Source organism: Dendrobates tinctorius, unplaced genomic scaffold (genome assembly GCF_039654945.1).
Source record: "Dendrobates tinctorius isolate UK_male_01 unplaced genomic scaffold, ASM3965494v1 ptg000017l, whole genome shotgun sequence".
NCBI lineage: Eukaryota > Metazoa > Chordata > Amphibia > Anura > Dendrobatidae > Dendrobates > Dendrobates tinctorius.
The window spans coordinates 15,032,991-16,186,423 of record NW_027361685.1 but is presented as its reverse complement, the minus strand read 5'-3'; the positions used below and the strand labels follow the sequence as shown (position 1 = coordinate 16,186,423).

Below are 1,153,433 nucleotides of genomic sequence, written 5' to 3'. Positions count from 1 at the left end.
TTTTTTTTTATTTTTGGCACGCTTCAATAGTCTCCACGGGAGAGTAGAAGCATGCCATACTTGATCGGCTCTGCTACATATGGGAGATGAGCAGATCGCTCATATGTAGCAGTAATACAGCATTGCTATGAGCGCCAACAACAGAGTGGCACTCATAGCAATCTGACGGCAACAACCATAGAGGTCTCTATGAGACCTCTGATTGTCATGGCAACGCGTCGCTGACCCCCCGATCACGTGACGGGGGTTGGTGATACGCTCATTTCCGGTTGGACGCCGGAAATACTAGTTTAATGCCCGGTCAGTGTTTGACAGTGGGATTTAACTAGTTAATAGGCGCGGGCAGATCTTGATTCCGCCCGCGCCTATTGCCGGCACATGTCACCTGTTTATAACAGCTGACATGTCGAGGTTTTGAAGTGGGCTCACCGCCGGAGCCCACATCAAAGCAGAGGATACTGACCGCTGATGTACTATCCCGTCAGCGGTCTGTAAGGGGTTAAAATCTCGTCCAGACATTGACAAGGTTCGAAAAAAAGATTTTTATTTGAAATAATAATTTTCTCCTTCAAATTTTGCTTTTGTCAGAGAATGCTCCCTTTGCTGCAATTCCAGCATTGCAAACCTTTGGCATTCTAGCAGTTAATTTGCTGAGGTAATCTGGAGAAATTTCACCCCATGCTTCCAGAAGCCTCTCCCACAAGTTGGTTTGTCTTGATGGGCACTTTTTGCGTGCCATACGGTCAAGCTGCTCCCACAACAGCTCAATGGTGTTGAGATCTGGTGACTGCCCTGGCCATTCCATTACAGATAGAATACCAGCTGCCAGCTTCTTCCCTAAATAGTTCTTTCATAATTTGGGTCATTGTCCTGTTGTAGGATGAAATTGGCTCCATTCAAGCGCTGTCCACAGGGTATGGTGTTGTGAGTTCATTTTTCCCTTCACCAGTGATGTCTGATGAACTCCCTCTTCTGGCGAAGGAAGGTAGTGAGGCTGATTACCAAACAGCTGAGCAGGTAGATGATGACTGGGTCACAGGAACTGATGACTGGATATAAGGCAGCCGACGCCCTGCTGCCTTGCTGGTGATCTTCCTGCTGCATTCTTGGAGACCAGTCTGATTTCTGCTTCTCAAAGCTAAGTTTTGCTCTGCTTTTTGTACACTTTAGTTCTGGTTTTGTTTGCCTTGTTTTTTGGGAGTTCTGCCATCCCCGGCCAGGGGTGAGCTGAATTCCATTTTTGTCTCTGATCTGTTGATCTTTGGCTCTGTCTTAAGAATTTACCTGAGTGCTGATATAGTCTTTTTGAAGCCTAGCGACTTCAGGGCCTGTTTCTCCTATCAGTCTGTTGGTACATTTTTGGATAGGGTTTTTGCGGATTGCAGACAGCAGCTTTTCTGTCCTGTCTTATTTAGTTAGCTTGGGCCCCATCATTTGCTCAGCCTATCTTTCTATCTGTGTTAGTGTTTTTCATCTTGCTTCACAGTCATTATATGTTGGGGGCTGCCTATTGCTTTGGGGGCTGCTCTGGGGCAGTTTAGATTTCCCCTTTCTGTCTTTAGGCTAATTTAGTTCTCTGGCTGTGATCGAGGGGTCTAGGGCACCGTAGGAACCCCCCACGGCTACTGCTAGTTGTTGTGGATAGGTTCAGGGGGTCTGCAATCCGATAGCTTCCAACTTCTCTGGTTTTCTGGACTTAGCTATTATTTTTGTTTTTTCCTCCTTCGGTGACTCATCCATAACAGTATGGCATGGCGTTGCAAAATGGAGTGATAGCCTTCCTTATTCAAAATCCCTTTTACCTTGTACAAATCTCACACTTTACCATCACCAAAGCAACCCCTGACCATCACGTTACCTCCACCATGCTTGACAGATGGCGTCAGGCACTCTTTCATCATCTTTTCAGTTAATCTGCGTCTCACAAATGTTCTTCTGTGTGATCCAAACACCTCAAACTTGGATTCGTCTGTCCTTAACACTTTTTTCCAATCTTCCTCTGTCCAATGTCTGTGTTCTTTTGCCCATATTAATCTTTTCCTTTTATTAGCCAGTCTCAGATATGGCTTTTTCTTTTCCACTTTGCCCTGTAGGCCAGCATCCCGGAGTCGCCTCTTCACTGTAGGTGTTGATACTGGTGTTTTGTGTGTATTTAATGAAGCTGCCAGTTGAGGACCTGTGAGGCGTCGATTTCTCAAACTACAGACTCTAATGTACTTGTTACTCAGTTGTGCAGTGGGGCCTCCTACTTCACTTTCTACTCTGGTTAGAGCCTGTTTGTCGTCTCCTCTGAAGGGAGTAGTACACACCGTGGTAGGAATTCTTCAGTTTTCTGGCAATGTCTCACAAATAATTCATTTCTAAGAACAAGAATAGACTGTCAAGTTTCACACGAAAGTCCTTTTTTCTGGCCATTTTGAGAGTTTAATGGAACCAACAAATATAATGCTCCAGATTCTCAACTAGCTCAAAGGAAGGTCAGATTTATAGCTTCTCTAATCAGCCAAACTGTTTTCAGCTGTGCTAACATACTTGCACAATGGTAATCTAACCATCCATTAGCTTCTTACACAGTTATCAAAGTACCATAAGAACACTGTAGCGATGGTTGTTGGAAATGGGCCTCCTTACACCTATGAAGATATTGCATTACAAACCAGACATTTGCAGCTAGAATAGTCACACGGTAGTGTACTTTAATATTGGCCCTATTTCCTGTTGGCAGGTATACCTTTTCTTTTAGGATTTGATAAAAACGGCCACCAGTGGAGAAGAAACCTCTTCTACTAATATTTTGCAGAACTCCCCTGGCAGCCCATCTGGTCCGGGTGCCTCGCTATTTTTCAGGGAGTTAATAGTGTCCACTATCTCTTCCTTTCTTATTGTAGAGTTGAATCTTTCTCACCTTCTGAGACTGTTGGGAGGGATAGTCTATCTAGGAATGTCTTCCCCTCTTCTCCATCTACTGGTTCTTGTTCATACAATGTGTTATAGTATTTATGCCAGATGTCATTTATGATTTTTGGGTCTGTTTGTGGTGAACCTTTGTGATCATTCAATCTACCTATAAATCTCATAGGTGTTCGGCTTTTTGCCAAGCGAGCCAATAATGAACCAGCCTTATTACCGTATCTAAAAAATTCAGATGTTTTTTGGTTCCCCCTTATTCTTTCTAGTCTGTCCAGCTAAAGGTCAAATTCTGCTTTAGCTTTAATCCATTTATGCCTATTTTCTAAATTGGGTCGGTTAAGTGCTTGGTGTATAGGCCGCTTAGCTCTTCACTTGCTGTGTTATAGGATAATGTAGTTTTAGTCCGTGTTTACCACAATGTCACACAGGTTGGGAAACACCGGCTTTTGTGCTGGGTATGTTCGGCTATATTTGGTGATTTAATCGATGATTAAATTGTTGAATATTGCAATTTCGGCGATCGTGAGCCGAACTTTAACCCCTTTCTGACATGAGACGTACTATCCCATCCATGGGACCCGGGCCCCTATGCCCATGGACGGGATAGTACGTCTACCGAGATCAGCGGCGCCCACGTGGTGAGCGGCGCTGATCGCGGCCGGGTGTCAGCTGATTATCGCAGCTGACACCCGGCACAATGTGTCAGGGGCGGTCACGGACCGCCCCCAACATGTTAACCCCTTGCACACCGCGATCAAACATGATCACGGTGTACCGGGGGTTAAAGGGAAGCATCGGCAGGGAGGGGGCTCCCTCCGTGCTTCCCTGAGCCCCCCACGGCAGCGCAATGTGCAGCGCTGCTGCGGGGGGCTCCTTTCCTGCAGGCCCCCGAATCAAAGATGGCGACGGGGGCCTTCGGGGGCCTGCAGGAAGCTGGCTTCCTCAGTGCCTGCAAAGCGCAGGCATGAGGAAGCCTTCTGCAGTGCCTGTGACAGATTGCTGATCTGTCACAGTGATCTGTGATGTGACAGATCAGCGATCTGTCACAGGACAGTGATGTCCCACCTGGGACTATTTAATAAAGTAAAAAAAAAAATTAAAAAAAATGTTAAAATAAATTAAAAAAAATTGCCAAATAAATTAGAAAAAAAAAAAAATATTCCCCCAAATAAATCCATTTTTTAGAAATAAAAAAAAAAAACAATAAAAGTACACATATTAGGTATCGCCGCGTCCGTTACGACCCGCCCTATAAAACTATCCCATTAGTTAACCCCTTTAGCGAACCCCTTAAAAAATAAAAATAAAAAACGAAGCAAAAAATAATGATTTGTTATCATACCGCCAAACAAAAAGTGTAATAACGCGCGATCAAAAAGACGCATATAAATATCCATGGTACTGCTGAAAACGACATCTTGTCCCGCAAAAAACGAGCTGCCAAACAGCATCATCAGCAAAAAAATAAAAAAAGTTATAGCTCGCAGAATAAAGCGATGCAAAAATAATTATTTTTTATATAAAATAGTTTTCATTGCATAAAACCAACAAAACATAAAAAAAACGACCTAAATAAGGTATCGCTGTAACCGTACTGACACGAAGAATAAAAACGCTTTATCAATTTTATCGCACGCGGAACGGTGTAAACGCACCCCCCCAAAAGAAATTCATGAAACGCTGGTTTTTGTTCATTCTGCGTCCCAAAAATCGGAATAAAAAGTGATCAAAAAATGTCACGTGCCCGAAAATGGTACCAATAAAAACGTCAACTCGTCCCGCAAAAAATAAGACCTCACATGACTCGGTGGGTCAAAATACGGAAAAATTATAGCTCTCAATATGTGGTGATGCAAAAACTATTTTTACAATAAAAAGCGTCTTTTAGCGTGTGACAGCTGCCAAACATAAAAACCGCCATAAATAGTAAATCAAACCCCCCGTTATCACCCCCTTAGTTAGGGAAAAATAAAATTAAAAAATGTATTTATTTCCATTTTCCCGTTAGGGTTAGGGCTAGGGTTAGTGCTAGGGTTAGGGCTCAGATTAGGGTTAGGGGTGTGTTGGGGTTAGGGTTGGAGTTATAATTGGGGGTTTCCACTGTTTGGGCACATCAGGGGCTCTCCAAATGCAACATGGCGTCTGATCTCAATTCCAGCCAATTCTGAGTTAAAAAAGTCAAATGGTGCTCCTTCCCTTCCAAGCTCTGCCATGCGCCCAGTGTTTTACCCCCACATGTATCAGCCTACTCAGGTCAAATTGCAAATCAATTTTTGGGGTCCAATTTCTCCTGTTACCCTTAGGAAAATAAAAAATTGGGGGCAAAAATATCATTTTTGTGGAAAAAAATGATTTTTTTATTTTCACGTCCGAGCGTTATAAACTTCTGTGAAGCACTTGGGGGTTCAAAGTGCTCACCACACATCTAGATAAGTTCCGTGGGGGGCCTAGTGTCCAAAATGGGGACACTTGTGGGGAGTTTCAATAGTTTAGGTACATCAGGGGCTCTCCAAACGCACATGACACCCGCAGACCATTCCATCAAAGTCTGCATTCCAAAATGTCACTGCTTCCCTTCCGAGCCCCGACGTGTGTCCATACAGTAGTTTTCTCCCACATATGGGGTGTCAGCGTACTCATGACAAATTGGACAACAACTTTTGGGGTCCAATTTCTCCTGTTACCCTTGGGAAAATAAAAAAAATTGGGGACTAATTGATCATGCTTGTGGAAAAAATACGATTTTTTTTATTTTCATGCCCGGGCATTATAAACTTCTGTGAAGCCTTTGGGGGTTCAAAGTGCTCACCTCACATCTAGATAAGTTCCTTAGGGGGTCTCGTTTCCAAAATGGGGTCATTTGTGGGGGTTTCCACTGTTTAGGTACATTAGGGGCTCTCCAAAGGCAACATGACACCCGCAGACCATTCCATCAAAGTCTGCATTCCAAAACGTCACTACTTCCCTTCCGAGCCCCGACGTGTGTCCATACAGTAGTTTTCTCCCACATATGGGGTGTCAGCGTACTCAGGACAAATTGGACAACATCTTTTGGGGTTCAATTTCTCCTGTTACCCTTGGGAAAATAAAAAAATTGGGGACTAATTGATCATGTTTGTGGAAAAAATACGATTTTTTTATTTTCATGCCCTGGCATTATAAACTTCTGTGAAGCCTTTGGGGGTTCAAAGTGCTCACCTCACATCTAGATAAGTTCCTTAGGGGGTCTAGTTTTCAAAATGGGGTCATTTGTGGGGGGTTTCCACTGTTTAGGTACATTAGGGGCTCTCCAAAGGCAACATGACACCCGCAGACCATTCCATCAAAGTCTGCATTCCAAAACGTCACTACTTCCCTTCCGAGCCCCGACGTGTGTCCATACAGTAGTTTTCTCCCACATATGGGGTATCAGCATACTCAGGACAAATAGGACAACAACTTTTGGGGTCCAATTTCTCCTGGTACCGTTGGGAAAATAAAAAAATGGTGACTAAAAGATCATGTTTGTGGAAAAAATACGAATTTTTTATTTTCACGCCCGGGCGTTATAAACTTCTGTGAAGCACTGGGGAGTTCAAAGTGCTCACCACACATCTAGATAAGTTCCTTGGGGGGTCTAGTTTACAAAATGGTGTCATTTGTGGGGGGTTTCCACTGTTTAGGTACATCAGGGGTTTTCCAATCGCGACATGGTGTCCGATCTCAATTCCAGCCAAAAACATCAAATGGCGCTGCTTCCCTTTCGAGCTCTGCCATGCGCCCAAATAGTGGTTTCCCCCCACATGTGGGGTATCAGCGTACTCAGGACAAATTGCACAATAACTTTTAGGGTCCTGTTACCCTTGGAAAAATAAGAATTGAAGGTGAAAAGATCATTTTTGTGGAAAAAATATGATTTTTTAATTGTACGGCTTTATGTTATAAACTTCTGTGAAGCCCTTGGGGGTTCAAAGTTCTCACCACACATCTAGATAAGTTCCTTAGGGGGTCTAGTTTCCAAAATGGTGTCATTTGTGGGGGATTTCCACTGTTTAGGTACATCAGGGGCTTTCCAATCGCGACATGGTGTCCGATCTCAATTCCAGCCAAAAACGTCAAATGGCGCTGCTTCCCTTCCGAGCTCGGCCATGCGCCCAAATAGTGGTTTACCCCCACATGTGGGGTATCAGCGTACTCAGGACAAATTGCACAATAACTTTTAGGGTCCTGTTACCCTTGGAAAAATAAGAATTGAGGGTGAAAAGATCATTTTTGTGGAAAAAATATGATTTTTTAATTGTACGGCTGTATGTTATAAACTTCTGTGAAGCCCTTGGGGGTTCAAAGTTCTCACCACACATCTAGATAAGTTCCTTAGGGGGTCTAGTTTCCAAAATGGTTTCATTTGTGGGGGGTTTCCACTGTTTTGGTACATCAGGGGTTTTCCAATCGCGACATAATGTCCGATCTCAATTCCAGCCAAAAACGTCAAATGGCGCTGCTTCCCTTCCGAGCTCTGCCATGCGCCCAAATAGTGGTTTACCCCCACATGTGGGGTATCAGCGTACTCAGGACAAATTGCACAATAAATTTTAGGGTCCTGTTACCCTTGGGAAAATAAAAATTGGGGTGAAAAGATCATTTTTGTGGAAAAAATATGATTTTTTAATTGCACCGCTGTACGTTATAAACTTCTGTAAAGCCCTTGTGGGTTCAAAGTTCTCACCGCATATCAAGATAAGTTCCTTGGGGGTCTAGTTTCCAAAATGGGGTCACTTGTAGGAGGTTTCCACTGTTTAGGTACATCAGGGACTCTCCAAACGTGACATGGCGTCCGATCTGAATTCCAGCCAATTTTGCATTGAAAAAGTCAAACGGCACTCCTTCCATTCTGAGCTCTGCCATGCGCCGAAACAGTCGTTCCCCCCCACATATAAGGTTTCAGCGCACTCAGGACAAATTGCACAATAACTTTTACAGTCCAATTTCTCCTGTTACCCTTGGTAAAATAAAAAAAATTGAACCTGAAGTTTTTTTTTGTGAAAAAAAGTTAGATGTTCATTTTTTTTTAAATATTCAAAAAAATTCCTGTGACGCACTTTAAGGGTTAATAAACTTCTTGAATGTGGTTTTGAGCACCTTAAGGGGTGCAGTTTTTAGAATGGTGTCACTTTTGGGTATTTTCTATCATATAGACCCCTCAAAGTGGCTTCAAATGTGATGTGGTCCTAAAAATAAAATGGTGTTGTAAAAATGAGAAATCACTGGTCAACTTTTAACCCTTATAACTTCCTAACAAAAAAAAAATTTTGGTTCCAAAATTGTGCTGATGTAAAGTAAACATGTGGGAAATATTAGTTATCAAGTTTTTTGTGTGCCGTATCTCTGTGATTTAAGGGCATAAAAACTCAAAGTTGGAAAATTGCGAAGTTTTCAAAATTTTTGCCAAATTTCCATTTTTCTCACAAATAAACGCAAGTTATTTGAATGAAATTTTACCACTAACATGAAGTACAATATGTCACGAGAAAACAATGTCAGAATCACCGGGATCCATGGAAGCGTTCCAGAGTTATGACCTCATAAAGGGACAGTGGTCAGAATTGTAAAAATTGGCCCAGTCATGAACGTGCAAACCACCCTTGGGGGTGAAGGGGTTAATCTGTAAGACCTGTAGCCACCATCTTTTAGCCACATTTAAAAAGCCATCCTGTAAGATTCCAGCCGCTTGCAAACTTAAGAAAATAATCATTCTCCTTCTCGTAAGCTAATCGGCAGCGTCCAGTCGGATGAGTGTCTATGGTCCCTGCTTAGCACCTCCTCTGACCCCACAATTGCCATCCTCCTGCCTTTACTGACGTGGCTGACGCCTCCTATGTCATCCAGTCTGTTGCGCTGCGCAGCTCCTGTTCCCTCCTGTGCAGGTGCGAGAGCTGGACAGACAGTGGATGACACAGGAGACGTCAGCCATGTCAATCAAGGCAGGAGAGACGGTGAATCAGGCCCATAGTGAGCAACAAAAACCGCTGTGCACATGATGCTGAAAATTCAGCGCGGAAACACAGCGGTTTATTTTCCACAGCATGTCAATTCTTTGTGCGGATTCCGCAGCGGTTTTACACCTATTCCATTATAGAGAAAACCAAAAACAAAACACAAAACAAATATCCTGGAATAAAAAAGTAAAAAAATATATTGCAAAAATTGCATGAAGGTAGTAATAATAGTAATAATAAGGGTATTTAGTTAACATAATTTTGATCAAAATAATGTAGAAGCCATCCCGCCACGTCACGGCAACCCTTGTGGGACAGTCCTAACTCTTGTATTTAAAACCTTTCCACTTGTCAAGTGACGTGAATGTGAACAAGGACAGAGGGACTGAACCACCAGTAATAGTATAGGCCAGACAGGATGGATTTTCCAACTCAGAAACAGGGCGGTCACACCCTTATATGCACAGAATGCGCAATGAAACAAATGAGAAACTGGGTCTGAGCAGAAAAAGTAAATTAATGTGCATGCAAATTGTAATTGCATATGAACACATGACCTTTACACAGAGAAAACCAAAAGCAAAACACAAAACAAATATCCTGGAATAAAAAAGTAAAAAAATATATTGCAAAAATTGCATGAAGGTAGTAATAATAGTAATAATAAGGGTATTTAGTTAACATAATTTTGATCAAAATAATGTAGAAGCCATCCCGCCACGTCACGGCAACCCTTGTGGGACAGTCCTAACTCTTGTATTTAAAACCTTTACCTATTCCATTATAGGAATCTGCAGGTGTAAAAACGCAGAGCAAATCCGCACTAAATCCGCAGGAACCTGCAGGTAAAACACAGGTCGTCTTACCTGCGGATTCTGCAGAATCCATGCAGAAAAATCCACAATGGAATAAGCAACGTGTGCACATACCCTTAGTCTCTGTCCAGCTTGCAGGATAAACAAGACATAAAAGTTTAAAGGGGTTGTCCACTACATTAAATTAACCCCCAAAGTATCCCCCCAGGCCCCTAATGAATTTTGTAAATACCTCATGTTGCCTATACTGCCTGTGAGTGGCGTTATCGCTGGCCGCTCACAGGCAGCACGTAACCCAGCGCTGATGTCACAAGTGAGGCGTGACTCAGCGCTGGGTCCCCGCAGTGGCTGCTGGGTTGTGGGCGGGGTTACCCCCGGGGTCACACCCAGCATCCACTGCGCGCTTTCTCAATGAATGGGCGCTTGGTGGATGCCGGGTGTGAAGCGGGGTGATAATCGCTCCCACAGCCTGGCAGCCAGCGCGGAAGGAGGAAGATGGACCCCCGGCTGCTGCCAGCACTTGTCGGGACGTCAGCGGAAGCAAGAGCCGGCTGCAGCCAGGGGTCATGTGCTGCCTGTGAGCGGCCAGCGATAGCGACGCTCACAGGCAGTATAGGCAACATGAGGTATTTACAAAATTCATTAGGGGCGCCAGGGGGATACATTGGGGGGTTAATTTAAAGTAGTGGACAACCCCTTTAAGAACCTTCATTGCTTTATATATCTGTATGTATATATTCGACCAACAGATTAGACATATCAAATAGTAAATGACATGTGCCAAGACACTCATCAGTCCTCATGCTGTGTCCAGTGTGTCCCTGGTCCTCAGTGCTGCTCCTAGCCTCCTTGGCTGTCAGGCTCCTTCCAGACAGAAGCAGAAGAGTGCAGACAGTGAGCTCAGCTCACAGTCAGAGGCAGAGCAAGCCCCGCTGCGTCCAGGCTTTTGGGGCTGATGACTTCTCTGCAGCAGGGAGCTTTGAAGGAGAGCGCGCTCATCCTGGATTGGGTGGGTAACCTTCCTTCCCCCTCTCCTCCACAAACTGCAGAAGAGTGGTTACATGACTCACTCCCTGCACTCTGATACATGTGAAGTACAAACGCCAGCCCTGACAGTAGCTCCAGGTGGGCCCGCTCTCAAGCACAGTGTTACATCGCATCATCTTCTTCTCATTCAGGTCTCTACAATATCGGATCCTCTCAGTGAAGATCTTCTACAAAAGAAAATATTCTTGATTTACCCATCAAGGATGGGTATGGACAGAGACAAGATGGCGGAGAGAATGTTACACCTCACCCTAGAGATCCTCTTCCGTCTCACTGGAGAGGTGAGAGATTCTGATGACGTCACATTCTATCATTCTTATCTATGGGAATAACATATGGACAGAACTGGAGAGGTGAGGACTCTGGAAATGTCTGTAGTGAGATTTATTAATGTGTCTCTCCATAACCAGGATTACACAGTGGTGAAGAAGACCTCTAGTGATCGCTGTCAGGACCCTGTGTCTGAGGGATCTGGAAGACCCCTGAGCCCAATCACGGGGCCTCCACCTCACCCCCTAATCCGTGAGGATATCAATGACCAGAAGATCCTAGAACTCATCTACAAGATGTTTGAGCTGCTGACTGGAGAGGTGACACTGCTGGGAATGCCTGGACATTATACAGAAACACTATGAAGGGATCGGGGGATGACGGTATCATTGTATGTGTCAGGTTCCTATAAGGTGTCAGGAGGTCGCTGTCTATTTCTCCATGGAGGAGTGGGAGTATTTAGAAGGACACAGCGATCTGTACAAGAACGTCATAATGGAGGTTCCCCAGCGCCTCACATCTCCAGGTAATAGACAGGACTAAATACACACGGCCTATAATTATCTGTATGTAGAGAATGAATTCAGTCCCTGTATGTGTTTCCTCCAGATCTATCCAGTAAGAGGACAACACCAGAGAGATGTCCCCGTCCTCTTCTTCCACAGGACTGTAAACAAGAGGATCCCAGTGCTCCTCAGGATCATCAGGTAGATGGAGAGAAGGTGTCAGGAGATCTCCCCTATGATGTGTAGACGGCTGTGAAGGTCTTGTGCTCAGTCTTGTTTTATCCACCAGTGTTATATGTTTTATACCTGTGTAATGAGAACGGTGGAGATGGCAGGATTAGAGCTGATCATAGATGGGACTTCTCCATCTGTCGGTGACTTTTACAATATTTGTTTCAGGGTGAAGATCTGACCCATATTAATACTACAGAGACATATGTAAGAGATGATGAGCGGTGTAAAGAGGAGATTCCCACATATGACTACCCAGGTGAGTAGTAACCACTGAATGTAGAGAAGTCACAGATTCCTCTCAGTCACCGGCTGTGGTTGCTTTATCGGTGGTGTAGTCCGGCCGTATTACCATGATCACCATTTTGCCTCTAGTACCACAACATTCTCCTCCACCCAAAACTGTTCATTGATTTTGGACATTGAAATCCCTTTTCTATAGAACTTACAACCTGGTAGATCCACCTACCCCCTGGGATTAGGAGACGCTGACTGTTCCCTGCCCAGATCTGTAACTAAATCCAAATGACAGCGTACGTAGAATGTGCTGACAAGATAGAAAATCACTTGTAGAAAAATCTTATGCTGGGCCTGTAAGAGAAAGCGGAGGGTAATGATGCTGTTGGCTTCCTAGATCCCTGAGATCTTATCGGATGAATCTTCTCTCCCTTCTGTGCTGCTGAATGTCTCATGGTCCCTACAAGACCAGGTCCAGTCTTTCTGGCCAAACATCTCTTTTATGATCCACAACAGTAAATGTGCAGTGAGGCCAAGTGTGAATTTCTGTACAATAACAGCAGAGTTTCCCTTTATCCTGACTTTCCAATTTGTATTAAAACTACCGTATTTTTCGGACTATAAGACACACTTTTATCCTTCAAAAATGTGGAGGAAAATGGGGGTTGCGTCTTATAGTCCGGATGTACCGGCTCTGGCTTTGGTGTGGAGGTGAGGGAACTGCATCAGCGGAGCAGCGGGTCACAGGAGGCTGGAGCCGGTGACTGCGGCTAAATCTTGTTCCCGCTGCTAAAGAGAAATGAATATTCACTGCATTACACGCCCATGGGCTTGGAGGGCAATGAATATTCATTTCTCTTTAATAATAGTATCTTGAGATGATTAGCCCCTAACCCCGGTCCTGGTATGCATGGCCCCATCCTTATAATTGGCCCCCACCCCCGTCCCCATCCTGGTATGCATGGTCCCATCAGAAAACATTAAAAAACAAATCATTACACTTACTTACCCCGCGCTCCCTCGCAGCGTCCTGCTCCGGTGCCAGCAACTGCTATATGCTTGTAAGCAGCGCATGGCAGGGACGTGCACGCAAAGGGCAGTGAGTATTCATTGCTCTTCAGTAGCGCGCAGTGTCAGCCACCGGCTTCCTGCTGCTACCGGCGGTCACGTGTGCCGCTACTTAAGAGAAATGAATATTCATGAATGCTCACTGTTCTCAGCGCTGCTTACAAGCAAATAGCAGATGCTGGCACCAGAGGTAAGCGTAATGGTTTGGTTTTTTTTTAATGTTTTGTGATGGGCCATGCACACCAGGATAGGAATGGGGGTGGGGGCTTCTTATAAGGATGGGGCCCTACATACCAGGACGAAATAAGTCACTGAATACCAGGACGAGATGGGGTCCATGCATACCAGGATAAGGTTGGGGCCATGCTTTCCAGGATAGGGATGATGGGGCCATGCATACCAGGATAGCGATGAGGTGCCATGCATACTAGGATGAGATGGGGCCCTGCATACCAGGATGAGATGGGGCCATGCCTACTAGGACAAGATGGGGACCCTGCATACCAGGATTGGGATGGGACCATGCATACTAGAACGAGATGGGGACCCTGCATACAAGGATAGGGATGGGACCATGCATACTAGAACGAGATGGGGACCCTGCATACAAGGATAGGGATGGGACCATGCATACCAGGACAAGATGGGAGCTCTGCATACCAGGATAGGGATGGGATCATGCATACCAGGACAAGATGGGGACCCTGCATACCAGGATTGGGATGAGGCCATGCATACCAGGATAGAGATGAGTGGGCCATGTGTATCAGAATGGGTATGAGGGGACCATATATACCAGGATAGGGGATATTAAGTACAGAATTGACCACATTTTTTGCTTCAATTTTTTTTCCTAATTTCATTCTCTAAAACCTAGGTGCGTCTTATGGTCCAATAAATACAGTAATTTCAAGGAGGATTGTGATAATCTCCAGGACAAACATTCCACCTGTGCCATGATAGATCTCTAAGCTGTGTGTGGCTGATGGCTGTAATATACATTTATTCCCGCCTGCAGGAGATGTGTTGGCTCCAGCCCTGGTGTCATAGATTTACTAAACGTCATGAATTCCAATATGTTTTCCATCCTAAGGAATTCAGATAACTGCACAATCTCTCCTGAAATGGGGGCGCTAATACTTTCTCTACTCCTCCGGTCAGGACTCATAGTGGCTGCAATGGTCCACCATAAATGAGTGCAACTCGTTTAGTGTTCTCCCCTTGTACATACGTTGTTGGGGATGTAACATATTTTTTTATTCTGTGTCTTTTTTTTATAACCTGTTCATTCTGTATGATAGTTTGATTGTGGTGGGATCGGCCTTCCTGCCTAATGTGAGTCTGTAACTCCCTGATAGTCTTGAAAAAAATCTCTCCATTGCCTCTTCCAAATGCCTAAGATCTAAATTTAAAGGGATCCTGTCAGCCGGATTGTGCACAGTAACCTACAGACACTGTCAGGTCAGCGTCGTTATACTGATTACAGTGATACCTGGTGATGAAATCCGTCTTGTGGTTTATGTTTAATCTGTATTTGTAGTCTTCAGTTAATGAGATTCTCGTGCTCTGGGGCGGGGCTGTGGGCGGAGCTTTATATGATGGTCTGTTTACATATGCATCTGTATTGGCTTATGACAGGTCGCTGACCCCTCACTGACCTGCCCACATTATTACATAATGCATATAATAGTGTTGATATTATTGGTGATTATGCCTATAATATTGTGGCTATTGTGAGGCTTAGAAAAAAGAAATTACAAATGACACTGGCGGCGCCTGGCCAGTAGCATCTATCTCTTACTTATAGATGGTACTGCGCAGGCGCCACCATCGCCGGTGACATTTTTCTGGATGTAATTTTTTATGTAAAATAGGGGGCAGGTCACTGAAGGGTCAGTGTCATAAGCCAATACAGATGAATATGTACGCAGAACACCACATAAGGCCCCGCCCACAGCCCAACCCACAGCCACTCCCACAATCCCACCCCGAAGCACAAGAATCTCATTAACTGAAAACTACAAATACAGATTAAACAATAACCAGCCCGCAGCTGCCCAGAAAACCCAGAAATTCCGACACTTTGCCCGGCTCTTCCTACTTACCCTGTGTTTTGTTTTATCTCTAATAAAAGACTTTATTCTGGCTGTGATTTATTTACCATATATCTATAGGATTAGTAATGGATAGGTGTCTTACTCTCCATTACTAAGCCGTGGGCTTGATGTCACCTGACAATACAACCCCACAAATATGAAGCCCACTTGCCATCACTACAGGGCAAGTGGGAAGAGCCGGGCAAAGCACCAGAATAGGCGCATTTAATAGATTTTCCTTTTCTGGGCAGCTGCAGGCTGCTATTTTTAGGCTGGGGGGTCAATATCTATGGCCCCTTACAAGCCTGAGAATACTAGCCCCCAGTTGTCAGCTTTAGCAAGGCTGGTTGTCAAAAATGGAGGGGAACTCACGCCGTTTTTTTAAATTATTTAATTAATTAAAAAAACTGTTTGGACCCCTCTATTCTTGAAAACCAGCCTTGCCAAAGCTGACAGATGAGGGTTGCAGCCCCCAGTTGTGAGTTTTTCCGGACTGGTTATAGAAAATAAAAGGGAACGCACGCCGTTTTTTCATTCCTTTATTTAGTTATAGCGCAGGCGGCGGGTGAGGAATACTCCCATCATCTGCTCCTGCTGTCATTGTTCTTAGCATCAGGTGTAGGTTGATGGGAGTAATAGTCATCATTCTTACTTTAATATAACTATCATTATTCTCCCCGCCGGCAGAGCAGGGGAGAATGATGTGAGCGTCTTCAGCACCCGCTGCCGGGGAACAGCGCTTACTGTAGCGCTTCTTCCCTGTCGGCCGTCCTTGTGGTACTGATGCTGCACTAGGGCGGCACACGGTTGTCACACATGTGCCACAAGTATTACACACATGGACATCTCCGGTACCGGAAATATCAGGACGTGTGAAACCGGCCTTATACACAGTTCTCTTTAAATGCCTAATATTTCTTCTTGAAACTCATCTGACAGAAAATATTGGAGCTTAGGATAGTATAGATTGTGAAGTCTCCGAGACCCATACTCTAATTACACCAGAGAGGTTTCACCACTAGTTACTCATTTAGTACTGATGGAGACTGTGGAGTTTGATCATTTCAGTAGTTCCTAATCAGGCCCCATTATTAACCCCTTCCTGCCATCCGACGTACTATCCCGTCCACGGTACCCGGGCCCGTATGACCGGGGACGGGATAGTACGTCGGGCCCTTTAATGCGATACCGCGACTAAAGTCGCGGTGATCGCATTAAAATTCCGACGCCATCTCACCTTAGAAAAGATGGCGTCGGCATCCCGGGCTGCGATCCCGCCCCCCCGGCATCCAGAGCGCTGTGATTGGCTGTTCAATTCTGAACAGCCAATCGCAGCGTTTCTCATTGTTTCAGCCAATCAGCTTGGCTGAAACAATGATGTCCTAGGCGGGGATCGAGTACCGATGTACTCGATCCTAGAGCCGGTGCCTGGCAACGCCAGGCACCGGCAAAAAGCACCCGGATTGGCGCGATCGCCGATCTGATCGATCGCGCCAATCGCAGTGCACAGCGGCGCTATATCGCCGCTGTGCCCTGCCAGTACCGGCCAGGATCGGTGCTATATTAGCACCGATCATGCTGGAGCCTGATGCAGGCCCAGTAGGGCCTGCAGGAGTTGGCTGGCGCGATCGATTAGATCGGCGATCGCGCCAACCACAGGGCACAGCTGCGGTCACCATGTGACCGCTCTGTGCCCTGCTGGTGACCTGGGCATGACCTGCCTAGTAATCGGAGCTGTGAGCTCCGATTCTAGGCAGTTGCCATGGTCACCAGGCAGATCAGGGATTGGTGGGATCGATGTAATCATTCGATCCCACCAATGACAGGTCACAGCAGCGATGTGACCGCTCTGTGACCTGCCCCCTGACCTGCCTCTGACCTGTCTGACCTGTCTGCAGGGGTCCTCACTCTAGCTGAGGATTCCTGCAGAGAAGTCGGACGCAGCAAGAGCTCCTGTGCTGGGTATTGTGGTGCCACAGCTTGTAGCATCACAATCCCTGCAGAAGAAAGAAGAAGAAGAAGAAAGAAAACTACAATTGTAAGTGTTAATTGATCCCTGATCCCCTGCCCAATCTATCTTCACCCCCCCAATCTATCTTCATCCCCCCATCCCCCCTCCACCCCCCCTCTTACCCCCCTTTTACCCCCCTCCACCCCACTTTTGCGTCACCTCCGTGCGCAGCCGGCGAGCGTTGATCGGTGACGCAGTTCACCGATCAACACTCGCGCTCGCTTTTTTTTCCTTAGCCCCCTTTGCGCCACTTCCGTTCACACATTCCGCAGCCGCAAAAGTTGGATAAGTGACACACGTCACTTATCCAAGCTTGTGCCTGCCGTTTTTCATTTTTTTCACCCCCCTTTGTGCCACCTAACTACAACCCTAACTGTTGATCCCTGCCCAATCTATCTTCATCCACCCCAATCCCCCCATCCCCCTTCCCCCTATTTTTACCCCCCTCCACCCCACTTTTGCGCCACCTCCGTGCGCAGCTGCCGAGCGTTGATTGGTGACGAGGTTCACCGATCAACTCTTGAGCTCGTTTTTTTTTCCTTAGCCCCTTTTGCGCCACTTCCGTACACACATCCCGCAGCCGCAAAAGTTGGATAAGTGACACACGTCACTTATCCAAGCTTGTGCCTGCCGCTTTTCATTTTTTTCACCCCCCTTTGTGCCACCTAACTACAACCCTAACTGTTGATCCCTGCCCAATCTCTCTTCTTCCACCCCAATCCCCCCATCCCCCTTCCCCCTATTTTTACCCCCCTCCACCCCACTTTTGCGCCACCTCCGTGCGCAGCCGCCGAGCGTTGATTGGTGACGCAGTTCACCGATCAACACTTGAGCTCGCTTTTTTTTCCTTAGCCCCTCCGTACACACATCCCGCAGCTGCGAAACTTGGATAAGTGACACAGTTCACTTATCAGAGTTTGCCGTTTTCCTTTTTTTTTTTTTTCCACCCCCCCTTGCGCCACCCCGTGCGCACATCCAGCAGCCTAGTTTTGATAAGTGACACTTATCAGCTAGGGCCTGCTGTTTTATACTTTTTTCCACAGCTTTTTCTTTACAGAAAGTTTACACCAATCACTCCCCCCCCCTCACGTACACATACAGTTTTCAATAAAGTGTACACCCAAGCACCATATTTACACAAAAATGTCATCAAATTCATCCCAACAGCGCTATTCAGTGGAGGAGGCATATGCTTTACTTGCCTCCGAAACTGATAGCGATTTGGATGACGATCCGACTTTTCTTTATTTTTCGGATTCTTCATCCTCTTCTTCTTCCTCTTCTCCCTCCTCATCTTCCTCCTCGGGTCCTGCGGAACCGCCACGCAGACGCTCCAGGACAGAAGATGAGGCAGCGCCCACCATGCCCGCAGCTGACCCAGTGCTCCCCGTATGGACCTCGCCCCCCGAAAATTACGAGCCACTGATTCCTGATTTTGTGGCAGAATCAGGAATCAAGTTTGACACCACCGGCCTCACAGAAATTGACTTTTTCAAAGTCTTTTTCTCTGAGGATTTTGTTAACCTCATGGTGGAGCAAACTAATTTGTACGCTCGTCAATTTTTGGAGCAAAACCCGCGTTCAACATTTTCAAACTGGTCTCCTGTAGACGCAGTTGAAATGACGCAGTTTTGGGGCCTGGTCCTCCATATGGGGATACTGAAGAAACCGGAAATTCGGCAATATTGGAGTGTTGATATTTTATACAACACTCCAGTGTTCCGAATGGTCATGGCCCGGACGCGTTTTGAGGCCATCCACAAGTTTCTGCATTATACTGATAATGCAGCGTGTCCCGCACAAGATGACCCCAACTTTGACCGTCTGTTCAAAGTTCGGCCGGTCATCGAACACTTCAACAAAAAGTTTGCTGAAGTGTACGTGCCCCAAAGGGACATCTGCGTGGATGAGTCCTTGGTTCACTTCAAGGGAAGGCTGCGATTCCGTCAATACCTGCCCAGTAAGAGGGCCAGGTACGGAATCAAACTCTATAAGTTGTGTGAGAGTACCTCAGGGTACACCCACAAGTTTAGAGTTTACGAAGGGAAGGACACCCGGATTGAACCCCCTGAGTGTCCTCCTTTCCTGGGAGTGAGTGGGAAAATTGTGTGGGATTTGGTGCACCCACTGCTGGATAAAGGTTATCACCTCTACACTGATAACTTTTATACCAGCATCCCACTCTACAAATCCCTCTCTGAGCGACGTACCGCAGCCTGCGGTACTGTCCGCAAAAATCAGAGAGGCCTCCTGAAGACGCTACTTGGGCAGATGCTCCGAAAAGGTGAGAGCAGAGCCCAATGTAGCGACCACCTGCTGGTGGTCAAGTACAAGGACAAGAGAGATGTCCATCTCTTGACCACCATACACGGTGATGGCAGTACCCTCTGCACTGTACGGGGTACCTCTACACAGGTCCTCAAACCGACATGTGTAGTGGGGTACAACAAAAAAATGGGGGGAGTTGATCTCTCCGATCAACTCCTCCAACCGTACAATGCATTGAGGAAGGCCAAGGTGTGGTACAAAAAGCTGGCCGTGCACATCGTCCAAATGGCAATGCTCAAAGCATTCCTGCTGTCACAATGTGCATGCCCCAGCGATACGGCGTACCTTCATTTCCAGGAGGTAGTGGTTAAGGCCATGATGTTTGGCGCTCAGGAAGGAGCGGGCCCCAGTACTTCAGGAACTGAAGGTGCTCGTATTGTCCCAGGTCAGCATTTTCCGGGGGTGGTCCCGCCAACCCCAAGAAAAGGTAAGCCGCAAAAAAGGTGTCGAGTGTGTTACAAAAAAGGAATACGCAGGGACACCACTTACCAGTGCGACACCTGCCCCGAAAAACCTGGCCTGTGCATGAAGGATTGCTTCAAATTGTACCACACCTCCATGCACTACTAATTTACATTAGATTAGTTGGGGGCACATCTAGATTTGTTCATTGGGGGTCTAGTATCCAAAATGATGTCATATGTGGGGTTTTTTCCTGTTTAGGCACATCAGGGACTCTGCAAATGGAACATGACGCCAGCAGACCATCAAAGTCTGCATTCCAAAACAACACTACTTCCCTTTCGAGCCCCAACGTGTGCCTAAACAGTTTTTTCCCACATGTGGGGTACCAGAGTACCCAGGACAAATTGGACAACGACTTTTGGGGTCCAATTTCTCCTGTTACTCTTGGGAAAATTAAAAATTGGGGACTAAATGATCATTTATGTGGGAACAAAACAGGATTTTATATTTTCACGCCTGGGCATTATAATCTTTAGTGAAACACTTGGGGGTTCAAAGTGCTCACCACACATCTAGATAAGTTCCTTAGGGGGTCTAGTTTCCAAAATGGGGTCACTTATGGGGGGTTTCTACTGTTTAGGAACATCAAGGGCTCTGCAAATGGAACATGACGCCCGCAGACCATTCCATCAAAGTCTGCTTTCCAAAACGTCATTACTTCCCTTTCGAGCCCTGACGTGTGCCCAAACAGTAGTTTTCTCCCACATGTGGGGTATCAGGGTACTCAGGACAAATTGGACAACAACTTTTGGGGTCCAAATTCTCCTGTTACTCTTGGGAAAATTAAAAATTGGGGACTAAATGATCATTTATGTGGGAACAAAACAGGATTTTATATTTTCACGCCTGGGCATTATAATCTTTAGTGAAACACTTAGGGGTTCAAAGTGCTCACCACACATCTAGATAAGTTCCTTAGGGGGTCTAGTTTCCAAAATGGGGTCACTTATTGGGGGTTTCTACTGTTTAGGAACATCAAGGGCTCTGCAAATGGAACATGACGCCCGCAGACCATTCCATCAAAGTCTGCTTTCCAAAACGTCATTACTTCCCTTTCGAGCCCTGACGTGTGCCCAAACAGTAGTTTTCTCCCACATGTGGGGTATCAGGGTACTCAGGATAAATTGGACAACAACTTTTGGGGTCCAATTTCTCCTGTTACTCTTGGGAAAATTAAAAATTGGGGACTAAATGATCATTTATGTGGGAACAAAACAGGATTTTATATTTTCACGCCTGGGCATTATAATCTTTAGTGAAACACTTGGGGGTTCAAAGTGCTCACCACACATCTAGATAAGTTCCTTAGGGGGTCTAATTTCCAAAATGGGGTCACTTATTGGGGGTTTCTACTGTTTAGGAACATCAAGTGCTCTGCAAATGGAACATGACGCCCACAGACCATTCCATCAAAGTCTGCTTTCCAAAACGTCATTACTTCCCTTTCGAGCCCTGACGTGTGCCCAAACAGTAGTTTTCTCCCACATGTGGGGTATCAGGGTACTCAGGACAAATTGGACAACAACTTTTGGGGTCCAATTTCTCCTGTTACTCTTGGGAAAATTTAAAAATTGGGGACTAAATGATCATTTATGTGGGAACAAAACAGGATTTTATATTTTCACGCCCGGGTGTTATAAACTTCTGTGAAGCCCTTGGGGGTTCAAAGTGCTCACCACACATCTAGATAAGTTCCTTAGGGGGTCTAGTTTCCAAAATGGGGTCACTTGTGGGGGGTTTCCACTGTTTAGGCACATCAAACGCTCGTCAAACGTGACATGGCGTCCGATCTCAATTCCAGCCAATTTTAGGTTGAAAAAGTCAAACGGGGCTCCTTCCCTTCTGAGCCCTGCCATGTGCCTAAACAGTGGTTCCCCCCCACATATTGGGTATCAGCGTACTCAGGACAAATTTGACAACAACCTTTGGGGTCCAATTTCTCCTGTTACCCTTGGGAAAACAAAATATTGGGGACTAAATGATCATGTTTGTGGAAAAAATATGATTTTTTATTTTCACGCCCGGGTGTTATAAACTTCTGTGAAGCCCTTGGGGGTTCAAAGTGCTCACCACACATCTAGATAAGTTCCTTAGGTGGTCTAGTTTCCAAAATGGGGTCACTTGTGGGGGGTTTCCACTGTTTAGGCACATCAGATGCTCGTCAAACGTGACATGGCGTCCGATCTCAATTCCAGCCAATTTTAGGTTGAAAAAGTCAAACGGGGCTCCTTCCCTTGTGAGCCCTGCCATGTGCCTAAACAGTGGTTCCCCCCCACATATTGGGTATCAGCATACTCAGGACAAATTTGACAAGAACCTTTGGGGTCCAATTTCTCCTGTTACCCTTGGGAAAACAAAATATTGGGGACTAAATGATCATGTTTGTGGAAAAAATATGATTTTTTATTTTCACGCCCGGGTGTTATAAACTTCTGTGAAGCCCTTGGGGGTTCAAAGTGGTCACCACACATCTAGATAAGTTCCTTAGGGGGTCTAGTTTCCAAAAGGGGGCCACTTGTGGGGGGGTTTCCACTGTTTAGGCACATCAGACGCTTGTCAAACGCGACATGGCGTCCGATCTCAATTCCAGCCAATTTTAGGTTGAAAAAGTCAAACGGGGCTCCTTCCCTTCTGAGCCCTGCCATGTGCCCAAACAGTGGTTCATCCCCACATATTGGGTATCAGCGTACTCAGGACAAATTTGACAAGAACCTTTGGGGTCCAATTTCTGCTGTTACCCTTGGGAAAACAAAATATTGGGGACTAAATGATCATGTTTGTGGAAAAAATATGATTTTTTATTTTCACTCCCGGGTGTTATAAACTTCTGTGAAGCCCTTGGGGGTTCAAAGTGGTCACCACACATCTAGATAAGTTCCTTAGGGGGTCTAGTTTCCAAAATGGGGTCACTTGTGGGGGGTTTCCACTGTTTAGGCACATCAGACACTCGTCAAACGCGACATGGCGTCCGATCTCAATTCCAGCCAATTTTAGGTTGAAAAAGTCAAACGGGGCTCCTTCCCTTCTGAGCCCTGCCTTGTGCCCAAACAGTGGTTCCCCCCATATATTGGGTATCAGCGTACTCAGGACAAATTTGACAACAACTTTTGGGGTCCAATTTCTCCTGTTACCCTTGGGAAAACAAAATATTGGGGACTAAATGATCATGTTTGTGGAAAAAATATGATTTTTTATTTTCACGCCTGGGTGTTATAAACTTCTGTGAAGCCCTTGGGGGTTCAAAGTGGTCACCACACATCTAGATAAGTTCCTTAGGGGGTCTAGTTTCCAAAATGGGGTCACTTGTGGGGGGTTTCCACTGTTTAGGCACATCAGACACTCGTCAAACGCGACATGGCGTCCGATCTCAATTCCAGCCAATTTTAGGTTGAAAAAGTCAAACGGGGCTCCTTCCCTTCTGAGCCCTGCCTTGTGCCCAAACAGTGGTTCCCCCCCATATATTGGGTATCAGCGTACTCAGGATAAATTTGACAACAACTTTTGGGGTCCAATTTCTCCTGTTACCCTTGGGAAAATAAAAAAATTGTTGCTAAAATATTATTTTTGTGACTAAAAAGTTAAATGTTCATTTTTTCCTTCCACGTTGCTTCTGCTCCTGTGAAGCACCTGAAGGGTTAATAATCTTCTTGAATGTAGTTTTGAGTAGCTTCAGGGGTGCAGTTTTTAGAATGGTGTCACTTTTGGGTATTTTCTGCCATATAGACCCCTCAAAGTGACTTCAAATGTGAGGTGGTCCCTAAAAAAAATGGTTTTGTAAGTTTTGTTGTAAAAATTAGAAATCGCTTGTCAAATTTTAACCCTTATAACTTCCTAACAAAAAAAAATGTTGTTTCCCAAATTGTGCTGGTGTAAAGTAGACATGTGGGAAATGTTATTTAGTAACTATTTTGTGTCACATATTTCTCTGTTTTAAGGGCATACAAATTCAAAGTTTGAAAATTGCAAAATTTTCAAAATTTTTGCCATATTTCTGTTTTTTTCATAAATAAACGCAAGTTATAGCGAAAATTTTTTACCACTAAAGTGAAGTACAATGTCACGAGAAAACAATCTCAGAATCGCCTAGATCCGTTGAAGCGTTCCAGAGTTATAACCTCATAAAGGGACAGTGGTCAGAATTGTAAAAATTGGCCCGGTCATGAACGTGCAAACCACCCTTGGGGGTGAAGGGGTTAATATCTGACGTGTGTCACTTTATGTGGTGATAAATTCTTCACAAAGGATAATAGAAAACAACTGGATCTTACAAATTATTTTCCAGCTTCGCACTATACCCTACATACGATTGTACACTACTGTCTGGGCACATGGCAGTGTTCAGAAGGGAAGGAGCGCCATTTAGCTATTTGAATGAAGATCTAGCTGGAATAGTTTGCAGACACAATGTATTGGGAGCACTGTTCATGGTCACCTGGCAGCTCAAAAGAAGTCCACCATGAACATGCTTGGCTCTATCTTCTCTGCTTTCCATATCCCAAGGATTGCCTTGCTCATCGCCCTTTAATACCATTACATGAATCTGGACTTACACTGGGACCCCTAGGCTTGAACCATGGTGTTACCTGCTATTCTGTGCTGTTAGATGGCAAGAAGAATAGTCAGATAGCTGGGTTAGAACCAGAAGGACAGAATACAGAATCAGAAGACACAAGAGTAGTCAGTAAACGGGCCACGGTCACAGCAGGAAACAAATACACAAGCCGCAAGCTGAGCACAGAGGACTCAACCAGAGGAGAACAGCGCTGTATCTGGCAGATTCCGGCCATGTGCTTTGCGCTTTAGTAAGGTGTGGTACTTTCCAATTGGCTGAAGTAGGGAGCAGATTACTCCAGCTGGACAGCAGGAACAGATCCCAGATGAGATTGGACACACCATATGCAGAAGCCCTAACTAGTGTTGAGCGATACCTTCCGATATCGGGAAATATAGGATCGGATTGGATCGTACCGATACCCCAAAAATATCGGGTATTGCCGATTCAGATACCGGAAACCCATGCAAGTCAATGGGGCACAAATATCGGAATGAAAATAAACCCTTTCTTTCCTTGCACATCCAGTTCGGGAGGGGGGAAGAGTGTGGGCGGAGGCTGTGCGTGTGTGTGTGTGTGCAGGCGGGGTCTGTGCGGGCCTGCCGGAGGTCTGTGCGGGCCTGCCGGGGGTCTGTGTGGGCCTGTAGGGGGTCTGTACGGGCCTGCCGGGGGTCTGTGCAGGCCTGCCGGGGGTCTGTACGGGCCGGCCGGGGGTCTGTGCGGGCCTGTAGGTTGTGTGTGTGGGCCTGTCGGTTGTGTGTGTGTGCAGGCATCGTCCGATGGGACTACAAGTCCCATCGGGTGATGCCTGCTACAATGATAGTGATTGACACATTAGCCAATGATGGGACAGTAGTAGTCCCATCATCCGGCTAATGTGTTGAATGTAAAAAAAAAAAAAAAAAGCATACATACTACATATATACTACATTCATACAACATGCTACATACATACAACATACATACTACATACAATACATTCATACAATACATTCACATAGACATACAGTACATACAGTTGTGGCCAAAAGTATTGACACCCCTGCAATTCTGTCAGATAATACTCAGTTTCTTCCTGAAAATGATTGCAAACACAAATTCTTTGATATTATTATCTTCATTTAATTTGTCTTAAATGAAAAAACACAAAAAGAATTGTCCTAAAGCCAAATTGGATATAATTCCACACCAAACATAAAAAAGAGGGTGGACAAAAGTATTGGCACTGTTCGAAAAATCATGTGATGCTTCTCTAATTTGTGTAATTAACAGCACCTGTAACTTACCTGTGGCACCTAACAGGTGTTGGCAATAACTAAATCACACTTGCAGCCAGTTGACATGGATTAAAGTTGACTCAACCTCTGTCCTGTGTCCTTGTGTGTACATTGAGCATGGAGAAAAGAAAGAAGACCAAAGAACTGTCTGAGGACTTGAGAAACCAAATTGTGAGGAAGCATGAGCAATCTCAAGGCTACAAGTCCATCTCCAAAGACCTGAGTGTTCCTGTGTCTACCGTGCGCAGTGAACTGTATAACAGAGTACATACTCACCATCACTTGTCACTTTGATCCCCGAAGCCAGTGTCATCTATAAAAAATATTAAAATAACAAACAACCAATATACTCCCTGGTCCGCAGAAATCCACGAGTGTCCCACGACGATCTCCCGTGGAGAGCAGCAGCATCAGCTGATGCGACTGCCCTCTAGGGGCTCCAGGAATACAATGACGGGAGGTAGGCATTCCTCCGCCACTGTAAAAAAAATAGTCCCTAGTCTCACTTTTGGCATTGCTGTGTGAGAAAGTTCCCACGCAGCTTTTGCCATAAAGTGAGACTAGTGAACTATAGTAACCTCTCAGTGATGCACTGCAGGAGATCGTCGTGGGACACTAGTGGATTTCTGCGGATCACAGAGTATATTGGTTGTTTGTTATTTTAATATTTTTTACAGATGACACTGGCTTCGGGGATCAAAGTGACAAGTGATGGTGAGTATGTACTCTATGTTATATGTACTGTATGTCTATATGTATGTATTGTATGTTGTATGAATGAAGTATATATGTAGTAAGTATGTATTATGTAGTATGTATGTTGTATGAATGTAGTATGTATGGTTGTATGAATGTAGTATATATGTAGTATGTATGTTGTATGAATGTAGTATGTATGTATGTTGTATGAATGTTGTGTGTATATATGTAGTATGTATGAATGTAGTATATATGTAGTATATTGTATGAATGTAGTATGTATGTTGTATGAATGTTGTGTATATATGTAGTATGTATGTATGTTGTATGAATGTAGTATATATGTAGAAAGTATGTATGTTGTATGAATGTAGTATATATAGTATGTATGAATGTAGTATGTATGCATGTTGTATGTATGTAGTATGTATAGTTTTTTTTTTTTTTTTTACATTCAACACATTAGCCGGATGATGGGACTACTACTGTCTCATCATTGGCTAATGTGTCAATCACTGTCATTGTAGCAGGCATAGCCCGATGGGACTTGCAGTCCCATCGGATGATGCCTGCACACACACACAACCCCCGGCAGGCCCGCACAGACCCCCGGCAGGCCCGCACAAACCGCGCATCATGATGACATAATTTCAGCAGTCAATCACAGCCATGCCATTAGTTAACATGGCTAACACAACTGGCTCATGTATTATGGGAACTTCCGATTCCGGTATTCGATAGTGTAAAAATATCGGAACTCCGATAAAGCGAATATCAGCCGATACCCGATATTTGCAGTATCGGAATGCTCAACACTAGACCTAACATAACTAAATGACAGAAAACCAGAACAATCGAAATCCCCATAAAGTGATTCTATTTTATAAATTAATTCACTGAGGGTTATAATCCTTAGGAGGAGTGAATATTTTGACTCCACAGCCACTTTCTGCAAATTAACACGCAGTGGATGTTGGAGAGTGAAAATTACACATTTTCCATTTTATTACCCACCACATAGTGCCCAGATTGTGCTCCAGGAGACACACACCGCAAATTAAGTGGATTCTTCTCACTATAATATTACTAAATACAGGGATCCTAAATAGAGGTGAGCGACTTTTGGTTTTTTAGGGTCGCGTTTCGTTTCGTGAAACCCGACTTTTCCAAAAGTCGGGTCGAGCAAGATCGTCCGATGATAGGGAAAAGTCGGGGTCGTCCCGAAACACGAAACCCAATGTAAGTCAATGGGGAATAAAAGTCGGCAGTGAGAGGAGTACAGGAAACACACCAACAGTGCCCATTTGAATGCCAAAAGCATCAATTCTTCTTACTTAAGCTTGTCAACCTTAATTAACTTCATAATACAAGTTATGCACTGAAAAATGGGGGTTATTTGGCTACAAACTGTTGGGGGGGAGGGCTGGCTCCAGGTTTTAATGTGCCCTGGGCAAAAGAGCGCCCCTTTAACACATACCACAACTCATCATGCTCCGATACGGCAGAGAAATAGCGGTATATAGTACAATGAAAAATACTTCACTTTTTACATCTCATGACGAGGCCCATCTATTTCTCCATACAGAATCATTGGTCCCATATAATGTTTGAAACAGTATATGATGAGCTCCACATAATGCTACAGTATATGTTGGTCCCCATGGATGAAGCTCCACTGTCTTATGGGCCCAAATAATGCTCCAAACATAATGGGCCCCATTTCTAATGCTCTAGTGTATAATGGGCCCTGTAAATGCTGCTCCAGTGTCTGATGTCCACCTTTGGAATGTTCCAGTGTATGGTGGGCCCCATCTATCATTCTCCAGAGTATAGTGCTCCCCAAAAATTGCTGTCCCAACATTGAAAACAATCAAATAAGTCTCCTCGCTAGGGAATCCCTGTACTTGTCTGGACTCCTCGTCATCCCCATCTTCCATCTCACTGCACAGTATTTCAACTTTGCAAGTGCTGTGATCCTGAGCAAGCAGGGGGGGCCCACTCGTTGGCGACGGCACTGGCACAGAGCCCCTGATAGTACGGTGGTGTGTCTGATGGCGGGTGGGCCGAACCTGCACTTTCATCTTCAGCTTCCTCTTTGTCACCGTGTAAGATGGAACTGTATATGGGAAGGGTAACCTGAGTTTCATCAGGGTCAGATTCAGGCCGTGTAGCGTGCGAGGGGAATGTAGTGGTCTGGGTCAATGTACCAGCAGATTCATCGAGCAGTGGCTGGGCATCAGTGCACTTGTGTCGCCCCCAGGAGTACGGTCGCCACAGTGGCATTACCTTCTTCCTAGGGAGTGTGATGTCATGCTTGGGAGCAACGAACGATCTCTCTAGCAGGTTAACTGATTGGGCGGCGTTATTCCCACGAGTCATGACCCTCCAAACAGCGTTCATGAAGGCAAAGTGTTTGTTTTACGTGGGCAGTATGGTTGCAAAGCTGAACCTTAAAGGAATGTCCAGAAGGGCACCACCAGGAGTGGAGCCTACAGTTAAATTCGACTCCACCTGGGAAACCTCAACCATGCCAGCTACAGAACAGATGCACACATTGCAAGCTTAATTCCGTTAACGAACGAGACTCCGTCATGCCCCGCGGTCCAAGTCCGGCTTACTAGAGGGACACGTGAGGCTCTGGCACATGAGATTGGCCAATAACTGGTGTGTCATGCCCTTACATGTCCGTGGCTGCATGTGCGCTACACTGAAAAGGCCAGCGTTTGTCGCTTACAGGTGCAGATAACCCGCTGAACAACGTTAGTGATGGGGATCTGTGATTACAATTATTACCCGCGAACAATGATTTCCCAGTAAGTGCAGGTCAACTGCAGTTCCGGAATTAGGCCTAACCGTCATTCCTGAAAAAATGAAAAACTTACGTGTGCAAACCACAGGTGCTGTAGCTTGCTTAACAGCTCGCCAGCCGTTCTCACGCCCAGTATGGATTGCATGTGATTGCACAAAGGTTAGAAAGGGTACCATATCCCCGGATAACATGTATGGATAGCGTACACATTCAAAATATATGTCTATACATCAGGAGGCAGGCTCAGACGGTGTTAGGCCCAGTATGGATTGCACGTGATTGCACAAAGGTGAGAAAGGGTACCGTATCCCCAGATAACATGTATGGATAGCGTACACATTCAAAATATATGTATATACATCAGGAGGCAGGCTCAGACGGTGTTAGGCCCAGTATGGATTGCACGTGATTGCACAAAGGTGAGAAAGGGTACTGTATCCCCAGATAACATGTATGGATAGCGTACACATTCAAAATATATGTCTATACATCAGGAGGCAGGCTCAGACGGTGTTAGGCCCAGTATTTATTGCACGTGATTGCACAAAGGTGAGAAAGGGTACCGTATCCCCAGATAACATGTATGGATAGCATACACATTCAAAATATATGTCTATACATCAGGAGGCAGGCTCAGACGGTGTCAGGCCCAGTATGGATTGCACGTGATTGCACAAAGGTGAAAAAGGGTTCCGTATCCTCAGATAACATGTATGGATAGCGTACACATTCAAAATATATGTCTATACATCAGGAGGCAGGCTCAGACGGTGTTAGGCCCAGTATGGATTGCACGTGATTGCACAAAGGTGAGAAAGGGTACCGTATCCCCAGATAACATATATGGATAGCGTACACATTCAAAATATATGTCTATACATCAGGAGGCAGGCTCAGACGGTGTTAGGCCCAGTATGGATTGCACGTGATTGCACAAAGGTTAGAAAGGGTACCGTATCCTCAGATAACATGTATGGATAGCGTACACATTCAAAATATATGTCTATACATCATGAGGCAGGCTCAGACGGTGTTAGGCCCAGTATGGATTGCACAAAGGTGAGAAAGGGTACCGTATCCCCAGATAACATGTATGGATAGCATACACATTCAAAATATATGTCTATACATTAGGAGGCAGGCTCAGACGGTGTTAGGCCCAGTATGGATTGCACTTGATTGCACAAAGGTGAGAAAGGGTACCGTATACCCAGATAACATGTATGGATAGCGTACACATTCAAAATATATGTCTATACATCATGAGGCAGGCTCAGACGGTGTTAGGCCCAGTATGGATTGCACGTGATTGCACAAAGGTGAGAAAGGGTACCGTATCCCCAGATAACATGTATGGATAGCGTACACATTCAAAATATGTCTATACATCAGGAGGCAGGCTCAAACGGTGTCAGGCCCAGTATGGATTTGACGGCCCAGACTACACAGCGGAGGAGCAGGGAGAGGTAAAGATTGCAAATGCTGGGGCCCCGCCCAAGCAAGGGGGGCCCACTCGTGGGCGTCGGTACTGGCACTGGGCCCCTCATAGTACGGCGGTGTGTCTGACGGCGGGTGTGCACCACCACCGTCAGAGACACTTGATTGCACTATGAGGGACCCTGTGCCAGTGCCCGCGCCCAAGATTCGGCCTACCCACCTGTCCAGGGCAACGGCACTCGCACGGTGTCGTGCGCTAGGTGGTGACCCCGGCCATGGGGGGGAGGCAGCACAGTTAGGGAGTTTTAGAAAGTGGCATATGTTGATGTTGGACATTCAGCTGATGCAAAAGGTGAAATAGGTCAAGACCCAGGAATAGGTGGACCAAAGCAAGCCATTTTTCTGTCACCCTATGTGTCATCAGGGGAAGGTGGGACAAAATCCTTGGAAACCCATGCGTGGTTCATTTTAATGAAGGTTAGATCATCCACATTTTGGGTTGACAGACGGGTCCTTTTTTCTGTCAGGATTGATCCAGCTGCACTGAAGACTCTTTCCGATAGCACACTTGCAGCTGGGCAAGCGAGCTCCTGTAAGGCATATTGTGCCAATTCAGGCCAGGTGTCCAGTTTAGCAGCCCAATAGTCAAAGGGGAATGACCTGTGTGGGAGAACATCGATATGGGAGGAAAAGTAGTTTGTAACCATAGTTGACAACTGCTGTCTCCTGTCACTTTCCATCGATGCAGTATTACCAGTTGTGTGAGCGGTACTTGAAAAATCAGTCCACAACATTGTCATGAAACCCCTGTCTCCAACGCCACTTCTGCTGTGTGCACCACGAACACCTCTGCCAAGCTGACCCCGGCCCGTACGGCTCGTGTGAGAACCATCACCGCTGCTGTGTGCTGGGAATGCCTCAAGCAACCGATTTACCAGAGTTGCTTGTTTATTAGCCAATATTAGGTCAAGGTTCTCCTGTGGCATGATGTTTTGTAATTTGCCTTTATAGCGTGGATCCAGGATGCTGGCCAACCAGTAGTCGTCATCGTTCATCATTTTGGCAATGCGGGGGTCCCTTTTTAGGATCTGCAAGGTATAATCTGACATGTGGGCCAATGTTCCCGGTGTCAATGATGCACTGCGAGTGCTGGTTGGAGGAGCACTTTCTGGCAAATCCACATCCCTCCAGTCATGCACAAACCCTGTACCAGACCTTGCCACGCCAACATTTTCACTTGCCCCACGAGATGCATCCTCCTCCCCTAAGTAATCATCCCCATCATCCTCCTCCTCCTCTTCTTCCTCCACCTCGTCCAGGAGAGGTCCCTGAGCAGACAATGGCTGAATGTCATCAAGGATTCCCTCCTCTTCCTCCTCATCAACATTGTCTGCAGAAGCCTGCTCCTTAAGGTGCGTCAAAGTTTGCATGAGCAGACGCATAAGTGGGATGCTCATGCTTAGGATGGCGTCGTCTGCGCTTACCAGCCGTGTGCATTCCTCAAAACACTGAAGGACTTTACAGAGGTCTTTCAGCTTCGACCACTGCACACCTGTCAACTCCATGTCTGCTCTCAAAGTGCCTGGCCGTGTATCCTCCCACAAATGCATTATGGCCTGCCTCTGCTCGCACAGCCGCTCCACCATGTGCAGGGTGGAGTTCCACCTTGTTGCAATGTCGATAATGAGGCGGTGGTTGGGAAGGTGGAGCAATCGCTGCAGCTTCTGCATACGAACGGAGTGTACAGGCGACCGGCGGATGTGCGCGCACAGTCTTCGCACCTTCTGGAGCAGGGCTGTTAACTCCGGATAATTTTTGAGGAAGCACTGCACCACCAGGTTCAAGGTGTGAGCCAAGCAAGGTATGTGGCTGAGTTTTGAAAGGGCTATGGCTGCCACAAAATTACGGCCGTTATCACTAACTACCTTGCCTGCCTCAAGATGTACACTGCCCAGCCATGACTCAGTTTGTCGCTGAAAGTACTCGGCCAGCACCTCGGCGGTGTGTCTGTCGCCCAAACACATCATCTGCAACACAGCCTGCTGACGCTTTCCACTAGCTGCTCGATAGGGGGACACCTCGTGTGCAACAGTGGCAGCTGCAGATGGAGTGCTCGTACGACTGCGCTCTGGACGAGTTTTCGCTTCTGGAGGAGGAGGGTCGAACGCCTACAGCCAACTGTTTCCTATACCGTGGGCTAGGCAGCACTGTCCCACCACCGCTGTCCCCTGTGGACCCTGCATCCACCACATTAACCCAGTGCGCAGTGATGGACACGTAACGGCCCTGGCCATGCCGACTGGACCATGCATCAGTTGTGAGGTGCTCCTTTCCGCTCACTGACTGAGTGCATGGACAATGCGGTCTTTCACATGATGGTGGAGGGCTGGGATGGCTTTGCGAGAGAAGAAGTGGCGACTGGGTAGGTCATAGCGTGGTACTGCATAGGCCATGAGTTCGCGGAAAGCTGCGCTTTCCACCAACCGAAAGGGCATCATCTCAAACGAGATTAGTTTGGCAATGTGGGCGTTCAAACCCAGTGTACGTGGATGAGAGACTGAGTACTTTCTTGACCTATTCATAGTGTCTGGGAGGGTGAGCTGGACTTGAGAGCTGCATATGGTGGAAGTAGCGGTGGACAGGGCAGACTGAGAGAGGGTTGATGATGGTGATGGAGTTGGTGTTCTTTCTGATGGCCTAGAATCAGTCTTTCGTTGATATAACAGTGGGATTCCCTGACTGCTGTGGCCTTGCAACGACACCTCAACATTTGCTGCTGTGCTAACCGGTGGGCTTACAGTGGGGGAAACAATGTAGCGTTGCTGACTACCTTCGTTGTGATCAGTTGCACATGTGGCACTTGAGGTTTGGTGTTGTGTCCACGCTTGCAAGTGCATGCTGGTTAAATGTCTAAGCATGCAACTGGTATTCAAATTTTTCAGATTTTTCCCTCGGCTAAAGGTCTTTGCGCACTTCTTACAGATAACCTTGGCCTGATCATGAGGATTTTGTTCAAAAAAGTGCCACACTGCACTCTTCCTACTTTGGCAGACATTTTGCGGCCTAGCACGCTGTGATCTTTTGACCCTCTGGACAAGCTGTCCAGCAACTCTTGATTTTTGGAACCTGTCTTTGGAGTGCTCCGGGCCTGCCAGATAACAGCTGTTGCGATGTCGATGTCTGCTGTGGATGCTCCTCATCTGAGCTATTGGAAGCAGCACCCTCTTCCCCCAATGGATGCCAATCTGGGTCATCTATCACCTCCTTTTCAATGTCATGTGCACCTTCCTCTGTGTCACCGTGTATGGTGGTATAGTGTGCGGGAAGGGGCACCTGAGTCTCATCAGGGTCAGAATCTGGCTCTGTACACTGCGAGGACAATGTAGTGCTCTGAGTGAATGTACCAGCAGAATCATCCATCAGCGGCTGTGCATCAGTGCACTCCATGTCAGATTCATCTTGGCCTGGGTAATTCACCATTTGACTTGATAATCCAGGCATGGTATGTGAAAACAGCTCCATGGAGTAATCAGTAGTATGGCCTGCGTCATCCTTCAATCTTGGTTGGGGTGAAGGACACAAGGAAAGGTGTGTTTCATGAACATGAGCCTCCAATGACGACTCAGTGCTTTTACTTTTTACAACTGAAGAAGAGGAGGCGATAGAGCTGGAGGCTGAGTCAGCAATGTAAGACAAAACTTTTTCCTGATGCTCTGGCTTTAAAAGCGGTTTGCCAACTCCTAGAAAACTAAGCCTTCGAAGCCTTATGGAGCCAGACAATGACGCAGGCTCAACACCTGCATTTGGTCCTATTTTGCTCTTGCCACTACCATCAGATCCACCACCAACACCATCATTACCAGCTGCCAACCCCCGCCCAATTCCACGGCCTCTTCCACCAGCCTTCCTCATTTTTGGTAAAAATGTAGACAAAATCCAACAAACTATATAGTAATGTAAAACAAGGTACAAGGTGTCTATAGGACAGGGGAGATTTTGAATTTCTGCTCACACTAGTGGACACTGGACACTTTTGGATTGTGTGAGGCCCACTGAATATCTGAGCGCTATGTGACAGGCTCGATGGCACAGCTGTGACCAAAGTGACTAGAGGATAAGTGAGATTTTGAATTTCTGCAGACACTTGTGGACACTGGACACTTTTGGATTGTGTGAGGCCCACTGAATATCTGAGCGCTATGTGACAGGCTCGATGGCACAGCTGTGACCAAAGTGACTAGAAAATAAGTGAGATTTTGAATTTCTGCAGACACTTGTGGACACTGGACACTTTTGGATTGTGTGAGGCCCACTGAATATCTGAGCGCTATGTGACAGGCTCGATGGCACAGCTGTGACCAAAGTGACTAGAGGATAAGTGAGATTTTGAATTTCTGCAGACACTTGTGGACACTGGACACTTTTGGATTGTGTGAGGCCCACTGAATATCTGAGCGCTATGTGACAGGCTCGATGGCACAGCTGTGACCAAAGTGACTAGAGGATAAGTGAGATTTTGAATTTCTGCAGACACTTGTGGACACTGGACACTTTTGGATTGTGTGAGGCCCACTGAATATCTGAGCGCTATGTGACAGGCTCGATGGCACAGCTGTGACCAAAGTGACTAGAGGATAAGTGAGATTTTGAATTTCTGCAGACACTTGTGGACACTGGACACTTTTGGATTGTGTGAGGCCCACTGAATATCTGAGCGCTATGTGACAGGCTCGATGGCACAGCTGTGACCAAAGTGACTAGAGGATAAGTGAGATTTTGAATTTCTGCAGACACTTGTGGACACTGGACACTTTTGGATTGTGTGAGGCCCACTGAATATCTGAGCCCTATGTGACAGGCTCGATGGCACAGCTGTGACCAGTGACTAGAGGATAAGTGAGATTTTGAATTTCTGCAGACACTTGTGGACACTGGACACTTTTGGATTGTGTGAGGCCCACTGAATATCTGAGCGCTATGTGACAGGCTCGATGGCACAGCTGTGACCAAAGTGACTAGAGGATAAGTGAGATTTTGAATTTCTGCAGACACTTGTGGACACTGGACACTTTTGGATTGTGTGAGGCCCACTGAATATCTGAGCGCTATGTCACAGGCTCGATGGCACAGCTGTAACCAAAGTGACTAGAGGATAAGTGAGATTTTGAATTTCTGCAGACACTTGTGGACACTGGACACTTTTGGATTGTGTGAGGCCCACTGAATATCTGAGCGCTATGTGACAGGCTCGATGGCACAGCTGTGACCAAATGACCAGAGGATAAGTGAGATTTTGAATTTCTGCAGACACTTGTTGACACTGGACACTTTTGGATTGTGTGAGGCCCACTGAATATCTGAGTGCTATGTCACAGGCTCGATGGCACAGCTGTGACCAAAGTGACTAGAGGATAAGTGAGATTTTGAATTTCTGCAGACACTTGTGGACACTGGACACTTTTGGATTGTGTGAGGCCCACTGAATATCTGAGCGCTATGTCACAGGCTCGATGGCACAGCTGTGACCAAAGTGACTAGAGGATAAGTGAGATTTTGAATTTCTGCAGACACTTGTGGACACTGGACACTTTTGGATTGTGTGAGGCCCACTGAATATCTGAGCGCTATGTGACAGGCTCGATGGCACAGCTGTGACCAAATGACCAGAGGATAAATGAGATTTTGAATTTCTGCAGACACTTGTTGACACTGGACACTTTTGGATTGTGTGAGGCCCACTGAATATCTGAGTGCTATGTCACAGGCTCGATGGCACAGCTGTGACCAAAGTGACTAGAGGATAAGTGAGATTTTGAATTTCTGCAGACACTTGTGGACACTGGACACTTTTGGATTGTGTGAGGCCCACTGAATATCTGAGCGCTATGTCACAGGCTCGATGGCACAGCTGTGACCAAAGTGACTAGAGGATAAGTGAGATTTTGAATTTCTGCAGACACTTGTGGACACTGGACACTTTTGGATTGTGTGAGGCCCACTGAATATCTGAGCGCTATGTGACAGGCTCGATGGCACAGCTGTGACCAAAGTGACTAGAGGATAAGTGAGATTTTGAATTTCTGCAGACACTTGTGGACACTGGACACTTTTGGATTGTGTGAGGCCCACTGAATATCTGAGCGCTATGTCACAGGCTCGATGGCACAGCTGTGACCAAAGTGACTAGAGGATAAGTGAGATTTTGAATTTCTGCAGACACTTGTGGACACTGGACACTTTTGGATTGTGTGAGGCCCACTGAATATCTGAGCGCTATGTGACAGGCTCGATGGCACAGCTGTGACCAAAGTGACTAGAGGATAAGTGAGATTTTGAATTTCTGCAGACACTTGTGGACACTGGACACTTTTGGATTGTGTGAGGCCCACTGAATATCTGAGCGCTATGTCACAGGCTCGATGGCACAGCTGTGACCAAAGTGACTAGAGGATAAGTGAGATTTTGAATTTCTGCAGACATTGGACACTTTTGGATTGTGTGAGGCCCACTGAATATCTGAGTGCTATGTCACAGGCAGAAATTGGCTAGTGTATCACAAACTACAAGGTGTATGTAGAATTGGGCAGAGTAGGAATCTCCCTAGAGTACAGGTCTGTAAGAACGGAACATGTCCTCGACTTATTCTCACAGAGTGACACAGATAGCTTCACTGTGGCTGTGATAACAGCCGTTACACGGTACTGTGTGAGGAGCGTACACCGCTGTATGGTGTGAAAAAATGCACGCTCAGTACCTCAGCAGGACAAAAAAAAACAAATTGGGATTGCTTTTAAAAAAGCAGTTTGCAGCTCAGTACCTCAGCAGGACAAAAAAAAAAATTGGGATTGCTTTTAAAAAAGCAGTTTGCAGAGCAGTGGGTAAACAGCAACGCCAGCTGTCAGGAAGCCTTAGAAGGCAGCCCAACAACCAACACCACTGATACACCACAATATAGCCTCCCCTTGCACTGCACACACAGTGACTGGTGTGTTGTACAGGCACAATCGCTAGCAGCAGAAGCAGTTTTTTTTTCTTCCCTGCCTAACACTCTCCCTACAGAATCAGCAGCAACCTCTCCCTATACTGAGATCGGCAGAAGTAAGATGGCGGTCGGCGTGCACGCCCTTTTATACCCCCTGTGACGCCCACCAAAGCAAGCCAATCACTTGCATGCCCTTCTGAAAGATGGTGGTGACCCGTGCCTAGGTCATCACGTTGCCCACAGTGTCCGTGGATCCTGATTGGCTGAAAAAGAGCGCAAAACAAACTTTTGAAACGCGACTTTGGCACGCAAGTCGCCGACCTCGTGGCCGACCTCATCCTAGGGTCGGGTTTCGTTTCATGAAACCCGACTTTGCCCAAAGTCGGCGACTTTTGAAATTTTTCGACCCGTTTCGCTCAACTCTAATCCTAAATGTTGTTTGCGCACATTGCAAGACTCCGAAGTGAAAGCGGATATAACTGGATTGGTTTATGGAAACCTTGTTGCTTTTCAACAGCCTTTGAGCCACTAATAGTGTTTACAGATGATGGACCTGAGTGGGGACTTGTTTTTTGTGAGATGAGAATTGGTATTATTTTCACCTACATAACATTGATTGGTTTCTTTTTATTTGATATTTGGGAGGCAGAATGAACAAACAGTTGAACACCACACACTGCTGGTTCATCCAACAAGGTTTTCTATTAGACTGTGAACTGTCATTGTCTTGGTAAATAATTAAAGTTTTTTACATAGGTTGCCATTTTTATGTACAGTTTAAGTAGAAATGTTCAAAAATATAAAACTTAATATTTTATTAAATTTTTTTTTTTTTTTTTATCTTCGCAGATGACTGTAGCAGGAGATCAGAGGGACAGCTGACATCTTCAATTTTTAAATCTGATGATCTTGAGATCCTACAAGATACAACTGAAGTGATTGCTATTACTCCAGATATATCATCATCCATTCACAGCAAAGATCTGTCATCTGATCCTATGAAACAGGTCCCATCTTCTGATTCATTACTGACTATTAAGGAAAATCAAAGTCACAAAAGAGGCATTAAAAAACAAACTGCTCCTAAAGGAAAGAAGACATTTTCATGTTCAGAATGTGGGAAATGTTTTAACAAGAAATCAGATTATGTTAAGCACCAGAGAACTCACACAGTGGAGAAGCCTTTTTCCTGTTCAGAATGTGGGAAATCTTTTGCACAGAAATCACAATTGGTTACCCACAAGAGAACTCACACAGGGGAGAAGGCTTTTTCATGTTCAGAATGTGGGAAATGTTTTAACAATAAATCACATTGTGTTAAGCACCAGAGAACTCACACAGGGGAGAAACTATATTCATGTTCAGAATGTGGGAAATGTTTTGTACATAAATCACATTTTGTTATCCACCAAATAACTCACACAGGAGAGAAGCCTTTTTCATGTTCAGAATGTGGGAAATGCTTTAACAATAAATCAAATTTTGTTAAGCACCAGAGAACTCACACAGGGGAGAAGCCATTTTCATGTTCAGAATGTGGGAAACATTTTAACCAGAAAGCGCTTCTTCATCGCCATCAGAGCAGTCACACAGATGAGAAGCCTTTTTTATTTTCTTAATGTGGGAAATATTTTACTTGGAAATCAACTGTTAATAAACATCAGAGACATAACAAAGGGGAGAAGACTTTTTATGTTCATAATGTTGGAATAGTTTTAACCAAAATTAAATCTTCTTAAATGGGTTGTCTCTTGTCATTCCTCATGTTTGCTGACAAAAGGATAAATATAAACCTTATTAATTCCAAATGTAAAACTATACCCATAATTCACCCCCTGAAGGTTAGTCAGTAGGTGACTAATAGAAAAAACATGTACCCCACATCTCAGTATATAGGGTGAGGTGATGTATACACACTCACTCTCCAAGCCTTTCATTTCTACGGGTTTCATCGTCCTCACCAAAGGCGTCATCAGGAGACTAATTAATATTGATCTATATTCAAGCGAGACTAGACAAAAAAAACTAAAATCATGTATCATGTTATCCGAAACAAAACTAGCCACATATATGCAGATCCCAGACTTCAAACTATATACTTCATACAGTTTTTACATCACGAGGGACACGGATCTATAATTCTATAGGAAACAATCTAGGGGTGACAGTGAGTGGTGTCAGGAAACAAAACAATGCATGTGAAAAGAGCCAAATGTGACACCACCAAGTGGCCAGTGAAAGTGCAACGGATAAGAAAAGAGAATAAAAAGTGATATGGTAAAGTTATAACGATAAAAGCAGCTTAAGAAACAGTGATGGATAATAAAATATATGGAAAAGTGTTTGTTGTGAAGTGTATACACTCATAGAAATGTTTTCTTTGAAATATAAATAAATCAGTATTAGGATGTGTAAAAAAAGAGAAATATGTTATTTTGAGAAAATGTAATGAACAATAAGTTAAGTGAATAATCGTGAATGAAATTGTTATTAAAAAATATAATTAAATCCCAGAACCTGACACTTCCCAGGATATATGGGCTTATATTGGAATCCCAATTAACCAACTGGAAAGTTAAAAATAAAGGATACAAAAAAACAAGCCCAAAACACCTCATAACCCACAATGTAAGGTCAGAAAAATACAGAAAAAATATAAGTTTATATTCACACTGCAATATCAGTCACATGTGATCTGTGTCTCCCAGAAGAAAAGTCATCATAGTGTCATTCCCAGTAATAACCGTATAGAGGAGTAAATGAATGTGGAGAGACCGTTCATTGTTAGAATAGTGGGTAGACACAGATGGTATCCAATGTTCCTGACTGTCCGGATGTAATGCTAAGTAGATATGATTTTACGGAACATTCTAGTATCTCCCATTGCTACTCTACTGATGAGAAAATCTACCTGTCAGCTGAAAACCCCCCTTACTCACTTACAGCTCTGTGTCTGCATTAGTAATAGGACACCAGACATTTCCTGTTGCAAGCAGCTGTCTCTCTCTCTCTTCCCCCCTCCCTGCACAGCCAGGAAAGGAAGTCTTTGTTTAAACCATACGGGGCAAGCTTATGAATGAGAGATATTAAAATAAGCCTAGCGCAGGCTCCGGTCGCAACAGAAAAATGAAACAGACATTTCTGTGATCTGCGCGGACCCGGCTTCGCTACGGTGGCTCTTGCGAAGTTCTAGCACTCTCATAAACGGAGATATGGATTACTCCCAAATGTTGTGTCCTAACTACTGCATGTTTGGTTTTGTTTTATTGTATTCGATAAATGGGGAAAAACGATGCCATCTGCGTGTTTATGTGAGCTTGCCTCATCGAGATATAGTTAGTATAAATTTTACAGTTAGATTGTAACTTAGAGAAAGGGGGGCCAAACGTCTCCAGCAACCCCTTCTGTGATGTCACACAGCAGACGCCATAAGGCATGCCAGTAAACAAACCAGTCAGTTAAGCTGGAGTTTTCATGCTGAAAGGACCCACCAGATGTTGGGAGATGTCTGGCTGGCTGCCTGCCCATCTCCCAGCCACATGATTTGCCTAAAGATAATTGAGCAACTGTAAGTTTTAATTTCTGCTTTTCATCCCTGTTATTTTATATTTGCAATGTACATATCTAATGTTTCAACTTTGTAACAACTTTTTATCTATGTAATCACTGCCCGCCTTTGGGGAATAAATCATAAAATTATCAGTCTGTCTTCATGCTCTAAGAAACGAACACGTGCCTTTAGATAATTATGCTACCGAATTGGGTTGGCTTCGAACCCCTCTATTAAGTCTATAACTTAAGCAGAGAAACCAGGGGCTGGTGGTGGCGTGGTGTGTTTGGTTGGTTGGGCTAGCTGGCAGTACGCAAGGGTCTTATATGCTGATTGGGTGACTGAGGCCAGAGCACTGATAATCCCCTTACTGCAGCAGTCTAATCGCCTGTGCACAACAAGCAGCCAGTCCGGCGACTAATTATCCTAGGTGTAGTTCCCTGACTGACCTGAGAATAAGGGGGGCGCCGGAGAGCTGCAAGTTCCAAAGTGGAACTGAGAAAGTGGGATATACATAAATCCCCGCAGTTCTTGGAAGGTTGTTAGCAGTGTTGGGGCATCCAAAATAACCCCCCTGCGATAAATTGTTAGGGCAAGACTAGCTTGCTGTATTTTTGTCACATGGTGCCAGTGGTGGGTTAACTAAGATAAGCCCCCACTGTGCCTGTGATAGCCATGTGTCGACAGTGCGTCGCATTCCCCCGTCCGTGACATATCGGTGTCAGCAGTGGGATCGTGACATATTGGTGGCAGCGGTGATATCGTGACACCGGATGTCTAGAGGATCTTCACCATAGGAGAGTAAAGTGCAGATAGGCTATCTTGTGACTGTTGTTTTATGAGGAAACCTTTTAAATAAAAGGGAAATGAAAAACAAATAAGACACATGGAAATCAGATAAAACTTTTATTTAAAAAAGAGTGTAGAGAACAAATTCTACCAAACCCCCTATAGGAAAGGGGAGATGCTGAGAACTTCATTTACACCATTGGGATATAAGGTAATTGCCAGATCCATTTAGTTTCTAATTGTGACCAGTAGTGATGGGCGAACCCCCCCCCCCCCCCCCCGATGATCGGGATCGCTGGGTTCGCCCGAGATTTTTTGTAAAGTTCAAGCTCGGGGCCGGAGATGACGCGAACTTGCGTCCAAACCCAGAGCTTGGACTTTACAGATATGGGGTGGGGGGGCTGTAAAAGCATAAAATTAATAATAAACATTATAATTATACTTACTAGTCCAGTGACGCGTCCTCCCGCCTTGTCTCCCGGCTGCATCTACTTCCGGGGCCGCTCATTAACTTCCGGCTTATTCACTCCACTGCTCGGAAATTTTCAGCCAGTGTCAGTGGCGTTCGTGTGGTGACGTCAGGGTTCACCCCAGTTAATGCGCGGCCCCAGAAGCAGATGCGGCCAGGAGACAGCAGGATTGGAGGATGCGACCCAGGACAGGTAAGTATAATATTTATTATTAATTTTATGCTATTACAGGCTTTGGACCCCAACTGTAACACAGGTATCCCATGGAAACCCATGTTCAGAACTTTGTGACCGAGCACTATGTGTTCGGTACGGGTCCAGAACTTTACAGTTTGGGTTCGCCCATCCCTAGTGACCAGATCTTTTTCCATTCGCCACCCCTTTTGGTAACCAGGACCCTATTGATGCCAGAGACACGTAGTAAGCTGGAATCACAGTTATGTTTTGTCTTGAAATGTCTCGGCAAGGGTTTTATTTGAGTCATGTCTTCAATCTTTTTAGAATTGTTGATGCTCAAGACATGTTCACTTAGGCTGGGTCACACTGCGTTATGGCAATCCGTTTAACGTATTGCGTTACACCGAGGCATAACACAGTGTAACGCAATCTGTTAACGCTGCCATTAACCCCCATTATTGGGCGCATCGCCAACTCATGCCATAATCAGCATGCGCTAGCGATGTGCCATTATTCTGTGATGGACCCTCGGACACGTGCTGCAGCATCTGAGCTTCCGTCACCGTTAGCGCATATGAAGCATCTGCACTAGCGGTATAGCATAACGCGATCGCGTTATGCTATAGTGTTAACGCAGCCCATCAACGCTATGCGTTGAACGGACTGCTTTAGCGCAGTAAGAAGCTGACCTTATTCGGTCTCTAGGTTTTCTAAGGTGTCACAGGCACTGCCTAGGGAGCGCTATCAGGGGGCACATGAATGAGCGCGGGGAGTGCAGGCAGAAGGCATGCAGCACACAAGGACCTGAGGCTAGGGCAGCAAGCACAGGACCCAGCACTAAGCGATCACGTGACCAGGGGGAAGAGACACCACACGTGAGTGCAGGGAAAGAAACTGAGCATGCAGAGCACAGGACAAAGACAGTAAACCTGGTCAAAGAGAGCCGAGGGTCAAAAGCCAGATGAGCGCGCAGTACCTAGCGACAAGACAAAGAGTAAACGGAGACAAGCCAAGGGGATCAGATAAACAGGAGAGACAGAGAAGTACAAAGCAGAATACAGAGGCAAAAGTCAGGGGACAAAGGCATACCTTTACGATGAGTCACCTGGGTCAGCGACCACAAACAAGGTATACAGAAGTATCACCGACACTAAATCCAGGAACTGCCAAGATTAAATAGCCGCCCCAAAACCAAAGAGAGGCAGACTAAAATTAACCCTGACCTGACCAGGATGGAGGCGGAACCATCCTGTCCAGAGTCATGACACGTGAGTCCTATATATTAGCTTGCAAGGACAAGTGGCAAAGTAAATGACAAACTCTGTGTCACATGTTCTGTGATGGATAATGTTGTACTTGACACTTCCATTTCTCAAGCTAAATGTCAATCTCACCTCCATATTTGGGCAAGCTATACATTAACGACAAGGAGAAAAAATCACCATTTATTACCCTTCGTGCCAAAGTAGTTAGGTGTCTTGGCTAAGTTACTTGTGACACATAAGAACCAGCTGTGTGCTGAATGTATTACAAAGATCCTAAAGAAGGAGCAGACCTCATTCATGGCTGACATGAGGTCTATAATTAGGGAAGACGCGCTAAGCACAGTTTCCAGTCCAGTTCCCCCTCAGACAGTACAGGTCATGTCCCATCATAAGAGAGAAAGGTGGGAAATGGAAGTATCATCAGAGAAAGATGAAGGTTCTTATGATCGGTACCAATATCTGGAGGGTGGAGAGGAAATGCCTCAGGTTCTCCCAGAGGAAAGGAATAAAGATTATTTTTCATCCGACGATACAGAACGAGTACAATGAAAACTGAGGAAGCACAAATGGCTCACTCAATACAGGATGAAATGTTTAGGGGCTGTGAACCCAGAGAAACAGAGTCTTTCCAGCTAACAAACACATAAGAGCCATGATAATGGAAGAGTGGGAAGATGAAAAAATAGCTAAAAAGAGACCCTCCTACTACTTACAACAATTTTAATACTTTAAAAAGGGGGGCTTATCATATCAGAGGTACAGTGAGGAGAAGTTATCTAGCCATATTACGGCCTATCACTCAGCCCGCCTTGCCGCCGAGGTTGGCACCCTAAGATTGCGATATGGCGGCCCCACTCACTGCCGGTTTACACTCAATGACCTAAATACACCCTACATATATAGTGGTACGGAAAGTATTCAGACCCCTTTACATTTTTCACTCTTTGTTTCATTGCAGCCATTTGGCAATTTCAAAAAATTTCATAATTTTCTCATTAATGTACACTCTGCACCTCATCTTGACTGAAATGTAGAAATTTTTATTAATGTATTAAAAAAGAAAAACTGAACTATCACATGGTCATAAGTATTCAGACCCTTTGCTCAGACACTCATATGTAAGTTTCATGCTGTCCATTTCCCTGTGATCCTCCTTGAGATGGTTCTACTCCTTCATTGGGATCCAGCTGTGTCTTTTTAACTTTGTTTTTATTGAAAAAAAATCTTTCCTACATATATCCATGCAGATAATGTTTGAGGCATATGTAATGAAACCTCATTAGAGATCGCATCGGTACACAGAACAATAGATCAAGACAAACCTGAAAAACCGGGGATGGGAAAAAAGGGAGAAGGAAGCGGGGGGCATGTCAAAAACAAGCATAATGTTTACCCATCAGACACCCAGCACATGTGTCTAATCTTAAGTTCAGGACCCACTGACACTAAAGTACACCCCAAACACCCCGAAGTGTCTCTCTGCAGCGGTTCACCCAGAGACATCAATGGACAGGTGTCTCCCCCAGTAGTAGTTGCTCCTGGTACCAGACTGTTGGCTGAAAACAGATCTTAATATCGCTCTGGATGTGCTGTGGGAGCAGAGAGATGAAGCTTTCCCAAGTTTTGAAAAAGGCCTGCACCCTTCCCTCTTTATGTAAAGAGGCCTCAACCCAGTCCATTTGAAGCAAGAGCGACAGCTTCTCTAGAAAGATATTGAAAGGAGGGGCATGGTCGTGGATCCATGTCTGTAAAATGGCCTTAGTACTGGCAGCCGCCACCAAATGCAGTAGTTTATGGGCCCCTGGAGAACAGGTGTAATTATCTGGTTTTAGGTATCCAAATATGGCCCATAAGGGTTCACCAGGAACAAAGTTTGTCAGATGTGTGGCAGTGTATTGCCGTACTCTTTCCCAAAATAGTCTAATGACCGGGCATGCCCACAAGCAATGAAACAGGTTGGCTTCTAGGGAATGGCATATAAAACATTTAGAAGTTGTGTACAACCCCATTCTATGACCTTTTCGCAGAGTCAGGTAAGAGCCGTGACAGATTTTCAATCTCATTTCTAGGAAACGGGCTGAGGGGAGGAATTTGTAGGCTGGGTCTAGAGCTTTCAGAATAGTGTCACAGGACATGCTGGGGTCTTCAGTCTGCCATTTTGTTACTGGAAATTGGAATTGTGCATAATCCAGAGCTATATGGATGAATTTGTAATTAGTGGCTATTTGGACAGATGGAGAATTATATTTCGTGAGCCATCTAAGCACGGATGGTCTCCATTCATATTCAGAAAGATGTGCTAATACTTTTGTTCCATAGCTTTTACCTTGCAAGTATTGGAAGGGAGGGAATATGGCAGTGGGATATTTACATTTCAACTCCTCTATTGAGTAAATCCGTCGTTCCTCGGGGTGGACTAAGTGCTTAATAGATGTTATACCTTGGGAGTACCACTGGTAGAAGACAGGGTGAGAGTGCCCGTCCTGAAAGTGGGGGTTACCAATAAGTGGAAGAAGAAGAGACATCCAGGCAAAGAGCTGGAAATGTCAACGTAGTTTCCGCCATACCCTCCATGTGGACATTAAAAGTGGGTTAGCTCTCACGAGTGTAAGATATGATGTCTTTCATGCTCCCCTTCCCTCTGATTGTCTTCCAGTTCTAAATGTTTACAGACGTGTTTTATGATAATTGCCTGCGATACTGCTACATGTATAACTATGTATTACTGCTCATTGCTTATGGTATTGCCACTTGAATGTGTTACCATTGTATAGAAAACTGTATATATTGACTTGCATTCCTGTATTATAATGCTTACATATTATGTGTTCTTTGTATATGTACAGTCAGGGATAGGTAGTGTATCCTTCTTGGGATATTAGAGAAGGACACTCTTACTATATAGTTTCCCCTATAGACCAGGTAGTTGTAATTATGTTGCGGACCACTAGAGGGGGTATACTAGTGGGGCCTGATAGGAGGTTCTTAGAGGGTTATTTGTAGGAGGGGCTGCTGAGAGTTAAGGTTAGTGATGAAGAGTGGTTTAGTCAGATGGGGCCAGGGTGCCCAAGTGTCCACATGGGCTATAGGGCCGGACAGCTCGGCAGTCACATAAAATTAAGTCGTTATTGTCCACGTTACCCACGGCCACTGCATGCCTAAGCAGTGGGTCAGAATCGGAAAAGGAAGATGTGGCATTTTACCGCCTGGGCCAATGCTTTTAGGGCATAAGTTGGCTGGACTAAGGAGATGAAAGGAGTTGGAGCTTCGACAAGATCAGTACAGACGGGCCGGATGCTTCACTAGGGGCCACCAAACATAGTGATTGATGAATTCATGTCTGGGGTGAAACAGGCTGAAGGAAATGTCATTATAGTGAGGTCAGGCCTGGAAGGAACTGGGAAGCAGTCTAGTACGGTCCAGTCCGGGCGTTTACTGCACAGAAGTGACAACAAGCAAAGGAAAGATCAGGAAGCAAGAAAATGTTATGATGTACCAACTGTGAATGTAACGTGCAAAATTCTAAGTAGAGAAAGTGTTAAAGTTGTCTCGGACTGTGTCTCCATTGATGGGGGTCGCCTAGAAGAGAGACTGCTATGGCCTGGGAAGTGCCTGGGTGAACCTGAATCTGGAGATGCAGGTATGCCGAGAATAGTATTGTTTCATGTAGGGAAAGGACTGGACACAGCTGTCACCGGAATACAGGTCACGACTACAGTCCTGTCCCTCCCTTATACTTCAGTCAGCAATTCCGTATAAGGGAGATGTAGAAGGGTAGGGAGAGCCAGTGCCGGGGTAAGACCGCTCCAGGTCATATTGGGCATAATAAGACATTCCTCTCAGCCAGTCCACCACCACCCGGTACAGGGATGCTAAGGTATAGTGTCAAATGTCAGGGAAATTTATCCCCCCGTTTCACCGCAATCATTGGAGTATTTTGAAGGCTATACGGGGCATTTTTCCCTCCCAGATGAATGAGCGATACAGATAGTTAATTGGGATAGTATGGAAGAGGTAGAGGAGACGTGGGAATTCCGTCATCTAAATTAAGTTGGCTCTGCCTAGATATGACAAGTTAAAATCTTTCCATTTCACTAAGGTAGATTCTAAGTTTTTAAGATATGTATCAATATTAGTTTTCTATAATTTAGCTGGGTGTTTTGTCACCTGTATTCCCAAGCATTTCAGTGAGCCATTAGTAAATTGACACGGGAACCTTAATGCCCGCAAAGGTTTGAAAGGTTTGAAATGCGAATATTTGCCACGCTGCTGCATCCCTGATTAAATCCTGTCTTAGCCTCACATAGGAGGCCATGTAGCAGCATCTGCAGTCAGTTCGCCAGGATCCTCACCAAGAGTTTATAGTCGTGGTTGAGGAGAGCTGCTCCATAAAGGCTGATGGCCCCATAAGATGCTCCATAGAATAATATGCCCCATATGCTGCTCCATAAAGGTTGATGGCCCCAATAGATGCTCCATAGAATATTATGCCCCATATGCTGCTCCATATGCTGCTCCATAAAGGTTGATGGCCCCATAAGATGCTCTATAGATATATATGCCCCATATAATGCTGCATAAATGTTGATGGCCCCATAAGATGCTCCATAGATATATATATGCACCATATGCTGCTGTGATTTAAAAAAAAATGACATACTCACCTCTCGCCGCTGTTGGCCAGGTGACGGTGTCATGAGCAGGTGCGGATACTGACACGCTATGGGGGCCAGGTGCCAGTGTCGCCGCTTGCTCAGGGCCCCGACACCTGTGATATTCACCTGTCCCTGTTTCACCTCCACGCGCCACTTAATCTTGCTGTACCACGTGACAGCTGAACACAGGAAGATCTGCGGCACCGGAAACCATCTGAGAAGCAGGGAAGTGCAGAGACCGTGCCAGGAAGGGGTGAGTATGATCTGACAGCTGCCGACTCCTGTGCTCCCCCTCCAACGCCTACCTCCTGAGACAATGACTCGAGAATAAGCTGAGAGGAGCACTTTCAGCCTAAAAAATGGGTTGAAAATCTCAGCTTATACACGAGTATATACGGTAAAGAAATTTAACTCACGACCTGATTTGACATTTTCATGAAAAAAATCACTGATAATATAAATTCATTGGAAGACAATATAATCAAGACTAAAATGTCATGGTGTGTTTTGGGTAGGTGGTGAAGGAGTTAACTCTGAGAGCCTCTCTGTGGATCTGGGGAGGGTTTTTATAGCTTCAGGGGAGAGCCATCCCCTGTCACTTATACTCCTATGTGAGTGTGCCCGACCCTGCTTTGTCCGTGCGTCACTCATTGTCAATCATTGTCCGTCTGCCTGGTATTCTGACCCTGCTCTGTTATGGTTTATGTCTCTGGTTTGCTGACTCTGTACCTGCTTTGCCTGTGCTGTGTATGACCCTTGGCTTTGTCTGACCTCCCTCCTGAATATCCCTCCTGTACCTCGCTTGCCCGTACTGTGTATGACCTTCGTTTTGACTGACTCTGAGTTTTTGGATAATGTCCTGCCATCTCTGAAATCAGGATGCTAAGCCCCGCCCCCTTGCAGTCACATGACCATAGGTCCTGTGAATGCTTGCAAACTTCAGCATCCACAGGTCCTGTGCATCTGTACTTTCCAGCTGTACCTGACCCCGGGCCCCCTACAGTGTGGGTGAGTCCCTGCTCAGCGGAGGCTGCATGCCGGCGCTGTCAGGATCCTGACATAAAAAATCTACGTTTTCCAGAGACACTATGAACTATAAAAACAACAAAGTATATAGTTGGAATAAATCTTCTTTTCATGGTTCCTCTAAAAAATCCATCTTGAGAAATAATGTGAACGCTTCCAAACCTGGTTATAAACACAATAAAACGGTCTATTTTTCTTCATCTGAATACAATAGCTCGGATTAGGACACTGGCCATTCCTCACGTAGGAGGGCTGTGGATACACGTGACCCTCGTAATTTTTCCACTGTTGCAACAAAAAACGCAATTTGCGTAGGAGAGGAGGACGGAGACAGAGAAAACCGTCCATGGAGACGCTATCCTACGAGGCACAGGAAAACAACTTAGTAAAAGCCATTGATAGTTTTTCTTATGTCCTGATTCTGGCCCCTGTGGTTTTATCTCAAGCACAAATGGAAGTTTTATCAAAAGGACTGAATTCTGTACCGAGCAAAAAGTTCAACTTATTCCAGACCATCAAAGATGTTAATAAACTTACGAGGTTGTTAACCGTCAAAAGACACTTTTTCTCTGTGGATCGGCAATGTAATTGACCAACATTTGAACCCGCTTCATCACCTTTGACTACCGCATTATTTTCACTTGAGGAACAGAAAGCCATTTGTACATTATCATCTCTTCAGGATCCAAAATGCAATCCATGTTCTGTTCAAGACAATGACATTTTTGTTTCTACTCAGAATTTGACTTATTATAGTGGTTTGAAAAAACCACTATACTGTAATCCGAACGCTGCTAACTTCTTCTTCTTATTATTATTATTTTCCAGTTGATTTCCGCAATTAATGCGGCTCGAACCGCTACACGCACAGACTCCGTTGAGGTGTCGTTTCGAAGCCAGCGTCCATGTGAGGTGTGCTAAGTATTTTTCGTGTTGATCGGATTTGTAGTTTTTGCGCAATTTGCGTTTGAAAATTTTTTTTCCTGTCATTGGAATGCACTGTCTCCAATGCTTTTCAATGGGAAATAGCAAAACGTGCCCTGAGGCGATTGAAATGGCAGTTAAGCTCATTGATATGCGCAGGCACACCCAGTTACTATGCCAACGATACCCCGAAACAGCTGTCTGTGGATGGATACTATGTTTTGGCATAGGTGGTTTCCTTCATTGGAGACTGCCCTTCCCGTGGTTGTTCCTTCCCGATGAAAGACCTGGCTAGTCATTGCTTGCATTGAGAAACATGTGATGGTGTCTCCGCAGTGTTGGATGTTGATCTCCATGAGGTCACTCATCCTCATTTTTTCATTGATATGCGCAGGCAGACCCAGTTACTATGCCAACGCCTACGAACATCACATGACGCCCCCAGGACAGAGCTTCTGCCACATAATATCAGCTCTTAAAGCGAAACCCACAGCACAAATGCAAATCTAGCTTCATCACATGACACATGCCCCTGAGAGAGAATGTGCGCCAAAGTTGATTTAGAAGAAGCCCAGTGAGCCAAAATAGCTCTTAAAGGGCCAACGCGCCAATGTGATTGTTAAAGGGCCGGCGCACGGAAATGAGTCTTAAAGGGCCGACACATCAAATTGAAAGCTGAGTGACCCCAGGCTCCAAATCGGAGGCTGAGCCACCCCGGCCTCCAAATCGGAGGCTGATCGTCCCCGACCTCCAAATCGGAGGCTGATCCACCCCGGCCTCCAAATCGGAGGCAGATCCACCACGGCCTCCAAATCGGAGGCTGAGCCACCGCGGTCTCCAAATCGGAGGCTGAGCCACCCCGGCCTCCAAATCGGAGGCTGAGTCACTCCGGCCTCCAAATCGGAGGCTGATCGACCCCGGCCTCTAAAATGGAGGCTGAGCCACCCCTGCCTCCAAATAGGAGGCTGAGCCACTCCGGCCTCCAAATAGGAGGCTGAGCCACCCCGGCCTCCAGATCAAAGGCTGAGCCACCCCGGCCTCCAATTCGGAGGCTGAGCCACCCCGGCCTCCAAATCGGAGGCTGAGCCACCCCGGCCTCCAAATCGAAGGCTGAGCCACCCCTGCCTCCAAGTCGGAGGCTGAGCCACCCAGCCTCCAAATCGGAGGCTGAGCCACCCCGGCTTGCAAATCGGAGGCTGAGCCACCAGGGCCTCCAAATCGGAGGCTGAGCGACCCCAGCCTCCGAATCAGAGGCTGAGCGACCCCAGCCTTCAAATCGGAGGCTGATCGACCCTGGGGTCCAAATCGGAGGCTGAGCGACCCCGGCCTCCAAATCGGAGGCTCATCGACCCCGGCCTCCAAATCGGAGGCTTAACTATCCCGGCCTCCAAATCGGAGGCTTAACTACCCCGTCCTCCAAATCGGAGGCTCAACGACCCCGGCCTCCAAATCGGAGGCTCAATGACCCCGGCCTCTATATCGGAGGCTCATCGACCCCGGCCTCCAAATCGGAAGCTCATCGACCCCGGCCTCCAAATCGGAGGCTCTTTGACCTCGGCCTCCAAATCGGAAGCTCAACGACCCCGGCCTCCAAATCAGAAGCTCAACGACCCCGGCCTCCAAATAGGAGGCTGAGCGACCCCAGCCTCCAAATCTTACCCAGAGTGGCCCCACCCACCAAATCGGAGCCAGAGAGGCCCTGCCCACCAAACTGGACCCTGAGGGGCCCCGCCCACCAAATCGTACCCTGTGGGGCCACGCCCACAAAATCGGACCCAGAGTGGCCACGCCCACCAAATCGGACCCTGAGAGGCCCCGCCCACCAAATTGGACCGAGAGTGGTCCCGCCCACCAAATCGGACCCAGAGTGGTCCTGCCCACCAAATTGGACCCAGAGGAGCTCCGCCCACAAAATCAGACCCTAAGGTGCCCCACCCACAAAATCGGACCCTGAGGGGCCCCTGCCACAAAATCAGACCCTGAGGGGCCCCAATAAAATCGGACCCTGAGGGGCCTCAGCCACAAAATCAGACCCTGATGGGCCTCAGTCACAAAATCGGACCCTGATGGGCCCTGGCCACAAAATCGGACCCTGAGGGGCCCCAACCACAAAATCGGACCCTGAGGGGTCCCAACCACAAAATCGGACCCTGAGGGGCCCCTGACACAAAATCGGACCCTGAGGGGCCCCGGCCACAAAATTGGACCCTGAGGGGCCCAACCCACAAAATCGGACCCTGAGGGGCCCCGGCCAAAAAATCGGACCCTGAGGGGCCCCGCCAACCAAATCAGACCCTGAGGGGCCCCGCCCACCAAATTGAACCCTGAGGGGCCCCGCCCACCAAATCGGACCCTGAGGGGCCCCGCCCACCAAAACAGACCCAGAGTGACCCCACCCACCAAATCGGACCCAGAGTGGCCCCGCCCACCAAATCAGACCCTGAGGGGCCCCACCCACCAAACTGAACCCTGAGGGGCCCCGCCCACCAAATCGGACCCTGAGGAGCCCCACCCACCAAAACAGACCCAGAGTGGCCCCACCCACCAAATCGGACCCAGAGTGGCCCCACCCACAAAATCGGACCCTGAGGGGCCTCAACCACAAAATCGGACCCTGATGAGCCCCGGCTACAAAATCGGGCCCTGAAGGGCCCCGCCCACAAAATCGGACCCTGAGGGGCCCCGGCCACAAAATCGGACCCTGAGGGGCCCCACCCACAAAATCGGACACTGAGGGGCCACACCCTCAAAATCGGACCCTGAGGGGCCACACCCTCAAAAGAGGAGCCTAAGGGATCCCGGCCAACAATTCAAGCCCTGAGGAGCCCAGTCCAAGGAATCAGATCCTGAAGGGCCCCACCCACCAAATCAGACCCTGAGGCCAAAGTGGCCCCTGAGAGGCACTCACAGTTAAAATGGATCCTGAGTTGAAAGTCTTGCAGGGGCAGCAGGCAAGTCTCTCTTAAAGGGGCAGCCCGGGCACCATTTCAAACCACTATCTGTACTTCCTTCAGGAAATACACATCTAGTTATAGTGGTTTGAAAAAACCACTATATTGTAATCCGAACGCTGCTAACTTATTCTTCATCTTCTTCTTATTCTTCTTATTTTCCAGTTGATTTCCGCAATTAATGCGGCCCGAACCGCTACACGCACAGACTCCGTTGAGGTGTCGTTTCGAAGCCAGCGTCCACGAGAGGTGTGCTAAGTATTTTTCGTGTCGATCGGATTTGTAGTTTTTGCGCAATTTGCGTTTGAAAATTTTTTTTCCCGTCATTGGAATGCACTGTCTCCAATGCATTTGAATGGGAAATGGCAAAACGTGCCCTGAGGCGATTGAAATGGCAGTTGAGCTCATTGATATGCACAGGCAGACCCAGTTACTATGCCAACGCCTACGAACGTCACATGACGCCCCAAGGACACAGCTTCTGCCACATAATATCAGCTCTTAAAGCGAAACCCACAGCACAAATGCAAATCTAGCTTCATCATATGACGCATGCCCCTGAGAGAGAATGTGCACCAAAGTGTATTTAGAAGCCCAGTGAGCCAAACTGGCTCTTAAAGGGCCGAAGCGCCAAAGTGATTCTTAAAGGGCCGGCGCACCGAAATGAGTCTTAAAGGGCCGACGCGCCAAATCGAAAGCTGAGTGACCCCAGGCTCCAAATCGGAGGCTGAGCCACCCCGGCCTCCAAATCGGAGGCTGAGCCACCCTGGCCTCCAAATCGGACCCAGAGTGGCCCCGCCCACCAAAAACGGACCCAGAGTGGCACAGCCCACCAAATCGGACACTGAGGGGCCCCGCCCACCAAATCAGACTCAGAGTGGCCCCTGCCCACCAAATCGGACCCTGAGCGGCCCCGCCCACCAAATCGGACCCTGAGGGGCCCCACCCACCAAATCGGACCCTGAGGGGCACTGCCCACTAAATCGGACCGAGAGGCCACGCCCACCAAATCGGACCCCGAGGAGCCCCGCCCACCAAATCAGACCCCGAGGGGCCCCGCTCACCAAATCAGACCCTGAGGGTCCCCGCCCACCAAATCGGACCCAGAGTGGCCCCACCCACCAAAATGGACCCAGGGGGCTCCACCCACAAAATCAGACCCTAAGGGGCCCCACCCACAAAATCGGACCCTGAGTGGACCCGGCCACAAAATCGGAACCTGAGGGGCCCCGGCCACAAAATCGGACCCTGAGGGGCCCCGGCCACAAAATCGGACCCTGAGGGGCCCCGGCCACAAAATCAGACCCTGAGGGGCCTCAACCACAAAATCGGACCCTGAGGGGCCCCGGCCACAAAATCGGACCCTGAGGGGCCCAAACCACAAAATCAGACCCTGAGGGGCCCCAACCACAAAATCGGACCCTGAGGGGCCCCGGCCACAAAATCGGACCCTGAGGGGCCCCGGCCTCAAAATCGGACCCTGAGAGACCCCGGCCACAAAATCGAACCCAGAGGGGCCCCACCCACAAAATTGGACCCTGAGGGGCCCCGCCCACCAAATCGGACCCTGAGGGGCCCCGCCCATCAAATCGGACCCTGAGGGGCCCCGCCCACCAAATCGGACCCTGAGGGGCCCCGCCCTCAAAATCGGACCCTGAGGGGCCCTGGCCACAAAATTGGACCCTGAGGGGACTCGGCCACAAAATCGGACCCTGAGGGGCCCCGGCCACAAAATCAGACCCTGAGGGGCCCCACCCACAAAATCAGACCCTGAGGGGCCACGGCCACAAAATCGTACCCTGAGGGGCCCCACCCACAAAATCAGACCATGAGGGGCCCCACCCACAAAATCGGACCCTGAGGGGCCCCACCCATAAAATCGGACCCTGAGGGGCCACACCCACAAAATCAGACCCTGAGGAATCCCAGCCACTAATTCAAATCCTGAGGAGCCCAGGCCACCGAATCGGATCCTGAGGCGCCCCACCCACCAAATCAGACCCCGAGGAGAAAGTGGCCCCTGAGAAGCACGCACAGTTAAAACGGATCCTGAGTTGAAAATCTTGCAGGGGCAGCAGGCAAGTCTCTCTTAAAGGGGCAGCCCAGGCACCATTTCAAACCACTATCTGTACTTCCTTCAGGAAATACACATCTAGTTATAGTGGTTTGAAAAAACCACAATATTGTAATCCGAACGCTGCTAACTTATTCTTCTTCTTATTATTATTAAGTTGATTTCCGCAATTAATACAGCCCGAACCGCTACACGCACAGACGCCGTTGAGGTGTTGTTTCGAAGCCAGCGTCCACGAGAGGTGTGCTAAGTATTTTTCGTGTCTATCGGATTTGTAGTTTTTGCGCAATTTGCGTTTGAAATTTTTTTTTCCCGTCATTGGAATGCACTGTCTCCAATGCTTTTCAATGGGAAATGGCAAAACGTGCCCTGAGGCGATTGAAATGACAGTTGAGCTCATTGATATGCGCAGGCAGACCCAGTTACTATGCCAACGCCTACGAACTTCACTTGAACCCCAGCACAGAGCCTCTGCCACATAATATCAGCTCTTAAAGCGAAACTCACAGCACAAATGCAAATCTAGCTTCATCACATGACACATGCCCCTGAGAGAGAATGTGTGCGCCAAAGTGGATTTAAAAGAAGCCCAGTGAGCCAAACTAGCTCTTAAAGGGCCAACACGCCAAAGTGATTGTTAAAGGGCCAGCGCACCCAAATGAGTCTTAAAGGGCCGACACACCAAATCAGAGACTGAGCCACCCCGGCCTCCAAATCGGAGGCTGATCCACCCCGGCCTCCAAATCGGAGGCTGATCGACCCCGGCCTCCAAATCGGAGGCTGATCGACCCCGGCCTCCAAATCGGAGGCTGATCGACCCCGGCCTCCAAATCAGAGGCTGAGCCACCCCGGCCTCCAAATAGGAGGCTGAGCCACCCCGGCCTCCAAATCGGAGGCTGAGCCACCCCGGCCTCCAAATCAGAGGCTGAGCCACCCTGGCCTCCAAATCGGAGGCTGAGCCACCCCGGCCTCCAAATCGGAGGCTGAGCCACCCCGGCCTCCAAATCGGAGGCTGAGCCACCCCGGCCTCCAAATCGGAGGCTGAGCCACCCCGGCCTCCAAATCAGAGGCTGAGGCACCCCGGCCTCCAAATCGGAGGCTGAGCCACCCCGGCCTCCAAATCGGAGGCTGAGCCACCCCGGCCTCCAAATCGGAGGCTGAGCCACCTCGGCCTCCAAATCGGAGGCTGAGCCACCCCGGCCTCCAAATCGGAGGCTCATTGACCCCGGCCTACAAATCGGAAGCTCATCGACCCCGGTCTCCAAATCGGAGGCTCTTTGACCTCGGCCTCCAAATCGGAAGCTCAACGACCCCGGCCTCCAAATTGGAGGCTGAGCGACCCCAGCCTCCAAATCTTACCCAGAGTGGCCCCACCCACCAAATCAGACCCAGAGAGGCCCTGCCCACCAAATCGGACCCTGAGGGGCCCCGCCCACCATATCGGACCCTGTGGGGCCCCGCCCACCAAATCGGACCCTGAGAGGCCCCGCCCACCATATTGGACCCAGAGTGGTCCCGCCCACCAAATTGGACCCAGAGGGGCTCCGCCCACAAAATCAGACCCAGAGGGGCCCCTGCCACAAAATCAGACCCTGAGGGGCCCCTGCCACAAAATCAGACCCTGAGGGGCCACGGCCACAAAATCGGACCCTGATGGGCCCCAGTCACAAAATTGGACCCTGATGGGCCTCGGCCACAAAATCGGACCCTGAGGGGCCCCAACCACAAAATCGGACCCTGAGAGGCCCCGCCCACCAAATTGGACCCAGAGTGGTCCCGCCCACCAAATTGGACCCAGAGGGGCCCCACCCACAAAATCGGACCCAGAGGGGCCCCTGCCACAAAATCGGACCCTGAGGGGCCGTGGCCACAAAATCAGACCCTGAGGGGCCGCGGCCACAAAATCGGACCCTGAGGGGCCCCAACCACAAAATCGGACCCTGAGGGGCCGTGGTCACAAAATCAGACCCTGAGGGGCCGCGGCCACAAAATCGGACCCTGAGGGGCCCCAACCACAAAATCGGACCCTGAGGGGACCCAACCACAAAATCAGACCCTGAGGGGCCCCTGACACAAAATCGGACCCTGAGGGGCCCCGGCCACAAAATCGGACCCTGAGGGGCCCAACCCACAAAATCGGACCCTGAGGGGCCCTGCCCACCAAATTGGACCCTGAGGGGCCCCGCCCACCAAATCGGACCCTGAGAGGCCCCACCCACAAAATCGGACCCTGACGGGCCCCGGCCACAAAATCAGGCCCTGAGGGGCCCCACCCACAAAATCAGACCCTGAGGCCAAAGTGGCCCCTGAGAGGCACCCACAGTTAAATCGTATCCTGAGTTGAAAGTCTTGCAGGGGCAGCAGGCAAGTCTCTCTTAAAGGGGCAGCCCGGGCACCATTTCAAACCACTATCTGTACTTCCTTCAGGAAATACACATCTAGTTATAGTGGTTTGAAAAAACCACTATATTGTAATCCGAACGCTGCTAACTTACTCTTCTTCTTCTTATTATTATTAAGTTGATTTCCGCAATTAATGCGGCCCGAACCGCTACACGCACAGACGCCGTTGAGGTGTCGTTTCGAAGCCAGCGTCCATGAGAGGTGTGCTAAGTATTTTTCGTGTCGATCGGATTTGTAGTTTTTGCGCAATTTGCGTTTGAAATTTTTTTTTCCCGTCATTGGAATGCACTGTCTCCAATGCTTTTCAATAGGAAATGGCAAAACGTGCCCTGAGGCGATTGAAATGGCAGTTGAGCTCATTGATATGCGCAGGCACACCCAGTTACTATGCCAACGCCTACGAACGTCACTTGAACCCCAGCACAGAGCCTATGCCACATAATATCAGCTCTTAAAGCGAAACCCACAGCACAAATGCAAATCTAGCTTCATCACATGACACATGCCCCTGAGAGAGAATGTGTGCGCCAAAGTGGATTTAAAAGAAGCCCAGTCAGCCAAACTAGCTCTTAAAGGGCCAACGCGCCAAAGTGATTGTTAAAGGGCCAGCGCACCCAAATGAGTCTTAAAGGGCCGACACACCAAATCGGAGACTGAGCCACCCCGGCCTCCAAATCAGAGGCTGAGCCACCCCGGCCTCCAAATCAGACAATGAGCCACCCCGGCCTCCAAATCGGAGCCTGATCCACCCCGGCCTTCAAATCGGAGCCTGATCCACCCCGGCCTCCAAATCGGAGGCTGATCGACCCAGGCCTCCAAATCAGAGGCTGAGCCACCCCGGCCTCCAAATCGGAGGCTGATCCACCCCAGCCTCCAAATAGGAGGCTGAGCCACCCCGGCCTCCAAATCGGAGGCTGATCGACCCCGGCCTCCAAATCGGAGGCTGAGCCACCCCGGCCTCCAAATCGGAGGCTGATCCACCCCGGCCTCCAAATCGGAGGCTGAGCCACCCCGGCCTCCAAATCGGAGGCTGATCCACCCCGGCCTCCAAATCGGAGGCTGATCCACACCGGCCTCCAAATCGGAGGCTGAGCCACCCCGGCCTCCAAATCGGAGGCTGAGCCACCCCGGCCTCCAAATCGGACAATGAGCCACGCCGGCCTCCAAATCGGAGGCTGAGCCACCCCGGCCTCCAAATCGGAGGCTGAGCCACCCCGGCCTCCAAATCGGAGGCTGAGCCACCCCGGCCTCCAAATAGGAGGCTGAGCCACCCCGGCCTCCAAATCGGAGGCTGATCCACCCCGGCCTCCAAATCGGAGGCTGAGCCACCCCGGCCTCCAAATCGGAGGCTGAGCCACCCCGGCCTCCAAATAGGAGGCTGAGCCACCCCGGCCTCCAAATCGGAGGCTGATCCACCCCGGCCTCCAAATCGGAGGCTGAGCCACCCCGGCCTCCAAATCGGAGGCTGAGCCACCCCGGCCTCCAAATCGGACAATGAGCCACCCCGGCCTCCAAATCGGACAATGAGCCACCCCGGCCTCCAAATCCGAGGCTGAGCCACCCCGGCCTCCAAATCCGAGGCTGAGCCACCCCGGCCTCCAAATCGGAGGCTGAGCCACCCCGGCCTCCAAATCGGAGGCTGAGCCACCCCGGCCTCCAAATCGGAGGCCGAGCCACCCCGGCCTCCAAATCGGAGGCCGATCCACCCCGGCCTCCAAATCGGAGGCCGATCCACCCCGGCCTCCAATTCGGAGGCTGAGCCACCCCGGCCTCCAAATAGGAGGCGGAGCCACCCCGGCCTCCAAATCGGAGGCTGAGCCACCCCGGCCTCCAAATAGGAGGCTGAGCCACCCCGGCCTCCAAATCGGAGGCTGAGCCACCCCGGCCTCCAAATCGGAGGCTGAGCCACCCCGGCCTCCAAATCGGAGGCTGAGCCACCCCGGCCTCCAAATCGGAGGCTGAGCCACCCCGGCCTCCAAATCGGAGGCTGAGCCACCCCGGCCTCCAAATCGGAGGCCGAGCCACCCCGGCCTCCAAATCGGAGGCCGAGCCACCCCGGCCTCCAAATCGGAGGCCGAGCCACCCCGGCCTCCAAATCGGAGGCCGATCCACCCCGGCCTCCAAATCGGAGGCCGATCCACCCCGGCCTCCAAATCGGAGACCGAGCCACCCCGGCCTCCAAATAGGAGGCGGAGCCACCCCGGCCTCCAAATCGGAGGCGGAGCCACCCCGGCCTCCAAATCGGAGGCTGAGCCACCCCGGCCTCCAAATAGGAGGCTGAGCCACCCCGGCCTCCAAATCGGAGGCTGAGCCACCCCGGCCTCCAAATCGGAGGCTGAGCCACCCCGGCCTCCAAATCGGAGGCCGAGCCATCCCGGCCTCCAAATCGGAGGCTGAGCCACCCCGGCCTCCAAATCGGAGGCTGAGCCACCCCGGCCTCCAAATCGGAGGCTGAGCCACCCCGGCCACCAAATCGGAGGCTGAGCCACCCCGGCCTCCAAATCGGAGTCTCATCGACCCCGGCCTCCAAATCAGAGGCTTTTTGACCTCGGCCTCCAAATCGGAAACTCAACGACCACGGCCTCCAAATTGGAGGCTGAGCGACCCCAGCCTCCAAATCTTACCCAGAGTGGCCCCGCCCACCAAATCGGACCCTGTGGGGCCCCGCCCACCAAATCGGACCCAGAGTGGTCCCGCCCACCAAATTGGACCCAGAGTGGTCCCGCCCACCAAATTGGACCCAGAGGGGCTCCGCCCACAAAATCAGACCCAGAGGGGCCCCTGCCACAAAATCAGACCCTGAGGGGCCGCGGCCACAAAATCGGACCCTGATGGGCCCCAGTCACAAAATTGGACCCTGATAGGCCCCGGCCACAAAATCCGACCCTGAGGGGCCCCAACCACAAAATCGGACCCTGAGGGGACCCAACCACAAAATCGGACCCTGAGAGGCCCCGCCCACCAAATTGGACCCAGAGTGGTCCCGCCCACCAAATTGGACCCAGAGGGGCCCCACCCACAAAATCGGACCCAGAGGGGCCCCTGCCACAAAATCGGACCCTGAGGGGCCGTGGCCACAAAATCAGACCCTGAGGAGCCGCGGCCACAAAATCGGACCCTGATGTGACCCAACCACAAAATCGGACCCTGAGGGGCCCCTGACACAAAATCGGACCCTGAGGGGCCCCCGGCCACAAAATCGGACCCTGAGGGGCCCAACCCACAAAATCGGACCCTGAGGGGACCTGCACACCAAATTGGACCCTGAGGGGCCCCGCCCACCAAATCGGACCCTGAGAGGTCCCACCCACAAAACCGGACCCTGACGGGCCCCGGCCACAAAATCGGACCCTGAGGGGTCCCACCTGCAAAATTGGACCCTGAGGGGTTCCGGCCACAAAAATCGGATCCTGATTGGCCCCGGCCACAAAATCGGACCCTGAGGGGCCCCAGCCACAAAATCGGACCTTGAGGGGCCCCACCCACCAAATCAGACCCTGAGGGGCCCCGGCCACCAAATCGGACTCTGAGGGGCCCCGGCCACCAAATCGGACCCTGAGTGGCCCCGGCCACAAAATCGGACCCTGAGAGGCCCCACCCAAAAAAATCGGACCCTGAGGGGCCCCACCCACAAAATCAGGCCCTGAGGGGCCCCACCCACAAAATCAGACCATGAGGCCAAAGTGGCCCCTGAGAGGCACCCACAGTTAAATCGTATCCTGAGTTGAAAGTCTTGCAGGGGCAGCAGGCAAGTCTCTCTTAAAGGGGCAGCCCGGGCACCATTTCAAACCACTATCTGTACTTCCTTCAGGAAATACACATCTAGTTATAGTGGTTTGAAAAAACCACTATATTGTAATCCGAACGCTGCTAACTTATTCTTCTTATTATTATTATTATTAAGTTGATTTCCGCAATTAATGCGGCCCGAACCGCTACACGCACAGACTCCGTTGAGGTGTCGTTTCGAAGCCAGCGTCCTTGAGAGGTGTGCTAAGTATTTTTCGTGTCGATCGGATTTGTAGTTTTTGCGCAATTTGCGTTTGAAATTTTTTTTTCCCGTCATTGGAATGCACTGTCTCCAATGCTTTTCAATAGGAAGTGGCAAAACGTGCCCTGAGGCGATTGAAATGACAGTTGAGCTCATTGATATGCGCAGGCAGACCCAGTTACTATGCCAACGCCTACGAACTTCACTTGAACCCCAGCACAGAGCCTCTGCCACATAATATCAGCTCTTAAAGCGAAACCCACAGCACAAATGCAAATCTAGCTTCATCACATGACACATGCCCCTGAGAGAGAATGTGTGCGCCAAAGTGGATTTAAAAGAAGCCCAGTCAGCCAAACTAGCTCTTAAAGGGCCAACGCGCCAAAGTGATTGTTAAAGGGCCAGCGCACCCAAATGAGTCTTAAAGGGCCGACACACCAAATCGGAGACTGAGCCACCCCGGCCTCCAAATCGGAGGCTGAGCCACCCCGGCCTCCAAATCGGAGGCTGAGCCACCCCGGCCTCCAAATCGGACGCTGAGCCACCCCGGCCTCCAAATCGGAGGCTGAGCCACCCCGGCCTCCAAATCGGAGGCTGATCCACCCCGGCCTCCAAATCGGAGGCTGATCCACCCCGGCCTCCAAATCGGAGCCTGATCCACCCCGGCCTCCAAATCGGAGCCTGATCCACCCCGGCCTCCAAATCGGAGCCTGATCCACCTCGGCCTCCAAATCGGAGGCTGATCGACCCAGACTTCCAAATCAGAGGCTGAGCCACCCCGGCCTCCAAATCGGAGGCTGAGCCACCCCGGCCTCCAAATCGGAGGCTGAGCCACCCCGGCCTCCAAATCGGAGGCTGAGCCACCCCGGCCTCCAAATCGGAGGCTGAGCCACCCCGGCTTCCAAATCGGAGGCTGAGCCACCCCGGCCTCCAAATCGGAGGCTGAGCCACCCCGGCCTCCAAATCGGAGGCTGAGCCACCCCGGCCTCCAAATCGGACGCTGAGCCACCCCGGCCTCCAAATCGGAGGCTGAGCCACCCCGGCTTCCAAATCGGAGGCTGAGCCACCCCGGCCTCCAAATCGGAGGCTGAGCCACCCCGGCCTCCAAATCGGAGGCTGAGCCACCCCGGCCTCCAAATCGGAGGCTGAGCCACCCCGGCCTCCAAATCGGAGGCTGAGCCACCCCGGCCTCCAAATCGGAGGCTGAGCCACCCCGGCCTCCAAATCGGAGGCTGAGCCACCCCGGCCTCCAAATCGGAGGCAGAGCCACCCCGGCCTCCAAATCGGAGGCTGAGCCACCCCGGCCTCCAAATCGGAGGCTGAGCCACCACGGCCTCCAAATCGGAGGCTGAGCCACCCTGGCCTCCAAATCGGAGGCTGAGCCACCCCGGCCACCAAATCGGAGGCTGAGCCACCCCGGCCTCCAAATCGGAGGCTGAGCCACCCCGGCCTCCAAATCGGAGGCTGAGCCACCCCGGCCTCCAAATCGGAGGCTGAGCCACCCTGGCCTCCAAATCGGAGGCTCATCGACCCCGGCCTCCAAATCGGAAGCTCATCGGCCCCGGCCTCCAAATCGGAGGCTCTTTGACCTCGGCCTCCAAAAAGGAAGCTCAACGACCCCGGTCTCCAAATTGGAGGCTGAGCAACCCCAGCCTCCAAATCTTACCCAGAGTGGCCCCACCCACCAAATAAGACCCAGAGAGGCCCTGCCCACCAAATCGGACCCTGAGGGGCCCCGCCAACCAAATCGGACCCTGTGGGGCCCTGCCCACCAAATCGGACCCTGAGAGGCCCCGCCCACTAAATTGGACCCAGAGTGGTCCCGCCCACCAAATTGGACCCAGAGTGGTCCCGCCCACCAAATTGGACCCAGAGGGGCTCCGCCCACAAAATCAGACCCAGAGGGGCCCCTGCCACAAAATCAGACCCTGAGGGGCCGCGGCCACAAAATCGGATGATGGGCCCCAGTCACAAAATTGGACCCTGATAGGCCCCGGCCACAAAATCGGACTCTGAAAGGCCCCAACCACAAAATCGGACCCTGTGGGGACCCAACCACAAAATCGGACCCTGAGAGGCCCCGCCCACCAAATTGGACCCAGAGTGGTCCCGCCCACCAAATTGGACCCAGAGGGGCCCCACCCACAAAATCGGACCCAAAGGGGCCCCTGCCACAAAATCAGACCCTGAGGGGCCGCGGCCACAAAATCAGACCCTGAGGGGCCGCGGCCACAAAATCGGACCCTGAGGGGCCCCAACCACAAAATCGGACCCTGAGGGGCCCCTGACACAAAATCGGACCCTGAGGGGCCCCGGCCACAAAATCGGACCCTGAGGGGCCCTGCCCACCAAATTGGACCCTGAGGGGCCCCGCCCACCAAATTGGACCCTGAGGGGCCCCACCCACCAAATCGGACCCTGAGGGCCCCACCCACAAAATCGGACCCTGACGGGCCCCGGCCACAAAATCGGACCCTGAGGGGCCCCACCCACAAAATTGGACCCTGAGGGGTTCCGGCCACAAAAGTCGGATCCTGAGTGGCCCCGGCCACAAAATCGGACCCTGAAGGGCCCCAGCCACAAAATCGGACCTTGAGGGGCCCCACCCACCAAATCAGACCCTGAGGGGCCCCACCCACAAAATCGGACCCAGAGGGGCCCCTGCCACAAAATCAGACCCTGAGGGGCCGCGGCCACAAAATCAGACCCTGAGGGGCCGCGGCCACAAAATCGGACCCTGAGGGGCCCCAACCACAAAATCGGACCCTGAGGGGCCCCTGACACAAAATCGGACCCTGAGGGGCCCCGGCCACAAAATCTGACCCTGAGGGGCCCTGCCCACCAAATTGGACTCTGAGGGGCCCCGCCCACCAAATTGGACCCTGAGGGGCCCCACCCACCAAATCGGACCCTGAGGGCCCCACCCACAAAATCGGACCCTGACGGGCCCCGGCCACAAAATCGGACCCTGAGGGGCCCCACCCACCAAATCGGACCCTGAGGGCCCCACCCACAAAATCGGACCCTGACGGGCCCCGGCCACAAAATCGGACCCTGAGGGGCCCCACCCACAAAATTGGACCCTGAGGGGTTCCGGCCACAAAAGTCGGATCCTGAGTGGCCCCGGCCACAAAATCGGACCCTGAAGGGCCCCAGCCACAAAATCGGACCTTGAGGGGCCCCACCCACCAAATCAGACCCTGAGGGGCCCCGGCCACCAAATCGGACCCAGAGGGGACCCGGCCACCAAATCGGACCCTGAGTGGCCCCGGCCACAAAATCGGACCCTGAGGGGCCCCACCCACAAATTCGGACCCTGAGGGGCCCCACCCACAAAATCAGGCCCTGAGGGGCCCCACCCACAAAATCAGACCCTGAGGCCAAAGTGGCCCCTGAGAGGCACCCACAGTTAAATTGTATCCTGAGTTGAAAGTCTTGCAGGGGCAGCAGGCAAGTCTCTCTTAAAGGGGCAGCCCGGGCACCATTTCAAACCACTATCTGTACTTCCTTCAGGAAATACACATCTAGTATTATTATTACTATTCAGTTGATTTCCGCAATTAATGCAGCCTGAACCGCTATACGCACAGACTCCGTTGAGGTGTTGTTTTGAAGCCAGCGTCCACGAGTGGTGTGCTAAGTATTTTTCGTGTCGATCGGATTTGTAGTTTTTGCGCAATTTTGCATTTGAAATTTTTTTTCCCGTCATTGGAATGCACTGTCTCAATGCATTTGAATGGGAAATGGCAAAACGTGCCCTGAGGCGATTGAAATGGCAGTTAAGCTCATTGATATGCGCAGGAACACCCAGTTACTATGCCAACGCCTACGAACGTCACATGACGCCCCCAGGACAGAGCTTCTGCCACATATCAGCTCTTAAAGCGAAACCCACAGCACAAATGCAAATCTAGCTTCATCACATGACGCATGCCCCTGAGAGAGAATGTGCGGCAAAGTGTGCCCCCGCCCACCAAATCGGACCCTGAGGGGCCCCACCCACCAAATCAGACCCTGAGGGGCCCCGCCCACCAAATCGGACACAGAGGGGCCCCGCTCACCAAATCGGACCATGAGGGGCCCCGCTCACCAAATTGAACTCTGAGGGGCCCCGCTCACCAAATCGGACCCTGAGGGGCCCCGCCCACCAAATCGGACCCTGAGGGGCCCCGCCCACCAAATCGGACCCTGAGGGGCCCCGCCCACCAAATCGGACCCTGAGGGGCCCCGCCCACCAAATCGGACTCTGAGAGATCCCGCCCACCAAATCGGACCCTGAGTGGCCCCGCCCACCAAATCAGACCCTGAGTGGCCCCGCCCACCAAATCGGACTCTGAGGGGCCACGCCCACCAAATAGGACCCTGAGGGACCCCGCCCAGCAAATCAGACCCTGAGGGGCCCTGCCCACCAAATCGGACCCTGAGGGTCCCCACAAACCAAATCGGACCCTGATGGGCCCCGCCCACCAAATCGGACCCTGAGGGGCCCCGCTCACCAAATTGAACTCTGAGGGGCCCCGCTCACCAAATCGGACCCTGAGCGGCTCCACCCACCAAATCGGATTCTGAAAGGCCCCAACCACAAAATCGGACCCTGAGGTGCCCCGCTCACCAAATTGAACTCTGAGAGGCCCCGCTCACCAAATCGAACCCTGAGGGGCCCCGCTCACCAAATCGGAGCCTGAGGGGCCCTGCCCACCAAATCGGATTCTGAAAGGCCTCAACCACAAAATCGGACTCTGAGGGGCCCTGGACACAAAATCGGACCCTGAGGGGCCCCGGACACAAAATCGGACCCTAAGGGGCTCCACCCACAAAATCGGACCCTGAGGGGCCCCAACCACAAAATCAGACCCTGGGGGGCCCCGCCCACCAAATCTGATCCTATGGGGCGATGCTGACCAAATCGGACCCCGAGGGGCCCCGCTCACCAAATTGAACTCTGAGGGGCCTCGCTCACCAAATCGGACCCTGAGGGGCCCAGCCCACCAAATCGGACCGTTAGGGGCCCCGCCCACCAAATCGGACCCTGAGTGTCCCCGCCCACCAAATCGGACCCTGAGGGGCCCCAGCCACCAAATCGGACCCTGAGGGGCTAAACCCACAAAATCGGACCCTGTGGGGCCCCGGCCACAAAATCGGACCCAGAGGGGCCCCATCCACCAAATCGGACCCTGAGGGGACGCACCCACAAAATCGAACCCTGAGGGGCCCTACCTACCAAATTGGACCCTGAGGGGCCCCGGCCACAAAATCGGACCATGAGGGTCCCCAATCACAAAATCGGACCCTTAGGGGCCCTGGTCACAAAGTCAGACCCTGAGGGGCTCCAACCACCAAATTGGAACCTCTGGGGCCCCGGCAACAAAATCGGACCCTGAGGGTCCCCACCCACCAAATCAGACCCTGAGGGGCCCCGGCCGCTAAATCAGACCCTGAGGGGCCCCACCCACCAAATCGGACCCTGAGGGGCCCTGGCCACTAAATCGGACCCTGAGGGGCCCCACCCACAAAATCGGACCCTGAGGCCAAAGTGGCGCCTGAGATGCACTCACAGTTAAAACGGATCCTGAGTTGAAAGTCTTGCAGGGGCAGCAGGCAAGTCTCTCTTAAAGGGGCAACCCGGGCACCATTTCAAACCACTATCTGTACTTCCTTCAGGAAATACACATCTAGTATTATTATTACTATTCAGTTGATTTCCGCAATTAATGCAGCCCGAACCGCTACACGCACAGACTCCGTTGAGGTGTCGTTTCGAAGCCAGCGTTCACGAGAGGTGTGCTAAGTACTTTTCGTGTCGATCAGATTTATAGTTTTTGTGCAATTTGCGCTTGAAAAAACATTTTCCTGTCATTGGAATGCACTGTCTCAATGCATTTCAAATGGAAAATTTTGCCATAGGGAAAACATGGGGCAGTCGTGAGGCGATTCAAATAGCAGTTAAGCTCATTGATATGCGCAGGCACATCCAGTTACTATGCCAACGCCTACAAACTTTTCATGACCCCTCCAAGGCAGAGTTTCTGGCAGATAATATCAGCTCTTAAAGCGAAACCCAGAGCACAAATGCAAATCTAGCTTCATCACATGACGCATGCCCCTGAGAGAGAATGTGCGGCAAAGAGAATTTAGAAGCCCAGTGCGCCAAACTGGCTCTTAAACGGCAGACGCGCCTAAGTGATTCTTAAAGGGCCGGCGCACCAAAATGAGTCTTAAAGGGCCGGCACGCCAAATCAAAGGCTGAGTGACCCCAGGCTCCAAATCGATTGACCCTGGCCTACAAATCGGAGGCTGATCGACCCTGGCCTACAAAACGGAAACTGAACCACCCTGGTCTCCAAATCGGACCCAGAGTGGCCCCGCCCACCAAATCAGACCCATAGTGACCTCGCCCACCAAATCAGACCTAGAGTGGCCCCGCCCACCAAATCGGACACAGAGTGGCCCCGCCCACCAAATCGGACCCTGAGGGGCCCTACCCACCAAATCAGACCCAGAGTGGTCCCGCCCACCAAACCAGACCCTGAGGGGCTCCACCCACAAAATCGGACTCAGAGCGGACCTGCCCACCAAATCAGACCCAGAGTGGCCCAACCCACAAAATCGGACCCTGAGTGGCCCCGGCCAGAAAATCAGACCCTGAGGGGCCCCGCCTACCAAATCAGACCCAGAGTGGCCCGACCCACAAAATCGGAACCTGAGGGGCCCCAACCACAAAATCGGACCCTGAGGGGCCTCGGCCACAAAATCAGACCCTGATGGGCCCCAACCACAAAATCGGACCCTGAGGGCTCCCAACCACAAAATCGGACCCTGAGGGGCCCAGCCCACAAAATCGGACCCTGAGTGGCCCCGGCCAGAAAATTAGACCCTGAGGGGCCCCGCCTACCAAATCAGACCCAGAGTGGCCCCACCCACAAAATCAGAACCTGAGGGGCCCCAACCACAAAATCGGACCCTGAGGAGCCCCGGCCACAAAATCGGGCCCTGAAGGGCCCCACCCACAAAATTGGACCCTGAGGGCCCCGGCCACAAAATTGGACCCTGAGGGGCCCCACCCACAAAATCAGACCCTGAGGGGCCCCGGCCACAAAATCGGACCCTGCGGGGCCCCGGCCACAAAATCGGACCCTGAGGGGCCCCACCCACAAAATCGGACCCTGAGAGGCCACACCCACAAAATCGGACCCTGAGGGGCCACACCCACAAAATAGGAGCCTGAGGGATCCCGGCCAACAATTCAAGCCCTGAGGAGCCCAGGCCAAGGAATCAGATCCTGAGGGGCCCCACCCACCAAATCACACCCTGAGGCCAAAGTGGCCCCTGAGAGGCACATACAGTTAAAATGGATCCTGAGTTTAAAGTCTTGCAGGGGCAGCAGGCAAGTCTCTCTTAAAGGGGCAGCCCGGGCACCATTTCAAACCACTATCTGTACTTCCTTCAGGAAATACACATCTAGTTATTATTATTCAGTTGATTTCCGCAATTAATGCGGCCCGAACCGCTACACGCACAGACTCCGTTGAGGTGTCGTTTCGAAGCCAGCGTCCATGAGAGGTGTGCTAAGTATTTTTCGTGTCGATCAGATTTGTAGTTTTTGCGCAATTTGCGTTTGAAAATTTTTTTCCTGTCATTGGAATGCACTGTCTCCAATGCTTTTCAATGGGAAATGGCAAAACGTGCCCAGAGGCGATTGAAATGGCAGTTAAGCTCATTGATATGCGCAGGCACACCCAGTTACTATGCCAACGCCTACGAACGTCACATGACGCCCCGAGGACAGAGCTTCTGCCACATAATATCAGCTCTTAAAGCGAAACCCACAGCTCTAATGCAAATCTAGCTTCATCACATGACGCATGCCCCTGAGAGAGAATTTCCGCCAGAGTTTATTTAGAAGAAGCCCAGTGAGCCAAACTAGCTCTTAAAGGGCCGACGCGCCAAAGTGATTGTTAAAGGGCCGGCGCACCGAAATCAGTCTTAAAGGGCCGACACGCCAAATCGAAAGCTGAGTGACCCCAGGCTCCAAATCGGAGGCTGAGCCACCCCGGCCTTCAAGTCGGAGGCTGATCAACCCCAGCCTCCAAATCGGAGGCTGATCGACCCCGGCCTCCAAATCGGAGGCTGATCGACCCCGGGTCATCCCGGCATCCAAATCGGAGACTGAGCCACCCCGGCCTCCAAATCGGAGACTGAGCCACCCCGGCCTCCAAATCGGAGACTGGGCCACCCCGGCCTCCAAATCGGAGGCTGATCGACCCCGGCTTCGAAATCGGAGGCTGATCGACCCCGGCCTCCAAATCGAAGGCTGATCGACCCTGGCCTCCAGATCGGAGGCTGAGCCACCCCGGCCTCCAAATCGGAGGCTGATCGACCCCGGCCTCCAAATCGGAGCATGAGGGATCCCAGCCAACAATTCAAGCCCTGAGGAGCCCAGGCCAAGGAATAAGATCCTGGGGCCCCACCCACCAAATCAGACCCTGAGGCCAAAGTGGCCCCTGAGAGGCACTCATAGTTAAAACGGATCCTGAGTTGAAAGTCTTGCAGGGGCAGCAGGCAAGTCTCTCTTAAAGGGGCAGCCGGGTACGATTTCAAACCACTATCTGTACTTCCTTCAGGAAATACACATCTAGTTACCCTTTACAATCAAGGGTTCCTTCTCTTGATGTTTTCCAATCATTGGTTGAAAAAGAACCGAAAGCACTGGATGCCGAAATTGACATAAATCATGTTAATAATTTGTCTATTAATCTAATGCTGTTGAGGAAATACAGTGCAACTCCAACATTGTGATACGTCAATCTGACAAAGGGGGTTGTAGTGTGGAAAAGCCACACGTGCCGGCATCATAAATTCTAAAGTCAGCAAATGGCTATTACCAGATCATGAGATTATTCCTGGTTTTCATGGTCTACCCAAGAGTCATAAAAATGTCTTTCCACCACCTTTACGTCCTATCATTTCTAGAATTGGATCTTTACATGAGAATTTGAGTTCTTGTGTCCAGAATTCCGGGGATTTCCAGGATACCTTGTCGGTCTTGCAGGTTTTTGAGCATTTTCATTGGCAAGAGGATTTTCAATTTTTTACATGTGACGTTGTTATCCTATATTCTTCTGTTCCCCACAATTTGGCTGTACGTGCGATTATTCACCATTTAGATTGTTACAGCAATGATTCTGATCGTCTTAAGTCATTTATCATTGATTCTCTTACATATTTGTTAAAACATAATTTTTTCCTGTTTAACAATGATTTTTTTTGTTGCAGGTCCTTGGTGTCCCAATGGGCTCAAAATTCTCCCCAACATTAGCCTTTCTCTATATGGCTTGGTGGGAGGAATTATATTTATTTTCTGATTCCAATCCTTTTTGTATAAATCTTGTTTTTTCTGGTAGGTATGTGGATGATTTACTGCTCATTCGGCGAGGTTCCCATCTGATTTGTCTTCCCTTCATAAGTGTCTGAATTCTAATATTTTGAATCTTTCTTTTACTGTCAGTAATATAAATACCCAAATCTGCCTCTTGGACATTTTTCTTATGGGCGATCCCACCCTCCATTGTATTCACACCACTATCCATAGGAAGGAGAATTCTGGTAATTCTCTGTCACTTTCTTCATCTTCTCATCCCCATCATACAACTAAGGCGATCCCTTACGGTGAATGTAACGGAGCGGAGCGTATATGCTGTGATCAGTGTTTGTTCTATAAGGAGAGTGAAATTATCAGTAAACGTCTACTTCACAGGGGTTATAGTAACCTGAACATCAAGCGTGCATTTAATAACGCTTCCAATAAACCCAGCGCATTAGAACCGACTAAAACATCATCCGTTATTCATTTTCATTCCGACTCTATTATCACCTTTTCTGCACCTTACAGCCCCAATATAATTGAATATCTATAATTAAGAAATATTTACCAATATCAGGACGACAAATTGCGGCATATTATCAGTACAGGCTGCGGTCCATGGCCAGACGGGGTTGCAGTTTAGCTAATGCTCTTTCCCCTACTCTTTTAAAGCCAATGTCTACTCCTAAATCTTGGTCGTCCATTTCTGGTTTCTATAAATGTGCTGGTAGTAGGTGCAATGTTTGCACGCATGCGATAGACAGAAAAAAGGTTTTTCAATCATCAGACGGCAAATCGTACGACATCACCTCATTTATCAATTGTGACCCCCAATCCGTAATTTATTGTATTTCATGCACATTGTTTGGGATAAATTACATACGCGGAAAATAAAAACAAACGTATTGCCGAGCACTTGACCAATCTTCCCAATAAGAATGTGGCTTATTCGGGGGCTGCCAAGCACTTTGTTAATGTTCACAGAGGAGATGGTTCTAATTTTACCTTTTATGCGTTTGCGAAGGTTTATAATCCGACCAGAGGAGGCAATAAACACAAACTTCTGACTATACGTGAAGCCTATTGGATCTTAAAGCTTGACACTAAACACCCCAGAGGCATGAATTTGAGACACGATTTGTTTTATATTTATTAATTTTCCTGCCATATTATTTTACGTTTTCTTTTCATGGCTGTACAATTATCATGTTAATAATTTTTATATCATCAGTTTTTGTTTTTCACGTTATTTAAGACAGGAACAGTGTTGGGTCCATTGACTATTGTATTGTGTCTTTCCATTCCCAAGTTCATTGATTCACAACTGGTGCATAATTAATGCCATTATTCACATGATTTTGATTGCTTTTCTGTTGTATATAATGCTTATGTCAGTTTCTTTTTTTCATATCCTATGAGTAAGGGCTCTTGTAACGTGTTAAGTGTTTCCAATGTTTTTAAACCAGTTTCACATGCTGCAATAAAGGTTTTCTTTTATTTTTACATGGTTGGTGTGCCGAATCCTTTCCTCGTTTCTTGTTACGATGTACTGTATATAGTTTGAAGTCTGGGATCTGCCAATATGGGGCTAGTTTTCTGACTGTTTTGGATAAAATGATACATGATTTTAGCTTTTTTTGTCTAATATCGCTTGAATATAGATCAATATTAAAGAGTCTCCTGATGAGTCGCCTTTGGTGAGGACGATGAAACCCATAGAAATGAGAGGCTTGGAGAGTGTGTATACATCACCTCACCCTAAATACTGAACTGTGGGGTACATGTTATTTTCTATTAGTCACCTATTGACTAACCTTCAGGGGGGGAATTATAGGTATAGTTTTACATTTGGAATTAATAAAGTTTAGTTTTATCCTTTTGTCAGCAAACATGAGGAATGATAAGAGACAACCCATTTAAGAAGATTCAATTTTGGCTAAAATTATTCCAACATTATGAACATAAAAAAGGCTTCTCCCCTATGTGACGTCTCTGATGTTTATTAACAGTTGATTTGCAAGTAAAATATTTCCCACATTAAGAAAATGAAAAAGCTTTTCATCTGATGGCGATCAAGAAGAACTTTCTGGTTACAATATTCCCACATTAAAAGGAAAAAAGTTTCTCCCCTGTGTGAGTTCTCTGGTGACTAATCAGATGCGCTTTCCGGGTAAAACATTTCCCACATTCTAAACATGAAAAAGGCTTCTCCCCTGTGTGAGTTCTTTGGCGGATAAGAAAATGTGATTTATTGTTAAAACATTTCCCACATTCTAAACATGAAAAAGGCTTCTCCCCTGTGTGAGTTCTCTGGTGACTAATCAGATTCACTTTCTGGTTAAAACATTTCCCACATTCTGAACAGGAAAAAGGCTTCTCCCCTGTGTGAATTCTCTGGTGACTAATCAGTTGCGCTTTCCGGGTAAAACATTTCCCACATTCTAAACAGGAAAAAAGCTTCTCCCCTGTGTGAATTCTCTGGTGACTAATCAGTTGCGCTTTCCTGGTAAAACATTTCCCACATTCTAAACAGGAAAAAAGCTTCTCCCCTGAGTGAATTCTCTGGTGTGTAACAAGACTCCATTTCTGATTAAAAGATTTCCCACATTCTGAACATGAAAAAGGCTTCTCCCCTGTGTGATTTCTATGGTGAGTAACAAGCAGTGATTTATGTGCATAACAATTCCCCCATTCTGAACAGGAAAATGACTTCTTTCCTTTAGGAGCAGTTTGTTTTTTAATGCCTCTTTTGTGACTTTCATTTTCCTTAGTAGTCGGTAATGAATCAGAAGATGGGACCTGTTTCATAGGATCAGATGACAGATCTTTGCTGTGAATGGCTGATGCTATATCTGGAGTAACAGCAATCACTTCAGTTGTATCCTGTAGGATCTCAAGATCATCAGATTGAGAAGCTGAAGATGTCAGCTGTCCCTCTGATGTCCTGGTACAGTCATCTGCAAAGATGAAAAAATTATTTTTTAATAAAATATCCTTGAGTTTTATATTTTTGAACATTTCTACTTAAACTGTCCATAAAAATGGCAAGCTATGTAAAAAACTTTATTTACCAAGACAATGACAGTTCACAGTCTAATAGAAAACCTTGCTGGATGAGCCAGTAGTGTGTGGTGTTCAACTGTTTGTTCATTCTGCCTCCCAAATATCGAATAAAAAGAAACCAATCAATGTCATGTAGGTGAAAATAATACCAATTCTCATCTCACAAAAACAAGTCCCCACTCAGGTCCATCATCTGTCAGTGGAAAAACAGAGGTTCCCACACTATTAGTGGCTCAAAGGCTGTTGAAAAGCAACAAGGTTTCTATAAACCAATCCAGCAAAATCCGCTCTCACTTCGGAGTCTTGCAGTGTGCGCAAACAACATTTAGGATCCCTGTATTTAGCAATATTATAGTGAGAAGAATCCACTTAATTTGCGGTGTGTGTCTCCTGGAGCACAATCTGGGCACTATGTGCTGGGTAAGAAAATGGCAAATGTGTAATTTTCACTCCAACATCCACTGCGTGTTAATTTCTGGAAAGAGACTGAGGAGTCAAATTATTCACTCCTCCTACACACATGGTCAAAATTGTTGGTACCCCTCGTTTAATGACAGAAAAACCCACAATGGTCACAGAAATAACTTGAATCTGACAAAAGTAATAATAAATCAAAAAATCTATGAAAATGAAGAAATGAATGTCAGACATGGCTTTTCAGCCATGCTTCCACAGAATGAAAAAAAAAATTAATCTCATGTAATAGGCCTGGACAGAAACTATGGTACCCTTAACTTAACCGCTTCATGACTGCCAGCGGTAGATAAACATCAGCGCTAGCAGGGCTTTGTGCTGCGCCGACATTTGTCTATGGTCGGCGGTTTCGAACTGATCGGGAACCCCACGTATCTTATAACCAGGGCCGGCGTTAGGGGCAGGCAGACCAGGCCGCTGCCTAGGGCCCCCGTTCCCCCAGGGGTCCCCAGCTAGCGGCACATCACATAGCCGCTTTGAGGCCCGTGAGGCAGGGGGGCCCACCAGCGCTGACCCACCGCCACATTGAAATATACCAGCGTCTGCCGGTACAGTTCAAAGCAATGATGGGGGAGAGAGCGGCAGCTGATGCTCACTCTCCCATCATTCCCTGCCTCTGACACTGCGGGTGCAGGCAGTGCAGAGGCAGCTGCTGAGACAGGAGCCAGGAGCAGCGCAGGCACGAGGAGAGGTGAGGATAGTGGGTTTTTTTTACTATAAAAGTGAATACTTGACTGTGAGGCCATTCTTGCGGGGAGATGTGGGCTGTGCTATATAAACTATGCGGGCTGTGCTATATACTATGAGGGCTGTGCTATATACTATGCGGGCGGTGCTATGTACTTTTAGGACTGTGCTATATACTATGAGGGCTGTGCCATACACTATGTGGGCTGGGTTATATATGTGGGCTGGGTTATATACTATTGTGGGGTATATTATATTCTATGAGGGAGGCTGTGTTATATACTATGGGCGGTATATTTTATACTATGGGGGGCTGCATTATATACTATGGGGAGGAGGGCTGTATTATATTCTATGGGGGGCTACATTATATTCTATGGGGGCTGTATTAGATTTTATGAGGGAGGATTGCATCATACTCGTTGATGGGGCTACATTATATTCTATGGGGAGGTGGGCTGTATTATATTCTATGGGGGCTGTATTAGATTTTATGAGGGAGGATTGCATCATACTCGTTGATGGGGCTACATTATATTCTATGGGGAGGTGGGCTGTATTATATTCTATGGGGGGCTGTATTAGATTTTATGAGGGAGGATTGCATCATACTCGTTGATGGGGCTACATTATATTCTATGGGGAGGTGGGCTGTATTATATTCTATTCGGGGCTACATTATATTCTTTGGGGGACAGTATTATATTTATATTCTATGAGCGGTGATTGCATCATACTCTATGAGGGGGCTGCATTATACTCTGTGGGGTGGCTGCAAGAAAAAACGAAAAAAAGTGTACTAGTCCAAAGAGTTTTTTCAAAATAATGCACATATTTTATTGTTTAAAATTTCATACAAAACATTATTATGCTAAAAAAAAGACACAGGGGAAAGAACATGAGGGAATGATGGATAAGAAATGTGCAAAATATGCAGCTGTTGATTTAAAGGACACACCACCCCCTTGGAAAAGCAACCATGAGAGCTATGCTGTATATATCACAAGGGGAGAAAATATCTCAGTGCTATGGATAGAGCCAAATAACATGGACAACAATAATTAATAGACAAAGACCAACCCACATCTATAAGTGATTGCTATTATGCTAATATAGTGTATGGGCATGTGAACAGTATTACCTGTATATCCAATCAGGCTCAGCTACCAAGGATGATCCATGGCATAATAATGTTTTGTATGAAATTTTAATAAAATATGTACATTATTTTGAAAAGCGAAAAAAGTGGTTTGGTACCATGTTAGCCAGTAGAAAAAATATACAGTCATATGTAAAAGTTTGGGCACCCCTATTAATGTTAACCTTTTTTCTTTATAACAATTTTGGTTTTTGCAACAGCTATTTCAGTTTCATATATCTAATAACTGATGGACTCAGTTATATTTCTGGATTCAAATGAGGTTTATTGTACTAACAGAAAATGTGCAATCTGCATTTAACCAAAATTTGACCGGTGCAAAAGTATGGGCACCCTTATCATTTTCTTGATTTGAACACTCCTAACTACTTTTTACTGACTTTCTGAAGCACTAAATTGGTTTTGTAACCTCATTGAGCTTTGAACTTCATAGCCAGGTGTCTCAAATCATGAGAAAAGGTATTTAAAGTGGCCACTTGCAAGTAGTTCTCCTATTTGATTCTCCTATGAAGAGTGGAATCATGGGCTCCTCAAAACAACTCTCAAATGATCTGAAAACAAAGATTATTCAACATAGCTTTTCAGGGGAAGGATACAAAAAGTTGTCTCAGAGATTTAACCTGTCAGTTTCCACTGTGAGGAACATAGTAAGGAAATGGAAGAACACAGGTACAGTTCTTGTTAAGCCCAGAAGTGGCAGGCCAAGAAAAATATCAGAAAGGCAGAGAAGAAGAATGGTGAGAACAGTCAAGGACAATCCACAGACCACCTCCAAAGACCTGCAGCATCATCTTCCTGCAGATGGTGTCACTGTGCATCGGTCAACAATACAGCGCATGCATAACGCCTTTTTGTATGACCAAACAACTCAATCTTTCTTTCATCAGTCCACAGGACCTTCTTCCAAAATGTAACTGGCTTGTTCTAATGTGCTTTTGCAGACCTCAGGTGACTCTGTTTGTGGCGTGCTTGCAGAAACGGCTTCTTTCGCATCACTCTCCCATACAGCTTCTCCTTGTGCAAAGTGCGCTGTATTGTTGACCGATGCACAGTGACACCATCTGCAGGAAGATGATGCTGCAGGTCTTTGGAGGTGGTCTGTGGATTGTCCTTGACTGTTCTCAGCATTCTTCTTCTCTGCCTTTCTGATATTTTTCTTGGCCTGCCACTTCTGGGCTTAACAAGAACTGTACCTGTGTTCTTCCATTTCCTTACTATGTTCCTCACAGTGGAAACTGACAGGTTAAATCTCTGAGACAACTTTTTGTATCCTTCCCCTGAAAAGCTATGTTGAATAATCTTTGTTTTCAGATCATTTGAGAGTTGTTTTGAGGAGCCCATGATGCCACTCTTCATAGGAGAATCAAATAGGAGAACTACTTGCAAGTGGCCACTTTAAATACCTTTTCTCATGATTTGATACACCTGGCTATGAAGTTCAAAGCTCAATGAGGTTACAAAACCAATTTAGTGCTTCAGGAAGTCAGTAAAAAGTAGTTAGGAGTGTTCAAATCAAGAAAATGATAAGGGTGCCCATACTTTTGCACTGGTCAAATTTTGTTTAAATGCAGATTGCACATTTTCTGTTAGTACAATAAACCTCATTTGAATCCAGAAATATAACTGAGTCCATCAGTTATTAGATATATGAAACTGAAATAGCTGTTGCAAAAACCAAAATTGCTATTAAGAAAAAAGGTTAACATTAATAGGGGTGCCCAAACTTTTACATATGACTGTATAAAGTGCTCTCAGTGAGAGAAACAAAATAGGAATCTTGTGGGTATGATACCTTTTAATGGCTAACAAATAGTGAATGTTGTTACAAAGCAAGCTTTCGGGACTGCTTACGTCCCTTCCTCAGGCTGATATAACAAAATATTTGAAGAAACCTTTTTTATATACAGTTTAAAGCACATGCTGGTGTGATACATGGACATTTAAATGGACAATACAATCTCAATAAACAAATACTGAGCTTGAAGGGAAAATCCTTAATTAGGTAAGATTACATCAGAGGTGTGAAAATTCTGTGAGATCAAAGGGCTGTTTGAAGCAAGTAGCTCAGATATGGTAATAGGCCATAAAACCTTCTGACAAATTGAGTCCTGTGTGAATAGAATCAAAGATTTTAATGAATTTCTGCTCCCACACTCTCCTGTGTTTCTGTGATTTAAAATTGCCTTTTAAAATGACAACTTTCATATTGTTTATGTTGTGTCCTGGACCACAGAAATGTTTGGCCACAGGTAAATGGTTTTTTTTGTCTGTAATTGTATGACGATGAGACCTCATCCTTGCTCTCAGTCTCTGTCCTGTTTCTCCAACATAGAGGCCACCCACAGGACATATATTGCATAGAATTAAATACACCACATTGGAAGAGGAACATGTGAATGTCCCTGGGATCTTATAGTCCTGCTGTGTTGGGAATTCGGATTTTGTCTTTGGTCTCTATGTGAATGCAGGTTTTGCATCTTCTCCCATTGCAAGGATATGTTCCTCTTGGTGAATCTGAGGGCACTGAACTTCGGATAATGATGTTTCTTAGATTGGGAGGTTGTCTGTAACATAGCAAGGGGAGGTCTTTGAATAGTGTTTTTAACCGGTCATCCTTGTGTAGGATATGTTTGTGATATACAATGTCTGTGAGGTACGGGGTTTTGCCCACAAAAATATGATGTTTTCTGTTGTAACTTTCCAGAAAGATCCAGCACTATAGGACAATCCAGGCTGCTGGCACTGCAGCTTCACCCCTCCTCCCTTCACACACACAGAGCAGTGTCACCCCCCCTCCTTTGCAGCCTGTGTTCACACTAGGAATAGGAGGCCCCCTGCTGTTACACCATTTGGCTTCTCTCAGCCTCAACTGAAAGGAAAAAAGTGCGGGGAAAAAACTCTTTATTTGAAATCAGGAGTTAGAAGTAAACCTTTAAGAGCCTGCCCTGCGAAAGCCCTATAACATAGATATATAATAACCATATCTCTGTGATCCGAGCGGTCCTAGCTCCGCTAGTCACAGCACCTGCATGGAGGGCGACACATGCAGCTGATTATCGGGAGCGCTCCAGGGATCCGGGGTCCCGATGCAGCTATTCTGTAAGTGATATTAGCCAATAACAACTTCTCCGACGATATTCGCTCATCTCTAGTAATAACAGCTCAAAGACATTCACCAAACTTTTCATTAAGTTTAATAGTGAGACCCTATTAAATATTGAGCACCAGCGGGATGAAGCATTGACAGCGGCATGTAAAAGTGTGGGCGCCCCGGGTCAAAATGACCGTTATTGTGAGCAGTAGTAAGATGAAGATGAAATGATCTCTAAAAGGCCGAACCTCTAAGATCACACATGGCCTTTGTATTTTAGGCAACAATAATAATAAAAAAATATATATAGACTTTTTTACAATTTCATAATTGCAAAAAGGAGAAAGGGGCGATGCAAAACTTTGGGCACCCTGGGAGATTTGTGTACTAAGATAATTTTGACGAAGATTTCACACCTTAATTAGCTTGTTAGGGTTATGGTGAGATCACATGATGACCAGGAGCTACAGTCTGAGGAAAGGGCTAAAAAGCCTTCACTAGACCCCTGTACAGCTGTATAATGAGGCCCAGGCTTTATAGTGAAGGGACAGGAGTGAGGGCCTGTGCCCAGGAGCTACAGTCTGAGGAAAGGGCTAAAAAGCCTTCACTAGACCCCTGTACAGCTGTATAATGGGGCCCAGGCTTTATAGTGAAGGGACAGGAGTGAGGGCCTGTGCCCAGGAGCTACAGTCTGAGGAAAGGGCTAAAAAGGCTTCACTAGACCCCTGTACAGCTGTATAATGAGGCCCAGGCTTTATAGTGAAGGGACAGGAGTGAGGGCCTGTGCCCAGGAGCTACTGTCTGAGGAAAGGGCTAAAAAGCCTTCAATAGACCCCTGTACAGCTGTATAATGAGGCCCAGGCTTTATAGTGAAGGGACAGGAGTGAGTGCCTGATCCCAGGAGCAACAGTCTGAGGAAAGCTAAAAAGCCTTCACTAGACCCCTGTACAGCTGTATAGTGAGGCCCAAGCTTTATAGTGAAGGGACAGGAGTGAGGGCCTGTTCCCAGGAGCTACAGTCTGAGGAAAGGGCTAAAAAGCCTTCACTAGACCCCTGTACAGCTGTATAATGAGGTCCAGGCTTTATAGTGAAGGGGCAGGAGTCAGGGCCTGTTCCCAGGAGCTACAGTCTGAGGAAAGGGCTAAAAAGCCTTCACTAGACCCCGGTACTGCTGTATAATGAGGCCCAGGCTTTATAGTGAAGGGAGAGGAGTGAGGGCCTGTGCCCAGAAGCTACAGTCTGAGCAAAGGGCTAAAAAGCCTTCACTAGACCCCTGTACAGCTGTATAATGAGGCCCAGGCTTTATAGTGAAGGGACAGGAGTGAGGGCCTGTGCCCAGGAGCTACAGTCTAAGGAAAGGGCTAAAAAGCCTTCACTAGACCCCTGTACAGCTGTATAATGAGGCCCAGGCTTTATAGTGAAGGGACTGGAGTGAGAGCCTGATCCCAGGAGCTACAGTCTGAGGAAAGGGCTAAAAAGTCTTCACTAGACCCCTGTACAGCTGTATAATGAGGTCCAGGCTTTATAGTGAAGGGACTGGAGTGAGGGCCTGATCCCAGGAGCTACTGACTGAGGAAAGGGCTAAAAAGCCTTCACTAGACCCCTGTACAGCTGTATAATGAGGCCCAGGCTTTATAGTGAAGGGACTGGAGTGAGGGCCTGTGCCCAGGAGCTACAGTCTGAGGAAAGGGCTAAAGAGCCTTCACTAGACCCCTGTACAGCTGTATAATGAGGCCCAGTCTTTATAGTGAAGGGACAGGAGTGAGGGCCTGTGCCCAGGAATTACAGACTGAGGAAAGAGCTAAAAAGCCTTCACTAGACCCCTGTACAGCTGTATAATGAGGCCCAGGCTTTATAGTGAAGGGACTGGAGTGAGGGCATGTGCCCAGGAGCTACAGTCTGAGGAAAGGGCTAAAGAGCCTTCACTAGACCCCTGTACAGCTGTATAATGAGGCCCAGGCTTTATAGTGATGGGACTGGAGTGAGGGCCTGTGCCCAGGAGCTACAGTCTGAGGAAAGGGCTAAAGAGCCTTCACTAAACCCCTGTACAGCTGTATAATGAGGCCCAGGCTTTATAGTGAAGGGACAGGAGTGAGGGCCTGTGCCCAGGAGCTACAGTCTGAGGAAAGGGCTAAAAAGGCTTCACTAGACCCCTGTACAGCTGTATAATGAGGCCCAGGCTTTATAGTGAAGGGACAGGAGTGAGGGCCTGTGCCCAGGAGCTACAGTCTGAGGAAAGGGCTAAAAAGCCTTCACTAGACCCCTGTACAGCTGTATAATGAGGTCCTGGCTTTATAGTGAAGGGACAGGAGTGAGGGCCTGTTCCCAGGAGCTACTGTCTGAGGAAAGGGCTAAAAAGCCTTCACTAGACCCCTGTACAGCTGTATAATGGGGCCCAGGCTTTATAGTGAAGGGACAGGAGTGAGGGCCTGTTCCCAGGAGCTACTGTCTGAGGAAAGGGCTAAAAAGCCTTCACTAGACCCCTGTACAGCTGTATAATGAGGCCCAGGCTTTATAGTGAAGGGACAGGAGGGCCTGATCCCAGGAGCTACAGTCTGAGGAAAGCTAAAAAGCCTTCACTAGACCCCTGTACAGCTGTATAGTGAGGCCCAAGCTTTATAGTGAAGGGACAGGAGTGAGGGCCTGTTCCCAGGAGCTACAGCCTGAGGAAAGGGATAAAAATCCTTCACTAGACCCCTGTACAGCTGTATAATGAGGCCCAGGCTTTATAGTGAGGGGACAGGAGTGAGGGTCTGTTCCCAGGAGCTACAGACTGAGGAAAGGGCTAAAAAGCCTTCACTAGAACCCTGTACAGCTGTATAGTGAGGCCCAGGCTTTATTGTGAAGGGACAGGAGTGAGGGTCTGTTCCCAGGAGCTACAGACTGAGGAAAGGGCTAAAAAGCCTTCACTAGAACCCTGTACAGCTGTATAGTGAGGCCCAAGCTTTATAGTGAAGGGACAGGAGTGAGGGCCTGTTCCCAGGAGCTACAGTCTGAGGGCTAAAAAGCCTTCACTAGACCCCTGTACAGCTGTATAATGAGGCCCAGGCTTTATAGTGAAGGGACAGGAGTGAGGGCCTGTGCCCAGGAGCTACAGACTGAGGAAAGGGTTAAAAAGCCTTCACTAGACCCCTGTACAGCTGTATAATGAGGCCCAGGCTTTATAGTGAAGGGACAGGAGTGAGGGCCTGATCCCAGGAGCTACTGTCTGAGGAAAGGGTTAAAAAGCCTTCACTAGACCCCTGTACAGCTGTATAATGAGGCCCAGGCTTTATAGTGAAGGGACAGGAGTGAGGGCCTGATCCCAGGAGCTACAGTCTGAGGAAAGGGCTAAAAAGCCTTCACTAGACCACTGTACAGCTGTATAATGAGGCCCAGGCTTTATAGTGAAGGGACAGGAGGGAGAAAAGTGGAGAAAGGAGCCAGAAGAGCCGGACCGCCCACCACTAACCTGCAGAGCCGCACTCCACATATATGGCTGCTCTGTGCACAGGACCTGTGATGAGGTCACAGGAGGGGAGGAGTCAGGGGTCTCATGATCTCTGGAGTGAAGACCTCCATGGAGCCTTCTCCTCAGTCAGTGACATTCCCGCCATTATTCTCCCCTCACTACTGGCACAATTACCCCGCGCCGCCTTCTCTACACATTGTTATGTGTGGAATATAACGTGTGATTTCTCTGGAGGGAAATAGACCCCACACATGAGGGAATTCTCACCAGTTACCGGCCGTCTACTATATGTCGGCATATGATTGTGCTATCGACTCCACACCAGGAGCTGAAATGCCCAAATCTCGGTTATTTCCTCCTTCCAGAGTCCGGCTGAGGCCGGGGTCACACTTGGGAGAAACTCGCCCGAGTCTCGCTCCTCAGGGCCCTTGTGGATTAGCCTCTGTAGGGGAAACGACACCGGCTGTCAGGGACAGGGGGCCCCAACATAAATCCAATATTCGTGGTAAGAAAACCCAACCTGATGCCGCCATTCGGGGTAACCAATGCTCCGGCAGTCTGTGACAATGTCAGTAATTATATTTTCTCACTGATTGGTAGATTTGTGGTAATTTTCCTGGATGATATAGTGAGTTACTCCCGTCCTCTGGAGGAGCATGCTGAGCATGTCAGACAGGTTCTCCAGGTTCTACGTGACAACTATTTATTTGGTAACCTGGAGAAATGACAATTTGTGGTCCAGCAGGTCCAGTTCTCAGGACATGTGGCTTCTGCATTGGGGGTTCAGATGGACCCCGTTACGGTCCCAGCAGTCCCTTCATTGGTTTTATCCAAGTAACCTGAAAGTGTTACAGAGATTTCTTGTAGTCGAGATACTGAGGAACAAACAAGCGAAAAATAGGGTCTTACCTGATAACCAGATATAATGAGAGTAGGGGAGTATTACACTCACCTAATGGAGCGGCTCCTTTACACTATGCTCAATGCATAAATCAGCTGCTGCAGGACCCGGGGCCAAAGACCGAGCAGAAGAGCTGATCCGGGTATAATGTGTCTGTACCTGCGCTGCTGATGGAGACGATCGGAGATGGAGATTTTCATTAAAAATGTTTATTTACTTATATTCCGCAGCGCTTTACAGGTTGCACACATTATCATCGCTGTCCCCGATGGGGCTCACAATCTAAATTCCCTATCAGTATGTCTTTGAAATGAAAAAATGCCAACAAATCACAAAATGTCAAAGTTCATGAGAAAGTCCGTCACACAAAGATAAATTATAGTTCATGAGAAAACAGAACACACTTACATACAATAATTATATTATAAAGTGCCTATGAATGAAGTGCGGTCACCTAAAAGAATGAATAAAGATATACTGTATCTTTCGGACTATAAGCCGCACTAGACTATAAGACGCACCCCAAATTTTCAGAAGGATAATAGGGCAAAAGTTAATGTGTCAAATGGGGGTCTGTCCCACAGTCTGAATTCAGTAAACCCGGGGGGGGGGATCGGCAGCGCTGGTGGAGCCGGGTCACAGGAGGTGTTCGTTGATGATCTGACTTATCCCAGGCTGGTGCAGCAGGAGCCTCTGTAACATCTGTAATCTCACTGAGGCCATTTGGAGTAAGGGGGTTTAGTTTATAAATCCAGAAGATTTCTTCCCGATGTAGATATCCAATGCGATTCTGACCCTGTGGGGGAATCTCCTCTGTGGGGAATATTCTCAGTTGTGTGGAATCTTTCTTGTGTTTGATGGTGCAGTGACGTGAAAGCCCATGTTGGAGAAAACCCTATGGAGTATTGGAACGGTGTGAGTTCAGCCTTTTGTGGAGGGGTTGGGTCGTCCTTCCCACATATAATGTCTGGTATGAGCATATAATCACGTGTGTAACATAACTGGTGGGACATGACATGGGAGTTTTGGTCGGGAAAATTTCACCAGTAGAAATAAGGGTGAATTCAGAGAGACCATGGCAGATCGAGTCACAGCAGAGGCAAGTTTTCAGATTGCATGTAATGAGTTTATTCGGGAGACAGGCAATTTTTAGCAAATCTTCCTTCTTCTCTTTTGTGTTTCTTGGTGCTAGGACATTTTTCAATTATGGAGGTCTTCAAAATGTCAAAAAGGGATTGCTGGGTAATGTTTTTCCCACTCCAGCTGTCTGACATGCTCTTGATGCTCCTGCAGAGGACGTGAGTAACTCAATATATCATCCAGGTAAACTACCGCAAATCTACCCATCGGTGAGAAAAAAAAAAATGACATTTTCAAAGACTGCCGGAGCATTGTTTATTCTGAATGGCATCACCAAATTTTCAGTATGACCCTCCGGTGTATTGAATGCGGCCTTCCATTCATCACCATTGCGTATACGTATAAGAGTAATCATAAGAAATTGAAAGAATTGTCACCCAGATCCTTCTTGCAATTTTATTCCATGGTGAAACGAGACATGAAACCATATTAGAGTGTGGCGTGCAGGTAGCAGGGAGCTATACAGATTAGAGAGCCTGACGGACTATGGCCGTTTCGCTCTTGCTTAGCACTTCTGCCGGTCCATGCTTGTCAGGGGGTTACACCACTTCGTTTTAACAAGGGTTAGGGAATGGTTAACTGAGAAGTGCAAAACATTTACAGCGAGTACAGAGAAATGACTAATATAAAAAATTAAAAGAAATATAGATCATAGCCACACGGACATATTCAATTTATCATTGAGGCCAAGGGGAACTTGTGCATCGCAATCCACAATCCATGCTGCTTCTCTTTTTAGTAGCCCCACGGCTCCTACATACCCGCTGTTTACCCTGGAAACCAGCGTGCACACTCATTTCCAAGGTAAACAGCCGGTATCCAAGAGCCGTTGGGCTCCTAGTTACCTGACGTTTACATTAGAAACCAGCGTCACTGATCGCTGGTCTCTCGCTGCCACATGCAGCGATGCGCGCTGGGCAGCGGGAGACCAGCATTCAAAAAATGGCCCGGGACATTCGACGACGATCAGCGATAACGAGCAGGGGGGCCGGTCGCTGATCCCCGTCACACACAGCGATCTTGCTGGAGAGATCACTGATGTGTCACAAAATCAGCGATCTCGCTAGCAAGATCGCTGTGTGTGACGGAGCCTTAAGTCTGGGATGAGGGGAAGCGGGTAAGTGTTCCTAACCGTTATCTTGTTAAGTTCCTGAAAGTCAAGGCACGGCTGCAAACCACCATCTTTCTTCTTCACAAAGAACCCTGCTGTCACGGGTGAAACAGAAGGCCTGATATGCCCTTTGCGGAGACTCTCAGCTATGTACTCCTTCACGGCTTGGCACTCTGGCCCAGACAAATTGAACAACCGAGCCTTAGGTAACTTGGCTCCAGGTAGTAAATCAATGGCACAATCGTATGGTCTATGTGGTGACAGCGCCTCAGCTTTGCTTTTGGAAAACACATCTTCGAAATTCTTCAGGTATTCCGTAATACCTTCCAGACCGACAGATGACACAGATATGGATTTAACAAAGTTAACAAGAGGTCTCAGGTTATAACATTTATCCTTGCATCCCCATTGAGTGAGCTCCCCCGTTACCCAATCAATGGTAGGATTATGGCGTTGAAGCAAAGGCATCCCCAGTACCAGTCCCACAGGCAAGTTATCTAACACAAGACAACTTAGTTTTTCCACATGAGTGGGACCCACTTTCAGAGAAAAAAGTTCAGACCTGAAACAGATACCATACTGGGTAAGAAGGGACGAGTCAATTGTCACAAGTTTAACAGGATCCTGCTGACTGTCCCTATCTTATTAAGAGTCATAATATGGGTATCAATCAGGTTAACAACAGAACCACAGTCAACAAAGGCGGTAGTCTGAACAGGACCATCAAGTTCCAGTTTCAACTGAAGCACAATTTTTGCAAGTGAGGAAAAGTGTACCTGAATGTCTTGGTAGCCTCCTCGACTACTACCCAGACTTAGTCATTTCCCGCCACCTTGGAGGACGACGGACAGGAAGGGCAGTCCTTCTTCCAATATCCAGATTCCCAACAATAGAAGCACAACTGCTTCTCCCGGCGGCATCTTATTTCCTTCTCCTCACAGGTGACAGCACTCACCTCCATAGCCACAGGAGGAGTCCGGGTATCACCTCGACTGGAGAATAACGATGTTTTGAGTTGCATAACGCCTCTTGACCACAGTCTGCTATCCATACAAACAGCTTGGGTCATGGCATCCTCCAGGGAGTCAGGTGGAGGATGAAGTGCAGGGCATCCTTCAGACATTCACACAGGCCTCTACGGAACAACCCCCAAAGGGCGGCATCACTCCAAGAAATCCCAGCTGCCCAACGTCTAAATTCAGAACAGAACCACTCAGCCGAGTGCTTCTGTGGCACCCCCTGGAGTATGGTCGCCACAGTGGCATTACCTTCCTCCTAGGGAGTGTGATGTCTTGCTTGGAAGCAATGAAGGATCTCTCTAGCAGGTAAATCCAGCACACAGCACAGTTCCCACTCCAGGCCAGCACAGGGAGCTCTGAACCCAAACTGCTGAGGAGCTGCTCTCTGTGGCCAGGAAAGGGAAGTTAGTGAGTTCGTGTGGAGATGGCAAAGTGTGTGGATGTGGGAGAGATGAGCTGGAGGATTGAGCGGAATTCAGGCTCACTTCTAGCTGTAGCGCATGGTCCGGAGTCTGGTCTCCGAGGTTGTATGGATGCTGATGTTCCTGCAACAGAAACCGGAGGAACAGGAGGCTGTAAATGCTCTGTTCCCACATAAGACTCGGAGGCACAGCAGCAACGAGTGTGAGCCATAGAAGGAGGAGTGTTATGATTGAGTCACCGTAGGAGGCAAAAACAGAAATGCAGCTAAGTCCAGAAAACCAGAGAGGTTGGAAGCTATCGGATTGCAGACCCCTGAACCTATCAACACAACTAGCAGTAGCTGTGGGGGGTTCCTACGATGCCCTAGACCCCTCGATCACAGCCGGAGAATTAAATAGCCTAAAGACAGAAAGGGAAATCTAAACTGCCCCAGAGCAGACCCCAAAGCAAAAGGAAGCCCCCCACATATAATGACGGTGAAGCAAGAAGAAAGAACACAACACAGACAGAAAGATAGACTGAGCAAAGACGGGGCCCAAGCTAACTAGATAGGAAAGGACAGGAAGGCTGCTGTCTGCAATCCGTGAAAAACCCTATGAAAATAAGAGCCAACAGACTGACAGTGAAAAAGGCCCTGAAGACGCTAGGCTTCAAAAAGACTATGTCAGTACTCAGGAATATTCTGAAGACAGAGCAACAGGCAAAAGAAGAATCAGCTCACCCCAGCAGGGAATGGCAGAATCCAGAAAAGCAAGGCAAACAAAAACAAAACACAAATGCTAAAAGGCAAAGCAGAAAACTTAGCTTTAGAGGAGCAGGAATCTGACTGGTTTCCTAGAAGTCCACAGAGAAATCACCCGCAGGGCAGAAGGGCATCGGCAGCCTTATATCCAGTCCGTGACTCCACTCAGCCAGTCATCATCATTAGACTCAGGTGCCTGATAATCAGGCTCATTACCTTCCTTTACCAGATAAGGGAGTTCACCAGACCTCAGTGACGAAGGGGAGAATGAACTCACAACAGAGGAGGCTACGGCTGTCTGCCATACAAGGGTAGTTCTAAAAGAGAGCAAGCAAGGGGAACTTCAGTGTAACTCAGTACTGCAAGTACCTCAGATAAGCGCTAGGAAGGAGACTACACAACCCATCTGCATAAAGAGATTCCTAAGTTGCTTCCAGGCTGATTAACTCCTGTTCCATCTGTAATCTGGATCCTCGACTGCACTTACAAAGCAAAGTAAAGGTAAAGGAAACAGCACCCTGTTGTGCCATTGCCTCCTTCCTGCAACCCCTTCAGCACTGCTACATCTCTGTGCCTAACACTGCACCCTCTCCCTCAACACCTATTACCACTGCCCTGGGACTACAGCTCTACCTGTGGGGAGCTCTTACACGTTGCTGCCTTATACCATCTGTCCCAGAGGATCTGCCTGCAGTGTCGGCTTAGCCCCTTCATTGCCGAGCACCACAGGTGGCGTCACGTATCATCCACCTATAAACTTTATTCAGCCACATTTCACCCCTTTTGCATGGACTCCTAGGGCCACAGACCGGGTCACCGCCACCGTGACACGTCCCTCTGAGACACCGGCCCGGTACCGAGTAACCCCACTGCCCTGGCAGGCGATCCATTTTGGCGTCACGAACAGGATTTACGAAGTCCAGTGCTACCAGGTCCTGTGTGCCAGAGACTGTATTGTGTGCCATAGACTTATTTTGCAATTGCCGCCATTACCCCATTTGGCGTGTGCGGGAAGCCAAAGGGGTGTGCCTTCATGGGTGGAGCCTGCAAGAGAGCGCGAAAAGTGAAGTGCTGCGCGGGAAGAGACCAGCGGGCGGGATGTGAGGAACTGAGGCCTGCAGTCCTGGCATCCCCGATCATCCAGCCTCTGGAGCGGCAAACGGTAAGCCAGTGAAACACGGGGCCTGGCAAACGTTAACTAGGGGGGAAGAGAAGATGCAGTGGTGGACGCCACTGCACCCCCCACAGCGCCGCAAGGTGCAGGGGCCAGCGCAGCTGCGGCTTCAATGGCACCGCAGAATCCAGCACCGCCTCCAGAGCACCTCAAGAACCAGCGCAGCAGTCCCCATAATGCCGCTGTCCATGCCCTATATACCGGGAGTGGCCTGGTTACCGCAGTACTCAGGGGAGTCACATACCCTGAGTGAATTCAAAGAGACTGTGCAGCTTGTTTGAGGTGTATCCTCTGTCTGAAAACCAAAAAGTGAACATCCTTATTGGGCAGCTAACTGGTGCAGCGCAAAGAGAAGTAAAGTCCTGGCAGGACACTGATAAAGAGCCTGTTAAAAAGATTCTGGCTAAGCTAAGAAGCACCTTTGACACCTGCTTTGCAGCTGAAATAAAAATGAGATTCTTTGGGTGTAAGCAAAGAGTGCAGGACAGTATATGGGACTATGCTCTTAACTTGCAGGAGGCGCTGCGAGCCATAAAGCAGATTGACTCAGACAGTGTGAAAGATGGAGACAGGTTGTTAAAGGACCAATTTACTGAGGGACTCCTATCCAGCACCCAGAGCACAGCTGCGCATCATAGCCCTACAAACCCCTGATCTAGACTTTGCAGACTTTAAAGACAGGGCTAACCGGGTGCTGAATGAACCAAATGTCAGCCGTCCAGCACCCCCTAGGCGCCCAGCAATCACATACCACCAAGAAGCAGCATCTTTCCCTCGGAGGCTGACGCACAGACTTTGGATAATGATCCATCTACAGAACTGCGCCTTCAGGTCCAAGAGCTGACCAAAAATATGGCTGCACTCGCCAAAACTGTGCAGTCCATACAGATGTCCTCAAAGGAGAAGATCCAGCTGGCCTCCACTCCAGAGGATGTCCCGTGGCTACGGAAGAAGAGGATCCTGCCACTCCGAGGGGAGTGACAACGATCGCTATGACCAGGATGGACGTCCCATCTGTCGTCACTGCTGCAAGGCAGGCCACATCGCAAGATTCTGTTATTTAAATGAGCAACCCCTGGGGCAGAGGACCATCCCCCCAGGAGTAGGACCACAAGGCCCAAAGAAGTGGCGAGCCAAGTATGTTGGAGGGCGACCGGTCCTCCCAGTGGTGATTGACGGCATCCTGTGGAAAGAGCTGAAAACTGCTGTTCAGAAACGATCTCCATCCAACCTCACTGAGCTCGAGCTGTTTGCCAAGCAAGAATGGGCAAGAATTTCAGTCTCTCGATGTACAAAACTGATAGAGACATACCCCAAGCGACTTGCAGCTGTAATCGCAGCAAAAGGTGGCGCGACAAAGTATTACGCTAAAGGGGCCGAATAATATTGCACGCCCCACTTTTCAGTTTTTGACTTTCCACAAAAATTTAAAATAACCAATAAATTTCATTCTACTTCACAATTGTGTCCCACTTGTTGATTCTTCACCAAAAATTTACATTTGGTATCTTTATGTTTGAAGCATGATATGTGGGAAAAGGTTGAAAAGTTCCGGAGGGCCGAATACTTTCGCAAGGCACTGTGTTTGTGTCACTGACATGTATATATATTTATGTACCGTATTTTTCGGACTATAAGACGCACCGGACCATAAGACGCACCCCAATTTTCAGAAGGAAAATAGGGAAAAAAATAATAATGTGTCAAATGGGGGTCCGTCTTACAGTCCGAATTCAGCTTACCTGGGAAGGGATCCGGCACAGGTGGAGAAGTAGTCACAGGGGTCACTCAGTGGTCCAGGCTCGTGCGGTGGCGGCTCTGTGCTGGGGCAGGTTGGTTGTGCTGGGGCAGCTGTGCTGGGGCAGGTGGGCTCTGCGGTGGTGGCAGCGGGCGGCTCTGTGCTGGGGTAGGGGCAGCTGCGCTGGGGCAACTGCTGGGGCAGGTGGGCTCTGCGGAGGTGGCAGCGGGCGGCTCTGTGCTGGGGCAGCTGTGCTGGGGTAGGGGCAGCTGCGCTGGGGCAACTGCTGGGGCAGGTGGGCTCTGTGGTGGTGGTGGCAGCGGGCGGCTCTGTGCTGGGGCAGCTGGGCTGGGGCAGCTGTGCTGGGGCAGGTGGGCTCTGTGGTGGTGGCAGCGGGCGGCTCTGTGCTGGGGTAGGGGCAGGTGGGCTCTGCGGTGCGGTGGTGGCAGCGCGCGGCCCTCGGCGGTGCGGTGGTGGCAGCGGGCAGTGCTCCGGTGCAGGGGCAACATGGCGGCGGCCAGCAAGGGATCTGCGGGGGCCTCCGGGGTGCGAAGAAATGCCTGCGTAGCCGCCACCCCTGCACCGGAGCACTGCCCGCTGCCACCACCGCACCGCAGAGCCCCGCCCGCTGCCACCAGCTAGGTTAGTTTCTTGTATTGCGACCATAAGACGCACCCCCCACTTTCCCCCAAAATTTTGGGGGAAAAAAGTGCGTCTTATGGTCGGAAAAATACGGTATTCTATGTGTATATACTGTATCTATTCTATCTATTCTTTTCTGAGCTGTCAGTGTGATTTTACAATAGCTGGACATGAATTGCCGGCTTTTCAAAGGACAGCGGTGCGTATAAATCGGACAGCATTCGCATGGTCCGAGTGCTGTCCGATTTTTTTATCGTACCCATTGACTTCTATTGCAGGATGCGATCCGATTTGTGATTACAATTGCAGCATGCTGCGATTTTTTTCTCCAGCCTGATCTTGATCCGATCTGAGCTGGAAAAATACGCAGATGAGCACACCATCATAGAGTAACATTGGTACAAATTCAATTTGATTTTTTTATTGGATTGAATTTGTCCGATTTCACCGCAAGTGAGCATGAGCCCTTATCGCACCCCACCAGGCCAAGACTTATGTTCAGCAGCCCCAACCACTCATCGGTCTCTTGTTTAGTCACTGTCCACAGCTCCTGCGCAGTAACGTCCCTGCCCGTGCTTACTGTTCCGCCTATCGGTAGTTATCTGGACCTTGCCACTGATGGTGTTGCACACCTGATTTTGGCTGCAACATGTGTGTGCTGGACACTGATGGCCCCGCTTGAAAAATTAGTGGTGCATGGGAACCACGTACTGCACAACAGCCACCACAATCACTTTTTTAAAACTGTTTTTCTCCATTAGATGGAATGGCAGCGTTTCAAAGGCCAGGAATCTGTACATGCTGTTATTCAGGGCCAGTGGGTGAGTAGTGTATTTCCTCTTTCTGTCTAGGGTTTGGGTGACGGAGAGCTGGACACTTCCATGGGACGGGGTGCAGATGCTCGGTGACACTGCTGGTGGTGGTGCTGTTGTACGGACGAAGACTGGGCTGCAGGTACCTGTACCGAGCCTGGTCCAGAACTGTTGAGGCTGCCTCCCATGTTGCATGGGGCAGTAATGAGGAGCTGGACCGACCTCATGACCCAGGATAAAAGTAAAAGCGCGCGCTACAGCAGTCAGTTTGGCGATAACCAGCAGCAGCGCACAGCTGAGAGCAGCTCACTCCGTCTACCGAGTATCGGCGCTGCGGCAGGCTGCGTTCGCTGTCCACAGCGGGACCGCGGGAGATAAAGGTGCCTTGGGCCCCATGACAGAAACAGAGAAAGGTGCTGTGCACACCGTGACTGTGAGTACCGCACACGTGCAGAGCAGGGAAAGCTGAGCACTGGACAGTCACTTGCGGCCTTCCCTGCCACTTGCTGCACGGCCTTTTACGATTCACTCTGGGAGCGCTGCGGTTTTGTTTCGGCTGCATGTGTTTATGGACTAGAGGCTCAGCGGAAGGTGCCGGAGACCGACCGCTGCCACCAGAAGACGGACCATCGTTTAATGGACCCCATGGACTATGGAGTTTTGGAGATGTAAGATGGGGACATTGTGGACTGAGGACATTACATGTCGGCCATCTACATGGATTTGTTGTACAACGCTGGATTTATGGAATAAGAATAGTTGCATCGGTGACCTGCCTCGGTGATTATTACACCCCACAACCTCAGATCTCCACAGGGAGGAATTGTTCTCACTTCTCATTATTGTGCTAGCCCAGTTTTTGTTAATCATGAGCTATTAATCTTTTACAGGACCACTTTCCATATTACAGAATTGTATCTTTATAAATGTTGCACTGATGGGCCGGATGGCAGCCAATGTTTTCTGCTCAGACCCATCTGAGTTCAGTCACATTGCGAGTCCAGATGAGAAAACCCCCCCGATCTGCCCGGCCTGATAGAAGAACATTGCTCCGAGTGCAGGCCAATATGCAGAGGATCGCATTCAGCTGATTATTATGCCAGCAAGAGCGAGACTCAGAATGTGAAGAGTCACATATTCTACAGAACAGGCAGGAAATAAGGGAAGCAGAACTATCAATATGGGAGAGTGATACACAGCTGTGGCTAGAAATATTGGGGCAGTTCATAGATAAGGAGGGGGAGGTTTTAGGGTCTGTGCACACGTTGCGGATTTCCTGCAGATCCACAAGTGGTTTACAGTACAATGTTGTTCTACGGAGAAAAAAAAAACCCGCTGTGCACATGCTGCGGAAAAATCTGCGCGGAACCGCAGGATGTCAATTATTTGTGCGGATTCCGCAGCGTTTTTACACCCATTCCATTATAGGAATCCACAGCTGTAAAAACGCAGGCCAAATCCGCACTAAATCAGCATAAAAAACGCAAGGATTTTGACCTGCGGATTCTGCCAAAAGATGCAGATTCCCCACGGAAAATTCCGCAACGTGTGCACATCCCATTGTTGTCCTGTGATGTTAGGTCTGATCCAGGGTTGTGGTCTTCAGGAGGTCTGAGGAGCACATTCCTTCATTGATGGAGCAAGACATAAATCCACGCGACACATTCATTCCAGCTCTGTCACAGGTCGTCAGAATTTTGTAAGCCATTAGTATCTAAAAAATAAACCGTGAATATTGCCTAACATTACAAAGATATTTTTCCTCTGGAAAATCTACCATCGCCTGTCCCATCAGTGGTGACAGCAGCAGTCTGACCCTCAGCGCGGAGCAGCTTAAGAAAGAAAAAACAATTATAGACAAAAAAATACAAAACATACAGCTGGTCCGGCTGTACGGGCTCCATGGAAGTGCGGGTCTGGTCTACTGGTGAGGACTTCCCTGCAGGTAGTTCCCCCAATAAACCGCAAGGTGTGGACACAGCCCGATACAGATCCAACTGCGGTTACTGGATTTTTCGGAGAAAAATAAGGAAAAAATATTTTTTAATAAAATGGTGGTGCTTCTTAAAATCCATGCGTCTTATTGCTTATCGGGGGGTGGTGGCTGCGATGAAGCGGTGTCCCAGGGTCACTGCTGGAGGAGGCAGGAGTGGGGTGATTCTGCAGATCGCAGGCAGGGATGAGGGGGTGCTCCGATGTGCGGCGCTGGTGCGGGGGTCTCCGGTGGTTGCTGGCCGCTGCTGCTGGTCTCTCCAGTGCCCAGCGGTGCTGCGTGGGAGTCCAGCGTTGCCCGGAGTTCTGCCAACACTTTGCGACATGCCAGAGCCCCGATACTTCCACGTTTCCCTGTGCGTGGGCAGTGGACTCCGATAATTTGTATGCCGCCGCAGTGGCGGCGCATGCGCAGACGGTGATCTCGGGACCAATATCTTGAGAGAGATTTCAGCGCTGAGAGCTCATCTCTCGAGATCTTGGTCCTGAGATCATTTTCTGCGCATGCGCCGCCGCCGGCTATATTCCCGGAGTACACAGCACACGCACAGGGAAACATGGAAGTACTGGGGCTCTGGCATGTCGCAAAATGTCGGCAGAACACCGGACACCCACGCAGTACCGCTAGGCACCGGAGACACCCACAGCAGCATCCAGCAACCGCCAGGCACCCGGACACCCCCCTCATCCCAGCTTGCGGCCAACACCCACAGCATCGGTAAAGCATGTACGCTTTGTAAGACGCACCCCCATTTTTCCCAAAATTTTTTTGGGGAAAAAGTGCATCTTACAAAGACTAATGTCACACCGAGCTTTATCATTCTAGAAATGAAAATTCAACTCGTATCTGTCACACTATTTTATTACAAGTCAAATAGTTAGAACTAAAATATTTAAATCTATGCATACATACAAATGAATGATAATGAGTTTTTTAGAAATCAAAACAATGAATTAACCCCTTTACCCCCAAGGGTGGTTTACATGTTAATGCCCGGGCCAATTTTTACAATTCTGACCACTGTCCCTTTATGAGGTAATAACTCTGGAACGCTTCCATGGATCCCGGTGATTCTGACATTGTACTTCATGTTAGTGGCAAAATCTCTTTGATATGAAATTTGGTGAAAATTTCGCAATTTTCCAACTTGGAATTTTCTTAATAAGTAACATTTCCCACATGTTTACTTTACATCAGCACAATTTTGGAACCAAAAATGTTTTTTGTTATGAAGTTATAAGGGTTAAAAGTTGACCAGCGATTTTTCACTTTTACAACACCATTTTATTTTTAGGGACCACATCACATTTGATGTCACTTTGAGGGGTCTATATGATAGAATGGTGTCACTTTTGGGTATTTTCTAAAAACTGCACCCATCAAGGTGCTCAAAACCACCTTCAAGAAGATCATTAACCCTTCAGGTGCTTCACAGGAATTTTTTGAATGTTTAAAAAAAAAACAAAAAAACATTTAACTTTTTCACAAAAAAAATTACTTTAGGTCCAATTTTTTTAATTTTCCCAAGGGTAACAGGAGAAATTGGATTGTCCTGAGTACGCTGATAAGTGATATGTGGGGGGGAACCACTGTTTTGGCGCATGGCAGAACTCAGAAGGCAAGGAGCACCGTTTGACTTTCTCAACGCAAAATTGGATGGAATTGAGATGGGGCGCCATGTCACATTTGGAGAGCCCCTGATGTGCCTAAAAAGTGCGAACGCCCACAAGTGACCCCATTTTGGAAACTAGACCCCCCAAGGAACTTATCTAGATGTGTGGTGAGAACTTTGAACCCCCATGGGCTTCACATAAGTTTATAACGTACAGCCATAAAATTAAAATTCTTTTCACCCCCAATTTTTATTTTCCCAAAGGAAACAGGACACCAATAGTTATTGTGCAATTTGCCCTGAGTATGCTGATACCTCATATGTGGGGGTAAACCACTATTTGGGCGCATGGCAGAGTTCAGAAGGGAAGCAGCTCCATTTGACTTTTTTTGGCTGGAATGGAGATCGGACCCCATGTTGCATTTGGAGAGCCTCTTTTGTGCCTAAACAGTGGAAACCCCCACAAATGACAGTATTTTGGAAACTAGACCCCCCAAGGAACTTATTTAGATGTCTGGTGAGCCCTTTGAACCCCCAAGTGCTTCACAGAAGTTTATAACACCTGGGTGTGAAAATAAAAAAATTATATTTTTTCCACAAACATGATCTTTTAGTCCCCAATATTTTTATTTTTCCAAGGGTAACAGGAGAAACTGGACCCCAAAAGTTGTTGTCCAATTTGTCCCGAGTAGACTGGTACCCCATATGTAGGGGTAAACCACTGTTTGTGCGCATGGCAGAGCTCGGAAGGGAAGGAGCACCATTTGACTTTTTCAGGGAAGAATTGGCTGCAATTGAGATCAGACGCCATGTTGCGTTTGGAGAGCCCCTAATGTGCCCAAACAGTGGAAACCCCCAATTCTAACTCCAACCCTAACCCCAACACACCCCTAACCCCAGCTCTAACCGGAAAATGGAAATACATTTTTTAATATTATTTTTCCCTAAGGGGGTGATAGCGGGGGGTTTGATTTACTATTTATGGCGGTTTTTATTTTTGGCAGCTGTCGCACGCTAAAAGACGCTTTTTATTGTAAAAATAGTTTTTGCATCACCACATTTTGAGAGCTATCATTTTTCCATATTTTGACCCACTGAGTCATGTGAGGTCTTATTTTTTGCGGGACGAGTTGACGTTTTTATTGGTATCATGTTCGGGCATGTGACATCTTTTGATCGCTTTTTATTCTGATTTTTGGGACCCAGAATGAACAAAAACCAGCATTTCATGAATTTCTTTTGGGGGGGTGCGTTTACACCGTTCCACGTGCGGTAAAATTGATAAAGCGTTTTTTTCTTCGGGTCAGTACGATTACAGCGATACCTCATTTGTCTTTTTTTATGTTTTGGCGCTTTTATGTAATAAAACCAATTTTATATAAAAAAATAATTGTTTTTGCATCGCTTTATTCTGCGAGCTATAATTTTATTATTTTTTCGCTGATGACGCCGTATGGCGGCTCGTTTTTTGCGGAACAAGATGTCGTTTTCAGCGGTACCATGTTTATTCATATACTTTCTTTATCGCACGTTATTGAACTGTTTGTTCAGTGGTATGATGATAAAGCATTGTTTTTTTGCTTTGTTTCTTTTTTTTTAAAGGGGTTTACCAAGGGGGTTAACTAGGGGGACAGTTTTATAGGGCGGGTCGTTACGGACGCAGCGATACTAAATGTGTGTATTTTTATTGCTTTTTTTTCCCAAAAAGTGAATTTATTAGGGATTTTTTTTTTATAAATTAATTTTACACTTTTTTTTTTTTTAACTTTATTACATTGTCCCGGGGGGACATCACTGTCATGTGTCTGATCACTGATCTGACAGGCACTGCTGCAGGCTTCCTCCGTGCCTGCACTCCGCAGGCACTGAGGAAGCCGCCTCCCTGCAGGCCCCCGCGGCCATATCGGATCTGGAGGCTTGCAGGGAGGAGGACCCTCGGAGCGACGCAGAACATAGCATCGCTCCGGGGGTCTCAGGGAAGCACGGATGGAGCCCTCTCCCTGCACGCTTCTCTCCTATGTCCCAGTAAACTGCGATCATGTTTAATCAGTGTGCCAGGGGTTAATGTGCCGGAGGCGGTCCGTGACCACCCCTGACACAGTGCCGAGTGTCAGCTGTGATAATCAGCTGACACCCGGCCGCCATAAACGGCGCTCCCCCCGTGAGTGCTGCTGATCGCGTTAAATGTACTATTCCATCCTTGGGACTTACTGTAAGTCCCAGGTCAGATGGACGGAATAGTACATCTAATGTAGGAAAGGGGTAAAGGCACATTAGAGATTAATGAGAAAAAAAAACGTTTTGTACCAAAGTCCCCTGTTCTTTAGCTGCAAAAAATGTATTGAGGTACTTAACACAAAATTCCTCTCTCATTGAATCCACTATAGGACACGAGGATGGGTAAAGGGAAGAGGACCTGTTGTGAATTCTCTCTCTGGCTTCCCTCTGGTGATTACTGAAGATAGTGGAGCTGGTCAGATTGACAGAGGGGTTGCGAGTTCTTTCTGGATTCCCTCTGGTGGTTTCTGGAGGTAGTGGAGCTGATCTGATTGACAGAGGCTTGCCACCTGATAATGAGGAAGACGACTAGAGATCTGGAGTTTCTGATTGGGATTTAAGATAGCTGACTCCCTCTATCCCTGCTGGTGATTTTCTTCCTGTGCCTCCTGAGGTCTGATGTCTCCTGCTCTTTCCCTGCATGTTCAGCCAAGTGGTTTATATGCTATTCTGTTTACATTTGATCTGGTTTTGTCTATCTCAGTTTTGTGTGGGTCAGCCAGCTCCGGCTGGGGCTGTGCTGAATCACCGCCCATATGTTACTGCATGTGCCAGGTCTCTTTTGCTTTGCTTTCAGAATATACCAGAGTGCTGATATAGTGGGGGCGAAGTTGTGCGACTTCAGTGTTTTTGTGCATCAGAAGTGTTGGACTTTTTGCAGGGTTTTTTGCGTGATTTCAGACAGGGTCTTTCCTGTCTAGTCAGTGTGGGCCCCATCGTTTGCACAGTCTATTTTTCTGCCTGCGTTTGTGTTTTCATCTTGTGTCATCAACAATATATGTTTGGGGGCTAGCTATTCCTTTGGGGTCTGCTCCAGGGCAGTTTAATTTCCCCTTTCTTGCTTTAGGCTTAGTTAGCTCTCCGGCTGTGCTGAGGCGTCTAGGATCATCGTAGGTACGCTCCACGGCTACTGCTAGTTGTGTGGACAGGATCAGGGGTCTGCAATCCGCTTAGTTACCAACCTCTCTGGTTTTCTGTGGTTTAGCCTGGGCCTGCTATCCTCCTCGGTGACCCATTCATAACAGAATCACCAGCCTAACTGTAGACTCTATGGTACTCTAAAGAAGGAAAGAATTAAAAAAAAAGTGTCAGAATTTTTTTTTCATATATTTTTTCCTTTTTTTCTGGGCCGTAAGAGGATATTTTTTGTCTCAATGGAGACTAAGCAATTGTCCTATCATGTTGAGCAGCTCGCTGCTGAAGTGCGGGGAATTTCTGCCTATCTCGCTCAATCTTCTGCTGTTGAACCAAAAATCCCTACTCCTGATGTGTTTTCTGGGGAGCGGTCTAAATTTTAAAAATAATTGTAAATTATTTCTTGCCTTGAAGCCTAACTCCTCGGGGAGCTCGGTGCAGCAGGTTAAAATTGTCATCTCCCTGCTGCGCGGCGATCCCTAGGATTGGGCTTTTTCTGACACCTGGAGATCCTATTCTGGCTAATGTGGATACATTTTTTCAAGCCTTGGAGTTGTTGTATGATGAACCTAATGCTGTTGATCAAGCTGAGAAAACCTTATTGGCATTGAACCAGGGTCAGGATTCTGCAGAGTTATATTGTCAAAAATTCCAAAAGTGGGCGGTCCTTACTAAATGGAATGACGATGCCCTAGCGGCTCTCTTTCGGAAGGGTTTGGCAGAAACCGTAAAAGATGTTATGGTGGGATTTCCTGTCCCCTCTGGTCTTGACTCCATGTCATTGGCCATTCAAATTGATCGGCATTTACGTGAACATAAAACTACACGAGAGGCGTTGCCGCCTTTCGAACGAACTTCTGAACCCATGCAATGTGATAGGGTTTTGCCTAGGGCGCAACGTCAGGAGTTTAGAAGGTGTAATAAGTTGTGTTTTTTCTGCGGTCACGCCTCTCATACTATTGCTGTCTGCCCTAAACGAGAAAAGCGTTTTGCTCACACATTTGCGGTGGGCAGTGTACAACCTAAGTTCCTTTTGGCGATTACCCTGATCAGCTCCTTGTCTACATTTTCCGCTAAGGCTTTTGTAGATTCAGGAGCAGCTTTGAATCTGCTGGATTTAGACTTTGCTAAGCGTTGTGGTTTTCCCATGATACCCCTGTGGACTCCTATCCCTTTGAGGGGTATTGATGCTACTCCTTTGGCGGAGAATAAACCTCAGTTTTGGACCCAGGTGATAATGCGGGTCATCCCAGACCACCAAGAAAATTGAAAATTTTTGGTGTTGCACAATTTGCATGACACTATTGTTCTGGGTTTCCCTTGGTTGCAAACTCATAATCCTGTTTTAGATTGGAAATCTGTGTCTGTGGTGAGTTGGGGTTGTCAATGTGTTCTTAGTGACACTCCTGTTTTCTCCACCTCTCCCCAGTCTCATGATATTCCTATTTGGCTGATTTTTCTGATGTATTCAGTGAGAGTAAAGGGGGTTTTACACTTAGCAATATCGCTAGCAATATCGCTAAATTGTCACTGGTTTTGTGACGTTATAGCGATATTGCTAGCGATATTGCTAGCGATATCGCTATGTGTGATACTTACCAGCGACCGGCTCCCCCGCTGCTCATCGCTGATCGCGCGAGAATGTCCGGCTCCATTTCTCGTCGGGCGCTTCCTGCTGGGCTTCCTGCTGTGACGTCCAGCGACGCGTGGAGGCGGGCGGGAGGACGCAGGATCGCTGTGTGTGAATGGTAAGTATCGTGCGCTGCGTCGCTGCTGCATCGCTGTGAGATCTTTCTGTATGAAAGCTCACTAGCGATCATTTAGCGATGCACCAGCGATCCTGACCGGGTCGGATCGCTGGTGCATCGCTAAATGTAAAAGGGCCTTAAGTCTGCGTGTTTGCCTCCTCACAGGAGTTATGACTGTGCAATTGAGTTAATGCCCGGGTCTAAATTTCCCAAGGGTCGGCTTTTCAACTATCGGTACCCGAACATGATGCTATACGATCTTATATCAAGGAGTCGTTGGAGAAGGGTCATATTAGACCATCCTCTTCACCTTTAGGTGCTGGCTTTTTTTTGTGGCCAAGAAAGATGGTTCATTAAGGCCATGTATGGACTATCGTTCCCTTAACAAGATCACTTTTAAATATCAGTACCCGTTACCCCTGATTTCTGATTTATTTTCCAGAGTTAAAGTGCCTGTTGGTTTGCCAAGCTTGACCTCAGGGGGGCGTATAATCTTATTCGCATAAAGCACGGGGATGAATGGAAGACAGCATTTAATACTCCAGAGGGACATTTTGAGTACCTGGTGATGCCTTTTGGGCTAATGCCCCTTCTGTCTTCCAGTCTTTTATGAATGATATTTTCCGGGACCTTGTGGATAAGTTTTTGATCATTTGTCTGAATGATATTTTGATCTTTTCCAGTGATTGGGATTCTCATGTGGAACATGTCCAGATGGTGTTCCGGATTTTGAGGGAAAATTCTCTGTATGTTAAGGGATCAAAGTGCCTCTTTGGTGTACAGAGGATTTCATTTTTGGGATTCATTTTGTACCAGTCTGCTATTGAAATGGACCCGGCCAAGATACAGGCCATTTATGATTGCGTTCAGCCTACTTCTTTGAAGGCTCTCCTGAAGTTTTTGGGTTTTGCTAATTTCTACCGTAAATTTATAAGTAATTTTTCTGGTATTGTTAAACCACTGACTGATTTGACCAAAAAGGGCGCTGATGTGGTGAATTGGTCTCCAGAGGCAGTTTTGGCATTTCAGAAGCTTAAGCGGAGATTCACTTCGGCTCCAGTTCTACGGCAACCTGATGCCTCACTCCCATTTCAGGTGGAGGTAGATGCTTCTGAGATTGGTGCAGGAGCCGTTTTGTCCCAAAGAGATCCGGTGACTTCTAAGATGAATCCCTGTGCCTTATTTTCTCGAAAGTTCTCCCCATCTGAACGCAACTATGACGTGGGGAATCGGAAATTGTTGGCCATGAAATGGGCATTTCAAGAGTGGAGACATTGGCTGGAGGGAGCTAGACATCAAGTTGTGGTCCTCACTGACCACAAGAATTTGATTTATCTTGAATCAGCCAAACGCTTGAATCCTAGACAGGCTAGGTGGGCCTTGTTTTTCACGCGTTTTAATTTTGTGGTCTCTTTTCTTCCGGGCACTAAGAATGTTAAAGCGGACGACCTTTCTAGGAGTTTCTTTGCAGATTCTTTTGATGTGACCGAGCCTACTACCATTCTAAATGAGGGTGTAGTTCTTTCCGCCATCTCACCCGATTTGAGACGTGCCCTGGAGGAATTTCAGGAGAACAAACCTGAACGTTGCCCTATGGGGAAATTGTATGTCCCTGACCAGTGGAGGAAAAGAGTAATGTCTGAAATTCATTGCTCCGCATTGGCTGGTCATTCAGGTATTTTTGGTACCAGAGATTTGGTGAGTCGGTCTTTTTGGTGACCTACCTTATCTTGTGAAGTCAGGAATTTTGTGCAGTCCTGTGGGACTTGTTCTCGGTCCAAGACCTGTTCTCATTCTAGTGGGTTGTTGATGCCCCTGCCGGTGCCCAGGAGGCCATGGACTCATATCTCAATGGATATTATTTCTAATCTTCCTGTCTCTCAGAGAATGACTGTTATCTGGGTCATCTGTGATAGATTTTCTAAGATGGTCCATCTTGTACCACTCCCAAAGTTGCCATCTTCTTCTGAGTTGGTGCCCTTGTTTTTACAACAGGTGGGTTCGGTTGCACAGGATTTCTGAGAACATTGTGTCGGACAGAGGAGTCCAGTTTGTTTCCAGATTTTGGAGAGCTTTTTGTTCCAAACTGGGAATTCAGTTATCTTTTTCCTCTGCATTTCATCCTCAGACCAATGGGCAAACTGAGAACACAAACCAGACTTTGGAATCCTATTTGAGATGTTTCCTATATGCTGATCAGGATGACTGGGTCTCATTTTTGCGCTTGGCCGAATTTGCGCTAAACAATAGGGCTAGTACTGCCACTTTGATGTCGCCCTTTTTCTGTAACTTTGGGTTTCATCCTCGATTTTCGTCAGGGCAGGTGGAATCTTCGGCCAAGTGTGGATTCTGTGGTAGAGAGAATGCAGCAGATTTGGGACCAAGTGGTGGATAAGTTGTCCCACTCAAGAAAAAGGCCAACGGTTTTCCAACTGGCATAGGACTTTTGGTCCCAGGTTTAAAGTGGGTGATATGGTTTAGTTGTCTTCAAAGAATATTCCTATGAAGGTTGCGTCTCCAAAATTCAAGCCAAGATTCATTGGACCTTATAAGATTTTGGAAATCCTTAATCCCGTTTGGCTCTTCCAGTTACGTTTAAGATTCATAACGTGTTCCATAAATCCTTGTTGAAGAGGTTTGTAGAGCCAGTAGTTCCAATGGTGGCACCTCCTGACCCTGTATTGGTTAAAGGTAATTTGGAGTATGAGGTAGAGAAAATATTGGATTCTCGTTTGCTAGACGGAGACTCCAGTACCTGGTCAAATGAAAGGGTTATGGCCAGGAGGATAATTATTGGGTCTCTGCTTCTGACATTCATGCCGAAAGATTGGTTTGTGCTTTTCACCGGGCCCATCCTGACCGGCCGGGTGGAGTGGATGAGGGTTCGGTGACTCCTCCTCAAGGGGGGGTACTGTTGTGAATTCTCTCTCTGGTGATTACTGAAGATAGTGGAGCGGGTCAGATTGAGAGTTCTCTTTCTGGGCTCCCTCTGGTGGTTACTGGAGGTAGTGGAGCTGATCTGATTGACAGAGGCTTGCCACCTGATAATGAGGAAGACGATTGGAGATCTGGGGTTTCTGATTAGGATTTAAGACAGCTGACTCCCTCTATCCCTGCTGGTGATTTTCTTCCTGTGCCTCCTGAGGTCTGATGGCTCCTGCTCTTACCCTGCATGTTCAGCTAAGTGGAACATTTGCTATTCTGTTTGCATTTGATCTCGTTTTGTCTCTGCTTTATGCGGGTCAGCTAGCTCTGCCTGGGGCTGTATCACCGCCCATATGTTACTGCACGTGCCAGTTTGTTTTGTCCCCTTTTATATTGGTCTCTTTTTGCTTTGCTTTCAGAATATACCAGAGTGCTGGGCGAAGTTGTGCGACTTCAGTGTTTTTGTGCATCAGACGTGTCGGATTTTTGCAGGGTTTTTTGCGTGATTGCAGACAGTGTCTTTCCTTTCCTGTCTAGTCAGTGTGGGCCCCATCGTTTGCTCAGTCTATTTTTCTGCCTGCGTTTGTGTTTTCATCTTGTCTCACCAACAGTATATGTTTGGGGGCTAGCTATTCCTTTGAGGTCTGCTCTGGGGCAGTTTAGATTTCCCCTTTCTTGCTTTAGGCTTAGTTAGCTCTCCGGCTGTACCGAGGCATCTAGGATCATCGTAGGTACGCCCCACGGCTACTGCTAGTTGTGTGGACAGGATCAGGGGTTTGCATCCGCTTAGTTACCAACCTCTCTGGTTTTCTGTGGCTTAGCCTGGGCCTGCTATCCTCCTCGGTGACTAAATTTTATCAAGGACCTAGGTGGGCCCTGTGCCATATATAACAAGTCCTAGGATGACCCCAAAAAAACCCCATAAAACAAAGCCCCGAAAAAATAGAGAGAAGCATGACAGTACAGAGAGTATGTACAGCAGATAAGGTAAAGGTGAGAAATAAATATTGGACAAAGGAAATGAAAAGGTGGTAGACCCCCAAAGGACCAACCCTAGCAAGCCACAAGAAGTGGAAAGAGGGGACGGGAACTTCGGAGATCTTAGACTCATCTATCTGACATCGGAGGGGTGCTGGGTCACACCAATTTTGGCAGAACACGGATGGTGGAGGCACCAGCACTCCACTTGGTGGAGAGAGGGCACATGATGAATTGCCATCTAAAGAGGTCACTACTGTGGAGGGCACGGTGAAAGAAGATGGAGGAAACCCCCAACACCTAGAAGAAAACAAAGAAATTTATATAAGAAAAATCCTGCCTAAATTGTACAAAAAGCCATGGCCGCCCCTCCCAATATTCACACCGTGATCTAATGCCCATCAGCAACAATGTACAACCTGAACATGAGGTTATTACTTTACATTCTGATAAGCCTGTATGAAGCCCACTACCACGTCACAGTTACCAAAACAGGGGGCCCTAGCTTTGAAGGGAATCTGTGTTCCCATTTTTGGCCTATAAGCTGCGGCCACCGACATCAGGGGCTTATCTACAACATTCTGTAATGCATTCTGTAATGCTGTAGATGAGCCCCGGATGTAACCTGAAAGATAAGAAAAAAAGTCAGATTATACTCACCCCGGGATCCGGTCCGATGGGTGTGGCGGTTCGGTCCGGGTCCTCCCATCTTCATGTGATGCCGTCCTCCTTCTTACTGCTGCAGCAGCGCAGGCCCTCTCTGACCTTTCCCAGCGCCTGCGCACTGCAGTAATTTACTCTGCCCTCAACAGGGCAGAGCAGTACGCCTGCGCAGGAGCCGCAGCAGAAGTAAGAAGGGGAACGTGATCACATGAAGATGGGAGGACCCGGACCGGACCGCGACACTAACCGCCCCCGGTGAGTATAATATAACTTGTTTTTCTTATCTTTCAGGTTACATCCGGGGCTTATCTACAGCATTACAGAATCTTTTAAAGGTGCGACCTTGGTTACAGTGGCAGCGCCCCTGGCAGGAAGAGCGGTAGCGCACTTCCTTCCCTAGGCAGACTCCAAGCACGCAGTCCCATGCAAGCAATATTACCCCCTTCTCCCGAGGTAGACACCCCTCCAGCATGCGCATGCAGCCCCATGCAAGCAACATCACCCCCTTCTCCCCAGGCAGACCCCCCCCTCCAGCCCCATGCAAGCAACATCCCCCTTCTCCCCAGGCAGACCCCCCCTTCAGCATCCAGCCTCATGTAAGCATCACTCCCTTCTCCCCAGGCAGACACCCCCCTCCAGCATCCAGCCCCATGCGACCAACATCACCACCTTCTACCCAGGCAGACCCCCCTCCAGCATGCACATGCAGCCCCATGCAACCAACATCAACCCCTTCTCCCCAGGCAGACCCACCTCCAGCAACATCACCCCTTTCTCACCAGGCAGACCCCCTCAAGCATGCACATGCAGCCCCATGCAAGCATCACCCCCTGCTCCCCAGGCAGACCAACCTCCAGCATTCACCCCCTTCACCCCAGGCAGACCCCCCTCTCCAGCATGAACATGCAGCCCCATGCAAGCAACATTACCCCCTTCTCCCGAGGCAGACTCCCCCTTCAGCATGCACACGCAGCCCCATGCAAGCAACATCACCCCCTTCTCCCGAGGCAGACCCCCCCCTTCAGCATGCACACGCAGCCCCATCCAAGCAACATCACCCCCTTCTCCACAGGCATACCCCCCTCCAGCATGCGCACACAGCCCCATGCAAGCAACATCACCCCCTTCTCCCCAGGCAGACCCCCCTCCAGCATCCAGCCCCATGCAAGCATCACGCCCTGCTCTACAGTAAGACCCCCTCCAGCATCCAGCCCCATGTAACCATCACCCCCTGCTCCCCAGGCAGACCCCCCCCGCTCCTGCATGCACATGCAGCCCCATGCAAGCAACATCACCCCCTTCTCCCCAGGCAACCCCCCCGCTCCTGCATACACATGCAGCCCCATGCAAGCAACATCACCCCCTTCTCCCCAGGCACCCCCCCGCTCCTGCATGCACACGCAGCCCCATGAAAGCAACATCACCCCCTTCTCCCCAGGCAGACCTCCCCTCCAGCATGCACACGCAGCCCCATGCAAGCAACATCACCTCCTTCTCCCCAGGCAGACTCCCTCCAGCATGCACACGCAGCCCCATGCAAGCAACATCACCTCTTTCTCCCAGGCAGACACCCTCCAGCATGCACATGCAGCCCCATGCAAGCAACATCACCCCCTTCTCCCCAGGCAAACCCCCCTCCAGCATCCAGTCCAGCCCCATGCAAGAATCACACCCTGCTCTACAGTAAGACCCCCCTCCAGCATCCAGCCCCATGTAACCATCACCCCCTGCTCCCCAGGCAGACCCCCCTCCAGCATGCACATGTAGCCCCATGCAAGCAACATCACCTCCTTCTCCCCAGGCAGACCCCCCTCCAGCATCCAGCCCCATGCAAGCATCACGCCCTGCTCTACAGTAAGACCCCCTCCAGCATCCAGCCCCATGTAACCAACATCACCCCCTGCTCCCCAGGCAGACCCCCCCCCCCCGCTCCTGCATGCACATGCAGCCCCATGCAAGCAACATCACCCCCTTCTCCCCAGGCAACCCCCCTGCTCCTGCATGCACATGCAGCCCCATGCAAGCAACATCACCCCCTTCTCCCCAGGCACCCCCCCGCTCCCGCATGCACACGCAGCCCCATGAAAGCAACATCACCCCCTTCTCCCCAGGCAGACCCCCCCTCCAGCATGCACACACAGCCCCATGCAAGCAACATCACCTCCTTCTCCCCAGGCAGACTCCCTCCAGCATGCACACGCAGCCCCATGCAAGCAACATCACCTCTTTCTCCCAGGCAGACACCCTCCAGCATGCACATGCAGCCCCATGCAAGCAACATCACCCCCTTCTCCCCAGGCAAACCCCCCCTCCAGCATCCAGTCCAGCCCCATGCAAGCATCACACCCTGCTCTACAGTAAGACCCCCCTCCAGCATCCAGCCCCATGTAACCATCACCCCCTGCTCCCCAGGCAGACCCCCCTCCAGCATGCACATGTAGCCCCATGCAAGCAACATCACCTCCTTCTCCCCAGGCAAACCCCCCCCCCCCGCTCCTGCATACACACGCAGCCCCATGAAAGCAACATAACCCCCTTCTCCCCAGTCAGACGCCCCCTCCAAAATGCACACGCAGCCCCATGCAAGCAACATCACCCCCTTCTCCCCAAGCAGCCCACCCTCCAGCATGCACACGCAGCCCCATGCAAGAAACATCACCCCCTTCTCCCCAAGCAGCCCCCCTCCAGCATGCACATGCAGCCCCATGCAAGCAACATCACCCCCTTCTCCCCAGGCAGACCCCCCCTCCAGCATGCACATGCAGCCCCATGCAAGCAACATCACCCCCTTCTCCTCAGGCAGACCCCCCCTCCAGCATGAAGCCCCATGCAAGCAACATCACCCCCTTCTCCCCAGGCAGCCCACCCTCCAGCATGCACACGCAGCCCCATGCAAGCAACATCACCCCCTTCTCCACAGGCAGACCCCCCTCCAGCATGCACACGCAGCCCCATGCAAGCAACATCACCTCCTTCTCCACAGGCAGACCCCCCCTCCAGCATGAACATGCAGCCCCATGCAAGCAACATCACCCCCTTCTCCCCAAGCAGCCCCATGCAAGCAACATCACCCCCTTCTCCCCAGGCAGACCCCCCTCCAGCATGCACACGCAGCTCCATGCAAGCAACATCACCCCCTGCTCCCCAGGCAGACCCCCCCCGCTCCTGCATGCACATGCAGCCCCATGCAAGCAACATCACCCCCTTCTCCCCAGGCAACCCCCCCGCTCCTGCATGCACATGCAGCCCCATGCAAGCAACATCACCCCCTTCTCCCCAGGCACCCCCCCCGCTCCTGCATGCACACGCAGCCCCATGAAAGCAACATCACCCCCTTCTCCCCAGGCAGACCCCCCCTCCAGCATGCACACGCAGCCCCATGCAAGCAACATCACCTCCTTCTCCCCAGGCAGACTCCCTCCAGCATGCACACACAGCCCCATGCAAGCAACATCACCTCTTTCTCCCAGGCAGACACCCTCCAGCATGCACATGCAGCCCCATGCAAGCAACATCACCCCCTTCTCCCCAGGCAAACCCCCCCTCCAGCATCCAGTCCAGCCCCATGCAAGCATCACACCCTGCTCTACAGTAAGACCCCCCTCCAGCATCCAGCCCCATGTAACCATCACCCCCTGCTCCCCAGGCAGACCCCCCTCCAGCATGCACATGTAGCCCCATGCAAGCAACATCACCTCCTTCTCCCCAGGCAACCCCCCCCCCCGCTCCTGCATGCACACGCAGCCCCATGAAAGCAACATAACCCCCTTCTCCCCAGTCAGACGCCCCCTCCAAAATGCACACGCAGCCCCATGCAAGCAACATCACCCCCTTCTCCCCAAGCAGCCCCCCCTCCAGCATGCACACGCAGCCCCATGCAAGAAACATCACCCCCTTCTCCCCAGGCAGACCCCCCCCCCTCCAGCACGCACATGCAGCCCCATGCAAGCAACATCACCCCCTTCTCCTCAGGCAGACCCCCCCTCCAGCATGAAGCCCCATGCAAGCAACATCACCCCCTTCTCCACAGGCAGACCCCCCTCCAGCAGGCACACGCAGCCCCATGCAAGCAACATCACCTCCTTCTCCACAGGCAGACCCCCCTCCAGCATGAACATGCAGCCCCATGCAAGCAACATCACCCCTTTCTCCCCAAGCAGCCCCATGCAAGCAACATCACCCCCTTCTCCCCAGGCAGACCCCCCTCCAGCATGCACACGCAGCCCCATGCAAGCAAACATCACCCCTCCTCCAGCTCGTGCATGAACATCCATTTACCTGCCATGACACCGGCAGCTTCCTGTCTGCTGCTCTGCTCTATGGAGGAGGAGGAGGCCCCGCCCCTTCTGGTCACATGGGCATGACGTCAGCACAGCTCCATGGCGACTTGGATTTAGCCGCCCTCTACCTTTTTTTTTTTTTTTTTTAAACAGCTGCAACCGGAAGTAGAAGCGGCTCACTTCCGGTATCGATCTTGTGGAGCGACAGGAGCAGAGCTGTCATCAGAGGAGGGAGCAGCCGACACCCCGCAGAGGACAGAAGGGAGACGGTGTGTGGGGGGGCAGAGCCGGAGCTGGCGCGTTGGGGACGGGGGTAGGACCTGAGCTGGCGGGGGGCGGACGGGGGCAGGGCCGGAGCTGGAGGGGGGCAGGGCCGGAGCTGGCGCGTGGCGGACGGGGGCAGGGCCGGAGCTGGCGCGTGGCGGACGGGGGCAGAGGGTACGGGGTTCCAGACTTGAGTGACACCCACCCTGACGCAACTTGAAGTCTCCCTTGGGCCACAGGCTATTGGGTACTATATCCAGCACCTCCTTGAGTAGGCTTGCACCGGTTGTTCGAGGCTCTTGAAGGGCAACCAGCATGATGGATTTTTCTTGGGTCAGAGGTGGAGAAAATGTCATGTCAATTTGTCTCATCAGGTGGGGTGGGCTGGTCTCCACCATAAACTGAAACAGGATGGAGTGTCCTGGCTGTGTCCACACGCTCAGGGGCTTGTAAAGCCCCCATCACACATAGCGAGATCGCTGCTGAGTCACAACCTTGGTTACCCGCTGCCTGCATCAGCACGCTGGTAACTAAGATACAATGCGGGTAACTAAGCCACGTGCGTCGCTTGTTACCCGCGTGTCGCTGGTACTGATCGCTGGTGAAGCTGCCTGACAGCTCACCAGCGATCATGTAGCGACACACCAGCGATCCTGACAAGGTGATATCGTTGTCGGGATCGCTGGTGAGTCGCTATGTGTGACGGGGCCCTAAGCTGGGAATGTCTGACTTGACCTTCAATCCCCACACAAGACAGTGTTCTGATAGGCAGGTGGGGTCGGGGAGTTCCACATGCCTCATCAGACTGCACCAGTGTCCACAAGGAAAGATATGACAACCCCCGGAGATTTGAGGTATTGGGTCCGCTGATGGAGTTTTACATGTCAGGGGCGTGATGTCTTGTGGACCAGGCTTGCCTCTGTCCTATAGACAGGGTTCTTCACTGTTTTCTGTGTTTCTTGCTTGGCCTATTCCCCTGCGTTTTGTCCTGGGCTGCCGGGGTGCTGTGCACTGGTTCCGGAAATGACCAAGGTTGCCACAGTTGTAACACCTGATGGGTCTCCCGTCCCTGCAGGGTGGGTGCTCTTCCACATCGGTGGCCACCATAGGAGGGGCTGTCTTCCGCACTCCTGGGTGGGACTGAATTCTTCTGGCTACTGCGAGCAGGGCATCTACGGCTATTGACCTGTACTCAGGCCTGGTCACTATCAGCAGCTTCTTGATTGGTTCTCTTCGTCCAAGGCTAAAAGCCTCTGCCAACATTTGTCTGTGTATCTGATCATGAATAGTGAAGCCTAAGTCTTGGAATACTTGCCTCGCTCTGCCATGAAACTTGTCTACAGACTCTGTCTCGGCCTGGCTCATGTTATGTAGGCTAAGTGCTTGTCTGGCTTTGGCCTACTCTCTGAGCAGCTCAATTAGCTTTGATCCTGACTTCCAGGAGTGCACATCTAATTCTGATGGAAGCTTGAAGTGTTCCTTCATGATTGGCCAGAGTGTTTCACCTGCTTTTAATTCCATTATGGACCAGAGATCAATCCAGGTTGCAGATATGTTTGCTGGCTCTGCTGCATTCTTCAGTAAAATGGCATGGGGTCCATATCTGGGTCTGGCAGATTTTTCAGAATACTGAACACCTGACTAGGGGTGAAGGGCACATAGTGTAAGAGTTCTGGCTCTATCTGCCCCTGCCTACTTGGTGTCTGTGGGTTTCTTCACCTAGTACTGGGCAGCATGTATGATGTCCCCTCTTCATATTCATCAGAGGAGAAACTGTGACATTGTGTGGGTGCTCCCCCCTTCTGAGGTTGCAGGTCTGCCTGGCACTTAGGATCCTCATTGTAAGACCCAGCAGCTGCAGACGCTGATGACTTGCACCTCCCTTCTGCTAGCTGTTGTATTGGGGGGGCACCTGTGGTGTTATGTGTAGGGAGTGTTTCACTATCTTATCCTGGTATCAGCTGGCTCTTTAGAGAGGGTGCCCTGTGGCGATAAGGACACCTCATTTTCTGGATTTGACACTGGCCCAGCTGGTGACAATGAACTGAGAGGTGGGAGAGAGGGTGAGGAGCAGGGAGGGGTAGAGGAGAGAGTGGAAAGGTGGGGAGATGAAAAAAGAAAGAGGGAGGAGAGGAGGAAGGTGATAGAAGAGGAGGGGAGAGAGAAGACGAGGGGGATGAAGGAGGATGAAAGACAGGGAAAAGATGAGGGAGGAGGAAAAATAGATGAGGGAGGGGAGGTAAGAGAGGGAGGAGTGGAGAGGGAAGGAGCAGCGGACTCCTTCCCCTTTTCTGCAGTCAGAGAAGGCATGCTTGGACTTGTGCCTTCTCCCAGGGGGGGGGGGGAGCGGGGTGCCTCACAGACGGCACAGCTTAGAATTCCGCTGAAAACACTTTTTTCTCTCTTGTACACGTAAAAATAATCCTTTCCTGTTCACCTAACTCTCAGTACTTCTATGCTGTAAATCCGCTGCCACTTTATAAAACGCGGACTTCAATTCAGCTCAACTAACTAACTTCCCTTTTTTCTTCTCAATACATTATGCCATGCTGCAGCTTAAAAGCTGCCCCTGTAAATCTACATACTTAACTTTCTGAATAACACTTACTATGTCTATTCCAAAAACTTAAAAAAAGGTGATTAAAACTTCATAACCCTTTTTAAACTTGCTTAAAAAGGAAAGGAAAAAAGCAAAAAAAAAAAACCCAAAATATTTATAAAAACTTCAAAAGGAAATGGAAAACTAATAAAAACTCAGAAAATGGAGAAAAAAGAAAACAAAAAGAATAATCAGGAAGTTGGTAAAACTTGGAAAGAACACTCCAAAAAGAAATAAAAAATCCAAAATTCAGTAAAACTTCCAACAATAAAATGTCCGTGCACAAATGGAGGATACACACACTTCCCCTTTCCTCTGCCTGCGTCTCTCAGTAAAATCTTCTGAGAACAATGGAAACAAAAGAGCAAACTGAGACAATGGTATATATTCAACAACCCAGCATTCCCAAAAATTCTCACACTACAGTAAAAAAAACTTCCACCAAATGCAAGATAAAACAAGGGAAAAGCAGAGTACAGAACAAATGTGACAATATGAAAAATATCAGAGACGCACCCCACGGGCAAAAGAGGAAGTGTAAAAGGAAAGGAAAAAAACTTTCTGCTTCAGATCTTCATGGAGAACAGCAGTGAATTTATAGGTTGATGCACATGTAGACGTCCGGGGAGAAATCGAGGCCCTCTTTAGTGACACGTAGCACAAGCAGCTCTGGTAACCGACAACTGCCAATCACACTGGGTGTACTGCGCTCGGTCACCCGGGAATGTTAACACACTCGTCCCGCCGGTAACAGGAATCAGTGATAACTCCCACAAAATTGCCACCATCTGTACCTGGCCGGCCTCTCCTGTCCTTCCGATGTACAGGTGAATCGGTGGCAACCTGTCAAGTGATTTGGCTTGCGATATCTCCCCCAAACTAAACACCACCACGTGCCTGGCGATCTGGGTGCTCCTGTCCCTTCCGATGCATGGGTGTATATGTGATAGCTTGATAGGAGACTCGACTAGTGATATCTCTCTAAGCCCCCACAACTCATACCTGGATAGGCCTCTCCTGTCCTCCCTGTGTACAGGTTTATTTGTGAGGACTTAGCAGGGGAAGTTGAATCTCTCAGATATCGGTTTCCCAGCAACCACATGCACAATCAATCACCGTTCCACCAGCTTTCTCCCGGATCTAGACACAAACAGGACACAAAGCAGACACCTTGGCTTATCCCAGGGTTTGGATAAGGGTGTGGACTTTTACACTACCTGGGAATGCGGTGGTGACCACACCTGACCCGCTAGAGGTACAGACCCGGACTGGGCACAGGGGACATTCATGTAAGATAACCAGATTTTCTTACCTTATGGAGTTGCGCAAATCTCCGTCCCCATGAGTCAAGGCCTTAGTCGGCACCTCCGTCTCTCTGGTCAACAGGGTCCCCGTGCGTTTTGTCCACAGCCCCGCGTCTCTGCGCCAGATGATATGGAAATTTGGATAGATATATCTCTGTGTGCTGCGGCCTGTCCTAATTAGAACAGTCTCATTGAGCGCTCAACAGAAAAGACACCCTAAACACCTTGTTAGCAGTATCTCCAGTCTGCTGGTTTATTGCACATATATGGTTTTTTCATTACATACAGAAAGGAGTGGTTAGTCAATTAACATAAGGCTTGTGTTTTAATGCTATTGGCTATTTGAGTAAATGAACTTATATGGCAGTGTCCGACATGAGGGTGATTTAGCATCATATGGTTTACTCTTATGCATTGTCTTGCAATGTCAGCAAACCTCCGATATCAGCTAGTGCATCTGGTCCAACTTCCTCCTTTCCCATGGCTGGCTGATATATCACAAGACAATGCTACCACGAGACTATGCTGGTTCTCCAGACTGGCTCATGGGGTTAGTAGGTCATTTTCAGCAATTGATTATAAGGTTCAAGATAGCTATGAAAATGTGTCTATCAGTATATAAGGATATATGCAAGTGAGATCTGTATGAAATGTATATATTTCCATCACAGCTGGAGTGTGGTGGACAGGAGATAAAACATAACCTTTAGTAAGATAGTAGGATAAAAACAACTTTGTGTCCCCCAGAGTGAGTGAATATAAATGTTTGGGTGAAGTCACAAATAAAGGGGCGTGAGGAGCACAGCCCGATCAGGAGGAATGATTCCCACTTGCAATGGCTGAACTGCAATCAGCAAGTCCCAGAATCTCACGTTGTGGATCTGGGAGAATCCCACAGAACCCCGCAAACAACGACTGACAGATTCTGGCTGCATATAACAGTAATGACTGGAATCTGGATGACATTAATAGAGTTACCACCCGAAATATGCCAGAGCAATAAGTGAGGAAAGGCACAAGCTCAGCAATTCATGAAGGGGGTGCGGGAGGAAAAGGAGATCCTGGGTCCAGGATGCTCCATATAGGACAAGGGGAAGAAAATGCCCTACAAGACCCTAAATGGCTAACAGTAATCTATCCCCAAGACTCCCCCCTGACCGTCCACAGCTCCCCCTGTGCTAAACAAGCCCTGCACCCCCCATGGAAGGGCCCAAAGCGTTTCTTCCAAGCTGAGTCATCAGGGGACTTAAGGCCCTTTTACATTTAGCGATGCACCAGCGATCCAACCAGCGATCCGACCCGGTCAGGATCGCTGGTGCATCGCTAAATGATCGCTAGTGAGCTTTCATACAGAAAGATCTCACAGCGATGCAGCAGCGACGCAGCGCACGATACTTACCATTCACACAGCGATCCTGCGTCCTCCCGCCCGCCTCCACGCGTCGCTGGACGTCACAGCAGGAAGTCTCAGCAGGAAGCAGGCGACGAGAAATGGAGCCGGACATTCTCGCGCGATCAGCGATGGACAGCGGGGGAGCCGGTCGTTGGTAAGTATCACACATAGCGATATCACTAGCAATATCGCTATAACGTCACAAAATCAGTGACGTTTTAGCGATATTGCTAGCGATATCGCTTAGTGTAAAACCCCCTTTATCCTTGTGATAGGAGGTGAGGTGCCATAGTGCTGAGCTAAAGGGGGGGTATGAAATACATACCATAGTACTTCCGGTGGTTGAAACGCACGCCAGGATGCCATAAAGGTGCGTGAGCCGCAAGGAAAAAATCTGCGACACTCAAATGAAGGCAGACTACTAATTGTGTCCCATGAGGCAGAGGCGTGCACTCCACAACCTAGTGTTTCCAGTAAGTGGAACGCAAGCCAAAATAACTTGTGGTTTCTTGAACCACATAGAAGTAGAATATGCAACCGATTTGGCTTGATGACGCGCGGTCCACAGCCTTTTATTTCCGGCATGTGGAACGCACGCTAATGCCACATGCGGCATGTGGAACGCACGCCAATGCGGCATGTGGAACGCACGCCAACGCCACATCCGGCTTTGATGGCATCTTCCCTTTAAACTGCCTTGGTTTTTTTTTGCAGCCGCTCCTGTGCCGTCCCTGCGGTGTACATCTGTTAGGCTAAGTGCACACGTACCGGAACTCTCGCGGAAATTACCGCGAGAATTCCGGAATTCCAGTCCGCGGGAAAATCACATTTTAAATTCCCGCGATTTTCCCGCGGAAAATCTAGCAGTTTGCAAGCGTAATTAGCTTGAAAAAAGCTAGCGTTTTCCAAGCGATCTGTAGCATCGCTTGGAGAACTGATTGACAGGTTGGTCACACTCATCAAACATAGTGTTTGATGAGTGTGACCAACTTTTTACTACTGAGGCTGCCTATGCGGCATCAGTAGTAAAATATAGAATGTAAAAAAAAAATAAAAAACGGTGTTATTCTCACCCTCCGACGTCCCGCGCATCCGTTCCCAGTAATCCTTTGCGAAAATGCCCGCGATGTCTCGCGGGATCGCGACGTCTTGCGGTAATTCGCGATGACGTCGCACGAATGACCGCGAGACTTCGCGATCCCGCGAGAACGGACGTCATCGCGAGCATTTTCGCAAAGGACTACTGGGAACGAGAGCGTGAAGAGAAGCGGGAAGGCTGCGCGGGACGTCGGAGGGTGAGAATAACAATATTTTTTATTTTAAATTCTATTTTTTACAGGGATATGGTACCCAAAGCCCGGAGGACAGTCTCCTCTCCTCCGGACCATGGGTACCATCCGTAATTGTTCTGCTTACTTTCCGCATGGTGTGCACAGCCACATGCGGGAAATAAGCGGAACAATGCATTCCTATGGGTGCGGGATCGCCGCGATTCCGCAAATTAATGAGCATGCTGCGGTTTTTACCGCAAAGCGATTCCGCCGCGGTAAAAACCGCAGCATTAGCACAGCATTGCGGAATCCCATAGGAATGCATGGGATGCTTATTTTTCGCGTTTTTGCGGCAAAATCGCGCGGTTAAAACCGCCGCGGAAACGCGGAAAAACGCCACGTGTGAACTCAGCCTTATGGTTCCAAAAAGAGTTAATTTGTAAAAAAAAAAAAATGTTTCACTTGTTAAAAAATAGTAAAACGTGTCTTCTGCTTTGTTTTTCTTTTTACAAGAATTATTGGAGCCAATTTTTCATTAGAAACGTTTTAATGTCGGCTTTTTCTTGAGTTTTTCTTGTTATATAGGAAAGTCTAAGGCCAGAAATAAACCCCATAAATCACTGTACATGGAGACTTTGGGATCAGATCATTTCTGTCCGTTGTGTTTGTGGAAACAAAAAAATCTTTTCTAAAAGCTTCAAACTTCTGTGTATGACTCAGAGCTGAGATCTAACGTGATAGAAGATTCCAGTGCGGGGAAGACGGGAAACCTTCATATAGACGGCCGGTGGGGATGGAGGCAGTGACCGACTCTGGCCACATCTGTCTCTAGAGCCGCAGTAGAAGATGAAGATGTCGTCCTCATCATGAAGGAGTTATTTCTCATGTCGCGTGTAATGAATATCTCCTGCAGTATTGCTAATGCCGATTCCAGTGTCGGTAATGAGACAAGAATTAGCGTTATGGAAGATGAGTCTATGAGGAACGTGTTCAGCTGCCGACTCCGAGGAGGAAACTGCTTGTTGTCTGTGGCCTAAATATATAGGTTTTATTAGTAGATGTCAGGGAAGAAAACTAAACCCTGTAAGATAATAAATCTCCTCATATGTTTCCCTTATTATCTCCAGTAATTGTATTATTACACAGGATTCTTATGATGTTACATCGGATCATCTTCTTCTCATTCAGGTCTCTACAATATCGGATCCTCTCAGGGAAGATCTTCTACAGAAGAGAATTTTCCTGATTTACCCATCAAGGATGGATATGGACAGAGACAAGATGGCGGAGAGGATGTTACACCTCACCCTAGAGATCCTCTTCCGTCTCACTGGAGAGGTGAGAGATTCTGATGACGTCACATTACATTATTCTCATCTATGGGAATAACAGATGGACAGAACTGGAGAGGTGAGGACTCTGGAAATGTCTGTAGTGAGATTTATTAATGTGTCCCTCCATTACCAGGATTACACAGTGGTGAAGAAGACCTCTAGTGATCGCTGTCAGGACCCTGTGTCTGAGGGATGGGGAAGACCCCTGAGCCCAATCACGGGGCCTCCACCTCACCCCCTGATCCATGAGGCCATCAATGACCAGAAGATCCTAGAACTCCTCTACAAGATGATTGAGCTGCTGACTGGAGAGGTGACACTGCTGGGAATGCTGGGACATTATACAGTAACACTATGAAGGGATCGGGGGGATGACGGTATCATTGTATGTGTCAGGTTCCTATAAGGTGTCAGGATGTCGCTGTCTATTTCTCCATGGAGGAGTGGGAGTATTTAGAAGGACACAGCTATCTGTACAAGAACGTCATAATGGAGGTTCCCCAGCCCCTCACATCTCCAGGTAATAGACAGGACTAAATACACACGGCCTATAATTATCTGTATGTAGAGAATGAATTCAGTCCCTGTATGTGTTTCCTCCAGATCTATCCAGTAAGAGAACAACACCAGAGAGATGTCCCCGTCCTCTTCTTCCACAGGACTGTAACCAAGAAGATCCCAGTGCTCCTCAGGATCATCAGGTAGATGGAGAGAAGGTGTCAGGAGATCTCCCCTATGATGTGTAGACGGCTGTGAAGGTCTTGTGCTCAGTCTTGTTTTATCCTCCAGTATTATATGTTTTATACTTGTGTAATGAGAACGGTGGAGATGGCAGGATTAGAGCTGATCATAGATGGGACTTCTCCATCTGTCTGTGACTTTTACAATATTTGTTTCAGTGTGAAGATCTGACCCATATTAATACTACAGAGACATATGTGAGAGAAGATGAGTGGTGTAAAGAGGAGATTCCCACATATGACTACCCAGGTGAGTAGTAACCACTGAATGCAGAGACGTCACAGATTCCTCTCAGTCACCGGCTGTGGCTGCTTTATCGGTGGTGTAGTCCGGCCGTATTACCATGATCACCATTTTGCCTCTAGACCACAACATTCACCCAAAACTGTTCAAATGACTTTGGGCATTGAAAGCCCTTTTCAATAGAACTTACAACCTGGAGGATCATCCTACCCCCTGGGATTAGTGTGAAGGTGATCCCTTAAAGCGAGATCTATATGATTGCTTGTACCTGACCCAATATAGGCTGAGTGTGCGCTTCAAGAGTCACACCGAACACAGATTTAGATGTCTACTCCTTTCTCAGCAAAGGCTTCTACACAACTGAAGTTTATTCTTATGACAGAGAGACAGGAAATGGGTGTCGCACAATCTTCTGAGGAGCCAGTGTCAGTCTATGATAGGTCCATTTCAGCTTCACTTCCATATATGGTATCCAGTATCTCAGCTTCTGCATTCTAAGGATTCCTTCCAGGGTGTTGTCTGAAGACACAGACGCCATCTTGGTACACCATATGTGAACTGACTTGTATAAGGGTTAATAATTGATTTCATTAGCCATTCTCTCCTTCACATTAGGAGACGGTGACCGTTACCTGCCCAGATCTGTAACTATAAAGCCAAATGACAGCGTACGTAGAATGTGCTGACAAGATAGAAAATCACTTGAAGAAAAATCTTATGCTGGGCCTGTAAGATAAAGCGGAGGGTAATGATGCCGCTGGCTTCCTAGATCACTGAGATCTTATCGGATGAATCTTCTCTCCCTTCTGTGCTGCTGAATGTCTCATGGTCCCTACAAGACCAGGTCCAGTCTTTCTGGCCAAACTTCCCTTTTATGAGCGACACCAGTAAATGTGCAGTGAGGCCAAGTGTGAATTTCTGTCCAATAACAGCAGAGTTTCCCTTTATCCTGACATTTCAGTTTGTATTAAAACCAACTAACTTCAGGGAGGATTGTGATAATCTACAGGACAAACATTCCACCTGTGCCATGATAGATCTCTAAGCTGTGTGTGGCTGATGGCTGTAATATACATTTATTCCCGCCTGCAGGAGATGTGTTGGCTCCAGCCCTGGTGTCATGGATTCACTCCACGTCATACATTACATTGTTTTTGATCCTAAGGAATTCAGATTACTGCACAATCTCTCCTGAAATGGGGAGCAATATTATTTTCTCTAATCTTCTGCTCAGGATCCATAGTAGCTCCAATGGTCCACCATAAATGAGGGCAACTCTGGTTTACTGTTGTGTAATCTGTATTTGTAGCTTTCAGTTAATGAAATTCTCGTGCTCTGTGGTGGGGCTGTGGGCGGGGCTTCATGTGGTGCTCTGATTACATATTCATCTGTATTGGCTTATGACAGGTCACTGATCCCTCACTGACCTGCCCCCCATTTTTATATAATAATCTTTATATAGCGCCAACATATTCCTCAGCGCTTTACAGTTTAACAGTTTCAAAACACAAGTCATAAGTAACAATGTTAACAATACAATAATTAAAGCAAAATAAGGCACCCCTGCTGGTGAGAGCTTACAATCTACAATGAGGTGGGGGAGATACAAAGTACTGGTGTGTATTTACAATGGTGTATTTACAATGATGGTCCAACCATCTTGTGGGAGTGAGGAATGGATGGAGATAGTGAATGGGATACACACGCACACTTACACATACAATGACTTTGAGTAGTGAACGTGATAGGCCGCTCTGAACAAATGTGTTTTAAAGGAACGCCTGAGACTATGCAAATTGTGGATAGTCATTTCTTGGGGTAGAGCATTCCAAAAGATTGGCGCAGCGCGGGAGAAGTGCTGGAGTCAGGAGTGGGAGGTACTGATTAGTGCAGATGCTAGTCGAAAGTCGTTTGCAGAGCGCAACAGTCAGGCCGATAGACAGAAATTAGGGAGGATATGTAGGGGAGTGCCGCACTGTGGAGAGCTTTGTGGGTGAGAACAAGTACTTTGAATTGGATCCTATAATGAATGGGCAGCCAATGTAAGGATTGGCGAAGAGCGGGCGAGTACCGATTAGCCAGATGGATGACCCTGGCTGCTGCATTGAGGATGGACTGGAGAGGGGATAGTCGAGTAACTGAGAGGCCAATTAATAGAGCATTGCAGTAATAATAATCTTTATTTTTATATAGCGCTAACATATTCCGCAGCGCTTTACAGTTTGCACACATTATCATCACTGTCCCCAATGGGGCTCACAATGTAAATTCTCTATCTTTGGAATGTGGGAGGAAACCCACGCAAACACGGGGAGAACATACAAACTCCTTGCAGAGTAGCAAATAGCAACGGCGATAAGGGGCATCCCTGACGAGTTCCTCTGAACAACCCAAACGACTTCGAGGTCTCCCCGTTAATCCTAATGTACCCCTTTGGATCCGCGTATAATAATTTAATCCAGGAAATAAATCTATGTCCGAATCCCATTAACTTCAATACTGCCCATAGATAATTCCACTCTACCCTATCAAATGCCTTTCGTGCATCCAGCGAGGCCACCACCCTTTCCCCTACATTATCTGCCGGGAGTTGTACATTAAGAAAGAGTCTACGTAGGTTAATGGCGGTAGATCTATTTTGTAAAAAACCCGATTGGTCTGGATGTATCAATTTTTGAACAACCCCAGACATTCTTATCGCCAACATTTTAGCTAATATTTTAACGTCTGACGTCAATAACGAGATGGGTCTATAGGATTCAACGGATGAGGCATCTTTCCCCTCCTTAGGAATAACCACAATTACGGCCTCCCTCATAGACCTCGGCAAAGCCCCTCTCTCCGCTGCATCTTCAAATACCTCCTTAAGTTTAGGTGCTACGACCTCTATTAGTTCCTTATATGCTTCTCCCGGGATACCGTCAGAGCCAGGTGACCTATTATTTGCCAATGACAGAATAGCCTTCTCCACTTCCTCTACAGTAAATAATTCTTCCAGATTCTGTTTATCAGTATCATCTAACTTAGGTATCTCTATCTCTTGTAAGTATCTATCCATTTCTTGTTCTCTAACCCCCAATTCTGAGGTATATAATTTTACATAGTATTCCCGGAAACATTCCAATATCCCAGAGGTGGCGTTATGAGTTACCCCATCCTCCTTGACAATTTTATATATCTGTGTGGACCCTTTCTGCGCCGCAGATATCACTGACAGTAAGTGTCCCACCTTTTCCCCTTCGTCATAGAACAGTGCTCTCTGGAATGCCCTTTTCTTGTCTATCCCTTGTAAATATAACTTATTTACTTCTTCTTGTGCTTCTTTTAATGCCTTTTTAGTGGCGATACTGGGCCTACATATCATTTCCTCCTCTGCCCTGCTCAATCTGTCTGTAGTCTCTTGGTTTACCTGTCTCGTTTGTGTCTTACGTCTCGAAATATCTCGTATGAATAGTCCCCTTAAATATGCTTTTATGGTATCCCACACTATAAGTGAGTCAGCAGAACCTTCATGTAATTGGAAGAATTCAATAAGATCTTTTTTAATAATTTCCATATTAAGACATTTGAGCCATTCCGGATGTGTTGTCCCCCCTACTCTCCTCCTTTTTCCCACTCCCAGTCTCAAACTAACTTCAATTGCCTTATGGTCGGAGATAACTCTCTGTAAATATTCCACCGTCCCAACTATTCCGTCCATGCCCCTGTTACCTAATGCTAAGTCTATGCGCGATAAGGCATGATACGAGGACGAATAACACGAAAAGCATTTGTTCCCCTCATTCCGCACTCTCCATAAGTCTATCATACCCATCTCACTAACATATGTCCCGAATGGAGTCATCCTATCCTTCCTGGGGTTAATTCCCCCGATTCCCACACGATCCCAATACTCGTTCATGACATTGTTAACGTCCCCTAATATTAACACCGGACATTCCCCTCCCCTACCTGTCCACTCAAAAATCTCTTGTAGTTTCTTTTTCGAATATGGGGGTGGAATATAAAGTGCCACTATAATCACACATACACCAGAAATTCGGCATCTCAGGGAAACAAACTGCCCATCCCTATCTACGTAAGATTCAATTTCCTCGTAGTGAGCATGAGAATGTATCAGTACAGAGACTCCCCTCGCGTAGGCCGAATACATAGAGTGATAGGCCCGGGTAATCCATTTTTTCTCCAGCCATTTTTCTTTTCCTTTAATCAAGTGAGTTTCTAGTAAACACGTAATAGCTGGATTGTACTTTCTAATTTCTGCCATGACTGCCGCTCTTTTACTTGGATCTGAAACCCCCCTCACATTCCAACTTAGAATTCTTGTATCACCACTCATTATGTCCTATGAACATCAGTTCTAGTCGGTCTCTTGTAGTCCCTTTATCACATTGCAGTATGAAAACTCTCCCACAACATATCCCCCCCGCCCCCCCTCTCCCCTCCTTCCCCGTATAACAGATTCTCTCTCTCCAACGAGAGAGGGTGCAACTGGCACCTAGCTACTGTGAGCCCTCGAATAGCCACTGAACCTCCTTCACTTGGGCGTACATCGCTCCCACCGTCACATACAAACATGCCCAATAGGCCACATAACTTTTTCTAACATGGATAATTCAATAAACATAAAAGAAAAAAAAAAACCCAGGATCTACGACCCAAAAATAGATCTGAGTACCCAGGCGTCGCGGGGCACAGATTCAAAAATAGAGAAAAAATGTCCGAAAAATTCTTCTTCTTCAGCCTTTTCCTTCTTTCTCAGCCCTTAGTTTGGAGTGGTTGATTTCCATCCACTTGACGGCCTCCTCTGGGGTTGGAAAAAACTGAACAGACCCCAAAGCTGCTACTCTCAGTTTGGCGGGATATAACATAGAGTACTTCACTCCCAGCACTCTCAGTCCTTTCTTGACCTCGCCAAATTTCATCCGCATTTTCTGAACCTCTGCTGAATAGTCCGGATATATTTCAATACGGCGTCCATTAAATATGAGGTCCTCCTTCTTCCTAGCCTCCCGGAGGATAGTCTCTCTATCTCTGCAGTTAAGTATCCTGGCCAACATTGTACGGGGGGCACTACCCGGAGGGAGGGGTCGCAGGGGAACGCGGTGTGCTCTCTCTACCGCAAACACACTGGAGAGTGTGTCTCTGCCAATTTTAGATAGGATCCATTGCTCAGTAAAGTCAGTGGGGTCGTTACCCTCTACTTTTTCCGGGAATCCCACAAATCTAAGATTGTTTCTCCTAGATCTATTTTCTAGATCATCTGGTTTTAAGTGCACTTCTGAAATCTTTTGCGTGTGCTGGTTCTGAGTTTTCTGCATTTTATTTACAGTGTCCTCAGTGGTGCTCACTCTCTCTTCCACAGCACCCATCCTAGCATCCGCCTTGTTTAGTGCCTCTTTAATTCCAATAATTTCTTCCTTAATATTATCAACCCGGCTGCTCAACTTAGTCAGTGTTTTTTTACAGAACAATACCACCAGAAAGACATCTTTTAAAGTTGGTTCCCCTTCAGGGCCCTCCTCATCAGCTTCACTATCCTCCTCTTCAGATGCACACTCAGAGACAGTGACTCCCCCTCCCCCCTCCTCCCTGCTTTCAGCCTCTCCTGCAGCTTCGTTGCTCATTCTCTCTCCCTCCAGCACAGTACCTTCTCCGGTGCCCCCCTCATCTTCCCTTGCAAAGCGCTGCAGCTTCTGGATAATTTGTGACCTTCTGCCATAGTTCTCAGTCAGTCTCTGTGCCTCCTCCACTCTCCCGGCGCCATCTTGTGCAGCCACACTGCCGTCCTCCCCGACGTCTTTCTGCCTCCTCCTCCCCATCTCCGCACTCTTCTTCACTCCCGGTGTCTCCACTCGGCCCTCGGGCACCCACCACAGCAGTAAGTGTGCACGGGTCTCTGTTATGTCGGCCTATTAAGGATTATTCTTCAGAATGACAGTGGAGCTCCTCAGCCTCACGTCCTCTCACATCCGCGCCAGGCCACGCCCCAGTCGAGAGCGGGTTTCTTTAGTAATGGAGTAACGATGGCTTGTTTGAAGGAGAATGGGAAGATGCCCGAGGAGAGGTTAAAGATTGTAGTTAGGTGAGTTGTGATGACTGGAGAGAGAGGGAATGGGGTCGGTCGTGCATGTAGTCGGACGAGAAGAAGACAGGAGTCTGGAGACTTCTTCTGTGATGGGATCAAATGTGGAAAGTGAGCCATGGGAATCACAGCACTTGGTGGTTGGGTGCAGATTTCCTGACGGATATTATCTATTTTTTCTGTAAAGTGGGAGGCCAGGTCATCAGCACAAATGTCTGTGATAGGGGCTTGTGCTTTCGGCCTGAGGAGGGAGTGAAAGGTGTCAAAAAGTTTCTTGGGGTTGTTGGCTAGTGAGGAGATCAGGGTGGTGAAGTAGCTCTGTTTGGCGAGGTGAAGGGCAGCGTTATAGGTTCTTAACATAAATTTGAAGTGGATGAAGTCTTCTGGTGTGCAGGTTTTTCTCCATAGGCGTTCAGCACTCCTAGAGCATCGCTGGAGAAGTTGAGTTTGCGATGTGAGCCAGGGCTGTTTCACTCTGTGCTTGGAGGTTCTGAGGGTGAGGGGAGCTACTTGGTCAAGGGTGCTTCTAAGAGTGTCATTGTAGTGATGAACAGCCAAATCCGTACAGGAAAAAGAGGAGATTGGGGACAGTGATGAGTGTAGTCTCTAATAGATGCTACTACGCAGGCGCCGCCATCGCCGGTGACAATTTGCTGGATGTAATTTTTTTCTATGCCTCACAATAGCCACAATATAATAGGCATTATCACCAATAATATCAATGCTATTATATGCATTATGTAATAATGGGGGCAGGTCAGTGAGGGATCAGCGACCTGTCATAAGCCAATACAGATGAACATGTAATCAGAGCACCACATAAGTCTCATTGACAGTTACAGGAATCGTTTGATCGCAGTGATTGCCTCAAAAGGTTGTGCAACAAAATATTAATCCTTTCACGCCAGAACCTGTTTTTGCCTTTGTGACCAATTATTTCAGCTCTGACCTGTGTCACTCTATGAGGTCATAACTCTAAAATGCTTCAAGGAATCCTGGTGATTGTGAGATTGTTTTCTTGTGACATATTGTACTTTATGATAGTGGTAACATTTATTTGATATGACTTGCGTTTACTTGTTAAAAAAGGAAACTTGACAAAAATTTTGAAAATTTTGCAATGTTCACATTTTTTAATGCTCTTAAATCAGAGAGTCATATCGCACAAAATAGTTAATAAATTAACATTTCCCACATGTCTACCATCAGCACAATTTTGGAAACAATTTTCTTTTGTTAGGAGATTATAAGGGTTAAAAGTTGACCAGCGATTTCTCATTTTTACAGCAAAATTTATAAAACCATTTTTTTAGGAACCACCTCACATTTGAAGTGAGTTTGGGGGTCAATATCAGGGCTGTGGAGTCGGTAAGCCACAGTTGCGACTCCGACTCCTGGATTTTATCAGGCTCCGACTCAGGCTCCGACTCCGACTCCTTCATAAATGGCCAATTCATAACAACAAATTTACTGTTGTAAAATATTAAACATCGTGCTTATTCAGTTTCTCACCATCATATAAGTAATCAGACCACTTAGAGCAAAAACTACATTTATTAGAATACAATTAGAATATAGCAAATAACTTTTATAAACTTTTCTAAACTGTAAGTAAATATGCAATAAACACTTTTATGCAGTTAATACGAAGAAATCTATAAATTTGTCCTCAGAAAAAGTATTGCCTCTGTCAGATCCTCCTTCATGGATGCCCTCAAATCTGATCTAATTATTTTGAGAGCAGAGAACAACCTCTGTACACTAACTTGTGTTGGTGGCAAAGCAGTAACCACTCGGGCAACATCTCTGACAATGTCAGGATACAGAGGAATCGTTTGTTGCACTGTTATTTTTGATGAACGGTCAAATTTCTCAATTTCTTTTAGTGCACATGAAAAATTCTGCTGAAATGTACTGGCTGTGTTCCTTGATGGGGATGACTCTTCTTCTATGCGGGAACGCTTTGCACGGTCCTTGTGATCCAAATATTTTTCAAAATTAAATTCTTCATCAGTTGATGATGAGGGTGAAGATGTGGCAGGACGACCAAATTCTTCTTGTTCCTCCTGACTGTTCTGCAACCCTTTCATCCTTACTGCTATTTCAAACAGAGCTTCTTTTCCTTTACTTAGCTGTTGATCATCTAGAAGAATCCGATGCATTGGGTCTACATAAACAGCTGCCAAAAGAATATGTTATTTTGTAATAGTAGCTCCTCTCTCCGTTTCATTGATGTAGCAATGCCACTTGCAATTAACCCTCCTCTTTGGGACAGGCGAAACATCAGGTTCTTCCACTCCTTTAAGAAAATACCTGGAGTTAAGTCCTCTGCTTGTAATTTTTTAGTCACTGTAAATGGGTGCTCTAGCAATTTTTCCAGCTCAGTCACATGATTCCACTGACTTTCATTTAGCGTCAGTTAAGGGTTAGCCATGTCTACAAGAAAGGTTTTCAGTTCAACCAAGCGCTGAATCATTAAGTAAGTACTGCCTCATCGTGTGGCTTGATCAATAATTGCCCCTTTTCCAGCACGTCTCTTCAAAATTGAGTCAACTTTAGGGGTTCTGGCAACAGTAGCCAATTTTCTCACCTTGCCAATCAGTGCAGCAGCATGTCCTTCTTGCAGACTGTCTCTTATAGCCAGCTGTAGCGTATGCACAACACCGCATGTGATGAATGAAAGAACATATTGACACAGTTTCAACAAGATCATCTAAACTATCATGTTGCTGTTCATCTGAAGCAACTTCAGTTTGCTCCTCAGTTACAATACTGTGTTCCTCTATTTCAAACATTTCTGTGTCTGTGGACCCAGAATGTTCTTCTAGCTGCTGGTCACCATCATTACTCTCATTCATTAGCTTAATAGTACTTATCATATTTGAAGCATTGTCAGTTACGACAGAAAGAACTTGCTCTTTTTTAAGTTCATAGTCTTGCAGAACCTTTTCCACCAAGACCTGGAGAAACTCACTGGTGTGATGAGCTTTGGTGTCTTTTAAGGCCAATGTCTTGGTAACTATTTCATTTTTGTCACAAACAAATCGGACATTGATGGCAAAATAGTTCACTCTGTGACGTGTGCAGGCATCCATTTTAAGAAACAGAAAGCGTCCCTTGAGAGTTTTTTTAAGTTCTTCCTTTTGTTTAAAAGCTTCTTCGATTACTAATTTTCTAATACTCTCTCTCTCCAGAGAAACACCAAGCTTGCGGGCCATTTCCCCATTCAGACACATAAAAGCTGGTCGTGAAAATAATGAAATAGGCACACTATCCTTTACAACAAGCTCTATGATCTGTTTTTTAAATGTATCTACTGTCATTGTCACAGTAACTTTGTCACTGACAAAATATCTTGCAACTGATGGCTGCAAAGTTCTCTGCTCCTTTGTTTGGCTGGAAGAGCTGGGCACTGGTTCATTGGTTTGGCTGCAGTCTTTCTCATCCACTGCTTTCAGTACTTCTGGATGAAAGCGCTGTAAATGTCTCTTTAGATTAGAAGCTCTGGTAGGAGCATTTTTATCTTTGCCTGAATATGCACTCATCTTGGCTTCACAGCATTTGTTTTCGTCTGGATCATTTGTCATACACAGACAGACATAATGTTTTCTATCTTGAGTGATGGTGAAATGTTCAAATACAGCTGATTTAATGTGATGCTTCTTTGACATTCTCAGGTTTTTAATGTTGCATTCACAATCCAAATGACAATTGTTTTTCCTAAAAACAATTGTACAAAATTATTGCCAGGTCGTACAACTGATATAGTGGTCAGTAATACTGTTATTATTCCTCATGTACTCACAGTTAACTGATGCAAAGTTTGTTGAAAGGATAATACTTCTTACAGTCTTCCTCTTCTGAGTAGCAGGCAGCTGTGAGATGCTTGGAAGACGCACACCTAGTATGATCTAGTCTAGAGGAGGAGCTTTACTACTAAGAATTTGCAACACATTTTCACTTTCAGTTTCATACATTGTAAGTAGGGGGGTTGGGGCAGCATGAGGTTAACCAAGTATAAGATTAGATAAGGGCAGTGGAGAACAGTGACACACAAGAAGTAAGAAATGTCTCTATTTCCAGCAGAACTGCTTATCACTGTTGTTCATAGTTTGATAGAACATATATATTTGAGTAACATTTATAAAATTCATATGAAAGTTCAATTATGAAATATTAATACATTTTTTTTAAAGCTGGAGTCGGTACATTTCTACCGACTCCGACTCCAACCAAAACTAACTCCGACTCCACGACTCCGACTCCACAGCCCTGGTCAATATGACAGAAAATACCCAAAAGTGTCACCATTCAAAAAAAAAACTGCACCCCTCAAGGTGCTCAAAACCACATTCAAGAAGGTTATTAACCCTTCAGGTGCTTCACAGGAATGAATGGAATGTGGAAGGAAAAAATAAACATTTCTATAACAAGAAATTTTCCTTTAGACCTAGTTTTTTTTATTTTCGCAAGGGTAACAGGAGAAAATGGATTATACATTTTGTTTTGCAATATCTCCTGAGCATGCCGATGATACCCCATATGTGGGGGAAATCTACTGTTTGGGCACACTGCAGGGCTGAGAAGGGAAGGCGCGCCATTTAACTTTTTGAATGTAAAATATGCTGGGATAATTAGTGGTTGCCATGTCGTGTTTGGAGAGCCCCTGATGTGCCTAAACAGTGGAAACCCACAAGTGACCCCATTTTGGAAACTAGACCCCCCCCCCAAGGAAATGTGTGATGGGCATTTTGAGCTTCCAAGTGCTTCTTAGAAGTTAATTACGTAGAGCCGTGAAAATAAAAAGTCATGTTTTTTCCACAAAAAATGATCTTTTCGCCCTCCATTTTTTTTTCCAAAGGGTAACAGGAGAAATTGGACCCCAAAAGCTGTGGTGCAATTTGTCATTGGTGTGCGCCAATTCAAGAGCACTAGGGACAGCGCTAGTACTGGGCATTGTTCCCTGAGTTGGAGACATTTCTCCAGAAGCGCTATTTGTCCTTCTTGTTGTACTGGTCCTTGTGTGTGAGGATGGACCAGAATCACTGCTCATTTCTGAGCTATCACTGTCGCTGCTACTAAAGCCCTCGAAATCCACATCGCCATCTGACACTGCACTTTCTTCACTGTCAGAACATAAAAGTGCATAAGCCTCCTCTGCACTATAATACTGACGGACCATTTTAACCATTTAACCCAAACAGTAACCCTAACTTTAGTCTGACTTTAGCCTAACAGTAACCCTAACAATAACCCTTACTTTAGCCTAACAGTAACCCTAACTATTGTATTAACTGTAACCTGCCTAATCTGTTTTTCTATTGACAGATGAAGTGAATGCCATTACTCCAGATATATCATCATCCATTCACAGCAAAGATCTGTCATCTGATCCTATGAAACAGGTCCCATCTTCTGATTCATTACTGACTACTAAGGAAAATCAAAGTCACAAAAGAGGCATTAAAACACAAACTGCTCCTAAAGCAAAGAAGCCATTTTCATGTTCAGAATGTGGGAAATGTTTTAACCACAAAAGGAATCTTATTAGTCACCATAGAACTCACACAGGGGAGAAGCCTTTTTTCTGTTCAGAATGTGGGAAATATTTTAACCACAAAGGGAATCTTGATGCACACCAAAAAACCCACACAGGAGAGAAGCCTTTTTCATGTTTAGAATGTGGGAAATGTTTTACTCAGAATTCAAGTCTTGTTACACATCAGAGAATTCACAGAGAAGAGAGGCCATATTCATGTTCAGAATGTGGGAAATGTTTTAACCGGAAATCACAATTGGTTGATCACCATAGAACTCACACAGGTGAGAAGCCACATTCATGTTCAGAATGTGGGAAATGTTTTACTCAGAATTCAACTCTTATTGCACATCAGAGAATTCACAGAGAAGAGAAGCCATATTCATGTTCAGAATGTGGGAAATGTTTTAAATGGAAATCACAATTGGTTAATCACCATAGAACTCACACAGGGAAGAAGCCTTTTTCCTGTTCAGAATGTGGGAAATGTTTTAACCACAAAGGGACTCTTATTAGTCACCATAGAACTCACACAGGGGAGAAGCCTTTTTCCTGTTCAGAATGTGGGAAATGTTTTAACCACAAAGGGACTCTTATTAGTCACCACAGAACTCACACAGGGGAGAAGCCTTTTTCCTGTTCAGAATGTGGGAAATGTTTTAACCAGAAAAGGAATCTTGATGAACACCAAAGAACTCACAAAGGAGAGAAGCCTTTTTCATGTTTAGAATGTGGGAAATGTTTTACTCAGAATTCAAGTCTTGTTACACATCAGAGAATTCACACAGCAGAGAAGCCATATTCATGTTCAGAATGTGGGAAATGTTTTAACCGGAAATCACATTTGGTTGATCACCATAGAACTCATACAGGGGAGAAGCCTTTTTCCTGTTCAGAATGTGGGAAATGTTTTAACCACAAAGGGACTCTTATTAGTCACCACAGAACTCACACAGGGGAGAAGCCTTTTTCCTGTTCAGAATGTGGGAAATGTTTTAACCAGAAAAGGAATCTTGATGAACACCAAGGAACTCACAAAGGAGAGAAGCCTTTTTCATGTTTAGAATGTGGGAAATGTTTTACTCAGAATTCAAATCTTGTTACACATCAGAGAATTCACACAGCAGAGAAGCCATATTCATGTTCAGAATGTGGGAAATGTTTTAACCGGAAATCACATTTGGTTGATCACCATAGAACTCATACAGGGGAGAAGCCTTTTTCCTGTTCAGAATGTGGGAAATGTTTTAACCAGAAAAGGAATCTTGATGAACACCAAAGAACTCACAAAGGAGAGAAGCCTTTTTCATGTTTAGAATGTGGGAAATGTTTTACTCAGAATTCAAGTCTTGTTACACATCAGAGAATTCACACAGCAGAGAAGCCATATTCATGTTCAGAATGTGGGAAATGTTTTAACCGGAAATCACAATTGGTTGATCACCATAGAACTCATACAGGGGAGAAGCCTTTTTCCTGTTCAGAATGTGGGAAATGTTTTAACAATAAATCAGATTGTGTTAAGCACCAGAGAGTCCACACAGGACAGAAGCCTTTTTCCTGTTCAGAATGTGGGAAATGTTTTAACCAGAAATCACAATTGGTTAATCACCATGGAACTCACACAGGAGAGAAGCCTTTTTCCTGCTAATGTGGGAAATATTTTAACCAGAAAGTGCTTCTTGTTAGACGTCAGAGCAGTCACACAGAGGAGAAACCTTTTTTATTTTCTTAATGTGGGAAATGTTTTACTTGGAAATCAACTGTTAATAAACATCAGAGATGTCACATAGGGGAGAAGACTTTTTTATGTTCATATTGTTGGAATAGTTTTAGCCAAAATTGAATCTTCTTAAATGGGTTGTCTCTTGTCATTCCTCATGTTTGCTGACAAAAGGATAAAACTAAGTTTTATTAATTCCAAATATAAAACTATACCCATAATTCATCCCCTGAAGGTTAGTCAATAGGTGACTAATAGAAAAAACATGTACCCCACAGTTCAGTACAGTACATAGGGTGAGGTGATGTATACACACTCACTCTCCAAGCCTCTCATTTCTATGGGTTTCATTGTCCTCACCAAAGACGACTCATCAGGAGACTATTTAATATTGACCTATATTCAAACGAGACTAGACAAAAAAAAAACTAAAATCATTTATCATGTTATCCAAAACAGTCAGAAAACTAGCCCCATATTGGCAGATCCCAGAACTCAAACTATATACTTTGTAAGTTTATAAGTCACTCCAGTGTCAGGAATAGATAGTATGTGAAAATACAGTATAATTCTTGTGTTTTTCTCCTATAGGGAATTCCCTAGTTTGGTAATGTAACTGCTGTTAATTAGTAGTGCAGACAAATTATCCTAGACTAAACTCAGTCTTCAGATGGCCCAATACGTACCACTCAGGGAAAACTTACCTGCTCCAAAGATCATTAGCAGCTTCTAACTAATGGCCATGCTGCGGTCTGTCAGGGAATGAGTGCAATATCGTTATAGAGACTAGGGATATGTGCAATCATAATGTCTGGGGGATCTGTGCCATTATTTAGTATGAATATGGAAATTATCTCTGAAAGGTAAGTGTTCCCTGAGCGGTATATACTGTATTGTCACATACTATCTATTCCTGACACTGGAGTGACTTATAAACTTACAAAGTATATAGTTTGAGTTCTGGGATCTGCCAATATGGGGCTAGTTTTCTGACTGTTTCGGATAACATGATACATGATTTTAGGGTTTTCTTCATCTAGTCCCGCTTGAATATAGTTCAATATCAAATAGTCTCCTGATGAATGAATGAATGAATCCAATGAATATTCATTTCTCTTAAGTAGCGGCACACGTGACCGCCAGCAGCAGCAGGAAGCCGGTGGCTGACACTGCGCGCTACTGAAGAGTAATGAATACTCACCGCTATCTCTGATGAACAGTCCCGGTGAGCACTCCGGCAGCTGTGCAAATAACGCTATAACAACGCATTCCCATGCAATCCTATGGGAATCCGCAATTGCTGTGCCCATGCCGTGGATTTTTCCGCTGTAGAATCGCATCGCAGTAAAATCCGCACCATGTCCATTTTGCGGAATCTCGGCGATTCCGCTGCTATAGGATTGCATTGAAACGCTCACTTTACACATGTGACTATGCCCACTATACGTAAAGTGAGTGCTTCATGTGCGGATGGTACCCAGGGTCTGGAGGAGACTTTCCTCCATGCCCTGTGTACCATATTTCTGTACAAAATAGAATTAAAATTAAAAAAATGGATATCTACCCTCTGTCGGCCCCCAGCGATGCTGCCAGCAACTTCCGTTCCCAGGGATGCATTGCGCGAATGAGCTTTGTGACGTCACGGTTGCGTGACAGCTACGTCATCAGAGGTCATTCGCGCAATGCATCTCTGTGAACGGAAGTTGCTGGCAGCGTCGCTAAGGACCTGGAGGACTTTGGGGGCTGACAGGGTAAGTATACACATTTTTTTATTTTTAACATTCTATCTTTTACTACTGATGCTGCATAGGCAGCATCAATAGTAAAAAGTTGGTCGCACTTGTCAAGCACTATGCTTGACAAGTGGGACCAACCTGTATCACTATTTCAAGCGATGCTTCAAATCGGTTGGAAAGCGCTAGCATTATGGAAGCTAAAAACGCTTGCAAAATGCTTGTGTTTTGCCGGAAAACGCTTGCAAATTCCGCATGCATTTTACCCACGGTAGGGAGTTGTGGAAATGCTGCAGACAATTTTGCAGCATTTCTGCAGCGTGGGCACATAGCCTAAAACAATTGCTGGCATCGGAGCAGGATGCTGTGAGGGAGCCCTGGGTAGGTAAGTGTAATTTTTTTTTTTAATATTTTCTGATGGGGCCATGCATAATAGGACGAGATGGGGGCCCTGCATACCAGGATAAGGATGGGGCACTGTATACCAGGATAGGGATGTGACCACGCATACTAGCATAGGGATGAGGGTGATAATTTCTGCCAGGATAGGGATGAGTGATCCATGCATACTAAGTAAGGATGAGATGGCCATGTGTATCAGGATGGGGGTGAGGGGACCATACATACCAGGATAGGGGATATTAAGTACAGAATTGACCACACTTTTTGCGTTAATTTTTTTCCTAATTTCCTGCTCTAAAACCTAGGTGCATCTTTTAGTCCAAAAAATACGGTATATATTTTTTTTTTTTTCAAAGGACTCATTCCTCATGTTTGGCCTCATTAAAATAAAAACACTCATACTCCGCTGGCGTGCCGGCTCCACTTCAGCGGTGTCGAGACTCACTGTCCCGGGGCTTATGTGAGGTTGTCACATCACACGAGCCCTGCACCCAATCAGCAGCAGCTTTCACTGTTCCTTCACACGTATTGAACATCAACAGGAGGCCAGGGCTGCGGCTGCTCTCTGACGGCCTCATGATGCTTGATTTGTCTGAAGGTGGGGACAGTGACGTCAGCGCTGATTGGGCACAGGGCTCACATGATGTAAAAACCTCAAAAGAGCCCCAAGAACACAAGTGCCGACACCACTGAGACGGTGCCAGCATGGGAGGTTTGTGTAAGTGTTTTTATTGTAACAGGACCAAACATGAGGAATGAGAAGAGGTTGTCCAACTAGTTGTCAACCTCTTTATCAAAAATCCCACACAGGGAAAAGTCATTATTATACCTAGAGCGTGAGAAATGAATTACAGGAAAATCATTTTTTGTTGACCTTCAAAAATAACTCCGACGAGGAGAACCTATATATATTATTCACAAATTGTACAAGAACATGATGCACGCGGCGTGCGTTCAAGGATGGAATATTGTATGGAAGTTTTATAGGATAAATTCAAGGATGAATATTATATGGGAGTTTATTCGGACTCCCATGACAGCACCACGAGAGAGGGGATCCGCCCTTCGGGAACAGGAAACCTACAGATACAAAAGGGCGGCACCTCTCCCACGCATCAGTTGGTTTCCTGTTCCTGAGGGGACGGGATCCTACAGACCAGATCCCAGGCCGGTACAGGTAGCGAGGGGGGTCTCCTACCTCGGCCTGGTGCGGAGCTCCTGGAGGACGCCACTGTGGCCCAGGATGGGTGGCACGGCGGTAGTGGATACAGCAGGGAGCGGCATCCGGAGGAGGTCCGTCTCCATATGTGCGCCGCCGCCGGTAAGTATGCCCCCCGGGGGCTCCCAGCTCCGGCGGCGCGATCGCGGTGGATTGAGGGGGCCGGCGCAGCTGCAGGGCGCTGGGGCCGGGGAGTGCTCCATGGTGGAGCGCCCCGCGTGACTTCAGGTCACGTCGGAGTCGCGGTAACGTCGGGGCGGAGCCTCGGGGCGCTTCCGGGTCAGCGGCGCCACTGCGTAGGCGCGGGGACCCAAGATGGCGGCGCCCATCGGGAGGACGCCGGTAAGCGCCGGTTCCCCTGCCCAAAGCGGCGCCAGCTGGGGAGGGGGGCCCTATTAGGGGGGAGGGCACGGCAAGAGGAAATCTGTCCGGAGGAGGGGTATATAGGCAGGACCCTAGATGGGTGCCTTGCCTTGGCCACATTATTGCAAGCTAGTAATGGAGAGCAATCAGGAGCAGCAGCAAAAGCAGCAGCAACGGCGGCAACAGCGACAATCTTCACTGCCGCCCCTGGATGATCTTAGGCAGGTCAAACAGAAGAAGAAAGAGGCTCGTGACAGTAAGGAGCATCCAGGACGAAGTGACCAGTCCAGTCATAAAAGCTCCTCTAGGCGGTCAGGAGCAGCGACTGAGAAAAATCCCCCTCATTCTCCGGTACTTGATTGTGGCACTGGTAAGTGATCTTCGTGAATGTTCACTCAGTGACGGGGCCTCCTGTGTTTTATTCTAGGGGAAGAAAGCTACGAGTAAAACCAGACACAGGGAATGCGCACTCTGTGCATGCCCGTTACCAGATTCATGCCCCAAAAAGTTATGTCCCCCCTGTATCCAGCAGACAGTGGCGTAGGAGTCGCCTGCAGTAGCGGCGTGTTTAAGGGATATAGTAAGGGCAGAGATGAAGGAAACCCTAAAATCCCTGTCCCAACCAGAGAGTGTAAGGGGTGAGGACCTGGTGGAGTCAGATTCCTCGACAGAGTGGAGGAGAAGTAAGGGCTCCCATATTTCATTTCCCTCGTCCTCAGAAGAAGAGGACTCTGGTCGGTTTTGCCTGCCGCTCGACCGAGTAGACAAATTGGTAAAAGCGGTCAGAGGAACAATGGAGGTGGAGGAGCCGAAGCCTCAATTATCCATGCAGGATGTGATGTTTGGGGGGGCTGGAGCAGAGGAAGCGTAGGGTCTTCCCACTAAACGAAAAGATCCACGATCTCATCCGCAGAGAGTGGAAAAAGCCAGATAAAAGAGGGTCGCTACCACCAGCCCTCAAGCTTAGATATCCCTTTGACGATTCAGCAATGAATACTTGGGACAAGGCCCCCAAATTAGATGCAGCTATTGTGAAAGCATCAAAAAGATCCTCGCTACCCTTTGATGACATGGGGTCCCTTAAAGATCCTCTAGACAGGAAGGCAGATACCTTCCTTAAAAATACCTGGGAAATGGCAGCCGGTTCCTTAAGACCAGCAGTAGCATCGACTTGCACGGCCAGGTCCATGATGGTCTGGTTGGACCAGTTAGAGTCGCAGTTAAAACAAGGAACATCTAGACAGGAAATCCTTGGGGCCCTACCAATAATCCAGGATGGCGCAGCCTTCCTAGCAGATGCCTCGGCTGATGCAGTCAGAATGGCCGCCAGGGCAGCAGGACTCTCTAATGCGGCTCGGAGAGCCCTGTGGCTGAAGTACTGGCCGGGAGATATTCAGTCCAGGGCGAAACTCTACTATCCCGTGTGAGGGGGAATATTTATTCAGAGCAGTCCTGGACGAACTACTGGAGAAGGCCGGGGATGATAAAAAGAAATTCCCAAATCTTTTGTCCCCATCTTACCGACGTCCGTTTAATAGAAGGAGATTCGGTCAAGGGAGAAGGCGTAACCCTTCACCTAATAGAGACCGTCCCAGATGGGAGGATAGAAGGAGAAGAGGTACGGGCTTCATGTTCAGACGCTCGTCGAGAGAGCGAAAAAGACAGAACCAATGACTAGCAATTCCCGTGGGGGGTAGACTGTCATCCTTCCTCCCAGCATGGCTACAGGTCACTAATAGTGACTGGGTGCGGAATGTGATATCCACCGGACTCAGGTTGGAGTTCACTCAAGTCCCACGGGATACCTTTAAACCAACACCCTTAACGTTCTGATAGAGGTTCCAGAGTCTGAGAGAGGAAGAGGATTCTACTCTCCCTTATTTCCTAATCCAAGAGCCGGATAAAACATTCACAACGATTATTTGCGTTTCCTTAAAGAATTTTTGGTTAAACGCACCTTTAAAATGGAATCCATTAGTTCTACAATAAAGATGCTGTTTGAAGGGTGGTTTATGGTGGTAGTGGACTTAAAAGACGCATACTATCATGTGCCCATCCACGCAGATTTCCAGCAGTTCCTGAGAGTGGTGGTATCAATAGACGGTATAATCCGTCATTATCAATATAGAGCCCTTCCCTTTGGTCTCTCAGCAGCTCCCCGGGTATTTACAAAAATAGTGGCCGAAGTTATGGCTCATTTACGGGAAGTTGACATCTTAATTATCCCATACTTGGATGATTTTTTGATTGTGGGAAATTCAGTGGACCATTGTCTATCTCAGATAAAAAAAGCTAAGTCCAGATTAGAGAACCTCGGATGGATAATAAATTACGAGAAGTCCCGATTTCAGCCCTTAAAGGTCCAGAAGTTTCTAGGCTTGCTGTTAAATTCAGAAACTCAGCAGTGTCTGTTACCCGTAGATAAATTACAGCAGCAGGTTCTTCGGGCAATCGATAGACCCTCCATGACCCCCAGGCAGGCCATGTTCCTGTTAGGCTCCCTAACCTCATGTATCCCAGCGGTCAAGTGGGCACAATTCCACACTAGGGCCCTTCAGAATGACGTCCTGGTTAATAGCAGAACCTTAGAGGGCTTCTTGCAGGGTCAGGTATTGCTAAGCCCCTCAACTATTACATCTCTTAGGTGGTGGCTCGATGTCGGAAATTTAGCTTCGGGGATGCCCTGGGTGATACAGATAACCCGCGTAATAACCACAGACGCTAATCCTTGGGGTTGGGGGGCCCATATGGGGGACATAGTGGTACAGGGACAGTGGGACTCTGATGCTGAGATCTAATCTAACCAGAGGGAGCTGCTGGCGATTGAATTGGCCATTAAAAAACTCATTATGTATCTACAGGGCCATCATGTGAGGGTACTCTCGGACAACCAGGTAGCGGTAGCCTATGTCAACCACCAAGGTGGAACCCGCTCCAACGCCCTGATGCGGATAACGGAACGTCTCCTTCAGATAGGAGAGAAAAATTTTCTATCTTTAACCGCGCTCCACATCAGCGGAAAAGAAAGCATGAAGGCAGACTTTCTAAGCTGCAGGGCCCTAAGGCAGGGAGAATGGGCCTTAAACTCAGACATCTACAACCAGATTGTCCGCAAATGGGGTCAACCGGAGGTGGACCTCTTTGCCACCAAGGAAAACAGGAAGGAAAAACTTTGTTCCCTAAATCCCAGGGAAAATCCACTGGCCGTGGACGCCCTCCTAATAAAATGGGACTTCTCGCTTGCTTATGCGTTTCCGCCTTTGAATCTTCTACCTCTGGTAGTGAGGAAGATCAGGGAAGACAGGGCAAGAGTCATATTGATTGCCCCCTTCTGGCCCAGAAGGACCTGGTTTGCATGGTTGAGGACCATGTCAGTAAGCGATCCTTGAGTACTGCCGAACCTTCCAGATCTCCTCTACCAGGGGCCAGTCAACCACCCACAAGTAGCGGGACTCCGTTTGACGGCATGGTGTTTGAGAGGACACTATTGAGGGATAGAGGGTTCTCAAAAAATGTAATCGATACACTCCTAAAAAGTAGGAAACAAACCACCACAGGTATATATGCTAGAACCTGGAGGCGATTCCTGTTCACCTGTGAGTTTAATATCAGGGATGGAATACCCGTAAAACAGATTCTAGAATTCCTCCAGAGGGGTCTCGAGTTGGGCCTTTTCACTAGTACATTGAAAGTACAAGTTTCAGCTTTAGGGGCCCTATTTGCATGCGACATTGCCGGTAACCATTGGGTAGCGAGATTCATTAAGGCAGTTACCAGATCGAGACCCATACTCAAAGATAGGTGTATGCCTTGGGACTTAAATTTAGTCTTGACAGCCATGACAGAGAAACCGTTTGAACCTCTGGATTCTGCTTCACTAAAAATGATATCACTTAAGACAGCCTTTTTGGTAGCAATAACATCTGCACGTAGAATAATCGACATACAGGCACTTTCCAGATTGCCCTCTTACACAGAATTCTTACAGGATAGAGTAATCCTAAGGCCAGACCCGACATACCTTCCCAAGGTAGCATCTCATTTTCATAGGACACTAGAGATAGTTCTGCCTTCCTTCCTCCCTAATCCAACCAATCCTAAAGAACAAAAACTTCAGGCTCTAGATGTTAAGAGATGCCTACTTAAATATTTAGCAGCCACAGATCCTTGGAGGAAGGAGAACGCATTATTTTTATCCTTCCAAGGTCCCAGGAAAGGGTATAGAGTGTCAAAGCGCACGTTAGCAAGGTGGATTAGGGAGGCTATCTCTCTTGCCTACACAGCAGGTGGCGGTCCGGTTCCACAGAACCTGAGGGCGCATTCCACTCGTGCCATGGCATCATCCTGGGCAGAGAGATCGGGAGTATCAATTGACCAGATATGTAAGGCGGCCACCTGGTCATCTCCTTCCACCTTTTTTAACCACTATCGGTTAGACATGGGTGCCTCCTTAGATCTCACCTTCGGGCTAAGGGTGCTGCAGGCTGTAGTCCCTCCCTAAATTAGTTTACATCTCTGTAATTCTCTCGTGGTGCTGTCATGGGAGTCCGAATAAAGTATTAAGTTACGTAACGGTATTTTTCGGAAGCCCATGACAGCACCCTTAGTTCCCTCCTTGTTCACGTATAAGGGTGCACCCCTTTAGAGGATGGTTTTCGCGAGTTCACCTTATGTGGGAGATGGTTTAAAGAATTGTAAATAGGATAGATAGGTTAGAATCATAGAATCGTAGAGTTGGAAGGGAACTCCTGGGCCATCTGGTCCAATCCCCTGCTCAAAGCAGGATTCGCTAAATCATCCCAGTCAGATGTCTGTCCAGCCTCTGTTTGAAGACTTCCATTGAAGGAGAACTCACCACTTCTCGTGGCAGCCTGTTCCACTCATTGATCACTCTAACTGTCAAAAAGTTTTTTCTAATATCTAATCTGTGTCTCCTCCCATTCAGTTTCATCCCATTGCTTCTAGTCTTTCCTTGTGCAAATGAGAATAAAGTTGATCCTTCTACAATGTGACAGCCCTTTAGATATTTGTAGACAGCTATTAAGTCTCCTCTCAGTCTTCTCTTTTGCAAACTAAACATTCCCAAATCCTGCAACCTTTCCTCATAAGACAGGGTTTGCAGACCGGTCACCATTCTGGTCGCTCTTTTCTGAACTTGCTCCAGTTTGTTGATGTCTTTTTTAAAATGTGGTGCCCAAAACTGGACACAATATTCCAGATGAGGTCTGACCAAAGAGGAGTAGAGGGAAATAATGACTTCACGTGATCTAGACTGTATGCTTCTGTTAATACATCCTAGAATTGCATTTGCCTTTTTTGCTGCTGCATCACACTGTTGACTCATATTCAGTCTGTGATCTATTAGTATACCCAAGTCTTTTTCACATGTGCTGTCACTTAGCCCTATTCCTCCCATTCTATATATGCTTTTTCCATTTTTATTGCCCAGATGTAGTACTTTGCATTTCTCCCTGTTAAAAACCATTCTGTTAGTTGCTGCCCACTTCTCCAGTTTATTTAAATCTTTTTGAATCCTCTCTCTCTCTTCTCTAGTATTAGCTATCCCTCCTAGCTTTGTGTCATTGTATATATTGTGTATATGCGGTGTACTAACCATGGTAGCCTCTCAAGCTCTGTAATCCAACTGATGCGTGGGAGAGGTGCCGCCCTTTTGTATCTGTAGGTTTCGTGTTCCCGAAGGGCAGATCCCCTCTCTCGTGGTGCTGTCATGGGCTTCTGAAAAATACCGTTACCGGTACGTAACTTAATACTTTTATAGCATAAATGAAATACCAACAGAAAATAAACGACCCAAAACAAATATTTTTCAGTAAAAATAACGCCTCTTTATTAGGTAAAGTATAAAAGAATTGCGCCATTTTCCGATACTTGTCGCGTCTTCATTTTTCATGATTTTGGGTTGGGTGAGGGCTTATTTTTTGTGTGCCGAGCTGACGCTTTTAATGAATACCATTTTGGTGCAAATAAGATCTTTTGATCGCCCGTTATTGCATTTTAATGCAATGTTGCGGCGATCAAAAAAACATAATTCTGGTGTTTTGGCTTTTTCTCATTATGCCGTTTAGCGATTGGTTTAATATGTGCATGTTTTATTTTCTTTGTATTGTTTTATTTTGAATGGGGTGGAGGGGTGATTTGAACTTTTATATATTTTTTTCTATATTTCGAAATACTTTTTTGCAACTTTTGGCATTGCGAAGACATACAGCATTGTATCTTAATTAACCAGATGACTATTTTTAGCAAAAGAAGAATAGTAGAATGTTATCTGTATGTTGGCTTTCAAATGTAAGTGTAGATTTCTGGTTGGTCAAGAAAACAGACTTTTGTTTGTGTAAGCCCGTAATATTGACTTTTATTGTGCGCTTATCCTTGATCACTAGTGATGATTGCTGATATGCTAATTTATACATTGTGTTATGGAGCCAGTTTGTTGACTTCTAAAGCAGAGAGGGAAAAACTATGCAAATAGTTTAAATAATCAAGTAATGCTACTTCATGTAAATTACCCTTCATGTAAATACTGAATGAGGGACACTTGTTAAGTCTAAAAATAGGTTACATGCCTCTGTATAAAGAGACTGAGAGAGAGAAACAGCCAGAGATTCTGCCAAGACATCCATACATCTTAAAAGGACCAGAGACAGGACAGCAGCCATTTTACAGCATGACTCCATTACGAGGGACACGGATGTATCATTCTATAGGAAACAACCTAGGGGTTTTCAGCCTGAGTTGGAAGAATACAGATCTCCATTGACCATCACTGAACCTTGGATACATTTGGAGAAGCCAGATTGTGATCCTCAAATCAACTGGCCTTGTATGGACTGTCGTCTTCCTACGCTTGTCATTACCTCCTCTTTGTGTGCGTGCCACAGGTGAGGTAGTGACCCTGGAAGATCTGTAGTCACAGCTGCTACCACCATGGCAAGTCAGTGGAAGGGTGAGACTCAGTAATGTGCATCATCTTGGGTACTGTGCTGGGACTGTTCTATGTGTTATCTGCCTGTTTTGTGGTACAATAAAGCATTGCCACTCTGTTTTACCCTCACCCTGTGTTGCCTGAATAACATTTTGCCCATGTTATAAGGAGAGCGGGAGTTCGGCAGGACGATCCATGGTCCATGCGTTTTCGGCTAGTGGGGGCGCTCATAGCAATTCGGCAGTGACAACCATAGACTTCTGCTGGAGGCCAACGCATCGGTGACCCACAATCATGACGGGGTCACTGAAGGGCGGGATTTCCGGCACGCTTGCTGACGTGCCAGAAAAGATGTGGGCTCAGCGCTGGAGCCCACATCAAATGAAGGGAGTTTGAAAATGGCGTACATTTACGCCTGATGTCAGAGAGGGGTTAAAGGGGATTGTTTGGTAAACATGTATACTTACAAGTAATTACAAAAATAACAGCTTCTAATGTTAAATAGTATATAGTTAGGACAAGAAAATATTATTTGTGTAAACCATGTGTAGATATAAAAATACAGGCAAATGGAGCTCCATCTAGTGACTGTGCAAAAGTGCCATCATAGAGTAAAATGTATCCTAAGAGAGTGTCACTGTCAAGGTGGAAATGAGATTAATGAGAAGGTTACGATCTGATCGCAAGCCTTGTAATTTATGCTGGCTTTTAACCTCACTTGTATGGACTAAGTGAATAAAGAATTATATTTCACTATATCGTGGAGCTGGACATTTATCTTCATTACTTTATATGGAGGTTGTGCGTGGCATATACAGGGGTGAGCTGGTATATGGAGGTTGTGCGTGGCATATACAGGTGTGAGCTGGCATATGGAGGTTGTGCGTGGCATATACAGCAGTGAGCTGGCATATGGAGGTTGTGTATGTGAAGCAATGGCTGGGGAGACTACGGTACACAAGATGATGTGCAAACAACACTGTTAATTTATGGACAGGCAAGGAATGAAGTGATAGAGACGTGTAAGCAGAGGTATGCAATGACACAAGACAATTTACAAGAGTGATAATATTTTGCTGGGCCATCAAATAGCATGGTGCTCCAATTATTACAGAACAATATATTTTCCAACAGGCAAAACACAGTAAACGCAGTATGATGCTACTTTAACTATAGCCTCACTGGCCTCTGCTACGCAGGCCACAGCTGCCGTGCTCTGTCTATTGCAGCCTATCCTAAGCCCTAACATATACACACAAGGGGTTACACACAAGGGGTTAAAACTCGCAGTAACGTTGAAGCCTCAGTCTAGTCTCGGGGTCCCCCAGCAGTACTGTAAGATGGTGCGCACGTCCTTCTGGAAACTCTGAAACGTAGTCTACTTGCTTGAGGGTCCTGGAGATGCTCCTTGAAAATGACATTCCTTTCTTGTATTTCTTCGTGGCTCCTCACAATAACACAGGACAGCCACCTTTGTTATCCCCAGAAGAGTCTACACAATCTCATAAGTTTAGTCAGACACAGTCTGCGCGTCTTTTCACAGATCCAGGCATGCCAGCTTCCTGCAGCAGCTTCAGCTCAGCACACATGTACAGGAAAACAGCCCTCCCCTCTCCAGTGCTGGCAGAACAGCACACACAGTCTTTTGCATGGGAGACAGAATGTACCTGTTATGAATGGGTCACCGAGGAGGAAAACAAGACCAAGCTAAGTCACAGAAAACCAGAGAGGTTGGTAACTACACGGATTGCAGAACCCTGAGCCTAACCACACAACTAACAGCAGCCGTGGAGCATACCTACGATGATTCTAGATGCCTCATCACAGCCGGAGGACTAAATAAGCCAAAAACAAGAAAAGGGGAAATCTAAACTGCCCCAGAGCAGGCCCCAAAGGAATAGACAGCCCCCACACATGTATTGACGGTGAGACAAGATGAAAGCACAAACAGGTAGGAAAATAGGCTGAGCAAATGATGGGGCCCACACTAACTAGAAAGGAAAGGAAAGATACATTCATGCCAAAAAAAACCTGCAAAAATGTCGAATACTTCTGATAGCAAAAAATACCCTGAAGTCACTAGACTTCTCCCACTATATCAGCACTCTGGCATATTCTGAGAACAGAGCAAAAAGAGGCCAATCTAATACGGGACAAAAAGCAAACTGGCACATACAGTGACAAAAGAATGGAACTTCAGCACAGCCCCAGCCGGGGCTGGCTGACCACACAAAAAACTGAATAGACCAAACCAAAACAAATGTGAACATTAGCAGAGAACACTTAGCTTGAGAAGGCAGGAACTGAACTGGAAACCAAGACCTCAGGAGGCAGGAAAAAAATCACCAGCATGGGAATAGGGAGTCGGCTGTCTTAAATCCAGTCTGAGACTCCAGATGTCCAATCCTCATCCTCATTATCAGGTGTCAGGTCTCTTAATTAGATCAGCTTCATTACCTCCTGCCACCACCAGAGGGAGCCCAGAAAGAGAACTCACAACTCCTCTGTCAGCACAACCAGCTCCCTCACCAGAAACCAGAGGCAGACCAGAAAATGAGTTTGCAACTGTACCCCCCCTTGAGGAAGGCTCACCGAACCCTCATCGATGCCACCAGGCCGTTCAGGATGGGCCCCGGTGAAAAGCACGAACCAATCTATTGGCATCAATGTCAGAGGCAGAGACCCAAGAATTATCCTCCTGGCCATAACCCTTCCATTTGACCAAATACTGGAGTCTCCGTCTAACCAAACGAGAATTCAATATTTTCTCTACCTCATATTCCACATTGCCTTTAACCAATACAGGGTCAGGAGGCGCCGCCACAGGAACTACTGGCTCAACAAACCTCTTCAACAGAGACTTATGAAACACATTATGGATTTTAAACGCAACTGGAAGAAACAGGATTAAGAATCTCCAAGATCTTATAAGGATCAATAAATCTTGGCTTGAACTTTGGAGACGCAACCTTCATAGAGATATTCTTTGATGATAACCACACCATATCACCAACCTTAAACTGGGGACCAATGGTCCTATGCCGGTTGGAAAACCACTGGGCCTTTTCCTGAGAGAGTGACAACTTATCCACCACTTGGTCCCAAATCTGCTGCATTCTCTCTACCACAGTGTCCACACCTGGGCAGGTTGAAGATTCCACTTGCCCTGAAGAAAATCGAGGGTGAAACCCAAAGTTACAGAAAAAGCGCGACATCAAAGTGGCAGAACTAGCTCTATTGTTTAGCGCAAATTCGGCCAAGGGCAAAAATGAGACCCAGTCATCCTGATCAGCAGATTTAAATCATCTCAAATAGGACTCCAAAGTCTGGTTTGTTCTCAGTCTGTCCATTGGTCTGAGGATGAAACGCAGAGGAGAAAGATAACTGAATTCCCAGATTGGAACAAAAGGCTTTCCAGAATCTGGAAACAAACTGGACTCCTGTCCGACACAATGTTCTCAGGAATCCCATGCAACCGAACCACCTGTTGTAAAAACAAGGGCACCAACTCTGAGGAAGATGGCAACTTTGGGGGTGGTACAAGATGGACCATCTTTAAAAATCTATCACAAATCACCCAGATAACAGTCATTCTGTGACAGACAGGAAGTTCAGAAATAAAATCCATTGAGATATGGGTCCATGGCCTCTTGGGCACCGGCAGGGGCATCAACAACCCCCTAGAACGAGAACACGGTTTAGACCGAGAACAAATCCCACAGGACTGCACAAAATTCCTGACATCACGAGATAAGGCAGGCCACCAAAAAGACCGACTCACCAAATCTCTGGTACCAAAAATACCTGGATGACCAGCCAATGTGGAGCAATGAACTTCAGACATCACACTCTTCCTCCACTGGTCAGGAACATACAATTTTCCCATAGGACAACGCTCAGGTTAATCCTCCTGAAATTCCTCCAGGGCGCATCTCAAATCGGGCAAAATGGTAGAAAGAACTACCCCCTCACCTAGTATGGTAGTAGGCTCGGTCACAATAAGAGAATCAGCAAAGAAACTCCTAGAAAGGGCGTCTGCCTTAATATTCTTAGTGCCCGGAAGAAAAGAGACCACAAAATTAAAACGCGCAAAAAACAAGGCCCACACCTAGCCTGTCTAGGATTCAAGCGTTTGGCCGACACCAGATAAATCAAATTCTTGTGGTCAGTGAGGACCACAACTTAATGTCTAGCTCCCTCCAACCAATGTCTCCGCTCTTCAAATGCCCATTTCATGGCCAACAATTCCCGATTCCCCACATCATAGTTACATTCAGATGGGGAGAACTTTCGAGAAAAGAAGGCACAGGGATTCATTTTAGAAGTCACAGGATCTTTTGGGGACAAAACAGCTCCTGCACCAATCTCAGAAGCATCTACCTCCACCTGAAATGGAAGTGAGACATCAGGTTGCCGTAAAACTGGAGCCGAAGTGAATCTCCGCTTAAGCTCCTGAAATGCCGAGACAGCCTCTGGAGACCAATTCAGCACATCAGCGCCCTTCTTGGTCAAATCAGTCAGTGGTTTCACAATACCAGAAAAATTAGCTATAAATTTACGATAAAAATTAGCAAAACCCAAAAACTTCTGGAGAGCCTTCAAAGAAGTGGGCTGAACCCAATCATAAATGGCCTGTACCTTGGCCGGGTCCACTTCAATAGTCGACTGAGACAAAATAAATCCCAATAATGAAATCCTCTGTACACCAAAGAGGCATTTTGATCCCTTAAAAAGCAGGGAATTCTCCCTCATAATCCGGAACACAGTCCAGACATGTTCCACATGAGAATCCCAATCACTGGAAAAGATCAAAACATCCAGATAGATAATCAAAAACTTATCCACAAAGTCACGGAAAATATCATTCATAAAGGATTGGAAGACAGAAGGGGCACTAGTGAGCCCAAAAGGCATCACCAGGTACTCAAAATGTCCCTCCGGAGTATTAAACGCCGTCTTCCATTCATCCCCGTGCTTGATGCGAGTAAGATTATACGCCCCCCTGAGGTCAAGCTTAGTAAACCAGCAGGCACTTTTAACTCTGGAGAATAAATCAGAAATCAAGGGTAACGGATACTGATATTTAACCATCATCTTGTTGAGGGAACGATAGTCAATACAAGGTCTTAATGAACCATCTTTCTTAGGCTGGTTTCACATTCGCGTTAAAACAACGCTGCGCACTGCGTTGGTAAGCCCCGCCCCGATCCGGCTCCCTGCCCGCCCCATCCGGGATCACCGCCTACTATCGCATTTGCACGCATGCGATCGGCGCACCCTATCTTTAGCATAGGGTGCGCAGATCATGCGCTGCCAGTGTGAAAGTAGCGTGCTGCGCACTTTTGACGGTGCGCTGTGCGCGCCGAAATGCAGCATGTTGCATTTTGGCGTGCACAGCGCACCATCAAAAAAGCGCAGCACGCTACTTTCACAGTGGCAGCACATGATCTGCGCACCCTATGCTAAAGATAGGGTGCGCCGATTGCATGCGTGCAAATGCGATAGTAGGCGGTGATCCTGGATGGGGCGGGCAGGGAGCCGGGGCGGGGCTTACCGACGCAGTGCGCAGCGTTTTAACGCGAATGTGAAGCCAGCCTCAGCCACAAAAAATACCCAGCAACTAAGGGTGAAGAGGATGGTCTAATATGACCCTTCTCCAACGACTCCTTAATATAGGATTGCATAGCATCATGTTCTGGTACTGATAAGTTGAAAAGCTGACCCTTGGGAAATTTACACCCAGGCATCAACTCAATTGCACAGGCATAACTCCTATGAGGAGGCAAAGACGCAGACTTACTCTCACTAAATACATCAGAAAAATCAGCCAAATAATCAGGAATATCATGAGACTGAGGAGAGGTGGAGAAAACAGGAATGTCCCTAAGGACACAGTGACAACCCCAACTCACCACAGACACAGATTTCCAATCCAAAACTGGATTATGAGTTTGCCACCAGGGAAACCCAGAACAATAGTATCATGCAAATTGTGCAGCACCAAAAATTTACAATTTTCTTGGTGGTCTGGGGCAACTCGCATTATCACCTGGGTCCAGAACTGGGGTTTATTCTCCGCCAGAGGAGTAGCATCAATACCCCTCAAAGGAATAGGCGTTCACAGAGGTATCATGGGAAAACCACAACGTTTAGCAAAGTCCAAAACCATCAGATTCAAAGCAGCTCCTGAATCTACAAAAGCCTTAGCGGAAAATGTGGATAAGGAGCAGATCAGAGTAATTGCCAAAAGAAACTTAGGTTGTACACCGCCCACCAGAAATGTGTGTGCAAAACGTTTCTCTCGTTTAGGGCAGACAGAAATAGTACGAGAGGCGTCTCCACAGAAAAAACACAGCTTATTATTAGAGTTGAGCGACTTTTGGTTTTTTAGGGTCGCGTTTCGTTTCGTGAAACCCGACTTTTCCAAAAGTCGGGTCGAGCAAGATCGTCCGATTATAGGGAAAAGTCGGGGTCGTCCCGAAACACGAAACCCAATGTAAGTCAATGGGGAATAAAAGTCGGCAGTGAGAGGAGGACAGGAAACACACCTACAGTGCCCATTTGAATGCCAAAAGCATCAATTCTTCTTACTTAAGCTTGTAAACCTTAATTAACTTCATAATACAAGTTACGCACTGAAAAATGGGGGTTATTTGGCTAAAGTTGTGGGGGGGGGAGGGCTGGCTGCAGGTTTTCATGTGCCCTGGGCGAAAGAGCGCCCCTTTAACACATACCACAACTCATCATGCTCCGATACGGCAGATAAATAGCGGTATAGTACAATGAAAAATACCTCACTTTTTACATCTCAGGACGAGGCCCATCTATTTCTCCATACAGAATCATTGGTCCCATATAATGTTTGAAACAGTATATGATGAGCTCCACATAATGCTACAGTATATGTTGGTCCCCATGGATGAAGCTCCACTGTCTTATGGGCCCAAATAATGCTCCAAACATAATGGGCCCCATTTCTAATGCTCTAGTGTATAATGGGCCCTGTAAATGCTGCTCCAGTGTCTGATGTCCACCTTTGGAATGTTCCAGTGTATGGTGGGCCCCATCTATCATTCTCCAGAGTATAGTGCTCCCCAAAAATTGCTGTCCCAACATTGAAAACAATCAAATAAGTCTCCTCGCTAGGGAATCCCTGTACTTGTCTGGACAGGTGCTGTAGCTTGCTTAACAGCTCGCCAGCCGTTCTCACGCCCAGTATGGATTGCACGTGATTGCACAAAGGTTAGAAAGGGTACCGTATCCCTGGATAACATGTATGGATAGCGTACACATTCAAAATATATGTCTCAGGAGGCAGGCTCAGACGGTGTCAGGCCAAGTATGGATTGCACGTGATTGCACAAAGGTTAGAAAGGGTACCGTATCCCTGGATAACATGCATGGATAGCGTACACATTCAAAATATATGTCTCAGGAGGCAGGCTCAGACGGTGTCAGGCCCAGTATGGATTGCACGTGATTGCACAAAGGTTAGAAAGGGTACCGTATCCCTGGATAACATGTATGGATAGCGTACACATTCAAAATATATGTCTATACAGCATGAGGCAGGCTCAGACGGTGTTCGGCCCAGTATGGATTGCACGTGATTGCACAAAGGTTAGAAAGGGTACCGTATCCCCGGATAACATGTATGGATAGCGTACACATTGAAAATATATGTCTATACAGCATGAGGCAGGCTCAGACGGTGTTAGGCCCAGTATGGATTGCACGTGATTGCACAAAGGTTAGAAAGGGTACCGTATCCCTGGATAACATGTATGGATAGCGTACACATTCAAAATATGTCTATACAGCATGAGGCAGGCTCAGACGGTGTTAGGCCCAGTATGGATTGCACGTGATTGCACAAAGGTTAGAAAGGGTACCGTATCCCTGGATAACATGTATGGATAGCGTACACATTCAAAATATATGTCTAAACAGCATGAGGCAGGCTCAGACGGTGTTAGGCCCAGTATGGATTGCACGTGATTGCACAAAGGTTAGAAAGGGTACCGTATCCCTGGATAACATGTATGGATAGCGTACACATTCAAAATATATGTCTATACAGCATGAGGCAGGCTCAGACGGTGTTAGGCCCAGTATGGATTGCACGTGATTGCACAAAGGTTAGAAAGGGTACCGTATCCCCGGATAACATGTATGGATAGCGTACACATTCAAAATATATGTCTATACAGCATGAAGCAGGCTCAGACGGTGTTAGGCCCAGTATGGATTGCACGTGATTGCACAAACGTTAGAAAGGGTACCGTATCCCTGGATAACATGTATGGATAGCGTACACATTCAAAATATATGTCTATACAGCATGAGGCAGGCTCAGACGGTGTTAGGCCCAGTATGGATTGCACGTGATTGCACAAAGGTTAGAAAGGGTACCGTATCCCTGGATAACATGTATGGATAGCGTACACATTCAAAATATATGTCTATACAGCATGAGGCAGGCTCAGACGGTGTTAGGCCCAGTATGGATTGCACGTGATTGCACAAAGGTTAGAAAGGGTACCGTATCCCCGGATAACATATATGGATAGCGTACACATTCAAAATATATGTCTATACAGCATGAGGCAGGCTCAGACGGTGTTAGGCCCAGTATGGATTGCACGTGATTGCACAAAGGTTAGAAAGGGTACCGTATCCCTGGATAACATGTATGGATAGCGTACACATTCAAAATATGTCTATACAGCATGAGGCAGGCTCAGACGGTGTTAGGCCCAGTATGGATTGCACGTGATTGCACAAAGGTTAGAAAGGGTACCGTATCCCTGGATAACATGTATGGATAGCGTACACATTCAAAATATATGTCTATACAGCATGAGGCAGGCTCAGACGGTGTTAGGCCCAGTATGGATTGCACGTGATTGCACAAAGGTTAGAAAGTGTACCGTATCCCCGGATAACATGTATTGATAGCGTACACATTCAAAATATATGTCTATACAGCATGAGGCAGGCTCAGACGGTGTTAGGCCCAGTATGGATTGCACGTGATTGCACAAAGGTTAGAAAGGGTACCGTATCCCTGGATAACATGTATGGATAGCGTACACATTCAAAATATATGTCTATACAGCATGAGGCAGGCTCAGACGGTGTTAGGCCCAGTATGGATTGCACGTGATTGCACAAAGGTTAGAAAGGGTACCGTATCCCTGGATAACATGTATGGATAGCGTACACATTCAAAATATATGTCTATACAGCATGAGGCAGGCTCAGACGGTGTTAGGCCCAGTATGGATTGCACGTGATTGCACAAAGGTTAGAAAGGGTACCGTATCCCCGGATAACATGTATGGATAGCGTACACATTGAAAATATATGTCTATACAGCATGAGGCAGGCTCAGACGGTGTTAGGCCCAGTATGGATTGCACGTGATTGCACAAAGGTTAGAAAGGGTACCGTATCCCCGGATAACATGTATGGATAGTAGAGTTGAGCGATACCGTCCGATACTTCAAAGTATCGTATCGGATGGTATCGGCCGATCTTTAAAAAAAGTATCGGTATCGCCGATTCCGATACCGGAAGTCCCATTCAAGTCTATGGGACTTCCGGTATCGGAATAAGAAAAACCCTTTCCTGCCCTTGTACAGCCTCTCTGGGGTCTGTACGGGCCTTTCGGGGGGCTGTGCCGGCCTGCCAGGGGGTCTGTGCAGGCTCCGGTGGTCTGTGCCGGCCTGCCGGTGGTCTGTGCAGGCTCCGGGGGGCTGTGCCGGCCTGCCGGGGGGCTGTGCCGGCCTGCCGGGGGGCTGTGCAGGCTCCGGGGGGCTGTGCCGGCCTGCCGGGGGGCTGTGCCGGCCTGCCGGGGGGCTGTGCCGGCCTGCCGGTGGTCTGTGCAGGCTCCGGGGGTCTGTGCAGGCATCGTCCGATGGGACTACAAGTCCCATCGGGCGATGCCTGCTACCATGACAGTGATTGACACATTAGCCAATGATGGGACAGTAGTAGTCCCATCATCCGGCTAATGTGTTAAATGTAAAAAAAAAAAAAAAAAAAAAAATTACATGCTACATACATACAACATGCATACTACATACATGCTACATTCATACTACATACTACATACATGCTACATTCATACTACATAAATACTACATGCAACATACATACTACATATATACTACATGCATGCTACATACATACTGCATGCTACATACATACCACATATATACTACATACATACTACATGCATGCTACATGCATGCTACATGCTACATACATAACACATATATACTACATGCATGCTACATACATACTACATGCTACATACTACATATATACTACATGCATGCTACATACTACATGCTACATACATACTACATGCATGCTACATACATACTACATACATACTACATATATACTACATGCATGCTACATACATACTACATGCTACATACTACATGCATGCTACATACATACTACATGCTACATAGTACATATATACTACATGCATGCTACATACATACTACATACATACTACATATATACTACATGCATGCTACATACTACATGCTACATACATACTACATATATACTACATTCATACTACATACTACATATATACTACATACATACTACATACATACTACATACATACTACATGCATGCTACATACATGCTACATACATACCACATACATACTACATGCTACATACATACCACATATATACTACATACATACAATACATTCATACAATACATACATAGACATACAGTACATATAACATAGAGTAACATACTTACCAATACTTGTCACATTGTTCCCCGAAGCCATTGTCTATTCCGGGATAAATATTAACATAACAAACCACAAAAATACTCACCCACGATCCGAAGCAGTCCACGAGTGTGTCCCACGACGATCTTGGGTAGAGAACTGCAGCATCAGATGATGCTGCCGTTCTCTACGGGCTGCAGGAATCCAATGACGGAAGGTAGGTATCCTTCCGCACTGTATTCCTCCGCCACTTAAAAAAAAAAAAGTCCCTAGTCTCACTTTATGCCATTGCTGTGTGGGAAATTCCCACACAGCAATGGCATAAAGTGAGACTAGGGACTTTTTTTTTTAAGTGGCGGAGGAATACAGTGCGGAAGGATACCTACCTTCCGTCATTGGATTCCTACAGCCCGTAGAGAACGGCAGCATCATCTGATGCTGCAGTTCTCTACCCAAGATCGTCGTGGGACACACTCGTGGACTGCTTCGGATCGTGGGTGAGTATTTTTGTGGTTTGTTATGTTAATATTTATCCCGGAATAGACAATGGCTTCGGGGAACAATGTGACAAGTATTGGTAAGTATGTTACTCTATGTTATATGTACTGTATGTCTATGTATGTATTGTATGAATGTATTGTATGTATGTAGTATATATGTGGTATGTATGTAGCATGTAGTATGTATGTGGTATGTATGTAGCATGCATGTAGTATGTATGTAGTATGTATGTAGCATGCAGTATGTATGTAGCATGTATGTAGTATGTATGTAGTATATATGTAGTATGTATGTAGTATGTATGTAGTATGTATGTATGTAGTATGTATGTAGCATGCAGTATGTATGTAGCATGTATGTAGTATGTATGTAGTATATATGTAGTATGTATGTAGTATGTATGTAGTATGTATGTAGTATGTATGTAGCATGCAGTATGTATGTAGCATGTATGTAGTATGTATGTAGTATATATGTAGTATGTATGTAGTATGTATGTATGTAGTATGTATGTAGCATGCAGTATGTATGTAGCATGTATGTAGTATGTATGTAGTATATATGTAGTATGTATGTAGTATATATGTAGTATGTATGTAGTATGTATGTATGTAGTATGTATGTAGCATGCAGTATGTATGTAGCATGTATGTAGTATGTATGTAGTATATATGTAGTATGTATGTAGCATGCATGTAGTATGTATGTAGTATGTATGTAGCATGCAGTATGTATGTAGCATGTATGTAGTATGTATGTAGTATATATGTAGTATGTATGTAGTATGTATGTAGTATGTATGTATGTAGTATGTATGTAGCATGCAGTATGTATGTAGCATGTATGTAGTATGTATGTAGTATATATGTAGTATGTATGTAGTATGTATGTAGTATGTATGTAGTATGTATGTAGCATGCAGTATGTATGTAGCATGTATGTAGTATGTATGTAGTATATATGTAGCATGCATGTAGTATGTATGTAGCATGCATGTAGTATTTTTTTTTTTTTTTTTTTTTTTTTTTAACATTTAACACATTAGCCGGATGATGGGACTACTACTGTCCCATCATTGGCTAATGTGTCAATCACTGTCATGGTAGCAGGCATCGCCCGATGGGACTTGTAGTCCCATCGGACGATGCTTGCACAGACCCCCGGACATCAGCACAGCCCCCCGGCAGGCCGGCACAGCCCCCCGGCAGGCCGGTACAGACCCCCACAGGGTGCACAGACCACCGGCAGGCCGGCACAGCCCCCCGGCAGGCCGGTACAGACCCCGGGCAGTCCACACAGCCCCCCGGCAGGCCGGCACAGCCCCCCGGCAGGCCGGCACAGCCCCCCAGCAGGCCGGCAGAGACCCCCGGAAGGCCCGAAATGACGGCGCATCATGATGCGCACACACTGCGCATCATGATGACGTCAGGCCGTCAATCAACTGAACTTCCGATTCCGATGCCGAATTCCGATATTGAAAAAATATCGGAAGTCGGTATCGGAATTCCGATACAGCAAGTATCGGCCGATACCCGATACTTGCGGTATCGGAATGCTCAACACTAATGGATAGCGTACAGATTCAAAATATATGTCTATACAGCATGAGGCAGGCTCAGACGGTGTTAGGCCCAGTATGGATTGCACGTGATTTCACAAAGGTTAGAAAGGGTACCGTATCCCTGGATAACATGTATGGATAGCGTACACATTCAAAATATATGGCTATACAGCATGAGGCAGGCTCAGACGGTGTTAGGCCCAGTATGGATTGCACGTGATTGCACAAAGGTTAGAAAGGGTACCGTATCCCCGGATAACATGTATGGATAGCGTACACATTCAAAATATATGTCTCAGGTGGCAGGCTCAGACGGTGTCAGGCACAGTATGGATTTGACGGCCCAGATTACACAGCGGAGGAGCAGGGAGAGGTAAAGATTGCAAATGCTGGGGCCCTGCCCAAGCAAGGGGGGCCCACTCGTGGGCGTCGGTACTGGCACTGGGCCCCTCATAGTACAGCGGTGTGTCTGACGGGTGTGCACCACCACCGTCAGAGACACTTGATTGCACTATGAGGGACCCTGTGCCAGTGCCCGCGCCCAAGAGTCGGCCTACCCACCTGTCCAGGGCAACGGCACTCGCACGGTGTCGTGCGGTAGGTGGTGACCCCGGCCATGGGGGGTAGGCAGCACAGTTAGGGAGTTTTAGAAAGTGGCATATGTTGATGTTGGACATTCAGCTGATGCAAAAGGCGAAATAGGTGAAGTACCAGGAAGAGGTGGACCAAAGCAAGCCATTTTTCTGTCACCCTATGTGTCATCAGGGGAAGGTGGGACAAAATCCTTGGAAACCCATGCGTGGTTCATTTTAATGAAGGTTAGATCATCCACATTTTGGGTTGATAGACGGGTCCTTTTTTCTGTCAGGATTGATCCAGCTGCACTGAAGACTCTTTCCGATAGCACACTTGCAGCTGGGCAAGTGAGCTCCTGTAAGGCATATTGGGCCAATTCAGGCCAGGTGTCCAGTTTAGCGGCCCAATAGTCAAAGGGGAATGACCTGTGTGGGAGAACATCGATATGGGAGGAAAAGTAGTTTGTAACCATAGTTGACAACTGCTGTCTCCTGTCACTTTCCATCGATGCAGTATTACCAGTTGTGTGAGCGGTATTTGAAAAATCAGTCCACAACATTGTCATGAAACCCCTGTCTCCAATGCCACTTCTGCTGTGTGCACCACGAACACCTCTGCCAAGCTGCCCCCGGCCCGTACGGCTCGTGTGAGAACCATCACCGCTGCTGTGTGCTGGGAATGCCTCAAGCAACCGATTTACCAGAGTTGCTTGTTTATTAGCCAATATTAGGTCAAGGTTCTCCTGTGGCATGATGTTTTGTAATTTGCCTTTATAGCGTGGATCCAGGATGCTGGCCAACCAGTAGTCGTCATCGTTCATCATTTTGGCAATGCGGGGGTCCCTTTTTAGGATCCGCAAGGCATAATCTGACATGTGGGCCAATGTTCCCGGTGTCAATGATGCACTGCGAGTGCTGGGTGGAGGAGCACTTTCTGGCAAATCCACATCCCTCCAGTCACGCACAAACCCTGTACCAGACCTTGCCACGCCAACATTTTCACTTGCCCCACGAGATGCATCCTCCTCCCCTAAGTAATCATCCCCATCATCCTCCTCCTCCTCCTCTTCTTCCTCCACCTCGTCCAGGAGAGGTCCCTGAGCAGACAATGGCTGAATGTCATCAAGGATTCCCTCCTCCTCTTCCTCCTCATCAACATTGGCTGCAGACGCCTGCTCCTTAAGGTGCGTCAAAGTTTGCATGAGCAGACGCATAAGTGGGATGCTCATGCTTAGGATGGCGTCGTCTGCGCTTACCAGCCGTGTGCATTCCTCAAAACACTGAAGGACTTTACAAAGGTCTTTCAGCTTCGACCACTGCACGCCTGTCAACTCCATGTCTGCTCTCAAAGTGCCTGGCCGTGTATCCTCCCACAAATGCATTATGGCCTGCCTCTGCTCGCACAGCCGCTCCACCATGTGCAGGGTGGAGTTCCACCTTGTTGCAATGTCGATAATGAGGCGGTGGTTGGGAAGGTGGAGCAATCGCTGCAGCTTCTGCATACGAACGGAGTGTACAGGCGACCGGCGGATGTGCGCGCACAGTCTTCGCACCTTCTGGAGCAGGGCTGTTAACTCCGGATAATTTTTGAGGAAGCACTGCACCACCAGGTTCAAGGTGTGAGCCAAGCAAGGTATGTGGCTGAGTTTTGAAAGGGCTATGGCTGCCACAAAATTACGGCCGTTATCACTAACTACCTTGCCTGCCTCAAGATGTACACTGTCCAGCCATGACTCAGTTTGTCGCTTCAAGTACTCTGCCAGCACCTCGGCGGTGTGTCTGTCGCCCAAACACATCATCTGCAACACAGCCTGCTGACGCTTTCCACTAGCTGCTCGATAGGGGGACACATCGTGTGCAACAGTGGCAGCTGCAGATGGAGTGCTCGTACGACTGCGCTCTGTGGACGAGCTTTCGCTTCTGGAGGAGGAGGAGGAGGGTCGAACGCCTACAGCCAACTGTTTCCTATACCGTGGGCTAGGCAGCACTGTCCCACCACCGCTGTCCCCTGTGGACCCTGCATCCACCACATTAACCCAGTGCGCAGTGATGGACACGTAACGGCCCTGGCCATGCCGACTGGACCATGCATCAGTTGTGAGGTGCACCTTTCCGCTCACTGACTGCTTGAGTGCATGGACAATTCGGTCTTTCACATTAATTGTGGAGGGCTGGGATGGCTTTGCGAGAGAAGAAGTGGCGACTGGGTAGGTCATAGCGTGGTACTGCATAGGCCATGAGTTCGCGGAAAGCTGTGCTTTCCACCAACCGAAAGGGCATCATCTCAAACGAGATTAGTTTGGCAATGTGGGCGTTCAAACCCAGTGTACGCGGATGAGAGACTGAGTACTTTCTTGACCTACTCATAGTGTCTGGGAGGGTGAGCTGGACTTGAGAGCTGCATATGGTGGAAGTAGCGGTGGACAGGGCGGACTGAGAGAGGGTTGATGATGGTGATGGAGTTGGTGTTCTTTCTGATGGCCTAGAATCAGTCTTTCATTGATATAACAGTGGGATTCCCTGACTGCTGTGGTCTTGCAACGATACCTCAACATTTGCTGCTGTGCTAACCGGTGGGCTTACAGTGGGGGAAGCAATGTAGCGTTGCTGACTACCTTCGTTGTGATCAGTTGCACATGTGGCACTTGAGGTTTGGTGTTGTGTCCACGCTTGCAAGTGCATGCTGGTTAAATGTCTAAGCATGCAACTGGTATTCAAATTTTTCAGATTTTTCCCTCGGCTAAAGGTCTTTGCGCACTTCTTACAGATAACCTTGGCCTGATCATGAGGATTTTGTTCAAAAAAGTGCCACACTGCACTCTTCCTACTTTGGCAGACATTTTGCGGCCTAGCACGCTGTGATCTTTTGACCCTCTGGACAAGCTGTCCAGCAACTCTTTTGATGTTTGGAACCTGTCTTTGGAGTGCTCCGGGCCTGCCAGATAACAGCTGTTGCGATGTCGATGTCTGCTGTGGATGCTCCTCATCTGAGCTATTGGAAGCAGCACCCTCTTCCCCCAATGGATGCCAATCTGGGTCAACAACTGGGTCATCCATCACCTCCTCTTCTATGTCATGTGCACCTTTCTCTGTGTCACCGTGTATGGTGGTATAGTGTGCGGGAAGGGGCACCTGAGTCTCATCAGGGTCAAAATCTGGCTCTGTACACTGCGAGGACAATGTCGTGCTCTGAGTGAATGTACCAGCAGAATTATCCATCAGCGGCTGTGCATCAGTGCACTCCATGTCAGATTCATCTTGGCCTGGGTAATTCACCATTTCACTTGATAATCCAGGCATGGTATGTGAAAACAGCTCCATGGAGTAATCAGTAGTATGGCCTGCGTCATCCTTCAATCTTGGTTGGGGTGAAGGACACAAGGAAAGGTGTGGTTCATGAACATGAGCCTCCAATGACGACTCAGTGCTTTTACTTTTCAGCAATGTAAGACAAAACTTTTTCCTGATGCTCTGCCTTTAAAAGCGGTTTGCCAATTCCTAGAAAACTAAGCGTTCGAGGCCTTATGTAGCCAGACGATGACGCAGGGTCAGCACCTCCTGCATTCGGTCCTATTTTGCTCTTGCCACTACCATCAGATCCACCACCAACACCATCATTACCAGCTGCCAACCCCCGCCCAATTCCACGGCCTCTTCCACCAACCTTCCTCATTTTTGGTAGAAATGTAGACAAAATCCAACAAACTATATAGTAATGTAAAACAAGGTACAAGGTGTCTATAGGACAGGGGAGATTTAGAATTTCTGCACACACTTGTGGACAGTGGACACTTTTGGATTGTGTGAGGCCCACTGATATCTGAGCGCTATGTGACAGGCTCGATGGCACAGCTGCCTGTGACAAAAGTGATGAGAGGATAATGGAGATTTTGAATCTCTGCGCACACTTTTGGACACTGGACACTTGTGGATTGTGTGAGGCCCACTGATATCTGAGCGCTATGTGACAGGCTCGATGGCACAGCTGCCTGTGACAAAAGTGACGAGAGGAAAATGGAGATTTTGAATCTCTGCGCACACTTTTGGACACTGGAAACTTGTGGATTGTGTGAGATCCACTGATATCTGAGCGCTATGTGACAGGCTCGATGGCACAGCTGCCTGTGACAAAAGTGACGAGAGGATAATGGAGATTTTGAATCTCTGCGCACACTTTTGGACACTGGACACTTGTGGATTGTGTGAGGCCCACTGATATCTGAGCGCTATGTGACACGCTCGATGGCACAGCTGCCTGTGACCAAAGTGACGAGAGGATAATGGAGATTTTGAATCTCTGCGCACACTTTTGGACACTGGACACTTGTGGATTGTGTGAGGCCCACTGATATCTGAGCGCTATGTGACACGCTCGATGGCACAGCTGCCTGTGACCAAAGTGACGAGAGGATAATGGAGATTTTGAATCTCTGCGCACACTTTTGGACACTGGACACTTGTGGATTGTGTGAGGCCCACTGATATCTGAGCGCTACGTGACACGCTCGATGGCACAGCTGCCTGTGACCAAAGTGACGAGAGGATAATGGAGATTTTGAATCTCTGCGCACACTTTTGGACACTGGACACTTGTGGATTGTGTGAGGCCCACTGATATCTGAGCGCTATGTGACAGGCTCGATGGCACAGCTGCCTGTGACAAAAGTGACGAGAGGATAATGGAGATTTTGAATCTCTGCGCACACTTTTGGACACTGGACACTTGTGGATTGTGTGAGGCCCACTGATATCTGAGCGCTATGTGACAGGCTCGATGGCACAGCTGTGACCAAAGTGACGAGAGGATAATGGAGATTTTGAATCTCTGCACACACTTTTGGACACTGGACACTTGTGGATTGTGTGAGGCCCACTGATATCTGAGCGCTATGTGACACGCTCGATGGCACAGCTGCCTGTGACCAAATTGACGAGAGGATAATGGAGATTTTGAATCTCTGCGCACACTTTTGGACACTGGACACTTGTGGATTGTGTGAGGCCCACTGATATCTGAGCGCTATGTGACACGCTCGATGGCACAGCTGCCTGTGACCAAAGTGACGAGAGGATAATGGAGATTTTGAATCTCTGCGCACACTTTTGGACACTGGACACTTGTGGATTGTGTGAGGCCCACTGATATCTGAGCGCTATGTGACACGCTCGATGGCACAGCTGCCTGTGACCAAAGTGACGAGAGGATAATGGAGATTTTGAATCTCTGCGCACACTTTTGGACACTGGACACTTGTGGATTGTGTGAGGCCCACTGATATCTGAGCGCTATGTGACACGCTCGATGGCACAGCTGCCTGTGACCAAAGTGACGAGAGGATAATGGAGATTTTGAATCTCTGCGCACACTTTTGGACACTGGACACTTGTGGATTGTGTGAGGCCCACTGATATCTGAGCGCTATGTGACACGCTCGATGGCACAGCTGCCTGTGACCAAAGTGATGAGAGGATAATGGAGATTTTGAATCTCTGCGCACACTTTTGGACACTGGACACTTGTGGATTGTGTGAGGCCCACTGATATCTGAGCGCTATGTGACACGCTCGATGGCACAGCTGTGACAAAAGTGACTAGAGGATAAGGGAGATTGGATTGCTTTTAAAAAAGCAGTTTGCGAAGCAGTGGGTAAACAGCAATGCCAGCGTGTCAGGAAGCCTTAAAAGGCAGCCCAACAACCAACACCACTGATACACCACAATATAGCCTCCCCTTGCACTGCACACACAGTGACTTGTGTGTTGTGCAGGCCAAATCGCTAGCAGCAGAAGCAGTTTTTTTGTCTTCTTCCCTGCCTAACGCTCTCCCTACAGAATCAGCAGCAACCTCTCCCTATACTAAGATCGGCAGAAGTAAGATGGCAGTCGGCGTGCACGCCCTTTTATACCCCCTGTGACGCCCACCAAAGCAAGCCAATCACTTGCATGCCCTTCTGAAAGATGGTGGTGACCCGTGCCTAGGTCATCACGTTGCCCACAGTGTCCGTGGATCCTGATTGGCTGAAAAAGAGCGCAAAACAAACTTTTGAAACGCGACTTTGGCGCGTAAGTCGCCGACCTCGTGGCCGACCTCATCCTAGGGTCGGGTTTCGTTTCATGAAACCCGACTTTGCCAAAAGTCGCTGACTTTTGAATTTTTTCGACCCGTTTCGCTCAACTCTACTTATTATGCCTTCTAAACTCCTGACGTTGCGCCCTAGACAAAACCCTATCACATCGCATAGGTTCAGACGCTTGTTCAAAAGGTGGCAGCGCCTCCCGTGTAGTTTTACATTCACGTAAACGCCGATCAACTGGAATGGCTAATGACATAGACTCATCAAGACCAGAGGGAACAGGAAATCCCACCATAACATGTTTTACGGTCTCTGATAAACCCTTCCGAAAGAGAGCTGCCAATGCACCATCATTGCATGTAGTAAGGATCGCCCACTTTCGGAATTTTTGACCATATAACTCTGCAGTAGAGTTGAGCGAAACGGGTCGAAAAAATTCAAAAGTCGCCGACTTTCGCCAAAGTCGGGTTTCATGAAACGAAACCCGACCTCAGCGTGAGGTCGGCCACGAGGTCGGCGACTTTAGCGCCAAAGTCGCGTTTCAAAACATGCTTCAGCACCCTTTTTCAGCCAATGAGGAAGAGCGGACACTGTGGGCAACGTGATGACATAGGCAGCGGTCCCCACCATCTTTGAGAAGGGCATGCAAGTGATTGGCTTGCTTTGGGGGGCATCACAGGGGGTATAAAAGGGTGTGCACGCCGACCGCCATCTTACTTCTGCTGATCTCAGTATAGGGAGAGATGCTGCTGCTGCAGATTCTGTAGGGAGAGCGTTAGGCAGGGAAGAAGAAAAAAAATCAGCTGCTGCTAGCGATTTTGCCTGTACAACACACCAGTCACTGTGCAGTGCAAGGGGAGGCTATATTTTGGTGCATCATCTCTGTTGGTTATTAGGCTGCCTTTTAAGGCTACCTGGTAGCTGCATTGCTATGTGCCCACCGCTGAGCAAACTGCTTTTTTCAAAGCAATCCAGATTTTGTTTTGTCCTTGTGAGTTACTGAGCGTTCATTTTTCACACACCGTACAGCGGTGTACGCTCCTCTCTCAGTACCGTGTAATGGCTGTTATCACGGCCACAGTGAAGCTATCTGTGTGTGACTCTGTAAGGATAAGTCGAGGAGTTGTTCCATTCTTACAGACCTCCACATTATAGTTTTGTCTGTTTTTCAAACAGTGTAGTCTATTTGCTGTTTGATTACATTCAAAACTATAGAGCGACAGCGTGTGTCAGTCCGTATACTAAAAAAACACGGAGCTTGACAATTGAACACACCGGACAGCGGTGTACGTGCACGCTGCTCTCTCAGTACCGTGTAACGGCTGTTATCATGGCCACAGTGAAGCTAAGGGTGTGACTCTGTAAGGATAAGTCGAGGAGTTGTTCTGTTCTTACAGACCTACACTCTAGGGAGATTCCAATCCTGCCCTGTTGTGAGTTCATTTTTCCCTTCAACACTGAGGCCCGATGAACTCCCTCTTCTGGTAAGGAAAGGTAGTGAGCCTGATTATCAGGCATCTGAGCCTAATGATGATGACTGGCTGAGTGGAGTTACTGACTGGATATAAGGCTGTCGACGCCCTCCTGTCCTGTGGGTGATTTCTCTGTGGGATCCTTGGAGACCAGTCTGAACTCCTGCTCTTCTAAAGCTAAGTTTTCTGCTCTACTTTTTGCATTTGTGCTTTGACTTCGTTTTTGCTTTGTTTTTCTGGATTTCTGCCATTCCCTGCTGGGGTGAGCTGAATTCCTTTAGCTCTGTCCTCTGAAAATACCTGAGTGCTGATTTAGTTTTTGAAGCCTAGCTGCTTCAGGGCCTTTTTCCATATCAGCTGGTTGGCTTATGTCTTTTACAGGGTTTTGGCAGATTGCAGATAGCAACCTTCCTTTCCTGTCCTGTTTAGATTAGTTTGGGCCCCATCTTTTGCTCAGCCTATCTTTCTATCTGTGTGAGTGTTTTTTCATCTTGCTTCACCGTCATTATATGTTGGGGGCTGCCTTTTGCTTTGGGGTCTGCTCTGGGGCAGTTTAGATTTCCTTTTCTGTCTTTAGGCTATTTAGCTCTCTGGCTGTGATCGAGGGGTCTAGGGCATCGTAGGAACCCCCCACGGCTACTGCTAGTTGTGTTGATAGGTTCAGGGGTCTGCAATCTGATAGTTGCCAACTTCTCTGGTTTTCTGGACGTAGCTCCTATTTTTGTGTCTGCCTCCTACGGTAACTCTATCATAACACTGCCCTGTCCTATATAACATTTTTCACACCTGCCAAATTCATCCTGTCATACAGCGGTGTGATATACACTGGGCCTGACACAATACATCAGTGTCCAGAAGTGTGTAAGGACATTCCATTTCTCCCGTCCTATATAACATTTTTCACACCTGCCAAATTCATCCTGTCATACAGCGGTGTGATGATGATATACACTGGGCCTGACACAATACATCAGTGTCCAGAAGTGTGTAAGGACATTCCATTTCTCCCGTCCTATATAACATTTTTCACACCTGCCAAATTCATCCTGTCATACAGCGGTGTGATATACACTGGGCCTGACATAATACATCAGTGTCCAGAAATGTGTAAGGACATTCCATTTCTCCCGTCCTATATAACCTTTTTCACACCTGCCAAATTCATCCTGTCATACAGCGGTGTGATATACACTGGCCTGACACAATACATCAGTGTCCAGAAGTGTGTAAGGACAATCCATTTCTGCCATCCTATGTCACATTTTCACACCAGCCTAATTCAGTCTGTCATACAGCGGTGTGATAAACATTGGGCCTCACACAATACATCAGTGTCCAGAAGTGTGTAAGGACAATCCATTTCTCCCGTCATATATCACATTTTTCACACCAGCCAAATTCAGCCTGTCATACAGCGGTGTGATATACATTGGGCCTCACACAATACATCAGTGTCCAGAAGTATGTAAGGACATTCCATTTCTCCAGTCATATATCACATTTTACACACCAGCCTAATTCAGTCTATCATACAGCGGTGTGATATACATTGGGCCTCACGCAATACATCAGTGTCCAGAAGTGGTAGGAGAATTAAATTCTCCCCTGTCCTATATACACCTTGTACCTTGTTTTACAGTTCCATATCATTGGTGGAATTGTGGGTACATTTTTCAAAAAAATGAGGAAGTGTGGTGTATGAGGCCGTGTTAGTGGGCGGGGGTTGCCAGCTGTTAATGATGGTGTTGGTGTTGGATCTGCTGGTAGTGGCAAAAGCAAAATAACACCTAATGCAGGAGGTGTTAAGCCTGCGTCATCGTCTGGCTCCACAAGGCCTCGAAGGCTCCCTTTTCTGGGAGTAGGTAAACCGCTTTTAAAGCCAGAGCTTCAGGAACAAGTTTTGGCCTACATTGCTGACTCGGCCTCCAGCTCTATCGCCTCCTCTTCTGAACTTGTAAAAAATAAAAGCACTGAGTCGTCTTTGGAGGCTCATGGTCATGAACCACACCTTTCTTTGTGTCCTTCACCCCAACCAAAATTGAAGGATGCGGCAGGCCACACAACAGATTACTCCATGGAGCTGTTTTCACATACCATGCCTGGGTTATCAAGTGAAATGGTGAATTACCCAGGCCAAGATGAATCTGACATGGAGTGCACTGATGCACAGCCACTGATAGATGATTCTGCTGGTACAGTCACTCAGAGCACAACATTGTCCTCGCAGTGTACTGAGCCAGATTCTGACCCTGATGAAACTCAGGTGCCCCTTCCCGCATACTATACCACCGTACACGGTGACACAGAGGAAGGTGCACATGATATTGAAGAGGAGGTGATGGATGACCCAGTTGTTGACCCAGATTGGCATCCATTGGGGGAAGAGGGTGCCGCTGCCAATAGGTCGGAAGAGGAGGAGCATCCGCAGCAGGCATCGACATCGCAACAGCTGTTATCTGGCAGGCACGGAGCAGTCCAAAAACGGGTTACAAAAAGCCAAAAAGTTGCTGGACTGCTTGGCCAGACGGTCAAAATAGCACAGCGTGCAAGGACGCAAAATGTCTTCCATAGTAGGAAGAGTGCAGTGTGGCACTTTTTTGAACAAAATCCTAATGATCAGGCCAAGGTTATCTGTAAGAAGTGCGCAAAGACCTTTAGCCGAGGGAAAAATCTGAAAAATTTGAATACCAGTTGCATGCTTAGACATTTAACCACCATGCACTTGCAAGCGTGGATGGAACACCAAACCTCAAGTACCACATGTGCAAATGCTCCCAAAGAAGGTAGTCAGCAACGCTACATTGTTTCCCCCACTGTAAGCCCACCGGTTAGCACAGCAGCAAATGTTGAGGTGTCGTTGCAAGGCCAAAGCTGTCAGGGAATCACAATGTTATATCAACGAAAGACTGAATCTAGGCCATCAGAAAGAACACCAACTCCATCACCATCATCAACCCTCTCTCAGTCCGCCCTGTCCACCGCTAGTTCCACCATAGGCATCTCTCAAGTCCAGCTCACCCTGCCAGAGACTATGAGTAGGACAAGAAAGTACTCATCCTCTCATCCGCGTACACTGGGTTTAAACGCCCACATTGCCAAACTAATCTCGTTGGAGATGATGCCCTATCGGTTGGTGGAAAGCGCAGCTTTCCGCGAACTCATGGCCTACGCAGTACCACGCTATGAACTACCCAGTCGCCACTTCTTTTATCGCAAAGCCATCCCAGCCCTCCACCTTCATGTGAAGGACCGCACTCAAGCAATCAGTGAGTGGAAAGGTGCACCTCACAACTGATGCATGGTCCAGTCGGCATGGCCAGGGCCGTTACGTGTCCATCACTGCGCACTGGGTTAATGTGGTGGAAGCAGGGTCCACAGGGGACAGCGGTGGTGGGACAGTGCTGCCTAGCCCACGGTATAGGAAACAGTTGGCTGTAGGCGTTCGACCCTCCTCCTCCTACTCCTCTAGAAGCAAAAGCTCGTCCCCAGAGCGCAGTCGCAGCAGCACTCCATCCGCAGCTGCCTGTGTTGCACACGAGGTGTCCCCCTATCGATCAGCTAGTGGAAAGCGTCAGCAGGCTGTGTTGAAGATGATGTGTTTGGGCGACAGACACACCGCGGAGGTACTGGCCGACTACTTTCAGCAACAAACTGAGTCATGGCTGGGCAGTCTACATCTTGAGGCAGGCAAGGTAGTCAGCGATAACGGCCGTAATTTTATGGCTGCCATAGCCCTTTCAAAACTCAGACACATACCTTGCTTGGCTCACACCTTGAACCTGCTCGTGCAGTGCTTCCTCAATAATTATCCAGAGTTAACAGGCCTGCTCCAGAATGTTCGAAAACTGTGCTCGCACATCCGCCGGTCGCCCGTACACTCCAGTCGTATGCAGAAGCTGCAGCGATTGCTACACCTTCCCAAGCACCGGCTAATTATCGACGTTGCAACAAGGTGGAACTCCACCCTGCACATGGTTGAGCGGCTGTGTGAACAGAGGCAGGCCATAATGCATTTGTGGGAGGATACCCAGACAGGCACTTTGAGGGCAGACATGGAGTTGACAGGTGTGCAGTGGTCAAAGCTGAAAGACCTCTGTAAAGTCCTTCAGTGTTTTGAGGAATGCACACGGCTGGTAAGCGCAGACGATGCCATCATAAGCATGAGCATCCCACTTATGTGTCTGCTCATGCAAACTTTGATGCACATTAAGGAGCAGGCATCTGCAGCCGAGGTTGCCGAAGAGGAGGAGGAAATCCTTGATGACAGTCAGCCATTGTCTGCTCCGGGACCTGTCCTGGACGAGGTGGAGGAAGAAGAGGAAGAGGAGGAGGAGGGTGATGATGGGGATGATTATTTAGGGGAGGAGGATGCTTCTCGTGTGCCCAGAGAAAATGTTGGCATGGCAAGGTCTGGTACAGGGTTTGTGCGTGACTGGAGGGATGTGGATTTGCCAGAAAGTGCTCCTCCACCAAGCAGTCGCACTGCATCATTGACACCGGGAACATTGGCCCACATGTCAGATTATGCCTTGCAGATCCTAAAAAGGGACCCCCGCATTGCCAAAATGATGAACGATGACGACTACTGGTTGGCCAGCATCCTGGATCCATGCTATAAAGGCAAATTCCAAAACATCATGCCACAGGAGAACCTTGATCTAATATTGGCTAACAAACAAGCTACTCTGGTAAACCGGTTGGTTGAGGCATTCCCAGCACACAGCAGCGGTGATGGTTCTCACATGAGTCGTAGGGGCCAGGGGCAGCTTGGAAGAGGTGTTCGTGGTGCACACATCAGAAGTGGCATTGGAGACAGGGGTTTCATGACCATGTTGTGGACTGATTTTTCAAGTCCCGCTCACATGACTGGTAATACTGCATCGATGGAAAGTGACAGGAGACAGCACTTGTCAACTATGGTTGCAAACTACTTTTCTTCCCATATCGATGTTCTCCCGCACAGGTCATTCCCCTTTGACTATTGGGCCGCTAAACTGGACACCTGGCCTGAATTGGCACAATATGCGCTACAGGAGCTTGCTTGCCCAGCTGCAAGTGTGCTATCAGAAAGAGTCTTCAGTGCTGCTGGATCAATCCTGACAGAAAAATGTACCCGTCTGTCGACCCAAAATGTGGATGATCTAACCTTCATTAAAATGAACCATGCATGGGTTTCCAAGAATTTTGTCCCGCCTTCCCCTGATGACACATAGGTTGACAGAAAAATGGCTTGCTTTGGTCCTCCTCTTCCTGGGACTTGAACAGTTTCGCCTTTTGCATCAGCTGAATGTCCAACATCAATATATGCCACTTTCTAAAACTCCCTAACTGTGCTGCCTCCCCCCCTATGGCCGGGGTCACCACCTAGCGCACGAAACCGTGCAAGTGCCGTTGCCCTGGACAGGTGGGTAGGCCGACTCTTGGGCACGGGCACTGGCACAGGGTCCCTCATAGTGCAATCAAGTGTCTCTGACGGTGGTGGTGCACACCCGCCGTCAGACACACCACCGTACTATGAGGGGCCCAGTGCCAGTACCGACGCCCACGAGTGGGCCCCCCTTGCTTGGGCAGGGCCCCAGCATTTGCAATCTTTACCTCTCCCTGCTCCTCCACTGTGTAGTCTGGGCCGTCAAATCCATACTGGGCCTGACACCGTCTGAGCCTGCCTCCTGATCTATAGACATATATTTTGAATGTGTACACTATGCTATCCATACATGTTATCCGGTGATACGGTACCCTTTCTCACCCTTGTGCAATCACGTGTAATCCATACTGGGCCTGACACCGTCTGAGCCTGCCTCCTGATCTATAGACATATATTTTGAATGTGTACACTATGCTATCCATACATTTTATCCGGTGATACAGTACCCTTTCTCACCTTTGTGCAATCACGTGTAATCCATACTGGGCCTGACACCGTCTGAGCCTGCCTCCTGATCTATAGACATATATTTTGAATGTGTACACTATGCTATCCATACATGTTATCCGGTGATACGGTACCCTTTCTCACCTTTGTGAAATCACGTGTAATCCATACTGGGCCTGAGAACGGCTCGCGAGCTGTTAAGCAAGCTACAGCACCTGTGGTTTGCACACGTAAGTTTTTCATTTTTTCAGGAATGATGGTTAGGCCTAATTCCGGAACTGCGGTTGACCTGCACTTACTGGGAAATCATCGTTCGCGGGTAATAATTGTAATCCCAGATCCCCATCACTAACGGTGTTCAGCGGGTTAGCTGCACCTGTAAGCGACAAACGCTGGCCCTTTCAGTGTAGCACACATGCAGCCACGGACATGTAAGGGCATGACACACCAGTTGTTGGCCAATCTCACGTGCCAGAGCCTCGCGTGTCCCTCTAGTAAGCCGGACTCGGACCGCGGGGCATGACGGAGTCTTGTTCGTTAACAGAATTAAGCTTGCAATGTGTGCATCTTTTTTGTTGCTGGATGGTTGAGGTTGCCCGTGTTGAGTCAAATAATGCCGCAGGCTCCACTCCTGGTGGTGCCCTTTTGGACATTCCTTTAAGGTTCAGCTTTGCAACCATACTGCCCACGTAAAACAAACACTTTGCATTCATAAACGCTGTTTGGATGGTCGTGTCTCGTGGGAATAACGCCGCCCAATCAGTTAACCTGCTAGAGAGATCCTTCGTTGCTCCCAAGCATGACATCACACTCCCTAGGAGGAAGGTAATACCACTGTGGCAACCGTACTCCTGGGGTAGACACAAGTGCACTGATGCCCAGCCACTGCTCGATGAATCTGCTGGTACATTGACCCAGACCACTACATTCCCCTCGCACTCTACACGGCCTGAATCTGACCCTGATGAAACTCAGGTTACCCTTCCCATATACTGTTCCATCTTACACGGTGACAAAGAGGAAGCTGCAGATGAAAGTGCAGGTTCGGCCCACCCACCGTCAGACACACCACCGTACTATCAGGGGCCCTGTGCCAGTGCTGTCGCCAACGAGTGGGCCCCCCTGCTTGCTCAGGATCACAGCACTTGCAAGGTTGAAATACTGTGCAGTGAGATGGAAGATGGGGACGACGAGGAGTCCAGACTAGTACAGGGATTCCCTAGCGAGGAGACTTATTTCATTGTTTTCAATGTTGGGACAGCAATTTTTGGGGAGCACTATACTCTGGAGAATGATAGATGGGGCCCACCATACACTGGAACATTCCAAAGGTGGACATCAGACACTGGAGCAGCATTTACAGGGCCCATTATACACTAGAGCATTAGAAATGGGGCCCATTATGTATGGAGCATTATTTGGGCCCATAAGACAGTGGAGCTTCATCCATGGGGACCAACATATACTGTAGCATTATGTGGAGCTCATCATATACTGTTTCAAACATTATATGGGACCAATGATTCTGTATGGAGAAATAGATGGGCCTCGTCATGAGATGTAAAAAGTGAAGTATTTTTCTTTGTAGTATACCACTATTTCTCTGCCGTATCGGAGCAGCATGAGTTGTGGTAGAATCATAGACTCATAGAATCGTAGAGTTGGAAGGGACCTCCTGGGCCATCTGGTCCAACCCCCTGCTCAAAGCAGGATTCGCTAAATCATCCCAATCAGATGTCTGTTCAGCCTCTGTTTGAAGACTTCCATTGAAGGAGAACTCACCACTTCTCGTGGCAGCTTGTTCCACTCATTGATCACTCTAACTGTCAAAAAGTTTTTTCTAATATCTAATCTGTGTCTCCTCCCATTCAGTTTCATCCCATTGCTTCTAGTCTTTCCTTGTGCAAATGAGAATAAAGTTGATCCTTCTACAATATGACAGCCGTTTAGATATTTGTAGATAGCTATTAAGTCTCCTCTCAGTCTTCTCTTTTGCAAACTAAACAATCCCAAATCCTGCAACCTTTCCTCATAAGACAGGGTTTGCAGACCGGTCACCATTCTGGTTGCTCTTTTGTGAACTTGCTCCAGTTTGTTGATGTCTTTTTTAAAATGTGGTGCCCAAAACTGGACACAATATTCCAGATGAGGTCTGACCAAAGAGGAGTAGAGGGAAATAATGACTTCACGTGATCTAGACTGTATGCTTCTGTTAATACATCCTAGAATTGCATTTGCCTTTTTTGCTGCTGCATCACACTGTTGACTCATATTCAGTCTGTGAACTATTAGTATACCCAAGTCTTTTTCATATGTGCTGTTGCTTAGGCCTGTTCCTCCCATTCTGTATATGCTTTTTTCATTTTTATTGCCCAGATATAATACTTTGCATTTTTCCCTGTTAAAAACCATTCTGTTAGTTGCTGCCCACTTCTCCAGTTTATTTATATCTTTTTGAATCCTCTCTCTCTCTTCTCTAGTATTAGCTATCCCTCCTAGCTTTGTGTCATCAGCAAATTTAATCAGTTTACCCTCAATTCCTTCATCTAAATCGTTGATAAAGATGTTGAACAATACAGGGCCCAGGACAGAGCCCTGTGGTACCCCACTTGAGACATTCTTCCAACTGGATGTGCAGCCATTTATGACCACTCTTTGAGTCCAATCACTAAGCCAGTTATGAATCCACCTAACAGTTGCCTTGTCCATTCCATACTTAGTCATTTTTTCAATAAGGATTGTATGAGATACTTTGTCAAATGCTTTGCTGAAGTCAAGATATACTATATTTACAGCATTTCCTTGATCCACCCAATCAGTGATTCCGTCATAGAAGGAAATTAAGTTAGTCTGACATGACTTATTAGTTACAAACCCATGCTGACTCTGTATAATCACTTCATTCTTATCCAGGTACTGACATACATGTTGTTTAATAATTTGTTCAAAGATCTTTCCTGGTATAGAAGTCAGACTCACCGGCCTATAGTTGCCTGGGTCCACCTTCTTCCTCTTTTTGAAGATAGGAACAACATTTGCTCTTCTCCAGTCTTCTGGGACTTCTCCTGTTCTCCAAGAATTTTCAAAGATTATGGAGAGGGGTTCTAAAATTTCTTCTGCTATCTCCTTCAGTACTCTGGGGTGTAATTCATCTGGACCTGGAGACTTGAATTAATTTAGGTTAGCTAAGTGTTTCCTCACTATCTTTCTGTTTATAGATATCCTGGATTCTTCTATTCCCTTAATAGGAGAGTGAAGAGCAGTTGATGTTACATTTCCTTTCTGAGAGAAAACAGATGCAAAATAGGAATTTAAAAGTTCGGCCTTCTCAGCATCCTGTCTTACCATTTCATCATTTTCATCCTGTAAAAATCCTATAGCATCTTTGACTTTTCTTTTACTTTTGACATATCCCCAAAATCCTTTATTATTGCTTTTGACATCTCTTGCAAGCCTCAATTCATTGTCAGCTTTAGATAATCTGATTTGTGCCCTGCAGGTTCTGCAGACAGCATTATATTCTTCTTTAGATATGCCTCCCTCTTTCCATTTTATAAACATTTCTTTCTTCCTTTTTAGCATGTGCTTAAGTTCTGTGTTCATCCATCCTGGCTTCCTTAAATGCTTCCTATTCTTCCCTCTTTTCGGAATTGTTAACATTTGTGCTTTGAGAATTTCATTTTTCATTTTTCATTTTTCATTTCATTTGTCGTGTTCCATGATGGCTGCTATCAAATCCACTTTTGTTTTGTTGCTGGCGATTAATCCTCGAGCTTCCACCAGGTCTTTTAATGTATTCCTCTTTAACTTCTGGTAGTTGTTTTCCATTCAGTCCTTTACTCTTATAGACGGGGTATCATATCCCGCCGCTGCCATCAGTGTAACGAGGGTCTTCTGTGCTGTAATGCCTCTTACATTACCACTCCGTTTCTCAGGAGGTTCACTCTGCTTTTCCCCACTTCTGAATGAAGGACGCTGGTTCGAAAGGCTTTGTAACATGGGAACATATAAAAGATCACTGCTACTCCATGTATTTCCAGTGTGACAACATTTTACTCATCGGTCTCAGAATATATATACATACAGAGGGCAGGACAATCAATGTGTGTCATGCCAGTATATAACAGGCTCCAATTAAGACGCCACACGTACATTACAATAGCCGTGGGATTTACAAAGGTGGGAGGAGGTTAGAAGTGAGACATCTTGTTTACCTCTGCCCAGGGGGTCGCAGCCGGTCGGTTGCTGCATTAAGGGCATACATCTCCTATTCGGTGTGCTGGGGGGTTCTGTAACATATATAGAACAAACACAGTATCCAAGTTAAAAACAATTAAAATTGCAAGAAAAGCAACCAAGTGATGTCATGAAATAATGATGTAATGACTCTCCCACACAGAAAAGCCTGTATAAGAATGATAATGTGAATACAGGACAACCTGCAAGAGTTAGTAATAAATATAGTTACCATACAATGGCATCCATGTTAATAGTAAAAAGGGCCTGCACCTGACACCTAAGTAGCTATTGACAGCACCATGCAGAGAATGCTATGCATATGTAGAGACACAAAAGACCTGGTAGACAAAAAATGAGTTAATAAGTAGAGTTGAGCGAAACGGGTCGGCCAAATTCAGAATCCGCCGACTTTTGCTAAAGTCGGGTTTCGCCGATCGAAACCTGACCATAGCGTGAGGTCGCCAACTTGAGCGCCAAAGTCGCGTTTCTCACAATCCTTCCAGCGCCTATTCTCAGCCAGTCATGAAGGATGCATACTGTGGGCAACGCGATTATGTCGGCAGCGGCCCCCACCATGTTACAGAACGGCATTCAAGTGATTGGCTGGCTTTGTGTGGGGTCACAGTGCCAATAAAAAGCCATGACCGCCATCTAACTTCTGCTGATCTTAGGGATAGGTTGCTGCTGATTGTTCTCAATAGGAAGAGTGTTTAGGCAGGGAAAAAGTATAAAAAATTGCTTGTGCTGATAGCGAATGTCACTGCAAAACACAATTGTATAGTGTGCAGTGACCGGGGAGGATATATTTGGGTGCAGCAGCTCTGTTGGTGATTAGGCTGCCTTATAAGGCTCCCTGATAGCTGCATTGCTGTTTGCATACTGCTGTGCAGACTGCTTTTTTAAAATCAAAAATCCTTTTATTCCTTTTTTTCTGCACAGTAGACACTGAGCGTAAATTTATTCACAAACCGTCTAGAGGTGAACGCTCCTCACACACTACCGTGTACCGGCTGGTATCACGGACAAATATAATCATAGAATCGTAGAGTTGGAAGGGACCTCCTGGGCCATCTGGTCCAACCCCCTGCTCAAAGCAGGATTCGCTAAATCATCCCAGTCAGATGTCTGTCCAGCCTCTGTTTGAAGACTTCCATTGAAGGAGAACTCACCACTTCTCGTTGTCGAGTTAGTCCATCGGCGTTACCGTTTTGTTTGCCGGGTCTGTAGTGGATGGTGAAGTCCAGAGGTTGTAGGGCTAAACTCCACCGCAGCAATCTGCCGTTGTCTCCAGAGACCCGATTAAGGCAGACTAGGGGATTATGGTCCATTAGTTCGGAAAACTGTTGTCCATACAAATACGGTTGCAACTTTTTGAGTGCCCATACTACCGCCAGGCACTCCTTCTCGATGGCTGCATAGCTTACTTCACGGGGCAGTAGTTTCCGACTCAGGTAAGCTACTGGGTGTTCTTGGCCGTCCGGCCCGACTTGGCTCAGTACTGCCCCCAATCCAAACATAGAAGCGTCTGTGTGAACAAGGAAACGTTTAGTTGGATCGGGTCCGGCCAGTACAGGGGTATTGGTGAGGGCGTTCTTTAGTTGGCGGAAAGCTTCCTCACACTCTGGGGTCCAGGTTACCTGGCAGGGTTGGTTCTTACGGGTCTGATCAGTGAGGGGCTTGGCTACGCTGCTGTAATTGGGAACGAATTTCCTGTAATAACCTGCTGTCCCTAGAAACGCCATGACCTGGGTTTTAGTGCGTGGGGTGGGCCATTTGGTTATGGCCTCAATCTTGGCTGGTTCTGGTCGCTGTTTCCCACTTCCCATCCAATGCCCTAAATACTAAACCTCTGCTTTGCCCACGTGACACTTGTTTGGGTTCAGGGTGATTCCGGCCTGGTGGATCCTGTCCAATACTGTCTCTAGGTGATTTAGATGCTCTTCCCATGTCGCACTGTAGATCATCCCAGACAGATGTCTGTCCAGCCTCTGCTTGAAGACTTCCATTGAAGGAGAACTCACTTCTCGTGGCAGCCTGTTCCACTCATTGATCACTCTGTCAAAAAGTTTTTTCTAATATCTAATCTGTGTCTCCTCCCATTCAGGTTCATCCCATTGCTTCTAGTCTTTCCTTGTGCAAATGAGAATAAAGATGATCCTTCTACAATGTGACAGCCCTTGAGATATTTGTAGACAGCTATTAAGTCTCCTCTCAGTCTTCTTTTTTGCAAACTATTGCAAAAAAGGGGGGGGGAGACAAAAAAGCGCAATAGGGTCTTATCCACGTTACAAAAGACAGTATATCATGAAATATGGTCACCTGGTTAGGATGAGATAAGAGCGTGTAGGTAGCGGCTGCTGCAGATCCACAGGTCTTCAGCGACCAAAGAAATGATGAATCCAAAGGGAGTTTGTAGCTATATTCCGCGCTGCCGCTTTAGACAAATTCCAGGAGAATGCTGTATGATTGCAGTGGTTTTATTCTACGCGTTTCAGGGGTCTCATGCCCCCTTCATCAGGAAATACCACAAATACATACAGGTATCACAGACATAAATAGGTTTGAAAGGGTGCTGGATTTCAAAAAAATGAGCGCCAACAAGTCAGATGGTGCAGTGTCAAAGTTCAATGACACCACACGATTAACAGTTCACCTAAGATATATTACAAAAGAATACGTATTTTAAAAGATTTTTTTGATTAAATTTTCATTTACAAAACAGATAATAAAGTCAAATTTACGATTTTAACAAAAAAAAAAAAGGGGGAAAGGGGAGTTAATTCCTGTTTAGAGGTGGATACCTTACAAGTGGACTATCGTATGGAAACAGCAAACCGCTTTTTTCATTGAAAGCATTACAATCTTTATACAAAAAGTGGAAAAAAGTAAAAACATAATTTTAACTCTTTACCAATAAAAAATATATAATTTTAGTTAAATTCTAAAAAATTAAATATAAAGTTATATTTTAGTATAGAGGAAATGGGTTTAAAAAATAATAAAGGAAGCTAAAAGCAGCAACACACGAGAAGCTGCACAGCAGCCAGCGCTGCTCAGAATGAGAACGCAGACAGCATGGATTCATTACTTCACTGATACAAAGATCATGGGCAAATTTTAGATTTAACATGAAGCACATAAAAAAAGGGGGTTAATGTCAGATGCAGCAACACACAGGATGCTGTGCAGGAGCCAACTACTGCTCAAAGTAAAAACGCAGGATAAAGCGGCAGAGTGAACGGGTGGCTTCATTAATAGATCGCAGGCAGCTTTTGTGTTCACCCTGTGACACATAAGTCTTTTCACTGTGAGGGAGTGGCAGTAACATTCTTGTACTGCTCACTAATCTCTATGGCTAGGCAATATATGCATGGGAGCTGAGTTAAAGGAGAAATGAGATACTATTATCAGCCGGGGTCATTCTTTCATGTCAGACTAGTAGAATTAGTAGCGCTTACCCGGGCTTAATTAAAGAAGAAAAAAAAAAAAACTCTTCAAAAAATTCTTCAAAAAATGCAACTAACAGAGATAATGTTTAAGACAGAGGTATGAAAGTGATTGCTCCCAAGGGCAAAAGGAGCTAAACCTGATAGGAGGCTATACAGGATTTTCATATATATAACACTCTTTTAGAGCTAACGCACAAGCAATATTTAAGTAAATACATAAATAATTTTTTCATTAGACCAAGGAGGCACAGTATTGTAAAATTAATTATAAATATAAATATAAAATTGCAATTACATTAAGTGCAAAAAAATATATAAAAAATATATAAAAACCACAAGGCGGGGACTGCATAACTAGGTTAACATTATCAACAAGGGAAACTGACACAAATAGTGCATATAAAATTTTAAATTTAAATAGAACAAAGAGAAATTATCACAAAGAACTCAGAAGCCATCTGTCCACATGAGTGTTTTTTTTGAATATGGGTGTGAACAAATTCCACTGTCTAGGTAAAAAGCTCAGTTATTTCATTTAAACCCTGTGGTTTCAGACTCCCTAATTTGTAGATCCAATAGGTTTCCTTTCTATTTAATTTCGTTGATCTGTTCGGTGCACTTTTAGGTATATGATCGATAGGGCTAATTTTTAATAATTTCGAATTCTTATCATGTACCAAAGCGTAATGTCTGGACAGCCCATGAGTAAGCAGGCCTTTTTTAATATTATGCCGATGGGAGTTCAATCTGAGGTGTAGGGGTTGTGTGGTCCTCCCTACATATTGCTTACCACAGGGACATTCAATGACATAAATGACAAAGTCAGAGTTACAATTTAGAACAAAAAGGATCATAAATTTCTCTTTAGTAGAAAATGAAATTATATAATCAGCTTTATGATTTATATTAGACCAGCATAAGCAGTTCCTCGTGCCACATTTAAAGATTCCTTTAGTTGAATTCAGGGTGTAACCGCTAATGGGGCTAGCATGAGCTCTCAGGCGGCTAGGGGCTATTAGATCCTTGATTGTGGGGGCTCTACGGAATGTAATCCCGGGATTCCTAGGAAGGATATTGTTCAGAATGGGATCGTTCAGTAATATATGCCAATTTTTATGAAAAATTCTACGGATTTCATTATGTTCAATGGAGAATTGCGTTATAAAATTCATTGAAAAGTTCTTATCAGTAATTACTTGCTCTTTAGGCTCCAGCAATGCTCTCTGATTTACTTTGAGAGAGTTTTTAAAGGCATTCTTAATTAAGTGTGAAGGGTATTTTTGGGCAAAAAATCTTTTCTTTAAAATATTGGACTGATCTTTAAAGTCAGTATCCAATGAGCAGTTTTTTGTAATCCGGTGAAATTGATTGTTAGGAATGTTATTCAACCATTTGTTGTAGTGCCCACTATTAAAATGAATGTAGCCATTGGTGTCTACTTTTTTAAAAAACGTTTTGCTACATATTCTGTCTTCTTTAATAAAAAGGTTAATATCTAAAAAATTAATTAAAAGACTGCTGTAAGCTGCTGTAAAAGAAAGATCCCAGTCATTACAATTTATTGTCTGAATAAAAGTTTCAACATTGTTAGTGGAGTTGTCCCAGATAAAAAATAAATCATCAATGAATCTTTTATAAAAAATAATATTTTTGCTCCAATTTTCATTCAAAATAAAGGAATTTTCAAAAATCCCCATGAAAAGGTTAGCGAATGTAGGTGCTACCTTCGAGCCCATTGCGGTCCCCTTAACTTGTTGATAAAATATTTTTTCAAAGGTAAAAAAATTATTTTTCAATATAAAATCAATACCTTTTAAAATAAAATCCTTTTGAGCCAAAGAAAGTCTAATGTCAGATTTTAAAAAATGATGAAAACAATTCACACCTACATCATGTGGAATATTATTGAAAAATGATGTAGGTGTGAATTGTTTTCATCATTTTCACCGGATTAGAAAAAACTGCTCATTGGATACTGACTTTAAAGATCAGTCCAATATTTTAAAGAAAAGATTTTTTGCCCAAAAAATAAGAATTGGCATATATTACTGAACGATCCCATTCTGAACAATATCCTTCCTAGGAATCCCGGGATTACATTCCGTAGAGCCCCCACAATCAAGGATCTAATAGCCCCCAGCCGCCTGAGAGCTCATGCTAGCCCCATTAGCGGTTACACCCTGAATTCAACTAAAGGAATCTTTAAATGTGGCACGAGGAACTGCTTGTGCTGGTCTAATATAAATCATAAAGCTGATTATATAATTTCATTTTCTACTAAAGAGAAATTTATGATCCCTTTTGTTCTAAATTGTAACTCTGACTTTGTCATTTATGTCATTGAATGTCCCTGTGGTAAGCAATATGTGGGGAGGACCACACAACCCCTACACCTCAGATTGAACTCCCATCGGCATAATATTAAAAAAGGCCTGCTTACTCATGGGCTGTCCAGACATTACGCTTTGGTACATGATAAGAATTCGAAATTATTAAAAATTAGCCCTATCGATCATATACCTAAAAGTGCACCGAACAGATCAACGAAATTAAATAGAAAGGAAGCCTATTGGATCTACAAATTAGGGAGTCTGAAACCACAGGGTTTAAATGAAATAACTGAGGTTTTTACCTAGACAGTGGAATTTGTTCACACCCATATTCAAAAAAAAAAAAAAAACCCTCATGTGTACAGATGGCTTCTGAGTTCTTTGCGATAATTTCTCTTTGTTCTATTTAAATTTAAAATTTTATATGCACTATTTGTGTCAGTTTCCCTTGTTGATAATGTTAACCTAGTTATGCAGTCCCCGCCTTGTGGTTTTTATATATTTTTTATATATTTTTTTGCACTTAATGTAATTGCAATTTTATATTTATAATTAATTTTACAATACTGTGCCTCCTTGGTCTAATGAAAAAAAATATTTATGTATTTGCTTAAATATTGCTTGTGCGTTAGCTCTAATAGAGTGTTATATATATGAAAATCCTGTATAGCCTCCTATCAGGTTTAGCTCCTTTTGCCCTTGGGAGCAATCACTTTCATACCTCTGTCTTAAACATTATCTCTGTTAGTTGCATTTTTTGAAGAATTTTTTGAAGAGTTTTTTTTTTTTTTCTTCTTTAATTAAGCCCGGGTAAGCGCTACTAATTCTACTAGTCTGACATGAAAGAATGACCCCGGCTGATAATAGTATCTCATTTCTCCTTTAACTCAGCTCCCATGCATATATTGCCTAGCCATAGAGATTAGTGAGCAGTACAAGAATGTTACTGCCACTCCCTCGCAGTGAAAAGACTTATGTGTCACAGGGTGAACACAAAAGCTGCCTGCGATCTATTAATGAAGCCACCCGTTCACTCTGCCGCTTTATCCTGCGTTTTTACTTTGAGCAGTAGTTGGCTCCTGCACAGCGTCCTGTGTGTTGCTGCATCTGATATTAACCCCCTTTTTTATGTGCTTCATGTTAAATCTAAAATTTGCCCATGATCTTTGTATCAGTGAAGTAATGAATCCATGCTGTCTGCGTTCTCATTCTGAGCAGCGCTGACTGCTGTGCAGCTTCTCGTGTGTTGCTGCTTTTAGCATCCTTTATTATTTTTTAAACCCATTTCCTCTATACTAAAAAATAACTTTATATTTAATTTTTTAGAATTTAACTAAAATTATATATTTTTTATTGGTAAAGAATTAAAATTTGCTGTTTCCATACGATAGTCCACTTGTAAGGTATCCACCTCTAAACAGGAATAAACTCCCCTTTCCCCCTTTTTTTTTTTTTTGTTAAAATCGTAAATTTGACTTTATTATCTGTTTTGTAAATGAAAATTTAATCAAAAAAATCTTTTAAAATACGTATTCTTTTGTAATATATCTTAGGTGAACTGTTAATCATGTGGTGTCATTGAACTTTGACACTGCACCATCTGACTTGCTGGCACTCATTTTTTTGAAATCCAGCATCCTTTCAAACCTATTTATGTCTGTGATACCTGTATGTATTTGTGGTATTTCCTGATGAAGGGGGCATGAGACCCCTGAAACGCGTAGAATAAAACCACTGCAATCATACAGCATTCTCCTGGAATTTGTCTAAAGCGGCAGCGCGGAATATAGCTACAAACTCCCTTTGGATTCATCATTTCTTTGGTCGCTGAAGACCTGTGGATCTGCAGCAGCCGCTACCTACACGCTCTTATCTCATCCTAACCAGGTGACCATATTTCATGATATACTGTCTTTTGTAACGTGGATAAGACCCTATTGCGCTTTTTTGTCTCCCCCTTTTTTTTGCAATAGTTTGCAAAAAAGAAGACTGAGAGGAGACTTAATAGCTGTCTACAAATATCTCAAGGGCTGTCACATTGTAGAAGGATCATCTTTATTCTCATTTGCACAAGGAAAGACTAGAAGCAATGGGATGAAACTGAATGGGAGGAGACACAGATTAGATATTAGAAAAAACTTTTTGACAGAGTGATCAATGAGTGGAACAGGCTGCCACGAGAAGTGGTGAGTTCTCCTTCAATGGAAGTCTTCAAGCAGAGGCTGGACAGACATCTGTCTGGGATGATCTACAGTGCGACATGGGAAGAGCATCTAAATCACTTAGAGACAGTATTGGACAGGATCCACCAGGCCGGAATCACCCTGAACCCAAACAAGTGTCACGTGGGCAAAGCAGAGGTTTAGTATTTAGGGCATTGGGTGGGAAGTGGGAAACAGCGACCAGAACCAGCCAAGATTGAGGCCATAGCCAAATGGCCCACCCCACGCACTAAAACCCAGGTCATGGCGTTTCTAGGGACAGCAGGTTATTACAGGAAATTCGTTCCCAATTACAGCAGCGTAGCCAAGCCCCTCACTGATCAGACCCGTAAGAACCAACCCCGCCAGGTAACCTGGACCCCAGAGTGTGAGGAAGCTTTCCGCCAACTAAAGAACGCCCTCACCAATACCCCTGTACTGGCCGGACCCGATCCAACTAAACGTCTCCTTGTTCACACAGACGCTTCTATGTTTGGATTGGGGGCAGTACTGAGCCAAGTCGGGCCGGACGGCCAAGAACACCCAGTAGCTTACCTGAGTCGGAAACTACTGCCCCGTGAAGTAAGCTATGCGGCCATCGAGAAGGAGTGCCTGGCGGTAGTATGGGCACTCAAAAAGTTGCAACCATATTTGTATGGACAACAGTTTTCCCTACTAATGGACCATAATCCCCTAGTCTGCCTTAATCGGGTCTCTGGAGACAACGGCAGATTGCTGCGGTGGAGTTTAGCCCTACAACCTCTGGACTTCACCATCCACTACAGACCCGGCAAACAAAACGGTAACGCCGATGGACTAACTCGACAACGAGAAGTGGTGAGTTCTCCTTCAATGGAAGTCTTCAAACAGAGGCTGGACAGACATCTGACTGGGATGATTTAGCGAATCCTGCTTTGAGCAGGGGGTTGGACCAGATGGCCCAGGAGGTCCCTTCCAACTCTACGATTCTATTTGTCCGTGATACCAGCCGGTACATGGTAGTGTGTGAGGAGCGTTCACCGCTAGACGGTTTGTGAATAAATTTACGCTCAGTGTCTACTGTGCAGAAAAAAAGGAATAAAAGGATTTTTGATTTTAAAAAAGCAGTCTGCACAGCAGTATGCAAACAGCAATGCAGCTATCAGGGAGCCTTATAAGGCAGCCTAATAACCAACAGAGCTGCTGCACCCAAATATATCCTCCCCGGTCACTGCACACTATACAATTGTGTTTTGCAGTGACATTCGCTATCAGCACAAGCAATTTTTTATACTTTTTCCCTGCCTAAACACTCTTCCTATTGAGAACAATCAGCAGCAACCTATCCCTAAGATCAGCAGAAGTTAGATGGCGGTCATGGCTTTTTATTGGCACTGTGACCCCACACAAAGCCAGCCAATCACTTGAATGCCGTTCTGTAACATGGTGGGGGCCGCTGCCGACGTAATCGCGTTGCCCACAGTATGCATCCTTCATGACTGGCTGAGAATAGGCGCTGGAAGGATTGTGAGAAACGCGACTTTGGCGCTCAAGTTGGCGACCTCACGCTATGGTCAGGTTTCGATCGGCGAAACCCGACTTTCGCAAAAGTTGGCGGATTCTGAATTTGGCCGACCCGTTTCGCTCAACTCTACTTATTAACTCATTTTTTGTCTACCAGGTCTTTTGTGTCTCTACATATGCATAGCATTCTCTGCATGGTGCTGTCAATAGCTACTTAGGTGTCAGGTGCAGGCCCTTTTTACTATTAACATGGATGCCATTGTATGGTAACTATATTTATTACTAACTCTTGCAGGTTGTCCTGTATTCACATTATCATTCTTATACAGGCTTTTCTGTGTGGGAGAGTCATTACATCATTATTTCATGATATCACTTGTTTGCTTTTCTTGCAATTTTAATTGTTTTTAACTTGGATACTGTGTTTGTTCTATATATGTTACAGAACCCCCCAGCACACCGAATAGGAGATGTATGCCCTTAATGCAGCAACCGACCGGCTGCGACCCCCTGGGCAGAGGTAAACAAGATGTCTCACTTCTAACCTCCTCCCAGCTTTGTAAATCCCACGGCTATTGTAATGTACGTGTGGCGTCTTAATTGGAGCCTGTTACTTACTGGCATGACACACATTGATTGTCCTGCCCTCTGTATGTATATATATTCTGAGACCGATGAGTAAAATGTTGTCACACTGGAAATACATGGAGTAGCAGTGATCTTTTATATGTTCCCATGTTACAAAGCCTTTCGAACCAGCGTCCTTCATTCAGAAGTGGGGAAAAGCAGAGTGAACCTCCTGAGAAACGGAGTGGTAATGTAAGAGGCATTACAGCACAGAAGACCCTCGTTACACTGATGGCAGCGGCGGGATATGATACCCCGTCTATAAGAGTAAAGGACTGAATGGAAAACAACTACCAGAAGTTAAAGAGGAATACATTAAAAGACCTGGTGGAAGCTCGAGGATTAATCACCAGCAACAAAACAAAAGCGGATTTGATAGCAGCCATCATGGAACACGACAGTGCAGCGCCCCCCAATGTGAACGTGGAAGAGACTGAATTCCAGAGGGAGGTAAAGAGCAGACTGGCGTTCTATGGCCCGAACCCTGCAGTAGAGATCATACGAGAGGTGATGGCTGATGTGCGTACTGATCTGAAGGAAAAGATGGCAGAGCGGACCAGGATAGAGCTAGCCAAGATGGAGACGGCAGAGCAGACCAAAGTAGAGCTAGCCAAGATGGAGCTAGCCAAGATGGAGATGGCAGAGCGGAGAGAGAAGAGTCAGTGTGCAGGGGGAGCTCTGGCCTCCGCCCAGGTACCGTCAGCAGTAAGCCACAAAAAAATCCAGTATAATGCCTTTCGATAGTTGGGGGAGGAAGACATTGATGGCTTTCTGCAGGACTTTGAGCGGCAGTGTGCCCTTCATCAAGTGAAGCCGGAGGATTGGGTTCAGGTTCTGGCCAGCAAGCTGACAGGTCGGGCAGCGGACGCCTATCGCACGGTACCTGATGAGAACTGTATGGACTATGAGCGGGTCAAGGAAGTGATCTTGGCCCGGTATGCGCTGACACCTGAGGCATGCCGCCAAAAGTTCCACGGACTTATAAAACAGGTAAGAGATACCCATGCTAAATGGGCCTGTAAACTAGGGTGGTCACTGCTACAGTGGGTACAAGGGAGCCAAGCAACCACTAAGGAGGATGTCCTCCAGCTCTTCTTGTTAGAGCAATTCTTTACTGGAGTAAACCCCGAGACACAAGAATGGCTTCGGGACAGACGGCTGATGAACAGCATGATGCCAGGAGGTCTCAGTTGTCAGGATCAAAGACTGTCACTAGGGGCCCTCCCATGGGTCTGGAGGCTCCTAAACCACAGAAGATTGTCGGGGGACGAGCTAAAACCCCGGCTTACCAGAGTCCCCCTGGGGTGTGATGCCACACCTGCCATCAGCTGGGCCACCTGTAAAGACAATGTCCCAACCGGACTCAGCGTATGCAGTGGCCAAAGGCGGGAATGGCTACTGTCAACTGGGCCGCTGTACACTACTACCAGGGCGAAGCTGATCCGGCATTGAGGGCTATGACTAATCTGAGGATGAAAGAGATGGAGGAAGTGCTGAATGAAGTAGACCCCTTGCAGGCAGCCCAGGCAGATAATCGAGAACAGCATCAACAGGCGGTGTGGGTTAATGGGAAAAGTATGCAGGGACTAAGAGATTCCGGAGCAACGTTGACCCTTGTGAAGCCTCATCTCATCCGGGACCAAGAGAAGACGAACCGGACAGTGGCCGTCTGTGTAGCAGGGGGAGCCATACATCAACTGCCCACTGCCAGGATTCACCTGAACTGGGGAGTCGGGGATGGCCTTGTTGAGGTCGGCCTGATGGAGGATCTGCTTGCAGACGTCTTGCTGGGAAATGACTTGTGGCCCATCTTGTCAGCATTCTCGGTCACCCCTCTGGCTGAGACCTATCCTGTGACCACCCAGAGACAAGCTCGAGCTGCGGAGGCGGAATCACACTCAGAGAAGGCCCAGGTAAGACTCCCCAGCCCTACACGTATTCCCATAGCCAGACACATTTCTTGGGCCACCCCAGCTGAGTTTAAAATGGAGGTACTTGAGGATCCCTCATTACAGGGGTATTGTGGGAAGGCACAGGAGGGGAGAGGAGTACTGGAAGGGGAACAGTTTGTATGGCATCAGGGACTCCTCTACCGGGTTACAGAGCAGCGCCACACAGGGATGAGCCTCACTATAAAACGACAGCTGGTAGTTCCCAAGAAGTATAGGCAGGAGCTACTGCGAATCTCTCATGACATACCCTTGGCCGGGCACCTCGGCGTCAGTCACACCAGGCATCGTCTGACACAAAACTTCTTTTGGCCGAGGGTAACCTATGATATTCGACAGTACTGCCAGACCTGACAGTTGCCAGCGCATTGGCAAGAGGGGAGATCACTGCAAGGCCAAACTACACCCCCTCCCCATTGTGGAGGAGCCATTTAGCCGAGTAGCAGTCGATCTGATAGGGCCGTTAGCCAAACCCAGTCCGTCAGGGAAAAAGTATATATTGACAGTGGTAGATTATGCCACACGGTATCCAGAGGCGGTTGCATTACCTAACATACTGGCAGAGACAGTGCCGGCTGCCCTGCTCCAGGTTTTCTCATGGGTTGGATTTCCCCGGGAGGTTATCTCGGACCAGGGTACCCAGTTTACAGCAGAGGTGACCAACCAACTGTGGAAGCTGTGCAGCGTAAAGTCCATTAGAAGCGCCCCGTACCACCCGCAAACCAATGGGTTGTGTGAACGTTTTAACGGAACATTAAAACAACTCATTGGGACTTTTACCAGGACCTACAGGGACTGGGAGAAATTCTTGCCACACCTCCTGTTTGCCTATCGGGAGGTGCCCCAAGAATCCACGGAGTTCTCCCCTTTCGAACTGTTATACGGGAGGCGGGTAAGGGGACCCCTAGACTTAGTGCGAGAACACTGGTAAGGGGAGGGAACCAGAGAAGGGATACCTATTGTGCCGTATGTGCTGGAATTCCGGGACCGCCTACAGGAGCTGACTCAGGCTGTATGTGGGATGAAAACTTCAAAAAGAAAAAATCCTCCAAAAAAATCAAGAGAAAACCAGACAGGCCTAAATACATCTGCACTCACCAGGGTGCAGCGGACCCAAGTAAAATGGCAACTGCACAGGTGCAATTATAAAAAAATGAAATAGCCAGCCTACAATCAGGGATTGATCATGTGGTACACCAGTGCAAAAAAATAATCCACATGTGGCAGTTTTCACACAGGGAATGCAGAGCTTCTGGTTCACAGCCTCTTAGTAACACCATATAGGGGGGCTGCCCAGTGCCAACTAGAATGTATCCCGTGTGAAAAGAGGCCACAGTAAGCAGAACCATTTGGGTCCAACTGCACCCTGAAAAAATATGCAGTGCACAAAAACATATCAATATATATAAGGTATTGGTTGATATTATGGCCATAATATGGAAGCTGGCAAACTGCGTCAAAGTTCCTTACACTTGCCAGTCCTACTATAACATGAAAACCTCAAAAAGAGGAAAAAATCCTCCAAAAAAATCAACAGAAAACCAGACAGGCCTAAATACATCTGCACTCACAGGGTGCAGCGGACCCAAGTAAAATGGCAACTGCACAGGTGCAATAATACCAAATGAGATAGCCAGCCTACAATCAGGGATTGGCCATGTGTATTTTTTCCTCTTTTTCTCTGGGGCCGTAGGAGGATTTTTTCTCTAATGGAGATTAAGCAATTGTCTGATCGTGTGGAGCAGCTCGCTGCTGAAGTGCGGGGAATTTCCACCTATCTCACTCAGTCACATGCTGTTGGACCAAAAATCCCTACTCCTGATGTGTTTACTGGGGATCGGTCTAAATTTTTGAATTTTAAGAAGAATTGTAAATTATTTCTTGCCTTGAAGCCTAACTCATCGGGGAGCTCAGTGCAGCAGGTTAAAATTGTCATCTCCTCGCTGTGAGGCGATCCCCAGGATTGGGCTTTTTCTCTGACACCTGAAAATCCTATTCTGACTAATGTGGACACATTTTTTCAAGCCTTGGGGTTGTTGTATGATGAACCTAATGCTATTGATCAAGCTGAAAAAACCCTATTGGCATTGAACCAGGGTCAGGATTCTGCAGAGTAGAGATGAGCGACTTTGCCTTTTTTCGGGTCGAGTTGGGTTTCGCGAAACCCGACTTTCACAAAAGTCGGGTCGAACGAAATCGGCCGACTATAGGGAAAAGTCGGGGGTCCGACTGAAACACGAAACCCAATGTAAGTCAATGGGGAAGAAAAGTCGGCAGTGAGAGGAGGACAGGAAACACACTTACAGTGCCCATTTGAATGCCAAAAGCATAAATTCTTATTACTGAAGCTTGTCACCCTTTATTTACTTCATAATACTAGTTACGCAATGAAAAATGGGGGTTATTTGGCTAAAGTTGTGGGGGGGTAGGGCTGGCTCCAGGTTTTCATGTGCCCTTGGCGAAAGAGCGCCCCTTTAACACATACCTTGGATCTTATCCTTACAAACAGGGAGGAAATGGCTGAGGAGGTAAAAGTGGCTGGGACCCTAGGAGGTAGCGACCATGCTATTTTAGAATTTTGGATAACTAGAGGAGGAAGACCTGTGAAGTCTCAGACGTCAAGGTTAGATTTCAGAAAGGCAGATTTTAAGGGATTCAGAAAGAGAATTGGAGGGATCCAATGGCTGGATATCCTTAAAGACAAAAATGTCCAGGAAGGATGGGAAATCTTGAAAAATGAAATTCTCAAAGCACAAATGTTAACAATTCCGAAAAGAGGGAAAAATAGGAAGCATTTAAGGAAGCCAGGATGGATGAACACAGAACTTAAGCACATGCTAAAAAGGAAGAAAGAAATGTTTATAAAATGGAAAGAGGGAGGCATATCTAAAGAAGAATATAATGCTGTCTGCAGAACCTGCAGGGCACAAATCAGATTAGCTAAAGCTGACAATGAATTGAGGCTTGCAAGAGATGTCAAAAGCAATAATAAAGGATTTTGGGGATATGTCAAAAGTAAAAGAAAAAAGTCAAAGATGCTATAGGATTTTTACAGGATGAAAATGATGAAATGGTAAGACAGGATGCTGAGAAGGCTGAACTTTTAAATACCTATTTTGCATCTGTTTTCTCTCAGAAAGGAAATGTAACATCAACTGCTCTTCACTCTCCTATTAAGGGAGTAGAAGAATCCAGGATATCTATAAACAGAAAGATAGTGAGGAAACACTTAGCTAACCTAAATGAATTCAAGTCTCTAGGTCCAGATGAATTACACCCCAGAGTACTGAAGGAGATAGCAGAAGAAATTTTAGAACCCCTCTCCATAATCTTTGAAAATTCTTGGAGAACAGGAGAAGTCCCAGAAGACTGGAGAAGAGCAAATGTTGTTCCTATCTTCAAAAAGGGGAAGAAGGTGGACCCAGGCAACTATAGGCCGGTGAGTCTGACTTCTATACCAGGAAAGATCTTTGAACAAATTATTAAACAACATGTATGTCAGTACCTGGATAAGAATGAAGTGATTAAACAGAGTCAGCATGGGTTTGTAACTAATAAGTCATGTCAGACTAACTTAATTCCCTTCTATGACAGAATCACTGATTGGGTGGATCAAGGAAATGCTGTAAATATAGTATATCTTGACTTCAGCAAAGCATTTGACAAAGTCTCTCATACAATCCTTATTGAAAAAATGACTAAGTATGGAATGGACAAGGCAACTGTTAGGTGGATTCATAACTGGCTTAGTGATTGGACCCAAAGAGTGGTCATAAATGGCTGCACATCCAGTTGGAAGAATGTCTCAAGTGGGGTACCACAGGGCTCTGTCCTGGGCCCTGTATTGTTCAACATCTTTATCAACGATTTAGATGAAGGAATTGAGGGTAAACTGATTAAATTTGCTGATGACACAAAGCTAGGAGGGATAGCTAATACTAGAGAAGAGAGAGAGAGGATTCAAAAAGATATAAATAAACTGGAGAAGTGGGCAGCAACTAACAGAATGGTTTTTAACAGGGAAAAATGCAAAGTACTACATCTGGGCTATAAAAATGAAAAAAGCATATACAGAATGGGAGGAATAGGCCTAAGCAACAGCACATGTGAAAAAGGCTTGGGTATACTAATAGTTCACAGACTGAATACGAGTCAACAGTGTGATGCAGCAGCAAAAAAGGCAAATGCAATTCTAGGATGTATTAACAGAAGCATACAGTCTAGATCACGTGAAGTCATTATTTCCCTCTACTCCTCTTTGGTCAGACCTCATCTGGAATATTGTGTCCAGTTTTGGGCACCACATTTTAAAAAAGACATCAACAAACTGGAGCAAGTTCAGAAAAGAGCAACCAGAATGGTGACCGGTCTGCAAACCCTGTCTTATGAGGAAAGGTTGCAGGATTTGGGATTGTTTAGTTTGCAAAAGAGAAGACTGAGAGGAGACTTTATAGCTATCTACAAATATCTAAACGGCTGTCATATTGTAGAAGGATCAACTTTATTCTCATTTGCACAAGGAAAGACTAGAAGCAATGGGATGAAACTGAATGGGAGGAGACACAGATTAGATATTAGAAAAAACTTTTTGACAGAGTGATCAATGAGTGGAACAAGCTGCCACGAGAAGTGGTGAGTTCTCCTTCAATGGAAGTCTTCAAACAGAGGCTGAACAGACATCTGATTGGGATGATTTAGCGAATCCTGCTTTGAGCAGGGGGTTGGACCAGATGGCCCAGGAGGTCCCTTCCAACTCTACGATTCTATGAGTCTATAATTCTACCACAACTCATGCTGCTCCGATACGGCAGAGAAATAGTGGTATACTACAAAGAAAAATGCTTCACTTTTTACATCTCATGACGAGGCCCATCTATTTCTCCATACAGAATCATTGGTCCCATATAATGTTTGAAACAGTATATGATGAGCTCCACATAATGCTACAGTATATGTTGGTCCCCATGGATGAAGCTCCACTGTCTTATGGGCCCAAATAATGCTCCATACATAATGGGCCCCATTTCTAATGCTCTAGTGTATAATGGGCCCTGTAAATGCTGCTCCAGTGTCTGATGTCCACCTTTGGAATGTTCCAGTGTATGGTGGGCCCCATCTATCATTCTCCAGAGTATAGTGCTCCCCAAAAATTGCTGTCCCAACATTGAAAACAATGAAATAAGTCTCCTCGCTAGGGAATCCCTGTACTAGTCTGGACTCCTCGTCGTCCCCATCTTCCATCTCACTGCACAGTATTTCAACCTTGCAAGTGCTGTGATCCTGAGCAAGCAGGGGGGGCCCACTCGTTGGCGACGGCACTGGCACAGGGCCCCTGATAGTACGGTGGTGTGTCTGACGGCGGGTGGGCCGAACCTGCACTTTCATCTGCAGCTTCCTCTTTGTCACCGTGTAAGATGGAACAGTATATGGGAAGGGTAACCTGAGTTTCATCAGGGTCAGATTCAGGCCGTGTAGAGTGCGAGGGGAATGTAGTGGTCTGGGTCAATGTACCAGCAGATTCATCGAGCAGTGGCTGGGCATCAGTGCACTTGTGTCGCCCCCAGGAGTACGGTCGCCACAATGGCATTACCTTCTCCCTAGGGAGTGTGATGTCATGCTTGGGAGCAAAGAAGGATCTCTCTAGCAGGTTAACTGATTGGGCGGCGTTATTCCCACGAGTCACGACCCTCCAAACAGTGTTCATGAAGGCAAAGTGTTTGTTTTACGTGGGCAGTATGGTTGCAAAGCTGAACCTTAAAGGAATGTCCAAAAGGGCACCACCAGGAGTGGAGCCTGCGGCATTATTTGACTCAACACGGGCAACCTCAACCATCCAGCAACAAAAAAGATGCACACATTGCAAGCTTAATTCTGTTAACGAACAAGACTCCGTCATGACCCGCGGTCCGAGTCCGGCTTACTAGAGGGACACGCGAGGCTCTGGCACGTGAGATTGGCCAATAACTGGTGTGTCATGCCCTTACATGTCCGTGGCTGCATGTGCGCTACACTGAAAGGGCCAGCATTTGTCGCTTACAGGTGCAGCTAACCCGCTGAACACCGTTAGTGATGGGGATCTGGGATTACAATTATTACCCGCGAACGATGATTTCCCAGTAAGTGCAGGTCAACCGCAGTTCCGGAATTAGGCCTAACCATCATTCCTGAAAAAATGAAAAACTTACGTGTGCAAACCACAGGTGCTGTAGCTTGCTTAACAGCTCGCCAGCCGTTCTCAGGCCCAGTATGGATTACACGTGATTGCACAAAGGTGAGAAAGGGTACCGTATCACCGGATAACATGTATGGATAGCATAGTGTACACATTCAAAATATATGTCTATAGATCAGGAGGCAGGCTCAGACGGTGTCAGGCCCAGTATGGATTACACGTGATTGCACAAAGGTGAGAAAGGGTACTGTATCACCGGATAAAATGTATGGATAGCATAGTGTACACATTCAAAATATGTCTATAGATCAGGAGGCAGGCTCAGACGGTTTCAGGCCCAGTATGGATTACACGTGATTGCACAAAGGTGAGAAAGGGTACCATATCACCGGATAAAATGTATGGATAGCATAGTGTACACATTCAAAATATATGTCTATAGATCAGGAGGCAGGCTCAGACGGTGTCAGGCCCAGTATGGATTACACGTGATTGCACAAGGGTGAGAAAGGGTACCGTATCACCGGATAACATGTATGGATAGCATAGTGTACACATTCAAAATATATGTCTATAGATCAGGAGGCAGGCTCAGACGGTGTCAGGCCCAGTATGGATTTGACGGCCCAGACTACACAGCGGAGGAGCAGGGAGAGGTAAAGATTGCAAATGCTGGGGCCCTGCCCAAGCAAGGGGGGCCCACTCGTGGGCGTCGGTACTGGCACTGGGCCCCTCATAGTACGGTGGTGTGTCTGACGGCGGGTGTGCACCACCACCGTCAGAGACACTTGATTGCACTATGAGGGACCCTGTGCCAGTGCCCGCGCCCAAGAGTCGGCCTACCCACCTGTCCAGGGCAACGGCACTTGCACGGTTTCGTGCGCTAGGTGGTGACCCTGGCCATAGGGGGGGAGGCAGCACAGTTAGGGAGTTTTAGAAAGTGGCATATGTTGATGTTGGACATTCAGCTGATGCAAAAGGCGAAACTGTTCAAGTCCCAGGAAGAGGAGGACCAAAGCAAGCCATTTTTCTTTCAACCTATGTGTCATCAGGGGAAGGCGGGACAAAATTCTTGGAAACCCATGCATGGTTCATTTTAATGAAGGTTAGATCATCCACATTTTGGGTCGACAGACGGGTACATTTTTCTGTCAGGATTGATCCAGCAGCACTGAAGACTCTTTCCGATAGCACACTTGCAGCTGGGCAAGCAAGCTCCTGTAGCGCATATTGTGCCAATTCAGGCCAGGTGTCCAGTTTAGCGGCCCAATAGTCAAAGGGGAATGACCTGTGCGGGAGAACATCGATATGGGAAGAAAAGTAGTTTGTAACCATAGTTGACAAGTGCTGTCTCCTGTCACTTTCCATCGATGCAGTATTACCAGTCATGTGAGCAGGACTTGAAAAATCAGTCCACAACATGGTCATGAAACCCCTGTCTCCAATGCCACTTCTGATGTGTGCACCACGAACACCTCTTCCAAGCTGCCCCTGGCCCCTACGACTCGTGTGAGAACCATCACCGCTGCTGTGTGCTGGGAATGCCTCAACCAACCGGTTTTCCAGAGTAGCTTGTTTGTTAGCCAATATTAGATCAAGGTTCTCCTGTGGCATGATGTTTTGGAATTTGCCTTTATAGCATGGATCCAGGATGCTGGCCAACCAGTAGTAGTCATCGTTCATCATTTTGGCAATGCGGGGGTCCCTTTTTAGGATCTGCAAGGCATAATCTGACATGTGGGCCAATGTTCCCGGTGTCAATGATGCAGTGCGACTGCTTGGTGGAGGAGCACTTTCTGGCAAATCCACATCCCTCCATAGAATCATAGAATGGTAGAGTTGGAAGGGACCTCCTGGGCCATCTGGTCCAACCCCCTGCTCAAAGCAGGATTCGCTCCAGGATTCGCTCCAGTCACACACAAACCCTGTACCAGACCTTGCCATGCCAACATTTTCTCTGGGCACACGAGAAGCATCCTCCTCCCCTAAATAATCATCCCCATCATCACCCTCCTCCTCCTCTTCTTCCTCCACCTCGTCCAGGACAGGTCCCGGAGCAGACAATGGCTGACTGTCATCAAGGATTTCCTCCTCCTCTTCGGCAACCTCGGCTGCAGATGCCTGCTCCTTAATGTGCGTCAAAGTTTGCATGAGCAGACACATAAGTGGGATGCTCATGCTTATGATGGCATCGTCTGCGCTTACCAGCCGTGTGCATTCCTCAAAACACTGAAGGACTTTACAGAGGTCTTTCAGCTTTGACCACTGCACACCTGTCAACTCCATGTCTGCCCTCAAAGTGCCTGTCCGGGTATCCTCCCACAAACGCATTATGGCCTGCCTCTGTTCACACAGCCGCTCAACCATGTGCAGGGTGGAGTTCCACCTTGTTGCAACGTCGATAATTAGCCGGTGCTTGGGAAGGTGTAGCAAGCGCTACAGCTTCTGCATACGACTGGAGTGTACGGGCGACTGGCGGATGTGCGAGCACAGTTTTCGAACCTTCTGGAGCAGGCCTGTTAACTCTGGATAATTATTGAGGAAGCACTGCACCAGCAGGTTCAAGGTGTGAGCCAAGCAAGGTATGTGTCTGTGTCTGAGTTTTGAAAGGGCTATGGCAGCCACAAAATTACGGCCGTTATCGCTGACTACCTTGCCTGCCTCAAGATGTAGACTGCCCAGCCATGACTCAGTTTGTTGCTGAAAGTAGTCGGCCAGTACCTCCGCGGTGTGTCTGTCGCCCAAACACATCATCTTCAACACAGCCTGCAGACGCTTTCCACTAGCTGATCGATAGGGGGACACCTCGTGTGCAACACAGGCAGCTGCGGATGGAGTGCTGCTGCGACTGCGCTCTGGGGACGAGCTTTTGCTTCTAGAGGAGTAGGAGGAGGAGGGTCGAATGCCTACAGCCAACTGTTTCCTATACCGTGGGCTAGGCAGCACTGTCCCACCACCGCTGTCCCCTGTGGACCCTGCATCCACCACATTAACCCAGTGCGCAGTGATGGACACGTAACGGCCCTGGCCATGCCGACTGGACCATGCATCAGTTGTGAGGTGCACCTTTCCACTCACTGATTGCTTGAGTGCGGTCCTTCACATGAAGGTGGAGGGCTGGGATGGCTTTGCAATAAAAGAAGTGGCGACTGGGTAGTTCATAGCGTGGTACTGCGTAGGCCATGAGTTCGCGGAAAGCTGCGCTTTCCACCAACCGATAGGGCATCATCTCCAACGAGATTAGTTTGGCAATGTGGGCGTTTAAACCCAGTGTACGTGGATGAGAGGATGAGTACTTTCTTGTCCTACTCATAGTCTCTGGCAGGGTGAGCTGGACTTGAGAGATGCCTATGGTGGAACTAGCGGTGGACAGGGCGGACTGAGAGAGGGTTGATGATGGTGATCGAGTTGGTGTTCTTTCTGATGGCCTAGATTCAGTCTTTCGTTGATATAACATTGTGATTCCCTGACAGCTTTGGCCTTGCAACGACACCTCAACATTTGCTGCTGTGCTAACTGGTGGGCTTACAGTGGGGGAAACAATGTAGCGTTGCTGACTACCTTCTTTGGGAGCATTTGCACATGTGGTACTTGAGGTTTGGTGTTCCATCCACGCTTGCAAGTGCATGGTGGTTAAATGTCTCAGCATGCAACTGTATTCAAATTTTTCAGATTTTTCCCTCGGCTAAAGGTCTTTGCGCACTTCTTACAGATAACCTTGGCCTTATCATTAGGATCTTGTTCAAAAAAGTGCCACACTGCACTCTTCCTACTATGGAAGACATTTTGCGTCCTTGCACGCTGTGCTATTTTGACCGTCTGGCCAAGCAGTCCAGCAACTTTTTGGCTTTTTGTAACCCGTTTTTGGACTGCTCCGTGCCTGCCAGATAACAGCTGTTGCGATGTCGATGCCTGCTGCGGATGCTCCTCCTCTTCCGACCTATTGGCAGCGGCACCCTCTTCCCCCAATGGATGCCAATCTGGGTCAACAACTGGGTCATCCATCACCTCCTCTTCAATATCATGTGCACCTTCCTCTGTGTCACCGTGTACGGTGGTATAGTATGCGGGAAGGGGCACCTGAGTTTCATCAGGGTCAGAATCTGGCTCAGTACACTGCGAGGACAATGTCGTGCTCTGAGTGACTGTACCAGAAGAATCATCTATCAGTGGCTGTGCATCAGTGCACTCCATGTCAGATTCATCTTGGCCTGGGTAATTCACCATTTCACTTGATAACCCAGGCATGGTATGTGAAAACAGCTCCATGGAGTAATCTGTTGTGTGGCCTGCCGCATCCTTCAATTTTGGTTGGGGTGAAGGACACAAAGAAAGGTGTGGTTCATGACCATGAGCCTCCAAAGACGACTCAGTGCTTTTATTTTTTACAAGTTCAGAAGAGGAGGCGATAGAGCTGGAGGCCGAGTCAGGAATGTAGGCCAAAACTTGTTCCTGAAGCTCTGGCTTTAAAAGCGGTTTACCTACTCCCAGAAAAGGGAGTCTTCGAGGCCTTGTGGAGCCAGATGATGACGCAGGCTTAACACCTCCTGCATTAGGTGTTATTTCGCTTTTGCCACTACCAGCAGATCCAACACCAACACCATCATTAACAGCTGGCAACCCCAGCCCACTAACACGGCCTCTTACACCACACTTCCTCATTTTTTTGAAAAATGTACCCACAATTCCACCAACGATATGTAACTGTAAAACAAGGTACAAGGTGTATATAGGACAGGGGAGAATTTAATTCTCCTACCACTTCTGGACACTGATGTATTGTGTAAGGCCCAATGTATATCACATCGCTGTATGACAGGCTGAATTTGGCTGGTGTGAAAAATGTGATATATGACGGGAGAAATGGATTGTCCTTACACACTTCTGGACACTGATGTATTGTGTGAGGTCCAATGTATATCACACCGCTGTATGACAGACTGAATTAGGCTGGTGTGAAAATGTGACATAGGACGGCAGAAATGGATTGTCCTTACACACTTCTGGACACTGATGTATTGTGTCAGGCCAGTGTATATCACACCGCTGTATGACAGGATGAATTTGGCAGGTGTGAAAAAGGTTATATAGGACGGGAGAAATGGAATGTCCTTACACATTTCTGGACACTGATGTATTATGTCAGGCCCAGTGTATATCACACCGCTGTATGACAGGATGAATTTGTCAGGTGTGAAAAATGTTATATAGGACGTGAGAAATGGAATGTCCTTACACACTTCTGGACACTGATGTATTGTGTCAGGCCCAGTGTATATCACACCGCTGTATGACAGGATGAATTTGGCAGGTGTGAAAAATGTTATATAGGATGGGAGAAATGGAATGTCCTTACACACTTCTGGACACTGACGTATTGTGTCAGGCCCAGTGTATATCACACCGCTGTATGACAGGATGAATTTGGCAGGTGTGAAAAATGTTATATAGGACAGGGCAGTGTTATGATAGAGTTACCGTAGGAGGCAGACACAAAAATAGGAGCTACGTCCAGAAAACCAGAGAAGTTGGCAACTATCAGATTGCAGACCCCTGAACCTATCAACACAACTAGCAGTAGCCGTGGGGGGTTCCTACGATGCCCTAGACCCCTCGATCACAGTCGGAGAGCTAAATAGCCTAAAGACAGAAAAGGAAATCTAAACTGCCCCAGAGCAGACCCCAAAGAAAAAGGCAGCCCCCAACATATAATGACGGTGAAGCAAGATGAAAAAACACTCACACAGATAGAAAGATAGGCTGAGCAAACGATGGGGCCCAAACTAATCTAAACAGGACAGGAAAGGAAGGTTGCTATCTGCAATCTGCCAAAACCCTGTAAAAGACATAAGCCAACCAGCTGATATGGAAAAAGGCCCTGAAGCAGCTAGGCTTCAAAAACTAAATCAGCACTCAGGTATTTTCAGAGGACAGAGCTAAAGGAATTCAGCTCACCCCAGCAGGGAATGGCAGAAATCCAGAAAAACAAAGCAAAAACGAAGTCAAAGCACAAATGCAAAAAGTAGAGCAGAAAACTTAGCTTTAGAAGAGCAGGAGTTCAGACTGGTCTCCAAGGATCCCACAGAGAAATCACCCGCAGGACAGGAGGGCGTCGACAGCCTTATATCCAGTCAGTAACTCCACTCAGCCAGTCATCATCATTAGGCTCAGATGCCTGATAATCAGGCTCACTACCTTTCCTTACCAGAAGAGGGAGTTCATCGGGCCTCAGTGTTGAAGGGAAAAATGAACTCACAACAGGGCAGGATTGGAATCTCCCTAGAGTGTAAGTCTGTAAGAACGGAACAACTCCTTGACTTATCCTTACAGAGTCACACCCTTAGCTTCACTGTGGCCATGACAACAGCCGTTACACGGTACTGAGAGCAGCGTGCACGTACACCGCTGTCCGGTGTGTTCAATTGTCAAGCTCCGTGTTTTTTTAGTATACGGACTGACACACGCTGTCGCTCTATAGTTTTGAATGTAATCAAACAGCAAATAGACTACACTGTTTGAAAAACAGACAAAACTATAATGTGGAGGTCTGTAAGAATGGAACAACTCCTCGACTTATCCTTACAGAGTCACACACAGATAGCTTCACTGTGGCTGTGATAACAGCCGTTACACGGTACTGAGAGAGGAGCGTACACCGCTGTACAGTGTGTGAAAAATGAACGCTCAGTAACTCACAAGGACAAAACAAAATCTGGATTGCTTTGAAAAAAGCAGTTTGCTCAGCAGTGGGCACATAGCAATGCAGCTACCAGGTAGCCTTAAAAGGCAGCCTAATAACCAACAGAGATGATGCACCAAAATATAGCCTCCCCTTGCACTGCACAGTGACTGGTGTGTTGTACAGGCAAAATCGCTAGCAGCAGCAGCTGATTTTTTTTTCTTCTTCCCTGCCTAACGCTCTCCCTACAGAATCTGCAGCATCTCTCCCTATACTGAGATCAGCAGAAGTAAGATGGCGGTCGGCGTGCACGCCCTTTTATACCCCCTGTGATGCCCCCCAAAGCAAGCCAATCACTTGCATGCCCTTCTCAAAGATGGTGGGGACCACTGCCTATGTCATCACGTTGCCCACAGTGTCCGCTCTTCCTCATTGGCTGAAAAAGGGCGCTGAAGCATGTTTTGAAACGTGACTTTGGCGCTAAAGTCGCCGACCTCGTGGCCGACCTCACGCTGAGGTCGGGTTTCGTTTCATGAAACCCGACTTTGGCGAAAGTCGGCGACTTTTGAATTTTTTCGACCCGTTTCGCTCAACTCTACTGCAGAGTTATATGGTCAAAAATTCCGAAAGTGGGCGATCCTTACTACATGCAATGATGGTGCATTGGCAGCTCTCTTTCGGAAGGGTTTATCAGAGACCGTAAAACATGTTATGGTGGGATTTCCTGTTCCCTCTGGTCTTGATGAGTCTATGTCATTAGCCATTCCAGTTGATCGGCGTTTACGTGAATGTAAAACTACATGGGAGGCGCTGCCACCTTTTGAACAAGCGTCTGAACCTATGCGATGTGATAGGGTTTTGTCTAGGGCGCAACGTCAGGAGTTTAGAAGGCATAATAAGCTGTGTTTTTTCTGTGGAGACGCCTCTCGTACTATTTCTGTCTGCCCTAAACGAGAGAAACGTTTTGCACACACATTTCTGGTGGGCGGTGTACAACCTAAGTTTCTTTTGGCAATTACTCTGATCTGCTCCTTATCCACATTTTCCGCTAAGGCTTTTGTAGATTCAGGAGCTGCTTTGAATCTGATGGTTTTGGACTTTGCTAAACGTTGTGGTTTTCCCATGATACCTCTGTGGACGCCTATTCCTTTGAGGGGTATTGATGCTACTCCTCTGGCGGAGAATAAACCCCAGTTCTGGACCCAGGTGATAATGCGAGTTGCCCCAGACCACCAAGAAAATTGTAAATTTTTGGTGCTGCACAATTTGCATGATACTATTGTTCTGGGTTTCCCTGGTGGCAAACTCATAATCCAGTTTTGGATTGGAAATCTGTCTGTGGTGAGTTAGGGTTGTCACTGTGTCCTTAGGGACATTCCTGTTCTCTCCACCTCTCCTCAGTCTCATGATATTCCTGATTATTTGGCTGATTTTTCTGATGTATTTAGTGAGAGTAAGTCTGCGTCTTTGCCTCCTCATAGGAGTTATGCCTGTGCAATTGAGTTGATGCCTGGGTGTAAATTTCCCAAGGGTCAGCTTTTCAACTTATCAGTACCCGAACATGATGCTATGCAATCCTATATTAAGGAGTCGTTGGAGAAGGGTCATATTAGACCATCCTCTTCACCCTTAGTTGCTGGGTATTTTTTGTGGCTGAGGCTGGTTTCACATTCGCGTTAAAACGCTGCGCACTGTGTCGGTAAGCCCCGCCCCGTCTCCCTGCCCGCCCCATCCAGGATCACCGCCTACTATCGCATTTGCACGCATGCGATCGGCGCACCCTATCTTTAGCATAGGGTGCGCAGATCATGCGCTGCCAGTGTGAAAGTAGCGTGCTGCGCTTTTTTGACGGTGCGCTGTGCGCGCCAAAATGCAACATGCTGCATTTCGGCGCACACGGCGCACCGTCAAAAGTGCGCAGCACGCTACTTTCACACTGGCAGCGCATGATCTGCGCACCCTATGCTAAAGATAGGGTGCGCCGATCGCATGCGTGCAAATGCGATAGTAGGCGGTGATCCCGGATGGGGCGGGCAGGGAGCCGGATCGGGGCGGGGCTTACCGACGCAGTGCGCAGCGTTGTTTTAACGTGAATGTGAAACCAGCCTAAGAAAGATGGTTCATTAAGACCTTGTATTGACTATCGTTCCCTTAACAAGATGATGGTTAAATATCAGTATCCGTTACCCTTGATTTCTGATTTATTCTCCAGAGTTAAAAGTGCCTGCTGATTTACTAAGCTTGACCTCAGGGGGGCGTATAATCTTACTCGCATCAAGCACGGTGATGAATGGAAGACGGCGTTTAATACTCCGGAGGGACATTTTGAGTACCTGGTGATGCCTTTTGGGCTCACTAGTGCCCCTTCTGTCTTCCAATCCTTTATGAATGATATTTTCCGTGACTTTGTGGATAAGTTTTTGATTATCTATCTGGATATTTTGATCTTTTCCAGTGATTGGGATTCTCATGTGGAACATGTCTGGACTGTGTTCCGGATTATGAGGGAGAATTCCCTGCTTGTTAAGGGATCGAAATGCCTCTGGTGTACAGAGGATTTCATTATTGGGATTTATTTTGTCTCAGTCGGCTATTGAAATGGACCCGGCCAAGGTACAGGCCATTTATGATTGGGTTCAGCCCACTTCTTTGAAGGCTCTCCAGAAGTTTTTGGGTTTTGCTAATTTTTATCGTAAATTTATAGCTAATTTTTCTGGTATTGTGAAACCACTGACTGATTTGACCAAGAAGGGCGCTGATGTGCTGAATTGGTCTCCAGAGGCTGTCTCGGCATTTCAGGAGCTTAAGCGGAGATTCACTTCGGCTCCGGTTTTACGGCAACCTGATGTCTCACTTTCATTTCAGGTGGAGGTAGATGCTTCTGAGATTGGTGCAGGAGCTGTTTTGTCCCCAAAAGATCCTGTGACTTATAAAATGAATCATTGTGCCTTTTTTTCTAGAAAGTTCTCCCCATCTGAACGTAACTATGATGTGGGGAATCGGGAATTGTTGGCCATGAAATGGGCATTTGAAGAGCGGAGACATTGGTTGGAGGGAGCTAGACATTAAGTTGTGGTCCTCACTGACCACAAGAATTTGATTTATCTGGTGTCGGCCAAACGCTTGAATCCTAGACAGGCTAGGTGGGCCTTTGTTTTTTTGCGCGTTTTAATTTTGTGGTCTCTTTTCTTCCGGGCACTAAGAATATTAAGGCAGACGCCCTTTCTAGGAGTTTCTTTGCTGATTCTCTTATTGTGACTGAGCCTACTACCATACTAGGTGAGGGGGTAGTTCTTTCTACCATTTTGCCCAATTTGAGATGCGCCCTGGAGGAATTTCAGGAGGATTAACCTGAGCATTGTCCTATGGGAAAATTGTATGTTCCTGACCAGTGGAGGAAGAGAGTGATGTCTGAAGTTCATTGCTCCACATTGGCTGGTCATCCAGGTATTTTTGGTACCAGAGATTTGGTGAGTCGGTCTTTTTGGTGGCCTGCCTTATCTCGTGATGTCAGGAATTTTGTGCAGTCCTGTGGGATTTGTTCTCGGTCTAAACCGTGTTCTCGTTCTAGGGGGTTGTTGATGCCCCTGCCGGTGCCCAAGAGGCCATGGACCCATATCTCAATGGATTTTATTTCTGAACTTCCTGTCTGTCACAGAATGACTGTTATCTGGGTGATTTGTGATAGATTTTTAAAGATGGTCCATCTTGTACCACCCCCAAAGTTGCCATCTTCCTCAGAGTTGGTGCCCTTGTTTTTACAACAGGTGGTTCGGTTGCATGGGATTCCTGAGAACATTGTGTCGGACAGGAGTCCAGTTTGTTTCCAGATTCTGGAAAGCCTTTTGTTCCAATCTGGGAATTCAGTTATCTTTCTCCTCTGCATTTCATCCTCAGACCAATGGACAGACTGAGAGAACAAACCAGACTTTGAAGTCCTATTTGAGATGATTTATATCTGCTGATCAGGATGACTGGGTCTCATTTTTGCCCTTGGCCGAATTTGTGCTAAACAATAGAGCTAGTTCTGCCACTTTGATGTCGCGCTTTTTCTGTAACTTTGGGTTTCACCCTCGATTTTCTTCAGGGCAAGTGGAATCTTCAACCTGCCCAGGTGTGGACACTGTGGTAGAGAGAATGCAGCAGATTTGGGACCAAGTGGTGGATAAGTTGTCACTCTCAGGAAAAGGCCCAGTGGTTTTCCAACCGGCATAGGACCATTGGTCCCCGATTTAAAGTGGGCGATATGGTTTGGTTGTCGTCAAAGAATATCTCTATGAAGGTTGCGTCTCCAAAGTTCAAGCCAAGATTTATTGAACCTTATAAGATCTTGGAGATTCTTAATCCTGTTTCTTCCAGTTGCGTTTAAAATCCATAACGTGTTTCATAAGTCTCTGTTGAAGAGGTTTGTTGAGCCAGTAGTTCCTGTGCCGGCGCCTCCTGACCCTGTATTGGTTAAAGGCAATGTGGAATATGAGGTAGAGAAAATATTGAATTCTCGTTTGGTTAGACGGAGACTCCAGTATTTGGTCAAATGGAAGGGTTATGGCCAGGAGGATAATTCTTGGGTCTCTGCCTCTGACATTGATGCCAATAGGTTGGTTCGTGCTTTTCACCGGGGCCCATCCTGAACGGCCTGGTGGCATCGATGAGGGTTCGGTGACCCCTCCTCAAGGGGGGGTACAGTTGCAAACTCATTTTCTGGTCTGCCTCTGGTTTCTGGTGAGGGAGCTGGTTGTGCTGACAGAGGAGTTGTGAGTTCTCTTTCCGGGCTCCCTCTGGTGGTGGCAGGAGGTAATGAAGCTGATCTAATTAAGAGACCTGCCACCTGATAATGAGGATGAGGATTGGACATCTGGAGTCTCAGACTGGATTTAAGACAGCCGACTCCCTATTCCCATGCTGGTGATTTTTTTCCTGCCTCCTGAGGTCTTGGTTTCCAGTTCAGTTCCTGCCTTCTCAAGCTAAGTGTTCTCTGCTAACGTTCACATTTGTTTTGGTTTGGTCTATTCAGTTTTTTGTGTGGTCAGCCAGCCCCGGCTGGGGCTGTGCTGAAGTTCCATTCTTTTGTCACTGTATGTGCCAGTTTGCTTTTTGTCCCTTATTAGATTGGCCTCTTTTTGCTCTGTTCTCAGAATATGCCAGAGTGCTGATATAGTGGGAGAAGTCTAGTGACTTCAGGGTATTTTTTGCTATCAGAAGTATTCGACATTTTTGCAGGTTTTTTTTTGCATGAATGTATCTTTCCTTTCCTTTCTAGTTAGTGTGGGCCCCATCATTTGCTCAGCCTATTTTCCTACCTGTTTGTGCTTTCATCTTGTCTCACCGTCAATACATGTGTGGGGGCTGTCTATTCCTTTGGGGCCTGCTCTGGGGCAGTTTAGATTAGCCCTTTTCTTGTTTTTGGCTTATTTAGTCCTCCAGCTGTGACGAGGCGTCTAGAATCATCGTAGGTATGCTCCACGGCTGCTGTTAGTTGTGTGGTTAGGCTCAGGGTTCTGCAATCCGTGTAGTTACCAACCTCTCTGGTTTTCTGTGACTTAGCTTGGTCTTGTTTTCCTCCTCGGTGACCCATTCATAACAGGTACATTCTGTCTCCCATGCAAAAGACTGTGTGTGCTGTTCTGCCAGCACTGGAGAGGGGAGGGCTCTTTTCCTGTACATGTGTGCTGAGCTGAAGCTGCTGCAGGAAGCTGGCGTTCCTGGATCTGTGAAAAGACGCGCAGACTGTGTCTGACTAAACTTATGAGATTGTGTAGACTCTTCTGGGGATAACAAAGGTGGCTGTCCTGTGAGGAGCCACGAAGAAATACAAGAAAGGAATGTCATTTTCAAGGAGCATCTCCAGGACCCTCAAGCAAGTAGAAGACCACGTTTCAGAGTTTCCAGAAAGACGTGCGCACCATCTTACAGTATTGCTGGGGGACCCCGAGACTAGACTGAGGCTTCAACGTTACTGCGAGTTTTAACCCCTTGTGTGTAACCCCTTGTGTGTATACGTTAGGGCTTAGGATAGGCTGCAATAGACAGAGCACGGCAGCTGTGGCCTGCGTAGCAGAGGCCAGTGAGGCTATAGTTAAAGTAGCATCATACTGCGTTTACTGTGTTTTGCCTGTTGGAAAATATATTGTTCTGTATTAGTTGGAGCACCATGCTATTTGATGGCCCAGCAAAAAATTATCACTCTTGTAAATTGTCTTGTGTCATTGCATACCTCTGCTTACACGTCTCTATCACTTCATTCCTTGCCTGTCCATAAATTAACCGTGTTGTTTGCACATCATCTTGTGTACCGTAGTCTCCCCAGCCATTGCTTCACATACACAACCTCCATATGCCAGCTCACTGCTGTATATGCCACGCACAACCTCCATATGCCAGCTCACACCTGTATATGCCACGCACAACCTCCATATACCAGCTCACCCCTGTATATGCCACGCACAACCTCCATATAAAGTAATGAAGATAAATGTCCAGCTCCACGATATAGTGAAATATAATTCTTTATTCACTTAGTCCATACAAGTGAGGTTAAAAGCCAGCATAAATTACAAGGCATGCGATCAGATCGTCACCTTCTCATTAATCTCATTTCCACCTTGACAGTGACACTCTCTTAGGATACATTTTACTCTATGATGGGACTTTTGCACAGTCACTAGATGGAGCTCCATTTGCCTGTATTTTTATATCTACACATGGTTTACACAAATATTTTCTTGTCCTAACTATATACTATTTAACATTAGAAGCTGTTATTTTTGTAATTACTTGTAAGTATACATGATTACCAAACAATCCCCTTTAACCCCTCTCTGACATCAGGCGTAAATGTACGCCATTGTCAAACTCCCTCCATTTGATGTGGGCTCCAGCGCTGAGCCCACATCTTTTCTGGCACGTCAGCAAGCGTGCCGGAAATCCCGCCCTTCAGTGACCCCATCATAATTGTGGGTCACCGATGCGTTGGCCTCCAGCAGAAGTCTATGGTTGTCACTGCCGAATTGCTATGAGCGCCCCCACTAGCCGAAAACGCATGGACCATGGATCGTCCTGCCGAACTCCCGCTCTCCTTATAACATGGGCAAAATGTTATTCAGGCAACACAGGGTGAGGGTAAAACAGAGTGGCAATGCTTTATTGTACCACAAAACAGGCAGATAACACATAGAACAGTCCCAGCACAGTACCCAAGATGATGCACATTACTGAGTCTCACCCTTCCACTGACTCGCCAGGGTGGTAGCAGCTGTGACTACAGATCTTCCAGGGTCACTACCTCACCTGTGGCACGCACACAAAGAGGAGGTAATGACAAGCGTAGGAAGACGACAGTCCATACAAGGCCAGTTGATTTGAGGATCACAATCTGGCTTCTCCAAATGTATCCAAGGTTCAGTGATGGTCAATGGAGATCTGTATTCTTCCAACTCAGGCTGAAAACCCCTAGGTTGTTTCCTATAGAATGATACATCTGTGTCCCTCGTAATGGAGTCATGCTGTAAAATGGCTGCTGTCCTGTCTCTGGTCCTTTTAAGATGTATGGATGTCTTGGCAGAATCTCTGGCTGTTTCTCTCTCTCAGTCTCTTTATACAGAGGCATGTAACCTATTTTTAGACTTAACAAGTGTCCCTCATTCAGTATAGAATCATAGAATCGTAGAATCCTGGGCCATCTGGTCCAACCCCCTGCTCAAAGCAGGATTCGCTAAATCATCCCAGTCAGATGTCTGTCCAGCCTCTGTTTGAAGACTTCCATTGAAGGAGAACTCACCACTTCTCGTGGCAGCCTGTTCCACTCATTGATCACTCTGTCAAAAAGTTTTTTCTAATATCTAATCTGTGTCTCCTCCCATTCAGTTTCATCCCATTGCTTCTAGTCTTTCCTTGTGCAAATGAGAATAAAGTTGATCCTTCTACAATGTGACAGCCCTTTAGATATTTGTAGACAGCTATTAAGTCTCCTCTCAGTCTTCTCTTTTGCAAACTAAACATTCCCAAATCCTGCAACCTTTCCTCATAAGACAGGGTTTGGAGACCGGTCACCATTCTGGTCGCTCTTTTCTGAACTTGCTCCAGTTTGTTGATGTCTTTTTTAAAATGTGGTGCCCAAAACTGGACACAATATTCCAGATGAGGTCTGACCAAAGAGGAGTAGAGGGAAATAATGACTTCACGTGATCTAGACTGTATGCTTCTGTTAATACATCCTAGAATTGCATTTGCCTTTTTTGCTGCTGCATCACACTGTTGACTCATATTCAGTCTGTGATCTATTAGTATACCCAAGTCTTTTTCACATGTGCTGTCACTTAGCCCTATTCCTCCCATTCTATATATGCTTTTTTCATTTTTATTGCCCAGATGTAGTACTTTGCATTTCTCCCTGTTAAAAACCATTCTGTTAGTTGCTGCCCACTTCTCCAGTTTATTTAAATCTTTTTGAATCCTCTCTCTCTCTTCTCTAGTATTAGCTATCCCTCCTAGCTTTGTGTCATCAGCAAATTTAATCAGTTTACCCTCAATTCCTTCATCTAAATCGTTGATAAAGATGTTGAACAATACAGGGCCCAGGACAGAGCCCTGTGGTACCCCACTTGAGACATTCTTCCAACTGGATGTGCAGCCATTTACGACCACTCTTTGGGTCTGAGTATTTACATGAAGGGTAAGAATGGAGATGAGATCAAGTAGCATTACTTGATTATTTAAACTATTTGCATAGTTTTTCCCTCTCTGCTTTAGAAGTCAACAAACTGGCTCCATAACACAATGTATAAATTAGCATATCAGCAATCATCACTAGTGATCAAGGATAAGCGCACAATAAAAGTCAATATTACGGGCTTACACAAACAAAAGTCTGTTTTCTTGACCAACCAGAAATCTACACTTACATTTGAAAGCCAACATACAGATAACATTCTACTATTCTTCTTTTGCTAAAAATAGTCATCTGGTTAATTAAGATACAATGCTGTATGTCTTCGCAATGCCAAAAGTTGCAAAAAAGTATTTTGAAATATAGAAAAAAATATATAAAAGTTCAAATCACCCCTCCACCCCATTCAAAATAAAACAATACAAAGAAAATAAAACATGCACATATTAAACCAATCGCTAAACGGCATAATGAGAAAAAGCCAAAACACCAGAATTATGTTTTTTTGATCGCCGCAACATTGCATTAAAATGCAATAACGGGCGATCAAAAGATCGTATTTGCACCAAAATGGTATTCATTAAAAGCGTCAGCTCGGCACACAAAAAATAAGCCCTCACCCAACCCAAAATCATGAAAAATGAAGACGCGACAAGTATCGGAAAATGGCGCAATTCTTTTATACTTTAACTAATAAAGAGGAGTTATTTTTACTGAAAAATATTTGTTTTGGGTCGCTTATTTTCTGTTGGTATTTCATTTATGCTATAAAAGTATTAAGTTACGTACCGGTAACGGTATTTTTCGGAAGTCCATGACAGCACCACGAGAGAGGGGATCCGCCCTTCGGGAACAGGAAACCTACAGATACAAAAGGGCGGCACCTCTCCCACGCATCAGTTGGATTACAGAGCTTGAGAGGCTACCATGGTTAGTACACCGCATATACACAATATATACAACCTATCTATCCTATTTACAATTCTTTAAACCATCTCCCACATAAGGTGAACTCGCGAAAACCATCTTCTAAAGGGGTGCACCCTTATACGTGAACAAGGGAGGGAACTAAGGGTGCTGTCATGGGCTTCCGAAAAATACCGTTACGTAACTTAATACTTTATTCGGACTCCCATGACAGCACCACGAGAGAATTACAGAGATGTAAACTAATTTAGGGAGGGACTACAGCCTGCAGCACCCTTAGCCCAAAGGTGAGATCTAAGGAGGCACCCATGTCTAACCGATAGTGGTTAAAAAAGGTGGAAGGAGATGACCAGGTGGCCGCCTTACATATCTGGTCAATTGATACTCCCGATCTCTCTGCCCAGGATGATGCCATGGCACGAGTGGAATGCGCCCTCAGGTTCTGTGGAGCCGGACCACCACCTGCTGTGTAGACAAGAGAGATAGCCTCCCTAATCCACCTTGCTAACGTGCGCTTTGACACTCTATACCCTTTCCTGGGACCTTGGAAGGATAAAAATAATGCGTTCTCCTTCCTCCAAGGATCTGTGGCTGCTAAATATTTAAGTAGGCATCTCTTAACATCTAGAGCCTGAAGTTTTTGTTCTTTAGGATTGGTTGGATTAGGGAGGAAGGAAGGCAGAACTATCTCTTGTGTCCTATGAAAATGAGATGCTACCTTGGGAAGGTATGCCGGGTCTGGCCTTAGGATTACTCTATCCTGTAAGAATTCTGTGTAAGGGGGCAATCTGGAAAGTGCCTGTATGTCGCTTATTCTACATGCAGATGTTATTGCTACCAAAAAGGCTGTCTTAAGTGATATCATTTTTAGTGAAGCAGAATCCAGAGGTTCAAACGGTTTCTGTCATGGCTGTCAAGACTAAATTTAAGACCCAAGGCATACACCTATCTTTGAGTATGGGTCTCGATCTGGTAACTGCCTTAATGAATCTCGCTACCCAATGGTTACCGGCAATGTCGCATGCAAATAGGGCCCCTAAAGCTGAAACTTGTACTTTCAATGTACTAGTGAAAAGGCCCAACTCGAGACCCCTCTGGAGGAATTCTAGAATCTGTTTTACGGGTATTCCATCCCTGATATTAAACTCACAGGTGAACAGGAATCGCCTCCAGGTTCTAGCATATATACCTGTGGTGGTTTGTTTCCTACTTTTTAGGAGTGTATCGATTACATTTTTTGAGAACCCTCTATCCCTCAATAGTGTCCTCTCAAACACCATGCCGTCAAACGGAGTCCCGCTACTTGTGGGTGGTTGAATGGCCCCTGGTAGAGGAGATCTGGAAGGTTCGGCAGTACTCAAGGATCGCTTACTGACATGGTCCTCAACCATGCAAACCAGGTCCTTCTGGGCCAGAAGGGGGCAATCAATATGACTCTTGCCCTGTCTTCCCTGATCTTCCTCACTACCAGAGGTAGAAGATTCAAAGGCGGAAACGCATAAGCCAGCGAGAAGTCCCATTTTATTAGGAGGGCGTCCACGGCCAGTGGATTTTCCCTGGGATTTAGGGAACAAAGTTTTTCCTTCCTGTTTTCCTTGGTGGCAAAGAGGTCCACCTCCGGTTGACCCCATTTGCGGACAATCTGGTTGTAGATGTCTGAGTTTAAGGCCCATTCTCCCTGCCTTAGGGCCCTGCAGCTTAGAAAGTCTGCCTTCATGCTTTCTTTTCCGCTGATGTAGAGCGCGGTTAAAGATAGAAAATTTTTCTCTGCTATCTGAAGGAGACGTTCCGTTATCCGCATCAGGGCGTTGGAGCGGGTTCCACCTTGGTGGTTGACATAGGCTACCGCTAGCTGGTTGTCCGAGAGTACCCTCACATGATGGCCCTGTAGATACATAATGAGTTTTTTAATGGCCAATTCAATCGCCAGCAGCTCCCTCTGGTTAGATTAGATCTCAGCATCGGAGTCCCACTGTCCCTGTACCACTATGTCCCCCATATGGGCCCCCCAACCCCAAGGACTAGCGTCTGTGGTTATTACGCGGGTTATCTGTATCACCCAGGGCACCCCCGAGGCTAAATTTCCGACATCGAGCCAACACCTAAGAGATGTAATAGTTGAGGGGCTTAGCAATACCTGACCCTGCAAGAAGCCCTCTAAGGTTCTGCTATTAACCAGGACGTCATTCTGAAGGGCCCTAGTGTGGAATTGTGCCCACTTGACCGCTGGGATACATGAGGTTAGGGAGCCTAACAGGAACATGGCCTGCCTGGAGGTCATGGAGGGTCTATCGATTGCCCGAAGAACCTGCTGCTGTAATTTATCTACGGGTAACAGACACTGCTGAGTTTCTGAATTTAACAGCAAGCCTAGAAACTTCTGGACCTTTAAGGGCTGAAATCGGGACTTCTCGTAATTTATTATCCATCCGAGGTTCTCTAATCTGGACTTAGCTTTTTTTATCTGAGATAGACAATGGTCCACTGAATTTCCCACAATCAAAAAATCATCCAAGTATGGGATAATTAAGATGTCAACTTCCCATAAATGAGCCATAACTTCGGCCACTATTTTTGTAAATACCCGGGGCGCTGCTGAGAGACCAAAGGGAAGGGCTCTATATTGATAATGACGGATTATACCGTCTATTGATACCGCCACTCTCAGGAAATGCTGGAAATCTGCGTGGATGGGCACATGATAGTATGCGTCTTTTAAGTCCACTACCGCCATAAACCACCCTTCAAACAGCATCTTTATTGTAGAACTAATGGATTCCATTTTAAAGGTGCGTTTAACCAAAAATTCTTTAAGGAAACGCAAATAATCGTTCTGAATGTTTTATCCGGCTCTTGGATTAGGAAATAAGGGAGAGTAGAATCCTCTTCCTCTCTCAGACTCTGGAACCTCTATCAGAACGTTAAGGGTGTTGGTTTAAAGGTATCCCGTGGGACTTGAGTGAACTCCAACCTGAGTCCGGCGGATATCACATTCCGCACCCAGTCACTATTGGTGACCTGTAGCCATGCTGGGAGGAAGGATGACAGTCTACCCCCCACGGGAATTGCTAGTCATTGGTTCTGTCTTTTTCGCTCTCTCGACGAGCGTCTGAACATGAAGCCCGTACCTCTTCTTCTATCCTCCCATCTGGGACGGTCTCTATTAGGTGAAGGGTTACACCTTCTCCCTTGACCGAATCTCCTTCTATTAAACGGACGTCGGTAAGATGGGGACAAAAGATTTGGGAATTTCTTTTTATCATCCCCGGCCTTCTCCAGTAGTTCGTCCAGGACTGCTCTGAATAAATATTCCCCCTCACAAGGGATAGTATAGAGTTTCGCCCTGGACTGAATATCTCCCGGCCAGTACTTCAGCCACAGGGCTCTCCGAGCCGCATTAGAGAGTCCTGCTGCCCTGGCGGCCATTCTGACTGCATCAGCCGAGGCATCTGCTAGGAAGGCTGCGCCATCCTGGATTATTGGTAGGGCCCCAAGGATTTCCTGTCTAGATGTTCCTTGTTTTAACTGCGACTCTATCTGGTCCAACCAGACCACCATGGACCTGGCCGTGCAAGTCGATGCTACTGCTGGTCTTAAGGAACCGGCTGCCATTTCCCAGGTATTTTTAAGGAAGGTATCTGCCTTCCTGTCTAGAGGATCTTTAAGGGACCCCATGTCATCAAAGGGTAGCGAGGATCTTTTCGATGCTTTCGCAATAGCTGCATCTAATTTGGGGGCCTTGTCCCAAGTATTCATTGCTGAATCGTCAAAGGGATATCTAAGATTGAGGGCTGGTGGTAGCGACCCTCTTTTATCTGGCTTTTTCCACTCTCTGCGCATGAGATCCTGGATCTTTTTGCTTAGTGGGAAGACCCTACGCTTCCTCTGCTCCAGCCCCCCAAACATCACATCCTGCATGGATAATTGAATTGAGGCTTCGGCTCCTCCACCTCCATTGTTCCTCTGACCGCTTGTACCAATTTGTCTACTCGGTCGAGCGGCAGGCAAAACCGACCAGAGTCCTCTTCTTCTGAGGACGAGGGAAATGAAATATGGGAGCCCTTACTTCTCCTCCACTCTGTCGAGGAATCCGACTCCACCAGGTCCTCACCCCTTACACTCTCTGGTTGGGACAGGGATTTTACGGTTTCCTTCATCTCTGCCCTTACTATATCCCTTAAACACGCCGCTACTGCGGGCGACTCCTACGCCACTGTCTGCTGGATACAGGAGGGACATAACTTTTTGGGGCATGAATCTGGTAACGGGCATGCACAGAGTGCGCATTCCCTGTGTCTGGTTTTACTCGTAGCTTTCTTCCCCTAGAATAAAACACAGAAGGAGGCCCCGTCACTGAGTGAACATTCACGAAGATCACTTACCAGTGCCACAATCAAGTACCGGAGAATGAGGGGGATTTTTCTCAGTCGCTGCTCCTGACCGCCTAGAGGAGCTTTTATGACTGGACTGGTCACTTCGTCCCGGATGCTCCTTACTGTCACGGGCCTCTTTCTTCTTCTGTTTGACCTGCCTAAGGTCATCCAGGGGCAGCAGTGAAGATTGTCGCTGTTGCCGCCGTTGCTGCTGCTCCTGATTGCTCTCCATTACTGGCTTGCAATAATGTGGCCAAGGCAAGGCACCCATCTAGGGTCCTGCCTATATACCCCTCCTCCGGACAGATTTCCTCTTGCCGTGCCCTCCCCCCTAATAGGGCCCCCCTCCCCAGCTGGCGCCGCTTTGGGCAGGGGAACCGGCGCTTACCGGCGTCCTCCCGATGGGCGCCGCCATCTTGGGTCCCCGCGCCTGCGCAGTGGCGCCGCCGACCCGGAAGCGCCCCGAGGCTCCGCCCCTTGACATCACCACGATTCCGACGTGACCTGAAGTCACGCGGGACGCCCGGGCGCTCCACCATGGAGCACTCCCCGGCCCCAGCACCCTGCAGCTGCGCCGGCCCCCCTCAATCCACCGCGATCGCACCGCCGGAGCTGGGAGCCCCCAGGGGGCATACTTACCGGCGGCGGCGCACATATGGAGACGGACCTCCTTCGGAAGCCGCTCCCTGCTGTATCCACCACCACCGTGCCACCCATCCTGAGCCACAGTGGCGTCCTCCAGGAGCTCCGCACCAGGCCGAGGTAGGAGACCCCCTCGCTACCTGTACCGGCCGGCCGGCCTGGGATCCGGTCTGTAGGATCCCGTCCCCTCAGGAACAGGAAACCAACTGATGCGTGGGAGAGGTGCCGCCCTTTTGTATCTGTAGGTTTCCTGTTCCCGAAGGGCGGATCCCCTCTCTCGTGGTGCTGTCATGGGAGTCCGAATAAACTCCCATATAATATTCATCCTTGAATTTATCCTATAAAACTTCCATACAATATTCCATCCTTGAACGCACGCCGCGTGCATCATGTTCTTGTACAATTTGTGAATAATATATATAGGTTCTCCTCGTCGGAGTTATTTTTGAAGGTCAACAAAAAATGATTTTCCTGTAATTCATTTCTCATGCTCTAGGTATAATAATGACTTTTCCCTGTGTGGGATTTTTGATAAAGAGGTTGACAACTAGTTGGACAACCCCTTCTCATTCCTCATGTTTGGTCCTGTTACAATAAAAACACTTACACAAACCTCCCATGCTGGCACCGTCTCAGTGGTGTCGGCACTTGTGTTCTTGGGGTTCTTTTGAGGTTTTTACATCATGTGAGCCCTGTGCCCAATCAGCGCTGACGTCACTGTCCCCACCTTCAGACAAATCAAGCATCATGAGGCCGTCAGAGAGCAGCCGCAGCCCTGGCCTCCTGTTGATGTTCAATACGTGTGAAGGAACAGTGAAAGCTGCTGCTGATTGGGTGCAGGGCTCGTGTGATGTGACAACCTCACATATGCCCCGGGATAGTGAGTCTCGACACCGCTGAAGTGGAGCCGGCACGCCAGCGGAGTATGAGTGTTTTTATTTTAATGAGGCCAAACATGAAGAATGAGTCCTTTGAAAAAAAAATATATATATACCGTATTTTTTGGACTAAAAGATGCACCTAGGTTTTAGAGCAGTAAATTAGGAAAAAAATTAACGCAAAAAGTGTGGTCAATTCTGTACTTAATATCCCCTATCCTGGTATGTATGGTCCCCTCACCCCCATCTTGATACACATGGCCATCTCATCCTTACTTAGTATGCATGGATCACTCATCCCTATCCTGGCAGAAATGATCACCCTCATCCCTATGCTAGTATGCGTGGTCACATCCCTATCCTGGTATACAGTGCCCCATCCTTATCCTGGTATGCAGGGCCCCCATCTCATCCTAGTATGCAGGGCCCCATCCCGGTCCTGTTATGCATGGCCCCATCAGAAAATATTAAAAAAAAAAATTACACTTACCTACCCAGGGCTCCCTCACAGCATCCTGCTCCGATGCCAGCAATTGTTTTAGGCTATGTGCCCACGCTGCAGAAATGCTGCAAAATTGTCTGCATTTCCACAACTCCCTGCCGTGGGTAAAATGCATGCGGAATTTGCAAGCGTTTTCTGGCAAAACACAAGCATTTTGCAAGCGTTTTTAGCTTCCATAATGCTAGCCCTTTCCAACCGATTTGAAGCATCGCTTGAAAAAGTGATACAGGTTGGTCCCACTTGTCAAGCATAGTGCGACCAACTTTTTACTATTGATGCTGCCTATGCAGCATCAGTAGTAAAAGATAGAATGTTAAAAATAAAAAAATATGTGTATACTTACCCTGTCATCCCCCAAAGTCCTCCAGGTCCTTAGCGACGCTGCCAGCAACTTCTGTTCACAGAGATGCATTGCGCGAATGACCTCTGATGACAACCGTGACGTCACAAAGGTCATTCGCGCAATGCATCCCTGGGAACGGAAGTTGCTGGCAGCATCGCTGGGGGCCGACAGAGGGTAGATATATCCATTTTTTTAATTTTAATTCTATTTTGTACAGAAATATGGTACACAGGGCATGGAGGAAAGTCTCCTCCAGACCCTGGGTACCATCCGCACATGAAGCACTCACTTTACGTATAGTGGGCATAGCCACATGTGTAAAGTGAGCATTTCAATGCAATCCTATAGCAGCGGAATCGCCGAGATTCCGCAAAATTAATGGACATGGTGCGGATTTTACTGCGATGCGATTCTACAGCGGAAAAATCCACGGCATGGGCACAGCAATTGCGGATTCCCATAGGATTGCATGGGAATGCGTTGTTATAGCGTTATTTGCACAGCTGCCGGAGTGCTCACCGGGACTGTTCATCAGAGATAGCGGTGAGTATTCATTACTCTTCAGTAGTGCGCAGTGTCAGCCACCGGCTTCCTGCTGCTGCTGGCGGTCATGTGTGCCACTACTTAAGAGAAATGAATATTCATTGGATTCATTCATTCATTCATCAGGAGACTATTTGATATTGAACTATATTCAAGCGGGACTAGATGAAGAAAACCCTAAAATCATGTATCATGTTATCCGAAACAGTCAGAAAACTAGCCCCATATTGGCAGATCCCAGAACTCAAACTATATACTTTGTAAGTTTATAAGTCACTCCAGTGTCAGGAATAGATAGTATGTGAAAATACCGTATATACCGCTCAGGGAACACTTACCTTTCAGAGATAATTTCCATATTCATACTAAATAATGGCACAGATCTCCCAGACATTATGATTGCACATATCCCTAGTCTTTATAACGATATTGCACTCATTTCCCGACAGACTGCAGCATGGCCATTAGTTAGAAGCTGCTAATGATCTTTGGAGCAGGTAAGTTTTCCCTGAGTGGTACATATTGGGCCGTCTGAAGACTGAGTTTAGTCTGGACAATTTGTCTGCACTACTAATTAACAGCAGTTACATTACCAAACTAGGGCAGTCCCTATAGGAGAAAAACACAAGAATTATACTGTATTGTCACATACTATCTATTCCTGACACTGGAGGGTCTTATATACTTACACAGTATATAGTCTGAGGTCTGGGATCTGCCAATATGGGGCTAGTTTTCTGACTGTTTTGGATAACATGATAAATGATTTTAGTTTTTTTTTGTCTAGTCTCGTTTGAATATAGATCAATATTAAATAGTCTCCTGATGAGTCGTCTTTGGTGAGGACGATGAAACCCATAGAAATGAGAGGCTTGGAGAGTGAGTGTATACATCACCTCACCCTATGTACTGTACTGAACTGTGGGGTACATGTTTTTTCTAATAGTCACCTATTGACTAACCTTCAGGGGATGAATTATGGGTATAGTTTTATATTTGGAATTAATAAAACTTAGTTTTATCCTTTTGTCAGCAAACATGAGGAATGACAGGAGACAACCCATTTAAGAAGATTCAATTTTGGCTAAAACTATTCCAACATTATGAACATAAAAAAGGCTTCTCCCCTATGTGACATCTCTGATGTTTATTAACAGTTGATTTCCAAGTAAAACATTTCCCACATTAAGAAAGTGAAAAAGGTTTCTCCTCTGTGTGACTGCTCTGATGGCGATCAAGAAGCGCTTTCTGGTAAAAATATTTCCCACATTAACAGGAAAAAGGCTTCTCCCCTGTGTGAGTTCCATGGTGATTAACCAATTGTGATTTTCGGATAAAACATTTCCCACATTCTGAACATGAATATGGCTTCTCTCCTGTGTGGGTTTTTTGGTGCTTAACACAATCTGATTTATTGTTAAAACATTTCCCACATTCTGAACAGGAAAAAGGCTTCTCCCCTGTGTGAATTCTCTCATGCGTAACAAGACTTGAATTCTGAGTAAAACATTTCCCACATTCTGAACATGAATATGGCTTCTCTGCTGTGTGGGTTTTTTGGTGTGCATCAAGATTCCCTTTCTGGTTAAAACATTTCCCACATTCTGAACAGGAAAAAGGCTTCTCCCCTGTGTGAATTCTCTCATGCGTAACAAGACTTGAATTCTGAGTAAAACATTTCCCACATTCTGAACATGAATATGGCTTCTCTGCTGTGTGAATTCTCTGATGTTTAACAAGACTTGAATTCTGAGTAAAACATTTCCCACATTCTGAACATGAAAAAGGCTTCTCTCCTTTGTGAGTTCTTTGGTGTTCATCAAGATTCCCTTTCTGGTTAAAACATTTCCCACATTCTGAACAGGAAAAAGGCTTCTCCCCTGTGTGAGTTCTATGGTGTCTAATAAAAGTCCCTTTGTGGTTAAAACATTTCCCACATTGTGAACATGAGAATGGCTTCTTTGCTTTAGGAGCAGTTTGTTTTTTAATGCCTCTTTTGCGACTTTGATTTTCCTTAGTTGTCAGTAATGAATCAGAAGACGGGACCTGTTTCATAGGATCAGATGACAGATCTTTGCTGTGAATGGATGATGATATATCTGGAGTAATGGCATTCACTTCATCTGTCAACAGAAAAACAGATAAGGCAGGTTGCAGTTAATGCAAAAGTTAGGGTTACTGTTAGGCTAAAGTAAGGGTTATTGTTAGGGTTACTGTTAGGCTAAAGTTAGACTAAAGTTAGGGTTACTGTTAGGGTTAAATGGTTAAAATGGTCCATCAGTATTATAGTGCAGAGGAGGCTTATGCACTTTTATGTTCTGACAGTGAAGAAAGTGCAGTGTCAGATGGCGATGTGGATTTTGAGGGCTTTAGTAGCAGCTCAGAAATGAGCATTGATTCTGATCCATCCTCACACACAGGGACCAGTACAACAAGAAGGACAAATAGCGCTTCTGGAGAAATGTCTCCAACTAAGGGAATGCCAAGTACTAGCGCTGTCCCTAGTGCTCTTGAATTGGAGCACACCAATGACAAATTACACAACTTTTGGGGTCCAATTTCTCCTGTTACCCTTTGGAAAAAAAAAACGGAGGGCGAAAAGATCATTTTTTGTGGAAAAAAAAAGACTTTTTATTTTCACGGCTCTACGTAATTAACTTCTAAGAAGCCCTTGGAAGCTCAAAACGCCCATCACACATTTCCTTGGGGGGTCTAGTTTCCAAAATGGGGTCACTTGTTGTGGGTTTCCACTGTTTAGGCACATCAGGGGCTCTCCAAACACGACATGGCAACCGCTAATTATTCCAGCATATTTTACATTCAAAAAGTTAAATGGCGCTCCTTCCCTTCTCAGCCCTGCAGTGTGCCCAAATAGTAGATTTCCCCCACATATGGGGTATCATCGGCATGCTCAGGAGAAATTGCAAAACAAAATGTATAATCCATTTTCTCCTGTTACCCTTGCGAAAGTAAAAAAAATTAGGTCTAAAGGAAATTTCTTGTTATAGAAATGTTTATTTTTTCCTTCCACATTCCATTCATTCCTGTGAAGCACCTGAAGGGTTAATAACCTTCTTGAATGTGGTTTTGAGCACCTTGAGGGGTGCAGTTTTTAGAATGGTGACACTTTTGGGTATTTTCTGTCATATTGACCCCCCAAACTCACTTCAAATGTGAGGTGGTCCCTAAAAAAATGGTTTTGTAAATTTTGTTGTAAAAATGAGAAATCGCTGGTCAACTTTTGACTCTTATAACTTCCTAACAAAAAAAAAAATTGTTTCCAAAATTGTGCTGATGGTAGGCATGTGGGAAATGTTAATTTATTAACTATTTTGTGCGATATGACTCTCTGATTTAAGAGCATTAAAAAAAAGTGAACATTGCAAAATTTTCAACATTTGTGAAATTTCCTTTTTTTAACAAATAAACGCAAGTCATATTACATAAATGTTACCACTACCATAAAGTACAATATGTCACAAGAAAACATTCTCACAATCACCAGGATTCGTTGAAGCATTTTAGAGTTATGACCTCATAGAGTGACACTGGTCAGAGCTGAAAAAATTGGTCACAAAGGCAAAAACAGGCTCTGGCGTGAAAGGGTTAATATTTTGTTGCACAACCTTTTGAGGCAATCACTGCAATCAAACGATTCCTGTAACTGTCAATGAGACTTATGTGGTGCTCTGATTACATATTCCTCTGTATTGGCTTATGACAGGTCGCTGATCCCTCACTGACCTGCCCCCCATTATTACATAACGCATATAATAGCATTGATATTATTGGTGATAATGCCTATAATATTGTGGCTATTGGGAGGCTTAGAAAAAAATTACATCCAGCAAATTGTCACCGGCGATGGCGGCGCCTGCGTAGTAGCGTCTATAAGAGACTACACTCATCACTGTCCCCAATCTCCTCTTTTTCCTGTACTGATCTGGCTGTTCATCACTACAACGACACTCTTAGAAGCACCCTTGACCAAGTAGCTCCCCTCACCCTCAGAACCTCCAAACACAGAGTAAAACAACCCTGGCTCACATCACAAACTCAACTTCTCCAGCGATGCTCTAGGAGTGCTGAACACCTATGGAGAAAAACCTGCACACCAGAAGACTTCATCCACTTCAAATTTATGTTAAGAACCTATAACGCTGCCCTTCACCTCGCCAAACAGAACTACTTCACCACCCTGATCTCCTCACTAGCCAACAACCCCAAGAAACTTTTTGACACCTTTCACTCCCTCCTCAGGTCAAAAGCACAAGCCCCTATCACAGACATTTGTGCTGATGACCTGGCCTCCCACTTTACAGAAAAAATAGATAATATCCGTCAGGAAATCTGCACCCAACCACCAAGTGCTGTGATTCCCATGGCTCACTTTCCACATTTGAGCCCATCACAGAAGAAGTCTCCAGACTCCTGTCTTCTTCTCGTCCGACTACATGCACGACCGACCCCATTCCCTCACATCTCCTCCAGTCTCTCTCTCCAGTCATCACAACTCACCTAACTACAATCTTTAACCTCTCCTCGGGCATTTTCCCATCCTCCTTCAAACAAGCCATCGTTACTCCATTACTAAAGAAACCCGCTCTCAACCCATCCTGCACTAACTACAGACCAGTCTGCAATCTCCCCTTCATCTCTAAACTTTTGCAGCGCCTAGTCTACTCCCGGCTTACCCATTACCTTTCCACTCACTTCCTCCTAGACTCTTCACAGTCCGGCTTCCGCCCCTACATTTGACTTAAACTGCACTCAAAATGACCAATGACCTTCTGACAGCAAAACATAATGGTCACCACTCTCTGCTCATTCTTCTCGACCTTTCTGCATCTTTCGACACTGCTGACCACCGTCTCCTACTCTCTAGGCTCCAATCACTGGGCATTAAGGACACTGCTCTCTCCTCGTTCTCTTCCTATCTTTCCGACTGCTCCTTCAGAGTTTTGTTCTCTGGCTCCACGTCATCTCCTCTTCCTCTCAATGTCGGGGTACCTCAGGGCTCAGTCCTTGGCCCTCTTCTCTCGCTACACCGCCCCAATTGGACAAACCATCAGATTTGTCTTTCAGTAACATCTTTATGCTGATGACACACACAATTATACATGTCATCCCCCCACCTTAGCCCCGCTGTACTACAGAACGCCAGTGACTGTTTGTCCGCAGTCTCCAACATCATGTCCGCTCTCTATCTGAAACTCAACCTCTCAAAAACTGAAATTCTTCTACTCCTGCCGTCTACTAACCTCCCTAAATCTGACATTTCCCTCTCGTGGGTGGCACCATAATAACGCCACGGCAGCAGGCGCGCTGTCTGGGTGTTATGTTTGACACCAATCTCTCCTTCACATCCCATATACAATCTCATGCCCGCTATTGCCGCTTACACCTAAAGAACATCTCTAGAATCTGCCTTATCACCATGGAAACAACAAAAACCCTCACTGTAGCATTGATCCACTCCCGCCTGGATTATGGGCAGCATGGTGGCTCAGTGGATAGCACTGCAGCCTTGCAGCGCTGTAGTCCTGGGTTCGAATCCCACCAAGGACAACATCTGCAAGGAGTTTCTATGTTCTCCCCGTGTTTGCGTGGGTTTCCTCCAGGTACTCCGGTTTCCTCCCACATTCCAAAGATAGGGAATTTAGATTGTGAGCCCCATTGGGGACAGTGATGATAATGTGTGCAAACTGGAATATGTTAGCGCTATATAAAAAATAAAGATTATTATTACTGCAATGCTCTATTAATTGGCCTCTCCGTTACTCCACTATCCCCTCTCCAGTCCATCCTTAATTCAGCAGCCAGGGTCATCCATCTGGCTAATCGGTACTCGGACACGTCCGCTCTTTGCCAATCCTTACACTGGCTGCCCATTCATTATAGGATCCAATTCAAAGTACTTGTTCTCACCCACAAAGCTCTCCACAGTGCAGCACCCCCCTACATCTCCTCCCTCATTTCTGTCTATCGGCCTGACTGTTGCGCTCTGCAAACGACTTTCGACTAGCATCTGCACTAATCAGTACCTCCCACTCCTGACTCCAAGACTTCTCCCGCGCTGCGCCAATCTTTTGGAATGCTCTACCCCAAGAAATGACTATCCACAATTTGCATAGTCTCAGGCGTTCCTTTAAAACACATTTTTTCAGAGCGGCCTATCACGTTCACTAATCAAAGTCATTGTATGTGTAAGTGTGCGTGTGTATCTATCTCCATCTATCCCTCACTCCCTCAAGATGGCTGGACCATCATTGTAAATACACACCTGTACTCTGTATCTCCCCCACCTCATTGTAGATTGTAAGCTCTCACCAGCAGGGTCGGCTTATTTTGCTTTAATTATTGTATTGTTAACATTACTTATGACTTGTGTTTTGAAACTGTTAAACTGTAAAGCGCTGAGGAATATGCTGGCGCTATATAAGGATTATTATTATATAAAAATGGGGGGCAGGTCAGTGAGGGATCAGTGACCTGTCATAAGCCAATACAGATGAATATGTAATCAGAGCACCACATAAAGGCCCGCCCACAGCCCCACCCACAGGCACGCCCACAGCCCCGCCCCAGAGCACGAGAATCTCATTAACTGAAAGCTACAAATAGAGATTAAACAGTAAACCAGAGTTGCCCTCATTTATGGTGGATTATTGGAGCTACTATGAATCCTGACCAGAAGATTAGAGATAATAATATTGCTCCCCATTTCAGGAGAGATTGTGCAGTAATCTGAATTCCTTAGGATCAAAAACAATGTAATTTATGACGTGGAGGGAATCCATGAAATCAGGGCTGGAGCCAACACATCTCCTGCAGGCGGGAATAAATGTATATTACAGCCATCGGCCACGCACAGCTTAGAGATCTATCATGGCACAGGTGGAATGTTTGTCCTGTAGTTTATCACAATCCTCCTGAAGTTAGTTGGTTTTAATACAAATTGAAAAGTCAGGATAAAGGGAAACTCTGCTGTTACTGGACAGAAATTCACACTTGGCCTCACTGCACATTTACTGTTGTCGCTCATAAAAGGGAAGTTTGGTCAGAAAGACTGGACCTTGTCTTGTAGGGACCATGAGACATTCAGCAGCACAGAAGGGAGAGAAGATTCGTCCGATAAGATCTCAGGGATCTAGGAAGCCAACAGCATCATTACCCTCCGCTTTCTCTTACAGGCCCAGCATAAGATTTTTCTACAAGTGATTTTCTATCTTGTCAGCACATTCTACGTACGCTGTCATTTGGCTTTATAGTTACAGATCTGGGCAGGTAATGGTCAGCGTCTCCTAATGTGAAGGAGAGAATGGATAATGAAATCAATTATTAAACCTTATATAAGTCAGTTCAGATATGGTATACCAAGATGGCGTCTGTGTCTTCAGATAACATCCTGGAAGGAATCCTTGGAATGCAGAAGCTGAGATACTGGATACCATATATGGAAGTGAAGTTGAAATGGACCTATCATAGACTGACACTGGCTACTCAGGAGATTGTGTGACACCCATTTCCTGTCACTTTGTCATAAGAATAAACTTCAGTTGTGTGCAAGCCTTTGCTGAGAAAGGAGTAGACATCTAACTCTGTGTTTGGTGTGACTCTTGAAGTGTGCACTCGGCCTATATTGGGTCAGGTACAAGCAATCATAAAGATCTCGCTTTAAGGGATCACCCTCACACTAATCCCAGGAGTTATGTGGATCCTCCAGGTTGTAAGTTCTATAGAAAAGGGCTTTCAATGCCCAAAGTCATTTGAACAGTTTTGGGTGGAGGAGAATGTTGAGGTCTAGAGGCAAAATGGTGATCATGGTAATACGGCCGGACTACACCACCGATAAAGCAGCGACAGCCGGTGACTGAGAGGAATCTGTGACTTCTCTGCATTCAGTGGTTACTACTCACCTGGGTAGTCATATGTGGGAATCTCCTCTTTACACCGCTCATCATCTCTCACATGTGTCTCTGTAGTATTAATATGGGTCAGATCTTCACCCTGAAACAAATATTGTAAAAGTCACAGACAGATGGAGACGTCCCATCTATGATCAGCTCTAATCCTGCCATCTCCACCGCTCTCATTACACAAGTATAAAACATATAATACTGGTGGATAAAACAAGACTGAGCACAAGACCTTCACAGCCGTCTACACATCATAGGGGAGATCTCCTGACACCTTCTCTCCATCTACCTGATGATCCTGAGGAGCACTGGGATCTTCTTGGTTACAGTCCTGTGGAAGACGAGGACGGGGACATCTCTCTGGTGTTGTCCTCTTACTGGATAGATCTGGAGGAAACACATACAGGGACTGAATTCATTCTCTACATACAGATAATTATAGGCCGTGTGTATTTAGTCCTGTCTATTACCTGGAGATGTGAGGGGCTGGGGAACCTCCATTATGACGTTCTTGTACAGATCGCTGTGTTCTTCTAAATACTCCCACTCCTCCATGGAGAAATAGACAGAGACATCCTGACACCTTATAGGAACCTGACACATACAATGATATACCGTCATCCCCCGATCCCTTCATAGCGTTACTGTATAATGTCCCAGCAGTGTCACCTCTCCAGTCAGCAGCTCAGTCATCTTGTAGATGAGTTCTAGGATCTTCTGGTCATTGATGTCCTCATGGATCAGGGGGTGAGGTGGAGGCCCCGTGATTGGGCTCAGGGGTCTTCCCCATCCCTCAGACACAGGGTCCGGACAGCGATCACTAGAGGTCTTCTTCACCACTGTGTAATCCTGGTTATGGAGGACACATTAATAAATCTCACTCCAGACATTTCCAGAGTCCTCACCTCTCCAGTTCTGTCCATCTGTTATTCCCATAGATAAGAATGATGTAATGTGACATCATCACAATCTCTCACCTCTCCAGTGAGACGGAAGAGGATCTCTAGGGTGAGGTGTAATATCCTCTCCGCCATCTTGTCTCTGTCCATATCCGTCCTTGATGGGTAAATCAGGAAAATTCTCTTTTGTAGATCTTCACTGAGAGGATCCGATATTGTAGAGACCTGAATGAGAAGATGATCCGATGTAACATCATAAGAATCCTGTGTAATAATACAATTACTGGAGATAATAAGGGAAACATATGAGATTTATTATTTTACAGGGTTTAGTTTTCTTCCCTGACATCTACTAATAAAACCTATATATTTAGGCCACAGACAACAAGCAGTTTCCACCTCGGAGTCGGCAGCTGAACATGTTCCTCATAGACTCATCTTCCATAACGCTAATTCTCGTCTCATTACCGGCACTGGAATCGGCATTAGCAATACTGCAGGAGATATTCATTACACGCGACATGAGAAATAACTCCTTCATGATGGGGACGACATCTTCATCTCCTATTACGGCTCTAGAGACAGATTTGACCAGAGTCGGTCACTGCCTCCATCCCCACCGGCCGTCTATATGAAGGTTTCCCATCTTCCCCGCACTGGAATCTTCTATTACGTTAGATCTCAGCTCTGAGTCACACACAGAAGTTTGAGGCTTTTCGAAAAGATTTTTTGTTTACACAATCAACGCGGACAGAAATGATCTGATCCCAAAGTCTCCATGTACAGTGATTTATGGGGATTATTTCTGTCCTTAGGCTTTCCTATATTACAAGAAAAACACCAGAAAAAGCCGATATTAAAACGTTTCTAATGAAAAATTGGCTCCAACAATTCTTGTAAAAAGAAAAACAAAGCAGAAGACACATTTTACTATTTTTTAACAAGTGAAACATTTTTTTTTTTTTTTTTTTTACAAATTAATTCTTTTTGGAACCATAACATATATGAACACCGCAGGGACGGCACAGGAGCGGCTGCAACAAAAACCATGGCAGTTTAAAGGGAAGATGCCATCAAAGCCGCATGTGGCATTGGCGTGCGTTCCACATGCCGCATGTGGCCTTGGCGTGCGTTCCACATGCCGCATGTGGCATTGGCGTGCGTTTTTTAAATATTAATAATCCGTTAATTTTGTATAAGACTCAGTTCTGTACATTGCTTTAGCTGACACGACATAGGCTATTTTTGTAAGTTTGGCTCATGGTACAGGACAACTCCATATATACCTGGATCACGTGCTTTAGGAGACGTATATAATTCATGGCTCACTCTAGAGGTCGCTCGCTCCTTCCCTCACCAACATGAGACACAGACGCAAGATGTCATCTCTGCACGGACATAACTGAACAGCTGGTATGTTAATCCAACTCACATCCAGAGAAGCTACGCACTACAGGACACATGTCTTTTCAGAGTTCCAGGAAAGAAGGTTACAAGCTTAGCTATGAACTAATGGACAATCTCTCTTTCTCCTATTTTTATGTTTTTCTGTAATAATCTTTTCTTTGATGGAAGAAACCAAATAAACCACTACATTTTTATCTGGTAACTAGTCCTGAGTATTTTACAAGACTCACATTATTTTACATTGGAGAGCCAGCCACATCTGAATTTTTGTATTTTTTTTGCGGATTTCCCTCAACTTGCCCAAAAGGGGGATTGAACTTTGCTAACGTCAGTCATATGTGCAAGTTATCAGGAACTCCACTACTCACAAGAATCAGACAGAACCTAGAAGTGAGGACTAAGAATTGCCAGATAGATTGAGAAGTACTACAAGTGCCAAAGTGCCAGACGTGCTGAAGCCAGACGTGTGAAGACAAGAGCCCAGCGTTGTCCATCAAAGGAACAAGCTGAGACATTTCAAGGTAAGAGAAATAAAATGGATGTCATTAATTCTTATGCTAAGCAGAGTAAATTGAAATTTAAGTCTGTAGACAAGTCTAATCCAGAAGTATTATGGCTTAGCTTATATGCAGAGTGTGAACTGGAGAATCAGAAGTTAGATTCTAAGTTTTTCAATAGAGAAAGAGAGAGATTAAAAAATATTCTACAGATGGTAGATATATTTCATAGATCTGTGTCAGAGAAATCCAAAAATGATTGTGTAAAGGAAAATAGTGATGTTCCCGAGATACATTGTAATGTGGAAAAGCAGTTACAAGATGAAAGGCAAATAGTAGCAGCAGCCATTGAAGGTGACCTTGCAGACGTGGAACAAGATGGAGAAGTAGGAGGAGACTTCAGAATTGACGTAGAGGACGTTCAAGGGAAAGACGGACCACTAAAAATAGACGACTCACAGGCCCAACTCCGAAGTAAAGTAAGGAAAAGTTTGCTAAAAATATGGAAAATCATTCCTGCATATGATAACAAAATCCATGTTTGTAGAAACTCTGAGGTTTTTGAAAGCTGTGTTGACAAATTTGATTTATCTAACGAGGAGAAGAATCAGTTGTCCAAAATGTGGATCCCTGTAACCTTTGCTAGGAGATTGACTTTAAAGTTATCTGGTGAAACACATGAGAACTTAAATGATAAAGACAGATTACAAAGTCTAATTTTTTGTTCATCAAATGAAAATCATCCAGATATTGATATTCTTCAAAAATTAAGGATTGGTCGGAAGGAATGTACTTTCACGTTTATGTCTATATATGAACGTCTGTACAAAATGCTGAGTGAGAATGTCAAAACACCGTCCCTCATAAGGAGTTTTGTAAGCAAATTTTGTTTTTTAAATCCTGCATCTCGTGTTATTGCGTCACAAAAAGATTCATTGTTTGAATGTGCACAATCCCTTGATTTTGTCAGAAGACACGAGAATCGTGAAAGGAAAGTAAATAGTGCTAATTTTGTGAAGACAGGCAGAGTAAAATCTTATCAGAAGCCTGTATTAGCAAAGCCTTCTAAAATGAGTTTTCCCCAAAATCAAATTTATGAAGAACGAAGAAAATCACGTTTGTTATAAGCCTTATGGAATGATGCAAAGGATCACCGAAAAGACACAGATTAAATTAAGAAAAATGATGAGTTTTGATCTTCTTTCTGTAAAAAAGATGGCCGAATGTGACAGACAGAAGCAGGTGGTGAGTGACATCATTGACTTTGAGCTGAAGGGTCCATCGGAGCAGCTCAGAAAATCCGTTAACTTCAAAGTAGCAAGAATATTTAAAGACATCTTTTACAGGGAAAGAGTGGGTGTAGGAATTGGCTAGAAAAAGTAATTATATATATATTGTGCAAAAGAATTATACAATTAGTTATATGTAATTATTTTATAGAGTATAATCCTGTAGTTCTATAGTTTTGTATATACATATTCATACAGTATATATAGAGTGTTTGTAGGAGTAGAGATTGTAGAACTGTATTTTTTAGTGAAAATTAAAATCTACATCAGTAATAATATTTAGAATTATGAATATGATATTAACCTTCTCTTTTATTTTTCCTTAGAATTTTCATTTCAAAGCAGGACTTAATCGGAAAAATTCTCTTACAAGGATTTATGCCTTTATTTACACAGGAAGTTGCAATAATTGCATGATTTTATATTTAACACTTAAAAGGAAATAACTAACTGCATTTTAAAATGTGTTCTGTGTGTGTTCCTTTACTGCATGACTTGAGAAGAAGAAGAAAGAGAAGAAATTCGAAGTGCACCTGAAGAAACAGAGGAATGGAGACATGTGACCCAGAGAAGCAGGAGGATCAGGAGGCAGTCAGCACCCATACTGCTCAGAAACCAGTACCAGGCTCTCACGCAGGAAAACGATGAAGAAATACATCAGGATAAGACTTTGCCCACAAACAGCAACCTTGTACGCCTTCAGAGTCCTCCTGGATGGAGAAAGAAAAATGTTGTGAAGAAGAAACGGAGAGTGGTGGTCATGGGGGATTCCCTGTTGAGAGGAACAGAGGCCGCTATCTGCAGACCGGATATAACTTCAAGAGAAATGTGCTGTCTTCCAGGTGCAAAAATTAAAGATGTGTCTGACAGGATATCAGGACTCTTCAGACCTACAGATGACTACCCATTCCTGCTACTACATGTGGGGACAAATGACACCGCAAGAAACGACCTGGAAACCATCTGCAGAGACTTTGAAGACTTAGGCAAGAAAGTGAAAGAACTGGGAGCGCAGGTGGTCTTCTCTTCCATCCTCCCAGTGGATGGCCATGGAACAAGGAGGTGGAATAAGATTCTACAGGTGAACAACTGGCTACGTCGATGGTGCCGTCAGCAACGATTTGGATTTCTGGATCACGGAGTGAACTACTTATACGATGGACTACTTGCTAGAGATGGGGTGCACCTTACGAAGACTGGAAAACATGTATTTGGAAGTCGCCTTGCTACACTTGTAAGGAGAGCTTTATACTAGAACAACATGGGAAGGGAAGCAAAAGACCAGAAAAAGCCATACACCTGACAAATGCTATTGAGAACTCTGCTATTAGAAGTGGAAAGGAAGAACAAAGACGAAAGAATCTAATTAATAAAAATATTGGAGAAAGAGAAACCAATCACAAACTAAAATGCTTCTATACTAATGCACAAAGCATGGGCAACAAACAAGGAGAATTGGAACTACTAACACAGGAAAAGAAATATGATGTCATTGGAATCACTGAAACTTGGTGGGACAATACACATGATTGGAATACAAGACTAGAAGGATACAACTTATTTGTAAGAAACAGACTTGATAAACGAGGAGGTGTCGCATTGTATGTTAGAAACACGTATATCTGCACAGAGATTGAAGCTTCAGAGACTGGGAGTTCTGTGGAAACTGTTTGGGTAAGAATACAAGGACAGAACAATGGAAAGGACACCATTGTAGGCATTTACTACAGGCCGCCTGTGCAAGCTGAAGATATGGATGAACTCTTTATGCATCAAATGGCCAAGTTCTCCAAAAAATATGACATAGTTGTCATGGGAGATTTCAACTATCCAGACATTTGTTGGGAATCTCTCTCAGGCAAAATTAACAGGTCAAGGAAATTCTTATCCTCTCTTGCTGACAACTTTATCTTCCAAAAGGTAGGGGAGAAAACAAGGGGAACTGCTACCTTGGATCTAATCCTTATAAACAGGGAGGAAATGGTTGAGGAGGTAAAAGTGGCTGGGACCCTAGGAGGTAGTGACCATGCTATTTTAGAATTTTGGATAACTAGAGGCGGAAGACCTGTGAAGACTCAGACGTCAAGGTTAGATTTCAGAAAGGCAGATTTTAAGGGATTCAGAAAGAGAATTGGAGGGATCCAATGGCTGGATATCCTAAAAGACAAAAATGTCCAGGAGGGATGGGAAATCTTGAAAAATGAAATTCTCAAAGCACAGTTGTTAACAATTCCGAAAAGAGGGAAGAATAGGAAGCATTTAAGGAAACCAGGATGGATGAACACAGAACTTAAGCACATGCTAAAAAGGAAGAAAAAAATGTTTATAAAATGGAAAGAGGGAGGCATATCTAAAGAAGAATATAATGCTGTCTGCAGAACCTGCAGGGCACAAATCAGATTAGCTAAAGCTGAAAATGAATTGAGGCTTGCAAGAGATGTCAAAAACAATAATAAAGGATTTTGGGGATATGTCAAAAGTAAAAGAAAAGTCAAAGATGCTATAGGATTTTTACAGGATGAAAATGATGAAATGGTAAGACAGGATGTTGAGAAGGCTGAACTTTTAAATTCCTATTTTGCATCTGCTTTCTCTCAGAAAGGAAATGTAACATCAACTGTTATTCACTGTCCTATTAAGGGAATAGAAGAATCCAGGATATCTATAAACAGAAAGATAGTGAGGAAACACTTAGCTAACCTAAATGAATACAAGTCTCCAGGTCCAGATGAATTACACCCCAGAGTACTGAAGGAGATAGCAGAAGAAATTTTTGAACCCCTCTCCATAATCTTTGAAAATTCTTGGAGAACAGGAGAAGTGCCAGAAGACTGGAGAAGAGCAAATGTTGCTCCTATCTTCAAAAAGGGGAAGAAGGTGGACCCAGGCAACTATAGGCCGGTGAGTCTGACTTCTATACCAGGAAAGATCTTTGAACAAATTATTAAACAACATGCATGTCAATACCTGGATAAGAATGAAGTGATTAAACAGAGTCAGCATGGGTTTGTAACTAATAAGTCATGTCAGACTAACTTAATTTCCTTCTATGACGGTATCACTGATTGGGTGGATCAAGGAAATGCTGTAGATATAGTATATCTTGACTTCAGCAAAGCATTTGACAAAGTCTCTCATACAATCCTTATTGAAAAAATGACTAAGTATGGAATGGACAAGGCAACTGTTAGGTGGATTCATAACTGGCTTAGTGATCGGACCCAAAAAGTGGTCGTAAATGGCTGCACATCCAGTTGGAAGAATGTCTCAAGTGGGGTACCACAGGGCTCTGTCCTGGGCCCTGTATTGTTCAACATCTTTATCAATGATTTAGATGAAGGAATTGAGGGTAAACTGATTAAATTTGCTGATGACACAAAGCTAGGAGGGATAGCTAATACTAGAGAAGAGAGAGAGAGGATTCAAAAAGATTTAAATAAACTGGAGAAGTGGGCAGCAACTAACAGAATGGTTTTTAACAGGGAGAAATGCAAAGTACTACATCTGGGCAATAAAAATGAAAAAAGCATATATAGAATGGGAGGAATAGGGCTAAGTGACAGCACATGTGAAAAAGACTTGGGTATACTAATAGATCACAGACTGAATATGAGTCAACAGTGTGATGCAGCAGCAAAAAAGGCAAATGCAATTCTAGGATGTATTAACAGAAGCATACAGTCTAGATCACGTGAAGTCATTATTTCCCTCTACTCCTCTTTGGTCAGACCTCATCTGGAATATTGTGTCCAGTTTTGGGCACCACATTTTAAAAAAGACATCAACAAACTGGAGCAAGTTCAGAAAAGAGCGACCAGAATGGTGACCGGTCTGCAAACCCTGTCTTATGAGGAAAGGTTGCAGGATTTGGGAATGTTTAGTTTGCAAAAGAGAAGACTGAGAGGAGACTTAATAGCTGTCTACAAATATCTAAAGGGCTGTCACATTGTAGAAGGATCAACTTTATTCTTATTTGCACAAGGAAAGACTAGAAGCAATGGGATGAAACTGAATGGGAGGAGACACAGATTAGATATTAGAAAAAACTTTTTGACAGTTAGAGTGATCAATGAGTGGAACAGGCTGCCACGAGAAGTGGTGAGTTCTCCTTCAATGGAAGTCTTCAAACAGAGGCTGGACAGACATCTGACTGGGATGATTTAGCGAATCCTGCTTTGAGCAGGGGGTTGGACCAGATGGCCCAGGAGGTCCCTTCCAACTCTACGATTCTATGATTCTATGAATGACTACCACAGTATATGAAATTTGAACCTTGTTCTAATAATAAGTATACCAGTATACTATGTCCCTGTTCTTTAGGAAAATAATTTTTAAGGAGGGTCTCAACTTTTGCAAACCAATGGAATTTTTTTCCATGCTTAAGCCTAAGTGCACACGTACCGGAACTCTCGCGGAAATTACCGCGAGAATTCCCGAATTCCATTCCGCGGGAAAGTCGCATTTTAAATTCCCGCGATTTTCCCGCGGAAAAACTAGCATTTTGCAAGCGTAATTAGCTTGCAAAACGCTAGCGTTTTCCAAGCGATCTGTAGCATCGCTTGGAGAACTGATTGACAGGTTGGTCACACTCGTCAAACATAGTGTTTGACGAGTGTGACCAACTTTTTACTACTGAGGCCGCCTATGCAGCATCAGTAGTAAAAGATAGAATGTTAAAAAAAATAAAAAATGGTGTTATTCTCACCTTCCGTCTTCCCGCGCAGCCGTTCCCAGTAATCCTTTGCGAAAATGCCCGCGATGACATCCGTTCTCGCGGGATTGCGAAGTCTCGCGGTCATTCGCGCGATGTCATCGCGAATTACCGCGAGACTTCGCGATCCCGCGAGAACGGACGCCATCGTGGGCATTTTCGCAAAGGATTACTGGGAACGGAAGCGTGGAGAGAGGCGGGAATGCTGTGCGGGACGCCGGAAGGTAAGAATAACAATATTTTTTTATTTTAATTCTATTTTTTACAGGGATATGGTACCCAAAGCCCGGAGGACAGTCTCATCTCCTCCGGACCGTGGGTACCATCCGCAATTGCTCTGCTTACTTTTCGCATGGTGTGCACAGCCACTTGCGGGAAGTAAGCGGAACAATGCATTCCTATGGGTGCGGGATCGCTGCGATTCCGCAAAATTAATGAGCATGCTGCGGTTTTTACCGCGAAGCGATTCCGCCGCGGTAAAAACCGCAGCATTAGCACAGCATTGCGGAATCCCATAGGAATGCATGGGATGCTTATTTTTCGCGGCAAAATCGCGCGGTTAAAACCGCCGCGGAAACGCGAAAAAAACGCCACGTGTGAACTCAGCCTAAATGTCAAGTATAGCTATACAATATATTTTTATGTCATTTGTATTTGGGGAATATTCAAAGAAATATTAAGACTAAATTTAAATAGTTTACAATGCATTGATAATTAGGATAATTTGGGTTAAAATACGTGTATTCATCACACCTCTGTATGTGGGATAATATGTGACACAGTCTGAGTGACAGTGACTGAGTGTAGGAGCAGCTGCTGAGCGAGTAATGTGATACGTTTGGTGTGTGTGAGGCCTCAGGATTCTGAATGCATTAAAAAAAAAACAAAAAAAAACAAAAAACCTGTCTTTAGGAGAAATATGCAGATCAGTTAAATTACTAGAATATTAAGATATAATGAAATATTATCTACACAACATATATTTCTATAGTAATTTCTTGATTTAGTTAATTGTGATAAGCGCTAAGTGCAATCGCACATCAAAATGGTTTATGAAGAAAATCTACATTTAAATTAATTTTTCCAAAGGATAATTTTATACTATTCAAATTAGTTTTAATGGTTACACATCTTCAGACAAATAATGGTATAAGCAAGTATAATATTTACACAATTTATAAATTAATTATTTTTAATTTTGGTTTTGATAAATGAATTATTTCATAAAACAATATTTTTCGGTATTAATGGGGAAAAAGTGTTTTTGATCCTGACTACATCACATTTGATTAATACCTCTTCTTCACACATTTTAATAAAAAAGAAATATTAATAAGGTACAATGGTATAAGTATTGGGTATAATAACATTTGAGTATTATAAAGAGTCATTTCTGAGGAGTATTACATGCAAAGTTGCATAATTTGAATGTTTTGGTAATACAAGTTTATGACAATTATGAAATAATCCAGATCATGGAAATATTAAGGGTATATGTTACTGAAGACATAACTACTCTGCATCAACATAAAGGCCTTATTTTTATTCTTATTCGTATTTTAATTTAATTTTTTATTCTATTTTTTATTTTAATTCTTACATTTTTATTTTTTCTTTCATCAATAGTAAAGTAATATCTACTATAGAATTTTGCTTCATTAAATATAACAATGATACGGTTTCATTACAAAGGAAAATGTTTCAGTTCTGAGTTATATGCAACAATTCTTTTATTCATTCATTCGCTCACTCATATATTCTTATTTTGGTTCATGGCTTTACATTCCTACATATTATTAGTATAATAAATATATTCCTTATTAATAAAGATGAAAACACTGGTTACATAAAACACAGTGACACCTATGGGTTGGAAAAGGTAATTACACCTATGACATAAAAAATGTTCTATCACATGAAGAATATGGATAATAATGTATTATCACTTATTATTGGTTTATTATTTCAAACATTGAAATCCATATACGGTACAAATTCTGATAATAATTATATGGATATTGCTGATTGCTATGGTACGCTGTGATATTATAGGATAGGAAAATTACCAGATTTGGTATAGAATAGGGAATGAAGACTTCAAGCAAGATACTGAAATTACGTTAAGACTTTTCATATTTCTAAACTTTATTGATTCTTATCAGTTGCAAGAAGAATGCTGCTATCCAGAAGTCCCAGAAGGTAACAAAGCTATGATTACTGAGTAATAGACTGTGTTAATTACAAGTGCAGTATCCACCACCGACAGTCACAAGTGCAGTATCCACCACCGACAGCCACAAGTGCAGTATCCACCACCGACAGCCACAAGTGCAGTATCCACCACCGACAGCCACAAGTGCAGTATCCACCACCGACAGCCACAAGTGCAGTATCCACCACCGACAGCCACAAGTGCAGTATCCACCACCGACAACCACAAGTGCAGTATCCACCACCGACAGCCACAAGTGCAGTATCCACCACCGACAGCCACAAGTGCAGTATCCACCACCGACAGTCACAAGTGCAGTATCCACCACTGACAGTCACAAGTGCAGTATCCACCACTGACAGTCACAAGTGCAGTATCCACCACTGACAGTCACAAGTGCAGTATCCACCACTGACAGCCACAAGTGCAGTATCCACCACTGACAGCCACAAGTGCAGTATCCACCACTGACAGCCACAAGTGCAGTATCCACCACTGACAGTCACAAGTGCAGTATCCACCACTGACAGTCACAAGTGCAGTATCCACCACTGACAGCCACAAGTGCAGTATCCACCACTGACAGCCACAAGTGCAGTATCCACCACTGACAGCCACAAGTGCAGTATCCACCACTGACAGTCACAAGTGCAGTATCCACCACTGACAGTCACAAGTGCAGTATTCACCACTGACAGCCACAAGTGCAGTATCCACCACTGACAGTCACAAGTGCAGTATCCACCACTGACAGTCACAAGTGCAGTATCCACCACTGACAGTCACAAGTGCAGTATCCACCACTGACAGCCACAAGTGCAGCATCCACCACTGACAGCCACAAGTGCAGCATCCACCACTGACAGCCACAAGTGCAGCATCCACCACTGACAGCCACAAGTGCAGTATCCACCACTGACAGCCACAAGTGCAGAATCCACCACTGACAGTCACAAGTGCAGAATCCACCACTGACAGTCACAAGTGCAGTATCCACCACTGACAGCCACAATTAAAGTGTCTAACCTGACAACCAGAGGACGATGATCCTATGATGCTGAGATGAACTGTGTTATCACGTTCTTACCAAGTTCCAGAGGTTTCCAATCACCTGTAAAGCTTTGATGAAGGCTGGTGAACAATGAAGGTAATTGTCAGGAAGCTACAACCCTGACATGTGTCCTGTGCATTAGGACAAGGACTGGTTATGATGCTATGTTTAGCAAGGAAGAGTCATTTTAACCCTTGCTTTGCTGACCAAAGATGTCACACCTGTTCAAAGACCAGTGCCGATGGAGGATTCCAGAATATCCAAGGCGAGCCAATGTAAGCCCAGGTTTTTTTAAAGGTGAGATTGCACAGATATTAAAGCTGCATTTCATCTATAGACTTTGTTTCCTTATCAACATTTGAATTTATGGACTTTGATTTTATACACAACACGATTTCTAAAACATCTATATGCTATAGAAAAACTGTGTTTTTAAAAGAACCAAGAAGAAGACAGAAGACATCAAAATGAAGACCAGATGACATCAGATGATGATGACTGGACCTGAGATGCTTCAATTTAGATTTAGGGAAGTATAATTATACATATTGTATATGAATATTGTTCACGGCTTACCATAACATGAATTCACATCATTACGTGCGTATAACAATAATCTGATGTTATTGATATTAAATTATTTTGTCAAAGAAGAAGAAAAGAAGAAAGAAGATCTTGTTATATTTTGAGGGTTCCAATTAATGTCTGTCTCCCTCAAAAGGGGGAATTGTTAAATATTAATAATCCGTTAATTTCGTATAAGACTCAGTTCTGTACATTGCTTTAGCTGACACGACATAGGCTATTTTTGTAAGTTTGGCTCATGGTACAGGACAACTCCATATATACCTGGATTACGTGCTTTAGGAGACGTATATAATTCATAGCTCACTCTAGAGGTCGCTCGCTCCTTCCCTCACCAACATGAGACACAGACGCAGGATGCCATCTCTGCACGGACATAACTGAACAGCTGGTATGTTAATCCAACTCACATCCAGAGAAGCTACGCACTACAGGACACATGTCTTTTCAGAGTTCCTGGAAAGAAGGTTACAAGCTTAGCTATGAACTAATGGACAATATCTCTTTCTCCTATTTTTATGTTTTTCTGTAATAATCTTTTCTTTGATGGAAGAATCCAAATAAACCACTATATTTTTATCTGGTAACTAGTCCTGAGTATTTTACAAGACTCACATTATTTTACAGCGTTCCACATGCCGCATTGGCGTGCGTTCCACATGCCGCATGTGGCATAGGCGTGCGTTCCACATGCCGCATGTGGGATTGGCGTGCGTTCCACATGCCGCATGTGGCTTTGGCGTGCGTTCCACATGCCGCATGTGGCTTTGGCGTGCGTTCCACATGCCGCATGTGGCTTTGGCGTGCGTTCCACATGCCGCATGTGGCCTTGGCGTGCGTTCCACATGCCGCATGTGGCCTTGGCGTGCGTTCCACATGCCGCATGTGGCTTTGGCGTGCGTTCCACATGCCGCATGTGGCTTTGGCGTGCGTTCCACATGCCGCATGCGGCTTTGGCGTGCGTTCCACATGCCGCATGCGGCTTTGGCGTGCGTTCCACATGCCGCATGCGGCTTTGGCGTGCGTTCCACATGCCGCATGCGGCTTTGGCGTGCGTTCCACATGCCGCATGCGGCTTTGGCGTGCGTTCCACATGCCGCATGCGGCTTTGGCGTGCGTTCCACATGCCGCATGCGGCTTTGGCGTGCGTTCCACATGCCGCATGTGGCTTTGGCGTGCGTTCCACAAGCCGCATGTGGCTTTGGCGTGCGTTCCACATGCCGCATGTGGCTTTGGCGTGCGTTCCACATGCCGGAAATAAAAGGCTGTGGACCGCGCGTCATCAAGCCAAATCGGTTGCATATTCTACTTCTATGTGGTTCAAGAAACCACAAGTTATTTTGGCGTGCGTTCCACTTACTGGAAACACTAAGTTGTGGAGTGCACGCCTCTGCCTCATGGGACACAATTAGTAGTTCGCCTTCATTTGAGTGTCGCAGATTTTTTCCTTGCGGCTCACGCACCTTTATGGCACCCTGGCGTGCGTTTCGACCACCGGAAGTACCATGGTATGTATTTCATACTTCCCCCCCCCCACCTTTAGCTCAGCACTATGGCCCCTCACCTCCTATCACAAGGATAAGTCCCCTTCCATGGGGGTGTGCAGGGCTTGTTTAGCACAGGGGGAGCTGTGGAAGGTCAGGGGGGAGTCTTGGGGATACAATATTGTTAGCCCTTTAGGGTCTTGTAGGGCATTTTCTTCCCCTTGTCCTATATGGAGCATCCTGGACCCAGGATCTCCTTTTCCTCCCGCACCCCCTTCATGAATGGCTGAGCTTGTGCCTTTCCTCACTTATTGCTCTGGCATATTCCGGGTGGTAACTCTATTAATGTCATCCAGATTCCAGTCATTACTGTTATATGCAGCCAGAATCTGTCAGTCGCTGTTTGCGGGGTTCTGTGGGATTCTCCCAGATCCCCAACGTGAGATTCTGGGACTTGCTGATTACAGTTCAGCCATTGCAAGTGGGAATCATTCCTCCTGATCGGGCTGTGCTCCTCACACCCCTTTATTTGTGACTTCACCCAAACATTTATATTCACTCACTCTGGGGGACACAAAATTGTTTTTATCCTACTATCTTACTAAAGGTTATGTTTTATCTCCCATCCACCACACTCCAGCTGTGATGGAAATATATACATTTCATACAGATCTCACTTTCATATATCCTTATATACTGATATACACATTTTCATAGCTATCTTGAACCTTATAATCAATTGCTGAAAATGACCTACTAACCCCATGAGCCAGTCTGGAGAACCAGCATAGTCTCGTGGTAGCATTGTCTTGTGATATATCTGCCAGCCATGGGAAAGGAGGAAGTTGGACCAGATGCACTAGCTGATATCGGAGGTTTGCTGACATTGCAAGACAATGCATAAGAGTAAATCAAATGATGCTAAATCACCCTCATGTCGGACACTGCCATATAAGTTCATTTACTCAAATAGCCAATAGCATTAAAACACAAGCCTTATGTTAATTGACTAACCACTCCTTTCTGTATGTAATGATAAAACCATATATGTGCAATAAACCAGCAGAGTCCTGCTGGAAAGAGATACTGCTAACAAGGTGTTTAGGGTGTCTTTTCTGTTGAGCGCTCAATGAGACTCTGTTCTAATTAGGACAGGCCACAGCACACAGAGATATATCTATCTAAATTTCCATATCATCTGGCGCAGAGACGCGCGGCTGTGGACGAAACGCATGGGGACCCTGCTGACCAGAGAGACGGAGGTGCCGACTAAGGCCTTGGCTCATGGGGACGGAGATTTGCGCAACTCCATAAGTAAGGTAAGAAAATCTGGTTATCTTACCTGAATGTCCCCTGTGCCCAGTCCGGGTCTGTACCTCTAGCCGGGCAGGTGTGGTCACCACCGCATTCCCAGGTAGTGTAAAAGTCCACACCCTTATCCAAACCCTGGGATAAGCCAAGGTGTCTGCTTTGGGTCCTGTTTGTGTCTAGATCCGGGAGAGAGCTGATGGAACGGTGATTGATTGTGCATGTGGTTGCTGGGAAACCGATATCTGAGATTCAACTTCCCCTGCTAAGTCCTCACAAATAAACCTGTACACAGGGAGGACAGGAGAGGCCTATCCAGGTATGGGTTGTGGGGGCTTAGAGAGATATCACTAGTCGAGTCTCCTATCAAGCTATCACATATACACCCATGCATCGGAAGGGACAGGAGCACCCAGATCGCCAGGCACGTGGTGGTGTTTAGCTTGGGGGAGATATCGCAAGCCAAATCACTTGACAGGTTGCCACCGATTCACCTGTACATCGGAAGGACAGGAGAGGCCGGCCAGGTACAGATGGTGGCAATTTTGTGGGAGTTATCACGGACTCCTGTTACCGGCGGGACGACCGGTACAGTGTGTTAACATTCCCGGGTGACCGAGCGCAGTACACCAAGTACGATTGTCAGTTGTTGGTTACCAGATCTGCTTGTGCTACGTGTCACTAAAGAGGGCCTCGATTTCTCCCCGGACGTCTATATGTGCATCAACGAAGATCTGAAGCAGAAAGTTTTTTTCCTTTTCTTTTACACTTCCTCTTTTGCCCGTGGGGTGCGTCTCTGATATTTTTCATATTGTCACATTTGTTCTGTACTCTGCTTTTCCCTTGTTTTATCTTGCATTTGGTGGAAGTTTTTTACTGTAGTGTGAGAATTTTTGGGAATGCTGGGTTGTTGAATATATACCATTGTCTCAGTTTGCTCTTTTGTTTCCATTGTTCTCAAAAGATTTTACTGAGAGACGCAGGCAGAGGAAAGGGGAAGTGTGTGTATCCTCCATTTGTGCACGGACATTTTATTGTTGGAAGTTTTACTGAATTTTGGATTTTTGATTTCTTTTTGGAGTGTTCTTTCCAAGTTTTACCAACTTCCTGATTATTCTTTTTGTTTTCTTTTTTTCTCCACTTTCTGAGTTTTTATTAGTTTTCCATTTTCTTTTGAAGTTTTTATAAATATTTTGTTTTTTTTTCTTTTTTCTTTCCTTTTTAAGCAAGTTTAAAAAGGGTTGTGAAGTTTTTGAAGTTTTAATCACTTTTTTTGAAGTTTTTGGAATAGACATAGTAAGTGTTATTCAGAAAGTTATGTAGATTTACAGGGGCAGCTTTTAAGCTGCAGCATGGCATAATGTATTGAGAAGAAAAAAGGGAAGTTAGTTAGTTGAGCTGAATTGAAGTCCGCGTTTTATAAAGTGGCAGCGGATTTACAGCATAGAAGTACTGAGAGTTAGGTGAACAGGAAAGGATTATTTTTACGTGTACAAGAGAGAAAAGTGTTTTCAGCGGAATTCTAAGCTGTGCCGTCTGTGAGGCACCCCGCTCCCCCCCCCCCTGGGAGAAGGCACAAGTCCAAGCATGCCTTCTCTGACTGCAGAAAAGGGGAAGGAGTGCGCTCCTCCTTCCCTCTCCTCCCATCTCTCTCCTCCCTCCATCTCCACTCCTCCCTCATCTATTTTTCCTCCTATATTTCCTCCTCCCTCATCTTTTCCCTATGTCTTTCCTCCTCCCTCATCCCCCTCGTCTTCTCTCTCCCCTCCTCTTCTATCATCTCCCCACCTTTCCACTCTCTACTTTACCCCTCCCTGCTCCTCACCCTCTCTCCCACCTCTCAGTTCATTGTCACCAGCTAGGCCAGTGCCAAATCCAGAAAATGAGGTGTCCTTATCTCCACAGGGCACCCTCTCTAAAGAGCCAGCTAGGATACCAGGAGAAGAAAGTGAAACACTCCCTACACATAACACCACAGGTGCCCCCCCAATACAACAGCTAGCAGAAAGGAGGTGTGAGTCATCAGCATCTGCTGCTGCTGGGTCTTACAATGAGGATCCTAAGTGCCAGGCAGATCTGCAACCTCAGAAGGGGGGGAGCACCCACACAATGTCACAGTTTCTCCTCTGATGAATATGAAGAGGGGACATCATACATGCTGCCCAGTACTAGGCGAAGAAACCCACAGACACCAAGAAGGCAGGGGCAGATAGAGCCAGAACTCTTACATTATGTGCCCTTCACCCCTAGTCAGGTGTTCAGTATTCTGAAAAATCTGCCAGACCTAGATATGGACCCCATGCCATTTTACTGAAGAATGCAGCAGAGCCAGCAAACATATCTGCAATCTGAATTGATCTCTGGTCCATAATGGAATTAAATGCAGGTGAAACACTCTGGCCAATCATGAAGGAACACTTCAAGCTTCCATCAGAATTAGATGTGCACTCCTGGGAGTCAGGATCAAAGCTAATTGAGCAGCTCAGAGAGTGGGCCAAAGCCAGACAAGCACTCAGCCTGCATAACATGAGCCAGGCCGAGACAGAGTCTGTAGACAAGTTTCATGGCAGAGTGAGGCAAGTATTCCAAGACTTAGGCTTCACTATTCATGATCAGATACACAGACAAATGTTGGCAGAGGCCTTTAGGCAAGGACTAAGAGAACCAATCAAGAAGCTGCTGATAGTGATCAGGCCTGAGTACAGGTCAATAGCCGTAGATGCCCTGCTCGTAGTAGCCAGAAGAATTCAGTCCCACCCAGGAGTGCGCAAGACAGCCCCTCCTATGGTGGCCACCGATGTGGAAGAGCACCCACCCTGCAGGGACGGGAGACCCATCAGGTGTTACAACTGTGGCAACCTTGGTCATTTCCAGAACCAGTGCACAGCACCCCGGCAGCCCAGGACATCACGCAGGGGAATAGGCCAAGCAAGAAACACAGGAAACAGTGAAGAACCCTGTCTATAGGACAGAGGCAAGCCAGGTCCGCAAGACATCACGCTCCTGACATGTAAAACTCCATCAGCGGACCCAATACCTCAAATCTCCAGGGGTTGTCATATCTTTCCTTGTGGACACTGGTGCAGTCAGAAGTGTGATGAGGCATGTGGAACTCCCCGACCCCACCTGCCTATCAGAACACTATGTCTTGTGTGGGGATTGAAGGTCAAGTCAGACATTCCCAGCTTAGGGCCCCGTCACACATAGCGACTCACCAGCGATCCCGACAACGATATCACCTTGTCAGGATCGCTGGTGTGTCGCTACATGATCGCTGGTGAGCTGTCAAACAGGCAGCTTCACCAGCGATCAGTATCAGCGACACGCGGGTAACAAGCGACGCACGTCGCTTAGTTTACCCGCATTATATCTTAGTTACCAGCGTGCTGATGCAGGGAGCTGGTAACCAAGGTACACATCGGGTTTCTAAAGGGTGCGCGCCCCTTAGAAACCTGATGTGTACCTTGGTTACCAGCTCCAGTTCGCTGGTCTCCTGCCTGTCACACGCAGCGATGCGTGCTGGCCAGCGGGAGACCAGCGACCCCAAAAATGTCCAGATGTTTCAACAACGATCAGCGATTACTGGCAGGGGGCCAGTCACTGATAGCTGTCACACACAACGATCTCGCTGGTGAGATGGCTGTTGCGTCACAAAACTTGTGACTCAGCAGCGATCTCGCTAGCGAGATCGCTATATGTGATGGGGGCTTTACAAGCCCCTGAGCGTGTGGACACAGCCAGGACACCCCATCCTGTTTCAGTTTATGGTGGAGACCAGCCCACCCCACCTGATGAGACAAATTGACATGACATTTTCTCCACCTCTGACCCAAGAAGAATCCATCATGCTGGTTGCCCTGCAAGAGCCTCGAACAACCGGTGCAAGCCTACTCAAGGAGTAGGAAACGACCTATGCCAAAACATGGTATCCATCCACAGACAGCTGTTTCGGGGTATTGCCCCTCATCAGTGTGGAGTAGGAAAATGGCCAGTAGGAGCAATGTCTAGAGGCATAGGTGGTTTCCTTCATTGGAAACTGCCCTTCCCGTGGTTGTTCCTTCCCGAGGAAAAACCTGGCTAGTCATTGCTTGCGTTGAGAAACATGTGATGGTGTCTCCACGGCTTGTGTTTTGCATGTTTTTACATATTTCCCATAAGGGATGGGGGCATTGCTCTAGAATCACTGCGTTGAGAAACATGTGATGGTGTCTCCACAGTGTTGGATGTTGATCTCCATGAGTTCATTCATCCTCATTTTTCACAGTCTTCTACTAGACATTGCTCCTATATTGCTCCGCCCCCGTCCGCAACGCACCAGCTCCGGCTCTGCCCCCGTCCGCCATGCACCAGCTCCGCCCCCGTCCACCAGGGCTGTGGAGTCGGAGTCGTGGAGTCGGAGTCAGTGCTCATTTTGGTGGAGTCGGTATAAAATAGACTGACTCCGACTCCTAAAATATATAATAAATTGGGTACAGTAGTTTAATGCAGAATGTGCTGAATATTTTTTCATAGGAATTTTTGGAAAGTTATGAAATGTCCTATAAATGGCTGTTCTATTCCTGATCTAAGGCTACATTCACACACAACGTTTTCCCTGTGTTTTTTGAGGATACGTTTTTCAGTTGCCAAAGCAGATCAGCTTTTTAATAAACCGCATCACCTGAAAGGTTTTTGAGCTCATAGATAATGTTTTCAATAGCAAAAGCAGATTAGAAATCTGCTCTATCCATTTATCCATATCTGTCTATCCATATCATATCTGTACCAAAAAGAATGAAAGCCGGGTAGCACACAGACTAACACTCCTTTTTTTTTAGCACCAGTCAGGTCCACCTCATAACTGCCCAAAAGGACGCCCAGGACAGGCAGTGCTCGTCTTCAGTAACACATCAACATCAATTGATAGTTGGAATAAATAGACTGCATTCATCAACACATCTTCTTAAGGTGCAGGCTTTATTTTCAAGTGTAGGGGTGTGCAGTATGAGGTTCTGCAGCAGCTGAGGTGTGCAGTATGAAATTCTGCAGAACAGTATGAGGTTCTGCCCCCCAGGTTTGATCCTGGCTACGCCCATAGTGTGAATGTAGCCTGAGGATCTAGGCTTTATCTTAGCCGAGATAAGTCATAGTGTGTGTATGTATATATATATATATATATATATATATATATATATATATATATACACACACACACACAGTACAGACCAAAAGACTCTTGGTCTTCCTTTCCTGGGGCGGACCTCATGTGAGCCAGTTTCTTTGTAGCGCTTGATGGTTTTTGCCAGTGCACTTGGGGACACTTTCAAAGTTTTCCCAATTTTTTGGACTGACTGACCTTCATTTCTTAAAGTAATGATGGCCACTCGTTTTTCTTTACTCAGCTGCTTTTTTCTTGCCATAATACAAATTCTAACAGTCTATTCAGTAGGACTATAAGGCAAGAAATCCCACTTATTAAACCTGACAGGGCACACCTGTGAAGTGAAAACCATTTCCGGTGACTACCTCTTGAAGCTCATCAAGAGAATGCCAAGAGTGTGCAAAGTAGAAATCAAAGCAAAAGGTGGCTACTTTGAAGAACCTAGAATATAAGACATATTTTCAGTTGTTTCACACTTTTTTCTTAATTATATAATTCCACATGTGTAAATTCATAGTTTTGATGCCTTCAGAGTGAATCTACAATTTTCATAGTCATGAAAATAAAGAAAACTCTTTGAATGAGAAGGTGTGTCCAAACTTTGGTCTGTACTGTATGTAATCGATATTGTACAGTGTATTACATATTTACAATTTATTACAGTTTTTTGTGTTCTAAAGTTGTATTCCAATAAATAGATATTCTGTTCTATCTAAATATCTTGATTATTGGATCACAGAAATGATTAAATGTTTGATGTTCACATTGTACTACAATACATTTTTCACTTAAATATAAGCAATATATGTGGGAGTCGGAGTCGTGGAGTCGGTGTAAGGGAAATTGAGGAGTCGGAGTTGGAGTCGCAGGTTTGGCTTACCGACTCCACAGCCCTGCCGTCCACCACACTCCAGCTCTGCCCCCGTCCGCCACGCTACAGCTCTGCCCCCGTCCGCCACGCACCAGCTCTGCCCCCGTCCGCCACGCACCAGCTCCGGCTCCGCCCCCGTCCGCCACGCGCCGGCTCCGCCCCCATCCGCCACGCACCGGCTCCGCCCCCGTCCGCCACGCACCAGCTCCGCCCCCGTCCGCCACGCACCAGCTCCGGCTCCGCCCCCGTCCGCCACGCACCAGCTCCGGCTCCGCCCCCGTCCGCCACGCACCAGCTCCGGCTCCGCCCCCGTCCGCCACGCACCAGCTCCGGCTCCGCCCCCGTCCGCCACGCACCAGCTCCGGCTCCGCCCCCGTCCGCCACGCACCAGCTCCGGCTCTGCCCCCGTCCGCCACGCACCAGCTCCGGCTCTGCCCCCGTCCGCCACGCACCAGCTCCGGCTCTGCCCCCGTCCGCCACGCACCAGCTCCGGCTCTGCTCCCATCCACCACGCACCAGCTGTGCCTCTGCCACCGTCCGCCACGCACCAGCTCCGGCTTTGCCCCCGTCCGCCACGCACCAGCTCCGGCTCTGCTCCCGTCCGCCACGCACCAGCTGTGCCTCTGCCCCCGTCCGCCACGCACCAGCTCCGGCTCTGCCCCCGTCCGCCACGCACCAGCTCCGGCTCTGCCCCCGTCCGCCACGCACCAGCTCCGGCTCTGCCCCCTTCCGCCACGCACCAGCTCCGGCTCTGCCCCCTTCCGCCACGCACCAGCTCCGGCTCTGCCCCCGTCCGCCACGCACCAGCTCCGGCTCTGCCCCCGTCCGCCACGCACCAGCTCCGGCTCTGCCCCCGTCCGCCACGCACCAGCTCCGGCTCCGCCCCCGTCCGCCACGCACCAGCTCCGGCTCCGCCCCCGTCCGCCACGCACCAGCTCCGGCTCCGCCCCCGTCCGCCACGCACCAGCTCCGGCTCCGCCCCCGTCCGCCACGCACCAGCTCCGGCTCCGCCCCCGTCCGCCACGCACCAGCTCCGCCCCCCGTCCGCCACGCACCAGCTCCGCCCCCGTCCGCCACGCACCAGCTCCGGCTCTGCCACCATCCGCCACGCACCAGCTCCGGCTCTGCCACCGTCCACCACACTCCAGCTGTGGCTCTGCCCCCGTCCGCCACGCACCAGCTCCGGCTCTGCACCCGTCCGCCACGCACCAGCTCCGGCTCTGCCCCCGTCCGCCACGCACGAGCTCCGGCTCTGCCCCCGTCCACCACACTCCAGCTGTGGCTCTGCCCCCGTCCACCACACTCCAGCTGTGGCTCTGCCCCCCCACGTTCAGCCGCCTCTCCCCCCTCCACACACCGTCTCCCTTCTGTCCTCTGCGGGGTGTCGCCGCTCCCTCCTCCGTGCTCTTCCCCGCTGACAGCTCTCTCCTCTGCTGCGCGCTCTCCACACTGCTCTCCTGTCGCTCCACACAAGAGCGATGTGATACCGGAAGTGAACTGCTTCTACTTCCGGTTACAGCTGTTAAAAAAAAAAAAGGTAGAGGCTAAATCCAAGTCGCCATGGAGCTGTGCTGACGTCATGCCCATGTGACCAGAAGGGGCGGGGCCTCCTCCTCCATAGAGCAGAGCAGACAGGAAGCTGCCGGTGTCATGGCAGGTAAGTGGATGTTCATGCACGAGCTAGGAGGAGGTGATGTTGCTTGCATGGGGCTGCATGTTCATGCTGGAGGGGGGTCTGCCTGGGGAGAAGGGGGTGATGTTGCTTGCATGGGGCTGCGTGTGCATGCTGGAGGGGGGCTGCCTGGGGAGAAGGGGGTGATGTTGCTTGCATGGGGCTGCGTGTGCATGCTGGAGGGGGGTCTGCCTGGGAAGAAGGGGGTGATGTTGTTTGCATGGGGCTGCATGTGCATGCTGGAGGGGGGGCTGCTTGGGGAGATGGGGGTGATGTTGCTTGCATGGGGCTGCGTGTGCATGCTGGAGGAGGGTCTGCCTGGGGAGAAGGGGGTGATGCTTGCATGGGGCTGCGTGTGCATGCTGGAGGGGGGTCTGCCTGGGGAGAGGGGGGTGATGTTGTTTGCATGGGGCTGCGTGTGCATGCTGGAGGGGGGTCTGCTTGGGGAGAAGGGGGTAATGTTGCTTGCATGGGGCTGCGTGTGCATGCTGGAGGGGGGCTGCTTGGGGAGAAGGAGGTGATGTTTGCATGGGGCTGCATGTGCATGCTGGAGGGGGGTCTGCCTGGGGAGAAGGGGGTGATTCTTGCGTGGGGCTGCGTGTGCATGCTGGAGGGGGGCTGCTTGGGGAGAAGGAGGTGATGTTGGTTGCATGGGGCTGCGTATGCATGCTGGAGGGGTTCTGCCTGGGGAGAAGGGGGTGATGTTTCTTGCATGGGGCTGCGTGTGCATGCTGGAGGGGGGGCTGCTTGGGGAGAAGGAGGTGATGTTGCTTGCATGGGGCTGCGTGTGCATGCTGGAGGGGGGGCTGCCTGGGGAGAAGGGGGTGATGTTGCTTGCATGGGGCTGCGTGTGCATGCTGGAGGGGGGGCTGCTTGGGGAGAAGGGGGTGATGTTGCTTGCATGGGGCTGCGTGTGCATGCTGGAGGTGGGCTGCTTGGGAAGGGGGTGATGTTGCTTGCATGGGGCTGCGCGTGCATGCTGGAGGGGGGCTGCTTGGGGAGAAGGAGGTGATGTTTGCATGGGGCTGCGTGTGCATGCTGGAGGGGGGTCTGCCTGGGGAGAAGGAGGTGATGTTGCTTGCATGGGGCTGCGTGTGCATGCTGGAGGGGGGTCTGCCTGGGGAGAAGGGGGTGATGTTGCTTGCATGGGGCTGCGTGTGCATGCTGGAGGGGGGTCTGCCTGGTGAGAAGGGGGTGATGTTGCTGGAGGAGGGTTCTGCCTGGGGAGAAGGGGGTGATGTTGTTTGCATGGGGCTGCATTCTGGAGGTGGGTCTGCCTGGGGAGAAGGGGGTGATGTTGCTTGCATGGGGCTGCATTCTGGAGGTGGGTCTGCCTGGGGAGAAGGGGTTGATGTTGGTTGCATGGGGCTGTATGTGCATGCTGGAGGGGGGGTCTGCCTGGGTAGAAAGTGGTGATGTTGGTTGCATGGGGCTGGATGCTGGAGGGGGGTGTCTTCCTGTGGAGAAGGGGGTGATGCTTGCATGAGGCTGGATGCTGAAGGGGGGGCTGCCTGGGGAGAAGGGGGATGTTGCTTGCATGGGGCTGCATGCGCATGCTGGAGGGGGTCTACCTGGGGAGAAGGGGGTAATATTGCTTGCATGGGGCTGGATGCTGGAGGGGGGGGTCTGCCTGGGGAGAAGGGGGTGATGTTGTTTGCATGGGGCTGCATGCGCATGCTGGAGGGGGGTCTACCTGGGGAGAAGGGGGTAATATTGCTTGCATGGGACTGCGTGCTAGGAGTCTGCCTAGGGAAGGAAGTGTGCTGCCGCTCTCCCTGCCGGGGGCGCTGCCACTGTAACCAAGGTCGCACCTTTAAAAGATTCTGTAATGCTGTAGATAAGCTCGGATGTAACCTGAAAGATAAGAAAAACAAGTTATATTATACTCACCGGGGGCGGTTAGTGTCGCGGTCCGGTCTGGGTCCTCCCATATTCATGTGATGACGTTCCCCTTCTTGCTTCTGCTGCGGCTCCTGCGCAGGCGTACTGCTCTGCCCTGTTGAGGGCAGAGTAAATTACTGCAGTGCGCAGGCGCTGTGAAAGGTCAGAGAGGGCCTGCGCTGCTGCAGAAGTAAGAAGGAGGACGGCATCACATGAAGATGGGAGGACCCGGACCGAACCGCAACACCCATCGGATCGGATCCCGGGGTGAGTATAATCTGACTCTTTTTTTCTTCTCTTTCAGGTTACATCCGGGGCTCATCTACAGCATTACAGAATCTTTTAAAGGTGCGACCTTGGTTACAGTGGCAGCGCCCCCGGCATTACAGAATGTTGTAGATAAGCCCCTGATGGCGGTGGCCGCAGCTTATAGGCCTAAAATGGGATCACAGATTCCCTTTAAAGCTAGGACCCCCTGTTTCGGTAACTGTGATGTGGTAGTGGGCTTCATACAGGCTTATCAGAATGTAAAGTAATAACCTCATGTTCAGTTTGTACATTGTTGCTGATGGGCATTAGATCACGGTGTGAATATTGGGAGGGGCGGCTGTGGCTTTTTGTACAATTTAGGCAGGATTTTTCTTATATAAATTTCTTTGTTTTCTTCTAGGTGTTGGGGGTTTCCTCTGTCTTTTTTCACCGTGCCCTCCACAGTAGTGACCTCTTTGGATGGCAATTCATCATTTGCCATCTCTCCACCAAGTGGAGTGCTGGTGCCTCCACCATCCGTGTTCTGCCAAAATTGGTGTGACCCAGCACCCCTCCGATGTCAGATAGATGAGTCTAAGATCTCCGAAGTTCCCGTCCCCTCTTTCCACTTCTCGTGGCTTGTTAGGGTTGGTCCTGTGGGGGTCTACCACCTTTTCATTTCCTTTGTCCAATATTTATTTCTCACCTTTACCTTATCTGCTGTACATACTCTCTGTACTGTCATGCTTCTCTCTATTTTTTCGGGGCTTTGTTTTATGGGTTTTTTTTGGGTCATCCTAGGACTTGTTATATATGGCACAGGGCCCACCTAGGTCCCTGATAAAATTTGGTCACCGAGGAGGATAGCAGGCCCAGGCTAAGCCACAGAAAACCAGAGAGGTTGGTAACTAAGCGGATGCAAACCCCTGATCCTGTCCACATAACTAGCAGTAGCCGTGGAGCGTACCTACGATGATCCTAGACGCCTCGGCACAGCCGGAGAGCTAACTAAGCCTAAAGCAAGAAAGGGGAAATCTAAACTGCCCCGGAGCAGACCTCAAAGGAAAGCTAGCCCCAAAACATATACTGTCGGTGAGACAAGATGAAAACACAAATGCAGGCAGAAAAATAGACTGAGCAAACGATGGGGCCCACACTGACTAGACAGGACAGGAAAGGAAAGACACTGTCTGCAATCACGCAAAAAACCCTGCAAAAATCCAACACGTCTGATGCACAAAAACACAGAAGTCGCACAACTTCGCCCCCCACTATATCAGCACTCTGGTATATTCTGGAAGCAAAGCAAAAAGAGACCAATATAAAAGGGGACAAAACAAATTGGCACATGTAGTAACATATGGGCGGTGATACAGCCCCAGGCAGAGCTAGCTGACCCGCATAAAGCAGAGATAAACAAAACCAGATCAAATGCAAACAGAATAGCAAATGAAACACTTAGCTGAACATGCAGGGAAAGAGCAGGAGCCATCAGACCTCAGGAGGCACAGGAAGAAAATCACCAGCAGGGATAGAGGGAGTCAGCTGTCTTCGGCATGAATGTCAGAAGCAGAGACCCAAGAATTATCCTCCTGGCCATAACCCTTCCATTTGACCAGGTACTGGAGTCTCCGTCTAACAAACGAGAATCCAATATTTTCTCTACCTCATACTCCAAATTACCTTTAACCAACACAGGGTCAGGAGGTGCCACCATTGAAACTACTGGCTCTACAAACCTCTTCAACAAGGATTTATGGAACACGTTATGAATCTTAAACGTAACTGGAAGAGCCAAACGGGATTAAGGATTTCCAAAATCTCATAAGGTCCAATAAATCTTGACTTGAATTTTGGAGATGCAACCTTCATAGGAATATTCTTTGAAGACAACCAAACCATATCACCCACTTTAAACCTGCGACCAATGGTCCTATGCCGGTTGGAAAACCGTTGGCATTTTTCTTGAGTGGGACAACTTATCCACCACTTGGTCCAAAATCTGCTGAATTCTCTCTACCACAGAATCCACACTTGGCCGAAGATTCCACCTGCCCTGAAGAAAATTGAGGATGAAATCCAAAGTTACAGAAAAAGGCGACATCAAAGTGGCAGAACTAGCCCTATTGTTTAGCGCAAATTCAGCCAAGGGCAAAAATGAGACCCAGTCATCCTGATCAGCAGATAGGAAACATCTCAAATAGAACAAACCAGACTTTGGGATCCTATCAGTTTGCCAATTGGTCTGAGGATGAAATGCAGAGGAGAAAGATAACTGAATTCCCAGTTTGGAACAAAAAGCTCTCCAAAATCTGGAAACAAACTGGACTCCTCTGTCCGACACAATGTTCTCAGAAATCCCGTGCAACCGAACCCACCTGTTGTAAAAACAAGGGCACCAACTCAGAAGAAGATGGCAACTCTGGGAGTAGTACAAGATGGACCATCTTAGAAAATCTATCACAGATAACAGTCATTCTCTGAGAGACAGGAAGATTAGAAATAAAATCCATTGAGATATGAGTCCATGGCCTCCTGGGCACCGGCAGGGGCATCAACAACCCACTAGAACGAGAACAGGGCTTGGACCGAGAACAAGTCCCACAGGACTGCACAAAAATTCCTGACATCACGAGATAAGGCAAGTCACCAAAAAGACCGACTCACCAAATCTCTGGTACCAAAAATACCTGAATGACTAGCCAATGCGGAGCAATGAATTTCAGACATTACTCTTTTCCTCCACTGGTCAGGGACATACAATTTCCCCATAGGGTAACGTTTAGGTTTGTCCTCCTGAAATTCCTCCAGGGCACGTCTCAAATCGGGTGAGATGGCGGAAAGAACTACACCCTCATTTAGAATGGTAGTAGGCTTGGTCACATCAAAAGAATCTGCAAAGAAACTCCTAGAAAGGTCGTCCGCCTTAACATTCATAGTGCCTGGAAGGAAAGAGACCACAAAATTTAAACGCGTGAAAAACAAGGCCCACCTAGCCTGTCTAGGATTCAAGCGTTTGGCTGATTCAAGATAAATCAAATTCTTGTGGTCAGTGAGGACCATAACTTGATGTCTCGCTCCCTCCAGCCAATGTCTCCACTCTTGAAATGCCCATTTCATGGCCAACAATTCCTGATTCCCCACGTCATAGTTACGTTCAGATGGGGGAGAATTTTTGAGAAAAGAAGGCACAGGGATTCCTCTTAGAAGTCACCGGATCTCTTTGGGACAAAACGGCTCCTGCACCAATCTCAGAAGCATCTACCTCCACCTGAAATGGGAGTGAGGCATCAGGTTGCCGTAGAACCGGAGCCGAAGTGAATCTCCGCTTAAGCTCCTGAAATGCCAAAACTGCCTCTGGAGACCAGTTCACCACATCAGCGCCCTTTTTGGTCAAATCAGTCAGTGGTTTAACAATACCAGAAAAATTACTTATAAATTTACTGTAGAAATTAGCAAAACCCAAAAAATTCTGGAGAGCCTTCAAAGAAGTGGGCTGAACCCAATCATAAATGGCTTGTATCTTGGCCGGGTCCATTTCAATAGCTGACGGGTACAAAATGAATCCTAAAAATGAAATCCTCTGTACACCAAAGAGGCACTTCGATCCCTTAACATACAGAGAATTTTTCCTCAAAACCGGAACACCATCCGGACATGTTCCACATGAGAATCCCAATCACTGGAAAAGATCAAAATATCATCCAGACAAATGATCAAAAACTTATCCACAAGGTCCCGGAAAATATCGTTCATAAAAGACTGGAAGACAGAAGGGGCATTAGCCCAAAAGGCATCACCAGGTACTCAAAATGTCCCTCCGGAGTATTAAATGCTGTCTTCCATTCATCCCCGTGCTTTATGCGAATAAGATTATACGCCCCCTGAGGTCAAGCTTGGCAAACCAACAGGCACTTTAACTCTGGAAAATAAATCAGAAATCAGGGGTAACGGGTACTGATATTTAACAGTGATTTTGTTAAGGGAACGATAGTCCATACATGGCCTTAATGAACCATCTTTCTTGGCCACAAAAAAAATCCAGCACCTAAGGGTGAAGAGGATGGTCTAATATGACCCTTCTCCAACGACTCCTTGATATAAGATCGCATAGCATCATGTTCGGGTACCGATAAGTTGAAAAGCCGACCCTTGGGAAATTTACACCCGGGCATAACTCCTGTGATGAGGCAAACATGCAGACTTACTCTCACTGAATACATCAGAAAAATAAGCCAAATAGGAATATCATGAGACTGGGGAGAGGTGGAGAAAACAGGAGTGTCACTAAACAGGAGTGTCACTAAGAACACACTGACAACCCCAACTCACCACAGACACAGACTTCCAATCTAAAACAGGATTATGAGTTTGCAACCAAGGGAAACCCAGAACAATAGTATCATGCAAATTGTGCAACACCAAAAATTTACAATTTTCTTGGTGGTCTGGGACGACCCGCATTATCACCTGGGTCCAAAACTGGGGTTTATTCTCCGCCAAAGGAGTAGCATCAATACCCCTCAAAGGGATAGGAGTCCACAGGGGTATCATGGGAAAACCACAACGTTTAGCAAAGTCTAAATCCAGCAGATTCAAAGCTGCTCTTGAATCTACAAAAGCCTTAGCGGAAAATGTAGACAAGGAGCAGATCAGGGTAATCGCCAAAAGGAACTTAGGTTGTACACTGCCCACCGCAAATGTGTGAGCAAAACGCTTTTCTCGTTTAGGGCAGACAGCAATAGTACGAGAGGCGTCCCCGCAGAAAAAACACAACTTATTACGCCTTCTAAACTCCAGACGTTGCGCCCTAGACAAAACCCTATCACATTGCATGGGTTCAGAAGTTTGTTCGAAAGGCGGCAACGCCTCTCGTGTAGTTTTACGTTCACGTAAACGCCGATCAATTTGAATGGCCAATGACATGGAGTCAAGACCAGAGGGGACAGGAAATCCCACCATAACATATTTTACGGTTTTTGCCCAACCCTTCTGAAAGAGAGCTGCTAGGGCATCGTCATTCCATTTAGTAAGGACCGCCCACTTTTGGAATTTTTGACAATATAACTCTGCAGAATCCTGACCCTGGTTCAATGCCAATAAGGTTTTCTCAGCTTGATCAACAGCATTAGGTTCATCATACAACAATTCCAAGGCTTGAAAAAACGTATCCACATTAGCCAGAATAGGATCTCCAGGTGTCAGAGAAAAAGCCCAATCCTAGGCATCGCCGCGCAGCATGGCAATGACAATTTTAACCTGCTGCACCGAGCTCCCCGAGGAGTTAGGCTTCAAGGCAAGAAATAATTTACAATTATTCTTAAAATTCAGAAATTTAGACCGATCCCCAGAAAACACATCAGGAGTAGGGATTTTTGGTTCAACAGCAGAAGATTGAGCGAGATAGGCAGAAATTCCCCGCACTTCAGCAGCGAGCTGCTCCACACGATAGGACAATTGTTTAGTCTCCATTTAGACAAAAAATATCCTCCTACGGCCCCAGAAAAAAAAAAAAGTCAGAATTTTTTTTCCATATATTTTTTTCAATTCTTTCCTTCTTTAGAGTACCCTAGATTCTACAGTTAGGCTGGTGATTCTGTTATGAATGGGTCACCGAGGAGGATAGCAGGCCCAGGCTAAGCCACAGAAAACCAGAGAGGTTGGTAACTAAGCGGATTGCAGACCCCTGATCCTATCCACACAACTAGCAGTAGCCGTGGAGCGTACGTACGATGATCCTAGATGCCTCGGCACAGCCGGAGAGCTAACTAAGCCTAAAGCAAGAAAGGGGAAATCTAAACTGCCCTGGAGCAGACCCCAAAGGAATAGCTAGCCCCCAAACATATATTGTTGATGAGACAAGATGAAAACAGGGGAAGAGTCTTGAGGAGATCATTTGCATATTCCCAGTGCCTTCTGGGATAAGTGAAGAGTCTCCGCGAGCTCAACGATCACTGGGTTTTGGCCGTTGCAGCTGAAAAGAGGAAATCGGAAAACCAGGGGAAGAGTCTTGAGGAGATCATTTGCATATTCCCAGTGCCTTCTGGGATAAGTGAAGAGTCTCCGCGAGCTCAACGATCACTGGGTTTTGGCCGTTGCAGCTGAAAAGAGGAAATCGGAAAAACCGCGCGCCTGTTGGCGCGCGAATTTTGGCACATCTTTCATCGTTTTTAAGAAATCTCAAGATGGAAGAGGCCAGGAGCCATTTGGTGAGCTGCATTTCTTGCTACATGTTCACAGATTTACCAGTGGAAAAGCCAAACTTCACATGCCACAAATGCAAGCTTGTGACCCTGTTGGAGGAAAAGTTGCAAAATCTCGAAGAGAGGTTAGCTACGTTGAAGATCATTAAGGAAGGTGAAGAGTTCTTGGACAGAGCAGAATTATCTCTTCATGATACAGAAAGAGAAGAAATTCGAAGTGCACCTGAAGAAACAGAGGAATGGAGACATGTGACCCAGAGAAGCAGGAGGATCAGGAGGCAGTCAGCACCCATACTGCTCAGAAACCAGTACCAGTCTCTCACGCAGGAAAACGATGAAGAAATACATCAGGATAAGACTTTGCCAACAAACAGCAACCTTGTACGCCTTCAGAGTCCTCCTGGATGGAGAAAGAAAAATGTTGTGAAGAAGAAACGGAGAGTGGTGGTCATGGGGGATTCCCTGTTGAGAGGAACAGAGGCCGCTATCTGCAGACCGGATATAACTTCAAGAGAAATGTGCTGTCTTCCAGGTGCAAAAATTAAAGATGTGTCTGACAGGATATCAGGACTCTTCAGACCTACAGATGACTACCCATTCCTGCTACTACATGTGGGGACAAATGACACCGCAAGAAACGACCTGGAAACCATCTGCAGAGACTTTGAAGACTTAGGCAAGAAAGTGAAAGAACTGGGAGAGCAGGTGGTCTTCTCTTCCATCCTCCCAGTGGATGGCCATGGAACAAGGAGGTGGAATAAGATTCTGCAGGTGAACAACTGGCTACGTCGATGGTGCTGTCAGCAACGATTTGGATTTCTGGATCACGGAGTGAACTACTTATACGATGGACTACTTGCTAGAGATGGGGTGCACCTTACGAAGACTGGAAAGCAGGTATTTGGAAGTCGCCTTGCTACACTTGTAAGGAGAGCTTTAAACTAGAACAACATGGGAAGGGAAGCAAAAGACCAGAAAAAGCCATACACCTGACAAATGCTATTGAGAACTCTATTAGAAGTGGAAAGGAAGAACAAAGACGAAAGAATCTAATTAATAAAAATATTGGAGAAAGAGAAACCAATCACAAACTAAAATGTTTCTATACTAATGCACAAAGCATGGGCAACAAACAAGGAGAATTGGAACTACTAACACAGGAAAAGAAATATGATGTCATTGGAATCACTGAAACTTGGTGGGACAATACACATGATTGGAATACAAGACTAGAAGGATACAACTTATTTGCAAGAAACAGACTTGATAAACGAGGAGGGGGTGTCGCATTGTATGTTAGAAATGCGTATATCTGCACAGAGATTGAAGCTTCAGAGACTGGGAGTTCTGTGGAAACTGTTTGGGTAAGAATACAAGGACAGAACAATGGAAAGGACACCATTGTAGGCATTTACTACAGGCCGCCTGTGCAAGCTGAAGATATGGATGAACTCTTTATGCATCAAATGGCCAAGTTCTCCAAAAAATATGACATAGTTGTCATGGGAGATTTCAACTATCCAGACATTTGTTGGGAATCTCTCTCAGGCAAAACTAACAGGTCAAGGAAATTCTTATCCTCTCTTGCTGACAACTTTATCTTCCAAAAGGTAAAGGAGAAAACAAGGGGAACTGCTACCTTGGATCTAATCCTTATAAACAGGGAGGAAATGGTTGAGGAGGTAAAAGTGGCTGGGACCCTAGGAGGTAGCGACCATGCTATTTTAGAATTTTGGATAACTAGAGGCGGAAGACCTGTGAAGACTCAGACGTCAAGGTTAGATTTCAGAAAGGCAGATTTTAAGGGATTCAGAAAGAGAATTGGAGGGATCCAATGGCTGGATATCCTTAAAGACAAAAATGTCCAGGAAGGATGGGAAATCTTGAAAAATGAAATTCTCAAAGCACAGTTGTTAACAATTCCGAAAAGAGGGAAGAATAGGAAGCATTTAAGGAAACCAGGATGGATGAACACAGAACTTAAGCACATGCTAAAAAGGAAGAAAAAAATGTTTATAAAATGGAAAGAGGGAGGCATATCTAAAGAAGAATATAATGCTGTCTGCAGAACCTGCAGGGCACAAATCAGATTAGCTAAAGCTGAAAATGAATTGAGGCTTGCAAGAGATGTCAAAAGCAATAATAAAGGATTTTGGGGATATGTCAAAAGTAAAAGAAAAGTCAAAGATGCTATAGGATTTTTACAGGATGAAAATGATGAAATGGTAAGACAGGATGTTGAGAAGGCTGAACTTTTAAATTCCTATTTTGCATCTGTTTTCTCTCAGAAAGGAAATGTAACATCAACTGTTATTCACTGTCCTATTAAGGGAATAGAAGAATCCAGGATATCTATAAACAGAAAGATAGTGAGGAAACACTTAGCTAACCTAAATGAATTCAAGTCTCCAGGTCCAGATGAATTACACCCCAGAGTACTGAAGGAGATAGCAGAAGAAATTTTTGAACCCCTCTCCATAATCTTTGAAAATTCTTGGAGAACAGGAGAAGTGCCAGAAGACTGGAGAAGAGCAAATGTTGTTCCTATCTTCAAAAAGGGGAAGAAGGTGGACCCAGGCAACTATAGACCGGTGAGTCTGACTTCTATACCAGGAAAGATCTTTGAACAAATTATTAAACAACATGTATGTCAATACCTGGATAAGAATGAAGTGATTAAACAGAGTCAGCATGGGTTTGTAACTAATAAGTCATGTCAGACTAATTTAATTTCCTTCTATGATGGTATTACTGATTGGGTGGATCAAGGAAATGCTGTAGATATAGTATATCTTGACTTCAGCAAAGCATTTGACAAAGTCTCTCATACAATCCTTATTGAAAAAATGACTAAGTATGGAATGGACAAGGCAACTGTTAGGTGGATTCATAACTGGCTTAGTGATCGGACCCAAAGAGTGGTCGTAAATGGCTGCACATCCAGTTGGAAGAATGTCTCAAGTGGGGTACCACAGGGCTCTGTCCTGGGCCCTGTATTGTTCAACATCTTTATCAACGATTTAGATGAAGGAATTGAGGGTAAACTGATTAAATTTGCTGATGACACAAAGCTAGGAGGGATAGCTAATACTAGAGAAGAGAGAGAGAGGATTCATAAAGATTTAAATAAACTGGAGAAGTGGGCAGCAACTAACAGAATGGTTTTTAACAGGGAGAAATGCAAAGTACTACATCTGGGCAATAAAAATGAAAAAAGCATATATAGAATGGGAGGAATAGGGCTAAGTGACAGCACATGTGAAAAAGACTTGGGTATACTAATAGATCACAGACTGAATATGAGTCAACAGTGTGATGCAGCAGCAAAAAAGGCAAATGCAATTCTAGGATGTATTAACAGAAGCATACAGTCTAGATCACGTGAAGTAATTATTTCCCTCTACTCCTCTTTGGTCAGACCTCATCTGGAATATTGTGTCCAATTTTGGGCACCACATTTTAAAAAAGACATCAACAAACTGGAGCAAGTTCAGAAAAGAGCGACCAGAATGGTGACCGGTCTGCAAACCCTGTCTTATGAGGAAAGGTTGCAGGATTTGGGAATGTTTAGTTTGCAAAAGAGAAGACTGAGAGGAGACTTAATAGCTGTCTACAAATATCTAAAGGGCTGTCACATTGTAGAAGGATCAACTTTATTCTCATTTGCACAAGGAAAGACTAGAAGCAATGGGATGAAGCTGAATGGGAGGAGATACAGATTAGATATTAGAAAAAACTTTTTGACAGTTAGAGTGATCAATGAGTGGAACAGGCTGCCACGAGAAGTGGTGAGTTCTCCTTCAATGGAAGTCTTCAAACAGAGGCTGGACAGACATCTAACTGGGATGATTTAGCGAATCCTGCTTTGAGCAGGGGGTTGGACCAGATGGCCCAGGAGGTCCCTTCCAATTCTACCATTCTATGATTCTATGATTCTATGAAAACACAAACGCAGGCAGAAAAATAGACTGCAAATGATGGGGCCCACTGTTATGAATGAGTCACCGAGGAGGAAAAAACAAAAAGCAAGCTAAGCCCAGAAAACCGAAGAGGTTGGTAACTAGCGGATTGCAGACCCCTGATCCTATCCACACAACTAGCAGTAGCCGTGGAGCGTGCCTACGATAGTCCTAGACGCCTCGTCACGGCCGGAGAACTAAATAAGCCTAAAGAAAGGGAAAATCTAAACTGCCCCAGAGCAGACCCCAAAGCAATAGACAGCCCCCAACATGTATTGAAGGTGAAACAAGATGAAAACACAAACACAGATAGAAAGGCTGAGCAAACGATGGGGCCCTCACTAACTAGAAAGGCCAGGAAAGAAAAGCTGCTGTCTGCAATCACGCAAAAAACCCTGCCAAAAAATGTCGAACACGTCTGATTAAAAAAAAAAGGCCCTGAAGTCGCTAGACTTCAATTCCCTATATCAGCAGTCAGGTATATTCTGAAGACAGAGCAAAAGAGATCAACTGATCAGAGACAAAATGGGGATTCAGCCCAATCCCAGCCAGGGCTGGCTGAACACAAAAACCAAGCAAACCAGACAAAAACTCATATGAACAATAGCAGAGAAAACTTAGCTTTAAGAAGGCAGGAACCAAACTGGAAACCAAAAGCCACAGTCAGGAGAAATCACCAGCAAGAAACTAGGGAGTCGGCTGCCTTAAATCCAATCAGAAACTCCTGACATCCAATCACAGTCCTCTTCCTCAGGTGGCCGGTCTCTGCCATTTAGATCAGCTTCATTACCTCCCTTTACCAACAGAGGGAGTCCAGATAGAGAACTCACTACTCCTCTGTCAGCACAGCCAGCTGCATAACCCTCACCAGAAGCCAGAGGCAAACCCGAAAATGAGCTCACAACAGCCCACACTGACTAGACAGGAAAGGAAAGACACTGTCTGAAATTACGCAAAAAAACCCTGCAAAAAGTTCAACACGTCTGATGCACAAAAACACTGAAGTCGCACAACTTCGCCCCCACTATATCAGCACTCTGGTATATTCTGAAAGCAAAGCAAAAAGAGACCAATATAAAAGGGGACAAAACAAACTGGCACATGCAGCAACATATGGGTGGTGATTTAGCACGGCCCAGCCGGAGCTGGCTGACCCACACAAAACTGAGATAGACAAAACCAGATCAAATGTAAACAGAATAGCAAATATACCACTTGGCTGAACATGCAGGGAAAGAGCAGGAGACATCAGACCTCAGGAGGCACAGGAAGAAAATCACCAGCAGGGATAGAGGGAGTCAGCTGTCTTAAATCCCAATCAGAAACCCCAGATCTCCAGTCGTCTTCCTCATTATCAGGTGACAAGCCTCTGTCAATCAGATCAGCTCCACTACCTCCAGTAACCACCAGAGGGAGTCCAGAAAGAGAACTCGCAACCCCTCTGTCAATCTGACTAGCTCCACTATCTTCAGTAATCACCAGAGGGAAGCCATAGAGAGAATTCACAACAGGTCCTCTTCCCTTTACCCATGCTCGTGTCCTATAGTGGATTCAACGAGAGAGGAATTTTGTGTTAAGTACCTCAATACATTTTTTGCAGCTAAAGAACAGGGGACTTTGGTACAAAATGTTTTTTTTTTTTCTCATTAATCTCTAATGTGCCTTAACCACTTTCCTACATTAGATGTACTATTCCGTCCATCTGACCTGGGACCTACAGTAAGTCCCAAGGATGGAATAGTACATCTAACGCGATCAGCAGCACTCACGGGGGGAGCGCCGCTTATGGCAGCCGGGTGTCAGCTGATTATCACAGCTGACACTCTGCACTATGTGTCAGGGGTGGCCAGTCACGGACCGCCCCTGGCACATTAACCCCTGGCACACTGCGATTAAACATGATCGCAGTGTACTGGGACATAGGAGAGAAGCGTGCAGGGAGAGGGTTCCATCCGTGCTTCCCAGAGACCCCCGGAGCGATGCGATGTGCTGCGTCGCTCCGAGGGTCCTCCTCCCTGCAGGCCTCCAGATCCGATATGGCCGCGGGGGCCTGCAGGGAAGCGGCTTCCTCCGTGCCTGCGGAGTGCAGGCACGGAGGAAGCCTGCAGCAGTGCTGTGCAACCTGTCAGATCAGCGATGAGACACATGACAGTGATGTCCCCCCCCTGGGACAATGTAATAAAGTAAAAAAAAAAAATAATAAAATTAATTTATAAAAAAATCGCTAAATAAAAAAAAAATCCCTAATTCATTTTTTGGAAAAAAGAAAGCAATAAAAATACACACATTTAGTATCGCTGCATCCGTAACGACCCGCCCTATAAAACTGTCCCACTAGTTAACCCCCTTGGTAAACCCCTTTAAAAAAAAAATGCTTTATCATCATACTGCTGAACAAACAGTTCAATAACGCGCGATAAAAAAACGGATATGAATAAACATGGTACCGCTGAAAACGCCATCTTGTCCCGCAAAAAACGAGCCGCCATACAGCATCATCAGCGAAAAAATAATAAAATTATAGCTCTCAGAATAAAGCGATGCAAAAACAATTATTTTTTATATAAAATTGGTTTTATTACATAAAAGCGCCAAAACATAAAAAAAGACATAAATGAGGTATCGCTGTAACCGTACTGACCCGAAGAAAAAAACACTTTATCAATTTTACCACACGCGGAACGGTGTAAACGCACCCCCAAAAGAAATTCATGAAATGCTGGTTTTTATTCATTCTGGGTCCCAAAAATCAGAATAAAAAGCGATCAAAAGATGTCATGTGCCAGAAAATGGTACCAATAAAACCGTCAACTCGTCCCGCAAAAAATAAGACCTCATATGACTCGGTGAGTCAAAATATGGAAAATTATAGCTCTCAAAATGTGGTGATGCAAAAACTATTTTTACAATAAAAAGCGTCTTTTAGCGTGCGACAGCCGCCAAACATAAAAACCGCCATAAATAGTAAATCAAACCCCCCGTTATCACCCCCTTAGTTAGGGAAAAATAATAAAATAAAAAGAAATAATTTCCATTTTCTGGTTAGGGCTGAGATTAGGGTTAGGGGTGTGTTGGGTTAGGGTTGGAGTTAGAATTGGGGGTTTCCACTGTTTGGGCACATCAGGGGCTCTCCAAATGCAACATGGCGTCTGATCTCAATTCCAGCCAATTCTTCGCTGAAAAATTCAAATGGTGCTCCTTCCCTTCCGAGCTCTGCCATGCGCCCAAACAGTGGTTTACCCCTACATATGGGGTACCAGTCTACTCGGGACAAATTGGACAACAACTTTTGTGGTCCAATTTCTCCTGTTACCCTTGGAAAAATTAAAATATTGGGGACTAAAAGATCATGTTTGTGGAAAAAATATAATTTTTTTATTTTCACACCCGGGCGTTATAAACTTCTGTGAAGCACTTGGGGCTTCAAAGGGCTCACCAGACATCTAAATAAGTTCCTTGGGGGGTCTAGTTTCCAAAATAGTGTCATTTGTGGGGGGTTTCCACTGTTTAGGCACAAAAGAGGCTCTCCAAATGCAACATGGGGTCCGATCTCCATTCCAGCCAAAAAGTCAAATGGAGCTGCTTCCCTTCTGAGCTCTGCCATGCGCCCAAATAGTGGTTTACCCCCACATATGGGGTATCAGCATACTCAGGGCAAATTGCACAATAACTTCTGGTGTCCTGTTTCCTTTGGGAAAATAAAAATTGGGGGTGAAAATAATTTTTTTTTTGGAAAAAATATGATTTTTTAATTTTATAGCTGTACATTATAAACTTATGTGAAGCCCATGGGGGTTCAAAGTTCTCACCACACATCTAGATAAGTTCCTTGGGGGGTCTAGTTTCCAAAATGGGGTCACTTGTGGAGAGTTTGCACTGTTTAGGCACATCAGGGACTCTCCAAATGTGACATGGCGCCCCATCTCAATTCCATCCAATTTTGCGTTGAGAAAGTCAAACGGCGCTCCTTGCCTTCCGAGTTCTGCCATGCACCAAAACTGTAATTCCCCCCACATATCAGGTATCAGCGTACTCAGGACAAATTGCCCAATAACTTTTGCAGTCCAATTTCTCCTGTTACCCTTGGGAAAATAAAAAAATTGGACCTAAAGTAATTTTTTTTGTGAAAAAGTTAAATTTTTTTTTTTTTTTTTTTTTAACATTCAAAAAATTCCTGTGAAGCACCTGAAGGGTTAATGATCTTCTTGAATGTGGTTTTGAGCACCTTGATGGGTGCAGTTTTTAGAAAATACCCAAAAGTGACAACATTCTATCATATAGACCCCTCAAAGTGACATCAAATGTGATGTGGTCCCTAAAAATAAAATGGTGTTGTAAAAGTGAAAAATCCCTGGTCAACTTTTAACCCTTATAACTTCATAACAAAAAACATTTTTGGTTCCAAAATTGTGCTGATGTAAAGTAAACATGTGGGAAATGTTACTTATTAAGAAAATTCCAAGTTGGAAAATTGCAACATTTTCAAAATTTTCACCAAATTTCATATCAAAGAAATTTTACCACTAACATGAAATACAATATGTCACGAGAAAACAATGTCAGAGTCACCGGGATCCATGGAAGCTCCAGAGTTATTACCTCATAAAGGGACAGTGGTCAGAATTGTAAAAATTGGCCCGGGCATTAACATGCAAACCACCCTTGGGGGTAAAGGGGTTAATTAATTGTTTTGATTTCTAAAACTCATTATCATTCATTTGTATGTATGCATAGATTTATATATTTTACTTCTAACTATTTGACTTGTAATAAAATAGTGTGACAGATACGAGTTGAATTTTCATTTCTAGAATGATAAAGCTCGGTGTGACCTTAGTCTTTGTAAGACGCACTTTTTTCCCCCAAAATTTGGGGGGAAAATGGGGGTGCGTCTTATAAAGCGTACATGCCTTACCGATGCTGTGGGTGTTGGCTGCAGGCTGGGATGAGGGGGGTGTCCGGGTGCCTGGCGGTTGCTGGCTGCTGCTGCGGGTGTCTCCGGTGCCTAGTGGTACTGCGTGGGTGTCCGGCACTGGCTGGGGTTCTGCCGACATTTTTGCGACATGCCAGAGCCCCAGTACTTCCATGTTTCCCTGTGCGTGTGCTGTGGACTCCGGGAATATGGCCGGCGGCGGGGCATGTGCAGAAAATGATCTCGGGACCAAGATCTCGAGAGATGAGATCTCAGCGCTGAAATCTCTCTCAAGATATTGGTCCCGAGATCACCGTCTGCGCATGCGCCGCCACTGCGGCGGCGTACAAATTATCGGAGTCCACTGCCCACGCACAGGGAAACGTGGAAGTATCGGGGCTCTGGCATGTCGCAAAGTGTAGGCAGAGCTCCGGGCAGCGCTGGACTCCCACGCAGCACCGCTGTGCATCGGAGACACCAGCAGCAGCGGCCAGCAACCACCGGAGACCCCCGCACCAGCGCCGCACATCGGAGCACCCCCTCATCCCTGCCTGCGATCTGCAGAATCACCCCACTCCTGCCTCCTCCAGAAGTGACCCTGGGACACCGCTTCACTGCAGCCACCACCCCCCGATAAGCAATAAGACGCATGGATTTTAAGAAGCACCACCATTTTATTAAAACATTTTTTCCTTATTTTTCTCCGAAAAATCCAGTAACCGCAGTTGGATCTGTATCGGGCTGTGTCCACACCGTGCGGTTTATTGGGGGAACTACCTGCTGGGAAGTCCTCACCAGTAGATCAGACCCGCACTTCCGTGGAGCCCGTACAGCCGGATCAGCTGTATGTTTTGTATTTTTTTGTCCATAATTGTTTTTTCTTTCTTAAGCTGCTCCTCGCTGAGGGTCAGACTGCTGCTGTCACCACTGATGGGACAGGCGATGGTAGTTTTTCCAGAGGAAAAATATCTTTGTAATGTTAGGCAATATTCACGTTTTATTTTTTAGATACTAATGGCTTACAAAATTCTGACGACCTGTGACAGAGCTGGAATGAATGTGTCGCGTGGATTTATGTCTTCCTACATTAATGAAGGAATGTGCTCCTCAGACCTCCTGAAGACCACAACCCTGGATCAGACCTAAAATCACAGGACAACAAGGGGATGTGCACACGTTGCGGAATTTTCCGTGGGGAATCTGCATCTTTTGGCAGAATCCGCAGGTCAAAATCCTTGCGTTTTTTTATGCGGATTTAGTGCGGATTTCGCCTGTGTTTTTACAGCTGCGGATTCCTATAATGGAATGGGTGTAAAAACGCTGCGGAATCCGCACAAAGAATTGACATACTGCAGAAAAACCGCTGCGGTTCCGCACAGATTTTTCCGCAGCATGTGCACAGCGGGTTTTTTTCTCTGTAGAACAACATTGTACTGTAAACCACTTGCGGATCCGCAGGAAATCCACAACGTGTGCACAGACCCTAAAACCTCCCGCTCCTTATCTATGAACTGCCCCAATATGGCCACAGCTGTGTATCACTCTCCCATATTGATAGTTCTGCTTCCCTTATTTCCTGCCTGTTCTGTGTAATATGTGACTCTTCACATTCTGGTCTCGCGCATGCTGGTATAATAATCAGCTGAGTGCGATCCTCTGCATATTGGCCTGCGCTCGGAGCAATGTTCTTCTATCCGGCCGGGCAGATCGGTGGGGTTTTCTCATCTGGACTCGCAATGTGACTGAACTCAGATGGGTCTGAGCAGAAAACATTGGCTGCCATCCGGCCCATCAGAGACATTTATGAAGATACAATTCTGTAATATGGAAAATGGTTCTGTAAAAGATTAATAGCTCATGATTAACAAAAACTGGGCTAGCACAATAATGAGAAGTGAGAACAAATCCTCCCTGTGGAGATCTGAGGTTGTGGGGTGTAATAATCACCGAGGCAGGTCACCGATGCAACTATTCTTATTTCATAAATCCAGGGTTGTACAACAAATCCATGTAGATGGCCGACATGTAATGTCCTCAGTCCACAATGTCCCCATCTTACATCTCCAAAACTCCATAGTCCATGGGGTCCATTAAACGATGGTCCGTCTTCTGGCAGCAGCGGTCGGTCTCCGGCACCTTCCGCTGAGCCTCTAGTCCATAAACACATGCAGCCGAAACAAAACTGCAGCACTCCCAGAGTGAAGTGTAAATGGCCGTGCATCAACTGGCAGGGAGGCCGCAAGCGTATGTCCGGTGCTCGGCTTTCTCTGCTCTGCATGTGTGCGGTTACTCAGTCACGGTGTGCACAGCACCTTTCTCTGTTTCTGTCACGGGGCCCAACGCACCTTTATCTCCCGCGGTCCCGCTGTGGACAGCGAACGCAGCCTGCCGCAGCGCCGGTGCTCGGTGGACGGAGCGAGTTGCTCAGCTGTGCGCTGCTGTTGGTTTTCGCCAAACTGACTGCTGCAGCGCGCGCTTTTCCTTTTATCCTGGGTCATGAGCTTGGTCCGGCTGCTCATTACTGCCCCATGCAATATGGGAGGCAGCCTCAACAGTTCTGGACCAGGCTCGGTACAGATACCCCCAGCCTGGTCTTTATCCTTACAACAGCACCACCACCAGCAGTGTCACCGAGTATCTGCACTCCGTCCCATGGAAGTGTCAGGCTCTCCGTCACCCAAACCCTAGACAGAAAGAGGAAACTACTCGCCCACTGGCCCTGGTCCTGAATAACTTCATGTACACATTCCTGGCCTTTGAAATGCTGCCATTCCATCTAACGGAGGAAAACCGTTTTAAAAAAGTGATTGTGGTGGCTGTTGTGCAGTACGTGGTTCCCATCCACCACTAATTTTTCAAGCGGGGCCATCACTGTCCAGCACACACATGTTGCAGCCAAAATCAGGTGTGCAACACCATCGGTGGCAAGGTCCAGATAACTACCGATAGGCGGAACAGTAAGCACGGGCAGGGACGTTACTGCGCAGGAGCTGTGGACAGTGACTAAACAAGAGACCGATGAGTGGTTGGGGCCGCTGAACATAAGTCTTGGCCTGGTGGGGTGCGATAAGGGCTCATGCTCACTTGCGGTGAAATCGGACAAATTCAATCCGATAAAAAAATCAAATTGAATTTGAACCAATGTTAATCTATGATGGTGTGCTCATCTGCGTATTTTTCCAGCTCAGATCGGATCAAGATCAGGCTGGAGAAAAAATCGCAGCATGCTGCAATTGTAATCACAAATCGGATCGCATCCTGCAATAGAAGTCAATGGGTGCGATAAAAAAATCAGACAGCACTCGGACCATGCGAATGCTGTCCGATTTATACGCACCGCTGTCCTCTGAAAAGCCGGCAATTCATGTCCAGCTATTGTAAAATCACACTGACAGCTCAGAAAAGAATAGATAGAATAGATCTATACACATAGAATACATAAATATATATACATGTCAGTGACACAAACACAGTGCCTTGCGAAAGTATTCGGCCCTCCGGAACTTTCCAACCTTTTCCCACATATCATGCTTCAAACATAAAGATACCAAATGTAAATTTTTGGTGAAGAATCAGCAACAAGTGGGACACAATTGTGAAGTTGAACAAAATTTATTGGTTATTTTAAATTTTTGTGGAAATACAAAAACTGAAAAGTGGGGCGTGCAATATTATTCAGCCCCTTGAACTTTAATACTTTGTTGTGCCACCTTTTGCTGCAGTTACAGCTGCAGTCTCTTGGGGTATGTCTCTATCAGTTTTGTACATCGAGAGACTGAAATTCTTGCCCATTCTTCCTTGGCAAACAGCTCGAGCTCAGTGAGGTTTGTTGGAGATCGTTTGTGAACAGCAGTTTTCAGCTCTTTCCACAGATTCTCGATTGGATTCAGGTCTGGACTGTGACTTGGCCATTCTAACACCTGGACACGATTATTTGTGAACCATTCCATTGTAGATTTTGCTTTATGCTTCAGATCATTGTCCTGTTGGAAGACAAATCTCCGTCCCAGTCTCAGGTCTTTTGCAGACTCCAACAGGTTTTCTTCAAGAATGGTCCTGTATTTGGCTCCATCCATCTTCCCATCAATTTTAACCATCTTCCCTGTCCCTGCTGAAGAAAAGCAGGCCCAAGCCTTTACACCAAACACATCGTTTGGCATTGTTGCCAAAAAGTTCCATTTTGGTTTCATCTGACCAGAGCACCTTCTTCCACATGTTTGGTGTGTCTCCCAGGTGGCATGTTGCAAACTTTAAATGACACTTTTTATGGATATCTTTGAGAAATGGCTTTCTTCTTGCCACTCTTCCATAAAGGCCAGATTTGTGCAGTGTACGACTGATTGTTGACCTATGGACAGAATGTCCCACCTCAGCTGTAGATCTCTGCAGTTCATCCAGAGTGATCATGGGCCTCTTGGCTGCATCTCTAATCTGTCTTGTTTGAGATGAAAGTTTAGAGGGACGGCCGGGTCGTGGTAGATTTCAGTGGTATGATACTCCATCCATTTCAATATGATCGCTTGCACAGTGCTCCTTGGGATGTTTAAAGTTTTAGAAATCATATTGCATCCAAATCCGGCTTTAAACTTCTCCACAATAGTATCACGGACCTGCCTGTTGTGTTCCTTGGTCTTCATGATGCTCTCTCTGCATCAAACAGAACTCTGAGACTATCACAGAGCAGGGGCATTTATACGGAGACTTGATTACACACAGGTAGATTATATTTATCATCATTAGTCATTTAGGACAACATTGGATCATTCAGAGATCCACAATGAACTTCTGGAGTGAGTTTGCTGCACTGAAAGTAAAGGGGCCGAATAATATTGCACGTCCCCCTTTTCAGTTTTTGACTTTCCACAAAAATTTAAAATAACAAATAAATTTCGTTCAACTTCACAATTGTGTCCCACTTGTTATTGATTCTTCACCAAAAATTTACATTTGGTATCATTTTGTTTGAAGCATGATATGTGGGAAAAGGTTGATAAGTTCCAGGGGGCCGAATACTTTTACAAGACACTGTAAATAAACATACATTCACAGCTCTGCTTCATACGCACATTTACACACACACAGCTCTGCTACATATTCACACTTACATACACACAGCTCTTATGTATGCACAATTTCATGCACATACACTGTGCATACATTACCCCATTTTGCAGTTCCTTCCAGGCCATATGATGGGTCAAGGTGCTTCAGCTGCTCACCTTACTCTCCTGCTCTGCTCCAGTAAGATAAGTATGGGGCAGGAGCAGAGAGCGCTGTTCTCTCAGTGATCAGTAAGCACACCGTCTCAGCATTCTTCTCTGTCACAGGAAGCTGCCTCCAGTCTATAAGGCACACTAACTTATTAGCAAGATTATTTCTTTCTAAAACTGTGTCTTATAGTACAAAAAATATGGTAAGTTCTAAAGTACCGTAATTTCAATGTTTTATTTAATAAGACTTGTTATATGACTTGTACAATTTGTCAATAACAAATAGTTTCTTCTCTGAGTTATTTTTGTTGGTCAACAAAACACTATTTTCCAGTAATTAATTTTTCACATTCTAGATATTATATGGGATTTTTGATGGTTAAAGAAGTTGTCCACGACTTGGACAACCCCTCATCATTCCTCATGATTGGTTCTGTTAAATTAAAAACACTTAATTAAAACACTCATGCTGGTGCCATTCCAGCGATGTCGGCACTTGTGTTCCCTGAGCTCAAGTGAGGTTATTATGTCAAATATGCCCTGTGCCCAATCAGCGCTGGCATCACTGTCCCTACATTTGGACAAATCAAAAATAAGAAGGCAGAGAGCTGCAGCAGCCCTAGCATCCTGTTGATGTTCAATACTTCCAAAGAAGAGGAGAGTGTGCGCTGATTGGGCACAGGGCTCGTGTAGTGTTGCAACCTCATGTGAGTCTCAGAAACTCAAGTGCTGACCCCGCTGGAACGGCGCTAGCAAGGAACTTGAGTTTGAGTGTTTTTGTTTTGATGAGGTCAAACATGAAGAATGACAAGAAGTTGTCCTAGTAGTGGACAATCCCTTTAAGAAAACAAAATTTTCAGTTAAAACATATTCAACATTCTGAACATGAAAAAGGCTTCTCCCCTGTGTGAATTCTCTGATGTTTATTAAAAGTTTATTTTTGTGTAAAACATTTACTACATTAAGAAAATGAAAAAGGCTCATCTCCTATGTGAATTCTTTGGTGACTAAGAAGATATGATTTCTTCACAAAACATTTTTCACATTCTGAACAGGAAAAAGGCTTCTCCCCTGTGTGAATTCTCTGGTGCATAACCAAAGCAGATTTATGTTTAAAACATTTTTCACATTCTATACATGAAAAAGGCTTCTCCTCTGTGTGGGTTCTTCGGTGCGTAAAAAAATTTGATTTGTCTATAAAATATTTCCCACATTCTGAACAGGAAAAAGGCTTCTCCCCTGTGTGAATTCTCTGGTGACTGACGAGAATTGATTTCTGGTTAAAACATTTCTCACATTCTGAACATGAAAAAGGCTTCTCCCCTGTGTGGGTTCTCTGGTGTCTATCAAGATGCTCTTTCCGGTTAAACGATTTCCCACATTCTGAACATGAAAATGGCTTCTCCCCTGTGTGGGTTCTCTGGTGTCTATCAAGATGCTCTTTCCGGATAAAACATTTCCCACATTCTGAACATGAAAATGGCTTCTCCCCTGTGTGAGTTCTCTGGTGACTAACAAGATTTGATTTCTTGTTAAAACATTTCCCACATTCTGAACAGGAAAATCTGTTCTCTGCTGTGTGAATTTTTTGATGTTTAAGAAAAGAACTTTCAATGGGAAAACTATTTCCATATTCTGAATGAAAAAATGTCTTCTTTCTTTTAAGAGCAGTTTGTTTTTTAACGCTTATTTTGTGACTTTGATTTTCCTTAGCAATCGGTAATGAATCTGAAAACTTAATCTGTTTCAAAGGATCAGATGACAGATCTTTGCTGTGAATGGATGATGGTATATCTGGAGTAATAGCATTCACTTCAATTGTATCCTGTAGGATCTCAAAATCATCTGATTTAAAAATTGAAGATGTCAGCTGTCCCTCTGATCTCCTGGTACAGTCATCTGCCAAGCAGAAAACCAATTATTACTTTTGAATAAAATATCCCTGAAATTTATAATTTTGAACATTTCTACTTAAACTGTCTGTAAAAATGGCAAGCTATGTAATAATATAGAATTATTCACTAAAACAATGACTTTCACAGTCTAATATAAAACCTTGTAGAATTAACTATTAGAACGTGGTGATCAACTGTTTGTCCATTCGGCCTCCCAAATATAGAATACAAAGCCATCAACGTTATGTAGGTGAAAATTATCCCAATAAAAATTTCTACTCATCTCAGAAAAACAAGTCCCTACTCAGGTCCATCATCTTTCAGTAGAAAAACAGAGGTTTCCACGTTAGTTGTGGCTCAAAGGCTATCGAAAACCAACATGGCTTCCATAAACCAATTCAGCAATATCGGCTCTCCCAAAGTCAAATCTCCTCGCTTCAGAGCCTTGCAGTGTGTGCAAACCACATTTAGCATCCATGTACTTGGCATTACTATAGTGGGAAGAACCAACTTAATTTACGGTGTATTTCCTTAAGCACATTCTGGGAACTATAAGTTTAGTAATAAAATTTCAAGTATGCAATTTTCACTCTCAAACATCCACTGCTTGCTAATTTCTGGAAAATTCCTGTGGAGTCAAAATAGTCACTACTCCCATAGATTAATTCACTGTGGGTTATAATTTACAAAATAGAGTCACTTTATGGGGATGACACTCAAATCTACCTCTGCTGCCCAGAATCCCGGAGTGTCTATCAGTCATATCCTCCTCCTCTTGCTTCCTCAAGCTTAATGTTGACAAATCTGAGCTCATCATCTTCCCTCCATCTCACAGATCTTCCTTACACGACCTATCTATCACAATTAATGACATCACACTTTTCCCTGTACCGGACGTCTGCTGCCTCGGAGTAACCCTTGACTTTGCCCTGTCCTTCAAAATGCACATCCAAGCTCTTTCTACCTCCTGTCGCCTCCAGCTCAAAAATATTTCCAGAATCTGTCCTTTTCTCAACCCTCAATCTACTCATCATCTCCTGCCTCGATTACTGCAACATTCTTTGCTGTGGCCTCCCTGCTAACACCCTTGCACCTCTCCAGTCCATCCTTAACTCTGCTGCCCGACTAATTCATCTCTCCTCGCTACTCCTCCGCTTCTCCCCTCTGCAAATCTCTTCACTGGCTCATTCCCTCAGTGTATCCAGTTCAAATTACTAATACTGACCTACAAGACCATCTACAACCTGTCTCCCCTATATGTCTCTGAGCTAATCTCCCGATACCTTCCCTCACGTAATCTCCGGTCCTCCCAAGACCTCCTCCCCACAGTTATTCGCTCCTCATCCAACCGCCTCCAAGACTTCTCCCGAATATCCCCCATCCTCTGGAATTCTTCGCCCCAACATGTCCGACTATCAACCACATTCGGATCCTTCAGATGGAACCTGAAAACCCACCTCTTCAAGAAAGCTTACAGCCTGCAAAGACCCTGCTACCCCGTCACCACTACCGGAGATATCGCCTCAACCAACACCGGGACTGCTGCAACCCCCCAACCTACTGTTTCCTTCCCCACCATCATGTAGAATGTCTGTCATTAATAATAATAATAATTTTTATTTCTATAGCGCCGACATATTCCACAGCACTTTACATTTCGGAGGGGATTTGTACAGACAATAGACATTACAGCATAACAATAATCACATAGATCATAACAAATACCAGGAGGAATGAGGGCCCTGCTCGCAAGCTTACAATCTATGAGGAAAAAGGGAGACATGAAAGGTGGGTGGTAACAGTTGCCCTGATTGTATGGACCAGCCATAATATTAAGTGTGTAACAGTACTGACACTCTTAATGGATGCATAAAGCATGCGGGAACATGATGCGGGGAACCTGGTTATGGTAAAACTCTTGGCTGTGCCACACAGGGATAGATTAGGTTAATGTGTTGAGGCGATAGGCCAGTCTGAAAAAATGCGTTTTCAGGGAACGCTTAAAATTGTGGGGATTGGGGACTAATCGTATTGACCTGGGAAGTGCATTCCAAAGAATTTGCGCAGCATGTGTATAGTCTTGGAGACGAGAGTGGGAGGTTCTGATTATTGAGGATGCTAATCTCAGGTCATCAGCAGAGCGGAGGGCGCAGGTAGAGTGGTATACTGAAACAAGGGAGGAGATTTAGGGTGGTGCCGAGCCATGGAGCGCTTTGTGGGTGAGGGTAATAAGTTTATACTGAATTCTGGAGTGGATGGGTAGCCAGTGTAATGACTGGCACAAGGTAGGGGCATCGGTGTAACGATTGGTGAGGAATATGATCCTGGCTGCAGCATTCAAGACAGATTGGAGAGGGGAGAGTTTGGGAAGAGGGAGACCGATTAGAAGAGAGTTACAATAGTCGAGACGAGAATGAATAAGAGAAACAGTAAGAGTTTTTGCAGAGTCAAAAGTAAGAAAAGGTCGAATTCTAGAAATGCTTTTGAGGTGCAGATGACAAGAGCGAGCCAGTGATCGAATGTGGGGGGCAAAGGAAAGCTCGGAGTCAAGTATGAGCCCAAGACAGCGGGCATGTTGCTAGGGAGTAATAGTGGAACCACACACAGAAATGGCAATGTTGGGTATAGGTACATTAGTAGAGGGAGGAAACACAAGGAGTTCAGTCTTTGACAGGTTCAGTTTCAGATATAGTGAGGACATGATGTTAGACACAGCGTTTAGACAATCGCCGGTGTTTTCTAGAAAGGCTGGCGTGATGTCAGGAGAAGAAGCGTATAATTGGGTGTCATCAGCATAGAGATCGTACTGGAAACCAAATCTACTGATTGTTATAAGTTGTAAGTTTGTTTCCTGTAAGTAATATCTGTAATTTGTATGTGACCCCTTCTCATGTACAGCTCCATGGAACCAATGGTGCTATATAAATAATAATAATTTCAATTGTTTTGCTGTTCTGACATTTTGTCATACTAGGGCTTCTGCAAATGGTGTGTCCCATTTTCTCTGGGACTTGCTCCTTCGACGTCTGCTTCTGTCATCAGGCACCATCTTATTCACGCAGGAGCTGGCGCAGGTGATGTAGGAGACGTCAGAACCAAAAGCTATGGTCAGTGCAGGCTCTGTCTAGCCACTAAGATTAAGGTGCCTGGGACATGTAGAACCATCCAGTCTGACAGCATGGGTGTATTTGCTGTCCACACAAAGTAATCTACTCTTTACTTCAGGCAATTTGAAAGCATCACACCCCACTAAAGCTCGACGCATATTGCTGGAAGCAGCTAGATACAGCGTTGTTCTCCTCTGGTTCAGTCCTCTGTGCTCAGCTTGCGGCTGGTGTATTTGTTTCCTATTGTGACCCTGGCCCACTTAGTGGCTACTCTTGTGTCTTCTGATCTTGTATTTTCTCTGCCCTCCCGGTTGTGACCCAGCTACTTGACTATTCTTCTTCCCACCGCACATCACCAAACAGCTAGTAAGTTTAGATTTCAGGCATTTGGAAGAGACAATAGAAACCTTATTTTAAAGGCTGCCTGGGAGTTGGAGATGCCCCAAATTCTTAAGTGATTTCTGGCAGCTCTGGGTCTGCTAGTATTTAAATGTTTTTTTTCCTCTGGTCCAGCAAGAGATAATGTCTCTTGCTGGCAGTTTATTTTAGGCTCGTCAGCTGATGTTGGTTGGTAACCACTCCCAACTCCCTTTAAATAGTTACATGAACAATCAGCTGATCATTGGTTATAGAGTTTTCTTCTAGGCAGACAAGCTCGGTGTGTGGAGCTTGTCTGTACCTATGGTATTGCTGCTGTTGGAATTCCGTTATCCTGGTGCTGTTTACTCTGCTACCCTGGTGCTTAGCGCAGCAGATTCTAAGCGGAGTAGTATCCTTTTTGTCTGTCCCTTGTTTGTGTCCCCCCCGTGTTATAACATTTGCAGTGGCAAGGCTAGCATCCTTGCCGGCCAGTGCACTAGCCTGAGTTAGTAGAGATGACAGTCAGAAGGAACTAAGCATATGATGGTGGTGGGGAGGGGGGAAGGACCCACATAGGGCGCTAGAGAAGCTTAGGGACAGGCACAGGTTGGTGTCAGGAGGTGTCCCATCCCCCGCTCTCGAACGTTAGGGCCTTCCTCTCTTTTTTCCATCCCTTTGTACTTACATGCTTATATTCACGTCCGAGAGTGACAGCAGACTCACATAAGTGAGGCAGGCTAATCCAAACACAAATCATACGAAGTTAAAAACTGCAAACAAATAGGTATAGAATCCAAAAATCATGTTACATACGCAACAAAGACTTATGTCCAATACTAAACTGAGTTGCCCTCATTTATGGTGGACCATTGGAGCCACTTTGAGTCCTGACCAGAAGAGTAGAGAAAGTATTAGTGCTCCCATTTCAGGAGAGACTGTGCAGAAATCAGAATTCCTTAGGATTGAAAATATAATGGAATAGACAATTTTGCAAGTTTTCTCACCTACAAAGAATGAAGAAGTTTCTGTAATTGCCCTCTGTAATTGCAGCAAAGGTTTCTGTACCAAATATTAAGTTCTGTTTTTCTATTGTATCAAATACTTATTTAATGCAATAAAATGCAAATTAATTATGTAAAAATCATACAATGTGATTTTCTGGATTTTTTTATTCTGTCTCTCATAGTTGAAATGTACCTACGATAAAAATTACAGACCTCATGGATTTGTCCTTGTGGGGGAGTCCAGAGTTATAGCAATTAGGGGAGAACAAATTATTCCCGGAATGGAAGCTGAGAAGGAAACTTAGAATAGCTAATTTATTGCATGAGGAAGAGTAGGTGGTTGACTAGAGAAGATATTGTGTCAACATTTACATTAAGTAAGCAACAATTTCTACAACTGAAACAAATCAGAGGAATGATTATGGCAAATCTGATAAATGTAAGGGAAGAAATGGAAAGAAGTGCAATGGATACTCTATTATTAGATCGAGCAGGCACACACAGTATATCTACTTTATACAGAGGACTCAAATGCTGGGGAAATTAAAAGCAGTACACATATTTAGGTCATTGGATAGACAAATAGAGGGAAAGGAAATTGGGAAAAGCTTAGTAGGGTGGAAGGCATTACATACGAACATTTTGAGTGAGGTTCAGAGGACACACAGTTTAGAATCATGCATAGAGTAATCTTGGCCTTTAACCCCTTACTGCCAGCTGATGGAAGAGTATATCAGCTGGCAGTATCCCTCGCTTTGAGTTGGGCTCCAGCAGTGAGCCTACTGTAATGATACTATAAATATATGCTCACATTCAAAGTACCCTTCTAGAACTTTTCATTGTCTCACACACAAACTGAGCTCTGCTACATCAATTAGGTCTGTGCAAGACACACGCTGTGAGCTTTTTGACCCCCTTCCCTCCCAGCTCCTTCTAGCTCCACATTCTGTGTAATGTGATAATAGTTTATGGCCCTAAGCTAGCTGAAGGCAGTTGGGGAAACGTGCTCTTTTGTCTAAGAGTAGATTTAAGATCTAAATATTAGGGCATATTGTGACCCCAGTTGCTGTTATATGAGTGAAAGTTACATATTTGGAATGTGCTCCGATACAGCTACCCACCCTGTAGTTTTCCAGACTCCAGCTTAATCGGAATCCAAGAAATTGATTCCTACTTAACTGATTCATACAGGCACTTCACCTTTGGCCTTAAATAAACGCCAACAAAATGCCGAGTAAGATGATACTTTGTTTGTCGCTATACGAGGTTCCCTACCCAAGAAATGATACTTTTGAGTTTATTAGGCATTTCCGAAAGGGGAGTGCGTCCATAGCTCCGCCCCACTCAGTGATGTCATGACCGGGGGTATAAGATAGTGGGAGCTTATTTTGCAGGCGTCTTTGCCCTGGAACCCTGATACAGAGAGGCTCTGTGATGCACTGTGATGTATCGCCCCTCCCCCGCACCGCATGGTCTGCTATGAAATGACTTAAGCAACTGTAAGTGTTTTTCTCCTTTTAATCCCTGTTATTTTGCAATCGTTTGTACATATTTCAATTGTCTCATTTTGTAATATCTTTTGTAAACACTGCCTACCTTTTGGAGTAAAATCTATAAAATTACTAGCTTTGTTTCTCCTTGCGCTATAACGTACGTTAACGTCCTCCGAGGCTAAATCTTTTCTTCAGTAGCAGCACATGTGAAAGCCTAGAAACTGTGGCTGCCACTGTGCTCACTACTAAAGAGCAATGAATATTCACTGCTCTCCACCCACATATTCCTGGCATGCAGAGCAGTGAGTATTCCGGCAGCTGTCCTCAGCTTGTAAGGAGTGCATGATGTCACTGCCATGCACTGCTTACAAGCATAAAGCAGCTGATGGTATCGGAACAAGACGCTGCGAGGGAGCGCAGGAATTTAAGTATAATGGTTTATGTTTTTTTAAAAATGTTTTTCTGATGAGGTCATACATACCAGGATGGAGATTGGGCCAGGATAAGGCCAGAGATGGGGGTGCCGGAATACCAGAATAGGGATGAGGGGGCCATGCACAACAGGATCAGGGGACCATGCATACTAGGTTAGGGATGCATGGGCCATGCATACCAGGATGGGGGCCAATCATACAAGGATAAGGATGGGACCCTGCATACCAGGATAGGGATGAGGGGGCTATGTACACCAGGATGAGGGGGGCCATGCATACAAGGATGGGGAGGAGGGGGCCATGCATACCAGGATGGGAACGAGGGGGCCATATATATCAGGATAGGGATAAGGGGCCATGCATCATGCATACCAGGATAGGAATGAAGGGGCCATATATACCAGGATAGGGGATACTAAGTACAGAATTGATCACACTTTTTGCTTCAATTTTTTTTTTAGTTTCCTTCTCTAAAACCTAGCTGCGTGGTTTGTGGAACCATTGTGCCACGGACTGTGGAGAGCTTGGAGGGGTGTGACTAAGTGAACACCTGATTGTTCACTAGAGCCTCTGATGGTGAGGTTAGACTTGGCTCCCGATGTACGCCAGATGCCACTCCAGGACAGACCAACGGACGTGCAACAGCTGGACTCAGGGGACAGACTGGAAGGAGCGGCTGGCAGGGTCTGCATCAGAGTGCAGCAGGCAGGGTCTGCATCATAGGGTAGTGCATGTAAGAGGGCAGGAGTGCACGCACGCATGCCCTAAGGACATGGTTAGAGGACCGACTGGACGCATGCAGAGCATGGTGAAGGGAAGAACTGACTGCAGCACGGGTGAGTGAAGAGACATGCTGGAGACCCTGCCTGTCAGAGCAGGAATCCAACGTGGTGCTAACAGTACCCCCTTTACGCCCCCTCCTCTTCAGGTCATCAAGGAATTTCCAGAGAATCGGAGCGTGAATGTTCTCCTTTGGCTCCCAGGATCTCTCTTAGGGACCAAATCCCTTCCAGTCAACAAAGGTCTTGCCCTTCGTCATGGCCAAGATGTTCTCCACTTCAAAAACATCATCCGATACAATTGGCATGGGCGTGGTACTGGGATCCTTGAACAAGGGACTCAGGATGACCAGCATCAGTAGAGATATATGGAAGGAATTTGAAATCCATAAAGAAGGAAGCAGCTTCGAAAGGCCCAATAAAACAAGGACCCAACTTGTAAAAGGGAACCTTCAGCTGGACGTACCTGGACAAAAGCCATACCTTGTCACCAGGACGGAAGCACGGAGGATCCAGACACCTTTTGTCTGCATGTCTCTTCATACGGGTGGAGGATGCTTATAAAGTGGCTTTGGCGTCCTCCCACAACTTCACAAAATCCTTGGAGAGTCTGCCGCAGGGACATCAGAAGGAGCTATCACAGGGAGGGGAACCTTGGGTTGCCGACCGAACACAATATGGAAAGGAGATTCTCCCGAGGCTTCACCAATGTGATTGTTATACGAGAACGTAGCCCAGAAAGCAATTTCACCCAATCATTATGGTGGGCATTGACGAAGTGTCGCAGATAATTGCCCAGGACCTGGTTGACACTCCACTTGTCCATTGGAATGGGGTTATATGAAGAAGAGAAATCCAATGCGATATCCCAATGTTTACAGAGAGCTCGCCAAAGTCTGGAAGTAAACTGCAAACCTCGATCGGACACAATGTGACGAGGAAATCCGTGCAGGTGGAAAATATGTTTATTGAAGCTGTCAACCAGTTCAGGAACAGACAGAAGAGCAGACAACGGGATAAAGTGCGCCATTTTGGCGAAGCGATCCACAACTACCCTGATGACTGTGCAACCCTCGGATAATGAAGTCTATAGTTATGTGCTGCCATAGACCAGATGGTATGGGTAAAGACAGGAGAGAACCGGCAGGAAGTCATCTGGGGACTTTATTGCAGGCACAAATCGGACAAGCAGCCACATAAGCATAGCTCTCTCTCCTCATGGACGGCCACCAGTAGTGGCGAGAAATCAACTGTAGAGTTTTCCTTTTTCCGGTGTGACCAGCCACCTGGGAAGAGTGGCCCCAAGACAAAACTCGCTCCTTTTCAGATTCAACCAAAAGGGTCTTCCCTGGAGAAATTTGTGACAGACTGACTGGAGCAACAGTGACCATCTAAGATGGTTCAGTGATAATTTGTGGATCCTCCACTTGATCCTCGGACAGAAAAGAGCAAGAGATGGCACCAGACCTGAAATGTAAAAGAAAGTTAAAGCGGGCAAAAAACAAAAAAAACCTAGCTTGGCATGGACTAAGTCTCTGGCCAGACTGGAGATACACCAGGTTCTTATGGTCCATGTAGATGACCAGTGGATATACTGTGCCCTCCAGCAGATATCACCACTCCTCCAGAACCATCTTAGTGGTGAGTAACTCTCGATCCACGATAGAGTAGTTATGCTCAGGAGTGGAGAAGGTCATAGAGAAGAAACCGCAGGACACACGGCAACTTAAGGAGGACTTCTGGGTGAGCACAGCTCCCAGCTCTGACCCCTAACGAGGATGGGTTCACCTCTAGGAAGAACTGTTTGTTCAATTCCGGGCAATGCAGAACAGGAGATGTCGAGAAGGACCATTTAAGAGAGCACAAGGGCATCACTCGGTACTCATAATGTCCGTCCATGGTGCTAAATACAGTCTTCCATTCATCTCCCCGGCGAATGTGGATTAAACTGTAAGCACCTCTTAAGTCTAATTTGTTGAAGATCCTGGCACCTCTTAATTGGTTGAACAACTCAGAAATCAATGGGATAGGGTATTTATTCTTCACCGTGATCTGGTTGAGACCTTGATAGTCAATACAGGGTCAGAGTGATCCATCCTTCTTAAGGAAGAAAAACCCAGACTCAGCAGGAGATAATTTCTGAATGAACCCCATGGCCAAATTTTCCTGAATGAAGTCCAACATAGCTTGAGTCTCAGCTGGGGACAGAGGGTAAATTCAGCCTCTAGGGGGTGTAAATCTGGGAATCAATTCAATAGAGGAGTCATACAGCCTGTGGGGCGGCAACGTCTCTGCTTCCTTGTCGAAAACATCGGCAAAGGACCAATAGGCAGAAGGTGCAGGGCAGCGATGCCGGACAAGGGGCCATAACTGGACGTACTGGAGACAGACACTTCTCATGACAGGCATGTCCCCAGCGAAGCACCTCTCCAGATGTCTAGTCCAACACAGGTTTGTGCTTGTGACACATGGGAAAGAACATAGAAGGCAATTTTCTGAGTATGAAGCATCCCAATACGGACCTCAAGTGGCTCAGTAGCCAGACGAACCGTCTCCCAAAGAGTTCTCCCATCAACAGATGTTTTTGCCAGAGGGCTCTTGAGCGGGTGAACAGGGATTTGGAACTGATCCACTACGTCCTGGAGGATAAAATTTCTGGCTAACCCGGAATACAAATATGCCGACTCAACAAACTGGGATTCACTGGATGTCATGGCCACAGTAAGGGTCAAGGATATGTCCTTTCCATCTAGGGAGACCTCTCCTACCACCCATAGATACCGGAGCTCCTCCGATCTCACAGGGCAGACTCAAATGGAGTGACCCATAACTCCACAATACAGGAACTGGCCTTTAGCGTGACGATCCCTCAATCACTGTCTAGCAAGGCAAGGTGGGTGATCTCCATGGGTTCAGATTAGTCCTCGACAAGGGAGAGTGAAGGAACAGGCGGTCCTTGAAAAGATGGAGCCAGGCACCACGGTTCTTTTTCACATGCCACCTCACTAACATGCTCACGGGAGTGGAGGTCTATACGGATGGCGAGGGAGATCAGGACTTTGAGGATAGTTGGTAGGTCTCAACCAGCTAGCTCATCTTTAATATCTACGGAAAGCCCCTCCCAGAATGTTGCCATCAAAGCCTCGCTATTCCATCCAAGTTCGGACACCAGGGTGTGAAAGCGTACAGCATATTGCCCAACAGATGTGTCACGCTGCTGCCGCCGCGGCCCCCGCCAGTACCTGTTCCTCTGCCGCACTCTCGGGCGGTCTCCACACCGCGGTCCCGGCTCCCGGGTCCTATCGGCGGTCCTCCTTCCCCCGTCTCACTGACCCGGTGTCCTGTGCCTCGTCGGGCGCGCACCCCAGGCCAGCTTTCTGCTCCTCAGCAGAGGCACGTGCACACTGTCGTCAGGCGCACGTGCGCTCCCTATCCCTCCTGAGGCCGCGCGCTCTCCCCTCCTAGCTCTGGGAGGGGCCATGACCCGGAAGTCCCTGCTACTACCCCCTATATCAGGCCGCCTCTTCCTGCTGGCGGTGCCTGATTATCACTGATGCTCTGCTAAGTGATTCTGGCCCCTGTCCCTGTGCGCACCCCTGCCTCCTTCCTGCCGCTAGTTTTCCCATCTTACCTCTGTCCTCTCTCCTAGGCTCTGGAGGTCGAGGTCGCATTCCGGTCTGTCCTGGTCCCCTGGCTGTGTTGTCTAGTTGGTGCCCTCTTCCCTCCGTCTCGGCCGTGCTCCCAATCTGCCAGCCAACCGTGTTCCTGTTCCAGAGGAGGTCCTCCTCCTGCATCTCCGGTCTCTTGTCGGCCCTCCTGTATTTTCTCTGGGTACCAGCTGCCGTGGCGATAGTTACCCGCGGGCCTGCCCCAAACACTCCCTGTATAGGGGGTGGTCCACCTGGCCAGCTCGCCCGTGGGAGGTTCGTTGCCACGGTCCAGCGGGTCCACTCCAGGAGATCTACCATAGTCTCACATCACAAGATGAATTGGACTGACGTAAACAGAGAAGAGCTAAAGCTGCTGAGGTGGCTCACCCGGGATCATCGAACCCTTTGCAAAAAGATTCCAAGAATGCAGGCAAATTGGAGATGATAGGATCAGCTCTCTCCCATAATGGGTTCCACTACGCCAGGGCCTCGCCTCCAAGGTGCGACATTTTGCTCAGTCAAATGGAAAGTGATGTGGAAGGAGTTCAAAATGTAGCTGGCAATGATTGATAAACCCATGGCAGAGCTTTGGATTGCCATCAGAATGTGGTGGAGCTGCGAGTCCTGGATCTCGAACTAAGCAAACTGTCTGGGAAGTCTCTAGAGAAGACACAGTTGCTTCAACATGCTGAAACCCTGGAGGAATGTTTAAGACTCCAACTTAGTGGTTAAACCTGCAACTGTATGGACAGCTCTTGCTGTGTGTCTTTCTGTCGGCAAAACTCCTGGTACATGGTCCGAACAGGCAGGATGCGGGGTCCAGCAGGATCCATAGCCTGAGCAAACTGTCACGAACGTGGTTTGAGGAACTGTGCCACGGACCGTGGAGAGCCTGGAGAGGCGTGATTAAGCGAACACCTGACTGTTCACTAGAGAATCTGATGGTGAGTGTTGTGTCCCACGAAGGGGAACAACCTGTAATGCATATTTCTCTTTGTTTGTTCTTCCTCCAATCAGCAAAATTCCCTGTTGTTGCTAGGTAGAATTAGACTGTGTGAAAATTGTCCCTATGTCCCTCCTGTAGTTGAGCTCTGTATTAGGTTGCTCCTCCCTTCTTCTTCAGTTTAGCCTACAGCAGCCATTACTCAAGACGCATGTGTACTCCCCTGTACAAATTACCCCTTTTTACCTACTGTCCATTGTAAACTAATACAAGATTTTGGAAGAAATCAGCATTGTTTCTCCTGGTCTTTCTACAGTTGCATTGCCAGTGGAGTTAAAACTATCTGAGGACGTCTGGTTTTGTGAGTACGAGTTATACAATTATCTAAGAAGCTGATAGTTAGAACACTTGGGAATCGCAGTCATCATGAGGAGTTAGAATGATAAAAAGGGATAGCTGTGACCAGGAATAGTATACAGCTGTAATCCAAGAAGAGGATGTCTAACATAAGGCTAATGTAAAGCCACAACAACAGCAGCTTACATGGGACTGCAGACATTCTGTGCTCTTCACTTCAGAAAGCTGCACAGTGAAGGATTTATCCTGTTACTAAGAACAGTTCACAGTCTGTAATCAGAGAAAGGATCATCTATAAGCTATTGAGAAGCTGCAGTTTACATAGACTTGTGTCATTCTGTGCTCTCCAGCTCAGGCTTGTTGCAACTTTGTATGGTCTCCTTGACAACCAGGAGCAGAACAGCCCCCACCCTTCACTGCAGAGACTGTAGCTTTTTGCAGCTCATATTACCCAGATCTCATCTGTCTGTGAGTTGCAATGGCTGAAGGAAAGTGCAATATCTGTATATGAGGACTCAGCCACTAACAGCCACAGGCACTCTGCTAAGGCTACTTTCACATTTCCGGATTTTAAATCTGGCGGGCTGCGGCGAAAAGTTGTCAAACCTTGCCCTCACCCACAAAGCCCTCCATAGCTCAGCACCACCCTACATTTCCTCCCTTGTTTCAGTATACCACTCTACCCGCGCCCTCCGTTCTGCTGATGACCTGAGGTTAGCATCCTCAATAGTCAGAACCTCCCACTCCCGTCTCCAAGACTTTACACGTGCTGCGCCAATTCTTTAGAATGCACTTCCCAGGTCAATACGATTAGTCCCCAATCCCCACAATTTTAAGCGTGCCCTGAAAACTCATTTATTCAGACTGGGATATCGCCTCAACACATTAACCTAATCTATCCCTGTGTGGCACAGCCAAAAGTTTTACCATAACCAGGTTCCCCGCATCATGTTCCCACATGCTTTATGCATCCATTAGCCCTCTGTGTTTGTACTGTTACACACTTAACATTATGACTGGTCCATACAATCAGGGCAACTGTTACCACCCACCTTTCGTGTCTACCTTTTTCCTCATAGACTGTAAGCTTGCGAGCAGGGCCCTCATTCCTCTTGGTATCTGTTATGATCTATGTGATTATTGTTATGTTGTAATGTCTATTGTCTGTACAAATCCCCTCTGAAATGTAAAGTGCTGCGGAATATGTCGGTGCTATAAAAATAAAATTTATTATTATTATTATAAACCTGATCCGGTAGGAGCCGCAGCCCGCCGGATCATCTGTTTTTGCCGGATACGGTGCAGGAGAGGGAGAGGGAAAGAGAGTCTTCGCGCATGCGCTCTGCAAAAAAGCGGTCCGGCGCTGTCAAAAAAACGTTGCATGGAACGTTTTTTTGCAGACGCCAGACAGGCATTTTTTGCCGTTTCCGGCTAAAGCCGGACACGCCGCATGGCCATCAGGCACAATGCGGCGATAATGTAAGTCTATGGGAAAAAAGCCAGATCCGGTGGCAGCAGGCGCCGGATCCGGCTTTTCCATTATTCGCCGCATCGCGCCTGATGCTTCAAAACGGAAATGTGAAAGTAGCCTCAGCCGTCACTGAAAGCTATAGAGAACCTTGAAATCATTAAACATGAACTTTCTTGTAATATATCCATCCTATGGCAAAGACTGCAGAGTCACATTAACAGCATCTCCCAGTATGCCTCTCATGAGTTACCACCAGAGGGAGCCATTGAACAATTGTACTCTGCATACCAGGCTTATAAAGACACTTGTAAAAAATACATCTCAACGCTACGGAAATAAAATATGCCAGAATCGCTAAAAGAATGCGAATTCCAACAGCTCAATGCCGAACGAGATAGCACTGTGCGCGGCATTGTGAACAAAACAGAAGCAAAAATCCCACAAATGTCAGCAGTGACATCGCACAGATCCAGGTCTGCTAGGAGCTCAAAACACTCAATCAAGTCAAGCTCATCAAGGTACTCAACCCTCAGTGAACAACTCATAAGAGCGCGTGCCGAAGCAGAATCTACGAAAGTGAAAGCCATTTTCACCCAAAAGAAAGCAGAGATGGAAGCTGAATCTGCACGCAAGAAAGCAGAGATGGAAGCTGAATCCGCACGCCAGAAAGCAGAGATGGAAGTTGAATCCGCACGCCAGAAAGCAGAGATGGAAGCCGAATCCGCACGCGAGAAGGCGGAAATAGAAGTCCTGCAGAAGGAATATGAACATGCAGCAGCCGTGGTAAAGCTAAAGGTCTTCGAGCAGGCTCTAGGTGGGAGCCAAGGAGGCAGCCTCAATTCATACAAACTCGACACAGAAGACCCACTTAAGCGCACGAGAAATTACGTGCTGAGCCAAACCAGCGAAACCCTGAACATCAACAACCTTCCCGTCAGCACCGACCTCTCTAGAGCATCAGGACATTGATCCGCCTGCAGCTTCCAGCTTTCAAGGTCAGTCCAATGGACCACAAACATTCAAACCTGAACCTCCTTCATGTGTCAATACGCTGCCTGACCCTACATCTCACCAAATGCCATACACCAACGTCTACATGCAACCTAACATGCTGTTAAGGCACTATGCCCCTGATAACTATGTGGTTCCAGTCCCGCATACAACAGAGACCATATGTCACAAATAGGTTGCTGGTCTAAACGCCTACGCCACTCCATATCTTCCCATGTTCTTGAACCAAGAAGATAATACCCACGCTAACAGCATCACTCAGCCAGCAAATGTTTCTCCAAAGTCAGAAAGAACAGACATGGCCGATTTTGCGAGGCTCATCATACGCCCAGAACTCACCAACACCGGTCTCACAAGATTCGACGACCAGCCTGAGAATTACAGAGGTTGGAAATATACCTTTAAAGCCACAATTAGTGACCTTGGCATCACTGCTGCTGAAGAGCTGGATCTGCTAATCAGGTGGCTCGGACCTCAATCCACGGAGCGGGTCAAGAGGCTCAGATCCGTCCACATCAGTAATTCAGCAGCTGGACTCATGGCTTCATGGGAAAGACTGGAACATAGCTTCGGCAGTCCTGAAGCCATAGAGAATGCACTGTTTAAGTGTCTGCAGGATTTCCCCAAAATATCTGGCAAGAAGAGTTCAAAATTCCTAGAGCTCAGTGACCTACTCCTAGAGCTCCTGTTAGTCAAGGCAGACACGCACCTACCTGGTCTCAGCTATCTGGATACCGCTCGGGGCGTTAACGCGATAGTTTCTAAGCTGCCATACAATATACAAGAGAAGTGGGGAACTATTGGGTCAAAGTACAAAAAAGCCAATCAAGTCTCTTTTCCTCCATTTTCCTTCTTCTGTGACTTCATCAAAGTAATTGCAAAGTGCAAAACTGACCCCAGCTTCTGCTATGAAGAACCTAGCGGCTTTGCACCATTCCCTAAGTACAAGAGTTCGTGCTCTCATGACAGCAACCGCAGTGGTCCGGTGTCTGCAAAAAAGACAGAAGTTCTGCCTACACTGACATCAGCGCCAGACAAAGGCAGTGAAGGTAAGAAGGTTGAAAATCCGAACTGCCAGTGTCCAATTCACAAACTGCCACATCCCCCAAAGAAGTGTATCAGCTTCAGGAAGAAACCCCTTCAAGAACGAAAGGCGCTCTTGAAGAAGTTTGGAGTATGCTTCAGGTGCTGCGCCTCTACTGAACATCTTGAGAAGGACTCTGTCATCGCCATCAAGTGTCTAGAGTGCGACAGCGAAGACCATGTACAAGCACTCCATCCATCACAGCACGACTCTGCGTCTACACCTCCCACCACAAGCCATGGCGGGGAGAGTTCAGACCAAGCGACAAGCCAAGTTGCGGTATCTTCCTCATGCACCGAAGTCTGCGGAGAAGGTCTTCGAGACAAGTCCTGCGTGAAGGGTCATCCAGAGAAGGCAGTCAAGGTGTACGTTAGTCTGGACGACCAGAGCAACAAATCACTGGCCAGGTCAGAACTCTTCGACTTGTTCGACTTAAAAGGAGACGTCTATCCTTACACTTTGGGCACCTGCAGCGGCGTTATAAAAACCTCTGGAAGAAGGGCCAGTGGCCTCATAATAACTTCTCTTGTGAAGGATGCCATGGAGATACCACTACCCACGCTTGTTGAGTGTAACCAAATTCCATTCAACAGGGAGGAAATCCCAACGCCAGAAGTCGCTCTTCAGCATCCTCACCTCAGAATGATAGCCAAAGAGATGCCACCCCTGGATGACAAGGCAGACATCCTAATTCCTCGGCAGAGACATTGTATGACTGCACAAGATGCGTCAACAAATCCACGGACTACTCAATGAACCGTATGCTCAGCGCCTCGAGCTAGGCTGGGTTATCGGCAATGTCTGTAGCGACCAGACACAGGATCCTAGCAACATCTCCTCTTACAAAACGCTTATCATGTCAGATCACCATGACTTGTCCCCCCTGCCAGACCCAGGCCATTACTGGATGAAGGAGAAATCAAATGACACTAAATGTCAGCAACAACCATCTGACAATTCAAGTCTGCGTTATCTTCGAGACTACAACCTTGAGAGAACAACACTCGGTTCTACAACAAAGGACAACTCACCACCAACAGAGGAAGACAAGGTGATCATCAGGGTCACGAGCATCAAACCCACCAATATCAACTATAACAGCTGGGTAGCTCCCTCACCTTCCCTTCCCACAGAGACTGAGTTGCCAAAGGATTCACAGCAAGTATCTGCTGAGTTCTCAACCTTTGACGCCTATCTCCATCACATACCTGGTCAAGCCGAATCCATGCTAGACTTCAGTGCTCAGAGTGAGAGCCCCTCTCTGAACAGCCTTCCTCTTAACGATGGTGCTAGCGTTTGCCCCACACAATGCAGCTTCAGCATACTGCCGGATGTCGAACAAGGCACGTTCACTTCCCAAGCATCACCCTGTGTTGAACTTCCTATCGAACGAGGAGCCTCGCCTGTTCAAAACAGCATCTACAGTCCTCTGGGGTTCAAAACACCCATTGCAGTTCAAGGCAGGGCATCACTGAGACAGCTCGCTACTCGGGGCATCAACAGGAACACTATGTTACCATCTCAGAGACAGCAAAGGTGGGAGACGGGGAAGAAGTCCCTAAAGGCCATACAGCAACCCCAAGTCCTTTCAACCATCATCAAGAGACAAGTCTACGTTTCTTACGATGCATCTATGAAGACTACAGCTGCAGGAACCTCTCCAAGTGCTTCAGTTTGCTGGCTCCTTCGAACAGGAGTCACATGAATGTATCTTATTCACTGGACTTTGCCACGGCGGGGAGCATACCTTCGCATGCTACTGCTGTGCTAGGACACAGGATTATCGGAACCCAACTGAACTTTAACTTCCCCTTATGGACTGGAACTTTTACTGTTGGGTTGGTGGAAGAGTTGGCATGTTGCGGCTTCCCCAATCCGAAGATGGGTTTCTATTGGACTCATTTTTCATTTTTTATTCAAGCTCTACATTTTTATTACAAGTATGGACTTGATTTCTGCATTGTGTTGCATTGTTTTTCTTTTTTCCTCTCATTGCAGGTTTCACGATGTCGAGGGACAGATTCTCCTTATCTCGCACAAGGACTTATGAAATCTAACGATTTCAGACGGAGAGTGTTGTGTCCGACGAATGGGAACAACCTGTAATGCATATTTCTCTTTGTTTGTTCTTCCTCCAATCAGCAAAATTCCCTGTTGTTGCTAGGCAGAATTAGGCTGTGTGAAAATTGTCCCTATGTCCCTCCTGTAGTTGAGCTCTGTATTAGGTTCCTCCTCCCTTCTTCAGTTTAGCCAACAGCAGCCATTACTCAAGACGCATGTGTACTCCCCTGTACAAATTACCCCTTTTTACCTACTGTCCATTGTAAACTAATACAAGATTTTGGACGAAATCAGCATCGTTTCTCCTGGTCTTTCTACAGTTGCATTGCCAGTGGAGTTAAAACTATCTGAGGACGTCTGGTTTTGTGAGTACGAGTTATACAATTATCTAAGAAGCTGATAGTTAGAACAATTTGGACTTGCAATCATCAGGAGTCAGAATAGTGAGGTTAGACTTGGCTCACGATGAACGACAGGTGCCACTCCAGGACAGACAAAACGGACGCGCAGCAGCTGGACCCAGAGGACAGACTGGAAGAAGCAGCTGGCAGTTCCCATCTGAGTTCAGCAAACAGGGTTTGTATCAGAGTACAGCAGGTAGTGTTTGTATCAGAGTGCAGCAGGCAGGGCCTGCATCAGAGTGCAGCAGGCAGGGCCTGCAGTTGAGTGCAGCGGGGACTGGTATGCAACCTAACACAACTTAGACTGCAAAACAGGAAGGTTGCTCAGGCACCTCCCCTTTGGGAAGGACGCAATATATACTTAATGTCCCACAGCTATTGCCAGGGGAAGAAATAGCAAGTGCATGCGCTGACCCTTTAAGAGGGTGGGAGTGCACGGACACGTGCCCTAAGGACATGGCTAGAGGACCAGCTGGAAGCATGCAGAGCATGGAGAAGGGAAGAACTGACCGCAGCAGGGGTGAGTGAAAAGACACGCTGGGGATCCTGCATGTCAGAGCAGGACTCGGGCGTGGTGCTTACAGTCCGGTGCCTCTTATAGTCTGAAAAATATGGTAAATCTGAGAGCTTATAAATTAAGTGTACATTATTTTATTGTATAACTATAGATGTTAAAAATCAATAAAAAATATTTTTTTAAAAATTACAGACCTCTCCATTCTTTGTAGGTGGGAAACCTTGGGAAATCGTCAGTGTACCAAATACTTATTTTCCCCACTGAATATGCGTGACCCCTGCAGTGAAACCCGTGTGTAATCCCTGCAGCTCGAGTCTCGGAACAGACATTCACTGCAGCAGACCTTAATGAATCGCTCTGGCACTACCCTGGACTACAACTCCCACTAGACATTGCTGCTCTGCATCATATGGGAGGAGGAGCAGCAGTGAAAGACTGGGGGAGCAAGCTGGGGAAGAAGGGGTAGAGACTAGAGATGAGCGAGCACTAAAATGCTTGGGTGCTCGTGTTGAGCAAATTGGAATGCTTGGGTACTCGGACAGAACAACGAGCCCAATGTAAGTCTATGGGAAACCCGAGCTTTTTTTGCCGTGATCCCCCCCCCGGAGGTCTTTCTAGGGTATCAAAATGTTGGAAATCTATGGGAACAGTGCACACATGACACGGGAACATCATGAAGACCCCTGGAAACATTTCTGACTCCTAGGTCACTGCTGTGAACAATGTTGTCAAAGTGTTACGCCACTTTTACAGGCGCTCACAAAAACATACAAAAACGAAACCTTTCCAGGGTAATGATTTGTATGTAAGGCAAAAAAAGAACCCAAAAAAAAGTACCTCCACCACTTGGGCTATGTTCACACGTAGTGTTTTTAATGCGTTTTTCAGCTTTAGCATTGCTTTCAACCAATACAAATGCATTCACTGGGAAATGTCATGGTAACATTTACCAACCCTAGCTGGCCATGTGGTGTGTGACACATCATCAGACACATCCTGTTTCATTTATGAAGGAAGGACTCTGAAAGTCACAGAGCCCATTTTTATAGGGGCATCAGGTGGCATTAATCTTCTTAAAGGGCCATCAGCTGGCTATGCTTTGTTGTTCTCATTATTAAACAGTGGAACTCCTATACTGTTATTGCCTATGCAGTGAGTGGCTGGGCTGCCAAAAATTAGGACACACCCCAATACCCCTTTGACGAGACGTGCAGGAGGGCCTCATGAAAAAAATGTTCCCATTATAAGAAAATGGGTCTCCCATAGTGTTTGCCTATGCATTTAATGAAAGGGCTGCCTTGCCACGAAGTTACACGCACCCCATTAACCCTTTGAACGAATGTCCTGGATGGCCACATGAAACCAAAGTTCCCACGATTACGAATTTTGTACTCCCACAAAGTTTGCCCATGAAGTGAATGCAGGACCTGCTCAAAATTTGGATGCACCGCAATAACCCAAAAAACAGACGTCCTGGATGGCCACATGAAACCAAAATTCCGATTATGCATATTTTTTCACTCCCATACAGTCTGTCCATGAAATGAATGAAAGACCTGCCCTGCCCCAAAGTTACATGCACCCCAATAACCCTTGGAACAAACATCCTGGATGGCCACAGGAAACCAAAGTTCCCATTTTTTTTATTTGGTACTGCCTTACTGTTAGCCTATGCAGTGAATTCAAGGGCTGACAAAAATTTGGAGGCACTCCAATGCCCCTTGAAAGAGACGTGGCGGAGGGCCTCATAAAAAAAAGTCCCCATTATAAAGGAGCGGGTCTCCTGCCCTTGTAATGCCCATACACTAAGTGTATGGGCTGACAAACATTTTCCCCTGGGGGGGTACACATCAACCTACTGTGTAAATATTTTTTTCACGGCCATCCTAAACACCCTTGAAAACACTAACATGGCTGTTGCATCACAGACCACGGTCACCCTGGTGATCAAGTGGTGGTGGATGAGGAGAAGGAAGAGGACACCAAATAGCCAAAATCAGGATGTGTATACCTATGTGTGAATGTGAAGAGGTGCATGGGAATACACCTCCCAAAAAAGACACTGTATTGGAGGTTAGGTTTCACTGTTATCTTTCGGTGGTGTTGAGAAGTCTGGCCCAATCCAGCTGTTGATCATTTTTATAAGAGTTAGCCTGTCAGCATTTTCAGTTGACAGGCGCATGCGCTAATCAGTTATAATTCCACCAGCGGCATTAATAACCTGCTCTGACAGAACGCTAGCAGCAGGCCAGGCTATCACCTCCAAGGCGTAGAGAGTCAGTTCATGCCACGTGTCCAGCTTGGATACCCAATAATTATCCACTTAGTGACGGGGCCAATTTTTTAAATCAATGTCAATTTATGTGGTGATAACTCTGGAACGCTTCAACAAATCCCATTGATTTTGAGATTGTTCTTTCATGGCACATTATAAGTAGAGTTGAGCGACTTTGGTCGGATCGGGTTTCGTGACACCCGAATGAAACAAAGTTTGAGTCTGATGAAACTGGTCCGACTGGGGCAAAAAAAAAGTCGGAGTTTCGTCCAAAACCTGACCCCAATGCATGTCAATGGGAAATAAAAGTCGGCATTGAGCGGATGACATTCATCCACTCAATGCCGACTTTTATTCCCCATTGACTTGCATTGGGGTCGGGTTTTGGACGAAACTCCGACTTTTTTTTTGTCCTAGTTGGACCAGTTTCATCAGACAAATTTTGTTTCATTCGGGTTTCACGAAACCCGATCCGGCCAAAGTCGCTCAACTCTAATTATAAGTTATGATAATGGTAAATTTAGGTTGATAATTGATGTTTTGTGTTTGTTTATAAAAAATATCAGAAACTTGACAAAAATGTAAAAAAATTGCAATTTTGAAACTTTAAATAATTATCCCTTTAATCCAGATAGTCATACCACACAAAAACATTAATAAATAACCTTTCCCACATGTCTGCTTTACATCAGCACCATTTTTAAAATGCTAATTTATTTTGTTAGCCTTTTAGGAGGTTTAAAAATGTAGCAGTAATTTTTCATTTTTTCAAGGAAATTTACAAAATGTATTTTTTTGAGGGACCTATCCAAGTCTGAAGTGACTTTGGGGGTGCTATATATTGGAAAACCCCAAACGTGATACCATTTTAAAAACAGCACCACCTGACATATTGAAAACTGCTGTCAGGTAGTTTATTAACCCTTCAGGTGATTTTCAAGAATTAATGCAATGTGGTATAGCAGTAATGAAAAATGTCGCTAACTTCTGAACTGACCGCTATAGCCGGGAGACTCTAAGGCCGCTATTTGGCCATGAATTGCTATGACAAACATCAGGACCACACAATCATGATATCGGTGTGTCAATTAGATTAAAGTGGAGGCCCCCACAATCTATTAACCATTTATTTGATGTAGTCACTTGACAGCAGCAACTAAGGGGTTAAAAAGATATGGACGGTGCCAACACTGATTGTTTATGATACAGCAAGTTGTCAGCTATAGTGGACAGCCGACAGTTGCTGGATTGTCACCTGTATGGGGATGATATTCTCTTATATCTCAAGTCAGTAAAAAGACGTACTGGCTGTCATTAAGGGGTTAAAAGGCACAGAAGAATCACGGAGGACATTGGTATGGTCAGCAAGGTACTCCCTCAGCATCTTCCAAAACTTTGCATTCCTTGTGAAAGTACCCCACGCCTCAGGGCCAGTGCGATGGGAGTGTCTGAGAAAACTCTCCCAGAACTTTGCCAGAGTTCCCCTGCCTCTGCTGGATTGGAGTTGTCTCTCTCACCTATACTCATTGTTTCTCCAACGAACTGTGACCTCTGCCACCAGCGTTTTCAGATTGAAATTTTTTAAATAATTCTGCAACGAGGGCCCTCAGGTACTGAACCATTTTAGTACACCTGTCTGCCTCTGGAAGAAGAGATTGAAAGTTCTCCTTGTAGCGTGGGTCTTGAAGTGTCACCAACCAGTAATGAGTGTCACCCAAAATTTTGACAATGCAAGGGTCATGGGAAAGGCAGCGCAACATAGTCAGCCATGCGTGGCAGACTTGTAACAGGCAAGACTTCCGTGTCCTCACCAAGAGGACTGACCATGGTGTCCTCCTCCTCCCTGTCCTCAGGCCATCCACGCTGAACAGACGGTATGACAGATGTGCTTGTAGCACCGTCTATAGCACATGAAAGTAGCCCCTGTTCTTCCTCCTCCTCTTCCTCATTGTCAACCAATCCACATTGGGATGACATGAGGCTGGGTTGTGTGTAATCACCCTGTATGGTTCCTTGCTCCATCTCATCGTGCTCAGCCTGCAATGCATCCACTTTTACAGTGAGTAGAGAGCTTTTCAGAATACAGAGAAGCGGGATGGTGACGCTAATTATGGCATCATCGCCGCTCACCATCTTGGTGGAATCCTCAAATTTATTTAGGATGGTATGTAAGATATCAAGCAGGAATGCGGGATGCAGTGACTGTATGCGGGCAACAGAGCAAGGGTTAACAGGATTTATTTACAGGGGAAATACTCCACGCAGGGAGCTGAAAGCGTTAAACGGTATTAAAGGCACAGTACAAAAGTAACAGTACAAGTACACGACAATTTGCATATAAAAGTATATCAGGAAGTCCTGACTATACAGCTTCTGCTGCGTACTCAATAGCGCCGAAAACGGCGGGAGCTACTCCTCCTCCTGGAGGATGCTGTAGATGTTGGTCCGTCTTCTGGTGACAGTGGTCGGTGTCCGGCACCTTTCACTGCCCCTTGTCCATATATTAACGTGGCTAATTAAAGGCACGGACCACAGTCCTGTATGAGCCCAACGTGGCTCCTCAATTATTTCCACAAGTAACGTACGGTCAAAAATGTCAGAGCAACTATCTACTGACTAAGTCATGGCACAAGTGTCAGTCTGGTATACCGTCTCTCTTGTGCAGCATATGTGCGGTACTCACGGTCATGTAGGGCACAGCACCCGGTTCTCTGGCAGTCACTTTACACACACTGTACATCCCGCTCTCCCTGGTCCCCATTGTTGGCGGCGGGCGACGGCGGAAGCTGGTCTGCGTGGCACTGCTCTGTATGCACAGTTATGCACTGCTCCGCACGACTCTGCTCTCTCTGGCTTGGCTCCACATGACCCTGCACTCTCTGGCTCGGTTGCACACAGCTCTGCACTCTCTGGCTCGGTGACACAGCTCTGCACTCTTGCTCAGTGGCACATGGCTACTCTCAGCACAGCGGTCCCGGTCTCTCTCTTCAGGTGCAGCACTGTCTGTCACTGCCCTGGTACACTCTGGTGAGGAAGGGGGGACCTGTGCGCACTGCTCACCACTCTCCTGCATGCTGCTCTCCGCGCTGTTCCCCGCTGGCGCCAGACTGCAGTCCTTCTTGCGCATTTTCCTTTTATTCCCCTGCTGCTTTGTGCCCTTTTCTGCTCCTCCCCACTCTACTGTCATTCCATGAAAGTCCATCTCACTCAAGCTTACCCCAGACTGCAGGAGAAGCTCCGCCTCCCTAATCCTTCCTCCCGGGGACAGAGAAAGCAGTCTCTCAATGTCAGAGACACCGCACTGAACTTGCTCACTGAGCCAGTGCGCGTGTCCTGAGTAAAGCGAACAGTGCTCAAAGCTACCTGTGGAGCGGGCAGCAACCGAATAGATGTGTACTTCAGAGCCGCAGGACCTGAAGCACGTGACTGCTAGAGGCGTGGCCTAAACTCCACAGAGCTAGGAGCTGCAAGAGAATTCCTAGCAGAGTAACTGCGAGACAAAGTTACCAAGGGGCATAGACAGTGAGAATAGTCAGGACATAGCCAATGAGTCACACACAGAGATAGCTGCAAGGTACCAGAGGGGCGAGCAGAGAGTAGTCAGGTCACAGGCAATGAGTCATACACAGATAGTAACACAGTACAAAATCAACAGGCAAAGTCACAACGGGAAACAGAATCGGGTCAGAACCATATAAACAAGCTATAGCAACAAACAGGCACACGGGGGTCAGCACACTAGGCCAAAGGCGAAAGTATAACTGGCAGGGATTGAAGCTACCCAGGGGTTTACGAAGCTCTCCCAGAACCAGAAAGAGGCCACAATCATTAACCCCAAGTGTGCAGGTCAAAACCTGCACAGAGCTCCAGACATTAACCCCCGGTGTGCAGCTCAAAAACCTGCACTGGGATCATGACAGTACCCCCCTCTCAACGGGGGGCCTCTGGACCTCCAGGCTTCCCCGGGTACTTCGCATGGAACGCCTGAACCAGGCGATCTGCATGTACTGAGCGAGCAAGGACCCATGAGCGCTCTTCTGGTCCATATCCCTTCCAGTGGACCAGGTACTGCAAAGAGCGGCACACCCGCAGAGAGTCCACAATATGTCCGACCTCATACTCCAATTGACCCTCCACCAGCACTGGAGGAACAACAGTCTCAGAGTTCTCTTTGACAGATCCTGCTGGTTTCAACAGAGACTTATGGAACACATTAGATATTTTTAAGGAGGCGGGGAGACGCAACCTATATGCCACAGGGTTGACTATCTCCATAATTTCGTACAGACCAATGAACTTTGGGCCCAACTTAACTGATGGTACCTTTAAGTTGATGTTACGCGTGGAGAGCCAAACCTTCTCTCCCACCTGAAACATGTCTCCCGAGGCTCTCTTTTTGTCCGCAAAATATTTGTATCTCCCCTGGGCTCGAGAGATATTACGCCGGACTTCAGCCCAGAGGTTTTTTAACCGTTGAACGGACCCCTCTGCTCCTGGACAACCGGAATCCACCCGAGAAAACTCCCCAAAATGCGGATTAAAGCCATAGTTAATCAGGAATGGGGACATGTTGGTGGACTGACTCACCCGGTTGTTAAAAGCGAATTCAGCCAACGGTAACGCATCACACCAATCCTCCTGTCTGGCGGAGGTCAGACACCTGAGAATTTGTTCCAGGGATTGATTGGTGCGTTCTGTCTGACCATTACTCTCCGGGTGATATGCCGACGAGAAGGAGAGTGAGATGCCCAATTTCATACAAAACGCCCTCCAAAATTTGGCCACAAACTGCACACCTCTGTCAGACACAACATTCAGGGGTACCCCATGCAATCGGACCACATGCTGCACAAACAACCTTGACAACGTTTCTGCTGAAGGTAATGCTGCCAAGGGAATGAAATAGGCCTGTTTAGAAAACCTATCCACCACCACCCAGATCACGGTATTGCCCCTGGAAGGTGGAAGGCCGGTAATAAAATCCATGGAAAGATGAGTCCATGGCCTATCAGGAACCGGTAAAGGTATGAGTTCCCCAGACGTTCGGTTATGCGAGCTTTTGGAACGGGCACATATGTCACAAGCAGAAACAAATTCCTTGACATTGGACCTTAATGAAGGCCACCAAAAACCCCTGGCTACTGCCTCTCTAGTGCCCGTGATACCTGGATGAGCACTCAGCCTAGAATCATGAAACTCCTGCAGAAGTCTAGGCCGCAATGAATCTGGAACAAACAGTTTATCGCTTGGCCTGGTTGCCGGAGCTAGGGCCTGAGCCCTTAGGATTTCTTGTTCCAACTCAGTTGAGACCCCCGCCACTACTACCCCTGGGGGAAGAATGGAGGACGGCGGCTCAGGGGGAGACACTGGATCAAAACTTCTGGACAGGGCATCCGCTTTAACATTTTTGGACCCCGGTCGAAAAGTAATTGAGAACTGAAATCGTGAAAAAAAAAAGTGACCAACGGGCCTGTCTAGGAGTAAGCCTCTTAGCAGATTCAAGGTATGCCAAATTTTTGTGATCCGTGACAACCGTGATAGGGTGAGCCGCCCCTTCCAAAAAGTGCCTCCATTCCTCAAACGCCAGCTTGACCGCAAGAAGTTCTCTATTGCCTACATCATAGTTTTTCTCAGCTGAAGAGAACTTCTTGGGGAAGAAGGCACAGGGTTTGAGATTGGTAAGGGTGGCTGGACCCTGGGACAGCACAGCCCCCACCCCCACTTCAGAAGCATCCACCTCCACAATGAATGGTTTGGACGGGTCAGGTTGCACCAACACCGGGGCAGACATAAAACATTTCTTAATCGCTGAGAAGGATTCCTTAGCGAGTACAGACCAATTTTTTACATCAGCTCCCTTCTGGGTAAGATCCGTGAGTGGTTTCACCACTTGTGAGAAACCTTTAATGAATCTCCGGTAATAGTTCGCAAATCGTAAGAAGCGCTAGAGCCCCTTGAGATCTCGAGGCTGAACCCAGTCAGCGATCGCCAGCACCTTCTTAGGATCCATACGAAACCCCTCACAGGACACAATCAACCCCAAAAAAGACAGCTCCTGTACAAAAAACTAACATTTTTCCAATTTGGCGAACAATTGGTTCTCTCTGAGTCTCTGGAGAACTGTCTTTAGATGTTGCAAGTGAGATTGACTGTCCGGGGAATACACCAAAATATCATCCAAATAAATAATAACAAAATGGCCTATCAGATCAGAAAACACAACATTGATGAAATTTTGGAAAATAGCGGGTGCATTAGTTAACCCAAATGGCATTACCAGGTTCTCAAAGAGTCCTTCTGATGTGAGGAATGCCATTTTCCACTCGTCCCCTTCCCGAACCCTTATCAGATTGTAGGCCCCCCGCAGATCTAACTTGGAGAACCATTGGGCCCCAGCTAATTGGTTGCATAAGTCTGGGATGAGGGGAAGCGGGTAAGAGTTCCTAACCGTTATCTTGTTCAGAAAGTCGAGGCACGGCCGCAAACCACCATCTTTTTTCTTCACAAAGAAGAACCCTGCTACCACAGGTGACACAGAAGGCCTGATATGACCTTTGCGGAGACTCTCAGCTATGTACTCCTTCATGGCTTGGCGCTCAGGCCCAGACAAATTGAACAATCGAGTCTTAGGTAACTTGGCTCCGGGTACTAAATCAATGGCACAATCATAGGGTCTATGTGGTGGCAGCGCCTCAGCCTCACTTTCGGAAAAAACGTCTTCGAAATCTTTCAGGTACTCCGGAATACCTTCCAGATCGACAGACGACACAGACACGGATTTAACAGCGTTAACAAGATGTCCCCGGTTACCACATTTATTATTGCATCCCCATTGAGTGATTTCCCCTGTAACCCAATCAATGGTAGGATTATGGCGTTGCAGCCAAGGCATCCCCAGTACCAGTCCTGCAGGCAAGTTATCTAGCACCAGACAACTTAGTTTCTCCACATGAGTGGAACCCACTTTTAGAGAAAAAAGTTCAGACCTGCAACAGATACCATCTTGGGTAAGAGGAGATGAGTCAATTGCCACAAGTTTAACCGCATCATGAAGCCTGACTGTCCCTATCTTATTAAGAGTCATAACCTTGGTATCAATCAGGTTCACAGCCGAACCGCAGTCAATAAAAGCAGTAGTCTGAACAGGACCATAACCAAGTTCCAGTTCCACCTGCAGCACCATTTTTGCACATGAGGAAAATTGTACCTGAAGGTCTGGGTAGCCTCCTCGATTACTACCCAGACCTAGTCGTTTCCCGCCATCTTGGAGGATGACGGACAGGAGGGGCAGTCCTTCTTCCAATGTCCAGATTTCCCATAATAGAAGCACAACTGCTTTTCCCGGCGGCGTCTTCTTTCCTTTCCCTCACAGGTGACAGCGCTCACCTCCATAGCCATAGGAAGAGTCTGGGTCTCATCTCCACTGAAGAATAAGGGCAATTCCCGTTGCATAATGCCTCTAGCCCGCAGCCTGCGATCCATGCGAACCACTTGGACCATGGCATCCTCCAGGGAGTCAGGCGGAGGATGGAGTGCCAAAGCATCCTTCAGACGTTCACACAGGCCTCTGTGGAACAGCCCCCGAAGGGCGGCATCACTCCAGGAAATCTCCGCTGCCCAACGTCTGAATTCAGTACAGAACCATTCGGCCGAGTGCTCCCCCTGACAGACACTCATTACTTTGTCCTCAGCCAACCGCACTCTATCAGGCTCATCATAAATAAGCCCTAAGGCTTCAAAAAATGCATCCACAGACATTCACTCAGGGGCAGAAGAGGAAAGCGAGAATGACCAGGCTTGTGGGGACCCCCTAAGCAGGGACATCACCACCCACACCCTCTGTTTCTCATCCCCAGAGGAGCGGGGTCTCAAAGGAAAAAAAAGCTTACAGCCCTCCTTAAATGCCCTGAACTCATCCTTGTTACCAGAAAATATATCTGGCAATTTAACCGGGGATTCAGGTGGGACTAAAATAAGATCTCTATTCCCCACCTGCTGGAAGCCTGCGGAAAGTTCCCCCTGAACTGAGTCCTCAACCCACCGTTGGGACTGGGCCAGGGCTTGGTGTTCCAAACTAAGCTTCTGCAGTAACTGAGTCAAGCTTTTCACCTGCTCAGATAAAGCACACATTGGGTCCATGCTGTAGAAGTGAGGAGAGAAAAAAAAAAAAATGGTGGGCCAGTTATAATGTCAGAGACACCGCACTGAACTTGCTCACTGAGCCAGTGCGCGTGTCCTGAGTAAAGCGAACAGTGCTCAAAGCTACCTGTGGAGCGGGCAGCAACCGAATAGATGTGGACCTGAAGCACGTGACTGCTAGAGGCGTGGCCTAAACTCCACAGAGCTAGGAGCTGCAAGAGAATTCCTAGCAGAGTAACTGCGAGACAAAGTTACCAAGGGGCATAGACAGTGAGAATAGTCAGGACGTAGCCAATGAGTCACACACAGAGATAGCTGCAAGGTACCAGAGGGGCGAGCAGAGAGTAGTCAGGTCACAGGCAATGAGTAATACACAGATAGTAACGCAGTACAAAATCAACAGGCAAACTCACAACGGGAAACAGAATCGGGTCAGAACCATATAAACAAGCTATAGCAACAAACAGGCACATGGGGGTCAGCACACTAGGCCAAAGGCGAAAGTATAACTGGCAGGGATTGCAGCTACCCAGGGGTTTATGCAGCTCTCCCAGAACCAGAAAGAGGCCACAATCATTAACCCCAAGTGTGCAGGTCAAAACCTGCACAGAGCTCCAGACATTAACCCCCGGTGTGCAGCTCAAAAACCTGCACTGGGATCATGACACTCAATTTGCAGGTACCCGTGGTCCGGTCTATCTCCTTACAGGTACATATGTCTGACATCCAAAGTCCACTCCTGAGGTCTTATGTGTGGAGTATGAACTGAATAATGACAGCCTTGTTGATGCTGGTAGTCAACAACTGACCTCTTCTGCTCACAAAACCTTTCCAACATATGCAGTGTAGAGTTTCAACGAGAGGGGGCATCACACACCAGTCGGTGAGCCGGAAGCTGCAAATGCTGCTGAAGCACAGCAAGGGCGGCTGAAGCTGTAGTTGACATTCTAAAATGGGCACACAGGAGGTGTACTTTCACAAGCAGATTCGGGTAGCTTTTGAGAAACCATTGAACAAAGAGGTTAAGCACATGGGCCAGGTACGGTACGTGTGTGAGCTTGCCTCACTTCAGAGACGACACCAGGTTACGGCCATTGTCACACACGACCATGCCTGACTATAGGTTCAGCGGTGTCAGTCACACATCTACCTGTTCTTTCAGAGCTGTGAACAGCTCTTCAGCATTGTGCGGTTTGTCACCTATGCATATTAGCTTCAGCACAGCCTGTTGTCGCTTGGCTGAGGCAGTGCTTCAGCTTTTGACTGATGAGGTCATTTCGGAGATGGAGGTGGAGAAGGAGGAGGTGGTGGTGGTAGAAGTGGGGGCAATCCTGATTGATGTAGAGCCCACAATCGTCGGCGTGTAAGGAGTACGTGTTCCATCACAAGGTCCACCTGGGTATCGGCTTCCACTATGTTAACCCAGTGTGCCATCAGCGAGACGTACCGTTCCTTCCCACAAGCACTTGTCCATGTGTCCGTAGTTAGATGGACTTTCCCAGTAACAGCATTGTTGAGGGCACGGGTAATGTTGTGGGACATGTGCTTGTGCAATGCCGGGACGGCACACCGGGAGAAATAGTGTCGGCTGGGGACCGAGTCCCTTGGGACGGCCGCTGCCATCAGGTTGCAGAAAGCTTCCGCCTCCATGAGCCTCAAAGGCAAAATTTCTAGCACAAGCAGACGAGAAATGTGTGAATTTTGTACTGTGGCCTGTGGGGCATTGGCTGCGTATATTTCCGCTTGTGTTCCAATGACGGCGGTATGGAGAACTGAAGGTTGCACTGGGACAAGGACGTTGACGTGCTTGATGATGGTGCTAGTTGACTGTGGGGAATGACAGGTGCAGGGCAGGAGGCATCTTCACATGCAGCGTAGACAGGGGATTGGCTTGCACGCACAACTGTGGAAGAAGTAGTGCTGTTACCTGACATTACCAGACATTGTTTCTGGAGCCTGGGGTTCAGCCCACAAACTCGGGTGCTTTGCTGCCATGTGCCTGAACATGCTGGTGGTGGTCAGGCTGGAAGTTTTGCTGCCCCTGCTGATGCGGGCATGGCAAGTTGTGCAAATTGCCTGTTTGGGGTTATCTGCAGAGTATTTAAAAAACAAACAGATTCAGGAAGACCTAACAGTTGTATTGCCAACTTCCGTCGTTTCGGTGTTATGAGGAACGGTTGCCCGCCTTCTGTCTGCGGCCACCACTCTGCTTCTTCTTGCCTGTTGGGGTGCTATGCCTCTCTCCCCGTGTGTGCTGCTGTTCTTGCTCTGCATGTCCTCCTGCCGGGTCAAGTCTGTTACTATATCATCCACCACCTCTTCTTCCACTTCCACACCCTGGTCCTCCTCCTGACTTTCTGGCGATTGTGTCTCATTATCGTCCACCTCTTGTGACACGTTCCCACTGTCGCCTTCATGTGACCATGGCAGTTCAAATATTGGGGCATCGCTATACGCAATGTCATCTTGTCCTGCTTCATGTGAACCGGGCGAGAGGCGCGAAACAATAAATGGAAAAGTGAACAGCTCTTCCGAGTGTCCAAGTGTGGATCAGTTGTCTCCGGGCACTTGGCATGCTGGGAGGAAGGAGGTTCAGGGTGAGGAATATGCTGTCCAGCCTCAAGGTTACTGAGACTTGACAGAGTGGAAGACAGGGTGCTGGTGGTGGCAAATTGAATGAAAGCAGTATCTGCTGTCCAATCAACAACCTTTTGACACTGCTCTGGGATCAACAGTGGTGTTCTGCTGCGGTTCCCTAGTAATTGGGACAGGAAGGTCGGGTGAGAAGATGTGGGTGTTTGTTGTGGCCCAATTTCAGCTTGCCCACGGCCTCGGCATGCACCATCATGTCCAGTTCCCCGTCCCTTGCCACGCGCCTTGCCCATTTTAAATGTACTACAATATTTTCCTCGTGCACTACAAATGCCTGAATTTGGAGAAAACTTATGTGTGATCTGTGTGCGTTAAAACCACAGTTTAAAATATGTGGCCTGTAGGATACAATTTATTTTTAGCAGATAAAGAGTGTCAATAACTAGGGTAAGACACAGCAAAAACAATTGAATGGAGGCCTCAAATGCCACAATTTTTAGCCCACTGATAGATGAGGTGTGTGACGGAGATAACACACTGTTAAATATGTGTCCTATATTTTTTTTTCACCAGCAAAATTGTGTCAATAAATAGGCTACAAAACAACAACAAAAATTCTATGGAGGCCTGAAACGGCACAATTTTTAGCACAATGCGATCCGGGTGACAGACAAAACTCAGTGTAAAATATATGCCTTGTAGCTAAATATTTTTTTGCCAGCTAAATATTTTTTGGGGCAGCAAAATGGTGTCAAGAAATTGTATAAGACACTCCAAAATTTTTTTACAGTATCACAAAAATGGCAGAATTTGATGCGCACTCAGATGTGATGGCTGGGATTTTCACGCTGTACTATGAAACGGATCTGGCTGTATTCTGCAGTGTGAACAAGCAAATGATGAAAAAAAAAAAGGGCTCTGGATTGCTTTGGAATAAAATAATCAGGATTAAGATGCAAAAAAATTATTCCTGGCCACTGATACCTGGGGCTATGTATATACGGTCAATATATGTACAGTCATATGTAAAAGTTTGGGCACCCCTATTAATGTTAACCTTTTTTCTTTATAACAATTTTGGTTTTTGCAACAGCTATTTCAGTTTCATATATCTAATAACTGATGGACTCAGTTATATTTCTGGATTCAAATGAGGTTTATTGTACTAACAGAAAATGTGAAATCTGCATTTAAACAAAATTTGACCTGTGCAAAAGTATGGGCACCCTTATCATTTTCTTGATTTGAACACTCCTAACTACTTTTTACTGACTTCCTGAAGCACTAAATTGGTTTTGTATCCTCATTGAGCTTTGAACTTCATAGCCAGGTGTATCAAATCATGAGAAAAGGTATTTAAGGTGGCCACTTGCAAGTAGTTCTCCTATTTGATTCTCCTATGAAGAGTGGCATCATGGGCTCCTCAAAACAACTCTCAAATGATCTGAAAACAAAGATTATTCAACATAGCTTTTCAGGGGAAGGATAAAAAAAGTTGTCTCAGAGATTTAACCTGTCAGTTTCCACTGTGAGGAACATAGTAAGGAAATGGAAGAACACAGGTACAGTTCTTGTTAAGCCCAGAAGTGGCAGGCCAAGAAAAATATCAGAAAGGCAGAGAAGAAGAATGGTGAGAACAGTCAAGGACAATCCACAGACCACCTCCAAAGACCGGCAGCATCATCTTGCTGCAGATGGTGTCACTGTGCATCGGTCAACAATACAGCGCACTTTGCACAAGGAGAAGCTGTATGGGAGAGTGATGCGAAAGAAGCCGTTTCTGCAAGCACGCCACAAACAGAGTCGCCTGAGGTAGGAAAAAGCACATTGGGACAAGCCAGATACATTTTGGAAGAAGGTCCTGTGGACTGATGAAACAAAGATTGAGTTGTTTGGTCATACAAAAAGGCGGTATGCATGCGCTGTATTGTTGACCGATGCACAGTGACACCACCTGCAGCAAGATGATGCTGCAGGTCTTTGGAGGTGGTCTGTGGATTGTCCTTGACTGTTCTCACCATTCTTCTTCTCTGCCTTTCTGATATTTTTCTTGGCCTGCCACTTCTGGGCTTAACAAGAACTGTACCTGTGTTCTTCCATTTCCTTACCATGTTCCTCACAGTGGAAACTGACTGGTTAAATCTCTGAGACAACTTTTTGTATCCTTCCCCTGAAAAGCTATGTTGAATAATCTTTGTTTTCAGATCATTTGAGAGTTGTTTTGAGGAGCCCATGATGCCACTCTTCATAGGAGAATCAAATAGGAGAACTACTTGCAAGTGGCCACCTTAAATACCTTTTCTCATGATTTGATACACCTGGCTATGAAGTTCAAAGCTCAATGAGGTTACAAAACCAATTTAGTGCTTCAGGAAGTCAGTAAAAAGTAGTTAGGAGTGTTCAAATCAAGAAAATGATAAGGGTGCCCATACTTTTGCACCGGTCAAATTTTGTTTAGATGCAGATTGCACATTTTCTGTTAGTACAATAAACCTCATTTGAATCCAGAAATATAACTGAGTCCATCAGTTATTAGATATATGAAACTGAAATACCTGTTGCAAAAACCAAAATTGTTATAAAGAAAAAAGGTTAACATTAATAGGGGTGCCCAAACTTTTACATATGACTGTAATAGGCAGCAGCAGCAAACAGTAATGGAATGAACCCTCTTGATGTATGCAATGAAGTATGCCACATATAATGCCTGCCTGCTACTGATATCTATATAACCACATACACTCCCTGCCTACCAAGCCCTGCAATCTATACACCCCGTAATTAGTCCTTAGAAGGACTGTTGATTTAGCTGGATTTGTTTATTCTATTATAGCATACTCACACTAACTTTGACACTCCAAAATCTGACCCTCTCTTGGCAGCAGTTCTCCCTACAGTAGCCGATTCCGGAGCTGAATGTGACGAGCATGGCGGCGCCAGGTCTCTTATAGACCTGATGACGCTGTGCGGCCAGCCAATCACTCTAATACCACAACCAAGATGGCTGCGGCATTACAGTGCGAATCCCAGCATGTTGACTGGCGCTCTACAGAACGCCAAACATACAGGGCGGGGATCAGAATTCCTGCTGAACAATCCCGGAAAGGCTCAGCACTTGCCGAGTACAGCGATGCTCGGGCGAGTACAGACCATTACCGAGTATGTTCGCTCATCACTAGTGGAGACCAGTGGACATGAGGGTAGTCAGCATTACTGAGGAGAGCCAGAATACCACAAGGGTAGTGATGAGCAAGCATGCTTGCTATTACTCGGTACTCATTCGAGCATCTCACTTCTTGGTGCTCGCCGAGTATTCCTGGGGTGCTCGGCGGGAGCTTGGGGCCCAGCCCTGCATGTTGGGCACCAATGAACATGCAGGGATTGTCTGCCACACATTGTAATGCTGCAGCCATGTTGGTTGTGGCATTACAGTAATTGGACGGCCTCACAGCATCATCAGGTCTATATCAGACCTGGTGCTGCCCTGCTCGTCAGAGTCTGATTCAGAATCAGGCAGTGTAGGGAGAGTTGCTGCTGAGCTAGGGAAAGATTTGCTTGGTTCTTACTTAGTGTGGGTTTACCATATCTTATACACATATGCATCTCAACTAACAATACTTCTGAGGACTAATAAAGCTGTATAAATATCAGTGCTAGGCAGGCAGGCAGTGTATGTGGCAGACTGCAGTGCCTGTAGCAAGAGGGTCCATTCCAGTTCTGTCTGCTGCTGCTGTGTTTAAATTTTGTTGCAGTGTGTTAGCGAAGTTATTGACACCAGTTTGCAGCCAAAAATAGTTACCTACAGGCCATCTATTTAAAACTATGATTTTCCATCACACGGATCACATATAAGTTCGTTCCAAAATCTGCCATTTGTAGTGAACGTGGAAAATATTGTCCTCCATTTAAAATGGGCAAGGCGTGTGGCAAGGGACGGGGAACTGGACGTGATGGTGCATGAAGGGGATGAGGCCATAGAAAAGCTGAAATTGTGCCACAACAAAACACCACATCTTCTCGCCCGGCCTTCCAGTCCCAATTACTAGGGGACCACAGCACACCACTATTGAACCCAGAGCAGTGTCAAAAAGTTGTTGGTAGGATAGCGTACAATGATTCCAGTCACTTTGCCACCACCACCCTGTCTTCCACACGGTCAAGTCTCAGTAGCCGTGAGTCTTGACTGCATATTCCTCACCCTGATCCTCCTTCCTCCCACCATGCTGAGAGCCTGCCAGATACAACTGATCCCACACTTGGACACTCGGAAGAGCTGTTCACTTTTCTATTTACAGATTTGGGCCTCTCGCCCGGTCCATTTGAAGCAGATTAAAAGGAGAAAATGTCACAAGGGATGGACAATGATGAGACACAATTGCCAGAAAATCAAGAGGACCAGGTATGGAAGTGGAAGACGAGGTGGAGGACGATATAGTAACTGACCCAACCTGGCAGGAGGACATGCAGAGCAAGGACAGCAGCACACAGAGGGAGGGAGACGTAGCACCCCAACAGGCAGGAAGAAGCAGTGTGGTGGCCACAGACAGAAGGCGGGCAAACATTCCAACTGTTAGGTCTTCACGAGTCTGGATGTTTTTTAAAGACTCTGATGATAACCCCAAAAAAGCCATTTGCACCATCTGCCAGGCCAGCAAAACTACCAGCATGACCCTCACCAGCATGATCAGGCACATGGCAGCAAAGCACCCGACTTTGTAGGCCGAACCCCAGGGTCCAGGAACAGTGTCTGCGGGTGACACCACCGCTTCTTCTGCTGTTGTGCATGCAAGTCAATCCCCTGTCCATGGTGCATGCGAAGATGCCTCCTGCCCTGCACCTGTCATTGCACATACTCAACTAGCACCATCAGCAAGCACGTCCACGTCCTTGTCCCAGCGCAGAATTCAGTTGTTCATACACCAGTCCTTGGAACTCAAGCGCAAATACGCAGCCAATGCCCCACAAGCCACACTACTAAATTCCCACATTTCGTGAGTTTGCGCTCGAAATGTTGCCTTTTAGGCTCATGGAGAAGGAAGTTTTCCGCAACCTGACGGCAGCGGCCATCCCTTGGTCTCCTGGTATGCGCTGCGGAATATGTTGGCGCTATATAAATAAAGATTATTATTATTCCCACATAACACAAGCATGGGTCCCACAACATTAGCCGAGCCCTCAACAATGCAGTTACTGGGGAAGTCCACCTAACCACGGACACGTGGACAAGTGCTTGTGGTTAGGGATGGTACATCTCTCTGACAACACACTGAGTTAACATAGTGGAAGCCGGGACCCAGTCGGACCTTAGGATGGAACACATCCTGCCGACGCCGAAGATTGCGGGCCCTACGTCAGTCAGAGTTGCCCCCACAGTCTACAGCTGCTGCACATGTTCCTCCTCCTCTTCAGCCTCCATCTCCGAAATGACATCAGTCATAAGCTGAAAGCACTGCAGCACTGCCTCAGCCAAGCGGCAACAGGCTGTGCGGACGCTAATATGCTTAGGTGACAAACCACACAATGCTGAAGAGTTGTGGACAGCTCTGAAAGAACAAGCTGATCTGTGGCTGACACCGCTGTTCTACAGCCAGGCATGGCTGTGTGTGACAATGGGCGGAACCTGGTGGCAGCTCTGAGGCAAGGTGAGCTCACACACGTACCATAACTGGCCCATGTACTTAACCTCATGGTTCAGTGGTTTCTCAAAACTTACCTGGAGCTGCCTGAACTCCTTGTCAAAGTACGCCACCTGTGTGCCCATTTTAGAACGTCAGCTACAGCTTCTGCCGCCCTTGACATACTTCAGCAGCGTTTGCAGCTTCCGGCTCACCGACTGGTGTGTGATGCCCCTATGCATTGGAACGCTACACTGGAGATGTTGGGAAGGATTTGTGAGCAGAAGAGGGCAGTTGTTGACTACCAGCATCTACAAGGCTATCGATATTCAGTTCAGACTCCACACAATAGAACTCAGGAGTGGATATGGATGTCAGACATATGCACCATCCTCCAAAACTCCACCAAGACTCCACCAAGATGGTGAGCTGCGATGTCGTCATAATTAGCGTCACCATCCCACTTCTCTGTGTTCTAAAACACTCTCTGCTCACAATCAAAGAGGATGCATTGCAGGCGGAGAATGATGAGATGGAGCAACATACAGCCCAGCCTCATATCATCTCAACTTGTATTTGCGGATTTCATTCTAATCATAGGATGCTTAATGTATGCATTTTTTAAGCGTTTTTGCCTTGGAAAAACGCAACAAAAACGCAAAAAAAAAGTGAAAAATCCTGAACGTGTGCACACAGCCTAAGAATGAAAACATCATTAGAAAGGTCTTTGTACTGTCCCCGCATATATTTATACATTGTAATAAGATCACCCCTAAGCCTTCGTTTTTCCAAACTAAATAACCCCAAGTGTAATAACCTGTCTTCGTATTGCAGACCCCCCAGTTCCCAAATAACTTTGGTCGCTCTTCTCTGCACATGCTCCAGTTCAGTTATGTCTTTCTTATACACCGGAGACCAGAACTGTACGCAGTATTCTAAGTGTGGTCGCACTAGTGACTTATATAGAGGTAACATTATGTTCTCCTCATGAGCATCTATGCTTCTTTTAATGCATCCTATTATTTTATTTTCCTTTGCAGCAGCTGCCTGACACTGGCCACTAAATGTGAGTTTGTCGTCCACCCATACACCCAGGTCTTTTTCAGTGACTGTTTTGCCCAGTGTTTTACAATTAAGCACATAATTATACATCTTGTTCGTTCTACCCAAGTGCATGACCTTACATTTATCCCCATTAAAGCTCATTTGCCATTTATCAGCCCAAGCTTCTAGTTTACATAAATCCTCCTGTAATATAAAATTGTTCTCCTCTGTATTGATTACCCTGCAGAGTTTAGTGTCATCTGCAAATATTGAAATTCTACTCTCTATGCCCCTACAAGGTCATTAATAAATATGTTAAAAAGAAGCAGGCGCAATACTGACCCCTGTGGTTCCCCACTTCTAACCGTGACCAACTACAAGTGTGCTCCATTAATAACCACCCTTTGTTTCCTATCCCTGAGCCAGCTATAACCCACTTACACATATTTTCCCCTCTGCCCATTGTTCTCATTTTATGTATCAACCTTTTGTGTGGCACCGTATCAAAGGCTTTTGAAAAGTCCATGTACACCACGTCCACTGCATTCCCTTTGTCCAGTCCAGAACTTCTCGGTCCACTCCCCTTGTCAACATTACCAGCGATGGCCCCCTTGACCAAGTAGTGTGCATCTATTTCCTTTCCATTGAGCCTGATGAGGGAAATATACGTGACCACTAGAGAGTTGCTGATCATTTCACAAGGTATGCTCAAGTTTACACCACAAGAGACCAGAAGGCAACCACCGTGATCAAAACTTTGTGGGAGAAATTCTTTGTGCATTATGGCCTGCCAGCACTTATCCTTTCTGACTAAGGAAGAGCCTTCACGAGTTAGATAATTTAGAAATTGTGTGATATTTGTGGGATCAAGAAATCCAGAACCACACCGTTTCATCCTCAGGGAGATCTCCAATCTGAAATGTTCATCTGTACCCTCCTTAACATGTTGGGCTTATTGGATGCAAAAATGAAATTGTGGTTGTCAATTAGTACATGCCTACAACTGTACAAAAAAATGAGTCAACTGGGTGCTCCCCCTACTTCCTCATGTCTGGAAGAGAAGCAAGACTGCCAGTGGACGTTAACTTTGGAGTGTCTTCTGATTAATCATCGGGAAATATCTACCCGAAGTATGTGTCACAGCTGAGGGTAGAACTGAAAGAGGCCTACAGACTGGCTGATCCGGCTTCTGGTCGATCGGGGAGGAGAAACAAGACTCGTTACGGCCGCAAAGTCAGGGACCATGTGTCAGGAACCCCGCACTGCACTTGCTCACTGAGCCAGTGCGTGTGTCCTGAGTACAAAAACAGTGCTCAAAGATTCCTGTGGAGCAGGGCAGCAGCGGTGACGATGCGTGCTTCAGACTATCAGGACCTGAAGCACTTGTCTGCTGGGGGCGTGGCCTAAGCTCCACAGAGCTAGGAGCTGCAGGGAAACTCCTAGAAAGGTAACTACAGGACAATGTTACCAAGGGGCATAGACAGAGACTGAAACCAGATGAAGCTGGGGTCAAAGCACAAGATAGCAATATAGTACCAAAGGGTTAGACAGAATGGATAGTCAGGACGTAGCAATAGATCAGAAAACCAGAACGGGCAATGGACGGTACAATAGGGACAAACTGTAACGGAGTAACGATAGCCAAGCCAGGAGGTCAGAACCGGAAAAGACAATAATACCAAAATGAGAGACGGAGTACAGAGTGAGAGAACAGACCGGGTCATACACGGGAAGCAAGCAATGCAGTATCCACGCACACCAGGGGTCAGACACACCAGAACAACAGTATAGCTGACAGAGAACCCTGGTAAAGAGTGAGTATAAATACCCTTCCCAGATCCAGAAAGAGGCCATGAACACTTAACCCTGTGAGTGCAGGGCAAGAACCCTGTTCAAACCATGACACCATGTCTTGCAGCCCGGAGATAGGGCCCTAATCCATCAGGTGGTCCTCCCTGGAAAACACAAGCTTGCTGATCGATGGCGTTCAGAATAACATGTAGTGGTAGACAAGTTGACTGGTATCCCGGTCTACAGAGTGGAGCCAGAGAAAGGAGGTGGAAGAGTCAAGACACATCATCACCAGTACTTGTTGCTTGTAGGGCAGAATGTACAGCTCCAGCATCCACAAGACACTGGAGTTAATCCCCCCAATCGATCTCCCCATAGGAGTCTTCGGAATCAGAAATTGACCAGTCCTGCCGTCATTACTGAAGGTATGGAGAGCGATTCCAGTGATGGATGTGGGCCCTACCATCAATGGATGGATGACCCATGCTCAGTAATCCAAGACTGTAGGAACCAGTCTTGTAGAGAAAACTCCTCACAAGAGTGTGATCCAGCTTCCAGCCCATGCCGTCCCCAGTTGGGGGAGCATTTAGAAGATGCTGAAGAACCAGGAACAGAAGTGACTGCCGTGGGACCTGAGCCTGAAGGTCAAGAGCTAGGGGTCAATGAGGGAGTCCCTATATTACACACTCGTGAAAGCGGGACATTAGCCCCCCATGATGCTAACTTATGACCAGATAGGCCAAGCTACTAATATCCCCAGAATGGTACATCCTCATTTCAATTACATATGGCCATATTTCCCAGCTCCTATGTGGCCTGTAAATAATTTGTGTATTACTAACTGAGGTAATAGTCAGGATGTGATATCCCAGATTTTTTTGCAGGTGCTGAGTCGTTATTTTATGCTTTGGGACCTACAGCGACTCACCAGGGGGACAGTATAACACCAGCTCAAGTCTCTGAACAGACATTCACAGCAGCAGACCTTAATGAATCCCTTGCTGCACAACCCTGGACTACAACTCCCAGCAGACAATGCTCCTCTGCATCATATGGGAGGAGGCGCAGCAGAGGAAGAGATTGATTGGGAGAGCAAGCTAGGAAGGGGGGTGGAGATCAGTGGACATGAGGGCTGTCAGCCATTACTGAGGAGAGACCAGAACACCACAGGTGTACAGGAGTAATGTTTTTTGTAGTTTATCGCAATCCTGTTTGAAATTAGTTGTTTTTTAAAGAAATTGAAAAGTCAGGATAAAAGGAAACTCTGTTGTTATTGTACAGAGATTCACACTTGGCCTCACTGCAGATTTAAAGCAAATCTGTCATTAGGATTTTACAAAGTAAACTACAGGCCTTGTCAGGTTGGCATTGTAACACTGATTAAAATGATAAATTGGTTTATGAAATCCGTCTTGTGACTGTTGGTTAATCTGTTTTTGTAGTTTTCAGACAATGAGAGTCTCGTGCCTCAGGGTGGCCTTGGTGGGGCTTTATGTAGTGCTCTGTTCTCACATTCATGCTGTCTCCGGTTTTAAATATTTCATATATTAGCGTTGTCTTTGAAATTTTTTCTTCCCTGCAGGAAAATGACGCTGGTGGAGGAGCATGCATATCAGCATGCATTGCTTACTGATACATGCTATCACGTATGCGCCGCCATGTTGTTGAAGACCATATTTTATCTTTTTTGCACCAAAGAAATGGAGCCGACAGCAACACATACGCATTAGCATCTATCAGCAAGCAATGCGCTCAATCTCCGCAAGCACTGCCCACCTGCAAGCAATAGTTGCTAATGTGTCGGCGCCATTTTGTTGGAGCAAAAAAAAAGGCTCCAGCAAGATGGCAGCAGAGAATGCGCAGTAGCATCTAAGACACCATTTTGCTGGAGGTAGATTTTTTTTTTTCAAAGCCAACACTATTATATGCAGTATTTAAACTAGGAGGCAGATCACTTAAGGATCAGTGACATGTCAGTTAAGCCCAGAAGGATGGATATGAGAACAAAGCACCAAATAAAGACCCAACCACAGGTCGACCCGAAGCAGAGAATCTCATCAACTGAAAATTGCAAATATAGATTAAACAACAACCACAAGACGGATTTTATCAACCAAAATAAAATTGTAATCAGTGTTTGCTTTAATGTTGTAGATAGTAACAGTGAAGTTTGTTCAGAAAGACTGGACCTGGTCTTGTAGGGACCATGAGACATTCAGCAGCACAGAAGGGAGAGAAGATTCATCCGATAAGATCTCAGGGATCTAGGAAGCCAACAGCATCATTACCCTCCGCTTTCTCTTACAGGCCCAGCATAAGATTTTTCTTCAAGTGATTTTCTAACTTGTCAGCACATTCTACGTACGCTGTCATTTGGCTTTATAGCTACAGATCTGGGCAGTTAACGGTCAGCGTCTTCGAATTTAGGAAGGTGGATATTCAAGGCTGTAATTTTTATAGAAAAGGTCTTTCAATGCCCAAAGTCACTTTAACAGTTTTTAGTGGAGAGTGTTGTGGTCTAGAGGCAAAATGGTGATCATTGCAATCCGGACTACACCACCGATAAAGCAGCCACAGTCGGTGACTGAGAGGAATCTGTGACTTCTCTGCATTCAGTGGTTACTACTCACCTGGGTAGTCATATGTGGGAATCTCCTCTTTACACCGCTCATCACCCCTCACATATGTCTCTGTAGTATTAATATGGGTCAGATCTTCACCCTGAAACAAATATTATAAAAGTCACCGACAGATGGAGAAGTCCCATCTATGATCAGCTCTAATCCTGCCATCTCCACCGCTCTCATTACACAAGTATAAAACATATAATACTGGTGGATAAAACAAGACTGAGCACAAGACCTTCACAGCCGTCTACACATCATAGGGGAGATCTCCTGACACCTTCTCTCCATCTACCTGATGATCCTGAGGAGCACTGGGATCTTCTTGGTTACAGTCCTGAGGAAGACGAGGACGGGGACATCTCTCTGGTGTTGTCCTCTTACTGGATAGATCTGGAGGAAACACATACAGGGACTGAATTCATTCTCTACCTACAGATAATTATAGGCCGTGTGTATTTAGCCCTGTCTATTACCTGGTGATGTCAGGGACTGGGGAACCTCCATTATGACGTTCTTGTACAGATCTCTGTGTCCTTCTAAATACTCCCACTCCTCCATGGAGAAATAGACGGTGACATCCTGACACCTTAAAGGAACCTGACACATACAATGATACCGTCATCCCCCCGATCCCTTCATAGTGTTACTGTATAATGTCCCAGCATTCCCAGCAGTGTCACCTCTCCAGTCAGCAGCTCAATCATCTTGTAGATGAGTTCTAAGATCTTCTGGTCATTGATGTCCTCATGGATCAGGGGGTGAGGTTGAGGCCCTGTGATTGGGCTCTGGGGTCTTCTGCATCCCTCAGACACAGGGTTCTGACAGCGATCACTAGAGGTCTTCTTCACCACTGTGTAATCCTGGTTATGGAGAGACACATTAATAAATCTCACTACAGACATTTCCAGAGTCCTCACCTCTCCAGTTCTGTCCATCTGTTATTCCCATAGATAAGAATGATGTAATGTGACGTCATCAGAATCTCTCACCTCTCCAGTGAGATGGAAGAGGATCTCTAGGGTGAGGTGTAACATCCTCTCCGCCATCTTGTCTCTGTCCATATCCATCCTTGATGGGTAAATCAGGAAAATTCTCTTCTGTAGAAGATCTTCACTGAGAGGATCCGATATTGTAGAGACCTGAATGAGAAGAAGATGATCCGATGTAACATCATAAGAATCCTGTGTAATAATACAATTACTGGAGATAATAAGGGAAACATATGAGGAGATTTATTATCTTACAGGGTTTAGTGTAAAATAAAGACAGGCTGAATCAAGAGATGCACAAACATCTGAACAAAAGGATTAACGTCATCAAAATGATGTAGGCGGGCTGACTTGAGTTTGGAAGTGTTTCACTACGACTCAATTCAGGACTATAGGTCACATCTGAAAATCATACTTGAATTTGAATTTAATTATTTTATTTCATGATATAAACTTATTCAGAAAAAAAAAAATCTCTCAATATGGCGCCGGCCGCACCTGTGCAGTAGCATCTATCGCCGATCCGAAGGATGCTACTGCACAGGTGCCGCCGTTGCCATTATGTTAGAGGAAAAAAAAAAAAATTGACTCCACTAAGATGGCACCAGTGGCACCCATGCAGTAGCATTTATCAGATCGCCAATAGATGCTACTGCACAGGCGCGGCCAGCGCCATTTTGAGAGAATTTTTTTTATCTGAATTTTTATATCACCAAATAAAAATTTAAATTAAATGGACATTATAGATGCGATCATGCTATAACGCAGTATGTAAAATAGGTGGCAGGTCAGTCAGGGATCAGTGATCTGTCAGAAGCCATCAGTAGGAATATGTAAGCAGAGCACCACATAAAGATAGAATAAGTTCTGGATCAGGACTGTATGGCTGGTAAAGAGATAGATGAAAGGGATAATGTGGATATGGTCTGCGCTGCCAAATAATTGAAGGTCCAAAGTGTGTCCCATAAAGAAAGGAGGTTTATCCAACGCGTTTCAAAGTCTGAGCGACGTCTTCATCAGGAAATTCCATACCACCTTTCGTTGGCTGGTAAAAAGGACAGGTACTGGATAGGAAACAGACAAGATATGTTCAGGAACACAGGACGGACTCGGAAACAAGACCACACGGGTGCAGGTTCAGACTGCACTGGTGAGGGTAGCGGTATAGGTGCGCACAAGACGGATCAGGTTCTGGTAGATGCAGGATGGACTCAGGAGTAGGTTACAGAAGGATGCACATGATCAGGTTCAAACAGGGCAAGCACAATGGACAGGATCAGGTTAAGGGAGCACAGGTACAGGGACCTTACAACTAAGTAGCAGAAATCACACGGATTACTAAAGTTGCTAAGGTACCTCCTAATAATGGAGGGTGCCTTAAATATCAAACTTCTCTGTCATGCAACATGAAGGATAAGGGAAAGGTAACCAAACACTAGGGAAGGGGGAGTGGAGACCCCCAGACAGATCTAATGTCATCCTGTCTGCCCTATCGTCTCTATATAGGTTCCGCACCTATCGTCAAGCGGGATGACTAATCCCTTCCTGATCTTGGCAATAAGTCCTGCATCAGGAAAGACAGGATGGGCGCTAGTCAATCTCCACTACCGCTAAAGAAAGCTAGGATACACAAAACATGGGGAAACTTAGCTTGAGTAGACTCAGAGAGAAACACCGTCGTCCTTGAAACTGCAAAGAGGACACTAGCCGACTGCTGTAGCTCCAAGCCACAACAGGGACGTGCAAATAGAAAATATCACCCGTGCTTGCCAGCAGCAAGTATATCAACACTCAAGTCCAGATGTGGCCATTAGCACCGGGGGAGGTGGTCATTAGCATTGGGGAGGTGGCCATTAGCACCGAGGGGAGGTGGCCATTAGCATCGGGGAAGTGGCCATTCGCACCGGGGGGAGGTGGCCATTAGCACCAGGAGAGGTGGCCACTCATCTCCAAAGCAAACTACTGAGTGGTTAAAACTAAAAGAGAAAGAGCGCAATAGGGTCTTACCCAAGAAAAAGAGATAAAATTCAAGCTGTTATACTCACCAATAGCAGGAGAGTTTTAGACATAAAGGAATAGAGGTCAAGCTGCTGCACATCCAAATGGCCACGCCGTGACCATAGATCATCAGATTTCAAAGAAATAGTTTTCGGATTAAACGTGCGCTGCTAGACAAAACGACTCCTTTCCAGATTGTGTACTTGTATACTTTTATTTTCCCAACGCGTTTCGAAGTTTGAAACTTCTTCCTCAGGGGATGATATTGGTACATATCATCCCCTGAGGAAGAAGTTTCAAACTTCGAAACGCGTTGGGAAAATAAAAGTATACAAGTACACAATCTGGAAAGGAGTCGTTTTGTCTAGCAGCGCACGTTTAATCCGAAAACTATTTCTTTGAAATCAAGCAAACTACTGAGACATTCTGCAGACAGATGCAGTGCAACGATCTGCTGCCTCATCTGTGACAGTCTCCCAGTCAGGGCTGGTGTTTGGGACAGGCAGACCAGGTAAATGCCTGGGGCCCTCACCTACAAAGGGGGCCCCCTGCATCTGCAGCCCCTTTAAGAAGTGCCCAGAGGGTGTACAGCAGTGAATAATGCTGTGCATCCTCTGAAGTCCAAGAGTGTCTCTCACCCCCCCTCGCTCTCTCTTTCTCCCTGCAGTCAGGATAGAAGTTGATAGTGAGGGGGAGGGGCCGATTACAGCACAGCAGAGATCAGAGCAGGACCAGGAAGATGCCTACAGCCCTGTGTGTCTGTGTCATCTCCTCCTGAGTCCTCATCATGGCTGCTCGTAAAGCACTGTCCTGAGAATGGATCTGTCCAAGTGAAGCTGCAGAACCTATGTGTATATGTGTATGTATATGTGTATCTGCGTGTGTACATGTGCAGTATACAGTGTGTGTGTCTGTATACAAACTGTCGTTTATCCATGACCTCTTTTTTACCAACAAACTCTCCTTCCTTGCCATCACTGAAACCTGGCTCACTCCCACTGACTCAGTCTCTCCAGCTGCACTTTCCTATGGTGGATTCCATCTCTCTCACACCCCACACCCTAGCAACAAATGTGGTGGAGGAGTTGGCTTGCTCCTGTCTGATACCTGCTCCTTTACACCTATTCAACTTCCACCCTCTGCTACTCTTCCCTCATTCGAGGTGCACTCCGTCTGCATCTACTCCTTCTCCAGCCTCCAAATGGCTGTCATCTACCGCCCCCCAGAACAAGCCATCTCCATCTTTCTCGACCACTTCACCAGCTGGCAACTCCATTTCCTCTCTGCTGACATCCCCTCTATCATCATAGGTGACTTCAACATCCCCATTGATGCCTCCACCCCGGCTGCCTCTAAACTTCTATCGCTCATGGCTTCCCTCGGCCTCACTCAATGGTCTTCTGCGGCCACTCACAAAGATGGTCACACGCTGGACCTTATCTTCACCCGTTTATGTTCCCTCACTGATCTCACTAACTCACCCCTCCCCCTGTCTGACCACAACCTACTAACATTCTCTTCCCTCTCCTCTCCTACTTTGCAACCCCCACTCCACAAACTCGCTCACCCTCGCAGGAATCGCAAACACCTCATTGAGTCTCTTCTCCCCCTCAAAGACATAGCTTCCTTTCATGACACAGATGCTGCTGCCCCTTTTTATAACACCACAATAACAGCAACACTTGATTTGGCCGCCCCCCTCACGCAGAGCAAAACTCGTATAATCAACAGGCTGACCAGCCTGATCAAAGAACTGAGACGGGTTTCCAGGGCTGCTGAGCGGAGAAGGAAGAGAACCCATTCTACCGAGCACTTCAATGCATACAAGCAGTCCTCTGCCAGCTTCAAGTTCACACTCTGCCGCAAAACAAACCTACTTCTCATCTCTCATATCCTCCCTGTCTCACAACCCTAAACAGCTCTTAAGCACTTTCAATTCTCTACTCCGTCCCACAGCACCTTCTCCCTCTCCTCTCATTTCTGAGAAAGACTTTGCCTCCTTCTTTAAGCAGAAGATAGATACGATCAGAGAAACCTTTGCCCCGCAGCCCCCCTTAGCCGCTCAGACCTGTTCTTCCAAAGCCAGCTTCTCCACCATGACAGAAGTTCAGCTTTCGACTCTTCTGACAGGATCAAACCTCACCACTTGCGTGCTTGACACGCTCCCGTCCCACCTCATCCCTAACTTTGCCACAGACTTTATCCCAACTCTTACACACCTCTTCAATCTTTCACTTACAAATGGTGTCTTTCCCTCATCCTTCAAACATGCCTCAATCACACCCATACTCAAAAAGCCCTCCCTCGACCCATCCTCTGTGTCTAACTATCGCCCAATATCTCTTCTCCCTTACACCTCAAAACTACTGGAACAGCATGTATATCTTGAACTGTCCTCCCACTTCTCCTTCTGTTCCCTCTTTGACAGGTTACAGTCTGGCTTCTGACCACATCACTCAACTGAAACTGCCCTAACTAAAGTCACTAACGACCTACTAACTGCTAAGAGCAAGCGACACTACTCTGTCCTCCTTCTCCTGGACTTGTCTTCTGCCTTCCCTCCTGCTCCAGATTCTCTCATCTCTGGGCATCACATGCTTATCCCTATCCTGGATCTCATCATATCTAACAGACCGGATATTCAGTGTCTCCCTCTCACACACCACCTCCTCATCTCGCCCCGTGTTCCTCAAGGCTCAGTCATAGGACCCCTACTCTTCTCCATCTGCACCTTCGGCCTGGGACAGCTCATAGAATCATCTGCAGTATCACCTCTACGCCGATGACAAGCAGATCTACCTATCTGGACCTGTGGTGCTAATAAAAATATGGATATCTTATAGCCTACATATTCTAATATATTGTTTATACGCTTTGATATAGTGTGAGAGAATATGGGAAGCAAGATGTGCCACAGTCCGCGCTGCTGAATCCACAAAATCACCTGGGATGCAAGATGTAGTAACAAAGTACTGCTTTATTCCTTCCTACGCGTTTCGGCGCCCTTCCTGGCACCCTTTGATCCCTGAGGAAGGTGCCAGGAAGGGCGCCGAAACGCGTAGGAAGGAATAAAGCAGTACTTTGTTACTACATCTTGCATCCCAGGTGATTTTGTGGATTCAGCAGCGCGGACTGTGGCACATCTTGCTTCCCATATTCTCTGGCAGTTTTTCCACTTTGGAGTGGTCGGTGGAGGTCCTGCAGCAGCTGATACTGTGTTATGTCTTCAAGCCAGTTGTGGGTCACACAACCGGAATAGGTGAGTGGAACTGCATTACACCACTCACATCGTAGTGTCACTAGTGATAGGGCACTATTGCACCTCTTGTTCCCCCACCCTTTTTGTATTGATATAGTGTGGTCACTAGACCAAGGGTGGAAAGTATTGCAAATATGAAATATGGTTGTTTGAATCCAAACACTATATATTGCAATATACTATGGTGTAATATAATTAATGATGAACTTTGATACTGAGCCACAAAGCGTTTGCTCTGTGTTAATACCGTAAGACAAGGTTGATAAGGTTTATTGTTCTGTGGTCTTTGAAGCTGTGTGTTTCAAACATTCATTATCCTGATTTGCACACAAGTGACCACTGTGATATTTTCTTTGTCAAACAGTGATAGATACTGAATACTTTCACTTTTCTATATCCTGCCAATTGGGGGGTGGTTGATGGGAATTCTACATTGAGACCAAAATGTAGCAATGGTCATGCATGACATCAATAATCGAGGACCGATTGTGATACAAATGAGAAGAGTATGAGTGTGTGACTGGGTTATGATAGGTATCCAGTTTTCAGAATAGGTGATTATGGAAGTCATGCTGATCACATGCCACCATCTTAGAGCGTTATGCTATGATCATGAAGAGTTAACTTTGTGACAAGCAACATATGTTGAACTTTGAACAGTGCAACATTGATTGTTAGAGGCAAACAGATCTTGGGTTGTAATCAGTAGCAGACAACCTTCAAGCATTGTGCTATTGTTAAGACACATACCAGTGGCAAATAAATCTTGGGCTGGTGCAAACAAACTTTAAGATTGTAGTAGTCTATAACAAACAGACCTTGAAGTCTTGTGCTGTTATCAAGACAACAACTAACTTTGCAACTGCAAAATACTGATGATTCAGCCTAAACATACTGCATAGATGTAATAGGGGAGGATATGGTAGCTGTGTATAAAAAGGTGGACCCGGTGTCAGTGAGGTAGGGACATTTTCCAGAAGTTATCGTGGGTGCACGGTTTCTGTGATGACAAAACCAGAGTATTTCCTTCTCGCTGACACTGTGGTCCCTCCAGTGGAGAAGTGATGTTACAATACTTGGTAATGTATAGTATTGATGCTTATTTCTCTGTACTATAATTCATATTAATTGTATGATTCACATGAAATGAATTAACAAAACAGGGTAATATTATATCTGCCATTCCATTAATTTGGTGTTTTATCATTTAAATTAATCATTGTATAATAAAATTGCGTCATATCCAAGTGGTGCCTTCTTTCAAGCCGTATCCGAACCTTATTGCTAAACAGTTGGCAATACAGGACCTGACCTCGCTTCCTTACTGACCAAAATCCCACAATGTCTGTCTGCTATCTCAGCCTTCTTTTCTGCTCACATTCTCAAACTGAACATGGACAAAACAGAATTCATCATCTTTCCCCCATCTCACTTTACCCCTCCACAAGACCTAGCCATCAATGTCAATGGCTGCTCGCTTTCCCCAGTCACGCACGCTTGGTGCCTTGGGGTGATCCTCAACTCTACCCTCTTTAAAACCACATATCCAAGCCCTTGCCTCCTCCTGCCACCTCAAGCTCAAAAATATTTCCCGGATCCGCTCATTCCTCAACCATGAAACCACAAAAACACTAGTGCACGCCCTTATCATCTCCCGCCTCGACTACTGCAACATCCTACTCTCTGGCCTCCCCTCTAGCACTCTGGCACCTCTCCTGTCCATCTTACACTCTGTTGCCCGACTAATCCACCTGTCCCCCCGCTATTCCCCAGCCTCTCCCCTATGCCAGGCCCTTCATTGGCTTCCTATTGCCTAGAGGCTCCAGTTTAAAACCCTAACCATGACATACAAAGCCATCCACAACCTGTCTCCTCCATACATCTGTGACATGGTCTCCTGGTACCTACCCGCACGCAACCTTGGATCCTTTCAAGATCTCCTTCTCTAGTCCCCTCTTATCTCTTCTTCCCACAACCGCATACAAGACTTCTCCTGTGCTTCCCCCATACTCTGGAACTCTCTGCCGCAACACATCAGACTCTCGCCAACAACGAAAACCTTCAAGAAGAACATGAAGACCCACCTGTTCCCACAAGCCTACAGCCTGCAATGATCCTCAGTCTACTGAACCACCGCACAACCAGCTCTACCCTCTCCTAGTGTATCCTCACAGATCCCTGTAGACTGTGAGCCCTCGTGGGCAGGGTCCTCTCTCCTTCTGTACTTGTGTGTCCCTTGTCTTACACATGTTTATTGTACTTGTCTATATTTCCCCTTTTCATATATAAAGAGCCATGGAATAAATGGCGCTATATAAATGCATAACAATAATAATAATATATGTGTATGTAGTATGTGTGTGCATATATACAGCATATAGTATGACTGTGTATATTATTATTTATTTATATAGCACCATTAATTCCATGGTGCTGTACATGAGAAGGGGGTTACATACAAAGTTATAGATATCGTTAACAGTAAACAAGTTTACAATGACAGAGTGGTACAGAGGGGAGAGGACCCTGTCCTTGAGGACTTACATTCTATGGGACAGTCGGGAAGAGACAGAAGGTCGGGGCTGCAGCAGCTCTGGTGGTGATGAGGCGGCAGCTCAGGCGGTGGTGAGGCGGCAGAATGGTCATTGCAGGCTGTAAGCTTTCCTGAAAAGATGGGGTTTCGGGTTCCATTTGAAGGATCCGAGGGTGGTAGATAACCAGACGTGTTGAGGCATGGAGTTCCAGAGGATAGGGGATATTCGGGAAAAATCTTGGAGGCGGTTGTGTGAGGAACACATAAGTGTGGAGGAGAGTAGGAGGTCTTGGGAGGATCGAAGATTACGTGAGGGAAGGTATTGGGAGATTAGTTCAGAGATATAGGGAGGGGATAGGTTGTGGATGGATTTGTAGGTCAGTATTAGTAGTTTGAACTGGATGCATTGGTGAATTGGGAGCCAAGGGAGGGATTTGCAGAGGGGAGAGACAGGGGAGTAGCGAGGAGAGAGGTGGATTAGTCGGGCAGCAGACTTGAGGACAAACTGGAATGGTGCAAGAGAGTTAGCAGGGAGGCCACAGAGGAGAGTGTTGCAGTAGTCAAGGCGGGAGATAATGAGGGCATGTACAAGGGTTTTAGTAGACTGAGGGCTGAGGAAGGGACAGATTCTGGAAATATTTTTGAGTTATATATAGGTATATTTGAGATATAGTATGTGTACGTATATTATAATTGTATGCTGCATGTGTGCAGTATATTGTGTAAATATATATAAACTGTATATGTATGTGAGCATACTGTATATAAACTGAATGTATGTATGTACTTTATATATGTGCTTATACACACTGTATGCATCTGTATATTATTGTTATTATTCATTTTCATAGCACACTGTATATACTTTATATAGTGTATGTTTCTATATTTATAAAGTATATACTGTATAATGTGTGTCCATGTATAGTGTTTATCTGTGTATATGTGCTGCATATATAGTTCTGTAATTGTAGTGTCGCCATAATAGGAATCAGCACTTTGTCTGATGCCTGTGTCTTACATTGGGGCCTGTTCACACCATCTTTCTTTACTGCTCCCGGTGCATTCTGCGTGAATCATGTATAGAGATGTAGATTGCAATAATAGGAATGGAGCTCACATGAATTCCACATGTGATGTTTTCTTTTTCTGAACGTGTCCGTCTGTTCCAACATCCACAGAAAAGTGGACACTTTTAGACAAAAAAACACAAACAGACTCTGAGAGTCGCTGCGGGTTGGACGCTGTGTACTTGTGCAGTGTCCAGATGTTACAGCATAGTGGATGGGATCTCAAGAAATCCCATGCCCACTATGTGTCCACAGACGCCCGCGGCTCACCCACAGAGACGGACATGCGGCGCATCTTTCCAGATCACAACATGTCTATTTATCTTGCGGAGACGCCATAAATCTCACCCGTGCAATGTATTCGACGCAGTGAATCCGCACGGTTCAGTGATCACATGTGGAGTCACCTGTGTTCAATAACCGGCGGCGGACATGTGCTGCATCCAAAGCGCTGCCAATTCCTGATCGTGTGCACCGGCCTAAGAAATAAATCAGTCAATTTCAGAAAAAAAACAAATTCATTTGACCTCTGCCGGTGTCAGTGCCGTCTGTGGCCCCAACGGGGATTGATGTGAATCCTATTTTAGGGGAATTCAGGCAGAGCCCCCGGACGCACTGCAGAAGCACAGTGTGAACAGGGCTTAATATCCTATTGTGTGGAATAGTGACGTCTACTATACTATTCTACACTGTCCCAGTGCAGCAGCCAGACACAGACAGCGGCCAGACACAGACACTGGGCAGACCCCGACAACAGCCAGATACAGACGCCGGCCAGACACGGACACCGGGCAGACAGGAACAGCAGCCAGATAGGGACAGCGGCCAGACATGGACACCGGCCGGACATGGACAGTGGCCAGCAGGGCCGCCATCAGGGCATGACAGCCCTTACAGGTGTAAGGGGCCCGGTGATTAGGGGGGCCCGCCCGGGCCCGGCAGTTCCCGAACGCGGACCGGGCTGCCAGCATGCTCGGGCGCTGCCGGGCCTCCCCCTACATGTTGTTCAGCCTCAGCCTGACCTGGCTTCTCCGTTTTTACATGACATGTCATGATAATGGTGTGGGGAAGGTGACTTGATGGACAGACTTGACTGGAAGTAGGAGGGGACGGTTTGTGCACTATAGACGTAGGTTGGCGATGACAGAAGGGTAACAGCTGGGAAAGATAGAAAAGGGAGTGCAGTACCTAGAATTGACTACAAGATGGCAGGGGGGAGTGTAGATCAGGACTTGACATCAGCTTAGGGCTTAGGAAACTGCTTAGTCATGGGCGGTGGGGAGATAGGAACCCAGGAGGGAAATTCCCAGTGAGAGAGGGGATAAATAGGACAGGACAGGGTTCCAGGTTAGGTTAGTCCCGGGAGGAGCTCAGGTGGAGAGACTCACTACAGAAGACTGACGACAGTGGAGAGCTCAACCAGGGGACTGACAGGAGAAAACCGTCAGGGGGTGGCCCTGACACGACGTACCGCAGGACAGACGAGGCCCCGAGGGTACCGACTGGACGACGACCTCGGGCAGGTGAAGCGCTGGCGGTAGATTGGTCTAGGACAGCCCCAGCGAAAGATCCGCGAGGAACGTCACCATGACTGAAGGAAAGGTGAAGGTACCCGGGCCTGAATACGGAGAACTGTAAAGGTGCTGTGGTGTGTGGCTACGGTCATCAGGAGGACTGCCAATATACTCGGACCTGTTACAATTGGAATCTGCCTCCGTCTCTTCTTTGCATCGTCTGGTGGCGGTAAGCAGCGGACCACCCCCCAATTTGGCCCCTACCACAATGATGATGACCCAGCGCAGCGCCTGCCAGGCCCCTCCTCCCCCTGGTGCACCATGGTCCAGCGCCGCCCCCTCACATGACATCACACGCTGCTCTGCTCCATTTCCTCATTCAGAGCAGAGCGGTGTGCACGTGCCACGTGGCGTAGGACTGGGAGCGGCTGCGCCGGAGGCAGAAGACGGTGGACAGCGAGGCGGCGGCAAGCGAGCAGGTAAGTATTCTTTTCTGTCTGTCTCCCTCCCCATGGCGGCCGCGCTGATGATGGGGGTCTGGAGGAGCCAGGGGCCTGGCTGATGATGGGGGTCTGGGGGAGCCAGGGGCCCTGCTGATGATGGGCGTCTGGGGGAGCCAGTGGCCTGGCTGATGATGGGGGTCTCAGGGAGCCAGGGGACCAGCTGATGATGGGGGTCTGGGGGAGCCAGGGGCCTAGCTGATGATGGGGTGAGCCAGGACCAGGAGCTGATGATGGGGGCTGTTGATGGGGTGAGCCAGGGGCTGATGATGGGGTGAGTCAGGGCCCAGGGGGACAAATCTCCAGCGTCCATGATTAGTAGGCACATTGTTGACTGTCTCCACAGTCTCCACCTGCAGCTCAGCCTGTAGTTCTATCCTTTTAGTCAGCACAGACTGTGCTGACCAGTTCCAGCATGTTGACTGTCTCCACATGCAGCTCAGCTGTAGTCCTATCCTTTTAGTCAGTACAGACTGTGCTGCACAGTACCAGCATGCTGCTGACTATCTCCACCTGCAGCTCAGCTGTAGTCCTATCCTCTTAGCCAGCACAGACTGTGCTGCACAGTACCAGCATACTTCTGACTGTCTCCACCTGCAGCTAAGCCTGTAGTCCTAACCTTTTAGTCAGCACAGACTGTGCTGCACAGTACTAGCATGTTGACTGTCTCCACCTGCAGCTCAGCCCGTAGTCCTATATGGGGTATCAGCCTACTCAGGACAAATTGCACAACTGTTAGGGTCCAATTTCTCATGTTACACTTGGGAAAATAAAACATTGGGGGTGAAAAAATCATTTTTGTGAAAAAAATAAGATTTTTTATTTTTAAGGCTCTATATTATAAACTTCTGTCAAACACTTGGGGGTTCAAAATGCTCATCACACAACTAAATAAGTTCCTTACGGGGTCTACTTTACCGTAGCGTTTACTGACCGTGGGAACATACCCTAAAGAGTTTTGGAATTATTACTGTATAAAAGTTAGTAATCTAAATAAATGGGGTGATCAGCCCTTCACTCTATACTCCTATTTTATTCATTTTTGCTTTTTTACATAATCACTTCGTTACGTTTTCAGGTGTATTTTTGTTCTATAATTTATCGGTTTTTAAATACCAATAAAGAATTTTTTGTAGTGTATAATCAGTGATTATATATGCAGTAGTATACACTTTACATTTATTTGGTGGGCAGGCTGAGGCGGCAGCGGTGGGCAAGCTGAGACGACCATTAGATTCTTCTAGACTGGGTGGTGGGCGGCAACACTGGCTGTGTGAGTAAGTAACAAGTCCATGTATTCGTTTGTCCACCATTTCAGTACGTGATTGTACTATTGCTATTGGATTCGATTTTGGAAGGTTCACGTGGTAGAGGAGGAGCTAGGGTAGAGGCGGAACTTGGTGTGGAGTCTGGGCAGAGTCTCAAGGGGGGCCCCATAAATTTTGACAGTATGGCGCCCCAAAATTCCTAGTGGCAGCCCTGGTAGCCAGACACGGACAGCGGCCAGACACAGACACGGACCCCGGCCAGACACAGACATCAGCCAGACACGGAGAGTGGCTAGACATGGACAGCGACCAGACTTGGACCCCGGCCAGACACAGACATCAGCCAGACACGGACACCGGCCAGACACGGACAGCGGCCAGACACGGACAGCGGCCAGACACGGACAGCGGCCAGACTCGGACCCCGGCCAGACACAGACATCAGCCAGACACGGACACCGGCCAGACACGGACAGCGGCCAGACATGGACACCGGCCAGATATGGACACCGGCCAGACACAGACACGGACCGCGGCCAGACACCGACATCGGCCAGACACGGACAGCAGCCAGACACGGACACCGGCCTGACACGGACACCGGCCAGACACGGACACCGGCCAGACACGGACAGCAGCCAGACATGGACAGCGGCCAGACAAGGACACTTGCCAGAAGACACTTTTTTTTTTATAAGTCTGTTGCTGTCGTCTTTCAGAGTTTCTGCAGTGTTTTTTTCCTGTTCAAATGAATGGGACACAAAAATGTAAGTGAAAAGGCTGCAAAAAAGCAGAATATTTTCAGCCAACACTGTAGATCAATCCACAGCAACAATGGTGGGTGTGAACAGACACTACAGGGGATTACTGAGAATGTAAAAATAATTAGCATGCAATGATAAATCCCCCGCGGTTCCAGCACTGATGCTCCGGGGGTCTCTGCCAGTCCCAGCACTGGGCTGCAGGAGTCTTGTGGCTCCGGGGGTCTCCGCCAGTCTCAGCACTGGGCTGCAGGGGTCTTGTGGCTCTGGGGGATCTCTGCCAGTCTCAGCACTGGGCTGCAGGGGTCTTGTGGCTCTGGGGGTCTCCGCCAGTCTCAGCACTGGGCTGCAGTGGTCTTGTGGCTCCGGGGGATCTCTGCTAGTCTTAGCACTGGGCTGCTGTGATCTTGTGGCTCCGGGGTCTCTGCCAGTCTCAGCACTGGGCGGCAGTGGTATTATGGCTCCAGGGGATCTCTGCCAGTCTTAGCACTGGGCTACTGTGGTCTTGGGGGTCTCTGCAAGTCTCAGCACTGGGCTGCAGGGGGTCTTGTGGCTCTGGGGGTCTCTGCAAGTCTCAGCACTGGGCTGTAGGGGTCTCGTGGCTCAGGGCTTCTCCGCCAGTCTCAGCACTGGGCTGCAGTGGTCTTGTGGCTCCGCGGGTCTCCATCAGTCTCAGCACTGGGCTGCAGGGGTCTTGTGGCTCTGGGGTCTCTGCGAGTCTCAGCACTGTGCTACAGTGGTTTTGTGGCTCTGGTCTTTGCCGCCAGTCTCAGCACTGGGCTGCAGTGGTCTTGTGGCTCCGGGGGTCTCCGTCAGTCTCAGCACTGGGCTGCAGGGGTATTGTGGTTCCAGGGGTCTCTGTCAGTCTCAGCACTGGGCTGCTGGGGTCTTATGGCTCCAAGGGTCTCTGCGAGTCTCAGCACAGAGCTCTGTGGGTCTCGTGGCTCCGGGGGTCTCAACCAGTTTCAGCACTGGGCTGCAGGAGTCTTGTGGCTCCGGGGGTCTCAGCCAGTCTCAGCACTGGGCTGCAGTCATCTTGTGGCTCCAGGTGTCTCTGCGAGTCTCAGCACTGGGCTGCAGGGGTCTTGTGGCTCCAGTGGTCTTCATCAGTCTCAGCACTGTGCTGCAGGGGTCTTGTGGCTCCGGCGGTCTCTGTGAGTCTCAGAACTGGGCTCTGTGGGTCTCTGTGAGTCTCAGCACTGGGCTTCAGTCATCTTGTGGCTCTGGGAGTCTCTGTCAGTCTTAGCACTGGGCTGCAGGGATCTCGTGGCTCCGGGGGTCTTCGTCAGTCTCACCACTGGGCTGCAGGGGTCTTGTGGCTTTGGGGGTCTCCGTCAGTCTCAGCACTGGGCTCCAAGGGTCTTGTGGCTGCGGGGGTCTCCATCAGTGTTAGCACTGGGCTGAGTGGTCTTGTGGCTCCGGGGGTCTCTGCGAGTCTCAGCACTGGGCTGCAGAGGTCTTGTGGCTCCTGGGGGTCTCCGTCAGTCTCAGCACTGGGCTGCAGTGGTCTTGTGGCTCCGGGGGTCTCCGTCAGCCTCAGCACTGGGCTGCAGTGGTCTTGTGGCTCCGGGGGTCTCCGTCAGTCTCAGCACTGGGCTGCAGGTGTCTGGTGGTTCCGGGGGTCTCCATCAGTCTCAGCACTGGTCTGCAGGGGTCTTGTGGCTTCAACTTATATTATAGCTGTAAAGTGACTAATAACCATCAGGGCCCCCAACCATCGGCCACGGAGCCAGGGGGGATTTAGCAGAGTAGTTTGGGGGACATGTAGGACTTGTTATTAATCACTTTTTATTCTGCTGTTTGTGAGGTAGGATGTAGAAAAAGACGGCAATTCTGCTAATGTTTTCTATTATGTGACTGTACGGCCCCTTCACACGACCTGTCATGATTTTCACAGATGCCACGTGTCCCCTATTTGACCTATGGTGCTGCTCTCATGTCTGTGTTTCCCCATCGGCACAGATGACAAAGGGCCAATACAAGTCTATGGGTCCATGTAAACATGCCGTCCGTGTGGTGTACATGTGCTGTCCGTGTGCTGTACGTGTGCCGTCCGTGTGCTGTACGTGTGCTGTACGTGTGCTGTACGTGTGCCGTCCGTGTGCTGTACGTGTGCCGTCCGTGTGCTGTACGTGTGCCGTCCGTGTGCTGTACGTGTGCCGTCCGTGTGCCGTCCGTGTGCTGTACATGTGCCATCTGTGTGCTGTACATGTGCCGTCTGTGTGCCGTCCGTGTGCTGTACATGAGCCGTCCGTGTGCGGTACATGTGCAGTCCGTGTGCTATACATGAGCTGTCCGTGTGCTGTACATGTGCCGTCCGTGTGCTGTACGTGTGCCGTCCGTGTGCTGTACATGTGTCGTCTGTGTGCTGTACATGAGCCGTCCGTGTGCTGTAGGTGTGCAGTCCGTGTGCTGTACATGTGCCGTCTGTGTGCTGTACATGAGCCGTCCTTGTGCTATACATGTGCCGTCCGTGTGCTGTACATGTGCCGTCTTTGTGCTGTACATGTTTAACATGGAGAGTAGCGTATGTGAGAGGCTTTGTAATGCTATTTCCAATATCCCTACTGGAGAAACACGGACGGCACACTGATTGAAAACACTGGTGACCCTGATATCGGTGTGACATGTCCGTGTTTTATATGGACATGAGAACCGGCCCTGCTCCCAGCTATTGGCTGCGGGTGTTTTCAGATGTGCCGGTGCTTCCCTTTGATGGTCAGGGAGCGCGCTACCAGCAATGACGAGGAACCGCTGGACCCTACATGACTTCAGATGGAGGCGCACGGCTCATTCAGCGCTAGGACCGCCCGGGATCTGGGGCTCCTGGAAACTCCCGTCTGTAATATCACCGAGGGCTCAGGGAGAGAGAAAGGGTTACAGGCGTGGAAACTAACTGGGATGAATGCACCATGGGGCATAAGAAAGCGGTGGAGGCCAGAGAACGCACCGCGAGAGATCACCGGATCCAATCACTAATGGGGGGAATTGCTTCACTTTCTGCAGGTGACTTCTGCCAAACATTACCTGATCTTATACAGCAACTCCACATATAATACTGTGCAGTGCGCACAGGACCTGTGATGAGATCACGGGAGGGGAGGAGTCAGAGGTCACATGATCAGGGGCCTCAGTGTGTGCAGGACTCTGCTGTGCTGGTTGTCATGGTGCTGGATGAGGGGAAGTTTCTGTGTGGGGTCAGGAGGGGTTTACAGGGTGGATGTAGCAGAGCCATGTGTGTACGAGGTGTACGGAGCGGAGCCGCGTGTGTACGAGGTGTACGGAGCGGAGCCGCGTGTGTACGAGGTGTAGGGAGCGGAGCCGCGTGTGTACGAGGTGTACGGAGCGGAGCCGCGTGTGTACGAGGTGTACGGAGCGGAGCCGCGTGTGTACGAGGTGTACGGAGCGGAGCCGCGTGTGTACGAGGTGTACGGAGCAGAGCCGCGTGTGTACGAGGTGTACGGAGCGGAGCCGCGTGTGTACGAGGTGTACGGAGCGGAGCCGCGTGTGTACGAGGTGTACGGAGCGGAGCCGCGTGTGTACGAGGTGTACGGAGCGGAGTCGTGTGTGTACGAGGTGTACGGAGCGGAGCCGTGTGTGTACGGAGCGGAGCCGTGTGTGTACGAGGTGTACGGAGCGGAGCCGCGTGTGTATGAGGTGTACGGAGCGGAGCCGCGTGTGTACGAGGTGTACGGAGCGGAGCCGCGTGTGTACGAGGTGTACGGAGCGGAGCCGTGTGTGTACGGAGCGGAGCCGTGTGTGTACGAGGTGTACGGAGCGGAGCCGTGTGTGTACGAGGTGTACGGAGCGGAGCCCTGTGTGTACGAGGTGTACGGAGCAGAGCCGCGTGTGTACGAGGTGTACGGAGCAGAGCCGTGTGTGTACGAGGTGTACGAAGCCGAGCCGTGTGTGTACGAGGTGTACGGAGCGGAGCCGCGTGTGTACGAGGTGTACGGAGCCGAGCCATGTGTGTACGAGGTGTACGGAGCGGAGCCGCGTGTGTACGAGGTGTACGGAGCGGAGCCGCGTGTGTACGAGGTGTGCGGAGCGGAGCCGTGTGTGTACGAGGTGTACGGAGTGGAGCCGCGTGTGTATGGAGCGGAGCCGCGTGTGTACGAGGTGTACGGAGCAGAGCCCTGTGTCTACGAGGTGCACGGAGCGGAGCCGCGTGTATACGAGGTGTATGGAGCCGAGCCGTGTGTGTACGAGGAGTACAGAGCGGAGCCGTGTGTGTACGAGGTGTACGGAGGGGAGATGTGTGTGTACGAGGTGTACGGAGAGGAGCCGTGTGTGTACGAGGTGTACAGAGCGGAGCCGTGTGTGTACGGGGTGTACGGAGTGGAACCTTGTGTGTACGGGGTGTACGGAGCGGAGCCGTGTGTGTACGAGGTGTACGGAGCGGAGCCGCGTGTATACGAGGTGTATGGAGCCGAGCCGTGTGTGTACGAGGAGTACAGAGCGGAGCCGTGTGTGTACGAGGTGTACGGAGGGGAGATGTGTGTGTACGAGGTGTACGGAGAGGAGCCGTGTGTGTACGAGGTGTACAGAGCGGAGCCGTGTGTGTACGGGGTGTACGGAGTGGAACCTTGTGTGTACGGGGTGTACGGAGCGGAGCCGTGTGTGTACGAGGTGTACGGAGTGTACGGAGTGGACCCGTGTATGTACCAGGTGTACGGAGCGGAGCCGTGTGTGTACGAGGTGTACGGAGCGGAGCCGTGTGTACGAGGTGTACGGAGAGGAGCCGTGTGTGTACGAGGTGTACGGAGCGGAGCCGTGTGTGTACGAGGTGTACGGAGCGGAGCCGTGTGTGTACGGGGTGTACGGAGTGGAGCCATGTGTGTAGGAGGTGTACGGAGCGGAGTCATGTGTACGAGGTGTACGAAGCGGAGCCCCGTGTGCATGAGGTATACGGAGCGGAGCCGCGTGTGTACGAGATGTATGGAGCGGAGCCGCGTGTGTACGAGGTTCATGGAGCGGAGCCACATGTGTACGAGGTGTACGGAGCGGAGCTGTGTGTGCACGAGGTGTACGGAGCAGAGCCATGTATGTACGAGGAGTACAGAGTGGAGCTCTTTGTGTACGAGGTGTACGGCGCAGAGCCGCATGTGTACGAGGTGTACGGAGCTGAGCTGCGTGTGTACGAGGTTACGGAGCGCAGCCGCGTGTGTACGAGGTGTATGGAGCGGAGCCGTGTGTGTACCATGTGTACTGAGTGGAGCCGCGTGTGTACGAGGTTAGGGAACGGAGCCGTGTGTGTACAAGGTGTACGGAGTGGAGCCGTGTGTTTACGAGGTGTACAGAGTGGAGCCGTGTGTGTACGAGGTGTATGGAGTGGAGCCATGTGTGTACGAGGTGTACAGAGCGGAGCCGCGTGTGTACGAGGTGTACGGAACGGAGCAGCGTGTGTATGGAGCGGAGCCGTGTGTGTACGAAGTGTACGGAGTGGATCCGCATATGTACGAGGTGTACGGAGTGGAGCCGTGTGTGTACGAGGTGTACGGAGTGGAGCCATGTGTGTGTACGAGGTTTACGGAGCAGAGTGTGTGCGGAGCTCTGTGTGTGTACGAACTCCTGGGTGTACAGACTCCTGTGTGTACGGAGCGGAGCCGCGTGTGTACGAGGTGTACGGAGCGGAGCCGTGTGTGTATGAGGTGTATGGACCCCTCTGTGTACGGAGCTCTGTGTGTGTACACAGCCCCGTGTATGCGGAGCTGTGTGTGTGTGCGGAGCCCTGTGTGTGTAAGGACCCCTGTGTGCGGATCCTTGTGTTTGTATGGACCCCTGGGTACGGAGCTCTGTGTGTTTGTGGAGCACTTTGTGTGTGGCTCTCTTTGTGTGTACAGACCCCTGTGTGTGCGTCACTCTTTCTGTGTAAGGACCCCTGTGTGCCGAGCTCTGTGTGTTTGTGGACCCCTGTGTATGTGGCACTCTTTGTGTGTAAGGACCCCTGTGTGTGGAGCTCTGTGTGTGTACAGACCCCTGTGTGTGCGGCACTCTTTGTGTGTAAGGACCCCTGTGTGCGGAGCTCTGTGTATTTGTGGACCCCTGTGTATGTGGCGCTCTTTGTGTGTACAGACCCCTGTGTGTGCGTCGCTCTTTGTGTGTAAGGACCCCTGTGTGCGGAGCTCTGTGTATTTGTGGACTCTTGTGTATGTGGCGCTCTATGTGTGTACAGACCCCTGTGTGTGCGGCGCTCTTTGTGTGTAAGGACCCCTGTGTGCGGAGCTCTGTGTGTTTGTGGACCCCTGTGTATGTGGCGCTCTTTGTGTGTACAGACCCCTGTGTGTGCGGTGCTCTTTGTGTGTAAGGACCCCTGTGTGCGGAGCTCTGTGTATTTGTGGACCCCTGTGTGTGCGGCGCTCTTTGTGGGTAAGGACCCCTGTGTGTGGCACTCTTTGTGAGTAAGGACCCCTGTGTGCGGCGCTCTTTGTGTGTACAGACCCCTGTGTGTGCGGTGCTCTTTGTGTGTAAGGACCCCTGTGTGCAGAGCTCTGTGCAATTGTGGAGCCCTTTGTATGTGGCTCTCTTTGTGTGTACAGACCCCTGTGTGTGCGGCGCTCTTTGTGTGTAAGGACCCTGTGTGCAGAGCTCTGTGTGTTTGTGGACCCCTGTGTATGTGGTGCACTTTGTGTGTACAGACCCCTGTGTGTGCGGAACTCTTTGTGTGTAAGGACCCCTGTGTGCGGAGCTCTGTGTGTTTGTGGACCCCTGTGTATGTGGCGCTCTTTGTGTGTACAGACCCCTGTGTGTGCGGCGCTCTTTGTGCGTAAGGACCCCTGTGTGCAGAGCTCTGTGTGTTTGTGGACCCCCTGTGTATGTGGCGCTCTTTGTGTGTACAGATCCCTGTGTGTGCGGCGCTCTTTGTGTGTAAGGACCCCTGTATGCGGAGCTCTGTGTATTTGTGGACCCCTGTGTGTGCGGTACTCTTTGTGTGTAAGGACCCCTGCGTGCGGAGGTCTGTGTTTTTGTGGACCCCTGTGTATGTGGCGCTCTATGTCTGTACAGACCCCTGTGTGTGCGGCGCTCTTTGTGTGTAAGGACCCCTGTGTGCGGAGCTCTGTGTGTTTGTGGACCCCTGTGTATGTGGCGCTCTATGTGTACAGACCCCTGTATGTGCGGCGCTCTTTGTGTGTAAGGACCCCTGTGTGCGGAGCTCTGTGTGTTTGTGGACCCCTGTGTATTTGGCGCTCTTTGTGTGTACAGACCCCTGTGTATGTGGCACTCTTTGTGTGTACAGATCCCTGTGTGTGCGGTGCTCTTTGTGTGTAAGGACCCCTGTGTGCGGAGCTCTGTGTATTTGTGGACCCCTGTGTATGTGGCGCTCTTTGTGTGTACAGACCCCTGTGTATGTGGCACTCTTTGTGTGTACAGATCCCTGTGTGTGCGGTGCTCTTTGTGTGTAAGGACCCCTGTGTGCGGAGCTCTGTGTGTTTGTGGACCCCTGTGTATGTGGCGCTCTTTGTGTGTACAGACCCCTGTGTGTGCGGTGCTCTTTGTGTGTAAGGACCCCTGTGTGCGGAGCTCTGTGTATTTGTGGACCCCTGTGTATGTGGCGCTCTTTGTGTGTACAGACCCCTGTGTATGTGGCACTCTTTGTGTGTACAGATCCCTGTGTGTGCGGCGCTCTTTGTGTGGAAGGACCCCTGTGTCCGGAGCTCTGTGTGTTTGTGGAGCCCTTTGTATGTGGCGGTCTTTGTGTGTACAGACCCCTGTGTGTGCGGCGCTCTTTGTGTGTAAGGACCCCTATGTACGGACCCCTGTGTATGTGGCGCTCTTTGTGTGTACAGACCCCTGTGTGTGCGGCACTCTTTGTGTGTAAGGACCCCTGTGTGCGGAGCTCTGTGTGTTTGTGGACCCCTGTGTATGTGGCGCTCTTTGTGTTTACCGACCCCTGTGTGTGCGGTGCTCTTTGTGTGTAAGGACCCCTGTGTGCGGAGCTCTGTGTATTTGTGGACCCCTGTGTGTGCGGCGCTCTTTGTGGGTAAGGACCCCTGTGTGCGGCGCTCTTTGTGTGTACAGACCCCTGTGTGTGCGGCGCTCTTTGTGGGTAAGGACCCCTGTGTGCGGAGCTCTGTGTATTTGGGGACCCCTGTGTATGTGGCGTTATTTGTGTGTACAGAGCCCTATGTGTGTGGCACTCTTTGTGTGTAAGGACCCCTGTGTGCGGAGCTCTGCGTGTGTACGGACCCCTGTTGTGATATACAATGTCTGAGAATTATGAGGTTTTTTCCTGTAAAAGATGTTGTTTTGTTTTAAATATTGAGATATGTGCCTAGGAATCTCCCCCCCCCTCCTCGGTTATAATTGTACCCTGAAGCAGCTAGCACTGAAATCTGATCCCGGTTACTTCCTCTGTAGGATCAGGAATGTTAATTAGCTAGGACACTTCTTGTCATACCATTTGGCTCCTTGCCAGAGCTGAAAGAAAAAAAAGTGCGGGATGGTTCTTTGTTTGAAACAAAGAGGTTTGAATAAAACTATGAGAGATTGCCCTGCGAAAACCATATACCCTAGAGATATAAAAATCATATTTTTGTAACCTGAGCGGTCCCAGCTTCGATACCGCATATCTTTCGAAGTTCTACCCTGTCCAGAACATGAGATATGATTTGTCCCCAAATGGACGGTCATATCGCATAGATGTTTGATGTTTTCTTGATAGGCTCATTACGCTGGGAAACATGATACCACTGATGAGTCGATACCAGCTTCTCCCATAAAGTTATAGCTAATCTAAGTTTTGTAGCCAAAACATAACTTGGATGAGAGAGGTGGGATCAACCCAGAATGCACCTCTCCGTGATGTCACATAGGAAAGTCTATAAGGCATTCCCTGGCAAAACCAGCTCACAAGAGCTCCAATCCTTGTGCTGAGCAGAACCCAGATGAGTGGAGACGTGCAGCTCCGCCTCCACCCCCCTTAAAGCCACATGGGATGCCTAACAACAACTGACTGAATGTGAGTGTACCTTCTTCTTTCATCCACTTTGCTTTATACTTGTCTAATGTACATATTTTATGTCTCAATTTTATAGCAACTTTTATCTGTAACCACTGCCCTACTTTTTCGGGGAATAAATGATATAATTGTTTAGATCTGTCTCCATGCTCTAAGAATCGAACTATACGCCTTTGATAGATAATCGCTACTAATTCAAGGGGTTTGCCACGGACCCTCTTAATTTAGCACTGTGAATTAAGTAACCGTGACTGGTGGCAGCGCGTTGTGTACGGCAATTGCGGCTTGCTGGCAGTACAGAAGGGTCTTATATTGCTGAATAAGGGGCTGCGGCCACAGCATTGATAATTCCCTTACTGCAGAAGCCTGATTGCCGGTTCACAACAGGCAGCCCGTCCGGCGACTAATTATCCTAGGTGCAGTTCCCTGACTGACCTGAGGGTAAGGGGGGCGCCAGAGAGCCACGAGTTCCAAAGTGGAACTGAGAAAGTGGGATATACATAAATCCCCGCAGTACTTGGAAGATTGATAGCAGTAGTGGGGCATCCAAATTAAACTCCCCCTGCGGCAAATTGTAGAGCGAGATTAGCTTGCTGGATATTTTTGTCATATTGGTGCCAGTGGTGGGATAGCTAAGATAAGCCCCAACTGTGCCTGTGATAGCCGTGTGCCGGCATTGTGTCTCGTCCCTCCGTCCGCTGATACACCCGTGTCAGTGGTGGGACTGTGACGTAGTGGTGACACAGGGTACGCTGTCCGTCGCGTTTTGGTGGCAGCGGGACCCCCGTCAGTCGCCCGTATTTGGACGAACAGCGGTGGGCTGTTCGTCACATATTGGTGGCAGTGGTGGGATAATCCTAGAGCATTAGTGATTTGGTTTGAGCAATCATTCCTCTCACTGAAAACCTGCACGGTTCCTGCGGGAATCCTGCATCATAGGTTTTGGAGAACAGACTCAGTGGTTACTAGTCCTGAGACATTAGTGTGTACTTGCAAGTATCCCCCTCCCGTTTCTTCGTTTTTCTTTTTCTATCTTTTATTTGGCAACCATGGCGGCAAAAGGAGAACCTTGGTACAAACGGCAGACAAAGGAAGTTCTTGCTGGGTTATGCACGTACCGAGGCATAGACGCCGCAGGCAGAACCGAAGATCAAATGATCGCGGCTCTAGTGCAGCTGGACAACGACCAGAATCCAGCGAGCGCAGAAGTTGGCCCAAGTGGCAATGGGGCTGCAGCAGAGGCTCCACTCCTGAGCGCTGGCCCCACATTCAACCAGAACGGGGTGGACCCCTATCTGCAAATGGCCTTGGACGAACTCCCCGCCGAAGACAGTGATGGGCGGGTGAGGCTGATCCAGCAATATCGGCAGGAGGTTCAAGCCAAACGTGAGTGCCAAAGAGAGGCTGAGAGAGCCGAGCGCCAGGCGCAGAGGGCCCATGAACTGGAGGTACTCCAGCGGGGTGGGAATGCCCCCACAGCCCGAAGCCGTGAGCCCAGCAGCGTCCAGACTCCTAAACCCCGGCCAGAGCATTTTCCCGTGATGGAAAAGGATGGGGACTTGGACACGTTTCTGCAAGCCTTTGAGAAAGCCTGCAGACAGTACCAGCTGCCTAGAGACCAATGGGCAAGGTACTTGACCCCAGGGCTAAAGGGCAAAGCCCTGGAGGCATTTGCTTCTCTTCCGCCAGAAGCCGATGATGACTATGACGCCATAAAGCAGGCGCTGATCGCCAAATACCGGCTGACACCTGAGGTATACCGAAAGAAGTTCCGGCACCTCCAACGTGGCCCACATGATAGCTACAGTGATGTGGTGCAAGGACTCAGGACCCACTTTGACCAGTGGATCCATGGACTGTCCGTTGAAACCTTTGAGCAGCTACGGGACCTGATGATCAAAGACCAGTTCCTGCATCTCTGCCCAGCTGAGGTCGACAGTTCATCCTGGACCGCGAACCAACGAACGCGGACAAAGCGGCGCAGATCGCAGACACCTACGAGGCCAACCAGAAGCCCGAGACGCGGAGGCCAGTCGCCACCAGCTGGAAAGGGGGTAAGCCTGCAACCAACCCCAGTGCCCCAGCTAGCCATCCCTCCGGAGGCCCCATCCCTGTTGCCAACAACAGGCCGGCTACTGACAGTCGCCTGTGTCACCACTGCCAGCGGCCTGGTCACTTCTTTTACGCCTGTCCGAATAGGCCGAAGAACCCCCCAGCCAAGGCCCCCGGGCCCAACGCCTCTGTTCTTTTGGTGGGAGGTGTGGTTGGGAGGGCTGACGACAACGTTCAACCTGTTCAGGTGGGGGCCCGTCTTGCTACAGGCCTCAAGGACACCGGGGCTGAACGAACCCTCATCCGTCCTGGACTGGCGGCCCCTGAAGAGTTTGTTGAGGGGAAAACCCTGACTGTCACCGGGATTGGAGGCACCCGTTGTCCCTTGCCAGTGGCATGAGTTTTTCTTGACTGGGGTGCCGGGAGCGGGTTGAGGGAGGTGGGAGTGTCTGGAAATCTGCCCACTGATGTTTTATTGGGGACTGACTTGGGGAGGATGGTTGCATACTATGTCCCTGACACCCTTCCCCAAACTGATAATAAGGGTAACGTTAACCCTGATGATGTTGATGATGGGAAACTGAATGTGTTACCTGCTAATGCCTTGATGAGTAATGATGCAACTAACAACCATTCTTTCCCCAGGTATGATGCTGATGCTGATGTGAATGTGCCAAAGCAAACTGATAACCATTCTTTTCCTAGGAAAGATGATGTTGATGTATCTGTGCCGACTGAACCCGTTAACCCTTTCTTTGAAGCGGTAGATGTGTCCACAGGTACCGAAGTGCTCAGCCCCGTCACTCTGCGGAGTGAGACGGCTGAGGAACCCCTGGCAGGAGTAAGCAACGGTGCTCAAGAGAATGGGGAGGTGCATGGGGACCATGAGGAAGGTAATGCCATGCAGCTGACCAGTGCCACCGAGGAAGGTAACTGGCCCATAAGTAGCACTGCTCCTGAAGTGTTGGGGGTGGATGGGGAGGTAGAGCCCAGGGCAGCACCGGCTGGTGGGTCTGTAGAAATCCCCAGGGAGACAGCATACATAGCAGCTGTCACACGCAGTCAGAGTGCCCAGATCGCAGGTAATGCACTGTCTTCTGTACCCTCTACTGCTACAGGAGAGACTGAACCAGAGGTGAACCCAGAGCCGGTTCCAGAGGGTCCCAGTAAAGAAGGGACCCTGACGTCACTTCTGGCAGCCTCCAGCATGGAGTTCCAGGCTGCTCTGCACTCAGATGCCAGCCTGGAGAAATTGAGAGGTCTCGCCAAGACGCCCACCTCCGAGTCTGATAAGGAGAGGGTGTTCTGGGAACGAGGAAGGTTGTACCGGGAGACAGTACCCGGAGATCCTAAAAAGGAGTGGTTGAGGGAAAGACAGTTGGTCGTCCCCTATCAGTTCAGAACTGAGTTGTTGCGGATTGCCCATGAGATTCCACTCGCTGGACACTTGGGGATCAGCAAAACAAAGGCACGGCTGTCTCAACACTTCTATTGGCCCAAGATGGGGACAGATGTAACACACTACTGCCGCTCCCATGCCACCTGTCAAAAAGTGGGTAAGGCGGGGCCTGCTCTTAAGGCTCCCCTTATTCCTTTGCCGGTGATAGAGGAGCCTTTCCAGAGAATCGCGGTGGACATCGTAGGCCCGCTGGCCGTCCCCAGCAGCTCCGGAAAGCGCTACATTCTCACCGTGGTAGACTACGCTACCCGGTACCCAGAGGCAGTAGCTCTGTCTTCAACCAGGGCAGATAAGGTGGCTAATGCACTGGTGACCATCTTTTCAAGAGTAGGATTTCCCAGGGAGATGCTTACCGATCAAGGGCCCCAATTCATGTCTCGCCTAATGGAGGCTCTCTGTGAGAAAATGCAGGTGACGCGCCTGGTATCGAGTCCGTATCACCCACAGACTAATGGTTTGTGTGAACGTTTCAACGGTACCCTCAAACAGATGCTCCTCATACTGGTTGAGACCAAAGGGCGCGACTGGGAGCGGTACCTCCCAAACCTACTGTTCGCTTACAGAGAAGTTCCGCAGGCCTCGACCGGGTTCTCCCCCTTCGAGCTCCTGTATGCCAGGCGAGTCCGGGGACCCCTTGGGTTGATAAGAGAATCCTGGGAAGATGAGCCAAACCCCACAGAAGTGTCCATCGTGGATTATGTCATGCGCTTCCGTGACAAGATGCAGACCTTGACGCAGTTGGTGCATGACAACATGACGCAGGCTCAGGCTGACGAGAAGCGCTGGTACGACCAGAACGCCCGGGAGCGGACCTACCAGGTGGGTCAAAAGGTGTGGGTGCTGGTCCCTGTACCAACGGATAAGCTTCAGGCAGCCTGGGAAGGCCCGTACATCGTCCACCAACAGCTCAACCCAGTCACCTACGTGGTCACGCTTGACCATGCTCGGGGTAGGCGCAAGGCCTTTCACGTCAACATGCTGAAGGCGCACTACGAACGTGAAGCTTGCGTCCTACCGGTCTGCAATCTGCCAGAGGATGGGGAGGAAGATCCCCTCCTGGACATGCTGGCCCAGGCCAAGGCCGATGGGTCCATTGAGGACATGGAGATAAGTGGTTCGCTAACCGTATCACAGCGGTTGCAGTTGATGGCCACCCTGGAACCCTTCCAGGCCGTGTTCACCAACCAACCGGGGAGGAATCACGCCCCATTACGGCGAACACCTTATCGGATCTCTGAAACGGTGCAACAAGTCATGCGCCAAGAGATCGATGAGATGTTAAGGCTGGGGGTGATTCGACGGTCAAAAAGCGCGTGGGCTTCACCTGTAGTCCTCGTGCCTAAAAAGGATCGAACCACCCGGTTCTGCGTGGACTACAGGGGGCTCAGCGCCATCACAACCTCTGATGCCCACCCAATGCCGCGCATCGAGGATCTGCTCAAGCGGTTGGCAGACGCCAACTACATATCCATCATGGATTTGAGTCGGGGATACTGGCAGATTCCCCTGAGCCCTGAGGCGCAGGAGAAATCCGCCTTTATCACCCCCTTTGGACTGTACGAGTCCACGGTCATGCTCTTCGGCATGAAGAATGCCCCTGCCACTTTCCAGCGGATGGTCAACCACCTGCTTCGGGGACTGGAGGAGTACGCGGTGGCGTACTTAGACGATATTGCCATCTTCAGTTCCACCTGGGAGGAACACCTTCAGCACCTCCAGGAGGTGCTCAAGCGTCTTCACCAGGCAGGCCTGACCATCAAGCCGGGGAAGTGCCAGATAGGCATGCACAAGGTCCACTACCTGGGGCACCGGGTAGGCGGGGGTTCCATGAGTCCGGAGCCAGAAAAAGTGGACGCAATCGTGTCCTGGCCCACCCCCAGGACCAAGAAACAGGTGAAGTCCTTCTTGGGCACTGCAGAGTACTATAGGCGGTTCGTACAGGACTATAGCGCCCTTGCCAAACCCTTGACTGACCTCACCAAGCAGAGGCTACCCCAAACAGTCAACTGGACAGATGACTGTGAGGCGGCTTTCCAAGCTTTGAAAGCAGCCCTGTGCAACTCTCCAGTGCTGAGAGCAGTCGACAGCAGTCGCCCGTTTCTGGTACAGACCGACGCCAGCGAGCTTGGCCTCGGTGCTGTGCTTAGCCAGGTCGACTCGGGGGACCAAGAGCACCCCGTGTTGTACCTGAGCCGGAAACTTTTGCCGAGTGAAGTGGCATACTCGACCATCGAGAAGGAGTGTCTGGCCATGGTGTGGGCACTGCAGTGTTTGCAGCCCTACCTGTACGGGCGCGCCTTCACGGTGGTAACCGACCACAACCCTCTGAGCGGGTTGCACACAGTGTCCGGAACCAATGGAAGGTTGCTCCGCTGGAGCCTTGCCCTACAACAGTACGACTTTACTGTAAAACATAGGAAGGGCAGTGAAAACGGCAATGCCGATGGGTTGTCCCGCCGTGGCGAACCTGCTGAGGTGCGCATGGCCGATTACCGAGAGGTAATGCCTCCTTAGCGCTTTCTTAAGGGGGAGGTGTGATATACAATGTCTGAGAAGTATGAGGTTTTTTCCTGTAAAAGATGTTGTTTTGTTTTAAATATTGAGATATGTGCCTAGGAATCTCCCCCCACCCTTCCTCGGTTATAATTGTACCCTGAAGCAGCTAGCACTGAAATCTGATCCCGGTTACTTCCTCTGTAGGATCAGGAATGTTAATTAGCTAGGACACTTCCTGTCATACCATTTGGCTCCTCGCCAGAGCTGAAAGAAAAAAAAGTGCGGGATGGTTCTTTGTTTGAAACAAAGAGGTTTGAATAAAACTATGAGAGATTGCCCTGCGAAAACCATATACCCTAGAGATATAAAAATCACATTTTTGTAACCTGAGCGGTCCCAGCTTCGATACCACATATCTTTCGAAGTTCTACCCTGTCTAGAACATGATATATGATTTGTCCCCAAATGGACGGTCATATTGCATAGATGTTTGATGTTTTCTTGATAGGCTCATTACGCTGGGAAACATGATACCACTGATGAGTCCATACCAGCTTCTCCCATAAAGTTATAGCTAATCTAAGTTTTGTAGCCAAAACATAACTTGGATGAGAGAGGTGGGATCAACCCAGAATGCACCTCTCCGTGATGTCACATAGGAATGTCTATAAGGCATTCCCTGGCAAAACCAGCTCACAAGAGCTCCAATCCTTGTGCTGAGCAGAACCCAGATGAGTGGAGACGTGCAGCTCCGCCTCCACCCCCCTTAAAGCCACATGGGATGCCTAACAACAACTGACTGAATGTGAGTGTACCTTCTTCTTTCATCCACTTTGCTTTATACTTGTCTAATGTACATATTTTATGTCTCAATTTTATAGCAACTTTTATCTGTAATCACTGCCCTACTTTTTCGGGGAATCTATAATAATAAATGCCCTAACCAGCTTCCGGTTGTAACAACTTCCGTCCAGTTGTAACCGGTGACGTCACCACACACACACACGCATGTTAACCCTCAACACACCACACCGCCTCAACACACTCCTCTCACCTTTCACCTCCAATCATGTCCACTCACTCTTTCACTCCACATACGTTCCTTTCTCTCACTCCGTTTCTCATACTCACACCGTCATCGTCGCTGCCCCGACATCTTCCTCCGCCGCCGCGATCCAGGATCCAGACGTTCTCCAGGCCGCCGACATCGGGATCCAAAAAGATGGCGTTGGCGAAATCTCGCGTGATTACGCCGACGCCATTTTGGATCCCGATGTCGCCCATGCCAGCGACATGTTGTTGCGGCGACGCCATCTTGAATATCACGGGACTTCACGAAATCCAAGATGGCGTCCCGCAAGAACATGTCGGCGGCCTGGAGAACGTCTGGATCCTGGATCGCGGCGGCGGAGGAAGATGTCGGGGCAGCGACGATGACGGTGTGAGTATGAGAAGCGGAGTGAGAGAAAGGAACGTATGTGGAGTGAAAGAGTGAGTGGACATGAGTGGAGGTTAAAGGTGAGAGGAGTGTGTGTTGAGGCAGTGTGGTGTGTTGAGGGTTAACATGGCAAGAGGTGTGAGGCTGTGTGCACACGCTGCGGATTTTGCTGCGGTTCCGCAGCTGTTTTGGCCGCTGCGGACCCGCAGCAGTTTTTGCTGCGGTGTACAGTACCATGATTCCCTATGGGAATCAAAAACCGCAGTGCAGACTGTGATGTACAATGTCTGTGAGGTATGGGGTTTTGTCCAAAAAATATGATGTTTTCTGTTGGAATGTGGTAGAAATCTCCCCTTCCCTTCTGAGTTACATGGCACACTGAAGCTATAGCAGTGCCTACCCTCCCCCAAGTGTTATCACCTCTCCAGCTAGCAATAGGATACTTCCTGCTATCACCATTTGGCTCCTCTTCAGAGCGGGAAAAACTTCTTTGTTTGAAACGAATAAAACTATGAGAGACTATACCATAAGAACCAAATACCCTAGAGATATGAAAATCACATTTTTGTAATCCGGGCGGTCACAGCGTCGCTGCCGTGGTTCTTGCGAAGCCTAATCCTTTCAGAACCTGAGATATGTGTTCCAGCTAAACGGTGTATCAGAACTACTGCATATTTGGTCTTGAATTATTGTACTCAACAAATCACAACCAATGATGCCCTATATATGTCTGTGCGGGCTGCCCCCACAGAGTTATGATTAGTATACGTTTTCTAGTGTAATTCTAAATCCAAAAGGGAGAGGTGGGATTAACCCAGCATGCATCTCTCCGTGATGTCACATAGCAAGTCTATAAAGCATTTCCTGGACAAAACCAGGGCAGAACAGCTCAAGTCGTCATGCTAGAAAGACCCAGATGAGCGGAGAAGTGCAGCTCCGCCTCCACCCACCTTAGCCGCATGGTCTGCCTAAGGAACAATATGGAACTGTGAGTGTACTCTCTTTGTTTTCTCCACTTTTATTTTATACCTGTACTGTACATATTTTATGTCTCAATTTTATAGCAACTTTTATCTGTAATCACTGTCCTCTTTCGGAAAATAAATGAAATAATTATTTAAATCCAGTGGCGTAGCAACTGTTTGTGGCGCCCGGGGCGGTCGAAAAAAATTTGCCGCCCCTTTGGTCGTTGATAATTCGGAAGCATCCGAAGAGCCCACACTACACTCAAAGATCTAATTTTTAGTCTGCTACTAACTCTGCTATTATTTCTAAATTTCTAGACTTTCAACTTCTTGCAGTTCTCTATATATATGTATGTATTAGCTTGATGATGCTGGATGAAGACCTAATGGCTTTTTTTAATAATAATTTTTAATAATGTGACAGAAAAAAAAACAGAAAGTACAAATTATTTTGGCAGACAGGGGGCGGACACTGACAGCTTGGGGTCCCTGTGCAAGAAATGTGTCCGGGCCCCCCTCCTTTTATGGCGTCAAAGCTACGTGTGTGTGTATATATATATATAGATAGATAGATTATTGATATTATATAGCCACACACACACATACAGGTATATATTACATAGTCTCCTTTATTATGTATATTGCTGTCCCATACACAGTGCCTTCTCTTGTTATGTACAGTTCCGTCCCTTACATATTGGATTATATAGAGCCCTGTTTTTTATTACATACCGTCCTGTCTTGTTAGCTGTATAATGCAATGATGGCTGATGGAGCATGGGAAAGCTTCCTTTCTAATGGAGGAGCTGATGGACTGGTCGTCTGGTCACCGGCTCCTCGATCAGCAGTCATTTTATATCTAACAAGAGAGGGGACCATGTAATAAAAGAGGGCGCTGTGAATAACAAAAATAACAAAAATACACTATGTAAGAGACAGCACTATACATAACAGCAGAGGAAGCTATATAATAAGGGACGGCACCATATATAACTAGAGAGGATGGTAGGTAATAAGGGGCGGTGTTATACATAATAAAAGAGGAAACTATGTAACTAAGGATGGTGTTATACAGAATTAGTGAGTACACTATATACTAAGGGATTGTGTTAGACATAATAAACGATAATGTCTTCCTCCACCTCCCCCTGTTCCTAAGGCCATTATAAGTCCCCCTTCCTCCCATCCCAATCCCCCACACCCCTCATTGTCCTCCTCCCCTCACATCCCATTATTGTCCTCTCCCCCACCTCCATCATTTTCTTCTCCACCACTATCTTTGCTTTCTCCCCCACCACTCCCATCATTGCCCATTCCACCACCTCCATCATTTCCTCCTCCTCCACCACCCCCATTTATTGCCCTTTCCACCACCACCATCATTGCATTCTCACCCACCACCCCATCATTGCCCTCTCGACCATCACCCCATCATTGTCTTCTCCCCATCACTGCCTTCTCCATCACCCCATCACTGTGCCTTCTCCCCATCACTCCCATCATTGCCTGCTCCATCACCCCATCACTCCCATCATTGTCTGCTTCATCACCCCATCATTGCCTGCTCCATCACCCCCATCATTGCCTGCTCCATCACCCCATCACTGCCTTCTCCATCACCCCATCACTGCCTGCTCCATCACCCCATCACTCCCATCATTGTCTGCTCCATCACCCCATCACTGCCTGCTCCATCACTCCCATAATTGTCTGCTCCATCACCCCATCATTGCCTGCTCCATCACCCCCATCACTCCCCTCATTGCCTGCTCCATCACCCCATCATTGCCTGCTCCATCACCCCCATCACTGCCTTCTCCATCACCCCATCACTGCCTGCTCCATCACCCCCATCACTCCCCTCATTGCCTGCTCCATCACCCCATCATTGCCTGCTCCATCACCCCCATCATTGCCTGCTCCATCACCCCCCTCATTGCCTGCTTCATCACCCCATCATTGCCTGCTCCATCACCCTATCACTGCCTTCTCCATCACCCCATCACTGCCTGCTCCATCACCCCCATCACTCCCCTCATTGCCTGCTCCATCACCCCATCATTGCCTGCTCCATCACCCCCATCATTGCCTGCTCCATCACCCCCATCACTCCCCTCATTGCCTGCTCCATCACCCCATCATTGCCTGCTCCATCACCCTATCACTGCCTTCTCCATCACCCCATCACTGCCTTCTCCATCACCCCATCACTGCCTGCTCCATCACCCCCATCACTCCCCTCATTGCATGCTCCATCACCCCATCACTGCCTGCTCCATCACCCCCATCATTGTCTGCTCCATCACCCCATAATTGCCTGCTCCATCACCCCATCATTGTCTGCTCCATCACTCCCCTCATTGCCTGCTCCATCACCCCATCATTGCCTGCTCCATCACCCCATCATTGCCTGCTCCATCACCCCATCATTGCCTGCTCCATCACCCCCATCATTGCCTGCTCCATCACCCCCATCATTGCCTGCTCCATCACTGCCTGCTCCATCACCCCATCATTGCCTGCTCCATCACCCCATCATTGTCTGCTCCATCACCCCATCATTGCCTTCTAGACCATCACTCCCATCATTGCCTGCTCCATCATACACACAGACATACACACACAGACATACATACATACATACACACAAGACACCACCTCTCTCCTCTCACCTGTCCGCAGCATCGCCCGCGCTTCCTCCCTCACACAGCAGCGGCCGCTGAATGATGACGTCATTCAGCGGCGCTCCTATGTGTGAAACAGGAAGCGCGGCCTCCGGGCAGGAAGCAGGATGGACCCTTGCCGCTCCGCTCCTGCTATTCACTCTTGCAGGCAGCGGAGCTGCCGTGATCGCATCGCTCCCTGCCCGCCGCTGCACTGCACTGCAGGGTGGAATTGCTGCTGCCGCGCCGCCCCCACACACATGCCGCCTGGGGCGGACCGCCCCCCCCGCCCCCCCACGCTACGCCAGTGTTTAGATCTGTCTCTGTGCTCTAAGACTCGAACTATATGCCTTTGTTAGATAATCGCTACTAATTCAAGGGGTTGGCCACGGACCCTCTTAATTTAACACTGTGAATTAAGTAACCGTGACTGGTGGCAGCGCGTTGTGTACGGCTATTGCGGCTTGCTGGCAGTTTAGAAGGGTCTTATATTGCTGAATAAGGGGCTGCAGCCACAGCATTGATAATTCCCTTACTGCAGAAGCCTAATTGCCGGTTCACAACAGGCAGCCCGTCCGGCGACTAATTATCCTAGGTGCAGTTCCCTGACTGACCTGAGGGTAAGGGGGGCGCCGGAGAGCTGCGAGTTCCAAAGTGGAACTGAGAAAGTGGGATATACAGAAATCCCCGCAGTACTTGGAAGATTGATAGCAGTGGTGGGGCATCCAAATTAAACTCCCCCTGCGGCAAATTGTAGAGCGAGATTAGCTTGCTGGATATTTTTGGTCACATGGTGCCAGTGTTAGGATAACTAAGATAAGCCCCACTGCACCTGTGATAGCCGTGTGCCGGCATTGTGTCACGCCCCTCCGTCCGCTGATACACCGGTGTCAGTGGTGGGATTGTGACATAGTGGTGACACAGGGTCCGCTGTCCGTCGCGTTTTGGTGGCAGCGGGACCCCCGTTAGTGTCGCCCGTAAGTAGACGAACGGCGGTGGGCTGTTCGTCACATATTGGTGGCAGAGCGGTGGGATCATCCTAGAGCATTAGTGATTTGGTTTGAGCAATCATTCCTCTCACTAAAGACCTGCACGGTTCCTGCGGGAATCCTGCATCATAAGGTTTGGAGAACAGACTCAGTGGTTACTAGTCCTGAGACATTAGTGTGTACATGCAAGTATCCCCCTCCCATTTCTTCATTTTTCTTTTTCTATCTTTTATTTGGCAACCATGGCGGCGATGACAGTGGAGTGGTATCAGAAGCAGAAAAAGGACACCCTTGCTGGGTTATGCACGTACCGAGGCATAGACGCCGCAGGCGGAACCAAAGATCAAATGATCGCGGCTCTAGTGCAGCTGGACAACGACCAGAATCCAGCGAGCACAGAAGTTGGCCCAAGTGGCAATGGGGCTGCAGCAGAGGCTCCACTCCTGAGCGCTGGCCCCACATTCAACCAGAACGGGGTGGACCCCTATCTGCAAATGGCCTTGGACGAACTCCCCGCCGAAGACAGTGATGGGCGGGTGAGGCTGATCCAGCAAGCTCGAGAGAGAGCAGAGCAGCGAGCCGAGCGCCAGGCGGAGAGAGCAGAGCGCTAAGCTGAGGCTGAGAGAGCCGAGCGCCAGGCGCAGAGGGCCCATGAACTGGAGGTACTCCAGCGGGGTGGGAATGCCCCCACAGCCCGAAGCCGTGAGCCCAGCAGCGTCCAGACTCCTAAACCCCGGCCAGAGCATTTTCCCGTGATGGAAAAGGATGGGGACTTGGACACGTTCCTGCGAGCCTTTGAGAAAGCCTGCAGACAGTACCAGCTGCCTAGAGACCAATGGGCAAGGTACTTGACCCCAGGGCTAAAAGGCAAAGCCCTGGAGGCATTTGCTTCTCTTCCGCCAGAAGCTGATGACGACTATGTCACCATAAAGCAGGCGCTGATCGCCAAATACCGGCTGACACCTGAGGTATACCGAAAGAAGTTCCGGCACCTTCAACGTGGCCCACATGATAGCTACAGTGATGTGGTGCAAGGACTCAGGACCCACTTTGACCAGTGGATCCATGGACTGTCCGTTGAAACCTTTGAGCAGCTACGGGACCTGATGATCAAAGACCAGTTCCTGCATCTCTGCCCAGCTGAAGTCCGACAGTTCATCCTGGACCGCGAACCAATGAACGCGGACAAAGCGGCGCAGATCGCCGACAACCACGAGGCCAACCGGAAGCCCGAGACACGGAGGCCAGTCGCCACCAGCTGGAAAGGGGGTAAGCCAGCAACCAACCCCAATGCCCCAGCTAGCCATCCCTCCGGAGGCCCTGTCCCTGTTGCCAACAACAGGCCGGCTACTGACAGTTGCCTGTGTCACCACTGCCAGCGGCCTGGTCACTTCTTTTACGCCTGTCCGAACAGGCCGAAGAACCCCCCAGCCAAGGCCCCCGGGCCCAATGCCTCTGTTCTTTTGGTGGGAGGTGTGGTTGGGAGGGCTGACGACAACGTTCAACCTCTTCAGGTGGGGGCCCGTCTTGCTACAGGCCTCAAGGACACCGGGGCTGAACGAACCCTCATCCGTCCTGGACTGGCAGCCCCTGAAGAGTTTGTTGAGGGGAAAACCCTGACTGTCACCGGGATTGGAGGCACCCGTTGTCCCTTGCCAGTGGCACGAGTTTATCTCGATTGGGGTGCTGGGAGCGGGTTGAGGGAGGTGGGAGTGTCTGAAAACCTGCCCACTGATGTTTTATTGGGGACTGACTTGGGGCGGATGGTTGCATACTACGTCCCTGACACCCTTCCCCAAACTGATAATAAGGGTAACGTTAACCCTGATGATGATGATGATGATGATGACGGGAAACTGAATGTGTTACCTGCTAATGCCTTGATGAGTAATGATGCAACTAACAACCATTCTTTCCCCAGGTATGATGCTGATGTGAATGTGCCAAAGCAAACCGATAACCATTCTTCCCCTAGGAAGGATGATGATGAGGTTGATGTATCTGTGCCGACTGAACCCGTTAACCCTTTCTTTGAAGCGGTAGATGTGTCCACAGGTACCGAAGTGCTCAGCCCTGTCACTCTGCGGAGTGAGACGGCTGAGGAACCCCTGGCAGGAGTAAGCAATGGTGCTCAAGAGAATGGGGAGGTGCATGGGGACCATGAGGAAGGTAATGCCATGCAGCTGACCAGTGCCACCGAGGAAGGTAACTGGCCCATAAGTAGCACTGCTCCTGAAGTGTTGGGGGTGGAGGGGGAGGTAGAGCCCAAGCTGTAGAAATCCCCAGGGAGACAGCATACATAGCAGCTGTCACACGCAGTCAGAGTGCCCAGATCGCAGGTAACGCACTGTCTTCTGGACCCTCTGCTGCTACAGGAGAGACTGAACCAGAGGTGAACCCAGAGCCGGTTCCAGAGGGTCCCAGTAAAGAGGGGACCCTGACGTCACTTCTGGCAGCCTCCAGCATGGAGTTCCAGGCTGCTCTGCACTCAGATGCCAGCCTGGAGAAAATGAGAGGTCTCGCCGAGACGCCCACCTCCAAGTCTGATAAGGAGAGGGTGTTCTGGGAACGAGGAAGGTTGTACCGGGAGACAGTACCCGGAGATCCTAAAAAGGAGTGGTTGAGGGAAAGACAGCTGGTCGTCCCCTATCAGTTCAGAACTGAGTTGTTGCGGATTGCCCATGAGATTCCACTCGCTGGACACTTAGGGATCAGCAAAACAAAGGCACGGCTGTCTCAACACTTCTATTGGCCCAAGATGGGGACAGATGTAACACACTACTGCCGCTCCTGTGCCACCTGTCAAAAAGTGGGTAAGGCGGGGCCTGCTCTTAAGGCTCCCCTTATTCCTTTGCCGGTGATAGAGGAGCCTTTCCAGAGAATCGCGGTGGACATTGTAGGACCGCTGTCCGTCCCCAGCAGCTCCGGAAAGCGATACATTCTCACCGTGGTAGACTACGCTACCCGGTACCCAGAGGCAGTAGCTCTGTCTTCAACCAGGGCAGATAAGGTGGCTGACGCACTGGTGACCATCTTTTCAAGGGTAGGATTTCCCAGGGAGATGCTTACCGATCAAGGGCCCCAATTCATGTCTCGCCTAATGGAGGCTCTCTGTGAGAGAATGCAGATGACGCACCTGGTATCGAGTCCGTATCACCCACAGACTAATGGTTTGTGTGAACGCTTCAACGGTACCCTCAAACAGATGCTCCGCATACTGGTTGAGACCCAAGGGCGCGACTGGGAGCGGTACCTCCCACACCTGCTGTTCGCTTACAGAGAAGTTCCGCAGGCCTCGACCGGGTTCTCCTCCTTCGAGCTCCTGTATGGCAGGCGAGTCCGGGGACCCCTTGGGTTGATAAGAGAATCCTGGGAAGATGAGCCAAACCCCACAGAGGATGGGGAGGAAGATCCTCTCCTGGACATGCTGGCCCAGGCCAAGGCCGATGGGTCCATTGAGGACAGGGAGATAAGTGGTTCGCTAACCATATCCCAGCGGTTGCAGTTGATGGCCACCCTGGAACTCTTCCGGCCCGTGTTCACCAACCAACCGGGGAGGACGGAGTTAGCGGTTCATGAGGTGGACACCGGGAATCACGCCCCATTACGGCGAACACCCTATCGGATCTCTGAGACGGTGCAACAAGTCATGCGCCAAGAGATCGATGAGATGTTAAGGCTGGGGGTGATTCGACGGTCAAAAAGCGCGTGGGCTTCACCTGTAGTCCTCGTGCCTAAAAAGGATCGAACCACCAGGTTCTGCGTGGACTACAGGGGGCTCAACGCCATCACAACCTCTGATGCCCACCCAATGCCGCGCATCGAGGATCTGCTCGAGCGGTTGACAAACGCCAACTACATATCCATCATGGATTTGAGTCGGGGATACTGGCAGATTCCCCTGAGCCCAGAGGCGCAGGAGAAATCCGCCTTTATCACCCCCTTTGGACTGTACGAGTCCACGGTCATGCCCTTTGGCATGAAGAATGCCCCTGCCACTTTCCAGCGGATGGTCAACCACCTGCTTCAGGGACTGGAGGAGTACGCGGTGGCGTACTTAGACGATTTTGCCGTCTTCAGTTCCACCTGGGAGGAATACCTTCAGCACCTCCAGGAGGTGCTCAAGCGTCTTCACCAGGCAGGCCTGACCATCAAGCCGGGGAAGTGCCAGATAGGCATGCGCGAGGTCTACTACCTGGGGCACCGGGTAGGCGGGGGTTCCATGAGTCCGGAGCCAGAAAAAGTGGACACAATCGTGTCCTGGCCCACCCCCAGGACCAAGAAACAGGTGAAGCCCTTCTTGGGCACTGCAGGGTACTATAGGCGGTTCGTACAGGACTATAGCGCCCTTGCCAAACCCTTGACTGACCTCACCAAGCAGAGGCTACCCCAAACAGTCAACTGGACAGATGACTGTGAGGCGGCTTTCCAAGCTTTGAAAGCAGCCCTGTGCAACTCTCCAGTGTTGAGAGCAGTCGACAGCAGTCGCCCGTTTCTGGTACAGACCGACGCCAGCGAGTTCGGCCTCGGTGCTGTGCTTAGCCAGGTCGACTCGGGGGACCAAGAACACCCCGTGTTGTACCTGAGCCGGAAATTTTTGCCGAGGGAAGTAGCATACTCGACCATCGAGAAGGAGTGTCTGGCCATGGTGTGGGCACTGCAACGTTTGCAGCCCTACCTGTACGGGCGCGCCTTCACGGTGGTAACTGACCACAACCCTCTGAGCTGGTTGCACACAGTGTCCGGAACCAATGGAAGGTTGCTCCGCTGGAGCCTTGCCCTTCAACAGTACGACTTCACTGTAAAACACAGGAAGGGCAGTGAAAACGGCAATGCCGATGGGTTGTCCCGCCGGGGCGAACCCGCTGAGGTGTGCATGGCCGATTACCGAGAGGTAATGCCTCCTTAGCGCCCTCTTAAGGGGGGAGGTGTGATGTACAATGTCTGTGAGGTATGGGGTTTTGTCCACAAAATATGATGTTTTCTGTTGGAATGTGGTAGAAATCTCCCCTTCCCTTCTGAGTTACATGGCACACTGAAGCTATAGCAGTGCCTACCCTCCCCCAAGTGTTATCACCTCTCCAGCTAGCAATAGGATACTTCCTGCTATCACCATTTGGTTCCTCTTCAGAGCGTGAAAAACTTCTTTGTTTGAAACGAATAAAACTATGAGAGACTATACCATAAGAACCAAATACCCTAGAGATATGAAAATCACATTTTTGTAATCCGGGCGGTCACAGCGTCGCTGCCGTGGTTCTTGCGAAGCCTAATCCTTTCAGAACCTGAGATATGTGTTCCAGCTAAACGGTGTATCAGAACTACTGCATATTTGGTCTTGAATTATTGTACTCAACAAATCACAACCAATGATGCCCTATATATGTCTGTGCGGGCTGCCCCCACGGAGTTATGATTAGTATAAGTTTTCTAGTGTAATTCTAAATCCAAAAGGGAGAGGTGGGATTAACCCAGCATGCATCTCTCCGTGATGTCACATAGCAAGTCTATAAAGCATTTCCTGGACAAAACCAGGGCAGAACAGCTCAAGTTGTCGTGCTAGAAAGACCCAGATGAGTGGAGAAGTGCAGCTCCGCCTCCACCCACCTTAGCCGCATGGTCTGCCTAAGGAACAATATGGAACTGTGAGTGTACTCTCTTTGTTTTCTCCACTTTTATTTTATACCTGTACTGTACATATTTTATGTCTCAATTTTATAGCAACTTTTATCTGTAATCACTGTCCTCTTTCGGAAAATAAATGAATTATTTAGATCTGTCTCTATGCTCTAAGACTCGAACTATACGCCTTTGTTAGATAATCGCTACTAATTCAAGGGGTTGGCCACGGACCCTCTTAATTTAACACTGTGAATTAAGTAACCGTGACTGGTGGCAGCACGTTGTGTACGGCTATTGCGGCTTGCTGGCAGTTTAGAAGGGTCTTATATTGCTGAATAAGGGGCTGCAGCCACAGCATTGATAATTCCCTTACTGCAGAAGCCTAATTGCCGGTTCACAACAGGCAGCCCGTCCGGCGACTAATTATCCTAGGTGCAGTTCCCTGACTGACCTGAGGGTAAGGGGGGCGCCGGAGAGCTGCGAGTTCCAAAGTGGAACTGAGAAAGTGGGATATACAGAAATCCCCGCAGTACTTGGAAGATTGATAGCAGTGGTGGGGCATCCAAATTAAACTCCCCCTGCGGCAAATTGTAGAGCGAGATTAGCTTGCTGGATATTTTTGGTCACATGGTGCCAGTGTTGGGATAACTAAGATAAGCCCCACTGCGCCTGTGATAGCCGTGTGCCGGCATTGTGTCACGCCCCTCCGTCCGCTGATACACCGGTGTCAGTGGTGGGATTGTGACATAGTGGTGACACAGGGTCCGCTGTCCGTCGCGTTTTGGTGGCAGCGGGACCCCCGTTAGTGTCGCCCGTAAGTAGACGAACGGCGGTGGGCTGTTCGTCACACAGACGGTGCGGAATTTTCCGCGCGGATTATCTGCGGTTTTCAATCCGCAGAAAGAATTGACATGTCAATTCTTTCTGCGGATTCTCCTGCGGTTTGCCATCTCCTCTATTGAGGAGATGAAAAACCGCAGGGCAAAACCGCAGAGCAATCCGCAGGTAAAACCGCAGGTCTTTTGACCTGCGGTTTCACCTGCAGATTTTACAAAATCTGCGCGGATGAATCCGCACCTAATCCGCAGCGTGTGCACACAGCCTTAACGACGTCGGCGAAATCTCGCGAGATTTCGCCGACGCCATCTTGCATTCGTGAAATTGCATCATTTACCTCATGCCGACTTGCTGTGCTGACTTGCTGTGCTGACGCTTGGCATTGCCTGTACCACCATAACTACTGCTGCCTTAGTCCTATGCCTGTTTACTGCCGGTGTCTAATTACAGGGCCAATTTGCCTATACTGCCATAACTATTGCTACCTTGCTACTCTGCCGGTGTCTAATTACAGGGCTAATTTGCCTCTACCGCCATAACTACTGCTGCCTTGCTCCTCTGCCGGTGTCTAATTACAGGGCTAATTTGCCTCTACCGCCATAACTACTGCTGCCTTGCTCCTCTGCCGGTGTCTAATTACAGGGCTAATTTGCCTATACCGCCATAACTACTGCTGCCTTGCTCCTCTGCCGGTGTCTAATTACAGGGCTAATTTGCCTCTACCGCCATAACTACTGCTGCCTTGCTCCTCTGCCGGTGTCTAATTACAGGGCTAATTTGCCTCTACCGCCATAACTACTGCTGCATTGCTCCTCTGCCGGTGTCTAATTACAGGGCCAACTTGCCTATACCGCCATAACTACTGCTGCCTTGCTCCTCTGCCGGTGTCTAATTACAGGGCTAATTTGCCTCTACCGCCATAACTACTGCTGCATTGCTCCTCTGCTGGTGTCTAATTACAGGATCAATTTGCCTCTACCGCCATAACTACTGCTGCCTTGCTCCTCTGCCGGTGTCTAATTACAGGGCTAATTTGCCTCTACCGCCATAACTACTGCTGCCTTGCTCCTCTGCCGGTGTCTAATTACAGGATCAATTTGCCTCTACCGCCATAACTACTGCTGCATTGCTCCTCTGCTGGTGTCTAATTACAGGGCCAATTTGCCAATACCGCCATAACTACTGCTGCCTTGCTCCTCTGCCGGTGTCTAATTACAGGATCAATTTGCCTCTACCTCCATAACTACTGCTGCCTTGCTCCTCTGCCGGTGTCTAATTACAGGATCAATTTGCCTCTACCGCCATAACTACTGCTGCATTGCTCCTCTGCTGGTGTCTAATTACAGGGCCAATTTGCCTCTACCGCCATAACTACTGCTGCCTTGCTCCTCTGCCGGTGTCTAATTACAGGGCCAATTTGCCTCTACCGCCATAAGTACTGCTGCCTTGCTCCTCTGACTGTTCACTGCCTGTGTCTCATTACAGGGCCAATTTGCCTCTACTGCCATAACTACTGCTGCCTTGCTCCTCTGCCGGTGTCTAATTACAGGGCCAATTTGCCTCTACCGCCATAACTACTGCTGCCTTGCTCCTCTGCCGGTGTCTAACTACAGGGCCAATTTGCCACTACCACTTCATAACTACTGCTGGGCAATTACAGGGTCAATTAGTATCTGTTTACTCTACAATACTCCAGGACGCCTTCTTCACTGCCAGATAACTGCCAAATAGACTCCTTTACCTGTGCCAACATGAGTCATAACAAAAAGTATGCCAATGCCAGTGAAAGGAAAGCAGCTTTAGCACTACGACAAAAACAACGCCGTGCTAATGAGACTCCTGAGGAAAAACACCATCGCCTTGAGAAGATTAAGGCTTATAAACGCCGTCGCCTCACACATGAATCCCCTAACTCTAAATCCATAAGATTGGCTGAAGAAGCCTCTGCACGCCGTCACCGCCGACAACAGACGGCCTCTTCCTCATCATTATTATTAGACTCACAACAGGATGCTTCCACATCAGCATGTGGAACAATTTACTGCTACACTTCATCCCATATGCCGTTCACTGACATAACTAATCAGCAATCTGTTTCTGCCCTATCAATACCACCATTCAATACAGATGCACAGTATGCCAATGCCAGTGAAAGGAAAGCAGCTTTAGCACTGCGACAAAAACAATGCCGTGCTAATGAGACTCCTGAGGAAAAACAGCATCGACTTGACAAGATTAAGGCTTATAAACGCCGTCGTCTCACACACGAATCCCCTAACTCTAAATCTATTACATTGGCTGAAGAAGCCTCTACACGCCATCACCGCCAACAACAGACGGCTTCTTCCTCATCATCTATAATAATAAATGCCCTAAGCAGCTTCCGGTTGTAACAACTTCCGTCCAGTTGTAACCGGTGACGTCACCACACACACGCACATGTTAACCCTCAACACACCACACCGCCTCAACACACACTCCTCTCACCTTTCACCTCCACTCACGTCCACTCACTCTTTCACTCCACATACGTTCCTTTCTCTCACTCCGTTTCTCATACTCACACCGTCATCGTCGCTGCCCCGACATCTTCCTCCGCCGCCGCGATCCTGCATCCAGACGTTCTCCAGGCCGCCGACATGTTCTTGCGGTGACGCCATCTTGGATTTCGTGAAATCCCGTGAGATTCAAGATGGCGTCGCTGCAAGAACATGTCGCTGGCGTGGACGACTCGGGATCCAAAAAGATGGCGTCGGCGAAATATCGCGAGATTACGCCGACGCCATTTTGGATCCTGATGTCGTCCACGCCGGCGACATGTTCTTGCGGCGACGCCATTTTGGATCGGTGAAATCCCGCGATAGTCAAGATGGCGTCGCCGCAAGAACATGTCTCCGCGAGGACGACGTCGGGATCCAAAATGGCGTCGGCGAAAACTCGCGAGATTTCGCCGACGCCATTTTGGATCCCGACGTCGTCCACGCCGGTGACATGTTCTTCCGGCGACGCTATCTTGACTATCGCGGGATTTCACGATACTCAAGATGGCGTCGCCGCAAGAACATGTCGCCGGCGTGGACAACGTCTGGATCCAGGATGGCGCCGGCGGAAGAAGATGTCGGGGATCGTGGAGCAGCGGCGATGACGGCGTGAGTATGAGAGACGGAGTGAGAGAAGGGGTCGTATGTGGAGTGAAAGAGTGAGTGGAGATGGTGAAAGGTGAGAGGAGTGTGTGTTGAGGAGTGTGTGTGTTGAGGGTTAACATGGCAAGAGGTGTGATGCTATCGCATCCTCCCGATGCGATAGCATCGGGCCATAATCTAGTAAATGATATTATTTAGATCTGTCTCTATGCTCTAAGAATCGAACTATACGCCTTTGATAGATAATCGCTACTAATTCAAGGGGTTTGCCACGGACCCTCTTAATTTAACACTGTGAATTAAGTAACCGTGACTGGTGGCAGCGCGTTGTGTACGGCAGTTGCGGCTTGCTGGTAGTACAGAAGGGTCTTATATTGCTGAATAAGGGGCTGCGGCCACAGCATTGATAATTCCCTTACTGCAGAAGCCTGATTGCCGGTTCACAACAGGCAGCCCGTCCGGCGACTAATTATCCTAGGTGCAGTTCCCTGACTGACCTGAGGGTAAGGGGGGCGCCGGAGAGCTGCGAGTTCCAAAGTGGAACTGAGAAAGTGGGATATACATAAATCCCCGCAGTACTTGGAAGATTGATAGCAGTGGTGGGGCATCCAAATTAAACTCCCCCTGCGGCAAATTGTAGAGCGAGATTAGCTTGCTGGATATTTTTGTCATATTGGTACCAGTGGTGGGATAACTAAGATAAGCCCCAACTGTGCCTGTGATAGCCGTGTGCCGGCATTGTGTCTCGTCCCTCCGTCCGCTGATACACCCGTGTCAGTGGTGGGACTGTGACATAGTGGTGACACAGGGTCCGCTGTCCATTGTGTTTTGGTGGCAGCGGGACCCCCGTCAGTCGCCCGTATTTGGACGAACAGCGGTGGGCTGTTCGTCACACCTGTGTGCGGAGCTCTGTGTGTGTACGGACCCCTGAGTGCGGAGCTCTGTGTATTTGTGGACCCCTGTGTGCGGAGCTCTGTGTGTTTGTGGAGCCCTTTGTATGTGGCGCTCTTTGTGTGAACAGACCCCTGTGTGTGTGGCACTCTTTGTGTGTAAGGACCCCTGTGTGCAGAGCTCTGTGTGTGTGTACGGACCCCTGTGTGTGAGGAGCTCTGTGTGTGTAAGGACCCCTGTGTATGTGGTGCTCTTTGTGTGTAAGGACCCCTGTGTGTGCGGACCCCTGGGTGCCGAGCTCTGTGTGTGTACAGACCCCTGTGTATGTGGCGCTCTTTGTGTGTACAGACCCCTGTGTGTGTGGTGATCTTTGTGTGTACAGACCCCTGTGTGTGCGGAGCTCTGTGTATTTGTGGACCCCTGTGTATGTGGCGCTCTTTGTGTGTACAGACCCCTGTGTGTGCGGTGCTCTTTGTGTGTACAGACCCCTGTGTGTGCGGAGCTCTGTGTATTTGTGGACCCCTGTGTATGTGGCGCTCTTTGTGTGTACAGACCCCTGTGTGTGCGGTGCTCTTTGTGTGTACAGACCCCTGTGTATGTAGCGCTCTTTGTGTGTACAGACCCCTGTGTATGTGGCGCTCTTTGTGTGTACAGACCCCTGTGTGTGCGGTGCTCTTTGTGTGTACAGACCCCTGTGTGTGCGGAGCTCTGTGTATTTGTGGACCCCTGTGTATGTGGCACTCTTTGTGTGTACAGACCCCTGTGTGTGTGGCGCTCTTTGTGTGTACAGACCCCTGTTTGTGCGGAGATCTGCATTTATACGGACCCCTGTGTGATTAGCCATCGTACATGCTACTGGTTCCTCTTTGCTGTCCTTGTGCATTGAATAAACCATTTCTCTACAGACATGAAACCATTGTCAGGCAGGAGACATTTTTAACCAGGACAGATAAAGTCTATGGATGCCGGACTGACTCCGCTCTGTGTTCAGAAGCATAGACCGCTGCGCCTCTGTCCCCTCATCCTGAGGAATGTTTGTATGGAGGTTCTCCACGTCTATAGAAGCCAACGCATAGTCCTCCTGCCAGTCAATATCCCTAATGGAATTCAAACCATCGCCTGTATCCTTCATACATGAAGGCGCGTCCTTCAGGAGCCAGGCCACATACTGCGACCAGGGGCTCAGTCAGTGAACCCAACCCTGAAACTATTGGACGTCCCGAGGGGGGAGAGGGAAGTGACTTGTGCAATTTGGGGACGTGCTACCAATATGGTTTTTTGGAAAAAAGGGGAGTAGATTTTTAGTTCTTTTTCTTGTCAAGACCCCCGACCTTACCTGCTGGTGTAAGAAGGTGCAGTGTGGGGTCTTCGTTCCATGGCGTATATGTACTACTAAGTCCCAATTGTTTTTCTGCCTCCTGAATATAATAATCCTTTCTCGAGAGGACAATATTGTCCCCTTCATGGATCACCTCATCCGACCACTCACCAATTCTGTTTATAGCCATAGGTTCCTCCTCAGAGAGATTTCTCGGGATTTCTGTGTAAATTACCACCTCTACATCCTTAGTCACCTGGTCATGGAAAGCGTCAATCATGTTAATGGGTTAAGCAGGCGGCATGTAAGAGGACTGTACACCACCTGTAATGGGGGAAAGGGGCTGTGCCCCGTCCTCTGGTGACTGTGAGATCCGATTTAAGCAAATGAGTTTTAGTCCTGTTTCACACGTCAGTGGCTCCGGTACGTGTAGTGACAGTTTTCTCATGCAATGGAGACACTGACACACATAGACACATTCAACTGACGAGCGGTGATGTCTCGGAGTCTATGTTCGCTACCGGCATGAACTCCTGTGACCTCAGCAATGTCATTTTCCCACAGTGCTGAGGTCTCAGGAGTTCATGCCGGCAGCGACCACAGACTCTGTGACAGTCACTGAGCCTTCATTCCCCAGTAGTTTACAGCCTGAGCGTTCACATTAGCACCACGCCACCTGTAAACTGATTAACCCCCAGAGATGGATTTACGCCGTGGGACTTGACTGAGTGCCAGAGAGGTATGGGATATTGTTGGCTTGTTATTTTACTTTTTTACAGGTGATCAATAGATTCTAGATGGGATTAGCAGTGTAATAAAAATGGGAAAAATGTGTGTTGTGTTATTTCATTAAAAGACTTTATTCTTAGTGTGTGTGTGTGTGTGTGTGTGTGTGTGATTAACCCTTTGCTTACTATAGGATTAGTAATGGATGGGTGTCTTATTGACACCTCTCCATTACTAAGCTGGGATTAATGTCACCTTACAATAGCAAGGTGACATTAACCCCTTATTACCCCACTTGCCACTGCTACAGGGCAATGGGAAGAACCCTACAAAGCTCCAGAATAGGCGCATCTAATAGATGCACCTTTTCTGAGCAGCTGCAGGCTGCTGTTTTTAGGCTGGAGGGTGGCCCATATTCATGACCCCTTACCAGCCTGAGAATAGCAACCAAGACCTGTTTAGTTTTCTGGGTTGGTTAAAAAAAATAAGGGGGACCCCACGTCGGTTTGTTTTCATTCTTCTCTGCTCAAGCTGTTGCGGGCAGAGCAGGGGGAATGACAGCCGCGTTCACCACCACATGCAGGGGAACAGCGCTTACTGTAGCACTACTTCCCCTGTGGCCGTCCGTGTGGTACTGATGCGGCACACGTGAGTACGTACCAGAAACATCTGGACATGTGAAACCGGTCTGACAGACAGCCTTAAAGAAGTCACTTCTAAGGTCAACAAAGTCAAATTTTCCAGAGAAATTACCAAAACAGGAAAAAACATTTAAAAACTGTCTGTGCTGCTGGAAAGAAGGCTATTGCCACGATATTCATTAGAAGGCTCTTTATTGTCCACCACGCATTTCATTGCCGTACTGGCATCTTTATCAAGTATAAAAAAAACAACAGGTTTTTGGTAAAGCTGCCAGTACGGCATTGAAACGCGAACAACAGAGAACCTTCTAATGAATATCGTGGCAAGAGTCTTCTTTCCAGCAGCGCAGACCATTTTATGCATGTTTTTACTCTGCTTTGGTCATTTCTCTCTGGCGGATCATTCCCTGTCCATGGGGCAGCGGCAGCCGGCTATCTGAACCTTTATAGGAGTTGTGTCTCCACACAACCACCTACGGTGAGCAAACCATTGTTTTCACTGTCTCCTATATTAGGGTTTTACCCTATTGTGCGCTTCCCCCTTCACAATCAGTTTCGCCAGATTTTCCAGGGAGAAAGAACCCCAAACCTTTGGATAGCGCAGAAACACAGTCATCGTCCAGGGCGTGATCCGTGAAGTTTGACTATTGTTTGGGAAAGAGGTTTCATCCTTTCTAATGTCTCCATGAGACCTGCTTCTGACCTCGATTTCTCCACCCCCTCTGCCCCTCCATGTGCGCCGCCTAAGGGGAGCGTGAGGTTGGAATGTGTGCATGTGGAGGCCTGTGGGTCGGGTCCATCATGAAAGCCTTTGTCATCTGAAAGGCTTGAATCAGAATCTGTGGTGCAGTAGTCACGTTGAGGTCTCCTCTTCTGATTACAAAAAAATCACTTTTTGATCTAGGCAGCCTCTGTCTTTTTTTGGATGATTTTTGTTTCATTCCATGTGAAAACCTGTCCAGAATCATAAATCACCCTTGTCCCTAATAAATTGGGGGGGGCATTAGAAGAAGCCGGTCTTGGGGAAACGGCGCTGTCGGGGTGGTAGTTGGGGTACCATAAGCCGGGTGCACACTGCTGGAAGTACATGGACATTCATGGGATTGCTTTGCGGTCTTCTATAATTTTGGCGCTTGCCTTATAACTTTTCCTACAGCATAGCACTTTGCATTTTGCTTGTAGTCCAGATTTAATACTGAGTCCGGATATTTAGGCATTTTCTGGATAATGACTCATGCTTAGTGCGGCTCCTTTCTGCCTTATTACAGCACAGCACATCGCACTTTGTAGTCCAGACTCAGCATAAAATATAGGCGTTTGGCACTTTGCCCATTTACATTTTTTGGAATGCTGCTAAGCCCCCGGTGGTATTAGATATTGTTACCCCTCCACCTTTTTGTTATCCCTTTGTTTGGATTCCACATGTAATCCCCTTTTTTAATGTAATTACAATAAAATATTTGGATTGTATTTCGTGTCTAAGCCTCTGTATTTCCCCAGGACCTGTTTTTGGAGATTTAGTGTGATATAGTAAATTTGTTTGAGGTTGACTACACCCCACGATGGACTTATGTTATTAATCTCCAGGTACAAATGGAGTATAGTTTTTTGATGCGCTATATCTCTTTTCTCATGTGCAGGTACTGCAGGACGCAAGGCATCCATGGTTACGTCCATAAACTATTTTACATTTCTAATTCGAGGTATTCACTATTATTATTATTACGCCTACTACATAGGGGGGAAGGATCTTGGAGATGGGAATACCCCTTTAAGTGTTACCTGCCTTAAATACCCACACCCAGGTAAGTGTCACTGTTAGTGTTGAGCATTCCGATACCGCAAGTATCGGGTATCGGCCGATACTTGCTGTATCGGAATTCCGATACCGACTTCCGATATTTTTTCAATATCGGAATTCGGCATCGGAATCGGAAGTTCAGTTGATTGACGGCCTGACGTCATCATGATGCGCGGTGTGTGCGCATCATGATGCGCCGTCATTTCGGGCCTTCCGGGGGTCTCTGCCGGCCTGCCGGGGGGCTGTGCCGGCCTGCCGGGGGGCTGTGTGGACTGCCCGGGGTCTGTACCGGCCTGCCGGGGGGCTGTGCCGGCCTGCCGGTGGTCTGTGCACCCTGTGGGGGTCTGTACCGGCCTGCCGGGGGGCTGTGCCGGCCTGCCGGGGGGCTGTGCTGATGTCCGGGGGTCTGTGCAAGCATCGTCCGATGGGACTACAAGTCCCATCGGGCGATGCCTGCTACCATGACAGTGATTGACACATTAGCCAATGATGGGACAGTAGTAGTCCCATCATCCGGCTAATGTGTTAAAAAAAAAAAAAAAAAATACTACATACATACTACATGCATGCTACATACATACTACATGCATGCTACATACATACTACATATATACTACATACATACTACATACTGCATGCTACATACATACTACATACATACTACATACATACTACATGCTACATACATACTACATGCATGCTACATACATACTACATGCATGCTACATACATACTACATATATACTACATACATACTACATACATACTACATACATACTACATGCATGCTACATACATACTACATATATACTACATACATACTACATACTGCATGCTACATACATACTACATACATACTACATGCTACATACATACTACATGCATGCTACATACATACTACATGCATGCTACATACATACTACATATATACTACATACATACTACATACTGCATGCTACATACATACTACATACATACTACATACATACTACATGCTACATACATACTACATGCATGCTACATACATACTACATGCATGCTACATACATACTACATATATACTACATACATACTACATACATACTACATACATACTACATGCATGCTACATACATACTACATATATACTACATACATACTACATACTGCATGCTACATACATACTACATACATACTACATGCTACATACATACTACATGCATGCTACATACATACTACATGCATGCTACATACATACTACATATATACTACATACATACTACATACTGCATGCTACATACATACTACATACATACTACATACATACTACATGCTACATACATACTACATGCATGCTACATACATACTACATGCATGCTACATACATACTACATATATACTACATACATACTACATACTGCATGCTACATACATACTACATACATACTACATACATACTACATGCATGCTACATACATACTACATGCATGCTACATACATACTACATATATACTACATACATACTACATACTGCATGCTACATACATACTACATACATACTACATGCTACATACATACTACATGCATGCTACATACATACTACATGCATGCTACATACATACTACATGCATGCTACATACATACTACATATATACTACATACATACTACATACTGCATGCTACATACATACTACATACATACTACATACATACTACATGCTACATACATACTACATGCATGCTACATACATACTACATGCATGCTACATACATACTACATATATACTACATACTGCATACATGCTACATACATACTGCATGCTACATACATACTACATACATACTACATACATACTACATGCATGCTACATGCATGCTACATATATACTACATGCATGCTACATACATACTACATGCTACATACATACTACATATATACTACATACATACTACATACATGCTACATACATACTGCATGCTACATACATACTACATGCATGCTACATACATACTACATACATACTACATGCATGCTACATACATACTACATGCATGCTACATACATACTACATATATACTACATACATACTACATACTGCATGCTACATACATACTACATACATACTACATGCTACATACATACTACATGCATGCTACATACATACTACATGCATGCTACATACATACTACATATATACTACATACATACTACATACTGCATGCTACATACATACTACATACATACTACATACATACTACATGCTACATACATACTACATGCATGCTACATACATACTACATGCATGCTACATACATACTACATATATACTACATACTGCATACATGCTACATACATACTGCATGCTACATACATACTACATACATACTACATACATACTACATGCATGCTACATGCTTGCTACATACATACTACATGCTACATACATACTACATATATACTACATACATACTACATACATGCTACATACATACTGCATGCTACATACATACTACATGCATGCTACATACATACTACATGCATGCTACATACATACTACATATATACTACATACATACTACATACTGCATGCTACATACATACTACATACATACTACATACATACTACATGCTACATACATACTACATGCATGCTACATACATACTACATGCATGCTACATACATACTACATATATACTACATACATACTACATACTGCATGCTACATACATACTACATACATACTACATACATACTACATGCTACATACATACTACATGCATGCTACATGCATGCTACATACATACTACATATATACTACATACTGCATACATGCTACATACATACTGCATGCTACATACATACTACATACATACTACATACATACTACATGCATGCTACATGCATGCTACATATATACTACATGCATGCTACATACATACTACATGCTACATACATACTACATATATACTACATACATACTACATACATGCTACATACATACTGCATGCTACATACATACTACATACATACTACATACATACTACATACATGCTACATGCATGCTACATATATACTACATGCATGCTACATACATACTACATACATACTACATACATACTACATACATGCTACATACATACTGCATGCTACATACATACTACATACATACTACATACATACTACATACATACTACATACATACTACATACATACATACTACATGCATGCTACATGCATACTACATGCTACATATATACTACATACATACTACATACATGCTACATACATACTGCATGCTACATACATACTACATACATACTACATACATACTACATATATACTACATGCATGCTACATACATACTACATACATACTACATACATGCTACATACATACTGCATGCTACATACATACTACATACATACTACATACATACTACATGCATGCTACATACATACTACATGCATGCTACATACATACTACATGCATGCTACATACATACTACATACATACAATACATTCATACAATACATACATAGACATACAGTACATATAACATAGAGTAACATACTTACCAATACTTGTCACATTGTTCCCCGAAGCCATTGTCTTTTCCGGGATAAATATTAACATAACAAACCACAAAAATACTCACCCACGATCCGAAGCAGTCCACGAGTGTGTCCCACGACGATCTTGGGTAGAGAACTGCAGCATCAGATGATGCTGCCGTTCTCTACGGGCTGCAGGAATCCAATGACGGAAGGTAGGTATCCTTCCGCACTGTATTCCTCCGCCACTTAAAAAAAAAAAGTCCCTAGTCTCACTTTATGCCATTGCTGTGTGGGAATTTCCCACACAGCAATGGCATAAAGTGAGACTAGGGACTTTTTTTTTTTTAAGTGGCGGAGGAATACAGTGCGGAAGGATACCTACCTTCCGTCATTGGATTCCTGCAGCCCGTAGAGAACGGCAGCATCATCTGATGCTGCAGTTCTCTACCCAAGATCGTCGTGGGACACACTCGTGGACTGCTTCGGATCGTGGGTGAGTATTTTTGTGGTTTGTTATGTTAATATTTATCCCGGAAAAGACAATGGCTTCGGGGAACAATGTGACAAGTATTGGTAAGTATGTTACTCTATGTTATATGTACTGTATGTCTATGTATGTATTGTATGAATGTATTGTATGTATGTAGTATGTATGTAGCATGCATGTAGCATGCATGTAGTATGTATGTAGCATGCATGTAGTATGTATGTAGCATGCATGTAGTATGTAGCATGTATGTAGTATGTATGTAGTATATATGTAGTATGTATGTAGTATATATGTAGTATGTATGTAGCATGCATGTAGTATATATGTAGCATGCATGTAGCATGTATGTAGTATGTATGTAGTATGTATGTAGTATGTATGTAGCATGCAGTATGTATGTAGCATGTATGTAGTATGTATGTAGTATGTATGTAGCATGTAGTATGCATGTAGCATGCATGTAGTATGTATGTAGCATGCATGTAGCATGCATGTAGTATGTATGTAGTATGTATGTAGTATGTATGTAGCATGCAGTATGTATGTAGCATGTATGTAGTATGTATGTAGTATATATGTAGTATGTATGTAGTATGTATGTAGCATGCATGTAGTATATATGTAGCATGCATGTAGCATGTATGTAGTATGTATGTAGTATGTATGTAGTATGTATGTAGTATGTATGTAGTATGTATGTAGCATGCAGTATGTATGTAGCATGTATGTAGTATGTATGTAGTATATATGTAGTATGTATGTAGCATGTATGTAGCATGCATGTAGTATATATGTAGTATGTATGTAGCATGTAGTATGTAGCATGCATGTAGTATATATGTAGTATGTAGTATGTATGTAGCATGCATGTAGTATATATGTAGTATGTATGTAGCATGTAGCATGTATGTAGCATGCATGTAGTATATATGTAGTATGTATGTAGTATGTATGTAGCATGTAGTATGTATGTAGCATGCATGTAGTATATATGTGGTATGTATGTAGTATATATGTGGTATGTATGTAGCATGCATGTAGCATGCATGTAGTATGTATGTAGTATATATGTAGTATGTATGTAGCATGTATGTAGTATGTATGTAGCATGCAGTATGTATGTAGCATGCATGTAGTATATATGTAGTATGTATGTAGCATGTAGTATGTAGCATGCATGTAGTATATATGTAGTATGTAGCATGTAGTATGTATGTAGCATGCATGTAGTATATATGTGTTATGTATGTAGCATGTATGTAGTATATATGTAGTATGTATGTAGCATGTAGTATGTAGCATGCATGTAGTATATATGTAGTATGTAGCATGTAGTATGTATGTAGCATGCATGTAGTATATATGTGTTATGTATGTAGCATGCATGTAGCATGCATGTAGTATGTATGTAGTATATATGTGGTATGTATGTAGCATGCAGTATGTATGTAGCATGCATGTAGTATATATGTAGTATGTATGTTGCATGTAGTATTTATGTAGTATGAATGTAGCATGTATGTAGTATGTAGTATGAATGTAGCATGTATGTAGTATGCATGTTGTATGTATGTAGCATGTAATTTTTTTTTTTACATTTAACACATTAGCCGGATGATGGGACTACTACTGTCCCATCATTGGCTAATGTGTCAATCACTGTCATGGTAGCAGGCATCGCCCGATGGGACTTGTAGTCCCATCGGACGATGCCTGCACAGACCCCCGGAGCCTGCACAGACCACCGGCAGGCCGGCACAGCCCCCCGGCAGGCCGGCACAGCCCCCCGGAGCCTGCACAGACCACCGGCAGGCCGGCACAGCCCCCCGGAGCCTGCACAGACCCCCTGGCAGGCCGGCACAGCCCCCCGAAAGGCCCGTACAGACCCCAGAGAGGCTGTACAAGGGCAGGAAAGGGTTTTTCTTATTCCGATACCGGAAGTCCCATAGACTTGAATGGGACTTCCGGTATCGGAATCGGCGATACCGATACTTTTTTTAAAGATCGGCCGATACCATCCGATACGATACTTTGAAGTTTCGGACGGTATCGCTCAACTCTAGTCACTGTCTTATATACCCACAACCAGGTAAGTGTTACTGTCTTATATACCCACACCCAGGTAAGTGTTACTGTCTTATATACCCACACCCAGGTAAGTGTCACTGTCTTATATACCCACACCCAGGTAAGTGTCACTGTCTTATATACCCACACCCAGGTAAGTGTCACTGTCTTATATACCCACACCCAGGTAAGTGTTACTGTCTTATATACCCACACCCAGGTAAGTGTCACTGTCTTATATACCCACACCCAGGTAAGTGTTACTGTCTTATATACCCACACCCAGGTAAGTGTTACTGTCTTAGGCTGGTTTCACATTTGCGTTTTTTAGCGCTGGAAAAAAACGCATATGTGCGCATGCGTTTTTTCCCCTATATTTAACATGGGTGCGCATACCTGCGCGCTTGTAAGCGCATGTATGCAATTTTCATGCGCTGCGTTTTTTAGGATTGTGCGTTTGTATTTTCCAGACGCAGCATGTTGCATTTTTTGGCCCTGCAAAAAAGCGCATGCGCACATATGCGCATGTTTTGCGCTAAAAATGGCCATTATAGCCTATGGATGCGCATATGTGCGCACTGGCATGCTCATGTATGCGTTTTTTTGCACATGCGGTTTTTTTTGTTAACCATGGAATTTAGGGGTTTGGGTTAGAGTTAGGGTTAGTTAAGGGGGTTTAGGGTTAGGGTTAGGGTCAGGGTCAGGGTTAGGGTTTGGGTCAGGGTTAGGGTTAAGTATGGTTTGGTTAAGGGTTAGGGTCAGGGTTAAGTATGGTTTTGTTAAGGGTTAGGGTCAGGGTTAGGGTCAGGGTTAGGGTTAAGTATGGTTTGGTTAAGGGTTAGGGTCAGGGTTAGGGTCAAGTATGGTTTGGTTAAGGGTTAGGGTCAGGGTTAGGGTTAGGGTCAAGTATGGTTTTGTTAAGGGTTAGGGTCAAGTATGGTTTGGTTAAGGGTTAGGGTCAGGGTTAGGGTCAGGGTTAGGGTTAAGTATGGTTTGGTTAAGGGTTAGGGTCAGGGTTAGGGTCAGGGTTAGGGTTAAGTATGGTTTTGTTAAGGGTTAGGGTCAGGGTTAGGGTTAAGGGTTAGGGTCAGGGTTAGGGTCAGGGTTAGGGTTAAGTATGATTTGGTTAAGGGTTAGGGTCAGGGTTAGGGTTAGGGTCAGGGTCAGGGTTAGGGTTAAGTATGATTTGGTTAAGGGTTAGGGTCAGGGTTAGGGTTAGGGTCAGGGTTAGGGTTAGGGTCAGGGTCAGGGTTAGTAAAGTCATGGTTTGGGTTAGTGTGAGGGGCCACCTAATGTTGGAAAAAAACGCAAACGCGGTAAAAACGCACTAAAAACGCATACAAACACATAAAAACGCTGCGTTTTTTTCATGCATGCTCATAAAAATGCTTGAAAAAAAACGCAGCAGTTGTATGCGTTTTTTCAATGCGTTTTTTTGCGGGAAAAACGCGCTGCAAAAAAAAGCAAGTGTGAAACTAGCCTTATATACCCACACCAAGGTAAGTGTTACTGTCCTATATACCCACACCCAGGTAAGTGTTACTGTCTTATATACCCACACCCAGGTAAGTGTTACTGTCTTATATACCCACACCCAGGTAAGTGTTACTGTCTTATATACCCACACCCAGGTAAGTGTTACTGTCTTATATACCCACACCCAGGTAAGTGTTACTGTCTTATATACCCACACCCAGGTAAGTGTTACTGTCTTATATACCCACACCCAGGTAAGTGTTACTGTCTTATATACCCACACCCAGGTAACTGTTACTGTCTTATATACCCACACCCAGGTAAGTGTTACTGTCTTATATACCCACACCCAGGTAAGTGTTACTGTCTTATATACCCACACCCAGGTAAGTGTTACCTGTCTTATATACCCACACCCAGGTAAGTGTTACTGTCTTATATACCCACACCCAGGTAAGTGTTACCTGCCTTATATACCCACACCCAGGTAAGTGTCACTGTCTTATATACCCACACCCAGGTAAGTGTTACTGTCTTATATACCCACACCCAGGTAAGTGTCACTGTCTTATATACCCACACCCAGGTAAGTGTTACTGTCTTATATACCCACACCCAGGTAAGTGTCACTCTCTTATATACCCACACCCAGGTAAGTGTTACTGTCTTATATACCCACACCCAGGTAAGTGTCACTGTCCTATATACCCACACCCAGGTAAGTGTTACTGTCTTATATACCCACACCCAGGTAACTGTTACTGTCTTATATACCCACACCCAGGTAAGTGTTACTGTCTTATATACCCACACCCAGGTAAGTGTTACCTGCCTTATATACCCACACCCAGGTAAGTGTTACTGTCTTATATACCCACACCCAGGTAAGTGTCACTGTCTTATATACCCACACCCAGGTAAGTGCTACTGTCTTATATGCCCACACCCAGGTAAGTGCTACTGTCTTATATGCCCACACCCAGGTAAGTGTCACTGTCTTATATACCCACACCCAAGTAAGTGTCACTGTCTTATATACCCACACCCAGGTGTTACCTGCCTTATATACCCACACCCAGGTAAGTGTTACCTGCCTTATATACCCACACCCAGGTAAGTGTCACTGTCTTATATACCCACACCCAGGTAAGTGTTACTGTCTTATATACCCACACCCAGTTAAGTGTTACTGTCTTATATACCCACACCCAGGTAAGTGTTACCTGCCTTAAATACCCACACCCAGGTAAGTGTCACTGTCTTATATACCCACACCCAGGTAAGTGTTACTGTCTTATATACCCACACCCAGGTAAGTGTCACTGTCTTATATACCCACACCCATGTAAGTGTTACGGTCTTATATACCCACACCCAGGTAAGTGTCACTGTCTTATATACCCACACCCAGGTAAGTGTCACTGTCTTATATACTGTGAGGTAGCGCTGTCATGTAAGTAAGGGGTTCTCGCTTGCAGCGATCGAAAAACACATCCGGCACAGGATTTTCCAATAAATCATAGTGTATGAGGTTTATTCATCCTTCATAAACCTCCAGCAGCAATATACACAGCATTACAGGAGAGCGTCCATTATACAGGCTATTTAGCCCCAGAGTTATCTCACCCACGTCAGGGTTCCCATATGGCTGTTTCTCCAGGCCGCAGAAGTCCACTCACTCCTCAGGGACTCTCAGATACTGGCCGCCATTACACACACAGCCGCTCCACAGGCTGCTGTTAGTGAGGAGATCCTTCTCACGGGACCTTCCAAACTGGACCAATCAGGTCTCAGCATTCACTTCATGTGACCTAACCTGGCCACATTATATGGTCCATAGCCACGCCCACAGGGTCACATGACTATGACCTCACCACAGGTCCTTCACACAGACATATATACTTTACAATAGCATTCATAAACATACATATGTCTCTATCTCAAGGTCACCCACCTTGAGATACATAATGGCTCTTCAACCACTCACACTCTTGAGACATCCACACAGCGCCCCCTCGTGGACACAGTGGTCATTACACCACATACCTCCCCCCTATGTTCAAACTTGTGGGGTTGAACACACAACATCACACCAGGGTCTCGAGACCGGGCACGTATTGCACCTTGCCCCACAGGTCGAGAGAACTGTCTCCATTTGTCATACGGCCTCATCTCTACATTAGGCCTCCCCCGCCCCCAGCGGTCATAATACCGGTCATTGTCTTTGACCCTCCAGTCACGGTCTGTCTGCATCATCAGACACTGTTTAGTCACCACACTGTTACAGTGCCCCTTGTCACCTGATCTTTCTCTCATTGACCGTCTCTCTCGGTTGGTGCGGTCATAAGTCTTAGTCGATCCTGCTGTCTGGCACGAGTCTGACTCAGTCAACGTCTCACAGGAACTACAGCCCTTCAACCTCGTACGGTCTGTCGAATTGCCACTCGCTGACATTCTTCGGCCATCTGCCATGTCACTTCTTGGCGGTACCCCTGGGGTCCTTACATCTTGGTATGAAGGCGGCCGCCACCTGGTATTCCGCACTTCTTTATTAATCCGCTGGCGGTCCAGCTTCAACTGTTCAATCTCTTGCAGGTACCCCACTCTATACTCCAAGAGCAATTGAAAGTTCCTCAGGCTTTCCATGGAGCCAACCACCATCATGGGAATCCTTCCCACTTCACCAGACACCTGGTCTTCGTCATCAGGAGGGATCCTCACCCTCACCACACCGGAGACATTCACAAGGTCCTGCATCACCTTCCCGGACCTTCCAATGATTCTCCCAATCAGAGCTTTGGGTACCGGAACCACATCTTTCCTCAAACCCAACCGATCCATAGCCTCTCTTGCTATCTCTAGGCGTCGAGCAGCCTTCATATTACTCCGCCTAACCAATTGTTTGACACGTAGACACTGCAAATGCATCTCTTTCAGGACAGCTACTCGGTTTGATGTGTTTTCCCTAGCTGATACTATCACCAACTGCCGAGTCTCAGGTGCCCAGTGCACCTTACATGCTTTGACCGCCTCTTTGAAAGCCTCATGCACACCTTCCTCAGCACAGGCTTCTTGCATGTCTTCTGGTACATCAATTACAACCTTGAAGGTCGTGGACTTGCTCTCATCCTGGACAGATGGCTCTGGGTTCCCCACGGACACTTCCCTCAAGATATCTGTCATGACCGGATGACTGTCTTGTGCAGCTCTTGGCTCACCATCTTCCTGAAATTTACAGTCTTCAGGACCCTTTTCCAAGATGGGCTTTGTCAGTTCTGCCTTGCTATCAGTCGGGGACGGCAGCTGTACGTCTTCGCCCATCCACTTCTTCTCCCACAGAAGACCTTTTACTACTCCACTGAGTTCTTGCAGAACTTTATCTCGCTCCTCTGCCAGGTAGCGACGCTCATCCTCTCTCCTGAGAATCTCCTGTTGATGCTTCTCTTGGGCCTCTCTGAGCACCTCCATATCCTTCACTATAGCTTTGTTCATAGTTTGACACGCTGACAGGTGACCCCTGAGCTCAGAGACTTCCTTCTCCAGCTCATCCACTCTGTGCTCAGCTGTTTGTCTCAGGCCTCTTTCTTGTTTGACACATTCATCCACCTCCTCTCTGAGGGCCTTATTCAGTCCTTGCCACGTTACCATGTGGCCTTTGAGCTCAGAGACTTCTTTCTCTAGCCCTTCTATTCTGTGCTCCCTTTCTTTCTCAGAGCCACAGTCACCCCCAGAGATTAAGTCATCCCTCCAGTTACTCACTAACCGTGTGACTACTTCCGCCGTCTTACCCACCAGGTCAGCGTCAGTTTTGTCACGAGATGTCAGGTCCGTCCGTTGGGCTGACATACCCCTTTTCCCAGTCACTTCCACCTCTGACCTCTCCCCGTCAGGAACCATCACCGTCTTAATATCTGTTAGCCCAACTATAGGAACGTCTCCCTCCTCGTACCATAGGTCATCCAACATGACAAAGTCCCGGCCGCCCTCCAAGGTATACACCAAGTCTGGTGGTATCCCGCCACCTTGGCACTCACTGCCTCCAGGCCCCTCAAACACCACTCTGTCTAGCATATAGTTCACCGTGACCCCATGTTTACAGCGAACCTGGGCCATTTTCTCGGTCAGACAGAAAGTGAGAGGAGTTCCTATCAGAGTCACCTGACTCTTGGAGTCCAACCGTCCCGAGATTCCTTCCCGATGCAGCATCACTGTACACACTTGCGGCCCGTCATGCTCTGGAAAGTATATCCCACATTCTGGAAACGACATACACGTACACTGCAGTTTCCCAGACATACCCACTGAGTCACCCAGTGCTGTCACTTCTTCAAACTTGGCCCCTTTCTGGACCACCACCCCACTTTGGGTTGCCACCCCAATTTGGGTCACCGCCCCCTTTTGGAACTCCACCCCTTTTTGGGTCACCACTCCAACTCGGGTCACCGCCCCCTTTTGGGACTCTACCCCTTTTTGGGTCACCACCCCCTTTTGGGTCACCGCCCCCTTTTGGGATTTCCCCATGTCCGTCCTGCAGAACCTCTTAGGCCACAGTTCACACAGTACAGTTTGTCTTTTAACGATACCACACAAGTCTTTGCTGGCACCACCACAGCTCCTGCTGTCACTGATCACCGGCACCTCCGGCTGCTGTTCACACACACACACAGCGGCTGGTGTCACTGCAGCTCCTGCTGCGCCATCTTCGTGGACCCGACGATCCACCGGAAGCCGCTTGTCACCTTCGTAACCCCGCCGGGTTACTGGAAGCCGCTTGTCACCCTCAAAGATAAAAAAAAAACAAAAGTGCACCCATAGGGCCTTACCAGTGCAGGTATAATGGGTTATGCAGCAATAATACAGGGTACTCACCCTTAATAGTTGTGTAAAGCCACAACTACTGTATCCACTTAGTCACATGCCATAAAGCTGCAGCAGGATGGCGTAGACAGACAGCGTCTGCTACCAATGCTCCCAGGGCAGATCCCTTAAAGAAAACACCAGGTCCCTGTGCTGCGAGACCTTCGTGACCCCACTGAGCCACAGCAAGCACCTTCAGGTTTTGCAGAGGAAAAAAAGAAAAAACACATGCACGAAAAACTCCAAAAAACTCGCGTATCCTGTCTGTGCGCTATTCAGGACGTACCGTCTCCGCCCGAGACCGTCCAACACACAGGGCACACCGGGTGCTATTCAGGGAGCAGACCCTCCTCCCAGGGTCTCCCAACACTCCGGCTTCACCAGGTCCAAGGTCATATCACGTGTTCCAGGGATCCGATTCCTCTCCCAGAACCTCCCAACACTGACCCTCCAGGACCTTGCTCACTGACCCAGGTCAGTACAACAACGAACACCTGTCGTTACCTGTGTCAGCCACACAGGTCCTCGGGTACCTCTTATCCGCAGAGGCACCCTAGCAATCACCAGTCTCTTTCACTGAGCTGCTGTCAGTATACGGCTTCCACAACCGTCAGCCCTCCTGGCTCAGCGTTGCCAGCACTGCAACATGTGCTGTTGGAACCGCAGCCCTTAGCAACAAAGTTTTTTTTTTTTTCTTTTTTTTTTGGCAGTCCTTTTCCGTTGCCCCCAGCAACAAGGCTACTATATTGCCCTTAGCAATTCTCCACCATATGTGAGGTAGCGCTGTCATGTAAGTAAGGGGTTCTCGCTTGCAGCGATCGAAAAACACATCCGGCACAGGATTTTCCAATAAATCATAGTGTATGAGGTTTATTCATCCTTCATAAACCTCCAGCAGCAATATACACAGCATTACAGGAGAGCGTCCATTATACAGGCTATTTAGCCCCAGGGTTATCTCACCCACGTCAGGGTTCCCATATGGCTGTTTCTCCAGGCCGCAGAAGTCCACTCACTCCTCAGGGACTCTCAGATACTGGCCGCCATTACACACACAGCCGCTCCACAGGCTGCTGTTAGTGAGGAGATCCTTCTCACGGGACCTTCCAAACTGGACCAATCAGGTCTCAGCATTCACTTCATGTGACCTAACCTGGCCACATTATATGGTCCATAGCCACGCCCACAGGGTCACATGACTATGACCTCACCACAGGTCCTTCACACAGACATATATACTTTACAATAGCATTCATAAACATACATATGTCTCTATCTCAAGGTCACCCACCTTGAGATACATAATGGCTCTTCAACCACTCACACTCTTGAGACATCCACACAGCGCCCCCTCGTGGACACAGTGGTCATTACACCACAATACCCACACCCAGGTAAGTGTCAGGCTGGTTTCACATTTGCGTTTTTTTTCGCGGTAATTTAGCGCTAAATAGCGCATGCGTTTTTTTTCCCTATACTTTGCATGGGATGCGCTTATGTGTGCATACACATGCGTTTGTACGCGTTTTACCGCGCATGCGTTTTTTTGCGGTATGCGCTCGGGCGCACAAAATGAAACTTGTTGCATTTTTTGTGCGTCCGATTTGCCTCAAAAAAACGCATGCGCGCAATGCGTTTTTTTACAGCAAGACACCCATTATAAGTCTATGGTGAGCATATGTGCGCATTGGCATGCTTATGTATGCGTTTTTTTGCACATGCGTTTTTTTTTTTACCATTAGTTTAGACAATGGAATTTAGGGGTTTGGGTAAAGTTAGGGTTAGTTAAGGGGGTTTAGGGTTAGGGTTAGGGTCAGGGTTAGGGTGAGGGTTAGGGTTAGGGTCAGGGTTAGGGTTAAGTATGGTTTGGTTAAGGGTTAGGGTCAGGGTTAGGGTTAGGGTCAGGGTTAGGGTTAAGTATGGTTTGGTTAAGGGTTAGGGTCAGGGTCAGGGTTAGGGTTAGGGTCAGGGTTAGGGTTAAGTATGGTTTGGTTAAGGGTTAGGGTCAGGGTTAGGGTTAGGGTTAGGGTCAGGGTTAGGGTCAGGGTTAGGGTTAAGTATGGTTTGGTTAAGGGTTAGGGTCAGGGTTAGGGTTAGGGTTAGGGTCAGGGTTAGGGTTAGGGTTAGGGTTAAGTATGGTTTGGTTAAGGGTTAGGGTCAGGGTTAGGGTTAGGGTCAGGGTTAGGGTCAGGGTTAGGGTTAAGTATGGTTTGGTTAAGGGTTAGGGTCAGGGTTAGGGTTAGGGTTAGGGTTAAGTATGGTTTGGTTAAGGGTTAGGGTCAGGGTTAGGGTTAAGTATGGTTTGGTTAAGGGTTAGGGTCAGGGTTAGGGTTAGGGTCAGGGTTAGGGTTAAGTATGGTTTGGTTAAGGGTTAGGGTCAGGGTTAGGGTTAGGGTTAAGTATGGTTTGGTTAAGGGTTAGGGTCAGGGTTAGGGTTAGGGTTAGGGTCAGGGTTAGGGTTAAGTATGGTTTGGTTAAGGGTTAGGGTCAGGGTTAGGGTTAGGGTTAGGGTTAGGGTCAGGGTTAGGGTTAGGGTTAGGGTTAGGGTCAGGGTTAGGGTTAAGTATGGTTTGGTTAAGGGTTAGGGTCAGGGTTAGGGTTAAGTATGGTTTGGTTAAGGGTTAGGGTTAGGGTCAGGGTTAGGGTTAGGGTCAGGGTTAGGGTTAGTAAAGTCATGGTTTGGGTTAGTGTGAGGGGCCACCTAATGTTGGTAAAAAACGCAAACGCGGTAAAAACGCACTAAAAACGCATACAAACGCATAAAAACGCTGCGTTTTTTTCATGCATGCTCATAAAAATGCTTGAAAAAAACGCAGCAGTTGTATGCTTTTGTATGCGTTTTTCAATGCGTTTTTTTGCGGGAAAAACGCGCTGCAAAAAAAAGCAAGTGTGAAACAGGCCTCACTGTCTTATATACCCACACCCAGGTAAGTGTTACCTGCCTTAAATACCCACACCCAGGTAAGTGTCACTGTCTTATATACCCACACCCAGGTAAGTGTTACTGTCTTATATACCCACACCCAGGTAAGTGTCACTCTCTTATATACCCACACCCAGGTAAGTGTTACTGTCTTATATACCCACACCCAGGTAAGTGTCACTGTCCTATATACCCACACCCAGGTAAGTGTTACTGTCTTATATACCCACACCCAGGTAACTGTTACTGTCTTATATACCCACACCCAGGTAAGTGTTACTGTCTTATATACCCACACCCAGGTAAGTGTTACCTGCCTTATATACCCACACCCAGGTAAGTGTTACTGTCTTATATACCCACACCCAGGTAAGTGTCACTGTCTTATATACCCACATCCAGGTAAGTCACTGTCTTATATTCCCACACCCAGGTAAGTGTTACTGTCTTATATACCCACACCCAGGTAAGTGTTACCTGCCTTAAATACCCACACCCAGGTAAGTGTCACTATCTTATATACCCACACCCAGGTAAGTGTTACTGTCTTTTATATCCACACCCAGGTAAGTGACACTGTCTTATATACCCACACCCAGGTAAGTGTCACTGTCTTATATACCCACACCCATGTAAGTGTTACTGTCTTATAAACCCACACCCAGGTAAGTGTTACTGTCTTATATACTCACACCCAGGTAAGTGTCACTGTCTTATATACCCACACCCAGGTAAGTGTCACTGTCTTATATACCCACACCCAGGTAAGTGTCACTGTCTTATATACCCACACCCAGGTAAGTGTTACCTGCCTTAAATACCCACACCCAGGTAAGTGTCACTGTCTTATATACCCACACCCAGGTAAGTGTTACTGTCTTATATACCCACACCCAGGTAAGTGTCACTGTCTTATATACCCACACCCAGGTAAGTGTTACTGTCTTATATACCCACACTCAGGTAAGTGTCACTGTCTTATATACCCACACCCAGGTAAGTGTCACTGTCTTATATACCCACACCCAGGTAAGTGTCACTGTCTTATATATCCACATCCAGGTAAGTGTTACTGTCCTATATACCCACAACCAGGTAAGTGTCACTGTCTTATATACCCACACCCAGGTAAGTGTCACTGTCTTATATGCCCACACCCAGGTGTTACTGTCTTATATGCCCACACCCAGGTAAGTGTTACCTGCCTTATATACCCACACCCAGGTAAGTGTTACTGTCTTATATACCCACAACCAGGTAAGTGTCACTGTCTTATATACCCACACCCAGGTAAGTGTTACCTGCCTTAAATACCCACACCCAGGTAAGTGTTACTGTCTTATATACCCACACCCAGGTAAGTGTCACTGTCTTATATACCCACACCCAGGTAAGTGGTACCTGTTTTATATACCCACACCCACCATGACATCGTTGTAACAGGTGCCAGGACATATCTAGCTTAGGAAATATATTTTTCATTCTAATATATGGTATTTTTCAGACTATAAAACACAACTAACCATAAGATGCATCCAAGGTTTAGACAGCAGAAAAAACAAAACTTTTTTCTACTAATCAAATGTTCCCTAATGGTGTAAAGTGGAGGGGTGAATATTAAAAATTTCCACGCACTAGGTTAGAATATGGAAGTAATAAATCTATTGTGAGTGCTTCTCTGCTGAAATTGTTTTATTCACATATAGTTTCACAGCACGAACATTAATGATCACTCTACAGTTCATATATATGCATACATACAACATCTCTGCTACATACAGTGGGGCAAAAAAGTATTTAGTCAGTCAGCAATAGTGCAAGTTCCACCACTTAAAAAGATGAGAGGCGTCTGTAATTTACATCATAGGTAGACCTCAACTATGGGAGACAAACTGAGAAAAAAAAATCCAGAAAATCACATTGTCTGTTTTTTTTTCATTTTATTTGCATATTATGGTGGAAAATAAGTATTTGGTCAGAAACAAGCAATCAAGATTTCTGGCTCTCACAGACCTGTAACTTCTTCTTTAAGAGTCTCCTCTTTCCTCCACTCATTACCTGTAGTAATGGCACCTGTTTAAACTTGTTATCAGTATAAAAAGTCACCTGTGCACACCCTCAAACAGTCTGACTCCAAACTCCAATATGGTGAAGACCAAAGAGCTGTCAAAGGACACCAGAAACAAAATTGTAGCCCTGCACCAGGCTGGGAAGACTGAATCTGCAATAGCCAACCAGCTTGGAGTGAAGAAATCAACTGTGGGAGCAATAATTAGAAAATGGAAGACATACAAGACCACTGATAATCTCCCTCGATCTGGTGCTCCACGCAAAATCCCACCCCGTGGGGTCAGAATGATCACAAGAACGGTGAGCAAAAATCCCAGAACCACGCGGGGGAACCTAGTGAATGAACTGCAAGAAGCTGGGACCAATGTAACAAGGCCTACCATAAGTAACACACTACGCCACCATGGACTCAGATCCTGCAGTGCCAGACGTGTCCCACTGCTTAAGCCTGTACATGTCCGGGCCCGTCTGAAGTTTGCTAGAGAGCATTTGGATGATCCAGAGGAGTTTTGGGAGAATGTCCTATGGTCTGATGAAACCAAACTGGAACTGTTTGGTAGAAACACAACTTGTCGTGTTTGGAGGAAAAAGAATACTGAGTTGCATCCATCAAACACCATACCTACTGTAAAGCATGGTGGTGGAAACATCATGCTTTGGGACTGTTTCTCTGCAAAGGGGCCAGGACGACTGATCCGGGTACATGAAAGAATGAATGGGGCCATGTATCGTGAGATTTTGAGTGAAAACCTCCTTCCATCAGCAAGGGCATTGAAGATGAAACGTGGCTGGGTCTTTCAACATGACAATGATCCAAAGCACACCGCCAGGGCAACGAAGGAGTGGCTTCGTAAGAAGCATTTCAAGGTCCTGGAGTGGCCTAGCCAGTCTCCAGATCTCAACCCTATAGAAAACCTTTGGAGGGAGTTGAAAGTCCGTGTTGCCAAGCGAAAAGCCAAAAACATCACTGCTCTAGAGGAGATCTGCATGGAGGAATGGGCCAACATACCAACAACAGTGTGTGGCAACCTTGTGGAGACTTACAGAAAACGTTTGACCTCTGTCATTGCCAACAAAGTATTGAGATGAAATTTTGTTTCTGACCAAATACTTATTTTCCACCATAATATGCAAATAAAATGAAAAAAAACAGACAATGTGATTTTCTGGATTTTTTTTTCTCAGTTTGTCTCCCATAGTTGAGGTCTACCTATGATGTAAATTACAGACGCCTCTCATCTTTTTAAGTGGTGGAACTTGCACTATTGCTGACTGAATAAATACTTTTTTGCCCCACTGTATATTGGAGGAGTGGTACTGTCCAGTGTATATATATATATTGGAGGAGTGGTACTGTGCGGTGTATATACACTACCCTGTAAAAATTTAGTGTGACTTAGAAGTTTCCTTATTTTTGATAGAAAAGCACAGTTTTTTCCAATAAAGCTAACATGAAATGATGCAGAAATACTCTCTATACATTGATAATGTGGTAAATGTCTATTCTAGCTGCACATCTGGTGTGTAATACAATATCTTCATAGATGTATAGAGGCCCATTTCCAACAACCATCACTCCAGTGTTCTTATGGTACTTTGTGCAAGTATATTAGCACAGCTGAAAACAGTTTGGCTGCTTAGTGAAGCTAAAAACACAAAAATTGAGCTTGGTTTGAGTTGGTACACATGCAGCATATAAATGTATGTTCACATGGCCAAAAAGCATACAAAACCTACAAAAGACAAAATGAAAAAAACCCTGCTGTAATTAAATAAGTAAAAAGCAAAAGTGCATGTAAATCCTACAGAGTTCTTAGTAATACTGTATTTGATCTAACACAGCATGAAAGCCGTCCCACCATCGACAAGGTGACTCTGTGGTCGGGGCGGTCCTACAATGACTAATATTAACAACCTTATCATGTGTCAAAGTTGACGTCTGTGTGAATAAGGGCAGACAAGGACCGGGTGCCAACCACTGGACACCAGTCAGGGGAAGCCTTTAAATCCAATTTCCAGCTCAGGAGAGGGAGGCCACACCCCAGCTTGCACAGTCACCTTGTCGATGGTGGGACGGCTTTTATGCCATTAAACAAATACTGGATGAAAATTCACTGCGCTTATACTCTAAAAACCTGAAAACAGTGCGAAAATAATTGTACCGTGGTGATGCACTAATACTGGTCTCTCACCGCTAATGATGGATAGCGGTATGCTGGGCACTTACTTGTATGTAGTTGCTGAATAAAATACCTTGTTCAGTTACCCGACAATGGTCCAACATATAACACCAAGGAGTGCGCTCCCCCGTACCGCTGATTGCTGACGGCAGTTTAGTATGCAGGGAGTAAGGTGCAAGGGCGTAGAAAAGCAGAAGTTGGCGGCGGGCTCCGGCCGAAGCACTGCCGCTAGCAAACTGCAGGAAGCTGGGGGCGTTACGTAGCTGGCTGCTATGCTGGACGGATAGTGGCACGGGTCAGTGCTGAACGACGCGTTTCGAGCGACGCGGTCCCTCTTCTTCAAAGTGACAGGCATTGGCCCTAATCCGTCCTTATAACCCCCTGCCTCCCGGTTTGGATCCGCCCACACCATTCACGTAATGATACGCCTACTCTATGGAGGCAATTACAGGACCTCAAGGCTACAACATGAATGTCATGGAGAAAATAGGATTGAATATCGTGTGCATACCACATATTGGGAAGACTGAGCGGATATGAAAATAAAAAATAATCTAAAACTATATGTATACTTTATTACAATTGTGTTCAAAAGGGAAATAATTAAAAAATTGAGTATAAATGTAAGTATAAAATGAAACACCTAGTAAGCAATAAAATAGGTGTTTGTTAGGAGATATAAAAGGCAATATTGGAGAAGCTCTCTTTAAAAACGGGGATTTTATTAAGTAGTGACTAATAGTAGGGTAAATAGAGGACCCCTATGCATTCCCTGCACCAATTCTACCATTTTCACCAGATTAAAATTGAATTTGTCCTCAATTAGAAATATCTAATAGAGAATAGTGTCAAAGGCATAAAGTTCAATTTCATAGTTTAGGCCCTTGGGGGCCATACTGTCCAGAGGAAAAATCCTTCTGGATTCAATTCTAGACATCTGTTATAGAAAATCCCCACCTCTTGGACTGGGGCGAACTAGGCTTTTATGCCGTGTTAGATCAAATACAGTATTACTAAGAACTCTGCAGCATTTACACGCACTTTTGCTTTTTACTTCTTTAATTCCAGCAGGGTTTTTTTCATTTTGTCTTTTGTAGGTTTTGTATGATTAGTGAAGCGAGTAGTTAACAGTCTTTGTACATAACATTACAACTCTTGAATAAAAGTAAAGAGTTTTTTTAATCTTTTTATTATGATGTCCCATTTATTAGGAGTTGTCCGAGTTTCACTCTTGTGGTAAAACCTGCTGCTCCTGAAGAACTGTTATCCATCCGCAGCGTTGTCATCATTGCACCACGTCACTTGGGAGCCATGTTCCTGAAAGTAGAAAGTTTGAAACTTATTCCCATACAGGGGAAAAAAAGTCCAGTCGTCAGTAAAACATCTCATGCATCATATGAAGGATCCAGAGAGGGAAGGAAGCAGGTAGAAGTAGGACTGGTGCAGCCGCTCCGACAGGTTGTTCAGTTTGCGGAACATCCCTTCAATAGTCCTGGGAATAAAAAGGAAACAGTTTAGGTCCAGGATTGTTCAGCTCCCCCTAGTGGACAGTTGATGGAGTGCACTGTCATCGCTGCAGTACTAGAAGCGTCACGTTACTGACCCCCCATGCAGTACTAGAAGCGTCACATTACAGACCCCCCACCCCACCCTGTGCAGTACTAGAAGCGTGACGTTACTGACCCCCCCGTGTGCAGTACTAGAAACGTGACGTTACTGACCCCCCACCCCACCCTGTGCAGTAATAGAAGCGTGGCGTTACTGACCCCCCCGTGTGCAGTACTAGAAGCGTCATGTTACTGACCCCTCCGCGTGCAGTTCTAGAAGCGTGACGTTAGTGACCCGCCCCGCGTGCAGTACTAGAAGCGTGACGTTAGTGACCCGCCCCGCGTGCAGTACTAGAAGCGTGGCGTTAGTGACCCGCCCCGTGTGCAGTACTAGAAGCGTGGCATTAGTGATATACTTTGCCCCCGCCAGCCGGTCTAACAACTCATCCACACGCGGCATGGGATACGCATCCGTCACCGTTTTCTCATTTAGCTTGCGATAGTCTACACAAAACCGGGTAGTCCCATCCTTCTTGGGCACTAACACTACGGGTTATGCCCAGGGACTATCTGACTCTTCAATGACCCCTAAACGCAACATCTCTTGTATCTCTTGTCGCATCCCTTCTCGTACAGACTCGGACGCTGAAGGGGGGTTGTCTCAGGGGGGTCTGATCCTGGGTCTCAACCTTGTGTTGTGCCAGGCGGGTGTACCCCGGTCTCTCTGAAAACATCCTCTGTCGCTGCCTCAACAATGCCTCTGCCTGCTGTCTCTCCCGGGGCCCTAGGTTTTCTCCCAAGTGTACCTGGACCCATGTTTTAGACTGAGTCTTCTCCCCTAAGACATCAGTCAAGGGGAGTCCTGCTAAATCCTCTGCTTTGGATGCAGAGATGGCCACTACCTCTTCAGGGCGCTCCCGGTAGGATTTCAGCATATTCACGTGGAATATGCGGATAACCCTGGGGTCGTCACAATCGGCGACATTGTAGGTGGTGTCGGCTATTTTCCCCACTACCTGGTAGGGCCCCTGCCATGCAGCTTTGAACTTGTTCTGCCTTGTTGGTTCTAACACCAGGACCTTCTGTCCTATCTCAAAGGTGCGTTCTCTGGCCCTCCGATCGTACCATACACGCTGGCGCTGTTGGGCCGCCTGCATGTTCCCACGTTCAGCCTGAGTCAGCTCCTTTAGGCGGTCCCGGAATTCCAGCACATAGGGAACGATAGGTATCCCTTCTATGGTTCCCTCCCCTTCCCAGTGTTCTCGCACTAAGTCTAGGGGTCCCCTTACCCGCCTCCTGTATAACAGTTCGAATGGGGAGAACCCCATAGATTCTTGGGGCACCCCCCGATAGGCAAACAGGAGGTGTGGCAAGAATTTCTCCCAGTCCCTGTAGGTCCTGGTAAAAGTCCCAATGAGTTGTTTTAATCTTCCGTTAAAACGTTCACACAACCCATTGGTTTGCGGGTGATACGGGGCGCTTCTAATGGACTTTACGCTGCACAGCTTCCATAGTTGGTTGGTCACCTCTGCTGTAAACTGGGTACCCTGGTCCGAGATAACCTCCCGGGGAAATCCAACCCGTGAGAAAACCTGGAGCAGGGCAGCCGCCACTGTCTCTGCCAGTATGTTAGGTAATGCAACCGCCTCTGGATACCGTGTGGCATAATCTACCACTGTCAATATATACTTTTTCCCTGACAGACTGGGTTTGGCTAACGGCCCTATCAGATTGACCGCTACTCAGCAAAAATGGCTCCTCCACAATGGGGAGGGGGTGTAGTGTGGCCTTGCAGTGATCTCCCCTTTTGCCAATGCGCTGGCAACTGTCACAGGTCTGGCAGTACTGACGAACATCATAGGTTACCCACGGCCACAAGAAGTTTTGTGTCAGACGATGCCTGGTGTGACTAACGCCGAGGTTCCCAGCCAAGGGTATGTCATGAGAGATTCGCAGTAGCTCCTGCCTATACTTCTTGGGAACTACCAGCTGTCGTTTTATAGTGGGGCTCGTCCCTGTGTGGCACTGCTCTGTAACCCGGTAGAGGAGTCCCTGATGCCATATAAACTGTTTCACTTCCAGTACTCCTCTCCCCTCCTGTGCCTTCCCACGATACCCCTGTAATGAGGGATCCTCAAGTACCTCCTTTTTAAACTCAGCTGGGGTGGCCCAAGAAATGTGTCTGGCTATGGGGATACGTGTAGGGCTGGGGTGTCTTACCTGGGCCTCCTCTGAGTGTGATTCCACCTCCGCAGCTTGAGCTTGTCTCTGGATGGTCACAGGATAGGTCTCAGCCAGAGGATGACTGAGAATGCAGACAACATGGGCCCCAAGTCATTTCCCAGTAAGACGACTGCAGGCAAATCCTTCATCAGGCCGACCTCAACAAGGCCATCCCCGACTCCCCAGTTCAGGTGAATCCTGGCAGTGGGCAGTTGATGTATGGCTCCCCCTGCTACACGGACGGCCACTGTCCGGTTTGTCTTCTCTTGGTCCCGGACGAAATGAGGCTTCACAAGGGTCAAAGTTGCTCCGGAATCTCTTGGTCCCTGCATACATTACCCATTAACCCACACCGTCTGTCGATGCTGTTGTCGATTATCTGCCTGGGCTGCCTGCACGGGGTCTACTTCATGCAGCACTTCCTCCAACTCTTCCATCCCCGGATTAGTCATAGCCCCCAATGCCGGGTTAGCTTCGCCCTGGTAGTTGTGTACAGTGGCCCGGTTGACAGTAGCCATTCCCGCCTTTGGACACTTGGTACGCTGAGTCCGATTGGGACATTGTCTTTGCAGGTGGCCCAGGGGGACTCTGGTAAGCCGGAGTTTTAGCTGGTCCCCGACGATCTTCTGTGGTTTAGGGGCCTCCAGACTCATGGGAGGGCCCCTAGTGACAGTCTTTGATCCTTTGAACTGAGACCTCCTGGCATCATGATGTTCATCAGCCAGATGAGCGGCCTCCTCAAGAGTCATTGGCTGTCTGTCCCGAAGCGATTCTTGTGTCTCTGAGTTCAGTCCAGTAAAGAATCACTCTAACAAGAAGAGCTGGAGGACGACCTCCTAAGGCCTCTTTCACACATCCGGTTTGTGCCGTCAGGCACAATCCGGCATGTGTGTAAAAAAACGGATCCGTTTTTTTTTACCGCCGGATGCGTTTTTTTGTCATTGAGAAGCACATGCGCCGGATCGCGCCGCATGTGCTTCCGTTTGTTCCGGTTTTTACTGGATCCGGCTGAATTCCTCTGTCCGGCGGCCGGACAGGACAGGTGCTGCAGCGTTTTTTTGTCCGGCGAAAAAAGCCGGACATGGACGTATGCGGCCCTTCCGGCTCTGCGGGACAATGTTTCTCAATGGTACATTCCGGCCGCCGGATCAGGCTTCTATCTGATCCGGCCACCGCATGCACGGTTTTACCCTGTGCGCATGCCCGTTCTCTCTCTCTTTCATACCCCGCTCTTTCTCTCTCTTTCATACCCCGTTCTCTCTCTCTTTCATACCCCGTTCTCTCTCTCTTTCATACCCCGTTCTCTCTCTTTCATACCCTGTTCACTGGCTCGTGGATCCTTTTCTTCCCCGGCGACTCCGCAACATAGCCGTGTCAGGCGCCGTAAGATGCGCCGCATATACTTCCGGTCCCTCAGTTCACTGCTGGATCCGGCACTCCATCTTTTTGCCGCACGGAGCTGGAATGCCACCGACGGACATGTGAAAGTAGCCTTAGTGGTTGCTTGGCTCCCTTGTACCCACTGTAGCAGTGACCGCAGTAGTTTACAGACCCATTCAGCGTGGGTATCTGTTACCTGTTTTATAACTTTTGGCGGTATGCCTCTGTTGCCAGCACATACCGGGCCAAGATCACTTCTTTGACCCTTTCATAGTCCATACAGTTCTCATCAGGTACTGTGCGATAGGCGTCCGCTGCCTGGCCTGTCAGCTTGCTAGCCAGAACCTGAACCCAATCCTCCGGCTTCACTTGATGAAGGGCACACTGCCGCTCAAAGTCCTGTAGAAAGTCATCAATGTCTTCCTCTGCCTCCCCCAACTGTCGGAAGGCATTATACTGGATTTTTTTGTGGCTTACTGCTGACGGTACCTGGGCGGAGGCCAGAGCTCCCCCTGCTCACTGACTCTCCTCTCTCTGCTCTGCCATCTCCATCTTGGCTAGCTCTGTCTTGGCTAGCTCTACTTTGGTCCATTCTGCCATCTCCATCTTGGCTAGCTCCACTTTGGTCCGCTCTGCCATCTCCATCTTGGCTAGCTCTATCCTGGTCCGCTCTGCCATCTTTTCCTTCAGATCAGTACGCACATCAGCCATCACCTCTCGTACGATCTCTACTGCAGGGTTTGGGCCATAGAACACCAGTCTGTTCTTTACCTCCCTCTGGAATTCAGTCTCTTCCACGTTCACATTGGGGGGCGCTGCACTGTCGTGTTCCATGATGGCTGCTATCAAATCTGCTCTTGTTTTGTTGCTGGCGATTAACCCTCGAGCTTCCACCAGGTCTTTTAATGTATTCCTCTTTAACTTCTGGTATTTGTTTTCCATTCAGTCCTTTACTCCTATAGACGGGATATCATATTCCGCTGCTGCCACCAGTGTAAAGGGGTCTTCTATGCTGTAATACCTCTTACATTACCACCCCGTTTCTCAGGAGGTCCACTCTGGTTTTCCTCACTGCCGAATAAAGGACGCTGGTTCGAATGGCTTTGTAACATGGGAACATATAAAAGATCACTGCTACTCCATGTATTTCCAGTGTGACACATTTTACTCATCGGTCTCAGAATATATATACATACAGAGGGCAGGACAATGAATGTGTGTCAGGCCAGTAGATAACAGGCTCCAATTAAGACGCCAGACGTACATTACAATAGCCGTGGGATTTACAAAGGTGGGGGGAGGTCAGAAGTGGCATATCTTGCTTACTTCTGCCCAGGGGGTGGCAGCAGGTCGGTTGCTGCATTAAGGGCATACATCTCCTATTCGGTGTGCTGGGGGGGTTCTGTAACAATGACTCTTTGTTATAAACTTCTGTGAAGCACTTAGGGGTTCAAAGTTCTCACCACACATCTAGATAAGTTCCTTGGAGGGTCTAGTTTCCAAAATGGTGTCACTTGTGGGGGGTTTCCACTGTTTAGGCACATCAAGGGCTCTGCAAACATGACATGAGGTATCGGTGTACTCATGAGAAATTGCCCAACAAATTTTAGGATCCATGTGAAAATGAAAAAATTGATGCTAAAAGAAAATGTCATGATCCCAGTGCAGGTTTTTGAGCTGCACACCAGGGGTTAATGTCTGGAGCTCTGTGCAGGTTTTGACCTGCACACTTGGGGTTAATGATTGTGGCCTCTTTCTGGTTCTGGGAGAGCTTCATAAACCCCTGGGTAGCTTCAATCCCTGCCAGTTATACTTTTGCCTTTGGCCGAGTGTACTGACCCCCGTGTGCCTGTTTGTTGCTATAGCTTGTTTATATGGTTCTGACCCGATTCTGTTTCCCGTTGTGAGTTTGCCTGTTGATTTTGTACTGAGTTATTATCTATGTGTATGACTCATTGCCTGTGACTTGACTACTCTCTGCTCGCCCCTCTTGTACCTTGCAACTATCTGTGTATGACTCATTGCCTGTGACCTGACTACTCTCTGCTCGCTCCTCTGGTACCTTGCAGCTATATCTGTGTGTGACTCATTGGCTACGTCCTGACTATTCTCACTGTCTATGCCCCTTGGTAACTTTGTCTCACAGTTACTCTGCTAGGAATTGTCTTGCAGCTCCTAGCTCTGTGGAGTTTAGGCCACGCCCCTAGCAGTCACGTGCTTCAGGTCCTGCGGGTGTGAAGTACACATCTACTCGGTTGCTGCCCGCTCCACAGGTATCTTTGAGCACTGTTCGCTTTACTCAGGACACGCGCACTGGCTCAGTGAGCAAGTTCAGTGCGGTGTCTCTGACATTATAACTGGCCTACAATTTTTTTTTCTCTCCTCACTTCTGCAGCATGGACCCAATGTGTGCTTTATCTGAGCAGGTGAAAAGCTTGACTCAGTCACTGCAGAAGCTTAGTTTGGAACACCAAGCTCTGGCCCAGTCCCAACGGCGGGTTGAGGACTCAGTTCAGGGGGTACTTTCCGCAGGCTTCCAGCAGGTGGGGAATAGAGATGTCATTTTAGTCCCACCTGAATCCCCGGTTAAATTGCCAGATATATTTTCTGGTAAAAAGGATGATTTCAGGGCATTTAAGGAGGGCTGTAAGCTTTTTTTTTCTTTGAGACCCCGCTCCTCTGGGGATGAGAAACAGAGGGTGGGAGTGGTGATGTCCCTGCTTAGGGGGTCCCCACAAGCCTGGGCATTCTCACTTTCCTCTTCTGCCCCTGAGAGAATGTCTGTGGATGCATTTTTTGAAGCCTTAGGGCTTATTTATGATGAGCCTGATAGAGTGCGGTTGGCTGAGGACAAAGTAATGAGTGTCTGTCAGGGGGAGCACTCGGCCGAATGGTTCTGTACTGAATTCAGACGTTGGGCAGCGGAGATTTCCTGGAGTGATGCCGCCCTTCGGGGGCTGTTCCACAGAGGCCTGTGTGAACGTCTGAAGGATGCTTTGGCACTCCATCCTCCGCCTGACTCCCTGGAGGATGCCATGGTCCAAGCGGTTCGCATGGATCGCAGGCTGCGGGCTAGAGGCATTATGCAACGGGAATCGCCCTTATTCTTCAGTGGAGATGAGACCCAGGCTCTTCCTATGGCTATGGAGGTGAGCACTGTCACCTGTGAGGGAAAGGAAAGAAGACGCCGCCGGGAAAAACAGTTGTGCTTCTATTATGGGAAATCTGGACATTGGAAGAAGGACTGCCCCTCCTGTCCGTCATCCTCCAAGATGGCGGGAAACGACTAGGTCTGGGTTGTAATTGAGGAGGCTACCCAGACCTTCAGGTACAATTTTCCTCATGTGCAAAGATGGTGCTGCAGGTGGAACTGGAACTTGGTTATGGTCCTGTTCAGACTACTGCTTTTATTGACTGCGGATCGGCTGTGAACCTGATTGATACCAAGGTTATGACACTTAATAAGATAGGGACAGTCAGGCTTCATGATCCTGTTAAACTTGTGGCAATTGACTCATCTCCTCTTACCCAAGATGGTATCTGTTGCAGGTCTGAACTTTTTTCTCTAAAAGTGGGTTCCACTCATGTGGAGAAACTAAGTTGTCTGGTGCTAGATAACTTGCCTGCAGAACTGGTACTGGGGATGCCTTGGCTTCAACGCCATAATCCTACCATTGATTGGGTTACAGGGGAAATCACTCAATGGGGATGCAATAATAAATGTGGTAACCGGGGACATCTTGTTAACGCTGTTAAATCCGTGTCTGTGTCGTCTGTCGATCTGGAAGGTATTCCGGAGTACCTGAAAGATTTCGAAGACGTTTTTTCCGAAAGTGAGGCTGAGGCGCTGCCACCACATAGACCCTATGATTGTGCCATTGATTTAGTACCCGGAGCCAAGTTACCTAAGGCTCGATTGTTCAATTTGTCTGGGCCAGAGCGCCAAGCCATGAAGGAGTACATAGCTGAGAGTCTCCGCAAAGGGCATATCAGGCCTTCTGTGTCACCTGTGGCAGCAGGGTTCTTCTTTGTGAAGAAAAAAGATGGTGGTTTGCGGCCGTGCCTCGACTTTCGGGAACTGAACAAGATAACGGTTAGGAACTCTTACCCGCTTCCCCTCATCCCAGACTTATGTAACCAGTTAGCTGGGGCCCAATGGTTCTCCAAGTTAGATCTGCGGGGGGCCTACAATCTGATAAGGGTTCGGGAAGGGGACGAGTGGAAAACGAAATTCCTCACATCAGAAGGACTCTTTGAGAACCTGGTAATGCCATTTGAGTTAACTAATGCACCCGCTATTTTCCAAAATTTCATCAACGTTGTGTTTTCTGATCTGATAGGCCGTTTTGTTATTATTTATTTGGATGATATTTTGGTGTATTCCCCGGACAGTCAATCTCACTTGCAACATCTAAAGACAGTTCTCCAGAGACTCAGGGAGAACCAATTGTTCGCCAAATTGGAAAAATGTTCATTTTTTGTACAGGAGCTGTCTTTTTTGGGGTTGATTGTGTCCTCTGAGGGGTTTCGTATGGATCCTAAGAAGGTGCTGGCGATCGCTGACTGGGTTCAGCCTCGAGATCTCAAGGGGCTCCAGCACTTCTTAGGATTTGCGAACTATTATCGGAGATTCATTAAAGGTTTCTCACAAGTGGTGAAACCACTCACAGATCTTACCCAGAAGGGAGCTGATGTAAAAAATTGGTCTGTACTCGCTAAGGAATCCTTCTCAGCGATTAAGAAATGTTTCATGTCTGCCCCGGTGTTGGTGCAACCTGACCCGTCCAAACCATTCATTGTGGAGGTGGATGCTTCTGAAGTGGGGGTGGGGGCTGTGCTGTCCCAGGGTCCGGCCACCCTTACCAATCTCAAACCCTGTGCCTTCTTCTCCAAGAAGTTCTCTTCAGCTGAGAAAAACTATGATGTAGGCAATAGAGAACTTCTTGCGGTCAAGCTGGCGTTTGAGGAATGGAGGCACTTTTTGAAAGGGGCAGCTCACCCTATCACGGTTGTCACGGATCACAAAAATTTGGCATACCTTGAATCTGCTAAGAGGCTTACTCCTAGACAGGCCCGTTTGTCACTTTTTTTTTCACGATTTCAGTTCTCAATTTCTTTTCGACCGGGGTCCAAAAATGTTAAAGCGGATGCCCTGTCCAGAAGTTTTGATCCAGTATCTCCCCCTGAGCCGCCGTCCTCCATTCTTCCCCCAGGGGTGGTAGTGGCGGGGGTCTCAACTGAGTTAGAACAAGAAATCCTAAGGGCTCAAGCCCTAGCTCCGGCAACCAGGCCAAGCGATAAACTGTTTGTTCCAGATTCATTGCGGCCTAGACTTCTGCAGGAGTTTCATGATTCTAGGCTGAGTGCTCATCCAGGTATCAAGCCTTCATTAAGGTCCGATGTCAAGGAATTTGTTTCTGCTTGTGACATATGTGCCCGTTCCAAAAGCTCGCATAACCGACCGGCTGGGGAACTCATACCTTTACCGGTTCCTGATAGGCCATGGACTCATCTTTCCATGGATTTTATTACCGGCCTTCCACCTTCCAGGGGCAATACCGTGATCTGGGTGGTGGTGGATAGGTTTTCTAAACAGGCCCATTTCATTCCCTTGGCAGCATTACCTTCAGCAGAAACGTTGTCAAGATTGTTTGTGCAGCATGTGGTCCGATTGCATGGGGTACCCCTGAATGTTGTGTCTGACAGAGGTGTGCAGTTTGTGGCCAAATTTTGGAGGGCGTTCTGTATGAAATTGGGCATCTCACTCTCCTTCTCGTCGGCATATCACCCGGAGAGTAATGGTCAGACAGAACGCACCAATCAATCCCTGGAACAAATTCTCAGGTGTCTGACCTCTGCCAGACAGGAGGATTGGTGTGATGCGTTACCGTTGGCTGAATTTGCTTTTAACAACCGGGTGAGTCAGTCCACCAACATGTCCCCATTCCTGATTAACTATGGCTTTAATCCGCATTTTGGGGAGTTTTCTCGGGTGGATTCCGGTTGTCCAGGAGCAGAGGGGTCCGTTCAACGGTTAAAAAACCTCTGGGCTGAAGTCCGGCGTAATATCTCTCGAGCCCAGGGGAGATACAAATATTTTGCGGACAAAAAGAGAGCCTCGGGAGACATGTTTCAGGTGGGAGAGAAGGTTTGGCTCTCCACGCGTAACATCAACTTAAAGGTACCATCAGTTAAGTTGGGACCAAAGTTCATTGGTCCGTACGAGATTATGGAGATAGTCAACCCTGTGGCATATAGGTTGCGTCTCCCCGCCTCCTTAAAAATATCTAATGTGTTCCATAAGTCTCTGTTGAAACCAGCAGGATCTGTCAAAGAGAACTCGAGACTGTTGTTCCTCCAGTGCTGGTGGAGGGTCAATTGGAGTATGAGGTCGGACATATTGTGGACTCTCGGCGAGTGCGCCGCTCTTTGCAGTACCTGGTCCACTGGAAGGGATATGGACCAGAAGAGCGCTCATGGGTCCCTGCTCGCTCGGTACATACAGATCGCCTGGTTCAGGCGTTTCATGCCAAGTACCCGGGGAAGCCTGGGGGTCCAGAGGCCCCCCGTTGAGAGGGGGGTACTGTCATGATCCCAGTGCAGGTTTTTGAGCTGCACACCGGGGGTTAATGTCTGGAGCTCTGTGCAGGTTTTGACCTGCACACTTGGGGTTAATGATTGTGGCCTCTTTCTGGTTCTGGGAGAGCTTCATAAACCTCTGGGTAGCTTCAATCCCTGCCATTTATACTTTTGCCTTTGGCCGAGTGTACTGACCCCCGTGTGCCTGTTTGTTGCTATAGCTTGTTTATATGGTTCTGATCCGATTCTGTTTCCCGTTGTGAGTTTGCCTGTTGATTTTGTACTGCGTTATTATCTGTGTATGACTCATTGCCTGTGACTTGACTACTCTCTGCTCGCCCCTCTTGTACCTTGCAACTATCTGTGTATGACTCATTGCCTGTGACCTGACTACTCTCTGCTCGCCCCTCTGGTACCTTGCAGCTATATCTGTGTGTGACTCATTGGCTACGTCCTGACTATTCTCACTGTCTATGCCCATTGGTAACTTTGTCTCGCAGTTACTCTGCTAGGAATTGTCTTGCAGCTCCTAGCTCTGTGGAGTTTAGGCCACGCCCCTAGCAGTCACGTGCTTCAGGTCCTGCGGGTGTGAAGTACACATCTACTCGGTTGCTGCCCGCTCCACAGGTATCTTTGAGCACTGTTCGCTTTACTCAGGACACGCGCACTGGCTCAGTGAGCAAGTTCACTGCGGTGTCTCTGACAGAAAATTTTTGTGAAAAAAAAGTACTTTTCCATTTTTATGGATCAATTTGTGAAGCACCCGGGGGTTCAAAGTGCTCATATGCATCAGGATAAGTTCCTTGGGGGTCTAGTTTCCAAAATGGGGTCACTTGAGGGGGAGCTCCAATGTTTAGGTACACAGGGGCTCTCCAAACGCGACATGGCAACCGCTAAATATTCCAGCATATTTTCCATTCAAAAAGTCAAATAGCGCTCCTTCCCTTCCGAGCCCTGCCGTGCGCCCAAACAGTGGTTTATGACCACATATGAGGTATCGGTTTACTCAGGAGAAATTGCTCAACAAATTTTGCGAACCATTTTATCCTGTTGCCCATGTGAAAATGAAAAAATTGATGCTAAAAGAACATTTTTGTTGGAAAAATTAAAGTGTCCATTTTTCCTTCCACGTTGCTTTAGTTCCTGTGAAGCACCTGAAGGGTTAATAATCTTCTTGAATGTAGTTTAGAGCACCTTGAGGGGTGCAGTTTTTAGAATGGTGTCACTTTTGGGTATTTTCTGCCATAGAAACCCCTCAAAGGGAAATCAGAGGGACAGGTGGTCGCTAAAAAAAATGGTTTTGTAAATTTTGTTGTAAAGATGAGAAATCACTGTCAACTTTTCCATGATTCCAATTTCACATGGTTGAGCGCACTTGGGATCTGCCCCCAAGGCCCTGCCCATGCCCAATGTTTGGTCCGTAGACCGCGGCTAGGAGTTAGTCCCGCTTTTGTGCCCAGCAGTGATGGTGGATCTGCTGGGCTTCAGGGCGCTGGATGCTTAGGTTTCCTGTCTTTCAGATGTTCTAGGGCAACAGTGACAACAAGCAAATACTCGAGCAGCCCTGGATAATCCACGCCGGCAGGATGATAAGATCCGGCGGAAGATGGAACCTATGAGAAGAGAAGTGAATATAATGTAAGTGATGGGACGCCATCGGACATGATCCTACTGTGCGGTCACTGTGGCCGGACGGCAGAGGAATATTATCACACAGAGGTCAGGGGTCATTGTCAGCCATCATACATGTGATAATCCCATCACTGACAGATGACATCTGCTCCACATGAGTGATTCTCACTGACATCACACAACATGGAGCCGATTCTCACACTTACCTCGTCTCTTTTTCCCCTTTTTTCCTTTTTCTGATTTTTCTTCTTTATTACTCAGATTTGTTGCAGATATTCTTTCTGTCTGAGCTGGAAAATCTGATCAGAAAGTAAAAAATAAAACCTCAGTAACGCCATATCCTAATGGGATCTGCTTTGTCTCCTGTATATAGTAGGATTGTTCTAGTCCTGTCTCCTATAGTCCTGATAATCTGGTATTATATCATAATAGGGCAGAATAAGTCCTATATAATGTACATAATCCCATCTGAGGGGCATTAGATGTGTCACTGATATAGAGCAGTAAGCGTCCTGTGTGCCGCCATGTGGTGCATCACTGATGAGCGATATTCTACTATAGGAGACAATGTCGCCTTATGATGATGTAGGTTATTGGATCCCACAACGCATCTCACAGAATCCATGAAAAAGCTCCTGTGCAAAATTAGTGAAATAGAGATGCAGTATGGGCCCATGGGCAACATAAATAACAAAGGAGACCTATTACAGAAAAACCATGTGGAGATATTGGAGCCTTGAAGTCAACATTCACATTGTTTTTGCTGTAGACATGGACATACCTGATAGTGGGGACGAGGATGGTAAGATGGTAATAGCGTCGTCGTCTCCATCAGATACGGGGACAGATCCTTTCTGCCTGTTAGGAAGAAAAAAACTCATAAATCACAAGTAAACACATTATAAAAGGGGTTGTCTATCAGAACACCAACTATAAGGCCTAATGGGAGATATGACTGCCATAGTAGGGAAGGTCTTCTGCTCAACGCTACCTTCTCCTAAGAATGTGTGGCATGTAATACTACATCTCTCCTACAGTGTAGGCAGCACGAAAAATGCACGACCGGCGGCAGATATGGGCTGTTATCACCAATGGTTTCTGAAGCCAAATGCACAATGACCGCTAACCATGGGATGGTGGGTGCTGCGTGTGATATTCTGGTATTTATGTCCTATATTTGGTGATGAGCTCCCACTAATGACCCCATAATCTACTTACTTTTCTGAAACGTTTGTGTTGGATTTTGGTGCACACTCTGGAGGGGACTCGGGATCCTCCTCATCCTCTGAGTCCAGATGTTTCTTTATCTCAGAATGATCTACAAGACATAGGTAATGAAGTGTTATTTGAGTTTGTCAGTATAACGTAGTCACCATTTATACATGAAACATGGAAAACATAAAAACCATGTGGAGATATTTGAGCCTTGAAGTCAACATTCACATTGTTGGTGCTGTAGACATAGACATACCTGATAGTTGGGACAAGGATGGCAAGAGAAAAGCAGAATCGTCACTATCAAATATGAGGACAGATTCTTTCTGCCTGTATGGAAGAAGAAAAACAAGTAAATCACAAGTAAACGCATTATAAAAGGGGTTGTCTCACTATAAGAACACCGACTATAAGGCCTAATAGGACATATGACTGCCATAGTGGGGAAGGTCTTCTGCTCAAAATTAACTTTTATAGAGCAGAGCAGAAAACAACTACCATGAATATCTGGCATATTATATGCCATCTCTCCTACAGTGTTGGGGGGCAGCACTAAAAATGCATAACCATCCACAATTATGGGCTGTTATCACCAGAAGTTACTAATGCCAAATGCACAATGACCGCTAACCAAGGGATGGTGGATGCTGCATGTGATATTATGGTATTTATGGCCTATATTTGGTGATGAGCTCCCAGTAATGACCCCATAATCTACTTACTTTTCTGAAACGTTTGTGCTGGATTTTGGTGCACACTCTGGAGGGGACTCGGGATCCTCCTCATCCTCTAAGTCCAGATGTTTCTTTATCTCAGAATGATCTACAAGACATAGGTAATGAAGTGTTATTAGAGGTTGTCAGTATAACATAGTCACCATTTATACATGAAACATGGAAAACATAAAAACCATGTGGAGATATTTGAGCCTTGAAGTCAACATTCACATTGTTGGTGCTGTAGACATGGACATACCTGATAGATGGGACAAGGATGGCAAGCGAAAAGCAGAATCATCACTATCAAATATGAGGACAGATTCTTTCTGCCTGTATGGAAGAAGAAAAACAAGTAAATCACAAGTAAACGCATTATAAAAGGGGTTGTCTCACTATAAGAACACCGACTATAAGGCCTAATAGGACATATGACTGCCATAGTGGGGAAGGTCTTCTGCTCAAAATTAACTTTTATAGAGCAGAGCAGAAAACAACTACCATGAATATCTGGCATATTATATGCCATCTCTCCTATAGTGTTGGGGGGCAGCACTAAAAATGCATAACCATCCACAATTATGGGCTGTTATCACCAGAAGTTACTAATGCCAAATGCACAATGACCGCTAACCAAGGGATGGTGGATGCTGCATGTGATATTATGGTATTTATATCCTATATTTGGTGATGAGCTCCCAGTAATGACCCCATAAGCTACTTACTTTTCTGAAACGTTTGTGCTGGATTTTGGTGCACACTCTGGAAGGGACTCGGGATCCTCCTCATCCTCTAAGTCCAGATGTTTCTTTATCTCAGAATGATCTACAAGACATAGGTAATGAAGTGTTATTAGAGGTTGTTAGTATAACATAGTCACCATTTATACATGAAACATGGAAAACATAAAAACCATGTGGAGATATTTGAGCCTTGAAGTCAACATTCACATTGTTGGTGCTGTAGACATGGACATACCTGATAGATGGGACAAGGATGGCAAGAGAAAAGCAGAATCATCACTATCAAATATGAGGACAGATTCTTTCTGCCTGTATGGAAGAAGAAAAACAAGTAAATCACAAGTAAACGCATTATAAAAGGGGTTGTCTCACTATAAGAACACCGACTATAAGGCCTAATAGGACATATGACTGCCATAGTGGGGAAGGTCTTCTGCTCAAAACTAACTTTTATGGAGTGGAGCAGAAAGCAAGTACCAAGAATATCTGGCTTATTATTTGACATCTCTCCTACAGTGTTGGGGGCAGCACTAAAAATGCATAACCATCCACAATTATGGGCTGTTATCAGAAGAAGTTACTAAGACCAAATGCACAATGACCGCTAATCATGGGATGGTGGATGCTGCATGTGATATTATGGTATTTATATCCTATATTTGGTGATGAGCTCCCAGTAATGACCCCATAAGCTACTTACTTTTCTGAGACATTTGTGCTAGATTTTGGTGCACACTCTGGAGGGGACTCGGGATCCTCCTCATCCTCTGAGTCCAGATGTTTCTTCATCTCAGAATGATCTAGAAGACATAGGTAATGAAGTGTTATTAGAGGTTGTCAGTATAACATGGTCACCATTTATACATGAAACATGGAAAACTTAAGAGACCTATTACAGAAAAACCATGTGGAAATATTGGAGCCTTGAAGTCAACATTCCCATTGTAGGTGCTGTAGACATGGACATACCTGACAGTTGGAACAAGAATGGCAAGAAACAAATAGCGTTGTCGCTATCAGATAAGGGAACAGATTCTTTCTGCCTGTTTGGAAGAAGAAAAACATGTAAATCACAAGTAAACGCATTATAAAAGGGGTTGTCTCACTATAAGAACACCGACAATAAGGCCTAATAGGACATATGACTGCCATAGCGGGGAAGGTCTTCTGCTCAAAACTAACTTTTATCGAGTGGAGTGGAAAACAACTACCATGAATATTTGGCATATAATAATACATCTCTCCTTCAGAGTGGGCAGTTCTAAAAATGCATGACTGGCCTCGATCATAGGCTGTTATCACCAGCAATTACTAAGGCCAAAAGCACATTGACTGCTAACCATGGGATGGTGGATGTTGCATTTGATATTATGATATTTATGTCCCATATTTGGTGTGCACATAATCAGCCTAGAGATCCCAGTAATAGCCCCATAATCTACTCACATTTCTGAGATATTTGTGCTGGATTCTAGGGTACAATCTGGAGAAGACTTGGGATTCTCATTAATCTTCATTCTGTTAGCGGTGGTAAGGAGCTACATGCGGAAGCAATAAGATATGAAATAATTGTATGTCTACCTTCATAGGTCTTTTTATACATATTTTTGATTTATTAATCACATACTTTAAAAAGCCTTTCAGAAGATGATGTAAAATTTTTAAAGTCAAGGCTCTCATTGTCCTCACTTGTGGCCTTCTCATCCTCTGAGACCAGATGTTTCTTCATATCCCAAAGGTCTGCAAGACATAGGTAATGAAGTGTTATTAGAGATTGTCAGTATAATAGAGTCACCATTTATTAATGGGAACCAATTGTCACAAAATAAGGAAGACGAGACAAACAGACACTTAGTCTAGATGATGGCTCCTTCTACTTACTGGTAAATAAGCTGGTGTCCACAAGCTGAGGAACGTACACTAGCTTTTGACTTAGAAGGGAATCAAAGTCTAAGTCAACAAGAAATGGATGACCCCTGATCTCAAAAGCTCCTCCTGGATAAAGGAAAACAAAAGTGATTCGGACATTGTCAGAGACAGCTTCATATCTGAACAGTTTATCTTAATTAGAACTAATTACACAACTGAGCAGACATGTAGGAAATAGAATGAAAATCTTAGTAGGGAGAACTATAAATGATGAAGCTGATAGAGAAGTAATGATCCTCATGGACATGAGTGATACGTCATCGGTGTAACAAGTGAACATTGATATTATTGTATCTGTTACCTGTCCCAAGTCTATCCACAGGATTTGCTCTGAGCAGCTGACTGATGAGGTCCTGCAGAAGGCTATCCACAGGATTTATACTGAGCAGCTGAGTGATGAGGTCCTGCAGCTGAGTGATGGGGTCCTGATCATCGGATAGAGTAGCTTGATAAGTATCCCAAATTATATCTCCTGTTATATAGAAAGTTACAGAAAATAAATCCTCTGTATTGGACTATAAGGTAAAGCAAAGGAAATAACTAAAGCCATGTAGCCAGGCAAAGCAATGATGGGATTATTCTACTTACCACCGACAATATTTTTATTCAGCCCAGTTTGGAAATCCCCATCAAATGGTGTATAGCCGTGGACAAATTCATATAATATGATGCCCATTGACCACCAGTCAATAGGTCTTCCGTAGCCTTTCTTCAGGATGACCTCAGGGGCTGTGTACCACGGGGTGCCGCACACCTGGAAACCAACAGAAGATAGAGATGAGAATCGATGAAACGATTATTATGACAAGTTCTTGACATAATAACAGAATTAGAGAAGATAAAATATCAGTGGAAAAGCTGTCTAAAAATGAAGAATGTGGGGAAGAGAAAATAGAGTTATGAGATTTGTACAGAACAAGCTAAGTTCCTGTGTGTAATGCTGACCTCCTCATCCTGGAACTCTCTGGAGATGTCCTCTGCTGATTGCTTGTAGATGTTGGTGTGTGGTATCATGACACCAACTTTTGAAAGTCCAAAGTCGCTAATTTTAATATGTCCAGCAGATGTTATCAGGAAGCTGTGAAAGAGAAGATGATTTTAGCTTTATTGTCCGTGAGATGATAAGGGATAACTTCCCCCCTTTGTTATACTACAGGTATGCACTTACTTCTCCGGCTTCAGGTCTCTGTGCACCACACCGTAACTATGCAGGTATTCCACACCAAGGACCGCTTCTGCAAAGTACAAGCGGGCCAACGGGACAGGGAAATGACCCATCATGTTTAGAAGGGTCCGACAGTCTCCACCTATAGAAGAAAGGAAATATGACCGGTGAGGGGTTTATATAGCAGAACACCATGATCTATAAAGAGAAGTGAGCAGAAACATTGGGGCAGGAGAAAATATATAAGCACAGAATGTACAGAATATTAGTCTGAGGTCATGATGAAATTGTTGTCCAAGTAACTAATGACATAAAGTGATGTCACATCTCGTCTACAGCTGGAGATATTGACGTGCTCAGTGCGGACCGACAGGGAGATCCCACACATCAATGACTTTCCGGGCACCATGGTAAGAGATAACCTATAGTAAATGCTCTGTGGGGATGTAACCGTCCATGGGGATAAGTCTTAATGATGTGAGAGGTGATAAGATGTCAGCAGACATGGGCTGAATATAACACAAGGTGTGGGTCCTACCTCCTACATACTCCATGACCATACACAGGTCAGATCTCGTAGGGAAAGAGCAGAGCATGGAGGCCACAAAGGGACAGTCTGCGAATGTTAGGATGTCCCGCTCCAGAAAGGCCATGTCCACTCTAATAGGAGTTTTCAGGCTCCTCTTGGTCACTTTCTTCATGGCAAAGGTCTGTTGTGATTCTTTGTGGCGCACTAGGTAGACGGCCCTGAAGAGAAGGAGAATCCATGGTTTATAATAAAGCCTTATTAACAGTCTATATACACAAGTCATTCCATGATCTTTTATACTAATGTTTAATACCAGCTAGAAATCCACATCTAGAACCCATGAAATAACACTCCATAGATGATGGGAGGTCTGCACCACGCCACGTCTGCCCTCACCAGGTCACATTGTAGATGAGAGAATCTACTGAAATTCATCTTGGGCAGATTCCCTATAACCCACCAATAGATAGGATTCAGTAAAAATAAAAATTGGATAAAATTGAAAATGCTCCAATAGTCGTAAGAAGTTGGTTTTTGGCTTTCTCCACAGCCCGAGGCAGAATAAATGGAGGGGCAGGAAGAGGTTAAAATTTAATTAAACACATTAGACCCACTTGTCCTCGTCCCTGCCCATCCATCATTGCAGTGCTCCGTCCTCTGTGCCGGTCTTTGGCTGTTCTTCCTTCTGCTGCTGGGGCCGGTGATCGGACTCACATGGTTATGGTGGAGGGTGGGGGTGCAGATGTCATTACCGTCAGTATCGTGTCACCCCTCACGTGACCGTGTGCAACCAATTACTCTTATCAGCTCCATAATGGGGCCCCAAAAAACCTAAGATCGATGCGGAGGACAGGGAAACTGGTGTAGGCGGAAGCAGAAGAGCAGAGGAGGTCTAGGACCGGGGAGTGTCGTCTATTATATCATCCCTTTCCTTACAGACTGATTGGTTACAGAACAGTTCGCTCAGCTGTATATAACTGAGCTGAATAGTGACCTGGAGATGTGGACTCCAATCGTTTCCCTATGACAACACTGACTGGCAGAGCACAGAGGCCGAAGCATTGTCATAGGGAACCCTGAGAAATGGGGATTATGGGAACAGAAATCTCACCCAAAACCTCCTCTGCCGATCAGTTTAGATGTTTCATAGTCGCTCATACGCGGTTCTCCTGCCGGGATCAATGATTTTATCAAGTCCTAAAAAAGAATAAGAAATAATACTAAGATCTAGAAGCTGCAGGAAAACATCTCAGGATGAATCTGTCAGCAGCATAAACCTGGTGACAGATTCCATTTACTATAAATACTATTCTCTAACACCATAGAGTCATCTACGCTTAGAACAGAGCCGTCCCATGGTTATATGGGGATAATACTGGACGGGTCACTCACACCCCATGATCTGGTGATACACAGACACCCCTATGGCTCTATAATACTTACACCGGCAGATTCTTGGATCTCCGGGATCCCACAGATTCCACTGTTGGGATTCGCCAGCGCTGATGGTACTAAAATAGTGATAAAGTGATGAAGAAATAAAATATATTAGTCGATATCAATCCTACATACATAATACTGCAACATAAGGGAGAAATAACAAGACGTCTGTAAACGGGAATAATACGGACGTATGGTGCATCCATAGATTAATGTAAGGTAAGTGGTGGCGGACCCCCAATCATCACATGAATGAGGACCCCCACCCTCGCTGCACACTCCTATATGTAACATGTGCTGACAGGTCCCATTCCATGGAGTAGAGAGTGATCTGCCATTATTCCCTGCTGTGTAATATCTGTATATAATAGGGGAACGTCCTACACCGTCATCCCACCACTCCTATATGTAACATGTGCTGACAGGTCCATTACATGGAGTAGGGAGTGATCTGTCATTATTCCCTGCTGTGTAATATCTGTATATAATAGGGGAACATCCTACACCGTCATCCCACCACTCCTATATGTAACATGTGCTGACAGGTCCCATTCCATGGAGTAGAGAGTGATCTGCCATTATTCCCTGCTGTGTAATATCTGGATATAATAGGGGAACGTCCTACACCGTCATCCCACCACTCCTATATGTAATATGTGCTGACAGGTTCCATTACATGGAGTAGAGAGTGATCTGCCATTATTCCCTGCTGTGTAATATCTGGATATAATAGGGGAACGTCCTACACCGTCATCCCACCACTCCTATATGTAATATGTGCTGACAGGTCCATTACATGGAGTAGAGAGTGATCTGCCATTATTCCCTGCTGTGTAATATCTGGATATAATAGGGGGAACGTCCTACACCGTCATCCCACCACTCCTATATGTAATATGTGCTGACAGGTCCCATTACATGGAGTAGAGAGTGATCTGCCATTATTCCCTGCTGTGTAATATCTGTATATAATAGGGGAACGTCCTACACCGTCATCCCACCACTCCTATATGTAACATGTGCTGACAGGTCCCATTACATGGAGTAGAGAGTGATCTGCCATTATTCCCTGCTGTGTAATATCTGTATATAATAGGGGAACGTCCTACACCGTCATCCCACCACTCCTATATGTAACATGTGCTGACAGGTCCCATTACATGGAGTAGAGAGTGATCTGCCATTATTCCCTGCTGTGTAATATCTGGAGATTCCTTGTAGGAGGTTATGTGATCGGTTCACCTGTGATCAGATCGCTGCTCAGCTTCGGCTGACTCCTATTAGAGTCAGGGGTTTCCGTGGTCACAGTCGCCCCATATTCGTCGTCGCCTTCTGGTGTTTCCTGATAGATATAATACAGTTAATTAATATGTGGAAGATTTCACTAAATCACCAAATACATGAATCAGGAAGGAGTAAACCAACATTTACTGATGCACCAACTGTAACTCTACAAATCACGCGCCATCATGAGAACTTTTCTTAGAAACGTCTCTCACTTATGTGGATTATGTGACACCAGATCTTCTGATATCTGATTGGTGATCTGGAGAAGATCAGAAAACAAGGACGTGTGATAGAGAAGATGATGGCTCCTTACCGGGCGTTCCGGCGAGCAGGCCGGACCTTCTAATACATGCAGGACTTCTTCGGCCAGTTCCTTAACAAAAGCCAAATCTCCATATTGAGATCTATTTTCAGCCTATAAAGAAGAAAAGACGCAAAAAGAAAAAATCAGAGATAAGAAAGGAAACAATGGAGGCGGCCATTGTATTTGTCCTCTGCTCCTCTCTGCAGATACAACGACTCCATATCTAGGGACTCGTTGTGTTTTATATGGAAGGAAAGAAGAAGCTTCTCTCCCACCATTATTATCTATGACTATGGAGAAGATTTGTGCCGAGTGTCCGCCACTTACCTGCTGTAGTAATGTTCTGATGTTGTGACTTAAATCCGTCAGATACTCTGATGTTAGTTTATCTTCATTGTTTTTGGTCAGGCAGTCATTGACTAGCTCCACCACCAGCCGGTGAGTGAAGCAGAGGACGCCATCGGGTGGTAGAAGCTCAGTGTTAGGGAGATTGTTGGTAAGAGTCTCCAACAGAGCATCTACCTGAAAATCGCTCAGACATAATCCAGACATAGTGAAAAATTGCAAACGCTCTCAGTCACTATAGAACCATAAATGGCACCAGTGACCCTGTGAACATTCTATAAGTAGGGACTGAGCTGTGATGTCACAATGGCCAAGAATCACCTGTGATGTCATAATGGGCTAGCATCACTAGTGATGTCATAATGGGCTAGCATCACCAGTGATATCATAATGGGCTAGCATCACCAGTGATATCATAATGGGCTAGCATCACCAGTGATGTCATAATGGGCTAGCATCACCAGTGATATCACAATGGGCTAGCATCACCAGTGATATCACAATGGGCTAGCATCACCAGTGATGTCATAATGGGCTAGCATCGCCAGTGATGTCACAATGGGCTAGCATCACCTGTGATGTCATAATGGGCTAGCATCGCCAGTGATGTCACAATGGGCTAGCATCACCTGTGATGTCATAATAGGCTAGCATCACCAGTGATATCATAATGGGCTAGCATCACCAGTGATGTCATAATGGGCTAGCATCACCAGTGATGTCATAATGGGCTAGCATCGCCAGTGATGTCACAATTGGCTAGCATCACTTTGTCACTCTGATGGTCCGTATGGCATGTGACTGTTTTCTGGCTCTGTCTGTTTTTTTCCCATGCTGAATACAAGTATTTGCTGTGCTTTTACATGCATTTTTTAATTCACTTGAATAAGTAAAATTTGCTGCAAAACTCCTGAAACACTTGACAAACCACTGATTTAAAAAAACGCTGAGATTTCAGAATCCTTGTTTTCTAGGTCAGTACTATAAAATGAGTCTACATATTAGTCCATAAGAAATTGACCAGGTCACACTCCGTACATTAGATTCCTAAACAAGAGCCCCGATCATGGAAAAAAGGAGAGTCTCTATACAGGAGCCTCTCACATCATTAGAAGATCATCAAAAGGGAATTGATTTCAGTTCTTCAATACAAAAAGTGAGAGTCACCTATTCTATAGAGTCATTACACACAGACATCTCCATCTGTGATACTCACACTGACAGACTCATGGATCTCCGGGGGCTACGATTTTCCATTATCAGGATTTGCCAGCACATTTGTTCCTAAAATCTGAATAAAAAAATCTGAATAAATATAATATATTAGATTGTACCAATCCTAAATATGTAATGCAATGATATCATTAGGAAATGACAAATCTCCATGTTACACTGGGCAACACATTTTTTCCAAAGTTTTGCTTCCTTGAAAATGTGACGTGATTATAATAAACCCATTAGAGCCCAGCAGAAATATAATTTCAGATCGTCTGCATCACTTTACTGAACTTGAAAGGGTTCAAAGGCGGGCTGCTAAAATGATAAATGGGGTTGGTTCACTACAATACCCAGAAAGGTTATCAAAATTAGGTCTATTTATTCTAGAAAAGAGAAGACTTAGGGGAGACCTAATATATATGTACAAGTATATCAGAGGGCAATACAGAGATCTCTCCAATGAACTGTTTGTACCAAGGACTGTGACAAGAACAAGGGGGCATTCTCTTCGTTTGGAGGAAAGACAATTTCTGCACCAGCATAGAAGAGGGTTCTTCACGGTAAGAGCAGTGAGGCTCTGGAATTCTCTTACTGAGGAAGTGGTGATGGCCAACTCACTGAATGAATTTAAGAAAGGAATGGAGGCTTTTCTTGTGAGTAACAGTATAGAAGGTTACGAATAACAGAATATTATAGGTAGATGGTTGACCCAGCTTAGGGGAAGGAATTTTTTTCCCTATGGAGAAAATTGGCTTCTACTCTGTGGGTTTTTTGCCTTCCCCTGGATCAACAATGCAGAACAGCTGCACTAAAAATAGGCTGAACTAGATGGACATAAGGTCTTCCTTCAGCCTTCAAAACTATGTTACTATGTTACTTAGAAACGTTGTGAAACATGAGATGACGTTTTACGGATTATGAAGCATTAGGTCATTTGTAGTCACCGTCTGGTGCGTCCCGTATTAGTGTCCGGCAATAGTCAGCCAGCATTGATGGAGTCCAGGACACTTGATAACGCTTTTTCATAGTAGCAATATCTTTGGGAAACCATTCGCCATGGTCATTACTAATGGCACCAAGATTTACAGGGAAGAATTCCAAATGTGAATGCAAGAAATGAATGTTCAATGACATGTTGCACTTCATCGCTTTGTAAGCTTCCAGAAGGTTGATGACAGTTTGATGTAATTTGGGGTTGGGTTGTTGAGAAAAATATTCTGGGAATCATCCTTGAATGATTTCCAAGCAATTTTCTCATTCCCCGCCAGCAGCTCCTTGAATTGCTTGTCATTCATGATGTGTCAGATTTGTGGACCAACAAAAATGCCTTCCTTAATCTCAGCGTCGGTTATTCTTGGGAACATTTGAATATTGAATTATTGATTAGTATTGGTATTGGACGGTGAACATTACCATTGTGTAACAAGACAGCCTGGAGTCTTTACACTGATGAGTCAATTAGGAGACACCACTGTCTTGACTCATGCGAGCAATCCAAAGCTGCAAACAACCCACCAATGTCGGTGCAAAAGCTCAGGTTGTCAACCAGTTCTAAAAACTGTGTTATGACATCTTAGCGGCTTCGAAAGACAGAAACTTTTGTAGCGGGTGACAGCAAATGCCATCCTTGAAGTCTTGAAGCCAGTAACTGCATTTGGTTTTGGCAAACATAAGTTCTGGAACAAGTCATTAAGTTCTGGCTGTGATATAAGATGAGGCTCACCAGACATACATGGCTCAATGTCTGAATCAGCATTGTTCCCCATCGCTGACCCATGGACAGCAACATCTTCATTGGATGCCTCCACTAGGCTCCTTGTCTCTAGAGGCTTTGCTACTGGACGAGGGTCATCATGTGGCACTGGTCTCATAGCTGAAGGCAGATTAGGATATTCCATGGACTTCTTGTTCTTTTGTAGGAAAACCTGGGACATTGGTTAGACAGAAGTAACAGTCACGTGATCCTTCTGTTCCTGGCACTGACTTATGAGAACCTCTCATCCAACCTGTAAGATCAACAGATGTGAGGAGCCCAGGATTTGTCTTGATCAAGCTCATAGGCTTTCATGATGAGAGCTGTCATGGTGCATCTTTGAGGCTTCAACATGTAAGAGGAAATCCCCTGTGATGTCACATAACCTCACCGTATCATATGAATGATGCCGTCAGCAATGTTTCTAGTCTCACTGCACATCAGGCATGTGCACTAACCTGTTACCATGTTTATTGTGGGCTAATGAAAGGGCAGGAATACAGTCACCAAATACTGCTATACATAGCAGCCAATAAGACCTATATTGCATAAATAAGAATGATTAAATATGAATTATGAAGCGGAACCTGTATAAAGTGCTATGTGCAAGTTAAAGTGACAGTGTACCTATTTATCAATTCAATAAAAACATGAAAAAGGAACTAGATGAGAGACAAACCCGATAATGTCTAGATATAATAAGTAAATGTGAATTAATAGCTGCCCCTAAAAGTGCTAATCAGTAGTGACAGAGTTCCGTTTCAATCCTAATGCACTGAGTCTACAAGTGGAAAACATTTTTTATTATTATGATCAAATATAGTGACTAATAAGATCATAATGTGCGGGTAAAGGGAACGCTACCCCACAACAAGCAAATGCTTCATAGTTCATTCCCACATTTGAAAAGCAAGTCCAAGAAGAAAATTGTATTGCAAATACCAACTATAGATTGTCATCTCGGCAGCACAAGGTTGTGGATGGAGGATCCTATCCACCAAAAGGATCATTTTCTGATGCGATCATTGATATAATGATGCCATATATGATGTAATATATCACCAAGGGATTCAGGAATCATCAGGGGTTAGAAACAAATAACATTTAATGGAAATAAACACAAATTAAAATCTAAATAAGAGACAACATATTTAGAAATATGGGACAAAACTCAAATGTTCATTTAAACCTGATGGTGTCATGGTATCAAGGACTAAATCAATATCGTCTTTGAAGACAATGGAGTCTACGAGACAAGGGTGAGAGGGTGATGAAGGCTAAATTTATGTATAGCCGAAACGCGTTGTATGTCTAACAATAAACTGGATATTCCTTGAAATATTCGGAGTAATTAATGAATCAGCTGGAAGCGCTCCTTGACAAACTGGAAATCCTTTTCTGCATGGTTTCAAGGACTGCAATCCACCTAAATTCCCTATGAAGCACTGTAATCCACCGACATTCTCTTTGATGGACTGTGATTCACTTACATTCCCTATGAAGGACTGTAATCCACCTACATTCCCTTTGAAGGACTGTAATCCACCTACATTCCCTATGAAGGACTGTAATCCACCTATATTCCATATGAAGGACTGTAATTCACCTACGTACCCTATGAAGGACTGTAGTCCACCTACATTACCTTTGATGGACTGTGATTCACTTACATTCCCTTTGAAGGACTGTAATCCACCTACATTCCCTATGAAGGACTGTAATCCACCTATATTCTCTATGAAGGACTGTAATCCACCTATATTCCATATGAAGGACTGTAATCCACCTACGTACCCTATGAAGGACTGTAGTCCACCTACATTACCTTTGAATGACTGTATTCCACCTACATTCCTTTGGAAGGACTGTAACTCGCCTACATTGCATTCCCTTTGAAGGACTCTAATCCACCTACATTCCCTTTGAAGGACTGTAATCCACCTACATTCCCTTTGAAGGACTGTAATCCACCTATATTCCCTTTGAAGGACTGAAATCCACCTATATTCCCTTTGAAGGACTGCAATCCACCTACATTCCCTTTGAAGGACTGAAATCCACCTATATTCCCTATGAAGGACTGTAAACCACCTATATTCCCTTTGAAGGACTGTAATCCACCTACATTCCCTTTGAAGGACTGTAATCCACCTATATTCCCTTTGAAGGACTGTAAACCACCTATATTCCCTTTGAAGGACTGTAATCCACCTACATTCCCTTTGAAGGACTGTAATCCACCTATATTCCCATTGAAGGACTGAAATCCATCTACATTCCTTATGAAGGACTGTAATCCACCTACATTCCCTATGAAGGACTGTCATTCACCTACATTCCCTTTGAAGGACAGTAATCCACCTTCTTTCCCTTTGAAGGACTGAAATCCACCTACATTCCCTATGAAGGACTGTAATCCACCTACGTTCCCTATGAAGGACTGTAATCCACCTACATTCCCTATGAAGGACTTTGAAGGACTGTAATCCACCTACATTCCCTTTGTATGACTGTAATCCACCTACATTCCCTTTAAAGGACTGTAATCCACCTACGTTCATTTTTAAGGACTATAATCCTTCTGCATTCCCTTTGAAGCAATGGGATGAAATTGAATGGGAGGAGACACAGATTAGATATTAGAAAAAACTTTTTGACAGTTAGAGTGATCAATGAGTGGAACAGACTGCCACGAGAGGTGGTGAGTTCTCTTTCAATAAAAGTCTTCAAACAGAGGCTGGACAGACATCTGTCTGGGATGATTTAGCGAATCCTGCTTTGAGCAGGGGGTTGGACCAGATGGCCCAGGAGATCCCTTCCAACTCTACGATTCTATGATTCTTTGATAGACTGTAATCCACCTACATTCCCTTTGTATGACTGTAATCCACCTACATTCCCTTTAAAGGACTGTAATCCACCTACGCTCTTTTTGAAGGACTATAATCCCCCTGCATTCCCTTTGGAACAATGGGATGAAATTGAATGGGAGGAGACACAGATTAGATATTAGAAAAAACTTTTTGACAGTTAGAGTGATCAATGAGTGGAACAGACTGCCACGAGAGGTGGTGAGTTCTCTTTCAATAAAAGTCTTCAAACAGAGGCTGGACAGACATCTGTCTGGGATGATTTAGCGAATCCTGCTTTGAGCAGGGGGTTGGACCAGATGGCCCAGGAGATCCCTTCCAATGCTATGATTCTATGATTCTTTGAAAGACTGTAATCCACCTACATTCCCTATGATGGACTGTAATCCACCTATATTCCCTTTGAAGGACTGTAATCCACCTATATTCCCTTTGAAGGACTGTAGACCACCTATATTCCCTTTGAAGGACTGTAATCCACCTACATTCCATTTGAAGGACTGTAATTCACCTATATTCCCTTTGAAGGACTGTAATCCACCTACATTCCCTTTGAAGGACTGTAATCCACCTACATTCCCTTTGAAGGACTGTAATCCACCTATATTCCCTTTGAAGGACTGAAATCCACCTATATTCCCTTTGAAGGACTGCAATCCACCTACATTCCCTTTGAAGGACTGAAATCCACCTATATTCCCTATGAAGGACTGTAAACCACCTATATTCCCTTTGAAGGACTGTAATCCACCTACATTCCCTTTGAAGGACTGTAATCCACCTATATTCCCTTTGAAGGACTGTAAACCACCTATATTCCCTTTGAAGGACTGTAATCCACCTACATTCCCTTTGAAGGACTGTAATCCACCTATATTCCCTTTGAAGGACAGTAATCCATCTATATTCCCTTTGAAGGACAGTAATCCACCTACATTCCCATTGAAGGACTGAAATCCATCTACATTCCTTATGAAGGACTGTAATCCACCTACATTCCCTATGAAGGACTGTAATTCACCTACATTCCCTTTGAAGGACAGTAATCCACCTTCTTTCCCTTTGAAGGACTGAAATCCACCTACATTCCCTATGAAGGACTGTAATCCACCTACGTTCCCTATGAAGGACTGTAATCCACCTACATTCCCTATGAAGGACTTTGAAGGACTGTAATCCACCTACATTCCCTTTGTATGACTGTAATCCACCTACATTCCCTTTAAAGGACTGTAATCCACCTACGTTCATTTTTAAGGACTATAATCCTTCTGCATTCCCTTTGAAGCAATGGGATGAAATTGAATGGGAGGAGACACAGATTAGATATTAGAAAAAACTTTTTGACAGTTAGAGTGATCAATGAGTGGAACAGACTGCCACGAGAGGTGGTGAGTTCTCTTTCAATAAAAGTCTTCAAACAGAGGCTGGACAGACATCTGTCTGGGATGATTTAGCGAATCCTGCTTTGAGCAGGGGGTTGGACCAGATGGCCCAGGAGATCCCTTCCAACTCTACGATTCTATGATTCTTTGATAGACTGTAATCCACCTACATTCCCTATGATGGACTGTAATCCACCTATATTCCCTTTGAAGGACTGTAATCCACCTATATTCCCTTTGAAGGACTGAAATCCACCTACATTCCCTATGAAGGACTGTAATCCACCTACATTCCCTTTGAAGGACTGAAATCCACCTATATTCCCTTTGAAGGACTGAAATACACCTACATTCCCTATGAAGGACTTTGAAGGACTGTAATCCATCCACAATCCTTTTGAAGGACTGTAATCCACCTACATTCCCTTTGAAGGACTGTAATCCAACTACATTCCTTTTGTAAGACTGTAATCCACCTACATTCCCTTTAAAGGACTGTAATCCACCTACATTCCCTTTGAAGCAATGGGATGAAACTGAATGGGAGGAGACACAGATTATATATTATAAAAAACTTTGACAGTTAGAGTGATCAATGAGTGGAACAGACTGCCACGAGAGGTGGTGAGTTCTCCTTCAATAGAAGTCTTCAAACAGAGGCTGGACAGACATCTGTCTGGGATGATTTAGCGAATCCTGCTTTGAGCAGGGGGTTGGACCAGATGGCTCAGGAAATCCCTTCCAACTCTACGATTCTATGAAAGACTGTAATCCACCTACGTTCCCTTTGAAGGACTGTAAGCCACCTACATTCCCTTTGAAGGACTGTAATCCCCCTACATTCCCTTTGAAGGTCTGTAATCCCCCTACATTTCCTTTGAAGGACTGTAATCCACCTACATTCCCTTTGCGCCAACTGGTGACTGATATCTCCACCCCTTATTCTGGTATAAACTCTGTCAATACCCTTGACCTTCATTGTACATTTATGGTACAATTTGAAGTGAATGAGGATTGTTTAGAGTACCTGTATCCTCGGCATTTTGCGTGGACATGATGTCCCTCACATGTTCTCGAGTCCTGACACGCAGTTCGTGAGATGTGAATCCAATATAGACCATCTTACATGATATACTACGTGCGTTGTGTGACATGTGATATAATCTTTTATCTGTAACCCCTTCTCATGTACAGCACTGTGGAATCAATGGTGCTATATAAATAATAATAATATTAATATTTTGTACTCTCTAAGGCCATCTGATGGTGTAAAGGATGAGGCGCGCAGTACGTTCTTACAGGCGTCGCAGTCACCGCAAGGGTTACCTCCACATTTTTTTCTCCCCGCCTTAAAAAGTTCATGGGATTTCGGCACACAATGGATATTAACTAGAAAATCTTTCAGGGTTTTATTTCTTCTAGCTGTCATCAGGGCTGCCATCAGGGCATTACTGCCCTGACTGGCATATGGGGCCTGGTGGGCAGAGGGTGCCCACATCGGGCCCCGTCTCATCTGTTCACCGGGCCTTACCGGCAGGCTAAACCAGGCCCGCACGTCAATAGTTCACAGTCGCCAGCCAATTGGAGGCTGGCAGCTGACATCAGCCGCAGCGCGCATGGTGAGTGCCTGCTTCAGCTGCGTGGAGGGGGCTTTGCCGCAGGAGTGCGGGCAGGTAAGAAGGACTTTTTATTTTTTAATTGAAAGCGGCAATCTGGGGGGGGCCGGGGCAGACTGTGAGACACGGGGGCAGAATGCGAGACATGGGGGCAGAATGCGAGACATGGGGGCAGAATGCAAGACATGGGTCAGAATGTGAGACACGGGGGCAGAATGCAAGACATGGGGTCAGAATGCAAGACATGGAAGCAGAATGGACATGGGGCAGAATGTGAGACATGGGGGCAGAATGCAAGACATGGGGCAGAATGCGAGACATGGGGGCAGAATGCAAGACATGGGGGCAGAATGCAAGACATGGGGCAGAGTGTGAGACATGGGGCAGAATGTGAGACGCGGGACAGAATTCGAGACAAGAGGGCAGTATGTGAGACATGGGGGCAGAATGTAAGACATGGGGGCAGAATGGACATGGGGCAGAATGTGAGACATGGGGGCAGAATGGACACGGGGCAGAATGTGAGACATGGGGGCAGATTATGACAGTGAGACACAGGAGGGGGGCAGAATGGATATGGGGCAGAATGTGACATTGAGACAAAGGAGGGGCAGAATTGACATGGGGAAGAATGTGACAGTGAGACACAGGAGGGGCAGAATGTGAGACATGGGGGCAGAATGTGAGACACGGGGGCAGAATGTGACAGTGAGACACAGGAGGGGGCAGAATGGATACGGGGCAGAATGTGACAGTGAGACAAAGGAGGAGGCAGAATGGATGCGGGGAAGAATGTGACTGTGAGACACAGGATGGGGCAGAATGGATACGGGGCAGAATGTGACAGTGAGACAAAGTAGGGGGCAGAATGTGAGGCACAGGGGCAGAATGTGACAGTAAGACACAGGAGGGGGCAGAATGTGACTGAGACACAGGAGGGGGCAGAATGGACATGGGGCAGAATGTGACAGTGAGACATAGAATCATAGAATCATAGAATCATAGAATCGTAGAGTTGGAAGGGACCTCCTGGGCCATCTGGTCCAACCCCCTGCTCAAAGCAGGATTCGCTAAATCATCCCAGTCAGATGTCTGTCCAGCCTCTGTTTGAAGACATCCATTGAAGGAGAACTCACCACTTCTCGTGGCAGCTTGTTCCACTCATTGATCACTCTGTCAAAAAGTTTTTTCTAATATCTAATCTGTGTCTCCTCCCATTGTTTCATCCCATTGCTTCTAGTCTTTCCTTGTGCAAGGAGGGGGCAGAATATGAGGCACAGGGGCAGAATGTGACAGTAAGACACAGGAGGGGGTATAATGTGACAGTGAGACACAGGAGGGGGCAGAATGGACAAGGGGGCAGAATGTGACAGTGAGACACAGGAGGGGGCAGAATGTGAGGCATGAGGCAGAATGTGACATTGAGACACAGGAATCCAGAAGAATCCAGGATATCTATAAGCAGAAAGATAGTGAGGAAACACTTAGCTAACCTAAATGAATTCAAGTCTCCAGGTCCAGATGAATTACACCCCAGAGTACTGAAGGGGATAGCAGAAGAAATTTTTGAACCCCTCTCCATAATCTTTGAAAATTCTTGGAGAACAGGAGAAGTGCCAGAAGACTGGAGAAGAGCAAATGTTGCTCCTATCTTCAAAAAGGGGAAGAAGGTGGACCCAGGCAACTATAGGCCGGTGAGTCTGACTTCTATACCAGGAAAGATCTTTGAACAAATTATTAAACAACATGTATGTCAGTACCTGGATAAGAATGTGGTGATTAAACAGAGTCAGCATGGGTTTGTAACTAATAAGTCATGTCAGACTAACTTAATTTCCTTCTATGACGGAATCACTGATTGGGTGGATCAAGGAAATGCTGTATAGTATATCTTGACTTCAGCAAAGCATTTGACAAAGTCTCTCATACAATCCTTATTGAAAAAATGACTAAGTATGGAATGGACAAGGCAACTGTTAGGTGGATTCATAACTGGCTTAGTGATCGGACCCAAAGAGTGGTCGTAAATGGCTGCACATCCAGTTGGAAGAATGTCTCAAGTGGGGTACCACAGGGCTCTGTCCTGGGCCCTGTATTGTTCAACATCTTTATCAACGATTTAGATGAAGGAATTGAGGGTAAACTGATTAAATTTGCTGATGACACAAAGCTAGGAGGGATAGCTAACACTAGAGAAGAGAGAGGATTCAAAAAGATATAAATAAACTGGAGAAGTGGGCAGCAACTAACAGAATGGTTTTTAACAGGGAGAAATGCAAAGTACTACATCTGGGCAATAAAAATGAAAAAAGCATATACAGAATGGGAGGAATAGGGCTAAGTGACAGCACATGTGAAAAAGACTTGGGTATACTAATAGATCACAGACTGAATATGAGTCAACAGTGTGATGCAGCAGCAAAAAAGGCAAATGCAATTCTAGGATGTATTAACAGAAGCATACAGTCTAGATCACGTGAAGTCATTATTTCCCTCTACTCCTCTTTGGTCAGACCTCATCTGGAATATTGTGTCCAGTTTTGGGCACCACATTTTAAAAAAGACATCAACAAACTGGAGCAAGTTCAGAAAAGAGCGACCAGAATGGTGACCGGTCTGCAAACCCTGTCTTATGAGGAAAGGTTGCAGGATTTGGGAATGTTTAGTTTGCAAAAGAGAAGACTGAGAGGAGACTTAATAGCTGTCTATAAATATCTAAAGGGCTGTCACACTGTAGAAGGATCAACTTTATTCTCATTTGCACAAGGAAAGACTAGAAGCAATGGGATGAAACTGAATGGGAGGAGACACAGATTAGATATTAGAAAAAACTTTTTAACAGTTAGAGTGATCAATGAGTGGAACAGGCTGCCACGAGAAGTGGTGAGTTCTCCTTCAATGGAAGTCTTCAAACAGAGGCTGGACAGACATCTGACTGGGATGATTTAGCGAATCCTGCTTTGAGCAGGGGGTTGGACCAGATGGCCCAGGAGGTCCCTTCCAACTCTACGATTCTATGATTCTATGATTCTAGGAGGGGGCAGAATGTGAGACACAGAAAGGGGCAGGATGCGAGACACATGGCATGAAGGGAGACACATGGTGCAAGATCATGGGGCAGGATGGATACAATGTAGACAGATGGGACAGAATGGGGAGATCATATGGGGGTAGAATGGATACTCATGAGGGCAGGATGAGAGAAAATATTGCTGGAGCCAGGAATGAGACACACGGGGGACAGGATGGGGGATATTATTACCATAGGGCCTAATTAAGAGATATTATTACTGCAGTGATGTATTTTATTTTTTTGAGGACAGTTTTAAATGGGGGAAGGTCCTGTTACTGTGCAGAGCGACACTATGTTGCCTTTTTTTTCTTGATCTGGTGTAGTGTAAAAGTTGGGAAAAAAATTAAGTAATGTGTTCTGCAAGTGGAGCTCTAGATAACTGTGTTATTTCCTGCAGAGACAAGTCCTGGCTGGAATACATGATGGCGGTCTGTGCTGGATGAAAGACTTAACCTAGAGACATCACTGGTGAGTCAGTGTGTTACCTGTACACTGACACTATACACTATATACAGAGTGCCTTTGTACAATGTCACCAGTGATCACTGTATTATCTGTGCATTGACACTATACACTATATACAGAGTTCCTGTGAACAATGTCACCAGTGATCACTGTATTACCTGTACACTGGCACTATATACAGAGGTCCTGTGCATAAGGTCACCGGTGATCACTGTATTACCTGTACACTGGCACTATATAAAAAGCTCCTGTGTGTAATGTTACTGGTGATCACTGTATTACCTGTACACAGACACTGCATACTAAGTACAGATCTCCTGTGCATAATGACACTTATGGTGATAGTATTTTTTTTTATTAATGATCAATATTGTAGTATTCAGTCAACATGTGGTGGTAATATGTGGTTTGGGCATGGTGCGGTGGTAGTTGTCCCTTGTATGTGCTATTATTCTGTCACTGTGGTGGTAATATGTGGTCTGGTGTGGCTGTATTTGTTCCTTGTATGTGGTATTATAGGTCACTGTGTGATGGTAATATGTAGTCTGGACATGGTGTGGTGGTATTTGTCAGTTTGGATATGATATTATTGGTCATTTTAAAAACTGAAAAATAAATATACCAAAATTGTATTTGAATATTTTAACAAATATTTAATAGGTTAGAGTACAGTAGGGCCAGGCCAAAAGAGTCCACCTTGTTGTGGTGGTAAATTTAAAAAAATCTTTTAGCCAAAACAAGAGCTGCTGGCTGTGTGTGTGATCTGGAGATGGGAACTGTTAATGTGTGATTGGTGAGAAGTCGAGTTTTTCCAAGGGAGAGCAGTGGGACTGTGGACAGTTTGAGGGGTGGAGCCTGGGTGGAGTCTCAAGGGGGCCCCGAAAATTTTGCCTGTATGGGGCCCCGAAATTCCTAGTGGCAGCCCTGGCTGTCATTAATGGCGATTGAGAGAGATGTTTGGATAATGTGGCCTTAGTCCTGAGCACTGGCCAGTGTTTCTGAAAAATCCTGCTCCTAGCATCCCATTGATGATTGTACATGGATATATACCGTATCTACTTATCACCACATATCTTTTTGTGGGATGAGAGTAGATTATTCCTAGTGCTCTCCTTGGCTCTTACATAGCCTTTTTTGATTTTTCTATGATCCATGCTGCCTGCGGACTGGGCAGCATGAGTAAGAGGACTGGTTCCCTTTAAGAAGGGGTCTGGCAGCAGCATCGGGGTGTATTAGAAGGGGTAGAAATCTTAGGGCTTTATGTGGCAATTATAAGAAACTCAAAACTGTAAAGCTATTTTGTGAGCCTACATCAATGGCATTTTAGCATCATGGGTCATTATTATAAATATGACCAGATTGGTGAGAGGTTAGATGCAATTGTTGCACAACAAACCTTCCAAGAACACTCGACAGAAAGCTCTATGGTGGGTTTAATCACTCTTGCTGAAAAATCTTACAATTAGTGGATGCAAAACTTAAAGGTTATAGATTATTTTCTTGCTAAATGCAAAGTGAAGCAACTTTTTAAACTGTTTTTCATTAGAAATATTCTACCATTTTGCTTCTGTCTGTAAGCCCTTCATCTGGCTGACTGATCTGCAACAATTATAGTCCGTCAGAAATCCTACTCAGCACTGATGGCTTTCTCTGCTGTCAGCCTCCTTTCTCATTGGTAGAGAAAGCAGCATAGAAGGGGTTGTACATAGAGATGGCCGAATCCGAACGCTAAAGTTCGGGATCCATACCAGACATCTAGAGTGTGGGCATGGACCCCGAACAAGGACTTCTCAAGGAAGTCCATGTTACTGTTTGGGTCTGGGAGTGCAGCCAGTCAACAAGCTTTTTCTGTCTGAGCACTTCCAGCCCCATCACAGCACCATATGAAAAAAAGACAAGGGGTCCTCACTGTTTTCGATAACCGGCATTATGTTCTCGTTAGTGTAGGGATAGGACGCATCTGGAATGAGGGAGATTGTAACTGCGCACTCTACAAACACAAAGCTGTGTGTACTCTGTAAGCCATATCTGTGCTAGTACTGTGCTATAAGTTGGTGTGTGTACTCTGTAAGCCATATCTGTGCTAGTACTGTGCTATAAGTTGCTGTGTGTACTCTGTAAGTCATATCTGTGTTAGTACTGTGCTAAAAGCTGCTGTGTGTACTCTGTAAGCCATATCTGTGCTAGTACTGTGCTATAAGTTGCTGTGTGTACTCTGCAAGTCATATCTGTGCTGGTACTGTGCTAAAAGCTGCTGTGTGTACTCTGTAAGCCATATCTGTGCTAATACTGTGCTAAAAGCCATTGTGTGTACTCTATAAGTCATATCTGTGCTAGTACTGTGCTATAAGACGCTGTGTTTTCTATTAGTCTGAGAAATACATATTGGCATCAGTTGTCTCTTTGCTATTAGTAGAAAAAAGTGGAATTGCAAATTTTTGCAATTTCACCACACATGGAATGGTGTCATTCAAAAGTATAACTCGTCCCCACCAAATAAAAGCCATACTTATATGAATGCGGTACACTATTATCTTTTGAACAATTACAAGCTAAGTGCAATGTCCCGAGGTCACAATTCTTCCGATATTTGCAAATAAGATCAGCCTTTCAATCGCACATGAGACATGTCAGTATGAATAATGCTATTTCGTCTCTACCCTTGATAGGCATTCTCAAATCACAGGGTCCCCAGGGTCTCATCTCCTCTCTGTACACACACATGCTATCGGTGGGGACGGAATCTGCCGTATGCTTGGTTAGGGGGAAATGGGAAAGGCTCATCCCTGATACTCAGGGAGAGGAGTGGGAGGAAATTCTGGAGTCACCAACTAAGGAGTCTCCGTCAATTAACAATAGAATGATACAACTTTATATCATAAACCAATCATGTTTGAATCCGACTCGACTTTTTAAGATGGGCCATTTCCAATCTTCGGAGTGTCTGAGATGCCATGCATCCGATGCAGATTTTGTGCACATGATTTGGCAATGTCCGATTATAGTACACTACTGGAAAGAGGTGACGTTATTATTAACCTCCCTGGCACAGATTCCTGTTCCCCTTGAGCCATTGGTTTGTCTGTTTGGGGTGTGGGATGATGAGACATGGGGACACTATACGGGGATTTTCTTACGGGAGACATTGTTCATGGCACGGAAGGTGTTGGCACTGCGGTGGATGGGGGGGTTCGGATTCCTCCCTTAGGGCCTGGAAAGAATTGGTGAACTCGATTATCCCATATGAGCGTACGCTTTACCAAAACAGAGGGTGCCCGGGTAAATTTGAGAAGATATGGGAGAGGTGGAACTCCTCTCACCTCAGGTTGTAGGACGGAGATATCGCATGATAAAGAGCTAAACATATAGACATAGACTGCAAATAGTTGTTTTGTAGTAGTAGTAATGTTTTAGAAGTAGGCAGGCTTTATTATTTGAATAATAATACAGACTAATGTAAGGCAATTGACAGTATGTTTTATTCAATGCACAGTTGGTGTACACATGCTGTTTGACATTGATCCTCTGTGATATGTATGTGTGTTACATGATATTGTCATTGCTGTCAGTTTGCATACTGTATACCCTGCCTTTGGTTCAATAAACGAATTTAAAAGAAAAAAAGCCATACTGATGGAAAAATAAAAAAGTTGTGGAACAAAGGCAAAATCGGAAAATTGTCCAGGGGTGACGGGGTTAAGATAAAACGAGGGAGGGTGGATTTAAATTATAGCCTGACTCCGGTTTTCTGCCTAATTTGATACCCAAAATGGCAATTTTAATATCAAGGAGTGTTTACTTTGTAATATACAACGCCTGGATAAAATCTTCATACCCTCAAAACATTTTTTACATTACACCCACAAACATAAATGTTTCTTTAATGGGATTTTCAGTGATAAATCAACACAGTAGCAAGTTTGTGACATGTAAAAGGAAATGATACATGGTTTTCTAAATATCATAAAATATATACAGTGGGGAAAAAAAGTATTTAGTCAGTCAGCAATAGTGCAAGTTCCACCACTTAAAAAGATGAGAGGCGTCTGTAATTTACATCATAGGTAGACCTCAACTATGGGAGACAAACTGAGAAAAAAAAAATCCAGAAAATCACATTGTTTTTTTTTTCATTTTATTTGCATATTATGGTGGAAAATAAGTATTTGGTCAGAAACAAGCAATCAAGATTTCTGGCTCACACAGACTTGTAACTTCTTCTTTAAGAGTCTCCTCTTTCCTCCACTCATTACCTGTAGTAATGGCACCTGTTTAAACTTGTTATCAGTATAAAAAGACACCTGTGCACATCCTCAAACAGTCTGACTCCAAACTCCACTATGGTGAAGACCAAAGAGCTGTCAAAGGACACCAGAAACAAAATTGTAGCCCTGCACCAGGCTGGGAAGACTGAATCTGCAATAGCCAACCAGCTTGGAGTGAAGAAATCAACTGTGGGAGCAATAATTAGAAAATGGAAGACATACAAGACCACTGATAATCTCCCTCGATCTGGTGCTCCACGCAAAATCCCACCCCGTGGGGTCAGAATGATCACAAGAACGGTGAGCAAAAATCCCAGAACCACGCGGGGGGACCTAGTGAATGAACTGCAGAGAGCTGGGACCAATGTAACAAGGCCTACCATAAGTAACACACTACGCCACCATGGACTCAGATCCTGCAGTGCCAGACGTGTCCCACTGCTTAAGCCTGTACATGTCCGGGCCCGTCTGAAGTTTGCTAGAGAGCATTTGGATGATCCAGAGGAGTTTTGGGAGAATGTCCTATGGTCTGATGAAACCAAACTGGAACTGTTTGGTAGAAACACAACTTGTCGTGTTTGGAGGAAAAAGAATACTGAGTTGCATCCATCAAACACCATACCTACTGTAAAGCATGGTGGTGGAAACATCATGCTTTGGGGCTGTTTCTCTGCAAAGGGGCCAGGACGACTGATCCGGGTACATGAAAGAATGAATTGGGCCATGTATCGTGAGATTTTGAGTGCAAACCTCCTTCCATCAGCAAGGGCATTGAAGATGAAACGTGGTTGGGTCTTTCAACATGACAATGATCCAAAGCACACCGCCAGGGCAACGGAGTGGCTTCGTAAGAAGCATTTCAAGGTCCTGGAGTGGCCTAGCCAGTCTCCAGATCTCAACCCTATAGAAAACCTTTGGAGGGAGTTGAAAGTCCGTGTTGCCAAGCGAAAAGCCAAAAACATCACTGCTCTAGAGTAGATCTGCATGGAGGAATGGGCCAACATACCAACAACAGTGTGTGGCAACCTTGTGAAGACTTACAGAAAACGTTTGACCTCTGTCATTGCCAACAAAGGATATATCACAAAGTATTGAGATGAAATTTCGTTTCTGACCAAATACTTATTTTCCACCATAATATGCAAATAAAATGAAAAAAAAACAGACAATGTGATTTTCTGGATTTTTTTTTCTCAGTTTGTCTCCCATAGTTGAGGTCTACCTATGATGTAAATTACAGACGCCTCTCATCTTTTTAAGTGGTGGAACTTGCACTATTGCTGACTGACTAAATACTTTTTTTCCCCACTGTAAATTGTAGCGTGCAATTGTGTTCAGCCCCTGAGTCAATACTTTTTAGGGCCACATTTCATTGTAATTACTGCTGCAGGTCTTTTGGGGTCGGTGTCTACACATGGCTTTGCTCATCTAGAGGTGACAGTTGTGCCTTTTCTTCTTTGCACACTTGCTTAGTGAGATTGCATGGAGATGCCTGAGAACAATTTTCATATCTTGTCATGGATGCTCACTGGGATTTGGGTCTGGACAGTGACTGGGCCGATGATGCTGAAATATTCTTTGATCTAAACCATCCATTGTAGCTTTGACAGGATGTTTAGGGTCATTGTCCTGTCGGAAGGTGAATCTATGCCCCAGTCTCAAGTCTTCTGCAGCCTGTAACAGGTTTTCCACCAGGATTGTCCTGTATTTAGCTCCATCCATCTTACCATCATCTCTGACCAGTTTCCCTGCCCCTGCTGAAGAAAAACCTCCCCAGTAGAGTTGAGTGAAATGGGTTGGTCAAATTCAAAAGTCACCCACTTTCGACAAAGTCGGGTTTTGCCGAGCGAAACCCAACCATAGCGTGAGGTCGGCCATGCAGTCGCCGACCCAAACGCCAAAGTTGCGTTTCCCATAATGCTTTCAGGTGCCTTTTCTCTGCCAATGAGCAAGGACGCACACTGTGGGCAACGCGATGACATGGGCAGCGGCCACCACCATCTTAGAGAAGGGCATTGCAGTGATTAGCTTGCTTTGTGTGGCGTCACAGTGCCTATAAAAGCCCTGACCGCAGACCGCCATTAGACTTCTGCCGATCTTAGCATAGGGAGAGGTTGCTGCCGCTGTTTCTCAATAGGGAGAGTGTTAGGCAGGAAAGCAAACAGATAGGCAGGGAAGAAAAAACATTCTGTGCTTGTGCTGATAGCAATTGTCCTGTACAGTTAGTGTGCAGTGACAGGAGAGGATTTTTTTGTGTGCAGCAGTGCTGGTTATTAGGCTGCCTTATTAGGCTACCTGATAGCTGCATTACTGTGTGCACAATGCTGTGCAGACTGCTTTTTACACAGCACTCCTACTTTTATTCTTTTTTTCTGCACAGTTACCGAGCATTTATTTTTTCCCACACCGTATAGAGGTGTACGCTCCTCACACACTACTGTGTACCGGCTGGTATCACGGACAAATACATGCTATGTGTGTGTGACTCTGGAAAAAAATAGACGGAGATTTACATTTTTCCATACATACACCGTATAGAGCTGTCTGCTTCTGATACAGTACCGTATATCTGCTGTTTGGATTACGGTCAAATCCATACTAAGACAGCATGTGTGTGTGATTCCAGAAATACATATACAGAGATTTACATTTTCCCCTACACCATATTCAGCTGTACGTTTCTGATACAGTACCATATATTTACTGCTTGGATTACGGTCAAATACATACTGGGAGAGAGTTATAGATATGCACATGGTTGAGAGGCTGTGCGAACAGAGGCAGGCTGTAATGCATTTGTGGGAGGATACACGGGCAGGCAGTTTGAAGGCAGACATGGAGTTGTCGGGTGTGCAAGCTGAAAGACCTCTGTAAAGTCCTTCAGTGTTTTGAGGAATGCACACGGCTGGTAAGCGCAGACGACGCCATCATAAGCATGAGCATCCCACTTATGTGTCTGCTCATGCAAACTTTGACACACATTAAGGATCAGGCATCTGCAGCGGAGGACAAAGAGGAGGGAAGCCTTGATGACAGTCAGCCATTGTCTGCCCAGGGAACTGTCCTGGATGAGGTGGAGGAAGAGAGGATTAGGGGAAGGATTATTTTGGGGAGGATGCTTCTCGGGGGCAAGAGAAAATGTTGACTTGCCAAGGTCAGGTACAGGGTTTGTGCGTGACTGGAGGGATGTGGATTTGGCAGAAAGTGCTCCTCCACCCACCACTGGCAGTGTATCATTGACACCTGGAACATTGGCCCACATGTGTGATTATGTATTGCAGATCCTAAAAAGTGACCCCCGCATTGCCAAAATTATGAAGGATGACGACTACTGGTTGGACAGCATCCTCGATCCACGCTATAAAGGCAAATGACAGAACATCATGCCACAGGAGAACCTAGAGCTAATATTGGCGAACAAACAAGCAACTCTGGTAAACCGTTTGTTAGAGGCATTCCCAGCACACAGCAGCGGTGCAGGTTCTACCACGAGCCATACTGGGCCAAATGGAAGAGGTGTTCGTGGTCCACACAGCCGATCTGGCGTTGGAGACAGGGGTTTCATGACCATGTTGTGGACTGATTTCTCGAGGACCGCTCACACGACTGGTAATACTGAATCGATTGCAACAGACAGGAGACAGCAGTTGTCAACTATGGTTCAAAATTACCTCTCTTCCCCTATCGATGTTCTCCCTCACAGGTCATTCCCCTTTGACTACTGGGCCTTACAGGAGCTCGCTTGCCCTGCTGGTAGTGTGCTATCAGGTTACTTTAAAGCTTCAGCACCATGATTACATCATCTAGGTTAAAGAACATTGGGGGGGTTGAACTTATATAAGATAGCCCACACTCCAATCTACACTGATGACACCGCTAACCTGTGGCTCCACCAGAACTTCTTCTGATTTGACACCACCAAAAAAGTGATATCTATTAGAACACCCATATGACGAAGAAAAATTTCATTACCAGCTGGACCGGCGCAGGGAGTAATAGGACCAACGGCGAAAAGGATAAAGAAAAGGGGAAAAAGGTAAAGATAACAACGGAAGGGATCAGTTTGAAGAGGGCACCTACCTAGAAAACGAGGAGAACCAAAAAAACTTTTAAATGTGAAATTGAAAGAACATGATGATGACGAACTAAACACACCTGCAAGTGACAGGGAAAGGGGACGACACAGGCGGGAAAACCCCAAAACAGACACCAAGGTTCAAGGGCCAAAGGTCACACCAAGACCTATTCCCAGGGTGACCACCCAGGGGGGGGCGGGACCAAGGAGGTAGAAAAGAATTTAGTTGAATTAAGAAAAAACAAAAAATTATTTATTAAAACAAGTCAGAAATCTCATTTAGCCCTCCAGGATTTATCGTGCCTAATTTATAAATCCAAAAAAATTTCACGTTTATTCAAGGCTTGAACCCTGTTCAGAGTATCAATGGGAATATGGTCTATAGGGGTAACCTTCAATTCGACATGACCCCTATACATAGCACTAACATGCCTCAATTACCCATGTTTTAAAAAACTTATTTTAATGTTGTGTCATTAATCCTTTTGTGTAGGGGTTAGATAGTTCTACCTATATACTGTTTACCGCATATACACTCTACAAGGTAGAGTACAAAACTTGACTGGCAATCTAGCCTGTACATGATGTTAAAAATTGTCCCTTTATCATTATGGGAAAAAAAGGTGGACGCTTTATGATTAATCTACAAACAGTTTTTTTTATTGCACCTATACAAACCCACAGACATTATCCTAGAGAAGGTATTAAATCCCTTTATAGCCGATTTCTTTTTCCTAAGTCTACTGGGGGCCAATATACTTTTTAAGGAAGGTGCTCTCTTGAATGTCGCCAATGGGGTCAGGGGTAAACATTTCTTGCATATGTGGTCATTTAGCAAGATCCCCCAATGTTTATGAATGATATCCTTAATCTCTTTATTTTGGATGAGAAGGTGGAGATAAAATTAACTGAAACCTCCAGAGTATTTTTATCTTATTTTCCCGAGACCAAACTGCAGAGTCGGCCGCCTATGCGATTTGTAAAAACTTCATCCAAGTGTACGGCTGCCCGCAACAAATACATTGGGATCAGGGAACGTGCTTCCTAGGAAGAGTCATGGAAGAACTGCATCATCTCTACGGTATCGATAAGTCTCGGACTACACCATATCACCCGCAGGGGAACGGATCCCGCGAACGATTTAATCGGACACTAATTCAAATTCTGCGTACCCTGGAAGCGACCGAAAGGCCCGCTGGCCTGAGTATGTCCCTGAACTGGTAACATAGTTATTAAGGTTGAAGGGAGACTTTAAGTCCATCTAGTTCATCCCATATCCTGTCCTAACTCGCCCTAACATGTTGATCCAGAGGAAGGCAAAACAAACCCATGTGGCAAACAGTAAGCTTCACATTGGGGAAAAAAATTCCTTCCCGACTCCACATACAGCAATCAGACTTGCTCCTTGGATCAACGCCATATTAAGGAAACTAGTGTATATACCCTGTAATATTATACTTTTCAAGAAAGGCATCCAGTCCCTTCTTAAATTTTAGTAGGGAATACAACATCATATGGCAGAGAGTTCCATAGTCTCACTGCTCTTACAGTAAAGAATCCGCGTCTATGAGTATGCTTAAACCTTCTTTCCTCCAGACGTAGAGGATGCCCCCTTGTCCCCGGTCTAAGAGTAAAAAGATCATTAGAAAGCTCTTGGTATTGTCCCCGCATTTATTTATACATTGTAATAAGAGCATCCCGAAGCCTTCGATTTTCCAAACTAAATAACCCCAAGTGTAATAACCTGTCTTGGTATTGCAGACCCCCCAGTTCCCTAATAACCTTGGTCGCTCTTCTCTGCACCCGCTCCAGTTCAGCTATGTATTTCTTATACACCGGAGACCAGAACTGTACACAGTATTCTAAGTGTGGTCGCACTAGTGACTTATATAGAGGTAAAATTATGTTCTCCACATGAGCATCTATGCCTCCTTTAATACATCCCATTATTTTATTTGCCTTTGCAGCAGCTGCCTGACACTGGCCACTAAATGTGAGTTTGTCGTCCACCCATACACCCAGGTCTTTTTCAGTGACTGTTTTGCCCAGTGTTTTACAATTAAGCACATAATTATACATCTTGTTCGTTCTACCCAAGTGCATGACCTTACATTTATCCCCATTAAAGCTCATTTGCCATTTATCAGCCCAAGCTTCTAGTTTACGCCTGTAATATAAAATTGTCCTCCTCTGTATTGATTACCCTGCAGAGTTTAGTATCATCTGCAAATATTGAAATTCTACTCTCTATGCCCCCTACAAGGTCATTAATAAATGTTACCCCACTGCTAACCGTGACCCAGTCCGAGTGTGCTCCATTAATAACCACCCTTTGTTTCCTATCCCTGAGCCAGCTCTTAACCCACTTACACATATTTTCCCCTATCCCCATTGTTCTCATTTTATGTATCAACCTTTTGTGTGGCACCGTATCAAAAGCTTTTGAAAAGTCCATGTACACCACGTCCACTGCATTCCCTTGGTCCAGTCCGGAACTTACCTCTTCATAAAAGCTTATCAGATTAGTCTGACAGGAACGGTCCCTTGTAAACCCATGTTGCTATTGGGTCATGAGGTTATTCTTCTCCAGATACTCCAGTATAGTATCTCTTAGAAAACCCTCCAGGATTTTACCCACAGTCGAGGTTAAACTTACAGGCCTATAATTTCCAAGTTCAGTTTTTGTCCCCTTTTTGAATATTGGCACCACATTTGCTATACGCCAGTCCTGTGGTACAGACCCTGTTATTATGGAATCTTTAAAGATTAAAAATAATGGTCTATCTATGACTGTGCTTAATTCCTGCAGTACTCGGGGGTGTATCCCAACCGGGCCCGGGGATTTGTCAATTTTAGTGATTTTTAGACGCCGCCGTACTTCCTGCTGGGTTAAGCAGGTGACATTTAATGGAGAATTTCTATCCCTGATCATGTTAACCGTCATGGGATTTTCTTGTGTAAATACTGTTGGAAAAAAGTCATTTAGCATATTGGCTTTTTCCTCATCCTCATCCACCATTTCACCCAGACTATTTTTAAGGGGGCCAACACTATCATTTTTTAGTTTCTTACTATTTATGTAGTTAAAGAATATTTTGGGATCATTTTTACTTTCTCTGGCAATGAGTCTCTCTGTCTCAATCTTTGCTGCCTTGATTTGCTTTACAGAATTTATTTAATCTTCTGTATTTATTTAATGCCTTATCACTACCTACTTGCTTTAATACTTTAAATGCTTTATTTTTATCTCTTATTGCGCCCCTTACAGATCTATTTAGCCATAGTGGTTTCCTCCTATTTCTATCATGTTTATTCTCATACGGTATATATTGTGCACAGCTCCTATTCAGGAGGATAATAAACGTCTCCCATTTTCTTTGTGTATTTTTATGTCTTAGGACATCGTCCCAGTTAATTGCACCAAGATCATCATCTCTCATCCGTTGGAAATTTGCTTTCCTGAAGTTTAGTGTCCTTGTAACCCCTCTACTACACATCTTATTAAAGGATACATGAAAACTCATCTGGAATATTGTGTCCAGTTTTGGGCACCACATTTTAAAAAAGACATCAACAAACTGGAGCAAGTTCAGAAAAGAGCGACCAGAATGGTGACCGGTCTGCAAACCCTGTCTTATGAGGAAAGGTTGCAGGATTTGGATATGTTTAGTTTGCAAAAGAGAAGACTGAGAGGAGACTTAATAACTGTCTACAAATATCTAAAGGGCTGTCACATTGTAGAAGGATCAACTTTATTCTCATTTGCACAAGGAAAGACTAGAAGCAATGGGATGAAACTGAATGGGAGGAGACACAGATTAGATATTAGAAAAAACTTTTTGACAGTTAGAGTGATCGATGAGTGGAACAAGCTGCCACGAGAAGTGGCGAGTTCTCCTTCAATGTAAGTCTTCAAACAGAGGCTGGACAGACATCTGACTGGGATGATTTAGCGAATCCTGCTTTGAGCAGGGGGTTGGACCAGATGGCCCAGGAGGTCCCTTCCAACTCTACGATTCTATGACTATTCCCCCAGTGACCCCCAACCCTTATATCTGATCTGCGGTCTGGCCTGTGGGGTAATATTAGGTCTAGCAGTGCCCCCCTCTTGTTGGGTCCTGAACCAGTTGTGAAAGGTAATTGTCTCTCAAAGTGGTCAGACACCTATTACCTTTGCTGGAACTGCAGGTTTCTGTTCCCCAATGTATTTCAGGGTAGTTGAAGTCCCCCATAATAATGACTTCTCCTTGAGTCGCAGCTTCATCTATTTGCTTTATGAGGATATTCTCTGTTGCTTCCATTATTTTTGGAGACTTATAACAAACCCCTATCAGTAATTTATTATTTTTCCCCCCTCCCCTTATCTCCACCCACAGAGACTACATTTTCATTAGATTCATATATATTATCACGCAGGATGGGTTTTAAGGATGATTTTACATATAAACACACGCCTCCCCCTCGCTTATTTGTTCGGTCATTTCTGAACAGACTATAGCCCTGTAAATTAACAGCCCAGTCATGGCTCTCGTCCAGTCATGTCTCAGATATCACCACCATGTCAGAATCATGTTCCAACAACATTAACTCCAATTCCTCCATGTTGTTGGTGAGGCTTCTGGCATTAGTATACATGCACTTTATGTATCTCTCTGTACCTCTATTCTTTCTTAATTAACTGTTCTAACCCCACCCCCCATGCCACCCCCACCCCAATTTCATTATTTGTGCCCAGGTCTCTATCTGCACTGTCTTCCCCTCCTATAAAAGGAATACCCTCCCCCCATCCCTAATTTAAACACTCCTCCAACCTTCTAGCCATTTTCTCCCCCAGCACAGCTACACCCTCCCCATTGAGGTGCAGCCCGTCCCTAGCGTAGAACCTGTACCCAGTTCTGCAGGAACCCAAACCCCTCCTTCCTTTACCAACTCCTGAGCCACTTATTAACCTCCCTAATCTCCCGTTGCCTCTCTGGCGTGGCACGTGGTACAGGAAGTATTTCCGAAAATACCACCTTGGAGGTCCTTGCTTTAAGCTTACAGCCTAATTCCCTGAAATCATCTTTAAGGACCTTCCACCTACCTCTAACTTTGTCAATTGTGCCAATGTGCACCATGACCGCTGGATCCTCACCAGATGCTCTATAGATTTTACCCCCATATGCTGCCCCCCATAAGATGCTCTATAGATTTTACCCCCATATGCTGCCCCCATAAGATGCTCCATAGATTTTAACCCCATATGCTGCCCCTATAAGATGCTCCATAGACTTTACCCCCATATGATGCTCCATAGATTTTACCCCCATATGCTGCCCCCATAAGATGCTCCATAGATTTTACCCCCATATGCTGCCCCCATAAAATGCTCCATAGATTTTACCCCCATATGCTGCCCCCATAAGGTGCTCCATAGATTTTACCCCCATATGCTGCCCCCATAAGATGCTCCATAGATTTTACCCCCATATGCTGCCCCCATAAGATGCTCCATAGATTTTACCCCCATATGCTGCCCCCCATAAGATGCTCCATAGATTATGCCCCCATGAGCTGTCGCTGCTGCATTTAAAAATAAAAAAAAATGACATACTCACCTCTCTGTCGCTGGGGGCCAGGTGCTGGTGTCACTGCTGGCACCTGAGATATTCACCTGTCCAGGGTCCATCGCTGATTGCTGCTGTTTGGCACGTCATCTGTCAGTGATGTTCAGACTGCAGGGGGCGCGGCGCGCACTAACCACTTCACCGTGCCCTCTGCTGTCTGAATATCACTGACATGACGTGCCAGACAGCAACAACACAAACAAAAAAGCACAGAATGACAAATGTGCAAAAATACCTTGCAATAAGACATATAACAGTCAGCAAGTGCTGATAAAAGGTAATAACAAACACAGGGTATTTAGTCGATACTTTTTTTGCAAAAAAATGTATACCAAGCTGCCTCACCAACGTCAAGGTAACCCGTATTGAAGCAGTCCCTATCTAATGTATTTAATACCTGAACATATGAACAGTGTCTAAATGAGCAGGATTAAGACAGGCACTTTCTGGTATGGGCATGTGATGCAAGACAGCTCCTTATGTGCATGTCACACAAGAGAGGGGTGGGGTCTCTCAAATCATGCATAAGCACGAAAAAAACTGGATTAAAAACACACATGTGGTGTGAACATGGTCCAACAGACTTGTTCACATTGTGCATGTCACATGTGTTTTTATTTCAGACAGCAAGCAGCGATGGAACGGGGACAGGTGAATATTGCTACACTTACCCATCCTGGCGCAGCCTCGTTCTCCCGCGGTCTCCCTTCCTGCCTTCAGCAGTCACATGGTACCGCTCATTACACTCATAAATATGCTCATATTCATGAGTGTAATGAGCGGTACCACGTGACCGCTGAAGGAAGGAAGGGAGATCGCGGAGAAGCTGGGGGCTGCAGAGATCGTGCCAGGACAGGCAAGTATGACCTGACACCCCCGCCCCCCCTTCCCTCTGACCCCCTGTTGTATATGACTCGAATATAAGTCGAGAGGGGGACTTTGTTAGGAATCTGTGTCCTACCATACTTATGCAGAGATCCAGATCCTCACATTTGTCTCCAGAGGCTAAGTCCTTTCAGCCAGCTTCTGAGCATGCTCCTGGAATGAGCTCCCATTGGAGTTCAGGAGTCAGGTGCTCAGGTCCTGCTCCTGATTCCATTGGCTTAGCTCAGGGCTCTGGAGATTTCTGGCAGGTCCCGTACGCTATAAAAAGTGCGCATGGCCGCTATGCCATGCGCTAGTATTTTCATACTGCTGCTGTATGTATGGTGATGGATGCTTGGACTGGTGACTGACTTATTCTGAAACCCCTTCCCTCTGATATTACGATTGTGTGAGTGATTGGGCAGCTGCCAGTAGCAGCGCTAGCGCCAGCGCGCTCCAGCTATACGTTTTCAGCAGCTAGCGTCCTGCATCGCGCCAGCTAGATTGCGGTGTCTTCTCTGTGGCTCCATTCACACCGCGCTGCGATTGCAGTTTTCCGCGTCTGCAGTTGCGACGCCTCCTGTCTGATTTCACGGTAGGTCTAGAGGGAGTAGTCCTGCTGCCTAAGGCTACTTCTGTGACTATTTTTACCGTGACAGTTTCGCTGTTATTCTGTGTCCCCGAACAGACGTAGCGTGTCACTTTATTCTTTTCCCTGCAGCTCTGTGAGCATAACAGAGCTCTCTTCTGTGCACTTAGGGTGCAGTTAACCCCGTGCACATTACCGCCATAGTGCTCTGCCTCTCTAGCAGCGGTTATATCACCTGCCACACGGTGGACCCCGGGCGGCGAACACGTTTATTTATATTTTTTTAAGCGTGTACCGCCGCCGTAACATAATACTAGCGCCAGGGTCTAGATGCTGCCGTCCAGGCACTTATGGACGCGGTAGGGCGTATGTCCATGTCCGCCCTTGCGCCGACAGTTACCCGCCTCCCGTTGCCCGATAAATATGCTGGGGATGGAGTCCCTCCTCCATCAGTGGACCCGGGTGCATCTGTAGGAGATGGTCGCGAGCAGTTGATGTCGCTGGTTCGTTCGTCGGTGACTTCGTCTACGTGGCAAGCCTATGATGCCGTTAGACCGACTGTCTGGTTACTAGGACACTCCTACATATTTTGGGCAGCGCAGCGAGCTGAGTGCCGCCCTGGCGGGAGGCATCTAGGTTTCCGTGACGTGGCCTTCATGTGGAGAGGCATCAGGGGCTTGCAATGGCCGCAAGTTCTACCGGAAGTGGTATCGATTGCAAGAGGAGCCAGGGGTCCTATGATTTTGGATTCTGCACGCGGGGGGGGGGAATGTTCTATGTTCATACAAGGTGGCAGAGCTTCTCACAATGATGCGGGCTGATATGGAACGTTTCCATGTTTTTTTTTTCAGGAATTGGTGCTAGTCTGGTCTGAGATTGTCCCGAGGGCGGTGTGGCAAGGAGCTAGGGATGGTATTGCCGTTGAGCGCACTAGGAGGACCATACACGCCTGTATTTCTAAGATGGTGCGTGAGAGGTTTGGTTGTTAGACACAGACAACTAGAAGGGGATAATGCTGCTTTATTGAGACCTGACGGGGTGCACTTGAACGATATCGGGCTCGATAGCTTATCCGGTCTCCAAGATGGCATAGAGCAGGCATTGCTACTGATGGGTGGGGGTCGGAGTCCTGTTTGAGAAACAGGATCCTCCGTGGCGGTGGAGAAGTAATGGCACATAAGTTATGGCTTGCTGGCTGACTTGCCTGCGAATATGGAGTAGGGCATTAGGCAGCGAGCGCGTTTTTAAGAAAGCTAAGTGCCTTTTCAAATGGTTGGTAAGAAAACATTTAATAAAGCTGTGACCGACCTTCCCCCATCACTTGGTCTCTGAGTTTTGATTTGTATGGTTAAGTGGGGCTGAGGAAATGCGCCAAGGGGTTGTTTAGCCCTATGTCAACACATTCATACAGGAGGAGAGGTACTGTGCAGTATATACATATACAGGAGTGGTACTGTGCAGTGTATATATATACAGGATGAGTGGTACTGTGCAGTATATACATATACAGGAGTGGTACTGTGCAGTATATATATACAGGAGGAGTGGTACTGTGCAGTGTATATATACAGGAGGAGTGGTACTGTGCAGTATATACATATACAGGAGTGGTACTGTGCAGTGTATATATATATACACAGGATGAGTGGTACTGTGCAGTATATACATATATAGGAGTGGTACTGTGCAGTGTATTTATACAGGAGTGGTAATGTGCAGTATATACATATACAGGAGTGGTACTGTGCAGTCTATATATACAGGAGGAGTGGTACTGTGCAGTATATACATATACAGGAGTGGTACTGTGCAGTGTATATATATATATACACAGGATGAGTGGTACTGTGCAGTATATACATATATAGGAGTGGTACTGTGCAGTGTATATATACAGGAGGAGTGGTACTGTGCAGTATATACATATACAGGAGTGGTACTGTGCAGTGTGTATATATACAGGAGGAGTGGTACTGTGCAGTATATACATATACAGGAGTGGTACTGTGCAGTGTATATATACAGGAGTGGTACTGTGCAGAGTTTATATAAAGGAGGAGTGGTACTGTGCAGTATATACATATACAGGAGTGGTACTGTGCAGTATATATACAGGAAAGGAGGAGTTGTACTGTGCAGTGTATATATACAGGACAGAAGGAGTGGTACTGTGCAGTGTATATACACAGGAGGAGTGGTACTGTGCAGTGTGTATATACAGGAGGAGTGGTACTGTGCAGTGAATATATACAGGACTGGAGTGGTACTGTGCAGTGTATATATACAGGACAGGAGGAGTGGTACTGTGCAGCGTACATATACAGGACAGGAGTAGTGGTACTGTGCAGTGTATATATACAGGAGTGGTACTGTGCAGTGTGTATATACAGGAGGAGTGGTACTGTGCAGTGTATATATACAGGAGTGGTATTGTGCAGTGTATAAATACAGGAGTGGTACTGTGCAGCGTATATATACAGGACAGGAGGAGTGGTACTGTGCAGTGTATATATACAGGAGGAGTGGTACTGTGCAGTGTATATATACAGGACAGGAGTGGTACTGTGCTGTGTATATATACAGGAAAGGAGGAGTGATGTTGTGCAGTGTATATATACAGGATTGGTATTGCGCAGTGTATACATACAGGAGGAGTGGTACAGTGCAGTGCATATATACAGGACTGGAGTGGTACTGTGCAGTGTATATATACAGGAGTGGTACTGTGCAGTGTATATATACAGGATTGGTACTGTGCAGCGTATATACACAGGACAGGAGTAGTGGTACTGTGCAGTGTATATATAGGAGTGGTACTGTGCGGTGCATATATACGGGACAGGAGGAGAGGTACTGTGCAGTGCATATATACAGGACAGGAGTGGTACTGTGCAGTGTATATATACAGGAGTGGTGCTGTGCAGTGTATAGATAAAGGAGGAGTGGTACTGTGCAGTGTACATATGCAGGACAGGAGTGTTACTGTGCAGTGCATATATGCAGGACAGGAGTGGTACTGTGCAGTGCATATATGCAGGACAGGAGTGGTACTGTGCAGTGCATATATACAGGCCAGGAGGAGTGGTGCTGTGCAGTGTATATATACAGGACAGGAGGAGTGGTACTGTGCAGTGTATATATACAGGACAGGAGGAGTGGTACTGTGCAGTGTATATATACAGGAGGAGTGGTACTGTGCAGTGTATATATACAGGACAGGAGTGGTACTGAGCAGTATATATACAGTAGGAGTGGTACTGTGCAGTGCATATATACAGGACAGGAGGAGTGGTACTGTGCAGTGTATATATACAGGAGGAGTGGTACTGTGCAGTGTGTATATGCAGGATAGGAGTGGTACTATGCAGTGTGTATATACAGGACACAAGTGGTACTGTGCAGTGTATATATACAGGACAGGAGGAGTGGTGCTGTGCAGTGTATATATACAGGACAGGAGGAGTGGTGCTGTGCAATGTATATATACAGGACAGGAGTGGTACTGTGCAGTGTATATACACAGGAGTGGTACTGTGCAGTATATATTTACAGGAGGAGTGGTACTGTGCAGTGTGTATATGCAGGACAGGAGTGGTACTGTGCAGTGTATATATACAGGAGTGGGACTTGCAGTGTATATAGACAGGAGTGGTACTGTGCAGTGTATATATATGCAGGACAGGAGTGGTACTGTGCAGTGCATATATGCAGGACAGGAGTGGTACTGTGCAGTGCATATATGCAGGACAGGAGTGGTACTGTGCAGTGCATATATACAGGACAGGAGTGGTATTGTGCAGTGCATATATGCAGGAGGAGGGGTACTGTGCAGTGTATATATAGGAGTGGTACTGTGCAGTGTATATATACAGGAAAGGAGGAGTGATATCGTGCAGTGTATATATACAGGATTGGTACTGTGCAGTGCATATATACAGGACTGGAGTGGTACTGTGGAGTGTATGTATACAGGAGTGGTATTGTGCAGTGTATATATACAGGATTGGTACTGTGCAGCGTATATACACAGGACAGGAGTAGTGGTACTGTGCAGTGTATATATATAGGAGTGGTACTGTGCGGTGCATATATACGGGACAGGAGGAGAGGTACTGTGCAGTGCATATATACAGGACAGGAGTGGTACTGTGCAGTGTATATATACAGGAGTGACGCTGTGCAGTGTATAGATAAAGGAGGAGTGGTACTGTGCAGTGTACATATGCAGGACAGGAGTGGTACTGTGCAGTGTACATATGCAGGACAGGAGTGGTACTGTGCAGTGTATATATACAGGACAGGAGTGGTACTGTGCAGTGTATATATACAGGACAGGAGTGGTACTGTGCAGTGCATATATACAGGAGGATCGGTACTGTGCAGTGTATATATACAGGACAGGAGTGGTACTGTGCAGTGTATATATACAGGAGGATCGGTACTGTGCAGTGTATATATACAGGACAGGAGTGGTACTGTGCAGTGTATATATACAGGACAGGAGTGGTACTGTGCAGTGTATATATACAGGACAGGAGTGGTACTGTGCAGTGTATATATACAGGACAGGAGTGGTACTGTGCAGTGCATATATACAGGACAGGAGTGGTACTGTGCAGTGTATATATACAGGACAGGAGGAGTGGTACTGTGCAGTGTATATATACAGGACAGGAGGAGTGGTACTGTGCAGTATATATACAGGAGTGGTACTGTGCAGTGTATATATACAGGAGGAGTGGTACTGTGCAGTTTATATATACAGGACAGGAGGAGTGGTACTGTGCAGTGTATATATACAGGAGTGGTACTGTGCAGTGTATATATACAGGAGGAGTGGTACTGTGGAGTGTATATATACAGGACAGGAGTGGTACTGTGCAGTGTATATATACAGGAGGAGTGGTACTGTGCAGTGCATATATATACAGGACAGGAGGAGTGGTACTGTGCAGTGTATATGTACAGGACAGGAGTGGTGCTGTGCAGTGTATATATACAGGACAGGAGGAGTGGTGCTGTGCAGTGTATATATACAGGACAGGAGGAGTGGTGCTGTGCAATGTATATATACAGGACAGGAGTGTTGCTGTACAGTGCATATATACAGGACAGGAGTGGTACTGTGCAGTGCATATATACAGGACAGGAGGCGTGGTGCTGTGCAGTGTATATATACAGGACAGGAGTGGTACTTGTGATGTACAATGTCTGTGAGGTATGGGGTTTTGTCCACAAAATATGATGTTTTCTGTTGTAACTTTCCAGAAAGATCCGGCAGATATGACAATCCAGGCTGCTAGCTCTGCAGCTTCATCCCTCCTCCCTTCACACACACACAGAGCAGTGCCACCCCCCCTCCTCTACAGCCTGTGTTCGCACTAGGAATAGGAGACCCCCCTGCTGTTACAACCATTTGTTTCCTTCTCTCCTCTTCAGAGCGGGAAAAACTTCTTTGTTTGAAACGAATAAAACTATGAGAGACTATACCATAAGAACCAAATACCCTAGAGATATGAAAATCACATTTTTGTAATCCGGGCGGTCACAGCGTCGCTGCCGTGGTTCTGGCGAAGCGTAATCCTTTCAGAACCTGAGATATGTGTTCCAGCTAAACGGTGTATCAGAACTACTGCATATTTGGTCTTGAATTGTTGTACTCAACAAATCACAACCAATGATGCCCTATATGTGTCTGTGCGGGCTGCCCCCACGGAGTTATGATTAGTATAAGTTTTCTAGTGTAATTCTACATCCAAAAGAGAGAGGTGGGATTAACCCAGCATGCATCTCTCCGTGATGTCACATAGCAAGTCTTTAAAGCATTTCCTGGACAAAACCAGAGCAGAACAGCTCAAGTCGTCGTGCTAGAAAGACCCAGATGAGCGGAGAAGTGCAGCTCCGCCTCCACCCACCTTAGCCGCATGGTCTGCCTAACAACAATATGGAACCGTGAGTATAATCTCTTTGTTTTCTCCACTTTTATTTTATACCTGTACTGTACATATTTTATGTCTCAATTTTATAGCAACTTTTATCTGTAATCACTGTCCTCTTTCGGAAAATAAATGAAATAATTATTTAGATCTGTCTCTATGCTCTAAGACTCGAACTATACGCCTTTGATAGATAATGGCTACTAATTCAAGGGGTTTGCCACGGACCCTCTTAATTTAACACTGTGAATTAAGTAACCGTGACTGGTGGCAGCGCGTTGTGCACGGCTATTGCGGCTTGCTGGCAGTCTAGAAGGGTCTTATAGAGCTGAATAAGGGTCTGCGGCACCAGCATTCATAATTCCCTTACTGCAGAAGCCTAATTGCCGGTTCACAACAGGCAGCCCGTCCGGCGACCAATTATCCTAGGTGCAGTTCCCTGACTGACCTGAGGGTAAGGGGGGCGCCGGAGAGCTGCAAGTTCAAAAGTGGAACTGAGAAAGTGGGATATACATAAATCCCCGCAGTACTTGGAAGATTGATAGCAGTGGTGGGGCATCCAAATTAAACTCCCCCTGCGGCAAATTGTAGAGCGAGATTAGCTTGCTGGATATTTTTGGTCACATGGTGCCAGTGTTGGGATAACTAAGATAAGCCCCACTGCGCCTGTGATAGCCGTGTGCCGGCATTGTGTCACGCCCCTCCGTCCGCTGATACACCGGTGTCAGTGGTGGGATTGTGACAGTGGTGACACAGGGTCCGCTGTCCGTCGCGTTTTGGTGGCAGCGGGACCCCCGTTAGTGTCGCCCGTAAGTGGATGAACGGCGGTGGGCTGTTCGTCACATATTGGTGGCAGAGCGGTGGGATAATCCTAGAGCATTAGTGATTTGGTTTGAGCAATCATTCCTCTCACTAAAGACCTGCACGGTTCCTGCGGGAATCCTGCATCATAGGTTTTGGAGAACAGACTCAGTGGTTACTAGTCCTGAGACATTAGTGTGTACTTGCAAGTATTCCCTCCCTTTTTCTCCGTTTTTCTTTTCTGTCTTTTATTTGGCAACCATGGCTACGATGGGAGCAGAGTGGTATAAGCAGCATAACAAGGCATCTCTTATTGCCCTCTGCGGGGTGTGGCGGATCGACACCACGAACAAAAAACAAAGCCCAAATGATCGCGGCTCTGGTGCAACGGGAAAACGACCAGAGCCCAGCGAACGCAGAAGCGGGCTCAAGTAACAATGGGGCTGCAGCAGAGGCTCCACTCATGAGCGCTGGCCCCACATTCAACCATAACGGGGTGGACCCCTATCTGCAAATGGCCTTGGACGAACTCCCTGCCGAAGACAGTGAGGGTCGTCTGACACTGATACGGCAATATCGGCAGGAGGCCCAGGCCGAGCGTCAAGCCCAGGCTGAGAGAGCCGAACGTGAGCGTCAATCCCAGGCTGAGAGAGCTGAGCGCCATGCAGAAGCTCAGAGGGCCCATGAGCTGGAGATGCTCCAGCGGGGGTGGAATGCCCCCACAGCCCGAACCAGTGAGCCCAGCAGCGTCCAGACTCCTAAACCCCGGACAGAGCATTTTCCCGTGATGGAAAAGGACGGGGACTTGGACACGTTTCTGCGAGCCTTTGAGAAAGCCTGCAGACAGTACCGACTGCCCGAAGACCAATGGGCCAGGTACTTGACCCCAGGGCTAAAAGGCAAAGCTCTGGAGGCGTTTGCTTCTCTTCCGCAAGCGCATGATGATGACTATCGCGCCATAAAAGAGGCGCTGATCGCCAAATATCGGCTGACACCTGAGGTATACCGAAAGAAGTTCCGACACCTCCAACGTGGCCCACATGATAGCTACAGTGATGTGGTGCAAGGACTCAGGACCCACTTTGACCAGTGGATCCATGGACTGTCCGTTGAAACCTTTGAGCAGCTACGGGACCTGATGATCAAAGACCAGTTCCTGCATCTCTGCCCAGCTGAGGTCCGACAGTTCATCCTGGACCGCGAACCAACGAACGCGGACAAAGTGGCGCAGATCGCCGACAACCAAGAGGCCAACCGGAAGCCCGAGACGCGGTGGCCAGTCGCCACCAGCTGGAAAGGGGGTAAGCCAGCAACCAACCCCAATGCCCCAGCTAGCCGTCCCTCCGGAGGCCCTGTCCCTGTTGCCAACAACAGGCCGGCTACTGACAGTCGCCTGTGTCACCACTGCCAGCGGCCTGGTCACTTCTTTTACGCCTGTCCGAACAGGCCGAAGAACCCCCCAGCCAAGGCCCCCGGGCCCAACGCCTCTGTTCTTTTGGTGGGAGGTGTGGTTGGGAGGGCTGACGACAACGTTCAACTTGTTCAGGTGGGGGCCCGTCTTGCTACAGGCCTCAAGGACACCGGGGCTGAACGAACCCTCATCCGTCCTGGACTGGCGGCCCCTGAAGAGTTTGTTGAGGGGAAAACCCTGACTGTCACCGGGATTGGAGGCACCCGTTGTCCTTTGCCAGTGGCACGAGTTTATCTCGATTGGGGTGCTGGGAGCGGGTTGAGGGAGGTGGGAGTGTCTGAAAACCTGCCCACTGATGTTTTATTGGGGACTGACTTGGGGCGGATGGTTGCATACTACGTCAGGAGTGGTACTGTGCAGTGCATATATGCAGAACAGGAGTGGTGCTGTGCAGTGCATATATGCAGGACAGGAGTGGTACTGTGCAGTGTATATATACAGGACAGGAGTGGTACTGTGCAGTTGCGACGCCTCCTGTCTGATTTCACGGTAGGTCTAGAGGGAGTAGTCCTGCTGCCTAAGGCTACTTCTGTGACTATTTTTACCGTGACAGTTTCGCTGTTATTCTGTGTCCCCGAACAGACGTAGCGTGTCACTTTATTCTTTTCCCTGCAGCTCTGTGAGCATAACAGAGCTCTCTTCTGTGCACTTAGAGTGCAGTTAACCCCGTGCACATTACCGCCATAGTGCTCTGCCTCTCTAGCAGCGGTTATATCACCTGGTGCACGGTGGACCCCGGGCGGCGAACACGTTTATTTATATTTTTTTAAGCGTGTACCGCCGCCGTAACATAATACTAGCGCCAGGGTCTGGCTAGAGATGGCAGATCAGAAGCAGCTGTTACAGCTTGTGCGTCAGCTCGAGGCTCGTCTTGCTACCCTTGAGAGGTCTCTCGCAGCTGCGCAGGCCACAGATGCTGCCGTCCAGGCACTTACGGACGCGGTAGGGCGTATGTCCATGTCCACCCTTGCGCCGACAGTTACCCGCCTCCCGTTGCCCGATAAATATGCTGGGGATGGAGTCCCTCCTCCATCAGCGGACCCGGGTGCATCTGTAGGAGATGGTCGCGAGCATTTGATGTCGCTGGTTCGTTCGTCGGTGACTTCGTCTACGTGGCAAGCCTATGATGCCGTTAGACCGACTGTCTGGTTACTAGGACACTCCTACATATTTTGAGCAGCACAGCGAGCTGAGTGCCGCCCTGGGGGGAGGCATCTAGGTTTCCGTGACGTGGCCTTCATGTGGAGAGGCATCAGGGGCTTGCAATGGCCGCAAGTTCTACCGGAAGTGGTATCGATTGCAAGAGGAGCCAGGGGTCCTATAATTTTGGATTCTGCACGCGGGGGGAATGATCTATGATCGTACAGGTGGCAGAGCTTCTCACAATGATGCGGGCTGATATGGAACGTTTCCATGGTTTTTTTTTCAGGAATTGGTGCTAGTCTGGTCTGAGATTGTCCCGAGGGCGGTGTGGCAAGGAGCTAGGGATGGTATTGCCGTTGAGCGCACTAGGAGGACCATACACGCCTGTATTTCTAAGATGGTGCGTGAGAGGTTTGGTTGTTAGACACAGACAACTGGAAGGGGATAATGCTGCTTTATTGAGACCTGACGGGGTGCACTTGAACGATATCGGGCTCGATATCTTATCCGGTCTCCAAGATGGCATAGAGCAGGCATTGCTACTGATGGGTGGGGGTCGGAGTCCTGTTTGAGAAACAGGATCCTCCGTGGCGGTGGAGAAGTAATGGCACATAAGTTACGGCTTGCTGGCTGACTTGCCTGCGAATATGGAGTAGGGCATTAGGCAGCGAGCGCGTTTTTAAGAAAGCTAAGTGCCTTTTCAAATGGTTGGTAAGAAAACATTTAATAAAGCTGTGACCGACCTTCACCCATCACTTGGTCTCTGAGTTTTGATTTGTATGGTTAAGTGGGGCTGAGGAAATGCGCCAAGGGGTTGTTTAGCCCTATGTCAACACAGTCATACAGGAGGAGAGGTACTGTGCAGTATATACATATACAGGAGTGGTACTGTGCAGTGTATATATACAGGAGGAGTGGTACTGTGCAGTATATACATATACAGGAGTGGTACTGTGCAGTGTATATATACAGGAGTGGTACTGTGCAGTATATACATATACAGGAGTGGTACTGTGCAGTGTATATATACAGGAGGAGTGGTACTGTGCAGTGTATATATACAGGAGGAGTGGTACTGTGCAGTGTATACATATACAGGAGTGGTACTGTGCAGTGTATATATACAGAATGAGTGGTACTGTGCAGTATATACATATATAGGAGTGGTGCTGTGCAGTGTATATATACAGGAGGAGTGGTACTGTGCAGTATATACATATACAGGAGTGGTACTGTGCAGTGTATATATATACAGGATGAGTGGTACTGTGCAGTATATACATATATAGGAGTGGTACTGTGCAGTGTATCTATACAGGAGGAGTGGTACTGTGCAGTACATACATATACAGGAGTGGTACTCTGCAGTGTGTATATATACAGGAGGAGTGGTACTGTGCAGTATATACATATACAGGAGTGGTACTGTGCAGTGTATATACACAGGAGGAGTGGTACTGTGCAGAGTATATATAAAGGAGGAGTGGTACTGTGCGGTATATACATATACAGGAGTGGTACTGTGCAGTGTATATATACAGGACAGGAGGAGTTGTACTGTGCAGTGTGTATATATACAGGAGGAGTGGTACTGTGCAGTGTGTATATACAGGAGGAGTGGTACTGTGCAGTGAATATATACAGGACTGGAGTGGTACTGTGCAGTGTATATATACAGGACAGGAGGAGTGGTACTGTGAAGTGTATATATATATATATATATACACAGGAGTGGTACTGTGCAGTGTATATATACAGGACAGAAGGAGTGGTACTGCGCAGTATATATATATATATACAGGAGGAGTGGTACTGTGCAGTGTATATATACAGGAGTGGTACTGTGCAGTGTATATATACAGGAGGAGTGGTACTGTGCAGTGTATATATATACAGGAGGAGTGGTACTGTGCAGTGTGTATATACAGGAGGAGTGGTACTGTGCAGTGAATATATACAGGACTGGAGTGGTACTGTGCAGTGTATATATACAGGACAGGAGGAGTGGTACTGTGCAGCGTATATATACAGGACAGGAGGAGTGGTACTGTGCAGCGTATATATACAGGACAGGAGTAGTGGTACTGTGCAATGTATATATACAGGAGTGGTACTGTGCAGAGTATATATATACAGGAGGAGTGGTACTGTGCAGTGTATATATACAGGAGGAGCGGTACTGTGCAGTGTATATATACAGGACAGGAGGAGTGGTACTGTGCAGTGTATATATATACAGGAGGAGTGGTACTGTGCAGTGTATATATATACAGGAGGAGTGGTACTGTGCAGTGTATATATATACAGGACTGGAGTGGTACTGTGCAGCGTATATATACAGGACAGGAGGAGTGGCACTGTGCAGCGTATATATACAGGACAGGAGTAGTGGTACTGTGCAATGTATATATACAGGAGTGGTACTGTGCAGTGTATATATACAGGAGGAGCGGTAATGTGCAGTGTATATATACAGGAGTGGTACTGTGCAGTGTATATATACAGGAGGAGTGGTACTGTGCAGTGTATATATACAGGAGGAGTGGTACTGTGCAGTGCATATATATACAGGGCAGGAGGAGTGGTACTGTGCAGTGTGTATATGCAGGACAGGAGTGGTACTGTGCAGTGTATATATACAGGACAGGAGTGGTGCTGTGCAGTGTAAATATACAGGACAGGAGTGGTACTGTGCAGTGCATATATACAGGCCAGGAGGAGTGGTGCTGTGCAGTGTATATATACAGGACAGGAGGAGTGGTAATGTGCAGTGTATATATACAGGAGGAGTGGTACTGTGCAGTGCATATATACAGGACAGGAGGAGTGGTACTGTGCAGTGTATATATACAGGAGGAGTGGTACTGTGCAGTGTATATATACAGGAAAGGAGGAGTGATGTCGTGCAGTGTATATATACAGGATTGGTACTGTGCAGTGTATATATACAGGACTGGAGTGGTACTGTGGAGTGTATATATACAGGAGTGGTACTGTGCAGTGTATATATAGGAGTGGTACTGTGCAGTGTATATATACAGGAAAGGAGGAGTGATGTCGTGCAGTGTATATATACAGGATTGGTACTGTGCAGTGCATATATACAGGACTGGAGTGGTACTGTGCAGTGTATATATACAGGATTGGTACTGTGCAGCGTATATACACAGGACAGGAGTAGTGGTACTGTGCAGTGTATATATATAGGAGTGGTACTGTGCGGTGCATATATACGGGACAGGAGGAGAGGTACTGTGCAGTGCATATATACAGGACAGGAGTGGTACTGTGCAGTGTATATATACAGGAGTGGCGCTGTGCAGTGTATAGATAAAGGAGGAGTGGTACTGTGCAGTGTACATATGCAGGACAGGAGTGGTACTGTGCAGTGCATATATACAGGACAGGAGTGGTGCTGTGCAGTGTATATAAACAGGAGTGGTACTGTGCAGTGTATATATACAGGACAGGAGTGGTACTGTGCAGTGTATATATACAGGACAGGAGTGGTACTGTGGAGTGTATATATACAGGACAGGAGTGGTGCTGTGCAGTGTATATATACATCACAGGAGGAGTGGTGCTGTGCAGTGTATATATGGAGGACAGGAGTGGTACTGTGCAGTGTATATATACAGGAGTGGGACTGTGCAGTGTATATAGACAGGAGTGGTACTGTGCAGTGTATATATACAGGACATGAGTGGTACTGTGCAGTGCATATATGCAGGACAGGAGGAATGGTGCTGTGCAGTGTATATATACAGGACAGGAGTGGTACTGTGCAGTGTATATATACAGGACAGGAGTGGTACTGTGCAGTGTATATACAGGAGTGGTGCTGTGCAATGTATATATGCAGGAGTGGTACTGTGCAGTGTGCATATGCAGGACAGGAGTGGGACTGTGCAGTGTATATATACAGGAGTGGGACTGTGCAGTGTATATAGACAGGAGTGGTACTGTGCAGTGTATATATATATACAGGGCATGAGTGGTACAGTGCAGTGCATATATGCAGGACAGGAGGAGTGGTGCTGTGCAGTGTATATATACAGGACACGAGTGGTACTGTGCAGTGTATATATACAGGAGGATGGGGTACTGTGCAGTGTATATATAGGAGGAGTGGTGCTGTGCAGTGTATATATACAGGAGTGGTACTGTGCAGTGCATATATACAGGACAGGAGGAGTGGTACTGTGCAGTGTATATATACAGGAGGAGTGGTACTGTGCTGTGTGTATATGCAGGACAGGAGTGGTACTGTGCAGTGTGTATATACAGGACAGGAGTGGTGCTGTGCAGTGTATATATACAGGACAGGAGGAGTAGTGCTGTGCAGTGTATATATACAGGACAGGAGTGGTACTGTGCAGTGTATATATACAGGACAGGAGGAGTGGTGATGTGCAGTGTATGTATACAGGACAGGAGGAGTGGTGCTGTGGAGTGTATATATACAGGACAGGAGTGGTACTGTGCAGTGTATATACAGGAGTGGTACTGCGCAGTGTATATATATACAGGAGGAGTGGTACTGTGCAGTGCATATATATACAGGACAGGAGGATTGGTACTGTGCAGTGTGTATATGCAGGACAGGAGTGGTACTGTGCAGTGTATATATACAGGACAGGAGTGGTGCTGTGCAGTGTAAATATACAGGAGTGGTACTGTGCAGTGCATATATACAGGCCAGGAGGAGTGGTGCTGTGCAGTGTATATATACACAGGACAGGAGGAGTGGTACTGTGCAGTGTATATATACAGGAGGAGTGGTACTGTGCAGTGCATATATACAGGACAGGAGGAGTGGTACTGTGCAGTGTATATATACAGGAGGAGTTGTACTGTGCAGTGTGTATATGCAGGATAGGAGTGGCACTATGCAGTGTTTATATACAGGACACGAGTGGTACTGTGCAGTGTATATATACAGGATAGGAGGAGTGGTGCTGTGCAGTGTATATATACAGGAGTGGGACTGTGCCGTGTATATAAACAGGAGTGGTACTGTGCAGTGTATATATACAGGACAGGAGTGGTACTGTGCAGTGCATATATGCAGGACAGGAGTGGTACTGTGCAGTGTATATATACAGGACAGGAGTGGTACTGTGCAGTGTATATATACAGGACAGGAGTGGTACTGTGCAGTGCATATATGCAGGAGGGGTACTGTGCAGTGTATATATAGGAGTGGTACTGTGCAGTGTATATATACAGGAAAGGAGGAGTGATGTTGTGCAGTGTATATATACAGGATTGGTACTGTGCAGTGTATATATACAGGAAAGGAGGAGTGATGTCGTGCAGTGTATATATACAGGATTGGTACTGTGCAGTGCATATATACAGGACTGGAGTGGTACTGTGGAGTGTATATATACAGGAGTGGTACTGTGCAGTGTATATATACAGGATTGGTACTGTGCAGCGTATATACACAGGACAGGAGTAGTGGTACTGTGCAGTGTATATATATAGGAGTGGTACTGTGCGGTGCATATATACGGGACAGGAGGAGAGGTGCAGTGCATATATACAGGACAGGAGTGGTACTGTGCAGTGTATATATACAGGAGTGGCGCTGTGCAGTGTATAGATAAAGGAGGAGTGGTACTGTGCAGTGTACATATGCAGGACAGGAGTGGTACTGTGCAGTGTATATATACAGGACAGGAGTGGTACTGTGCAGTGCATATATACAGGACAGGAGGAGTGGTTCTGTTCAGTGTATATATACAGGACAGGAGTGGTACTGTGCAGTGTATATATACAGGACAGGAGTGGTACTGTGCAGTGTATATAGACAGGAGTGGTACTGTGCAGTGTATATAGACAGGAGTGGTGCTGTTCAGTGTATATATACAGGACAGGAGTGGTACTGTGCAGTGTATATATACAGGACAGGAGTGGTGCTGTGCAATGTATATATGCAGGAGTGGTACTGTGCAGTGTGTATATGCAGGACAGGAGTGGGACTGTGCAGTGAATATATACAGGAGTGGGACTGTGCAGTGTATATAGACAGGAGTGGTACTGTGCAGTGTATATATATACAGGGCATGAGTGGTACTGTGCAGTGCATATATGCAGGACAGGAGGAGTGGTGCTGTGCAGTGTATATATACAGGACACGAGTGGTACTGTGCAGTGTATACAGGAGGAGGGGTACTGTGCAGTGTATATATAGGAGTGGTGCTGTGCAGTGTATATATACAGGAGGAGTGGTACTGTGCAGTGTATATATACAGGACAGGAGTGGTACTGTGCAGTGTATATATACAGGAGTGGGACTGTACAGTGTGTAAAGACACGAGTGGTACTGTGCAGTGTATATATACAGGAGGAGTGGTACTGTGCAGTGCATATATACAGGACAGGAGGAGTGGTACTGTGCAGTGTATATATACAGGAGGAGTGGTACTGTGCTGTATGTATATGCAGGACAGGAGTGGTACTGTGCAGTGTGTATATACAGGACAGGAGTGGTGCTGTGCAGTGTATATATACAGGACAGGAGGAGTAGTGCTGTGCAGTGTATATATACAGGACAGGAGTGGTACTGTGCAGTGTATATATACAGGACAGGAGGAGTGGTGCTGTGCAGTGTATGTATACAGGACAGGAGAAGTGGTGCTGTGGAGTGTATATATACAGGAGTGGTACTGTGCAGTGTATATACAGGAGTGGTACTGTGCAGTGTATATATACAGGAGGAGTGGTACTGTGCAGTGCATATATATACAGGACAGGAGGAGTGGTACTGTGCAGTGTGTATATGCAGGACAGGAGTGGTACTGTGCAGTGTATATATAGACAGGAGTGGTGCTGTGCAGTGTAAATATACAGGACAGGAGTTGGACTGTGCCGTGCATATTTACAGGCCAGGATGAGTGGTGCTGTGCAGTGTATATATACAGGACAGGAGGAGTGGTACTGTGCAGTGTATATATACAGGAGGAGTGGTACTGTGCAGTGCATATATACAGGACAGGAGGAGTGGTACTGTGCAGTGTATATATACAGGAGGAGTGGTACTGTGCAGTGTATATATACAGGAGGAGTGGTACTGTGGAGTGTATATATACAGGAGGAGTGGTACTGTGGAGTGTATATATACAGGACAGGAGTGGTGCTGTGCAGTGTATATATACATCACAGGAGGAGTGGTGCTGTGCAGTGTATATATACAGGACACGAGTGGTACTGTGCAGTGTATACAGGAGGAGGGGTACTGTGCAGTGTATATATAGGAGTGGTGCTGTGCAGTGTATATATACAGGAGGAGTGGTACTGTGCAGTGTATATATACAGGACAGGAGTGGTACTGTGCAGTGTATATATACAGGAGTGGGACTGTGCAGTGTGTAAAGACAGGAGTGGTACTGTGCAGTGTATATATACAGGAGGAGTGGTACTGTGCAGTGCATATGTACAGGACAGGAGGAGTGGTACTGTGCAGTGTATATATACAGGAGGAGTGGTACTGTGCTGTATGTATATGCAGGACAGGAGTGGTACTGTGCAGTGTGTATATACAGGACAGGAGTGGTGCTGTGCAGTGTATATATACAGGACAGGAGGAGTAGTGCTGTGCAGTGTATATATACAGGACAGGAGTGGTACTGTGCAGTGTATATATACAGGACAGAAGGAGTGGTGCTGTGCAGTGTATGTATACAGGACAGGAGGAGTGGTGCTGTGGAGTGTATATACAGGAGTGGTACTGTGCAGTGTATATACAGGAGTGGTACTGTGCAGTGTATATATACAGGAGGAGTGGTACTGTGCAGTGCATATATATACAGGACAGGAGGAGTGGTACTGTGCAGTGTGTATATGCAGGACAGGAGTGGTACTGTGCAGTGTATATATACAGGACAGGAGTGGTGCTGTGCAGTGTAAATATACAGGACAGGAGTGGTACTGTGCAGTGCATATTTACAGGCCAGGAGGAGTGGTGCTGTGCAGTGTATATATACAGGACAGGAGGAGTGGTACTGTGCAGTGTATATATACAGGAGGAGTGGTACTGTGCAGTGTATATATACAGGAGGAGTGGTACTGTGCAGTGTATATATACAGGAGGAGTGGTACTGTGCAGTGTATATATACAGGAGGAGTGGTACTGTGGAGTGTATATATACAGGACAGGAGTGGTGCTGTGCAGTGTATATATACATCACAGGAGTGGTGCTGTGCAGTGTATATATGCAGGACAGGAGTGGTACTGTGCAGTGCATATTTACAGGCCAGGAGGAGTGGTGCTGTGCAGTGTATATATACAGGACAGGAGGAGTGGTACTGTGCAGTGTATATATACAGGAGGAGTGGTACTGTGCAGTGCATATATACAGGACAGGAGGAGTGGTACTGTGCAGTGTATATATACAGGAGGAGTGGTACTGTGCAGTGTATATATACAGGAGGAGTGGTACTGTGGAGTGTATATATACAGGACAGGAGTGGTGCTGTGCAGTGTATATATACATCACAGGAGGAGTGGTGCTGTGCAGTGTATATATGCAGGACAGGAGTGGTACTGTGCAGTGTATATATACAGGAGTGGGACTGTGCAGTGTATATAGACAGGAGTGGTACTGTGCAGTGTATATAGACAGGACATGAGTGGTACTGTGCAGTGCATATATGCAGGGCAGGAGGAGTGGTGCTGTGCAGTGTATATATACAGGACAGGAGTGGTACTGTGCAGTGTATATATACAGGACAGGAGTGGTACTGTGCAGTGTATATACAGGAGTGGTGCTGTGCAATGTATATATGCAGGAGTGGTACTGTGCAGTGTGTATATGCAGGACAGGAGTGGGACTGTGCAGTGTATATATACAGGAGTGGGACTGTGCAGTGTATATAGACAGGAGTGGTACTGTGCAGTGCATATATGCAGGACAGGAGGAGTGGTGCTGTGCAGTGTATATATACAGCACAGGAGTGGTACTGTGCAGTGTATATATACAGGACAGGAGTGGTACTGTGCAGTGTATATACAGGAGTGGTGCTGTGCAATGTATATATGCAGGAGTGGTACTGTGCAGTGTGTATATGCAGGACAGGAGTGGGACTGTGCAGTGTATATATACAGGAGTGGGACTGTGCAGTGTATATAGACAGGAGTGGTACTGTGCAGTGTATATATACAGGGCATGAGTGGATAGTGCAGTGCATATATGCAGGACAGGAGGAGTGGTGCTGTGCAGTGTATATATACAGGACACGAGTGGTACTGTGCAGTGTATATATACAGGAGGGGTACTGTGCAGTGTATATACAGGAGTAGTGGTGCTGTGCAGTGTATATATACAGGAGGAGTGGTACTGTGCAGTGTATATATACAGGACAGGAGTGGTACTGTGCAGTGCATATATACAGGAGTGGGACTGTGCAGTGTGTATAGACAGGAGGAGTGGTACTGTGCAGTGCATATATACAGGACAGGAGGAGTGGTACTGTGCAGTGTATATATACAGGACAGGAGGAGTGGTGCTGTGGAGTGTATATATACAGGACAGGAGTGGTACTGTGCAGTGTATATATACAGGAAAAGTGGTACTGTGCTGTGTATATATACAGGAAAAGTGGTACTGTGCTGTGTGTATATGCAGGACAGGAGTGGTACTGTGCAGTGTGTATATACAGGACAGGAGTGGTGCTGTGCAGTGTATATATACAGGACAGGAGGAGTGGTGCTGTGCAGTGTATATATACAGGACAGGAGGAGTGGTGCTGTGCAGTGTATATATACAGGACAGGAGGAGTGGTGCTGTGCAGTGTATATATACAGGACAGGAGGAGTGGTGCTGTGGAGTGTATATATACAGGACAGGAGTGGTACTGTGCAGTGTATATACAGGAGTGGTACTGTGCAGTGTATAAATACAGGAGGAGTGGTACTGTGCAGTGTGTATATGCAGGACAGGAGTGGTACTGTGCAGTGTATATATACAGGAGTGGAACTGTGCAGTGTATATAGACAGGAGTGGTACTGTGCAGTGTGTATATATACAGGACAGGAGTGGTACTGTGCAATGCATATATGCAGGACAGGAGTGGTACTGTGCAGTGTATATATACAGGACAGGAGTGGCACTGTGCAGTGCATATATACAGGACAGGAGTGGTACTGTGCAGTGTATATATACAGGAGGAGTGGTACTGTGCAGTGTATATATACAGGAGGAGTGGTACTGTGCAGTGTATATATACAGGAGGAGTGGTACTGTGGAGTGTATATATACAGGACAGGAGTGGTGCTGTGCAGTGTATATATGCAGGACAGGAGTGGTACTGTGCAGTGTATATAGACAGGAGTGGGACTGTGCAGTGTATATAGACAAGAGTGGTACTGTGCAGTGTATATAGACAGGACATGAGTGGTAGTGTGCAGTGCATATATGCAGGACAGGAGGAGTGGTGCTGTGCAGTGTATATATACAGGACAGGAGTGGTACTGTGCAGTGTATATATACAGGACAGGAGTGGTACTGTGCAGTGTATATACAGGAGTGGTGCTGTGCAATGTATATATGCAGGAGTGGTACTGTGCAGTGTGTATATGCAGGACAGGAGTGGGACTGTGCAGTGTATATAGACAGGAGTGGTACTGTGCAGTGTATATATATACATGGCATGAGTGGTACTGTGCAGTGCATATATGCAGGACAGGAGGAGTGGTGCTGTGCAGTGTATATATACAAGACACGAGTGGTACTGTGCAGTGTATATATACAGGAGGAGGGGTACTGTGCAGTGTATATAGGAGGAGTGGTGCTGTGCAGTGTATATATACAGGAGGAGTGGTACTGTGCAGTGTATATATACAGGACAGGAGTGGTACTGTGCAGTGTATATATACAGGAGTGGGACTGTGCAGTGTATATATACAGGAGGAGTGGTACTGTGCAGTGCATATATACAGGACAGGAGGAGTGGTACTGTGCAGTGTATATATACAGGAGGAGTGGTACTGTGCTGTGTGTATATGCAGGACAGGAGTGGTACTGTGCAGTGTATATATACAGGAGTGGTACTGTGCAGTGCATATATACAGGACAGGAGGAGTGGTACTGTGCAGTGTATATATACAGGAGGAGTGGTACTGTGCTGTGTGTATATGCAGGACAGGAGTGGTACTGTGCAGTTTATATATACAGGAGGAGTGGTACTGTGCAGTGCATATATACAGGACAGGAGGAGTGGTGCTGTGCAGTTTATATATACAGGACAGGAGTGGTACTGTGCAGTGTATATATACAGGACAGGAGGAGTGGTGCTGTGCAGTTTATATATACAGGACAGGAGTGGTACTGTGCAGTGTATATATACAGGACAGGAGGAGTGGTGCTTCCCTGAGGAAGTTGTTTTTCTAGCTCCGAAACGCGCGTCGGGGATAGGACCGACCTTGCTGCTTCCCCCCGTACTTCAGGTATAGTAATGCAGTTTATTAGGTCATTAGTATGACGTGTATTATACATCAATTTTGCACGTGCGCATTTGCACTTTGTCAGGGTATACTTCTTATGAAGGATTGTAGCACTTGCTGTATGATTTGTCTTATTATACTTTATATAACCCCTTAACTCTTATTAGCTATACCATCTAGCTCTGCATTTTACTATCCTGGCGGGGTGTTTGCAGCTTCGTTGGCCCTTCATGACCATTGTGTTCATTTATATGCTGTTCCTTTTCCCTGTCCAAACACTGTGTGTCCATATCTATTAATGTTTTAAATTATCTTTAATAAATATCATAGTTTTATGGATTTTTTGACTGCTTCTTTGTTTGGTACTTTCTATATACAGGAGTGGTACTGTGCAGTGTATATATACAGGAGGAGTGGTACTGTGCAGTGTGTATATGCAGGACAGGAGTGGTACTGTGCATTGTATATATACAGGAGTGGAACTGTGCAGTGTATATAGACAGGAGTGGTACTGTGCAGTGTGTATATATACAGGACAGGAGTGGTACTGTGCAGTGCATATATTCAGGACAGGAGTGGTACTGTGCAGTGCATATATACAGGACAGGAGTGGTACTGTGCAGTGCATATATGCAGGAGGAGTGGTACTGTGCAGTGTATATACAGGACAGGAGTGGTGCTGTGCAGGGTATATATACAGGACAGGAGGAGTGGTACTGTGCAGTGTATATATACAGGAAAGGAGGAGTGGTACTGTGCAGTGTATATATACAGGACAGGAGTGGTACTGTGCAGTGCATATATGCAGGAGGAGTGGTACTGTGCAGTGTATATATACAGGACAGGAGTGGTGCTGTGCAGGGTATATATACAGGACAGGAGGAGTGGTACTGTGCAGTGTATATATACAGGACAGGAGGAGTGGTGCTGTGCAGTGTATATATATACAGGACAGGAGTGGTGCTGTGCAGTGCATATATACAGGACAGGAGTGGTACTGTGCAGTGCATATATACAGGACAGGAGGAGTGGTGCTGTGCAGTGTATATATACAGGACAGGAGTGGTACTGTGCAGTGTATATACAGGAGTGGTACTGTGCAGTGTATATGTACAGGAGTGTTACTGTGCAGTGTGTATATGCAGGACAGGAGTGGTACTGTGCAGTGTATATATACAGGAGTGGGACTGTGCAGTGTATATAGACAGGAGTGGTGCTGTGTATATACATATACAGGAGTGGTACTGTGCAGTGTATATATACAGGAGTGGGACTGTGCAGTGTATATACACAGGAGTGGTACTGTGCAGTGTATATATACAGGACAGGAGTGGTACTGTGCAGTGCATATATGCAGAACAGGAGTGGTACTGTGCAGTGTATATATACAGGACAGTAGTACTGTGCAGTGCATATATGCAGGAGGAGGGGTACTGTGCAGTGTATATATAGGAGTGGTGCTGTGCAGGGTATATATACAGGAGGGGTACTGTGCAGTGTATATATACAGGAGGAGTGATACTGTGCAGTGTATATATACAGGAGGAGGGGTACTGTGCAGTGTATATATACAGGAGGAGGGGTACTGTGCAGTGTATATATAGGAGGAGTGGTACTGTGCAGTATATACATATACAGGAGTGGTACTGTGCAGTATATACATATACAGGAGTGGTACTATGCAGTGTATATATACAGGAGGAGTGGTACTGTGCAGTATATACATATACAGGAGTGGTACTGTGCAGTGTATATATATACAGGATGAGTGGTACTGTGCAGTATCTGTATCCAACATTCTGCCCCAGCTCACAGCCTGCCCCCATGTCCAGCATTCTGCCTCAGTCTCCAGCATTCTGCCCCAGCTTCGAGCATTCTGCCCCATGTCCAGAATTCTGCCCCAGCGTCCAGCATTCTTCTGCCCCATGTCCAGAATTCTGCCCCAGCGTCCAGCATTCTTCTGCCCCATGTCCAGAATTCTGCCCCAGCGTCCAGCATTCTTCTGCCCCATGTCCAGCATTCTGCCCCGTCTCACAGTCTGCCCTCATATCCAGCATTCTGCCACCAGCGTCCAGCATTCTGTCCCCAGCGTCCAGCATTCTGCCCCCAGTGTCCAGCATTATGCCCCATGTCCAGCATTCTGCCCCAGGCTCCCTGGATAGCCGCTCTCAAAAAAAAAAAAAAAAAATTCTTACCTTGTTATCTGGCTGTGCTCCAACGGCGAGGCTCCCTCCCTCTCCCAGTCCCACGTGGCACACTGACTGAATGAGGAAGTGGAGGAGCAGAGCAGTGTGTGACGTCAGGTGAGGGCGGAGCTGTGGCTGGACCATTGTGCAGGGGGGGATTTCGGCGCTGGCTGGACCATGGTGCGGGGGGGGGGCCTGCCCGAGGGGCCCGGCAGGCGCTGAGTCTGAATTTAAAATATAGCTGCAGAAGCCTGTATAAAATGTAGGGGGGCCCCAGCGCGGATCGGGCTGCCAGCATGGTCGGGCCCCCCTAATCACCGGGCCCCATACACATGTAAGGCCTGTCATGCCCTGATGGCGGCCCTGGTTTCAGGATGCTTGACAGTTGGCATGAGACAAGACTGGTGGTAGCGCTCACCTGGTCTTCTCCGAATAAGCCGTTTTCCAGATGTCCCAAACAATCGAAAAGGGGATTCATCAGAGAAAATGACTTTACCCCAGTCCTCAGCAGTCCACTCCCTGTACCTCTTGCAGAATATCAGTCTGTCCATGATGTTTTTTCTGGAGAGAAGTGGCTTCTTTGCTGTCCTCCTTGAGACCAGGCCTTGCTCCAAGAGTCTCCGCCTCACAGCGTGTGCAGAAGCACTCACACCTGCCTGCTGCCATTCCTGAGCAAGCTCTGCACTGCTGGTAGTCCGATCCCACAGCTGAAGCACTTTTAAGAGACGGTCCTGGCGCTTGCTGGTCTTTCTTGGGCGCCCTGGAGCCTTTTTGGCAACAAGGGAACCTCTCTCCTTGAAGTTCTTGATGATGCGATAGATTGTTGACTGAGGTGCATTCTTTCTAGCTGCGATACTCTTCCCTGTTAGGCCATTTTTGTGCAGTGCAATGATGACTGCACGTGTTTCTTTAGAGATAACCATGGTTAACAGAAGAGAAACAATGATGCCAAGCACCAGCCTCCTTTTAAAGTGTCCAGTGGTGTCATTCTTACTTAATCATGACAGATTGATCTCCAGCCCTGTCCTCATCAACACCCACACCTGTGTTAATGGAGCAATCACTGAAACGATGTTAGCTGGTCCTTTTAAGGCAGGGCTGCAATGATGTTGAAATGTGTTTTGGGGGATAAAGTTAATTTTCTAGGCAAATATTGACTTTGCAAGTAATTGCTGTTAAGCTGATCACTCTTTATAACATTCTGGAGTATATGCAAATTGCCATTAGAAAAAATGAAGCAGTAGACTTTGTAAAAATTATTATTTGTGTCATTCTCAAAATTTTTAGCCATGGCTGTACAGACCAAAGTTTGGACACACCTTCTCATTCAAAGAGTTTGCTTTATTTTCATGACTATGAAAATTGTAGATTCACTCTGAAGGCATCAAAGCTATGAATTAACACATGTGGAATTATATAATTAACAAAAAAGTGTGAAACAACTGAAAATGTGTCTTATATTCTAGGTTCTTCAAAGTAGCCACCTTTTGCTTTGATTACTGCTTTGCACACTCTTGGCATTCTGTTGATGAGCTTCAAGAGGTAGTCACTGGAAATGGTCTTCCAACAGTCTTGAAGGAGTTCCCAGAGATGCTTAGCACTTGTTGGCCCTTTGGCCTTCACTCTGCGGTCCAGCTCACCCCAAACCATCTCGATTGGGTTCAGGTCTGGTGACTGTGGAGGCCAGGTCATCTGGCGTAGCACCCGATCACTCTCCTTCTTGGTCAAATAGCCCTTACACAGCCTGGAGGTGTGTTTGAGGTCATTGTCCTGTTGAAAAATAAATGATGGTCCAGCTAAACACAAACCGGATGGAATAGCATGCCGCTGCAAGATGCTGTGGTGGCCATGCTGGTTCAGTATGCCTTCAATTTTGAATAAATCCCCAACAGTGTCACCAGTAAAGCACCCCCACACCATCTCCTCCATGCTTCACGGTGGGAACCAGGTATGTAGAGTCCATCCGTTCACCTTTTCTGCGTCGCACAAAGACAAGGTGGTTGGAACCAAAGATCTCAAATTTGGACTCATCAGACCAAAGCACAGATTTCCACTGGTCTAATGTCCATTCCTTGAGTTCTTTAGCCCAAACAAGTCTCTTCTGCTTGTTGCCTGTCCTTAGCAGTGGTTTCCTAGCAGCTATTTTACCATGAAGGCCTGCTGCACAAAGTCTCCTCTTAGCAGTTGTTGTAGAGATGTGTCTGCTGCTAGAACTCTGTGTGGCATTGACCTGGTCTCTGATCTGAGCTGCTGTTAACCTGCGATTTCTGAGGCTGGTGACTCGGATGAACTTATCCTCCGCAGCAGAGGTGACTCTTGGTCTTCCTTTCCTGGAGCGGTCCTCATGTGAGCCAGTTTCTTTGTAGCGCTTGATGGTTTTTGCCACTGCACATGGGGACACTTTCAAAGTTTTCCCAATTTTTCGGACTGACAGACCTTCATTTCTTAAAGTAATGATGGCCACTCGTTTTTCTTTACTCAGCTGCTTTTTTCTTACCATAATACAAATTCTAACAGTCTATTCAGTAGGACTATCAGCTGTGTATCCACCAGACTTCTGCACAACTGATGGTCCCAACCCCATTTATAAGGCAAGAAATCCCACTTATTAAACCATAGTCATGAAAATAAAGAATACGCTTTGATTGAGGTGTGTCCAAACCTTTGGTCTGTAGTGTGTGTGTGTATGTGTATGTGTATATATATATATATATATATATATATATATATATATATATATACACACACACACACACAATGACTTATCTCGGCTAAGACAAAGCCTAGATCCTCAGGCTACATCCACATCATGGGCGTAGCCAGGATCAAACCTGGGGGGGGGCAGAACCTCATACTGCACACCCCTACACTTGAAAATAAAGCCTGCACCTTAAGAAGATGTGGTGGTGAATGCAGTATATTTATTCCAACTATCAGTTGATGTTACTGAAGACGAGCAATGCCTGTCCTGGGCGTCCTTTTGGGCAGCTATGAGGTGGACCTGACTGGTGCTAAAAAAAAGGAGTGTTAGTCTGTGTGCTATCCGGCTTTCATTCTTTTTGGTACAGATATGATATGGATAGACAGATATATAAATAAAAGCAGATTAGAAATCTGCTCTGATATTGAAAACATTATCTATGAGCTCAAAAACCTTTCAGGTGATGCAGTTTTTAAAAAGCTGATCTGCTTTTGCAACTGAAAAACGTATCCTCAAAAAACGCAGCAAAAACGCTGTGTGTGAATGTAGCCTTACATCAGGAATAGAACAGCCATTTATAGGACATTTCCTAACTTTCCCAAATTCCTATGAAAAAATATTCAGCACATTCTGCATTGAACTACTGTACCCAATTTATTATATATTTTAGGAGTCGGAATCGGTCCATTTTATACCAACTCCGACTCCACCAAAATGAGCTCCGACTCCGACTCCACAGCCCTACATACTAAGGTTATGTTTTATCTCCCGTTCACCACACTCCAGCTCCGGCTCCGCCCCCCAAGCACCATCCTCTGCTCCCCCCCATGCTCAGCCTCTGTTTCCCCCCATGCTCAGCCTCTGCTCCCCCCCCCATGCTCAGCCTCTGCTCCCCCCCCATGCTCAGCCTCTGCTCCCCCCCCCCCCATGCTCAGCCTCTGCTCCCCCCCCCATGCTCAGCCTCTGCTCCCCCCCCCCATGCTCAGCCTCTGCTCCCCCCCCCATGCTCAGCCTCTGCTCCCCCCCATGCTCAGCCTCTGCTCCCCCCCCCATGCTCAGCCTCTGCTCCCCCCCCATGCTCAGCCTCTGCTCCCCCCCCATGCTCAGCCTCTGCTCCTCCCCCCCATGCTCAGCCTCTGCTCCCCCCACTCTCTCCCCCCACACACCGTCTCCCTTCTGTCCTCTGCGGGGTGTCGCCGCTCCCTCCTCCGGGCTTTGTGTTGTGCCGCGCTCTTCCCCGCTGACAGCTCCGCTCCTCTGCTGCGCTCTCTCCACAGCAAACATTACGACACCACCGTCGCCTCCTCCATGACTCAGTCCGGCCTCCCACGTCTCCTCACCACACGTCACTTCCCCGCCCGGCCGCCATTTTAGTTCCTGTGGTGGCGGAGCACAGGCGGAAGTGCCGCCATCTGTAGCAGCGGCTGCGGTCCTCCTCACCGTGTCTCCGCCGAGTCAGGAGGTTTTCGTGAGGGGGAGATCTCGGCGGCCTGATACCATAATGCCGTCCACCCCGCTCCGTGTGGCCGTGGTGTGCTCCAGAACCGCAGCATGGAGGCGCACAATCTCCTCCGGTAATGGCGGAGCCCCTTCTTCTTCAGTCTGTGCGCGTAGTTCGGGGCCGTGTGAGGCCGGTAATGTCTCTAGGCCTCTGTATGTGATGGAGGACCCTGGGAGCGGCCATACCTTCTTACACACACCTCCATGGTGGCCTTTTCCCCCTCAGATGTAGGAAAATTACACATTTGTAACTGAATGTGTTAGAAACTTTTTTTGGGTGGGAACTTGCGCCATATAGCAACTCTCCGGCCATTTTTTTTTAAATTCTTTTATATGACTGGGAAAGGATTAAAAGCATAACAGTAGTGGCCTTTTCAGTTACCGGGGCCGACTAGGCCTCACATGGGTTCTGGTCGGGTCGTCATCAGTCCAGTCTGGGCAGGTGGTGTGTGTATATATATAATTTTAGTTTTCACCCCCCCCAGTCTCTTCGCTAGTTTTAAGCTTCAGGGGCCTGAAGGTCCTGGAAACCCTTTTATTTCGAGTGATTTCTGGCCGAAGCAAACTTAGGTTTGTTTGTGTCTGGTGGAAACTGATGGCCTTCACTCTGTTTTTTTTTTCTGTTTTTGGAGTAAAAAAAAAAAAATATATATATATTAGGTTCTTTTCACACCAGGACGTGTACACTGAATATATTCTATAGGGTATAACAGGCACCCGTCTGCCGAGAGAACGTCCTTCTCAAATCCATCTGACCACTGTACATCCAAAAAAACTTACCAGCTCATTCATCAGTGTAAATTTTTTTTTTTTTTTTAAGCCAAAAAATGTCTCTTGATGTTTTTACAGCCTCTCTGTTAACTTTGTGAAAAGTTGAATAAAATGCCTTTATCTACGATCATCTGATGTCTTGTTACAAAGAAATTAGACAGGGACAGAGTTTTGAATATTGGAATATTACAATTTTTTCTCATGTAGGGTGACCAGCCAATGTTACTGGGCACAGTGAGGCTACATGAAAGCTCCACATGTCCACTGTTAACTCCTGGTGGATTGTTTTATTAGTAATCTGTTCATTGTGGTATAAGTTGTATGCACAACTTTTTGTGTTTTTTGTGTTGTATTTGAATTCAAATGGAATTTGAATTCAGGGGGTCAGAGCCTGGCTGTCCATGGATAAAAGTGGTCCTTGTGGTGCAGGCTTGAGGGTGCACAAATGCCCAACAGAGCACCACACAGCCCCAAGAACTGCTCCCTCACCTCAGTCTGGTAATTAGCTTTCAAATGACATCCCAATGTCCCCTCTGGCTTTGCCACAAGTCCCACCAGGGGCCCCAATGTCTGATTTGGACAGCAGATCTGTACTGAAGTCCCTGGTGGTGCAAACTCTTGTGTCACCAGGGAGCATGTCAATGTCAGCAGTCAGGATGGCCTAGTGGTCTAAGGCACTGTGTTCAGGTTGCAGTCTCCCGTGGAGGCGTGGGTTCGAATCCCACTCCTGACAGCAGCAGTACTGGTCCCTGGAGGTGCAAGCTGTTGTGCACCAGGGAGCGTGTTAAGCGTCTGCAGTCACCACATGTGGAGGCGTGGGTTCAAATCCCACTCCTTGACAGCAGCAGTACTGGTCCCTGGAGGTGCAAGCTGTTGTGCACCAGGGAGCGTGTTCAGCGTCTGCAGTCACCACGTGGAGGCGTGGGTTCGAATCCCACTCCTGACAGCGACAGTTTTTTTTTTTTGTTTTAAGAAAAGAAAATAAACCTAGTGGCAGCATGTGTAATAACACTCTCCAGGTCTTATAGCCTAATGTATACACCATAAATATTTATATGTGTGTCTATACAGTTGGTGTATATATGTGTGAGTATATTTTTTAGCCTTAAAGTTTTGATTCTCCATCCTCATTTCTTTCTTTTCCAAATCAAAAAAACACTTGTGTGAGAGCAATCTGCGTCCAAAAAAACTTAGGGATAGGGACAATTTAGTGAGTACGTCGGGCTCCCTTAAAAGGTCAATTCACCCAACGAACAAGGGTGCTGCTCAGGGTGGATTGATTTAAATCACGCCGATTTAAATCACGATTTAAATCAAAAGATTTTTTTCTATTTAAATCGGATCGATTTAAATCATGATTTTAATCATGATTTAAATCACTGATTTAAATCAAAAGGTTTTTTTTTAATATAAATCACGATTAAAATGAGAAGTGAGAGCAGTGTGCATGTGCGCCCATAGTTACACGGACGAAAGTAGGGGCAACGATCTAACGCCAGGGTGAGGGGGCGACCCCAAAGTAAGTAAAAATCTTTTTTGTTTTACTATATGGCAATAGGTAGGTGTTTAAAAGCAGCATGTCTTAATTGTATAAACTATTAATAGCCTCCACATTTTGTTCATACTGCCCCTTTAATTCCACACTTCTAGCTTGGTTTCAGTTTTGGTTTAGTTTCTTTTTCCCTGCATTCAGTTGACATGCCCAAACTTGTTGGATAGTCAGCAGTACTTGGCTCAGGCTGTAGTAACATCAGCAGTGCTTGGCTCAGGCTGTAGTAACAATCAAACTTCATAAGTGATCTGTGTGAGCCATGGCAGCAGGTCGTAAGAGAGACCCTATTTGGGTTCATTTTGTTGAGATGCCAGCAGCAGATCTTGGAAAGAAAGGTGCAAGAGCAAAGTGCAAATACTGTCAAAAGGATATCCAAGGACTTGTTTACCGTTTGAAATCACATTATGAAAACTGCAATCAAATGATTTAAATCAAAAAAATCTGATTTAAATCAAAAAAATCTGATTTTTTTGATTTTTTTAAAAAATTCAAGATTTTTATCCACCCTGGTGCTGCTTGCTCGTCGGGTGAGATGGGCAGCACGATTATTATCATCTAACACGCTTTCCTAGGATAATCTGCCAACACAAATCTCTTCTTGAATGGACAATCGTTTCTTAAATGACAATTTATGCTGATAAAAAAAACCAAAAGCTCTAAATTAGGAAGGAGGCTGGAGGGGGGGGCGTCAGGGACTGGAGGGGGGAGACAGAGGCTGGAGGAGGAAGTGTGGTGGTGTAGACGGGGCTGCGGGAGGCTGTGTGGTGCTGTAGAGCGGGTTGCGGGAGGCTGTGTGGTGGTGTAGAGGCCTACAGGGCCACACAGCCCCCTGGTGTGACTTCCCGAGTGCCATGACAGCTGACTGTATATACATGTTTACACATACATGTATGTACATGTGCCATGACCGCTCCTTAGACCATACATACATGGATTGTCACTTACCCAAACCGAGGATGAAGAGGCTTAGCTGCTCCACATGATGATGGTGGCCGGAGAGCTGTGTTCCTCCATAGCGATGTCGTCCATTAGGCAAACTTGGTGTCCTTGTCCCGCCAGTTCTTGAGCCAGTTTAGTGTCCACGATGCCTTGTTACCTATTGGAAAAAAAAGGGAAAAGGAAATTATTGAATTTTGACATAGAATAAAAATAAAGTCCTATGAATTGTACTGGTACATTAACCCCTTTTTCTACGAGCGTATATTGCCAGCAGACACACAGAGAGCGGGCGACTGCCCCAAGTGTTACCTACTGAGAGACAGAGAAATAAAAAAACAATAATTAATAAGGGAAATATTGCATTCATAATTAGTGTTCACAGCAGAGTGACAACACAGCCCCCCTAACCCTCCCCTACCCCACAGGGAACGCCTGTACCCCGCCATGCCCCCCACAGCTGTGCCCATACACTGTCCTCACCTCCCCCTGCAGGGACCACCTGTCTCCCACGCAGTGCCCCCCACAGCTGACCCCAAACACTCTGCAGGGACCCCCTGTCTCCCACGCAGTGCCCCCCACAGCTGACCCCATACACTCTGCAGGGACCCCCTGTCTCCTCCGTAGTGCCCCCCACAGCTGACCCCATACACTCTGCAGGGACCCCCTGTCTACCCGCAGTGCCCCCCACAGCTGACCCCATACACTCTGCAGGGACCCCCTGTCTCCCCCCCACAGCCTCCGGGCTGCGAAGAAATCGCGACGGAGCCGCCGTCCCTGTACCGGAGCACAGCCCGCTGCCACCACCGCACCGCAGAGCGCCGCCCGCTGCCACCACCACAGAGCCCACCTGCCCCAGCACAGCTGCCCCTGCCCAGCTGCCCCTGCCCCAGCGCTGCTGCTGCCCCTGCCTCAGCGCAGCTGCCCCAGCGCAGCTGCCTCTCCCCCAGCGCAGCTGCCTCTCCCCCAGCGCAGCTGCCCCAGCACAACCAACCTGCCCTAGCACAGAGCCGCCACCGCACGAGCCTGGACCACTGAATGACCCCTGTGACTACTTCACCTGTGCCAGATCCCTTCCCAGGTAAGCTGAATTCGGACTGTAAGACGGACCCCCATTTGACACATTATTTTTTTTCCCCCTATTTTCCTACTGAAAATTGGGGTGTTCTTATGGTCCGTTGCATCTTTTTTTTTTTAAAGAAAAGAAAAGAAACCTAGTGGCAGCATGTGTAATAACAGTCTCCAGGTCTTATAGCCTAATGTATACACCATAAATATTTATATGTGTGTCTATACAGTTGGTGTATATATGTGTGAGTATATTTTTTAGCCTTAAAGTTTTGATTCTCCATCCTCATTTCTTTCTTTTCCAAATCAAAAAAACACTCGTGTGAGAGCAATCTGCATCCAAAAAAACTTAGGGATAGGGACAATTTAGTGAGTACGTCGGGCTCCCTTAAAAGGTCAATTCACCCAACGAACAAGGGTGCTGCTTGCTCGTCGGGTGAGATGGGCAGCACGATTATTATCATCTAACACGCTTTCCTAGGATAATCTGCCAACACAAATCTCTTCTTGAATGGACAATCGTTTCTTAAATGACAATTTATGCTGATAAAAAAACCCAAAAGCTCTAAATTAGGATGGAGGCTGGAGGGGGGGGCGTCAGGGACTGGAGGGGGGAGACAGAGGCTGGAGGAGGAAGTGTGGTGGTGTAGACGGGGCTGCGGGAGGCTGTGTGGTGCTGTAGAGCGGGTTGCGGGAGGCTGTGTGGTGGTGTAGAGGCCTACAGGGCCACACAGCCCCCTGGTGTGACTTCCCGAGTGCCATGACAGCTGACTGTATATACATGTTTACACATACATGTATGTACATGTGCCATGACCGCTCCTTAGACCATACATACATGGATTGTCACTTACCCAAACCGAGGATGAAGAGGCTTAGCTGCTCCACATGATGATGGTGGCCGGAGAGCTGTGTTCCTCCATAGCGATGTCGTCCATTAGGCAAACTTGGTGTCCTTGTCCCGCCAGTTCTTGAGCCAGTTTAGTGTCCACGATGCCTTGTTACCTATTGGAAAAAAAAGGGAAAAGGAAATTATTGAATTTTGACATAGAATAAAAATAAAGTCCTATGAATTGTACTGGTACATTAACCCCTTTTTCTACGAGCGTATATTGCCAGCAGACACACAGAGAGCGGGAGACTGCCCCAAGTGTTACCTACTGAGAGACAGAGAAATAAAAAAACAATAATTAATAAGGGAAATATTGCATTCATAATTAGTGTTCACAGCAGAGTGACAACACAGCCCCCCTAACCCTCCCCTACCCCACAGGGAACGCCTGTACCCCGCCATGCCCCCCACAGCTGTGCCCATACACTGTCCTCACCTCCCCCTGCAGGGACCACCTGTCTCCCACGCAGTGCCCCCCACAGCTGACCCCAAACACTCTGCAGGGACCCCCTGTCTCCCACGCAGTGCCCCCCACAGCTGACCCCATACACTCTGCAGGGACCCCCTGTCTCCCCCGTAGTGCCCCCCACAGCTGATCCCATACACTCTGCAGGGACCCCCTGTCTACCCGCAGTGCCCCCCACAGCTGACCCCATACACTCTGCAGGGACCCCCTGCCTCCCCCCACAGCTGACCCCATACAGGCATACAGTTACCGGCCGGCAGCTCCAAGGTTCAAATCTGGCGCTCAGGTGACGTCATTGTTGCTGCAGTTAGACCGAGAAAGCAGGGGGTGGGCTCGGAGCCACGTGACACAGAGCCCGGCCGCCCATCCCCCAGCCTCACTGTACTGCAAGCCAGGGAGAGACTGTTTGTGTGCTGCACGGCGCTGACTCCGCCCCCCGAGCCAGGGGATGAGTCACAGGCAGCTCGGCGTGTCACACGACTCCTCCCTCTTCCACCTTCTATGCAGGCCGGATCTTGGTTCCCATAGCACAGTGACCCTGCCCACCGGCCAGTCACTGCCGCCCCTCCCCCACCACTAAGCGATCTTACACAGCAGCACAGAGCCAGGGAGGAGATGGGAGATGACCCCGCACCACACAGCGGAGCACTATGAGCCCTGGGGGTGCAGCGCTGACCCCGCCCACGCCGCACCGCGCAGCGCTATAAGCCCTGGGGGCGCAGCGCTGACCCCACCCACACCGCACCACACAGCGGAGCACTATGAGCCCTGGGGGCGCAGCGCTGACCCTGCCCACCCCGCACCACACAGCGCAGCACTATGAGCCCTCGGGGCAGTCTCCCGTAGAGGCGTGGGTTCGAATCCCACTCCTGACAGCAGCAGTACTGGTCCCTGGAGGTGCAAGCTGTTGCGCACCAGGGAGCGTGTTCAGCGTCTGCAGTCACCACGTGGAGGCGTGGGTTCGAATCCCACTCCACACAGCGCAGCACTATGAGCCCTCGGGGCGCAGCCAGGGGTGGGATTCAGCGGGTTCTCCCCGGTTCGGTGGAACCGGTTGTTAAAGCTATTGCTCTCATTTTTGGCACCATTAGCCGGCTCTCACTTTTGAAAATGAGATTTCAAATTTTGAGGTCTGCGGCAGATTCTTTCCGGCGTCCATGCTCCCGGAGGCCACTGCAACATGGCGGCGGCCAGCAAGGGAAGTGCGGGGGCCTCCGGGCTGCGAAGAAATCGCGGCGGAGCCGCCGTCCCTGTACCGGAGCACAGCCCGCTGCCACCACCGCACCGCAGAGCGCCGCCCGCTGCCACCACCACAGAGCCCACCTGCCCCAGCGCAGCTGCTGCCCCTGCCCCAGCGCAGCTGCTGCCCCTGCCTCAGCGCTGCTGCTGCCCCTGCCTCAGCGCTGCTGCTGCCCCTGCCTCAGCGCTGCTGCTGCCCCTGCCTCAGCGCTGCTGCTGCCCCTGCCTCAGCGCTGCTGCTGCTGCCCCTGCCTCAGCGCTGCTGCTGCTGCCCCTGCCTCAGCGCTGCTGCTGCTGCCCCTGCCTCAGCGCTGCTGCTGCTGCCCCTGCCTCAGCGCTGCTGCTGCTGCCCCTGCCTCAGCGCTGCTGCTGCTGCCCCTGCCTCAGCGCTGCTGCTGCTCCCCCTGCCTCAGCGCTGCTGCTGCTGCCCCTGCCTCAGCGCTGCTGCCCCTGCCTCAGCGCTGCTGCCCCTGCCTCAGCGCTGCTGCCCCTGCCTCAGCGCTGCTGCCCCTGCCTCAGCGCTGCTGCTGCCCCTGCCTCAGCGCTGCTGCTGCTGCCCCTGCCTCAGCGCTGCTGCTGCTGCCCCTGCCTCAGCGCTGCTGCTGCTGCCCCTGCCCCAGCGCTGCTGCTGCTGCCCCTGCCCCAGCGCTGCTGCTGCTGCCCCTGCCTCAGCGCTGCTGCCTCTCCCCCAGCGCAGCTGCCCCAGCACAACCAACCTGCCCTAGCACAGAGCCGCCACCGCACGAGCCTGGACCACTGAATGACCCCTGTGACTACTTCACCTGTGCCAGATCCCTTCCCAGGTAAGCTGAATTCGGACTGTAAGACGGACCCCCATTTGACACATTATTTTTTTTCCCCCTATTTTCCTACTGAAAATTGGGGTGTTCTTATGGTCCGTTGCATCTTATAGTCCGAAAAATACGGTAATTTATCCTGAGATTACAGAGTCTGCAACTTTTCTATCTAGCCAGTTAGAAGTGACTCATTGTAACACTTAGGGTACCGTTACACCTAGCGATGCACCAGCGATCCCGACTAGCGATATGACGCGGTCAGGATCGCTGGTGCATCGCTAGGTGGTCGCTAGTGAGCTGCTACACAGGCAGATCTCACCAGCGACATTGCTGGGGACGGGGATCGCTACTTACCTGTCAGACGCGGCGATCCTGCGTCCTCCCGCCCTGGGCGCCACAGGAAGCCCAGCAGGAAGTGGCCGACGAGGAATGGACCAGGAGCTTCTCGCGCGATCAGTGATAACCAGCGGGGGAGCCGGTCGGAGGTAAGTATCACATGCAGGGATATCGCTAGCAATATCGCTGCAACGTCACAAAATCGGTGACTTTACAGCAATATAGAATCATAGAATCGTAGAGTTGGAAGGGACCTCCTGGGCCATCTGGTCCAACCCCCTGCTCAAAGCAGGATTCGCTAAATCATCCCAGTCAGATGTCTGTCCAGCCTCTGTTTGAAGACTTCCATTGAAGGAGAACTCACCACTTCTCGTGGCAGCCTGTTCCACTCATTGATCACTCTAACTGTCAAAAAGTTTTTTCTAATATCTAATCTGTGTCTCTTCTCATTCAGTTTCATCCCATTGCTTCTAGTCTTTCCTTGTGCAAATGAGAATAAAGTTGATCCTTCTACAATGTGACAGCCCTTTAGATATTTGTAGACAGCTATTAAGTCTCCTCTCAGTCTTCTCTTTTGCAAACTAAACATTCCCAAATCCTGCAACCTTTCCTCATAAGACAGGGTTTGCAGACCGGTCACCATTCTGGTCGCTCTTTTCTGAACTTGCTCCAGTTTGTTGATGTCTTTTTTAAAATGTGGTGCCCAAAACTGGACACAATATTCCAGATGAGGTCTGACCAAAGAGGAGTAGAGGGAAATAATGACTTCACGTGATCTAGACTGTATGCTTCTGTTAATACATCCTAGAATTGCATTTGCCTTTTTTGCTGCTGCATCACACTGTTGACTCATATTCAGTCTGTGATCTATTAGTATACCCAAGTCTTTTTCACATGTGCTGTCACTTAACCCTATTCCTCCCATTCTATATATGCTTTTTTCATTTTTATTGCCCAGATGTAGTACTTTGCATTTCTCCCTGTTAAAAACCATTCTGTTAGTTGCTGCCCACTTCTCCAGTTTATTTAAATCTTTTTGAATCCTCTCTCTCTCTTCTCTAGTATTAGCTATCCCTCCTAGCTTTGTGTCATCAGCAAATTTAATCAGTTTCCCCTCAATTCCTTCATCTAAATCGTTGATAAAGATGTTGAACAATACAGGGCCCAGGACAGAGCCCTGTGGTACCCCACTTGAGACATTCTTCCAACTGGATGTGCAGCCATTTACGACCACTCTTTGGGTCCGATCACTAAGCCAGTTATGAATCCACCTAACAGTTGCCTTGTCCATTCCATACTTAGTCATTTTTTCAATAAGGATTGTATGAGAGACTTTGTCAAATGCTTTGCTGAAGTCAAGATATACTATATCTACAGCATTTCCTTGATCCACCCAATCAGTGATACCGTCATAGAAGGAAATTAAGTTAGTCTGACATGACTTATTATTTAGAAACCCATGCTGACTCTGTTTAATCACTTCATTCTTATCCAGGTATTGACATACATGTTGTTTAATAATTTGTTCAAAGATCTTTCCTGGTATAGAAGTCAGACTCACCGGCCTATAGTTGCCTGGGTCCACCTTCTTCCCCTTTTTGAAGATAGGAACAACATTTGCTCTTCTCCAGTCTTCTGGCACTTCTCCTGTTCTCCAAGAATTTTCAAAGATTATGGAGAGGGGTTCAAAAATATTGCTAGCGATATCGCAGTGTGTAACGGGGTCTTTACAGACAATGGCGTTTACCATCTGTCTGCAGAACTAAAGTAATGAAAAAGAAGCTGGTAATTAGCTTTCAAATGACATCCCAATGTCCCCTCTGGCTTTACCAGAGGCCCCAATGTCTGATTTGGACAGCAGATTTGAAAAGACATTTTCAGTCTGGGGCAGTCTTGGGGGTTCTCAATCCCCTTAACTACTCTGCAGAAGGGGTCAGGCAAATCAAGCTTGGCAGGAACATCATCCAGGAGGCCACCTACATACAGCAACATCACTTGTCCCCCTGCTCCAAATGGAATTTGAATTCAGGGGGTCAGAGCCTGGCTGTCCATGGATAAAAGTGGTCCTTGTGGTGCAGGCTTGAGGGTGCACAAATGCCCAACAGAGCACCACACAGCCCCAAGAACTGCTCCCTCACCTCAGTCTGGTAATTAGCTTTCAAATGACATCCCAATGTCCCCTCTGGCTTTGCCAGAAGTCCCACCAGGGGCCCCAATGTCTGATTTGGACAGCAGATCTGTACTGAAGTCCCTGGTGGTGCAAACTCTTGTGTCACCAGGGAGCATGTCAATGTCAGCAGTCAGGATGGCCTAGTGGTCTAAGGCACTGTGTTCAGGTTGCAGTCTCCCGTGGAGGCGTGGGTTCGAATCCCACTCCTGACAGCAGCAGTACTGGTCCCTGGAGGTGCAAGCTGTTGTGCACCAGGGAGCGTGTTAAGCGTCTGCAGTCACCACATGTGGAGGCGTGGGTTCAAATCCCACTCCTTGACAGCAGCAGTACTGGTCCCTGGAGGTGCAAGCTGTTGTGCACCAGGGAGCGTGTTCAGCGTCTGCAGTCACCACGTGGAGGCGTGGGTTCGAATCCCACTCCTGACAGCGACAGTTTTTTTTTTTAAAGAAAAGAAAATAAACCTAGTGGCAGCATGTGTAATAACAGTCTCCCGTGGAGGCGTGGGTTCGAATCCCACTCCTGACAGCAGCAGTACTGGTCCCTGGAGGTGCAAGCTGTTGCGCACCAGGGAGCGTGTTAAGCGTCTGCAGTCACCACATGTGGAGGCGTGGGTTCAAATCCCACTCCTTGACAGCAGCAGTACTGGTCCCTGGAGGTGCAAGCTGTTGTGCACCAGGGAGCGTGTTCAGCGTCTGCAGTCACCACGTGGAGGCGTGGGTTCGAATCCCACTCCTGACAGCGACAGTTTTTTTTTTTTTGTTTTTTTTTAAAGAAAAGAAACCTAGTGGCAGCATGTGTAATAACAGTCTCCAGGTCTTATAGCCTAATGTATACACCATAAATATTTATATGTGTGTCTATACAGTTGGTGTATATATGTGTGAGTATATTTTTTAGCCTTAAAGTTTTGATTCTCCATCCTCATTTCTTTCTTTTCCAAATCAAAAAAACACTCGTGTGAGAGCAATCTGCATCCAAAAAAACTTAGGGATAGGGACAATTTAGTGAGTACGTCGGGCTCCCTTAAAAGGTCAATTCACCCAACGAACAAGGGTGCTGCTCAGGGTGGATTGATTTAAATCACGCCGATTTAAATCATGATTTAAATCACGATTTAAATCAAAAGATTTTTTTCTATTTAAATCGGATCGATTTAAATCATGATTTTAATCATGATTTAAATCACTGATTTAAATCAAAAGGTTTTTTTTTAATATAAATCACGATTAAAATGAGAAGTGAGAGCAGTGTGCATGTGCGCCCATAGTTACACGGACGAAAGTAGGGGCAACGATCTAACGCCAGGGTGAGGGGGGGACCCCAAAGTAAGTAAAAATCTTTTTTGTTTTACTATATGGCAATAGGTAGGTGTTTAAAAGCAGCATGTCTTAATTGTATAAACTATTAATAGCCTCCACATTTTGTTCATACTGCCCCTTTAATTCCACACTTCTAGCTTGGTTTCAGTTTTGGTTTAGTTTCTTTTTCCCTGCATTCAGTTGACATGCCCAAACTTGTTGGATAGTCAGCAGTACTTGGCTCAGGCTGTAGTAACATCAGCAGTGCTTGGCTCAGGCTGTAGTAACAATCAAACTTCATAAGTGATCTGTGTGAGCCATGGCAGCAGGTCGTAAGAGAGACCCTATTTGGGTTCATTTTGTTGAGATGCCAGCAGCAGATCTTGGAAAGAAAGGTGCAAGAGCAAAGTGCAAATACTGTCAAAAGGATATCCAAGGACTTGTTTGCCGTTTGAAATCACATTATGAAAACTGCAATCAAATGATTTAAATCAAAAAAATCTGATTTAAATCAAAAAAATCTGATTTAAATCAAAAAAATCTGATTTAAATCAAAAAAATCTGATTTTTTTGATTTTTTTTTAAAAAATTCAAGATTTTTATCCACCCTGGTGCTGCTTGCTCGTCGGGTGAGATGGGCAGCACGATTATTATCATCTAACACGCTTTCCTAGGATAATCTGCCAACACAAATCTCTTCTTGAATGGACAATCGTTTCTTAAATGACAATTTATGCTGATAAAAAAAACCAAAAGCTCTAAATTAGGAAGGAGGCTGGAGGGGGGGGCGTCAGGGACTGGAGGGGGGAGACAGAGGCTGGAGGAGGAAGTGTGGTGGTGTAGACGGGGCTGCGAGAGGCTGTGTGGTGCTGTAGAGCGGGTTGCGGGAGGCTGTGTGGTGGTGTAGAGGCCTACAGGGCCACACAGCCCCCTGGTGTGACTTCCCGAGTGCCATGACAGCTGACTGTATATACATGTTTACACATACATGTATGTACATGTGCCATGACCGCTCCTTAGACCATACATACATGGATTGTCACTTACCCAAACCGAGGATGAAGAGGCTTAGCTGCTCCACATGATGATGGTGGCCGGAGAGCTGTGTTCCTCCATAGCGATGTCGTCCATTAGGCAAACTTGGTGTCCTTGTCCCGCCAGTTCTTGAGCCAGTTTAATGTCCACGATGCCTTGTTACCTATTGGAAAAAAAAGGGAAAAGGAAATTATTGAATTTTGACATAGAATAAAAATAAAGTCCTATGAATTGTACTGGTACATTAACCCCTTTTTCTACGAGCGTATATTGCCAGCAGACACACAGAGAGCGGGCGACTGCCCCAAGTGTTACCTACTGAGAGACAGAGAAATAAAAAAACAATAATTAATAAGGGAAATATTGCATTCATAATTAGTGTTCACAGCAGAGTGACAACACAGCCCCCCTAACCCTCCCCTACCCCACAGGGAACGCCTGTACCCCGCCATGCCCCCCCACAGCTGTGCCCATACACTGTCCTCACCTCCCCCTGCAGGGACCACCTGTCTCCCACGCAGTGCCCCCCACAGCTGACCCCAAACACTCTGCAGGGACCCCCTGTCTCCCACGCAGTGCCCCCCACAGCTGACCCCATACACTCTGCAGGGACCCCCTGTCTCCCCCGTAGTGCCCCCCACAGCTGACCCCATACACTCTGCAGGGACCCCCTGTCTACCCGCAGTGCCCCCCACAGCTGACCCCATACACTCTGCAGGGACCCCCTGCCTCCCCCCACAGCTGACCCCATACAGGCATACAGTTACCGGCCGGCAGCTCCAAGGTTCAAATCTGGCGCTCAGGTGACGTCATTGTTGCTGCAGTTAGACCGAGAAAGCGGGGTGGGCTCGGAGCCACGTGACACAGAGCCCGGCCGCCCATCCCCCAGCCTCACTGTACTGCAAGCCAGGGAGAGACTGTTTGTGTGCTGCACGGCGCTGACTCCGCCCCCCCGAGCCAGGGGATGAGTCACAGGCAGCTCGGCGTGTCACACGACTCCTCCCTCTTCCACCTTCTATGCAGGCCGGATCTTGGTCCCCATAGTACAGTGACCCTGCCCACCGGCCAGTCACTGCCGCCCCTCCCCCACCACTAAGCGATCTTACACAGCAGCACAGAGTCGGGGAGGAGATGGGAGATGACCCCGCACCACACAGCGGAGCACTATGAGCCCTGGGGGTGCAGCGCTGACCCCGCCCACGCCGCACCACACAGCGCAGCGCTATAAGCCCTGGGGGCGCAGCGCTGACCCCACCCACCCCGCACCACACAGCGGAGCACTATGAGCCCTGGGGGCGCAGCGCTGACCCTGCCCACCCCGCACCACACAGCGCAGCACTATGAGCCTTCGGGGCAGTCTCCCGTAGAGGCGTGGGTTCGAATCCCACTCCTGACAGCAGCAGTACTGGTCCCTGGAGGTGCAAGCTGTTGTGCACCAGGGAGCGTGTTCAGCGTCTGCAGTCACCACGTGGAGGCGTGGGTTCGAATCCCACTCCACACAGCGCAGCACTATGAGCCCTCGGGGCGCAGCCAGGGGTGGGATTCAGCGGGTTCTCCCCGGTTCGGTGGAACCGGTTGTTAAAGCTATTGCTCTCATTTTTGGCACCATTAGCCGGCTCTCACTTTTGAAAATGAGATTTCAAATTTTGAGGTCTGCGGCAGATTCTTTCCGGCGTTCTTGCTCCCAGAGGCCAATGCAACATGGCGGCGGCCAGCAAGGGAAGTGCGGGGGCTTCCGGGCTGCGAAGAAATCGCCGCGGAGCCGCCGTCCCTGTACCGGAGCACAGCCCGCTGCCACCACCGCACCGCAGAGCGCCGCCCCCTGCCTCAGCGCTGCTGCTGCCCCTGCCTCAGCGCTGCTGCTGCCCCTGCCTCAGCGCTGCTGCTGCCCCTGCCTCAGCGCTGCTGCTGCCCCTGCCTCAGCGCTGCTGCTGCCCCTGCCTCAGCGCTGCTGCTGCCCCTGCCTCAGCGCTGCTGCTGCCCCCCCTGCCTCAGCGCTGCTGCTGCCCCCCCTGCCTCAGCGCTGCTGCTGCCCCCCCTGCCTCAGCGCTGCTGCTGCCCCCCCTGCCTCAGCGCTGCTGCTGCCCCCCCTGCCTCAGCGCTGCTGCTGCCCCAGCACAACCAACCTGCCCTAGCACAGAGCCGCCACCGCACGAGCCTGGACCACTGAATGACCCCTGTGACTACTTCACCTGTGCCAGATCCCTTCCCAGGTAAGCTGAATTCGGACTGTAAGACGGACCCCCATTTGACACATTATTTTTTTTCCCCCTATTTTCCTACTGAAAATTGGGGTGTTCTTATGGTCCGTTGCATCTTATAGTCCGAAAAATACGGTAATTTATCCTGAGATTACAGAGTCTGCAACTTTTCTATCTAGCCAGTTAGAAGTGACTCATTGTAACACTTAGGGTACCGTTACACCTAGCGATGCACCAGCGATCCCGACTAGCGATATGACGCGGTCAGGATCGCTGGTGCATCGCTAGGTGGTCGCTAGTGAGCTGCTACACAGGCAGATCTCACCAGCGACATTGCTGGGGACGGGGATCGCTACTTACCTGTCAGACGCGGCGATCCTGCGTCCTCCCGCCCTGGGCGCCACAGGAAGCCCAGCAGGAAGTGGCCGACGAGGAATGGACCAGGAGCTTCTCGCGCGATCAGTGATAACCAGCGGGGGAGCCGGTCGGAGGTAAGTATCACATGCAGGGATATCGCTAGCAATATCGCTGCAACGTCACAAAATCGGTGACTTTACAGCAATATAGAATCATAGAATCGTAGAGTTGGAAGGGACCTCCTGGGCCATCTGGTCCAACCCCCTGCTCAAAGCAGGATTCGCTAAATCATCCCAGTCAGATGTCTGTCCAGCCTCTGTTTGAAGACTTCCATTGAAGGAGAACTCACCACTTCTCGTGGCAGCCTGTTCCACTCATTGATCACTCTAACTGTCAAAAAGTTTTTTCTAATATCTAATCTGTGTCTCTTCCCATTCAGTTTCATCCCATTGCTTCTAGTCTTTCCTTGTGCAAATGAGAATAAAGTTGATCCTTCTACAATGTGACAGCCCTTTAGATATTTGTAGACAGCTATTAAGTCTCCTCTCAGTCTTCTCTTTTGCAAACTAAACATTCCCAAATCCTGCAACCTTTCCTCATAAGACAGGGTTTGCAGACCGGTCACCATTCTGGTCGCTCTTTTCTGAACTTGCTCCAGTTTGTTGATGTCTTTTTTAAAATGTGGTGCCCAAAACTGGACACAATATTCCAGATGAGGTCTGACCAAAGAGGAGTAGAGGGAAATAATGACTTCACGTGATCTAGACTGTATGCTTCTGTTAATACATCCTAGAATTGCATTTGCCTTTTTTGCTGCTGCATCACACTGTTGACTCATATTCAGTCTGTGATCTATTAGTATACCCAAGTCTTTTTCACATGTGCTGTCACTTAGCCCTATTCCTCCCATTCTATATATGCTTTTTTCATTTTTATTGCCCAGATGTAGTACTTTGCATTTCTCCCTGTTAAAAACCATTCTGTTAGTTGCTGCCCACTTCTCCAGTTTATTTAAATCTTTTTGAATCCTCTCTCTCTCTTCTCTAGTATTAGCTATCCCTCCTAGCTTTGTGTCATCAGCAAATTTAATCAGTTTACCCTCAATTCCTTCATCTAAATCGTTGATAAAGATGTTGAACAATACAGGGCCCAGGACAGAGCCCTGTGGTACCCCACTTGAGACATTCTTCCAACTGGATGTGCAGCCATTTACGACCACTCTTTGGGTCCGATCACTAAGCCAGTTATGAATCCACCTAACAGTTGCCTTGTCCATTCCATACTTAGTCATTTTTTCAATAAGGATTGTATGAGAGACTTTGTCAAATGCTTTGCTGAAGTCAAGATATACTATATCTACAGCATTTCCTTGATCCACCCAATCAGTGATACCGTCATAGAAGGAAATTAAGTTAGTCTGACATGACTTATTAGTTAGAAACCCATGCTGACTCTGTTTAATCACTTCATTCTTATCCAGGTATTGACATACATGTTGTTTAATAATTTGTTCAAAGATCTTTCCTGGTATAGAAGTCAGACTCACCGGCCTATAGTTGCCTGGGTCCACCTTCTTCCCCTTTTTGAAGATAGGAACAACATTTGCTCTTCTCCAGTCTTCTGGCACTTCTCCTGTTCTCCAAGAATTTTCAAAGATTATGGAGAGGGGTTAAAAAATATTGCTAGCGATATCGCAGTGTGTAACGGGGTCTTTACAGACAATGGCGTTTACCATCTGTCTGCAGAACTAAAGTAATGAAAAAGAAGCTGGTAATTAGCTTTCAAATGACATCCCAATGTCCCCTCTGGCTTTACCAGAGGCCCCAATGTCTGATTTGGACAGCAGATTTGAAAAGACATTTTCAGTCTGGGGCAGTCTTGGGGGTTCTCAATCCCCTTAACTACTCTGCAGAAGGGGTCAGGCAAATCAAGCTTGGCAGGAACATCATCCAGGAGGCCACCTACATACAGCAACATCACTTGTCCCCCTGCTCCAAATGGAATTTGAATTCAGGGGGTCAGAGCCTGGCTGTCCATGGATAAAAGTGGTCCTTGTGGTGCAGGCTTGAGGGTGCACAAATGCCCAACAGAGCACCACACAGCCCCAAGAACTGCTCCCTCACCTCAGTCTGGTAATTAGCTTTCAAATGACATCCCAATGTCCCCTCTGGCTTTGCCAGAAGTCCCACCAGGGGCCCCAATGTCTGATTTGGACAGCAGATCTGTACTGAAGTCCCTGGTGGTGCAAACTCTTGTGTCACCAGGGAGCATGTCAATGTCAGCAGTCAGGATGGCCTAGTGGTCTAAGGCACTGTGTTCAGGTTGCAGTCTCCCGTGGAGGCGTGGGTTCGAATCCCACTCCTGACAGCAGCAGTACTGGTCCCTGGAGGTGCAAGCTGTTGTGCACCAGGGAGCGTGTTAAGCGTCTGCAGTCACCACATGTGGAGGCGTGGGTTCAAATCCCACTCCTTGACAGCAGCAGTACTGGTCCCTGGAGGTGCAAGCTGTTGTGCACCAGGGAGCGTGTTCAGCGTCTGCAGTCACCACGTGGAGGCGTGGGTTCGAATCCCACTCCTGACAGCGACAGTTTTTTTTTTTTGTTTTTTTTTAAAGAAAAGAAAATAAACCTAGTGGCAGCATGTGTAATAACAGTCTCCCGTGGAGGCGTGGGTTCGAATCCCACTCCTGACAGCAGCAGTACTGGTCCCTGGAGGTGCAAGCTGTTGCGCACCAGGGAGCGTGTTAACCGTCTGCAGTCACCACATGTGGAGGCGTGGGTTCAAATCCCACTCCTTGACAGCAGCAGTACTGGTCCCTGGAGGTGCAAGCTGTTGTGCACCAGGGAGCGTGTTCAGCGTCTGCAGTCACCACGTGGAGGCGTGGGTTCGAATCCCACTCCTGACAGCGACAGTTTTTTTTTTTTTGTTTTTTTTTAAAGAAAAGAAACCTAGTGGCAGCATGTGTAATAACAGTCTCCAGGTCTTATAGCCTAATGTATACACCATAAATATTTATATGTGTGTCTATACAGTTGGTGTATATATGTGTGAGTATATTTTTTAGCCTTAAAGTTTTGATTCTCCATCCTCATTTCTTTCTTTTCCAAATCAAAAAAACACTCGTGTGAGAGCAATCTGCATCCAAAAAAACTTAGGGATAGGGACAATTTAGTGAGTACGTCGGGCTCCCTTAAAAGGTCAATTCACCCAACGAACAAGGGTGCTGCTCAGGGTGGATTGATTTAAATCACGCCGATTTAAATCATGATTTAAATCACGATTTAAATCAAAAGATTTTTTTCTATTTAAATCGGATCGATTTAAATCATGATTTTAATCATGATTTAAATCACTGATTTAAATCAAAAGGTTTTTTTTTTAATATAAATCACGATTAAAATGAGAAGTGAGAGCAGTGTGCATGTGCGCCCATAGTTACACGGACGAAAGTAGGGGCAACGATCTAACGCCAGGGTGAGGGGGGGACCCCAAAGTAAGTAAAAATCTTTTTTGTTTTACTATATGGCAATAGGTAGGTGTTTAAAAGCAGCATGTCTTAATTGTATAAACTATTAATAGCCTCCACATTTTGTTCATACTGCCCCTTTAATTCCACACTTCTAGCTTGGTTTCAGTTTTGGTTTAGTTTCTTTTTCCCTGCATTCAGTTGACATGCCCAAACTTGTTGGATAGTCAGCAGTACTTGGCTCAGGCTGTAGTAACATCAGCAGTGCTTGGCTCAGGCTGTAGTAACAATCAAACTTCATAAGTGATCTGTGTGAGCCATGGCAGCAGGTCGTAAGAGAGACCCTATTTGGGTTCATTTTGTTGAGATGCCAGCAGCAGATCTTGGAAAGAAAGGTGCAAGAGCAAAGTGCAAATACTGTCAAAAGGATATCCAAGGACTTGTTTGCCGTTTGAAATCACATTATGAAAACTGCAATCAAATGATTTAAATCAAAAAAATCTGATTTTTTTGATTTTTTTAAAAAATTCAAGATTTTTATCCACCCTGGTGCTGCTTGCTCGTCGGGTGAGATGGGCAGCACGATTATCATCTAACACGCTTTCCTAGGATAATCTGCCAACACAAATCTCTTCTTGAATGGACAATCGTTTCTTAAATGACAATTTATGCTGATAAAAAAAACCAAAAGCTCTAAATTAGGAAGGAGGCTGGAGGGGGGGGCGTCAGGGACTGGAGGGGGGAGACAGAGGCTGGAGGAGGAAGTGTGGTGGTGTAGACGGGGCTGCGGGAGGCTGTGTGGTGCTGTAGAGCGGGTTGCGGGAGGCTGTGTGGTGGTGTAGAGGCCTACAGGGCCACACAGCCCCCTGGTGTGACTTCCCGAGTGCCATGACAGCTGACTGTATATACATGTTTACACATACATGTATGTACATGTGCCATGACCGCTCCTTAGACCATACATACATGGATTGTCACTTACCCAAACCGAGGATGAAGAGGCTTAGCTGCTCCACATGATGATGGTGGCCGGAGAGCTGTGTTCCTCCATAGCGATGTCGTCCATTAGGCAAACTTGGTGTCCTTGTCCCGCCAGTTCTTGAGCCAGTTTAGTGTCCACGATGCCTTGTTACCTATTGGAAAAAAAAGGGAAAAGGAAATTATTGAATTTTGACATAGAATAAAAATTAAGTCCTATGAATTGTACTGGTACATTAACCCCTTTTTCTACGAGCGTATATTGCCAGCAGACACACAGAGAGCGGGCGACTGCCCCAAGTGTTACCTACTGAGAGACAGAGAAATAAAAAAACAATAATTAATAAGGGAAATATTGCATTCATAATTAGTGTTCACAGCAGAGTGACAACACAGCCCCCCTAACCCTCCCCTACCCCACAGGGAACGCCTGTACCCCGCCATGCCCCCCACAGCTGTGCCCATACACTGTCCTCACCTCCCCCTGCAGGGACCCCCTGTCTCCCACGCAGTGCCCCCCACAGCTGACCCCAAACACTCTGCAGGGACCCCCTGTCTCCCCCGTAGTACCCCCCACAGCTGACCCCATACACTCTGCAGGGACCCCCTGTCTACCCGCAGTGCCCCCCACAGCTGACCCCATACACTCTGCAGGGACCCCCTGTCTACCCGCAGTGCCCCCCACAGCTGACCCCATACACTCTGCAGGGACCCCCTGTCTACCCGCAGTGCCCCCCACAGCTGACCCCATACACTCTGCAGGGACCCCCTGCCTCCCCCCACAGCTGACCCCATACAGGCATACAGTTACCGGCCGGCAGCTCCAAGGTTCAAATCTGGCGCTCAGGTGACGTCATTGTTGCTGCAGTTAGACCGAGAAAGCAGGGGGTGGGCTCGGAGCCACGTGACACAGAGCCCGGCCGCCCATCCCCCAGCCTCACTGTACTGCAAGCCAGGGAGAGACTGTTTGTGTGCTGCACGGCGCTGTCTCCGCCCCCCGAGCCAGGGGATGAGTCACAGGCAGCTCGGCGTGTCACACGACTCCTCCCTCTTCCACCTTCTATGCAGGCCGGATCTTGGTTCCCATAGCACAGTGACCCTGCCCACCGGCCAGTCACTGCCGCCCCTCCCCCACCACTAAGCGATCTTACACAGCAGCACAGAGCCAGGGAGGAGATGGGAGATGACCCCGCACCACACAGCGGAGCACTATGAGCCCTGGGGGTGCAGCGCTGACCCCGCCCACGCCGCACCACACAGCGCAGCGCTATAAGCCCTGGGGGCGCAGCGCTGACCCCACCCACCCCGCACCACACAGCGGAGCACTATGAGCCCTGGGGGCGCAGCGCTGACCCTGCCCACCCCGCACCACACAGCGCAGCACTATGAGCCCTCGGGGCAGTCTCCCGTAGAGGCGTGGGTTCGAATCCCACTCCTGACAGCAGCAGTACTGGTCCCTGGAGGTGCAAGCTGTTGTGCACCAGGGAGCGTGTTCAGCGTCTGCAGTCACCACGTGGAGGCGTGGGTTCGAATCCCACTCCACACAGCGCAGCACTATGAGCCCTCGGGGCGCAGCCAGGGGTGGGATTCAGCGGGTTCTCCCCGGTTCGGTGGAACCGGTTGTTAAAGCTATTGCTCTCATTTTTGGCACCATTAGCCGGCTCTCACTTTTGAAAATGAGATTTCAAATTTTGAGGTCTGCGGCAGATTCTTTCCGGCGTCCATGCTCCCGGAGGCCACTGCAACATGGCGGCGGCCAGCAAGGTAAGTGCGGGGGCCTCCGGGCTGCGAAGAAATCGCGGCGGAGCCGCCGTCCCTGTGCCGGAGCACAGCCCGCTGCCACCACCGCACCGCAGAGCGCCGCCCGCTGCCACCACCACAGAGCCCACCTGCCCCAGCACAGCTGCCCCTGCCCCAGCGCTGCTGCTGCCCCTGCCCCAGCGCTGCTGCTGCCCCTGCCTCAGCGCTGCTGCTGCCCCTGCCTCAGCGCTGCTGCTGCCCCTGCCTCAGCGCTGCTGCTGCCCCTGCCTCAGCGCTGCTGCTGCCCCTGCCTCAGCGCAGCTGCCTCTCCCCCAGCGCAGCTGCCCCAGCACAACCAACCTGCCCTAGCACAGAGCCGCCACCGCACGAGCCTGGACCACTGAATGACCCCTGTGACTACTTCACCTGTGCCAGATCCCTTCCCAGGTAAGCTGAATTCGGACTGTAAGACGGACCCCCATTTGACACATTATTTTTTTTCCCCCTATTTTCCTACTGAAAATTGGGGTGTTCTTATGGTCCGTTGCATCTTATAGTCCGAAAAATACGGTAATTTATCCTGAGATTACAGAGTCTGCAACTTTTCTATCTAGCCAGTTAGAAGTGACTCATTGTAACACTTAGGGTACCGTTACACCTAGCGATGCACCAGCGATCCCGACTAGAGATATGACGCGGTCAGGATCGCTGGTGCATCGCTAGGTGGTCGCTAGTGAGCTGCTACACAGGCAGATCTCACCAGCGACATTGCTGGGGACGGGGATCGCTACTTACCTGTCAGACGCGGCGATCCTGCGTCCTCCCGCCCTGGGCGCCACAGGAAGCCCAGCAGGAAGTGGCCGACGAGGAATGGACCAGGAGCTTCTCGCGCGATCAGTGATAACCAGCGGGGGAGCCGGTCGGAGGTAAGTATCACATGCAGGGATATCGCTAGCAATATCGCTGCAACGTCACAAAATCGGTGACTTTACAGCAATATAGAATCGTAGAGTTGGAAGGGACCTCCTGGGCCATCTGGTCCAACCCCCTGCTCAAAGCAGGATTCGCTAAATCATCCCAGTCAGATGTCTGTCCAGCCTCTGTTTGAAGACTTCCATTGAAGGAGAACTCACCACTTCTCGTGGCAGCCTGTTCCACTCATTGATCACTCTAACTGTCAAAAAGTTTTTTCTAATATCTAATCTGTGTCTCTTCCCATTCAGTTTCATCCCATTGCTTCTAGTCTTTCCTTGTGCAAATGAGAATAAAGTTGATCCTTCTAAAATGTGACAGCCCTTTAGATATTTGTAGACAGCTATTAAGTCTCCTCTCAGTCTTCTCTTTTGCAAACTAAACATTCCCAAATCCTGCAACCTTTCCTCATAAGACAGGGTTTGCAGACCGGTCACCATTCTGGTCGCTCTTTTCTGAACTTGCTCCAGTTTGTTGATGTCTTTTTTAAAATGTGGTGCCCAAAACTGGACACAATATTCCAGATGAGGTCTGACCAAAGAGGAGTAGAGGGAAATAATGACTTCACGTGATCTAGACTGTATGCTTCTGTTAATACATCCTAGAATTGCATTTGCCTTTTTTGCTGCTGCATCACACTGTTGACTCATATTCAGTCTGTGATCTATTAGTATACCCAAGTCTTTTTCACATGTGCTGTCACTTAGCCCTATTCCTCCCATTCTATATATGCTTTTTTCATTTTTATTGCCCAGATGTAGTACTTTGCATTTCTCCCTGTTAAAAACCATTCTGTTAGTTGCTGCCCACTTCTCCAGTTTATTTAAATCTTTTTGAATCCTCTCTCTCTTCTCTAGTATTAGCTATCCCTCCTAGCTTTGTGTCATCAGCAAATTTAATCAGTTTACCCTCAATTCCTTCATCTAAATCGTTGATAAAGATGTTGAACAATACAGGGCCCAGGACAGAGCCCTGTGGTACCCCACTTGAGACATTCTTCCAACTGGATGTGCAGCCATTTACGACCACTCTTTGGGTCCGATCACTAAGCCAGTTATGAATCCACCTAACAGTTGCCTTGTCCATTCCATACTTAGTCATTTTTTCAATAAGGATTGTATGAGAGACTTTGTCAAATGCTTTGCTGAAGTCAAGATATACTATATCTACAGCATTTCCTTGATCCACCCAATCAGTGATACCGTCATAGAAGGAAATTAAGTTAGTCTGACATGACTTATTAGTTAGAAACCCATGCTGACTCTGTTTAATCACTTCATTCTTATCCAGGTATTGACATACATGTTGTTTAATAATTTGTTCAAAGATCTTTCCTGGTATAGAAGTCAGACTCACCGGCCTATAGTTGCCTGGGTCCACCTTCTTCCCCTTTTTGAAGATAGGAACAACATTTGCTCTTCTCCAGTCTTCTGGCACTTCTCCTGTTCTCCAAGAATTTTCAAAGATTATGGAGAGGGGTTCAAAAATATTGCTAGCGATATCGCAGTGTGTAACGGGGTCTTTACAGACAATGGCGTTTACCATCTGTCTGCAGAACTAAAGTAATGAAAAAGAAGCTGGTAATTAGCTTTCAAATGACATCCCAATGTCCCCTCTGGCTTTACCAGAGGCCCCAATGTCTGATTTGGACAGCAGATTTGAAAAGACATTTTCAGTCTGGGGCAGTCTTGGGGGTTCTCAATCCCCTTAACTACTCTGCAGAAGGGGTCAGGCAAATCAAGCTTGGCAGGAACATCATCCAGGAGGCCACCTACATACAGCAACATCACTTGTCCCCCTGCTCCAAATGGAATTTGAATTCAGGGGGTCAGAGCCTGGCTGTCCATGGATAAAAGTGGTCCTTGTGGTGCAGGCTTGAGGGTGCACAAATGCCCAACAGAGCACCACACAGCCCCAAGAACTGCTCCCTCACCTCAGTCTGGTAATTAGCTTTCAAATGACATCCCAATGTCCCCTCTGGCTTTGCCAGAAGTCCCACCAGGGGCCCCAATGTCTGATTTGGACAGCAGATCTGTACTGAAGTCCCTGGTGGTGCAAACTCTTGTGTCACCAGGGAGCATGTCAATGTCAGCAGTCAGGATGGCCTAGTGGTCTAAGGCAGTGTTCAGGTTGCAGTCTCCCGTGGAGGCGTGGGTTCGAATCCCACTCCTGACAGCAGCAGTACTGGTCCCTGGAGGTGCAAGCTGTTGTGCACCAGGGAGCGTGTTAAGCGTCTGCAGTCACCACATGTGGAGGCGTGGGTTCAAATCCCACTCCTTGACAGCAGCAGTACTGGTCCCTGGAGGTGCAAGCTGTTGTGCACCAGGGAGCGTGTTCAGCGTCTGCAGTCACCACGTGGAGGCGTGGGTTCGAATCCCACTCCTGACAGCGACAGTTTTTTTTTTTTTGTTTTTTTTTAAAGAAAAGAAAATAAACCTAGTGGCAGCATGTGTAATAACAGTCTCCAGGTCTTATAGCCTAATGTATACACCATAAATATTTATATGTGTGTCTATACAGTTGGTGTATATATGTGTGAGTATATTTTTTAGCCTTAAAGTTTTGATTCTCCATCCTCATTTCTTTCTTTTCCAAATCAAAAAAACACTCGTGTGAGAGCAATCTGCATCCAAAAAAACTTAGGGATAGGGACAATTTAGTGAGTACGTCGGGCTCCCTTAAAAGGTCAATTCACCCAACGAACAAGGGTGCTGCTCAGGGTGGATTGATTTAAATCACGCCGATTTAAATCATGATTTAAATCACGATTTAAATCAAAAGATTTTTTTCTATTTAAATCGGATCGATTTAAATCATGATTTTAATCATGATTTAAATCACTGATTTAAATCAAAAGGTTTTTTTTTAATATAAATCACGATTAAAATGAGAAGTGAGAGCAGTGTGCATGTGCGCCCATAGTTACACGGACGAAAGTAGGGGCAACGATCTAACGCCAGGGTGAGGGGGGGACCCCAAAGTAAGTAAAAATCTTTTTTGTTTTACTATATGGCAATAGGTAGGTGTTTAAAAGCAGCATGTCTTAATTGTATAAACTATTAATAGCCTCCACATTTTGTTCATACTGCCCCTTTAATTCCACACTTCTAGCTTGGTTTCAGTTTTGGTTTAGTTTCTTTTTCCCTGCATTCAGTTGACATGCCCAAACTTGTTGGATAGTCAGCAGTACTTGGCTCAGGCTGTAGTAACTATGTAGGTGACTATACAGTTTTTTTTTCTTGTATCGGAGGCAGCGGCAGCAGATAACTGGGGCCACTCACTGTGCAGCAAAGCTGGGGCCACTCACTGTGCAACATAACTGTGGCCACTCACTGTGCAGCATTATCTGGGGCCACCCACTGTGCAGCATTATCTGGGGCCACTCACTGTGCAGCATTTTCTGGGGCCAGTCACTGTGCAGCATTATCTGGGGCCAGTCACTGTGCAGCATTATCTGGGGCCAGTCACTGTACAGCATTATCTGGGGCCAGTCACTGTACAGCATTATCTGGGGCCACTCACTGTGCAGCATTATCTGGGGCCACTCACTGTGCAGCATAACTGGGGCCACTCACTGTGCAGATAACTGGGGCCACTCACTGTGCAGCATTATCTGTGGTCACTCACTGTGCAGCATAACTGGGGCCACTCATTGTGCAGCATTATCTGGGGCCACTCACTGTGTAGCATTATCTGGGGCCACTCACTGTTCAGCATTATCTGGGGCCACTCACTGTGCAGCATAACTGGGGCCACTCACTGTGCAGCATTATCTGGGGCCACTCACTGTGCAGCATTATCTGGGGCCACTCACTGTGCAGCATTATCTGTGGCCACTCACTGTGTAGCAATATCTGGGGCCACTCGCCGTCCTCATTATCTGGGGCCACTCACTGTGCAGCATTATATGGGCCTCTCACTGTGCAGCATTATCTGGGTCCACTCACTGTGCAGCATTATCTGGGGCCACTCACTGTGTATCATTATCTGGGGCCACTCACTGTGCAGCATTATCTGGGGCCACTCACTGTGCAGCATTATCTGGGGCCACTCACTGTGCAGCATTATCTGGGGCCACACACTGTGCAGCATTATCTGGGACCGCTCACTGTGTAGCATTATCTGGGGCCACTCACTGTGCAGCATTATCTGGGGCCACTCACTGTGCAGCATTATCTGGGGCCACTCACTGTGTAGCATTATCTGGGGCCACTCACTGTGTAGCATTATCTGGGGCCACTCACTGTGCAGCATTATCTGGGGCCACTCACTGTGCAGCATTATCTGGGGCCACTCACTGTGCAGCATTATCTGGGGCCACTCACTGTGCAGCATAACTAGGGCCACTCACTGTGCAGCATTATCTGGGGCCACTCACTGTGCACCCTCGGCTTATACGCGAGTCAATAAGTTTTTTTGTGACAAAATTAGGGGGGTCGGCTTATACACGGGTCGGTGTATATAAGGTAGTACCACAGCCCCAAGGGGTAAATTGCAATGCTATATACAAAAAAAACAAAAAATAATCAAAACATAAAATAGAATGATAAAAATAATAATTAATTATGATGGAGCAACATTATGATTAAGACCCCGGCGGGGTGAAAACATCAACAACTGTAGTTGCTTCCTCACATTGTAAATTATCGCTCCCTTGTGAAAACCCCAATAAATCTTTTCTATTTATGCATGAACACCCGGCACTGCCGCTGGCATTCGGACCAGAGCTTGCGGCTGCATAGAAATACATACTGCACACTCTGGTCCGAGTGTCGGCGGCAGTGCCCGGTGTTCATGCGAGAGACTCGCACGAGAATCATGAGTTTCTTGCATGTGTGTCCCCGGCCTTATCCTGGTCTAGGGCCTATATGGTCCATTACCCCAGCCCCTCACTTTAATTCTCACAGTGTGCAGGCTAATTCTAAATTTCACTGCATCTGTAGTTGCACAAAAACTCAACTAGCACCATTAACAAGCACGTCCACATCCTTGTCCCACCGCAGCGTTCAGTTGTCCACACCCCAGTCCATGGAACGCAAGTGTGGCGCCCCTGAGGCTGTTGCCACAGAGGTACTGCACCTTCTCCTAAGGTGTAGTGCCCCACCGCCTAGGTAAGTTGGGAACTCCTTTCCTCACTCCAACATCTGCATCCCACACACAGGATAGTTCAGCAGGACCACATTGCGGCTTCATGCTTAGAGGGTAGCAGAGCACCTTTCGTGGTTCCTGGCTTTATAACACGAGATGTGCTGGGAGGTGGGTGGAGTTGAGATACATAAAAGAGTGGGAAACTGTAGGATTACAGGTCAGTCTGGCGGGAGGTCAGGCAAAAGAAGAAGGACAGTCAGTCAGGAGAGTCTGAGGATGGGTCCAAGAGGGAAGGAAGGAGGAGTGCTGCAGCTGCCTTAGTGATCTGAGACAGCTGGCATGGGAAAGGAACAAGGAGAAAGATGTAGAACTGCAACCTAAGCTTCCATTAGAGAGAGAAAGAACAGTACGGAACGAAGGAGTAGAGAACAGAGAGGAGTTGTGGGTTGGAAGAGGAACCCTGCCTATAGGTTCTCAGCGCAAGGCCGGGGCCCGGTCTCCGAGGTTGTATGGATACTTATGTGTTATGAATGAGTCACCGGAGGAAAAAACAAAAATGCAAGCTATGTCCAGAAAACCGGAGAGGTTGGTAGCTAGCGGATTGCAGACCCCTGATCCTATTCACAACTAACAGTAGCCGTGGAGCGTTCCTACGGTGGTCCTAGACGCCTCTTCACAGCCGAAGAACTAAATAAGCCTAAAGAAAGAAAGGGGAAATCTAAACTGCCCCAGAGCAGACCCCAAAGCAATAGACAGCCCCCAACATGTATTGTCGGTGAAAACACAGACAGAAAGAAAGGCAGAGCAAACGATGGGGCCCAACTAACTAGATAGGAAAGGACAGAAAAGATGCTGGCTGCAATCCACAAAAACCCTACCAAAAAATGTCCCAACACGTCTGATAGGAAAAACGGCCCTGAAGTCACTAGACTTCAAAATCCCTATATCAGCACTCCGATATATTCTGAAGACAGAGCAAAAGAGATTTAACCGATCAGGGACAAAAATGGAAATTCAGCAAAGCCCCAGTCGGGGCTGCCTGAACACAAAACTAAGCAAATCAGACAAAATCTCATAGAACAATAACAGAGCAAAACTTAGCTTTAGAAGACAGACACACTGAACATGTGGCATGAACTGGCTCTCTCTACTGCGCATGTGTGCTGTACTCATGGTCAAGGAGTGCACGGTGACTCGCTCTCTGGCGGTCACTGGGCACACGGCACCTCGCTAAATGGCAGTACCACTTTTACAGTTGTGGCCAAAAGTATTGACACCCCTGCAATTCTGTCAAATACTCAGTTTCTTCCTGAAAATGATTGCAAACACAAATTCTTTGTTATTATTATCTTCATTTAATTTGTCTTAAATGAAAAAACACAAAAAGAATTGTCCTAAAGCCAAATTGGATATAATTCCACACCAAACATAAAAAAGAGGGTGGACAAAAGTATTGGCACTGTTCGAAAAATCATGTGATGCTTCTCTAATTTGTGTAATTAACAGCACCTGTAACTTACCTGTGGCACCTAACAGGTGTTGGCAATAACTAAATCACACTTGCAGCCAGTTGACATGGATTAAAGTTGACTCAACCTCTGTCCTGTGTCCTTGTGTGTACATTGAGCATGGAGAAAAGAAAGAAGACCAAAGAACTGTCTGAGGACTTGAGAAACCAAATTGTGAGGAAGCATGAGCAATCTCAAGGCTACAAGTCCATCTCCAAAGACCTGAGTGTTCCTGTGTCTACCGTGCGCAGTGAACTGTATAACAGAGTACATACTCACCATCACTTGTCACTTTGATCCCCGAAGCCAGTGTCATCTATAAAAAATATTAAAATAACAAACAACCAATATACTCCCTGGTCCGCAGAAATCCACGAGTGTCCCACGACGATCTCCCGTGGAGAGCAGCAGCATCAGCTGATGCGACTGCCCTCTAGGGGCTCCAGGAATACAATGACGGGAGGTAGGCATTCCTCCGCCACTGTAAAAAAAATAGTCCCTAGTCTCACTTTTGGCATTGCTGTGTGAGAAAGTTCCCACGCAGCTTTTGCCATAAAGTGAGACTAGTGAACTATAGTAACCTCTCAGTGATGCACTGCAGGAGATCGTCGTGGGACACTAGTGGATTTCTGCGGATCACAGAGTATATTGGTTGTTTGTTATTTTAATATTTTTTACAGATGACACTGGCTTCGGGGATCAAAGTGACAAGTGATGGTGAGTATGTACTCTATGTTATATGTACTGTATGTCTATATGTATGTATTGTATGTTGTATGAATGAAGTATATATGTAGTAAGTATGTATTATGTAGTATGTATGTTGTATGAATGTAGTATGTATGGTTGTATGAATGTAGTATATATGTAGTATGTATGTTGTATGAATGTAGTATGTATGTATGTATGTTGTATGAATGTTGTGTGTATATATGTAGTATGTATGAATGTAGTATATATGTAGTATGTTGTATGAATGTAGTATGTATGTTGTATGAATGTTGTGTATATATGTAGTATGTATGTTGTATGAATGTAGTATATATGTAGTAAGTATGTATGTTGTATGAATGTAGTATATATAGTATGTATGAATGTAGTATGTATGCATGTTGTATGTATGTAGTATGTATAGTTTTTTTTTTTTTTTTACATTCAACACATTAGCCGGATGATGGGACTACTACTGTCTCATCATTGGCTAATGTGTCAATCACTGTCATTGTAGCAGGCATAGCCCGATGGGACTTGCAGTCCCATCGGATGATGCCTGCACACACACACAACCCCCGGCAGGCCCGCACAGACCCCCGGCAGGCCCGCACAAACCGCGCATCATGATGACATCATTTCAGCAGTCAATCACAGCCATGCCATTAGTTAACATGGCTAACACAACTGGCTCATGTATTATGGGAACTTCCGATTCCGGTATTCGATAGTGTAAAAATATCGGAACTCCGATAAAGCGAATATCAGCCGATACCCGATATTTGTAGTATCGGAATGCTCAACACTAGACCTAACATAACTAAATGACAGAAAACCAGAACAATCGAAATCCCCATAAAGTGATTCTATTTTATAAATTAATTCACTGAGGGTTATAATCCTTAGGAGGAGTGAATATTTTGACTCCACAGCCACTTTCTGCAAATTAACACGCAGTGGATGTTGGAGAGTGAAAATTACACATTTTCCATTTTATTACCCACCACATAGTGCCCAGATTGTGCTCCAGGAGACACACACCGCAAATTAAGTGGATTCTTCTCACTATAATATTACTAAATACAGGGATCCTAAATAGAGTTGAGCGACTTTTGGTTTTTTAGGGTCGCGTTTCGTTTCGTGAAACCCGACTTTTCCAAAAGTCGGGTCGAGCAAGATCGTCCGATGATAGGGAAAAGTCGGGGTCGTCCCGAAACACGAAACCCAATGTAAGTCAATGGGGAATAAAAGTCGGCAGTGAGAGGAGTACAGGAAACACACCAACAGTGCCCATTTGAATGCCAAAAGCATCAATTCTTCTTACTTAAGCTTGTCAACCTTAATTAACTTCATAATACAAGTTATGCACTGAAAAATGGGGGTTATTTGGCTACAAACTGTGGGGGGGGAGGGCTGGCTCCAGGTTTTAATGTGCCCTGGGCAAAAGAGCGCCCCTTTAACACATACCACAACTCATCATGCTCCGATACGGCAGAGAAATAGCGGTATATAGTACAATGAAAAATACTTCACTTTTTACATCTCATGACGAGGCCCATCTATTTCTCCATACAGAATCATTGGTCCCATATAATGTTTGAAACAGTATATGATGAGCTCCACATAATGCTACAGTATATGTTGGTCCCCATGGATGAAGCTCCACTGTCTTATGGGCCCAAATAATGCTCCAAACATAATGGGCCCCATTTCTAATGCTCTAGTGTATAATGGGCCCTGTAAATGCTGCTCCAGTGTCTGATGTCCACCTTTGGAATGTTCCAGTGTATGGTGGGCCCCATCTATCATTCTCCAGAGTATAGTGCTCCCCAAAAATTGCTGTCCCAACATTGAAAACAATCAAATAAGTCTCCTCGCTAGGGAATCCCTGTACTTGTCTGGACTCCTCGTCATCCCCATCTTCCATCTCACTGCACAGTATTTCAACTTTGCAAGTGCTGTGATCCTGAGCAAGCAGGGGGGGCCCACTCGTTGGCGACGGCACTGGCACAGAGCCCCTGATAGTACGGTGGTGTGTCTGATGGCGGGTGGGCCGAACCTGCACTTTCATCTTCAGCTTCCTCTTTGTCACCGTGTAAGATGGAACTGTATATGGGAAGGGTAACCTGAGTTTCATCAGGGTCAGATTCAGGCCGTGTAGCGTGCGAGGGGAATGTAGTGGTCTGGGTCAATGTACCAGCAGATTCATCGAGCAGTGGCTGGGCATCAGTGCACTTGTGTCGCCCCCAGGAGTACGGTCGCCACAGTGGCATTACCTTCTTCCTAGGGAGTGTGATGTCATGCTTGGGAGCAACGAACGATCTCTCTAGCAGGTTAACTGATTGGGCGGCGTTATTCCCACGAGTCATGACCCTCCAAACAGCGTTCATGAAGGCAAAGTGTTTGTTTTACGTGGGCAGTATGGTTGCAAAGCTGAACCTTAAAGGAATGTCCAGAAGGGCACCACCAGGAGTGGAGCCTACAGTTAAATTCGACTCCACCTGGGAAACCTCAACCATGCCAGCTACAGAACAGATGCACACATTGCAAGCTTAATTCCGTTAACGAACGAGACTCCGTCATGCCCCGCGGTCCAAGTCCGGCTTACTAGAGGGACACGTGAGGCTCTGGCACATGAGATTGGCCAATAACTGGTGTGTCATGCCCTTACATGTCCGTGGCTGCATGTGCGCTACACTGAAAAGGCCAGCGTTTGTCGCTTACAGGTGCAGATAACCCGCTGAACAACGTTAGTGATGGGGATCTGTGATTACAATTATTACCCGCGAACAATGATTTCCCAGTAAGTGCAGGTCAACTGCAGTTCCGGAATTAGGCCTAACCGTCATTCCTGAAAAAATGAAAAACTTACGTGTGCAAACCACAGGTGCTGTAGCTTGCTTAACAGCTCGCCAGCCGTTCTCACGCCCAGTATGGATTGCATGTGATTGCACAAAGGTTAGAAAGGGTACCATATCCCCGGATAACATGTATGGATAGCGTACACATTCAAAATATATGTCTATACATCAGGAGGCAGGCTCAGACGGTGTTAGGCCCAGTATGGATTGCACGTGATTGCACAAAGGTGAGAAAGGGTACCGTATCCCCAGATAACATGTATGGATAGCGTACACATTCAAAATATATGTATATACATCAGGAGGCAGGCTCAGACGGTGTTAGGCCCAGTATGGATTGCACGTGATTGCACAAAGGTGAGAAAGGGTACCGTATCCCCAGATAACATGTATGGATAGCGTACACATTCAAAATATATGTCTATACATCAGGAGGCAGGCTCAGACGGTGTTAGGCCCAGTATGGATTGCACGTGATTGCACAAAGGTGAGAAAGGGTACCGTATCCCCAGATAACATGTATGGATAGCATACACATTCAAAATATGTCTATACATCAGGAGGCAGGCTCAGACGGTGTCAGGCCCAGTATGGATTGCACGTGATTGCACAAAGGTGAGAAAGGGTTCCGTATCCTCAGATAACATGTATGGATAGCGTACACATTCAAAATATATGTCTATACATCAGGAGGCAGGCTCAGACGATGTTAGGCCCAGTATGGATTGCACGTGAGTGCACAAAGGTGAGAAAGGGTACCGTATCCCCAGATAACATATATGGATAGCGTACACATTCAAAATATATGTCTATACATCAGGAGGCAGGCTCAGACGGTGTTAGGCCCAGTATGGATTGCACGTGATTGCACAAAGGTTAGAAAGGGTACCGTATCCTCAGATAACATGTATGGATAGCGTACACATTCAAAATATATGTCTATACATCATGAGGCAGGCTCAGACGGTGTTAGGCCCAGTATGGATTGCACAAAGGTGAGAAAGGGTACCGTATCCCCAGATAACATGTATGGATAGCATACACATTCAAAATATATGTCTATACATTAGGAGGCAGGCTCAGACGGTGTTAGGCCCAGTATGGATTGCACTTGATTGCACAAAGGTGAGAAAGGGTACCGTATACCCAGATAACATGTATGGATAGCGTACACATTCAAAATATATGTCTATACATCATGAGGCAGGCTCAGACGGTGTTAGGCCCAGTATGGATTGCACGTGATTGCACAAAGGTGAGAAAGGGTACCGTATCCCCAGATAACATGTATGGATAGCGTACACATTCAAAATATATGTCTATACATCAGGAGGCAGGCTCAGACGGTGTTAGGCCCAGTATGGATTGCACGTGATTGCACAAAGGTTAGAAAGGGTACCGTATCCCCAGATAACATGTATGGATAGCGTACACATTCAAAATATATGTCTATACATCAGGAGGCAGGCTCAAACGGTGTCAGGCCCAGTATGGATTTGACGGCCCAGACTACACAGCGGAGGAGCAGGGAGAGGTAAAGATTGCAAATGCTGGGGCCCCGCCCAAGCAAGGGGGGCCCACTCGTGGGCGTCGGTACTGGCACTGGGCCCCTCATAGTACGGCGGTGTGTCTGACGGCGGGTGTGCACCACCACCGTCAGAGACACTTGATTGCACTATGAGGGACCCTGTGCCAGTGCCCGCGCCCAAGATTCGGCCTACCCACCTGTCCAGGGCAACGGCACTCGCACGGTGTCATGCGCTAGGTGGTGACCCCGGCCATGGGGGGGGAGGCAGCACAGTTAGGGAGTTTTAGAAAGTGGCATATGTTGATGTTGGACATTCAGCTGATGCAAAAGGTGAAATAGGTCAAGACCCAGGAATAGGTGGACCAAAGCAAGCCATTTTTCTGTCACCCTATGTGTCATCAGGGGAAGGTGGGACAAAATCCTTGGAAACCCATGCGTGGTTCATTTTAATGAAGGTTAGATCATCCACATTTTGGGTTGACAGACGGGTCCTTTTTTCTGTCAGGATTGATCCAGCTGCACTGAAGACTCTTTCCGATAGCACACTTGCAGCTGGGCAAGCGAGCTCCTGTAAGGCATATTGTGCCAATTCATGGCCAGGTGTCCAGTTTAGCAGCCCAATAGTCAAAGGGGAATGACCTGTGTGGGAGAACATCGATATGGGAGGAAAAGTAGTTTGTAACCATAGTTGACAACTGCTGTCTCCTGTCACTTTCCATCGATGCAGTATTACCAGTTGTGTGAGCGGTACTTGAAAAATCAGTCCACAACATTGTCATGAAACCCCTGTCTCCAACGCCACTTCTGCTGTGTGCACCACGAACACCTCTGCCAAGCTGACCCCGGCCCGTACGGCTCGTGTGAGAACCATCACCGCTGCTGTGTGCTGGGAATGCCTCAAGCAACCGATTTACCAGAGTTGCTTGTTTATTAGCCAATATTAGGTCAAGGTTCTCCTGTGGCATGATGTTTTGTAATTTGCCTTTATAGCGTGGATCCAGGATGCTGGCCAACCAGTAGTCGTCATCGTTCATCATTTTGGCAATGCGGGGGTCCCTTTTTAGGATCTGCAAGGCATAGTCTGACATGTGGGCCAATGTTCCCGGTGTCAATGATGCACTGCGAGTGCTGGTTGGAGGAGCACTTTCTGGCAAATCCACATCCCTCCAGTCATGCACAAACCCTGTACCAGACCTTGCCACGCCAACATTTTCACTTGCCCCACGAGATGCATCCTCCTCCCCTAAGTAATCATCCCCATCATCCTCCTCCTCCTCTTCTTCCTCCACCTCGTCCAGGAGAGGTCCCTGAGCAGACAATGGCTGAATGTCATCAAGGATTCCCTCCTCCTCTTCCTCCTCATCAACATTGGCTGCAGAAGCCTGCTCCTTAAGGTGCGTCAAAGTTTGCATGAGCAGACGCATAAGTGGGATGCTCATGCTTAGGATGGCGTCGTCTGCGCTTACCAGCCGTGTGCATTCCTCAAAACACTGAAGGACTTTACAGAGGTCTTTCAGCTTCGACCACTGCACACCTGTCAACTCCATGTCTGCTCTCAAAGTGCCTGGCCGTGTATCCTCCCACAAATGCATTATGGCCTGCCTCTGCTCGCACAGCCGCTCCACCATGTGCAGGGTGGAGTTCCACCTTGTTGCAATGTCGATAATGAGGCGGTGGTTGGGAAGGTGGAGCAATCGCTGCAGCTTCTGCATACGAACGGAGTGTACAGGCGACCGGCGGATGTGCGCGCACAGTCTTCGCACCTTCTGGAGCAGGGCTGTTAACTCCGGATAATTTTTGAGGAAGCACTGCACCACCAGGTTCAAGGTGTGAGCCAAGCAAGGTATGTGGCTGAGTTTTGAAAGGGCTATGGCTGCCACAAAATTACGGCCGTTATCACTAACTACCTTGCCTGCCTCAAGATGTACACTGCCCAGCCATGACTCAGTTTGTCGCTGAAAGTACTCGGCCAGCACCTCGGCGGTGTGTCTGTCGCCCAAACACATCATCTGCAACACAGCCTGCTGACGCTTTCCACTAGCTGCTCGATAGGGGGACACCTCGTGTGCAACAGTGGCAGCTGCAGATGGAGTGCTCGTACGACTGCGCTCTGGACGAGTTTTCGCTTCTGGAGGAGGAGGGTCGAACGCCTACAGCCAACTGTTTCCTATACCGTGGGCTAGGCAGCACTGTCCCACCACCGCTGTCCCCTGTGGACCCTGCATCCACCACATTAACCCAGTGCGCAGTGATGGACACGTAACGGCCCTGGCCATGCCGACTGGACCATGCATCAGTTGTGAGGTGCACCTTTCCGCTCACTGACTGCTTGAGTGCATGGACAATGCGGTCTTTCACATGATGGTGGAGGGCTGGGATGGCTTTGCGAGAGAAGAAGTGGCGACTGGGTAGGTCATAGCGTGGTACTGCATAGGCCATGAGTTCGCGGAAATCTGCGCTTTCCACCAACCGAAAGGGCATCATCTCAAACGAGATTAGTTTGGCAATGTGGGCGTTCAAACCCAGTGTACGTTGATGAGAGACTGAGTACTTTCTTGACCTATTCATAGTGTCTGGGAGGGTGAGCTGGACTTGAGAGCTGCATATGGTGGAAGTAGCGGTGGACAGGGCGGACTGAGAGAGGGTTGATGATGGTGATGGAGTTGGTGTTCTTTCTGATGGCCTAGAATCAGTCTTTCGTTGATATAACAGTGGGATTCCCTGACTGCTGTGGCCTTGCAACGACACCTCAACATTTGCTGCTGTGCTAACCGGTGGGCTTACAGTGGGGGAAACAATGTAGCGTTGCTGACTACCTTCGTTGTGATCAGTTGCACATGTGGCACTTGAGGTTTGGTGTTGTGTCCACGCTTGCAAGTGCATGCTGGTTAAATGTCTAAGCATGCAACTGGTATTCAAATTTTTCAGATTTTTCCCTCGGCTAAAGGTCTTTGCGCACTTCTTACAGATAACCTTGGCCTGATCATGAGGATTTTGTTCAAAAAAGTGCCACACTGCACTCTTCCTACTTTGGCAGACATTTTGCGGCCTAGCACGCTGTGATCTTTTGACCCTCTGGACAAGCTGTCCAGCAACTCTTTTGATTTTTGGAACCTGTCTTTGGAGTGCTCCGGGCCTGCCAGATAACAGCTGTTGCGATGTCGATGTCTGCTGTGGATGCTCCTCATCTGAGCTATTGGAAGCAGCACCCTCTTCCCCCAATGGATGCCAATCTGGGTCAACAACTGGGTCATCTATCACCTCCTTTTCAATGTCATGTGCACCTTCCTCTGTGTCACCGTGTATGGTGGTATAGTGTGCGGGAAGGGGCACCTGAGTCTCATCAGGGTCAGAATCTGGCTCTGTACACTGCGAGGACAATGTAGTGCTCTGAGTGAATGTACCAGCAGAATCATCCATCAGCGGCTGTGCATCAGTGCACTCCATGTCAGATTCATCTTGGCCTGGGTAATTCACCATTTGACTTGATAATCCAGGCATGGTATGTGAAAACAGCTCCATGGAGTAATCAGTAGTATGGCCTGCGTCATCCTTCAATCTTGGTTGGGGTGAAGGACACAAGGAAAGGTGTGTTTCATGAACATGAGCCTCCAATGACGACTCAGTGCTTTTACTTTTTACAACTGAAGAAGAGGAGGCGATAGAGCTGGAGGCTGAGTCAGCAATGTAAGACAAAACTTTTTCCTGATGCTCTGGCTTTAAAAGCGGTTTGCCAACTCCTAGAAAACTAAGCCTTCGAAGCCTTATGGAGCCAGACAATGACGCAGGCTCAACACCTGCATTTGGTCCTATTTTGCTCTTGCCACTACCATCAGATCCACCACCAACACCATCATTACCAGCTGCCAACCCCCGCCCAATTCCACGGCCTCTTCCACCAGCCTTCCTCATTTTTGGTAAAAATGTAGACAAAATCCAACAAACTATATAGTAATGTAAAACAAGGTACAAGGTGTCTATAGGACAGGGGAGATTTTGAATTTCTGCTCACACTAGTGGACACTGGACACTTTTGGATTGTGTGAGGCCCACTGAATATCTGAGCGCTATGTGACAGGCTCGATGGCACAGCTGTGACCAAAGTGACTAGAGGATAAGTGAGATTTTGAATTTCTGCAGACACTTGTGGACACTGGACACTTTTGGATTGTGTGAGGCCCACTGAATATCTGAGCGCTATGTGACAGGCTCGATGGCACAGCTGTGACCAAAGTGACTAGAGGATAAGTGAGATTTTGAATTTCTGCAGACACTTGTGGACACTGGACACTTTTGGATTGTGTGAGGCCCACTGAATATCTGAGCGCTATGTGACAGGCTCGATGGCACAGCTGTGACCAAAGTGACTAGAGGATAAGTGAGATTTTGAATTTCTGCAGACACTTGTGGACACTGGACACTTTTGGATTGTGTGAGGCCCACTGAATATCTGAGCGCTATGTCACAGGCTCGATGGCACAGCTGTGACCAAAGTGACTAGAGGATAAGTGAGATTTTGAATTTCTGCAGACACTTGTGGACACTGGACACTTTTGGATTGTGAGGCCCACTGAATATCTGAGCGCTATGTGACAGGCTCGATGGCACAGCTGTGACCAAAGTGACTAGAGGATAAGTGAGATTTTGAATTTCTGCAGACACTTGTGGACACTGGACACTTTTGGATTGTGTGAGGCCCACTGAATATCTGAGCCCTATGTGACAGGCTCGATGGCACAGCTGTGACCAAAGTGACTAGAGGATAAGTGAGATTTTGAATTTCTGCAGACACTTGTGGACACTGGACACTTTTGGATTGTGTGAGGCCCACTGAATATCTGAGCGCTATGTGACAGGCTCGATGGCACAGCTGTGACCAAAGTGACTAGAGGATAAGTGAGATTTTGAATTTCTGCAGACACTTGTGGACACTGGACACTTTTGGATTGTGTGAGGCCCACTGAATATCTGAGCGCTATGTCACAGGCTCGATGGCACAGCTGTGACCAAAGTGACTAGAGGATAAGTGAGATTTTGAATTTCTGCAGACACTTGTGGACACTTTTGGATTGTGTGAGGCCCACTGAATATCTGAGCGCTATGTGACAGGCTCGATGGCACAGCTGTGACCAAATGACCAGAGGATAAGTGAGATTTTGAATTTCTGCAGACACTTGTTGACACTGGACACTTTTGGATTGTGTGAGGCCCACTGAATATCTGAGTGCTATGTCACAGGCAGAAATTGGCTAGTGTATCACAAACTACAAGGTGTATGTAGAATTGGGCAGAGTAGGAATCTCCCTAGAGTACAGGTCTGTAAGAACGGAACATGTCCTCGACTTATTCTCACAGAGTGACACAGATAGCTTCACTGTGGCTGTGATAACAGCCGTTACACGGTACTGTGTGAGGAGCGTACACCGCTGTATGGTGTGAAAAAATGCACGCTCAGTACCTCAGCAGGACAAAAAAAAACAAATTGGGATTGCTTTTAAAAAAGCAGTTTGCAGCTCAGTACCTCAGCAGGACAAAAAAAAAAATTGGGATTGCTTTTAAAAAGCAGTTTGCAGAGCAGTGGGTAAACAGCAACGCCAGCTGTCAGGAAGCCTTAGAAGGCAGCCCAACAACCAACACCACTGATACACCACAATATAGCCTCCCCTTGCACTGCACACACAGTGACTGGTGTGTTGTACAGGCACAATCGCTAGCAGCAGAAGCAGTTTTTTTTTCTTCCCTGCCTAACACTCTCCCTACAGAATCAGCAGCAACCTCTCCCTATACTGAGATCGGCAGAAGTAAGATGGCGGTCGGCGTGCACGCCCTTTTATACCCCCTGTGACGCCCACCAAAGCAAGCCAATCACTTGCATGCCCTTCTGAAAGATGGTGGTGACCCGTGCCTATGTCATCACGTTGCCCACAGTGTCCGTGGATCCTGATTGGCTGAAAAAGAGCGCAAAACAAACTTTTGAAACGCGACTTTGGCACGCAAGTCGCCGACCTCGTGGCCGACCTCATCCTAGGGTCGGGTTTCGTTTCATGAAACCCGACTTTGCCCAAAGTCGGCGACTTTTGAAATTTTTCGACCCGTTTCGCTCAACTCTAATCCTAAATGTTGTTTGCGCACATTGCAAGACTCCGAAGTGAAAGCGGATATAACTGGATTGGTTTATGGAAACCTTGTTGCTTTTCAACAGCCTTTGAGCCACTAATAGTGTTTACAGATGATGGACCTGAGTGGGGACTTGTTTTTTGTGAGATGAGAATTGGTATTATTTTCACCTACATAACATTGATTGGTTTCTTTTTATTTGATATTTGGGAGGCAGAATGAACAAACAGTTGAACACCACACACTGCTGGTTCATCCAACAAGGTTTTCTATTAGACTGTGAACTGTCATTGTCTTGGTAAATAATTAAAGTTTTTTACATAGGTTGCCATTTTTATGTACAGTTTAAGTAGAAATGTTCAAAAATATAAACCTTAATATTTTATTAAATTTTTTTTTTTTTTTTTATCTTCGCAGATGACTGTAGCAGGAGATCAGAGGGACAGCTGACATCTTCAATTTTTAAATCTGATAATCTTGAGATCCTACAAGATACAACTGAAGTGATTGCTATTACTCCAGATATATCATCATCCATTCACAGCAAAGATCTGTCATCTGATCCTATGAAACAGGTCCCATCTTCTGATTCATTACTGACTATTAAGGAAAATCAAAGTCACAAAAGAGGCATTAAAAAACAAACTGCTCCTAAAGGAAAGAAGACATTTTCATGTTCAGAATGTGGGAAATGTTTTAACAAGAAATCAGATTATGTTAAGCACCAGAGAACTCACACAGTGGAGAAGCCTTTTTCCTGTTCAGAATGTGGGAAATCTTTTGCACAGAAATCACAATTGGTTACCCACAAGAGAACTCACACAGGGGAGAAGGCTTTTTCATGTTCAGAATGTGGGAAATGTTTTAACAATAAATCACATTGTGTTAAGCACCAGAGAACTCACACAGGGGAGAAACTATATTCATGTTCAGAATGTGGGAAATGTTTTGTACATAAATCACATTTTTTTATCCACCAAATAACTCACACAGGAGAGAAGCCTTTTTCATGTTCAGAATGTGGGAAATGCTTTAACAATAAATCAAATTTTGTTAAGCACCAGAGAACTCACACAGGGGAGAAGCCATTTTCATGTTCAGAATGTGGGAAACATTTTAACCAGAAAGCGCTTCTTCATCGCCATCAGAGCAGTCACACAGATGAGAAGCCTTTTTTATTTTCTTAATGTGGGAAATATTTTACTTGGAAATCAACTGTTAATAAACATCAGAGACATAACAAAGGGGAGAAGACTTTTTATGTTCATAATGTTGGAATAGTTTTAACCAAAATTAAATCTTCTTAAATGGGTTGTCTCTTGTCATTCCTCATGTTTGCTGACAAAAGGATAAATATAAACCTTATTAATTCCAAATGTAAAACTATACCCATAATTCACCCCCTGAAGGTTAGTCAGTAGGTGACTAATAGAAAAAACATGTACCCCACATCTCAGTATATAGGGTGAGGTGATGTATACACACTCACTCTCCAAGCCTTTCATTTCTACGGGTTTCATCGTCCTCACCAAAGGCGTCATCAGGAGACTAATTAATATTGATCTATATTCAAGCGAGACTAGACAAAAAAAACTAAAATCATGTATCATGTTATCCGAAACAAAACTAGCCACATATATGCAGATCCCAGACTTCAAACTATATACTTCATACAGTTTTTACATCACGAGGGACACGGATCTATAATTCTATAGGAAACAATCTAGGGGTGACAGTGAGTGGTGTCAGGAAACAAAACAATGCATGTGAAAAGAGCCAAATGTGACACCACCAAGTGGCCAGTGAAAGTGCAACGGATAAGAAAAGAGAATAAAAAGTGATATGGTAAAGTTATAACGATAAAAGCAGCTTAAGAAACAGTGATGGATAATAAAATATATGGAAAAGTGTTTGTTGTGAAGTGTATACACTCATAGAAATGTTTTCTTTGAAATATAAATAAATCAGTATTAGGATGTGTAAAAAAAGAGAAATATGTTATTTTGAGAAAATGTAATGAACAATAAGTTAAGTGAATAATCGTGAATGAAATTGTTATTAAAAAATATAATTAAATCCCAGAACCTGACACTTCCCAGGATATATGGGCTTATATTGGAATCCCAATTAACCAACTGGAAAGTTAAAAATAAAGGATACAAAAAAACAAGCCCAAAACACCTCATAACCCACAATGTAAGGTCAGAAAAATACAGAAAAAATATAAGTTTATATTCACACTGCAATATCAGTCACATGTGATCTGTGTCTCCCAGAAGAAAAGTCATCATAGTGTCATTCCCAGTAATAACCGTATAGAGGAGTAAATGAATGTGGAGAGACCGTTCATTGTTAGAATAGTGGGTAGACACAGATGGTATCCAATGTTCCTGACTGTCCGGATGTAATGCTAAGTAGATATGATTTTACGGAACATTCTAGTATCTCCCATTGCTACTCTACTGATGAGAAAATCTACCTGTCAGCTGAAAACCCCCCTTACTCACTTACAGCTCTGTGTCTGCATTAGTAATAGGACACCAGACATTTCCTGTTGCAAGCAGCTGTCTCTCTCTCTCTTCCCCCCTCCCTCCACAGCCAGGAAAGGAAGTCTTTGTTTAAACCATACGGGGCAAGCTTATGAATGAGAGATATTAAAATAAGCCTAGCGCAGGCTCCGGTCGCAACAGAAAAATGAAACAGACATTTCTGTGATCTGCGCGGACCCGGCTTCGCTACGGTGGCTCTTGCGAAGTTCTAGCACTCTCATAAACGGAGATATGGATTACTCCCAAATGTTGTGTCCTAACTACTGCATGTTTGGTTTTGTTTTATTGTATTCGATAAATGGGGAAAAACGATGCCATCTGCGTGTTTATGTGAGCTTGCCTCATCGAGATATAGTTAGTATAAATTTTACAGTTAGATTGTAACTTAGAGAAAGGGGGGCCAAACGTCTCCAGCAACCCCTTCTGTGATGTCACACAGCAGACGCCATAAGGCATGCCAGTAAACAAACCAGTCAGTTAAGCTGGAGTTTTCATGCTGAAAGGACCCACCAGATGTTGGGAGATGTCTGGCTGGCTGCCTGCCCATCTCCCAGCCACATGATTTGCCTAAAGATAATTGAGCAACTGTAAGTTTTAATTTCTGCTTTTCATCCCTGTTATTTTATATTTGCAATGTACATATCTAATGTTTCAACTTTGTAACAACTTTTTATCTATGTAATCACTGCCCGCCTTTGGGGAATAAATCATAAAATTATCAGTCTGTCTTCATGCTCTAAGAAACGAACACGTGCCTTTAGATAATTATGCTACCGAATTGGGTTGGCTTCGAACCCCTCTATTAAGTCTATAACTTAAGCAGAGAAACCAGGGGCTGGTGGTGGCGTGGTGTGTTTGGTTGGTTGGGCTAGCTGGCAGTACGCAAGGGTCTTATATGCTGATTGGGTGACTGAGGCCAGAGCACTGATAATCCCCTTACTGCAGCAGTCTAATCGCCTGTGCACAACAAGCAGCCAGTCCGGCGACTAATTATCCTAGGTGTAGTTCCCTGACTGACCTGAGAATAAGGGGGGCGCCGGAGAGCTGCAAGTTCCAAAGTGGAACTGAGAAAGTGGGATATACATAAATCCCCGCAGTTCTTGGAAGGTTGTTAGCAGTGTTGGGGCATCCAAAATAACCCCCCTGCGATAAATTGTTAGGGCAAGACTAGCTTGCTGTATTTTTGTCACATGGTGCCAGTGGTGGGTTAACTAAGATAAGCCCCCACTGTGCCTGTGATAGCCATGTGTCGACAGTGCGTCGCATTCCCCCGTCCGTGACATATCGGTGTCAGCAGTGGGATCGTGACATATTGGTGGCAGCGGTGATATCGTGACACCGGATGTCTAGAGGATCTTCACCATAGGAGAGTAAAGTGCAGATAGGCTATCTTGTGACTGTTGTTTTATGAGGAAACCTTTTAAATAAAAGGGAAATGAAAAACAAATAAGACACATGGAAATCAGATAAAACTGTTTTATTTAAAAAAGAGTGTAGAGAACAAATTCTACCAAACCCCCTATAGGAAAGGGGAGATGCTGAGAACTTCATTTACACCATTGGGATATAAGGTAATTGCCAGATCCATTTAGTTTCTAATTGTGACCAGTAGTGATGGGCGAACCCCCCCCCCCCCCCCCCCCCCCCCGATGATCGGGATCGCTGGGTTCGCCCGAGATTTTTTGTAAAGTTCAAGCTCGGGGCCGGAGATGACGCGAACTTGCGTCCAAACCCAGAGCTTGGACTTTACAGATATGGGGTGGGGGGGCTGTAAAAGCATAAAATTAATAATAAACATTATAATTATACTTACTAGTCCAGTGACGCGTCCTCCCGCCTTGTCTCCCGGCTGCATCTACTTCCGGGGCCGCTCATTAACTTCCGGCTTATTCACTCCACTGCTCGGAAATTTTCAGCCAGTGTCAGTGGCGTTCGTGTGGTGACGTCAGGGTTCACCCCAGTTAATGCGCGGCCCCAGAAGCAGATGCGGCCAGGAGACAGCAGGATTGGAGGATGCGACCCAGGACAGGTAAGTATAATATTTATTATTAATTTTATGCTATTACAGGCTTTGGACCCCAACTGTAACACAGGTATCCCATGGAAACCCATGTTCAGAACTTTGTGACCGAGCACTATGTGTTCGGTACGGGTCCAGAACTTTACAGTTTGGGTTCGCCCATCCCTAGTGACCAGATCTTTTTCCATTCGCCACCCCTTTTGGTAACCAGGACCCTATTGATGCCAGAGACACGTAGTAAGCTGGAATCACAGTTATGTTTTGTCTTGAAATGTCTCGGCAAGGGTTTTATTTGAGTCATGTCTTCAATATTTTTAGAATTGTTGATGCTCAAGACATGTTCACTTAGGCTGGGTCACACTGCGTTATGGCAATCCGTTTAACGTATTGCGTTACACCGAGGCATAACACAGTGTAACGCAATCTGTTAACGCTGCCATTAACCCCCATTATTGGGCGCATCGCCAACTCATGCCATAATCAGCATGCGCTAGCGATGTGCCATTATTCTGTGATGGACCCTCGGACACGTGCTGCAGCATCTGAGCTTCCGTCACCGTTAGCGCATATGAAGCATCTGCACTAGCGGTATAGCATAACGCGATCGCGTTATGCTATAGTGTTAACGCAGCCCATCAACGCTATGCGTTGAACGGACTGCTTTAGCGCAGTAAGAAGCTGACCTTATTCGGTCTCTAGGTTTTCTAAGGTGTCACAGGCACTGCCTAGGGAGCGCTATCAGGGGGCACATGAATGAGCGCGGGGAGTGCAGGCAGAAGGCATGCAGCACACAAGGACCTGAGGCTAGGGCAGCAAGCACAGGACCCAGCACTAAGCGATCACGTGACCAGGGGGAAGAGACACCACACGTGAGTGCAGGGAAAGAAACTGAGCATGCAGAGCACAGGACAAAGACAGTAAACCTGGTCAAAGAGAGCCGAGGGTCAAAAGCCAGATGAGCGCGCAGTACCTAGCGACAAGACAAAGAGTAAACGGAGACAAGCCAAGGGGATCAGATAAACAGGAGAGACAGAGAAGTACAAAGCAGAATACAGAGGCAAAAGTCAGGGGACAAAGGCATACCTTTACGATGAGTCACCTGGGTCAGCGACCACAAACAAGGTATACAGAAGTATCACCGACACTAAATCCAGGAACTGCCAAGATTAAATAGCCGCCCCAAAACCAAAGAGAGGCAGACTAAAATTAACCCTGACCTGACCAGGATGGAGGCGGAACCATCCTGTCCAGAGTCATGACACGTGAGTCCTATATATTAGCTTGCAAGGACAAGTGGCAAAGTAAATGACAAACTCTGTGTCACATGTTCTGTGATGGATAATGTTGTACTTGACACTTCCATTTCTCAAGCTAAATGTCAATCTCACCTCCATATTTGGGCAAGCTATACATTAACGACAAGGAGAAAAAATCACCATTTATTACCCTTCGTGCCAAAGTAGTTAGGTGTCTTGGCTAAGTTACTTGTGACACATAAGAACCAGCTGTGTGCTGAATGTATTACAAAGATCCTAAAGAAGGAGCAGACCTCATTCATGGCTGACATGAGGTCTATAATTAGGGAAGACGCGCTAAGCACAGTTTCCAGTCCAGTTCCCCCTCAGACAGTACAGGTCATGTCCCATCATAAGAGAGAAAGGTGGGAAATGGAAGTATCATCAGAGAAAGATGAAGGTTCTTATGATCGGTACCAATATCTGGAGGGTGGAGAGGAAATGCCTCAGGTTCTCCCAGAGGAAAGGAATAAAGATTATTTTTCATCCGACGATACAGAACGAGTACAATGAAAACTGAGGAAGCACAAATGGCTCACTCAATACAGGATGAAATGTTTAGGGGCTGTGAACCCAGAGAAACAGAGTCTTTCCAGCTAACAAACACATAAGAGCCATGATAATGGAAGAGTGGGAAGATGAAAAAATAGCTAAAAAGAGACCCTCCTACTACTTACAACAATTTTAATACTTTAAAAAGGGGGGCTTATCATATCAGAGGTACAGTGAGGAGAAGTTATCTAGCCATATTACGGCCTATCACTCAGCCCGCCTTGCCGCCGAGGTTGGCACCCTAAGATTGCGATATGGCGGCCCCACTCACTGCCGGTTTACACTCAATGACCTAAATACACCCTACATATATAGTGGTACGGAAAGTATTCAGACCCCTTTACATTTTTCACTTTGTTTCATTGCAGCCATTTGGCAATTTCAAAAAATTTCATAATTTTCTCATTAATGTACACTCTGCACCTCATCTTGACTGAAATGTAGAAATTTTTATTAATGTATTAAAAAAGAAAAACTGAACTATCACATGGTCATAAGTATTCAGACCCTTTGCTCAGACACTCATATGTAAGTTTCATGCTGTCCATTTCCCTGTGATCCTCCTTGAGATGGTTCTACTCCTTCATTGGGATCCAGCTGTGTCTTTTTAACTTTGTTTTTATTGAAAAAAAATCTTTCCTACATATATCCATGCAGATAATGTTTGAGGCATATGTAATGAAACCTCATTAGAGATCGCATCGGTACACAGAACAATAGATCAAGACAAACCTGAAAAACCGGGGATGGGAAAAAAGGGAGAAGGAAGCGGGGGGCATGTCAAAAACAAGCATAATGTTTACCCATCAGACACCCAGCACATGTGTCTAATCTTAAGTTCAGGACCCACTGACACTAAAGTACACCCCAAACACCCCGAAGTGTCTCTCTGCAGCGGTTCACCCAGAGACATCAATGGACAGGTGTCTCCCCCAGTAGTAGTTGCTCCTGGTACCAGACTGTTGGCTGAAAACAGGTCTTAATATCGCTCTGGATGTGCTGTGGGAGCAGAGAGATGAAGCTTTCCCAAGTTTTGAAAAAGGCCTGCACCCTTCCCTCTTTATGTAAAGAGGCCTCAACCCAGTCCATTTGAAGCAAGAGCGACAGCTTCTCTAGAAAGATATTGAAAGGAGGGGCATGGTCGTGGATCCATGTCTGTAAAATGGCCTTAGTCCTGGCAGCCGCCACCAAATGCAGTAGTTTATGGGCCCCTGGAGAACAGGTGTAATTATCTGGTTTTAGGTATCCAAATATGGCCCATAAGGGTTCATCAGGAACAAAGTTTGTCAGATGTGTGGCAGTGTATTGCCGTACTCTTTCCCAAAATAGTCTAATGACCGGGCATGCCCACAAGCAATGAAACAGGTTGGCTTCTAGGGAATGGCATATAAAACATTTAGAAGTTGTGTACAACCCCATTCTATGACCTTTTCGCAGAGTCAGGTAAGAGCCGTGACAGATTTTCAATCTCATTTCTAGGAAACGGGCTGAGGGGAGGAATTTGTAGGCTGGGTCTAGAGCTTTCAGAATAGTGTCACAGGACATGCTGGGGTCTTCAGTCTGCCATTTTGTTACTGGAAATTGGAATTGTGCATAATCCAGAGCTATATGGATGAATTTGTAATTAGTGGCTATTTGGACAGATGGAGAATTATATTTCGTGAGCCTTCTAAGCACGGATGGTCTCCATTCATATTCAGAAAGATGTGCTAATACTTTTGTTCCATAGCTTTTACCTTGCAAGTATTGGAAGGGAGGGAATATGGCAGTGGGATATTTACATTTCAACTCCTCTATTGAGTAAATCCGTCGTTCCTCGGGGTGGACTAAGTGCTTAATAGATGTTATACCTTGGGAGTACCACTGGTAGAAGACAGGGTGAGAGTGCCCGTCCTGAAAGTGGGGGTTACCAATAAGTGGAAGAAGAGACATTCAGGGAGAGAGCTGGAAATGTCAACGTAGTTTCCGCCATACCCTCCATGTGGACATTAAAAGTGGGTTAGCTCTCACGAGTGTAAGATATGATGTCTTTCATGCTCCCCTTCCCTCTGATTGTCTTCCAGTTCTAAATGTTTACAGACGTGTTTTATGATAATTGCCTGCGATACTGCTACATGTATAACTATGTATTACTGCTCATTGCTTATGGTATTGCCACTTGAATGTGTTACCATTGTATAGAAAACTGTATATATTGACTTGCATTCCTGTATTATAATGCTTACATATTATGTGTTCTTTGTATATGTACAGTCAGGGATAGGTAGTGTATCCTTCTTGGGATATTAGAGAAGGACACTCTTACTATATAGTTTCCCCTATAGACCAGGTAGTTGTAATTATGTTGCGGACCACTAGAGGGGGTATACTAGTGGGGCCTGATAGGAGGTTCTTAGAGGGTTATTTGTAGGAGGGGCTGCTGAGAGTTAAGGTTAGTGATGAAGAGTGGTTTAGTCAGATGGGGCCAGGGTGCCCAAGTGTCCACATGGGCTATAGGGCCGGACAGCTCGGCAGTCACATAAAATTAAGTCGTTATTGTCCACGTTACCCACGGCCACTGCATGCCTAAGCAGTGGGTCAGAATCGGAAAAGGAAGATGTGGCATTTTACCGCCTGGGCCAATGCTTTTAGGGCATAAGTTGGCTGGACTAAGGAGATGAAAGGAGTTGGAGCTTCGACAAGATCAGTACAGACGGGCCGGATGCTTCACTAGGGGCCACCAAACATAGTGATTGATGAATTCATGTCTGGGGTGAAACAGGCTGAAGGAAATGTCATTATAGTGAGGTCAGGCCTGGAAGGAACTGGGAAGCAGTCTAGTACGGTCCAGTCCGGGCGTTTACTGCACAGAAGTGACAACAAGCAAAGGAAAGATCAGGAAGCAAGAAAATGTTATGATGTACCAACTGTGAATGTAACGTGCAAAATTCTAAGTAGAGAAAGTGTTAAAGTTGTCTCGGACTGTGTCTCCATTGATGGGGGTCGCCTAGAAGAGAGACTGCTATGGCCTGGGAAGTGCCTGGGTGAACCTGAATCTGGAGATGCAGGTATGCCGAGAATAGTATTGTTTCATGTAGGGAAAGGACTGGACACAGCTGTCACCGGAATACAGGTCACGACTACAGTCCTGTCCCTCCCTTATACTTCAGTCAGCAATTCCGTATAAGGGAGATGTAGAAGGGTAGGGAGAGCCAGTGCCGGGGTAAGACCGCTCCAGGTCATATTGGGCATAATAAGACATTCCTCTCAGCCAGTCCACCACCACCCGGTACAGGGATGCTAAGGTATAGTGTCAAATGTCAGGGAAATTTATCCCCCCGTTTCACCGCAATCATTGGAGTATTTTGAAGGCTATACGGGGCATTTTTCCCTCCCAGATGAATGAGCGATACAGATAGTTAATTGGGATAGTATGGAAGAGGTAGAGGAGACGTGGGAATTCCGTCATCTAAATTAAGTTGGCTCTGCCTAGATATGACAAGTTAAAATCTTTCCATTTCACTAAGGTAGATTCTAAGTTTTTAAGATATGTATCAATATTAGTTTTCTATAATTTAGCTGGGTGTTTTGTCACCTGTATTCCCAAGCATTTCAGTGAGCCATTAGTAAATTGACACGGGAACCTTAATGCCCGCAAAGGTTTGAAAGGTTTGAAATGCGAATATTTGCCACGCTGCTGCATCCCTGATTAAATCCTGTCTTAGCCTCACATAGGAGGCCATGTAGCAGCATCTGCAGTCAGTTCGCCAGGATCCTCACCAAGAGTTTATAGTCGTGGTTGAGGAGAGCTGCTCCATAAAGGCTGATGGCCCCATAAGATGCTCCATAGAATAATATGCCCCATATGCTGCTCCATAAAGGTTGATGGCCCCAATAGATGCTCCATAGAATATTATGCCCCATATGCTGCTCCATATGCTGCTCCATAAAGGTTGATGGCCCCATAAGATGCTCTATAGATATATATGCCCCATATAATGCTGCATAAATGTTGATGGCCCCATAAGATGCTCCATAGATATATATATGCACCATATGCTGCTGTGATTTAAAAAAAAATGACATACTCACCTCTCGCCGCTGTTGGCCAGGTGACGGTGTCATGAGCAGGTGCGGATACTGACACGCTATGGGGGCCAGGTGCCAGTGTCGCCGCTTGCTCAGGGCCCCGACACCTGTGATATTCACCTGTCCCTGTTTCACCTCCACGCGCCACTTAATCTTGCTGTACCACGTGACAGCTGAACACAGGAAGATCTGCGGCACCGGAAACCATCTGAGAAGCAGGGAAGTGCAGAGACCGTGCCAGGAAGGGGTGAGTATGATCTGACAGCTGCCGACTCCTGTGCTCCCCCTCCAACGCCTACCTCCTGAGACAATGACTCGAGAATAAGCCGAGAGGAGCACTTTCAGCCTAAAAAATGGGTTGAAAATCTCAGCTTATACACGAGTATATACGGTAAAGAAATTTAACTCACGACCTGATTTGACATTTTCATGAAAAAAATCACTGATAATATAAATTCATTGGAAGACAATATAATCAAGACTAAAATGTCATGGTGTGTTTTGGGTAGGTGGTGAAGGAGTTAACTCTGAGAGCCTCTCTGTTGATCTGGGGAGGGTTTTTATAGCTTCAGGGGAGAGCCATCCCCTGTCACTTATACTCCTATGTGAGTGTGCCCGACCCTGCTTTGTCCGTGCGTCACTCATTGTCAATCATTGTCCGTCTGCCTGGTATTCTGACCCTGCTCTGTTATGGTTTATGTCTCTGGTTTGCTGACTCTGTACCTGCTTTGCCTGTGCTGTGTATGACCCTTGGCTTTGTCTGACCTCCCTCCTGAATATCCCTCCTGTACCTCGCTTGCCCGTACTGTGTATGACCTTCGTTTTGACTGACTCTGAGTTTTTGGATAATGTCCTGCCATCTCTGAAATCAGGATGCTAAGCCCCGCCCCCTTGCAGTCACATGACCATAGGTCCTGTGAATGCTTGCAAACTTCAGCATCCACAGGTCCTGTGCATCTGTACTTTCCAGCTGTACCTGACCCCGGGCCCCCTACAGTGTGGGTGAGTCCCTGCTCAGCGGAGGCTGCATGCCGGCGCTGTCAGGATCCTGACATAAAAAATCTACGTTTTCCAGAGACACTATGAACTATAAAAACAACAAAGTATATAGTTGGAATAAATCTTCTTTTCATGGTTCCTCTAAAAAATCCATCTTGAGAAATAATGTGAACGCTTCCAAACCTGGTTATAAACACAATAAAACGGTCTATTTTTCTTCATCTGAATACAATAGCTCGGATTAGGACACTGGCCATTCCTCACGTAGGAGGGCTGTGGATACACGTGACCCTCGTAATTTTTCCACTGTTGCAACAAAAAACGCAATTTGCGTAGGAGAGGAGGACGGAGACAGAGAAAACCGTCCATGGAGACGCTATCCTACGAGGCACAGGAAAACAACTTAGTAAAAGCCATTGATAGTTTTTCTTATGTCCTGATTCTGGCCCCTGTGGTTTTATCTCAAGCACAAATGGAAGTTTTATCAAAAGGACTGAATTCTGTACCGAGCAAAAAGTTCAACTTATTCCAGACCATCAAAGATGTTAATAAACTTACGAGGTTGTTAACCGTCAAAAGACACTTTTTCTCTGTGGATCGGCAATGTAATTGACCAACATTTGAACCCGCTTCATCACCTTTGACTACCGCATTATTTTCACTTGAGGAACAGAAAGCCATTTGTACATTATCATCTCTTCAGGATCCAAAATGCAATCCATGTTCTGTTCAAGACAATGACATTTTTGTTTCTACTCAGAATTTGACTTATTATAGTGGTTTGAAAAAACCACTATACTGTAATCCGAACGCTGCTAACTTCTTCTTCTTATTATTATTATTTTCCAGTTGATTTCCGCAATTAATGCGGCTCGAACCGCTACACGCACAGACTCCGTTGAGGTGTCGTTTCGAAGCCAGCGTCCATGTGAGGTGTGCTAAGTATTTTTCGTGTTGATCGGATTTGTAGTTTTTGCGCAATTTGCGTTTGAAAATTTTTTTTCCTGTCATTGGAATGCACTGTCTCCAATGCTTTTCAATGGGAAATAGCAAAACGTGCCCTGAGGCGATTGAAATGGCAGTTAAGCTCATTGATATGCGCAGGCACACCCAGTTACTATGCCAACGATACCCCGAAACAGCTGTCTGTGGATGGATACTATGTTTTGGCATAGGTGGTTTCCTTCATTGGAGACTGCCCTTCCCGTGGTTGTTCCTTCCCGATGAAAGACCTGGCTAGTCATTGCTTGCATTGAGAAACATGTGATGGTGTCTCCGCAGTGTTGGATGTTGATCTCCATGAGGTCACTCATCCTCATTTTTTCATTGATATGCGCAGGCAGACCCAGTTACTATGCCAACGCCTACGAACATCACATGACGCCCCCAGGACAGAGCTTCTGCCACATAATATCAGCTCTTAAAGCGAAACCCACAGCACAAATGCAAATCTAGCTTCATCACATGACACATGCCCCTGAGAGAGAATGTGCGCCAAAGTTGATTTAGAAGAAGCCCAGTGAGCCAAAATAGCTCTTAAAGGGCCAACGCGCCAATGTGATTGTTAAAGGGCCGGCGCACGGAAATGAGTCTTAAAGGGCCGACACATCAAATCGAAAGCTGAGTGACCCCAGGCTCCAAATCGGAGGCTGAGCCACCCCGGCCTCCAAATCGGAGGCTGATCGTCCCCGACCTCCAAATCGGAGGCTGATCCACCCCGGCCTCCAAATCGGAGGCAGATCCACCACGGCCTCCAAATCGGAGGCTGAGCCACCGCGGTCTCCAAATCGGAGGCTGAGCCACCCCGGCCTCCAAATCGGAGGCTGAGTCACTCCGGCCTCCAAATCGGAGGCTGATCGACCCCGGCCTCTAAAATGGAGGCTGAGCCACCCCTGCCTCCAAATAGGAGGCTGAGCCACTCCGGCCTCCAAATAGGAGGCTGAGCCACCCCGGCCTCCAGATCAAAGGCTGAGCCACCCCGGCCTCCAATTCGGAGGCTGAGCCACCCCGGCCTCCAAATCGGAGGCTGAGCCACCCCGGCCTCCAAATCGAAGGCTGAGCCACCCCTGCCTCCAAGTCGGAGGCTGAGCCACCCAGCCTCCAAATCGGAGGCTGAGCCACCCCGGCTTGCAAATCGGAGGCTGAGCCACCAGGGCCTCCAAATCGGAGGCTGAGCGACCCCAGCCTCCGAATCAGAGGCTGAGCGACCCCAGCCTTCAAATCGGAGGCTGATCGACCCTGGGGTCCAAATCGGAGGCTGAGCGACCCCGGCCTCCAAATCGGAGGCTCATCGACCCCGGCCTCCAAATCGGAGGCTTAACTATCCCGGCCTCCAAATCGGAGGCTTAACTACCCCGTCCTCCAAATCGGAGGCTCAACGACCCCGGCCTCCAAATCGGAGGCTCAATGACCCCGGCCTCTATATCGGAGGCTCATCGACCCCGGCCTCCAAATCGGAGGCTCTTTGACCTCGGCCTCCAAATCGGAAGCTCAACGACCCCGGCCTCCAAATCAGAAGCTCAACGACCCCGGCCTCCAAATAGGAGGCTGAGCGACCCCAGCCTCCAAATCTTACCCAGAGTGGCTCCACCCACCAAATCGGAGCCAGAGAGGCCCTGCCCACCAAACTGGACCCTGAGGGGCCCCGCCCACCAAATCGTACCCTGTGGGGCCACGCCCACAAAATCGGACCCAGAGTGGCCCCGCCCACCAAATCGGACCCTGAGAGGCCCCGCCCACCAAATTGGACCGAGAGTGGTCCCGCCCACCAAATCGGACCCAGAGTGGTCCTGCCCACCAAATTGGACCCAGAGGAGCTCCGCCCACAAAATCAGACCCTAAGGTGCCCCACCCACAAAATCGGACCCTGAGGGGCCCCTGCCACAAAATCAGACCCTGAGGGCCCCAATAAAATCGGACCCTGAGGGGCCTCAGCCACAAAATCAGACCCTGATGGGCCTCAGTCACAAAATCGGACCCTGATGGGCCCTGGCCACAAAATCGGACCCTGAGGGGCCCCAACCACAAAATCGGACCCTGAGGGGTCCCAACCACAAAATCGGACCCTGAGGGGCCCCTGACACAAAATCGGACCCTGAGGGGCCCCGGCCACAAAATTGGACCCTGAGGGGCCCAACCCACAAAATCGGACCCTGAGGGGCCCCGGCCAAAAAATCGGACCCTGAGGGGCCCCGCCAACCAAATCAGACCCTGAGGGGCCCCGCCCACCAAATTGAACCCTGAGGGGCCCCGCCCACCAAATCGGACCCTGAGGGGCCCCGCCCACCAAAACAGACCCAGAGTGACCCCACCCACCAAATCGGACCCAGAGTGGCCCCGCCCACCAAATCAGACCCTGAGGGGCCCCACCCACCAAATTGAACCCTGAGGGGCCCCGCCCACCAAATCGGACCCTGAGGAGCCCCACCCACCAAAACAGACCCAGAGTGGCCCCACCCACCAAATCGGACCCAGAGTGGCCCCACCCACAAAATCGGACCCTGAGGGGCCTCAACCACAAAATTGGACCCTGATGAGCCCCGGCTACAAAATCGGGCCCTGAAGGGCCCCGCCCACAAAATCGGACCCTGAGGGGCCCCGGCCACAAAATCGGACCCTGAGGGGCCCCACCCACAAAATCGGACACTGAGGGGCCACACCCTCAAAATCGGACCCTGAGGGGCCACACCCTCAAAAGAGGAGCCTAAGGGATCCCGGCCAACAATTCAAGCCCTGAGGAGCCCAGTCCAAGGAATCAGATCCTGAGGGGCCCCACCCACCAAATCAGACCCTGAGGCCAAAGTGGCCCCTGAGAGGCACTCACAGTTAAAATGTATCCTGAGTTGAAAGTCTTGCAGGGGCAGCAGGCAAGTCTCTCTTAAAGGGGCAGCCCGGGCACCATTTCAAACCACTATCTGTACTTCCTTCAGGAAATACACATCTAGTTATAGTGGTTTGAAAAAACCACTATATTGTAATCCGAACGCTGCTAACTTATTCTTCATCTTCTTCTTATTCTTCTTATTTTCCAGTTGATTTCCGCAATTAATGCGACCCGAACCGCTACACGCACAGACTCCGTTGAGGTGTCGTTTCGAAGCCAGCGTCCACGAGAGGTGTGCTAAGTATTTTTCGTGTCGATCGGATTTGTAGTTTTTGCGCAATTTGCGTTTGAAAATTTTTTTTCCCGTCATTGGAATGCACTGTCTCCAATGCATTTGAATGGGAAATGGCAAAACGTGCCCTGAGGCGATTGAAATGGCAGTTGAGCTCATTGATATGCACAGGCAGACCCAGTTACTATGCCAACGCCTACGAACGTCACATGACGCCCCAAGGACACAGCTTCTGCCACATAATATCAGCTCTTAAAGCGAAACCCACAGCACAAATGCAAATCTAGCTTCATCATATGACGCATGCCCCTGAGAGAGAATGTGCACCAAAGTGTATTTAGAAGCCCAGTGAGCCAAACTGGCTCTTAAAGGGCCGAAGCGCCAAAGTGATTCTTAAAGGGCCGGCGCACCGAAATGAGTCTTAAAGGGCCGACGCGCCAAATCGAAAGCTGAGTGACCCCAGGCTCCAAATCGGAGGCTGAGCCACCCCGGCCTCCAAATCGGAGGCTGAGCCACCCTGGCCTCCAAATCGGACCCAGAGTGGCCCCGCCCACCAAAAACGGACCCAGAGTGGCACAGCCCACCAAATCGGACACTGAGGGGCCCCGCCCACCAAATCAGACTCAGAGTGGCCCCTGCCCACCAAATCGGACCCTGAGCGGCCCCGCCCACCAAATCGGACCCTGAGGGGCCCCACCCACCAAATCGGACCCTGAGGGGCACTGCCCACTAAATCGGACCGAGAGGCCACGCCCACCAAATCGGACCCCGAGGAGCCCCGCCCACCAAATCAGACCCCGAGGGGCCCCGCTCACCAAATCAGACCCTGAGGGTCCCCGCCCACCAAATCGGACCCAGAGTGGCCCCACCCACCAAAATGGACCCAGGGGGCTCCACCCACAAAATCAGACCCTAAGGGGCCCCACCCACAAAATCGGACCCTGAGTGGACCCGGCCACAAAATCGGAACCTGAGGGGCCCCGGCCACAAAATCGGACCCTGAGGGGCCCCGGCCACAAAATCGGACCCTGAGGGGCCCCGGCCACAAAATCAGACCCTGAGGGGCCTCAACCACAAAATCGGACCCTGAGGGGCCCCGGCCACAAAATCGGACCCTGAGGGGCCCAAACCACAAAATCAGACCCTGAGGGGCCCCAACCACAAAATCGGACCCTGAGGGGCCCCGGCCACAAAATCGGACCCTGAGGGGCCCCGGCCTCAAAATCGGACCCTGAGAGACCCCGGCCACAAAATCGAACCCAGAGGGGCCCCACCCACAAAATTGGACCCTGAGGGGCCCCGCCCACCAAATCGGACCCTGAGGGGCCCCGCCCATCAAATCGGACCCTGAGGGGCCCCGCCCACCAAATCGGACCCTGAGGGGCCCCGCCCTCAAAATCGGACCCTGAGGGGCCCTGGCCACAAAATCGGACCCTGAGGGGACTCGGCCACAAAATCGGACCCTGAGGGGCCCCGGCCACAAAATCAGACCCTGAGGGGCCCCACCCACAAAATCAGTCCCTGAGGGGCCCCGGCCATAAAATCAGACCCTGAGGGGCCACGGCCACAAAATCGGTCCCTGAGGGGCCCCGGCCACAAAATCGTACCCTGAGGGGCCCCACCCACAAAATCAGACCATGAGGGGCCCCACCCACAAAATCGGACCCTGAGGGGCCCCACCCATAAAATCGGACCCTGAGGGGCCACACCCACAAAATCAGACCCTGAGGAATCCCAGCCACTAATTCAAATCCTGAGGAGCCCAGGCCACCGAATCGGATCCTGAGGCGCCCCACCCACCAAATCAGACCCCGAGGCCAAAGTGGCCCCTGAGAAGCACGCACAGTTAAAACGGATCCTGAGTTGAAAATCTTGCAGGGGCAGCAGGCAAGTCTCTCTTAAAGGGGCAGCCCAGGCACCATTTCAAACCACTATCTGTACTTCCTTCAGGAAATACACATCTAGTTATAGTGGTTTGAAAAAAACACAATATTGTAATCCGAACGCTGCTAACTTATTCTTCTTCTTATTATTATTAAGTTGATTTCCGCAATTAATACAGCCCGAACCGCTACACGCACAGACGCCGTTGAGGTGTTGTTTCGAAGCCAGCGTCCACGAGAGGTGTGCTAAGTATTTTTCGTGTCTATCGGATTTGTAGTTTTTGCGCAATTTGCGTTTGAAATTTTTTTTTCCCGTCATTGGAATGCACTGTCTCCAATGCTTTTCAATGGGAAATGGCAAAACGTGCCCTGAGGCGATTGAAATGACAGTTGAGCTCATTGATATGCGCAGGCAGACCCAGTTACTATGCCAACGCCTACGAACTTCACTTGAACCCCAGCACAGAGCCTCTGCCACATAATATCAGCTCTTAAAGCGAAACTCACAGCACAAATGCAAATCTAGCTTCATCACATGACACATGCCCCTGAGAGAGAATGTGTGCGCCAAAGTGGATTTAAAAGAAGCCCAGTGAGCCAAACTAGCTCTTAAAGGGCCAACACGCCAAAGTGATTGTTAAAGGGCCAGCGCACCCAAATGAGTCTTAAAGGGCCGACACACCAAATCAGAGACTGAGCCACCCCGGCCTCCAAATCGGAGGCTGATCCACCCCGGCCTCCAAATCGGAGGCTGATCCACCCCGGCCTCCAAATCGGAGGCTGATCGACCCCGGCCTCCAAATCGGAGGCTGATCGACCCCGGCCTCCAAATCAGAGGCTGAGCCACCCCGGCCTCCAAATAGGAGGCTGAGCCACCCCGGCCTCCAAATCGGAGGCTGAGCCACCCCGGCCTCCAAATCGGAGGCTGAGCCACCCCGGCCTCCAAATCGGAGGCTGAGCCACCCCGGCCTCCAAATCGGAGGCTGAGCCACCCCGGCCTCCAAATCGGAGGCTGAGCCACCCCGGCCTCCAAATCAGAGGCTGAGGCACCCCGGCCTCCAAATCGGAGGCTGAGCCACCCCGGCCTCCAAATCGGAGGCTGAGCCACCCCGGCCTCCAAATCGGAGGCTGAGCCACCTCGGCCTCCAAATCGGAGGCTGAGCCACCCCGGCCTCCAAATCGGAGGCTCATTGACCCCGGCCTACAAATCGGAAGCTCATCGACCCCGGCCTCCAAATCGGAGGCTCTTTGACCTCGGCCTCCAAATCGGAAGCTCAACGACCCCGGCCTCCAAATTGGAGGCTGAGCGACCCCAGCCTCCAAATCTTACCCAGAGTGGCCCCACCCACCAAATCAGACCCAGAGAGGCCCTGCCCACCAAATCGGACCCTGAGGGGCCCCGCCCACCATATCGGACCCTGTGGGGCCCCGCCCACCAAATCGGACCCTGAGAGGCCCCGCCCACCAAATTGGACCCAGAGTGGTCCCGCCCACCAAATTGGACCCAGAGGGGCTCCGCCCACAAAATCAGACCCAGAGGGGCCCCTGCCACAAAATCAGACCCTGAGGGGCCCCTGCCACAAAATCAGACCCTGAGGGGCCACGGCCACAAAATCGGACCCTGATGGGCCCCAGTCACAAAATTGGACCCTGATGGGCCTCGGCCACAAAATCGGACCCTGAGGGGCCCCAACCACAAAATCGGACCCTGAGAGGCCCCGCCCACCAAATTGGACCCAGAGTGGTCCCGCCCACCAAATTGGACCCAGAGGGGCCCCACCCACAAAATCGGACCCAGAGGGGCCCCTGCCACAAAATCGGACCCTGAGGGGCCGTGGCCACAAAATCAGACCCTGAGGGGCCGCGGCCACAAAATCGGACCCTGAGGGGCCCCAACCACAAAATCGGACCCTGAGGGGCCGTGGTCACAAAATCAGACCCTGAGGGGCCGCGGCCACAAAATCGGACCCTGAGGGGCCCCAACCACAAAATCGGACCCTGAGGGGACCCAACCACAAAATCAGACCCTGAGGGGCCCCTGACACAAAATCGGACCCTGAGGGGCCCCGGCCACAAAATCGGACCCTGAGGGGCCCAACCCACAAAATCGGACCCTGAGGGGCCCTGCCCACCAAATTGGACCCTGAGGGGCCCCGCCCACCAAATCGGACCCTGAGAGGCCCCACCCACAAAATCGGACCCTGACGGGCCCCGGCCACAAAATCAGGCCCTGAGGGGCCCCACCCACAAAATCAGACCCTGAGGCCAAAGTGGCCCCTGAGAGGCACCCACAGTTAAATCGTATCCTGAGTTGAAAGTCTTGCAGGGGCAGCAGGCAAGTCTCTCTTAAAGGGGCAGCCCGGGCACCATTTCAAACCACTATCTGTACTTCCTTCAGGAAATACACATCTAGTTATAGTGGTTTGAAAAAACCACTATATTGTAATCCGAACGCTGCTAACTTATTCTTCTTCTTCTTATTATTATTAAGTTGATTTCCGCAATTAATGCGGCCCGAACCGCTACACGCACAGACGCCGTTGAGGTGTCGTTTCGAAGCCAGCGTCCATGAGAGGTGTGCTAAGTATTTTTCGTGTCGATCGGATTTGTAGTTTTTGCGCAATTTGCGTTTGAAATTTTTTTTTCCCGTCATTGGAATGCACTGTCTCCAATGCTTTTCAATAGGAAATGGCAAAACGTGCCCTGAGGCGATTGAAATGGCAGTTGAGCTCATTGATATGCGCAGGCACACCCAGTTACTATGCCAACGCCTACGAACGTCACTTGAACCCCAGCACAGAGCCTATGCCACATAATATCAGCTCTTAAAGCGAAACCCACAGCACAAATGCAAATCTAGCTTCATCACATGACACATGCCCCTGAGAGAGAATGTGTGCGCCAAAGTGGATTTAAAAGAAGCCCAGTCAGCCAAACTAGCTCTTAAAGGGCCAACGCGCCAAAGTGATTGTTAAAGGGCCAGCGCACCCAAATGAGTCTTAAAGGGCCGACACACCAAATCGGAGACTGAGCCACCCCGGCCTCCAAATCAGAGGCTGAGCCACCCCGGCCTCCAAATCAGACAATGAGCCACCCCGGCCTCCAAATCGGAGCCTGATCCACCCCGGCCTTCAAATCGGAGCCTGATCCACCCCGGCCTCCAAATCGGAGGCTGATCGACCCAGGCCTCCAAATCAGAGGCTGAGCCACCCCGGCCTCCAAATCGGAGGCTGATCCACCCCAGCCTCCAAATAGGAGGCTGAGCCACCCTGGCCTCCAAATCGGAGGCTGAGCCACCCCGGCCTCCAAATCGGAGGCTGATCGACCCCGGCCTCCAAATCGGAGGCTGAGCCACCCCGGCCTCCAAATCGGAGGCTGATCCACCCCGGCCTCCAAATCGGAGGCTGAGCCACCCCGGCCTCCAAATCGGAGGCTGATCCACCCCGGCCTCCAAATCGGAGGCTGATCCACCCCGGCCTCCAAATCGGAGGCTGAGCCACCCCGGCCTCCAAATCGGAGGCTGAGCCACCCCGGCCTCCAAATCGGACAATGAGCCACGCCGGCCTCCAAATCGGAGGCTGAGCCGCCCCGGCCTCCAAATCGGAGGCTGAGCCACCCCGGCCTCCAAATCGGAGGCTGAGCCACCCCGGCCTCCAAATAGGAGGCTGAGCCACCCCGGCCTCCAAATCGGAGGCTGATCCACCCCGGCCTCCAAATCGGAGGCTGAGCCACCCCGGCCTCCAAATCGGAGGCTGAGCCACCCCGGCCTCCAAATAGGAGGCTGAGCCACCCCGGCCTCCAAATCGGAGGCTGATCCACCCCGGCCTCCAAATCGGAGGCTGAGCCACCCCGGCCTCCAAATCGGAGGCTGAGCCACCCCGGCCTCCAAATCGGAGGCTGAGCCACCCCGGCCTCCAAATCGGACAATGAGCCACCCCGGCCTCCAAATCGGACAATGAGCCACCCCGGCCTCCAAATCCGAGGCTGAGCCACCCCGGCCTCCAAATCGTAGGCTGAGCCACCCCGGCCTCCAAATCGGAGGCTGAGCCACCCCGGCCTCCAAATCGGAGGCAGAGCCACCCCGGCCTCCAAATCGGAGGCCGAGCCACCCCGGCCTCCAAATCGGAGGCCGATCCACCCCGGCCTCCAAATCGGAGGCCGATCCACCCCGGCCTCCAATTCGGAGGCTGAGCCACCCCAGCCTCCAAATAGGAGGCGGAGCCACCCCGGCCTCCAAATCGGAGGCTGAGCCACCCCGGCCTCCAAATAGGAGGCTGAGCCACCCCGGCCTCCAAATCGGAGGCTGAGCCACCCCGGCCTCCAAATCGGAGGCTGAGCCACCCCGGCCTCCAAATCGGAGGCTGAGCCACCCCGGCCTCCAAATCGGAGGCTGAGCCACCCCGGCCTCCAAATCGGAGGCTGAGCCACCCCGGCCTCCAAATCGGAGGCCGATCCACCCCGGCCTCCAAATCGGAGGCCGATCCACCCCGGCCTCCAATTCGGAGGCTGAGCCACCCCAGCCTCCAAATAGGAGGCGGAGCCACCCCGGCCTCCAAATCGGAGGCTGAGCCACCCCGGCCTCCAAATAGGAGGCTGAGCCACCCCGGCCTCCAAATCGGAGGCTGAGCCACCCCGGCCTCCAAATCGGAGGCTGAGCCACCCCGGCCTCCAAATCGGAGGCTGAGCCACCCCGGCCTCCAAATCGGAGGCTGAGCCACCCCGGCCTCCAAATCGGAGGCTGAGCCACCCCGGCCTCCAAATCGGAGGCAGAGCCACCCCGGCCTCCAAATCGGAGGCCGAGCCACCCCGGCCTCCAAATCGGAGGCCGATCCACCCCGGCCTCCAAATCGGAGGCCGATCCACCCCGGCCTCCAAATCGGAGGCTGAGCCACCCCGGCCTCCAAATCGGAGGCTGAGCCACCCCGGCCTCCAAATCGGAGGCTGAGCCACCCCGGCCTCCAAATCGGAGGCTGAGCCACCCCGGCCTCCAAATCGGAGGCTGAGCCACCCCGGCCTCCAAATCGGAGGCTGAGCCACCCCGGCCACCAAATCGGAGGCTGAGCCACCCCGGCCTCCAAATCGGAGTCTCATCGACCCCGGCCTCCAAATCAGAGGCTTTTTGACCTCGGCCTCCAAATCGGAAACTCAACGACCACGGCCTCCAAATTGGAGGCTGAGCGACCCCAGCCTCCAAATCTTACCCAGAGTGGCCCCGCCCACCAAATCGGACCCTGTGGGGCCCCGCCCACCAAATCGGACCCAGAGTGGTCCCGCCCACCAAATTGGACCCAGAGTGGTCCCGCCCACCAAATTGGACCCAGAGGGGCTCCGCCCACAAAATCAGACCCAGAGGGGCCCCTGCCACAAAATCAGACCCTGAGGGGCCGCGGCCACAAAATCGGACCCTGATGGGCCCCAGTCACAAAATTGGACCCTGATAGGCCCCGGCCACAAAATCCGACCCTGAGGGGCCCCAACCACAAAATCGGACCCTGAGGGGACCCAACCACAAAATCGGACCCTGAGAGGCCCCGCCCACCAAATTGGACCCAGAGTGGTCCCGCCCACCAAATTGGACCCAGAGGGGCCCCACCCACAAAATCGGACCCAGAGGGGCCCCTGCCACAAAATCGGACCCTGAGGGGCCGTGGCCACAAAATCAGACCCTGAGGAGCCGCGGCCACAAAATCGGACCCTGATGTGACCCAACCACAAAATCGGACCCTGAGGGGCCCCTGACACAAAATTGGACACTGAGGGGCCCCCGGCCACAAAATCGGACCCTGAGGGGCCCAACCCACAAAATCGGACCCTGAGGGGACCTGCACACCAAATTGGACCCTGAGGGGCCCCGCCCACCAAATCGGACCCTGAGAGGTCCCACCCACAAAACCGGACCCTGACGGGCCCCGGCCACAAAATCGGACCCTGAGGGGCCCCACCTGCAAAATTGGACCCTGAGGGGTTCCGGCCACAAAAATCGGATCCTGATTGGCCCCGGCCACAAAATCGGACCCTGAGGGGCCCCAGCCACAAAATCGGACCTTGAGGGGCCCCACCCACCAAATCAGACCCTGAGGGGCCCCGGCCACCAAATCGGACTCTGAGGGGCCCCGGCCACCAAATCGGACCCTGAGTGGCCCCGGCCACAAAATCGGACCCTGAGAGGCCCCACCCAAAAAAATCGGACCCTGAGGGGCCCCACCCACAAAATCAGGCCCTGAGGGGCCCCACCCACAAAATCAGACCATGAGGCCAAAGTGGCCCCTGAGAGGCACCCACAGTTAAATCGTATCCTGAGTTGAAAGTCTTGCAGGGGCAGCAGGCAAGTCTCTCTTAAAGGGGCAGCCCGGGCACCATTTCAAACCACTATCTGTACTTCCTTCAGGAAATACACATCTAGTTATAGTGGTTTGAAAAAACCACTATATTGTAATCCGAACGCTGCTAACTTATTCTTCTTCTTATTATTATTATTAAGTTGATTTCCGCAATTAATGCGGCCCGAACCGCTACACGCACAGACTCCGTTGAGGTGTCGTTTCGAAGCCAGCGTCCTTGAGAGGTGTGCTAAGTATTTTTCGTGTCGATCGGATTTGTAGTTTTTGTGCAATTTGCGTTTGAAATTTTTTTTTCCCGTCATTGGAATGCACTGTCTCCAATGCTTTTCAATAGGAAGTGGCAAAACGTGCCCTGAGGCGATTGAAATGACAGTTGAGCTCATTGATATGCGCAGGCAGACCCAGTTACTATGCCAACGCCTACGAACTTCACTTGAACCCCAGCACAGAGCCTCTGCCACATAATATCAGCTCTTAAAGCGAAACCCACAGCACAAATGCAAATCTAGCTTCATCACATGACACATGCCCCTGAGAGAGAATGTGTGCGCCAAAGTGGATTTAAAAGAAGCCCAGTCAGCCAAACTAGCTCTTAAAGGGCCAACGCGCCAAAGTGATTGTTAAAGGGCCAGCGCACCCAAATGAGTCTTAAAGGGCCGACACACCAAATCGGAGACTGAGCCACCCCGGCCTCCAAATCGGAGGCTGAGCCACCCCGGCCTCCAAATCGGAGGCTGAGCCACCCCGGCCTCCAAATCGGACGCTGAGCCACCCCGGCCTCCAAATCGGAGGCTGAGCCACCCCGGCCTCCAAATCGGAGGCTGATCCACCCCGGCCTCCAAATCGGAGGCTGATCCACCCCGGCCTCCAAATCGGAGCCTGATCCACCCCGGCCTCCAAATCGGAGCCTGATCCACCTCGGCCTCCAAATCGGAGGCTGATCGACCCAGACTTCCAAATCAGAGGCTGAGCCACCCCGGCCTCCAAATCGGAGGCTGAGCCACCCCGGCCTCCAAATCGGAGGCTGAGCCACCCCGGCCTCCAAATCGGAGGCTGAGCCACCCCGGCCTCCAAATCGGAGGCTGAGCCACCCCGGCCTCCAAATCGGAGGCTGAGCCACCCCGGCTTCCAAATCGGAGGCTGAGCCACCCCGGCCTCCAAATCGGAGGCTGAGCCACCCCGGCCTCCAAATCGGACGCTGAGCCACCCCGGCCTCCAAATCGGAGGCTGAGCCACCCCGGCTTCCAAATCGGAGGCTGAGCCACCCCGGCCTCCAAATCGGAGGCTGAGCCACCCCGGCCTCCAAATCGGAGGCTGAGCCACCCCGGCCTCCAAATCGGAGGCTGAGCCACCCCGGCCTCCAAATCGGAGGCTGAGCCACCCCGGCCTCCAAATCGGAGGCTGAGCCACCCCGGCCTCCAAATCGGAGGCTGAGCCACCCCGGCCTCCAAATCGGAGGCTGAGCCACCCCGGCCTCCAAATCGGAGGCTGAGCCACCACGGCCTCCAAATCAGAGGCTGAGCCACCCTGGCCTCCAAATCGGAGGCTGAGCCACCCCGGCCACCAAATCGGAGGCTGAGCCACCCCGGCCTCCAAATCGGAGGCTGAGCCACCCCGGCCTCCAAATCGGAGGCTGAGCCACCCCGGCCTCCAAATCGGAGGCTCATCGACCCCGGCCTCCAAATCGGAAGCTCATCGACCCCGGCCTCCAAATCGGAGGCTCTTTGACCTCGGCCTCCAAAAAGGAAGCTCAACGACCCCGGTCTCCAAATTGGAGGCTGAGCAACCCCAGCCTCCAAATCTTACCCAGAGTGGCCCCACCCACCAAATAAGACCCAGAGAGGCCCTGCCCACCAAATCGGACCCTGTGGGGCCCCGCCCACCAAATCGGACCCTGAGAGGCCCCGCCCACTAAATTGGACCCAGAGTGGTCCCGCCCACCAAATTGGACCCAGAGTGGTCCCGCCCACCAAATTGGACCCAGAGGGGCTCCGCCCACAAAATCAGACCCAGAGGGGCCCCTGCCACAAAATCAGACCCTGAGGGGCCGCGGCCACAAAATCGGATGATGGGCCCCAGTCACAAAATTGGACCCTGATAGGCCCCGGCCACAAAATCGGACTCTGAGAGGCCCCAACCACAAAATCGGACCCTGTGGGGACCCAACCACAAAATCGGACCCTGAGAGGCCCCGCCCACCAAATTGGACCCAGAGTGGTCCCGCCCACCAAATTGGACCCAGAGGGGCCCCACCCACAAAATCGGACCCAAAGGGGCCCCTGCCACAAAATCAGACCCTGAGGGGCCGCGGCCACAAAATCAGACCCTGAGGGGCCGCGGCCACAAAATCGGACCCTGAGGGGCCCCAACCACAAAATCGGACCCTGAGGGGCCCCTGACACAAAATCGGACCCTGAGGGGCCCCGGCCACAAAATCGGACCCTGAGGGGCCCTGCCCACCAAATTGGACCCTGAGGGGCCCCGCCCACCAAATTGGACCCTGAGGGGCCCCACCCACCAAATCGGACCCTGAGGGCCCCACCCACAAAATCGGACCCTGACGGGCCCCGGCCACAAAATCGGACCCTGAGGGGCCCCACCCACAAAATTGGACCCTGAGGGGTTCCGGCCACAAAAGTCGGATCCTGAGTGGCCCCGGCCACAAAATCGGACCCTGAAGGGCCCCAGCCACAAAATCGGACCTTGAGGGGCCCCACCCACCAAATCAGACCCTGAGGGGCCCCACCCACAAAATCGGACCCAGAGGGGCCCCTGCCACAAAATCAGACCCTGAGGGGCCGCGGCCACAAAATCAGACCCTGAGGGGCCGCGGCCACAAAATCGGACCCTGAGGGGCCCCAACCACAAAATCGGACCCTGAGGGGCCCCTGACACAAAATCGGACCCTGAGGGGCCCCGGCCACAAAATCTGACCCTGAGGGGCCCTGCCCACCAAATTGGACTCTGAGGGGCCCCGCCCACCAAATTGGACCCTGAGGGGCCCCACCCACCAAATCGGACCCTGAGGGCCCCACCCACAAAATTGGACCCTGATGGGCCCCGGCCACAAAATCGGACCCTGAGGGGCCCCACCCACCAAATCGGACCCTGAGGGCCCCACCCACAAAATCGGACCCTGACGGGCCCCGGCCACAAAATCGGACCCTGAGGGGCCCCACCCACAAAATTGGACCCTGAGGGGTTCCGGCCACAAAAGTCGGATCCTGAGTGGCCCCGGCCACAAAATCGGACCCTGAAGGGCCCCAGCCACAAAATCGGACCTTGAGGGGCCCCACCCACCAAATCAGACCCTGAGGGGCCCCGGCCACCAAATCGGACCCAGAGGGGCCCCGGCCACCAAATCGGACCCTGAGTGGCCCCGGCCACAAAATCAGACCCTGAGGGGCCCCACCCACAAATTCGGACCCTGAGGGGCCCCACCCACAAAATCAGGCCCTGAGGGGCCCCACCCACAAAATCAGACCCTGAGGCCAAAGTGGCCCCTGAGAGGCACCCACAGTTAAATCGTATCCTGAGTTGAAAGTCTTGCAGGGGCAGCAGGCAAGTCTCTCTTAAAGGGGCAGCCCGGGCACCATTTCAAACCACTATCTGTACTTCCTTCAGGAAATACACATCTAGTATTATTATTACTATTCAGTTGATTTCCGCAATTAATGCAGCCTGAACCGCTATACGCACAGACTCCGTTGAGGTGTTGTTTTGAAGCCAGCGTCCACGAGTGGTGTGCTAAGTATTTTTCGTGTCGATCGGATTTGTAGTTTTTGCGCAATTTTGCATTTGAAATTTTTTTTCCCGTCATTGGAATGCACTGTCTCAATGCATTTGAATGGGAAATGGCAAAACGTGCCCTGAGGCGATTGAAATGGCAGTTAAGCTCATTGATATGCGCAGGAACACCCAGTTACTATGCCAACGCCTACGAACGTCACATGACGCCCCCAGGACAGAGCTTCTGCCACATATCAGCTCTTAAAGCGAAACCCACAGCACAAATGCAAATCTAGCTTCATCACATGACGCATGCCCCTGAGAGAGAATGTGCGGCAAAGTGTGCCCCCGCCCACCAAATCGGACCCTGAGGGGCCCCACCCACCAAATCAGACCCTGAGGGGCCCCGCCCACCAAATCGGACACAGAGGGGCCCCGCTCACCAAATCGGACCATGAGGGGCCCCGCTCACCAAATTGAACTCTGAGGGGCCCCGCTCACCAAATCGGACCCTGAGGGGCCCCGCCCACCAAATCGGACCCTGAGGGGCCCCGCCCACCAAATCGGACCCTGAGGGGCCCCGCCCACCAAATCGGACCCTGAGGGGCCCCGCCCACCAAATCGGACCCTGAGGGGCCCCGCCCACCAAATCGGACTCTGAGAGATCCCGCCCACCAAATCGGACCCTGAGTGGCCCCGCCCACCAAATCAGACCCTGAGTGGCCCCGCCCACCAAATCGGACTCTGAGGGGCCACGCCCACCAAATAGGACCCTGAGGGACCCCGCCCAGCAAATCAGACCCTGAGGGGCCCTGCCCACCAAATCGGACCCTGAGGGTCCCCACAAACCAAATCGGACCCTGATGGGCCCCGCCCACCAAATCGGACCCTGAGGGGCCCCGCTCACCAAATTGAACTCTGAGGGGCCCCGCTCACCAAATCGGACCCTGAGCGGCTCCACCCACCAAATCGGATTCTGAAAGGCCCCAACCACAAAATCGGACCCTGAGGTGCCCCGCTCACCAAATTGAACTCTGAGAGGCCTCGCTCACCAAATCGAACCCTGAGGGGCCCCGCTCACCAAATCGGAGCCTGAGGGGCCCTGCCCACCAAATCGGATTCTGAAAGGCCTCAACCACAAAATCGGACTCTGAGGGGCCCTGGACACAAAATCGGACCCTGAGGGGCCCCGGACACAAAATCGGACCCTAAGGGGCTCCACCCACAAAATCGGACCCTGAGGGGCCCCAACCACAAAATCAGACCCTGGGGGGCCCCGCCCACCAAATCTGATCCTATGGGGCGATGCTGACCAAATCGGACCCCGAGGGGCCCCGCTCACCAAATTGAACTCTGAGGGGCCTCGCTCACCAAATCGGACCCTGAGGGGCCCAGCCCACCAAATCGGACCCTGAGTGTCCCCGCCCACCAAATCGGACCCTGAGGGGCCCCAGCCACCAAATCGGACCCTGAGGGGCTAAACCCATAAAATCGGACCCTGTGGGGCCCCGGCCACAAAATCGGACCCAGAGGGGCCCCATCCACCAAATCGGACCCTGAGGGGACGCACCCACAAAATCGAACCCTGAGGGGCCCTACCTACCAAATTGGACCCTGAGGGGCCCCGGCCACAAAATCGGACCATGAGGGTCCCCAATCACAAAATCGGACCCTTAGGGGCCCTGGTCACAAAGTCAGACCCTGAGGGGCTCCAACCACCAAATTGGAACCTCTGGGGCCCCGACAACAAAATCGGACCCTGAGGGTCCCCACCCACCAAATCAGACCCTGAGGGGCCCCGGCCGCTAAATCGGACCCTGAGGGGCCCCACCCACCAAATCGGACCCTGAGGGGCCCTGGCCACTAAATCGGACCCTGAGGGGCCCCACCCACAAAATCGGACCCTGAGGCCAAAGTGGCGCCTGAGATGCACTCACAGTTAAAACGGATCCTGAGTTGAAAGTCTTGCAGGGGCAGCAGGCAAGTCTCTCTTAAAGGGGCAACCCGGGCACCATTTCAAACCACTATCTGTACTTCCTTCAGGAAATACACATCTAGTATTATTATTACTATTCAGTTGATTTCCGCAATTAATGCAGCCCGAACCGCTACACGCACAGACTCCGTTGAGGTGTCGTTTCGAAGCCAGCGTTCACGAGAGGTGTGCTAAGTACTTTTCGTGTCGATCAGATTTATAGTTTTTGTGCAATTTGCGCTTGAAAAAACATTTTCCTGTCATTGGAATGCACTGTCTCAATGCATTTCAAATGGAAAATTTTGCCATAGGGAAAACATGGGGCAGTCGTGAGGCGATTCAAATAGCAGTTAAGCTCATTGATATGCGCAGGCACATCCAGTTACTATGCCAATGCCTACAAACTTTTCATGACCCCTCCAAGGCAGAGTTTCTGGCAGATAATATCAGCTCTTAAAGCGAAACCCAGAGCACAAATGCAAATCTAGCTTCATCACATGACGCATGCCCCTGAGAGAGAATGTGCGGCAAAGAGAATTTAGAAGCCCAGTGCGCCAAACTGGCTCTTAAACGGCAGACGCGCCTAAGTGATTCTTAAAGGGCCGGCGCACCAAAATGAGTCTTAAAGGGCCGGCACGCCAAATCAAAGGCTGAGTGACCCCAGGCTCCAAATCGATTGACCCTGGCCTACAAATCGGAGGCTGATCGACCCTGGCCTACAAAACGGAAACTGAACCACCCTGGTCTCCAAATCGGACCCAGAGTGGCCCCGCCCACCAAATCAGACCCATAGTGACCTCGCCCACCAAATCAGACCTAGAGTGGCCCCGCCCACCAAATCGGACACAGAGTGGCCCCGCCCACCAAATCGGACCCTGAGGGGCCCTACCCACCAAATCAGACCCAGAGTGGTCCCGCCCACCAAACCAGACCCTGAGGGGCTCCACCCACAAAATCGGACTCAGAGCGGACCTGCCCACCAAATCAGACCCAGAGTGGCCCAACCCACAAAATCGGACCCTGAGTGGCCCCGGCCAGAAAATCAGACCCTGAGGGGCCCCGCCTACCAAATCAGACCCAGAGTGGCCCAACCCACAAAATCGGAACCTGAGGGGCCCCAACCACAAAATCGGACCCTGAGGGGCTTCGGCCACAAAATCAGACCCTGATGGGCCCCAACCACAAAATCGGACCCTGAGGGCTCCCAACCACAAAATCGGACCCTGAGGGGCCCAGCCCACAAAATCGGACCCTGAGTGGCCCCGGCCAGAAAATTAGACCCTGAGGGGCCCCGCCTACCAAATCAGACCCAGAGTGGCCCCACCCACAAAATCAGAACCTGAGGGGCCCCAACCACAAAATCGGACCCTGAGGAGCCCCGGCCACAAAATCGGGCCCTGAAGGGCCCCACCCACAAAATTGGACCCTGAGGGCCCCGGCCACAAAATTGGACCCTGAGGGGCCCCACCCACAAAATCAGACCCTGAGGGGCCCCGGCCACAAAATCGGACCCTGCGGGGCCCCGGCCACAAAATCGGACCCTGAGGGGCCCCACCCACAAAATCGGACCCTGAGAGGCCACACCCACAAAATCGGACCCTGAGGGGCCACACCCACAAAATAGGAGCCTGAGGGATCCCAGCCAACAATTCAAGCCCTGAGGAGCCCAGGCCAAGGAATCAGATCCTGAGGGGCCCCACCCACCAAATCACACCCTGAGGCCAAAGTGGCCCCTGAGAGGCACATACAGTTAAAATGGATCCTGAGTTTAAAGTCTTGCAGGGGCAGCAGGCAAGTCTCTCTTAAAGGGGCAGCCCGGGCACCATTTCAAACCACTATCTGTACTTCCTTCAGGAAATACACATCTAGTTATTATTATTCAGTTGATTTCCGCAATTAATGCGGCCCGAACCGCTACACGCACAGACTCCGTTGAGGTGTCGTTTCGAAGCCAGCGTCCATGAGAGGTGTGCTAAGTATTTTTCGTGTCGATCAGATTTGTAGTTTTTGCGCAATTTGCGTTTGAAAATTTTTTTTCCTGTCATTGGAATGCACTGTCTCCAATGCTTTTCAATGGGAAATGGCAAAACGTGCCCAGAGGCGATTGAAATGGCAGTTAAGCTCATTGATATGCGCAGGCACACCCAGTTACTATGCCAACGCCTACGAACGTCACATGACGCCCCGAGGACAGAGCTTCTGCCACATAATATCAGCTCTTAAAGCGAAACCCACAGCTCTAATGCAAATCTAGCTTCATCACATGACGCATGCCCCTGAGAGAGAATTTCCGCCAGAGTTTATTTAGAAGAAGCCCAGTGAGCCAAACTAGCTCTTAAAGGGCCGACGCGCCAAAGTGATTGTTAAAGGGCCGGCGCACCGAAATCAGTCTTAAAGGGCCGACACGCCAAATCGAAAGCTGAGTGACCCCAGGCTCCAAATCGGAGGCTGAGCCACCCCGGCCTTCAAGTCGGAGGCTGATCAACCCCGGCCTCCAAATCGGAGGCTGATCGACCCCGGCCTCCAAATCGGAGGCTGATCGACCCCGGGTCATCCCGGCATCCAAATCGGAGACTGAGCCACCCCGGCCTCCAAATCGGAGACTGAGCCACCCCGGCCTCCAAATCGGAGACTGGGCCACCCCGGCCTCCAAATCGGAGGCTGATCGACCCCGGCTTCGAAATCGGAGGCTGATCGACCCCGGCCTCCAAATCGAAGGCTGATCGACCCTGGCCTCCAGATCGGAGGCTGAGCCACCCCGGCCTCCAAATCGGAGGCTGATCGACCCCGGCCTCCAAATCGGAGCATGAGGGATCCCAGCCAACAATTCAAGCCCTGAGGAGCCCAGGCCAAGGAATAAGATCCTGGGGCCCCACCCACCAAATCAGACCCTGAGGCCAAAGTGGCCCCTGAGAGGCACTCATAGTTAAAACGGATCCTGAGTTGAAAGTCTTGCAGGGGCAGCAGGCAAGTCTCTCTTAAAGGGGCAGCCGGGTACGATTTCAAACCACTATCTGTACTTCCTTCAGGAAATACACATCTAGTTACCCTTTACAATCAAGGGTTCCTTCTCTTGATGTTTTCCAATCATTGGTTGAAAAAGAACCGAAAGCACTGGATGCCGAAATTGACATAAATCATGTTAATAATTTGTCTATTAATCTAATGCTGTTGAGGAAATACAGTGCAACTCCAACATTGTGATACGTCAATCTGACAAAGGGGGTTGTAGTGTGGAAAAGCCACACGTGCCGGCATCATAAATTCTAAAGTCAGCAAATGGCTATTACCAGATCATGAGATTATTCCTGGTTTTCATGGTCTACCCAAGAGTCATAAAAATGTCTTTCCACCACCTTTACGTCCTATCATTTCTAGAATTGGATCTTTACATGAGAATTTGAGTTCTTGTGTCCAGAATTCCGGGGATTTCCAGGATACCTTGTCGGTCTTGCAGGTTTTTGAGCATTTTCATTGGCAAGAGGATTTTCAATTTTTTACATGTGACGTTGTTATCCTATATTCTTCTGTTCCCCACAATTTGGCTGTACGTGCGATTATTCACCATTTAGATTGTTACAGCAATGATTCTGATCGTCTTAAGTCATTTATCATTGATTCTCTTACATATTTGTTAAAACATAATTTTTTCCTGTTTAACAATGATTTTTTTTGTTGCAGGTCCTTGGTGTCCCAATGGGCTCAAAATTCTCCCCAACATTAGCCTTTCTCTATATGGCTTGGTGGGAGGAATTATATTTATTTTCTGATTCCAATCCTTTTTGTATAAATCTTGTTTTTTCTGGTAGGTATGTGGATGATTTACTGCTCATTCGGCGAGGTTCCCATCTGATTTGTCTTCCCTTCATAAGTGTCTGAATTCTAATATTTTGAATCTTTCTTTTACTGTCAGTAATATAAATACCCAAATCTGCCTCTTGGACATTTTTCTTATGGGCGATCCCACCCTCCATTGTATTCACACCACTATCCATAGGAAGGAGAATTCTGGTAATTCTCTGGTACTTTCTTCATCTTCTCATCCCCATCATACAACTAAGGCGATCCCTTACGGTGAATGTAACGGAGCGGAGCGTATATGCTGTGATCAGTGTTTGTTCTATAAGGAGAGTGAAATTATCAGTAAACGTCTACTTCACAGGGGTTATAGTAACCTGAACATCAAGCGTGCATTTAATAACGCTTCCAATAAACCCAGCGCATTAGAACCGACTAAAACATCATCCGTTATTCATTTTCATTCCGACTCTATTATCACCTTTTCTGCACCTTACAGCCCCAATATAATTGAATATCTATAATTAAGAAATATTTACCAATATCAGGACGACAAATTGCGGCATATTATCAGTACAGGCTGCGGTCCATGGCCAGACGGGGTTGCACTTTAGCTAATGCTCTTTCCCCTACTCTTTTAAAGCCAATGTCTACTCCTAAATCTTGGTCGTCCATTTCTGGTTTCTATAAATGTGCTGGTAGTTAGTAGGTGCAATGTTTGCACGCATGCGATAGACAGAAAAAAGGTTTTTCAATCATCAGACGGCAAATCGTATGACATTACCTCATTTATCAATTGTGACCCCCAATCCGTAATTTATTGTATTTCATGCACATTGTTTGGGATAAATTACATACGCGGAAAATAAAAACAAACGTATTGCCGAGCACTTGACCAATCTTCCCAATAAGAATGTGGCTTATTCGGGGGCTGCCAAGCACTTTGTTAATGTTCACAGAGGAGATGGTTCTAATTTTACCTTTTATGCGTTTGCGAAGGTTTATAATCCGACCAGAGGAGGCAATAAACACAAACTTCTGACTATACGTGAAGCCTATTGGATCTTAAAGCTTGACACTAAACACCCCAGAGGCATGAATTTGAGACACGATTTGTTTTATATTTATTAATTTTCCTGCCATATTATTTTACATTTTCTTTTCATGGCTGTACAATTATCATGTTAATAATTTTTATATCATCAGTTTTTGTTTTTCACGTTATTTAAGACAGGAACAGTGTTGGGTCCATTGACTATTGTATTGTGTCTTTCCATTCCCAAGTTCATTGATTCACAACTGGTGCATAATTAATGCCATTATTCACATGATTTTGATTGCTTTTCTGTTGTATATAATGCTTATGTCAGTTTGTTTTTTTCATATCCTATGAGTAAGGGCTCTTGTAACGTGTTAAGTGTTTCCAATGTTTTTAAACCAGTTTCACATGCTGCAATAAAGGTTTTCTTTTATTTTTACATGGTTGGTGTGCCGAATCCTTTCCTCGTTTCTTGTTACGATGTACACTCACTGGCCACTTTATTAGGTACACCATGCTAGTAAGGGGTTGGACCCCCTTTTGCCTTCAGAACTGCCTCAATTCTTCGTGGCAGAGATTCAACAAGGTGCTGGAAGCATTCCTCAGAGATTTTGGACCATATTGACATGATGGCATCACACAGTTGGCGCAGATTTGTCGGCTGCACATCCCTGATGCGAATCTCCCGTTCCACCACATCCCAAAGATGCTCTATTGGATTGAGATCTGGTGACTGAGGAGGCCATTTGAGTACAGTGAACTCATTGTCATGGTCAAGAAACCAATCTGAGATGATTCGAGCTTTATGACATGGCGCATTATCCTGCTGAAAGTAGCCATCAGATGTTGGGTACATTGTGGTCATAAAGGGATGGACATGGTCAGCAACAATACTCAGGTAGGCTGTGGCATTGCAACGATGCTCAATTGGTACCAAGGGGCCCAAAGAGTGCCCAGAAAAAATTCCCCACACCATGACACCACCACCACCAGCCTGAACCGTTGATACAAGGCAGGATGGATCCATGCTTTCATGTTGTTTACGCCAAATTCTGACCCTACCATCCGAATGTCGCAGCAGAAATCGAGACTCATCAGACCAGGCAACGTTTTTCCAATCTTCTACTGTCCAATTTCGATGAGCTTGTGCAAATTGTAGCCTCAGTTTCCTGTTCTTAGCTGAGAGGAGTGGTACCCAGTGTGGTCTTCTGCTGCTGTAGCCCATCTGCCTCAAAGTTCGACGCACTGTGCGTTCAGAGATGCTCTTCTGCCTACCTTGGTTGTAACGGGTGGCAATTTGAGTCACTGTTGCCTTTCTATCAGCTCGAACCAGTATGCCCATTCTCCTCTGACCTCTGGCATCAACAAGGCATTTCCGGCCACAGAACTGCCGCTCACTGGATTTTTTTTCTTTTTCGGACCATTCTCTGTAAACCCTAGAGGTGGTTGTGCGTGAAAATCCCAGTAGATCAGCAGTTTCTGAAATACTCAGACCAGCCCTTCTGGCACCAACAATCATGCCACGTTCAAAGGCACTCAAATCACCTTTCTTCCCCATACTGATGCTCGGTTTGAACTGCAGGAGATTGTCTTGACCATGTCTACATGCCTAAATGCACTGAGTTGCCGCCATGTGATTGGCTGATTAGAAATTAAGTCTTAACACACAGTTGGACAGGTGTACCTAATAAAGTGGCCAGTGAGTGTATATAGTTTGAAGTCTGGGATCTGCCAATATGGGGCTAGTTTTCTGACTGTTTTGGATAAAATGATACATGATTTTAGCTTTTTTTGTCTAATATCGCTTGAATATAGATCAATATTAAAGAGTCTCCTGATGAGTCGCCTTTGGTGAGGACGATGAAACCCATAGAAATGAGAGGCTTGGAGAGTGTGTATACATCACCTCACCCTAAATACTGAACTGTGGGGTACATGTTATTTTCTATTAGTCACCTATTGACTAACCTTCAGGGGGGGAATTATAGGTATAGTTTTACATTTGGAATTAATAAAGTTTAGTTTTATCCTTTTGTCAGCAAACATGAGGATTGACACGAGACAACCCATTTAAGAAGATTCAATTTTGGCTAAAATTATTCCAACATTATGAACATAAAAAAGGCTTCTCCCCTATGTGACGTCTCTGATGTTTATTAACAGTTGATTTGCAAGTAAAATATTTCCCACATTAAGAAAATGAAAAAGCTTTTCATCTGATGGCGATCAAGAAGAACTTTCTGGTTACAATATTCCCACATTAAAAGGAAAAAAGTTTCTCCCCTGTGTGAGTTCTCTGGTGACTAATCAGATGCGCTTTCCGGGTAAAACATTTCCCACATTCTAAACATGAAAAAGGCTTCTCCCCTGTGTGAGTTCTTTGGCGGATAAGAAAATGTGATTTATTGTTAAAACATTTCCCACATTCTAAACATGAAAAAGGCTTCTCCCCTGTGTGAGTTCTCTGGTGACTAATCAGATTCACTTTCTGGTTAAAACATTTCCCACATTCTGAACAGGAAAAAGGCTTCTCCCCTGTGTGAATTCTCTGGTGACTAATCAGTTGCGCTTTCCGGGTAAAACATTTCCCACATTCTAAACAGGAAAAAAGCTTCTCCCCTGTGTGAATTCTCTGGTGACTAATCAGTTGCGCTTTCCGGGTAAAACATTTCCCACATTCTAAACAGGAAAAAAGCTTCTCCCCTGAGTGAATTCTCTGGTGTGTAACAAGACTCCATTTCTGTTTAAAAGATTTCCCACATTCTGAACATGAAAAAGGCTTCTCCCCTGTGTGATTTCTATGGTGAGTAACAAGCAGTGATTTATGTGCATAACAATTCCCCCATTCTGAACAGGAAAATGACTTCTTTCCTTTAGGAGCAGTTTGTTTTTTAATGCCTCTTTTGTGACTTTCATTTTCCTTAGTAGTCGGTAATGAATCAGAAGATGGGACCTGTTTCATAGGATCAGATGACAGATCTTTGCTGTGAATGGCTGATGCTATATCTGGAGTAACAGCAATCACTTCAGTTGTATCCTGTAGGATCTCAAGATCATCAGATTGAGAAGCTGAAGATGTCAGCTGTCCCTCTGATGTCCTGGTACAGTCATCTGCAAAGATGAAAAAATTATTTTTTAATAAAATATCCTTGAGTTTTATATTTTTGAACATTTCTACTTAAACTGTCCATAAAAATGGCAAGCTATGTAAAAAACTTTATTTACCAAGACAATGACAGTTCACAGTCTAATAGAAAACCTTGCTGGATGAGCCAGTAGTGTGTGGTGTTCAACTGTTTGTTCATTCTGCCTCCCAAATATCGAATAAAAAGAAACCAATCAATGTCATGTAGGTGAAAATAATACCAATTCTCATCTCACAAAAACAAGTCCCCACTCAGGTCCATCATCTGTCAGTGGAAAAACAGAGGTTCCCACACTATTAGTGGCTCAAAGGCTGTTGAAAAGCAACAAGGTTTCTATAAACCAATCCAGCAAAATCCGCTCTCACTTCGGAGTCTTGCAGTGTGCGCAAACAACATTTAGGATCCCTGTATTTAGCAATATTATAGTGAGAAGAATCCACTTAATTTGCGGTGTGTGTCTCCTGGAGCACAATCTGGGCACTATGTGCTGGGTAAGAAAATGGCAAATGTGTAATTTTCACTCCAACATCCACTGCGTGTTAATTTCTGGAAAGAGACTGAGGAGTCAAATTATTCACTCCTCCTACACACATGGTCAAAATTGTTGGTACCCCTCGTTTAATGACAGAAAAACCCACAATGGTCACAGAAATAACTTGAATCTGACAAAAGTAATAATAAATCAAAAAATCTATGAAAATGAAGAAATGAATGTCAGACATGGCTTTTCAGCCATGCTTCCACAGAATGAAAAAAAAAATTAATCTCATGTAATAGGCCTGGACAGAAACTATGGTACCCTTAACTTAACCGCTTCATGACTGCCAGCGGTAGATAAACATCAGCGCTAGCAGGGCTTTGTGCTGCGCCGACATTTGTCTATGGTCGGCGGTTTCGAACTGATCGGGAACCCCACGTATCTTATAACCAGGGCCGGCGTTAGGGGCAGGCAGACCAGGCCGCTGCCTAGGGCCCCCGTTCCCCCAGGGGTCCCCAGCTAGCGGCACATCACATAGCCGCTTTGAGGCCCGTGAGGCAGGGGGGCCCACCAGCGCTGACCCACCGCCACATTGAAATATACCAGCGTCTGCCGGTACAGTTCAAAGCAATGATGGGGGAGAGAGCGGCAGCTGATGCTCACTCTCCCATCATTCCCTGCCTCTGACACTGCGGGTGCAGGCAGTGCAGAGGCAGCTGCTGAGACAGGAGCCAGGAGCAGCGCAGGCACGAGGAGAGGTGAGGATAGTGGGGTTTTTTTACTATAAAAGTGAATACTTGACTGTGAGGCCATTCTTGCGGGGAGATGTGGGCTGTGCTATATAAACTATGCGGGCTGTGCTATATACTATGAGGGCTGTGCTATATACTATGCGGGCGGTGCTATATACTATGCGGGCAGTGCTATGTACTTTTAGGACTGTGCTATATACTATGAGGGCTGTGCCATACACTATGTGGGCTGGGTTATATATGTGGGCTGGGTTATATACTATTGTGGGGTATATTATATTCTATGAGGGAGGCTGTGTTATATACTATGGGCGGTATATTTTATACTATGGGGGGCTGCATTATATACTATGGGGAGGAGGGCTGTATTATATTCTATGGGGGGCTACATTATATTCTATGGGGACTGTATTAGATTTTATGAGGGAGGATTGCATCATACTCGTTGATGGGGCTACATTATATTCTATGGGGAGGTGGGCTGTATTATATTCTATGGGGGCTGTATTAGATTTTATGAGGGAGGATTGCATCATACTCGTTGATGGAGCTACATTATATTCTATGGGGAGGTGGGCTGTATTATATTCTATGGGGGGCTGTATTAGATTTTATGAGGGAGGATTGCATCATACTCGTTGATGGGGCTACATTATATTCTATGGGGAGGTGGGCTGTATTATATTCTATTCGGGGCTACATTATATTCTTTGGGGGACAGTATTATATTTATATTCTATGAGCGGTGATTGCATCATACTCTATGAGGGGGCTGCATTATACTCTGTGGGGTGGCTGCAAGAAAAAACGAAAAAAAGTGTACTAGTCCAAAGAGTTTTTTCAAAATAATGCACATATTTTATTCTTTAAAATTTCATACAAAACATTATTATGCTAAAAAAAAGACACAGGGGAAAGAACATGAGGGAATGATGGATAAGAAATGTGCAAAATATGCAGCTGTTGATTTAAAGGACACACCACCCCCTTGGAAAAGCAACCATGAGAGCTATGCTGTATATATCACAAGGGGAGAAAATATCTCAGTGCTATGGATAGAGCCAAATAACATGGACAACAATAATTAATAGACAAAGACCAACCCACATCTATAAGTGATTGCTATTATGCTAATATAGTGTATGGGCATGTGAACAGTATTACCTGTATATCCAATCAGGCTCAGCTACCAAGGATGATCCATGGCATAATAATGTTTTGTATGAAATTTTAATAAAATATGTACATTATTTTGAAAAGCGAAAAAAGTGGTTTGGTACCATGTTAGCCAGTAGAAAAAATATACAGTCATATGTAAAAGTTTGGGCACCCCTATTAATGTTAACCTTTTTTCTTTATAACAATTTTGGTTTTTGCAACAGCTATTTCAGTTTCATATATCTAATAACTGATGGACTCAGTTATATTTCTGGATTCAAATGAGGTTTATTGTACTAACAGAAAATGTGCAATCTGCATTTAACCAAAATTTGACCGGTGCAAAAGTATGGGCACCCTTATCATTTTCTTGATTTGAACACTCCTAACTACTTTTTACTGACTTTCTGAAGCACTAAATTGGTTTTGTAACCTCATTGAGCTTTGAACTTCATAGCCAGGTGTATCAAATCATGAGAAAAGGTATTTAAAGTGGCCACTTGCAAGTAGTTCTCCTATTTGATTCTCCTATGAAGAGTGGCATCATGGGCTCCTCAAAACAACTCTCAAATGATCTGAAAACAAAGATTATTCAACATAGCTTTTCAGGGGAAGGATACAAAAAGTTGTCTCAGAGATTTAACCTGTCAGTTTCCACTGTGAGGAACATAGTAAGGAAATGGAAGAACACAGGTACAGTTCTTGTTAAGCCCAGAAGTGGCAGGCCAAGAAAAATATCAGAAAGGCAGAGAAGAAGAATGGTGAGAACAGTCAAGGACAATCCACAGACCACCTCCAAAGACCTGCAGCATCATCTTCCTGCAGATGGTGTCACTGTGCATCGGTCAACAATACAGCGCATGCATAACGCCTTTTTGTATGACCAAACAACTCAATCTTTCTTTCATCAGTCCACAGGACCTTCTTCCAAAATGTAACTGGCTTGTTCTAATGTGCTTTTGCATACCTCAGGTGACTCTGTTTGTGGCGTGCTTGCAGAAACGGCTTCTTTCGCATCACTCTCCCATACAGCTTCTCCTTGTGCAAAGTGCGCTGTATTGTTGACCGATGCACAGTGACACCATCTGCAGGAAGATGATGCTGCAGGTCTTTGGAGGTGGTCTGTGGATTGTCCTTGACTGTTCTCAGCATTCTTCTTCTCTGCCTTTCTGATATTTTTCTTGGCCTGCCACTTCTGGGCTTAACAAGAACTGTACCTGTGTTCTTCCATTTCCTTACTATGTTCCTCACAGTGGAAACTGACAGGTTAAATCTCTGAGACAACTTTTTGTATCCTTCCCCTGAAAAGCTATGTTGAATAATCTTTGTTTTCAGATCATTTGAGAGTTGTTTTGAGGAGCCCATGATGCCACTCTTCATAGGAGAATCAAATAGGAGAACTACTTGCAAGTGGCCACTTTAAATACCTTTTCTCATGATTTGATACACCTGGCTATGAAGTTCAAAGCTCAATGAGGTTACAAAACAAATTTAGTGCTTCAGGAAGTCAGTAAAAAGTAGTTAGGAGTGTTCAAATCAAGAAAATGATAAGGGTGCCCATACTTTTGCACCGGTCAAATTTTGTTTAAATGCAGATTGCACATTTTCTGTTAGTACAATAAACCTCATTTGAATCCAGAAATATAACTGAGTCCATCAGTTATTAGATATATGAAACTGAAATAGCTGTTGCAAAAACCAAAATTGCTATTAAGAAAAAAGGTTAACATTAATAGGGGTGCCCAAACTTTTACATATGACTGTATAAAGTGCTCTCAGTGAGAGAAACAAAATAGGAATCTTGTGGGTATGATACCTTTTAATGGCTAACAAATAGTGAATGTTGTTACAAAGCAAGCTTTCGGGACTGCTTACGTCCCTTCCTCAGGCTGATATAACAAAATATTTGAAGAAACCTTTTTTATATACAGTTTAAAGCACATGCTGGTGTGATACATGGACATTTAAATAGACAATACAATCTCAATAAACAAATACTGAGCTTGAAGGGAAAATCCTTAATTAGGTAAGATTACATCAGAGGTGTGAAAATTCTGTGAGATCAAAGGGCTGTTTGAAGCAAGTAGCTCAGATATGGTAATAGGCCATAAAACCTTCTGACAAATTGAGTCCTGTGTGAATAGAATCAAAGATTTTAATGAATTTCTGCTCCCACACTCTCCTGTGTTTCTGTGATTTAAAATTGCCTTTTAAAATGACAACTTTCATATTGTTTATGTTGTGTCCTGGACCACAGAAATGTTTGGCCACAGGTAAATGGGTTTTTTTGTCTGTAATTGTATGAGGATGAGACCTCATCCTTGCTCTCAGTCTCTGTCCTGTTTCTCCAACATAGAGGCCACCCACAGGACATATATTGCATAGAATTAAATACACCACATTGGAAGAGGAACATGTGAATGTCCCTGGGATCTTATAGTCCTGCTGTGTTGGGAATTCGGATTTTGTCTTTGGTCTCTATATGAATGCAGGTTTTGCATCTTCTCCCATTGCAAGGATATGTTCCTCTTGGTGAATCTGAGGGCATTGAACTTCGGATAATGATGTTTCTTAGATTGGGAGGTTGTCTGTAACATAGCAAGGGGGGGTCTTTGAATAGTGTTTTTAACCGGTCATCCTTGTGTAGGATATGTTTGTGATATACAATGTCTGTGAGGTACGGGGTTTTGCCTACAAAAATATGATGTTTTCTGTTGTAACTTTCCAGAAAGATCCAGCACTATAGGACAATCCAGGCTGCTGGCACTGCAGCTTCACCCCTCCTCCCTTCACACACACAGAGCAGTGTCACCCCCCCTCCTTTGCAGCCTGTGTTCACACTAGGAATAGGAAGCCCCCTGCTGTTACACCATTTGGCTTCTCTCAGCCTCAACTGAAAGGAAAAAAGTGCGGGGGAAAAAACTCTTTATTTGAAATCAGGAGTTAGAAGTAAACCTTTAAGAGCCTGCCCTGCGAAAGCCCTATAACATAGATATATAATAACCATATCTCTGTGATCCGAGCGGTCCTAGCTCCGCTAGTCACAGCACCTGCATGGAGGGCGACACATGCAGCTGATTATCGGGAGCGCTCCAGGGATCCGGGGTCCCGATGCAGCTATTCGGTAAGTGATATTAGCCAATAACAACTTCTCCGACGATATTCGCTCATCTCTAGTAATAACAGCTCAAAGACATTCACCAAACTTTTCATTAAGTTTAATAGTGAGACCCTATTAAATATTGAGCACCAGCGGGATGAAGCATTGACAGCGGCATGTAAAAGTGTGGGCGCCCCGGGTCAAAATGACCGTTATTGTGAGCAGTAGTAAGATGAAGATGAAATGATCTCTAAAAGGCCGAACCTCTAAGATCACACATGGCCTTTGTATTTTAGGCAAAAATAATAATAAAAAAATATATATAGACTTTTTTACAATTTCATAATTGCAAAAAGGAGAAAGGGGCGATGCAAAACTTTGGGCACCCTGGGAGATTTGTGTACTAAGATAATTTTGACGAAGATTTCACACCTTAATTAGCTTGTTAGGGTTATGGTGAGATCACATGGTGACCAGGAGCTACAGTCTGAGGAAAGGGCTAAAAAGCCTTCATTAGACCCCTGTACAGCTGTATAATGAGGCCCAGGCTTTATAGTGAAGGGACAGGAGTGAGGGCCTGTGCCCAGGAGCTACAGTCTGAGGAAAGGGCTAAAAAGCCTTCACTAGACCCCTGTACAGCTGTATAATGGGGCCCAGGCTTTATAGTGAAGGGACAGGAGTGAGGGCCTGTGCCCAGGAGCTACAGTCTGAGGAAAGGGCTAAAAAGGCTTCACTAGACCCCTGTACAGCTGTATAATGAGGCCCAGGCTTTATAGTGAAGGGACAGGAGTGAGGGCCTGTGCCCAGGAGCTACTGTCTGAGGAAAAGGCTAAAAAGCCTTCAATAGACCCCTGTACAGCTGTATAATGAGGCCCAGGCTTTATAGTGAAGGGACAGGAGTGAGTGCCTGATCCCAGGAGCAACAGTCTGAGGAAAGCTAAAAAGCCTTCACTAGACCCCTGTACAGCTGTATAGTGAGGCCCAAGCTTTATAGTGAAGGGACAGGAGTGAGGGCCTGTTCCCAGGAGCTACAGTCTGAGGAAAGGGCTAAAAAGCCTTCACTAGACCCCTGTACAGCTGTATAATGAGGTCCAGGCTTTATAGTGAAGGGGCAGGAGTCAGGGCCTGTTCCCAGGAGCTACAGTCTGAGGAAAGGGCTAAAAAGCCTTCACTAGACCCCGGTACTGCTGTATAATGAGGCCCAGGCTTTATAGTGAAGGGAGAGGAGTGAGGGCCTGTGCCCAGAAGCTACAGTCTGAGCAAAGGGCTAAAAAGCCTTCACTAGACCCCTGTACAGCTGTATAATGAGGCCCAGGCTTTATAGTGAAGGGACAGGAGTGAGGGCCTGTGCCCAGGAGCTACAGTCTAAGGAAAGGGCTAAAAAGCCTTCACTAGACCCCTGTACAGCTGTATAATGAGGCCCAGGCTTTATAGTGAAGGGACTGGAGTGAGAGCCTGATCCCAGGAGCTACAGTCTGAGGAAAGGGCTAAAAAGTCTTCACTAGACCCCTGTACAGCTGTATAATGAGGTCCAGGCTTTATAGTGAAGGGACTGGAGTGAGGGCCTGATCCCAGGAGCTACTGACTGAGGAAAGGGCTAAAAAGCCTTCACTAGACCCCTGTACAGCTGTATAATGAGGCCCAGGCTTTATAGTGAAGGGACTGGAGTGAGGGCCTGTGCCCAGGAGCTACAGTCTGAGGAAAGGGCTAAAGAGCCTTCACTAGACCCCTGTACAGCTGTATAATGAGGCCCAGGCTTTATAGTGAAGGGACAGGAGTGAGGGCCTGTGCCCAGGAGCTACAGACTGAGGAAAGGGCTAAAAAGCCTTCACTAGACCCCTGTACAGCTGTATAATGAGGCCCAGTCTTTATAGTGAAGGGACAGGAGTGAGGGCCTGTGCCCAGGAATTACAGACTGAGGAAAGAGCTAAAAAGCCTTCACTAGACCCCTGTACAGCTGTATAATGAGGCCCAGGCTTTATAGTGAAGGGACTGGAGTGAGGGCATGTGCCCAGGAGCTACAGTCTGAGGAAAGGGCTAAAGAGCCTTCACTAGACCCCTGTACAGCTGTATAATGAGGCCCAGGCTTTATAGTGATGGGACTGGAGTGAGGGCCTGTGCCCAGGAGCTACAGTCTGAGGAAAGGGCTAAAGAGCCTTCACTAGACCCCTGTACAGCTGTATAATGAGGCCCAGGCTTTATAGTGAAGGGACAGGAGTGAGGGCCTGTGCCCAGGAGCTACAGTCTGAGGAAAGGGCTAAAAAGGCTTCACTAGACCCCTGTACAGCTGTATAATGAGGCCCAGGCTTTATAGTGAAGGGACAGGAGTGAGGGCCTGTGCCCAGGAGCTACAGTCTGAGGAAAGGGCTAAAAAGCCTTCACTAGACCCCTGTACAGCTGTATAATGAGGTCCTGGCTTTATAGTGAAGGGACAGGAGTGAGGGCCTGTTCCCAGGAGCTACTGTCTGAGGAAAGGGCTAAAAAGCCTTCACTAGACCCCTGTACAGCTGTATAATGGGGCCCAGGCTTTATAGTGAAGGGACAGGAGGGCCTGTTCCCAGGAGCTACAGAGGAAAGATCTAAAAAAGCCTTCACTAGACCCCTGTACAGCTGTATAATGGGGCCCAGGCTTTATAGTGAAGGGACAGGAGTGAGAGCCTGTTCCCAGGAGCTACTGTCTGAGGAAAGGGCTAAAAAGCCTTCACTAGACCCCTGTACAGCTGTATAATGAGGCCCAGGCTTTATAGTGAAGGGACAGGAGGGCCTGATCCCAGGAGCTACAGTCTGAGGAAAGCTAAAAAGCCTTCACTAGACCCCTGTACAGCTGTATAGTGAGGCCCAAGCTTTATAGTGAAGGGACAGGAGTGAGGGCCTGTTCCCAGGAGCTACAGCCTGAGGAAAGGGCTAAAAATCCTTCACTAGACCCCTGTACAGCTGTATAATGAGGCCCAGGCTTTATAGTGAGGGGACAGGAGTGAGGGTCTGTTCCCAGGAGCTACAGACTGAGGAAAGGGCTAAAAAGCCTTCACTAGAACCCTGTACAGCTGTATAGTGAGGCCCAGGCTTTATAGTGAAGGGACAGGAGTGAGGGTCTTTTCCCAGGAGCTACAGACTGAGGAAAGGGCTAAAAAGCCTTCACTAGAACCCTGTACAGCTGTATAGTGAGGCCCAAGCTTTATAGTGAAGGGACAGGAGTGAGGGCCTGTTCCCAGGAGCTACAGTCTGAGGGCTAAAAAGCCTTCACTAGACCCCTGTACAGCTGTATAATGAGGCCCAGGCTTTATAGTGAAGGGACAGGAGTGAGGGCCTGTGCCCAGGAGCTACAGACTGAGGAAAGGGTTAAAAAGCCTTCACTAGACCCCTGTACAGCTGTATAATGAGGCCCAGGCTTTATAGTGAAGGGACAGGAGTGAGGGCCTGATCCCAGGAGCTACTGTCTGAGGAAAGGGTTAAAAAGCCTTCACTAGACCCCTGTACAGCTCTATAATGAGGCCCAGGCTTTATAGTGAAGGGACAGGAGTGAGGGCCTGATCCCAGGAGCTACAGTCAGAGGAAAGGGCTAAAAAGCCTTCACTAGACCCCTGTACAGCTGTATAATGAGGCCCAGGCTTTATAGTGAAGGGACAGGAGTGAGGGCCTGATCCCAGGAGCTACAGTCTGAGGAAAGGGCTAAAAAGCCTTCACTAGACCACTGTACAGCTGTATAATGAGGCCCAGGCTTTATAGTGAAGGGACAGGAGGGAGAAAAGTGGATAAAGGAGCCAGAAGAGCCGGACCGCCCACCACTAACCTGCAGAGCCGCACTCCACATATATGGCTGCTCTGTGCACAGGACCTGTGATGAGGTCACAGGAGGGGAGGAGTCAGGGGTCTCATGATCTCTGGAGTGAAGACCTCCATGGAGCCTTCTCCTCAGTCAGTGACATTCCCGCCATTATTCGCCCCTCACTACTGGCACAATTACCCCGCGCCGCCTTCTCTACACATTGTTATGTGTGGAATATAACGTGTGATTTCTCTGGAGGGAAATAGACCCCACACATGAGGGAATTCTCACCAGTTACCGGCCGTCTACTATATGTCGGCATATGATTGTGCTATCGACTCCACACCAGGAGCTGAAATGCCCAAATCTCGGTTATTTCCTCCTTCCAGAGTCCGGCTGAGGCCGGGGTCACACTTGGGAGAAACTCGCCCGAGTCTCGCTCCTCAGGGCCCTTGTGGATTAGCCTCTGTAGGGGAAACGACACCGGCTGTCAGGGACAGGGGGCCCCAACATAAATCCAATATTCGTGGTAAGAAAACCCAACCTGATGCCGCCATTCGGGGTAACCAATGCTCCGGCAGTCTGTGACAATGTCAGTAATTATTTTTTCTCACTGATTGGTAGATTTGTGGTAATTTTCCTGGATGATATAGTGAGTTACTCCCGTCCTCTGGAGGAGCATGCTGAGCATGTCAGACAGGTTCTCCGGGTTCTACGTGACAACTATTTATTTGGTAACCTGGAGAAATGACAATTTGTGGTCCAGCAGGTCCAGTTCTCAGGACATGTGGCTTCTGCATTGGGGGTTCAGATGGACCCCGTTACGGTCCCAGCAGTCCCTTCATTGGTTTTATCCAAGTAACCTGAAAGTGTTACAGAGATTTCTTGTAGTCGAGATACTGAGGAACAAACAAGCGAAAAATAGGGTCTTACCTGATAACCAGATATAATGAGAGTAGGGGAGTATTACACTCACCTAATGGAGCGGCTCCTTTACACTATGCTCAATGCATAAATCAGCTGCTGCAGGACCCGGGGCCAAAGACCGAGTAGAAGAGCTGATCCGGGTATAATGTGTCTGTACCTGCGCTGCTGATGGAGACGATCGGAGATGGAGATTTTCATTAAAAATGTTTATTTACTTATATTCCGCAGCGCTTTACAGGTTGCACACATTATCATCGCTGTCCCCGATGGGGCTCACAATCTAAATTCCCTATCAGTATGTCTTTGAAATGAAAAAATGCCAACAAATCACAAAATGTCAAAGTTCATGAGAAAGTCCGTCACACAAAGATAAATTATAGTTCATGAGAAAACAGAACACACTTACATACAATAATTATATTATAAAGTGCCTATGAATGAAGTGCGGTCACCTAAAAGAATGAATAAAGATATACTGTATCTTTCGGACTATAAGCCGCACTAGACTATAAGACGCACCCCAAATTTTCAGAAGGATAATAGGGCAAAAGTTAATGTGTCAAATGGGGGTCTGTCCCACAGTCTGAATTCAGTAAACCCGGGGGGGGGGATCGGCAGCGCTGGTGGAGCCGGGTCACAGGAGGTGTTCGTTGATGATCTGACTTATCCCAGGCTGGTGCAGCAGGAGCCTCTGTAACATCTGTAATCTCACTGAGGCCATTTGGAGTAAGGGGGTTTAGTTTATAAATCCAGAAGATTTCTTCCCGATGTAGATATCCAATGCGATTCTGACCCTGTGGGGGAATCTCCTCTGTGGGGAATATTCTCAGTTGTGTGGAATCTTTCTTGTGTTTGATGGTGCAGTGACGTGAAAGCCCATGTTGGAGAAAACCCTATGGAGTATTGGAACGGTGTGAGTTCAGCCTTTTGTGGAGGGGTTGGGTCGTCCTTCCCACATATAATGTCTGGTATGAGCATATAATCACGTGTGTAACATAACTGGTGGAACATGACATGGGAGTTTTGATCGGGAAAATTTCACCAGTAGAAATAAGGGTGAATTCAGAGAGACCATGGCAGATCGAGTCACAGCAGAGGCAAGTTTTCAGATTGCATGTAATGAGTTTATTCGGGAGACAGGCAATTTTTAGCAAATCTTCCTTCTTCTCTTTTGTGTTTCTTGGTGCTAGGACATTTTTCAATTATGGAGGTCTTCAAAATGTCAAAAAGGGATTGCTGGGTAATGTTTTTCCCACTCCAGCTGTCTGACATGCTCTTGATGCTCCTGCAGAGGACGTGAGTAACTCAATATATCATCCAGGTAAACTACCGCAAATCTACCCATCGGTGAGAAAAAAAAAAATGACATTTTCAAAGACTGCCGGAGCATTGTTTATTCTGAATGGCATCACCAAATTTTCAGTATGACCCTCCGGTGTATTGAATGCGGCCTTCCATTCATCACCATTGCGTATACGTATAAGAGTAATCATAAGAAATTGAAAGAATTGTCACCCAGATCCTTCTTGCAATTTTATTCCATGGTGAAACGAGACATGAAACCATATTAGAGTGTGGCGTGCAGGTAGCAGGGAGCTATACAGATTAGAGAGCCTGACGGACTATGGCCGTTTCGCTCTTGCTTAGCACTTCTGCCGGTCCATGCTTGTCAGGGGGTTACACCACTTCGTTTTAACAAGGGTTAGGGAATGGTTAACTGAGAAGTGCAAAACATTTACAGCGAGTACAGAGAAATGACTAATATAAAAAATTAAAAGAAATATAGATCATAGCCACACGGACATATTCAATTTATCATTGAGGCCAAGGGGAACTTGTGCATCGCAATCCACAATCCATGCTGCTTCTCTTTTTAGTAGCCCCACGGCTCCTACATACCCGCTGTTTACCCTGGAAACCAGCGTGCACGCTCATTTCCAAGGTAAACAGCCGGTATCCAAGAGCCGTTGGGCTCCTAGTTACCTGACGTTTACATTAGAAACCAGCGTCACTGATCGCTGGTCTCTCGCTGCCACATGCAGCGATGCGCGCTGGGCAGCGGGAGACCAGCATTCAAAAAATGGCCCGGGACATTCGACGACGATCAGCGATAACGAGCAGGGGGGCCGGTCGCTGATCCCCGTCACACACAGCGATCTTGCTGGAGAGATCACTGATGTGTCACAAAATCAGCGATCTCGCTAGCAAGATCGCTGTGTGTGACGGAGCCTTAAGTCTGGGATGAGGGGAAGCGGGTAAGTGTTCCTAACCGTTATCTTGTTAAGTTCCTGAAAGTCAAGGCACGGCTGCAAACCACCATCTTTCTTCTTCACAAAGAACCCTGCTGTCACGGGTGAAACAGAAGGCCTGATATGCCCTTTGCGGAGACTCTCAGCTATGTACTCCTTCACGGCTTGGCACTCTGGCCCAGACAAATTGAACAACCGAGCCTTAGGTAACTTGGCTCCAGGTAGTAAATCAATGGCACAATCGTATGGTCTATGTGGTGACAGCGCCTCAGCTTTGCTTTTGGAAAACACATCTTCGAAATTCTTCAGGTATTCCGTAATACCTTCCAGACCGACAGATGACACAGATACGGATTTAACAGAGTTAACAAGAGGTCTCAGGTTATAACATTTATCCTTGCATCCCCATTGAGTGAGCTCCCCCGTTACCCAATCAATGGTAGGATTATGGCGTTGAAGCAAAGGCATCCCCAGTACCAGTCCCACAGGCAAGTTATCTAACACAAGACAACTTAGTTTTTCCACATGAGTGGGACCCACTTTCAGAGAAAAAAGTTCAGACCTGAAACAGATACCATACTGGGTAAGAAGGGACGAGTCAATTGTCACAAGTTTAACAGGATCCTGCTGACTGTCCCTATCTTATTAAGAGTCATAATATGGGTATCAATCAGGTTAACAACAGAACCACAGTCAACAAAGGCGGTAGTCTGAACAGGACCATCAAGTTCCAGTTTCAACTGAAGCACAATTTTTGCAAGTGAGGAAAAGTGTACCTGAATGTCTTGGTAGCCTCTTCGACTACTACCCAGACTTAGTCATTTCCCGCCACCTTGGAGGACGACGGACAGGAAGGGCAGTCCTTCTTCCAATATCCAGATTCCCAACAATAGAAGCACAACTGCTTCTCCCGGCGGCATCTTATTTCCTTCTCCTCACAGGTGACAGCACTCACCTCCATAGCCACAGGAGGAGTCCGGGTATCACCTCGACTGGAGAATAACGATGTTTTGAGTTGCATAACGCCTCTTGACCACAGTCTGCTATCCATACAAACAGCTTGGGTCATGGCATCCTCCAGGGAGTCAGGTGGAGGATGAAGTGCAGGGCATCCTTCAGACATTCACACAGGCCTCTACGGAACAACCCCCAAAGGGCGGCATCACTCCAAGAAATCCCAGCTGCCCAACGTCTAAATTCAGAACAGAACCACTCAGCCGAGTGCTTCTGTGGCACCCCCTGGAGTATGGTCGCCACAGTGGCATTACCTTCCTCCTAGGGAGTGTGATGTCTTGCTTGGAAGCAATGGAGGATCTCTCTAGCAGGTAAATCCAGCACACAGCACAGTTCCCACTCCAGGCCAGCACAGGGAGCTCTGAACCCAAACTGCTGAGGAGCTGCTCTCTGTGGCCAGGAAAGGGAAGTTAGTGAGTTCGTGTGGAGATGGCAAAGTGTGTGGATGTGGGAGAGATGAGCTGGAGGATTGAGCGGAATTCAGGCTCACTTCTAGCTGTAGCGCATGGTCCGGAGTCTGGTCTCCGAGGTTGTATGGATGCTGATGTTCCTGCAACAGAAACCGGAGGAACAGGAGGCTGTAAATGCTCTGTTCCCACATAAGACTCGGAGGCACAGCAGCAACGAGTGTGAGCCATAGAAGGAGGAGTGTTATGATTGAGTCACCGTAGGAGGCAAAAACAGAAATGCAGCTAAGTCCAGAAAACCAGAGAGGTTGGAAGCTATCGGATTGCAGACCCCTGAACCTATCAACACAACTAGCAGTAGCCGTGGGGGGTTCCTACGATGCCCTAGACCCCTCGATCACAGCCGGAGAATTAAATAGCCTAAAGACAGAAAGGGAAATCTAAACTGCCCCAGAGCAGACCCCAAAGCAAAAGGAAGCCCCCCACATATAATGACGGTGAAGCAAGAAGAAAGAACACAACACAGACAGAAAGATAGACTGAGCAAAGACGGGGCCCAAGCTAACTAGATAGGAAAGGACAGGAAGGCTGCTGTCTGCAATCCGTGAAAAACCCTATGAAAATAAGAGCCAACAGACTGACAGTGAAAAAGGCCCTGAAGACGCTAGGCTTCAAAAAGACTATGTCAGTACTCAGGAATATTCTGAAGACAGAGCAACAGGCAAAAGAAGAATCAGCTCACCCCAGCAGGGAATGGCAGAATCCAGAAAAGCAAGGCAAACAAAAACAAAACACAAATGCTAAAAGGCAAAGCAGAAAACTTAGCTTTAGAGGAGCAGGAATCTGACTGGTTTCCTAGAAGTCCACAGAGAAATCACCCGCAGGGCAGAAGGGCATCGGCAGCCTTATATCCAGTCCGTGACTCCACTCAGCCAGTCATCATCATTAGACTCAGGTGCCTGATAATCAGGCTCATTACCTTCCTTTACCAGATAAGGGAGTTCACCAGACCTCAGTGACGAAGGGGAGAATGAACTCACAACAGAGGAGGCTACGGCTGTCTGCCATACAAGGGTAGTTCTAAAAGAGAGCAAGCAAGGGGAACTTCAGTGTAACTCAGTACTGCAAGTACCTCAGATAAGCGCTAGGAAGGAGACTACACAACCCATCTGCATAAAGAGATTCCTAAGTTGCTTCCAGGCTGATTAACTCCTGTTCCATCTGTAATCTGGATCCTCGACTGCACTTACAAAGCAAAGTAAAGGTAAAGGAAACAGCACCCTGTTGTGCCATTGCCTCCTTCCTGCAACCCCTTCAGCACTGCTACATCTCTGTGCCTAACACTGCACCCTCTCCCTCAACACCTATTACCACTGCCCTGGGACTACAGCTCTACCTGTGGGGAGCTCTTACACGTTGCTGCCTTATACCATCTGTCCCAGAGGATCTGCCTGCAGTGTCGGCTTAGCCCCTTCATTGCCGAGCACCACAGGTGGCGTCACGTATCATCCACCTATAAACTTTATTCAGCCACATTTCACCCCTTTTGCATGGACTCCTAGGGCCACAGACCGGGTCACCGCCACCGTGACACGTCCCTCTGAGACACCGGCCCGGTACCGAGTAACCCCACTGCCCTGGCAGGCGATCCATTTTGGCGTCACGAACAGGATTTACGAAGTCCAGTGCTACCAGGTCCTGTGTGCCAGAGACTGTATTGTGTGCCATAGACTTATTTTGCAATTGCCGCCATTACCCCATTTGGCGTGTGCGGGAAGCCAAAGGGGTGTGCCTTCATGGGTGGAGCCTGCAAGAGAGCGCGAAAAGTGAAGTGCTGCGTGGGAAGAGACCAGCGGGCGGGATGTGAGGAACTGAGGCCTGCAGTCCTGGCATCCCCGATCATCCAGCCTCTGGAGCGGCAAACGGTAAGCCAGTGAAACACGGGGCCTGGCAAACGTTAACTAGGGGGGAAGAGAAGATGCAGCGGTGGACGCCACTGCACCCCCCACAGCGCCGCAAGGTGCAGGGGCCAGCGCAGCTGCGGCTTCAATGGCACCGCAGAATCCAGCACCGCCTCCAGAGCACCTCAAGAACCAGCGCAGCAGTCCCCATAATGCCGCTGTCCATGCCCTATATACCGGGAGTGGCCTGGTTACCGCAGTACTCAGGGGAGTCACATACCCTGAGTGAATTCAAAGAGACTGTGCAGCTTGTTTGAGGTGTATCCTCTGTCTGAAAACCAAAAAGTGAACATCCTTATTGGGCAGCTAACTGGTGCAGCGCAAAGAGAAGTAAAGTCCTGGCAGGACACTGATAAAGAGCCTGTTAAAAAGATTCTGGCTAAGCTAAGAAGCACCTTTGACACCTGCTTTGCAGCTGAAATAAAAATGAGATTCTTTGGGTGTAAGCAAAGAGTGCAGGACAGTATATGGGACTATGCTCTTAACTTGCAGGAGGCGCTGCGAGCCATAAAGCAGATTGACTCAGACAGTGTGAAAGATGGAGACAGGTTGTTAAAGGACCAATTTACTGAGGGACTCCTATCCAGCACCCAGAGCACAGCTGCGCATCATAGCCCTACAAACCCCTGATCTAGACTTTGCAGACTTTAAAGACAGGGCTAACCGGGTGCTGAATGAACCAAATGTCAGCCATCCAGCACCCCCTAGGCGCCCAGCAATCACATACCACCAAGAAGCAGCATCTTTCCCTCGGAGGCTGACGCACAGACTTTGGATAATGATCCATCTACAGAACTGCGCCTTCAGGTCCAAGAGCTGACCAAAAATATGGCTGCACTCGCCAAAACTGTGCAGTCCATACAGATGTCCTCAAAGGAGAAGATCCAGCTGGCCTCCACTCCAGAGGATGTCCCGTGGCTACGGAAGAAGAGGATCCTGCCACTCCGAGGGGAGTGACAACGATCGCTATGACCAGGATGGACGTCCCATCTGTCGTCACTGCTGCAAGGCAGGCCACATCGCAAGATTCTGTTATTTAAATGAGCAACCCCTGGGGCAGAGGACCATCCCCCCAGGAGTAGGACCACAAGGCCCAAAGAAGTGGCGAGCCAAGTATGTTGGAGGGCGACCGGTCCTCCCAGTGGTGATTGACGGCATCCTGTGGAAAGAGCTGAAAACTGCTATTCACAAACGATCTCCATCCAACCTCACTGAGCTCGAGCTGTTTGCCAAGCAAGAATGGGCAAGAATTTCAGTCTCTCGATGTACAAAACTGATAGAGACATACCCCAAGCGACTTGCAGCTGTAATCGCAGCAAAAGGTGGCGCGACAAAGTATTAAGCTAAAGGGGCTGAATAATATTGCACGCCCCACTTTTCGACTTTCCACAAAAATTTAAAATAACCAATAAATTTCATTCTACTTCACAATTGTGTCCCACTTGTTGATTCTTCACCAAAAATTTACATTTGGTATCTTTATGTTTGAAGCATGATATGTGGGAAAAGGTTGAAAAGTTCCGGAGGGCCGAATACTTTCGCAAGGCACTGTGTTTGTGTCACTGACATGTATATATATTTATGTACCGTATTTTTCGGACTATAAGACGCACCGGACCATAAGACGCACCCCAATTTTCAGAAGGAAAATAGGGAAAAAAATAATAATGTGTCAAATGGGGGTCCGTCTTACAGTCCGAATTCAGCTTACCTGGGAAGGGATCCGGCACAGGTGGAGAAGTAGTCACAGGGGTCACTCAGTGGTCCAGGCTCGTGCGGTGGCGGCTCTGTGCTGGGGCAGGTTGGTTGTGCTGGGGCAGCTGTGCTGGGGCAGGTGGGCTCTGCGGTGGTGGCAGCGGGCGGCTCTGTGCTGGGGTAGGGGCAGCTGTGCTGGGGCAACTGCTGGGGCAGGTGGGCTCTGCGGAGGTGGCAGCGGGCGGCTCTGTGCTGGGGCAGCTGTGCTGGGGTAGGGGCAGCTGCGCTGGGGCAACTGCTGGGGCAGGTGGGCTCTGTGGTGGTGGTGGCAGCGGGCGGCTCTGTGCTGGGGCAGCTGGGCTGGGGCAGCTGTGCTGGGGCAGGTGGGCTCTGTGGTGGTGGCAGCGGGCGGCTCTGTGCTGGGGTAGGGGCAGGTGGGCTCTGCGGTGCAGTGGTGGCAGCGCGTGGCCCTCGGCGGTGCGGTGGTGGCAGCGGGCAGTGCTCCGGTGCAGGGGCAACATGGCGGCGGCCAGCAAGGGATCTGCGGGGGCCTCCGGGGTGCGAAGAAATGCCGGCGGAGCCGCCACCCCTGCACCGGAGCACTGCCCGCTGCCACCACCGCACCGCAGAGCCCCGCCCGCTGCCACCAGCTAGGTTAGTTTCTTGTATTGCGACCATAAGACGCACCCCCCACTTTCCCCCAAAATTTTGGGGGAAAAAAGTGCGTCTTATGGTCGGAAAAATACGGTATTCTATGTGTATATACTGTATCTATTCTATCTATTCTTTTCTGAGCTGTCAGTGTGATTTTACAATAGCTGGACATGAATTGCCGGCTTTTCAAAGGACAGCGGTGCGTATAAATCGGACAGCATTCGCATGGTCCGAGTGCTGTCCGATTTTTTTATCGTACCCATTGACTTCTATTGCAGGATGCGATCCGATTTGTGATTACAATTGCAGCATGCTGCGATTTTTTTCTCCAGCCTGATCTTGATCCGATCTGAGCTGGAAAAATACGCAGATGAGCACACCATCATAGAGTAACATTGGTACAAATTCAATTTGATTTTTTTATTGGATTGAATTTGTCCGATTTCACCGCAAGTGAGCATGAGCCCTTATCGCACCCCACCAGGCCAAGACTTATGTTCAGCAGCCCCAACCACTCATCGGTCTCTTGTTTAGTCACTGTCCACAGCTCCTGCGCAGTAACGTCCCTGCCCGTGCTTACTGTTCCGCCTATCGGTAGTTATCTGGACCTTGCCACTGATGGTGTTGCACACCTGATTTTGGCTGCAACATGTGTGTGCTGGACACTGATGGCCCCGCTTGAAAAATTAGTGGTGCATGGGAACCACGTACTGCACAACAGCCACCACAATCACTTTTTTAAAACTGTTTTTCTCCATTAGATGGAATGGCAGCGTTTCAAAGGCCAGGAATCTGTACATGCTGTTATTCAGGGCCAGTGGGTGAGTAGTGTATTTCCTCTTTCTGTCTAGGGTTTGGGTGACGGAGAGCTGGACACTTCCATGGGACGGGGTGCAGATGCTCGGTGACACTGCTGGTGGTGGTGCTGTTGTACGGACGAAGACTGGGCTGCAGGTACCTGTACCGAGCCTGGTCCAGAACTGTTGAGGCTGCCTCCCATGTTGCATGGGGCCGTAATGAGGAGCTGGACCGACCTCATGACCCAGGATAAAAGGAAAAGCGCGCGCTACAGCAGTCAGTTTGGCGATAACCAGCAGCAGCGCACAGCTGAGAGCAGCTCACTCCGTCTACCGAGTATCGGCGCTGCGGCAGGCTGCGTTCGCTGTCCACAGCGGGACCGCGGGAGATAAAGGTGCCTTGGGCCCCATGACAGAAACAGAGAAAGGTGCTGTGCACACCGTGACTGTGAGTACCGCACACGTGCAGAGCAGGGAAAGCCGAGCACCGGACAGTCGCTTGCGGCCTTCCCTGCCACTTGCTGCACGGCCTTTTACGCTTCACTCTGGGAGCGCTGCGGTTTTGTTTCGGCTGCATGTGTTTATGGACTAGAGGCTCAGCGGAAGGTGCCGGAGACCGACCGCTGCCACCAGAAGACGGACCATCGTTTAATGGACCCCATGGACTATGGAGTTTTGGAGATGTAAGATGGGGACATTGTGGACTGAGGACATTACATGTCGGCCATCTACATGGATTTGTTGTACAACGCTGGATTTATGGAATAAGAATAGTTGCATCGGTGACCTGCCTCGGTGATTATTACACCCCACAACCTCAGATCTCCACAGGGAGGAATTGTTCTCACTTCTCATTATTGTGCTAGCCCAGTTTTTGTTAATCATGAGCTATTAATCTTTTACAGAACCACTTTCCATACTACAGAATTGTATCTTTATAAATGTCGCACTGATGGGCCGGATGGCAGCCAATGTTTTCTGCTCAGACCCATCTGAGTTCAGTCACATTGCGAGTCCAGATGAGAAAACCCCCCGATCTGCCCGGCCTGATAGAAGAACATTGCTCCGAGTGCAGGCCAATATGCAGAGAATCGCATTCAGCTGATTATTATGCCAGCAAGAGCGAGACCCAGAATGTGAAGAGTCACATATTACACAGAACAGGCAGGAAATAAGGGAAGCAGAACTATCAATATGGGAGAGTGATACACAGCTGTGGCTAGAAATATTGGGGCAGTTCATAGATAAGGAGGGGGAGGTTTTAGGGTCTGTGCACACGTTGCGGATTTCCTGCAGATCCACAAGTGGTTTACAGTACAATGTTGTTCTACGGAGAAAAAAAAAACCCGCTGTGCACATGCTGCGGAAAAATCTGCGCGGAACCGCAGGATGTCAATTATTTGTGCGGATTCCGCAGCGTTTTTACACCCATTCCATTATAGGAATCCACAGCTGTAAAAACGCAGGCCAAATCCGCACTAAATCAGCATAAAAAACGCAAGGATTTTGACCTGCGGATGCTGCCAAAAGATGCAGATTCCCCACGGAAAATTCCGCAACGTGTGCACATCCCATTGTTGTCCTGTGATGTTAGGTCTGATCCAGGGTTGTGGTCTTCAGGAGGTCTGAGGAGCACATTCCTTCATTGATGGAGCAAGACATAAATCCACGCGACACATTCATTCCAGCTGTCACAGGTCGTCAGAATTTTGTAAGCCATTAGTATCTAAAAAATAAACCGTGAATATTGCCTAACATTACAAAGATATTTTTCCTCTGGAAAATCTACCATCGCCTGTCCCATCAGTGGTGACAGCAGCAGTCAGACCCTCAGAGAGGAGCAGCTTAAGAAAGAAAAAACAATTATGGACAAAAAAATACAAAACATACAGCTGGTCCGGCTGTACGGGCTCCATGGAAGTGCGGGTCTGGTCTACTGGTGAGGACTTCCCTGCAGGTAGTTCCCCCAATAAACCGCAAGGTGTGGACACAGCCCGATACAGATCCAACTGCGGTTACTGGATTTTTCGGAGAAAAATAAGGAAAAAATATTTTTTAATAAAATGGTGGTGCTTCTTAAAATCCATGCGTCTTATTGCTTATCGGGGGGTGGTGGCTGCGATGAAGCGGTGTCCCAGGGTCACTGCTGGAGGAGGCAGGAGTGGGGTGATTCTGCAGATCGCAGGCAGGGATGAGGGGGTGCTCCGATGTGCGGCGCTGGTGCGGGGGTCTCCGGTGGTTGCTGGCCACTGCTGCTGGTCTCTCCAGTGCCCAGCGGTGCTGCGTGGGAGTCCAGCGTTGCCCGGAGTTCTGCCAACACTTTGCGACATGCCAGAGCCCCGATACTTCCACGTTTCCCTGTGCGTGGGCAGTGGACTCCGATAATTTGTATGCCGCCGCAGTGGCGGCGCATGCGCAGACGGTGATCTCGGGACCAATATCTTGAGAGAGATTTCAGCGCTGAGAGCTCATCTCTCGAGATCTTGGTCCTGAGATCATTTTCTGCGCATGCGCCGCCGCCGGCTATATTCCCGGAGTACACAGCACACGCACAGGGAAACATGGAAGTACTGGGGCTCTGGCATGTCGCAAAATGTCGGCAGAACACCGGACACCCACGCAGTACCGCTAGGCACCGGAGACACCCACAGCAGCATCCAGCAACCGCCAGGCACCCGGACACCCCCCTCATCCCAGCTTGCGGCCAACACCCACAGCATCGGTAAAGCATGTACGCTTTGTAAGACGCACCCCCATTTTTCCCAAAATTTTTTTGGGGAAAAAGTGCATCTTACAAAGACTAATGTCACACCGAGCTTTATCATTCTAGAAATGAAAATTCAACTCGTATCTGTCACACTATTTTATTACAAGTCAAATAGTTAGAACTAAAATATTTAAATCTATGCATACATACAAATGAATGATAATGAGTTTTTTAGAAATCAAAACAATGAATTAACCCCTTTACCCCCAAGGGTGGTTTACATGTTAATGCCCGGGCCAATTTTTACAATTCTGACCACTGTCCCTTTATGAGGTAATAACTCTGGAACGCTTCCATGGATCCCGGTGATTCTGACATTGTACTTCATGTTAGTGGCAAAATCTCTTTGATATGAAATTTGGTGAAAATTTCGCAATTTTCCAACTTGGAATTTTCTTAATAAGTAACATTTCCCACATGTTTACTTTACATCAGCACAATTTTGGAACCAAAAATGTTTTTTGTTATGAAGTTATAAGGGTTAAAAGTTGACCAGCGATTTTTCACTTTTACAACACCATTTTATTTTTAGGGACCACATCACATTTGATGTCACTTTGAGGGGTCTATATGATAGAATGGTGTCACTTTTGGGTATTTTCTAAAAACTGCACCCATCAAGGTGCTCAAAACCACCTTCAAGAAGATCATTAACCCTTCAGGTGCTTCACAGGAATTTTTTGAATGTTTAAAAAAAAAAACAAAAAAACATTTAACTTTTTCACAAAAAAAATTACTTTAGGTCCAATTTTTTTAATTTTCCCAAGGGTAACAGGAGAAATTGGACTGCAAAAGTTATTGGGCAATTTGTCCTGAGTACGCTGATAAGTGATATGTGGGGGGGAACCACTGTTTTGGCGCATGGCAGAACTCAGAAGGCAAGGAGCACCGTTTGACTTTCTCAACGCAAAATTGGATGGAATTGAGATGGGGCGCCATGTCACATTTGGAGAGCCCCTGATGTGCCTAAAAAGTGCGAACGCCCCACAAGTGACCCCATTTTGGAAACTAGACCCCCCAAGGAACTTATCTAGATGTGTGGTGAGAACTTTGAACCCCCATGGGCTTCACATAAGTTTATAACGTACAGCCATAAAATTAAAATTCTTTTCACCCCCAATTTTTATTTTCCCAAAGGAAACAGGACACCAATAGTTATTGTGCAATTTGCCCTGAGTATGCTGATACCCCATATGTGGGGGTAAACCACTATTTGGGCGCATGGCAGAGTTCAGAAGGGAAGCAGCTCCATTTGACTTTTTTTGGCTGGAATGGAGATCGGACCCCATGTTGCATTTGGAGAGCCTCTTTTGTGCCTAAACAGTGGAAACCCCCACAAATGACAGTATTTTGGAAACTAGACCCCCCAAGGAACTTATTTAGATGTCTGGTGAGCCCTTTGAACCCCCAAGTGCTTCACAGAAGTTTATAACACCTGGGTGTGAAAATAAAAAAATTATATTTTTTCCACAAACATGATCTTTTAGTCCCCAATATTTTTATTTTTCCAAGGGTAACAGGAGAAACTGGACCCCAAAAGTTGTTGTCCAATTTGTCCCGAGTAGACTGGTACCCCATATGTAGGGGTAAACCACTGTTTGTGCGCATGGCAGAGCTCGGAAGGGAAGGAGCACCATTTGACTTTTTCAGGGAAGAATTGGCTGCAATTGAGATCAGACGCCATGTTGCGTTTGGAGAGCCCCTAATGTGCCCAAACAGTGGAAACCCCCAATTCTAACTCCAACCCTAACCCCAACACACCCCTAACCCCAGCTCTAACCGGAAAATGGAAATACATTTTTTAATATTATTTTTCCCTAAGGGGGTGATAGCGGGGGGTTTGATTTACTATTTATGGCGGTTTTTATTTTTGGCAGCTGTCGCACGCTAAAAGACGCTTTTTATTGTAAAAATAGTTTTTGCATCACCACATTTTGAGAGCTATCATTTTTCCATATTTTGACCCACTGAGTCATGTGAGGTCTTATTTTTTGCGGGACGAGTTGACGTTTTTATTGGTATCATGTTCGGGCATGTGACATCTTTTGATCGCTTTTTATTCTGATTTTTGGGACCCAGAATGAACAAAAACCAGCATTTCATGAATTTCTTTTGGGGGGGTGCGTTTACACCGTTCCACGTGCGGTAAAATTGATAAAGCGTTTTTTTCTTCGGGTCAGTACGATTACAGCGATACCTCATTTGTCTTTTTTTATGTTTTGGCGCTTTTATGTAATAAAACCAATTTTATATAAAAAAATAATTGTTTTTGCATCGCTTTATTCTGCGAGCTATAATTTTATTATTTTTTCGCTGATGACGCCGTATGGCGGCTCGTTTTTTGCGGAACAAGATGACGTTTTCAGCGGTACCATGTTTATTCATATACTTTTTTTATCGCACGTTATTGAACTGTTTGTTCAGTGGTATGATGATAAAGCATTGTTTTTTTGCTTTGTTTCTTTTTTTTTTAAAGGGGTTTACCAAGGGGGTTAACTAGGGGGACAGTTTTATAGGGCGGGTCGTTACGGACGCAGCGATACTAAATGTGTGTATTTTTATTGCTTTTTTTTCCCAAAAAGTGAATTTATTAGGGATTTTTTTTTTATAAATTAATTTTACACTTTTTTTTTTTTTAACTTTATTACATTGTCCCGGGGGGACATCACTGTCATGTGTCTGATCACTGATCTGACAGGCACTGCTGCAGGCTTCCTCCGTGCCTGCACTCCGCAGGCACTGAGGAAGCCGCCTCCCTGCAGGCCCCCGCGGCCATATCGGATCTGGAGGCTTGCAGGGAGGAGGACCCTCGGAGCGACGCAGAACATAGCATCGCTCCGGGGGTCTCAGGGAAGCACGGATGGAGCCCTCTCCCTGCACGCTTCTCTCCTATGTCCCAGTAAACTGCGATCATGTTTAATCACAGTGTGCCAGGGGTTAATGTGCCGGAGGCGGTCCGTGACCACCCCTGACACAGTGCCGAGTGTCAGCTGTGATAATCAGCTGACACCCGGCCGCCATAAACGGCGCTCCCCCCGTGAGTGCTGCTGATCGCGTTAAATGTACTATTCCATCCTTGGGACTTACTGTAAGTCCCAGGTCAGATGGACGGAATAGTACATCTAATGTAGGAAAGGGGTTAAGGCACATTAGAGATTAATGAGAAAAAAAAAACGTTTTGTACAAAAGTCCCCTGTTCTTTAGCTGCAAAAAATGTATTGAGGTACTTAACACAAAATTCCTCTCTCATTGAATCCACTATAGGACATGAGGATGGGTAAAGGGAAGAGGACCTGTTGTGAATTCTCTCTCTGGCTTCCCTCTGGTGATTACTGAAGATAGTGGAGCTGGTCAGATTGACAGAGGGGTTGCGAGTTCTTTCTGGATTCCCTCTGGTGGTTTCTGGAGGTAGTGGAGCTGATCTGATTGACAGAGGCTTGCCACCTGATAATGAGGAAGACGACTAGAGATCTGGAGTTTCTGATTGGGATTTAAGATAGCTGACTCCCTCTATCCCTGCTGGTGATTTTCTTCCTGTGCCTCCTGAGGTCTGATGTCTCCTGCTCTTTCCCTGCATGTTCAGCCAAGTGGTTTATATGCTATTCTGTTTACATTGGATCTGGTTTTGTCTATCTCAGTTTTGTGTGGGTCAGCCAGCTCCGGCTGGGGCTGTGCTGAATCACCGCCCATATGTTACTGCATGTGCCAGGTCTCTTTTGCTTTGCTTTCAGAATATACCAGAGTGCTGATATAGTGGGGGCGAAGTTGTGCGACTTCAGTGTTTTTGTGCATCAGAAGTGTTGGACTTTTTGCAGGGTTTTTTGCGTGATTTCAGACAGGGTCTTTCCTGTCTAGTCAGTGTGGGCCCCATCGTTTGCACAGTCTATTTTTCTGCCTGCGTTTGTGTTTTCATCTTGTGTCATCAACAATATATGTTTGGGGGCTAGCTATTCCTTTGGGGTCTGCTCCAGGGCAGTTTAGATTTCCCCTTTCTTGCTTTAGGCTTAGTTAGCTCTCCGGCTGTGCTGAGGCGTCTAGGATCATCGTAGGTACGCTCCACGGCTACTGCTAGTTGTGTGGATAGGATCAGGGGTCTGCAATCCGCTTAGTTACCAACCTCTCTGGTTTTCTGTGGTTTAGCCTGGGCCTGCTATCCTCCTCGGTGACCCATTCATAACAGAATCACCAGCCTAACTGTAGACTCTATGGTACTCTAAAGAAGGAAAGAATTAAAAAAAAAAGTGTCAGAATTTTTTTTTCATATATTTTTTCCTTTTTTTCTGGGCCGTAAGAGGATATTTTTTGTCTCAATGGAGACTAAGCAATTGTCCTATCATGTTGAGAGGCTCGCTGCTGAAGTGCGGGGAATTTCTGCCTATCTCGCTCAATCTTCTGCTGTTGAACCAAAAATCCCTACTCCTGATGTGTTTTCTGGGGAGCGGTCTAAATTTCTGAATTTTAAAAATAATTGTAAATTATTTCTTGCCTTGAAGCCTAACTCCTCGGGGAGCTCGGTGCAGCAGGTTAAAATTGTCATCTCCCTGCTGCGCGGCGATCCCTAGGATTGGGCTTTTTCTGACACCTGGAGATCCTATTCTGGCTAATGTGGATACATTTTTTCAAGCCTTGGAGTTGTTGTATGATGAACCTAATGCTGTTGATCAAGCTGAGAAAACCTTATTGGCATTGAACCAGGGTCAGGATTCTGCAGAGTTATATTGTCAAAAATTCCAAAAGTGGGCGGTCCTTACTAAATGGAATGACGATGCCCTAGCGGCTCTCTTTCGGAAGGGTTTGGCAGAAACCGTAAAAGATGTTATGGTGGGATTTCCTGTCCCCTCTGGTCTTGACTCCATGTCATTGGCCATTCAAATTGATCGGCATTTACGTGAACATAAAACTACACGAGAGGCGTTGCCGCCTTTCGAACGAACTTCTGAACCCATGCAATGTGATAGGGTTTTGCCTAGGGCGCAACGTCAGGAGTTTAGAAGGTGTAATAAGTTGTGTTTTTTCTGCGGTCACGCCTCTCATACTATTGCTGTCTGCCCTAAACGAGAAAAGCGTTTTGCTCACACATTTGCGGTGGGCAGTGTACAACCTAAGTTCCTTTTGGCGATTACCCTGATCAGCTCCTTGTCTACATTTTCCGCTAAGGCTTTTGTAGATTCAGGAGCAGCTTTGAATCTGCTGGATTTAGACTTTGCTAAGCGTTGTGGTTTTCCCATGATACCCCTGTGGACTCCTATCCCTTTGAGGGGTATTGATGCTACTCCTTTGGCGGAGAATAAACCTCAGTTTTGGACCCAGGTGATAATGCGGGTCATCCCAGACCACCAAGAAAATTGAAAATTTTTGGTGTTGCACAATTTGCATGACACTATTGTTCTGGGTTTCCCTTGGTTGCAAACTCATAATCCTGTTTTAGATTGGAAATCTGTGTCTGTGGTGAGTTGGGGTTGTCAATGTGTTCTTAGTGACACTCCTGTTTTCTCCACCTCTCCCCAGTCTCATGATATTCCTATTTGGCTGATTTTTCTGATGTATTCAGTGAGAGTAAAGGGGGTTTTACACTAAGCAATATCGCTAGCAATATCGCTAAATTGTCACTGGTTTTGTGACGTTATAGCGATATTGCTAGCGATATTGCTAGCGATATCGCTATGTGTGATACTTACCAGCGACCGGCTCCCCCGCTGCTCATCGCTGATCGCGCGAGAATGTCCGGCTCCATTTCTCGTCGGGCGCTTCCTGCTGGGCTTCCTGCTGTGACGTCCAGCGACGCGTGGAGGCGGGCGGGAGGACGCAGGATCGCTGTGTGTGAATGGTAAGTATCGTGCGCTGCGTCGCTGCTGCATCGCTGTGAGATCTTTCTGTATGAAAGCTCACTAGCGATCATTTAGCGATGCACCAGCGATCCTGACCGGGTCGGATCGCTGGTGCATCGCTAAATGTAAAAGGGCCTTAAGTCTGCGTGTTTGCCTCCTCACAGGAGTTATGACTGTGCAATTGAGTTAATGCCCGGGTCTAAATTTCCCAAGGGTCGGCTTTTCAACTATCGGTACCCGAACATGATGCTATACGATCTTATATCAAGGAGTCGTTGGAGAAGGGTCATATTAGACCATCCTCTTCACCTTTAGGTGCTGGCTTTTTTTTGTGGCCAAGAAAGATGGTTCATTAAGGCCATGTATGGACTATCGTTCCCTTAACAAGATCACTTTTAAATATCAGTACCCGTTACCCCTGATTTCTGATTTATTTTCCAGAGTTAAAGTGCCTGTTGGTTTGCCAAGCTTGACCTCAGGGGGGCGTATAATCTTATTCGCATAAAGCACGGGGATGAATGGAAGACAGCATTTAATACTCCAGAGGGACATTTTGAGTACCTGGTGATGCCTTTTGGGCTAATGCCCCTTCTGTCTTCCAGTCTTTTATGAATGATATTTTCCGGGACCTTGTGGATAAGTTTTTGATCATTTGTCTGAATGATATTTTGATCTTTTCCAGTGATTGGGATTCTCATGTGGAACATGTCCAGATGGTGTTCCGGATTTTGAGGGAAAATTCTCTGTATGTTAAGGGATCAAAGTGCCTCTTTGGTGTACAGAGGATTTCATTTTTGGGATTCATTTTGTACCAGTCTGCTATTGAAATGGACCCGGCCAAGATACAGGCCATTTATGATTGCGTTCAGCCTACTTCTTTGAAGGCTCTCCTGAAGTTTTTGGGTTTTGCTAATTTCTACCGTAAATTTATAAGTAATTTTTCTGGTATTGTTAAACCACTGACTGATTTGACCAAAAAGGGCGCTGATGTGGTGAATTGGTCTCCAGAGGCAGTTTTGGCATTTCAGAAGCTTAAGCGGAGATTCACTTCGGCTCCAGTTCTACGGCAACCTGATGCCTCACTCCCATTTCAGGTGGAGGTAGATGCTTCTGAGATTGGTGCAGGAGCCGTTTTGTCCCAAAGAGATCCGGTGACTTCTAAGATGAATCCCTGTGCCTTATTTTCTCGAAAGTTCTCCCCATCTGAACGCAACTATGACGTGGGGAATCGGAAATTGTTGGCCATGAAATGGGCATTTCAAGAGTGGAGACATTGGCTGGAGGGAGCTAGACATCAAGTTGTGGTCCTCACTGACCACAAGAATTTGATTTATCTTGAATCAGCCAAACGCTTGAATCCTAGACAGGCTAGGTGGGCCTTGTTTTTCACGCGTTTTAATTTTGTGGTCTCTTTTCTTCCGGGCACTAAGAATGTTAAAGCGGACGACCTTTCTAGGAGTTTCTTTGCAGATTCTTTTGATGTGACCGAGCCTACTACCATTCTAAATGAGGGTGTAGTTCTTTCCGCCATCTCACCCGATTTGAGACGTGCCCTGGAGGAATTTCAGGAGAACAAACCTGAACGTTGCCCTATGGGGAAATTGTATGTCCCTGACCAGTGGAGGAAAAGAGTAATGTCTGAAATTCATTGCTCCGCATTGGCTGGTCATTCAGGTATTTTTGGTACCAGAGATTTGGTGAGTCGGTCTTTTTGGTGACCTACCTTATCTCGTGAAGTCAGGAATTTTGTGCAGTCCTGTGTGACTTGTTCTCGGTCCAAGACCTGTTCTCATTCTAGTGGGTTGTTGATGCCCCTGCCGGTGCCCAGGAGGCCATGGACTCATATCTCAATGGATATTATTTCTAATCTTCCTGTCTCTCAGAGAATGACTGTTATCTGGGTCATCTGTGATAGATTTTCTAAGATGGTCCATCTTGTACCACTCCCAAAGTTGCCATCTTCTTCTGAGTTGGTGCCCTTGTTTTTACAACAGGTGGGTTCGGTTGCACAGGATTTCTGAGAACATTGTGTCGGACAGAGGAGTCCAGTTTGTTTCCAGATTTTGGAGAGCTTTTTGTTCCAAACTGGGAATTCAGTTATCTTTTTCCTCTGCATTTCATCCTCAGACCAATGGGCAAACTGAGAACACAAACCAGACTTTGGAATCCTATTTGAGATGTTTCCTATATGCTGATCAGGATGACTGGGTCTCATTTTTGCGCTTGGCCGAATTTGCGCTAAACAATAGGGCTAGTACTGCCACTTTGATGTCGCCCTTTTTCTGTAACTTTGGGTTTCATCCTCGATTTTCGTCAGGGCAGGTGGAATCTTCGGCCAAGTGTGGATTCTGTGGTAGAGAGAATGCAGCAGATTTGGGACCAAGTGGTGGATAAGTTGTCCCACTCAAGAAAAAGGCCAACGGTTTTCCAACTGGCATAGGACTTTTGGTCCCAGGTTTAAAGTGGGTGATATGGTTTAGTTGTCTTCAAAGAATATTCCTATGAAGGTTGCGTCTCCAAAATTCAAGCCAAGATTCATTGGACCTTATAAGATTTTGGAAATCCTTAATCCCGTTTGGCTCTTCCAGTTACGTTTAAGATTCATAACGTGTTCCATAAATCCTTGTTGAAGAGGTTTGTAGAGCCAGTAGTTCCAATGGTGGCACCTCCTGACCCTGTATTGGTTAAAGGTAATTTGGAGTATGAGGTAGAGAAAATATTGGATTCTCGTTTGCTAGACGGAGACTCCAGTACCTGGTCAAATGAAAGGGTTATGGCCAGGAGGATAATTATTGGGTCTCTGCTTCTGACATTCATGCCGAAAGATTGGTTTGTGCTTTTCACCGGGCCCATCCTGACCGGCCGGGTGGCGTGGATGAGGGTTCGGTGACTCCTCCTCAAGGGGGGGTACTGTTGTGAATTCTCTCTCTGGTGATTACTGAAGATAGTGGAGCGGGTCAGATTGAGAGTTCTCTTTCTGGGCTCCCTCTGGTGGTTACTGGAGGTAGTGGAGCTGATCTGATTGACAGAGGCTTGCCACCTGATAATGAGGAAGACGATTGGAGATCTGGGGTTTCTGATTAGGATTTAAGACAGCTGACTCCCTCTATCCCTGCTGGTGATTTTCTTCCTGTGCCTCCTGAGGTCTGATGGCTCCTGCTCTTTCCCTGCATGTTCAGCTAAGTGGAACATTTGCTATTCTGTTTGCATTTGATCTCGTTTTGTCTCTGCTTTATGCGGGTCAGCTAGCTCTGCCTGGGGCTGTGTCACCGCCCATATGTTACTGCACGTGCCAGTTTGTTTTGTCCCCTTTTATATTGGTCTCTTTTTGCTTTGCTTTCAGAATATACCAGAGTGCTGGGCGAAGTTGTGCGACTTCAGTGTTTTTGTGCATCAGACGTGTCGGATTTTTGCAGGGTTTTTTGCGTGATTGCAGACAGTGTCTTTCCTTTCCTGTCTAGTCAGTGTGGGCCCCATCGTTTGCTCAGTCTATTTTTCTGCCTGCGTTTGTGTTTTCATCTTGTCTCACCAACAGTATATGTTTGGGGGCTAGCTATTCCTTTGAGGTCTGCTCTGGGGCAGTTTAGATTTCCCCTTTCTTGCTTTAGGCTTAGTTAGCTCTCCGGCTGTGCCGAGGCATCTAGGATCATCGTAGGTACGCCCCACGGCTACTGCTAGTTGTGTGGACAGGATCAGGGGTTTGCATCCGCTTAGTTACCAACCTCTCTGGTTTTCTGTGGCTTAGCCTGGGCCTGCTATCCTCCTCGGTGACTAAATTTTATCAAGGACCTAGGTGGGCCCTGTGCCATATATAACAAGTCCTAGGATGACCCCAAAAAAACCCCATAAAACAAAGCCCCGAAAAAATAGAGAGAAGCATGACAGTACAGAGAGTATGTACAGCAGATAAGGTAAAGGTGAGAAATAAATATTGGACAAAGGAAATGAAAAGGTGGTAGACCCCCAAAGGACCAACCCTAGCAAGCCACAAGAAGTGGAAAGAGGGGACGGGAACTTCGGAGATCTTAGACTCATCTATCTGACATCGGAGGGGTGCTGGGTCACACCAATTTTGGCAGAACACGGATGGTGGAGGCACCAGCACTCCACTTGGTGGAGAGAGGGCACATGATGAATTGCCATCTAAAGAGGTCACTACTGTGGAGGGCACGGTGAAAGAAGATGGAGGAAACCCCCAACACCTAGAAGAAAACAAAGAAATTTATATAAGAAAAATCCTGCCTAAATTGTACAAAAAGCCATGGCCGCCCCTCCCAATATTCACACCGTGATCTAATGCCCATCAGCAACAATGTACAACCTGAACATGAGGTTATTACTTTACATTCTGATAAGCCTGTATGAAGCCCACTACCACGTCACAGTTACCAAAACAGGGGGCCCTAGCTTTGAAGGGAATCTGTGTTCCCATTTTTGGCCTATAAGCTGCGGCCACCGGCATCAGGGGCTTATCTACAACATTCTGTAATGCATTCTGTAATGCTGTAGATGAGCCCCGGATGTAACCTGAAAGATAAGAAAAAAAGTCAGATTATACTCACCCCGGGATCCGGTCCGATGGGTGTGGCGGTTCGGTCCGGGTCCTCCCATCTTCATGTGATGCCGTCCTCCTTCTTACTGCTGCAGCAGCGCAGGCCCTCTCACACCTTTCCCAGCGCCTGCGCACTGCAGTAATTTACTCTGCCCTCAACAGGGCAGAGCAGTACGCCTGCGCAGGAGCCGCAGCAGAAGTAAGAAGGGGAACGTGATCACATGAAGATGAGAGGACCCGGACCGGACCGCGACACTAACCGCCCCCGGTGAGTATAATATAACTTGTTTTTCTTATCTTTCAGGTTACATCCGGGGCTTATCTACAGCATTACAGAATCTTTTAAAGGTGCGACCTTGGTTACAGTGGCAGCGCCCCTGGCAGGAAGAGCGGTAGCGCACTTCCTTCCCTAGGCAGACTCCAAGCACGCAGTCCCATGCAAGCAATATTACCCCCTTCTCCCGAGGTAGACACCCTTCCAGCATGCGCATGCAGCCCCATGCAAGCAACATCACCCCCTTCTCCCCAGGCAGACCCCCCCCCTCCAGCCCCATGCAAGCAACATCCCCCTTCTCCCCAGGCAGACCCCCCCCTTCAGCATCCAGCCTCATGTAAGCATCACTCCCTTCTCCCCAGGCAGACACCCCCCTCCAGCATCCAGCCCCATGCGACCAACATCACCACCTTCTACCCAGGCAGACCCCCCTCCAGCATGCACATGCAGCCCCATGCAACCAACATCAACCCCTTCTCCCCAGGCAGACCCACCTCCAGCAACATCACCCCTTTCTCACCAGGCAGACCCCCTCAAGCATGCACATGCAGCCCCATGCAAGCATCACCCCCTGCTCCCCAGGCAGACCAACCTCCAGCATTCACCCCCTTCACCCCAGGCAGACCCCCCTCTCCAGCATGAACATGCAGCCCCATGCAAGCAACATTACCCCCTTCTCCCGAGGCAGACTCCCCCTTCAGCATGCACACGCAGCCCCATGCAAGCAACATCACCCCCTTCTCCCGAGGCAGACCCCCCCCTTCAGCATGCACACGCAGCCCCATCCAAGCAACATCACCCCCTTCTCCACAGGCATACCCCCCTCCAGCATGCGCACACAGCCCCATGCAAGCAACATCACCCCCTTCTCCCCAGGCAGACCCCCCTCCAGCATCCAGCCCCATGCAAGCATCACGCCCTGCTCTACAGTAAGACCCCCTCCAGCATCCAGCCCCATGTAACCATCACCCCCTGCTCCCCAGGCAGACCCCCCCCCGCTCCTGCATGCACATGCAGCCCCATGCAAGCAACATCACCCCCTTCTCCCCAGGCAACCCCCCCGCTCCTGCATGCACATGCAGCCCCATGAAAGCAACATCACCCCCTTCTCCCCAGGCAGACCCCCCCTCCAGCATGCACACGCAGCCCCATGCAAGCAACATCACCTCCTTCTCCCCAGGCAGACTCCCTCCAGCATGCACACGCAGCCCCATGCAAGCAACATCACCTCTTTCTCCCAGGCAGACACCCTCCAGCATGCACATGCAGCCCCATGCAAGCAACATCACCCCCTTCTCCCCAGGCAAACCCCCCCTCCAGCATCCAGTCCAGCCCCATGCAAGCATCACACCCTGCTCTACAGTAAGACCCCCCTCCAGCATCCAGCCCCATGTAACCATCACCCCCTGCTCCCCAGGCAGACCCCCCTCCAGCATGCACATGTAGCCCCATGCAAGCAACATCACCTCCTTCTCCCCAGGCAGACCCCCCTCCAGCATCCAGCCCCATGCGAGCATCACGCCCTGCTCTACAGTAAGACCCCCTCCAGCATCCAGCCCCATGTAACCAACATCACCCCCTGCTCCCCAGGCAGACCCCCCCGCTCCTGCATGCACATGCAGCCCCATGCAAGCAACATCACCCCCTTCTCCCCAGGCAACCCCCCTGCTCCTGCATGCACATGCAGCCCCATGCAAGCAACATCACCCCCTTCTCCCCAGGCACCCCCCCGCTCCTGCATGCACACGCAGCCCCATGAAAGCAACATCACCCCCTTCTCCCCAGGCAGACCCCCCCTCCAGCATGCACACACAGCCCCATGCAAGCAACATCACCTCCTTCTCCCCAGGCAGACTCCCTCCAGCATGCACACGCAGCCCCATGCAAGCAACATCACCTCTTTCTCCCAGGCAGACACCCTCCAGCATGCACATGCAGCCCCATGCAAGCAACATCACCCCCTTCTCCCCAGGCAAACCCCCCCTCCAGCATCCAGTCCAGCCCCATGCAAGCATCACACCCTGCTCTACAGTAAGACCCCCCTCCAGCATCCAGCCCCATGTAACCATCACCCCCTGCTCCCCAGGCAGACCCCCCTCCAGCATGCACATGTAGCCCCATGCAAGCAACATCACCTCCTTCTCCCCAGGCAACCCCCCCCCCGCTCCTGCATACACACGCAGCCCCATGAAAGCAACATAACCCCCTTCTCCCCAGTCAGACGCCCCCTCCAAAATGCACACGCAGCCCCATGCAAGCAACATCACCCCCTTCTCCCCAAGCAGCCCACCCTCCAGCATGCACACGCAGCCCCATGCAAGAAACATCACCCCCTTCTCCCCAAGCAGCCCCCCTCCAGCATGCACACGCAGCCCCATGCAAGCAACATCACCCCCTTCTCCCCAGGCAGACCCCCCCCCCTCCAGCATGCACATGCAGCCCCATGCAAGCAACATCACCCCCTTCTCCTCAGGCAGACCCCCCCTCCAGCATGAAGCCCCATGCAAGCAACATCACCCCCTTCTCCCCAGGCAGCCCACCCTCCAGCATGCACACGCAGCCCCATGCAAGCAACATCACCCCCTTCTCCACAGGCAGACCCCCCTCCAGCATGCACACGCAGCCCCATGCAAGCAACATCACCTCCTTCTCCACAGGCAGACCCCCCCTCCAGCATGAACATGCAGCCCCATGCAAGCAACATCACCCCCTTCTCCCCAAGCAGCCCCATGCAAGCAACATCACCCCCTTCTCCCCAGGCAGACCCCCCTCCAGCATGCACACGCAGCTCCATGCAAGCAACATCACCCCCTTCTCCCCAAGCAGCCCCATGCAAGCAACATCACCCCCTGCTCCCCAGGCAGACCCCCCCCGCTCCTGCATGCACATGCAGCCCCATGCAAGCAACATCACCCCCTTCTCCCCAGGCAACCCCCCCGCTCCTGCATGCACATGCAGCCCCATGCAAGCAACATCACCCCCTTCTCCCCAGGCACCCCCCCGCTCCTGCATGCACACGCAGCCCCATGAAAGCAACATCACCCCCTTCTCCCCAGGCAGACCCCCCCTCCAGCATGCACACGCAGCCCCATGCAAGCAACATCACCTCCTTCTCCCCAGGCAGACTCCCTCCAGCATGCACACGCAGCCCCATGCAAGCAACATCACCTCTTTCTCCCAGGCAGACACCCTCCAGCATGCACATGCAGCCCCATGCAAGCAACATCACCCCCTTCTCCCCAGGCAAACCCCCCCTCCAGCATCCAGTCCAGCCCCATGCAAGCATCACACCCTGCTCTACAGTAAGACCCCCCTCCAGCATCCAGCCCCATGTAACCATCACCCCCTGCTCCCCAGGCAGACCCCCCTCCAGCATGCACATGTAGCCCCATGCAAGCAACATCACCTCCTTCTCCCCAGGCAACCCCCCCCCCCCCGCTCCTGCATGCACACGCAGCCCCATGAAAGCAACATAACCCCCTTCTCCCCAGTCAGACGCCCCCTCCAAAATGCACACGCAGCCCCATGCAAGCAACATCACCCCCTTCTCCCCAAGCAGCCCCCCCTCCAGCATGCACACGCAGCCCCATGCAAGAAACATCACCCCCTTCTCCCCAAGCAGCCCCCCCTCCAGCATGCACACGCAGCCCCATGCAAGCAACATCACCCCCTTCTCCCCAGGCAGACCCCCCCCTCCAGCACGCACATGCAGCCCCATGCAAGCAACATCACCCCCTTCTCCTCAGGCAGACCCCCCCTCCAGCATGAAGCCCCATGCAAGCAACATCACCCCCTTCTCCACAGGCAGACCCCCCTCCAGCAGGCACACGCAGCCCCATGCAAGCAACATCACCTCCTTCTCCACAGGCAGACCCCCCCTCCAGCATGAACATGCAGCCCCATGCAAGCAACATCACCCCTTTCTCCCCAAGCAGCCCCATACAAGCAACATCACCCCCTTCTCCCCAGGCAGACCCCCCTCCAGCATGCACACGCAGCCCCATGCAAGCAACATCACCTCCTTCTCCCCAGGCAGACTCCCTCCAGCATGCACACGCAGCCCCATGCAAGCAACATCACCTCTTTCTCCCAGGCAGACACCCTCCAGCATGCACATGCAGCCCCATGCAAGCAACATCACCCCCTTCTCCCCAGGCAAACCCCCCCTCCAGCATCCAGTCCAGCCCCATGCAAGCATCACACCCTGCTCTACAGTAAGACCCCCCTCCAGCATCCAGCCCCATGTAACCATCACCCCCTGCTCCCCAGGCAGACCCCCCTCCAGCATGCACATGTAGCCCCATGCAAGCAACATCACCTCCTTCTCCCCAGGCAACCCCCCCCCCCGCTCCTGCATACACACGCAGCCCCATGAAAGCAACATAACCCCCTTCTCCCCAGTCAGACGCCCCCTCCAAAATGCACACGCAGCCCCATGCAAGCAACATCACCACCTTCTCCCCAAGCAGCCCCCCTCCAGCATGCACACGCAGCCCCATGCAAGAAACATCACCCCCTTCTCCCCAAGCAGCCCCCCCTCCAGCATGCACACGCAGCCCCATGCAAGCAACATCACCCCCTTCTCCCCAGGCAGACCCCCCCCCTCCAGCATGCACACGCAGCCCCATGCAAGAAACATCACCCCCTTCTCCCCAAGCAGCCCCCCCTCCAGCATGCACACGCAGCCCCATGCAAGCAACATCACCCCCTTCTCCTCAGGCAGACCCCCCCTCCAGCATGAAGCCCCATGCAAGCAACATCACCCCCTTCTCCACAGGCAGACCCCCCCTCCAGCATGAACATGCAGCCCCATGCAAGCAAACATCACCCCTTTCTCCCCAAGCAGCCCCATGCAAGCAACATCACCCCCTTCTCCACAGGCAGACCCCCCTCCAGCAGGCACACGCAGCCCCATGCAAGCAACATCACCTCCTTCTCCCCAGGCAGACCCCCCTCCAGCATGCACACGCAGCCCCATGCAAGCAAACATCACCCCTCCTCCAGCTCGTGCATGAACATCCATTTACCTGCCATGACACCGGCAGCTTCCTGTCTGCTGCTCTGCTCTATGGAGGAGGAGTAGGCCCCGCCCCTTCTGGTCACATGGGCATGACGTCAGCACAGCTCCATGGCGACTTGGATTTAGCCGCCCTCTACCTTTTTTTTTTTTTTTTAAACAGCTGCAACCGGAAGTAGAAGCGGCTCACTTCCGGTATCGATCTTGTGGAGCGACAGGAGCAGAGCTGTCATCGGAGGAGGGAGCGGCCGACACCCCGCAGAGGACAGAAGGGAGACGGTGTGTGGGGGGGCAGAGCCGGAGCTGGCGCGTTGGGGACGGGGGTAGAGCCGGAGCTGGCGGGGGGCGGACGGGGGCAGGGCCGGAGCTGGCGGGGGGCGGACGGGGGCAGGGCCGGAGCTGGCGCGTGGCGGACGGGGGCAGGGCCGGAGCTGGCGCGTGGCGGACGGGGGCAGGGCCGGAGCTGGCGCGTGGCGGACGGGGGCAGGGCCGGAGCTGGCGCGTGGCGGACGGGGGCAGGGCCGGAGCTGGCGCGTTGGGGGCCGGAGCTGGCGCGTGGCGGACGGGGGCAGGGCCGGAGCTGGCGCGTGGCGGACGGGGGCAGGGCCGGAGCTGGCGCGTGGCGGACGGGGGCAGGGCCGGAGCTGGCGCGTGGCGGACGGAGGCAGGGCCGGAGCTGGCGCGTGGCGGACGGGGGCAGGGCCGGAGCTGGCGCGTTGGGGGCCGGAGCTGGCGCGTGGCGGACGGGGGCAGGGCCGGAGCTGGCGCGTGGCGGACGGGGGCAGGGCCGGAGCTGGCGCGTGGCGGACGGGGGCAGAGGGTACGGGGTTCCAGACTTGAGTGACACCCACCCTGGCGCAACTTGAAGTCTCCCTTGGGCCACAGGCTATTGGGTACTATATCGAGCACCTCCTTGAGTATGCTTGCACCGGTTGTTCGAGGCTCTTGAAGGGCAACCAGCAAGATGGATTCTTCTTGGGTCAGAGGTGGAGAAAATGTCATGTCAATTTGTCTCATCAGGTGGGGTGGGCTGGTCTCCACCATAAACTGAAACAGGATGGAGTGTCCTGGCTGTGTCCACACGCTCAGGGGCTTGTAAAGCCCCCATCACACATAGCGAGATCGCTGCTGAGTCACAACCTTGGTTACCCGCTGCCTGCATCAGCACGCTGGTAACTAAGATACAATGCGGGTAACTAAGCCACGTGCGTCGCTTGTTACCCGCGTGTCGCTGGTACTGATCGCTGGTGAAGCTGCCTGACAGCTCACCAGCGATCATGTAGCGACACACCAGCGATCCTGACAAGGTGATATCGTTGTCGGGATCGCTGGTGAGTCGCTATGTGTGACGGGGCCCTAAGCTGGGAATGTCTGACTTGACCTTCAATCCCCACACAAGACAGTGTTCTGGTGGGGTCGGGGAGTTCCACATGCCTCATCAGACTGCACCAGTGTCCACAAGGAAAGATATGACAACCCCTGGAGATTTGAGGTATTGGGTCCGCTGATGGAGTTTTACATGTCAGGTGCGTGATGTCTTGTGGACCTGGCTTGCCTCTGTCCTATAGACAGGGTTCTTCACTGTTTTCTGTGTTTCTTGCTTGGCCTATTCCCCTGCGTGATGTCCTGGGCTGCCGGGGTGCTGTGCACTGGTTCCGGAAATGACCAAGGTTGCCACAGTTGTAACACCTGATGGGTCTCCCGTCCCTGCAGGGTGGGTGCTCTTCCACATCGGTGGCCACCATAGGAGGGGCTGTCTTCCGCACTCCTGGGTGGGACTGAATTCTTCTGGCTACTGCGAGCAGGGCATCTACGGCTATTGACCTGTACTCAGGCCTGGTCACTATCAGCAGCTTCTTGATTGGTTCTCTTCGTCCAAGGCTAAAAGCCTCTGCCAACATTTGTCTGTGTATCTGATCATGAATAGTGAAGCCTAAGTCTTGGAATACTTGCCTCGCTCTGCCATGAAACTTGTCTACAGACTCTGTCTCGGCCTGGCTCATGTTATGTAGGCTGAGTGCTTGTCTGGCTTTGGCCTACTCTCTGAGCTGCTCAATTAGCTTTGATCCTGACTTCCAGGAGTGCACATCTAATTCTGATGGAAGCTTGAAGTGTTCCTTCATGATTGGCCAGAGTGTTTCACCTGCTTTTAATTCCATTATGGACCAGAGATCAATCCAGATTGCAGATATGTTTGCTGGCTCTGCTGCATTCTTCAGTAAAATGGCATGGGGTCCATATCTGGGTCTGGCAGATTTTTCAGAATACTGAACACCTGACTAGGGGTGAAGGGCACATAGTGTAAGAGTTCTGGCTCTATCTGCCCCTGCCTACTTGGTGTCTGTGGGTTTCTTCACCTAGTACTGGGCAGCATGTATGATGTCCCCTCTTCATATTCATCAGAGGAGAAACTGTGACATTGTGTGGGTGCTCCCCCCTTCTGAGGTTGCAGGTCTGCCTGGCACTTAGGATCCTCATTGTAAGACCCAGCAGCTGCAGACGCTGATGACTTGCACCTCCCTTCTGCTAGCTGTTGTATTGGGGGGGCACCTGTGGTGTTATGTGTAGGGAGTGTTTCACTATCTTATCCTGGTATCAGCTGGCTCTTTAGAGAGGGTGCCCTGTGGCGATAAGGACACCTCATTTTCTGGATTTGACACTGGCCCAGCTGGTGACAATGAACTGAGAGGTGGGAGAGAGGGTGAGGAGCAGGGAGGGGTAGAGGAGAGAGTGGAAAGGTGGGGAGATGAAAAAAGAAAGAGGGAGGAGAGGAGGAAGGTGATAGAAGAGGAGGGGAGAGAGAAGACGAGGGGGATGAAGGAGGATGAAAGACAGGGAAAAGATGAGGGAGGAGGAAAAATAGATGAGGGAGGGGAGGTAAGAGAGGGAGGAGTGGAGAGGGAAGGAGCAGCGGACTCCTTCCCCTTTTCTGCAGTCAGAGAAGGCATGCTTGGACTTGTGCCTTCTCCCGGGGGGGGGGGAGCGGGGTGCCTCACAGACGGCACAGCTTAGAATTCCGCTGAAAACACTTTTTTCTCTCTTGTACACGTAAAAATAATCCTTTCCTGTTCACCTAACTCTCAGTACTTCTATGCTGTAAATCCGCTGCCACTTTATAAAACGCGGACTTCAATTCAGCTCAACTAACTAACTTCCCTTTTTTCTTCTCAATACATTATGCCATGCTGCAGCTTAAAAGCTGCCCCTGTAAATCTACATACTTAACTTTCTGAATAACACTTACTATGTCTATTCCAAAAACTTAAAAAAAAGGTGATTAAAACTTCATAACCCTTTTTAAACTTGCTTAAAAAGGAAAGGAAAAAAGCAAAAAAAAAAACCCAAAATATTTATAAAAACTTCAAAAGGAAATGGAAAACTAATAAAAACTCAGAAAATGGAGAAAAAAGAAAACAGAATAATCAGGAAGTTGGTAAAACTTGGAAAGAACACTCCAAAAAGAAATAAAAAATCCAAAATTCAGTAAAACTTCCAACAATAAAATGTCCGTGCACAAATGGAGGATACACACACTTCCCCTTTCCTCTGCCTGCGTCTCTCAGTAAAATCTTCTGAGAACAATGGAAACAAAAGAGCAAACTGAGACAATGGTATATATTCAACAACCCAGCATTCCCAAAAATTCTCACACTACAGTAAAAAAAACTTCCACCAAATGCAAGATAAAACAAGGGAAAAGCAGAGTACAGAACAAATGTGACAATATGAAAAATATCAGAGACGCACCCCACGGGCAAAAGAGGAAGTGTAAAAGGAAAGGAAAAAAACTTTCTGCTTCAGATCTTCATGGAGAACAGCAGTGAATTTATAGGTTGATGCACATGTAGACGTCCGGGGAGAAATCGAGGCCCTCTTTAGTGACACGTAGCACAAGCAGCTCTGGTAACCGACAACTGCCAATCACACTGGGTGTACTGCGCTCGGTCACCCGGGAATGTTAACACACTCGTCCCGCCGGTAACAGGAATCAGTGATAACTCCCACAAAATTGCCACCATCTGTACCTGGCCGGCCTCTCCTGTCCTTCCGATGTACAGGTGAATCGGTGGCAACCTGTCAAGTGATTTGGCTTGCGATATCTCCCCCAAACTAAACACCACCACGTGCCTGGCGATCTGGGTGCTCCTGTCCCTTCCGATGCATGGGTGTATATGTGATAGCTTGATAGGAGACTCGACTAGTGATATCTCTCTAAGCCCCCACAACTCATACCTGGATAGGCCTCTCCTGTCCTCCCTGTGTACAGGTTTATTTGTGAGGACTTAGCAGGGGAAGTTGAATCTCTCAGATATCGGTTTCCCAGCAACCACATGCACAATCAATCACCGTTCCACCAGCTTTCTCCCGGATCTAGACACAAACAGGACACAAAGCAGACACCTTGGCTTATCCCAGGGTTTGGATAAGGGTGTGGACTTTTACACTACCTGGGAATGCGGTGGTGACCACACCTGACCCGCTAGAGGTACAGACCCGGACTGGGCACAGGGGACATTCATGTAAGATAACCAGATTTTCTTACCTTATGGAGTTGCGCAAATCTCCGTCCCCATGAGTCAAGGCCTTAGTCGGCACCTCCGTCTCTCTGGTCAACAGGGTCCCCGTGCGTTTTGTCCACAGCCCCGCGTCTCTGCGCCAGATGATATGGAAATTTGGATAGATATATCTCTGTGTGCTGCGGCCTGTCCTAATTAGAACAGTCTCATTGAGCGCTCAACAGAAAAGACACCCGAAACACCTTGTTAGCAGTATCTCCAGTCTGCTGGTTTATTGCACATATATGGTTTTTTCATTACATACAGAAAGGAGTGGTTAGTCAATTAACATAAGGCTTGTGTTTTAATGCTATTGGCTATTTGAGTAAATGAACTTATATGGCAGTGTCCGACATGAGGGTGATTTAGCATCATATGGTTTACTCTTATGCATTGTCTTGCAATGTCAGCAAACCTCCGATATCAGCTAGTGCATCTGGTCCAACTTCCTCCTTTCCCATGGCTGGCTGATATATCACAAGACAATGCTACCACGAGACTATGCTGGTTCTCCAGACTGGCTCATGGGGTTAGTAGGTCATTTTCAGCAATTGATTATAAGGTTCAAGATAGCTATGAAAATGTGTCTATCAGTATATAAGGATATATGCAAGTGAGATCTGTATGAAATGTATATATTTCCATCACAGCTGGAGTGTGGTGGACAGGAGATAAAACATAACCTTTAGTAAGATAGTAGGATAAAAACAACTTTGTGTCCCCCAGAGTGAGTGAATATAAATGTTTGGGTGAAGTCACAAATAAAGGGGCGTGAGGAGCACAGCCCGATCAGGAGGAATGATTCCCACTTGCAATGGCTGAACTGCAATCAGCAAGTCCCAGAATCTCACGTTGTGGATCTGGGAGAATCCCACAGAACCCCGCAAACAACGACTGACAGATTCTGGCTGCATATAACAGTAATGACTGGAATCTGGATGACATTAATAGAGTTACCACCCGAAATATGCCAGAGCAATAAGTGAGGAAAGGCACAAGCTCAGCAATTCATGAAGGGGGTGCGGGAGGAAAAGGAGATCCTGGGTCCAGGATGCTCCATATAGGACAAGGGGAAGAAAATGCCCTACAAGACCCTAAATGGCTAACAGTAATCTATCCCCAAGACTCCCCCCTGACCGTCCACAGCTCCCCCTGTGCTAAACAAGCCCTGCACCCCCCATGGAAGGGCCCAAAGCGTTTCTTCCAAGCTGAGTCATCAGGGGACTTAAGGCCCTTTTACATTTAGCGATGCACCAGCGATCCAACCAGCGATCCGACCCGGTCAGGATCGCTGGTGCATCGCTAAATGATCGCTAGTGAGCTTTCATACAGAAAGATCTCACAGCGATGCAGCAGCGACGCAGCGCACGATACTTACCATTCACACAGCGATCCTGCGTCCTCCTGCCCGCCTCCACGCGTCGCTGGACGTCACAGCAGGAAGTCTCAGCAGGAAGCAGGCGACGAGAAATGGAGCCGGACATTCTCGCGCGATCAGCGATGGACAGCGGGGGAGCCGGTCGTTGGTAAGTATCACACATAGCGATATCACTAGCAATATCGCTATAACGTCACAAAATCAGTGACGTTTTAGCGATATTGCTAGCGATATCGCTTAGTGTAAAACCCCCTTTATCCTTGTGATAGGAGGTGAGGTGCCATAGTGCTGAGCTAAAGGGGGGGTATGAAATACATACCATAGTACTTCCGGTGGTTGAAACGCACGCCAGGATGCCATAAAGGTGCGTGAGCCGCAAGGAAAAAATCTGCGACACTCAAATGAAGGCAGACTACTAATTGTGTCCCATGAGGCAGAGGCGTGCACTCCACAACCTAGTGTTTCCAGTAAGTGGAACGCAAGCCAAAATAACTTGTGGTTTCTTGAACCACATAGAAGTAGAATATGCAACCGATTTGGCTTGATGACGCGCGGTCCACAGCCTTTTATTTCCGGCATGTGGAACGCACGCTAATGCCACATGCGGCATGTGGAACGCACGCCAATGCGGCATGTGGAACGCACGCCAACGCCACATCCGGCTTTGATGGCATCTTCCCTTTAAACTGCCTTGGGTTTTTTTTGCAGCCGCTCCTGTGCCGTCCCTGCGGTGTACATCTGTTAGGCTAAGTGCACACGTACCGGAACTCTCGCGGAAATTACCGCGAGAATTCCGGAATTCCAGTCCGCGGGAAAATCACATTTTAAATTCCCGCGATTTTCCCGCGGAAAAACTAGCAGTTTGCAAGCGTAATTAGCTTGAAAAAAGCTAGCGTTTTCCAAGCGATCTGTAGCATCGCTTGGAGAACTGATTGACAGGTTGGTCACACTCATCAAACATAGTGTTTGATGAGTGTGACCAACTTTTTACTACTGAGGCTGCCTATGCGGCATCAGTAGTAAAATATAGAATGTAAAAAAAAAATAAAAAACGGTGTTATTCTCACCCTCCGACGTCCCGCGCATCCGTTCCCAGTAATCCTTTGCGAAAATGCCCGCGATGACGTCAGTTCTCGCGGGATCGCGACGTCTCGCGGTAATTCGCGATGACGTCGCGCGAATGACCGCGAGACTTCGCGATCCCGCGAGAACGGACGTCATCGCGAGCATTTTCGCAAAGGACTACTGGGAACGAGAGCGTGAAGAGAAGCGGGAAGGCTGCGTGGGACGTCGGAGGGTGAGAATAACAATATTTTTTATTTTAAATTCTATTTTTTACAGGGATATGGTACCCAAAGCCCGGAGGACAGTCTCCTCTCCTCCGGACCATGGGTACCATCCGTAATTGTTCTGCTTACTTTCCGCATGGTGTGCACAGCCACATGCGGGAAATAAGCGGAACAATGCATTCCTATGGGTGCGGGATCGCCGCGATTCCGCAAATTAATGAGCATGCTGCGGTTTTTACCGCAAAGCGATTCCGCCGCGGTAAAAACCGCAGCATTAGCACAGCATTGCGGAATCCCATAGGAATGCATGGGATGCTTATTTTTCGCGTTTTTGCGGCAAAATCGCGCGGTTAAAACCGCCGCGGAAACGCGGAAAAACGCCACGTGTGAACTCAGCCTTATGGTTCCAAAAAGAGTTAATTTGTAAAAAAAAAAAATGTTTCACTTGTTAAAAAATAGTAAAACGTGTCTTCTGCTTTGTTTTTCTTTTTACAAGAATTATTGGAGCCAATTTTTCATTAGAAACGTTTTAATGTCGGCTTTTTCTTGAGTTTTTCTTGTTATATAGGAAAGTCTAAGGCCAGAAATAAACCCCATAAATCACTGTACATGGAGACTTTGGGATCAGATCATTTCTGTCCGTTGTGTTTGTGGAAACAAAAAAATCTTTTCTAAAAGCCTCAAACTTCTGTGTGTGACTCAGAGCTGAGATCTAACGTGATAGAAGATTCCAGTGCGGGGAAGACGGGAAACCTTCATATAGACGGCCGGTGGGGATGGAGTCAGTGACCGACTGGCCAAATCTGTTTCTAGAGCCGCAGTAGAAGATGAAGATGTCGTCCTCATCATGAAGGAGTTATTTCTCATGTCGCGTGTAATGAATATCTCCTGCAGTATTGCTAATGCCGATTCCAGTGTCGGTAATGAGACGAGAATTAGCGTTATGGAAGATGAGTCTATGAGGAACGTGTTCAGCTGCCGACTCCGAGGAGGAAACTGCTTGTTGTCTCTGGCCTAAATATATAGGTTTTATTAGTAGATGTCAGGGAAGAAAACTAAACCCTGTAAGATAATAAATCTCCTCATATGTTTCCCTTATTATCTCCAGTAATTGTATTATTACACAGGATTATTATGATGTTACATTGGATCATCTTCTTCTCATTCAGGTCTCTACAATATCGGATCCTCTCAGGGAAGATCTTCTACAGAAGAGAATTTTCCTGATTTACCCATCAAGGATGGATATGGACAGAGACAAGATGGCGGAGAGGATGTTACACCTCACCCTAGAGATCCTCTTCCGTCTCACTGGAGAGGTGAGAGATTCTGATGACGTCACATTACATTATTCTCATCTATGGGAATAACAGATGGACAGAACTGGAGAGGTGAGGACTCTGGAAATGTCTGTAGTGAGATTTATTAATGTGTCCCTCCATTACCAGGATTACACAGTGGTGAAGAAGACCTCTAGTGATCGCTGTCAGGACCCTGTGTCTGAGGGATGGGGAAGACCCCTGAGCCCAATCACGGGGCCTCCACCTCACCCCCTGATCCATGAGGCCATCAATGACCAGAAGATCCTAGAACTCCTCTACAAGATGATTGAGCTGCTGACTGGAGAGGTGACACTGCTGGGAATGCTGGGACATTATACAGTAACACTATGAAGGGATCGGGGGGATGACGGTATCATTGTATGTGTCAGGTTCCTGTAAGGTGTCAGGATGTCGCTGTCTATTTCTCCATGGAGGAGTGGGAGTATTTAGAAGGACACAGCTATCTGTACAAGAACGTCATAATGGAGGTTCCCCAGCCCCTCACATCTCCAGGTAATAGACAGGACTAAATACACACGGCCTATAATTATCTGTATGTAGAGAATGAATTCAGTCCCTGTATGTGTTTCCTCCAGATCTATCCAGTAAGAGAACAACACCAGAGAGATGTCCCCGTCCTCTTCTTCCACAGGACTGTAACCAAGAAGATCCCAGTGCTCCTCAGGATCATCAGGTAGATGGAGAGAAGGTGTCAGGAGATCTCCCCTATGATGTGTAGACGGCTGTGAAGGTCTTGTGCTCAGTCTTGTTTTATCCTCCAGTATTATATGTTTTATACTTGTGTAATGAGAACGGTGGAGATGGCAGGATTAGAGCTGATCATAGATGGGACTTCTCCATCTGTCTGTGACTTTTACAATATTTGTTTCAGTGTGAAGATCTGACCCATATTAATACTACAGAGACATATGTGAGAGAAGATGAGTGGTGTAAAGAGGAGATTCCCACATATGACTACCCAGGTGAGTAGTAACCACTGAATGCAGAGACGTCACAGATTCCTCTCAGTCACCGGCTGTGGCTGCTTTATCGGTGGTGTAGTCCGGCCGTATTACCATGATCACCATTTTGCCTCTAGACCACAACATTCACCCAAAACTGTTCAAATGACTTTGGGCATTGAAAGCCCTTTTCAATAGAACTTACAACCTGGAGGATCATCCTACCCCCTGGGATTAGTGTGAAGGTGATCCCTTAAAGCGAGATCTATATGATTGCTTGTACCTGACCCAATATAGGCTGAGTGTGCGCTTCAAGAGTCACACCGAACACAGATTTAGATGTCTACTCCTTTCTCAGCAAAGGCTTCTACACAACTGAAGTTTATTCTTATGACAGAGAGACAGGAAATGGGTGTCGCACAATCTTCTGAGGAGCCAGTGTCAGTCTATGATAGGTCCATTTCAGCTTCACTTCCATATATGGTATCCAGTATCTCAGCTTCTGCATTCTAAGGATTCCTTCCAGGGTGTTGTCTGAAGACACAGACGCCATCTTGGTACACCATATGTGAACTGACTTGTATAAGGGTTAATAATTGATTTCATTAGCCATTCTCTCCTTCACATTAGGAGACGGTGACCGTTACCTGCCCAGATCTGTAACTATAAAGCCAAATGACAGCGTACGTAGAATGTGCTGACAAGATAGAAAATCACTTGAAGAAAAATCTTATGCTGGGCCTGTAAGAGAAAGCGGAGGGTAATGATGCTGCTGGCTTCCTAGATCACTGAGATCTTATCGGATGAATCTTCTCTCCCTTCTGTGCTGCTGAATGTCTCATGGTCCCTACAAGACCAGGTCCAGTCTTTCTGGCCAAACTTCCCTTTTATGAGCGACACCAGTAAATGTGCAGTGAGGCCAAGTGTGGATTTCTGTCCAATAACAGCAGAGTTTCCCTTTATCCTGACATTTCAGTTTGTATTAAAACCAACTAACTTCAGGGAGGATTGTGATAATCTACAGGACAAACATTCCACCTGTGCCATGATAGATCTCTAAGCTGTGCGTGGCCGATGGCTGTAATATACATTTATTCCCGCCTGCAGGAGATGTGTTGGCTCCAGCCCTGGTGTCATGGATTCACTCCACGTCATACATTACATTGTTTTTGATCCTAAGGAATTCAGATTACTGCACAATCTCTCCTGAAATGGGGAGCAATATTATTTTCTCTAATCTTCTGCTCAGGATCCATAGTAGCTCCAATGGTCCACCATAAATGAGGGCAACTCTGGTTTACTGTTTAATCTGTATTTGTAGCTTTCAGTTAATTAAATTCTCGTGCTCTGTGGTGGGGCTGTGGGCGGGGCTTCATGTGGTGCTCTGATTACATATTCATCTGTATTGGCTTATGACAGGTCACTGATCCCTCACTGACCTGCCCCCCATTTTTATATAATAATCTTTATATAGCGCCAACATATTCCTCAGCACTTTACAGTTTAACAGTTTCAAAACACAAGTCATAAGTAACAATGTTAACAATACAATAATTAAAGCAAAATAAGGCACCCCTGCTGGTGAGAGCTTACAATCTACAATGAGGTGGGGGAGATACAAAGTACTGGTGTGTATTTACAATGGTGTATTTACAATGATGGTCCAACCATCTTGTGGGAGTGAGGAATGGATGGAGATAGTGAATGGGATACACACGCACACTTACACATACAATGACTTTGAGTAGTGAACGTGATAGGCCGCTCTGAACAAATGTGTTTTAAAGGAACGCCTGAGACTATGCAAATTGTGGATAGTCATTTCTTGGGGTAGAGCATTCCAAAAGATTGGCGCAGCGCGGGAGAAGTGTTGGAGTCAGGAGTGGGAGGTACTGATTAGTGCAGATGCTAGTCGAAAGTCGTTTGCAGAGCGCAACAGTCAGGCCGATAGACAGAAATTAGGGAGGATATGTAGGGGAGTGCCGCACTGTGGAGAGCTTTGTGGGTGAGAACAAGTACTTTGAATTGGATCCTATAATGAATGGGCAGCCAATGTAAGGATTGGCGAAGAGCGGGCGAGTACCGATTAGCCAGATGGATGACCCTGGCTGCTGCATTGAGGATGGACTGGAGAGGGGATAGTCGAGTAACTGAGAGGCCAATTAATAGAGCATTGCAGTAATAATAATCTTTATTTTTATATAGCGCTAACATATTCCGCAGCGCTTTACAGTTTGCACACATTATCATCACTGTCCCCAATGGGGCTCACAATGTAAATTCTCTATCTTTGGAATGTGGGAGGAAACCCACGCAAACACGGGGAGAACATACAAACTCCTTGCAGAGTAGCAAATAGCAACGGCGATAAGGGGCATCCCTGACGAGTTCCTCTGAACAACCCAAACGACTCCGAGGTCTCCCCGTTAATCCTAATGTACCCCTTTGGATCCGCGTATAATAATTTAATCCAGGAAATAAATCTATGTCCGAATCCCATTAACTTCAATACTGCCCATAGATAATTCCACTCTACCCTATCAAATGCCTTTCGTGCATCCAGCGAGGCCACCACCCTTTCCCCTACATTATCTGCCGGGAGTTGTACATTAAGAAAGAGTCTACGTAGGTTAATGGCGGTAGATCTATTTTGTAAAAAACCCGATTGGTCTGGATGTATCAATTTTTGAACAACCCCAGACATTCTTATCGCCAACATTTTAGCTAATATTTTAACGTCTGACGTCAATAACGAGATGGGTCTATAGGATTCAACGGATGAGGCATCTTTCCCCTCCTTAGGAATAACCACAATTACGGCCTCCCTCATAGACCTCGGCAAAGCCCCTCTCTCCGCTGCATCTTCAAATACCTCCTTAAGTTTAGGTGCTACGACCTCTATTAGTTCCTTATATGCTTCTCCCGGGATACCGTCAGAGCCAGGTGACCTATTATTTGCCAATGACAGAATAGCCTTCTCCACTTCCTCTACAGTAAATAATTCTTCCAGATTCTGTTTATCAGTATCATCTAACTTAGGTATCTCTATCTCTTGTAAGTATCTATCCATTTCTTGTTCTCTAACCCCCAATTCTGAGGTATATAATTTTACATAGTATTCCCGGAAACATTCCAATATCCCAGAGGTGGCGTTATGAGTTACCCCATCCTCCTTGACAATTTTATATATCTGTGTGGACCCTTTCTGCGCCGCAGATATCACTGACAGTAAGTGTCCCACCTTTTCCCCTTCGTCATAGAACAGTGCTCTCTGGAATGCCCTTTTCTTGTCTATCCCTTGTAAATATAACTTATTTACTTCTTCTTGTGCTTCTTTTAATGCCTTTTTAGTGGCGATACTGGGCCTACATATCATTTCCTCCTCTGCCCTGCTCAATCTGTCTGTAGTCTCTTGGTTTACCTGTCTCGTTTGTGTCTTACGTCTCGAAATATCTCGTATGAATAGTCCCCTTAAATATGCTTTCATGGTATCCCACACTATAAGTGAGTCAGCAGAACCTTCATTTAATTGGAAGAATTCAATAAGATCTTTTTTAATAATTTCCATATTAAGACATTTGAGCCATTCCGGATGTGTTGTCCCCCCTACTCTCCTCCTTTTTCCCACTCCCAGTCTCAAACTAACTTCAATTGCCTTATGGTCGGAGATAACTCTCTGTAAATATTCCACCGTCCCAACTATTCCGTCCATGCCCCTGTTACCTAATGCTAAGTCTATGCGCGATAAGGCATGATACGAGGACGAATAACACGAAAAGCATTTGTTCCCCTCATTCCGCACTCTCCATAAGTCTATCATACCCATCTCACTAACATATGTCCCGAATGGAGTCATCCTATCCTTCCTGGGGTTAATTCCCCCGATTCCCACACGATCCCAATACTCGTTCATGACATTGTTAACGTCCCCTAATATTAACACCGGACATTCCCCTCCCCTACCTGTCCACTCAAAAATCTCTTGTAGTTTCTTTTTCGAATATGGGGGTGGAATATAAAGTGCCACTATAATCACACATACACCAGAAATTCGGCATCTCAGGGAAACAAACTGCACATCCCTATCTACGTAAGATTCAATTTCCTCGTAGTGAGCATGAGAATGTATCAGTACAGAGACTCCCCTCGCGTAGGCCGAATACATAGAGTGATAGGCCCGGGTAATCCATTTTTTCTCCAGCCATTTTTCTTTTCCTTTAATCAAGTGAGTTTCTAGTAAACACGTAATAGCTGGATTGTACTTTCTAATTTCTGCCATGACTGCCGCTCTTTTACTTGGATCTGAAACCCCCCTCACATTCCAACTTAGAATTCTTGTATCACCACTCATTATGTCCTATGAACATCAGTTCTAGTCGGTCTCTTGTAGTCCCTTTATCACATTGCAGTATGAAAACTCTCCCACAACATATCCCCCCCGCCCCCCCTCTCCCCTCCTTCCCCATATAACAGATTCTCTCTCTCCAACGAGAGAGGGTGCAACTGGCACCTAGCTACTGTGAGCCCTCGAATAGCCACTGAACCTCCTTCACTTGGGCGTACATCGCTCCCACCGTCACATACAAACATGCCCAATAGGCCACATAACTTTTTCTAACATGGATAATTCAATAAACATAAAAGAAAAAAAAAAAACCCAGGATCTACGACCCAAAAATAGATCTGAGTACCCAGGCGTCGCGGGGCACAGATTCAAAAATAGAGAAAAAATGTCCGAAAAATTCTTCTTCTTCAGCCTTTTCCTTCTTTCTCAGCCCTTAGTTTGGAGTGGTTGATTTCCATCCACTTGACGGCCTCCTCTGGGGTTGGAAAAAACTGAACAGACCCCAAAGCTGCTACTCTCAGTTTGGCGGGATATACTGTAACATAGAGTACTTCACTCCCAGCACTCTCAGTCCTTTCTTGACCTCGCCAAATTTCATCCGCATTTTCTGAACCTCTGCTGAATAGTCTGGATATATTTCAATACGGCGTCCATTAAATATGAGGTCCTCCTTCTTCCTAGCCTCCCGGAGGATAGTCTCTCTATCTCTGCAGTTAAGTATCCTGGCCAACATTGTACGGGGGGTCGCAGGGGAACGCGGTGTGCTCTCTCTACCGCAAACACACTGGAGAGTGTGTCTCTGCCAATTTTAGATAGGATCCATTGCTCAGTAAAGTCAGTGGGGTCGTTACCCTCTACTTTTTCCGGGAATCCCACAAATCTAAGATTGTTTCTCCTAGATCTATTTTCTAGATCATCTGGTTTTAAGTGCACTTCTGAAATCTTTTGCGTGTGCTGGTTCTGAGTTTTCTGCATTTTATTTACAGTGTCCTCAGTGGTGCTCACTCTCTCTTCCACAGCACCCATCCTAGCATCCGCCTTGTTTAGTGCCTCTTTAATTCCAATAATTTCTTCCTTAATATTATCAACCCGGCTGCTCAACTTAGTCAGTGTTTTTTTACAGAACAATACCACCAGAAAGACATCTTTTAAAGTTGGTTCCCCTTCAGGGCCCTCCTCATCAGCTTCACTATCCTCCTCTTCAGATGCACACTCAGAGACAGTGACTCCCCCTCCCCCCTCCTCCCTGCTTTCAGCCTCTCCTGCAGCTTCGTTGCTCATTCTCTCTCCCTCCAGCACAGTACCTTCTCCGGTGCCCCCCTCATCTTCCCTTGCAAAGCGCTGCAGCTTCTGGATAATTTGTGACCTTCTGCCATAGTTCTCAGTCAGTCTCTGTGCCTCCTCCACTCTCCCGGCGCCATCTTGTGCAGCCACACTGCCGTCCTCCCCGACGTCTTTCTGCCTCCTCCTCCCCATCTCCGCACTCTTCTTCACTCCCGGTGTCTCCACTCGGCCCTCGGGCACCCACCACAGCAGTAAGTGTGCACGGGTCTCTGTTATGTCGGCCTATTAAGGATTATTCTTCAGAATGACAGTGGAGCTCCTCAGCCTCACGTCCTCTCACATCCGCGCCAGGCCACGCCCCAGTCGAGAGCGGGTTTCTTTAGTAATGGAGTAACGATGGCTTGTTTGAAGGAGAATGGGAAGATGCCCGAGGAGAGGTTAAAGATTGTAGTTAGGTGAGTTGTGATGACTGGAGAGAGAGGGAATGGGGTCGGTCGTGCATGTAGTCGGACGAGAAGAAGACAGGAGTCTGGAGACTTCTTCTGTGATGGGATCAAATGTGGAAAGTGAGCCATGGGAATCACAGCACTTGGTGGTTGGGTGCAGATTTCCTGACGGATATTATCTATTTTTTCTGTAAAGTGGGAGGCCAGGTCATCAGCACAAATGTCTGTGATAGGGGCTTGTGCTTTCGGCCTGAGGAGGGAGTGAAAGGTGTCAAAAAGTTTCTTGGGGTTGTTGGCTAGTGAGGAGATCAGGGTGGTGAAGTAGCTCTGTTTGGCGAGGTGAAGGGCAGCGTTATAGGTTCTTAACATAAATTTGAAGTGGATGAAGTCTTCTGGTGTGCAGGTTTTTCTCCATAGGCGTTCAGCACTCCTAGAGCATCGCTGGAGAAGTTGAGTTTGCGATGTGAGCCAGGGCTGTTTCACTCTGTGCTTGGAGGTTCTGAGGGTGAGGGGAGCTACTTGGTCAAGGGTGCTTCTAAGAGTGTCATTGTAGTGATGAACAGCCAAATCCGTACAGGAAAAAGAGGAGATTGGGGACAGTGATGAGTGTAGTCTCTAATAGATGCTACTACGCAGGCGCCGCCATCGCCGGTGACAATTTGCTGGATGTAATTTTTTTCTATGCCTCACAATAGCCACAATATAATAGGCATTATCACCAATAATATCAATGCTATTATATGCATTATGTAATAATGGGGGCAGGTCAGTGAGGGATCAGCGACCTGTCATAAGCCAATACAGATGAACATGTAATCAGAGCACCACATAAGTCTCATTGACAGTTACAGGAATCGTTTGATCGCAGTGATTGCCTCAAAAGGTTGTGCAACAAAATATTAATCCTTTCACGCCAGAACCTGTTTTTGCCTTTGTGACCAATTATTTCAGCTCTGACCTGTGTCACTCTATGAGGTCATAACTCTAAAATGCTTCAAGGAATCCTGGTGATTGTGAGATTGTTTTCTTGTGACATATTGTACTTTATGATAGTGGTAACATTTATTTGATATGAAATTTATAAAACCATTTTTTTAGGAACCACCTCACATTTGAAGTGAGTTTGGGGGTCAATATCAGGGCTGTGGAGTCGGTAAGCCACAGTTGCGACTCCGACTCCTGGATTTTATCAGGCTCCGACTCCGACTCCTTCATAAATGGCCAATTCATAACAACAAATTTACTGTTGTAAAATATTAAACATCGTGCTTATTCAGTTTCTCACCATCATATAAGTAATCAGACCACTTAGAGCAAAAACTAAATTTATTAGAATACAATTAGAATATAGCAAATAACTTTTATAAACTTTTCTAAACTGTAAGTAAATATGCAATAAACACTTTTATGCAGTTAATACGAAGAAATCTATAAATTTGTCCTCAGAAAAAGTATTGCCTCTGTCAGATCCTCCTTCATGGATGCCCTCAAATCTGATCTAATTATTTTGAGAGCAGAGAACAACCTCTGTACACTAACTTGTGTTGGTGGCAAAGCAGTAACCACTCGGGCAACATCTCTGACAATGTCAGGATACAGAGGAATCGCTTGTTGCACTGTTATTTTTGATGAACGGTCAAATTTCTCAATTTCTTTTAGTGCACATGAAAAATTCTGCTGAAATGTACTGGCTGTGTTCCTTGATGGGGATGACTCTTCTTCTATGCGGGAACGCTTTGCACGGTCCTTGTGATCCAAATATTTTTCAAAATTAAATTCTTCATCAGTTGATGATGAGGGTGAAGATGTGGCAGGACGACCAAATTCTTCTTGTTCCTCCTGACTGTTCTGCAACCCTTTCATCCTTACTGCTATTTCAAACAGAGCTTCTTTTCCTTTACTTAGCTGTTGATCATCTAGAAGAATCCGATGCATTGGGTCTACATAAACAGCTGCCAAAAGAATGTTATTTTGTAATAGTAGCTCCTCTCTCCGTTTCATTGATGTAGCAATGCCACTTGCAATTAACCCTCCTCTTTGGGACAGGCGAAACATCAGGTTCTTCCACTCCTTTAAGAAAATACCTGGAGTTAAGTCCTCTGCTTGTAATTTTTTAGTCACTGTAAATGGGTGCTCTAGCAATTTTTCCAGCTCAGTCACATGATTCCACTGACTTTCATTTAGCGTCAGTTAAGGGTTAGCCATGTCTACAAGAAAGGTTTTCAGTTCAACCAAGCGCTGAATCATTAAGTAAGTACTGCCTCATCGTGTGGCTTGATCAATAATTGCCCCTTTTCCAGCACGTCTCTTCAAAATTGAGTCAACTTTAGGGGTTCTGGCAACAGTAGCCAATTTTCTCACCTTGCCAATCAGTGCAGCAGCATGTCCTTCTTGCAGACTGTCTCTTATAGCCAGCTGTAGCGTATGCACAACACCGCATGTGATGAATGAAAGAACATATTGACACAGTTTCAACAAGATCATCTAAACTATCATGTTGCTGTTCATCTGAAGCAACTTCAGTTTGCTCCTTAGTTACAATACTGTGTTCCTCCATTTCAAACATTTCTGTGTCTGTGGACCCAGAATGTTCTTCTAGCTGCTGGTCACCATCATTACTCTCATTCATTAGCTTAATAGTACTTATCATATTTGAAGCATTGTCAGTTACGACAGAAAGAACTTGCTCTTTTTTAAGTTCATAGTCTTGCAGAACCTTTTCCACCAAGACCTGGAGAAACTCACTGGTGTGATGAGCTTTGGTGTCTTTTAAGGCCAATGTCTTGGTAACTATTTCATTTTTGTCACAAACAAATCGGACATTGATGGCAAAATAGTTCACTCTGTGACGTGTGCAGGCATCCATTTTAAGAAACAGAAAGCGTCCCTTGAGAGTTTTTTTAAGTTCTTCCTTTTGTTTAAAAGCTTCGATTACTAATTTTCTAATTCTCTCTCCAGAGAAACGCCAAGCTTGCGGGCCATTTCCCCATTCAGACACATAAAAGCTGGTCGTGAAAATAATGAAATAGGCACACTATCCTTTACAACAAGCTCTATGATCTGTTTTTTAAATGTATCTACTGTCATTGTCACAGTAACTTTGTCACTGACAAAATATCTTGCAACTGATGGCTGCAAAGTTCTCTGCTCCTTTGTTTGGCTGGAAGAGCTGGGCACTGGTTCATTGGTTTGGCTGCAGTCTTTCTCATCCACTGCTTTCAGTACTTCTGGATGAAAGCGCTGTAAATGTCTCTTTAGATTAGAAGCTCTGGTAGGAGCATTTTTATCTTTGCCTGAATATGCACTCATCTTGGCTTCACAGCATTTGTTTTCGTCTGGATCATTTGTCATACACAGACAGACATAATGTTTTCTATCTTGAGTGATGGTGAAATGTTCAAATACAGCTGATTTAATGTGATGCTTCTTTGACATTCTCAGGTTTTTAATGTTGCATTCACAATCCAAATGACAATTGTTTTTCCTAAAAACAATTGTACAAAATTATTGCCAGGTCGTACAACTGATATAGTGGTCAGTAATACTGTTATTATTCCTCATGTACTCACAGTTAACTGATGCAAAGTTTGTTGAAAGGATAATACTTCTTACAGTCTTCCTCTTCTGAGTAGCAGGCAGCTGTGAGATGCTTGGAAGACGCACACCTAGTATGATCTAGTCTAGAGGAGGAGCTTTACTACTAAGAATTTGCAACACATTTTCACTTTCAGTTTCATACATTGTAAGTAGGGGGGTTGGGGCAGCATGAGGTTAACCAAGTATAAGATTAGATAAGGGCAGTGGAGAACAGTGACACACAAGAAGTAAGAAATGTCTCTATTTCCAGCAGAACTGCTTATCACTGTTGTTCATAGTTTGATAGAACATATATATTTGAGTAACATTTATAAAATTCATATGAAAGTTCAATTATGAAATATTAATACATTTTTTTTAAAGCTGGAGTCGGTACATTTCTACCGACTCCAACCAAAACTAACTCCGACTCCACGACTCCGACTCCACAGCCCTGGTCAATATGACAGAAAATACCCAAAAGTGTCACCATTCAAAAAAAAAACTGCACCCCTCAAGGTGCTCAAAACCACATTCAAGAAGGTTATTAACCCTTCAGGTGCTTCACAGGAATGAATGGAATGTGGAAGGAAAAAATAAACATTTCTATAACAAGAAATTTTCCTTTAGACCTAGTTTTTTTTATTTTCGCAAGGGTAACAGGAGAAAATGGATTATACATTTTGTTTTGCAATATCTCCTGAGCATGCCGATGATACCCCATATGTGGGGGAAATCTACTGTTTGGGCACACTGCATGGCTGAGAAGGGAAGGCGCGCCATTTAACTTTTTGAATGTAAAATATGCTGGGATAATTAGTGGTTGCCATGTCGTGTTTGGAGAGCCCCTGATGTGCCTAAACAGTGGAAACCCACAAGTGACCCCATTTTGGAAACTAGACCCCCCCCCCCAAGGAAATGTGTGATGGGCATTTTGAGCTTCCAAGTGCTTCTTAGAAGTTAATTACGTAGAGCCGTGAAAATAAAAAGTCATGTTTTTTCCACAAAAAATGATCTTTTCGCCCTCCATTTTTTTTTCCAAAGGGTAACAGGAGAAATTGGACCCCAAAAGCTGTAGTGCAATTTGTCATTGGTGTGCGCCAATTCAAGAGCACTAGGGACAGCGCTAGTACTGGGCATTGTTCCCTGAGTTGGAGACATTTCTCCAGAAGCGCTATTTGTCCTTCTTGTTGTACTGGTCCTTGTGTGTGAGGATGGACCAGAATCACTGCTCATTTCTGAGCTATCACTGTCGCTGCTACTAAAGCCCTCGAAATCCACATCGCCATCTGACACTGCACTTTCTTCACTGTCAGAACATAAAAGTGCATAAGCCTCCTCTGCACTATAATACTGACGGACCATTTTAACCATTTAACCCAAACAGTAACCCTAACTTTAGTCTGACTTTAGCCTAACAGTAACCCTAACAAAAACCCTTACTTTAGCCTAACAGTAACCCTAACTATTGTATTAACTGTAACCTGCCTAATCTGTTTTTCTATTGACAGATGAAGTGAATGCCATTACTCCAGATATATCATCATCCATTCACAGCAAAGATCTGTCATCTGATCCTATGAAACAGGTCCCATCTTCTGATTCATTACTGACTACTAAGGAAAATCAAAGTCACAAAAGAGGCATTAAAACACAAACTGCTCCTAAAGCAAAGAAGCCATTTTCATGTTCAGAATGTGGGAAATGTTTTAACCACAAAAGGAATCTTATTAGTCACCATAGAACTCACACAGGGGAGAAGCCTTTTTTCTGTTCAGAATGTGGGAAATATTTTAACCACAAAGGGAATCTTGATGCACACCAAAAAACCCACACAGGAGAGAAGCCTTTTTCATGTTTAGAATGTGGGAAATGTTTTACTCAGAATTCAAGTCTTGTTACACATCAGAGAATTCACAGAGAAGAGAGGCCATATTCATGTTCAGAATGTGGGAAATGTTTTAACCGGAAATCACAATTGGTTGATCACCATAGAACTCACACAGGTGAGAAGCCACATTCATGTTCAGAATGTGGGAAATGTTTTACTCAGAATTCAACTCTTATTGCACATCAGAGAATTCACAGAGAAGAGAAGCCATATTCATGTTCAGAATGTGGGAAATGTTTTAAATGGAAATCACAATTGGTTAATCACCATAGAACTCACACAGGGAAGAAGCCTTTTTCCTGTTCAGAATGTGGGAAATGTTTTAACCACAAAGGGACTCTTATTAGTCACCATAGAACTCACACAGGGGAGAAGCCTTTTTCCTGTTCAGAATGTGGGAAATGTTTTAACCACAAAGGGACTCTTATTAGTCACCACAGAACTCACACAGGGGAGAAGCCTTTTTCCTGTTCAGAATGTGGGAAATGTTTTAACTAGAAAAGGAATCTTGATGAACACCAAAGAACTCACAAAGGAGAGAAGCCTTTTTCATGTTTAGAATGTGGGAAATGTTTTACTCAGAATTCAAGTCTTGTTACACATCAGAGAATTCACACAGCAGAGAAGCCATATTCATGTTCAGAATGTGGGAAATGTTTTAACCGGAAATCACATTTGGTTGATCACCATAGAACTCATACAGGGGAGAAGCCTTTTTCCTGTTCAGAATGTGGGAAATGTTTTAACCACAAAGGGACTCTTATTAGTCACCACAGAACTCACACAGGGGAGAAGCCTTTTTCCTGTTCAGAATGTGGGAAATGTTTTAACCAGAAAAGGAATCTTGATGAACACCAAGGAACTCACAAAGGAGAGAAGCCTTTTTCATGTTTAGAATGTGGGAAATGTTTTACTCAGAATTCAAATCTTGTTACACATCAGAGAATTCACACAGCAGAGAAGCCATATTCATGTTCAGAATGTGGGAAATGTTTTAACCGGAAATCACATTTGGTTGATCACCATAGAACTCATACAGGGGAGAAGCCTTTTTCCTGTTCAGAATGTGGGAAATGTTTTAACCAGAAAAGGAATCTTGATGAACACCAAAGAACTCACAAAGGAGAGAAGCCTTTTTCATGTTTAGAATGTGGGAAATGTTTTACTCAGAATTCAAGTCTTGTTACACATCATAGAATTCACACAGCAGAGAAGCCATATTCATGTTCAGAATGTGGGAAATGTTTTAACCGGAAATCACAATTGGTTGATCACCATAGAACTCATACAGGGGAGAAGCCTTTTTCCTGTTCAGAATGTGGGAAATGTTTTAACAATAAATCAGATTGTGTTAAGCACCAGAGAGTCCACACAGGACAGAAGCCTTTTTCCTGTTCAGAATGTGGGAAATGTTTTAACCAGAAATCACAATTGGTTAATCACCATGGAACTCACACAGGAGAGAAGCCTTTTTCCTGCTAATGTGGGAAATATTTTAACCAGAAAGTGCTTCTTGTTAGACGTCAGAGCAGTCACACAGAGGAGAAACCTTTTTTATTTTCTTAATGTGGGAAATGTTTTACTTGGAAATCAACTGTTAATAAACATCAGAGATGTCACATAGGGGAGAAGACTTTTTTATGTTCATATTGTTGGAATAGTTTTAGCCAAAATTGAATCTTCTTAAATGGGTTGTCTCTTGTCATTCCTCATGTTTGCTGACAAAAGGATAAAACTAAGTTTTATTAATTCCAAATATAAAACTATACCCATAATTCATCCCCTGAAGGTTAGTCAATAGGTGACTAATAGAAAAAACATGTACCCCACAGTTCAGTACAGTACATAGGGTGAGGTGATGTATACACACTCACTCTCCAAGCCTCTCATTTCTATGGGTTTCATCGTCCTCACCAAAGACGACTCATCAGGAGACTATTTAATATTGACCTATATTCAAACGAGACTAGACAAAAAAAAACCTAAAATCATTTATCATGTTATCCAAAACAGTCAGAAAACTAGCCCCATATTGGCAGATCCCAGAACTCAAACTATATACTTTGTAAGTTTATAAGTCACTCCAGTGTCAGGAATAGATAGTATGTGAAAATACAGTATAATTCTTGTGTTTTTCTCCTATAGGGACTTCCCTAGTTTGGTAATGTAACTGCTGTTAATTAGTAGTGCAGACAAATTGTCCTAGACTAAACTCAGTCTTCAGACGGCCCAATACGTACCACTCAGGGAAAACTTACCTGCTCCAAAGATCATTAGCAGCTTCTAACTAATGGCCATGCTGCGGTCTGTCAGGGAATGAGTGCAATATCGTTATAAAGACTAGGGATATGTGCAATCATAATGTCTGGGGGATCTGTGCCATTATTTAGTATGAATATGGAAATTATCTCTGAAAGGTAAGTGTTCCCTGAGCGGTATATACTGTATTGTCACATACTATCTATTCCTGACACTGGAGGGGCTTATAAACTTACAAAGTATATAGTTTGAGTTCTGGGATCTGCCAATATGGGGCTAGTTTTCTGACTGTTTCGGATAACATGATACATGATTTTAGGGTTTTCTTCATCTAGTCCCGCTTGAATATAGTTCAATATCAAATAGTCTCCTGATGAATGAATGAATCCAATGAATATTCATTTCTCTTAAGTAGCGGCACACGTGACCGCCAGCAGCAGCAGGAAGCCGGTGGCTGACACTGCGCGCTACTGAAGAGTAATGAATACTCACCGCTATCTCTGATGAACAGTCCCGGTGAGCACTCCGGCAGCTGTGCAAATAACGCTATAACAACGCATTCCCATGCAATCCTATGGGAATCCGCAATTGCTGTGCCCATGCCGTGGATTTTTCCGCTGTAGAATCGCATCGCAGTAAAATCCGCACCATGTCCATTTTGCGGAATCTCGGCGATTCCGCTGCTATAGGATTGCATTGAAACGCTCACTTTACACATGTGGCTATGCCCACTATACGTAAAGTGAGTGCTTCATGTGCGGATGGTACCCAGGGTCTGGAGGAGACTTTCCTCCATGCCCTGTGTACCATATTTCTGTACAAAATAGAATTAAAATTAAAAAAATGGATATCTACCCTCTGTCGGCCCCCAGCGATGCTGCCAGCAACTTCCGTTCCCAGGGATGCATTGCGCGAATGAGCTTTGTGACGTCACGGTTGCGTGACAGCTACGTCATCAGAGGTCATTCGCGCAATGCATCTCTGTGAACGGAAGTTGCTGGCAGCGTCGCTAAGGACCTGGAGGACTTTGGGGGCTGACAGGGTAAGTATACACATTTTTTTATTTTTAACATTCTATCTTTTACTACTGATGCTGCATAGGCAGCATCAATAGTAAAAAGTTGGTCGCACTTGTCAAGCACTATGCTTGACAAGTGGGACCAACCTGTATCACTATTTCAAGCGATGCTTCAAATCGGTTGGAAAGCGCTAGCATTATGGAAGCTAAAAACGCTTGCAAAATGCTTGTGTTTTGCCGGAAAACGCTTGCAAATTCCGCATGCATTTTACCCACGGCAGGGAGTTGTGGAAATGCTGCAGACAATTTTGCAGCATTTCTGCAGCGTGGGCACATAGCCTAAAACAATTGCTGGCATCGGAGCAGGATGCTGTGAGGGAGCCCTGGGTAGGTAAGTGTAATTTTTTTTTTTAATATTTTCTGATGGGGCCATGCATAATAGGACGAGATGGGGGCCCTGCATACCAGGATAAGGATGGGGCACTGTATACCAGGATAGGGATGTGACCACGCATACTAGCATAGGGATGAGGGTGATCATTTCTGCCAGGATAGGGATGAGTGATCCATGCATACTAAGTAAGGATGAGATGGCCATGTGTATCAGGATGGGGGTGAGGGGACCATACATACCAGGATAGGGGATATTAAGTACAGAATTGACCACACTTTTTGCGTTAATTTTTTTCCTAATTTCCTGCTCTAAAACCTAGGTGCATCTTTTAGTCCAAAAAATACGGTATATATTTTTTTTTTTTCAAAGGACTCATTCCTCATGTTTGGCCTCATTAAAATAAAAACACTCATACTCCGCTGGCGTGCCGGCTCCACTTCAGCGGTGTCGAGACTCACTGTCCCGGGGCTTATGTGAGGTTGTCACATCACACGAGCCCTGCACCCAATCAGCAGCAGCTTTCACTGTTCCTTCACACGTATTGAACATCAACAGGAGGCCAGGGCTGCGGCTGCTCTCTGACGGCCTCATGATGCTTGATTTGTCTGAAGGTGGGGACAGTGACGTCAGCGCTGATTGGGCACAGGGCTCACATGATGTAAAAACCTCAAAAGAGCCCCAAGAACACAAGTGCCGACACCACTGAGACGGTGCCAGCATGGGAGGTTTGTGTAAGTGTTTTTATTGTAACAGGACCAAACATGAGGAATGAGAAGGGGTTGTCCAACTAGTTGTCAACCTCTTTATCAAAAATCCCACACAGGGAAAAGTCATTATTATACCTAGAGCGTGAGAAATGAATTACAGGAAAATCATTTTTTGTTGACCTTCAAAAATAACTCCGACGAGGAGAACCTATATATATTATTCACAAATTGTACAAGAACATGATGCACGCGGCGTGCGTTCAAGGATGGAATATTGTATGGAAGTTTTATAGGATAAATTCAAGGATGAATATTATATGGGAGTTTATTCGGACTCCCATGACAGCACCACGAGAGAGGGGATCCGCCCTTCGGGAACAGGAAACCTACAGATACAAAAGGGCGGCACCTCTCCCACGCATCAGTTGGTTTCCTGTTCCTGAGGGGACGGGATCCTACAGACCAGATCCCAGGCCGGCCGGCCGGTACAGGTAGCGAGGGGGGTCTCCTACCTCGGCCTGGTGCGGAGCTCCTGGAGGACGCCACTGTGGCCCAGGATGGGTGGCACGGCGGTAGTGGATACAGCAGGGAGCGGCATCCGGAGGAGGTCCGTCTCCATATGTGCGCCGCCGCCGGTAAGTATGCCCCCCGGGGGCTCCCAGCTCCGGCGGCGCGATCGCGGTGGATTGAGGGGGGCCGGCGCAGCTGCAGGGCGCTGGGGCCGGGGAGTGCTCCATGGTGGAGCGCCCCGCGTGACTTCAGGTCACGTCGGAGTCGCTGTAACGTCGGGGCGGAGCCTCGGGGCGCTTCCGGGTCAGCGGCGCCACTGCGTAGGCGCGGGGACCCAAGATGGCGGCGCCCATCGGGAGGACGCCGGTAAGCGCCGGTTCCCCTGCCCAAAGCGGCGCCAGCTGGGGAGGGGGGCCCTATTGGGGGGGAGGGCACGGCAAGAGGAAATCTGTCCGGAGGAGGGGTATATAGGCAGGACCCTAGATGGGTGCCTTGCCTTGGCCACATTATTGCAAGCTAGTAATGGAGCGCAATCAGGAGCAGCAGCAAAAGCAGCAGCAACGGCGGCAACAGCGACAATCTTCACTGCCGCCCCTGGATGATCTTAGGCAGGTCAAACAGAAGAAGAAAGAGGCTCGTGACAGTAAGGAGCATCCAGGACGAAGTGACCAGTCCAGTCATAAAAGCTCCTCTAGGCGGTCAGGAGCAGCGACTGAGAAAAATCCCCCTCATTCTCCGGTACTTGATTGTGGCACTGGTAAGTGATCTTCGTGAATGTTCACTCAGTGACGGGGCCTCCTTCTGTGTTTTATTCTAGGGGAAGAAAGCTACGAGTAAAACCAGACACAGGGAATGCGCACTCTGTGCATGCCCGTTACCAGATTCATGCCCCAAAAAGTTATGTCCCCCCTGTATCCAGCAGACAGTGGCGTAGGAGTCGCCCGCAGTAGCGGCGTGTTTAAGGGATATAGTAAGGGCAGAGATGAAGGAAACCCTAAAATCCCTGTCCCAACCAGAGAGTGTAAGGGGTGAGGACCTGGTGGAGTCGGATTCCTCGACAGAGTGGAGGAGAAGTAAGGGCTCCCATATTTCATTTCCCTCGTCCTCAGAAGAAGAGGACTCTGGTCGGTTTTGCCTGCCGCTCGACCGAGTAGACAAATTGGTAAAAGCGGTCAGAGGAACAATGGAGGTGGAGGAGCCGAAGCCTCAATTATCCATGCAGGATGTGATGTTTGGGGGGGCTGGAGCAGAGGAAGCGTAGGGTCTTCCCACTAAACGAAAAGATCCAGGATCTCATCCGCAGAGAGTGGAAAAAGCCAGATAAAAGAGGGTCGCTACCACCAGCCCTCAAGCTTAGATATCCCTTTGACGATTCAGCAATGAATACTTGGGACAAGGCCCCCAAATTAGATGCAGCTATTGTGAAAGCATCAAAAAGATCCTCGCTACCCTTTGATGACATGGGGTCCCTTAAAGATCCTCTAGACAGGAAGGCAGATACCTTCCTTAAAAATACCTGGGAAATGGCAGCCGGTTCCTTAAGACCAGCAGTAGCATCGACTTGCACGGCCAGGTCCATGATGGTCTGGTTGGACCAGTTAGAGTCGCAGTTAAAACAAGGAACATCTAGACAGGAAATCCTTGGGGCCCTACCAATAATCCAGGATGGCGCAGCCTTCCTAGCAGATGCCTCGGCTGATGCAGTCAGAATGGCCGCCAGGGCAGCAGGACTCTCTAATGCGGCTCGGAGAGCCCTGTGGCTGAAGTACTGGCCGGGAGATATTCAGTCCAGGGCGAAACTCTACTATCCCGTGTGAGGGGGAATATTTATTCAGAGCAGTCCTGGACGAACTACTGGAGAAGGCCGGGGATGATAAAAAGAAATTCCCAAATCTTTTGTCCCCATCTTACCGACGTCCGTTTAATAGAAGGAGATTCGGTCAAGGGAGAAGGCGTAACCCTTCACCTAATAGAGACCGTCCCAGATGGGAGGATAGAAGGAGAAGAGGTACGGGCTTCATGTTCAGACGCTCGTCGAGAGAGCGAAAAAGACAGAACCAATGACTAGCAATTCCCGTGGGGGGTAGACTGTCATCCTTCCTCCCAGCATGGCTACAGGTCACTAATAGTGACTGGGTGCGGAATGTGATATCCACCGGACTCAGGTTGGAGTTCACTCAAGTCCCACGGGATACCTTTAAACCAACACCCTTAACGTTCTGATAGAGGTTCCAGAGTCTGAGAGAGGAAGAGGATTCTACTCTCCCTTACTTCCTAATCCAAGAGCCGGATAAAACATTCACAACGATTATTTGCGTTTCCTTAAAGAATTTTTGGTTAAACGCACCTTTAAAATGGAATCCATTAGTTCTACAATAAAGATGCTGTTTGAAGGGTGGTTTATGGCGGTAGTGGACTTAAAAGACGCATACTATCATGTGCCCATCCACGCAGATTTCCAGCAGTTCCTGAGAGTGGCGGTATCAATAGACGGTATAATCCGTCATTATCAATATAGAGCCCTTCCCTTTGGTCTCTCAGCAGCTCCCCGGGTATTTACAAAAATAGTGGCCGAAGTTATGGCTCATTTACGGGAAGTTGACATCTTAATTATCCCATACTTGGATGATTTTTTGATTGTGGGAAATTCAGTGGACCATTGTCTATCTCAGATAAAAAAAAGCTAAGTCCAGATTAGAGAACCTCGGATGGATAATAAATTACGAGAAGTCCCGATTTCAGCCCTTAAAGGTCCAGAAGTTTCTAGGCTTGCTGTTAAATTCAGAAACTCAGCAGTGTCTGTTACCCGTAGATAAATTACAGCAGCAGGTTCTTCGGGCAATCGATAGACCCTCCATGACCCCCAGGCAGGCCATGTTCCTGTTAGGCTCCCTAACCTCATGTATCCCAGCGGTCAAGTGGGCACAATTCCACACTAGGGCCCTTCAGAACGACGTCCTGGTTAATAGCAGAACCTTAGAGGGCTTCTTGCAGGGTCAGGTATTGCTAAGCCCCTCAACTATTACATCTCTTAGGTGGTGGCTCGATGTTGGAAATTTAGCTTCGGGGGTGCCCTGGGTGATACAGATAACCCGCGTAATAACCACAGACGCTAATCCTTGGGGTTGGGGGGCCCATATGGGGGACATAGTGGTACAGGGACAGTGGGACTCTGATGCTGAGATCTAATCTAACCAGAGGGAGCTGCTGGCGATTGAATTGGCCATTAAAAAACTCATTATGTATCTACAGGGCCATCATGTGAGGGTACTCTCGGACAACCAGGTAGCGGTAGCCTATGTCAACCACCAAGGTGGAACCCGCTCCAACGCCCTGATGCGGATAACGGAACGTCTCCTTCAGATAGCAGAGAAAAATTTTCTATCTTTAACCGCGCTCCACATCAGCGGAAAAGAAAGCATGAAGGCAGACTTTCTAAGCTGCAGGGCCCTAAGGCAGGGAGAATGGGCCTTAAACTCAGACATCTACAACCAGATTGTCCGCAAATGGGGTCAACCGGAGGTGGACCTCTTTGCCACCAAGGAAAACAGGAAGGAAAAACTTTGTTCCCTAAATCCCAGGGAAAATCCACTGGCCGTGGACGCCCTCCTAATAAAATGGGACTTCTCGCTTGCTTATGCGTTTCCGCCTTTGAATCTTCTACCTCTGGTAGTGAGGAAGATCAGGGAAGACAGGGCAAGAGTCATATTGATTGCCCCCTTCTGGCCCAGAAGGACCTGGTTTGCATGGTTGAGGACCATGTCAGTAAGCGATCCTTGAGTACTGCCGAACCTTCCAGATCTCCTCTACCAGGGGCCAGTCAACCACCCACAAGTAGCGGGACTCCGTTTGACGGCATGGTGTTTGAGAGGACACTATTGAGGGATAGAGGGTTCTCAAAAAATGTAATCGATACACTCCTAAAAAGTAGGAAACAAACCACCACAGGTATATATGCTAGAACCTGGAGGCGATTCCTGTTCACCTGTGAGTTTAATATCAGGGATGGAATACCCGTAAAACAGATTCTAGAATTCCTCCAGAGGGGTCTCGAGTTGGGCCTTTTCACTAGTACATTGAAAGTACAAGTTTCAGCTTTAGGGGCCCTATTTGCATGCGACATTGCCGGTAACCATTGGGTAGCGAGATTCATTAAGGCAGTTACCAGATCGAGACCCATACTCAAAGATAGGTGTATGCCTTGGGACTTAAATTTAGTCTTGACAGCCATGACAGAGAAACCGTTTGAACCTCTGGATTCTGCTTCACTAAAAATGATATCACTTAAGACAGCCTTTTTGGTAGCAATAACATCTGCACGTAGAATAATCGACATACAGGCACTTTCCAGATTGCCCCCTTACACAGAATTCTTACAGGATAGAGTAATCCTAAGGCCAGACCCGACATACCTTCCCAAGGTAGCATCTCATTTTCATAGGACACTAGAGATAGTTCTGCCTTCCTTCCTCCCTAATCCAACCAATCCTAAAGAACAAAAACTTCAGGCTCTAGATGTTAAGAGATGCCTACTTAAATATTTAGCAGCCACAGATCCTTGGAGGAAGGAGAACGCATTATTTTTATCCTTCCAAGGTCCCAGGAAAGGGTATAGAGTGTCAAAGCGCACGTTAGCAAGGTGGATTAGGGAGGCTATCTCTCTTGCCTACACAGCAGGTGGCGGTCCGGTTCCACAGAACCTGAGGGCGCATTCCACTCGTGCCATGGCATCATCCTGGGCAGAGAGATCGGGAGTATCAATTGACCAGATATGTAAGGCGGCCACCTGGTCATCTTCCACCTTTTTTAACCACTATCGGTTAGACATGGGTGCCTCCTTAGATCTCACCTTCGGGCTAAGGGTGCTGCAGGCTGTAGTCCCTCCCTAAATTAGTTTACATCTCTGTAATTCTCTCGTGGTGCTGTCATGGGAGTCCGAATAAAGTATTAAGTTACGTAACGGTATTTTTCGGAAGCCCATGACAGCACCCTTAGTTCCCTCCTTGTTCACGTATAAGGGTGCACCCCTTTAGAGGATGGTTTTCGCGAGTTCACCTTATGTGGGAGATGGTTTAAAGAATTGTAAATAGGATAGATAGGTTAGAATCATAGAATCGTAGAGTTGGAAGGGACCTCCTGGGCCATCTGGTCCAATCCCCTGCTCAAAGCAGGATTCGCTAAATCATCCCAGTCAGATGTCTGTCCAGCCTCTGTTTGAAGACTTCCATTGAAGGAGAACTCACCACTTCTCGTGGCAGCCTGTTCCACTCATTGATCACTCTAACTGTCAAAAAGTTTTTTCTAATATCTAATCTGTGTCTCCTCCCATTCAGTTTCATCCCATTGCTTCTAGTCTTTCCTTGTGCAAATGAGAATAAAGTTGATCCTTCTACAATGTGACAGCCCTTTAGATATTTGTAGACAGCTATTAAGTCTCCTCTCAGTCTTCTCTTTTGCAAACTAAACATTCCCAAATCCTGCAACCTTTCCTCATAAGACAGGGTTTGCAGACCGGTCACCATTCTGGTCGCTCTTTTCTGAACTTGCTCCAGTTTGTTGATGTCTTTTTTAAAATGTGGTGCCCAAAACTGGACACAATATTCCAGATGAGGTCTGACCAAAGAGGAGTAGAGGGAAATAATGACTTCACGTGATCTAGACTGTATGCTTCTGTTAATACATCCTAGAATTGCATTTGCCTTTTTTGCTGCTGCATCACACTGTTGACTCATATTCAGTCTGTGATCTATTAGTATACCCAAGTCTTTTTCACATGTGCTGTCACTTAGCCCTATTCCTCCCATTCTATATATGCTTTTTCCATTTTTATTGCCCAGATGTAGTACTTTGCATTTCTCCCTGTTAAAAACCATTCTGTTAGTTGCTGCCCACTTCTCCAGTTTATTTAAATCTTTTTGAATCCTCTCTCTCTCTTCTCTAGTATTAGCTATCCCTCCTAGCTTTGTGTCATTGTATATATTGTGTATATGCGGTGTACTAACCATGGTAGCCTCTCAAGCTCTGTAATCCGACTGATGCGTGGGAGAGGTGCCGCCCTTTTGTATCTGTAGGTTTCGTGTTCCCGAAGGGCAGATCCCCTCTCTCGTGGTGCTGTCATGAGCTTCTGAAAAATACCGTTACCGGTACGTAACTTAATACTTTTATAGCATAAATGAAATACCAACAGAAAATAAACGACCCAAAACAAATATTTTTCAGTAAAAATAACTCCTCTTTATTAGGTAAAGTATAAAAGAATTGCGCCATTTTCCGATACTTGTCGCGTCTTCATTTTTCATGATTTTGGGTTGGGTGAGGGCTTATTTTTTGTGTGCCGAGCTGACGCTTTTAATGAATACCATTTTGGTGCAAATAAGATCTTTTGATCGCCCGTTATTGCATTTTAATGCAATGTTGCGGCGATCAAAAAAACATAATTCTGGTGTTTTGGCTTTTTCTCATTATGCCGTTTAGCGATTGGTTTAATATGTGCATGTTTTATTTTCTTTGTATTGTTTTATTTTGAATGGGGTGGAGGGGTGATTTGAACTTTTATATATTTTTTTCTATATTTCGAAATACTTTTTTGCAACTTTTGGCATTGCGAAGACATACAGCATTGTATCTTAATTAACCAGATGACTATTTTTATCAAAAGAAGAATAGTAGAATGTTATCTGTATGTTGGCTTTCAAATGTAAGTGTAGATTTCTGGTTGGTCAAGAAAACAGACTTTTGTTTGTGTAAGCCCGTAATATTGACTTTTATTGTGCGCTTATCCTTGATCACTAGTGATGATTGCTGATATGCTAATTTATACATTGTGTTATGGAGCCAGTTTGTTGACTTCTAAAGCAGAGAGGGAAAAACTATGCAAATAGTTTAAATAATCAAGTAATGCTACTTGATCTCATCTCCATTCTTACCCTTCATGTAAATACTGAATGAGGGACACTTGTTAAGTCTAAAAATAGGTTACATGCCTCTGTATAAAGAGACTGAGAGAGAGAAACAGCCAGAGATTCTGCCAAGACATCCATACATCTTAAAAGGACCAGAGACAGGACAGCAGCCATTTTACAGCATGACTCCATTACGAGGGACACGGATGTATCATTCTATAGGAAACAACCTAGGGGTTTTCAGCCTGAGTTGGAAGAATACAGATCTCCATTGACCATCACTGAACCTTGGATACATTTGGAGAAGCCAGATTGTGATCCTCAAATCAACTGGCCTTGTATGGACTGTCGTCTTCCTACGCTTGTCATTACCTCCTCTTTGTGTGCGTGCCACAGGTGAGGTAGTGACCCTGGAAGATCTGTAGTCACAGCTGCTACCACCATGGCAAGTCAGTGGAAGGGTGAGACTCAGTAATGTGCATCATCTTGGGTACTGTGCTGGGACTGTTCTATGTGTTATCTGCCTGTTTTGTGGTACAATAAAGCATTGCCACTCTGTTTTACCCTCACCCTGTGTTGCCTGAATAACATTTTGCCCATGTTATAAGGAGAGCGGGAGTTCGGCAGGACGATCCATGGTCCATGCGTTTTCGGCTAGTGGGGGCGCTCATAGCAATTCGGCAGTGACAACCATAGACTTCTGCTGGAGGCCAACGCATCGGTGACCCACAATCATGACGGGGTCACTGAAGGGCGGGATTTCCGGCACGCTTGCTGACGTGCCAGAAAAGATGTGGGCTCAGCGCTGGAGCCCACATCAAATGAAGGGAGTTTGACAATGGCGTACATTTACGCCTGATGTCAGAGAGGGGTTAAAGGGGATTGTTTGGTAAACATGTATACTTACAAGTAATTACAAAAATAACAGCTTCTAATGTTAAATAGTATATAGTTAGGACAAGAAAATATTATTTGTGTAAACCATGTGTAGATATAAAAATACAGGCAAATGGAGCTCCATCTAGTGACTGTGCAAAAGTGCCATCATAGAGTAAAATGTATCCTAAGAGAGTGTCACTGTCAAGGTGGAAATGAGATTAATGAGAAGGTGACGATCTGATCGCAAGCCTTGTAATTTATGCTGGCTTTTAACCTCACTTGTATGGACTAAGTGAATAAAGAATTATATTTCACTATATCGTGGAGCTGGACATTTATCTTCATTACTTTATATGGAGGTTGTGCGTGGCATATACAGGGGTGAGCTGGTATATGGAGGTTGTGCGTGGCATATACAGGTGTGAGCTGGCATATGGAGGTTGTGCGTGGCATATACAGCAGTGAGCTGGCATATGGAGGTTGTGTATGTGAAGCAATGGCTGGGGAGACTACGGTACACAAGATGATGTGCAAACAACACTTAATTTATGGACAGGCAAGGAATGAAGTGATAGAGACGTGTAAGCAGAGGTATGCAATGACACAAGACAATTTACAAGAGTGATAATTTTTTGCTGGGCCATCAAATAGCATGGTGCTCCAATTATTACAGAACAATATATTTTCCAACAGGCAAAACACAGTAAACGCAGTATGATGCTACTTTAACTATAGCCTCACTGGCCTCTGCTACGCAGGCCACAGCTGCCGTGCTCTGTCTATTGCAGCCTATCCTAAGCCCTAACATATACACACAAGGGGTTACACACAAGGGGTTAAAACTCGCAGTAACGTTGAAGCCTCAGTCAAGTCTCGGGGTCCCCCAGCAGTACTGTAAGATGGTGCGCACGTCTTTCTGGAAACTCTGAAACGTAGTCTACTTGCTTGAGGGTCCTGGAGATGCTCCTTGAAAATGACATTCCTTTCTTGTATTTCTTCGTGGCTCCTCACAATAACACAGGACAGCCACCTTTGTTATCCCCAGAAGAGTCTACACAATCTCATAAGTTTAGTCAGACACAGTCTGCGCGTCTTTTCACAGATCCAGGCATGCCAGCTTCCTGCAGCAGCTTCAGCTCAGCACACATGTACAGGAAAACAGCCCTCCCCTCTCCAGCGCTGGCAGAACAGCACACACAGTCTTTTGCATGGGAGACAGAATGTACCTGTTATGAATGGGTCACCGAGGAGGAAAACAAGACCAAGCTAAGTCACAGAAAACCAGAGAGGTTGGTAACTACACGGATTGCAGAACCCTGAGCCTAACCACACAACTAACAGCAGCCGTGGAGCATACCTACGATGATTCTAGATGCCTCATCACAGCCGGAGGACTAAATAAGCCAAAAACAAGAAAAGGGGAAATCTAAACTGCCCCAGAGCAGGCCCCAAAGGAATAGACAGCCCCCACACATGTATTGACGGTGAGACAAGATGAAAGCACAAACAGGTAGGAAAATAGGCTGAGCAAATGATGGGGCCCACACTAACTAGAAAGGAAAGGAAAGATACATTCATGCCAAAAAAAACCTGCAAAAATGTCGAATACTTCTGATAGCAAAAATTACCCTGAAGTCACTAGACTTCTCCCACTATATCAGCACTCTGGCATATTGTGAGAACAGAGCAAAAAGAGGCCAATCTAATACGGGACAAAAAGCAAACTGGCACATACAGTGACAAAAGAATGGAACTTCAGCACAGCCCCAGCCGGGGCTGGCTGACCACACAAAAAACTGAATAGACCAAACCAAAACAAATGTGAACATTAGCAGAGAACACTTAGCTTGAGAAGGCAGGAACTGAACTGGAAACCAAGACCTCAGGAGGCAGGAAAAAAATCACCAGCATGGGAATAGGGAGTCGGCTGTCTTAAATCCAGTCTGAGACTCCAGATGTCCAATCCTCATCCTCATTATCAGGTGTCAGGTCTCTTAATTAGATCAGCTTCATTACCTCCTGCCACCACCAGAGGGAGCCCAGAAAGAGAACTCACAACTCCTCTGTCAGCACAACCAGCTCCCTCACCAGAAACCAGAGGCAGACCAGAAAATGAGTTTGCAACTGTACCCCCCCTTGAGGAGGGCTCACCGAACCCTCATCGATGCCACCAGGCCATTCAGGATGGGCCCCGGTGAAAAGCACGAACCAATCTATTGGCATCAATGTCAGAGGCAGAGACCCAAGAATTATCCTCCTGGCCATAACCCTTCCATTTGACCAAATACTGGAGTCTCCGTCTAACCAAACGAGAATTCAATATTTTCTCTACCTCATATTCCACATTGCCTTTAACCAATACAGGGTCAGGAGGCGCCGCCACAGGAACTACTGGCTCAACAAACCTCTTCAACAGAGACTTATGAAACACGTTATGGATTTTAAACGCAACTGGAAGAAACAGGATTAAGAATCTCCAAGATCTTATAAGGATCAATAAATCTTGGCTTGAACTTTGGAGACGCAACCTTCATAGAGATATTCTTTGATGATAACCACACCATATCACCAACCTTAAACTGGGGACCAATGGTCCTATGCCGGTTGGAAAACCACTGGGCCTTTTCCTGAGAGAGTGACAACTTATCCACCACTTGGTCCCAAATCTGCTGCATTCTCTCTACCACAGTGTCCACACCTGGGCAGGTTGAAGATTCCACTTGCCCTGAAGAAAATCGAGGGTGAAACCCAAAGTTACAGAAAAAGCGCGACATCAAAGTGGCAGAACTAGCTCTACTGTTTAGCGCAAATTCGGCCAAGGGCAAAAATGAGACCCAGTCATCCTGATCAGCAGATTTAAATCATCTCAAATAGGACTCCAAAGTCTGGTTTGTTCTCAGTCTGTCCATTGGTCTGAGGATGAAACGCAGAGGAGAAAGATAACTGAATTCCCAGATTGGAACAAAAGGCTTTCCAGAATCTGGAAACAAACTGGACTCCTGTCCGACACAATGTTCTCAGGAATCCCATGCAACCGAACCACCTGTTGTAAAAACAAGGGCACCAACTCTGAGGAAGATGGCAACTTTGGGGGTGGTACAAGATGGACCATCTTTAAAAATCTATCACAAATCACCCAGATAACAGTCATTCTGTGACAGACAGGAAGTTCAGAAATAAAATCCATTGAGATATGGGTCCATGGCCTCTTGGGCACCGGCAGGGGCATCAACAACCCCCTAGAACGAGAACACGGTTTAGACCGAGAACAAATCCCACAGGAATGCACAAAATTCCTGACATCACGAGATAAGGCAGGCCACCAAAAAGACCGACTCACCAAATCTCTGGTACCAAAAATACCTGGATGACCAGCCAATGTGGAGCAATGAACTTCAGACATCACACTCTTCCTCCACTGGTCAGGAACATACAATTTTCCCATAGGACAACGCTCAGGTTAATCCTCCTGAAATTCCTCCAGGGCGCATCTCAAATCGGGCAAAATGGTAGAAAGAACTACCCCCTCACCTAGTATGGTAGTAGGCTCGGTCACAATAAGAGAATCAGCAAAGAAACTCCTAGAAAGGGCGTCTGCCTTAATATTCTTAGTGCCCGGAAGAAAAGAGACCACAAAATTAAAACGCGCAAAAAACAAGGCCCACACCTAGCCTGTCTAGGATTCAAGCGTTTGGCCGACACCAGATAAATCAAATTCTTGTGGTCAGTGAGGACCACAACTTAATGTCTAGCTCCCTCCAACCAATGTCTCCGCTCTTCAAATGCCCATTTCATGGCCAACAATTCCCGATTCCCCACATCATAGTTACATTCAGATGGGGAGAACTTTCGAGAAAAGAAGGCACAGGGATTCATTTTAGAAGTCACAGGATCTTTTGGGGACAAAACAGCTCCTGCACCAATCTCAGAAGCATCTACCTCCACCTGAAATGGAAGTGAGACATCAGGTTGCCGTAAAACTGGAGCCGAAGTGAATCTCCGCTTAAGCTCCTGAAATGCCGAGACAGCCTCTGGAGACCAATTCAGCACATCAGCGCCCTTCTTGGTCAAATCAGTCAGTGGTTTCACAATACCAGAAAAATTAGCTATAAATTTACGATAAAAATTAGCAAAACCCAAAAACTTCTGGAGAGCCTTCAAAGAAGTGGGCTGAACCCAATCATAAATGGCCTGTACCTTGGCCGGGTCCACTTCAATAGTCGACTGAGACAAAATAAATCCCAATAATGAAATCCTCTGTACACCAAAGAGGCATTTTGATCCCTTAAAAAGCAGGGAATTCTCCCTCATAATCCGGAACACAGTCCAGACATGTTCCACATGAGAATCCCAATCACTGGAAAAGATCAAAACATCCAGATAGATAATCAAAAACTTATCCACAAAGTCACGGAAAATATCATTCATAAAGGATTGGAAGACAGAAGGGGCACTAGTGAGCCCAAAAGGCATCACCAGGTACTCAAAATGTCCCTCCGGAGTATTAAACGCCGTCTTCCATTCATCCCCGTGCTTGATGCGAGTAAGATTATACGCCCCCCTGAGGTCAAGCTTAGTAAACCAGCAGGCACTTTTAACTCTGGAGAATAAATCAGAAATCAAGGGTAACGGATACTGATATTTAACCATCATCTTGTTGAGGGAACGATAGTCAATACAAGGTCTTAATGAACCATCTTTCTTAGGCTGGTTTCACATTCGCGTTAAAACAACGCTGCGCACTGCGTTGGTAAGCCCCGCCCCGATCCGGCTCCCTGCCCGCCCCATCCGGGATCACCGCCTACTATCGCATTTGCACGCATGCGATCGGCGCACCCTATCTTTAGCATAGGGTGCGCAGATCATGCGCTGCCAGTGTGAAAGTAGCGTGCTGCGCACTTTTGACGGTGCGCTGTGCGCGCCGAAATGCAGCATGTTGCATTTTGGCGCGCACAGCGCACCGTCAAAAAAGCGCAGCACGCTACTTTCACACTGGCAGCACATGATCTGCGCACCCTATGCTAAAGATAGGGTGCGCCGATTGCATGCGTGCAAATGCGATAGTAGGCGGTGATCCTGGATGGGGCGGGCAGGGAGCCGGGGCGGGGCTTACCGACGCAGTGCGCAGCGTTTTAACGCGAATGTGAAACCAGCCTCAGCCACAAAAAATACCCAGCAACTAAGGGTGAAGAGGATGGTCTAATATGACCCTTCTCCAACGACTCCTTAATATAGGATTGCATAGCATCATGTTCGGGTACTGATAAGTTGAAAAGCTGACCCTTGGGAAATTTACACCCAGGCATCAACTCAATTGCACAGGCATAACTCCTATGAGGAGGCAAAGACGCAGACTTACTCTCACTAAATACATCAGAAAAATCAGCCAAATAATCAGGAATATCATGAGACTGAGGAGAGGTGGAGAAAACAGGAATGTCCCTAAGGACACAGTGACAACCCCAACTCACCACAGACACAGATTTCCAATCCAAAACTGGATTATGAGTTTGCCACCAGGGAAACCCAGAACAATAGTATCATGCAAATTGTGCAGCACCAAAAATTTACAATTTTCTTGGTGGTCTGGGGCAACTCGCATTATCACCTGGGTCCAGAACTGGGGTTTATTCTCCGCCAGAGGAGTAGCATCAATACCCCTCAAAGGAATAGGCGTCCACAGAGGTATCATGGGAAAACCACAACGTTTAGCAAAGTCCAAAACCATCAGATTCAAAGCAGCTCCTGAATCTACAAAAGCCTTAGCGGAAAATGTGGATAAGGAGCAGATCAGAGTAATTGCCAAAAGAAACTTAGGTTGTACACCGCCCACCAGAAATGTGTGTGCAAAACGTTTCTCTCGTTTAGGGCAGACAGAAATAGTACGAGAGGCGTCTCCACAGAAAAAAACACAGCTTATTATTAGAGTTGAGCGACTTTTTGGTTTTTTAGGGTCGCGTTTCGTTTCGTGAAACCCGACTTTTCCAAAAGTCGGGTCGAGCAAGATCGTCCGATTATAGGGAAAAGTCGGGGTCGTCCCGAAACACGAAACCCAATGTAAGTCAATGGGGAATAAAAGTCGGCAGTGAGAGGAGGACAGGAAACACACCTACAGTGCCCATTTGAATGCCAAAAGCATCAATTCTTCTTACTTAAGCTTGTCAACCTTAATTAACTTCATAATACAAGTTACGCACTGAAAAATGGGGGTTATTTGGCTAAAGTTGTGGGGGGGGGAGGGCTGGCTGCAGGTTTTCATGTGCCCTGGGCGAAAGAGCGCCCCTTTAACACATACCACAACTCATCATGCTCCGATACGGCAGATAAATAGCGGTATAGTACAATGAAAAATACCTCACTTTTTACATCTCAGGACGAGGCCCATCTATTTCTCCATACAGAATCATTGGTCCCATATAATGTTTGAAACAGTATATGATGAGCTCCACATAATGCTACAGTATATGTTGGTCCCCATGGATGAAGCTCCACTGTCTTATGGGCCCAAATAATGCTCCAAACATAATGGGCCCCATTTCTAATGCTCTAGTGTATAATGGGCCCTGTAAATGCTGCTCCAGTGTCTGATGTCCACCTTTGGAATGTTCCAGTGTATGGTGGGCCCCATCTATCATTCTCCAGAGTATAGTGCTCCCCAAAAATTGCTGTCCCAACATTGAAAACAATCAAATAAGTCTCCTCGCTAGGGAATCCCTGTACTTGTCTGGACAGGTGCTGTAGCTTGCTTAACAGCTCGCCAGCCGTTCTCACGCCCAGTATGGATTGCACGTGATTGCACAAAGGTTAGAAAGGGTACCGTATCCCTGGATAACATGTATGGATAGCGTACACATTCAAAATATATGTCTCAGGAGGCAGGCTCAGACGGTGTCAGGCCAAGTATGGATTGCACGTGATTGCACAAAGGTTAGAAAGGGTACCGTATCCCTGGATAACATGTATGGATAGCGTACACATTCAAAATATATGTCTCAGGAGGCAGGCTCAGACGGTGTCAGGCCCAGTATGGATTGCACGTGATTGCACAAAGGTTAGAAAGGGTACCGTATCCCTGGATAACATGTATGGATAGCGTACACATTCAAAATATATGTCTATACAGCATGAGGCAGGCTCAGACGGTGTTCGGCCCAGTATGGATTGCACGTGATTGCACAAAGGTTAGAAAGGGTACCGTATCCCCGGATAACATGTATGGATAGCGTACACATTCAAAATATATGTCTATACAGCATGAGGCAGGCTCAGACGGTGTTAGGCCCAGTATGGATTGCACGTGATTGCACAAAGGTTAGAAAGGGTACCGTATCCCTGGATAACATGTATGGATAGCGTACACATTCAAAATATGTCTATACAGCATGAGGCAGGCTCAGACGGTGTTAGGCCCAGTATGGATTGCACGTGATTGCACAAAGGTTAGAAAGGGTACCGTATCCCTGGATAACATGTATGGATAGCGTACACATTCAAAATATATGTCTATACAGCATGAGGCAGGCTCAGACGGTGTTAGGCCCAGTATGGATTGCACGGGATTGCACAAAGGTTAGAAAGGGTACCGTATCCCCGGATAACATGTATGGATAGCGTACACATTCAAAATATATGTCTATACAGCATGAAGCAGGCTCAGACGGTGTTAGGCCCAGTATGGATTGCACGTGATTGCACAAAGGTTAGAAAGGGTACCGTATCCCTGGATAACATGTATGGATAGCGTACACATTCAAAATATATGTCTATACAGCATGAGGCAGGCTCAGACGGTGTTAGGCCCAGTATGGATTGCACGTGATTGCACAAAGGTTAGAAAGGGTACCGTATCCCTGGATAACATGTATGGATAGCGTACACATTCAAAATATATGTCTATACAGCATGAGGCAGGCTCAGACGGTGTTAGGCCCAGTATGGATTGCACGTGATTGCACAAAGGTTAGAAAGGGTACCGTATCCCTGGATAACATGTATGGATAGCGTACACATTCAAAATATATGTCTATACAGCATGAGGCAGGCTCAGACGGTGTTAGGCCCAGTATGGATTGCACGTGATTGCACAAAGGTTAGAAAGGGTACCGTATCCCCGGATAACATGTATGGATAGCGTACACATTGAAAATATATGTCTATACAGCATGAGGCAGGCTCAGACGGTGTTAGGCCCAGTATGGATTGCACGTGATTGCACAAAGGTTAGAAAGGGTACCGTATCCCCGGATAACATGTATGGATAGCGTACAGATTCAAAATATATGTCTATACAGCATGAGGCAGGCTCAGACGGTGTTAGGCCCAGTATGGATTGCACGTCATTGCACAAAGGTTAGAAGGGGTACCGTATCCCCGGATAACATGTATGGATAGCGTACAGATTCAAAATATATGTCTATACAGCATGAGGCAGGCTCAGACGGTGTTAGGCCTAGTATGGATTGCACGTGATTTCACAAAGGTTAGAAAGGGTACCGTATCCCTGGATAACATGTATGGATAGCGTACACATTCAAAATATATGTCTATACAGCATGAGGCAGGCTCAGACGGTGTTAGGCCCAGTATGGATTGCACGTGATTGCACAAAGGTTAGAAAGGGTACCGTATCCCCGGATAACATGTATGGATAGCGTACACATTCAAAATATATGTCTCAGGTGGCAGGCTCAGACGGTGTCAGGCACAGTATGGATTTGACGGCCCAGATTACACAGCGGAGGAGCAGGGAGAGGTAAAGATTGCAAATGCTGGGGCCCTGCCCAAGCAAGGGGGGCCCACTCGTGGGCGTCGGTACTGGCACTGGGCCCCTCATAGTACAGCGGTGTGTCTGACGGCGGGTGTGCACCACCACCGTCAGAGACACTTGATTGCACTATGAGGGACCCTGTGCCAGTGCCCGCGCCCAAGAGTCGGCCTACCCACCTGTCCAGGGCAACGGCACTCGCACGGTGTCGTGCGGTAGGTGGTGACCCCGGCCATGGGGGGTAGGCAGCACAGTTAGGGAGTTTTAGAAAGTGGCATATGTTGATGTTGGACATTCAGCTGATGCAAAAGGCGAAATAGGTGAAGTACCAGGAAGAGGTGGACCAAAGCAAGCCATTTTTCTGTCACCCTATGTGTCATCAGGGGAAGGTGGGACAAAATCCTTGGAAACCCATGCGTGGTTCATTTTAATGAAGGTTAGATCATCCACATTTTGGGTTGATAGACGGGTCCTTTTTTCTGTCAGGATTGATCCAGCTGCACTGAAGACTCTTTCCGATAGCACACTTGCAGCTGGGCAAGTGAGCTCCTGTAAGGCATATTGGGCCAATTCAGGCCAGGTGTCCAGTTTAGCGGCCCAATAGTCAAAGGGGAATGACCTGTGTGGGAGAACATCGATATGGGAGGAAAAGTAGTTTGTAACCATAGTTGACAACTGCTGTCTCCTGTCACTTTCCATCGATGCAGTATTACCAGTTGTGTGAGCGGTATTTGAAAAATCAGTCCACAACATTGTCATGAAACCCCTGTCTCCAATGCCACTTCTGCTGTGTGCACCACGAACACCTCTGCCAAGCTGCCCCTGGCCCGTACGGCTCGTGTGAGAACCATCACCGCTGCTGTGTGCTGGGAATGCCTCAAGCAACCGATTTACCAGAGTTGCTTGTTTATTAGCCAATATTAGGTCAAGGTTCTCCTGTGGCATGATGTTTTGTAATTTGCCTTTATAGCGTGGATCCAGGATGCTGGCCAACCAGTAGTCGTCATCGTTCATCATTTTGGCAATGCGGGGGTCCCTTTTTAGGATCCGCAAGGCATAATCTGACATGTGGGCCAATGTTCCCGGTGTCAATGATGCACTGCGAGTGCTGGGTGGAGGAGCACTTTCTGGCAAATCCACATCCCTCCAGTCACGCACAAACCCTGTACCAGACCTTGCCACGCCAACATTTTCACTTGCCCCACGAGATGCATCCTCCTCCCCTAAGTAATCATCCCCATCATCCTCCTCCTCCTCCTCTTCTTCCTCCACCTCGTCCAGGAGAGGTCCCTGAGCAGACAATGGCTGAATGTCATCAAGGATTCCCTCCTCCTCTTCCTCCTCATCAACATTGGCTGCAGACGCCTGCTCCTTAAGGTGCGTCAAAGTTTGCATGAGCAGACGCATAAGTGGGATGCTCATGCTTAGGATGGCGTCGTCTGCGCTTACCAGCCGTGTGCATTCCTCAAAACACTGAAGGACTTTACAAAGGTCTTTCAGCTTCGACCACTGCACGCCTGTCAACTCCATGTCTGCTCTCAAAGTGCCTGGCCGTGTATCCTCCCACAAATGCATTATGGCCTGCCTCTGCTCGCACAGCCGCTCCACCATGTGCAGGGTGGAGTTCCACCTTGTTGCAATGTCGATAATGAGGCGGTGGTTGGGAAGGTGGAGCAATCGCTGCAGCTTCTGCATACGGAGTGTACAGGCGACCGGCGGATGTGCGCGCACAGTCTTCGCACCTTCTGGAGCAGGGCTGTTAACTCCGGATAATTTTTGAGGAAGCACTGCACCACCAGGTTCAAGGTGTGAGCCAAGCAAGGTATGTGGCTGAGTTTTGAAAGGGCTATGGCTGCCACAAAATTACGGCCGTTATCACTAACTACCTTGCCTGCCTCAAGATGTACACTGTCCAGCCATGACTCAGTTTGTCGCTTCAAGTACTCTGCCAGCACCTCGGTGGTGTGTCTGTCGCCCAAACACATCATCTGCAACACAGCCTGCTGACGCTTTCCACTAGCTGCTCGATAGGGGGACACATCGTGTGCAACAGTGGCAGCTGCAGATGGAGTGCTCGTACGACTGCGCTCTGTGGACGAGCTTTCGCTTCTGGAGGAGGAGGAGGGTCGAACGCCTACAGCCAACTGTTTCCTATACCGTGGGCTAGGCAGCACTGTCCCACCACCGCTGTCCCCTGTGGACCCTGCATCCACCACATTAACCCAGTGCGCAGTGATGGACACGTAACGGCCCTGGCCATGCCGACTGGACCATGCATCAGTTGTGAGGTGCACCTTTCCGCTCACTGACTGCTTGAGTGCATGGACAATTCGGTCTTTCACATGATGGTGGAGGGCTGGGATGGCTTTGCGAGAGAAGAAGTGGCGACTGGGTAGGTCATAGCGTGGTACTGCATAGGCCATGAGTTCGCGGAAAGCTGTGCTTTCCACCAACCGAAAGGGCATCATCTCAAACGAGATTAGTTTGGCAATGTGGGCGTTCAAACCCAGTGTACGCGGATGAGAGACTGAGTACTTTCTTGACCTACTCATAGTGTCTGGGAGGGTGAGCTGGACTTGAGAGCTGCATATGGTGGAAGTAGCGGTGGACAGGGCGGACTGAGAGAGGGTTGATGATGGTGATGGAGTTGGTGTTCTTTCTGATGGCCTAGAATCAGTCTTTCATTGATATAACAGTGGGATTCCCTGACTGCTGTTGTCTTGCAACGATACCTCAACATTTGCTGCTGTGCTAACCGGTGGGCTTACAGTGGGGGAAGCAATGTGGCGTTGCTGACTACCTTCGTTGTGATCAGTTGCACATGTGGCACTTGAGGTTTGGTGTTGTGTCCACGCTTGCAAGTGCATGCTGGTTAAATGTCTAAGCATGCAACTGGTATTCAAATTTTTCAGATTTTTCCCTCGGCTAAAGGTCTTTGCGCACTTCTTACAGATAACCTTGGCCTGATCATGAGGATTTTGTTCAAAAAAGTGCCACACTGCACTCTTCCTACTTTGGCAGACATTTTGCGGCCTAGCACGCTGTGATCTTTTGACCCTCTGGACAAGCTGTCCAGCAACTCTTTTGATGTTTGGAACCTGTCTTTGGAGTGCTCCGGGCCTGCCAGATAACAGCTGTTGCGATGTCGATGTCTGCTGTGGATGCTCCTCATCTGAGCTATTGGAAGCAGCACCCTCTTCCCCCAATGGATGCCAATCTGGGTCAACAACTGGGTCATCCATCACCTCCTCTTCTATGTCATGTGCACCTTTCTCTGTGTCACCGTGTATGGTGGTATAGTGTGCGGGAAGGGGCACCTGAGTCTCATCAGGGTCAAAATCTGGCTCTGTACACTGCGAGGACAATGTCGTGCTCTGAGTGAATGTACCAGCAGAATTATCCATCAGCGGCTGTGCATCAGTGCACTCCATGTCAGATTCATCTTGGCCTGGGTAATTCACCATTTCACTTGATAATCCAGGCATGGTATGTGAAAACAGCTCCATGGAGTAATCAGTAGTATGGCCTGCGTCATCCTTCAATCTTGGTTGGGGTGAAGGACACAAGGAAAGGTGTGGTTCATGAACATGAGCCTCCAATGACGACTCAGTGCTTTTACTTTTCAGCAATGTAAGACAAAACTTTTTCCTGATGCTCTGCCTTTAAAAGCGGTTTGCCAATTCCTAGAAAACTAAGCGTTCGAGGCCTTATGTAGCCAGACGATGACGCAGGGTCAGCACCTCCTGCATTCGGTCCTATTTTGCTCTTGCCACTACCATCAGATCCACCACCAACACCATCATTACCAGCTGCCAACCCCCGCCCAATTCCACGGCCTCTTCCACCAACCTTCCTCATTTTTGGTAGAAATGTAGACAAAATCCAACAAACTATATAGTAATGTAAAACAAGGTACAAGGTGTCTATAGGACAGGGGAGATTTAGAATTTCTGCACACACTTGTGGACAGTGGACACTTTTGGATTGTGTGAGGCCCACTGATATCTGAGCGTTGTGACACGCTCGATGGCACAGCTGCCTGTGACCAAAGTGACGAGAGGATAATGGAGATTTTGAATCTCTGCGCACACTTTTGGACACTGGACACTTGTGGATTGTGTGAGGCCCACTGATATCTGAGCGCTATGTGACACGCTCGATGGCACAGCTGCCTGTGACCAAAGTGACGAGAGGATAATGGAGATTTTGAATCTCTGCGCACACTTTTGGACACTGGACACTTCTGGATTGTGTGAGGCCCACTGATATCTGAGCGCTATGTGACACGCTCGATGGCACAGCTGCCTGTGACCAAAGTGACGAGAGGATAATGGAGATTTTGAATCTCTGCGCACACTTTTGGACACTGGACACTTGTGGATTGTGTGAGGCCCACTGATATCTGAGCGCTATGTGACACGCTCGATGGCACAGCTGCCTGTGACCAAAGTGACGAGAGGATAATGGAGATTTTGAATCTCTGCGCACACTTTTGGACACTGGACACTTGTGGATTGTGTGAGGCCCACTGATATCTGAGCGCTATGTGACACGCTCGATGGCACAGCTGCCTGTGACCAAAGTGACGAGAGGATAATGGAGATTTTGAATCTCTGCGCACACTTTTGGACACTGGACACTTGTGGATTGTGTGAGGCCCACTGATATCTGAGCGCTATGTGACACGCTCGATGGCACAGCTGTGACAAAAGTGACTAGAGGATAAGGGAGATTGGATTGCTTTTAAAAAAGCAGTTTGCGAAGCAGTGGGTAAACAGCAATGCCAGCGTGTCAGGAAGCCTTAAAAGGCAGCCCAACAACCAACACCACTGATACACCACAATATAGCCTCCCCTTGCACTGCACACACAGTGACTTGTGTGTTGTGCAGGCCAAATCGCTAGCAGCAGAAGCAGTTTTTTTGTCTTCTTCCCTGCCTAACGCTCTCCCTACAGAATCAGCAGCAACCTCTCCCTATACTAAGATCGGCAGAAGTAAGATGGCGGTCGGCGTGCACGCCCTTTTATACCCCCTGTGACGCCCACCAAAGCAAGCCAATCACTTGCATGCCCTTCTGAAAGATGGTGGTGACCCGTGCCTAGGTCATCACGTTGCCCACAGTGTCCGTGGATCCTGATTGGCTGAAAAAGAGCGCAAAACAAACTTTTGAAACGCGACTTTGGCGCGTAAGTCGCCGACCTCGTGGCCGACCTCATCCTAGGGTCGGGTTTCGTTTCATGAAACCCGACTTTGCCAAAAGTCAGCGACTTTTGAATTTTTTCGACCCGTTTCGCTCAACTCTACTTATTATGCCTTCTAAACTCCTGACGTTGCGCCCTAGACAAAACCCTATCACATCGCATAGGTTCAGACGCTTGTTCAAAAGGTGGCAGCGCCTCCCGTGTAGTTTTACATTCACGTAAACGCCGATCAACTGGAATGGCTAATGACATAGACTCATCAAGACCAGAGGGAACAGGAAATCCCACCATAACATGTTTTACGGTCTCTGATAAACCCTTCCGAAAGAGAGCTGCCAATGCACCATCATTGCATGTAGTAAGGATCGCCCACTTTCGGAATTTTTGACCATATAACTCTGCAGTAGAGTTGAGCGAAACGGGTCGAAAAAATTCAAAAGTCGCCGACTTTCGCCAAAGTCGGGTTTCATGAAACGAAACCCGACCTCAGCGTGAGGTCGGCCACGAGGTCGGCGACTTTAGCGCCAAAGTCGCGTTTCAAAACATGCTTCAGCACCCTTTTTCAGCCAATGAGGAAGAGCGGACACTGTGGGCAACGTGATGACATAGGCAGCGGTCCCCACCATCTTTGAGAAGGGCATGCAAGTGATTGGCTTGCTTTGGGGGGCATCACAGGGGGTATAAAAGGGTGTGCACGCCGACCGCCATCTTACTTCTGCTGATCTCAGTATAGGGAGAGATGCTGCTGCTGCAGATTCTGTAGGGAGAGCGTTAGGCAGGGAAGAAGAAAAAAAATCAGCTGCTGCTAGCGATTTTGCCTGTACAACACACCAGTCACTGTAAGGGGAGGCTATATTTTGGTGCATCATCTCTGTTGGTTATTAGGCTGCCTTTTAAGGCTACCTGGTAGCTGCATTGCTATGTGCCCACTGCTGAGCAAACTGCTTTTTTCAAAGCAATCCAGATTTTGTTTTGTCCTTGTGAGTTACTGAGCGTTCATTTTTCACACACCGTACAGTGGTGTACGCTCCTCTCTCAGTACCGTGTAATGGCTGTTATCACGGCCACAGTGAAGCTATCTGTGTGTGACTCTGTAAGGATAAGTCGAGGAGTTGTTCCATTCTTACAGACCTCCACATTATAGTTTTGTCTGTTTTTCAAACAGTGTAGTCTATTTGCTGTTTGATTACATTCAAAACTATAGAGCGACAGCGTGTGTCAGTCCGTATACTAAAAAAACACGGAGCTTGACAATTGAACACACCGGACAGCGGTGTACGTGCACGCTGCTCTCTCAGTACCGTGTAACGGCTGTTATCATGGCCACAGTGAAGCTAAGGGTGTGACTCTGTAAGGATAAGTCGAGGAGTTGTTCTGTTCTTACAGACCTACACTCTAGGGAGATTCCAATCCTGCCCTGTTGTGAGTTCATTTTTCCCTTCAACACTGAGGCCCGATGAACTCCCTCTTCTGGTAAGGAAAGGTAGTGAGCCTGATTATCAGGCATCTGAGCCTAATGATGATGACTGGCTGAGTGGAGTTACTGACTGGATATAAGGCTGTCGACGCCCTCCTGTCCTGTGGGTGATTTCTCTGTGGGATCCTTGGAGACCAGTCTGAACTCCTGCTCTTCTAAAGCTAAGTTTTCTGCTCTACTTTTTGCATTTGTGCTTTGACTTCGTTTTTGCTTTGTTTTTCTGGATTTCTGCCATTCCCTGCTGGGGTGAGCTGAATTCCTTTAGCTCTGTCCTCTGAAAATACCTGAGTGCTGATTTAGTTTTTGAAGCCTAGCTGCTTCAGGGCCTTTTTCCATATCAGCTGGTTGGCTTATGTCTTTTACAGGGTTTTGGCAGATTGCAGATAGCAACCTTCCTTTCCTGTCCTGTTTAGATTAGTTTGGGCCCCATCTTTTGCTCAGCCTATCTTTCTATCTGTGTGAGTGTTTTTTCATCTTGCTTCACCGTCATTATATGTTGGGGGCTGCCTTTTGCTTTGGGGTCTGCTCTGGGGCAGTTTAGATTTCCTTTTCTGTCTTTAGGCTATTTAGCTCTCTGGCTGTGATCGAGGGGTCTAGGGCATCGTAGGAACCCCCCACGGCTACTGCTAGTTGTGTTGATAGGTTCAGGGGTCTGCAATCTGATAGTTGCCAACTTCTCTGGTTTTCTGGACGTAGCTCCTATTTTTGTGTCTGCCTCCTACGGTAACTCTATCATAACACTGCCCTGTCCTATATAACATTTTTCACACCTGCCAAATTCATCCTGTCATACAGCGGTGTGATATACACTGGGCCTGACACAATACATCAGTGTCCAGAAGTGTGTAAGGACATTCCATTTCTCCCGTCCTATATAACATTTTTCACACCTGCCAAATTCATCCTGTCATACAGCGGTGTGATGATGATATACACTGGGCCTGACACAATACATCAGTGTCCAGAAGTGTGTAAGGACATTCCATTTCTCCCGTCCTATATAACATTTTTCACACCTGCCAAATTCATCCTGTCATACAGCGGTGTGATATACACTGGGCCTGACATAATACATCAGTGTCCAGAAATGTGTAAGGACATTCCATTTCTCCCGTCCTATATAACCTTTTTCACACCTGCCAAATTCATCCTGTCATACAGCGGTGTGATATACACTGGCCTGACACAATACATCAGTGTCCAGAAGTGTGTAAGGACAATCCATTTCTGCCATCCTATGTCACATTTTCACAACAGCCTAATTCAGTCTGTCATACAGCGGTGTGATAAACATTGGGCCTCACACAATACATCAGTGTCCAGAAGTGTGTAAGGACAATCCATTTCTCCCGTCATATATCACATTTTTCACACCAGCCAAATTCAGCCTGTCATACAGCGGTGTGATATACATTGGGCCTCACACAATACATCAGTGTCCAGAAGTATGTAAGGACATTCCATTTCTCCAGTCATATATCACATTTTACACACCAGCCTAATTCAGTCTATCATACAGCGGTGTGATATACATTGGGCCTCACGCAATACATCAGTGTCCAGAAGTGGTAGGAGAATTAAATTCTCCCCTGTCCTATATACACCTTGTACCTTGTTTTACAGTTCCATATCATTGGTGGAATTGTGGGTACATTTTTCAAAAAAATGAGGAAGTGTGGTGTAAGAGGCCGTGTTAGTGGGCGGGGGTTGCCAGCTGTTAATGATGGTGTTGGTGTTGGATCTGCTGGTAGTGGCAAAAGCAAAATAACACCTAATGCAGGAGGTGTTAAGCCTGCGTCATCGTCTGGCTCCACAAGGCCTCGAAGGCTCCCTTTTCTGGGAGTAGGTAAACCGCTTTTAAAGCCAGAGCTTCAGGAACAAGTTTTGGCCTACATTGCTGACTCGGCCTCCAGCTCTATCGCCTCCTCTTCTGAACTTGTAAAAAATAAAAGCACTGAGTCGTCTTTGGAGGCTCATGGTCATGAACCACACCTTTCTTTGTGTCCTTCACCCCAACCAAAATTGAAGGATGCGGCAGGCCACACAACAGATTACTCCATGGAGCTGTTTTCACATACCATGCCTGGGTTATCAAGTGAAATGGTGAATTACCCAGGCCAAGATGAATCTGACATGGAGTGCACTGATGCACAGCCACTGATAGATGATTCTGCTGGTACAGTCACTCAGAGCACGACATTGTCCTCGCAGTGTACTGAGCCAGATTCTGACCCTGATGAAACTCAGGTGCCCCTTCCCGCATACTATACCACCGTACACGGTGACACAGAGGAAGGTGCACATGATATTGAAGAGGAGGTGATGGATGACCCAGTTGTTGACCCAGATTGGCATCCATTGGGGGAAGAGGGTGCCGCTGCCAATAGGTCGGAAGAGGAGGAGCATCCGCAGCAGGCATCGACATCGCAACAGCTGTTATCTGGCAGGCACGGAGCAGTCCAAAAACGGGTTACAAAAAGCCAAAAAGTTGCTGGACTGCTTGGCCAGACGGTCAAAATAGCACAGCGTGCAAGGACGCAAAATGTCTTCCATAGTAGGAAGAGTGCAGTGTGGCACTTTTTTGAACAAAATCCTAATGATCAGGCCAAGGTTATCTGTAAGAAGTGCGCAAAGACCTTTAGCCGAGGGAAAAATCTGAAAAATTTGAATACCAGTTGCATGCTTATACATTTAACCACCATGCACTTGCAAGCGTGGATGGAACACCAAACCTCAAGTACCACATGTGCAAATGCTCCCAAAGAAGGTAGTCAGCAACGCTACATTGTTTCCCCCACTGTAAGCCCACCGGTTAGCACAGCAGCAAATGTTGAGGTGTCGTTGCAAGGCCAAAGCTGTCAGGGAATCACAATGTTATATCAACGAAAGACTGAATCTAGGCCATCAGAAAGAACACCAACTCCATCACCATCATCAACCCTCTCTCAGTCCGCCCTGTCCACCGCTAGTTCCACCATAGGCATCTCTCAAGTCCAGCTCACCCTGCCAGAGACTATGAGTAGGACAAGAAAGTACTCATCCTCTCATCCGCGTACACTGGGTTTAAACGCCCACATTGCCAAACTAATCTCGTTGGAGATGATGCCCTATCGGTTGGTGGAAAGCGCAGCTTTCCGCGAACTCATGGCCTACGCAGTACCACGCTATGAACTACCCAGTCGCCACTTCTTTTATCGCAAAGCCATCCCAGCCCTCCACCTTCATGTGAAGGACCGCACTCAAGCAATCAGTGAGTGGAAAGGTGCACCTCACAACTGATGCATGGTCCAGTCGGCATGGCCAGGGCCGTTACGTGTCCATCACTGCGCACTGGGTTAATGTGGTGGAAGCAGGGTCCACAGGGGACAGCGGTGGTGGGACAGTGCTGCCTAGCCCACGGTATAGGAAACAGTTGGCTGTAGGCGTTCGACCCTCCTCCTCCTACTCCTCTAGACGCAAAAGCTCGTCCCCAGAGCGCAGTCGCAGCAGCACTCCATCCGCAGCTGCCTGTGTTGCACACGAGGTGTCCCCCTATCGATCAGCTAGTGGAAAGCGTCAGCAGGCTGTGTTGAAGATGATGTGTTTGGGCGACAGACACACCGCGGAGGTACTGGCCGACTACTTTCAGCAACAAACTGAGTCATGGCTGGGCAGTCTACATCTTGAGGCAGGCAAGGTAGTCAGCGATAACGGCCGTAATTTTATGGCTGCCATAGCCCTTTCAAAACTCAGACACATACCTTGCTTGGCTCACACCTTGAACCTGCTCGTGCAGTGCTTCCTCAATAATTATCCAGAGTTAACAGGCCTGCTCCAGAAGGTTCGAAAACTGTGCTCGCACATCCGCCGGTCGCCCGTACACTCCAGTCGTATGCAGAAGCTGCAGCGATTGCTACACCTTCCCACGCACCGGCTAATTATCGACGTTGCAACAAGGTGGAACTCCACCCTGCACATGGTTGAGCGGCTGTGTGAACAGAGGCAGGCCATAATGCATTTGTGGGAGGATACCCGGACAGGCACTTTGAGGGCAGACATGGAGTTGACAGGTGTGCAGTGGTCAAAGCTGAAAGACCTCTGTAAAGTCCTTCAGTGTTTTGAGGAATGCACACGGCTGGTAAGCGCAGACGACGCCATCATAAGCATGAGCATCCCACTTATGTGTCTGCTCATGCAAACTTTGATGCACATTAAGGAGCAGGCATCTGCAGCCGAGGTTGCCGAAGAGGAGGAGGAAATCCTTGATGACAGTCAGCCATTGTCTGCTCCGGGACCTGTCCTGGACGAGGTGGAGGAAGAAGAGGAAGAGGAGGAGGAGGGTGATGATGGGGATGATTATTTAGGGGAGGAGGATGCTTCTCGTGTGCCCAGAGAAAATGTTGGCATGGCAAGGTCTGGTACAGGGTTTGTGCGTGACTGGAGGGATGTGGATTTGCCAGAAAGTGCTCCTCCACCAAGCAGTCGCACTGCATCATTGACACCGGGAACATTGGCCCACATGTCAGATTATGCCTTGCAGATCCTAAAAAGGGACCCCCGCATTGCCAAAATGATGAACGATGACGACTACTGGTTGGCCAGCATCCTGGATCCATGCTATAAAGGCAAATTCCAAAACATCATGCCACAGGAGAACCTTGATCTAATATTGGCTAACAAACAAGCTACTCTGGTAAACCGGTTGGTTGAGGCATTCCCAGCACACAGCAGCGGTGATGGTTCTCACATGAGTCGTAGGGGCCAGGGGCAGCTTGGAAGAGGTGTTCGTGGTGCACACATCAGAAGTGGCATTGGAGACAGGGGTTTCATGACCATGTTGTGGACTGATCAAGTCCCGCTCACATGACTGGTAATACTGCATCGATGGAAAGTGACAGGAGACAGCACTTGTCAACTATGGTTGCAAACTACTTTTCTTCCCATATCGATGTTCTCCCGCACAGGTCATTCCCCTTTGACTATTGGGCCGCTAAACTGGACACCTGGCCTGAATTGGCACAATATGCGCTACAGGAGCTTGCTTGCCCAGCTACAAGTGTGCTATCAGAAAGAGTCTTCAGTGCTGCTGGATCAATCCTGACAGAAAAATGTACCCGTCTGTCGACCCAAAATGTGGATGATCTAACCTTCATTAAAATGAACCATGCATGGGTTTCCAAGAATTTTGTCCCGCCTTCCCCTGATGACACATAGGTTGACAGAAAAATGGCTTGCTTTGGTCCTCCTCTTCCTGGGACTTGAACAGTTTCGCCTTTTGCATCAGCTGAATGTCCAACATCAACATATGCCACTTTCTAAAACTCCCTAACTGTGCTGCCTCCCCCCCTATGGCCGGGGTCACCACCTAGCGCACGAAACCGTGCAAGTGCCGTTGCCCTGGACAGGTGGGTAGGCCGACTCTTGGGCACGGGCACTGGCACAGGGTACCTCATAGTGCAATCAAGTGTCTCTGACGGTGGTGGTGCACACCCGCCGTCAGACACACCACCGTACTATGAGGGGCCCAGTGCCAGTACCGACGCCCACGAGTGGGCCCCCCTTGCTTGGGCAGGGCCCCAGCATTTGCAATCTTTACCTCTCCCTGCTCCTCCACTGTGTAGTCTGGGCCGTCAAATCCATACTGGGCCTGACACCGTCTGAGCCTGCCTCCTGATCTATAGACATATATTTTGAATGTGTACACTATGCTATCCATACATGTTATCCGGTGATACGGTACCCTTTCTCACCCTTGTGCAATCACGTGTAATCCATACTGGGCCTGACACCGTCTGAGCCTGCCTCCTGATCTATAGACATATATTTTGAATGTGTACACTATGCTATCCATACATTTTATCCGGTGATACAGTACCCTTTCTCACCTTTGTGCAATCACGTGTAATCCATACTGGGCCTGACACCGTCTGAGCCTGCCTCCTGATCTATAGACATATATTTTGAATGTGTACACTATGCTATCCATACATGTTATCCGGTGATACGGTACCCTTTCTCACCTTTGTGAAATCACGTGTAATCCATACTGGGCCTGAGAACGGCTCGCGAGCTGTTAAGCAAGCTACAGCACCTGTGGTTTGCACACGTAAGTTTTTCATTTTTTCAGGAATGATGGTTAGGCCTAATTCCGGAACTGCGGTTGACCTGCACTTACTGGGAAATCATCGTTCGCGGGTAATAATTGTAATCCCAGATCCCCATCACTAACGGTGTTCAGCGGGTTAGCTGCACCTGTAAGCGACAAATGCTGGCCCTTTCAGTGTAGCGCACATGCAGCCACGGACATGTAAGGGCATGACACACCAGTTGTTGGCCAATCTCACGTGCCAGAGCCTCGCGTGTCCCTCTAGTAAGCCGGACTCGGACCGCGGGGCATGACGGAGTCTTGTTCGTTAACAGAATTAAGCTTGCAATGTGTGCATCTTTTTTGTTGCTGGATGGTTGAGGTTGCCCGTGTTGAGTCAAATAATGCCGCAGGCTCCACTCCTGGTGGTGCCCTTTTGGACATTCCTTTAAGGTTCAGCTTTGCAACCATACTGCCCACGTAAAACAAACACTTTGCATTCATAAACGCTGTTTGGAGGGTCGTGACTCGTGGGAATAACGCCGCCCAATCAGTTAACCTGCTAGAGAGATCCTTCGTTGCTCCCAAGCATGACATCACACTCCCTAGGAGGAAGGTAATACCACTGTGGCAACCGTACTCCTGGGGTAGACACAAGTGCACTGATGCCCAGCCACTGCTCGATGAATCTGCTGGTACATTGACCCAGACCACTACATTCCCCTCGCACTCTACACGGCCTGAATCTGACCCTGATGAAACTCAGGTTACCCTTCCCATATACTGTTCCATCTTACACGGTGACAAAGAGGAAGCTGCAGATGAAAGTGCAGGTTCGGCCCACCCACCGTCAGACACACCACCGTACTATCAGGGGCCCTGTGCCAGTGCTGTCGCCAACGAGTGGGCCCCCCTGCTTGCTCAGGATCACAGCACTTGCAAGGTTGAAATACTGTGCAGTGAGATGGAAGATGGGGACGACGAGGAGTCCAGACTAGTACAGGGATTCCCTAGCGAGGAGACTTATTTCATTGTTTTCAATGTTGGGACAGCAATTTTTGGGGAGCACTATACTCTGGAGAATGATAGATGGGGCCCACCATACACTGGAACATTCCAAAGGTGGACATCAGACACTGGAGCAGCATTTACAGGGCCCATTATACACTAGAGCATTAGAAATGGGGCCCATTATGTATGGAGCATTATTTGGGCCCATAAGACAGTGGAGCTTCATCCATGGGGACCAACATATACTGTAGCATTATGTGGAGCTCATCATATACTGTTTCAAACATTATATGGGACCAATGATTCTGTATGGAGAAATAGATGGGCCTCGTCATGAGATGTAAAAAGTGAAGTATTTTTCTTTGTAGTATACCACTATTTCTCTGCCGTATCGGAGCAGCATGAGTTGTGGTAGAATCATAGACTCATAGAATCGTAGAGTTGGAAGGGACCTCCTGGGCCATCTGGTCCAACCCCCTGCTCAAAGCAGGATTCGCTAAATCATCCCAATCAGATGTCTGTTCAGCCTCTGTTTGAAGACTTCCATTGAAGGAGAACTCACCACTTCTCGTGGCAGCTTGTTCCACTCATTGATCACTCTAACTGTCAAAAAGTTTTTTCTAATATCTAATCTGTGTCTCCTCCCATTCAGTTTCATCCCATTGCTTCTAGTCTTTCCTTGTGCAAATGAGAATAAAGTTGATCCTTCTACAATATGACAGCCGTTTAGATATTTGTAGATAGCTATTAAGTCTCCTCTCAGTCTTCTCTTTTGCAAACTAAACAATCCCAAATCCTGCAACCTTTCCTCATAAGACAGGGTTTGCAGACCGGTCACCATTCTGGTTGCTCTTTTGTGAACTTGCTCCAGTTTGTTGATGTCTTTTTTAAAATGTGGTGCCCAAAACTGGACACAATATTCCAGATGAGGTCTGACCAAAGAGGAGTAGAGGGAAATAATGACTTCACGTGATCTAGACTGTATGCTTCTGTTAATACATCCTAGAATTGCATTTGCCTTTTTTGCTGCTGCATCACACTGTTGACTCATATTCAGTCTGTGAACTATTAGTATACCCAAGTCTTTTTCATATGTGCTGTTGCTTAGGCCTGTTCCTCCCATTCTGTATATGCTTTTTTCATTTTTATTGCCCAGATATAGTACTTTGCATTTTTCCCTGTTAAAAACCATTCTGTTAGTTGCTGCCCACTTCTCCAGTTTATTTATATCTTTTTGAATCCTCTCTCTCTCTTCTCTAGTATTAGCTATCCCTCCTAGCTTTGTGTCATCAGCAAATTTAATCAGTTTACCCTCAATTCCTTCATCTAAATCGTTGATAAAGATGTTGAACAATACAGGGCCCAGGACAGAGCCCTGTGGTACCCCACTTGAGACATTCTTCCAACTGGATGTGCAGCCATTTATGACCACTCTTTGAGTCCAATCACTAAGCCAGTTATGAATCCACCTAACAGTTGCCTTGTCCATTCCATACTTAGTCATTTTTTCAATAAGGATTGTATGAGATACTTTGTCAAATGCTTTGCTGAAGTCAAGATATACTATATTTACAGCATTTCCTTGATCCACCCAATCAGTGATTCCGTCATAGAAGGAAATTAAGTTAGTCTGACATGACTTATTAGTTACAAACCCATGCTGACTCTGTTTAATCACTTCATTCTTATCCAGGTACTGACATACATGTTGTTTAATAATTTGTTCAAAGATCTTTCCTGGTATAGAAGTCAGACTCACCGGCCTATAGTTGCCTGGGTCCACCTTCTTCCTCTTTTTGAAGATAGGAACAACATTTGCTCTTCTCCAGTCTTCTGGGACTTCTCCTGTTCTCCAAGAATTTTCAAAGATTATGGAGAGGGGTTCTAAAATTTCTTCTGCTATCTCCTTCAGTACTCTGGGGTGTAATTCATCTGGACCTGGAGACTTGAATTAATTTAGGTTAGCTAAGTGTTTCCTCACTATCTTTCTGTTTATAGATATCCTGGATTCTTCTATTCCCTTAATAGGAGAGTGAAGAGCAGTTGATGTTACATTTCCTTTCTGAGAGAAAACAGATGCAAAATAGGAATTTAAAAGTTCGGCCTTCTCAGCATCCTGTCTTACCATTTCATCATTTTCATCCTGTAAAAATCCTATAGCATCTTTGACTTTTCTTTTACTTTTGACATATCCCCAAAATCCTTTATTATTGCTTTTGACATCTCTTGCAAGCCTCAATTCATTGTCAGCTTTAGATAATCTGATTTGTGCCCTGCAGGTTCTGCAGACAGCATTATATTCTTCTTTAGATATGCCTCCCTCTTTCCATTTTATAAACATTTCTTTCTTCCTTTTTAGCATGTGCTTAAGTTCTGTGTTCATCCATCCTGGCTTCCTTAAATGCTTCCTATTCTTCCCTCTTTTCGGAATTGTTAACATTTGTGCTTTGAGAATTTCATTTTTATTTTTCATTTCATTTGTCGTGTTCCATGATGGCTGCTATCAAATCCACTTTTGTTTTGTTGCTGGCGATTAATCCTCGAGCTTCCACCAGGTCTTTTAATGTATTCCTCTTTAACTTCTGGTAGTTGTTTTCCATTCAGTCCTTTACTCTTATAGACGGGGTATCATATCCCGCCGCTGCCATCAGTGTAACGAGGGTCTTCTGTGCTGTAATGCCTCTTACATTACCACTCCGTTTCTCAGGAGGTTCACTCTGCTTTTCCCCACTTCTGAATGAAGGACGCTGGTTCGAAAGGCTTTGTAACATGGGAACATATAAAAGATCACTGCTACTCCATGTATTTCCAGTGTGACAACATTTTACTCATCGGTCTCAGAATATATATACATACAGAGGGCAGGACAATCAATGTGTGTCATGCCAGTATATAACAGGCTCCAATTAAGACGCCACACGTACATTACAATAGCCGTGGGATTTACAAAGGTGGGAGGAGGTTAGAAGTGAGACATCTTGTTTACCTCTGCCCAGGGGGTCGCAGCCGGTCGGTTGCTGCATTAAGGGCATACATCTCCTATTCGGTGTGCTGGGGGGTTCTGTAACATATATAGAACAAACACAGTATCCAAGTTAAAAACAATTAAAATTGCAAGAAAAGCAACCAAGTGATGTCATGAAATAATGATGTAATGACTCTCCCACACAGAAAAGCCTGTATAAGAATGATAATGTGAATACAGGACAACCTGCAAGAGTTAGTAATAAATATAGTTACCATACAATGGCATCCATGTTAATAGTAAAAAGGGCCTGCACCTGACACCTAAGTAGCTATTGACAGCACCATGCAGAGAATGCTATGCATATGTAGAGACACAAAAGACCTGGTAGACAAAAAATGAGTTACTAAGTAGAGTTGAGCGAAACGGGTCGGCCAAATTCAGAATCCGCCGACTTTTGCTAAAGTCGGGTTTCGCCGATCGAAACCTGACCATAGCGTGAGGTCGCCAACTTGAGCGCCAAAGTCGCGTTTCTCACAATCCTTCCAGTGCCTATTCTCAGCCAGTCATGAAGGATGCATACTGTGGGCAACGCGATTATGTCGGCAGCGGCCCCCACCATGTTACAGAACGGCATTCAAGTGATTGGCTGGCTTTGTGTGGGGTCACAGTGCCAATAAAAAGCCATGACCGCCATCTAACTTCTGCTGATCTTAGGGATAGGTTGCTGCTGATTGTTCTCAATAGGAAGAGTGTTTAGGCAGGGAAAAAGTATAAAAAATTGCTTGTGCTGATAGCGAATGTCACTGCAAAACACAATTGTATAGTGTGCAGTGACCGGGGAGGATATATTTGGGTGCAGCAGCTCTGTTGGTGATTAGGCTGCCTTATAAGGCTCCCTGATAGCTGCATTGCTGTTTGCATACTGCTGTGCAGACTTCTTTTTTAAAATCAAAAATCCTTTTATTCCTTTTTTTCTGCACAGTAGACACGGAGCGTAAATTTATTCACAAACCGTCTAGAGGTGAACGCTCCTCACACACTACCGTGTACCGGCTGGTATCACGGACAAATATAATCATAGAATCGTAGAGTTGGAAGGGACCTCCTGGGCCATCTGGTCCAACCCCCTGCTCAAAGCAGGATTCGCTAAATCATCCCAGTCAGATGTCTGTCCAGCCTCTGTTTGAAGACTTCCATTGAAGGAGAACTCACCACTTCTCGTTGTCGAGTTAGTCCATCGGCGTTACCGTTTTGTTTGCCGGGTCTGTAGTGGATGGTGAAGTCCAGAGGTTGTAGGGCTAAACTCCACCGCAGCAATCTGCCGTTGTCTCCAGAGACCCGATTAAGGCAGACTAGGGGATTATGGTCCATTAGTAGGGAAAACTGTTGTCCATACAAATACGGTTGCAACTTTTTGAGTGCCCATACTACCGCCAGGCACTCCTTCTCGATGGCCGCATAGCTTACTTCACGGGGCAGTAGTTTCCGACTCAGGTAAGCTACTGGGTGTTCTTGGCCGTCCGGCCCGACTTGGCTCAGTACTGCCCCCAATCCAAACATAGAAGCGTCTGTGTGAACAAGGAAACGTTTAGTTGGATCGGGTCCGGCCAGTACAGGGGTATTGGTGAGGGCGTTCTTTAGTTGGCGGAAAGCTTCCTCACACTCTGGGGTCCAGGTTACCTGGCAGGGTTGGTTCTTACGGGTCTGATCAGTGAGGGGCTTGGCTACGCTGCTGTAATTGGGAACGAATTTCCTGTAATAACCTGCTGTCCCTAGAAACGCCATGACCTGGGTTTTAGTGCGTGGGGTGGGCCATTTGGTTATGGCCTCAATCTTGGCTGGTTCTGGTCGCTGTTTCCCACTTCCCATCCAATGCCCTAAATACTAAACCTCTGCTTTGCCCACGTGACACTTGTTTGGGTTCAGGGTGATTCCGGCCTGGTGGATCCTGTCCAATACTGTCTCTAGGGGATTTAGATGCTCTTCCCATGTCGCACTGTAGATCATCCCAGACAGATGTCTGTCCAGCCTCTGCTTGAAGACTTCCATTGAAGGAGAACTCACCACTTCTCGTGGCAGCCTGTTCCACTCATTGATCACTCTAACTGTCAAAAAGTTTTTTCTAATATCTAATCTGTGTCTCCTCCCATTCAGGTTCATCCCATTGCTTCTAGTCTTTCCTTGTGCAAATGAGAATAAAGATGATCCTTCTACAATGTGACAGCCCTTGAGATATTTGTAGACAGCTATTAAGTCTCCTCTCAGTCTTCTTTTTTGCAAACTATTGCAAAAAAGGGGGGGAGACAAAAAAGCGCAATAGGGTCTTATCCACGTTACAAGACAGTATATCATGAAATATGCTCACCTGGTTAGGATGAGATAAGAGCGTGTAGGTAGCGGCTGCTGCAGATCCACAGGTCTTCAGCGACCAAAGAAATGATGAATCCAAAGGGAGTTTGTAGCTATATTCCGCGCTGCCGCTTTAGACAGATTCCAGGAGAATGCTGTATGATTGCAGTGGTTTTATTCTACGCGTTTCAGGGGTCTCATGCCCCCTTCATCAGGAAATACCACAAATACATACAGGTATCACAGACATAAATAGGTTTGAAAGGATGCTGGATTTCAAAAAAATGAGTGCCAGCAAGTCAGATGGTGCAGTGTCAAAGTTCAATGACACCACATGATTAACAGTTCACCTAAGATATATTACAAAAGAATACGTATTTTAAAAGATTTTTTTGATTAAATTTTCATTTACAAAACAGATAATAAAGTCAAATTTACGATTTTAACAAAAAAAAAAAAAAGGGGGAAAGGGGAGTTAATTCCTGTTTAGAGGTGGATACCTTACAAGTGGACTATCGTATGGAAACAGCAAACCGCTTTTTTCATTGAAAGCATTGCAATCTTTATACAAAAAGGGGAAAAAAGTAAAAACATAATTTTAATTCTTTACCAATAAAAAATATATAATTTTAGTTAAATTCTAAAAAATTAAATATAAAGTTATATTTTAGTATAGAGGAAATGGGTTTAAAAAATAATAAAGGAAGCTAAAAGCAGCAACACACGAGAAGCTGCACAGCAGTCAGCGCTGCTCAGAATGAGAACGCAGACAGCATGGATTCATTACTTCACTGATACAAAGATCATGGGCAAATTTTAGATTTAACATGAAGCACATAAAAAAATGGGGTTAATGTCAGATGCAGCAACACACAGGACGCTGTGCAGGAGCCAACTACTGCTCAAAGTAAAAACGCAGGATAAAGCGGCAGAGTGAACGGGTGGCTTCATTAATAGATCGCAGGCAGCTTTTGTGTTCACCCTGTGACACATAAGTCTTTTCACTGTGAGGGAGTGGCAGTAACATTCTTGTACTGTTCACTAATCTCTATGGCTAGGCAATATATGCATGGGAGCTGAGTTAAAGGAGAAATGAGATACTATTATCAGCCGGGGTCATTCTTTCATGTCAGACTAGTAGAATTAGTAGCGCTTACCCGGGCTTAATTAAAGAAGAAAAAAAAAAAAACTCTTCAAAAAATTCTTCAAAAAATGCAACTAACAGAGATAATGTTTAAGACAGAGGTATGAAAGTGATTGCTCCCAAGGGCAAAAGGAGCTAAACCTGATAGGAGGCTATACAGGATTTTCATATATATATAACACTCTTTTAGAGCTAACGCACAAGCAATATTTAAGCAAATACATAAATATTTTTTTTCATTAGACCAAGGAGGCACAGTATTGTAAAATTAATTATAAATATAAATATAAAATTGCAATTACATTAAGTGCAAAAAAATATATAAAAAATATATAAAAACCACAAGGCGGGGACTGCATAACTAGGTTAACATTATCAACAAGGGAAACTGACACAAATAGTGCATATAAAATTTTAAATTTAAATAGAACAAAGAGAAATTATCACAAAGAACTCAGAAGCCATCTGTCCACATGAGGGTTTTTTTTGAATATGGGTGTGAACAAATTCCACTGTCTAGGTAAAAACCTCAGTTATTTCATTTAAACCCTGTGGTTTCAGACTCCCTAATTTGTAGATCCAATAGGCTTCCTTTCTATTTAATTTCGTTGATCTGTTCGGTGCACTTTTAGGTATATGATCGATAGGGCTAATTTTTAATAATTTCGAATTCTTATCATGTACCAAAGCGTAATGTCTGGACAGCCCATGAGTAAGCAGGCCTTTTTTAATATTATGCCGATGGGAGTTCAGTCTGAGGTGTAGGGGTTGTGTGGTCCTCCCTACATATTGCTTACCACAGGGACATTCAATGACATAAATGACAAAGTCAGAGTTACAATTTAGAACAAAAGGGATCATAAATTTCTCTTTAGTAGAAAATGAAATTATATAATCAGCTTTATGATTTATATTAGACCAGCACAAGCAGTTCCTCGTGCCACATTTAAAGATTCCTTTAGTTGAATTCAGGGTGTAACCGCTAATGGGGCTAGCATGAGCTCTCAGGCGGCTAGGGGCTATTAGATCCTTGATTGTGGGGGCTCTACGGAATGTAATCCCGGGATTCCTAGGAAGGATTGAACATAATGAAATCCGTAGAATTTTTCATAAAAATTGGCATATATTACTGAACGATCCCATTCTGAACAATATCCTTCCTAGGAATCCCGGGATTACATTCCGTAGAGCCCCCACAATCAAGGATCTAATAGCCCCTAGCCGCCTGAGAGCTCATGCTAGCCCCATTAGCGGTTACACCCTGAATTCAACTAAAGGAATCTTTAAATGTGGCACGAGGAACTGCTTGTGCTGGTCTAATATAAATCATAAAGCTGATTATATAATTTCATTTTCTACTAAAGAGAAATTTATGATCCCTTTTGTTCTAAATTGTAACTCTGACTTTGTCATTTATGTCATTGAATGTCCCTGTGGTAAGCAATATGTGGGGAGGACCACACAACCCCTACACCTCAGATTGAACTCCCATCGGCATAATATTAAAAAAGGCCTGCTTACTCATGGGCTGTCCAGACATTACGCCTTGGTACATGATAAGAATTCGAAATTATTAAAAATTAGCCCTATCGATCATATACCTAAAAGTGCACCGAACAGATCTACGAAATTAAATAGAAAGGAAGCCTATTGGATCTACAAATTAGGGAGTCTGAAACCACAGGGTTTAAATGAAATAACTGAGGTTTTTACCTAGACAGTGGAATTTGTTCACACCCATATTCAAAAAAAAACCAAAAACCCTCATGTGTACAGATGGCTTCTGAGTTCTTTGCGATAATTTCTCTTTGTTCTATTTAAATTTAAAATTTTATATGCACTATTTGTGTCAGTTTCCCTTGTTGATAATGTTAACCTAGTTATGCAGTCCCCGCCTTGTGGTTTTTATATATTTTTTATATTTTTTTTGCACTTAATGTAATTGCAATTTTATATTTATATTTATAATTAATTTTACAATACTGTGCCTCCTTGGTCTAATGAAAAAAAATATTTATGTGTTTGCTTAAATATTGCTTGTGCGTTAGCTCTAAAAGAGTGTTATATATATGAAAATCCTGTATAGCCTCCTATCAGGTTTAGCTCCTTTTGCCCTTGGGAGCAATCACTTTCATACCTCTGTCTTAAACATTATCTCTGTTAGTTGCATTTTTTGAAGAATTTTTTGAAGAGTTTTTTTTTTTTTCTTCTTTAATTAAGCCTGGGTAAGCGCTACTAATTCTACTAGTCTGACATGAAAGAATGACCCCGGCTGATAATAGTATCTCATTTCTCCTTTAACTCAGCTCCCATGCATATATTGCCTAGCCATAGAGATTAGTGAGCAGTACAAGAATGTTACTGCCACTCCCTCACAGTGAAAAGACTTATGTGTCACAAGGTGAACACAAAAGCTGCCTGCGATCTATTAATGAAGCCACCCGTTCACTCTGCCGCTTTATCCTGCGTTTTTACTTTGAGCAGTAGTTGGCTCCTGCACAGCGTCCTGTGTGTTGCTGCATCTGATATTAACCCCCTTTTTTTATGTGCTTCATGTTAAATCTAAAATTTGCCCATGATCTTTGTATCAGTGAAGTAATGAATCCATGCTGTCTCTTTTTTCTGTGTTCTCATTCTGAGCAGCGCTGGCTGCTGTGCAGCTTCTCGTGTGTTGCTGCTTTTAGCTTCCTTTATTATTTTTTAAACCCATTTCCTCTATACTAAAAAATAACTTTATATTTAATTTTTTAGAATTTAACTAAAATTATATATTTTTTATTGGTAAAGAATTAAAATTATGTTTTTACTTTTTTCCCCTTTTTGTATAAAGATTGCAATGCTTTCAATGAAAAAAAGCGGTTTGCTGTTTCCATACGATAGTCCACTTGTAAGGTATCCACCTCTAAACAGGAATAAACTCCCCTTTCCCCCTTTTTTTTTTTGTTAAAATCGTAAATTTGACTTTATTATCTGTTTTGTAAATGAAAATTTAATCAAAAAAATCTTTTAAAATACGTATTCTTTTGTAATATATCTTAGGTGAACTGTTAATCATGTGGTGTCATTGAACTTTGACACTGCACCATCTGACTTGTTGGCACTCATTTTTTTGAAATCCAGCATCCTTTCAAACCTATTTATGTCTGTGATACCTGTATGTATTTGTGGTATTTCCTGATGAAGGGGGCATGAGACCCCTGAAACGCGTAGAATAAAACCACTGCAATCATACAGCATTCTCCTGGAATTTGTCTAAAGCGGCAGCGCGGAATATAGCTACAAACTCCCTTTGGATTCATCATTTCTTTGGTCGCTGAAGACCTGTGGATCAGCAGCAGCCGCTACCTACACGCTCTTATCTCATCCTAACCAGGTGACCATATTTCATGATATACTGTCTTTTGTAACGTGGATAAGACCCTATTGCGCTTTTTTGTCTCCCCCTTTTTTTTGCAATAGTTTGCAAAAAAGAAGACTGAGAGGAGACTTAATAGCTGTCTACAAATATCTCAAGGGCTGTCACATTGTAGAAGGATCATCTTTATTCTCATTTGCACAAGGAAAGACTAGAAGCAATGGGATGAACCTGAATGGGAGGAGACACAGATTAGATATTAGAAAAAACTTTTTGACAGAGTGATCAATGAGTGGAACAGGCTGCCACGAGAAGTGGTGAGTTCTCCTTCAATGGAAGTCTTCAAGCAGAGGCTGGACAGACATCTGTCTGGGATGATCTACAGTGCGACATGGGAAGAGCATCTAAATCACTTAGAGACAGTATTGGACAGGATCCACCAGGCCGGAATCACCCTGAACCCAAACAAGTGTCACGTGGGCAAAGCAGAGGTTTAGTATTTAGGGCATTGGGTGGGAAGTGGGAAACAGCGACCAGAACCAGCCAAGATTGAGGCCATAGCCAAATGGCCCACCCCACGCACTAAAACCCAGGTCATGGCGTTTCTAGGGACAGCAGGTTATTACAGGAAATTCGTTCCCAATTACAGCAGCGTAGCCAAGCCCCTCACTGATCAGACCCGTAAGAACCAACCCCGCCAGGTAACCTGGACCCCAGAGTGTGAGGAAGCTTTCCGCCAACTAAAGAACGCCCTCACCAATACCCCTGTACTGGCCGGACCCGATCCAACTAAACGTCTCCTTGTTCACACAGACGCTTCTATGTTTGGATTGGGGGCAGTACTGAGCCAAATCGGGCCGGACGGCCAAGAACACCCAGTAGCTTACCTGAGTCGGAAACTACTGCCCCGTGAAGTAAGCTATGCGGCCATCGAGAAGGAGTGCCTGGCGGTAGTATGGGCACTCAAAAAGTTGCAACCATATTTGTATGGACAACAGTTTTCCCTACTAATGGACCATAATCCCCTAGTCTGCCTTAATCGGGTCTCTGGAGACAACGGCAGATTGCTGCGGTGGAGTTTAGCCCTACAACCTCTGGACTTCACCATCCACTACAGACCCGGCAAACAAAACGGTAACGCCGATGGACTAACTCGACAACGAGAAGTGGTGAGTTCTCCTTCAATGGAAGTCTTCAAACAGAGGCTGGACAGACATCTGACTGGGATGATTTAGCGAATCCTGCTTTGAGCAGGGGGTTGGACCAGATGGCCCAGGAGGTCCCTTCCAACTCTACGATTCTATGATTCTATTTGTCCGTGATACTAGCCGGTACATGGTAGTGTGTGAGGAGCGTTCACCTCTAGACGGTTTGTGAATAAATTTACGCTCAGTGTCTACTGTGCAGAAAAAAAGGAATAAAAGGATTTTTGCTTTTAAAAAAGCAGTCTGCACAGCAGTATGCAAACAGCAATGCAGCTATCAGGGAGCCTTATAAGGCAGCCTAATAACCAACAGAGCTGCTGCACCCAAATATATCCTCCCCGGTCACTGCACACTATACAATTGTGTTTTGCAGTGACATTCGCTATCAGCACAAGCAATTTTTTATACTTTTTCCCTGCCTAAACACTCTTCCTATTGAGAACAATCAGCAGCAACCTATCCCTAAGATCAGCAGAAGTTAGATGGCGGTCATGGCTTTTTATTGGCACTGTGACCCCACACAAAGCCAGCCAATCACTTGAATGCCGTTCTGTAACATGGTGGGGGCCGCTGCCGACGTAATCGCGTTGCCCACAGTATGCATCCTTCATGACTGGCTGAGAATAGGCGCTGGAAGGATTGTGAGAAACGCGACTTTGGCGCTCAAGTTGGCGACCTCACGCTATGGTCAGGTTTCGATCGGCGAAACCCGACTTTCGCAAAAGTTGGCGGATTCTGAATTTGGCCGACCCGTTTCGCTCAACTCTACTTATTAACTCATTTTTTGTCTACCAGGTCTTTTGTGTCTCTACATATGCATAGCATTCTCTGCATGGTGCTGTCAATAGCTACTTAGGTGTCAGGTGCAGGCCCTTTTTACTATTAACATGGATGCCATTGTATGGTAACTATATTTATTACTAACTCTTGCAGGTTGTCCTGTATTCACATTATCATTCTTATACAGGCTTTTCTGTGTGGGAGAGTCATTACATCATTATTTCATGATATCACTTGTTTGCTTTTCTTGCAATTTTAATTGTTTTTAACTTGGATACTGTGTTTGTTCTATATATGTTACAGAACCCCCCAGCACACCGAATAGGAGATGTATGCCCTTAATGCAGCAACCGACCGGCTGCGACCCCCTGGGCAGAGGTAAACAAGATGTCTCACTTCTAACCTCCTCCCAGCTTTGTAAATCCCACGGCTATTGTAATGTACGTGTGGCGTCTTAATTGGAGCCTGTTACTTACTGGCATGACACACATTGATTGTCCTGCCCTCTGTATGTATATATATTCTGAGACCGATGAGTAAAATGTTGTCACACTGGAAATACATGGAGTAGCAGTGATCTTTTATATGTTCCCATGTTACAAAGCCTTTCGAACCAGCGTCCTTCATTCAGAAGTGGGGAAAAGCAGAGTGAACCTCCTGAGAAACGGAGTGGTAATGTAAGAGGCATTACAGCACAGAAGACCCTCGTTACACTGATGGCAGCGGCGGGATATGATACCCCGTCTATAAGAGTAAAGGACTGAATGGAAAACAACTACCAGAAGTTAAAGAGGAATACATTAAAAGACCTGGTGGAAGCTCGAGGATTAATCACCAGCAACAAAACAAAAGCGGATTTGATAGCAGCCATCATGGAACACGACAGTGCAGCGCCCCCCAATGTGAACGTGGAAGAGACTGAATTCCAGAGGGAGGTAAAGAGCAGACTGGCGTTCTATGGCCCGAACCCTGCAGTAGAGATCATACGAGAGGTGATGGCTGATGTGCGTACTGATCTGAAGGAAAAGATGGCAGAGCGGACCAGGATAGAGCTAGCCAAGATGGAGACGGCAGAGCAGACCAAAGTAGAGCTAGCCAAGATGGAGCTAGCCAAGATGGAGATGGCAGAGCGGAGAGAGAAGAGTCAGTGAGCAGGGGGAGCTCTGGCCTCCGCCCAGGTACCGTCAGCAGTAAGCCACAAAAAAATCCAGTATAATGCCTTTCGATAGTTGGGGGAGGAAGACATTGATGGCTTTCTGCAGGACTTTGAGCGGCAGTGTGCCCTTCATCAAGTGAAGCCGGAGGATTGGGTTCAGGTTCTGGCCAGCAAGCTGACAGGTCGGGCAGCGGACGCCTATCGCACGGTACCTGATGAGAACTGTATGGACTATGAGCGGGTCAAGGAAGTGATCTTGGCCCGGTATGCGCTGACACCTGAGGCATGCCGCCAAAAGTTCCACGGACTTATAAAACAGGTAAGAGATACCCATGCTAAATGGGCCTGTAAACTAGGGTGGTCACTGCTACAGTGGGTACAAGGGAGCCAAGCAACCACTAAGGAGGACGTCCTCCAGGTCTTCTTGTTAGAGCAATTCTTTACTGGAGTAAACCCCGAGACACAAGAATGGCTTCGGGACAGACGGCTGATGAACAGCATGATGCCAGGAGGTCTCAGTTGTCAGGATCAAAGACTGTCACTAGGGGCCCTCCCATGGGTCTGGAGGCTCCTAAACCACAGAAGATTGTCGGGGGACGAGCTAAAACCCCGGCTTACCAGAGTCCCCCTGGGGTGTGATGCCACACCTGCCATCAGCTGGGCCACCTGTAAAGACAATGTCCCAACCGGACTCAGCATATGCAGTGGCCAAAGGCGGGAATGGCTACTGTCAACTGGGCCGCTGTACACTACTACCAGGGCGAAGCTGATCCGGCATTGAGGGCTATGACTAATCTGAGGATGAAAGAGATGGAGGAAGTGCTGAATGAAGTAGACCCCTTGCAGGCAGCCCAGGCAGATAATCGAGAACAGCATCAACAGGCGGTGTGGGTTAATGGGAAAAGTATGCAGGGACTAAGAGATTCCGGAGCAACGTTGACCCTTGTGAAGCCTCATCTCATCCGGGACCAAGAGAAGACGAACCGGACAGTGGCCGTCTGTGTAGCAGGGGGAGCCATACATCAACTGCCCACTGCCAGGATTCACCTGAACTGGGGAGTCGGGGATGGCCTTGTTGAGGTCGGCCTGATGGAGGATCTGCTTGCAGACGTCTTGCTGGGAAATGACTTGTGGCCCATCTTGTCAGCATTCTCGGTCACCCCTCTGGCTGAGACCTATCCTGTGACCACCCAGAGACAAGCTCGAGCTGCGGAGGCGGAATCACACTCAGAGAAGGCCCAGGTAAGACTCCCCAGCCCTACACGTATTCCCATAGCCAGACACATTTCTTGGGCCACCCCAGCTGAGTTTAAAATGGAGGTACTTGAGGATCCCTCATTACAGGGGTATTGTGGGAAGGCACAGGAGGGGAGAGGAGTACTGGAAGGGGAACAGTTTGTATGGCATCAGGGACTCCTCTACCGGGTTACAGAGCAGCGCCACACAGGGATGAGCCTCACTATAAAACGACAGCTAGTAGTTCCCAAGTATAGGCAGGAGCTACTGCGAATCTCTCATGACATACCCTTGGCCGGGCACCTCGGCGTCAGTCACACCAGGCATCGTCTGACACAAAACTTCTTTTGGCCGAGGGTAACCTATGATATTCGACAGTACTGCCAGACCTGACAGTTGCCAGCGCATTGGCAAGAGGGGAGATCACTGCAAGGCCAAACTACACCCCCTCCCCATTGTGGAGGAGCCATTTAGCCGAGTAGCAGTCGATCTGATAGGGCCGTTAGCCAAACCCAGTCCGTCAGGGAAAAAGTATATATTGACAGTGGTAGATTATGCCACACGGTATCCAGAGGCGGTTGCATTACCTAACATACTGGCAGAGACAGTGCCGGCTGCCCTGCTCCAGGTTTTCTCATGGGTTGGATTTCCCCGGGAGGTTATCTCGGACCAGGGTACCCAGTTTACAGCAGAGGTGACCAACCAACTGTGGAAGCTGTGCAGCGTAAAGTCCATTAGAAGCTCCCCGTACCACCCGCAAACCAATGGGTTGTGTGAACGTTTTAACGGAACATTAAAACAACTCATTGGGACTTTTACCAGGACCTACAGGGACTGGGAGAAATTCTTGCCACACCTCCTGTTTGCCTATCGGGAGGTGCCCCAAGAATCCACGGAGTTCTCCCCTTTCGAACTGTTATACGGGAGGCGGGTAAGGGGACCCCTAGACTTAGTGCGAGAACACTGGTAAGGGGAGGGAACCAGAGAAGGGATACCTATTGTGCCGTATGTGCTGGAATTCCGGGACCGCCTACAGGAGCTGACTCAGGCTGTATGTGGGATGAAAACTTCAAAAAGAAAAAATCCTCCAAAAAAATCAAGAGAAAACCAGACAGGCCTAAATACATCTGCACTCACCAGGGTGCAGCGGACCCAAGTAAAATGGCAACTGCACAGGTGCAATTATAAAAAAATGAAATAGCCAGCCTACAATCAGGGATTGATCATGTGGTACACCAGTGCAAAAAAATAATCCACATGTGGCAGTTTTCACACAGGGAATGCAGAGCTTCTGGTTCACAGCCTCTTAGTAACACCATATAGGGGGGCTGCCCAGTGCCAACTAGAATGTATCCCGTGTGAAAAGAGGCCACAGTAAGCAGAACCATTTGGGTCCAACTGCACCCTGAAAAAATATGCAGTGCACAAAAACATATCAATATATATAAGGTATTGGTTGATATTATGGCCATAATACGGAAGCTGGCAAACTGCGTCAAAGTTCCTTACACTTGCCAGTCCTACTATAACATGAAAACCTCAAAAAGAGGAAAAAATCCTCCAAAAAAATCAACAGAAAACCAGACAGGCCTAAATACATCTGCACTCACCAGGGTGCAGCGGACCCAAGTAAAATGGCAACTGCACAGGTGCAATAATACCAAATGAGATAGCCAGCCTACAATCAGGGATTGGCCATGTGTATTTTTTCCTCTTTTTCTCTGGGGCCGTAGGAGGATTTTTTCTCTAATGGAGATTAAGCAATTGTCTGATCGTGTGGAGCAGCTCGCTGCTGAAGTGCGGGGAATTTCCACCTATCTCACTCAGTCACATGCTGTTGGACCAAAAATCCCTACTCCTGATGTGTTTACTGGGGATCGGTCTAAATTTTTGAATTTTAAGAAGAATTGTAAATTATTTCTTGCCTTGAAGCCTAACTCATCGGGGAGCTCAGTGCAGCAGGTTAAAATTGTCATCTCCTCGCTGTGAGGCGATCCCCAGGATTGGGCTTTTTCTCTGACACCTGAAAATCCTATTCTGACTAATGTGGACACATTTTTTCAAGCCTTGGGGTTGTTGTATGATGAACCTAATGCTATTGATCAAGCTGAAAAAACCCTATTGGCATTGAACCAGGGTCAGGATTCTGCAGAGTAGAGATGAGCGACTTTGCCTTTTTTCGGGTCGAGTTGGGTTTCGCGAAACCCGACTTTCACAAAAGTCGGGTCGAACGAAATCGGCCGACTATAGGGAAAAGTCGGGGGTCCGACTGAAACACGAAACCCAATGTAAGTCAATGGGGAAGAAAAGTCGGCAGTGAGAGGAGGACAGGAAACACACTTACAGTGCCCATTTGAATGCCAAAAGCATAAATTCTTATTACTGAAGCTTGTCACCCTTTATTTACTTCATAATACTAGTTACGCAATGAAAAATGGGGGTTATTTGGCTAAAGTTGTGGGGGGGTAGGGCTGGCTCCAGGTTTTCATGTGCCCTTGGCGAAAGAGCGCCCCTTTAACAAATACCTTGGATCTTATCCTTACAAACAGGGAGGAAATGGTTGAGGAGGTAAAAGTGGCTGGGACCCTAGGAGGTAGCGACCATGCTATTTTAGAATTTTGGATAACTAGAGGAGGAAGACCTGTGAAGTCTCAGACGTCAAGGTTAGATTTCAGAAAGGCAGATTTTAAGGGATTCAGAAAGAGAATTGGAGGGATCCAATGGCTGGATATCCTTAAAGACAAAAATGTCCAGGAAGGATGGGAAATCTTGAAAAATGAAATTCTCAAAGCACAAATGTTAACAATTCCGAAAAGAGGGAAAAATAGGAAGCATTTAAGGAAGCCAGGATGGATGAACACAGAACTTAAGCACATGCTAAAAAGGAAGAAAGAAATGTTTATAAAATGGAAAGAGGGAGGCATATCTAAAGAAGAATATAATGCTGTCTGCAGAACCTGCAGGGCACAAATCAGATTAGCTAAAGCTGACAATGAATTGAGGCTTGCAAGAGATGTCAAAAGCAATAATAAAAGATTTTGGGGATATGTCAAAAGTAAAAGAAAAAAGTCAAAGATGCTATAGGATTTTTACAGGATGAAAATGATGAAATGGTAAGACAGGATGCTGAGAAGGCCGAACTTTTAAATACCTATTTTGCATCTGTTTTCTCTCAGAAAGGAAATGTAACATCAACTGCTCTTCACTCTCCTATTAAGGGAGTAGAAGAATCCAGGATATCTATAAACAGAAAGATAGTGAGGAAACACTTAGCTAACCTAAATGAATTCAAGTCTCTAGGTCCAGATGAATTACACCCCAGAGTACTGAAGGAGATAGCAGAAGAAATTTTAGAACCCCTCTCCATAATCTTTGAAAATTCTTGGAGAACAGGAGAAGTCCCAGAAGACTGGAGAAGAGCAAATGTTGTTCCTATCTTCAAAAAGGGGAAGAAGGTGGACCCAGGCAACTATAGGCCGGTGAGTCTGACTTCTATACCAGGAAAGATCTTTGAACAAATTATTAAACAACATGTATGTCAGTACCTGGATAAGAATGAAGTGATTAAACAGAGTCAGCATGGGTTTGTAACTAATAAGTCATGTCAGACTAACTTAATTCCCTTCTATGACAGAATCACTGATTGGGTGGATCAAGGAAATGCTGTAAATATAGTATATCTTGACTTCAGCAAAGCATTTGACAAAGTCTCTCATACAATCCTTATTGAAAAAATGACTAAGTATGGAATGGACAAGGCAACTGTTAGGTGGATTCATAACTGGCTTAGTGATTGGACCCAAAGAGTGGTCATAAATGGCTGCACATCCAGTTGGAAGAATGTCTCAAGTGGGGTACCACAGGGCTCTGTCCTGGGCCCTGTATTGTTCAACATCTTTATCAACGATTTAGATGAAGGAATTGAGGGTAAACTGATTAAATTTGCTGATGACACAAAGCTAGGAGGGATAGCTAATACTAGAGAAGAGAGAGAGAGGATTCAAAAAGATATAAATAAACTGGAGAAGTGGGCAGCAACTAACAGAATGGTTTTTAACAGGGAAAAATGCAAAGTACTACATCTGGGCTATAAAAATGAAAAAAGCATATACAGAATGGGAGGAATAGGCCTAAGCAACAGCACATGTGAAAAAGGCTTGGGTATACTAATAGTTCACAGACTGAATACGAGTCAACAGTGTGATGCAGCAGCAAAAAAGGCAAATGCAATTCTAGGATGTATTAACAGAAGCATACAGTCTAGATCACGTGAAGTCATTATTTCCCTCTACTCCTCTTTGGTCAGACCTCTTCTGGAATATTGTGTCCAGTTTTGGGCACCACATTTTAAAAAAGACATCAACAAACTGGAGCAAGTTCAGAAAAGAGCAACCAGAATGGTGACCGGTCTGCAAACCCTGTCTTATGAGGAAAGGTTGCAGGATTTGGGATTGTTTAGTTTGCAAAAGAGAAGACTGAGAGGAGACTTTATAGCTATCTACAAATATCTAAACGGCTGTCATATTGTAGAAGGATCAACTTTATTCTCATTTGCACAAGGAAAGACTAGAAGCAATGGGATGAAACTGAATGGGAGGAGACACAGATTAGATATTAGAAAAAACTTTTTGACAGAGTGATCAATGAGTGGAACAAGCTGCCACGAGAAGTGGTGAGTTCTCCTTCAATGGAAGTCTTCAAACAGAGGCTGAACAGACATCTGATTGGGATGATTTAGCGAATCCTGCTTTGAGCAGGGGGTTGGACCAGATGGCCCAGGAGGTCCCTTCCAACTCTACGATTCTATGAGTCTATAATTCTACCACAACTCATGCTGCTCCGATACGGCAGAGAAATAGTGGTATACTACAAAGAAAAATGCTTCACTTTTTACATCTCATGACGAGGCCCATCTATTTCTCCATACAGAATCATTGGTCCCATATAATGTTTGAAACAGTATATGATGAGCTCCACATAATGCTACAGTATATGTTGGTCCCCATGGATGAAGCTCCACTGTCTTATGGGCCCAAATAATGCTCCATACATAATGGGCCCCATTTCTAATGCTCTAGTGTATAATGGGCCCTGTAAATGCTGCTCCAGTGTCTGATGTCCACCTTTGGAATGTTCCAGTGTATGGTGGGCCCCATCTATCATTCTCCAGAGTATAGTGCTCCCCAAAAATTGCTGTCCCAACATTGAAAACAATGAAATAAGTCTCCTCGCTAGGGAATCCCTGTACTAGTCTGGACTCCTCGTCGTCCCCATCTTCCATCTCACTGCACAGTATTTCAACCTTGCAAGTGCTGTGATCCTGAGCAAGCAGGGGGGGCCCACTCGTTGGCGACGGCACTGGCACAGGGCCCCTGATAGTACGGTGGTGTGTCTGACGGCGGGTGGGCCGAACCTGCACTTTCATCTGCAGCTTCCTCTTTGTCACCGTGTAAGATGGAACAGTATATGGGAAGGGTAACCTGAGTTTCATCAGGGTCAGATTCAGGCCGTGTAGAGTGCGAGGGGAATGTAGTGGTCTGGGTCAATGTACCAGCAGATTCATCGAGCAGTGGCTGGGCATCAGTGCACTTGTGTCGCCCCCAGGAGTACGGTCGCCACAATGGCATTACCTTCTCCCTAGGGAGTGTGATGTCATGCTTGGGAGCAAAGAAGGATCTCTCTAGCAGGTTAACTGATTGGGCGGCGTTATTCCCACGAGTCACGACCCTCCAAACAGTGTTCATGAAGGCAAAGTGTTTGTTTTACGTGGGCAGTATGGTTGCAAAGCTGAACCTTAAAGGAATGTCCAAAAGGGCACCACCAGGAGTGGAGCCTGCGGCATTATTTGACTCAACACGGGCAACCTCAACCATCCAGCAACAAAAAAGATGCACACATTGCAAGCTTAATTCTGTTAACGAACAAGACTCCGTCATGACCCGCGGTCCGAGTCCGGCTTACTAGAGGGACACGCGAGGCTCTGGCACGTGAGATTGGCCAATAACTGGTGTGTCATGCCCTTACATGTCCGTGGCTGCATGTGCGCTACACTGAAAGGGCCAGCATTTGTCGCTTACAGGTGCAGCTAACCCGCTGAACACCGTTAGTGATGGGGATCTGGGATTACAATTATTACCCGCGAACGATGATTTCCCAGTAAGTGCAGGTCAACCGCAGTTCCGGAATTAGGCCTAACCATCATTCCTGAAAAAATGAAAAACTTACGTGTGCAAACCACAGGTGCTGTAGCTTGCTTAACAGCTCGCCAGCCGTTCTCAGGCCCAGTATGGATTACACGTGATTGCACAAAGGTGAGAAAGGGTACCGTATCACCGGATAACATGTATGGATAGCATAGTGTACACATTCAAAATATATGTCTATAGATCAGGAGGCAGGCTCAGACGGTGTCAGGCCCAGTATGGATTACACGTGATTGCACAAAGGTGAGAAAGGGTACTGTATCACCGGATAAAATGTATGGATAGCATAGTGTACACATTCAAAATATGTCTATAGATCAGGAGGCAGGCTCAGACGGTTTCAGGCCCAGTATGGATTACACGTGATTGCACAAAGGTGAGAAAGGGTACCATATCACCGGATAAAATGTATGGATAGCATAGTGTACACATTCAAAATATATGTCTATAGATCAGGAGGCAGGCTCAGACGGTGTCAGGCCCAGTATGGATTACACGTGATTGCACAAGGGTGAGAAAGGGTACCGTATCACCGGATAACATGTATGGATAGCATAGTGTACACATTCAAAATATATGTCTATAGATCAGGAGGCAGGCTCAGACGGTGTCAGGCCCAGTATGGATTTGACGGCCCAGACTACACAGCGGAGGAGCAGGGAGAGGTAAAGATTGCAAATGCTGGGGCCCTGCCCAAGCAAGGGGGGCCCACTCGTGGGCGTCGGTACTGGCACTGGGCCCCTCATAGTACGGTGGTGTGTCTGACGGCGGGTGTGCACCACCACCGTCAGAGACACTTGATTGCACTATGAGGGACCCTGTGCCAGTGCCCGCGCCCAAGAGTCGGCCTACCCACCTGTCCAGGGCAACGGCACTTGCACGGTTTCGTGCGCTAGGTGGTGACCCTGGCCATAGGGGGGGAGGCAGCACAGTTAGGGAGTTTTAGAAAGTGGCATATGTTGATGTTGGACATTCAGCTGATGCAAAAGGCGAAACTGTTCAAGTCCCAGGAAGAGGAGGACCAAAGCAAGCCATTTTTCTTTCAACCTATGTGTCATCAGGGGAAGGCGGGACAAAATTCTTGGAAACCCATGCATGGTTCATTTTAATGAAGGTTAGATCATCCACATTTTGGGTCGACAGACGGGTACATTTTTCTGTCAGGATTGATCCAGCAGCACTGAAGACTCTTTCCGATAGCACACTTGCAGCTGGGCAAGCAAGCTCCTGTAGCGCATATTGTGCCAATTCAGGCCAGGTGTCCAGTTTAGCGGCCCAATAGTCAAAGGGGAATGACCTGTGCGGGAGAACATCGATATGGGAAGAAAAGTAGTTTGTAACCATAGTTGACAAGTGCTGTCTCCTGTCACTTTCCATCGATGCAGTATTACCAGTCATGTGAGCAGGACTTGAAAAATCAGTCCACAACATGGTCATGAAACCCCTGTCTCCAATGCCACTTCTGATGTGTGCACCACGAACACCTCTTCCAAGCTGCCCCTGGCCCCTACGACTCGTGTGAGAACCATCACCGCTGCTGTGTGCTGGGAATGCCTCAACCAACCGGTTTTCCAGAGTAGCTTGTTTGTTAGCCAATATTAGATCAAGGTTCTCCTGTGGCATGATGTTTTGGAATTTGCCTTTATAGCATGGATCCAGGATGCTGGCCAACCAGTAGTAGTCATCGTTCATCATTTTGGCAATGCGGGGGTCCCTTTTTAGGATCTGCAAGGCATAATCTGACATGTGGGCCAATGTTCCCGGTGTCAATGATGCAGTGCGACTGCTTGGTGGAGGAGCACTTTCTGGCAAATCCACATCCCTCCAGTCACGCACAAACCCTGTACCAGACCTTGCCATGCCAACATTTTCTCTGGGCACACGAGAAGCATCCTCCTCCCCTAAATAATCATCCCCATCATCACCCTCCTCCTCCTCCTCTTCTTCCTCCACCTCGTCCAGGACAGGTCCCGGAGCAGACAATGGCTGACTGTCATCAAGGATTTCCTCCTCCTCTTCGGCAACCTCGGCTGCAGATGCCTGCTCCTTAATGTGCGTCAAAGTTTGCATGAGCAGACACATAAGTGGGATGCTCATGCTTATGATGGCATCGTCTGCGCTTACCAGCCGTGTGCATTCCTCAAAACACTGAAGGACTTTACAGAGGTCTTTCAGCTTTGACCACTGCACACCTGTCAACTCCATGTCTGCCCTCAAAGTGCCTGTCCGGGTATCCTCCCACAAACGCATTATGGCCTGCCTCTGTTCACACAGCCGCTCAACCATGTGCAGGGTGGAGTTCCACCTTGTTGCAACGTCGATAATTAGCCGGTGCTTGGGAAGGTGTAGCAAGCGCTACAGCTTCTGCATACGACTGGAGTGTACGGGCGACTGGCGGATGTGCGAGCACAGTTTTCGAACCTTCTGGAGCAGGCCTGTTAACTCTGGATAATTATTGAGGAAGCACTGCACCAGCAGGTTCAAGGTGTGAGCCAAGCAAGGTATGTGTCTGTGTCTGAGTTTTGAAAGGGCTATGGCAGCCACAAAATTACGGCCGTTATCGCTGACTACCTTGCCTGCCTCAAGATGTAGACTGCCCAGCCATGACTCAGTTTGTTGCTGAAAGTAGTCGGCCAGTACCTCCGCGGTGTGTCTGTCGCCCAAACACATCATCTTCAACACAGCCTGCAGACGCTTTCCACTAGCTGATCGATAGGGGGACACCTCGTGTGCAACACAGGCAGCTGCGGATGGAGTGCTGCTGCGACTGCGCTCTGGGGACGAGCTTTTGCTTCTAGAGGAGTAGGAGGAGGAGGGTCGAATGCCTACAGCCAACTGTTTCCTATACCGTGGGCTAGGCAGCACTGTCCCACCACCGCTGTCCCCTGTGGACCCTGCATCCACCACATTAACCCAGTGCGCAGTGATGGACACGTAACGGCCCTGGCCATGCCGACTGGACCATGCATCAGTTGTGAGGTGCACCTTTCCACTCACTGATTGCTTGAGTGCAGTCCTTCACATGAAGGTGGAGGGCTGGGATGGCTTTGCAATAAAAGAAGTGGCGACTGGGTAGTTCATAGCGTGGTACTGCGTAGGCCATGAGTTCGCGGAAAGCTGCGCTTTCCACCAACCGATAGGGCATCATCTCCAACGAGATTAGTTTGGCAATGTGGGCGTTTAAACCCAGTGTACGTGGATGAGAGGATGAGTACTTTCTTGTCCTACTCATAGTCTCTGGCAGGGTGAGCTGGACTTGAGAGATGCCTATGGTGGAACTAGCGGTGGACAGGGCGGACTGAGAGAGGGTTGATGATGGTGATCGAGTTGGTGTTCTTTCTGATGGCCTAGATTCAGTCTTTCGTTGATATAACATTGTGATTCCCTGACAGCTTTGGCCTTGCAACGACACCTCAACATTTGCTGCTGTGCTAACTGGTGGGCTTACAGTGGGGGAAACAATGTAGCGTTGCTGACTACCTTCTTTGGGAGCATTTGCACATGTGGTACTTGAGGTTTGGTGTTCCATCCACGCTTGCAAGTGCATGGTGGTTAAATGTCTCAGCATGCAACTGTATTCAAATTTTTCAGATTTTTCCCTCGGCTAAAGGTCTTTGCGCACTTCTTACAGATAACCTTGGCCTTATCATTAGGATCTTGTTCAAAAAAGTGCCACACTGCACTCTTCCTACTATGGAAGACATTTTGCGTCCTTGCACGCTGTGCTATTTTGACCGTCTGGCCAAGCAGTCCAGCAACTTTTTGGCTTTTTGTAACCCGTTTTTGGACTGCTCCGTGCCTGCCAGATAACAGCTGTTGCGATGTCGATGCCTGCTGCGGATGCTCCTCCTCTTCCGAGCTATTGGCAGCGGCACCCTCTTCCCCCAATGGATGCCAATCTGGGTCAACAACTGGGTCATCCATCACCTCCTCTTCAATATCATGTGCACCTTCCTCTGTGTCACCGTGTACGGTGGTATAGTATGCGGGAAGGGGCACCTGAGTTTCATCAGGGTCAGAATCTGGCTCAGTACACTGCGAGGACAATGTCGTGCTCTGAGTGACTGTACCAGCAGAATCATCTATCAGTGGCTGTGCATCAGTGCACTCCATGTCAGATTCATCTTGGCCTGGGTAATTCACCATTTCACTTGATAACCCAGGCATGGTATGTGAAAACAGCTCCATGGAGTAATCTGTTGTGTGGCCTGCCGCATCCTTCAATTTTGGTTGGGGTGAAGGACACAAAGAAAGGTGTGGTTCATGACCATGAGCCTCCAAAGACGACTCAGTGCTTTTATTTTTTACAAGTTCAGAAGAGGAGGCGATAGAGCTGGAGGCCGAGTCAGGAATGTAGGCCAAAACTTGTTCCTGAAGCTCTGGCTTTAAAAGCGGTTTACCTACTCCCAGAAAAGGGAGCCTTCGAGGCCTTGTGGAGCCAGATGATGACGCAGGCTTAACACCTCCTGCATTAGGTGTTATTTCGCTTTTGCCACTACCAGCAGATCCAACACCAACACCATCATTAACAGCTGGCAACCCCAGCCCACTAACACGGCCTCTTACACCACACTTCCTCATTTTTTTGAAAAATGTACCCACAATTCCACCAACGATATGTAACTGTAAAACAAGGTACAAGGTGTATATAGGACAGGGGAGAATTTAATTCTCCTACCACTTCTGGACACTGATGTATTGTGTAAGGCCCAATGTATATCACATCGCTGTATGACAGACTGAATTAGGCTGGTGTGTAAAATGTGATATATGACGGGAGAAATGGAATGTCCTTACATACTTCTGGACACTGATGTATTGTGTGAGGCCCAATGTATATCACACCGCTGTATGACAGGCTGAATTTGGCTGGTGTGAAAAATGTGATATATGACGGGAGAAATGGATTGTCCTTACACACTTCTGGACACTGATGTATTGTGTGAGGTCCAATGTATATCACACCGCTGTATGACAGACTGAATTAGGCTGGTGTGAAAATGTGACATAGGACGGCAGAAATGGATTGTCCTTACACACTTCTGGACACTGATGTATTGTGTCAGGCCAGTGTATATCACACCGCTGTATGACAGGATGAATTTGGCAGGTGTGAAAAAGGTTATATAGGACGGGAGAAATGGAATGTCCTTACACATTTCTGGACACTGATGTATTATGTCAGGCCCAGTGTATATCACACCGCTGTATGACAGGATGAATTTGTCAGGTGTGAAAAATGTTATATAGGACGTGAGAAATGGAATGTCCTTACACACTTCTGGACACTGATGTATTGTGTCAGGCCCAGTGTATATCACACCGCTGTATGACAGGATGAATTTGGCAGGTGTGAAAAATGTTATATAGGATGGGAGAAATGGAATGTCCTTACACACTTCTGGACACTGACGTATTGTGTCAGGCCCAGTGTATATCACACCGCTGTATGACAGGATGAATTTGGCAGGTGTGAAAAATGTTATATAGGACAGGGCAGTGTTATGATAGAGTTACCGTAGGAGGCAGACACAAAAATAGGAGCTACGTCCAGAAAACCAGAGAAGTTGGCAACTATCAGATTGCAGACCCCTGAACCTATCAACACAACTAGCAGTAGCCGTGGGGGGTTCCTACGATGCCCTAGACCCCTCGATCACAGTCGGAGAGCTAAATAGCCTAAAGACAGAAAAGGAAATCTAAACTGCCCCAGAGCAGACCCCAAAGCAAAAGGCAGCCCCCAACATATAATGACGGTGAAGCAAGATGAAAAAACACTCACACAGATAGAAAGATAGGCTGAGCAAAAGATGGGGCCCAAACTAATCTAAACAGGACAGGAAAGGAAGGTTGCTATCTGCAATCTGCCAAAACCCTGTAAAAGACATAAGCCAACCAGCTGATATGGAAAAAGGCCCTGAAGCAGCTAGGCTTCAAAAACTAAATCAGCACTCAGGTATTTTCAGAGGACAGAGCTAAAGGAATTCAGCTCACCCCAGCAGGGAATGGCAGAAATCCAGAAAAACAAAGCAAAAACGAAGTCAAAGCACAAATGCAAAAAGTAGAGCAGAAAACTTAGCTTTAGAAGAGCAGGAGTTCAGACTGGTCTCCAAGGATCCCACAGAGAAATCACCCGCAGGACAGGAGGGCGTCGACAGCCTTATATCCAGTCAGTAACTCCACTCAGCCAGTCATCATCATTAGGCTCAGATGCCTGATAATCAGGCTCACTACCTTTCCTTACCAGAAGAGGGAGTTCATCGGGCCTCAGTGTTGAAGGGAAAAATGAACTCACAACAGGGCAGGATTGGAATCTCCCTAGAGTGTAAGTCTGTAAGAACGGAACAACTCCTTGACTTATCCTTACAGAGTCACACCCTTAGCTTCACTGTGGCCATGACAACAGCCGTTACACGGTACTGAGAGCAGCGTGCACGTACACCGCTGTCCGGTGTATGTTAAATTGTCAAGCTCCGTGTTTTTTTAGTATACGGACTGACACACGCTGTCGCTCTATAGTTTTGAATGTAATCAAACAGCAAATAGACTACACTGTTTGAAAAACAGACAAAACTATAATGTGGAGGTCTGTAAGAATGGAACAACTCCTCGACTTATCCTTACAGAGTCACACACAGATAGCTTCACTGTGGCCGTGATAACAGCCGTTACACGGTACTGAGAGAGGAGCGTACACCGCTGTACAGTGTGTGAAAAATGAACGCTCAGTAACTCACAAGGACAAAACAAAATCTGGATTGCTTTGAAAAAAGCAGTTTGCTCAGCAGTGGGCACATAGCAATGCAGCTACCAGGTAGCCTTAAAAGGCAGCCTAATAACCAACAGAGATGATGCACCAAAATATAGCCTCCCCTTGCACTGCACAGTGACTGGTGTGTTGTACAGGCAAAATCGCTAGCAGCAGCAGCTGATTTTTTTTTCTTCTTCCCTGCCTAACGCTCTCCCTACAGAATCTGCAGCATCTCTCCCTATACTGAGATCAGCAGAAGTAAGATGGCGGTCGGCGTGCACGCCCTTTTATACCCCCTGTGATGCCCCCCAAAGCAAGCCAATCACTTGCATGCCCTTCTCAAAGATGGTGGGGACCACTGCCTATGTCATCACGTTGCCCACAGTGTCCGCTCTTCCTCATTGGCTGAAAAAGGGCGCTGAAGCATGTTTTGAAACGTGACTTTGGCGCTAAAGTCGCCGACCTCGTGGCCGACCTCACGCTGAGGTCGGGTTTCGTTTCATGAAACCCGACTTTGGCGAAAGTCGGCGACTTTTGAATTTTTTCGACCCGTTTCGCTCAACTCTACTGTAGAGTTATATGGTCAAAAATTCCGAAAGTGGGCGATCCTTACTACATGCAATGATGGTGCATTGGCAGCTCTCTTTCGGAAGGGTTTATCAGAGACCGTAAAACATGTTATGGTGGGATTTCCTGTTCCCTCTGGTCTTGATGAGTCTATGTCATTAGCCATTCCAGTTGATCGGCGTTTACGTGAATGTAAAACTACATGGGAGGCGCTGCCACCTTTTGAACAAGCTTCTGAACCTATGCGATGTGATAGGGTTTTGTCTAGGGCGCAACGTCAGGAGTTTAGAAGGCATAATAAGCTGTTTTTTCTGTGGAGACGCCTCTCGTACTATTTCTGTCTGCCCTAAACGAGAGAAACGTTTTGCACACACATTTCTGGTGGGCGGTGTACAACCCAAGTTTCTTTTGGCAATTACTCTGATCTGCTCCTTATCCACATTTTCCGCTAAGGCTTTTGTAGATTCAGGAGCTGCTTTGAATCTGATGGTTTTGGACTTTGCTAAACGTTGTGGTTTTCCCATGATACCTCTGTGGACGCCTATTCCTTTGAGGGGTATTGATGCTACTCCTCTGGCGGAGAATAAACCCCAGTTCTGGACCCAGGTGATAATGCGAGTTGCCCCAGACCACCAAGAAAATTGTAAATTTTTGGTGCTGCACAATTTGCATGATACTATTGTTCTGGGTTTCCCTGGTGGCAAACTCATAATCCAGTTTTGGATTGGAAATCTGTCTGTGGTGAGTTAGGGTTGTCACTGTGTCCTTAGGGACATTCCTGTTTTCTCCACCTCTCCTCAGTCTCATGATATTCCTGATTATTTGGCTGATTTTTCTGATGTATTTAGTGAGAGTAAGTCTGCGTCTTTGCCTCCTCATAGGAGTTATGCCTGTGCAATTGAGTTGATGCCTGGGTGTAAATTTCCCAAGGGTCAGCTTTTCAACTTATCAGTACCCGAACATGATGCTATGCAATCCTATATTAAGGAGTCGTTGGAGAAGGGTCATATTAGACCATCCTCTTCACCCTTAGTTGCTGGGTATTTTTTGTGGCTGAGGCTGGTTTCACATTCGCGTTAAAACGCTGCGCACTGCGTCGGTAAGCCCCGCCCCGTCTCCCTGCCCGCCCCATCCAGGATCACCGCCTACTATCGCATTTGCACGCATGCGATCGGCGCACCCTATCTTTAGCATAGGGTGCGCAGATCATGCGCTGCCAGTGTGAAAGTAGCGTGCTGCGCTTTTTTGACGGTGCGCTGTGCGCGCCAAAATGCAACATGCTGCATTTCGGCGCACACGGCGCACCGTCAAAAGTGCGCAGCACGCTACTTTCACACTGGCAGCGCATGATCTGCGCACCCTATGCTAAAGATAGGGTGCGCCGATCGCATGCGTGCAAATGCGATAGTAGGCGGTGATCCCGGATGGGGCGGGCAGGGAGCCGGATCGGGGCGGGGCTTACCGACGCAGTGCGCAGCGTTGTTTTAACGTGAATGTGAAACCAGCCTAAGAAAGATGGTTCATTAAGACCTTGTATTGACTATCGTTCCCTTAACAAGATGATGGTTAAATATCAGTATCCGTTACCCTTGATTTCTGATTTATTCTCCAGAGTTAAAAGTGCCTGCTGATTTACTAAGCTTGACCTCAGGGGGGCGTATAATCTTACTCGCATCAAGCATGGTGATGAATGGAAGACGGCGTTTAATACTCCGGAGGGACATTTTGAGTACCTGGTGATGCCTTTTGGGCTCACTAGTGCCCCTTCTGTCTTCCAATCCTTTATGAATGATATTTTCCGTGACTTTGTGGATAAGTTTTTGATTATCTATCTGGATATTTTGATCTTTTCCAGTGATTGGGATTCTCATGTGGAACATGTCTGGACTGTGTTCCGGATTATGAGGGAGAATTCCCTGCTTGTTAAGGGATCGAAATGCCTCTGGTGTACAGAGGATTTCATTATTGGGATTTATTTTGTCTCAGTCGGCTATTGAAATGGACCCGGCCAAGGTACAGGCCATTTATGATTGGGTTCAGCCCACTTCTTTGAAGGCTCTCCAGAAGTTTTTGGATTTTGCTAATTTTTATCGTAAATTTATAGCTAATTTTTCTGGTATTGTGAAACCACTGACTGATTTGACCAAGAAGGGCGCTGATGTGCTGAATTGGTCTCCAGAGGCTGTCTCGGCATTTCAGGAGCTTAAGCGGAGATTCACTTCGGCTCCGGTTTTACGGCAACCTGATGTCTCACTTTCATTTCAGGTGGAGGTAGATGCTTCTGAGATTGGTGCAGGAGCTGTTTTGTCCCCAAAAGATCCTGTGACTTATAAAATGAATCATTGTGCCTTTTTTTCTAGAAAGTTCTCCCCATCTGAACGTAACTATGATGTGGGGAATCGGGAATTGTTGGCCATGAAATGGGCATTTGAAGAGCGGAGACATTGGTTGGAGGGAGCTAGACATTAAGTTGTGGTCCTCACTGACCACAAGAATTTGATTTATCTGGTGTCGGCCAAACGCTTGAATCCTAGACAGGCTAGGTGGGCCTTGTTTTTTGCGCGTTTTAATTTTGTGGTCTCTTTTCTTCCGGGCACTAAGAATATTAAGGCAGACGCCCTTTCTAGGAGTTTCTTTGCTGATTCTCTTATTGTGACTGAGCCTACTACCATACTAGGTGAGGGGGTAGTTCTTTCTACCATTTTGCCCAATTTGAGATGCGCCCTGGAGGAATTTCAGGAGGATTAACCTGAGCATTGTCCTATGGGAAAATTGTATGTTCCTGACCAGTGGAGGAAGAGAGTGATGTCTGAAGTTCATTGCTCCACATTGGCTGGTCATCCAGGTATTTTTGGTACCAGAGATTTGGTGAGTCGGTCTTTTTGGTGGCCTGCCTTATCTCGTGATGTCAGGAATTTTGTGCAGTCCTGTGGGATTTGTTCTCGGTCTAAACCGTGTTCTCGTTCTAGGGGGTTGTTGATGCCCCTGCCGGTGCCCAAGAGGCCATGGACCCATATCTCAATGGATTTTATTTCTGAACTTCCTGTCTGTCACAGAATGACTGTTATCTGGGTGATTTGTGATAGATTTTTAAAGATGGTCCATCTTGTACCACCCCCAAAGTTGCCATCTTCCTCAGAGTTGGTGCCCTTGTTTTTACAACAGGTGGTTCGGTTGCATGGGATTCCTGAGAACATTGTGTCGGACAGGAGTCCAGTTTGTTTCCAGATTCTGGAAAGCCTTTTGTTCCAATCTGGGAATTCAGTTATCTTTCTCCTCTGCATTTCATCCTCAGACCAATGGACAGACTGAGAGAACAAACCAGACTTTGAAGTCCTATTTGAGATGATTTATATCTGCTGATCAGGATGACTGGGTCTCATTTTTGCCCTTGGCCGAATTTGTGCTAAACAATAGAGCTAGTTCTGCCACTTTGATGTCGCGCTTTTTCTGTAACTTTGGGTTTCACCCTCGATTTTCTTCAGGGCAAGTGGAATCTTCAACCTGCCCAGGTGTGGACACTGTGGTAGAGAGAATGCAGCAGATTTGGGACCAAGTGGTGGATAAGTTGTCACTCTCAGGAAAAGACCCAGTGGTTTTCCAACCGGCATAGGACCATTGGTCCCCGATTTAAAGTGGGCGATATGGTTTGGTTGTCGTCAAAGAATATCTCTATGAAGGTTGCGTCTCCAAAGTTCAAGCCAAGATTTATTGAACCTTATAAGATCTTGGAGATTCTTAATCCTGTTTCTTCCAGTTGCGTTTAAAATCCATAACGTGTTTCATAAGTCTCTGTTGAAGAGGTTTGTTGAGCCAGTAGTTCCTGTGGCGGCGCCTCCTGACCCTGTATTGGTTAAAGGCAATGTGGAATATGAGGTAGAGAAAATATTGAATTCTCGTTTGGTTAGACGGAGACTCCAGTATTTGGTCAAATGGAAGGGTTATGGCCAGGAGGATAATTCTTGGGTCTCTGCCTCTGACATTGATGCCAATAGGTTGGTTCGTGCTTTTCACCGGGGCCCATCCTGAACGGCCTGGTGGCATCGATGAGGGTTCGGTGACCCCTCCTCAAGGGGGGGTACAGTTGCAAACTCATTTTCTGGTCTGCCTCTGGTTTCTGGTGAGGGAGCTGGTTGTGCTGACAGAGGAGTTGTGAGTTCTCTTTCCGGGCTCCCTCTGGTGGTGGCAGGAGGTAATGAAGCTGATCTAATTAAGAGACCTGCCACCTGATAATGAGGATGAGGATTGGACATCTGGAGTCTCAGACTGGATTTAAGACAGCCGACTCCCTATTCCCATGCTGGTGATTTTTTTCCTGCCTCCTAAGGTCTTGGTTTCCAGTTCAGTTCCTGCCTTCTCAAGCTAAGTGTTCTCTGCTAATGTTCACATTTGTTTTGGTTTGGTCTATTCAGTTTTTTGTGTGGTCAGCCAGCCCCGGCTGGGGCTGTGCTGAAGTTCCATTCTTTTGTCACTGTATGTGCCAGTTTGCTTTTTGTCACTTATTAGATTGGCCTCTTTTTGCTCTGTTCTCAGAATATGCCAGAGTGCTGATATAGTGGGAGAAGTCTAGTGACTTCAGGGTATTTTTTGCTATCAGAAGTATTCGACATTTTTGCAGGTTTTTTTTTGCATGAATGTATCTTTCCTTTCCTTTCTAGTTAGTGTGGGCCCCATCATTTGCTCAGCCTATTTTCCTACCTGTTTGTGCTTTCATCTTGTCTCACCGTCAATACATGTGTGGGGGCTGTCTATTCCTTTGGGGCCTGCTCTGGGGCAGTTTAGATTTCCCCTTTTCTTGTTTTTGGCTTATTTAGTCCTCCAGCTGTGACGAGGCGTCTAGAATCATCGTAGGTATGCTCCACGGCTGCTGTTAGTTGTGTGGTTAGGCTCAGGGTTCTGCAATCCGTGTAGTTACCAACCTCTCTGGTTTTCTGTGACTTAGCTTGGTCTTGTTTTCCTCCTCGGTGACCCATTCATAACAGGTACATTCTGTCTCCCATGCAAAAGACTGTGTGTGCTGTTCTGCCAGCACTGGAGAGGGGAGGGCTCTTTTCCTGTACATGTGTGCTGAGCTGAAGCTGCTGCAGGAAGCTGGCGTTCCTGGATCTGTGAAAAGACGCTCAGACTGTGTCTGACTAAACTTATGAGATTGTGTAGACTCTTCTGGGGATAACAAAGGTGGCTGTCCTGTGAGGAGCCACGAAGAAATACAAGAAAGGAATGTCATTTTCAAGGAGCATCTCCAGGACCCTCAAGCAAGTAGAAGACCACGTTTCAGAGTTTCCAGAAAGACGTGCGCACCATCTTACAGTATTGCTGGGGGACCCCGAGACTAGACTGAGGCTTCAACGTTACTGCGAGTTTTAACCCCTTGTGTGTAACCCCTTGTGTGTATACGTTAGGGCTTAGGATAGGCTGCAATAGACAGAGCACGGCAGCTGTGGCCTGCGTAGCAGAGGCCAGTGAGGCTATAGTTAAAGTAGCATCATACTGCGTTTACAGTGTTTTGCCTGTTGGAAAATATATTGTTCTGTATTAGTTGGAGCACCATGCTATTTGATGGCCCAGCAAAAAATTATCACTCTTGTAAATTGTCTTGTGTCATTGCATACCTCTGCTTACACGTCTCTATCACTTCATTCCTTGCCTGTCCATAAATTAACCGTGTTGTTTGCACATCATCTTGTGTACCGTAGTCTCCCCAGCCATTGCTTCACATACACAACCTCCATATGCCAGCTCACTGCTGTATATGCCACGCACAACCTCCATATGCCAGCTCACACCTGTATATGCCACGCACAACCTCCATATACCAGCTCACCCCTGTATATGCCACGCACAACCTCCATATAAAGTAATGAAGATAAATGTCCAGCTCCACGATATAGTGAAATATAATTCTTCACTTAGTCCATACAAGTGAGGTTAAAAGCCAGCATAAATTACAAGGCATGCGATCAGATCGTCACCTTCTCATTAATCTCATTTCCACCTTGACAGTGACACTCTCTTAGGATACATTTTACTCTATGATGGGACTTTTGCACAGTCACTAGATGGAGCTCCATTTGCCTGTATTTTTATATCTACACATGGTTTACACAAATATTTTCTTGTCCTAACTATATACTATTTAACATTAGAAGCTGTTATTTTTGTAATTACTTGTAAGTATACATGATTACCAAACAATCCCCTTTAACCCCTCTCTGACATCAGGCGTAAATGTACGCCATTGTCAAACTCCCTCCATTTGATGTGGGCTCCAGCGCTGAGCCCACATCTTTTCTGGCACGTCAGCAAGCGTGCCGGAAATCCCGCCCTTCAGTGACCCCATCATGATTGTGGGTCACCGATGCGTTGGCCTCCAGCAGAAGTCTATGGTTGTCACTGCCGAATTGCTATGAGCGCCCCCACTAGCCGAAAACGCATGGACCATGGATCGTCCTGCCGAACTCCCGCTCTCCTTATAACATGGGCAAAATGTTATTCAGGCAACACAGGGTGAGGGTAAAACAGAGTGGCAATGCTTTATTGTACCACAAAACAGGCAGATAACACATAGAACAGTCCCAGCACAGTACCCAAGATGATGCACATTACTGAGTCTCACCCTTCCACTGACTCGCCAGGGTGGTAGCAGCTGTGACTACAGATCTTCTAGGGTCACTACCTCACCTGTGGCACGCACACAAAGAGGAGGTAATGACAAGCGTAGGAAGATGACAGTCCATACAAGGCCAGTTGATTTGAGGATCACAATCTGGCTTCTCCAAATGTATCCAAGGTTCAGTGATGGTCAATGGAGATCTGTATTCTTCCAACTCAGGCCGAAAACCCCTAGGTTGTTTCCTATAGAATGATACATCTGTGTCCCTCGTAATGGAGTCATGCTGTAAAATGGCTGCTGTCCTGTCTCTGGTCCTTTTAAGATGTATGGATGTCTTGGCAGAATCTCTGGCTGTTTCTCTCTCTCAGTCTCTTTATACAGAGGCATGTAACCTATTTTTAGACTTAACAAGTGTCCCTCATTCAGTATAGAATCATAGAATCGTAGAGTTGGAAGGGACCTCCTGGGCCATCTGGTCCAACCCCCTGCTCAAAGCAGGATTCGCTAAATCATCCCAGTCAGATGTCTGTCCAGCCTCTGTTTGAAGACTTCCATTGAAGGAGAACTCACCACTTCTCGTGGCAGCCTGTTCCACTCATTGATCACTCTGTCAAAAAGTTTTTTCTAATATCTAATCTGTGTCTCCTCCCATTCAGTTTCATCCCATTGCTTCTAGTCTTTCCTTGTGCAAATGAGAATAAAGTTGATCCTTCTACAATGTGACAGCCCTTTAGATATTTGTAGACAGCTATTAAGTCTCCTCTCAGTCTTCTCTTTTGCAAACTAAACATTCCCAAATCCTGCAACCTTTCCTCATAAGACAGGGTTTGCAGACCGGTCACCATTCTGGTCGCTCTTTTCTGAACTTGCTCCAGTTTGTTGATGTCTTTTTTAAAATGTGGTGCCCAAAACTGGACACAATATTCCAGATGAGGTCTGACCAAAGAGGAGTAGAGGGAAATAATGACTTCACGTGATCTAGACTGTATGCTTCTGTTAATACATCCTAGAATTGCATTTGCCTTTTTTGCTGCTGCATCACACTGTTGACTCATATTCAGTCTGTGATCTATTAGTATACCCAAGTCTTTTTCACATGTGCTGTCACTTAGCCCTATTCCTCCCATTCTATATATGCTTTTTTCATTTTTATTGCCCAGATGTAGTACTTTGCATTTCTCCCTGTTAAAAACCATTCTGTTAGTTGCTGCCCACTTCTCCAGTTTATTTAAATCTTTTTGAATCCTCTCTCTCTCTTCTCTAGTATTAGCTATCCCTCCTAGCTTTGTGTCATCAGCAAATTTAATCAGTTTACCCTCAATTCCTTCATCTAAATCGTTGATAAAGATGTTGAACAATACAGGGCCCAGGACAGAGCCCTGTGGTACCCCACTTGAGACATTCTTCCAACTGGATGTGCAGCCATTTACGACCACTCTTTGGGTCTGAGTATTTACATGAAGGGTAAGAATGGAGATGAGATCAAGTAGCATTACTTGATTATTTAAACTATTTGCATAGTTTTTCCCTCTCTGCTTTAGAAGTCAACAAACTGGCTCCATAACACAATGTATAAATTAGCATATCAGCAATCATCACTAGTGATCAAGGATAAGCGCACAATAAAAGTCAATATTACGGGCTTACACAAACAAAAGTCTGTTTTCTTGACCAACCAGAAATCTACACTTACATTTGAAAGCCAACATACAGATAACATTCTACTATTCTTCTTTTGCTAAAAATAGTCATCTGGTTAATTAAGATACAATGCTGTATGTCTTCGCAATGCCAAAAGTTGCAAAAAAGTATTTTGAAATATAGAAAAAAATATATAAAAGTTCAAATCACCCCTCCACCCCATTCAAAATAAAACAATACAAAGAAAATAAAACATGCACATATTAAACCAATCGCTAAACGGCATAATGAGAAAAAGCCAAAACACCAGAATTATGTTTTTTTGATCGCCGCAACATTGCATTAAAATGCAATAACGGGCGATCAAAAGATCGTATTTGCACCAAAATGGTATTCATTAAAAGCGTCAGCTCAGCACACAAAAAATAAGCCCTCACCCAACCCAAAATCATGAAAAATGAAGACGCGACAAGTATCGGAAAATGGCGCAATTCTTTTATACTTTAACTAATAAAGAGGAGTTATTTTTACTGAAAAATATTTGTTTTGGGTCGCTTATTTTCTGTTGGTATTTCATTTATGCTATAAAAGTATTAAGTTACGTACCGGTAACGGTATTTTTCGGAAGTCCATGACAGCACCACGAGAGAGGGGATCCGCCCTTCGGGAACAGGAAACCTACAGATACAAAAGGGCGGCACCTCTCCCACGCATCAGTTGGATTACAGAGCTTGAGAGGCTACCATGGTTAGTACACCGCATATACACAATATATACAACCTATCTATCCTATTTACAATTCTTTAAACCATCTCCCACATAAGGCGAACTCGCGAAAACCATCTTCTAAAGGGGTGCACCCTTATACGTGAACAAGGGAGGGAACTAAGGGTGCTGTCATGGGCTTCCGAAAAATACCGTTACGTAACTTAATACTTTATTCGGACTCCCATGACAGCACCACGAGAGAATTACAGAGATGTAAACTAATTTAGGGAGGGACTACAGCCTGCAGCACCCTTAGCCCAAAGGTGAGATCTAAGGAGGCACCCATGTCTAACCGATAGTGGTTAAAAAAGGTGGAAGGAGATGACCAGGTGGCCGCCTTACATATCTGGTCAATTGATACTCCCGATCTCTCTGCCCAGGATGATGCCATGGCACGAGTGGAATGCGCCCTCAGGTTCTGTGGAGCCGGACCACCACCTGCTGTGTAGACAAGAGAGATAGCCTCCCTAATCCACCTTGCTAACGTGCGCTTTGACACTCTATACCCTTTCCTGGGACCTTGGAAGGATAAAAATAATGCGTTCTCCTTCCTCCAAGGATCTGTGGCTGCTAAATATTTAAGTAGGCATCTCTTAACATCTAGAGCCTGAAGTTTTTGTTCTTTAGGATTGGTTGGATTAGGGAGGAAGGAAGGCAGAACTATCTCTTGTGTCCTATGAAAATGAGATGCTACCTTGGGAAGGTATGCCGGGTCTGGCCTTAGGATTACTCTATCCTGTAAGAATTCTGTGTAAGGGGGCAATCTGGAAAGTGCCTGTATGTCGCTTATTCTACATGCAGATGTTATTGCTACCAAAAAGGCTGTCTTAAGTGATATCATTTTTAGTGAAGCAGAATCCAGAGGTTCAAACGGTTTCTGTCATGGCTGTCAAGACTAAATTTAAGACCCAAGGCATACACCTATCTTTGAGTATGGGTCTCGATCTGGTAACTGCCTTAATGAATCTCGCTACCCAATGGTTACCGGCAATGTCGCATGCAAATAGGGCCCCTAAAGCTGAAACTTGTACTTTCAATGTACTAGTGAAAAGGCCCAACTCGAGACCCCTCTGGAGGAATTCTAGAATCTGTTTTACGGGTATTCCATCCCTGATATTAAACTCACAGGTGAACAGGAATCGCCTCCAGGTTCTAGCATATATACCTGTGGTGGTTTGTTTCCTACTTTTTAGGAGTGTATCGATTACATTTTTTGAGAACCCTCTATCCCTCAATAGTGTCCTCTCAAACACCATGCCGTCAAACGGAGTCCCGCTACTTGTGGGTGGTTGACTGGCCCCTGGTAGAGGAGATCTGGAAGGTTCGGCAGTACTCAAGGATCGCTTACTGACATGGTCCTCAACCATGCAAACCAGGTCCTTCTGGGCCAGAAGGGGGCAATCAATATGACTCTTGCCCTGTCTTCCCTGATCTTCCTCACTACCAGAGGTAGAAGATTCAAAGGCGGAAACGCATAAGCCAGCGAGAAGTCCCATTTTATTAGGAGGGCGTCCACGGCCAGTGGATTTTCCCTGGGATTTAGGGAACAAAGTTTTTCCTTCCTGTTTTCCTTGGTGGCAAAGAGGTCCACCTCCGGTTGACCCCATTTGCGGACAATCTGGTTGTAGATGTCTGAGTTTAAGGCCCATTCTCCCTGCCTTAGGGCCCTGCAGCTTAGAAAGTCTGCCTTCATGCTTTCTTTTCCGCTGATGTGGAGCGCGGTTAAAGATAGAAAATTTTTCTCTGCTATCTGAAGGAGACGTTCCGTTATCGGCATCAGGGCGTTGGAGCGGGTTCCACCTTGGTGGTTGACATAGGCTACCGCTAGCTGGTTGTCCGAGAGTACCCTCACATGATGGCCCTGTAGATACATAATGAGTTTTTTAATGGCCAATTCAATCGCCAGCAGCTCCCTCTGGTTAGATTAGATCTCAGCATCGGAGTCCCACTGTCCCTGTACCACTATGTCCCCCATATGGGCCCCCCAACCCCAAGGACTAGCGTCTGTGGTTATTACGCGGGTTATCTGTATCACCCAGGGCACCCCCGAGGCTAAATTTCCGACATCGAGCCAACACCTAAGAGATGTAATAGTTGAGGGGCTTAGCAATACCTGACCCTGCAAGAAGCCCTCTAAGGTTCTGCTATTAACCAGGACGTCATTCTGAAGGGCCCTAGTGTGGAATTGTGCCCACTTGACCGCTGGGATACATGAGGTTAGGGAGCCTAACAGGAACATGGCCTGCCTGGAGGTCATGGAGGGTCTATCGATTGCCCGAAGAACCTGCTGCTGTAATTTATCTACGGGTAACAGACACTGCTGAGTTTCTGAATTTAACAGCAAGCCTAGAAACTTCTGGACCTTTAAGGGCTGAAATCGGGACTTCTCGTAATTTATTATCCATCCGAGGTTCTCTAATCTGGACTTAGCTTTTTTTATCTGAGATAGACAATGGTCCACTGAATTTCCCACAATCAAAAAATCATCCAAGTATGGGATAATTAAGATGTCAACTTCCCATAAATGAGCCATAACTTCGGCCACTATTTTTGTAAATACCCGGGGAGCTGCTGAGAGACCAAAGGGAAGGGCTCTATATTGATAATGACGGATTATACCGTCTATTGATACCGCCACTCTCAGGAAATGCTGGAAATCTGCGTGGATGGGCACATGATAGTATGCGTCTTTTAAGTCCACTACCGCCATAAACCACCCTTCAAACAGCATCTTTATTGTAGAACTAATGGATTCCATTTTAAAGGTGCGTTTAACCAAAAATTCTTTAAGGAAACGCAAATAATCGTTCTGAATGTTTTATCCGGCTCTTGGATTAGGAAATAAGGGAGAGTAGAATCCTCTTCCTCTCTCAGACTCTGGAACCTCTATCAGAAGGTTAAGGGTGTTGGTTTAAAGGTATCCCGTGGGACTTGAGTGAACTCCAATCTGAGTCCGGCGGATATCACATTCCGCACCCAGTCACTATTGGTGACCTGTAGCCATGCTGGGAGGAAGGATGACAGTCTACCCCCCACGGGAATTGCTAGTCATTGGTTCTGTCTTTTTCGCTCTCTCGACGAGCGTCTGAACATGAAGCCCGTACCTCTTCTTCTATCCTCCCATCTGGGACGGTCTCTATTAGGTGAAGGGTTACACCTTCTCCCTTGACCGAATCTCCTTCTATTAAACAGACGTCGGTAAGATGGGGACAAAAGATTTGGGAATTTCTTTTTATCATCCCCGGCCTTCTCCAGTAGTTCGTCCAGGACTGCTCTGAATAAATATTCCCCCTCACACGGGATAGTATAGAGTTTCGCCCTGGACTGAATATCTCCCGGCCAGTACTTCAGCCACAGGGCTCTCCGAGCCGCATTAGAGAGTCCTGCTGCCCTGGCGGCCATTCTGACTGCATCAGCCGAGGCATCTGCTAGGAAGGCTGCGCCATCCTGGATTATTGGTAGGGCCCCAAGGATTTCCTGTCTAGATGTTCCTTGTTTTAACTGCGACTCTATCTGGTCCAACCAGACCACCATGGACCTGGCCGTGCAAGTCGATGCTACTGCTGGTCTTAAGGAACCGGCTGCCATTTCCCAGGTATTTTTAAGGAAGGTATCTGCCTTCCTGTCTAGAGGATCTTTAAGGGACCCCATGTCATCAAAGGGTAGCGAGGATCTTTTCGATGCTTTCGCAATAGCTGCATCTAATTTGGGGGCCTTGTCCCAAGTATTCATTGCTGAATCGTCAAAGGGATATCTAAGCTTGAGGGCTGGTGGTAGCGACCCTCTTTTATCTGGCTTTTTCCACTCTCTGCGGATGAGATCCTGGATCTTTTCGCTTAGTGGGAAGACCCTACGCTTCCTCTGCTCCAGCCCCCCAAACATCACATCCTGCATGGATAATTGAATTGAGGCTTCGGCTCCTCCACCTCCATTGTTCCTCTGACCGCTTGTACCAATTTGTCTACTCGGTCGAGCGGCAGGCAAAACCGACCAGAGTCCTCTTCTTCTGAGGACGAGGGAAATGAAATATGGGAGCCCTTACTTCTCCTCCACTCTGTCGAGGAATCCGACTCCACCAGGTCCTCACCCCTTACACTCTCTGGTTGGGACAGGGATTTTAGGGTTTCCTTCATCTCTGCCCTTACTATATCCCTTAAACATGCCGCTACTGCGGGCGACTCCTACGCCACTGTCTGCTGGATACAGGGGGGACATAACTTTTTGGGGCATGAATCTGGTAACGGGCATGCACAGAGTGCGCATTCCCTGTGTCTGGTTTTACTCGTAGCTTTCTTCCCCTAGAATAAAACACAGAAGGAGGCCCCGTCACTGAGTGAACATTCACGAAGATCACTTACCAGTGCCACAATCAAGTACCGGAGAATGAGGGGGATTTTTCTCAGTCGCTGCTCCTGACCGCCTAGAGGAGCTTTTATGACTGGACTGGTCACTTCGTCCCGGATGCTCCTTACTGTCACGGGCCTCTTTCTTCTTCTGTTTGACCTGCCTAAGGTCATCCAGGGGCAGCAGTTTAGATTGTCGCTGTTGCCGCCGTTGCTGCTGCTCCTGATTGCTCTCCATTACTGGCTTGCAATAATGTGGCCAAGGCAAGGCACCCATCTAGGGTCCTGCCTATATACCCCTCCTCCGGACAGATTTCCTCTTGCCGTGCCCTCCCCCCTAATAGGGCCCCCCTCCCCAGCTGGCGCCGCTTTGGGCAGGGGAACCGGCGCTTACCGGCGTCCTCCCGATGGGCGCCGCCATCTTGGGTCCCCGCGCCTGCGCAGTGGCGCCGCCGACCCGGAAGCGCCCCGAGGCTCCGCCCCTTGACGTCACCACGATTCCGACGTGACCTGAAGTCACGCGGGACGCCCGGGCGCTCCACCATGGAGCACTCCCCGGCCCCAGCACCCTGCAGCTGCGCCGGCCCCCCTCAATCCACCGCGATCGCACCGCCGGAGCTGGGAGCCCCCAGGGGGCATACTTACCGGCGGCGGCGCACATATGGAGACGGACCTCCTCCGGAAGCCGCTCCCTGCTGTATCCACCACCACCGTGCCACCCATCCTGAGCCACAGTGGCGTCCTCCAGGAGCTCCGCACCAGGCCGAGGTAGGAGACCCCCTCGCTACCTGTACCGGCCGGCCGGCCTGGGATCCGGTCTGTAGGATCCCGTCCCCTCAGGAACAGGAAACCAACTGATGCGTGGGAGAGGTGCCGCCCTTATGTATCTGTAGGTTTCCTGTTCCCGAAGGGCGGATCCCCTCTCTCGTGGTGCTGTCATGGGAGTCCGAATAAACTCCCATATAATATTCATCCTTGAATTTATCCTATAAAACTTCCATACAATATTCCATCCTTGAACGCACGCCGCGTGCATCATGTTCTTGTACAATTTGTGAATAATATATATAGGTTCTCCTCGTCGGAGTTATTTTTGAAGGTCAACAAAAAATGATTTTCCTGTAATTCATTTCTCACGCTCTAGGTATAATAATGACTTTTCCCTGTGTGGGATTTTTGATAAAGAGGTTGACAACTAGTTGGACAACCCCTTCTCATTCCTCATGTTTGGTCCTGTTACAATAAAAACACTTACCCAAACCTCCCATGCTGGCACCGTCGCAGTGGTGTCGGCACTTGTGTTCTTGGGGCTCTTTTGAGGTTTTTACATCATGTGAGCCCTGTGCCCAATCAGCGCTGACGTCACTGTCCCCACCTTCAGACAAATCAAGCATCATGAGGCCGTCAGAGAGCAGCCGCAGCCCTGGCCTCCTGTTGATGTTCAATACGTGTGAAGGAACAGTGAAAGCTGCTGCTGATTGGGTGCAGGGCTCGTGTGATGTGACAACCTCACATATGCCCCGGGACAGTGAGTCTCGACACCGCTGAAGTGGAGCCGGCACGCCAGCGGAGTATGAGTGTTTTTATTTTAATGAGGCCAAACATGAAGAATGAGTCCTTTGAAAAAAAAAAATATATATACCGTATTTTTTGGACTAAAAGATGCACCTAGGTTTTAGAGCAGGAAATTAGGAAAAAAATTAACGCAAAAAGTGTGGTCAATTCTGTACTTAATATCCCCTATCCTGGTATGTATGGTCCCCTCACCCCCATCTTGATACACATGGCCATCTCATCCTTACTTAGTATGCATGGATCACTCATCCCTATCCTGGCAGAAATGATCACCCTCATCCCTATGCTAGTATGCGTGGTCACATCCCTATCCTGGTATACAGTGCCCCATCCTTATCCTGGTATGCAGGGCCTCCATCTCATCCTAGTATGCAGGGCCCCATCCCGGTCCTGTTATGCATGGCCCCATCAGAAAATATTAAAAAAAAAAATTACACTTACCTACCCAGGGCTCCCTCACAGCATCCTGCTCCGATGCCAGCAATTGTTTTAGGCTATGTGCCCACGCTGCAGAAATGCTGCAAAATTGTCTGCAGCATTTCCACAACTCCCTGCCGTGGGTAAAATGCATGCGGAATTTGCAAGCGTTTTCCGGCAAAACACAAGCATTTTGCAAGCGTTTTTAGCTTCCATAATGCTAGCCCTTTCCAACCGATTTGAAGCATCGCTTGAAAAAGTGATACAGGTTGGTCCCACTTGTCAAGCATAGTGCGACCAACTTTTTACTATTGATGCTGCCTATGCAGCATCAGTAGTAAAATATAGAATGTTAAAAATAAAAAAATATGTGTATACTTACCCTGTCATCCCCCAAAGTCCTCCAGGTCCTTAGCGACGCTGCCAGCAACTTCTGTTCACAGAGATGCATTGCGCGAATGACCTCTGATGACAACCGTGACGTCACAAAGGTCATTCGCGCAATGCATCCCTGGGAACGGAAGTTGCTGGCAGCATCGCTGGGGGCCGACAGAGGGTAGATATATCCATTTTTTTAATTTTAATTCTATTTTGTACAGAAATATGGTACACAGGGCATGGAGGAAAGTCTCCTCCAGACCCTGGGTACCATCCGCACATGAAGCACTCACTTTACGTATAGTGGGCATAGCCACATGTGTAAAGTGAGCGTTTCAATGCAATGCTATAGCAGCGGAATCGCCGAGATTCCGCAAAATTAATGGACATGGTGCGGATTTTACTGCGATGCGATTCTACAGCGGAAAAATCCACGGCATGGGCACAGCAATTGCGGATTCCCATAGGATTGCATGGGAATGCGTTGTTATAGCGTTATTTGCACAGCTGCCGGAGTGCTCACCGGGACTGTTCATCAGAGATAGCGGTGAGTATTCATTACTCTTCAGTAGTGCGCAGTGTCAGCCACCGGCTTCCTGCTGCTGCTGGCGGTCATGTGTGCCACTACTTAAGAGAAATGAATATTCATTGGATTCATTCATTCATTCATTCATCAGGAGACTATTTGATATTGAACTATATTCAAGCGGGACTAGATGAAGAAAACCCTAAAATCATGTATCATGTTATCCGAAACAGTCAGAAAACTAGCCCCATATTGGCAGATCCCAGAACTCAAACTATATACTTTGTAAGTTTATAAGTCACTCCAGTGTCAGGAATAGATAGTATGTGAAAATACCGTATATACCGCTCAGGGAGCACTTACCTTTCAGAGATAATTTCCATATTCATACTAAATAATGGCACAGATCTCCCAGACATTATGATTGCACATATCCCTAGTCTTTATAACGATATTGCACTCATTTCCCGACAGACTGCAGCATGGCCATTAGTTAGAAGCTGCTAATGATCTTTGGAGCAGGTAAGTTTTCCCTGAGTGGTACATATTGGGCCGTCTGAAGACTGAGTTTAGTCTGGACAATTTGTCTGCACTACTAATTAACAGCAGTTACATTACCAAACTAGGGCAGTCCCTATAGGAGAAAAACACAAGAATTATACTGTATTGTCACATACTATCTATTCCTGACACTGGACTGGCTTATAAACTTACACAGTATATAGTCTGAGGTCTGGGATCTGCCAATATGGGGCTAGTTTTCTGACTGTTTTGGATAACATGATAAATGATTTTAGTTTTTTTTTGTCTAGTCTCGTTTGAATATAGATCAATATTAAATAGTCTCCTGATGAGTCGTCTTTGGTGAGGACGATGAAACCCATAGAAATGAGAGGCTTGGAGAGTGAGTGTATACATCACCTCACCCTATGTACTGTACTGAACTGTGGGGTACATGTTTTTTCTATTAGTCACCTATTGACTAACCTTCAGGGGATGAATTATGGGTATAGTTTTATATTTGGAATTAATAAAACTTAGTTTTATCCTTTTGTCAGCAAACATGAGGAATGACAGGAGACAACCCATTTAAGAAGATTCAATTTTGGCTAAAACTATTCCAACATTATGAACATAAAAAAGGCTTCTCCCCTATGTGACATCTCTGATGTTTATTAACAGTTGATTTCCAAGTAAAACATTTCCCACATTAAGAAAGTGAAAAAGGTTTCTCCTCTGTGTGACTGCTCTGATGGCGATCAAGAAGCGCTTTCTGGTAAAAATATTTCCCACATTAACAGGAAAAAGGCTTCTCCCCTGTGTGAGTTCCATGGTGATTAACCAATTGTGATTTTCGGATAAAACATTTCCCACATTCTGAACATGAATATGGCTTCTCTCCTGTGTGGGTTTTTTGGTGCTTAACACAATCTGATTTATTGTTAAAACATTTCCCACATTCTGAACAGGAAAAAGGCTTCTCCCCTGTGTGAATTCTCTCATGCGTAACAAGACTTGAATTCTGAGTAAAACATTTCCCACATTCTGAACATGAATATGGCTTCTCTGCTGTGTGGGTTTTTTGGTGTGCATCAAGATTCCCTTTCTGGTTAAAACATTTCCCACATTCTGAACAGGAAAAAGGCTTCTCCCCTGTGTGAATTCTCTCATGCGTAACAAGACTTGAATTCTGAGTAAAACATTTCCCACATTCTGAACATGAATATGGCTTCTCTGCTGTGTGAATTCTCTGATGTTTAACAAGACTTGAATTCTGAGTAAAACATTTCCCACATTCTGAACATGAAAAAGGCTTCTCTCCTTTGTGAGTTCTTTGGTGTTCATCAAGATTCCCTTTCTGGTTAAAACATTTCCCACATTCTGAACAGGAAAAAGGCTTCTCCCCTGTGTGAGTTCTATGGTGTCTAATAAAAGTCCCTTTGTGGTTAAAACATTTCCCACATTGTGAACATGAGAATGGCTTCTTTGCTTTAGGAGCAGTTTGTTTTTTAATGCCTCTTTTGCGACTTTGATTTTCCTTAGTAGTCAGTAATGAATCAGAAGATGGGACCTGTTTCATAGGATCAGATGACAGATCTTTGCTGTGAATGGATGATGATATATCTGGAGTAATGGCATTCACTTCATCTGTCAACAGAAAAACAGATAAGGCAGGTTGCAGTTAATGCAAAAGTTAGGGTTACTGTTAGGCTAAAGTAAGGGTTATTGTTAGGGTTACTGTTAGGCTAAAGTTAGACTAAAGTTAGGGTTACTGTTAGGGTTAAATGGTTAAAATGGTCCATCAGTATTATAGTGCAGAGGAGGCTTATGCACTTTTATGTTCTGACAGTGAAGAAAGTGCAGTGTCAGATGGCGATGTGGATTTTGAGGGCTTTAGTAGCAGCTCAGAAATGAGCATTGATTCTGATCCATCCTCACACACAGGGACCAGTACAACAAGAAGGACAAATAGCGCTTCTGGAGAAATGTCTCCAACTAAGGGAATGCCAAGTACTAGCGCTGTCCCTAGTGCTCTTGAATTGGAGCACACCAATGACAAATTGCACTACAACTTTTGGGGTCCAATTTCTCCTGTTACCCTTTGGAAAAAAAAAACGGAGGGCGAAAAGATCATTTTTTGTGGAAAAAAAAAGACTTTTTATTTTCACGGCTCTACGTAATTAACTTCTAAGAAGCCCTTGGAAGCTCAAAACGCCCATCACACATTTCCTTGGGGGGGGGGTCTAGTTTCCAAAATGGGGTCACTTGTTGTGGGTTTCCACTGTTTAGGCACATCAGGGGCTCTCCAAACACGACATGGCAACCACTAATTATTCCAGCATATTTTACATTCAAAAAGTTAAATATCGCTCCTTCCCTTCTCAACCCTGCCGTGTGTGCCCAAACAGTAGATTTCCCCCACATATGGGGTATCATCGGCATGCTCAGGAGAAATTGCAAAACAAAATGTATAATCCATTTTCTCCTGTTACCCTTGCGAAAGTAAAAAAAATTAGGTCTAAAGGAAATTTCTTGTTATAGAAATGTTTATTTTTTCCTTCCACATTCCATTCATTCCTGTGAAGCACCTGAAGGGTTAATAACCTTCTTGAATGTGGTTTTGAGCACCTTGAGGGGTGCAGTTTTTAGAATGGTGACACTTTTGGGTATTTTCTGTCATATTGACCCCCCAAACTCACTTCAAATGTGAGGTGGTCCCTAAAAAAATGGTTTTGTAAATTTTGTTGTAAAAATGAGAAATCGCTGGTCAACTTTTGACTCTTATAACTTCCTAACAAAAAAAAAAATTGTTTCCAAAATTGTGCTGATGGTAGGCATGTGGGAAATGTTAATTTATTAACTATTTTGTGCGATATGACTCTCTGATTTAAGAGCATTAAAAAAAAGTGAACATTGCAAAATTTTCAACATTTGTGAAATTTCCTTTTTTTAACAAATAAACGCAAGTCATATTACATAAATGTTACCACTACCATAAAGTACAATATGTCACAAGAAAACATTCTCACAATCACCAGGATTCGTTGAAGCATTTTAGAGTTATGACCTCATAGAGTGACACTGGTCAGAGCTGAAAAAATTGGTCACAAAGGCAAAAACAGGCTCTGGCGTGAAAGGGTTAATATTTTGTTGCACAACCTTTTGAGGCAATCACTGCAATCAAACGATTCCTGTAACTGTCAATGAGACTTATGTGGTGCTCTGATTACATGTTCATCTGTATTGGCTTATGACAGGTCGCTGATCCCTCACTGACCTGCCCCCCATTATTACATAACGCATATAATAGCATTGATATTATTGGTGATAATGCCTATAATATTGTGGCTATTGGGAGGCTTAGAAAAAAATTACATCCAGCAAATTGTCACCGGCGATGGCGGCGCCTGCGTAGTAGCGTCTATAAGAGACTACACTCATCACTGTCCCCAATCTCCTCTTTTTCCTGTACTGATCTGGCTGTTCATCACTACAACGACACTCTTAGAAGCACCCTTGACCAAGTAGCTCCCCTCACCCTCAGAACCTCCAAACACAGAGTAAAACAACCCTGGCTCACATCACAAACTCAACTTCTCCAGCGATGCTCTAGGAGTGCTGAACACCTATGGAGAAAAACCTGCACACCAGAAGACTTCATCCACTTCAAATTTATGTTAAGAACCTATAACGCTGCCCTTCACCTCGCCAAACAGAACTACTTCACCACCCTGATCTCCTCACTAGCCAACAACCCCAAGAAACTTTTTGACACCTTTCACTCCCTCCTCAGGTCAAAAGCACAAGCCCCTATCACAGACATTTGTGCTGATGACCTGGCCTCCCACTTTACAGAAAAAATAGATAATATCCGTCAGGAAATCTGCACCCAACCACCAAGTGCTGTGATTCCCATGGCTCACTTTCCACATTTGAGCCCATCACAGAAGAAGTCTCCAGACTCCTGTCTTCTTCTCGTCCGACTACATGCACGACCGACCCCATTCCCTCACATCTCCTCCAGTCTCTCTCTCCAGTCATCACAACTCACCTAACTACAATCTTTAACCTCTCCTCGGGCATTTTCCCATCCTCCTTCAAACAAGCCATCGTTACTCCATTACTAAAGAAACCCGCTCTCAACCCATCCTGCACTAACTACAGACCAGTCTGCAATCTCCCCTTCATCTCTAAACTTTTGCAGCGCCTAGTCTACTCCCGGCTTACCCATTACCTTTCCACTCACTTCCTCCTAGACTCTTCACAGTCCGGCTTCCGCCCCTACATTTGACTTAAACTGCACTCAAAATGACCAATGACCTTCTGACAGCAAAACGTAATGGTCACCACTCTCTGCTCATTCTTCTCGACCTTTCTGCATCTTTCGACACTGCTGACCACCGTCTCCTACTCTCTAGGCTCCAATCACTGGGCATTAAGGACACTGCTCTCTCCTCGTTCTCTTCCTATCTTTCCGACTGCTCCTTCAGAGTTTTGTTCTCTGGCTCCACGTCATCTCCTCTTCCTCTCAATGTCGGGGTACCTCAGGGCTCAGTCCTTGGCCCTCTTCTCTCGCTACACCGCCCCAATTGGACAAACCATCAGATTTGTCTTTCAGTAACATCTTTATGCTGATGACACACACAATTATACATGTCATCCCCCCACCTTAGCCCCGCTGTACTACAGAACGCCAGTGACTGTTTGTCCGCAGTCTCCAACATCATGTCCGCTCTCTATCTGAAACTCAACCTCTCAAAAACTGAAATTCTTCTACTCCTGCCGTCTACTAACCTCCCTAAATCTGACATTTCCCTCTCGTGGGTGGCACCATAATAACGCCACGGCAGCAGGCGCGCTGTCTGGGTGTTATGTTTGACACCAATCTCTCCTTCACATCCCATATACAATCTCATGCCCGCTATTGCCGCTTACACCTAAAGAACATCTCTAGAATCTGCCTTATCACCATGGAAACAACAAAAACCCTCACTGTAGCATTGATCCACTCCCGCCTGGATTATGGGCAGCATGGTGGCTCAGTGGATAGCACTGCAGCCTTGCAGCGCTGTAGTCCTGGGTTCGAATCCCACCAAGGACAACATCTGCAAGGAGTTTCTATGTTCTCCCCGTGTTTGCGTGGGTTTCCTCCAGGTACTCCGGTTTCCTCCCACATTCCAAAGATAGGGAATTTAGATTGTGAGCCCCATTGGGGACAGTGATGATGTGTGCAAACTGGAATATGTTAGCGCTATATAAAAAATAAAGATTATTATTACTGCAATGCTCTATTAATTGGCCTCTCCGTTACTCCACTATCCCCTCTCCAGTCCATCCTTAATTCAGCAGCCAGGGTCATCCATCTGGCTAATCGGTACTCGGACACGTCCGCTCTTTGCCAATCCTTACACTGGCTGCCCATTCATTATAGGATCCAATTCAAAGTACTTGTTCTCACCCACAAAGCTCTCCACAGTGCAGCACCCCCCTACATCTCCTCCCTCATTTCTGTCTATCGGCCTGACTGTTGCGCTCTGCAAACGACTTTCGACTAGCATCTGCACTAATCAGTACCTCCCACTCCTGACTCCAAGACTTCTCCCGCGCTGCGCCAATCTTTTGGAATGCTCTACCCCAAGAAATGACTATCCACAATTTGCATAGTCTCAGGCGTTCCTTTAAAACACATTTTTTCAGAGCGGCCTATCACGTTCACTAATCAAAGTCATTGTATGTGTAAGTGTGCGTGTGTATCTATCTCCATCTATCCCTCACTCCCTCAAGATGGCTGGACCATCATTGTAAATACACACCTGTACTCTGTATCTCCCCCACCTCATTGTAGATTGTAAGCTCTCACCAGCAGGGTCGGCTTATTTTGCTTTAATTATTGTATTGTTAACATTACTTATGACTTGTGTTTTGAAACTGTTAAACTGTAAAGCGCTGAGGAATATGCTGGCGCTATATAAGGATTATTATTATATAAAAATGGGGGGCAGGTCAGTGAGGGATCAGTGACCTGTCATAAGCCAATACAGATGAATATGTAATCAGAGCACCACATAAAGGCCCGCCCACAGCCCCACCCACAGGCACGCCCACAGCCCCGCCCCAGAGCACGAGAATCTCATTAACTGAAAGCTACAAATAGAGATTAAACAGTAAACCAGAGTTGCCCTCATTTATGGTGGATTATTGGAGCTACTATGAATCCTGACCAGAAGATTAGAGATAATAATATTGCTCCCCATTTCAGGAGAGATTGTGCAGTAATCTGAATTCCTTAGGATCAAAAACAATGTAATTTATGACGTGGAGGGAATCCATGAAATCAGGGCTGGAGCCAACACATCTCCTGCAGGCGGGAATAAATGTATATTACAGCCATCGGCCACGCACAGCTTAGAGATCTATCATGGCACAGGTGGAATGTTTGTCCTGTAGTTTATCACAATCCTCCTGAAGTTAGTTGGTTTTAATACAAATTGAAAAGTCAGGATAAAGGGAAACTCTGCTGTTACTGGACAGAAATTCACACTTGGCCTCACTGCACATTTACTGTTGTCGCTCATAAAAGGGAAGTTTGGTCAGAAAGACTGGACCTTGTCTTGTAGGGACCATGAGACATTCAGCAGCACAGAAGGGAGAGAAGATTCGTCCGATAAGATCTCAGGGATCTAGGAAGCCAACAGCATCATTACCCTCCGCTTTCTCTTACAGGCCCAGCATAAGATTTTTCTACAAGTGATTTTCTATCTTGTCAGCACATTCTACGTACGCTGTCATTTGGCTTTATAGTTACAGATCTGGGCAGGTAATGGTCAGCGTCTCCTAATGTGAAGGAGAGAATGGATAATGAAATCAATTATTAAACCTTATATAAGTCAGTTCAGATATGGTATACCAAGATGGCGTCTGTGTCTTCAGACAACATCCTGGAAGGAATCCTTGGAATGCAGAAGCTGAGATACTGGATACCATATATGGAAGTGAAGTTGAAATGGACCTATCATAGACTGACACTGGCTACTCAGGAGATTGTGTGACACCCATTTCCTGTCACTTTGTCATAAGAATAAACTTCAGTTGTGTGCAAGCCTTTGCTGAGAAAGGAGTAGACATCTAACTCTGTGTTCGGTGTGACTCTTGAAGTGTGCACTCGGCCTATATTGGGTCAGGTACAAGCAATCATATAGATCTCGCTTTAAGGGATCACCCTCACACTAATCCCAGGAGTTATGTGGATCCTCCAGGTTGTAAGTTCTATAGAAAAGGGCTTTCAATGCCCAAAGTCATTTGAACAGTTTTGGGTGGAGGAGAATGTTGAGGTCTAGAGGCAAAATGGTGATCATGGTAATACGGCCGGACTACACCACCGATAAAGCAGCGACAGCCGGTGACTGAGAGGAATCTGTGACTTCTCTGCATTCAGTGGTTACTACTCACCTGGGTAGTCATATGTGGGAATCTCCTCTTTACACCGCTCATCATCTCTCACATGTGTCTCTGTAGTATTAATATGGGTCAGATCTTCACCCTGAAACAAATATTGTAAAAGTCACAGACAGATGGAGACGTCCCATCTATGATCAGCTCTAATCCTGCCATCTCCACCGCTCTCATTACACAAGTATAAAACATATAATACTGGTGGATAAAACAAGACTGAGCACAAGACCTTCACAGCCGTCTACACATCATAGGGGAGATCTCCTGACACCTTCTCTCCATCTACCTGATGATCCTGAGGAGCACTGGGATCTTCTTGGTTACAGTCCTGTGGAAGACGAGGACGGGGACATCTCTCTGGTGTTGTCCTCTTACTGGATAGATCTGGAGGAAACACATACAGGGACTGAATTCATTCTCTACATACAGATAATTATAGGCCGTGTGTATTTAGTCCTGTCTATTACCTGGAGATGTGAGGGGCTGGGGAACCTCCATTATGACGTTCTTGTACAGATCGCTGTGTTCTTCTAAATACTCCCACTCCTCCATGGAGAAATAGACAGAGACATCCTGACACCTTATAGGAACCTGACACATACAATGATATACCGTCATCCCCCGATCCCTTCATAGCGTTACTGTATAATGTCCCAGCATTCCCAGCAGTGTCACCTCTCCAGTCAGCAGCTCAGTCATCTTGTAGATGAGTTCTAGGATCTTCTGGTCATTGATGTCCTCATGGATCAGGGGGTGAGGTGGAGGCCCCGTGATTGGGCTCAGGGGTCTTCCCCATCCCTCAGACACAGGGTCCGGACAGCGATCACTAGAGGTCTTCTTCACCACTGTGTAATCCTGGTTATGGAGGACACATTAATAAATCTCACTCCAGACATTTCCAGAGTCCTCACCTCTCCAGTTCTGTCCATCTGTTATTCCCATAGATAAGAATGATGTAATGTGACATCATCAGAATCTCTCACCTCTCCAGTGAGACGGAAGAGGATCTCTAGGGTGAGGTGTAATATCCTCTCCGCCATCTTGTCTCTGTCCATATCCGTCCTTGATGGGTAAATCAGGAAAATTCTCTTTTGTAGAAGATCTTCACTGAGAGGATCCGATATTGTAGAGACCTGAATGAGAAGATGATCCGATGTAACATCATAAGAATCCTGTGTAATAATACAATTACTGGAGATAATAAGGGAAACATATGAGATTTATTATTTTACAGGGTTTAGTTTTCTTCCCTGACATCTACTAATAAAACCTATATATTTAGGCCACAGACAACAAGCAGTTTCCACCTCGGAGTCGGCAGCTGAACATGTTCCTCATAGACTCATCTTCCATAACGCTAATTCTCGTCTCATTACCGGCACTGGAATCGGCATTAGCAATATTGCAGGAGATATTCATTACACGCGACATGAGAAATAACTCCTTCATGATGGGGACGACATCTTCATCTCCTATTACGGCTCTAGAGACAGATTTGACCAGAGTCGGTCACTGCCTCCATCCCCACCGGCCGTCTATATGAAGGTTTCCCGTCTTCCCCGCACTGGAATCTTCTATCACGTTAGATCTCAGCTCTGAGTCACACACAGAAGTTTGAGGCTTTTCGAAAAGATTTTTTGTTTACACAATCAACGCGGACAGAAATGATCTGATCCCAAAGTCTCCATGTACAGTGATTTATGGGGATTATTTCTGGCCTTAGGCTTTCCTATATTACAAGAAAAACACCAGAAAAAGCCGATATTAAAACGTTTCTAATGAAAAATTGGCTCCAACAATTCTTGTAAAAAGAAAAACAAAGCAGAAGACACATTTTACTATTTTTTAACAAGTGAAACATTTTTTTTTACAAATTAATTCTTTTTGGAACCATAACATATATGAACACCGCAGGGACGGCACAGGAGCGGCTGCAACAAAAACCATGGCAGTTTAAAGGGAAGATGCCATCAAAGCCGCATGTGGCATTGGCGTGCGTTCCACATGCCGCATGTGGCCTTGGCGTGCGTTCCACATGCCGCATGTGGCATTGGCGTGCGTTTTTTAAATATTAATAATCCGTTAATTTTGTATAAGACTCAGTTCTGTACATTGCTTTAGCTGACACGACATAGGCTATTTTTGTAAGTTTGGCTCATGGTACAGGACAACTCCATATATACCTGGATCACGTGCTTTAGGAGACGTATATAATTCATGGCTCACTCTAGAGGTCGCTCGCTCCTTCCCTCACCAACATGAGACACAGACGCAAGATGTCATCTCTGCACGGACATAACTGAACAGCTGGTATGTTAATCCAACTCACATCCAGAGAAGCTACGCACTACAGGACACATGTCTTTTCAGAGTTCCAGGAAAGAAGGTTACAAGCTTAGCTATGAACTAATGGACAATCTCTCTTTCTCCTATTTTTATGTTTTTCTGTAATAATCTTTTCTTTGATGGAAGAAACCAAATAAACCACTACATTTTTATCTGGTAACTAGTCCTGAGTATTTTACAAGACTCACATTATTTTACATTGGAGAGCCAGCCACATCTGAATTTTTGTATTTTTTTTGCGGATTTCCCTCAACTTGCCCAAAAGGGGGATTGAACTTTGCTAACGTCAGTCATATGTGCAAGTTATCAGGAACTCCACTACTCACAAGAATCAGACAGAACCTAGAAGTGAGGACTAAGAATTGCCAGATAGATTGAGAAGTACTACAAGTGCCAAAGTGCCAGACGTGCTGAAGCCAGACGTGTGAAGACAAGAGCCCAGCGTTGTCCATCAAAGGAACAAGCTGAGACATTTCAAGGTAAGAGAAATAAAATGGATGTCATTAATTCTTATGCTAAGCAGAGTAAATTGAAATTTAAGTCTGTAGACAAGTCTAATCCAGAAGTATTATGGCTTAGCTTATATGCAGAGTGTGAACTGGAGAATCAGAAGTTAGATTCTAAGTTTTTCAATAGAGAAAGAGAGAGATTAAAAAATATTCTACAGATGGTAGATATATTTCATAGATCTGTGTCAGAGAAATCCAAAAATGATTGTGTAAAGGAAAATAGTGATGTTCCCGAGATACATTGTAATGTGGAAAAGCAGTTACAAGATGAAAGGCAAATAGTAGCAGCAGCCATTGAAGGTGACCTTGCAGACGTGGAACAAGATGGAGAAGTAGGAGGAGACTTCAGAATTGACGTAGAGGACGTTCAAGGGAAAGACGGACCACTAAAAATAGACGACTCACAGGCCCAACTCCGAAGTAAAGTAAGGAAAAGTTTGCTAAAAATATGGAAAATCATTCCTGCATATGATAACAAAATCCATGTTTGTAGAAACTCTGAGGTTTTTGAAAGCTGTGTTGACAAATTTGATTTATCTAACGAGGAGAAGAATCAGTTGTCCAAAATGTGGATCCCTGTAACCTTTGCTAGGAGATTGACTTTAAAGTTATCTGGTGAAACACATGAGAACTTAAATGATAAAGACAGATTACAAAGTCTAATTTTTTGTTCATCAAATGAAAATCATCCAGATATTGATATTCTTCAAAAATTAAGGATTGGTCGGAAGGAATGTACTTTCACGTTTATGTCTATATATGAACGTCTGTACAAAATGCTGAGTGAGAATGTCAAAACACCGTCCCTCATAAGGAGTTTTGTAAGCAAATTTTGGTTTTTAAAACCTGCATCTCGTGTTATTGCGTCACAAAAAGATTCATTGTTTGAATGTGCACAATCCCTTGATTTTGTCAGAAGACACGAGAATCGTGAAAGGAAAGTAAATAGTGCTAATTTTGTGAAGACAGGCAGAGTAAAATCTTATCAGAAGCCTGTATTGGCAAAGCCTTCTAAAATGAGTTTTCCCCAAAATCAAATTTATGAAGAACGAAGAAAATCACGTTTGTTATAAGCCTTATGGAATGATGCAAAGGATCACCGAAAAGACACAGATTAAATTAAGAAAAATGATGAGTTTTGATCTTCTTTCTGTAAAAAAGATGGCCGAATGTGACAGACAGAAGCAGGTGGTGAGTGACATCATTGACTTTGAGCTGAAGGGTCCATCGGAGCAGCTCAGAAAATCCGTTAACTTCAAAGTAGCAAGAATATTTAAAGACATCTTTTACAGGGAAAGAGTGGGTGTAGGAATTGGCTAGAAAAAGTAATTATATATATATTGTGCAAAAGAATTATACAATTAGTTATATGTAATTATTTTATAGAGTATAATCCTGTAGTTCTATAGTTTTGTATATACATATTCATACAGTATATATAGAGTGTTTGTAGGAGTAGAGATTGTAGAACTGTATTTTTTAGTGAAAATTAAAATCTACATCAGTAATAATATTTAGAATTATGAATATGATATTAACCTTCTCTTTTATTTTTCCTTAGAATTTTCATTTCAAAGCAGGACTTAATCGGAAAAATTCTCTTACAAGGATTTATGCCTTTATTTACACAGGAAGTTGCAATAATTGCATGATTTTATATTTAACACTTAAAAGGAAATAACTAACTGCATTTTAAAATGTGTTCTGTGTGTGTTCCTTTACTGCATGACTTGAGAAGAAGAAGAAAGAGAAGAAATTCGAAGTGCACCTGAAGAAACAGAGGAATGGAGACATGTGACCCAGAGAAGCAGGAGGATCAGGAGGCAGTCAGCACCCATACTGCTCAGAAACCAGTACCAGGCTCTCACGCAGGAAAACGATGAAGAAATACATCAGGATAAGACTTTGCCCACAAACAGCAACCTTGTACGCCTTCAGAGTCCTCCTGGATGGAGAAAGAAAAATGTTGTGAAGAAGAAACGGAGAGTGGTGGTCATGGGGGATTCCCTGTTGAGAGGAACAGAGGCCGCTATCTGCAGACCGGATATAACTTCAAGAGAAATGTGCTGTCTTCCAGGTGCAAAAATTAAAGATGTGTCTGACAGGATATCAGGACTCTTCAGACCTACAGATGACTACCCATTCCTGCTACTACATGTGGGGACAAATGACACCGCAAGAAACGACCTGGAAACCATCTGCAGAGACTTTGAAGACTTAGGCAAGAAAGTGAAAGAACTGGGAGCGCAGGTGGTCTTCTCTTCCATCCTCCCAGTGGATGGCCATGGAACAAGGAGGTGGAATAAGATTCTACAGGTGAACAACTGGCTACGTCGATGGTGCCGTCAGCAACGATTTGGATTTCTGGATCACGGAGTGAACTACTTATACGATGGACTACTTGCTAGAGATGGGGTGCACCTTACGAAGACTGAAAAACATGTATTTGGAAGTCGCCTTGCTACACTTGTAAGGAGAGCTTTATACTAGAACAACATGGGAAGGGAAGCAAAAGACCAGAAAAAGCCATACACCTGACAAATGCTATTGAGAACTCTGCTATTAGAAGTGGAAAGGAAGAACAAAGACGAAAGAATCTAATTAATAAAAATATTGGAGAAAGAGAAACCAATCACAAACTAAAATGCTTCTATACTAATGCACAAAGCATGGGCAACAAACAAGGAGAATTGGAACTACTAACACAGGAAAAGAAATATGATGTCATTGGAATCACTGAAACTTGGTGGGACAATACACATGATTGGAATACAAGACTAGAAGGATACAACTTATTTGTAAGAAACAGACTTGATAAACGAGGAGGTGTCGCATTGTATGTTAGAAACACGTATATCTGCACAGAGATTGAAGCTTCAGAGACTGGGAGTTCTGTGGAAACTGTTTGGGTAAGAATACAAGGACAGAACAATGGAAAGGACACCATTGTAGGCATTTACTACAGGCCGCCTGTGCAAGCTGAAGATATGGATGAACTCTTTATGCATCAAATGGCCAAGTTCTCCAAAAAATATGACATAGTTGTCATGGGAGATTTCAACTATCCAGACATTTGTTGGGAATCTCTCTCAGGCAAAACTAACAGGTCAAGGAAATTCTTATCCTCTCTTGCTGACAACTTTATCTTCCAAAAGGTAGGGGAGAAAACAAGGGGAACTGCTACCTTGGATCTAATCCTTATAAACAGGGAGGAAATGGTTGAGGAGGTAAAAGTGGCTGGGACCCTAGGAGGTAGTGACCATGCTATTTTAGAATTTTGGATAACTAGAGGCGGAAGACCTGTGAAGACTCAGACGTCAAGGTTAGATTTCAGAAAGGCAGATTTTAAGGGATTCAGAAAGAGAATTGGAGGGATCCAATGGCTGGATATCCTAAAAGACAAAAATGTCCAGGAGGGATGGGAAATCTTGAAAAATGAAATTCTCAAAGCACAGTTGTTAACAATTCCGAAAAGAGGGAAGAATAGGAAGCATTTAAGGAAACCAGGATGGATGAACACAGAACTTAAGCACATGCTAAAAAGGAAGAAAAAAATGTTTATAAAATGGAAAGAGGGAGGCATATCTAAAGAAGAATATAATGCTGTCTGCAGAACCTGCAGGGCACAAATCAGATTAGCTAAAGCTGAAAATGAATTGAGGCTTGCAAGAGATGTCAAAAACAATAATAAAGGATTTTGGGGATATGTCAAAAGTAAAAGAAAAGTCAAAGATGCTATAGGATTTTTACAGGATGAAAATGATGAAATGGTAAGACAGGATGTTGAGAAGGCTGAACTTTTAAATTCCTATTTTGCATCTGCTTTCTCTCAGAAAGGAAATGTAACATCAACTGTTATTCACTGTCCTATTAAGGGAATAGAAGAATCCAGGATATCTATAAACAGAAAGATAGTGAGGAAACACTTAGCTAACCTAAATGAATTCAAGTCTCCAGGTCCAGATGAATTACACCCCAGAGTACTGAAGGAGATAGCAGAAGAAATTTTTGAACCCCTCTCCATAATCTTTGAAAATTCTTGGAGAACAGGAGAAGTGCCAGAAGACTGGAGAAGAGCAAATGTTGCTCCTATCTTCAAAAAGGGGAAGAAGGTGGACCCAGGCAACTATAGGCCGGTGAGTCTGACTTCTATACCAGGAAAGATCTTTGAACAAATTATTAAACAACATGCATGTCAATACCTGGATAAGAATGAAGTGATTAAACAGAGTCAGCATGGGTTTGTAACTAATAAGTCATGTCAGACTAACTTAATTTCCTTCTATGACGGTATCACTGATTGGGTGGATCAAGGAAATGCTGTAGATATAGTATATCTTGACTTCAGCAAAGCATTTGACAAAGTCTCTCATACAATCCTTATTGAAAAAATGACTAAGTATGGAATGGACAAGGCAACTGTTAGGTGGATTCATAACTGGCTTAGTGATCGGACCCAAAAAGTGGTCGTAAATGGCTGCACATCCAGTTGGAAGAATGTCTCAAGTGGGGTACCACAGGGCTCTGTCCTGGGCCCTGTATTGTTCAACATCTTTATCAACGATTTAGATGAAGGAATTGAGGGTAAACTGATTAAATTTGCTGATGACACAAAGCTAGGAGGGATAGCTAATACTAGAGAAGAGAGAGAGAGGATTCAAAAAGATTTAAATAAACTGGAGAAGTGGGCAGCAACTAACAGAATGGTTTTTAACAGGGAGAAATGCAAAGTACTACATCTGGGCAATAAAAATGAAAAAAGCATATATAGAGTGGGAGGAATAGGGCTAAGTGACAGCACATGTGAAAAAGACTTGGGTATACTAATAGATCACAGACTGAATATGAGTCAACAGTGTGATGCAGCAGCAAAAAAGGCAAATGCAATTCTAGGATGTATTAACAGAAGCATACAGTCTAGATCACGTGAAGTCATTATTTCCCTCTACTCCTCTTTGGTCAGACCTCATCTGGAATATTGTGTCCAGTTTTGGGCACCACATTTTAAAAAAGACATCAACAAACTGGAGCAAGTTCAGAAAAGAGCGACCAGAATGGTGACCGGTCTGCAAACCCTGTCTTATGAGGAAAGGTTGCAGGATTTGGGAATGTTTAGTTTGCAAAAGAGAAGACTGAGAGGAGACTTAATAGCTGTCTACAAATATCTAAAGGGCTGTCACATTGTAGAAGGATCAACTTTATTCTTATTTGCACAAGGAAAGACTAGAAGCAATGGGATGAAACTGAATGGGAGGAGACACAGATTAGATATTAGAAAAAACTTTTTGACAGTTAGAGTGATCAATGAGTGGAACAGGCTGCCACGAGAAGTGGTGAGTTCTCCTTCAATGGAAGTCTTCAAACAGAGGCTGGACAGACATCTGACTGGGATGATTTAGCGAATCCTGCTTTGAGCAGGGGGTTGGACCAGATGGCCCAGGAGGTCCCTTCCAACTCTACGATTCTATGATTCTATGAATGACTACCACAGTATATGAAATTTGAACCTTGTTCTAATAATAAGTATACCAGTATACTATGTCCCTGTTCTTTAGGAAAATAATTTTTAAGGAGGGTCTCAACTTTTGCAAACCAATGGAATTTTTTTCCATGCTTAAGCCTAAGTGCACACGTACCGGAACTCTCGCGGAAATTACCGCGAGAATTCCAGAATTCCATTCCGCGGGAAAGTCGCATTTTAAATTCCCGCGATTTTCCCGCGGAAAAACTAGCATTTTGCAAGCGTAATTAGCTTGCAAAACGCTAGCGTTTTCCAAGCGATCTGTAGCATCGCTTGGAGAACTGATTGACAGGTTGGTCACACTCGTCAAACATAGTGTTTGACGAGTGTGACCAACTTTTTACTACTGAGGCCGCCTATGCAGCATCAGTAGTAAAAGATAGAATGTTAAAAAAAATAAAAAATGGTGTTATTCTCACCTTCCGTCTTCCCGCGCAGCCGTTCCCAGTAATCCTTTGCGAAAATGCCCGCGATGACGTCCGTTCTCGCGGGATTGCGAAGTCTCGCGGTCATTCGCGCGATGTCATCGCGAATTACCGCGAGACTTCGCGATCCCGCGAGAACGGACGCCATCGCGGGCATTTTCGCAAAGGATTACTGGGAACGGAAGCGTGGAGAGAGGCGGGAATGCTGTGCGGGACGCCGGAAGGTAAGAATAACAATATTTTTTTATTTTAATTCTATTTTTTACAGGGATATGGTACCCAAAGCCCGGAGGACAGTCTCATCTCCTCCGGACCGTGGGTACCATCCGCAATTGCTCTGCTTACTTTTCGCATGGTGTGCACAGCCACTTGCGGGAAGTAAGCGGAACAATGCATTCCTATGGGTGCGGGATCGCTGCGATTCCGCAAAATTAATGAGCATGCTGCGGTTTTTACCGCGAAGCGATTCCGCCGCGGTAAAAACCGCAGCATTAGCACAGCATTGCGGAATCCCATAGGAATGCATGGGATGCTTATTTTTCGCGGCAAAATCGCGCGGTTAAAACCGCCGCGGAAACGCGAAAAAAACGCCACGTGTGAACTCAGCCTAAATGTCAAGTATAGCTATACAATATATTTTTATATCATTTGTATTTGGGGAATATTCAAAGAAATATTAAGACTAAATTTAAATAGTTTACAATGCATTGATAATTAGGATAATTTGGGTTAAAATACGTGTATTCATCACACCTCTGTATGTGGGATAATATGTGACACAGTCTGAGTGACAGTGACTGAGTGTAGGAGCAGCTGCTGAGCGAGTAATGTGATACGTTTGGTGTGTGTGAGGCCTCAGGATTCTGAATGCATTAAAAAAAAAACAAAAAAAAACAAAAAACCTGTCTTTAGGAGAAATATGCAGATCAGTTAAATTACTAGAATATTAAGATATAATGAAATATTATCTACACAACATATATTTCTATAGTAATTTCTTGATTTAGTTAATTGTGATAAGCGCTAAGTGCAATCGCACATCAAAATGGTTTATGAAGAAAATCTACATTTAAATTAATTTTTCCAAAGGATAATTTTATAATATTCAAATTAGTTTTAATGGTTACACATCTTCAGACAAATAATGGTATAAGCAAGTATAATATTTACACAATTTATAAATTAATTATTTTTAATTTTGGTTTTGATAAATGAATTATTTCATAAAACAATATTTTTCGGTATTAATGGGGAAAAAGTGTTTTTGATCCTGACTACATCATCACATTTGATTAATACCTCTTCTTCACACATTTTAATAAAAAAGAAATATTAATAAGGTACAATGGTATAAGTATTGGGTATAATAACATTGAGTATTATAAAGAGTCATTTCTGAGGAGTATTACATGCAAAGTTGCATAATTTGAATGTTTTGGTAATACAAGTTTATGACAATTATGAAATAATCCAGATCATGGAAATATTAAGGGTATATATTACTGAGGACATAACTACTCTGCATCAACATAAAGGCCTTATTTTTATTCTTATTTTTAATTTAATTTTTTATTCTATTTTTTATTTTAATTCTTACATTTTTATTTTTTCTTTCATCAATAGTAAAGTAATATCTACTATAGAATTTTGCTTCATTAAATATAGCAATGCTACGGTTTCATTACAAAGGAAAATGTTTCAGTTCTGAGTTATATGCAACAATTCTTTTATTCATTCATTCATCCACTCATATATTCTTATTTTGGTTCATGGCTTTACATTCCTACATATTATTAGTATAATAAATATATTCCTTATTAATAAAGATGAAAACACTGGTTACATAAAACACAGTGACACCTATGGGTTGGAAAAGGTAATTACACCTATGACTAGAGTTGAGCGAAACGGGTCGAAAAAATTCAAAAGTCACCGACTTTTGGCAAAGTCGGGTTTCATGAAACGAAATCCGACCCTAGGATGAGGTCGGCCACGAGGTCGGCGACTTACGCGCCAAAGTCGCGTTTCAAAAGTTTGTTTTGCGCTCTTTTTCAGCCAATCAGGATCCACGGACACTGTGGGCAACGTGATGACCTAGGCACGGGTCACCACCATCTTTCAGAAGAGCATGCAAGTGATTGGCTTGCTTTGGTGGGCGTCACAGGGGGTATAAAAGGGCGTGCACGCCGACCGCCATCTTACTTCTGCCGATCTTAGTATAGGGAGAGGTTGCTGCTGATTCTGTAGGGAGAGCGTTAGGCAGGGAAGACAAAAGAACTGCTTCTGCTGCTAGCGATTTGGCCTGCACAACACACAAGTCACTGTGTGTGCAGTGCAAGGGGAGGCTATATTGTGGTGTATCAGTGGTGTTGGTTGTTGGGCTGCCTTCTAAGGCTTCCTGACACGCTGGCATTGCTGTTTACCCACTGCTCCGCAAACTGCTTTTTTAAAAGCAATCCAATCTCCCCTATCCTCTAGTCACTTTTGTCACAGCTGTGCCATCGAGCGTGTCACATAGCGCTCAGATATCAGTGGGCCTCACAAAATCCACAAGTGTCCAGTGTCCAAAAGTGTACGCAGAGATTCAAAATCTCCATTATCCTCTCGTCATTTTGGTCACAGGCAGCTGTGCCATCGAGCGTGTCACATAGCGCTCAGATATCAGTGGGCCTCACAAAATCCACAAGTGTCCAGTGTCCAAAAGTGTACGCAGAGATTCAAAATCTCCATTATCCTCTCGTCATTTTGGTCACAGGCAGCTGTGCCATCGAGCGTGTCACATAGCGCTCAGATATCAGTGGGCCTCACACAATCCACAAGTGTCCAGTGTCCAAAAGTGTACGCAGAGATTCAAAATCTCCATAATCCTCTCGTCACTTTGGTCACAGGCAGCTGTGCCATCGAGCGTGTCACATAGCGCTCAGATATCAGTGGGCCTCACACAATCCACAAGTGTCCAGTGTCCAAAAGTGTACGCAGAGATTCAAAATCTCCATTATCCTCTCGTCACTTTGGTCACAGGCAGCTGTGCCATCGAGCGTGTCACATAGCGCTCAGATATCAGTGGGCCTCACACAATCTACAAGTGTCCAGTGTCCAAAAGAGTACGCAGAGAATCAAAATCTCCATTATCCTCTCGTCACTTTGGTCACAGGCAGCTGTGCCATCGAGCGTGTCACATAGCGCTCAGATATCAGTGGGCCTCACACAATCCACAAGTGTCCAGTGTCCAAAAGTGTACGCAGAGATTCAAAATCTCCATTATCCTCTCGTCACTTTGGTCACAGGCAGCTGTGCCATCGAGCGTGTCACATAGCGCTCAGATATCAGTGGGCCTCACACAATCTACAAGTGTCCAGTGTCCAAAAGTGTACGCAGAGAATCAAAATCTCCATTATCCTCTCGTCACTTTGGTCACAGGCAGCTGTGCCATCGAGCGTGTCACATAGCGCTCAGATATCAGTGGGCCTCACACAATCCACAAGTGTCCAGTGTCCAAAAGTGTAGGCAGAGATTCAAAATCTCCATTATCCTCTCGTCACTTTGGTCACAGGCAGCTGTGCCATCGAGCGTGTCACATAGCGCTCAGATATCAGTGGGCCTCACACAATCCACAAGTGTCCAGTGTCCAAAAGTGTACGCAGAGATTCAAAATCTCCATTATCCTCTCGTCACTTTGGTCACAGGCAGCTGTGCCATCGAGCGTGTCACATAGCGCTCAGATATCAGTGGGCCTCACACAATCTACAAGTGTCCAAAAGTGTACGCAGAGATTCAAAATCTCCATTATCCTCTCGTCACTTTGGTCACAGGCAGCTGTGCCATCGAGCGTGTCACATAGCGCTCAGATATCAGTGGGCCTCACACAATCTACAAGTGTCCAGTGTCCAAAAGTGTACGCAGAGATTCAAAATCTCCATTATCCTCTCGTCACTTTGGTCACAGGCAGCTGTGCCATCGAGCGTGTCACATAGCGCTCAGATATCAGTGGGCCTCACACAATCTACAAGTGTCCAGTGTCCAAAAGTGTACGCAGAGATTCAAAATCTCCATTATCCTCTCGTCACTTTGGTCACAGGCAGCTGTGCCATCGAGCGTGTCACATAGCGCTCAGATATCAGTGGGCCTCACACAATCCACAAGTGTCCAGTGTCCAAAAGTGTACGCAGAGATTCAAAATCTCCATTATCCTCTCGTCACTTTGGTCACAGGCAGCTGTGCCATCGAGCGTGTCACATAGCGCTCAGATATCAGTGGGCCTCACACAATCTACAAGTGTCCAAAAGTGTACGCAGAGATTCAAAATCTCCATTATCCTCTCGTCACTTTGGTCACAGGCAGCTGTGCCATCGAGCGTGTCACATAGCGCTCAGATATCAGTGGGCCTCACACAATCTACAAGTGTCCAGTGTCCAAAAGTGTACGCAGAGATTCAAAATCTCCATTATCCTCTCGTCACTTTGGTCACAGGCAGCTGTGCCATCGAGCGTGTCACATAGCGCTCAGATATCAGTGGGCCTCACACAATCTACAAGTGTCCAGTGTCCAAAAGTGTACGCAGAGATTCAAAATCTCCATTATCCTCTCGTCACTTTGGTCACAGGCAGCTGTGCCATCGAGCGTGTCACATAGCGCTCAGATATCAGTGGGCCTCACACAATCTACAAGTGTCCAGTGTCCAAAAGTGTACGCAGAGATTCAAAATCTCCATTATCCTCTCGTCACTTTGGTCACAGGCAGCTGTGCCATCGAGCGTGTCACATAGCGCTCAGATATCAGTGGGCCTCACACAATCCAAAAGTGTCTACTGTCCACAAGTGTGTGCAGAAATTCTAAATCTCCCCTGTCCTATAGACACCTTTTACCTTGTTTTACATTACTATATAGTTTGTTGGATTTTGTCTACATTTCTACCAAAAATGAGGAAGGCTGGTGGAAGAGGCCGTGGAATTGGGCGGGGGTTGGCAGCTGGTAATGATGGTGTTGGTGGTGGATCTGATGGTAGTGGCAAGAGCAAAATAGGACCGAATGCAGGAGGTGCTGACCCTGCGTCATCGTCTGGCTACATAAGGCCACGAACGCTTAGTTTTCTAGGAGTTGGCAAACCGCTTTTAAAGGCAGAGCATCAGGAAAAAGTTTTGTCTTACATTGCTGACTCAGCCTCCAGCTCTATCGCCTCCTCTTCTTCAGTTGTAAAAAGTAAAAGCACTGAGTCGTCATTGGAGGCTCATGTTCATGAACCACACCTTTCCTTGTGTCCTTCACCCCAACCAAGATTGAAGGATGACGCAGGCCATACTACTGATTACTCCATGGAGCTGTTTTCACATACCATGCCTGGATTATCAAGTGAAATGGTGAATTACCCAGGCCAAGATGAATCTGACATGGAGTGCACTGATGCACAGCCGCTGATGGATGATTCTGCTGGTACATTCACTCAGAGCACTACATTGTCCTCGCAGTGTACAGAGCCAGATTTTGACCCTGATGAGACTCAGGTGCCCCTTCCCGCACACTATACCACCATACACGGTGACACAGAGAAAGGTGCACATGACATAGAAGAGGAGGTGATGGATGACCCAGTTGTTGACCCAGATTGGCATCCATTGGGGGAAGAGGGTGCTGCTTCCAATAGCTCAGATGAGGAGCATCCACAGCAGACATCGACATCGCAACAGCTGTTATCTGGCAGGCCCGGAGCACTCCAAAGACAGGTTCCAAACATCAAAAGAGTTGCTGGACAGCTTGTCCAGAGGGTCAAAAGATCACAGCGTGCTAGGCCGCAAAATGTCTGCCAAAGTAGGAAGAGTGCAGTGTGGCACTTTTTTGAACAAAATCCTCATGATCAGGCCAAGGTTATCTGTAAGAAGTGCGCAAAGACCTTTAGCCGAGGGAAAAATCTGAAAAATTTGAATACCAGTTGCATGCTTAGACATTTAACCAGCATGCACTTGCAAGCGTGGACACACCACCAAACCTCAAGTGCCACATGTGCAACTGATCACAACGAAGGTAGTCAGCAACGCTACATTGTTTCCCCCACTGTAAGCCCACCGGTTAGCACAGCAGCAAATGTTGAGGTGTCGTTGCAAGGCCACAGCAGTCAGGGAATCCCACTGTTATATCAACGAAAGACTGATTCTAGGCCATCAGAAAGAACACCAACTCCATCACCATCATCAACCCTCTCTCAGTCCGCCCTGTCCACCGCTACTTCCACCATATGCAGTTCTCAAGTCCAGCTCACCCTCCCAGACACTATGAGTAGGTCAAGAAAGTACTCAGTCTCTCATCCGCGTACACTGGGTTTGAACGCCCACATTGCCAAACTAATCTCGTTTGAGATGATGCCCTTTCAGTTGGTGGAAAGCACAGCTTTCCGCGAACTCATGGCCTATGCAGTACCACGCTATGACCTACCCAGTCGCCACTTCCCTCGCAAAGCCATCCCAGCCCTCCACCATCATGTGAAAGACCGCATTGTCCATGGACTCAAGCAGTCAGTGAGCGGAAAGGTGCACCTCACAACTGATGCATGGTCCAGTCGGCATGGCCAGGGCCGTTACGTGTCCATCACTGCGCACTGGGTTAATGTGGTGGATGCAGGGTCCACAGGGGACAGCGGTGGTGGGACAGTGCTGCCTAGCCCACGGTATAGGAAACAGTTGGCTGTAGGCGTTCGACCCTCCTCCTCCTCCTCCTCCAGAAGCGAAAGCTTGTCCACAGAGCGCAGTCGTACGAGCACTCCATCTGCAGCTGCCACTGTTGCACACGATGTGTCCCCCTATCGAGCAGCTAGTGGAAAGCGTCAGCAGGCTGTGTTGCAGATGATGTGTTTGGGCGACAGACACACCGCCGAGGTGCTGGCCGAGTACTTGAAGCGACAAACTGAGTCATGGCTGGGCAGTGTACATCTTGAGGCAGGCAAGGTAGTTAGTGATAACGGCCGTAATTTTGTGGCAGCCATAGCCCTTTCAAAACTCAGCCACATACCTTGCTTGGCTCACACCTTGAACCTGGTGGTGCAGTGCTTCCTCAAAAATTATCCGGAGTTAACAGCCCTGCTCCAGAAGGTGCGAAGACTGTGCGCGCACACCCGCCGGTCGCCTGTACACTCCGTTCGTATGCAGAAGCTGCAGCGATTGCTCCACCTTCCCAACCACCGCCTCATTATCGACATTGCAACAAGGTGGAACTCCACCCTGCACATGGTGGAGCGGCTGTGCGAGCAGAGGCAGGCCATAATGCATTTGTGGGAGGATACACGGCCAGGCACTTTGAGAGCAGACATGGAGTTGACAGGCGTGCAGTGGTCGAAGCTGAAAGACCTTTGTAAAGTCCTTCAGTGTTTTGAGGAATGCACACGGCTGGTAAGCGCAGACGATGCCATCCTAAGCATGAGCATCCCACTTATGCGTCTGCTCATGCAAACTTTGACGCACCTTAAGGAGCAGGCGTCTGCAGCCAATGTTGATGAGGAGGAAGAGGAGGAGGGAATCCTTGATGACATTCAGCCATTGTCTGCTCAGGGACCTCTCCTGGACGAAGTGGAGGAAGAAGAGGAGGAGGATGATGGGGATGATTACTTAGGGGAGGAGGATGCATCTCGTGGGGCAAGTGAAAATGTTGGCGTGGCAAGGTCTGGTACAGGGTTTGTGCGTGACTGGAGGGATGTGGATTTGCCAGAAAGTGCTCCTCCACCCAGCACTCGCAGTGCATCATTGACACCGGGAACATTGGCCCACATGTCAGATTATGCCTTGCGGATCCTAAAAAGGGACCCCCGCATTGCCAAAATGATGAACGATGACGACTACTGGTTGGCCAGCATCCTGGATCCACGCTATAAAAGCAAATTACAAAACATCATGCCACAGGAGAACCTTGACCTAATATTGGCTAATAAACAAGCATCTCTGGTAAATCGGTTGCTTGAGGCATTCCCAGCACACAGCAGCGGTGATGGTTCTCACACGAGCCGTACGGGCCGGGGGCAGCTTGGCAGAGGTGTTCGTGGTGCACACAGCAGAAGTGGAGTTGGAGACAGGGGTTTCATGACAATGTTGTGGACTGATTTTTCAAATACCGCTCACACAACTGGTAATACTGCATCGATGGAAAGAGACAGGAGACAGCAGTTGTCAACTATGGTTACAAACTACTTTTCCTCCCATATCGATGTTCTCCCACACAGGTCATTCCCCTTTGACTATTGGGCCGCTAAACTGGACACCTGGCCTGAATTGGCCCAATATGCCTTACTGGAGCTCGCTTGCCCAGCTGCAAGTGTGCTATCGGAAAGAGTCTTCAGTGCAGCTGGATCAATCCTTACAGAAAAAAGGACCCGTCTGTCAACCCAAAATGTGGATGATCTAACCTTCATTAAAATGAACCACGCATGGGTTTCCAAGGATTTTGTCCCACCTTCCCCTGATGACACATAGGGTGACAGAAAAATGGCTTGCTTTGGTCCACCTCTTCCTGGTACTTCACCTATTTCGCCTTTTGCATCAGCTGAATGTCCAACATCAACATATGCCACTTTCTAAAACTCCCTAACTGTGCTGCCTCCCCCCCCATGACCGGGGTCACCACCTACCGCACGACACCGTGCGAGTGCCGTTGCCCTGGACAGGTGGGTAGGCCGACTCTTGGGCGCGGGCACTGGCACAGGGTCCCTCATAGTGCAATCAAGTGTCTCTGACGGCGGTGGTGCACACCCGCCGTCAGACACACCGCTGTACTATGAGGGGCCCAGTGCCAGTACCGACGCCCACGAGTGGGCCCCCCTTGCTTGGGCAGGGCCCCAGCATTTGCAATCTTTACCTCTCCCTGCTCCTCCTCTGTGTAATCTGGGCCGTCAAATCCATACTGTGCCTGACACCGTCTGAGCCTGCCTCCTGAGACATATATTTTGAATGTGTACGCTATCCATACATGTTATCCGGGGATACGGTACCCTTTCTAACCTTTGTGCAATGACGTGCAATCCATACTGGGCCTAACACCGTCTGAGCCTGCCTCATGCTGTATAGACATATATTTTGAATGTGTACGCTATCCATACATGTTATCCGGGGATACGGTACCCTTTCTAACCTTTGTGCAATGACGTGCAATCCATACTGGGCCTAACACCGTCTGAGCCTGCCTCATGCTGTATAGACATATTTTGAATGTGTACGCTATCCATACATGTTATCCGGGGATACGGTACCCTTTCTAACCTTTGTGCAATGACATGCAATACATACTGGGCCTAACACCGTCTGAGCCTGCCTCATGCTGTATAGACATATATTTTGAATGTGTACGCTATCCATACATGTTATCCGGGGATACGGTACCCTTTCTAACCTTTGTGCAATGACGTGCAATCCATACTGGGCCTAACACCGTCTGAGCCTGCCTCATGCTGTATAGACATATATTTTGAATGTGTACGCTATCCATACATGTTATCCGGGGATACGGTACCCTTTCTAACCTTTGTGCAATGACGTGCAATCCATACTGGGCCTAACACCGTCTGAGCCTGCCTCATGCTGTATAGACATATATTTTGAATGTGTACGCTATCCATACATGTTATCCAGGGATACGGTACCCTTTCTAACCTTTGTGCAATGACGTGCAATCCATACTGGGCCTAACAACGTCTGAGCCTGCCTCATGCTGTATAGACATATATTTTGAATGTGTACGCTATCCATACATGTTATCCAGGGATACGGTACCCTTTCTAACCTTTGTGCAATGACGTGCAATCCATACTGGGCCTAACACCGTCTGAGCCTGCCTCAGGCTGTATAGACATATATTTTGAATGTGTACGCTATCCATACATGTTATCCGGGGATACGGTACCCGTTCTAACCTTTGTGCAATGACGTGCAATCCATACTGGGCCTAACAACGTCTGAGCCTGCCTCATGCTGTATAGACATATATTTTGAATGTGTACGCTATCCATACATGTTATCCAGGGATACGGTACCCTTTCTAACCTTTGTGCAATCACGTGCAATCCATACTGGGCGTGAGAACGGCTGGCGAGCTGTTAAGCAAGCTACAGCACCTGTCCAGACAAGTACAGGGATTCCCTAGCGAGGAGACTTATTTGATTGTTTTCAATGTTGGGACAGCAATTTTTGGGGAGCACTATACTCTGGAGAATGATAGATGGGGCCCACCATACACTGGAACATTCCAAAGGTGGACATCAGACACTGGAGCAGCATTTACAGGGCCCATTATACACTAGAGCATTAGAAATGGGGCCCATTATGTTTGGAGCATTATTTGGGCCCATAAGACAGTGGAGCTTCATCCATGGGGACCAACATATACTGTAGCATTATGTGGAGCTCATCATATACTGTTTCAAACATTATATGGGACCAATGATTCTGTATGGAGAAATAGATGGGCCTCGTCATGAGATGTAAAAAGTGAGGTATTTTTCATTGTACTATACCGCTATTTCTCTGCCGTATCGGAGCATGATGAGTTGTGGTATGTGTTAAAGGGGCGCTCTTTCGCCCAGGGCACATGAAAACCTGGAGCCAGCCCTCCCCCCCACAGTTTGTAGCCAAATAACCCCCATTTTTCAGTGCGTAACTTGTAATTTGAAGTTAATTAAGGTTGACAAGCTTAAGAAAGAAGAATTGATGCTTTTGGCATTCAAATGGGCACTGTAGGTGTGTTTCCTGTCCTCCTCTCACTGCCGACTTTTATTCCCCATTGACTTACATTGGGTTTCGTGTTTCGGGACGACCCCGACTTTTCCCTATAATCGGACGATCTTGCTCGACCCGACTTTTGGAAAAGTCGGGTTTCACGAAACGCGACCCTAAAAAACCAAAAGTCGCTCAACTCTACCAATGACATAAAAAATGTTCTATCACATGAAGAATATGGATAATAATGTATTATCACTTATTATTGGTTTATTATTTCAAACATTGAAATCCATATACGGTACAAATTCTGATAATTATATGGATATTACTGATTGCTATGGTACGCTGTGATATTATGGGATAGGAAAATTACCAGATTTGGTATAGAATAGGGAATGAAGACTTCAAGCAAGATACTGAAATTACGTTAATAAAGACTTTTCATATTTCTAAACTTTATTGATTCTTATCAGTTGCAAGAAGAAGAATGCCGCTATCCAGAAGTCCCAGAAGGTAACAAAGCTATGATTACTGAGTAATAGACTGTGTTAATTACAAGTGCAGTATCCACCACTGACAGTCACAAGTGCAGTATCCACCACTGACAGTCACAAGTGCAGAATCCACTACTGACAGTCACAAGTGCAGAATCCACTACTGACAGTCACAAGTGCAGAATCCACTACTGACAGTCACAAGTGCAGAATCCACTACTGACAGTCACAAGTGCAGTATCCACCACTGACAGCCACAAGTGCTTTATCCACCACTGACAGCGACAAGTGCAGAATCCACCACTGACAGTGACAAGTGCAGAATCCACCACTGACAGTGACAAGTGCAGTATCCACCACTGACAGCCACAAGTGCAGTATCCACCACTGACAGCCACAAGTGCAGTATCCACCACTGACAGTCACAAGTGCAGTATCCACCACTGACAATCACAAGTGCAGTATCCACCACCGACAGTCACAAGTGCAGTATCCACCACCGACAGTCACAAGTGCAGTATCCACCACCGACAGCCACAAGTGCAGAATCCACCACCGACAGTCACAAGTGCAGAATCCACCACCGACAGTCACAAGTGCAGTATCCACCACCGACAGTCACAAGTGCAGTATCCACCACCGACAGTCACAAGTGCAGTATCCACCACTGACAGCCACAAGTGCAGTATCCACCACTGACAGCCACAAGTGCAGTATCCACCACTGACAGCCACAAGTGTAGTATCCACCACTGACAGCCACAAGTGTAGTATCCACCACTGACAGCCACAAGTGCAGTATCCACCACTGACAGTCACAAGTGCAGTATCCACCACTGACAATCACAAGTGCAGTATCCACCACTGACAATCACAAGTGCAGTATCCACCACTGACAGCCACAAGTGCAGTATCCACCACTGACAGCCACAAGTGCAGTATCCACCACTGACAGCCACAAGTGCAGTATCCACCACTGACAGCCACAAGTGCAGTATCCACCACTGACAGCCACAAGTGCAGTATCCACCACTGACAGTCACAAGTGCAGTATCCACCACTGACAGTCACAAGTGCAGTATCCACCACTGACAGTCACAAGTGCAGTATCCACCACTGACAGTCACAAGTGCAGCATCCACCACTGACAGTCACAAGTGCAGTATCCACCACTGACAGTCACAAGTGCAGAATCCACCACTGACAGCCACAATTAAAGTGTCTAACCTGACAACCAGAGGACGATGCTCCTATGATGCTGATGTGAACTGTGTTATCACGTTCTTACCAAGTTCCAGAGGTTTCCAATCACCTGTAAAGCTTCGATGAAGGCTGGTGAACAATGAAGGTAATTGTCAGGAAGCTACAACCCTGACATATGTCCTGTGCATTAGGACAAGGACTGGTTATGGTGCTATGTTTAGCAAGGAAGAGTCATTTTAACCCTTGCTTTGCTGACCAAAGATGTCACACCTGTTCAAAGACCAGTGCCGATGGAGGATTCCAGAATATCCAAGGCGAGCCAATGTAAGCCCAGGTTTTTTTAAAGGTGAGATTGCACAGATATTAAAGCTGCATTTCATCTATAGACTTTGTTTCCTTATCAACATTTGAATTTATGGACTTTGATTTTATACACAACACGATTTCTACAACATCTATATGCTAGAGAAAAACTGTGTTTTTAAAAGAACCAAGAAGAAGACAGAAGACATCAAAATGAAGACCAGATGACATCAGATGATGATGACTGGACCTGAGATGCTTCAATTTAGACTTAGGGAAGTATAATTATACATATTTTATATGAATATTGTTCACGGCTTACCATAACATGAATTCACATCATTAAGTGCGTATAACAATAATCTGATGTTATTGATATTATTTTGTCACAGAAGGAAAAAAGAAAGAAGATCTTGTTATATTTTGAGGGTTCCAATTAATGTCTGTCTCCCTCAAAAGGGGGAATTGTTAAATATTAATAATCCGTTAATTTCGTATAAGACTCAGTTCTGTACATTGCTTTAGCTGACATGACATAGGCTATTTTTGTAAGTTTGGCTCATGGTACAGGACAACTCCATATATACCTGGATCACGTGCTTTAGGAGACGTATATAATTCATAGCTCACTCTAGAGGTCGCTCGCTCCTTCCCTCACCATCATGAGACACAGACGCAAGATGTCATCTCTGCACGGACATAACTGAACAGCTGGTATGTTAATCCAACTCACATCCAGAGAAGCTACGCACTACAGGACACATGTCTTTTCAGAGTTCCAGGAAAGAAGGTTACAAGCTTAGCTATGAACTAATGGACAATCTCTCTTTCTCCTATTTTTATGTTTTTCTGTAATAATCTTTTCTTTGATGGAAGAATCCAAATAAACCACTATATTTTTATCTGGTAACTAGTCCTGAGTATTTTACAAGACTCACATTATTTTACAGCGTTCCACATACCGCATTGGCGTGCGTTCCACATGCCGCATTGGCGTGCGTTCCACATGCCGCATTGGCGTGCGTTCCACATGCCGCATGTGGCTTTGGCGTGCGTTCCACATGCCGCATGTGGCTTTGGCGTGCGTTCCACATGCCGCATGTGGCTTTGGCGTGCGTTCCACATGCGGCTTTGGCGTGCGTTCCACAAGCCGCATGTGGCTTTGGCATGCGTTCCACAAGCCGCATGTGGCTTTGGCGTGCGTTCCACAAGCCGCATGTGGCTTTGGCGTGCGTTCCACATGCCGCATGTGGGATTGGCGTGCGTTCCACATGCCGCATGTGGGATTGGCGTGCGTTCCACATGCCGCATGTGGGATTGGCGTGCGTTCCACATGCCGCATGTGGGATTGGCGTGCGTTCCACATGCCGCATGTGGCTTTGGCGTGCGTTCCACATGCCGCATGTGGCTTTGGCGTGCGTTCCACATGCCGCATGTGGCTTTGGCGTGCGTTCCACATGCCGCATGTGGCTTTGGCGTGCGTTCCACATGCGGCTTTGGCGTGCGTTCCACATGCCGCATGTGGCTTTGGCGTGCGTTCCACAAGCCGCATGTGGCTTTGGCGTGCGTTCCACAAGCCGCATGTGGCTTTGGCGTGCGTTCCACATGCCGGAAATAAAAGGCTGTGGACCGCGCGTCATCAAGCCAAATCGGTTGCATATTCTACTTCTATGTGGTTCAAGAAACCACAAGTTATTTTGGCGTGCGTTCCACTTACTGGAAACACTAGGTTGTGGAGTGCACGCCTCTGCCTCATGGGACACAATTAGTAGTTCGCCTTCATTTGAGTGTCGCAGATTTTTTCCTTGCGGCTCACGCACCTTTATGGCACCCTGGCGTGCGTTTCGACCACCGGAAGTACCATGGTATGTATTTCATACTCTCCCCCCCCCCCCTTTAGCTCAGCACTATGGCCCCTCACCTCCTATCACAAGGATAAGTCCCCTTCCATGGGGGTGTGCAGGGCTTGTTTAGCACAGGGGGAGCTGTGGAAGGTCAGGGGGGAGTCTTGGGGATAGACTATTGTTAGCCCTTTAGGGTCTTGTAGGGCATTTTCTTCCCCTTGTCCTATATGGAGCATCCTGGACCCAGGATCTCCTTTTCCTCCCGCACCCCCTTCATGAATGGCTGAGCTTGTGCCTTTCCTCACTTATTGCTCTGGCATATTCCGGGTGGTAACTCTATTAATGTCATCCAGATTCCAGTCATTACTGTTATATGCAGCCAGAATCTGTCAGTCGCTGTTTGCAGGGTTCTGTGGGATTCTCCCAGATCCACAACGTGAGATTCTGGGACTTGCTGATTACAGTTCAGCCATTGCAAGTGGGAATCATTCCTCCTGATCGGGCTGTGCTCCTCACACCCCTTTATTTGTGACTTCACCCAAACATTTATATTCACTCACTCTGGGGGACACAAAATTGTTTTTATCCTACTATCTTACTAAAGGTTGTTTTATCTCCCGTCCACCACACTCCAGCTGTGATGGAAATATATACATTTCATACAGATCTCACTTTCATATATCCTTATATACTGATAGACACATTTTCATAGCTATCTTGAACCTTATAATCAATTGCTGAAAATGACCTACTAACCCCATGAGCCAGTCTGGAGAACCAGCATAGTCTCGTGGTAGCATTGTCTTGTGATATATCAGCCAGCCATGGGAAAGGAGGAAGTTGGACCAGATGCACTAGCTGATATCGGAGGTTTGCTGACATTGCAAGACAATGCATAAGAGTAAATCAAATGATGCTAAATCACCGTCATGTCGGACACTGCCATATAAGTTCATTTACTCAAATAGCCAATAGCATTAAAACACAAGCCTTATGTTAATTGACTAACCACTCCTTTCTGTATGTAATTATAAAACCATATACACGTATGTGCAATAAACCAGCAGAGTCCTGCTGGAGATACTGCTAACAAGGTGTTTAGGGTGTCTTTTTTGTTGAGCGCTCAATGAGACTCTGTTCTAATTAGGACAGGCCGCAGCACACACAGAGATATATCTAAATTTCCATATCATCTGGCGCAGAGACGCGGGGCTGTGGACGAAACGCACGGGGACCCTGCTGACCAGAGAGACGGAGGTGCCGACTAAGGCCTTGGCTCATGGGGACGGAGATTTGCGCAACTCCATAAGTAAGGTAAGAAAATCTGGTTATCTTACCTGAATGTCCCCTGTGCCCAGTCCGGGTCTGTACCTCTAGCCGGGCAGGTGTGGTCACCACCGCATTCCCAGGTAGTGTAAAAGTCCACACCCTTATCCAAACCCTGGGATAAGCCAAGGTGTCTGCTTTGGGTCCTGTTTGTGTCTAGATCCGGGAGAGAGCTGGTGGAACGGTGATTGATTGTGCATGTGGTTGCTGGGAAACCGATATCTGAGAGATTCAACTTCCTCTGCTAAGTCCTCACAAATAAACCTGTACACAGGGAGGACAGGAGAGGCCTATCCAGGTATGGGTTGTGGGGGCTTAGAGAGATATCACTAGTCGAGTCTCCTATCAAGCTATCACATATACACCCATGCATCGGAAGGGACAGGAGCACCCAGATCGCCAGGCACGTGGTGGTGTTTAGCTTGGGGGAGATATCGCAAGCCAAATCACTTGACAGGTTGCCACCGATTCACCTGTACATCGGAAGGACAGGAGAGGCCGGCCAGGTACAGATGGTGGCAATTTTGTGGGAGTTATCACGGACTCCTGTTACCGGCGGGACGACCGGTACAGTGTGTTAACATTCCCGGGTGACCGAGCGCAGTACACCAAGTGTGATTGGCAGTTGTTGGTTACCAGAGCTGCTTGTGCTACGTGTCACTAAAGAGGGCCTCGATTTCATCCCAGACGTCTATATGTGCATCAACGAAGATCTGAAGCAGAAAGTTTTTTTCCTTTTCTTTTACACTTCCTCTTTTGCCCGTAGGGTGCGTCTCTGATATTTTTCATATTGTCACATTTGTTCTGTACTCTGCTTTTCCCTTGTTTTATCTTGCATTTGGTGGAAGTTTTTTACTGTAGTGTGAGAATTTTTGGGAATGCTGGGTTGTTGAATATATACCATTGTCTCAGTTTGCTTTTTTTGTTTCCATTGTTCTCAAAAGATTTTACTGAGAGACGCAGGCAGAGGAAAGGGGAAGTGTGTGTATCCTCCATTTGTGCACGGACATTTTATTGTTGGAAGTTTTACTGAATTTTGGATTTTTTTATTTATTTTTGGAGTGTTCTTTCCAAGTTTTACCAACTTCCTGATTATTCTTTTTGTTTTCTTTTTTCTCCATTTTCTGAGTTTTTATTAGTTTTCCATTTTCTTTTGAAGTTTTTATAAATATTTTGTTTTTTTTTGCTTTTTTCTTTCCTTTTTAAGCAAGTTTAAAAAGGGTTGTGAAGTTTTTGAAGTTTTAATCACTTTTTTTGAAGTTTTTGGAATAGACAGTGTTATTCAGAAAGTTATGTAGATTTACAGGGGCAGCTTTTAAGCTGCAGCATGGCATAATGTATTGAGAAGAAAAAAGGGAAGTTAGTTAGTTGAGCTGAATTGAAGTCCGCGTTTTATAAAGTGTCAGCGGATTTACAGCATAGAAGTACTGAGAGTTAGGTGAACAGGAAAGGATTATTTTTACGTGTACAAGAGAGAAAAAAGTGTTTTCAGCGGAACTCTAAGCTGTGCCGTCTGTGAGGCACCCCGCTCCCCCCCCCCCTGGGAGAAGGCACAAGTCCAAGCATGCCTTCTCTGACTGCAGAAAAGGGGAAGGAGTGCGCTCCTCCTTCCCTCTCCTCCCATCTCTCTCCTCCCTCCATCTCCACTCCTCCCTCATCTATTTTTCCTCCTATATTTCCTCCTCCCTCATCTTTTCCCTCTGTCTTTCCTCCTCCCTCATCCCCCTCGTCTTCTCTTTCCCCTCCTCTTCTATCATCTCCCCACCTTTCCACTCTCTACTTTACCCCTCCCTGCTCCTCACCCTCTCTCCCACCTCTCAGTTCATTGTCACCAGCTAGGCCAGTGCCAAATCCAGAAAATGAGGTGTCCTTATCTCCACAGGGCACCCTCTCTAAAGAGCCAGCTATGATACCAGGAGAAGAAAGTGAAACACTCCCTACACATAACACCACAGGTGCCCCCCCAATACAACAGCTAGCAGAAGGGAGGTGTGAGTCATCAGCGTCTGCAGCTGCTGGGTCTTACAATGAGGATCCTAAGTGCCAGGCAGACCTGCAACCTCAGAAGGGGGGGATCACCCACACAATGTCACAGTTTCTCCTCTGATGAATATGAAGAGGGGACATCATACATGCTGCCCAGTACTAGGCGAAGAAACCCACAGACACCAAGAAGGCAGGGGCAGATAGAGCCAGAACTCTTACATTATGTGCCCTTCACCCCTAGTCAGGTGTTCAGTATTCTGAAAAATCTGCCAAACCTAGATATGGACCCCATGCCATTTTACTGAAGAATGCAGCAGAGCCAGCAAACATATCTGCAATCTGAATTGATCTCTGGTCCATAATGGAATTAAAAGCAGGTGAAACACTCTGGCCAATCATGAAGGAACACTTCAAGCTTCCATCAGAATTAGATGTGCATTCCTGGGAGTCAGGATCAAAGCTAATTGAGCAGCTCAGAGAGTGGGCCAAAGCCAGACAAGCACTTAGCCTACATAACATGAGCCAGGCCGAGACAGAGTCTGTAGACAAGTTTCATGGCAGAGTGAGGCAAATATTCCAAGACTTAGGCTTCACTATTCATGATCAGATACACAGACAAATGTTGGCAGAGGCCTTTAGGCATGGACTAAGAGAACCAATCAAGAAGCTGCTGATAGTGATCAGGCCTGAGTACAGGTCAATAGCCGTAGATGCCCTGCTCGTAGTAGCCAGAAGAATTCAGTCCCACCCAGGAGTGCGCAAGACAGCCCCTCCTATGGTGGCCACCGATGTGGAAGAGCACCCACCCTGCAGGGACGGGAGACCCATCAGGTGTTACAACTGTGGCAACCTTGGTCATTTCCAGAACCAGTGCACAGCACCCCGGCAGCCCAGGACATCACGCAGGGGAATAGGCCAAGCAAGAAACACAGGAAACAGTGAAGAACCCTGTCTATAGGACAGAGGCAAGCCAGGTCCGCAAGACATCACGCTCCTGACATGTAAAACTCCATCAGCGGACCCAATACCTCAAATCTCCAGGGGTTGTCATATCTTTCCTTGTGGACACTGGTGCAGTCAGAAGTGTGATGAGGCATGTGGAACTCCCCGACCCCACCTGCCTATCAGAACACTATGTCTTGTGTGGGGATTGAAGGTCAAGTCAGACATTCCCAGCTTAGGGCCCCGTCACACATAGCGACTCACCAGCGATCCCGACAACGATATCACCTTGTCAGGATCGCTGGTGTGTCGCTACATGATCGCTGGTGAGCTGTCAAACAGGCAGCTTCACCAGCGATCAGTATCAGCGACACGCGGGTAACAAGCGACGCATGTCGCTTAGTTTACCCGCATTATATCTTAGTTACCAGCGTGCTGATGCAGGGAGCTGGTAACCAAGGTACACTTCGGGCTTCTAAGGGGCGCGCCCCTTAGAAACCTGATGTGTACCTTGGTTACCAGCTCCAGTTCGCTGGTCTCCCGCCTGTCACACGCAGCGATGCGTGCTGGCCAGCGGGAGACCAGCGACCCCAAAAATGTCCAGATGTTTCAACAACGATCAGCGATACCCGGCAGGGGGCCAGTCACTGATAGCTGTCACACACAACGATCTCGCTGGTGAGATGGCTGTTGCGTCACAAAACTTGTGACTCAGCAGCGATCTCGCTAGCGAGATCGCTATATGTGATGGGGGCTTTACAAGCCCCTGAGCGTGTGGACACAGCCAGGACACCCCATCCTGTTTCAGTTTATGGTGGAGACCAGCCCACCCCACCTGATGAGACAAATTGACATGACATTTTCTCCACCTCTGACCCAAGAAGAATCCATCATGCTGGTTGCCCTGCAAGAGCCTCGAACAACCGGTGCAAGCCTACTCAAGGAGTAGGAAACGACCTATGCCAAAACATGGTATCCATCCACAGACAGCTGTTTCGGGGTATTGCCCCTCATCAGTGTGGAGTAGGAAAATGGCCAGTAGGAGCAATGTCTAGAGGCATAGGTGGTTTCCTTCATTGGAGACTGCCCTTCCCGTGGTAGTTCCTTCCCGAGGAAAGACCTGGCTAGTCATTGCTTGCATTGAGAAACATGTGATGGTGTCTCCACGGCTTGTGTTTTGCATGTTTTTACATATTTCCCATAAGGGATGGGGGCATTGCTCTAGAATCACTGCGTTGAGAAACATGTGATGGTGTCTCCGCAGTGTTGGATGTTGATCTCCATGAGTTCATTCATCCTCATTTTTCACAGTCTTCTACTAGACATTGCTCTGCCCCCGTCCGCCACGCACCAGCTCCGGCTCTGCCCCCGTCCGCCACGCACCAGCTCCGGCTCTGCCCCCGTCCACCAGGGCTGTGGAGTCGGAGTCAGTGCTCATTTTGGTGGAGTCGGTATAAAATGGACTGACTCCGACTCCTAAAATATATAATAAATTGGGTACAGTAGTTTAATGCAGAATGTGCTGAATATTTTTTCATAGGAATTTGGGAAAGTTATGAAATGTCCTATAAATGGCTGTTCTATTCCTGATCTAAGGCTACATTCACACACAACGTTTTCCCTGTTTTTTGAGGATACGTTTTTCAGTTGCCAAAGCAGATCAGCTTTTTAATAAACCGCATCACCTGAAAGGTTTTTGAGCTCATAGATAATGTTTTCAATAGCAAAAGCAGATTAGAAATCTGCTCTATCCATTCATCCATATCTGTCTATCCATATCATATCTGTACCAAAAAGAATGAAAGCCGGATAGCACACAGACTAACACTCCTTTTTTTTAGCACCAGTCAGGTCCACCTCATAGCTGCCCAAAAGGACGCCCAGGACAGGCATTGCTCGTCTTCAGTAACACATCAACATCAATTGATAGTTGGAATAAATAGACTGCATTCATCAACACATCTTCTTAAGGTGCAGGCTTTATTTTCAAGTGTAGGGGTGTGCAGTATGAGGTTCTGCAGCAGCTGAGGTGTGCAGTATGAAATTCTGCGGAACAGTATGAGGTTCTGCCCCCCCCCCCAGGTTTGATCCTGGCTACGCCCATAGTGTGAATGTAGCCTGAGGATCTAGGCTTTATCTTAGCCGAGATAAGTCATAGTGTGTGTGTATGTATGTATATATATATATATATATACATACACACATATACACACACAGTACAGACCAAAAGACTCTTGGTCTTCCTTTCCTGGGGCGGTCCTCATGTGAGCCAGTTTCTTTGTAGCGCTTGATGGTTTTTGCCAGTGCACTTGGGGACACTTTCAAAGTTTTCCCAATTTTTTGGACTGACTGACCTTCATTTCTTAAAGTAATGATGGCCACTCGTTTTTCTTTACTCAGCTGCTTTTTTCTTGCCATAATACAAATTCTAACAGTCTATTCAGTAGGACTATAAGGCAAGAAATCCCACTTATTAAACCTGACAGGGCACACCTGTGAAGTGAAAACCATTTCCGGTGACTACCTCTTGAAGCTCATCAAGAGAATGCCAAGAGTGTGCAAAGCAGAAGAACCTAGAATATAAGACATATTTTCAGTTGTTTCACACTTTTTTCTTAATTATATAATTCCACATGTGTTAATTCATAGTTTTGATGCCTTCAGAGTGAATCTACAATTTTCATAGTCATGAAATAAAGAAAACTCTTTGAATGAGAAGGTGTGACCAAACTTTGGTCTGTACTGTGTGTAATCGATATTGTACAGTGTATTACATATTTACAATTTATTACAGTTTTTTGTGTTCTAAAGTTGTATTCCAATAAATAGATATTCTGTTCTATCTAAATATCTTGATTATTGGATCACAGAAATGATTAAATGTCTGATGTTCACATTGTACTACATTTTTCACTTAAATATAAGCAATATATGTGGGAGGTGGAGTCGGTGTAAGGGAAATTGAGGAGTTGGAGTCGCAGGTTTGGCTTACCGACTCCACAGCCCTGCCGTCCACCACACTCCAGCTCTGCCCCCGTCCGCCACGCACCAGCTCCGGCTCTGCCCCCGTCCACCACACTCCAGCTCTGCCCCCGTCCGCCACGCACCAGCTCCGGCTCTGCTCCCGTCCACCACACTCCAGCTCTGCCCCTGTCCGCCACGCTCCAGCTGTGGCTCTGCCCCCGTCCGCCACACTCCAGCTCTGCCCCCGTCCGCCACACTCCAGCTCTGCCCCCGTCCGCCACACTCCAGCTCTGCCCCCGTCCGCCACACTCCAGCTCTGCCCCCGTCCGCCACACTCCAGCTCTGCCCCCGTCCGCCACACTCCAGCTCTGCCCCCGTCCGCCACGCACCAGCTCCGGCTCTACTCCCATCCGCCACGCACCAGCTCCGGCTCTACTCCCATCCGCCACGCACCAGCTCCGGCTCTACTCCCATCCGCCACGCACCAGCTCCGGCTCTACTCCCATCCGCCACACACCAGCTCCGGCTCTGCCCCCGTCCACCACACTCCAGCTCTGCCCCCGTCCGCCACGCACCAGCTCCGGCTCTGCCCCCGTCCGCCACGCACCAGCTCCGGCTCTGCCCCCGTCCGCCACGCACCAGCTCCGGCTCTACTCCCATCCGCCACGCACCAGCTCCGGCTCTGCCCCCGTCCACCACACTCCAGCTCTGCCCCCGTCCGCCACGCACCAGCTCCAGCTCTGCTCCCGTCCGCCACGCACCAGCTCTGGCCCCGTCCACCACACTCCAGCTCTGCCCCCGTCCGCCACACTCCAGCTGTGGCTCTGCCCCCGTCCACCACGCACCAGCTCTGGCTCTGCCCCCGTCCACCACGCACCAGCTCTGGCTCTGCCCCCGTCCACCACGCACCAGCTCTGCCCCCGTCCGCCACACTCCAGCTCTGCCCCCGTCCGCCACACTCCAGCTCTGCCCCAGTCCGCCACACTCCAGCTGTGGCTCTGCCCCCGTCCGCCACACTCCAGCTGTGGCTCTGCCCCCGTCCGCCACACTCCAGCTCCGGCTCTGCTCCCGTCCGCTACGCACCAGCTCCGGCTCTGCTCCCGTCCGCCACGCACCAGCTCTGGCACTGCCCCCGTCCGCCACACTCCAGCTCTGGCCCCGTCCGCCACTCTCTAGCTCTGCCCCCGTCCGCCACGCACCAGCTCCGGCTCTGCTCCCGTCCGCCACACTCTAGCTCTGCCCCCGTCCGCCACGCACCAGCTCCGGCTCTGCTCCCGTCCGCCACGCACCAGCTCTGGCACTGCCCCCGTCCACCACACTCCAGCTCTGCCCCCGTCCGCCACACTCTAGCTCTGCCCCCGTCCGCCACGCACCAGCTCCGGCTCTGCTCCCATCCGCCACACTCTAGCTCTGCCCCCGTCCGCCACGCACCAGCTCCTGCTCTGCTCCCGTCCGCCACGCACCAGCTCTGCCCCCGTCCGCCACACTCCAGCTGTGGCTCTGCCCCCATCCGCCACACTCCAGCTGTGGCCCTGCCCCCATCCGCCACACTCCAGCTCTGCCCCCATCCGCCACACTCCAGCTCCGGCTCTGCCCCCATCCGCCACACTCCAGCTCCGGCTCTGCCCCCATCCGCCACACTCCAGCTCCGGCTCTGCTCCCGTCCGCTACGCACCAGCTCCGGCTCTGCTCCCGTCCGCCACGCACCAGCTCTGGCACTGCCCCCGTCCACCACACTCCAGCTCTGCCCCCGTCCGCCACACTCCAGCTCCGGCTCTGCTCCCGTCCGCCACGCACCAGCTCTGGCACTGCCCCCGTCCACCACACTCCAGCTCTGCCCCCGTCCGCCACACTCTAGCTCTGCCCCCGTCCGCCACGCACCAGCTCCGGCTCTGCTCCCGTCCGCCACGCACCAGCTCCGGCTCTGCTCCCGTCCGCCACGCACCAGCTCCGGCTCTGCTCCCGTCCGCCACGCACCAGCTCTGCCCCCGTCCGCCACACTCCAGCTGTGGCTCTGCCCCCATCAGCCACGCACCAGCTCTGGCACTGCCCCCGTCCACCACACTCCAGCTCTGCCCCCGTCCGCCACACTCTAGCTCTGCCCCCGTTCGCCACGCACCAGCTCCGGCTCTGCTCCCGTCCGCCACGCACCAGCTCTGCCCCCGTCCGCCACACTCCAGCTCCGGCTCTGCTCCCGTCCGCCACACTCCAGCTGTGGCTCTACCCCCGTCCGCCAAACTCCAGCTGTGGCTCTGCCCCCGTCCGCCACGCACCAGCTCTGGCTCTGCCCCCCCATGCTCAGCCTCTGCTCCCCCCACACTCTCTCTCCACACACCGCCTCCCTTCTGTCCTCTGCGGGGTGTCGCCGCTCCCTCCTCCGGGCTCCTCTGCTGCGCGCTCTCCACACTGCTCTCCTGTCGCTCCACAACATCGATGATCTGTAATACCGGAAGTGAGCCGCTTCTACTTCCGGTTACAGCTGTTAAAAAAAAAGGTAGAGGCTAAATCCAAGTCGGCTTGGAGCTGTGCTGACGTCATGTCCATGTGACCAGAAGGGGCGGGGCCTCCTCCTCCATAGAGCAGAGCAGCAGACAGGAAGCTGCCGGTGTCATGGCAGGTAAGTGGATGTTCATGCACGAGCTGGGAGGGGGTGATGTTGCTTGCATGGGGCTGCATGCTGGAGGGGGGTCTGCCTGGGGAGAGGGGGGGGTGATGTTGCTTGCATGGGGCTGCGTGTGCATGCTGGAGGGGGGTCTGCCTGGGGAGAAGGGGGTGATGTTGCTTGCATGGGGCTGCGTGTGCATGCTGGAGGGGGGCCTGCTTGGGGAGAAGGGGGTGATGTTGCTTGCATGGGGCTGCATGTGCATGCTGGAGGGGGGTCTGCCTGGGGAGAAGGAGGTGATGTTTCTTGCATGGGGCTGCGTGTGCATGCTGGAGGGGGGGCTGCTTGGGGAGAAGGAGGTGATGTTGCTTGCATGGGGCTGCATGTGCATGCTGGAGGGGGGTCTGCCTGGGGAGAAGGGGGTGATGTTGCTTGCATGGGGCTGCATGTGCATGCTGGAGGGGGGTCTGCCTGGGGAGAAGGTGGCGATGTTGCTTGCATGGGGCTGCATGTGCATGCTGGAGGGGGGTCTGCCTGGGGAGAAGGGGGTGATGTTGCTTGCATGGGGCTGCATGTGCATGCTGGAGGGGGGTCTGCCTGGGGAGAAGGTGGCGATGTTGCTTGCATGGGGCTGCATGTGCATGCTGGAGGGGGGGTCTGCCTGGGAAGAAGGGGGTGATGTTGCTTGCATGGGGCTGCATGTGCATGCTGGAGGGGGGTCTGCCTGGGAAGAAGGGGGTGATGTTGCTTGCATGGGGCTGCGTGTGCATGCTGGAGGGGGGTCTGCCTGGGGAGAAGGGGGTGATGTTGCTTGCATGGGGCTGCGTGTGCATGCTGGAGGGGGGCTGCCTGGGGAGAAGGGGGCGATGTTGCTTGCATGGGGCTGCGTGTGCATGCTGGAGGGGGGGCTGCTTGGGGAGAAGGAGGTGATGTTGCTTGCATGGGGCTGCATGTGCATGCTGGAGGGGGGTCTGCCTGGGGAGAAGGTGGCGATGTTGCTTGCATGGGGCTGCATGTGCATGCTGGAGGGGGGTCTGCCTGGGGAGAAGGGGGTGATGTTGCTTGCATGGGGCTGCATGTGCATGCTGGAGGGGGGTCTGCCTGGGAAGAAGGGGGTGATGTTGCTTGCATGGGGCTGCGTGTGCATGCTGGAGGGGGGTCTGCCTGGGGAGAAGGGGGTGATGTTGCTTGCATGGGGCTGCGTATGCATGCTGGAGGGGGGCTGCCTGGGGAGAAGGGGGCGATGTTGCTTGTATGGGGCTGCATGTGCATGCTGGAGGGGGGTTTGCCTGGGGAGAAGGGGGTGATGTTGTTTGCATGGCGCTGCGTGTGCATGCTGGAGGGGGGTCTGCCTGGGGAGAAGGGGGTGATGTTGCTTGCATGGGGCTGCGTGTGCATGCTGGAGGGGGGTCTGCCTGGGGAGAAGGGGGTGATGTTTCTTGCATGGGGCTGCATGTGCATGCTGGAGGGGGGGCTGCTTGGGGAGAAGGAGGTGATGTTGCTTGTATGGGGCTGCATGTGCATGCTGGAGGGGGGGCTGCCTGGGGAGAAGGGGGTGATGTTTCTTGCATGGGGCTGCATGTGCATGCTGGAGGGGGGGCTGCTTGGGGAGAAGGAGGTGATGTTGCTTGCATGGGGCTGCGTGTGCATGCTGGAGGGGGGTCTGCCTGGGAAGAAGGGGGTGATGTTGCTTGCATGGGGCTGCGTGTGCATGCTGGAGGGGGGTCTGCCTAGGGGGAAAAGGGCGATGTTGCTTGCATGGGGCTGCATGTGCATGCTGGAGGGGGTCTGCCTGGGGAGAAGGGGGTGATGCTTGCATGGGGCTGCATGTGCATGCTGGAGGGGGGTTTGCCTGGGGAGAAGGGGGTGATGTTGTTTGCATGGTGCTGCATGCTGAAGGGGGGTCTGCCTGGGAAGAAGGGGGTGATGTTGCTTGCATGGGGCTGCGTGTGCATGCTGGAGGGGGGTCTGCCTGGGGAGAAGAGGGTGATGTTGCTTGCATGGGGCTGCGTGTGCATGCTGGAGGGGGGGCTGCTTGGGGAGAAGGGGGTGATGTTGCTTGCATGGGGCTGCATGTGCATGCTGGGGGGGTCTGCCTGGGGAGAAGGGGATGATGTTGCTTGCATGGGGCTGCGTGTGTATGCTGGAGGGGGGTCTGCCTGGGGAGAAGGGGGTGATGCTTGCATGGGGCTGCATGTGCATGCTGGAGGGGGGTCTGCCTGGGGAGAAGGGGGTGATGTTGCTTGCATGGGGCTGCGTGTGCATGCTGGAGGGGGGTCTGCCTGGGGAGAAGGGGGTGATGTTGCTTGCATGGGGCTGCGTGTGCATGCTGGAGGGGGGGTCTGCCTGGGGAGAAGGAGGTGATGTTGCTTGCATGGGGCTGCGTGTGCATGCTGGAGGGGGGTCTGCCTGGGGAGAAGGGGGTGATGTTGCTTGCATGGGGCTGCGTGTGCATGCTGGAGGGGGGGCTGCTTGGGGAGAAGGGGGTGATGTTTCTTGCATGGGGCTGCGTGTGCATGCTGGAGGGGGGCTGCTTGGGGAGAAGGAGGTGATGTTGCTTGCATGGGGCTGCGTATGCATGCTGGAGGGGGGGCTGCTTAGGGAGAAGGAGGTGATGTTGCTTGCATGGGGCTGCGTATGCATGCTGGAGGGTGGGCTGCTTGGGGAGAAGGAGGTGATGTTGCTTGCATGGGGCTGCGTGTGCATGCTGGAGGGGGGCTGCTTGGGGAGATGGAGGTGATGTTTGCATGGGGCTGCATGTGCATGCTGGAGGGGGGGCTGCCTGGGGAGTAGGGGGTGATGTTGCTTGTATGGGGCTGCGTGTGCATGCTGGAGGGGGGGCTGCTTGCATGGGGCTGCATGTGCATGCTGGAGGAGGGTCTGCCTGGGGAGAAGGAGGTGATGTTTCTTGCATGGGGCTGCATGTGCATGCTGGAGGGGGGGTCTGCCTGGGGAGAAGGAGGTGATGTTGCTTGCATGGGGCTGCGTGTGCATGCTGGAGGGGGGGTCTGCCTGGGGAGAAGGAGGTGATGTTGTTTGCATGGGGCTGCGTGTGCATGCTGGAGGGGGGCTGCTTGGGGAGAAGGAGGTGATGTTTGCATGGGGCTGCATGTGCATGCTGGAGGGGGGTCTGCCTGGGGAGAAGGGGGTGATGTTGCTTGTATGGGGCTGCGTGTGCATGCTGGAGGGGGGGCTGCTTGCATGGGGCTGCATGTGCATGCTGGAGGAGGGTCTGCCTGGGGAGAAGGAGGTGATGTTTCTTGCATGGGGCTGCATGTGCATGCTGGAGGGGGGGTCTGCCTGGGGAGAAGGAGGTGATGTTGCTTGCATGGGGCTGCGTGTGCATGCTGGAGGGGGGGTCTGCCTGGGGAGAAGGAGGTGATGTTGTTTGCATGGGGCTGCGTGTGCATGCTGGAGGGGGGCTGCTTGGGGAGAAGGAGGTGATGTTTGCATGGGGCTGCATGTGCATGCTGGAGGGGGGTCTGCCTGGGGAGAAGGGGGTGATGTTGCTTGTATGGGGCTGCGTGTGCATGCTGGAGGGGGGGCTGCTTGCATGGGGCTGCATGTGCATGCTGGAGGAGGGTCTGCCTGGGGAGAAGGAGGTGATGTTTCTTGCATGGGGCTGCATGTGCATGCTGGAGGGGGGGTCTGCCTGGGGAGAAGGAGGTGATGTTGCTTGCATGGGGCTGCGTGTGCATGCTGGAGGAGGGTCTGCCTGGGGAGAAGGGGGTGATGTTGCTTTCATGGGGCTGCGTGTGCATGCTGGAGGGGGGGCTGCTTGGGGAGAAGGGGGTGATGTTGCTTGCATGGGGCTGCATGTGCATGCTGGAGGAGGGTCTGCCTGGTGAGAAGGGGGTAATGTTGCTGGAGGAGGGTTCTGCCTGGGGAGAAGGGGGTGATGTTGCTTGCATGGGGCTGCATTCTGGAGGTGGGTCTGCCTGGGGAGAAGGGGGTGATGTTGCTTGCATGGGGCTGCATTCTGGAGGTGGGTCTGCCTGGGGAGAAGGGGTTGATGTTTGTTCCATGGGGCTGTATGTGCATGCTGGAGGGGGGGTCTGCCTGGGTAGGAAGTGGTGATGTTGGTTGCATGGGGCTGGATGCTGGAGGGGGGTGTCTTAATGTGGAGAAGTGGGTGATGCTTGCATGAGGCTGGATGCTGAAGGGGGGGCTGCCTGGGGAGAAGGGGGATGTTGCTTGCATGGGGCTGCATGCACATGCTGGAGGGGGGTCTACCTGGGGAGAACGGGGTAATATTGCTTGCATGGGACTGCGTGCTAGGAGTCTGCCTAGGGAAGGAAGTGCGCTGCCGCTCTCCCTGCCGGGGGCGCTGCCGCTGTAACCAAGGTCGCACCTTTAAAAGATTCTGTAATGCTGTAGATAAGCCCCGGATGTAACCTGAAAGATAAGAAAAACAAGTTATATTATACTCACCGGGGGCGGTTAGTGTCGCGGTCCGGTCCGGGTCCTCCCATATTCATGTTATGACGTTCCCCTTCTTACTTCTGCTGCGGCTCCTGCGCAGGCGTACGGCTCCTGCGCAGGCGTACTGCTCTGCCCTGTTGAGGGCAGAGTAAATTACTGCAGTGCGCAGGCGCTGGGAAATGTCAGAGAGGGCCTGCGCTGCTGCAGAAGTAAGAAGGAGGACGGCATCACATGAAGATGGGAGGACCCGGACCGAACCGCAACACCCATCGGATCGGATCCCGGGGTGAGTATAATCTGACTCTTTTTTTCTTCTCTTTCAGGTTACATCCGGGGCTTATCTACAGCATTACAGAATCTTTTAAAGGTGCGACCTTGGTTACAGTGGCAGCGCCCCCGGCATTACAGAATGTTGTAGATAAGCCCCTGATGGCGGTGGCCGCAGCTTATAGGCTTAAAATGGGATCACAGTTTCCCCTTAAAGCTAGGGCCCCCATGTTTTGGTAACTGTGACGTGGTAGTGGGCTTCATACAGGCTTATCAGAATGTAAAGTAATAACCTCATGTTCAGTTTGTACATTGTTGCTGATGGGCATTTATTGGGAGGGGCGGCCATGGCTTTTTGTACAATTTAGGCAGGATTTTTCTTACATAAATTTCTTTGTTTTCTTCTAGGTGTTGGGAGTTTCCTCTGTCTCTTTTCACCTTGCCCTCCACAGTAGTGACCTCTTTGGATGGCAATTCATCATTCGCCATCTCTCCACCAAGTGGAGTGCTGGTGCCTCCACCATCCGTGTTCTGCCAAAATTGGTGTGACCCAGCGCCCCTCCGATGTCAGATAGATGAGTCTAAGATCTCCGAAGTTCCCGTCCCCTCTTTCCACTTCTCGTGGCTTGCTAGGGTTGGTCCTGTGGGGGTCTACCACCTTTTCATTTCCTTTGTCCAATATTTATTTCTCACCTTTACCTTATCTGCTGTACATACTCTCTGTACTGTCATGCTTCTCTCTATTTTTTTGGGGCTTTGTTTTATGGGGTTTTTTTTGCGTCATCCTAGGACTTGTTATATATGGCACAGGGCCCACCTAGGTCCCTGATAAAATTTGGTCACCGAGGAGGATAGCAGGCCCAGGCTAAGCCACAGAAAACCAGAGAGGTTGGTAACTAAGCGGATGCAAACCCCTGATCCTATCCACACAACTAGCAGTAGCCGTGGAGCGTACCTACGATGATCCTAGACGCCTCGGCACAGCCGGAGAGCTAACTAAGCCTAAAGCAAGAAAGGGGAAATCTAAACTGCCCCGGAGCAGACCTCAAAGGAATAGCTAGCCCCCAAACATATACTGTCAGTGAGACAAGATGAAAACACAAACGCAGGCAGAAAAATAGACTGAGCAAACGATGGGGCCCACACTGACTAGACAGGACAGGAAAGGAAAGGCACTGTCTGCAATCACGCAAAAAACCCTGCAAAAATCCAACACGTCTGATGCACAAAAACACAGAAGTCGCACAACTTCGCCCCCCACTATATCAGCACTCTGGTATATTCTGGAAGCAAAGCAAAAAGAGACCAATATAAAAGGGGACAGAACAAATTGGCACATGCAGTAACATATGGGCAGTGATACAGCACCAGGCAGAGCTATCTGACCCGCATAAAGCAGAGATAAACAAAACCAGATCAAATGCAAACAATAGCAAATGAACCACTTAGCTGAACATGCAGGGAAAGAGCAGGAGCCATCAGACCTCAGGAGGCACAGGAAGAAAATCACCAGCAGGGATAGAGGGAGTCAGCTGTCTTCGGCATGAATGTCAGAAGCAGAGACCCAAGAATTATCCTCCTGGCCATAACCCTTCCATTTGACCAGGTACTGGAGTCTCCGTCTAGCAAACGAGAATCCAATATTTTCTCTACCTCATACTCCAAATTACCTTTAACCAACACAGGGTCAGGAGGTGCCACCATTGAAACTACTGGCTCTACAAACCTCTTCAACAAGGATTTATGGAACACGTTATGAATCTTAAACGTAACTGGAAGAGCCAAACGGGATTAAGGATTTCCAAAATCTTATAAGGTCCAATAAATCTTGACTTGAATTTTGGAGATGCAACCTTCATAGGAATATTCTTTGAAGACAGCCAAACCATATCACCCACTTTAAACCTGCGACCAATGGTCCTATGCCGGTTGGAAAACCGTTGGCATTTTTCTTGAGTGGGACAACTTATCCACCACTTGGTCCAAAATCTGCTGAATTCTCTCTACCACAGAATCCACACTTGGCCGAAGATTCCACCTGCCCTGAAGAAAATTGAGGATGAAACCCAAAGTTACAGAAAAAGGCGACATCAAAGTGGCAGAACTAGCCCTATTGTTTAGCGCAAATTCGGCCAAGGGCAAAAATGAGACCCAGTCATCCTGATCAGCAGATAGGAAACATCTCAAATAGGATTCCAAAGTCTGGTTTGTTCTATCAGTTTGCCATTGGTCTGAGGATGAAATGCAGAGGAGAAAGATAACTGAATTCCCAGTTTGGAACAAAAAGCTCTCCAAAATCTGGAAACAAACTGGACTCCTCTGTCCGACACAATGTTCTCAGAAATCCCGTGCAACCGAACCCACCTGTTGTAAAAACCAGGGCACCAACTCAGAAGAAGATGGCAACTTTGGGAGTGGTACAAGATGGACCATCTTAGAAAATCTATCACAGATGACCCAGATAAGTCATTCTCTGAGAGACAGGAAGATTAGAAATAAAATCCATTGAGATATGAGTCCATGGCCTCCTGGGCACCGGCAGGGGCATCAACAACCCACGAGAACAGGGCTTGGACCGAGAACAAGTCCCACAGGACTGCACAAAAATTCCTAACATCACGAGATAAGGCAAGTCACCAAAAAGACCGACTCACCAAATCTCTGGTACCAAAAATACCTGGATGACCAGCCAATGCGGAGCAATGAATTTCAGACATTACTCTTTTCCTCCACTGGTCAGGGACATACAATTTCCCCATAGGGCAACGTTCAGGTTTGTCCTCCTGAAATTCCTCCAGGGCACGTCTCAAATCGGGTGAGATGGCGGAAAGAACTACACCCTCATTTAGAATGGTAGTAGGCTTGGTCACATCAAAAGAATCTGCAAAGAAACTCCTAGAAAGGTCGTCCGCCTTAACATTCATAGTGCCTGGAAGAAAAGAGACCACAAAATTAAAACGCGTGAAAAACAAGGCCCACCTAGCCTGTCTAGGATTCAAGCGTTTGGCTGATTCAAGATAAATCAAATTCTTGTAATCGGTGAGGACCATAACTTGATGTCTCGCTCCCTCCAGCCAATGTCTCCACTCTTGAAATGCCCATTTCATGGCCAACAATTCCTGATTCCCCACGTCATAGTTACGTTCAGATGGGGAGAATTTTTGAGAAAAGAAGGCACAGGGATTCATCTTAGAAGTCACCGGATCTCTTTGGGACAAAACGGCTCCTGCACCAATCTCAGAAGCATCTACCTCCACCTGAAATGGGAGTGAGGCATCAGGTTGCCGTAGAATCGGAGCCGAAGTGAATCTCCGCTTACGCTCCTGAAATGCCAAAACTGCCTCTGGAGACCAGTTCACCACATCAGCGCCCTTTTTGGTCAAATCAGTCAGTGGTTTAACAATACCAGAAAAATTACTTATAAATTTACGGTAGAAATTAGCAAAACCCAAAAAATTCTGGAGAGCCTTCAAAGAAGTGGGCTGAACCCAATCATAAATGGCCTGTATCTTGGCCGGGTCCATTTCAATAGCCGACGGGTACAAAATGAATCCTAAAAATGAAATCCTCTGTACACCAAAGAGGCACTTCGATCCCTTAACATACAGAAAATTTTTCCCTCAAAACCGGAACACCATCCGGACATGTTCCACATCAGAATCCCAATCACTGGAAAAGATCAAAATATCATCCAGACAAATGATCAAAAACTTATCCACAAGGTCCCGGAAAATATCGTTCATAAAAGACTGGAAGACAGAAGGGGCATTAGCCCAAAAGGCATCACCAGGTACTCAAAATGTCCCTCCGGAGTATTAAATGCTGTCTTCCATTCATCCCTGTGCTTTATGCGAATAAGATTATACGCCCCCTGAGGTCAAGCTTGGCAAACCAACAGGCACTTTAACTCTGGAAAATAAATCAGAAATCAGGGGTAACGGATACTGATATTTAACAGTGATTTTGTTAAGGGAACGATAGTCCATACATGGCCTTAATGAACCATCTTTCTTGGCCACAAAAAAAAGCCAGCACCTAAGGGTGAAGAGGATGGTCTAATATGACCCTTCTCCAACGACTCCTTGATATAAGATCGAATAGCATCATGTTCGGGTACCGATAAGTTGAAAAGCCGACCCTTGGGAAATTTACACCCGGGCATAACTCCTGTGATGAGGCAAACATGCAGACTTACTCTCACTGAATACATCAGAAAAATCAGCCAAATAGGAATATCATGAGACTGGGGAGAGGTGGAGAAAACAGGAGTGTCACTAAACAGGAGTGTCACTAAGAACACATTGACAACCCCAACTCACCACAGACACAGATTTCCGATCTAAAACAGGATTATGAGTTTGCAACCAAGGGAAACCCAGAACAATAGTATCATGCATATTGTGCAACACCAAAAATTTACAATTTTCTTGGTGGTCTGGGACGACCCGCATTATCACCTGGGTCCAAAACTGGGGTTTATTCTCCGCCAAAGGAGTAGCATCAATACCCCTCAAAGGGATAGGAGTCCACAGGGGTATCATGGGAAAACCACAACGTTTAGCAAAGTCTAAATCCAGCAGATTCAAAGCTGCTCTTGAATCTACAAAAGCCTTAGCGGAAAATGTAGACAAGGAGCAGATCAGGGTTATCGCCAAAAGGAACTTAGGTTGTGCACTGCCCACCGCAAATGTGTGAGCAAAACGCTTTTCTCGTTTAGGGCAGACAGCAATAGTACGAGAGGCGTCCCCGCAGAAAAAACACAACTTATTACGCCTTCTAAACTCCAGACGTTGCGCCCTAGACAAAACCCTATCACATTGCATGGGTTCAGAAGTTTGTTCGAAAGGCGGCAACGCCTCTCGTGTAGTTTTACGTTCACGTAAACGCCGATCAATTTGAATGGCCAATGACATGGAGTCAAGACCAGAGGGGACAGGAAATCCCACCATAACATATTTTATGGTTTCTGCCCAACCCTTCTGAAAAAGAGCTGCTAGGGCATCGTCATTCCATTTAGTAAGGACCGCCCACTTTCGGAATTTTTGACAATATAACTCTGCAGAATCCTGACCCTGGTTCAATGCCAATAAGGTTTTCTCAGCTTGATCAATAGCATTAGGTTCATCATACAACAATTCCAAGGCTTGAAAAAATGCATCCACATTAGCCAGAATAGGATCTCCAGGTGTCAGAGAAAAAGCCCAATCCTAGGCATCGCCGCGCAGCATGGCGATGACAATTTTAACCTGCTGCACCGAGCTCCCCGAGTAGTTAGGCTTCAAGGCAAGAAATGATTTACAATTATTCTTAAAATTCAGAAATTTAGACCGATCCCCAGAAAACACATCAGGAGTAGGGATTTTTGGTTCAACAGCAGAAGATTGAGCGAGATAGGCAGAAATTCCCCGCACTTCAGCAGCGAGCTGCTCCACACGATAGGACAATTGTTTAGTCTCCATTTAGACAGAAAATATCCTCCTACGGCCCCAGGAAAAAAAAAAGGAAAAAAATATATGGAAAAAAAATTCTGACACATTTTTTTTTTTTTTTTTTTTTTTTTTTTTTTTTCTTTTAAATTCTTTCCTTCTTTAGAGTACCCTAGATTCTACAGTTAGGCTGGTGATTCTGTTATGAATGGGTCACCGAGGAGGATAGCAGGCCCAGGCTAAGCCACAGAAAACCAGAGAGGTTGGTAACTAAGCGGATTGCAGACCCCTGATCCTATCCACACAACTAGCAGTAGCCGTGGAGCGTACGTACAATGATCCTAGACGCCTCGGCACAGCCGGAGAGCTAACTAAGCCTAAAGCAAGAAAGGGGAAATCTAAACAGCCCTGGAGCAGACCCCAAAGGAATAGCTAGCCCCCAAACATATATTGTTGATGAGACAAGATGAAAACACAAATGCAGGCAGAAAAATAGACTGCAAATGATGGGGCCCACTGTTATGAATGAGTCACCGAGGAGGAAAAAACAAAAAGCAAGCTAAGCCCAGAAAACCGGAGAGGTTGGTAACTAGCGGATTGCAGACCCCTGATCCTATCCACACAACTTGCAGTAGCCGTGGAGCGTGCCTACGGTAGTCCTAGACGCCTCGTCACGGCCGGAGAACTAAATAAGCCTAAAGAAAGGGAAAATCTAAACTGCCCCAGAGCAGACCCCAAAGCAATAGACAGCCCCCAACATGTATTGAAGGTGAAACAAGATGAAAACACAAGCACAGATAGAAAGGCTGAGCAAACAATGGGGCCCTCACTAACTAGAAAGGCCAGGAAAGAAAAGCTGCTGTCTGCAATCACGCAAAAAACCCTGCCAAAAAATGTCCAACACGTCTGATTAAAAAAAAGGCCCCCTATATCAGCAGTCAGGTATATTCTGAAGACAGAGCAAAAGAGATCAACTGATCAGAGACAAAATGGGGATTCAGCCCAATCCCAGCCAGGGCTGGCTGAACACAAAAACCAAGCAAACCAGACAAAAACTCATATGAACAATAGCAGAGAAAACTTAGCTTTAAGAAGGCAGGAACCAAACTGGAAACCAAAAGCCACAGTCAGGAGAAATCACCAGCAAGAAACTAGGGAGTCGGCTGCCTTAAATCCAATCAGAAACTCCTGACATCCAATCACAGTCCTCTTCCTCAGGTGGCCGGTCTCTGCCATTTAGATCAGCTTCATTACCTCCCTTCACCAACAGAGGGAGTCCAGATAGAGAACTCACTACTCCTCTGTCAGCACAGCCAGCTGCATAACCCTCACCAGAAGTCAGAGGCAAACACGAAAATGAGCTCACAACAGCCCACACTGACTAGACAGGACAGGAAAGGAAAGACACTGTCTGAAATCACGCAAAAAACCCTGCAAAAGGTTCAACACGTCTAATGCACAAAAACACTGAAGTCGCACAACTTCGCCCCCAGTATATCAGCACTCTGGTATATTCTGAAAGCAAAGCAAAAAGAGACCAATATAAAAGGGGACAAAACAAACTGGCACATGCAGTAACATATGGGTGGTGATTTAGCACAGCCCCAGCCGGAGCTGGCTGACCCACACAAAACTGAGATAGACAAAACCAGATCAAATGTAAACAGAATAGCAAATAAACCACTTGGCTGAACATGCAGGGAAAGAGCAGGAGACATCAGACCTCAGGAGGCACAGGAAGAAAATCACCAGCAGGGATAGAGGGAGTCAGCTGTCTTAAATTCCAATCAGAAACCCCAGATCTCCAGTCGTCTTCCTCATTATCAGGTGACAAGCCTCTGTCAATCAGATCAGCTCCACTACCTTCAGTAACCACCAGAGGGAGTCCAGAAAAAGAACGCGCAACCCCTCTGTCAATCTGACCAGCTCCACTATCTTCAGTAATCACCAGAGGGAAGCCAGAGAGAGAATTCACAATAGGTCCTCTTCCCTTTACCCATGCTCGTGTCCTATAGTGGATTCAACGAGAGAGGAATTTTGTGTTATGTACCTCAATACATTTTTTTGCAGCTAAAGAACAGGGGACTTTGGTACAAAATGTGTTTTTTTTTTTCTCATTAATCTCTAATGTGCCTTAACCCCTTTCCTACATTAGATGTACTATTCCGTCCATCTGACCTGGGACCTACAGTAAGTCCCAAGGATGGAATAGTACATCTAACGCGATCAGCAGCACTCACGGGGGGAGCGCCGCTTATGGCAGCCGGGTGTCAGTTGATTATCACAGCTGACACTCTGCACTATGTGTCAGGGGTGGTCACGGACCGCCCCTGGCACATTAACCCCTGGCACACTATGATCGCAGTGTACTGGGACATAGGAGAGAAGCGTGCAGGGAGAGGGCTCTATCCGTGCTTCCCTGATACCCCGGAGCGATGTGATGTGCTGCGTCACTCCGAGGGTCCTCCCTGCAGGCCTCCAGATCCGATATGGCCGCGGGGGCCTGCAGGGAGGCGGCTTCCTCAGTGCCTGCGGAGTGCAGGCACGGAGGAAGCCAGCAGTGCCTGTCATATCGCTGATCTGACAGTGCTGTGCAACCCGTCAGATCAGCGATCAGACACATGACAGTGATGTCCCCCCCCCCCGGGACAATGTAATAAAATAAAAAAAATGTAAAATTTATTAAAAAATCGCTAAATAAAAAAAAAATCCCTAATTCATTTTTTGGAAAAAAAAGCAATAAAAATACACACATTTAGTATCGCTGCATCCGTAACGACCCGCCCTATAAAACTGTCCCACTAGTTAACCCCCTTGGTAAACCCCTTTAAAAAAAAAAAACAATGCTTTATCATCATACCGCTGAACAAACAGTTCAATAACGCGTGATAAAAAAACGGATATGAATAAACATGGTACCGCTGAAAACGTCATCTTGTCCCGCAAAAAAACGAGCCGCCATACAGCATCATCAGCGAAAAAATGATAAAATTATAGCTCGCAGAACAAAGCGATGCAAAAACAATTATTTTTTTATATAAAATTTGTTTTATTACATAAAATCGCCAAAACATAAGAAAAGACAAATGAGGAATCGCTGTAATCGTACTGACCCGAAGAAAAAAACGCTTTATCAATTTTACCACACGCGGAACGGTGTAAACGCACCCCCCGAAAAGAAATTCATGAAATGCTGGTTTTTATTCATTCTGGGTCCCAAAAATCAGAATAAAAAGCGATCAAAAGATGTCATGTCCCCGAAAATGGTACCAATAAAAACGTCAACTCGTTCTGCAAAAAATAAGACCTCACATGACTCAGTAGGTCAAAATAGGGAAAATTATAGCTCTCAATATGTGATGCAAAAACTATTTTTACAATAAAAAGCGTCTTTTAGCGTGTGACAGCCGCCAAACATAAAAACCGCCATAAATGGTAAATCAAACCCCCGTTATCACCCCCTTAGTTAGGGAAAAATAATATTAAAAAAATGTATTTATTTCCATTTTCCGGTTAGGGTTAGGGCTGAGATTAGGGTTAGGGGTGTGTTGGGGTTAGGGTTGGAGTTATAATTGGGGGGTTTCCACTGTTTGGGCACATCAGGGGCTCTCCAAACGCAACATGGCGTCTGATCTCAATTCCAGCCAATTCGTCGCTGAAAAACTGAAATGGTGCTCCTTCCCTTCCGTCCTCTGCCATGCGCCCAAACAGTGGTTTACCCCTACATATGGGGTGCCAGTCTACTCGGGACAAATTGGACAATAACATTTGGGGTCCAATTTCTCCTGTTACCCTTGGAAAAATACAAAATTAGGGGCATAAATATCATTTTTGTGGAAAAAAATATAATTTTATTTTCACACCCGGGCGTTATAAACTTCTGTGAAGCACTTGGAGGTTCAAAGTTCTCACCACACATCTAGATAAGTTCCTTGGGGGGTCTAATTTCCAAAATGGGGTCACTTGTGGGGAGTTTGCACTGTTTAGGCACATCAGGGGCTCTCCAAATGTGACATGACGCCCCATCTCAATTCCATCCAATTTTGCATTGAGAAAGTCAAACGGCGCTCCTTCCCTTCCGAGCTCTGCCATGCGCCGAAACTGTAGTTCCCCCCACATATCAGGTATCAGCGTACTCAGGACAAATTGCCCAATAACTTTTGCAGTCCTATTTCTCCTGTTACCCTTGGGAAAATAAAAAAAAATTGGACCTAAAGTAATTTTTTTTTTGTGAAAAAGTTAAACGTGTGTTTTGTTTTTTTTTTTTGTTTTTTTTTTGTTTTTTTTTAAAACATTCAAAAAATTCCTGTGAAGGACCTGAAGGGTTAATGATCTTCTTGAATGTGGTTTTGAGCATGTTGATGGGTGCAGTTTTTAGAAAATACCCCAAAGTGACACCATTCTATCATATAGACTCCTCAAAGTGACTTCAAATGTGATGTGGTCCCTAAAAATAAAATGGTGTTGTAAAAGTGAAAAATTGCTGGTCAACTTTTAACCCTTATAACTTCCTAACAAAAAACATTTTTGGTTCCAAAATTGTGCTGATGTAAAGTAAACATGTGGGAAATGTTACTTATTAAGAAAATTCCAAGTTGGAAAATTGCGAAATTTTCAAAATTTTCACCAAATTTCATATCAAAGAAATGTTACCACTAACATGAAGTACAATATGTCACGAGAAAACAATGTCAGAATCACCGGGATCCATGGAAGCGTTCCAGAGTTATTACCTCATAAAGGGACAGTGGTCAGAATTGTAAAAATTGGCCCGGTCATGAATGTGCAAACCACCCTTGGGGGTAAAGGGGTTAATTCATTGTTTTGATTTCTAAAACTCATTATCATTCATTTGTATGTATGCATATATTTATATATTTCAGTTCTAACTATTTGACTTGTAATAAAATAGTGTGACAGATACGAGTTGAATTTTCATTTCTAGAATGATAAAGCTCGGTGTGACATTAGTCTTGGTAAGACGCACTTTTTTCACCCAAAATTTGGGGGGAAAATGGGGGTGCGTCTTACAAAGCTGTGGGTGTTGGCCACAGGCTGGGATGAGGGGGGTGTCCGGGTGCCTGGCGGTTGCTGGCTGCTGCTGCGGGTGTCTCCGGTGCCTAGCAGTACTGCATGGGTGTCTGGCGCTGGGCGGGGTTCTGCCGACATTTTGCGACATGCCAGAGCCCCAGAGCCTTCTATGTTTCCCTGTGCGTGTGCTGTAGACTCCGGGATTATGGCCGGCGGCGCATGCGCAGAAAATGATCTCGGGACCAAGATCTCGAGAGATGAGATCTCAGCGCTGAAATCTCCTCTCTCAAGATATTGGTCCCGAGATCACCGTCTGCGCATGCGCCGCCACTGCGGCGGCGTACAAATTATCGGAGTCCACTGCCCACGCACAAGGAAACGCGTGGAGGTATCGGGGCTCTGGCATGTCGCAAAGTGTTGGCAGATCTCCGGGCAGCGCTGGACTCCCACGCAGCACTGCTGTGCATCGGAGACACCAGCAGCAGCGGCCAGCAACCACCGGAGACCCCCGCACATCAGAGCACCCCCTCATCCCTGCCTGCGATCTGCAGAATCACCCCACTTCTGCCTCCTCCAGCAGCGACCCTGGGACACCGCTTCACCGCAGCCACCACCCCCCAATAAGCAATAAGACGCATGGATTTTAAGAAGCACCACCATTTTATTAAAAAATATTTTTTCCTTATTTTTCTCCGAAAAATCCAGTAACCGCAGTTGGATCTGTATCGGGCTGTGTCCACACCGTGCGGTTTATTGGGGGAACTACCTGCCGGGAAGTCCTCACCAGTAGATCAGACCCGCACTTCCGTGGAGCCCGTACAGCCGGATCAGCTGTATGTTTTGTATTTTTTTTGTCCATAATTGTTTTTTCTTTCTTAAGCTGCTCCTCGCTGAGGGTCAGACTGCTGCTGTCACCACTGATGGGACAGGCGATGGTAGATTTTCCAGAGGAAAAATATCTTTGTAATGTTAGGCAATATTCACGTTTTATTTTTTGGATACTAACGGCTTACAAAATTCTGACGACCTGTGACAGAGCTGGAATGAATGTGTTGCGTGGATTTATGTCTTGCTACATCAATGAAGGAATGTGCTCCTCAGACCTCCTGAAGACCACAACCCTGGATCAGACCTAAAATCACAGGACAACAAGGGGATGTGCACACGTTGCAGAATTTTCCGTGGGGAATCTACATCTTTTGGCAGAATCCGCAGGTCAAAATCCGTGCGGATTTAGTGTGGATTTGCTCTGCGTTTTTACAGCTGTGGATTCCTATAATGGAATGGGTGTAAAAACGCTGCGGAATCCGCACAAAGAATTGACATCCTGCGGTTCCGTGCAGATTTTTCCGCAGCATGTGCACAGCGGTTTTTTCTCCATAGAATAACATTGTACTGTAAACCACTTGCGGATCCGCAGGAAATCCGCAACGTGTGCACAGACCCTAAAACCTCCCCCTCCTTATCTATGAACTTTCCCAATATTTATGGCTACCACTGTTTATCACTCTCCCATATTGATAGTTCTGCTTCCCTTATTTCCTGCCTGTTCTGTGTAATATGTGACTCTTCACATTCTGGGTCTCGCTCTTGCTGGCATCCAGCGTTGTACAACAAATCCATGTAGATGGCCAACATGTAATGTCCTCAGTCCACAATGTCCCCATCTTACATCTCCAAAACTCCATAGTCCATGGGGTCCATTAAACGATGGTCCGTCTTCTGGTGGCAGCGGTCGGTCTCCGGCACCTTCCGCTGAGCCTCTAGTCCATAAACACATGCAGCCAAAACAAAACCGCAGCGCTCCCAGAGTGAAGCGTAAATGGCCGTGCATCAACTGGCAGGGAGGCCGCAACCGTATGTCCGGTGCTCGGCATTCTCTGCTCTGCACGTGTGCGGTACTCACAGTCATGGAGTGCACAGCACCTTTCTCTGTTTCTGTCATGGGGCCCAAGGCACCTTTATCTCCCGTGGTCCCGCTGTGGACAGCGAACGCAGCCTGCCGCAGCGCCGATGCTCGGTGGATGGAGCGTGCTGCTCTCTCAGCTGTGCGCTGCTGCTGGTTATCGCCAAACTGACTGCTGCAGCACACGCTTTTCCTTTTATGCTGGGTCATGAGGTCGGTCCAGCGCCGCATTACTGCCGCATGCAACATGGGAGGCATCCTCAACAGTTCTGGACCAGGCTCGGTACAGGTACCCACAGCCCGGTCTTCGTCCTTACAACAGCACCACCACCAGCAATGTCACCGAGTATCTGCACCCCGTCCCATGGAAGTGTTCAGCTCTCCGTCAACCAAAACCTAGACAGAAAGAGGAAACTACTCGCCCACTGGCCCTGGTCCTGAATAACAGCATGTACAGATTCCTGGCCTTTGAAATGCTGCCATTCCATCTAATGGAGAAAAACTTTTAAAGAAGTGATGGTGGTGGCTGTTGTGCAGTGCGTGGTTCCCATCCACCACTAATTTTTCAAGCGGGGCCATCACTGTCCAGCACACACATGTTGCAGCCAAAATCAGGTGTGCAACACCATCAGTGGCAAGGTCCAGATAACTACCGATAGGCGGAACAGTAAGCACGGCAGGGACGTTACTGTGCAGGAGCTGTGGACAGTGACTAAACAAGAGACGGATGAGTGGTTGGGGCCGCTGAACATAAGTCTTGGCCTGGTGGGGTGCGATAAGGGCTCATGCTCACTTGTGAAATCGGACAAATTCAATCCAATAAAAAAATCAAATTGAATTTGTACCAATGTTACTCTATGATGGTGTGCTCATCTGCGTATTTTTCCAGCTCAGATCGGATCAAGATCAGGCTGGAGAAAAAAATCGCAGCATGCTGCAATTGTAATCACAAATCGGATCGCATCCTGCAATAGAAGTCAATGGGTGCGATAAATAAATCGGACAGCACTCGGACCATGCGAATGCTGTCCGATTTATACGCACCGCTGTCCTTTGAAAAGCCGGCAATTCATGTCCAGCTATTGTAAAATCACACTGACAGCTCAGAAAAGAATAGATAGATATGTACACATAGAATACATAAATATATATACATGTCAGTAACACAAACACAGTGCCTTGCGAAAGTAATCGGCCCCTGGAACTTTCCAACCTTTTCCCACATATCATGCTTCAAACATAAAGATACCAAATGTAAATTTTTGGTGAATAATCAACAAGTGGGACACAATTGTGAAGTTGAATGAAATTTATTGGTTATTTTAAATTTTTGTGGAAAGTCAAAAACTGAAAAGTGGGGCGTGCAATATTATTCTGCCCCTTTAGCTTAATACTTGCTGCGATTACAGCTGCAAGTCGCTTGGGGTATGTCTCTATCAGTTTTGTGCATGGAGAGACTGAAATTCTTGCCCATTCTTCCTTGGCAAACAGCTCGAGCTCAGTGAGGTTGGATGGAGATCGTTTGTGAACAGCAGTTTTCAGCTCTTTCCACAGGATGCTGTCAATCACCACTGGGAGGACCGGTCGCCCTCCAACATACTTGGCTCGCCAGTTCTTTGGGCCTTGTGGTCCTACTCCTGGGGGGTTGGCCCTCTGCCCCAGGGGTTGCTCATTTAAATATCAGAATCTTGCGATGTGGCCTGCCTTGCAGCAGTGACGACAGATGGGACGTCCATCCTGGTCATAGCGATCGTTGTCACTCCCCTCGGAGTGGCAGGATCCTCTTCTTCCGTAGCCACGGGACATCCTCTGGAGTGGAGGCCAGCTGGATCTTCTCCTTTGAGGACATCTGCATGGACTGCACAGTTTTGGTGAGTGCAGCCATATTTTTGGTCAGCTCTTGGACCTGAAGGCGCAGTTCTGTAGATGGATCATTATCCAAAGTCTGTGCGTCAGCCTCCGAGGGAAAGATGTTGCTTCTTGGTGGTATGTGATTGCTGGGCGCCTGGGGGGTGCTGGACAGCTGACATTTGGTTCATTCAGCACCCGGTTAGCCCTGTCTTTAAAGTCTGCAAAGTCTAGATCAGGGGTTTGTAGGGCTATGATGCGCAGCTGTGCTCTGGGTACTGGATAGGAGTCCCTCAGTAAATTGGTCCTTTAACAACCTGTCTCCATCTTTCACACTGAGTCAATCTGCACAGTCTCTCTTTGAATTCACTCAGGGTATGTGACTCCCCTGAGTACTGCGGTAACCAGGCCACTCCCGATATATAGGGCATGGACAGCGGCATTATGGGGACTGCTGCGCTGGTTCTTGAGGTGCTCTGGAGGCGGCGCTGGCTGCTGGATTCTGCGGTGCCATTGGAGCCGCAGCTGCGCTGGCCCCTGCATCTTGAGGCGCGTTGGGGGGTGCGGTGGCGTCCACCGCTGCATCTTCTCTTGCCTCAGACATTCTCTTCCCCCCCTAGTTAACGTTTGCCAGGCCCCGTGTTTCACTGGCTTACCAGTTGCTGCTCCAGAGGCTGGATGATCGGGGATGCCAGGACTGCAGGCCTCAGTTCCTCACTTCCCGCCCGCTGGTCTCTTCCCACGCAGCACTTCACTTTTCGTGCTCTCTTGCAGGCTCCACCCATGAAGGCACACCCCTTTGGCTTCCCGCACACGCCAAATGGCGGGATAATGGCGGCAATTGCAAAATAAGTCTATGGCACACAATACAGTCTCTGGCACACAGGACCCGGTAGCACCGGACTTCGTAAATCCTGATCGTGACGCCAAAATGGATCGCCTGCCAGGGCAGTGGGGTTACTCGGTACTGGGCCGGTGTCTCAGAGGGATGTGTCACGGTGGCGGTGACCCGGTCTGTGGCCCTAGGAGTCCATGCAAAAGGGGTGAAATGTCGCTGAATAAAGTTTATAGGTGGATGATGCGTGACGCCACCTGTGGTGCTCGGCAATGAAGGGGTTAAGCCGACACTGCAGGCAGATCCTCTGGGACTGATGGTATAAGGCAGCAAGGTGTAAGAGCTCCCCACAGGTAGAGCTGTAGTCCCAGGGCAGTGGTAATAGGTGTTGAGGGAGAGAGTACAGTGTTAGGCACAGAGATGTAGCAGTGCTGAAGTGGTTGCAGGAAGGAGGCAATGGCACAACAGGGTGCTGTTTCCTTTACCTTTACTTTGCTTTGTAAGTGCAGTCGAGGATCCAGATTACAGATGGAACAGGAGTTAATCAGCCTGGAAGCAACTTAGGAATCTCTTTATGCAGATGGGTTGTGTAGTCTCCTTCCTAGCGCTTATCTGAGGTACTTGCAGTACTGAGTTACACTGAAGTTCCCCTTGCTTGCTCTCTTTTAGAACTCCCCTTGTGTTATGAAAGAGTCACCGTAGGAGGCAGACACAAAAATAGAAGCTAAGTCCAGAAAGCCAGAGAAGTTGGCAACTATCAGATTGCAGACCCCTGAACCTATCAACACAACTAGCAGTAGCCGTGGGGGGTTCCTACGGTGCCCTAGACCCCTCGATCACAGCCGGAGAGCTAAATAGCCTAAAGACAGAAATGGAAATCTAAACTGCCCCAGAGCAGACCCCAAAGTAAAAGGCAGCCCCCAACATATGACGGTGAAGCAAGATGAAAAAACACTCACACAGATAGAAAGATAGGCTGAGCAAACGATGGGGCCCAAGCTAACTAAACAGGACAGGAAAGGAAGGTTGCTGTCTGCAATCTGCCAAAACCCTATCAAAGACATAAGCCAACAGGCTGATATGGAAAAAGACCCTGAAGCAGCTAGGCTTCAAAAAACTATATCAGCACTCAGGTATTTTCTGAAGACAGAGCTAAAGGAATTCAGCTCACCCCAGCAGGGAATGGCAGAAATCCAGAAAAAAAAGGAAAACAAAGTCAAAGCACAAATGAAAAAAGCAGCGCAAAAAACTTAGCTTTAGAAGAGCAGGAATTCAGACTGGTCTCCAAGAATCCCTCAGAGAAATCACCTGCAGGGCAGAAGGGCGTCGGCGGCCTTATATCCAGTCAGTAACTCCACTCAGCCAGTCATCATCATTAGGCTCAGGTGCTTGATAATCAGGCTCTACCTTTCTTTACCAGAAGAGGGAGTTCATTGGGCCTCAGTGGTGAAGGGGAAAATGAACTCACAACACCCTTGTATGGCAGACAGCCGTAGCCTCCTCCTTCTCTGGCTCACACTCGTTGCTGCTGTGCCTCCGAGTCTTATGTGGGAACAGAGCATTTACAGCCTCCTGTTCCTCTGGTTTCTGTTGCAGGAACATCAGCATCCATACAACCTCGGAGACCAGACTCCGGACCATGCGCTACAGCTAGAAGTGAGCCTGAATTCCGCTCAATCCTCCAGCTCATCTCTCCCACATCCACACACTTCGCCATCTCCACACAAACTCACTAACTTCCCTTTCCTGGCCACAGAGAGCAGCTCCTCAGCAGTTTGGGTTCAGAGCTCCCTCTGCTGGCCTGGAGTGGGAACTGTGCTGTGTGCTGGATTTACCTGCTAGAGAGATCCTTCATTGCTTCCAAGCAAGACATCACACTCCCTAGGAGGAAGGTAATGCCACTGTGGCGACCATACTCCAGGGGGTGCCACAGAAGCACTCGGCTGACTGGTTCTGTTCTGAATTTAGACGTTGGGCAGCTGAGATTTCTTGAAGTGATGCCGCCCTTTGGGGGTTGTTCCGTAGAAGGATGCCCTGGCACTTCATCCTCCACCTGACTCCCTGGAGGATGCCATGACCCAAGCTGTTTGTATGGATTGCAGACTGCGGTCAAGAGACGTTATGCAACTCAAAACATCGTTATTCTCCAGTCGAGGTGATACCCGGACTTCTCCTGTGGCTATGGAGGTGAGCGCTGTCACCTGTGAGGAGAAGGAAAGAAGATGCCGCCGGGAGAAGCAGTTGTGCTTCTATTGTGGGGAATCTGGATATTGGAAGAAGGACTGCCCTTCCTGTCCGTCGTCCTCCAAGGTGGCGGGAAATGACTAAGTCTGGGTAGTAGTCGAGAAGGCTACAAAGACAATCAGGTACACTTTTCCTCACTTGCAAAAATTGTGCTTCAGTTGGAACTGGAACTTGATGATGGTCCTGTTCAGACTACCGCCTTTGTTGACTGTGGTTCTGTTGTTAACCTGATTGATACCTATATTATGACTCTTAATAAGATAGGGACAGTCAGCAGGATCCTGTTAAACTTGTGACAATTGACTCGTCCCATCTTACCCAGTATGGTATCTGTTTCAGGTCTGAACTTTTTTCTCTGAAAGTGGGTCCCACTCATGTGGAAAAACTAAGTTGTCTTGTGTTAGATAACTTGCCTGTGGGACTGGTACTGGGGATGCCTTTGCTTCAATGCCATAATCCTACCATTGATTGGGTAACGGGGGAGCTCACTCAATGAGGATGCAAGGATAAATGTTATAACCTGAGACCTCTTGTTAACTTTGTTAAATCCGTATCTGTGTCATCTGTCGGTCTGGAAGGTATTACGGAATACCTGAAGGATTTCGAAGATGTGTTTTCCAAAAGCAAGGCTGAGGCGCTGTCACCACATAGACCATACGATTGTGCCATTGATTTACTACCTGGAGCCAAGTTACCTAAGGCTCGGTTGTTCAATTTGTCTGGGCCAGAGTGCCAAGCCGTGAAGGAGTACATAGCTGAGAGTCTCCGCAAAGGGCATATCAGGCCTTCTGTTTCACCCGTGGCAGCAGGGTTCTTCTTTGTGAAGAAGAAAGATGGTGGTTTGCGGCCGTGCCTTGACTTTCGGGAACTTAACAAGATAACGGTTAGGAACACTTACCCGCTTCCCCTCATCCCAGACTTAAGGCCCCGTCACACACAGCGATCTTGCTAGCGAGATCGCTGATTTTGTGACACATCAGCGATCTCTCCAGCAAGATCGCTGTGTGTGACGGGGATCATTGACCGGCCCCCCTGCTGGTTATCGCTGATCGTCGTCGAATGTCCCGGGCCATTTTTTTGAACGCTGGTCTCCCGCTGCCCAGCGCGCATCGCTGCATGTGGCAGCGAGAGACCAGCGATCAGCGACGCTGGTTTCTAATGTAAACGTCAGGTAACTAGGAGCCCCGCGGCTCTTGGATACCCGCTGTTTACCTTGGAAACGAGCGTGCACGCTGGTTTCCAGGGTAAACAGCGGGTATCTAGGAGCCGTGGGGCTACTAAAAAGAAGCAAAATGGATTTTGGATAGCGATGCACAAATTCCCCTTCGCCTCAATGATACATTGAATATGTCTGTGTGGCTATGATCTATGTTATATTTCTTTTAATTTTTTGTATTAATCATTTCACTGTACTCACTATAAATGTTTTGCACTTCTCAGTTAACCATTCCCTAACCCTTGTTAAGAGGAAGTGGTGTTACCCCCTGACAAGCATGGACCGGTAGAAGCGCTAAGCAAGTGCGAAACGGCCATAGTCCGTCAGGCTCTCTCATCTGTATAGCTCCCTGCTACCTGCACGCCGCACTCTAATATGGTTTCATGTCTCGTTTCACCATGGAATAAAATTGTAAGAAGGATCTGGGTGACAATTCTTTCAATTTCTTATGATTACTCTTATACGTATACACAATGGTGATGAATGGAAGGCCGCATTCAATACACGGGAGGGTCATACTGAAAATTTGGTGATGCCATTCAGAATAAACAATGCTCCGGCAGTCTTTGAAAATGTCATTTTTTTCTCCCCGATGGGTAGATTTGCGGTAGTTTACCTGGATGATATATTGAGTTACTCACGTCCTCTGCAGGAGCATCATGAGCCTGTCAGACAGCTGGAGTGGGAAAAACATTACCCAGCAATCCCTTTTTGACATTTTGAAGACTTCCATCATTGAAAAATGTCCTAGCACCAAGAAACATAAAAGAGAAGAAGGAAGATTTGCTAAAAATCGCCTGTACCGAATAAACTCATTACATGCAATCTGAAAACTTGCCTCTGTTGTGACTCGATCTGCCATGGTCTCTCTGAATTCACCCTTATTTCTACTGGTGAAATTTTCCCAATCTAAACTCCCATGTCATGTTCCACCAGTTATGTTACATACGTGATTATATGCTCATACCAGAAATTATATGTGGGAAGGACGACCCAACCCCTCCACAAAAGGCTGAACTCTCACCGTTCCAATACTCCATAGGGTTTTCTCCAACATGGGCTTTCACGTCACTGCACCATCAAACACAAGAAAGATTCCACACAACTGAGAATATTCCCCACAGAGGAGATTCCCCCACAGGGTCAGAATCGCATTGGACAACTACATCGGGAAGAAATCTTCTGGATTTATAAACTAAACCCCCTTACTCCAAATGGCCTCAGTGAGATTACAGATGTTACAGAGGCTCCTGCTGCACCAGCCTGGGATCAGTCAGATCATCGCCGGATCACCGAACTCCTCCTGTGACCCGGCTCCACCAGCGCTGCCGATCCCCCCCCCCGGGTTTACTGAATTTGGACTGTGGGACAGACCCCCATTTGACACATTAACTTTTGCCCTATTTTCCTCCTGAAACTTTGGGGTGCGTCTTATGGTCCAGTGTGGCTTATAGTCCGAAAGATACAGTATATTTTTATTCATTCTTTTAGGTGACCTCACTTCATTCATAGGCGCTTTATAATATAATTATTGTATGTAAGTGTGTTCTGTTTTCTCATGAACTATAATTTATCTTTGTGTGACGGACTTTCTCATGAACTTTGACATTTTGTGATTTGTTGGCGTTTTTTCATTCCAAAGACATACTGATAGGGAATTTAGATTGTGAGCCCCATCGGAGACAGCGATGATAATGTGTGCAACCTGTAAAGTGCTGCGGAATATAAGTAAATAAACATTTTTAATGAAAATCTCCATCTCCGATCGTCTCCATCAGCAGCGCAGGTACAGACACATTATACCCGGATGAGCTCTTCTGCTCGGTCTTTGGCCCCGGGTCCTGCAGCAGCTGATTTATGCATTGAGCATGGTGTAAAGGCGCCACTCCATCAGGTGAGTGTAACACTCCCCTACTCTCATTACATCTGGTTATCAGGTAAGACCCTATTTTTCACTTGTTTGTTCCTCAGTATCTCGACTACAAAAAATCTCTGTAACACTTTCAGGTTACTTGGTTAAAACCAATGAAGGGACTGCTGGGACCGTAACGGGGTCCATCTGAGACCCCAATGCAGAAGCCACATGTCCTGAGATCTGGACCTGCTGGACCACAAATTGTCATTTCTCCAGGATACCAAATAAATAGTTGTCACGTAGAACCTGTAGAACCTGTCTGACATGCTCAGCATGCTCCTCCAGAGGACGGGAGTAACTCACTATATCATCCAGGAAAATTACCACAAATCTACCAATCAGTGAGAAAAATATAATTACTGACATTGTCACAGACTGCCGGAGCATTGGTTACCCCGAATGGCAGCATCAGGTTGGGATTTCTTACAACGAATATTGGATTTATGTTGGGGCCCCCTGTCCCTGACAGCCTGTGTCATTTCCCCTACAGAGGCTAATCCACAAGGGCACTGAGGCGAGACTCGGGCGAGTTTCTCCCAAGTGTGACCCCGGCCTCAGCTGGACTCTGGGAGGGGGGAAATAACCGAGATTTGGGCATTTTAGCCATATAGTAGACGGCCGGTAACTGGTGATAATTCCCTCGTGTGGGGTCTATTTGTCTCCAGAGAAATCACGTAATATTCCACACATAACACTGTGTAGAAAAGGCGGCGCAGGGTACTTGTGCCAGTAGTGAGGGGCGAATAATGGCGGGAATGTCACTGACTGAGGAGAAGGCTCCATGGAGCGTCTTCACTCCGGAGATCATGTGACCCCTGACTCCTCCCCTTCTGTGACCTCATCATGTGGTACCGCTCATTACACTCATGAATATGCGCATATTCATGAGTTTAATGAATGGTACCATGTGACCACTGAAGGAAGGAAGGGAGACTGTGGGACAAGCAGGGGGGGCTGCAGAGACGGCGCCAGAACGGGTAAGTATGACCTGACACTCCCGCTCCCCCTCCGACTCCCTGGCATATATGACTCGAATATAAGCCGAGAGGGGACTTTCAGACCAAAAAAAGGGCTGAAAATCTCGGCTTATATTCGAGTATATACGGTATATGTTTTATACTTGTGTAATGAGAACGGTGGAGATGGCAGAATTAGAGGTTAGAGACTTCTCCATCTGTCTGTGACTTTTGCAATATTTGTTTCAGGGTGAAGATCTGACCCATATTAATACTACAGAGACTTATGTGAGAGATGATGAGTGGTGTAAAGAGGAGATTCCCACATATGACTACCCAGGTGAGTAGTAACCACTGAATGCAGAGAAGTCACAGATTCCTCTCAGTCACCGGCTGTGGCTGCTTTATCGGTGGTGTAGTTCGGCCGTATTACCATGATCACCATTTTGCCGCTAGACCACAATATTCTCCTCCACCCAAAACTGTTCAAATGACTTTGGGCCTTGAAAGCCATTTTCTATAGAACTTACAACCTGGTAGATCCACCTACCCCCAGATTATGAGACGCTGATCGTTACCTGCCCAGACCTGTAGTCATCAAAGCCAAATGACAGCGTACGTAGAATGTGCTGACAAGATAGAAAATCACTTGTAGAAAAATTATTATGCTGGGCCTGTAAGAGAAAGCGGAGGGTAATGATGCTGTTGGGTTCCTAGATCCCTGAGATCTTATTGGTTGAATCTTCTCTCCCTTCTGTGCTGCTGAATGTCTCATGGTCCCTAAAAGACCAGGTCCTTACAAGTCTTTCTGGTCAAACTTTGCTTTTATGAGCGACAACTCTAAGGGTATGTGCACACGTTGCAGATTTAACTGCAGAATTTTTTGCACAGAATCTGCATCTCTTGCCAGAAAAGGCAGGTAAAAATCCGCATGTTTTTGATGTGGATTTGTATGCGTTTTTGTAAGCTAAATAAAGATATGTTAATTAACAAAAAAAAAGAAGATTTGTGATGTCATTTCTGGCCCAACCTTCTCTTTTACATTTGTCCAACCCACACTCCATTACACACACAGATAAATATGGGACAGATGGATATATCTATAGATAGATTGATAAATCCATATCTATGGATGGATCTGTGATGGATAGATGGATGGATCCATCCATGGATGGATCTATAATGGATAGATGAATCCATCCAATAAGACGCCTATCCATTATAGATAGATCCATCCAATAAAACGCCTATTCATTATTAATCTTATAGTAAGAAAGGGTTAAAAAGCACACATAAGAATAAAGTATTTTAATGAAATAAAACATGACAGTTTTTCATAATTTTTATTGTACGCCTAAATCCATTCGACGCCATCGATCACCAGCAAAAAAATTAAAAAAACAAACCAACAATATACTCCCTGTCCAACATAATCCCATTAATAACGATTGTCCCACGACGATCTCCACTATAGAGCTGTCACATCAGCAGATATGACCACTCTATAGGCCTCCGATGACACACTGACAGGCGAAAGCCCTCCAGCAGTGTGTCATTGGAAATAAGCCTCGCATTTTACGGCTGTAGTGCCGCAAATTGACAAGTGAACTCCAGGGACCTGTCGGCGGCGGAGTGATACAATGCGGAGGATTATCTCTGTCATTGTATCACTGGATCCCCTGGAGAGTAGTCGCATCAGCTGATGTGGCAGCTCTCCACAGGAGATCGTCCTGGGATAATCATATTAATTGGATTACGTTGCACACAGGGAGTATAGTGTTTATAGTGGGTAAGAATACAAGGACAGAACAATGGAAAGGACACCATTGTAGGCATTTACTACAGGCCGCCTGTGCAAGCTGAAGATATGGATGAACTCTTTATGCATCAAATGGCCAAGTTCTCCAAAAAATATGACATAGTTGTCATGGGAGATTTCAACTATCCAGACATTTGTTGGAAATCTCTCTCAGGCAAAACTAACAGGTCAAGGAAATTCTTATCCTCTCTTGCTGACAACTTTATCTTCCAAAAGGTAGGGGAGAAAACAAGGGGAACTGCTGCCTTGGATCTAATCCTTATAAACAGGGAGGAAATGGTTGAGGAGGTAAAAGTGGCTGGGACCCTAGGAGGTAGCGACCATGCTATTTTAGAATTTTGGATAACTAGAGGCGGAAGACCTGTGAAGACTCAGACGTCAAGGTTAGATTTCAGAAAGGCAGATTTTAAGGGATTCAGAAAGAGAATTGAAGGGATCCAATGGCTGGATATCCTTAAAGACAAAAATGTCCAGGAAGGATGGGAAATCTTGAAAAATGAAATTCTCAAAGCACAGTTGTTAACAATTCCGAAAAGAGGGAAGAATAGGAAGCATTTAAGGAAACCAGGATGGATGAACACAGAACTTAAGCACATGCTAAAAAGGAAGAAAAAAAGTTTATAAAATGGAAAGAGGGAGGCATATCTAAAGAAGAATATAATGTTGTTTGCAGAACTTGCAGGGCACAAATCAGATTATCTAAAGCTGAAAATGAATTGAGGCTTGCAAGAGATGTCAAAAGCAATAATAAAGGATTTTGGGGATATGTCAAAAGTAAAAGAAAGGTCAAAGATGCTATAGGATTTTTACAGGATGAAAATGATGAAATGGTAAGACAGGATGTTGAGAAGGCTGAACTTTTAAATTCCTATTTTGCATCTGTTTTCTCTGAGAAAGGAAATGTAACATCAACTGTTATTCACTGTCCTATTAAGGGAATAGAAGAATCCAGGATATCTATAAACAGAAAGATAGTGAGGAAACACTTAGCTAACCTAAATGAATTCAAGTCTCCAGGACCAGATGAATTACACCCCAGAGTACTGAAGGAGATAGCAGAAGAAATTTTTGAACCCCTCTCCATAATCTTTGAAAATTCTTGGAGAACAGGAGAAGTGCCAGAAGACTGGAGAAGAGCAAATGTTGTTCCTATCTTCAAAAAGGGGAAGAAGGTGGACCCAGGCAACTATAGGCCGGTGAGTCTGACTTCTATACCAGGAAAGATCTTTGAACAAATTATTAAACAACATGTATGTCAATACCTGGATAAGAATGAAGTGATTAAACAGAGTCAGCATGGGTTTGTAACTAATAAGTCATGTCAGACTAACTTAATTTCCTTCTATGACGGTATCACTGATTGGGTGGATCAAGGAAATGCTGTAGATATAGTATATCTTGACTTCAGCAAAGCATTTGACAAAGTCTCTCATAAAATCCTTATTGAAAAAATGACTAAGTATGGAATGGACAAGGCAACTGTTAGGTGGATTCATAACTGGCTTAGTGATCGGACCCAAAGAGTGGTCGTAAATGGCTGCACATCCAGTTGGAAGAATGTCTCAAGTGGGGTACCACAGGGCTCTGTCCTGGGCCCTGTATTGTTCAACATCTTTATCAACGATTTAGATGAAGGAATTGAGGGTAAACTGATTAAATTTGCTGATGACACAAAGCTAGGAGGGATAGCTAATACTAGAGAAGAGAGAGAGAGGATTCAAAAAGATTTAAATAAACTGGAGAAGTGGGCAGCAACTAACAGAATGGTTTTTAACAGGGAGAAATGCAAAGTACTACATCTGGGCAATAAAAATGAAAAAAGCATATACAGAATGGGAGGAATAGGGCTAAGTGACAGCACATGTGAAAAAGACTTGGGTATACTAATAGATCACAGACTGAATATGAGTCAACAGTGTGATGCAGCAGCAAAAAAGGCAAATGCAATTCTAGGATGCATTAACAGAAGCATACAGTCTAGATCACGTGAAGTCATTATTTCCCTCTACTCCTCTTTGGTCAGACCTCATCTGGAATATTGTGTCCAGTTTTGGGCACCACATTTTAAAAAAGACATCAACAAACTGGAGCAAGTTCAGAAAAGAGCGACCAGAATGGTGACCGGTCTGCAAACCCTGTCTTATGAGGAAAGGTTGCAGGATTTGGGAATGTTTAGTTTGCAAAAGAGAAGACTGAGAGGAGACTTAATAGCTGTCTACAAATATCTAAAGGGCTGTCACATTGTAGAAGGATCAACTTTATTCTCATTTGCACAAGGAAAGACTAGAAGCAATGGGATGAAACTGAAGGGGAGGAGACACAGATTAGATATTAGAAAAAACTTTTTGACAGTTAGAGTGATCAATGAGTGGAACAGGCTGCCACGAGAAGTGGTGAGTTCTCCTTCAATGGAAGTCTTCAAACAGAGGCTGGACAGACATCTGACTGGGATGATATAGCGAATCCTGCTTTGAGCAGGGGGTTGGACCAGATGGCCCAGGAGGTCCCTTCCAACTCTATGATTCTATGATTCTATGATTATTTTAATATTTTTTTCAGGTGAGCGAGGGCTTCGGGGATTATGTGTAGATGGTGAGTATGAACTATATATGTGTGTTTTTTTTTACATTCAACACATTAGCCGGATGATGGGACTACTACTGTCCCATCATTGGCTAATGTTTCACTCACTGTCACTGTAGCAGGCATCGCCCGATGAGACTTGTAGTCCCATCGGACGATGCCTGCATACACACACACACATGCAGACCCCCTGCACACCCCCGGCAGACACGCACACAGTCACCGCCCACACACTTCCCTGCTTCCGATCAGCAGCGTTTCATCAGCAGCAATACTGCAGATCTTTTTTAGACCTGCGGTTTTGCTGCGGAAATGCACGACTCAATGCAAGTCAATGGGTGCAAAAACGCTGCAGATCCGCACAAAGAATTGACATGCTGCAGAAAATAAAACGCTGCAAATCCACGCGTTTTTTTCCGCAGCGTGTGCACAGCATTTTTGGATTTCCCATTGATTTACGTTGTGTGCACTCTGCACTGCGGATATGATGCAATTCTGCGCGTTCAAAAAAGCTGCGGAAATGCATCAAAAATCGCAAAGTCTGCACGTACCCTAAATGTGCAGTGAGGCCAAGTGTGAATTTCTGTACAATAACAGCAGAGTTTCCCTTTATCCTGACTTTTCAGTTTGTATTAAAACTACTGTATTTTTCGGACTATAAGACGCACTTTTTTCCTTAAAAAATGTGGAGTAAAATGGGGGGGTGTCTTATAGTTCGGATGTACCGGCTCCGGCTGTAGAGGGGAGGTGGGGAAATGGCATCGGCGGAGCAGCGGGTCACATGAGGCTGGAGCCGGTGGCTGCGGCTAACTCCTGTTCCCGCTGCTAAACAGAAATTAATATTCACTGCATTCCACTCCCATGGACTTGGAGGGCAATGAATATTCATTTCTCTTTAATAATAGTATCTTGATATGACTAGCTCCCAACCCCGTCCTGGTATGCATGGCCCCATCCTTATAATTGACCCCCATCCATATCCACATCCTGGTATGCATGGCCCCATCAGAAAACATTAAAAAAGCAAACCATTACACTTACCTACCCCGCGCTCCCTCGCAGCACCCTGCTCCGGTGCCAGCAACTGCTATATGCTTGTAAGCAGCGCATGGCAGGGACGTCACGCGCTGCTCACAAGCAGAGCACAGCTGCCAGGACTGTGCACGCAAAGGGCAGTGAGTATTCATTGCTCTTCAGTAGCGCACAGTGTCAGCCACCGGCTTCCTGCTGCTACCGGCGGTCACGTGTGCCGCTACTTAAGAGAAATGAATATTCATGAATACTCACTGTTCTCAGCGCTGCTTACAAGCATAAAGCAGTTGCTGGCACCGGAGCAGGAGGCTGCAAGGGAACGCCGGGTAGGTAAGTGTAATGGTTTGTTTTTTAATGTTTTCTGATGGAGTTATGTATACCAGGATGGGGATGGGGGTGGTGGCCACTTATAAGGATGAGGCCCTGCATACCAGGACGAGATGGGGCCCTGCACTGCATACCAGGATAAGGATGAGGCCCTGCATACTAGGAGGAGATGGGACCATGCATACCAGGATAGGGATGGGGCCATACATAAGAGGATAGGAATGAGGTGCCATGCATACTAGGATAGGGATGGGACCATGCATACTATTACAAGATGGGGCCATGCATACCAGGATAGAGATGAGGGGGCTATGTGTATCAGGCTTGGGATGAGGGATCCATGGATACCAGGGTAGGGATGAGGGATCCACGCATACCAGGGTAGAGATGAGGTGCCATGTGTATCAGGATGGGGATGAGGGGGCCATATATAGCAGGTTAGGGGATATTAAGTACAGAATTGGCCACATTTTTTGCTTCAATTTTTTTTCCTAATTTCCAATAAAACCTTAGGTGTGTGTTATAGTCCAAAAAATATAGTAATTTCAAGGCAGATTGTAATAAACTACAGGAAAAACCTTATAATGATAATATTAAAATAATTGTTATTGAATTATAATAACTGGATTAATGTGCAGCTGGATCAAACTGGAGCACGTGTGGAAAATATATGAAAAATGTATTACAGTAAATAAAGCCACAATATTCACAATAGAATAGAAAATCCTAATACACACTGTCAGTATAAAGCAGATTATATAAACGGCCCCTAGTTCAGTTTTTGTCCCCTTTTTGAATATTGGCCCCACATTTGCTATACGCCAGTCCTGTGGTACAGACCCTGTCATTATGGAATCTGTAAAGATTAGGAATAATGGTCTATCTATGACTGTGCTTAATTCCTGCTGTCCTCGGGGGTGTATCCCATCCGGGCCCGGGGACTTGTACATTTTAGTGATGTTTAGACGCCGCCGTACTTCCTGCTGGGTTAAGCAGGTGACATTTAATGGAGAATCTGTATCACCTAGATAACCAGCCAGGGTCCCATGTACCGGACACTTATTACAGGTCCATTGTAGTTAAGGCCTTGTCTCACATAATAAGATTGTTAGCGAGATCGCTGGAACATCACAGATTTTGTGACGCCCCAGCGATCTCCCTACGTGTGACACATAGCGGCGACCGCCCCCCCGCCTGATATCGCTGATCGTGCTCAAACATCCTGGACCATTTTTCGTTGTCGGCGTCCCACTGGCCAGCATGCATCGCTGTGTTTGACGCCGACGAGCGACCTTGTTGGCGACGCAGAACTCAGGGGCGCAGGCTGGAATCGTTTAGAATAGTTGGTGTGTGACAAGGTCCCAACGACCGCCAAGGTCGCTATACAGATCGCCGGATCGTTGCTGCGTCGCTGAATAGATCTGCCTATTTGACAGCTTACTAGCGACCATGTAGCGACGCACCAGTGATCCTTACCAGGTCGTATCGTTCTCGGGATCGCTGGAGCGTCGCTAACTGTAACAGTACCCTTACAGTGCCTTGCGAAAGTATTTGGCCCCCTGGAACTTTTCAAGCTTTCCCCACATACTGTACACGCACAATATAATATAATATATATACATATATTATATACATACACACACATATGTATATATATACATATATATATATATATATACTTATATATACATGCACGCACAATATATACACACACACTTTTGGTCTGTACTGTATCATGCTTCAAACATAAAGATACCAAATGTAAATTTTTGGTGAAGAATCAACAACAAGTGGGACACAATTGTGAAGTTGAACGAAATTTATTGGTTTATTTTTAATTCCTACTGAATAGACTGTCAGCTGCTTTTTTTCTTGCCATAATACAAATTCTAACAGTCTATTCAGTAGGACTATCAGCTGTGCATCCACCAGACTTCTGCACAACACAACTGATGGTCCCAACCTCAGGGCACACCTGTGAGTGAAAACCATTTCCGGTGACTACCTCTTGAAGCTCATCAAGAGAATGCCAAGAGTGTGCAAAGCAGAAATCAAAGCAAAAGGTGGCTACTTTGAAGAACCTAGAATATAAGACGTATTTTCAGTTGTTTCACACTTTTTTGTTACTTATAAAATTCCACGTGTTAATTCATAGTTTTGATGCCTTCAGAGTGAAGCTACAATATTCATAGTCATGAAAATAAAGAAAACTCTTTGAATGAGAAGGTGTGTCCAAACTTTTGGTCTGTACTGTGTGTGTTTGTATATATATGTATATATATATATTATGCATAATCTGAGTGTATAGCCCTGCCCACTCCTCATAGCCACATTCACTATAATATCCCACATCGTCCCATCAGTCAGAGCCACCAGACTACTACCCCTAATATCCCATATCATCCCGTCAGCCAGAGCCACCGGACTACTACCACTAATATCCCACATCATCCCATAATCCCGAGCCACCGGACTACTACCCCTAATACCCCATATCATCCCGTCAGCCAGAGCCACCGGACTACTACCCCTAATATCCCACATCATCCCGGCAGCCAGAGCCACCGGACTTCTACTACTACCCCTAATATCCCATATCATCCCGGCAGCCAGAGCCACCGGACTCCTACCCCTAATATCCCACATCATCCCGTCAGCCAGAGCCACCGGACTACTACCCCTAATATCCCACATCATCCCGTCAGCCAGAGCCACCGGACTACTACCCCTAATATCCCACATCATCTCATCAGTCAGAGCCACCAGACTACTACCCCTAATATCCCACATCATCCCGTCAGCCAGAGCCACCGGACTACTACCCCTAATATCCCACATCATCCCATCAGCCAGAGCCACCGGACTACTACCCCTAATATCCCACATCATCCCGTCAGCCAGAGCCACCGGACTACTACCCCTAATATCCCACATCATCCCGTCAGCCAGAGCCACCGGACTACTACCCCTAATATCCCACATCATCTCATCAGTCAGAGCCACCGGACTACTACCCCTAATACCCCACATCATCCTGTCAGCCAGAGCCACCGGACTTCTACCCCTAATACCCCACATCATCCCGTCAGCCAGAGCCACCGGACTACTACCCCTAATATCCCACATCATCTCGTCAGCCAGAGCCACCGGACTACTACCCCTAATATCCCACATCATCCCGTCAGCCAGAGCCACCGGACTACTACCCCTAATATCCCACATCATCCCGTCAGCCAGAGCCACCGGACTACTACCCCTAATATCCCACATCATCCCGTCAGCCAGAGCCACCGGACTACTACCCCTAATATCCCACATCATCCCGTCAGCCAGAGCCACCGGACTACTACCTCTAATATCCCACATCATCCCGTCAGCCAGAGCCACCGGACTACTACCCCTAATATCCCACATCATCCCGTCAGCCAGAGCCACCGGACTACTACCCCTAATACCCCACATCATCCCGTCAGCCAGAGCCACCGGACTACTACCCCTAATATCCCACATCATCCCGTCAGCCAGAGCCACCGGACTACTACCACTAATATCCCACATCATCCCGTCAGCCAGAGCCACCGGACTACTACCCCTAATATCCCACATCATCCCATCAGCCAGAGCCACCGGACTACTACCCCTAATATCCCACATCATCCCGTCAGCCAGAACCACCGGACTACTACCCCTAATATCCCACATCATCCCATCAGCCAGAGCCACCGGACTACTACCCCTAATATCCCACATCATCCCATCAGCCAGAGCCACCGGACTACTACCACTAATATCCCACATCATCCCGTCAGGCAGAGCCACCGGACTACTACCCCTAATATCCCACATCAGCCAGAGCCACCAGACTACTACCCCTAATATCCCACATCATCCCGTCAGCCAGAGCCACCGGACTACTACCACTAATATCCCACATCATCCCGTCAGCCAGAGCCACCGGACTACTACCCCTAATATCCCACATCCCGTCAGCCAGAGCCACCGGACTACTACCCCTAATACCCCACATCATCCCGTCAGCCAGAGCCATCGGACTACTACCCCTAATATCCCACATCATCCCGGCAGCCAGAGCCACCGGACTACTACCCCTAATATCCCACATCATCCCGGCAGCCAGAGCCACCGGACTACTACCCCTAATATCCCACATCATCCCATCAGCCAGAGCCACCGGACTACTACCACTAATATCCCACATCATCCCATCAGCCAGAGCCACCGGACTACTACCCCTAATATCCCACATCATCCCATCATCCAGAGCCACCGGACTACTACCCCTAATATCCCACATCATCCCGTCAGCCAGAGCCATCGGACTACTACCCCTAATATCCCACATCATCCCGGCAGCCAGAGCCACCGGACTACTACCCCTAATATCCCACATCATCCCGTCAGCCAGAGCCACCGGACTACTACCCCTAATATCCCACATCATCCCGTCAGCCAGAGCCACCGGACTACTACCCCTAATATCCCACATCATCCCGTCAGCCAGAGCCATCGGACTACTACCCCTAATATCCCACATCATCCCGTCAGCCAGAGCCACCGGACTACTACCCCTAATATCCCACATCATCCCGTCAGCCAGAGCCACCGGACTACTACCACTAATATCCCACATCATCCCATCAGCCAGAGCCACCGGACTTCTACCCCTAATATCCCACATCATCCCATCAGCCAGAGCCACCGGACTACTACCCCTAATATCCCACATCATCCCGTCAGCCAGAGCCACCGGACTACTACCCCTAATTTTACCCTTCGCCATGACAGCACCCACTGGAGAGAGGGATCCACCCCATAGGAACAGGAAACCTACAGAAAATAAAAGGGGAGGTCTGCCTCTCCTCCTCAGTTGGTTTCCTGTTCCTACGGCATCCGCAGGAATAATCTCCTACAAGAACACATACCTGGGCCAATGCATGCCGCGGGGTCTGTGGGAAAGGCAGGGGCTGTGGTCCAGATGCAGCATTGGAGGAGTTTCCATTTGACGGCTCCCTCCTCATCTAGTGGATGGCACGATGGCTGGGTCCGGGGAGGGCCGCCCCGTCTCACTCGGGAGACGCGCCGTCGGCTGCAGCTTCCTTACGGGTTCCAATGGTGACCCGGGGATGGAGCTGGGCTTCACGGGCCCCGACCAGCATAGCAGTTGCGTGGGGGGCAGCGTTCCGGTAAGGCCTGCATCCTGGATGCAGCCCGGTGCATGAAGCCGAGTCGGCACATGCGCCGACTGACACAGATTCTTCTGCCCCGAAAGTGAAGGTTGGACTTCCGGGGCACACAGGCTGAGGTACAGGTGGTAGGGGAAGTGCAGGGGGTGCATGCGCGATACACCGCAGCCGCTGACCCGGAACTGGATGGGGGACTTCTGGGTCATGGAAAAGAAAGGAAAAAATAAAAGGGATGTGTATTATGTTCTATAAAAGCCCCCATGCCGACTACCCCCGCCTCCGCATTGAACTACACCGGCATCATAGATGCCGGTACAGTTCATAGCAATGATGGATGATCATTCCCTGCTCTGCCTCTGACACTTCATTGCGCACTCACTGTGTGCCAGGCAGAGCAGGATACCGGAGCAGTGCGGGCACGAGGAGTTGAGTGTTTTGGTTTTTTAAATGTAACAGTGACTGTGGGGCCATTCTCGGGGGGGGGGGGAGGGAGAGCTGGTGCATACCATGGGGCAGTGCTGTATACCATTTGGTGCTGTGTACCATTTGGTGCTGTATACCATGGTGTTGTGCTGTATACCATATGGGACTGTGCTGTATACCAGTGGGGGGCTGTGATGTATACCAATGTGAGGCTGTGCTATATACCATGGTGCTGTGTTGTATACCATCTGGGCTGTGCTGTATACCAATGGGGGCTGTGCTGTATACCATGTGGTGCAGTGCTGTATACCATGTGGGGCTGTACTATATACCATGTGGGGTTGTGCCATATACCATGTGGTGCTGTGCTATATACCACTTGGGGCTGTGTTATATACTTTGTGGGGCTGTGTTATATACTTTGTGGCTGTGCTATATATTATGTGGCTGTGTTATATACCATGATGGGTACATTATACATTATATTCTGGGGGAGGCTGTGTTATATAATATAGGGGGATACATTATATTCTATGGGGAGGTGGGCTGTAGTCTATTCTATTCGGGGCTACATTATATTCTATGGGGGGCTGTATTATATTATATTCTATTGGGGTGATCGCATCATACTCTGAGTGGGCTACATTATACTATATGAGGAGGCTACATTGTATTCTATGGGGGGCTGCATTATAGTCTATGTGGGGCTAGATTATATTGTATGGGGGCTCTATTATACTTTTTGAGGGGGCTACATTATATTCTATTGGGGCTGTATTATACTATATGAGGAGGGCTAAATTGTATTCTATGGAGGGGCTACATTATACTATATTAGGGGCTGCCATATATTCTATGGAGCGGCTGCATTATACTATATTAGGGGGCTATATTATATTCTATGGGGAGTTACATTATATTCTTTGGGGTGGCTACATTATGCTCTAAGGGGAGGCTGCATTAAACTGTAAGAGTGGGGCTGCATTTTATTCTATGGGGGTTACATTATATTGTATGGCGGGGCTGCATTATACTCTTTGGGGTGGCTGCATTATGCTCTTTGGGGTGGCTGCATTATGCTCTATGGGGTGGCTGCATTATGCTCTATGGGGTGGCTGCATTATACTGTATCAAGGACTATGGGGAATACATTATACTATATGAAGAACTATGGGGTGCATTATACTATGGGAAGTGAATTGTACTACATGGATGACTGGCAGTGTATTATACTATATGGAGGACTATGGGGAGTATATTATACTATATGGAGGACTATAGGGGGTGTATTATACTATATGGAGGACTATGGGGTACATTATATTATATGGAGGACTATGGGGTGTAAACTGTAGATGTGCTGCTGATAACATGATACTGTATGGGGACAGATTGATCCATTAGTGATTGTTCTATCCCCATCATTCTTTCTCAGACGGTGAAAAGAGGCCGGGAAACAAGTGTTGAATATAATATAATATTGTCGATCACACTCATTTAGCGGCCTTAACTCAGCACATGTAAATACAATCGAACTGCTTCTGTGTGATGTGCAATATGTTAGCATTTGGGGCCCCATTTTAAACTTTGCCTAGGGTCCCACTTTTTTCCTAAAACCGGCCCTGCTCAAACACATGACATGATGCAGCATTACCGATCACAATCTCTGCCAGTGCCTCCTATATAGGATACACACACACCACACTCTTATATGGCCTAATATGTCATATGAGGCCTGTATACCGACTGTACAGACCACACTATCATCCTCCTGTATGCCGTATATAGGCAGAGAGTGCAGTCTGTACAGTATCTAAGATGGCGACAGTCTGTATGTCTTATAGGGGGCCGACAGTCTGTATGTCTTATAGGGGGCCTAATAGGAGACGACAGTCTGTATGTCTCATAGGAGGCCGACAGTCTGTATGTCTTATAAGGGGCCTAATAGGAGGCCGACAGTCTGTATGTCTTATTGGAGGCCGACAGTCTGTATGTCTCCTAGGAGGCCTAATAAGAGGCCGACAGCCTGTATGTCATATACGAGGTTAATATTCCGTACATACCGCAATATCGGCATCCTATTTACTGTACATACCACACTTATAGAAAGTATCTATTATAGGAGACTGAGTCTGTATGTGATATAGGATGCCAAGAGTACAGTCTGTATGATATATAGGAGGCTGAGAGTGCGGTCTGTATGATATATAGGAGGCTGAAAGTGCGGTCTGTACGATATATAGGAGGCTGAGAGTGCGGTCTGTATGATATATAGGAGGCTGAGAGTGCGGTCTGTACAATAGAAAGGAGGCTGAGTGCGGTCTGTACGATATATAGGAGGCTGAGAGTGCGTTCTGTATGATATATAGGAGGCTGAAAGTGCGGTCTGTACGATATATAGGAGGCTGAGAGTGCAGTCTGTACGATATATAGGAGGCTGAGAGTGCGGTCTGTACAATAGAAAGGAGGCTGAGTGCGGTCTGTACGATATATAGGAGGCTGAGAGTGCGGTCTGTTCGATATATAGGAGGCTGAGAGTGCGGTCTGTACGATATATAGGAGGCTGAGAGTGCGGTCTGTACAATAGAAAGGAGGCTGAGAGTGCGGTCTTTACGATATATAGGAGGCTGAGAGTGCGGTCTTTACGATATATTGGAGGCTGAGAGTGCGGTCTGTACGATATATAGGAGGCTGAGAGTGCGGTCTGTACGATATATAGGAGGCTGAGAGTGCGGTCTGTACGATATAGAGGAGGCTGAGAGTGCGGTCTGTATGATATATGGGAGGCTGAGAGTGCGGTCTGTATGATATATAGGAGGCTGAGAGTGCAGTCTGTATGATATATAGGAGGCTGAGAGTGCGGTCTTTACGATATATAGGAGGCTGAGAGTGCGGTCTTTACGATATATTGGAGGCTGAGAGTGCGGTCTGTACGATATATAGGAGGCTGAGAGTGCGGTCTGTACGATATATAGGAGGCTGAGAGTGTGGTCTGTACGATATATAGGAGGCTGAGAGTGCGGTCTGTACGATATATGGGAGGCTGAGAGTGCGGTCTGTATGATATATAGGAGGCTGAGAGTGCGGTCTGTATGATATATAGGAGGCTGAGAGTGCAGTCTGTATGATATATAGGAGGCTGAGAGTGCGGTCTGTACAATAGAAAGGAGGCTGAGTACAGTCTGTACGATATATAGGAGGCTGAGAGTTCGTTCTGTATGATATATAGGAGGCTGAAAGTGCGGTCTGTACGATATATAGGAGGCTGAGAGTGCAGTCTGTACGATATATAGGAGGCTGAGAGTGCGGTCTGTACGATAGAAAGGAGGCTGAGTGCGGTCTGTACGATATATAGGAGGCTGAGAGTGCGGTCTGTACAATAGAAAGGAGGCTGAGTACAGTCTGTACAATATATAGGAGGCTGAGAGTGCGTTCTGTATGATATATAGGAGGCTGAAAGTGCGGTCTGTACGATATATAGGAGGCTGAGAGTGCAGTCTGTACGATATATAGGAGGCTGAGAGTGCGGTCTGTCCGATAGAAAGGAGGCTGAGTGCGGTCTGTACGATATATAGGAGGCTGAGAGTGCGGTCTGTACAATAGAAAGGAGGCTGAGTGCGGTCTTTACGATATATAGGAGGCTGAGAGTGCGTTCTGTATGATATATAGGAGGCTGAAAGTGCGGTCTGTACGATATATAGGAGGCTGAGAGTGCGGTCTGTACAATAGAAAGGAGGCTGAGTACAGTCTGTACGATATATAGGAGGCTGAGAGTGCATTCTGTATGATATATAGGAGGCTGAAACTGCGGTCTGTACGATATATAGGAGGCTGAGAGTGCAGTCTGTACGATATATAGGAGGCTGAGAGTGCGGTCTGTACGATAGAAAGGAGGCTGAGTGCGGTCTGTACGATATATAGGAGGCTGAGAGTGCGGTCTGTTCGATATATAGGAGGCTGAGAGTGCGGTCTGTACGATATATAGGAGGCTGAGAGTGCGGTCTGTACAATAGAAAGGAGGCTGAGTGCGGTCTGTATGATATATAGGAGGCTGAGAGTGCGGTCTGTTCGATATATAGGAGGCTGAGAGTGCAGTCTGTACGATATATAGGAGGCTGAGAGTGCGGTCTGTACAATAGAAAGGAGGCTGAGTGCGGTCTGTACGATATATGGGAGGCTGAGAGTGCGGTCTGTATGATATATAGGAGGCTGAGAGTGCAGTCTGTACGATATATTGGAGGCTGAGAGTGCGGTCTGTACGATATATAGGAGGCTGAGAGTGCGGTCTGTACGATATATAGGAGGCTGAGAGTGCGGTCTGTACGATATATAGGAGGCTGAGAGTGCGGTCTGTACGATATATAGGAGGCTGAGAGTGCGGTCTGTACAATAGAAAGGAGGCTGAGTGCGGTCTGTATGATATATAGGAGGCAGAGAGTGCGGTCTGTTCGATATATAGGAGGCTGAGAGTGCAGTCTGTACGATATATAGGAGGCTGAGAGTGCGGTCTGTACAATAGAAAGGAGGCTGAGTGCGGTCTGTACGATATATGGGAGGCTGAGAGTGCGGTCTGTATGATATATAGGAGGCTGAGAGTGCAGTCTGTACGATATATAGGAGGCTGAGAGTGCGGTCTGTACGATATATAGGAGGCTGAGAGTGCGGTCTGTACGATATATAGGAGGCTGAGAGTGCGGTCTGTACGATATATTGGAGGCTGAGAGTGCGGCCTGTACGATATATTGGAGGCTGAGAGTGCGGTCTTTATGATATATTGGAGGCTGAGAGTGCGGTCTGTATGATATATTGGAGGCTGAGAGTGCGGTCTGTACGATATATAGGAGGCTGAGAGTGCGGTCTGTACGATATATGGGAGGCTGAGAGTGCGGTCTGTACGATATATAGGAGGCTGAGAGTGCGGTCTGTACAATAGAAAGTAGGCTGAGTGCGGTCTGTACGATATATTGGAGGCTGAGAGTGCGGTCTGTACGATATATAGGAGGCTGAGAGTGCGGTCTTTACGATATATTGGAGGCTGAGAGTGCGTATAGGAGGCTGAGAGTGCGGTCTGTACGATATATAGGAGGCTGAGAGTGCGGTCTGTACGATATATAGGAGGCTGAGAGTGCGGTCTGTACGATATATAGGAGGCTGAGAGTGCGGTCTGTACGATATATGGGAGGCTGAGAGTGCGGTCTTTATGATATATGGGAGGCTGAGAGTGCGGTCTGTACGATATATAGGAGGCTGAGAGTGCGGTCTGTACAATATATAGGAGGCTGAGAGTGCGGTCTTTATGATAAATAGGAGGCTGAGAGTGCGGTCTGTATGATATATGGGAGGCTGAGAGTGCGGTCTGTACGATATATAGGAGGCTGAGAGTGCGGTCTGTACGATATATAGGAGGCTGAGAGTGCGGTCTGTACGATATATTGGAGGCTGAGAGTGCAGTCTGTACAATAGAAAGGAGGCTGAGTGCGGTCTGTACGATATATTGGAGGCTGAGAGTGCGGTCTGTACGATATATAGGAGGCTGAGAGTGCGGTCTTTACGATATATTGGAGGCTGAGAGTGCGGTCTGTACGATATATAGGAGGCTGAGAGTGCGGTCTGTACGATATATAGGAGGCTGAGAGTGCGGCCTGTACGATATATAGGAGGCTGAGAGTGCGGTCTGTATGATATATAGGAGGCTGAGAGTGCGGTCTGTACGATATATAGGAGGCTGAGAGTGCGGTCTGTACGATATATAGGAGGCTGAGAGTGCGGCCTGTACGATATATAGGAGGCTGAGAGTGCGGTCTGTATGATATATGGGAGGCTGAGAGTGCGGTCTGTACGATATATAGAAGGCTGAGAGTGCGGTCTGTACGATATATTGGAGGCTGAGAGTGCAGTCTGTACAATAGAAAGGAGGCTGAGTGCGGTCTGTACGATATATTGGAGGCTGAGAGTGCGGTCTGTACGATATATAGGAGGCTGAGAGTGCGGTCTTTATGATATATTGGAGGCTGAGAGTGCGGTCTGTACGATATATAGGAGGCTGAGAGTGCGGTCTGTACGATATATAGGAGGCTGAGAGTGCGGCCTGTACGATATATAGGAGGCTGAGAGTGCGGTCTGTATGATATATAGGAGGTTGAGAGTGCGGTCTGTACGATATATAGGAGGCTGAGAGTGCGGTCTGTACGATATATAGGAGGCTGAGAGTGCGGTCTGTACGATATATAGGAGGCTGAGAGTGTGGTCTGTATGATATATTGGAGGCTGAGAGTTCGGTCTGTACGATATATAGGAGGCTGAGAGTGCGGCCTGTACGATATATAGGAGGCTGAGAGTGCGGTCTCTATGATATATGGGAGGCTGAGAGTGCGGTCTGTACGATATATAGAAGGCTGAGAGTGCGGTCTGTACGATATATTGGAGGCTGAGAGTGCAGTCTGTACAATAGAAAGGAGGCTGAGTGCGGTCTGTACGATATATTGGAGGCTGAGAGTGCGGTCTGTACGATATATAGGAGGCTGAGAGTGCGGTCTGTATGATATATTGGAGGCTGAGGGTGCGGTCTGTATGATATATAGGAGGCTGAGAGTGCGGTCTTTATGATATATTGGAGGCTGAGAGTGCGGTCTGTACGATATATAGGAGGCTGAGAGTGCGGTCTGTACGATATATTGGAGGCTGAGAGTGCGGCCTGTACGATATATAGGAGGCTGAGAGTGCGGTCTGTATGATATATAGGAGGCTGAGAGTGCGGTCTGTACGATATATAGGAGGCTGAGAGTGCGGTCTGTACGATATATAGGAGGCTGAGAGTGCGGTCTGTATGATATATAGGAGGCTGAGAGTGTGGTCTGTATGATATATTGGAGGCTGAGAGTGCGGTCTGTACGATATATAGGAGGCTGAGAGTGCGGTCTTTATGATATATTGGAGGCTGAGAGTGAGGTCTGTACGATATATAGGAGGCTGAGAGTGCGGTCTGTACGATATAGAGGAGGCTGAGAGCGCGGTCTGTATGATATATTGGAGGCTGAGGGTGCGGTCTTTACGATATATAGGAGGCTGAGAGTGCGGTCTGTATGATATATTGGAGGCTGAGAGTGCGGTCTGTACGATATATTGGAGGCTGAGAGTGCGGTCTGTATGATATATTGGAGGCTGAGGGTGCGGTCTTTACGATATATTGGAGGCTGAGAGTGCGGTCTGTATGATATATTGGAGGCTGAGAGTGCGGTCTGTACGATATATAGGAGGCTGAGAGTGCGGTCTGTATGATATATAGGAGGCTGAGAGTGCGGTCTGTACGATATATTGGAGGCTGAGAGTGCGGTCTGTATGATATATTGGAGGCTGAGGGTGCGGTCTTTACGATATATTGGAGGCTGAGAGTGCGGTCTGTATGATATATTGTAGGCTGAGGGTGCGGTCTTTACGATATATTGGAGGCTGAGAGTGCGGTCTGTATGATATATAGGAGGCTGAGAGTGCGGTCTGTACGATATATTGGAGGCTGAGGGTGCGGTCTTTACGATATATAGGAGGCTGAGAGTGCGGTCTGTATGATATATAGGAGGCTGAGAGTGCGGTCTGTATGATATATAGGAGGCTGAGAGTGCGGTCTGTATGATATATTGGAGGCTGAGAGTGCGGTCTTTACGATATATTGGAGGCTGAGAGTGCGGTCTGTATGATATATAGGAGGCTGAGAGTGCGGTCTGTATGATATATTGTAGGCTGAGGGTGCGGTCTTTACGATATATTGGAGGCTGAGAGTGCGGTCTGTATGATATATAGGAGGCTGAGAGTGCGGTCTGTACGATATATTGGAGGCTGAGGGTGCGGTCTTTACGATATATAGGAGGCTGAGAGTGCGGTCTGTATGATATATAGGAGGCTGAGAGTGCGGTCTGTATGATATATAGGAGGCTGAGAGTGCGGTCTTTACGATATATAGGAGACTGAGAGTGCGGTCTGTACGATATATAGGAGGCTGAGAGTGCAGTCTGTATGATATATAGGAGGCTGAGAGTGCAGTCTGTATGATATATAGGAGGCTGAGAGTGCGGTCTGTACGATATATAGGAGGCTGAGAGTGCGGTCTGTATGATATATTGGAGGCTGAGAGCGTTCTCTTTTGCACACTGTACAGCTTGCAAAAAGGCACACGTTTTAGTGGGAGAGGCCAAAAAATGAACACGTAATAAAACTGTTTATGGTAGCCATAGGGTGGTCCCTAGGCATCCCAGTCCGACCCTGTTCATCCAACAAGGTTTTCTATTAGACTGTGAACTGTCATTGTCTTGGTAAATAAAGTTTTTTACATAGCTTGCCATTTTTATGGACAGTTTAAGTAGAAATGTTCAAATATATAAAACTCAAGGATATTTTATTAAAAAATAATTGTTTTTTTATCTTAGCAGATGACTGTACCAGGAGATCAGAGGGACAGCTGACATCTTCAACTTTTAAATCTGATGATCTTGAGATCCTACGAGATAGAACTGAAGTGATTGCTATTACTCCAGATATATCATTATCCATTCACAGCAAAGATCTCTCATCTGATCCTATGAAACAGGTCCCATCTTCTGATTCATTACTGACTACTAAGGAAAATCTAAGTAACAAAAGAGGCAATAAAAAGCATACTTCTCCTAAAGCAAAGAAGCCATATTCATGTTCAGAATGTGGGAAGTATTTTACATGGAAATCACATTTTGTTACTCACCAGAGAACTCACGCCGGAGCGAAACCTTTTTCCTGTTCAGAAGGTGGGAAATATTTTGCACAGAAATCAAATTTAATTAACTACCAGAGAGCTCATCCAGGGGAGAAGCCTTTTTCCTGTTCAGAATGTGGGAAATGTTTTGCAAAGAAATCAACTTTTGTTACCCACCAGAGAACTCACACAGGGGAGAAGCCTTTTTCCTGTTCAGAATGTGGGAAATGTTTTAACAATAAATCAGATTGTGTTAATCACCAGAGAATCCACACAGGGGAGAAGCCTTTTTCTTGTTCAGAATGTGGGAAATGTTTTGCACGTAAATCACATTTTGTTATCCACCAAAGAACTCACACAGGGGAGAAGCCTTTTTCCTGTTAATGTGGGAAATATTTTAACCACAAAGCGCTCCTTGATCGCCATCAGAGCAGGCACACAGAAGTGAAGCCTTTTTAATTTTCTTAATGTGGGAAATATTTTACTTGGAAATCATCTGTTAATAAACATCAGAGTCGTCACATAGGGGAGAGGACTTTTTTATATTAATAGTGTCGGAGTAGTTTTAACCCAAACTGAATCTTCTTAAATGGGTTGTCTCTTGTCATTCCTCATGTTTGCTGACATAAAACTAAACTTTATTAATTCCAAATGTAAAACTATACCCATAATTCACCCCCTGAAGGTTAGTCAGAAGGTGACTAATAGAAAATAACATATACCCCACAGTTCAGTATATAGGATGAGGTGACGTATACACACTCACTCTCCAAGCCTCTCATTTCTACGGGCTTCATCGTCCTCACCAAAGGCGACTCATCAGGAGACTATTTAATATTGACCTATATTCAAGCGAGACTAGACAAAAAAAAACTAAAATCATGTATCATGTATCATGTTATTCGAAACAGTCAGAAAACTAGCCCCATATTGACAGATCCCACAACTCAAACTATATACTTCGGAAGCTTATAAGCCCCTCCAGTGTCAGGAATAGATAGTATGATTTTGAATTTACCAAATGGCGGCAATGAAACAAAGAGTGAAAAATATAAAGGGGTGTGAATACTTTCCATACCCACTGTAAAAATAACTCCTCTTTATTAGGTAAAGTATAAAAGAATTGCACCATTTTCCGATACCCGTCGCGTCTCCATTTTTTATGATCTCGCATTGGGTGAGGGCTTATTTTTTACTTGCCGAGCTGATGTTTTTAATGGAGACCATTTTGATGCAGATACGATCTTGTGATCGGCCGTTATTGCATTTTAATGCAACGTTGCGGCAACCAAAAAAAGTAATTCTGGCGTTTTGACCTTTTTTCTCGTTATGCCATTTAGCGATCGGGTTAATTCTTTTTTATAGTGATAGATCGGGCGATTCTGAACGCGGCTATAACAAGTATGTGTATGTTTGATTTTTTTATTGCTGTATTTTGAAAGAGGGGTGATTTGAACTTTTATATTTTTTTAACATTTTTAAAAACTTTTTTTTTACTTTTGGCATTGTGAAGACTTACAGCATTGTATCTTAACTAACCAGATGAATATTTTTTAGCAAACGAAGAATAATAGAATGTTGTCTGTATGTTGGCTTTAAATGTAAGTGTTGATTTCTGGTTGGTCAAGAAAACAGATTTTTGTTTGTGTCAGCCGGTTGGAAGAATACTGATCTGCTCCATTGACCATTGCTGAACCATGGATACGTTTGGAGACAGATTGTGATCCTCAGATCAACTGGCCTTGTATGGACTGTCAATTTCCTATGCTTGTCATTACCCCCTGTGTGTGTGCGCCACAGGTGGAGTTGCGACCCTGGAAGATCTGTAGTCACAGCTGCTATTATCCCAGCGGGTCAGTGGAAGGGTGAGACTCTGTAATGTTCCCCATCTTGAGTATTTTTCTGGGACTGTTCTATGTGTTAGCATACAAAGAGATAAACTGCACGGCAGGGAAATCAAGGCTAGGTGCGATACTGCTCAGTTAGCCATGATGAGCTCATGTAACTGGACACTTCGGGTGCACACCAAGTAAAGAAAGTGTGGACCCGCAGAAGCGCAAAATGGCCGTCATCACTCGCATACTCCATCTCCCTGAGGACATGCTGTGAACTGCTTGATCAATAAAGAACAGACTTTTTACACTGGTGAGTGCCACCTCATCTTTTCTTCATGTTCTATGTGTTATCTGCCTGTTCTGTGGTACAGTAAAGCATTGTCCACACTGTCTTACCCTCACCCTGTGTTGTCTGAGTAGCGTTTTGCCCAAGTTAAAAGGAGAGCGGGAGATCGGCGGGATGATCCCTGGTCCATGCGGTTTTGGCTAGTGAGTGGAGTTCATAGCATTCCGGCAGTGACAAGCATAGAGGTCTGCTGGAGACTTCTGGTTGTCATGCCAACCCATCGGTGATCCATGATCCTGTGACGGGGTCACTGATGGTGGGATTTCCGGCGCACTTGCTGCAAGTGCGTATTAAATGCCGCTGTCAGAGGCTGTTCGGGGCAAATGGCAGCTGTTCAAAACAGCTGATGTGCCGGAAAAGATGTCGGCTCACCGCCGGAGCCCACATCAAAGGGAGGAAGTACATTTACACCCAATGTCAGAAAGGGGTTAAAGGGGATTGTTTTTACGGAGACAGAATTGGTAATCAATAGAGTTGAGCGAAACGGGTCGAAAAAATTCAAAAGTCGCCGACTTTTAGCAAAGTCGGGTTTCATGAAACGAAACCCGACCCTAGGATGAGGTCGGCCACGAGGTCGGCGACTTACGCGCCAAAGTCGCGTTTCAAAAGTTTGTTTTGCGCTCTTTTTCAGCCAATCAGGATCCACGGACACTGTGGGCAACGTGATGACCTAGGCACGGGTCACCACCATCTTTCAGAAGGGCATGCAAGTGATTGGCTTGCTTTGGTGGGCGTCACAGGGGGTATAAAAGGGCGTGCACGCCGACCGCCATCTTACTTCTGCCGATCTTAGTATAGGGAGAGGTTGCTGCTGATTCTGTAGGGAGAGCGTTAGGCTGGGAAGAAGACAAAAAAACTGCTTCTGCTGCTAGCGATTTGGCCTGCACAACACACCAGTCACTGTGTGTGCAGTGCAAGGGGAGGCTACATTGTGGTGTATCAGTGGTGTTGGTTGTTGGGCTGCCTTTTAAGGCTTCCTGACACGCTGGCATTGCTGTTTACCCACTGCTCCGCAAACTGCTTTTTTAAAAGCAATCCAATCTCCCTTATCCTCTAGTCACTTTTGTCACAGCTGTGCCATCGAGCGTGTCACATAGCGCTCAGATATCAGTGGGCCTCACACAATCCACAAGTGTCCAGTGTCCAAAAGTGTGCGCAGAGATTCAAAATCTCCATTATCCGCTCGTCACTTTGGTCACAGGCAGCTGTGCCATCGAGCGTGTCACATAGCGCTCAGATATCAGTGGGCCTCACACAATCCACAAGTGTCCAGTGTCCAAAAGTGTGCGCAGAGATTCAAAATCTCCATTATCCTCTCGTCAATTTGGTCACAGGCAGCTGTGCCATCGAGCGTGTCACATAGCGCTCAGATATCAGTGGGCCTCACACAATCCACAAGTGTCCAGTGTCCAAAAGTGTGCGCAGAGATTCAAAATTTCCATTATCCTCTCGTCACTTTGGTCACAGGCAGCTGTGCCATCGAGCGTGTCACATAGCGCTCAGATATCAGTGGGCCTCACACAATCCACAAGTGTCCAGTGTCCAAAAGTGTGCGCAGAGATTCAAAATCTCCATTATCCTCTCGTCACTTTGGTCACAGGCAGCTGTGCCATCGAGCGTGTCACATAGCGCTGAGATATCAGTGGGCCTCACATAATCCACAAGTGTCCAGTGTCCAAAAGTGTGCGCAGAGATTCAAAATCTCCATTATCCTCTCGTCACTTTGGTCACAGCTGTGCCATCGAGCCTGTCACATAGCACTCAGATATCAGTGGGCCTCACACAATCCACAAGTGTCCAGTGTCCAAAAGTGTGCGCAGAGATTCAAAATCTCCATTATCCTCTCGTCACTTTGGTCACAGGCAGCTGTGCCATCGAGCGTGTCACATAGCGCTCAGATATCAGTGGGCCTCACACAATCCACAAGTGTCCAGTGTCCAAAAGTGTGCGCAGAGATTCAAAATCTCCATTATCCTCTCGTCACTTTGGTCACAGGCAGCTGTGCCATCGAGCGTGTCACATAGCGCTCAGATATCAGTGGGCCTCACACAAACCACAAGTGTCCAGTGTCCAAAAGTGTGCGCAGAGATTCAAAATCTCCATTATCCTCTCGTCACTTTGGTCACAGGCAGCTGTGCCATCGAGCGTGTCACATAGCGCTCAGATATCAGTGGGCCTCACACAATCCACAAGTGTCCAGTGTCCAAAAGTGTGCGCAGAGATTCAAAATCTCCATTATCCTCTCGTCACTTTGGTCACAGGCAGCTGTGCCATCGAGCGTGTCACATAGCGCTCAGATATCAGTGGGCCTCACACAATCCACAAGTGTCCAGTGTCCAAAAGTGTGCGCAGAGATTCAAAATCTCCATTATCCTCTCGTCACTTTGGTCACAGGCAGCTGTGCCATCGAGCGTGTCACTTAGCGCTCAGATATCAGTGGGCCTCACACAATCCACAAGTGTCCAGTGTCCAAAAGTGTGCGCAGAGATTCAAAATCTCCATTATCCTCTCGTCACTTTGGTCACAGGCAGCTGTGCCATCGAGCCTGTCACATAGCGCTCAGATATCAATGGGCCTCACACAATCCACAAGTGTCCAGTGTCCAAAAGTGTGCGCAGAGATTCAAAATCTCCATTATCCTCTCGTCACTTTTGTCACAGGCAGCTGTGCCATCGAGCCTGTCACATAGCGCTCAGATATCAGTGGGCCTCACACAATCCACAAGTGTCCAGTGTCCAAAAGTGTGCGCAGAGATTCAAAATCTCCATTATCCTCTCGTCACTTTTGTCACAGGCAGCTGTGCCATCGAGCCTGTCACATAGCGCTCAGATATCAGTGGGCCTCACACAATCCACAAGTGTCCAGTGTCCAAAAGTGTGCGCAGAGATTCAAAATCTCCATTATCCTCTCGTCACTTTTGTCACAGGCAGCTGTGCCATCGAGCCTGTCACATAGCGCTCAGATATCAGTGGGCCTCACACAATCCACAAGTGTCCAGTGTCCAAAAGTGTGCGCAGAGATTTAAAATCTCCATTATCCTCTCGTCACTTTGGTCACAGGCAGCTGTGCCATCAAGCGTGTCACATAGCGCTCAGATATCAGTGGGCCTCACACAATCCACAAGTGTCCAGTGTCCAAAAGTGTGCGCAGAGATTCAAAATCTCCATTATCCTCTCGTCACTTTGGTCACAGGCAGCTGTGCCATCGAGCGTGTCACATAGCGCTCAGATATCAGTGGGCCTCACACAATCCACAAGTGTCCAGTGTCCAAAAGTGTGCGCAGAGATTCAAAATCTCCATTATCCTCTCGTCACTTTGGTCACAGGCAGCTGTGCAATCGAGCGTGTCACATAGCGCTCAGATATCAGTGGGCCTCACAATCCACAAGTGTCCAGTGTCCAAAAGTGTGCGCAGAGATTCAAAATCTCCATTATCCTCTCGTCACTTTGGTCACAGCTGTGCCATCGAGCCTGTCACATAGCGCTCAGATATCAGTGGGCCTCACACAATCCACAAGTGTCCAGTGTCCAAAAGTGTGCACAGAGATTCAAAATCTCCATTATCCTCTCGTCACTTTGGTCACAGGCAGCTGTGCCATCGAGCGTGTCACATAGCGCTCAGATATCAGTGGGCCTCACACAATCCACAAGTGTCCAGTGTCCAAAAGTGTGCGCAGAGATTCAAAATCTCCATTATCCTCTCGTCACTTTGGTCACAGGCAGCTGTGCCATCGAGCGTGTCACATAGCGCTCAGATATCAGTGGGCCTCACACAATCCACAAGTGTCCAGTGTCCAAAAGTGTGCGCAGAGATTCAAAATCTCCATTATCCTCTCGTCACTTTGGTCACAGGCAGCTGTGCCATCGAGCGTGTCACATAGCGCTCAGATATCAGTGGGCCTCACACAATCCACAAGTGTCCAGTGTCCAAAAGTGTGCGCAGAGATTCAAAATCTCCATTATCCTCTCGTCACTTTGGTCACAGGCAGCTGTGCCATCGAGCCTGTCACATAGCGCTCAGATATCAGTGGGCCTCACACAATCCACAAGTGTCCAGTGTCCAAAAGTGTGCGCAGAGATTCAAAATCTCCATTATCCTCTCGTCACTTTTGTCACAGGCAGCTGTGCCATGGAGCCTGTCACATAGCGCTCAGATATCAGTGGGCCTCACACAATCCACAAGTGTCCAGTGTCCAAAAGTGTGCGCAGAGATTCAAAATCTCCATTATCCTCTCGTCACTTTGGTCACAGGCAGCTGTGCCATCAAGCGTGTCACATAGCGCTCAGATATCAGTGGGCCTCACACAATCCACAAGTGTCCAGTGTCCAAAAGTGTGCGCAGAGATTCAAAATCTCCATTATCCTCTCGTCACTATGGTCACAGGCAGCTGTGCCATCGAGCGTGTCACATAGCGCTCAGATATCAGTGGGCCTCACACAATCCACAAGTGTCCAGTGTCCAAAAGTGTGCGCAGAGATTCAAAATCTCCATTATCCTCTCGTCACTTTGGTCACAGGCAGCTGTGCAATCGAGCGTGTCACATAGCGCTCAGATATCAGTGGGCCTCACAATCCACAAGTGTCCAGTGTCCAAAAGTGTGCGCAGAGATTCAAAATCTCCATTATCCTCTCGTCACTTTGGTCACAGCTGTGCCATCGAGCCTGTCACATAGCGCTCAGATATCAGTGGGCCTCACACAATCCACAAGTGTCCAGTGTCCAAAAGTGTGCACAGAGATTCAAAATCTCCATTATCCTCTCGTCCCTTTGGTCACAGGCAGCTGTGCCATCGAGCGTGTCACATAGTGCTCAGATATCAGTGGGCCTCACACAATCCACAAGTGTCCAGTGTCCAAAAGTGTGCGCAGAGATTCAAAATCTCCATTATCCTCTCGTCACTTTGGTCACAGGCAGCTGTGCCATCGAGCGTGTCACATAGCGCTCAGATATCAGTGGGCCTCACACAATCCACAAGTGTCCAGTGTCCAAAAGTGTGCGCAGAGATTCAAAATCTCCATTATCCTCTCGTCACTTTGGTCACAGGCAGCTGTGCCATCGAGCGTGTCACATAGCGCTCAGATATCAGTGGGCCTCACACAATCCACAAGTGTCCAGTGTCCAAAAGTGTGCGCAGAGATTCAAAATCTCCATTATCCTCTCGTCACTTTGGTCACAGGCAGCTGTGCCATCGAGCGTGTCACATAGCCCTCAGATATCAGTGGGCCTCACACAATCCACAAGTGTCCAAAAGTGTGCGCAGAGATTCAAAATCTCCATTATCCTCTCGTCACTTTGGTCACAGGCAGCTGTGCCATCGAGCGTGTCACATAGCGCTCAGATATCAGTGGGCCTCACACAATCCACAAGTGTCCAGTGTCCAAAAGTGTGCGCAGAGATTCAAAATCTCCATTATCCGCTCGTCACTTTGGTCACAGGCAGCTGTGCCATCGAGCGTGTCACATAGCGCTCAGATATCAGTGGGCCTCACACAATCCACAAGTGTCCAGTGTCCAAAAGTGTGCGCAGAGATTCAAAATCTCCATTATCCTCTCGTCACTTTTGTCACAGGCAGCTGTGCCATCGAGCCTGTCACATAGCGCTCAGATATCAGTGGGCCTCACACAATCCACAAGTGTCCAGTGTCCAAAAGTGTGCGCAGAGATTCAAAATCTCCATTATCCTCTCGTCACTTTTGTCACAGGCAGCTGTGCCATCGAGCCTGTCACATAGCGCTCAGATATCAGTGGGCCTCACACAATCCACAAGTGTCCAGTGTCCAAAAGTGTGCGCAGAGATTCAAAATCTCCATTATCCTCTCGTCACTTTTGTCACAGGCAGCTGTGCCATCGAGCCTGTCACATAGTGCTCAGATATCAGTGGGCCTCACACAATCCACAAGTGTCCAGTGTCCAAAAGTGTGCGCAGAGATTCAAAATCTCCATTATCCTCTCGTCACTTTGGTCACAGGCAGCTGTGCCATCGAGCCTGTCACATAGCGCTCAGATATCAGTGGGCCTCACACAATCCACAAGTGTCCAGTGTCCAAAAGTGTGCGCAGAGATTCAAAATCTCCATTATCCTCTCGTCACTTTGGTAACAGGCAGCTGTGCCATCGAGCGTGTCACATAGCGCTCAGATATCAGTGGGCCTCACACAATCCAAAAGTGTCCACTGTCCACAAGTGTGTGCAGAAATTCTAAATCTCCCCTGTCCTATAGACACCTTGTACCTTGTTTTACATTACTATATAGTTTGTTGGATTTTGTCTACATTTCTACCAAAAATGAGGAAGGCTGGTGGAAGAGGCCGTGGAATTGGGCGGGGGTTGGCAGCTGGTAATGATGGTATTGGTGGTGGATCTGATGGTAGTGGCAAGAGCAAAATAGGACCGAAATCAGGAGGTGCTGACCCTGCGTCATCGTCTGGCTACATAAGGCCTCGAACGCTTAGTTTTCTAGGAGTTGGCAAACCGCTTTTAAAGGCAGAGCATCAGGAAAAAGTTTTGTCTTACATTGCTGACTCAGCCTCTAGCTCTATCGCCTCCTCTTCTTCAGTTGTAAAAAGTAAAAGCACTGAGTCGTCATTGGAGGCTCATGTTCATGAACCACACCTTTCCTTGTGTCCTTCACCCCAACCAAGATTGAAGGATGACGCAGGCCATACTACTGATTACTCCATGGAGCTGTTTTCACATACCATGCCTGGATTATCAAGTGAAATGGTGAATTACCCAGGCCAAGATGAATCTGACATGGAGTGCACTGATGCACAGCCGCTGATGGATGATTCTGCTGGTACATTCACTCAGAGCACTACATTGTCCTCGCAGTGTACAGAGCCAGATTTTGACCCTGATGAGACTCAGGTGCCCCTTCCCGCACACTATACCACCATACACGGTGACACAGAGGAAGGTGCACATGACATTGAAAAGGAGGTGATAGATGACCCAGTTGTTGACCCAGATTGGCATCCATTGGGGGAAGAGGGTGCTGCTTCCAATAGCTCAGATGAGGAGCATCCACAGCAGACATCGACATCGCAACAGCTGTTATCTGGCAGGCCCGGAGCACTCCAAAGACAGGTTCCAAACATCAAAAGAGTTGCTGGACAGCTTGTCCAGAGGGTCAAAAGATCACAGCGTGCTAGGCCGCAAAATGTCTGCCAAAGTAGGAAGAGTGCAGTGTGGCACTTTTTTGAACAAAATCCTCATGATCAGGCCAAGGTTATCTGTAAGAAGTGCGCAAAGACCTTTAGCCGAGGGAAAAATCTGAAAAATTTGAATACCAGTTGCATGCTTAGACATTTAACCAGCATGCACTTGCAAGCGTGGACACAACACGAAACCTCAAGTGCCACATGTGCAACTGATCACAACGAAGGTAGTCAGCAACGCTACATTGTTTCCCCCACTGTAAGCCCACCGGTTAGCACAGCAGCAAATGTTGAGGTGTCGTTGCAAGACCACAGCAGTCAGGGAATCCCACTGTTATATCAACGAAAGACTGATTCTAGGCCATCAGAAAGAACACCAACTCCATCACCATCATCAACCCTCTCTCAGTCCACCCTGTCCACCGCTACTTCCACCATATGCAGCTCTCAAGTCCAGCTCACCCTCCCAGACACTATGAGTAGGTCAAGAAAGTACTCAGTCTCTCATCCGCGTACACTGGGTTTGAACGCCCACATTGCCAAACTAATCTCGTTTGAGATGATGCCCTTTCGGTTGGTGGAAAGCACAGCTTTCCACGAACTCATGGCCTATGCAGTACCACGCTATGACCTACCCAGTCGCCACTTCTTCTCTCGCAAAGCCATCCCAGCCCTCCACCATCATGTGAAAGACCGCATTGTCCATGCACTCAAGCAGTCAGTGAGCGGAAAGGTGCACCTCACAACTGATGCATGGTCCAGTCGGCATGGCCAGGGCCGTTACGTGTCCATCACTGCGCACTGGGTTAATGTGGTGGATGCAGGGTCCACAGGGGACAGCGGTGGTGGGACAGTGCTGCCTAGCCCACGGTATAGGAAACAGTTGGCTGTAGGCGTTCGACCCTCCTCCTCCTCCTCCTCCTCCAGAAGCGAAAGCTCATCCACAGAGCGCAGTCGTACGAGCACTCCATCTGCAGCTGCCACTGTTGCACATGATGTGTCCCCCTATCGAGCAGCTAGTGGAAAGCGTCAGCAGGCTGTGTTGCAGATGATGTGTTTGGGCGACAGACACACCGCCGAGGTGCTGGCCGAGTACTTGAAGCGACAAACTGAGTCATGGCTGGGCAGTGTACATCTTGAGGCAGGCAAGGTAGTTAGTGATAACGGCCGTAATTTTGTGGCAGCCATAGCCCTTTCAAAACTCAGCCACATACTGTGCGCGCACATCCGCCGGTCGCCTGTACACTCCGTTCGTATGCAGAAGCTGCAGCGATTGCTCCACCTTCCCAACCACCGCCTCATTATCGACATTGCAACAAGGTGGAACTCCACCCTGCACATGGTGGAGCGGCTGTGCGAGCAGAGGCAGGCCATAATGCATTTGTGGGAGGATACACGGCCAGGCACTTTGAGAGCAGACATGGAGTTGACAGGCGTGCAGTGGTCGAAGCTGAAAGACCTTTGTAAAGTCCTTCAGTGTTTTGAGGAATGCACACGGCTGGTAAGCGCAGACGACGCCATCCTAAGCATGAGCATCCCACTTATGCGTCTGCTCATGCAAACTTTGACGCACCTTAAGGAGCAGGCGTCTGCAGCCAATGTTGATGAGGAGGAAGAGGAGGAGGGAATCCTTGATGACATTCAGCCATTGTCTGCTCAGGGACCTCTCCTGGACGAGGTGGAGGAAGAAGAGGAGGAGGAGGAGGATGATGGGGATGATTACTTAGGGGAGGAGGATGCATCTCGTGGGGCAAGTGAAAATGTTGGCGTGGCAAGGTCTGGTACAGGGTTTGTGCGTGACTGGAGGGATGTGGATTTGCCAGAAAGTGCTCCTCCACCCAGCACTCGCAGTGCATCATTGACACTGGGAACATTGGCCCACATGTCAGATTATGCCTTGCGGATCCTAAAAAGGGACCCCCGCATTGCCAAAATGATGAACGATGACGACTACTGGTTGGCCAGCATCCTGGATCCACGCTATAAAGGCAAATTACAAAACATCATGCCACAGGAGAACCTTGACCTAATATTGGCTAATAAACAAGCAACTCTGGTAAATCGGTTGCTTGAGGCATTCCCAGCACACAGCAGCGGTGATGGTTCTCACACGAGCCGTACGGGCCGGGGGCAGCTTGGCAGAGGTGTTCGTGGTGCACACAGCAGAAGTGGAGACAGGGGTTTCATGACAATGTTGTGGACTGATTTTTCAAATACCGCTCACACAACTGGTAATACTGCATCGATGGAAAGTGACAGGAGACAGCAGTTGTCAACTATGGTTACAAACTACTTTTCCTCCCATATCGATGTTCTCCCACACAGGTCATTCCCCTTTGACTATTGGGCCGCTAAACTGGACACCTGGCCTGAATTGGCCCAATATGCCTTACAGGAGCTCGCTTGCCCAGCTGCAAGTGTGCTATCGGAAAGAGTCTTCAGTGCAGCTGGATCAATCCTGACAGAAAAAAGGACCCGTCTGTCAACCCAAAATGTGGATGATCTAACCTTCATTAAAATGAACCACGCATGGGTTTCCAAGGATTTTGTCCCACCTTCCCCTGATGACACATAGGGTGACAGAAAAATGGCTTGCTTTGGTCCACCTCTTCCTGGTACTTCACCTATTTCGCCTTTTGCATCAGCTGAATGTCCAACATCAACATATGCCACTTTCTAAAACTCCCTAACTGTGCTGCCTCCCCCCCATGGCCGGGGTCACCACCTACCGCACGACACCGTGCGAGTGCCGTTGCCCTGGACAGGTGGGTAGGCCGACTCTTGGGCGCGGGCACTGGCACAGGGTCCCTCATAGTGCAATCAAGTGTCTCTGACGGTGGTGGTGCACACCCGCCGTCAGACACACCGCTGTACTATGAGTGGCCCAGTGCCAGTACCGACGTCCACGAGTGGGCCCCCCTTGCTTGGGCAGGGCCCCAGCATTTGCAATCTTTACCTCTCCCTGCTCCTCCGCTGTGTAATCTGGGCCGTCAAATCCATACTGTGCCTGACACCGTCTGAGCCTGCCTCCTGAGACATATATTTTGAATGTGTACGCTATCCATACATGTTATCCGGGGATACGGTACCCTTTCTAACCTTTGTGCAATTACGTGCAATCCATACTGGGCCTAACACCGTCTGAGCCTGCCTCATGCTGTATAGACATATATTTTGAATGTGTACGCTATCCATACATGTTATCCAGGGATACGGTACCCTTTCTAACCTTTGTGCAATCACGTGCAATCCATACTGGGCCTAACACCGTCTGAGCCTGCCTCATGCTGTATAGACATATATTTTGAATGTGTACGCTATCCATACATGTTATCCAGGGATACGGTACCCTTTCTAACCTTTGTGCAATCACATGCAATCCATACTGGGCCTAACACCGTCTGAGCCTGCCTCATGCTGTATAGACATATATTTTGAATGTGTACGCTATCCATACATGTTATCCGGGGATACGGTACCCTTTCTAACCTTTGTGCAATCACGTGCAATCCATACTGGGCCTAACACCGTCTGAGCCTGCCTCATGCTGTATAGACATATATTTTGAATGTGTACGCTATCCATACATGTTATCCGGGGATACGGTACCCTTTCTAACCTTTGTGCAATGACGTGCAATCCATACTGGGCCTAACACCGTCTGAGCCTGCCTCCTGAGACATATATTTTGAATGTGTACGCTATCCATACATGTTATCCAGGGATACGGTACCCTTTCTAACCTTTGTGCAATCACGTGCAATCCATACTGGGCGTGAGAACGGCTGGCGAGCTGTTAAGCAAGCTACAGCACCTGTCCAGACAAGTACAGGGATTCCCTAGCGAGGAGACTTATTTGATTGTTTTCAATGTTGGGACAGCAATTTTTGGGGAGCACTATACTCTGGAGAATGATAGATGGGGCCCACCATACACTGGAACATTCCAAAGGTGGACATCAGACACTGGAGCAGCATTTACAGGGCCCATTATACACTAGAGCATTAGAAATGGGGCCCATTATGTTTGGAGCATTATTTGGGCCCATAAGACACTGGAGCTTCATCCATGGGGACCAACATATACTGTAGCATTATGTGGAGCTCATCATATACTGTTTCAAACATTATATGGGACCAATGATTCTGTATGGAGAAATAGATGGGCCTCGTCATGAGATGTAAAAAGTGAGGTATTTTTCATTGTACTATACCGCTATTTCTCTGCCGTATCGGAGCATGATGAGTTGTGGTATGTGTTAAAGGGGCGCTCTTTCGCCCAGGGCACATGAAAACCTGGAGCCAGCCCTCCCCCCCCCAGTTTGTAGCCAAATAACCCCCATTTTTCAGTGCGTAACTTGTATTATGAAGTTAATTAAGGTTGACAAGCTTAAGTAACAAGAATTGATGCTTTTGGCATTCAAATGGGCACTGTAGGTGTGTTTCCTGTCCTCCTCTCACTGCCGACTTTTATTCCCCATTGACTTACATTGGGTTTCGTGTTTCGGGACGACCCCGACTTTTCCCTATAATCGGACGATCTTGCTCGACCCGACTTTTGGAAAAGTCGGGTTTCACGAAACGAAACGCGACCCTAAAAAACCAAAAGTCGCTCAACTCTAGTAATCAATCATGTATACATACAAATAATTACAGAAATACACAGCTTCTAATGGTAAATAGTATAGAGTTACCACAAGAAAATATAATTTGTGTAAATCATGTGTAGAGATAAAAATTCAGGCAAATGTCAAATGTAGCTCCATCTAGTGGCCATGTGCAGAAGTGCCATCATAGAGTAACATGTATCCTAAGAGAGTGTCACTATCAAGGTGGAGATGAGATAAGTGCATCGTATTTACTGAGTGTAAGATAAATCCATACATAGATATATGTAACCGGATTGTAGATCTATCACTGGATATCAGTGTATAAGGGGAATAGATCCTGTGCACTTATAGATGAATAGCTTATATAATGAGAGGACACAGAGCAAAGGGTATAAATAGTGAGAGAATAAAGAGCTGACAGCGCATTACATCCCTGGAGTACAAATAGGAGATATAAAGTGCAGCCAGTGCTATATGGGATATCCCAGGAATACAGCACAGCCCATATAGTGTAAAGGAGGAGCCATCCTAACAAGAGATGGGGATTACAGATCCTACAGACGACATGCCGGGAGTGTACAGAGAAAGATGGCAGATTCACCACTGTTCCCTCTTACGGGCGTTTCGCCCCGTCAGCTTCCTCAGAGGATACGGATAAGTGTTTCCAACACACCAAGGTCCTGCACTAATCCAGGCAAGGGGAGTAACTCTGGGGTAAAGTGGGGGTGTTCCTAAAGGAATTGGGGCTGTTCCCCGGTCACATCTTCCCCAGTGAAGCAGGAGGATCAGGATGAAAACCTGTTGGTAAGACCAAGATGAATAATGCTGCATAGAGCCATCTGGTAGCGATCAATCAGGTAAAGTGATAGTGAGGGGGGTCCGGAAACAGAACAATGCAGGTGAAAAGAGCCAAATGTGACCCCACCAAGTGACAAGTGAGAGTGCAACTGTGCAACGGGTAAGAAAAGAGAATAAAAAGTGATATGGTAAAGATATAAAGAGAAAAGCAGCTTAATAACAGTGATGATAATAAAATCTATGGGAAGTGTTTGTGGTGAAGTGTATACACTCCTAGAAATGTTTCCTCTACAGTATAGAGATATAAATGATCAGTATTAGGACGTGTAACAAAGAGGAATCTGTTATTATATAGAGAGAATGTAATGAGCAATAAATGACGGGAATAATCGGGAATGAAATTGTTATTAATAATATAATGAGATCCCAGCACCTGACACTTCCCGGGATATATGGGCTTATATTAGAATCCCAATTACCAACTGGAAAGATAAAACAAAGGGAAAAGGGCGGAACAAAAAACAAGCCCCAAACACCTCATAACCCACAATGTAAGGGCAGAAAAATACCGGAAATATAAGTTTCTATTCACACTGCAATATTAGTCACCTGTGATCTGTGTCTCTCCCAGAAGAGAAGTCATCACAGCGTCATTCCCCGTAATAACCGTATAGAGGAGGAAATGATGGCGGAGAGAGCGTCCATTGTTAGAATAGTGGGGAGACACAGATGGGATCCAATGCTCCTGACTGTCCGGATGTCTAGAGGATCGTCACCATCGGAGAGTAAAGTGCAGATCGGCGATCTTGTGACCGGTGTATTATGGGGAGATAAGAAACAAATAAGACACATTGAGATCAGAGAAAACTGTTCTATGTAATAAAGAGTGTAGAGAACGAATTCCACCAAACCCCCTATAGGAAAGGGGAGAAGCTGAGAACTTCATCTACACCATTGGGATGTCAGGGATTTAATCGCCGGATCCATTTAGTCTCTAATTGTGACCAGTAGTGATGGGCGTATCCCCGATGATCAGGATCGGTGGGTTCACCCGAGTTTTTTTGTAAACTTTGAGCTTGGGGCCGGAGATGACGAGAACTTGCATCCGAACCCCGAGCTTGGACTTTACAGATATGGGATGGGGCGGGGGGCTGTAAAACAAAGCATAAAATTAATAATAAACATTATAATTATAGTTACTGGTCCAGTGACGCGTCCTCCCATCCCGCTGTATCCCGGCCGCATCTACTACCGGGGCCGCTCATTAACTTCCGGGTTATTTACTCCACCGTTCGGCAATTTTCAGCCGGCGTTGGCAGTGTTCATGCGGTTACATCAGGGTTCACCCCAGGTCATGGCCCGACCCATGAACTGGGATGAACCCTGACATCACCACACGAACACTGCAGGAAAAAGCCAAAGACTGCCGAGTGCCGTGGATACCGCCGGAAGGTAATGCGCGGCCCCGGAAGCAGATGTGGCCGGGAGTCAGCGGGATGGGAGGACACATCGCCGGACAGGTAAGTATAATATTTATTATTAATTTTATGCTATTACAGGCTCTGGACCCGAACTGTAACATGGGTTTCCCATGGAAAACCATGTTCAGGACCTTATGACCGAGCACTGTGTGTTTGGTACAGGGTCGGAACTTTACAGTTCGGGATCGCCCATCGCTAGTGACCAGATCTTTTTCCAGTCGCCCCCTATTGGTAACCAGGACCCTATTGATGGCAGAGACACGGAGTAAGCTGGAATCACAAGTATGTTTCTTTATAGTCAACTCCTCTAAATCAGAAGCCATGAACATAACGCTGACCTGACACAACTAATTTCTAACTTTCCCTTTAAGTGGCAGAAAGACGCAATTAACCCCTTCATGCTGCGGCCCATTTTTGTTTTTTTGTTTCCATTTTTCCTTCCCTTCTTCCCAGAGCCATAACCCTTTATCTCTCTGGCCACATAGACATATGAGGGCTTGATGTTTGCGGGGTGAGTTGTACTTTTCAATGACTCCCTTAATTTTACCACATAGTGTACTCAAAAACAAGGAAAAAATTCCAAGTGTGGTGAAATTCTGAAAAAAGCAATTCTGACATTGTTTTTTGTGAATTGTTTTTACGGTGTACATTTTGTGGTAAAACTGACCATGCAATATGAATCATAGAATCATAGAATCGTAGAGTTGGAAGGGACCTCCTGGGCCATCTGGTCCAACCCCCTGCTCAAAGCAGGATTCACTAAATCATCCCAGTCAGATGTCTGTCCAGCCTCTGTTTGAAGACTTCCATTGAAGGAGAACTCACCACTTCTCGTGGCAGCTTGTTCCACTCATTGATCACTCTAACTGTCAAAAAGTTTTTTCTAATATCTAATCTGTGTCTCCTCCCATTCAGTTTCATCCCATTGCTTCTAGTCTTTCCTTGTGCAAATGAGAATAAAGTTGATCCTTCTACAATGTGACAGCCCTTTAGATATTTGTAGACAGCTATTAAGTCTCCTCTCAGACTTCTCTTTTGCAAACTAAACATTCCCAAATCCTGCAACCTTTCCTCATAAGACAGGGTTTGCAGACCGGTCACCATTCTGGTCGCTCTTTTCTGAACTTGCTCCAGTTTGTTGATGTCTTTTTTAAAATGTGGTGCCCAAAAGTAGACACAATATTCCAGAAGAGGTCTGACCAAAGAGGAGTAGAGGGAAATAATGACTTCACGTGATCTAGACTGTATGCTTCTGTTAATACATCCTAGAATTACATTTGCCTCTTTTGCTGCTGCATCACACTGTTGACTCATATTCAGTCTGTGATCTATTAGTATACCCAAGTCTTTTTCACATGTGCTGTTGCTTAGCCCTATTCCTCCCATTCTATATATGCTTTTTTCATTTTTATTGCCCAGATGTAGCACTTTGCATTTTTCCCTGATAAAAACCATTCTGTTAGTTGCTGCCCACTTCTCCAGTTTATTTATATCTTTTTGAATCCTCTCTCTCTCTTCTCTAGTATTATCTATCCCTCCTAGCTTTGTGTCATCAGCAAATTTAATCAGTTTACCCTCAATTCCTTCATCTAAATCGTTGATAAAGATGTTGAACAATACAGGGCCCAGGACAGAGCCCTGTGGGACCCCACTTGAGACATTCTTCCAACTGGATGTGCAGCCATTTACGACCACTCTTGGGTCCGATCACTAAGCCAGTTATGAATCCACCTAACAGTTGCCTTTTCCATTCCATACCAAGTCATTTTTTTCAATAAGGATTGTATGAGATACTTTGTCAAATGCTTTGCTGAAGTCAAGATATACTATATCTACAGCATTTGCCTGATCCACCCAATCAGTGATTCTGTCATAGAAGGAAATTAAGTTAGTCTGACATGACTTATTAGTTACAAACCCATGCTGACTCTGTTTAATCATTTCATTCTTATCCAGGTACTTACATACATGTTGTTTAATAATTTATTCAAAGATCTTTCCTGGTATAGAAGTCAGACTCACCGGCCTATAGTTGCCTGGGTCCACCTTCTTCCCTTTTTGAAGATAGGAACATTTGCTCTTCTCCAGTCTTCTGGGACTTCTCCTTTACTCCAAGAATTTTCAAATATTATGGAGAGGGGTTCAAAAATTTCTTCTGCTATCTCCTTCAGTACTCTGTGGTGTAGTTCATCTTGACCTGGAGACTTGAATTCATTTAGGTTAGCTGTTTCCTCACCATCTTCCTGTTTATAGGTATCCTGGATTCCTCTATTCCCTTAATAGGACAGTGAAAAACAGTTGATGTTACATTTCCTTTCTGAGAGAAAACGAATGCAAAATAGGAATTTAAAAGTTCGGCCTTCTCAACATCCTTTCTTACCATTTCATCATTTTCATCCGGTAAAAATCCTATAGCATCTTTGACTTTTCTTTTACTTTTGAGATGTCCCCAAAATCCTTTATTATTGCTTTTGACATCTCTTGCAAGCCTCAATTCATTGTCAGCTTTAGATAATCTGATTTGTGCCCTGCAAGTTCTGCAGACAGCATTATATTCTTCTTTAGATATGACTCCCTCTTTCCATTTTATAAACATTTCATTCTTCCTTTATAGCATGTTCTTAAGTTCTGTGTATATCCATCCTGACTTCCTTAAATGCTTCCTATTCTTCCCTCTTTTTGGAATTGTTAACAATTGTGCTTTGAGAATTTCATTTTTCAAGATTTCCCATCCTTCCTGGACAGTTTTGTCCTTAAGGATATCCAGCCAATGGATTCCTCCAATTCTCTTTCTGAATCCTTTAAAATCTGCCTTTCTGAAATCTAACCTTGACATCTGAGTCTTCACAGGTCTTCCTCCTCTAGTTATCCAAAATTCTAAAATAGCATGGTCGCTACCTCCTAGGGTCCCAGCCACTTTTACCTCCTCAACCATTTCCTCCCTGTTTATAAGGATTAGATCCAAGGTAGCAGTTCCCCTTGTTTTCTCCTTTACCTTTTGGAAGATAAAGTTGTCAGCAAGAGAGGATAAGAATTTCCTTGACCTGTTAGTTTTGCCTGAGAGAGATTCCCAACAAATGTCTGGATAGTTGAAATCTCCCATGACAACTATGTCATATTTTTGGAGAACTTGGCCATTTGATGCATAAAGAGGTCATCCATATCTTCAGCTTGCACAGGCGGCCTGTAGTAAATGCCTACAATGATGCCCTTTCCATTGTTCTGTCCTTGTATTCTTACCCAAACAGTAAGTAAGTCCTTGTATTCTTACTCTCAACAGGGAATCCCCCATGACCACCACTCTCCGTTTCTTCTTCACAACATTTTTCTTTCTCCATCCAGGAGGATTCTGAAGGAGTACAAGGTTGCTGTTTGTGGGCAAAGTCTTATCCTGATGTATTTCTTCATCATTCTCCTGCGTAAGAGCCTGGTACTGGTTCCTGAGCAGTATGGGTGCTGACTGCCTCCCGATCCTCCTGCTTCTATGGGTCACATGTTTCCATTCCTCTGTTTCTTCAGGTGCACTTTGAATTTCTTCTCTTTCTGTAACATGAAGAGATAATTCTGCTCTGTCTAAGAACTCTTCACCTTCCTTAATGATATTCATTGTAGCTATCCTCTCCTCGAGATTTTGCAACTTTTCCTCCAACAGGGACACAAGCTTGCATTTGTGGCGTGTGAAGTTTGGGTTTTCTACTGGTAAGTCTGTGAACATGTAGCAAGAAATGCAGCTCACCAAATGGCTCCTGGCCTCTTCCATATTGTTATTGTTAGAGATTTCAAAGCGATGAAAAATGAGCCAAAATTTACCGATTTCCTCCTTTCAGCTGCAACGGCCAAAATCCAGTGATCGTTGAGCTCGCGGAGACTCTTCACTTATGCTAAAATTTTGCCCGCTTTGCTTCCCTGACAGTAATATTTGGCATTACTTTTCCGTAGATTGTGCTCGTATTTGGGTTGGAGCAGTAGGTGTAGTTCATACCTTAGTTTCTGTAATGTTTGGAGGATTGTGTTTGTGGGGCTACGTTTGTGAGCCTCTTCTAGTGCGGCTATGTTTTGATTCATTTCCTCTATTTGGTGTAGTGTTGGTTTTTTATTCTGGGACGCTATTTTACCCTGGATGTTGGCCTTGTGGGCGCACCATACTGTAGATACGGACACATCGAGTTTGTTATTAATTGTGAACTATTCTGATAATGATTCCTGCAATTGGGGCCTAATTTTATGGGATGTGATTACGTAGTTATTTACTCTCCATGGGGAATATGTTGGATAGTTGTATCCCTCTGTAATTTGACCGGAGACCGGGGCATGGTCCGACCAGGTTATGTTCCCTATCATGGCCTGTAATAACCATTTATCTGTGACCATTAGATCAGTTCTGGAGTCACCTCTATGGGAGTGTGAGTAGAAGGTGTAATCCCGCTCGTAGGCATGTAGTGCCCGCCAGACATCGTAGAGTTCTTCCGCTAGGAAGGTCTGAGAGAGTGATTGGGTGTTTTCTTTCTTCTGAGGGGGTACCGATTTATCAATGTTAGGACAGGGGGTGATGGTAAAGTCCCCACAGACTAACAAGGCGCCTTTTTTAACCTTTGCTACTACCGCCAGGGTACCTTTAAGAAATGAAATCTGCTTGGAGTTAGGGGCATAAATAGAGACAATTGTGTAGGTCTTGTTATTTATGGTGCAGACTAGGATGACATATCTGCCCTCGTCGTCCACTACGCTGGTGATTAGCTGGAAGGCGACGGTGTTCTTTATCGCGATTACTACTCCTCTTTTTTTGTCAATTGCATGTGAATGAAAGACATTTGGGAAATTTCTATTCTGCAGTCTGGGGGCGTCAGTGCTATATTGGTGGGTGTCCTGAATGCACAATACATCTGCTTTTAGGGATTTGGCCTCTTTCCATAGAAGGGATCTTCTGAATTGACTATTCAGTCCCTTTACATTAATGCTAGAAATGTGAAGAACCATGTACAGATTACAGATACAATCTATGTGTCACCACTAGACAATTAGGAAAAATGTGGGAATAACAAAAAACAAACTTTAATTTTGTGAAAAAACTGTAACAGCTTCAAAAATAGAGTTTGGTTCTAAGTGAACCTCCTGGATATGCTCCGCTATCCAGTATATAGTGGGGGGTTTTGGGGGCTGATATACTCCTCTATCCAGTATATAGTGGGGGTATTGGGGGCTGATATACTCCTCTATCCAGTATATAGTGGGGGCATTGGGGGCTGATATGCTCCTCTATCCAGTATATAGTGGGGGCATTGGGGGCTGATATGCTCCTCTATCCAGTATATAATGGGGGGCATTGGGGGCTGATATGCTCCTCTATCCAGTATATAGTGGGGGGTGAAGAGAAAGAAAAAACTCTCCTCTCGTGCCTCCGCAGACCATGGTGAAAAGTAGTCTTGTATTCTCTTCTCTTGTTCATGTCCACACCTTCATCAGGGTGGGCGGCATCTTCTTCAGCGGGGAGCTGGTATCCTCGTCCACTGACGCCAGCGACCATTTCTGCAGAAGAGGAATGGCCTCTCGGGGGGAAGTCAGGAGCTGCGTGGCTCCACTCTTGGTGACGATCACCGGGTAGCCCCACTTGTATGTGATCCCGTTGTCCTGTAGGATCTTGGTGGTTGTGGAGAACTCCCGCCTTCTGTTCAGAGTCACGGCAGATAGGTCGGTGAACACCATGATGCTCTTGAACCTCTGGGAGCTCCGGTCCACTCGCTGCAGCTTTGCTAATGGCTTCTTTAAAATGATAAAAATAAAGCCTGGCAATTACATCCCTGGGCGCAGAGGCGGGGCACTTTTGGGTTTGGGGATCCTGTGCGCTCTATTATGAGGTCTCGCTGCTCCGCCTCAGGGACTAGTGCGGTAAAGAAATCTGTTAGGAACTCCTACAACGCACCCACAGCAACGCTTTCTGGTATCCCCTAAAGCGCAGATTGTTGCGCCTGGAGCGGTCCTCCAAATCCGCCAGCTTTAGTTTTAGGGTGGTGATCTGCTCATCTGCCTCATAATGAGAGTCCACTAAGTCGTTGTGGGCTGTGGTGAATTCCTCCAGCTTCTCCTCAGTACGGACTGTTCTGTCCCCTATGTGCCCGATGTCTTTCTGTAGTGCAGTGAGGGCTGAGGTAATGTCACTATGTATAGCCTGCTTTAGATCTCCTAGCAGGGACTTCAGTGTGGCCTCAGTGATGGGGTGGAGGGGTGCCGTGTCAGGTGCATATACTTGCAATTTGTTGCTCTGCTTCTCCAGGCTCCTGGATGAAGAGCTGCCCGATCTATCCTGTGTCTGCTCCACTGCACTCATGCCCCTTGTGACGAACGGGAGACCCGCTGCCACCAAAGCGTGACGGACAGCGGACCCTGTTTCACCAATATGTCACAATCCCACTGCTTCCACGAATATGTGACGAACGAGAGACCCGCTGCCACCAAAGCGTGACGGACAGCGGACCCTGTGTCACCGATATGTCACAATCTCACCACTGACACGGGTGTATCAGCGGACGGAGGGACGCGGCACACAGCTATCACAGGCACAGTGGGGGCTTATCTTAGTTATCCCACCACTGGCACCATGTGACAAAAATGCAGCAAGCTAACCTTGCTCTAACAATTTGCCGCAGGGGGGTTTATTTTGGGTGCCCCACCACTGCTAACAACCTTCCAAGAACTGCGGGGATTTATGTATGTCCCACTTTCTCAGTTCCACTTTGGAACTCGCAGCTCTCCGGCGTCACCTTACCCTCAGGACAGTCAGGGAACTGCACCTAGGATAATTAGTCACCGGACGGGCTGCTTGTTGTGCACGGGCAATTAGGCTACCGCAGTAAGGGAATTATCAATGCTGTGGCCGCAGGCCCCCTTTAGCAATATAAGACCCTTCTGTCCTGCCAACTAGCCTAATCAATCACACACACCACGCTGCCACCATCCACGGTTTATTTAATCAAAGAGTTCATTAAGAGGGTCCGCGGCAAACCCCTTGAATTAGTAGCGATTATCTAAACAAGGCGTATAGATCGTTTCTTAGAGCATGAAGACAGACTGAATTATTATATCATTTATTCCCCAAAATGAGGGCAGTGATTATATAGATAAAAGTTGTTATAAAATTGAGACATAAAATATGTACAATACAAGTATAAAACAAAAATGGATGAAAACAGAAAGTACACTCACAGTTGCTTATGACTCTTTAGGCATCCCATGTGGCTTGGGGGAGGGGCGGCAACCAAACATCCCAAGACATGGGGGTTAGGTCTGTTCAGCATCAAAACTCAGCTCCAACTGGCCTGGGATATGGTAGGGAATGCATATAGACTAGAGTTTGTGACCTCATGAAAGGGGCGGTCTGGAGAGGACCAACCTCCCTCTCTTCAAGTTATGATTTGGCTACAAAACTTATGAGGATCATATCTTAGCGAGGGGAGCCTGCACAAACACATATATGGTATCATTGGTTGTAGCTCATCGAATAGAGTGAAACAACTCCAAGCATGCAATAATTACAACATTCCATTTGGGAGCAATCCATATCTCGGTTTCTGGAGGTCCGAGAACTTCACCAGAGGCACCGTAGCGAAGCCGGGTCCACTCAGATAACAGAAATATCACTATTATATCTCTGTCATGAGCGGAGTACGAGCTAGGCTTCTTTTAATATTTCCTATACGTGTAACCAGCCTTTGGTTTTAAACAAAGGACCATCTTTTCACTTAGCTAATTAACATTCCTAGCTCACAGGAAATGGACGGTTTCAGGTTTCACAGAGCTGTGCACATGAAGACACTGGTGTGTGTGGGGGGGAAGAGAAGGGGGGTTTGCAGCTACACAGCAGGCTGCAATGTCCTGATAAGAAAAGGGGAGACTTCTAGAAGTTTCTAGAAACATCTTTACAGTACATTACACCCCTCTCCGGTGAGGTCTGACCCAGTGTCAGGAGATCAGACCCCTCAGAGTGCTCCACACAGCCGCTGGCCGCATGGTGACTGCTGCGGTGGCCATCTTGGATTTTCTTGGGCGCTGGCACAAAGACCGGTATCCTGACCAGCACTGCTCCCCTGCTCCTCATTGCATGCCCCATCAGTGCCCGGACCCCGTCTGAGGTCGTGGTGAGTGGAATTGCAGGTTTCCCTGACCGTTTGTTGCTACTGGGGCATGCAGCTAGTGTTGCCTGCGCCCGCTCAGCTCCTCATCCAGACACGCCCCCTGTGTCCTCATTATATAAGCTATTCATTTATAAGTGCACAGTATCTATTCACCTTTTAAACTGATACCAAGTGATATATCTACAATCCGTTTACATATATCTATGCATGGATTTATCTTATACTCAATAAATACGGTGCACTTAATCTCATTTCCACTTTGATAGTGACGCTCTCTTAGGATACATTTGACTCTATGGTGGCACTTTTGCACATAGCCACTAGATGGAGCTACAACATTTGACATTTAAAAACATATGTGACATGCACAAGTGTGAACAAGTCGGTCAGACAGTGTTCACGCCACCCACTGGCTGAAACATAAGAAAACACAAAATGACAAATTTGCAAAAATACTCTGCAGTAAAAAATATCACAGTAATCAGCAAGTGCTGGATAACAAATACAGGGTATTTAGTCGATACATGTCTTGCAAAAAGTGTATAGCAAGCTGCTCCACCATGTCACGGTAACCCTTCACGGAGTAGTCCCTATCTAATGTATTTAAAACCTGAACATGTAAACAGTGTCTAAATGAACAGGATACAGACAGGCGCCCCCCAGTATGGGCTCATGGTGCAAGGCAGCTCATTTATGTGCATGTTACACAAGAGAGGGGTGGGGTCTCCCAAACCATGCTAAGCAAGGAAAAAATCGGATTAAAAACATATGTGACATGCACAAGTGTGAACAAATCGGTCAGACAGTGTTCACGCCACCCACTGGCTGAAACACAACAAGAAAACACAAAATGACAAATTTTTTTGCAAAAAATGTATCGACTAAATACCCTGTATTTGTTATCCAGCACTTGCTGATTACGGTCATATTTTTTACTGCAGAGTATTTTTGCAAATTTGTCATTTTGTGTTTTCTTGTGTTTAAGCCAGTGGGTGGCGTGAACACTGTCTGACCGACTGGTTCACACTTGTGCATGTCACATATGTTTTCTATCCGTTTTTTCCTTGCTTAGCATGGTTTGGGAGACCCCACCCCTCTCTTGTGTGACATGCACATAAATGAGCTGCCTTGCACCACGAGCCCATACTGGGGGGCGCCTGTCTGTATCCTGTTCATTTAGACACTGTTAACATGTTCAGGTTTTAAATACATTAGATAGGGACTGCTCCATGAAGGGTTACCGTGACGTGGTGGAGCAGCTTGCTATACACTTTTTACAATAAATGTATCGACTAAATACCCTGTATTTGTTATCCAGCACTTGTTGATTACTGTCATATTTTTTACTGCAGAGTATTTTTGCAAATTTGTCATTTTGTATTTTCTTGTGTTTCAGCCAGTGAGTGGCGTGAACACTGTCTGACCGACTTGTTCACACTTGTGCATGTCACATATGTTTTTAATCCGTTTTCTCCTTGCTTAGCATGGTTTGGGAGACCCCACCCCTCTCTTGTGTGACATGTACATAAATGACCTGCCTTGCACCATGAGCCCATACCGGGGGGTGCCTGTCTGTATCCTGTTCATTTAGACACTGTTAACATGTTCAGGTTTTAAATACATTAGATAGGTACTGCTCCATGAAGGGTTACCATGACGTGGTGGAGCAGCTTGCTATACACTTTTTGCAAAAAATGTATCGACTGAATACCCTGTATTTGTTATCCAGCACTTGCTGATTACTGTCATATTTTTTACTGCAGAGTATTTTTGCAAATTTGTCTTTTTGTGTTTTCTTGTTGTGTTTCAACATTTGACATTTGGCTGAATTTTTATATCTACACATGGTTTACACAAATTATATTTTCTTGTCTTACCTCTATACTATTTAACATTATAAGTTGTATACATGATTGATTACCACTTCTTTCTCTGTAAAAACAATCCCCTTTAACCCCTTTCCGACATCAGGCGTAAATGTACTTCCTCTCTTTGATGTGGGCTCCGGCGGTGAGCTTACATCTTTTCCGGTACGTCAGCTGTCTTGAACAGTTGCCATTTGCCCCTAACAGCCTCTGACAGCAGCATTTAATGCGCACTTCCAGCAAGCGCGCCGGAAATCCGCCCATCGGTGACCCCGTCACATTATCATAGGTCACGGATGGGTTGGCATGACAACCAGAGGTTTCCAGCAGACCTCTATGCTTGTCACTGCCGGAATGCTATGAGCACCGTCCGCTAGCCAAAAACACATGAACTAGGGATCATCCTGCCGAACTCCAGCTCTTCTATTAGCATGGGCAAAATGCTACTCACTCAGACAACACAGGGTGAGGGTAAAACAGTGTGGCAATGCTTTATTGTACCACAAAACAGGCAGATAACACATAGAACAGTTTCAGAAAAATACCCAAGATGGGGCACATTACAGAGTCTCACCCTTCCATTGACCCACCAGGAAAATAGCTTCTGTGACTTCAGATCTTCCAGGGTCACTACCCCATTTGTGGCACGCACACACAGAGAGGAGGTAACAACAAGTGTAGGAAGATGACAGTCCATACAAGGCCAGCTGAACCGAGGATCATAACTTGGCTTCATATTCCAGGGTCGGATACTCCACCTGTGGCATGCACACAGAGAGGAGGTAACAACAAGTGTAGGAAGATGACAGTCCATTGAGTCCATACAAGGTACAAGGCCGGTTGATCCAAAGATCACAATCTGGCATCTGCAAACGTATCCATGGTTCAGTGATAGTCAATGGAGCAGATCTGTATTCTTCCAACCGAGGCCGAAAACCCCTAGGTTGTTTCCTATAGAATGATAGATCCATGTCCCTTGTGATGATGTTGTGGCTGCTGTCCTGTCTCTTGTCCTTAGGATGAATAGATGTCTTGGCAGAATCTCTCTGGCTATTTCTCTCTCTCAGTCTCTTTATACAGAGGCATGTAACCTATTTTTAGACTTAACAAGTATCCCTCATTCAGTATTTATATAAAGGGTAAGAATGGAGATGAGATTATTATAGCATTACTTGATTATTTAAACTATTTGCATAGTTTTTCCCTCTCTGCTTTAGAAGTAAACAAACTGGCTCCATAACACAATGTATAATTAGCATATCAGCAAACATCACCAGTGATCAAGGATAATCGCACAATAAAAGTCAATATTCCAGGCTTACACAAACAAAAGTCTATTTTCTTGACCAACTAGAAATCAACACTTAAATTTAAAGCCAACATACAGATAACATTCTATTATTCTTTGTTTGCTAAAAAATAGTCATCTGGTTAATTAAGATACAATGCTGTATGTCTTTACAATGCCAAAAGTAAAAAAAGAAATGTTTTTAAAAATATAAAAAAAAATAAAAGTTCAAATTACCCCCTTTTGCCCCTTTCAAAATAAAATAAAAAATCAAACATACACATATTTGTTATAGCGGCGTTCATAATCGCCTGATCTATCAATATAAAAAAGAATTAACCCGATCGCTAAATGGCGTAACGAGAAAAAAAGTAAAAACGCCAGAATTACTTTTTTTTGGTCACCACAACATTGCATTGAAATGCAATAAAGGATGACCAAAAGATCGTATCTGCACCAAAATGGTATTCATTAAAATCATCAGCTCGGCACACAAAAAATAAGTCTTCACTAGAGTTGAGCGATACCGTCCGATACGTCAAAGTATCGGATCGGAATGGATCGGCCGATCTTTAAAAAAAGTATCGGTATCGCCGATTCCGATACCGGAAGTACCATTCAAGTCTATGGGACTTCCGGTATCGGAATAAGAAAAACCCTGTTTTTGCCTTGTACAGCCTCTCTGGGGTCTGTACGGGCCTTTCGGGGGGCTGTGCCGGCCTGCCAGGGGGTCTGTGCAGGCTCCGGTGGTCTGTGCCGGCCTGCCGGGGGGCTGTGCAGGCTCCGGTGGGCTGTGCCGGCCTGCCGGGGGGCTGTGCAGGCTCCGGGGGGCTGTGCCGGCCTGCCGGGGGGATGTGCAGGCTCCGGGGGGCTGTGCCGGCCTGCCGGTGGTCTGTGCAGGCTTCGGGGGTCTGTGCAGGCATCGTCCGATGGGACTACAAGTCCCATCGGGCGATGCCTGCTACCATGACAGTGATTGACACATTAGCCAATGATGGGACAGTAGTAGTCCCATCATCCGGCTAATGTGTTGAATGTAAAAAAAAAATAAAAAAAAAAAAAAAAAATAAAAAATTACATGCTACATACATACAACATGCATACTACATACATGCTACATTCATACTACATACTACATACATGCTACATTCATACTACATATATACTACATGCAACATACATACTACATATATACTACATACATACTACATATATACTACATGCATGCTACATACATACTGCATGCTACATACATACTACATGCTACATACATACCACATATATACTACATACATACTACATGCATGCTACATACATACCACATACATACTACATACATACTACATGCATGCTACATGCATGCTACATGCTACATACATAACACATATATACTACATGCATGCTACATACATACTACATGCTACATACATACCACATACATACTACATGCATGCTACATACATACTACATGCATGCTACATACATACTACATGCTACATACATACTACATATATACTACATGCATGCTACATACATACTACATGCTACATACATACTACATGCATGCTACATACATACTACATGCTACATACATACTACATATATACTACATGCATGCTACATACATACTATATGCTACATACATACTACATATATACTACATGCATGCTACATACATGCTACATACATACTACATATATACTACATGCATGCTACATACATACTACATGCTACATACATACTACATATATACTACATGCATGCTACATATATACTACATGATACATACATACTACATATATACTACATGCATGCTACATACATACTACATGCATGCTACATACATACTACATGCTACATACATACCACATACATACTACATATATACTACATGCATGCTACATACATACTGCATGCTACATGCATGCTACATACATACTACATACATACTACATGCTACATACATACCACATATATACTACATACATACAATACATTCATACAATACATACATAGACATACAGTACATATAACATAGAGTAACATACTTGCCAATACTTGTCACATTGTTCCCCGAAGCCATTGTCTTTTCCGGAATAAATATTAACATAACAAACCACAAAAATACTCACCCATGATCCGAAGCAGTCCACAAGTGTGTCCCACGACGATCTTGGGTAGAGAACTGCAGCATCAGCTGATGCTGCCGTTCTCTACGGGATGCAGGAATCCAATGACGGAAGGTAGGTATCCTTCCGCACTGTATTCCTCCGCCACTTAAAAAAAAAAAAAGTCCCTAGTCTCACTTTATGCCATTGCTGTGTGGGAATTTCCCACGCAGCAATGGCATAAAGTGAGACTAGGGACTTTTTTTTTAAGTGGCGGAGGAATACAGTGCGGAAGGATACCTACCTTCCGTCATTGGATTCCTGCAGCCCGTAGAGAACGGCAGCATCATCTGATGCTGCAGTTCTCTACCCAAGATCGTCGTGGGACACACTCGTGGACTGCTTCGGATCGTGGGTGAGTATTTTTGTGGTTTGTTACGTTAATATTTATTCCGGAAAAGACAATGGCTTCGGGGAACAATGTGACAAGTATTGGTAAGTATGTTACTCTATGTTATATGTACTGTATGTCTATGTATGTATTGTATGAATGTATTGTATGTATGTAGTATATATGTGGTATGTATGTAGCATGTAGTATGTATGTAGTATGTATGTAGCATGCATGTAGCATGCAATATGTATGTAGCATGCATGTAGTATATATGTAGTATGTATGTAGCATGCATGTAGTATATATGTAGTATGTATGTAGCATGTATGTAGTATGTATGTGGTATGTATGTAGCATGTAGTATGTATGTAGCATGCATGTAGTATATATGTAGTATGTATGTAGCATGTAGTATGTATGTAGTATGTATGTAGTATGTATGTGGTATGTATGTAGCATGTAGTATGTATGTAGCATGCATGTAGCATGCATGTAGTATGTATGTAGCATGCATGTAGTATGTATGTAGTATGTATGTAGTATGTATGTAGCATGCATGTATTATGTATGTAGTATGTATGTAGTATGTATGTAGCATGCAGTATGTATGTAGCATGTATGTAGCATGTATGTAGTATATATGTAGTATGTATGTAGTATATATGTAGTATGTATGTAGCATGTAGTATGTATGTAGCATGCATGTAGTATATATGTAGTATGTATGTAGCATGTAGTATGTATGTAGCATGCATGTAGTATATATGTAGTATGTATGTAGCATGCATGTAGTATGTATGTAGTATGTATGTAGTATGTAGCATGCAGTATGTATGTAGCATGTATGTAGTATGTATGTAGTATATATGTAGTATGTATGTAGCATGTAGTATGTATGTAGCATGTAGTATGTATGTAGCATGCATGTAGTATATATGTAGTATGTATGTAGCATGTAGTATGTATGTAGCATGCATGTAGTATATATGTAGTATGTAGCATGTAGTATGTATGTAGCATGTAGTATGTATGTAGCATGTAGTATGTATGTAGCATGCATGTAGTATGTATGTAGTATGTATGTAGTATTTTTTTATTTTTTTTTTTAACATTTAACACATTAGCCGGATGATGGGACTACTACTGTCCCATCATTGGCTAATGTGTCAATCACTGTCATGGTAGCAGGCATCGCCAGATGGGACTTGTAGTCCCATCGGACGATGCTTGCACAGACCCCCGGACATCAGCACAGCCCCCCGGCAGGCCGGCACAGCCCCCCGGCAGGCCGGTACAGACCCCCACAGGGTGCACAGACCACCGGCAGGCCGGCACAGCCCCCCGGCAGGCCGGTACAGACCCCCACAGGGTGCACAGACCACCGGCAGGCCGGCACAGCCCCCCGGCAGGCCGGTACAGACCCCCACAGGGTGCACAGATTACCGGCAGGCCGGTACAGACCCCGGGCAGTCCACACAGCCCCCCGGCAGGCCGGCAGAGACCCCCGGAAGGCCCGAAATGACGGCGCATCATGATGCGCACACACCGCGCATCATGATGACGTCAGGCTGTCAATCAACTTTGAACTTCCGATTCCGATGCCGACTTCCGATATTGAAAAAATATTGGAAGTCGGTATCGGAATTCCGATACAGCAAGTATCGGCCGATACCCGATACTTGCGGTATCGGAATGCTCAACACTAGTCTTCACCCAACCCGAGATCACAAAAAATGGAGACGTGACGGGTATCAGAAAATGGTGCAATTCTTTTATACTTAACCTAATAAAGAGGAGTTATTTTTACTGATACAGTGGGACGGAAAGTATTCAGACCCCTTTAAATTTTTCACTCTTTGTTTCATTGCAGCCATTTGGTAAATTCAAATTCATACCATCTATTCCTGACACTGGAGGGGCTTATAAACTTCAGAAGTATATAGTTTGAGGTCTGCGATCTGCCAATATGTGGCTAGTTTTCTGACTGTTTCGAATAACATGATACATGATTTTAGTTTTTTCCTTTTTTCGTTTAGTCTTGCTTGAATATAGGTCAATGTTAAATAGTCTCCTGATGAGTCGCCTTTGGTGAGGACGATGAAACCCGTAGAAATGAGAGGCTTGGAGAGTGAGTGTGTAAACATCACCTCACCCTATATACTGAGATGTGGGGTACATGTTTTTTCTATTAGTCACTTTCCAACTAACCTTCAGGGGGCGAATTATGGGTATAGTTTTACATTTGCAATTAATAAGGTTTAGTTTTTTCCTTTCGTCAGCAAACATGAGGAATGACAAGAGACAACCCATTTAAGAAGGTGCAATTTTCGTTAAAACTATTCCAACACTATGAACATAAAAAAGGCTTCTCCCCTATGTGATATCTCTGATGTTTATTAAGAGTTGATTTCCAAGTAAAATATTTCCCATATTAAGAAAATGAAAATGGCTTCTCCTCTGTGTGACTACTCTGATGGCGTTCAAGATGCGCTTTATGGTTAAAATATTTCCCACATTCTGAACTGGAAGAAGGCTTCTCCCTTGTGTGAGTTCTCTGGTGGGTAAGAAAACATGATTTCTGTGCAAAATATTTCCCACATTTTAAACATGAAAAAGGCTTCTCTCCTGTGTGAGTTCTCTGGTGCTTAACACAATTTGATATAGTGCTAAAACATTTCCCACATTCTGAACATGAAAAAGGCTTCTCCCCTGTGTGAGTTCTCTTGTGGGAAAGAAAACTTGATTTCTGTCCAAAACATTTCCCACATTCTGAACATGAAAAAGGCTTCTCCCCTGTGTGAGTTCTCTTGTGGGAAAGAAAACTTGATTTCTGTCCAAAACATTTCCCACATTCTGAACATGAAAAAGGCTTCTCCCCTGTGTGAGTTCTCTTGTGGGAAAGAAAACTTGATTTCTGTCCAAAACATTTCCCACATTCTGAACATGAAAAAGGCTTCTCCCCTGTGTGAGTTCTCTTGTGGGAAAGAAAACTTGATTTCTGTCCAAAACATTTCCCACATTCTGAACATGAAAAAGGCTTCTCCCCTGTGTGAGTTCTCTTGTGGGAAAGAAAACTTGATTTCTGTCCAAAACATTTCCCACATTCTGAACATGAAAAAGGCTTCTCCCCTGTGTGAGTTCTCTTGTGGGAAAGAAAACTTGATTTCTGTCCAAAACATTTCCCACATTCTGAACATGAAAAAGGCTTCTCTCCTGTGTGGATTCTCTGGTGCTTAACACAATCTGATTTATTGTTAAAACATTTCCCACATTCTGAACAGGAAAAAGGCTTTTCCCCCGTGTGATTTCTCTGGTGTCTAACAAAATGTGATTTCTGTGCAAAATATTTCCCACATTCTGAACAGCAAAAAGGCTTCTCCCCTGTGTGAATTCTCTGGTGTCTAACAAAATGTGATTTCTGTGCAAAATTTTTCCCACATTCTGAACAGTAAAAAGGTTTCGCTCCTGTGTGAATTCTCTGGTGAGTAACAAAATGTGATTTCCATGTAAAACATTTCCCACATTCTGAACATGAAAATGACTTCTTTGCTTTAGGAGCAGTTTGGTTTTTATTGCCTCTTTTGTGACTTTGATTTTCCTTAGTAGTCAGTAATGAATCAGAAGATGGGACCTGTTTCATAGGATCAGATGACAGATCTTTGCTGTGAATGGATGATGATATATCTGGAGTAATAGCAATCACTTCAGTTGTATCTTGTAGGATCTCAAGATCATCAGATTTAAAAATTGAAGATGTCAGCTGTCTCTTTGATCTCCTGGTACAGTCATCTCCTAAGATAAAAACAATTATTTTTTAATAAAATATCCTTGAGTTTTATATTTTTGAGCATTTCTACTTAAACTGTCCATAAAAATGGCAAGCTATGTAAAAGCTTAAATTATTTACCAAGACAATGACAGTTCACAGTCTAATAGAAACCTTGTTGGATGAACCAGTAGTGTGCGGTGTTCAACTGTTTGTTTATTCTGCCTCCCAAATATCAAATAAAAAGAAACCAATCAATGTTATGTAGGCGAAAATAATACCAAGTCTCATCTCACAAAAAACAAGTTCCCACTCAGGTCCATCATCTGTCAATGGAAAAACAGAGGTTCCCGCACTATTAGTGGCTCAAAGGCTGTTGAAAAGCAACAAGGTTTCCATAAACCAATCCAGCAAAATCCGCTCTCACTTCGGAGTCTTGCAGTGTGCGCAAACAACATTTAGGATCCCTGTATTTAGCAATATTATAATGAGAAGAATCCACTTAATTTGCGGTGTCTCCTGGAGCACAATGTGGGCACTATGTGCTGGGTAAGAAAATGGCAAATGTGTAATTTTCACTCTCCAACATCCACTGTGTGTTAATTTCCGGAAAGTGGCTGTGGAGTCAAAATATTCACTCCTCCTAAGGATTATAACCCTCAGTGAATTCATTTATAAAATGGGATCACTTTATGGGGATTTCTACTATTCTGGTTTTCTGTCATTTAGTTATATTAGGGCTTCTGCATATGGTGTGTCCAATCTCATCTGGGATCTGTTCCTGCTGTCCAGCTGGAGTAATCTGCTCCCTACTTCAGCCAATTGGAAAGTACCACACCCTACTAAAGCGCAAAGCACATGGCCGGAATCTGCCAGATACAGCGCTGTTCTCCTCTGGTTCAGTCCTCTGTGCTCAGCTTGCGGCTTGTGTATTTGTGTCCTGTTGTGACCGTGGCCAGTTTACTGACTACTCTTGTGTCTTCTGATTCTGTCCTTCTGGTTCTGACCCAGCTACCTGACTATTCTTCTTGCCATCTAATACCACAGAATAGCAGGTAACACCATGGTCCAAGCCTAGGGGTCCCAGTGTAAGTCCAGATTCCATGTAATGGTGTTAAAGGGCGATGAGCAAGGCAATCCTTGGGATATGGAAAGCAGAGAAGATAGAGCCAAGCATGTTCATGGTGGACTTCATTTGAGCTGCCAAGTGACCATGAACAGTGCTCCCGATACATTGTGTCTGCAAACTATTCCACCTAGATCTGCATTCAAATAGCTAAATGGCGCTCCTTCCCTTCTGAACACTGCCATGTGCCCAGACAGTAGAGTACAAACGTATATAGGGTATAGTGCGAAGCTGGAAAATAATTTGTAAGATCCATTTGTTTCCTATTATCCTTTGTGAATAATTCCAAACTTACCACCACATAAAGTGACACACGTCAGATATTAATAATGGGGCCTGATTAGGAACTACTGAAATGATCAAACTCCACAGTCTCCATCAGTAATAAATGAGCAGCTAGTGGTGAAACCTCTCTGGGGTAATTAACGTATGGGTCTCGGAGACTTCACAATCTATACTATCGTAAGGTCCAATATTTTCTGTCAGATGAGTTTCAAGAAGAAATATTAGGCATTTAAAGAGAACTGTGTATAAGGCCGGTTTCACACGTCCTGATATTTCCGGTACCGGAGATGTCCATGTGTGTAATACTCGTGGCACACGTGTGACAACTATGTCAGCATCCGTACCACATGGACGGCCGGCAGGGAAGAAGCGCTACATTAATCGCTGTTCCCCGGTGGCGGGTGCTGAAGACGCTCTCATCATTCTCCTCTGCTCTGCCGGCGGGGAGAATGATGAGAGTTATATTAAAGTGAGAATGATAATAGTAGGTGCGGGCGTTTGGGACTATTACTCCCATCAACCTACACCTGCTGCTGCCAAGAACAGTGACAGCAGGAGCGGATGATTGGAGTATTCCTCAGCCACTGCCTGCGTTATAACTAAATAAATGAATGAAAAAAATGGTGTGGTTCCCCTGCATTTTCTATAACCAGTCTGGCAAAACTCACAACTGGGGGCTGCAACCCTCATCTGTCAGCTTCAGCAAGGCTGGTTATCAAGAATACAGGGGTCCTCACACTGTTTTTTTTAATTATATAAAGAAATAATTTAAAAACATGGCATGGAGTCCCCCCATTTTTGACAACCAGCCTTGCTAAGGCTGACAGTTGGGGGCTGGTATTCTCAGGCTTGTAAAGGGCCATGGATATTGACCCCCCAGCCTAAAAACAGCAGCCTGCAGCTGCCCAGAAAAGGCACATCTATTAGATGCGCCAATTCTGGTGCTTTGCCCGGCTCTTCCCACTTTCCCTGTGTTTTGCTTTATTTCTAATAAAAGACTTTATTCTTGCTGCATCTTTATTTATCATATAACTATAGGATTAGTTATGGATAGGTGTCTTACTTTGATACCTGGTGATGAAATCTTTATTTGTAGCTTTCCGTTAATGAGATTCTCATGCTCTGGGGCGGGGCTGTGGTGGCATGTGGGCGGGGCTTTATGTGGTCTGATTACATATTCATCTGTACTGGCTTATGACAGGTTGCTGATCCCTCACTGACCTGCCCCCATTATTACATAATGCATATAATAGCATTGATATTATTGGTGATAATGCCTATAATATTGTGGCTATTGTGAGGCTTAGAAAAAAAATTACATCCAGTAAAATGTCACCAGCGGCGCCTGCACAGTAGCCTCTGTCTCTTACTTATAGATGCTACTGTGCAGGCGTCGCCATCACCGGTGACATTTTGCTGGATGTAATTTTTTTCTAAGCCTCACAATAGCCACAATATTATAGGCATTATCACCAATAATACCAACACTATTATATGCATTATGTAATAATGGGGGCAGGTCAGTGAGGGATCAGCGACCTGTCATAAGCCAATACAGAGGAATATGTAATCAGAGCACCACATAAAGCCCCGCCCAGAGCCCCGCCCCAGAGCACGAGAATCTCATTAACTGAAAACTACAAATACAGATTAAACAACAACCACAAGACGGATTTCATCACCAGGTATCATTGTAATCAGTATAACGGTGCTGACCTGACAGTGTCTGTAGGTTACTGAGCACAATCCTGCTGACAGGGGCACTTTAAATTTAGCTCTTAGGCATTTGGAAGAGGCAATGGAGAGATTTTTTGAAGATCATCAGGGAGTTACTGACTCACATTAGGCAGGAAGGCCGATCCCACCACAATCAAACCATCATACAGAATGAACAGGTTAAAAAAAGACAGAATAAAAAAATATGTTACATCCCCAACAACAACGTATGTACGAGGGGAGAACGCTAAACTGGAGTTGCACTCATTTATGGTGGACCATTGGAGCTACTATGGATCCTGAGCAGAAGAGTAGAGAAAGTATTAGCGCCCCCATTTCAGGAGAGATTGTGCAGTAATCTGAATTCCTTAGGCTGGAAAACTGTCAGAGACACCGCACTGCACTCGCTCATAGAGCCAGTGCGCGTGTCCTGAGAACAGAAGCAGTGCTAAAAGATACCTGTGGAGTGTGCAGCAGAGGTGACCATGCGTGCTTCAGGATAATAGTGTCAGGGTCCAGTCAGCGCTGGAAGGTAAAGAGGCAAAAGACCTGCGGACACTAAAACTGAATAATGTGCACGGGACCTATGGTCATGTGACTGGAAGGGGGCGGGGCTTAGTGTCCTGTATTCAGAGAGGACAGGACACCACACAACAACTCAGAGTCAGGCAAAACAGAGGTCACACACAGTACGGGCAAACGAGGTACAGGAGAGACGAACAGACGGGTAGTCAGACAGAGCCAAGGGTCATACACAAGAGGGCGACGTGGTACCAAGGGGACGAGCAGAGAGAAGTCGGGTCACAAGCAGAGAGTCATACACGAGAGGTAGCGCAGTACAAGAGGGTCAGGCAGAACTCGTAACAGGGACAGAACCAGATCACAACCGAACAAACAAGCAAGATATCAGGCACAAGGCACACGTATACAAGAGGTCACTTAACTCAGCCGAGGGCAGGAGTATAACTGACACCAGACCCAGGTCCAGTGAACACTAAATAGCCTCCTGCTGCCAGAGAGAGGCAGCACAATTAACCCATAGTCTAACCAGGCGGGTCAAAGCGAAATCCCGTCCTGGATCATGACAGTACCCTCCTCTCAATGGGGGGCCACCGGACCCCCAGGTCTCTCAGGGTACTTGGCGTGAAAGGCTCGGATCAACCGATCCGCATGAACTGATCGAGCAGGAACCCACGAGCGTTCCTCAGGACCGTAGCCCTTCCAATGTATCAAATACTGAAGGGCGCGACGGACCAACCTGGAGTCGACAATTCGTTCCACCTCGTACTCAGCCTGCCCATCTACCAGAACCGGTGTCGGGGAAGATGATGATCCCTCCCCACTGGACCTCACAGGTTTCAAAAGGGCCTTATGGAAAACATTAGGGATCCTTAGAGATGGCGGAAGACTCAACCGAAAAGCCACCGGGTTAACTGCTTCGGTAATTACATAGGGACCTATAAACTTGGGTCCAAGCTTCGCAGAGGGGACCTTGAGCCTTATATTTTTGGTGGATAACCATACCTTATCTCCGACCTGAAACACTGGACCCACGGATCGTTTTTTGTCCGCAAAAAATTTAAATTTGTCCTGGGCCTTCGTAATGTTATTCTGGACCTCCCGCCATACCTCCCCCAACCGCTGGATCGACTCGTCCGCCCCAGGACACCCAGAATTCAAGCGGGAAAATTCTCCAAAATGAGGATAAAACCCATAATTGCAAAAAAAGGAGATGTACCCGTAGACTGGTTAGTGCGGTTGTTAAAAGCAAACTCAGCCAATGGTAACACAGAACACCAATCATCCTGTCGGGCTGAGGTCAAACAACGCAGAATTTGCTCCAGAGACTGATTGGTCCGCTCAGTCTGCCCATTAGTCTCTGGATGGTAGGCGGATGAAAAGGACAGACCAATACCCAACCTCCTACAAAAAGCTCTCCAAAATCTGGACACAAATTGCACTCCCCTATCAGACACCACATTCAGGGGTACCCCATGCAACCGCACCACATGCTCCACAAACAATCTGGACAATGTTTCCGCATTAGGTAGAGCTGCCAAAGGTACAAAATGTGCCTGTTTACTAAACCTGTCCACTACGACCCAGACCACGGTATTACCCTTGGAAGCAGGAAGGTTGGTGATGAAATCCATGGACAGATGAGTCCATGGTCTCTCAGGAATTGGCAATGGTACCAATTCCCCGGCCGGCCGGTTATGGGGAGTTTTCGCACGGGCACAAACCTCACACGCAGACACATACTCCCCAACATCAGAGGCTAAAGAAGACCACCAGAACATTCTAGCAATGGCCTTCCGGGTCGCTGAGATCCCTGGATGTCCACCCAGAACTGAGTCATGGAACTCCTGGAGGACCTTGAGACGAAACTGAGCTGGCACATAAAGTTTATCCACCGGCTTAGCTGGAGGTGCAAGAGCCTGGGCTTCTCTCGTTCCAACACATTAGAAACGTCTGCCACCACCACCCCAGGCTGAAGAATGGAGGATGGAGGTTCCGGGGGGGACACCGGATCTAGACTGCGTGACAACGCATCCGCTCTGATATTCTTGGATCCTGGTCGGAAAGTGATCGAGAAGTTAAATCGAGAAAAAAAAAAGTGACCATCTAGCCTGTCTGGGAGTCAACCTTTTAGCAGACTCAATGTAAGCTAGGTTTTTGTGGTCCGTGATTACCGTTATAGGATGGACAGCCCCCTCCAAAAAATGCCTCCATTCTGCAAAAGCCAATTTTACGGCCAGAAGTTCCCGATTCCCCACATCATAGTTTCTCTCTGCCGGAGAGAACTTCTTTGAGAAAAAGGCGCAAGGTCTTAAATTGGTCAAAGTGGCGGGTCCCTGGGACAATACCGCCCCCACCCCCACCTCTGAGGCGTCTACCTCAACAATAAATGGTTCAGAGGGGTCCGGTTGGATAAGAACCGGGGCCGACATGAAACATTTTTTCAAAAACTGAAATGCCGCTACCGCTGCGGTAGACCAATTCTTGATATCGGCCCCCTTTTGAGTCATGTCTGTGAGGGGTTTAACCACCTGTGAGAACCCCCTTATAAATTTCCGATAATAATTAGCGAACCCAAGGAAACGTTGCAGACCCTTCAAATCACACGGTTGAACCCACTCGAGGATGGCCTGCACCTTATTAGGATCCATGCGATACTCTTCAGCAGACACGATGAACCCCAGAAAGGACAGTTCCTGAACAAAAAATAAACATTTTTCAAGTTTAGCAAACAGACAGTTCTCCCTGAGCCTTTGGAGAACTGCCCGAACATGACCAATGTGAGTCTGTTTATCAGGTGAGTAGATTAAAATGTCATCCAAATACACCACCATAAAACGTCCAATCAAATCGGAGAACACATGATTTATGAAATTTTGGAAGACCGCTGGAGCGTTGGTCAGGCCGAAGGGCATGACCAAATTTTCAAACAACCCTTCAGTAGTGAGAAAGGCGGTCTTCCATTCATCTCCATCCCGGACTCGGATAAGGTTATACGCTCCCCGTAGGTCTAATTTCGAAAACCACTTAGCTCCGGACAGCTGATTGTATAAATCAGGAATAAGTGGAAGGGGATAAGTATTCCTCACAGTTATTTTATTTAACTCACGAAAATCGAGGCATGGGCGCAAACCACCGTCTTTTTTTTTACAAAAAAGAACCCTTCCGCCACAGGAGAAACAGAAGGACGAATATGTCCCTTACGGAGGCTCTCAGAAATATATTCCTTCATCGCAGCCCGTTCCGGACCCGAGAGGTTATACAGGCGGGCTTTGGGCAATTTGGCACCTGGAACCAGGTCAATGGCACAATCAAATGGGCGGTGTGGTGGTAAAACCTCAGCCTCATTTTCGGAGAAAACGTCAGTATAATCTATCAGGCACTCCGGAATGCCTTCTAGACCCATGGACGACACAGACACAGAAACAAGACATTTCTCAGAGCAATAGGGACCCCATTTAACAATGTCCCGAGATTCCCAATTAATCACAGGATTATGCAGCTGTAACCAGGGGAACCCCAACACCAGTCCCGCAGGCAGGTTGTTCATTACAAAACACGAAATACGTTCCTGGTGTAAGGAACTCACTTTAAGGAGAAACTCTTCAGTACAAAACACAATGTCATTCTTAACCAGTGGTGTTTTGTCAATAGCAACAAGGTGAATCGGAGTCTCCAACCTAACTGTCCCTAACTTACACCTGGCCACCAAGTCAGAGTCAATAAAGTTCAATGATGAACCGCAATCCACGAAGGCAGTTGTGGATGTGGAGACACCCCCACAACAAAGTTCCACTTGAAATGACATTTTAGAAAATGCAGAAAAGGGTAACTGAGAGCCTGGGTGACCTCCACGATAATCACCCGGGCTCAGTCGCTTGCTGGTTAGTGGCCGGGAGGGGCAATCCTTTTTCCAATGTCCAGACTCGCCACTGTGAACACAGCATTTTCTCACGTGCCGTTGCCTCCTTTCTTCCTCCTTATGGTTGATGGTTCCCATCGCCGTGATTTTCAGTGAAGAACTGGCTCCCCTTCCTTGGGAGAATAATGTTGTCTCGGTTTGTATCACTCCCCTTGCCCGTAACCTGCGATCCATTCGGACGGCCTGTGTCATAGCTTCCTCCAGGGCATCAGGTGGGGGGTGGAGAGCCAAGGCGTCTTTCAGATGCTCAGACAGGCCTCTACGGAACAACCCCCGGAGAGCAGCGTCGTTCCAGCAGACCTCAGCAGCCCAGCGTCTGAACTCTGAGCAAAACCACTCGGCTGAGTGTTTCCCCTGGCAAACATTCATCAGCCTGTCCTCAGCCATACGCACCCGATCAGGCTCATCATAAATATGCCCCAGGGCCTCAAAAAATGCATCCACAGTCATACGCTCAGGGGCCGTGGTAGGAAGGGAGAAAGCCCAAGCTTGGGGGGCTCCCCTTAACAGAGACATAATGACCCTCACTCTCTGACTTTCATCCCCAGAAGAGTGTGGTCTTAAGGAAAAAAAAAGCTTACAGCCCTCCTTGAAAACTCTGAAGTCATTTTTATCTCCAGAAAAGGTATCTGGTAACTTCACTGGAGACTCAGGGGAAATTAATGTAACATCCTGAGCCCCCCATGAAAGAACCCCCTGCACAGTGTCAGCGATCAGCTGCTGAGACTGAGCCAGGACTCTTTGTTCTCCAAAGAGTTTCTGAGACATCTGCGTCAGATGCTTAAACTGCTCAGAAAGAGCGTGCACAGGATCCATCACACACACAGGTGAATGGGAGCAGAGAAAAAAAAAAATGGTATGGGTCAGTTATAATGTCAGAGACACCGCACTGCACTTGCTCATAGAGCCAGTGTGCGTGTCCTGAGAACAGAAGCAGTGCTAAAAGATACCTGTGGAGTGTGCAGCAAAGGTGACCATGCGTGCTTCAGGATAATAGTGTCAGGGTCCAGTCAGCGCTGGAAGGTAAAGAGGCAAAAGACCTGCGGACACTAAAACTGAATAATGTGCACGGGACCTATGGTCATGTGACTGCAAGGGGGCGGGGCTTAGCGTCCTGTATTCAGAGAGGACAGGACACCACACAACAACTCAGAGTCAGGCAAAACAGAGGTCACACACAGTACGGGCGAACGAGGTACAGGAGGGACGAACAGACGGGTAGTCAGACAGAGCCAAAGGTCATACACAAGAGGGCGACGTGGTACCAAGGGGACGAGCAGAGAGAAGTCGGGTCACAAGCAGAGAGTCATACACAAGAGGTAGCGCAGTACAAGAGGGTCAGGCAGAACTCGTAACAGGGACAGAACCAGATCACAACCGAACAAGCAAGCAAGATATCAGGCACAAGGCACACGTATACAAGAGGTCACTTAACTCAGCCGAGGGCAGGAGTATAACTGACACCGGACCCAGGTCCAGTGAGCACTAAATAGCCTCCTGCTGCCAGAGAGAGGCAGCACAATTAACCCATAGTCTAACCAGGACGGGTCAAAGCGAAATCCCGTCCTGGATCATGACAAAAACATATTGGAATTCATGACGTTTAGTAAATCTATGACACCAGGGCTGGAGCCAACACATCTCCTGCAGGCGGGAATAAATGTATATTACAGCCATCAGCCACGCACAGCTTAGAGATCTATCATGGCACAGGCGTAATGTTTGTCCTGGAGATTATCACAATCCTCCTTGAAATTACTGTATTTTTTGGACTATAAGACGCACCTAGGTTTTAGAGAATGAAATTAGGAAAAAAATTGAAGCAAAAAATGTGGTCAATTCTGTACTTAATATCCCCTATCCTGGTATATATGGCCCCCTCATCCTCATTCTGAAACACATGGCCCCCTCATCCCTATCCTGGTATGCATGGCCTCATCCCTACCCTGGTATATATGGCCCCCTCCTCCCCATTCTGATACACATGGCCCCCTCATAATAATAATAATGATACATTTTATTTCTATAGCGCCGACATATTCAACAGCACTTTACATTTCAGAGGGGACCTGTACAGACGATAGACATTACAGCATAACAATAATCACATAGATCATAACAGATACCAAGAGGAATGAGGGCCCTGCTCGCAAGCTTACAATCTATGAGGAAAAAAAAGGGTAGACACGAAAGGTGGGTGGTAACAATTGCCCTGATTGTATGGACCAGCCATAATGTTAAGTGTGTAACAGTACAGACACAGAGGGCTAATGGATGCATAAAGCATGTGGGAACATGATGCGGGGAACCTGGTTATGGTAAAAAACTTTTGGCTGTGCCACACAGGGATTAGGTTAATGTGTTGAGGCGGTAGGCCAGTCTGAATAAATGCGTTTTCAGGGCACGCTTAAAATTGTGGCCTCATCCCCCCCCCCCATCCCTATCCCGGTATGCATGGCCACCTCATCCTTATCCTGGTATGCATGGCCCATCCCTACCCTGGTATGCAGGGTCCCTATCTCATCCTAGTATGGATGGTCTCATCTCTATCCTGGTATGCATGGTCCTATCCCTATCCTGGTATTCAGGGCCCCATCTCGTCCTGGTATGCATGGCCCCATCTCGTCCTGGTATGCAGGGCCCCATCTCATCCTGGTATGCAGGGCCCCATCCTTATAAGTGGCCCCCACCCACATTCCTATCCTGGTATGCATGGCCACAACAGAAAACATAAAAAAAACAAAAAACATTACACTTACCTACCCGGGGCTCCCTTGCAGCGTCCTGCTCCGGTGCCAGCAACTGCTTTATGCTTGTAAGTAGCACTGATAACAGTGAGTATTCACAAATATTCATTTCTCTTAAGTAGCGGCACACGTGACCGCAGGTAGCAGCAGGAAGCCGGTGGCTGACACTGCGCGCTACTGAAGGGCAAAGAATACTCACTGCCCTTTGCGTGCACAGTCCTGGCAGCTGTGCTCTGCTTGTGAGCAGCACATGACGTTCCTGCCATGCACTGCTTACAAGCATATAGCAGTGCTGGCACCAGAGCAGGACGCTGCGAGGGAGCGCGGGGTAGGTAAGTGTAATGGTTTGTTTTTAATGTTTTCTGAAGGGGCCATGCATACCAGGATAGGGATGGGGATGGTGGTGTGGGCCAATTATAAGGATGGGGCCATGCATACCAGGACCGGGGTTGGGGGCCAATCATATCAAGATACTATTATTAAAGAGAAATGAATATTCATTGCCCTCCAAGCCCATTGGCGTAGAATGCAGTGAATATTCATTTCTCTTTAGCAGCGGGAACAGGAGTTAGCCGCAGCCATCGGCTCCAGCCTCGTGTGACCCGCTGCTCCGCCGATGCCGTTCCCCCAACTCAGCCAGAGCCGGTACATCTGGACTATAAGACACCCCCCCATTTTCCTCCACATTTTTGAAGGAAAAAAGTGTGTCTTATAGTCCAAAAAATATGGTCGTTTTAACACAAATTGAAAAGTCAGGAAAAAGGGAAACTCTGCTGTTATTGTACAGAAATCCACACTTGGCCTCACTGCACATTTACTGTTGTCGCTCATAAAAGGGAAGTTTGGCCCGAAAGACTGGACCTGGTCTTGTAGGGACCATGAGACATTCAGCAGCACAGAAGGGAGAGAAGATTTATCCGATAAGATCTCAGGGATCTAGGAAGCCAACAGCATCATTACCCTCCGCTTTCTCTTACAGGCCCAGCATAATATTTTTCTTCAAGTGATTTTCTAACTTTTCAGCACATTCTGCGTACGCTGTCATTTGACTGTAGTTTACAGAACTGGGCAGGTAACGGTCAGCGTCTCCTAATCCCAGGGGGTAGGTGGATCCTCCTGGTCGTAAGGTCTATAGAAAAGGGCTTTCAATGCCCAAAGTCATTTGAACAGTTTTAGGTGGAGGAGAATGTTGTGGTCTAGAGGCAAAATGGTGATTATGGTAATACAGCCGGACTACACCACCGATAAAGCAGCCACAGCCGGTGACTGAGAGGAATCTGTGACTTCTCTGCATTCAGTGGTTACTACTCACCTGGGTAGTCATATGTGGGAATCTCCTCTTTACACCACTCATCACCCCTCACATATGTCTCTGTAGTATTAATATGGGTCAGATCTTCACCCTGAAACAAATATTGTAAAAGTCACAGACAGATGGAGAAGTCCCATCTATGATCAGCTCTAATCCTGCCATCTCCACCGTTCTCATTACACAAGTATAAAACATATAATACTGGTGGATAAAACAAGACTGAGCACAAGACCTTCACAGCCGTCTACACATCATCGGGGAGATCTCCTGACACCTTCTCTCCATCTACCTGATGATCCTGAGGAACACTGGGATCTTCTTGGTTACAGTCCTGTGGAAGAAGAGGACGGGGACATCTCTCTGGTGTTGTCCTCTTACTGGATAGATCTGGAGGAAACACATACAGGGCTGAATTCATTCTCTACATACAGATAATTATAGGCCGTGTGTATTTAGTCCTGTCTATTACCTGGAGATGTGAGGGGCTGGGGAACCTCCATTATGACGTCCTTGTACAGATCTCTGTGTCCTTCTAAATACTCCCACTCCTCCATGGAGAAATAGACAGCGACATCCTGACACCTTATAGGAACCTGACACATACAATGATACTGTCATCCCCCCGATCCCTTCATAGTGTTACTGTATAATGTCCCAGCATTGTCACCTCTCCAGTCAGCAGCTCAATCATCTTGTAGATGAGTTCTAGGATCTTCTGGTCATTGATGTCCTCATGGATCAGGGGGTGAGGTGGAGGCCCCGTGATTGGGCTCAGGGGTCTTCCCCATCCCTCAGACACAGGGTCCTGACAGCGATCACTAGAGGTCTTCTTCACCACTGTGTAATCCTGGTTATGGAGAGACACATTAATAAATCTCACTACAGACATTTCCAGAGTCCTCACCTCTCCAGTTCTGTCCATCTGTTATTCCCATAGATAAGAATGATGTAATGTGACGTCATCAGAATCTCTCACCTCTCCAGTGAGACGGAAGAGGATCTCTAGGGTGAGGTGTAACATCCTCTCCGCCATCTTGTCTATGTCCATATCCATCCTTGATGGGTAAATCAGGAAAATTCTCTTCTGTAGAAGATCTTCACTGAGAGGATCCGATATTGTAGAGACCTGAATGAGAAGAAGATGATGCGATGTAACACTGTGCTTGAGAGCGGGCCCACCTGGAGCTACTGTCAGGGCTGGCGTTTGTACTTCACATGTATCAGAGTGCAGGGAGTGAGTCATGTGACCGCTCTTCAGTCTGTGGAGGAGAGGGGGAAGGAAGGTCACTCACCCAATCCAGGATGAGCGCGCTCTCCTTCAAAGCTCCCTGATGCAGAGAAGTCATCAGCCCCAAACGCCTGGACGCAGCGGGGCTTGCTCTGCCTCTGACTGTGAGCTGAGCTCACTGTCTGCACTCTTCTGCCTGGAAGGAGCCTGACAGCCAAGGAGGCTAGGAGCAGCACTGAGGACCAGGGACACACTGGACACAGCATGAGGACTGATGAGTATCTTGGCACATGTCATTTACTATTTGATATGTCTAATCTGTTGGTCGAATATATACATACAGATATATAAAGCAATGAAGGTTCTTAAAGGGGTTGTTCACTACTTTAAATTAACCCCCCAATGTATCCCCCTGGCGCCCCTAATGAATTTTGTAAATACCTCATGTTGCCTATACTGCCTGTGAGCGCCGCCATCGCTGGCCGCTCACAGGCAGCACATGACCCCTGGCTGCAGCCAGCTCTTGCTTCCACTGACGTCCCGACTAGTGCTGGCAGCAGCCGGGGGTCCATCTTCCTCCTTCCGTGCTGGCTGCCAGGCTGTGGGCGGGGATATCCCCCCGCGTCACACCCGGCATCCACCAAGCGCCCATTCATTGATAAAGTGCGCAGTGGATGCTGGGTGTGACCCCGGGGGTAACCCCGCCCACAACCCAGCAGCCACTGCGGGACCCAGCGCTGAGTCACGCCTCACTTGTGACGTCAGCGCTGGGTTACGTGCTGCCTGTGAGCGGCCAGCGATAACACCACTCACAGGCAGTATAGGCAACATGAGGTATTTACAAAATTCATTAGGGGCCCCGGGGGGATACATTGGGGGTTAATTTAAAGTAGTGCACACGTTGCTTATTCCATTGTGGATTTTTCTGCACGGACTCTGCAGAATCCGCAGGTAAAGCGACCTGTGTTTTACCTGCGGGTTTCCTGCGGATTTAGTGCGGATTTGCTCTGCGTTTTTACACCTGCGGATTCCTATAATGGAATAGGTGTAAAAACGCTGCGGAATCCGCACAAAGAATTGACATGCTGCAGAAAATAAACCGCTGTGCTTCCGCGCTGAATTTTCCACAGCATGTGCACAGCGGTTTTTGTTGCTCACTATGGGCCTGATTCACCATCTCTCCTGACTTGATTGACATGGCTGACGTCTCCTGTGTCATCCACTGTCTGTCCAGCTCTCGCACCTGCACAGGAGGGAACAGGAGCTGCGCAGCGCAACAGACCGGATGACATAGGAGGCGTCAGCCACGTCAGTAAAGGCAGGAGGATGGCAATTGTGGGGTCAGAGGAGGCGCTGAGCAGGGACCATAGACACTCATCCGACTGGACGCTGCCGATTAGCTTACGAGAAGGAGAATGATTATTTTCTTAAGTTTGCGAGCGGCTGGAATCTTGCAGGATGGCTTTTTAAATGTGGCTAAAAGGCGGTGGCTACAGGTCTTACAGATTAAAGGGAGCCTTTCAGCATGCTGTCCCCATATAAGGTCCGGGCAGCATCGCCCTCACATACAGTGTTCTAGAATGCCCTCTATACGTCCCCAATCCTCTATGCAAGGCACAAAAAAGAGCTTTCATTATACTCACAGACGGCACGGTCTGGGCGTCTCTAGTCTTGATCCGGTGCCTACCCTCTTCTTGTGATCGCTGTCCCGCTTCGTGTGGAAGATGCGTCCTACATCATGCATTCAGTGTCCTCTAGCGCACTCCTGTGCAGGCGCACTTATCTTTGCCCTACTGAAGTCAGAGCACAGTATTGTAGTGCGCATGCGCCGGCTTTACTTCCAAGTCATCAGCGCCCTTTAGCCTTTCCCAGCACATACGCACTACAGTACTTAGCTTTGCTTTCAGCAGCCCAGAGAAAAGTGCGCCTGCACAGGAGCACAATGGGTGACACTGTGTGGATGACTAAGGACGTGTCATCCAGATGATGCAGTTATGGAGAATGGCGATCTTAAGTCAAGACCAGCTATGCCTTGGTGAGCGCCATTGGTGAGTATAATGAGAGGTCATTTTTATGCCATGCAGAGGCAATTGGGGACAGATTTACAGCTTTCCATATAGACTCTGCCTATGGGGGTGCATTACACTATATAGGCTGCCTATGAGGGTGCATTATACTATAGAGGCTGCCTATGGGGGTGCATTATACTATAGAGGCTGCCTATGGGGGTGCATTATACTATAGAGCCTGCCTATGGGGAAGCATTACACTATAGAGTCTGCCTATGGGGGTGCATTATACTATAGAGGCTGCCTATGGGGATGCATTACACTATAGAGTCTGCCTATGGGGATGCATTACATTATAGAGGCTGCCTATGAGGGTGCATTACACTATAGAGGCTGCCTATGGGGATGCATTACACTATAGAGGCTGCCTATGGGGATGCATTATACTATAGAGGCTGCCTATGGGGATGCATTACATTATAGAGGCTGCCTATGGGGATGCATTACACTATAGAGGCTGCCTATGGGGGTGCATTATACTATAGAGCCTGCCTATGGGGATGCATTATACTATAGAGGCTGCCTATGGGGATGCATTACAATATAGAGGCTGCCTATGAGGGTGCATTACACTATAGAGGCTGCCTATGAGGGTGCATTACACTATAGAGGCTGCCTATGGGGAGTGCATTACACTATAGACTCTGCCTATGGGGATACATTACACTATAGAGGCTGCCTATGGGGAAGCATTACACTATAGAGGCAGCCTATGGAGATGCATTACGCTATAGAGGCTGCCTATGGGGATGCATTATACTATAGAGGCTGCCTATGGGGATGCATTACACTATAGAGGCTGCGTATGGGGAAGCATTACGCTATAGAGGCTGCCTATGGGGATGCATTAAATTATAGAGGCTGCCTATGGGGATGCATTACGCTATACAGGCTGCCTATGGGAAGTATTACACTATAGACTCTGCCTATGGGGATGCATTACACTATAGAGGCTGCCTATGGGGAAGCATTACATTATAGAGGCTGCCTATGGGGAAGCATTACACTATAGAGGCTGCCTATGGGGATGCATTACACTATAGAGGCTGCCTATGGGGATGCATTACTCTATAGAGTCTGCCTATGGGGGTGCATTACACTATAGAGGCTGCCTATGGGGATGCATTATACTATAGAGGCTGCCTATGGGGATGCATTACTCTATAGAGTCTGCCTATGGGGGTGCATTACACTATAGAGGCTGCCTATGGGGATGCATTACACTATAGAGGCTGCCTATGGGGAGTGCATTACATTATAGAGGCTGCCTATGGGGGTGCATTACACTATAGAGGCTGCCTATGGGGGTGCATTACACTATAGAGGCTGCCTATGGGGATGCATTACACTATAGAGGCTGCCTATGGGGGTGCATTACACTATAGACTCTGCCTATGGGGGTGCATTACACTATAGAGGCTGCCTATGGGGATGCATTACTCTATAGAGTCTGCCTATGGGGAGTGCATTACATTATAGAGGCTGCCTATGGGGGTGCATTACACTATAGAGTCTGCCTATGGGGATGCATTACACTATAGAGGCTGCCTATGGGGATGCATTATACTATAGAGGCTGCCTATGGGGATGCATTACACTATAGACTCTGCCTATGGGGAGTGTATTATACTATAAAGAGAGGTGTTACAGGGAGAGGCGGCAGCATGACACAGATTTGGTGCCAAGCAAAGAAAAGGGGTGCGGGGAGGAATCTGAGGTACCGGCCATGGTAAAGTGCCCGAGGCAGCTGGTTGTGGGGCAGAACTCTGCTTACAGGGGCATAATGGGGGCGGCATTACACTGTGTGGGGCCAAGAAAGGGGCCCTGTACTATGGGAACACTCCATCTCCTCACTGCCTGTCCTCCATAGTGGGGTCGTATGTATCTATTACAGGAAACAGAAATGTGATGATTCTTATAAAGAGTCTCAGTGCAGAAGGGGTTAATGTCCCCCGCGCTCAGTAATGGGGAATCTCCACATACCTCCACCTGCAGAGCCGCACTCCACATATATGACTGCTCTGTGCACAGGACCTGTGATGAGGTCACAGGAGGGGAGGAGTCAGGGGTCACATGATCTCCGGAGTGCAGACCTCCATGGAGCCTTCTCCTCAGTGACATTCCCGCCATTATTCGCCCCTCACTACTGGCACAATTACCCCGCGCCGCCTTCTCTACACAGTGTTATGTGTGGAATGTAACGTGTGATTTCTCTGGAGGGAAATAGACCCCACACATGAGGGGATTCTCACCAGTTACCGGCCGTCTACTATATGGCGGCATATGATTGTGCTATCGACTCCACACCAGGAGCTAAAATGCCCAAATCTCGGTTATTTCCCCCCTTCCAGAGTCCGGCTGAGGCCGGGGTCACACATAATGTATACAACAATCGGTGTTTCAGGACCGAGAATCACAGAAATGTTCCCTGATCAGTGATCCGTGTGTCCTCCGTGTGCAGAGCGAGGATGCGATCTCCTCACATCAAAGTGTCCGTGTGGCGAGATTTTACTGCAGAATGGACATTTGACGGATCCATGGCCTGAAATATTATAGGTCTTTATAGTTCATACAGATATAGATGGCAGAATCGCCGATAATTCTGTAAAATCATGACAGAACCCGACAGGATAGGAGACATAGTTCACATACAATAAACCATTGCAGAACCATTAGAGTTATAGATGTCAGTGACTAATAGTGTCAGTACTATGTGTACTATGGCTAGAGGAGCGCTAGGGTGAGGGCAAAGGACACTGCTTCCGAGACACGAGGAGCGTGCCCCTCTAGACCCATTACCCCGGAACCGCTACTGCGGAGCCAGGGAAGGTTCCCCCTGGAACGCTGTGCCCTGTTAACCATCACAGGGTGCAGCACACATTAGACTGCCGCTCTGAGCATGTACTGCATCTGCACTTACAGTCGCCACTAACCAGCCTGAGCTTGGTGCTGGAAAGCACACTATCTATGCACGGCGCCGTACGGACGGACGCTGCTACACATGCGGTACTGTGATGCCTGTGCTGACTGGCGCTAACGGATGAGAGACTGAATGCACTGTGGCGCTAGGCAGTACCAGTACTAGGTGCTGACTCTAACTCTGTGACCCTAACTCATACACAACCGAGGGAGGGGAGTCATAATGAGTCATTCACCTGTCTCATACAGCCATCATCACACACACCACTATAACAATAAGAATTAATCTCTATCATAGCACATAGCGGGGCAGCCATGCGAGGCTTTTATAGCCACGACCTTCCGGGACCTTCCTGATGGTCGAATCAGAGCAGGAGCTGGACCTAAGCATGTGACCTCCTATCTCCAATGAGAGATCATCCAACGGGCATGCTCAGTGGACCGAAAGGAGGACTTAGTCCCTGGAGTAGCTCGCTGCTGACCAGCATACTAAGTCGCCAGGAGCAAAGGTCGGAGCAGGACGCCGGTGCATGTCGGCGGAGACCCTCATTCTCTCCTTGGAGGCCCGGATGGCATCCTGAGTGCAATCCCAAATGTCACGAGCCTCCACCACCCAGTCTGCCACCCTGGAATTGGTGGACAACATGGGCATAGGGGCAGGGATGCGCGGAAGCTGTCCATAATTAAGTAGGAATAGGGTCTAGCCGGTGGAATCGGCCACAGTATTGCTCAAAGCAAACTCTGCCCATGGTAGCAGGGATGCCCAGTCATCTTGCCTGACCGAGACAAAATTTCGTAGGTATGTGACCATGGTCTGGTTGGTTCTCTCTACCAACCCGTTCATCTCGGGATGACAGGCCGAGGAGAGATTTAGCTCAATGCTGAGCAGACTACAGAGCTCTCTCCAAAATCGAGACGCAAACTGGGGACCCCAGTCACTGACTATCTTGTCTGGCATTCCATGCAAGCGAAAGACAAGTTTAATGAACAATGCTGCCAGGCCTTGTGCAGAAGGTAGCCGCGAGAGTGGCACCAGGTGCACCATCTTGAAGAAATCATAGAATCGTAGAGTAGGAAGAGACCTCCTGGGCCATCTGGTCCAACCCCCTGCTCAAAGCAGGATTCGCTAAATCATGCCAGACAGATGTCTGTCCAGCCTCTGTTTGAAGACTTCTGTTGAAAGAGAACTCACCACCTCTCGTGGGAGCTTGTGCCACTCATTGATCACTCTGTCAAAAAGTTTTTTCTAATATCTAATCTGTGTCTCCTCCCATTCAGTTTCATCCCATTGCTTCTAGTCTTTCCTTGTACAAATGAGAATAAAGATGATCCTTCTACAATGTGACAGCCCTTGAGATATTTGTAGACAGCTATTAAGTCTCCTCTCAGTCTTCTCTTTTGCAAGCTAAACATTCCCAAATCCTGCAACCTTTCCTCATAAGACAGGTTTTGCAGACCGGTCATCATTCTGGTCGCTCTTTTCTGAACTTGCTCCAGTTTGTTGATGCCTTTTTTAAAATGTGGCACCCAAACCTGGACACAGTATTCCAGATGAGGTCTGACCAAAGAGGAGTAGAGGACAATAATGACTTTACGTGATCTAGACTGTATGCTTCTGTTAATACATCCTAGAATTGCGTTTGCCTTTTTTGCTGCTGCATCACACTGTTGACTCATATTGAGTCTGTGATCTATTAGTATACCCAAGTCTTTTTCACATGTGCTGTTGCTTAGCCCTATTCATCCCATTCTGTATATGCTTTTTTCATTTTTATTGCCCAGATGTAGTACTTTGCATTTTTCCCTGTTAAAAACCATTCTGTTAGTTGCTGCCCACTTCTCCAGTTTATTTATATCATTTTGAATCCTTTCTCTCTCTTCTCTAGTATTAGCTATCCCTCCTAGCTTTGTGTCATCAGCAAATTTAATCAGTTTACCCTCAATTCTTTCATCTAAATCATTGATAAAGGTGTTGAACAATACAGGGCCCAGGACAGAGCCCTGTGGTACCCCACTTGAGACATTCTTCCAACTGGATGTGCAGCCATTTACGACCACTCTTTGGGTCCAATCACTAAGCCAGTTTTAAATCCACCTTACAGTTGCCTTGTCCATTTCATACCAAGTCATTTTTGTTTGATAAGGATTGTGTGAGATACTTTGTCAAATGCTTTGCTGAAGTCAAGATATACTATATCTACAGCATTTCCCTGATCCACCCAATCAGTGATTCTGTCATAGACGGAAATTAAGTTAGTCTGGCATGATTTATTAGTTACAAACCCATGCTGACTCTGTTTAATCACTTCATTCTTATCCAGGTACTGACATACATGTTGTTTAATAATTTGTTCAAAGATCTTTCCTGGTATAGAAGTCAGACTCACCGGCCTATAGTTGCCTGGGTCCACCTTCTTCCCCTTTTTGAAGATTGGAACATTTGCTCTTCTCCAGTCTTCTGGGACTTCTCCTGTACTCCAAGAATTTTCAAATATTATGGAGAGGAGTTCAAAAATTTCTTCTGCTATCTCCTTCAGTACTCTGGGGTATAGTTCATCTAGACCTGGAGACTTGAATTCATTTAGGTTAGCTAAGTGTTTCCTCACTATCTTTCTGTTTATAGATATCCTGGATTCCTCTATTCCCTTTCTGAGAGAAAACAGATGCAAAATAGGAATTTAAAAGTTTGGCCTTCTCAACATCCTTTCTTACCATTTCATCATTTTCATCTGGTAAAAATCCTATAGCATCTTTGACTTTTCTTTTACTTTTGACATATCCCCAAAATCCTTTATTATTGCTTTTGACGTCTCTTGCAAGCCTCAGTTCATTGTCAGCTTTAGTTAATCTGATTTGTGCCCTGCAAGTTCTGCAAACAGCATTATATTATTCTTTAGCTGTGCCTCCCTCTTTCCATTTTATAAACATTTCATTCCTCCTTTTTAGCATGTGCTTAAGTTCTGTGTTCATCCATCCTGGTTTCCTTAAATGCTTCCTATTCTTCCCTCTTTTTGGAATTGTTAACAATTGTGCTTGAGAATTTCATTTTTAAAGATTTCCCATCCTTCCTGGACAGTTTTGTCCTTAAGGATATCCAGCCATTGGATCCCTCCAATTCTCTTTCTGAATCCCTTAAAATCTGCCTTTCTGAAATCTAACCTTGACATCTGAGTCTTCACAGGTCTTACTCCTCTAGTTATCCAAAATTCTAAAATAGCACGGTCGCTACCTCCTAGGGTACCAGACACTTTTACCTCCTCAACCATTTCCTCCCTGTTTATAAGGATTAGATCCAAGGTAGCAGATCCCCTTGTTTTCTCCCCTACCTTTTGGAAGATAAAGTTGTCAGCAAGAGAGGATAAGAATTTCCTTGACCTGTTAGTTTTGCCTGAGAGAGATTCCCAACAAATGTCAGGATAGTTGAAATCTCCCATGACAACTATGTCATATTTTTTGGAGAACTTGGCCATTTGATGCATAAAGAGTTCATCCATATCTTCAGCTTGCACAGGCGGCCTGTAGTAAATGCCTACAATGGTGTCCTTTCCATTGTTCTGTCCTTGTATTCTTACCCAAACAGTAAGTAAGTCCTTGTATTCTTACTCTCAACAGGGAATCCCCCATGACCACCACTCTCCGTTTTTTCTTCACAACATTTTTCTTTCTCCATCCAGGAGGATTCTGAAGGAGTACAAGGTTGCTGTTTGTGGGCAGAGTCTTATCCTGATGTATTTCTTCATCATTCTCCTGCGTAAGAGCCTGGTACTGGTTCCTGAGCAGTATGGGTGCTGACTGCCTCCCGATCCTCTGCTTCTCTGGGTCACATGTTTCCAATTCCTCTTGGTATAGTTCATACCTTAGTTTCTGTAATGTTTGGAGGATTGTGTTTGTGTGACTACGTTTGTGTGCCTCTTCTAGTGCGCTTTGTTTTGATTAATTTCCTCTATTTGGTGTAGTGTTGGTTTTTTATTCTGGGACACTATTTTACCCTGGATGTTGGCCTTGTGGGCGCACCATACTGTAGATACGGACACATCAGGTGTGATATTAATTGTGAAATATTCTGATAATGCTTCCTGCAATTGGGGCCTAATTTTATGGGATGTGATTCGGTAGTTATTTACTCTCCATGGGGAATATGTCGGATAGTTGTGTCCCTCTGTAATTTGACCGGAGACTGGGGCGTGGTCCGACCAGGTTATGTTCCCTATCATGGCCTTTTGGATGTCCTGTAATAACTAGAGTTGAGCGACTTTTGGTTTTTTAGGGTCGCGTTTCGTTTCGTGAAACCCGACTTTTCCAAAAGTCGGGTCAAGCAAGATCGTCCGATTATAGGGAAAAGTCGGGGTCGTCCCGAAAAACGAAACCCAATGTAAGTCAATGGGTAATAAAAGTCGGCAGTGAGAGGAGGACAGGAAACACACCTACAGTGCCCATTTGAATGCCAAAAGCATCAATTCTTCTTTCTTAAGCTTGTCAACCTTAATTAACTTCATAATACAAGTTACGCACTGAAAAATGGGGGTTATTTGGCTACAAACTGTGGGGGGGGAGGGCTGGCTCCAGGTTTTAATGTGCCCTGGGCAAAAGAGCGCCCCTTTAACACATACCACAACTCATCATGCTCCGATACGGCAGAGAAATAGCGGTATAGTACAATGAAAAATACCTCACTTTTTACATCTCATGACGAGGCCCATCTATTTCTCCATACAGAATCATTGGTCCCATATAATGTTTGAAACAGTATATGATGAGCTCCACATAATGCTACAGTAAATGTTGGTCCCCATGGATGAAGCTCCACTGTCTTATGGGCCCAAATAATGCTCCAAACATAATGGGCCCCATTTCTAATGCTCTAGTGTATAATGGGCCCTGTAAATGCTGCTCCAGTGTCTGATGTCCACCTTTGGAATGTTCCAGTGTATGGTGGGCCCCATCTATCATTCTCCAGAGTATAGTGCTCCCCAAAAATTGCTGTCCCAACATTGAAAACAATCAAATAAGTCTCCTTGCTAGGGAATCCCTGTACTTGTCTGGACAGGTGCTGTAGCTTGCTTAACAGCTCGCCAGCCGTTCTCACGCCCAGTATGGATTACACGTGATTGCACAAAGGTGAGAAAGGGTACCGTATCCCCAGATAACATGTATGGATAGCGTACACATTCAAAATATATGTCTCAGGAGGCAGGCTCAGACGGTGTTAGGCCCAGTATGGATTGCACGTGATTGCACAAAGGTTAGAAAGGGTACCGTATCCCCGGATAACATGTATGGATAGCGTACACATTCAAAATATATGTCTATACAGCATGAGGCAGGCTCAGACGGTGTTAGGCCCAGTATGGATTGCACGTGATTGCACAAAGGTTAGAAAGGGTACCGTATCCCTGGATAACATGTATGGATAGCGTACACATTCAAAATATATGTCTATACAGCATGAGGCAGGCTCAGACGGTGTTAGGCCCAGTATGGATTGCACGTGATTGCACAAAGGTTAGAAAGGGTACCGTATCCCCGGATAACATGTATGGATAGCGTACACATTCAAAATATATGTCTATACAGCATGTGGCAGGCTCAGACGGTGTTAGGCCCAGTATGGATTGCACGTGATTGCACAAAGGTTAGAAAGGGTACCGTATCCCTGGATAACATGTATGGATAGCGTACACATTCAAAATATATGTCTCAGGAGGCAGGCTCAGACGGTGTTAGGCCCAGTATGGATTGCACGTGATTGCACAAAGGTTAGAAAGGGTACCGTATCCCTGGATAACATGTATGGATAGCGTACACATTCAAAATATATGTCTATACAGCATGAGGCAGGCTCAGACGGTGTTAGGCCCAGTATGGATTGCACGTGATTGCACAAAGGTTAGAAAGGGTACCGTATCCCTGGATAACATGTATGGATAGCGTACACATTCAAAATATATGTCTCAGGAGGCAGGCTCAGACGGTGTCAGGCACAGTATGGATTTGACAGCCCAGATTACACAGCGGAGGAGCAGGGAGAGGTAAAGATTGCAAATGCTGGGGCCCTGCCCAAGCAAGGGGGGCCCACTCGTGGGCGTCGGTACTGGCACTGGGCCCCTCATAGTACAGCGGTGTGTCTGACGGCGGGTGTGCACCACCACCGTCAGAGACACTTGATTGCAGTATGAGGGACCCTGTGCCAGTGCCCGCGCCCAAGAGTCGGCCTACCCACCTGTCCAGGGCAATGGCACTCGCACGGTGTCATGCAGTAGGTGGTGACCCCGGCCATGGGGGGGGGAGGCAGCACAGTTAGGGAGTTTTAGAAAGTGGCATATGTTGATGTTGGACATTCAGCTGATGCAAAAGGCGAAATAGGTGAAGTACCAGGAAGAGGTGGACCAAAGCAAGCCATTTTTCTGTCACCCTATGTGTCATCAGGGGAAGGTGGGACAAAATCCTTGGAAACCCATGCGTGGTTCATTTTAATGAAGGTTAGATCATCCACATTTTGGGTTGACAGACGGGTCCTTTTTTCTGTCAGGATTGATCCAGCTGCACTGAAGACTCTTTCCGATAGCACACTTGCAGCTGAGCAAGCGAGCTCCTGTAAGGCATATTGGGCCAATTCAGGCCAGGTGTCCAGTTTAGCGGCCCAATAGTCAAAGGGGAATGACCTGTGTGGGAGAACATCGATATGGGAGGAAAAGTAGTTTGTTACCATAGTTGACAACTGCTGTCTCCTGTCACTTTCCATCGATGCAGTATTACCAGTTGTGTGAGCGGTATTTGAAAAATCAGTCCACAACATTGTCATGAAACCCCTGTCTCCAACGCCACTTCTGCTGTGTGCACCACGAACACCTCTGCCAAGCTGCCCCCGGCCCGTACGGCTCGTGTGAGAACCATCACCGCTGCTGTGTGCTGGGAATGCCTCAAGCAACCGATTTACCAGAGTTGCTTGTTTATTAGCCAATATTAGGTCAAGGTTCTCCTGTGGCATGATGTTTTGTAATTTGCCTTTATAGCGTGGATCCAGGATGCTGGCCAACCAGTAGTCGTCATCGTTCATCATTTTGGCAATGCGGGGGTCCCTTTTTAGGATCTGCAAGGCATAATCTGACATGTGGGCCAATGTTCCCGGTGTCAATGATGCACTGCGAGTGCTGGGTGGAGGAGCACTTTCTGGCAAATCCACATCCCTCCAGTCACGCACAAACCCTGTACCAGACCTTGCCACGCCAACATTTTCACTTGCCCCATGAGATGCATCCTCCTCCCCTAAGTAATCATCCCCATCATCCTCCTCCTCCTCCTCTTCTTCCTCCACCTCGTCCAGGAGAGGTCCCTGAGCAGACAATGGCTGAATGTCATCAAGGATTCCCTCCTCCTCTTCCTCCTCATCAACATTGGCTGCAGATGCCTGCTCCTTAAGGTGCGTCAAAGTTTGCATGAGCAGACGCATAAGTGGGATGCTCATGCTTAGGATGGCGTCGTCTGCGCTTACCAGCCGTGTGCATTCCTCAAAACACTGAAGGACTTTACAAAGGTCTTTCAGCTTCGACCACTGCACACCTGTCAACTCCATTTCTGCTCTCAAAGTGCCTGGCCGTGTATCCTCCCACAAATGCATTATGGCCTGCCTCTGCTCGCACAGCCGCTCCACCATGTGCAGGGTGGAGTTCCACCTTGTTGCAATGTCGATAATGAGGCGGTGGTTGGGAAGGTGGAGCAATCGCTGCAGCTTCTGCATACGAACGGAGTGTACAGGCGACCGGCGGATGTGCGCGCACAGTCTTCGCACCTTTTGGAGCAGGGCTGTTAACTCCGGATAATTTTTGAGGAAGCACTGCACCACCAGGTTCAAGGTGTGAGCCAAGCAAGGTATGTGGCTGAGTTTTGAAAGGGCTATGGCTGCCACAAAATTACGGCCGTTATCACTAACTACCTTGCCTGCCTCAAGATGTACACTGCCCAGCCATGACTCAGTTTGTCGCTTCAAGTACTCGGCCAGCACCTCGGCGGTGTGTCTGTCGCCCAAACACATCATCTGCAACACAGCCTGCTGACGCTTTCCACTAGCTGCTCGATAGGGGGACACATCGTGTGCAACAGTGGCAGCTGCAGATGGAGTGCTCGTACGACTGCGCTCTGTGGACGAGCTTTCGCTTCTGGAGGAGGTGGAGGAGGAGGAGGAGGGTCGAACGCCTACAGCCAACTGTTTCCTATACCGTGGGCTAGGCAGCACTGTCCCACCACCGCTGTCCCCTGTGGACCCTGCATCCACCACATTAACCCAGTGCGCAGTGATGGACACGTAACGGCCCTGGCCATGCCGACTGGACCATGCATCAGTTGTGAGGTGCACCTTTCCGCTCACTGACTGCTTGAGTGCATGGACAATGCGGTCTTTCACATGATGGTGGAGGGCTGGGATGGCTTTGCTAGAGAAGAAGTGGCGACTGGGTAGGTCATAACGTGGTACTGCATAGGCCATGAGTTCGCGGAAAGCTGTGCTTTCCACCAACCGAAAGGGCATCATCTCAAACGAGATTAGTTTGGCAATGTGGGCGTTCAAACCCAGTGTACGCGGATGAGAGACTGAGTACTTTCTTGACCTACTCATAGTGTCTGGGAGGGTGAGCTGGACTTGAGAGCTGCATATGGTGGAAGTAGCGGTGGACAGGGCGGACTGAGAGAGGGTTGATGATGGTGATGGAGTTGGTGTTCTTTCTGATGGCCTAGAATCAGTCTTTCGTTGATATAACAGTGGGATTCCCTGACTGCTGTGGTCTTGCAACGACACCTCAACATTTGCTGCTGTGCTAACCGGTGGGCTTACAGTGGGGGAAACAATGTAGCGTTGCTGACTACCTTCGTTGTGATCAGTTGCACATGTGGTACTTGAGGTTTGGTGTTGTGTCCACGCTTGCAAGTGCATGCTGGTTAAATGTCTAAGCATGCAACTGGTATTCAAATTTTTCAGATTTTTCCCTCGGCTAAAGGTCTTTGCGCACTTCTTACAGATAACCTTGGCCTGATCATGAGGATTTTGTTCAAAAAAGTGCCACACTGCACTCTTCCTACTTTGGCAGACATTTTGCGGCCTAGCACGCTGTGATCTTTTGACCCTCTGGACAAGCTGTCCAGCAACTCTTTTGATGTTTGGAACCTGTCTTTGGAGTGCTCCGGGCCTGCCAGATAACAGCTGTTGCGATGTCGATGTCTGCTGTGGATGCTCCTCATCTGAGCTATTGGAAGCAGCACCCTCTTCCCCCAATGGATGCCAATCTGGGTCAACAACTGGGTCATCCATCACCTCCTCTTCTATGTCATGTGCACCTTCCTCTGTGTCACCGTGTATGGTGGTATAGTGTGCGGGAAGGGGCACCTGAGTCTCATCAGGGTCAGAATCTGGCTCTGTACACTGCGAGGACAATGTAGTGCTCTGAGTGAATGTACCAGCAGAATCATCCATCAGCGGCTGTGCATCAGTGCACTCCATGTCAGATTCATCTTGGCCTGGGTAATTCACCATTTCACTTGATAATCCAGGCATGGTATGTGAAAACAGCTCCATGGAGTAATCAGTAGTATGGCCTGCGTCATCCTTCAATCTTGGTTGGGGTGAATGACACAAGGAAAGGTGTGGTTCATGATCATGAGCCTCCAATGACGACTCAGTGCTTTTACTTTTTACAACTGAAGAAGAGGAGGCGATAGAGCTGGAGGCTGAGTCAGCAATGTAAGACAAAACTTTTTCCTGATGCTCTGGCTTTAAAAGCGGTTTGCCAACTCCTAGAAAACTAAGCGTTCGAGGCCTTATGTAGCCAGACGATGACGCAGGGTCAGCACCTCCTGCATTCGGTCCTGTTTTGCTCTTGCCACTACCATCAGATCCACCACCAACACCATCATTACCAGCTGCCAACCCCCGCCCAATTCCACGGCCTCTTCCACCAGCCTTCCTCATTTTTGGTAGAAATGTAGACAAAATCCAACAAACTATATAGTAATGTAAAACAAGGTACAAGGTGTCTATAGGACAGGGGAGATTTTGAATTTCTGCACACACTTGTGGACAGTGGACACTTTTGGATTGTGTGAGGCCCACTGATATCTGAGCGCTATGTGACAGGCTCGATGGCACTGCTGTGACAAAAGTGACTAGAGGATATGGGAGATTTTGAATATCTGCACACACTTTTGGACACTGGACACTTTTGGATTGTGTGAGGCCCACTGGTATCTGAGCGCTATGTGACAGGCTCGATGGCACTGCTGTGACAAAAGTGACTAGAGGATAAGGGAGATTTTGAATATCTGCACACACTTTTGGACACTGGACACTTTTGGATTGTGTGAGGCCCACTGGTATCTGAGCGCTATGTGACAGGCTCGATGGCACAGCTGTGACAAAAGTGACTAGAGGATAAGGGAGATTTTGAATTTCTGCACACACTTGTGGACAGTGGACACTTTTGGATTGTGTGAGGCCCACTGATATCTGAGCGCTATGTGACAGGCTCGATGGCACAGCTGTGACAAAAGTGACTAGAGGATAAGGGAGATTTTGAATTTCTGCACACACTTGTGGACAGTGGACACTTTTGGATTGTGTGAGGCCCACTGATATCTGAGCGCTATGTGACAGGCTCGATGGCACAGCTGTGACAAAAGTGACTAGAGGATAAGTGAGATTTTGAATTTCTGCACACACTTGTGGACAGTGGACACTTTTGGATTGTGTGAGGCCCACTGATATCTGAGCGCTATGTGACAGGCTCGATGGCACTGCTGTGACAAAAGTGACTAGAGGATAAGGGAGATTTTGAATATCTGCACACACTTTTGGACACTGGACACTTTTGGATTGTGTGAGGCCCACTGATATCTGAGCGCTATGTGACAGGCTCGATGGCACAGCTGTGACAAAAGTGACTAGAGGATTAGGGAGATTTTGAATTTCTGCACACACTTGTGGACAGTGGACACTTTTGGATTGTGTGAGGCCCACTGATATCTGAGCGCTATGTGACAGGCTCGATGGCACAGCTGTGACAAAAGTGACTAGAGGATAAGGGAGATTTTGAATCTCTGCACACACATTTGGACACTGGACACTTTTGGATTGTGTGAGGCCCAATGAATATCTGAGCGCTATGTGACAGGCTCGATGGCACAGCTGTGACAAAAGTGACTAGAGGATAAGGGAGATTGGATTGCTTTTAAAAAAGCAGTTTACGGAGCAGTGGGTAAACAGCAATGCCAGCCTGTCAGGAAGCCTTAGAAGGCAGCCCAACAACCAACACCACTGATACACCACTATATAGCCTCCCCTTGCACTGCACACACAGTGACTGGTGTGTTGTGCAGGCCAAATTGCTAGCAGCAGAAGCAGTTTTTTTTTCTTCTCAGCAGTACAAAAAAAAAAAAAATTGGGATTGCTTTTAAAAAAGCAGTTTGCGGAGCAGTGGGTAAACAGCAATGCCAGCCTGTCAGGAAGCCTTAAAAGGCAGCCCAACAACCAACACCACTGATACACCACTATATAGCCTCCCCTTGCACTGCACACACAGTGACTGGTGTGTTGTGCAGGCCAAATCGCTAGCAGCAGAAGCAGTTTTTTTGTCTTCTTCCCTGCCTAACGCTCTCCCTACAGAATCAGCAGCAACCTCTCCCTATACTAAGATCGGCAGAAGTAAGATGGCGGTCGGCGTGCACGCCCTTTTATACACCCTGTGACGCCCACCAAAGCAAGCCAATCACTTGCATGCCCTTCTGAAACATGGTGGTGACCCGTGCCTATGTCATCACGTTGCCCACAGTGTCCGTGGATCCTGATTGGCTGAAAAAGAACGCAAAACAAACTTTTGAAACGCGACTTTGGCGCGTAAGTCGCCGACCTCGTGGCCGACCTCATCCTAGGGTCGGGTTTCGTTTCATGAAACCCGACTTTGCCAAAAGTCGGCAACTTTTGAATTTTTTCGACCCGTTTCGCTCAACTCTAGTAATAACCATTTATCTGTGACCATTAGATCAGTTCTGGAATAACTTCTATGGTAGTGTGAGTAGAAGGTGTAATACCGCTTGGAGGCATGTAGAACCCACCAGACATCATAGAGTTGGGGTGGAGAGGTGCCCTGTGTCAGGTCAGGTGCATATGGGTCGCCCTCCCAGGACTGTGGGGTACTCGGTACTGGGCCGGTATCAGCAGGATGTGTCACAGCAGCAGTGACCTGGTCCGTGGCCCTGGGCTCCCAAGTAATAGGGGAGATTGAATTGTGGAAATGCAGTGGATTAGATAAATATTTCGTGATGCCACCTGTGGTGTTCGGCAACTGAGTTGTTAGGCCGATGCTGCATGCAGATCCTCTGGGATTGGTGGTGTGGTGCAGCAAAGATGTTAAATCTCCCCACAGGTGGAGCTGTAGTCCCAGGGCACTGTAAAAAGGAGATAATAGTAGGGAGACGTGGATGGTGCAGAAATGTAGCAGTGTTGAGGATGTTGGCGCCGGAATGAGTGGAGGACACAAGGGCTTGTAGTTCCAAAGCTTTACTCACAGTCTGTAGTACGTACAGGTGCCTGCCTCCATGCTGTGTCCTCCAGGTCAGGGGCTCAGTCAACCTACAGGTTGAAATGCTCCATTCCAACACTCCACCAACATGTACCTTTCTGAACGTCTCCTCTATAGCGCCTTTGAGTGAAGTACTCCCAGTACTGAGTTACGCTGGAGTTCCTCCTGTCAGATGTTCCCAAGAACTATACTTATATGGCAGACAGCTGTAGCCTGCTTCGGGGACTCCTTACTCCTAAGTCCCGGCTCACTATCCAAGTTGCTGTTGTGCCCTCAAGTCTTAGATGGGAGTAGTGCATTTACAGCCCACTACTCCTCCGGTGTCTGCTGTAGGACCCTTAGTATCCATACAACCTCAGGGACCGGGCCTCGGCCTTGCGCTTAGAACTTCTAGGCATCGTTCTCTCCTAACCCACGTCCTCTGTTCCCTTTTACTCCTACGTTCCGTACTAGTCTTTCCTTCTTATAGAAGATCAGGTTTCTCTTCAATGTCTGTCTATCTTTCTTTCCTTTCCCGTGCCAGCAGACCCAGATCACTGTCATCTGCTGCAGCACTTCCTTCCTCCATCCCTCTCTCAGGGATCTCCTGACTCACTCTCTCTCTAACTCACCGACTGACTGCTTGACTGCCCGAAATCCTAAACCTTGCCGCTCTTTTTATGTTAGGAGTGGCGGAAGGCACTAAAAAAAATAAATAATTAAAGTGCCTTCGCCACTCGGGGTCCACCGTGCGGTGGATGGCAAAACCGCTGCTGGGAGAGACAGAGCACTAATATGCACAGGGTTCTAACTCACCCAGATGCAATAAGGCAAGCCCTGTTAAAGTACACAGAGCTGCAGGGAAAAATAACACAAAATAGTGTCACTGAGCCTGTTTACAGCACAGGATCTCAGCAGCACACGTGCGGTAGCCGGAAACCGGAGTAGTTAAGGATAGTCACTACAACCGAGCGGACTTACCGTGTACACGTGTGCTCGGCGTCGCAACTGCGCACGCCTGGAAAGGCTGCAACCGCAAATATCGCAAGCGCGATGCAGGACGCTAAGCTGCTGGAAGATGGAGCTTGTGCGCGTTGGCGCAGGTGCTGACAGAATACCACTCACTCACACAGACGTAATAACCGAGGGAAGGGGTTTCATAATGAGTCAGTGACCAGTCCAAGCATCCGTCACCATACACACAGCAGCAGTATAAAAATACTAGCGCATGGCATAGCGGCCATGCGCACTTTTTATAGCGTACGGGACCTGCTAGAAATCTCCAGAGCCCTGAGCTAAGCCAATGGAATCAGGAGCAGGACCTGAGCACCTGACTCCTGAACTCCAATGGGAGCTCGTCCCGTGGGCATGCTCAGAAGTTGGAAAAAAGGACTTAGCCTCTGGAGACAAATGTGAGAACCTGGATTCCTGCATAGGCAGCATAGAACCCAGATTCTTAACATTTTATGTATTCTAACTCCACCCGCCTCCCAGCACGTTTCGTGTTCCAAGCAGGGAGCCACCAAAGGTGCTCTGCTACACTTCAAGCAGGGAGCCACAATGTGACTTTGCTACACTACTTTGTGGTGTGGGATGCAGGTGTTGGAGTGTGGTCAGGAGCCTCCAACTTACCTGGATAGTGGGGTACCACACCTCAGTAGGAGGTGCAGTACCTCTGTGGCAACTGAGCCCTCAGGGGCGCCACACTTATACTTGCGTTTTGTTGCTTTGCTTCTCCGGGCTCCTGGGTGAAGAGCTGCCTGATCTCTCCTGTGCCTGCTCCGCTGCACTCATGCTCCTATCCGGTGAGGTCTGACCTGGTGTCAGGAGATCAGACCCCCCACAGTTCTTCATATTGCCGCTGGCTGCATGGTGAGTGCTGCGGTGGCCATCTTGGATTTTCCCAGGCGCCGGCACAAAGAACGGTATCCTGCCCGGCGCTGCGCCCCATCAGTGCCCGGACCCCGTCTGAGGTCGTGGTGAGTGGAATTGCGGGTTTGTTCCCCGTGCCCCCTCAGCTCCTCATCCAGACACGACCCCGTGTCCTTATTATATAAGCTATTCATCTATAAGTGCACAGCATCTATTCCCCTTATAAACTGATATCCAGTGATACATCTACAATCCGTTTACATATATCTACAGTGGGGCAAAAAAGTATTTAGTCAGTCAGCAATAGTGCAAGTTCCACCACTTAAAAAGATGAGAGGCGTCTGTAATTTACATCATAGGTAGACCTCAACTATGGGAGACAAACTGAGAAAAAAAAATCCAGAAAATCACATTGTCTGTTTTTTTTTCATTTTATTTGCATATTATGGTGGAAAATAAGTATTTGGTCAGAAACAAAATTTCATCTCAATACTTTGTGATATATCCTTTGTTGGCAATGACAGAGGTCAAACGTTTTCTGTAAGTCTTCACAAGGTTGACACACAATGTTGTTGGTATGTTGGCCCATTCCTCCATGCAGATCTCCTCTAGAGCAGTGATGTTTTTGGCTTTTCGCTTGGCAACACGGACTTTCAACTCCCTCCAAAGGTTTTCTATAGGGTTGAGATCTGGAGACTGGCTAGGCCACTCCAGGACCTTGAAATGCTTCTTACGAAGCCACTCCTTCATTGCCCTGGTGGTGTGCTTTGGATCATTGTCATGTTGAAAGACCCAGCCACGTTTCATCTTCAATGCCCTTGCTGATGGAAGGAGGTTTGCGCTCAAAATCTCACGATACATGGCCCCATTCATTCTTTCATGTACCCGGATCAGTCGTCCTGGCCCCTTTGCAGAGAAACAGCCCCAAAGCATGATGTTTCCACCACCATGCTTTACAGTAGGTATGGTGTTTGATGGATGCAACTCACTATTCTTTTTCCTCCAAACACGACAAGTTGTGTTTCTACCAAACAGTTCCAGTTTGGTTTCATCAGACCATAGGACATTCTCCCAAAACTCCTCTGGATCATCCAAATGCTCTCTAGCAAACTTCAGACGGGCCCGGACATGTACAGGCTTAAGCAGTGGGACACGTCTGGCACTGCAGGATCTGAGTCCATGGTGGCGTAGTGTGTTACTTATGGTAGGCCTTGTTACATTGGTCCCAGCTCTCTGCAGTTCATTCACTAGGTCCCCCCGCGTGGTTCTGGGATTTTTGCTCACCGTTCTTGTGATCATTCTGACCCCACGGGGTGGGATTTTGCGTGGAGCACCAGATCGAGGGAGATTATCAGTGGTCTTGTATGTCTTCCATTTTCTAATTATTGCTCCCACAGTTGATTTCTTCACTCCAAGCTGGTTGGCTATTGCAGATTCAGTCTTCCCAGCCTGGTGCAGGGCTACAATTTTGTTTCTGGTGTCCTTTGACAGCTCTTTGGTCTTCACCATTGTGGAGTTTGGAGTCAGACTGTTTGAGGGTGTGCACAGGTGTCTTTTTATACTGATAACAAGTTTAAACAGGTGCCATTACTACAGGTAATGAGTGGAGGAAAGATGAGACTCTTAAAGAAGAAGTTACAGGTCTGTGAGAGCCAGAAATCTTGATTGCTTGTTTCTGACCAAATACTTATTTTCCACCATAATATGCAAATAAAATGAAAGAAAAACAGACAATGTGATTTTCTGGATTTTTTTTTCTCAGTTTGTCTCCCATAGTTGAGGTCTACCTATGATGTAAATTACAGACGCCTTTCATCTTTTTAAGTGGTGGAACTTGCACTATTGCTGACTGACTAAATACTTTTTTGCCCCACTGTATGTATGAAAACCAGGAGAAAGAATAAGAGCATGCGATAAATGGCATATGAAATAGTCACATTTTATTAGAATAAAGTACTACAGATAATACATATGTAACAATGTGCTAGTCAGACAGAATAGACGGTATCAACCCAAAATACCCTACTCCTCCACCAAGGTGGAAAGGTAGCCCCAGTGTGCTGCATCCCCATATGGGCCCATGTCCTGCAAGTAATAGTATCATAGAAGCCCCCAAACAGTAAGTCCAAGAGTAAATATCCAGAGGTGAAGGAGGAGTAGGGTATTCTGGGTTGATACCGTCTATTCTGTCAGACTAGCACATTGTTACATGTGTATTATCTGTAGTACTTTATTCTAATAAAATGTGACTCTTTTATATGCCATTTATCGCATGCTCTTATTCTGTCTCCTGGTTTTCACAGTGTATTTTGAGCTTGTGCAATTGGCGCTGGTGTTTGGGTTGCTCTTCCCCATCTCCATTACGGCACATTATGTCCAAGAGATTTTTGTTGCCAATACATCTATGTATGGATTTATCTTACACTCAATAAATACGGTGCACTTATCTCATCCCCACCTTGATAGTGACACTCTCTTAGGATACATGTTACTCTATGATGGCACTTTTGCACATAGCCACGAGATGGCGCTACAACATTTGACATTTGCCTGAATTTTTATATCTACACATGATTTACAAAAATTATATTTTCTTGTGGTAACTCTATACTATTTACCATTAGAAGCTGTGTATTTTTGTAATTATCTGTATGTATACATGATTGATTACTTCTGTCTCTGTAAAAACAATCCCCTTTAATCCTTTCTGACATCGGGTGTAAATGTACTTCCTCCCTTTGATGTGGGCTCCGGCGGTGAGCTTACATCCTTTACGGCACATGTCAGCTGTACTGAACAGCTGCCATTTGCCCCTAACAGCGGCATTTAAAGCTCACTTCCAGCAAGCATGCCGGAAATCCCACCCATCGATGACCTCATCACATGATCATGGGTCACCGATGGGTTGGCATGAAAACCAGAGGTCTCCAGCAGACCTCTATGCTTCTGACTTCCGTAATGCTGTGAGCGCCGCCCGCTAGGCAAAACTGCATGAACCAGGGATCATCCCGCCGAACTCCCGCTCTGCTATTAACATGGGCAAAACGATACTCAGACAACACAGGGTGAGGGTAAAACAGTGTGATCAATGCTTTATTGTACCACAGAACAGGCAGATAACACATAGAACATGAAGAAAAGATGAGGTGGCACTCACCAGTGTAAAAAGTCTGTTCTTTATTGATCAAGCCGTTCACAGCGTGTCCTCAGGGAGATGGAGTATGCGAGTGACGACGGCCATTTTGCGCTTCTACGGGTCCACACTTTCTTTACTTGGTGTGCACCCAAAGTGTCCAGTTACATGAGCAAGGATAAGCGCACAATAAAAGTCACTATTACCGGCTTACACAAACAAAAGTCTGTTTTTTTGACCAACTAGAAATCAACACTTAAATTTAAAGCCAACATACAGATAACATTCTATTATTCTTCATTTGCTAAAAAATAGTCATCTGGTTATTTAAGATACAATGCTGTATGTTTTCACAATGCCAAAAGTAAAAAAAAAAAATGTTTCTAAAAATATAAAAAAAAGATAAAAGTTCAAGTCACCCCCCTTTCGCCCCTTTCAAAATAAAACAATAACAAAAATCAAACATACACATATTTGTTATAGCGGCATTCAGAATCGCCCGATCTAAAAATATAAAAAAGAATTAACCCGATCGCTAAATGGTGTAACGAGAAAAAATGTCAAAACGCCAGAATTACTTTTTTTTGGTCGCCACAACATTGCATTAAAATGCAATAAAGGACGACCAAAAGATCGTATCTGCACCAAAATGGTTTCCATTAATAACGTCAGCTCGGCACACAAAAAATAAGCCTTCACCCAACCCGAGATCATGAAAAATGGAGACACGACGGGTATCGGAAAATGGAGCAATTCTTTTATACTTTACCTAATAAAGAGGAGTTATTTTTACTGATACAGTGGGTATGGAAAGTATTCAGACCCCTTTAAATTTTTCACTCTTTGTTTCATTGCAGCCACTTGGTAAATTCAAATTCATACTATCTATTCCTGACACTGGATTGGCTTATACACTTCAGAAGTATATAGTTTGAGGTCTGGGATCTGTCAATATGGGGCTAGTTTTCTGACAGTTTCGAATAACATGATACATGATTTTAGCTTTTTTTTTTCGTTTAGTCTCTTGAATATAGGTCAATATTAAATATTCTCTTGATGAGTCGTCTTTAGTGAGAATGATGAAACCCATAGAAATGAGAGGCTTGGAGAGTGAGTGTGTAAACTTCACCTCACCCTATATACCGAGATGTGTGGTATATGTTTTTTCTATTAGTCACCTACTGACTAACCTTCAGGGGGTGAATTATGGGTATAGATTTACATTTGGAATTAATAAAGTTTAGTTTTATCCTTTTGTCAGCAAACATGAGGAATGACAAGAGACAACCCATTTATGAAGATTCAGTTGTGGTAAAAACTATTCCAACATTATGAACATAAAAAAGGCTTCTCCCCTATGTGACGTCTCTGATGTTTATTAACAGTTGATTTCCAAGTAAATATATTTCCCACATTAAGAAAATGGCTTCTCCTCTGTGTGACTGCTCTGATGGCGATCAAGAAGCACTTTCTGGTTAAAATATTTCCCACATTCTGAACATGAAAAAGGCTTCTCCCCTGTGTGAGTTCTCTGGTGCTTAACACAATTTGATTTCTTGCTAAAACATTTCCTACATTCTGAACATGAAAAAGGCTTCTCTCCTATGTGAGTTCTCTGGTGCTGAACACAATTTGATTTATTGTTAAAACATTTCCCACATTCTGAACATGCAAAAGGCTTCTCCCCTGTGTGAGTTCTTTGGTGCATAACAAAATGTCATTTATGTGCAAAACATTTCCCACATTCTGAATATGAAAAAGGCTTCTCCCCTGTGTGGATTCTCTGGTGCTTAACACAATGTAAATCATTGTTAAAACATTTCCCACATTCTGAACATGAAAAAGGCTTCTCCCCTGTGTGAGTTCTCTTGTGGGTAATCAATTGTGATTTTTGTGCAAACGATTTCCCACATTCTGAACAGGAAAAAGGCTTCTCCCCTGTGTGAGTTCTTTGGTGGGTAACTAATTTTGATTTATGTGCAAAACACTTCCCACATTCTGAACATGAAAAAGGCTTCTCCCCTGTGTGAGTTCTCTGGTGCCTAACACAATCTGATTTATTGCTAAAATATTTCTCACATTCTGAACATGGAAAAGGCTTCTTCCCTGTGTGAGTTCTCTGGTGGGTAACAAAATTTGATTTCTGTGCAAAATATTTCCCACATTCTGAACAGAAAAATGGCTTCTCCCCTGTGTGAGTTCTCTGGTGGGTAACAAAATTTGATTTATGTGCAAAATATTTCCCACATTCCGAACATGAAAAAGGTTTCTCCCCTGTGTGAGTTCTCTGGTGGTTAACAAAATGTGATTTCCGTGTAAAATATTTCCCACATTCTGAACATGAAAAAGGTTTCTCCCCTGTGTGAGTTCTCTGGTGGTTAACAAAATGTGATTTCCGTGTAAAATATTTCCCACATTCTGAACATGAAAATGACTTATTTGCTTTAGAAGCAGATTGTTTTTTAATGCCTCTTTTGTAACATTGATTTTCTTTTATAGTCGGTAATGAATCAGAAGATGGGACGTGTTTCATAGGATCAGATGACAGATCTTGGCTGTGAATGGATGATGGTATATCTGGAGTCACTTCAGTTGTATCTTGTAGGATCTCAAGATCATCTGATTTAAAAATTGAAGATGTCAGCTGTCCCTCTGATCTCCTGGTACAGTCATCTGCTAAGATAATAAACTATTACTTTTAAATAAAATATCCTTGAGTTTTAAATTTTTGAACATTTCTACTTAAACTGTCCATAAAAATGGCAAGCTATGTAAAAAAACTTTTAATTATTTATCCAAGACAATGACAGTTCACAGTCTAATAGAAAACCTTGTTGGATGAACCAGTAGTGTGTGGTGTTCAACTGTTGGTTCATTCTGCCTCCCAAATATCGAATAGAAAAAAAACCAATCGATGTTATGTAGGCAAAAATAATACCAATTCTCATCTCAGAAAAAACAAGTCCCCACTCAGGTCCATCATCTGTCAATGGAAATACAGAGGTTCCCACACTATTAGTGGCTCAAAGGCTGCTGAAAAGCAACAAGGTTTCTATAAACCAAAAAATAAGGAAAAAAGCAGCACACTCCATTTACCGTATCATAAAAAACCTCCTTTATTTCCGAAAAGCATACATGGACAAGGTTTGTGAGGGCAGGATAAGTGCAGGCATGCAGGCAAGAAACAGGACTACTGCCGTTTCGCATTAAACACGCTTCCATGGGTCCAGATCACAACTGGGGACTGCAACCCTCAGCTGTCAGCTTCAGCAAGGCTGGTTATCAAGAATAGAGGGGTCCTCACACTGTTTTTTTTAATTATTTAAATAAATAATTTTAAAAAACCATGTGGGGTCCCCCCCATTGTTGACAACCAGCCTTGCTGAAGCTGACAACTGGGGGCTTTGCCCGGTTCTTCCTACTTGCCCTGTAGTGATGGCAAATGGGGTTCATATTTGTGGGGTTGATGTCACCCTTGTATTGTCAGGTGACATCAAGCCCATGGATTAGTAATGGAAAGGTGTCTATAAGACTTTCTATTACTAATCCTATAGTTATATGGTAAATAAAGACACAGCCAGAATAAAGTCTTTTATTAGAAATGAAACAAAACACAGGGCAAGTGTGAAGAGCCGGGCAAAGCGTCAGAATTTCTGGGTTTTCTGGGCAGCTGCGGGCTGGTTATTGTTTAATCTGTATTTGTAGTTTTCAGTTAATGAGATTCTCGTGCTCTGGGGCGGGGCTGTGGGTTGGGCTGTGGGCGGGGCCTTATGTGGTGTTCTGCGTACATATTAATCTGTATTGGCTTATGACACTGATCCATCAGTGACCTGCCCCCTATTTTACATAAAAAAATTACATCCAGAAAAATGTCACCAGCGATGGCGGCGCCTGCATAGTACTATCTATAAGTAAGAGATAGATGCTACTGGACAGGCGCTGCCAGTGTCATTTGTAAATTTTTTTTCTCTAAGCCTCACAATAGCCACAATATTATAGGCATTATCACCAATAATATCAATGCTATTATATGCATTATGTAATAATGGGGGCAGGTCAGTGAGGGGTCAGCGACCTGTCATAAGCCAATACAGATGAATATGTAATCGGAGAACCACAGAAAGCCCCGCCCACAGCCCCGCCCACAGGAGAGATTGTGCAGTAATCTGAATTCCTTAGGATGGAAAACAATGTAATGTATGACGTGGAGTGACTCCATGACACCAGGGCTGGAGCCAACACATCTCCTGCAGGCGGGAATAAATGTATATTACAGCCCTCAGCCACGCACAGCATAGAGATCTATCAGGGCACAGGTGGAATGTTTGTACTTTAGCAAAGGTGAAATCAATTGTATAAAAATAAATTGTCCAGCACAATCAGAAATGAAGTCCTAAAAAAAAAGTGCTAAAAAGACAGAGCAACAATGCTAATAATAGTAAAATAATTGTTATTGAATAATAATAAATAAAATCTGAATTAATATGCAGCTGGATCAAACTGGAGCACGTTTGGAAAATATATGAAAAATGTATTACAGTAAATAAAGCCACAATATTCACAATAGAATAGAAAAATCCTAATACACACTGTCAGTATAAAGCACATTATATAAACTGCCCCTATCATTGTTAATATGGAGGGAATCAAATATCAAAAATATATATGAAATCACAAAAACGGAAAGTGCTGCATTGTGCAAATGTGAAGAGTGTTATAACCAAAGTGCTCTAGTGCCAAAGGTGCTATACAGAAACCAGTGCCACAATCGCTGTGTGATAAAGTGCTAATAGTGCAGACACATCATGGGGCATATAACTACAATGTGCCTGTAATAAGGATCAGGTCCATGGGACCCTGGCAGCACACTGTGTATCTCGGTGATACAAGCACATGCACTTTATCCTCGGGTACTTTTGCTGCAGCACTTTGCACCGGATACTTATTACAGGCACATTGTAGTTATTTGCCCCATGATGTGTCTGCACTATTAGCACTTTATCACACAGCGATTGTGGCGCTGGTTTCTGTATAGCACCTTTGGCACTAGAGCACTTTGGTTATAACACTCTTCACACTTGTACAATGCAGCACTTTCCGTTTTTGTGATTATATATACAGTATATATATGGGCAGTTGATATAATCTGCTTTTATACTGACAGTGTGTATTAGGATTTTTCTATTCTATTGTGAATATTGTGGCTTTATTTACTGTAATACATTTTTCATATATTTTCCATACGTGCTCCAGTTTGATTCAGCTGCATATTAATTCAGTTTTTATAATTTAATAACAATTACTTTAATATTATCATTATGTTTTTCCTGTAGTTTATCACAATCCTCCTTGAAATTACCGTATTTTTTGGACCATAAGACACACCTAGGTTTTAGAGGAAGAAATTAGGAAAAAAAATTGAAGCAAAAAAATGTGGTCAATTCTGTACTTAATATCCCCTATCCTGGTATATATGGCCCCCTCATCCCTATCCTGGTATATATGCCCCCCTCATCCCTATCCTGGTATGCATGGATCCCTCATCCCTATCCTGGTATATATGGCCCCCTCATCCCTACACTGGTATGCATGGATCCCTCATCCCTATCCTGGTATGCATGGATCCCTCATCCCTACCCTGGTATACATGGATCCCTCATCCCTACCCTGGTATACATGGATCCCTCATCCCTACCCTGGTATACATGGATCCCTCATCCCTACCCTGGTATGCATGGATCCCTCATCCCTACCCTGGTATGCATGGATCCTTCATCCCTACCCTGGCATGCATGGATCCCTCATCCCTACCCTGGTATGCATGGATCCCTCATCCCTACCCTGACATGCATGGATCCCTCATCCCTACCCTGACATGCATGGATCCCTCATCCCTACCCTGGTATGCATGGATCCCTCATCCCTACCCTGGTATGCATGGATCCCTCATCCCTACACTGGTATACACGGATCCCTCATCCCTACACTGGTATACATGGATCCCTCATCCCTACCCTGGTATGCATGGATCCCTCATCCCTACCCTGGTATGCATGGATCCCTCATCCCTACCCTGGTATGCATGGATCCCTCATCCCTATCCTGGTATGAATGGATCCCTCATCCCTATCCTAGTATACATTGATCCCTCATCCCTACCCTGGCATGCATGGATCCCTCATCCCTACCCTGGTATGCATGGATCCCTCATCCCTACCCTGGTATGCATGGATCCCTCATCCCTACCCTGGTATGCATGGATCCCTCATCCCTACACTGGTATACATGGATCCCTCATCCCTACCCTGGTATGCATGGATCCCTCATCCCTACCCTGGTATGCATGGATCCCTCATCCCTACCCTGGTATGCATGGATCCCTCATCCCTATCCTGGTATGAATGGATCCCTCATCCCTATCCTAGTATACATTGATCCCTCATCCCTACCCTGGCATGCATAGATCCCTCATCCCTACCCTGGTATGCATGGATCCCTCATCCCTACCCTGGTATGCGTAGATCCCTCATCCCTATCCTGGTATGCATGGATCCCTCATCCCTATCCTAGTATACATGGATCCCTCATCCCTACCCTGGTATGCATAGATACCTCATCCCTATTCTGGTATGCATGGATCCCTCATCCCTTTTATGGTATGCATGGATCCCTCATCCCTACGCTGGTATGCATGGATCCCTCATCCCTATCCTGGTATGCATGGATCCCTCATCCCTATCCAAGTATACATGGATCCCTCATCCATATCTTGATATACATAGATCCCTCATCCCTATCCTGGTATGCATGGATCCCTCATCCCTACCCTAGTATGCATGGATCTCTCATCCCTATCCTGGCATGCATGCCACCTCATCCCTGTCCTGGTATACTGGGTCCCCATCCTTATCCTGGTATGCAGGACCCCATCCATTAAAAAAAACAAACCATTACACTTACCTACCCGGTGCTCCCTCGCAGCATCCTGCTCCGGTGCCAGCAACTGCTATATGCTTGTAAGCAGCGCTGAGAACAGTGAGTATTCATGAATATTTATTTCTCTTAAGTAGCGGCACACGTGACCGCCGGTAGCAGCAGGAAGCTGGTGGCTGACACTGCACAATACTGAAGAGCAATGAATACTCACTGCCCTTTGCGTGCACAGTCCTGGCAGCTGTGCTCTGCTTGTGAGCAGTGCGTGACGTCCCTGCCATGTGCTGCTTACAAGCATATAGCAGTTGCTGGCACCGGAGCAGGACGCTGCGAGGGAGCGCGGGGTAGGTAAGTGTAATGGTTTGTTTTTTTAATGTTTTCTGATGGGACCATGCATACCAGGATGTGGATGGGGGCCAATTATATGGATGGGGCCATGTATAGCAGGACCGGGGTTGGAGGCTAATCATATCAAGATACTATTATTAAAGAGAAATGAATATTCATTGCCCTCTAAGCCCATGGGCGTGTAATGCAGTGAATATTCATTTCTCTTTAGCAGCAGGAACAGAAGTTAGCTGCAGCCACCGGCTCCAGCCTCCTGTGACCTGCTGCTCCGCCGATGCCGTTCCCCCACCTCCCCACCACAGCCAGAGCCGGTACATCCGGACTATAAGACGCACCCTCCATTTTCCTCCACATTTTTGAAGGAAAACAGTGTGTCTTATAGTGCGAAAAATATGGTAGTTTTAACACAAATTGAAAAGTCAGGATAAAGGGAAACTGCTGTTATTGTAGAGAAATTCACACTCGGCCTCACTGCACATTTACTGTTGTCGCTCATAAAAGGGAAGTTTGGTCAGAAAGACTGGACCTGGTCTTGTAGGGACCATGAGACATTCAGCAGCACAGAAGGGAGAGAAGATTCATCCAATAAGATCTCAGGGATCTAGGAAGCCAACAGCATCATTACCCTCCGCTTTCTCTTACAGGCCCAGCATAAGATTTTTCTTCAAGTGATTTTCTAACCTGTCAGCACATTCTATGTACGCTGTCATTTGGCTTTATAGTTACAGATCTGGGCAGGTAATGGTCAGTATCTTCTAATCCCAGGGGGTAGGTGGATCCTCCAGGTTGTAAGTTCTATAGAAAAGAGCTTTCAATGCCCAAAGTCATTTGAACACTTTTGGGTGGAGGAGAATGTTGCGGTCTAGAGGCAAAATGGTGATCATGGTAATACGGCCGGACTACACCACCGATAAAGCAGCCACAGCCGGTGACAGAGGAATCTGTGACTTCTCTGCATTCAGTGGTTACTACTCACCCGGGTAGTCATAGGTGGGAATCTCCTCTTTACAACACTCATCACCCCTCACATATGTCTCTGTAGTGTTAATATGGGTCAGATCTTCTCCCTGAAAACAAATATTGTGAAAGTCACTGACAGATGGGGAAGTCCCATCTATGATCAGCTCTAATCCTGCCATCTCCACCGCTCTCATTACACAAGTATAAAACATATAATACTGGTGGTTAAAACAAGACTGAGCACAAGACCTTCTCAGCCGTCTACACATCATAGGGGAGATCTCCTGACACCTTCTCTCCATCTACCTGATGATCCTGAGGAGCACTGGGATCTTCTTGGTTACAGTCCTGTGGAAGAAGAGGACGGGGACATCTCTCTGGTGTTGTCCTCTTACTGGATAGATCTGGAGGAAACACATACAGGGACTGAATTCATTCTCTACATACAGATAATTATAGGCCGTGTGTATTTAGTCCTGTCTATTACCTGGAGATGTGAGTGGCTGGGGAACCTCCATTATGACGTTCTTGTACAGATCTCTGTGTCCTTCTAAATACTCCCACTCCTCCATGGAGAAATAGACAGCGACATCCTGACACCTTATAGGAACCTGACACATACAATGATACCATCATCCCCCGATCCCTTCATAGTGTTACTGCATAATGTCCCAGCATTCCCAGCAGTGTCACCTCTCCAGTCAGCAGCTCAATCATCTTGTAGATGAGTTCTAGGATCTTCTGGTCATTGATGTCCTCATGGCTCAGGGGGTGAGGTGGAGGCCCTGTGATTGGGCTCAGGGGTATTCCCCATCCCTCAGACACAGGGTCCTGACAGCGATCACTAGAGGTCTTCTTCACCACTGTGTAATCCTGGTTATGGAGAGACACATTAATAAATCTCACTACAGACATTTCCAGAGTCCTCACCTCTCCAGTTCTGTCCATCTGTTATTCCCATAGATAAGAATGATGTAATGTGACGTCATCAGAATCTCTCACCTCTCCAGTGAGACGGAAGAGGATCTCTAGGGTGAGGTGTAACATCCTCTCCGCCATCTTGTCTCTGTCCATATCCATCCTTGATGGGTAAATCAGGAAAATTATCTTCTGTAGAAGATCTTCACTGAGAGGATCCGATATTGTAGAGACCTGAATGAGAAGATGATCCGATGTAACACCATAAGAATCCTGTGTAATAATACAATTACTGGAGATAATAAGGGAAACATATGAGGAGATTTATTATCTTACAGGGTTTAGTTTTCTTCCCTGACATCTACTAATAAAACCTATATATTTAGGCCACAGACAACAAGCAGTTTCCTCCTCGGAGTCGGCAGCTGAACACGTTCCTCATAGACTCATCTTCCATAACGCTAATTCTCGTCTCATTACCGACACTGGAATCGGCATTAGCAATACTGCAGGAGAGATTCATTACACGCGACATGAGAAATAACTCCTTCATGATGAGGACGACATCTTCATCTTCTACTGCGGCTCTAGAGACAGATTTGGCCAGAGTCGGTCACTGCCTCCATCCCCACCGGCCGTCTATATGAAGGTTTCCCGTCTTCCCCGCACTGGAATCTTCTCTCCCGTTAGATCTCAGCTCTGAGTCACACACAGAAGTTTGAGGCTTTTCTGGAAGAACAGGACAGGAGAGATCTGAGGCCGATGTCTCCATGTACAGGGTTTCCCCTCGGGATAAGAGGCTTTTCTATCCCTTTCCCCCAATTAGAGGGGACACCTGTGGATATCGGGGTCTTTACCGGCTGCAGTCCTGGGGGGGATTTACCCGGTAACGTGGACGTTGGACAAACGTCACCATCAATTCCTATCAGAGTGAAGGAACATCGCTCCTCTATTCAGCTCTATGGATCCAGGATGAAATCCACTGCGGCCCCTGCAAGAAAAGAGCGAAGTCTGGTGAGACCCCCGAGGCCGGAGATTTCTACAGTTGCTCTGTGCGCACAGGACCTGTGATGAGGTCACAGGAGGGGAGGAGTCAGGGGTCACATGATCAGGGGCCTCAGTGTGGGCAGGACTCTGCTGTGCTGGTTGTCATGGTGCTGGATGAGGGGAAGTTTATGTGTGGGGTCAGGAGGGGTTTACAGGGTGGATGTAGCAGAGCCGCGTGTGTACGAGGTGTACGGAGCGGAGCCGCGTGTGTACGAGGTGTACGGAGCGGAGCCGCGTGTGTACGAGGTGTACGGAGCGGAGCCGCGTGTGTACGAGGTGTACGGAGCGGAGCCGTGTGTGTACGAGGTGTACGGAGCGGAGCCCTGTGTGTACGAGGTGTACGGAGCGGAGCCGCGTGTGTACGAGGTGTACGGAGCGGAGTCCTGTGTGTACGAGGTGTACGGAGCGGAGCCGTGTGTGTACGAGGTGTACGGAGCGAAGCCGTGTTTGTGTGGACCCCTCTGTGTTCTCTGTATACCCCCAGGTTCGGTTGTAGACCCCTCTGTTTGCTGTATACACCCATATACCCCCAGGTTCGGTCGCAGACACCTCTGTGTACGCTGTATACACCCGTATACCCCCAGCTTCAGTCGCAGACCCCTGTGTATACCGTATACACCTGTTTACCCCAAGCTTCAGTCACAGACCCCGCGTCCCTCACACTATATACACCTGTATACCCCCAACTTCAGTCGCAGACCCCTCTGTGTATGCTGTATACACCCGTATATCCCCAGCTTTGGTAACAGACCCCTGTGTACACTGTATACACCTGTATACCCCAGCTTTGGTAACAGACCCCTGTGTACACTGTATACACCCGTATACCCCCAGCTTCAGTCATAGACTCTTCTGTGTATGCTGTATACACCCGTATACCCCCAGCTTCGGTAACAGACCCCTGTGTACGTTGTATACACCCGTATACCCCCAGCTTCGGTAACAGACCCCTGTGTACGCTGTATACACCCGTATACCCCCAGCTTCGGTAACAGACCCCTGTGTACGTTGTATACACCTGTATACCCCCAGCTTTGGTCACAGACCCCCTGTGTACGCTGTATACACCCGTATACCCCCAGCTTCAGTCATGGACCCTTTTGTGTATGCTGTCTACACCCGTATACCCCCAGCTTCGGTCGCAGACCCCTCTGTGTACGCTGCATACACCGTATACCCCCAGATTCGGTCACAGCCCCGTGTTCACTGTATGCACCCGTATATCCCCAGTTTTGGTCGCAGACCCCTGTTTGCGCTGTATACACCCGTATACCCCCAGGTTCGGTCGCAGACCCCCCTGTGTACGCTGTATACACCCGTATACCCCCAGCTTCAGTCATAGACCCCTCTGTGTATGCTGTATACACTCGTATATCCCCAGCTTTCGTAACAGACCCCTGTGTACACTGTATACACCTGTATACCCCCAGCTTCGGTCACAGATCCCTGTGTACTCTGTATACACCCGTATACCCCCAGCTTTGGTCGCAGACCCCTGTGTATGCTGTATACACCCGTACACCCCCAGCTTCGGTCACAGACCCCTCTGTGTATGCTGTATACACCCGTATACCCCCAGCTTCGGTCACAGACCCTGCATCTCTCACACTGTAGAACTGACGCCGGACACACACGGTAAAACTGTGGTCGTCAGTCTCTCATCTCTCGCACTTATACTGATAACATAAGATGGAGTCAGACGAACCCTCCTACAAAACGTGAGAACAAAGTCATTACTACAGGACTGTGTGAGAAAGGGATTTATTCTACAAGAAAAGCTGGGGCCACAAATGAGAATAACATTTTTAACAGGGAAAAATGCAAAGTGCTACATCTGGGCAATAAAAATGAAAAAAGCATATACAGAATGGGAGGAATAGGGCTAAGCAAGAGCACATGTGAAAAAGACTTGGGTATACTAATAGATCACAGACTGAATATGAGTCAACAGTGTGATGCAGCAGCAAAAAAGGCAAATGCAATTCTAGGATGTATTAACAGAAGCATACAGTCTAGATCACGTGAAGTCATTATTTCCCTCTACTCCTCTTTGGTCAGACCTCATCTGGAATATTGTGTCCAGTTTTGGGCACCACATTTTAAAAAAGACATCAACAATCTGGAGCAAGTTCAGAAAAGAGCGACCAGAATGGTGATCGGTCTGCAAACCCTGTCTTATGAGGAAAGGTTGCAGGATTTGGGAATGTTTAGTTTGCAAAAGAGAAGACTGAGAGGAGACTTAATAGCTGTCTACAAATATCTAAAGGGCTGTCACATTGTAGAAGGATCAACCTTATTCTCATTTGCACAAGGAAAGACTAGAAGCAATGGGATGAAACTGAATGGGAGGAGACACAGATTAGATATTAGAAAAAACTTTTTGACAGTTAGAGTGATCAATGAGTGGAACAAACTGCCACGAGAAGTGGTGAGTTCTCCTTCAATGGAAGTCTTCAAACAGAGGCTGGACAGACATCTGACTGGGATGATTTAGCGAATCCTGCTTTGAGCAGGGGGTTGGACCAGATGGCCCAGGAGGTCCCTTCCAACTCTACGATTCTAATGTTGTTCATCTTCTCTTTCACCATAGATCTTGGCAGTGAGGGCAACTTCCACTTTGCCGCAATGTGGATTTTAGTGGCCATACATAAGTAGTTTACTAGCTTCTGAAAGCTTTTTGGAAGCTGGGAAGGCCTGGTTCCCAGTAAAAGGGTAGAAGGTTCCAGATTAACCGGTCCACCATACATCTGTGCTATCAGACGCTTCACCTTCTCCCAAAGCCCAGAAACCACCGTACAAGACCACCAAATATGTCTCATGTCACCAGATATTCCACAGCCCCTAAAACAGTCTCCCGAGATTTTAGGAAAAATGCTGTGAATTTTTTCCGGTACATAATAGACTCTGTGCAATAGTTTTAAGGAGGTCTCCACAAGGGAAGTCTGGTGACTACCTCATGATATGGTGTCACAGCAAAGGATACCATTCATCAATTGACTGTTCAAACCCCAAATCCTCCTCCCACTGTAACATACTGCATACTTCAATTTTTTATCATTTTGTGGAGAATTTATAGCATAGTAGATCAATGAGTAGAGGCGTAGCTAGGGTTTTGGTTCGGGGGGGCGAAACTTCTGAGTGAGCTCCCAACCAGGTAACCTTGATTACAACTCGGTGATGCCCAGTAATAGTGGAGGAGAACCTCAGCAGAGGACGGCGCTGTTGCTGAATATAATTTCTAAATAAAGACCAATATTGATATTACCGCCATATAGTGAGTGGTAGATACCCGTCCTACACAACATACTGTATAAGAGATCACAGCACAGTTACAGATGGTAACTTACAGCTGACGTTCTTTCTGATGGAATCGTTCACTTTTCCATCTGGCCCAGACCAACATGACAACTTCTTCCAGGAAGGACTCGTCTGCAGAGATTACAACAAAGATTCATTTCATGTCTCAAATTTTCAGCACTGTCACCAATGGGACTACTCCCTACCTGCACAAACTCCTTACCCTGATGATACCCCAATGCTGAGCCGCTGCTGCTGTATGTGTCCCTTTAACTGGACCTGCTGTGTGGTTCTCTGTGCCCTCTAAATTCTAAAGCAACTCTCGAAAACAGTGCCCATATTTTGTCCCCTAGAAAGTAATAGCGCCATTTGTGCCCCTTTGACAGTCACAGTTACCTGAGTTCCCTATAACAATAAGTGCCCACTTTACATTTAATAATGTCATGAGTCTCCCTATACACTGTATGATGCTCCCCTATACACTGTATGATGCTCCCCTATACACTGTATGATGCTCCCCTATACACTGTATGATGCTCCCCTATACACTGTATGATGCTCCCCTATACACTGTATGATGCTCCCCTATACACTGTATGATGCTCCCCTATACACTGTATGATGCTCCCCTATACACAGTATGATGCTCCCCTATACACAGTATGATGCTCTTATACACAGTCTAATCCCCCCTCACTGTATATACACTGACCGCTTAGTATTCCCCAAATTGTTTGATAGCTCCAACACTGTAATCTCCACACTGTATGATGGCCCGCTAGATAGCCTCCATATAGTATAATGTGCCAGACAAGTTCACTATAGTCCTCAGTATAGTATAATGCACTCCCCATAGGCAGACCCTATAGAATAATGCAGCCCTTTATATAATGCACCCCATAGGCAGCCTCATAAAAAATAATTCCAAAACTCACCTTTCCTCCTGGTTTCTTCACTGCTGCGAGCTCCCGCACATCTCCGGACTGTAGGCTCCGAGTAGTGACGTCATTGCGACCCCCTGTCAGTGTTGGCTTTAGTGACATCAGAAGCTGATGAGAGGGGGATGATGGGAGAGGAAGTGTAATGCTCCTTCTCTCATCAATGGAGTCAGCTGAAATGGCCTCCAGCCAACACAGTTGATTTTGCAATGACAGGTGGGGACCCACTGCTGGCGCAGGGCCCTAACGCCTGCTCAGGGGCCCCATAGGGGCCGGGTGGCAGAGCAGGGAGATCGATTCTGCCTGATCGGCCGCAGAATGTAACACTAGCGGCATGCTGTGGTTGGGTCCCCTCAGAGCGCTGGTCCCGGGGTGACCTCCCTCCCCCTGTAGCTCACCACATTGTAGGATTAACGATAAGTCACCTGCATTACTGATACTAATACGGTATATCACACTAGTAACATGTCCATGCCACTAACAATCGCTGCATAGAAACACTATTCCACAGCTATTTGTCATCAAGCACTAACTGCTGCTGTGGCACTACAAGTGCCAGACTTCACTTCCCAGTAGGAGCAGCAAACACTAGTTAGGCTGTGTGCAGACGTTGCGGATTCTGCTGCGGATCCGCAGTGGATTTGGTCCTGCGGATCTGCAGCAGTTCCTGCTGCGTTGTACAGTACAGTCTATGAGAAATGAAGAACACAGTGCACACGCTGCGGATTTTCTGCGGATTTAAATCTGCAGCATGTCCATTCTTTGTGCGGAATCCGCAGCGTTTTGTCACCTGCTCCATTATAGGAATCTGCAGGTGTAAAAACGCAGGGGAAATCCGCACAAAATCTGCACTAAATCCGCAGGTAAAACGCCGGTCATTTAACCTGTGGATTTACCTGTGGATTTGGCCAAATCCGCGCGGAAAAATCCGCAGAGTAATCCACAACGTGTGCACATCCCCTAATCCTCCAGGACTCGTTGTCAGCCTGGTAATGGGTAGGTTAATAATTACACGCCAGCACAAACAGCGAGATAAGGTGATACACTGGTTTAACCCTCCCTCTGCCAGGGAGGATGCGCCGCTCTCTCTGCACAGCTCAATGCCTGCAGCTAGCAGTGCGATCTCTAGTTTGCACTTTTCCTGGTTTTCTCTCAGTCCCAAAGTGCAGTAAATTCCCAGGCCAAGACAAAGCATCGCCATATAGCGCATCAGTGACCGCTGCAAAGTGCCTGAAAACTATGTAACACGTAAGGAGAGCGTCATGTAATGAATATTACACCCAAATAGCAGTAAGTTGTATGTATATATCCAAAGCAACAGATTAGACACTTCAAATAGTAATTACCATAGATACTCATCAATCCCCATGCTGTGTGCAGTGTCCACCGGTCCTGGAGCAGCACGCTCCTCAGCTGTCAGGCTCCTCTCAGTCAGAAGCAATCAAGTGCAGAGCAGACAGTGAACTCAGCTCACAGGCAGAGGCAGAGCCCCCTGCGTCCAGGCTGCTGCTGGAGCTGATGACTTCTCTGCAGCAGGGAGCTTTCAAGGAGAGCGCGCTCAGCCAGGATTGGGTGAGTGACCTCCCCCTCTCCTCTGCAGAAGAGCGGTCACATGACTCACTCCCTGCTGCAGCATGGAATTGTATCGGCACGATCTGCACGCCGATATAGTTACATAGCATAGCTCGGGTGGGCCCCATCAGAGCACGGGGCCCGGGGCCACCGCCCCCTCTGCCCCCCCCCCCGGTAGCTACACTACTGTCAATGAGAGATCGTTCCCCTGCCCAAAGGGTCATTTAGACATTTATTTTCAAAACTGGTTGCCCTGAGAGTAGTACCGCTCGGGAGGATCTGCTTTGCAAAGTGGAAGATCTGGTTCAGTCGCATTACCTCCCTAACTGGAGGTTCAAATGTTTGAACAAATTCCTGTCTGTCAAGTAAGATATTAAATGGGGACACAAATGTTTAAGTATATGAATACCTTTCAGCTTCCACCAAGAAAACATTTGTGGCTCAAGGCCTGGCGGGAACATGGGGTTTTGTAATATAGCAGTCAGGGGAGAAGGGCTTGATTGTAAGTTATATTTAAACCGGACTTTCCTCCAAAGAAGCAACGAGTGGACTGTAAAAGGAGCCACATTCATTAACCCCCGTGGAAGTCGGTCTGTGATCCACATTAGGCCTGATAAAGAGAATGGTTTGGAGAGAAATGATTCCAGAATAACCCATCTCGGACTATTGGGATATGAACACGCACTTATTAATGGAGCAATCTGTGCCGACTTGTAATAAAGTGTAAAATTAGGGAGGGATAAACCCCCTTCTTTTCTGTGACGGAACATAAGTTTTTGCACAATTCTGGGTTGTTTTCTGAGCCAAAGAAACTTAGACATCATAGAGTGTGAATGAGTGATCGTTCTGGCTGGTACCATAATTGGGAGGGACCTAAATAGATATAAGAAGTGAGGCCGTGACACCATTTTTAATGCCTGTATTCTGCCGAGCCAGGATAACTTTGAGGAAGCCCATCTATCCAGGTCCCTCTGGAAGTTGTGGATCAGTGGAGTGTAATTCCACCTAAACAGAGGTGACCTGTTGGCTGTTAAGTTGATACCCAGATATGTTAGATAATGTTCTTTGTCTATAAACCCAAAATGGGAGGCTATATTAGTTTGCTCTTAGGAAAATTTACAAATAATGCTTCGGATTTATCAATGTTAATCTTTAACCCTGAGATCTTCTCAAATTTGTGAAGGAGAGAAAACAAGTGAGGGAGTGTAGTGTGGGGACTTATTAATGTTAGCAGGAGATCATCCGCAAAGAGGCTGACTTTATATTGGTCTCCCATATTCTCAGGGCCCAGGATATTCTGATCTCTCCTTATTGCTTCCACAATGGGTTCCATTGCAAGTGCAAAAAGATCCGGAGATAGAGGACAGCCCTGCCTGGTACCCTCTGAATATTAATTGGAGGGGGGTGTGGTGACGGGAGTTTTACATAAGCGATAGGGCTATCATATAACAATTGGAGGCACTTTATAAGTTTAGGGGAGAATCCGACTTCCGATAGAACCGTAAAGAGATATGTCCAGGACGCCGAATCGAAAGCCCTCTCAGTATCTAATGCAAGCAGGAGAAGTCGCTTTCGCTGTAGGTTAGTTGTATGAATAATATTTAACGCTCTCCTAATATTATCTGGGGCCTGTCGCGCTGGTATAAAACCAACCTGATCCCGATGGATGAGGTGAGGGAGGATTTTATTGATCCCGTTAGTCACAATGGATGTAAAGATTTTGAAGTCAATGTATAAGAGGGATATAGGTCTATAATTTGTGGTGAGATGATCTTTCTTAGGATTAGGGATTACGGTTACATGCGCCACGTAGAACTCAGGGGGCAGCTGTGAGCCATTTAGTAGTGAATTACAGAGGTTTTTATAGGTGGTGTCAGCACATCGCTGCATTTTTTATAATATATTGCTGTAAGACCATCCGGCCCCGGGGCCTTTCCTCTTTTTAGTTTTTTGGTTGTTGAAACTATTTCCTCCTCAGAGATGTGTAAATGGAGTTGTTGTGCCGCGGACTCAGTCAGGTTAGGTAGATGTAGTGTGTGAAGGAATGACTCCAGTAGTGGGGGGGGGTGATTGTGGGGGCGAATACAAACTCTGGGGGTATTCATTATAAGTGCTATACATGACATCGGGGTGGGCTGAGGTCTGACCCTTAGGGTCTTTTATAGAGGAGATTATATGCAGTGACTCTCTCATTCTGAGCTTACGAGCGGCATCTTATTAGGCTTATTGGCATGGTGATAAAACCAGGGCTGTGGAGTCGGAGTCGTGGAGTCGGTGCTCATTTTCGTGGAGTCGGAGTTGGAGTTGGTATAAAATGGACCGACTCCTAAAATATATAATAAATTGGGTACAGTAATTCAATGCAGGATGTGCTGAATATTTTTTAATAGGAGTTTGGGAAAGTTATGAAATGTACTATAAATGGCTGTTCTATTACTGATCTAAGGCTACATTCACACACAGCGTTTTTCCTGTGTTTTTTGAGGATACGTTTTTCCGCTGCAAAAGCTGATCATCTTTTTAAAAAACCGCATCACCTGAAAGGTTTTTGAGCTCATAGATAATGTTTTCAATAGCAAAAGCAGATTAGAAATCTGCTCTATCTATCCATTTATCCATATCTGTCTATCCATATCGTATCTGTACCAAAAAGAATGAAAACCGGGTAGTACACCAATATATATTCTGGTCTATCTAAATATCTTGATTATTGGATCATAAAAATGATTAAATGTCTGAGGTTCACATTGTACTACAATAAATTTTTCACTTAAATATAAGCAATATGTGTGGGAGTCGGAGTTGGAGTCGGAGTAAGGGAAATTGAGGAGTCGGAGTCGCAGGTTTGGCTTACCGACTCCACAGCCCTGGATAAAACGCGGCTTTACTCCAAGTTAGCGCCTCTCCGTTCTGGTGGTGAGAATGGCGTCTAATTGTCATTTCATATCTTGTATTTGTGTAGATAAGTATAGGGGTGAAGAGCGCTGATTGGCCAATTCTAACTCCTGCAGTTTCTCCTCCAGTCTGGGCTGTAATTCAGACCTTTCTTCTTCCTGTCGGCCGCTAACTTATCACAGAACCGGGAATAGATTTTCTGTGCGCGAGTCACATTGCTCCAAGTGAGGCCTCCTCCGCTGTGTGAGTTTAGGGGAAATTTGTTATATCTTCTCTTATAGCGGTTATATTAGAGATTTGGGCATTTTAGCTCCTGGTGTGGAGCCGATAGCACAATCATATGCCGCCATATAGTAGACGGCCGGTAACTGGTGAGAATTCCCTCCTGTGTGGGGTCTATTTCCCTCCAGAGAAACCACACGTTACATTCCACACATAACACTGTGTAGAGAAGGCGGCGTGGGGTCAGTGGCATAGCAACTGTTTGTGGCGCCCGGGGCGGTCGAAAAATTTGCCGCCCCTTTGGTCGCTGATAATCCGGAAGAATCCGAAGAGCCCACACTACACTCAAAGATCTAATTTTTAGTCTACTACTAACTCTGCTGTTATTATTTCTAAATTTCTAGACTTTCATCTTCTTGCAGTTCTCTCTCTCTCTATATATATATATGTGTATGTATTAGCGTGATGACCCTACTGAACCTCCACCACTGCCCTGCCGAGAGCTGCACCATAAAACAGTGTAAGGAGACCCACGTGTCTTCCCCCTGCACAGACCCACAGTACACCCCCTACAGAGCCCTCATGTTCTCCCCTTGCACAGCCCCCCTCCCCCGTGTACCCCCCTGCACAGCCCCTCCATGTCCTCCCCTACACAGCCTCCCCATGTACCCCCCAGCACAGCCCCCCATGTCCTCCCCTGCACAGCTTCCCCATGTACCCCCCTGCACAGTCCCCCATGTCCCTCCTACAGAGCCCCCCCATGTCCTCTCCCTACAGAGCCCCCCCATGTCCTCTCCCTACAGAGCCCCCCCATGTCCTCCTCTGCACAGCCCCCCCATGTCCTCTCCCTGCACAGCCCCCCCATGTCCTCTCCCTGCACAGCCCCCCCCCCATGTCCTCCCCTGCACAGCCCCCCCCCATGTCCTCCCCTGCACAGCCCCCCCATGTCCTCTCCCTACAGAGCCCCCCCATGTCCTCTCCCTACAGAGCCCCCCCATGTCCTCCTCTGCACAGCCCCCCCATGTCCTCCTCTGCACAGCCCCCCCCCCCCCCATGTCCTCCTCTGCACAGCCCCCCCCATGTCCTCTCCCTACAGAGCCCCCCCATGTCCTCCTCTGCACAGCCCCCATGTCCTCTCCCTACAGAGCCCTCCCATGTCCTCCTCTGCACAGCCCCCCATGTCCTCTCCCTACAGAGCCCCCCCATGTCCTCCTCTGCACAGCCCCCCATGTCCTCTCCCTACAGAGCCCCCCCATGTCCTCCTCTGCACAGCCCCCCCATGTCCTCTCCCTACAGAGCCCCCCCATGTCCTCCTCTGCACAGCCCCCCCATGTCCTCTCCCTACAGAGCCCCCCCATGTCCTCCTCTGCACAGCCCCCCATGTCCTCTCCCTACAGAGCCCCCCCATGTCCTCCTCTGCACAGCCCCCCATGTCCTCTCCCTACAGAGCCCCCCATGTGCTCCTCTGCACAGCCCTCATGTCCTCTCCCTACAGAGCCCCCCATGTCCTCCTCTGCACAGCCCCCCATGTCCTCTCCCTACAGAGCCCCCCATGTCCTCCTCTGCACAGCCCTCATGTCCTCTCCCTACAGAGCCCCCCCATGTCCTCCTCTGCACAGCCCTCATGTCCTCTCCCTACAGAGCCCCCCCATGTCCTCTCCCTACAGAGCCCCCCCATGTCCTCTCCCTACAGAGCCCCCCCATGTCCTCTCCCTACAGAGCCCCCCCATGTCCTCCTCTGCACAGCAATCATGTCCTCTCCCTACAGAGCCCCCCCATGTCCTCCTCTGCACAGCCCTCATGTCCTCTCCCTACAGAGCCCCCCCATGTCCTCTCCCTACAGAGCCCCCCCATGTCCTCCTCTGCACAGCCCTCATGTCCTCTCCCTACAGAGCCCCCCCATGTCCTCTCCCTACAGAGCCCCCCCATGTCCTCCTCTGCACAGCCCTCATGTCCTCTCCCTACAGAGCCCCCCCATGTCCTCCTCTGCACAGCCCTCATGTCCTCTCCCTACAGAGCCCCCCCATGTCCTCCTCTGCACAGCCCTCATGTCCTCTCCCTACAGAGCCCCCCCATGTCCTCCTCTGCACAGCCCCCCATGTCCTCTCCCTACAGAGCCCCCCCATGTCCTCTCCCTACAGAGCCCCCCATGTCCTCCTCTGCACAGCCCCCCCATGTCCTCTCCCTACAGAGCCCCCCATGTCCTCCTCTGCACAGCCCCCCATGTCCTCTCCCTACAGAGCCCCCCATGTCCTCTCCCTACAGCCCCCCATGTCCTCTCCCTACAGAGCCCCCCATGTCCTCTCCCTACAGCCCCCCATGTCCTCTCCCTACAGAGCCCCCCCATGTCCTCCTCTGCACAGCCCTCATGTCCTCTCCCTACAGAGCCCCCCCATGTCCTCTCCCTACAGCCCTCATGTCCTCTCCCTACAGAGCCCCCCCATGTCCTCCTCTGCACAGCCCTCATGTCCTCTCCCTACAGAGCCCCCCCATGTCCTCCTCTGCACAGCCCCCATGTCCTCTCCCTACAGAGCCCCCCCATGTCCTCCTCTGCACAGCCCTCATGTCCTCTCCCTACAGAGCCCCCCCATGTCCTCCTCTGCACAGCCCCCATGTCCTCTCCCTACAGAGCCCCCCCATGTCCTCCTCTGCACAGCCCCCATGTCCTCTCCCTACAGAGCCCCCCCATGTCCTCCTCTGCACAGCCCTCATGTCCTCTCCCTACAGAGCCCCCCCATGTCCTCCTCTGCACAGCCCTCATGTCCTCTCCCTACAGAGCCCCCCATGTCCTCTCCCTACAGCCCTCATGTCCTCTCCCTACAGAGCCCCCCCATGTCCTCCTCTGCACAGCCCTCATGTCCTCTCCCTACAGAGCCCCCCCATGTCCTCCTCTGCACAGCCCCCCATGTCCTCTCCCTACAGAGCCCCCCCATGTCCTCCTCTGCACAGCCCTCATGTCCTCTCCCTACAGAGCCCCCCCATGTCCTCCTCTGCACAGCCCTCATGTCCTCTCCCTACAGAGCCCCCCATGTCCTCTCCCTACAGAGCCCCCCCATGTCCTCCTCTGCACAGCCCTCATGTCCTCTCCCTACAGAGCCCCCCCATGTCCTCCTCTGCACAGCCCTCATGTCCTCTCCCTACAGAGCCCCCCATGTCCTCTCCCTACAGAGCCCCCCCATGTCCTCCTCTGCACAGCCCTCATGTCCTCTCCCTACAGAGCCCCCCCATGTCCTCTCCCTACAGAGCCCCCCCATGTCCTCCTCTGCACAGCCCCTCATGTCCTCTCCCTACAGAGCCCCCCCATGTCCTCCTCTGCACAGCCCCCATGTCCTCTCCCTACAGAGCCCCCCCATGTCCTCCTCTGCACAGCCCCCCATGTGCTCTCCCTACAGAGCCCCCCCATGTCCTCCTCTGCACAGCCCCCATGTCCTCTCCCTACAGAGCCCAACTCTTTTGCATAATATCAGCTATATGAAGATGTAGGCAATCCAACTCCAAGGATTAGGGAGCCTCAACTTTAGCATTAGTAAATGGGGGAGAGGGAGTAATTACCTAGATGCCGCCCCCTGTAGCATAACATTACATGATGGAATGAAATTCAAGGGGCAATCACATACCGCGGTGTCTCCCTCCCCTCACAGACATCATGGGCAGGCTGGGCAGCGCTTCCCGCCGTCCCCCTCACTCACCGGCTCCTGTGTCCCGGGATCCGCTCCTCCTGCGTCACCTCAGCCACACGCCACGTGTTCTTCTGGCAGCTCCGACCGAACACCTCCGCCCAGCACCGGCTCAGGAGCGGAAAGCAGCCGGGGCTCCGAGTCCAGCAAGGCAGTGGCGTAGAAGGTAGAAAGCGCCTGCACTGGGCCTCCGCGGAGTCCGCGCGGTTCTCCCAGTCAGAGGAGAGGAATTGAATTGCTGCTGCTGCGCCGCCCCCACACACGTGCCGCCTGGGGCGGACCGCCCCCCGCTACGCCACCCCCGCCCCCACACACGTGCCGCCTGGGGCGGACCGCCCCCCGCTACGCCACCCCCGCCCCCACACACGTGCCGCCTGGGGCGGACCGCCCCCCGCTACGCCACCCCCGCCCCCACACACGTGCCGCCTGGGGCGGACCGCCCCCCGCTACGCCACCCCCGCCCCCACACACGTGCCGCCTGGGGCGGACCACCCCCCGCTACGCCACCCCCGCCCCCACACACGTGCCGCCTGGGGCGGACCACCCCCCGCTACACCACCCCCGCCCCCACACACGTGCCGCCTGGGGCGGACCACCCCCCGCTACGCCACCCCCGCCCCCACACACGTGCCGCCTGGGGCGGACCGCCCCCCACACCACTGCGCGGGGTAATTGTGCCAGTAGTGAGGGGCGAATAATGGCGGGAATGTCACTGGCTGAGGAGAAGCCTCCATGGAGGTCTGCACTCCGGAGATCATGTGACCCCTGACTCCTCCCCTCCTGTGACCTCATCACAGGTCCTGTGCACAGAGCAGCCATATATGTGGAGTGCGGCTCTGCAGGTGGAGGTATGTGGAGATTCCCCATTACTGAGCGTGGGGGACATTAACCCCTTCTGCACTGAGACTCTGTATAAGAATCCTCACGTTTCTGTTTCCTGTAATAGATACATACGACCCCACTATGGAGGACAGGCAGTGAGGAGACGGAGTGTTCCCATAGTACAGGGCCCCTTTCTTGGCTCCACACAGTGTAATGCCCCCATTATGCCCCTGTAAGCAGGGTTCTGCCCCACAACCAGCTGCCTCGGGCACTTTACCATGGCCGGTACCTCAGATTCCTCCTCGCACCCCTTTCCTTTGAGGCTATGGCCTTTATAATAACAGGAAGCTGGGTCAACAAGGTCACCAGACCTGGTGCACCACCTAGACTCTTCCTTCCTGAAACTCTCCCTCTTCCCAGTGATTCCGTAGAGTCACTTCGCCTCATTCTTGGTGCAGATACTAATGAACCCCGGACCTATGAGATATTTACCATACAATAGTTGGATAGGCAGGAGTGTATCATCCATAAAGGTAGCCCACTCGGTTGCTATGATGCCCATACATTGACAGGGCTCGTGGGGTTTGGTATTGGTCGCCCTCTCCTTCCCATCATCACAGTTTCAGCGATATCCACACTCCCATGACGGTGATACCATTGAATAGAATAGTGAGTCAGGGAGTCCAAAGCTCCTGATCCACCATTCAGCCTTCACCTGTGAGTCTGAGACTCCGTGCACTGCAGGCACAATGACGTCACTACATCACACCTGTAGTATGGAGCCTCAGTACTCACACCGCACAGACCGGAGCAGCGCACCTCGGGAACAGGGTTGGGGGAATAGTGTGTGTGCTTTTAAATCAGGAATTGTGGAGGCTTAATATTAAGGGAAGAGCTGTTGGGACTCTCATACTGAATGTGTGGCTGGCAACAAAAATCCCTTGGACATAATGTGGCATAATGGAGATGGGAAAGAGCAACCCAAACACCAGCGCCAATTGCACAAGCTCAAAATACACTGTGAAAACCAGGAGACAGAATAAGAGCATGCGATAAATAGCATATAAAATAGTCACATTTTCTTAGAATAAAGTACTACAGATAATACATATGTAACAATATGCTAGTCAGACAAAATAGATGGTATCAACCCAAAATACCCTACTCCTCCACCAAGGTGGAAAGGTAGCCCCAGTGTGCTTCCCCATATGGGCCCATGTCCTGCAAGTAATAGTATGATAGAAGCGCCCAAACAGTAAATCCAGAATTAAACATCAAAAGATGAAGTGAGAGAGGGCGCTAGTGTAGTATAGTGACCCGCTGCAAGATGCAACCAAATAATATCAAAGACAGACCACAGGGGAGCTTACCGAGACAGGGAGGAAGGGAGAACCAGGCTGTGCCACCCCCGACGCGTGTTTCGCGGCGCCTCAGGCCGCTTTATCAAGAGGAATCTGAATGTGTGGCTGGTACGGGCCATTATGCTGAGTAAGGGGTTGTGGTGGACTGTAAATGCCTCCATAGTGACTGGGGATCCTTATTTTCTGTAGCAGGGTGTGGTGGCCATAATACTGTGTGAGGTGCTGTGGGGGCCGTGATTCTGTGTGGTGTTTGTTGTTGGTGGCGCTGGCATTCCAGGAGGGCGATAAGGTACGGTTAAGGACCAAGAATATAAGTTTGAAGGTTCCTTCTGCTAAGTTGAGTCCCAAGTTTATTGGTCCTTACAAAATCTTAGAGGTGGTTAATCCTGTTGCCTTTTGCTTGCGCTTGCCTCCGTCGTGCGGATCTCCAATGTGTTTCCTAAAAAGTAAATTATATTATAGTAGTAATAATGTCCCTAATTGGACCGTAAAGAAATTATGTTTCCCACTTGTCACCATAAATTAATATAGCGTGTTCCTCATTCTGGCCCTAAACAGTAATTTAGTCCCTCATCCTGGCCCCCTTTATTTAATAATCTTGCCCAGCCTGGCCCCCTTTATTTTATGATGTGCCCCAGTCTGGCCTCCTATGTCCCTTGTCCAGCCTGGCCCCCAGATATCCATCCTGCACCCCCAGCTATACATACTGGCCCTCATATGTGTCTTATCCTGCCCCCTTATATCCTTCCTGGTCCCTTTTCCTGGCTCCCCCAAATATCCATCCTGGTTCGCCGCCTAAAACCTTCATTGCGCATGTCCAAAAACCTGCCATCTCCTAGTATACAGAAAGTGGCTGGCGTTCCACACCGGAGCGCACGCCTGCAATCATCAAGTATGAGACGCCTGTCTGCGCCTGCCCAGAGGAGCGCCACAGGACATTGGGGGCGACCATGTTCGTACGCTCAGCTTGTATTGTAATCATCAGGAGCGCACGTCTATAACTGTCGAGACATGTTATATTTTATGACCGTTTATGGAAACATCACAGTGACTTGATTGTGAAACCTTCAGCGTGGATTTCAGGTATTTCATTCATTCTATGTCTCCTGCTTTGTACATAATATCATTCTATCCCCTTTTTGATTTATACCGCTGGAAATTCATTCTATCCCCTTTTTGATTTATACCGCTGGAAATAGGGTTTGATGTGTGGGTTTTTTTCATTTTTTTCTTTGTTCAAATTCATTAAGGAGACTATCTATGACCTGGTGCGACCTGGGAAATGTGGGTGTGTTTGTCTTGGCTGGACATGATTGGTCCTTGGACTCCATGTTAGGATATATAAACTAGTCCTTTATGGCATTTGGACAGGTTTGCCTTTCTATCTGGACACCTCATATCCATGAATTGGCTGGTTCCTGTCAGGAACACCGCACTGAACTTGCTCACTGAGCCAGTGCGCGTGTCCTGAGTAAAGCAAACTGTGCTCAGAGATACCTGTGGAGCCGGCAGCAGCAGAGAAGGTGCGTACTTCAGAACAGCAGGACCTGAAGCACGTGACTGCTGGGGGCGTGGCCTAAACCTCAGAGAGCTAGGAGCTGCAGGAAAACTCATAGCAGGGTAACTACGGGACAAAGTTACCAAGGGGCATAGACAGGGGCGATAACAGATCAAGCCGGGGTCAAAGCACGAGATAGCACGACAATACCAGAGGATTAGACAGAACGGAAAGTCAAGACGTAGCCAATAAGTCATACACGGAGATAGCTGCAAAGTACAAGAGGGGCGAGCAGAGAATAGTCAGGTCACAGGCAATGAGTCATACACAGAGAGGGTAGCGCAGTACAGAATCAACAGGCAAACTCACAACGGGGACAGAACCGGGTCAGAACCATATAAGCAAGCTATAAGACAACGAACAGGCACACAGGGGTCAACACACTCGGCCAAAGGCAAAAGTATAACTGACGGGGATTGGAGTTTCTCAGGGGTAGAAGAAACTCTCCCTGAACCAAACAGAGGCCACAATAATTAACCCCAGGCATGCAGGTCAAAGCCTGCACTGGGCTCCAGACATTAACCCCTGACGTGCAGGTCAAAACCTGCACTGGGATCATTACAGTTCCTTATAGTGCCTCCTGATGAACCGTGAACGGGGAAACGCATCGAGGCTGGAAGCTAAGTTTGGGTTAACCCCCAGCTGTTTCTTTGATTTTTTTTCTGGCAATTGATATCATCCATTGCCTTCTATCGGAACCAATATGGATATAATTCTGGTGTTCCTTTATTGAACCACGCTATTTTTTACCTCTTGTCTGTGCTTGTCTGATTTTACTGCAGAGAGATTTTTTCTTTTTTTGGCTTTATCTGATAATGCATATGGAATCTATGTTTTCTGTAGTCTATTAATACCCAAAAAGACAAGGTTGCCACTATCTACTGGTAGCTTATGGAATCTATATTTTCTGGGGTCTATTAATACCCAAAAAGACAAGATGTGCTACTATCTACTGGTTATACAAGACGTTACTCTATGTTTACTTTACATGTACCGTATTTTCCGCTTTGTAAGTGCATCTCTCTGAAATCTCATCTCTTGAGATCTCAGTCCCGAGATCATCATCAGCGCATGCGCCGTCCCCGGCGGCGGCCGCCATATTGCCGGAGCCCAAAACAGAGGGAACCGAGAGGGAGCCCCGGGGCTCTGGCCTGTCGCAAAATGTCGCCAGAGCCCCGGGATTGGAACCGGAGACACCGCTGGGCACGTGAAGACACGGCTGGGCACCCGGAGACACCCACAGCGCCGACGGACACCCGGTAAATGTGGGCATAGCCCCGGGCTGCTGAACAGACCCCCCTGGCAGCAGCGCAAGCCCCCCTTGGTAGCAGCATGAGCCCCCCTGGTAGCAGCATGAGCCCCCCTGGCAGCAGTACAGCCCCCCTGGCATCAGCGCAAGCCCACCCTGGTAGCAGCACAGCCCCCCTGGCAGCAGTACAGCCCCCCTGGCAGCAGCATGAGCCCCCTGGTAGCAGCATGAGCCCCCCTGGCAGCAGCGCAAGCCCCCCCTGGCAGCAGCGTGAGCCCCCCTGGTAGCAGCACGAGCCCCCCTGGTAGCAGCACGAGCCCCCCTGGCAGCGCACTGCACATCGGAGCACCCTCTCATCCCTTCCTGTGGTCTGCAGTATCACCCCACTCCTGCCTCCTCCAGCAGCGACCCTGGGACCCCACTTCACCGCAGCCACCACCCACGATAAGCAATAAGACACCTGGAGGCACCACCATTTTATTAAAAAAACATTTTTTCCTATTTTTCTCCTCAAAATTTGTGGTGCGTCCTATAATCCGGAGCGTCTTATAAAACGAAAAATACGGTAACAGCCTGTCTTTTATATATTGTACATTAACAGCCTGTGTATTTTATTAAGCACTATCTTTTTCATCTCTTTTATTTGCTTTTTGTTTTCCCACCTGTAGTTTATAAGGGTCATTTAGGGCAAGTCTGGGAGAGCCGCCGCGGAGTGGGGGTGCCAAATCGTATCTTTTAGGGTGCCAACCTCCACTGTCAGGAAGGGATAGCAGGCTAGCGTAGGGCTATCGTAGGTTATTATTGTATAGTTTGTTAATTGTGTTATTGCACTAGGGGGGTGTTTTTTACCTCAATTTATTAAAGTTTCATGTTTTTAAAGGGATTATATGATTGCACTAATATAGCGTGTTCCTCATTCTGCCCCTCAAACAGTAATTTAGTCCCTCATCCTGGCCCCCTTTATTTAATAATCTCACCCAGCCTGGCCCTCTTTATTTTATGATATGCCCCAGCCTGGTCCCCTATGTCCCTTGTCCAGCCTGGCCCCCAGATATCCATCCTGCTCCACCAGCTATACATACTGGCCCTCATATGTGTCTTATCCTGCCCCTATATATCTTTCCTGAGCCACCATATATCCTTCCTGGTCCCTTTTCCTGGCTCCCCCATATATCCATCCTTATCCACCATATATGTCCAACCTGGACCCCATATATATATGCTTCCTGGTCTTTTGTTCTTCCCCCATATCCCCATATATGCAATCTGCCCCCATATATGTCCATCCTTGCCCTTCCCCATATATCCATCCTGGACCCCAATGTGTATCCTTCCTGTCCCCATATGTCTCCATCCTGGTCCCCCATGTGCCTCTATCCTGGCCCCCATATGCATCCAGCCTAACCCCTATGTGTCTCCATCCTGGCCCCCCATGTGTATCCATCCTGGCCCCCATGTGTATCCATCCTGGCCCCCATGTTTATCCATCCTGGCACCCCCATGTGTATCCATCCTGGCCCCCCATGTGTATCCATCCTGGCCCCCCCATGTGTATCCATCCTGGCCCCCCCATGTGTATCCATCCTGGCCCCCCCATGTGTATCCATCCTGGCCCCCCATGTGTATCCATCCTGGCCCCCCATGTGTACCCATCCTGGTCCCCCCATTTGTATCCATCCTGGCCCCCCATGTGTATCCATCCTGGCCCCCCATGTGTATCCATCCTGGCCGCTCATGTGTATCCATCCTGGCCACTCATGTGTATCCATCCTGGCCCCCCCATGTGTATCCATCCTGGCCGCTCATGTGTATCCATCCTGGCCCCCCCATGTGTATCCATCCTGGCCCCTCATGTGTATCCATCCTGGCCCCCCATGTGTACCCATCCTGGCCCCTCATGTGTATCCATCCTGGCCCCTCATGTGTATCCATCCTGGCCCCTCATGTGTATCCATCCTGGCCCCTCATGTGTATCCATCCTGGCCCCTCATGTGTATCCATCCTGGCCCCCCCATGTGTATCCATCCTGGTCCCCCATGTGTACCCATCCTGGCCCCCCATGTGTATCCATCCTGGCCCCCCATGTGTATCCATCCTGGCCCCCCATGTGTATCCATCCTGGCCCCCCATGTGTATCCATCCTGGCCCCCCCCATGTGTATCCATCCTGGCCCCTCATGTGTATCCATCCTGGCCCCTCATGTGTATCCATCCTGGCCCCTCATGTGTATCCATCCTGGCCCCTCATGTGTATCCATCCTGGCCCCCCCATGTGTATCCATCCTGGTCCCCCATGTGTACCCATCCTGGCCCCCCATGTGTATCCATCCTGGCCCCCCCATGTGTACCCATCCTGGCCCCTCATGTGTATCCATCCTGGCCCCACATGTGTATCCATCTGGCCCCTCATGTGTATCCATCCTGTCCCCCCATGTGTATCCATCCTGGCCCCTCATGTGTATCCATCCTGGCCCCCATGTGTATCCATCCTGGCCCCCCATGTGTATCCATCCTGGCCCCCCATGTGTACCCATCCTGGCCCCCCCATGTGTATCCATCCTGGCCCCCCATGTATACCCATCCTGGCCCCCATGTGTATCCATCCTGGCTCCTTGTCCTGGCTTCATGTACAGAGAGAGAGGACAAAAAAAAGATTCCTCTTACCTTCCTGCGCTTCCAGCACTGTGCGGCGTCCTCCTCCTCTGCAGGTCCGCAGTGCACTTAGTAAAATGGCCTCCGACATAGCAGAGGCCGGCAGTGAATGTGTGCGCACATCGCTTGTGGCGTGTAACGGTGATGTCATATGCCAGTGACGGCAAGCGCACACTCTTCAGTATTGATTGGGACATGCGCCGCAGCGGTTCAGGTAATGACCCCTGCATGCGCGCACCCCTGCACGTACTCTGCCTGCGCTTTTAAAAGGCCCACGCCCCTAAAAACCGCAGACTTTTTTTTCTTTCTCTCTTCTTCTCTTCTTCTTCTCCTCCTTTTCTTCCCACAGCCAATGGTCCACCGGGGATTTCCCCGATACCCCGCCAGGCCAGTCCGACCCTGTGAGTGTGTGTGTATATATATTATATATATTATATATATTTTTTCATTTTAAGTTGAGGGCTCCAATTCCAGCTATTGCTGTCAGACCTATGATTTCTATCTTCTCCACAGTGTATAGGATAATGGGGTACAATAAAATCGTTAAGGACGAGACATAACTGACATTGTGCAGTAACTCTGTTTTCCATATAGTGACGGATTATTTATTTTTTTTAAACTCTTTTTATTGAAAGATTCCACAAAATAAGATGACAAACATATGACAATGCAGTGTAAGATCAGAATAATCCGTATAATCACCGTCCACAGGGACAGAGATATAATATCACACTTTCAGAAATAAACAAAACGAATGAGACACAGCATTCACCATAATGTGCTCTATAAAGCATTGCTCCTCCTCACCAACAGGTCCGTTATCAGAGTTATGAGCTCGTACCAGGTCAGGTTATAATAGACACATATTCTCAAGTCCACACATATCACCACTTTCATACTCTGGAAGGGATATACATCAGGGATTGTATCCGAGATGGAGGAGACCATGGCATTAGGAGCCAAGTGTGACATGGGTGAGTTACACCACCTTTCCCGAATCCTATGGAACTTCTGGGGACATCCTCTGTGTCTATATAATATGTTTCCATAAGGAATTATGTCGTTTGCTAATTAGGAAAGCCTAAGGCCAGAAATAATCCCCATAAATCACTGTACATGGAGACTTTGGGATCAGATCTTTTCTGTCCGTTGTGATTGTGGAAACAAAAAATCTTTTCTAAAAGCCTCAAACTTCTGTGTGTGACTCAGAGCTGAGATCTAACGTGAGAGAAGATTCCAGTGCGGGGAAGACGGGAAACCTTCATATAGACGGCCGGTGGGGATGGAGGCAGTGACCGACTCTGGCCACATCTGTCTCTAGAGCCGCAGTAGAAGATGAAGATGTCGTCCTCATCATGAAGGAGTTATTTCTCATGTCGCGTGTAATGAATATCTCCTGCAGTATTGCTAATGCCGATTCCAGTGTCGGTAATGAGACGAGAATTAGTGTTATGGAAGATGAGTCTATGAGGAACGTGTTCAGCTGCCGACTCCGAGGAGGAAACTGCTTGTTGTCTGTGGCCTAAATATATAGGTTTTATTAGTAGATGTCAGGGAAGAAAACTAAACCCTGTAAGATAATAAATCTCCTCATATGTTTCCCCTATTATCTCCAGTAAGTGTATTATTACACAGGATTCTTATGGTGTTACATCGGATCATCTTCTTCTCATTCAGGTCTCTACAATATCAGATCCTCTCAGTGAAGATCTTCTACAAAAGAGAATTTTCCTGATTTACCCATCAAGGATGGATATGGACAGAGACAAGATGGCGGAGAGGATGTTACACCTCACCCTAGAGATCCTCTTCCGTCTCACTGGAGAGGTGAGAGATTCTGATGACGTCACATTACATCATTCTTATCTATGGGAATAACAGATGGACAGAACTGGAGAGGTGAGGACTCTGGAAATGTCTGTAGTGAGATTTATTGATGTGTCTCTCCATAACCAGGATTACACAATGGTGAAGAAGACCTCTAGTGATCGCTGTCAGGACCCTGTGTCTGAGGGATGGGGAAGACCCCTGAGCCCAATCACGGGGCCTCCACCTCACCCCCTGATCCATGAGGACATCAATGACCAGAAGATCCTAGAACTCATCTACAAGATGATTGAGCTGCTGACTGGAAAGGTGACACTGCTGGGAATGCTGGGACATTATACAGTAACACTATGATGGGATCGGGGGGATGATGGTATCATTGTGTGTGTCAGGTTCCTATAAGGTGTCAGGATGTCGCTGTCTATTTCTCCATGGAGGAGTGGGAGTATTTAGAAGGACACAGAGATCTGTACAAGGACGTCATAATGGAGGTTCCCCAGCCCCTCACATCACCAGGTAATAGACAGGACTAAATACACACGGCCTATAATTATCTGTATGTAGAGAATGAATTCAGTCCCTGTATGTGTTACCTCCAGATCTATCCAGTAAGAGGACAACACCAGAGAGATGTCCCCATCCTCTTCTTCCACAGGACTGTAACCAAGAAGATCCCAGTGCTCCTCAGGATCATCAGGTAGATGGAGAGAAGGTGTCAGGAGATCTCCCCTATGATGTGTAGATGGCTGTGAAGGTCTTGTGCTCAGTCTTGTTTTATCCACCAGTATTATATGTTTTATACTTGTGTAATGAGAGCGGTGGATATGGCAGGATTAGAGCTGATCATAGATGGGACTTCTCCATCTGTCTGTGACTTTTACAGTATTTGTTTCAGGGTGAAGATCTGACCCATATTAATCCTACAGAGACATATGTGAGAGAAGATGAGTGGTGTAAAGAGGAGATTCCCACATATGACTACCCAGGTGAGTAGTAACCACTGAATGCAGAGAAGTCACAGATTCCTCTCAGTCACCGGCTGTGGCTGCTTTATCGGTGGTGTAGTCCGGCCGTATTACCATGATCACCATTTTCCCTCTAGACCACAATATTCTCCTCCACCCAAAACTGTTCTAATGATTTTGGGCATTGAAAGCCCTTTTCTATAGAACTTACAACCTGGAGGATCCACCTACCCCCTGGGATTAGGAGACGCTGACCGTTACCTGCCCAGATCTGTAACTATAAAGCCAAATGACAGCGTACGTAGAATGTGCTGACAAGATAGAAAATCACTTGAAGAAAAATCTTATGCTGGGCCTGTAAGAGAAAGCGGAGGGTAATGATGCTGTTGGCTTCCTAGATCCCTGAAATCTTGTCGGGTCAATCTTCTCTCCCTTCTGTGCTGCTGAATGTCTCATGGTCCCTACAAGACCAGGTCCAGTCTTTCTGGCCAAACTTCCCTTTTATAAGCGACAACAGTAAATGTGCAGTGAGGCCAAGTGTGAATTTCTGTATAATAACAGCAGAGTTTCCCTTTATCCTGACTTTTCAATTTGTATTAACACTACTGTATTTTTCAAACTATAAGACGCACTTTTTTCTTTCAAAAATGTGGAGGAAAATGGGGGGTGCGTCTTATAGTCCGGATGTACCGGCTCTGGCTGTGGTGGGGAGGTGGGGGAACAGCATCGGCGGAGCAGCGGGTTACACGAGGCTGGAGCCGGTGACTGCGGCTAACTCCTGTTCCCGCTGCTAAAGCGAAATGAATAGAGTTGAGCGATACCAGCCGATACTTGAAAATATCGGATCGGAATGGATCGGCCGATCTTAAAAAAAAAGTATCGGTATCGCCGATTCCGATACCGGGAACCAATGCAAGTCAATGGGGCCAAAATATCGGAATTAAAAAAAACCCTTTTTTTCCTTGTAGGTTAATTCTACATGAAGAAAAACAACTAAGAATAATGTAGAATGTATTGTGGGAGGTGGAGGAGACATTAAAGCCCAATCAAATGGAATAGCAGGAATTAAACTTTTTTTTTAAAGACGTTAGGAGTTACAAAGATATTGACTATGTTAGCCTCATTTATATTTTGCCAGACATGTATGTCTTCTTCTTTCTTCTTTCTTCTTCTTCCTTTTTTTACCTTCTTCTTCTTCTTCTTCTTATTCCTTTTTTTACATTCTTCTTCTTCTTCTTCTTCTTCCTTTTTTTACATTCTTCTACTTCCTTTTTTTACATTCTTCTTCTTATTCCTTTTTTTACATTCTTCTTCTTCTTCCTTTTTTTAAATTCTTCTACTTCCTTTTTTTACATTCTTCTTCTTCTTCCTTTTCTTACATTCTTCATATTCTTCTTATTCAGCAATTATTATTCTACATATTCAACTTCTTCATCTTCTTCCTATTCTTCTTCATCATATTCTTGTTTGTGTCAGGCATTCCTGTAGTTGTTATCTAGAAAAGTTAGAAGTTTACACCTTCCGTTCTGCCTGTCACAAAAGATTTACAACAGGATTTGTCCGCGTTCAGTTTGGCCTGCAGCAGCAGGCCTTTTCCAGGGGCACCACGAGGAGGAACGGACTCACTCCCATACACTGCTTAGTCTTCTTCTGCTTATAAATAAGATAATATCATTTGCTCAGAGTATTAGTCTTATGCTTAATGTTCTTCTGCTTTGTTTTTTTATGCTTCTTTGTCTTCTCTCTCTTGTTGTTCTGCATCTTGGTGGTTGTCTTCCTGTTCTATGTCCTCTTGAACCAGCTGACGGTACTGGCACCCATAGGGGCAGCAGAAGGAACAAGAGCCAATGGCACTACCGAGGACCAGCTGACGGTGCTGGAACCCGGTTACTAAGCAGGAGGTACCTGTGCTACAAAGCACTACCAAGGTCCAGCAGACGTTGCCGGAACTCGGATACCGAGATGGAGGCACCTAGGCCAAAGGCTCTGACGAGAACCAGCTGACGGTGCTGGAACCCGGAGGGGTAGCATAAGCTGCAAGAGCAAATGGAAATAGCGAGGACCAGCTGACAGTGCTGGCACCCGGAGGGGCAGCAGAAGGAATAAGAGCCAATGGCACAACCGAGGACCAGCTGACGGTGCTGGAACCCGGTTACTAAGCAGGAGGTACCTGTGCTACAAAGCACTACCAAGGACCAGCAGACGTTGCCGGAACTCGGATACCGAGATGGAGGCACCTAGGCCAAAGGCTCTGACGAGAACCAGCTGACGGTGCTGGAACCCGGAGGGGTAGCATAAGCTGCAAGAGCAAATGGAAATAGCGAGGACCAGCTGACAGTGCTGGCACTCGGAGGGGCAGCAGAAGGAATAAGAGCCAATGGCACAACCGAGGACCAGCTGACGGTGCTGGAACCCGGTTACTAAGCAGGAGGTACCTGTGCTACAAAGCACTACCAAGGACCAGCAGACGTTGCCGGAACTCGGATACCGAGATGGAGGCACCTAGGCCAAAGGATCTGACGAGAACCAGCTGACGGTGCTGGAACCCGGAGGGGCAGCTGAAGTTACCCCTGAAAAGCAAAGTTGGCTGGCCGCAGTTACCGAATCACACAGTCCTACAGGGGGTGCTTGTCCTACTGGCACTACGGAAAAAGCCTTTCTTACCAGAACCCGCAGTCCACATAGGAAGCACCTAAACTGCTGGCACCCTAGCCTCGGCTAACCCAACCGCAACACGACATGGCAACTTGGGGTGGCAAACTGACATTGACACTTCCCGGAAACAGCAGGCAGGGCTCGAACCAAGCTGGGCAGGAGGGAGTACCCGTGCCAAAGTCAGTTATGAGCAGCAACTGGCGATGTTGGAGCCCAGGGACAAGCACTTAGCAGGCTGAGGCCTGATGTGCTGTCAATTGGGAGGCAGCAGGACAGATTGCCATCAAAACAGCAGGGGAACAGCTGACGTTACTGAACCCCACAAACACAGGAGCTAGTGTTTTACTCTGTGAAGACGGCACTTCCGAGCAACAACTGGCTGTGTTGAAGCCCAGGGACAAGCACGGAGCAGGCTGAGGCTGCATTGAAGAAATTTTAAGATCGGTTGTAGACTTCTACTAATTTTAACCAAGCTCCACTTAGGCCTGTGGCTTCACTGATATTCGTATTTCCCCTGTCCTCCAACCCCGCTAGTTACAGCTCCGAAGTGGCATCTGCACAATCCACACTTGTTCCTGTGTTACAGGTGTTCAGTCCGGTCAGTTAATCCCCTGATGTGTGTCCGGCAATGTCGCCTGCTCTGTCCACATTCCCATAGCTAGTTATGGGAATGTGGACAGAGCAGGCGACATTGCCGGACACACATCAGGGGATTAACTGACCGGACTGAACACCTGTAACACAGGAACAAGTGTGGATTGTGCAGACGCCACTTCGGAGCTGTAACTGGCAGGGTTGGAGGACAGGGGAAATACGAGAGACAGTGGAGCCACAGGCCTAATTGGAGCACGGTTAAAAATCAGTAGTAGTACGACTGTGTAGGCAGCAGGAGACTTTGCCATCCACACAGCAGGGGATCAGCTGACGTTACTGAACCCCACTGAGACACGGGAGCAAGTGTCTCTTTCCGTGTGGACGGCACTTCCGAGCTACAACTGGCTGTGTTGAAGCCCAGGAAATAGGAGGGTGTAGGCAGAGGCCTACTGTCCTTGGAATGTGGTGACAGCAGGAGAGACTGCCATCCACACAGCAGGGGATCAGCTGACGTTACTGAACCCCACTGAGACACGGGAGCAAGTGTCTCTTTCTGTGTGGACGGCACTTCTGAGCTACAACTGGCTGTGTTGAAGCCCAGGAAATAGGAGGGTGTAGGCAGAGGCCTACTGTCTTTGGAATGTGGTGACAGCAGGAGAGACTGCCATCCACACAGCAGGGGATCAGCTGACGTTACTGAACCCCACTGAGACACGGGAGCAAGTGTCTCTTTCCGTGTGGACGGCACTTCTGAGCTACAACTGGCTGTGTTGAAGCCCAGGAAATAGGAGGGTGTAGGCAGAGGCCTACTGTCTTTGGAATGCGGAGACAGCAGGAGAGACTGCCATCCACACAGCAGGGGAACAGCTGGCGTTACTGAACCCCACTGAGACACGGCAGCAAGTGTCTCTTTCCGTGTGGACGGCACTTCTGAGCTACAACTGGCTGTGTTGAAGCCCAGGAAATAGGAGGGTGTAGGCAGAGGCCTACTGTCTTTGGAATGTGGTGACAGCAGGAGAGACTGCCATCCACACAGCAGGGGATCAGCTGACGTTACTGAACCCCACTGAGACACGGGAGCAAGTGTCTCTTTCCGTGTGGACGGCACTTCTGAGCTACAACTGGCTGTGTTGAAGCCCAGGAAATAGGAGGGTGTAGGCAGAGGCCTACTGTCTTTGGAATGTGGTGACAGCAGGAGAGACTGCCATCCACACAGCAGGGGATCAGCTGACGTTACTGAACCCCACTGAGACACGGGAGCAAGTGTCTCTTTCCGTGTGGACGGCACTTCTGAGCTACAACTGGCTGTGTTGAAGCCCAGGAAATAGGAGGGTGTAGGCAGAGGCCTACTGTCTTTGGAATGCGGAGACAGCAGGAGAGACTGCCATCCACACAGCAGGGGAACAGCTGGCGTTACTGAACCCCACTGAAACACGGCAGCAAGTGTCTCTTTCCGTGTGGACGGCACTTCTGAGCTACAACTGGCTGTGTTGAAGCCCAGGAAATAGGAGGGTGTAGGCAGAGGCCTACTGTCTTTGGAATGTGGTGACAGCAGGAGAGACTGCCATCCACACAGCAGGGGATCAGCTGACGTTACTGAACCCCACTGAGACACGGGAGCAAGTGTCTCTTTCCGTGTGGATGGCACTTCTGAGCTACAACTGGCTGTGTTGAAGCCCAGGAAATAGGAGGGTGTAGGCAGAGGCCTACTGTCTTTGGAATGTGGTGACAGCAGGAGAGACTGCCATCCACACAGCAGGGGATCAGCTGACGTTACTGAACCCCACTGAGACACGGGAGCAAGTGTCTCTTTCCGTGTGGACGGCACTTCTGAGCTACAACTGGCTGTGTTGAAGCCCAGGAAATAGGAGGGTGTAGGCCGAGGCCTACTGTCTTTGGAATGTGGTGACAGCAGGAGAGACTGCCATCCACACAGCAGGGGATCAGCTGACGTTACTGAACCCCACTGAGACACGGGAGCAAGTGTCTCTTTCCGTGTGGACGGCACTTCTGAGCTACAACTGGCTGTGTTGAAGCCCAGGAAATAGGAGGGTGTAGGCAGAGGCCTACTCTCTTTGGAATGTGGTGACAGCAGGAGAGACTGCCATCCACACAGCAGGGGATCAGCTGACGTTACTGAACCCCACTGAGACACGGGAGCAAGTGTCTCTTTCCGTGTGGACGGCACTTCTGAGCTACAACTGGCTGTGTTGAAGCCCAGGAAATAGGAGGGTGTAGGCAGAGGCCTACTGTCTTTGGAATGTGGTGACAGCAGGAGAGACTGCCATCCACACAGCAGGGGGTCAGCTGACGTTACTGAACCTCACTGAGACACGGGAGCAAGTGTCTCTTTCCGTGTGGACGGCACTTCCGAGCTACAACTGGCTGTGTTGAAGCCCAGGAAATAGGAGGGTGTAGGCAGAGGCCTACTGTCCTTGGAATGTGGTGACAGCAGGAGAGACTGCCATCCACACAGCAGGGGATCAGCTGACGTTACTGAACCCCACTGAGACACGGGAGCAAGTGTCTCTTTCCGTGTGGACGGCACTTCCGAGCTACAACTGGCTGTGTTGAAGCCCAGGAAATAGGAGGGTGTAGGCAGAGGTCTACTGTCTTTGGAATGCGGAGACAGCAGGAGAGACTGCCATCCACACAGCAGGGGAACAGCTGACGTTACTGAACCCCACTGAGACACGGCAGCAAGTGTCTCTTTCCGTGTCGACGGCACTTCCGAGCTACAACTGGCTGTGTTGAAGCCCAGGGACAAGCACGGAGCAGGCTGAGGCTGCATTGAAGAAATTTTAAGATCGGTTGTAGACTTCTACTAATTTTAACCAAGCTCCACTTAGGCCTGTGGCTTCACTGATTTTCGTATTTCCCCTGTCCTCCAACCCCGCCAGTTACAGCTCCGAAGTGGCGTCTGCACAATCCACACTTGTTCCTGTGTTACAGGTGTTCAGTCCGGTCAGTTAATCCCCTGATGTGTGTCCGGCAATGTCGCCTGCTCTGTCCACATTCCCAGAGCAGGCGACATTGCCGGACACACATCAGGGGATTAACTGACCAGACTGAACACCTGTAACACAGGAACAAGTGTGGATTGTGCAGACGCCACTTCGGAGCTGTAACTGGCGGGGTTGGAGGACAGGGGAAATACGAAAATCAGTGAAGCCACAGGCCTAAGTGGAGCACGGCTAAAAATCAGTAGTAGTAGGACTGTGTAGGCAGCAGGAGACTTTGCCATCCACACAGCAGGGGATCAGCTAGCGTTACTGAACCCCACTGAGACACGGCAGCAAGTGTCTCTTTCCGTGTGGACGGCACTTCCGAGCTACAACTGGCTGTGTTGAAGCCCAGGAAATAGGAGGGTGTAGGCAGAGGCCTACTGTCTTTGGAATGCGGAGACAGCAGGAGAGACTGCCATCTCCACAGCAGGGGAACAGCTGGCAGTGCTGAACCCCACTAACACTTGAACGAATGTGTTTGGCTCTGTGGAGACGACACTTCTGAACACCAACTGACGCTGTTGGAGCCCAGGATTAGGCGAGGAGCAGGCTGGGGCCTGTTGCTTTTGGCAGGTGAAGGCAGCAGGAGACTTGCCATCTCCACAGCAGGGGAACAGCTGGCAGTGCTGAACCCCACTAACACTTGAACGAATGTGTTTGGCTCTGTGGAGACGACACTTCTGAACACCAACTGACGCTGTTGGAGCCCAGGATTAGGCGAGGAGCAGGCTGGGGCCTGTTGCTTTTGGCAGGTGAAGGCAGCAGGAGACTTGCCATCTCCACAGCAGGGGAACAGCTGGCAGTGCTGAACCCCACTAACACTTGAACGAATGTGTTTGGCTCTGTGGAGACGACACTTCTGAACACCAACTGACGCTGTTGGAGCCCAGGATTAGGCGAGGAGCAGGCTGGGGCCTGTTGCTTTTGGCAGGTGAAGGCAGCAGGAGACTTGCCATCTCCACAGCAGGGGAACAGCTGGCAGTGCTGAACCCCACTAACACTTGAACGAATGTGTTTGGCTCTGTGGAGACGACACTTCTGAACACCAACTGACACTGTTGGAGCCCAGGATTACGCATGCCGCATGCAGAGGCCAATGGGCAGTGGTTTTTATGGAGGTTGTTGACTACTACTGATTCTAACCATGCTCCACTTAGGCCTCTGGCTCCACTGTCTCTACTATTTACCCTGGCCTCCAACCCCACCAGCTACATCTCTGAAGTGGCGTCAGCACAATCTACACTTGTTCCTGTGTTACTGGTGCTCAGTCCCGTCAGTTGATCCCCTGATGTTTGTCCGGCAAGTTCGCCAGCTCTGTTCTCATTCCCACTACTGGTTATGGGAATGTGGACAGAGCAGGAGACCTTGCCGGACACACATCAGGGGATAAACTGATGGGACTGAGCCACAGGAACAAGTGTAGATTGTGCTGACGCCACTTCAGAGATGTAGATGGCGGGGTTGGAGGCCAGGGGAAATAGTAGAGACAGTGGAGCCAGAGACCTAAGTTGGGCACGGTTAAAAATCAGTAGTGGTTTGAATGTTGATGGAGCTGGTGACTTTGCCGTCCACACAGCAGGGGATCAGCTGGCGTTACTGAACCCCACTAACACAGGAGCTAGTGTGTTTCTCTGTGCAGACGACACATCTGAGTGACAACTGGCTGTGTTGAAGCACAGGGATTGTAGTTCAGGTGGTAGAAAAATGAACACACCAGCAGACCTGGATACAGTTGACAACCACTAATTTAGTCTGTAAGAGGAATGGCAAAGTCTTTGGAGATCCAGGCCTTGTTCATTTTCAGAAAAGTCAGCCGGTCAACATTATCGGAAGATAGTCGCGTGCGACGGTCTGTTAGTACACCACCTGCGGCACTAAAGACACGTTCCGATAATACACTGGCAGCAGGGCAAGCCAGCACCTCCAATGCATACTGGCTAAGCTCTGGCCATGTATCCAGCTTAGAGACCCAAAACTTGAAGGGGGAAGAGCCATCTGGGAGTACAGTGACAGGGCAAGACATGTAGTCTGACACCATCTGACGGAAGCGTTGCCTCCTGCTGACTCGAGGCGTCGCTGATGGTGTAGACAATTGTGGTGGACACACAAAACTTTGCCACATTTGGGCCATAGTGGTCTTGCCTTGTGCTGCGGCGCTGCCTCTGCTCCCTCTTTGTGCAGAGTTTCCTCCACTGCCTCGACGCACAGAGCTGCTTTGTAAAGCAGTAGCAACAATGCTGTCGGGTGGAATGGAAAACATTATGGACTGCACCAGTGACTCTTCGTACTCCCGCAGTTTACGCTCCCGGTTCAACGTTGGTATGAGCCTTTGTACGCTGTCCCGGTAGCGAGGATCTAGGAGGGTGTACACCCAATAATCAGCCGAGACGAGAATGTGGGCGATGCGGCGGTCGTTTCTCAGGCACTGCAGCATGAAATCAACCATGTGCTGCAGACTCCCAACTGCCAAAGAACCGCTGTCCCCTGTTTGAGGCGTGACCTCGGCCTGCTCTGCATCACCCCACCCTCGCTGTACATACTGAGTAGAGGTTTGTGTACCTCCCTCCTCTGGAGAGATGTCTTCCTCCTCCATCGACTCCTCCTCATCCTCCTCACAAAGTGTCCCCTGCCTAGGCCTTTGTGAGGAAACACGTAGCGCAGACTGTCCAGAAGCAGATGGCATTTGGGACTCCTCATCCTCCACCTCTTCCGAAACCTCATCCCTTAGTGCTTGCAGTGTTTGTTGAAGCAGGCAGATAAGGGGGACAGTCATGCTGACTAGTGCATCATCTGCACTCGCCATCCGCGTGGATTCATCGAAGGCACGCAAAACGAGGCAGATGTCCTTCATAGAGGCCCACTCAATGGTGCTGAAGTGTGAACGGCGCACAGTGCGACTTGTTTGCGCCTGATGCAGCTGGTACTCCATGACTGCTGCTCACACAACCGCTCCAACATATGTAACGTTGAATTCCACCGGGTGGGTAGGTCACATATGATGCGATGTTTCTGAAGGCCAAATCGTCGCTGCAGAGCAGCGAGACGCGATCTTGCCGTGCTGGAACGCCGCAAGTGAGCGCACTCTATGCGGACCTTGTGCAACAGTGCATCAAGATCCGGATAGTCCCTCAGAAAGCTCTGCACGACCAAGTTAAGCACATGTGCCAGACATGGGATGTGTGTGAGGTTGCCTAGGCCAAGAGCTGCCACCAGATTTCGGCCATTGTCACACACTACCAAGCCCGGCTGGAGATTCGCTGGCCCAAACCACACATCGCTCTCCAGCTTGATAGCATTCCAGAGCTCCTGCGCTGTGTGGCTTCGATTCCCCAAAGAAATTAATTTGAGTACAGCCTGTTGACGTTTGGCCACGGCTGTGCTCATATCGGTCGTAACAGGCTCCTGCTCTGCTGTTTCTGAGGAACTTGAGTAGGAGGAGGAGTCTATGTGTACAGACTGGAGTCCTGCAATCCGTGGCGTTGGAAGAACACGTACAGCGCCACTCTCCAGATCTGTACCCGGCTCCACAACATTGACCCAGTGGGAAGTGAGGGAAAGGTATCGTCCCTGTCCATGGTTACTGGTCCACGCATTGGTGGTCAGGTGGACCTTGCTACTAACGGCGTTTAGTAGCGCATGTTTTATTTTGCCCTCAACATGTTTCTGCAGGGCAGGGACGACTCGCCTGCTGAAAAAAAAGCGGCTGGGCACGTTGTATTGGGGGACTGCCAATGCCATTAAGTCCCGGAAGGTGTCAGTGTCCTCCAGCCTGAATGACAGCATTTCAACTGCCAGAAGTTTGGCAATGCCAGCATTCAGAGACTGTGCTCGGGGATGGTTTGCCGAGTAAGGGCGCCTTTTATCCCATGCCTGTGCTACCGATGGCTGTGATGGATGGGAACGTGCTGCTATGGGTGGAATCTGACAGGGTCTCCGGACAACAGTGGCACAGGTTCTTCCTTGGCGATCCTGTGAGGAAGCCGAACCAGCAGTGTGTGAGCTGGAGGAAGAGGCCCCAACACGAACTGAAGAGGTGGTAGGTGATGCTGTACGTTGGCCTACGTCTTCAGGGTGTCTCTGCAACTCCAACTCGTGCTTGGTGCGCACATGTTTCCACATATTTGTGGTATTGAGGTTGCTGACATTTCTCCCTCTTTTGACTATCTGATGACACAGCTTGCATTTGACAAAGCAAATGTCATCTGCAACTGTGTCAAAAATGGACCACACACTGCAAGTCTTGGGAGCGCCCGTTTTGCCTTTGGAATGAGGAATGCTCCTAACGGGTGCCGAAGTGGAGGGTACAGGCAACCAAGTCTTCCCCCTCCCTCTGCCTCCTGTTTTGGCCGGTAGGGGAATCTCTTCCTCCGAGCTGCTCCCACCACCTTCCTGTTCCTCACGCCATGATGGGTCAAGGACCTCATCATCTTCCCTCCCCTCTTCAAACAGCTGCTTCTCCGGGGTTGTCTCGCCAGCACCGTACGCACCAGAAAGTGGCAACTGAGTCTCGTCATCATCTGATGCGTACTGAGGTGTGCTGACCATAGGCACTGGCCCACTCGCCTCTTCAGATTCAGAGGGACAAAGAAGTTGCGCATCACTGCATACTCCCTCTTCTTCACATTCAGGAATGCTGCTTGGCTGGCCCCCTCTTTCCAAGCTAACAGATTCCGAGAACAGAAGTAGAGACTGTGATGGCTCCTGTCCATGTCTCTCTGACTGCCTGGGCACTTTGGCAGGTGGTGAAGAGACAGATGGTCGCTCTTCGGTGCTCTGGTCCTGAGAGGCTGTGGAAATAATTGAAGTCGATGCGTTAGCTGCCATCCATCCGACAACGGCTTCAATTTGTTCCTCCCGCAGCAGTGGGGTACGTTGAGGTCCTACAAAGCTGCGCATAAAGGACTGTTGCCTGCTAAAACTGGGGGATGCTGATCCACTGGTGCACGCAGCAGGCCCAGAATCCCCACGTCCTCTACCTGCAGAATCCCCACGTCCTCTCCCTGCAGAATCCCCACGTCCTCTCCCTGCTGAAACTCCACGCCCACGCGCCTTACTCCCTGCCTTCTTCATCTTGCCAGACTGCTTAAGATAGGCAGAAAAGTACAATGGGGGGCCTTAGTGTGCTTATTCCTGAACAGCTGGTTACAGGTACAAGAAACACTAATTTTATGAAGTGTGTGTGTGTGGACTACACTTTAATAGGAGCTGATGTGGCCTACACAAGTTCCAAATGTAGTGTTTGGTGAACTTTTTTTGTGGTTTCTTTGTTGGAAACAAACTCAAAGTATGTGAACAAAGAATTGAAACTGACAGTATCACCAACTTTTTGGAGCTATTACAATGCAGGCAGGTAACCTACAATGCAAAAGATGAGGCTGCAAAAAAATTGGGTAATACTAATCTGGCTGCGCCGGCAGGGCACAAGCCAGAAAAAAAGGCTCCTCTATCTACTCCTATATAGTGTTTGCAACCAACCAATGTTGATGGATACGGATGGATGCACACTAATAGGAGAAGAAAAAATGAGCTGCACTCAAAGACAAATATGTGTGAGGCAGTGACGCACGTTGAGAGTCCTACAACCAGACGTAGCTGCAGGACACTCTACTCAGCATGAGCTGCACTCACACACAGTCAGAGACCTCTCAGACAGCCGTCAACAGTGCAGCTAAGTGGGCACTGGCACTGACAGGCTGCAGAAAGGCTCCGCTGTGTACTCCTATATAGTGTTTGCAACCACCGTAGATGGAGACGGATGGATGCACACTAATAGAAGAAAAAATGAGCTGCACTCAAATAAAAATATGTGTGAGGCACTGACGCACGCTGAGCGTCCTACAGCCAGACGTAGCTTCAGGACACACTACTCAGCGTGAGCGGCACTCACACACAGTCAGAGACCTCTCAGACAGCCGTGAACAGTGCAGCAAAGTGGACACTAGCACTGAAAGGCTGCAGAAAGGCTCCGCTGTCTACTACTAGTGTTTGCAACCAACGTATATGGATACGGATGGAAGCACACTAGATTGAAATTATGTAAAAAATGCAGCTCAAAAAATAAAAGATGTATGAGGCAGCAGTGATCACACTGGGTGGCCTACAGCCTGACGTGGCTGCAGGACCCACTCCACAGCGTGAGCTGCACTCACACAGCCCTTGCAGACAGCTGTGAACACTGCTGCTAGGGCAAAGAAGGCTACAGTGGTGGTTTATGTAGCCTGGGTAAAGCACTAGATGTTTGGTGGAATCGCTATTTCTAACTGTCCCTCACAGTCTTCTACAGCAGCCTGTCCCTAACTGAATTCACAGCAGAGTGAACCAGAAATGGCGGCTGCGGTGGCTTTTATAGTGCATCATGACATCATTTCGGCAGCCAATCACAGCCATGCCAATAGTTAACATGCCTACATGCCTAACAGGATGTGCCCACACTTCGGAGGATTCCCATTGGCTTAATCAAAGCAAGCAGGCTCATAGCATGATGGGAACTTCCGATTCCGGTATCCGATATGACAAAAGTATCGGAAGTCAGTATCGGAATTCCGATACCACTAATATCGGCCGATACCCGATACTTGCGGTATCGGAATGCTCAACACTAGAAATGAATATTCACTGCATTCCACGCCCATGGGCTTGGAGGGCAATGAATATTCATTTATCTTTAATAATAGTATCTTGATATGATTAGCCCCCAACCCCAGTCCTGGTATGCATGGCCCCATCCTTATAATTGGCCCACACCCCCATCCCCATCCAAATCTTTGTATGCATGGCCCCATCAGAAAACATTTAAAAACAAATCATTACACTTACCCCACGCTCCCTCACAGCGTCCTGCTCCGGTGCCAGAAACCGCTATATGCTTGTAAGTAGCACATGGCAGGGACGTCACGCGCTGCTCACAAGCAGAGAACAGCTGCCAGGACTGTGCACACAAAGGGCAGTGAGTATTCATTGCTCTTCAGTAGCACGCAGTGTCAGCCACTGGCTTCCTGCTGCTACCGGCGGTCACGTGTGCCGCTACTTAAGAGACTTGAATTTTCATGAATACTCACTATTCTCAGCGCTGCTTACAAGCATAATGCAGTTGCTGGCACCGGAGCAGGATGCTGCAAGGGAGCGCCGGGTAGGAAAGTATAATGTTTTTTTTTTATGTTTTTTGATGGGGCCACACATATCAGGATAGGCATGGGGGTGGGGGCCACTTATAAGGATGGGGTCCTGCGTACCAGGACGAGATGGGGCCCTGCATACCAGGATGAGATGGGGCCCTGCATACCGGGACAAGATGGGGCCATGCATACCAGGACGAGATGGGGCCCTGCATACCAGGACGAGATGGGGCCCTGCATACCAGGACGAGATGGGGCCCTGCATACCAGGATGAGATGGGGCCATGCATACCAAGACGAGATGGGGCCCTGCATACCAGGACGAGATGGGGCCCTGCATACCAGGACGAGATGGGGCCCTGCATACCGGGACGAGATGGGACCATGCATACAAGTACGAGATGGGTCCCTGCATACCAGGACGAGATGGGGCCCTGCATACCAGGACGAGATGGGGCCATGCATACCAGGATAAGGATGAGTTGCAATGCATACTAGGATGAGATATGGGACCATGCATACTAGGACAAGATGGAGGCCCTGCATACCAAGATAAGGATGGGGCCATGCACACCAGAATAAGGATGGGGCCATTCATACCAGGATAGGGATGGGGCCCTGCATACAAGGATAGGGATGGGGCCATGCATACCAGGACAAGATTGTGTCCCTTCATTCCAGGTGTCACGGGGCAGTAAGGGGAAAACAGGGGATATGGAACCACGGCCCCTGAACTGCCTCTAAGACTAAGGGGGTGCTCTGACTTTCCTTAACTTGGGGGTACGCTTAATGGTAGTGAGGCCCAAGTCTCCGACCTGTCCCTCTCCTGCAATGCTCTAGGACAGCAGAGTTAGCCACTTGAAAACAGCAGACAACTGAAGATCCACAGGACTCTGTCAGCTCCTGAACTCCAGCTTGGTTGGTCTCCAAGGAGAAACAATATCACCAACAGTTGGTGCACCTGGTGAGCTTATGTAGGACGGTGGGAGTGGTTTCCGCCTGCATAGGTAATTAATCACAATGCAGTAACACCAGCGGCCACCAGGGCGAAAAACTCACCAGAAGACCAACTAAACATGCAGTAACACCAGCTGTAAAAACTAATATTAACCCCCGATGACCTGAAAAATGGATCGTGACACCAGGATAAGGATGGAACCATGCATACCAGGATGGGAATGAGGGGGCCATGCATATCAGGAGAGGGATGAGGGGGCCATGCATACCAGGGTAGGGATGAGGGGGCCATGTGTATCAGAATGGGGATGAGGGGGCCATATACACTCACTGGCCACTTTATTAGGTACACCATGCTAGTAACGGGTTGGACCCCCTTTTGCCTTCAGAACTGCCTCAATTCTTCGTGGCAGAGATTCAACAAGGTGCTGGAAGCATTCCTCCGAGATTTTGGACCATATTGACATGATGGCATCACACAGTTGGCGCAGATTTGTCGGCTGCACATCCCTGATGCGAATCTCCCGTTCCACCACATCCCAAAGATGCTCTATTGGATTGAGATCTGGTGACTGAGGAGGCCATTTGAGTACAGTGAACTCATTGCCATGTTCAAGAAACCAATCTGAGATGATTCGAGCTTTATGACATGGCGCATTATCCTGCTGAAAGTAGCCATCAGATGTTGGGTACATTGTGGTCATAAAGGGATGGACATGGTCAGCAACAATACTCAGGTAGGCTGTGGCGTTGCAACGATGCTCAATTGGTACCAAGGGGCCCAAAGAGTGCCAAGAAAAAATTCCCCACACCATGACACCACCACCACCAGCCTGAACCGTTGATACAAGGCAGGATGGATCCATGCTTTCATGTTGTTTACGCCAAATTCTGACCCTACCATCCGAATGTCGCAGCAGAAATCGTGACTCATCAGACCAGGCAACGTTTTTCCAATCTTCTACTGTCCAATTTCGATGAGCTTGTGCAAATTGTAGCCTCAGTTTCCTGTTCTTAGCTGAGAGGAGTGGTACCCAGTGTGGTCTTCTGCTGCTGTAGCCCATCTGCCTCAAAGTTCGACGCACTGTGCGTTCAGAGATGCTCTTCTGCCTACCTTGGTTGTAACGGGTGGCAATTTGAGTCACTGTTGCCTTTCTATCAGCTCGAACCAGTCTGCCCATTCTCCTCTGACCTCTGGCATCAACAAGGCATTTCCGGCCACAGAACTGCCGCTCACTGGATTTTTTTTCTTTTTCGGACCATTCTCTGTAAACCCTAGAGATGGTTGTGCGTGAAAATCCCAGTAGATCAGCAGTTTCTGAAATACTCAGACCAGCCCTTCTGGCACCAACAATCATGCCACGTTCAAAGGCACTCAAATCACCTTTCTTCCCCATACTGATGCTCGGTTTGAACTGCAGGAGATTGTCTTGACCATGTCTACATGCCTAAATGCACTGAGTTGCCGCCATGTGATTGGCTGATTAGAAATTAAGTCTTAACACACAGTTGGACAGGTGTACCTAATAAAGTGGCCAGTGAGTGTATACCAGGATAGGGATGAGAGGGCCATATACACCAGGATAGGAGATATTAAGTACAGAATTGACCACATGTTTTGCTTCATTTTTTTCCCCTAATTTCCTCTAAAACCTAGGTGCGTCTTATAGTCCACAAATACGGTAATTTCAAGGAGGATTGTGATAATCTCCAGGACAAACATTCCACCTGTGCCATGATAGATCTCTAAGCTGTGCGTGGCTGATGGCTGTAATATACATTTATTCCTGCCTGCAGGAGATGTGTTGGCTCCAGCCCTGGTTTCATAGATTTACTAAACGTCATGAATTCCATTATGTTTTCCATCCTAAGGAATTCAGATTACTGCACAATCTCTCCTGTAATGGGGGCGCTAATACTTTCTCTACTCTTCCGGTCAGGACTCATAGTGGCTCCAATGGTCCACCATAAATGAGGGCAGCTCCAGTTTAGTGTTCTTCCCTCGTACATACGTTGTTGTTGGGGATGTAACATTTTTTTTATTCTGTCTTTTTCTACCTGTTCCTTCTGTATGATAGTTTGATTGTGGTGGGATCGGCCTTCCTGCCTAATGTGAGTCTGTAACTCCCTGATAGTCTTCAAAAAATCTCTCCATTGCCTCTTCCAAATGTCTGAGATCTAAATTTAAAGTGCCCCTGTCAGCAGGATTGTGCTCAGTAACCTCCAGACACTGTCAGGTCAGCGCCGTTATACTGATTACAGTGATACCTGGTGATGAAATCCGTCTTGTGGTTGTTGTGTAATCTGTATTTGTAGTTTTCAGTTAATGAGATTCTCGTGCTCTGGGGTGGGGCTGTGGGCGGGGCTGTGGGCGGGGCTTTATGTGGTGCTCTGATTACATATTCATCTGTATTGGCTTATGACAGGTCGCTGACCTCTCACTGATCTGCCCCCCATTTTTACATAATGCATATAATAGTGTTGATATTATTGTTGACAACGCCTATAATATTGTGGCTATTGTGACGCCTAGAAAAAATTTTTTACAAGGGACACCAGCGGCGCCTGTCCAGTAGCATCTATCTCTTATAGTTTTTACTGCGCAGGAGCCATCGCCGGTGACATTTTTCTGGATGTAATTTTTTATGTAAAATAGGGGGCAGGTCACTGAAGGATCAGTGTCATAAGCCAATACAGATGAATATGTACGCATAGCACCACATAAGGCCCCGCCCACAGCCCAACCCACATCCACTCCCACAATCCCACCCCGAAGCATGAGAATCTCATTTACTGAAAACTACAAATAAAGATTAAACATTAACCAGCCCAAGCAAGGCACATCTATTAGATGCGCCAATTCCGACACTTTGCCCGACTTTTCCCACTGGCCCTGTAGTGGTGACAAGTGGGGTTCATATTTGTGGGGTTGATGTCACCTTTGTATTGTCAGGTGACATCAAGCCCAGGACTTAGTAATGGAAAGGTGTCTATACATCTAATATATAAAGCTGAATGTGTGTGTGTGTGTATGTATGTATGTGTGTATGTCCGGGATTGGCATCTGCACCGTCGCAGCTACAGCCACAAAATTTTGCACAGTCACACGTCTGGATCCCAAGAGCGTCATAGGCTATGTTGTGAGGTGAAATTTTAACCCTGCGCGTTCCAATTCACCAAACAATTTTGCCTATTATTCTTATCATTTCTATGGTGTTATCGTCCTTCTGTAAAGCTGGAAAAAACACAATTTATTACCGTGCCAACACAGACCTCCCTCTGACACAGACTGCAGTGGGAGCCCAGTATCACACAGGATAGGATTAGATACACGGCTCAGCAGTCAGTATCACACAGGATAGGATTAGATACACGGCTCAGAAGTCAGTATCACACAGGATAGGATTAGATACACAGCTCAGCAGTCAGTATCACACAGGATAGGATTAGACACATGGCTCAGTATTCAGTATCCCAGAGGATAGGATTAGATACACAGCTCAGCAGTCAGTATCACAGAGGATAGGAGTAGATACACAGCTCAGCAGTCAGTATCACACAGGATAGGAATAGACACATGGCTCAGCAGACAGTATCACACAGGATAGGATTAGATACACAGCTCAGCAGTCAGTATCACACAGGAGAGGATTAGACACATGGCTCAGCAGTCAGCATCACACAGGATAGGATTAGATACACAGCTCAGCAGACAGTATCACACAGGATAGGATTAGATACATTGTTCAGCAGTCAGTATCACACAGGATAGGATTAGATACACAGCTGAGCAGAAAGTATCACACAGTAGAGGATTAGGTACACAGCTCAGCAGACATTATCACACAGGAGACGATTAGTTACACAGCTCAGCAGACATTATCACACAGGATAGGGTTAGATACACGGCTCAGCAGACAGTATCACACAGAATATGATTAGATACATGGCTCAGCAGTCAGTATCACACAGGACAGGATGAGATACATGGCTCAGCAGTCAGTATCACACAGGATAGGATTAAGTACACGGCTGAGCAGTCAGTAACACACAGGATAGGGTTAGATACACGGCTCAGCAGACGGTATCACACAGGATAGGATTAGATACACGGCTCAGCAGTCAGTATCACACAGGATAGGATTAGATACACGGCTCAGCAGTCAGAATCACACAGCATAGGATTAGATACACTGCTCAGCAGTCAGTATCACACAGCATAGGATTAGATACACAGCTCAGCAGTCAGTATCACACAGGAGAGGATTAGATACGCAGCTCAGCACACAGTATCACACAGAATAGGGTTAGATACACGGCTCAGCAGACGGTATCACACAGGATAGCATTAGATACATTGCTCAGCAGTCAGTATCACACAGGATAGGATTAGATACACAGCTGAGCAGAAAGTATCACACAGTAGAGGATTAGGTACACAGCTCAGCAGACATTATCACACAGGAGACGATTAGTTACACAGCTCAGCAGTCAGTATCACACAGGATAGGATTAGATACACAGCTCAGCAGTCAGTATCACACAGGAGAGGATTAGATACGCAGCTCAGCACACAGTATCACACAGAATAGGGTTAGATACACGGCTCAGTAGACGGTATCACACAGGATAGGATTAGATACATTGTTCAGCAGTCAGTATCACACAGGATAGGATTAGATACACAGCTGAGCAGAAAGTATCACACAGTAGAGGATTAGGTACACAGCTCAGCAGACATTATCACACAGGAGACGATTAGTTACACAGCTCAGCAGACATTATCACACAGGATAGGGTTAGATACACGGCTCAGCAGTCAGTATCACACAGGATAGGATTAGATACACGGCTCAGCAGACATTATCACGCAGGATAGGATTAGCTACACGACTCAGCAGTCAGTATCACACAGGATAGGATTAGATACATGGCTCAGTAGTCAGTATCACACAGGAGAGGATTAGATACGCAGCTCAGCAGTCAGTATCACACAGGATAGGATTAGATACACGGCTCAGCAGACATTATCACACAGGATAGGATTAGATACACGGCTCAGCAGTCAGTATCACACAGGATAGGATTAGATACACGGCTCAGCAGACAGTATCACACAGGATAGGATTAGATACACAGCTCAGCAGACATTATCACACAGGAGAGGATTAGATACGCAGCTCAGCAGTCAGTATCACACAGGATAGGATTAGATACACGGCTCAGCAGACATTATCACACAGGATAGGATTAGATACACGGCTCAGCAGTCAGTATCACACAGGATAGGATTAGATACACGGCTCAGCAGACAGTATCACACAGGATAGGATTAGATACACAGATACACATGTTTATCAAAAGGCTCTTGAATGAGTTGAAATTAAAATACTATCAATACTTGGGTAATCGTTTAGGCTGTGTGCCCACGATGTGATTTTTAAGCGTTTTTGCCGCGAAAACGCTGCGAAAACATTTAAAAATCGTGTACAGAACGCCCCCCATGCATTCCTATGGCATTCCGCACATGCTGTGCTTTTTTCCGCGGCGGAATCGCATCGCGGAAAAAAATCGCAGCATGCTCATTCTTTTGTGCGGAATCGCAAAGAATTGCCGCGATTCCGCACCCATAGGAATGCATGAGAATCGCTTACTTCCCGCATGTGGCTATGCCCACCATGCGGGAAGTTAAGCGTCTCATGTGCGGTTGGTACCCACGGTGTGGCGGAGAGGAGACTGTCCTCCAGGCCCTGGGTACCATACCCCTGTAAAAAAAAAGAATAAAAAATAAAAAATTGGGGTATATTTACCTTCCGACGTCCCGCGCTGCATTCCCGGCCTAAGCGTTCCCAGTAATGCTTTGCGGCAAGGTCCTGTGATGACGTAGTCTCGCGAGATCGCTATAGTAACGCGAGACCAACGTCATCACAGGTCTCGCAAGGCATTACTGGGAACGCTGAGGCCCGGGATGGCAGCGCAGGACGCCGGAAGGTAAATATACCCCGATTTTTTATTTTTTTATCATTTTTAACATTCTGTCTTTTACTATTGATGCTGCATAGGCGGCCTCAATAGTAAAAAGCTGCTCACACTTGTCAAACACTATGTGTGACCAACCTGTCAATCACTTTCCAAGCGATGCTTCAAATCGCTTGGAAAGTGCTTGAGAAAATCGCACGCGAAAATCGCGGTGAAATCGCGCTGAAAAAAAACGTGCAATTTCTGGGAAGGAGTCCGATTTTCACTGTGCGTTTTAAAACGCTACGTGGGCACATAGCCTTAGTTAATTTGTGTTGCAAATCTGTAGTGTTGAATATATGATGTGAAATGTTTTTATGTGCAATATAATCATTATAATTTGTGATAACTAACCACAGTTGGTTACTATGCCCGGGCAGCGCCGGGCCCTTCAGCTAGTGGTAAATAAAGACACAGCCAGAATAAAGTCTGTTATTAGAAATAAAACAAAACAGTTTTCCTTTTTTATTTAAAAATAACAAACACAGTTATACTCACCTAACGCCTATTTCCACCGAAGACCTCGTTCTCCTGTAATAAAAATAAAAATCAACACTATACCATACCTGTCTGTCGCTCTGTCACACGCCGTAATCCATGTCTGGGGGATAATTAGTTTTCAACCTGGACGGTGCCACGATGCAACCATGCAGGCAGAGAACCACTGATGAATGAGCTGCTGCAAGCGCAGCATCATTGACCAGCGCTGACTAGGGATGGGCAAATCTACTCGTTAGGACTCGTTACTCTGCGAGTAGTAGGGGACTCGCAGGAGTCGGTACTCTGCGAGTTTCCAAGCGATTACTCGCACAGTAACGAGTCCAATGCAAATGCTAGCGTTTTCCAAGCGATCTCTAGCATCGCTTGGAGAACTGATTGACAGATTGTTCACACTCGTCAAACATAGTGTTTGACAAGTGTGACCAACTTTTTACTACTGAGGCCGCCTATGCAGCATCAGTAATAAAAGATAAAATGTAAAAAAAATAAAAAATATTGTTTTTCTTACCCTCCGACGTCCCGCGCAGCCTTCCCGCCTCTCCACACATCCGTTCCCAGTAATCCTTTGCGAAAATGCCCGAGATGGCGTCCGTTCTCGCGGGATCGCGATGTCTCGCGGTGATTCGCGATGACATCGCGCGAATGACCGCGAGACTTCGCGATCCCGCGAGAACGAACGCCATCGCGGGCATTTTCGCAAAGGACTACTGGGAACGGATGCGTGGAGAGGCGGGAAGGCTGCGCGGGACGTCGGAGGGTGAGAAGAACAATATTTTTTATTTTTAAATTCTATTTTTTACAGGGATATGGTGCCCAAAGCCCGCAAATGTTCTGCTTACTTCCCGCATGGTGTGCACTGCCACATGCGGGAAGTAAGCGGAACAAAAAAGATGGCAGCACAGGAATCGCTGCAATACTCGCATCCCCATTCATTAACATTGGACTCGCTAGACTCGCATCGAGTAGCGAGTTTCCGAGTCAGACTCGTTAGAGTCTAGCGATTCCGAGTATTTCAGGATTCCCCATCCCTAGCGGTGACATCATCGAGGTTTCCAGCCAGGCTGAACTGCAGTGACCTCAGGACCGAGGGAAAAAGTCAGTGATGAGGTCACCACAGTTCAAGCTAAGTGACTTCACAGCAGATCACTGTGAGAATTCTCGGTGTTATTTTTAAATAAAAAATGAAAACTGCGTTTTGTTTTATTTCTAATAAAAGACTTTATTCTGGCTGTGTCTTTATTTACCATATAACTATAGGATTAGTAATGGATAGGTGTCTTCTAGACACCTCTCCATTACTAAGCCGTGGGCTTGATGTCACCTGACAATACAAGGGTGACATCAACCCCATAAATATGAACCCCACTTGCCACCACTACAGGGCAAGTGGGAAGAGTCAGGCAAAATGCCAGAATTGGCGCATCTCATAGATGTGCCTTTTCTGGGCAGCTGCAAGCTGCTTTTTTATCCTGGGAGGGTCAATATCCATGGCCCCTTACAAGCCTGAGAATACCAGCCCCCAGTTGTCAGCTTTAGCAATGCTAGTTGTCAAAAATGGGGGGGACCCCATGCTGATTTTTTAAATTATTATTAAAAAAATTAAAAAACAGTGTTGGGACCCCTCTATTCTTGATAACCAGCCTTGCTGAAGCTGACAGTTGAGGGTTACAGCCCCAGTTGTGAGTTTTGTCAGACTGGTTATAGAAAATACAGGGGAACCCACGCTGTTTTTTTCATTCATTTATTTAGTTATAGTGCAGGCAGTGGGTGAGGAATACTCCCTTCATCCGCTCCTGCTGTCACTGTTCTTAGCAGCAGCAGGTGTAGGTTGATGGGAGTAATAGTCCCAAAAGCCCCCACCTGCTGTCATCATTCTGACTTTAATATAACTCTCATCATTCTCCCTGCCGGCAGAGCAGGGGAGAATGATGAGAGCGTCTTCAGCACCCGCCACCGGGGAACAGCGCTTACTGTACCGCTTCTTCCATGTGGCCATCCATGTGGTACTGATGCTGCACACGGATGTCACAAGTGTTACACACATGTGCCACAAGTGTTACACACATGGACATCTCCGGTACCAGAAATATCAGGACGAGTGAAACCGGCCTTATACACAGTTCTCTTTAATTGCCTAATATTTCTTTTTGAAACTCATCTGACAGAAATATTGGAGCTTAGGATAGTATAGATTGTGAAGTCTCCGAGACCCATACTCTAATTACCCCAGAGAGGTTTCACCACTAGTTACTCATTTATTACTGATGAAGACTGTTGAGTTTGATCATTTCAGTAGTTCCTAATCAGGCCCCATTATTAGTATCTGACGTGTGTCACTTTATGTGGTGGTAAGTTTGGAATTCTTCACAAAGAATAATAGGAAACAAATGGATCTTACAAATTATTTTCCAGCTTCGCACTATACCCTACATACGGTTGTACACTACTGTCTGGGCACATGGCAGTGTTCAGAAGGGAAGGAGCGCCATTTAGCTATTTGAATGCAGATCTAGCTGGAATAGTTTGCAGACACAATGTATCGGGAGCACTGTTCATGGTCACCTGGCAGCTCAAAAGATGTCCACCATGAACATGCTTGGCACTTTCTTCTCTGCTTTCCATATCCCAAGGATTGCCTTGCTCATCGCCCTTTAACACCATTACGTGGATCTGGACTTACACTGGGACCCCTAGGCTTGGACCATGGTGTTACCTGCTATTCTGTGGTGTTAGATGCCAAGAAGAATAGACAGGTAGCCGGGTCAGAACCAGAAGGACAGAATACAGAATCAGAAGACACAAGAGTAGTCAGTAAACGGGCCACGGTCACAACAGAGGATAAATACACAAGCCGCAAGCTGAGCACAGAGGACTGAACCAGAGGAGAACAGCGCTGTATCTGGCAGATTCCGGCCATGTGCTTTGCGCTTTAGTAGGGTGTGGTACTTGGCTGAAGTAGGGAGCAGATTACTCCAGCTGGACAGCAGGAACAGATCCCAGATGAGATTGGACACACCATATGCAGAAGCCCTAATATAACTAAATGACAGAAAACCAGAATAGTAGAAATCCCCATAAAGTGATTCCATGTTATAAATTAATTCACTGAGGGTTATAATCTATAGGAGGAGTGAATATTTTGACTCCACAGCCACTTTCTGGAAATTAACACACAGTGGATGTTGGAGAGTGAAAATTACACATTTGCCATTTTATTACCCAGCACATAGTGCCCAGATTGTTCTCCAGGAGACACACACCAAAAATTAAGTGGATTCTTCTCACTATAATATTGCTAAATACAGGGATCCTAAATGTTGTTTGCGCACACTGCAAGACTCCGAAGTGAGAGCGGATTTTGCTGGATTGGTTTATAGAAACCTTGTTGCTTTTCAACAGCCTTTGAGCCACTAATAGTGTCGGAACCTCTGTTCTTCCATTGGCAGATGATGGACCTGAGTGTGGACTTGTTTTTTATGAGATGAGAATTGGTATTATTTTCGCCTACATAACATTGATTGGTTTCTTTTTATTCGATATTTGGGAGGCAGAATGAACAAACAGTTGAACACCACACACTACTGGTTGATCCAACAAGGTTTTCTATTAGACTGTGAACTGTCATTGTCTTGGTAAATAATGAAAGTTTTTTACATAGCTTGCCGTTTTTATGGACAGTTTAAGTAGAAATGTTCAAAAATATAAAACTCAAGGATATTTTATTAAAAAATAATTGTTTTTTATCTTAGCAGATGACTGTACCAGAAGATCAGAGGGACAGCTGACATCTTTAATTTTTAAATCTGATGATCTTGAACTCCTACAAGATATAACTGAAGGGATTGCTGTTAGTCCAGATATATCATCATCCATTCACAGCAAAGATCTGTTATCTGGTCTTATGAAACAGGTCCCGCCTTCTGATTCATTACTGACTACTAAGGGAAATCAAAGTCACAAAGGAGGCAATAAAAAACAAACTGCTCCTAAAGCAAAGAAGCCATTTTCATGTTCAGAATGTGGGAAATGCTTTAACAAGAAATCTAATTTTGTTATACACCAGAGAACTCACACAGGGGAGAAGCCTTTTTCCTGTTCAGAATGTGGGAAATATTTTGCACATAAATCAAATTTTGTTACCCACCACAGAACTCACACAGGGGAGAAACCTTTTTCCTGTTCAGAATGTGGGAAATATTTTGCACAGAAATCAAATTTTGTTACCCACCAGAGAACTCACACAGGGGAGAAGCCTTTTTCCTGTTCAGAATGTGGGAAATGTTTTGGACATAAATCAGATTTTGCTACCCACCAGAGAACTCACACAGGGGAGAAATCTTTTTCATGTTCGGAATGTGGGAAATGTTTTAACACTAAATCATATTGCGTTAAGCACCAGAGAACTCACACAGGGGAGAAGCCTTTTTTCTGTTCAGAATGTGGGAAATGTTTTAACAATAAATCAGATTGTGTAAAGCACCAGAGAACTCACACAGGGGAGAAGCCTTTTTTCTGTTCAGAATGTGGGAAATGTTTTAACAATAAATCAGATTGTGTAAAGCACCAGAGAACCCACACAGGGGAGAAGCCTTTTTCCTGTTCAGAATGTGGAAAATGTTTTACCAATAAATCAAATTGTGTTAAGCACCAGAGAACCCACACAGGGGAGAAACCTTTTTCCTGTTAATGTGGGAAATATTTAACCAGAAAGCGCTTCTTAATCGCCATCAGAGCAGTCACACAGAGAAGCCATTTTCATTTTCTTAATGTGGGAAATATTTTACTTTTAAATCAACTGTTAATAAACATCAGAGACGTCACATAGGGGAGAAGACTTTTTTCTGTTCATAATGTTTGACTAGATTTAACCACAATTAAATCTTCTTAAATGGGTTGTCTCTTGTCATTCCTCATGATTGCTGACAAAAGGATAAAACTATATACAAAGAATGGTTGCACTCTATCATGCTAAGGCATGTCAATGTGGAATATATGTAATTAGATTTGCAATACAGCTTTAGAATTATAGAAAAAATATATGAGACTCTTAGCATAAAATTTGGCCAAATATCTGCCCACCAGCCATCGTCAAGGCAGCCTCAAATCTGATGGGTACCTACACTGTGTGAATACCTCTCTAAGGCCGGGGTCACACTAGCGATTAAAACGGTCGAATGCAATGCGATAAAAAATCGCATTGCATTCGAACCCATGTTATTCTATGGGGCAGCTCCCATCATGCGATTTTTTTATCGCATCCGATCCTCTGACCGAGACAATCGCAGCATGCTGCGATTGTCACCGATTTTCGGATCGGATTCGACAATGCATGTCTATGGGGGCGAGAAAAAATGGGAGTAAAAACGGAACCGATGTGTGAGCTGCGATAAAAATCGCACCAAAAGCCGGCAATTTTTTTTCCCTAAAGACAGTAAAATCACAGTGTTCAGTTAAATAAAGCAACGAATTAATAGATATAGACACATTAAATAAATATATATATAGATATTATACATGTTATAGAGACACATTAATATCTATATTTCTAGTTCATACAGTTCTTAATTGCAGAATAGCCGCTGACACATTAGCCGGCTTTTGTATAATTCTGCTCCTGCCCGACATGAAATGACGCATGGTTTACATATAGTTAACCATTTCATTTCATGTTTTTTATTTTATGTCTCACTATTAATTATATGAGGGCTTGTGGGTTAAATTTTGGGCTTGTAGGGGTTCATTTAAGGGGTTAATTTGTTGTAAATTACGGGGACTCTCTGCAGCCTCAGTGACGTCAGCGGGAGTCTCCGCAATTTAATACAATGAATTAACCCCTTAAATGAACCCCTACAAGCCCAAAATTTAACCTACAAGCCCTCATATAATTAATAGTGATAGACATAAAAAAAACAAAACATGAAATGAAATGGTTAACTATATGTAAACCATGTGTCATTTCATGTCGGGCAGGAGAATGTTATACAAAAGCCGGCTAATGTGTCAGCGGCTATTCTGCAATTAAGAACTGTATGAACTAGAAATATAGATATTAATGTGTCTCTATAACATGTATAATATATATATATAATGTGTCTATATCTATTCATTCTCTGTGTGGGGAAACCTGTCATTGGGCTCCATTATATGTCCATTTTGCTTTCCTGCGAGAAAATCTCGCCAGACGGATGTCAAAAGGATCTTTACATGCGATTAAAATCGCATCAATGAAGATAAATCGCATCAAAAACGCAACACTGGTTAAGATACCTTTGTGCGATTTCGGACCGTTAAAATGGGACCGATTTTTTATTGGTTGTGTGTGACTCCAGCCTAAGGCTGATGTCTGAATTCCTGGGTGAATGTGGACACTTCTGTCAGCAATGCCTGCATTTATGAGTAAGTAGGGACCTGCTGTAATTAAAATCACCACCTGGTGGAGGGCGGAGTGCTCGGTCAGTAAGCTAACATACAAGAGACAAAAAACTGACTGGCACATCCAAACTAATGTGAATAGGTGCATACCAAGAGGAGCCACCCTCACATACAATATACAAAGAAATATTTTGCACAGAAATCATATTTTGTTATCCACCAAAGAACACAGGGGAGAAGCCTTTTCCATGTTCAGAATGTGGGAAATATTTTGCACAGAAATCACAATTTGTTACCCACCAGAGAACTCACACAGGGGAGAAGCCTTTTTCCTGTTCAGAATGTGGGAAATGTTTTACCAATAAGGCCTCATACCCATTGGCGATTAAAAAAACAGTCTGATTTCTGGACTGGAAAAAAGGGTGGAGTGTTATGCCAGTGTCATGCGATTTTTTTTTTTTTCCAGCCACTCTTTTTCTACAGTCATTTACAGGACCATTTACAGTGTTCTATACCACAGAATGGTGATGTATCCATTAAAAACGGATGGAAAATGGATGGTCCATTTTTGGTCCGTTTTTTTAATCGCACCCATTGACTTGTATTGGCGAAAATTGCAGCAAATCGCAGCATGCTGCGATTTTTTTCTCAGACCGATTTTGACTGAGAAAAAAATCGCAAGTGAGATGTCACCCATTGACTAACATGGGTCCGATTGCAATCCGATTAAAAATTGGATTGCAATCGTCCGATTTCATCGCCAGTGAGTATGAGGCCTAAATCAAATTGTGTTAAGCACCAGAGAATCCACACAGGGGAGAAGCCTTTTTCCTGTTAATGTGCTTCTTAATCGACATCAGAGCAGTCACACAGAGAAGATTTTTTCATTTTCTTAATGTGGGAAATATTTTACTTTTAAATCAACTGTTAATAAACATCAGAGACGTCACACAGGGGAGAAGCCTTTTTTCTGTTCATAATGTTTGAATAGTTTTAACCACAATTAAATCTTCTTAAGGGGTTGTCTCTTGTCATTCCTCTCTCCCTCTTTCCTCATAGACTGTAAGCTTGCGAGCAGGGCCCTCATTCCTCTTGGTATCTGTTATGATCTATGTGATTATTGCTATGCTGTAATGTCTATTGTCTGTACAAATCCCCTCTGAAATGTAAAGTGCTGCGGAATATGTCGGCGCTATAGAAATAAAAATGTATTATTATTCCTAATGTTTGCTGACAAAAGGATAAAACTAAACTTTATTAATTCCAAATGTAAAACTATACCCAAAATTAACCCTCTGAAGGTTAGTCGGAAAGTGACTAATAGAAAAACATGTACCCCACGTCTCAGTATATAGGGTGAGGTGACGTATACACACTCACTCTCCAAGCCTCTCATTTCTACTGGTTTCATCGTCCTCACCAAAGATGACTCATCAGGAGACTATTTAATATTGACCTATATTCAAGCGAGACTAAACGAAAAAAAAAAACTAGTATCATGTTATCCGAAACAGAAAACTAGCCACATATTGGCAGATCCCAAACTTCAAACTATATACTTCGGAAGTTTATAAGCCCCTCCAGTGTCAGGAATAGATAGCATCAGTTTGAATTTACCAAATGGCTTCAATGAAACAAAGAGTGAAAAATTTAAAGGGGTCTGAATAGGAAGATTCTGGCTTGGCTTTTATCCTGTCATGTAACGAGGCTCGTTAAAGGGTCAACATTGACTTTTAGGATTGCTACTTCCAATAGGTGGCACTAGAGTTCTAGTCCTCTTCCTCTCTGAAGAGATGATTTGCATAATGCGCTGACGTTATTAATGGAGACCATTTTGGTGCAGATACGATCTTTTGGTCGTCCTTTGTTGCATTGTAATGCAATGTTGCAGCGACTAAAAAAAGTAATTCTGGAGTTTTTACATTTTTTCTCGTTACACCATTTAGCGATCGGGCTAATTCTTTTTTATAGTGATAGATCGGGCGATTCTGAACGCGGCTGTAACAAATATGTGTATGGGGTTTTTTTTATTGTTTTATTTTTAAAGGAGGTGAGTTGAACTTTTACATTTTTTTTTAATATTACAGCATTGTATCTTAATGAACCAGACGACAATTTTTTAGCAATGAAGAATAATAGAATGTTATCTGTATGTTGGTTTTAAATTTAAGGGTTTAATTTCTAGTTGGTCAAGAAAACAGACTTTTGTTTGTGTACGCCGGTAATATTGACTTTTATTGTGCGCTTATCCTTGATCACTAGTGATGTTTGCTGATATGCTAATTATACATTGTGTTATGGAGCCAGGTTTTTGACTTCTAAAGCAGAGAGGGAAAAACTATGCAAATAGTTTAACCCTTCCTTACCGATGAAGTAATAGTTAGTCATCGGTAAGGTCCCATGCTTTAAGGTGGGCTCCGGCGGTGAGCCCACCTCAAAGCCGCGACATGTCAGCTGTTATGAGCAGCTGACATGTGCCCGCATTAGGTGCGAATGGAATCATCGTCCGCTCACGCCTATTAACTAGTTAAATCCCGCTGTTAAAGCTGACAGCGGGCATTTGAATAGCACTTCTGGCCGCTGGGCCGGAAGTGAGCTCATCGCTGACCCCTGTCATGTGATCGGGGGTCAGCGTCACGTTGCCTCTTAGAGACCTCTATGGTTGTTCCAGGCAGATGGCTTTGAGCACTGCCCGGTGGTCGGTGCTCAAAGCACAGCAGTAAATCTGCTACATATGGGCGATCTGCTCAAAGCCCATATGTAGCAGAGCCGATCGGGTTATGCATGCTTCAAGCCTCCTATGGAGGCTATTGAAGCATGCCAAAAGTAAAAAAAATGTTTAAAAATAATAAAATAAAAAAAATAAAAGTTCAAATCACTCCCCTTTTGCCCCAATCAAAATAAAACAGTAAAAAAAAATCCCACATACACATATTAGGTATCACTGTGTTCAGAATCGCCCGATCTATCAATAAAAAGAAGCATTAACCCGATTGCTAAACGGCATAGCGAGAAAAAAATTCAAAACGCCAGAATTACGTCTTTTTGGTCGCCGCGACATTGCATTAAAATGCAATAACAGGCAATCAAAAGATCGTATATATAATTTTATATCCCAAAAGGGAAAAAAAGGAGGGATTTTAAATATATCATACAATGTTATATTACATATAGTCAATTTATCCCATCAATTTTTATCATATTATCAAAAATCAATTTATTATATGGCCAAATTTATCATTAGTATAAAAAAGCATAAAGTGCATAGTGCATTTTAAATGTAAGGTAATTAGGCCATGATAGTGTGGGGTTAATCAAAAACTACCCACCTGAATTCATACTGTGTATGTGACCACCGCCGCCTCACACTCCAACGCGCAACGCGCGTTGGAGTGTGAGGCGGCGGTGGTCACATAAACAGTTTTTATGCCCTCAAATCAGAGAGATGTGTCACACAAATTTCTTAATAAATAACATTTCCCTCATGTCTACTTTACATCAGCACAATTTTGGAAGCAAAAGAAGCAAAATTTTTTTTTGTTAGGAAGTTATAAGGGTTAAAAGTTGACCAGCGATTTCTCATTTTTACAACAAAATTTACAAAACCATTTTTTTTAGGGACCACATCATATTTAAAGTCATTTTGAGGGGTGTACATGACAGAAAATACCCAAAAGTGGCACCATTCTAAACACTAGACCCCTCAAGGTGCTCAAAACCACATTCAAGAAGTTTATTAACCCTTTAAGTGCTTCACAGGAACTAAAGAAATGTGGAAGGAAAAAATTAATATTTAACTTTTTTTTGCAAAAAATTTACTTCAGAACCAATTTTTTTTATTTTGACAAGTGTTAAAAGAGAAAATCAACCACAAAATTTGTTGTACAATTTCTCCTGAATACGCCGATACCCTATATGTGGGGGTAAACCACTATTTCAGCACACGGCAGAGCTCGCAAGGGATGGAGCGCCGTTTGACTTTTTCAACGCAGAATTGGCTGGAATTGAGATCGGATGCCATGTTGCGTTCGGAGAGCCCTTAATGTGCCTTAACAGTGGAAACCTCCAACAAGTGACCCCATTTTGGAAACTAGACCCATTAAGGAACTTATCTAGATGTGTGGTGAGCACTTTGAACCCCCAAGGGCTTCACAGAAGTTTATAACGTAGAGCCGTGAAAATAAGAAATCTATTTTTTTCCACAAAGATGATCTTTTCGCCCCCAAATTTTTATTTTTTACAAGAGTAACAGGAGAAATCATACCCGCATAGTTGTTATGCGATTTGTCCTGAGTACGCCGATACCCCATATGTGGGGGGGAACCACTGTTTGGGCGCATGGGAGAGCTCGGAAGGGAAGGAGTGCCATTTTGGAATGCAGACTTTGATGGAATGGTCTGCGGGCATCATGTTGCGCTTGCAGAGACCCTGATGGGCCTAAACAGTGGAAACCCCCACAAGTGACCCCATTTTGGAAACTAGACCCATTAAGGAACTTATCTAGATGTGTGGTGAGCACTTTGAACCTTCAAGTGCTTCACAGAAGTTTATAACGTAGAGCCGTGAAAATAAAAAATCCATTTTTTTTCCACAAAAATGATCTTTTCGCCCCCAAATTTTTATTTTTACAAGGGTAGCAGGAGAAATCATACCCGCACAGTTGTTATGCGATTTGTCCTGAGTACGCCGATACCCCATATGTGGGGGGGAACCACTGTTTGGGCGCATGGGAGAGCTCGGAAGGGAAGGAGTGCCATTTTGGAATGCAGACTTTGATGCAATGGTCTGCGGGCATCATGTTGCGCTTGCAGAGCCCCTGATGGGCCTAAACAGTGGAAACCCCCCACAAGTGACCCCATTTTGGAAATTAGACCCCCTAAGGAACTTATCTAGATGTGTGGTGAGCACTTTGAACCCCCAAGCGCTTCACAAAAGTTTATAAACGCAGAGCCGTGAAAATAAAAAGTCTTTTTTTATTTCCACAAAAGTGATTTTTTTAGACCCCAATTTTTAGACCCCCAAAGTTGGCAAATAGTGGAAACCCCTCAATTCTTGCTCCAACCCTAACCCCAACACACCCCTAACCCTAATCCCAACCCTAACCCTAATCCCAACCCTAATCCCTAATCCTAATTCTAACCCTAATTCTAGTTCGCCCTAACCCTAATTCTAACCCTAGTCGTGACCCGAGCCCTAACTCTAGCCCTAGCACAACCCTAACCCTAGCCTAACCCTAGCCCTAACCCTAGCCCAACCCTAACCCTAGCCCAACCCTAACCCTAACTCTAGCCCAACCCTAACCCTAGCCCAACCCTAACCCTACCCTAACCCTACCCTAACCCTAGCCCAACCCTAACCCTAACCCTAATGGAAAACTGAAAAAAAAAATATTTTCTTTATTTCATTATATTGGCCTCTATAAGGGAGTGATAAACGGGGGGGTTATGTACTTTTTTTTTATTTTGATCACTATGATCGTTTATCATAGTGATCAATATAATGAATGGAATCTGCCAGCCGGAGCCGGCAGATTCCCGGCGGGCGCACTGCGCATGCGCCCGCCATTTTCAAGATGGCGGCGCCCATCGGAGGATGCCGGCGGGACGTGGGACCACCGGGAGGGGATGGAGGGCCACGGAGAGGTACCGGGGGGGGATCAGGGACCCTATTTCTCTCTCCTCTGATGTGCGATCACATCAGAGGAGAGAGAAATTAAATGTAAAATCGCGGCTTTTTTTTTTTTTGCGGTCGCCGTTATAGGGTTAATAACGGCGATCGCAAAAGTGGGGGTCGGTAAAAACCGACCGATTCATGTTCTCTGGGGTCTCGGCTACCCCTGGCAGCCGAGATCCCGGAGAAAATCCGACACTGGGGGGCGCTATTCACTTAAATCACAGCGCCGTGAATTAACGGCGCTGTGGTTTTAGTACCCTTAATTACCGCCATTAAAAGGCGTATCGGCGGTCATTAAGGGGTTAATAACAGTGATGGATAATAAAATCTATGGAAAGAGTTTGTGGTGAAGTGTATACACTCCTAGAAATGTTTCCTCTACAATATAGAGATATAAATGATCAGTATTAGGACGTGTAACAAAGAGGAATCTGTTATTTTATAGAGAGAATGTAACGAGCAATAAATGACGGGAATAATCGGGAATGAAATTGTTATTAATAATATAATGAGATCCCAGCACCTGACACTTCCCGGGATATATGGGCTTATATTAGAATCCCAATTACCAACTGGAAAGATAACAACAAAGGGAAAAGGGCGGAACAAAAAACAAGCCCCAAACACCTCATAACCCACAATGTAAGGGCAGAAAAATACCGGAAATATAAGTGTCTCTTCACACTGCAATATTAGTCACCTGTGATCTGTGTCTCTCCCAGAAGAGAAGTCATCACAGCGTCATTCCCCGTAATAACCGTATAGAGGAGGAAATGATGGCGGAGAGAGCGTCCATTGTTAGAATAGTGGGGAGACACAGATGGGATCCAATGCTCCTGACTGTCCGGATGTCTAGAGGATCGTCACCATCGGAGAGTAACGTGCAGATCGGCGATCTTGTGACCGTTGTATTATGGGGAAATAAGAAACAAATAAGACACATTGAGATCAGAGAAAACTGTTCTATGTAATAAAGAGTGTAGAGAACGAATTCCACCAAACCCCCTATAGGAAAGGGGAGAAGCGGAGAACGTCATCTACACCATTGGGATGTCAGGGATTTAATGGCCGGATCCATTTAGTCTCTAATTGTGACCAGATCTTTTCCAGTCGCCCCCTATTGGTAACCAGGACCCTATCGGTGCCAGAGACACGGAGGAAGCTGGAATCACAGGTATGTGTTTTATAGTCAACTCCTCTAAATCAGAAGCCATGAACATAACGCTGACCTGACACAACTAATTTCTAACTTTCCCTGTAAGTGGCAGAAAGACGCAATTAACCCCTTCATGCTGCGGCCCATTTTCGTTTTTTTGTTTCTGTTTTTTCCTTCCCCTCTTCCCAGAGCCATAACTCTTTATCTCTCTGGCCACATAGACATATGAGGGCTTGATGTTTGTGGGGCGAGTTGTACTTTTCAATGACTCCCTTAATTTTACCACATAGTGCACTCAAAAACGAGGGAAAAATTCCAAGTGCGGTGAAATTGTGAAAAAACAATTCTGACATTGTTTTTTGTGAATTGTTTTTGTACATTTTGTGGTATAATTGACCGTGTAATATGATTCTCCTCATCACTATGATTACGGCAACACCGAACATGTCCAGTTTTTATTCTTCTTTTAGTGGAGAAAAAAAATCTGAGGTTTGGAAAGAAACATTTTTGGAGCAGTTTCTCCATTTTCCGAGACCCGTAACATTGTTATTTTCCTCCGGTGGAGCTGTATGATGGATTATTTTCTGCAGGACGAGATAACGTTTTTATTAGTACAATTGTGATCGCTCGTTACAGCATTTTTTGTGGAATTGTGCCATCCATAAATACGTAATTTTGTCATTCTCACATTTTTTCTATTTCCGGTGTTTACTGATCGGGTTAATTGTTTTTATGTTTTTTACAGAGGGGTAAAAGACACACAGGCAGTGCTGTACAAAAACAACAGATAATGTAACAAAAAAGAACAGCGAGCACTGAAGGAGATAAAAACTGCCAAGATCCTGTTATTAGAGAAGCCGATAAAGGCAATAATGTAGTGTTAGTAGCAATGGACAATATAGTAAGGAGCAGAAAGACAGCGATCAGAGAGCAGCACAGAGAAAAACAAGCGCTGATCCCACAAATAACGAGAAGGAACAACTAAGATCTTCTCTGAGATTTCACATAGAGAAGGGACGATTGTCTAATATCAGAGAAACTCTTCCCTGAATTTCCACACAAGCCGCATTGGTGTTATATTCCTAAAGTCCACAAAGACGCAGCGCCCCCACCAGGCCGCCCGATAGTGTGCGGGGTCGGATCAGTAACAGAATCTTTCTCTACATTTATAGACCGGTGTCTGAGACCATTACTGAGAATAGCACCTGCTCACATCAAGGACACCGGAGATTTATAGAGAATTGTGTCCGGTATAGATTGGCAGGAGGGTTATAAATTGGCTTTGATCAACATCGGGAGCTCCTGTGACCCGGCTCCACCAGCGCTGCCGATCCCCCCCCCCGGGTTTACTGAATTCAGACTGTGGGACAGACCCCCATTTGACACATTAACTTTTGCCCTATTATCCTTCTGAAAATTTGGGGTGCGTCTTATGGTCCAGTGCGGCTTATAGTACAAACCAATGAAGGGACTGCTTGAACCATAATGGGGTCCATCTGAGACCCCCATGCAGAAGCCAAATGTCCTGAGAACTGGACCTGCTGGACCACAAATTGACATTTCTCCAGGTTACGAAATAAATAGTTGTCACGTAGAACTTGGAGAACCTGTCTGACATGCTCAGCATGCTCCTCCGGAGGACGCAAGTAACTTAATATATAGTGTTGAGCATTCCGATACTGCAAATATTGGGTATCGGCCGATATTCGCTGTATCGGAATTCTGATACCGAGTACCAATATTTTTTCAATATCGGATACCGGTATCGGAAGTCCCCATAATGCAATGAGCCACTGTTGTGGCTGTGATTGGCTGCTGAAATGATGTCACCATTATGCGCGGTCTGTGCTGACTGCGGGGGGTCTGCGCCTACAGCGGGGGTCTGTGCCGACTGTCGGGGGTCTGTGCCGGCTGCCGGTGGTCTGTACATGCCTCTCGGGGGTCTGTACAGGCCTGTCGGGGGCCTGTGCCGGCTGCCGGTGGCCTGTATGGGCCTCTCGTGGGCCTGTGCTGGCTGCCAGTGGTCTGTACGGGCCACTTGGGGGGCCTGTGCCGGCTGTCGGTGGTCTGTGCCGGCTGCCGGGGGCCTGTGCCGGCTGCCGGTAGTCTGTAGGGCCTCTCGGGGGCCTGTGCCGGTTGTCGGTGGTCTGTGCCAGCTGCCGAGGGCCTGTGCCGGCTGCCGGTAGTCTGTACGGGCCTCTCGGGGGTCTGTGCCGGCTGCTGGTGGTCTGTACATGCCTCTCGGGGGTCTGTACAGGCCTGTCAGGGGCCTGTGCCGGCTGCCGGTGGTCTGTATGGGTCTCTCGGGGGCCTGTGCTGGCTGCCAGTGGTCTGTACGGGCCACTAGGGGGCCTGTGCCGGCTGTCGGTGGTCTGTGCCGGCTGCCGGGGGCCTGTGCCGGCTGCCGGTAGTCTGTACGGGCCTCTCGGGGGCCTGTGCCGGCTGTCGGTGGTCTGTGCCAGCTGCCGAGGGCCTGTGCCGGCTGCCGGTGGTCTGTGCGGGCCTGCCGGGGGTCTTGTGTGTGTGCAGGCATCATCCGATGGGACCCGATCCCATCGGGCGATGCCTGCTACAATGACAATGATTGACATATTAGCCAATGATGGGACAGTAGTAGTCCCATCATCCGGCTAATGTGTTGAATGTAAAAAAAAAAAAAATACTACATGCATACTACATATATACTACATTCATACAACATACATACATACTACATACATGCTACATACTACATATATACTACATTCATACAACATACATACTACATACATGCTACATATATACTACATTCATACAACATACATATATACTGCATTCATACAACATACATGCATACTACATACATGCTACATATACAGTGGGGCAAAAAAGTATTTAGTCAGTCAGCAATAGTGCAAGTTCCACCACTTAAAAAGATGAGAGGCGTCTGTAATTTACATCATAGGTAGACCTCAACTATGGGAGACAAACTGAGGAAAAAAAATCCAGAAAATCACATTGTCTGTTTTTTTTTCATTTTATTTGCATATTATAGTGGAAAATAAGTATTTGGTCAGAAACAAAATTTCATCTCAATACTTTGTGATATATCCTTTGTTGGCAATGACAGAGGTCAAACGTTTTCTGTAAGTCTTCACAAGGTTGCCACACACTGTTGTTGGTATGTTGGCCCATTCCTCCATGCAGATCTCCTCTAGAGCAGTGATGTTTTTGGCTTTTCGCTTGGCAACACAGACTTTCAACTCCCTCCAAAGGTTTTCTATAGGGTTGAGATCTGGAGACTGGCTAGGCCACTCCAGGACCTTGAAATGCTTCTTACGAAGCCACTCCTTCGTTGCCCTGGCGGTGTGCTTTGGATCATTGTCATGTTGAAAGACCCAGCCACGTTTCATCTTCAATGCCCTTGCTGATGGAAGGAGGTTTGCACTCAAAATCTCACGATACATGGCCCAATTCATTCTTTCATGTACCCGGATCAGTCGTCCTGGCCCCTTTGCAGAGAAACAGCCCCAAAGCATGATGTTTCCACCACCATGCTTTACAGTAGGTATGGTGTTTGATGGATGCAACTCAGTATTCTTTTTCCTCCAAACACGACAAGTTGTGTTTCTACCAAACAGTTCCAGTTTGGTTTCATCAGACCATAGGACATTCTCCCAAAACTCCTCTGGATCATCCAAATGCTCTCTAGCAAACTTCAGACGGGCCCGGACATGTACAGGCTTAAGCAGTGGGACACGTCTGGCACTGCAGGATCTGAGTCCATGGTGGCGTAGTGTGTTACTTATGGTAGGCCTTGTTACATTGGTCCCAGCTCTCTGCAGTTCATTCACTAGGTCCCCCCGCGTGGTTCTGGGATTTTTGCTCACCGTTCTAGTGATCATTCTGACCCCACGGGGTGGGATTTTGCGTGGAGCACCAGATCGAGGGAGATTATCAGTGGTCTTGTATGTCTTCCATTTTCTAATTATTGCTCCCACAGTTGATTTCTTCACTCCAAGCTGGTTGGCTATTGCAGATTCAGTCTTCCCAGCCTGGTGCAGGGCTACAATTTTGTTTCTGTTGTCCTTTGACAGCTCTTTGGTCTTCACCATAGTGGAGTTTGGAGTCAGACTGTTTGAGGATGTGCACAGGTGTCTTTTTATACTGATAACAAGTTTAAACAGGTACCATTACTACAGGTAATGAGTGGAGGAAAGAGGAGACTCTTAAAGAAGAAGTTACAGGTCTGTGAGAGCCAGAAATCTTGATTGCTTGTTTCTGACCAAATACTTATTTTCCACCATAATATGCAAATAAAATGAAAAAAAAACAGACAATGTGATTTTCTGGATTTTTTTTTCTCAGTTTGTCTCCCATAGTTGAGGTCTACCTATGATCTAAATTACAGACGCCTCTCATCTTTTTAAGTGGTGGAACTTGCACTATTGCTGACTGACTAAATACTTTTTTGCCCCACTGTATACTACATTCATACAACATACATATATACTACATATATACTACATTCATACAACATACATACATACTACATATATACTACATTCATACAACATACATATATACTACATGTATACTACATTCATACAACATACATACATACTACATACATGCTACACATATACTACATTCATACAACATACATACATACTACATGCATACTACATTCATACAACATACATACATACTACATATATACTACATTCATACAACATACATACATACTACATACATGCTACATATATACTACATTCATACAACATACATATATATTACATATATACTACATTCATACAACATACATACATACTACATATAAACCACATATATGCTACATACTGTATATACTACATTCATACAACATACATACATACTACATATATACTACATTCATACAACATACATGTATACTACATTCATACAACATACAAACATACTACATATATACTACATTCATACAACATACATGTATACTACATTCATACAACATACAAACATACTACATATATACTACATTCATACAACATACATACATACTACATACATACTACATACATACAACATACATACATACTACATATATACTACATTCATACAACATACATACTACATATATACTACATTCATACAACATACATACATACTACATACATACAACATGCATACTACATACATACTACATACATATATACTAATCCAAAACAAACAAAGAGACCTGCACTAAAAGGATTAAATAGAGGCAGCAAAAGTGGACAAATGATGTACAAAGGCACCTAAGTAAACATGTACCAGTTCAATAAAGATACAAACTATAAATACTATACATAATCACACATAAAACAATAGCACTAAACACTCATCATCAAGGAAACAAGCATGCACTCACCAGAAAAAAAGGGGATGATGATGAAGAAATGGCCGGAGTGAGCCTCCCGACCCCCTGGAGGAGGCGTGGGCAGAGGCCATCATGACGGGGGGTTGTAAGTTTAGTGAGGGAAGGGTTAAAGGGGAGGGGGAGCTAGGGGGTATTTAAGACGGTGACTGGGGGGTGCCCGCCCTCTGTTCCTGTTTCTCCCAGCTCCAGAACAGTCCCACCCTCCCTTTTTTCTTTTGGGACAGTGGTGCGTGATTCTATTTTGGGTCATGGCGGTTTTGGGGGAGGGGGGAGTCCTTGAAGTCGGTGGAAATTGGTTTTGGAGACTGTGGGTAGGGTCTCCTTTGTTTAAAGGTATGCTGGTCGTGATCTGGTGAAAGGTGGATGGGGAGTTTTCCGTCGGAAGAGGGCGGATCTCCAAGGAGTTTGTGGACAACATCTATTGGTGTGCTGGTGCTCCCGAGCCTGTGGGGTAACGGCTGGAAGCAAATGGTCGGGGGTTGTTCACAATATTTTGGACTATTTCACCATGATCTTGTGGCTTCAAGGACTTCTCCTTCCAGGGTTAAATTCATTGTACTCATGTTATTTATGATACAGTGTTTATTGTTTGTTTGTTGTTATAATAAAAGGCTGCTGTGGCCATAAAATTCCAAAAGAAATACCGGTGTCTGTGTATTAGTTGGCGCCGAGGTGGTGGTGGTGGTTTTATGGTCACGGTGGGGTTTTTGGGGGTAAGTCAAGATGCTTGTTATCCCCACGAGGTAAATACTTGACAATACCAACGTCATGAGAGCTGCAGAGGGTCAATCACACAGTCGCGGTAACAATGCTGATTTGTGCATGAAACAACACTGTGGAAAAAAAGCTGAGTGTGTCTCGGAATAAACAAGGACATATATTACAAAGACAGCAGGGGTTACATACCAGGCAGAAGTGACTGGAGCACAGTACAGGACGATAATGACTTAGGAAGTCCGTGCACAGATGGCGTGCTGCCAAAACAAGAAGCGTGTGCACAAGGCACAGGGGAGAGCAGGAAGTGAAAGGAGCGGGAAGGGAAAGCCCTGGCCGAAGGCTTCCCTGGAAACCCGCTTAGAAACGGCCACCCGAGAGTACCTGGGCGTTTGACGTCACAGCCTGTACGGGGCAGTAAACAGGCCAAAAAGCAAACCAACGCATTTCGAAGGCGCAAACTGCCTTCTTCATCAGGGACATATATACTACATATATACTACATTCATACAACATACATACATACTACATACATGCTACATATATACTACATTCATACAACATACATACATACTACATACATGCTATATATATACTACATTCATACAACATACTACATACTACATACATGCTACATATATACTACATTCATACAACATACATACATACTACATACATGCTACATATATACTACATTCATACAACATACTACATACTACATACATGCTACATATATACTACATTCATACAACATACATATATACTACATATATACTACATTCATACAACATACATATATACTACATATATACTACATTCATACAACATACATGCATACTACATACATACTTCATATATACTACATTCATACAACATACTACATACTACATACATGCTACATATATACTACATTCATACAACATACTACATACTACATACATACTACATATATACTACATTCATACTACATACATACATACATACATATATACTACATATATACTACATTCATACAACATACTACATACTACATACATACTACATATATACTACATTCATACAACATACTACATACTACATACATGCTACATATATACTACATTCATACAACATACTACATACTACATACATACTACATATATACTACATTCATACTACATACATACATACATATATACTACATATATACTACATTCATACAACATACTACATACTACATACATGCTACATATATACTACATTCATACAACATACATACATAATACATACATGCTACATATATACTACATTCATACTACATATATACTACATTCATACAACATACTACATACTACATACATGCTACATATATACTACATTCATACAACATACTACATACTACATACATACTACATATATACTACATTCATACTACATATATACTACATTCATACAACATACTACATACTACATACATGCTACATATATACTACATTCATACAACATACATACATACTACATACATGCTACATATATACTACATTCATACAACATACATACATAATACATACATACTACATATATACTACATTCATACTACATATATACTACATTCATACAACATACTACATACTACATACATGCTACACATATACTACATTCATACAACATACATACATACTACATACATGCTACATATATACTACATTCATACAACATACTACATACTACATACATGCTACATATATACTACATTCATACAACATACATACATAATACATACATACTACATATATACTACATTCATACTACATATATACTACATTCATACAACATACTACATACTACATACATGCTACATATATACTACATTCATACAACATACTACATACTACATACATGCTACATATATACTACATTCATACAACATACTACATACTACATACATGCTACATATATACTACATTCATACAACATACATACATACTACATACTACATACATGCTACATATATACTACATTCATACAACATATATACATATATACTACATTCATACAACATACATGCATACTACATACATGCTACATATATACTACATTCATACAGCATACATATATACTACATACATGCTACATGTATACTACATTCATAAAACATACATACATACTACATACTACATACATGCTACATATATACTACATTCATACAACATACATATATACTACATTCATACAACATACTACATATATACTACATTCATACAGCATACATATATACTACATACATGCTACATGTATACTACATTCATAAAACATACATACATACTACATACTACATACATGCTACATATATACTACATTCATACAACATACATATATACTACATTCATACAACATACATGCATACTACATACATACTACATATATACTACATTCATACAACATACATATATACTACATACATACTACATATATACTACATTCATACAGCATACATATATACTACATACTACATACATGCTACATATATACTACATTCATACAACATACATACATACTACATACATGCTACATATATACTACATTCATACAACATACATACATACTACATATATACTACATTCATACAACATACATACATACTACATATATGCTACATTCATACAACATACATACATACTACATATATACTAAATTCATACAACATACATATATACTACATACATACTACATATATACTACATTCATGCAACATACATACATACTGTAAAAAAAATAGTCCCTGGTCTCACTTTATGGCAAAAGCTGCTTGGGAACTTTCTCACACAGCAATGCCAAAAGTGAGACTAGGGACTATTTTTTTACAGTGGCGGAGGAATACAGTGCGGAAGGATACCTACCTCCCATCCTTGGATAATTGAAGCCCCTAGAGAGCGGTCGCATCAGCTGATGCTGCTGTTCTCCACGGGAAATCGGCGTGGGACACTCGTGGATTTCTGCGGATCAGGAAGTATATCGGTTGTTTGTTATTTTCTAATTTTTTATAGATGACACTGGCTTCGGGGATCAAAGCGACAAGTGATGGTGAGTATGTACTCTATGTTATATGTACTGTATGTCTATATGTATGTATTGTATGAATGTATGAATGCATTGTATGTAGTATGTATGTAGTATGTTGTATGTAAGTTGTATGTCTGTAGTAGTATGTACTATGCATGTATGTTGTATGAATGTAGTATATATGAAGCATGTATGTAGTATGTATGTATGTATGTATGTAGTATGTATGTATGTATGTAGTATCTATGTATGTTGTATGAATGTAGTATATATGTTGTATGTCTGTAGCATGTTGTATGTATGTAGTATGTCTGTAGTATGTATGTATGTTGTATGAATGTAGTATATATGTAGCATGTATGTAGTATGTATGTATGTTGTATGAATGTAGTATATATGTAGTATGTATGTAGTATATATGTATGTATGTTGTATGAATGTAGTATATATGTAGTATGTATGTAGTATATATGCATGTTGTATGAATGTAGTATATATGTATTATGTATGTAGTATATATGTATGTTGTATGAATGTAATATACATGTAGTATGTATGTAGTATATATGTATGTTGTATGAATGTAGTATATATGTATTATGTATGTAGTATATATGTATGTTGTATGAATGTAATATACATGTAGTATGTATGTAGTATATATGTATGTTGTTTGAATGTAGTATATATGTAGTATGTATGTAGTATATATGTATGTTGTATGAATGTAGTATACATGTAGTATGTACAGTATGTAGTATATATGTATGTTGTATGAATGTAGTATACATGTATGTATGTAGTATATATGTATGTTGTATGAATGTAGTATATATGTAGCATGTATGCAGTATATATGTATGTTGTATGAATGTAGTATATATGTAGCATGTATGTAGTATATAGTATGTATGTATGTTGTATGAATGTAGTATATATGTAGCATGTATGTAGTATATATGTATGTATGTTGTATGAATGTAGTATATATGTAGCATGTATGTAGTATATATGTATGTTGTATGAATGTAGTATACATGTAGTATGTATGTAGTATATATGTATGTTGTATGAATGTAGTATATATGTAGCATGTACGTAGTATGTAGTATGTATGTTGTATGAATGTAGTATATATGTAGCATGTATGTAGTATGTAGTATGTATGTATGTTGTATGAATGTAGTATATATGTAGTATGTATGTAGTATATATGTATGTTGTATGAATGTAGTATATATGTAGCATGTATGTAGTATGTACAGTATGTATGTTGTATGAATGTAGTATATATGTAGCATGTATGTAGTATGTATGTATGTTGTATGAATGTAGTATATATGTAGTATGTATGTAGTATGTATGCATGTTGTATGAATGTAGTATATATGTAGCATGTATGTAGTATGTATGTATGTTGTATGAATGTTGTATATATGTAGCATGTATGTAGTATGTATGTATGTTGTATGAATGTAGTATATATGTAGTATATATGTAGTATGTATGTATGTATGTTGTATGAATGTAGTATATATGTAGCATGTATGTAGTATGTATGTATGTTGTATGAATGTAGTATATATGTAGTATGTATGTAGTATGTATGCATGTTGTATGAATGTAGTATATATGTAGCATGTATGTAGTATGTATGCATGTTGTATGAATGTAGTATATATGTAGCATGTATGTAGTATGTATGTATGTTGTATGAATGTAGTATATATGTAGTATGTATGTAGTATGTATGTATGTATGTTGTATGAATGTAGTATATATGTAGTATGTATGTAGTATTTTTTTTTTTACATTCAACAAATTAGACGGATGATGGGACTACTACTGTCCCATCATTGGCTAATGTGTCAATCACTGTCATTGTAGCAGGCATCGCCCGATGGGACTTGTAGTCCCATCGGATGATGCCTGCACACACACAAGACCCCCGGCAGGCCCGCACAGACCACTGGCAGCCGGCACAAGCCCCCGGCAGTCGGCACAGGCCCCCGAGAGGCCCGTACAGACCATCGCCACAGGCCCCCAGCAGCCGGCACAGACCACCGACAGCCGGCACAGGCTCCCGAGAGGCCCGTACAGACCACCGGCAGCCGTCACAGGCCCCCGGCAGGCTTGTACAGACCCCCGAGAGGCCTGTACAGACCACCGGCAGCCGGCACAGGCCCCCGACAGGCTTGTACAGACCCCCGAGAGCAGGGGCGTATCTAGGGGGGGCAGCCGGGGCAGTTGCCCCGGGCGCAGCCAGCAGGGGGGCGGAGTCGGGCCGCCTAATGCAGCGGTCCGCAGTGTCCTCCTTGGCGGCTGCGTTCTGCCGCCCCCCGCCTGAGAGTCGGCGGTTCTCTGTGTCAGCTGTCAAGCTGACAGCCGGGGCAGAGAAGGAGGCCGTGCCGGCTCCCAGGGAACAATTGTACTGGCGTCTATACAGACACCAGTACAATTGAAGCTCTGACCGCCGGGCCAGAGCGACGTCAGCAGCGTGATCAGGTCATGTGATCACGCTGCTGACGTCACTCCCCGGCGCCCAAAGCAAACGCTGGTGGTAAGTGTGCTCCTCTGTGGAGCTGAAGAACCACCAAAGATGGGAGATCAGGGGGAGTTAATGAGTGGAGATGGGGGGGGATTTGTAGAGGGGATGGCGGTTAATGTGTGGGGGTATTTAGAGTGGGGATGGGGGTTAATGAGTGGGGATGGGGGTTAATGTGTGTGGGGGTTAATGAGTGGGGATTGGGTTAATGTGTGCGGGGGTTAATTAATGGGGATGGGGGTTAATGTGTGGGGGCGTTAATGAGTGGGGTTGGGGTTAATGTTTGGGGGTATTTGGAGTGGGGGTGGGGGTTAATGAGTGGGGATTGGGTTAATGTGTGGGGGATTTGGAGTGGGGATGGGGGGTTATTTAATGTGTGGGGGGGATTTGGAATGGGGATGGGGTACTTAATGTGTGTGGGGGATTGGGGATGGGGGGATTTAATGTGTGGGGAGATTTGAGGACACAAAATAAAGAGTATGTATGAGGAAACAGTATGGGGGATTGGTGCAGACAGTATGGGGAGCGAATGGGTTAATGTATGTGGATGGACACAGTATGGGGAGTCAGGGATATGTGTGAGCAGACAGTATAGCGAGTGAGGGGGTAAATATATGAGGAGACAGTATAGTGAACAGGTGGGATGCTAGAGGGGAATAGTGTGAGGTGACAGTATATTGCAGACATTTTTATTTAGGAGCATTATAATGACACTTCTATCTTTAAGGGCGTCGTGTGGAGATTTTCTGCAGAAGACCGGAGAAGATGGAAGTCTGCAGAAAAGAGATGTGGATGAGAAAACTCATCATGGGGTCTAGAAGAAAAGGTGACTGACTGCAGAGACGACGTCATCTATAAGGTACCTGGATGTAAATGTTATTTGTGATACTGACTAATTATCATGTTTTTATTTGTCAGGAACATTAAAGGGGTTGTCCAGGTTTGTGCTGAGTCTGCAGTCATTCCTTGTGACTGCAGACTTCTGAATTCTCACAGTGCTCACTGAACGCTGTCAGGATTCTCTCATGCTGGTAATTTACATACATGCAGTCACATGCTGACTAGACGTGTGTGGCCTCACTCAATGAAAATGAACGGAGCGAGGCCGGGCACGTCTAGTCGGAATGTGGCCAGAAGTATATAAATCACATGCTTGTGCTGACATGTCTGTACATCGGCCAGGGAGAATCCTAAAAGTGTGCAGTGCATTCGTTGTGAGAATTCAGAAGCTGCAATGTCAGGATTCAGCTCTGCAGGTTCCAGTAGTCGTCACACGGACACTTCACTCATATGCGATTTTCATACTTATGGTCCTGTGACAACGAGCTTCTCTTCCTGCTTTCAGTTTTTTACTGAACATTGAGAGCATTAGGGAGAGCAGCTCGCAGGTACATGGCTAAGTGTGCAAGTCGCATATGTACTTGGGCGGGGGGGGGAGCCGAACCGAATTCTTGCCCCGGGTGCCAGAAAGCCTAGATACGCCTCTGCCCGAGAGGCACATACAGACCACCGGCAGCCGGCACAGGCCCCCGACAGTCGGCACACACCCCCGAGAGGCCCACACAGACCCCGCCCGCACACACAGACACGCACAGTGTCCGTCCATGCACCGCCCACACTCTTCCCCCTCCCGAACAGGATGTACAAGGCAAGAAAGGGTTTTTTTTAATTCCGATATTTCTGTCCCATTGACTTGAATGGGACTTCCGGTATCGGAATTGGCGTTACCGATACTTTTTGGGATATCGGGCCAATCCAATCCGATCCGATATTTCTGAATATCGGATGGTATCGCTCAACACTATCACTATATCATCCAGGAAAATTACCACAAACCTACCAATCACTGAGAAAAATACAATTACTGACATTGTCACAGACTGCCGGAGCATTGGTTACCCCGAATGGCGGCATCAGGTTGGGTTTTCTTACAACGAATATCAGATTTATGTTGGGACCCCCTGTCCCTGACAGCCGGTGTCATTTCCCCTACAGAGGCCAATCCACAAGGACACTGAGGAGCGAGACTCGGGCGAGTTTCTCCCAAGTGTGACCCCGGCCTCAGCCGGACTCTGGAAGGGGGGAAATAACCGAGATTTGGGCATTTTAGCTCCTGGTGTGGAGTCGATAGCACAATCATATGCCGCCATATAGTAGACGGCCGGTAACTGGTGAGAATTCCCTCCTGTGTGGCGTCTATTTCCCTCCAGAGAAATCACACGTTACACTCCACACATAACACTGTGTAGAGAAGGCGGCGCGGGGTAATTGTGCCAGTAGTGAGGGGCGAATAATGGCGGGAATGTCACTGACTGAGGAGAAGGCTCCATGGAGGTCTGCACTCCGGAGATCATGTGACCCCTGACTCCTCCCCTCCTGTGACCTCATCACAGGTCCTGTGCACAGAGCAGCCATATATGTGGAGTGCGGCTCTGCAGGTTAGTGATGGGCAGTCCGGCTCTTCTGGCTCCTTTCCCCACTTTTCTCCCTCCTGTCCCTTCACTATAAAGCCTGGGCCTCATTATACAGCTGTACAGGGGTCTAGTGAAGGCTTTTTAGCCATTTCCTCAGACTGTAGCTCCTGGGAACAGGCCCTCACTCCTGTCCCCTCACTATAAAGCCTGGGCCTCATTATACAGCTGTACAGGGGTCTAGTGAAGGCTTTTTAGCCCTTTCTTCAGACTGTAGCTCCTGGGCACAGACCCTCACTCCTGTCCCTTCACTATAACGCCTGGGCCTCACTATACAGCTGTACAGGGGTCTAGTGAAGGCTTTTTAGCCCTTTCCTCAGACTGTAGCTCCTGGGAGCAGGCCCTCACTCCTGTCCCTTCACTATAAAGCCTGGGCCTCATTATACAGCTGTGCAGGGGTCTAGTGAAGGCTTTTTAGCTCTTTCCTCAGACTGTAGCTCCTGGGAACAGGCCCTCACTCCTGTCCCTTCACTATGAAGCCTGGGCCTCATTATACAGCTGTACAGGGGTCTAGTGAAGGCTTTTTAGCCCTTTCCTCAGACTGTAGCTCCTGGGCACAGGTCCTCACTCCTGTCCCTTCACTATAAAGTCTGGGCCTCATTATACAGCTGTACAGGGATCTAGTGAAGGCTTTTTAGCCCTTTCATCAGACTGTAGCTCCTGGGCACAGGTCCTCACTCCTGTCCCTTCACTATAAAGCCTGGGCCTCATTATACAGCTGTACAGGGGTCTAGTGAAGGCTTTTTAGCCCTTTCCTCAGACTGTAGCTCCTGGGATCAGGCCCTCACTCCTGTCCCTTCACTATAAAGCCTGGGCCTCATTATACAGCTGTACAGGGGTCTAGTGAAGGCTTTTTAGCCCTTTCCTCAGACTGTAGCTCCTGGGAACAGGCCCTCACTCCTGTCCCTTCACTATGAAGCCTGGGCCTCATTATACAGCTGTACAGGGGTCTAGTGAAGGCTTTTTAGCCCTTTCCTCAGTCTGTAGCTCCTGGGAACAGGCCCTCACTCCTGTCCCTTCACTATAAAGCCTGGGCCTCATTATACAGCTGTACAGGGGTCTAGTGAAGGCTTTTTAGCCCTTTCCTCAGACTGTAGCTCCTGGGAACAGGCCCTCACTCCTGTCCCTTCACTATAAAGCCTGGGCCTCATTATACAGCTGTACAGGGGTCTAGTGAAGGCTTTTTAGCCCTTTCCTCAGACTGTAGCTCCTGAGCACAGGCCCTCACTCCAGTCCCTTCACTATAAAGCCTGGGCCTCATTATACAGCTGTACAGGGGTCTAGTGAAGGCTTTTTAGCCCTTTCCTCAGACTGTAGCTCCTGGGAACAGGCCCTCACTCCTGTCCCTTCACTATAAAGCCTGGGCCTCATTATACAGCTGTACAGGGGTCTAGTGAAAGCTTTTTAGCCCTTTCCTCAGACTTTAGCTCCTGGGAACAGGCCCTCACTCCTGTCCCTTCACTATAAAGCCTGGGCCTCATTATACAGCTGTACAGAGGTCTAGTGAAGGCTTTTTAGCCCTTTCCTCGGTCTGTAGCTCCTGAGCACAGGCCCTCACTCCTGTCCCTTCACTATAAAGCCTGGGCCTCATTATGCAGCTGTACAGGGGTCTAGTGAAGGCTTTTTATCCCTTTCCTCAGACTGTAGCTCCTGGGAACAGGCCCTCACTCCTCTCCCTTCACTATAAAGCCTGGGCCTCATTATACAGCTGTACAGGGGTCTAGTGAAGGCTTTTTAGCCCTTTCCTCAGACTGTAGCTCCTGGGCACAGGCTCTCACTCCTGTCCCTTCACTATAAAGCCTGGACCTCATTATGCAGCTGTACAGGGGTTTGTTGTGAATTCACTTTCTGGTCTACCTCTGGTTGCTCCTGAGGTCTTAGTTTCCAACTTTCCAGCTCAGTCCCTGCATGCTCAATCTAAGTGTTCTTTTGCTATTGTTCACATTTGATTTGGTTTTGTCTATTTCAGTTTTGTGTGGTCAGCCAGTCTCGGCTGGGGCTGTGCTGAATTTCCTTCATTATGTTACTGCTTGTGCCAGTTTGTTTTTGTCCCTTATTAGATTGACCTCTCTTTGCTCTGTTTTCAGAATATACCAGAGTGCTATATAGTGGGCGAAGTCTAGTGACTTCAGTATTTTTTCTATCAGACGTGTTGGGCATTTTTTGCAGGGTTTTTTGCATGATTGCAGACAGTGTCTTTCCTTTCCTGTCCTGTCTAGTTAGTTTCGGCCCCATCGTTTGCTCAGCCTATTTTCCTACCTGCGTTTGTGTTTTCATCTTGTCTCACCGACAATATATGTTTGGGGGCTATCTATTCCTTTGGGGTCTGCTCTGGGGCAGTTTAGATTTCCCCTTTCTTGCTTTAGGCTTATTTAGTTCTCTGGCTGTGTCGAGGCATCTAGAATCATCGTAGGTACGCTCCACGGCTACTGCTAGTTGTGTGGATAGGATCAGGGGTCTGCAATCCGCTTAGTTACCAACCTCTCTAGTTTTCTGTGGATTTGCTTGGTCTTGCTTTCTTCCTCGGTGACCCAATCATAACAGGGGTCTAGTGAAGGCTTTTTAGCCCTTTCCTCAGACTGTAGCTCCTGGTCACCATGTGATCTCACCGTAATCCTAACAAGCTAATTAACATGTGGAATCTTGGTCAAAATTATCTCAGTACACAAATCTCCCAGGGTGCCCAAAGTTTTGCATCGCCCCTTTTTTCTTTTTGAAATTATGAAATTGCAAAAAAGTCTATATATATATATATGTTTTATTATTATTGTTGCCTAAAATACAAAGGCCATGTGTCTTCTTAGAGGTTCGGCCTTTTAGAGATCATTTCATCTTCATCTTACTACTGCTCACAATAACGGTCATTTTGACCCGGGGCGCCCACACTTTTACATGCCGCTGTCAATGCTTCGTCCCGCTGGTGCTCAATATTTAATAGGGTCTCGCTATTAAACTTAATGAAAAGTTCGGTGAATTTCTTTGAGCTGTTATTACTAGAGATGAGCGAATATCGTCGGAGAAGTTGTTATTGGCTAATATCACTTACCGAATAGCTGCATCGGGACCCCGGATCCCTGGAGCGCTCCCGATAATCAGCTGCATGTGTCGCCCTCCATGCAGGTGCTGTGACTATCACACAGCGCGACACACGCAGCTGATTATCGGGAGCGCTCCAGCACACTGAGTCCTGCACACACTGAGGCCCCTGATCATGTGACCCCTGACTCCTCCCCTCCTGTGACCTCATCACAGGTCCTGTGTGCACAGAGCAGTCATATATGTGGCGGACACTCCTGGATCTTCTGCTTTCTGGGCCGGTTCCTCCTGTGAGTCCTATTAACCCTTTCGCTCCCTGTATTCTCCTTTCTGACCAGGACAATATCTGAATTCGGACAGTGTGACAGGAATTTCAGCAATGTGGAAGGAAAAAATGACAATTTTACTTTATTTCCTCACAAAAATGTGACTTTAGCCCCACAATTGTCAGCGTAACAAATCCTTATTTCCCCACTGTAGTTTGTAGACTCCATATACAGATCCCTTAAGTGCGAAAAGAGCTGAATTCCCCACTTAAGTTATTGCATTTTGGAAATTGCCCCCACTGGGAATTTATCTACAGGTAAAGGCACAATTGTGTCTCCATGGGGGTTGTGCTCACAGCCCAAAGTCGTGTGGCCTCCAAAGAAATGCCACCCCACACCATTACTGACCACTGCCAAACCGGTCATGCTGAAGGATGTTGCAGGCAGCAGATCACTCTCCACGGTGTCTCCAGACTCTGTCACGTCTGTCACATGTGCTCAGTGTGAACCTGCTTTCATCTGTGAAGAGCACAGGGTGCCAGTGGTGAATTTGCCAATCCTGGTGTTCTGTGGCAAATGCCAAGCGTCCTGTACGGTGTTTGGCTGTGAGTACAACCCCATCTGTGGACGTCGGGCCCTCAGACCATCCTCATGGAGTCAGTTTCTAAACATTTGTGCAGACACATGAACATTTGTGGCCTGCTGAAGATCATTTTGCAGGGCTCTGGCAGTGCTCCTCCTGTTCCTCCTTGCACAAAGGGGGAGGTAGCGGTCCTGCTGCTGGGTTGTTGCCCTCATACAGCCCCCTCCACATCTCCTCATGTACTGGCCTGTCTCCTGGTAGCACCACCAGCCTATGGACACTACGCTGACAGACACCTCAAACCTTCTTGCCACAGCTCACATTGATGTGCCATCCTGGATGAGCTGCACTACCTGAGCCACTTGTGTCGGTTGTAGAGTAAGTCTCATGCTACCACAAGTGTGAAAGCACAACCAACATTCAAAAGTGACCAAAATGTCAGCCAGAAAGCATTGGTACTGAGATGTGGTCTGTGTTCCCCACTCCTTTATTGAGGGTGTCTTGATAATTGCCAATAATTTCCATCTGTTGTCTATTCCATTTGCACAACAGCATGTGAAATTGATTGACAATCAGTGTTGCTTCCTAAGTGGACAGTTTGATTTCACAGAAGTTTGATTTACTTGGAGTTATATTCTGTTGTTTAAGTGTTCCCTTTATTTTTTTGAACAGTGTATATAGATAGATAGATTTTTTTTCTTTGCATTGGAGGGTCCAATTCCAGCTATTGCTGTGGGATCTGTGATTTCTATCTACTCCACTGTGTACAGGATAATAGAGTATAATAAAGTAGTTATGGACGTGACGTAACTAACATTGTGCAGTGACTCTGCTTTCCATATAGTGACGGATATTTCTTGTTGCTGAAACTGTGATATTTTTCCACTTTAAACCTTTTTTAAACCCCTCTGATCAGTGCGATCACACAACATACAAGCCTCTGATGGCTCCGGTGATGCCCTGTACTACTGTAGTGCCAGTGCCGTGTATCATCACTGCCTGTCAGTGTAATACTAACGGCCCCATACACATGAGATCAGAGTTGGCTGAACGGTCATTTGGCAGACGGCGATCTCTCCCGACTCCGCCATACACACAAATATTCCAGCTTTCCTGTGGTCTATATGAGAGAGTCGCCTCCAGACTCCTCTAGAGGAGGATTATCTACAGGAAGAACAAACGGATTATCCTCTGAAATTCAGGATATCAGATCCTTCTCTGCCCTGACATCATCTGTCGGGAGGCCCCCAAATACATTATATGGTCGGCCAAACCCCCCGAAATCAGTGCTTTCATGGAACTTTAGCCTAATGTATATGGGGGCGTTATAAGGTAACTTATTGGACGCTGCCTCTGGCCTGGGCTAATAGACCTTCATACATTGCAGCCCAGACCTCATTATTAGGCATGTAAGTATCGTAGTAACTAGGCCGCCCCATACTATCGAGTACTTGGAGGCGGGGGGCATTCAGCCAAACTCTGTCACACCTTCTTAGATGCCATGTTTGCTTTTCACAGCAGCAAGGGGTTAAACTGTCAGGGTTTTTGTTGCAGCCTCATCTGTGCCGTCCCTGCGGTGTATATCTATGTTCTGGGGCTCAAAAAGATTCATTTCTTTTTAATAAATGTTTAACATGTTAAAAATTATAAATTGTGTCTTCTGCTTTTTTTCTTCTTACAAGAATTGTTGGAGCCAATTTTCTTTAGAAACATTTTAATTTCGGCTTTTTCTGGAGTTTTTCTTGTAATATAGAATCATAGAATTGGAAGGGACCTCCTGGGCCATCTGGTCCAACCCCCTGCTCAAAGCAGGATTCGCTAAATCATCCCAGTCAGATGTCTGTCCAGCCTCTGCTTGAAGACTAAGGAAAGACTAAGGCCAGAAATAAACCCCATAAATCACTGTACATGGAGACTTTGGGATCAGATCATTTCTGTCTGTTGTGTTTGTGGAAATAAAAAATCTTTTCTAAAAGCCTCAAACTTCTGTGTGTGACTCAGAGCTGAGATCTAACGGGATAGAAGATTCCAGTGCGGGGAAGACGGGAAACCTTCATATAGACGGCCGGTGGGGATGGAGGCAGTGACCGACTCTGGCCAAATCTGTCTCCAGAGCCGTAGTAGAAGATGAAGATGTCGTCCTCATCATGAAGGAGTTATTTCTCATGTCGCGTGTAATGAATATCTCCTGCAGTATTGCTAATGCCGATTCCAGTGCCGGTAATGAGACGAGAATTAGCGTTATGGAAGATGAGTCTATGAGGAACGTGTTCAGCTGCCGACTCTGAGGAGGAAACTGCTTGTTGTCTGTGGCCTAAATATATAGGTTTTATTAGTAGATGTCAGGGAAGAAAACTAAACCCTGTAAGATAATAAATCTCCTCATATGTTTCCCTTATTATCACCAGTAATTGTATTATTACACAGGATTCTTATGATGTTACATCAGATCATCTTCTTCTCATTCAGGTCTCTACAATATCGGATCCTCTCAGTGAAGATCTTCTACAGAAGAGAATTTTCCTGATTTACCCATCAAGGATGGATATGGACAGAGACAAGATGGCGGAGAGGATGTTACACCTCACCCTAGAGATCCTCTTCCGTCTCACTGGAGAGGTGAGAGATTCTGATGACGTCACATTACATTATTCTTATCTATGGGAATAACACATTGTTAGGTGCCGAATTTCTCCCACTGTACAGGGGGAATCTCAAGCCATGTCCTCTGCGGTCTCCCATTCCTCTGCAGCCGCAGAGATTCCTGCTCAGCAGAGGCATCGGTCCAGGCGTCTTTCCCAGGCTGATGCTAGGCATCTGGTTTCTCCTTCTGGCTCTGCTATAACTCCATGCTTGAGTCAGCAGCAAGGAGACACTTCTGGGACTAAGTCCTGTCTTTTGGGTACTGAGCATGCCTGTGGGACGACCTCTCATTGGAGGTCAGAGGTCACATGCGCAGGTCCCGTTCCTGCTCTGATTTGTCCACTACTGGGAAGGTCACCGCTATAAAAGAGTCGCATGGCCACTCGGCCATGTGCTAGTATAGACTCTTGTGCCTTATGGTGTGTATGATGACGGATGCTTGTTACTTCGAATGACTCATGAAACCCCTACCCTTGATTGTGTATGTTGTTAGGGTCTAGTGGTTGAAGTCAGGTCTGTCAGTGGCCAAGCTATATGCCACAGTGCATCCCAGTCCTCTGCACTTGCTAGCTTCCGACTGTGCCTCTCTGCCTAGGGCACTGTCCTACCACGCCAGGTAGCAGTAACCGCCAGTGCGGCACCATGCGCAAAGCTATCGCTTACCTCCCCACTCTCGGTGGTTAGTAGCTTCCGCCAGACTGGTGCAGTGCACACTGGTGCGTTATCTCTCGTTTGGTCTCTTGCTGGCTCCACTACAGTGGCACCGAGCGCTAGAGGGGCTCTAACCCCGTGTCCTTGGGGCGGAGTCCTGTGTCTGTATACTAGTGCTCATCCGGCCAAGCCCTGTGAGTTTAACAGGCTTCGGCACCTACATTGTGCTGTTCTGTGAATCAACAGAACTCGCTCCTGTACACACTAGGTGACGCTAACCCTCGTGTGTCTCTTTATTATTTGCCGCATAGTCACCGCCATTACAGCGCAGCAGGTTTCCTTCTCTGCACGGTGGACCCCGGGATGTTAACGCACCACATACCACCATACCGTTCCGCCAGCCCTTAACATAGATGGACAGAACTAGAGAGGTGAGGACTCTGGAAATATCTGTAGTGAGATTTATTAATGTGTCTCTCCATTACCAGGATTACACAGTGGTGAAGAAGACCTCTAGTGATCGCTGTCAGGACCCTGTGTCTGAGGGATGTGGAAGACCCCTGAGCCCAATCACGGAACCTCCACCTCTCCCCCTGATCCATGAGGACATCAATGACCAGAATATCCTAGAACTCATCTACAAGATGATTGAGCTACTGACTGGAGAGGTGACACTGCTGGGAATGCTGGGACATTATACAGTAACACTATGAAGGGATCGGGGGGATGACGGTATCATTGTATGTGTCAGGTGCCTATAAGGTGTCAGGATGTCGCTGTCTATTTCTCCATGGAGGAGTGGGAGTATTTAGAAGGACACAGAGATCTGTACAAGAACATCATAATGGAGGTTCCCCAGCCCCTCACATCTCCAGGTAATAGACAGGACTAAATACACACGGCCTATAATTATCTGTATGTAGAGAATGAATTCAGTCCCTGTATGTGTTTCCTCCAGATCTATCCAGTAAGAGGACAACACCAGAGAGATGTCCCTGTCCTCTTCTTCCACAGGACTGTAACCAAGAAGATCCCAGTGCTCCTCAGGATCATCAGGTAGATGGAGAGAAGGTGTCAGGAGATCTCCCCTATGATGTGTAGACGGCTGTGAAGGTCTTGTGCTCAGTCTTGTTTTATCCACCAGTATTATATGTTTTATACTTGTGTAATGAGAACGGTGGAGATGGCAGGATTAGAGCTGATCATAGATGGGACTTCTCCATCTGTCTGTGACTTTTACAATATTTGTTTCAGGGTAAAGATCTGACCCATATTAATACTACAGAGACATATGTGAGAGATGATGAGTGGTGTAAAGAGGAGATTCCCACATATGACTACCCAGGTGAGTAGTAAACAATGAATCCAGAGAAGTCACAGATTCCTCTCAGTCACCGGCTGTGGCTGCTTTATCGGTGGTGTAGTCCGGCCGTATTACCATGATCACCATTTTGCCTCTAGACCACAACATTCTCCTCCACCCAAAACTGTTCAAATGACTTTGGGCATTGAAAGCCCTTTTCTATAGAACTTACGACCTGGAGGATCCACCTACCTCCTGGTATTAGTGTGAGGGTGATCCCTTAACCCCTTCACCCCCAAGGGTGGTTTGCACGTTCATGACCGGGCCAATTTTTACAATTCTGACCACTGTACCTTTATGAGGTCATAACTCTGGAACGCTTCCATCGATCCCGGTGATTCTGACATTGTTTTCTCGTGACATATTGTACTTCATGTTAGTGGTAAAATTTCATTCAAATAACTTGCGTTTATTTGTGAGAAAAACGGAAATTTGGCGAAAATTTTGAAAATTTCGCAATTTTCCAACTTTGAATTTTTATGCCCTTAAATCACAGAGATACTGCACACAAAAAACTTGATAACTAACATTTCCCACATGTTTACTTTACATCAGCACAATTTTGGAACCAAAATTTTTTTTTGTTAGGAAGTTATAAGGGTTAAAAGTTGACCAGCGATTTCTCATTTTTACAACACCATTTTATTTTTAGGACCACATCACATTTGAAGCCACTTTGAGGGGTCTATATGATAGAAAATACCCAAAAGTGATACCATTCTAAAAACTGCACCCCTTAAAGTGCTCAAAACCACATTCAAGAAGTTTATTAACCCTTTAGGTGTGTCACAGGAATTTTTTTGAATATTTAAAAAAAAATGAACATCTAATTTTTTTTCACAAAAAAAATACTTCAGGTTCAATTTTTTTATTTTACCAAGGGTAACAGGAGAAATTGGACTGCAAAAGTTATTGTGCAATTTGTCCTGAGTACGCTGATACCTGATATGTGGGGGGGACGACTGTTTCGGCGCATGGCAGAGCTCAGAATGGAAGGAGCGCCGTTTGACTTTTTCAATGCAAAATTGGCTGGAATTCAGATCGGACGCCATGTCACGTTTCGAGAGTCCCTGATGAACCTAAACAGTGGAAACCCCCTACAAGTGACCCCATTTTGGAAACTAGACCCCCCAAGGAACTTATCTACATATGTGGTGAGAACTTTGAACCCACAAGGGCTTTACAGAAGTTTATAACGTACAGCGGTACAATTACAAAATCATTTTTTCCACAAAAATGATCTTTTCACCCCAATTTTTATTTTCCCAAGGGTAACAGGACCCTAAAAGTTATTGTGCAATTTGTCCTGAGTACGCTGATACCCAACATGTGGGGGTAAACCACTATTTGGGCGCATGGCAGAGCTCGGAAGGGAAGCAGCGCCATTTGACGTTTTTGGCTGGAATTGAGATCGGACATCATGTCGCGATTGGAAAACCCCTGATGTACCAAAACAGTGGAAACCCCCTACCAATGACACCATTTTGGAAACTAGACCCCCTAAGGAACTTATCTAGATGTGTGGTGAGAACTTTGAACCCCCAAGGGCTTCACAGAAGTTTATAACATACAGCCGCACAATTAAAAAAATCATATTTTTTCCACAAAAATGATCTTTTCACCCTCAATTCTTATTTTTCCAAGGGTAACAGGACCCTAAAAGTTATTGTGCAATTTGTCCTGAGTACGCTGATACCCCACATGTGGGGGTAAACCACTATTTGGGCGCATGGCAGAGCTCGGACACCATTTTGTAAACTAGACCCCCCAAGGAACTTATCTAGATGTGTGGTGAGCACTTTGAACCCCCCAGTGCTTCACAGAAGTTTATAACGCCTGGGCGTGAAAATAAAAAATTTGTATTTTTTCCACAAACATGATCTATTAGTCACAATTTTTTTATTTTCCCAAGGGTACCAGGAGAAATTGGACCCCAAAAGTTGTTGTCCAATTTGTCCTGAGTATGCTGATACCCCATATGTGGGAGAAAACTACTGTATGGGCACACGTCGATGCTCGAAAGGGAAGTAGTGACGTTTTGGAATGCAGACTTTGATGGAATGGTCTGCGGGTGTCATGTTGCCTTGGGAGAGCCCCTAATGTACCTAAACAGTGGAAACCCCCCACAAATGACCCCATTTTGAAAACTAGACCCCCTAAGGAACTTATCTAGATGTGAGGTGAGCACTTTGAACCCCCAAAGGCTTCACAGAAGTTTATAATGCCAGGGCATGAAAATAAAAAAATCGCATTTTTTCCACAAACATGATCAATTAGTCCCCAATTTTTTTATTTTCCCAAGGGTAACAGGAGAAATTGAACCCCAAAAGTTGTTGCCCAATTTGCCCTGAGTACGCTGACACCCCATATGTGGGAGAAAACTACTGTATGGGCACACGTCAGGGCTCGGAAGGGAAGTAGTGACGTTTTGGAATGCAGACTGATGGAATGGTCTGCGGGTGTCATGTGTGTTTGGAGACCCCCTGATGTACCTAAACTATTGAAACTCCCCACAAGTGACCCCATTTTGGACACTAGACCCCCCACGGAACTTATCTAGATGTGTGGTGAGCACTTTGAACCCCCAAGTGCTTCACAGAAGTTTATAATGCTCGGACGTGAAAATATAAAAATCATTTTTTTCCACAAAAATTATATTTTTGCCCCCAATTTTTTATTTTCCTAAGGGTAATTTGTCCTGAGTAGGCTGATACCCTACATGTGGGGGTAAAACACTGTTTGGGCGCTTGGCAGAGCTTGGAAGGGAAGGAGCACCATTTGACTTTTTCAACTCAGAATTGGCTGGAATTGAGATCAGACGCCATGTTGCATTTGGAGAGCCCCTGATGTGCCCAAACAGTGGAAATCCCCAATGCTAACTCCAACCCGAACCCCAACACACCCCTAACCCTAATCTCAGCCCTAACCTTAACCCTAACCCTAGCCCTAACCCTACCCTAACCCTAGCCCTAACCCTAGCCCTAACCCTAACCCTAATGGAAAAATGGAAATAAATACATTTTTTTTATTTTATTATTTTTCCCTAACTAAGGGGGTGATAACGGGGGGTTTGATTTACTATTTATGGCGGTTTTTTATTTTTGGCAGCTGTCGCATGCTATAAGACGCTTTTTATTGAAAAAATAGTTTTTGCATCACCACATATTGAGAGCTATAATTTTTCCGTCTTTTGACCCACCGAGTCATGTGAGGTCTTATTTTTTGCGGGACGAGTTGACGTTTTTATTGGTACCATTTTCGGGCACGTGACATTTTTTGATCGCTTTTTATTCCGATTTTTGGGACGCAGAATGAACAAAAACCAGCGTTTCATGAATTTCTTTTGGGGGGGTGCGTTTACACCATTCCGCGTGCGATAAAATTGATAAAGCGGTTTTATTCTTCGGGTCAGTACAGTTACAGCGATACCTCATTTAGGTCGTTTTTTTTATGTTTTGTCGGTTTTACGCAATGAAAACTATTTTATATAAAAAATAATTATTTTTGCATCGCTTTATTCTGCGAGCTATAACTTTTTTATTTTTTCGCTGATGATGCTGTGTGGCAGCTCATTTTTTGCGGGACAAGATGACGTTTTCAGCGGTACCATGGATATTTATATGCGTCTTTTTGATCACGCGTTATTACACATTTTGTTTGGCAGTATGAAAATAAATAATTATTTTTTGCTTTGTTTTTATTTTTATTTTTTAAGGGGTTCGCTAAAGGGGTTAACTAATGGGACAGTTTTATAGGGCGGGTCGTTATGGACGCGGCGATACCTAATATGTGTACTTTTATTGTTTTTTTTTTATTATTTCCAAAAAATGGATTTATTTGGGGGAATATTTTTTTCTTTTTTCTAATTTATTTGGCGATTTTTTTAAATTTATTTTAAAACTTTTTTTTATTTTTTTTTAACTTTATTAAATAGTCCCAGGTGGGACATCACTGTCCTGTGACAGATCGCTGATCTGTCACATCACAGATCACTGTGACAGATCAGCGATCTGTCACAGGCACTGCAGAAGGCTTCCTCATGCCTGCGCTTTGCAGGCACTGAGGAAGCCAGCTTCCTGCAGGCCCCCGAAGGCCTCCGTCGCCATCTTGGATTCGGGGCCCTGCAGGAAAGGAGCCCCCCGCAGCAGCGCTGCACATTGCGCTGCCGTGGGGGGCTCAGGGAAGCACGGAGGGAGCCCCCTCCCTGCTGATGCTTCCCTTTAACCCCCGGTACACCGCGATCATGTTTGATCGCGGTGTGCAAGGGGTTAATGTGTCGGGGACGGTCCGTGACCGCCCCTGACACATTGTGCCGGGTGTCAGCTGTGATAATCAGCTGACACCCGGCCGCGATTAGTGGCGCTCACCACGTGGGCGCCACTGATCGCGGTAGACGTACTATCCCGTCCATGGGCATAGGGGCCCGGGTCCCATGGACGGGATAGTACGTCTGATGTCAGGAAGGGGTTAAAGTAAGATTTATATGATACCGTTACCTGCTCAGATCTATAAACTACAAAGCCAAATAACAGCATACGTAGAATGTGCTGACAGTGTTCAGAAGGGAAGGAGCGCCATTTAGCTATTTGAATAAAGATCTTGCTGAAATAGTTTGCAGACACAATTAGTGATGAGCGAGTATACTCGTTGCTCGGGTGTCCTCCAAGTATTTTGGCGTACTTGGAGATCTAGTTTTCGTCATCTCAGCTGCATGATTTGTGACTTGTAGACAGGACAAATACATGTGGGAATTCCCTAACAAACAGGCATTACCACATGTATTCAAGCTGTCTAGCAGTCGCAAATCATGCAGCTGAGACGACAAAAACTAAATCTCCGAGCACACCAAAATACTTGGAGGACATCCGAGCAATGAGTATACTCGCTCATCAAAAGATATCCACCATGAACATGCTTGGCACTACCTTCTCTGCTTTACATATCCCAAGGATTGCTTTCCTCATTGCCCTTTAACACCGTTACATGGACCTAGACTTACACTGGGACCCCTAGGCTTGGACCATGGTGTTACCTGCTATTCCGTGGTGTTAGATGGCAAGAAGAATAGTCAGGTAGCTGGGTCAGACCCAGAAGGACAGAATACAGAATCAGAAGACACAAGAGTTGTCAGTAAACGGGCCACGGTCACAGCAGAAAACAAATACACAAGCCGGGAGCTGAGCACAGAGGACTGAACCCGAGGAGAACAACGCTGTATCTGGCAGATTCCGGCCATGTGCTTTGGGCTTTAGTAGGGTGTGGTACTTTCCAATTGGCTGAAGTAGGGAGCAGATTACTCCAGCTGGACAGCAGGAACAGATCCCAGATGAGATTAGACACACTATATGCAGAAGCCCTAATATAACTAAATGAGGCTGGTTTCACATTTGCGTTTTTTTGCGCTGGAAAAAACGCATACGTGCGCATGCGTTTTTTCCCCTATATTTAACATGGGTGCGCTTACGTGCGCATTGGCATACGCACGTATGCGTTTTTTGTGCGCTGCATTTTTTGGGGTGTGCGATTTTAATTTCAAGATGCAACATGTTGCATTTTTTGGTCCGACCAACTGCTTAAAAAGAAACGCATGCGCACGTTTTGCGCAAAAATTGACCATTATGGCCTATGGATGAGCATACGTGCGCATTGGCAAGCGCATGTATGCTTTTTTTGGCGCATGCGTTTTTTTTGGTGTCCACTAGTTAGACTAGTTATAAAATTCCCAACCTAAAAAAAGGCTATATAAAGGAGGTGTCTGCCAACACTGTACCACAACTATACAGACACACTGGAGAGCAGAAATTCTGCAAGAAACGAACCCATCTTCAATCCCAGCTTCAGCGTCAAGAATGTGAGTATTATTACATATAATAATGTATGCCTGTCCTTTTAAATTGTATATGTACTAATGCGTTTTATTATTTTTACATGCAGTATGTCTTCGGAATCTGAATATTCCCCATCCCGGCAGGAACTGGCGCAAGCAGACCGTGAGGTGATTATTTTCGTGCGTTTGGTAAGTATATCTGCTGCTTCTCCAAATCTCTTACGTTTTTTTTTTTTTTTTCAGACATCGTCATCTTCTGCGGACGTGACTACTGAGGGAGAACAGCAGGAGCAGCCAAGCCAAGTCCCGGTGGTGATACGTAATGTAAGTATCAAATTATTTGTGATGTTCTTTATTTTTTATCTTCTATATTTCCTCTTTTCTGTATCTCTTTTATAACTTTTTATTCACTCAAAATTCGAATATTCTAATGAATGTGTTTTGTCTAGGTTCCACAACGAGATGAAGACGTTTGCCTGGATAATGAGCAGCTTATCCGCCTGGTCCAGGAGCGTGGTCCGTTGTGGGACAGCTGTGACCGGCTGTACAAGGACAATGTGGTGACCCGGCGGCTATGGAATGAGGTGGCCGCAGCATTGATGGATGGCTGGGACAGCGCCACTGCAGCCTCCAAAAGGGCGTTTTACCTGCTCTGTTATGCTGCAGTGACTAAATGTCATGGGAAGCCTAGGTAACTTTAGGCTGAAACCCTGGGGCCCCTGCGGTGTCCCTCAGACTAGGGGAAACCCTGTCTGTCCCTCAACCCAGGGTTTATACTGAAGGTGTGCCTGCCTGGGCCTCCACCCTGTCCTTGTCTCCTGTCCAGCCCTAAGCTGAACCCACCACCCTCCACCCAGTGAGGAGACCAAACACCAGACCCCACAAATAAGTATGGACAGGGATAACGGAAATACACTACACCGCGTACACACAGGGGAATACAGTAATGTGCAAGGGCAACCAAATAATACAACACAGGGAGGCAAAATGGCAACAATGGAATATACTACTCCAGCAACCGTATGCTCCTTAGACCACCACTCCAGACCGGTATCGCTTAGCACATGGCAAGAGCTATAGTAGGCGACGCCCATAGTCACACAGGGCAATTTAAAGACAGAGGGCGTGGCTAAGCCCTCAGCCAGAATGACAACCTGGTTAACCCAATCCAAGCCGGATCGGAAGACCAACCAGCGCCGCTGAGAACCATGTGGTAGGATGGGGTATTACCGCTGTCTGCCGGACACCCTGGTGCGAACAGTATCCGACATGACAGTACCCCGCCTTCTACGAGGGACCCCAGGAACCTCACAATGTCGAGGACCCGGCTTGTCCGGATGGCGGCGATGAAACACTGTAATCAGTCGGTCCGCATGTATGTCCGAGGCCGGCACCCAAGTCCTCTTCTCAGGACCATAGCCACGCCAGTGGACCAAGTACTGTAGAGTGCGACGCACTACCCGAGAGTCAACCACCTTGGACACCTCAATCTCCAATGTGCCATCCACCAAGATGGGAGGTGGTGGCACGGGAGAAACATCAACAGCACCCACGACTTTCTTAAGTAACGCCTTGTGAAACACATTGTATCTTGTATACGGCAGGTAACTCTAAATGAAATGCCACAGGGTTAATAATTGCGGAGAATGATCCTAAAAGGACCAATGAACCTGGGCCCCAACTTAAGCGATGGTATTTTGAGTTTGATGTTCCTTGTAGACAACCACACCCAATCACCCACACACAGGTCCGGACCAGGCACACGTCTACCGTCAGCCACACGTTTATACCTAGAACCTACATTCAGCAAGCGCTGCTTTACTCTCCTCCAAACGGATGACAATTGTGCTCCCAACTGGTCCTCCTCAGGGACACCTGCAGAGCTCCCTTGGCGCAAGGTACAGAATTGGGGATGTTGACCATAAACACAAAAGAAAGGAGATTCCCCAGACGATTCCTGATAATGATTGTTTATCGCGAATTCAGCCAGAGGAAGAAACGCCGACCACTCTTCCTGATTGTCAGACACAAAACAGCGTAAGTATTGTTCTAGGTTTTGGTTCATACGCTCAGTATGCCCATTTGACTGAAAGCCGATGAATGAGACAATTTAATCCCTAGGCGTGAACAAAAAGCTCTCCAAAATTTTGCCACAAATTGTGTACCTCTATCAGATACAATGTCAGACGGGACACCATGAAGTCTGACCACCTCGCGAATAAATACCTGAGCAAGGGTCTTCGCATTGGGCAAAGATGGCAAAGAAACGAAATGCGACATTTTAGAGAACCGATCAACTATTACCAGAATGACCGTGTTCCCAGCCGAGGAGGGCAAATCCGTAATGAAATCCATGGAAATCTCAGTCCATGGCTTACTGGGCACACAGAGAGGATGCAATGTGCCAGCAGGACGGGAGCGTGGTGTCTTGGCCCGTGCGCACGTGGTACAGGCTGACACATATGAGGCCACGTCCTGCCGGATTTTGGGCCACCAAAAACGACGTGATACAAGTTCCAGAGTGCCCTTAACTCCTGGGTGACCTGCCAGGACAGTATCGTGATGTTCCCCTAACACTTTTAAGCGTAGGTGTAGTGGCACAAACGATTTATTAGGAGGCAGATCTGGCGGTACCTCCTCCTGAGCATCAGCAATCTCTGCCTCAACCTCTGTCGTGAGAGCCGAGACCACAACTCCCTTTTGGAGGATAGGCACCGGATCCTCACGTGGCTCTCCACCCGGGAAACATCTGGACAAGGTATCCGCCTTAGTATTCTTAGAACCTGGTCGGTGTGTCACAAAAAAATTGAACCGGGTGAAGAATAACGCCCAGCGAGCCTGTCTGGGGGACAGGCGTTTAGCAGACTCTAAATAAAGCAGATTCTTATGGTCTGTTATAACAGTAATATGATGGACAGCCCCCTCCAAGAAGTGTCGCCATTCCTCAAATGCCAACTTGATGGCCAACAATTCCCTGTTACCAAAATCGTAATTACGCTCGGCCAGCGACAGTTTCTTGGAGAAGTAGGCACACGGATGCAATTCGCCCAAGGATGGACCCTGAGACAGTACCGCCCACACACCAACCTCTGATGCATCCACCTCCACGGTAAATGGTAGGGAGACATCAGGCTGAACCAAGATGGGAGCTGAAGCAAAACTGTTTTTGAGGAATTCAAACGCGCGCACAGCAGCCTCAGACCAGTCAAAAAAATTGGTACCTTTTTTCGTCATGTCGGTGAGCGGTTTAGCAATCATAGAAAAATTCTTAATAAATTTCCTATAATAGTTGGAAAAACCCAGGAATCGCTGAAGCGCCTTGAGATTATCAGGCCGATCCCACTGCAGCACCGCTTGCACCTTAGCGGTGTCCATTTTAAACCCTGAGGTGGAAATTACATAACCCAAAAAAGGTAATTCTTGGATGACAAATACACATTTCTCAAGCTTGGCATAGAGCTTGTTTTCCCTGAGCAACTTCAACACCTGCCTAACATGCTCTATGTGTGCATCACGGTCGCGTGAGTAAATAAGACTGTCATCAAGGTATATAATAACAAATTTCCCCAAGAGATGAGAAAAGACATCATTTATGAAATGTTGAAATACTGCTGGCGCGCTCGTCAACCCAAATGGTATCACCAAATTCTCAAAATGACCCTCAGGGGTATTAAATGCCGTCTTCCATTCATCCCCTTGACGGACTCTTATGAGATTGTACGCCCCCCTGAGGTCAAGCTTGGAAAACCATTTGGCACCAGATACCTGGTTGAACAAATCGGGTATCAGTGGCATCGGGTAGGGGTCATGAAACGTAATCTGGTTGAGTTCCCTGAAATCCAGACGCGGGCGTAATCCGCCATCTTTCTTCTTGACAAAGAAGAACCCCGCCGCCAATGGAGATGATGAAGGCCTGATGTGCCCTTTGCTTAGACTTTCTGCAATGTATTCTTTGAAAGCTTGCCTCTTAAGACCTGAGATATTAAACATCCTGGCTTTTGGTAACTTGGCCCCCGGTTTTAACCTAATAGCACAGTCATAGGGTCGGTGCGGTGGCAGCTCTGAACAACCTCTTTCAGAAAATACATCAGCAAAGTCCAGCAGTGGCTCCGGGATGCTGGGAGTCACAGCGGAGATACACGTGGCCAGACAACTCTCCTAGCAGTATCTGCTCCACTGAATTATGTCCTGGGTTTTCCAATCAATCACCGGATTGTGCATAGACAACCATGGAAACCCCAGAACTATCAGCAGGTAAATTACTGAGCACCTTACGTGTTATCCGCTCAGAGTGTAGGACCCCAATGTGGAGTTTTACATCAGCCACAAACTCTTTAATCTCCCCTTGTGAGAGAGGGGAGGCATTGATGGTAACCACCCGGATAGGATTAGGCAGCGTCTCCACCTTAAATCCCGCAGTACGCGCAAACTTTTCATCAATGAGATTAGCGGCTGAACCACTATCTACAAATACAGTAATCGACAGCTCTTGGCCCCCGATAACTACCTTGGCAGGGAGCATACACTGGGAGACCACCACGGAGGATATGCAAAGGCTCAGACTAGACTCCTCCAAACCCTCTGAGCCTAGCAGTTTTCCGCCGGCATGTCTTTCTTAGGTACCAGGGGGCAAGCATTAATAAAATGTCCTTTTTTGCCACAAAAAAAACAGACCCCTTTCTGGGCAAGGGACATTTATGCTTGTTATTATGTGTATGTGATATACCAGCAATCTGCATAGGTTCCACGGATTCACCTGGGGCGACCTCACCAGAGACTGCCCCTCCCCCCACAGGCTATGTCTCCTGCGACCACTGACGAAAACGGCGATCAATGCGTACAACAAGTACCATAACAGCCTCCAGAGAGGCGGGAGTCTCATACATTAGCAGAGTTTGTTTAACCCTTCCAGAAACCCCATGCAAAAATTGACTCCTTAGTGCAGGGTCATTCCATTGAGTGTCCACAGCCCAGCGACGAAATTCCGTACAATAATCCTCCGCCAGTCGCTCACCCTGGAGTAGAGAGTGTATTTTAAACTCTGCTAACACCAGTCTGTCAGGATCGTCATAGATTAAACCCAGAGCAGAAAAAAAAGGTCTGCAGACTCAAATGCTGGTGAATCAGAAGGTAGTGAAAACGCCCATGCTTGTGGGTCACCACCCAGCAAGGAAACTACCAAGCCCACACGCTGAGCCTCATTTCCTGAGGAGAGAGGACGCATGCGAAAATACAATTTGCAGGATTCACGAAATACAACGAACTTACAGCGATCACCAGAGAATCATTCAGGGAGAGGTAACTTAGGTTCAGCTGCCCTGACTGCTGCCTCAGTTTGCACAGCAGGAACTGAGAGGCCTTGTTGCTGGACCACCCCCCTCAGTTCAGTGACCTGAATGGACAGAGCCTCCAGCTGCTTGGTTATGGAGACTATAGGATCCATGGTAAATAATCCTCTTTTTTTTTTCTTTTTTTTTTTGGGCCGACTATAATGTCATGGGAAGCCTAGGTAACTTTAGGCTGAAACCCCGGGGCCCCTGCGGTGTCCCTCAGACTAGGGGAAACCCTGTCTGTCCCTCAACCCAGGGTTTACACTGAAGGTGTGCCTGCCTGTGCCTCCACCCTGTCCTTGTCTCCTGTCCAGCCCTAAGCTGAACCCACCACCCTCCACCCAGTGAGGAGACCAAACACCAGACCCCACAAATAAGTATGGACAGGGATAACGGAAATGCACCACACCGCGTACATACAGGGGAATACAGTAATGTGCAAGGGCAACCAAATAATACAACACAGGGAGGCAAAATGGCAACAATGGAATATACTACACCAGCAACCGTATGCTCCTTAGACCACCACTCCAGACCGGTATCGCTTAGCACAAGGCAAGAGCTATAGTCGGCGACGCCCATAGTCACACAGGGCAATTTAAAGACAGAGGGCGTGGCTAAGCCCTCAGCCAGAATGACAACCTGGTTAACCCAATCCAAGCCGGATCGAAAGACCAACCAGCGCCGCTGAGAACCATGTGGTAGGATGGGGTTTTTCCGCTATCTGCCGGACACCCTGGTGCGAACAGTGTCCGACATGACACTATTGTCCTTGATGGCACTGTTGGGTTTCGGGCTAGATATATTCTAGCAGGAAACCCAACAGTGTCATCTTGCTCAACAGTGACTGCTTTGGGTATTGTATTGCTGTATTTTGCCGCTGTGACTATTGTCCTTGATGGCACTGTTGGGTTTTGGGCTAGATATATTCTAGCAGGAAACCCAACAGTGTCATCTGGCTCAACAGTGACTGCTTTGGGTATTGTATTGCTGTATTTTGCCGCTGTGACTATTGTCCTTGATGGCACTGTTGGGTTTCGGGCTAGATATATTCTAGCAGGAAACCCAACAGTGTCATCTGGCTCAACAGTGACTGCTTTGGGTATTGTATTGCTGTATTTTGCCGCTGTGACTATTGTCCTTGATGGCACTGTTGGGTTTCGGGCTAGATATATTCTAGCAGGAAACCCAACAGTGTCATCTGGCTCAACAGTGACTGCTTTGGGTATTGTATTGCTGTATTGTGCCGCTGTGACTATTGTCCTTGATGGCACTGTTGGGTTTCGGGCTAGATATATTCTAGCAGGAAACCCAACAGTGTCATCTGGCTCAACAGTGACTGCTTTGGGTATTGTATTGCTGTATTTTGCCGCTGTGACTATTGTCCTTGATGGCACTGTTGGGTTTCGGGCTAGATATATTCTAGCAGGAAACCCAACAGTGTCATCTGGCTCAACAGTGACTGCTTTGGGTATTGTATTGCTGTATTTTGCCGCTGTGACTATTGTCCTTGATGGCACTGTTGGGTTTCGGGCTAGATATATTCTAGCAGGAAACCCAACAGTGTCATCTGGCTCAACAGTGACTGCTTTGGGTATTGTATTGCTGTATTGTGCCGCTATGACTATTGTCCTTGATGGCACTGTTGGGTTTTGGGCTAGATATATTCTAGCAGGAAACCCAACAGTGTCATCTGGCTCAACAGTGACTGCTTTGGGTATTGTATTGCTGTATTTTGCCGCTGTGACTATTGTCCTTGATGGCACTGTTGGGTTTCGGGCTAGATATATTCTAGCAGGAAACCCAACAGTGTCATCTGGCTCAACAGTGACTGCTTTGGGTATTGTATTGCTGTATTTTGCCGCTGTGACTATTGTCCTTGATGGCACTGTTGGGTTTCGGGCTAGATATATTCTAGCAGGAAACCCAACAGTGTCATCTGGCTCAACAGTGACTGCTTTGGGTATTGTATTGCTGTATTTTGCCGCTGTGACTATTGTCCTTGATGGCACTGTTGGGTTTCGGGCTAGATATATTCTAGCAGGAAACCCAACAGTGTCATCTGGCTCAACAGTGACTGCTTTGGGTATTGTATTGCTGTATTGTGCCGCTATGACTATTGTCCTTGATGGCACTGTTGGGTTTTGGGCTAGATATATTCTAGCAGGAAACCCAACAGTGTCATCTGGCTCAACAGTGACTGCTTTGGGTATTGTATTGCTGTATTTTGCCGCTGTGACTATTGTTCTTGATGGCACTGTTGGGTTTCGGGCTAGATATATTCTAGCAGGAAACCCAACAGTGTCATCTGGCTCAACAGTGACTGCTTTGGGTATTGTATTGCTGTATTGTGCCACTGTGACTATTGTCCTTGATGGCACTGTTGGGTTTAGTGATAGCATATGTCGTGCATGAAACACAATTGTTCATGTTGTTGGTTTGTTTTTCCAACAGTGGACAAAGTCCGAACACGTTGGCGCTCGATCAAGGACCGCTTCAACAGTGATGTTCGTGCTGAGGGCCAGGTTCGCAGTGGATCTGCGTCAAGGACAAGAACAAGATACCATCACTATCACGCGTTGCAGTTCCTAAGTCCGGTCCTTGCCACCAGATCGTAAGTATTATAATTTTTGGGTTTTTATTTATATTAATCTGTGTTTTTCTAATCCACAGCTGATGCTTCTTGTAAAGGCATGATAGTAATGATTTTCCTTTCTTCCACAGCACCTGGAGCAGCACCCTGCAACCTGGCCCTGGAGCGGTCCTTCATCGGACGTCCTCTGACCTGTCCCAGCCATCCGACAGCCAGGAAGCACCTTGCAGGTCAGCCACACAGACAGCTAGTGACCAGGAAGCTGGTCCATCAGGTGTTCCCCTGTCCCAGGTCTCTGCCACTGGTTATGCAGGCACTACCTGCCAGCGGCAGAGGGCCTTGGACAGGAATGTCTTGCCTGAGTTTATGCACTTGAGCGAGGCCTTTAATGCCAGCCTCAAGTCGCTGTCCGACAGATAGGAAAGCGGTTTTTCACTCATGGAACGTGGTTTTAACCACATGCAACACCGCTTCCTTTCTGTCGAACAGCGCCTTGACCGTCTGGAGGCCGACCTCAACAGACCAGCGCACCATTTTTTTAGTAAGATTGAAAAGGGCATGGCGGAACACCTTAGTCCTGAGCAACAGCTGATTGTGCTGCAGGCCTGCAACAATGCTTTCTTGCAGGCTATGCAGCATAATCGGTATGGGCAGCAGTCAGTGGTGTCATTTCCACCTGTGCCACCATTGACTCGCTTCACCTCACTACCGACTTGTGCTGCATACCACTGCACGGACACCTCTATTCAAAGCCAGGACACCCACCGTTACACCACCACAAGTCTGAGTGCAGCTGGTCACTTCACCAACACCACCATGGCAAGCGCTGCTCCTGTCTGGAGCACCACCGCCACCCCCATGCATGCTTGGAGCACAGCCACCACTACGCAAATGTGGAACAGCCCTGCCACAAACACTACAACATGTAGTAGCCCTGCCACCACCACTCCGCAAACCTGGACCATCACTGCCGCCACCAGTCCTCCTGCAAGGACGAGCACTGCCACTGCCACCACAGAGCATCAGCAGCTGCAGCAGCAGCCACAGCAGCAGCAGCCACAGCAGCAGATGGGGGACCCACATTCGTTATTTGCTCTAAGTTCAATGCGCCAACAATCAAGGCGGGCATTGGGCCCAAATAGGTCCAGGCAGAAAAGTTTGTGTAAACAAGCACTTCGGACCAATGTACCTGAACCTCTATCATCTCCTCAACCTTTTCTACTTCAAGTCCCATAACTGGACTCCCTTCCCCCACAAGTTTTGTTGCCCCTTCCCCTAGAACACCTTCTTCAACTGTAAGTTCTGCATCTTCCCTGCATACCCCCAACTTGCAACCATCTACCCCCAAACGCAGAAAAAAAATAAAGTTTTGTTTAATTTTTCTGTTTCAAAATAAATTAAAATTTCTGGTTCACCATAAGTTTGATTAATGTTTTTGGCGCCGCTCACACACACTGCACCGTACACACAATGCGACTTTAACTTTGCAAGGTGTCATAAAAAATGTTTGGAGGATTGGCTGTTTTTACCATCCTCATTTCACTTACTGTGATTCTAGGCAAGGGGGATTATTGATATACCTTGTAATTAACAACATACTCTTGTGTGTTGAATCCACTCATGGGTAAAATACACATCATATGTTAAATACCAAGGCCTAGTATAGTCATACCAAGGCCTAGTATAATTGTTAAATACCAAGGCCTAGTATTATAACTAGAGTTTTAACGACTAGGATCTGGTTTTCGGGCCAAAAAAAGGCAAGTTTATTGCGAAACATTACCACAATGGGAAATAAAAGTTGGAATTGAGCTGATTACATTCATCCACTCAATGCAGACTTTTATTCCCCATTGACTTGCATTCGGGTTAGGTTTTGAACAAATCCTTTTTTAACACTAGTTGTACAAGTTTCATTTGAAAAAAATTTGGTTTCCTGAAACCCGTTCCTACCAAAGTCGCTCAAATGTCATAATCATAACTATTTATCTATCAATCATGGCCTGGTTATATTGATCAATCATGGCCTGGTTAATACACATATCATATTTAACCTGCAGCTTTGCTTACGTACCAATATATTTCACGCAGACTAGCGATGCTGCATTTTAACTCATATGTGTATTTACCTGCCCAGGTGTGAGAACATCATGAATTCACAGGTATACATGGGAATTTTTTTATTTTATTGGAGTGTAAAAAGCATAGTGCACTCGGTACTGGTAGCAAATCAGGTTTTTTATTAACATTAACAAACAAAAACATTTACACCATTTCATCTTGCCAGTGCACCCGTCCTACATCAGAGACAAAGTAGACCGCAAATTGGTCCCTCATTTGGCCAACTTCAACGGATGACCTGAGAGTGTGCTGAGTGAATTCAGGCAATGGGTTAGGAGCATCATCATGGAGTTCAAAGGTCGGGTGCTCTTTAGCTATCACAAAATTATGTAGAACCACACAGGCCTTCACCACCTCATCGACTGTTTCAAGTTTAAGATTAATGGCTGTGCCGAGAATTCGCCATCTTGAGACAAGAATCCCAAAAGCACACTCGACAGTTCTTCTGGCCCTGGTCAGCCTGTAATTAAATATTTTTTTGGTGTGGTCCAAGTCCCGGCTGGAGTAGGGTTTCAATAGGTTTGCGCACATTTGAAAAGCCTCATCCCCAACCATTACAAAGGGCAGTGGCGGAGCTTCGGTGTGAGGAAGAGGCCGTGGCATAGGGAAATTAAATTGTTTGCCATACAACCTCCGGCCCATGTCTGAGTTTTTAAAAGCCTGTGAGTCATTACCATGGCCAAATGCTCCAATGTCCACTGCTACAAACATACATCCGGCATCCGGATGTCTTCCAGGTGCAAAAATTAAAGATGTGTCTGACAGGATATCAGGACTCTTCAGACCTACAGATGACTACCCATTCCTGCTACTACATGTGGGGACAAATGACACGGCAAGAAATGACCTGGAAACCATCTGCAGAGACTTTGAAGACTTAGGCAAGAAAGTGAAAGAACTGGGAACGCAGGTGGTCTTCTCTTCCATCCTCCCAGTGGATGGCCATGGAACAAGGAGGTGGAATAAGATTCTGCAGGTGAATAACTGGCTACGTCGATGGTGCCATCAGCAACGATTTGAATTTATGGATCACGGAGTGAATTACCTTTACGATGGACTACTTGCTAGAGATGGGGTGCACCTTACGAAGACTGGAAAACATGTATTTGGAAGTCGCCTTGCTACACTTGTAAGGAGAGCTTTAAACTAGAACAACATGGGAAGGGAAGCAAAAGACCAGAAAAAGCCATACACCTGACAAATGCTATTGAGAACTCTGCTATTAGAAGTGGAAAGGAAGAACAAAGACGAAAGAATCTAATTAATAAAAATATTGGAGAAAGAGAAACCAATCAAAAACCCTGTCTTATGAGGAAAGGTTGCAGGATTTGGGAATGTTTAGTTTGCAAAAGAGAAGACTGAGAGGAGACTTAATAGCTGTCTACAAATATCTAAAGGGCTGTCACATTGTAGAAGGATCAACTTTATTCTCATTTGCACAAGGAAAGACTAGAAGCAATGGGATGAAGCTGAATGGGAGGAGACACAGATTAGATATTAGAAAAAACTTTTTGACAGTTAGAGTGATCAATGAGTGGAACAGGCTGCCACGAGAAGTGGTGAGTTCTCCTTCAATGGAAGTCTTCAAACAGAGGCTGGACAGACATCTAACTGGGATGATTTAGCGAATCCTGCTTTGAGCAGGGGGTTGGACCAGATGGCCCAGGAGGTCCCTTCCAACTCTACGATTCTATGATTCTATGATTCTATGATTCAATCACAAACTATAATGTTTCTATACTAATGCACATAGCATGGGCAACAAACAAGGAGAATTGGAACTACTAACACAGGAAAAGAAATATGATGTCATTGGAATCACTGAAACTTGGTGGGACAATACACATGATTGGAATACAAGACTAGAAGGATACAACTTATTTGCAAGAAACAGACTTGATAAACGAGGAGGAGGTGTTGCATTGTATGTTAGAAACGCATATATCTGCACAGAGATTGAAGCTTCAGAGGGAAGAATACAAGGATAGAACAATGGAAAGGACACCATTGTAGGCATTTACTACAGGCCGCCTGTGCAAGCTGAAGATATGGATGAACTCTTTATGCATCAAATGGCCAAGTTCTCCAAAAAATATGACGTAGTTGTCATGGGAGATTTCAACTATCCAGACATTTGTTGGGAATCTCTCTCAGGCAAAACTAACAGGTCAAGGAAATTCTTATCCTCTCTTGCTGACAACTTTATCTTCCAAAAGGTAGGGGAGAAAACAAGGGGAACTGCTACCTTGGATCTAATCCTTATAAACAGGGAGGAAATGGTTGAGGAGGTAAAAGTGGCTGGGACCCTAGGAGGTAGTGACCATGCTATTTTAGAATTTTGGATAACTAGAGGAGGAAGACCTGTGAAGACTCAGACGTCAAGGTTAGATTTCAGAAAGGCAGATTTTAAGGGATTCAGAAAGAGAATTGGAGGGATCCAATGGCTGGATATCCTTAAAGACAAAAATGTCCAGGAAGGATGGGAAATTGTTATGATTGAGTCACCGAGGAGGAAAAAACAAAACACAAGCTCAGCCCAGAAAATCAGAGAGGTTGGAAACTAGCGGATTGCAGACCCCTAATCCTATCACACAACTAGCAGTAGCCGTGGAGCGTTCCCACGGTGATCCTAGACACCTCGTCACAGCCGGAGATCTAAATAAGCCTAAAGAGAGAAAAGGGAAAAACTGACTGCCCCAGAGCAGACCCCAAAGCAATAGGCAGCCCCCAACATATAATGATGGTGAAATGAGATGAAAACTCTAACACAGATAGAAAGATAGGTTGAGCAAACGATGGGGCCCAAGCTAACTAAAAAGGTCAGGACAGAAAAGCTGCTGTCTGCAATCCGAGAAAGCCCTGCTAAAAATATTACCAACACAACTAATAAGCAAAAAGGATCCTGAAGTCACTAGACTTCAAACCCTATATCAGCACTCAGAATATTCTGAAAGCAGAGCAAAAGAGAACACTGATCAAGGAATAAGAATACAGCACATCCCCAGCCGGGGATGGCTGAACTCAAAAAACAAGGTAAACAAAACCAAAACTAATAAGTTCAATAGCAGAGCAAAAACTTATCTTTGAGAAGCAGAAATCAGACTGGTCTCCAAGAATCCAGCAGAGATATCACCAGCCACTCAGAAGGGCGTCGGCTGCCTTATATCTAATCTGAAGTTCCTGTTATCCAGTCACAATCCACCTGATCAGGTGTTTGATTTCTTTCATCCAAATCAGCCTCACTACATTCCTTCACCAGAAGAGGGTGATCCTCGGACACAAACGGTGAATGTACAGATAAGCTCAATACAGAAAATCTTGAAAAATGAAATTCTCAAAGCACAATTGTTAACAATTCCGAAAAGACGGAAGAATAGGAAGCATTTAAGGAAACCAGGATGGATGAACACAGAACTTAAGCACATGCTAAAAAGGAAGAAAAAAATGTTTATAAAATGGAAAGAGGGAGGCATATCTAAAGAAGAATATAATGCTGCCTGCAGAACCTGCAGGGCACAAATCAGATTATCTAAAGCTGAAAATGAATTGAGGCTTGCAAGAGATGTCAAAAGCAATAATAAAGGATTTTGGGGATATGTCAAAAGGAACAGAAAAGTCAAAGATGCTATAGGATTTTTACAGGATGAAAATGATGAAATGGTAAGACAGGATGTTGAGAAGGCCGAAATTTTAAATTCCTATTTTGCATCTGTTTTTTCTCAGAAAGGAAATGTAACATCAACTGTTCTTCACTGTCCTATTAAGGGAATAGAAGAATCCAGGATATCTATAAACAGAAAGAAAGTGAGGAAACACTTAGCTAACCTATATGAATTCAAGTCTCCAGGTCCAGATGAATTACACCCCAGAGTACTGAAGGAGATAGCAGAAGAAATTTTTGAACCCCTCTCCATAATCTTTGAAAATTCTTGGAGAACAGGAGAAGTCCCAGAAGACTGGAGAAGAGCAAATGTTGTTCCTATCTTCAAAAAGGGGAAGAAGGTGGACCCAGACAACTATAGGCCGGTGAGTCTGACTTCTATACCAGGAAAGATGTTTGAACAAATTATTAAACAACATGTATGTCAGTACCTGGATAAGAATGAAGTGATTAAACAGAGTCAGCATGGGTTTGTAACTAATAATAAGTCATGTCAGACTAACTTAATTTCCTTCTATAACGGAATCACTGATTGGATGGATCAAGGAAATGCTGTAGATATATTATATCTTGACTTCAGCAAAGCATTTGACAAAGTATCTCACACAATCCTTATTGAAAAAATGACTAAGTATGGAATGGACAATGCAACTGTTAGGTGGATTCATAACTGGCTTAGTGATCGGACCAAAAGAGTGGTCGTAAATGGCTGCACATCCAGTTGGACGAAGGTCTCAAGTGGGGTACCACAGGGCTCTGTCCTGGGCCCTGTATTGTTCAACATCTTTATCAATGATTTAGATGAAGGAATTGAGGGTAAACTGATTAGATTTGCTGATGACAAAAAGCTAGGAGGGATAGCTAATACTAGAGAAGAGAGAGAGGATTCAAAAAGATATAAATAAACTGGAGAAGTGGGCAGCAACTAACAGAATGGTTTTTAATAGGTTAAAATGCAAAGTACTACATCTGGGCAATAAAAATGAAAAAAGCATATACAGAATGGGAGGAATAGGGCTAAGCAACAGCACATGTGAAAAAGACTTGGGTATACTAATAGATCACAAACTGAATATGAGTCAACAGTGTGATGCAGCAGCAAAAAAGGCAAATACAATTCTAGGATGTATTAACAGAAGCATACAGTCTAGATCACGTGAAATCATTATTTCCCTCTACTCCTCTTTGGTCAGACCTCATCTGGAATATTGTGTCCAGTTTTGGGCACCACATTTTAAAAAAGACATCAAGAAACTGGAGCAAGTTCAGAAAAGAGCGACCAGAATGGTGACCGGTTTGCAAACCCTGTCTTATGAGGAAAGATTGCAGGATTTGGGAATGTTTAGTTTGCAAAAGAGAAAACTGAGAGGAGACTTAATAGCAGTCTACAAATATCTAAAGGGCTGTCACATTGTAGAAGGATCAACTTTATTCTCATTTGCACAAGGAAAGACTAGAAGCAATGGGATGAAACTGAATGGGAGGAGACACAGATTAGATATTAGAAAAAACTTTTTGACAGTTAGAGTGATCAATGAGTGGAACAAGCTGCCACGAGAAGTGGTGACTTCTCCTTCAATGGAAGTCTTCAAACAGAGGCTGGACAGACATCTGACTGGGATGATTTAGCGAATCCTGCTTTGAGCAAGGGGTTGGACCAAATGGCCCAGGAGGTCCCTTCCAACTCTACGATTCTATGATTCTATGATTCCGAAATGGCCATGAGTACTATTGAAAAGTACTTTTTGTAATTATAGTACTCAGATCCAGTCCTTTTGGGCTTGATTATCCGGATGTGTTTACCATCAACAGCTCCCAAACAGTTGGGGAAATTGCAGCCTGTCCAGAATTTGTCAGCAATTTCCATCCACTTTTCAGTGGTGGGCAGGGGCATAAATTCTGGACAAAGAACATTCCAGAGAGCCCGGCAGGTGTCCGCAACAATTCCAGACAAGGTAGAGATTCCAATACGGTACTGGAAGTGGAGTGAAGATAGGGTTTCTCCAGTCGCCAGGAATCTGCAAAACAGAGAAAGAATTAAAATTAATATTTCTGTATATGGTTTTGTAAAACTATAAAATAAAATATTAGTACATTCACGAAAAATAATTAGCCAAGATTTTGAATAGTACATGTAAAAAAAAAAACTATCAGACCCAACCACTTGGTTTTTAAAAATATTACGTACCGTAATGTCACCAGTAGCCGTTCCTCAGGAGGAATCGCACGACGGAACTGTGTGTCCTGTCTCCGTATGGATTCTTGGACACGACCAAGCAAATCCCTGAAGCTTTCTTGGGACATCCGGATATAATCTGTTAATTTCTCCGGGTTTGCCTGTAGCTCACTGTAGAGGGTGTGGTATGCGCCATGGCTCTCCCGGAGTTCAACAATCGGATGTATCCACATACGCCACCGCTGCCGTCTTCACTGCCTCTCTCTCTTCCTTTGTTCATGGCAAGCAACTGCATACGCCTGAGCCATCGCGATGTCCAAATCCAAGTTGAAGTGAAAACTCTTCCAGCGCAGATCCATGTTGACACGAGAAAAATCAAGCAATTGTGAAGAATACTGTAGACAGAGTCTATATATTACCACACCGCCACTGACGTCCCATTGGTCGGGTGTGTTGGCAGATTGTTTTTTTTTTTTTTTTTGGGTGTGGACAAACAATCTTGAAAAAACGCATATGCACTAAAAACGCACTAAAAACGCATACAAACGCTGCGTTTTTTCCTGCATGCGCTTAAAAATGCTTGAAAAAAATGCAGCGTTTGTATGCGTTTGTATGCGTTTTTTCCATGCGTTTTTATGCGCAAAAAACGCGCAGCAAGAAAACTCAAGTGTGAAAGTAGCCTGACAGAATAGTCAAAATCCCCATAAAGTGATTCCATTTTATAAATGAATTCACTGAGGGTTATAATCTATATACATGTGGTCAAAATTGTTGTTACCCCTCATTTAATGACAGAAAAACCCACAATGGTCACAGAAATGACTTGAATCTGACAAAAGTAATAATAAATAAAAAATCTATGAAAATGAACAAATGAAAGTCAGACATTGCTTTTCCACTATGCTTCTACAGATTTAAAAAAAAAAAAAAAATACATGAAATGGGCCTGGACAGAAATGATGGAACCCCTGAAAATAATGTCACAAAAGGGACATGTTACATCATGGTGTGTCCACTAATTAGCATCACAGGTGTCTACAATCCTGGAATCAGTGAATGGCCTGTATAGAGGGCTACAGATACTCACTGTGCTGTTTGGTGACATGGGGTGTATCACACTCAACATGGACCAGAGGAAGCGAAGGAAAGAGATGTCTCAGATTAGAAAAAAAATTATAGACAAACATGTTACAGGTAAAAGTTAAAAGACCATCTCTAAGCAGCTAATGTTCTTGTGAGTACAGTTGCACATATTATTCAGGAATGTAAGCTCCACGGGACTGTAGCCAACATCCCTGGACGTGACCGCAAGAGGAAAATTGATGACAAATCAAAGAGACGGATAATATGAATGGTAACAAAAGAACCCAGAAAAACTCCTAAACATATTAAAGGTGCACTTCAAGCTCAATGAACATCAATTTCACATTGCACCATCCATCAGTATATGAGCCAAAGTGGACTTCATGGGAGACGACCAAGGAGGACACCATTGTTGAAAATAATCATAAAAAAGCCAGACTGGAATTTGTCAAACTACATGTTGACAAGCCACAACGCTTCTGGGAGAATGTCCTATGGACAGATGAGACAAAAATTGAACTTTTTGGCAAAGCACATCAGCTCTATGTCCTCAGACAGAAAAATGAAGCATATCACGAAAAGAAGACTGTCCCTACTGTGAAACATGGAGGAGGCTCTGTTATGCTCTGGGGCTGCTTTGCTGCATCTGGCACAGGGTTTCTAGAATGTGTGCAGGGAACAATGAAATCTCAAGACTGTCAAGGGATTCTAGAGAGAAATGTGCTGCTCAGTGTCAGAAAGCTTGGTCTCAGTCGCAGGTCATGGGTCTTGCTACAAGATAACAACACAAAACAGACAGCTAAAAACATGCAAGAATGGCTAAGAGGAAAACAATGGACTATTCTGAAGTGGTCTTCTATGAGCCCTGACCTAAATCCTATTGAGCATCTTTGGAAAGAGTTGAAACATGCCGTCTGGAAAATGCAACCTTCAAACATGAGACAGTTGCTCTTGAGGAGTGGGCCAAAATACCTGTCGAGAGGTGCAGAAGTCTCCTTGGCAGTTACAGAAATCGTTTGATTGCAGTGATTGCCTCAAAAGGTTGTGCAAAAAAATATTTTAGTTAAGGGAACCATCATTTCTGTCCAGGCCTATTTCATGAGTTTTATTTTTTTAAATTCTGAGGAAGCATGGCTGAAAAGCAATGTCTGACTTTCATTTGTTAATTTTGATAGATTTTTTATTTATTATTACTTTTGTCAGATTCAAGTTATTTCTGTGACCATTGTGGGTTTTTCTGTCATCAAGCGAGAAGTACCAACAACTTTGACCACGTGTGTAGGAGGAGTGAATATTTTGACTCCACAGCCACTTTCCAGAAATTAACACGCAGTGGATGTTGGAGAGTGAAAATCACACATTTGCCATTTTCTTACCCAGCACATAGTGCCCAGATTGTGCTCCAGGAGACACACACCGCAAATTAAGCAGATTCTTCTCACTATAATATTACTAAATACAGGGATCCTAAATGTTGTTTGCGCACACTGCAAGACTCCGAAGTGAGAGCGGATTTTGCTGGATTGGTTTATGGAAACCTTGTTGCTTTTCAACAGCCTTTGAGCCACTAATAGTGTGGGAACCTCTGTTTTTCCATTGACAGATGATGGACCTGAGTGGGGACTTGTTTTTTGTGAGATGAGAATTGGTATTATTTTCGCCCACATAACATTGATTGGTTTCTTTTTATTCAATATTTGGGAGGCAGAATGAACAAACAGTTGAACACCGCACACTACTGGTTCATCCAACAAGGTTTTCTATTAGACTGTGAACTGTCATGGTCTTGATAAAAATAAATAAAGTTTTTTACATAACTTGCCATTTTTATGGACAGTGTAAGCAGAAATGTTCAAAAATATAAAACTGGGATATTTTATTAAAAATAATAATTGTATTTTATCTTAGCAGATGACTGTACCAGGAGATCAGAGGGACAGCTGACATCTTCAATTTTTAAATCTGATGATCTTGAGATCCTACAAGATACAACTGAAGTGATTGATATTACTCCAGATATACCATCATCCATTCACAGCAAAGATCTGTTATCTGATCCTATGAAACAGGTCCCATCTTCAGATTCATTACCGACTACTAAAGAAAATCAAAGTCACAAAAGAGGCAATAAAAAACAAACTGCTCCTACAGGAAAGAAGTCATTTTCATATTCAGACTGTGGGAAATATTTTACATGGAAATCACATTTTGTTAACCACATGAGAATTCACACAGGGGAGAAGCCTTTTTCCTGTTCAAAATGTGAGAAATGTTTTGCACGTAAATCACATTTTGTTACTCACCATAGAACACACACAGGGGAGAAGCCTTTTTCCTGTTCAGAATGTGGGAAATGTTTTAACCAGAAATCACATTTTGTTAATCACCAGAGAACTCACACAGGGGAGAAGCCTTTTTCCTGTTCAGAATGTGGGAAATGTTTTAGCAATAAATCAGATTGTGTTAATCACCATAGAACTCACACAGTGGAGAAGCCTTATTCTTGTTCAGAATGTGGGAAATGTTTTGCACGTAAATCACATTTTGTTACTCACCAAAGAACTCACACAGGGGAGAAGCCTTTTTCCTGTTCAGAATGTGGGAAATGTTTTAACAATAAATCAAATTGTGTTAAGCACCAGAGAATCCACACAGCAGAGAAGCCATATTCATGTTCAGAATGTGGGAAATGTTTTAAATGGAAAATAAGTCTTGATAGCCATCAAAGAACCCACACAGGGGAGAAGCCTTTTTCCTGTTAATGTGGGAAATGTTTTAACCAGAAAGTGCTTCTTGTTAGACATCAGAGCAGTCACACAGAGAAGCTTTTTTCATTTTCTTAATGTGGAAAATGTTTTACTTGGAAATCAGTTGTTAATAAACATCAGAGACTTCACATGGGGAGAAGCCTTTTTTATGTTCATAGTGTTGGAATAATTTTAACCAAAACTGAATCTTCTTAAATGGGTTGTCTCTTGTCATTCCTCATGTTTGCTGACAAAAGGATAAAACTAAACTTTATTCCAAATGTAAAACTATACCCATAATTCACCCCCTGAAGGTTAGTCAGTAGGTGACTAATAGAAAAAACATGTACCCCACAGTTCAGTATATAGGGTGAGGTGACGTATACACACTCACTCTCCAAGCCTCTCATTTCTACGGGTTTCATCGTCCTCACCAAAGGTGACTCATCAGGAGACTATTTAATATTGACCTACATTCAAGCGAGACTAGACAAAAAAAACTAAAATCATGTATCATGTTATCCGAAACAGTCAGAAAACTAGACCCATATTGGCAGATCCCAGACCTCAAACTATATACTGTGTAAGTTTATAAGCTCCTCCAGTGTCAGGAATAGATAGAATGTGACAATACAGTATAATTCTTGTGTTTTTCTCCTATAGGGACTGCCCTAGTTTGGTAATGTAACTGCTGTTAATTAGTAGTGCAGACAAATTGTCCTAGACTAAACTCAGTCTTCAGACGGCCCAATATGGACCACTCAGGGAAAACTTACCTGCTCCAAAGATCATTAGCAGCTTCTAACTAATGGCCATGCTGCGGTCTGTCAGGGAATGAGTGCAATATCGTTATACAGACTAGGGATATGTGCAATCATAATGTCTGGGAGATCTGTGCCATTATTTAGTATGAATATGGAAATTATCTCTGAAAGGTAAGTGTTCCCTGAGTGGTATATACTGTATTGTCACATACTATCTATTCCTGACACTGGAGGGGCTTATAAACTTACACAGTATATAGTCTGAGGTCGCCCAATATGGGGCTAGTTTTCTGACTGTTTTGGTTAACATGATACATGATTTCAGGGTTTTCTTCGTCTAGTCTCGCTTGAATATAGTTCAATATTAAATAGTCTCCTGATGAATGAATGAATCCAATGAATATTCATTTCTCTTAAGTAGCGGCACGCGTGACCGCCGGCGGCAGCAGCAGGAAGCCAGTGGCTGACACTGCGCGCTACTGAAGAGCAATGAATAATCACCGCTATCTCCAATGAACAGTCCCGGTAAGTACTCCGGCAGCTGTGCTCTGCTTATGAGCAACGCATGACGTCCCTGCCATGTGCTGCTTACAAGCATGAGGCTGTGTGCCCAAGTTGCATTTTTTAAGCGTTTCTGCCTCGGCGGAAAAACTTAAAAAACGCTATAAAAACGCATTCCCATGCAATCCTATGGGAATCACCAATTGCTGTGCCCATGCCGCATATTTTTTCTCTACGGAATCACATCGCGGTAAAATCCGCAGCATGTCCATTAATTTTGTGGAATCGCGGCAATTGCGCCACCATAGGATTGCACTGAAACGCTCACTTTACGCATGTGGCTATGCCCACCATGCGTAAAGTGAGCGCTTCATGTGCGGATGGTACCCAGGGTCTGGAGGAAAGGAGACTCTCCTCCATGCCCTGGGTACCATATTCCTGTGAAAAATAGAAGTAAAATAAAAAATCGGGATATACTTACCCTCTGTCAGCCCCCGGAGTCCTCCCGGCCCTCAGCGGCGTGCCAGCAAGTTCCGTTCCCAGGGATGCATTGCACAAATGACCTTTGCAACATCACGGTGACATGACCGCTACGTCATCAGACATCATTCGCGCAATGCATCCCTGGGAACGGAAGTTGCTAGCAGCATCACTAAGGACCGAGAGGACTACGGGGGCCGACAGAGGGTAAGTATATCTCTATTTTTTTAAAATTATTTTTAACATTCTGATGGGGCTATGCATACCGGGATGGGGCCAATCATACTAGAATAGGGATGGGGCCCTGCAAACCAGGACAGGATGGGGGCCCTGCATACCAGGATAAGGATGGGGCTCTGCATACCAGGATGGGGGTGGGGGCCAATTATACGAGGATAGGGATGGAGCCATGCATACTCATTCCTGCCAGGATAGTGATGAGGGATCCATGTATAAAAGAGTAGGGATGAGGGGGCCATGTGTCTCCAGATGGGGGTGAGGGGACCATATATCATAATCCGCTGGCGTGCTGGCTCCGCTTCAGTGGTGTTGAGACTCACTGTTCCGGGGCTTATGTGAGGTTGTCACATCACATGAGCCCTGCAGCCAATCAGAGGCAGCTTCACTGTTCCTTCCTTCGGACATATTGAACATGAACAGGAAGCCAGGGCTGCGGCTGCTCTCTGACGGCCTCATGATGCTTGATTTTTCCAAAGGTGGGGACAGTGACGTCAGCGCTGTTTGGGCACAGGGCTCACATGACGTAAAAGCCTCAAAAGAGCCCCAAGAATTCAAGTGCCGACATCACTGAAACGGTGCCAGCATGGGAGGTTTGTGTAAGTATTTTTATTTTTAACAGGATCAAACATCAAAAATCCCACACAGGGAAAAGTCATTATTAAACTTCGAGTGTGAGAAATGAATTACAGGAAATTCATATTTTGTTGACCTTCAAAAATAACTCAGATGGGGAGAACCTATATATATTTTTCACAGATTGTACAAAAACATGATGCACACGGCGTGCGTCCAAGGATGGAATATTATATGGGAGTTTTATAGAATTATGCATTGTGTTATGGAGCCAGTTTGTTGACCTCTGAAGCAGAGGGAAAAACTATGCAAATAGGTTTTTTTTAACTTCTTTATTAGATGATTTGACATATTAATATGCAATCAAACATACACAGAAACCATACATTCTATGCATATATCCTGACAATACAATTTTGCTCTCATCCACTTTCAATTTAACCTTTTGAAGGTTACAACAATACTTCATTCGAACCTTATACAGAACTAAAGATGAAACTATAAACAAATATTATGACCTCAAGATCCCCAAGTTACCAGCTACCTCCTCAAGCTTGTGCCATATTGTACCTTTACATGCCGCCATTAATTGCCTGATCTCTGCTTGTGGATAGCTACATTCAATAAAAGTCCTCCATTTTTGAAAACTGTTCCATTATTCTTTTCTTTTTGGGATTCTGTACCTATTTTGTCCATGAACATTAGGGATTTTACAGTATCTATCAGTTCTGGAACACTCGGTGGTTTCTGAGGGATGTTATTCTGGATTATCTCAATGAGAATAACTGTGTAACGCCATATCAGCATGGGGTTTTGAGGAATCGCTCATGTCAAACCAATCTAATCAGTTTTTATGAAGAGGTAAGCTATAGACTGGACCAAGGTGAGTCATTGAATGTGGCGTATCTTGATTTTTTCAAAGCGTTTGATCCTGTGCCACACAAGAGGTTGGTACACAGAATGAGAATGCCGGGTCAGGGGGAAAATGTGTGTAAATGGGTAAGTAACTGGCTGAGTGATAGAAAGCAGAGGGTGGTTATAAATGGTATATTCTCTAACTGGGTCGCTGTGACCAGTGCGGTACCGCAGGGGTCGGTGTGGGACCTATTCTCTTCAACATATTTATTAACGATCTGGTAGAAGGTTTACACAGTAAAATATCAATATTTGCAGATGATGCAAAACTATGTAAAGCAGTCAATACAAGAGAAGATAGTATTCTGCTACAGATGGATCTGGATAAGTCGGAAACTTGGACCGAAAGGTGGCAGATGCAGTTTAGCAATGATAAATGTAAGGTTATACACATGGGAAGAAGGAATCAATTTCACCATTACACACTGAACGGTAAACCACTGGGTAAATCTGACATGGAGAAGGACTTGGGGATCCTAGTTAATGATAAATTTACCTGGAGCAGCCAGTGCCAGGCAGCGGCTGCCAAGGCAAACAGGATCATGGGGTGCATTAAAAGAGGTCTGGATACACATGATGAGAGCATTATACTGCCTCTGTACAAATCTCTGGTTAGACCGCACATGGAGTACTGTGTACAGTTTTGGGCACCGGTGCTCATGAAGGATATAATGGAACTAGAGCAGGTACAAAGGAGGGCAACAAAATTAATAAAGGGGATGGGGTAACTACAATACCCTGAGAGATTAGCAAAATTAGGATTATTTAGTCTAGAAAAAAGACGACTGAGGGGCGATCTAATAACCATGTATAAGTATATAAGGGGACAATACAAATATCTCTCCGAGGATCTGTTTATACCAAGGAAGGTGACGGTCACAAGGGGCATTCTCTGCATCTGGAGGAGAGAAAAGGTTTTTCCACCAACATAGAAGAGGATTCTTTACTGTTAGGGCAGTGAGAATCTCGAATTCCCTGCCTGAGGAGGTGGTGATGGCAAACTCAGTCGAAGGGTTCAAGAGAGACCTGGATGTCTTCCTGGAGCATAACAATATTGTATCTTACAGTTATTAGGTTCTGTAGAAGGACGTAGATCTGGGGATTTATTCTGACAGAATTTTATAGGCTGAACTGGATGGACTAATGCCTTTTTCTGGCCTTACTAACTATATTACTATGTTACTATGTTCTCCACCCAGAGTCTCAAGATACATTTCTTAGCTGCCAGCAGAGCAATATGTACGGCATCGGAAGCAGAACAATATGTACGGCATCGGGAGCAGAACAATGTGTACGGCATCGGGAGCAGAACAATATGTACGGCATCGGGAGCAGAACAATATGAACGGCATCGGGAGCAGAACAATATGTGCGGCATCGGGAGCAGAACAATATGTACGGCATCGGGAGCAGAACAATATGTACGGCATCGGGAGCAGAGCAATATGTACGGCATCGGGAGCAGAACAATATGTGCGGCATCGGAAGCAGAACAATATGTACGGCATCGGGAGCAGAACAATATGTACGGCATCGGGAGCAGAACAATATGTACGGCATCGGGAGCAGAACAATATGTGCGGCATCGGGAGCAGAACGATATGTACGGCATCGGGAGAGGAACGATATGTACGGCATCGGGAACAGAACAATATGTACGGCATCGGGAGCAGAACAATATGTACGGCATCGGGAGCAGAACAATATGTACGGCATCGGGAGCAGAACAATATGTACGGCATCGGGAGCAGAACAATATGTACGGCATCGGGAGCAGAACAATATGTACGGCATCGGGAGCAGAACAATATGTACGGCATCGGGAGCAAAACAATATGTACGGCATCGGGAGCAGAACAATATGTACGGCATCGGGAGCAGAACAATATGTACGGCATCGGAAGCAGAACAATATGTACGGCATCGGGAGCAGAACAATATGTACGGCATCGGGAGCAGAACAATATGTACGGCATCGGGAGCAGAACAATATGTACGGCATCGGGAGCAGAACAATATGTACGGCATCGGAAGCAGAACAATATGTACGGCATCGGGAGCAGAACAATATGTACGGCATCGGGAGCAGAACAATATGTACGGCATCGGGAGCAGAACAATATGTTCGGCATCGGGAGCAGAACAATATGTGCGGCATCGGGAGCAGAACAATATGTACGGCATCGGGAGGAGAACAATATGTACGGCATCGGGAGCAGAACAATATGTACGGCATCGGGAGCAGAACAATATGTATGGCATCGGGAGCAGAACAATATGTGCGGCATCGGGAGCAGAACAATATGTACGGCATCGGAAGCAGAACAATATGTACGGCATCGGGAGCAGAACAATATGTACGGCATCGGGAGCAGAACAATATGTACGGCATCGGGAGCAGAACAATATGTACAGCATCGGGAGCAGAACAATATGTACGGCATCGGGAGCAGAACAATATGTACGGCATCGGAAGCAGAACAATATGTGCGGCATCGGGAGCAGAACAATATGTACGGCATCGGGAGCAGAACAATATGTACGGCATCGGGAGCAGAACAATATGTACGGCATCGGAAGCAGAACAATATGTACGGCATCGGGAGCAGAACAATATGTACGGCATCGGGAGCAGAACAATATGTTCGGCATCGGGAGCAGAACAATATGTACGGCATCGGGAGCAGAACAATATGTACGGCATCGGGAGCAGAACAATATGTACGGCATCGGGAGCAGAACAATATGTACGGCATCGGGAGCAGAACAATATGTACGGCATCGGGAGCAGAACAATATGTGCGGCATCGGGAGCAGAATAATATGTACGGCATCGGGAGCAGAACAATATGTGCGGCATCGGGAGCAGAACAATATGTACGGCATCGGGAGCAGAACAATATGTACGGCATCGGGAGCAGAACAATATGTACGGCATCGGGAGCAGAACAATATGTACGGCATCGGGAGCAGAACAATATGTGCGGCATCGGGAGCAGAACAATATGTACGGCATCGGGAGCAGAACAATATGTACGGCATCGGGAGCAGAACAATATGTACGGCATCGGGAGCAGAACAATATGTACGGCATCGGGAGCAGAACAATATGTACGGCATCGGGAGCAGAACAATATGTACGGCATCGGGAGCAGAACAATATGTACGGCATCGGGAGCAGAACAATATGTGCGGCATCGGGAGCAGAACAATATGTACGGCATCGGAAGCAGAACAATATGTACGGCATCGGGAGCAGAACAATATGTACGGCATCGGGAGCAGAACAATATGTACGGCATCGGGAGCAGAATAATATGTACGGCATCGGGAGCAGAACAATATGTACGGCATCGGGAGCACTGTATATGTTATTATTTGATTCACCTATCAGGCTAATGAAATGAATATCACATGCCTGTACATTTTTGGGTATCCCACCCTTCCAGATTCTCTGCGTGAATTTAATTACCTCGGCCCAGAATCTTTGAATAATTGGACATTTCCTCAAACCATGTAATAAATTGGCCCTGTGTAGACTACATTTTGGCAACTAGTAAGATAGTGAGCAGGTGCACAATTGTAGGTAAGATTAACCCTAGAACGCATAACCATAGAAATCTACACTTTCACATATCTGGGGCCTTTTAGGCCTGTGTGCAAATAACATGGAATAACTCAAATAAAAATATTTTTCAAAGTTTATTTGAAAATTGCAAAGTAAGGATGCATTCCCACTAGCGCTGGGGTCCGCCAGGAGGGGATCCGTAATGGATCTGACCTCCTGGTGACCCCAGCTAAAGCTGGCGGAATCCTGGCATTCCAGAAGCCTTAACTGGAGTTACCAGAAGGTCAGATCCATTACGGATCCCCTCCTGGCAGACCCCAGCGCCAGTGGGAATGCAGCCTAAATTGTGAATATTTCAAAACATTATAATTATGCGCAAAAAATAACAAAAAAGTAAGTACACGGGCTTAAAACACCCAATATATGCATTCTATATAATTCTTTATAATAACAATTTTTTTGGTCTAAATGTTTTTTATATAAAAGTTGTAGTACAAATGGTGCAGGAATATTTCTGTTCAAACTTTCCTTTTCAACTTTACTGATGACCCCAACAATTTTCACATGTTATCTGTTCGGAAGAATGTTCCTTGCAGACATTTTGTCCACAAGTAGTACAGACACGCTCTTATTTCCTTTCCTTCTTTGCTGGACAAATATAACAACGCTTTCTTTTTTTTTCTCTTGACTCTGGATGTTCCTGAAAATGTATACCACATCGGATCATAGCTTCCGTAGATTGCCTTGGCAAGCATTTCGTGTTGCTTCGCTCCATCATGGTAGGCATTAAAAGTTCATAGCAAAGTTCCGTCAATAATAGACGTCTCTTATCCTTCCTGTTGGCATGGAATTCTAGATGAGTTTCACTATAAACAATATAGGTGTTGAGGGCTGACACACCAAGCATAATGTAAAAAATGACTACAGGCCAACATTTTGTCTGCCTCTTGCACGAAAACTCTCCAATCATTTCGTCCTTCTTGTCGTTGTAGTCCAACTTTGGTGCATTCTGACCTGTGTCTTAAGTCTCTGTCTCAGTTTGTAACACTGTGTGAAGATGTCTTTTTAACACTGTTTTGTACCAGTAAAGCAAGATTTATACCTAGTTCTTGTTATATTTATGGATTTTTTGCTCCATTTTTTCTTGTGTGTTTTAGTTATTTGGGAGCTCCATAGGGAATTATTCCCCATTTATATCCTGGGGTCACACCAGTATTTATTGCCATAGAGAATATATATTCTGTACTTGGGATCAAGTTATTTATTTTCCCCTAAAGGCAAGAAGTTGCACTGTCACTAGAATGGTAAGGCTTTGTACAGTTCTTGATAAAAAGATTTCAGATGTAGCTAATAGGGGCTAATTTATCTGTTTCCAACCTCACAGGACGAGTTCTCTTATCAACAAAATGAAGGCTTCTCCGAATATTCTCAAATCTATGGACTGACATTGTAGCTTTATAGTGGGGATCTGAAAAAGGGTTCAGGAATAATTCTCTGATTGGAAGGAACATTGTACGGTTTTGTACACCCTGCCAGAAGAGTAAGGGCAACATAAGCATACAGTTCCTCTTTTGTTATATTTTTCCATGTTTTTTTTCTTCCTGAAGCGATACGTTTTCCTTCAAAGTTAGTACACAAAACTACCTCATCTACAATATCATCTGAAAAAAATGTACAGAAAACATCTCTTTTGGGCAAGAATTGTGGAATTCCTACAGCTCCTTGAGCAACTCTTACAATATTATGTGATGGGTTGCCTCCAAGAACCCCCGCAGTACTGTTCCAAAAAACATTAGTTTGGGATGTTCTATTTATACGTTCTGCTGGATCCACTACTTCTTCATCATCTGTAGAATCACTGGACGATGAAGTAGAGACATTATCTGGTGGCATGTACTCTTCATCAGACAAAGAAAGTTCACTGTTTTCATCACTTTCAAAAATGATTGCTTCAATTTCTTGGTCAGTCAAACCCCTGGATGTAGACTGCGCCATTGTAACATTAGATGTCAGTAAACTAAAATGAAAAAAAATAATGATTACAATTTACAATTAGGGTTGTACACTCTTTGTTAGCGTGTGTGCTAAGGGTAAAGTGCAGACCCCTCCTCTCACCTTCAGCAGGTCACCACTTTCTTTTAGGTGCAGTAGAAGCCTCTGGATTTTTGTATCTCAGAAAGTTTCTTTTTCCTGAAACAAGAAAGCTGACGCCTTCCTCCAAAGTCTCTTCAGCAAGTAGCACACAATGAACAGGATGTTGTCTGTCCTCCTGCTCCTGTGTGTTCAGGACCTGTGATGACATCGGGGACACATGACTTTGTGAGGGAGCCTCCTTCCCAAGATCACATGACCATGTAGTCAGGCAGAATACACACTCTTCACAGCAACAGCAGAGTCATAAAGACTGAGCTATAAAAAAATACAAAGTTGTCAGGAACACCGCACTGAACTTGCTCACGAGCCAGTGCGTATGTCCTGAGTAAAGCAAACAGTGCTCAAAGATACCTGTGGAGCAGGCAGCAGTCAAGTAGATGTGTACTTCATAGCCGCAGGACCTGAAGCACGTGACTGCTAGGGGCGTGGCCTAAACTCCACAGAGCTAGGAGCTGCAAGATAACCCCTAGCAGGGTAACTGCGAGACAAAGTTACCAGGGGGCATAGACAGGGAGAATAGTCAAGACTAGAGTTGAGCGAAATGGGTTGAAAAATTTAAAAAGTCGCCGACTTTTGGCAAAGTTGTGTTACATGAAACGAAACCCGACCCTAGGATGAGGTCGGCCACGAGGTCGGCGACTTAAGGGCCAAAGTCGCGTTTCAAAAGTTTGTTTTGCGCTCTTTTTCAGCCAATCAGGATCCACGGACACTGTGGGCAACGTGATGACATAGGCAGGGGTCACCACCATCTTTCAGAAGGGCATGCAAGTGATTGGCTTGCTTTGGTGGGTGTTACAGGGGGTATAAAAGGGCGTGCACGCCGACCGCCATGTTACTCATGCTGATCTCAGAATAGGGAGAGCTGCTGATGATGATTTTGTAGGCAGAGCGTTAGGCAGGGAAGAAGACACCAAAAACTGCTTCTGCTGCTAGCGATTTTGCCTGTACAACACACCAGTCACTGTGTGTGCAGTGCAAGTGGAGGCTATATTTTGCTGGATCAGCGGTGTTGGTTGTTAGGCTGCCTTCTAAGGCTTCCTGACAGCTGCATTGCTGTTTACCCACTGCTCTGCAATCTGCTTTTTTAAAAGCAATCCCAATTTTTTTTTTGTCCTGGTGAGGTACTGAGCGTGCATTTTTTCACACCATACAGTGGTGTACACTCCTCACACAGTACCATGTAACAGCTGTTATCACAGCCACAGTGAAGCTATCTGTGTGTCACTCTGTAAGGATAAGTCGAGGACATGTTCCGTTCTTACAGACCTGCACCTTCTAGTTTTGTCGAGCTTTCAAACAGTTAAATATATTTGCTGTTTGATCACATTCAAAACTATAGAGAGACAGCGTGTGTCAGTCCGTATACTTAAAAAACACGGAGCTTGACAATTTTATGTACACCGGACAGCCGTGTACATGCACGCTCCTCTCTCAGTACCGTGTAACGGCTGTTATCACGGCCACAGTGAAGCTATCTGTGTGTCGCTCTGTAAGGATAAGTCGAGGACATGTTCCATTCTTACAGACCTGCACCTTCTAGTTTTGTCTAGTTTTCAAGCAGAAAATTTATTTGCTGTTTGATCACATTCAAAACTATAGAGAGACAGCGTGTGTCAGTCCGTATGCTTAAAAAACACGGAGCTTGACAATTTTACGTACACCGGACAGCCGTGTACGTGCACGCTCCTCTCTCAGTACCGTGTAACGGCTGTTATCACGGCCACAGTGAAGCTATCTGTGTGTCGCTCTGTAAGGATAAGTCGAGGACTTGTTCCGTTCTTACAGACCTACACTCTAGGGAGATTCCTATTCTGCCCAATTCTATATACACCTTGTAGTTTCTCATACACTAGCCAATTTCTGCCTGTGACATAGCGCTGTGATATTCACTGGGCCTCACACAATCCAAAAGTGTCCAGTGTCCACAAGTGTGTGCTGAAATTCAAAATCTCCGTTATCCTCTAGTCACATTTTTCACACCTGCGACATCAAGCCTGTGACATAGCGCTGTGATATTCAGTGGGCCTCACACAATCCAAAAGTGTCCAGTGTCCACAAGTGTGTGCAGAAATTCAAAATCTCCGTTATCCTCTAGTCACATTTTTCACACCTGCGACATCGAGCCTGTGACATAGCGCTGTGATATTCAGTGGGCCTCACACAATCCAAAAGTGTCCAGTGTCCACAAGTGTGTGCAGAAATTCAAAATCTCCGTTATCCTCTAGTGACATTTTTCACACCTGCGACATCGAGCCTGTGACATAGCGCTGTGATATTCAGTGGGCCTCACACAATCCAAAAGTGTCCAGTGTCCACAAGTGTGTGCAGAAATTCAAAATCTCCGTTATCCTCTAGTGACATTTTTCACACCTGCGACATCGAGCCTGTGACATAGCGATGTGATATTCAGTGGGCCTCACACAATCCAAAAGTGTCCAGTGTCCACAAGTGTGTGCAGAAATTCAAAATCTCCGTTATCCTCTAGTGACATTTTTCACACCTGCAACATCGAGCCTGTGACATAGCGCTGTGATATTCAGTGGGCCTCACACAATCCACAATCTAAAAGTGTCCAGTGTCCACAAGTGTGTGCAGAAATTCAAAATCTCCGTTATCCTCTAGTGACATTTTTCACACCTGCGACATCGAGCCTGTGACATAGCGCTGTGATATTCAGTGGGCCTCACACAATCCAAAAGTGTCCAGTGTCCACAAGAGTGTGCAGAAATTCAAAATCTCCGTTATCCTCTAGTGACATTTTTCACACCTGCAACATCGAGCCTGTGACATAGCGCTGTGATATTCAGTGGGCCTCACACAATCCACAATCTAAAAGTGTCCAGTGTCCACAAGTGTGTGCAGAAATTCAAAATCTCTGTTATCCTCTAGTGACATTTTTCACACCTGCGACATCGAGCCTGTGACATAGCGCTGTGATATTCAGTGGGCCTCACACAATCCAAAAGTGCCCAGTGTCCACAAGTAACATAGTAACATAGTTATTAAGGTTGAAGGGAGACTTTAAGTCCATCTAGTTCAACCCATATCCTATCCTAACTTGCCCTAACATGTTGTGTGAAGAAATTCAAAATCTCCCCTGTCCTATAGACACCTTGTACCTTGTTTTACATTACTATATAGTTTGTTGGATTTTATCTACATTTCTACCAAAAATGGGGAAGGCTGGTGGAAGAGGCCGTGGAATTGGGCGGGGGTTGGCAGCTGGTAATGATGGTGTTGGTGGTGGATCTGATGGTAGTGGCAAAAGCAAAATAGGACCGAATGCAGGAGGTGTTAAGCCTGCGTCATCATCTGGCTCCACAAGGCCTCGAAGGCTTAGTTTTCTAGGAGTTGGCAAACCGCTTTTAAAGCCAGAGCTTTAGGAAAAAGTTTTGTCTTACATTGCTGACTCAGCCTCCAGCTCTATCGCCTCCTCTTCTGAAGTTGTAAAAAATAAAAGCACTGAGTCGTCATTGGAGGCTCATGTTCATGAACCACACCTTTCCTTGTATCCTTCACCCCAACCAAGATTGAAGGATGACGCAGGCCATACTAATGATTACTCCATGGAGCTGTTTTCACATACCATGCCTGGATTATCAAGTGAAATGGTGAATTACCCAGGCCAAGATGAATCTGACATGGAGTGCACTGGTGCACAGCCACTGATAGATGATTCTGCTGGTACATTCACTCAGAGCACTACATTGTCCTCGCAGTGTACAGAGCCAGATTCTGACCCTGATGAGACTCAGGTGCCCCTTCCCGCACACTATACCACCATACACGGTGACACAGAGTTAGGTGCACATGACATTGAAGAGGAGGTGATGGATGACCCAGTTGTTGACCCAGATTGGCATCCATTGGGGGAAGAGGGTGCTGCTTCCAATAGCTCAGATGAGGAGGAGGAGCATCCACAGCAGACATCGACATCGCAACAGCTGTTATCTGGCAGGCCCAGATCACTCCAAAGACAGGTTCCAAAAATCAAAAGAGTTGCTGGACAGCTTGTCCATAGGGTCAAAATATCACAGCGTGCTAGGGCGCAAAATGTCTGCCAAAGTAGGAAGAGTGCAGTGTGGCACTTTTTTGAACAATATCCTCATGATCAGGCCAAGGTTATCTGTAAGAAGGGCGCAAAGACCCTTAGCCGAGGGAAAAATCTGAAAAATTTGAATACCAGTTGCATGCTTAGACATTTAACCAGCATGCACTTGCAAGCGTGGACACAACACCAAACCTCAAGTACCACATGTGCAACTGATCACAAAGAAGGTAGTCAGCAACGCTACATTGTTTCCCCCACTGTAAGCCCACCGGTTAGCACAGCAGCAAATGTTGAGGTGTCGTTGCAAGGCCACAGCAGTCAGGGAATCCCACTGTTATATCAACAAAAGACTGAATCTAGGCCATCAGAAAGAACACCAACTCCATAACCATCATCAACCCTCTTTCAGTCCGCCCTGTCCACCGCTACTTCCACCATATGCAGCTCTCAAGTCCAGCTCACCCTCCCAGACACTATGAGTAGGTCAAGAAAGTACTCAGTCTCTCATCCGCGTACACTGGGTTTGAACGCCCACATTGCCAAACTAATCTCGTTAGAGATGATGCCCTATCGGTTGGTGGAAAGCGCAGCTTTCCGCAAACTCATGGCCTATGCAGTACCATGCTATGACCTACCCAGTCGCCACTTCTTCTCTCGCAAAGCCATCCCAGCCCTCCACCATCATGTGAAAGACCGCATTGTCCATGCACTCAAGCAGTCAGTGAGTGGAAAGGTGCACCTCACAACTGATGCATGGTCCAGTCGGCATGGCCAGGGCCGTTACGTGTCCATCACTGCGCACTGGGTTAATGTGGTGGATGCAGGGCCCACAGGGGACAGCGGTGGTGGGACAGTGCTGCCTAGCCCACGGTATAGGAAACAGTTGACTGTAGGCGTTCGGCCCTCCTCCTCCTCCTCCAGAAGCGAAAGCTCGTCCACAGAGCGCAGTCGTACGAGCACTCCATCTGCAGCTGCTACTGTTACACACGAGGTGTCCCCCCTATCGAGCAGCTAGTGGAAAGCGTCAGCAGGCTGTGTTGCAGATGATGTGTTTGGGCGACAGACACACCGCCAAGGTGCTGGCCTAGTACTTCCAGCGACAAACTGAGTCATGGCTGGGCAGTGTACATCTTGAGGCAGGCAAGGTAGTTAGTGATAACGGCCGTAATTTTGTGGCAGCCATAGCCCTTTCAAAACTCAGCCACATACCTTGCTTGGCTCACACCTTGAACCTGGTGGTGCAGTGCTTCCTCAATAATTATCCAGAGTTAACAGCCCTGCTCCAGAAGGTGCGAAGACTGTGAGCGCACATCCGCCGGTCGCCTGTACACTCCATTCGTATGCAGAAGCTGCAGCGATTGCTCCACCTTCCCTTTGTGGGAGGATACACGGCCAGGCACTTTGAGAGCAGACATGGAGTTGACAGGTGTGCAGTGGTCGAAGCTGAAAGACCTCTGTAAAGCCCTTCAGTGTTTTGAGGAACGCACATGGCTGGTAAGCGCAGATGATGCCATCCTAAGCATGAGCATCCCACTTATGCGTCTGCTCATGCAAACTTTGACGCATCTTAAGGAGCAGGCGTCTGCAGCCAATGTTGATGAGGAGGAAGAGGTGGAGGGAATCCTTGATGACATTCAGCCATTGTCTGCTCAGGGACCTCTCCTGGACGAGATGGAGGAAGAAGAGGAGGAGGAGGATGATGATGGGGATGATTACTTAGGGGAGGAGAATGCATCTCGTGGGGCAAGTGAAAATGTTGGCGTGGCAAGGTCTGGTACAGGGTTTGTGCGTGACTGGAGGGATATGGATTTGCCAGAAAGTGCTCCTCCACCCAGCACTCGCAGTGCATCATTGACACTGGGAACATTGGCCCACATGTCAGATTATGCCTTGCAGATCCTAAAAAGGACCCACGCATTGCCAAAATGATGAACGATGACGACTACTGGTTGGCCAGCATCCTGGATCCACGCTATAAAGGCAAATTACAAAACATCATGCCACAGGAGAACCTTGACCTAATATTGGCTACTAAACAAGCAACTCTGGTTAACCGGTTGGTTGAGGCATTCCCAGCACACAGCAGCGGTGATGGTTCTCACACGAGCCGTACGGGCCAGGGGCAGCTTGGCAGAGGTGTTCGTGGTGCACACAGCAGTTTCATGACAATGTTGTGGACTGATTTTTCACGGACCGCTCACACAACTGTTAATACAGCATCGATGGAATGTGACAGGAGACAGCAGTTGTCAACTATGGTTAACAACTACTTTTCCTCCCATATCGATGTTCTCCCGCACAGGTCATTCCCCTTTGATTATTGGGCCGCTAAACTGGACACCTGGCCTGAATTGGCACAATATGCCTTACAGGAGCTCGCTTGCCCAGCTGCAAGTGTGCTATCGGAAAGAGTCTTCAGTGCAGCTGGATCAATCCTGACAGAAAAAAGGACCCGTCTGTCAACCCAAAATGTGGATGATCTAACCTTCATTAAAATGAACCATGCATGGGTTTCCAAGGATTTTGTCCCACCTTCCCTTGATGACACATAGGTTGCCAGAAAAATGGCTTGCTTTGGTCCTCCTCCTATTCCGCGAACTTGACCTATTTCGCCTTTTGCAGAAGCTGAATGACCCACATCTACATATGCCACTTTGTAAACCTCCCTAAGTGGGCGCCCCCCCATGGCTGGGGTCACCACCTAGCGCACAAAACCGTGCGAGTGCCGTTGCCCTGGACAGGTGGGTAGGCCGACTCTTGGGCGCGGGCACTGGCATAGGGTCCCTCATAGTGCAATCAAGTGTCTCTGACAGTGGTGGTGCACACCCGCCGTCAGACACACCGCCGTACTATGAGGGGCCCAGTGCCAGTACCGACGCCCACGAGTGTGCCCCCCTTGCTTGGGCAGGGCCCCAGCATTTGCAATGTTTACCTCTCCCTGCTCCTCCGCTGTGTAGTCTGGGCTGTCAAATCATTCACTGGGACTGCCACTACAAATTGATTGAACTGAACGATGATGGTTAAGATGTAGCTATGCCCTGTCCTGCTGGCCGGGCTCTAGCTCCAGATGATCAGTGGCTTCCATTTCTTATGGACGTCGACTCACAATTACATGCAGTGGTGGTTTATCATCAGCTTTCACAGTTTTCCTACTCACAAACATGTGACATTCCGGCGCACATTTCAAAATGTGCCCTCTCATGCCAATCAAATAGAATCGCCTATGGCCTGTGGCTTCTGTCTTTTGCACTCCAAAGATACGTGACAGATCATGATAGCCAGTCAGCACCATGTTTACATCGCTCCCTGTGATAAAAATTGGATTGAGATGAGTAACTGTAAAATAATGCATATCCTGTAAAATACTCAGGACTAGTTACCAGATAAAAATATAGTGGTTTATTTGGTTTCTTCCATCAAAGAAAGGTTATTACAGAAAAACAGGTGAATAAAAATAGGTGAAAGAGAAATTGTCCATTAGATCATGCTCTGAGATCCCAAATGGCAAAAGCAACATGTATCCTTCTTCTCTCCGAGATCCTGAATAGCAAATGGCTGCTGTGTCTCAGTTCGGCTTCTCTCATCGCCGTCAAGTAATATACCAGCTGTTATGTCATGTCATCTTGCGTCTGTCTCTCATGATGGTGAGGGAAGAAGAGAGCGACCTCTACAGTTAGCCATGAATTATATACGTCTCCTAAAGCACGTGGTCTCTACATATATGGAGCTGTCTTTCTACCATGAGCCAAGCTTAAAAATAGCCTATGTCATGTAAGCTAAAGCATTCTACAGAACTGGGTCTTATAAGAAATTAACGGATTATTAATATTTAACAATTCCCCCTTTTGAGGGAGACAGACATTAATTGGAACCCTCAAATATAACGATCTTTTTTCTTCTTTTCTTCTTCTTTGACAAAATAATTTAATATCAATAATAATAATAATAATAATAATAATAATATTAGATTACCGTTATAAGTACTCAATGACATAATTGATGTGAATTCATGTTATGGTAAGCCGTGAACAATATTCATATAAAATATGTATAATTATACTTCCCTAAGTCTAAATTGAAGCATCTCAGGTCCAGTCATCATCATCTGGTGTCATCTGGTCTTCATTTTGATGTCTTCTGTCTTCTTCTTGGTTCTTTTAAAAATACAGTTTTCTTATAGCATATAGATGTGTTGTGTATCAAATCAAAGTCCATAATTTCAAATGTTAATACGAAAACAAAGTCTATGCAGCTTTAATATCTGTGCAGTGTTATCTTTAAAAACCTGGGCTTACATTGGCTCGCCTTGGATATTCTGGAATCCTCCATCGGTACTGGTCTTTGAACAGGTGTGACGTCTTTGGTCAGCAAAGCAAGGGTTAAAATGACTCTTCCTTGCTAAACATAGCACCATAACCAGTCCTTGTCCTAATGCACAGGACATATGTCAGGGTTGTAGCTTCCTGACAATTACCTTCATTGTTCACCAGCTTTCATCGAAGCTTTTCAGGTGATTGAAAACCTCTGGAACTTGATAAGAACGTGATAACACCGTTCATCTCAGCATCATAGGATCATCGTCCTCTGGTTGTCAGGTTAGACACTTTAATTGTGACTGTCGGTGGTGGATACTGCACTTGTGACTGTCAGTGGTGGATACTGCACTTGTGACTGTCAGTGGTGGATACTGCATTTGTAATTAACACAGTCTATTACTCAGTAATCATAGCTTTGTTACCTTCTGGGACTTCTGGATCGCGGCATTCTTCTTCTTGCAACTGATAAAAATCAATGAAGTTTAGAAATGTGAAAAGTCTTTATTAACATAATTTCAGTATCTTGCTTGAAGTCTTCATTCCCTGTTCTATACCAAATCTGGTAATTTCCTATCCTATAATATCACAGCGTACCATAGCAATCAGTAATATCCATATAATTATTATCAGAATTTGTACCATATATGGATTTCAATATTTGAAATAATAAACGATAATACATTATTATCCGCATTTTTCATGTGATAGAACATTTTTTTTTTTTTTATGTCATAGGTGTAATTACCTTTTTCAACCCATAGGTGTCACTGTTTTATGTAACCAGTGTTTTCATCTTTATTAATAAGGAATATATTCATTATACTAATAATATGTAGGAATGTAAAGCCATGAACCAAAATAAGAATATATGAGTGAGCGAATGAATGAATAAAAGAATTGTTGCATATAACTCAGAAGTGAAACATTTTCCTTAGTAATAGAACCATATAATTGCTATATTTAATGAAGCAATATTCTCAGTAGATATTACTTTACTAAATATTGGTGAAAGAATTAAAAATAATGAAAAATAAGAATGAAAAATAAGAATAAGAATAAGGCCTTTATGTTGATGCAGAGTAGTTATGTCTTCAGTAACATATACCCTTAATATTTCCATGATCTGGATTATTTCATAATTGTCATAAACTTGTGTTATCAAAATATTCAAATCATGCAACTTTGCATGTAATTCCTCTTAGTGTAAAGAAATGACTCTTTATAATACTTATTATTATACCCAATACTTATACCATTGTACCTTATTAATATTTTTTTTTTTTTCCTATTAAAATGTGTGAAGAAGAGGTATTAATCAAATGTGATTATGTAGTCAGGATCAAAAACATATTTCCCCCTTAATACCAAAAAATATTGTTTCATGAAATAATTCATTTATCAAAACCAAAATTAAAAATAATTAATGTATAAATTATGTGAATTTATACTTGCTTATACCATTATTTGTCTGAAGATGTGTAACCATCAAAATTAATTTGAATATCATAAAATTATCCTTTGGAAAAATTAATTCAAATGTAGTTTAAGATTAACACACTTGGACAGAGAAGGAAGGTCCACTATTCCCAGATGCAGCTGGTGAATACCAGGCTCTGTGCTGGTGCCTGTTTAAAAGAGCTAAAGCTGATAAGGAAAGAATAGATTTTCTTCCTAAACTATTTTCTATTTTGTTGTGCGATTGCACTTATCCACAATTAACTAAATCAAGAAATAATAATTACTATAGAAATATAGAAATATATGTTTGTATAGATAATATTTCATTATGTATCTTAATATTCTAATAATTTCCTAAAGATAAAAGCTTTGGGGTTTTTTTTTTTTTTCTTTCTCTCATGCATTCAGGATCCTGAGGTCTCACAAACGTATCACATTACTCGCTCAGCAGCTGCTCATACACTCAGTCACTGTCACTCAGACAGTGTCACATATTAACTTTATACCTCACATATGAAAGTGTGATGAATACACGTATTTTAACCCAAATTATCCTAATTATCAATGCATTGTAAACTATTTCAATTTAGTCTCTTAATATTTCTTTGAATATTCCCCAAATACACATGACATAAATATATGTATATGTATACTTGACATTTAGGCCTGGAAAAAAAATTCCATTGCTTTGCAAAAGTTGAGACCCCCTTTGAAATTCTTTTCCTAAGGAACAGGGACATAGTATACTGGTCTGGTATACTTATTATTAGAACAAGGTTGAAATTTTCACCTGTTGAGGTTGTCATTCAAGCCATGCAGCAAAAAGCACACACCCAGAACATTTTAAAAAGCAATTGGTTATTTCCTTTTAAGGGTTAGATATATAAAATCATGCAATATTGCAACTTCCTGTGTAAATAAAGGCATAAATCCTTGGAAGAGAATTTTTCTCGATTAAGTCCTGCTTTGAAATGAAAATTCTAAGGAAACATAAAAAATAAGGTTAATATCATATAATTCTAAATATTATTACTGATGTAGATTTTAATTTTCATTAAAAAATACAGTTCTACTATTTCTACTTCTACAAACACTCTATATATACTGTATGACTATGTATATATCCACAAACCATAAAACTACAGGATTATACTCTATAAAATAATTACATATAACTCACTAATTGTATAACACTGTTACACAATATATATTACTTTTTCTAACCAATTCCTACACCCATACTTATTTCTCTGCAAAAAATATCCTGAAAGGTTCTTGCCATTTTAAAGCTGATAGATTCTTGGAGCAGAGTATTCAGTTTACAGGCCATGATGTCACTCACCACCTGTTTCTGTCTGTTAAATTCGGCCATCTTTGTTACAGAAAGAAAATCAGAACTCATCATTTTTCTTAATTCCATTTGTGTCTTTTCGGTGTTCTTTTGCATCATTCCATATGGTTTATAACAAACATGTGATTTTCTTTTTCTTTCTTCGTAGATTTGATTTTGGGGAAATCTCATTTTAGAAGGCTTTGCTAATACAGGCTTCTGATAAGATTTTACTCTGCCTGTCTTTACAAAATTAGCACAATTTACTTTCCTCTCACGATTCTCGTGTTTTCTGGCAAAATCAAGGGATTGCGCACATTCAAACAAAGAATCTTTTTGTGACGCAATAACACGAGATGCAGGATTTAGAAACCAAAATTTGCTTACAAAACTCCTTATGAGGGACGGTGTTTTGACATTCTCACTCAGCATTCTATACAAACGTTCATATATGGACATGAACGTAAAAATACATTCCTTCCGACCAATCCTTAATTTTTGAAGAATATCAATATCTGGATGATTTTCATTTGATGAACAAAAAATGAGAATTTTTAATCTGTCCTTATCAGTTAAATTCTCATGTGTCTCACCAGATAACTTTAAAGACAATCTCCTAGCAAAATTTACAGGGATCCACATTTTGAACAACTGATTCTTCTCCTCGTTAGATAAATCAAAGTTATCAGAACAACTTTCATAAATCTCAGAGTTTCTACAAACATCTATTTTGTTGTCATAAGCAGGAATTATTTGGCATATCTTTATCAAATCCTTCCTCACGCTACTTCGGATTTGGGCCTGTGAGTCTTCTATTTTTAGTGGTACGTCTTTCCTTTGTACATCCTCTACGTCAGTTCTGAAGTCTCCTCCTACTTCTCCATCTTGTTCCACGTCTGCAAGGTCACCTTCAATGGCCGCTACAGACACTTGATTACAGTCAATCTCCCTAACTTTACAGCCAATCTCGAGAACATCACAACAATCATTTTTGGATTTCTCTGACACAGATCTATGAAATATATCTACCATCTGTAGAATATTTTTTAATCTCTCTGTTTCTCTATTGAAAAACTTAGAATCTAACCTCTGATTCTCGAGTTCACACTCGGCATATAAACTTAACCATAAAACTTCTGAATTAGAATTGTCTACAGACTTAAATTTCAATTTACTCTGCTTAGCAAGACAATTAATTACATCCATTTCTCTTACCTTGAAATGTCTCAGCTTGTTCCCTTTGATGGACAACGCTGGGTTCCTGTCTTTACACGTCTGGCTTACGTCTGGTACTTTTGGCACTTGTAGTACTTCTCAATCTATCTGGTACTTCTTACTTCTAGGTTCTATGTGATTCTTGTAAGTAGTGGAATTCCCGATAACTTGCACATATGATTTGACGTTAGCAAAGTCCAATCCCCCGTGTGGGCAAGTTGAGGGAAATCCGCAAAAAAGTACAAAAATTCAGATCTGGCTGGCTCTCCAATGTAAAATAATGCATATCCTGTAAAATACTCAGGACTAGTTACCAGATAAAAATATAGTGGTTTATTTGGTATCTTCCATCAAAGAAAGGTTATTACAAAATAATTCAGGTGAATAAAAAGAGGTGAGAGATTGTCCATTGTTCATAGCAAAAGCTTTCCATCTTCATTCTCTGAGATCCCACATGGCAAAAGCAACATGTATTCTTCTTCTCTCCGAGATCCTGAATAGCAAATGGCTGCTGTGTCTCAGTTCGGCTTCTCACATCGCCGTCAAGTAATATACCAGCTGTTGAGTTATGTCATGGCCCAACACAGGCGACATCTTCGTGTCTGTCTCTCATGATGGTGAGGGAAGAAGACAGCGACCTCTACAGTTAGCCATGAATTATATACGTCTCCTAAAGCACGTGGTCTCTACATATATGGAGCTGTCTTTCTACCATGAGCCAAGCTTAAAAATAGCCTATGTCATGTAAGCTAAAGCATTCTACAGAACTGAGTCTTATAAGAAATTAACGGATTATTAATATTTAACAGTCAGTATCACACAGGAGAGGATTAGATAAACGGATGAGCAGTCAGTATCACACAGGATAGGATTAGATACACAGCTCAGCAGTCAGTATCACACAGGATAGGATTAGATACACGGCTCAGCAGTCAGTATCACACAGGATAGGATTAGATTCACAACTCAGCAGACAGTATCACACAGGATAGGATTAGATACACGGCTCATCAGTCAGTATCACATAGGATACGATTAGTTACACAGCTCAGCAGTCAGTATCACACAGGAGAGGATTAGATACACAGCTCAGCAGTCAGAATCACACAGGACAGGATTAGATACACAGCTCAGCAGTCAGTATCACACAGGATAGGATTAGATACACGGCTCAGCAGTCAGTGTCACACAGGATAGGATTAGATACACAGCTCAGCAGTCAGTATCACACAGGATATGATTAGATACACAGCTCAGCAGTCAGTATCACGCAGGATTGGATTAGATACACAGCTCAGCAGTCAGTATCACACAGGATAGGATTAGATACACGGCTCAGCAGTCAGTATCACACAGGATAGGATTAGATACACGGCTCAGCAGTCAGTATCACACAGGATATGATTAGATACACAGCTCAGCAGTCAGTATCACGCAGGATTGGATTAGATACACAGCTCAGCAGTCAGTATCACACAGGATAGGATTAGACACACGGCTCAGCAGTCAGTATCACACAGGAGAGGATTAGATACACAGCTCAGCAGTCACTATCACACAGGATAGGATTAGATACACGGCTCAGCAGTCAGTATCACACAGGATAGGATTAGATACACGGCTCAGCAGTCAGTATCACACAGGATAGGATTAGATACACAGCTCAGCAGTCAGTATCACACAGAATAGGATTAGACACACGGCTCAGCAGTCAGTATCACACAGGAGAGGATTAGATACACAGCTCAGCAGTCAGTATCACACAGGATAGGATTAGATACACAGCTCAGCAGTAACTATCACACAGGATAGGATAAGATACACGGCTCAGCAGTCAGTATCACACAGGATAGGATTAGATACACGGCTCAGCAGTCAGTATCACACAGGATAGGATTAGACACACGGCTCAGTAGTCAGTATCACAAAGGATAGAATTAGATACACGGCTCAGCAGTCAGTATTACACAGGAGAGGATTAGATACACAGCTCAGCAGTCAGTATCACACAGGATAGGATTAGATACACGGCTCAGCAGTCAGTATCACACAGGAGAGGATTAGATACATGGCTCAGCAGTCAGTATCACACAGGATGGGATTAGATACACATCTCAGCAGTCAGTATCACACAGGATAGGATTAGACACACGGCTCAGCAGACAATATCATACAGGATAGGATTAGATACACAGCTCAGCAGTCAGTATCACACAGGATAGGATTAGATACAGAGCTCAGCAGTCAGTATCACACAGGAGAGGATTAGACACACGGCTCAGCAGTCAGTATCACACAGGATAGGATTAGATACACCGCTCAGCAGACAGTATCACACAGGATAGGATTAGATACACGGCTGAGCAGTCAGTAACACACAGGATAGGATTAGATACATGGCTCAGCAGTCAGTATCACATAGGATACGATTAGATACACAGCTCAGCAGTCAGTATCACACAGGAGAGGATTAGATACACGGCTGTGCAGTCAGTAACACACATGATAGGATTAGACACACGGCTCAGCAGTCAGTATCACATAGGATACGATTAGATACACAGCTCAGCAGTCAGTATCACACAGGATAGGATTAGATACACAGCTCAGCAGTTAGTATAACACAGGATGGGATTAGATACACAGCTCAGCAGTCAGTATCACACAGGATAGGATTAGATATAGAGCTCAGCAGTCAGTATCACACAGGAGAGGATTAGATACACAGCTCAACAGTCAGTATCACACAGGAGAGGATTAGATACACGGCTCAGCAGTCAGTATCACAAAGGATAGGATTAGATACACAGCTCAACAGTAAGTATCACACAGGAGAGGATTACATACACAGCTCAGCAGTCAGTATCACACAGGATAGGATTAGATACACGGCTCAGCAGTCAGTATCACACAGGAGAGGATTAGATACACGGCTGAGCAGTCAGTAACACACATGATAGGATTAGACACATGGCTCAGCAGTCAGTATCACACAGGAGAGGATTAGATACATGGCTCAGCAGTCAGTATCACACAGGAGAGGATTAGATACATGGCTCAGCAGTCAGTATCACACAGGATAGGATTAGATACACGGCTCAGCAGTCAGGATCACACAGGATAGGATTAGATACACGGCTCAGCAGTCAGTATCACATAGGATACGATTAGATACACAGGTCAGCAGTCAGTATCAAACAGGATAGGAATAGATACACGGCTCAGCAGTCAGTATCACACAGGATAGGATTAGATACACAGCTCAGCAGTCAGTATCACACAGGATAGGAATAGATACACGGCTCAGCAGACAACATTACACAGGATAGGATTAGATACGCTGCTCAGCAGTCAGTATCACACAGGATAGGATTAGATACACAGCTCAGCAGTCAGTATCACACAGGATAGGATTAGATACATGGCTCAGCAGACAGTATCACACAGGATGGGATTAGATACACAGCTCAGCAGTCAGTATCACACAGGATAGGATTAGATACACGGCTCAGCAGACAGTATCACACAGGATAGGATTAGATACACGGCTCAGCAGACAGTATCACACAGGATAGGATTAGATACGCAGCTCAGCAGTCAGTATCACACAGGATAGGATTAGATACATGGTTCAGCAGCCAGTATCACACAGGATAGGATTAGATACACGGCTCAGTAGTCAGTATCACAAAGGATAGGAGTAGATACACGGCTCAGCAGTCAGTATCACACAGGAGAGGATTAGATACACAGCTCAGTAGTCAGTATCACACAGGATAGGATTAGATACACGGCTCAGCAGTCAGTATCACACAGGACAGGATTAGATACATGGCTCAGCAGTATCACACAGGAGAGGATTAGATACATGGCTCAGCAGTCAGTATCACACAGGATAGGATTAGATACATGGCTCAGCAGTCAGTATCACACAGGAGAGGATTAGATACACAGCTCAGCAGTCAGTATCACACAGGATAGGATTAGATACATGGCTCAGCAGTCAGTATCACACAGGAGAGGATTAGATACACAGCTCAGCAGTCAGTATCACACAGGATAGGATTAGATACACGGCTCAGCAGTCAGTATCACACAGGAGAGGATTAGATACACGGCTGAGCAGTCAGTAACACACATGATAGGATTAGACACATGGCTCAGCAGTCAGTATCACATAGGATACGATTAGATACACAGCTCAGCAGTCAGTATCACACAGGAGAGGATTAGATACACGGCTGAGCAGTCAGTAACACACATGATAGGATTAGACACATGGCTCAGCAGTCAGTATCACATAGGATACGGTTAGATACACAGCTCAGCAGTCAGTATCACACAGGATAGGATTAGATACACAGCTCAGCAGTCAGTATAACACAGGATAGGATTAGATACACAGCTCAGCAGTCAGTATCACACAGGATAGTATTAGATACAGATCTCAGCAGTCAGTATCACACAGGAGAGGATTAGACACATGGCTCAGCAGTCAGTATCACAAAGGATAGGATTAGATACACAGCTCAGAAGTAAGTATCACACAGGAGAGGATTAGATACACAGCTCAGCAGTCAGTATCACACAGGATAGGATTAGATACACGGCTCAGCAGTCAGTATCACACAGGAGAGGATTAGATAAACGGCTGAGCAGTCAGTATCACACAGGATAGGATTAGATACACGGCTCAGCAGTCAGTATCACACAGGATAGGATTAGATACACGGCTCAGCAGTCAGTATCACACAGGATAGGATTAGATTCACAACTCAGCAGACAGTATCACACAGGATAGGATTAGATACACGGCTCAGCAGTCAGTATCACATAGGATACGATTAGTTACACAGCTCAGCAGTCAGTATCACACAGGAGAGGATTAGATACAGAGCTCAGCAGTCAGTATCACACAGGACAGGATTAGATACACAGCTCAGCAGTCAGTATCACACAGGATAGGATTAGATATACGGCTCAGCAGTCAGTGTCACACAGGATAGGATTAGATACACAGCTCAGCAGTCAGTATCACACAGGATATGATTAGATACACAGCTCAGCAGTCAGTATCACGCAGGATTGGATTAGATACACAGCTCAGAAGTCAGTATCACACAGGATAGGATTAGATACACGGCTCAGCAGTCAGTATCACACAGGATAGGATTAGATACACGGCTCAGCAGTCAGTATCACACAGGATATGATTAGATACACAGCTCAGCAGTCAGTATCAAACAGGATATGATTAGATACACAGCTCAGCAGTCAGTATCACGCAGGATTGGAATAGATACACAGCTCAGCAGTCAGTATCAAACAGGATAGGATTAGATACACGGCTCAGCAGTCAGTATCACACAGGATATGATTAGATACACAGCTCAGCAGTCAGTATCACACAGGATATGATTAGATACACAGCTCAGCAGTCAGTATCACGCAGGATTGGATTAGATACACAGCTCAGCAGTCAGTATCACACAGGATAGGATTAGATACACGGCTCAGCAGTCAGTATCACACAGGATAGGATTAGATACTCGGCTCAGCAGTCAGTATCACATAGGATACGATTAGATACACAGCTCAGCAGACAGTATCACACAGGAGAGGATTAGATACACAGCTCAGCAGTCAGTATCACACAGGATAGGATTAGATACACGGCTCAGCAGTCAGTATCACTCAGGATAGGATTAGATACACAGCTCAGCAGTCACTATCACACAGGATAGGATTAGGTACACGGCTCAGCAGTCAGTATCACACAGGATAGGATTAGATACACGGCTCAGCAGTCAGTATCACATAGGATAGGATTAGATACACAGCTCAGCAGTCAGTATCACACAGGATAGGATTAGATACACAGCTCAGCAGACAGTATCACACAGGATAGGATTAGACACACGGCTCAGCAGTCAGTATCACACAGGAGAGGATTAGATACACAGCTCAGCAGTCACTATCACACAGGAGAGGATTAGATACACAGCTCAGCAGTCAGTATCACACAGGATAGGGTTAGATACATGGCTCAGCAGACAGTATCACACAGGATGGGATTAGATACACAGCTCAGCAGACAGTATCACACAGGATAGGATTAGACACATGGCTCAGCAGACAGTATCACACAGGAGAGGATTAGATACATGGCTCAGCAGTCAGTATCACACAGGATGGGATTAGATACACATCTCAGCAGTCAGTATCACACAGGATAGGATTAGATACACAGATCAGCAGTCAGTATCACACAGGATAGGATTAGACACACGGCTCAGCAGACAGTATCATACAGGATAGGATTAGATACACAGCTGAGCAGTCAGTATCACACAGGATAGGATTAGACACACGGCTCAGCAGTCAGTATTACACAGGATAGGATTAGATACACGGTTCAGCAGTCAGTATCATACAGGATAGGAATAGATACACTGCTGAGCAGTCAGTATCACACAGGATAGGATTAGACACACGGCTCAGCAGTCAGTATCACACAGGATAGGATTAGATACACGGCTCAGCAGTCAGTATCACACAGGATAGGAATAGATACACGGCTCAGCAGACAGTATCACATAGGATAGGATTAGATACACAGCTCAGCAGTCAGTATCACACAGGATAGGATTAGACACACGGCTCAGCAGTCAGTATCACACAGGAAAGGATTAGATACACAGCTCAGCAGTCAGTATCACACAGGAGAGGATTAGATACAGAGCTCAGCAGTCAGTATCACACATGAGAGGATTAGATACACAGCTCAGCAGTCAGTATCACACAGGATAGGATTAGATACAAGGCTCAGCAGTCAGTATCACACAGGATAGGATTAGACACACGGCTCAGCAGTCAGTATCACACAGGGGAGGATTAGATACACAGCTCAGCAGTCACTATCACACAGGATAGGATTAGATACACGGCTCAGCAGTCAGTATCACTCAGGATAGGATTAGATACACAGCTCAGCAGTCACTATCACATGGATAGGATTAGATACACGGCTCAGCAGTCAGTATCACACAGGATAGGATTAGATACACGGCTCAGCAGTCAGTATCACATAGGATAGGATTAGATACACAGCTCAGCAGTCAGTATCACACAGGATAGGATTAGACACACGGCTCAGCAGTCAGTATCACACAGGAGAGGATTAGATACACAGCTCAGCAGTCAGTATCACACAGGAGAGGATTAGATACAGAGCTCAGCAGTCAGTATCACACAGGAGAGGATTAGATACACAGCTCAGCAGTCAGTATCACACAGGATAGGATTAGATACAAGGCTCAGCAGTCAGTATCACACAGGATAGGATTAGACACACGGCTCAGCAGTCAGTATCACACAGGGGAGGATTAGATACACAGCTCAGCAGTCACTATCACACAGGATAGGATTAGATACACGGCTCAGCAGTCAGTATCACATAGGATAGGATTAGATACACGGCTCAGCAGTCAGTATCACACAGAATAGGATTAGATACACAGCTCAGCAGTCAGTATCACACAGAATAGGATTAGACACACGGCTCAGCAGTCAGTATCACACAGGAGAGGATTAGATACACAGCTCAGCAGTCATTTTCACACAGGATAGGATTAGATAAACGGCTCAGCAGTCAGTATCACTCAGGATAGGATTAGATACACAGCTCAGCAGTCACTATCACACAGGATAGGATTAGATACACGGCTCAGCAGTCAGTATCACACAGGATAGGATTAGATACACGGCTCAGCAGTCAGTATCACATAGGATAGGATTAGATACACAGCTCAGCAGTCAGTATCACACAGGATAGGATTAGACACACGGCTCAGCAGTCAGTATCACACAGGAGAGGATTAGATACACAGCTCAGCAGTCAGTATCACACAGGAGAGGATTAGATACAGAGCTCAGCAGTCAGTATCACACATGAGAGGATTAGATACACAGCTCAGCAGTCAGTATCACACAGGATAGGATTAGATACAAGGCTCAGCAGTCAGTATCACACAGGATAGGATTAGACACACGGCTCAGCAGTCAGTATCACACAGGGGAGGATTAGATACACAGCTCAGCAGTCACTATCACACAGGATAGGATTAGATACACGGCTCAGCAGTCAGTATCACTCAGGATAGGATTAGATACACAGCTCAGCAGTCACTATCACACAGGATAGGATTAGATACACGGCTCAGCAGTCAGTATCACACAGGATAGGATTAGATACATGGCTCAGCAGTCAGTATCACATAGGATAGGATTAGATACACAGCTCAGCAGTCAGTATCACACAGGATAGGATTAGACACACGGCTCAGCAGTCAGTATCACACAGGAGAGGATTAGATACACAGCTCAGCAGTCAGTATCACACAGGAGAGGATTAGATACAGAGCTCAGCAGTCAGTATCACACAGGAGAGGATTAGATACACAGCTCAGCAGTCAGTATCACACAGGATAGGATTAGATACAAGGCTCAGCAGTCAGTATCACACAGGATAGGATTAGACACACGGCTCAGCAGTCAGTATCACACAGGGGAGGATTAGATACACAGCTCAGCAGTCACTATCACACAGGATAGGATTAGATACACGGCTCAGCAGTCAGTATCACTCAGGATAGGATTAGATACACAGCTCAGCAGTCACTATCACATGGATAGGATTAGATACACGGCTCAGCAGTCAGTATCACACAGGATAGGATTAGATACACGGCTCAGCAGTCAGTATCACATAGGATAGGATTAGATACACAGCTCAGCAGTCAGTATCACACAGGATAGGATTAGACACACGGCTCAGCAGTCAGTATCACACAGGAGAGGATTAGATACACAGCTCAGCAGTCAGTATCACACAGGAGAGGATTAGATACAGAGCTCAGCAGTCAGTATCACACAGGAGAGGATTAGATACACAGCTCAGCAGTCAGTATCACACAGGATAGGATTAGATACAAGGCTCAGCAGTCAGTATCACACAGGATAGGATTAGACACACGGCTCAGCAGTCAGTATCACACAGGGGAGGATTAGATACACAGCTCAGCAGTCATTATCACACAGGATAGGATTAGATACACGGCTCAGCAGTCAGTATCACATAGGATAGGATTAGATACACGGCTCAGCAGTCAGTATCACACAGAATAGGATTAGATACACAGCTCAGCAGTCAGTATCACACAGAATAGGATTAGACACACGGCTCAGCAGTCAGTATCACACAGGAGAGGATTAGATACACAGCTCAGCAGTCAGTATCAAACAGGATAGGATTAGATAAACGGCTCAGCAGTCAGTATCACTCAGGATAGGATTAGATACACAGCTCAGCAGTCACTATCACACAGGATAGGATTAGATACACGGCTCAGCAGTCAGTATCACACAGGATAGGATTAGATACACGGCTCAGCAGTCAGTATCACATAGGATAGGATTAGATACACAGCTCAGCAGTCAGTATCACACAGGATAGGATTAGACACACGGCTCAGCAGTCAGTATCACACAGGAGAGGATTAGATACACAGCTCAGCAGTCAGTATCACACAGGAGAGGATTAGATACAGAGCTCAGCAGTCAGTATCACACATGAGAGGATTAGATACACAGCTCAGCAGTCAGTATCACACAGGATAGGATTAGATACAAGGCTCAGCAGTCAGTATCACACAGGATAGGATTAGACACACGGCTCAGCAGTCAGTATCACACAGGGGAGGATTAGATACACAGCTCAGCAGTCACTATCACACAGGATAGGATTAGATACACGGCTCAGCAGTCAGTATCACTCAGGATAGGATTAGATACACAGCTCAGCAGTCACTATCACACAGGATAGGATTAGATACACGGCTCAGCAGTCAGTATCACACAGGATAGGATTAGATACATGGCTCAGCAGTCAGTATCACATAGGATAGGATTAGATACACAGCTCAGCAGTCAGTATCACACAGGATAGGATTAGACACACGGCTCAGCAGTCAGTATCACACAGGAGAGGATTAGATACACAGCTCAGCAGTCAGTATCACACAGGAGAGGATTAGATACAGAGCTCAGCAGTCAGTATCACACAGGAGAGGATTAGATACACAGCTCAGCAGTCAGTATCACACAGGATAGGATTAGATACAAGGCTCAGCAGTCAGTATCACACAGGATAGGATTAGACACACGGCTCAGCAGTCAGTATCACACAGGGGAGGATTAGATACACAGCTCAGCAGTCACTATCACACAGGATAGGATTAGATACACGGCTCAGCAGTCAGTATCACACAGGATAGGATTAGATACACGGCTCAGCAGTCAGTATCACACAGAATAGGATTAGATACACAGCTCAGCAGTCAGTATCACACAGAATAGGATTAGACACACGGCTCAGCAGTCAGTATCACACAGGAGAGGATTAGATACACAGCTCAGCAGTCAGTATCACACAGGATAGGATTAGATACACAGCTCAGCAGTCACTATCACACAGGATAGGATAAGATACACGGCTCAGCAGTCAGTATCACACAGGATAGGATTAGATACACAGCTCAGCAGTCAGTATCACACAGGATAGGATTAGACACACGGCTCAGCAGTCAGTATCACAAAGGATAGAATTAGATACACGGCTCAGCAGTCAGTATTACACAGGAGAGGATTAGATACACAGCTCAGCAGTCAGTATCACACAGGATAGGATTAGATACACGGCTCAGCAGTCAGTATCACACAGGAGAGGATTAGACACACGGCTCAGCAGTCAGTATCACACAGGATAGGATTAGACACACGGCTCAGCAGACAGTATCATACAGGATAGGATTAGATACACAGCTCAGCAGTCAGTATCACACAGGATAGGATTAGATACAGAGCTCAGCAGTCAGTATCACACAGGAGAGGATTAGACACATGGCTCAGCAGTCAGTATCACATAGGATACGATTAGATACGCAGCTCAGCAGTCAGTATTACACAGGATAGGATTAGATACACAGCTCAGCAGTCAGTATCACACAGGATAGGATTAGATACACAGCTGAGTAGTCAGTATCACACAGGATAGGATTAGATGCACAGCTGAGCAGTCAGTATCACACAGGATAGGATTAGATGCACGGCTCAGCAGTCAGTATCACACAGGATAGGATTAGATACACTGCTCAGCAGGCAGTATCACACAGGATAGGATTAGATACACGGCTCAGCAGTCAGTATCACACAGGATAGGATTAGATACACGGCTCAGCAGTCAGTATCACACAGGATAGGATTAAATACACGGCTCAGCAGGCAGTATCACACAGGAAAGGATTAGATACATGGCTCAGCAGTCAGTATCACACAGGATAGGATTAGATACACGGCTCAGCAGTCAGTATCACACAGGATAGGATTAGATACACGGCTCAGCAGTCAGTATCACACAGGATAGGATTAAATACACGGCTCAGCAGGCAGTATCACACAGGAAAGGATTAGATACATGGCTCAGCAGTCAGTATCACACAGGATAGGATTAGATGCACGGCTCAGCAGTCAGTATCACACAGGATAGGATTAGATGCACGGCTCAGCAGTCAGTATCACACAGGATAGGATTAGATACACGGCTCAGCAGTCAGTATCACACAGGATAGTATTAGACACATGGCTCAGCAGTCAGTATCACACAGGATAGGATTAGATACATGGCTCAGCAGTCAGTATCACACAGGAGAGGATTAGATACACAGCTCAGCAGTCAGTATCACACAGGATAGGATTAGACACACGGCTCAGCAGTCAGTATCACACAGGATAGGATTAGATACACGGCTCAGCAGTCAGTATCTCACAGGAGAGGATTAGATACCCAGCTCAGCAGTCAGTATCACACAGGATAGGATTAGATACACGGCTCAGCAGTCAGTATCACACAGGATAGGATTAGATACATGGCTCAGCAGTCAGTATCACACAGGAGAGGATTAGATACACAGCTCAGCAGTCAGTATCACACAGGATAGGATTAGATACATGGCTCAGCAGTCAGTATCACACAGGAGAGGATTAGATACACAGCTCAGCAGTCAGTATCACACAGGATAGGATTAGATACACGGCTCAGCAGTCAGTATCACACAGGAAAGGATTAGATACACGGCTGAGCAGTCAGTAACACACATGATAGGATTAGACACATGGCTCAGCAGTCAGTATCACATAGGATACGATTAGATACACAGCTCAGCAGTCAGTATCACACAGGAGAGGATTAGATACACGGCTGAGCAGTCAGTAACACACATGATAGGATTAGACACATGGCTCAGCAGTCAGTATCACATAGGATACGGTTAGATACACAGCTCAGCAGTCAGTATCACACAGGATAGGATTAGATACACAGCTCAGCAGTCAGTATAACACAGGATAGGATTAGATACACAGCTCAGCAGTCAGTATCACACAGGATAGGATTAGATACACGGCTCAGCAGTCAGTATCACACAGGACAGGATTAGATACATGGCTCAGCAGTATCACACAGGAGAGGATTAGACACATGGCTCAGCAGTCAGTATCACAAAGGATAGGATTAGATACACAGCTCAGAAGTAAGTATCACACAGGAGAGGATTAGATACACAGCTCAGCAGTCAGTATCACACAGGATAGGATTAGATACACGGCTCAGCAGTCAGTATCACACAGGAGAGGATTAGATAAACGGCTGAGCAGTCAGTATCACACAGGATAGGATTAGATACACAGCTCAGCAGTCAGTATCACACAGGATAGGATTAGATACACGGCTCAGCAGTCAGTATCACACAGGATAGGATTAGATTCACAACTCAGCAGACAGTATCACACAGGATAGGATTAGATACACGGCTCAGCAGTCAGTATCACATAGGATACGATTAGTTACACAGCTCAGCAGTCAGTATCACACAGGAGAGGATTAGATACAGAGCTCAGCAGTCAGTATCACACAGGACAGGATTAGATACACAGCTCAGCAGTCAGTATCACACAGGATAGGATTAGATACACGGCTCAGCAGTCAGTGTCACACAGGATAGGATTAGATACACAGCTCAGCAGTCAGTATCACACAGGATATGATTAGATACACAGCTCAGCAGTCAGTATCACGCAGGATTGGATTAGATACACAGCTCAGAAGTCAGTATCACACAGGATAGGATTAGATACACGGCTCAGCAGTCAGTATCACACAGGATAGGATTAGATACACGGCTCAGCAGTCAGTATCACACAGGATATGATTAGATACACAGCTCAGCAGTCAGTATCAAACAGGATATGATTAGATACACAGCTCAGCAGTCAGTATCACGCAGGATTGGATTAGATACACAGCTCAGCAGTCAGTATCAAACAGGATAGGATTAGATACACGGCTCAGCAGTCAGTATCACACAGGATATGATTAGATACACAGCTCAGCAGTCAGTATCACACAGGATATGATTAGATACACAGCTCAGCAGTCAGTATCACGCAGGATTGGATTAGATACACAGCTCAGTAGTCAGTATCACACAGGATAGGATTAGATACACGGCTCAGCAGTCAGTATCACACAGGATAGGATTAGATACACGGCTCAGCAGTCAGTATCACATAGGATACGATTAGATACACAGCTCAGCAGACAGTATCACACAGGAGAGGATTAGATACACAGCTCAGCAGTCAGTATCACACAGGATAGGATTAGATACACGGCTCAGCAGTCAGTATCACTCAGGATAGGATTAGATACACAGCTCAGCAGTCACTATCACACAGGATAGGATTAGATACACGGCTCAGCAGTCAGTATCACACAGGATAGGATTAGATACACGGCTCAGCAGTCAGTATCACATAGGATAGGATTAGATACACAGCTCAGCAGTCAGTATCACACAGGATAGGATTAGATACACAGCTCAGCAGACAGTATCACACAGGATAGGATTAGACACACGGCTCAGCAGTCAGTATCACACAGGAGAGGATTAGATACACAGCTCAGCAGTCACTATCACACAGGAGAGGATTAGATACACAGCTCAGCAGTCAGTATCACACAGGATAGGGTTAGATACATGGCTCAGCAGACAGTATCACACAGGATGGGATTAGATACACAGCTGAGCAGACAGTATCAAACAGGATAGGATTAGACACACGGCTCAGCAGACAGTATCACACAGGAGAGGATTAGATACATGGCTCAGCAGTCAGTATCACACAGGATGGGATTAGATACACATCTCAGCAGTCAGTATCACACAGGATAGGATTAGATACACAGATCAGCAGACAGTATCACACAGGATAGGATTAGACACACGGCTCAGCAGACAGTATCATACAGGATAGGATTAGATACACAGCTGAGCAGTCAGTATCACACAGGATAGGATTAGACACACGGCTCAGCAGTCAGTATCACACAGGATAGGATTAGATACACGGTTCAGCAGTCAGTATCATACAGGATAGGAATAGATACACGGCTGAGAAGTCAGTATCACACAGGATAGGAATAGATACACGGCTCAGCAGACAGTATCACACAGGAAAGGATTAGATACACAGCTCAGCAGTCAGTATCACACAGGATAGGATTAGATAAACGGCTCAGCAGTCAGTATCACTCAGGATAGGATTAGATACACAGCTCAGCAGTCACTATCACACAGGATAGGATTAGATACACGGCTCAGCAGTCAGTATCACACAGGATAGGATTAGATACACGGCTCAGCAGTCAGTATCACATAGGATAGGATTAGATACACAGCTCAGCAGTCAGTATCACACAGGATAGGATTAGACACACGGCTCAGCAGTCAGTATCACACAGGAGAGGATTAGATACACAGCTCAGCAGTCAGTATCACACAGGAGAGGATTAGATACAGAGCTCAGCAGTCAGTATCACACATGAGAGGATTAGATACACAGCTCAGCAGTCAGTATCACACAGGATAGAATTAGATACAAGGCTCAGCAGTCAGTATCACACAGGATAGGATTAGACACACGGCTCAGCAGTCAGTATCACACAGGGGAGGATTAGATACACAGCTCAGCAGTCACTATCACACAGGATAGGATTAGATACACGGCTCAGCAGTCAGTATCACACAGGATAGGATTAGATACACGGCTCAGCAGTCAGTATCACACAGAATAGGATTAGATACACAGCTCAGCAGTCAGTATCACACAGAATAGGAATAGACACACGGCTCAGCAGTCAGTATCACACAGGAGAGGACTAGATACACAGCTCAGCAGTCAGTATCACACAGGATAGGATTAGATACACAGCTCAGCAGTCAGTATCACACAGGATAGGATTAGACACACGGCTCAGCAGTCAGTATCACAAAGGATAGGATAAGATACACGGCTCAGCAGTCAGTATCACACAGGATAGGATTAGATACACAGCTCAGCAGTCAGTATCACACAGGATAGGATTAGACACACGGCTCAGCAGTCAGTATCACAAAGGATAGAATTAGATACACGGCTCAGCAGTCAGTATTACACAGGAGAGGATTAGATACACAGCTCAGCAGTCAGTATCACACAGGATAGGATTAGATACACGGCTCAGCAGTCAGTATCACACAGGAGAGGATTAGATACATGGCTCAGCAGTCAGTATCACACAGGATGGGATTAGATACACATCTCAGCAGTCAGTATCACACAGGATAGGATTAGATACACAGCTCAGCAGTCAGTATCACACAGGATAGGATTAGATACACAGCTCAGCAGTCAGTATCACACAGGATAGGATTAGACACACGGCTCAGCAGACAGTATCATACAGGAAAGGATTAGATACACAGCTCAGCAGTCAGTATCACACAGGATAGGATTAGATACAGAGCTCAGCAGTCAGTATCACACAGGAGAGGATTAGACACATGGCTCAGCAGTCAGTATCACACAGGATAGGATTAGATACACCGCTCAGCAGACAGTATCACACAGGATAGGATTAGATACACAGCTCAGCAGTCAGTATCACACAGGATAGGATTAGATACACGGCTCAGCAGTCAGTATCACACAGGAGAGGATTAGATACACGGCTGAGCAGTCAGTAACACACATGATAGGATTAGACACACGGCTCAGCAGTCAGTATCACATAGGATACGATTAGATACGCAGCTCAGCAGTCAGTATCACACAGGACAGGATTAGATACACGGCTGAGCAGTCACTAACACACATGATAGGATTAGACACACGGCTCAGCAGTCAGTATCACATAGGATACGATTAGATACACAGCTCAGCAGTCAGTATCACACAGGATAGGATTAGATACACAGCTCAGCAGTCAGTATAACACAGGATGGGATTAGATACACAGCTCAGCAGTCAGTATCACACAGGATAGGATTAGATACAGAGCTCAGCAGTCAGTATCACACAGGAGAGGATTAGACACATGACTCAGCAGTCAGTATCACAAAGGAGAGGATTAGATACACAGCTCAACAGTAAGTATCACACAGGAGAGGATTACATACACAGCTCAGCAGTCAGTATCACACAGGATAGGATTAGACACACGGCTCAGCAGACAGTATCATACAGGAAAGGATTAGATACACAGCTCAGCAGTCAGTATCACACAGGATAGGATTAGATTCAGAGCTCAGCAGTCAGTATCACACAGGAGAGGATTAGACACATGGCTCAGCAGTCAGTATCACACAGGATAGGATTAGATACACCGCTCAGCAGACAGTATCACACAGGATAGGATTAGATACACAGCTCAGCAGTCAGTATCACACAGGATAGGATTAGATACACGGCTCAGCAGTCAGTATCACACAGGAGAGGATTAGATACACGGCTGAGCAGTCAGTAACACACATGATAGGATTAGACACACGGCTCAGCAGTCAGTATCACATAGGATACGATTAGATACGCAGCTCAGCAGTCAGTATCACACAGGACAGGATTAGATACACGGCTGAGCAGTCACTAACACACATGATAGGATTAGACACACGGCTCAGCAGTCAGTATCACATAGGATACGATTAGATACACAGCTCAGCAGTCAGTATCACACAGGATAGGATTAGATACACAGCTCAGCAGTCAGTATAACACAGGATGGGATTAGATACACAGCTCAGCAGTCAGTATCACACAGGATAGGATTAGATACAGAGCTCAGCAGTCAGTATCACACAGGAGAGGATTAGACACATGACTCAGCAGTCAGTATCACAAAGGAGAGGATTAGATACACAGCTCAACAGTAAGTATCACACAGGAGAGGATTACATACACAGCTCAGCAGTCAGTATCACACAGGATAGGATTAGATACACGGCTCAGCAGTCAGTATCACACAGGAGAGGATTAGATACACGGCTGAGCAGTCAGTAACACACATGATAGGATTAGACACATGGCTCAGCAGTCAGTATCATACAGGAGAGGATTAGATACATGGCTCAGCAGTCAGTATCACACAGGAGAGGATTAGATACATGGCTCAGCAGTCAGTATCACACAGGATAGGATTAGATACACAGCTCAGCAGTCAGTATCACACAGGATAGGATTAGATACACGGCTCAACAGTCAGTATCACATAGGATACGATTAGATACACAGGTCAGCAGTCAGTATCAAACAGGATAGGAATAGATACACGGCTCAGCAGTCAGTATCACACAGGATAGGATTAGATACACAGCTCAGCAGTCAGTATCACACAGGATAGGATTAGATACATGGCTCAGCAGACAGTATCACATAGGATGGGATTAGATACACAGCTCACCAGTCAGTATCACACAGGATAGGATTAGATACACGGCTCAGCAGACAGTATCACACAGGATAGGATTAGATACACGGCTCAGCAGACAGTATCACACAGGATAGGATTAGATACGCAGCTCAGCAGTCAGTATCACACAGGATAGGATTAGACACATGGTTCAGCAGTCAGTATCACACAGGATAGGATTAGATACACGGCTCAGCAGTCAGTATCACAAAGGATAGGATTAGATACACGGCTCAGCAGTCAGTATCACACAGGAGAGGATTAGATACACAGCTCAGCAGTCAGTATCACACAGGATAGGATTAGATACACGGCTCAGCAGTCAGTATCACACAGGACAGGATTAGATACATGGCTCAGCAGTATCACACAGGAGAGGATTAGATACATGGCTCAGCAGTCAGTATCACACAGGATAGGATTAGATACATGGCTCAGCAGTCAGTATCACACAGGAGAGGATTAGATACACAGCTCAGCAGTCAGTATCACACAGGATAGGATTAGATACATGGCTCAGCAGTCAGTATCACACAGGAGAGGATAAGATACACAGCTCAGCAGTCAGTATCACACAGGATAGGATTAGATACACGGCTCAGCAGTCAGTATCACACAGGACAGGATTAGATACACGGCTGAGCAGTCAGTAACACACATGATAGGATTAGACACGTGGCTCAGCAGTCAGTATCACATAGGATACGATTAGATACACAGCTCAGCAGTCACTATCACACAGGAGAGGATTAGACACACGGCTCAGCAGTCAGTATCACATAGGATACGATTAGATACACAGCTCAGCAGTCAGTATCACACAAGATAGGATTAGATACACAGCTCAGCAGTCAGTATAACACAGGATAGGATTAGATACACAGCTCAGCAGTCAGTATCACACAGGATAGGATTAGATACAGAGCTCAGCAGTCAGTATCACACAGGAGAGGATTAGACACATGGCTCAGCAGTCAGTATCACAAAGGATAGGATTAGATACACAACTCAGCAGTAAGTATCACACAGGAGAGGATTAGATACACAGCTCAGCAGTCAGTATCACACAGGATAGGATTAGATACACAGCTCAGCAGTCAGTATCACACAGGAGAGGATTAGATAAACGGCTGAGCAGTCAGTATCACACAGGATAGGATTAGATACACAGCTCAGCAGTCAGTATCACACAGGATAGGATTAGATACACGGCTCAGCAGTCAGTATCACACAGGATAGGATTAGATTCACAACTCAGCAGACAGTATCACACAGGATAGGATTAGATACACGGCTCATCAGTCAGTGTCACATAGGATACGATTAGTTACACAGCTCAGCAGTCAGTATCACACAGGAGAGGATTAGATACACAGCTCAGCAGTCAGAATCACACAGGACAGGATTAGATACACAGCTCAGCAGTCAGTATCACACAGGATAGGATTAGATACACGGCTCAGCAGTCAGTGTCACACAGGATAGGATTAGATACACAGCTCAGCAGTCAGTATCACACAGGATATGATTAGATACACAACTCAGCAGTCACTATCACACAGGATAGGATAAGATACACGGCTCAGCAGTCAGTATCACACAGGATAGGATTAGATACACAGCTCAGCAGTCAGTATCACACAGGATAGGATTAGATACACAGCTCAGCAGTCAGTATCACACAGGATAGGATTAGATACACGGCTCAGCAGTCAGTATCACACAGGATAGGATTAGATACACGGCTCAGCAGTCAGTATCACACAGGATATGATTAGATACACAGCTCAGCAGTCAGTATCACGCAGGATTGGATTAGATACACAGCTCAGCAGTCAGTATCACACAGGATAGGATTAGACACACGGCTCAGCAGTCAGTATCACACAGGAGAGGATTAGATACACAGCTCAGCAGTCACTATCACACAGGATAGGATTAGATACACGGCTCAGCAGTCAGTATCACACAGGATAGGATTAGATACACGGCTCAGCAGTCAGTATCACACAGGATAGGATTAGATACACAGCTCAGCAGTCAGTATCACACAGAATAGGATTAGACACACGGCTCAGCAGTCAGTATCACACAGGAGAGGATTAGATACACAGCTCAGCAGTCAGTATCACACAGGATAGGATTAGATACACAGCTCAGCAGTAACTATCACACAGGATAGGATAAGATACACGGCTCAGCAGTCAGTATCACACAGGATAGGATTAGATACACGGCTCAGCAGTCAGTATCACACAGGATAGGATTAGACACACGGCTCAGCAGTCAGTATCACAAAGGATAGAATTAGATATACGGCTCAGCAGTCAGTATTACACAGGAGAGGATTAGATACACAGCTCAGCAGTCAGTATCACACAGGATAGGATTAGATACACGGCTCAGCAGTCAGTATCACACAGGAGAGGATTAGATACATGGCTCAGCAGTCAGTATCACACAGGATGGGATTAGATACACATCTCAGCAGTCAGTATCACACAGGATAGGATTAGACACACGGCTCAGCAGACAATATCATACAGGATAGGATTAGATACACAGCTCAGCAGTCAGTATCACACAGGATAGGATTAGATACAGAGCTCAGCAGTCAGTATCACACAGGAGAGAATTAGACACACGGCTCAGCAGTCAGTATCACACAGGATAGGATTAGATACACGGCTGAGCAGTCAGTAACACACATGATAGGATTAGACACATGGCTCAGCAGTCAGTATCACATAGGATACGATTAGATACACAGCTCAGCAGTCAGTATCACACAGGAGAGGATTAGATACACGGCTGTGCAGTCAGTAACACACATGATAGGATTAGACACACGGCTCAGCAGTCAGTATCACGTAGGATGCGATTAGATACACAGCTCAGCAGTCAGTATCACACAGGATGGGATTAGATACACAGCTCAGCAGTCAGTATCACACAGGATAGGATTAGATACAGAGCTCAGCAGTCAGTATCACACAGGAGAGGATTAGACACATGACTCAGCAGTCAGTATCACAAAGGATAGGATTAGATACACAGCTCAACAGTAAGTATCACACAGGAGAGGATTACATACACAGCTCAGCAGTCAGTATCACACAGGATAGGATTAGATACACGGCTCAGCAGTCAGTATCACACAGGAGAGGATTAGATACACGGCTGAGCAGTCAGTAACACACATGATAGGATTAGACACATGGCTCAGCAGTCAGTATCACACAGGAGAGGATTAGATACATGGCTCAGCAGTCAGTATCACACAGGAGAGGATTAGATACATGGCTCAGCAGTCAGTATCACACAGGATAGGATTAGATACACGGCTCAGCAGTCAGGATCACACAGGATAGGATTAGATACACGGCTCAGCAGTCAGTATCACATAGGATACGATTAGATACACAGGTCAGCAGTCAGTATCAAACAGGATAGGAATAGATACACGGCTCAGCAGTCAGTATCACACAGGATAGGATTAGATACACAGCTCAGCAGTCAGTATCACACAGGATAGGAATAGATACACGGCTCAGCAGACAACATTACACAGGATAGGATTAGATACGCAGCTCAGCAGTCAGTATCACACAGGATAGGATTAGATACACAGCTCAGCAGTCAGTATCACACAGGATAGGATTAGATACATGGCTCAGCAGACAGTATCACACAGGATGGGATTAGATACACAGCTCAGCAGTCAGTATCACACAGGATAGGATTAGATACACGGCTCAGCAGATAGTATCACACAGGATAGGATTAGATACACGGCTCAGCAGACAGTATCACACAGGATAGGATTAGATACGCAGCTCAGCAGTCAGTATCACACAGGATAGGATTAGATACACGGCTCAGCAGTCAGTATCACAAAGGATAGGAGTAGATACACGGCTCAGCAGTCAGTATCACACAGGAGAGGATTAGATACACAGCTCAGCAGTCAGTATCACACAGGATAGGATTAGATACACGGATCAGCAGTCAGTATCACACAGGACAGGATTAGATACATGGCTCAGCAGTATCACACAGGAGAGGATTAGATACATGGCTCAGCAGTCAGTATCACACAGGATAGGATTAGATACATGGCTCAGCAGTCAGTATCACACAGGAGAGGATTAGATACACAGCTCAGCAGTCAGTATCACACAGGATAGGATTAGATACATGGCTCAGCAGTCAGTATCACACAGGAGAGGATTAGATACACAGCTCAGCAGTCAGTATCACACAGGATAGGATTAGATACAAGGCTCAGCAGTCAGTATCACACAGGAGAGGATTAGATACACGGCTGAGCAGTCAGTAACACACATGATAGGATTAGACACATGGCTCAGCAGTCAGTATCACATAGGATACGATTAGATACACAGCTCAGCAGTCAGTATCACACAGGAGAGGATTAGATACACGGCTGAGCAGTCAGTAACACACATGATAGGATTAGACACATGGCTCAGCAGTCAGTATCACATAGGATACGGTTAGATACACAGCTCAGCAGTCAGTATCACACAGGATAGTTTTAGATACACAGCTCAGCAGTCAGTATCACACAGGATAGGATTAGATACACAGCTCAGCAGTCAGTATCACACAGGATAGGATTAGATACAGAGCTCAGCAGTCAGTATCACACAGGAGAGGATTAGACACATGGCTCAGCAGTCAGTATCACAAAGGATAGGATTAGATACACAGCTCAGCAGTAAGTATCACACAGGAGAGGATTAGATACACAGCTCAGCAGTCAGTATCACACAGGATAGGATTAGATACACGGCTCAGCAGTCAGTATCACACAGGAGAGGATTAGATAAACGGCTGAGCAGTCAGTATCACACAGGATAGGATTAGATACACAGCTCAGCAGTCAGTATCACACAGGATAGGATTAGATACACGGCTCAGCAGTCAGTATCACACAGGATAGGATTAGATTCACAACTCAGCAGACAGTATCACACAGGATAGGATTAGATACACGGCTCAGCAGTCAGTATCACATAGGATACGATTAGTTACACAGCTCAGCAGTCAGTATCACACAGGATAGGATTAGATACACGGCTCAGCAGTCAGTGTCACACAGGATAGGATTAGATACACAGCTCAGCAGTCAGTATCACACAGGATATGATTAGATACACAGCTCAGCAGTCAGTATCACGCAGGATTGGATTAGATACACAGCTCAGCAGTCAGTATCACACAGGATAGGATTAGATACACGGCTCAGCAGTCAGTATCACACAGGATAGGATTAGATACACGGCTCAGCAGTCAGTATCACACAGGATATGATTAGATACACAGCTCAGCAGTCAGTATCACACAGGATATGATTAGATACACAGCTCAGCAGTCAGTATCACGCAGGATTGGATTAGATACACAGCTCAGCAGTCAGTATCACACAGGATAAGATTAGATACACGGCTCAGCAGTCAGTATCACACAGGGTAGGATTAGATACACAGCTCAGCAGTCAGTATCACATAGGATACGATTAGATACACAGCTCAGCAGTCAGTATCACACAGGATAGGAATAGATACACGGCTCAGCAATCAGTATCACACAGGATAGGATTAGATACGCAGCTTAGCAGTCAGTATCACACAGGATAGGATTAGATACACGGCTCAGCAGTATCACACAGGATAGGATTAGATACGCAGCTCAGCAGTCAGTATCACACAGGATAGGATTAGATACACAGTTCAGCAGTCAGTATCACACAGGATTGGATTAGATACACGGCTCAGCAGACAGTATCACACAGGATGGGATTAGATACACAGCTCAGCAGTCAGTATCACACAGGATGGGATTAGATACACAGCTCAGCTGTAAGTATCACACATGATAGGATTAGATACACGACTCAGCAGACAGTATCACACAGGATAGGATTAGATACACGGCTCAGCAGTCAGTATCACATAGGATACGATTAGTTACACAGCTCAGCAGTCAGTATCACACAGGAGAGGATTAGATACACGGCTCAGCAGTCAGCATCACACAGGATAGGATTAGATACACAGCTCAGCAGTCAGCATCACACAGGATAGGATTAGATACACGGCTCAGCAGTCAGTATCACACAGGATAGGATTAGATACACAGCTCAGCATCACACAGGATAGGATTAGATACAGAGCTCAGCAGTCAGTATCACACAGGATAGGATTAGATACACGGCTGAGCAGTCAGTAACACACATGATAGGATTAGACACATGGCTCAGCAGTCAGTATCACATAGGATACGATTAGATACACAGCTCAGCAGTCAGTATCACACAGGAGAGGATTAGATACACGGCTGAGCAGTCAGTAACACACATGATAGGATTAGACACACGGCTCAGCAGTCAGTATCACATAGGATACGATTAGATACACAGCTCAGCAGTCAGTATCACACAGGATAGGATTAGATACACAGCTCAGCAGTTAGTATAACACAGGATGGGATTAGATACACAGCTCAGCAGTCAGTATCACACAGGATAGGATTAGATACAGAGCTCAGCAGTCAGTATCACACAGGAGAGGATTAGACACATGGCTCAGCAGTCAGTATCACAAAGGAGAGGATTAGATACACAGCTCAACAGTAAGTATCACACAGGAGAGGATTACATACACAGCTCAGCAGTCAGTATCACACAGGATAGGATTAGATACACGGCTCAGCAGTCAGTATCACACAGGAGAGGATTAGATACACGGCTGAGCAGTCAGTAACACACATGATAGGATTAGACACATGGCTCAGCAGTCAGTATCACACAGGAGAGGATTAGATACATGGCTCAGCAGTCAGTATCACACAGGAGAGGATTAGATACACAGCTCAGCAGTAAGTATCACACATGATAGGATTAGATACACGACTCAGCAGACAGTATCACACAGGTGATAGGAACTGAAGGAGTTAAATTGAGTTCTGTCTATGTTGCATTCTCTTGTTTAAAACCTTATCTGTTCTTCGAGGAGATGTCTCAGACATCTCCCTTGTGAACCAAGGTCAAATACCTCTGCTTTTTCGCCTAAATGACTTTCTTTGTCTAAAACAAGTTGTAAAATCATTTGTACTGCGCATGTCTGTAAAATGTTTAAATTCTTTACTATAAAAGACGGAAGCCTAACTGATAAGCCAGAGGCGTCTTGGAGGCATCCTGAGTGGTATTATACAGCTGGTGTCTGTGTAGTTCTTCTCGATGGAGCTGATTTAATTAGAGACATATGATGCTTCACACCTAAGAACATCGGTCCTTCAGATGAAAGAGTAATCTGAGGGATCCCGACAGTTTCCTGGCGCCCAAAACAGGGACCTGATATAGGCACCTCTCCAAGACTACCCGATCTACAGACCACTCCAGTTACTGATGAAATTGTGAACAGCAGACCTAAACACCTGGCCAGGTAAGAGATCAATTTTTCTCTTCTCTGCTCTTCATAATCTATCATTATAACTAAGGTCCGTATAAAGGGGAATCTAGTAGAGGAGGGGGCCGTAAAATCAGGTCCATATAAGAACTCTGAGGAAATCGGGTGTGACACGCATATGTAATTTCTGCTCGAATGAGAGGTTACTGTAGGTTCTGTCTGTGCACAGCTATTTTTAGAAAAAGAGCTGATGCAAATCAAAATGGGAGAGGTCTGACATTATGGAATATAAGGCTGGGTGAACAGTTCATACTGCGCAGCCCGGACGGACAAGTTTTTCACAATAGACGGTTCCATACTAGGAATAGAGGAGGTTGTTGAATGGCTACTTTGATTTGAAAGGTTGTGGAAAGTAGACAAATAAGCTGCACAGTAGGTATTCGTTCAAAGAGTGGTGATATTGCCTAACTGGGTCATGTGACAGCGTCCTTTCGGGGAGGTCACCGCCTAAGCTTAAATCAACACCCTTTACGAATAAACCTTGTGACAGATAAGAGTGTGACCGAATGAGCACAGGACCGTGAAATGAGCCTGTGACAGGATATGACTGAAGAACCCCAGTAGATGGACACTTTATTTACAATCCTGTGTGTTGTGGGAGTATTTCTGTTCGGATGCTACATAGCATATAAGTACACGAAACACGTAGTACACCGAGGAACAGACACTCCATTTAGCCTGTTAGCACCTTAGGAAGAAGGTAACGAGGTATAGTAGAGCCTAGTCTTGAGCTTACCCAATACACCACCTAAGGCAGGGGACTAACAGGAAGACAACAAGAGAGACAGGATAAGAATAAAAGATAAGATGGGGAACAGTCAGGGAAAGATACCTGAAGAAGGAAATCGGTTATGTGATATAATTGAGGATAGATATGGAAGTAGTGCAGCAAAGAACCTGGAAAAAGTATTAATCAAATCCAAAGTGCAAGATAGGCAGGCTGTGTGAATCCTTGTATATATGTCTATGAGAACCTCTGAATAAGATGAAAGATGAGTAATTGAGTAAAAAAAAATCAGTGAATGAGCACGTATGAATGAATCATCACACATCATTTTTGTGTCAAGAGATTTGTGACCTTTCTAGTTGTGGTGGAATCCCGGACAGATGCGTTATAGATATTTCAAATCTACATCTGAGACTGAATGAATTGAGTAATGATATAGTTCGTGTTATATGTGGCATTACATTGTAAAGTTTCCTGAATGCATTTGGCCAGAAAAAGGGCAAGGCATGGTTAATCTCATTATACAGTTATCTGCCCTTACAGTGAAATCCCGTGATTTTGAGTTTCTTTGTAGAAATTGATTTTGATAAGTCTAAAGAACTACAGAATTCTGTGAAGGACGACGCTGCATTCTGATGGGAGGGGGGAATGATACCGCTGCGTAGTTTTTCTTCTCCCTTCGCTCTTATCTCTGCTGAGTGTGAGCTGTGCTCAAAATTCTCTGTAATTCTATCCGTAAGGTACACGCTGAAAGATTTGTGCATTTTAAAGCAACAGTACTTAATTGAAGATTGGAAGTTAAAAGTAAGATTTGGTGCCTAATTTAGAAGGGAATTGTAAGTGATTGCTTGGTCATTAATGTGTTTGAACCTGCTTCTAGTTGTGTGATTGATTTGTATAGCAAATTGTGTCAAATTACAAGAGACAGAGAAGGAAGGAAGCAGTAAAACAAGTGGGACAAACATTGAAAAAGGCAAAAATACCAGAGTGTGAATGTTTGGATGTACAAAAAGGCACAGACAAGGGAAGAAAATAGCAAGTGAATAAATGATGCTTGAGAATGTGCAGCAGTATGGAAGGTGTATTATGAATGTTTGATTGACAAAGTGTAACCAGAGACCCAGACAAAACAGATGGACTTGTAAACACTGTGGTCAGACTCAGACAAATCCAGACTGAATAGCTACTTGTGTGACCTGTGCTACTGACCTAAGAGAATTGCACTAAATCCTATCCAGACAAGATCATAAGAAGCTGACATAATAGTGTGGATAGTGGGTAGTGGGGACATTGGCCCTTGAGGAGTAAGCTGACAGTAGACATCAGACGGCCAACCCCATCAGGACCAAGAAGTGTGACTAGAATAAGAAAGATACAGGTGTATTATCCCTGGAGCCCCTCTGACCAGCTAGCTTTGCTGAAGCAGCTGCCTGCCCCTGAAGACCAACCATTCCCGTTTTACAGACACATAAAGGAAGTACAGCAGACCTATAAGTGTACCTGGGCAGACCTAGAGAGGTTGGTGAGTTTAAAGGCAGGTGACGCACTAGATCATATAATTAAGACACACAGATGTGACAAAGAATCAGGCTTGGGGCATGGATGATAAATCTGCACGATCTGGGGAGACGTACTGTGAGTCACTAAGACAATGGGCTGCAGTGGAACAATCAGAGCAGTCTGTACTCCTGACTAATGTGACACAGCAAAGAGGAGAGAGAGTAGAGATATACCTTGGACGGTTACAGCTGAAATGGGCAGACATGGGTACATTTGCATAAACCCACTTGATGTTAGAATACTGGTGAATGCATTCATTGACGGTATGAACAAAGACTTACGAGACGCAGTACAGACAGCCAGACCTGAATGGAGACATGTAGATCCGAAAGACCTCCTTAAGGTAGCTAAAGAAATTGAGCAAACAAGGACAATAAAACGACCTGTCATGTATGCTGGAGCACAAGGAAAAAAGTGGAGACGTAATAGGGAAGGCATGTGAGATGACACTGACGTTTCTTTTGACAATCTATTCCCCACATGACATCCATGCCATACTCCTACAAGTTCAACCAAAACATCTGTCTATGGCCAGACAGCTCCGACTTGAGTGTGCTCTACTAATTCCTGAGTATGTCACTCCTCAAAAGATGTAACGTTCTGAATCCAGCCACCCTCCTGCCTGTGGATTCAGAAAAGGGGGAATTGGTGACCGTATTGGCAAGTGAGGAAGGATACTTTGACATGACGCATGAACATGTCTGCATAGAACTGATGAGTCAGGAGACAGTTGGGTTTGCACACATTCATGAAAAACCTGTTCCTAATGCAGACTTTGAGTTTCTTTTTTGTAGATGGCCCCAGATACCACCAGGATGGACGATTCTACACTGGGTATGCAGTAGTATCCTCACATGAGGTAATCCGAGCGGAACCACTCTCTCCTCACATGTCGGCGCAGGAGGCAGAGTTGAAGGCACTCACTGAGGCGTGTAGAGCCGCTGCAGGTAAAGTCGCTAATATTTTCACAGATTCGAAGCCCATTAAAAATGCAGAGCTGGTGAAACAATTGATGGAGGCATTGATGTTACCAGTCCAGGTTGGCATTGTCAAGGTAAAAGCACACACAAAGGTGACTCCGTGGAGGTAGAGGGCAATAGAAGGGCGAACGAGGCTGCTAAAATAGCACAAGGCGGCCTAGAGAGAGCAGTGGACGGTGGCGGGGAGTCAGCGTATTCCAGCCACATTGGGTCTAGATGTCCTGAAATCCCTCCAGCAAAAGGCTGCCCAAACAGAGAAGGTACACCGGGGGAGACTGGGAGCTGAGCTGAACTCAAATGGAGTATGGGAGAATAAGGATAAGATGTGCCCACCAAAGTCCCTGTTCCCAATCATGGCGCAAGCAGCACATGGCCCCAATCACACCTCAAAAAGTCACATGTGTGCCATGGTAGATGCCTTCTGGATCGCTCCTGGTTTCAGTTACGCAGCCGCGAAACTTGTACAATCATGCCTCATCTGTGCACAGCACAACCCAGGTAAAACAGTGAAAGTCCCTAAGAAAGCGACACCTAGGCCTCTCTACCCGTTTCAGAGACGGCAGATTGACGACATACAGCTACCAAGGTAGGAGTGTATGCAAATATCCTAGTATGTGTAGATCTCTTCTCTGGATGGCCAGAGGCCTACCCGGTGAAAACGGCTACAGCTCGAGCCACTGCAAAGAAACTGGTGATGGAACTAGTACCACGATTCGGTGTCCCTGAAACAATTGAATCAGACAGAGGTACACACTTTACTGCTGAGGTAATGCAAAATGTAATGCAAATGATAGGTGTAGAACAAGCATTTCATACACCCTACCACCCACAGAGTTCAGGGAAGGTAGAAAGAATGAACGGGACACTGAAATTGAAAATACAGAAAACCATGGAGCAGACCCATAGACCATGGCCAGAGTGTCTCCCATTAGCATTATTCTCAGTAAGGTACACACCCACGGGGAAAACTAAACTGTCACCCTTCGAGATACTGTTTGGAAGACCACCGAACACAGGGTTGTACTACCCACAGGTCTTAACACTCAATGTGGATAATTTGACAAGTTATGTAATCCAGTTGCAAAAGCATTTAACTCAAATGCATTCTCTAGTTTTCTCTTCCACTCCAGATCCAGATAGTGTGGAAGGAATCACTGTCTACAACCTGGTGATTACGTATATGTCAAGAAACACTCCAGAAAGACCCTTGAACCCCGATATCAAGGACCTTACCAAGTACTCCTGACAACGCCTACTTCTGTTAAGTTGGAAGGACGACCAACCTGGATCCATGCATCGCATTGCAAACTAGCCACAGGAATTAACAAAGCATAAGAGTGCATAATGTTTTGGTTTGGTTTTGTTGCATTATCTGTAATAATGGTAGCTGCGTGGGACAATCTAAATTCTCCAATGTCCTTGAATAATAAGTTTATACAACATCATGAAAAAATACTAAATGATTGGTCAAAAGACACTCAGTCTCCAGCAGATTGCTGGATCTGCACACATTCACCAATATCGGCCACTAGTATTCCGTTCCTTGTTATTCCTATGCCACCCGAGGAATTATTTGCCTGGACCAGTTGTTCTGATACACTTGCTAATAATGCCACAAATAATGTGAAGTTATGGAACACAACTGTTGGAATACCTATTGTGGGATGGGTAGGATACCCTTGGTGGCAGGGTAATCTTTCAGGAAGTAACACATACCTTCAATATCTGGCATATAAAGGGGGGGCTTGGGTACCCAGGAATAGAACTCGATTAACCTACCTGGGGCAAATTCCAATGTATGGCCTACAAGTTAGTTTTAATGTAACTTCCCACTCTACTGATGCCTTCAAACCAATACTGCTAGAAAGAAGGTTGCATAATACGTCCTGGGAGTATTCCAATTTATTTCCCCAGGGCAATAATGAAACTTGTTTTAATATTTCAGGTAATATACCTTGCAACGAGTCATCTGGATATGAGAAAGGAACTCCCACCTGTGGAAATCCCGATGTAGGGTATTGTAGCCCTTTAGGACAACTTCCAAATTGGTGTATGCTTCAGAATGTATCTGCGTTCATAGATTTAGTTCATAGACTGGTATTACAACATTCAGCCCTATGGGACCTACCTAGTGACATGTTCTGGGTATGTGGAGACAATGCATATAAATGGTTGCCAGTAGGGGTAAAAGGTGCTTGTACTCTGGGTCGTTTGACTCCAGCTACCTTTGTTATTCCGAATGACCAGTTGAATACTCAGAGCATACCTAAACACACGTTGTACAAAAGAGCTGCTGACAATACACCTCGCCTCTCTGGGAGACCACATATAGTGCAGATGAGTGTGGCCAATAAAATTGTCAGCTCTATTTTTATTTATCCTATGATTACTCAAATGTGGGATAAATTAGTCAGGGCTACAGATTACTTAGATGACCAAATATGGGATATATTGGATATATTGAACACCACCGTTGCTGTCCAAAATCATTGTTGTTTGTATCTTTGTAATATATGTGCTATTGAAACTTTTTTTTTGGTGTATCTCTGTATGCAAGAAAAGATGTAGAAATAGATAAGGAAGTTTGACTGTAAACAACAAGAATTTAACTATTATTCCTTTGAGTCCTAGATTGACATCTCATTTCTGGCATGAAGGAGCGTACTCTTGCAATGATGGACGTGGCTTCAGTATCTGGGGGATGGAGAAGGTAAAAGACCTGTCTCCCTTGGGCAACCCGTCGGCCTGGGATAGTACCTGGTGAACGAGCCACTATCCGCTGTTGTTGCAGGATCCAGTGTTCCAGATTGTGGAAAATGAAGATGTCAAAGGGGGGAATGATAGGAACTGAAGGAGTTAAATTGAGTTCTGTCTATGTTGCATTCTCTTGTTTAAAACCTTATCTGTTCTTCGAGGAGATGTCTCAGACATCTCCCTTGTGAACCAAGGTCAAATACCTCTGCTTTTTCGCCTAAATGACTTTCTTTGTCTAAAACAAGTTGTAAAATCATTTGTACTGCGCATGTCTGTAAAATGTTTAAATTCTTTACTATAAAAGACGGAAGCCTAACTGATAAGCCAGAGGCGTCTTGGAGGCATCCTGAGTGGTATTATACAGCTGGTGTCTGTGTAGTTCTTCTCGATGGAGCTGATTTAATTAGAGACATATGATGCTTCACACCTAAGAACATCGGTCCTTCAGATGAAAGAGTAATCTGAGGGATCCCGACACAGGATAGGATTATATACACGGCTCAGCAGTCAGTATCACATAGGATACGATTAGTTACACAGCTCAGCAGTCAGTATCACACAGGAGAGGATTAGATACACGGCTCAGCAGTCAGCATCACACAGGATAGGATTAGATACACAGCTCAGCAGTCAGCATCACACAGGATAGGATTAGATACACGGCTCAGCAGTCAGTATCACACAGGATAGGATTAGATACACAGCTCAGCATCACACAGGATAGGATTAGATACACGGCTCAGCAGTCAGTATCACACAGGATAGGATTAGATACACGGCTCAGCAGTCAGTATCACACAGGATAGGATTAGATACACGGCTCAGCAGTCAGTATCACATAGGATACGATTAGATACACAGCTCAGCAGTCAGTATCACACAGGATAGGATTAGATACACAGCTCAGCAGTCAGTATCACACAGGATAGGAATAGATACACGGCTCAGCAGACAGCATTACACAGGATAGGATTAGATACGCAGCTCAGCAGTCAGTATCACACAGGATAGGATTAGATACACAGCTCAGCAGTCAGTATCACACAGGATATGATTAGATACACAGCTCAGCAGTCAGTATCACGCAGGATTGGATTAGATACACAGCTCAGCAGTCAGTATCACACAGGATAGGATTAGACACACGGCTCAGCAGTCAGTATCACACAGGAGAGGATTAGATACACAGCTCAGCAGTCACTATCACACAGGATAGGATTAGATACACGGCTCAGCAGTCAGTATCACACAGGATAGGATTAGATACACGGCTCAGCAGTCAGTATCACACAGGATAGGATTAGATACACAGCTCAGCAGTCAGTATCACACAGAATAGGATTAGACACACGGCTCAGCAGTCAGTATCACACAGGAGAGGATTAGATACACAGCTCAGCAGTCAGTATCACACAGGATAGGATTAGATACACAGCTCAGCAGTAACTATCACACAGGATAGGATAAGATACACGGCTCAGCAGTCAGTATCACACAGGATAGGATTAGATACACGGCTCAGCAGTCAGTATCACACAGGATAGGATTAGACACACGGCTCAGCAGTCAGTATCACAAAGGATAGAATTAGATATACGGCTCAGCAGTCAGTATTACACAGGAGAGGATTAGATACACAGCTCAGCAGTCAGTATCACACAGGATAGGATTAGATACACGGCTCAGCAGTCAGTATCACACAGGAGAGGATTAGATACATGGCTCAGCAGTCAGTATCACACAGGATGGGATTAGATACACATCTCAGCAGTCAGTATCACACAGGATAGGATTAGACACACGGCTCAGCAGACAATATCATACAGGATAGGATTAGATACACAGCTCAGCAGTCAGTATCACACAGGATAGGATTAGATACAGAGCTCAGCAGTCAGTATCACACAGGAGAGAATTAGACACACGGCTCAGCAGTCAGTATCACACAGGATAGGATTAGATACACGGCTGAGCAGTCAGTAACACACATGATAGGATTAGACACATGGCTCAGCAGTCAGTATCACATAGGATACGATTAGATACACAGCTCAGCAGTCAGTATCACACAGGAGAGGATTAGATACACGGCTGTGCAGTCAGTAACACACATGATAGGATTAGACACACGGCTCAGCAGTCAGTATCACGTAGGATGCGATTAGATACACAGCTCAGCAGTCAGTATCACACAGGATGGGATTAGATACACAGCTCAGCAGTCAGTATCACACAGGATAGGATTAGATACAGAGCTCAGCAGTCAGTATCACACAGGAGAGGATTAGACACATGACTCAGCAGTCAGTATCACAAAGGATAGGATTAGATACACAGCTCAACAGTAAGTATCACACAGGAGAGGATTACATACACAGCTCAGCAGTCAGTATCACACAGGATAGGATTAGATACACGGCTCAGCAGTCAGTATCACACAGGAGAGGATTAGATACACGGCTGAGCAGTCAGTAACACACATGATAGGATTAGACACATGGCTCAGCAGTCAGTATCACACAGGAGAGGATTAGATACATGGCTCAGCAGTCAGTATCACACAGGAGAGGATTAGATACATGGCTCAGCAGTCAGTATCACACAGGATAGGATTAGATACACGGCTCAGCAGTCAGGATCACACAGGATAGGATTAGATACACGGCTCAGCAGTCAGTATCACATAGGATACGATTAGATACACAGGTCAGCAGTCAGTATCAAACAGGATAGGAATAGATACACGGCTCAGCAGTCAGTATCACACAGGATAGGATTAGATACACAGCTCAGCAGTCAGTATCACACAGGATAGGAATAGATACACGGCTCAGCAGACAACATTACACAGGATAGGATTAGATACGCAGCTCAGCAGTCAGTATCACACAGGATAGGATTAGATACACAGCTCAGCAGTCAGTATCACACAGGATAGGATTAGATACATGGCTCAGCAGACAGTATCACACAGGATGGGATTAGATACACAGCTCAGCAGTCAGTATCACACAGGATAGGATTAGATACACGGCTCAGCAGATAGTATCACACAGGATAGGATTAGATACACGGCTCAGCAGACAGTATCACACAGGATAGGATTAGATACGCAGCTCAGCAGTCAGTATCACACAGGATAGGATTAGATACACGGCTCAGCAGTCAGTATCACAAAGGATAGGAGTAGATACACGGCTCAGCAGTCAGTATCACACAGGAGAGGATTAGATACACAGCTCAGCAGTCAGTATCACACAGGATAGGATTAGATACACGGATCAGCAGTCAGTATCACACAGGACAGGATTAGATACATGGCTCAGCAGTATCACACAGGAGAGGATTAGATACATGGCTCAGCAGTCAGTATCACACAGGATAGGATTAGATACATGGCTCAGCAGTCAGTATCACACAGGAGAGGATTAGATACACAGCTCAGCAGTCAGTATCACACAGGATAGGATTAGATACATGGCTCAGCAGTCAGTATCACACAGGAGAGGATTAGATACACAGCTCAGCAGTCAGTATCACACAGGATAGGATTAGATACAAGGCTCAGCAGTCAGTATCACACAGGAGAGGATTAGATACACGGCTGAGCAGTCAGTAACACACATGATAGGATTAGACACATGGCTCAGCAGTCAGTATCACATAGGATACGATTAGATACACAGCTCAGCAGTCAGTATCACACAGGAGAGGATTAGATACACGGCTGAGCAGTCAGTAACACACATGATAGGATTAGACACATGGCTCAGCAGTCAGTATCACATAGGATACGGTTAGATACACAGCTCAGCAGTCAGTATCACACAGGATAGTTTTAGATACACAGCTCAGCAGTCAGTATCACACAGGATAGGATTAGATACACAGCTCAGCAGTCAGTATCACACAGGATAGGATTAGATACAGAGCTCAGCAGTCAGTATCACACAGGAGAGGATTAGACACATGGCTCAGCAGTCAGTATCACAAAGGATAGGATTAGATACACAGCTCAGCAGTAAGTATCACACAGGAGAGGATTAGATACACAGCTCAGCAGTCAGTATCACACAGGATAGGATTAGATACACGGCTCAGCAGTCAGTATCACACAGGAGAGGATTAGATAAACGGCTGAGCAGTCAGTATCACACAGGATAGGATTAGATACACAGCTCAGCAGTCAGTATCACACAGGATAGGATTAGATACACGGCTCAGCAGTCAGTATCACACAGGATAGGATTAGATTCACAACTCAGCAGACAGTATCACACAGGATAGGATTAGATACACGGCTCAGCAGTCAGTATCACATAGGATACGATTAGTTACACAGCTCAGCAGTCAGTATCACACAGGATAGGATTAGATACACGGCTCAGCAGTCAGTGTCACACAGGATAGGATTAGATACACAGCTCAGCAGTCAGTATCACACAGGATATGATTAGATACACAGCTCAGCAGTCAGTATCACGCAGGATTGGATTAGATACACAGCTCAGCAGTCAGTATCACACAGGATAGGATTAGATACACGGCTCAGCAGTCAGTATCACACAGGATAGGATTAGATACACGGCTCAGCAGTCAGTATCACACAGGATATGATTAGATACACAGCTCAGCAGTCAGTATCACACAGGATATGATTAGATACACAGCTCAGCAGTCAGTATCACGCAGGATTGGATTAGATACACAGCTCAGCAGTCAGTATCACACAGGATAAGATTAGATACACGGCTCAGCAGTCAGTATCACACAGGGTAGGATTAGATACACAGCTCAGCAGTCAGTATCACATAGGATACGATTAGATACACAGCTCAGCAGTCAGTATCACACAGGATAGGAATAGATACACGGCTCAGCAATCAGTATCACACAGGATAGGATTAGATACGCAGCTTAGCAGTCAGTATCACACAGGATAGGATTAGATACACGGCTCAGCAGTATCACACAGGATAGGATTAGATACGCAGCTCAGCAGTCAGTATCACACAGGATAGGATTAGATACACAGTTCAGCAGTCAGTATCACACAGGATTGGATTAGATACACGGCTCAGCAGACAGTATCACACAGGATGGGATTAGATACACAGCTCAGCAGTCAGTATCACACAGGATGGGATTAGATACACAGCTCAGCTGTAAGTATCACACATGATAGGATTAGATACACGACTCAGCAGACAGTATCACACAGGATAGGATTAGATACACGGCTCAGCAGTCAGTATCACATAGGATACGATTAGTTACACAGCTCAGCAGTCAGTATCACACAGGAGAGGATTAGATACACGGCTCAGCAGTCAGCATCACACAGGATAGGATTAGATACACAGCTCAGCAGTCAGCATCACACAGGATAGGATTAGATACACGGCTCAGCAGTCAGTATCACACAGGATAGGATTAGATACACAGCTCAGCATCACACAGGATAGGATTAGATACAGAGCTCAGCAGTCAGTATCACACAGGATAGGATTAGATACACGGCTGAGCAGTCAGTAACACACATGATAGGATTAGACACATGGCTCAGCAGTCAGTATCACATAGGATACGATTAGATACACAGCTCAGCAGTCAGTATCACACAGGAGAGGATTAGATACACGGCTGAGCAGTCAGTAACACACATGATAGGATTAGACACACGGCTCAGCAGTCAGTATCACATAGGATACGATTAGATACACAGCTCAGCAGTCAGTATCACACAGGATAGGATTAGATACACAGCTCAGCAGTTAGTATAACACAGGATGGGATTAGATACACAGCTCAGCAGTCAGTATCACACAGGATAGGATTAGATACAGAGCTCAGCAGTCAGTATCACACAGGAGAGGATTAGACACATGGCTCAGCAGTCAGTATCACAAAGGAGAGGATTAGATACACAGCTCAACAGTAAGTATCACACAGGAGAGGATTACATACACAGCTCAGCAGTCAGTATCACACAGGATAGGATTAGATACACGGCTCAGCAGTCAGTATCACACAGGAGAGGATTAGATACACGGCTGAGCAGTCAGTAACACACATGATAGGATTAGACACATGGCTCAGCAGTCAGTATCACACAGGAGAGGATTAGATACATGGCTCAGCAGTCAGTATCACACAGGAGAGGATTAGATACACAGCTCAGCAGTAAGTATCACACATGATAGGATTAGATACACGACTCAGCAGACAGTATCACACAGGTGATAGGAACTGAAGGAGTTAAATTGAGTTCTGTCTATGTTGCATTCTCTTGTTTAAAACCTTATCTGTTCTTCGAGGAGATGTCTCAGACATCTCCCTTGTGAACCAAGGTCAAATACCTCTGCTTTTTCGCCTAAATGACTTTCTTTGTCTAAAACAAGTTGTAAAATCATTTGTACTGCGCATGTCTGTAAAATGTTTAAATTCTTTACTATAAAAGACGGAAGCCTAACTGATAAGCCAGAGGCGTCTTGGAGGCATCCTGAGTGGTATTATACAGCTGGTGTCTGTGTAGTTCTTCTCGATGGAGCTGATTTAATTAGAGACATATGATGCTTCACACCTAAGAACATCGGTCCTTCAGATGAAAGAGTAATCTGAGGGATCCCGACAGTTTCCTGGCGCCCAAAACAGGGACCTGATATAGGCACCTCTCCAAGACTACCCGATCTACAGACCACTCCAGTTACTGATGAAATTGTGAACAGCAGACCTAAACACCTGGCCAGGTAAGAGATCAATTTTTCTCTTCTCTGCTCTTCATAATCTATCATTATAACTAAGGTCCGTATAAAGGGGAATCTAGTAGAGGAGGGGGCCGTAAAATCAGGTCCATATAAGAACTCTGAGGAAATCGGGTGTGACACGCATATGTAATTTCTGCTCGAATGAGAGGTTACTGTAGGTTCTGTCTGTGCACAGCTATTTTTAGAAAAAGAGCTGATGCAAATCAAAATGGGAGAGGTCTGACATTATGGAATATAAGGCTGGGTGAACAGTTCATACTGCGCAGCCCGGACGGACAAGTTTTTCACAATAGACGGTTCCGTACTAGGAATAGAGGAGGTTGTTGAATGGCTACTTTGATTTGAAAGGTTGTGGAAAGTAGACAAATAAGCTGCACAGTAGGTATTCGTTCAAAGAGTGGTGATATTGCCTAACTGGGTCATGTGACAGCGTCCTTTCGGGGAGGTCACCGCCTAAGCTTAAATCAACACCCTTTACGAATAAACCTTGTGACAGATAAGAGTGTGACCGAATGAGCACAGGACCGTGAAATGAGCCTGTGACAGGATATGACTGAAGAACCCCAGTAGATGGACACTTTATTTACAATCCTGTGTGTTGTGGGAGTATTTCTGTTCGGATGCTACATAGCATATAAGTACACGAAACACGTAGTACACCGAGGAACAGACACTCCATTTAGCCTGTTAGCACCTTAGGAAGAAGGTAACGAGGTATAGTAGAGCCTAGTCTTGAGCTTACCCAATACACCACCTAAGGCAGGGGACTAACAGGAAGACAACAAGAGAGACAGGATAAGAATAAAAGATAAGATGGGGAACAGTCAGGGAAAGATACCTGAAGAAGGAAATCGGTTATGTGATATAATTGAGGATAGATATGGAAGTAGTGCAGCAAAGAACCTGGAAAAAGTATTAATCAAATCCAAAGTGCAAGATAGGCAGGCTGTGTGAATCCTTGTATATATGTCTATGAGAACCTCTGAATAAGATGAAAGATGAGTAATTGAGTAAAAAAAAATCAGTGAATGAGCACGTATGAATGAATCATCACACATCATTTTTGTGTCAAGAGATTTGTGACCTTTCTAGTTGTGGTGGAATCCCGGACAGATGCGTTATAGATATTTCAAATCTACATCTGAGACTGAATGAATTGAGTAATGATATAGTTCGTGTTATATGTGGCATTACATTGTAAAGTTTCCTGAATGCATTTGGCCAGAAAAAGGGCAAGGCATGGTTAATCTCATTATACAGTTATCTGCCCTTACAGTGAAATCCCGTGATTTTGAGTTTCTTTGTAGAAATTGATTTTGATAAGTCTAAAGAACTACAGAATTCTGTGAAGGACGACGCTGCATTCTGATGGGAGGGGGGAATGATACCGCTGCGTAGTTTTTCTTCTCCCTTCGCTCTTATCTCTGCTGAGTGTGAGCTGTGCTCAAAATTCTCTGTAATTCTATCCGTAAGGTACACGCTGAAAGATTTGTGCATTTTAAAGCAACAGTACTTAATTGAAGATTGGAAGTTAAAAGTAAGATTTGGTGCCTAATTTAGAAGGGAATTGTAAGTGATTGCTTGGTCATTAATGTGTTTGAACCTGCTTCTAGTTGTGTGATTGATTTGTATAGCAAATTGTGTCAAATTACAAGAGACAGAGAAGGAAGGAAGCAGTAAAACAAGTGGGACAAACATTGAAAAAGGCAAAAATACCAGAGTGTGAATGTTTGGATGTACAAAAAGGCACAGACAAGGGAAGAAAATAGCAAGTGAATAAATGATGCTTGAGAATGTGCAGCAGTATGGAAGGTGTATTATGAATGTTTGATTGACAAAGTGTAACCAGAGACCCAGACAAAACAGATGGACTTGTAAACACTGTGGTCAGACTCAGACAAATCCAGACTGAATAGCTACTTGTGTGACCTGTGCTACTGACCTAAGAGAATTGCACTAAATCCTATCCAGACAAGATCATAAGAAGCTGACATAATAGTGTGGATAGTGGGTAGTGGGGACATTGGCCCTTGAGGAGTAAGCTGACAGTAGACATCAGACGGCCAACCCCATCAGGACCAAGAAGTGTGACTAGAATAAGAAAGATACAGGTGTATTATCCCTGGAGCCCCTCTGACCAGCTAGCTTTGCTGAAGCAGCTGCCTGCCCCTGAAGACCAACCATTCCCGTTTTACAGACACATAAAGGAAGTACAGCAGACCTATAAGTGTACCTGGGCAGACCTAGAGAGGTTGGTGAGTTTAAAGGCAGGTGACGCACTAGATCATATAATTAAGACACACAGATGTGACAAAGAATCAGGCTTGGGGCATGGATGATAAATCTGCACGATCTGGGGAGACGTACTGTGAGTCACTAAGACAATGGGCTGCAGTGGAACAATCAGAGCAGTCTGTACTCCTGACTAATGTGACACAGCAAAGAGGAGAGAGAGTAGAGATATACCTTGGACGGTTACAGCTGAAATGGGCAGACATGGGTACATTTGCATAAACCCACTTGATGTTAGAATACTGGTGAATGCATTCATTGACGGTATGAACAAAGACTTACGAGACGCAGTACAGACAGCCAGACCTGAATGGAGACATGTAGATCCGAAAGACCTCCTTAAGGTAGCTAAAGAAATTGAGCAAACAAGGACAATAAAACGACCTGTCATGTATGCTGGAGCACAAGGAAAAAAGTGGAGACGTAATAGGGAAGGCATGTGAGATGACACTGACGTTTCTTTTGACAATCTATTCCCCACATGACATCCATGCCATACTCCTACAAGTTCAACCAAAACATCTGTCTATGGCCAGACAGCTCCGACTTGAGTGTGCTCTACTAATTCCTGAGTATGTCACTCCTCAAAAGATGTAACGTTCTGAATCCAGCCACCCTCCTGCCTGTGGATTCAGAAAAGGGGGAATTGGTGACCGTATTGGCAAGTGAGGAAGGATACTTTGACATGACGCATGAACATGTCTGCATAGAACTGATGAGTCAGGAGACAGTTGGGTTTGCACACATTCATGAAAAACCTGTTCCTAATGCAGACTTTGAGTTTCTTTTTTGTAGATGGCCCCAGATACCACCAGGATGGACGATTCTACACTGGGTATGCAGTAGTATCCTCACATGAGGTAATCCGAGCGGAACCACTCTCTCCTCACATGTCGGCGCAGGAGGCAGAGTTGAAGGCACTCACTGAGGCGTGTAGAGCCGCTGCAGGTAAAGTCGCTAATATTTTCACAGATTCGAAGCCCATTAAAAATGCAGAGCTGGTGAAACAATTGATGGAGGCATTGATGTTACCAGTCCAGGTTGGCATTGTCAAGGTAAAAGCACACACAAAGGTGACTCCGTGGAGGTAGAGGGCAATAGAAGGGCGAACGAGGCTGCTAAAATAGCACAAGGCGGCCTAGAGAGAGCAGTGGACGGTGGCGGGGAGTCAGCGTATTCCAGCCACATTGGGTCTAGATGTCCTGAAATCCCTCCAGCAAAAGGCTGCCCAAACAGAGAAGGTACACCGGGGGAGACTGGGAGCTGAGCTGAACTCAAATGGAGTATGGGAGAATAAGGATAAGATGTGCCCACCAAAGTCCCTGTTCCCAATCATGGCGCAAGCAGCACATGGCCCCAATCACACCTCAAAAAGTCACATGTGTGCCATGGTAGATGCCTTCTGGATCGCTCCTGGTTTCAGTTACGCAGCCGCGAAACTTGTACAATCATGCCTCATCTGTGCACAGCACAACCCAGGTAAAACAGTGAAAGTCCCTAAGAAAGCGACACCTAGGCCTCTCTACCCGTTTCAGAGACGGCAGATTGACGACATACAGCTACCAAGGTAGGAGTGTATGCAAATATCCTAGTATGTGTAGATCTCTTCTCTGGATGGCCAGAGGCCTACCCGGTGAAAACGGCTACAGCTCGAGCCACTGCAAAGAAACTGGTGATGGAACTAGTACCACGATTCGGTGTCCCTGAAACAATTGAATCAGACAGAGGTACACACTTTACTGCTGAGGTAATGCAAAATGTAATGCAAATGATAGGTGTAGAACAAGCATTTCATACACCCTACCACCCACAGAGTTCAGGGAAGGTAGAAAGAATGAACGGGACACTGAAATTGAAAATACAGAAAACCATGGAGCAGACCCATAGACCATGGCCAGAGTGTCTCCCATTAGCATTATTCTCAGTAAGGTACACACCCACGGGGAAAACTAAACTGTCACCCTTCGAGATACTGTTTGGAAGACCACCGAACACAGGGTTGTACTACCCACAGGTCTTAACACTCAATGTGGATAATTTGACAAGTTATGTAATCCAGTTGCAAAAGCATTTAACTCAAATGCATTCTCTAGTTTTCTCTTCCACTCCAGATCCAGATAGTGTGGAAGGAATCACTGTCTACAACCTGGTGATTACGTATATGTCAAGAAACACTCCAGAAAGACCCTTGAACCCCGATATCAAGGACCTTACCAAGTACTCCTGACAACGCCTACTTCTGTTAAGTTGGAAGGACGACCAACCTGGATCCATGCATCGCATTGCAAACTAGCCACAGGAATTAACAAAGCATAAGAGTGCATAATGTTTTGGTTTGGTTTTGTTGCATTATCTGTAATAATGGTAGCTGCGTGGGACAATCTAAATTCTCCAATGTCCTTGAATAATAAGTTTATACAACATCATGAAAAAATACTAAATGATTGGTCAAAAGACACTCAGTCTCCAGCAGATTGCTGGATCTGCACACATTCACCAATATCGGCCACTAGTATTCCGTTCCTTGTTATTCCTATGCCACCCGAGGAATTATTTGCCTGGACCAGTTGTTCTGATACACTTGCTAATAATGCCACAAATAATGTGAAGTTATGGAACACAACTGTTGGAATACCTATTGTGGGATGGGTAGGATACCCTTGGTGGCAGGGTAATCTTTCAGGAAGTAACACATACCTTCAATATCTGGCATATAAAGGGGGGGCTTGGGTACCCAGGAATAGAACTCGATTAACCTACCTGGGGCAAATTCCAATGTATGGCCTACAAGTTAGTTTTAATGTAACTTCCCACTCTACTGATGCCTTCAAACCAATACTGCTAGAAAGAAGGTTGCATAATACGTCCTGGGAGTATTCCAATTTATTTCCCCAGGGCAATAATGAAACTTGTTTTAATATTTCAGGTAATATACCTTGCAACGAGTCATCTGGATATGAGAAAGGAACTCCCACCTGTGGAAATCCCGATGTAGGGTATTGTAGCCCTTTAGGACAACTTCCAAATTGGTGTATGCTTCAGAATGTATCTGCGTTCATAGATTTAGTTCATAGACTGGTATTACAACATTCAGCCCTATGGGACCTACCTAGTGACATGTTCTGGGTATGTGGAGACAATGCATATAAATGGTTGCCAGTAGGGGTAAAAGGTGCTTGTACTCTGGGTCGTTTGACTCCAGCTACCTTTGTTATTCCGAATGACCAGTTGAATACTCAGAGCATACCTAAACACACGTTGTACAAAAGAGCTGCTGACAATACACCTCGCCTCTCTGGGAGACCACATATAGTGCAGATGAGTGTGGCCAATAAAATTGTCAGCTCTATTTTTATTTATCCTATGATTACTCAAATGTGGGATAAATTAGTCAGGGCTACAGATTACTTAGATGACCAAATATGGGATATATTGGATATATTGAACACCACCGTTGCTGTCCAAAATCATTGTTGTTTGTATCTTTGTAATATATGTGCTATTGAAACTTTTTTTTTGGTGTATCTCTGTATGCAAGAAAAGATGTAGAAATAGATAAGGAAGTTTGACTGTAAACAACAAGAATTTAACTATTATTCCTTTGAGTCCTAGATTGACATCTCATTTCTGGCATGAAGGAGCGTACTCTTGCAATGATGGACGTGGCTTCAGTATCTGGGGGATGGAGAAGGTAAAAGACCTGTCTCCCTTGGGCAACCCGTCGGCCTGGGATAGTACCTGGTGAACGAGCCACTATCCGCTGTTGTTGCAGGATCCAGTGTTCCAGATTGTGGAAAATGAAGATGTCAAAGGGGGGAATGATAGGAACTGAAGGAGTTAAATTGAGTTCTGTCTATGTTGCATTCTCTTGTTTAAAACCTTATCTGTTCTTCGAGGAGATGTCTCAGACATCTCCCTTGTGAACCAAGGTCAAATACCTCTGCTTTTTCGCCTAAATGACTTTCTTTGTCTAAAACAAGTTGTAAAATCATTTGTACTGCGCATGTCTGTAAAATGTTTAAATTCTTTACTATAAAAGACGGAAGCCTAACTGATAAGCCAGAGGCGTCTTGGAGGCATCCTGAGTGGTATTATACAGCTGGTGTCTGTGTAGTTCTTCTCGATGGAGCTGATTTAATTAGAGACATATGATGCTTCACACCTAAGAACATCGGTCCTTCAGATGAAAGAGTAATCTGAGGGATCCCGACACAGGATAGGATTATATACACGGCTCAGCAGTCAGTATCACATAGGATACGATTAGTTACACAGCTCAGCAGTCAGTATCACACAGGAGAGGATTAGATACACGGCTCAGCAGTCAGCATCACACAGGATAGGATTAGATACACAGCTCAGCAGTCAGCATCACACAGGATAGGATTAGATACACGGCTCAGCAGTCAGTATCACACAGGATAGGATTAGATACACAGCTCAGCATCACACAGGATAGGATTAGATACACGGCTCAGCAGTCAGTATCACACAGGATAGGATTAGATACACGGCTCAGCAGTCAGTATCACACAGGATAGGATTAGATACACGGCTCAGCAGTCAGTATCACATAGGATACGATTAGATACACAGCTCAGCAGTCAGTATCACACAGGATAGGATTAGATACACAGCTCAGCAGTCAGTATCACACAGGATAGGAATAGATACACGGCTCAGCAGACAGCATTACACAGGATAGGATTAGATACGCAGCTCAGCAGTCAGTATCACACAGGATAGGATTAGATACACAGCTCAGCAGTCAGTATCACACAGGATAGGATTAGATACATGGCTCAGCTGACAGTATCACACAGGATGGGATTAGATACACAGCTCAGCAGTCAGTATCACACAGGATAGGATTAGATACACGGCTCAGCAGACAGTATCACACAGTATAGGATTAGATACACGGCTCAGCAGACAGTATCACACAGGATAGGATTAGATACGCAGCTCAGCAGTCAGTATCACACAGGATAGGATTAGATACATGGTTCAGCAGTCAGTATCACACAGGATAGGATTAGATGCACGGCTCAGCAGTCAGTATCACAAAGGATCGGATTAGATACACGGCTCAGCAGTCAGTATCACACAGGAGAGGATTAGATACACAGCTCAGAAGTCAGTATCACACAGGATAGGATTAGATACACGGCTCAGCAATCAGTATCACACTGGAGAGGATTAGATACATGGCTCAGCAGTTAGTATCACACAGGAGAGGATTAGATACACAGCTCAGCAGTCAGTATCACACAGGATAGGATTAGATACACGGCTCAGCAGTCAGTATCACACAGGATAGGATTAGATACACGGCTCAGCAGACAGTATCACACAGGATAGGATTAGATGCACGGCTCAGCACACAGTATCACACAGGAGAGGATTAGATACACAGCTCAGCAGTCAGTATCACACAGGATGGGATTAGATACACAGCTCAGCAGTCAGTATCACACAGGATGGGATTAGATACACAGCTCAGCAGTCAGTATCACACAGGATAGGATTAGATACACAGCTCAGCAGTCAGTATCACACAGGATGGGATTAGATACACAGCTCAGCAGTCAGTATCACAGAGGATGTGATTAGATACACAGCTCAGCAGTCAGTATCACACAGGAGAGGATTAGATACACGGCTCAGCACACAGTATCACACAGGATAGGATTAGATACACAGCTCAGCAGTCAGTATCACACAGGAGAGGATTAGATACACGGTTCAGCAGTCAGTATCACACAGGATAGGATTAGATACACGGCTCAGCAGTCAGTATCACACAGGATAGGATTAGATACACGGCTCAGCACACAGTATCACACAGGATAGGATTAGATACGCAGCTCAGCAGTCAGTATCACACAGGATAGGATTAGATACACAGCTCAGCAGTCAGTATCACACAGGATAGGATTAGATACACGGCTCAGCAGGCAGTATCACACAGGAGAGGATTAGATACACGGCTCAGCACACAGTATCACACAGGATAGGATTAGATACACAGCTCAGCAGTCAGTATCACACAGGATAGGATTAGATACACAGCTGAGTAGTCAGGATCACACAGGATAGGATTAGATGCACAGCTGAGCAGTCAGTATCACACAGGATAGGATTAGATGCACGGCTCAGCAGTCAGTATCACACAGGATAGGATTAGATACACTGCTCAGCAGGCAGTATCACACAGGATAGGATTAGATACACGGCTCAGCAGTCAGTATCACACAGGATAGGATTAGATACACGGCTCAGCAGTCAGTATCACACAGGATAGGATTAAATACACGGCTCAGCAGGCAGTATCACAAAGGAGAGGATTAGATACACAGCTCAGCAGTCAGTATCACACAGGATAGGATTAGATGCACGGCTCAGCAGTCAGTATCACACAGGATAGGATTAGATGCACGGCTCAGCAGTCAGTATCACACAGGATAGGATTAGATACACGGCTCAGCAGTCAGTATCACACAGGATAGGATTAGACACATGGCTCAGCAGTCAGTATCACACAGGATAGGATTAGATACACGGCTCAGCAGTCAGTATCACACGATAGGATTAGATACACAGCTCAGCAGTCAGTATCACACAGGATAGGATTAGATGCACGGCTCAGCAGTCAGTATCACACAGGATAGGATTAGATGCACGGCTCAGCACACAGTATCACACAGGATAGGATTAGATACACGGCTCAGCAGTCAGTATCACACAGGATAGGATTAGATACATGGCTCAGCAGTCAGTATCACACAGGATAGGATTAGATACACAGCTCAGCAGTCAGTATCACACAGGATAGGATTAGATGCACGGCTCAGCAGTCAGTATCACACAGGATAGGATTAGATGCACGGCTCAGCAGTCAGTATCACACAGGATAGGATTAGATGCACGGCTCAGCACACAGTATCACACAGGATAGGATTAGATACACGGCTCAGCAGTCAGTATCACACAGGATAGGATTAGATACACAGCTCAGCAGTCAGTATCACACAGGATAGGATTAGATGCACAGCTCAGCAGTCAGTATCACACAGGATAGGATTAGATGCACGGCTCAGCAGTCAGTATCACACAGGATAGGATTAGATGCACGGCTCAGCACACAGTATCACACAGGATAGGATTAGATACACGGCTCAGCAGTCAGTATCACACAGGATAGGATTAGATACACAGCTCAGCAGTCAGTATCACACAGGATAGGATTAGATGCACGGCTCAGCAGTCAGTATCACACAGGATAGGATTAGATGCACGGCTCAGCACACAGTATCACACAGGATAGGATTAGATACACGGCTCAGCAGTCAGTATCACACAGGATAGGATTAGATACACAGCTCAGCAGTCAGAATCACACAGGACAGGATTAGATACACAGCTCAGCAGTCAGTATCACACAGGATAGGATTAGATACACGGCTCAGCAGTCAGTGTCACACAGGATAGGATTAGATACACAGCTCAGCAGTCAGTATCACACAGGATATGATTAGATACACAGCTCAGCAGTCAGTATCACGCAGGATTGGATTAGATACACAGCTCAGCAGTCAGTATCACACAGGATAGGATTAGATACACGGCTCAGCAGTCAGTATCACACAGGATAGGATTAGATACACGGCTCAGCAGTCAGTATCACACAGGATATGATTAGATACACAGCTCAGCAGTCAGTATCACGCAGGATTGGATTAGATACACAGCTCAGCAGTCAGTATCACACAGGATAGGATTAGACACACGGCTCAGCAGTCAGTATCACACAGGAGAGGATTAGATACACAGCTCAGCAGTCACTATCACACAGGATAGGATTAGATACACGGCTCAGCAGTCAGTATCACACAGGATAGGATTAGATACACGGCTCAGCAGTCAGTATCACACAGGATAGGATTAGATACACAGCTCAGCAGTCAGTATCACACAGAATAGGATTAGACACACGGCTCAGCAGTCAGTATCACACAGGAGAGGATTAGATACACAGCTCAGCAGTCAGTATCACACAGGATAGGATTAGATACACAGCTCAGCAGTAACTATCACACAGGATAGGATAAGATACACGGCTCAGCAGTCAGTATCACACAGGATAGGATTAGATACACGGCTCAGCAGTCAGTATCACACAGGATAGGATTAGACACACGGCTCAGCAGTCAGTATCACAAAGGATAGAATTAGATATACGGCTCAGCAGTCAGTATTACACAGGAGAGGATTAGATACACAGCTCAGCAGTCAGTATCACACAGGATAGGATTAGATACACGGCTCAGCAGTCAGTATCACACAGGAGAGGATTAGATACATGGCTCAGCAGTCAGTATCACACAGGATGGGATTAGATACACATCTCAGCAGTCAGTATCACACAGGATAGGATTAGACACACGGCTCAGCAGACAATATCATACAGGATAGGATTAGATACACAGCTCAGCAGTCAGTATCACACAGGATAGGATTAGATACAGAGCTCAGCAGTCAGTATCACACAGGAGAGAATTAGACACACGGCTCAGCAGTCAGTATCACACAGGATAGGATTAGATACACGGCTGAGCAGTCAGTAACACACATGATAGGATTAGACACATGGCTCAGCAGTCAGTATCACATAGGATACGATTAGATACACAGCTCAGCAGTCAGTATCACACAGGAGAGGATTAGATACACGGCTGTGCAGTCAGTAACACACATGATAGGATTAGACACACGGCTCAGCAGTCAGTATCACGTAGGATGCGATTAGATACACAGCTCAGCAGTCAGTATCACACAGGATAGGATTAGATACACAGCTCAGCAGTTAGTATAACACAGGATGGGATTAGATACACAGCTCAGCAGTCAGTATCACACAGGATAGGATTAGATACAGAGCTCAGCAGTCAGTATCACACAGGAGAGGATTAGACACATGACTCAGCAGTCAGTATCACAAAGGATAGGATTAGATACACAGCTCAACAGTAAGTATCACACAGGAGAGGATTACATACACAGCTCAGCAGTCAGTATCACACAGGATAGGATTAGATACACGGCTCAGCAGTCAGTATCACACAGGAGAGGATTAGATACACGGCTGAGCAGTCAGTAACACACATGATAGGATTAGACACATGGCTCAGCAGTCAGTATCACACAGGAGAGGATTAGATACATGGCTCAGCAGTCAGTATCACACAGGAGAGGATTAGATACATGGCTCAGCAGTCAGTATCACACAGGATAGGATTAGATACACGGCTCAGCAGTCAGGATCACACAGGATAGGATTAGATACACGGCTCAGCAGTCAGTATCACATAGGATACGATTAGATACACAGGTCAGCAGTCAGTATCAAACAGGATAGGAATAGATACACGGCTCAGCAGTCAGTATCACACAGGATAGGATTAGATACACAGCTCAGCAGTCAGTATCACACAGGATAGGAATAGATACACGGCTCAGCAGACAACATTACACAGGATAGGATTAGATACGCAGCTCAGCAGTCAGTATCACACACGATAGGATTAGATACACAGCTCAGCAGTCAGTATCACACAGGATAGGATTAGATACATGGCTCAGCAGACAGTATCACACAGGATGGGATTAGATACACAGCTCAGCAGTCAGTATCACACAGGATAGGATTAGATACACGGCTCAGCAGATAGTATCACACAGGATAGGATTAGATACACGGCTCAGCAGACAGTATCACACAGGATAGGATTAGATATGCAGCTCAGCAGTCAGTATCACACAGGATAGGATTAGATACACGGCTCAGCAGTCAGTATCACAAAGGATAGGAGTAGATACACGGCTCAGCAGTCAGTATCACACAGGAGAGGATTAGATACACAGCTCAGCAGTCAGTATCACACAGGATAGGATTAGATACACGGCTCAGCAGTCAGTATCACACAGGACAGGATTAGATACATGGCTCAGCAGTATCACACAGGAGAGGATTAGATACATGGCTCAGCAGTCAGTATCACACAGGATAGGATTAGATACATGGCTCAGCAGTCAGTATCACACAGGAGAGGATTAGATACACAGCTCAGCAGTCAGTATCACACAGGATAGGATTAGATACATGGCTCAGCAGTCAGTATCACACAGGAGAGGATTAGATACACAGCTCAGCAGTCAGTATCACACAGGATAGGATTAGATACAAGGCTCAGCAGTCAGTATCACACAGGAGAGGATTAGATACACGGCTGAGCAGTCAGTAACACACATGATAGGATTAGACACATGGCTCAGCAGTCAGTATCACATAGGATACGATTAGATACACAGCTCAGCAGTCAGTATCACACAGGAGAGGATTAGATACACGGCTGAGCAGTCAGTAACACACATGATAGGATTAGACACATGGCTCAGCAGTCAGTATCACATAGGATACGGTTAGATACACAGCTCAGCAGTCAGTATCACACAGGATAGTTTTAGATACACAGCTCAGCAGTCAGTATAACACAGGATAGGATTAGATACACAGCTCAGCAGTCAGTATCACACAGGATAGGATTAGATGCACAGCTCAGCAGTCAGTATCACACAGGATAGGATTAGATGCACGGCTCAGCAGTCAGTATCACACAGGATAGGATTAGATGCACAGCTCAGCACACAGTATCACACAGGATAGGATTAGATACACAGCTCAGCAGTCAGTATCACACAGGATAGGATTAGATGCACGGCTCAGCAGTCAGTATCACACAGGATAGGATTAGATGCACGGCTCAGCACACAGTATCACACAGGATAGGATTAGATACACAGCTCAGCAGTCAGTATCACACAGGATAGGATTAGATGCACGGCTCAGCAGTCAGTATCACACAGGATAGTTTTAGATACACAGCTCAGCAGTCAGTATCACACAGGATAGGATTAGATACACAGCTCAGCAGTCAGTATCACACAGGATAGGATTAGATGCACAGCTCAGCAGTCAGTATCACACAGGATAGGATTAGATGCACGGCTCAGCAGTCAGTATCACACAGGATAGGATTAGATGCACGGCTCAGCACACAGTATCACACAGGATAGGATTAGATACACGGCTCAGCAGTCAGTATCACACAGGATAGGATTAGATACACAGCTCAGCAGTCAGTATCACACAGGATAGGATTAGATGCACGGCTCAGCAGTCAGTATCACACAGGATAGGATTAGATGCACGGCTCAGCACACAGTATCACACAGGATAGGATTAGATACACGGCTCAGCAGTCAGTATCACACAGGATAGGATTAGATACACAGCTCAGCAGTCAGAATCACACAGGACAGGATTAGATACACAGCTCAGCAGTCAGTATCACACAGGATAGGATTAGATACACGGCTCAGCAGTCAGTGTCACACAGGATAGGATTAGATACACAGCTCAGCAGTCAGTATCACACAGGATATGATTAGATACACAGCTCAGCAGTCAGTATCACGCAGGATTGGATTAGATACACAGCTCAGCAGTCAGTATCACACAGGATAGGATTAGATACACGGCTCAGCAGTCAGTATCACACAGGATAGGATTAGATACACGGCTCAGCAGTCAGTATCACACAGGATATGATTAGATACACAGCTCAGCAGTCAGTATCACGCAGGATTGGATTAGATACACAGCTCAGCAGTCAGTATCACACAGGATAGGATTAGGCACACGGCTCAGCAGTCAGTATCACACAGGAGAGGATTAGATACACAGCTCAGCAGTCACTATCACACAGGATAGGATTAGATACACGGCTCAGCAGTCAGTATCACACAGGATAGGATTAGATACACGGCTCAGCAGTCAGTATCACACAGGATAGGATTAGATACACAGCTCAGCAGTCAGTATCACACAGAATAGGATTAGACACACGGCTCAGCAGTCAGTATCACACAGGAGAGGATTAGATACACAGCTCAGCAGTCAGTATCACACAGGATAGGATTAGATACACAGCTCAGCAGTAACTATCACACAGGATAGGATAAGATACACGGCTCAGCAGTCAGTATCACACAGGATAGGATTAGATACACGGCTCAGCAGTCAGTATCACACAGGATAGGATTAGACACACGGCTCAGCAGTCAGTATCACAAAGGATAGAATTAGATATACGGCTCAGCAGTCAGTATTACACAGGAGAGGATTAGATACACAGCTCAGCAGTCAGTATCACACAGGATAGGATTAGTTACACGGCTCAGCAGTCAGTATCACACAGGAGAGGATTAGATACATGGCTCAGCAGTCAGTATCACACAGGATGGGATTAGATACACATCTCAGCAGTCAGTATCACACAGGATAGGATTAGACACACGGCTCAGCAGACAATATCATACAGGATAGGATTAGATACACAGCTCAGCAGTCAGTATCACACAGGATAGGATTAGATACAGAGCTCAGCAGTCAGTATCACACAGGAGAGAATTAGACACACGGCTCAGCAGTCAGTATCACACAGGATAGGATTAGATACACGGCTGAGCAGTCAGTAACACACATGATAGGATTAGACACATGGCTCAGCAGTCAGTATCACATAGGATACGATTAGATACACAGCTCAGCAGTCAGTATCACACAGGAGAGGATTAGATACACGGCTGTGCAGTCAGTAACACACATGATAGGATTAGACACACGGCTCAGCAGTCAGTATCACGTAGGATGCGATTAGATACACAGCTCAGCAGTCAGTATCACACAGGATAGGATTAGATACACAGCTCAGCAGTTAGTATAACACAGGATGGGATTAGATACACAGCTCAGCAGTCAGTATCACACAGGATAGGATTAGATACAGAGCTCAGCAGTCAGTATCACACAGGAGAGGATTAGACACATGACTCAGCAGTCAGTATCACAAAGGATAGGATTAGATACACAGCTCAACAGTAAGTATCACACAGGAGAGGATTACATACACAGCTCAGCAGTCAGTATCACACAGGATAGGATTAGATACACGGCTCAGCAGTCAGTATCACACAGGAGAGGATTAGATACACGGCTGAGCAGTCAGTAACACACATGATAGGATTAGACACATGGCTCAGCAGTCAGTATCACACAGGAGAGGATTAGATACATGGCTCAGCAGTCAGTATCACACAGGAGAGGATTAGATACATGGCTCAGCAGTCAGTATCACACAGGATAGGATTAGATACACGGCTCAGCAGTCAGGATCACACAGGATAGGATTAGATACACGGCTCAGCAGTCAGTATCACATAGGATACGATTAGATACACAGGTCAGCAGTCAGTATCAAACAGGATAGGAATAGATACACGGCTCAGCAGTCAGTATCACACAGGATAGGATTAGATACACAGCTCAGCAGTCAGTATCACACAGGATAGGATTAGATACACGGCTCAGCAGTCAGTGTCACACAGGATAGGATTAGATACACAGCTCAGCAGTCAGTATCACACAGGATATGATTAGATACACAGCTCAGCAGTCAGTATCACGCAGGATTGGATTAGATACACAGCTCAGCAGTCAGTATCACACAGGATAGGATTAGATACACGGCTCAGCAGTCAGTATCACACAGGATAGGATTAGATACACGGCTCAGCAGTCAGTATCACACAGGATATGATTAGATACACAGCTCAGCAGTCAGTATCACGCAGGATTGGATTAGATACACAGCTCAGCAGTCAGTATCACACAGGATAGGATTAGACACACGGCTCAGCAGTCAGTATCACACAGGAGAGGATTAGATACACAGCTCAGCAGTCACTATCACACAGGATAGGATTAGATACACGGCTCAGCAGTCAGTATCACACAGGATAGGATTAGATACACGGCTCAGCAGTCAGTATCACACAGGATAGGATTAGATACACAGCTCAGCAGTCAGTATCACACAGAATAGGATTAGACACACGGCTCAGCAGTCAGTATCACACAGGAGAGGATTAGATACACAGCTCAGCAGTCAGTATCACACAGGATAGGATTAGATACACAGCTCAGCAGTAACTATCACACAGGATAGGATAAGATACACGGCTCAGCAGTCAGTATCACACAGGATAGGATTAGATACACGGCTCAGCAGTCAGTATCACACAGGATAGGATTAGACACACGGCTCAGCAGTCAGTATCACAAAGGATAGAATTAGATATACGGCTCAGCAGTCAGTATTACACAGGAGAGGATTAGATACACAGCTCAGCAGTCAGTATCACACAGGATAGGATTAGATACACGGCTCAGCAGTCAGTATCACACAGGAGAGGATTAGATACATGGCTCAGCAGTCAGTATCACACAGGATGGGATTAGATACACATCTCAGCAGTCAGTATCACACAGGATAGGATTAGACACACGGCTCAGCAGACAATATCATACAGGATAGGATTAGATACACAGCTCAGCAGTCAGTATCACACAGGATAGGATTAGATACAGAGCTCAGCAGTCAGTATCACACAGGAGAGAATTAGACACACGGCTCAGCAGTCAGTATCACACAGGATAGGATTAGATACACGGCTGAGCAGTCAGTAACACACATGATAGGATTAGACACATGGCTCAGCAGTCAGTATCACATAGGATACGATTAGATACACAGCTCAGCAGTCAGTATCACACAGGAGAGGATTAGATACACGGCTGTGCAGTCAGTAACACACATGATAGGATTAGACACACGGCTCAGCAGTCAGTATCACGTAGGATGCGATTAGATACACAGCTCAGCAGTCAGTATCACACAGGATAGGATTAGATACACAGCTCAGCAGTTAGTATAACACAGGATGGGATTAGATACACAGCTCAGCAGTCAGTATCACACAGGATAGGATTAGATACAGAGCTCAGCAGTCAGTATCACACAGGAGAGGATTAGACACATGACTCAGCAGTCAGTATCACAAAGGATAGGATTAGATACACAGCTCAACAGTAAGTATCACACAGGAGAGGATTACATACACAGCTCAGCAGTCAGTATCACACAGGATAGGATTAGATACACGGCTCAGCAGTCAGTATCACACAGGAGAGGATTAGATACACGGCTGAGCAGTCAGTAACACACATGATAGGATTAGACACATGGCTCAGCAGTCAGTATCACACAGGAGAGGATTAGATACATGGCTCAGCAGTCAGTATCACACAGGAGAGGATTAGATACATGGCTCAGCAGTCAGTATCACACAGGATAGGATTAGATACACGGCTCAGCAGTCAGGATCACACAGGATAGGATTAGATACACGGCTCAGCAGTCAGTATCACATAGGATACGATTAGATAGACAGGTCAGCAGTCAGTATCAAACAGGATAGGAATAGATACACGGCTCAGCAGTCAGTATCACACAGGATAGGATTAGATACACAGCTCAGCAGTCAGTATCACACAGGATAGGAATAGATACACGGCTCAGCAGACAACATTACACAGGATAGGATTAGATACGCAGCTCAGCAGTCAGTATCACACAGGATAGGATTAGATACACAGCTCAGCAGTCAGTATCACACAGGATAGGATTAGATACATGGCTCAGCAGACAGTATCACACAGGATGGGATTAGATACACAGCTCAGCAGTCAGTATCACACAGGATAGGATTAGATACACGGCTCAGCAGATAGTATCACACAGGATAGGATTAGATACACGGCTCAGCAGACAGTATCACACAGGATAGGATTAGATACGCAGCTCAGCAGTCAGTATCACACAGGATAGGATTAGATACACGGCTCAGCAGTCAGTATCACAAAGGATAGGAGTAGATACACGGCTCAGCAGTCAGTATCACACAGGAGAGGATTAGATACACAGCTCAGCAGTCAGTATCACACAGGATAGGATTAGATACACGGCTCAGCAGTCAGTATCACACAGGACAGGATTAGATACATGGCTCAGCAGTATCACACAGGAGAGGATTAGATACATGGCTCAGCAGTCAGTATCACACAGGATAGGATTAGATACATGGCTCAGCAGTCAGTATCACACAGGAGAGGATTAGATACACAGCTCAGCAGTCAGTATCACACAGGATAGGATTAGATACATGGCTCAGCAGTCAGTATCACACAGGAGAGGATTAGATACACAGCTCAGCAGTCAGTATCACACAGGATAGGATTAGATACAAGGCTCAGCAGTCAGTATCACACAGGAGAGGATTAGATACACGGCTGAGCAGTCAGTAACACACATGATAGGATTAGACACATGGCTCAGCAGTCAGTATCACATAGGATACGATTAGATACACAGCTCAGCAGTCAGTATCACACAGGAGAGGATTAGATACACGGCTGAGCAGTCAGTAACACACATGATAGGATTAGACACATGGCTCAGCAGTCAGTATCACATAGGATACGGTTAGATACACAGCTCAGCAGTCAGTATCACACAGGATAGTTTTAGATACACAGCTCAGCAGTCAGTATAACACAGGATAGGATTAGATACACAGCTCAGCAGTCAGTATCACACAGGATAGGATTAGATACAGAGCTCAGCAGTCAGTATCACACAGGAGAGGATTAGACACATGGCTCAGCAGTCAGTATCACAAAGGATAGGATTAGATACACAGCTCAGCAGTAAGTATCACACAGGAGAGGATTAGATACACAGCTCAGCAGTCAGTATCACACAGGATAGGATTAGATACACGGCTCAGCAGTCAGTATCACACAGGATAGGATTAGATAAACGGCTGAGCAGTCAGTATCACACAGGATAGGATTAGATACACAGCTCAGCAGTCAGTATCACACAGGATAGGATTAGATACACGGCTCAGCAGTCAGTATCACACAGGATAGGATTAGATTCACAACTCAGCAGACAGTATCACACAGGATAGGATTAGATACACGGCTCAGCAGTCAGTATCACATAGGATACGATTAGTTACACAGCTCAGCAGTCAGTATCACACAGGATAGGATTAGATACACGGCTCAGCAGTCAGTGTCACACAGGATAGGATTAGATACACAGCTCAGCAGTCAGTATCACACAGGATATGATTAGATACACAGCTCAGCAGTCAGTATCACGCAGGATTGGATTAGATACACAGCTCAGCAGTCAGTATCACACAGGATAGGATTAGATACACGGCTCAGCAGTCAGTATCACACAGGATAGGATTAGATACACGGCTCAGCAGTCAGTATCACACAGGATATGATTAGATACACAGCTCAGCAGTCAGTATCACACAGGATATGATTAGATACACAGCTCAGCAGTCAGTATCACGCAGGATTGGATTAGATACACAGCTCAGCAGTCAGTATCACACAGGATAAGATTAGATACACGGCTCAGCAGTCAGTATCACACAGGATAGGATTAGATACACAGCTCAGCAGTCAGTATCACATAGGATACGATTAGATACACAGCTCAGCAGTCAGTATCACACAGGATAGGAATAGATACACGGCTCAGCAATCAGTATCACACAGGATAGGATTAGATACGCAGCTTAGCAGTCAGTATCACACAGGATAGGATTAGATACACGGCTCAGCAGTCAGTATCACACAGGATAGGATTAGATACGCAGCTCAGCAGTCAGTATCACACAGGATAGGATTAGATACACAGTTCAGCAGTCAGTATCACACAGGATTGGATTAGATACACGGCTCAGCAGACAGTATCACACAGGATGGGATTAGATACACAGCTCAGCAGTCAGTATCACACAGGATGGGATTAGATACACAGCTCAGCTGTAAGTATCACACATGATAGGATTAGATACACGACTCAGCAGACAGTATCACACAGGATAGGATTAGATACACGGCTCAGCAGTCAGTATCACATAGGATACGATTAGTTACACAGCTCAGCAGTCAGTATCACACAGGAGAGGATTAGATACACGGCTCAGCAGACAATATCATACAGGATAGGATTAGATACACAGCTCAGCAGTCAGTATCACACAGGATAGGATTAGATACAGAGCTCAGCAGTCAGTATCACACAGGAGAGAATTAGACACACGGCTCAGCAGTCAGTATCACACAGGATAGGATTAGATACACGGCTGAGCAGTCAGTAACACACATGATAGGATTAGACACATGGCTCAGCAGTCAGTATCACATAGGATACGATTAGATACACAGCTCAGCAGTCAGTATCACACAGGAGAGGATTAGATACACGGCTGTGCAGTCAGTAACACACATGATAGGATTAGACACACGGCTCAGCAGTCAGTATCACGTAGGATGCGATTAGATACACAGCTCAGCAGTCAGTATCACACAGGATAGGATTAGATACACAGCTCAGCAGTTAGTATAACACAGGATGGGATTAGATACACAGCTCAGCAGTCAGTATCACACAGGATAGGATTAGATACAGAGCTCAGCAGTCAGTATCACACAGGAGAGGATTAGACACATGACTCAGCAGTCAGTATCACAAAGGATAGGATTAGATACACAGCTCAACAGTAAGTATCACACAGGAGAGGATTACATACACAGCTCAGCAGTCAGTATCACACAGGATAGGATTAGATACACGGCTCAGCAGTCAGTATCACACAGGAGAGGATTAGATACACGGCTGAGCAGTCAGTAACACACATGATAGGATTAGACACATGGCTCAGCAGTCAGTATCACACAGGAGAGGATTAGATACATGGCTCAGCAGTCAGTATCACACAGGAGAGGATTAGATACATGGCTCAGCAGTCAGTATCACACAGGATAGGATTAGATACACGGCTCAGCAGTCAGGATCACACAGGATAGGATTAGATACACGGCTCAGCAGTCAGTATCACATAGGATACGATTAGATAGACAGGTCAGCAGTCAGTATCAAACAGGATAGGAATAGATACACGGCTCAGCAGTCAGTATCACACAGGATAGGATTAGATACACAGCTCAGCAGTCAGTATCACACAGGATAGGAATAGATACACGGCTCAGCAGACAACATTACACAGGATAGGATTAGATACGCAGCTCAGCAGTCAGTATCACACAGGATAGGATTAGATACACAGCTCAGCAGTCAGTATCACACAGGATAGGATTAGATACATGGCTCAGCAGACAGTATCACACAGGATGGGATTAGATACACAGCTCAGCAGTCAGTATCACACAGGATAGGATTAGATACACGGCTCAGCAGATAGTATCACACAGGATAGGATTAGATACACGGCTCAGCAGACAGTATCACACAGGATAGGATTAGATACGCAGCTCAGCAGTCAGTATCACACAGGATAGGATTAGATACACGGCTCAGCAGTCAGTATCACAAAGGATAGGAGTAGATACACGGCTCAGCAGTCAGTATCACACAGGAGAGGATTAGATACACAGCTCAGCAGTCAGTATCACACAGGATAGGATTAGATACACGGCTCAGCAGTCAGTATCACACAGGACAGGATTAGATACATGGCTCAGCAGTATCACACAGGAGAGGATTAGATACATGGCTCAGCAGTCAGTATCACACAGGATAGGATTAGATACATGGCTCAGCAGTCAGTATCACACAGGAGAGGATTAGATACACAGCTCAGCAGTCAGTATCACACAGGATAGGATTAGATACATGGCTCAGCAGTCAGTATCACACAGGAGAGGATTAGATACACAGCTCAGCAGTCAGTATCACACAGGATAGGATTAGATACAAGGCTCAGCAGTCAGTATCACACAGGAGAGGATTAGATACACGGCTGAGCAGTCAGTAACACACATGATAGGATTAGACACATGGCTCAGCAGTCAGTATCACATAGGATACGATTAGATACACAGCTCAGCAGTCAGTATCACACAGGAGAGGATTAGATACACGGCTGAGCAGTCAGTAACACACATGATAGGATTAGACACATGGCTCAGCAGTCAGTATCACATAGGATACGGTTAGATACACAGCTCAGCAGTCAGTATCACACAGGATAGTTTTAGATACACAGCTCAGCAGTCAGTATAACACAGGATAGGATTAGATACACAGCTCAGCAGTCAGTATCACACAGGATAGGATTAGATACAGAGCTCAGCAGTCAGTATCACACAGGAGAGGATTAGACACATGGCTCAGCAGTCAGTATCACAAAGGATAGGATTAGATACACAGCTCAGCAGTAAGTATCACACAGGAGAGGATTAGATACACAGCTCAGCAGTCAGTATCACACAGGATAGGATTAGATACACGGCTCAGCAGTCAGTATCACACAGGATAGGATTAGATAAACGGCTGAGCAGTCAGTATCACACAGGATAGGATTAGATACACAGCTCAGCAGTCAGTATCACACAGGATAGGATTAGATACACGGCTCAGCAGTCAGTATCACACAGGATAGGATTAGATTCACAACTCAGCAGACAGTATCACACAGGATAGGATTAGATACACGGCTCAGCAGTCAGTATCACATAGGATACGATTAGTTACACAGCTCAGCAGTCAGTATCACACAGGATAGGATTAGATACACGGCTCAGCAGTCAGTGTCACACAGGATAGGATTAGATACACAGCTCAGCAGTCAGTATCACACAGGATATGATTAGATACACAGCTCAGCAGTCAGTATCACGCAGGATTGGATTAGATACACAGCTCAGCAGTCAGTATCACACAGGATAGGATTAGATACACGGCTCAGCAGTCAGTATCACACAGGATAGGATTAGATACACGGCTCAGCAGTCAGTATCACACAGGATATGATTAGATACACAGCTCAGCAGTCAGTATCACACAGGATATGATTAGATACACAGCTCAGCAGTCAGTATCACGCAGGATTGGATTAGATACACAGCTCAGCAGTCAGTATCACACAGGATAAGATTAGATACACGGCTCAGCAGTCAGTATCACACAGGATAGGATTAGATACACAGCTCAGCAGTCAGTATCACATAGGATACGATTAGATACACAGCTCAGCAGTCAGTATCACACAGGATAGGAATAGATACACGGCTCAGCAATCAGTATCACACAGGATAGGATTAGATACGCAGCTTAGCAGTCAGTATCACACAGGATAGGATTAGATACACGGCTCAGCAGTCAGTATCACACAGGATAGGATTAGATACGCAGCTCAGCAGTCAGTATCACACAGGATAGGATTAGATACACAGTTCAGCAGTCAGTATCACACAGGATTGGATTAGATACACGGCTCAGCAGACAGTATCACACAGGATGGGATTAGATACACAGCTCAGCAGTCAGTATCACACAGGATGGGATTAGATACACAGCTCAGCTGTAAGTATCACACATGATAGGATTAGATACACGACTCAGCAGACAGTATCACACAGGATAGGATTAGATACACGGCTCAGCAGTCAGTATCACATAGGATACGATTAGTTACACAGCTCAGCAGTCAGTATCACACAGGAGAGGATTAGATACACGGCTCAGCAGTCAGCATCACACAGGATAGGATTAGATACACAGCTCAGCAGTCAGCATCACACAGGATAGGATTAGATACACGGCTCAGCAGTCAGTATCACACAGGATAGGATTAGATACACAGCTCAGCATCACACAGGATAGGATTAGATACAGAGCTCAGCAGTCAGTATCACACAGGATAGGATTAGATACACGGCTGAGCAGTCAGTAACACACATGATAGGATTAGACACATGGCTCAGCAGTCAGTATCACATAGGATACGATTAGATACACAGCTCAGCAGTCAGTATCACACAGGAGAGGATTAGATACACGGCTGAGCAGTCAGTAACACACATGATAAGATTAGACACACGGCTCAGCAGTCAGTATCACATAGGATACGATTAGATACACAGCTCAGCAGTCAGTATCACACAGGATAGGATTAGATACACAGCTCAGCAGTTAGTATAACACAGGATGGGATTAGATACACAGCTCAGCAGTCAGTATCACACAGGATAGGATTAGATACAGAGCTCAGCAGTCAGTATCACACAGGAGAGGATTAGACACATGGCTCAGCAGTCAGTATCACAAAGGAGAGGATTAGATACACAGCTCAACAGTAAGTATCACACAGGAGAGGATTACATACACAGCTCAGCAGTCAGTATCACACAGGATAGGATTAGATACACGGCTCAGCAGTCAGTATCACACAGGAGAGGATTAGATACACGGCTGAGCAGTCAGTAACACACATGATAGGATTAGACACATGGCTCAGCAGTCAGTATCACACAGGAGAGGATTAGATACATGGCTCAGCAGTCAGTATCACACAGGAGAGGATTAGATACACAGCTCAGCAGTAAGTATCACACATGATAGGATTAGATACACGACTCAGCAGACAGTATCACACAGGATAGGATTATATACACGGCTCAGCAGTCAGTATCACATAGGATACGATTAGTTACACAGCTCAGCAGTCAGTATCACACAGGAGAGGATTAGATACACGGCTCAGCAGTCAGCATCACACAGGATAGGATTAGATACACAGCTCAGCAGTCAGCATCACACAGGATAGGATTAGATACACGGCTCAGCAGTCAGTATCACACAGGATAGGATTAGATACACAGCTCAGCATCACACAGGATAGGATTAGATACACGGCTCAGCAGTCAGTATCACACAGGATAGGATTAGATACACGGCTCAGCAGTCAGTATCACACAGGATAGGATTAGATACACGGCTCAGCAGTCAGTATCACATAGGATACGATTAGATACACAGCTCAGCAGTCAGTATCACACAGGATAGGATTAGATACACAGCTCAGCAGTCAGTATCACACAGGATAGGAATAGATACACGGCTCAGCAGACAGCATTACACAGGATAGGATTAGATACGCAGCTCAGCAGTCAGTATCACACAGGATAGGATTAGATACACAGCTCAGCAGTCAGTATCACACAGGATAGGATTAGATACATGGCTCAGCTGACAGTATCACACAGGATGGGATTAGATACACAGCTCAGCAGTCAGTATCACACAGGATAGGATTAGATACACGGCTCAGCAGACAGTATCACACAGTATAGGATTAGATACACGGCTCAGCAGACAGTATCACACAGGATAGGATTAGATACGCAGCTCAGCAGTCAGTATCACACAGGATAGGATTAGATACATGGTTCAGCAGTCAGTATCACACAGGATAGGATTAGATGCACGGCTCAGCAGTCAGTATCACAAAGGATCGGATTAGATACACGGCTCAGCAGTCAGTATCACACAGGAGAGGATTAGATACACAGCTCAGAAGTCAGTATCACACAGGATAGGATTAGATACACGGCTCAGCAATCAGTATCACACTGGAGAGGATTAGATACATGGCTCAGCAGTCAGTATCACACAGGAGAGGATTAGATACACAGCTCAGCAGTCAGTATCACACAGGATAGGATTAGATACACGGCTCAGCAGTCAGTATCACACAGGATAGGATTAGATACACGGCTCAGCAGACAGTATCACACAGGATAGGATTAGATGCACGGCTCAGCACACAGTATCACACAGGAGAGGATTAGATACACAGCTCAGCAGTCAGTATCACACAGGATGGGATTAGATACACAGCTCAGCAGTCAGTATCACACAGGATGGGATTAGATACACAGCTCAGCAGTCAGTATCACACAGGATAGGATTAGATACACAGCTCAGCAGTCAGTATCACACAGGATGGGATTAGATACACAGCTCAGCAGTCAGTATCACAGAGGATGTGATTAGATACACAGCTCAGCAGTCAGTATCACACAGGAGAGGATTAGATACACGGCTCAGCACACAGTATCACACAGGATAGGATTAGATACACAGCTCAGCAGTCAGTATCACACAGGAGAGGATTAGATACACGGTTCAGCAGTCAGTATCACACAGGATAGGATTAGATACACGGCTCAGCAGTCAGTATCACACAGGATAGGATTAGATACACGGCTCAGCACACAGTATCACACAGGATAGGATTAGATACGCAGCTCAGCAGTCAGTATCACACAGGATAGGATTAGATACACAGCTCAGCAGTCAGTATCACACAGGATAGGATTAGATACACGGCTCAGCAGGCAGTATCACACAGGAGAGGATTAGATACACGGCTCAGCACACAGTATCACACAGGATAGGATTAGATACACAGCTCAGCAGTCAGTATCACACAGGATAGGATTAGATACACAGCTGAGTAGTCAGGATCACACAGGATAGGATTAGATGCACAGCTGAGCAGTCAGTATCACACAGGATAGGATTAGATGCACGGCTCAGCAGTCAGTATCACACAGGATAGGATTAGATACACTGCTCAGCAGGCAGTATCACACAGGATAGGATTAGATACACGGCTCAGCAGTCAGTATCACACAGGATAGGATTAGATACACGGCTCAGCAGTCAGTATCACACAGGATAGGATTAAATACACGGCTCAGCAGGCAGTATCACAAAGGAGAGGATTAGATACACAGCTCAGCAGTCAGTATCACACAGGATAGGATTAGATGCACGGCTCAGCAGTCAGTATCACACAGGATAGGATTAGATGCACGGCTCAGCAGTCAGTATCACACAGGATAGGATTAGATACACGGCTCAGCAGTCAGTATCACACAGGATAGGATTAGACACATGGCTCAGCAGTCAGTATCACACAGGATAGGATTAGATACACGGCTCAGCAGTCAGTATCACACGATAGGATTAGATACACAGCTCAGCAGTCAGTATCACACAGGATAGGATTAAATGCACGGCTCAGCAGTCAGTATCACACAGGATAGGATTAGATGCACGGCTCAGCACACAGTATCACACAGGATAGGATTAGATACACGGCTCAGCAGTCAGTATCACACAGGATAGGATTAGATACACGGCTCAGCAGTCAGTATCACACAGGATAGGATTAGATACACAGCTCAGCAGTCAGTATCACACAGGATAGGATTAGATGCACGGCTCAGCAGTCAGTATCACACAGGATAGGATTAGATGCACGGCTCAGCAGTCAGTATCACACAGGATAGGATTAGATGCACGGCTCAGCACACAGTATCACACAGGATAGGATTAGATACACGGCTCAGCAGTCAGTATCACACAGGATAGGATTAGATACAGAGCTCAGCAGTCAGTATCACACAGGAGAGAATTAGACACACGGCTCAGCAGTCAGTATCACACAGGATAGGATTAGATACACGGCTGAGCAGTCAGTAACACACATGATAGGATTAGATACATGGCTCAGCAGTCAGTATCACATAGGATACGATTAGATACACAGCTCAGCAGTCAGTATCACACAGGAGAGGATTAGATACACGGCTGTGCAGTCAGTAACACACATGATAGGATTAGACACACGGCTCAGCAGTCAGTATCACGTAGGATGCGATTAGATACACAGCTCAGCAGTCAGTATCACACAGGATAGGATTAGATACACAGCTCAGCAGTTAGTATAACACAGGATGGGATTAGATACACAGCTCAGCAGTCAGTATCACACAGGATAGGATTAGATACAGAGCTCAGCAGTCAGTATCACACAGGAGAGGATTAGACACATGACTCAGCAGTCAGTATCACAAAGGATAGGATTAGATACACAGCTCAACAGTAAGTATCACACAGGAGAGGATTACATACACAGCTCAGCAGTCAGTATCACACAGGATAGGATTAGATACACGGCTCAGCAGTCAGTATCACACAGGAGAGGATTAGATACACGGCTGAGCAGTCAGTAACACACATGATAGGATTAGACACATGGCTCAGCAGTCAGTATCACACAGGAGAGGATTAGATACATGGCTCAGCAGTCAGTATCACACAGGAGAGGATTAGATACATGGCTCAGCAGTCAGTATCACACAGGATAGGATTAGATACACGGCTCAGCAGTCAGGATCACACAGGATAGGATTAGATACACGGCTCAGCAGTCAGTATCACATAGGATACGATTAGATACACAGGTCAGCAGTCAGTATCAAACAGGATAGGAATAGATACACGGCTCAGCAGTCAGTATCACACAGGATAGGATTAGATACACAGCTCAGCAGTCAGTATCACACAGGATAGGAATAGATACACGGCTCAGCAGACAACATTACACAGGATAGGATTAGATACGCAGCTCAGCAGTCAGTATCACACAGGATAGGATTAGATACACAGCTCAGCAGTCAGTATCACACAGGATAGGATTAGATACATGGCTCAGCAGACAGTATCACACAGGATGGGATTAGATACACAGCTCAGCAGTCAGTATCACACAGGATAGGATTAGATACACGGCTCAGCAGATAGTATCACACAGGATAGGATTAGATACACGGCTCAGCAGACAGTATCACACAGGATAGGATTAGATACGCAGCTCAGCAGTCAGTATCACACAGGATAGGATTAGATACACGGCTCAGCAGTCAGTATCACAAAGGATAGGAGTAGATACACGGCTCAGCAGTCAGTATCACACAGGAGAGGATTAGATACACAGCTCAGCAGTCAGTATCACACAGGATAGGATTAGATACACGGCTCAGCAGTCAGTATCACACAGGACAGGATTAGATACATGGCTCAGCAGTATCACACAGGAGAGGATTAGATACATGGCTCAGCAGTCAGTATCACACAGGATAGGATTAGATACATGGCTCAGCAGTCAGTATCACACAGGAGAGGATTAGATACACAGCTCAGCAGTCAGTATCACACAGGATAGGATTAGATACATGGCTCAGCAGTCAGTATCACACAGGAGAGGATTAGATACACAGCTCAGCAGTCAGTATCACACAGGATAGGATTAGATACAAGGCTCAGCAGTCAGTATCACACAGGAGAGGATTAGATACACGGCTGAGCAGTCAGTAACACACATGATAGGATTAGACACATGGCTCAGCAGTCAGTATCACATAGGATACGATTAGATACACAGCTCAGCAGTCAGTATCACACAGGAGAGGATTAGATACACGGCTGAGCAGTCAGTAACACACATGATAGGATTAGACACATGGCTCAGCAGTCAGTATCACATAGGATACGGTTAGATACACAGCTCAGCAGTCAGTATCACACAGGATAGTTTTAGATACACAGCTCAGCAGTCAGTATAACACAGGATAGGATTAGATACACAGCTCAGCAGTCAGTATCACACAGGATAGGATTAGATACAGAGCTCAGCAGTCAGTATCACACAGGAGAGGATTAGACACATGGCTCAGCAGTCAGTATCACAAAGGATAGGATTAGATACACAGCTCAGCAGTAAGTATCACACAGGAGAGGATTAGATACACAGCTCAGCAGTCAGTATCACACAGGATAGGATTAGATACACGGCTCAGCAGTCAGTATCACACAGGATAGGATTAGATAAACGGCTGAGCAGTCAGTATCACACAGGATAGGATTAGATACACAGCTCAGCAGTCAGTATCACACAGGATAGGATTAGATACACGGCTCAGCAGTCAGTATCACACAGGATAGGATTAGATTCACAACTCAGCAGACAGTATCACACAGGATAGGATTAGATACACGGCTCAGCAGTCAGTATCACATAGGATACGATTAGTTACACAGCTCAGCAGTCAGTATCACACAGGATAGGATTAGATACACGGCTCAGCAGTCAGTGTCACACAGGATAGGATTAGATACACAGCTCAGCAGTCAGTATCACACAGGATATGATTAGATACACAGCTCAGCAGTCAGTATCACGCAGGATTGGATTAGATACACAGCTCAGCAGTCAGTATCACACAGGATAGGATTAGATACACGGCTCAGCAGTCAGTATCACACAGGATAGGATTAGATACACGGCTCTGCAGTCAGTATCACACAGGATATGATTAGATACACAGCTCAGCAGTCAGTATCACACAGGATATGATTAGATACACAGCTCAGCAGTCAGTATCACGCAGGATTGGATTAGATACACAGCTCAGCAGTCAGTATCACACAGGATAAGATTAGATACACGGCTCAGCAGTCAGTATCACACAGGATAGGATTAGATACACAGCTCAGCAGTCAGTATCACATAGGATACGATTAGATACACAGCTCAGCAGTCAGTATCACACAGGATAGGAATAGATACACGGCTCAGCAATCAGTATCACACAGGATAGGATTAGATACGCAGCTTAGCAGTCAGTATCACACAGGATAGGATTAGATACACGGCTCAGCAGTCAGTATCACACAGGATAGGATTAGATACGCAGCTCAGCAGTCAGTATCACACAGGATAGGATTAGATACACAGTTCAGCAGTCAGTATCACACAGGATTGGATTAGATACACGGCTCAGCAGACAGTATCACACAGGATGGGATTAGATACACAGCTCAGCAGTCAGTATCACACAGGATGGGATTAGATACACAGCTCAGCTGTAAGTATCACACATGATAGGATTAGATACACGACTCAGCAGACAGTATCACACAGGATAGGATTAGATACACGGCTCAGCAGTCAGTATCACATAGGATACGATTAGTTACACAGCTCAGCAGTCAGTATCACACAGGAGAGGATTAGATACACGGCTCAGCAGTCAGCATCACACAGGATAGGATTAGATACACAGCTCAGCAGTCAGCATCACACAGGATAGGATTAGATACACGGCTCAGCAGTCAGTATCACACAGGATAGGATTAGATACACAGCTCAGCATCACACAGGATAGGATTAGATACAGAGCTCAGCAGTCAGTATCACACAGGATAGGATTAGATACACGGCTGAGCAGTCAGTAACACACATGATAGGATTAGACACATGGCTCAGCAGTCAGTATCACATAGGATACGATTAGATACACAGCTCAGCAGTCAGTATCACACAGGAGAGGATTAGATACACGGCTGAGCAGTCAGTAACACACATGATAGGATTAGACACACGGCTCAGCAGTCAGTATCACATAGGATACGATTAGATACACAGCTCAGCAGTCAGTATCACACAGGATAGGATTAGATACACAGCTCAGCAGTTAGTATAACACAGGATGGGATTAGATACACAGCTCAGCAGTCAGTATCACACAGGATAGGATTAGATACAGAGCTCAGCAGTCAGTATCACACAGGAGAGGATTAGACACATGGCTCAGCAGTCAGTATCACAAAGGAGAGGATTAGATACACAGCTCAACAGTAAGTATCACACAGGAGAGGATTACATACACAGCTCAGCAGTCAGTATCACACAGGATAGGATTAGATACACGGCTCAGCAGTCAGTATCACACAGGAGAGGATTAGATACACGGCTGAGCAGTCAGTAACACACATGATAGGATTAGACACATGGCTCAGCAGTCAGTATCACACAGGAGAGGATTAGATACATGGCTCAGCAGTCAGTATCACACAGGAGAGGATTAGATACACAGCTCAGCAGTAAGTATCACACATGATAGGATTAGATACACGACTCAGCAGACAGTATCACACAGGATAGGATTATATACACGGCTCAGCAGTCAGTATCACATAGGATACGATTAGTTACACAGCTCAGCAGTCAGTATCACACAGGAGAGGATTAGATACACGGCTCAGCAGTCAGCATCACACAGGATAGGATTAGATACACAGCTCAGCAGTCAGCATCACACAGGATAGGATTAGATACACGGCTCAGCAGTCAGTATCACACAGGATAGGATTAGATACACAGCTCAGCATCACACAGGATAGGATTAGATACACGGCTCAGCAGTCAGTATCACACAGGATAGGATTAGATACACGGCTCAGCAGTCAGTATCACACAGGATAGGATTAGATACACGGCTCAGCAGTCAGTATCACATAGGATACGATTAGATACACAGCTCAGCAGTCAGTATCACACAGGATAGGATTAGATACACAGCTCAGCAGTCAGTATCACACAGGATAGGAATAGATACACGGCTCAGCAGACAGCATTACACAGGATAGGATTAGATACGCAGCTCAGCAGTCAGTATCACACAGGATAGGATTAGATACACAGCTCAGCAGTCAGTATCACACAGGATAGGATTAGATACATGGCTCAGCTGACAGTATCACACAGGATGGGATTAGATACACAGCTCAGCAGTCAGTATCACACAGGATAGGATTAGATACACGGCTCAGCAGACAGTATCACACAGTATAGGATTAGATACACGGCTCAGCAGACAGTATCACACAGGATAGGATTAGATACGCAGCTCAGCAGTCAGTATCACACAGGATAGGATTAGATACATGGTTCAGCAGTCAGTATCACACAGGATAGGATTAGATGCACGGCTCAGCAGTCAGTATCACAAAGGATCGGATTAGATACACGGCTCAGCAGTCAGTATCACACAGGAGAGGATTAGATACACAGCTCAGAAGTCAGTATCACACAGGATAGGATTAGATACACGGCTCAGCAATCAGTATCACACTGGAGAGGATTAGATACATGGCTCAGCAGTCAGTATCACACAGGAGAGGATTAGATACACAGCTCAGCAGTCAGTATCACACAGGATAGGATTAGATACACGGCTCAGCAGTCAGTATCACACAGGATAGGATTAGATACACGGCTCAGCAGACAGTATCACACAGGATAGGATTAGATGCACGGCTCAGCACACAGTATCACACAGGAGAGGATTAGATACACAGCTCAGCAGTCAGTATCACACAGGATGGGATTAGATACACAGCTCAGCAGTCAGTATCACACAGGATGGGATTAGATACACAGCTCAGCAGTCAGTATCACACAGGATAGGATTAGATACACAGCTCAGCAGTCAGTATCACACAGGATGGGATTAGATACACAGCTCAGCAGTCAGTATCACAGAGGATGTGATTAGATACACAGCTCAGCAGTCAGTATCACACAGGAGAGGATTAGATACACGGCTCAGCACACAGTATCACACAGGATAGGATTAGATACACAGCTCAGCAGTCAGTATCACACAGGAGAGGATTAGATACACGGTTCAGCAGTCAGTATCACACAGGATAGGATTAGATACACGGCTCAGCAGTCAGTATCACACAGGATAGGATTAGATACACGGCTCAGCACACAGTATCACACAGGATAGGATTAGATACGCAGCTCAGCAGTCAGTATCACACAGGATAGGATTAGATACACAGCTCAGCAGTCAGTATCACACAGGATAGGATTAGATACACGGCTCAGCAGGCAGTATCACACAGGAGAGGATTAGATACACGGCTCAGCACACAGTATCACACAGGATAGGATTAGATACACAGCTCAGCAGTCAGTATCACACAGGATAGGATTAGATACACAGCTGAGTAGTCAGGATCACACAGGATAGGATTAGATGCACAGCTGAGCAGTCAGTATCACACAGGATAGGATTAGATGCACGGCTCAGCAGTCAGTATCACACAGGATAGGATTAGATACACTGCTCAGCAGGCAGTATCACACAGGATAGGATTAGATACACGGCTCAGCAGTCAGTATCACACAGGATAGGATTAGATACACGGCTCAGCAGTCAGTATCACACAGGATAGGATTAAATACACGGCTCAGCAGGCAGTATCACAAAGGAGAGGATTAGATACACAGCTCAGCAGTCAGTATCACACAGGATAGGATTAGATGCACGGCTCAGCAGTCAGTATCACACAGGATAGGATTAGATGCACGGCTCAGCAGTCAGTATCACACAGGATAGGATTAGATACACGGCTCAGCAGTCAGTATCACACAGGATAGGATTAGACACATGGCTCAGCAGTCAGTATCACACAGGATAGGATTAGATACACGGCTCAGCAGTCAGTATCACACGATAGGATTAGATACACAGCTCAGCAGTCAGTATCACACAGGATAGGATTAGATGCACGGCTCAGCAGTCAGTATCACACAGGATAGGATTAGATGCACGGCTCAGCACACAGTATCACACAGGATAGGATTAGATACACAGCTCAGCAGTCAGTATCACACAGGATAGGATTAGATACACGGCTCAGCAGTCAGTATCACACAGGATAGGATTAGATACACAGCTCAGCAGTCAGTATCACACAGGATAGGATTAGATGCACGGCTCAGCAGTCAGTATCACACAGGATAGGATTAGATGCACGGCTCAGCAGTCAGTATCACACAGGATAGGATTAGATGCACGGCTCAGCACACAGTATCACACAGGATAGGATTAGATACACGGCTCAGCAGTCAGTATCACACAGGATAGGATTAGATACACAGCTCAGCAGTCAGTATCACACAGGATAGGATTAGATGCACAGCTCAGCAGTCAGTATCACACAGGATGGGATTAGATGCACGGTTTTTATGTGTAATATAATCATTATAATTTGCTATAACTAACCACAGTTGGTTACTATGCTCGGGCAGCGCCGGGCTCTTCAGCTAGTACTCAATAAATATGGTGCACTTAATCTCATTTGCACCTTTAGGCTGTGCCCACGTTGCGTTTTTGAAGTGTTGTTGCCGGATCAGACGCTTCACAAACACTTTAAATAAGCATCCCATTCATTTTAATGCATTTTGACCTTTTTGTGCCAATTGATGCATTTTTTTCCGCATAGGAAACGCTTAGCGGCTAAAAACGCAGCATGCACATTATTTTCCGCATAAGTTCGCGTTTTTAGCCATTTCCTGAGTCCAGAAGACGCACGGAAAAAACTGCATCAAAAACGTGCGTTTTCTGGGAAGGAGTCCAGTTTTGTGTCAGGTTTTAAATGCTAATGTGGGCACACAGCCTGATAGTGACACTGTCTTAGGATACATGTTACTGTATGATGGCACTTCTGCACATAGCCACTAGGTGGAGCTACATTTGACATTTGCCTGAATTTTTATATCTACACATGGTTTACACAAATTATATTTTCTTGTGGTAACTCTATACTATTTACCATTAGAAGCTGAGTATTTCTGTAATTATTTGTATGTATACATGATTGATCACCACTTCTGTCTCTGTAAAAACAATCCCCTTTCTGACATTGGGTGTAAATGTACTTCCTCCCTTTGATGTGGGCTCCGGAGCTGAGCTCACATCTTTTACGGCACGTCAGCTGTTTTAAACATCTGCCATTTGCCCCTAAGAGCCTCTGACAGTGGCACTTCCAGCAAGATTTCCGGAAATCCCACCCATCGGTGACCTCGTCACCAATGGGTTGGCATGATAACCAGAGGTCTCCAGCAGACCTCTATGCTTGTCACTGCCGGAATGCTATGAGCGCCGCCCGCTAGCCAAAACCACATGGATCAGGGATCGTCCCGCTGAACTCCTGCTCTCCTTTTAACATGTTCAAAACGCTACTCAGACAACACAGGGTGAGGGTAAAACAGTGTGGGCGATGCTTTATTGTACAACAAAACAGGCAGATAACACATAGAACAGTCCCAGCACAGGACCCAAGATGGGGCACATTACAGAGTCTCACCCTCCACTGACCCGCTGGGATAATGGCAGCTGTGACTACAGATCTTCCAGGGTCGTTACCCCACCTGTGGCACACACACAGAGAGGAGGTAATGACAAGTGTAGGAAGATGACAGTCCATTGAGTCCATACAAGGTACAAGGCCAGTTGATCCAAAGACCACAATCTGGCTTCTCCGAACGTATCCATGGTTCAGTGATGGTCAATGGAGCAGAACTGTTTTCTTCCAACCGAGGCTGAAAACCCCTAGGTTGTTTATTATAGAATGATAGATCCATGTCCCTTGTGATAATATGGCTGCTGTCCTGTCTCTTGTCCTTTGGATGTATGGATGTCTTGGCAGAATCTCTCTGGCTGTTTCTCTCTCAGTCTCTTTATACAGAGGCATGTAACCTATTTTTAGACTTAAAAAGTGTCCCTCATTCAGTATTTACATAAAGGGTAAGAATGGAGATGAGATTATTACATTACTTGATTATTTAAGCTATTTGCATAGTTTTTCCCTCTCTGCTTTATAAGTCAACAAACTGGCTCCATAACACAATGTATAATTAGCATATCAGCAAACATCACTAGTGATCAAGGATAAGGGAACGATAAAAGTCAATATTATCGGCTTACACAAGGAAAAGTCTGTTTTCTTGTCCAACTAGAAATCAACACTTAAATTTAAAGCCAACATACAGATAACATTCTATTATTCTTCATTTGCTAAAAATAGTCATCTGGTTAATTAAGATACAATGCTGTATGTCTTCACAATGCCAAAAGTAAAGAAAAGTTTTTAAAAATATTAAAAAAATATAAAAGTTCAAATCACCCCCCTTTCACCCCTTTCAAAATAAAACAATTAAAAAAATCAAACATACATATATTTGTTATAGCCGCGTTCAGAATCGCCCGATCTATCACTATAAAAAAGAATTAACCCGATCGCTAAATGGCGTAACAAGAAAAAATGTCAAAACGCCAGAATTACTTTTCTTGGTCACCACAACATTAAAATTCAGTAAAGGAAAGACCAAACGATCGTATCTGCACCAAAATGGCATCCATTAAAAAAGTCAGCTTGGCACGAAAAATAAGCCTTCACCCAACCCGAGATCATGAGAAATGGAGAAGCGATGGATATCGGAAAATGGTGCAATTCTTTTATACTTTACCTAATAAAGAGGAGTTATTTTTACTGATACAGTGGGTATGGAAAGTATTCAGACCCCTTTAAATTTTTCACTCTTTGTTTCATTGCAGCCATTTGGTAAATTCAAAGTCATACTATCTATTCCTGACACTGGAGGGGCTTATAAACTTACACAGTATATAGTTTGAGGTGTGGGATCTGCCAATATGGGGCTAGTTTTCTGACTGTTTCGGATAATATGATACATGATTATAGTTTTTTTTTTCGTTTAGTCTCGCTTGAATATAGGTCAATATTAAATAGTCTCTTGATGAGTCGCCTTTGGTGAGGACGATGAAACCCGTACAAATGAAAGGCTTGGAGAGTGAGTGTGTATACGTCACCTCACCCTATATACTGAGATGTGGGGTACATGTTTTTTCTATTAGTCACCTTCTGACTAATCTTCAGGGGGTGAATTATGGGTATAGTTTTACATTTGGAATTCATAAGGTTTAGTTTTATCCTTTTGTCAGCAAACATGAGGAATGACAAGAGACAACCCATTTAAGAAGATTCAATTTTGGTTAAAACTATTCCAACATTATGAATATAAAAAAGGCTTCTCCCCTACGTGACGTCTCTGATGTTTATTAACAGTTGATTTCCAAGTAAAACATTTCCCACATTAAGAAAATGAAAATGGCTTCTCCTCTGTGTGACTGCTCTGATGGCAATCAAGAAGCGCTTTCTGGTTAATAAATTTCCCACATTAACAGGAAAAAGGCTTCTCCTCTGCGTGGGTTCTCTGGTGCTGAACATAACTTGATTTCCTGCTAAAACATTTCCCACATTCTGAGCATGAAAAAGGCTTCTCTCCTGTGTGAGTTCTATGGTGCTGAACATAATTTGATTTCCTGCTAAAACATTTCCCACATTCTGAGCATGAAAAAGGCTTCTCTCCTGTGTGGATTCTCTGGTGCGTAACACAATATGATTTATTGTTAAAACATTTCCCACATTCTACACATGAAAAAGGCTTCTCTCCTGTGTGGATTCTCTGGTGCGTAACACAATCTGATTTATTGTTAAAACATTTCCCACATTCTACACATGAAAAAGGCTTCTCTCCTGTGTGGATTCTCTGGTGCGTAACACAATCTGATTTATTGTTAAAACATTTCCCACATTCTACACATGAAAAAGGCTTCTCTCCTGTGTGGATTTTCTGGTGCTTAACACAAGCTGATTTACTGATAAAACATTTCCCACATTCTGAACAGGAAAAAGGCTTCTCCCCTGTGTGAGTTCTCTGGTGGGTAACACAAACTGATTTATTGATAAAACATTTCCCACATTCTGAACAGGAAAAAGGCTTCTCTCCTGTGTGAGTTCTCTGGTGCGTAACACAATCTGATTTAGTGTTAAAACATTTCCCACATTCTGAACAGGAAAAAGGCTTCTCTCCTGTGTGAGTTCTTTGGTGGGTTACAAAATATGATTTCTGTGCAAAACATTTCCCACATTCTGAACAGGAAAAAGGCTTCTCCCCTGTGTGAGTTCTCTGGTGGGTAACACAAACTGATTTATTGTTAAAACATTTCCCACATTCTACACATGAAAAAGGCTTCTCTCCTGTGTGGATTTTCTGGTGCTTAACACAAGCTGATTTACTGATAAAACATTTCCCACATTCTGAACAGGAAAAAGGCTTCTCCCCTGTGTGAGTTCTCTGGTGGGTAACACAAACTGATTTATTGATAAAACATTTCCCACATTCTGAACAGGAAAAAGGCTTCTCTCCTGTGTGAGTTCTCTGGTGCGTAACACAATCTGATTTAGTGTTAAAACATTTCCCACATTCTGAACAGGAAAAAGGCTTCTCTCCTGTGTGAGTTCTTTGGTGGGTTACAAAATATGATTTCTGTGCAAAACATTTCCCACATTCTGAACAGGAAAAAGGCTTCTCCCCTGTGTGAGTTCTCTGGTGGGTAACACAAACTGATTTATTGATAAAACATTTCCCACATTCTGAACAGGAAAAAGGCTTCTCCCCTGTGTGAGTTCTATGGTGTTCATCAAGATTCCCTTTATGATTAAAACATTTCCCACATTCTGAACATGAAAAAGGCTTCTCCGCTGTGTGAGTTCGTTGGTGGGTAACAAAATATGATTTATGTGCAAAACATTTCCCACATTCTGAACAGGAAAAAGGCTTCTCTCCTGTGTGGATTCTCTGGTGCTTAACACAAACTGATTTATTGATAAAACATTTCCCACATTCTGAACATGAAACAGGCTTCTCCCCTGTGTGAGTTCTATGGTGTTCATCAAGATTCCCTTTAAGATTAAAACATTTCCCACATTCTGAACATGAAAAAGGCTTCTCCCCTGTGTGAGTTCTCTGGTGTCTAACAACATTTGATTTACATGTAAAACATTTCCCACATTCTGAACATGAAAATGACTTCTTTGCTTTAGGAGCAGTTTGTTTTTTATTGCCTCTTTTGTGACTTTGATTTTCCTTAGTAGTCAGTAATGAATCAGAAGATGGGACCTGTTTCATAGGATCAGATGACAGATCTTTGCTGTGAATGGATGATGATATATCTGGAGTAATAGCAATCACTTCAGTTGTATCTTGTAGGATCTCAAGATCATCAGATTTAAAAATTGAAGATGTCAGCTGTCCCTCTGATCTCCTGGTACAGTCATCTAACATAAAAAGCAATTTTTTTAAATAAAATATCCTTGAGTTTTATATTTTTCAACACTTCTACTTAAAAAATGGCAAGCAATGTAAAAAACTTTATTTACCAAGATAATGACAGTTCACAGTCTAATTGAAAACCTTGTTGGATGAGCCAGTAGTGTGCGGTGTTCAACTGTTTGTTCATTCTGCCTCCCAAATCTTCTATAATAATAAATGCGCTAAGCAGCTTCCGGGTTGTAACAACTTCCGTCCAGTTGTAACTGGTGACGTCACAGCACACCTCTTGCCATGTTAACCCTCAACACACCACTCCATCTCAACACACACCTCCTCAACACACACTCCTCTCACCTTTCACCATCTCCACTCACATCCCCCCCTCTTTCACTCCACATATGACCCTCTCTCACTCCGTCTCTCATACTCACGCCGTCATCGCCGCTGCTCCATGATCCCCGACATCTTCTTCCGCCGGCACCATCCTGGATCCAGACGTTGTCCACGCTGGTGACATGTTCTTGCGGCGACGCCATCTTGAGTATCGCGATATCCCGCGATGAGTGAGAGAAAGGGTTGTATGTGGAGTGAAAGAGGGGGGACGTGAGTGGAGATGGTGAAAGGTGAGAGGAGTGTGTGTTGAGGAGGTGTGTGTGTTGAGGGTTAACATGGCAAGAGGTGTGTCACTATCCTCCCGATGCGATAGCATCGGGCCTTAATCTAGTATATATATAATTGCCTTAAATTGTCTGTCGTCAACTTCCATCTGGATGTCCCTGAATCCCACTATCCACTGCGCCGCACCGGACGTACGCCGACCGCTATTTTGGTACACATAAGTGATGCCGCTCAGATCCAGGACGCAGCTGCGAACCCGAACACCCCTGGGATCCCAGCTGCCGCTTGGATCCAGGCTGCCACTGCGATCCCGACCGCCGCTGGGATCCTGACCGCTACTGGGATCCCGGCCACCGCTCGGATCCAGGTCGCCGCTGCGATCATGAGGCTGTGAAAGGGGTGTAACAAGGGGGTATAAAGAGAGGGGTGTAATAAAGGGGGTATAATGAGAGGGTGTAATGAGGGGGGAGTAATGAGAGAGATGCCGCCGCCAGACCCCTGCCTGGACCCACTGCCTGACTACATGCGCCGGATCCCACCGCTGCTTGCCCACCCACTTCCATGCAGTCACAGTCACCAGGAAAAACTGTGACTTGAGGCCTGTGCTGGAGATTGGGTGCAGCCACCTTCTGGTGGCGCCGCACACCATCTCCAGCACAGATCGCAAAACACAGGTCTTTCCTGCCAGTTGTGACTGCATGGAAGTGGGTGGGCCGCCACCCCCAGCACCACAAAGCTGCCCCCATCGTGATGTTACTGCCCTCCCGATGCGATAGCATTGGGCACACATCTAGTATCAAATAAAAAGAAACCAATCAATGTTATGTAGGCGAAAATAATACCAATTCTCATCTCACCAAAACAAGTCCCCACTCAGGTCCATCATCTGTCAATGGAAAAACAGAGGTTCCCGCACTATTAGTGGCTCAAAGGCTGCTGAAAAGCAACAAGGTTTCTATAAACCAATCCAGCAAAATCCGCTCTCACTTCGGAGTCTTGCAGTGTGCGCAAACAACATTTAGGCTGTGTGCACACGTTGCAGATTTTGCCGCGGATTTTTCCGCACAAAATCCACAGTGTCTTTGATGCCTTTTTGCTGCGGTTTTTCAGGCAGATTTGTCTGCGTTTTTGTAAGCTAAATAAAGATATCTTATTTAACAAAAAAAAAGATTTGTGATGTCATTTCTGTCCAACCTCCTCATTTACATTTGTCCAACTCACACTCCATTACACACAGATACATAGATAATAGATAGAAGGATAGATAAATAGATAGAGAGATAGAAGGATAAATAAATAGAGAAATAGATAGAAAGATAGATAGAAGGATAGATATGGGATATAGATAGGATAGATAGATAGATAGATAATAGATAGATAGATATGGGATAGATAGATAGATAGATAGATAGATAGATAGATAGATAGATATATAGATAGATAGATAGAAGGATAGATAGATATGGGATAGATAGATAGATGATAGATAGATAGAGAGATAGATAGATAGAGAGATAGATAGAAGGATAGATAGATAATAGATAGATGGTGACTTTTGTCCTCAACAGGATAAAATTTAGACTTAGCAGGTACGTTCAGGTGAAACCATTCATCTGTTTCTTCAGTATTTTCTGTGTTGGTTGGAGGGTTGGATTTATTTTCCTTAATAAAGAAATGTCTTTTAAGGTTTAATTTCCTTATGAAAATTTGTAAATCTAAAAATAAACTAAAATCCTTAGGTTAGTTGGAGAGACAGAAGGACAATCCTCTAGATAGGAGGGATTCCGCACTTTCAGAGAGTTTGTAGTCAGAAAGATTACAACTATTAGAAGTTAATTCATTAGCGATGGAGGGGTTAAGGTGGTATTTTTCCTCTTTTTCTCCCTCCCCTAGTTCCTCTGTAGTGCTTTTTATTTTTACGGTTTTGGGTACAAAAAATTGGTTCAGTTGGGAGTTTTTTATTGCCCGGGGTAAAAGAGGAACCGTCCCGGATTTAGAGGCATCTGAATGATCCACTACAATAGTGTCATTGGTGGGGCTGGTGGAGTGGAGGTATCAGGGTCGTCAGGACCTAATGAGATAGTGGTTAGTGAAGGTACCAACATGCTTGGAGTGGTATCATGAATGGAGAACTCAAGAAGTGAAAGAGGGAGAGAACTGGACAGATCCGAATTAGAGTTGGCTCCTTTGGTCCAGATTTATTATTACCTCTCAGTGTCTTCGGGGCAGCAGTGGTTTTATCTTTAAATTAGATTAATTTGTAATTTAATCTTTTCTTGATGTTTCTTGGCTTCGGATAGTGTTTGAGAATGATTTGGTACAATATTTGTGGTATGTCCTGATGAAGGGGTCACCTGAACCCCGAAACACGTAGAATAAACCACGTTAACACCTCTACAATTTCTGGAACTCTTCTTGCAGCAGCGCGGGGATGATCCTTCCTTCCAATCTAAGTGTATAAGCACTGACAGTGTAGCAGGCATAGCCCGATGGGACTTGTAGTACACACAGCCCCGCAGACCGCCCAATGACCCCCGCACAGCCCCGACATATGCCTAATGACCCCCGCACAGCACGGCAGACCGCCCAATGACCCCCGCACAGCCACGGCGTATGCCTAATGACCCCCGCACAGCCCCGGCATATGTCTAATGACCCCCGCACAGCCCCGGCATATGCCTAATGACCCCCGCACAGCCCGGCATATGCCTAATGACCCCCGCACAGCCCCGCAGACCGCCCAATGACCCTCGCACAGCCCCGGCATATGCCTAATGACCCCCGCACAGCCCGGCAGACCGCCCAATGACCCCCGCACAGCCCCGGCATATGCCTAATGACCCCTGCACAGCCCGGCAGACTGCCCAATGACCCCCGCACAGCCCCGACATATGCCTAATGACCCCCGCACAGCCTGGCAGACCGCCCAATGACCCCCGCACAGCCACGGCGTATGCCTAATGACCCACGCACAGCCCAGCAGACCGCCCGATGACCCCCGCACAGCCCCGACATATGCCTAATGACCCCCGCACAGCCCCGCAGACCGCCCAATGACCCCCGCACAGCCCCGCAGACCGCCCAATGACCCCCGCACAGCCCCGACATATGCCTAATGACCCCCGCACAGCCCGGCAGACCGACCGATGACCCCCGCACAGCCCCGGCATATGCCTAATGACCCCCGCACAGCCCAGCAGACCGCCCGATGACCCCCGCACAGCCCTGACATATGCCTAATGACCCCCGCACAGCCCCGACATATGCCTAATGACCTCCGCACAGCCCCAACATATGCCTAATGACCTCCGCACAGCCCGGCAGACCGCCCAATGACCCCCGCACAGCCACGGCGTATGCCTAATGACCCACGCACAGCCCAGCAGACCGCCCGATGACCCCCGCACAGCCCCGACATATGCCTAATGACCCCCGCACAGCCCCGCAGACCGCCCAATGACCCCCGCACAGCCCCGCAGACCGCCCGATGACCCCCGCACAGCCCCGACATATGCCTAATGACCCCCGCACAGCCCGGCAGACCGACCGATGACCCCCGCACAGCCCCGGCATATGCCTAATGACCCCCGCACAGCCCAGCAGACCGCCCGATGACCCCCGCACAGCCCCGACATATGCCTAATGACCCCCGCACAGCCCCGACATATGCCTAATGACCCCCGCACAGCCCCAACATATGCCTAATGACCTCCGCACAGCCCGGCAGACCGCCTGATGACCCCCGCACACACAGGCCCATACACGCACACAGTCACCGCCCACACACATACACAAGCACACAGTCTCCGCCGACACGCCGCCCCCACTCTTCCCCCCCTCCCGATCTGCAGCGTTTCATCCACAGCAAAAACGCAGATGTTTTTTAGATCTGCGGTTTTGCTCCGGATATGCCCGACTTAATGCAAGTCAGTGGGTGCAGAAACGCTGCAGATCCGCACAAAGAATTGACATGAACCCGCAGCGTTTCCACGCAGATTTTTCTGCAGCATGTGCACAGCGTTTTTCAATTTACATTCACTTTCATGGTACTGTACAACGCAGCTAACCTTATATAAGTCAGTTCAGATATGGTGTACCAAGATGGCGTCTGTGTCTTCAGACAACACCCTGGAAGGAATCCTTGGAATGCAGAAGCTGAGATACTGGATACCATATATGGAAGTGAAGCTGAAATGGACCTATCATAGACTGACACTGGCTACTCAGAAGATGGTGTGACACCCATCTCCTGTCTCTTTGTCTTGAGAATAAACTTCAGTTGTGTGCAAGCCTTTACTGAGAAAGGAGTAGACATCTAACTCTGTGTTCAGTGTGACTCTTTAAGTGCGCACTCGGCCTATATTGGGTTAGGTACAAGTAATCATATAGATCTCGCTTTAAGGGATCACCTTCACACTAATACCAAGGGGTAGGTGGATCCTCCAGGTTGTAAGTTCTATAGAAAAGGGCTTTCACTGCCCAAAGTCATTTGAACAGTTTTGGGTGGAGGAGAATGTTGTGGTCTAGAGGCAAAATGGTGATCATGGTAATACGGCCGAACTACACCACCGATAAAGCAGCCACAGCCGGTGACTGAGAGGAATCTGTGACTTCTCTGCATTCAGTGGTTACTACTCACCTGGGTAGTCATATGTGGGAATCTCCTCTTTACACCACTCATCATCTCTCACATATGTCTCTGTAGGATTAATATGGGTCAGATCTTCACCCTGAAACAAATATTGTAAAAGTCACTGACAGATGGAGAAGTCCCATCTATGATCAGCTCTAATCCTGCCATCTCCACCGCTCTCATTACACAAGTATAAAACATATAATACTGGTGGATAAAACAAGACTGAGCACAAGACCTTCACAACCGTCTACACATCATAGGGGAGATCTCCTGACACCTTCTCTACATCTACCTGATGATCCTGAGGAGCACTGGGATCTTCTTGGTTACAGTCCTGTGGAAGAAGAGGACGGGGACATCTCTCTGGTGCTGTCCTCTTACTGGATAGATCTGGAGGAAACACATACAGGGACTGAATTCATTCTCTACATACAGATAATTATAGGCCGTGTGTATTTAGTCCTGTCTATTACCTGGAGATGTGAGGGGCTGGGGAACCTCCATTATGACGTTCTTGTACAGATCTCTGTGTTCTTCTAAATACTCCCACTCCTCCATGGAGAAATAGACAGCGACATCCTGACACCTTATAGGAACCTGACACATACAATAATACCGTCATCCCCCCGATCCCTTCATAGTGTTACTGTATAATGTCCCAGCATTCCCAGCAGTGTCACCTCTCCAGTCAGCAGCTCAGTCATCTTGTAGGTGAGTTCTAGGATCTTCTGGTCATTGATGTCCTCATGGATCAGGGGGTGAGGTGGAGGCCCCGTGATTGGGCTCAGGGGTCTTCCCCATCCCTCAGACACAGGGTCCTGACAGCGATCACTAGAGGTCTTCTTCACCACTGTGTAATCCTGGTTATGGAGAGACACATTAATAAATCTCACTACAGACATTTCCAGAGCCCTCACCTCTCCAGTTCTGTCCATCTGTTATTCCCATAGATAAGAATGATGTAATGTGACGTCATCAGAATCTCTCACCTCTCCAGTGAGACGGAAGAGGATCTCTAGGGTGAGGTGTAACATCCTCTCCGCCATCTTGTCTCTGTCCATATCCATCCTTGATGGGTAAATCAGGAAAATTCTCTTTTGTAGAAGATCTTCACTGTGAGGATCCGATATTGTAGAGACCTGAATGAGAAGAAGATGATCCGATGTAACATCATAAGAATCCTGTGTAATAATACAATGAGAGCAGCAATCTGCAGAGTCGGGAGATATGACTCTGCCAAACATATATATATACACATACACACACATATATACAGAATATATCTATATATATATAATTTCACCATCAAAGAAAGTAAGGACTGCAGCACTCACCGATCCATATTGAAAGTCCGTAGTTTATTTGTAGCAAAAGTTTAAAACTTCATGGCCGGGAGGCTGAAGAAAGGAGTGAGTAAACTCTGATGACGGCCTATCAGCGCTTCCACGGGTCAGCTATACATAATATATATATCTATTTATATAATCGTCTAACTCTGTCTGTCTGTAACGGAAATCCCGCGTCGCTGATTGGTCGTGGCCGGCAGGCCGCAACCAATCAGCGACAGGCGCAGTGCGCAGGCGCAGTCCGGAATTTGAAGGACACACGCCACCGCTACCGTCGGGAGATCAGCGGCGCTAGGAGTCGGGAGACTCCTCTGGACCCTGGGTACCATAAACCTGTAAAAATAGAATTAAAGCAAAAAATAGTGATATACTCACCCTCCGACGGCCCCCGGAGCTCTCCCGCCTCTAACCACGCAGCCGGCATCTTCCGTTCCCAGTAATGCTTTGCGAGAAAGACCGCTGATGACGTCGCAATCTCGCAAGCATCGCGCTCTCACGAGAGTGACGTCATCTCCGGTAATTCGCGCTAAGCATAACTGGGAACGGAAAATGCCGGGAGCGTGGAGAGGAAAGAAAGAGTCCGGGGACCGTCGGAAGGTGAGAATAACCTTTTTTTAATTTTTTTTTAGTCTTTTTTACATGCTATCTTTTACTATTGATGCTGCATAGGCATCATCAATAGTAAAAATCCACACTTGCGGACAAAAAAGAATATTACTCCTTCTTATCCAAAATGAAGCGAACCACAATTATATTAAAAACATGTAACTTTATTAAACAAAACAGAGATAATTGTCTGCTGTTTTTTTCCCCTTTTGGGGTAGGTTATCAGGAAACAATGAATATGTAGCCAATTTTAAATGTCTTTATTTTGTTTAATAAAGTTACATGTTTGTAATATAATTGTGGTTCGCTTCATTTTGGATAAGAAGGAGTAATATTCTTTTTTACCCGCAAGTGTGGATTCATGTGTTGAAGTGCCTATTTAAATACTTGCAAAAAATTGTGGTTTCAATCAATAGTAAAAAGTTGATCACAATTGTCAAAAACACTATGCTTCACAAGTGTGACCAACCTGTCAATCACATTCCAAGCGATGCTTCAAATCGTTTGGTATGCGCTTGAATTCCGCGTGTGAAAACTGCATGTTTTCTGTGGCAAAACGCATGCGAATTTGGCCATATTCTAGAATACCCGATGCGTTAGAATTGGGCCACCATCTAGTATATATATATATATTCGTCTAATTCTGTCTGTAACGGAAATCCCGCGTCGCTGATTGGTCGCGCCCGGGGACGACACTGAAGGTGGAGGAAGATGGCGCCCGCAGCAGTCCTCCACAGGAACTTCACCAACGATGTGCCCTGCCTTAACTTGAGCAGAGGAGGGTGAAAAAACCCCGTTCGGCAAAGGGCAAGCATAAGGCAGGACGCAGATACTGTTCAGAAGGAAATCTCCACACCGGCCGAACATCGGGTAGCGGTGACGTCACCACAAAGCAAGAAGATGGCGCGTGCAGCAGGCAGAGAGGGAACCTTCACCAGCGGTGTGCCCATGGAAAACAAGGTCAGATGAGGGTCCAGCCCCCCAGGTCTGCAAGGGGCAATCCCAAAGTCGATTCCAGAAGCCTTTCCAAAGCAATTTTCTACACCGCCCGAACATTCATTGCATTATTCTTAAATCTTCATAAATAAACTACATACATATTCTAGAATACCCGATGCGTTAGAATCGGGCCACCATCTAGTATAGTATAATTATATATATATATATATACACTCACTGGCCACTTTATTAGGTACACCATGCTAGTAAGGGGTTGGACCCCCTTTTGCCTTCAGAACTGCCTCAATTCTTCGTGGCAGAGATTCAACAAGGTGCTGGAAGCATTCCTCAGAGATTTTGGACCATATTGACATGATGGCATCACACAGTTGGCGCAGATTTGTCGGCTGCACATCCCTGATGCGAATCTCCCGTTCCACCACATCCCAAAGATGCTCTATTGGATTGAGATCTGGTGACTGAGGAGGCCATTTGAGTACAGTAAACTCATTGTCATGTTCAAGAAACCAATCTGAGATGATTCGAGCTTTATGACATGGCGCATTATCCTGCTGAAAGTAGCCATCAGATGTTGGGTACATTGTGGTCATAAAGGGATGGACATGGTCAGCAACAATACTCAGGTAGGCTGTGGCGTTGCAACGATGCTCAATTGGTACCAAGGGGCCCAAAGAGTGCCCAGAAAAAATTCCCCACACCATGACACCACCACCACCAGCCTGAACCATTGATACAAGGCAGGATGGATCCATGCTTTCATGTTGTTTACGCCAAATTCTGACCCTACCATCCGAATGTCGCAGCAGAAATCGAGACTCATCAGACCAGGCAACGTTTTTCCAATCTTCTACTGTCCAATTTCGATGAGCTTGTGCAAATTTTAGCCTCAGTTTCCTGTTCTTAGCTGAGAGGAGTGGTACCCAGTGTGGTCTTCTGCTGCTGTAGCCCATCTGCCTCAAAGTTCGACGCACTGTGCGTTCAGAGATGCTCTTCTGCCTACCTTGGTTGTAACGGGTGGCAATTTGAGTCACTGTTGCCTTTCTATCAGCTCGAACCAGTCTGCCCATTCTCCTCTGACCTCTGGCATCAACATGGCATTTCCGGCCACAGAACTGCCGCTCACTGGATTTTTTTTTTTTTTCGGACCATTCTCTGTAAACCCTAGAGATGGTTGTGCGTGAAAATCCCAGTAGATCAGCAGTTTCTGAATTTCTCAGACCAGCCCTTCTGGCACCAACAATCATGCCACGTTCAAAGGCACTCAAATCACCTTTCTTCCCCATACTGATGCTCGGTTTGAACTGCAGGGGATTGTCTTGACCATGTCTACATGCCTAAATGCACTGAGTTGCCGCCATGTGATTGGCTGATTAGAAATTAAGTCTTAACACACAGTTGGACAGGTGTACCTAATAAAGTGGCCAGTGAGTGTATATATATATATATATACATACATTATAGCAGAGTCATATCTCCCGACTCCGGAGATTGCATGCTGTCGTTGTAGGCCCAGACCAGATAGTATGGAGATGAATGAGGGAGACCAAAGTTAAAAAATAGACTTTCCTTCACTTAACAAGAACTTGATGAGAAGTATATACATCAGATGGCAGGCACAACACTTTTGCTGATTTAATAGCAGAATATAGCCGATCATGCACAGCACAAAAGCCGGTGTTTCCCAAGCTGTGTGAAGGTGCGGTAAACACCGGTGTAGCGCTTCTGATTGGCGGTAAAATCATCCCCGCCGGTCACAGAGCCGTGGTTCCCACGTTGTCAGAACACAGCATAACCGCTCAGCTGTGATTGGAGGTAAAAAGTTTACCTCCGGTCACTGGTGTCAGCTCTAATCCTGCCATCTCTACCGTTCTCATCACACAAGTATAAAACATATAATACTGGTGGATAAAACAAGACTGAGCACAAGACCTTCACAGCCGTCTACACATCATAGGGGAGATCTCCTGACACCTTCTCTCCTCCTACCTGATGATCCTGAGGAGCACTGGGATCTTCTTGGTTACAGTCCTGTGGAAGAAGAGGACGGGGACATCTCTCTGGTGTTGTCCTCTTACTGGATAGATCTGGAGGAAACACATGCAGGGACTGAATTCATTCTCTACATATATTATATGCGGTGTGTATTTAGTCCTGTCTATTACCTGGAGATGTGAGGGGCTGGGGAACCTCCATTATGACGTCCTTGTATAGATCTCTGTGTCCTTCTATATACTCCCACTCCTCCATGGAGAAATAGACAGCGACATCGTGACACCTTATAGGAACCTGACACACACAATGATACCGTCAATCCCCCCCGATCTCTTCATAGTGTTACTGTATAATGTCGGTCTGTCATTCCAAGGATGTCGTTCTAAGGATAACATCTGAAATATGCCTGAAAATGACTCCCTTGCTCTAGATGCTTCATTATTATTATTACTATGCTTCACTATTACTATCACTCTGACAATTGATCTGCTTCATCCACAGGTATGTGTTCTGGCTGCAATACCATCATCACCCATCTTTCCTGAACCACAATCACCCCTGTATCTGTCTGCTATCAATGGTATGTATCCCGGCTGCAATACCATCATCACCCCTGTATCTGTCTGATATCAATGGTATGTATCCCGGCTGCAATACCATCATCATCCATCGTTCCTGAACCCCAATCACCCCTGTATCTGTCTGCTATCACTGGTATGTGTTCAGGCTGCAATACCATCATCACCCAGCTTTCCTGAACCCCAATCACCCCTGTATCTGTCTGCTATCACTGGTATGTGTTCTGGCTGCAATACTATCTCCCTTTGCATTTCCTCTTGTGACTTTAATTAATCGTCTCCTGTGTCTGCATCCAGTCTCCCTGCTGCTCCTCCCTTTCTGATCACACCTGGGCCCTTTCATGTGCTGTTAAGTTAGTATAAATTCAGACTAAGAGGTCTGTCTGACCTCGGTCTGTCATTGCAAGGATGTTTTCTAAGGATAACATCTGAAATGAGCCTGAAGTGACCAGAAGGTATGACTAACTGCTGCATTTAGATGTACTAAATTTCTTTTGCCTTTTATATTACTCTCACCATGCTGACATACGCACTAACAGTTTTGGCTCCACTACTCCTCACTCTCCTTCGCTATCCGCAAACCCCATCACACGCTAACCAAATAATAATCTCTCCTTCCCTCTTGCCTCCCCACCTGACCTCCTCTGCTGACCTGCTCCTTGACCTCAGAGCTCTCCTAATAAAATACAAAACAAGCCACCCACCCTCCTTCTCCCACATGCTCTCCCTCTCTCTGCTTCTCCTCACTGCTGGCGATATATCTCTCAACCCTGGACCCCCACAGCCCATACCTCCCATTATTACCCCCTTCTATCGTTCCCAAATCAACACAAACACCAGAAATCTTTCCCACCTCAAATCCATGCCCTTGACACCCACCACCCTGCTCCCACTCTTTGGATCACTCTGGAATGCCAGCTCCATCTGCAATAAACTCCATGTGATTCACGACCTCTTTACCTCTCGTAATTTTTCCTTCCTTGGCCTCACCGAAACATGGCTGACACCCTCCGACACTGCCTCCCCTGCTGTGCTAGGTTACGGCGGCCTCCACTTCACCTACACTCCTCGCCCTGGCAACAGACATGACGGGGGAGTGGGCCTTCTCCTTTCTTCCAATTGCAGCTTCAACCCAATCCAACCTCTACCCTCCCTTATCCTCCCCTCTTTTGAAGTCCACTCTGTCCGCATCTACTCTCCCTCCAACCTCCAAGTGGCCGTCCTATACCGATCTCCAGGTCCGACCACTGCCTTCATTGACCAATTCTCCACCTGGTTCCTTCACTTTCTCTCTGCTGACATTCCCACCATCATCATGGGTGACTTCAACATCCCCATTGACAACCACCATTCAGCAGCCTCCAAACTCCTGTCCCTTACATCATCCTTTGGACTTACTCTGTGGTCCTCCTCAGCCACCCACACAGACGGACATACATTAGACCTGGTTTTCACCCGCCTCTGCTGTCTTTCTAACTTCACCACCTCCCCTCTATCTGACCACCATCTACGCACTTTCTCATCCCTGTCCTCCTCACCTGTCACCCATGTCCAGCAGTATGCGCACCCCCGCAGAAACCTCACACATCTAGACACTCACAAACTCTCTTACTCTATTCTACCACTGTCCTCCATATTTTCACTCCACGACACAGACACTGCCACTAGTTTCTACAATGCCACTCTTGCATCAGCCATCGACTCGGTCGCCCCTATCATGCATAACAGAGTGCGACGAATCAATAGACAACCCTGGCACAATAACACCACTAAAAAGCTTCGGCAAGCATTCAGAATTGCAGAACGGCGCTGGAAGAAAACGCATTCGCAAGACGACTTCACTGCACTCAAACAAGCAACACTTGCATTCAAATCTGCCCTCACCTCTGCTAAACAGGCCTACTTTACATCCCTTGTATCTTCCTTATCCCACAACCCCAAACAGTTGTTCAGTACTTTTAACTCCCTCCTCCACCCACCACTGCCCCCTCCAACCTCCCTCATCTCTGCCGAGGACTTTGCGCACACTTCAAAAACAAGATGGCCCAAACATGGCATGTCTTTATTGCTCAACCACCACAACCCCTTTACACACCAGACCAAAGCCCAAACCCCATAACCTCCCTATATAACATCACTGAAGGGGAGCTTGCTCATCTCTCCAAATCACGCCTCACCACTTGTGCACTTGATCCTATGCCATCTCACCTCCTCCACAACCTCGCCACCACTCTTATTCCATCCCTAAACCACCTCTTCAACCTATCATTTACTTCTGGTACCTTCCCTTCTGCTTTCAAACATGCCACAATCACGCCTATCCTTAAAAAGCCGACCCTCGACCCAATAGCCACATCTAGCTATCGCCCAATATCGCTGCTCCCATTCGCTTCTAAACTCCTGGAGCAGCATGTCCACGCTCACCTTTCCTCCCTCCTCTCATCTAACTTGCTCTTTGACAATCTACAATCTGGCTTCCGCCCCCATCATTCCACTGAGACAGCTCTGACCAGAATTACCAATTACCTACTTACAGCCAAATCTATGGGACAACACTCTATACTCCTCCTTCTAGACCTGTCCTCTGCTTTCAACACAGTTGACCACTGCCTCCTACTACACATCCTCTCCTCCTTCGGCATCAAAGATCTCGCCCTATCCTGGATTTCCTCATACCTTTCCAACCGCACATTCAGCGTCTCCCACTCCCACACTACCTCCTCATCCCACCCTCTCTCTGTTGGAGTCCCCCAAGGCTCTGTTCTAGGACCCCTACTCTTCCCAATCTATACACTTGGCCTGGGGCAACATGGAGTCCCATGGATTCCAGTACCACCTTTATGCCGATGATACTCAGATCTACCTCTCTGGCCCAGACGTCACCTCTCTGCTCTCCAGAATCCCAGAGTGTCTATCAGCCATATCCTCCTTCTTCTCCTCTCGCTTCCTCAAACTCAATGTGGACAAATCTGAACTCATCATCTTTCCCCCATCTCACAGATCTTCCTTACCCGACATTTCTATAACAATTGACATCACGCTTTCCCCCCTACCGGAGGTCCACTGCCTGGGAGTAACCCTTGACTCTGCCCTGTCCTTCAAACCGCACATCCAAGCTCTCTCCACCTCCTGCCGCCTCCAGCTCAAAAATATTTCCAGAATCTGTCCCTTCCTCAACTCTCAATCTACTAAACTACTTGTGCATGCCCTCATCATCTCCCACCTCGACTATTGCAACATCCTTTTCTGTGGCTTCCCTGCTAACACCCTTGCATCTCTCCAGTCCATCCTTAACTCTGCCGCCTGACTAATTCATCTCTCTCCTCGCTACTCCTCTGCAAATCTCTTCACTGGCTCCCATTCCCTCAGCGTATCCAATTCAATTTACTAATACTGACCTACAAGGCCATCTATAACCTGTCTCCCCCATATGTCTCTGAACTAATCTTCTGATACCTTCCCTCACGTAATCTCTGGTCCTCCCAAGACCTCCTTCTCTCCTCCACACTTATTCGCTCCTCACCCAACCGCCTCCAAGACTTCTCCCGAAGTGCCCCTATTCGCTGGAATTCTTTGCCCCAACACGTCCGGCTATCAACCACACTCGGATCCTTCAGACGGAACCTGAAAACCCACCTCTTCAAAAAAGCCTACAGCCGGCAATGACTCCACTACCTCTTAACCACTACCGCAGATATCACCTCAACCAACACCGGAACTGCTGCAACCCCCCAACCTACTGTCTCCTTCCCCACCATCCTGTAGCATGTAAGCCCGAAAGGGCAGGGTCCTCTCTCCCCTCTGTATCAGTCTGTCATTGTTAGTTTGTTTACTGTCGGTGATATCTGTAATTCTATGTAACCCCTTCTCATGTACAGCACCATGGAACCAATGGTGCTTTATAAATAAATAGTAATAATGTCCCAGCATTCCCAGTAATGTCACCTCTCCAGTTAGCAGCTCAATCATCTTGTAGATGAGTTCTAGGATCTTCTGGTCATTGATGTCCTCATGGATCAGGGGGTGAGGTGGAGGCCCCGTGATTTGGCTCAGGGGTCTTCCCCATCCCTCAGACACAGGGTCCTGACAGCGATCACTAGAGGTCTTCTTCACCACTGTGTAATCCTGGTAATGGAGAGACACATTAATAACTCTCACTACAGACATTTCCAGAGTCCTCACCTCTCCAGTTCTGTCCATCTGTTATTCCCATAGATAAGAATGATGTAATGTGACATCATCAGAATCTCTCACCTCTCCAGTGAGACGGAGGAGGATCTCTAGGGTGAGGTGTAATATCCTCTCCGCCATCTTGTCTCTGTCCATATACATCCTTGATGGGTAAACCAGGAAAATTCTCTTTTGTAGAAGATCTTCACTGAGAGGATCCGATATTGTAGAGACCTGAATGAGAAGAAGATGATCCGATGTAACATCATAAGAATCCTGTGTAATAATACAAGTACTGGAGATAATAAGGGAAACATATGAGATTTATTATCTTACAGGGTTTAGTTTTCTCCCCTGACATCTACTAATAAAACCTATATATTTAGGCCACAGACAACAAGCAGTTTCCTCCTCGGAGTCGGCAGCTGAACATGTTCCTCATAGACTCATCTTCCATAACGTTAATTCTCGTCTCATTACCGACACTGGAATCGGCATTAGCAATACTGCAGGAGATATTCATTACACGCGACATGAGAAATAACTCCTTCATGATGAGGACGACATCTTCATCTTCTACTGCGGCTCTAGAGACAGATTTGGCCAGAGTCGGTCACTGCCTCCATCCCCACCGGCCGTCTATATGAAGGTTTCCCGTCTTCCCCGCACTGGAATCTTCTATCCCGTTAGATCTCAGCTCTGAGTCACACACAGAAGTTTGAGGCTTTTAGAAAAGATTTTTTGTTTCCACATTCAACGCGGACAGAAATGATCTGATCCCAAAGTCTCCATGTACAGTGATTTATGGGGTTTATTTCTGGCCTTAGGCTTTCCTATGTTACAAGAAAAACTCCAGAAAAAGCCGAAATTTAAATGTTTCTAAGGAAAATTGGCTCCAACAATTCTTGTAAGAAGAAAAAAATATGTAAAAAGCAAAACACATTTTATAGTTTTTAACATGTTAAACATTTATTAAAAAGAAATTAATCTTTTTGGGCCCCAGAACATAGATGTACACCGCAGGGACGGCACAGATGAGGCTGCAACAAAAACCCTGAAAAGCAAACATGGCATCTTAAGGCCCTTTTACATTTAGCGATGCACCAGCGATCCAACCAGCGATCCGACCCGGTCAGGATCGCTGGTGCATCGCTAAATGATTGCTAGTGAGCTTTCATACAGAAAGATCTCACAGCGATGCAGCAGCGACGCAGCGCACGATACTTACCATTCACATACAGCGATCCTGCGTCCTCCCGCCCGCCTCCACGCGTCGCTGGACGTCACAGCAGGAAGTCTCAGCAGGAAGCGCCCGACGAGAAATGGAGCCGGACATTCTCGCGCAATCAGCGATGGACAGCGGGGGAGCCGGTCGCTGGTAAGTATCACACATAGCGATATCGCTAGCAATATCGCTATAACGTCACAAAATCGGTGACGTTTTAGCGATATTGCTAGCAATATTGCTTAGTGTAAAACCCCCTTAAGAAGGTGTGACAGAGTTCGGCTGAATGCCCCCCGCCTCCAAATACTCGATAGTATGGGGCGGCCTAGTTACTGCGATACTTACATGCCTAATAATGGGGTCTGGGCTGCAATGTATGAAGGTCTATTAGGCCGGGCCAGAGGCAGCGTCCAATAAGTTACGTTATAACGCCCCCATACACATTAGACTAAAGTTCCATGAAAGCACTGACTTCGGGGGGTTTGGCCGACCATATAATGTATTTGGGGGCCTCCCGACAGATGATGTCAGGGCAGAGAAGGATCCGGCATCCTGAATTTCAGAGGATAATCCGTCTGTTCTTCCTGTAGATAATCCTCCTCTAGAGGAGTCTGGAGGCGACTCTCTCATACAGACCACAGGAAAGCTGGAATATTTGTGTGTATGGGGGAGTCGGGAGAGATAGCCGTCTGCCAAATGACCGTTCAGCCAACTCTGATCTCATGTGTATGGGGCCGTTAGTATTACACTGACAGGCAGTGATGATACACGGCACTACAGTAGTACAGGGCATCACCGGAGCCATCAGAGGCTTGTATGTTGTATGATCGCACTGATCAGAGGGGTTTAAAAAAGGTTTAAAGTGGAAAAAATATCACAGTTTCATCAACAAGAAATATCCATCACTATATGGAAAGCAGAGTCACTGCACAATGTTAGTTACGTCACGTCCATAACTACTTTATTATACTCTATTATCCTGTACACAGTGGAGTAGATAGAAATCACAGATCCCACAGCAATAGCTGGAATTGGACCCTCCAACGTAAAGAAAAAAAAATCTATCTATCTATATACAGAGTTCAAAAAAATAAAGGGAACACTTAAATAACAGAATATAACTCCAAGTAAATCAAACTTCTGTGAAATCAAACTGTTCACTTAGGAAGCAACACTGATTGACAATCAATTTCACATGCTGTTGTGCAAATGGAATAGACAACAGATGGAAATTATTGGCAATTATCAAGACACCCTCAATAAAGGAGTGGTTCAGCAGGTGGGGACCACAGACCACATCTCAGTACCAATGCTTCTGGATGATGTTTTAGTCACTTTTGAATGTTGGTTGTGCTTTCACACTCGTGGTAGCATGAGACGGACTCTACAACCCACACAAGTGGCTCAGGTAGTGCAGCTCATCCAGGATGGCACATCAATGCGAGCTGTGGCAAGAAGGTTTGCTGTGTCTGTCAGCGTAGTGTCCAGAGGCTGGAGGCGCTACCAGGAATAGGCCAGTACACCAGGAGATGTGGAGGGGGCCGTAGGAGGGCACCAACCCAGCAGCAGGACCGCTACCTCCACCTTTATGCAAGGAGGAACAGGAGGAGCACTGCCAGAGCCCTGCAAAATGATCTTCAGCAGGCCACAAATGTGCATGTGTCTGTACAAACGGTTAGAAACTGACTCCATGAGGATGGTCTGAGGGCCCGACGCCCACAGATGGGGGTTGTGCTCACAGCCCAACACCGTACAGGACGCTTGGCATTTGCCACAAAATACCAGGATTGGCAAATTCACCACTGGCGCCCTGTGCTCTTCACAGATGGAAGCAGGTTCACACTGAGCACATGTGACAGACGTGACAGAGTCTGGAGACGCCGTGGAGAGCGATCTGCTGCCTGCAACATCCTTCAGCATGACCGGTTTGGCAGTGGTCAGTAATGGTGCGGGGTGGCATTTCTTTGGAGGCCACACGATGTTGGGCTGTGAGCACAACCCCCATGGAGACACAATTGTGCCTTTACCTGGAGATAAATTCCCAGTGGGGGCAATTTCCAAAATGCAATAACTTAAGTGGGGAATTCAGCTCTTTTCACACTAAAGGGATCTGTATATGGAGTCTACAAACTACAGTGGGGGAAATAAGGATTTGTTACGCTGACAATTTTGGGGCTAAAGTCACATTTTTGTGAGGAAAAAAGTAAAATTGTCATTTTTTCCTTCCACATTGCTTAAATTCCTGTCACACTGTCCGAATTCAGATATTGTCCTGTCAGAAAGGAGAATACAGGGAGCGAAAGGGTTAATAGGACTCACAGGAGGAACCGGCCCAGAAAGCAGAAGATCCAGGAGTGTCTGCCACATATATGACTGCTCTGTGCACAGGACCTGTGATGAGGTCACAGGAGGGGAGGAGTCAGGGGTCACATGATCAGGGGCCTCAGTGTGTGCAGGACTCAGTGTGCTGGAGCGCTCCCGATAATCAGCTGCGTGTGTCGCGCTGTGTGATAGTCACAGCACCTGCATGGAGGGCGACACATGCAGCTGATTATCGGGAGCGCTCCAGGGATCCGGGGTCCCGATGCAGCTATTCGGTAAGTGATATTAGCCAATAACAACTTCTCCGACGATATTCGCTCATCTCTAGTAATAACAGCTCAAAGAAATTCACCGAACTTTTCATTAAGATTAATAGCGAGACCCTATTAAATATTGAGCACCAGCGGGATGAAGCATTGACAGCGGCATGTAAAAGTGTGGGCGCCCCTGGTCAAAATGACCGTTATTGTGAGCAGCAGTAAGATGAAGATGAAATGATCTCTAAAAGGCCGAACCTCTAAGATGACACATGGCCTTTGTATTTTAGGCAAAAATAATAATAAAAATATATAGAGAGACTTTTTGACAATTTCATAATTGCAAAAAGGAAAAAGGGCGATGCAAAACTTTGGGCACCCTTGGAGATTTGTGTACTGAGATAATTTTGATCAAGATTTCACACCTTAATTCGCTTGTTAGGGTTATGGTGAGATCACATGGTGACCAGGAGCTACAGTCTGAGGAAAGGGCTAAAAAGCCTTCACTAGACCCCTGTACAGCTGTATAATGAGGCCCAGGCTTTATAGTGAAGGGACAGGAGTGAGGGCCTGTTCCCAGGAGCTACAGTCTGAGGAAAGGGCTAAAAAGCCTTCACTAGACCCCTGTACAGCTGTATAATGAGGCACAGGCTTTATAGTGACGGGACAGGAGTGAGGGTCTGTTCCCAGGAGCTACAGTCTGAGGAAAGGGCTAAAAAGCCTTCACTAGACCCCTGTACAGCTGTATAATGAGGCCCAGGCTTTATAGTGAAGGGACAGGAGTGAGGGCCTGTTCCCAGGAGCTACAGACTGAGGAAAGGGCTAAAAAGCCTTCACTAGACCCCTGTACAGCTGTATAATGAGGTCCAGGCTTTATAGTGAAGGGACAGGAGTGGGGGCCTGTTCCCAGGAGCTACAGTCTGAGGAAAGGGCTAAAAAACCTTCACTAGACCCCTGTACAGCTGTATAATGAGGCCCAGGCTTTATAGTGAAGGGACAGGAGTGAGGGCCTGTTCCCAGGAGCTACAGTCTGAGGAAGGGCTAAAAAGCCTTCACTAGACCCCTGTACAGCTGTATAATGAGGCCTAGGCTTTATAGTGAAGGGACAAGAGTGAGGGCCTGTTCCCAGGAGCTACACACTGAGGGAAGGACTAAAAAGCCTTCACTAGACCCCTGTACAGCTGTATAATGAGGCCCAGGCTTTATAGTGAAGGGACAGGAGTGAGGGCCTGTTCCCAGGAGCTACAGTCTGAGGAAAGGACTAAAAAGCCTTCATTAGACCCCTGTACAGCTGTATAATGAGGCCCAGGCTTTATAGTGAAGGGACAGGAGTGAGAGCCTGATCCCAGGAGCTACAGTCTGAGGAAAGGGCTAAAAAGCCTTCACTAGACCCCTGTACAGCTGTATAATGAGGCCCAGGCTTTATAGTGAAGGGACAGGAGTGAGGGCCTGTTCCCAGGAGCTACAGTCTGAGGAAAGGGCTAAAAAGCCTTCACTAGACGCCTGTACAGCTGTATAATGAGGCCCAGGCTTTATAGTAAAGGGACAGGAGTGAGGGCCTGTTTCCAGGAGCTACAGTCTGAGGAAAGGACTAAAAAGCCTTCACTAGACCCCTGTACAGCTGTATAATGAGGCCCAGGCTTTATAGTGAAGGGACAGGAGTGAGGGCCTCTTTCCAGGAGCTACAGTCTGAGGAAAGGACTAAAAAGCCTTCACTAGACCCCTGTACAGCTGTATAATAAGGCCCAGGCTTTATAGTGAAGGGACAGGAGTGAGAGCCTGATCCCAGGAGCTACAGTCTGAGGAAAGGGCTAAAAAGCCTTCACTAGACCCCTGTACAGCTGTATAATGAGGCCCAGGATTTATAGTGAAGGGAGAGGAGTGAGGGCTTGTGCCCAGGAGCTACAGTCTGAGGAAAGGGCTAAAAAGCCTTCACTAGACCCCTGTACAGCCGTATAATGAGGCACAGGCTTTATAGTGAAGGGACTGGAGTAAGGGCCTGTTCCCAGGAGCTACAGTCTGAAGAAAGGGCTAAAAAGCCTTCACTAGACCCCTGTACAGCTGTATAATGAGGCCTAGGCTTTATAGTGAAGGGACAAGAGGGAGGGCCTGTTCCCAGGAGCTACACACTGAGGAAAGGGCTAAAAAGCCTTCACTAGACCCCTGTACAGCTGTATAATGAGGCCCAGGCTTTATAGTGAAGGGACAGGAGTGAGGGCCTGTTCCCAGGAGCTACAGTCTGAGGAAAGGGCTAAAAAGCCTTCACTAGACTCCTGTACAGCTGTATAATGAGGCCCAGGCTTTATAGTGAAGGGACAGGAGTGAGGGCCTGTTCCCAGGAGCTACAGTCTGAGGAAAGGGCTAAAAAGCCTTCACTAGACCCCTGTACAGCTGTATAATGAGGCCCAGGCTTTATAGTGAAGGGACAGGAGTGTGGGCCTGATCCCAGGAGCTACAGACTGAGGAAAGGGCTAAAAAGCCTTCACTAGACCCCTGTACAGCTGTATAATGAGGCCCAGGCTTTATAGTGAGGGGACAGGAGTGAGGGCCTGATCCCAGGAGCTACAGACTGTGGAAAGGGCTAAAAAGCCTTCACTAGACCCCTGTACAGCTGTATAATGAGGCCCAGGCTTTATAGTGAGGGGACAGGAGTGAGGGCCTGTTCCCAGGAGCTACAGTCTGAGGAAAGGGCTAAAAAGCCTTCACTAGACCCCTGTACAGCTGTATAATGAGGCCCAGGCTTTATAGTGAAGGGATAGGAGTGAGGGCCTGTTCCCAGGAGCTACAGTCTGAGGAAGGGCTAAAAAGCCTTCACTAGACCCCTGTACAGCTGTATAATGAGGCCTAGGCTTTATAGTGAAGGGACAAGAGTGAGGGCCTGTTCCCAGGAGCTACACACTGAGGGAAGGGCTAAAAAGCCTTCACTAGACCCCTGTACAGCTGTATAATGAGGCCCAGGCTTTATAGTGAAGGGACAGGAGTGAGGGCCTGTTCCCAGGAGCTACAGTCTGAGGAAAGGGCTAAAAAGCCTTCACTAGATGCCTGTACAGCTGTATAATGAGGCCCAGGCTTTATAGTAAAGGGACAGGAGGGCCTGTTTCCAGGAGCTACAGTCTGAGGAAAGGACTAAAAAGCATTCACTAGACCCCTGTAAAGTTGTATAATGAGGCCCAGGCTTTATCGTGAAGGGACAGGAGTGAGGGCCTCTTTCCAGGAGCTACAGTCTGAGGAAAGGACTAAAAAGCCTTCACTAGACCCCTGTACAGCTGTATAATAAGGCCCAGGCTTTATAGTGAAGGGACAGGAGTGAGAGCCTGATCCCAGGAGCTACAGTCTGAGGAAAGGGCTAAAAAGCCTTCACTAGACCCCTGTACAGCTATATAATGAGGCCCAGGATTTATAGTGAAGGGAGAGGAGTGAGGGCTTGTGCCCAGGAGCTACAGTCTGAGGAAAGGGCTAAAAAGCCTTCACTAGACCCCTGTACAGCCGTATAATGAGGCACAGGCTTTATAGTGAAGGGACTGGAGTGAGGGCCTGTTCCCAGGAGCTACAGTCTGAAGAAAGGGCTAAAAAGCCTTCACTAGACCCCTGTACAGCTGTATAATGAGGCCCAGGCTTTATAGTGAAGGGACAAGAGGGAGGGCCTGTTCCCAGGAGCTACACACTGAGGAAAGGGCTAAAAAGCCTTCACTAGACCCCTGTACAGCTGTATAATGAGGCCCAGGCTTTATAGTGAAGGGACAGGAGTGAGGGCCTGTTCCCAGGAGCTACAGTCTGAGGAAAGGGCTAAAAAGCCTTCACTAGACTCCTGTACAGCTGTATAATGAGGCCCAGGCTTTATAGTGAAGGGACAGGAGTGAGGGCCTGTTCCCAGGAGCTACAGTCTGAGGAAAGGGCTAAAAAGCCTTCACTAGACCCCTGTACAGCTGTATAATGAGGCCCAGGCTTTATAGTGAAGGGACAGGAGTGTGGGCCTGATCCCAGGAGCTACAGACTGAGGAAAGGGCTAAAAAGCCTTCACTAGACCCCTGTACAGCTGTATAATGAGGCCCAGGCTTTATAGTGAGGGGACAGGAGTGAGGGCCTGATCCCAGGAGCTACAGACTGTGGAAAGGGCTAAAAAGCCTTCACTAGACCCCTGTACAGCTGTATAATGAGGCCCAGGCTTTATAGTGAGGGGACAGGAGTGAGGGCCTGTTCCCAGGAGCTACAGTCTGAGGAAAGGGCTAAAAAGCCTTCACTAGACCCCTGTACAGCTATATAATGAGGCCCAGGATTTATAGTGAAGGGAGAGGAGTGAGGGCTTGTGCCCAGGAGCTACAGTCTGAGGAAAGGGCTAAAAAGCCTTCACTAGACCCCTGTACAGCCGTATAATGAGGCACAGGCTTTATAGTGAAGGGACTGGAGTGAGGGCCTGTTCCCAGGAGCTACAGTCTGAAGAAAGGGCTAAAAAGCCTTCACTAGACCCCTGTACAGCTGTATAATGAGGCCCAGGCTTTATAGTGAAGGGACAAGAGGGAGGGCCTGTTCCCAGGAGCTACACACTGAGGAAAGGGCTAAAAAGCCTTCACTAGACCCCTGTACAGCTGTATAATGAGGCCCAGGCTTTATAGTGAAGGGACAGGAGTGAGGGCCTGTTCCCAGGAGCTACAGTCTGAGGAAAGGGCTAAAAAGCCTTCACTAGACTCCTGTACAGCTGTATAATGAGGCCCAGGCTTTATAGTGAAGGGACAGGAGTGAGGGCCTGTTCCCAGGAGCTACAGTCTGAGGAAAGGGCTAAAAAGCCTTCACTAGACCCCTGTACAGCTGTATAATGAGGCCCAGGCTTTATAGTGAAGGGACAGGAGTGTGGGCCTGATCCCAGGAGCTACAGACTGAGGAAAGGGCTAAAAAGCCTTCACTAGACCCCTGTACAGCTGTATAATGAGGCCCAGGCTTTATAGTGAGGGGACAGGAGTGAGGGCCTGATCCCAGGAGCTACAGACTGTGGAAAGGGCTAAAAAGCCTTCACTAGACCCCTGTACAGCTGTATAATGAGGCCCAGGCTTTATAGTGAGGGGACAGGAGTGAGGGCCTGTTCCCAGGAGCTACAGTCTGAGGAAAGGGCTAAAAAGCCTTCACTAGACCCCTGTACAGCTGTATAATGAGGCCCAGGCTTTATAGTGAAGGGATAGGAGTGAGGGCCTGTCCCCAGGAGCTACAGTCTGAGGAAAGGGCTAAAAAGCCTTCACTAGACCCCTGTACAGCTGTATAATGAGGCTCAGGCTTTATAGTGAGGGGACAGGAGTGAGGGCCTGATCCCAGGAGCTACAGACTGTGGAAAGGGCTAAAAAGCCTTCTCTAGACCCCTGTACAGCTGTATAATGAGGCCCAGGCTTTATAGTGAGGGGACAGGAGTGAGGGCCTGTTCCCAGGAGCTACAGTCTGAGGAAAGGGCTAAAAAGCCTTCACTAGACCCCTGTACAGCTGTATAATGAGGCCCAGGCTTTATAGTGAAGGGATAGGAGTGAGGGCCTGTCCCCAGGAGCTACAGTCTGAGGAAAGGGCTAAAAAGCCTTCACTAGACCCCTGTACAGCTGTATAATGAGGCCCAGGCTTTATAGTGAAGGGACAGGAGGGAGAAAAGTGGGGAAAGGAGCCAGAAGAGCTGGACTGCCCATCACTAACCTGCAGAGCCGCACTCCACATATATGGCTGCTCTGTGCACAGGACCTGTGATGAGGTCACAGGAGGGGAGGAGTCAGGGGTCACATGATCTCCGGAGTGTAGACCTCCATGGAGCCTTCTCCTCAGTCAGTGACATTCCCGCCATTTTTCGCCCCTCACTACTGGCACAATTACCCCGCGCCGCCTTCTCTACACAGTGTTATGTGTGGAATGTAACGTGTGATTTCTCTGGAGGGAAATAGACCCCACACAGGAGGGAATTCTCACCGGTTACCGGCCGTCTACTATATGGCGGCATATGATTGTGCTATCGACTCCACACCAGGAGCTAAAATGCCCAAATCTCTAATGTAACCGCTATAAGAGAAGATATAACAAATTTCCCCTAAACTCACACAGCGGAGGAGGCCTCACTTGGAGCAATGTGACTCGCGCACAGAAAATCTATTCCCGGTTCTGTGATAAGTTATCGGCCGACAGGAAGAAGAAAGGTCTGAATTACAGCCCAGACTGGAGGAGAAACTGCAGGAGTTAGAATTGGCCAATCAGCGCTCTTCACCCCTATACTTATCTGCACAAATACAAGATATGAAATGACAATTAGACGCCATTCTCACCACCAGAACGGAGAGGCGCTAACTTGGAGTAAAGCCGCGTTTTATCACCATGCCAATAAGCCTAATAAGATGCCGCTCGTAAGCTCAGAATGAGAGAGTCACTGCATATAATCTCCTCTATAAAAGACCCTAAGGGTCAGACCTCAGCCCACCCCGATGTCATGTATAGCACTTATAATGAATACTCCCAGAGTTTGTATTCCCCCCACAATCACCCCCCCCTCACTACTGGAGTCATTCCTTCACACACTACATCTACCTAACCTGACTGAGTCCGCGGCACAACAACTCCATTTACACATCTCTGAGGAGGAAATAGTTTCAACAACCAAAAAACTAAAAAGAGGAAAGGCCCCGGGGCCGGATGGTCTTACAGCAATATATTATAAAAAATGCAGCGATGTGCTGACACCACATATAAAAACCTCTGTAATTCACTACTAAATGGCTCACAGCTGCCCCCTGAGTTCTACGTGGCGCATGTAACCGTAATCCCTAATCCTAAGAAAGATCATCTCACAACAAATTATAGACCTATATCCCTCTTATACATTGACTTCAAAATCTTTACATCCATTGTGACTAACAGGACCAACAAAATCCTCCCTCACCTCATCCATCGGGATCAGGTTGGTTTTATACCAGCGCGACAGGCCCCAGATAATATTAGGAGAGCGTTAAATATTATTCATACAACTAACCTACAGCGAAAGCGACTTCTCCTGCTCGCATTAGATATTGAGAGGGCTTTCGATTCGGTGTCCTGGACGTATCTCTTTACGGTTCTATCGGAAGTCGGATTCTCCCCTAAACTTATAAAGTGCCTCCAGTTGTTATATGATAGCCCTATCGCTTATGTAAAACTCCCGTCACCACACCCCCCTCCAATTAATATTCAGAGGGTACCAGGCAGGGCTGTCCTCTATCTCCGGATCTTTTTGCACTTGCAATGGAACCCATTGTGGAAGCAATAAGGAGAGATCAGAATATCCTGGGCCCTGAGAATATGGGAGACCAATATAACGTCAGCCTCTTTGCGGATGATCTCCTGCTAACATTAATAAGTCCCCACACTACACTCCCTCACTTGTTTCCCTCCTTCACGAAATTGAGAAGATCTCAGGGTTAAAGATTAACATTGATAAATCCGAAGCATTATTTGTAAATTTTCCTAAGAGCAAACTAATATAGCCTCCCATTTTGGGTTTATAGACAAAGAACATTATCTAACATATCTGGGTATCAACTTAACAGCCAACAGGTCACCTCTGTTTAGGTGGAATTACACTCCACTGATCCAAAACTTCCAGAGGGACCTGGATAGATGGGCTTCCTCAGAGTTACCCTGGCCCGGCAGAATACAGGCATTAAAAATGGTGTCACTGCCTCGCTTCTTATATCTATTTAGGTCCCTCCCAATTATGGTACCAGCCAGAACGTTCACTCATTTACACTCCACGATGTCTAAGTTTCTTTGGCTTGGAAAACAACTCAGAATTGTGCAAAAACTTATGTTCCCTCACAGAAAAGAAGGAGGTTTATCCCTCCCTAATTTTACACTTTATTACAAGTCGGCACAGATTGCTCCATTAATAAGTGCGTGTTCATATCCTAATAGTCCGAGATGGGTTATTCTGGAATCATTTCTCTCCAAACCATTCTCTTTATCAGGCCTAATGTGGACCACAGACCGACTTCCACGGGGGTTAATGAATGTGGCTCCTTTTACAGTCCACTCGTTGCTTCTTTGGAGGAAAGTCCGGTTTAAATATAACTTACAATCAAGCCCTTCTCCCCTGACAGCTATATTACAAAACCCCATGTTCCCGCCAGGCCTTGAGCCACAAATTTTTTCTTGGTGGAAGCTGAAAGGTATTCATATACTTAAACATTTGTGTTCCCCATTTAATATCTTACTTGATAGACAGGAATTTGTTCAAACATTTGAACCTCCAGTTAGGGAGGTAATGCGATTGAACCAGATCTTTCTACTTTGCAAAGCAGATCCTCCCGAGCGGTACTACTCTCAGGGCAAACAGTTTTGAAAATAAATGTGTAAATGACCCTTTGGGCAGGGGAACGATCTCATTGATCTACTATGCTATAAATTCTCCACAAGATGATAAAAAATTGAAGTATATGTTATAGTGGGAGGAGGATCTGGGGTTTGAACAGTCAATTGATGAATGGTATCGTAGCTGTGACACCCTATCATGAGGTAGTCACCAGACTTCCCTCATGGAGACCTCCTTAAAACTATTGCACAGAGTCTATTATGTACCGGAAAAAATTCACAGCATTTTTCCTAAAATCTCAGGAGACTGTTTTAGGGGCTGTGGAATATCTGGTGACATGAGACATATTTGATGGTCTTGTATGGTGGTTTCTGGGCTTTGGGAGAAGGTGAAGCGTCTGATAGCACAGATGTATGGTGGACCGGTTGTTCTGGAACCTTCTACCCTTTTACTGGGAACCAGGCCTTCCCGGCTTCCAGAAAGCTTTCAGAAGCTAGTAAACTACTTATGTATGGCCACTAAAATCCACATTGCAGCCAAGTGGAAGTCGCCCTCACTGTCATTATCTATGGTGAAAGAGAAGATGAACGACATTATGTTATTCTCATTTGTGGCCCCAGCGTTTCCTGTAGAATAAATCCCTTTCTCACACAGTCCTGTAGTAATGACTTTGTTCTCACGTTTTGTAGGAGGGTTCGTCTGACTCCATCTTATGTTTTCAGTATAAGTGCGAGAGATGAGAGACCGACGACCGCAGTTTTACCGTGTGTGTCCGGCGTCAGTTCTACAGTGTGAGATATGCAGGGTCTGTGACCGAAGCTGGGGGTATACGGGTGTATACAGCATACACAGAGGGGTCTGTGACCAAAGCTGGGGTTATACGGGTGTATACAGCATACACAGAGGGGTCTGCGACTGAAGCTGGGGGTATACGGGTGTATACAGTATACACAGAGGGGTCTGCGACTGAAGCTGGGGGTATACGGGTGTATACAGCATACACAGAGGAGTCTGTGACCAAAGCTGGGGGTATACGGGTGTATACAGCATACACAGGGGTTTGCGACTGAAGCTGGGGGTATACGGGTGTATACAGAGTACACAGGGGTCTGCGACCGAAGCTGGGGGTATACGGGTGTATACAGCGTACACAGGGGTCTGCGACCGAAGTTGGGGGTATACGGTGTATACAGTGAACACAGGGGTCTGCGACCGAAGTTGGGGGTATACGGGTGTATACAGCGTACACAGGGGGTCTGTGACCAAAGCTGGGGGTATACAGGTGTATACAGCGTACACAGGGGTCTGTGACCGAGTCTGCAACCGAAGCTAGGAGTATAGGAGTATACAGGTACATACAGCGTACACAGAGGTGTCTGCGACCGAAGCTGGGGATATACGGTTGTATACAGCATACACGGAGGGTCTATGACCGAAGCTGGGGGTATACGGGTGCATACAGCGTACACAGAGGGGTCTGCGACTGAAGCTGGGGGTATACAGGTGTATACAGCGTACACAGAGGGGTCTGCGACTGAAGCTGGGGGTATACGGGTGTATACAGCACACACAGGGGGGTCTGTGACCAAAGCTGGGGGTATACAGGTGTATACAGCGTACACAGGGGTATGCGATCGAACCTGGGGGTATACGGGTGTATACAGTGTACACAGGAGTCTGCGACCCAAGCTGGGGATTTGCAGGTGTATACAGTGAACACGGGTCTGTGACCGAAGCTGGGGGTATACAGGTGTATACAGCGTATACAGGGGTATGCGACCGAACCTGGGGGTATACGGGTGTATACAGTGTATACAGGAGTCTGCGACCCAAGCTGGGGATTTACAGGTGTATACAGTGAACACAGGGGTCTGTGACCGAAGCTGGGGGTATACAGGTGTATACAGCGTACAGAGTGGTCTGCGACCGAAGTTGGTGGTATACGGGTGTATACAGAGTTCGCAGAGGGGTCTGTGACAGAAGCTGGGGGTATACAGTTGTATACAGCATACACACAGGGGTCTGAGACTGAAGCTGGGGGTATACGGGTGTACACAGTGTGAGAGACGCGGGGTCTGTGACGGAAGCTGGGGGTATACGGGTGTATACAGTGTACACAGAGGCGTCTGCGACCGAAGCTGGGGGTATACGGGTGTATAAAGAGCACACTGAGGGGTCTGCGACCGAAGCTGGGGGAATACAGGTGTATACAGCATACAGAGGGGTCTGCAACTGAAGCTGGGGGTATACAGGTGTATACAGCGTACACTGAGAGGTCTGAGACTGAAGCTGGGGGCATACAGCGTACACAGAGGGGTCTGTGACCGAAGCTGGGGGTATACGGGTGTATACAGCATACAAATAGGGGTCTGAGACTGAAGCTGTGGGTATACAGCATACACAGAGTGGTCTGCGACCGAAGCTGGGGTTATACGGGTGTATACAGCATACACAGAGGGGTCTGTGACCGAAGCTGGGGGTATATGGGTGTATACAGTGTACACACGGGTCTGAGACCGAAGCTGGGGTATACGGGTGTATACAGCATACACAGAGGCGTCTGCGACTGGAGCTGGGGGTATATGGGTTAATACAGTGTACACAAGGGTCTGAGACCGAAGCTGGGGTATACGGGTGTATACAGCATACACAGAGACGTCTGCGACCGAAGCTGGGAGTACACCTCGTACACACACAGCTCTGCTCGGTACATCTCGTACACACACGGCTCCACTCCGTACACCTCGTACACACATGGCTCCGCTCCGTACACCTCATACAGACGCGGCTCCACTCCGTACACCTTGTACACACGCAGCTCCACTCCGTACACCTTGTGCACATGCAGCTCCGCTCCGTACACCTTGTGCACACGCTGTTTCGCTCCGTACACCTCGTACACACGCGGCTCCGCTCTGTACACCTCGTACACACGCGGCTCCGCTCCGTACACCTCGTACACACGCGGCTCCGCTCCGTACACCTCGTACACACGCGGCTCCGCTCCGTACACCTCGTACACACGCGGCTCCGCTCCGTACACCTCGTACACACGCGGCTCCGCTCCGTACACCTTGTACACACGCAGCTCCTCTCCGTACACCTCGTACACACACGGCTCCGCTCCTTACACCTCGTACACACACGGCTCCGCTCCGTACACCTCGTACACACGCGGCTCCGCTCCGTACACCTCGTACACACGCGGCTCCGCTCCGTACACCTCGTACACACACGGCTCCCCTCTGTACACCTCGTACACACACGGCTCCGCTCCGTACACCTCGGACACACACGGCTCCGCTCCGTACACCTCGGACACACATGGCTCCGCTCCGTACACCTCGTACACACACGGCTCCGCTCCGTAAACCTCGTACACACACGGCTCCGCTCCGTACACCTCGTACACACACGGCTCCGCTCCGTACACCTCGTACACACAGGGCTCCGCTCCGTACACCTCGTACACACACGGCTCCGCTCCGTACACCTCGTACACACAGGGCTCCGCTCCGTACACCTCGTACACACACGGCTCCGCTCCGTACACCTCGTACACACGGCTCCGCTCCGTACACCTCGTACACACGCGGCTCCGCTCCGTACACCTCGTACACACACGGCTCCTCTCCGTACACCTCGTACACACACGGCTCCGCTCCGTACACCTCGTACACACACGGCTCCGCTCCGTACACCTCGTACACACACGGCTCCGCTCCGTACACCTCGTACACACACGGCTCCTCTCCGTACACCTCGTACACACACGGCTCCGCTCCGTACACCTCGTACACACACGGCTCTGCTACATCCACCCTGTAAACCCCTCCTGACCCCACACAGAAACTTCCCCTCATCCAGCACCATGACAACCAGCACAGCAGAGTCCTGCACACACTGAGGCCCCTGGTCATGTGACCCCTGACTCCTCCCCTCCTGTGACCTCATCACAGGTCCTGTGCGCACAGAGCAGCCATATATGTGGCAGATGCTCCTGGACCTTCTGCTTTCTGGGCCGGTTCCTCCTGTGAGTCGTATTAACCCTTTCGGTCCCTGTGTTATTCTTTCCTTAGTTTCCCTGTCTCTGTGTTTCGGGTCGTTGTTCTGTTCGAAGACACAGCCTCCACCCATCTTCAATGCTGTTACTGAGAGAAGGAGGTTGTTGGCCAAAATCTCCCGGTACATGACCCCATCCATCCTTTCTTCAATACGTTGCAGTTGTCCTGTCCCCTTTACAGAAAAGCCCCCCAAAGTGTGATGTTTCCCCCACTAGGCCTCGCAGTTGGGACTGTGTTCTTGAGGTTGTACCCATATATTACATATAGATAGAAGATTCCAGTGCGGGGAAGACGGGAAACCTTCATATAGACGGCCGGTGGGGATGGAGGCAGTGACCGACTCTGGCCACATCTGTCTCTAGAGCCGCAGTAGGAGATGAAGATGTCGTCCTCATCATGAAGGAGTTATTTCTCATGTCGCGTGTAATGAATCTCTCCTGCAGTATTGCTAATGCCGATTCCAGTGTCGGTAATGAGACGAGAATTAGCGTTATGGAAGATGAGTCTATGAGGAACGCGTTCAGCTGCCGACTCCGAGGAGGAAACTGCTTGTTGTCTGTGGCCTAAATATATAGGTTTTATTAGTAGATGTCAGGGAAGAAAACTAAACCCTGTAAGATAATAAATCTCCTCATATGTTTCCCTTATTATCTCCAGTAATTGTATTATTACACAGGATTCTTATGATGTTACATCGGATCATCTTCTTCTCATTCAGGTCTCTACAATATCGGATCCTCTCAGTGAAGATCTTCTACAGAAGAGAGTTTTCCTGATTTACCCATCAAGGATGGATATGGACAGAGACAAGATGGCGGAGAGGATGTTACACCTCACCCTAGAGATCCTCTTCCATCTCACTGGAGAGGTGAGAGATTTTGATGACGTCACATTACATCATTCTTATCTATGGGAATAACAGATGGACAGAACTGGAGAGGTGAGGACTCTGGAAATGTCTGTAGTGAGGTTTATTAATGTGTCTCTCCATAACCAGGATTACACAGTGGTGAAGAAGACCTGTAGTGATCGCTGTCAGGACCCTGTGTCTGAGGGATGGGGAAGACCCCTGTGCCCAATCACGGGACCTCCACCTCACCCCCTGATCCATGAGGACATCAATGACCAGAAGATCCTAGAACTCATCTACAAGATGATTGAGCTGCTAATTGGAGAGGTGACATTGCTGGGAATGCTGGAACATTATTACTATTTATTTATAAAGCACCATTGGTTCCATGGTGCTGTACATGAGAAGGGGTTACATAGAATTACAGATATCACCGACAGTAAACAAACTAACAATGACAGACTGATACAGAGGGGAGAGAGGACCCTGCCCTTTCGGGCTTACATGCTACAGGATGGTGGGGAAGGAGACAGTAGGTTGGGGGGTTGCAGCAGTTCCGGTGTTGGTTGAGGTGATATCTGCGGTAGTGGTTAGGAGGTAGTGGAGTCATTGCAGGCTGTAGGCTTTTTTGAAGAGTTGGGTTTTCAGGTTCCGTCTGAAGGATCCGAGTGTGGTTGATAGCCGGACGTGTTGGGGCAAAGAATTCCAGCGAATAGGGGCACTTCGGGAGAAGTCTTGGAGGCGGTTGGGTGAGGAGCGAATAAGTGTGGAGGAGAGAAGGAGGTCTTGGGAGGACCAGAGATTACTTGAGGGAAGGTATCAGGAGATTAGTTCAGAGACATATGGGGGAGACAGGTTATAGATGGCCTTGTAGATCAGTATTAGTAAATTGAATTGGATACGCTGAGGGAATGGGAGCCAGTGAAGAGATTTGCAGAGGGGAGAAGCGGAGGAGTAGCGAGGAGAGAGATGAATTAGTCAGGCGGCAGAGTTAAGGATGGACTGGAGAGGTGCAAGGGTGTTAGCAGGGAAGCCACAGAAAAGGATGTTGCAATAGTCGAGGCGGGAGATGATGAGGGCATGCACAAGTAGTTTAGTAGATTGAGAGTTGAGGAAGGGACAGATTCTGGAAATATTTTTGAGCTGGAGGCGGCAGGAGGTGGAGAGAGCTTGGATGTGCGGTTTGAAGGACAGGGCAGAGTCAAGGGTTACTCCCAGGCAGTGGACCTCCGGTAGGGGGGAAAGCGTGATGTCAATTGTTATAGAAATGTCGGGTAAGGAAGATCTGTGAGATGGGGGAAAGATGATGAGTTCAGATTTGTCCACATTGAGTTTGAGGAAGCGAGAGGAGAAGAAGGACGATATGGCTGATATATACTCTGGGATTCTGGAGAGCAGAGAGGTGACGTCTGGGCCAGAGAGGTAGATCTGAGTATCATCGGCATAAAGGTGGTACTGGAATCCATGGGACTTTATGAGTTGCCCCAGGCCAAGTGTATAGATTGGGAAGAGTAGGGGTCCTAGAACAGAGCCTTGGGGGACTCCAACAGAGAGAGGGTGGGATGAGGAGGTAGTGTGGGAGTGGGAGACGCTGAATGTGCGGTTGGAAAGGTATGAGGAAATCCAGGATAGGGCGAGATCTTTGATGCCGAAGGAGGAGAGGATGTGTAGTAGGAGGCAGTGGTCAACTGTGTTGAAAGCAGAGGACAGGTCTAGAAGGAGGAGTATAGAGTATTGTCCGTTAGGTTTTGCTGTAAGTAGGTCGTTGGTAATTTTGGTCAGGGCTGTCTCAGTGGAATGATGGGGGCGGAAGCCAGATTGTAGATTGTCAAAGAGCAAGTTAGATGAGAGGTGGGAGGAAAGGTGAGCGTGGACATGCTGCTCCAGGAGTTTAGAAGCTAATGGGAGCAGCGATATTGGGCGATAGCTAGATGTGGCTATTGGGTCGAGGGTCGGCTTTTTAAGGATAGGCGTGATTGTGGCATGTTTGAAAGCAGAAGGGAAGGTACCAGAAGTAAATGATAGGTTGAAGAGGTGGTTTAGGGATGGAATAAGAGTGGTGGCGAGGTTGTGGAGGAGGTGAGATGGCATAGGATCAAGTGCACAAGTGGTGAGGTGTGATTTGGAGAGATGAGCAAGCTCCCCTTCAGTGATGTTATATAGGGAGGTTATGGGGTTTGGGCTTTGGTCTGGTGTGTAAAGGGGTTGTGGTGGTTGAGCAATAAAGACATGCCGTGTTTGGGCCATCTTGTTTTTGAAGTGTGCGCAAAGTCCTCGGCAGAGATGAGGGAGGTTGGAGGGGGCAGTGGTGGGTGGAGGAGGGAGTTAAAAGTACTGAACAACTGTTTGGGGTTGTGGGATAAGGAAGATACAAGGGATGTAAAGTAGGCCTGTTTAGCAGAGGTGAGGGCAGATTTGAATGCAAGTGTTGCTTGTTTGAGTGCAGTGAAGTCGTCTTGCGAATGCGTTTTCTTCCAGCGCCGTTCTGCAATTCTGAATGCTTGCCGAAGCTTTTTAGTGGTGTTATTGTGCCAGGGTTGTCTATTGATTCGTCGCACTCTGTTATGCATGACAGGGGCGACCGAGTCGATGACTGATGCAAGAGTGGCATTGTAGAAACTAGTGGCAGTGTCTGTGTCGTGGAGTGAAGATATGGAGGACAGTGGTAGAATAGAGTCAGAGAGTTTGTGAGTGTCTAGATGTGTGAGGTTTCTGCGGGGGTGCGCATGCTGCTGGACATGGGTGACAGGTGAGGAGGACAGGGATGAGAAAGTGCGTAGATGGTGGTCAGATAGAGGGGAGGTGGTGAAGTTAGAAAGACAGCAGAGGCGGGTGAAAACCAGGTCTAATGTATGTCCGTCTGTGTGGGTGGAGGAGGAGGACCACAGAGTAAGTCCAAAGGATGATGTAAGGGACAGGAGTTTGGAGGCTGCTGAATGGTGGGTGTCAATGGGGATGTTGAAGTCACCCATGATGATGGTGGGAATGTCAGCAGAGAGAAAGTGAAGGAACCAGGTGGAGAATTGGTCAATGAAGGCAGTGGTCGGACCTGGAGGTCGGTATAGGACGGCCACTTGGAGGTTGGAGGGAGAGTAGATGCGGACAGAGTGGACTTCAAAAGAGGGGAGGATAAGGGAGGGTAGAGGTTGGATTGGGTTGAAGCTGCAATTGGAAGAAAGGAGAAGGCCCACTCCTCCGCCATGTCTGTTGCCAGGGCGAGGAGTGTAGGTGAAGTGGAGGCCGCCGTAACCTAGCACAGCAGGGGAGGCGGTGTCGGAGGGTGTCAGCCATGTTTCGGTGAGGCCAAGGAAGGAAAAATTACGAGAGGTAAAGAGGTTGTGAATCACATGGAGTTTATTGCAGATGGAGCTGGCATTCCAGAGTGATCCAAAGAGTGGGAGCAGGGTGGTGGGTGTCAAGGGCATGGATTTGAGGTGGGAAAGATGGTGGGAAAGATTTCTGGTGTTTGTGTTGATTTGGGAACGATAGAAGGGGGTAATAATGGGAGGTATGGGCTGTGGGGGTCCAGGGTGGAGAGATATATCGCCAGCAGTGAGGAGAAGCAGAGAGAGGGAGAGCATGTGTGAGAAGGAGGGTGGGTGGCTTGTTTTGTATTTTATTAGGAGAGCTCTGAGGTCGAGGAGCAGGTCAGCAGAGGAGGTCAGGTGGGGAGGCAAGAGGGAAGGAGAGATTATTATTTGGTTAGCGGGTGCTGGGGTTTGCGGATAGCGAAGGAGAGTGAGGAGTAGTGGAGCCAAAACTGTTAGTGCGTATGTCAGCATGGTGAGAGTAATATAGAAGGCAAAAGAAATTTAGTACATCTAAATGCAGCAGTTAGTCGTACCTTCTGGTCACTTCAGGCTCATTTCAGATGTTATCCTTAGAAAACATCCTTGCAATGACAGACCGAGGTCAGACAGACCTCTTAGTCTGAATTTATACTAACTTAACAGCACATGAAAGGGCCCAGGTGTGATCAGAAAGGGAGGAGCAGCAGGGAGACTGGATGCAGACACAGGAGACGATTAATTAAAGTCACAAGAGGAAATGCAAAGGGAGATAGTATTGCAGCCAGAACACATACCAGTGATAGCAGACAGATACAGGGGTGATTGGGGTTCAGGAAAGCTGGGTGATGATGGTATTGCAGCCTGAACACATACCAGTGATAGCAGACAGATACAGGGGTGATTGGGGTTCAGGAACGATGGGTGATGATGGTAATGCAGCCGGGATACATACCATTGATATCAGACAGATACAGGGGTGATTGGGGTTCAGGAAAGATGGGTGATGATGGTATTGCAGCCAGAACACATACCTGTGGATGAAGCAGATCGATTGTCTGAGTGATAGGTGATAGTAATAGTGAAGCATAGTAATAATAATAATGAAGCATCTAGAGCAAGGGAGTCATTTTCAGGCATATTTCAGATGTTATCCTTAGAACGACATCCTTGGAATGACAGACCGACATTATACAGTAACACTATGAAGGGATCGGGGGGATGACAGTATCATTGTGTGTGTCAGGTTCCTATAAGGTGTCACGATGTCGCCGTCTATTTCTCCATGGAGGAGTGGGAGTATATAGAAGGACACAGAGATCTATACAAGGACGTCATAATGGAGGTTCCCCAGCCCCTCACATCTCCAGGTAATAGACAGGACTAAATACACACGGCCTATAATTATCTGTATGTAGAGAATGAATTCAGTCCCTGTATGTGTTTCCTCCAGATCTATCCAGTAAGAGGACAACACCAGAGAGATGTCCCCGTCCTCTTCTTCCACAGGACTGTAACCAAGAAGATCCCAGTGCTCCTCAGGATCATCAGGTAGATGGAGAGAAGGTGTCAGGAGGTCTCCCCTATGATGTGTAGACGGCTGTGAAGGTCTTGTGCTCAGTCTTGTTTTATCCACCAGTATTATATGTTTTATACTTGTGTAATGAGAACGGTGGAGATGGCAGGATTAGAGCTGACACCAGTGACCGGAGGTAAACTTTTTATCTCCAATCACAGCTGAGCGGTTATGCTGTGTTCTGACAACGTGGGAACCACGGCTCTGTGACCGGCGGGGATGATTTTACCGCCAATCAGAAGCGCTACACCGGTGTTTACCGCACTGCCACACAGCTTGGGAAACACCGGCTTTTGTGCTGTGCATGATCGGCTATATTCTGCTATTACATCAGCAAAAGTGTTGTGCCTGCCATCTGATGTATATACTTCTCATCAAGTTCTTGTTAAGTGAAGGAAAGTCTATTTTTTAACTTTGGTCTCCCTCATTCATCTCCATACCATCTGGTCTGGGCCTACAACGACAGCATGCAATCTCCGGAGTCGGGAGATATGACTCTGCTATAATGTGTGTGTGTGTGTATATATATATATATATATATAATTATACTATACTAGATGGTGGCCCGATTCTAACGCATCGGGTATTCTAGAATATGTATGTAGTTTATTTATGAAGATTTAAGAATAATGCAATGAATGTTCGGGCGGTGTAGAAAATTGCTTTGGAAAGGCTTCTGGAATCGACTTTGGGATTGCCCCTTGCAGACCTGGGGGGCTGGACCCTCATCTGACCTTGTTTTCCATGGGCACACCGCTGGTGAAGGTTCCCTCTCTGCCTGCTGCACGCGCCATCTTCTTCCTTTGTGGTGACGTCACCGCTACCCGATGTTCGGCCGGTGTGGAGATTTCCTTCTGAACAGTATCTGCGTCCTGCCTTAGGCTTGATCTTTGCCGAACGGGGGTTTTTCGCCCTCCTCTGCTCAAGTTAAGGCAGGGCACATCGTTGGTGAAGTTCCTGTGGAGGACTGCTGCGGGCGCCATCTTCCTCCACCTTCAGTGTCGTCCCCGGGCGCGACCAATCAGCGACGCGGGATTTCCGTTACAGACAGAATTAGACGAATATATGTATATACTAAATGGTGGCCCAATTCTAACGCATCGGGTATTCTAGAATATGGCCAAATTCGCATGCGTTTTGCCGCAGAAAACATGCATTTTTCACACGCGGAATTCGAGCGCATACCAAACGATTTGAAGCATCGTTTGGAATGTGATTGACAGGTCGTTCACACTTGTGAAGCATAGTGTTTGACAATTGTGATCAACTTTTTACTATTGATTGAAACCACAATTTTTTGCAAGTATTTAAATAGGCACTCCAACACATGAATCCACACTTGCGGGTAAAAAAGAATATTACTCCTTATCCAAAATGAAGCGAACCACAATTATATTACAAACATGTAACTTTATTAAACAAAATAAAGACATTTAAAATTGGCTACATATTCATTGTTTCCTGATAACCTACCCCAAAAGGGGAAAAAAACAGCAGACAATTATCTCTGTTTTGTTTAATAAAGTTACATGTTTTTAATATAATTGTGGTTCGCTTCATTTTGGATAAGAAGGAGTAATATTCTTTTTTGTCCGCAAGTGTGGATTTTTACTATTGATGATGCCTATGCAGCATCAATAGTAAAAGATAGCATGTAAAAAAGAATTAAAAAAAATTAAAAAAAGGTTATTCTCACCTTCCGACGGTCCCCGGACTCTTTCTTTCCTCTCCACGCTCCCGGCATTTTCCGTTCCCAGTTATGCTTAGCGCGAATTACCGGAGATGACGTCACTCTCGTGAGAGCGCGATGCTTGCGAGATTGCGACGTCATCAGCGGTCTTTCTCGCAAAGCATTACTGGGAACGGAAGATGCCGGCTGTGTGGTTAGAGGCGGGAGAGCTCCGGGGGCCGTCGGAGGGTGAGTATATCACTATTTTTTGCTTTAATTCTATTTTTACAGGTTTATGGTACCCACGGTCCAGAGGAGTCTCCCGACTCCTAGCGCCGCTGATCTCCCGACGGTAGCGGTGGCGTGTGTCCTTCAAATTCCGGACTGCGCCTGCGCACTGCGCCTGTCGCTAATTGGTTGCGGCCTGCCGGCCACGACCAATCAGCGACGCGGGATTTCCGTTACAGACAGACAGAGTTAGACGATTATATAAATAGATATATATATTATGTATAGCTGACCCGTGGAAGCGCTGATAGGCCGTCATCAGAGTTTACTCACTCCTTTCTTCAGCCTCCCGGCCATGAAGTTTTAAACTTTTGCTACAAATAAACTACGGACTTTCAATATGGATCGGTGAGTGCTGCAGTCCTTACTTTCTTTGATGGTGAAATTATATATATAGATATATTCTGTATATATGTGTGTGTATGTGTATATATATATGTTTGGCAGAGTCATATCTCCCGACTCTGCAGATTGCTGCTCTCATTGTATTATTACACAGGATTCTTATGATGTTACATCAGATCTTCTTCTCATTCAGGTCTCTACAATATCGGATCCTCTCAGTGAAGATCTTCTACACAAGAGAATTTTCCTGATTTACCCATCAAGGATGGATATGGACAGAGACAAGATGGCGGAGAGGATGTTACACCTCACCCTAGAGATCCTCTTCCGTCTCACTGGAGAGGTGAGAGATTCTGATGACGTCACATTACATCATTCTTATCTATGGGAATAACAGATGGACAGAACTGGAGAGGTGAGGACTCTGGGAATGTCTGTAGTGAGATTTATTAATGTGTCTCTCCATAACCAGGATTACACAGTGGTGAAGAAGACCTCTAGTGATCGCTGTCAGGACCCTGTGTCTGAGGGATGTGGAAGACCCCTGAGCCCAATCACGGGGCCTCCACCTCACCCCCTGATCCATGAGGACATCAATGACCAGAAGATCCTAGAACTCATCTACAAGATGATGGAGCTGCTGACTGGAGAGGTGACACTGCTGGGAATGCTGGGACATTATACAGTAACACTATGAAGGGATCGGGGGGATGACGGTATCATTGTATGTGTCAGGTTCCTATAAGGTGTCAGGATGTCGCTGTCTATTTCTCCATGGAGGAGTGGGAGTATTTAGAAGGACACAGAGATCTGTACAAGAACGTCATAATGGAGGTTCCCCAGCCCCTCACATCACCAGGTAATAGACAGGACTAAATACACACGGCCTATAATTATCTGTATGTAGAGAATGAATTCAGTCCCTGTATGTGTTTCCTCCAGATCTGTCCAGTAAGAGGACAACACCAGAGAGATGTCCCCGTCCTCTTCTTCCACAGGACTGTAACCAAGAAGATCCCAGTGCTCCTCAGGATCCTCAGGTAGATGGAGAGAAGGTGTCAGGAGATCTCCTCTGTGATGTGTAGACGGCTGTGAAGGTCTTGTGCTCAGTCTTGTTTTATCCACCAGTATTATATGTTTTATACTTGTGTAATGAGAACGGTGGAGATGGCAGGATTAGAGCTGATCATAGATGGGACTTCTCCATCTGTCTGTGACTTTTACAATATTTGTTTCAGGGTGAAGATCTGACCCATATTAATACTACAGAGACATATGTGAGGGGTGATGAGTGGTGTAAAGAGAATATTCCCACATATGACTACCCAGGTGAGTAGTAACCACTGAATGCAGAGAAGTCACAGATTCCTCTCAGTCACCGGCTGTGGCTGCTTTATCGGTGGTGTAGTCCGGCTGTATTACCATGATCACCATTTTGCCTCTAGACCACAACATTCTCCTCCAACCAAAAATGTTCAAATGACTTTGGGCAGTGAAAGCCTTTTCTATAGAACTTACAACCTGGAGGATCCTCCTACCCCCTGGGATTAGTGTGAGGGTGATCCCTTAAAGAGAGATCTATATGATTGCTTGTACCTGACCCAATATAGGCCGAGTGCGCGCTTAAAGAGTCACACCGAACACAGAGTTAGATGTCTACTCCTTTCTCAGTAAAGGCTTGCACACAACTGAATTTTATTCTCAAGACAAAGAGACAGGAGATGGGTGTCACACCATCTTCTGAGTAGCCAGTGTCAGTCTATGATAGGTCCATTTCAGCTTCACTTCCATATATGGTATCCAGTATCTCAGCTTCTGCATTCCAAGGATTCCTTCCAGGGTGTTGTCTGAAGACACAGACGCCATCTTGGTACACCATATCTGAACTGACTTATATAAGGTTAGCTGCGTTGTACAGTACCATGAAAGTGAATGTAAATTGAAAAACGCTGTGCACATGCTGCAGAAAAATCTGCGTGGAAACGCTGCGGGTTCATGTCAATTCTTTGTGCGGATCTGCAGCGTTTCTGCACCCATTGACTTGCATTAAGTCGAGCATATCCGGAGCAAAACCGCAGATCTAAAAAAGATCTGCGTTTTTGCTGTGGATGCAACGCTGCAGATCGGGAGGGGGGGAAGAGTGGGGGCGGCGTGTCGGCGGAGACTGTGTGCTTGTGTATGTGTGTGGGCGGTGACTGTGTGCGTGTATGGGCCTGTGTGTGCGGGGGTCATCAGGCGGTCTGCCGGGCTGTGCGGAGGTCATTAGGCATATGTTGGGGCTGTGCGGGGGTCATTAGGCATATGTCGGGGCTGTGCGGGGGTCATCGGGCGGTCTGTTGGGCTGTGCGTGGGTCATTAGGCATATGCCGGGGCTGTGCGGGGGTCATCGGTCGGTCTGCCGGGCTGTGCGGGGGTCATTAGGCATATGTCGGGGCTGTGCGGGGGTCATTGGGCGGTCTGCGGGGCTGTGCGGGGGTCATTAGGCACATGCCGGGGCTGTGCGGGGGTCAATAGGCATACGCTGTGGCTGTGCGGGGGTCATTGGGCGGTCTGCCGGGCTGTGCGGGGGTTTTAGGCATATGTCGGGGCTGTGCGGGGGTCATTGGGCGGTCTGCTGGGCTGTGCGTGGGTCATTAGGCATACGCCGTGGCTGTGCGGGGGTCAATAGGCACATGCCGGGGCTGTGCGGGGGTCATTAGGCATATGTCGGGGCTGTGCGGGGGTCATCGGGCGGTCTGCTTGGCTGTGCGTGGGTCATTAGGCATACGCCGTGGCTGTGCGGGGGTCATTGGGCGGTCTGCCGGGCTGTGCGGGGGTCATTAGGCATATGTCGGGGCTGTGCGGGGGTCATTGGGCAGTCTGCCGGGCTGTGCAGGGGTCATTAGGCATATGCCGGGGCTGTGCGGGGGTCTTTGGGCGGTCTGCCGGGCTGTGCGGGGGTCATTAGGCATATGCCGGGGCTGTGCGGGGGTCATTAGGCATATGCCGGGCTGTGCGGGGGTCATTAGGCATATGCCGGGGCTGTGCGGGGGTTATCGGGCGGTCTGCTGGGCTGTGCGTGGGTCATTAGGCATACGCCGTGGCTGTGCGGGGGTCATTGGGCGGTCTGCCGGGCTGTGCGGGGGTCATTAGGCATATGTCGGGGCTGTGCGGGGGTCATTGGGCGGTCTGCGGGGCTGTGTGTACTACAAGTCCCATCGGGCTATGCCTGCTACACTGTCAGTGCTTATACACTTAGATTGGAAGGAAGGATCATCCCCGCGCTGCTGCAAGAAGAATTCCAGAAATTGTAGAGGTGTTAACGTGGTTCTACAGGTTTCGGGGGTTCAGGTGACCCCTTCGTCAGGACATACCACAAATATTGTAGCAAATCATTCTCAAACACTATCCGAAGCCAAGAAACATCAAGAAAAGATTAAATTACAAATTAATCTAATTTAAAGATAAAACCACTGCTGCCCCGAAGACACTGAGAGGTAATAATAAATCTGGACCAAAGGAGCCAACTCTAATTCGGATCTGTCCAGTTCTCTCCCTCTTTCACTTCTTGAGTTCTCCATTCATGATACCACTCCAAGCATGTTGGTACCTTCACTAACCACTATCTCATTAGGTCCTGACGACCCTGATACCTCCACTCCACCAGCCCCACCAATGACACTATTGTAGTGGATCATTCAGATGCCTCTAAATCCGGGACGGTTCCTCTTTTACCCCGGGCAATAAAAAACTCCCAACTGAACCAATTTTTTGTACCCAAAACCGTAAAAATAAAAAGCACTACAGAGGAACTAGGGGAGGGAGAAAAAGAGGAAAAATACCACCTTAACCCCTCCATCGCTAATGAATTAACTTCTAATAGTTGTAATCTTTCTGACTACAAACTCTCTGAAAGTGCGGAATCCCTCCTATCTAGAGGATTGTCCTTCTGTCTCTCCAACAAACCTAAGGATTTTAATTTATTTTTAGATTTACAAATTTTCATAAGGAAATTAAACCTTAAAAGACATTTCTTTATTAAGGAAAATAAATCCAACCCTCCAACCAACACAGAAAATACTGAAGAAACAGATGAATGGTTTCACCTGAACGTACCTGCTAAGTCTAAATTTTATCCTGTTGAGGACAAAAGTCACCATCTATCTATTATCTATCTATCCTTCTATCTATCTATCTATCTATCTATCTATCTATCTCTCTATCTATCTATCCTTCTATCTATTATCTAGCTATCTTCTATCTATCTATCTATCTATCTATCCCATATCTATCTATCTATCTATCCCATATCTATATATCTATCTATCCCATATCTATCTATCTATCCCATATCTATCTATCTATCTATCTATCTATCTATCTATCTATCTATCTATCTATCCCATATCTATCTATCCCATATCTATCCTTCTATCTATCTTTCTTTCTATCTATTTCTCTATTTATCTATCCTTCTATCTATTATCTATGTATCTGTGTGTAATGGAGTGTGAGTTGGACAAATGTAAATGAGGAGGTTGGACAGAAATGACATCACAAATCTTTTTTTTTTTTTGTTAAATAAGATATCTTTATTTAGCTTACAAAAACGCAGACAAATCCGCCTGAAAAACCGCAGCAAAAAGGCATCAAAGACGCTGCGGATTTTGTGCGGAAAAATCTGCGGCAAAATCTGCAACGTGTGCACACAGCCTAAATGTTGTTTGCGCACACTGCAAGACTCCGAAGTGAGAGCGGATTTTGCTGGATTGGTTTATAGAAACCTTGTTGCTTTTCAGCAGCCTTTGAGCCACTAATAGTGCGGGAACCTCTGCTTTTCCATTGACAGATGATGGACCTGAGTGGTGACTTGTTTTGGTGAGATGAGAATTGGTATTATTTTCGCCTACATAACATTGATTGGTTTCTTTATATTTGATACTAGATGTGTGCCCAATGCTATCGCATCGGGAGGGCAGTAACATCACGATGGGGGCAGCTTTGTGGTGCTGGGGGTGGCGGCCCACCCACTTCCATGCAGTCACAACTGGCAGGAAAGACTGTGTTTTGCGATCTGTGCTGGAGATGGTGTGCGGCGCCACCAGAGGGTGGCTGCACCCAATCTCCAGCACAGGCCTCAAGTCGCAGTCTTTCCTGGTGACTGTGACTGCATGGAGGTGGGCGGGCAAGCAGCGGTGGGATCCGGTGCATGTAGTCAGGCAGTGGGTCCAGGCAGGGGTCTAGCGGCGGCATCTCTCTCATTACTCCCCCCTCATTACACCCTCTCATTATACCCCCTTGTTACACCCCTTTCACAGCCTCATGATCGCAGCGGCGACCTGGATCCGAGCGGTGGCCGGGATCCCAGTAGCGGTCGGGATCCCAGAGGCGGTCGGGATCGCAGTGGCATCCTGGATCCAAGCGGCAGCTGGGATCCCAGGGGTGTTCGGGATCGCAGCTGCGTCCTGGATCTGAGCGGCATCACTTGGGTGTACCAAAATAGCGGTCGGCGTACGTCCGGTGCTGCGCAGTGGATTGTGGGATTCGGGGACATCCAGATGGAAGTTGACGACAGACAATTTAAGGCAATTATATATATACTAGATTAAGGCCCGATGCTATCGCATCGGGAGGATAGTGACACACCTCTTGCCATGTTAACCCTCAACACACACACCTCCTCAACACACACTCCTCTCACCTTTCACCATCTCCACTCACGTCCCCCCTCTTTCACTCCACATACAACCCTTTCTCTCACTCATCGCGGGATATCGCGATACTCAAGATGGCGTCGCCGCAAGAACATGTCGCCAGCGTGGACAACGTCTGGATCCAGGATGGTGCCGGCGGAAGATGTCGGGGATCATGGAGCAGCGGCGATGACGGCGTGAGTATGAGAGACGGAGTGAGAGAAAGGGTCATATGTGGAGTGAAAGAGGGGGGGACGTGAGTGGAGATGGTGAAAGGTGAGAGGAGTGTGTGTTGAGGAGGTGTGTGTTGAGATGGAGTGGTGTGTTGAGGGTTAACATGGCAAGAGGTGTGCTGTGACGTCACCAGTTACAACTGGACGGAAGTTGTTACAACCCGGAAGCTGCTTAGCGCATTTATTATTATAGAAGATTTGGGAGGCAGAATGAACAAACAGTTGAACACCGCACACTACTGGTTCATCCAACAAGGTTTTCAATTAGACTGAGAACTGTCATTGTCTTGGTAAATAAAGTTTTTTACATTGCTTGCCATTTTTTAAGTAGAAGTGTTGAAAAATATAAAACTCAAGGATATTTTATTTAAAAAAATTGCTTTTTATGTTAGATGACTGTACCAGGAGATCAGAGGGACAGCTGACATCTTCAATTTTTAAATCTGATGATCTTGAGATCCTACAAGATACAACTGAAGTGATTGCTATTACTCCAGATATACCATCATCCATTCACAGCAAAGATCTGTCATCTGATCCTATGAAACAGGTCCCATCTTCTGAGTCATTACTGACTAATAAGGGAAACCAAAGTCACAAAAGAGGCATTAAAAAACAAACTGCTCCTAAAGCAAAGAAGTCATTTTCATGTTCAGAATGTGGGAAATGTTTTACGTGTAAATCACATTTTGTTATCCACCAGAGAATTCACACAGGAGAGAAGCCTTTTTCATGTTCAGAATGTGGGAAATGTTTTAATCTTAAAGGGAATCTTGATAAACACCATAGAACTCACACAGGGGAGAAGCCTGTTTCATGTTCAGAATGTGGGAAATGTTTTATCAATAAATCAGTTTGTGTTAAGCACCAGAGAATCCACACAGGAGAGAAGCCTTTTTCCTGTTCAGAATGTGGGAAATGTTTTGCACATAAATCATATTTTGTTACCCACCAACGAACTCACACAGGGGAGAAGCCTTTTTCATGTTCAGAATGTGGGAAATGTTATAATCATAAAGGGAATCTTGATGAACACCATAGAACTCACACAGGGGAGAAGCCTTTTTCCTGTTCAGAATGTGGGAAATGTTTTATCAATAAATCAGTTTGTGTTACCCACCAGAGAACTCACACAGGGGAGAAGCCTTTTTCCTGTTCAGAATGTGGGAAATGTTTTGCACAGAAATCATATTTTGTAACCCACCAAAGAACTCACACAGGAGAGAAGCCTTTTTCCTGTTCAGAATGTGGGAAATGTTTTAACACTAAATCAGATTGTGTTACGCACCAGAGAACTCACACAGGAGAGAAGCCTTTTTCATGTTCAGAATGTGGGAAATGTTTTATCAATAAATCAGTTTGTGTTAAGCACCATAGAACTCACACAGGGGAGAAGCCTGTTTCATGTTCAGAATGTGGGAAATGTTTTATCAGTAAATCAGCTTGTGTTAAGCACCAGAAAATCCACACAGGAGAGAAGCCTTTTTCATGTGTAGAATGTGGGAAATGTTTTAACAATAAATCAGATTGTGTTACACACCAGAGAATCCACACAGGGGAGAAGCCTTTTTCATGTTTAGAATGTGGGAAATGTTTTAACCAGAAAGGGAGTCTGGATAAACACCATAGAACTCACACAGGAGAGAAGCCTTTTTCATGCTCAGAATGTGGGAAATGTTTTAGCAGGAAATCAAGTTATGTTCAGCACCAGAGAACTCACACAGGAGAGAAGCCTTTTTCATGTTTAGAATGTGGGAAATGTTTTAACCAGAAAGCGCTTCTTGATCACCATCAGAGCAGTCACACAGGGGAGAAGCCGTTTTCATTTTCTTAATGTGGGAAATGTTTTACTTGGAAATCAACTGTTAATAAACATCAGAGACGTCACATAGGGGAGAAGCCTTTTTTATATTCATAATGTTGGAATAGTTTTAACCAAAATTGAATCTTCTTAAATGGGTTGTCTCTTGCCATTCCTCATGTTTGCTGACAAAAGGATAAAACTAAACCTTATTAATTCCAAATGTAAAACTATACCCATAATTCACCCCCTGAAGATTAGTCAGAAGGTGACTAATAGAAAAAACATATATCCCACATCTCAGTATATAGGGTGAGGTGACGTATACACACTCACTCTCCAAGCCTTTCATTTGTACGGGTTTCATCGTCCTCACCAAAGGCGACTCATCAGGAGACTATTTAATATTGCCCTATATTCAAGCGAGACTAAACGGAAAAAAAAACTATAATCATGTATCATATTATCCGAAACAGTCAGAAAACTAGCCCCATATTGGCAGATCCCACACCTCAAACTATATACTTTGGAAGTTTATAAGCCACTCCAGTGTCAGGAATAGATAGTATGACTTTGAATTTACCAAATGGCTGCAATGAAAAAAGAGTGAAAAATTTAAAGGGGTCTGAATACTTTCCATACCCACTGTATCAGTAAAAATAACTCCTCTTTATTAGGTAAAGTATGAAAGAATTGCGCCATTTTCCGATATCCATCGCTTCTCCATTTCTCATGATCTCGGGTTGGGTGAAGGCTTATTTTTCGTGTCAAGCTGACTTTTTTAATGGATGCCATTTTGGTGCAGATACGATCTTTTGGTCTTTCCTTTACTGAATTTTAATGTTGTGGTGACCAAGAAAAGTAATTCTGGAGTTTTGACATTTTTTCTTGTTACGCCATTTAGCGATCGGGTTAATTCTTTTTTATATTGATAGACCGGGCGATTCTGAACGCGGCTATAACAAATATGTGTATGTTTGATTTTTTTAATTGTTTTATTTTGAAAGGGGTGAAAGGGGGGTGATTTGAACTTTTATATTTTTTTAATATTTTTAAAAACTTTTTTACTTTTGGCATTGTGAAGACATACAGCATTGTATCTTAATTAACCAGATGACTATTTTTAGCAAATGAAGAATAATAGAATGTTATCTGTATGTTGGCTTTAAATTTAAGTGTTGATTTCTAGTTGGACAAGAAAACAGACTTTTCCTTGTGTAAGCCGATAATATTGACTTTTATCGTTCCCTTATCCTTGATCACTAGTGATGTTTGCTGATATGCTAATTATACATTGTGTTATGGAGCCAGTTTGTTGACTTATAAAGCAGAGAGGGAAAAACTATGCAAATACCTTAAATAATCAAGTAATGCTACTTGATCTCATCTCCATTCTTACCCTTTATGTAAATACTGAATGAGGGACACTTTTTAAGTCTAAAAATAGGTTACATGCCTCTGTATAAAGAGACTGAGAGAGAGAAACAGCCAGAGAGATTCTGCCAAGACATCTATACATCCAAAGGACAAGAGACAGGACAGCAGCCATATTATCACAAGGGACATGGATCTATCATTCTATAATAAACAACCTAGGGGTTTTCAGCCTTGGTTGGAAGAATACAGATCTGCTCCATTGACCATCACTGAACCATGGATACGTTCGGAGAAGCCAGATTGTGGTCTTTGGATCAACTGGCCTTGTACCTTGTATGGACTCAATGGACTGTCATCTTCCTACACTTGTCATTACCTCCTCTCTGTGTGTGCCACAGGTGGGGTAACGACCCTGGAAGATCTGAAGTCACAGCTGCCATTATCCCAGCGGGTCAGTGGAGGGTGAGACTCTGTAATGTGCCCCATCTTGGGTCCTGTGCTGGGACTGTTCTATGTGTTATCTGCCTGTTCTGTGGTACAATAAAGCATTGCCCACACTGTTTTACCCTCACCCTGCGTTGTCTGAGTAGCGTTTTGAACATGTTAAAAGGAGAGCAGGAGTTCATCGTGACGATCCCTGATCCATGTGGTTTTGGCTAGCGGGCGGAGCTCATAGCATTCCGGCAGTGACAAGCATAGAGGTCTGCTGGAGACCTCTGGTTATCATGCCAACCCATTGGTGACGAGGTCACCGATGGGTGGGATTTCCGGAAATCTTGCTGGAAGTGCCGCTGTCAGAGGCTGTTCGGGGCAAATGGCAGATGTTTAAAACAGCTGACGTGCCGTAAAATATGTGGGCTCAGCTCCGGAGCCCACATCAAAGGGAGGAAGTACATTTACACCCAATGTCAGAAAGGGGATTGTTTTTACAGAGACAGAAGTGGTAATCAATCATGTACAGTATACATACAATTACAGAAATACTCAGCTTCTAATGTTAAATAGTATAGAGTTACCACAAGAAAATATAATTTGTGTAAACCATGTGTAGATATAAAAATTCATGCAAATGTCAAATGTAGCGCCATCTAGTGGCCATGTGCAAAAGTGCCATCATACAGTAACATGTATCCTAAGACAGTGTCAGTATCAGGCTGTGTGCCCACAGCATTTAAAACCTGACACAAAACTGGACTCCTTCCCAGAAAACGCGCGTTTTTGATGCAGTTTTTTCCGCACGTCTTCTGGACTCAGGAAATGGCTAAAAACGCGGACTTATGTGGAAAATAATGTGCATGCTGCGTTTTTAGCCGCTAAGCGTTTCCTATGCGGAAAAAAATGCATCAATTGGCACAAAAAGGTCAAAATGCATTAAAATGAATGGGATGCTTATTTTAAGTGTTTGTGAAACGTCTGATCCGGCAACAACGCTTCAAATACTCAACGTGGGCACAGCCTAAAGGTGCAAATGAGATTAAGTGCACCATATTTATTGAGTACTAGCTGAAGAGCCCGGCGCTGCCCGGGCATAGTAACCAACTGTGGTTAGTTATAGCAAATTATAATGATTATATTACACATAAAAACCGTGCATCTAATCCTATCCTGTGTGATACTGACTGCTGAGCCGTGTATCTAATCCTATCCTGTGTGATACTGACTGCTGAGCTGTGTATCTAATCCTATCCTGTGTGATACTTACTGCTGAGCTGTGTCTAATCCTCTCCTGTGTGATACTGACTGCAGAGCTGTGTATCTAATCCTATCCTGTGTGATACTGACTGCTGAACCGTGTATCTAATCCTATCCTGTGTGATACTGACTGCTGAACCGTGTATCTAATCCTATCCTGTGTGATACTGTGTGTTGAGCCATGTATCTAATCCTCTCCTGTGTGATACTGACTGCTGAGCTGTATATCTAATCCCATCCTCTGTGATACTGACTGCTGAGCCATGCATCTAATCCTATCCTGTGTGATACTGACTGCTGAGCTGTGCATCTACTCCTCTCCTGTGTGATACTGTGTGCTGAGCCGTGTATCTAACCCTATCCTGTGTGATACTGTCTGCTGAGCCCTGTGTCTAATCCTATCCTGTGTGATACTGTCTGCTGAGCCGTGTATCTAATCCTATCCTGTGTGATACTGACTGCTGAGCCGTGTATCTAATCCTATCCTGTGTGATACTGACTGCTGAGCTGTGTATCTAATCCTCTCCTGTGTGATACTGACTGCTGAGCCGTGTATCTAATCCTATCTTTTGTGATACTGACTGCTGAGCCGTGTATCTAATCCTATCCTTTGTGATACTGACTGCTGAGCCGTGTATCTAATCCTATCCTGTGTGATACTGACTGCTGAGCCATGTATCTAATCCTATCCTGTGTGATACTGTCTACTGAGCCATGTATCTAATCCTATCCTGTGTGATACTGTCTGCTGAGCCGTGTATCTAATCCAATCCTGTGTGATACTGACTGCAGAGCTGTGTATCTAATCCTATCCTGTGTGATACTGACTGCTGAGCTGTGTATCTAATCCTCTCCTGTGTGATATTGACTGCTGAGCTGTGTATCTAATCCTATCCTGTGTGATACTGACTGCTGAGCCGTGTATCTAATCCTACCCTGTGTGATACTGCTGAGCTCCAGTATCTTATCCCATCCTGTGTGATACTGACTGCTGAGCTGTGTATCTAATCCCATCCTGTGTGATACTGTCTGCTGAGCCATGTATCTAATCCTATCCTGTGTGATACTGACTGCTGAGCTGTGTATCTAATCCTATCCTGTGTGATACTGACTGCTGAGCTGTGTATCTAATCCTATCCTGTGTGATACTGACTGCTGAGCTGCGTATCTAATCCTATCCTGTGTGATACTGACTGCTGAGCCGTGTATTCCTATCCTGTGTGATACTGACTGCTGAGCTGTGTATCTAATCCTATCCTGTGTGATACTGACTGCTGAGCTGTGTATCTAATCGTATCCTATGTGATACTGACTGCTGAGCCATGTATCTAATCCTATCATGTGTGCTACTGACTGCTCAGCCATGTATCTAATCCTCTCCTGTGTGATACTGACTGCTGAGCTCTGTATCTAATCCTATCCTGTGTGATACTGACTGCTGAGCTGTGTATCTAATCCTATCCTGTATGATACTGTCTGCTGAGCCGTGTGTCTAATCCTATCCTGTGTGATACTGACTGCTGAGCTGTGTATCTAATCCTATCCTGTGTGATACTGACTGCTCAGATGTGTATCTAATCCCATCCTGTGTAATACTGACTGCTGAGCAGTGTATCTAATCCTCTCCTGTGTGATACTGTCTGCTGAGCCATGTGTCTAATCCTATCCTGTGTGATACTGTCTGCTGAGCTGTGTATCTAATCCCATCCTGTGTGATACTGTCTGCTGAGCCATGTATCTAACCCTATCCTGTGTGATACTGACTGCTGAGCTGTGTATCTAATCTTCTCCTGTGTGATACTGACTGCTGAGCTGTGTATCTAATCCTCTCCTGTGTGATACTGACTGCTGAGCTGTGTATCTAATCCTATCCTGTGTGATACTGACTGCTGAGCTGTGTATCTAATCCTATCCTGTGTGATACTGACTGCTGAGCTGTGTATCTAATCCTCTCCTGTGTGATACTGACTGCTGAGCCGTGTGTCTAATCCTATCCTGTGTGATACTGACTGCTGAGCTGTGTATCTAATCCTATCCTGTGTGATACTGACTGCTGAGCCGTGTATCTAATCCTATCCTGTGTGATACTGACTGCTGAGCCGTGTATCTAATCCTATCCTGTGTGATAGTGACTGCTGAGCTGTGTATCTAATCCTATCCTGTGTGATACTGACTGCTGAGCCGTGTATCTAATCCTATCCTGTGTGATACTGACTGCTGAGCTGTGTATCTAATCCTATCCTGTGTGATACTGACTGCTGAGCCGTGTATCTAATCCTCTCCTGTGTGATACTGACTGCTGAGCTGTGTATCTAATCCTATCCTGTGTGATACTTACTGCTGAGCCGTGTATCTAATTCTCTCCTGTGTGATACTGACTGATGAGCCGTGTGTCTAATCCTATTCTGTGTGATACTGTCTGCTGAGCTGTGTATCTAATCCTCTCCTGTGTGATACTGACTGCTGAGCCGTGTATCTAATCCTATCCTGTGTGATGCTGGGCCTCCCCTGCAGTCTGTGTCAGAGGGTGGTCTGTGTTGGCACGGTAATAAATTGTGTTATTTCCAGCTTTACAGAAGGACGATAACACCACAGAAATGATAAGAATAATAGGCCTCAGTTACCACAACTGTCTCATTTTTCATCTCTTAAACAGCTCTGGGACAACGTGGTGAGTTATGAGTGGCGGGTTTTGTGTTTGGACTTTTATGTGGCGAGGTTGGTGAATGTGTGGTGAAATGTGTGCTGAGGGTGGTATATGTGGTGAAGCACGTGGTAGTGTGTGGCGCATTTTGTGTGTGTGTTCATATCCCCGTGTGTGGCGAGTATCCCATGTCAGGGCCCCACCTTAGCAACTGTACGGTTTGGCGCCATCGCTCTCATTATTTCAGTCCCCCTTGTTCACATCCGGCAGCTGTCAATTTGCCTCCAACACTTTTCTTTTCACTTTTTCCCCATTATGTAGATAGGGGCAAAATTGTTTGGTGAATTGGGTTGCGTGGGGTTACAATTTCGCCTCACAACATAGCCTATGACGCTCTCGGGGTCCAGATGTGTGACTGTGCCAAATTTTGTGGCTGTAGCTGCGACGGTGCGGATGCCAATCCCGGAAATACATACATACACACATTCAGCTTTATATATTAGATAATGCTGAGTGTATAGCTCTACCCACTCCGCATAGCCACATTCACTATAATATCCCACATCATCCCATCAGCCAGAGCCACCGGACTACTACCCCTAATATCCCACATCATCCCATCAGCCAGAGCCACCGGACTACTACCCCTAATATCCCACATCATCCCGTCAGCCAGAGCCACCGGACTACTACCCCTAATATCCTACATCATCCCATCAGCCAGAGCCACCGGACTACTACCCCTAATATCCCACATCATCCCATCAGCCAGAGCCACCGGACTACTACCACTAATATCCCACATCATCCCATCAGCCAGAGCCACCGGACTACCCCTAATATCCCACATCATCCCGTCAGCCAGAGCTACCGGACTACTACCCCTAATATCCCACATCATCTCGTCAGCCAGAGCCAACGGACTACCCTAATATCCCACATCATCTCGTCAGCCAGAGCCACCGGACTACCCCTAATATCCCACATTATCCCGTCAGCCAGAGCCACCGGACTACCCCTAATATCCCACATCATCCCGTCAGCCAGAGCCACCGGACTACTACCTCTAATATCCCACATCATCCCGTCAGCCAGAGCCATCGGACTACTACCCCTAATATCCCACATCATCCCGTCAGCCAGAGCCACCGGACTACTACCCCTAATATCCCACATCATCTCGTCAGCCAGAGTCACCAGACTACTACCCCTAATATCCCACATCATCTCGTCAGCCAGAGCCACCGGACTACCACTAATATCCCACATCATCCCGTCAGCCAGAGCCACCGGACTACCCCTAATATCCCACATCATCCCGTCAGCCAGAGCCACCGGACTACCCCTAATATCCCACATCATCCCGTCAGAGCCATCGGACTACTACCCCTAATATCCCACATCATCCCGTCAGCCAGAGCCACCGGACTACTACCCCTAATATCCCACATCATCCCGTCAGCCAGAGCCACCGGACTACCACTAATATCCCACATCATCTCGTCAGCCAGAGCCACCGGACTACTACCCCTAATATCCCACATTATCCCATCAGCCAGAGCCACTGGACTACCCCTAATATCCCACATCATCCCGTCAGCCAGAGCCATCGGACTACTACCCCTAATATCCCACATCATCCCGTCAGCCAGAGCCACCGGACTACTACTAATATCCCACATCATCCCGTCAGCCAGAGCCACCGGACTACCACTAATATCCCACATCATCCCGTCAGCCAGAGCCACCGGACTACTACCCCTAATATCCCACATCATCCCGTCAGCCAGAGCCATCGGACTACTACCCCTAATATCCCACATCATCCCGTCAGCCAGAGCCACCGGACTACCCCTAATATCCCACATCATCCCGTCAGCCAGAGCCACCGGACTACTACCCCTAATATCCCACATCATCCCGTCAGCCAGAGCCATCGGACTACTACCCCTAATATCCCACATCATCCCGTCAGCCAGAGCCACCGGATTACAACCCCTAATATCCCACATCCCGTCAGCCAGAGCCACCGGACTACTACCACTAATATCCCACATCATCCCGTCAGCCAGAGCCATCGGACTACTACCCCTAATATCCCACATCATCCCGTCAGCCAGAGCCATCGGACTACTACCCCTAATATCCCACATCATCCCGTCAGCCAGAGCCACCGGACTACTACCCCTAATATCCCACATCATCTCGTCAGCCAGAGCCACCGGACTACCACTAATATCCCACATCATCCCGTCAGCCAGAGCCACCGGACTACCCCTAATATCCCACATCATCCCGTCAGCCAGAGCCACCGGACTACCCCTAATATCCCACATCATCCCGTCAGAGCCATCGGACTACTACCCCTAATATCCCACATCATCCCGTCAGCCAGAGCCACCGGACTACTACCCCTAATATCCCACATCATCCCGTCAGCCAGAGCCACCGGACTACCACTAATATCCCACATCATCTCGTCAGCAAGAGCCACCGGACTACCCCTAATATCCCACATCATCCCGTCAGCCAGAGCCACCGGACTACCCCTAATATCCCACATCATCCCGTCAGCCAGAGCCACCGGACTACTACCCCTAATATCCCACATCATCCCGTCAGCCAGAGCCATCGACTACCCATAATATCCCACATCATCCCGTCAGCCAGAGCCACCGGACTACTACCCCTAATATCCCACATCATCCAGTCAGCCAGAGCCACCGGACTACTACCACTAATATCCCACATCATCCCGTCAGCCAGAGCCATCGGACCACTACCCCTAATATCCCACATCATCCCGTCAGCCAGAGCCATCGGACTACTACCCCTAATATCCCACATCATCCCGTCAGCCAGAGCCACCGGACTACTACCCCTAATATCCCACATCATCCCGTCAGCCAGAGCCACCGGACTACTACCCCTAATATCCCACATCAACTCGTCAGCCAGAGCCACCGGACTACCACTAATATCCCACATCATCCCGTCAGCCAGAGCCACCGGACTACCCCTAATATCCCACATCATCCCGTCAGCCAGAGCCACCGGACTACCCCTAATATCCCACATCATCCCGTCAGAGCCATCGGACTACTACCCCTAATATCCCACATCATCCCGTCAGCCAGAGCCACCGGACTACTACCCCTAATATCCCACATCATCCCGTCAGCCAGAGCCACCGGACTACCACTAATATCCCACATCATCTCGTCAGCAAGAGCCACCGGACTACCCCTAATATCCCACATCATCCCGTCAGCCAGAGCCACCGGACTACCCCTAATATCCCACATCATCCCGTCAGCCAGAGCCACCGGACTACTACCCCTAATATCCCACATCATCCCGTCAGCCAGAGCCATCGACTACCCCTAATATCCCACATCATCCCGTCAGCCAGAGCCACCAGACTACTACCCCTAATATCCCACATCATCCCGTCAGCCAGAGCCACCGGACTACTACCCCTAATATCCCACATCATCTCGTCAGCCAGAGCCACCGGGCTACCACTAATATCCCACATCATCCCGTCAGCCAGAGCCACCGGACTACCCCTAATATCCCACATCATCCCGTCAGCCAGAGCCACCGGACTACTACCCCTAATATCCCACATCATCCCGTCAGCCAGAGCCACCGGACTACCACTAATATCCCACATCATCTCGTCAGCCAGAGCCACCGGACTACTACCCCTAATATCCCACATCATCCCGTCAGAGCCATCGGACTACTACCCATAATATCCCACATCATCCCGTCAGCCAGAGCCACCGGACTACTACCCCTAATATCCCACATCATCCCGTCAGAGCCACCGGACTACTACCCCTAATATCCCACATCATCCAGTCAGCCAGAGCCACCGGACTACTACCACTAATATCCCACATCATCCCGTCACAGCCACCGGACTACTCCCCCTAATATCCCACATCATCCCGTCAGAGCCACCGGACTACTCCCCGTAATATCCCACATCATGTCGTCAGCCAGAGCCACCGGACTACTACCCCTAATATCCCACATCATCTCGTCAGCCAGAGCCACCGGACTACTACCCCTAATATCCCACATCATCCCGTCAGAGCCACCGGACTACTCCCCCTAATATCCCACATCATCCCGTCAGCAAGAGCCACCGGACTACTACCCCTAATATCCCACATCATCTCGTCAGCCAGAGCCACCGGACTGCCACTAATATCCCACATCATCCCATCAGCAAGAGCCGCCGGACTACTACCCCTAATATCCCACATCATCTCGTCAGCCAGAGACACCGGACTACCACTAATATCCCACATCATCTCGTCAGCCAGAGCCACCGGACTACTCCCACTAATATCCCACATCATCCCGTCAGCCAGAGCCACCGGACTACTACCCCTAATATCCCACATCATCCCGTCAGCCAGAGCCACCGGACTACTACCCCTAATATCCCACATCATCCCGTCAGCCAGAGCCACTGGACTACTCCCCCTAATATCCCACATCATCCCATCAGCCAGAGACACCGGACTACTACCCCTAATATCCCACATCATCCCATCAGCCAGAGCCACCGGACTACTCCCCCTAATATCCCACATCATGTCGTCAGCCAGAGCCGCTGGACTACTACCACTAATATCCCACATCATCTAGTCAGCCAGAGCCACAGGACTACTACCCCTAATATCCCACATCATCCAGTCAGAGCCACCGGACTACTCCCCCTAATATCCCACATCATCCCGTCAGCCAGAGCCACCGGACTACTACCCCTAATATGCCTCATCATCCCATCAGCCAGAGCCACCGGACTACTCCCCCTAATATCCCACATCATCCCGTCAGCCAGAGCCACCGGACTAATACCCCTAATATCCCACATCATCCTGTCAGCCAGAGCCACCGGACTACTACCCCTAATATCCCTCATCATCCCGTCAGCCAGAGCCGCCGGACTACTACCCCTAATATCCCACATCATCCCATCAGCCAGAGCCACCGGACTGCTACCCCTAATATCCCACATCATCCCATCAGCCAGAGCCACCGGACTGCTACCCCTAATATCCCACATCATCCCATCAGCCAGAGCCACCGGACTAATACCCCTAATATCCCACATCATCCCGTCAGCCAGAGCCACCGGACTACTACCCCTAATATCCCACATCATCCCATCAGCCAGAGCCACCGGACTGCTACCCCTAATATCCCACATCATCTCGTCAGCCAGAGCCGCCGGACTACTACCCCTAATATCCCACATCATCTCGTCAGCCAGAGCCACTGGACTACTCCCCCTAATATCCCACATCATCCCATCAGCCAGAGCCACCGGACTACTCCCCCTAATATCCCACATCATCCCATCAGCTAGAGCCACCGGACTACTACCCCTAATATCCCACATCATCCCGTCAGAGCCACCGGACTACTACCTCTAATATCCCACATCATCCTGTCAGCCAGAGCCACCGCACTACTACCCCTAATATCCCACATCATCCCGTCAGAGCCACCGGACTACTACCCCTAATATCCCACATCATCTCGTCAGCCTGGGATCAGAGCCAGAGCGCTGAGTGGAACGGTCCTAACTTCCATACTGGGGATCCCTTTAAGAGAGGCCTGGTGTCAGAACCTGAGCGCTGAGTGGATTTGCCCTGACTTGCATACTAATGATCCCTTTAATAGAACCCTGGGGTCAGAATCAGAGCGCTGAGGGATTTGCCCTAACTTCCGTACAGGAGATCCCTTTAAGAAAGGCCTGGGGTCAGTACCAAAACGCTGAGTGGATTTGCCCTAACTTCCATACCAATGATCCATGGGAGGGGGGGATTCATTTATGTCATGTGCTCTGTGCTCCTGTCTGGGAGGGAAGACAATGGCTGGAGCTTATGTTCCCGGGGATGCTAGATTTCTCCCACCATGTCAGTGTCTGCTGAGGTGTTGTCAAGTGGAAAAACTTGCTGATAGCAACCAATCACAGCTCAGCTTCTTTTGAACAGCTCTGGTGAAATGAAAGATGCTTCGTGATTGGTTGGTGATACACACACACACACACATACATATATATATTCAGTTTTATATATATAGATAAGATAAATCCATACATAGATATATGTAAACGGATTGTAGATCTATCACTGGATATCAGTGTATAAGGGGAATAGATCCTGTGCACTTATAGATGAATAGCTTATATAATGAGAGGACACAGAGCAAAGGGTATAAATAGTGAGAGAATAAAGAGCTGACAGTGCATTACATCCCTGGGATACAGAGAGGAGATATAAAGTGCAGCCAGTGCTATATGGGATATCCCAGGAATACAGCACAGCCCATATAGTGTAAAGGAGGAACCATCCTAACAAGAGATGGAGATTATAGATCCTACAGGCGACATGTCGGGAGTGTACAGAGAAAGATGGCAGATTCACCACTATTCCCTCTTACGGGCGTTTCGCCACGTCAGCTTCCTCAGAGGGTACGGATAAGTGTTTCCAACACACCAAGGTCCTGCACTAATCCAGGCAAGGGGAGTAACTCTGGGGTAAAGTGGGGGTGTTCCTAAAGGAATTGGGGCTGTTCCCCGGTCACATCTATGGAACACATGATTGAGTCGGCCAATGTCAGCCAATCACATTGGTGGTTATTGTTTATACCGGCCCTTTCCTGTCCAGGTTCATGTTATTGGCGTGACACCTAATAGTGGTGGGGACATACCCCTGATGGCTTATTGGTGTAAACCGAGCGACCTGGGGCAAATGCCAATCAGAGGTCACAGGGAGCGAGTATACCCCAGGTGGGTACAGGCATCTGTGACGCCCCCAGGTGGTGTGTCAAGTGCGGGATCCAGGAAACAGCGTCACACGCCATCCCGGGTAACTCCGCCTCCAGGCACCTCTGATTGGATGGCGTCACCGAGGGGGAGTGACTGGAATGACGCTGGATGACTCATTGCCATGGAGACCAGATGGGTCCATACCACACGAGCGTTCAGTGAAGCAGGAGGTTCAGGATGAAAACCTGTTGGTAAGACCAAGATGAATAATGCTGCATAGAGCCACCTGGTAGCGATCAGTCAGGTGAAGTGATAGTGAGGGGGGTCCGGAAAGAGAACAATGCATGTGAAAAGAGCCAAATGTGACCCCACCAAGTGACCAGTGAGAGTGCAACTGTGCAACGGGTAAGAAAAGAGAATAAACAGTGATATGGTAAAGATATAAAGAGAAAAGCAGCTTAACCCCTTAACCCCCAAGGGTGGTTTGCACGTTAATGACCGGGCCAATTTTTACAATTCTGACCACTGTCCCTTTATGAGGTAATAACTCTGGAGCTTCCATGGATCCCAGTGATTCTGACAATGTTTTCTCGTAACATATTGTACTTCATGTTAGTGGCAAAATTTAATTCAAATAACTTGCGTTTATTTGTGAAAAAAACGGAAATTTGGCAAAAATTTTGAAAATTTCGCAATTTTCCAACTTTGAATTTTTATGCCCTGAAATCACAGAGATACGGCACACAAAAAACTTAATAAGTAACATTTCCCACATATTTACTTTACATCAGCACAATTTGGGAACCCAATTTTTTTTTTGTCATAAGGGTTAAAAGTTGACCAGCGATTTCTCACTTTTGCAACACCATTTTATTTTTACGGACCACATCACATTTGAAGTCACTTTGAGGGGTCTATATGATAGAAAATCCCCAAAAATGACACCATTCTAAAAACTGCACCCCTCAAGGTGCTCAAAACCACATTCAAGAAGTTTATTAACCCTTCAGGTGCTTCCCAGGAATTTTTTGAATGTTTAAAAAAAAGAACATTTAACTTTTTTTCACAAAAAAATTACTTCAGGTCCAATTTTTTTAAATTTACCAAGCGTAACAGGAGAAATTGGACTGCAAAAGTTATTGTGCAATTTGTCCTGAGTACGCTGATGCCTAATATGTGGGGGGAACCACTGTTTCGGCTCATGGCAGAGCTCAGACTGGAAGGAGCGCCGTTTGACTTTTTCAATGCAAAATTGGCTGGAATTCAGATCGGATCTTTTCACCCCCAATTTTTATTTTCCCAAGGGTAACAGGACCCTGAAAGTTATTGTGCAAATTGTCCTGAGTACACTAATACCCCATATGTGGGTGTAAACGACTATTTGGGCGCATGGCAGAGCTCGGAAGGGAAGCAGCGTCATTTGACTTTTTTGGCTGGAATTGAGATCGGACACCATGTCGCGTTTGGAAAGCCCCTGATGTACCAAAACAGTGGAAACCCCCCACAAATTACACCATTTTGGAAACTAGACCCCCCAAGGAACTTATGTAGATGTGTGGTGAGAGCTTTGAACCCCCAAGGACTTCACAGAAGTTTATAACGTACAGCCATACAATTAAAAAAATCATATTTTTTCCACAAAATTGATCTTTTCACCCCCAATTTTTATTTTCCCAAGGGTAACAGGACCCTGAAAGTTATTGTGCAAATTGTCCTGAGTACACTAATACCCCATATGTGGGTGTAAACGACTATTTGGGCGCATGGCAGAGCTCGGAAGGGAAGCAGCGTCATTTGACTTTTTTGGCTGGAATTGAGATCGGACACCATGTCGCGTTTGGAAAGCCCCTGATGTACCAAAACAGTGGAAACCCCCCACAAATTACACCATTTTGGAAACTAGACCCCCCAAGGAACTTATGTAGATGTGTGGTGAGAGCTTTGAACCCCCAAGGACTTCACAGAAGTTTATAACGTACAGCCATACAATTAAAAAAATCATATTTTTTCCACAAAATTGATCTTTTCACCCTCAATTTTTATTTTTCCAAGGGTAACAGGACCGCAAAATGTATTGTGCAATTTGTCCTGAGTACGCTGATACCCCATATGTGGGGGTAAACCACTATTTGGGCGCATGGCAGAGCTCGGGAAGCAGCGCCATTTGACTTTTTTGGCTGGGATTAGGATTGGACGCCATGCCGCGTTTGGAAAGCCCCTGATGTACCAAAACAGTGGAAACCCCCACAAATTACACCATTTTGGAAACTAGACCCCCTAAGGAACTTATCTAGATTTGTGGAGAGCACTTTGAACCCCCCAGTGCTTCATAGAAGCTTATAACGCCCGGGCGTGAAAATGAAAAAATCATATTTTTTCCACAAACATTATCTTTTAATCCCCAATTTTTTTTATTTTCCCAAGGGTAAGAGGAGAAATTTGACCCCAAAAGTTGTTGTCCAATTTGTCCTGAGTACGCTGACACCGCATATGTGGGAGAAAACTACTGTATGGACACACGTCGGGGCTCGGAAGGGAAGGAGCACCATTTGACTTTTTCAACGCAGAATTGGCTGGAATTGAGATCAGACGCCATGTTGCGTTTGGAGAGCACCTGATGTGCCCAAACAGTGGAAACCCCCAATTCTAACTCCAACCCTAACCCCAACACATGTTTAACCCTAATCTCAGCCCTGACCCTAATAGGAAAATGGAAATAAATACTTTTTTTAATTTTATTATTTTTCCCTTACTATAACGGGTGATAACGGGGGGGGTTGATTTACTATTTATGGCGGTTTTTATGTTTGGCAGCTGTCACACGCTAAAAGACGCTTTTTATTGTAAAAATAGTTTTTGCATCACCACATATTGAGAGCTATAATTTCTCCGTATTTTGACCCACTGAGTCATATGAGGTTTTATTTTTGGCGGGATGAGTTGACGTTTTTATTGTTACCATTTTCGGGCACGTGACTTTTTTGATCGCTTTTTATTCCGATTTTTGGGACGCAGAATGAACAAAAACCAGCATTTCAAGAATTTCTTTTGGGGGGTGCGTTTACACCATTCTGCATGCGGTAAAATTGGTAAGGCAGTTTTATTCTTTGGGTCAGTACGGTTACAGCGATACCTCATTTATGTCTTTTTTTATGTTTTGGCGCTTTTATGCAATGAAAACAATTTTATGTAAAAAATAATTATTTTTGCATCGCTTTATTCTGCGAGCAATAACTTTATTTTTTCACTGATAACGCTGTGTGGCGGCTCGTTTTTTGCAGGACAAGATGATGTTTTCAGCGGTACCGTGGTTATTTATATCCGTCCTTTTGATTGCGCATTATTCCACTTTTTGTTCGGCGGAATGATAATAAATCATTATTTTTTGCTTTGTTTTTTATTTTTATTTTTTAAGGAGTTCACTAAAGGGGTTAATTCATTTAGACCATTTGGATGTAAGGTATTTAATTTACAGATCCATTTAGTCTCTAATTGTGACCAGTAGTGATGGGCGTCTCCCTCGATGATCGGGATCGGTGGGTTCACCCGAATTTTTTTGTAAAGTTCGTGCTCGGGGCAAGAAATGACATGAACTTGCGTCCGAACCCCGAACTTGGACTTTACAGATATGGGATGGGCGCGGGGGGGGCTGTAAAACAAAGCATAAAATTAATAATAAACATTATAATTATACTTACTGGTCCAGCGATGCGTCCTCCCATCTCACTGTCTCCTGGCCGCATCTACTTCAGGGGCCGCTCATTAACTTCCGGGTTATTCTCTCCACTGCTTGGCAATTTTTGGTAGGCGTCGGCAGTTTTCGCGTGGTGATGTCAGGGTTCACCCCAGCTCATGGCCCAAGCCATGAACTAGGGTGAACCCTGACGTCAACGCACGAACACTGCCGGAAAAAGCCGAAGACTGCCGAGTGCAGTGAATACCTCCGAAAGTTAATGCGCGGCTCCGGAAGCAAATTATCTGGATCCTGTCAGCACCGGCGAACTGCCACGGCTAAGCAGGGTGACTCACCCACACTGTGGGAGGGCCCGGGGTCAGGTGCTGCGGGGGAAGCTCAGGCAGACAGGACCTGAGCATCGCGGTGAGAGGGAACACTGAGGGTAGCAGGAAGCAGAAGGATCTGTGATCATGTGACCGCGTGTCACAGGAGGGGGCGGGGCTACCATAGAGCATCGCTGAGAGACCACAGACCCAGGGGTATGTGGCAGTGACTGAGGAGAGTGAACTCAGGTCGGACAAACTAGGTCATACACGGAGAGGGCGGCATGGTATAGGTGGGGCAAGCAGAGAATAGTCAGATTGTAGGCAAGGAATCATACACAGAGCTAGCAGTGCAGTACAGGAGGGGCGAGCAGAGAATAGTCAGGATGCAGCCAGGAGGTCATACACAGAGATGGCAGCGCAGTACAGGAGGGACAGGCAGAACTCTTAATGGGGACAGAACCAGATCAGAACCAGACAAGCATAAAGTAGCACAGGCACAACAGGGTCACACACACTCGGCCAAGGGTCAAAGTATAAGCGGCGAGGAATGACCCCACAATGAGGCTATAAGAAGCCTCCCAGCATCCCAGAGTGAGGTCATTCAGATTAACTTCTGAACTGCCCAATCTCACAAAATAAGCAGATCATGACAGTAACCCCCTCTTAATGGGGGGCCTCTGGACCCCCAGGCTTCCCAGGATGCCGGGCATGGAATGCACGATCCAGAAGGTCAGCATGTACCGATCTGGCTGGTACCAATGACCGATCTTCCGGACCATACCCCCTGCAATGTACCAAATACTGCAAAGACCCCCAAACTCACCTGGACTCCACAATATGTTGTACCTTGAACTCTATATGTCCCTCAACCAAGACTGGAGGAGGAGCAGCTTGAGTATCCTCTCTCCCCACTCCCAAGGGTTTAAGTAAAGACCTATGAAAAACATTATGGAGTTTTAAGGAGGGAGGAAGACCGAGGCGGTAGGTTACCGGGTTCACTACTTCGATGACCTCATAGGGCCCAATAAATTTAGGCCCCAGTTTAGCAGTGGGCAATCGAAGATTATATATTTTGTGTGGACAGCCACACCTTATCCCCACAAAGCAGCATCTGAGCCCAGTCCCTTTTCCTATCCGCAAATGTTTATATCTTTCCTGAGCCTTAGAAATATTTAATCAGACCTTTGTCCAAAGATCCTTGAGACGATTAACCCCGTCCTCTGCCCTCGGACAACCAGAATCTATTCGAAAAAATTCCCCAAAATGAGGGTTCATCCCATAATTAATAAAAAAATGGTGTCCTACTGGTAGATTGGTTTACACGGTTGTTGAAGGCGAATTCTGCTAATGGTAAGGCATCAGACCAGTCGCTTTGCAGGGTTGAAGTCAGGCACCAAAGAATTTGTTCAAGCGACTGGTTGGTGCGTTCAGTTTGTCCGTTGGTTTCTGGGTGTTACGCTGAGGAAAAAGACAGAGATATCCCTAATTTTCTGCAGAAGGCCCACCAGAACTTAGACACAAACTCAGTCTTTCTGTCTGACACAATATTAGTGGGGACCCCGTGTAAGCATACCACCTGGGACAGGAAATGTCTCGAGAGCATCTCTGCTGAAGGTAAACTTGCCATGGGTACAAAATGTGCCAACTTAGAAAACCTGTCCACCACTACCCAAATTACAGTTTTACCACAGGATGATGGAAGATTGGTGATGAGGTCCATGAAAAAGTGAGTCCATGGCCTCCCTGGGACTGGCAAAGGCACCAATTCCCCGGCCGGCCAGCAACACGAGCTCTTAGAACGGGCACATATTTCACATGCTGCAACATGTTTCTTGATATCAGAAGCCATTAAAGGCCACCAAAAGACCCTTGCCACTGCTTCCCGTGTGGCGGCTACAGGCTCGGACTGGCCCACCGAGGTACCGTTGGATTCCTCGGTGGGCCCCGCCCCCGAATGTCACTGTCACTCACTGGTCGCTCGTACCCAGGGGCCGGCGTCAGCACCCGGCGCACCCGGGCAAGTGCCGGGGCCCTGGCGAGATGGGAGGGCCCACTCACGCTGTCTGGGATACCCGCCGGCCGCCGCCACGCCCCCCACCCCATCCTGCGCCCTCCGCGAGGGACCTACGCAGTGATGAAGCCCCTTACAGCCAGCAATGATCATCGCTTCCTTCGGCTGTAATCTTGTGTGCGGTGTCGGCACAGGACCTGTGATGAGGTCACAGGAGGGGAGGAGTCAGGGGTCACATGATCAGGGGCCTCAGTGTGTGCAGGACTCTGCTGTGCTGGTCGCTTTTCATTATGGTGCTGGTCTGGATGGATGAGGCAACGTTTATGTGTAGGACAGTGGGGTCAGGGAGGGGTTTACAAGGTGGATGTAGCAGAGCCGTATGTGTACTTGTGTGGGGTCAGGGAGGGGTTTACAAGGTGGATGTAGCAGTGCCGTGTGTGTACTTGTGTGGGGTCAGGGAGGGGTTTTACAAGGAGGATGTAGCAGAGCCGTATGTGTACTTTGTGTGGGGTCAGGGAGGGGTTTACAAGGTGGATGTAGCAGAGCCGTGTGTGTACTTTGTGTGGGGTCAGGAGGGGTTTACAAGGTGGATGTAGCAGAGCCGTGTGTGTACTTGTGTGGGGTCAGGGAGGGGTTTTACAAGGAGGATGTAGCAGAGCCGTATGTGTACTTTGTGTGGGGTCAGGGAGGGGTTTACAAGGTGGATGTAGCAGAGCCGTGTGTGTACTTTGTGTGGGGTCAGGAGGGGTTTACAAGGTGGATGTAGCAGAGCCGTATGTGTACTTTGTGTGGGGTCAGGGAGGGGTTTACAAGGTGGATGTAGCAGAGCCATGTGTGTACTTGTGTGGGGTCAGGGAGGGGTTTACAAGGTGGATGTAGCAGAGCCGTGTGTGTTCTTGTGTGGGGTCAGGAGGGGTTTACAAGGTGGATGTAGCAGAGCCGTGTGTGTACTTTGTGTGGGGTCAGGAGGGGTTTACAAGGTGGATGTAGCAGAGCCGTATGTGTACTTTGTGTGGGGTCAGGGAGGGGTTTACAAGGTGGATGTAGCAGAGCCATGTGTGTACTTGTGTGGGGTCAGGGAGGGGTTTACAAGGTGGATGTAGCAGAGCCGTGTGTGTTCTTGTGTGGGGTCAGGAGGGGTTTACAAGGTGGATGTAGCAGAGCCGTGTGTGTACTTCTGTGGGGTCAGGAGGGGTTTACAAGGTGGATGTAGCAGAGCCGTGTGTGTACTTGTGTGGGGTCAGGAGGGGTTTAACAAGGTGGATGTAGCAGAGCCGTGTGTGTACTTTGTGTGGGGTCAGGAGGGGTTTACAAGGTGGATGTAGCAGAGCCGTATGTGTACTTTGTGTGGGGTCAGGGAGGGGTTTACAAGGTGGATGTAGCAGAGCCATGTGTGTACTTGTGTGGGGTCAGGGAGGGGTTTTACAAGGTGGATGTAGCAGAGCCGTGTGTGTTCTTGTGTGGGGTCAGGAGGGGTTTACAAGGTGGATGTAGCAGAGCCGTGTGTGTACTTCTGTGGGGTCAGGAGGGGTTTACAAGGTGGATGTAGCAGAGCCATGTGTGTACTTGTGTGGGGTCAGGAGGGGTTTAACAAGGTGGATGTAGCAGAGCCGTGTGTGTACTTTGTGTGGGGTCAGGAGGGGTTTACAAGGTGGATGTAGCAGAGCCGTATGTGTACTTTGTGTGGGGTCAGGGAGGGGTTTACAAGGTGGATGTAGCAGAGCCATGTGTGTACTTGTGTGGGGTCAGGGAGGGGTTTACAAGGTGGATGTAGCAGAGCCGTGTGTGTTCTTGTGTGGGGTCAGGAGGGGTTTACAAGGTGGATGTAGCAGAGCCGTATGTGTACATTGTGTGGGGTCAGGAGGGGTTTACAAGGTGGATGTAGCAGAGCCGTATGTGTACTTTGTGTGGGGTCAGGGAGGGGTTTACAAGGTGGATGTAGCAGAGCCGTGTGTGTACTTGTGTGGGGTCAGGGAGGGGTTTTACAAGGAGGATGTAGCAGAGCCGTATGTGTACTTTGTGTGGGGTCAGGGAGGGGTTTACAAGGTGGATGTAGCAGAGCCGTGTGTGTACTTGTGTGGGGTCAGGAGGGGTTTACAAGGTGGATGTAGCAGAGCCGTGTGTGTACTTGTGTGGGGTCAGGGAGGGGTTTACAAGGTGGATGTAGCAGAGCCGTGTGTGTACTTGTCTGGGGTCAGGAGGGGTTTACAAGGAGGATGTAGTAGAGCCGTGTGTGTACTTGTGTGGGGTCAGGGAGGGGTTTAACAAGGTGGATGTAGCAGAGCCGTGTGTGTACTTGTGTGGGGTCAGGAGGGGTTTACAAGGTGGATGTAGTAGAGCCGTGTGTGTTCTTGTGTGGGGTCAGGAGGGGTTTACAAGGTGGATGTAGTAGAGCCGTGTGTGTTCTTGTGTGGGGTCAGGAGGGGTTTGACAAGGTGGATGTAGCAGAGCCGTGTGTGTTCTTGTGTGGGGTCAGGAGGGGTTTACAAGGTGGATGTAGCAGTGCCGTGTGTGTACTTTGTGTGGGGTCAGGAGGGGTTTACAAGGTGGATGTAGCAGAGCCGTATGTGTACTTTGTGTGGGGTCAGGGAGGGGTTTACAAGGTGGATGTAGCAGAGCCATGTGTGTACTTGTGTGGGGTCAGGGAGGGGTTTACAAGGTGGATGTAGCAGAGCCGTGTGTGTTCTTGTGTGGGGTCAGGAGGGGTTTACAAGGTGGATGTAGCAGAGCCGTATGTGTACTTTGTGTGGGGTCAGGAGGGGTTTACAAGGTGGATGTAGCAGAGCCGTATGTGTACTTTGTGTGGGGTCAGGGAGGGGTTTACAAGGTGGATGTAGCAGAGCCGTGTGTGTACTTGTGTGGGGTCAGGGAGGGGTTTTACAAGGAGGATGTAGCAGAGCCGTATGTGTACTTTGTGTGGGGTCAGGGAGGGGTTTACAAGGTGGATGTAGCAGAGCTGTGTGTGTACTTGTGTGGGGTCAGGGAGGGGTTTACAAGGTGGATGTAGCAGAGCCGTGTGTGTACTTGTGTGGGGTCAGGAGGGGTTTACAAGGTGGATGTAGCAGAGCCGTGTGTGTACTTGTGTGGGGTCAGGGAGGGGTTTACAAGGTGGATGTAGCAGAGCCGTGTGTGTACTTGTCTGGGGTCAGGAGGGGTTTACAAGGAGGATGTAGTAGAGCCGTGTGTGTACTTGTGTGGGGTCAGGGAGGGGTTTAACAAGGTGGATGTAGCAGAGCCGTGTGTGTACTTGTGTGGGGTCAGGAGGGGTTTACAAGGTGGATGTAGTAGAGCCGTGTGTGTTCTTGTGTGGGGTCAGGAGGGGTTTGACAAGGTGGATGTAGCAGAGCCGTGTGTGTACTTGTGTGGGGTCAGGAGGGGTTTAACAAGGTGGATGTAGCATTGCCGTGTGTGTACTTGTGCGGGGTCAGGAGGGGTTTAACAAGGTGGATGTAGCAGAGCCGTGTGTGTACTTGTGTGGGGTCAGGAGGGGTTTACAAGGTGGATGTAGTAGAGCCGTGTGTGTTCTTGTGTGGGGTCAGGGAGGGGTTTACAAGGTGGATGTAGCAGAGCCGTGTGTGTACTTGTGTGGGGTCAGGAGGGGTTTACAAGGTGGATGTAGTAGAGCCGTGTGTGTACTTGTGTGGGGTCAGGGAGGAGTTTAACAAGGTGGATGTAGCAGAGCCGTGTGTGTACTTGTGTGGGGTCAGGAGGGGTTTACAAGGTGGATGTAGTAGAGCCGTGTGTGTTCTTGTGTGGGGTCAGGAGGGGTTTAACAAGGTGGATGTAGCAGAGCCGTGTGTGTACTTGTGTGGGGTCAGGAGGGGTTTACAAGGTGGATGTAGCAGAGCTGTGTGTGTACTTGTGTGGGGTCAGGGAGGGGTTTACAAGGTGGATGTAGCAGAGCCGTGTGTGTACTTGTGTGGGGTCAGGAGGGGTTTACAAGGTGGATGTAGCAGAGCCGTGTGTGTACTTGTGTGGGGTCAGGGAGGGGTTTACAAGGTGGATGTAGCAGAGCCGTGTGTGTACTTGTCTGGGGTCAGGAGGGGTTTACAAGGAGGATGTAGTAGAGCCGTGTGTGTACTTGTGTGGGGTCAGGGAGGGGTTTAACAAGGTGGATGTAGCAGAGCCGTGTGTGTACTTGTGTGGGGTCAGGAGGGGTTTACAAGGTGGATGTAGTAGAGCCGTGTGTGTTCTTGTGTGGGGTCAGGAGGGGTTTGACAAGGTGGATGTAGCAGAGCCGTGTGTGTACTTGTGTGGGGTCAGGAGGGGTTTAACAAGGTGGATGTAGCATTGCCGTGTGTGTACTTGTGCGGGGTCAGGAGGGGTTTAACAAGGTGGATGTAGCAGAGCCGTGTGTGTACTTGTGTGGGGTCAGGAGGGGTTTACAAGGTGGATGTAGTAGAGCCGTGTGTGTTCTTGTGTGGGGTCAGGGAGGGGTTTACAAGGTGGATGTAGCAGAGCCGTGTGTGTACTTGTGTGGGGTCAGGAGGGGTTTACAAGGTGGATGTAGTAGAGCCGTGTGTGTACTTGTGTGGGGTCAGGGAGGAGTTTAACAAGGTGGATGTAGCAGAGCCGTGTGTGTACTTGTGTGGGGTCAGGAGGGGTTTACAAGGTGGATGTAGTAGAGCCGTGTGTGTTCTTGTGTGGGGTCAGGAGGGGTTTAACAAGGTGGATGTAGCAGAGCCGTGTGTGTACTTGTGTGGGGTCAGGAGGGGTTTAACAAGGTGGATGTAGCAGTGCCGTGTGTGTACTTGTGTGGGGTCAGGAGGGGTTTAACAAGGTGGATGTAGCAGAGCTGTGTGTGTACTTGTGTGGGGTCAGGGAGGGGTTTACAAGGTGGATGTAGCAGAGCCGTGTGTGTACTTGTGTGGGGTCAGGAGGGGTTTACAAGGTGGATGTAGCAGAGCCGTGTGTGTACTTGTGTGGGGTCAGGGAGGGGTTTACAAGGTGGATGTAGCAGAGCCGTGTGTGTACTTGTCTGGGGTCAGGAGGGGTTTACAAGGACGATGTAGTAGAGCCGTGTGTGTACTTGTGTGGGGTCAGGGAGGGGTTTAACAAGGTGGATGTAGCAGAGCTATGTGTGTACTTGTGTGGGGTCAGGGAGGGGTTTACAAGGTGGATGTAGCAGAGCCGTGTGTGTACTTGTGTGGGGTCAGGAGGGGTTTACAAGGTGGATGTAGCAGAGCCGTGTGTGTACTTGTGTGGGGTCAGGGAGGGGTTTACAAGGTGGATGTAGCAGAGCCGTGTGTGTACTTGTCTGGGGTCAGGAGGGGTTTACAAGGAGGATGTAGTAGAGCCGTGTGTGTACTTGTGTGGGGTCAGGGAGGGGTTTAACAAGGTGGATGTAGCAGAGCCGTGTGTGTACTTGTGTGGGGTCAGGAGGGGTTTACAAGGTGGATGTAGTAGAGCTGTGTGTGTTCTTGTGTGGGGTCAGGAGGGGTTTAACAAGGTGGATGTAGCAGAGCCGTGTGTGTACTTGTGTGGGGTCAGGAGGGGTTTAACAAGGTGGATGTAGCAGTGCCGTGTGTGTACTTGTGTGGGGTCAGGAGGGGTTTAACAAGGTGGATGTAGCAGAGCCGTGTGTGTACTTGTGTGGGGTCAGGAGGGGTTTACAAGGTGGATGTAGTAGAGCCGTGTGTGTTCTTGTGTGGGGTCAGGGAGGGGTTTACAAGGTGGATGTAGCAGAGCCGTGTGTGTACTTGTGTGGGGTCAGGAGGGGTTTACAAGGTGGATGTAGTAGAGCCGTGTGTGTACTTGTGTGGGGTCAGGGAGGAGTTTAACAAGGTGGATGTAGCAGTGCCGTGTGTGTACTTGTGTGGGGTCAGGAGGGGTTTACAAGGAGGATGTAGCAGAGCCGTGTGTGTACTTGTGTGGGGTCAGGGAGGGGTTTATCAAGGTGGATGTAGCAGAGCCGTGTGTGTACTTGTGTGGGGTCAGGAGGGGTTTACAAGGAGGATGTAGCAGAGCCGTGTGTGTACTTGTGTGGGGTCAGTGAGGGGTTTAACAAGGTGGATGTAGCAGAGCCGTGTGTGTGCTTGTGTGGGGTCAGGAGGGGTTTAACAAGGTGGATGTAGCAGAGCCGTGTGTGTGCTTGTGTGGGGTCAGGAGGGGTTTAACAAGGTGGATGTAGCAGAGCCGTGTGTGTACTTTGTGTGGGGTCAGGAGGGGTTTACAAGGTGGATGTAGTAGAGCCGTGTGTGTACTTGTATGGGGTCAGGAGGTGTTTTACAAGGTGGATGTAGCAGAGCCGTGTGTGTACTTGTGTGGGGTCAGGAGGGGTTTACAAGGAGGATGTAGCAGAGCCGTGTGTGTACTTGTGTGGGGTCAGGGAGGGGTTTAACAAGGTGGATGTAGCAGAGCCGTGTGTGTTCTTGTGTGGGGTCAGGGAGGGGTTTACAAGGTGGATGTAGCAGAGCCGTGTGTGTACTTGTGTGGGGTCAGGAGGGGTTTAACAAGGTGGATGTAGCAGTGCCGTGTGTGTACTTGTGTGGGGTCAGGAGGGGTTTAACAAGGTGGATGTAGCAGAGCCGTGTGTGTACTTGTGTGGGGTCAGGAGGGGTTTACAAGGTGGATGTAGTAGAGCCGTGTGTGTTCTTGTGTGGGGTCAGGGAGGGGTTTACAAGGTGGATGTAGCAGAGCCGTGTGTGTACTTGTGTGGGGTCAGGAGGGGTTTACAAGGTGGATGTAGTAGAGCCGTGTGTGTACTTGTGTGGGGTCAGGGAGGAGTTTAACAAGGTGGATGTAGCAGAGCCGTGTGTGTACTTGTGTGGGGTCAGGAGGGGTTTACAAGGAGGATGTAGCAGAGCCGTGTGTGTACTTGTGTGGGGTCAGGGAGGGGTTTATCAAGGTGGATGTAGCAGAGCCGTGTGTGTACTTGTGTGGGGTCAGGAGGGGTTTACAAGGAGGATGTAGCAGAGCCGTGTGTGTACTTGTGTGGGGTCAGGGAGGGGTTTAACAAGGTGGATGTAGCAGAGCCGTGTGTGTGCTTGTGTGGGGTCAGGAGGGGTTTAACAAGGTGGATGTAGCAGAGCCGTGTGTGTGCTTGTGTGGGGTCAGGAGGGGTTTAACAAGGTGGATGTAGCAGAGCCGTGTGTGTACTTTGTGTGGGGTCAGGAGGGGTTTACAAGGTGGATGTAGTAGAGCCGTGTGTGTACTTGTATGGGGTCAGGAGGTGTTTTACAAGGTGGATGTAGCAGAGCCGTGTGTGTACTTGTGTGGGGTCAGGAGGGGTTTACAAGGAGGATGTAGCAGAGCCGTGTGTGTACTTGTGTGGGGTCAGGAGGGGTTTAACAAGGTGGATGTAGCAGAGCCGTGTGTGTTCTTGTGTGGGGTCAGGGAGGGGTTTACAAGGTGGATGTAGCAGAGCCGTGTGTGTACTTGTGTGGGGTCAGGAGGGGTTTACAAGGAGGATGTAGTAGAGCCGTGTGTGTACTTGTGTGGGGTCAGGGAGGGGTTTAACAAGGTGGATGTAGCAGAGCCGTGTGTGTACTTGTGTGGGGTCAGGAGGGGTTTACAAGGTGGATGTAGTAGAGCCGTGTGTGTTCTTGTGTGGGGTCAGGAGGGGTTTAACAAGGTGGATGTAGCAGAGCCGTGTGTGTACTTGTGTGGGGTCAGGAGGGGTTTAACAAGGTGGATGTAGCAGTGCCGTGTGTGTACTTGTGTGGGGTCAGGAGGGGTTTAACAAGGTGGATGTAGCAGAGCCGTGTGTGTACTTGTGTGGGGTCAGGAGGGGTTTACAAGGTGGATGTAGTAGAGCCGTGTGTGTTCTTGTGTGGGGTCAGGGAGGGGTTTACAAGGTGGATGTAGCAGAGCCGTGTGTGTACTTGTGTGGGGTCAGGAGGGGTTTACAAGGTGGATGTAGTAGAGCCGTGTGTGTACTTGTGTGGGGTCAGGGAGGGGTTTAACAAGGTGGATGTAGCAGAGCCGTGTGTGTACTTGTGTGGGGTCAGGAGGGGTTTACAAGGAGGATGTAGCAGAGCCTTGTGTGTACTTGTGTGGGGTCAGGGAGGGGTTTATCAAGGTGGATGTAGCAGAGCCGTGTGTGTACTTGTGTGGGGTCAGGAGGGGTTTACAAGGAGGATGTAGCAGAGCCGTGTGTGTACTTGTGTGGGGTCAGGGAGGGGTTTAACAAGGTGGATGTAGCAGAGCCGTGTGTGTGCTTGTGTGGGGTCAGGAGGGGTTTAACAAGGTGGATGTAGCAGAGCCGTGTGTGTGCTTGTGTGGGGTCAGGAGGGGTTTAACAAGGTGGATGTAGCAGAGCCGTGTGTGTACTTTGTGTGGGGTCAGGAGGGGTTTACAAGGTGGATGTAGTAGAGCCGTGTGTGTACTTGTATGGGGTCAGGAGGTGTTTTACAAGGTGGATGTAGCAGAGCCGTGTGTGTACTTGTGTGGGGTCAGGAGGGGTTTACAAGGAGGATGTAGCAGAGCCGTGTGTGTACTTGTGTGGGGTCAGGGAGGGGTTTAACAAGGTGGATGTAGCAGAGCCGTGTGTGTACTTGTGTGGGGTCAGGAGGGGTTTACAAGGTGGATGTAGCAGAGCCATGTGTGTACTTGTGTGGGGTCAGGAGGGGTTTACAAGGTGGATGTAGCAGAGCCGTGTGTGTACTTGTGTGGGGTCAGGAGGGGTTTACAAGGAGGATGTAGCAGAGCAGTGTGTGTACTTGTGTGGGGTCAGGAGGGGTTTACAAGGAGGATGTAGCAGAGCCGTGTGTGTACTTGTGTGGGGTCAGGGAGGGGTTTAACAAGGTGGATGTAGCAGAGCCATGTGTGTACTTGTGTGGGGTCAGGAGGGGTTTACAAGGTGGATGTAGCAGAGCCGTGTGTGTACTTGTGTGGGGTCAGGAGGGGTTTACAAGGAGGATGTAGCAGAGCCGTGTGTGTACTTGTGTGGGGTCAGGGAGGGGTTTAACAAGGTGGATGTAGCAGAGCCGTGTGTGTACTTGTGTGGGGTCAGGAGGGGTTTACAAGTTGGATGTAGCAGAGCCATGTGTGTACTTGTGTGGGGTCAGGAGGGGTTTACAAGGTGGATGTAGCAGAGCCGTGTGTGTACTTGTGTGGGGTCAGGAGGGGTTTACAAGGAGGATGTAGCAGAGCCGTGTGTGTAGTTGTGTGGGGTCAGGGAGGGGTTTAACAAGGTGGATGTAGCAGAGCCGTGTGTGTTCTTGTGTGGGGTCAGGGAGGGGTTTAACAAGGTGGATGTAGCAGAGCCGTGTGTACTTTGTGTGGGGTCAGGAGGGTTTTACAAGGTGGATGTAGCAGAGCCGTGTGTGTACTTGTGTGGGGTCAGGAGGGGTTTAACAAGGTGGATGTAGCAGAGCCGTGTGTGTACTTGTGTGGGGTCAGGAGGGGTTTAACAAGGTGGATGTAGCAGAGCTGTGTGTGTACTTGTGTGGGGTCAGGAGGGGTTTAACAAGGTGGATGTAGCAGAGCTGTGTGTGTACTTGTGTGGGGTCAGGGAGGGGTTTAACAAGGTGGATGTAGCAGAGCGTGTGTGTACTTGTGTGGGGTCAGGGAGGGGTTTTACAAGGTGGATGTAGCAGAGCCGTGTGTGTACTTGTGTGGGGTCAGGAGGGGTTTAACAAGGTGGATGTAGCAGAGCCGTGTGTGTACTTTGTGTGGGGTCAGGAGGGGTTTACAAGGTGGATGTAGTAGAGCCGTGTGTGTACTTGTATGGGGTCAGGAGGTGTTTTACAAGGTGGATGTAGCAGAGCCGTGTGTGTACTTGTGTGGGGTCAGGAGGGGTTTACAAGGAGGATGTAGCAGAGCCGTGTGTGTACTTGTGTGGGGTCAGGGAGGGGTTTAACAAGGTGGATGTAGCAGAGCCGTGTGTGTACTTGTGTGGGGTCAGGAGGGGTTTAACAAGGTGGATGTAGCAGAGCCGTGTGTGTACTTTGTGTGGGGTCAGGAGGGGTTTACAAGGTGAATGTAGCAGAGCCGTGTGTGTACTTGTGTGGGGTCAGGAGGGGTTTAACAAGGTGGATGTAGCAGAGCCGTGTGTGTACTTGTGTGGGGTCAGGGAGGGGTTTAACAAGGTGGATGTAGCAGAGCCGTGTGTGTACTTGTGTGGGGTCAAGAGAGGTTTAACAAGGTGGATGTAGCAGAGCCGTGTGTGTACTTGTGTGGGGTCAGGAGGGGTTTAACAAGGTGGATGTAGCAGAGCCGTGTGTGTACTTGTGTGGGGTCAGGAGGTGTTTAACAAGGTGGATGTAGCAGAGCCGTGTGTGTACTTGTGTGGGGTCAGGAGGGGTTTAACAACGTGGATGTAGCAGAGCCGTGTGTGTTCTTGGGTGGGGTCAGGAGGGGTTTACAAGTTGTACGGAGCAGAGCCGTGTGTCAGTGTGTGTACTTTTGTGGGTTCAGGGAGGGGTTTAACAAGGTGGATGTAGCAGAGCCGTGTGTGTACTTTGTGTGGGGTCAGGAGGGGTTTAACAAGGTGGATGTAGCAGAGCCGTGTGTGTACGTGTGGGGGGTCTGGAGTGGTTTATAAGGTGGTTGTAGCAGAGTCGTGTGTGTACGTGTGGGGGGTCTGGAGTGGTTTATAAGGTGGTTGTAGCAGAGCCGTGTGTGTACTTGTGTGGGGTCAGGAGGGGTTTAACAAGGTGGATGTAGCAGAGCCATGTGTGTACTTGTGTGGGGTCAGGGAGGGGTTTAACAAGGTGGATGTAGCAGAGCCGTGTGTGTACTTGTGTGGGGTCAGGGAGGGGTTTTACAACGTGAATGTAGCAGAGCCGTGTGTGTACTTGTGTGGGGTCAAGAGGGGTTTACAAGGTGGATGTAGCAGAGCCGTGTGTGTACTTGTGTGGGGTCAGGAGGGGTTTACAATCTGGATGTAGTAGAGCCGTGTGTGTACTTGTATGGGGTCAGGAGGTGTTTTACAAGGTGGATGTAGCAGAGCCGTGTGTGTACTTGTGTGGGGTCAGGAAGGGTTTACAAGGAGGATGTAGCAGAGCCGTGTGTGTACTTTTGTGGGGTCAGGGAGGGGTTTAACAAGGTGGATGTAGCAGAGCCGTGTGTGTACTTGTGTGGGGTCAGGAGGGGTTTACAAGGTGGATGTAGCAGAGCCATGTGTGTACTTGTGTGGGGTCAGGAGGGGTTTACAAGGTGGATGTAGCAGAGCCGTGTGTGTACTTGTGTGGGGTCAGGAGGGGTTTACAAGGAGGATGTAGCAGAGCCGTGTGTGTACTTGTGTGGGGTCAGGAGGGGTTTACAAGGAGGAAGTAGCAGAGCCGTGTGTGTACTTGTGTGGGGTCAGGGAGGGGTTTAACAAGGTGGATGTTGCAGAGCCGTGTGTGTACTTGTGTGGGGTCAGGAGGGGTTTACAAGGTGGATGTAGCAGAGCCGTGTGTGTACTTGTGTGGGGTCAGGAGGGGTTTACAAGGAGGATGTAGCAGAGCCGTGTGTGTACTTGTGTGGGGTCAGGGAGGGGTTTAACAAGGTGGATGTAGCAGAGCCGTGTGTGTACTTGTGTGGGGTCAGGAGGGGTTTACAAGGTGGATGTAGCAGAGCCATGTGTGTACTTGTGTGGGGTCAGGAGGGGTTTACAAGGTGGATGTAGCAGAGCCGTGTGTGTACTTGTGTGGGGTCAGGAGGGGTTTACAAGGAGGATGTAGCAGAGCCGTGTGTGTAGTTGTGTGGGGTCAGGGAGGGGTTTAACAAGGTGGATGTAGCAGAGCCGTGTGTGTTCTTGTGTGGGGTCAGGGAGGGGTTTAACAAGGTGGATGTAGCAGAGCCGTGTGTACTTTGTGTGGGGTCAGGAGGGTTTTACAAGGTGGATGTAGCAGAGCCGTGTGTGTACTTGTGTGGGGTCAGGAGGGGTTTAACAAGGTGGATGTAGCAGAGCCGTGTGTGTACTTGTGTGGGGTCAGGAGGGGTTTAACAAGGTGGATGTAGCAGAGCTGTGTGTGTACTTGTGTGGGGTCAGGAGGGGTTTAACAAGGTGGATGTAGCAGAGCTGTGTGTGTACTTGTGTGGGGTCAGGGAGGGGTTTAACAACGTGGATGTAGCAGAGCGTGTGTGTACTTGTGTGGGGTCAGGGAGGGGTTTTACAAGGTGGATGTAGCAGAGCCGTGTGTGTACTTGTGTGGGGTCAGGAGGGGTTTAACAAGGTGGATGTAGCAGAGCCGTGTGTGTACTTTGTGTGGGGTCAGGAGGGGTTTACAAGGTGGATGTAGTAGAGCCGTGTGTGTACTTGTATGGGGTCAGGAGGTGTTTTACAAGGTGGATGTAGCAGAGCCGTGTGTGTACTTGTGTGGGGTCAGGAGGGGTTTACAAGGAGGATGTAGCAGAGCCGTGTGTGTACTTGTGTGGGGTCAGGGAGGGGTTTAACAAGGTGGATGTAGCAGAGCCGTGTGTGTACTTGTGTGGGGTCAGGAGGGGTTTAACAAGGTGGATGTAGCAGAGCCGTGTGTGTACTTTGTGTGGGGTCAGGAGGGGTTTACAAGGTGAATGTAGCAGAACCGTGTGTGTACTTGTGTGGGGTCAGGAGGGGTTTAACAAGGTGGATGTAGCAGAGCAGTGTGTGTACTTGTGTGGGGTCAGGGAGGGGTTTAACAAGGTGGATGTAGCAGAGCCGTGTGTGTACTTGTGTGGGGTCAGGAGAGGTTTAACAAGGTGGATGTAGCAGAGCCGTGTGTGTACTTGTGTGGGGTCAGGAGGGGTTTAACAAGGTGGATGTAGCAGATCCGTGTGTGTACTTGTGTGGGGTCAGGAGGTGTTTAACAAGGTGGATGTAGCAGAGCCGTGTGTGTACTTGTGTGGGGTCAGGAGGGGTTTAACAACGTGGATGTAGCAGAGCCGTGTGTGTTCTTGGGTGGGGTCAGGAGGGGTTTACAAGTTGTACGGAGCAGAGCCGTGTGTCAGTGTGTGTGCTTGTGTGGGGTCAGGGAGGGGTTTAACAAGGTGGATGTAGCAGAGCCGTGTGTGTACTTTGTGTGGGGTCAGGAGGGGTTTAACAAGGTGGATGTAGCAGAGCCGTGTGTGTACGTGTGGGGGGTCTGGAGTGGTTTATAAGGTGGTTGTAGCAGAGCCGTGTGTGTACGTGTGGGGGGTCTGGAGTGGTTTATAAGGTGGTTGTAGCAGAGCCGTGTGTGTACTTGTGTGGGGTCAGGAGGGGTTTAACAAGGTGGATGTAGCAGAGCCATGTGTGTACTTGTGTGGGGTCAGGGAGGGGTTTAACAAGGTGGATGTAGCAGAGCCGTGTGTGTACTTGTGTGGGGTCAGGGAGGGGTTTTACAAGGTGAATGTAGCAGAGCCGTGTGTGTACTTGTGTGGGGTCAGGAGGGGTTTAACAAGGTGGATGTAGCAGAGCCATGTGTGTACTTGTGTGGGGTCAGGAGGTGTTTTACAAGGTGGATGTAGCAGAGCCGTGTGTGTACTTGTGTGGGGTCAGGAGGGGTTTACAAGGTGGATGTAGCAGAGCCGTGTGTGTTCTTGTGTGGGGTCAGGGAGGGGTTTTACAAGGTGGATGTAGTAGAGCCGTGTGTGTACTTGTGTGGGGTCAGGGAGGGGTTTAACAAGGTGGATGTAGCAGAGCCGTGTGTGTACTTGTGTGGGGTCAGGAGGGGTTTAACAAGGTGGATGTAGCAGAGCCGTGTGTGTAGTTGTGTGGGGTCAGGAGGGGTTTAACAAGGTGGATGTAGCAGAGCCGTGTGTGTAGTTGTGTGGGGTCAGGAGGGGTTTAACAAGGTGGATGTAGCAGAGCCGTGTGTGTACTTTTGTGGGGTCAGGAGGGGTTTAACAAGGTGGATGTAGCAGAGCCGTGTGTGTACTTGTGTGGGGTCAGGAGGTGTTTTACAAGGTGGATGTAGCAGAGCCGTGTGTGTACTTGTGTGGGGTCAGGAGGGGTTTAACAAGGTGGATGTAGCAGAGCCGTGTGTGTTCTTGGGTGGGGTCAGGGAGGGGTTTACAGGTTGTACGGAGCAGAGCCGTGTTTCAGTGTGTGTACTTGTGTGGGGTCAGGGAGGGGTTTAACAAGGTGGATGTAGCAGAGCCGTGTGTGTACTTGTGTGGGGTCAGGGAGGGGTTTACAAGGTGGTTGTAGCAGAGCCGTGTGTGTACTTGTGTGGGGTCAGGGAAGGGTTTTACAAGGTGGATGTAGCAGAGCTGTGTGTGTTCTTGGGTGGGGTCAGGAGGGGTTTACAAGTTGTACGGAGCAGAGCCGTGTGTCAGTGTGTGTATTTGTGTGGGGTCAGGGAGGGGTTTAGCAAGGTGGATGTAGCAGAGCCGTGTGTGTACTTGTATGGGGTCAGGGAGGGGTTTAACAAGGTGGATGTAGCAGAGCTGTGTGTGTACTTGTGTGGGGTCAGGGAGGGGTTTAACAAGGTGGATGTAGCAGAGCCGTGTGTGTACTTTGTGTGGGGTCAGGGAGGGGTTTACAAGGTGGATGTAGCAGTGCCGTGTGTGGACTTGTGTGGGGTCAGGAGGGGTTTACAAGGTGTATGTAGCAGAGCCATGTGTGTACTTGTGTGGGGTTAAGGGGGGTTTAACAAGGTGGATGTAGCAGAGCCGTGTGTGTACTTGTGTGGGGTCAGGGAGGGGTTTAACAAGGTGGATGTAGCAGAGCCGTGTGTGTACTTGTGTGGGGTCAGGGAGGGGTTTTACAAGGTGGATGTAGCAGAGCCTTGTGTGTAATTGTGTGGGGTCAGGGAGGGGTTTAACAAGGTGGATGTAGCAGAGCCGTGTGTGTACTTGTGTGGGGTCAGGGAGGGGTTTAACAAGGTGGATGTAGCAGAGCCGTGTGTGTACTTGTGTGGGGTCAGGAGGGGTTTTACAAGGTGGATGTAGCAGAGCCGTGTGTGTACTTGTGTGGGGTCAGGGAGGGGTTTAGCAAGGTGGATGTAGCAGAGCTGTGTGTGTACTTGTGTGGGGTCAGGGAGGGGTTTAACAAGGTGGATTTAGCAGAGCCGTGTGTGTACTTTGTGTGGGGTCAGGGAGGGGTTTAACAAGGTGGATGTAGCAGTGCTGTGTGTACTTGTGTGGGGTCAGGAGGGGTTTACCAAGGTGGATGTAGCAGAGCCGTGTGTGTACTTGTGTGGGGTCAGGGAGGGGTTTTACAAGGTGGATGTAGCAGAGCCATGTGTGTACTTGTGTGGGGTCAGGGAGGGGTTTTACAAGGTGGATGTAGCAGAGCCATGTGTGTACTTGTGTGGGGTCAGGGAGGGGTTTAACAAGGTGGATGTAGCAGAGCCATGTGTGTACTTGTGTGGGGTCAGGGAGGGGTTTAACAAGGTGGATGTAGCAGAGCCGTGTGTGTACTTGTGTGGGGTCAGGAGGGGTTTTACAAGGTGGATGTAGCAGAGCCGTGTGTGTACTTGTGTGGGGTCAGGAGGGGTTTACAAGGTGGATGTAGCAGAGCCGTGTGTGTACTTGTGTGGGGTCAGGAGGGGTTTTACAAGGTGGATGTAGCAGAGCTGTGTGTGTACTTGTGTGGGGTCAGGAGGGGTTTACAAGGTGGATGTAGCAGAGCCGTGTGTGTACTTGTGTGGGGTCAGGGAGGGGTTTTACAAGGTGGATGTAGCAGAGCCGTGTGTGCTTGTGTGGGGTCAGGGAGGGGTTTAACAAGGTGGATGTAGCTGAGCCGTGTGTGTACTTGTGTGGGGTCAGGGAGGGGTTTAACAAGGTGGATGTAGCAGAGCCGTGTGTGTACTTGTGTGGGGTCAGGGAGGGGTTTTACAAGGTGGATGTAGCAGAGCCGTGTGTGGACTTGTGTGGGGTCAGGAGGGGTTTACAAGGTGTATGTAGCAGAGCCATGTGTGTACTTGTGTGGGGTTAAGGGGGGTTTAACAAGGTGGATGTAGCAGAGCCGTGTGTGTACTTGTGTGGGGTCAGGGAGGGGTTTAACAAGGTGGATGTAGCAGAGCCGTGTGTGTACTTGTGTGGGGTCAGGGAGGGGTTTTACAAGGTGGATGTAGCAGAGCCTTGTGTGTAATTGTGTGGGGTCAGGGAGGGGTTTAACAAGGTGGATGTAGCAGAGCCGTGTGTGTACTTGTGTGGGGTCAGGGAGGGGTTTAACAAGGTGGATGTAGCAGAGCCGTGTGTGTACTTGTGTGGGGTCAGGAGGGGTTTTACAAGGTGGATGTAGCAGAGCCGTGTGTGTACTTGTGTGGGGTCAGGGAGGGGTTTAGCAAGGTGGATGTAGCAGAGCTGTGTGTGTACTTGTGTGGGGTCAGGGAGGGGTTTAACAAGGTGGATGTAGCAGAGCCGTGTGTGTACTTTGTGTGGGGTCAGGGAGGGGTTTAACAAGGTGGATGTAGCAGTGCTGTGTGTACTTGTGTGGGGTCAGGAGGGGTTTACCAAGGTGGATGTAGCAGAGCCGTGTGTGTACTTGTGTGGGGTCAGGGAGGGGTTTTACAAGGTGGATGTAGCAGTGCCGTGTGTGTACTTGTGTGGGGTCAGGAGGGGTTTACAAGGTGGATGTAGCAGAGCCATGTGTGTACTTGTGTGGGGTCAGGGAGGGGTTTTACAAGGTGGATGTAGCAGAGCCATGTGTGTACTTGTGTGGGGTCAGGGAGGGGTTTAACAAGGTGGATGTAGCAGAGCCATGTGTGTACTTGTGTGGGGTCAGGGAGGGGTTTAACAAGGTGGATGTAGCAGAGCCGTGTGTGTACTTGTGTGGGGTCAGGAGGGGTTTTACAAGGTGGATGTAGCAGAGCCGTGTGTGTACTTGTGTGGGGTCAGGAGGGGTTTACAATGTGGATGTAGCAGAGCCGTGTGTGTACTTGTGTGGGGTCAGGAGGGGTTTTACAAGGTGGATGTAGCAGAGCTGTGTGTGTACTTGTGTGGGGTCAGGAGGGGTTTACAAGGTGGATGTAGCAGAGCCGTGTGTGTACTTGTGTGGGGTCAGGGAGGGGTTTTACAAGGTGGATGTAGCAGAGCCGTGTGTGTACTTGTGTGGGGTCAGGGAGGGGTTTAACAAGGTGGATGTAGCTGAGCCGTGTGTGTACTTGTGTGGGGTCAGGGAGGGGTTTAACAAGGTGGATGTAGCAGAGCCGTGTGTGTACTTGTGTGGGGTCAGGGAGGGGTTTTACAAGGTGGATGTAGCAGAGCCGTGTGTGTACTTGTGTGGGGTCAGGGAGGGGTTTAACAAGGTGGATGTAGCAGAGCCGTGTGTGTACTTGTGTGGGGTCAGGAGGGGTTTTACAAGGTGGATGTAGCAGAGCCATGTGTGTACTTGTGTGGGGTCAGGGAGGGGTTTAACAAGGTGGATGTAGCAGAGCCGTGTGTGTACTTGTGTGGGGTCAGGGAGGGGTTTAACAAGGTGGATGTAGCAGAGCCGTGTGTGTACTTTGTGTGGGGTCAGTGAGGGGTTTAACAAGGTGGAGGTAGCAGTGCCGTGTGTGTACTTGTGTGGGGTCAGGAGTTGGTTTACCAAGGTGGATGTAGCAGAGCCGTGTGTGTACTTGTGTGGGGTCAGGGAGGGGTTTTACAAGGTGGATGTAGCAGTGCCGTGTGTGTACTTGTGTGGGGTCAGGAGGGGTTTACAAGGTGGATGTAGCAGAGCCATGTGTGTACTTGTGTGGGGTCAGGGAGGGGTTTTACAAGGTGGATGTAGCAGAGCCATGTGTGTACTTGGGTGGGGTCAGGGAGGGGTTTAACAAGGTGGATGTAGCAGAGCCATGTGTGTACTTGTGTGGGGTCAGGGAGGGGTTTAACAAGGTGGATGTAGCAGAGCCGTGTGTGTACTTGTGTGGGGTCAGGAGGGGTTTTACAAGGTGGATGTAGCAGAGCCGTGTGTGTACTTGTGTGGGGTCAGGAGGGGTTTACAAGGTGGATGTAGCAGAGCCGTGTGTGTACTTGTGTGGGGTCAGGAGGGGTTTTACAAGGTGAATGTAGCAGATCTGTGTGTGTACTTGTGTGGGGTCAGGAGGGGTTTACAAGGTGGATGTAGCAGAGCCGTGTGTGTACTTGTGTGGGGTCAGGGAGGGGTTTTACAAGGTGGATGTAGCAGAGCCGTGTGTGTACTTGTGTGGGGTCAGGGAGGGGTTTAACAAGGTGGATGTAGCTGAGCCGTGTGTGTACTTGTGTGGGGTCAGGGAGGGGTTTAACAAAGTGGATGTAGCAGAGCCGTGTGTGTACTTGTGTGGGGTCAGGGAGGGGTTTTACAAGGTGGATGTAGCAGAGCCGTGTGTGTACTTGTGTGGGGTCAGGGAGGGGTTTAACACGGTGGATGTAGCAGAGCCGTGTGTGTTCTTGGGTGGGGTCAGGAGGGGTTTACAAGTTGTACGGAGCAGAGCCGTGTGTGTACGAGGTGTACGGAGCAGAGCAGTGTGTGTATGAGGTGTACGGAGCAGAGCCGTGTGTGTACGAGGTGTACGGAGCGAAGCCGTGTGTGTACGAGGTGTATGGAGCAGAGCCGTGTGTGTACGAGATGTACGGAGCGAAGCCGTGTGTGTACGAGGTGTATGGAGCAGAGCCGTGTGTGCACGAGATGTACGGAACGGAGCCCTGTGTGTACGGAGCTGAGCCGTGTGTGTACGAGGTGTACGGAGCGAAGCCGTGTGTGTACGAAGTGTATGGAGCAGAGCCGTGTGTGTACGAGATGTACGGAACGGAGCCCTGTGTGTACGGAGCTGAGCCGTGTGTTTATGGAGCGGAGCAGAGCCGGGGGTGTACGGAGTGAAGCTTCGTGTGTACAAGGTGTACGGAGCGGAGCCGTGTGTGTACGAGGCATACAAAGCGGAGCCGTGTGTGTACGAGGTGTATGGTGGGGAGCATTTATACCTCCCGAGTCCCAACTGTCCCGGATCCAGCGAGACAGTCCCGATTTTGAGAGAGAGACTGCCCCAGCCGGGAGCTTACTTTCCCCGCGGGACACAGGAGTACACAGCAGAGCCCCAAGGAGCAATTTAAAACTTGCACGTAACGTTCTACCGGAAGTGACGTGCTGGAAGCTGACCAGAAATTAGGTAATTTCAGTAGGAGATTGTGACGGAACCATGGAGGCACTTCAGGGAATGCTTCAGATCCATCACCGTGTCCTCCTCTGACAGCGCGGATAGCAGGATCGCCTTGGAATCGGGGATGTCGGCCATGTGAGCGGATCATGATATGTCCTCACCAGGAGGCTCAGGTGGGCACTACAATGGGAGCTGGGCTGCTATAGTATCTGTATAGAATTTTTCTTTCTCTGTTTCTTTCTCTCTCTGTTCTTTCGCTCTAATCTTTTTTTTCTCTCTCTCTGTTCTTTCGCTCTCTGTTCTCTTTCTTTCTGTCTCTGTTCTTTCTCTCTGTCTGTTCTCTCTTTCCTCTCTTTCTCTCTCTCTCTGTTCTTTCTTTACCCTCTTCCTCTCTGTTCTTTCCCCTCTTTCTTTTTCTCTCTACCTCTCTGTTCTTTCTTTCCCCTCCTTTTTCTCTCTGTCCCTGTTCTTTTTTTCTGTCAACTCTTTTTCTCTCTCCGTTCTTTCTTTCCCCTTTTTTCTCTCCCTCTCTGTTCTTTATTCCCCTCTTTCTTTCTTTCTCTTTCTTTCTTTCTTTCTTTCTCTCTCTGTTCTTTTTTTCTGTCTACTCTTTCTTTCTCTTTGTTCTTTTTCTTTCTTTCTTCTTTCTCTCTGTTCTTTCTTTCCCCTCTTTCTTTCTCTATCTGTTCTTTCTTTCTTTACCCTCCTTCTTTCTCTTTCTCTCTGTTCTTTTCTTTCTCTCTCTGTTCTTCCTTTCTTTCTCTCTGTTCTTTATTTTCTTTCTTTCTTTCTCTGTTCGTTCTTTCTATGTTCTTTCTTTCTTTCTCTCTCTGTATCTTTCTCTGTTCTTCCTTCCATTCTCTCTTTCTTTCTCTGTTCTTTATTTCCCCTCTCTTCTTTCTTTCATGCGTACACTACTAATCAGTAGCCTCCATCACATGAACGTGTTTTGCCACAGAGCGAGTGTCTGTGTGGATCACATGCGTGTCCGTGTGATCCACACATAGAGAAGTCCGTTTTTGGCCGTCACCACGGCATGAGTCGTGGTATGTGTTAAGGGGGGGCCAACTGAGACTTTTTCGCCCGTGGCCCTCAAAAACCTGGAGCCGGCCCTGCCCAGGGGTGGGATTCAGCGGGTTCTCCCCGGTTCGGTGGAACCGGTTGTTAAAAAAGCAGCCAGTTCCCCGAACCGGGGAGATTCACAGCCTCGATCCGGTACTTTGATGTTCCTGCAGTGCAGCCGGCAAGGAGCAGGAGCAGAGGAGGACTCTTGCTCTGCTTCCTAGTCCCGCCCGCCGCGCCGGATACCGCGCATTGATACGTCGGGTCGTTCTCTGCTCTGTCTCTGACTACTGGACAGAGCACAGCACACCCCGGAGGCCCCCGCCCCGCGCACTGATTCCCGCACGCAGTGCGGCATTGGTGGGTAACTGGAGCTCGCTGGAGGAGTCACCGCCACTGCCCAGACTTGTCAAGTCAATGTGAGCTGAGCCCAGGCAGCGTGACGGACCGGTGATTTGCGCACACCCGGAGGCCGGAGGAGCAGGACGGGCGGTGCGGGGCCTGGCCATCCAGGAGGCCTCAACCGCGGCCGCGGGATTACAGTGACAGTCTTCTTCTTCAGAGTCAGACGCGTTGCAGCCTGTCGCCTGTGTATCTGGTACACAGGCCAACGCCGGGTCAGTGAGTTACTGTCTGTATGTGCTGCGTATTGGGGACCTGTGCTGCCTACTAGGGACCTGTGCTGCCTACTAGGGACCTGTGCTGCCTACTAGGGACCTGTGCCTGCCTATTGGGGACCTGTGCTGCCTACTAGGGACCTGTGCTGCCTATTAGGGACCTGTGCTGCCTACTAGGGACCTGTGCCTGCCTATTGGGGACCTGTGCTGCCTACTAGGGACCTGTGCCTGCCTATTGGGGACCTGTGCTGCCTACTAGGGACCTGTGCCTGCCTATTGGGGACCTGTGCTGCCTATTAGGGAACAATGCTGCCTATTAGGGACCTGTGCCTGCCTATTGGGGACCTGTGCTGCCTACTAGGGACCTGTGCCTGCCTATTGGGGACCTGTGCTGCCTACTAGGGACCTGTGCCTGCCTATTGGGGACCTGTGCTGCCTATTAGGGAACAATGCTGCCTATTAGGGACCTGTGCCTGCCTATTGGGGACCTGTGCTGCCTATTGGGGACCTGTGCTGCCTATAGGGACCTGTGCTGTCTATTGGGGACCTGTGCTGCCTATTGGGGACCAATGCTGCCTATAGGGAACAATGCTGCCTATTGGGGACTTGTGCTCCCTATTTGGGACCAATGCTGCCTATTGGGGACCAATGCTGCCTATTGGGAACAATGCTGCCTATTTGGGACCAATGCTGCCTATTGGGGACCAATGCTGCCTATTGTGGACCAATGCTGCCTATTGTCAGATAGTCCCTGGGCATCCCCCGTAGTGTTAGTGCCCAAGAAGGATGGGACTACACGGTTTTGTGTAGACTATCGTAAGCTCAATGAGAAAACAGTGACGGATGCATACCCCATGCCGCGTGTGGGATAAGTTGTTAGACCGGCTGGCGGGGGCAAAGTATTTGACCACCATCGATCTATGCAAAGGCTACTGGCAGATTCCCCTTAGTCCTGACGCTATTCCCAAGTCAGCATTTGTCACCCCGTTCGGCTTATTCCAGTTCCGAGTTATGCCATTCGGGATGAAGAATGCTCCGGCGACCTTCCAAAGGCTGGCTGACCGGCTTCTGGATGGTCTCCAGGACTATGCTTGTGCCTACCTGGACGACATCGCCATCTACAGTGCGACATGGGAAGAGCATCTAAATCACCTAGAGACAGTATTGGACAGGATCCACCAGGCCGGAATCACCCTGAACCCAAACAAGTGTCACGTGGGCAAAGCAGAGGTTCAGTATTTAGGGCATTGGGTGGGAAGTGGGAAACAGCGACCAGAACCAGCCAAGATTGTAGAAGGATCAACTTTATTCTCATTTGCACAAGGAAAGACTAGAAGCAATGGGATGAAACTGAATGGGAGGAGACACAGATTAGATATTAGAAAAAACTTTTTGACAGTTAGAGTGATCAATGAGTGGAACAGGCTGCCACGAGAAGTGGTGAGTTCTCCTTCAATGGAAGTCTTCAAACAGAGACTGGACAGACATCCGACTGGGATGATTTAGCGAATCCTGCTTTTAGCAGAGGGTTGGACCAGATGGCCCAGGAGGTCCCTTCCAACTCTACGATTCTATGATTCTATTGGGGACCTGTGCTGCCTATTGGGACCTGTGCTGCCTATTGGGGACCTGTGCTCCCTATGTGGGATCAATGCTGCCTATTGGGGACAAATGCTGCCTATTGGGGACCAATGCTGCCTATTGGGAACAATGCTGCCTATTGGGGACCTGTGCTGCCTATTGGGGACCTGTGCTGCCTATTGGGGACCTGTGCTGCCTATTGGGGACCTTTGCTCCCTATTTGGGACCAATGCTGCCTATTGGGGACCTGTGCTGCCTATTGGGGAACTGTGCTGCCTATTGGGGACCTGTGCTACCTATTGGGGACCTGTGCTGCCTTTTGGGGACCTGTGCTGCCTATTGGGGAGTTGTGCTGCCTATGGGAACCTGTGCTGCCTATAGGGACCAATGCTGCCTATTGGGGACCTGTGCTGCCTATTGGGGACCTGTGCTACCTATTGGGGACCTGTGCTGCCTATTGGGGACCTGTGCTGCCTATTGGGGAGTTGTGCTGCCTATTGGGAACCTGTGCTGCCTATAGGTACCAATGCTGCCTATTGGGGACCTGTGCTGCCTATTGGGGACCTGTACTGCCTATTAGGGACCTGTGCTACCTATTGGGGACCTGTGCTGCCTTTTGGGGACCTGTGCTGCCTATTGGGGAGTTGTGCTGCCTATTGGGAACCTGTGCTGCCTATAGGGACCAATGCTGCCTATTGGGGACCTGTGCTGCCTATTGGGGCAGCTAATCGCACGGGTACCGGGAGGCTTTCGCCGCTAAGACCAGCAGGCAGCAACGCTGCCTGGCTGGTCCGGGCGTATTTTAGCCCCCCCTGCAGATACGAACGCTTCGATTGGCTGGGCTGTGTAGCATCTACCATGGAACTCTTGTTGGGACAAAGTGATCACTATACCCCCTACGTCAATCCTTGGGGGTGTAGATTCCAAAATGGGGTCACTTTTTAACTTCAAAGTAACACAGGTCAGATTTGCAAAAAATGGCCTGGGCATTAAGGTGAAAACAGGCCTGCGGCCCTAAAGGATTAAATGAATCGTAGTGCGGAAAGATCTGCAGCATATGAACAACGGTGCAGCTTTTAGTAGAATTAGGATGCTGAAATGATGCAGATTTGGCGTGGGATATACAGCAAAAGAACCCATGGTGTAATTCCGCGGTCTCAAAGCCTAAATGTTGAGTTGTACATTACTGTAGGTGGGCCCCTAAAATTTATTCCCTTGGTGGGCCCTAGACACCCCAGTCCGACCCTGTAAACAACATCGGTCGTCTTACAATTAGTGTATGATTTTAGCTTATGTTGTTCATGACCAATGGGATTGCAAAAAATATCCCTAGTGGGACTCATGAAAGGGCAAATATTGCAATCCCCACATGGAAAAGAGCCCCTTAGAACAATCCCCCTATTTAGTCTGAAAGTAGGTCTGTTATAGTGACTACTGGTAAGGATGTCTTTTAAATTGGGTGCTCTCTTAGCAGTAATTAAGGGTCGTTGGCTCACAACCTGAGAAGTCTGCAGGTCCGTAGTCAAAATAGTCCAATGTTTCTGTAAGATTTGTCTTACCTGTGGCCAATGTGTGCTGAAATTTGTAATAAACCGGACATTATTATCTGTTTTTCTCTTGGTTGGAGTAAGCAGGGATATTTGCGTCTGCGATTTAGCCCTCTGGAAGACCCGAGATATGGACTTATTGGGATACCTCCTTTTCTTGAGTCTCTCCGTGAGATCACATGCCTCCCTCCAGAAGTCTACATCACTTGTGCAGTTTCTTCTAACTCTCAAGAATTGCCCCACCGGGACTCCATTTCTGGTGTGCAAAGGATGAAAGCTTCCATATTCAAGTAAACTGTCGCAGTTGGCTTGCGATAAGGACAAGTGGATAAGATACCCTCACGACAGGTAATACTGAGGTCCAAGGAATTAACTGTAAGAGATGAAATGGTATGAGTCAAATGGACATTGAGAGAATTCTTATTTAGAGAATATAAAAAGGACAGACATTCCTCTGGAGGGCCAGACCAAATGAAAAAGACATCGTCTATGAATCTTGACCAATATCGTACCCTCTCCTGAAAAAATCTGGAAGTATATACAATGGTGGCCTCCCACCATCCTAAAAACAAATTTGCAAATGCCGGGGCACAACGAGGCCCCATTGCCCCATTTGGAGTCTTATAAATTCTTGTGATCCTCTTCGTCCTGCATGTTATTTGGGGTACCAGGGTGAGATCATAGCTATCATATTGATGCACTTTATAGTTGTACCCGTGTGTTCATTTAGGTATCACATGCATATCACTCAATTCTTATTTTTGTACAGATTAGGGTTAACGATGGGTTTTGTCATTTTTGTTGCTTTTACATGTTTTTAAACAGTGGTGTGAATAAAGCTCCTTTATATATTGGTGGTGTGCAATTCCCTCGGTGGTCTCCTTGTTTTCTTCTTTTTTCATTTGAGGCGCCAATGATGCGCGGAGCAGCTGCACCCGCTCCGCACTATGGGTGAACATTCTGACCTCACAGACGCGCTCCATGAAGCCGTGTGGACGCCGGTGCTCAGGCACGCCGCTGTGCTTTGTAGCAGTCAGTGCGTTTTCTGCTCCTTTTGAGATGTGACAGCTGAGATCATTTTGATCATTGTGGCTGAGTTGATGTGTTTCTTATTGCCTGTGTTATGTGTGTAATTATGGGTATTATTCTATGAGGAATTGTCTATATATGCACCGAGCACTTCCTGCACTATATAATCACTATGACATGGAATGTACATTCTAAATGTTTTTTACCTAATTGTTGCACTGAATTGTTAACCCTTTATACACCTGTACTATCGCTATACACATTGCTTGTAGAAGGATTTCACATCCGAAACGTTGGGCATTAAAGTTCCCTCTTTTCCCTCCATGTGCTGCTGTTTCCCTGTTTCTTGCTGCATATCCTGCTATGCCAAGTGGACACTGGTCGGGGAAGCTCTTCAGTAAGGGATTGTCTTGGTGCTGGTCCAGTTTTTTCTTGTTAAATATTTTCCTGTGGAAATTTGCACTGTTTTGTTTTTTTCTTTTTCTTTTTTTTCTGGCTGTGTTGTGAACTATGGATAATATTTTTGAGTAGTGAAAAGAAATCGTCCAGCTCCACGATGTGGTGAAAATATACAATTCTTTATTCACTCCAATCCATGTAGTCCAGACAAGGTGGAAGTGCTAGCATGGAAAAAATGATCGCGTGCGCTACCAACGCGTTTCTGGTGACTGCGCCCCCTCAGTCAGGATGTCAGGCAATGTGACAGACAGAACTTTTACGCTGACTCCGGTCACCACACCGGTAAAGTGATTAAACAATTAACAAGGTGAAAACACATGACATACAAACACATTTAAAATCACGAAGAAAAAACATGACCTAGTAGTGCAATCAAGCGGTATTGAGCGATGCCTATAAGCTGTCACATCCTTTATCCGTAAGATTACTTTTATTTTTTATATATTTGCACATGATCTTTTTTATTTCTTTGTCTTGTCATTGTTCTTGTGTCTTCTTGTATTCTACATATTAGCCAAACTCTTAATTTCGGAGAAAAGAGGGGAAAAGAACAGTTACAAATTATTTCTAGATATTTATTCTGTCATTTAGTAGGTCACGAGTAAATGAAAAGCTGTGATGGCGATATTTGCAATATTATCATTACTGTGACGTAAATATGAATCTATCGATTCCATTTATCCTATTTTTTTAATTATTATTTTTTATCTGTTTCACATTTTTTTCATCAATATTTTATACATATGAGAATAAAGAATAATATATTTCTGGAGTGAAACAATTCCTTACAGATAAATCTATACCATAGATGGATACAATTTATACAAAATTCGTGATTCATCTCTAACTGGAATTGAAGGTTTGTTTGAAGTAAAAATAAATGAATAAAAGCGCATGATGTCCTCTCTTTTATTTAATCCTCGTGGTCCTCTCGTATTTAGCTTGAAGATCCACCACGCCTCTCTGCTTCTTAGTGTGGGTTCTGTATCGCCACCTCTCATCGGTTTCCCTATTTTTCCTATACCATAGACCAACAATGAGGCTACTTTATTTTTATGAACTTCAGTGAAATGCTTGGAGACTTAAGATATATTTCTACCAGCATTAAAATTCTCTGCGTCATGGATGTGCTCCCTAATTCTTGTTTTTAATGCACGTTGACTACTTCCCACATATTTCAACTGGCAGGTCGCACATTCCATGTGTTAGGGCTGGCGGAACGCACCAAATTCTAAAATAATAGTAGGTGCGTTCGCAGCCCGGGGTCCACCGTGCAGAGGTGGTACACTGCTGCTAAGTAATGGCGGAAGAATTAAGCGGTGTGAAACCAGTCACACGTGGGTTACGTCACCGTCACCCAATGTGAACAGGGCGAACTCTGTTACTGCACAGAGCCGCACCACTGCTGAAAGTAGATGCCGGAGCCTGTTAACTCACAGAGCTCGGCCAAAAGGGGGCACAGTGTACAGCCACAGAACTCTACCCCAAGGACACGGGGTTAGAGTCCTTCTAGGCCCACTGAACGCGCGGCGTCGCTGCCACGAGCGCCGCTATAGACTCTGGCTATGGAGCACGTGCACTAAGGCGTGCCGAGTCCCTGGTGAGGCCAGATGCCTGACTCAACCTCAGACCTACCTACGCCTAGGCCTGGGCGCTAGCAGGCTAGGCTGCACAACACATGCGTACCAAGGGTAGGGGTTTCTTAATGAGTCATTCACCAGAGACATTCATACGTGCATACATCACTCACTCCACATAGTCTGTAAATACAGTCTATACTAGCGCATGGGCGAGCGACCATGCGGACCTTTTATAGCCACGGGCGTCCGGGACCTTCCTGGCTTCTCGGATGGGCCAATCCGAACACAAGCAGGACCTGAGCACGTGACCCTTGATCTCCAATGGGAGATCACTCCACGGGAATGCTCAGTGGCCCGACATGAGGACTTAGTCCCTGAAGAATCTCGCTGCTGAGCAGCATGCATTGTCATAGCTGTGCCAGAGGTGGCAGCAGCAAGCAAACCCATGGAGTTGGCCTGGGCAGAGCACCAGGACAGACGAATCTGCTGAGCAGGCTCCACTGTGGCCGAAGAAGAATGGGAGACTGCTTGGTGCAAGGCTCTGGATTCCTGCTGTGCAGTGGCAGGAACCCGACGCCTAACACCATGACATAGACAATATTTTTAGATTTACAGTATATAAAATCCTTGATTTCATAAAAATGTTCATTATTCCAATCCCCAAATTTGCTACATTTGTTGGTGTACCTACACATTTTACATGAATTCGCACCACATTTATGGAAACCCTTCGTATTTAACCAATTGGTGATTTGTTTCTGTGAGTCATTAAGAAAACTTGGTGACAAACTTTGTTTAATAGAGGGCGCTTTTCTTGAGACAATTCTAAAACCTTTTTTTATAATTTTCTCAATCTCAGGGTCTCCTTTTGAAATGGACAAATTGTCCCTAATAATTTTTTTGATAGATGAGAATTGATTACTAATTTGTAACACTAAAGTTACAGGGTTAACAGAATTACCAATCACATTTTGTTGCTTTTTAAAAACAGATTTTTTTGCCATAATTTTTTCTAAGCTCCATTTATTGTAACCTCTTTTACTCAAGCGCTTTTTGATATTAGACACTTCTCTCTCATAGTCCCAAGACTTGCTACAATTGCGTTTTGCACGCGTCATTTCACCTACCGGAACACTCTTAATAGTGTGTTTCGGATGGTGACTTTTGGCATGGAATATTGTGTCTCCAGCCTTGTCCTTTCTGTGAGTGCATGCTACAATAGGTTCATTAGTTATTCCCTCTAATTTTAGATCCCAAAAATCAATACTTGAATTTTCATGTCGTACCATGAATTTGAGATTTAACGAATTACAATTCAGATATAAATCAAATTCCTGAATGATGGATGGATGTTACAGAACCCCCCAGCACCCCAAATAGAAGATGCATGTATGATAGGTGCAATGTGGGGTGCATACCCTTAATGCAGCAACCGACTGGCTGCGACTCCTGGGCAGAGGTAAACGAGATATCCAACTTCTGACCTCCCCCCACCTTTGTAAATCCCATGGTAAATGATCGGGGGGTCGCCAGCCATCTGCGGCTATTGTAATGTACGTCTGGCGTCTTAATTGGAGCCTGTTATCTACTGGCCGGACACACATAATGATTGTCCTGTCCTCTGTATGTATATATATTCTGAGACCGGTGAGTAAAATGTTGTCCCACTGGAAATACATGGAGAAGCAGTGATCTTTTATATGTTCCCATGTTACAAAGTCTTTCGAGCCAGCGTCCTTCATCCAGAAGTGAGGAAAAGCAGAGTGGACCTTCTGAAACACGGGGTGGTAATGTGAGAGATATTACAGCACAGAAGACCCCGTTACCCTGGATACATCAGATTTCCAAATTATGATAATATCATCAATATATCTCCCGTAAAATTGAATACAATCAATGAATGGATTCTTACTATTATAGATGTATGTCTCCTCCCACCAACTCATGACCAAGTTCGCTAATTATTGGGAATATTTTGCCCCCATAGAAACTCCATTTGTTTGCATATAGTAATCTTTGTTGAAAATAAAATAATTATTAGAGATTAATAAATTAATGTTTTTATTAGTACAATTGTGATCGCTCGTTACAGCATTTTTTGTGGAATTGTGCCGTCCATAAAAACGAAATTTTTAGCAATCTTGAATGTTTTCTATTTACGGTGTTTACTGATAAAAAAAACAAGAGCTGATCCCACAAATAAAGAGAAGGAACAACTAAGATGTTTCCTGAGATTTCAGATCGAGAAGGGACGATTATCTAAGAAATATCAGAGAAACTCTTCCCTGAATTTCCACACAAGCCGCATTGGTATTATATTCCTAAAGTCCACAAAGACGCAGCGCCCCCACCAGGCCGCCCGATAGTGTGCGGGGTCAGTAACAGAATCTTTCTCTACATTTATAGACCGGTGTCTGAGACCATTACTGAGAATAGCACCTGCTCACATCAAGGACACCGGAGATTTATAGAGAATTGTGTCCGGTATAGATTGGCAGGAGGGTTATAAATTGGCTTTGATCGACGTTGGGAGCTTGTACGCACGAATTCCACAAATCACAGGACTGGAAGCAATAAAAAATCTATGGGAAAAAACTGCTGAAACAGATGACTATATTGGATTCATCCTGGAAATGCCTGAATGTTATATTGTCCCATAAGGCCTTCTCTTTTGGGGGCAGCTGGTCCACCCAGATGACGGGGATAGCGATGGGGGCGACAGATGATCGCACATTCGCTAATTTGTTGTTGCCAGACTTTGAACATAAATATATTTATAGTGTAAACCCCACCTGACACCTCCGTGCAGACCACCGGTACGTGGATGATGTGTTTCTGGTGTGGGCTGGTACAGAAAGGGGTTAATGATTTCATTAAATATTTAGCAAGGAGAATAAGGTTAATATGAGATTTATTCACAATTTGGACAGAATAACTTAGATTTCTCAGATGTAAATAATAAAATAGTGGATGGTAGAATAATAACCAGCACCTATAAGAATCTGCAGCCACCAATATGTCCCTCCATTCTAATAATGCGCACCTGGAACATACTAACAGAGGCCGACCATACAGCCGGTATCTGAGGCTGAGAACAATGAATGGTAGAGAAGAAGGTTTCCTACAACAAGCGAATGACCTGACAGACGACTTATTACACAGAGGTCATCCGCCAACAGTATTACACTCTGCTAGAGTGATGGAGGAACCCATGTGGGTCTAGTTACAAGATCCAGGAGGAAGATCAGAAAAAAGGACGAGATAATAAAAGATTTATTGTTACTTTTACACCTAATCCCAATATGAATGTAATAAAATCAGCGATAAACAGGAATTGGCATTTGTTAGGAGATAAAGATTTAGCCGTAGTAGCAAAGAACAACCCCTTGATTGCTTATAGTGGAAGTTGTGACTTAGATGACTTATCGGGACAAGAAAGATTTCAGGATAAGAAAAATTGTGACGGAGTCAGCTTCTGCTGTGTCGATTTCTAGAGTGGACCCTCTGGGTCATGGCACCCACCCACCAAGGGCGAGCTGACCTTGTGAGGAACCACCCCCTATACAGGGAGTGTCAGGAGCAAGACCAAGGGGGTGAGCCACCATGACTGCTGGAACCAGACGGCCGGCTCAAGAAAGACACGAGTGTGAGTGTCTGGCAACAGGGAACGTGCAGGATACAAGACAAGACAAAGCATGGCCTCAGGGTATCTTCATTAAAGCATGGTCTCAGGGTATCTTCATTAAAGCGTGGTCTCAGGGTAACATCAGGTGCAAGACATAATTACAAGGACAAAGTGATACACAGCAAGGTGCGTGCAAGGACACGCCAAGGTCCAAGGCATGATACGTTCTAGGTGGCACGCCAGGGTTCCGGCAAGGGCTAGATGGCATCGGAGCCCGGACATCTGGCAATGATCGACAGGCTGCAGACATCAGCTCCGGACATCAGGCTGCAGTCATCAGGCTTCGGACCTCTGGCAGCAATCGGCAGGCTCCGGGCATCTGGCAGGCAAGCCAGGGTTCAGACAAGGAGGCACGCCAGAGTTCAAGACATGGTGCATGCTAGGAGACACGCCAAGGTCCAAGGCAGGGTGCATGCTAGGGGGCACACCAGGGTGCAAAACAGTGTGTGCTAGGGGGAACACCAGGGTCCAAGTCAGGGTGCGTTCTAAGAGACACGCCAGGGTTCAGGCTAGGGCAAGGGCCTGCGCATGCTAGGAGGCACACCAGGGTTCAGCCTAGCCTGTGTGTGCTAGAGGGCATGCCAGGGTACAGGCTAGGGCCTGTGTGTGCTAGAGGGCATGTCAGGGTACTGGCTAGTGCCTGTGCATGCTAGAGGGCACGCCAGGGTACAGGCTAGGGCCTGTGCATGCTAGAGGGCACACAATGGTACAGGCTAGGGCCTGTGCATGCTAAGAGGCATTCAATGCACAGTGCAGGGACAGCGTGAGTGCAAGGAAGCAGAGCATGGCTGGGGCACTGGCTAGCTGGTCGGGCTGAGGCTCAACAGGCGGACACAGCTAAGTCACTGGCCGACGAGCATGGCTGAGGCACAAGCAGGCGGGCACGGCTAATGCGGGCATGGCTGAGGCACAAACAGGTGGGCGAGGGAAGGCCAGGCGCGTGCAAAGGGCACGCGGAGAAACAAGGCAAGGCAAGGCTAGGCAAAGTACAGGACAAGGAGCGGAACATAGGCAGAAGCACAGAGCCAGGTACAAGAAAGAGAAGCAGAGCGTATGCTAGAGCCCAGAGCAGGGTCAGAGACATAGAGCAGAGTACAGATGGGTAGCGGAACGTATGCCAGAGCACAGAGCCGGGTATATGGCAAAGAATGGAGTATAAGGGGACCTGTGCTGCCTATTGGGGACCTGTGCTACCTATTGGGGACCTGTGCTGCCTATTGGGGACCTGTGCTACCTATTGGGGACCTGTGCTGCCTATTGGGGACCTGTGCTGCCTATTGGGGAGTTGTGCTGCCTATTGGGAACCTGTGCTGCCTATAGGTGCCAATGCTGCCTATTGGGGACCTGTGCTGCCTATTGGGAACCTGTGCTGCCTATAGGGACCAATGCTGCCTATTGGGGACCTGTACTGCCTATTAGGGACCTGTGCTACCTATTGGGGACCTGTGCTGCCTTTTGGGGACCTGTGCTGCCTATTGGGGAGTTGTGCTGCCTATTGGGAACCTGTGCTGCCTATAGGGACCAATGCTGCCTATTGGGGACCTGTGCTGCCTATTGGGGCAGCTAATCGCACGGGTACCGGGAGGCTTTCGCCGCTAAGACCGGCAGGCAGCAACGCTGCCTGGCTGGTCCGGGTGTATTTTAGCCCTCCCTGCAGATACGAACGCTTCGATTGGCTGGGCTGTGTAGCATCTACCATGGAACTCTTGTTGGGACAAAGTGATCACTATACCCCCTACGTCAATCCTTGGGGGTGTAGATTCCAAAATGGGGTCACTTTTTAACTTCAAAGTAACACAGGTCAGATTTGCAAAAAATGGCCTGGGCATTAAGGTGAAAACAGGCCTGCGGCCCTAAAGGATTAAATGAATCGTAGTGCGGAAAGATCTGCAGCATATGAACAACGGTGCAGCTTTTAGTAGAATTAGGATGCTGAAATGATGCAGATTTGGCGTGGGATATACAGCAAAAGAACCCATGGTGTAATTCCGCGGTCTCAAAGCCTAAATGTTGAGTTGTACATTACTGTAGGTGGGCCCCTAAAATTTATTCCCTTGGTGGGCCCTAGACACCCCAGTCCGACCCTGTAAACAACATTGGTCGTCTTACAATTAGTGTATGATTTTAGCTTATGTTGTTCATGACCAATGGGATTGCAAAAAATATCCCTAGTGGGACTCATGAAAGGGCAAATATTGCAATCCCCACATGGAAAAGAGCCCCTTAGAACAATCCCCCTATTTAGTCTGAAAGTAGGTCTGCTATAGTGACTACTGGTAAGGATGTCTTTTAAATTGGGTGCTCTCTTAGCAGTAATTAAGGGTCGTTGGCTCACAACCTGAGAAGTCTGCAGGTCCGTAGTCAAAATAGTCCAATGTTTCTGTAAGATTTGTCTTACCTGTGGCCAATGTGTGCTGAAATTTGTAATAAACCGGACATTATTATCTGTTTTTCTCTTGGTTGGAGTAAGCAGGGATATTTGCGTCTGCGATTTAGCCCTCTGGAAGACCCGAGATATGGACTTATTGGGATACCTCCTTTTCTTGAGTCTCTCCGTGAGATCACATGCCTCCCTCCAGAAGTCTACATCACTTGTGCAGTTTCTTCTAACTCTCAAGAATTGCCCCACCGGGACTCCATTTCTGGTGTGCAAAGGATGAAAGCTTCCATATTCAAGTAAACTGTCGCAGTTGGCTTGCGATAAGGACAAGTGGATAAGATACCCTCACGACAGGTAATACTGAGGTCCAAGGAATTAACTGTAAGAGATGAAATGGTATGAGTCAAAAGGACATTGAGAGAATTCTTATTTAGAGAATTCAAAAAGGACAGACATTCCTCTGGAGGGCCAGACCAAATGAAAAAGACATCGTCTATGAATCTTGACCAATATCGTACCCTATCCTGAAAAAATCTGGAAGTATATACGATGGTGGCCTCCCACCATCCTAAAAACAAATTTGCAAATGCCGGGGCACAACGAGGCCCCATTGCCCCATTTGGAGTCTTATAGACTGTTGTGATCCTCTTCGTCCTGCATGTTATTTGGGGTACCAGGGTGAGATCATAGCTATCATATTGATGCACTTTATAGTTGTACCCGTGTGTTCATTTAGGTATCACATGCATATCACTCAATTCTTATTTTTGTACAGATTAGGGTTAACGATGGGTTTTGTCATTTTTGTTGCTTTTACATGTTTTTAAACAGTGGTGTGAATAAAGCTCCTTTATATATTGGTGGTGTGCAATTCCCTCGGTGGTCTCCTTGTTTTCTTCTTTTTTCATTTGAGGCGCCAATGATGCGCGGAGCAGCTGCACCCGCTCCGCACTATGGGTGAACATTCTGACCTGACAGACGCGCTCCATGAAGCCGTGTGGACGCCGGTGCTCAGGCACGCCGCTGTGCTTTGTAGCAGTCAGTGTGTTTTCTGCTCCTTTTGAGATGTGACAGCTGAGATCATTTTGATCATTGTGGCTGAGTTGATGTGTTTCTTATTGCCTGTGTTATGTGTGTAATTATGGGTATTATTCTATGAGGAATTGTCTATATATGCACCGAGCACTTCCTGCACTATATAATCACTATGACATGGAATGTACATTCTAAATGTTTTTTACCTAATTGTTGCACTGAATTGTTAACCCTTTATACTCCTGTACTATCGCTATGCACATTGCTTGTAGAAGGATTTCACATCCGAAACGTTGGGCATTAAAGTTCCCTCTTTTCCCTCCATGTGCTGCTGTTTCCCTGTTTCTTGCTGCATATCCTGCTATGCCAAGTGGACACTGGTCGGGGAAGCTCTTCAGTAAGGGATTGTCTTGGTGCTGGTCCAGTTTTTTCTTGTTAAATATTTTCCTGTGGAAATTTGCACTGTTTTGTTTTTTTCTTTTTCTTTTTTTTCTGGCTGTGTTGTGAACTATGGATAATATTTTTGAGTAGTGAAAAGAAATCGTCCAGCTCCACGATGTGGTGAAAATATACAATTCTTTATTCACTCCAATCCATGTAGTCCAGACAAGGTGGAAATGCCAGCATGGAAAAAATGATCGCGTGCGCTACCAACGCGTTTCTGGTGACTGCGCCCCCTCAGTCAGGATGTCAGGCAATGTGACAGACAGAACTTTTACGCTGACTCCGGTCACCACACCGGTAAAGTGATTAAACAATTAACAAGGTGAAAACACATGACATACAAACACATTTAAAATCACGAAGAAAAAACATGACCTAGTAGTGCAATCAAGCGGTATTGAGCGATGCCTATAAGCTGTCACATCCTTTATCCGTAAGATTACTTTTATTTTTTATATATTTGCACATGATCTTTTTTGTTTCTTTGTCTTGTCATTGTTCTTGTGTCTTCTTGTATTCTACATATTAGCCAAACTCTTAATTTCGGAGAAAGGAGGGGAAAAGAACAGTTACAAATTATTTCTAGATATTTATTCTGTCATTTAGTAGGTCACGAGTAAATGAAAAGCTGTGATGGCGATATTTGCAATATTATCATTACTGTGACGTAAATATGAATCTATCGATTCCATTTATCCTATTTTTTTAATTATTATTTTTTATCTGTTTCACATTTTTTTCATCAATATTTTATACATATGAGAATAAAGAATAATATATTTCTGGAGTGAAACAATTCCTTACAGATAAATCTATACCATAGATGGATACAATTTATTCAAAATTCGTGATTCATCTCTAACTGGAATTGAAGGTTTGTTTGAAGTAAAAATAAATGAATAAAAGCGCATGATGTCCTCTCTTTTATTTAATCCTCGTGGTCCTCTCGTATTTAGCTTGAAGATCCACCACGCCTCTCTGCTTCTTAGTGTGGGTTCTGAATCGCCACCTCTCATCGGTTTCCCTATTTTTCCTATACCATAGACCAACAATGAGGCTACTTTATTTTTATGAACTTCAGTGAAATGCTTGGAGACTTGAGATATATTTCTACCAGCATTAAAATTCTCTGCGTTATGGATGTGCTCCCTGATTCTTGTTTTTAATGCACGTTGACTACTTCCCACATATTTCAACTGGCAGGTCGCACATTCCATGTGTTAGGGCTGGCGGAACGCACCAAATTATAAAATAATAGTAGGTGCGTTCGCAGCCCGGGGTCCACCGTGCAGAGGTGGTACACTGCTGCTAAGTAATGGTGGAAGAATTAAGCGGTGTGAAACCAGTCACACGTGGGTTACGTCACCGTCACCCAATGTGAACAGGGCGAACTCTGTTACTGCACAGAGCCGCACCACTGCTGAAAGTAGATGCCGGAGCCTGTTAACTCACAGAGCTCGGCCAAAAGGGGGCACAGTGTACAGCCACAGAACTCTACCCCAAGGACACGGGGTTAGAGTCCTTCTAGGCCCACTGAACGCGTGGCGTCGCTGCCGCGAGCGCCGCTAAAGACTCTGGCTATGGAGCACGTGCACTAAGGCGTGCCGAGTCCCTGGTGAGGCCAGATGCCTGACTCAACCTCAGACCTACCTACGCCTAAGCCTGGGCGCTAACAGGCTAGGCTGCACAACACATGCGTACCAAGGGTAGGGGTTTCTTAATGAGTCATTCACCAGAGACATTCATATGTGCATACATCGCTCACTCCACATAGTCTGTAAATACAGTCTATACTAACGCATGGGCGAGCGGCCATGCGGACCTCTTATAGCCACGGGCGTCCGGGACCTTCCTGGCTTCTCGGATGGGCCAATACGAACACGAGCAGGACCTGAGCACGTGACCCTCGATCTCCAATGGGAGATCACTCCACAGGCATGCTCAGTGGCCCGACATGAGGACTTAGTCCCTGAAGAATCTCTCTGCAGAGCAGCATGCATTGTCATAGCTGTGCCAGAGGTGGCAGCAGCAAGCAAACCCACGGAGTTGGCCTGGGCAGAGTGCCAGGCCCGACGAATCTGCTGAGCAGGCTCCACTGCGGCCGAAGAAGAATGGGAGACCGCTGGGTGCAAGGCTCTGGATTCCTGCTGTGCAGTGGCAGGAACCCGACGCCTAACACCATGACATAGACAATATTTTTAGAATTACAGTATATAAAATCCTTGATTTCATAAAAATGTTCATTATTCCAATCCCCAAATTTGCTACATTTGTTGGTGGACCTACACATTTTACATGAATTGGCACCACATTTATGGAAACCCTTCGTATTTAACCAATTGGTGATTTGTTTCTGTGAGTCATTAAGAAAACATGGTGACAAACTTTGTTTAATAGAGGGCGCTTTTCTTGAGACCATTCTAAAACCTTTTTTTATAATTTCCTCAATCTCAGGGTCTCCTTTTAAAATTGACAATGTTATGAATGAGTCACCATAGGAGGCAAAAACAGAAATACTAGCTAAGTCAAGAAAACCAGAGAAGTTGGCAGCTATCGGATTGCAGACCCCTGAGCCTATCAAGCAACAACTAGCAGTAGCCGTGGGGGGTTCCTACGGTGCCCTAGACCGCTCGATCACAGCTGGAGAACTAAATAGCCTAAAGACAGAAAGGGAAATCTAAACTGCCCCAGAGCAGACCCCAAAGCAATAGGCAGCCCCCAACATATAATGACGGTGAAGCAACATGAAAAAACACTCACACAGATAGAAAGATAGGCTGAGCAAATGATGGGGCCCAAGCTAACTAAATAGGACAGGATAGAAAAGCTGCTGTCTGCAATCCGCCAAAACCCTATCAAAACAAGAGCCAACAGACTGATAGGGAAAAAAGCCCTGAAGACGCTAGGCTTCAAAAAGACTATATCAGTACTCAGGTATTTTCTGAAGACAGAGCAAAAAGGAATTCAGCTCACCCCAGCAGGGAGTGGCAGAAATCCAGAAAAACAAGGCAAAACAAAACCAAAACACAAATGCAAACAGCAGAGCAGAAAACTAAGCTTTTGAGGAGCAGGAATCAGACTGGTCTCCTAGAATCCCTCAGACAGCTCACCAGCAAGGCAGAAGGGCGTCGGCTGCCTTATATCCAGTCAGCAATTCCAGTCACCCAGTCATCACCATCCTGCTCAGGTGCTTGGTAATCAACCTCACTACCTTCCTTCACCAGAAGAGGGAGTTCATCAGACCTCAATGGTGAAGGGGAAAATGAACTCACAACAGGACAAATTGTCCCTAATAAATTTTTTGATAGATGAGAGTTGATTACTAAATTGTAACACTAAAGTGACAGGGTTAACAGAATTACCAATCACATCTTGTTGCTTTTTAAAACCAGATTTTTTTGCCATAATTTTTTCTAAGCTCCATTTATTGTAACCTCTTTTACTCAAGCGCTTTTTGATATTTGACACTTCTCTCTCATAGTCCCCAGACTTGCTACAATTGCGTTTTGCACGCGTCATTTCACCTACCGGAACACTCTTGATAGTGTGTTTCGGATGGTGACTTTTGGCGTGCAATATTGTGTTTCCAGCCTTGTCCTTTCTGTGAGTGCATGTTACAATAGGTTCATTAGTTATTCCCTCTAATTTTAGATCCAAAAAATCAATACTTGAATTTTCATGTCGTACCATGAATTTGAGATTTAACGAATTACAATTCAGATATAAATCAAATTCCTGTATTATGGATGTTACAGAACCCCCCCAGCAACCCAAATAGGAGATGCATGTATGATAGGTGCAATGTGAGGTTCATACTCCTAATGCAGCAACCGACTGGCTGCGACTCCTGGGCAGAAGTAAACGAGATATCCCACTTCTGACCTCCCCCCACCTTTGTAAATCCCACGGTAAGCGATCGGGGGGTCGCCAGCCACCTGTGGCTATTGTAATGTACGTCTGGCATCTTAATTGGAGCCTGTTATCTACTGGCCGGCCACATAATGATTGTCCTATCCTCTGTATGTATATATATTCTGAGACCGGTGAGTAAAATGTTGTCCCACTGGAAATACGTGGAGAAGCAGTGATCTTTTATATGTTCCAATGTTACAAAGCCTTTCGAGCCAGCGTCCTTCATCCAGGAGTGAGGAAAAGCAGAGTGGACCTCCTGAAACACGGGGTGGTAATGTGAGAGATATTACAGCACAGAAGACCCCGTTACAGTGGATACATCAGATTTCCAAATTATGATAATATCATCAATATATCTCCCGTGAAATTGAATACAATCAATGAAAGGATTCTCACTATTATAGATGTATGTCTCCTCCCACCAACTCATGACCAAGTTCGCTAATGAAGGGGAATATTTTGCCCCCACAGAAACTCCATTTGTTTGCATATAGTAATCTTTGTTGAAAAGAAAATAATTATTAGAGATTAATAAATGAACTTTTTTATTAGTACAATTGTGATCGCTCGTTACAGCATTTTTTGTGGAATTGTGCCATCCATAAAAATGTAATTTTGGCAATCTCGAATGTTTTCTATTTACGGTGTTTACTGATAAAAAAAAACAAGAGCTGATCCCACAAATAAAGATAAGGAACAACTAAGATCTTCTCTGAGATTTCAGATCGAGAAGGGACGATTGTCTAAGAAATATCAGAGAAACTCTTCCCTGAATTTCCACACAAGCCGCATTGGTGTTATATTCCTAAAGTCCACAAAGACGCAGCGCCCCCACCAGGCCGCCCGATAGTGTGCGGGGTCGGATCAGTAACAGAATCTTTATCTACATTTATAGACCATTACTGAGAATAGCACCTGCTCACATCAAGGACACCGGAGATTTATAGAGAATTGTGTCCGGTATAGATTGGCAGGAGGGTTATAAATTGGCTTTGATCGACGTCGGGAGCTTGTACGCACGAATTCCACAAATCACAGGACTGGAAGCAATAAAAAATCTATGGAAAAAACTGCTGAAACAGATGACTATATTGGATTCATCCTGGAAAGCCTGAATGTTATATTGTCCCATAAGGCCTTCTCTTTTGGGAGCAG

At 46.8% G+C, this 1,153,433-nt stretch overlaps 9 protein-coding genes, 3 long non-coding RNA genes and 3 other non-coding genes across 16 annotated transcripts; 8 read left to right on the top strand and 7 right to left on the bottom strand.

The window, feature by feature from the left end:
* The first annotated feature begins 10,404 nt into the window (after positions 1-10,404).
* Positions 10,405-39,460, top strand: LOC141082312 (oocyte zinc finger protein XlCOF8.4-like). 2 transcript variants are annotated; one of them, XM_073566260.1, is made up of 7 exons: positions 10,407-10,709; positions 10,879-11,028; positions 11,158-11,337; positions 11,420-11,543; positions 11,627-11,724; positions 11,923-12,013; positions 38,565-39,460. In XM_073566260.1, exons 1-7 carry the CDS (start codon positions 10,656-10,658, stop codon positions 39,332-39,334), a joined length of 1,467 nt encoding a protein of 488 aa, XP_073422361.1. In that variant the 5' UTR covers positions 10,407-10,655; the 3' UTR covers positions 39,335-39,460. The 2 variants fall into 2 exon arrangements, with proteins under 2 accessions (XP_073422360.1, XP_073422361.1); XM_073566259.1 differs by having other exon boundaries at positions 10,405-11,028.
* A 65,960-nt stretch (positions 39,461-105,420) lies between these two features.
* Positions 105,421-110,464, bottom strand: LOC141082311 (uncharacterized). Its single transcript, XR_012230499.1, has 2 exons — positions 110,368-110,464; positions 105,421-105,726 (listed from the first exon to the last, which is right to left on the bottom strand). It is a non-coding gene; the product is annotated as an uncharacterized lncRNA (long non-coding RNA).
* Positions 110,465-118,625: 8,161 nt separating this feature from the next.
* On the top strand, positions 118,626-132,930 carry LOC141082455 (uncharacterized). Its single transcript, XM_073566396.1, has 5 exons — positions 118,626-118,847; positions 118,931-119,054; positions 119,138-119,235; positions 119,434-119,524; positions 130,932-132,930. The coding sequence occupies exons 1-5, from the start codon at positions 118,626-118,628 to the stop codon at positions 132,791-132,793; spliced, it is 2,397 nt and encodes a 798-aa protein (XP_073422497.1). The 3' UTR covers positions 132,794-132,930.
* An 84,578-nt stretch (positions 132,931-217,508) lies between these two features.
* On the bottom strand, positions 217,509-718,146 carry LOC141082310 (uncharacterized). The gene is made up of 7 exons (XM_073566258.1): positions 718,015-718,146; positions 315,475-315,624; positions 315,166-315,345; positions 224,766-224,889; positions 224,585-224,682; positions 224,296-224,386; positions 217,509-218,499 (listed from the first exon to the last, which is right to left on the bottom strand). The coding sequence occupies exons 1-7, from the start codon at positions 718,108-718,110 to the stop codon at positions 217,646-217,648; spliced, it is 1,593 nt and encodes a 530-aa protein (XP_073422359.1). The 5' UTR covers positions 718,111-718,146; the 3' UTR covers positions 217,509-217,645.
* LOC141082309 (uncharacterized) lies at positions 396,733-398,881 on the bottom strand. Its single transcript, XR_012230498.1, has 5 exons — positions 398,808-398,881; positions 398,555-398,654; positions 398,118-398,194; positions 397,543-397,635; positions 396,733-397,317 (listed from the first exon to the last, which is right to left on the bottom strand). It is a non-coding gene; the product is annotated as an uncharacterized lncRNA (long non-coding RNA).
* LOC141082365 (microtubule-associated serine/threonine-protein kinase 3-like) lies at positions 400,521-403,711 on the bottom strand. Its single transcript, XM_073566304.1, has 10 exons — positions 403,643-403,711; positions 403,108-403,246; positions 402,885-403,017; positions 402,528-402,693; positions 402,241-402,411; positions 401,892-402,005; positions 401,638-401,750; positions 401,457-401,548; positions 400,980-401,053; positions 400,521-400,540 (listed from the first exon to the last, which is right to left on the bottom strand). Exons 1-10 carry the CDS (start codon positions 403,698-403,700, stop codon positions 400,521-400,523), a joined length of 1,080 nt encoding a protein of 359 aa, XP_073422405.1. The 5' UTR covers positions 403,701-403,711.
* LOC141082308 (uncharacterized) lies at positions 406,322-462,095 on the bottom strand. Its single transcript, XR_012230497.1, has 4 exons — positions 461,642-462,095; positions 408,226-408,300; positions 406,674-406,775; positions 406,322-406,415 (listed from the first exon to the last, which is right to left on the bottom strand). It is a non-coding gene; the product is annotated as an uncharacterized lncRNA (long non-coding RNA).
* Positions 463,397-463,479, top strand: TRNAL-CAG (transfer RNA leucine (anticodon CAG)). The gene has a single exon. It is a non-coding gene; the product is annotated as a tRNA-Leu (tRNA).
* On the top strand, positions 472,332-472,414 carry TRNAL-CAG (transfer RNA leucine (anticodon CAG)). The gene has a single exon. It is a non-coding gene; the product is annotated as a tRNA-Leu (tRNA).
* TRNAL-CAG (transfer RNA leucine (anticodon CAG)) lies at positions 479,378-479,460 on the top strand. The gene has a single exon. It is a non-coding gene; the product is annotated as a tRNA-Leu (tRNA).
* Positions 585,596-598,607, top strand: LOC141082364 (uncharacterized). The gene is made up of 5 exons (XM_073566303.1): positions 585,596-585,817; positions 585,901-586,024; positions 586,108-586,205; positions 586,404-586,494; positions 597,636-598,607. Exons 1-5 carry the CDS (start codon positions 585,596-585,598, stop codon positions 598,511-598,513), a joined length of 1,413 nt encoding a protein of 470 aa, XP_073422404.1. The 3' UTR covers positions 598,514-598,607.
* On the bottom strand, positions 678,334-709,392 carry LOC141082361 (uncharacterized). Its single transcript, XM_073566302.1, has 7 exons — positions 709,387-709,392; positions 686,113-686,262; positions 685,805-685,984; positions 685,597-685,720; positions 685,416-685,513; positions 685,127-685,217; positions 678,334-679,324 (listed from the first exon to the last, which is right to left on the bottom strand). Exons 1-7 carry the CDS (start codon positions 709,390-709,392, stop codon positions 678,471-678,473), a joined length of 1,503 nt encoding a protein of 500 aa, XP_073422403.1. The 3' UTR covers positions 678,334-678,470.
* Positions 718,147-835,337: 117,191 nt separating the features above from the next.
* LOC141082454 (uncharacterized) lies at positions 835,338-842,040 on the bottom strand. The gene is made up of 2 exons (XM_073566395.1): positions 841,878-842,040; positions 835,338-836,293 (listed from the first exon to the last, which is right to left on the bottom strand). The coding sequence occupies exons 1-2, from the start codon at positions 842,038-842,040 to the stop codon at positions 835,338-835,340; spliced, it is 1,119 nt and encodes a 372-aa protein (XP_073422496.1).
* A 95,325-nt stretch (positions 842,041-937,365) lies between these two features.
* LOC141082307 (uncharacterized) lies at positions 937,366-949,540 on the top strand. Its single transcript, XM_073566256.1, has 3 exons — positions 937,366-937,386; positions 937,497-937,595; positions 948,318-949,540. The coding sequence occupies exon 3, from the start codon at positions 948,467-948,469 to the stop codon at positions 949,166-949,168; it is 702 nt and encodes a 233-aa protein (XP_073422357.1). The 5' UTR covers positions 937,366-937,386; positions 937,497-937,595; positions 948,318-948,466; the 3' UTR covers positions 949,169-949,540.
* A 130,995-nt stretch (positions 949,541-1,080,535) lies between these two features.
* LOC141082452 (gastrula zinc finger protein XlCGF66.1-like) lies at positions 1,080,536-1,085,335 on the top strand. The gene is made up of 3 exons (XM_073566394.1): positions 1,080,536-1,080,679; positions 1,080,809-1,080,988; positions 1,085,195-1,085,335. Exons 1-3 carry the CDS (start codon positions 1,080,602-1,080,604, stop codon positions 1,085,333-1,085,335), a joined length of 399 nt encoding a protein of 132 aa, XP_073422495.1. The 5' UTR covers positions 1,080,536-1,080,601.
* Positions 1,085,336-1,153,433: the final 68,098 nt, after the last annotated feature.

Coding starts and splice junctions, on each gene's coding strand:
- LOC141082312 (XM_073566259.1), top strand. CDS start 10,762: ATGACTCACTCCCTGCACTCTGATACATGTGAAGTACAAACGCCAGCC. Junction 11,338..11,419: donor TTGAGCTGCTGACTGGAGAG/GTGACACTGCTG, acceptor TGTATGTGTCAG/GTTCCTATAAGGTGTCAGGA. Junction 12,014..38,564: donor TCCCACATATGACTACCCAG/GTGAGTAGTAAC, acceptor TTATCTTCGCAG/ATGACTGTAGCAGGAGATCA.
- LOC141082455 (XM_073566396.1), top strand. CDS start 118,626: ATGTCTGTAGTGAGATTTATTAATGTGTCCCTCCATTACCAGGATTAC. Junction 119,055..119,137: donor CCAGCCCCTCACATCTCCAG/GTAATAGACAGG, acceptor TGTTTCCTCCAG/ATCTATCCAGTAAGAGAACA. Junction 119,525..130,931: donor TCCCACATATGACTACCCAG/GTGAGTAGTAAC, acceptor TTCTATTGACAG/ATGAAGTGAATGCCATTACT.
- LOC141082365 (XM_073566304.1), bottom strand. CDS start 403,700: ATGCTCTGCTCTTTCCCTACGAGATCTGACCTGTGTATGGTCATGGAG. Junction 402,412..402,527: donor GAATAAAAATATTGTCGGTG/GTAAGTAGAATA, acceptor TCTATATAACAG/GAGATATAATTTGGGATACT. Junction 401,054..401,456: donor AGCACAAATATCTCAGAAAT/GTGAGTAGATTA, acceptor TCTTCCAAACAG/GCAGAAAGAATCTGTTCCCT.
- LOC141082364 (XM_073566303.1), top strand. CDS start 585,596: ATGTCTGTAGTGAGATTTATTAATGTGTCCCTCCATTACCAGGATTAC. Junction 585,818..585,900: donor TTGAGCTGCTGACTGGAGAG/GTGACACTGCTG, acceptor TGTATGTGTCAG/GTTCCTGTAAGGTGTCAGGA. Junction 586,495..597,635: donor TCCCACATATGACTACCCAG/GTGAGTAGTAAC, acceptor TTCTATTGACAG/ATGAAGTGAATGCCATTACT.
- LOC141082361 (XM_073566302.1), bottom strand. Junction 685,514..685,596: donor CCAGCCCCTCACATCTCCAG/GTAATAGACAGG, acceptor TGTTTCCTCCAG/ATCTATCCAGTAAGAGGACA. Junction 679,325..685,126: donor TCCCACATATGACTACCCAG/GTGAGTAGTAAC, acceptor TTCTGTTGACAG/ATGAAGTGAATGCCATTACT.
- LOC141082310 (XM_073566258.1), bottom strand. CDS start 718,110: ATGTTGTGGAGCGACAGGAGAGCAGTGTGGAGAGCGCGCAGCAGAGGA. Junction 315,625..718,014: donor CAGAGGACAGAAGGGAGGCG/GTGTGTGGAGAG, acceptor CTTCTCATTCAG/GTCTCTACAATATCGGATCC. Junction 315,346..315,474: donor TCTTCCATCTCACTGGAGAG/GTGAGAGATTCT, acceptor CTCCATAACCAG/GATTACACAGTGGTGAAGAA.
- LOC141082454 (XM_073566395.1), bottom strand. CDS start 842,040: ATGGCAGGATTAGAGCTGATCATAGATGGGACTTCCCCATCTGTCAGT. Junction 836,294..841,877: donor TCCCACCTATGACTACCCGG/GTGAGTAGTAAC, acceptor TTATCTTAGCAG/ATGACTGTACCAGGAGATCA.
- LOC141082307 (XM_073566256.1), top strand. CDS start 948,467: ATGAAACAGGTCCCATCTTCAGATTCATTACCGACTACTAAAGAAAAT.
- LOC141082452 (XM_073566394.1), top strand. CDS start 1,080,602: ATGGATATGGACAGAGACAAGATGGCGGAGAGGATGTTACACCTCACC. Junction 1,080,680..1,080,808: donor TCTTCCATCTCACTGGAGAG/GTGAGAGATTTT, acceptor CTCCATAACCAG/GATTACACAGTGGTGAAGAA. Junction 1,080,989..1,085,194: donor TTGAGCTGCTAATTGGAGAG/GTGACATTGCTG, acceptor TGTGTGTGTCAG/GTTCCTATAAGGTGTCACGA.